The 1,153,252-nt window shown below is 33.4% G+C and overlaps 9 protein-coding genes, 5 long non-coding RNA genes and 1 pseudogene across 19 annotated transcripts in view; 8 read left to right on the forward strand and 7 right to left on the reverse strand.

Moving 5' to 3' along the window:
• Nucleotides 1-9,911: 9,911 nt before the first annotated feature.
• LOC114331568 (WD repeat-containing protein 19) lies at nucleotides 9,912-101,183 on the reverse strand. The gene is made up of 20 exons (XM_028281173.2): nucleotides 101,045-101,183; nucleotides 93,629-94,005; nucleotides 82,619-82,829; nucleotides 74,944-75,230; nucleotides 72,684-72,927; nucleotides 70,066-70,311; nucleotides 66,775-67,047; nucleotides 63,309-63,456; nucleotides 61,237-61,444; nucleotides 57,523-57,620; nucleotides 54,985-55,267; nucleotides 50,851-51,065; nucleotides 43,514-43,724; nucleotides 43,164-43,264; nucleotides 42,530-42,768; nucleotides 32,009-32,181; nucleotides 25,492-25,775; nucleotides 20,559-20,857; nucleotides 15,088-15,164; nucleotides 9,912-10,611 (listed from the first exon to the last, which is right to left on the reverse strand). The coding sequence occupies exons 1-20, from the start codon at nucleotides 101,057-101,059 to the stop codon at nucleotides 10,506-10,508; spliced, it is 4,095 nt and encodes a 1,364-aa protein (XP_028136974.1). The 5' UTR covers nucleotides 101,060-101,183; the 3' UTR covers nucleotides 9,912-10,505.
• Nucleotides 101,184-115,303: 14,120 nt separating this feature from the next.
• LOC114331569 (leucine-rich repeat-containing protein 58) lies at nucleotides 115,304-211,117 on the forward strand. 2 transcript variants are annotated; one of them, XM_028281175.2, is made up of 5 exons: nucleotides 115,304-115,765; nucleotides 115,831-116,389; nucleotides 169,070-169,286; nucleotides 188,839-189,028; nucleotides 210,796-211,117. In XM_028281175.2, the coding sequence occupies exons 2-5, from the start codon at nucleotides 115,905-115,907 to the stop codon at nucleotides 210,981-210,983; spliced, it is 1,080 nt and encodes a 359-aa protein (XP_028136976.1). In that variant the 5' UTR covers nucleotides 115,304-115,765; nucleotides 115,831-115,904; the 3' UTR covers nucleotides 210,984-211,117. The 2 variants fall into 2 exon arrangements, with proteins under 2 accessions (XP_028136976.1, XP_028136975.1); XM_028281174.2 differs by having other exon boundaries at nucleotides 115,304-115,655.
• LOC126886420 (uncharacterized) lies at nucleotides 127,350-128,969 on the reverse strand. The gene is made up of 3 exons (XR_007698608.1): nucleotides 128,699-128,969; nucleotides 128,196-128,496; nucleotides 127,350-127,795 (listed from the first exon to the last, which is right to left on the reverse strand). It is a non-coding gene; the product is annotated as an uncharacterized LOC126886420 (long non-coding RNA).
• On the reverse strand, nucleotides 202,649-203,064 carry LOC126886421 (uncharacterized). The gene is made up of 2 exons (XR_007698609.1): nucleotides 202,781-203,064; nucleotides 202,649-202,718 (listed from the first exon to the last, which is right to left on the reverse strand). It is a non-coding gene; the product is annotated as an uncharacterized LOC126886421 (long non-coding RNA).
• On the forward strand, nucleotides 203,679-204,091 carry LOC126886422 (uncharacterized). The gene is made up of 2 exons (XR_007698610.1): nucleotides 203,679-203,962; nucleotides 204,022-204,091. It is a non-coding gene; the product is annotated as an uncharacterized LOC126886422 (long non-coding RNA).
• Nucleotides 211,118-234,046: 22,929 nt separating the features above from the next.
• On the reverse strand, nucleotides 234,047-279,776 carry LOC126886423 (histone acetyltransferase Tip60). Its single transcript, XM_050653358.1, has 8 exons — nucleotides 279,598-279,776; nucleotides 270,257-270,314; nucleotides 270,134-270,202; nucleotides 259,186-259,314; nucleotides 255,438-255,799; nucleotides 250,533-250,941; nucleotides 241,955-242,117; nucleotides 234,047-234,292 (listed from the first exon to the last, which is right to left on the reverse strand). Exons 1-8 carry the CDS (start codon nucleotides 279,646-279,648, stop codon nucleotides 234,076-234,078), a joined length of 1,458 nt encoding a protein of 485 aa, XP_050509315.1. The 5' UTR covers nucleotides 279,649-279,776; the 3' UTR covers nucleotides 234,047-234,075.
• A 5,984-nt stretch (nucleotides 279,777-285,760) lies between these two features.
• On the forward strand, nucleotides 285,761-296,081 carry LOC126886424 (40S ribosomal protein S2). Its single transcript, XM_050653359.1, has 5 exons — nucleotides 285,761-285,876; nucleotides 286,326-286,378; nucleotides 290,065-290,297; nucleotides 290,488-290,721; nucleotides 295,708-296,081. Exons 2-5 carry the CDS (start codon nucleotides 286,327-286,329, stop codon nucleotides 296,026-296,028), a joined length of 840 nt encoding a protein of 279 aa, XP_050509316.1. The 5' UTR covers nucleotides 285,761-285,876; nucleotide 286,326; the 3' UTR covers nucleotides 296,029-296,081.
• A 19,272-nt stretch (nucleotides 296,082-315,353) lies between these two features.
• On the reverse strand, nucleotides 315,354-317,319 carry LOC126885821 (uncharacterized). The gene is made up of 3 exons (XM_050652561.1): nucleotides 317,232-317,319; nucleotides 316,733-317,042; nucleotides 315,354-316,323 (listed from the first exon to the last, which is right to left on the reverse strand). The coding sequence occupies exons 1-3, from the start codon at nucleotides 317,278-317,280 to the stop codon at nucleotides 316,287-316,289; spliced, it is 396 nt and encodes a 131-aa protein (XP_050508518.1). The 5' UTR covers nucleotides 317,281-317,319; the 3' UTR covers nucleotides 315,354-316,286.
• Nucleotides 317,320-365,138: 47,819 nt separating this feature from the next.
• On the forward strand, nucleotides 365,139-974,822 carry LOC114328361 (titin). Its single transcript, XM_028277195.2, has 11 exons — nucleotides 365,139-365,310; nucleotides 431,652-434,029; nucleotides 498,231-498,396; nucleotides 518,481-518,582; nucleotides 753,953-754,152; nucleotides 848,770-849,069; nucleotides 891,643-891,844; nucleotides 938,703-940,099; nucleotides 948,356-948,518; nucleotides 956,933-957,101; nucleotides 967,291-974,822. The coding sequence occupies exons 2-11, from the start codon at nucleotides 431,693-431,695 to the stop codon at nucleotides 967,475-967,477; spliced, it is 5,223 nt and encodes a 1,740-aa protein (XP_028132996.1). The 5' UTR covers nucleotides 365,139-365,310; nucleotides 431,652-431,692; the 3' UTR covers nucleotides 967,478-974,822.
• LOC126886238 (piggyBac transposable element-derived protein 4-like) lies at nucleotides 384,440-386,543 on the forward strand. Its single transcript, XM_050653103.1, has 2 exons — nucleotides 384,440-384,902; nucleotides 384,955-386,543. The coding sequence occupies exons 1-2, from the start codon at nucleotides 384,749-384,751 to the stop codon at nucleotides 386,541-386,543; spliced, it is 1,743 nt and encodes a 580-aa protein (XP_050509060.1). The 5' UTR covers nucleotides 384,440-384,748.
• Nucleotides 499,934-502,073, forward strand: LOC126886427 (uncharacterized). Its single transcript, XR_007698612.1, has 2 exons — nucleotides 499,934-500,341; nucleotides 500,906-502,073. It is a non-coding gene; the product is annotated as an uncharacterized LOC126886427 (long non-coding RNA).
• Nucleotides 509,272-511,411, reverse strand: LOC126886426 (uncharacterized). The gene is made up of 2 exons (XR_007698611.1): nucleotides 511,004-511,411; nucleotides 509,272-510,439 (listed from the first exon to the last, which is right to left on the reverse strand). It is a non-coding gene; the product is annotated as an uncharacterized LOC126886426 (long non-coding RNA).
• Nucleotides 673,909-674,009, forward strand: LOC114328372 (U2 spliceosomal RNA; annotated as a pseudogene).
• A 16,788-nt stretch (nucleotides 974,823-991,610) lies between the features above and the next one.
• On the forward strand, nucleotides 991,611-993,966 carry LOC126886239 (uncharacterized). The gene is made up of 3 exons (XM_050653104.1): nucleotides 991,611-991,755; nucleotides 991,935-991,971; nucleotides 992,967-993,966. The coding sequence occupies exons 1-3, from the start codon at nucleotides 991,611-991,613 to the stop codon at nucleotides 993,838-993,840; spliced, it is 1,056 nt and encodes a 351-aa protein (XP_050509061.1). The 3' UTR covers nucleotides 993,841-993,966.
• A 30,073-nt stretch (nucleotides 993,967-1,024,039) lies between these two features.
• LOC114328362 (glycogen synthase kinase-3 beta) overlaps nucleotides 1,024,040-1,153,252 on the reverse strand; it is a 202,857-nt gene continuing 73,644 nt past the window's right edge. For 3 of the 5 annotated variants that reach the window (XM_028277197.2, XM_028277198.2, XM_028277199.2), the window contains 7 exons: nucleotides 1,138,853-1,139,043; nucleotides 1,114,686-1,114,769; nucleotides 1,096,964-1,097,074; nucleotides 1,076,625-1,077,056; nucleotides 1,049,157-1,049,213; nucleotides 1,040,685-1,040,871; nucleotides 1,024,040-1,032,847 (listed from right to left, as the gene is read on the reverse strand). In XM_028277197.2, coding sequence (XP_028132998.1) covers nucleotides 1,032,666-1,032,847; nucleotides 1,040,685-1,040,871; nucleotides 1,049,157-1,049,213; nucleotides 1,076,625-1,077,056; nucleotides 1,096,964-1,097,074; nucleotides 1,114,686-1,114,769; nucleotides 1,138,853-1,139,043 — 1,244 coding nt within the window. In that variant the 3' untranslated portion in view covers nucleotides 1,024,040-1,032,665. Of the gene's footprint in view, nucleotides 1,032,848-1,040,684; nucleotides 1,040,872-1,049,156; nucleotides 1,049,214-1,069,791; nucleotides 1,069,825-1,076,624; nucleotides 1,077,057-1,096,963; nucleotides 1,097,075-1,114,685; nucleotides 1,114,770-1,138,852; nucleotides 1,139,044-1,153,252 lie in introns of all 5 variants that reach the window. The other 2 variants (XM_028277200.2, XM_028277201.2) reach the window with 2 other exon arrangements.

Raw genomic sequence — 1,153,252 nt, forward strand, 5'->3', positions numbered from 1 at the left:
ATACTGTTAATGTTTAACAATAGTAGACTATATTAAAAATCGTCTGAACACAAAATAAAAATTTGATGTCAAATCACTACATTTCTACAGGGTGTAAATATTGCTACGAAATTAACAAAAAAACGTAATTATCTTTTAAAATACCTCGTACAATATTACAAAACCATATATTTTAATAATGGAAACATTGAGGAGAATCCAAAAATGAAAAAATATTCAGGTTTTCCATTTAAAAAAATATAAGTTTGTGTCACCCTGTCAATACGCACGCCCCTGTGTATTTGAAAATATTTTTAAATTATGGTCCTATCAGTGTCCCTACTTTTACCTAAATAACTTTTTTTCGTATCTCTTACGACAAACGAGTAATTGGACTTTGTCACACTAATGGCCCACCCTGTATGTACAATATTTGTCCTTTTAGCCATCGATATGTCGATTTTATGTTTTCTCAATTCAATAGTTTCTTAGATCCATAGTTTCAATAGTTTCTTCCGTTCCAAGATCTACTCCATTCTACTCCATTATCGACTTCATATTCTTCTACGTAGTTCATACCCATTTCATCTTCCATGTCTACTTGTGTTCCAAGTAGGGTCTGAAAATAATGCTTCCTCCAGCTTTCTGTGACTTTCTGTTGGTCACTGATTATTTGCCCACTTTCATCTTTACATAGACTTGTTTGTGGTTTATACCCACTTCTTATCTTTTTTAGGTATTCGTAAGCCCCTCTAATTTCGTTGTTTTTGATATTCTCTTCCATTTTTTCTATTTGTCCATTCTCATAGGCTCTCTTTTTCTTTCTACATATCTTGTCTGTTTCCGTCTTGCGACTTAAAATAATGTTCGTCTTTCCCGTGTTCTTCTTGTTATGTACATTATGTGTGCTTCATTTCTTTCCTCTATTGCTTGTCTGCACTCGTCATCAAACCATGCTCCTCTTCTCTCCTTTTTCTTGTTTCCCAGGGTGGACGCTGCTGCCGTCAGTACTGCTGTTTTAATATTACTCCATTTGACGTTCCAGCATGCTAGTCTGATTACATTTAATCGTTTTTTTTTCATTTTCGTTAATCCTTTGTCATAAATTTAATGCATCCTGGTTCCGAAGCAGTGTCGGATCTGTGAGCCAACAATACCATAGCAATATGTGGTTGAAAAAATTGTTTGAAAAAGATGTTATTGCCGTAAAGGTATCAAATTCTGACTGTTTTTGTATGATATTTTGTGTCAATTTTTTTGTAAATCTGTATCGTAGATGTGACTGTTAAAAATTAAATTTTTAATTTTGTTCATGGTTGTGTTGTGTGTTGTATATGTATAGTCATTGATTAATAACTACTAGTGTATGATATTTTTGATTTGTTCTTGGACTTCATTTATTTCGCTATTGTTGGTGCGTTGTTATTGACTTCTTTTAGTATTGGCAACAAAAGCATAGATATAATAACGCATTAGCGTTACGCGGAACAGTTCGGGTCGGTGGTCTATCTATCTCTCTCTACCGGCGCTTAGCTTTCTCTCTCTAACATATGATGGCCGCTGCCTCTGTGTCGTTCCGTAACTCCCACCTCTTGGTAGATAAGCTCATACTCGTACAACAGACAAAGATAGCTAAACCACCGTACTTGATATTGGCCTTACAACCCGATGCATTGAGTGGCATATCACTAGCCTGGTCTATTGTTAATATGTCTATGAACAAAAGTCTGCTGTAGCAGAATGCAGAATGAAAATACCCAGATCGACCTCTCGGCGAGAATAAGAGCATTACCCCAATTAAATAATTTTTTTATAACATAAAGAATGATTCTGGCTATGTGGGAATCCTCTCTAATGCAAAAAACATTAGTTACAGAAGTAGGTAAATAACAATAGCAAAATTTTAATATATAATTTATTTAATTATTTTAACAAAAATAGTTAATCTTTATAAAACATCTAAAAACAAACTTACATAAATATCTAAAATGCAAGAAATGACATAACACATTATTTAAAAACATATAGAGCCCTAACAACTATATGTTGGAACAAGCAGTTATTTGGTGAATAAAATACCAATTTACCGAAATTCTTTTATTTAATTTTTTTTAAAATGTAAATATGAAATTAACGACATTTTTTATGATGTATGGAATTATTTCTACGGCTTAATTATATCTTTTATGTTGTTTTCTGTTCAATAAATTGTTTAATCATCGAACACTACTGACAACTAAATGTTGGAACATTTTTTAATTTTCCTCGCGTTTTAGCGTGCCTGGGCCTCGATTTTTGACCCTTCGCTTCGTTATCGAACGTATGCGCTACGTATACTAAACAGATACGAAGCGAGTACGTTCGATAACGAAGCGAAGGATCAAAAATCGAGGCCCTGGCGAGAAACGCGTGAAGTTTTATCACCTTGACGGAAAGAAGGCTTTGAAATCAAACATACAGTGGCTAGTTTGTTGTCAACAATAATTATATCGCGTCATTTGAGTATGAATAAATTAACAACTGTCAGTTTTATTATCAGTAGTAATAACCCAAGGACATTGATAATTGTTCGAAAAAATTTTATAACAGATTTCGAAAGCTTGTTGCTTGGAAACAGACCGACGCCGTAGGCGGAGGTCTGTTGCCTGTAAGCAACAAGCTTGAGAAAGTTGTTAAAAAATTTTTGAGCATTTATCAATGTTCGAGGGTTATTGGGATAGAAAATTTTTTACTGTAAACAGTATTCTTTGGTATATTTGATTCGATAATTTCATTAATATTCTCATCAGTATTACAACCAAATCGTGACATTTTGAAATATTGAATATTTGAAATGTCAAAATCGAAATGAAACGAAATGTAGGTATCCATAGCTACATGATTGAGTGAAAACAGCCCATGGGATCTGTTTTCAGTATAATGTTGGTTTTATTGGTTGTATTCAATCAGATGACCACAAATTAATTGATTTCATTGGATTTCTAATTGAGCAAAAAATTTTCAGTAGTAATTGCACAAGAGCTCTAAAATTATATATTAATTTTAGAGATCGAGTGCAATTTGTTGCGATTATTTCATGAATAAAACTGTTCAAAACCAAAATTATATTGTAATTTATTTATGTAAGTACAAATTAGTACAATTAAACAAACAGTTGTTATAAATATTAATTTGATGGTTGAAACTTATAGTTTTTTCGCATTGAACGTACCAAATTCCCATAACTAAAATGAGACATCACTGTAATATACAGTGTGTGTTGACAATGCAACTATGATAGTACAACTAGATGAAAATACAAATCCTATCCCCATTAAAAGAGGAGTGCGCCAAGGAGATGTAATATCACCAAAGCTTTTCAACCTAGCCCTAGAAGACGTCTTCAACACTACAAATTGGTCAACCTGTGGCATTTACGTTAATGGCAACAAGTTAAACCACTACACCAGGGAAATAAGGCAAAAATATACCATGTTCGGGACACTTGAGCCGCCAGGTTGCAAATGGGTTTTTTGCGTACTATATACCTAACACATTATAAATACAAAAATTCCCGTCACAGTTCGGACAAGAATTTTAGTTATTAACAAATAAGTGTCAAAAATGGCAGTTTTTTCATTTAAATCGCCATAAGTAAAAATAGGGTAATTAAATATCTTATTTATAATATCTTTTTTAGTAGATGAGCAAAGGTTTAAAATGGAAGTTTTTTAATTTTGGTCCGATCATTTGTTGCTTCCGAAATTTCAAAATAAAACTAAAATTTCGAAAATAAAAAATTTGCTATAACTTTTACGAAAATGACCTTAAGACTTTCAAATTGCAGAAAAAGTTGAGTAAAACAGTCCATATAATGCACAAAAAATTTTAAGGCGATTCGTCAGTTAGTTTAAATTTTATTTAATTTGTTTATCCCAAAGAGCTTTTTTTGCAATGTTATTGTTCAGAAAATTATAATGATACCTATAGCAATTCTGTGGAAACCACATGAAAGAAAAATAGTTATATTTTCAAAGTACAGCGGAACCCCGATACGTTGGCCTCCGATAACCCGGAAGTCCGGCTAACCCGGACCGATTTTCAGCTGACAAAACAAACATTTTTTCAGTTTGACTGAGTTTTGTACCAAGAAATAAACAATACTGTATACAACTGTACGTAATTTAGATGTACTTTGCATGTGTATTTCATGTTTTTCAACTATACCTACTGCAGTTTATCTGTAAGTATACCGTATTTTATTAATTTTTACCATATTCTCCGGCTAACCCGGATTTTCGATAACCCGGATCGGCCTCGGTCCCGATTAATACGATTTATCGAGGTTCCACTGTATTTAAAAAAAATCATTAAAAAATCATTTTAATTATACCGAAAACATTTTACTAAAGAAGACTCATTTTTGGCTTATAAACAATTTGAATAACTGTGTTAATATTGACTGTAGACTAAAACTACTTTGAGATTTGAAAACCTGGTATTTTTACACGAACTTTCAAAAAAAAACTTTTTGCCTAGGTTAATTACGGTCAAAGTTATCCACTTTTTTATTTAATTCATAGCTACTTTGTTTATAACAATTAAGCAACCCAACTAGCGCCATTTTGAAGTTAAAGGTATATAGTTTATGTGTACAAGTTTCAGTAAACTTTGATCTTCAACAGAGTGGTTAATAAAGCTTTAAAAATTACGTCCTAACGAAATCGATTCGTGGTCGGTGGAGGGGAAATATTAAAATCCGTGCACTCAAAAAATGACATTGATTCTTCAAACATATGCTGCGATTAATATTTCCGGAGGTTGCTGATGGATTTTGATCATAATTTTTTAAATTTGAATGTACTCGTAGTCCTTTAGAGTACGTTATGTATACATGCCCCTACCAAACATTACAAAATGTTAGGGGGAACTCCCCTTATCACTCAGGGATATGAAAAATCGATTACGACCGATTCTAAGACCTACCGAATATACATATATAATTTCATAAAAATCGGTCAAGCAGTCTCGGAGGAATATGGCAACTAACACTGCGACAGGAGAATTTTCTAGATGTAAATATATAGATGGCTATTAAAAATAGTGGTTGGAGATAGAAGAGTGAAAATTAAGGGTTGTAGGTATTTTTTAATGCTACATAATACAAAATTAAGATAGACAATTTTGTCCAAAAAAATAAACAAAAATCTCAGGGGGGGCAACCCCCTTAAAACTTATGGGTATGAATAATAGGTTAAATCCTATTCTCAGTCCGACAGGATATTTGTGTAAAATTTCATAAAAATCGGTCAAGCCATTTCGGAGGAGTATGGTAACGAGCACTGTTACAGGAGAATTTTATGTACACAGAAGTAACTGTGGATTAAATAATAAAAATGTCTAACTTTGACCGTAATTAACCTACGCAAAAAGTTTGTTTTTTGAAAATTCGTGTAAAAATACTAGCTTTTAAAATCCCAACGTAGATTTACTCTACAGTCAATATTAGCAAAGCTATTCAAATTGTTTAGAAGTCAAAAATGACTCTACTTCAGTAAAATGTTTTTGGAATGATAAAAATGACTTTTTATTGATTTTTTTAAACATTTTGAAAATATAAGTATTCTTTCAAAAGGTTTTCACTGAATTGCTGTATCATTATTATTTTCTGAACAATAACATTGCAAAAAAAAGCTCTTTGGTATAAACAAATTGAATAAAATTTAAACTAATCGCCGAATAATCTTGCAATTCTTAGGGCATTATATGTACTGGTTGACTCAATTTTTCGTGTAATATCAAAGTCTTAAGTTCATTTTCGCAAAAGTTATAGAAAATTTTTTATTTTCGAAATTTTAGTCTTTTTTGCAATTGGCGAAGCAACAAATGATCGGAACAAAATTCAAAACTGCCATTTTACACCTTTGCTCAATATTTTTATTTATAATAATTTTTACCTGTAGCGATTTAAACGAAAAAACTGCCATTTTTGACCTTTATTTGTTAATAACTAAAATTCTCGTCCGAACTGTGACGGGCATTTTTGTATTTATAATGTATTAGGTATATAGTACCCAAAAAACCCATTTGCAACCTGGCTGCTCAAGTGTCCCGACAAAACCTTATTTCTCTGGACTACACCTCAGATTCGCTGATGACCTTGTGATTATAGCGAGCTCATTCGAGGAACTGCAAATTATGATGGAGGAACAATACATCGCTGATGATGGCAGCTCCCAATACATCGGCCGAAAAATGAATACGAGAAAAGTAAAAATAATAACAAACACAGATGACCCCAGACGTATAACTATAAACGGCAGAGAGATAGAACAAGTCCAGCAATATATCTATCTAGGCCAAATCCTGAAACTTGACAACGAGAACCAAAGAGAACCTTGATAAAGAGCAAGACTAGCACAGACAGGATTTGGAAAACTTAGTCGGATACTTAAAAACCGCAAAATATCCAAATACTTGAGGAGCAAAGTGTTTGACCAGTGTATCTTTCTATCATGACATATGGATGTCATGTAAGATCAAAAATAAAGTCGAGGACATAACAAAAATTGCCAAACTTAAATGGAGCTTCGCATGCCACACTGCTAGACAAAAAGACCAACGTTGGAACGCAACAATACAACATTGGAGACCACAGATGAGATGGATTGATGATATTAAAAGAAATCGGAAATATAATGCTCAGGATAGGGACCGCTGAAGAGCCCAAAGAGGGCGGCAATCACTCCGCTAGGAGTGTAGATGCCATGATGATGATGATGAAGTTACGTACATGCAGAACAGTGTATATTTCAAACATCTGACGATTTGAGCGGGGCGTAAGGAAATGAGCGAGTCTAGTTTCACAAAAAAAGCGAATATTTCGCAAAATGAACGTCAGATAGAAAAACTGAAAAATACGTGTTCAATATTTTTCAAAAATCTATAGAATGATACCAAACACAACCCCCACGGAGAGGGGTGGGGGTAACTTTAAAATTTTAAATAGGAACCCCCATTTTTTAATGCAGATTTAGATTTCTTACGTAAAAATAAGCAACTTTTATTCAAGACATTTTTTTTTAATTATGGATAGATGGCGCTATAATCGGAAAAACGATTGTTGGAAATGGAAAATTAAATTTAAAAATGCAAAGTCCCCACTAAAATGGACAACTCGTCTTTTTTGGTTTTAGGACCTAATATTCACAACCCAATAGGTTCCCATAACTCAAGTAACTGGAAATTTAGCATACTTGCCTCCCCTACTACAAAGTCCATTATAACACAACGATTGTTGATTCACGCAACAGAAAAAAGGAACATCCATACCTTGAAAAGGCTGCCATAGCTATTTGTATAACAAGGGAGGAAAGTGCTACTTTTCCAGTAATCATTCGAGGGAGGAAAAGGCACTTTACTCCCATGTTATACATATTATGATTTTTCCACCTTCCTCAAATATCAAGGAATTTTTTCATTTTTAACCCTTTGAAGCCCAATTTTTATTAAGTTAAAAAAAACAAGATTTTTGTGAAATTTATTTATTTTAGTATATTCTTGAAACAAATTCAGTCAATATAAACAATGCTGATCCTGAAGTATATCCTGCAGGATGTGGTATTCTCATGATACCAGTAGTAACATAGCGTAACAAAAAACTAATGAGAAATAAAAACCAGGTAGCACTTCTTTCTTCCTATTGTTTTGCATGAAACGTTGCAAAACAATTTTTGTCGTGTTTGAGACAAAGTCCAACATTGCAAGATGAACATTTCCACTGTGTTCTGCTGACATTTGCTGTGGTGCTGCAGTTGGCACATCTCAAAGAAGTAGTTCTTTGGGGCATATGAGCAGACTTTGAATGGCGCAGTTCCAAGGGAATATGCCTTTTAAATTTACTCACAGGTTTTTCTGCTGATGGTCTTCCTCTTTTAAGTTGTTCTGGAGCTCCAATGAGGCCTCTAATCACAGAGAGTCGGAATTCTTTCAAAGACATACTTTTGGATTGGCTTCTAAGTTGAAATAGAATGAATGCGTTTACCACGCAAGTATCCACAAAATAAAAAAATATTCTATGCCACCACTTGTGTGATTTACGATTCACCTCATAAAGACTTTTCAGCATGTCAAATTTGTCAACATATCCCATATGTGAGTTGTAGAGCACTACCATTTGTGGACATGAAACCTCATTCAGAGTAGCGTCTTTTTGTCTTCTCTTTACAACTTCGTTTATTGTTGGATTTTGGTGATTTGCTAAAAGAATCACACTTCTGCGATCCATCCATTTCAACGCAGATAGTCCATCTGTTGAAATACGGTAATCTGAATCTCCTCGATTCATTTGTTTGTCGGTTTTGAACTCTGGTAAATCCTTTCTATTTTTTTGAACGGTTCCACTCCCGTAAATTCCGTCCGACAATAAAGATCTCTGAAGATCAATAGAGTTGAAATAGTTGTCAAAGAACACTCGGTGGTGTTTATTTACTAAGACCCTTGTTAGATCCTGTACGACTCGTTGTCCTAAGTTTTTTTCGATGGAATTTCCCACTTTACCGGTATATATCTGGAACTCGCACATGAATCCGCTTAAATCTGCTCTAACCCATACTTTGTAGCCACGTTTTATAGGTTTATTGGGCATGTACTGTCGGATACTGCTTCGACCTTTGAATCGTATCATAGACTCATCAATCGCTTGAAACTCATGTGGATTCAGTGCTGCAAGAAACGTTTCCTGGAGTTTTGCCAGTAGAGGACGCACTTTGTAAAGTTTGTCAAATCCGGGATCAGTTTTTTTTTGGCTGCACTGTATTATCAACCAGATGTAAATTGCCTAGTAACCAAGCGAATCTGTTACGTGACATAGCAGAACTGATGAAAGGGTCTCGTAATTCATCACGTGACGACCAATAATCTCTGTAACTGGGCATTTTCTTTATACCCATTAATAAATTTACCCCAAGAAATGTTTTGACTTCTTCTTCTGTGGTAGGTGTAAATCCATTTCCTCCGCCGTGTTTTTGAACGTGATATAAATTGGTTTGAAAAACAATTAGGTGAATTAGATCCTCAGGAAATAGTTCCAAAAATACATCTGTGGGGCTCTCTGCAGAATTTGGAATGTTTGGGCCTGTAGTTTCAGTGAATTGATTTGTTTGTGTTACATAACTTTCATTTTGGGTCCAAAATATAGAGTTATTTCGCTTTGCTAGCCGTACTGCTAGCGGTACATCGTCTTCACTATCCGATTCCGATTCTTGGTTATTTGGAGTATTGGTTGTTTCATCTTGATTGTTAATTTGATCTTCAAACACTATGTCCATATTTCCAATATCAAAGGCATCCTCATTATTTGGTCGCTGAAGTTCATCAATATCCAATTCATCTCCCAAAACGCTTTCAATACCAGAGACAATTGACTCCTGGTCACTTGGAATTTCATCTAATAAGGCGTCAACCTCGTTTTGGGACATACTTTCCAAATGCCTGAAGCTCCACTTTTGGTTTTGCATATTTTCAGAATTCATATAGCAAGTGCCCTGTGGTCGTGCCAGAATACCACGTAAAAGACAGTGATCTACAAAGAAAATTGAAATGTATTCATGCAAATAACAGTACTTAGTGTGAAACAGACTTCAAAAATATCACTTACCCGCAATATTTTCTAATTAATTATAATCGAATAAACAAATAAACAATTAAAATATGTCGCTCTATCAACTCTGAACGTCCGCTTCAAATATTTGCTTGACTAATTATGTTATCCAGTCAATGTTATTCAATAAAATCGATTCTAAACTGGTAGATACTTAGAATATAGTATAGGCAACCAATTTTACACGCTGGTATGACTGTATAGCCGCTGGATAGTTTAAAAGAAATGTTTATAAAGGTGGTCATCTCAGCATACCGACAGTCGTCAAAGGGTTTTAAATAATTTATTTACGTAACTAACTGACAAAATTTATTAGAGCACTAAAACTAACAAGTAGGTACAGTGTAACTGTCAACTGTCAAATATAAGTCAAATTATTAATGTAAACAGTGTTAAATTAAAATAACAATTTACTGTTTTTACCATTCTGCAAAATACAGGGTGCTCTATAAATAAACGTTAAAATGTATAGATACTTACATAATAGATAATAGAATATTGTATAGGGCGTCAATAAGTTATTTCATCAAAAACATACCATGACGTCACTCTTACTTTTCCTCCCTAGGGCGGAAAAGTACTTTCCCTCCCTAGGGAGGAAAAGTACGACTTTACTCCCTACAATCAGGTCAGGAAAAGTATACTTTCGGTAGAGGTAGAGGTAGGTGGAAAAATATTTTGCAGTTCAGTCTCTTTACCTAATAGCCACGCATGATATATTTGTTCTTGCTAAATAGATACTGGTGTAACAGACAAATAAAATAACATTGAGGTCTATATGCTATGAAATGAAAAATAAAAATTAAAAATTTATGGTCAATAATTTCTTTCGATATCTTTCAAATTTAAAAATTGGTTCGATTTGTTGATGATTATTTATATGTGCTTATGTGTCAACATTCAAATATGGTTTACTATCCTGTATTGGCTCTAATCGTGTAATATCTATTCTCATAGAACACATTGGGCAGTGAGGATCGTCTTCAGCGATTCTAAAAAAATATTAATATAAGAATTTAACACAAACAATTCGAATTTACATAAACAAACTGTTCATTAAAAAGTAGGCAATATGATTTCAAATTCTCCTCAAGAAATAGCTAACACCTTAGTTGAATCTTTTAAAGAAATGTCTTCAAATAGCAACTACAATGATACATTCCTTGAAAAGAAAATATATATATTTTCAAAAAACCTTTTTACCACATAGTGGTGTAAGGCACTTACACTGCACTGAAAAGAAAATAATAACAGAAAATACTGATCTCTTTGAAAATTTAAATGATCCATTAGATCTACCTTTCACTTTTGAAGAGCTGGAAAATGCTTTATCCGAATTAAAAAACACTAGCCCGGGCCCAGACGATACCCCGGCAATATTTTTAAAACATCTTCCTTACTCGGCAAAATTATTTATTCTTCAACTTTTTAACTTAATTTTGCAAAATAATAAATTTCCATCAATTTGGTCTAAAGCTATTATATTACCTTTTTTAAAACCTCAGAAATCAAACCTAGAACCTGACTCATACAGACCAATCAGCTTAACATGCTCTATGAACAAATTGATGGAAAAAATGGTAAATCTTAGATTAACGTGGACATTCGAATCATCAAATCGTTTAGTTCTGGAATAAAACGGTTTTAGACAAAATCGCTCGGACATTGACAATATTCTTGATCTAGAATCTGACATTCAGGAAGCGCTAGTAACCAAGTAGCACTGTATTGCAATATTTTTCGACTTGAAAATGGCATTTAATACTAAGTATTGTTAATAGTTTAATACTAAGTTTAATACTTAGTTTAATACTAAGTAATAACAAGTCTTATTGGAAATTCAACATTTTGAAAGAACTACATTTATGGAATATTCGTGGAAATTGCCTGAAATTTATTAAAAACTTTTTACAAAACCGGTCTTTTTGCGTGAGAGTACATAATACTTACTGAGAGGAGAAAAGTAAAGAAAATGGAACAACCCTAGGATCAGTCCTAAGCCCTACATTATTATTAGTGGCAATAAATAATATTATTAACAACCTTACTAAACCTCTAAAGGCTCGACTTTTTGCAGATGACCTTGTTGTCTTTATAAAACGAAATAACACCGCATCAATGACAAACACTTTGCAGTATTTTCTAAACCAATTAGAATAATGGTCTCTGACGACCGGATTCAAATTTTCAGTAACAAAAACATCAGGAATACTTTTCTCCAAAAAGGTGTCCTCAACGCCCCCTACCTTAAAATTATACAATACTATGCTCCCATTTAAACCAACGGCAAAGTTCTTAGGTATGGGGTTTGATCAACAACTTACTTGGCAGGAACATATAAAACAAACAATTTTAACATGTCATAAAAGACTGAATCTAATAAAAACCTTGTCAAACCATATGCATCTGCTTTAAAAACATTACTTGACAGCATACCTCTGGACATACTTCTGGACAACTCCCTCCGAAAGTATACTGACCGAAGCCGGCGAACCACCTCTAATCTACCGAAGAATATACTTATCTCTAGCACATGCTACAGATATAGCCTCAAATATAAACAAACCCCTCTTTTGTAATACTTTTAATAACAAATATATCAATTATTATAATAATAAGCCCCGTGCCCCCAAACCTTACTACGAGAGAATCCGATTATATAGTTCCAGCCTGAACATTCAATTCTCAACAGTATTTCAAACGAATTCCAATCACTATCTATCTTGGACTATCGAACAGCCCAAAGTCATTAAAGCGTTAAGCATATATAATAAACATGAAAATAGTCCTACTATTTTTAAAGTCAAACTAAATGCAATCTTAGATCAACAATACATTGAGTGGGTTAAAATTTATACAGATGCATCCAAAGGTGAACTTGGCATTGGAGTAGCAGTGGTAACCCCAAATGACACTTTTCAATTTAAACTTCCTCTTAATTCCAGCATCTATACTGCAGAACTATTTGGTTTGTTTAAAGCCATCAAGCATGTAAATATTAAAAACATCCCTTGTTGTCTAGTCCTTTCTGACTCTCTCAGCGCAATCAAAACTATGCAAAATGTATACGGTACATTCCATGTCAAATCACTCAGGCAAAAAATTTTGAATCTCCGATTTGTCTGAAAATTGGTATATAGCTTCTGCGGGACGTAAAAATAAGATATTTAAGGTCAAAAAATCTTTTTCTTCTTTTTTTCTCAAAATGTTATTTTATGCGATTTTACAGTGATTTGGTGTTTATTTAAACAAATTTGCAATTTCTGTCGTAAAGTATCGATGAAAAACATAATATTTTAATAGAAAGGACTCAAAAATGTCATTATATGGCATTATAACAAGTTATTTTGCATCAAAACAAGTTTTTGATCAAATTTTATAGTGTAAAAAACGTTAAAATACCGTTTTTTACATTTTCCTCCATTCCAAAATACATCATCATCGATTTGGCTGAAAATTTGCCCACAGATAGCCAAAAGATAGGATTTTGAGTGGTTAGAAGGATTTGAATTATATTATAATACCAAAAAAGTTACATGCAGTAATATCAGACTCAAAAGTATATATTAGTCCAGTCAGGATAGCATTTGACCTTGAATGCCGAGCTGCCCAAAATTTTATTTTTCTGATCTTTAGGGGAGTCACTAGTAGCCTAAATTTAAAATCACGAATGAATTCCTCCGTTACGTTAGCCGCCATCTTAATTTTAAAGGAGAACCTGTTTTGCTCAATATCTCCGCCATTTTTAACTTTTCGACAAAAATGGTAGAAACTGAAATTGTTCCAAATAAATCGTATTTACAATTGTTACAATTTCTTTTTAACAATTTTTGTCGTGAGGTCGATATTTTCGAGTTAATTGTACTTACAGTAGACGCCTATATTTTTGACTATAATATTGCATGTTTTTTGGTATTGTAATATAATTCAAATCCTTCTCACCACTTAAAGCCCTATGTTTTGTCTATCTGTGGGCAAATTTTCAGCCAAATCGATTATGATGTATTTTGGGAATGGAGACAAATGTAAAAAACGGTATTTTAACGTTTTCTACACTATAAAATTTGATCAAAAGCTTGTTTTGAATCAAAGTAACTTGTTATTATGCCATATGATGACATTTTTGAGTCCCCTTTATTAAAATATTATGTTTTCCATTGATACTTTACGATAGAAAATGCAAATTTGTATAAATAAACACCAAATCACTGTAAAATCGCATAAAATAACATTTTGAGAAAAAAGAAGAAGAAGATTTTTGACCTTAAATATCTTATTTTTACGTCCCGCAGAAGCTATATACCAATTTTCAGACAAATCGGAGGTCCAAAATTTTTTTTGCTCCAAAATTGAGTGATTTGAAATGGAATGACCCATACCCTAAACACCCCATTGAGAAAATGATCAAGGACGAACTAGTAAAAGCACAAGAAAATTTCAGAAGAATCAACTTCCTGTGGATATCATCTCATATAGGTATAGAAGAGAATGAACAAGCAGATACTAGTGCGCGTAACGCTATCACCAGTGACGCATCAGAAACAGAGTGTCGGAGTGTCGCAGGCGATCTAAAAGTTTATTTCAAAAACAAGGTGTTAAGTGGTCACATGACATCATACTCTTTATAGACCTGGATCCCGCGTACCAAAAAAAAGTTGATTAATAGCAAGCTGAAAATTTGTTAATAGCTTAACGGTGTCTAGTCGGACAAACTTTGATGTATAGGAACACTGGGACAGGGGAAGTTTTAAATTGTGGAACAGTTTAAAAATTTGGAAGGTCAGATTACGAAAACGTCCCATGTATTTTGTCAGACAGAGCATCCAATTGATTTGTTAGCCTTTCATTAACCTCTTATGCAAAAATCAGACTGCTATTACTAACCAACATGATTCCTGTCATTTGACATGTTCTTCGTGTTCGACTCATTAAAATGCCCAGTTGGTGACAAACACCAGTCTGATTTTTGCATGAGAGTTTAATGAAATGGAAACAAATCAATTGGAAGTTCTTTCCAAAAAATACATGGAACGTTTTCGTAGTCTAACGTTCCAAATTTTTAACCGGTTCCACAATTAAAACTTCCTCTGTTCCAGTGTTCCCATACATCAAGTTTGTCCGACTAGACACCGTTAAGCTATTAACAAATTTTCAGCTTGCTATTAATCAACTTTTTGGTACGCGGGATCCAGCTCTATAAAGAGTATGATGTGACCAAAAGGATTGCAATCCTGACTGATAAATTTGTCCCACAATGACGAAATCTCTTCGATAGACGGAACCGACATATCCGTGAAAGGGTTAACAATATTTGATGATTAGATCCAATTGCCTCTTTTTTGTTCTTACATAGTACATTGGAATTAAATCTAAGACGAATAAACCTGATAACAAAACCAGAAAGATCTATCAAGAACTAACTAGGGATGTTAATTCTGCGTAAGGAAATGACATTTATGAATACTTACTGAATAAATTCACTTCGTATGGCTGGAAAATCACATTCTGGGCAAGCTGTTAAATCGGCGGTAACTATATGTCGACCCTAAAAAATACATTATACATTGTGTATGAAATTTTACGTGTTGTAAAAGTGAATAGCTAATTTACTAGCAGATATATATTATAAACAAACAGTACATTTCATTTAGTGTTGTTTTTCTGACCAGGGTCACAAATCTAATAACTTTTCACATTCGTAAAAAACAAATACACGTAAGAACAATGAAATGTGGAGGTCAAACTACTGATTAAAAACGAAAGAATTATACGACAAGCGAGCAACCGTCTGTGAAGGAAGCTAGACAATGACATTTTGAAAACCTGAAAAAAAAAGACTGAAAAACAAAAGTATTTAGCAGTAATTTCGAAAATCCCATCGGATTCCTGTTGGAAAGCAACTTTCTGGATAGAAAGCAAAGTAAGAACCTACTATTCTTTGTAAAAATGGTTTCAAAATTGGCTGAACTTTTTCCAGGGTTGCTTTGGACATGCTGATTAAAAGGTCTCGTTGCCTTAAGACTCAAAAATCAATTGTTTCTGAGCTCCAGAACTTCAACGTGTCGATTTTTACTCCATTTTTTTTAAACATAAATTTCGAAACGTGGAGCTTACAATTCAATATACGGCATTTAAATCTTATTAAACACGAATATTAAATTTGAATGACATGTCTTAATGTTGTCCTGTAAAAAAATATCCTGGGTAGGCTATCCACCTGGATATCTCGATGGAATATCCCGGTATAACCCTGTAGATATCCTACTGCTCAACGTTGGCAGTACTACAGAGATATCTCACTTATCTATATAAACGTCGAGCTAATGTTGTAGGAGACTACATAATATCCGCAGAAACTTTTAAATAATGCCAAACTCCACGTAAATCATTGGAGATACCGACGCATGCGCAAAACTTTTCAATGGTTTTTGTCCAAGTGTATCATAGGCTATTGATTATGTACTATAGAAAGGAACTACAACGTTAACGGGGTTTTATTATTTCATATGGTCAATGAATCTCTATATTTGAAAAAACTGCGGAGTGCTACCATTTAAAGGGGTGCGTTTTTGAGAAATGGGTGAATTAGTCCCTGGGCACAGGTTACATTAGGGTGAGTTCTATGCACTTTTGGTACAAACACGTCGACATAAAAATTGTTCCTGGTTAAATATTATATCTAAATATAACTTTTTAAAGTCAAAGATACTTTTTTTTACAAAAATATATTCAAAAGAAAAAGCACAAAGAAACCCAAAAGAAAGAAATTTTGTTTTTTGTCCCATAACTTTTGTCCACGGGGATATAGGTATAGACATTGCTTTAAAGAAAAAAAACTTACATATTTTCTCTTTAAAATGATGTTTGGTAGAGGTCATTGGGATTTACAGGTTTCGAAATATGATTTTTCAAAGTTCGCCGCTCACAGCAATTTTGGGCAATTTTCCTTGTTATTTCGCAAATATTGTTCTGTAACTTTTTTCTACGTAACTTTATGTATATGCAATGGTACATATAAGAGGAATAGAAATCAATTACCTTTAAAATGGTCTACTGTATAATGTACGACTTCTTTTAAAGAGGTTATCTTTTTCAAGACTTTTAGCGAGTTTTTATATTTTTTACGATTATTTTTTAAATTTCCCATTATAACTTTTGTTTCTATATGGTATATATTATATTATAATAAAAAAGAAAGCTTATTCTGTTTACTTTAAAATGGTGTATGTATTATAAAAATTCTAGGGTTATTTTTGAATAAGAAATGCTTTTTCAAATTGTAATAAGTACTTGCAACGATTTTTGATTTTAGGATTATTTTTTAAATTCCTCATTATAACTTTCTTATGTGATTGTGTGTTATGATTGAATCTTATTTTTTATAGGTAAGACTTTGGATCCACTTGACTCGGTCGGGAAAACTTGAAAATATGGATTAATTTCAATATTTACTGTCAAAGCTCCTGCACCACAAGCTTTGCTTGAAAAAATAGCATGTAAATGTACCAAAGGATGTACAAAAAACTGCGGTTGTAGGAAGATAGGAATTAGTTGTTCAATATTCTGCAAAGGGTGCATGTGCATGGGTACTAATTGTGGGAACTCTAAGATAACTGAGGTGTCAGAGGAAGATATTGAAGCTAATGCTAACGAAGAGATGGACTTTGATTTTGAAAATTTTTTAAATGTCAACGTTTAAATAATTTTAACTAAAGTGATGTTTTTTAAGACTAATGTTTATGTAATTTTTGTAAAAGAAATAATTTTAAATAATACAGGTAAAAAAATATCAAAGAATCACTCGGTTTCCATTATGTATTTAAATATAGATGATACACCATTTTAAAGAACAGAAAGTAAGCCCTCTTTGTTGCGCAATATATAGATAGTATATTCATGTACAAGAAAAAAAAAGTTATAATGAGACATTTCAAAAATAATCGTAAAAAATGTAAAAAATAATATTTTTTTATATTAGGTATTATATAATATATAATATATTATATAATAATTTTGTTTTATTTTTATATTATATTATAAAAAAATCGTTAAAAGTATAAAACCTTGAAAAACCATAATCTGTTTAAAAAAAGTCGTACAACGTTATACAGTAGACCATTTTAAAGGTAATTGATTTCTATTCCTATTACGTGTACCATCGCATGTACCTAAAGTTACGTAGAAAAAAGTTACAGAACAATATTTGCGAAATAACAAGGAAAATTGTGAGTGGCGAACTTTGAAAAATCATATTTCGAAAACTGTAAATCCTAATGACCTATACCAAACATCATTTTAAAGAGAAAATATGTAAGTTTTTTTTTTCTGTGAAGCAATGTCTATACCTATATCTCCGTGGACAAAAGTTATGGGACAAAAAACAAAATTTCTTTCTTTTGGGTTTCTTTGTGCTTTTTCTTTTGAATATATTTCTGTAAAAAAAGTACCTTTGACTTTAAAAAGTTATATTTAGATAGGAAATTTAACCAGGAACAATTTTTATGTAGACGTATTTGTACCAAAAGTGCATAGAACTCACCCTAATGTAACCTGTGCCCAGGGACTAATTCACCCATTTCTCAAAAACGCACCCCTTTAAATGGTAGCACTCCGCGGTTTTTTCATGTATAGATGCCCATTGACCATATCAAATAATAAAACCCCGTTAACGTTGTAGTTCCTTTTAGCTATCTTATTTTGAATATAATCAATAGCCTATCAGTGCAGTGTGCACTTGCACGAAAAGTACTATAGTACAGATACATACGCTGATGCATTCAGAGGATGTACACAAGCGCAGTAGATGTCAGTGAAGCATGCATGTGTCGGTTCCTACAATACCGTCTACGTAGGTGGAAGTTTCACTGATACATACTGCGATTTGTTTGTGGAAGAATCTTAATACATAATGTTATATAATAATAATATGATCCTGCATATAAGTTCCTCCAGTACTTCTGAGGCAAGTGTACACTGTAGCTACTGATACATTTTGGCGCGAACCATTGAAAAGTTCTGCGCATGTATCGGTCCCTCCTGAAACTTCTGTGGAGATTAGGATTATTTTGAAAGCTTCTGCTTATATTGTAGTCTCCCACAAAATTAGCTAGACGTCTGTGTAGGAAGGTGGGATATCTCTGTAGCACTGTCAGCGTATTAGTGAGACTTTCTCTATGGATCAGTAGGAAATCATCATCATCATTCAACCCGGATCTATCCACCACTGGATATAGGTCTCCCTCACTATTTTCCATGTGTTACTGTTTTGTGCTGTCTGCATCCAATTTTTTACGATCCGTTTTATGTCATCAGGCCATCTTGTTGGCGGACGACCTCTACTCCGATATGCTTCTTGTCTTGGTTTTCAGTGTATTATTCGCTGTGCCTATCTGTTATCCGGCATTATAGCTATGTGCCCCGTCCAGTTCCACTTAAGGATCATAATTCTTTCTATGGCATCTGTCACTCCTGTTCTCCGGAAATAAGAAAACAGAATCAGTAAGAGTTTTGGAGTTGTATCGGTTACATGGGTCGGTTATTATGAAATAGTTCTTCTATGTATTTTTCCATCTTATATATTCAGGTAGGATGTCTTACTGATTCTGTTCAAATAACGAATGGAAGACTAACCTTAACTGATCTCTTCATCGGTAAATATATATTATCATTATTCCAAACGATTGCAAATGAAACATTTATTCCTCGGCCAAAAAAGTGTATACTGATTAGCGTCAAGATCATACAACTATCATCCTAGTGAATTTTATATACGGAAAGTATTTTTGAGGACAATTCACGGTAGAATTTATAAAAAAAAATGAAGGGAAGACACAAGTATTAGTTACTTTGGGCTTAGGAATAGATAGGGCACGAGGGAAGCATTATTCAGTCTTCATGTTCTAGTACAACGAATCCAAAACTTATAAGCCGAATGATAGAACTACTGAAAACTGCAAATATTGATCAAAAATATTGTTAAATCGTTCAGCTGGACATAGGGAATATTTACATTGTATTAAATTTATTATTTACAGTTATCTCAATGTACATTGAGATAATATTGGCAACTGCGCTAACTTGGGTTAGTTGAAGCTTCTGTTCGAGTGTGAGTTTCTGGTGCAGATAAGAAGAGCTGTTCGAACGAATAGAATGAGTGAGTTTGGAAGCAAGGCTGTTCATAAATAAATCAAAAAAAAAGATTATGATTAATGAGTTAATCGTTATACTTTAATTTTTAAAATACTTTTTATTTGAAAACTAATTTCAAAATTAAACGGTCATAGTTTTCCCATTGCGTTTGGCCAAAATTTTTAGCTACTAAATTATCATGTTTTGACGTTTATTTGTGTCAGTCGAAATGAATTGTCAATTTTGAGGTTAATGCCCCTTAACGCAAACAACCAATTTGTTATCGAGAGAGCGCAGTTGCCACAATTATCTCACTGTATATTCCCTATGTCCAGCTGAACGATTTACGTACTGTATCTGCGTACAAATAGTAGTAATGGGGATGATGTTATTATAAGACGTGTGTCCACGTCTTATAACAAAATTACGTGCTATGAAATAAAGAAAAAAAACAACATTCTTCAGTTAGAATGGCAGCATGCCGTCCCTGAACAATACAATAAGCAAAGCAACTAAAAAAGATAATTAAACCGAAAAGAATAAGAGAATAAATCAGGAGAATAAGAAATATAAATAACGACAAATAGGGGTTGAGTAGGAAAAAAAGAAGAATTAACATAATTGGTCACATAAATTAGATAATGTTCTGAAACAGTGTTTCAGAAAATATTTTCAAGGGCTCTGATTGATCCAAATATTTTTTAGAGATACAAATAATTTGTAAATGAAATAACATATTCTGCACTAACTCTCTAATTAATAAACTACCAGTATTATAACAATAAATATATTATTATTAATATTATCTTACCGTTACAATACAAAATGGTATATTATTTTTACACGTATTGCAAGTAATTTCCGTTTCTGGTAACATATTTTCACAAAAAGGACATGGCGTCAGCGGTTCGACGGGATCTTCGGAAGCTTCTCCATCCTTGACGCCTTTCGAAGGTTTCCTGATGACCGCCTCAATTTTTTTGCTGTATTTTGGATCTATATTTTTTCGATACTCGGGGTTCATTAACGTCGTCGCGTATTTATATGCCACTTGTCTCAAATTAGCTCGGTGGCATTCTATCACAGTAGAAGTCAAAATGGGAACTATATCTGAAAAGATTTAGATTAATATGAACAAATTTTTTGTGATCATAAGTTAGTATTATGCAAAATTCAAATGAAAACACATACAGTGAGCCCGTAAAGGTTGGAATAAATTAATTTTTTCATGAATGAGAGATTTTGGAAATAAATCCCGAATCCAGTCGATTTTTATTTTTAAATTACGATTTTTTTGGCATATATATATCATACTAGTGACGGCATCCATCTCGGCGTGAAGACGTAATCGATGATTTTTTTGAATGGGAATAGGGGTCGTGTGCTAGCTCATTTGAAAGCTTATTAAATTATCTATTCAATAATATAAACATTAACATAATTATTTATACAGGGTGTCCAAAAAAATTTTGAATTAAATATTAATTGAGACAAAAAGAAGAATGAATGTAATTTATTTAATTTAAAATAACGTTTTACTGCTGTAAGAAAACAGGAAAAAATGTTTATTTGAAAATAAACATTGCTTTTCGCTTAAATGAAATGTTCAAACTGTCAAGACGCAGATGGGTGGCAGCTTTAATATTGAATTTAAGCGTAGTAGAACAGTATTTATTTGTCGAATAAACATTTTTTTCCTGTTTTCTGACAGCAGTAAAATGTATTTTGAATTAAATAAATTACATACATTCTTCTTTTTGTCTCAATTAATATGTAATTTAAATTTTTTAGACACCCTGTATAAATAATTAATCATGTTTATATTACTGGATTTTATTAGAGAATTTAATAAGCTTTCAAAAATCCACCTGTTTGGGGATTTATTTCCAAAATTGCCCATTTACGAAAAACTAAATTTATTCCAACCTTTACGTGCTCACTGCATCATAAAAATAAAACTAGAGAATACACCACAAAGAAAAAATTGTAACTCTACAGAACGATACAACAAGGCCAATACCAATAAAGAATAATAGAAACACAGAATAGCATCCAAAGTGATTGAGTCGAGGAAAGTTGGACAAAAATTAGAGCAACCATCTGAGACTAAGCTAAAAAAGAATGTGTGTGTACTTTGTACACACGTAAGAAGTTATACTTCTAGTATCTGATTTCATAAGCTCTACAGTTTATTTGTATTTTATTTAATTATTAAACTAATTTGGATATTACCACTTTCAAAAAAAAATTATTAAAACAATACCAAAAATAAAGAGAAGAATCGTCCGTGTCCGAATTTGAACCCGGGACCTCCGCGATCTATAGGGCTTTTCATTCACAGTCATTTATTTCGATCTTCTGTCATAGGTCGTATCATCCGTGTATATTACTATTATACACAGATTATACAACATATGACAGAAGCTCGAAACAAATGACAATCGATGAAAAGCCCTATAGTCGAATGCTCTACCAATAACCCATCAGGGTTTTGTTTTTACGGCTTCTGGGACGTAATTACAAACGACGGTGACAAACAGATCCAGTGAAGTATTTAATATAAAAATGTTTTAATAATACTTATTATCTTACTCCCAAGGAAGACAAATCCAAAGACACAAAAATTATAATAAATATATTTACTAAAAACACTAACATATTCTTTACAAACCTTATTTGCGCTGTACATACATAACTTGAATGATTTAGCAACTACTTTAACAACATACTGTCTGTGTGCGCATGCGCCCAGGATAATAAAAATTCACTCTCAATCGCGCCTAAAGAGGTATAACTTCAAAAAGCCCTGGCCGAAAAAAGATGATAAATAAAATAAAGTATCTCTCAACGCACAAAATTTCGTGGTTATGTATAGAGGTGAAAAAAAATGCAATAAAAAGAAAAAAGTTTACCTGAAGTACATGTCAAACAAGGGACAACAAGCATATGAAAATTACAAGAGAATAAGAAATGAAACACTTGTACTTATAAGAAGAATTAAAAACGAGCACTGGGAACGCTATTCAAAAGAACTAGAGCATGATTTTTGTGGTTTACAAAAAGAAATATGGCGCTTTATAAGAGGTCAAAGAAGGTGAAGGAATTAATAAACCCGAAACACATCGAAAAGGATGAATGGATTGACTGTCTAAACTTACTTTATCGTGTCCAGACATATCATTCACAGAATTTCGGCCCCGTATTGGGCTACGTCGGTTCCATCTTTGTTGGCGAGCCACAAATCTTCGAGGTTACACCGATGAGGACAGTTTATGCATGTAAGAAGATGTTCCATATTCTGTGTCACAGTCATAGCTCACATCATCTTGGTCGTTTGTATATATTGTTAAATAATAATTTTTATGGGAAAATTTAGAGAATTAATTTTGTGTCAAAGACCACGAGATCGTAAATTTTCATCGCCCTGTATATAGCCAAAAATTTGTATACAAAATAATTTAGCCGTAAGCAGTGTTTCGTGGAAGTGTAAAAGTTTAGTGGTAAAGTTTCTACGAACGGATTAATACATTTCAAAACAATGAACTAGGAAACGGTAGTTTAAGAAAGTTAATGTGCCGCTTTGGAATGGACAATAGACCATGTTTCTAAATGGTTTCGTAGAACGAAACGATTGTAAACAATTTTGTTTAGTTTAGAACAGAGGGTTTTTTTAGAATGTAAGGAAAATTTAATTATAATATCTCCTGGAAATTGACAAGACATAAAATTTGTATACAATACTATTTGCTCTTCAGAAAAAAAGTAGGGATATGATGTATGGAGAATGCTTGTGATTGGCGAGGAGACCGATGGAGGGAGAATAGAATGGTTGATTTTCGGATTGATGAGGGAAAAAGAATTCACTGTGTAATTGAGATCGGAAGTAACCAGTCCAGTTCGAAAGTAGTATTTTTGTGTAAAGTGGTTAATTGGTGGCCGTGGAAGCAGATCGTGCTGAGACGAATTCGTGATCAAGTCGAGAAGTACAAACTCCTTGTGTCCGAATAGATTCCAGTTTCTGTCTGGAACGAGTAGCCGGTTTAATATCAACTTGCACGAGATATCGAGCTGAGAGAAGAAATCTTGAAATTATAAAGATTGATATTGTTTGTATCGAGTAAGAGATTTAATTGAGGAGAAAATTAGAGCGAGTGCTGTTTTGTTTGTGAAACAGTTTGAAGGAGAAGGGCAGTCGCAGCATCCGAGGAGCACGTTGTAGGAGAACCGAGGACAACACAATCCATGAGAAGAAGTAAAGAAGATAGAAAAGGTTAGTCAGATTATTTGTGAAAAGAGAGAGTTGTTTTATTGTTTTATATTACATACCATATTTGTTTTTTGTCAACTTAACAGTTTTACAGCATAATTTATTCATTCATAAATTCATAGAAAATATAAGTAATCTATTTAAAAAGTGAAAATTAAATTTTGTTTTTTTTATATATAATAATAAGAACAGTCTACCGAATCATTTGAATGAATTTTGGTTAAAAAAAAAGGAGATAGTAGAATTAAAGTATTTTTTTTTTTTATTAGATAAGAAATTTTTACAACAGAATAAAGTTTAGCATACATTTTGAATCTTATATTTATGGTATAGTATATAAATAAATAATAGTTAAAAAATTTATACGATTTTGAGTATATTTATTTTCTCTGTTTTGTTCTGGATAAAGTAAGCAACGAGAAAAAATACTAAAAAAAAATAGAAGCCACAAACTAAAGGTAATACATTAAAATCAATTAGCCCTGAGAATATTTTTTATTGGAAAGTTTTATTAAATTTTGGTTTTGTTTTCATGGGTAGCAATTAAAATAATTAATTAATTAATCGAATTAATAAGATGCTGACCAATCTCATAACAGAGAGAAAATTCAAAGCAAAATAATATATTGAAAAGCATATGTGCTAATACACTTCCCTGTGGAAAGGCCGTTCTTTTGAACTCTCCAACGCTCCACCTACTTACTTTGCTCTCTAGCATAACGAAAAAACGTCTGTTTTGCAGTAAGGAATATACGACCTCACCCAGATGGTGGTCATTGAGAGTGTCGTATAATTTGTGGAGCAATGCTTTGTGCCTCACTGTGTCATAGGCTGCTGTCAAATCTACGAAAGCAGCCCCTGTTAAAAGTTTTTCTTCAAAGCCCTTTTCAATGTGTTCTGTTAGATAGTGCGAGGACTTGACCGGTGCAATATTTGACTGTCTAAAGAAGTTATAGACGGAGAAACAAAAAATCATGTTGGAACCACAAATACCAGAAATTACCATAGACGAAGAAGTTCACATACGCAAGCATGAGGTACAAAACACATTTCAAAAACTAAAGAATAAAAATCTGCAGGTAAAGATGGAATACCAAATGGATTGTTGGAATATATTGGATCGGCAGTGAAGGATCAACTGACAACATTAATTAACAAGATTACAAGACACAATAAAACAGCAGAAGAATGAAGAACAAGCGATCTAATCTTATTATTCAAAATGGGCAATAAAAAATATCCAGAAAACTACAGAGGTATCAATTTGCTAAATACTACACTGAATCTTACAACCAAAATTGGCAAGAACAAATAAATCAGCTAGTAAACCTAGCAGATGAGCAGCAAGGTTTCCGTACCAAAAAGGTACTGTACACTTGCAATATTCGTCATAAAACAGATTACAGAGAAAACATTAGCATACAATAGACCCAAATTCCTGTGTTTATTCGACTTTTCCATAAAAAAGAATACTTACGGGCAGGAAATTTTGATATACTATTAGCGACTCTCATTAACATCCTAGCAGCATTTAAATGCTGTCCTCTCTTCACATGCAATTTGACTAAAATATAACTATGTAACAACATCAAATTCATGTACATCTCGAACGGAATTTTTATAGAATTTTGTTTTAACTCCTGGCACATGGCGTAGAGGATGTCGTGAGCGTTTCTATAGTTTCCGTTAATCTGTTCTTCATTGGCTATTATAACTGCGGATTTAGAAGCTTCGCGAAATTGCTTCCTTGCCATATAAAGTCTAAAATATAATAAATGTTTATGTTTTCGTCATAGGCGAGGCAACGATGCATTAAACCTAGGAATTTTGTGCAGTAAGATGAATCGTCATGCAACTTTTTGAATTCGATTCGAGAGAGTGTCAGGCAAGTTTGTGAACTAAATTGATCTCCGGCAAAAAATTTTGTGTATAAGAAAATGCATTTTCAAATTGCATCTAGAAAAGATGGAAAATGAAAAATTTAAAACTCAGGAAATATTAACCGAAATTAGTTCAATTTTTATTGGGGGTTTTGGAGGCCACTGAATACGAATTTCATGACCGCGATGGTCTCCGTGGTACCTGGTGCACATGGTAGAAGTCGTCTCCTGGGACGATCGAATAATTCGCGAAATGAAGATTGGATCGAAAAACTCAAAAATACTTGTTCAATATTTTTCAAAAATCTATCGAATGACACTAAACACGAACCTCCCACTCCACCCCCTGGATGTGGGTGGTTGTAAATTTAAAATCTTGAATGGAAACCCCTATTTGTTATTACAGATTTGGATTGCTTGTGTAAAAATAAGCAACTTTTATTCAAGACGTTTTTTCGAATTAATCATAGATGGCGCTATAATCGGATAAGACGATTTATCGTGATACCATAGGTAAATTATATAAACGGTCTAATATCTCGAGAAATACACTTCCAAATAAAAAACCAAAAAATACGTGTTTAATATTTTTTAAGAACCCATCGAATAACATGACCCTCCACTCCACCCCCTGGAGGTGGGGTGGGGGTAACTTTAAAATCAAGTAGGAATCCTCATGTTGTATTGCAGATTTGTAGTCCTTATGAAAAAATAAGTAACATTTATTCGAAACATTTTTTACAATTGTGGGCACATGGCGCTAATAAATAGTGTTTTTCCGATTATAGCGCCATCTATCCATAATTCGAAAAAATGTCTCGAATAACAGTTACTTATTTTTACGTAAGGAATCCAAATATGCAGTAAAAAATGGGCGCTCCTATTTAAGATTTTAAAGTTACCCCCAACCCACCTCCAGGGAGTGAGGTGGAGAGTCGTGTTTGATGTTAGTCGATAGGTTTTTGAAAAATATTAAACACGAATTTTTTGGTTTTTTAGTTGGAAGTGTATTTCTCGAGATATTAGACCGTTTCTATAATTTAACTATGGTATCACGATAAATCGTTTTCCGATTATAGCGCCATTTATCCACAGTTCGAAAAAATATGTCTGGAATAAAAGTTGCTTATTTTTACGTAAGCAATCCAAATCTGCAATAACAAATGGGGGCTTCTATTTAAGATTTTAAAGTTACCCCCATCTCACCTCCAAGGGGGGAGTGGGGGGTTCACGTTTAGTGTCATTAGATAGATTTTTGAAAAATATTGAACATGTATTTTTCAGTTTTTCTATCCAATCTTCAATTCGCGAATTATTCGATCGTCCAGCAAATTATTCGATCGTCCCAGGCCACGAGTTGCACCCCGAGCACCAGGTACCTCGGAGATCATCACCGTCATGAAATTCGTGTTCAGTGACCTCCAAATTCCTCAAGTATAAAAATTGAACTTATTTCCGTCAATATTTCCTGAGTTATAAATTTTCCATTTTCCATCTCTTCGAGATGCACTTTGAAAATGCATTTTATTATACACAAAAATTTTTGCCAGAGATCAACTTGCCTGACACTCTCTCGAATCGAATGCAAAAAGTTGCATGCCGATTCAACTTACTGCACAAAATTCCTAGGTTTTAAACTTTCTAGTGCTTCGTTGCTTCGCCTATTAACTGTTTTAAGCACTTCATCATAAATACAGCGTGAGTGTGGAGGAACGCACCAAACTTTAAATTAAGACTGTATAATATATAGACAAGGCGAAAACAGCGGGTTCGTTGGAAAAAATATTCCCATGAGATTTTTTTGCATAATCACATTTGTGAGACACCCCAGAATATGGTTCAAGAAGTCGCCCACGCGAAAACTGGTCCAATTTTTTTTAAAAAATTTTTTTTAATAAAACTGTAAAAATAAATATTTTCGGTCCATACAATTTTTTTTAGGTTTTTTGGGCCATTCTGGATAAAAAAGGTCTCTTGTAATTTTTCTCTAAAGTTGATCGTTTTAGAGCAATTTAAAATTTGAAAAACGTGAATGTGGCCATTTTTAAGACTTAATACCTAACTCGGTTAAAAATTATTATTATGAAATTCAGAAAGTGACCAAATCAAAGATTAAAGCCTCCACTACATGATCCTGAAGAAATTTGTGTGATTAGTTTATTACTAAGCTGTTATTTTTAATTAATAATAATGAGCCGTAAGATCGTATTGACGCGGCTGTAAATGTGAGTGCGAGTAAGATGCACCATTGACTGCCGGAATGGCATCTCTCTCGCACTCATTATCGCCGGTCGCCTAATACGTGCATGGTAACAGGCACATTACACGCCATACGTGTAATTTGCCTGTTATTTTTGCTTAAAATAACAGCTTAGTGATAAAATAATGACAAAAATTTCTTCAGGATCTTGTAGGGCGGGCTTTAAACTTTTATTTGACCACTTTCTGACTTTCATAATAATAACTTTTAACCGAGTTATTAAGCCTTAAAAATCGACATTTTTCGTTTTTTTCAATTTTAAATTGTTTATAACTCGAAAACTATCAACTTTAGAGAAAAATTATAAGAGACCTTTTTTGTCCAGAATGGTAGAAAAAACCTAAAAGATATGTCCGGGTCGAAAATATTGATTTTTGCAATTTGATTAAAAAAAATTGAAAAAAAAATTTGGACCACTTTTCAAGTGGGCGACTTCTTGAACCTTATTCTGGGATGTCTCACGAATATGATTATGCAAAAAAATCTCATGGGAATATTTTTTTCAACGAACCCGCCGATTTCGGCTTGTCTAATAGGTAAAAATAATTAAAAATAACTCATAATATGTTGTTATTCGCTTTTCATTTTTTTTTTTTCGAGTTATAGCGATAATAACACAAAGTTATAATTTTTGATTAATTCAATTATACATGTTCTTTTACCAAATTCCATTACAAAGTTTGGAGTTTTTGTAATAAATGGCTCAATTGTTACTTACTTTCGTGTTAATACCTTAAATAAAATAAAAATATTATAGCAGTTTTACAAAAACGCAGTTATGTTCTCCATAAAAAAGTTATTTACTGCCACTTATAACATTGCGCTACCAGGTATAGTATTTTTACTACAAAAACGTTATTACGTAGGTCAAAATTTTTGACGTAAGAGAACTGTCAAAACATTAGAATGTGACTTTTCATTATTGCCGTGTTTATAATAAACATAGCAATAATGAAAAGTCACATTCTAATGTTTTGACAGTTCTCTTACGTCAAAAATTTTGACCTACGTAATAACGTTTTTGTAGTAAAAATACTATATCTGTGATTCGTTTGATAATTTGTTAACTGGCATATGTGCTTATACCCTGTTTTTAAACTAGAAGGAGTAAACTCAAAAGACAGATTCACAATCAATAACGTCACTAGAAAAATCACCCGATTCATCTGTTTTGGTTGCTCATGTTGGCCTTCAGAGGTAATCCAGTTATCAGTATCAGACAACTTATAAGGCTAATAACACTAATACGTCGCTAAAGAGTAGAAATGTAGACTAAAAATCTAAAAATTAAAGGAACAACACATAAAACACAAAAACTCGCCGATACAACTTAATTAACCTGTTAATTTTAAATGTCAATAGTGTCAAAATTTCCATAAATGTCAGTAGTGTCAAAATTTCATCATTTATTGGGATAAACCAAAGATCTTATACTCATAGATTTGGCCAACTCGGAAAAATAGCGTAACGCGGAGCAGTTCGGGTCGGTGGTCTATCTATCTCCCTCTACCGGCGCTTAGCTTTCTCTCTCTAGCATATGATGGCCGCCGCCGGCGCCGCCTGTGTGTCACTGTCGTTCCGTTACTCCCACCTCTTGGTAGATACGCTCACACTCGCACGACAGACAAAGATAGCTAAACCACCGTACTTGATATCGACGTTACACCCCGATGCATTGAGTGGCATATCCCTAGCCAAGTCTATTTTCTTTACATGTCTCTGGGATAAACTCGCCTGCGGTTGGACCAATTACAACCAAGCATTACAGCGCGTCAACTTTGAATTACTCCTACTACTATAAAAACGAGGTATAGTATAGTATTAATGTGATTTAACGTTTCTTTGACAGCTTGTATGAAAAAAGTTGTTACAAAATGCCATATACTTATTCAAATCGTGATTATGCAAATATGGTGTTTGTTTATGGGTTTTTTAATAGAAACGCTAGAGCTGCTGTTGAAGAATTTCATCAACGATTTCCAAATCGGAGAACTGCAGATAAACAGACAAACACAGAGTTTCCACAGAAATAAAAAATATTCTGGATTCACAAAATGATCCAGGGATCAGCTCACAGAGAATTGGTACTCATTTGGGCATCCTCAAACGAGAGTAATCAACACACCTCAAGAACAAGGCTTATATCCATAGACATACAACACTGTGTGTACAGGTGTACAGCACCTACAATCGGAAAATATGCCAGCCGTATGCAATTTTTTCGATGGATAAATAATAATGGTTGTGTTGTATCGCGCATACGTTTTACCGGTTAAGCAACATTCACACGAGACGGCATTAATAATAGCAGTAACTCACATTTATGGTCAGACGAAAATCCACATGCAACAATTGAAGCTAATTTTTAGCACAAATTTTCGGTAAACGTGGTGTGGTGTGGTCGATGGTTATTTAATTGGCCCTTTCATATTTGAGAACCGCCTTATAGGAGAGGGGTACTTAAATTTTTTACAGAATGAATTGCCAGGACTCCTACAGAACGGTCCACTAAACTTCAGAATGCAAATGTGTTATTAGCATGATGAATCTCCTGCACATTTTGCTCGCCACGTCAGGTAACATTTAAACACAAAATTTTCAAGGCGTTGGATTGGTCTTCTTCAGATGCCATCTCCACTACGGAGGTTGGCAATCATCATAGATATTTTAATTTTTGAGCCAGTAGCTCTAAATAGTTATTTTGAGATGCATCCAAACCATTCTCTCAGGTTCATCAGCCATGAAATTCGTCTTCTTCTGATGTTTCTTCTGCCATCTATATTTCCTTGCATTATGAGTCGCAGGATGTCATACTTCTCGCCCCGCATCACATGTCCGATATACTGTAGCTTCCTTTCTTTAATTGTAAGTTTAACTTCCTTCTCTTTACCTATTCTTCTCAGTACTTCATTATTTGTAACTCTATCGACCCAAGAAACCCTCATAATTCTTTTATAGGTCCCCATTTCAAAGGCGTTAAGTCGTCTCATTGTCTCTAGATTTAATGTCCATGATTCCACTCCATAGTATAGTACACTGTATACGTACTATTTTGTTAGGCGTACTTTAAGACCTAATGTTAAATCTTTCCTACATAGGACCTTTTTCATTTTCATAAAATTAGAACGTGCTTTTTCGATTCTGACTTTGATTTCTGCAGTGTAGTCATTATTTTCAGTTATAAGTGTTCCTAGGTAAGTGTACTTTTTTACTCGTTCAATCTGCTGGCCCTCTACTATCAAGATTTCGTTAGTATTGTGGTTGTTTTTACTAATTTTCATAAACTTCATCTTTTTGATGTTGAGAGAGTCCGTACTCCCTACTACACCTTACTATGTTACTCATGAGTCTTTCCAGGTCTTGTAAATTATCGGCTATTATTACTGTATCATCTGCATATCTGATGTTGTTAGTTAAGACTCCATTTACTCTTATGCCGACTGTTTCATCTTCCAGAGTTTCTCGAATTACCTCTTCAGAATAAGCCTTCAATAATAGAGGTGATAGTATGCAGCATTGCCTGACTCGTCTCTTTCACTTTCACTCTTTCACTCTTTCTAAATCAATGTTAAGTTGAAAGTTTTTTATTATCGCTATAACTCGGAAACAAATGGACATCGAATGACAACATATGAGTTATTTTTAATTATTATTACGTATATCATACAGTCTTAAAGTTTGGTGCATTCCTCCCCAATCAACCTTTATTTATATTATACTCTATGTACTTTTTTGGCATCGATCGGTGTCTCATCTATGCCTAACCTAACATAACCTAAAATATTTATTTTTAATTTATCTTCATTCCTTTATCTCTCCAGCATTCTGTAAATATACTAATAATACTTTCTTACCTAAAAAGATATTTTGGATCTTTGGGAATACCGTCCGATTCTCCTAACAAGAATTCAATGAGAGTATTTGTCAAGGTATTATCATTAGATGATGCTACGACATCTATAGCTACTGTTATTGCTTCTTTTTCTTTAGAACTCGATCTTGCTGCTTTTAAAAGAAACTTCATAGCCTGAAAAGATTTCAAAATTGATAAAATATATAAAATAAAAATAGACTTACAATTACTTTTATTTACCCCTGACGATCGGTGTTTCGCTTTCTACAATATGGAAAGCATCATCAGGTCTCTGTACAGTAAACTTAAATTATGCTGATACAAGGAATGATATTATAATATTTTATTTGTATCGGCATCTTTTAAGTTTACTGTACCGAGAGCTGATGACGCTTTGCATATTGTAGAAAGCGAAACCGGCCGCCTGGGGTAAATAAAAATGATTGTAAGTCTATGTTTATTTCATTTCCTATAGACTCACATAGGTAACATATTTAACATTTGATAAAACATAATTCTAAAATTTTAAAATATAATAATTCTAAAAATTTAAGAATTCGGAGTATAAATAAATCTGTTGATTTTATTAAAGAGCATTTTGTGTTTTAAATATGTGTTCAAAGATATATAAGACGAAGAATGAGACTGTCACGAAGATAAGAGAAAAAAGAATAGACGCCTTTGATGTGTATAGGTATACAGGGTGTTTCATTAAGAATTGTCCATCTAGTAACTGGAGAAACCTTAGCACAAAATACGAAGATTTAACCTAAAACACTTAAATAAAATATGTCTCCTTATCAAGATACAGAGTGTTTTATTACCAATATTCTAAAATGATTTTAACCCATTGTTTTAACCCCTTTTATTTTTTGTTTTATATTTTTTGTTCAAATGTGACAAACAGTTTTTAGTGACAAACATGTTAGGATACTTTAACTAGTGTTAAAAGATAGTTTTCAGCTGTTACCAGAGGCGTGCTGTAGGGATATATAATTCCTTTTTCCCCCTTTTTACTCCTCACAATCTACGCCACTGTAGTAATAATCATTTTAGCATATTTTTTTATTCTTCGTTACTTTTTACGTAAATATCATCCTCTTGTCTCAATGCGAAAGAGTAAGTAGTTTTCAAGTTATTTGCGTTTAAAAATAATGGATTCGATAAAATTATGTATTTTAAACAACATTCAATAATATTATGTGTTTAAAATACAAAATCTTATTAAATTCACTACCTTTAAACGCAAATAGCTTGAAAACTACTTACTCTATCGCATTGAGACAAGAGGATGATATTTACGTAAAAAGCAACAAAGAATAAAAAACATGCTGAAATGATTATTACGACAGTGGCGTAGATTATGAGGGGGGAAAGAAGAAAAAGTGAAATATATATCCCCACAGCACGCCTCTGGTAACAGCGAAAAACTATATTTTAACACTAGTTAAAGTATTCTAACATGTGTAAACTGTGTCAAGTTTGAACAAAAAATATTGGAAGGTGTTAAAACAATGGGTTAAAATAATTTTAGAATATTGGTAATAAAACACTCTGTATCACGATAAGGAGGAATATTTTATTTAAGTGTTTTATGTTCAATCTTCGTATTTTGTGCTAAGGTTTCTCCAGTTACTATATGGATAATTATTAATGAAACACACTGCATACAGACGGAAGCTGAGAATTCTGTGGATATTCTTGTTCTCATGATCATTTTTCAGTGCGTCATTAATTATGACGTCATATACTGTATTGGGTGTGTCGAGACTTATTTCATGTAATTATTGACGAATCTGACAGATGCCCGAATCGTACTTAGCCATAGGTGAAAAGCTTGTGGAATTAAACTAATTAGTAATTTAGTAGATTTGATTTTTACACAATATGTTAACATGTAGGTATTTTTTATAAAGGGGAATAAAATTAAAAAGTAAACAATATTGTTAATTAAATTTATAAATATGGAAACATTAAAAAATGACACAAAACTATCCATAAATTGTGTTTTTATCTTCTTCTCTAGGTACTGTATCCGCTTCAAAAGTTGGTAATCATCAGAGCGATTTTTATTTCTGAAACCGCGGCTCTAAATAATTCATTGTTATTACATCCAAACCAGTTCCTAAGGTTCTTCAGCCATGAGTTACGTCTCCTTACTATGAATATTTTTCTTGCATAATGACCTAGAGTATAAACTAACTTCTAACGAATTAAATTCTAAACCAAAATACAAAACTAACTTTTAACGAACTAAATTCTAAAGCAAAACACAAAATAATGCACAAAAACGTTGTGAAACACAAGGGAAGTCGAATTCGAAATTTCAAAATGACAGGTACACAAAATACTGACCTGAATAATAACCGTCACTGACTCTTTGACACTTCTAAAAAATGGCCAAAATGGACGAAGTTTTCGTCAAATGTTCGTAATACGTGTATTTGATTGGCTAGAAATAACGCGCATTCTAAATATCAACGAATCAAACGTAGGTTAGGAATAGACATCTTATGTATATAACCATTGTAATGCTGCATTATTTTTGTGTTTAATCACGGAGCTGCCGCTTTTTCCGTCTCATCAAACTTAATGCATTAGAGAGAAATCGAAAAACTGTGACGCACTGAAAAATGATCATGAGAACAAGAATACAATAAGAAGAAGTTACCAACAATGAAGTACTTCGGCTAACTAATACTAATACTGCTAATAACAACGAAACACAGCACATACTTGTATTAAGTGTGAAAGATATGAAATCTAAAAAAGAGAGTGTATAAACATATTGAGGTGGATGCAAGTATTAGAGCTCTTACAGCAATCTGGAAATATCTCAAACACTAGAGGTTCAAGAAGCTTTCCAAAGGTACAAACAATTTATTACCATCTAAAATACTTCTTCTTCTTAGCCTCCTACCATCCATTATTGGACATATTCCTCTTCCAACTCCTTCCATCGATTTCTACCCCGAACAATACTTCCAATTTGTTCCGACTACTTTTTTGATGTGATCTCCCCATCTCGTCTGTGGTCTACCTCTTGGTCGTCTAGCTTTGCAAGCTCTCTAATATTGAATTGTGGCGTTACACAACACACTCCACACAATACTACTTATTAGTTAATAAAGTCTTCAGAATATTTGTGTGCACTACAGTCTAAGTCACTATTATACAGATCCTGATGGTAGAGATGTGGAGATGTGGCAACCGTAGGTATTTAAGGTTACCAAGTAAACTAGTAACTTCTACAAAAAACTAAGTTTTCAATCTAATAGCACATAAAACAACATCCAAAAAAGTTACTCTACATCCTACCAGACTGAAAACAATGGGAACCTTCTCTAGTAACACCTCCGAGGCTTCTACAATTTGCAACCCATAACGGATGCTGAGACTAAGGAAGATGAGGGAATTTTACAATTTATAATTCACGTCCCATCTGCTCAGATGAAATCTGCTGTAGAAGCCTAGGAGGTGTTACCAGAGAAGGTTCCCATTGTTTTTAGCCTGATAGGATGTAGAGTAACATTTTTGGATGTTGTTTTATGTGCTATTAGATTGAAAACTTAGTTTTTTGCTAGCAGTTACCGCTAGGGCATCCCTGCCATTTCGTTCGTTGCAATCGGTGACTGCACGCCGGGGTTTGTCCTAGTTGGGTCAGAGAGAGCAGCATATGTGCCTCCTGATGAAAGACTAATAAGTTTCGAAACCGGTAAAGGTGCTTGCGGCACTCTCCGATTGAACTGGAATAATGATGCGGCTGTAGTTTCGTATTGCAACGACATTGAAAATGGTGATTCATTTTTGATTCTTCTACAAACTTGCTTATTTACACAAAAAGAATGTCTTATAATTCTTCTTGTGCTAACAGCGGGAAAATCTTTGACAGATCTAGAGAGCACTATATACGTGGATTAAATCCTTTGGGATTTTTGAGGGCTTCTAAAACAGAGGTGTTGCTTCGTGCTCATCTTAAATAGCCATGAGGCTTTTAGACGGTTCTGGCTGGTGTTCGACAAGTCTCTTCTGAGTAGTTCTTTAGTAGGTATGCACAGGGAATACTTTAACATTGTTGCCCTTTATTTATTAACATGTTTCACAACGTTGGTAAATTACTATCAAAAATTATATTAAAAGGTAACGCACAGAGCAAAAATCAGTAATAAGACGCCAGAACACATGGCTGAGGTATAGCCACCTTTACTTAACAAGCCATGAAGTTGAAACTTGGCAACATCTATTGGTAGACCGATTAATTCTGACAGTTCTCATTTGTTTTTAAATAATTTTCACTGTATTTACAGAGAAACTGAAATATTTTACAATATTTCGTGCTCCAAATTATAAAGAACATTAAAAGGTATGTTATTAAGATGATTTTAGTTCAATATAATATATTTTTATATAAAATTGCGTGCATATAGAAATCCGTCAACTTAAAAAATTTGTCATTTTTAATGTCTCATATTTCCTAAACCTGTTGGCAGATTTAAGTGATTTTTTTAATATGTTATAGCCTAATTCTTTAACAATACCCCTGTAATAATATTGTTGCTAACCAGTTAAATTTTTATGGTGTACAGGGCGTTTATAAAATACTGAAATTAAAACCCAACTATAGACTCCGGTTTTCTTAACATTCTGTTTTTTTTTTTATTAATTCGTTTATATTTAACAACTAGATTTGTTATTTATCAATTCAGGGCGTTTCTAAATAAGTCAGACAAACTTTAAGGGGAAAGGAACAAAATGCAAAATTTTGACGCCTGTATTTTAAATGTAATCATTTTTTTCGAATTCTGAGAAAACTAATAAGTATTTTTGAAAAATTTAAACGCAGAATAAAAGATTACTTTATTACCGAGGACTGAAAGTCCCTTAGAATGAATAAAAAGTTTTTTTTAATGACATATTTGAAACTAAAAATCACACTAAATTTTCTTAGTTTTTCACCCCTGTAAGTTATTAAAATAAACATAGAAGTTTTCAGGGACTTTGGGCCTTCGGTCCTAACGTAATATTTCACTCTGTGTTTAAATTTTTGATAAATACTTATTAGTTTTCTCAGGATTCGAAAAAAATGAATCCCGTTTATTAACCAAAACTTATGGGGTGGCGATTAGGCGATGCTGGTTTATTACGCAATCAAATTTAAAGTGGACTGTAGGGAAATATTAACAAAAAATCTTACCTTATTTTAACTGGTAGGTCGAGAAGTCTTCAGTTATTAGTAAGGTGAAGGAAGGAGGGAGAAAGGGTTAATTTATTTTTTACTATAACTGAAACCGGCGTTTTTTGGCGACACTTGATAACTATGCGAAACGACTTAACAATTTGAGTTGTTCTTACTTACTATACTATACTATAAATTTTACCAGAATTTGTACTTTAAAATCGTAGTTTCGAAAGCGGTAGTCCGAATGTCAGACTACCGACGTCATCAATTGCGACGTTGCCTTTTTCTCTTCATGGCTTGTAAAGTAAAGGTGGCTATGGCTGAGGAGATGGCTTGACCGCTGATTCGCAAAAATCTTTCATGCAGCATTTTCTAAAGCTACGATTGCTATTTGGATCGTCAACCTTCAAACGGAGATGGTGCAATAAGAAGAAGATGGACATTTCAAACATTAATTCAGTGTATATAGTGATTAGGACGCTAATAAGCTTTAGACGTATCGGACGAGTTTGGCAACTGCCACGATGACAGTGACAGTTGTACTTGACATACTTCTCTGATACGTCTAAAGGTGGAAAACAATAAATAGAATGTTGTTCTGAAGCTATTTCCTTGTGGCATTTTTATGATTAACTATTTAGTGGGAAATAAGCCACAATTAAATTGAAAAAATAATTTTATTAACGTTATATTTTGTATTTTGACAACGAAACCCGATTTGGGCTTCGAAACGTTAATAAAATTATTTTTTCAATTTAATTGTGGCTTATTTCCCACTAAATAGTTAATAATAAATAGAATGTAAATTTATACGTTTTTATCGCTAAATCTCCCACCTCCACTAGTTTCATTTCTTTTTATCTCACCACTTAATATCAGTCGATCGTCGACCACGATGGCAGGCGGTTCGAGCAGTGAACCTCCTGACAAATGTAAATTTTGTGCTAAATTTACTTCAACAAGTGACATTAAATGTTTGGGTAATACCTGTGATGTTGTTGTGCACGTCAAGTGTTTTGATGCAATTTCGAAAGTTGTATTTGTCGATAAAAACTCGTTCTATTGTCGTAATTGTTCTGTTAATAAAGGACATTGTTCTGCTCCAATGTGTGATAAGTTATCATGTGAAAAAGTTGTGTTGGAGAAGGAGATTGAATGTCTGTCACGAGAAAGGGAAGTTTTAAATAAGTACGTTTCTGAATTGGAATATACAAATAATCTGCTTAAATCAAAAACGCCGGTAAGTGACGACTTTCCAGTACAACCTTCTAATTCTACCAGTTTATTTTTGCCAATTAGTGATAGGCCAGCAAAAAGTTACTCGGGTGCCTTGAAAATAAACAAAACTGGATGTGATTCTGTTTTGCTTGTAAGGTCAACGAACCAAAATATTACTAACGTACAGGTAGATAGCGATATTAAATCGAAAATTAACCTTTCTTCTACAAAAGCTACTGTCGATAGTACTAAGTTGGTAAGAAATGGAGTTTTGATTAACTGTAGCAACGCAATGTCTTTAGAAAAATTAAAAGAGTGCCTTACCAAACAATTAGGAAATACTTATTTTGTTACTGAACCAAAGAAATTAAATCCGAGATTAATGATTCGTGGCGTAAATGCAGCCTCTCTGGAAACAACAAGTTTTTTGCAAGACCTTATTACTTTAAATGATCTCAACGTAAATGAAGATGATATAAAAATAGTAACAAAAGTTAAGTTTAAGGAACGTTTCAACGTCGTGTTGGAGGTTTCACCAGCTTTATACAAAGCGGTAATAGAAAGAGGTTTTCTGTATATAGGCTGGCTCAAATGTTATGTTAGTGAACACGTCAATATTGTAAAATGTTTTCAATGTTGTAAAGCCGGTCACCAGAAAAAAAATTGTCTTAGTAATTTAGTATGCCCGAAATGTTCTGAATCTCATGAAATGAAAGATTGTACCAGTCAGACTATGTGTTGTAATAATTGTAAAACGTTAAACGTAAGATACAAACTTAATTTAGATACAGCTCATGTTGCAAACAGTTCAGTTTGTGGTTATTTACTAGGTAAAATTGAGCAACTTAAAACTAGAATTCAGTATGTCTAACAAAAAGCTAAAATTAGCTCATTTTAATACACGTTCTTTGTTTCCAAAATTTAACGTTTTCCTTGATCTGGTAAATGATCATAACTTTGATATTGTTTGCCTGTCCGAAACTTGGTTGACTTCGGATATCACAGATCAGAGTGTATATATTCCGGGTTTTAAAATAATTCGTAAAGACCGTGGTTCAAGAGGTGGTGGAATCGCTGTTTTTGTACGTGATTCAATAATTTCAAAGTCAGAACTTGCTGACCTTCCTTGTCCATTAGGTATCGAACAAATGTGGATTTCTGTGAAAATACAGAAAACAACGTTGTTAGTCGGTGTTATATATAGAACTGAGGCGTGCAGGATGCTAAATTTTATACAGTATTGTGATGATACCCTTTCTCACATAGTACCTCAATTTAACAATATTATTTTAACTGGTGATATCAATGTTGATCAGCTAGTAGATAATCAAATAAATTATTGTTTTCAGTCTTATAATTTTGTTCAATTAGTAGCGGAACCTACGCGCATAACTAACAGTTCTCAAACATTGCTCGATGTTATTTATACAAATAAAAGTGAACTCATTAGACATTCAGGCGTTTTAGATCATGAACTATCTGACCATAGAGCAGTGTACTGTGAATTTGATTTAGATATTAATCACAAAACAAACTTTTTAAAGATATATAGAAATTACAAAAACTTTTCAATATCTTGTTTTAACGCAGATCTGGAAAAAATGTCATGGGATAATATACTGTACGAAAATTTTATAGATAATAAAATTCGAATTTTCAATGACATGTTAGTTTCGCTGTTTGACAAACATGCTCCCTATGTTGAATCAAGAATTACAAAACCACCTGCTCCGTGGCTAACACCCACAATACAGAATATGATGAAAACTCGTAATGCTGCTTTAGCCAAATATAAGAAAACTAGAAACGTGTTAGACTATAGTTACTATAAAGACCTTCGAAACGCGGTTACTAACGCAGTCCGTCTGGAGAAGAGTGGTTATTTAAATTATCGGTCTGCTTCTTCGAATAAAAAAGATCTTTGGAAAGCGATGAGGTTATTCAAAATTGTAAATAAACCAGTTATAGAGATCCCTCAGGAGCTTAAAGACCCTATCTCTATAAATAATTATTTTACATCTGTTTTTAGCCCTGTAAATTGTTGTCCTGAGACAACCCAATGGTATCAGTCAAATATTTTCAACCCAGATATTATTTTCTCGTTTAAAATGGCCACTATTGATGAAATTAAATCACTAGTATTAGGGTTAAAATCGGACGCTGTTGGATGTGATAATATTTCTGCAAAGATGCTACAACTCTCCCTTTCTATTACTGCTCCTTATATTACGCACATTATAAATTGTTGTTTGGAGGTAGGTTATTTTCCGGACATTTGGAAATACGCTTTGGTAAAACCACTACCCAAATCAAATAAACCTGAATCACTTAATGATCTTCGCCCAATAAGCATTCTACCGGGACTGTCAAAAATTTTAGAAAAGGTTATTTATAAACAGATATACGATTATATTTTTAAAAATAATGTAGTTACGTGTATACAATCAGGCTTTAGAAAAGAGTTTAGTACAAGGACCCTGCTTCTTGACTTAACAGATAATATACTTCGATCATTTGATGAAGGAAAAGCAACCTCAGTCATATTGCTTGATTTTTCTAAAGCCTTTGACACTATTGATCACGCTCTTATGTGTGCTAAATTGAAATATTTTGGATTTGATGATACCTCCTTACAGTTTTTCAAATTTTATTTGGTAAATCGTTATCAAAAGGTCATAATCGATAATAATTCATCAGAATTTGCATGTGGCACTTCAGGGGTGCCACAAGGTTCGGTTCTTGGTCCTCTTCTTTTTTCAATATATATTTCCGACCTGTATAAATCTTTAAATAATTTGAAGTTGCACTCTTTTGCAGACGACACACAACTTTATTTCTCTTTTGAACCTAACTCTGTTAATCAAGCGTCACAAAAAATAAATCAGGATTTGGAATCTATTTATACTTATTCCACTAGACATAATCTTAAACTAAATGCAAAAAAGTGTAACTCTTTGTTATATTGTTCAAAAAATTATAAAGCCACTGTTCAGGATAACTTAAAACTAATTATAAAAAATTAACCTCTAAAAAATGTTAATAGTTGCAGGAACTTAGGAGTCATATATGACTGTACGCTACGATTTCAAGAGCATGTCACCCTTTTAGTAAAAAAGTGCTATTTAGTTATGCGTCAACTGTATAGAAGTAAAGGTATTTTAAACTTTAAATTGCGTAAATTACTTTGTGAAACTATGGTAATGTCAATTCTTAATTATGGGCTCTGGGTATTTTATCCTTGCTTAGATCAAGTTACGAAATTAAGGTTGCAAAAAATTAAAAATAATTGTTGCAGATTTGTCTTTGGCATAAGAAAATACGATCGTGTATCATCCAAAATAAAAGAACTTCAATGGTTAACCATAGATAATTTATACAAATATCACCTCGCCTCTTTGATATATCGAATTATTTCGTCGTCAAATCCTATTTATTTAAGGAATAAATTAGTATTTCGTGGAGAGGCTCATAATCTGGATCTGAGATATCCTCATAGTCTTATGCTGCCAAGATATAGACTAGCTATTTTCCAGAGATCGTTTACTTACAATGCTGTTTTAGTGTTTAATAGTTTAACAATAAATTTAAGAGGTAAATCTCTTGAATTCATGAAGCAGCATTATAAGAAATTTTTACTACAATCGCAGTAACGTTATTATTATTATATAGTATATTGTTGTCGTTATTGTTATCATTATTTTTGTTTTTATTTATCATTCTTATCATTTATCACATAACATCACAAATTATTTTCTTTATATTATTTTTCTAGTAGCCACATTACTATTTTTATCATTTCAGTATTATATTATTATTTTTATGTCGAATTATAAATTACTTTACATTCTAATTATTTCAAACTAACTTTGTAAACTTGAGGTTAAGTGGAGTAGCTCTAGCTAGACTTCGCCTCATGTATATCGTGTTTGTAAATTTTTACAGACTAAATAAAGGCAATTTATTATTATTATTATTATATGTTTTCCATCTTTTGCGTTATTTTCACATCACTGTATAATAATTCTTTGACCGCTTCATAACGAACGAAGTTCATAAAAAGTCAGATAGTCTAATTTACAATAAATAGAGATAAACTATTCAAACCTAATCAAATCTTTAGCTTACCTTTTGATAATCCTTAGCATGAAACCAATACTTGCCGGAGAGGAGAAAATTTTGTTCGTTTTCAAAATGTGTTGCTACACTAACAAAATCCTGTGGTTTGATATCATCTTCGGAAAATGTATCTAAAAGGATTTTTCCATACAGCATCATCTTCCCGTGTTTTTTCGCTAAATCGAAGGCTTCGTCTATACATTTAGAGATTATCAGGAACTTTATAGCAGATGCTATATCGTTGAGTCCTAAAAATAAATATAATTATAGACATTTTATAATACAGTGAGCAAAAACCTAACCTAACGTTGAATGACGATGAATTCCTAACCTTTGTATCATTCTAATGTCTCCAGTACCACTATGTCTTAAGTAAAAGCCTTGTGTAGATCTATATAATCCACCTTACTTTAAAGAACTGTAACTATCTTATCAAGCATATATCTACCCTCCTTGGTATGTATTTGTTTAGAAATATGTTAAATGTACCAAAACATTCATTGTACACTCCGTCCGGAATAGGTATAGACGTGAGCATACTTTCTTTGCCTCCTTTATAGTCAAACTTTTCAACAAATCTCTTACGAATTTTATATTTACCCCTACCCACTATACATAAACTATATAACGAATGTAATCTTACCCAAAAAGAACTTGGCAACCATCTTAGCACCCTCAATGCTCTTTGTTTCTTGGACCAGCTCAACAGCTATCTCAGGATTATTCAAGTGTTCTAAATGTAACCTGGAAAGTAAGTTGTTTAGAGACAAAAAATAAGAAATATATACGTGCAATAGTGTAAGAAGCAATATATACGTGCAAGAAGTAAAATATGTGCACCGATTACATTAAGTTGGCAAATTTTCTATCAACGCCTATTTTACAGCAACGTAAAAAAATTTCAAAATAAAAATATTAGATCTGAAAATTGTAAAAGTCTTTAATGGGTTATGAAAATGCAGCAAACTATATTATAGAATATTGAGTACATACCTGATAACAGAATCGAAATCTTTTGCTTTCTCGTAGGCTAACACAGCTTGTTCGATTTCGTTTTCGCTTTCTTTTGCTTTGGCGTACTGAAGATAAATTTTAGCGGAAGATATATTCGACAAGAGCTCTCCAACCTTACTCCAATTCTTCATTTTAATGTAGATAGACGCAGCCTTCTCGTATTGATAACATCTTTCGAATAATGAAGCAGCTAAAAGTAATAGTCATTAAATAAAAGAGCCATATACAGAGCAACGTAAATGCGCATTCTCCTGAGTTAAAATTTGTTGATAGATTTTAGTTAATCGCTAAAAGTTCAATGCAACAGTAATACTTTTCTTTCAAATGTGATAAAATCAATGAACAACAAGGTCAACAAGCAAGAAACTGCCTTTTCCTTGAACAATAAGCAATTAGACTTGGTAAGTCCTAGCTTTTTACCAAACGTGACAGGAAGTAGTACTGGAAGTTGATATTTGAACTTTTCGTGTAATTTTGCGTCGATTGATATACGATTTCACCAATTTTGAGTCATTTTTGCCAAACTTTCGGTAACTTTTTAACTATCAAACTAAACTCTTTAACTAAATATTGGAGCTCAAATTTTCAATACGCGATGATTGATATATCACGTGTACAATTTTGCGACTATAATGTGGCACATTCTATCAGTTCGAATAACGGATGAGTTATATTCGCGGACAGACGGACAGACAAACACACAGGCATGAAACCGGAAGTATATATTTATTTTCGTCTTGCTAAGGTGCTTCGAATAATATATCGCTTGTACTATTTCGTTACGTTTAAAACGGTAGTTTCGGTTGCAACTCAACGGGAAGTACGAGGTCAAAGTTCTCACCTCTAATACCATCTTTGGGTTGTAAGCTTTCACAAAGGTCAAAGTTCTCACCTCTAATACCATCTTTGGGTTATAAGCTCTCATTCTACACCTCATTTGTCAATGTGTCTGTTTTAATAACGGACAGTTATTAAAAGTTTTATTTACAAAGTCTCTGGGACAGACAGACAAGGATAATTCAAGGTTTTCACATTTTTTCAAAATGGGTGAAAGCAATAATTCCAGATTGCAACCTATAAACCCCAAAAGGAATATATGAGTACAAAATATCAGCCCTGAAAGCCAATATTGCCACATTTTCGCCTGTTAGATGCTTTTCTTCTCCATTACATGGTTTTGAAAAACCATCCAACTTTTGCATAATGTTCTCCTGGCTCTTCCCTTCATTTCTTCCTCATTTCCTCCTTTAGGGGATTTGCGAAGAAGGCAAAAAATCAATATTTGTAGTTTTTATAATGCAATTATCCTGATGCTGATGAGTTTCATGCACATTTTCTTTATTAAGTAAGATGAGAGCTGCTTCTTCGATTTTTATCCTTTTTATGTCTGTTTCTTTCATGAATTTGATGCATCTTTCCATTGTACTTTGTGCTCATTGTCACAAAATTGTTGAATTTACAAGGTATTTCATAGATGCAGTTTTTTAATCTCTCTTGTGTGTTGTTAAGTTTGGTTTTGGACAGAATAGGTCTCAGTGTATTGGGACCGTGCAAGTTCGGCAAAGCGACCCCTATTTCTACGCTCTATACTAAAATTCGCACTTTTAATTATATTGGCCAATTATATTAGTCCTGGTTACTGGATAATTGTCAAGGCCATAGCCCAAAAAAATAATAAGAAGAAAAAATAAGATTCAGGTTATGTTATGAAAACGTCAAAAATTGTATGTAGTAAATAAAATTAGTTATTAAAATGCAGTACTGCAAGCAAAATAAAATAAATTAAATTTACCTTTATATAATAATTGCATATCATATCAATATTGTGGAGCAATATATAATTTTTCTGCTTCATTGACAGAAGGTATGAAATATACGTCAATTTGGCAATTTCAATTGACAATATGAATTATTTAAGATAGTTGCAATATTTCTCCGCGACTCGCGCAGGGTCGTTTCTCGTTTCCCCTTCCAAGTACTTGCACACCGCGAATTGTTGGTTTTGAGTGTTGTTGTGGTGTTGTAATAATTATTCCCTATCCTTTTTAATTAATAGGCTACATCAGCGCGTCATCAATATTTTTTTTTCGAAAGTTCTGCGAACTTTCAACAGTGCGGCAACAGTGCATCGGCAGCACGTGACACTATACCATCAAAAACAAAGGCACAATATTGTAATAATAATAATTATTATACTCATAGGTGCGCTCAATGCGGCCAAAATCTAGGCATGGGATAAAAAAGATTATTTGAAGAAAGTGTATTTTTTTGTTCTTCTTAATGGCGATACAGACTCGTTTTTGTAATATTTTATTTAATTATAGAGTAGTTTACACATATTAACAAATTTCTCAAATTGGGCTCTGTACCGCCATTCTTTACTATATTACGAATAGGTGTACCAAATATCTCGACAAAATACTCAAAATTAAAGCTGCAATCTTGAAACGCGTTTTCCGCGCGCTGATGCTCTTAGGGCCGGTTTTTCGAACGCTAATCAACATTGATCACTATCAAATACTTAATTACTGTCACAACTGTCAATGTCAACTTTGGTTGGGTTGCCGAAAACATAATTATTGATGACAATTATGAAATTAGTTAATCAATTATGTTAATAATTGTTATGTTAATTGACTAACTAATCTCATAATTATAATCAATTATGTTTTCAGCAACCCAACCAAAGTTGACATTGACAGTTGTGACAGTAATTAAATATTTGATAGTGATCAATGTTGATTAACGTTCGAACAACCGGCCCTTAATCTGATAAGCACCTTACATATGGCCTTGTTGTCATCCCTTCATATGAGTGTTTCTGGATTGCTTATGATGTTTTGTTGTTTCCTTTCTTCAATATTGTGAAAAATTCTGTTTATAAGAAACAGTAGGTAACCATTTTTTGTTAAAACCTTTGTTAGCAAGTTTTCTTCTTCATGAAATGCATTTTCATTAGGGCAGTTGTTTTATGCTAATTACTAATTATTTTCCTCGAGAATGGAAAATATCCTACATTTCGAGCATCTACAAAAAGGGGAAACATAGTAATCCGTCTAATTACAGAGGCCTTAGTGTTAACAGTACTATTAGTAGACTATTTAGCAGAATAATAAAGAACATATTAGACGTAGAGACAAGAGGGAGAATAAGTGAAGATCAAAGTGGTTTTACTGCGGGACGCTCATGTGTGGACAACCTTTTCGTCATCCAACAACTTATAGAGAAAAGGACGAGCGTAAATGAAGAAACTCACATTGCCTTCATAGACTTGGAAAAGGCATATGACTCCGTCCCTAGAAACAAGTTGTGGCATGCCCTTGTTGAAATGAAAGTTAGTCCGGCTATTATACATATTATCAAATCATTGTACAGCGATAATGTGGGATATGTCAAGATTGGCACACAACTATCTGAAGGAATAAAAATAGAAAAAGGACTGAAGCAAGGGTGTAGCGTATCACCGTTGCTATTTAACATATACTTGGAAGTCGCTTTAAAAGAATGGAAAAGAAGTTGTGGACTAATGGGAATCATGATCAGAGATGACTGCCTGTTTAACATCCACTTTGCTGACGTCAAGCAGTACTGGCACAAGATTCGTAGACATGGAATTCATGTTAACCCGCCTGTATTCAACCTACAAAAAATGGGGATTAAATATAAATATAGAAAAAACAGAATATCTAGTCGTGAATTCTGACGCCCACTTTGAAATCCTAATAACAGAGAACACATCAATTAAACAGGTTGAAGAATTCAAATATCTGGGAGCTGTAATAAACAGAGAAGGCCTAGGCAACAAAGAAATTCAAAGGCGAGTTGAACAAAGTAGGAAGGTAGTAGGTTGCTTGAATTCCGTGTGGTGGGATAAAAATATATCCAGAACTACAAAATTAAAAATAGGGAAGACATTTGTGGAATCGGTACTCATGTATGGAAGCGAAGTCTGGACATTAACAGCAGAGTCCAGAAGAAGGATCAATGCTGTGGAAATGGACTACATACGTAGAAGTGCTGGAATCTCCCGATTGGACAGAATACGTAACGAAGAAATAAGAAGAAGGATGCAGGCACACGATACAGCGGTAGACAGGCCCGAGAGAAGAAGCCTAAAATGGTTCGGTCACTTACTTAGAATGGACGACCAACGATGGCTAAAGAAACTCCTGAAATGGAAACCCCCAGGTAGGAAGAAAACGGGAAGACCAAGACTATTCTGGAATGACACGATAAGGAAGGCCATGGAACACCGAGAATTGGAAGAGGAAGATGCCCAGGATAGAAATAGATGGCGGTTAGGTGTGGGGATGCGGCGTCAGCCGATATGACACCCCGTATATATATATATATATATATATATATATATATATATATATATATATATATATATATATATATATATATATAAATCAAACAAATGAAATAGAGAATGTGGAAAAATCCCCTTACGAACAATTCACACATCCACCATTTCAGGTTGGGAAAAATTTCTTGAATAGAATCAAAGATCCAAACACCTGTTCTTAGAAATGTGTTTCGCCCTCTTCAACCTCTCTGGGCTTATCAATAAAGATGAGAGGTTGAATATCTTTAGACACATTCCATCAAAAAACAACATTCGAGACCCAGACATAGCAGGAGCGTATATCTACGCCGCATAATCTGACCATGACAGCCTCACGTTTTAATTCCCTAATTACTATAAGTAAAATATATGTTTGAAAAACAAAAACACAAAAGATGTAAATCTTTGAAACACACTCAGTGATCAAAAGATCTAAGTTATTGGTTTACCGACCAAACGTAACTAAATCAAACAAATGAAATAGAGAATGTGGAAAAATCCCCTTATATTTTACTTATAGTAATTAGGGAATTAAAACGTGAGGCTGTCATGGTCAGATTATGCGGCGTAGATATACGCTCCTGCTATGTCTGGGTCTCGAATGTTGTTTTTTGATGGAATGTGTCTAAAGATATTCAACCTCTCATCTTTATTGATAAGCCCAGAGAGGTTGAAGAGGGCGAAACACATTTCTAAGAACAGGTGTTTGGATCTTTGATTCTATTCAAGAAATTTTTCCCAACCTGAAATGGTGGATGTGTGAATTGTTCGTAAGGGGATTTTTCCACATTCTCTATTTCATTTGTTTGATTTAGTTACGTTTGGTCGGTAAACCAATAACTTAGATCTTTTGATCACTGAGTGTGTTTCAAAGATTTACATCTTTTGTGTTTTTGTTTTTCAAATATATATATATATATATATATATATATATATATATATATATATATATATATATATATATATATATATATATATATATATATATTTATATATATACAGTTGTTTTATGCTCTATCATAATATAATGATTTGACAATTTCCTTTTTGATGTTTATGTTGTGTGTATGAGTGCAAACATATAAAAAGAGAAAAACATAACTAACTAATTGAAATGATATCCCACATAACAATTTCATGTTCTTAGTAGATTCATAGAACATACTTTTCAGAAAAAGTATATACTGAAAATATGCGTAATTACTATTTCCAATGTGCAGAGCAGATACTGAGTATATACTACATTACAGTAGGTACTTAAACGTTATATGTATATACTAAGAATGTACTACCGCACTTCTTTTCAGTATATACCAAGAATGTACTTTTTAGAACATTCCAAGAAAGTGCTATAAACCTTCTATGTGTATACTTAGAACGTACTACCGCACATCTTTTTAGTTTATACCAAGAAGGTACTTTTAGAATATTCCAAGGAAGTGCTATAAACCTTCTATGTATATACTTAGAACGTACTACCGCACATCTCTGTATGGGAAGAATATATATTTTTAAGAATATTCTAAGAAAGTGCTATCAAGTGCTATATTGCTTAGAAGTATGTTTTCAGCATCACCTAATCTCATCTTAGGTTCTACTGGTTCTACCAAATACCTATGTATTATATTTACTTATTTTAATTGCAAATGAGAATGTAGTTAGTACCTACATTTTACAATATTACTTAAAAAGTAAGTACATATTTATAAATTTTAGTAATTTATATAAATTATTATATAATATTTAGCTAAACTAAACTATGTATAAGTAACTAAAATTTATATACTTATATGTACTTACCTAGATATATACTATTTAAGTAATTTTGAGTTACCAAAATAGATTATATGTATTTTGAAGCACCGCAAACAAAATAAAGAGATTATGTATGTTCTTTAGTCCTAGGACTTTATCATTCGTCTTCATCCTTAACACTGCATAGATACAAATAATACCTGTTTTCGTTTTCATATTTTACGGTTGTTTCCTATCCCTGATCAATTCAGGTAAGAAATGGTCAGAATAAGAATATGTATTATCGTTGATTGAAATATTATACCTCAATCAACGTTATTATGTATTGTGGAATAACAACATCGGTGGTTAGTGTTGCCAAACGGAAGGAAATTTCCCTTTTTGCGGGAATTTTCAACATAAAAGTTGATAAAGGGAAAAGTTAACTCAAAAGGGAATTTTTGTTTCAGTCCAAATTGTAAAATATTAAGAAAAAATCAAAATATTTGAAAATAATTAAACATATCTTCTCAGATTTTGTAAACAGGAGGGAAGTTTTTTTATTAAATGGGAATTTTTAAGGTAAGTTGACGGAAAAAGCTTACTCGACGGTTGGCAACACCAAAGCCTTTGGTTGTGGGGTTTGGAACGTTTTGGTTCTGCGGAATGGCCCATATCGAATTGAATGTACCTAAATTCAAATTCCAACGATGTAAAAATACTCATGATAAACTCGAAATGGTAAAGTCATTTCAATAATTATGAAAACGAATTTTTAATAGTATGTAAACGTTAATACAATTAATGTTTAAACTTTTTTACCATACAACAATTTTTAAATGAAATTCGTCCAATACTACCTACATACAAAAATTTTATTAATTATTCTAAAAAATAACGAAGTTGATAATCTATGTACTATATACTCTATGTATAATGTACTCAGTATATTCGGTAAGAGAATAAACTTTGAAGTATATGCAAAGAACATGAAGTTTAGAATGTTTTTAAGGTACATTCTATGCTTGTACTACGCATATACTAAACAGAATATACTCCGACGAATGTTGGTAGTATATGCTTTGAACATAATGCGAACATCATTGTTATGTGGGATATGCAAAGATCTTAAAACAAACATAAAATAAAATCAAAAAAATCAACCTAAAACTTAACAAATAAATGATTCATGGCCGATATTATCAAGTTTCAGCTCGTATTGCCCAAATATTACCTTCTGCATACTTCTTTTTCTTCTCCAATATTTCTGCACATTCTCGTAATAACTGTTTGTTGTCCAATTCTGTAGCCGCAGCTATGCCATGTCGATAGTTTCCACAATGTAAGTTTGTCCGTGCGATACCAGATTTGCAAATGAGTGTATGTTCCGAATTTAAGTCATCTTGAAGACCTTTTTCATAATGTCGTAAAGCTTCAGAGTAGTTACCGCTGTTAAAAAAATAATATAGTTAAAAATTACACTAAATTATTTCAACATTTATAATCACTCAACTGACGTTCTGCAATGTTAGTTATGTTTGTAAACGTCACACTCACACTGATGTTGGTGAGTATAGGATTTGTCCATAGTATGGTACTTACACAAACTGAGTTACAGCAAAGTTTGTACGTAATAGGTTCCTGGCCTTTTGTCAGATGACTAAAAAAACTTGCGAATACAAGCAAAACGGTTATTACTTTTTTTTGTCAATAATTATATATAATATAGCTCAACAGGCCTTAAAGACCCATGGTTTATCAATATGTAATTGCTGGCAATTAATCTTGGTGTTATTATTTTGAACCATCTAATAAGCTGTCTCGATGCAGTGGAAACACGCAAACTCTCCGTCACCAAAGAAGTTGAAAGTTCAACCTTCCTCACGTAAGGCCGTTTTAACATTTTTTTTTTCGGCCATGAAGGTCCCTTACTCATTGAATTTACCCAACCTAGAGTGCATATCAACGCAAACCAAAGAGTACAAATAAACTTAAGAGTACAAAAAAATTTTAAACAATCTCCATCAAATCATAAAACGAAAACGTCCAGGGAAGCTTTGGCGTCGTGTCATTCTTCTGAAATGAAAATGTTCGGCCTCATGTTGCCAACATAGTGAAAGAAAATCTGCAACGAAAGGAATGGAGGATAATATAGCATCCACCCTATAGTCGTTTTCTATGACGAAGTAACGAAAGCCCTGAAAGAAAATCACACCCATTTTACAATCCTATGTGGTGATATGAATGCAAAAATTGGCATGAAATCCGATCCGTCAGAATTTGCACTTGGAAACTTCGGCAGCGATGGAAGAAATGAACGCGGACTTTATTAAATTATCTCCTTCAGAACAAATTATATGAAATGAATAGTTTCTTTTACAAAAAACATCATAGAAGGTGGACATGGAGAAGCCCGGATTATAGTTAAAGATGTCACTGTCCTAAACAGCTTCACAACAGGAAGTGATCACAGAATGGTTCGAGCTAGAATAGAAATTAACATCGACAAAGAGAGAACTAAACTAATAAGAGAGAAACAAATGAAAGCATGGTCACAACCAAAAAATGAAACAGAGTTTGCAGATCATATAACTGTACATCTACAAAACAGACCCCCTACAAATGATATAAATCAGCTAAATAAATTAATTACTAATACCATAGCAGAAGCTCAAAGGAAATATTGTACGGTCAACAAGAGAGAGGAGAAAATCACTGCTAACACCAAACTTAGAATTGAAGAAAGAAGAGAAATGCTAAAAGATAAGAATATAGAACAACAAAGCTTAAATAAAATAAACAAAGAGGTCTCTAAAGCTATTAGAAAGGACATAAGGGCATATAAAAATGAGAAAATCTCGCAGACAATCGAGCATAACAAGAGCATGAAGATATTAAGAAGGAAATTGACGAAAAGCAGAAAAAAAATTATCAGGCTCAAGGGAAAAAATGGAAAACTAACATCCAATAGAGAGGAAATGCTAGAGATAGTGGAAGACTTCTATAAAACACTATATACAAATAAACTTGACTTAAACCCGACAGAACATACAGAACAAAAAATTATGAATCAAGGTTCAGAGGATATTCCCGAGATAACAACGCCTGAAATCTATCATGCTCTAAAGAAAATAAAAAACAACAAAGCACCAGGAGAGGACGGAGTAGTGGCAGACGCGCTAAAAATCGAAGGCTCTGTTTTCATCAGGGCAGTCAAACACTTCTTCAATATATGCTTTAAAAACCAAGCCATACTAGCTGAATGAAATAATTCTATAGCGCTCCTCATACATAAGAAAGCAGATCAAACAGACCTCGAAAACTATATGCCAATTAGTCTTCTAAACCACCTGTATAAATTGTTGGCTCGAATAATCACTGCCAGAATTGAGAACAAGCTAGAAACATGCCAACCGAGAGAACAGGCAGGTTTCCGCCCTGGGTATGGTACAAATGACCATCTAACTTGCCTAAAGGTCCTAATCGAAAAAACTGTGGAGTACAACCGGCCGCTAGTTCTAGTATTTGTTGACTACAAAAAAGCCTTTGACACTATCGAAATGGTAGCCATCTTAAGAGCTTTGAGAGATTGTAGAATCGACTACCGATATTCCAACATTATTCAACATATTATGCAAATGCAACAACAGCAATAAACCTCTATACCCAAACTCAAAAAATAAAACTAAAAAGGGGAGTTAGACAAGGAGACAACATGTCGATGGCGAAAGGCTGAACCACCTACGATTTACAGATGATATACAAGTTTTAATAACCGACGACTTAAAGGAAGCCCACGAAATGCTGCAAGAACTACAACGAGTTTCTCAAAAAGTAGGGTTGGAAATAAACTTTGGGAAAACTAAAATGATGACCAATTTAGTACCTAGCGGACCACTGACACTAGAAAACTGACATATCGAAACAGTTCACAAATACATCTATCTGGGCCATGAAATACAAATAAGTAGAGACAACCAAACATGCGAATTATTTAGAATAATAGCTTTAGGATGGGCAGCGTATGGCAAACTAAGAGACGTGTTCAAGGAAAACATCCCAATAAAGCTAAAAAGAAAAGCATTTAACCAGTGCGTATTTCTGGTGCTTCCTTATGGAGCTGAAACATTGACATTGACTAAAACATCAATAAGAAAATTACAAGTAGCACAACGAAAAGTGGAAAGATCCATGCTTGGCCTAACTTTGAGAGACAGAATACGAAATGATGAGTTACGGCGAAGAACTGGAGTGGAAAACATCATAAAGCGCATTACGAAGTTGAAGTGGAAATGGTCAGGACACGTCGCAAGACAGAGAGACAACAGATGGACAAGGAAGATCTTAAAGTGGCGGCCAAGGGTGGACAAACGAAGTCGTGGAAGACCACCTACCAGATGGACCGACGATATTAAGAGAATAGCGACAAACTGGATTGCAGCTGCCCAGGACAGAGAAGGGTGGAGACATCTTGAGGAGACCTATGTCCGACAGTGGACAAATTTCGCTGTGTGATGATGATGACCCTATAGTCCCGATTTATCACCTAGCGATTTTCACATCTTTGGGCATCTGAAAAAGGCATCAAAAGGTACTCGATTTCAGTCGAATGAAGAAGTACAAAATGAAGTAAAAGAATTCCTCGAACAACAGACAGAAGAATTATTTAACTGTGTATACATCGGTTGTTAAAGCAGTGGGACATGTGCCTTAATTGTAGTGGTAATTATTTGTAAGAACTGAACTGAGTAAAAACTGTAAACTAAAACAGATGAATCCTCTCTATCCATTTTTTAAAGAAAGGTGCTACGCAAGATATTCGGAGCGGTCTGTGAGAACGGAATATGAACTGCAGAATATCTACAAGCATACGTTTGGTGGAAAAGATATTACCACTATAATTAAGCGAAACCACCTGCAGTGGGCAGGACATGTAGCCCGGGCCCCTGAATCGAACATGATAAAAAAGATTCTAACAGCACAACCCGTGGGAATGAGAAGACGGGGTAGACCAAATCTGAGGTGGATGGACGGGGTAACACAAGATGCCGAGAAGATCGGAGTCGGCAACTGGAAAATGCAAGCAAGGGACAGAACAGAATGGCGTAGAAAGCTTGAGAAGGTCGAGACCCTCTAAGGGATGTAGCACCAAGATGATGATGAGGATGAATTATTTGTATTTGCCAATTTTCTTTTCTGGACCAAAGATTGGTTTCAGTTGAACAAGCCTCAAATAAACAATTTCCATTGCAGCAAGTCGATTCGAAATAAGGTACATTTGGTTAAAAACTAGAAGATCCCACTAAATTCGTGCAATATATACATCTCAATCCATTTATTTACCGAAAGAACTATCTTCACTACTTACACAAATTCCAACTGTTGTGCATATTCCCGGGAGATTAGCGCTATATCATTCGGAGCCATTTTTCTAGCTAATTGCAACGCTTGCTCCCACTGCAGAAGATCCCGTCTCATTTCCAATGCTGCTTCGGGGTAACTCGACAACAAGAACCATTCTTGAGCTTTATCATATTCGTTTAGGTACATGCTAATGTATCCACATAATAACTTATACTCTTCTATCTCCACGATACTTTCTAGACTCCACACCATAGCCACAGCTTCCATTTCTTTGTACACCTGAATAGCTAAAATTAACAAGGTAATAAATAATGAATTAAATAATGGCTCGTATGAATAAAAATGAGAATGTAGTTTAAACTCCAAATGTTGGAGTATATACTCCATCTACTCTTCAGTGGCGGCTCGTGACCTCAGTATACGGGTAGGCGACACAATATAGTGTATAATATAATATGTACATACCTATATAGGTACAGGGTGTTTGGTAAAGAATGGGCCATAGCTTAACCTTACATTCCTGAGCTTAAAATTAGTAGACTTAAGCTAACTTACCTTTGTACCAAAGTTGATAATAACCGAAATATAGGGTGTCAAACTTAAACTTATATTTTATTTATTCTTGAATATTTCCTGACAGACATGAGATAACAACACGAAATTTGGTAAGCGGGGGTTTTTTGGGATGAGAAATCTAAATTTGCCACCAAAAATGATTTACTACCTAGAGGGCGCTACATACGTCTTTCAGCGCTCATTTAATACGTTCAATTTTTTTTATCTCCCACTCCACGTAGTTTTTAATTAACATTTTTATTCTCTTAATATTTTTACTTAAAAAAGGTATACTACATTTATCTCGCTAAGCTTAACTGTTTTCGAGATAAACGCATTTTAAGTCTGCGATACAACATAATTTTTGCATATCATTGTAGTTAGACCCGAAAAATAAACTTGAAACCATAATAATTGTGCCAGTTCTCATATTTATGTCATTGCATCGCAAATTCCATTTGAAGAAATTTGAGATACATTTTTGTAAATTTTTATGATTTCAAGTTATTTTTCGGGTGCAACTACAATGATATTATGCAAAAAATTATGTTGCCTCGCATAATTAAAATGCGTTTAGTATGTAGTGCGAATGTAGTATACCTTTTTAAGTAAAAATATTAACAGAATAACATTTTTTATTTAAAAAGTATGTAGAGTGGGTAATAAAAAATTAAACCTATTAAATGAGCGCTGAAAGGCGTATATGGCGCCCTCTGGATAATACATCATTTTTGGTGGCGAATTTAGATTTCTCGTCCCAAAAAATCCCTGCTTACCAAATTTTGTGTTATTATCCCATGTCTCTTAGGAAATATTCAAGAATAAATAAAATAAAAGTTTTAACTGTGACACCCTGTATTTCGGTTATTATCAACTTTCGTACTAAGGTAAGTTAGCTCAAATCGACATATTTTAACCTCGGGAATCTAGTGTTAAGCTAAGGCCCATTCTTTATCAAACACCCTGTATACAGTGTGTCGCATTTAAGATGAAGACACCCTTATATTTAGTCTATCAAAATAAATACAGATTTGAAATTTTCCAGTCATTCATTTTGATGGTTTACATTTCTTAAGATAGTCAACTGAAATTTAAATTTTAAACGCGGCCTACTGCGAATTCACAAACAGGACGAATTTTCAAAATTTTGTTTCGCGTTAGAGATATCGCAAAAAGTTATTTGGAAAAATTGTTAGAAATATTATTCTAACCCCACATACCAAATTTCATGACAAAATTCGAACTTTTCGTTTTTTTTCAGAATTGGTAGTCAGGATCCTAAAACATGCAATTGGCAGTCCCGAGATGCAGCTCGGCACAACCAATGTTAAAGGCTCAAAAAAATCTAGCCTACCTATAGCCCGAAAATATTATTGGAAATGCTCGCCACCAAGGCCAGCCAAGCGACAATACAGCGCTGTGCTTAGCGTAAAGAGTGAGACAAATGCGAATTCTGTTCGGCTACTTTTAAAAGCGCCTGCCTACGGGGAGCGTGCAATAATTATTACAACTTCGGAGATGAATTAAAAAGTAGCCTTGTTTTATTTTAGATTTTTACTTACTTAGGTATTATTAATAAATAATTTATTATTGTACATTTGAAGAGGTTAGGCGGCGCCTACCTTGCCGACCCTGACGGGCCGGGCCGCCCCTGCTACTCTTATGTACTGAGAGTAGAAACTCATGCATACATCATACATACATAACCTTATTTTTTTACCGGCTGACGCCAGTGTCGAAAATCAAATTTTACATTTTTGAAATAAATATAAACTCCTATATCTATACAGCATAATTAAAATCTAAAAATAAATTAATTATAACTCGTGGGGCTGCAGCTTAATCCCATATAAACATAATACTTAAATTAGACATGCCACAAGTGAACAGTTTCAGAACCTTTTTAGTAATGGATTAGATTTATAACTATACCCAATAAATAAATAAGTCAAAGCAAAAACTGTTCACGTAAGATGTTAGGACTTACCCAACTCAATCTCTAAATAGGTTAAAGCTTTTTCTGCCAATTTCTGCAACATCTCTCTAGATTTTACTAGACGACAGGTTTCAAAAGCAGCATTAAATCTAAAATTACAAATTAAGTGCTGACAATTAGCTTAAATATGACAATTATAGACTAATATTAACAAATAGCTCCCGAACAGGCTGAGTTTTAAAGCTGTATAATATATAGCCATCTACAGGATGGGGCATTAGTGCGAGAAAGTCCAATTACTCGTTTGTCGTAGGAGGTACGAAGAAAGATATTTAGGTAGTAAAAGTTGGGGCAGAGATAGGACCATAATTTAAAAATAGTTTCAAATATACAGGGCCACCCGTATTTACAGGGTGACACAAACTTATTTTTTTTTCAATACGATATACTGTATATTTTTACATTTTTGGATTCTCCTCGATATATTCTTTCTGAAAATATAGGGTTTTGTAATATTATAAGTTAATTACGTTTTTTTTGTTAGTTTCGTATCAACATTCCCACCATGTAGAATTGTAGTGATTTGACATCAAAATTTCTATTTTTGTTTAAACGATTTGTAATATACTCTACTATTGTTAAAAATTAATATTATAGCGAAATGTTTCATTTTAGTATACAAGGTTGGTTGAAACTCGGAATGAGTATTTGCTGAGTTTTCTTAAATAAAACACCCTGTATTTTAGTGTTGTAATAAAATGATATTTTATGCTATTTTTTTATTTCTTAAGCATTCCCTATAGTGCTTTAATTTGTGAGTTATTCGTGATTTTTTAAGCTAAACATTAATTGCAACAAAAATACGTGAAATGTTATTAGTTCGCCGTGAAAATATTCAATAAAAACTAATTCGAAAAAAAAAATAAATACAGTAGAACCCCGCAAATCCGAACTAATTGGGGGGACAGCCTGTTCGGATTCCGAAAAGTTCGGATTATCCGAAAGTTAGCCTTAACTAGTAGTTCAAAGCTTTCATTGTGATTTTGAGTAGCCAAACGTTCTCGCAAGAGTGTGGACAATATTTTTGGACTCAAGTTGACTACGAGAGAACCAAAGTAAGTTTGTGTTTAACCTTTATAAACATTTTATAAACCTATATATTAAAGTATAATATTTATTTTTAAGAAATTTTAAATGTCAAAGTCCTAGTAATCCTACATTGTCCAATTTTCTGGCTTTACTCTGAATAATAAACATGTTTCTAAGTTTTTGTCTTGAATTTTTAATTTTTTTTCACTTTCCGTTGGTTCGGATTTACCGAAAGTTCGGATTCGCGGGGTTCGGATTTACGGGGTTCTACTGTATTAATATATTTAGACTGATTCTTCATTTATTAATATTGGAAGAGATATCAAAATACCTACGTAGTTAAAGTTGGTTGCGTAAAATATTCTAGGTACTTATAGTTGATTTTTTAACCAAGAGGAGTAAACTAAAAAGACAGATTCACACCCAAGAAAGTTACTAGAAAAGTCACCAAATTCATCTTCTTTTTTCGTTGATCATATCAGCTTTCAATGATAATCCATACATATTATATTATACTAACACATCGCTAAAGAGTTCTAAAAACAACTGTTTTTATATAAAAGTAGACTAAAAATCTAAAAATTAAAGGAATAATGCAGAAAACACAAAAAATCGCCGATTAACCTATAAAATGACAGAAGTGCCAAAATTTCATAAATGTCATTGGTGTCAAAATTTAATTGGCGAGGAACCGCAAAGTAGGCGACGCCTAGTGGCGAATTTGAAAAGCATCAACTCTAGGAAAACATTGACTTTGTCATTAATTTGTGTACATATTTGCGGTCAGTTTATGTTGTAATTAACAATGATTTCGACTTAAAAAACTATTGCAGGGTTCCTCAGTATTCATTCCTATTGTACTCTACGTAATGACGTAAACTAACCAATGCAAAATCACACATTTTGTTAATTTAACGTTTGTATTAAACGTAGTATTTTTTAATGTTTAAGCGACTGCAAAATTAAATAAATAAATAAAATGTAGTATAAATTCTGTACATAGTACATTGTTATGCAAAATATTCCGACCACCTCATAATTTTCACAACACAATTATTATTATAAAATAAATTCACCTACTTAGTTTCCAGTTTTTATTTAATTCAAAATTGTTATCTGTTGGTGTAAAATAAATTGTAGTGTACCTATTAACTAAATTAAAAACAAAATTAGAAATTCTAAGATAGATTAATAATTTTTAAACCGCTGTGTGATTATCGGGGGCCAGTTATTTTTATGAAAAAAAGGTAAAAACAAATCAGTAGTTGGCATCAAATTTTAATGAATGCATACAGATGAAACATAATTTTGAGTCGTCTTTAACCTATAAGATGTCTTAATGGCAAAATTTAGTGGTTACTTTGGCAAAACACTCGTGTAAATGATTTTAATTCAATATTTTAGAACTGTGAGGTCAAATGACAAAATCAATTGTTTTCCTAGAGTTATCGTCCATCTTTGAAATTTTGAGCGCCCTCTGTCGGAATTTAATTTTGCGAATAACAGTGGAGTAAACTTGCCTGCGGTTGGACCAATTATAGAAACAAGCATTACGGCGCGGTAAATTTGAATCACTCCTCTTCGTTAAAAAACAAACTATAGTTGGCTATGATACTAAATTTGCTTAAACATTCTACATTATATACTATTTTTACAGTTCCAGTTGCTTTGTTGCCATTACTTATATGAATTTTTCTAATGAGGAACTGATTAATATGGTTTTTGTGCTAGGAGCGTATAACAAAAATGTGCTACTAGCAATATGAATTTATCATCAGCAATAACCTGATAGATGACAACCAAGACGAGAAACTTTTGAAAATACCTATACTAAAACGGTTTCAACAGACTAGACACTTAGATTATGAAAACGGTCGTACTAATATGCAGATCTTCAGTGACACTAAGTATTACATTGAATTCCTTTTATTCATTTTTTTGTTCGATCAGATTTCCTACATCAGGAAAAATATTTAAGATTATCTACTACGAGTATCTATTTTCTTAATGTGTGTCTCTCTTTCCTATGGCGCTACAGGCCCTGGCTTCCCCCAGCATCCGCCTCCAAGTATCTCTGTCTCTGGCTGCTCTCCTCCAGTTATTCACCCTCAATATCTCTTTAGCATCGATTCTCACTTTGTCTATCTACCTCTTCCTTGGTCTTCCTACTGGTCGACGTCCCACCATAGTTCCGCTAAGCGTTTTACTAGGTACTATTGCATCATTTTCTATATAGAGAGTTCTTTGTAATATTGATATAACTCGTGGTTGAATCTTATTCTCCACATACCATTGTTGCAAATGGGTCCCAGTATCCTCCTTAATATCTTTCTTTCAAAATTATGTTAAATATCTACTCCTGTCGATATTTTACTGGTTTCTGTAACGCTACAAACTAAGCTGACACAGTTCAGCACCTTAAAACTCAATTTAAATGGATGTTTAGTTTGTGTTACAGTTTATCGAAAACACAAATTGGTATAATTTAATGATTATTTTATATTTAAATTAACAACTAATTATGCTGGTGTGTTTAGATATCCTTGTTACTTACAGTTTCTAAATTTACTATTCAAATTTGACTGCACTTCCAGTTTGGAAAAATTGCAGATGAATTTCAATGCGAGTTTACATTTTAAACGCCACGATATATTGGATAAAAGATCTTTTACTAACCTGTGTAAAGAGAGTTGCTTGTTGTAGTTTGCATCTAACATAGTATGATCTTTTTCGTTGACGTTCAACTGGGGAGTTTCATGAGTTGTCAGTATAAGCTGCGTGATCTGTCCTCCTGAAGTTGCAGACGTAACTTCTCCCGAATACATCAGTAATGGCAATTGTTTGGTAACCAACAACGTGTTGCCGATAACTTCGACCAAACTGCCTAAAAAAGTTAATAAAAAGTTAGAAACTAAAAAGTAGTTGATGAATCTAATCTGGAAAGGTCAACATAGATGGCGCTAGTGTAGTTGGAGGTCACGTCAACTGTGCAAATCTGTCTATTTGTACATAAATATTTCAATTTCATTTATTTCGCTATGTGGATTTAATTTGGGAAAATAATACCCATCAGTGTTGTGTTGTGCCTTTGTGCTCATAGAACATCAGGACAAAGGTTTCCCAAAGATAATCTGATGAGAAAAAAGTGGATTGTAGTAATAAGCCTAAGAAAAAAGTGGATTGTTGCAATGTTAATCGCATTGACCTTTCTTGGATATGCCAAACTTGCTTTCGTTCAGTGCAGGTATCATTTATGTATAATTTACCATGCTCTTTGAGGTTTAGTAAAGCCTAGCACACAATAGCAACATGTTTGCATACAGTTCTGTATCCCTTGCCAGCAATACATTCACATGATGCTTCATTAACACTTCCAGCCATGGAGAGGACCAGTACCAGTGTACATAGTATATAGTGCTCGGGTCATTTCACTGTTGACTTGCGCTTGGTAAAAATAATATTCATCTATGTTTTACTCCACCAGAGCTATACCCCATTTCACGAATATACGTCTGTTTTATATTATTGCGACAACCAATATTTTACTGTGCAAAATATAAAGAACGAAAGTAAATTGCAAATTATATTGTTGTTTATTGGAGTAATTATTAGAGCAAAATACTTTCGTACTTCTTATGTTGCACACTAAAATATTCGTTGTCGCGATAATCCAAAACATACGTATATTCGGGGAATACACCATAATAAAAAATTATTTTGTATTATACTGTAGCCTGTTGTGAACTGCGGCACACATGCTCTTTCCTTCTGCTAACTTATAAGTAGATAGAAAATAGTTATTAATGTCGACGGAACTTTTGGAGGAACTTATGGTGGCCATAAAATGTTTGATATTAGTTCTGGGCAGGCAAAGCAATGAACTTCTGGCATCGACACAATATCTTTCATACATATATGAAAGGTGATGATTTATAATCAGTTTTGTTTAAAGGCGCCACAAAACTGGATTCAATGTATGGTAGGTAGGTAAAATTACCACCTTTTAGTTAAATGGCTGTATTAGTTCAAACCCAAATACATCACTATAAAACTCTGACCAATATAAACATTTCTATTTTCTCCTCAATTCGTTTTTCAACTCGCAAGCAGTCCAAAGTCCGTATTTTTATCCACAATTTATTAAATCGCAATAATTACAACAAAAATACCATACAAGCTTAAATAACTGTCAAAATGTGTTGACCCCAATGAACTGTCAATACGGATGGAATGGCCCTGTCTCATTCAAATAGTGAAGCGAGATTGCCACCAACATACAAGAGAGAGGTCCTAGAGAGAGACAGAGAATGTGCTGGAAAATTTGACAGGCCGTGTAACTTCAGTTGCCTATATCAACTTAAATCGGGGAAATGGACCTCATATTTTTTTAACTTGGTATCAGGGCTGATAGGCAGTATTTAAAAATTAAGTTAAGTTAATAACATTTAAAAAATATGAGGTCCATTTCCCCGATTTAAGTTGATATAGGCAACTGAAATTACACGGCCTGTCAAATTTTCCAGCACATTCTCTGTCTCTCTCTAGGACCTCTCTCTTGTATTGTGGCCGCATTAATGACCCCCAACTACACTAGTGGCGCCAAGCGGTAGCAACGGCGTACATAGCTCCCATTCAAGCGATGTTTAATAAAAATTATTAATTTTATAAATAAAACACTGAAGTGTATTTTTATCGACTGAGTAAAATATTTACAGAGGTTAAGATTGTTTTTTCGTCAGTTTTATTACCTTTTGTAGAACGAGAAACATAATGGTAGGCAGTAATTTGGTGTTCATCATATATTATAAAAACATTCCTCTCGGCAATATTATTATCCCATACAACACCTAATACCTTATTTGGTAAATTCGGTATTGCCACTGCTTCGTTCAGTACCTTAAAATTAAAACAATTTAAAAAATTGTCCGTTGTTTATGTCAACCTAAAAGTAAAGTTTGTAAACCTGATTTTAGTAACTTTTACTTTAGCATGTTGGTAGAAAATAAAACAAAATTAAAAAATTGTGTGTCAACACAGAACTTGTGAAGGTAACGTTGTATTAAAGATCTAATGTTACTTATGAAGCTACATTGAGGGCAATAAACTTTTTGTAGACGGAAGTTCTTACTCTATAGAAGACTTACAAGATACAGAGGAAAATATATACCAAACAAATAGTGAGCCTAATACACCAACTATCCGCAAGACCACTGAGGCAGATATACCACTATTTGCAGAAAAACCAATAGTAACACCCAAAAACCAATCAAATTCCATTAAGAACAATATAAAGAAGAATATAGAAAAATAAGTGAAAAATAAGCCTACAGAGAACCAGGGCCTCGATTCTGACCCTTCGCTTCGTTATCGAACGTATTCGCTTCGTATACTAAACAGATACAAAACGAATACGTTCGATAACGAAGCGAAGGGTCAAAAATCGAGGCCCAGTACCCCGATTTTTGACCCTACCCTATGCGTAGGAACAAGATCCATAGACGAGCCAATGGCGCATATGAAAAGATAACCAAAGCCTTGAGCTTCTCCGTCGTATAAAACTGACTTGGGCAGCCTTCGGCAAGTTGAGCCACATTTTAAAATCGTCCGAATTACCAATATGTCTTAAAATAAAATCCTTTAATCAGTGTGTTTTGCCAGTGTTGACTTACAGAGCGCAAACGTTGACCATGACAAGGAGAACAGTACAAAAGATCCATGTTGTTCAAAGGGCGAAGGAGCGTTCTATTTTGGGCGTTTCACTATGACACAAGATCCCAAACCGCCAGCTACGACGAAGATCAGGAGTGGCTGATGCAGTAGAAGAATCAATAATACTGAAATGGAACTGGGCAGGTCAAGATAACAGATAAACTAAGCGGATACTGGAATGAAGACAAGAGATTATGCCTACCGAATCAGAGGTCGTTCATCAATACCTTGGACTAATGATCTGAAACGTATGCAAGAGGCACAAGATCGAAACAGATGGAAAATTATGAGGGAAATCTACGTCCAACAGAAGCGAAGATTAAATGATGATGATGATGATAATGCTGATACAAATTGAATGTTATACATACTAAAAAATGGATATACACTGCGGTGCAAAAAAATCGATCCACTCAAAATTTGGTCATTTTTGATGTTTCGAATTTCCTAAACCTGTTGTCCGATTTAAGTGATTTTTTACCACGTTATAGCCTTATTCATTGACAATATCGCTGCAATAATATTGTTGCTAGACAGTCAAACTGTCATTGTATACCGGGTGTACGAATCAAACTGTGTTTTTTTCTCAAAGTTCGCATCACACTGTGGATTATTCTAGCATTTATAAAATACTGAAATTAAAACCCAACTATAGCCTCAGGTTTTCTTAACATTTTCTCTTTCGATTCATTCGCTTATGTTAAATAATAAAAAAGTTAGGTACAGCTGGTTCCTAAAAAAAACTGAAACGACTCTTAGTAAGATTTGAATATTTTGAGCAGTGTATTTGATTGATCTGACAGTATATTATATTTATTATGACAAATAATAAAATAAACAAACAAACAATTATTTTGAATTCCTGCATTTTGTAAAGAGGATATAAATGATTTTTTTTACATAAAATAGGGTTGTTGTTATTATTTTTATTATCATTAAGGAATATAATAAGTCGTATACCCTATTCCACGAACATACGCCTGTTTTGGATTACTTCGACAACGAATATTTTACTGTGCAAAATAAGAAGAACGAAAGTAAATTGCAAAGTACATTGTTGTTTATTGGAATAATTATTAGCGCCATTTACTTTCGTACTTCTTATGTTGCACAGTAAAATATTCGTTGTCGAAGTAATCCAAAATAGGCGTATGTTCGTGGAATGGCCCATATCGGTTTATTGGTCTTCCAGAACCTTGCTTGCTTTCGAGAGTTTATTGTTCTCTCCATCTTTTATTAATATTAAAAACTGTTGCTCTGCTTACGTTAAAATGGTTCGCTGCGGCAGATGGTGACCAACCATCTTCTAATTTCGTGACAATTCTTGTTTTTAGTTCTTTGCTAGCATGTGGAGCCATTTTTTGAGGTTGAACAGAATAAGTTATCTGACAAATTTTAAGATTTGGCGGTGGCAGTGACAGTATGTAAATGTAAATCATAAGTATTTATTTATCCTTCAAAATACACTGCTCAATTTTCTACAAAATACGCTTTAAGAGTCGTATCAGTTTTTTAGGAACCAGCTGTTCTTTAACAACTGGCCATCTTCGTCATCAGTACAGGGTGCTTCCAAATAAGTGCGACAAACTTTAAGGGGTAATTTTACATGAGAAAATAATGACAATTTGCTTTATAATCATATGTCCGCAAACGCTTCGTTTCCGAGATACGGGATGTTCAATTTTTTTACAAACTGACGATTTATTTATTGCTTTAAAACCATTTGAGATATGCAAATCAAATTTGGTGGGTTTTAAGACGTAGTTATTGCACATTTTTTGAAATACAAATAAGAATTTAATATTCACCATTGGCACGCAAACGGGTATTATGACCGATAATATTACCCATACGCACGCCAATGGTGAATATTAAAAAATGTGCAATAACTACGTCTTAAAACCCACCAAATTTCATTTGCATATCTTAACTGGTTTTAAAGCAATAAATAAATCGTCAGTTTGTAAAAAAAATTGAACATCCCGTATCTCGAAAACGAAGCGTTTGCGGACATATGATTATAAAGCAAATTGTCATTATTTTCTCATGTAAAATTACCCCTTAAAGTTTGTCGCACTTATTTAGAAAACACCCTGTACTGATGACGAACATGGCCAGTTGTTAAAGTACCTAACTTTTTTATTATCTAACATAAGCGAATGAATCGAAAGACAAAATGTTAAGAAAACCTGAGACTATAGTTGGGTTTTAATTTCAGTATTTTATAAATGATAGAATAATACACAGGGTGATGCGAACTTTGAGAAAAAAGCACAGTTTGATTCGTACACCCGGTATACAATGACAGTTTGACTGTCTAGCAACAATATTATTACAGCGATATTGTCAATGAATAAGGCTATAACGTGGTAAAAAATCGCTTAAATCGGACAACAGGTTTAGGAAATTCGAAACATCAAAAATGACCAAATTTTTAGTGGATCGACTTTTTTGCACCGCAGTGTAGATAGCTGTTTTTTCTAATACAGCCTACTGTATACTTACCGCGTTGAACACATAGCCGTTGATCTTAATATCCACAAACACCAACCTCGTTCCTGCAGGATCTACATAAACATTAGTAATACCGATTGAATGTTTATATTCCAAAGCCCTGGACCACTCGTCCAGATGGAAATACAAAATGCTTCCCATATCCGTGGCGTATATTAAAAAATCAGCTGTCAGTTCGTGGCAAGTGATCACAATTGATTCGTTTATATTTTCAGGAAACGTTATGGAGTCTTTGTCTTCTTGATTGGTATTAGCGGGTTCTACCTGAAATCCGATTCAGAATATCTATTAGGATTTAAGAGACAAAGAAAAAGTTGTGTTATAAATATAAAAACGAATAACCATTTTCATCTCGCAACACGAAGCCAAAGCCGTCTTATATTTTAGTTCGTTTAAAGAGCGCAACAAGCACCCTTACCGAACGGTTTCAAAACTCGTTAGTTTTTCATCAGAGAATGCATATGTTGCTATCTCTAAACCAAACTGAAATAATCCAGATGACTAGCCTCGTATTGCAACTAACGAAATGGCCTGCGTGTCATAGCGACATCTGCTAGATACAAGTCAAAGTTTTCAACTTAATAAAATATAAAATAATATTAAATTAAAAACTTTATTAGGACCATTTCGAAAACTTTGACTTGAAAATAATGTGTCTTTGTTTAAAAAGGTGTTCAAAAGCTATTCTTATTTGTTAAACGTTTACTCAAACAAAATTAATGCTTTAGTTGGTGGTGCTTGATTAGCACCAAAGCACTCTTTGTTTGCAGTGTTAAAATAATTAAGATATAATATGTTTATGTGAATCTGCGTGTTTGGTCTCCACACAGATCAACGGCAACTTTGGAAAAAGAATTAGTTGAACTCTTATCGATTTATACAAATACCTTAGTCTTCTTCTTCGGCTTTTTTGCATTATGATTTCACCGTTTTAGTCCTTCACAGCACTCTATTATCCCAGCCACCTTCCCTGAGGTATATATCTATCATAGCATTTCCTGTGTACGTTTTCCATCTCATAGCAGGTCTTCCTCTCCGTCTTCTTCCCGACGGGTCCCAGTCCAATATTATTTTCGACCACCTGTGCTCTGGCATTCTTTTCACATGCCCATACCATTGCAGGGCTTTGTTTTCCAACTTTTTTGTAATTGAGCATTCTACTTCCACTCTGTTTCATTAACATCTTCTCATAAATTCCAATTAAACTGTTCTTATATTATTTCGAATTGTTGTTGTCGTTGGCCATGCTTCCGCTCCATATAGGGTAATATTCAGCACTATGCTCTGAAAGATCCTTTTTTTTTGTTTTCTTCAGTTAGAATGTTTTCCATATCACTCCATGGAGTGCTTTCGTGGCTTGTTTTCCCCATGCTATTTTTATTTCTATTTCTTTCATCTTTGATCAGTAGTAAAAATACCAATATAAACGCCCAAATTACCGTAAACAATACAACCCTAGAGAGAGTACAGAAAATATTATGCTATCTGGGCTTCAACATTAAGGATACTTGGGATCATAGCTACGAAATAAAAAGTCGTATTGAAAAAGCCACAAGCTCTTTTAACAGTCTTAGGAAGATTATGTGCAACTTGTCTTTAAGTATCAATATACGCATAAGAATTCTTAGATGTTACGTCTTTAGTGTCCTCCTCTACGGTGCTATGCTAAATGTTGCTAAATACCGACGTATGTTGAGGGTCTCATATATACACCACACAACTAATATAACTATTCTCCAGAGGCTAAGAAAAGACAAAGAAATAATTAACACGGTAAAGAACAGAAAATTGGGTTACTTCGGCCACAATATGCGTAATGATAAATACCGACTGCTACAGTTGATTCTACAAGGCAAGACTGAGGGCAAGAGAGGCCTGGGCGTAGACGTATATCCTGGCTGGCCAATCTTAGGAAGTGGACTGGTCTAACGTCACCTGATATATTTCAAACTGCTGTAAATAGAATAAGATGGGTCAATGTGGTCGCCAACATCTCCAGAAGATAGGCACCTTTAGAAGTAGATTTCTTTCATACCACCTCGGTTATCATTGATCCTAAATACTTAAAAGTCTTACAACTCTTAATAGACTCTTCTAAACTTAAGTTCAAATCTGCAACGTCGGATCCAATACATAAGTATTTGGTCTTACACATATTTATCTTAGTATGAGCTATAGTATGAGCTATAGTATGAGCTATAGTATCATAGTATGAGCTATGTCCCCATAGCTCATACTCTTCCGTTAAGTTCATTGTCATATATTTTATGCCCTCCCTGTCTTGGGCAAAAACTGCTTGGTCATCGGCGAAAAGTAGTGAATGTAATATATTCTCTTGTACTGGTATGCCCATTGGTCCACATTTTCTATACCATCTTTTGACAGTTTGATCTGTGTGTGTATACGTTTAAAATTGTAGGTGATCGACCGCATCTTTGTTTGAGGCCTTTTGTTACGATGATTGTTTTTGATATTTCACTGCCTAACCTTATTTGCACCGTGTTTCTTTATACAGTCTCTGCGTTATATTCACCCATTTCTCTCTAACGTGCATTCGATTCATTGCTTCCCATAGTTGTTTCCTGGGCACGCTATCGTATGCTATCTCCAAGTCGATAAAGGTCATATTATATGTGTTTCAATATTTTTCTCTTGTTCTTGGCTTCAGGCTTATTCTTCGCCATAATGGTCCATATACTATTTTTTCTTTTATGTGTCTGTGAAAAAAACTTGCTATTAAAGGCATTACATTACACTGCTCCCTCTTTAGTTATTTGTTGACCTTTTGTCACCTTTTTTTAAAAATGGAGGACATGTATGATAGATTCCATTTATCTGGAATATTCTGTGTGATTCAATTTTATTGAACGACACTCGTATAGAGAATACGATCCATGGTTCCCTGGTTCTGTGCTTTGTTATTTTCGGCTTTCTTTAGTGCTTTATAGTAATATCTTTCTCCGTAATTCGGTCTCCGGTCTATTCTCCTGCAATTATTTTGTGTAATGATGTGTCGTTTCCTTTGATGTAATGATCTATATGATTTTTTACTACGTTAATTACTTCTGATGTTTTTTATTTTATTTTTTTCATGCTTCCGTTGATCTGTTATACTCTATCGTGTTGTCTATGTCTCTGCACATTTTTTGCTTGACTTGTTGTCACATACCTATACCTATATAGGTATCTATTATTAATATAAATACCTATATCTATTATTGTTTTTGTTCATAATCGTGATTTTCTGTTAATAAACATACCAAATTATAATGATTTACATACCAAATGTAGCTGCAATCTTCCCTCAAGCAACACCGATACGTACTCCTGACCAAGCCTAATACTGGTAATAGCTCCTGAATACTGTTTCTCCTTTAGTTTTAAAGGTACGTCACCTGAACCAAGCTGCCGTTTCGGTAAATTATAAAACCAGATATTATTGTTCATGCCAGCGGCAAAATAGTAGTGTCCGACAGCAATAAAGCTCGGCTCTATTTCCAGAGGAATAGTGATCGGCTTCAATTTTGACTAAAACAAAAGTAAACAGATTTTTATAATATTAAACTATATATTATCGGTATGAATCTAACGTAGGTATTCACTTTACACGGTAGGAAGTGAGAGAAACATATTTAAAACAGCATAGCGATATTAGGTCTTAAGGTAGACTTCCGCACCAAGCGACCGAGACAGGAGACCGCGACAGGCGACAGATAGGTCGCGATAGACGATAGTTGGTCGCTGGTCTCGGTCGCGGGCTGCAGAACTACCCTGATATAATTGCATTGAGAGCAGTCGTGGGGAGACCTCGCCTATCTGTCGCCTGTCGCGGTCTCCTGTCTCGGTCGCTTGGTGCGGAAGTCTACCTTTAAGGTGCCCACTCACTAACGCCTCCCACAGACGAGCGACTGTGGCCGGCCACTCTGTGGATCCACAAAAGTAGTTTCCGATGATTGACCGTGAGTTCTTATGTGGAGTGGACGTTACATCACAGACGAGCGACTGTGGCCGGCCACAATCGTCCACGGTCAATCGTAGAAAAATACTTTTGTGGATCCACAGAGTGGCCAGCCACAGTCGTTCGTCTGTGGGAGGCCTAAGAAGGAAGCGCGAAAGTTTGAATGTACATGGTACGGGCACAGTATAAAGAGGGACAGTAAAACCACTTCTCTGTCGGCACTTTGATCTCAAGAAGTAATACCGGCAGTACGCAATTGATAATTCACCAGTGCTGGATGCGGGTTTTCCCTGTTAAAACCCGTACGTTTCTATGCGACTATCAATGCGAGAGTGGGGCAAAAGCGGCTAAGAACATTGCGCGGTCGCCATGCGCGACTACAGATTTTACTTCCAATTTTTCGGAGAGTGGTTCTACTGTCTCCCTTTATACTGTGGTACGGGGTAGCTTATAGCACACAGCTGCTGTTTTATACATCATGTTCTATAGGCATAGATATAATAACTAGTGGATTAAGCAAGGTATGGGCCGCTCTGTGAATCGAGGTGTAACGCCAATATTAAGGATTGAGTGGTCTAGCCATCTTTGTCTGTCACATACGCGGAATCGCTTGGTTAAAAGAGATAGATAGACCACCGATCAACTGCTTCCGCGTTACGCTTTTTTGATCAGTATGCCTTGGCTACCCTTAATATGTCTATGTTTATAGGTGACGTTTGTCAAATGTCAATTCACGTTAATCTGTGTTAGGGTAGTTTCTGAAAGGATTCAAAAACGATTTTAAGGGGATGGGTACGTATTTTCGGCTGCAATGCAATTCAAATGGGGATTCATTTTTTTCGAATCATGAGAAAACTAATAAGTATTTTTGAAAAATTTAAACGCAGAATGAAAGATTACGTTCTTACCGAGGGCCGAAAGTCCCTGAAAACTATAATGTTTATTTTAATAAATTACAGGAGTGAAAAACTAAGAGAAAATGTAGTGTGATTTTTAATTTCAAATATCTCATTCAAAAGAAACTTTTTATTTATTCTAAGGGACTCTCGGCCCTCTTTAAAGGCCCTAACATCTCTTTAAAGTTAATGATGACATTTTCAAGTAGAATGAGATTCTAGTAATGTTTATATATCCATACCAGTGTGAATTTTACTACACGTAATTTGCCGTGTAAAGACAAAAAAAGTAGGGATAGCCGTAAAATATTTGCGAATTATGTACCGATGGCCTTAAGTAAAAACGTAATCCGTTATTTATTACTCAATGCGCATCACAAGTATATTAACGTACATCAAAAACTAGAGGACCTAAAAACTCTCTAATGTTAATTTGGTAATGGTATTATGTACCTGATCATTCACGCGAGGATGTACAGATAGATATACAGCCATTACTTTGAAGAGTATAATTGGATCGGAAACAATCGGCCTTATTGTTCGGTGTAAATGATGGGCGTTCATGCACAATGTGGAGAGGAGGCAGGGTTACCTGGTCTACTGATTCGAACTCCAATCAACTGAAAACTGTATAAAACCTACTAATTCCAATTTACCGATCTACTGAAAACTTCTACTGAAAAATCTAAAAAAATTCAAAACCCAACATCCAACAACGTGTTAATCTTCTTTCGTTTCACTTTACCTAAATTTCTATAAATAGTCGGTATATGGGATGTTTAGAATTTTTATGGTAATAATGATGTCAAGTGGCTAGCCTAAGATAACAAGGAACTCTTGCGTTGAGAGAGAATTGCTTTGTTTTCAATAGACCATATGTGCCATGTGTTTCCAATTTAGGAATACTGATACAACCAAACCATCGGGTATCGGGACGCCTCGGATATAATTTATGCGTATCTGATGAATAGGTAGGTATTTTATTTTTTGGTAAAAGAAATGGGTAATTTTTGTCTTAGTACTTAGTATACATATCTTACACTTACTTTATCAGCACTGTAGTTATAAAGACTGATTTCCGTTAGACTGGATAGTACCGCTATTATAGGTGGACATACCGAAGTTAACGTAGGCATATGCGAAACATACACATTTAGAGATCCTCCTTTGGTACACACTCCAAAAAGTTGTCCGTCACAACTCCATTCGATTCTATCTATTCCAGATTCTTGAGCTAACGTTAATACACTTGAGGTTTCCTGAAGGTTGGCCAAATCGTGAATCTTCACTCTAAAATCCACAATTTATATAAACAAAGTCATATGTATAAGAATATTATCAAATTAAAAGTGAAAAAAAATAATGTTTATTAACTTATGTCTCGACAACTAATGGCCACTGGCATGTGTAGTGTGTGTGTTGAGTAAATGTCTTGTTACTTAGTAAAGTCGACTTCATTGTCTTTACAGAGACGCTAATTTTATAACCGAACGTCTGCGGTCCCTCCGCTCACTACCGATCCCACAAGGATAGAAGCTATTTTCACTTATTAATTTTTAATAAAAAAAACTATCATATATCTTAATATATCTATATTTTGCTCTCTACGCTCATATATTTGTTCCTTCTTCTTCAGATGCCATCTCCGCCACGGCAATCATCATAGCTATTCGGATTTTAGAGACGGCTGCTCTGAAAAGTTCATTTGATGTAAATCCGTACCATTCTCTCAGGTTGCGCAGCCATGATATTCTAAGTCTTCCTATACTTCTTTTCCTTGAATCTTTCCCAACATAATGAGTTGGAATAAGCTGTATCTCTCTCCACGTGTAATATGTCCGAGATATTCCAATGTTCTTAGGGCTGGATCCCGCGTACCAAAAAAAAATTATTAATAGCAAACTGAAAATGTGTTAATAGGTTAACGGTGTTTAGCCGGACAAACTTTGATGTACGGGAACACTGGAACAGGGGAAGTTTTAATTGTGGAACAGGTTACAGGTTTCGAACGTCAGACTACGAAAACGTCCCATGTATTTTGTCGGACAGAGCTTCCAATTGATTTGTTACCCTTTCATTAAAGCCTCATGCAAAAATCAGACTGCTATTTACTAGAAACATAATTCCTGTCATTTGACATGTTGTACGTGTCAGACTTATTAAAATGCCCAACATATTTGTCGGTCAAACATTTTTTCATATATTATATAAGGTTTGCTATTGAATAAAATTAAAAACAACCTAGTGTTCACAATCATAAACTTGTCAGGATGACATATTCCACAATTAAAATAACGTTCCACAATTAAAACTTCCCCTGTTCCAGTGTTCACATACATCAAAGTTTGTCCGACTAGACACCATTAAGATTTTAACAAATTTTCAGCTTGCTATTAATAAACTTTTTTGGGACGAGGAATCCAGGCCTATCTTGTCTTGATAATATTTAAGACTTCCATTTCTTTATTCATCTTTCTCAGAACCTCTTTGTTTGTAACGTGTTCTGTCCATGATATTTACAGAATTTTTCTATACACCCACAACTCGAATGATGCTTTTTCATTGATGCCGCATCGAAGATCCAATCTTCCATTCCGTAAAACAAAGTCGAGAAAGCGTAACATCTAGCCAACCTAACTCTTAGCTCCAATTTCAAATCTCTTGTGCAGAGCAGTCTTCTCATTTTGTTAAAATTTACTCTAGCCTTTTCTATTCTAATTTTAATTTCCTGGCAATACTCGTTTGTGGAATTGATCATTGTTCCAAGATAGGTATAGTCTACGCGTTCAACATTGGTTCCGATTCTGAAGAGATCATCGTTATTTCTTAAAGTTTTAGATACACATTCTCATAAACTTTGTCTTCTTGATGTTCATTTTTAGACCGTATTCTTGACTATACGCTGCTATTCTGTTCACTAGTCTCTGAAGATCTTCAATATTTTTCTGCTAAGATAGTGTCATCCGGATATCTAATGTTGTTCAACCAGTGACTCGGTCATTTCGTGGGATATTAACATGTTTAATTTGTGTACTGTTTGTGTACTGGTATATTGCATTTGTAAAGTAGGCGCTGGAGGCCATCTTCACCTTCTGCCATGATTTCTGCCGACACGTGTATTTCTTCGGTCAGGTTTAAAGGTAGCTTAAGTTATGTAGTTTAAAGGTTTTAATCGATAGCTTAAGTTATGTAGTTTAAAGAGAAAATAATTAGTTTTAAGAGTCAAGTTATTCACCATCCATTGACTCTTATGACACAAACCTTTAATAAGGTTTTATATTTGTACTAAAGCTCTAAGAAACTTACGTATTGTCACCACAAGATGCCGCTTTTCCGATAATCTCACTAACTGCTATATCGGCGAGAGAATTTTTATGATTTCGTATTTGGAACAGTTCTTGACCGACTTCTTTAATATGAGTCGAAATAGCTATAAAATATCCACCGGAAAATCCTAATAGTATATATCCATCTCCGAACCATTTGTACTTCACTATAGACCCATAATGGGGTTGAAAGGCAAGTTCGACGGGATTGTCAGGATCCAGTAGATTGTAGAGGTATAAAGTTTTTTTACTAACCAACAAGCTGACCTAAAATTTATACACTACATAGAAAACTAATTAATTCAACTGTTAAACAACAAATCTAGCAGAAATACATTACACATAGAAGTGCATACAGCTGAAATAAAAGACCAATACTAGTGATCTACTGAGAAATCACTAGAGTATAATAGACCAGCATTTCTATGTCTGATTGACTTGAAGAAAGCGTTTAACAGAGTAGGACTCAAATATGTAATCTATCTTCTGTATTGTTATGACAGTTCCGTAGATTGTTCCTACATAGAAAGAGTCCCTCGACGTGAAAGAAGAAGTAGTCACGTACGAGAATGTTCTGGATGTCATGGAATAACCCAGAAATGTCTGGTGACGTCTAGAACGTCAGAAAACTATATAAACATTGTGTTTGACATTTGATAGTTCAGTTGTATTTGAGATTTTGAGTATAAAGTTGTCAGTTTGTTCAAGTTGTTAACGTATTGTAATATTGTATTGGAGTTTAAATAAAGTATTTTAAAGAAGTTGTAACATTGGTGACAGCGGTGGGATATAAGAGATATTGAAGAAGATATTGAGAATTGTTTATGGTAAATACCAGATCATCTAAAGTTGAGAAGGAAATGGATACATCCGGACCACCAGCATGGTTTTTAAAAATGAAAGAAAATGAAGAGAAACGTAGGCAAGAAGAGAAAGAAAATGAAGAGAAGCGTAGGCAAGAAGAGAAAGAAAATGAAGAGAAACGTAGGCAAGAAGAGAAAGAGGAAGATAAAAAGCTTAGAAAAGAAGAGGAGGAGAGGCGTAGACAAGCAGAGGTAGAAATTATGAATAGTTTGTCCCAAATTCACGAGCATTTTCAGTTAGAGGTAAGTCGAATTACTAATAAAATAAATATATTAGAAGAAAAACAAAACTGTTTAGATAATAAAATAGAACAACAACAAAATTATTTAGAAAACAAAATAGACCAACAACAAAATCATTTAGAAAATAAAATAGAACAGCAACAAAACGATTTAAAGCAGCAACAAAACGATTTGAAATATACTTTAGAAAAACAAATAGTAGAGTTAGCAAACAAAATTAATACCCAAGCTTCTTTATCTCATATTGTTTCAGTTACTAATGTCGAATCCGAACAAACAGCCCTTTCCTCTTCCATCGTTGATCCAGGCATAATTAGAAGTAGCAAAATTTTAAAACCACCCACGTTTGATGGCCAAACAGCGTGGGAAACTTATCGTTTCCAATTTGAAGCTGCAGCAAGGGCAAATGGCTGGACTGAGAGAGAAATGGCAGCTTCCTTGGTGGTGTCGCTTCGAGGCCAGGCAGCAACCGTCCTTCAATTTCTTCCTCAGGATTCACCTAGTTATGACTCACTTGTTCAAGCTTTAGAAACAAGATATGGCCAACAACATCTGAAGCAGGTTTTTCAAAGTCAGCTTAAAGTTCGGTATCAAAAACATAACGAGAGCCTACAAGAATTTGAAGCTGATATTAAAAGATTATTACATTTGGCATATCCTCAGGCACCAAGAGATTTTCTGGAACAGATCGGTATACAGGCTTTCATAGATGGACTGCATGATATCGAAATGCAACAGGCTCTGCGATTACAATACCACAAAACGCTAGATAAAGCACTAATCTCAGCTCAGGAGTACGAAGCGGCGAAAAATATTTCTAGATCTCTTCCACAATTAAAAGAAATAAGATTTACAGAAAATAAGCAAGTCACAACCACAGATAATGAACAACTAGTTTTATCCCAGATATTAAGCTTACTACAAAATATCCAACAAAAACCTCGAAATGAAAACAGAAGATGTTTTAACTGCGGAAGAATGGGACATCTAAAATCCAATTGCAGAAGCCGATCCCAAGCACGAAAAGAAGAATACAAGAATGAGATCAGAAGGTCGCCTAGTTCGACATCCAGAAGCCTGTCGCAAAGTCTCACTAGAAATGATTGTAGATGGTCACTAAGAAACAGATTTCCTACAACTGACCATAGAAAGGAAGAAAATACACTGGAATTTGAAGTTAGCCATTTGAAGGAACAACTAGCGATTAGTAAAAATAAAATAGAAAGATTAAGAGAACAGGTGACAATATTGCAAGAAGAGTGTAAGGTAATTCAAAATAATGCAAAAACTACACAGTCCAATCTGGAAAACGAATGTCAAAAACTGATGAAAGAGAAGAATGTGTTAAATAAACAATTTCAAGAATACCAAAATGCATTAAATGAATTACAAGTTCAAAGCCAACGTCAGCTAGCACAAAAAGAGAATGTAACCGAAGAAGTTAGTCTGCGGATGACCACAGTTGAACAACAAGAAGATAATGACCAGATTTCTCTGGAAAACATTAAGAAGAGTCAAAAGAAAGATAACGACTTAAGAGTTATACGAGATTGGCTTAAAAATGGAGTAAGACCTCTTTGGCAGGAAATATCTAAATACAGTCGAACTATAAAGGCGTACTGGACTCAATGGGAATCCCTGCATCTTTCGAATGGTTTGTTATATCGGAAGTGGGAAAGTTCCGATGGAGTACGTATAGTTCAACAAGTGGTACTGCCAAAATCACACATTAAAAGTGTGTTGCAAGAACTTCATAGCAGCCTGTCTGGAGGACATTTTGGGGTAAAAAGAACATTGGCCAGGGTTCGAGACAGATTTTATTGGATCAATTGTCGCCGAGATGTAGAAGAATGGTGTAAGAAATGCGACTTTTGTAACGGTAGAAAAGGCCCTAGAACAAGAAGTCGTGGTAAAATGGCACAATATCTTTCCGGAGAGCCTTTTGAACGACTTGCAGTTGATATTCTCGGTCCACTTCCAACGACAGAGAGGTAACAAGTACTTAATGGTTGCAATGGATTATTTTTCAAAATGGCCTGAAATTGCACCTCTTCCTAATCAAGAAGCGACGACTGTAGCGGAAGCATTCATAACACACGTCGTATCAAGACATGGAGTTCCTTTAGAGTTGCATTCTGATCAGGGACGAAATTTTGAATCCGAATTATGGCAAGAACTAATGAAAATCTTGGGTATTAAGAAAACTCGAACTACGCCTCTCCACCCACAATCAGACGGAATGATCGAAAGACATAATAGAACTATTTGTCAATACCTCTCAATGTTTGTTGCTGATAATCAAAAAGATTGGGATACCCTAATACCTCTATTCCTGTTAGCCTACAGAAGTTCTGAACATGAAGCAACCGGTTATTCTCCATCAATGATGATCACCGGAAGAGAAATGAAGCTTCCTCAAGATCTTATTTTCGGAAAATTGCCTACCTGTGAAGAAGAACCTTCATCCCTGACGTACCTAGAAAGCTTAAGAGAAAAACTGGAAAAAGTCCACGAATTTGCTCGTAAAAGTTTGAAGCTTCAAAGTGATAAAGCCAAGTCCAGGTTCGATGTGCAAGCTACTGGGACAATTTTCGAAAGGGGTGACCCAGTATGGCTATACAATCCCACACGCAAGAAAGGACTTTGTCCGAAACTTCAACGAAACTGGGAAGGCCCGTACACCGTCTTAAAGAAAATAAATGATCTAGTCTACCGCATCCAGTTTTCAGCGAGAAGTAAACCCAAGGTAGTTCACATTGAGAGATTAGCCCCATATCATGGAACTGATCCACCCTGTTGGCTTCAACCAGACCCTGATAGACCAGTTATTCGAGGCGAATAACTATAAAGGAGGGAGCAGTGTTATGACAGTTCCGTAGATTGTTCCTACATAGAAAGAGTCCCTCGACGTGAAAGAAGAAGTAGTCACGTACGAGAATGTTCTGGATGTCATGGAATAACCCAGAAATGTCTGGTGACGTCTAGAACGTCAGAAAACTATATAAACATTGTGTTTGACATTTGATAGTTCAGTTGTATTTGAGATTTTGAGTATAAAGTTGTCAGTTTGTTCAAGTTGTTAACGTATTGTAATATTGTATTGGAGTTTAAATAAAGTATTTTAAAGAAGTTGTAACAGTATAATAGAAGTCTACCAAAACAACAAAATGGAAGTCAGAATAGATGGACAACTCACAGAACCTATAGACATAGGCAGCGGAATAAGACAGGGAGACTCATTTAATCCTATGCTCTTCAATTTAATAATGGATCAAATAATCAAAAGCGTCAACAAAGAAAGAGGATACAGAATGAGAAACAAAGAAGTAAAGATAATCTGTTACGCAGACGACGCAATACTGATAGCCCAAGATAAAGATAGTCTGCAAAGATTAGTCCACAGGTTTAAAATAAGAGCAAAAAAATTCAATATGACAATTTCATCTCAAAAAACTAAAACAACAGGACTTATTAACACTTCTCATTTGTTTTGGGCTTGTGTCATATGTTGTATAATCCGTGTCCTAATTACATTGTCAAGCTACGGAGACCTGAACAAAGAAGTGAGAAATCAAAAAGCAAATAGGCTAGCAGGATGTCTTAATAACAATATATGGTGAAAACGACATATTAACACTGAGATGAATAAATCAAGAATTGATAAAGGCAGTGTACGACCAATAATGACATATGCATCAGAAACAAGATCCAAAACAGCCACAACACAAAGACTACTAGAAACGGCAGAGATGAGAGTACTGAGAAGAATTACAGGAAATAAGCTGAGATCAAAAGAGGAGTGAAGACATTAGAAGACAATGTAACGTACAGTGTATAAAGGAATGGACACTAAATAGAAAAAAAGAATGGAATAACCGCATAAGCAGAATGGGGGAGACAGGTGTGGTCAAAATAGCAAGAGATAAATCACCAATCGGTAGAAGAAGTATCGGCTGACCGCGCAAAAGATGGAGGGACAAGCCTCCATAGAGGTATCAATCCGCCAATGAATAAGCAGAATTGCTTATAAAGGGGAAGAAGAAGAAACATAATAAGGCACCAGGCCGCGATGGTATAGTAGAGTGCTTAAAACGCGCACGAGAAGCGTTGTATGGATCTATATTGTTATGCTCTACTTTATCTCTTTATTTAGATTGATTAGCAAATTCTTAATTTAATTAATTATTCAATTACTTTAATCACTGCCTATGTAAAACAAAACTAAATTCGATTTAAATATTCCAATAAATTTTATTCTCAGGGCTAATTTTGTATTTGATACAATACCTATGATTTGTGGCTTCTAGTATTTCTAGTTGCTTACTTCATCCAGGATGGAACAGGAAAATTAAAAACATTCAATATCATATAATTGTAATATACTATTCATTTACCAAATAAGCCGTGTACATATGATTCAAAAAATACTAAATTTAACTTTGTTGCAACAATTTCTTACTTAATAAATCAAACTTTAATTCTGATATCTCTTTGTTTTAACAAAAAAATTATTTAAATAAATTATTATTTTCTCATACTAAATTTTATAAAATTTTCTTTTATTCATTTGAATTGAATTCTTAAATTTGAAATGACTAACTGCGTTATAGTAATGTTCAATAAACAAATCAGCAAATATGGTTTTTGATATAAACAAATTCTCTCCATTCAGACAAATGATTTGACTAACCTTTTTGTTTCTTCACTTCCTCTTTTTCTGGATTGCGTGGTTCTCGATTCTCCCAACGTACTCTCTGGATGTTGCGTAAAGGTCCCTCTAGTCCAAACTGCTTCCAAAACAACACACAGGAACTTGCTCGAATTCTCCTACTCAATTTTCTCCTTGCTCGATAACTTGTGCAAATAGATATCAATCAGCTACTCGTTCTAGACAAAACAAAGGAATCTTCCTCGGACCAGGAATATTAACTTTTCAACCGGTCGACGATTTGGTTTCAACTTGATTCTGCTCGCAACGGCCGATCACACCACTTTACACTGATTTCTCACTTTTGAAAACTCGACTGCTCTCTTCAGATATCCATTATACAGTGACCCTCTTTTCTCTCGCAAATTCAGACTCCAACTTTCTTATCCCTTCTACCCATCTTTTCCACCCAGTCAAAAAACACGCCTCTCCCAAAACCTTTAATACCCATTTCTTACGAACCAAATATTTTTCTATATAACTTTCCAATTCGTCAAATTTTAAGAAATATCATACTTGGTTTTTTTTTTACATACTACTTTTACTTCTACAAACTAAAACAAAGTGTTTACCATCATTTAACCTTCCCGGAAACATTTTAAAAACATTATTGTTCTCGCCAAACGATATGTCCACTTTCTAATCCCGAATTGTTTGTTAGTGTACCCATTCACTTCGTCGAATCATTATCACTAATCGTTTTCACTTTCCCGAAACACTGTTTAATAGCTAAATTAGATTGGGATGAGAATCTATGATCTAATGGTCTTTGATATACATTTAATTTTCTTTTTTAATGATGAACTATAATTTTTTTGAATTAAAAAAAACAATTCTACAACAATATGTACAAGCTAATTCAATGCATTTGACGAGAAGAAACAATGCCAGATGAATGGAAAGAAGGGGTTATTGTACCAATCCACAAAAAAGGAAACAAAGAGCAATGTATTAACTACCGGGAAATAACGCTCCTAAATACCATCTACAAACATCCTCCTCAACCTCGTTGTAAATATCCTGCTAGAAAGAACTAAAACATACCTACATATTATAAATAAAAGAAATCGTGGGGATTATCAATGCAGATTTAGACCGAGTCGTCCTATTATTAACCAGATATTCACAATAAAACAGAGATAGTGAAAAAATGCTGGGAGTTTGATCGTGAGCTTCATCAGATATTCAGAGATTTTGAACGGGCATTTGATGGGGTATGCAGAGTTAGACTGTGGACAGCGGTGCAGGAACTTGGCTTTCCAAAAAAAATAGTCAGTTTCATACGTATGTGTGTGGAAGGGTTCCGAAGTTAGATGACAATTGGACAATACTCGGAGACATTTGAAATAAACAATGGACTAAAACAGGGAGATGCACTTTCGCCACAACTCTTCAAATGAGATCTGGAACACATATTCAGAAGTGCAAAAATCGAAAAATCGACTATAGTATAGAGAGAGAACCAAACTTACTGTTGTCATTTGCAGACGATATCGATCTAATAGGAAACATTAGATTAAGGATGAATAAAGAACAGTACCTAAACATTTAATACATTTACTAGAAAATTTTTTTTCAGGGGATCACTATTACAGATTATAAAAACCTATTGTGTAGTTAACTAGGAGGAGAAAAAACAGAAGAAGGAAGAATGGGTAGTAAAAGGATAAAGAGAAGAAAAATGATGGCATCAGGCAAATCTGTTAAATCATTCACAGTTTTTGCTATGAGGATTTTTCAACTGAAGTATAAAATATACATATAAAGCGACTAACAAAAATATAAGTGAAGCAACAATATACAACATACTTTGAACACCTAAGACATAAACAGAAACGTACCGTGTTTTCTCCTACGTCCCTTTCGTCAGTTTTCATCCGTGAAAAGTCTATTTCTGAAGGTTCAGCTCTAAGATTGATCACTCTTAAGGTATCTCCGTCAATGTTACTAATGGATACAGTTTTATCATCAGATCCTAAAGCTAGCAGATTCTCATTGTTCCATGCACCGCAAGTAATTTTCTTTGTATGCTTCCCAATTATTGGCGTTTTTCTAAACATTTAAGATTATTTTTAATGATAAAATAATATTAAAAATAGTTATTTTCTTAACTAGTGTGGAAAGTGACACTTTCCCGCACCCTACTGCCGTTGACCCAAACGACGCGATAGCGGAGTTCGGGAAAGCAGTTGCCCGAGTTAGGAACAATATTTTTTCTATAGCCGTACGTTTGGAAAAAAGCCACAACAAATAGAGTTACATTAATTCTTATTTACGAGTAAATGCAACATACAACAATACGTAATACAAAAATGTATGCAAATTTAATCATTTGGAAAAACAAAAATGTCTTTACTTATTGCTTGGTAATATTAAGTGTAAACGAGCAATTTGTGGCAGTTTGTAAATACAGTAGAGCGTCGATTATCCGAACTACTTGGGTGACATGGGTGTTCGGAAAACTGATTTATTCGGATAATCGAACTATATTGAGATTGTCATAGATATTTATCCACAAGTGAATAAAAACCATATTTATATAACTGTATATTTGTTTATACCTTGATAATGACAAATAGCAATTAAACAAAAAGTGCAGTCTTTGCAACAACATATTTTTGGATACACAATTGAAGAAAATTGAAGATATTTTAAGCGTTAATTACTAACGCTTGCTCAGTAGTCGAGTGCGTGGCGAGGGAGTCGGGAGTTCGGATAACCGGTCGTTCGGTTGATCGACGTTCGGATAATCGACGCTCTACTGTATATCACTGATGCAAGTTGATCCTTGAATTGTTTAATACGTTCTCTAACAAGGTTGTCAAAATGGTAAGGAAGCCCAAACGGGGATTTTTGCAGTTACTCGAGCGCGTCAGAAAATCACATGGGGAGAAACCTTGTACCCTGTAAATGTACCCCTTCCATTATTGGATCTTAGTACAGGGGAGCTCGTTAAGGAGGGGTCCGAGAAAAAATATATCCTTAGAAAAACTCGAAATCGTCAGATTAACATAAGGTAAGTTAAGTACATGTAGAGCAGTGTATATTTCAAAAATCTGACGGTTTGAGCGGGGCGTAACGAAATGGGTGAGTCACAAAGTGTCACAAGAAAAAAGCGAATATTTCGAGAAATAAACGTCAGATTGTCTGAAAGACATGATACAATAACTGAAGATATGGCATGGAGTCGGTGGGCGGGGCCTATGTAGCTACGTCACTCTGTGAATAGAACAGCATTAAATTCAGTGTTGTCGTTAAATTGTAAACGGTGTTTATTTTTTTTTTGTTTAAGGTGAATTTTACTTATAGTTTGTTAAACTTTTATTAAAAATGAGGTGTGCCGTGTTTGGTTGTAATGTGGACAATCAATCACAAGGTTTCGATACGAATATCAAGTTTTTTAGTTTCCCAAAGGACAAAAAAGTGCGATGTGTGTGAAAACAATTATTTAAATGTAAACGTGCAGACAATTTTAACGTTAACAACAACAACGCTCGTATCTGGTCAACACATTATAACAGCGACGATTATGAACGCAATTTGAAACACGAGCTGCTTGGATATTCTCCTAAAAATGTTCGATGCTTAAAAAAGAAGCTATTCCATCCCAAAATTTAGCCAAAGCGGGAAAAGTCAAAGTGGATTCTGGTAGAGAGCAACTAACTATTTTTAATGGGAAATAAGCCACAATTTTACTAAGAAATGATTTTATTAATGTTTCGACGTCCAAATCGGATGCCGTTGTCAAAATACAAAAAATATTAATGAATTAAACAAAAATGTTGTTGCTTAGTAAAAAATTCTTCTAATAATTTATTTAATCTGACTCATTTATATCGGTAATTCAGACATATATTATACATTTTAAAGGAGAAGACTTTAAAATGATATTAGAGAGTTATCAAGTAACTCGAGGAGAATACGGTAACGTTATTTTAGCAATGGAGCATGCGCAGTATGAATATTGAATAACGGAAATGATTTTAACGTTAACGTGCTCCGTTACGGTAGGTCGGATAGCGGGCTTAAATACGGTAACGTTAGCAGCGAATCGCACCAATTCGGCAGGACTCGGAGTGACTCGGCCATTTCAGTTCTGTCATGTTCATGTAATAAATAAATATGTTGTGTTATGAAATTTTATTTTGTATGTTAACAGGTGTTTTGTCTTTGTTTTCTTGGCTTGGTTTTGGTTGACTGTTTTGGTTTGGTTGAGTTTAAAGTTTTAGTTCCTCTCAGCATTACTTACCAGTACAGGTATGACCAGTTTCTGTTACAATTATATCTGGTATCCCTAACAATTGTACAAGCCTTGGAATATCCTGTTTTTCAAACCGAAAATACTGTTTGGCTTGTTCAGGTTCTAAGGTATCGAAATTAAAGACAGGATGTATCATTTAAAACGAGATTTAGTATTAAGTACTCTATATCATCGTCATTGGCTTCAAGTAACATTGCCTGTTAGATCTCTTCCATATTTTTTAGAAAAATTTGAAATCCAAATTGTACAAAACAAGGCAAAATTACAAAATATGTATCTTGGGTGAAAGAAAACAAAAACAGAAAAAAATTTAAACAAATTTAATTATTTTGCTGTCAAATACGAAATTTGACTGACAGCTGCCAACTATTAACGTGAAGCAGAAATTCGACCACTTGATAACTCTAAAATTACATATACGTTAAAACTTATACCGTAAAAAAATAGCGTTTACGTGTCAAAATAACGGATGGATAGAATTTTACTTGATAACTCTCTATTACCAATTGTTAATTCGATTAGGTACATGAAATCAACCCCAACTCAAGAATATCCGTCACAGAAAAAAATCATAGCATGTGATCTGTTTTTAAAAATACAACCACATGCAACGGTGACAGTAAAATTCTCGAGTTAAAGATTCCATAGTAAGTCACGAGGGAAAACCAGGAAAAAACCTTACTTTAGTTTACTCTCAAAACTAATCTTCTTCTTCTTCTACGGCACTACAGCCCAAATTGAGCCTTGGCCTCCTTTATTTTTTGCCTCCACCCTTATAGAATAGAATAGAAATATGCTTTATTGCCACTGAAAATTTTTACAATTTTATGGACAAAGCTTACATACAGTCAAAAGAAAAACATAATATAAATAACAAATAACAACTACAATTTACTAAAATTAGATAAATCGTCAACAATGTACAGTATAAGATATAAAAGCCAAGACAAAAACAATTTATTGCAAAACATATATAAATTGCAAATTGAACATACAACAAATAAAATAACCCTTATAAATGACATTACTAATTTAAAAATCAATGGGAAAATTTTTCTTTTTGCTGATGATACCAGTATCACTTGGAGCAACTCAACTATTGCATCTCTTCATGAAACTATAACTTCGGATCTACTGACGATAAAGACCTGGTCTGACTCTAATTTACTCTCTTTTAACGTAAATAAAACAGTAGCATTATCCTATAAAGGAGCTCTTCAACCTTTGCCACTTCATAACAGCCAGATCAGTACCGTTGATTCTGTAAAATTTCTTGGTATTTTTTTAGACAGCAACCTCAAATGGTCCCTTCATATCGATTCGTTAAGTAGGAAACTCGCCTCAGCTTGCTATGCAATACGATCTGTCTCTAGGGAACTCAATTTAGCATCTTCTAAAATAACATATTTTTCGTTGTTCGAGTCTCATCTTCGATATTGTCTTCCTTTTTGGGGTTCTAGTACAGCTGCTCAATTTGATGTCATTTTTAGATTGCAAAAAAGAGCAATAAGATATTTGTTTGGCCTCAGAAGATCTACACATTGCAGAAGTTACTTCAGAGATCACGAAATTTTAACACTTCCATCTTTATATATTCTAGAAACGGTTTGTTTAATTCGTAAACACCTTCATGTCTTTCCATCTAGGCCCAATCATCTTTACTCCACCAGAAATTCAATCTTTGATATTTATTTACCGATTCCATCCACTGAGTTAGTAAAGAAATCTATATTATATTCCGCAAAGAAACTGTACAATCATCTTCCGTTACAACTTAAATCTGCAACATCTTTCCCCCTTGCCTGTCTGTGGCTGCTCTTCTCCATATACGGACTCAAAACTAATACCAGATTCTAATATAAGATTTACGATAATAATAGTAAGACATAATACTTACGATGTCATGATAGTATTACAAGGTTTTTTTCTGGTTTTCCCTCGTGATTTACTACGGAAACTCTAACGCGAGAATTTTACTGTCACCGTTGCATGTGGTTGTCTTTTTAAAGACAGATCACATGCTATGATTTTGTTTGTGACGGATATTCTTGAGTTGGGGTTAATTTCATGTAATAGAATGAACAATTGGCAATATCAGTTTAAAGTCTTCTACTTTAAAATGTATAATATATGTCTGACTTGCCGATATAAATGAGTCAGATTAAATAAATTATTAGAAGAATTTTTTACTTAGCAACAACATTTTTGTTTAATTCATTAATATTTTTTGTATTTTGAGAACTGCATCCGATTTAGACGTCGAAACGTTAATATAATCAAATAAAATTAACATGAAGTAAAACTCCCTAGTGTAGTTGGTATATTTAATAAAAATTCAAAAAAAATTTTTTTAGAATGGTTATTAAATATACCAACTACACTAGGGAGTTTTACTTCATGTTAATTTTATTTAACTAGATGGTATACAGCCAACCTTCGGGTATTATCCCGTTTTATTATTGTTAATATAATCATTTTTTTTTTTGTAAAATTGTGGCTTATTTCCCATTAAAAATAGTTAATTAAAAAAATGCCACAAGAAAATAGCTTCAGAACGACAGTAGAGAGCAACGCTGTGTATTATACAGTATAATATATAATGAGACGTATCTTGCCTAATAATAAAAAATCATGTTTGTAATTGATTTCTATTATTAGATTATGTTCTCAATGTCTTATGTCTTATCACAAGTCCGGTGGCGTAACTACTAGATCATTTGGGAGAGAATGCGACAAAGGCGACCATTTATAACGCTTAACGTGTAATCGAGAAACATTACATTCAAATTCATACATTTAATTTATAAATAACTTTGAAAAACTCCTGATACAAGAATAAAAAACCGCTAAACGCCGTAAAAATGAGTGGCGCATACAATATTCCAGCTACAAAAGAGCTGATATGAATATTACGTGGCGCGAAAATGTATCTTCATTTTGATGGAAAATAAAAGTCTAGTTTTATTTTCAAAGATTTTTTCCATAATATTTGCTAAATTTTAAGTAAAACGCGCCACAAAAGAGCCTCAATATGCAAACTATATCAAAATTACTCTTTTGTTGCGCGTTTTACTTCAACTTTAGCAAAGATTATGGAAAAAATCTTTTCAAAATAAAACTAGAATTTTATTTTCCATCAAAATGAAAATCACAATGAAAATGAAAGTTATTCTACTTTCCCGCACTAGTGGGGGAAAGTGCAACTTTCGGAAAGGCAATGCGTGCGGGAAAGTGGCTGTTATAGCAAGGCCGTAGAAAAAGACAGTTTAAGATATAGTTTCGATACAAAGACCAGCACTTATGCACATTTCATCCTCTTGGACTCTTCAGAGCGACTCGTGGTGTGCACAGACGCAACAGCGACATCTATTATAAACAAAACGAAATCCAAAGAGCTTTACGTAAACGTAAAGTAACCATAAAAACTCTTTAGATCTCGGCTCTTTGGATTTCGTTTTGTTTATTAAATAATGTTAATACAGTATTTCTCATGATCATCTTTCAGTGCGTCACAGTTTTTCGATTTTTATTTCTAACGCATTAAATTGTATGTGACAGAAAAAAAGGCACGTCGGTGATTACATTTCGTCGGTGACATTTTTATAACATTTATTCTAGTTATTCTAGTTGTCGATAGATGGCGCCATAATAAAAAAATAATTTTTTTTAATTAGACAATAATATTACAAATATAATCTGTATAATTTATAAGACTATACACATCAAAGAAAATACCATTTTATAAATGCAAGAAACACATTTGATTGGTTTTTATTCCAAATTGAAAATAAAATGTGACAACTGTCAGATTTAACTAAAATGTCATGTTAGAATAAATGTCATAAATATGTATTATCACGGACTTACCCTTTTTCCTATCATTTGTTACGCACTGAAAAATGATCATGAAAAGGACAATATATTCCAAAATAACTCAAGTTCATTGGTACATATTTTTTTCTACGAGCGTGCAAAAAAGTCTACCTTTCCGCACGCGTTTTAGTTTGGAAAGATTTACTTTTCCGCACTGAATTTACATACATATTGTTCTCTTAATGCTCAATTGTTTCGCATGTCTTAGTTCGAAGATAACGTATAACTCAAAATTACTAAATATTAGGTAAGTTTACTATAAAGTCAATTTTTAATACTGCCTTGAGCATGGAATAGTGTGACCACAAAGTATTTTGTTTGCAGATTTTGGATAGACTAATAAAATAAACTAAAAACACCTCTTCTTTTAAGCTATTTACACTTTTTTCTTTACACCAACTCATAAAAATTTTGTATTCTTTCTTGTACCTGTTTGCTGATTTTTCCGGTAACAGATCAAGATTATTGACAACGTCGAGAATAGATGGGGATACTTCTTCGTCACTTAATGCCATCTAAATCACTGAATTATTTTAAAATTCGTAAGTAAAGATGCGTGGAAATTTTTAAGTGTGTGACGTGCTTTTTGACAATAATTGCTTTGTTTGACATCGTTGCTATGGGTTTAAAATATTAAAACCTGTATTGATATACACCATTCTTTACTGCATAACAGGTATTTAAGCAGCGCATTGACTTTAATTCGGGATTATTATAACGTATTAGCGTTATTTTTTAATTTAATTAATTGATTAAGATTTGGTCATTTTTTAAACGCTCGTAGAAAAAATATTGTTCCTAACTCTTACGGAAAGTCTCTTTTCTGCACTCGACTGCTTCTGAACTCCGCTTCGCGTCGTTCGGCAAACTGCAATCGCGTGCGGAAAAGTATGACTTTCCGCACTAATAAGGAAAATAACTATATTTAAATACTAATCTCCTCACAGGCATCTTTCAGTGCGTCACAGATTTTCGATTTCTTTCTAACGCATTGAGTTGCAAGTGACAGAAAAAAAGGTACATCCGTGATTAAAATCATTTATAATATTTATTCTGGCGCTATAATCGAACAAAAAATGATTTATGTAATATATAGGTAATAATATTGATAATATTATTATCTACAGGACTAATCTGTACAATTTATAAGACTATACCAATCAAAGAGCATACCTTTTTATAATAGGCGAGCGGGAGATACCCCTAAAAGGACTAGCTACTGACCACGAAGGGCCGAAGTACAAGCCAGGTACAATTGCAATTTTGACAATATTCCCCCACCTAAAATTTAAAATATATAGCGAACCAACTCTAGCACAACACACTAAACTGCAGAGATTACGGTGGGCAGGGCACGTGGTCCGCATGCATGAGAGTAGAATCCCCAGAAAATTGCTGAATGCGAGAATGCAGGGAAGAAGACCTGTTGGAAGACCTAAAAAGAGATGGGAAGACGAAGTCGATGAGGATGCCAGAAACTTTCTGGGAACGCGTTCATGGAAAAGAACAGCGGTAAATCGAAATGATTGGAGAAGCTTATTGAAGGAGGCCAAGGCTCGATTTGGGCTGTAGTGCCATTGGATGGATGGAAAATTTAAAATAAATTAAATTTTCGTTTTTGTCACTGTCAAAAACATAATCTAAGACCAAAATTAGCCATTCACCACCCATGGTCAGTATCTCGAAAAATAAGCGTTATATTGGGGATTTCTAATGTCGACATTAAAAGTTGCACTATTTTTTTTTTCTATAAAACATTTTGATCTAAATCTTACCAGAAAACTTCTTTGTACTCTCTACTTTAACATACTTAAACGTGATTATAAAGCTAAATTTTAAACTTCGTCACACAACTTTTGCGATTAAACTTTGCAATGCACAAATCCGCACCTTTTCCTTTGAACACTTCATAATTTTTATCAGGATTAGAATAAAAGCTTGAAACAGGTACCGTTGTCTTCAGAAATGTTAGAGCTATACAGGGTGAGACAGAAAAAGGGCCTATTAGAAATACCTAGAGAACTAAAGGTAAGAGAATGATGAAAATTGGCATACAGGGGTTTTGAGGTATGAACTATTTAATGAAAATATTTTGGTCCCTTTGCTACTTCCGGTGATACCGGAAGTTGATTGTAAATTCGTTTTTTTAAATGGGACACCCTGTATATTTTTACATTTTTGGATTCTGCTCAATGTCTTCTTTCTTAAAATATGAAATTTTGTAATATTATTCAGGGTAGTTTAAAAGATAATTACGGTTTTTTATAAATTTTGTAGCAAACTTCACAACCTGTGGAATTGTACTGATGTGATATCAAAAACTCCTTTTATGTTCAAGTGATTTTTAATATAGTCTATTATTATTAAAAATTATTAATATAGCGAAACGTTTAATTTTAGTATACAGGGTTGGTCGAAACTCGGAATGAGTATTTTCTGAGTTTTCTTAAATGGAACACCCTGTATTTTAGTATTGAAATGAAATTATATTTTATAGTACTTTTTTATTTCTTAAGCATTCCCTATACCTAACTGCTTTACTTTGTAAGTTATTCGTAGTTCTTTAAGCCAAACATTAATTACAACAAAAATTACGTGAAATTTTATTAGGTTTGCCGTCAAAATATTCAATCATAAATAATTTTTCGAAAATAAATACATATTAATCTCGACTGACCCTTAATTTATTAATACTGGTTGATATATCAAAATACCTACGTAATAGTTAAGATTGTTGGTGTGTAATATTAACAAAAATATACAATATTCTATCTAGTTGGCTATGACTTTGACACTAAATATGATTAAACATTTGCTTTGCTTAAGCATTCTACTATCTTTGAAGTTCCAGTTGCTTTGCTACCATTAATGAATTTTTCTAATGAGGAACTAATTCCGATATTTTTTGTTCTAGGATAGTATAACAAATAAAAATGTGCTGCTAGCAAAAAGAATTTATCATCAGCAATTCCATGATAAATAGCAACCAAAAAGAGAAACTTTTCAAAATTTACTAGAACGGTTTCAACAAACTGGACATGTAGATTACGAGAAATCTGATCGAACAAAAACTATTGTTAATGATTAAAATGAATTAAATATTAGTGTCACTGAGAATCTGCATATTAGTATGAACGTTCTCGTAATCTAAGTGTCTAGTGTCTAAGTACGTCGAAACTGTTCTAGTCAACTTTGAAAAGTTTCTCTTTTTGGCTGTCGTCTATCAGGGAGTTGCAGTTGATAAATTCTTATTGCTAGTAGTACATTCTTGTTATACTCTCCTAGACCAAAAACTGTATTAATCAGTTCCCCATTACAAAAATGTATATTAGTAATGGTAACAAAGCAACTGGAACTATAAAAATAATAATGTCTAATGTTTAATCAAGTTTAGTGTCAAAGCCATAGCCAGCTAGATAAAATATGGTTTGTATTTATTAATATTTTATGCACCAACAATCTTAACAACGTAGGCATTTTGGTATCTCATCCAATAATAATAAATTAAGGGTCATTCTAGATTAACATGTGTTTATTTTCAAAAAATTATTTATGATTGAATATTTTCATGGCAAACCTAATAAAAGTTCACGTAATTTTTGTTGCAATTAATGTTTGGCTTAAAGAACTACGAATAACTTACAAATTAAAGCAGTTAGGTATAGGGAAAGCTTAAGAAATAAAAAAGTACTATAAAATATCATTTCATTACAATACTAAAATACAGGGTGTTCCATTTAAGAAAACTCAGATAATACTCATTCCGAGTTTCGACCAACCCTGTATACTACAATTAAACATTTCGCTACATTACTACATTTTAATAGTAATAGACTATATTAAAAATCACCTGAACATAAATGTAGTTTCTGTTATCAAATCAGTACAATTCTACAGGGTGTGAAGTTTGCTACTAAATTTATAAAAAACCGTAATTATCTTTTAAACTACCCTGTATAATATTACAAAACCTCATATTTTCAGAAACAAGACATCGAGCAGAATCCAAAAAGGTAAAAATATACAGGGTGTCCCATTTAAAAAAACGAAGTTACAATCAACTTCCAGTATAACCGGAAGTAGCAAAGAGACCAAAATATTTTCATTAAATAGTTCATACCTCAAAACCCCTGTATTCAAATTTTCATTATTCTCTTACCTTTAGTTCTCGAGATATTTCTAATAGGCCCTTTATCTGCCTCACCCTATATACCGTAAAAATTTCAGAAAAAAATATTAAAATGAAACAGAGTTGTAGCGAGATAAACGCAAAAAACGTGATTTCATTTTTTTTTTTATTTTTAGGTTAAAATTGCGGTTTTGACACTGTTCTCCCACATAAAATTCAAAATAAACATCATTTTCGTTTTCAGTACCCTCGAAAATATAAAGTATTAATAAAATTAGCCCTTCGGCCCTCCGTGGTCAGTATCTCGAAAACTAAGCGCTTTTTTTGAGGGTGTCCCGCTCGTGTATAAATGAAATAAACACAATTGAATTGTTTTTTAGACCAAATTACGATTACGATTCTGACAACTGTCAGATTTAACTAAAATGTCATGCTATAATTCTCTACATGTATTACGGACGTACCTTTTTTTCTGTCACTTGTACTGCACTGAAAAAGGCCTCTGAGAAGAACCATATACCAGCTAATACAATATATCTCTTATAATAGAGAATGTGATAAATTTAAATGAAATAAAATTTGACTTACTTAGATGTATTGTGATTATAAATAGACACATTCCCCTTAGTAGTCCCAACTGCCAAAATTGGATTTTTCCTTGCCCATATCAAACAAGTCATAGCATCCTTAAGACCAACATCTATAATATCCTTCTTAGTGGTATTCGTATCCCACAGAACCAACTGAGAGGACTGACTTATGGCTGCTAGGAGATCGCCATCTGAATCCCATGAAAATCCTGAACAAAGACCCGTTAATTTTATGCGTTCTTGAATCTGCCCGTATCTGTCGAAAATGTTTATAACGGAATCGATGCCAGTGGTTGCCAGATACATTCCAGATCCCTTCTGCCATGTTACGTAAATGTCACCTGGTCCGTGGGGCTGCTCCAGACGAAATAGAAGCTTAAATGTAAAACATATTTATTTAACATGATCTAGTCTGGGCTGATTATCGGAGAATAGGCCATTTTTGGGAAAAGTTATTTACCAGCAATTTTATTGCTGGAATCGAATTATAAGATCCTATATATTAATAATATAGGTATGCAAAGTCCTCAGATAGTGTGCTACTTTTTTTATAAACAAAATGGCGCACGAAAATCGTGTTTTTTTTCAATTATTGCTCTATAACTCCGAAGATTTTAACATTACAACAAAAACACCCAAATAAAAATTCTACGTGATTAAATTCTGCATAGAGACGTGTTTTCACGATCTGCTCCGACGAAAATTTTCTTTGGAAAATGAGGGTTTTCCCAACAAAATTTTTAATTTTCGAATAAAGTTTTAGATAAGTAATTATCTACCAATAATTAAATAATTGGTGACTTAAAAGCCTTCTTGGTTTAGATTATAGTTCCAGAAGCTGGTGAAAATTGAACGAATATTTTAGCAACAATTCAATTGTTAATTAATAATTTACGGTCGCAATCATAACCAAAATAATTATGATACACTGATCAAACTTTGAAATCTTATAAAGATGAGATGCCTATTTAACATTTTCTCGACAAAATATAAATTTTTAATTTTTTTGCATAATCTTTAAATGTTTTAAAAAAAATAGTTATAAACAAATTAACGTTTCTCAGAAAGTTTTTATTATATTATAATTTTAAAAAATAGCTAAAATGCGCATTTCAAATATCTTGAAAATGAATGCTTTAAAACTTTATTGCATCCATTTGCAAAAAAGTTATGAAACAGCAAAGTAAACATACGATTACTACGGTGTTTATATTTTTTTTTAATTCTTTAAAAGCGTAGAAGAGAGTTTACAGTACAAGCTAATTATTTACAAAAAAATATCGATTATAAGTTTAATGGTTATATTTTAATTAAAGATTATAAATATATTTTTTTGTAATTTACACGCGCGAAAGTAGAATACTACAGTATTGTAGCTAAAATTTTTACTCGGAGCGACGACCGGCGGCCGCGCGACGTACACTTTTAATAAATAATGTATGCTGCGTGTCAGTTGCTTCGAGTGAACATTTTAGCTCCGACTCTGTATCAGGCCTACTTTTGCGCTAAAAATTACAAAAAAAAGTATTTTTAATCTTTGATTAAAATATAACCATTGCACTAATTTTTGACATTCTTTGTGAGTAATTAGATTGTACCATAGACTCACTTTTAAGCTTTGAAACAATTAAAACAAATTGTTAACAACGGAGATATCGTATATTTACTTTGCTGTTTCACAACTTTTTTGCAAATGGTTGGAAAATTTTTTTAAAGCATTCATTTTCAAGACCTATGAAATACGCATTTTAGGTATTTTTTAAAATTAGAATATAACAAACAATTTCTGAGAAATGTTAATTTGTTTATAACATTTTTTTTAAACATTTAAAGATTATGCAAAAAAATGAAAAATTTATATTTTGTCGACAAAATATTAAATAGGCATCACACCTTTAAAATCTTTCTAAGTTTGATCAATGTCTCATGATTATTTTGGTTGTTATTGCGACTGTAAATTGTTAATTAACAATTGAATTGTTGCTAAAATATTCGTTTCATTTTCACCGGCTTCTGAATTTATAATCTATACCAAGAAAGCTTTTATTTCACCAAGCTATATAATTATTAATAAATAATTACTGGCCCAAACAATTATTTGAAAATTCGAGATTTTGTTGGGAAAACCCACATTTTTCGAGGAAAATTTTCGTCGGAGCAAATCGGGAAAAACATGCCTCTATGTCGAAAAAAATACGATTTGTCAGCGCCATTTTGTTTATAAAAAAAGTAGCACACTATCTGCGGACTTTGCATACCTATATTAATAATATATAGGATCTTATAATTCGATTCCAGCAATAAAATTGCTGGTAAATAACCTTTCTTTGTACTTTACTACTTAGACCAGCGTATTATAACTATTTTTTTTTAAATTTAAAGATTATGCAAAAAAAAAGAAAAATTTATATTTTGTCGATAAAATGTTAAATAAGCATCTCATCTTTATAATCTTTATAAGTTTGATCAATGTATCATGATTATTTTGGTTTTTATTACGATCATAAATTGTTAATTAACAATTGAATTGTTGCTAAAATATTCGTTTAATTTTCACCGGCTTCTGGAATTACAATCTATACCAAGAAAGCTTTGATGTCACTAAGTTATTTAATTATTAATTAATAATTACTTACCTAAAACTTTATTTGAAAATTAGAGTTTTTGTTAGGAAAACCCGCATTTTCCGAGGAAAATTTTCGTCGGAGCAAATCGTGAAAAACATATCTCTATGCAGAATTTAATTGCGGTGAATTTTTATTTGAGTGTTTTTGTTGTAAAGTTAAAATCTTCGGAGTTATAGAGCAATAATTGAAAAAAATACGATTTGTCGGCGCCATTTTGTTTATAAAAAAAGTAGCACACTATCTGCGGACTTTGCATACCTATATTATTAATATGGAGGATCTTATAATTCGATTCCAGCAATAAAATTGCTGGTAAATAACTTTTCCATGAATTTTGCTAATTAGCCCAGAGTAATAAGATTAACTAGAATTTTATTGAAATAAAAGGCAGATATTGAGCACTAGTTTATTAAATATTGCCCAAGCAGTGCCGGTTTATGCACTGGGCGCTTGGGGCGGGCGCCCAGGGGCCCCGGCCCCGGAGGGGCCCGTATGTACCCGTTTCTTTTATTAATAAAAGAGAAAGTCCGCTAAATAATCTATTACATATTTTCGGAAATAGAGAAAAACACGACGAAACACCTGCGATTTCGGAATGGTCTGATTTTAAGACTGACGGTTTTATAAAAACTGTGGTTAACTTTTAAACCAAAAAATGATTTCTTAGAACATTGTAAAAAAATGTATCAAGATGGAGACAAAGCTTATTATAGAAGATTAAATGAAAGCAACTTTTATCGAGGAAATCCCAATGGAGTCAAAGAAAAGATAGATGGGCTATACGACGCAAGTGTTTATTGTTACCCGTGCAATTATTTTCAATTGCAAAAAATAGTTTAACTGATTTTGGATGGACCCACTGGAAACGTTTGGCTTAAATATCGCGAAGAAAGTAAATTTCATCTGAACTCTATGGTTAGATACATTAATACCAAGATCATCATTAAATGGAGTTATAGATATAGACGATGGCTTGAAAGAGCAAGTAGAACGCAAAGCTGACCATTAGATAAACGTTCTAAGAAGAGTTGTTGTCACTACTAAATTATTTGCTTCTCAAAAGGACTAGTTTTCCGTTGATTTAATGAGGATTTAACGAATCTCCCCAGAGGAAATTACTTAAATTTTCTTGTATACATACTAGGCTAAATTTGACAACTTCTTAGCTGATCATTTACAACGGAATGCGGAGAAATGAAATGGTTCAGTAAGCTATATCTATCACCAAATTTGCAATGAATTCTTGGAAGTGATGAAATCAAAATTTGTAGAAACTTTTGACGCTGTAAATGCTTTACTTAAAAACTAGTGATCCATCAAACCGAATTGTGATAATATGTATTATTATACGAGAGATGTTTAATGCCTAGTCAAGAAAAAAGTGATCTAATTTTTGTCGTATGTATTTTTTAGAAGATATTCTTTGTTTGTCATGTATTGTTTTGTGGAACTTTCTGTTTTTTTTTTTATATTTTTAAATTAATATATTATTCTTAAGATATTTTTACGTTTGCTATTCTTCTTGTTTGTTGTAAAAACATTTTGTATGGATTTTACAATAAACATTTTTGATACATGTGTTCTCTTGTTAAAAGAACTGGTAACTAATAGCAATTAAGGGGGCCCCTAAATATCCAGCGCCCAGGGCCCGAAGTTAGGTTAAACCGGCACTGTGCCCAAGTATACTTTCGCTCTTAGAATATCATCAGGGACGTTTTGTCAAGTCAGGAAGGTATCCTATTAGAATGTGACATTTGTTTGATGGGAGTGATGGAAAATTTAACAATAATATATTGTACAACAAATGAGAAAAAAGACATATTTCTCACGAGCGCAGAAGTTTGTTGGCACGAGACGAGGCACGAGGCGAGGGCCTCAATTTAAGCGAGGGAGAAATATGTCATTTTCTGATGTGTTGTACTTACACTGTACTTTTTCCATGGATGAGGTTTTGTCAAGAGTTCAAACTTCAAAATTAAATCATTTAGGTGCTTTTAGGTATATTACATGCATAAATTGAAATAAAATACATACAGTGCGTCCATATTTCGTAAACCGACTACCTTAAGGAAAAATGCCGAAACAGGTCAATTTTCATTTTTAAATTACGATTATTTGGTATATATCATACTAGTAACGTCATCCATTTGGACGTGATGACGTAATTCATGATTTTTTAAATGTGACTTGGAGTCACGTGATAGCACTTTTGAAAGGGTATTAAATTCTCTATTCACTAATATAAACAGTAACATAATTATTCATACAGGGTGGCAAGAAATCTTTTTTAAACTAAATTAATTTACACAAAAAGATGAATGTATGTAATTTTTTAATTCTAAACACATATTACTGCTGTCAGAAAACATAAAAATGTTTTATTTCAAAATTAAACATTGATTTTCGCTTAAACGTAATGTTCAAATTTCCAAAAGGCAAGTGGGTGGCAGCTTTAATATTTAATTCAAGAGAAAAGCAATATTTGTTTGTCAAATAAACATGTTTTTCCTGTTTTCTGACAACAGTGAAACGCATTTTGAATGAAGTAAATTACATACATTATACATTCTTCATTTTGTCTCAATTAATTTAATTAAAAAAATATTTTTTGAACACCCTGTATAAATAATTATATTAATGTTTATATTGGTGAATAGAGAATTGAATACTATTTCAAATGAGCTATCACATGACCCCTATTCTCATTTAAAAAAATTATCGATTACGTCATCAAGCCCAGATGGATGACGTCACTAGTATGATATATGTGCCAAAAAATTGAAATTTAAAAATAAAAATCGACCTGTTTCAGAATTTTTCCTTAAAGTCACCGGTTTACGAAATAATGAATTTATACGTTACTTTATGGACGCACTGTATACATATAGGTATTTAATATTCTTAAAATTTATATATAACCTTATTTTTTAAAATTCTAAGTAACAGTTATTTTGAACAGTTTTGAAAGGTAATTCCTGGTAGGTTTTGCTTTAACACATTTATTTGACAACATTAATTGTGTTTGTATTGTGTATGTTACCATGGAACAGGGAAACATCATAATATAGAAGATCGTAGGAGAACCCGTGAGAAAAAATATTTCTCACTGCAATGGCCGACTTTTCTCACTGCGTAAGGAATTGGTCGTTTTGAATGTATGTAAGTAGTGAGAGAATTTGCATATTGTATAGCATGCATAGAAAAATAATATTTAACACACACTGGACAAAGGACAAAACGGATTAAACAAATTATAAATGCCGATACTACTTCATTTGGATGTCAAATATGGAGGAACCAAAGGTCCTCCATATTTGACATTCAAATGAGTAGTACCATATTTGACATCCAAATGGAGTAGTATCGGCATTTATAATTTGTTTAATCTGTTTTTTTTTGTCCAATGTGTGTTAAATGTTCTTAGTTAAATTTGCCATCACTCCCATCAACCAAATGTCACATTCTAATGAGATATCTTCCTGGGCCTAGATTCCGTGCACTGTAGATATCTACATGTCGCTTTCTATCGATATTTGAATATCAAAATATTTGAATTTTTAGCTTTAATTGAATTATTTTCTAGTTTTGCTAGGTTATACTCTAAACTCTAATTGATAAACTAGAGCAAAACTAGAAAATAATTCAATTAAAGCTAAAAATTCATATATTTTGATATTCAAATATCGATAGAAAGCGACATGTAGATATCTACAGTGCACGGAATCTAATAGGCCCTGATTTGACGAAACGTCCCTGATGATGCTCTAGCTAGGAGCGAAAGTATATTTGGGCAATAAAGGAGCTCGATATATGCCTTTTATTTCAACAAATTTCATATATTAGATCATTCAACTTCTCCTATCTTATTTTTAACAAGAATTCTGTAGTACTTTTAACTGTCTTTTAGTTTATTAATGAAACTTAATTTATTTAGTTTTTATTTTAATTGGTTTACACTTATTTTTAATTTATTTATGCAACACTATTTACACTACCAAGAAATTAAATTGGGAACAAAGCGGAATTAAAATTGATGGCAGATTTTTAAGTCATCTAAGATTTGCCGATGACATAGTACTCATAAGCAACACTACAGAGGAACTAATCTACATGCTAAAGGAGCTTAAGCAAGAATCTGAGAATTTGAAAACTGGTTTAAAAATTAATATAAATGTAAATAAAACAAGAGATGACAAATACAAATATCACAGTCGACTTCGATGAAAGTGAAAGGTCACATGATAATTTGCCACATCTACTATTTTCATCTCTTTTTACTTCACAACGCATTATTTTGTCCATCTTTTGGATGGAATGCCCTTATTAATTCCTGTTTGCAGTACCTACATAAATACAAAATATGTACTTTATTTTAAATGGAGAACTGTAAGTTGCCTATATTTGGCGCAATCCAATAATCTAATAAATGGAACTCTAATTATTATTATTATCACAAAGACAAATAATTTATAGTAGTTAAAAATCCTAATATAGTGTCGAAAATTACTTTATGATTGTTTTTCCGTAAAAAAGTTATTTTATTTATTAAGATATCAGAATTTACTAAAAGTAATGGGGCTAACCAGGTCAAAAGTTCACAAAATTTAAACAAAAAATTTACAGTATCCCCTGTGTGTTTTAAGTTGGAATAGCCATTGTAAAATTTTATAAAATGGAATTAGTTCTTATTGTATATTCAACTCTTGTAATGAGTAATTGAAATTGTGGTTTAAATAAGGGCACAATGTAATAAAACATTTACTTACTGTTTGACTTTATCTACTAACCTTTTCGTTTGTCATTTTAAATACTGCTGATACTTGGAAAAAAGTAACTTCCTTTTTAATTGGGTAAAAGTCGAAAAGTCATTTGAAAATCGGAAAAATCGGCTTCAAATTGTTTACAAACTCACACACACATATGTTCCCATGGTAACTAGGCAAACATAAATATAGAGATGGAGTGTAAAATTTATAACAGATGTTACTATTTATCATTGGGAAAAAAATTAAAACTTAAAATTCGTTATGTTTAAGCTCAGCTTGCTACAATTTTACTTGCTTTGTTTTCTTTGGTTTGTATCTGGTATCTTTTTTGGTCAGGAATTTATCTTTATTTGTTAGCAAGATTTCTCTTTTCTTATTGGATGTCTTTAGTTTAAAATTTGAAATCAGGGACAGATTATTCTACAGACAGAATCGATTGTTTTCACCAAATTTTGAAAGAATGTATACACGTTGAATTATCGACGTCCGACGTTCAGTCCGTAAGCCGTAAACACAACTCCGACTCCGTCATTATACCAGGTAGAATGACAAATGAGGTATCGTATCTCGTATCGAATGAAAGCTTATAACCTAATATGGTACTATAAAGGTTAGACATTTAACCTACGACTTCCGGTTTTAGAAATGCAACTTGAAGTACTGTTTTAAAATCACCGGAATAGTACAAGCGATACATTCTTCGACACGCCTTAACAAGACGAGAACAAATATATACTTCCGGTTTCATGACTTCCTGTCCATCTGTCTGTCCGTCCGCAAATATAACTCCTCACTCCTCCGTTATTAATACAGATATAGAATGACAAATGAGGTATCGAATGAAAGCTTATAACCAAAGGATGGTCTAAAAAGATAAAAATTTTGACCTCGGACTTTCGATTTTAGAGTTGCAACTGAAAATACCGTTTCAAAGTCAACGAAAATAGTATAAGCAATAATATTATATTCGACGTGCTTTAGCAAGATGTGAACGAATGTATACTTTTGGTTTTTATATCATTTCCGGTTAAAAAGTTTTAACATGGGACCGTGCAAGTTCGGCAAAGCGACCCCTATTTCTACGCTCTATTCGCTCCGAGCGTTAACAAAGTGTCAAAGCAAAATCGACCGACCTGCTCATGGTGGCGGTTTTTTGAAATTTTATAAGGACGCTTTGTGTATGTTTAAATGAGACATTTAAAAAAATGTCGTGTCACGCTAGTGATATTATGTATTAATATAAACAGAAAATAAAAACGCACTATAAATTCTTCACTTTCCAATATTGATTATCAGTTTGATTTTGTATGCATAACCTCACTATCGCAGTTTATGTCAATAAATATTTATTAACCAAAAAGAAAATATTTTGTTGCACTATAAATTACAGTATAAATTAATAACTAATGAATTCTAACAATTGTATTCGGTTATTATCACTACAAAATAAAATATTCAAGTTTAACAAAATAATCCCATAAGACTCAATGTTAAAACGTCCTTACAAAATCTGACAGCGTATCACGTGACTGTACGTAGAGGGGAGACGCACGGAGCCAATACTAAAATTCGCACTTTTAATTATATTGGCCAATTATATTAGTCCTGGTTACTGGATAATTGTCAAGACCATAGTCCAAAAAAATAATAAGAAGAAAAAATAAGATTCAGGTTATGTTATGAAAACGTCAACAATTGTATGTAGTAAATATAATTAGTTATTAAAATGCAGTACAGCAAGCAAAATAAAATTAATTAAATTTACCTTTATATAATAATTGCATATCATATCAATATTGTGGAGCAATATATAATTTTTCTGCTTCATTGACAGAAGGTATGAAATATACGTCAATTTGACAATTTCAGTTGACAATATGAATTATTTAAGATAGTTGCAATATTTCTCCGCGACTCACGCAGGGTCGTTTCTCGTTTCCCCTTCCAAGTACTTGCACACCGCGAATAACAGAAATAGTACATGCGACATATTAATAGGACTTTTCAACGCTTCTCATTTATTTCGAGCTTCTGTCATATGTCGTAATTAATATTGTACACGGATTATACGACATATGACAGAAGCTCGAAACAAATGAAAAGCGTTGAAAAGTCCTATCAAAGCGTATTGAAAAGTCCTATCGAAGCGTATTGAAAAGTCGAGCTTGAATCTTTAATTCCGGCTTTTAGTCATTTCCGTTTAAACAATTATGACCGAAAGTCTAGTAAAAATGACTCAAAATTAATGAAATCGTATATCAATCGACGCAAAGTTACACCAGTTACACGAAGGGTTCAAATATTGACTTCCGGTTCTACTTTCGAGTACTTGGAGTGAAAGCCTAGGACTTACGAAGTCTAATTACTATGAAGTGATTACATATTACATATCTATATTACAAGTCATAGTTAGTATTTGAAAAAAAGATTAAAGCCAGAAATTAGAGCCAGAATTAAATTATAGACAATAATTGTCTATACAATAAAATTGTCTAAATAAATTATATAAAAAGACAAAATGTTACACATTCTGAGGATAGAGATTATTATGTATACAGTAATGAGAGCGCTAATAACCGGCAAAGTAACGCAAAAGATGGAAAACAATACGTTGTGAATATAAAAAGAGAAGAAACTAGTAGAGGTGTAAAGTTATCGATAGGAACCTATAAAAATATGCATTACATTACATTGTTTCCCACCTTTAGACGTCGGGAAGCTATGTAATGTAAATTTATAGGTTCCTATTAGTCCTGTCGCCAGAGAGGTACAACGGCCTCCTTAATTCAGATAAACTTACTTAAGTTTTTTATGTATTTTGACCCGTAGAACACGAATTTTTTGGGTAACAGTTGATCCGGATGTCGATAAGATTGTTATAAACAAAGAACTTGAGGAATTACATAACATCGATTTTTCGCAAAACAAAATATTTTTTTGTATTCTTTGGGTGATTCTCAGCAAAAAATGGTCCTTCAAGTTTTTTCGTAGGATGCATAGTTTTCGAGATAAACGCGGTTGAACTTTCAAAAAATCGAAAAAGGTCAATTTTTGAACCTGAATAACTTTTGATTAAAAAATAAAATAGCAATTCTGCTTAGTGCATTTGAAAATTCAAGTCAAATTCTATCAGTTTTGATTATTATTTGCATTGCTAAAATTAAGTTTTTATTTGTGAAACAAAGCCATAAACACATAGTTTTTCCCGTGCCCAATGCATGCGTTTTAATGTACGTAATCTACGTAGAAATTGTCTGTATGCGCGCCTACTCGTTCGATTTCAAATGAGAAATGCATTGAAAACATCATTCAATCACTATGTGTTTATAGCTTTGTTTAACAATAAAAAAAATAATTTTTGAATTTTACTTGAACATTCAAATGCGGTAAGCAGAATTGCTATTTTATTTTTCAATCAAAACTTATTCGGGTTCAAAAATTGCATTTTTTCGATTTTTTTTAAGTTCAACCGCGTTTATGTCGCAAACTATGCATCCTACGATAGTCCAAGTTATAAAGCTTAAAATAGAACAAAACCTCGCAATTGGTCAAAAAAACGTCAAAAGTGAAAACCGATATTTTAAATTTCTCCGAAGAAAATATTAGTTTTTAACGTTTTTTTTTTTTTCATTTAAGTTCTACTGTAGTTCACCTACGATTCAGACGTGTTTATCGGCAAGAGTGAAACCAAATTACACAGTATCCAATTAAAATTGTGTCTTAAAATAGTTGTTCAAATTTGGTGGTATATAAGGAAGTTTGGATAGAGTGTTCAAAACCAATTAAATGGACCTGCAAGTCGGGGGGAAACCCCCTGATCCTGTACCCCCAGATATACCTCAAAAAAGATAAGTTTAATTAAAGATGTAAGTATGGATATTTATACAGTCGGACAGATGACAACCTTTAATAAAAATAACATTTCCAATGAAAACAATCCGGTAAGTACTGATAATAATTTATTAATTAATCAAAATTCGTCAAAAAATTATAAAATCGACAATATTATGTCAAAAGAAAGAGAGGAATTTTTGTATGTAAGTACTGATTTAGGGCCATACCATATTTATGTTGAAAATAATACAGCTGAATTCAAAGGCAAATTAAATGCTCTTAAAATCGGAGATATAATTCTCTCTAACTTCTCGCAAATAGACAACAAAATTATTAGTATTGATTCTATAGGTCGGAATAGGGTTAGAATCAAGTTAAAAGATTATAAATCAGCGAATTTTCTAATAACTCATAAAAACGAAAACATTTTTGTTAAAAATAACTTTGTTTTGTACATTCCAAAATTTATTCTTCATAGACAAGGCGTCATTAGAGATATTGAACAAGATTTTCGGATGCGTATATAAAAGATAAAATAAAACCATTTGATCAACATTGCAATTTTGAAGTTTCTAACGTCAAAAGAATAAACCGTAAAGTAGAAAAAATTACAGATGAAGGTAAGTCAATAGAATATGTAGCCACTAAGTCTTGCATTGTTACTTTTAAATCTTAAATTTTGCCAAAATATATTTCTATTAACAAGGTTATTAAGGAAGGAGAACCCTACAAACAAAAGGTATTATTATGTTATAACTGCCTCCGTTTCAGCCACCTAGGTAGTCAGTGTAGAAGTAGACCGAGATATAGTAAATGTCAGGAATCCCACACCACAAAAGATTGTACTAGTATTGACTACCTACCACGTTGCTTTAGCTGTCAAGGAAATCACCTTACAACTAATTTATCTTCTTGTCCAGAATTTAAAAGGCAAAAAATTGTGAAGGAAACCATGAGCTCTTCCAATGTTAATTTCTTTGATGCAAATAAACAGGTCCCAAGAAATACATACGACAACATAGTCGCTCTTAATACCTCTGCCATGGAAAATAGTGTAATTTCCTCGACAAATTATCCCCAACGGATTCGATCTGGACTTATCCCATCTAGCATAATACAGTCTCATTCTTCTCAACCCCCATTCTCGCAGACCCAGAATTTACAACCCAAATCGTATAAAAATAATTTTACTAATTACATGTTTTCTTCTCCTTCATCTTCAAGCCCAAACAAAAGGCACAGGCCAATTAGCCCTAATTCCATTGAAATTTCAAGACAAGAAATTCTTTCTCAACCAAACTCATCTTTTGTCTCGGGAGGAATTTTTAATAGTCAACATTATTTAAAAAACTCAGTTGGAGTAAAATCACAATCAGAGGAATTAAATTCAACAATAAGTTTAATTTTAGAAGTAGTTCTCAATATTATAAATAATATAAAACATACAAACAATTTTAATGTATCAGAGTCAGAAAGAGTTCAATTAATTAGCCCGCGAGTAGTCGTGCGGTGAGATAGAATCTCAATTTTTATCCTTTTTCGCGATAACTTGATGAAAAATTTTGCAATTTTGAAAAAATTTCGTAAGTGCCTCGAGGAAGGGTGTAGTATTGCGTAGGAATTTTTTTCTTCTTCTTCTTTTTGTGTAATTTATGGCTTTGGGAGAGCCAATTAGCTTTAACCCGCGAGTAGTCGCGCCGTTAGATAAAATCTCACATTTCATCCTTTTTCGTAATACAGTAAAGCCTGTCAGTAAGGCCACTAAAAATGAAAGAACTATTGGCCGATATAGAAAGGTGGCCGCTATTGCCAATTTTTGTAGTCTACATATAATTGGTTTGAGAAATTTTTAAACTGGCCGTTAGGACAGGTGGCCGAGGTTGGCAGGTGGCCGTTAACACAGGTTTTACTGTACAGTAAAATTTGTCAGTAACGGCCACTAAAAATGAAAGAACTATTGGCCGATATAGAAAGGTGGACGGTATTGCCAGTTTTTGTAGTCTATATATAATTGGTTTGGGAAATTTTTAAACTGACCGTTAGAACAGGTGGCCGATGTTGGCAGGTGGCCGTTAACACAGATTTTTTTTTATAAAATTGTTAGAAATATATGTTTTCAATATAAAAAGTAGATAAAAAGAGTACAAAATAAAAATTTGTTTTAAATTCGTATTTTGAGATAGAATCTCACACGCGACTATCGACGTTACAAAAGTGAGCGCGACTACTCCCGGGTTAGTAATCATGTAAACCAACCCTTGTCTTCAAATTCGCAGACATCACAAATATGAATTTACTGCAATGGAATTGTCGTTCAGCAGTAGCTAATAAAGTAAATTTAGAATATCTGCTATATCAAAATCAAATTTCCATAGCATTACTCTCAGAAACCTGGTTTAAATCAAAGTACTATTATAATTTTAAAGGTTATAATTGCTTTAGGTCAGATCGTGCAGACGGGTATGGTGGAACTGCCATTTTATTAAAATCAAACATAAGATGTGAAGAAATAAATCTTAAAAATAGACATCCTTTCACTCATAAATGTATTTCAGTTCAAATTTTTCGAAACAAAAATCCTATTACTATTGTCTCAGTATACATTGAACCAAAAACCCAGATATCTGAAAGACAATGGTTGGAATTCTTTACAGATATACCTAAACCTTTTATTATTGGTGGCGATTTTAATGCCCACAGTATTGCAAGGGAGGCTGTGAAATTGAAGACAACTATGGTAAAAAACTTTTAGAAAGTATTGATCATTGTAATTTGATATGTCTGAATGATGGGTCGCCCACATTAGCAACTAGTAACAGTCCATCTGCTATTGACTTAACATTTTGTACTCAAGATATTTCAAATTTTTTAACGTGGAGTGTCTTACAAGATCCTCATGGATCAAATCATCTTCCGATTATCATAAACATGGAAACAGATAATACAACTTCATCTCCAACTGAAAACTTTCACAAGATCTGGAATCTTAACAAGGCCGATTGGGACTTATACACCTCTGTACTAGAAGCTGAAAATTCTCCCGGTAATTATCAACAGTTAATAGCAAACATCAATAAAGCAGCCAATTTAGCAATACCGAAGTTTTCATCTAACGTCATACATAAGAGACAAATTTCAAACCAATGGTGGTGCGAAAGTTGTAAAAATGCTGCTGATAACCGTAAAATTGCATACGGAAAATATAAACAAAACCCTACAAGGAATAATTTATTTGAATTTAAGAGACTTGATGCTGTCGCAAAAAAACTCTTCAAGCAAAAGAAAAAACAGAATTGGATAGAGTACTGCGAAAGCCTTAATTCCAAAACAAAAATCAGTGAAGTATGGAAGAAAGTAAATGCCTTTAAAAACCGCAAACAGTCCAACAAGTTTCCAATAAATCCAAATTCAAGCTGGCTAGATGAATTTCATAATAAAATATCTCCTCAGTGGGGACCTTCCCAATATTTTCCAGAATACAGCGAAACAGTTTCAAGGGATAAGTTTGGCTTAGAACAACAATTTAAATTGTGGGAGTTAGATCGAGTACTTAGTCAACAAAATAGCAGTGCTCCAGGTAAAGATAATATTTCATATTCCATGATATACCATATACCACTTCACTATAAAATATCATTATTACATATTTTTAATGAAATTTGGAATGACACGTCACACATTCCAGAGAGTCGGAGGGAATATATTCTAATACCTATTAAAAAACCTGGAAAACCAGAAAATTCATGTAGTTCATATAGACCAATATCCCTAGCTTCTTGCTTCCTAAAGACGTTAGAAAGATTAATAAAAAATAGAATTGAACACTGGTTAGAGCAAGAACATATTTTCCCAAAATCTCAGTATGGATTTCGAAAATCAAAATCAACTCAAGATGCGATAACTTCCTTAGTCTCATCTATACTAATAAACTTTACTGATAATGAGTATACTATGGCTGCTTTTCTAGATGTCTCTTCTGCATTCGATACCGTTAATTTGGACATTATGTATAAAAAACTAGTAGACATTGGATTCCCCATCAACTTAGCTAGATTTCTGAGGACACTGTACACTAATAGATGGACGGTTTTAAAAATCAACAATTCCATCTCCACTCCACGTCTTACAAATATAGGACTACCACAGGGTAGCATATTAAGTCCAATGTTATATATTTTATATAACATTGATTTAGAAAATTGTATTAATAGCACAACAAAAATTATTCAATATGCTGATGATGTAGTAGTTTACACATCCCACAAATCATTGGATATATGTAAAAATAATTTTAATGTCTCAATTAAGGCTGTTCTTAATCACTATCAAAATATTGGTTTAGCAATATCAGAATCTAAAACAGAAATTTGCATTTTCTCCAGAAATCGTCAAATTCCACAAGGTCATTTGGCAGTAGGTCAAATTCAATATCCTATTAAAAATTGTATAAAATATCTCGGTACTTATTTAGATAGAAAACTTCTATGGAAGGATCACATGCATCATATCATAAAAAAGTCTGAAAATGCAATGAATATTCTAAGAGCCTTTTGTAGAACTAATTGGGGTGCCGATCCAAATATAGCACTTTTATTTTACCGTACTATGATTCGTCCTATTTTCGATTACAGTTGTCATCTGTATGGAACTGCTGCAAACACACATTTGAATAAATTAGAAATACAAAAAAATAAATGTCTTCGACTTTGTCTTGGATATTTGAAGTCTACACCCGTTAATATAATGGAAGTTGAGGCGATAGAACCACCCCTGGAATTTCGACGACAGTTTTTAAGTGATAAATTCATTACTAGAACCATAGGAAAAAATACAAACTATCTGCAGGATATACATAAGTTATCAATTTTAGATCTAACTCATAAATATTGGACAAAGAAAAAATGTCCCCTTCTTGTAGATAGTTATTTGAAAATATCTCAATACCGAAGTACTTTCTATACTTATGAAAATCAAGTTTCACCTATGTATTCCCATGTATTAGAAGAAATTTTCTCAAAACAAATTAATACTTTTTTTATGGATATTAATTTAAATCCAGCCGTTTTTCAATCATTTATACTTCATAAATGGCCACATTATCAGTTTTACTATACAGATGGATCCAAAGTACAAAACAAAGTAGGATGTGCAATAATCAATATTCAAAGTGGATTTGAAAAATTATTCAAATTGCCTCGTGAATCATCGATATACACCGCTGAAATGATAGCGATAATTTTTGCTTGTAGACACATATTTAGTAACGAACCCTATAGCTGCATAATATTTACAGACAGTAAGAGTGTCGTTGATAGACTAACTAACGTACATAAGTCCCAACAACTCAATCATATAGAACTGGAAATTATGACTCTTTATAATAAAATTGCAAATTTAGGAAAAAACATCATTATATCATGGATAAAGGGACACGCAGGCATTAGGGGTAACGAAATAGTAGACAGGCTAGCCAAATCCGCCCTAGAAATAGGCGAAGAACTTCCCATGAACTTACTACCCATTTCGGATATTGATATTATTAGTAGACGACACCAAAAAGAAAATTGGCAAAGGTATTATCGAAACACGAGAACTGGTAGTAATTACAAACAAATGCAGCCTGAAATTCCCATTAAAAGATGGTTTCATTCTGTATCAAATCGTCATTTCATAAGAGTTATAAATAGATTGAGATGTAATCATGCTCTTACCCCCCTTCATATGTACAGTTTGGGTCTCACATAGTCACCTAACTGTGAGTGTGGAAAAGAAGGTGATCTACTACATATTCTCCTCGAATGTTCACATCAATCAGTAAATATAAACAAATTTTATGATAATCTTAATATATTAAAAATTCCACTTCCCGTCTACCTGAACATTTTGATATTTTCTGAAGATATTAATACATTAAAAACAATTTACCAACATATCAAAAACTGTAAATATAGATTGTAGCAATAAAATTTACCCTGTATTTAAGAAATTTTGTTAAAATAATGTTTTAACGATGTTTTGTTTTGTTGTTATATATTTTTTTAAACCCTGTAGATTTAAGTAATTATTGTATATTATAATTGAAAAAAGAAAAGAACAAAAAAAAAGAGAAAAGAAAAAGCAAAAAAAGAAAAAAAAAACAGAAAAAGCAAAAAAAGCAAAAAAGAGAAAAAAAAACTAAGAAGATGTAAACCTCCGCGAGGATGAATCGGGTTTACGTCTTAGCGTAGTAAAAAAATTATAAAAAATAACAATAAAAAAAAATAATAAAAAAACAAATTAACAATATAAAAAAATACAACAAAAAATACAAAAAAATAAAAATTAAAAAAAAATTAACAACCAAAACAGAGTATTATTTAGATAATAATTGTAGATAATAATATTAGTTTGTTATGTATTTAGATTTAGAAATACAGAAAAAATTCCTCTGATTGAAAAATCAAATTTGTTTGTTTTTAAAATAACAAAATGTCTGGCTAATTGGCTCGGCCAAGGCCATCAAATTCACACAAAAAAAACCTCGCAATTTTTACAGAATGGATCCATTTGCTTGAAAATTTGAGAATAAGTAGTGGATAGTCCAAGGATCAAAATCTATATGACGCCGAAAGGCGCTTTTACCATGGGGCTGGTTGCCACCCCATCTCGTGGGTGGAAATTTTTTATTATATTTTACCGAAAAAGTTGATAAAAACATTCATTTTAATCAAAAAATGTTCTATACATTTTTTTGATAAAATTAATAATTTTCGATTTATTCGCTTTCGAAGGTGTTAGTTTTATATCGAAAAAATCAATGTTTTTAATCGGTTTTCTGCTACTAACTCAAAAAGTTTTCGCTTTATCAAACCAACTTTGCTTAACAAAAATTTACCTTTTGAAAAAATAAAGAAAACCCTTTTTTAAATTTTCTTTAAGACCAATAGTAATCGAGCTATACTTTATTATATGTTAGCTCTTCTTCGTCAAATGCTAAATATTGTAGTTTCAAAGTCAAAAGCCGGAAAACTATGCATTTCTCGAGAATTACTTGTTCAATCTAATTTCAAGTATTTGAAAATATCTATCTTCAGAAATAAAAAAATGGTCTCTAGCTCAAAAATTAAGTGACTTATAATAAAAAGAATGTCAGTCCCTATTTTTTCAGCGCAAAAGTGATCGGAAACTTCCCCCTACTTACCACCCTAATTAAAACTAGTCATTAACCTTATTTGGTGTTCTTTACTTATGTATTATTAATAGGTTCTAGAGCTTTGACCGGCTTAGAATGATTATTTAAAAAAAATAGAGTTAAGCGAATAACGAATTTTTGTAGTTTGGTAAAAAATGCTTTTTTCTTCAGAATAGAAAGTTTAGCAGCAGAGATACGAAAAAATATTTTAATATAAAGTTGTAGCTTATTTAATTCCTAAGAACATAGTTTGCAAAATAATTTTCTACCATAAAAAACTAAGTGAGCTATTGACAATTAAAGCTTGTAATAACATGCAAAAACCACCTTTACCAACCCTTTCAAAGTCACATTTTTTTGCAACTAAGGATTTTAAAAGGATTTAATATTAATATCCTTATAGATCTTGTAAAAACCTACAAAATTCTTTTTCAATAAACTTTTTAGGATATAAAATAAAAAAGTTACGGTTAAAAAATTAATATATTTTTTTGCAAAAAAAAAGAGAAATCCAATTGGAAGCATAATAATGGCATTTGATACGATAAACAGAGAAATATTGTGGAGAATATTGGAAAGCTATAATATACCAAAAAAGATGATACAAGTCATAAAATCTATATATATGGAAGTAGAAGGCCAAGTACAAATAAATGGAGAAAGATCAGGCACTTTTAAATGGGATAAGGGAATTAAACAAAGAGATGGACTAACCCCCCTCTTGTTTATAATAGTCATGGATACTTTAATCAAAAATAGCAAATATCAAACAAGAAGCCTTCAATACATAGTAGGATATAAAAACTTGAATGCAATAAAGATCAACTCCCTTCTATACGCTGATGATATAGTTTTAATCACAGACACAGTAGAGAAAATGCAGAAACTAATAGATATTTGGCAAAAAGAGATACATAAATTAAAAATGGAAATGAATCTTCACAAAACAAAACTTATGATAATAAATGAAGATGAGAAAAGGGAAAGGAATACTAATATAATAGTAAGGGAAAAAGTAATAGAACACGTATCTACTTTTGAATATTTGGGAAACATAATAACAGATGATGGGAAAACGGACTTGGCAATAAGTAATAAACTGAAGAAGACAACTAGCGTGTATTACTCTTTAAATAATACAATATTTGGAAAGTCAGAAATAGGCAACAAAACTAAACTCAGAGTATACAACAGCATAGTAAATCCGATAATGACATATGGGGCGGAAACATGGATTGTCCAAAAGAAACATGAATCAATGGTAAACGCGACCGAGATGAAATACATGAGAAGAATAGCCGGAGTTACGAAGTTTGATAGATTCAGAAATGAAGATATAAGAAGAGAGCTGGAACAAGAACCGATAATGAGGAAGATCGAAAACAAACAATTAAGCTAGTTTGGACACATACAACGAATGGAGCAAAATAGACTTACAAAGAAGGTACATGAAGCCAAAATGGGAAACAAAAGAAAAAAGGGAAGGCCGAGGAAGACATGGATGGACCAGATCCAGGATATAGGTGAAAGGAGACACATCAGTATGAGGGATATGAAGAACCTGGCCACCAATAGAAGCAATTGGAAGAAGTGGATAAAGGGCGGAACCCGACATCCGACGCCCTGAAGGGCACTAAGGATTATGAGAAAGAAGAAGAAGAAGGTAAAAATTGCTCTTTTCTTCAGAATAGAAAGATTAGCAGCAGAGATACGAAAAAATATTTTAATATAAAGTTGTAGCTTATTTAATTCCTAAGAACATAGTTTGCAAAATAATTTTCTACCATAAAGAACTAAGTGAGCTATTGACAATTAAAGCTTGTAATAACATGCAAAAACCACCTTTACCAACCCTTTCAAAGTCACATTTTTTTGCAACTAAGGATTTTAAAAGGATTTAATATTAATAGCCTTATAGATCTTGTAAAAACCTACAAAATTCTTTTTCAATAAACTTTTTAGGATATAAAATAAAAAAGTTACGGTTAAAAAATTAATATATTTTTTTGCAAAAAAAAAAAGAGAAATCCAATTGGAAGCATAATAATGTAAGTTAGCGGTATTTTTAGTCATTGGCCTTATACATTTTCTTTATTTATGTATTATTAATAGATTTCAGAAGTTTGAGTGGCTTAGAATGATTAGTTTTTAAAAAACTGGAGTCAAAAGCGAATAACGAATTTTTGTAGTTTGGTAAAAATGCCATTTTCTTCGGAATAGCAAGATTAGCATCAGAGATACGAAAAATGGTTTCCATACGAAATTTTAGGTTATTCAATTCCCAAAATGTTGGTTTAAAAAAAAATTTCTACGGCAAAAATTGAGTGAATCGTAAATGAGTATAATATCGAACAACATTGATTTTTTCGATATAAAACTAACACTTTCGATAACGAATAAATGAAAAACTATTAATTTTATCAAAAAAATGTATAGAACATTTTTTGCTTAAAATGAAAGTTTTTATCAACTTTTGCGATCAAAATATAATAAAAAGTTTCCACCCCCGAGATGGGGCGGCAACCACCCCCAAGGTAAAAGCGCCTTTCGGCATCATATATATTTTGATCCTTGGACTATCCACTACTTCTTCCCAAATTTTCAAGCAGATCTATCCATTCTGTAAAAATTGCGTGGTGAAAAGCTTCAGTTCCTGGACTACGAAAACACTTGTAAAAACATTTTTTGCTTAGAATGACCCAAAAAATACAAAAAAATGTTTTGTTTTGCGAAAAATTGCTGTTATGTGATTCCTCAGTTCTTTGTTTGTAACAATCTTATCGACATCCGGATCGACTGTTACCCAAAAAATTCGTGTTCTACGGGTCAAAATACATAAAAAAAACTTGGGTAAGTCCATCTGAATTAAGGATGCCGTTGTACCCCCACTGGCGACAGGACTATATCGATCATTATTATGTATTATTATGGATATCGACACAATTAATTGTGTCTGCGATTATTTCAATCGTGGAACGAATAGTTGTCCACCTCTATTATTAAAATTCTCTTCCATCATTATTATTTTTGACAGTTTCTGTCGGTCTGAGCCAGACATGGCGCAAATTTTAAATTCTGATAATTTTTTCTACCAAAAAGAAAACGGTTTTCCTCGTGGTTTTCCTAAAAGATCATGACGCCTTTAAGTCTCACTAGTATTAAGTATATGTTTTCTTATAAATGAGAATAATATAATGTTTATTTTATTATCGCATTGGGCGTATAAATATATACAATTTTGGAACAATGCCATTAAACTTTAAAGTGTGTAAATTTCCGGACTAGAAAACGACAATCAAAATTTATTACACGTGATATAACAAGAGAGTTGATATAAAAATGTAAATATAACAAATGAATATGTAAATCGCTATTTAAAATTTAAACCTGAAGGTTATCTACAACATCAGCTAAAGTTTATGATTTAAAAGATTAAAATTTATAAACACGCAAAAACAAGATAAAAAATTTGCGATTGTAGGTTAAGGCCAGAGAGTGCAGATAAATTTGGAATAAAAGATATTGCGACTTTAACAAATTAGCACCATCTGTTTTTTAAAAGCAATTATATAAACATACAAGTACAAGTTCTCAGTTCTCTGACACTGTTATTTGAAAGCTCTGAAGGTATAGTATTTCACATTTTCATGGCAATGGTTTTTAAATGGAACATGCGATACTCCATTTATGTATCTTAATTAATAATAACAAAGCTGACAGCAATTTAGGATGACATGGTATAACATTGAAGATAACATTGTGACCTCAGATATGTATACAATTTAAACATTTATCTTTTTAGTTTTGTTAGCTGAACACCTCTAGTGGATGCAGCAGTGTTTTGATGTCCAGCAGCTGTGTTAGTTAGATCAAACAATGGAAAATTATACATCTGACAGTAGTGATAGTGAAAATAGTGTTAAAGTAATAGATTATGCCTATCTACTGCTCAACCCAGACGAGACAGAAGACAAACTAGAGAAATATTTTGATGAAAAGAAATCGTTTGAATTAGTCGAGAAGTTAATACTACATCACAATCAACTTATTACACTGCCTGACTCTGTATATCAGTTTTCTAATACAAGAGTATTGGATATAAGCAATAATGGTATTACTACCTTGCCAGATGTATTCAAGTACCTTCCGTTGACCAGTTTTACTGCCAAAAATAATTTGCTAACCTGTAGTTCTATACCAAAGAGTTTTGAAAAGTGCCTTTCTTTAATTGAGCTTAATCTGAGTGGAAACAAGCTATGCCATTTTCCAGAGCAAATCCTGGATTTCGTTGGATTAAAATTTTTATATCTAGGAGGAAATGGAATGGTAGAGATATCCAAAAATATTTGGAAGTTACAAAAGTAAGTGCATATGGGTTAATTTTATTTTTTAAAACAATTATGTTTAACACATTCGCTACAAAGCAACTCATATATGAGCCACATCGATTTTTCACATGACTAGTGTCTCACTCTTAAGCCGGGGATCATACTGCACATACTGGCAATTTAAATAGATAGTCTATAAGGACGAAACTTAAGTACCCCCTTGGTAGTGAACGTGTTAAACTGATAGCTGTTGAGATTCAAAGATTCAAAAATTTATTGACTATGTTTACAAAAAAAAATTTTTGCATTGTAGCAAGTCAATTTGATATACAGTGTTAGTCAAAAGTCCTTACCCCCCCTCTTATCTTTTGAACGGTTTTACCTATAATAGTGAAATTTGGATGGAGGAAATTAACTGACGTAAGCTTCTTAACTAGTTATGACAGGTGACGTAATAGTGACAGATGACGTTACAGAGCCACTGTGACTGATAATTTTAAATGGGACCTTATGGCAAGTGATACCTCGTTTGAAAGGTATTCAAAATACCTACTCAGCCATACTAATTTTTTTGTGTTTTAGTTGATTTTGATTTTGGTGAATAAATTAAATAAATATAATATTGTAGCTTCGCATTTAATTAATAAAAATTCAAATGTACGCCTATGGTTTTTTTGTCAAAAAAGTTGACGTTTTTCGATTCTCTAGTAGTTTTTACGTCAACGTCAACCTTTTTGACAAGTAATCATAGGCGGAATTTTGAATTTTGAATTAATTAAATGAAACTACCATTTTATATTTATTTCATTAATTCGTCAAAATTAGCTTAAACTTAAACAATATTAGTATGACTGAATAGGTATTTTCAATACCTTTCAAACGAGGTGTCACTTGCCATAAGGTCCCATTTAAAATTATCTGTCACAGTGGCGCTGTAAAGTCATCTGTCACTATTACGTCACCTGTCATGACTAGTTAAGAAGCTTACGTCCGTTTATTTCCTATCTCCAAATTTCACTATTATAGGTATAACCGTTCAAAAGATACGAGGGGGGGGTACAGACTTTTGACTAGCACTGTATATAAAATATATAAGATATACAGTGAGCACGTAAAGGTTGGAATAAATTCATTTTCTCAAGAATGGACGATTTTGGAAAAAAATCCCGAAACAGGTCAATTTTTATTTTTAAATTGCGACTTTTTGGCATATATATCATACTAGTGACGTCACCCATCTGGGCGTGATGACGTCATCTACGATTTTTTTAAATGAGAATAGGGGTCGTGTGATAGCTCATTTGAAAGGTAATTCAATTCTCTATTCAGTAATATAAACATCAACATAATTATTTATACAAGGTGTCAAAAAATTTTTTTTCTGATTTAAATTTATTGACATAAAAAGAAGAATGTGTGTAATTTATTTAACTCAAAATCAGAAAACAGGATATAATGTTTATTTGACAAATAAATATTGCTTTTTGCTTAAATTTAGTATTAAAGCAGCCACCTACAGCTCTTGACAGTTTGAACATTTAATTTAAGCGAAAAGCAATGATTATTTTTCAAATAAACACTTTTTGTTGTTGTCTGAGAGCAGTAAAATGTAATTTGAATTAAATAAATTACTTGCATTCTTCTTTTTATGTCAGTAAATTTAATCCAAAAAAACTTTTTTTGGACATCCTATATAAATAATTATGATAATGGTTATATTACTGAATAGAGAATTGAATTACCTTTCAAATGAGCTATCACACGACCCCTACTCCCATTTAAAAAAATTCTCGATGACCTCATCACGCCCAGATGGGTGACGTCACTAGTCTGATATACATTATACCTGTTTCAGTTGTGTCCGAATTAAATACTAGTTTTAGTATAAAGTGCTCAAGTTTAATTTGTTTCGAGTATATCAAGGTATTTATAAACAGTTTATTTATCACTGCAGCATTTTGAACGCATAGTTAATATTTCTGTTATCGAGTATTTTGTGCGAATTTCAAATATAACCTCAACAATTCAACTTCGATTTCCACGATTTCTTATCAATTAGCAATTTAATTGCTTTGATAATTTACCAGTGGCGTATCTCTTGCTATCTACCTAACGGATTTGTATATCCAAGATGCCTTCAAAAATTGCTTGTAAATGTTGTGAATTATCATTTGATGGCCATCTTATGGTTACATGCTGTGTTTGTAAGGATACCTATAAACATTCCTGTGTTGATATTACTTCAAATGAAGTACGTATTCTAAATGGTAATAAAGGATGTGATTGGACATGTGTGGGTTGTAGAGGTATTGGTAAAGATCTCAATGAATTAAAGGCCCTTATTATTCAACTCCAGAAAGACATAAAAGACTTAAATGCTAAAACCGAAACTTCTGTAGATTTTGAAGATTTGGTATCGGAAGTAACCGATAGACTAAAGCGTAAGAAAAATGTCATGTTCTTTAATGTTGCTGAACCGGAACAAAATACACCATCCCAAGAACAAGCTAATTACGATAAAGAAGTTATTTCAAGTATACTAACTTCATTGTCTCCAGAGCTGTCAAACATTAATATGAGTATCGTTAGACTGGGTACTGCCGATAAGTCAAAAAATAGGCCAATTAAGATTACAGTTGAAAATGAAGATATTGCGAGGAAAATATTAATAAACTCTAATAAACTTAAAGCAAAGAAAAATTACACAAATATAGGGATTTCTGCGGATCGTACTAGACGGCAATTAGAATATTATAAAAAAGTTAAACAAGAGCTATACGATAGGAAAAACTCTGGTGATACTAACTGTCGGATAAAATATATCAACGATGTTCCAAAAATAGTATCTTTAAACTAAGTCAACCCAACAGTATCTGTAACGAAGAAATCAAAGTTTACTATCAAAACGTCAGAGGACTTAACAGTAAAATAAACATGTTCTCTTCAAGTGTGAGTGATTGCGAATATAGTGTTGTAGCATTAAGTGAAACCTGGTTGAAACCGGAAGTAAATTCTAGTGAATTATTTCCGGGTAACTATGAAGTTTATCGAAGTGATCGTAAATTTGATCAAGTGGGGTTAACTTGTGGTGGTGGTGTACTTTTTGCTGTAGATACTAGTATTAAGTCTGAGTTAGTTGATACGTCACTGTTTGCTGAAAATTTTCCCGAAATCGACTTCTTGGTGTGCAAATTGTATATATCTTTCAAATCTTTTTATTTGGCAGTTATTTACATTCCACCATCTATATCGCTTGATGAGTTTGACAGTTTTTTAGAAGTTCTTGAGGATTGGAATATTTTGAATTCGGTTAGGGTTATGATAATTGGTGATTTTAACTGCCCAAATTATGTGCAAAATAATCTTAATGATCGTAAAACAAATTCCATTAACAACATATTAGCGTTTTATAACATGAAACAATACAACAATATTCCAAATAATCACAATAAATTACTGGATTTAATAGTTTCAAATATTGATTGTTCTGTATCTCGTGATGCTCTTCCACTGGTACACGAAGATGCGTACCACCCCTCTTTATCAATTGAACTTAAAGCTATCTTTACTAAACAAAACAATTTTGATGCAAGCATGAGTGCTAAAACTTATAACTTTAAAAAAGCCGACTATATGTCAATGTATATTGAATTCTTTTACACCGACTGGGCTTTTCTGGAAAATTTCAGCAACGTCAACCAAGCATTGCAAAATTTCTATGATAGGTTTTATGAAATCATTGATAGCCATGTGCCAGTTTATAAAAATTTTAAGCATAAATATCCTAGTTGGTATTCAAGTGAGGTCATAAAACTTATTAAGGAAAAAGCTAAATTACATAAAAAATTTAAAAAAACCAAAAATAATGATTATTACGTACAGTTCAGTAGAGTTAGGCTACTAGTAAAACAAAAAATTAAGGAAGCATATTCACTTTATTTACAAACGGTGCAAATGAAACTAAAAGATGAACCAAAATTTTTTTGGAAATTTGTAAATAATAAAAAGTCTTCTAGAATTCCTGGACAAATGGTTTATAATGATGAAATATTTAATACTCCTCAGACAATAGTAAATGCATTCAGAATATTTTTTTGAAAGTGTGTATTCTCTACCTGAGATACATGAGGGAAATTTAGATTTCAATTTTGATCCCAATACTTTTTTAGATATCAGTTGTGAACCTATTAGTGAACTTGAAATTTTAGCAGCTGGAAAAAAATTGAAGAATAAATTTACTTCAGGACCTGACAAAATACCTTCATTTCTATTGAAAGATTGCCTGCATGTACTAACTAGGCCACTTTGTACACTTTTCAACTTGATTCTAAAATCATCAGTTTTTCCAGATGTATGGAAAACAGCTAAAGTTTGTCCTATATACAAGTCCGAAAATCGTACTAACATCGCTAATTATAGACCAATATCCATTTTAAATAATTTTGCTAAAATCTTTGAGTCTGTTGTGTACTCCCGCATATATCTGTCAGCTAAAAATATAATATCTGTTCATCAACATGGATTTATGAACGCACGATCAACTGTCACCAACCTAACCGTGTTCAGTCAGTATCTATGTGAAAATTTAGACGATAGAGGACAAGTTGACGTGGTATACACGGATTTCTCGAAGGCTTTCGATAAAATTAACCATTCAATACTACTTCAGAAACTTAAAATTCTGGGTATCAATAATACATATTATAATTTATTACAATCCTACTTAACACAACGTAAACAGTGTGTTTGTTATAATGGTTTTTGTTCGGACACTTATCTTGCTACAAGTGGGGTTCCCCAAGGGTCTAATCTAGGACCATTGTTATTTATAATCTTTATAAATGATCTATGTAACGTACTTGAGGATAACAAATTAATGTTTGCAGACGATCTGAAGTTATATATGTTCATTTCCTGTTTAAATGACTGTATTAGGTTGCAGGGGCAAGTTAACTTGTTGCAGGAGTGGTGTCTGAATAATCACCTTTATTTAAATATTTCTAAATGTAAAATTTTAACATGTAGTCGTAAAAATAATCCAGTCGTGTATCGTTATACGATTGACGATACAGTACTGGAGAGAAGTAACACTGTTAAAGATTTAGGAATTTATTTTGATTCACAGCTTACTTTTAACGAACACATCAATGTAATTGTCAATGCTGCATATCGTACGTATGGATTTGTTACTCGTAATTGTAAAAATTTTCATAACCTGTTTGTACTAACCTCACTATATTATAGTTTAATAAGACCGAAATTAGAATATGGATCAATTATTTGGAACCCAATATACATTCAATATGCATCCACTATTGAGAAAGTTCAAAAGAAATTTTTAAAACATTTAAGCTTTAAACTGACAGGAGTTTATCCTCCTAGAGGTTGTAATTACTTGAACTTACTCAATCAGTTTGACTTTGTCTCGTTAGAAAAGCGTAGAAATCAAGCTTCTGTCATATTTCTTCATAAATTGTTAAACAATAAGGTAGATTGTGCTAAGTTACTTTCACAAATTAATATATGGGTTCCTAGATTAACATCCAGACAACAAAATAATATATTTTTATGTAACAGAACACAAACTAATATTTTGTACAAATCACCATTAAATCTAATGTGCCATAATGCTAATAAATTAGTAGGTGTTTGTGATATATTCACGTGCAGCGAATGTGAACTTAAAAATAAATCACGTGCACATATTTTGAATGTGTGAAAGTAAGTTATAAATTTATGTATTTTATTGTTTCTGTTCCTTTCTTTATTTTAGTATTCTTTTATTTTTCTTTACTTTAGTATCTTTATTCGTATGTGCTGTTATAAAAATCATTGTAAAATTTGCTCTGTAAATGGGAAACTGTTGGGCAATAAAGGCTATTATTATTATTATTATTATTATATATATGCCAAAAAGTCGTAATTTAAAAATAAAAATTGACCTGTTTCGGGATTTTTTTCCAAAACCGTCCATTCTCGAGAAAATGAATTTATTCCAACCTTTACGTGCTCACTGTATAACATAATGTGTATATACAAATAACACATATAGAAATATAAATACATTCACGCACATTCACAAAATGAGACATTGAAAAACATAGTGATTCATGTCCATGATACTGCTTTAAAATGATCAAAATATTCACTAACAGAGTAAAAAGCAAATCTCGAAGATATTTTTTCAGAATGACTTTAAATTTATTGATTGTAAGGTTTTTAAAACCCTTAGGTAGGACATTATACAGGGTGTCCCGAAAAGAATCGTCATAAATTATACCACAGATTCTGGGGTCAAAAATATGTTGATTGAACCTCACTTACCCATATACAATAGTGCACAGAAAAAAAGTTACAGCCCTTTGAAGTTACAAAATGAAAATCGATTTTTTTTCATATATCGAAAACCCTTCGAGATTTTTCATTGAAAATGGACATGTGGCATTCTTATGGCAGCATCATCTTAAAAAAAAATTAAAGTGAAATTTGTGCACCCCTTAAAATTTTTAAGGGGGTTTTGTTCTTTTAAACCCCCCCAAACTTTTGTGTACGTTCCAATTAAATTATTATTGTGACACCATTAGTTAAACAAAATATTTTTAAAACTTTTTTGCCTCTCAGTACTTTTTTGATAAGCCAGTGTTTATCGAGCTATTTTGAATATTTGTCGAATCAACCATATATTTTTACATGGTTAAGTACGAATATAGAGACCTGTTAATAATCTGAAAATGTATTTATAATTTACATTTTTAGGTATATTTTGAAAAAGAAGCCATATCTCGATAAAAGGTGATTCGTCAAAAAAAGACTAAGAGGCAAAAAAGTTTTAAAAATACTGTGTTTAACTAATGGTATCACAATAATAGTGTAATTGGAAAGTACACAAACATTTGGGGGGTTTAAAGAACAAAACCCCCATAAAATGTTTATGTAAATATATTAAAAAAGAAGCCGCATCTCGATAAAAACTTGCTTATTGAAAAAATACTAAGAGGCAAAAAAATTTTAAAAACGTTGTGTTTAACTAATGCTACCACAATAATGAATTAACTGGAACGTATACAAAAGTACGGGGGGGTTTAAGGGAGCAAAACCCCCATAAATTTTTATGGGGTGGACAAACTTCACTATAATTTTGTTTTAAGATGGTACTGCCATAAGAATGAAATATGTAAATTTTCAATAAAAAAACTCTAATAGTTTTCGATATATTGAAAAAAATCGATTTTCATTTTGTAATTTCAAAGGGCTGTAACTTTTTTTATGAGCACATTTGTACTAAGGTAAGTTAGGTTCAATCGAACTATTTTTGACCGTAGAATGTGTGGTATAATTTATGACCAATCTTTTCGGGACACCCTGTATATGTTAAACTCAATAGAGTTTTTTTGTGATTTACTCAAACGATATTTGACTGTTCTGATATTATTGACACCTCTTGTACTGTAATTGTGCAAGTCAGACTGTTTAATTAAAGTATCTGCAGTTTTGTGTGTTTCCACGAGAACATTGTTTTTTAGTAAGATATGAGAAACGCAGTCGAAGGCCTTTAAAAAATCACACAACGTTACGGCAGTTTGGTTATGCTTCTCCAGGCCATCCACTATGCCACTCATCACATCTAAGAGTGCATGAGTTGTGGAAGGATCCTTTCTAAACCCATATTGTGAACTGGTAAGAAAGTTATTGGTTTCAAAGTACGATATTAGGCTTCAGAATTGTTTCTATTATTTTACTGAATATGGAAACGATAGAAATTGGTCTATAATTGTCTACAAGATCACGATCGCCCTTTTTAAAAATAGGAACAATTTTGGTCACACTATTCATGGGTATTCTTTCATTTTTCCGACTGTATTTATATTTTTTAAGTTGTCATTGAACCAATTTACAGGACATTTTTTATTTTTAATAACCAATGTTTTTAGTGGAAAATATTGGGATACTGCATGATTATAATTATCTATTAAAAACGTTGCTAAGTAGTCTACATCAAAATCACTATTAAAAATGACCAAGAGAATGAGAGAAATCAGAAGTCCCAGAGCTAAACAATAAATCTGAAACTTCTCGTGGGACCACTTTCTGGTAACATCCTGAGTCTTTGCCTTCTACAATTTATAAGGCAAGGAGACGATGAATAAAGGAGACGAAAGGGACTCTACAATCTGTAGTCACATTCCGCCAAATTCCATTCCATGGAATGGAATTTTTCCTAGATGAATAGACGGAATGTGACTGCATATTGTAGAGTCCATTTCGTCTCCTTGTCTTATAAGTTGTAAAAGGCAGAGATTAAGGATGTTACCAGAAAGTGGTCCCACGAGAAGTTTCAGATTTATTGTTTAGATCTGGGACTTGTCATTTCTCTTTAATATATGTCGCTACTGAGTATCCAATATGCATAATTATTTTCATAATTCTGCTTAAATAGATAGCTTGGTTTCTTGTCTATTCAGAGGTGGTCATGTAGCCCCACTGAAGAGGTCTAGAGACTGAAACTGACGTATGGAGATGGTGAATCATCTCTATACCGAAATGAAACTTAAGCTGTTTTTAATTAAGAGCATACAGTAGCGCTTCATCAGTATAACTTCGGGAGATAGTAGAGAGATTTTGCACCTCTTATTTTGCAATTCCGTTATGGTTATCGTTATACTACGTCTGCGCAGTAGCGAGTATATGATCGGTTATCGTTTATCGTTATTAAACATAAGGGATTCCGTAATTTACGGAGGTTTAAAGTACTGCTTATCGTTATAGTAATGATTAAATTGCTTTGTTCCCAAAATGTAATAAAATCAGTAAAATTACATTTACCTACATAGATTCTAATTTTGATGACCTATAAATTAAAATATCAAAAACTGTTCAAGTATATGCTTAAAATTACAATAACGTTGTGAAGTGAGGTTATGTTTAAATAACGATAACGATGACACGAAAAACCTACTTGAGAGGCTGCAAAAACTCGGGAGAGATTAAATGTCCAGCAAACGACGGCACTGTTGCCAGATTTACCTTTTTCCTTTTAGCGGGAATTTTAAAATTAGTCTAATGCCACTTTGGTTTTAAAAGAGAGTTCTGTATTCTTAAATTTATAACCTTACTTTTACAAGTAATTAGGATTATTTTATTTACATGTAAATATTGAAACAAGTATTGTACTTTGTCATAATTTAAAACTCACGTTGGAGTATTTTGGAAAAAAAAATGAAGCTCAAAAGAAATATACTTATACAGTACAAATTATTTTTAATGGGAATGGAAATTTACGATTTCAAAGGTGAAAATGTGTTGGGATAGTATAGATGGACACTTTTTTTATTTTAGTATTAAGTGGTTACATAATTATTCAGAATATTAATAAAATTACTAGTAATTTGAATTAGTTTTAATATGTATTATAATAGTATTAATTCTCATCATGTATCTGGCTAAATAGCTAAGCGCTAAAGCCGCAAAATAAAAAAAATTGAAAAAAACATTCTTTTTTATAGTGATTACATAAGTGATGTCTTTAGGCTGTGAAATTTTAACCGTAGAAAGACATCTTTATGACTTGTATTTACATGATATAGGGCTTTTCACTCAGTCATTTGTTTCGAGCTTCTGTCATGTGTTGTCTAATATTAATATATCTATGTCATATGTTATTGATATTGCCAATGATACAAAACACAGATATATGGCGTAGATATATTAATATTATGTGACACTTGACCGAAGCTCGAAACAAATGACAATCGATGAAAAGCCCTATTCAATAGGGCATTTCATTCACAGTCATTTGTTTCGAGCTTCTGTCATGTGTCACATAATATTAATATATCTACATCGTACGTTATTGGTATATACCAATGATACAAACCAAAGACGTATGACATAGATACATTAATATTATGTAACTCATGACAGAAGCTCGAAACAAATGACAATCGATGAAAAGCCCTATTGGCGTCTGCATATCAGGATCCGGTAATACTATATTATTTATCTATGATCAGGATATTGCTGGGTGTACACAAGTAAACAACACTTTTTTGATTGAAAGGTTTATTTCATTAAATCAAAACTTACATGGATACAATTTAAATAAGATATTTTTTCTATTTAAGGCAATATAATAGGCGATATATATTTTAGTATAACTCTCCTACATTAACAAGCTTTAACACATTCAGTGGCCATGACGTATGGGTAGCATCACAAATGTTTTACGGAAGGTACTGACAACACATAAGTTATGTGAGTAGTACTGTGTAACTAAATAAATGATTTAACTATGTGGTACCAGCCAAGTGGAGCTTGTTTGAGATGGGTACCAAACGTGTTAATCTGGTCATGCACAGGGACTTATACTATAATATGTTATATCTCATATTGCTCACTATTGTAATGAGTGAGCCTGCATACACGAACTATAATATATTATTATGGTTCTGTGTATGCAGGCTCACTCATTACTACTGTAGTGAACAATATGAGATGTAATATTATGAGATATACCTATTATATATTATAGTATAGCTCTCCATGAGTGCCAAGTTTTAAACGTAGCTGATAACAACTAATGGATACCCTTTTATCCAAAATTTTATGAAAATTTTGAATGGTCATATTGGTATTAATTCCATAACCCCTTCCTATAACAATAGGCCCATTGTTGGATGTTATTGCAGTAGTTCTACTGGAAATACTTACTAAAATTGTATGTATCTGCATCACTTAGAAGTCTACCCAAAAAGCTATTAATACTCTCTAAACCATCATTAATACATCTTGTATACATAATGGGATTTTTTTCAGAATCAGATATTTTATTAAGATTTACTTACCATGCCCTATCTATGTGCCAGGCACTTAACAGTCTATTAGGAGCAATACCCATTACATTTGACGAGGCATTGTAAAAGGTGTCGCTTATGCCTGATATGAAAACATTTGACTATAATACCAACACAGACATGTATTTAAAAAAATTGGTAAATTAAAGTAGGTATCTTTTCTATTTGAAAATAAGAAAGCAGTACAAAATCCATTCCCAAATTCATCTTTTACTAATACTGTCATAAGTTCAAAGTCATAGGAATTGAGCCCATGAGTTCCATCGATTGCGATAAAGGATTTACCAAACTTAATTAACATTTCCTTTTGGCACAGTATTAAGGAAAATAAGACAAAAATCATAAATGTTAAATTCAGAATGAATATCCATTAGTATGCCCTGTTGTTTGTAAAATAATATTGGACATGAGTCTGTAAGCATTCAACCCAAAAATAAACACTGGTTGCATCATCATTGTACATATACCCATCTTTCAAATCAATGCCATAAGAGAGTTTAATGTTTGTGATATCTTTTCGTGTAAGTAAATCAATTCTTTTTAATTCGTCTCCTATGCTATTATGCTATCCTGAACAGTCTGAAGTTTACTAAAAAAGTAAAATATAGGTATAGGAGAATCAAACACACTAGTTTGAAATTGTAAACTGTAGTAAATATTCATGAGTAATATTTAAAAAGTGGTTTAGTGGTAACACTCTTGTTTTAAATTATATTGTGTATATCAATGGCGGAAAGGCAGGACCTCATAACTGAAAAATTTGTATAAAATGAGTTATTCGGTTTTCGCTTTAGAATAAGTGTATCAGCACCTATTAAACAGCTTTTAGAGCTGGGAAAGCCTTCCAGAAAGTTTCCCAGCTGTAATCGCTGTTTAATAGCTGCCGATACACTTATTCTAAAACGAAAACTGAAGTAACTCATGTTATAAAATTTTTTCAGTTACGAAATCCTGCCTTTCTGCCGTCGATATGCAAATAGTTTACTTACATTTTTGAAGAAAGTCTCAAAATAAACTTTGAAGAGATATTTATCTGATTTTGGTATTTATGTAAGTGCTCTATATCATCCTCATGGCCGTAACGTGTTTTAAAATAGTTTCAATATTTTTAGATACTATTATTCAACTAGTACACCAAACATTTTGCAGGATCCTTGGGATTTTAAAGCTGTTTCTCTATCTTGTTTTGTAAAATAATTTTTTTAAGATCACATACATATACATTCATAATAAGATGTTTCATTTTCTTGTACTCTTGTTCTTTTCCTGTGCCATCAATACAGTGCAAATCTAAAAAAACAACATAACAGGTGATTACATGGGCAGTTATACTACTTACAGCTTACTTTGTATCTAATCTATTATCTAGTATTACTCTATTAGTATCTACCTACATCCTACATAAAACTATCTTTGAAATCTAAATTTTTGATATCAACATCAACCTTAATACTTAAAAATAAATAATAATGTGGAAGTTACACCTACCTACCTAAAAGTTTTTGAATTGCAATTTTATCAACTGGAAAAGACTGCAGCATAATGAGTTTGAAATTATGACACAGCACAATATTTATTGTTTCAATTTACATGTAAATAAAATAATAATAATAATCCTAATCACTTGTAAAAGTAAGGTTAAGGTTTTTGACTTGAGAAAACAGAACTGTCAAATTTAAAACCAAACTGCTATAAAATTTTAAAATTCCCGCTAAAAGGAATCTGGCAACATTGCCGTCGTTTGCTGGACATTTAATCTCTCCCCAAAAACTCTGCTTTTTAACGTTGCCGTAATCGTAAAGTTAACCATAGCGGAGCCAAAATCAGCGGTTATTTTAAGAGGTGCAAAATCTCTCTATTATCATACCCTTTTTCGAAAGTTCTGCGAAACTTTGGCTACAGTGGCGATATAAGTAAATAAATATTTATAAAAATAAACCAAAATGGGTGAAAAATTTATGCTAACATAGGTATTTACACGAAATAATAATAAAACAATAATAAATAATCATTTCGTTATGAAGCGATCCGCCTTATTTTATTTAGTTCATATAGAGCACCAAAAGCACTCTAACTAGTTTCAACCCTTTTTTTTTTAATAGAACGTTAAATGAACTTTTCCCATTTTTTTAAACTATTGATAATATTTTTAGAATAAAAAATCCTCCTAAAGCTTTATATACTCGCATTAGAATTTAAAATATTTTTACGTAAATATACTTACCTAAATAAAACTCATTAAAAATAATCTATTTTTTTTAAATAGTCCAACAACTTAGTTCTATTACACAAAAATATAATAAATTAATTATACAGGGTGTCCCGAAAAGATTGGTTATAAATTATACCATAAATTCTGGGATCAAAAATATGTTGATTGAACCTAACTTACCTTAGTACAAATGTGTACACAAAAAGAGTTATAGCCCTTTAAAGTTACAAAATAAAAATCAATTTTTTCCAATATTTCGAAAACTATTAGAGATTTTTCATTGAAAATAGGCATGTGGCATTCTTATAGCAGGAAAATCTTAACAAAAAATTATAGTGAAATTTGTGCACCCCATAAAAATTTTGTGGGGTTTTGTTCCCTTCAACCCCTCCCAAACTTTTGTGTACGTTCCAATTAAATTATTATTGTGGTACCAATAGTTAGACACAATATTTTTACAACTTTTTTGCCTTTTAGTCTTTTTTCAATTAACCATTTTTTGTCGAGATGCGGCTTCTTTTTTATTATGTTTACATAAAAATTGTATGGGGGTTTCTTTCCTTTAGACCCCCCAAATGTTTGTGTACGTTCCAATTAAACTTTTATTGCAGTACCATTAGTGTACACAGTGTTTTAAAACTTTTTTGCCTCTTAGTATATTTTCATATATAAAAATGTAAATTGTAGATTTTTCGTATTATTACCAGGTCTCTATAATCGTACTTATCCATATACAAATAGGTGGTGGATTTGACAAATATTCAAAATCTCTCGATAAAAACTGGCTTTTCGAGAAAGTACTAAGCGGCAAAAAAGTTTTAAAAGCATTGTGTTTAACTAATAATACTTTAAGAATAATTTAATACGAACATACACAAAAGTTTAGGGGGGTTTAAGGGAACAAAACCCCCATAAAATTTTTATGGGGTGCACAAATTTCACTATAATTTTTTGGTAAGATGTTCCTGACATAAGAATGTCACACGTCTGTTTTCAAAAAACAGACGTGTGACATTCTATGTCTATGACTATTATCTCTAATAGTTTTCGAAATATTGAAAAAAATTGATTTTCATTTTGTAATTTCAAAGGGCTATAACTTTTTTTATGCGCATATTTGTACTAAGGTAAGTTAGGTTCAATCAACATATTTTTGACTCCAGAACCTGTGGTATAATTTATGACCAATCTTTTCGGGACACCCTGTATAATAAACACTACTTCCCTATGATGTGTGTGTGTTCACAAAGAGGGGATGTCATCTACTTCCCTATGGATAACGAATTCTTAAAATAATACACCACTGCACTGAACAGATATCGATACAGATAACAGAACAGAAATCTAACGCATGTTTGTCAAAATGACAGTGACACTTTTTCTATGTTGACTAATTAGTTATTTAAGTAGTTATAATATGTTCGATTTCTTGTTAGAGATAAAAATTTTTAGTAGTTCCAATATGACACAAAATCTAGGCATGGGATAAAAAAGTTTATTTGAATGAAGTGTATTTTTTTGTTCTTCTTAATGGCGGTGCAGGCTCGTTTTTTTTAATATTGTATTTAGTTATTCGCGGTGTGCAAGTACCTGGAGGGGATACGAGAAACGATCGTGCGCGAATAGCGGAGAAATCTTGCAACTTTCTTAAATAATTCATATTGTCATTTGAAATTGTCAAATTGACGTATATTTCATACCTACTGTCATTGAAGAAGAAAAATTATATGTTACTCCACAATACTGATATGATATGCAATTATTATATAAAAGTAAATTTATTAATTGTATTTTGCTTGCAGTACTGCATTTTAACAATTAATTTTTTTTTGCTACATACAATTGTTTACCTGTTAATAACATAACCTCAGTCTTATTTTTCTTTTTATAATTTTTTTGGGCTATGGCCTTGACAATTATCCAGCAACCAGGACCAATATGATTGGCCAATATAATTAAAAGTGCGAAAAAAGTTGCCGAGCTATGAAACCAGGTGTCGCTTTTCCGAACTTGCACGGTACCAATAGAGTAATTTCCACATAGGTACTAATATATTTCTCAAATTGGGCTATGTACCGCTGTACCAGACACCAGGCATTCTTTACTATATTACGAATATGTGTGCCAAATATCTCAACAATATGTTGAAAATTAAAGCCGCAATCTTGGACCGCGTTTTCCGTTTTGATGACGCGCTATTGTAGCCTCTTAATGCTAGTTGTTGATTTAAACTTGAGATATTTTTGCTCCATAACTATTGGTTGAAATGTTTGATCGTTGGTATGTACCTACTATTTGAACCATAATTAGTTCTGCTATGAAGAAAATGGAAAAGTTAATGCTGATGCAGCAAAAGGGAAGGAATATGAAAACCAGTGGCGTACTGAGCATGGTTCCGAGGGTACCGTGGAACCAGGACCCGGGCTCCGCAGGGGCCCGCTTTAACGTGCTTTTTGCTTCTTTTGTTTCTAATTTGTTTGGGACATTTTGAACTACACAAGTACACACTACGAAATGTAACTACTTAATAAATTTTAAGTTTTTTGTAGGTATTTATAAATAAAAACAAAAAATACCTATTCATCCAAAAATTTGAAAACCAAATTTATTAAGTTTAAGTAACACAGAGAACGTTATTTATTGTAAGGTTCCTTCATCTTACCTGCTAAACAAAGCCCTTGTCTCAACACTTGTTTAAAGAGTAACCGCCGTTGCCTGCCTAAACACGTGCTAACACAAACACTTTTGTATTATTTATATTAGCACGAAGTTGTAAAACTGCAAAGTTGCAAATTCGGAAACAGATATTCAATGGCAAGTTTCATACCGTCATAAAAATAATCACTAGATGCTCGATACTCCTTTTGTTTGTATAGCACCCTCATAACACTGCATAAATATAGATAATTATAGTGGTATTTAAGTTAAGGATAATAAGGATAAAATATAGACACTAATTTATTTTTAAGAAAATCTCGTCGTTTGATTGATATCAACCTCACCGGTCCAAGGTTTTTTTTGGTATTTGTTTATTTAAGGGTTTTATCTCCCTAGAGATTTGTATGTAATTATTTAACTTATTAATAAATGTATCATAATATGCAATTTAAAAATCTATTTTGTTGATATAAATTTCATTCCAATGTTCATTTTTTAAAAGCTGTAGTAGTTTTTCGATATTGGTTTTTAATTATTATCACTGGAGATTTAGATGGCTGGCGTAAAGTGATCGGTCATGTAAGTATGAAAAACGATAGGATTACTATTAATTTACTGCTTTAATAGTCCATTCACTCACGGTAAAATATTGCAAATCCTTCAAACCAAAAAAATTTAAAGAACGGCTTGGAAAGACATGAAATTTGGCATACACATAGCTAATAATGTCAAAGAAAAAACGAGATATTGTGTCGCTGTGTGCTTTTGTCCAGGGGATGATTTTCGCCCCTTCTCGGGGTGAAAAAATATACGTTCAAAATAATTCCTGAATTGGATGAACTAACTAATTCTAAGCAACTTTTTTCTATATTGTTTTTTCACTAAGTCAATACTTTTCGAGTTAATTGCGAGTGCAAATGTTTAGTTTTCTACAAAAAACCACATTTTCAGGCGCTTTTTCGCAAATAATTCAAGAAGTATTTTATTAAAAAAATACCATTAACAAAAATATAGCTGATAAAAAGTGAAAAAAATGGAGTATATATAAAGTCTGTGGACCCGTATATAGCAGCAGTGTTATAGATAATAAAAAGTAAGTTCTACCAAATAACCAAAAAATCAAGCAATTTTCACGGGAAGACTGATTTCAATTTTTTTTTAATTATTTTAGAAAATCTTTGTTTTTCTTTTTTAAAAAAATTTCTAACATAAAAAGTAAGTAAGTTGCGATCAAAATAATGTTGGTCGAAAAATTGAAAAATGCGAAATGAAATTAATTGTTACCGCTTCACAAATTACTTAACATGTATTTTTTATAAGATCTGTAAGATTCATTGGTTCATAGTTCTTATTTTTGAAAAGGCTGTAGTTAAATGGGCTAAACGAGTCACTAATCACGAGTGTATACAAATTTTGAATAGCCATATCTTAACCAATTTTTGTCTTCAGGAAAACAAAAAGTCCAAAATATTTACAATAGCAAATTTTTTTACTACTTAAGATTTTTGGTATTATCACCAATAATTTTTAACTTATTTAAAAAAAATTTTCATAATTAAAAACAATTTTTACTCAACCATTTTTTTCAAAAATGAGAACTTTGAATCGATAAAACTTACAGATGATATAAACAATACATAGGTAAGTCAAGTAACTTGTGAAGCGGTAACGATTAGTTTCATTTAAGATGCTAATTGGGTGGTGATTTTTACGATTTTTTTTTACCAAGAAAAGGGACCAACTTTGTTTTGAGCGTACCTTGTTTACTTTTGATGCTGGAAACTTTTAAAGAAAAACAGAAATTCAGCTTTTTTAAACACTTTAAAAAGGTGTGATGAGTTAAAATATTCGATTTGGAACAAGAACGATTTGGAATAAGAACCTACTTTTCATTACCTACGACTCTGCTCCTACTGGGTCTACAGTGGACTTTTTGAGTTATTTCCGAAAAACCCTCTAGAAACGTAGTTTTTTTTGTTGAAAAATGAACATATTCACTCGCAAATAACTCAAAAAGTATTGACTTAGTGAAAACAATCTATGAAACTAAAGTAGCTTAGAATTAGTTAGTTTATCATTTCCGGACTTATCTTGAACGCGTGTTTTTCACCCCCCGAGAAGGGAAGAAACTCACCTCTCGGACAAAATCACACATCGGCACAATATCACCTTTTTTCTTTGACATGTTAGCTATGTTTATGCCAAATTTCATGTCAATCCAAACGGTTCTTTAAAATTTGGAGCAACAGCCGTGAGTAAAATGAACTATAAATTAGCTTGAGTTTTTATAAAAAATGTTTGATACATTTTATGATAAATGATGATTTATATTCAATGTTTATTAAAAACTTTTGATATACAATGCGTGGTTTTATTGGGCAGGCGGGCCCGCATCCCAACTGGAACCAGGGCCCGCTGAACTGTCAGTACGCCACTGATGAAAACAAGTTAGCTAAAGTAATTCAGAGCATTGAATTATTCTACAGTAGACTCCCTCTATAACGAGAACTGAAATGGCAGACTAATTACCTCGCTATAAGCTGATTTTGTTATATCAGACAACAATAATCTTGTGTGCACATGAATATGTAGTTTTTTAAGACATTTACTTTCTATAGTGAAGCCATTCTGAGCAATATAAGATGCTAATTATTGTTTGAATAGCGCTTTTGACAGTGTTGGTGGATAAACAGGACGAAGTTGGCAGGCAATGGAGTTTATTACATCACTGGCCTTGATAAGCACACAGATTTTAGGTATTTCTGTATATAGGCAGCTGGGATATTTATTTATAGCCGCGCTAAAAACAGGTAAAGAAACATGTTCTTCGATCTCATTTTCCCTTGTTATAACCAAAAATGCCTTGTTATAGACTAGAGGGTTATAGTCTAATAGGAATTTTATGGGACACCTAATGTACCCCGTTATAAGTGAAACCTCGTAATACCCGTATTTGTTACAGAGAGTAACATTTGTATTAGCATGCTTAGAAATAGTCATAGTTAACTTTTCTGGTAAAAGAGAATGCTTACTTTCCATCAACCTTTAGGATCCCAATCCAGCACAGTTCGGGAGCTCTGTGGTCTACGGCATGTGTATCCCAGCCTTCTTCATTTTCTTTGCATCCCGCATTTCCGCAGTCTGTGCAGTTTCCATCTGCTATCCCAATCCTTTCTAGGTAGGCCATGAAGGAGCCATGGCCTGTTAGGAACTGGGTGAAGAAGTAGTTAGGGTCCCTGTCGCCACCTGTACACCAATGCCCAGGTCAGTCTCTAAACTCTCATTATACTGAACATTCCAAAGCAGTAGCGCCAGAAGGCGCCCTGCGGCACTCCCGCCGTGGTCCTCATAGAGTTACCCCTCGCAATATTTATACACCTATGTGTGAAGTAGTTCCTGACTAAGTTCTGCAGATAGGGGGATATTCCCAATTCACCCAGTAGTCTAACAATAATTTTCAAGCGAGCACTATGAAAAGCATTTCTTATATCGAGGAAGAAAGCCACCATCCATCTGCTTCTACATGGATATCTCCTCTTGATCCTTCTGATGGCGTCTACCGCAGATTTTCCTTTTCTGAACCCATATTGGCGGTCGGATATGCCACCTTTCTCTATTATCTCCTTCTCCAGCCTTGTCTTCACGAGGATCTCGAAGATCTTGCCTTAGTCCCAGTTTATAGTGAAGCGCTGAGCGTCGAGGATAGCGATAACGGTAAGAGGCGTGTAGATAGAGGTGCCCAAGTTGAAACTAAGCAGTAAATACACATTTAAGTAATTTACGAAGTTGTAACTACGCGTTTGTTCACATAGAGATGAATCTCTAGGTTAACCTCTACGCTATCCTCTATGCTCACCTCTTTACTATAAACTTAGCCTTTGATCTATGCCTAACAGGGCCTATGCCTAACAGGCATATAGGTCTTTACGCCCCAGGCTTGCCCCAGAAGATGCTTTAGTTCTATATCAAACTGTACAGGGAATATCTTATTTGTTAGTGGTGATCAAAGGACCTTGCTGGATGCTGGTTTATATATTCATACAAAATATTGTAAAATATTGGAACACAGTACTCAGCATTGAAATTCACAAATGGTTGATCAAAGTTTTAAAAATATGTTATTTAACCTTGCATAATCTGCATGTTTTTCTGTTTGAAAGTGATATTTTTCGTATTATTTATATTTAGGTGTTTTTTTAAATTCGCAGCTAATTTGTTCATAATGATTAATAAAGGTTATTAGTCCCATTTTAAAGATAAAGACTAAAGATTATTATACAATAGAAAATCAATTAGAGTACAATAAAAAATGTGAATTCTTTGGGAACAATATATTTTTAAATTGTTTAAATCAATTACATTGTTTATTTATTAATGATATTATTAAAACGTAGCATATTTGTTGTAATGTAGGTATGCAAAAATAATCAAGAACTTTCAAGATTCCAGAACTCAGCACTCAAGAACTTCTAACAATCGAGAGCTGAAAACCATATTCGTTTTAAAGTTGATAAAAATAAATACTGTTTTACATTCATCAATTCTTGATTTGATATTCTGCTTCCTTATGTGCATCATCCTTTAAGGACATTGGCGATCATCATGGCCCATTTAACTCTGTCTGCAGCGGGTCTGAAGAACTCTATTGTGGTTTTTCCACTCCACTGCTTTAAAATTTTCAACCAGGACGTGTGTAGTCTCCCCGGTCCTCTATTTCCTTCAACTTTCCCTTGTATAACTAATCGCATTAACTCATATTTTTCATTTCTTGGTAGTGACCAAAGTAGCTCCTTAGATCTTAGTAGCTCATTTTTCTTTCCTTCCTCGTGTCCACTATTTTTTTTTATCTTTCTTGATATTTCCATCATCATCTTGGTGCTACAGCCCTTAGAGGGCCTCGACCTTCTCAAGCTTTCTACGCCATTCTGTTTTGTCTCTTGCTTGCATTTTCCAGTTGCCGACTCCGATATTCTCGACATCTTGTGTTACCCCATCGATCCACCTCAGTTTTGGTCTACACCGCCTTCTCATTCCCACGGGTTACGCTGTTAGTGTTGTTACGTGTTGTGTCCATGGTATTTTCCATATTCTTCGATAACATCACATCTCAAAGCTGTCAAGTCTTTTTTCAGTTGCGTCCGTAATTGTCCAGGCTTCAACTCCATATAAAAGGACAGAGAATACATAATATATCTCAGTACTCTAGTTCTAATTTCAATTGCCAGTTTTCCATTGCATAATACTGATTGATTTGAATAATGTTTATATTCAGTAATGACTCTCATACTGACTGAAATATGTTTACAGAAATGTAACCGTTAGTATTCAAATTGATGGTTTAAGTTCTCGAGACATCTCAACAACTTTCAGGAATCGAATATTGTCGAGTATTGATATTCGAGAACCCCATCACTACTAATTTATAAATAGCATTTTTGGTCCTTATTTGTGAAATTTGTTTATCCATTAGTCCTCATGTCATGACCCTTGTTTACACATTGAAATCAATCTTGAATAAATAATAAATATAGTCCATGTGGTGAGACCGCTCCCGTATGAAAAAATTTCTGATTCGGTTTCTTTGTGGATTCCTATTCAAAAATGTCCTCTTTAAACAAATCTGAAGGGTGCCGGGCGAAATTTTTGGGCAGAAATTGTATAAACAATTTTTTTAAACAAATACAAAAGATCGCCTTTTTTGATCAGAAAAATAATTTTTTAGGTTTTTTTGTGTTATTATAAATAAGAAAGGTATCTTGTGATTTTTCTCAAAAATTTATAGTTTTCGAGTTATATGCGATTTAAAATCTAAAAAATGCGAAAATACGGATTTTAAGGCTTAAAAACTCATATTTAAATTACTATTCTTGAGGTTCCAAGTATTTAAATTGTAGTTTAAACATTCATTTTCAAGATTATGAAGAGTGATCGTGTGATCGAGTCTAACCTTAATTTAGACCGCCGTTTTTAATTGTTAAATATACGTGTCCATCCGATTTTTTTGCCGGTGCAGCGCGCTCTATTTCAAAAATCTCCTATTTTCCTCTGAAAAACATATTTTTTAGATTATTTGGGATATTCTAAATAAAATAGGTTTTTTGTTATTTTTCGAAAAAGTTAATAGTTTTAAAGTTATAAGCGATTTGAAATCCGAAAATCGCATTTTCGGATTTTAAATCGCTTATAACTTTAAAACTATTAACTTTTGAAAGTGGCAACAAACCTATTTTATTTAGAATGTCCCAAAGAATCTAAAAAATATATTTTTTATGAGGTTTTTGAAATAGAGCGCGCCGCACCGGCAAAAAAATCGGATGGACACGCATAATTAACAATTAAATAACAACGGTGTAAATTGAAGTTAGACCCGATCAGTCTTCAGAATCTTGAAAATGAATGTTTATACTAGAATTTAAGTATTTGGCAAGCTCAAAAATACTAATTTAAATATGCGTTTTTAAGCCTTGAAAATGCGTATTTTCGCATTTTTCAGATTTTAAATCGCTGATAACTCGAAAACTATCAATTTTTGAGAAGAATCACAAGATACCTTTCTTATTAATTTAGGTATAATAACACAAAAAACCTAAAAAATTATTTTTCGGGTCAAAAAAAGGTGATCTTTTGTATTTGTTTAAAAAAATTCTGCCCAAAAATTTCGGCCGGCACCCTTCATATTTGCTTAAAGGGAACATTTTTGAATAGGAATCCACAAAGAAACCGAATCAGAAATTTTATCAGACGGGAGCGGTCTCACCACATGGGCTAATAAGATATTTCGAAAAAGACAAACATGTTTTATTTAGTCTGTGCAAATTACGTTTCCTAGTTTATATAATAGATATAATTGACAAAATTTAATCATGCTTATACCACTTAAACAACAAGATAAAATTACAGTATCATCATCGTTCAATGTCGAACATAGTCTTCTAAGCCTAAGCTAATTTCTATTTTTTATGGTACATTGGTTTCCGGATTTACCCCTGTTGAGCTGCCCCCCCCCTGGAAGAGATTAAATAAAAAAGAGCTCTTAATTAAGAGCTATTTATGAGCTTTCGTATCCCTCAGATTAAAAATTTTGAGCACGTTAAACTGGACAGGAATAGAATATTTTTTCTGGGGGGCGGGGGCTGAGTCAACGTTGAATCAGCCCACTACTTAAAAATAGAGATATTGAATAGTAGTTCAGAGAAATAAGGAAAAAAAAATATCCTATTTGTGACACAACCCCCTCCAGGCCGAAACCAAATTTTTTGAGTAGTATGTATGGACATCTATAGGGTGTCCCAAAAGTAGTGGAACGGTCGAATATTTCGCGACCTAAACATCGGATCGAAAAACTGAAAAATACGTTTTCAATCATTTTCAAAAATCTATCCAATGACACCAAACACCAACACCCACTATACCCCCTGGAGGTGGGGTGGGGGGTAACTTTAAAATCTCAAATGGAAACCCCTAGTTTTTCTTGCAGATTTGGATTCGTTACGTAAAAGTAAGCAACTTTTATTCAATACTTTTTTCGAACTCTGGATAGATGGCGCTATAATTGAGAAAAACGATTTATCCTGATAACATAGGTAAATTATAGAAACGATCTAATATCTCGAGAAATACACTTCCAAATGAGAAACCAAAAAACAGGTTTTTAATATTTTTCGAAAACCTATCGATAAACACCATAAATGACTCTCCATCCCACCCCCTGGAGAGGGGGTGGGGGTAAATTTAAAATCTTAAATAGCAACCCCCACTTTTTATTGCAGATTCGAATTCGTCATGAAAAATTAAGCAACATTTATTCGAAACATTTTTTAAAATTGCTGATAGATGGCGCTAATAAATCGTATTTCTCCAATTAAAGCGCCATCTATCAACAATTCTAAAAAATGTGTCGAATAAATGTTGCTTAATTTTTTATGACGAGTCTGAATCTGTAATAAAAAGTGGGGTTGCTATTTAAGATTTTAAAGTTACCCCCCACCCCACCTCCAGGGGGTGGGTTGGAGGGTCATGTTTAGTGTTATTCGATAGGTTTTCGAAAAGTATTAAAAACCTTTTTTTTGGTTTCTCATTTGGAAGTGTATTTCTCGAGATATTAGACCGTTTCTATAATTTACCTATGGTATCAGGATAAATGGTTTTTCTCAATTATAGCGCCATCTATCCACAGTTCGAAAAAATGTCTTGAATAAAAGTTGCTTACTTTTACGTAACGAATCCAAATCTGCAAGAAAAACTAGGGGTTTCCATTTGAGATTTTAAAGTTACCCTCCACCCCACCTCCAGGGGGTGTAGTGGGGGTTGGTGTTTGGTGTCATTGGAAAGATTTTTAAAAATGATTGAACACGTATTTTTCAGTTTTTCGATCCGATGTTTAGTTCGCGAAATATTCGACCGTTCCACTACTTTTGGGACACCCTGTATAATAATAACCTATATGTTTCCTGCAGCCGATTTTGGTGATATACATAGTTATAAACAAATGAAGATCAAAAAACGGTAAATTTTCGCTTTTTTCGTCTATTACCAAAAAGTTAAGAATTTTAAACAAATTTGAGAGTAAGAAACTCATAAATCGTATAAAAAAACTTCAACATGGCGTTCGTTGAATATGTTTATCCTTATTGGTTGCTTAGAAAATTGCAAAATAAATCATAAATTTTGAATTTTTATAAATATTCATAACGTATATAAAAATTAACTTAGAACCTTCTTATTACACGGAATGCTGAGACTTCTGGTGCTTAAATCATACCCTAAATTTTAAAGCAATTGGTCAAATAGTTTAAAAGTTATATAATTTGTTTATCCCAAATTAATTTTTTTGCAACACTATAAGTCAGAAAATGATGAAGTTACACTAATACTTTGGATAGTTTATGAAAGAAGAAGATTTACACTATTAATTTTATTTAAAAAAATGACAAGAAATAATTATAAATATTGCAAAATTATTTTGCAAGAACATGTGAATTAAAAAAGGGGAGGGGGCTAACTTCGTCCCTAATTGTCCTAGGACAATTGTTTTTCTTTCTAAATGTGTATAAAAATTCAGTATTTCTAAATATGAAAAAATAATTTTTCTAGGGGTAACGGTTAAAAAGTTATTCTAATTGTTTATAAGTAAGCAAAAAATCGACATGTTTTTGCAAAATAAGTTTACACTGTTTAAAATTACTTTTTGTCATTTTTGTCTAATAAAGTTTGTACAATAAATATATTATACACGGCTCACTAAAATAATTAGTTACGCCCCTGTACTACTGATTACTTAAAATTCAAGTAGTATTTATGTAACCTTTCTGGAAACTCCAGGTTATTGTTGAGACTCGCATTTGAACCCCTCGCCGGGGCAGATCGTCAAAAGCTTCCTAACGAGAATCATCTCTAATCTATCGACGCTCCCGCTATTCGTAAAAAGGCCGCATTTTACCGGCTTTTTTTTGCTATCGTTTTATACCGCTCAGATAATTCAATCTGCTCAGTATTATCGACGATGATTTATTTAGCGTATTAGTGAGTGCCTTACAAATGAACCAAATGGATTATGGAATTCAATCAGAGCTCTGATGTGACACGTCATCAAGGAATAAAACTGTAAGTACTCTACATGTATGTGAACATAACTTATTAGTCGTGATACTGTATGCATTTTGAACCATATACCTCTCGTAGCAAATATTCTTTGTGCCATTTATGCAGATAATACTTTAAATTACATATGAAAAATCGTTATCTACTCTTAACCAGCTTACCTATGGGAATATACTCTATAACCGTACAATAAGTATAGGTTACTATTGTTAAGGATACTTTACGTATTGCCTAAACATTTCTGTTCCATCGAGCCGTATCATATTAATTATTTATTAATTAAATCCTCAAGGTCCTTCGTATTTGCATATTTTGATAATCTCTATTCTGAGAATAACGGTTTTTCATTTATAGTGTCTTTCTGTTGCATTTGGAAATTTCCAAGCCACGCCGCCCCGGCACAAAAATAAAATATTCCTCTCTTTCTGCACTCAAATTCTCAGTATTTAACCCAGCACGTCTCTACAATAGCTGGTAGGTTGTTAAGCCCGGTCTACACGTGCAATTTCAGAAACTACTTGCTTTGTTCAAATAAAGGAGTCGTTTTGTTTGTATGAAAAAATATTTGCATATATTACATTATTTTATTTTCGTAAATATATTTTTCTGTTTATAGTATACAAAAAGTGTACTCATTTCTTGGCTGATAGTACGGGTGTTATAATTTTAACATTGTTTGTTCAACCTTTTGATTTAAATTAAATTTATAATTTTGAATCCGATTAAGCCTGGTTCACAGGTTACAAAAATTATTAAAAATAATTTTGTTTTCTTGCATAAATTGTAAGTTTTTGCTACATTTAGCTTCGCTTAAGCTCATTTTACACTTCTAGAAAACTATAGAAAATAAATAATTGTTTTTTCCTTCAATTTAATTAATTTAAATACTTGTTAAGGGTGTCTCACACTTGCTGAAAAATACCCATTTTGGAAAATTGCATATATTTTGAAATTTTATAGTTTTGCATTTCATATACTAATCTGCGCTCATACAGGGTGATACTATTAAGCCAATCTCACACTATTAAACGTGTAATATATAATATATTGTACATATTCTCTCATTTTCGCATCGATTTATAGGTTTAGACATTTGCAAATAATCTATCTAATCTCACATTCTCGCAACATGGCTGACCGATCAAAATATAACCGACAGAGGCTCACCGCAAAACTTGATATAACCAAGTTGGCTGATTCGGTTCCCACAACTCTTAATTCTCTAAACAAATATAAAATTCGTGAAATAATTTCACAACTCAAACATTCTTACGGACTTTTCCGCGATGCTCAAAATGTGCTGGAGACGATCCCCGAGGAACCTACCCCCTCTACTGATTCCTCTGTGGTTTTTGATAAATATTTGGATACAATTTCTCTATTGGAAGAAAGGTTAGAGGTCATTGAAAGTTCTAATGTGACTGCTACCCCCTCCCTCCAATTTGACCCTAATTCTTCTCTAACCTCACAGTCTATGGCTAGGCAACGAACAGTAAACCTCCCTCGTATTCAGTTAAAACCATTTAGTGGCTTAGTTACTGAATACAATTCATTCATTGAGACCTTTGATACAATAATAGGATCTGATACTACATTAAGTGATCTGGAAAAACTCATTTACCTCAAAAGTTTTCTAACTTCCGAGCCTTTGACGCTTCTCGAGCATATCCCACTCACAGGTGACAATTACAAAATAGCCCGGGATAACCTGACACAAAGGTACGCCAACTCTAAATCGCTTATCAAAACTCTCATCTCTCAAATTCTTGATGCGCCTCCTATTTCTGGAAACGCAAATCACTCACAATTAAGAAATTTTCATACGGTCATGTCAAATAATTTCAAGGCCCTATTGAACTTGAATAGGCCCCCTTCAGATCTCTTGCATTTACTTCTCATACATATCGCTACTCAGAAACTCGACGCACCTACCATTAGGGCTCTTGAGTTCCAATCCGGTGGTAGCCAAGCTACCCCTGATTTTGTCCATTTTCTAGGGGAAATCGAGACACGCGTTGTTCATCTTGAGAATATTCAATCTCAATCAAAACCAAAATCGACTACTACTTCCAGACACTCTTTACACCTAGCCTCAGACACTTCTACCAGTAACCTTTCGCCTCGCTTAGGTCCTAAGAAATGTTCCTATTGCAACGACTCTCACTCGATCTACTCTTGTCCTCAGTTCAAGCAGTTGAATTCTAAAGAACGTTTTAGTTTTGTCAAACAAAATAAATTTTGTATTAATTGTCTTGGGTCTCACATGCTCGATCAGTGTAAATCCAAATTCTCTTGCATAGTTTGTAAATCTCGTCATCACACGTTGCTCCATTTCGACAAAACGGGTCATAGTAACCCTTCCGCGGCTGTTGGCCAACACAACTCAAATAATCATAATAAAACCGCTATCTCAAATAACTCCCATACACAGGGTAATTCACAACAGGGGCCCTCACATGTTAGAGCTCCTGAAACGGAAGTTAATCTTCAAAATTCGACTCCACATTCAATGGCTCTATCTGCAGCCTCGCTTGATAATCATTTGGTGTTATTAAGCACACTCCAGGTCTATCTTGTCGCTCCTAGCGGCAAGAGGGTCTTCGCAAAGGCACTTTTAGACTCGGCCTCACAGGTTTCATTTATTAGTGCTGACCTCGTAAAGGAACTGTCACTCACCACTAGAGATGGAAAATTACGGATCAATGGAATTAACTCCACCTCATCCTCGTCTCAATCTATTGTAGATACAACAATTTTCGCTGTCGCTAACGACGTTCCTTTTGACATCTCGTGCTCTGTACTCCCAAAGATAACAAATCCGCTTCCTCAAATTTCTATTTCGGCGAGCAAACTAAACATACCCTCAGAGATACCATTAGGTGATCCGATGTTCCATGTAACATCCCCAATTGGTATCCTGCTCGGTGCAGACCTGTATAACGATATCATTCAACCTGAAATAATTCGTTTGGGAAAAGGTCTTCCCGTTCTTCAACGCACTCTACTCGGGTACACGATATCAGGGTCAGTTCCAGACTTTGCTCTTAAGTCGAAAAATACTAAAAAGGCTTTGGAATTTTATTCAAACTCTCTCGTTACTTGTTGTTCTCATAACACTCCTTCCGCCGTAAATGAGCCGGTGGTGTCCAACGAGGAACTATCCGATCATTTACAAAAATTCTGGGAGCTGGAAGAAGCCGCTCCTCAGAACACCGATCTCATTAATGATCACCCCGCTGAAATTAATTTTGTAAAACATGTTAATGTTCTCCCCAATGGACGATATGAGTCCACACTCAATCTCAAACTCCCTATCGAAGATATAGACATGGGAAATTCGTTTCTCTCGGCAAAAAGACGTTTTCTCAGTCTCGAGAAACGTTTTCAACTCAACCCTGATTTATTGGAAAAATATCAGGACATTATATCGGAATATCTCAATAACGGACAAATAATTCAAGTGCCGTTAAAAATGCTAAATGACTCAGGTAAACCTAATTACTTTCTCCCTCACTTTCCCGTTTTCAAATCCAACTCTACTACTTCCACTCGTATAGTTTTCGATCCAAACAATAAATCGTCTACGGGAATCTCCCTCAGTGACGTCATAGACAAAGGTTATGTCGTCCAACATGAACTTTTTGACATTCTCGCTAAGTTTCGTCAGTTTAAATTCGCACTAGTAGGCGACATCAAGGCTATGTTCCTACAAATCGCCATTTGTCCCACTGAAACATTTCTGTTAAATTTTCTCTTTAGGGACAATATTCAGCAGCCTTTACGGTGCTATCAATTTCAAAGATTACCCTTCGGGCTCCCAAGTAGCCCATTTATCGCTCAAAGAGTTATCAAGCACATCGCTGACAACAACAAACATACCCACGAACTTGCTACTAGTGTTCTGCAAGAATCTATCTATATGGATGACCTGATCAGCGGTGCTGACAGTCTTCATGAATTAAGTTGTCTTTTCGAACAATTAACTTCTTTGCTAGAAACCCATGGTTTCCTCCTCCACAAGTGGAACTGCAGTTCTTCAGAATTTCTGTCTCAACACAATTTAAATCCCGTCTCTGAAGTCAGTCTTAACTTCACGGGATCTGATAAAGTCTTAGGCATATTCTGGGATTCAGAACGCGACCACTTTTCGTTTAAAACTCCTATCTTCAAATTGGCTAATGTTGTTACTAAACGTACTATTCTCTCCTACATTGCTACTTTGTATGACCCGCTAGGATGGTTATCCCCTGTCCTTGTGAACGCTAAGCTCTTGATACAGGAAATATGGTCCCAGAAATTGGACTGGGATCAACCCATTGACTCACCCATCATTATGAAAAATTGGCAAAACCTCTTATCGACATTCAAAACTATAGAAGAGGTCAAGGTACCTCGATGCTTACTTTTACAAAAGAAAGTTGTTGATGTTCAATTAATTATTTTCACCGACGCATCGGAAAAAATATACAGCACTTGTGTGTATCTCAAAGCGACATACTCAGACTTTTCTGTATCGTCGCGGCTTATCGCTTCTAAAAACAAAATTTCTCCGCTAAAAAATAAACTCACCATCCCCAAATTGGAACTTTGTGGAATAGTGTTGGGAGTCACTCTGGCTCATAGACTTTTTCACATCTTCAAGAAAAATTTGAGTATATCTTCATCTCATCTCTTTGCTGACTCTACAATTGCCTTGTCTTGGATACTTTCTAAAAAACACATTTGGAACATTTTTGTACAAAACAGAATTCAAAAGGTCAATTCCTTGTTGGAAACTTTTCCTTGTGAATTCCATTTCGTCAGAAGTCACGAAAACATCGCTGACCCCGCTTCCAGAGGGATAAATGTCTTTGATAATCCCCAGACCACCGAAGACTGGTTATGCGGACCTAGCTTTATTAGAGACAATCCCATCGATTTTTCTCTTCATCAAATTCCTCATTTTCAGGATGATCTTCCTGAATTAAGGAAGTTAGTTGTCTCAAACATAGCAACAAATCACGAACTCAACGACACCTTTGAAAATCTATTCGCTAAATCTTCTTCTTTTCGTAAAATTCAAAGAATTGTCGCTTATCTTTTTAGATTCATCAGTAATATTAAAAAGAAAATAAATAACTCTCCACGAGATACGGATATATTGACGCCACCCGAAATGGAGATCGCTGATCACGCGATCATCAGGTATATCCAAAGTATCTACTTTAAAAAAGAGATTCTTGAATTGAAAAATGCTAAACTCGTGACCAATAAAGCCATTCGTAAACTCAACCCCTTCCTACAACATAATGATGGGCTGATTCGTGTGGGAGGACGTCTCCGACACGCCCCCATATCGTATAATCAAAAACACCCCATTCTACTTCCTTCTAAATGTCGAGTTGTAGAACTAATCTTGACTCAAGCTCATCATAAGTTATTACATTCAGGCGCGCAAACAGTACTTTCGTATGTCAAAATGAAGTACTGGCCAATTGACGGATTAAGACAGATTAAACGCTTAATTCGTAAGTGTGTAAACTGTTTCCGATTCATGACACCCAATTCTGTTCAACAGATGGCAGATATGCATCCCGATCGTGTACTCCCCACTAGACCCTTCCAAGTCGTCTCAGTGGACTATGGGGGGTTCTTCTTAATTAAGTCCTCACATTTGAGGAAGGCACCGCTTTACAAAGCATACGTAGCCTATTTCATTTGCATGAGCACTAAATGTGTTCATATCGAACTCGTCACAGGATTAAGCACAGAAGCCTATATTCTTACTCTGAAAAGGTTTATTGCCAGAAGATCCACGCCCAGTATTATTTGGAGCGACAATGCCACAAATTTCCATGGGGCAAAAAATGAAATGCGCGAATTCTATGATTTTTTCTTAAATCAAAATAATTCGGAACAGATTAAGGAATTCTGTACTCAAAACTCCATAACTTTCAAGATGGGTGTTCCCCGCAACCCCCATCAATTCGGCCTCCATGAGGTAGGAATAAAGAGTGTGAAGTATCACCTCTATCGAATTATAGGAAATTCCCACTTCACCTTTGAAGTGTTTAACACAGTATTATGCCAAATCGAGGCTATTCTAAATTCGAGACCCATCACTAGGATGTCGTCTGACGCCAATGACTTCGCTTTCCTATCTCCAGCTCACTTCTTAGTTCAAAGAAGTTTAACCGCGCCCCCTGAACCAAGTGTTTCAGAGATACCTGAAAATAGGTTGAATCTTTTTCAGCGTATTAGTAAAATTCAACAGCAATTTTGGAAATTGTGGAAAAAAGACTATCTTTGCCTCCTGCAGCAAAGAAATAAATGGACCGACCCTACTGACCCTGTCAAGATCGGGGATTTGGTTCTGTTGAAGGAGGATGGTACTCCTCCACTCTTATGGCCAACTGCCAGGGTAATAGATGTATTGCCTGGTAAGGATGGTCTAGTTCGTACTGTCAAGATTCACACTACTCACGGTGATTTTCTTCGTGGTATTACGAAAATCGCTGTGATTCCCCTGGAAGATTAAAATCTATCCCTAGGGGGAAAACTTATCGTTTTCCTCCATTTTATCGTTGTTACCCCTTGTGTATATAAACTCTAATTTCTTCAAACATTTCTTATCGTTGTGCACATCTTTGCCAATCCCCTCTCTTCGAGGTGATATAGGCCATCTCTCTCGCCTGTCGCCCCCGGCAATATGTACAATAAATATATTATACACGGCTCACTAAAATAATTAGTTACGCCCCTGTACTACTGATTACTTAAAATTCAAGTAGTATTTATGTAACCTTTCTGGAAACTCCAGGTTATTGTTGAGACTCGCATTTGAACCCCTCGCCGGGGCAGATCGTCAAAAGCTTCCTAACGAGAATCATCTCTAATCTATCGACGCTCCCGCTATTCGTAAAAAGGCCGCATTTTACCGGCTTTTTTTTGCTATCGTTTTATACCGCTCAGATAATTCAATCTGCTCAGTATTATCGACGATGATTTATTTAGCGTATTAGTGAGTGCCTTACAAATGAACCAAATGGATTATGGAATTCAATCAGAGCTCTGATGTGACACGTCATCAAGGAATAAAACTGTAAGTACTCTACATGTATGTGAACATAACTTATTAGTCGTGATACTGTATGCATTTTGAACCATATACCTCTCGTAGCAAATATTCTTTGTGCCATTTATGCAGATAATACTTTAAATTACATATGAAAAATCGTTATCTACTCTTAACCAGCTTACCTATGGGAATATACTCTATAACCGTACAATAAGTATAGGTTACTATTGTTAAGGATACTTTACGTATTGCCTAAACAAAGTTAATAGTATAAATGTTCTTCTTTCATAAATTGTCCGAAGTATTACTGTAACCTCATAATTTTCTGGCTTATGGTGTTGCAAAAAAAAATGAATTTGAGATAAACAAATTAAATAACTTTTAAACTATTTGACCAATTGCTTTGGAATTTAAAATATATTTTAAGCACAAGAAGTCTCAGCATTCCGTGTAATAAGAAGGTTCTAACTTAATTTTTACATAAGTTATGAACATTTATAAAATCTCAAAATTTATGACTTATTTTGCAATTTTCTAAGCAACAAATAAGGATAGACATATTCAGCGAACGCCATATTAAAGTTTTTTTATATGATTTATGAGTTTCTTATTCTCAAATTTGTTTAGAATGCTTCACTTTTTAGTAATAGACGAAAAAAGCGAAAATTTACCGTTTTTTGATCTTCATTTGTTTATAACTATGTATATCATCAAAATCGGCTGCAGGAAACATATAGGTTATTAGATGTCCATACTACTAAAAAATTTTGGTTTCAGCCTGGAGGGGGATGTGTCACGAGAAAAATCTTATTTCTCTGGACTATAGATCTTTGCGGCAGAATTACGAACTGTTTATGAGCTTTTGAAGTGATGTAGTTTCGATTTTGAGCTCATCCCCTTAACCCCCAAACAACCCTTTGATTGATTCAACCCAAGAGAAAAATGTTGAGAAAAATTAAAATATGGATATCTTATCGCGGATACAATTCGTATAGCGTATAAATTCTAAGAATAAACTCTTAAGATACGCGCATCTCGATTATTGAGCTTCAGCCCCTTCGCAAGAAAACCTCCTCATCTTCCCGGCTTAAGGGAGATTTGTACCTACTTATAATGAATAAAATTAATTACTTTGGGACTACATATCGTTGCCTAATGTATGAGCTCGCAAAATACGCTCATTTCGATTATTGAACTACAACCCCTTCGCAAGAAAAACAAAAACAAAATTGACCATATACTTATCGGTAGACGTATTGGATGTAAGAGTATGTAGAGGAGCTAATATAGACTTGAATCACTTCCTAGTTAGGACAAAACTTAGAGCCCATATATCCAACTCAAAAAAAGACTACGGTACAAAAAACACAAAATACAATACTGATGCCCAGTGGCGTGCTGGAACTTTTCAAGCGGCCCGGTGATTTTATAGATAAGCGGCCTCCGATCCTTATTTTACCTTCTATTATCAGAATTTTTGTTTCTTATTTATAAAATAAAAATACTCCTTCTTCTTCTTGTTATATTTGTATAAATATGACTGTCTGTTTTTTAAATGTGCCTCTAGTAAGTTGTCGTTCCATCGTTTTCATGGTCTTCCCACTGATCGTTTTCCTATTGGGGAACTGTCTCTCGCTATCCTTACTACTCTATTTGTTGTCATTTGGGGTATGAGGTCATTCCATTCTGTTCTTCTGTTTCTTATTCAGTTATTAGTATTGTCCAACTTGAATCTCCATTGTACATCTGTACTTCTAGCTCTGTGTCCCATAGAGTCTTACCATCGATTTTTCGAAGGGTTTTCATCTCCGCTGTTTCGAGCAATTTTTTTTGTCCTCTCCGTGTCGGGTCGTGTTTCTGCATTGGTCTGATGACTACTTTTTAAATTCTGCCTTTCATTTCTTTTCCAATATCTTTATTCACTTGATCTTCCACTTCTGTTTCGAGCCTTCCGTAACTAGATGATGTGATGCCTAGATATTAAAACTTCATCACTTGTTCTATTAACCCTCCAGCTCCAATTTACATCTTATTGGATTTGCTGTTATAACCATGAATTTTGTCTTTTTGGGGGAAATTAACATGTTAAATATTCTGGCGGTTATGTTAAATTGGTGCAGCATACGTTGTTAGAAATGTTTGATCCTGCGAAGAGTTGAGTACGAAAGCAATAAAGTTGGTGTGATGTGAAAATCAATAAAGCTAAGACAAAAATAATGATGTTCGACAGATTCGACACTATTCAACTGATTAACATGTTACAGGAATACCAGATAGTAAACATCTTTGCCTATCTCGGGTCTAGTATAACTGACGATGGTAACTGTGAAGTAGGAGTTCGTAGACGTATTGGTATGGCAAAAAATGCGATGAATCGCCTAACTAAAGTTTGGAAAGACAGATTTATTTCTCAAAATATCAAGATGAGACTGGTGAATGCCCTTGTATTCTCAATATTTCAATACGGGGCAGATACTTGGACTCTTTGAGTCCAAGTGTGGTGCTTTTGAGAGCGGATGCCTTTGAGATGTGTTGCTGGAGAAGAATGCTGCGCATACCTTGGACAGCTCATAGGATAAACGTTTCCATTCTAAACCAACTCAAAATTAAAAAAAAAGGCTCTCCACAATATATCTGCAACGAATTCTGCAATTCTTCGGTCACGTGGTTCGCGTAGGTGACGATAGTTTGGAGATATTAATTGTTTCTGGAAACGTTCCGGGGAGAAGATCAAGAGGACGATCACCAACTAGATGGTCCGATCAAATTAAGAATTCAGCTGGAAAGTCATTCTGCGAAGCTCTTAGAGCAGCTAAATATAGAGAGCAATGGAATAAAATTGTTAGGAATATTGGTGGAAATCACGATCCTAAGTAATGGGGAAACGACAAGCGAGAGAAATACGTTGTAAATCATCTTTACTTTGAGACATTAGTATTGCATCGTCTGGATAGCAGATTTATTTAAGTTGTTTTTCCATTTATAGAAAATATTATAAAATCTATATTATACATATATATTTTTAATGGATCTATCCTCGCCTATTTCAAGATAACCGTTATACACCGTCTGGTTCTGTCTACTCAGCAAAACCGAAAACATCCAAAAATACTTAACGAACTTTTCCCAGAAACACATATCTGAACAAAATATATACAATTGCTGAGTCGTATTTTGTGTAAAAGTTTGTGTTTATATTATCCGCCGATTAATGCCTATTCATGACTCAATTGAACGTCTTAATATTTTAACCGTTTTGAAATACAGGGTGTGTATAAAACAGACAACTGGATTAATGCAATATTTTTCAAATGGCTCGAAGACTATGTATGGAAATAAAATATTTTTGAAATGTTTTAATATCATTCAATTAAAAATTAAAAAAAAAATTGTTGCATCTAAAATTTTTTGTGAAAAAAACTTATTTGACCGGCCTCAAGAGGCCGCGGCCTCTCGGTGATTGCACCGATTCGTTTATATGGCCAGCACGCCACTGCTGATGTCCTAAAATCCGAAACAGTCAGACATTAACTATTTATTTGCAAACCCTAAACGAAAACCTACAAAGAATGAATTAAAACATATGCACAGATGAATACTGGGCTAGATGTGAAGAGACAATGTTGACATTGCTCATCGCAGCAAAAGGTGTTTTGAAATTTTATAAGGTTAAACCGTTGATTGATAAATATATACTGTGTATATTTATGGTAGGGGAGCCCAAGCGGGGATTTTTGCAGTTACTCGAGCGCGTCAGAAAATAACACCGGGAGAAACCTTGTACCCTGTAAATGTACCCCTACCATATATGGGCTCTTAATGGACGTGCGTTGGAGCCAGTCTGTAAAAAAATTTATCCTTAGAAAAACTCGAAAACGCCAGTTAAGATAAGTTGAGCGAAGTTTCACAAAAAACAAACAGCGAATATTTCGCGAAATTAACATCAAATCTAAAAACTGAAAAATACGTGTTCAATATTTTTCAAAAATCTATCGAACGATACCAAACTTGACCTCACACCAAGGAGGGTGTGGGGTAACTTTAAAATTTTAAGTAGGAACCCCGCGATATTTCGCGAAATGAACATCAGATCGAATTACTGAAAAATACGTGTTAAATATTTTTCAAAAATCTATCGATTGACACCAAACACGACCCCTCACGTAGGTGGGGTGGGGGGTTACTTTAAAATCTTAAATAGGAACCCCCATTTTTTTATTGCAGATTTGGATTCCTTACGTAAAAGTAAGTAACTTTTATTTGAGACATTGTTTTCGAATTATGGATAGATGGCGCTATAATCGAAAAAAAACGATTTTTGGAAATGGAAAATTAAATTAAAAAATGTAAATTTCCCACTAAAATGGAAAACTTAACTTTTTTTAGTTTTAGGACCTAATCTTCATCATAACCCAATAGCTCCCCATGACGCTTTAGTAACTGCAAATTTAGCATCCAATGTTCCCCTACTATTATCAATCAACGGATAGACGTAATGATGAATTGTACGATAAAGAGTGCAGGTCCATAAATCTGCCAAAAAACGAAACGTATAAGTCTTAAACACCTCAGATCGCACCAAGAGCTACTTAATCGTTTTGAGCGACAGATTCTAAGAAGAATATATGGAGGACTAAACAGCAGGTTTGTGGCATTTACGCTACAAGTTTGAGTTGTATAGAAGCTTAGGGGAAGCTAACGTTGCGAAATTAATAATTAAGGTAGCACGCCTCAAATGAAATGGGCATGTAACCAGAAGGGGGGAAGATGCAACAGTAAGAAGAGGACCAGTGGGACGATGGACTAGAGATAGACCGAAATTTAGCTGGACAACTTGGAAGACGATTTAAAGTCCATCGAAGTTTAAAGGATGGAGTAGAGATAGGACGGAATGGGAGAACGTTCTAAAGAAGACTTTGGCTCATAAAGGGATGTACCTAGTGCCAAAGATGATTATTCGCTGTGTGCAAGTACTTGGAGGGGATACGAGAAACGATCGTGAGCGTATAGTGAACAAATCTTACAACTTTTTTACCATATATTTCTTAAATAATTTATATTGTTAATTGAAATTGTCAAATTGACTTATATTTTATACCTACTGTCATTGAAGAAAATCTGATTTCGCAAACGATGTTTTATAAATTGTAAAAATTATATGTTGCTCCACAATATTGATAAAATATCTGTGGCAAAAAGTTTATCTAATGCCATCCCCTCTTTGTGAACACACGATATTGATATGATATGCAATTATTAAAGTGAATTTAATTAATGGTATTTTGCTTGTAGTAAAATGTTTATCTTTTAATAACATAACCTTAATCTTACTTTTTCTTCTTATTCTTTTTTGGGCTATGGCCTTGACAATTATCCAGTAACCAGGACTAATATAGTTGGCCAATATAATTAAAAGTGCTAAAAATGTTGCTGACCAGGTGTCGCTCTTTGGAAACTTGCACGGTCCCAATAGGATACTTATATTGTTCTTGCCTAGAATGTTTTGTTGTCATGTTCTTGTGATGCATTGTAAATATGCCGCTAGACAGATCATAATTTAAATACAGACATCTTGTTTTCTATAAAATTCGCATGAAAAATGTTATCGTAAAACAACATTTGGTCCGAACTCACATTGACTAAATGTAAATATTACATTAAACTCAATACAATCAAGTGACACTAATAAATTACGAAGTCGCCATAATATGCAAGCCTAGTGAACTTTATTATCGAATGTTTCTGGGTTAAAAAATATCCTTAATTGTAACTGTCGTTAATTCCGATTTCTTTTATTTTTTTAGGTTTTCCCCATGCTTTGTCTTCTTGACAATTAGGTATTATTTTACATATTTATTTTATTAGTTCATAAAATACGAGTACATTAATTAGTACGTTATATTTAAAAACAATGACGAAGCAAAATACGTTATAATCACAGATTGCAAATATAAAATTCAAATAGATAAGCACATATTTATTATCGAATTGTTTTTTGGAAAGAAATTTAGGACTGATAAAACTTCTACATCCTATTACAATCATGCAAACAGGGCCGGACTGACTCAAAAAAAGGCGCCAACTTTAACTCTAAACGAAAACCACCAGACCCGCTCTCCTAAGCTTACTAAAACCCATGCACACAGGGCCGGACTGGCTCAAAAAAGGTGCTAACCTAAACTCTAAACTAAAAGCGCCAGACTCCCTCTCCTAAGCTTACCTACGCCGTACTGCTTCCCCATAGGCCAATCAGACAGCAGCTTATTCCAGACTAAGCCGTAGATTCTCTATAATTATAAACTAATGCGTTAGCCTTTTTAAATTTTTATATTCCCCGGGCCGGGGCTCGAACCTCGAACGCACATCCACTAGATTTGTCAATCGAGCGCCTCAAACCGCTTGGCCATCTGACCGACTACTTCCTGAATACTCCAATAAAATTTTTAAAAAGTGTGAGTAATTTTTCAACTGCTACAGTAGAATCTACTTGTTCAAAAAATTTGAGAAACATTATGGTAATTGGTTCTCAATAGAACTCGTTTGCTGATTTTTTCAGATTTTCTAGTGCCCTCCAAGGCTCCATAAAAAGTACTGCCGAAAATGGGAGTATTTTATACAGCATGGTGCAAATGAATGGAATAAATTCGTTATTTCATAATCCGGTAACTTTAAGGAAGTATCCCGAAACAGGTCAATTATTTTGGCATATATGTCATACTAGTGACGTCATCCATCTGTGCGTGAGGACGTAATCGATGATTTCGTTAAATAAGAGTAGGGGTCGTGTGCTAGCTCATTTGAAAGGTTATTCAATTCTCCATTCAGAAATATAAATAGAAGAGAAGTGGAGAATCATGCCAAGAATCTAATAGAAGTCTTTCAACGATTGAGGGCAGCGAACTTGAAGTTAAGTCCGAAAAAGTGTCACATGTTTCGACAAGAAGTTAAGTACTTGGGACATATTATATCGAGTAATGGTGTAACAGCTGATCCTGAAAAGATTGAAGCAGTTAAAGATTGACCAAAAAGATAAACATAAAATTAGAAGTTTCCTTGGCCTATGTACATATTACCGACGATTTGTCAAATGATTTGCCAATATCTCCAAGCCCCTAACAAAGTTGACGGAGGAGGGCAAAGAATATACATGGAGTGAAGAGTGCCAAAAAGCTTTCGAACAACTACAAATGGCTCTGATCAGTTCACCGATATTAAGCTACCCGGGACAGGCAGAAAAATTTGTTTTGGATACCGATGCTAGCAACAGTGCCATAGGAGCTGTTCTCTCAAATATCCAGGGTGGACAGGAAAAAGTCATCGCTTATTTCAGCAAAGTCCTGTCGAAACCAGAAAGAAACTATTTCGTTACCAGAAGAGAACTGCTGGGTGTAGTGAAGACTTGCGAACATTTTCATAAATACTTGTATGGCAGAAAGTTTCTTCTTCGAACAGATCACGCTGCTCTAAAATAGCTCATACAATTCCGTAATCTAGAGTGCCAGATGGCAAGATGGTTAGAACGATCACAATAATATGATTACGAGATAGAACACAGGGCCGGAACAGTTCATTCAAATGCTGATGCCCTTTCGAGACGACCATGCAGTGCAAATTGTAACGACTGTGCCAAATTAGAGGAACGATTTTGCCCCGTGAGACGAACCACCGTAGTTAATGAGCAATGGCAGCCCCAATAGTTACAAGACGCCCAAGAAGATGATCCATGTATAAAAAGAGTATTGGGTTGGATGCGGCAAGGTGAGAGACCTCGTTGGCAAAACATTAGTGCATGTAGTCCGGAAGTCAAGGCCTACTGGAGCCAATGGAATTGTCTGGTACCTACTAAAAGAGGATCTTCTGTACAGAACCTTTGAGAACGATGATGGTACAGAATCTAACCTTCAGTTGATTGTACCTAAAAGTAAAGTGTCGGAAGTATTGCGTCAGTTGCACGACGGTACATCAGGTGGACACTTTGGTATTACGAAGACTCTGCAAAAGTTTCGAGAACGGTGCTATTGGGTGAACGGTAAAGATGATGTAAGAAGATGGTGCCGGAAATGTGAACTGTGTGCATCAAGTAATGGTCCAGTTGGTAAAAAGAAAGCACCCATGAGATAGTACAACGTTGGCAGTCCTATGGAAAGGGTAGCAATCGACATTGCAGGTCCATTTCCAGAAACCGATGCTGGAAATAAATACATCCTCGTAGCCATTATTATTTTACGAAATGGACCGAGGCCTATGCATTGCAAAATCAAGAAGCTGCTACCGTTGCAGAGGTACTTGTTAAAGAATTCTTCAGCCGATTTGGTGTTCCCTTGGAGATCCACTCCGACCAAGGGCGAAACTTTCGAGTCAGTCCTTTTCCAAAACGTTTGTAAATTGATTGGTGTCAATAAGACCAGAACGACACCCCTGCATCCTCAATCAGATGGAATGGTCGAGAGGATGAACCGAAAGATGGGTAAACACTTGTCCAAAGTTGTATCTGAACATCAGCGAGATCGGGACCAGCACATTCATTTATTCCTGATGGCCTACCGCTCGGCCGTGAATGAAACTACAGGTCAGACACCAACCTGCCTGATGTTGGGTCGTGAAGTTCGTTTGCCCTGCGACCTAGAGTTTAGCTGCAGACCTTCCGAGGCACATGTTGCGGGCGAAGAATACGTTGACCGCCTGAAGTTACGAATGAACAACATTCATGAACTTGCCCGACAACACATCCAGATAGCCAGTGACAGAATGAAAGATCAATATGATTCTCGATGCAAGAATGAAAGCTTCGAAGTAGGTGATCCACCTGGTTTTATAATCCACAACGTCGTCGAGGCTTGTGTCCTAAACTGCAAAGACAATGGGAAGGTCCGTATGAAGTTAAGAAGAAAATAAATGACGTAATATACAGAAATAAGAAGTTACCAAACGGTAACATGCTGGCCCAAATGAAACAGAAGAAGCCCGAGTCCTCCAACAGGAGATGAAAGATGCCGCACAACCAAGTTTTAAGGGATTTATGTCAAATTACGCAGAGAGAAAGAGTGCTAGATTCGGCGTGACCACAGAAGTTCAGCAAGATCTGTTTAGTGTTCCAGAAGACGTCTCTCTAGTCCACTGTGTTGCCCAAGATCTCGAGATGACTAAAGGAATCTCGTCCGTATTCAATAGAAAGTTCGGCCACCTGGACGAGTTAAGAAATCAGCAGCCTAAGATTGGAAGAGTACTGTGATTGGAAGATGGTCCTCGATCTTTGCTGTATATGGTAACCAGGAAGTCTTATACGGACACGCCAAGCTACGAGAACATATGGCGTGCTCTAACTAATTTGAAGAAAATCGCGTGTAATTATGACATCAAAAATTGGGCTTTACCAAAAATAGGCCATGCAGTAGAAAATCTTGATTGGAAGATTGTGAGAAGCATGCTTGAAGTGATCTTCAGAAAAACCGGCGCACGAATTACTGTGTGTTGCATTAACCCAAGGATGTCGTACCCTTCAAAGACAGTAGATTGTTACTTCTTCTTGAGGGGTGTATGCAGAGCTGGAGAATCCTATGGATTCCGCCATACTGGGCCTTTATCTAGAGTTGCTGATCGGGACGCTCAGATCTTAAGAAGGGAGCAGTGTGACGAATTACCGACCGCAGATAACATGTTCCGTCTCGACAGCCCGTCACGTAAGGAGACATCTGGAACAATGACTCACCGACCGAACGAGTGAGGAAACGATTTCTCGTGAATGTTCGACAGTCAAGGCCACGGATTACTAGTGATGGGCGGTTTCGTTTTTCTGGAACGTTCAAGAAAATGTATTTTGTATTCAATATATAAGGAACGAATTTTTTAAATAGAGTTAGTCTGTAAAATAAATTCGTCTGTACAGTTATATAATTAATAAAGTCGTATATAAATACGAACCGCTAGTTTCATTGTAATTATAAGTTATTACAGTAAAAACCGCTACAGTATTTTGCACCTGTAATGCCAACTAAATGTATATTTTGCTAACCTGAATATTTGTATACAGGGTGTTTCATTAATAATTGTCCATATAGTAACTGGAGAAACCTTAGTACAAAATACGAAGATTTAACCTAAAACACTTAAATAAAATTTGGTTCCTTACTGAGTTACAGGGTGTTTTATCTAAAAATTTAAAAACTATTTTTGCTCAGCATTTTAAAACTATTCGACATATCCTTTTCATACTTGGCACAAAGTGCGACTACTATACACCCTACTAAATTATGATAAACAAACGCTTCTGGCTACTACCAGAGGCGCACGACAGGGGATAGTGAATGGTTGATTCTTCTCAAATTCTACGCCACTGGAGGAATTACTATTTTGGTGCCATTTTTAGATTCTCCAATACTTTCTACGTAAATAATATACTCCTCATTGGTAACGATAAAGTCATTAGTTTTCGAGATATTTGAAGTTAAATATGAAACGGCACAGTTATTTTAATTAATTTATGATATATGATTCATATGATTAGTTTTCGAGATATTTGAAACTAAAAATGAAGCGACACAATGCATTAATCAAGATAACCGTGTCGTTTCATTTTTAACTTCAAAGATTTCGAAAACTAATGACTTCATCGTTACGAATGAAGAGTATATTATTTTCATAGAAAGTATTGGAGAATCCAAAAATTGAACTAAAATAGCAATTCCGCCAGTGGCGTAGAATTTGGAAAGGGTCAACCATTCACTTTCCCCCGTCGTACGCCTCTGGTAATAGACATAAACGGTTTTTTAACATAATTTAGTAGTTTGTATAGTACCTATACTTCCTGCCAAGTATGAAAAGGATAGGTCGAATAGTTTTAAAATGCTGAGCAAAAATATTTTTTAAATTTTTAGATAAAACACCCCGTATCTCAGTAAGGAACCACATTTTATTTAAGTGTTTTAGGTTAAATCTTCGTATTTTGTGCTAAGGTTTCTCTAGTTACTATATGGACAATTATTAATGAAACACCCTGTATACACATTGATTTAGTACAAAAAGCAAATAGACGCAGCATGCCTTAATAACACTATATGGCGAAACCGACATACTAACACTAAGATGAAGTCAAGAATTTATAAAGCCAGTGTAAGACCAATAATGACATATGCATCAGAAACAAGACCCGATACAGCCACAACACAAAGACTACTGGAAACGGCATAGATTAGAGTACTGAGAAGAATTACAGGAAATAAACTGAGAGATCGAAAGAGGAGTGAAGACATTAGAAGACAATGTAACGTACAGTTACAGTGTATAAACCAATGGACACTAAATAGAAAAAAAGAATGCAATATAACCACATAACCAGAATGGGGGAGACACGTGGGGTCAAAATAGCAAGAGATAAATCACCAATCGGTAGAAGAAGTATCGGCCGACCGCGCAAAAGATGGAGTGACAACCTTCCATAGAGGTATCAATCCGCCAATGAACAAGCAGAATTGCTTATAAAGAGGAAGAAGAAAAATTATTGTGGGTACTGTTCGAAGAATTCTTTAATGACATATTGTATCCCCTTCTTCGTCGGACTGAAACCGACTACCTTTTAACATTTTTTTCAGTGGCCCAAAGATGTGAAAATCGCAAGGCCATAAATCGGGACTATAGGGTGGGTGTTCTAATATCCTCCATTTATTTCGCTGTAAATTTTCATCTACTACTTTACCACTAGGAAATCGAGCATTGCGCAGAAGAATGAATTTTATAATAGCCATTCTGTGTCTAAAATATTTACTTTTTCATTGAAACTATCAAAATAAATAGATAAAAATCGTAAATATTTTGGTTAACGATTATATTATATATTATTGATAAGAATATACTGCGAATTAAAGGCAGAGTATTATGTACTCACAAGTATAAATATTTAACAACGAAAAGAGCGAGTGATTATAAGAAATCTGTGGCCGATTTTTAGATAACCCCGCAACCTCTTCTGAAAAGAATTCTTAAACCGTATTTTAAGATGATAATTGCCAATTGTAAAAATTATTAGCGTCAGTTTGAGCTACGTAATGACGTTAGTTCATTTTTGCAACAAACTATAATTTTTGCTAAATTTGCCAAATATGATATTGCTACATTAAGTAAATGTATATAGTATATTTTTTTCTCTCTCATGTTTATCGTTATGAAGTGTATCTTATCAAGACATTTCAAATTTGTCAATTTGTGTCCACTATTTGGTTGATTTTATTCGCATATTTTAATAAAGTATTTAACAATGCTATTTTTGATTTGTAAATACAACTACTTGTTTCCTTCATGTCCATCCTCACCTTTTCTGCCTTAGGAAAATGAACTGGTTTGTTGATATTCTACCCAGAAAGATTCTTATTTATCAGTCCCATATGTTCTTTTATGTATTTTACACTTAGTCCAGTTGGACAGGGAATTGAGCAGGGAAATGGGCAGCATGAGTGTGTAAATAGGTCACTCGCGCTGACACTGCTCATCTCATACCGCTGCCATTGCACGGCGCTCCGTCAAATGTCGGAAGTCAAAGGATAGGCAGCGCGAGTGCGTGTTCACATTCAGCCACTCTCGCTCATTTGCCGCCGGCAAAGCGGCAAGTAAGTAAATGAGCAAGATGATGCTGGCATCACATTCCATCCTTAAGAGTCGTTTGGTAAATGAGTTTTGAGGACTGATGTGAATACTTCACTCGCGTCGATACTGTATTTCGGGCAATATTTCCCGCAGCAGCGAGAGCAGTGGCAAAGGCTGAGTGTAAATCCGGCATATAGATTCTGAACCGTACTTTTGTAGCTTCTTCTTTTTCTGTGACCAATCCCAGCACTCCTCCTCGGCTTAGAGTTGCTCTTTACCTCTCATTCATTCCAATTTGGGATAAAATCGGAGATATCCTTGTTCTTTAGATAGATCTGGACCTGCATCGCATAGAACAAAGTAAAATTTCAGGTTTACTCAAATTCAGGTTGTGTTTCTGACACAGAAGTGAAATGCAGATCAACCCAAACAGTTTTTCAGTGCGTCACAGATTATCGAATTCTCTCTAATGCATTACAGTTGGAAGTGACAGAAAAACGTACCTCTGTGATTATTATACATTGAACTTAGAGAGTTATGTATTCCTTGACGGGTATTTGCATACTAAAACGGTTTATACTTATAGATGTATATTTGGTTGGCGATTAGAATACTCTAAATAGATAACCAATCAATGAGGCGAATAAAGATAATTTGACACAAAAGTAATTGATCGTGAACGTATTTTCACATTATCATATATAGTAAAATGACAATTGTTGTAATTTCCAAGTTAGTATTTTTCAGCGACTTAAATATAAATATTTTATATCATTGGTAATATTCGGACATTGTATAGTGAAATTTGATTTCATATTTATTTATTTATACATTAAAATATTTTAAATATTAATATTCTGGCAAATATTTGTATAAATATTGATGTTTATATAAATATTCTGACAACTGTCAGATTTAACTAAAATGTAATGTAATAATTTGCGACATTCTTAAAATCCTATATGACGTCAAAATTAATGACGTACTGAAACAGGCTTTGGAATCGACTGTATGTTCACTCGTCTTTCACTGAAGAATCCTTATTGGTCAATGATCATCGATCAGTCGCTTCAATATTGTCATTCGATTTCCAGGTAGATTTGTCTGATAACTGAGAGGCCACTAAAAAACATTTCAGCCCTCGGCAATCAATTTTTATGTAAATAGCCTTTGCATTATTTCAGAACAATGTATTATCGGTGAAGAGGAGATATATAGCACAGTAAAAACATTCTGCATGCTCAAGTCTCCGACAGCACTAATTTCGTATACTTTAACGTATAATACCCTTTCGTCCACTATTGTTGCAGATTTTTTATAATTCCCCTTCCATCTAGTTTCAGAAAGGTCGGTGAGTTGTTCCCCCCTCTTGTCTACATTGAATCTGTCAGAAGAAACATGGGATGTTGAAATATTGCCTTTGGACGGGCGTGATTTCGTTGAGAATCTTCGTGTCCCAGTTTCCTCCTTTCCTTCTCTAAGTATAATGGCTTTTTCTTCTTATAGTTTCAATTGTTGAGTTTGGCAGACAGATTTGCTCAAAATTCTCTTGAGAAAAATTGTGTTAGTGTGTCTGCTCTTAGTCAGTGCGGTATCAGTGCTGCTATATTCTGCCAGTTGACTCAGTCCTTCATCGATTTTTCATAGAAGTCCCCATCCTTTAACATGGATATTTTTCTGTATGAGACCTCCTCTCGCCTTGTTGCCTCCCAATCAAGGTGACCATGTGACCAACGACTGAGGACAAAATTTGAATTTGAATATTGAAATATAGTGCAGTCACTGTAGGTGGATATGAGCTATTACCTCCGATTTCGTTGAACCTTCATAGATTTGCATGAAAATTGGTGACTGGTTAGAGGATATCTCAAGGAACAAGGTGACATGGTGCCAACTTGCGCTTTTACCCTAAGGGAGGATGCCACCCCTTCTCGGGGGTGAAAATTATTTTATTGAAAATAAGCCCATAATTCGATAGAGGGACAAATTCTAAGCAAAATTTGTTATATAAAGTTATTAAAATAAATCAAAACTTTTTGAGTAATTGAAGATCAAAGATTTTAATTTTTCTTGAGGAAAATGCATGTTTTTAACCGATTTTTCATCAATAACTCAAAAACTATAAGTGTTTACAAAAAAGTTATTATTACCAAAATTGAAGCTAATAAAAAATGAATATAACCCTTTACTAGAGAAACCTTTTAATGTTAACTAAAAGTAAGTTATAGGTAGACTTAGGCAAATATTCAAATAAAAAAGTATGAAATATGCGCACAAATATGCAGTATTTTATGCAAAAATATGCAGTATTTTATACAAAATATGCATATTTATCTAGAAAATATGCATGTAATAAAAAATATTTACAATATTTTTTTAATTACAAAAATACTTACAATATTATAAATACATAACATATACAATTATTTTATCATATAAATATTATTTTGAATTGTGGTAACAATAGATTATCAAATGATGTTCAAAACTTTCTAATAAAAACTTATGGCTTCTATCTGAATACATATATTTGTAAATAAAAAAACTTCTTTCGACATCAACTGATGTAACTTAGGCATTTTTCAAATTTACTATAATAGATGGTTCTAAATTAAGTGGTTCGGAAAATGTCCCAGCTAGTACTTGAACCACTTCAGAAAGAACTGGGAAACCACTATTTTTTTCCATGGTTACTTTAAATTTTTTAAAAAGTACTTTTCCAACAGTACCTTTAACGTTTTGACACAATGACTTAGATTCTTTTATTAAAACTGTACTCTCTAACAATGATAATTTGGAGGATTATAATCGAGTTGTTATAGTTTTCTGGACAAAACTATAATTTGATTTTATGAATGACAGTTGCTGTTGGAGGATATTATTTTGGAAGACTTGCTTAGCTTCCAATAAAGATTAGCAACTATCATCCGTTAAAAGATTAATTATTGTTTTAGATCAACAAAATGATCAGCATAGAAATTAGCTGCTTCCAACCATGTTCCCCAACGTGTTAAAATGTGTTGCGGTGGCAGTGGAACAGCAGGAAGCATATCTCTGTAACATTGTATTCTTACAGGTGATTTCAGGAATACCTTTTTGACGCTCGCTATTAAACTGTTAACTAGTGGAAATTTTTTTCTTACTTCCTCCGCAACTCTGTTTATTCAATGCGCTAAACAAGTGACATGTATTAAGTTTGGATAAGATATTTTTAAATTTTGTCCTGCTTTCACCATGTATGGTGCGGCATCAGATAAAATAAGCAATAATTTATCATTAGGCACAGCAACAGGAAGAAAAAAGTTTGTTAATGCTTCTTGTAGAAACCGTGATATAGTTAGAGCGTTGGTTTTTTCCACTTGCTTACAGAAAATTAAATACGATTTTGGAAAGGTTTCATCGCTGAGTACACCAATCAATAAGTGCACAATGTATCTTCCTGACGAGTCAGTGGTCTCGTCCACACATATGTAAAAGTAATTATTACCTATTTCGGCTTTTTTGTTGTGGATAACTGAGGAGTATAACAAATTGACATTATTTCTCTTTAGAGTTCGTTCACTGGGAATGTTTTGTTTGCAATATTTTTTTAAAAAAGAACTAAAGTTTTCATTAGATCATTTTTAAAGCGGTATATTATAAGATACTAATGCACGACACAAGTCTTCGTTAAAAGTTTCTTGTTCGGTTTGTTTTTTGGAACTTGACTGAAAGCACTTGGACATTGAAGGTTGATATTTTTCACCGGATGTGGTTTTTACTATTTTAGCTAAATGTTTCATGGTTCTAACATGCTGATCTATTTGAAAATTTTTTTCAGATGAAATCTAAAAAAGAATATAAATATTCTACAGTTGTACCCATTTTTAAAATCTAAGATTATAGAAATAAACTAAAAATAAACCGTTTTTGCATAACAATTTAAATATTTAAATTAAATCAAATAAAAATCGGTGTAGTAATCTGAAAAATGTCAAGAAATGACTGTGCAAGAAGGAAGAACCCCCAAATATTTACAAGAAGCTCTTGGTCTTTTCTGTTTACATTTAAAGAAAAAATACTGTGAGCATAAATCAAAAGCACTTAATTAATTAAGTCCAATATATGATATGTTTTTGTTTTTAGCAAAATTAAAGGAAACTATGCTATTGTTAGAAAAAAAAACGTTAGCGACCTTTCAGTAGACTATTGAGTGATTTGAATTTTAAATAGGTATCCTATTTTTTATCGCAAGGAGTGTACAAAATGCTTGAGAGAAAAAATACATCGATTTATTGCGAACTAGTGATTTATTGTGTCGGTACTTTTCTTAAACATAATCTCCAATTTTAAAATCTTTGTTTGTACCACCGTGTAAATTTTTAAAATAAAATAAAAAATAATACGTATGTACTTCCGGTTTTGCCACAACATGAGCAATAAACTTTATCCATATCCATAGATAGCTCTTTGTAAGGTTTTATCCAAGTTGAAACATTGCTTATTTTAGGCATTTCCAAAGCACAATAATTATTCATAATTAAAAATACACGTTGTTTACGCCTCCAATTTTACAACAAAAGTGAGACCAAGTGAAACTGACGGTCAAAATAAAAATTTTTACCTAGAGACATAAACTGGCAAACACAAACCCTTAATTCCAGGACAAAACGTGGCAAAACTATAAGCCGCTGTCTTTTATTAGTTACTGTACCAAGAATTTGAATACCAAGTGATTATAAAACAAAATTAGATATTGGCATTTTCATGCTGTCTGTAAGTTTGAATATAAAAATATATAGTTAACACCAAATGTTCAAATTATATGCACTTTATGCTCACTTTTATAAAAATATGCAAAATTTGACATTTTTGAATTTTTTATGCATTATGTGCAAAATATGCAATTTGCATATTTGCCTAAGTCTAGTTATAGGTAATTGAATATATATTTTTTTCGGCGAGTAAAAAGATCTAAGTATTCAAGCTGAAATAACGGGAAAATGATGCATTTTATAACATAAACTTATTAAACATTTGTCAAAGTACTTAAAAATATCTATCAAATGAGCCCCCGAACATGTTGATAGCATTAAAATGTATGCACCAAGAATTTTTTAAATTTTTACAAAAAATGTTATGTTTTTTTTTTAATAACTCCGTTTGTTTTTAAGATATCAGGTTTATCTAAAAACCGTTTGAAAGTTAATTCCAATGGCTATTTAACCACGTTGAACTTACTCTTTTAGACCCCTTAGTTTTTTTTTAAATAAAAGGTTAAATTGCATGGTTTTCACAGCAAAATTTAAGATTTAAACGTTTCTATCTCGGTTATTTTTTACCCTATGGAAATAGTAAAACATGTAAAATATTTGACACAGAAAAAACTAAAATTTGGGTATATATAATTTTTTACGTATATTGAGTATTTTTGGAGTTATTATCAAAAGAATATGAAAGTTAAAATAATTTTAAAAATTATAATTTTTTTAAATTATATCTTTTTTTCAAAAATATGCATTCTAAACCGGTCAAAGTTATTGGAATCATTACTTATGCTAATATAAAGAAGTTTTTGTAAAGATTACTATAAATTTTAATTTTTGTGGAAATGGCGTATGTTTTATTTTTCACTTTTTCCTAAAAAATTCGAAATAGTTCTTTTATTTTCATCATAACTTGCTTAATTTTGACGCAATTAACTTGTTCTGAAGCTCATTTAATAGGTATTCCGAAGTACGTTGACAAATGATTAGCAGGTATATTTTATACATTGCATCGTTTTCCCGTTATTTAAGCTTGAATACTTAGATTTGAGTACTCGTCGAAAAAAATACACATTAAATTGCCAATAACTCACTAACATTCGTTTAGTTCTTTAAGTAAGGAATGTATTCAGTTTTTTATTATCGTCAATTTCAGTAATAATAACTTATTTTGTAAGAGCTTATTGTTTTTGAGTTATACGTGAAAACCCGATTTAAAACATGCATTTTTTACAAAAAATAAAATCTTTGGTCATTAATAACTCAAAAAGTGTTGATTTATATTAATAACTTACAAATTTTGCTTATAATTTGTCGCTCTATCGATTTATGGTATTATTTCCACCCCCCGGGGGAAAAGCGCAAGTTGGCATCATGTCACCTTTGTTCCTTGAGGTATCCTATAAAATTATTCACCAATTTTCATAAAAAACGATGGAGGTTCAACGAAATCGGAGGTGAAAACCTTCAGTGACTCCACTAATATAAAAATTGAATAATGTTAAATAATGACTGGTTGATTTAGTCTCTGGCTTCTTTTTATTCGATATACTCTCTTTTTAGCTTAATATAACAATTCCAGCGATTTTCCAACTTCTTTGTGGCGTCCGAACAGTACGATTATGGAAGCTCTAAAAATAGGGCGTTTGTTTAGTTAGATGTTTATCTCCTCGTTCGAACTGAATTTTCTATTTACGAGCCATTCCTTCATATTTGGGAACACATAATTATTGGAGGGGGCCAAATCAGGAGAATAAGCCGGATGAGAAAGCAATTCGAAGCCCAACTCTTGAAGTTTTGCCAATAATAACGCTCTTGTGAGTGAGTGCATTGTCTTGGAAGAGACAACACTTTCCTCTTCTGCATATGGGGCGATTTCTCATTGAGTTCCTGCTTCAATTTGTCCAATAATGTACAAGAAAATTGGCTGTTGATAGTTTTATCTTTTCCAAGATAGTCAATGAAAATTATGCATTTGCGATACAGTGGCCATAACCTTTCCGACCCATTAACGGAACCAAAACTTCACAGTGTAGTCTGAAAGACCATTAGTCCGATAATATTTATCTAGCTTTTCTTTTGTGTCCTTTATTATTATTATTAAAGAAAAAGGAGCCGAGGTCTAGGACCTATATAGCTCCATTTGACTAAAAAGAACTATGCAAAAAGAAACCTAAACTTAAGACTATATACGACTTATAATAATATAATTAATTTAATTTAAGAAACGAAAAATTATTGTTCTCCGTGATACAAGTAATCATGTTTAGTGGGGTCTAGGACGTTTCATCGCCGCCGGTCGATTCATCACCGGCCGATTCATCGCCATTTATGATTTATTTTTAATATTAATTAGGAATTCTAGGAAATGACCTAACCTAACCAAACCTAACACTACATAAATTTGAACATATATATTTCTACAAAGGCCATTTAACACTACAAATTTAGTACTATTTAATATTAAATTTAGGGGAAGTAGAAATAGAACAGTAAGTTAATATAATAATATTTTTTTGTCATACGTTTTGAACTGAATTTAACGTCGTGTCGTGTCATCTTCCATAATACAAAATCAACTGACTAACTGGCGATGAAACGGACGGCGATGAAATGGACTGGCGATGAATCGGCGGCATCGAAAAGGCAGCGATGAACCGGCGGCGATGAAACGTCCCATTCCGTGTTTAGTGAGACATCAAAAAAATGTTTTCCATATGCGTCATTTTTTCAAACACATCAATTTTATGCACCTGTCAAAAAGATACTAATGACTGCATTACCCTAAAATGTAACATGTATGTCTAAAAAAGGTTAGATTTTTTAGAACTAATGTTTTTTTATGAGATCACAGCACCCTAATCGGCAAATGACGTTCTGCGTCCAAAGTTGAAAATAGACCTCCACTAATTTCTTTCAGGAAGAAAAAAAAGATATACAATACATGATACTACATTAACTAGTCAACATTTATTTCCAATATAAAATAGTCTAACTCTGAGTTTTTATTTTTAGTTTGCAGATGGTATCCTTTGGAGGAAATAAGCTCACTGAAGTTCCTGCAGCCATTGGCCTTTTGCAACACTTGCAAGCCTTAGTATTATGTGATAACCATATCGAATGTCTGCCAGCAAATATAGCCAATTTACACAAACTGAAGACGTTACTTCTGCACAAAAACAAATTAAGGACCCTGCCTCCAGAAATCGTAGCGTTAAAAAATCTTTCTGAGGTAAATATAAATTCTTATTATGGTGCCGTGCACCTATAGTGCGTTGGCGAATTATCTTAATTATCTGTTCAACAAAACTGCCTTTCCCCCTTGTTCTTCTTTACTCAGATTTTTGAGTACTCGAAACTGTCTTTAGGCACTTTTTCCTATACGAAAAGGGAGTCGATACGTGACCGTTGTCCTTTCTACTTTCTTCTATATTCGTCGACTCCGTGCTTATAAAGCCGGAGATTCAGGATGTAACCAGAAAGCAGTTTCTTTCGGCGAAAAGTCTTGGATTTAAAATATTGTTTATTGTTTTATTTCAATTATTTTAATTGTTTTATTACAGTAAACTTTGCATCTGGATCTTTTCGTCGTCTTCCTAGTTTTACTAGAGATGTCGCTGATTTGCGTCTTAAAGGTGGAATTACTGCATCGCGGTGATTTCCCTTAAAAGACAGGCTTGTTGATTTTTGTTTCATAGTTGGAACTGCATAGCTACACTGATAAAGCATAAGATGCAGAAATAGTTATCTGTAGATGGTGTTTCAACTCTGAATCAAATTAAAGCCAAACTTCCTTTCCCCCTTAATTATCTGTCTTTTGCGGCATGCAAAAGCTTGCCAGTGTTTTTATGCCTGTCCAGTTCTTTATATTTCGCAGCCACGACATTTGTTTGCGACCTACTCATCTCTTACCCTCAATCTTTCCTTGGTTCAGGTGCGTTTTGCGTATTTTTACCTTTAAGAAGGATATGGCCCGGTATCCAATTTTCCGTACCTTAATCAAGTTGAGCAATTCTCTCTCAGTATTTGCTGTTCTTATAGTCTGGGCAGATTATCGGAGAATAGGCCATTTTTGGGAAAAGTTATTTACCAGCAATTTTATTGCTGGAATCGAATCTTATGATTGTATATAGTAATAATATAAGTATGCAAAGTCCGCAGATAGTGTGCTACTTTTTTTATAAACAAAATGGTGCCCGAAAATCGTGTTTTTTAAATTTTTGCTCTGTAACTCCAAAGATTTTCACTTCACACCAAAAACACCCAAATAAAAATTCACCGTAATTAAATTCTGCATAGAGACGTGTTTCGACGAAAATTTTCCCCGGAAAATGCGGGTTTTCCAACAAAATCTTTAATTTTCAACTAAAATTTTAGATAAGTAATTGTTTATCAATAATTAAATAACTTGGTAGTATAAAAGCTCTTTTCGTATAGATTATAATTCCAGAAGCCGATGGAAACTGAATGAACAGTTTAGCAACAATTGAATTGTAAATTAAAAATTTACGGTCGCTATAATACCCACAATAATTATGATACATAAGAATAACTATGATTTTTGTATAAAAAGACACTGTGCCTATCTAATGTACTTTACAGAATTGAAATTGAACTATTTAAGCGGCCTCAGGAATATTTTAAAACTATAAACAATTTTTGGTTTATAAACAAATAGAATATCTCGGGAAATATTAAATTAAATTAAATCATGAAAACGGTATTGGAAAAAAAGCGGCAGGGCGCTTCTTTTAAAAGAAGAAACTTTTAATTGTGATGAGTGGTTCCTGAGATACAACCGGTCAAAGTTAACCGGCATTTGCGGCAAAGATAGAGACAATAAGATCATAATTTTTTGTCATACCTTTTTATTTTTGTCCTTTTTCTCCACACCAATTTTCATATCTTTAAAATACTCATAACATATATTATTATAATAAAAACTTTCGATATTACGGGTGAAAATTGCCAAAAATAGCAAAATTCCAATCAAAAATTAGGTTGGAGAAAATGTAATCTCAAAGTTCAAAATCGGTATACGTTAAAAAAATGCATTTTCTCGGCTTCTCATGGAGCAATTTTCTTCATTCTTTTTTTGTTCCCAAGTAACTCAAGTAGAGCCATATAACTTACGCATTATTAAATGTCAAACTTGCTTTTGTTTTGTTATAATAAATTAATTTATTGATTATAACAAAAATTTTTAATTTGTTTAAATAAAGATTGTTTAAATAATTATACAGCTTTCAAATGAGAATATTTGTGTATTTTAACGGTAAAAGGTACACATGTAGTAAGTTTACCTAAAAAAAATGTACAACTGGAAAAAATATGTAGTTTCCTTTTCTTATAAATAAATTAATCTATTATAACAAAACAAAAGCAAGTTTGACATTTAATAATGTCTTAACATTAGTTAGATGGCTCTACTCGAGTTACTTGGGACCAAAAAAAGAATGAAGAAAATTGCTCCATGGGAAGTCGAGAAAATGCATTTTTTAACGTATACCGATTTTGAACTTTGAGATTACATTTTCTTCAACCTAATTTTTTATTGAAATTTTGCTATTTTTGGTAATTGTCACTCGTAATATCGATAGTTTTTATTATAATAATATATGTTATGAGTATTTTAAAGATATGAAAATTGGTGTGGAGAAAGAGGACAAAACTAAAAAGGTGATGGTTCGAAAATTATGATCCTATTTTTTATATCTTTGCCGTAAATGGCGGTCAACTTTGACCGGTTGTATCTCAGGAACTACTCATCACAATTAAACGTTTTTTCTTTTAAAAGAAGCGTCCTGCCGCTTTTTTTCCAATACCGTTTTCATAATTTAATTTAATTGAATATTTCCCGATATATTCTAATTTTGTTTATAAGCCAAAAAATTGTTTATAATTTTAAAATATTCCTGAGGCCGCTTAAATAGTCCAATTTCAATTCTGTAAAGTACATTAGATAGGTACAGTGTCTTTTTATACAAAAATCATAGTTATTCTTATGTATCATAATTATTGTGGTTATTATAGCGACCGTAAATTTTTAATTAACAATTCAATTGTTGCTAAACTGTTCATTCAATTTCACTCGGCTTCTGGAATTATTATCTATACGAAAAGAGCTTTTGTATTACCAAGTTATTTAATTATTGATAAACAATTACTTAACTAAAATTTTAGTTGAAAAAATTTTTGTCGAAGTAAATCGGGAAAAACACGTCTCTATGCAGACTTTAATTAATTACGGTGAATTTTTATTTGAGTGTTTTTGGTGTAAAGTTAAAATCTTTGGGTGTTATAGAGCAAAAATTCAAAAAAACACGATTTTCGGGCGCCATTTTGTTTATAAAAAAAATAGCACAGTAGCAGATAGCACACTATCTGCGGACTTTGCATACCTATATTATTAATACAGAGTGATTGATTAGTAGGGTAAAGCTCAATAGCTCCGCTATAGTAATAGATAGCAATAAAAGTTAATAACAAAACTTTTAGCCACCTTTGAGCTTCACATTACAAAATTAGTTAGAATGTTACAGGGTGTTCGATAACACAGTGGCAGACCTAACTTATGTTTTTTTAAATGGAACACCCTATATTGTATTTTATATTCGAAATCCTGTTAACTTCTCCATCACAAAAATATAAAGGTTTGTAATGTTATACAGGGCATTTACAAAGTTATAACCAATTTTGTATGAAAATCGTAACAAGTTCAACTCCCTGTCTAAATAAAAATAAGCACAACAGCAATGGTTTAATAATGCCATATTTTTTTATTTATTGTCAAAATTTTTAAGAATTATTGATATTGCTAATTTTCTTTATATCAAATACAGGGTGAGTCAAAACGCAAGTACATTATTTTCTCAGTAATGTTATGGAACACCCTGTATTTTATATCATTATTGAAAAGTAACATTAACGTACTTTAATTTTTATATAACATTCCCTATGCCCAAATTTATTAGTTTTCGAGATATTTTCATTTTTCAGAGCAAATTATTTTAGGTGTTTAAATTTATCTAAATTTTAAGTAAGCCATGACTGAATTGACAATTGAAGATTACCGATTATCAATCCGGTAATCAATGTAACACTGTAGCAAATAAAGAAATAAAAATAATTTATTAGTAATACATTTTACAAACAAAAACACAACCACTACATGCAACATTGTTGAAACAATTAAAAACTATCGTTTTATGTAAATGCAACAAATAAACAAAGAAAATTAGTAATAAATTTTACAAAAAACACACAAACACAAAATACAATATTTTGTGAAGACAATTAAACACTACTTTTGTATGTAAATGTAACAATGTAATAAATAAAGAACGAAACATAATTTATCAGTAATACATTTTGCAAAAAAACATGTTTGAAAAAATTAGAAGCTACTTTTAATAAAATATTTTTAATATTTAATTATATGGATACAAACTCTGGAACGTGTTACGACAGACGAATATTAGTGTCACCTTAATAAAAGCCTTAAGAAATTTGTATGAAGGGTCAACATCACAAATAAAAACTGGAAACAGATTATCGCAAAGCTTCCTGGTTAATAAAGGTCTACGTCAGGGGTGCTGTGTATTACCGACCTTATTTAAAATATATGTTGCAAAAGCATTGAAAGAGTGGAAACGAAAATGCAGAGGCATGGGCGTAGACCTTGGAGAGATTTGCTTATATACATTGCAGTTTGCTGATGACCAGGTTGTTATAGCAAACGATAAAGATGATTTAGAGTACATGGCAAGGAAATTACAAGAAGAATATAGAAAGTGGGGACTAGAAATTAATACAAAAAAAAACAAAATACCTGCCAATAGGTACCGAACTATCGAACATCACATTAGAAAATAATGAAATCATCATGCCCTGCGACCATTACACATATCTAGGAATCGTTTTTGACACAACGGGGAAAGATGATGAAGAAATAAAGAGAAGAATAACACAATCCAGAAAAACAATAGGTTGTCTAAACAGCGTACTGTGGAATCATGAAATAGGAAAAAGAAGAAAACACAATATCTACGAATCTCTTATTAAAAGCAGTCTATTGTACGGAGCAGAAACTTGGCGGATAACCGAAAACAACAGAAGAAAACTGGAGGCAGTAGAAATGGACGCTTTTGGAAGATCAGTAGGAGTGTCACGCAGAGAGAGAATACGTAATGATGAGATAAGACAGCGAATGGGGGTTGACGGCTCTCTAACAACAGACATAGAAAGAAAACAGCTGATATGGTACGGACACGTCCAGAGGATGGATAACTCAAGACTCCCTAAAATAATTATGCAATGGGTACCACCAAACCGCAGAAAGAGAGGAAGACCCAAGAAATCTTGGAGAGAGGGAGTAACGAAGGCGATGAGCGCAAGAGATCTTAGAGAGGGCCAATGGGATGATAGAGTGTCATGGAAATTAGGCATCGGACAACGTCGCAAGACGTTTTAAAACCGATTTATATATATATATATATATATATATATATATATATATATATATATATATATATATATAAGAAATACTGGATATTAGTGACTGTCGATATAAACAAACAACTAGTTTATTAGGGTTGCAGTCAGAAGGTTGGCCAGGATGTTAAAGAAACACTCTTTTGACTTTTTGTCTAGCTTTCGGAATGGTTTTATTCCTTTTTCAAGACTCTGTAATATAGATAAAAAGAAATATGTAAATTTTTATAAAATATCACAATTCGTCAGTTCAACTTACTAGTCGTTGAGATTATTTAAAAGCTTTATGACCCTCAACAATACTAACACAAACATAGAATACAGAAAATAATGGACAAAATACATTCTAAAATTTGGTAAGGATGGTAAATTTTTATATTTATTCTATGACATCTTTTGATGGTGTGTTTTAACTCTGATACATAGAGAACAGAAAGAAAAAACAGTCAGATTAAAATGTAATTAGGTGTTTTTAATATTGTATTTATTTTCAAAAAACCAATAGGCCCATACTGGGTAATTTTTATTTTTAAATCTGTCTTAATGGTATGCAACCTGTTATGCACACAGATGTATTGTGTAGTGCATATGTATAAGAAATATTTATTTTATTTTTGATGTTTTATTGTTATTTGATGATATTTATGATATTTATTTGATGATTGATGATATTTATTGTTACTTACTGGAAAAACATCAAAAATAAAATAAATATTTCTTATACATATGCACTACACAATACATCTGTGTGCATAACAGGTTGCATACCATTAAGACAGATTTAAAAATAAAAATTACCCAGTATGGGCCTATTGGTTTTTTGAAAATAAATACAATATTAAAAACACCTAATTACATTTTAATCTGACTGTTTTTTCTTTCTGTTCTCTATGTATCAGAGTTAAAACACACAATCAAAAGATGTCATAGAATAAATATAAAAATTTACCATCCTTACCAAATTTTAGAATGTATTTTGTCCATTATTTTCTGTATTCTATGTTTGTGTTAGTATTGTTGAGGGTCATAAAGCTTTTAAATAATCTCAACGACCAGTAAGTTGAACTGACGAATTGTGATATTTTATAAAAATTTACATATTTCTTTTTATCTATATTACAGAGTCTTGAAAAAGGAATAAAACCATTCCGAAAGCTAGACAAAAAGTCAAAAGAGTGTTTCTTTAACATCCTGGCCAACCTTCTGACTGCAACCCTAATAAACTAGTTGTTTGTATATATATATATATATATATATATATATATATATATATATATATATATATATATATATATATATATATTATATAAGGTGTTCAAAATTATCTCCTAACACATTTATGTACGCCTAAAAACGATCATTGAATGAGCTACTTACTCTACGGAACATTTGTAAATTAACACATCGAAATACACTTTGTATTCTATTTTTCATCTCATCCCTTGTTGTTGGAGGTATTTTATAAACTTCATTATTAACGTAACCCCAAAAAAATCAGTCCAGTTTATTAAATTCTGGTGATTTGGGTGGCCACTCTACTGGTCCATTGAAAAATGAAAATATCTCGAAAACTAATAAATTTAGACATAGGGAATGTTATCTAAAAATTAAAGTACGGTAATGGTACTTTTCAATAGTGATATAAAATACAGGGTGTTCCATTTAAAATTATTGAGAAAATAATGTACTTGCGTTTTGACTCACCCTGTATTTGATATAAAGAAAATTAGCAATATCGACCATTCTTGAAAATTTTGACAATACGTTAAAAAATATGGCATTAATAAACCATTGTTGTTTTGCTTCTTTTTATTTATACAGGGAGTTGAACTTGTTACGATTTTCATATAAAATTGGTTATAACTTTGTAAATACCCTGTATAACATAACAAACCTTTATATTTTTGTGATGGAGAAGTTAACAGGATTTCGAATATAAAATAAAATATATAGTGTTCCATTTAAAAAAACAAGCCACTGTGTTATCGAACACCCTGTAACATTCTAACTAATTTTGTAATGTGAAGCTCAAAGGTGGCTAAAATTTTTGTTATTAACTTTTATTGCTATCTATTACTATAGCGGAGCTATTGAGCTTTACCCTACTAATCAATCACCCTGTATATACAATCATAAGATTCGATTCCAGCAATAAAATTGCTGGTAAATAACTTTTCCTTGTATTTTGCTAATTAGCCCAGAGTGCCCCAGAGTATTAAGACTTCCTCGTTTCTCACCCTATCTGTCCATGGTATTCGGAACATTATTCGCGAAGTCCACATTTAGAAGGTCTCCAACCTATTAATGGAAGATATTTTCAACGTCCATATCTCCATGCAGTATAGCAATATGAACCATAAATAGCACTTAACCATTTTGTAACGGAGATTGAAGGAAATATTGCGGTTACAAAGTAGCGGTTTAAATTTAATAAAAGCTTGACTTGCTTGTTCGGTACGGCATTTTATGTCTTGTTGAGGATCTTATTGGTCATTCACGCTCATTCCCAAGTATTTGAATGTTTTGATTTGCTGGATTGAAGCATTATCTACTAGTTGTTCTCTTAAAAGTGTACCCTTTCTTATTGCCATGCATTTAATTTTTCCAGCATTTATCTTCTATTCAAACCATATGTTTTTCCTGCTGCATTTATTTTATTTAGCATCAACTGCATATCATATTCGTTATCTGTGATTATTGCTGTGTCTTCGGCGTAAGGCGTAATGAATGTTATTTATCGGGTACCCGTTGACCTTTATACCACAGTCAGAGCCTTCAAGTGTCTCTGCAAAAACATTCTCCATATAAAGGTTGAACAGCACAGGAGACAAAATACACCCCTGTCGCACTCCTCTTAAAATTCCAAATTCCTCTGTGTGTGTTGACTTGATCAGCCTCACTCGTGCTTTTTAACGATAGAGGTTATTTAGCGAAAGCAAGTAAACTTAAAAAAAGCAAAACTTAACTTGCCACGTGTAATCTTTTCATTTAATAACCGGGTTCATGTTGATATCTGACCTCTACACTTTTTTGGTGAAAACTTGCCACGTAATCTTTCTATTGAATTGATATGTTCATTTGATATGTGATATTTGATATATTCAAAATTTTCTTACATCTGTATTGCTTGTTTGTGATCTTCAAGTGCCGGGGCATTCATCTCCTCTCTCGTTCTACCTCAAATCCAGAAAATGGTTATTTTGTGTTCCTAAACAGAGCTTTGAAATGGGTTTCCCAAACTGATGTTATTTCTGTTGGTTTGTTAATTATCCATCCTTCTTGGTTTTTATAAAGGTTATTTGGGGTTTTATTATGTCCTTAGATTTCGGATATATTTATTGATTCCCTTAGTTACATCATTATTTTGAAGATTCTGTTCCGTTTTCTATATTTTATCTTTTTTAAATTTAAGAAACCTAAAAGACAGAAACCATATTAAGTTGTGGGATAAAAAGAGATGAAACTAGTAGAGGTGGGAAATGTAGCGATATATACCTAAAAATTTACATTATGCAGTGATGAGCGCGCTAATAACGTATCGAGCACCTTTAGACGTATCGGACGAGTTTGGCAACTACCACTGTGACAGTGACAGTTTTAGTTGACATACTCCTCTGATACGTCTAGAGGTGGGAAAGTATCAATATAATGTAAATTTATAGTTTTCTATCGCTAAATTTCCCACCACTACAAGTTTCATCTCTTTTTTTAAACGTTTTTATATACTTGGCTTGGTTGTTGTCACAGTCTCCGCAAATGTTGTAATCCATTTTAAAAATAGTTGTAGGCTACCTAGGTACCTGAAATTTTCAGAATAGCTTAGAACTAGCTAACAATGCAATATTTAACTGCTATTATACAGGGTGATTGATTAGTGGGGTAAAGCTCCGTAGATCCGTTATAGTAATGGATAGCGATAAAAGTTAATAACAAAAATTGTAGCCAACTTTGAACTTCACATTACAAAATTAGTTAGAATGTTACAGGGTGTTCGATAACATAGTGGCAGATCAAAGTTATGTTTTTTTAAATGGAACACCCTGTATTTTATTTTATATTCGACACCTTCTTAACTTCTCCATTACAAAAATAAAAAGGTTTAGTATATTATACCCTATAAATACCCTATTTACAAAGTTACAACCAATTTTATATGAAAATCGTAACAAGTTTAACTCTCTGTATAATTAAAAATAAGCACAACGGCAATGGTTTATTGATGCCATATTTTTTTATTTATTGTCAAAATTTTCATAAATGATCGATATTGCCAATTTTCTTTATATTGAATAAAGGATGAGTCAAAACGCAAGTACATTATTTTCTTAGTAATTTTAAATGAAACACCCTGTATTTTATATCACTATCGAAAAGTAATATTACCGTACTTTAATTTTTATATAACATTCCCTATGTCTAAATTTATTAGTTTTCGAGATATTTTCATTTTCAGAGCAAATTATTAATTACGGGTCTAAATCTATCCAAATTTTAGGTGAGCCATGACTGAATTGTCTAAAACTGACAATTTACGATTACTGATTATCAATCTGTAATCAGAGTTGGCTACAATTTTTGTTACTAACTTTTATTGCTATCTATTACTATAACGGATCTACAGAGCTTTACCCCACTAATAAATCAATCACCCTGTATGGATAAATCGATTTTTTTTATTTCAAACTATTTTAAAAATATGACTAATGCTAAATTGATGGTGGGTCAGTGGCATTAGACTGCAGATCGAGAGTTGCCTAGTTCGAACACGGCTGTTGCGTATCTTTTTTTAATTTTTTTAATAAATAATTAAAAATTGATATAGTTAAAATTCATATTTTATAAGTTAATTATTATATATGCCATTGTATAATAATTATTATATATATGCCATTATATGAATATTATATTGCCATTTTAAACAAAATAGAAATGGGGGTAAAAATGGGCTAAAGAAGACGGTGTTTGTTGCTGCATTTAATACTTTTGTTTTAAATTCTTTCCAATGTTCTTCATTGCCTGTGTTTATCAGTGTTTGAGTTCTTTCTGTTCCATGAATTGGTGTGCTTTTCTGCGACAGTTGGGGTTAGCAAAATCGCTCGCTCAATAGAGTATTTCTATCGGGGTTGACTTATTACAGCCTTAGTAAGTCTTACTAAAGCATTGGCTTCCTCGAAAGCGGCACCGACAAACTGCGACCGTAACACTGCGATTAATTACGTCAGATTACGGTGAAAAATTCAAGGTTCTTCACTGGGGCAATGGAATGTGCAAGCTCAGCAAGCGGTGGCTTCCAACGCATCCCTAGAAACCACTGATATTATTTTGCGTGGTACAGTTTTTTATGACGTCATTCATCGCAGTGTTACGGTTGTAGTTTGTCGGTGCCGCTTTCGAGGCAACCCAGGCATTACAGCAGTTAGTCTGCATGTTTTGTTAAGGATGACCTGTTTTAATATGACCTCGTAACCAGACGAGGCAGGCGTGCTATGCCCTAGAATAGCATGGCGCATGGGCATGCCCATGCAAAACTTTCGCTTGCTCTTAGCATATGTCGCTACGACACCCATGCCACGTTATTTCGTTCCGATTCGATACTGACAGTCCGATACGATATGCTTTAGTTGGTTCAGAGAAAGTCATATATAGGGTGAGGCAGATAAAGGGCCTATTAGAAATATCTCGAGAACTAAAGACAATTGAATTATGAAAATTGGAATAAGGGGGTTTTGAAGACTGATCTATTTAATGAAAATATTTTCATCTATTTGGTACTTCCGGTTATACCGGAAGTTGCTTATAACTTCGTTTTTTTAAATGGGACACCCTGTATATTTTTACATTTTTTGATTCTCCTCGATTTCTTCTTTCTTAAAATATAAGGTTTTGTAATAATATACAGGGTAGGTTAAAAGATAATTACGTTTTCTTATTAATTTCGTAGCAATATTCCCACCCTGTAGGATTGTAGTAGTTTGACATAATAAACTTATTTATGTTCAAATGATTTTTAATATAGTCTACTATTGTTAACAATTATTAGTGTAGCTAAATTTTTAATTTTAGTATACAGGGTGGGTCGAAACTCGGAATGAGTATTTTCTGAGTTTTCTTAAATGGAACACCCTATATTTTAGTATTGTAATGAAATGATATTTCATGGCACTTTTTACTTCTTCAGCATTCCCTATACCTAACTGCTTTAGTTTGTGCTTAATTGTTAATCGCACCAACAATCTTAACTTCGATGGTATTTTGATACCTCAACCACTATTGGCAATTTTAAGTATCAGTATAGATTAATATGTATTTATTTCCAAAAAAATTATTTGTGACTGAATATTTTCACTGCCAGCCTATTACAATTTCACCTATTTTGTGTTGCAATTAATGTTTGGCTTTAATCACCAATAACTCACAAATTAAAGAAGTTAGGTATAGGGAATGCTTACGAAATTAAAAAGTACCATAAAATAACATTTCATTACAGTACTAAAATACAGGGTGTTCCATTTAAGAAAACTCAGAAAATACTCATTCCGAGTTTCGACCAACCCTGTATACTAAAATGAAAAGTTTAACTATACCAATAACTCTTAACAATAGTAGACTATATTAAAAATTATTTGAACATTAATAGAGTTTATTATACCAATCTACTACAATCCTACAGGGTGTTAATATTGCTATGATATTAATAAGAAAACGTAATTATCTTTTAACCTACCCTGTATAATATTACAAAACCTTATATTTTAAGAAAGAAGAAATCGAGGAGAATCAAAAAATGTAAAAATATACAGGGTGTCCCATTTAAAAAAACGAAGTTACAATCAACTTCCGGTATAACCGGAAGTAGCAAAGAGAAGAAAATATTTTCATTAAATAGTTCATACCTCAAAACCCCTGTATTCCAATTTTCAAGATTCTCTTAGCTTTAGTTCTCGAGATATTTCTAATAGGCCCTTTATCTGCCTCACCCTGTATAGTGGTGAGTTTTCTGAGGATATTATTTCTAGCTACCGATTTCTCACGTCTTCTCAGTGACTTGCCTAGCGTAACATCTAAGCAGATTGGTTTTTCCGTGTGTTCAAGAGTGACACTATTGTATCAGGCTTGCTTGTGGTTACTTGTATCTGGACGGGGTTTGGCATAAGTGTTTTTTTTTCGGTAGTAGCTCAACACGGTATCGAGGACCTATCCCAGTTTCTCTTTCCTTACTTAAAGGTTCCTTCTTTTAACACATTCCCTGCCTATCGAAGAGGGTGGAACTCGGTTAGGAGCCAATCTGTTGAAAGGCACTTGACTGAAGTAACTATATCACTCGCTGGCGCGTGAACGGCAGCGAATGGGTTAAGAAGTCGTCGCACAGTGGTGAATTTCGCCGAAAACCTGGCCAAAATGCAAAAATTTAAGTTTATAGGTATACTCCGAGAAATTTTATATGAACTTTGCTCTGTAGGTTTTTGAGAATCATAAACGGGCATTAAGGGTAAAACAATACAAGCAGATCATGCATGGCCGCCCATATAAAAAATTTTTAGGGGGGGTGCAGACGTGAAGATGTTGCACATTACATTTTGTATACTTTGAATAACAATATACAGTGCTAATAACAGGCAAGTACAGCGCTAATAACCGGCAAAATAGCGCAAAAGATGGAAAACATATTAAGTTGTGAGATAAAAAGAAATAAAACTAGTAGAGGTGTTAAAATTAGCGATAGTAATATATACATTGACATTATATTGATTGTTTCCCACCTTTAGACGTATCAGAGGAGTACGTCAACTAAAACTGTCACTGTGACATTGGCATTTCTCAAACTCGCCGATTCGTCTAAAGGTGGGAAGCAATCAATATAATGTCAATTTTTAAGTTACAATCGCTAAATTTAACACCTCTACTAGGTTCATCCCTTTTTATCCCACAACTTAATATGTTTTCCATCTTTTCCGTTATTTGCCGGTTATTAGTGCGCTCATCACTGTATAGTTTAAAGCACCAGAAAAGCTATAGTACATTCTTTCACGGTTTTTGCTCTAAATTTTAAAGAACCGCTTGGATTGACATGAAATTTGGCATACGCATAGCTTACATGTCAAAGAAAAAAAGTGATAATGTGCCATTGTGTGCTTTTGCCCTGGGGGTGACTTTCACCCCCTATTGGGGGTGAAAAAATATATGTCCAAAATAAGTCCGGAAATGGATAAACTGACTAATTTTAAGTAACTTTTGTTCTATAGAGCTTTTTCGCCAAGTCAACACTTTTCGAGTTATTTGCGAGTAAATATGTTCATTTTTCAACAAAATAACTACATTTTATAGTCGGTTCGCTAAACTCAGACGCAACTGGCTAGATATTTTAGTCGATATTTTTTTTGTTTTTTGTCAATTTTGCAAAAATTTGTAAAATTACTAACTATTTAGTGATTATTAACTATTTAGTAATTATTTTTTGCCAATTTTACTAAAATTGGCAAAATTACCGACTAAAACATCTAGAAAGTTGCGTCTGAGTTTAGTGATCAGACTTATAGACGGTTTTTCGCAAATAACTCAGAAAGTAAGTATTTTGTCAAAAAAAAACATTCTTAGCAGAAATATAGCCTGTAAAAAAGTAAAAAAAAAATGGTTTACGCGTTAGGTCTCTGGACCTCGTAGAACCAGAGTTATAGCCAATGAAAAATAGATTCATATTCACCAAATTTCAAATAGAACATTTCGAAGTGAAATTTCCAAAAAATTAAACACTTTTTGGGGAAAACCCGTTATAACTTTTTTAAAGTGTTCAAAAAAAGCTTTATTTCTGTTTTTACAAAAAGTTTCTAGCATTAAATTTAAGCAAGTTACGCTCAAAATAAAGTTGGTCCTTATGTTTTGGCAAAAAAAATCGGGAAGACCACCCCCTAATTAGCAACTTAAATTAAATTAATCGTAACGCTCCACAAATTATTTTACTTATGTTGTGTTTATATGATCTGTAAGTTTCATCGATTCAAAGTGCTTTTGGTTTTAAAGTAAAATTTTAAAGAATTTTAATTTTGAAAAATATGCTTTTTTTCAAAATAACTTAAAAATTGTTAGAGATACCGAAAATCTCGAAAAACAAAAAAAATCAGCATTGCTTTTTTGAATATCATGTATTTTTTTGTTTTTCTGTTAGACAAAAATTGATTAAGATTTGGTGTTTCTAAATTTGCATACATTCGTGATCAGTGACTCGTTCAACCCCTTTTAACTACAGCCCTTTAAAAAATAAGGACTTTGAACCGATGAAACTTACAGATCATATAAACAAAACATACACGAGTCAAAAAACTTGTGAAGTCGTAACGATTAAGTTCAATTGAGATACTAATTAGGGGGTGATTTTTCCGATTTTTTTACCAAAAAAAAAGGGACTAACTTTATTTTGAGCGTAACTTGTTTACTTTTGATGCTATAAATTTTTTTTAATAAAACAAAAATGAAGCTTTTTTTAAACACTTTAAATGTGCTTCGTTTTTGGATATTTCACGTTTAAGTATTCCATTTGGAATTTGAAGAATATGAACCTATTTTTAATTAGCTATAACTCTGCTTCTACTAGGTATAGAGACGTGATATATACACCATTTTTTTAAAATTATTTACAGGCTATATTTTTGCTAAGAATGTTTTTTCGACAAAATACTTACTATTTGAGTTATTTGCGAAAAACCGTCTAAAAGCGTGGTTATTTTGTTGAAAAAATGAACATATTTACTGGCAAATAACTCAAAAAGTATTGACTTAGTGAAAAAACTCTATAGAACAAAAATTAATTAAAATTAGTCAGTTTATCCATTTCCGGACTTACTTTGGACGAATATTTTTTCACCCCCAAGAGGGTGTGAAAACCACCCCCGGGTCAAAAGCACATATCGGCACAATATCACTTTTTTTTCTTTGACTTGTTAGCTATGTGTATGCCAAATTTCATGTTAATCCAAGCGGTTCTTTAAAATTTAGAGGTTTTGCAATATTTTACCGTTAAAGAACGTACTACTAGGGGTGGCCGTGTCCGTTCCCATGAGTATGGGTGCCTAAAAAATCACATAAATTAGTGTAAAGTTGTGATTGAACGACAGCGGACCTAATAAAAAAAAGTGTGTTATACAATAATTGAGGCATTGTTCGGTTTTCATTTAAAACTATAGAAGTGTATTATTTTTTTAATTTATAGTGGATGCTATTTCTGGAGGTAAGTGGAGTATTTTAATATACTTTTTATACTTTTTTTTCGTAAAATATACTTTATTTAAAACATATTTGCAAAATAATGGCAAGCATTTTTAATCGTTTTAAGTTTTCCAAGTTTGTAAAAGTAAGAAAGTCTGCTTTGGTCATCAAAGAGTTTTTGCTTAATAAATAGTTCAATATGTATATAAAAATTCCTCAAAAAATCATCTGCAAACTTATTCTTCTTTTTCTTATCTTTTAAGTCCTTTTACTGTTATGTATAATCCTATGTTTTTGCTTCCTTATTTTTATATTTTTTAATAATTTTGGTCGGGCGAGCTAAAAATTTTGAATTTTTTAAAAATGAAATGCATTAACGAAACTTTGTGTTAAGAAGCCACAAATTGGTAGGTAATAATTATAATTAATGGTATCCATTTACAAAACAATTTAGATGTATTAATAGTTGACTTACCTATTTTTGGCTTCTTAATATAAAGTATCGTTTATGCATTTTATTTTTAAAAAAATGCAAAATTTTTGGACTCCTGCGACCAAAATTATTAAAAAATATAAACACAAGGAAGCAAAAAGATAGACCTATACATAAAGGTACAAGGACTTAAAGGTTAAAAAAAGAAGAAGAAAGCAAAAAAAAATAACAAAAAACGACGGTTTTTGTGTAAAAAAATTTAAATTTACTTGATCAGCTGCTTTATATTTTGTTCTTACTCTATTAACTGGCCATAACGTTAAAGTCTCTTAATACAGAAATTCTGCAGCATGTTACATTTTTTTAAATGAAAAATTCCACTAAATTTGCAACTTGTTGCAGATAATTTTTTGAGGAATATTTATATACATATTGAACTTATATTGAACTTATACAGGGTGTAACGAAAATACAGGTCATAAATTTAATCGCATATTCTGAGACCAAAAATAGTTCGAATGAACCTAATTTACCTTAGTACAAATATGCACATAAAGAAAGTTACAGCCCTTTGAAGTTACAAAATGAAAATCGATTTTTTCGAATATATCCAAAACTATTAGATATTTTTTATTGAAAATGGACACGTATAATTCTTCGTATAATGCCAGGAACATCTTAAAACAGAATTATAGTGAAATTTGTGCACCCCATAAAAATTTTATGGGGGTTTTTTGGTTCCCTTAAACCCCCCCCCCCAAACTTTTGTGTACGTTCCAATTAAATTATTATTGTGGTACCATTAGTTAAATTCAATATTTATAAAACTTTTTTGCCTCTTAGTATTTTTTAGATAAGGCAGTTTTTATCGAGTTGCGGCTTCTTTTTTAATATGTTTACATAAAATTTTTATGGGGATTTTGTTCCTTTAAACCCCCCAAATGTTTGTGTATGTTCCAATTAAACTTTTACTGTTGTACCATTAGTTAAACACAGTGTTTTTAAAACTTTTTTGCCTCTTTGTATTTTTTCGAGAAGGCACTTTTTATCGAGATATTACTTCTTTTTTAATATGGTTCAAAATATACCTAAAAATGTAAATCATAAATAAATTTTCATATTATTACCAAGTCTCCATAATCGTACTTTGCCATATACAAATATGTGGTGGATTTGACAAATATTCAAAATATCTCGATAAATACTAACTTTTCGATAAAGTACTAAGAGGCAAAAAAGTTTTTAAAATATTGTGTTTAACTAATGGTACTACAATAATAATTAAATTGGAACGTACACAAAAGTTTGGGGGGTTTAAAGGAACAAAACCCCCATAAAATTTTCATGGGGTGTCCAAATTTCACTATAATTTTTTCTTAAGATACTACTACCATAAGAATGTCACATGTCTATTTTCAATAAAAGATCTCGAATAGTTTTCGATATATTGGAAAAAATCAATTTTCATTTTGTAACTTCAAAGGGCTGTAACTTTTTTTATGTGCACATTTGTACTAAGGTAAGTTAGGTTCAATCGAACTATTTTTGGTCCCAGAATATGTGACTAAATTTATGACCTGTATTTTTGTTACACCCTGTATATATTATATTGAATACATATTAAGCAAAAAATCTTTGTTGGCCAAAGCTGACTTTTTTACTTTTCCCATTTTAAAACTTGGTAAACAGTAAACGATTGAAAATTCTTGCCATTATTTTGTAAATATGTTGTAAATAGAGTTTATTTTAGGAAAAAAAATCTAAAAAGTATATTAAAATACCCCACTTACCTCCAGAAACAGCATCCACTATAAAATAACAAAATATTTTGGCCAGTCACATCTGATAGAAGATTTAATTGTCTTTGTTTTGTTCCTGTACGGCTTGGTTCCGGAATGAATCGTTTTGAAGTTATAAGCAAAAAAAGTAGAAAGGGGGCGAAATTTTTTGAAATTTTTGAAGTGTTTTATTTTTTTTTTTTTGTTGATGTTCCGGGCATATTTGAGAGGGAGCATAGATCAGTTATTATTGACGAAGTTATCACCTGGCTTTGTCCGCAAAGGTCTGAATGCCACCTCTCACATCCACCTAAAAAGATCCTTACTGGTCTAAATGTTGTATTTTATTTGTTGTAAGTATGTTCAATTTGCAATTTATATAAATTTTGCAATTAATTGTTTTTGTCTTTGGTTTTATATCATATTTACTGTATATTGACGATTTATTTAATTTTAGTAAATTGTAGTTGTTATTTGTTGTTGATATTATTTTTCTTTTGACTGTATGCAAGCTTTGTCCATAAAATTATAAAAATTTTCAGTGACAATAAAGCATATTTCTATTCTATTCTATTCACGTCTATAATTTTAAACGAAAACCTAACAATACCTCAATAATTGTATGACACACTTTAATTTTATTCGGTCCGCTTTCGTTCAATCCCAACTTTACACTAATATAAATATGTGATATGCTTGTATTGTTCTACCCTCAACGGCCGTTTGTGATTCTCAAAAACCTACAGAGTAAGATTCATATAAAATTTCTCGGAATATATAAACTTAAATTTTGGCAAAAGACAAGTTTTTACTCTAATGGCATATAAAACAACGTAATGTTACTCTACATCCCACCAGACTGAAAACAATGGGAAACTTCTCTGGTTACACCTCCGAGGCTTCTACAATTTGCAAGCCATACCTAAGCTGAGACTAAGGAAGATGAGGGAATTTTACAATTTATAATTCACGTCCCATCTACTCAGCGCGGTAAAGTTCCAACGAGAATGGTTCCCTTCGTACTCCAATCAGAGTAAACATGTAAATCAAAAATGAATAACCATTTTCAATTTCGTTGCAAAACGAAAATACAGCCGCATCATATTCTAGTCCAATCAGAGAGTGCAGCAAGCACCTCTCTGATCCACCCAAATGGATATGGAGTAACATTACGTTGTTTTATATACCATTAGAGTGAAAACTTAGTCTTTTTGCAAGCAGTTGCCGCTAGGGCATCTATGCCATTTCGTTCGTTGCAATCCGTGACTGCACGGCGGGGTTTGTTTTGGTTGGATCAGAGAGAGCAGCATATGTGCCTCCTGATGAGAGACTAATAAGTTTCGAAACCGGTAGAGGTGCTTGCTGCACTCTCTGATTGGACTAGAAAATGATGCGGCTGTATTTTCGTTTTGCAACGAAATTGAAAATGGTTATTCATTTTTGAATTAAATTTTTGCATTTTGGCCAGGTTTTCGGCAAAATTCACCACTGTGCGTCGTCGGCTTATAGAACGTGTTCTGTATACTCGGTGTTGATTGATAGCTTGTGTATATATATGATTGAGGATGGGGAGCCTGAACAAAGCCATTATTTTGTTTTTCCATTTGGTTCATTTATATCTCTAGTACGCCATAGAGTCACCTATTTTACAGCAAGAACTCAACAATTTTCACTAGAAGGCCATCTTTCGAGCATACATTTTTGTTAAAAGCGTTCTGTGATTCACTGTATCGTAGAAGGAACTCAGGTCGACCAGTGCAAGTCCTGTTATTTGTTTATTGTGCTTCAATTAACCTCTGAACCCACAGAACGACGTAAAAATATGTTTACTGTATTTAGTTTGATATCCCATGTGATAAATACTCATTTTTTTATTTCAGTTAAGTTTGCGTGATAACCCACTAATTATAAGATTCGTCAGTGAGATGAGTCACAGTCCTTCAAGTTTGTTAGAACTGTCGGCAAGAACTATCAAATTATATAATATTGGATATGGACCCGGAGATATACCTGCCACACTATTCAGCTATATAAACTCTGGTCATCATTGTGTTAATCCCCATTGCAAAGGTAAATATTTGTAAAATTTCAAGTATGTAGATAAGATTATACAGGGTGGGCCAATGAAAACAGCCCACCTCGATATTTGGCAGTATTTATTAGATTTTGAGGAAGGAAATGACGAAACAGGTCGATTTTTATTCTAAGGGGGACACATTTTTACGATAAATATATCTGTCATTTGTGAACCCCCTCCCTTCCACTTCTGCAATCCCTTGTTTTTAAATAGGGGATATACCTTGTGCAGTACGTCATTAAAAAAGCATTTACATGGATTATTCAGACATAACGATTGTCCACGATTTTTTTCAATATTTGCAACGTCATTCATTTAAAGTACAACGCCTCTTAAAAATGAAACGTAATACCTATGGTTTGCTAATATGTCATTTTTTTCTGTCATTGACACCATTTTGAACATCGAATTAATTATTTCGATATTATTTAAGTATATTGTTTAATGTATCATAACTTCTAATTTATTTAATTTTCGTTACATACCTATTAATTTATTGCTTTTGCAGTATTTGTTTTAATTCACTTTTGATATGACAGAAAAAATGACATATTAGAAAATCATAGGCGTTATGTTTCATTTTTAGGAGGTGTTGTACTTTAAATGAATTAAGATTTTTTTGAAAAGACGGTGCAAATATCGAAAAGAAAAATCGTGGACAGTCGTATGCCTCAATACTCCATGTAAATGCCTTACTAATGATGTACCGCACATGGTATATTTCCTATTTAAAAACAAGGGGTTGGGGAAGTGGAAGGGAGGGGGTTGACAAAGGACAGATGTATGTATCGTAAAAATGTGACCCCCTTATAACAAAAATCGACCTGTTTCCTCATTTCCTTAAAATCTAATAAATACCGCCAAATATCGAGGTGGACTGTTTTCATTGGTCCACCCTGTAAATTTAAGCCACACACACTTTAATATAATCTTATGGAACATGACATATTAAAATTTTATTATATAAGAATGTATCGTGGATAGTCGTTCTGTCTGAATACTACATGTAAATGCCTTACTAATGATGTGTCGCACTTGGTATATTTCCTATTTAAAAACAATGGGGGTGGGAAATTGAAAGAGACGGGGTTGACAAATGACATATGTATGTATCGTAAAAATGTGTCCCCCTTAAAACAAAAATCGACCTGTTTCCTCATTTCCTTAAAATCTAATAAATACCGCCAAATATCGAGGTGAACTGTTTTCATTGGCCCACCCTGTATATTTAAGCCACACAAACTTCAATATAATCTTATGGAACATGACCTTTTAAAATTTTATTATATAAGAACGTATCGTGGACAGTCGTTATGTCTGAATACTACATGTAAATGCCTTACTAATGATGTGTCGCACATGGTATATGTATTTCCTATTTAAAAACAAGGGGTTGGGGAAGTGGAAGGGAGGGGGTTGACAAAGGCCAGATGTATGTATCGTAAAAATGTGTCCCCCTTAGAACAACCCGACATCGACCCGTTTCCTCATTTCCTTAAAATCTAATAAATACCGCCAAATATCGAGGTGGACTGTTTTCATTGGTCCACCCTGTAAATTTAAGCCACACACACTTTAATATAATCTTATGGAACATGACATATTAAAATTTTATCATATAAGAATGTATCGTGGATAGTCGTTCTGTCTGAATACTACATGTAAAAGCCTTACTAATGATGTGTCGCACTTGGTATATTTCCTATTTAAAAACAATGGGGGTGGGAAATTGGAAGAGACGGGGTTGACAAATGACAGATGTATGTATCGTAAAAATGTGTCCCCCTTAAAACAAAAATCGACCTGTTTCCTCATTTCCTTAAAATCTAATAAATACCGCCAAATATCGAGGTGAACTGTTTTCATTGGCCCACCCTGTATATTTAAGCCACACACACTTCAATATAATCTTATGGAACATGACCTATTAAAATTTTATTATATAAGAACGTATCGTGGACAGTCGTTATGTCTGAATACTACATGTAAATGCCTTACTAATGATGTGTCGCACATGGTATATATTTCCTATTTAAAAACAAGGGGTTGGGAAATTGGAAGGGAGGGGGTTGACAAAGGACAGATGTATGTATCGTAAAAATTTGTCCCCCTTAAAACAAAAATCGACCTATTTCCTCATTTCCTTAAAATTTAATATATACCGCCAAATATCGAGGTGGACTGTTTTCATTGGTCCACCCTGTAAATTTAAGCCACACACACTTTAATATAATCTTATGGAACATGACATATTAAAATTTTATTATATAAGAACGTATCGTGGATAGTCGTTATGTCTGAATACTACATGTAAATGCCTTACTAATGATGTGTCGCACATGGTATATTTCCTATTTAAAAACAAAGGTGGTGGGAAATTGGAAGGGAGGGGGTTGACAAAGGACAGATGTATGTATCGTAAAAATGTGTTCCCCTTAGAACAAAAATCGACCTGTTTCCTCATTTCCTTAAAATCTAATAAATACCGCCAAATATCGAGGTGGACTGTTTTCATTGACCCACCCTGTATATTTAAGCCACACACACTTCAATATAATCTTATGGAACATGACATATTAAAATTTTATTATATAAGAACGTATTTGGGACAAGAGATTACAATTATTACATTGAGTCATTCACCCCGTCTAGACCACTTCCCGTTTATGTTGTACGTCTATTGCGTTGTCACAATTTTAATTATTGTATTTATTATCTGCACAATCGGCTGCTATTGATGCAAAACACTGGCGAAGCGTCCATGTAACCATTGTTACCATTGGTAACAGTTAAAATTTGTAAATAAATATTTTATGACTACTATGAAATAATTCCATTTATATTTTTAAAAAATAGAAATATTTGTTAATAGTATCTACCTAATTCAGTAAAATAGCCAACTAGATGCACGAAAATATCAGCGAGTTTATGTAAAATCGGTTGCACGTTATTATAATACGCCCTTACCACAGTATAAAGAGGTTCCGTATTTATTATACTGTGCCCTTACCGTGCGCCGCGCCGCGGCCGTTTACCACTTCTGTGAGTGGCAACGATAGTAGGATCTTTGACTGGATCGTCTCTGAAAATTTTGCGGGGACGATGGCTCTGAAACCGCGTATTGGTGTTACCAAATTTTAATTTGGTGACGCTAGGTAGGGCCGGTGTCTATCGGGACAGAAAATACCGACGTAAGAATATCAGACTTAATAAATGCAATTTTAATTATTATTATAATTATAGGTAATAATTATAATTCCATTTATGAAGTCTGTTATTCTTAGGGCCGGTATTTTCTCGATTAAACTCCGGTTAGTTAACCGTACCGGCCCTTTGGATTCGATTATTGCATAATATGCATTATTAATTATTAGTTTATAACTTGTAACTGTACTTGCTTATTGTACAGATAATATATCTATACCTTTTTATCCTATATAAATAATATTAATCGATTTTAATTACTTGTCGAAATATATTAATTAACAACAACATTATTATAATATGACATATAATAATATTGATTATACAGTACATTGTAGTGTATAATCAATAAAATAAAAATTATTTAATATTTTAGGCTAAAAATGACAAATGAATGTACTGATTAGTATACTAATTATACAATTTGGATTTTTTAATAAAGTATAAAGGTGATATAATACATATTTTACCTAAAAACAACAAATATGTTTTTAGTTTGTAGATACTTTATATAATTTCTTAAATTTTTAATTTTTTAATTTTATTTCATCTATTTTTATAATAGACCTGGATCGCGCGTACCAAAAAAAAGTTGATTAATAGCAAGCTGAAAATTCACGGTGTCTAGTCGAACAAACTTTGATGTATGGGAACACTGTATATATAAAAATATTTATAAAATACATTATATATATATATATATATATATATATATATATATATATAATTATATATATATTTTATATATATATTTATTTATCATTGTCTTCTTAATTATATATATATATATATATATATATATATATATATATATATATATATATATAGATAATATATAATATATCTGGTATATATTTAATATCTGGTTTTGGTAACACTTTAGAAAAAGTCACGCGTCGCCACTGATGCAAAATAATGTTTTACAATATAATTACAGTCGGAAAAATGAAAGAATACCCATGAACGATCATATCAAGCACATATTTTGGATTTACTGCGTTTTTCTATAAATAACAAACGAGAGAGATAGATTATTAAGTGTTGTCTATTAAGCAAAAACGTTATCCAAGACATACGTAGTTACATATTTATAATTGATAGAGTGAGACGGCGAGACAATTGTTCAACGTAGTTATGTTAATTTAGTAGAAAATATAAACTCACACTTGACTATTTCTGTACTTCTAATGTCATAGTCATTCTTAGAAAAACATTCAACATTAGTAGAGATAATGATTGTATAAACTACTATTCGAGTAATCGTGCTGGTCAACTATAATCTGACAGATTCAATTTCTGTCACTTTGACAGTGAAATTGGGTTAGGGTCGGTAGAGTTTATAAATTTTAATAATCAGTCGTATTTACTTGAATAAACTCAGTTCTTTTAAAAGCTATTTTGATATTATATTGTATTTTTGGTTTGGTAAGTATTTATTTAATTAAAATAAGTCAATAAAATTTGTGAGTAATCATCTGTCAATATGGTTAACTTCTGTCTATGAGTTTGTCAAACGTGTACATATTACTCTGACTTTTCAATCATAGTGTATAAAATTACAGATTAGTATATTTTTGCGAATGTACATTTATTTGCAGATAATGTCTGGAAAATTATCTGGATACCAAAATGATATGAATCCATTAAGTTTACTTTCATTTAAGTCACTTAATGCAGCTGACATAAACGACATTTTTTAAATTCCTGTTACTATTTACGTCCGGCAACTTTAACATGGAAAAATTCATAATACAGTGGAATCGCGATTATCCGAGTCCCGACTAACCGAGCCACTGGATTAACCGAGGTAGTAAATTTTTGAAAAAATTTTCAAAGAGCCAAATTTTTGAAGATTGGTTTTTTGACGAGTTCGTTTGCGTTGTTGAGGCCTACTTAAAAAAGAAAAATCTACCAAGAAAAGCTATTCTTCTTTTGGACAACGCGCCATCTCATCCAGATGCAAGTTCGTTGGTTAGCGGTGACATTAAAGTTGTGTTCTTGCCACCAAACGTCACATCTCTCATTCAACCTCTGGACCAAGGAGTTTTAGAGGCTATGAAACGGAACTATCGTCGAAGGCTTCTCCAAGTGTTGTTGACCTGGTTGGATGAGGGAATGACTGTGACAGCAGCCCTTAATAAGATCACCGTTAAGGATGTGTCTTACTGGATAGCTTCAGCGTGGGATGATGTGAGAGTATCAACTTTGCAAAAGTCATGTCAAATTGAAGCAAAAAGTGATGAAAAAAATAATAATTGTATTGCTGAAATAGCAGACCTCGATAATCAGTTACCAACGGAACTGCCGATAAATGATGAAGATGTCAACGAGTGGATTATGCAGGATCAGCGAATGGAACTGACTGATGATGCAATCGCCAACATGCTTATCAACCCACACAATGTCACTGAGGATGACACAGATGAGATAATCGAGAAAATTTCTCACTCCGAAGGAATGAAGGCGATTGGAGCTGCCCTCGCCTGCATTGAGCAACAGGAAGAGTCAACCCCTACCGATGTCCTTCATCTTCAGCGTTGGCGCAACATCGCAGCGTCAAAACGAGGCCAGAAGTTGACGCAGAAATCTATCAGACTTTTTTAAAACATGAAAATGATCCATTACGTATGTACATGTTTTCCTATCTATGTATGTATTTTAACAATATACCTACTCTATATACAGGTTTACTTCAATTTTACATAATAAACTAATTACATACGTCATAAATTTTGACTTTCGCTTATTTTAAGCAAATACCCGATCTCCGCGTTATTCGAGTTTTTCGGTATCCGAGGTATGCGCGGTCCCAATTAGCTCGGATACTCGCGATTCCACTGTACTATATTTGCTTACTCATTATTGTTGTATTATTAATCTATATCAAATAATTAATTACGGTAGTAAAAGTAACATTTATTACCAATAAATATATAGGTATTATCAGAAAAAGAATAACACAACAAATTTTTGACACATTTACCATAGCGAAAAATCGTACGGTGGGGTAGTGTCACATCCGTTTTTTACAGTATTAACTTAGTTTAGACGTTGTTTTGACTAATGTGCGTCCATAGATATAATAACACAATAGATTAGGCCAGGTCCGAAAAATAGCGTAACGCGGAGCAGTTCGGGTCGGTGGTCTATCTATCTCCCTCTATCGGCGCTTAGCTTTCTCTCTCTAGCATATGATGGCTGCCGCCTCTGTGTCACTGTCGTTCCATTACTCCCACCTCTTGGTAGATACGCTCACACTCGCTCGACAGACAAAGATAGCTAGACCACTGTACTTGATATTGGCGTTACACCCCGACACCTTGACTTTACAGTACAGGTTCTTATGACCAACAGTGATGCCAAATTTTATCAGAAACAGTTTTTAAGCAAACATACTTTTTTCTATAGGATAACTATTAATAAATTAGGAATTAATATTATTGACATTTTGTGGCTGTCAGGGGTTCTAAATCATTTTTTTTTTTCGAAAAATACCTTTATGTGAACAAAATAAAAATAATTTTGTATAAAACATTTATATAATAATGTATTTAAGCGCATAAATATGTTAAACCTTAATAAATACGTAGGTACCTACAGAAATAATTGACATACATTTAAACTATATTTTAGCTTCTTTCTATAATATCGTCTTCCTCACTTTCACTGCCACTGTCGTAGGGTGTAAACACATTAAAATGACATTAATTTCATCTTGGAAATCAGTCATTAAGAATAACAATAAACTGCAATGAGTTACTCAATACAATGTTATCAGTAGTAATTGCACAACAGCTCCAAAATTATTGAATTTTTCCCGAGTGACACTTTGACAGTTTTAATTTCACGAGCCAAAGGCGAGTAAAATTATGTCAAAGTGTCACGAGGGCAAAAATTCTATATTAATTTTAGAGTTCGAGTGCAATTTGTTGCGATTATTTCATGAATAAAACTGTTCAAAACCAAAATTTTATTGTAATTTATTTATGTAAGTACAAATTAGTACAATTACACACAAAGTTTTTATAAATATTTGACGATTGAAAGTCATCACTTTTATAATTTTTAAAACATTAATTGTCATTAATGTCACTGAATGTATTTTTTCGTAGTAACGAAGGGCATCTGACGTAATATACTTAACGACGGGCAATTATCAAAAATTATCAATTTAATTCAGATTTCTTTAGTCAGAATCTCCTATGAATGAAATAATCAGTAATAATTTTAAGCTTATTTGATATTCTTTGTTATAATTTAATTTAGGTGAACTGACCATCAACAATTATACTTCATTTATTCTCAACTGTAGGACCTGGTAGGACAATATAAAACTTTAAACTTGACTGACAAACCATTTTATATTTTTCTTGACATCACTTCAGAACTGTCTATAAGTACTGTCAATACATAAATTAACAACCATAGAACAACATCCACTTTTAATGTTGAATATTCTAGCATTCTTAACCAAAAAAAGTTATTACGCATATCGCGATTATAAAATTGCTGATTATTTTTCGAAAATGACTATCACTCACAAAAAAACAATGAAAATATTGTTTTACTTGACTGTAACGGGTTAGTTTTAATTTAAAATTTTTAGGGACCTACATTTTTAGGACCTTAATAATGTCCGATTGAAAATTCTTTTGAAGAAAATCGGCATCGCCGCGCTAAAAACTCCCATGAGGATTGTATTGCCGTATGTTCGTGAACTGTAAAGTCAAGGTGGGACAGACATTAGAAATTTTTGATTTGATTCGTATGCATATCATCGATGACGCATGGGCATTCTTTCATTTTTCCTAGTGTATATTTATTAAAACCTGTAAACCTGGATCATCCTCATTGATTTCTTAAAATGTATTGAATTAAACAAGAAGTAAATCAATCCCTAATTTTTTCGACTATTAAAACACTTGAGGTTTTAGAAGCTTATATTTTTAAATGTTCAGTACTGTTGTTCTTTCTACTAGTATGAAAAAACAAATAAATTGATTGAGATTGCCAAAAGCGCTTTCAGTAAGATGAAAACAGTATTATGCAATGGAAAACTGCCAGTGGAAAAAAGACTTGCCAGCTTTGAGATGTGGTGTTACCGAAGAATGTGGAAAATACCATAGACACAACACGTAACAAACACGGCAATATTAAGGGAATGGGTACGTATTTTCGGCTGCAATGCTATTCAAATGGGGATTCATTTTTTTCGAATCCTGAAGAAACTAATAAAGTATTTTTGAAAAATTTAAACGCATAATGAAAGATTACGTTCTTACCGAGGACCGAAAGTCCCTGAAAACTTCTATAATGTTTATTTTAATAAATTACAGGGGGGGAAAACTATGATAAAATGTAGTGTGATTTTTAATTTCAAATATCTTATTCAAAAGAAATTTTTTATTTATTCTAAGGGACTTTCGGCCCTCGATAATAATTTAGTGTTTCATTCTGCGTTTAAATTTTTTAAAAATATTTATTAGTTTTTTCAGGATTCGAAAAAAATGTACACCATGTCATGTTAGTTTAAAAATTATCACATTTATTAACTGAATTAATAATATAGAGTTCGGCATGTCAGCGTATATTTGCTTCATTGATCTGACGAAGGCGTTTGACAAAGTTCGCCTGGGAGACATTCTAAATATAGCAATAGAAAATAAAACACCAACCAGCATAACAAAGATAGTCCATAACCTAAATAACAACAACGTAACCAAAGTTAGAGCAGAAGACCAGTTCACTGAAAATATTCCAACACTGGGAGGAATTAGACAAGGAGACAGTTTAAGTCCCTTCTTGTTTAACCTACTCAAGGGCAAAATTATAAACAAAGTAACATCTCTTAATCTCGGATATAGAATGGGCAACAAAAGAATTGGTAAGGTGTGTTACGCAGATGATGCAGCAATTATTGCTGAATCAGAAGATGATCTTCAGAGACAGCTCTTTCAGTTCTTTCAAGTAAGCCGCCAACTAAATATGAACATTTCTACCCACAAAACTAAATGTATGACAATAGCAAAAGATCCGCTCAGATGTAAGTTAGTGGTTGAGAACAACCCCATAGAACAGGTGATGCAATTCAGATATCTGGGCATAGATATATCAAGCACTCACGACCCAGTAAAGGACCTGAGGAGTCAGATCAACAAAGCATCTGCATTGTCAGGATGTCTGCGGGAGATAGTCTGGTCAAATCCGTATATGCGCACAGATAGTAAAATTAGAATCTACAAGACTTACATACGACCGATCATGACATATGGCATAGAAGTGCGCGAAGACACCAACAAAACGAAACAGATGCTAAGAGTTGCCGAAATGAAAACCGTAAGAACAATAGTGGGGAACACAAGAAGAGACAGAGTAAGAAATGCAGACATTAGAGAGCAATGCAAAATTCAAGATATTGTAAGATGGGGAAGGCAGCGCAAGAGGATGTGGTACAACCATGTAAGACGAATGGATGAGAATAGACTCCCAAAAATTGCCCTAGAAAACAACCCGCCCGGTTCAAGACCCCCCGTAAGACCACCTAAGAGATGGAGGGATAGTTGGCAATCTACCTCCCAGGAAATTAACCAGAGGCAGCTTCAGAATTAAACCGATCGAAAGATCTCCAAGAAGTAAAAGAAGAAGAAGAATAATTTGCAATTATACAAATAACAGTTATCCGAGAATATTCAAAAGCCATCTCTTTAAAGTTAATGATGACATTGTCAAGTAGAATGACATTCTAGTAATGTTTACATATCCATACCAGTTTGAATTTTAATATACGTAATTTGCCGTGTAAAGACAGAAAAAGTAGGGATAGCCGTAAAATATTTGCGAATTATGTACCGATGGCCTTAAGAAAGATGGAAAAAGAAATACTTAACACTATGAAGGAAAGAAAAATGAGCTACTTTGGTGACATAATAAGAAATGAAAAATATGATTTGATGTGATTAGTTATACAAAGGAAAGTGGAAGGAAAGAGAGGACAGGGAAGACGACACACGTCCTGGTTGAAAATTTTAAAGCAGTGGAGTGGAAAAACCACAATAGAGTTCTTCAGAACCTCTGCAGACAGAGTTAAATGGGCCATGATGATCGCCAATGTACTTAAAGGATGAGCACATGAAGAAAGTTTTTAAAAATCGAGTTAGCTTAGGACAAATTTAAATCAGTTCTTTGCATTTTTTTTATAAGGACTAGTTATGGCAATAACTAATGGCCCATTAACGAAAATACAAAGAATCGAAGTATTAATTATGGTTGGATATGAAGATAAGGCAGGAACACAAGGAGTGTATAATTTTTTTATATCAATACATTTCGTGGAACGCCGTTATCCTCTTTGTGAAAAAACTGCAAAGTACTCTTTTAGAACCGCAATAGTTTTTACAATGAAAGGCGCTACCGAGCAGGCAAAATCTTAATTTTGGGCATAAATGTCTCTGGGTCTGAAATCTGGGTAATAGGATTGCCGTTCCAGTAGCTTATAGTGCAGATCACTTAATTTCCCCACTGCCAAGTAACCTTTGTGGACAGATGCATTGTCCTGACGGAAAAGGATTTTTTTCCTCAAGCCGGGTCTCTTTTTACAAGTGCTTACATCATTTATGGGTATATTAACCCATACGCAGTTATGGCTTTACCTTTTTCAAGATAGAAACATGAACGAAAATATTTTCACACCGCACGACTAGGCTATTGATTATATTCAAAATAAGAGAGCTAAAAGGAACTACAACGTTAATGAGATTTTATTATCTCATATGGTAAATGGACCTCTATATTTGAAAAAACCGCGGAGTGCTACCATTTAAATGGGTGCGTTTTTGAGAAAGGGGCGAATTAGTCCCTAGGCTCAGGGTGAACTGGGGTGAGTTCTATGCACTTTTGGCACAAACACGTCTACAGGAAAATTGTTCCAGGTTAAATTTACTATCGAAATTTCATATTTTAAAGTAAAAATATTTTTTTTACAAAAATATATTCAAAAGAAAAGCAAGAAAAAACACCAAAGAAAGCAATTTTGTTCTTTGTCCCATAACTTTTTTCCTCAGGGATATAGGTATATGTAGATATTGCTTCAGCGAAAAATAACGTCAGTCCTTTCTCTTTAAAATAACGTTTAGTAAAAGTCACTAGGATTTATATTTTCCGAAATAGGATTTTTCAAATTTAGCCGCTCACAGCATTTTTGGGCCATTTTCCCCATTATGTTGCAAACATTGTTCTGTAACTTTTTTCTACGCATTTCTAGATATATGTAATGGTAGGTTTAGTAGAAATAGAAGTCCATTGTCTTTAAAATAGTATATTGTATATGGTTGTGTGACTATTTTTAAGCAAGTTATAATTTTTCAAGGTTTTATACTTTTAATGACTTTCTTGTACATTTAGGTATATACATTGTGCAGTAGAAAAAAGCTTATTTTCTTTACTTTAAAATGGTGTATTGCAAAAAATTCTAGGATTATTTATAAACAAGATATCCGTAGGATATCCAAGGTTATCTGTAATTTGAGAAAAATTTTAATTTTTTATTTTTTTCAATTAGAAGAATATAATTAGAAGAATATAGGTATACATATTATAACATAATTTTTAATTCCAAATAACTTTTCTTAATATCACTTTTCGATATTGTGAAATATAAAGGTACAGTAAAACCTCGATATAACGGACTAATTGGGGGGGGGGGTCCGTTAAAGCCGAAAGTCCGTTATATAAAAATAGGTTTAAAATAAATATAAAAAAACTTGATTTTGAAAATATGCACTCGACGCGCTTGCTTTCGGTAATCCTGCTTTGAAAAACAAATCAAGTTTTGTTTGTACTTTTGAAGTTTGCTGTTTTTTTTTATAATAAACTCTCTAAAATTACGAAATTGCGTATAATACAGTGAACTTCGTTATCTGACGAATAATCAAAATGTTATTAGATCGTCGAGATGCGATCTTACCTCTGATATCTTCATTTTTGGCAGTGTTGTTTTGTTTTCTTTGCTATCTTCACAACCATCCTCATTTTTTAGTTTCAAAATTTCATCTGCTATTTCACTTTCAGTCATGATATTATACCCGGGGTCCCCTTCATCTACTTCTAGACATTGTAAAACATCTTTCTTAGCTACCTACTTCTTCTCCGGCATTATTATGTATTGTCCTACAAAAATCAGGAATTTCCAACCCTTCTAAACCTATGTCTGCTTCTTGGCCATCAAATAAATTTTTCTTTTGCAAGATACGCTGCCCTCTTGTATTTTCTGCATTATCTTCATCATGCAAATCAGCCATTACATCATCTAAAAATTTTCTGTGAGATATTCGTTTGGTTTACCAAACGTTCCCTGAGTAATTGTTCCCTGATCAATTGTTTGAATAAGCGACGTTGTATTTTTTGGCAAAAACATACAACCAAAGTTTGTACGTAGGTGTAGCGTTTGGGGTTCAGACCCCGTTGGTATTCAATGTATCTTGGTATGTGACAGGTTAAGCGCGTATAACATTAATAGGACATTTTTAATTTCATTAAATTTTGAACGGATTTTTTGTCCGTTATAACCGAAGTCCGTTAAATAGAGGTCCCTTATATCGAGGTTTTACTGTACTTTACTCCTGAGCGAAATTCATGTTTTTAACATACCTCGTACACTATTGATAATAATTTATACATGATGATTGCATCTTAGGTCTTAGATTATGCAGAGCATTTTATAAAGAATAATTTTTTTTTCATAAATTTAATAATAACAAACTGAAAATGCGAGCATTATCATAACGAAAACTTTGTTTATTTACGTATTTTAATTCATAATATGGAAAATTGCTATTATGAAAAGTAATTTATAATTAATAATTATGTTTTAATGTGCAATTATATCATTCTAATTTAAATGTTATGAACTATAAAGGTAGTTTACTTTTGATCGAAATTCATATTTTTTATATAAGTACCTCGTATAAAATTAATAAAATTTTACATATAGGTTGCATTATAAATCTTAGAACATAAAGAGGTTTTTATGAAGAATAACTTTTCTTCGTCAAATTAAAAATAAAAGAGTTATAAATGAAAATGTTGTTGGTATCCATAATTTGAGAAAAATCTTCAAATATTTTTTTCCATTAGAAGGATGTAATTGCACATATCAGACCATAATTTTTTATACCAAACAATATTATTTCATATACTGTCGGTTCGCTAAACTCAGACACAACTGGTTAGTGATTTCAGTCAATAATTTGCCAATTTGGCAAAAAAAAATTACTAATTAGTTAATAATTACTAAATAATTAGTAATTTTGTCAATTTTGGCAAAATTCGCGAAAACAAAAAAAAATTATAGTTGAAAGACTGATAAGTTTGTACACACTTGAATGAATAGAGGAAATAAAAAATGTAGTATATCAAAGTGTGTAAATAATTTATTTCTTTAGCTGAGCGCTTTCGACATAAATGTCATCATCGGAGCTAATGCTAAAATAAAAAAAGAGGTCTTGTAAGAAAAAGAAGTACAAAACTCTTTTTTTTTTACTTACGTCAATTGTTAAAAAAGTACCGCTACAAAATTGAGGTGTTAACATTTGCATCTTGTGAAAATAACTTTTGGTTGGATATCCTCCGTACAACCCCAAACAGCAAAAACAGAAAAACGGCCACATTACACGTTACACAAACACAAAAAGAATTTTTTCATGGTATAGGTGTCACCCATCCATTGTTGGCCTAGTAGAAACAGCTGACTGACAAAGTCGGATATTTAAATCTGCTTTTATCTGTTCTGCGTTGACGTATGACATCTGACATTAAATTCTGAATAATTTTAACATTTTTGAAAGAAAAATTAAAAAATTTTTAAAAAATTTTTAGGGAAAGTACCTTAGATGTTTGTACTAATCAACTAATAAATTAATTGATAACATGATTGATTTTAAGACTAATTGGCCCAACATACATACACACCTTGTCAGATAAAAAATAAAAACAGGAAGTAATGAGGAAGATCAGTTTTTAATGGTGAATTCTCAAATTCAATATTCTAGGAGATATTAGATCATTGAAATTATAGATTGAGATAATATTAGATTGTTGTTGTTATTCATCTTTTGTAAACACACTTACACTTTTGTAAACAGACTTACATAATTTACAAAAGATGAATAACAACAACAATCTAATATTATCTCAATCTATAATTTCAATGATCTAATATCTCCTAGAATATTGAATTTGAGAATTCACCATTAAAAACTGATCTTCCTCATTACTTCCTGTTTTTATTTTTTATCTGACAAGGTGTGTATGTATGTTGGGCCAATTAGTCTTAAAATCAATCATGTTATCAATTAATTTATTAGTTGATTAGTACAAACATCTAAGGTACATTTCCTTAAAAAATTTTTAAAAATTTTTTAATTTTTCTTTCAAAAATGTTAAAATTATTCAGAATTTAATGTCAGATGTCATACGTCAACGCAGAACAGATAAAAGCAGATTTAAATATCCGACTTTGTCAGTCAGCTGTTTCTACTAGGCCAACAATGGATGGGTGATACCTATACCATGAAAAAATTCTTTTTGTGTTTGTGTAACGTGTAATGTGGCCGTTTTTCTGTTTTTGCTGTTTGGGGTTGTACGGAGGATATCCAACCAAAAGTTATTTTCACAAGATGCAAATGTTAACACCTCAATTTTGTAGCGGTACTTTTTTAACAATTGACGTAAGTAAAAAAAAGAGTTTTGTACTTCTTTTTCTTACAAGACCTCTTTTTTATTTTAGCATTAGCTCCGATGATGACATTTATGTCGAAAGCGCTCAGCTAAAGAAATAAATTATTTACACACTTTGATATACTACATTTTTTATTTCCTCAAAAAAAAATTACATACTAAAATTACTAGCCAGTTGTGTCGAGTTTAGCGAACCGACTATAGGTATTTTAATTTCGTAGCAAATGGAACAGTCCATGTATCATAAAGGGGAGGCCGTATATTCTTTTTCTCATGATCATCTTTCAGTGCGTCACAGTTTTTCGATTTCTCTCTAACGCATTAAATTGTATGTGACAGAAAAAAAGGCACGTCTGGGAATACTTCGGTAATTATTCTAGTTCGGTGATTATTCTAGTTGTCGATAGATGGCGCCATAATCAAAAAAGAATTATTTATTAAATAAAATAATAATATTATCAATATAATCTGTACAATTTATAAGACTATACAAATGAAAGAAAATACCATTTTATAAATGCAATAGACACAATTGATTTGGTTTTATTCCAAATTGAAAATAAAATTTGACAACTGTCAGATTTAACTAAAATGTCACGTTAGAATAAATGTCATAAATATGTATTATCACGGACTTACCTTTTTTTCTATAATTTGTGACGCACTGAAAAATGTTCATGAAAAGGAGAATACCCGTATAAACCTTTTTAAAGCTGTTAATAAATAATTATTGCTTTTAAAATATACTCAAATTGTATTTTTGAACATCTTATTTATTTTATATAATAATTAAATTCACTATCAAATCTCATTGATGTTTTATGAATACTTAATTTAAAATTTAGTTTGACATTCACGAAGTGTCAAACTCAAATGTAAATAACCTATGCTTTGCTTAACAAATTGAGATTAAAAAACTAGCCTACTTAATAGCAACGATTTCAGCTGGACGTGTAATGTGTCGGCAGAAAATAAAACGATTGTGACGTCACATTTTAGACTTTGAAGTCGATTATCTCGAAGACGGTTAGAAATATCGAAATGCCGTTTTCAGATTTGGATTCAAAAGAAAAACCTACGTAAGAATCCATTGATAAATCTGATCTGAGTATTACAGGAGCGGCAACGCAATAACACACACACACTTTTGCGAATTTATAAACGAAATGTTCTCGTTGAAAATGTTTTCCATATGGTTTCAACTTAGTGGGACCTGTAGCATGTGTATATGTCACATTTTGAGAAATCATATCTTATTTAAAAATAGTCCTAGAATTTTTTACAATACACCATTTTTAAGCAAAGAAAATAGGCTTTCTTTCTTATTGCACAATGTATATAACTAAATATACAATAAAAAAAGTTACAATGAGAAATTTAAAAATAATCGACAAATATATCAAGATTCATTAATAGTAAAAAATTTCCAAAAACCACATCTTGCTTAAAAATAGTAACACAGCCTTCTACAATAGACCATTAAAGGTAATTGACTTTTCTTCCTACTAAATGTACAGCTGGTTCACTGGTTCCTAAAAAAACTGATACGACTCTTAGTAAGATTTGATCATTTTGAGCAGTGTATTTGATTGGTCTGACGTTATATTATATTTATTATGACAGACAAATAATAAAATAAACAAACAAACAACAAACAACTGATTACATAATATGTTAATTCATAAATTGTAATAATTATTAAGTAAAAAAAATAAAAAATTGTAATAATTATTCATAACCAAGTAATTTTTGCTGCAGTTCGGTACCTAAGATGCGATGCTTTAATTCTGCCCCAAGTTGTTGTCTTTCTTCCCGGAAACTGTGACATGATTCTTGCAGTTTTCGCATCTTCAAAAGGATTCTCTTCTAATCTCTTCAAAAGCGTACGATCTTTATGAGCGGTAGATATTTTTGTTCTTCCAGATCCTTGCTTTCTTTAGAGAGTTTCTTGTTCTTTCCATATTTTATTAATATTAAAAACTATTGTTTTGCTTACGTTAAAATGGTTCTCTACGGCAGATAGTGACCAACCATCTTCTAATTTCGTTACAATTCTTGCTTTTAGTTCTTTGCTAGCATGTGGAGCCATTTTTTGAGGTTGAACAGAATAAGTTATCTGACAAATTTTAAGATTTAGCAGTGACAGTGACAGTATGTAAATAATAAGTATTTATCCTTCAAAATACACTGCTAAATTTTCTACAAAATACGCTTTAAGAGTCGTATCAGTTTTTTTAGGAACCAGCTGTACCTTGCATATACCTAAAGATGCGTAGAAAAAAGTTACAGAACAGTGTTTGCGAAGTAACAAGGAAAGTGGGCCAAAATCGCTGTGAGTAACGAACTTTGAAAAATCATATTTTGTAAACTATAAATTATAGAGAATTCTAGAAAACACCATCTTAAAAAGGAAGGACGGAAGATTTTTTTCTATGAAGCAATGCCTATATAGTCGGTTCGCTAAACTCAGACGCAACTGGCTAGATATTTTAGTGGATAATTTTTTTGTTTTTTGCCAATTTTGCAAAAATTGGCAAAATTACTAACTATTTAGTGATTATTAACTATTTAGTAATTATTTTTTGCCAATTTTATTAAAATTGGCAAAATTACCGACTAAAATATCTAGAAAGTTGCGTCTGAGTTTAGCGAACAGACTATACCTACCTATATCCCAATGGGAAAAAGTTATGGGACAAAAAACAAAATTGCTATCTTTCGTGTTGTTCTCGTGATTTTCTTTTGAATATATTTTTGCAAAAAAAAAATATTTTTGACTTAAAATGTGATATTTTGATAGTAAATTTAACCTCGAACAATTTTCCTGTAGACGTGTTTGTGCCAAAAGTGCATAGAACTCACCCTAGTTCACCCTGAGCCTAGGGACTAATTCGCCCCTTTCTCAAAAAGCACCCCTTTAAATGGTAGCGGTTTTTTCATATTTAAAGGTCCATTGATTATATTAAACAATAAAACCTCGTTAACGTTGTAGTTCCTTTCTAAAATACATAATCAATAGCCTAGACATCGGTTTCCCATACGGTTTCCATTCTTCTTAAATTGTTTTTTTTTGGTAATAAAGGATGGATATGTGCCCTTATGTGGAGTTGGTTATCAGGAATACACTTATTTACTCATATCTACTTGTTGGTTAAATTCAATGTCTTGTACCCAGCTGATGACGACAATGACTATTATTCTATTCTAAACGGTAGCAAACCCCAAACTTAGTTGAAACTCTCCCCGTAATCTGACTGACTAATTAGAATTAGTAATCTCGTGTTATTTTATACCTGCGTGCTTGTTTATGTTTTCACTTTCAATTCGACTTCGCAAGTATGATATCTATCATAATACGATTCTGCTTACTCGGCGGGATTTCTTTTGGTCAGATACTTGTAATACATCGATTCTATTATGTAACATAAACAAGATCGTATTAAATAGTTAATCTTTTTAAAAAGGATTTTTTAGAAGTTTCTGAACACTGAGTTAAATCCCGTTACATTTGATTTAGGGTGTAAAGCGGTGAATATATGTTTGATTCATCGTATCGAAATTTCGAAAAAGGATTTTGGGTTTTTAAAACGTCCAAGCTTTTTCCGAAAAATGTTAAGTGAATTAATGTATTTGTGATATACATTAAACGTACGCGACATCCATCCTGTGCAAACCTTTCACATGTTAAATTTCTGGTTCAAGATATGACCAATATATTCCTTTTATATTCTGAGAACATTAGTATCTTTAATTATTGTTTTGTACACTTCCAGTCATAAAAAACTGGTACACTTTTTTTTCCCAATGTAAACGTTTACAAACAGCACAAGTACATCCCTGGGACGTACCCGGGATGTACCACTAGGACATTCGTACCTCCTGAGGACGTACGTTTCAGGTCCTGGGAAATCCTCGATACGTACCGAGAACGTCCGATGTTACAAAATCATCCGTGCCCAGGACGTCCGACCGAACTCTCCTGGGGACGTCCGACTAAAACCTCCTTGGGACGGTCGTCCAAAACCTCCTTGGAACCTCCGACCAAACCTTTTTAGGGCATTATGGAAAATGTTTTCAGAAATTTTAAACATGGCGTTTAATTACTATTAAACAATGTTAAAAAAGTCTAAAATTATTTTATATAAATTTACTCATAATTTTTAAAGATGAAATCTGCATTTAAAATGAAAAAACACATTACCTATTACCTATATATCAAACAATTTTTTATTAAAATTTAACAAACAATGACGTCTTTTAAGACGTCTTTTTATGTTCCTTCTCCTCCAAATTTTGATAATTCTTTTACCTACAATCGTAGATAAAGAATATACCTAAGTTCCTACCTTATATAAAAACACTTATGCCATGATTAAAATCGGGTTTTTGCTGAAGTATTGTATCTAGCTGTACAAATTATTGTTCCTCTGTCTCTGTTTGCATTAGAAAGTTATTAATCTTTTGTAGAATGAGAATGAATAGAACCTAACATTCCTTCTATAACGGTTAATCTAATCCCTATCCTATGATTGACCAGGCAGGGTTCTAGCTTGACATAATATGACACCGTTGCCGTATCCTCAATTTTTTCACAAACATAACCACGTCACATAAAGTTACATTTAAAAATAGCTGCTTCAATAGTTCTGAAGCACCAAAAAAATAAAGTTTGGAAAAGTAAATAGTACAATATCCGTGTAAATACTGGATAGAAAAAACTCAAAAGAGGCATTTTAAATCAAAGTTCATTAAAATTGTTACAAAAAAAGATAAATAAAGATCAACTGTATAAATGTTTTTAAATCAAAAGATAATTTAAATTCTTTTTATTAATGATTACTATTAAGACATTAATTGAAATTTAAATTATTCAGTAGATTATATTCAAAGTTAACCAACACTGTTATAAAAAGGAACATCAACTGATAAATGAAGATAAACTGAATAAGTTTTGTTTAGATTATAAATCTATCTCTATATATTAATCTTACTATTCTTGTATATTATACCATTGATTGGAATTATACAAGAATCAAGCAATTAAAGTATGGCAACACTGCAAATGGCAAATAACTGAAGGTTATTAGATCCATTCCTGAACTGGTCTGGATTCGTAATTCCTAGGGACGTCCGTAATCTTACTTCCTGGGGACGTCCGTAATCGTACTCCCTGGGGACGTCTGGATTTGTAATTCCTGGGAACGTCCGATTGAGGTCCCCGTACATTCGGACTTAATTGGGACCTGAAACGGATGTCCTCGGGATGTCATGTGCTATCTGTGTTCAGACTGGATACAATAGTTCGTGAATCACTTCATTGTTGCCATAACAGATAACGGAATTGCACTAAATCTAAATACAAAAAAATGACGTTTAAAAATGTATAAAGGTTTTAGATAGGTATTATTTTTATCACTACCAATTGACCATCATTGAAGAAACCTGGGAAAGCTTGGACGAAGATGAAAAATAACTAAATTTATTTCTCAGTACCCAGGAGATTACAAGAAGTGATTAATAATAATGGAGCTATGGCAAAATATTACTATTTCAGCAGAATTCGAATTGTAATACATATTATTTAAATTCCACACTTGTTCACTGTAAAAGTTATTCATATTGTATTAATTTCAAATCAATTCTTTTATTTTTCCCGGGTGTTTATTTTAGTATCCCACAACTCGATAGAGTTTTGTATTTACAGTACAATTTACGAGAAACCAATCACGCTTCTCGATTTTAATTTAAACATAATAATTTAAAGTTATGATAAAATAATAATCTCTAAATTGCAGTGGCGGCTCGTCAGAGGAGGCAAGGGAGGCTTAGCCTCCCCATAAATTTTTACACACGCTACACTGTTTTTTTATCATGATCGCGAAAACAACAAGCACTCTCACTATTATACAACGTGTAAATTCCATATTATCACTAAATATCCATACGCACGGAGCATTAGCATTAGAACGCATGATTGCGTCTCAGTTTTTTTATTATTATTGTAGGCAGGACCCTGGGTTATCCCGAGATGCATGAACGGATCTGAGAAGTGGAGCAGCCTCCGTAGCTGATGCACCGCGCAGCGCAGCAGGCGTTTAAGGAGACGCGGTCTCCTAACAGTGGCATCTATGGTGCCATCACACGCTGCCCGGAGATATACCAAGGGAGGCTAAGTAGCTTCTCGGCTCTGTTGCGTGCATCTCGGGACGAGTTTTAGGGTCCTGACTAAAAATAATGAAAAAGCTAAAATTGCGAATTTTGTTATGAAATTTGGTATGTGGGGTTAGACTAATATTTGGAACAACTTGTTCAAATAACTTTTTCCGATATCTGTAACGCAAAGCAAAATATCGGTAATTTATCGTGTTTTTGAATTCGCAGTAGGCCGCGTTTAGAATTAAAAAAATTCAGTTGAGTATCTTAAAAAATGTGAAGCCTCATCCTGTATGGACTGCAAAACTTCAAATCTGTATTTATTTTGATATGCATATCTACTTACAAATATGGAATTGTTAACAAATAAACGACACAAACTTTGGTATTAAACTTTTACAATTAGACTAACTATTTTTAAAATATGATATCATGAAATTATGAATTATGATGATATTATGAAATGTAAATAAAAAAAATGGGGCCCTAAATTATATTTTTTGGCGCATTTTTTTGCTAGTGCAAATTTGTCTAGATATTTTACAGTTAGGTATAGCCTCCCCTATTGTAAAAATCACGAGCCGCCACTGCTAAATTGTTATATTTCACGAATAATTTTTGTTAAAACTATACGTTTGGATGTTTATACTAAATTCCTTTTTTTTCGTAGGTGTATACTTTGACAACCGTGTTGAACATATCAAGTTTGTAGACTTTTGTGGGAAGTACAGAATTCCATTGCTCCAATATTTGTGTTCTTCCAAATGTGCCAATACTGCCTCCGTAAGAGAATGGAAGGACGAAAGTATCGATAGACCCTCGAGATCCTACATGATGAAGAAAGTCTTATTGGGTTGACGAACCTTCACACAGATTCTATTGGCTTGGACCAAACACATTTTGCATTTAGTTCAAAAATACATGAACTCCGAAACACTTTATAAGTGAAAAGAAATATTTGTGATACAAGTTATTAAATTTTTTAACTTTTAGATGTGTTTTATTGACCTGTCCTTAATTGGCATCTTATCTATTTATTTTGTTATGAAAGAACTAAATTGTCATATTCTTAAAAGATAAACTAAATGATTAAGGAAAATTGTTATAATTTACAAAAATCGTTATGGGAATAGGTTAGGTGAAACTCTCTAGCTGTATTGGAAGCAACTCGCATATAGGAAGGATACTCTTATGTAAAATCCTTGGTCCTTCAGGTTGGGGGTTACACAACCTGATTTTTACAATGTTAAAAAACCTGACCAAAGTCTCGCAACAAAAGATTGGAAACACAGTAAACGAAAACGGTTAATGAATTTTAAAAATTAAAAGACGCGAAAAAGAAACAGAGCACGTCAAGTCAAATCACTTAATAAAACAAGTACCGTACAACCTATACAGTTTAAACCATGAGAGTGTAAAGCCGCTGTATAAAAAACTTTTAGACGAAAAATTAGAAATGGGTAGTTTTGAAAATACCGAAGAACACTACGAACGCATCAAAAATTCCATTCATTTAGCAGCAGAAGAAGCGCTTTGGAAATGTGACGAAAACCATAAAGGAATAAAACGGTACCGGTGGAATGAAGAAGTAGATAAAGAAAATAACAGATACTTACTTAGTCCTAAGCCTTTCTACCTTTAGGTGTAAGGCTGGTAGAGTTGAGTTTGGCATTGTAGTCTCCATGCTTTCCGATCTTGCGTTAGGTTTCTTGCACTTTCCAATGTCAATCCCTTCTTCTCGACTTCTTTCCTGATTTCATCTACCCACATAACTCTTGGTCTTCTTCTTTTGTTTTTCCCCTGCACTCTCGTTTCGAACACTGGTTTTGTTAGCCTCTCGTTCGACATTCTACACACGTACCCGAACCATCTAAGTTGCCCTCTACTATTTTTTCATTGATTGGTTCTAGTTTTAGGTTTTGTCTAATTGTTTCGTTTCGTATTTTGTCTGTCCTCTTTCTGTTTGCTATTTTCCTCAGGAACCTCATTTCCATAGCATTGACTCTGGATTTTTGTCTCCCCGTCAATGTCCATGTCTCGCTGCTATACATGATTGTTGGTCTAACTACTGATTTAACGACTGCCGTTTTTACTTTCTCCGGTATCTCTTTTTTCCCCAAAAATGTTGTTTTCATAGTGTTAAATAAGCTTCCTGTTTTATTTTCATGTCTTGTTTACCATTTGATTCGATTATTACTCCTAGGTATTTTAAAATATTCCACTTGCTCTAGTTGTTTCCCGTCTAATTCTATTGCGTGTCTTCCTTGTATTTGAAATTATCATTGTTTTTGTTGTCTCTATTAGTTTTCATATTTATGTTTGATAGATCTTCTAGGATTTCAAGATTGTTCTTTAAGTCTTCTCTGTTTTCTGCTATCAATACCATTTCATTTGCCAGTATCCTAATGTTAGTTTTCTCATTCTTCTCTTGGCTTTCTTTATCGCTTAATCCAGTACCACTGAGAATAGCAGTGGACTCAGCACGCATCCCTGTTTGACGTCTTGACTTGTAGTAAATTCTCTGGATTCCTCATTATTGGTTCTTACTGTATTTGTATTATTTTTGTACATATCCTTTATTACTTCTATTATGTGTCTGCATGTCGACTTCCCTTTCTTTTAGTGTCTTCCATACGTCCTTTCTTCGGATTCTGTCAAACGCCTTTTCCAGGTCAATGAAGCACATATGTATCTCTCTATTCTTCTTCATTACCTTCTCACTTACTTGTCTTAATGTGAATATTAGGTCTTGCGTGCTTCTGTCCTTCCTGAATCCACACTGTGTGTCTTCCATAGTTGTTTCTATTTGGGTTTTTATTCTTGTCTCTATTATTCTTGCGGATACCTTCCCAGGGATACTTGATATGGTGATACCTCGGTAATTATTACAGTTTCTCTTGTCTCCCTTTTTGTGTATTGGTAATATAATGTCTTTCTTCCAGTCCTTTGGTAATTCTGCTCTATTTATATCATTCATTAGTTCATTCCATTCCCTCTGTCCCCATGAATTTTATCATTTCCGGGGTGATATGATCCTTGCCTGGTGCTTTGCCTAATTTTACTCTTTCTATTGCTTTCTCTAATTCCTCTCTTGTTATGGATTCCACTTGTTGTTCTTCATTCCTTTCTTGTATCTCCCCTATGTTGTCCGTGTCTGCATGAGTTAGCTCTTTAAAATTTTGTCTCCATCTTTCCATTATTTGTTTTTCTTTTGTTAGTACGTTTCCATTCTTGTCTTTTATATTCGGCATCGTGTGCTCTTTCTTTTGTCTGAGTTGTTTTAATGCGCCATAGAAGAGTTTTTCATCATCCATCATCAGTAGCTCGACAACCCTTTTTGGGTCCTGGCTTGTTCTAGGATTTTCCGCCATTCTGTCCTGTTCCTTGATTTGTTCTTTCAGTGGGTAATCTCAAGTGTTTTCAAATCTTGTTCCATGTATCTAAGTTTGGGTCTTCACTTTGACCTTCTCCCTACTGGTGTTTGCTTCATTATGTGTTTTGGTCTCCAACATTCGTTCAACATGGCCCATCCAGCGCAGACGTCCGATCTTTATGGATGTTGTGACGTCGGGTTCGTTGTATGCTGCGTATAGTTCAAAATTATATCTTCTGCGCCATACGTCATTTTCTTTCACCCCCTTATACAGCGTGTCTACTTGAGTCAGAAACATATGGGAAACTTTTTTATTATTAATTTTACGAAAAAAAGTTATTCTTTATAAAAAGTTCTGCATGCCCCAAAACCTCAAAATATCAAATTTTCTGAATATTATACGAGGTATGTCAAAAAATATGAACTTCGTTCAAGAGTAAAGTACCTTTATTTCTCTCAATATCGAAAATGCTTATTCTGAAAAGTTGTTTGGAAATAAAAACTAAGCTCAAATATGCAATTACATGCTTCTAATTGGAAAAAAATATTTTCCAAATTTTTCTCAAATTTATTGATACTAACTTCGTTTTGATTCATTACACATACGATAACTCTTTTATTATTACTTTTACGAAAAAAAGGTATTCTTTATAAAAAGCTCTGTAGGTTATAAGGCCAAAGATGCAACCAACAGATATCACATTTTATTAATTTTATACGAGTTATGTCAAAAAATATGAATTTCACTCAAGAGTAAAGTACCTTTATTTTTCACAATATTGAAAACAGTTATTAAAAAAGTTGTTTAGAACTAAAAACTATGTGTCAATATGCAATTACATCCTTCTAATTGAAATACTGTGAAATATAAAGGTGCTATAATATTGAGCGAATTTCATATTTTTTGACACACCTCGTATAAAATTAATAAAAGTTGATATATCATGGTTGTGTCTTAGATTTTAGACCATGCAAAGCTTTTTACGAAGAATAACTTTTTTTCGTAAAATGAATAATAAACGAGTTATCATATTTGTAATAATTAAAAACAATGTTGGGTATCCTTAAATTTGAGAAAATTTTTTTTTTCAATAAGAAGCATGTAATTGCATATTTGATCTTAGTTTTTAATTCCAAACAACTTTTTATCATAAGAATTTTCGATATTGAGAGAAATAAAGGTACTTTACCCTTGACCGAAATTCATATTTTTTGACATACCTCGTATAATATTCAGAAAATTTGATATCTGATGATTGAATCTTAGGTTTTGGGGCATGCAGAACTTTTTATAAAGAATAACTTTTTTTCGTAAAATTAATAATAAAAAAGTTTCCAACTCAAGTAGACACGCTGTATATGTGTCTAAGGATTTTTCGTTCAAACGTACCTAATAAGTTCTCATCGCTTTTCGTCGGTGTCCATGTCTCTGATCCATATATAAGGACCGGTTTTATCAGGGTTTTGTATATTTTGCATTTGGTTTTTTTCGTGATGTTGTTAGATCTTAAATGTTTAATGAGTCCATTATATGTTTTATTGGCAATAGGTATTCTGCTCTTAACTTCTTCGCTGACATGGTTATCTGCGGTAACTAGTGAACCTAGATATGTAAAAATTTAGAATAGAATAGAAGAGTTTTTGGTTTTCCCTATAATTTTTTGTCCAAATCTCTCCCATGACTTTTCCTTTCCTGCTTTCACCGCTATTTTAACCTCTTTATTCCTTTTTTTCTTTATATGCCTCGTAATCTTCCGGGTGTTTTGTGCTTAGGTATCTCTTCCATTTGTCTTTTTTGTTCTTTATGTTCTCTTGTATTTCTTCCGTCCACCGTTCCGTTCTCCTCATGTTAGTATTTGCTATTTTTGCTTTCCCGCAAGTTTCCTCAGCTACTTTGATTATGCTGGTTTTTAGATACTCCCATTTTTCTTCTATATTTGTAGTTTTTGCCCTCCCTTTCAGAGTATTATCTAATTTTTCTTGGAATTTCTTCTTATATTTTTCGTCTTTCGTTTTTTTCTTTTAGCTCTTTAATATATTCCATCGTTTCCTTTTGGTCTTTCCGTATGGTTCTTATTTCTGCCATAATTTCATCATTTTTCCACAACTTCCCGCATCATTTTTATCATCTCTTCATTTGTGTCGTTGCTTTTATTCGGTGTTCGTCTGGTCATGTTACTCTTTTCAAAATACAATTTATTATCTTTATATTTTTTATTCTTAGATTCTTCGTCGCTACTATCTTCATTCCTTCTATTGGAAGTGAAAAGAAATATTTGTGATACAATGTTATTAAATTTTTTAAATTTTAGACGTGTTTTATTGACCTGTCCTTAATTGGCATCTTATCTATTTTGTTATGAAAGAACTAAATTGTCACATTTTTAAGAGATAAACTACATGATTAAGGAAAATTGTTATAATTTACAAAAATCGTTATGGGAATAGGTTAGGTGAAACTCTCTAGCTGTATTGGAAGCAACTCGCATAGGAGAAGGATACACAACCTAATTTTTTACAATGTTAAAAAACCTAACCAAAGTCTCGGAACAAAAGATTGGAAACACAGTAAACGAAAACGGTTAATGAATTTTAAAAATAAAAAGACGCGAAAAAGAAAAAGAGCACATCGAGTCAAATCAGTTAATAAAACAAGTACGGTACAACCTATACAGTTTAAACCATGAGAGTGTAAAGCTGCTGTATAAAAAAAGTCTTAGACGAAAAATTAGAAATGGGTAGTTTTGAAAATACCGAAGAACACTACGAACACATCAAAAAGTCCATTCATTTAGCAGCAGAAGAAGCACTTTGGAAATGTGACGAAAACCATAAAGGAATAAAACGGTACCAGTGGAATAAAGAAGTAGAGAAGAAAATTACAGATAAACGTCGGAAATGTCAAAACATTCTTAACAACAAAAATTGAAAACTATCTAAAACAGTTTACAAAGAAGCACAAGCCAAAGAACAAAGATAACTGAAAAATAACGAATCATGGGAAAAGAACTGCCAAAAAATATCAACTACATAGGAGGTAGAAGAAGCAAAGAGAATTGAAGATTAATTAAAAATATGAGAAATAATAAGAAAAAAGACGTTATATCACCAATAATAACGGAAAAATGGAAAGAATATTTCCAAAAATTACTAACAGAACAAAGACCAGAATTTACTAACATGTAAGATAACACGATAGGTATAATATAAATTCATCACCATTACAAATAAGTAAATCAGAGATGGAAGAAATAACCAAATCTCTGAAAAATGGAAAAGCTTCTGGTTCTGGTGACATCTCTACAGAATTAGTGAAAGCCAGTATATAGACAAACTCCAGGAATAGCTAAGAAAACTCTGGTGCCGAATTACCAAAATACAGTAAAGCGTCGATAATTCGAACTAATTGGTACATGGGTAGTTCGGATTATCGAACATATATTCAAAATACATACAAAGCTCATAAACATAGTACATATGTAGATATGTACATACGTTTTATAGTTACAAGGAATAAAACACCTGCATAATAAACAAATATATTGTATGTATTTCTGCATAAACAAAACAAAAATCTGCGGTCATATTTTGCCCATATTGTCATATTAAATCCAAAAATTCGGTCCGCGATCATATTTTTTAATTTTATAATTTTTTTGCGTCCGGATTAGCGAAAGTTCGGATTATCGACGCTCTACTGTAATGGAAATTATCTATCATGTCAACTATCCACAAAAAGGACAGCAAGGATCAGTGTAAAAATTGCGGTAGAGAAATTAGGGTATACGGCACAACAAGTAGGATATATGGAAAACTTATAAAGAAAAAAATAGAAAATTACTATAGATTTTATTTATTTAGCGTATGGCTTAAGTATATCACAGAATATATTTAGATTTATGCATTATACAATGCATCACAAACAGATGTCCAATTTTTTTATATATTCGATTGACCCTTCGGTTGCCATTACAAAGTCTATAGGGTCGCCTGTGTATGCTCTGCGTGGGCAGTCCTGAACAATTAAGTCTGGATCCCGCGTATGAAAAAAAAGTTGATTAATAGCAAGCTGAAAATTTGTTAATAGCTTAAGGATGTCTAGTCGAATAAACTTTGATATGTGTGAACACTGGAACAGGGGCAGTTTTAATTGTAGAACAGGTTAAAAATTTGGAACGGTCACAGCACGAAAACGGCACATTTATTTTGTCCGACAGAACAGACCTAAACTCTTCGAACAGAGATTAAACTCTCATGCAAAAATCAGACTGCTATTTATCACCAAATGGGCGTTTTAATGAGTGGAACATGTAGAATATGTCAAATGACAGGAATTATGACAGGTAATAAATAGCAGTCTGATTTTTTCATGACAGTTTAATCTCTGTTCGGAGAGTTTAAGTCTGTTCTGTCGGACAAAATAAATGTGCCGTTTTCGTGCTGTGACCGTTCCAAATTTTTAAACTGTTCCACAATTAAAACTGCCCCTGTTTCAGTGTTCCCATATATCAAAGTTTATTCGACAGACACCCTTAAGCTATTAACAAATTTTCAGCTTGCTATTAATCAACTTTTTTTTCATACGGGGGATCCAGACCTAAATGTGACTGATCGTCTGTCTTGCAGCGCCGCAGTCACAAGAAGGCGAGGGGAGTTTACCCCATCTGTGGAGGGAGTCGGCGCATCTTCCACAGTTTGTTCGAATTCGATTAAGGGCTGCCCAAATCTTACGGGGACGTTCAAATTCGCCAGGTTTCCCTATGATGTCCGGTAGACTATGGTAATGCGGATCTGTCCTACTTTCCCAATCTTCTCTCCATCGGGTATTTAAGTCAAAGTTGGATTGCTGCAGCGCTTGAGCAGATTGTAGAGGGGGTAACCTGGATCGGAGACGGTTTCCAAGAATATCGGGGATGTCGTTGTGGACTAGAAGCTGGCGACTGTCCATTATTTTGTTATATTCTTTAACCAATGCATGTTCGCGGCGTAGGTTGGGTGGTGCTATATTACTAAGGGTAGGTAGCCACATTGTAGGGGTGGGCTTAATTGTGCCTGTTATCATACGCATAGTACGGTTTAGTTGGGTGTCGACCAGGTGGGTATGCCTGCTATTTAACCACACTGGAGCACAGTATTCTACCACCGGATATATCAGGCCAAGAGCAGAGGATCTTAATGTTGATGCTGTGGAGCCCCATGTAGTGCCGCAGAGTTTATGTATTATATTGTTGCGTGTTTTCAATTTTGCTACTGTTTTCGTCAGGTGTTCTCTGAATGTGAGCGTTCTGTCTAGAGTAACCCCAAGGTATTTCGGGTATTTATTGTGTTTTAACAGCTTGTTATTAAAATACACTCGTAATTCTCTGTTTGCTAACTTGTTTAGATGAAAAGCTGATACTTCAGTTTTTGTAGTACTTGGCTGTAGTCTCCATTTCTTAAGGTATTCGCTGAGGATGGATAAGTCATTCGTGAGAGTGATTTCTGTAGTTTCTAACGATTGGTGGCTTGTTGCAAGGGTCCATTCGTCAGAATATCCAAACTTCCGAGATTCGGTTTCAGGCATGTCAGCAATATAGAGGCTGAAAAGTAAAGGGGCAAGGACAGAACCCTGTGGAAGACCATTGTTAAGTTTCATCTGTCTACTCGTCTCCTTTCCCATTATAACCTGGAAGGCTCTGTTGGTCAGCATGTTGTCAATGAGGTTAATTATCTTTCTGCAGGGGATAATGCGGGCCAGTTTATATATTAATCCCTGTCTCCAAACAGTATCATATGCTGCTGTTAGATCTATAAATACTGTTGCTGTCTTTTGTTTCTTTTGAAAACTAGCTTCTATAAAAGTTGTTAATGACAGCACTTGGTCCGTACACGTGGTTCGATGAGGGCGGAAGCCAGCTTGTTCAATGGGGACAGTTTCTAGTATCCTGTGACTAATTCTGTTGAGGAGAAGCTTTTCTAATAGTTTATATACCATGCTGAGTAGAGCTATGGGGCGGTAGTTTTCTGGCTTATCGTTTGATTTGCCCGGTTTCGGAATTGCAATTATCTTTGTTCGCTTAAGTGAGAAAGGAATGTTACCTGACTGAAGTATATCATTAAAGAACATTGCAAGCCACTGTTTCGTGTATGCACCACTGTGTATCAAGAACTCTGGATGGATACCATCAAAGCCAGGTGCTTTACCTGATTTCATTTCTTTCAGCGCATGTGTGATTTCAGAAATAAGTATTCTTGCTGAATATTCGGAGTTCGTTCTGTTCATTTGTTTTAATGCCCTTAAGTCTCTTTTCACGTTGGTAGTATGTGTTCGATCTCGTGGAGCTCTGGATAGAGATACTATATGGGAGGCAACCTTGTTAGGAGACATTTTAGACTCTCTGGATTCCAGCTGGTTAGCTCCTCCAATTTTCCGCAACAAGGACCATGCCTGCCGGCTTGATTTTTTGAAGTCAAGGTTTTCGACAGTCTTTATCCATTTTTGGCGTCTAGCTGTATCGATGTTGTGTAAAAGCTCATCGGCTATTTCTCGGTCACCACTTTCGAGAAACTTCGTGTATAAGTCTTCACATGTTTCAGTCCATCCAGGCACATATTCTTTGCGATACCCCATAGGGATGGTTTTCTTGGCAGTGCTTATTACTGCGCCCACAAACCTCTCATAATGTTTGCTGGTTGGAGGGACCCAGCTCAAGGTCCGGTCTAGTTGTTCAGAGAACTTCTTCCAGTTTGCTTTTCTAAGATTCCACCTGGGTCGAGGATATGATCTAATTATTGGAATTGATATTCCGATGGTGATAAGCACCGGACGATGTTGAGTATGTGGGAAGTCTGCAAGGACACTTCTCGCAGTTGTTAGTGGTCTGTCATTGGTATCTTTTGAGACAAAACATAGGTCTGGGTTATACTATTTTCTCCATGCAGCTGATTTAAATGTTCCTCTGTCTTTGGCATCAAAAACTAGATATGTGTTTTGCTCTTCGGACCATTCTACTAGTGCCTCCCCATTTTCATCATTCGTGGTGTACTTCCACATTTCGTGGTGGCTGTTGAAGTCGCCGATGTATATAGTAGGATGTGGATGAGTCTTTAGCACTTCTGGGTTCCATGTAGTGGCTGGAGGTTTGTATATGTTAACTACGGTAATATCTCCAATCTTGGTGACTACTTCATGTATATTATTTTCATTGGAAGCAGAAAGTAGGAAACCATTTTCTATATTGCAGCGAATGTAGGTTGCGACGCCGTAATGTTTATCATAGGTGGCTCCCAGTAAATCGTAGCCAGGTATCTTTCCCCTTAAATCAAGCTGGACTTTGTCTTCAGTATGGGTCTCTTGTATGGCAACCAGGTCAATGTCGTTATCGTGTAGGATTTTTTGCAACACTTGGCATTTTGCCTGGCTTATGCCCTCGATGTTAAGGTGACAGACTCGGATACACGGTCCGAGATCTCTAGTCAGTTGGTTCTGAGAAGAACCTTTATTTGTTCCCATCGTATGTTTACGTATAGATAAGATTTCTGTTTGTGATCTGTGATGTTGGCAGGATATTGTTTTTGTTTTTCGTTCGTCTGCCGCCAAATTTTTGCTAGTTCATTTAGCGTTACCCAGGGTCCACCACATGGAGGCGAACTAGCATTACACCCCATTACTATAGAGATTACGAAGCAGAGGAGCAAGTTGGCTTTAGAACTGGGCGGTCCACAGTAGACCACCTGTACTCTATTCGCAAGTTATTGAGAAAAAAACAGCCGTCAATAAATAAATTCACCTGATGTACGTAGACTTACAAAAAGCATTGTATTCCCTCTCAATTGAAATCCCTCTCAATGACGAGACAATGCTATACACTTTATTTTTCGCTGATGACCAAATTCTGATTGCTCAGGATCATGACGACTTGAATTACATGATGCGGAAGCTAATAGAAGAATGTAACAAATAGGGTCTCGAAGTCAACATTAAGAAAACTGAAGTCATGTGTATTATAGGAACAAAGCAGTCCATTAAATTAGACGATGAGGTAGAAATTATTACCAATTTATAAATTTCCGTATAAAACTTTGATAAAAAAACCAAGAATCATAATTCCTAAATATACAGAATCAAATCATTTAAATAATATTTTAGTAAAATCTATACTGAGCGACTTTGTGGATTATACAGTAATTTACACAGATGGTTCTAAAAATCAAACAGGAGTAGGATGTGCTATGTATGTGCAAAATACCCATCAACATAATAATTATAAATTATCTAGTATTAGTAGTATTTTTACAGCTGAGATTATAGCCATCGAAAAAGCTCTAGAATGGATCAAAGAGAATAATATTGAAAAAGCTGTGATAATAACAGACTCCAGATCTGCAATATATGCAATTCAAAACACTGATTTTAATTCATACAAATCAAAAATTTTATGTAATATAAAAAATAATTTGTCTAAAGTGGAAGTAGAGGTAGTATTTATATGGGCAAAAGGGCATGCCGGTATACTGGGTAATGAGAAAGTGGATGAGTTGGCCAAAAATGCAATAAAAAATGGTGAGATCCTAACTCAGATCTTATCGACAGATGCAATAAATGACGTCAAAGATAGAATAAATAAAATATGGAAAAAACAATGGAAAAATATTTCAAGCATATCAAAAAATTTATATTTTTCTTTACATCAAGAACTTCCTCCGCCACCTGAATACATATTTAAATATAACCTGCCAAAGCAAGATATTTCTACTATCGTCAGATTAAAAACTCGACACGGAAAATATGAGGCACATCTGCACAAATTAGGAATAGTTAATTCATCACTCTGTTTTTGTGATAATGTTTCGATTAGAGATTTGAACCATATTTTCTTTGAATGCAAAATTAACGAGAGATATATAAATCAATTGTATTACAATTTACGACAAACACAAGTTCATTTTCCAATTAGTATAGAATATCTACTAAGTTGTCATAAAATGGAAATATTTAAATTACTCATAAACTACTTGAAAGAAACAAATATAGTCATTTGAGTCAGATAGGTGGGAATATAACAAAACTAATAAATTGAGGTAAAAATAAAATAAAAATCTGTGGCTAACGGACCCGCATCCAAGCCATTTTTTCACACACACACACACACACGAGGTAGAAATTAAACATGTGATGAATACAAGTATCTTGCATGACGATAACTCAAGATGGAACACTCAATGCTGCTATAAATGACAGAATCATACAGGGTAGAAAAGCCATATCCATGATTAACGGCTTTCTGTCGGACCAAACAATATAGTGTACAAACAGCTCATATACAATACCGTAGGTACTTAAAAGTGTAATCAACAGGTGCATGGAAGCAAGGGAAGCATTGCTTCCCTTGGTTTCCGTAGGTAATACCGTACCAACTGAGTAACTGAGATTATTTAAAAAATAATGAACAAATACAAACAAAATTGCAGAAGCAGTATTTTAAGTTGCATACGAGAATATTTAATTATGTAATACAAGCAGTAAGTAATAAGAAAAGACAAACGTATTTTACTCTATTTTTGTCATACAGTAAATAAAAAAGCAATGAAATACTCTAAAAGCAGCGCTGCATGCTGTATTTCTAGCTTTCGTTCCGTACGCGGACCCATAGGCCATGATCGTATTTCTACGTTGCTACTCTGAGTCATGTCGGCAGATAATCTGATTTCAAATTTGCTTCTCCTCAGCCTATGTAAAAATCACCGGGGTTACACGCAGAGTGGCGCGAGTTCAAATTTCGGGCATATCTATCGCTTATAAACAATTTTGTCAACTGTATACAAGGAGCTGTTTTCGTGAATTTAAATGGGATTTACCAGCATTTAACAATGAAAGGCTTCGTCGACTGATTTTGTGGAATTATAAAGATTGATTTTATTTTATTATTTATTTAAATAAATATAATAGAATTATTTATATTATAAATACTAAATATTTATATAAATATATGTATTAGGGCTTAGGGTTTTGGAGAATGTCGAAAATATGAAAAGTGGGATACAGAAACCATAAATAGCTCGAGAGGATTTTTGGAGTTTTTAACTTTGCCTTTTTCAGAAATATTTACATTCTCAGATAATTTATTTAATGTATTGCAATGCAAGATAAACGAGATTGGTTTCTGTGTAAAAAAATTAGTGAATTTAAAGATGTTATTAACAAAAAGAGAGAGATGACTTTGAAAAATGTTGGAATAATATGATGGCAAGAAGTTTTGAGCCTAAAAGGAAACGCATACGCACTGATAATGTTGGAGATGTCCAATAGTGCTACCGCCGACTATTATAGTCTATAATACTATCAGATTTTAGATCAAATATGCCAACGAATGGAAAATAGGTTTAAGAATTTTGATGGCCGAGACTTTGGTTCAGGTAGAAGAATTGAATTACATTATAAATAGGTGTTTTTACAATTTTTTTTATAAATTGCTTCCCCTGTTTAAAATTTCACTGCACGCCCCTGGTAAACAAGTATGGCAGTGAAGTTTGGTCAATGAAACAAAGAGCACAGAATTTGTTACTAAAAACAGAAATGGAGAAGAGCAGCTGGCAAATCTAGAAGAAATCGGATACCAAATGAGAGAATACGAGAAATGATGGGAGTCACGCATACAATAATTGATGACATAGAAACAAATCAACTAATATGGTACGGCCATGTACAGAGAATGTCAGATGACAGGATCCCTAAACAGATTTTAACGTGGACACCACAAGGGAGAAGGAAAAGAGGAAGGACGAGAAGAAGCTGGAGGAAGCGAATTGAAAAAGAACTAGAGGAAAGAGAAATCCCTCCAGGTCTATGGTTAAATAGAAAAGAATGGCGGTTAGGGGTCGGAAGGCGTTGGAGAACGCTGTAAACAGATAGTAGTAGTAGTTATGGGATTTACTTGTATTCTTATTCACATTATTATAATAAATACAAATATTCACAAAAGAAAAGACACAAATATTTATACTGCGAGGCATAAGTTAGGGATATAGAAAATGTATGCTCATTTTCATGGTTGATTTTTTCGTGAACGGATTCCGCTAATTTTTTTTATTATTTTAGATATTTCTTTAGTATTTACACAGTTGTGCAAAGATTTACTCAAACTTTTTTGTACTTATACCGGGTGGAATAAAAGTTAGAAACACTCTGTAGGGAGGTCGACGTACAAATCTGAGTACACATCAGAATCGTATTTACTCTGGGCTAATTAGCAAAATACAAGGAAAAGTTATTTACCAGCAATTTTATTGCTGGAATCGAATCTTATGATTGTATATATTAATAATATAGGTATGCAAAGTCCGCAGATAGTGTGCTACTTTTTTTATAAACAAAATGGCGACCGAAAATCGTGTTTTTTTTTTAATTTTTGCTCTATAACTCCAAAGATTTTAACTTTACACCAAAAGCACGCAAATAAAAATTCACCGCAATTAAATTCTGCATAGAGACGTGTTTTTCCCGATTCACTTCGATGAAAACTTTCCCGGGAAAAGGGGATTTTTCCAACAAAATCTTTAATTTTCAACTAAAATTTTAGATACGTAATTGTTAATCAATAATTAAATAACTTGGTAATATAAAAGCTCTTTTCGTATAGACTATAATTCCAGAAGCCGATGGAAATTGAATGAACAGTTTAGCAACAATTGAATTGTGAATTAAAAATTTACGGTCGCTATAATAACGACAATAATTATGATGCATAAGAATAACTATAATTTTTTCATAAAAAGACACTATACCTATCTAATGTACTTTACAGAATTTAAATTGGACTTAAGCGGCCTCAGGAATATTTTAAAATTATAAACAATTTTTAGGCTTATAAACAAATAGAATATCTCGGGAAATATTAAACTAAATTAAATTGTAAAAACGGTATTCGAAAAGCAGTGGCAGGACGCTTCTTTTAAAAGAAAAAACGTTTAATTCTGACGAGTGGTTCCTGAGATACAACCGGTCAAAGTTGACCGGAATTTACGGCAAAGATATAAAAAATAGGACCATAATTTTTAAACCATCACCTTTTTATTTTTGTCCTCTTCCTCCCCACCAATTTTCATATCTTTAAAATACTCATAGCATATATTATTATAATAAAAACTATTGATAATACGTGTGAAAATTGCCAAAAATAGCAAAATTCCAATCAAAAATTAGGTTGGAGAAAATGTAACCCTCAAAGTTCAAAATCGGTATACGTTAAAAAAATGCATTTTCTCGGCTTCCCATGGAGCAATTTCCTTCATTCTTTTTTTGTTCCCTAATAACTCGAGTAGAGCCATCGAATTAATGCATTTATAAATGTCAAACTTGCTTTTGTTTTGTTATAATAGATTTATTTATTTATAACAACAGAAAACTACATATTTTTTCCAGTTGTAGGCTTTTTTTTAGATAAACTTACTACAAGTGTACCTTTTAAAGTTAAAAACATAAATATTCTCATTTTAAAGCTGTATAGTTATTTAAACAATTTTTATTGAAACAAATTAAAATTTTTGTGTTATAATAAATAAATTAATTTATTATAACAAAACAAAAGCAAGTTTGACATTTAATAATGCGTTAGTTCGATGACTCTACTCGAGTTACTTGGGAACAAAAAAAGAATGAAGGAAATTGCTCCATGGAAAGCCGAGAAAATGCATTTTTTTAACGTATACTGATTTTGAACTTTGAGGGATACATTTTCTCCAACCTAATTTTTGATTGGAATTTTGCTATTTTTGGCCATTTTCACACGTATTATCGATATTTTTATTATAATAATATATGTTATGAGTATTTTAAAGATATGAAAATTGGTGTGGAGAAAGAGGACAAAAATGAAAAGGTGATGGTTTAAAAATAATGATCCTATTTTTTATATCTTTGCCGTAAATTCCGGTCAACTTTGACCGGTTGTATCTCAGAAACCACTCGTCACAATTAAACGTTTCTTCTTTTAAAAAAAGCGTCCTGCCGCTGTTTTTCGAATACTGTTTTCACAATTTAATTTAGTTTAACATTTTCCCGAGATATTCTATTTGTTTATAAGCCTAAAAATTGTATTTAATTTTAAAATATTCCTGAGGCCGCTTAAATAGTCCAATTTCAATTCTGTAAACTACATTAGATAGGTATAGTGTCTTTTTATGAAAAAATCATGGTTATTCTTATGCATCGTAATTATTGTCGTTATTATAGCGACCGTAAATTTTTAATTAACAATTCAATTGTTGCTAAACTGTTCATTCAATTTCCATCGGCTTCTGGAATTATAATCTATACGAAAAGAGCTTTTACATTACCAAGTTATTTAATTATTGATTAACAATTACTTATCTAAAATTTTAGTTGAAAATTAAAGATTTTGTTGGAAAAACCCGCTTTTTCCGGGGAAAGTTTTCATCGAAGTGAATCGGAAAATACACGTCTCTATGCAGAATTTAATTGCGGTGAATTTTTATTTGGGTGCTTTTGGTGTAAAGTTAAAATCTTTGGAGTTATAGAGCAAAAATTGAAAAAAACACGATTTTCGGTCGCCATTTTGTTTATAAAAAAAGTAGCATACTATCTGCGGACTTTGCATACCTATATTATTAATATATACAATCATAAGATTCGATTCCAGCAATAAAATTGCTGGTAAATAACTTTTCCCAAAAATGGCCTATTCTCCGATAATCAGCCCAGACTAAGTATAGTCTTATGTTTTGTGAACATTTTGTATTTTTAATGTGCCTGATATCTTTAGAAACAAAGAAAATATAAGGTTTTGTAGTTTAACATGTGTTTTAACCGAAACAAAAGTTTGAGACAGCCTGTAGGGAGGAAAAGGTAAAAAGGTGGTTATGTATCGATACTATGTTGTAGTCTCATAATTTTTAAACCTTTTACTTTTTTAATTTCTCTGATATCTTTAATAACGAAGAAACTAGACGGATTTACTCTTTAATATGTGTTTTAACTGACGACTGCGATACGTGGCCATGTCTTATCATACCACTAAGATGAAATTATTTCCTATATATAGCGCGAAAGGAAAAGAGTGTCCAGAGAAAAAAATATATGTAATGTACCTCTCGCTATTTAAAGAGCCTCCATGTAGACACCAAGTATTACTATCGGGGAAAGTCCACCCCAAAACATCACAGAGCCTCCATTAAACAATCTCGTCTCTCTTATGTTGCGCTGTGCATACCGCTTACCTGGTCGACAAATAACTCTTATAGGTGTCGATAAGAACTGTTTATGTTATGTGACTTTCTGTTTTTAAAGTTTTGTTAACTGTTATTTTTTGTTAATTTAGTTTTGTTTCAGTTAAAACACATGATAAAGAGTAAAACCACCTATTTTCTTTGTTTCTAAAGATATGAGGGAGATTTAAAAAACAAAATGTTCACAAAAAATAAGACTACAATACGATTCCGATGTACACTCAGATTTGTACCTCGTCCTCCCTACAGGGTGTTTCAAACTTAACATAAGAAAAACATTTCTTTTCTTCCACCAGGTATAAGTATAAAAGAGAAGTTTGAGTAAATCTTTACACAACTGTGTAAATACTAAAGAAATATCTAAAATATCGAAAAAAAAATTAGCGGACTCCGTTCACGAATAAATCAATTATGAAAATGAGCATACATTTTCTATATCCTTAACTTATGCCTCGCAGTGTAGGTCTAAGACTATAAAAATACGTATTTTATTTATTTTAAATCAAACAACTATTAATACATAGGAAATTAGATATATGGGATGACTTGACATTAATGTAGTCTTCTGTAGGTGGAGGTACGTGAGGATAAATTACTCTCGGTTTTTCATCTCTCATCCAACACATGACGTACGTCAAGATTTCAAGAATAATGAGTTTGGGTTAAGAGTCATTAACAAAGTCCACATTATGATCGTGGCAGATAATACATTCAAAATTAGTAAGATAGTACAAGCTCTAAATATGCTAATTTAGCATATACATATTATATGAACACTTGGCTATACTGAAAGCTATCTGGGCAATGGATGCCGCATTTGATCATTGTCGATAAAAAATAGATTTAAATATGATAAAATAGTTAGAAACTATTTTCTTGTGGCATTTCTATGCTGTCTACTTCATTGAAGGGGAATAAACCAGAAAAACAATAGAACAGGTAACATCCATAACATATTTTGGAGCAAATATCAGCAGCAAGTGTAACCCAAAAAAGAAATCGTATCAAAACTCCAACACGCGAGGAAAACACTCATTAACATGAAAATATTTTTTACAAGATCAGACCTTAGTCTAGAACTCATAATCCTAATGATCAGATGTTACATTTTCTCTGCTTTGCTGTATGGCTATGAAAGTTGTAAAGTGGACTCTGAAACAGAAAAAAGAGTCGTGTACGATTTATACAGGGTGTCCAGAAACTCTACCGACAAATGAAGACAGGAGATTGCTCAGATAATTTTAAGATATTTTAACCCAATTCACCTAGTCCGAAAATGCTTCCTAAGGGAGCTAGAGTTCTTTGAACATGGCGTCTTGTAATTAGTTTTTCTTAAATAACTCCAGAACGCTTCTATTGAGAAAAACGAAAATTGGTACGAATATTTATCTTCGAAAGATAAATCGATTCCATACATTGCGAATTTCAAGTACCGGTCATAGGCGTCCGTTTTGGGTAGGACAATAGTTATTTTATCGCATAACTTTTTTATCTTTAATTGTTAAACATTTTTGACTCTGGATTGTTAAATAGTGAGGTATTTTATAACTAAAAGGTACTCTTGTTTTAAGTCGATGGGATACACCGTTTTCTAGAAAAATCGATTTGGAAATTTTTCTTTTTTTGAATTTCCAAAAAAAAATAAAAAAAAACTATTTAGAAATCCGAAAATTGGTAGGTACGTTTATTTATATTTCAGAGATGAATCGATTTCATTAATTGCGAATTTCTAGTACGGGTCATATGCGTCCGTTTTGGGTAGGTCAACGGTTATTTTGTCACACAACATTTTTGTCTTTAATTTTTAAGCATTTTTGACTTTAGATTATTAAGTTATGAGGTATTCTAGTACTTAAAGTTACTCTTGCTGTAAGTTGGTAAAATACACCGTTTTTTTTTTGAAAAATTGATTCAATTTTTTTTCAAATTCAAAAAACGAAAAATTTTCAAATCGATTTTTCTAGAAAACCGTGAGTTCTACTGACTTAAACAAGAGTACCTTTTAGTAAGTAGAATACCTCACAATTTAATAATCCCGTGTCAAAAATGCTTAAAAGTTAAAGATAAAAAAGTTATGTGATAAAATAACCGTTGCCCTACCCAAAACGGACGCCTATGATCGGTACTAGAAATTCGCAATGGATTGAATCGATTTATCTCTGGAAGATAAATATACGAACCGATTTTCGTTTTTTTAAATTGAAGCGATCTGGAGGTATTTAAGAAAAACTAATTACAAGACGCCATTTTCAAAGAGCTCTAGCTCCCTTAGGAAGCATTTTCGGACTAGGTGAATTGAGCGAGCTAAATTGTCTTAAAATTATCTGAAGAATTGCTGTCTTCGTTTGTCGGTAGAGTTTCTGGACACCCTGTATATACAGACGGATACTGATAATTCCATGGGTACAAAAAGTTACCAACGATGAGGTACTTCGACGCATGAGTAAACAAAAATAATTACTAAGAGTAATCAAAGGGAGGAAAATACAATACTTGATACATAGAAGGTAAAGTGCAGGGCAAAATATCAGTAGGAAGACGCCAGAACTTGTAGCTGAAAGACCCGAGAAGATGGTTTGACCGTTCATCCGCAAAAATCTTTCATACAGCAGTTTCCAAACGGCGTAATAAGAAGTAAGCTAAATTTTTTTTTTCAATGAATTTTTGAAAACTTCTACGAAGAAATAACACTCGCTGTGGAAGAAAAGAAAACTAAATTGACGCTAATAATTGGAGACTCCAATGCCAAATTAGGGGAAAGAATAGACGGAGACGAACACAGAATAGGACAATATGGATACAGCGAAAGAAATAATAGAGGACATACATTAATGAACTACTTAGAGGAGAGACAACTTTTTGCTATGAACTCGTTTTTTAACAAAAAACCTCAAAGAAAATGGACATGGATAAGTCCCAACGGTAATACTAAAAACGAAATAGATTACATCCTTACAACACAAAAAGCCATCATCAAAGATGTTACAGTACTGAACCGTTTCTCAACCCCTAGTGACCATAGACTTGTCAGAGCCAAACTCAGCATTAATAGCCAATTCGAAACGAAAAAGAAAATGGAAAATAGATCGAAACTAGATATGGGAAAACTTAAGAAAGCAAAAGAGGAATATAAACAAAAAGTAAGGGAAAGTATACCCAAAATATCGACAAAATAAATCAGCTATTAACCGATACATTAGCAAAGGCGGGAAAAGAGCACAAACAAGAATAAAAAAGGAAAACTACATATCTCAGGAAACAAAAAACCTCATGAGCAAAAGAAAAACATTAATAGAACAAGATGAGAGAAACACAGTAGATTACAAAGAGGTAAACAAAGCTATCAGAAGGAATATCAAGGAAAGTCAAAGGAGAGTACAGGAAGAAAAAATAGGAACAATTGAACAAAATAAAAATATGAAGGGCTTAAAACCACAGCTTGGAACCATACAGATTAATAGTATAAAGAACAAAGAAGGTATAGATACCAATGATATAGAAGAAATTATACAGATTATTTCATTTATAGGAGATTCTGACCAATAGAAAAAGCTACAGACATGCAAATTAAGGTGAAAATTCCACACCTGTAATTTTGAACCAATCAAAATACGTTATTTTGACAGATCACCATGGCAACGGAGGTATTTTATAGGAAATTTTTTGCTCGTGGGGTACCCAACAGCGAATTATAGTGGAAATTTTTTGACGTTTACAATAACAGAACATTTTTGACAGACTGGTTTTTATTTGTTTACATAATTTAGTTTTGATTCATTTTCTATCACTTGTAGTTACTCAAAACTTATGTAAAATTGAAGAATATACTATTTTCTATCTTGAAATGGTATTCCCATGCAACTACAATGAGTAGAAATTACGAATTTGAAAGCCTAAATAATTGCTGACAAAGCTATGGCGCGCTATTAATCTGTTCATGCAGCTTTGGATTTTCAAATGCAAATTTGGTGTGGAATTTTCTTACCGAATACCACGCGAAGTCAAATTAATATCCGGAAATTTTTTTTTGATCATGAATATTTTTAGAAAATTTTCCTCGTCTGCGACTCGGGAAATTTTCAAAATATTCATGATCTCAAAAAAATTTCCGGAAATAATTTGACCTCTAGTGGTATTACTAGTGATAATTTTTGATAATCTCCCGTCGTTAAGCATATTACGTCAGATGCCCTTCGTTGCTACGAAAAAATACATTCAGTGACATTAATGACAAATGTTTTAAAAATTATAAAAGTGATGACTTTCAACCGTCAAATACATATTTATAACAACTGTGTGTTTAATTTCACTAATTGGTACTTACATATATAAATTACAATAAAATTTTGGTTTTGAACAGTTTTATTCATGAAATAATCGCAACAAATTGCACTCGAACTCTAAAATTAATGTAGAATTTTTGCCCTCGTGACACTTTGACATAATTTCACTCGCCTTCGGCTCGTGAAATTAAAACTGCCAAAGTGACACTCGGGAAAAATTCAATAATTTTAGAGCTCTTGTGCAATTACTACTGATAACACAAGAATATTATAAAAACCTCTGCAATACAAAACAGAAACCAACACAAGAAATCCTTAAGCAACTACAAATAAAAATAAAAAATGTCAATTCCGACTTACAACCAGAAATCAGTAAGAATGAGATAAAAAGAACATGAAGAATAATAAATCGCCAGGAAAAGACGGGATAACTGTAGAAATGCTAAAAAATGGTAGGGAAACAACTAGAAAAGTTTTGTACATATGTACTTATGAATAAAATATTAATGACAAAACAAATACCCAACATTTGGAACGAAGCAGTAACATTGTTACTATTTAAGAAAGGAGATAAAAATAATCTAAAGAATTACAGACCCATAACTTTACTAAATGTGATGTACAAACTATTAACCAAGATATTAACAAGCAGATTAACAACTAATTTTAGATGGATACCAGGCAAGAGAACAAGTCGGATTTAGAAAGAGCTTCAATACAAGTGACCACCTTTTAACGATGAAGATATTAATCGAAAAAGCTAACGAATATCATATCCCGCTATACATGGCATTTATTGACTTCGAAAAAGCATTTGATAGTGTGGAACACTGGGCAGTAAAGAATTCCCTACAAAACAGCAGAATAGACTACATATATACCGACTTAATTACAAATATATATGATAAGGCAACAACTATTAAGCTAATGAAACAAACGGAGCCTATTAAAATAAACCGAGGGGTAAGACAAGGAGATACCATCTCGCCTAAGCTATTCAACCAAGCGCTAGAAGATGTGTATTGATATTGTATTAATAACAGAAAGAAGTGAAGAATTACAAAGAATGGTGGAAGAACTAGATAGAGAATCGACAAAGACAGGACTGAAGATGAATTACAGTAAAACAAAAACCATGACCAATCAACAAGAAGAACTAATAATTACAGTGACACAAACAAGAATAGAACAAGTAAAAGAGTATATATATCTAGGACAAATCACTAGATTAAATAAATAAAATCAAACCGAAGAAATAAAGAGAAGAATAAGATTGGCCTGGGCATCATTCGGAAAACTGTCTTATATTCTAAAGAAGAGAAAATACCCACAATACCTAAAAACAAGAGTATTCAATCAATGTATACTCCCTGTTCTAATATATGGCTCTCAGACATGGACGTTTACAAAAGAAAATATGGAAAAAATATCAAAGACAGAAAGATCCATGGAAAGACAAATGCTGAACATTAAACTATCAGACAGGAAAAGAAACGAATGGATCCGTAACAAAACAAAAGTGAAAGGTGTCTCTACCCAAGTAGCAAAGCTTAAATGGAAGTTCGCCGGACACACCCTACGGCAGAAGGATGAAAGATGGACTAAGATGATTATACATTGGAGACCGTGGAAGCACAAACGAAAAAGGGAAAGGCCACAGATGCGATGGTCGGATGACCTGAAGAAACACACTGGGTCAAATTGGATGCAAATTGCCCAAGATAGAGAGGCATGGAAGAAGGAAGATGAGGCCTATATCCAAGGATGAATGTTTAGGGCTCATTAGATAGATAGAAGCTAAAATTAAATTATGTCTAAAAATAATTAAAAAAAAAACAATAAAAACTCGTTATCTTACTTAGGCTAGATCAATGTCAAATCACGTTCAAAGAAAAAAAAAATAGCTCAAATTACTTGGAAATAAATTTTTAAACTAAATCTCTTCAGTCTTCTTCACGAGGGTCCATATTTCCATAGGACGGATATTAGGAATAGGGATTTTGGATCGAGCGTGGACAGGGCTATAAAATAAAAAAACAAGATTAGAATAAATTATTTAATCAAACCATCATTACCATTTCGCCCTTTTACCCCAGTCTTTCGGCGTCCAATGTAAACATTTTGGGTCTATTCTAATTTTCCTACTCTCCATGGCTTTCTGTTGGCTTTGTATAGTTTCTTTTCCTAAGGTAATTATGTACTGTCCTTTATAGTAGTTGATGAGATTTAAATTTTGTAACGTGGATATCACATCCTCTTTCTTTATACTAGTCAGCTCACAAATTTCACTGAAAATTACAAACAAAAAAGTTACGTTATGTAACGATCCAAAAAATTTAAGCTAATATTTTTGTTTAATTCAGAACGCAGTAACTTTTAATGCGATCCTGTATAATGTTTCTAATATTGTGCATGTTTCAATTTTGTGTCTTAAATCTATTTATTCGGACGAAAGTTTTTTATAAACATCTTAAAACCTTCGAAGAAAATAACACTTTAAATATTTGTTTACAATAAGAACCGTGAGGAGAAATAGAATAAATATCCAATGTTTATCACAGCCCAAATTGCGTCTGATAGCTTTTTTCTATTGGCTGAATTAAACAATTCGATAATCAAAGCTCCTCAAGGCGTGGAATCGCTGAGAAATATAAATAAAACTGGTACGTTTATTTATATTCCAGAGATGAATCGATTTCATTAATTGCGAATTTCTAGTACCGGTCATATGCGTCCGTTTTGAGTAGGTCAAGGGCTATTTTATCGCATAACTTTTTTGTCTTTAATTTTTAAGAATTTTTAACTTTAGATTATTAAATTATGAGGTATTTTAGTACTAAAAGTTACTCATGGTATAAGTTGGTAAAATATACCGTTTTTTTTAATTTTTTTTTTAAATTCAAAAAACGAAAAATTTTCAAATTGATTTTTCTAGAAAACGGTGTGTCCTACCGACTTAAATCGGGAGTACCTTTTAGTACTAGAATATGTCACAATACAATAATCCAGTATCAAAAATGCTTAAAAGTTAAAGACAAAAAAGTTATGCGAGAAAATAACCGTTGCCCTACCCAAAACGGACGCCTATGAACGATACTAGAAATTCACAATGGATGAAATCGATTTATCTCTGGAAGATAAATATGCGTACCAATTTTTGTTTTTCTAAATAGAAGCGTTCTGGAGGTATTTAAGAAAAACTAATTACCAGACGCCATCTTTAAAGAGCTCTAGCTCCCTTAGGAGGCATTTTCGGACTAGATGAATTGGGTTAAAATGTCTTAATATGAGGAATCTCCTGTCTTCGTTTGTCGGTAGAGTTTCTGGACACCCTATATATTATGAGTATGTATAATAGCATAGGATGCACGCAACGCGTATATAATATAGGTATAGCACTTCTTTTCGGATGAGGAAAACGCATTGAACTCGCGACGGTTATCACTACGGCGAGATATTAGTAATTTATATACTATAATTTGAATTGCGTATAAGTTCGACCGACGTTATAAAGGTTTGAGGAGGGATATAGTCTGTAAGTGTGTACCCGAAGGCGCTTGGTTCTCAAGAAGTTTTCACTTCTGTCGGCACTCCCCGAGTGCCTTAAAATTTTTTTAACATTTCAGGAGTACTTGACTTATTTGTTCCATTGTTACGTGATATTTATTTATATGTATATAGGGTGAGGCAGATAACTGGCCTATTAGAAATATCTCGAGAACTAAAGGCAACAGAATCATGAAAATTGGAATAAACGGGTTTTGAAGGATGATCTATTAAATGAAAATATTTTCATCTCTTTGCAACTTCCGGTTATACCGGAAGTTGCTTATCACTTCGTTTTTTTAAAATGGGACACCCTGTATATTTTTACATTTTTGGATTCTCTTCGATATCTTCTTTCTTAAAATATAAGGTTTTTTAACATTATACAGGGTATTTTAAAAGATAATTACGTTTTTTTATTAATTTCGTAGCAACATTTACACCCTGTAGAATTGTAGTAGTTTGACATATAAAACTCTACTTACGTTCAAATGATTTTTAATACACTCTACTATTGTTAAGAATCATTAGTATAGCTAAATTTTTAATTTTAGTATACAGGGTTGGTTGAAACTCGGAATGAGTATTTTCTGAGTTTTCTTAAATGGAACACCCTGTATTTTTGTATTGTAGTGAAATTATATTTTATAGTACTTTTTTATTTCTTAAACATTCTTAAACATTCTTAAACAAAATAAATACATATTAATCCAGACTGGTCCTTAAAATTACCAATAATGGTTTAGCTATCGAAATACCTACTTAGTTAAGATTGTTGGTGCGATTAACAATTAAGCACAAATTAAAGCAGTTAGGTATAGGGAATGCTTAAGAAATAAAAAAGTACCATAAAATATCATTTCATTACAATACTAAAATACAGGGTGTTCCATTTAAGAAAACTCAGAAAATACTCATTCCGAGTTTCGACCAACCCTGTATACTAAAATTAAAAATTTAGCTATACTAATGATTCTTCACAATAGTAGAGTATATTAAAAATCATTTGAACGTAAGTAGAGTTTTAGATGTCAAACTACTACAATTCTACAGGGTGTTAATTTTGCTACGAAATTAATAAAAAAACGTAATTATCTTTTAAAATACCCTGTATAATATTACAAAACCTCATATTTTAAGGAAGAAGACATCGAAGAGAATCCAAAAATGTAAAAATATACAGGGTGTCCCATTAAAAAAAACGAAGTTATACGGTATAACCGGAAGTTGCAGAGATGAAAATATTTTCATTTAATAGATCATCCTTCAAAACCCCTTTATTCCAATTTTCATGATTATGTTGCCTATAGTTCTCGAGATATTTCTAATAGGCCCTTTATTTGCCTCACCCTGTATATTTTGGTTTTAAGAGTTTTCTTTGTTTATCGAAGAAAAGACAAAGTGGCGCCCTTTTTGGCAAATTGTTTTTATTCGCGGTATGCAAGTAGTTGGAAGGGATACGTGAAACGATCGTGCGCGTCGGAGAAATATTGCAACTTTCTTAAATAATTCATATTGTCAATTGAAATTGTCAAATTGACGTACATTTCATATATACTGTCACTGGAGAAGAAAAATTATATGTTGCTCCACAATATTGATATGATATGCAATTATTATATAAAGGTAAATTTAATTAATTGTATTTTGCTTGCAGTACTGCATTTTAATAACTAATTTTATTTACTACATACAATTGTTTACTTTTTAATAACACAACTTGGATCTTATTTTTTCTTCTTATTATTTTTTTGGGCTATGGCCTTGACAATTATCCAGTAACCAGGACTAATATAATTGGCCAATATAATTAAAAGTGCGAATAAAGTTGCAGAGCGTAGAAATAGGTGTCGCTTTGCCGAACTTGCACGGTCCCAATAGTATTTTTACTACAAAAGCAAAGAATACATATCTCCCAAGAACCGACACAAACGGATTATCTATGAACTAAATTTTTATGCGCATGTGCCAGATCGGCCATTTCTCAATTTGTATGAATAGCAAATAATTTTGGTGACATTTGTCTTGTACAGGATCGGCGTTTGTTGTCACAGTTGTTTGTTTGGCTTGGCTTGGCGTTAGTATTTTGTTTTTGTATCAGTTTGTAGCTCATAATATTTTGTATAGACTTATTTTCTATATATATTTTCTTATATAGCCTACAACTATTAATTGTTATTTTCCAACATTTATACAATTTAATTCTTTTTGAGATATCTTGATTATGTGAATTAATTATTTTAAGTTTTTTCATGAACTATAAACTATCGTATAAAAAATTAATTTTGTATTGGAATTTCACAAAAAATTTGAATCTAAAATATCATACAAATTCTCTAACCTTTCTTTAACCTCTACTGTACCAAATGCATCTGCAGGAAGAGCACAAAGTCATATTTTATATGTGTTCATTCCACAAGCCACGTGCTGTGTTTAAAAAGTTGAGAATCCAATACTCACAAAAACTTCCATGTACTTTTATCAGCAAACCTAAATTAAATTTAATAAACTATGTTTCATTAAATTGTTTCTGTAGTTTGTATAAAACAATAACTTAGGTCAAATATATAAAACAATTTATACTGACTACTTGAAATTCAGGATTTTCAGGAGTAACATTATGCAGGGTGTCCCGAAAAGAATGGTCATAAATTATACCACACATTCTGGGGTCAAAAATAGTTCGGTTGAACCTAACTTACCTTAGTACAAATGTGCTCATAAAAAAGTTACAGCCCTTTGAAGTCACAAAATGAAAATCGATTTTTTTCAATATATCGAGAACTCTCAAAGATTTTTTATTGAAAACGGGCATGTATCTATATTATGACAGGCCCACCTTAAAACCAAATTATAGTGAAATTTGTCCACCCCATAAAAAATTTATGGGGATTTTGTTCCCTTGAACCCCCCAAACTTTTGTGTACGTTCCAATTAATTCATTATTGTGGTACCATTAGTTGAACACAACGTTTTTAAAACTTTTTGCCTCTTAGTATTTTTTCGATAAGCCAGTTTTTATCGAGGCGGCTACTTTTTTACTATATTTACATAAAAAATTTATGGGGGTTTTGTTCCTTTAAACCCCCCAAATGTTTGTGTACGTTCCAATTAAACTATCATTGTGGTACCATTAGTTAAACACAGTGTTTTTAAAACTTTTTTGTCTCTTAGTCTTTTTTTGGTAAGTCAACTTTTATCGAGATGTGGCTTCTTTTTCAAAATATACCAAAAAATTTAAGTTATAAATAAATTTTCAGATTATTAACAGGTGTCTATAATCATACTTAACCATATACAAATAGGTGGTGGATTCGACAAATATTCAAAATATCTCGATAAACACTGGCTTATCAAAAAAGTACTAAGAGGCAAAAAAGTTTTAAAAATATTGTGTTTAACTAATGGTGCCACAATAATAATTTAATTGGAACGTACATAAAAGTTTGGGGGGGTTTAAAGGAACAAAACCCCCATAAAATTTTTATGGGGTACACAAATTTCACTATAATTTTTTTTTAAGATGTTGCTGCGATAAAGATTCCTCGTGCCCATTTTCAATAAAAAAGCTCTAAGAGTTTTCGATATATTAAAAAAAATCGATTTTCATTTTGTAACTTCAAAGGGCTGTAACTTTTTTTGTGTGCACTATTGTATATAGGTAAGTGAGGTTTAATCAACCTATTTTTGACCCCAGAATCAGTGGTATAATTTATGACCAATCTTTTCGGGACACCCTGTATAATTTAGCTAATTCAAAAAGTTTTATCCAATATCACTTGAAATTGTTTCAACATTCAAGTTAATGCTTGATAATTGACAATACACTCTTCATAATAGGTTTACATTCTCTTGATTATACTTGCGTTCCAACAAAAAAAGCTAAAGGCTGCTTTCATATGGAATATAAGCTTCTGACCATAATGATCAAAACGTTTCCATATATATATTAATTAATATATTAATTAAAAAAAAATCACCTTTTCTCTTTTCTCGATTGCTTATTAGTTTTTATTGTATACTATATATATTTTTTTAGTTATTACATCTTTATATTTATAGAAATAAAATAGTACAATACTTATTGGTTTTTTATTTATTTACCCCGATATTCGACTTTAAAGAATGTACTGGCTGGTTTTGGCTGGAATGTACGGAATGTTTTGGCTGGTTTCCAAGACAATAAAAATTGAAAATATTGACATTCGATTTTAACATACAGTTTCTTGTTGTTGATCACGAACATTTGTCATCCAAAAAGAATTGGATTCCGTGACGGTTACAACGGCTGTTATTTTTCGATTATTTTACGAAATAACGAATATAATGAATTAGGAAATATCTCGACAAACAAGTAATTGGTCCTAGGTTTTCACCCAAAGTAATCGAAAGTAGAACTGGAAGTCGATATTGGAACTCTTCGTGTAACTTTGCGTCGATTGATCTACGATTTTACTAATTTTGTCATCTTGTTTTACATTCATATCATATTTTGAGTGACTTTAAAGCAGTACCTACGGTTGTAACTCTAAAACCGAAGTCCGATGTCAAATTTCTCATCTTTAATACCGTCCATGGGTTATAAGCTTTCATTCGACACCTCATTTGTCATTCTATCTGTATTAGTAACTGAGGAGTTGTATTCGCGGTCGGACGGACAGACAGTCATGAAACCAGAAGTATATATTTGTTCTCGTCTTGCGAATGCGCGTCGAATAATATATCACTTTAAAGTTTAAGGAGAAGAACAGGGTTTGGTACAAAGGTCTTATGACCAAGTGCCAGAGACTAACGAGTCTCGCCTGAGTTAAGAAGAAGAAGAGAATATATCACTTGTGCTATTGCGGTGACTTTAAAAGAGTACTTCCGGTCGCATTTCTAAAACCGGAAGTTCTAGGTCAAATTTCCCACCTTTAGTACCATCCATGTATTATGGAGCTTTCATTCGACACCTCATTTGTGATTCTACCTGGTATAGTGACGGAGGAGTTACATTTCCGGTCGGACGGACAGACAGTCTAGGTCAAATGTCTCACCTTGAGTACCATCCATGGATTATAAGCTTTCATTTGACACCTCATTTGTCATTCTACCTGGTATAGTGACTGAAGGAGTTATATTCGCGGTCGGACGGACAGACAGCCTATTAGGTCACACCAAGTCGTTCAAATTCTCACCAACTTGTTCACACTTTTTCAAAATTGGTGAAAACAACAAAATGTATTTTGTATCGTTGTATCAATATAAGCCAAAAAGAATAATTAGTGAATGTCACGCCACTATAATATATTTTATTATTGGTCTTTCAATGCTAAAATCAGGATAAAAAAGGTATTTTATCCATGGTTTTAATCAATATAATTCTCACCATTACTTTGTGTTGTATTTGCAACCTTTTGTAAATCAAAAATAATTCCACCATATTAAGAATGTCAACAAAAGCCGGCTCTGCATGCAACCTTTCTCTCAGTGCAACTAAAATTTTATTGATACACGCCAGAAATGTGCGAGACTTTTCTCAGTGTACTCGCGTGTACACTTGCCAACTCGATACTAAAATTAAGTACATGCTAACAACAAAAGAATCGCCGTCCGTGTCGGTTCTTGTGAGAGATATGTATTCTTTGACAAAAGCGATATTACGTAGGTCAAAAATTTTGACGTAAGAGAACTGTCAAAACATTAGAATGTGACTTTTCATTATTGCCATGTTTATTATAAATATGGCAATAATGAAAAGTCACATTCTAATGTTTTGACAGTTCTCTTACGTCAAAAATTTTGACCTACGTAATATCGCTTTTGTAGTAAAAATACTATAATTTTCTTTTTTTTTCTCCAATTTTATTTTTGTTTATGTACTAATGTTTATTTTTTAACCAGGAGGAGTAAACTAAAAAGACAGATTCACACCCAAGAAAGTCACTAGAATAATAACCAAATACATCTTCTTGGTTGATCTAGTCGGCCCTCAACGGTAATCCATAAATATTATATTAAATTAATACGTCGCTAAAGAGTTCCAAAAACAACTGTTTTTTATATAAAAGCAGACTAACAATCTAAACATTAAAGGAATAACACAGAAAACACAAAATAAATCGCCGAAATAACTTAATTAGCCTATGAAATGTCACTAGTGTCAACATTTGATAAATGTCATTAGTGTCAAAATTTTATAACAGTGGAGTAAACTTGCCTGCGGTTGGACCAATTACAAACAAGCAATACAGCGCGGTAAATTTGAATCAATCCTCTTGCTTAAAAAACAAACATTAGTAAGAATGATCCAAAGAACCACCCCCACATCTCTTCCAATTCTGAGCAACTCAGCCTTCGTTCTTTGTGTGGTAAACATCTGTTAATTACCGTTGAAGTTATTTGACAATATTTACGTGACTTACTTTATTGTAATTTGAGGTTTTTCATTTTCTCCTACTGGCTTCATGGAAAGTAAAATTTCCAATATTGTTTGTGCCCAATAACTACGATAAGATAACAGTCCCAAATCTGACAGGGGCTTCTCCGGAGAACCGGTTTTACCCTCAAATTTAGATAATTCGTAACCTAAAACATCATACACCACATTATTTACATCATAAATACATGAAACATCAAACATAAAAAAGAGTTTTTCAAAAAGTTACCAAGAATAACGTACGTCGGCGTATGAATAAACAAAAAGAATTACTAAGAATGTTTAAAGGGAGGAAAATACAGTACTAGGGTCACGTGTTGAGAGGTGAAAGATATGAATTACTTCAAATCATGTTAGAGGTAAAGTACAGGGCAAAAGATCAGTAGGTAGACGCCAGAACTCATGGCTGAAAGAGCTGAGGACATGAGTTTGAGACAAAGACGGAGAAAATACAGAAATATTAGAAGAAAAATGGGGAAAATTTAGAAATGCAATGATAAATACAACAAAACTAGTAATGAGGGACCACAAGAAACAATAGGAAAAAGAAACGGCCACCATGGTGGAATAAGGAGGTAAAAATTGAAATAAAAGAAAAAGAAGAAATTGTGGAAGGAAAACATACAAACAAAAAGCAACAAAAATGTGAAAGATTCAACAGTAAAGAAGACGTCAAATGCTTTATAACCCTGAAAAACCTACAAAACAACAAAGAAATAAATCTAAAACAAATAGAGATTGTTAATAGAGGTCGCTATAGCGTCTTAATGTTAATTATATTTTGTAGTTGGCATGAATGGCAGATATTTATTTTTCGATTCAGAGCATCATTACATATGCTTTCCTGACGAGAACAAGAGTTCGAAATGGTCCATAGAAAGATGGTAATGATCTCTGAATCGAAATTAAATATAATGCCTTTTATCTACCCACGGTTTTACTCACGTATCGAGTACTAGGAAGTAGATTTGTTGATCTTTACCTCGGTGAATTGATATGTTGTGGAGTGCAACTATGTAGACTCCCCATGTCTCTACATTCATCACCCTTTTCCTTGCAATTTTTAGAAGGATGGGAATAGGTATAAGAGAGAATCTGTTTCCGAACTAAGAAATCCAAAGATTTATTGTTTTTAAACATTTATTTGTTTAAAGATGGAGTCTTTTGGGTTTCGACATTTTGTTTCTAAAACAAATACTTAGGGCCGATATTTCAATAGCTACTTAAGCTTTTGCTGAGCTAAGCCTGTGTCAAAAGTTAAGGAGAAGCTTAAGCCGGGTGCCGTATTTCCATCATTTCCTTAACTAAACTGATGCTCAACTGTAAAGTCAATTGGTTTGGTACCTCTGAACACGTCAAAATGCCAAAACTAACTGTTCTGAGGTAAAAACCACTACTGTTGACGTTTAATTTTATCTTGTCATCGGTATCAATGTCATTTACTTCACTAATTTTGTGTACATGGTGCATGTGTTATTAGTTTATTTTATTGTCGATATTTTCTCTGGTTATATTGTTATTGTTATTTTGCATAAGCAATATTGTTATTGTCTTTGTAATTTTGTTGATATATTCCTTAAAATGTCAAATTCGAATGTAAGTTTATTTTTGTAAAATAAATATACCTACCAAGCATTGTAGAAATAAATAATTTTCATGTGCCTACACCTTCCAAAAGTAGTAAGAATTTTAATAATCGTTATTACGATTAATAAATTAATATATTAATAGATTATTTAATAATCTAATAATAACATTATTACTCAAAAGTTGGTTTTCAAAATAACTCTCTAATTAATAATCTATAGAAATAACCTCAAAAAACAGAAAACAAATTTTAAGCAAAGGCTTAAACCAACTCCTGCGAGAGCTTAAAATTATTTGGTTTAAGCCTAGGCTTAAGCCTCAAATTGAAGTGGAAATACAGGCATCTAAGCTTAAGCAAAGGCTTAAAGTAAGCTTTGGCTTAAGTGAGGTTGGAAATACCGGCCCTAAATGACCAAAAACTAAACAATATTAAGTGATGACAAGGATATAATGGAAAGACGAAGAGAACATTTTGAACAACTGTTGAACAAAGAGCAAGGCAAATCAAAAGAAAGTGAAAACGTGGCAGATCAGATAAAAATACTGAGAAAACATAGACTAAGAGCTGGAGCCGAAAAATCATCGTCATAAGTAATATGGAGTTTTTTCTTTGAAATGCATCCATTGTATATTGATAATTATGATCCCTTGCAGACTGACACCTCAGTGGATACAGGAAGTAGCAGTAAGGAGTGAAAGTGGAAAATTTTCAGAGAAAAAATCGTCATCGCTAATATGCTTAAAATTTTTCCAATTTATCACGGGACAGCAATTTAGGGTCCTGATTACATACGTGGTATGAGCGGATTATTATTAATTTATACATGGTGTCCCAAAAGTAGCGGGGCGGGTAAATATTTCGCGAAATGAACATCGGATCGAAAAACAGAAAAATACGTGTTCAATATTTTTCAAAAATCTATCGAATAACATCAAACACGACCCCCCATAACCAACTTTTTTTCGAGACATTTTTTCAAATTGTGGATAGCTGGCGCTATAATCAGAAAAATCGACTTATGGTGATACACTAGGTAAATTATACAAACGGTCTAATGTCTCGAGAAATACACTTTCAAATGAAAAACCAAAAACACCCGTTTCATATTTTTCAAAAACCTATCGAATGACACCAAACAGTACCCTCCACGTCCAACCCCTGGGAGTTGGGCGGGGATAACATTGAAATCTGAAATACAGACCCCCATTTTTTATTACAAAGCATTCCTCATGAAAAAATAAGTAACATTTATTCGAGACATTTTTTAGAATTGTTGATAGAGGGCGGTATAATCGAAAAAATAAGATTTATTAGCGCCATCTATCAAGAATTCTAAAAACTGGTTTGAATAAATGTAATTTATTTTTTCGTGAGGAATCCAAATCTGTAATAAAAAGTGGTGGTTCCTATTTAAGGTTTTAAAGTTACCCCCACCCCACCTCCAGGGGGTGGAGCGGGGTATCTTGTTTGGTGTCGATCAATAGGTATTTGAAAAATATTAAACACGTATGTTTTTGGTTTTTCATTTGGAAGGTACTTCTTAAGATATTAAACTGTTTCTATAAATTACCTAGGGCCCTAGGGTATCACGATAAATCGTTTTTTTCCGATTATAGTGCCATCTATCCACAATTCGAAAAAATGCCTCGAATAAAAGTTGCTTATTCTCGTAAGGAATCCAAATGCAATAAAAAATGGGGTTCCTACTTAAGATTTTAAAATTACCCTCCACGCCACCTCCGGGGGGCGAAGTGGAGGGGTCGGCTTTGGAGTCGTTCGATAGATTTTTGAAAAATATTAAATATGTATTTTTCAGTTTTTCGATCCGATGTTCATTTCGCAAAATATTCGACCGCCCCGCTACTTTTGGGACACCCTGTATAAATTAATAATAAACCACTCATAGCACGTATGTGATCAGGGCCATAAATTGCTGTCCCGAGATAAATTGGAAAATTTTTAAGCATGTTATTGATGACTATTTTCTATCTGAAAATTTTCCACTTTCACTCCTTATTTTGCTACTTCCTGTATCCATTGAGGTGTCAGTCTGCAAGAGATCATCATTATCAATATACAGCTGGTTCCTAAAAAATCTGATATCTTAAAGCGTATTTTGTAGAAAATTAAGCAGTGTATTTTGAAGGATAAATGTGACTTCCCAAGGTTCCATAGTGTTACCTTGGCAAGTCTACATCCTGGCCCTTCTTCCAGCTTTTCACGGTTTGCGTGTGGGAGTGACATTTGACAATTTCCGCGATTGTTGCAGTTGACCAGCCAAAAAGATCACCAGGTCCTAAGAGTCTTAGGACTGCTCTGCCGTGCTAAGCCGAAAGGCGGTAACTGATTTTTTATCGAAAATGAGATTGTTGTATTTCTACGTAGAACAGGGTATTTAGAATATTTTTACCAAGTCCTTGGAGTTGTAGAACTATTATAATGGGTATCTAGAATATATTTACAAAGTCTTTGGAGTTGTAGAAGCATTATAATATAATGAAAAATACCTAGAAATACAAAAATGTCATTTTCGATAAAAAATCAGTTACCGCCTTTGGGCTTAGCACGGCAGTGCTGTCTTCCTAGCTAGCAAGTCAGCAATGCGGTTGCCTTTATTTCCGTTGTGTCCTTTAACCCAGCTCAGGATGATGTTTGTACTATCCGAAGCCCTACTCCATTACTAGCCCTGATATGACACGTGTCTGTTCAGGGTTAGTAGCGCTTGTCTGCTGTCTGTGCATATTATTATGATTTTACCGGCTATACCTTTCCGGGTTATCTCTTTTGCGGCTATGGAGATACCAGTAAATTCATTCTGAACTACGCTGGCATTTTTGCCCATATCCCATTTTAGTCCAGGGTAATAAGGTTTTTTCCATGATACTTGAACAACCAGGGTACTGAAGCGTTTTTTCGACAGGTAATACCTATAAGAGCAAATTGTAACTATTTCCTGCGTAGGATCTGGCGGCCATTTTTATTTATAAACAATTAAGTGTCAAAAAATGGCATTTTTCACTTTTTTTTTTCAAATCAATGGAAAACAGGGAAACTTATGGTTTTTTTAGTACAAATATCTTCGAGATTATGGAAAAAGCTTTAAAATGACGTATTACAAAGTTTGATATACTTCATTTATTGTTAATATAATTGCGAAAAAAGGTCGAAATTGCAAAAAAAAAATATTTTCTCAATAACTGTTGTAAAAATTAGTATACAGCTTTGAAATTTTTGTCAAATAAGGGTTCTTCGGTGCTTAATATGTGATAAAAATTTCAAAGCGATTCATTCAATGGTTTAAATTTTATTCAAATTGTTTATCCCAGAGAGCATTTTTTTTGCAATAACATATGTAAGTCAGAAGAAAATTACGTTAGAACCATTCCACAGGTGTCAAATGAAAAACCATGAGCTATATTTTCAACTTGGTTTAAAAAAAGTGAATAAAAAATTCATTTATTAGTAATAATACTCTGGGCTAATTAGCAAAATTCATGGAAAAGTTATTTACCAGCAATTTTATTGCTGGAATCGAATTATAAGATTCTATATATTAATAATATAGGTATGCAAAGCCCGCAGATAGTGTGCTACTTTTTTTATAAACAAAATGGCGCCGACAAATCGTATTTTTTTCAATTATTGCTCTATAACTCCGAAGATTTTAACTTTACAACAAAAACACCCAAATAAAAATTGACCGCAATTAAATTCTGCATAGAGATATGTTTTTCACGATTGGCTCCGACGAAAATTTTCCTCGGAAAATGCGGGTTTTCCTAACAAAAACTATAATTTTCAAATAAAGTTTTAGGTAAGTAATTATTAATCAATAATTAAATAACTTAGTGATATCAAAGATTTCTTGGTATAGATTGTAATTCCAGAAGCCGGTGAAAATTAAACGAATATTTTAGCAACAATTCAATTGTTAATTAACAATTTACGATAGCAATAATAACCAAAATAATCATGATACATTGATCAAACTTATAAAGATTATAAAGACGAAATGCTTGTTCAATATTTTATCGACAAAATATAAATTTTTCTTTTTTTTTGCATAATCTTTAAAATTTGAAAAAAAAATAGTTATAATACGTTGGTCTAATTAGTAAAGTACAAAGAAAGGTTATTTACCAGCAATTTTATTGCTTTAATCGAATTATAAGATCCTATATATTATTAATATAGGTATGCAAAGTCCACAGATAGTGTGCTACTTTTTTTATAAACAAAATGGCGCCGACAAATCGTATTTTTTTCAATTATTGCTCTATAACTCCCAAGATTTTAACTTTACACCAAAAATACTCAAATAAAAATTCACCCCAATTTAATTCTACATAGAGGCACGTTTTTCCTGATTTGCTACGACGAAAATTTTCCTCGGAAAATGTAGGTTTTCCCAACAAAATCTCGAATTTTCAAATAAATTTTTTGGGCCAGTAAATATTTATCAATAATTATATAGCTTAGTGAAATAAAAGCTTTCTTGGTATAGATTATAAATTCAGAAGCCGGTTAAAAAGAAACGAATATTTTAGCAACAATTCAATTGTTAATTAACAATTTACAGTCGCAATAACAACCAAAATAATCATGAGACATTGATCAAACTTAGAAAGATTATAAAGGTGTGATGCCTATTTAATATTTTGTCGACAAAATATAAATTTTTCACTTTTTTGCATAATCTTTAAATGTTTAAAAAAATTGTTATAAACAAATTAACATTTCTTAGAAATTGTTTATTATATTCTAATTTTAAAAATACTTAAAATGCGTATTTCATAGGTCTTGAAAATGAATGCTTTAAAAAAAATTTCCAACCATTTGCAAAAAAGTTAGGAAACAGCAAAATAAATATACGATATCTCCATTGTTTATAATTTGTTTTAATTGTTTCAAAGCTTAAAAGTGAGTCTATGGTACAATCTAATTACTCACAAGGAATGTCAAAAATTAGTGCAATGGTTATATTTTAATCAAAGATTAAAAATACTTTTTTTTTGTAATTTTTAGCGCGAAAGTAGGCTTGATACAGAGCCGGAGATAAAATGTTCACTCGAAGCGACTGACACGCTTAAACTCGCGTGAGTTGTGTATGTGGGCGGGTAGCTACGGTACTGTATTATTCTACTTTCGCGCGTGTAAATTACAAAAAAATATATTTATAATCTTTAATTAAAATATAACCATTAAGCTGATAATCGATATTATTTTATAAATAATTAGCTTGTACTTTAAACTCACTTCTACGCTTTGAAAGAATTAAAAAATATATTAACACCGTAGTAATCGTATGTTTACTTTGCTGTTTCATAACTTTTTTGCAAATGGTTGCAAAAAAGTTTTAAAGCATTTATTTTCGAGATATTTGAAATGCGCATTTTAGCTATTTTTTAAAATTATAATATAATAAAAACTTTCTGAGAAACGTTAATTTGTTTATAACTATTTTTTTTAACATTTAAAGATTATGCAAAAAATAAAAAATTTATATTTTGTCAACAAAATGTTAAATAGGCATTTTTATAAGATTTCAAAGTTTGATAAGTGTATCATAATTATTTTGGTTATTATTGCGACCGTAAATTATTAATTAACAATTGAATTGTTGCTAAAATATTCGTTTAATTTTCACCAGCTTCTGGAACTATAATCTAAACCAAGAAGGCTTTTAAGTCACCAAATTATTTAATTATTGGTAAATAATTACTTATCTAAAACTTTATTTGAAAATTAAAGATTTTGTTGGGAAAACCCGCATTTTCCGAGGAAAATTTTCGTCGGAGCAGATCGGGAAAAACACGTCTCTATGCAGAATTTAATCACGGTGAATTTTTATTTGAGTGTTTTTGTTGTAAAGTTAAAATATTCGGAGTTCTAGAGCAATAATTGAAAAAAACACGATTTTCGGGCGCCATTTTGTTTATAAAAAAAGTAGCACACTATCTGAGGACTTTGCATACCTATATTATTAATATATAGGATCTTATAATTCGATTCCGGCAATAAAATTGCTGGTAAATAACTTTTCCCAAAAATAGCCAATTCTCCGATAATCAGCCCAGACTATAAATAATTATGCAAAAGTATCGTAAATCTTTCCTTATAAACTTTTTATTTTGTTATATAAGAAATTATACATATTTATTACAATTTATTATCAATTATGATATAGATAACATTACTTGGTAGTTGTGCACTTAAAACAGGGTAAAAAAGTTAATTTTTTTGGAAAAAGTTATTGAAAAAGTTTATAAAGAAAAATTGACGATACTTTTGCATAATTATTTATTACTAATAAATGCATTTTTATTCACTTTTTTAAACCATGTTGAAAATGTAGCTCCTGCTCTTTCATTTGACACCTGTGGAATGGTTCTGTCAATTTTTTCTGACTTATGTTATTGTAAAAAAATGCTCTCTGGGATAAACAATTTGAATAAAATTTAAACAATTGAATGAATCGCTTTGAAATTTTTATCACATATTAAGCACCAAAGAATCCTTATTTGACAAAAGTTTCAAAGCTGTATACTAATTTTTACAACAGTTATTGAGAAAATATTTTTTTGCAATTTCGACCTTTTTTCGCAATTATATTAACAATAAATGAGTATATCAAACTTTGTAATACGTCATTTTAAAGCTTTTTCCATAATCTCGAAGATATTTGTACTAAAAAATCATAAGTTTCACTGTTTTCCGTTGATTTGAAAAAAAAAAGGGGAAAATGCCATTTTTTGACAGTTAATTGTTTATAAATAAAAATGGCCGCCAGATCCTTCGCAGGAAATAGTTACAATTTGTTCCTATATGTATTACCTGTCGAAAAAACGCTTCAGTACCCTGGCTGCTGAAGTGTCACGAACAGGGTATATTTTTGTCTTATTACAATGGCCTATTTAGGGCTCGTACTTTAGTGATATGTTTATTAAAAAAAAACAAGAATTAAAATATTACTTACTAAATTCAATAAGAAGTTTTCCATAACCTTTCCTTTGATAAGGCGGCATAGTAAGAATACAGGCTACATTATAGTCCTCCGTAGATTCCTTCTCTTTCGAGAAATATCCTACTATGTGAAAACCACGGTTATCAAAAACTGTCATTACGTAAAATAAAAACGGATCTGTGTCGTAGTACAGCGTTTTATGGTCTAAAAATAATTTCGCTAATAAACATAAATTTTGGGCGTAGACTTTGTTTTTCCTTCCGTCTATTTCGAAAAATGATATATTGTCTTTCCTGTATATTTCGTTTCCGGGCGGATGTCGCAAGTTACATTTGGCTAGATGTCGTTCGAGACATTTTCGGCTTTTCCTATATTTTAAACAGAATTCACATATATAAATACATTCTATGTTCACCATTTCCTAAAACAAAATGTTAATGTGAGAGAAAATATAAATTTTTACAAAAGATAGTATTAGTAATAAAAAAGTTCCATTCACTGTTGGCTACTATACAACATTAAAATTAACAACTAAAGCAATAACAAACAAACTGAATAAAATTATAACACTAGAAGAAGTACAACAAAGTTTTAGGTCGGGAAGATCATTCACCGACGTTATACAGAGTGAGTTTTATGTATGGAAACCGTGGCTTGCACGATTTTTATAGATTTTGGAGGGTAAGGGTGTTATAATGCGGCCAATATTACAGTGGTAATTACATTGTGGTCAGATCTTCAGTTTTTCTGGAAATCTAATGAACTTTCTTATTTCAAGTGGAAAACCCTGTATATTTTTTGAGTTTTGAAGTCCTTACGAAATACTGATTATTGTTCATGTTATATTCCCTATACCTCTTCTTCTTCTTCTTTTTATGTAGACATGACTCTGTTTTTCAATGTGCCTCCAGTAAGGCCCCACCTACATTGGATCCGTTTTTCTCCGATCCGATCCGACGTCGGATTAAAAAATAAACCCATAGTATTAAATGGGGGTGCCTACATTGGATCCGTTTTTCTCCGATCCGATCAGATCAGATCCGATATCGGCCGACGTCGGGAGTAGCTTCTTCTATTCTCATCGAGAAGTGTTTGGTTTAATTCCGGTTTTTGCATATAAGTAATTTAACTTTTTGTTTTAACGATTTCATGAAATAAATCAATAATAAATAGCTTCCAAATCTTAATATTTAATTTTGTAATATGTGTCTCTACAAGATAGATATATTATAATGTTGTCTGGAATATAAGGGTTACAAAATCTCTTTATTAATAGGTATACAATTTAATACCTCTAGCACAGAATAGGAAACAATTATTGTTTCCTATTCTGTCCCTCTAGGTAAACAGTTTTATTGGGATGGTCAATTTCACTTTGGTTTAAAAAATTCTAACGGGTACTACGTGTCTTTGAAATTGCCAAAATAATCTTGGATAAAACCTTACAAAGAGAACCGAAGTTTATTACTGCTCAATTTGTGATAAAACCGAAAGCATAATTATACTACATTTTATGTGTTACTATATCATTTTATATGAGAATATTTTTTAATACGTGCCAACACAGGCTAGTTTGTAATAAATCAATGTATTTTTTCTTTTCACATGAATTATTTTACATTCTTGTGACGAAAAAATAGTATCTTAAATTTATCAGGATAGTTACGTAGATTTTTGTTTATATTAAATTCTCCTGAAGATGTCTTTATAGAATTTATGCATCCATCTACGTTTTTTTCTACGTCTTTTAAGAACGTTGTTTTCCAACAACAGCCAACACATTAACACATCCTCATCGGAACTCATTGTCGGTGGTCGGAAGTTAACGGAACCAATGTAGGCACCCTCGTCGGAAAATCAGTCTATGTCGGATCGGAGAAATACGGATCCAATGTAGGTGCGGCCTAAGTTGTCATCCACTGATCGTCTTTCTATTGGGGAACCGTCTGTCGCCATCCTTACTACTCTATTTGTTGTCATTCGGCTTATGTGGTCGTTCCATTCTACTCTTCTGTTTTTCACCCAGTTATTAATGTTTTCCACCTTGCATCTCCGTCGTATATCTGCACTTCTAGCTCTATCCCATAGTGTCTTAGCATCGATTTTTCGCAGTGTTTATTCCCTATAGACCTAAATACTATAATTTCTGAGTTATTGCTAGATTTACTTAAAATTTCAAACAAATTATAAAAATCAATTTTTTCGGCCCGGGTAGATTTTATTTTAGGTACTATGAATCATTTGGCACAAAAAAGGTCTTTTGTAATTTTTCTCTAAAGCTAATCGTTTTCGAGTTATAACCAATTTAAAACTGAAAAAAACGAAAAATGACGATTTTTTAGGTTTAAAAACAGAAGTAAAAAATATAATTTTTAAAATTATGAAATATATAAAATATACTTAAATTCAAGCTCAAACGTTCTTCTATCAGCTCCCCATAAGAATTTTTGGCACATTTTATTCTAAAACATAGTGAGAGGATGGACATCTGGCTACATTAACAATTAAAAAAAAAGTTTGAAAATGAAACAAACCCAAATTACTTATCGGTAACTGATACAATAAGGTTGGAACTTGAATTTAGGCACTTCGTAATTTCAAAAGTAATACTTATATTTGTGTTTTTGAAACTTGAAAACCGCCATTTTTCGTTTTTCTCAGTTTTAAATTGTTTATAACTGGGAATCGATTAACTTTAGAGAAAAATTTAGAGAAAAAGACCTTTTTTGTTCCCAATGATCCAAGGAATCTAACACAATGTCTACCCGGACCAAAAAAATTGATTTTTATCATTTGTTTTTAAATTTTTTTTTTTATAAATGTAGTAATAACTCCAAAATTATGGCATTTAGGTATAGGGAATATAACATAAAAAATAATCAGTATTTCTTAAAGACTCCAAAACGTAAAAAAATATACAAATGGGTGTTCCAATTGAAATAAGAAAGTTGTTTAGATTTGCAAAAAAACGGAAGATGTGACAACAATGTAATTACCACTATAATATCGGCCGCATTAGAAAACCCTTACCCACCAAAATCTATAAAAATCGTGCAAGCCGTTTCCGAGATAATTGAGGGTTTCCATACATACAACTCACTCTATATTTATAGTGAGGTAGGTTCAAGAGAAATCATTAGAATACAACAAACCGGTATATTTGTATTTGGTGGACTTTAAGAAGGCGTTTGAAAGGGTCAAATTAAAGGACGTTGTCCATTTATTGTATACAAGAGAGGTATATCTAGGAATAATTAAAACGGTGGAAAATATCTACCAGAACAACACAATAAAAGTAAAAACTGACCAAAATGAAGCTAGAGAAGCAAGAACTAAAAAAGGATACCAAGTGGAACAAAAACAACTTAAAATAATCTGCTATACAGACGATGCAACACTGACCTCTCAAAGTGAAGGTGATTTACGACATATGTTGCACCAATTTAATATAACCCACAGAATATTTTAACATAATGTTAATTTCCCCACAAAAAGCCAAATGCATGGTTATAACATCAAATCTACTAAAACGTAAATTAGACCTGGAGAGTCAGATAATAGAAAAAGTGGTGGAGTTTAAATATCTAGGCCATGGGCGCCCATATAAAAATTTTCAGGGGGGGCCAGACGTGAAGATTTTGCACATTACATTTTGTACACTATGGATAATATATAGCTTAAAGCACCCGAAAAGCTAGGGGGGCCAAGGCCCCCCTGCCCATGGGTATGGGCGCCTATGATCTAGGCCACACTATCTAGCTACGGAAAGCTCGAGACAGAAGGGGAAGATCAAGTGAAGAGAGCAAACAAAGCTGCAGGTCGTCTGAATGAAACAATATGGAGAAATAAAAATATCGGAAAATAAATAAAAGGCCGAATTTATATGTCTGGCGACATACGCGCCAGAAACATGACCTGACACAGAGAGAAAAAAAACATTGCTAGAAACAGCAGAGCTGAAAACCTTTAGAAAAATCGGTGGTAACACACTATGGGAGAGAGCTAGAAGTACAAATATACGATAGAGATGCAAGGTGGACAACATTAACAACTAGGTAAGAAACACAATTCTAATTTTATGAAAATGAAAAAGGTCCTATGTAGCAAAGATTTAACATTAGCTCTTAAAGTACGCCTAACAAAATGTTACGTATACAGTGTACTATACTATGGAGTGGAATCATGGACGTTAAATGTAGAGACAATGAGACGACTTAACGCCTTTGAAATGTGGACCTATAGAAGAATTATGATGGTTTCCTGGGTAGATAGAGTTACGAACAACGAAGTACTGAGAAGAATAGGTAAAGAGAAGGAAGTTGAACTTACAATTAAAGAAAGAAAACTACAGTACCTCGGACATGTGATGCGGTGCGAGAAGTATGGCATCCTGCGACTCATAATGGAAAAGATAGATGGCAGAAGAAGCATCGGAAGAAGACGAATTTCATGACTGAAGAACCTGAGAGAATGGTTTGGATGCAGCTCAAAACAACTATTTAGAGCTACTGCCTCAAAAATTAAAATAGCTATGATGATTGCCAACCTCCGTAGCGGAGATGGCACCTGAAGAAGAAAAAACACAAGGATGGCGAGCGTCTTCCACGATAGGAAGGCGATCAGTGGGAAGACCACGAAAATGATGGAACGACAACTTACTAGAGGCACATTGAAAAAACAGACAGAGTCATGTCTCCACAAAAAGAAGAAGAAGACTCATAGGCCAACGTGATAGACGTATGTAAAACGGATTTAACTTGGAATTTCGGGGTTAGTATGAGTTGATTTTTTCACAAAGTGCGTTTTTTAGCAGATTATTGAGTCTGCGGATTTCCTTGTGGATTTTTTTATTGTGTTTTTTATTATCTGTTTGCAGGATCAAATCTATAAATTATAATCAAATAACCTTATACTTACTTGTGGATATGGAGCAAAATACCAAGGTTTTATCCTATGTCTTCCTAATTCTATTAACTCTATATTTTTCATCCGAGTGACAATATCATCGTGGTGGGAAACCATACTTCCTGATTGTCTAGGTCCTGCTACAACAGCCTGAGGAGCATCTTGGGAATCTTCATTTTCTAACGAAGGACCTTTCCTTTTTCTGTTGATACGTTTTTGTAAAGCAGCCGCTAGTACAGCGTTGCCGTTAAGTAATTCTACGTTGTTGACGGGGGAACAGGGTCTGGAAATCGCACCACTTCCGCCCCCACCGCCACCTCCGCCAATGCTACCGCCCACGCTGCCCCCTCCACCAACGACCCCACCACCCCCTGCTAAAAATATAAAATAAAATTAGAAATCGATCAATTCGAAATGGTGAAAAAACAAAAATATAGCAGTACATAATTTTAAGGGGTTATTAATGTATATAATATTACAGTCCATGTGTGTACATGGACTGTATCATGGGTTGTGGTTCAAGAGAATTGACAGAGGAAACTATGTTATACAGACAATCAGCCGTGTGATGGATGACCGAAGTTATCTTAACGTAAAGTTATCCTGTAGTTAAGTTATAATCCTCGAATTGGTGTGATGTATCATATTTAACTTAACTACTTGCGTTATTTCTTGACAGTTCTTGAGTTATCTGATATATCAACTGTCACTTTATAACGCGACGTTAAAATTCAAAATACGAGATAACTCTGTAGTTATGTAAGGTTGGGTTCATCTTTTGACTTGTTTTTAGACAAATCAAGTGAATTTAGAAGCTAATAATTTAATAATTAGAAACAGAAGGGTAATACAATTTTAAAAATTTATAAATCCCCCACTTAGAAACTGAAATTCCCTCAAATTGAAGCTCAAATACCCCAAATTTAAATTTTTGTCGCACTTTAATAAATTAGTAGTCAAATGAAGAGAACAGTAAACCAAAATTATACTACTTATCAACGAGGGCCCTGGAAATAATTAATAGTTCCTATCGTCTTCGATTATATGGTTCTATGAACATTCGTAAATTTATTTACCATGACCCCTTAAAATCCCCCATAATTTTCCGCCCCCAAAAAATCCCACTACAATTTCTGCTTAGAAAAATTTCCCTAGACGCTTTCAAATTACCCCGAAATTGTGGGAAAATACACTAATCTGGCAACCCTGTTTCTATCTACCGTTTGAAACACCACCTAACCCGAACAGCTGTTTGCTGTTCGGCACTGTTCGGTCATCGACGGTGGCCGACGATGGGTATTTATTTTTACGGTCATCTACCCATCCTGTAGCATGTTCCGAACAATCTCTAGCACTCACTCTAACTTGTACTATTGCTACATAAGGTTTTCTTTGTTACGTCAAACTTTGTTCCTCAAATGTTATTTCTAATATAACGTTGGAGAAATAACTATCTCATAACTGTGAAGAATACATCACACCGAATTTTACCTAAAAAGTTATGGGCATCGTTATACCTGAGAGTAATCTTAACTTTAACTCAAACTTTTGACATTCTGAAAGACAAACTGAAAGACATTCACGGTACTTTTCAGCAAATGTATTGCCTTCAAGCGGAGAAAGTAGTGAAAACTGTTGCCTGTGGCGGTTAACAGTCAAGAGAGGGAATTTTCGTTTTGCAATCTCTAAGAATGTCTGTCTTTGGGTAGGGATAAATTATGGTAGGGATACAACTAGGTACTAGGAACTATTATTTAGGGTTGACTTAAATAATAATGTAAAACTGAGGTTGAAAATTATCGAAATGATACAGTGAAAAATATAATATAATTTTTTGCATGTGAAAAATGAGCACATAGCACGTAAAATAAATTTTATTTTATTTATCAACGAGATTTATAACCTACCCTAAAGTAAACTTAAAAATTTTAATCATACAAATTAGGAACATTAAATAAATAACAAACATTAACAAAAAATGTACAAAACACCAGGATATCAAGTTATCACATACAGTTTTTAAGCTGAGCCTTAAATTCATTTGGAAAACTATAATAATCTAAACTTTCCGAATATTGGTTAGCAAACCTAGGTGTTCTGGACATGAAGGAGTTGTGTCCGTAGTTAGTGCGATGGGGTCTAATGTAAAAAGGTTGATTTAGCCTCGTTTGTCTACTGGGAACATGGAGGCTAATTTTCTCCAACAGTTGAGGACCAAAATTATTGGAGTGTAGTATATTATAAAACATTGTGAGATCCTTATGCATGCGTCGGATTTGAAGAGAGGTTATGTTGAGAGACTTTTCTATATTAGAATAGTTAATTTCATCCAACCCTCTGGTTTTGTTTAAATGCAACAAATCTTAAGAACTTGTGCTGAACTCTCTCAATAACTAGAATATGGGTGTTATAGTGTGGAGACCAAACACATGAACAGTAATCTAGGTGAGGTCTCACAAGTGAACAATACAATACTTTTATGGATGGGATATTTAGAAAGTCTTTAGCACAACGTTTGATAAACCCTAAAAGTTGAAGTGATTTTGAGACAATAGATGAGATATGGGGGTGTAGGATAAGCTGGAATCGAGCACAACACCTAGGTCTTTTATCTGAGATACAGAGTCTAAAGGACAATCCTTAATAGTATAGATATGATTTGTAGGAGTTCTATTTCTACCAAAAACCATTAAGTGACACTTTTTAACATTATTAAGTTCCATTCCGTTGCTATCACACCGATAGCTCAACCGATCCAAGTCAGATTGTAATTTTTGATAGTCACCATCATTCTCGATTTTCAAATATAATTTTAAATCGTCAGCAAACATTAGGAAAAAAGCAAAGTGGAAACAGGAGACAATATCATTAACATAGATATTGAATAGAAGGGGTCCAAGATGTGACCCTTGTGGCACTCCCGAAGCTACCTTAATTTCAAACGATTGAAAACCCTGAACACGTACTATTTGTATTCTTTCAGATAGGTAGGATAACAACCATTCTAAAAGTTCACCCTGGATACCCAAACCTCTCAACTTATTGATTAAAATCTTGTGATTTACCCGGTCAAACGCATTTGTAAAGTCTGTGTATACAACATGAACCTGGAAGCCACCTTCAAGAGATTCCACAAGGAAGTCGGTAAATGTCAATAAATTAAGTTCAGTGGAGCGGCTAGAGAGAAATCCAAACTGCTGGTCGATAAAACAGCATTTTATATTTGCTGACAAATAGTCACAAACAAGACTCTCAAAAACTTTGGGAATACAACTCACAATGCTAATCGGACGATAATTGTTCACTTGAGACTTATCTCCAGATTTTAGTATTGGGGTAATAAATTTCGTTTTCCAGTAGGCTGGGAACATCCCGGTCTTTAATGACAGGATAAAAATGTGAAAAAGAGGTCTAGAAAGTAAAAAGCTTATGTGTTTAAGAAAATAAGGTGAAAGACCATCTGGACCTGGCCCCTTGTTGCTATCCAAAATGGAAAGTTTTTCATATATAGACGAAATAGAAATGCCAAATTGAGATACAGTAAATTGTGATAAGTTGATGTCACCAGAATCTAAAATATTATCCTGCAAAACACAATCTCTATCACTATAAATTTTTGAAAACTTAACTGAATAATAAACTGAATAAATAAAGTAAAACCAGCTGTGACTTCTACCAATGATTATAGACACGGATCTATAATCCCTGTCTATAATCCCTGTCTATATAATCCGTGTCTATAATCAATGCTTCTACTTACCTCCAATTTGTACTTTTTTAGGTGTAGATACTCCTGTGTTACTTCCGCCTCCTGCATCTTTTCTAGGAAAATGAACTTTTCTTGTATCAAGAGATTCTTCCGTAACCCATTCATCTAAACGTTTATTAACTGCAAATAAAATAAACCAGAGTTTAAGAAAAGTAAAAAAATGTGTTTATATGTATGTTATTAAAAATATATTTTTTCTTTATAGTCCATTGAAATGTTACATTTAGGTTGCATTTCTTAGAGGAGTCAATTTTATTTTTTTAATGTGTAGGGGGATTAAGTAGAAGCTTAAGTTCAAGTTTTTGGGATCGCCACCCTTGTCCCCCGGCCGCCATATTGGAAAAAGGGGTGCAAAGGGCTTTTGCGCTGTATCTCCTAAACTCATGTCCTAAACTAGCAATCCTATAGAAAATTTAACTACACATAAAATGTAGCAAATTAAATTTGCTACAATTTTATATCTATTACTTTTTATCGTCAAGTGACCAACAAAAAAGTTACAAACAAAATAAGAGAAAATTTTGTAAGAAGTTTCCTTTTGGATGTTATAACTTTTTTTCCGTTGATTTCACAACAAAATAACATCATAGCGATTTTGTAGAGGATTCTTCAATGAACAATTTTCACTATAAAGTTGTTTAATTTTATTTATTACCTAGGTTTTACAGCGCTCCAAACTTGACCAGATTCTCGAGTTCTCATAGGAATACAATAAAAATAATATTTTTCTATCCATATTAATAGGCGAGCGGCATCAACCGTTATGCCGACCACGAAAATCAAATTTAAGGTGAATGACCAATTTTGGTCTATTTTTATGTTTTCGAGGTCGGTGACTCCGAATATGAAGTTTATTTTTAGCTAGAGGTGGTGGAACATGTTCAAAAATCAAATTTTATACAAAAAAATCCAAGAATCAATTTTGATTATTTTTCAAATTGACCTTGCTGTATCTTTGGTCGCTGTAAATATTTCCTTTTGAAAATTTTACTGTGTTATCTCTGAAGTATGTAGATAACAATGAAATTTCTCAAAAATGTTTAAACGCATTAAAAAAGGGGTTGGTAATTTTTAAACTTTTGTCATCATATTTCGTTAGTTTCATGTTTACTTAAAAAAGTTGAGTGACAAACTTTTTAGTTTATAATTTTAACCAACACAACAATAAAATATAATTCATAAAGAAGTTTTTTGGAAAATTTTAAGTCAAAATACAGGGTGCTTCATCTTATTCGCCTCGGTCTCTGTACGGAAAACCACTTGATATTTTAAAAAAATTTCTCCACAGAAATATACAGGGCCTTTAATACTACAATCTAAAAATAATGTGAATTATACAGGGTGCTCCAAAAAAGAGTGGTATATCAAAGTTATATTTTTTCTTATGGAATGCCCTATATCCGATGGCATTACTGAATTGACCTTAAAAAATAAGCTATACTTTCATAAGGTTTCCCTATGCCTAAGTACAGGGTGTTTTGATTTATTTCGATTTTTATGAAAATGTAAGGTTTTAGAAAAAAATAAATATCTACGAATCTAAGAATCAGTAACAAATTCTTTCTTGGATCTTAATAATAAACTATTTAGCATACTTAAACAGATGCTTACTTCAACAAAATTTCTTACAGGGTGGTCAAAATATGAGATTGTTTTATTAACAAATTCAAGCTGTAATAACTTACTTATTTTAAATGGAACACCCTGTATCTTACTAGTCTATCGCGTAGAAAATATACTTAGCTTTCAATTTGTATTAGGGTTTCCTATACCTATCCTTTTACAGGGTGGTCAAAATATTAGATTGTTCTATTAAGAAATTCAAGCTGTAATAACTTACTTATTTTAATTGGAACACCCTGTATCTTACTAATCTATTGCGTAGAAAATTTACTTAGCTTTCAATTCTTATTAGGGTTTCCTATACCTATCTCCCTTCTTTTTTTAAATATTTAAAGATTTTCTAATTTGTAAGCTTTAAAAATTAGAATTAAGTACCTATCTCGTGGTTATGTATCACAACACGGGCAATATACTTAAATATCTTGGTCAAGATACTTTCGTTAATAAAATTCACATTTTTATCATTTAATGACACAGAGTGTTCTTATTTTAGATGACATACTCGACATTCTATTCTTTATAATGGAAGATATTTAAAATCTCTTCAATTCCATGTAAATATTCTCAATTCACATGTTATTCTGTAAATATAAATTCCCATGTTATTCTGTAAATACCCATTTTTACATATTTTTGTACAATAGGCTCGTTTTCGTCATAGTAGCCATTGCATTTAATTGTTTGTAATTGCGATTCAAAGATTCAAACAAACAGTGGTGTTCTTAAATTTACTTAATAACCGTTGGTTTAAGATATGGAAAATAATTATACGGAATGAAATATAATTTAAATATCTTCCAGAATACGGCATCTAATATAGGGTATGCAGTTTAATATAAACATATTATTCAATGTGACAGGTAGGCCAAAATCAAGTAAAATAATACAACACTGTGTGATTACATGATAAAAATGAAAATTTTATTAATGACAGTATCTTGTCTAAGTATATTGCCGGTGTGGTCGGTGTGTTGTACATAACCACGACATATTTACTTAATTCTAATTTTTAAAGCTTACAAATTAGGAAATCTTTAAATATTTAACAAATGAAGGGAGATAGGTATAGGAGACCCTAATAATAATCGAAAGCTAAATAAATTTTCTACGCGACAGACTAGTAAGAAACAGGGTATTCCATTTAAAATAAGTAAGTTATTACAGCTTGAATTTGTTAATAGAACAATCTAATATTTTGACCACCCTGTAAAAAGATAGGTATAGGAAACCCTAATACAAATTGAAAGCTAAGTAAATTTTCTATGCGATAGACTAGTAAGATACAGGGTGTCCCATTTAAAATAAGTAAGTTATTACAGCTTGAATTTATTAATAGAACAATCTCATTTTTGACCACCCTGTAAGAAACTTTGTTGCAGTAAGCATCTGTTTAAGTTTGCTAAATAGTCTATTATTAAGATCCGAGAAAGAATTTGTTACTGATTCTTAGATTCGTAGATATTTATTTTTTTCTAAAACCTTACATTTTTATAAAAATCGAAATAAATCAAAACACCCTGTATTTAGGTATAGGGAACCCTTATGAAAGTATAGCTTATTTTTTAAGTTCAATTCAATGATGTCATCAGATATAAGGTATTCCATAAGAAAAAATATAACTTTGATATACCACCCTTTTTTGGAGCACCCTGTATAATTCACATTATTTTTAGATTGTAGTATTAATAGTCCTGTATATTTCTGTGAAGAAATTTTTTTTAAATATTGAGTGGTTTTCCGTACAGACACCGAGGCGAATAAGATGAACCACCCTGTATACTATAGGAAAAAAGTTATGTTACTTCATAGACAAGCGGCACACCCCAAAAAACGCTTAAATCTCGAGATCGTGACCACGGTGTGGTGAATGGCTAATTTTGATCATACTTTATGATTTTGATATCAAAAATCGTTTTTTGCTCTTCTTAAGAATTTTGCATTTTGCGGTTGCGTCATTCTTCTTCTGAACCGGCGAATTTGTCCTCAAACAACTTCTTGAGCCTTTTCTATATATACTTAGGGTTATAAGTTTTATAGTGGAGAGAAAGGTCAAAAACAGATTAATAATAGCATAGCAATGTTAAAATCAAAATAAATTGTATAAATAAAAAATATATATAGATAGAAAAGTAAGCCTAACTTTTGTTTTTTATTGTATCCCTATGAGCATTCGAGAATCTGGTCAAGTTTGGAGCGCTGTAAAATCTATATAAATAAATAGAATTAAACAACTTTATAGCGGAAATTGTTCGCTGAAAAACCCTCTACAAAATTGCTATGGTGTAATTTTATTTTAAAATGAACTGAAAAAAAGTTATAACCTCCAAAAGGAAACTTGTTAAAAAATTTTTACCTATTTTTGTTTATATCTTTTTTGTTAGTCACTTGACGATAAAAAGTAATAAAAACAAAATTGTAGAAAATTTAATTTGCTACATTTTATGTTTCATTAGATTTTCCATAGGGTTGGTAGTTTACGAGATATAGCGCGAAACCCCCTTGCACCCCATTTCCAAGATGGCGGCCGGGGGACAAAGGTGGCGACCCCAAAAACTTGAACTTAAGCTGCTACTGAACCCCGCTACACATTAAAGAAATAAAATTGACTCCTCTAACAAATGCAAGGTATGGCTTAAAAAATGTAACAGTTTAATGGAGTATTATTGAAGTTTCGGGTTCAATGTTGGAAGTGGTTCTCTTATATTTAACAAGAGCAAAATCGATATAATAAATGTAGCGACTAGATTGTTATATTTTTGTTATACAGTAAACATTGTAGAATCTTCTTCTTAAATTATATCAATCATTTTCCCTTCCAAACCCTGAAAGTCTACACGAATACTTCGTTAATGTGAGTAAAAATATAACATCAACTATTTTGCCGCAACATGATCCCATTTCCTATCTCACTAATTCAAGAAAGATCTAGAATTCATTCTTTATAAGATCAGTAGATAACTCTGAACTGATCCAAACAATCAATAGTATCAAAAGCAAATCATCCTGTAGTACTGATGGACTATATATAAAAATTTTCTCGAATCTCACAGAAAATGTGTTGGAACTCCTCATCTCACTAATTAATGATTCCTTTGAAAAAGGTAAATTTCCAGAGTGCCTAAAGACAGCCATTATTATTCCTCTTCATAAGGGTGGTGAAAAATCTAATGCCTGCAACTATAGACCTATTGCCTTAACTACCGGTACTCTCCAAAATTATTGAGACTAATAAAAACTCGACTTATGTCCTTTCTCGTTGATAACAACATTTTATCACAAAATTAGTTCGGCTTTTTAACTAATAAATGTATCAGTGATGCCATGTTTTCTGTACTACATGAGGTTTACCAAGCACTAAACAATAATCTTTATACTGCCACTGTTTTCTGCGACTATGCCAAAGCTTTTGATTGTGTAAATCACGACATCTTGATTACAAAACTAAATTTCTATGGAATTCGAGGTATTTCTTTAAATTGATTCCAATCCTACTTGAATAATAGGAAACAATTAGTTAGAGCAAATGATACTGACTCTAGTCTCAAAAACATTGTATGTGGAGTACCGCAAGGTTCAGTATTGGGTCCTCTTCTGTTCCTTATCTTTATAAATGACATCACTAATTTAAAAATCGATGGGAAAATTTTTCTTTTTGCTGATGATACCAGTATCACTTGGAGCAACTCAACTATTGCATCTCTTCATGAAACTATAACTTCGGATCTACTGACGATAAAGACCTGGTCTGACTCTAATTTACTCTCTTTTAACAATAATTTAAACAATAATTTTTATACTGCCACTGTTTTCTGTGACCGTGCTAAAGCTTTTGATTGTGTAAATCACGACATTTTGATAAAAAAAAACTAAATTTCTACCGAATTCGAGTTATTTCTTTGAATTGGTTCCAATCCTATTTGGATAATAGGAAACAACTGGTTAGAGCAAATGATACTGACTCTTAGTCTCAAAAACATTGTATGTGGAGTACCACAAGGATCAGTATTGGGTCCTCTACTTTTCCTTATTTTTATAAATGACATCAATAATTTAAAAATCGATGGAAAAATCTACCAGTATCACTTGGAGCAACTCAACTATTGCAACTCTGTATGCAACTATAACTTCTGATCTACTTACGATAAAAACCTGGTCTGACTCTAATTCTCTGTCAACGTGGATAAGACAGTAGCATAATTCTATAAAAGAGCTCTTCAACCCTTGTTTCTTAATAACAGCCACATCAGTACCGTTGGTTCTGTAAAATTTCTTGTATACAGGTAAATTAAGCCGTAAATCATCAAATAAACAAAAAAATTGCGAAGTGGCTGTAACTTTCTACACTCATAAACAAACATATTCTTTTGAAAAATCCGATGAGTCCCGAGCATTAAATGTTGTGCTCGACCCGAAATCCAGGTATAAAAACCCCGGCGCTTCCCTCCTCAACTACGTAACGGTCACCGGCAGTCGACCAAATGCTTGCGTACTGGTTAGTTGTCTTTTAAACAGTGTGCGTGTAGTATCGTATGTTTTAAGATATTTCGGTTGAGTAGTATTAGAAAAACTTGACAATCAACAATTATTATTGTGCATTTTAAACATTCTGTGGGTGGGTTTGTATGTGCATGAACACTTTTCAATATGACTGAAAACAATGAGTGTCTTATTTGTGAAAGCCCATTTCGGATGATGCTGTAACGGTTGGTCTAGAAGCCCTACAAACTTTAAGCAATTGCAGCAAAGAACGGGGAGATGGCAAACACCAGTTACTCAGCGAAAGTTATTTGATAGTTGTCCACAGAAATTGTAGGAAAGATTATACAAGACCAAGCAACGTGAAAGCGGGGATTACAACACCGTTTACACGTCTCTAATGATGGCTGTTGAAAAATCCAAGGAACTGCAAATTCAGACCACGTTTGTCACGTTTGATCAACCCTTGTACATGACTGCTGTTGACATAGTGCTTTCCGCGGAGCCGGACTCTGAATTAAGTAATGTTATAATCAGACTTGGAGGATTTCATTTGGTAATGTCATTTTTAGGCTGCACTGGTTTTATAATGAAGGGTAGTGGATTGAAAGAATTACTAAGTACTGCCTACGCACCCAATTCAGTTGACAAAATGTTAACAGGACATGCTTATGCTCGAGCTATTAGAGGGCATTTATTAGTGCAATTGTCTCTTGCAAAATGTGTATTAAATGATATAAATTTCAACGACGAAGAATGTAATGTTATCGCAGATATATTTTTGAATTTCGGAGACAACCCTCCAGCAAGAAAAACGATCGAAGAAATAGATTTACTACACAACATTACGAAGAAATTCAAACAACAGTTGGATAAAGTGGAAGAGAATAGTCCTACTGCAAAGTTGTGGGTACAGTACTTCAATATGGTAACCTTGCTGAAAAAATTCATCGAAGCTGAAAGGACTGGAGACTGGGAAAAACACATGTACACCATAAAGTTAATGATCCCTTATTTCCACGCTAGTGGGCATTTCCCATACTCAAAATCATGTCAAATTTATCTGCAGAGCGTGGCAAACTTGAAAGAGAAAATGGACATATCTGAGTATAACAAATTTGTTACAAACGGATACTTTACGATAAGGCGCAAAGACAAATTTTTTTCAGGAACCTGGACTGATATGTGTATTGAACAAACTGCCAACAAAGGTTTCAAAGTGAAAGGTGGCGTAATCTGTCGAGGGTTTACAAATGATATCCTCACAGCTCACGTTGTTGCTGGTCCTACTCTTCACAACATTTGTGAAGTATTGGAAGAATTTTGTGGTAGCAATAGTAGCACGACTGAGCAGCACGTTGAGTCAAGAAAAGAGAGTCGCGTAAAAAGAAATTATGCTGATGTCGAAAAACTTGATAATTGGCTAACCACACACAACCCTTTCATTATTGGCGAAGAAATAATGTCTCTTAGCTCCGGAATAGTAGGCGACAAAAAGATAAATTGCCATAAAGCAAAGCAAATTGGCGACCAGTGTATAGCAGGAATCATTGGAAAGCTGTTTAAAGATATCAAACTAAAACGCTCTATCACAGTTTTATCTCTTGCAACAGTCAATTCTGCAGTAAAAGTTCATGATAAATTGGTTGCAATTGATCCTTTGATACTTTTCCAAAGAATGTTAATAGCCAAAAAACACGATGATGATCTCGCGGAATTTTTCAAATATGAACTTGCTCCGTACCCACTTTCAATGTTCAATGATACAACTGGAATGAGGAAGACTAAAAAATCTGCTGTTTATGACATGTTTCATCCCATTGATCTTGAAGAAAATTTGCCGAGCTGCAATGACATTTCTGTGATTGATGGTGGATTTTTATTGCATCGGGTAATATGGCAGACAAATCAAACATATGGACAAATATGTGCTATGTACGTTAACTAAATTACGTTAGGATGCTAAATTTACCAAACTTGTCGATATTCATAGAGATTTACATAAAAAAAAAAATCAAAAAATTATACTATTTACTTGTGGGACTCTGAGAGACCCGTTGTACTGCAAAAGGTTAAGCGTGGCCACGCCAGCACACCCTTTATGGCTAGGGACTCCTTGGTTTCTTGAAATATATACATTTTCAAAGGTCTATACCAAGTTACAGCCACTTCGCAATTTTTTTGTTTATTTTGGACAATTTTATGGTATATTTTTAGATAACAACCTCAAATGGTCCATTCATATCGATTCGTTAGGTAAGAAACTCGCTTCAGCTTGCTATGCAATAAGATCTGTTTCAAGGGAAATCAATTTAGCATCTTCAAAAATATCATATTGTTCATAGTTCGTGTCTCATCTTCGATATGGTCTTCATTTTTGGGCTTCTAGTATAGCTGCTCAATCTGATGTTATTTTTAAACTGCAAAAAAGAGCAATAAAATATCTGTTTGGCCTCAGAGAGGCCAAATTGTAGAAGTTACTTCATAGATCACGGAATTTTAACACTTCCACCTTTACATATTTTAGAAAGGGTTTGCTTAATTCGTAGACACCTTCATGTCTTTCCAGTAAGGCCTAATCATGTCTACTCCACCAAAAATGCATCGTTTGATATTTATTTACTGATCCCGTTCACTGAGTTAGTAAAGAAATCTATAATATATTCCGCAAAAAAACGACGTACAACCATTTCCCTTTACAACTTAAAACTGCAACATATTTCCCAAAGTTCTGCAAAATCACAAAAGCCTATCTATCTAAAAGACCATATTATTTAGTAGAAGAATTTCTTAATGAATAACTAAGAAAATTGGGTTTCATATGCAGCAGTAAAACTTATTAGTTCTCAATGTTGTATTTTATTTTATTTGTTGTATGTTCAATTTGCAATTTGGATAGATTTTGCAATATATTGTTTTTGTTTTTGCTTTACTTTAATTATCTTGTATTCTGTATATTGACCATTTATCTAGTTTTAGTAAATTGTGTTTGTTATTGTTATTTTTTTGACTTTATGTACAGTCGGAAAAATGAAAGATTACCCATGAACGATCATATCAATATGTATCAATCAACAATATATTTCTCTCGTTTGTTATTTATAGAAAAAGACCGCTAATACAAATTAGGTGAAAAAAAATAAGTTTTTAATCTAATAGCACATAAAACAACATTCTCTGGTAACACCTCCGAGGCTTCTACAATTTGCAAGCCATAACGGATGCTGAGACTAAGGAAGATGAGGGAATTTTACAATTTATAATTCACATCCCATCTGCTCAGCGCGGTAAAGTTCCAACGAGAATGGTTCCCTTCGTTCTCCAATCAGAGTAAATATGTAAATCAAAAATTAATAACCATTTTCAATTGCGTTCTAGTCCAATCAGAGAGTGCAGCAAGCACCTCTACCGGTTTCGAAACTTATTAGTCTCTCATCAGGAGGCACATATGCTGCTCTCTCTGATCCAACTAAGGAGCAACTGACCCTCCTGATGAGAGACTAAGTTTCGAAACCGGTAGAGGTGCTTGCTGCACTCTCTGATTGGACAAGAATAATGATGCGGCTGTAGTTTCGTGTTGCAACGCAAATGAAAATGGTTATTCATTTTTAATTTACAAAATAGGTGATTGAAATGATCGTTCATGGGTAAGCTTTCATTTTTCCGACTGTAAGCTTTGTCCATAAAATTGTACAATTTTCAGTGACAATACAGCATATTTCTATTCTATTCTATATAAGGTTGTTTTTTTGACACTAACTGCAAACTATCTGGCCATTTTTTAAGGGCTTTCCTGGTGTCTGTTGCATGTTGTTCTTAAATTTCATGTTGTTCAAGCTGTTATTTCACTGCGGATTTGTGATCAATACTGGCCTAGTGTTATGAAACTTCAACTAGATCATAAGGCGGAATATCTGATTCTACTGTATGGAGTGGAAGCGTGGACTCTAACTGAGACTATGCTTAAACGCTTGACAGCCTTTGAGATGTAGGTATACAGACGACTACTAAAAATAAGCTGGGTCGATAGAGTTACAAATGGGGAGGTCCTTGGATGGCTGGGATGGCTGAACCAAACAACACAACTGGTCAATATAATAAAGAGATGGAAGCTGGAATACTTTGGTCACATTATGAGACATCCTGAAAATATGATCTTTTACATCTGATCATTTAGGGAAAGATGCAGGGTAAATGTGCTCCTGGTAGAAGAAGAACATCATGGCTGAAAAATCTAAAACAGTGGTATGGAAAATCAACTATTTCATTATTCACAGCGGCTGTCAATGAAGTCACAAAAAGAATATGTTAGCCAACATCATATCTAACAATAAATAATGGTCATAGAACACAGAAAAAGAAGGAAATGTAGGTACTGTTGTGTGCTGTATATCATTAAGAGATAATCTGTTACTACCTAAGGCCGGTGCCACATTATGCGTTTTGACCGGATGCGTTTCCGCCACATCCGGTGAAAACGCACAGTGTGACAGATCGATCCGGTTGCGTTGGAAACGGATGCGTTTTGAGTCATCGGTACGCGCTTACAAACTGCACCAGACTAAACGCATAGTGTGACAGGTCGGTCCGGTTGCGTTGGAAACGGATGCGTTTTCACCGCATCCGGTCAAAACGCATAATGTGGCATCGGCCTAAGGAAGGCAGATTAAAAACATAAAGGAGCCTTGAAGAGTTTTGAAAAGTAGGTACTGCCCTAAACAATTAGGTTAGATTACAATATAAACTTTTGCCTTATACCCACTAATAGAAGATACCAAGTATAACCTATCTATAGTATCTGTTAAAATATAAAATAAATTTATTAAAAACTGCTACTTACAATCAACATAATGTACATAATAACATTTGGATCCAGGAGCATCCTTAATACTGATGATTTCAGCCAAAGCTAAAAAGTTTTTATCATTATTTATGAGTATCTAGCGTGGTTGATTAAACTTACGCCAATCATTCGTTCCAGTCATATGAACTGGAAGTCTGCATCCTTCCACAAGTGACGACTAAAAACAATGTATACATTAATAAAAGAGCAACCTAAATATCAAGCTAAAAATTATTGACTTCAATAAATAAAATAAACTAAAAACTAATAAAATTTATAATTCTATAATAGGAGAAACTCAAATACTCGTAGCATAAATTAATAGGTCTGTCTCATGTAATTATAGTCTCTTTTAAAGGTACTAGGTACTATAGTGTTCCCATTGTGGTAATGTCTCTTCTTCTTCTTCTTCTTCTAATGGCGCTACTATCCTTTTGAGTCTTGGCCTGCTTAACAATGTACTTCCATCCTGGACTGTCAGATACTTTCCTTCACCACTGTCAGATGTTCATGAGTTGGGCTTCCATCTCTGGATTACTTTTAAAGCTCAATTATCTGACATTATTTCTAAGTGACTAGGCCAGTTTAGTCTTTGTGACTTTACAAATCTAACAATATCTGCCCTCTGCATTGTCCATTGTGGTCCTGTACTTTTTGTTCTTTTTTTGATAGATCGGAGCAACTTAAATACTCTGGTGCCTTAGTATTTTCTCGTAATATAAAATTATTTAAAAAACTTATGACCCTCCTAGATGTACTTTTTTGCAAAATGCAAGAAACCTCCTTAATATTATGTACTCAATTACTTAATGGAATATTCTATCCTGATGCTTTGAGTGATTTCAAACCCTCCTGTTCCAGTCATATTAATCAATTTATAAGGTAGTGTCGCCAAATAAGGCCAGTGTCTTAATTAGGCCAATTGCAAATATTTTCTTAAATATAGATATTATATATTAGAGGTCACCGTAAATGTCTTTCTCAGTCAAAATCGTCTAAGCCCTAAGCCATTCAGTCGGTAGTATCACATAGCAGCGACAAGTAGACTAGACACGTGTTTGTTACGGTGCGGAAGTTCTTTTATAAATTTTAGGTAAGTTATAAAATTACTAAAATGGAACTTAATGAATATAAGCCAATTATTTTTTCTTTGTAAAGCGATAGTAAATTAATACTTTTTAAGGAACTGGAACTGTTTTTTCTCTATATTGCTTTTTATTATTTTTTTTATGTTAAATAAAAAAGTAGACAGTGTCCTAATAAAGCCAATTGTCCTAGATGTGTGTAAATGTGCGATATGTGTGCTTAATGTATTGACAAATTTTTGTTTTTAATATGAATAAAAGTTTCTTTCACTAAATTTTGTATTTGTTCTTTAATTCTTAGGTTTAAAATTTATTATCCACCTCAATTTGCGTAAATAATGAAACTGGCCTTATTAAGCTACCAGTTCCTAATAAGGCCAAATATTCCAGATTTATTCAATGTTAAAATTTTATATTTCTTTATTTATTTAGTAAGTATTTTATCCTGAAATTCGATAGCTAAAATGTTAGGCAATACGTATACAGTATTTCTCATGATCATCTTTCAGTGCGTCACAGTTTTTCGATTTCTTTCTAACGCATTAAATTGTATGTGACAGAAAAAAGGCACGTCGGTGATTACATTTCGTCGGTGACATTTTTATAACATTTATTCTAGTTATTCTAGTTGTCGATAGATGGCGCTATAATAAAAAATAATTTTTTTTTAATTAGATAATAATATTACAAATATAATCTGTATAATTTATAAGACTATACAAATCAAAGAAAATACCATTTTATAAATGCAAGAAACACATTTGATTGGCTTTTATTCCAAATTGAAAATAAAATGTGATAACTGTCAGATTTAACTAAAATGTCATGTTAGAATAAATGTCATAAATGTGTATTATCACGGACTTACCCTTTTTCCTATCATTTGTTACGCACTGAAAAATGATCATGAAAAGGACAATACAAGAGTTTCCCCCATATTGTTCCTGAATAAAATATTACAGATATTTAAACGTTAAGGTGGCCTTAATTGGCGACCTTACCTTATCTACAATCATGAAGGTCATTAGTTTCGTTAAGAAATATGCAGAAGCATTTGCAATAATTACTTTCAAGTGATTGTTTTGCTCCCCCCTAAAATTCTGAAATAATGTTCTATTGTTTTGTCCCCTTTTTATAATCACTAATATTGAAAGTGGAAAGTGTTAATAGTAGTATTTCCGTACCTACTTTAGAAGATAGATGAATATTAATTGGTAAATATGCGTATTTTGCATATAGTTATTAATGCTGCTATTGATTGCCAGAAATTTTTTGTTACGATAAGGTTTCCATCCCGAAACAGACAGGCTGACATCTTCTTTGTACTTCCCATGGTAATAATTGTGGTGCAATTGAACCTTTCTCTCATAGTATGTAAAGGAACTAGTTTAGGAAATCAATTTTTTTTATTTCATTAGATCTTGTCCTAGAGTGAATAACTGTTGATGAATTTTGTAATAACTCTATGGTAAATTGTTTGTCGTTAATAATGATAAGATAAGCCTCTAAAGCTCAAAGTTTGAGACCACCCTTTACTGTTTTCTTCAAGCTACCTTTCGTAAAAGATAAATTAATAAATTTACATCAGTTATTGCTTAAAAAGATTTGTGATTTGACTAGCGAACAGAACACACGTGTTTAGCTCGTATCTTAACTCGATTCTCGGGCAGATATATCAATAAAACAATTGTGTTATACAAAAGTGCAATATAACTATAAATCAACATATTTCATGTAAGTACGTAAATAAACAAATTAGTTAACTAATTATACAGTGAAAAAATCGGAAAAAAGTAATCCCAACGATAAGGAATTAAATTCTTGTGTAAAGTGATAAAAACGTATGTGATATCGAATATAAACAAAGCAGGTTTTACAGTAGGTGGAAACAAAACAATATTATTGTGAATGGTGTATTTCTACAGCAAAATAAAGCATATTAATAAACAGAATCAGCTGTAAGTAGAAAACTTTATTATAATATAATTAATTTTATTATAAACAGATAACCAAGGCCGGATTTTGATTTTTACCTAGGAATAAAAGTGCTGGAAAATTAGTAACGGCCAGCGCGGGCGTGCATGTGGGAATTTTAACTGGGAGTAGAGTTCTCCACGAAACTTCACCCGTGACGCATTGACTAATAACTCTAGCACGAAAAATAACTAGGAATTAAGAAAAATGAGTTCAGATAGCGAATTAGCTGATGAAATGAAAAGGAGAAGGGAAGAGAAGGAACATCCCAGCAAAAAATCAAAAATAACAGCTAGAACACCACAAAAAACAGATGAAGAAAACATAAGTGGAATGGAACAAATGATGAAAATGATGAGGGAATTAACAATGGATATAAAAGACATAAAAAAAGAACAATATAGATCTGGAGACGAAATCACACAACTAAAGAATGAAATAAAAGAACTGAAAGATCAACAAAGCGGCTACAAAGATGAAATAAAAAAGGTGTGAGAAACAAATAAAAAAAGCTATAAAATAAATAGGTCAATTAGAAAAAGAAATTAGTACAGCAAATGAAAAAATAGAGAAATTGGAAAGAGAAAGAAAGAGGAAAATGTAATAATACAAGGAATAAAAATTGATACAAATGATCAGAAAGTTTTACGAGGGGATATGGAGAATTTTATGGAAAAAGAGCTACAAGTTTCAGTAGATGTAAATGGAGCAAGGAAAGTAGGAGAAAATACTGTCATAGTGGAACTTAACAGAGTGAAAAACAAAATAGAAGTAATGAAAAATAAAAGCAAATTAAAAACCAAAAAAGACGAAAGAATCTATATTAATGATGATATGTCAAAAGAAGAAAGAATTATCCAGAAAGAAATTAGAAGCAAAGCTATGGTAGAGAGGCATAATGGAAAAAATGTGAAAATAGGATACCAGAAGCTAATCATCAATGGTGAAATATGGGCATGGAATAATAGCCAACAAAAACTCATAAAAGAGAAAAATATACAACCAAAAAACTAGCAATACAACTAAAGCAGACTGAAATAACGGAGACGACATGGCAAAGTAAAGACACACGAAATGGACAAAATGTACACATTATTAATGAAAAGAAGCCCATAAGCGAACATATATTAGTAGGAACATGGAATGTAAGAGGAACATGCGAAGACTGAAACACCTAGTAGATGAATGCAAAAAAAAATTCCAAATAGTAGCACTACAAGAAACGAAACAACTAGGCCAAAACTCAATGGAAATAAATGACTATGTATTTTCAATAGCGGAGGCGAAAATAGAATGTTAGGCACAGGATTTGTAGTAAACAAAAAGCTGAAAGATCTAATAGTTGACTTCAAACCAATATCAGAGAGAATATGCACACTAAGAATAAGAGGAAAGTACCAAAAAATAACATTTATAAACATACATGCACCGACTGAAGAGAAAAACATAGAGATAAAGGAATACTTCTACAGTCAAATATGTACAGTATTTGAAAATATTCCCAAATACGATATAAAAATAGTACTAGGCGATGCTAATGCAAAAATAGGAAAAGAAGAAATATACACACCCACCATAGGAAAATATAGTCTGCATGAAACAACGAATGAAAATGGTCACTTCTTAATAGATTTTGCAAAAGAAAGAAACATGATCGTTATGAGCATGTACTTTCAACACAAAAGAATATACCAAGGAACATGGAGATCACCAGATGGGAAAACCATAAACCAAATAGATCATGTGCTGGTCGAAAAAGACATGGAAAAATGTATAAAGAACATAAGAACATATAGAGGACCAGATGCAGACACAGATCACTTTATAGTTGGAATACAACTGAAACAGGTTATACCAGGTCTTAGAAACCAACAGAAAAAAAGGTACAAAGTAACTAAACCTATTAGACTACTGTCAGAAGAAGAACAAAGTAAATATGAAAGACTAGTCACTAGAGAACTGGAAAATATTACAGAAAATGGAAACATTGAACAAAAATGGATGCAAATAAAAGTATGTATGACCAAAGCAGCGCAAGCCAGTAATAGAAATATAAAAGATCAATACAAAGAATGGTTTAATGAAGAATGTAAAATAGAACTGCAAGTGAAAACATGAGAGATGGAGATAAAATACAACGAACAAAGAAAACGAACTAAAAGAATCATAAGAGCAAAGAAAAGAAAGTACAATGAAGATAAATTGAAATGTATAGAAGAAAACTATAAAAATGGAGAAATCAGAAACTTATATCAAGGAGTAAAAAATGAGAAAAGGGGGTACCAAAGAAAACCTGTACACTACAAAAGTAAAAATGGAAGGAATTTAGTAAGCGACGAAGAAATCCTGAACAGATGGAGAGAATACTTCGAAGAGCTTCTAAATGAAATTCCCACAACAGAATATGCAGAAGAAGAAGAAGAACCAAATGAAAATATTGATCAAAAAGAAATACAGGAAAGACCGCCTAATGAAAAAGAAATAAAAGAAATAATAGAGAAACTAAAGAAAAACAAGAGCCCAGGTAAGGATGAAGTAACAGCTGAAATGTTTAAATATGGAGGACCAGTACTAATTAAGCATTTGGAAAAGCTGATAAAAGAAATTTGGGAACAAGAACACATACCAAAAGAATGGACTGAAGCCACACTGTGTCCAATTCACAAAAAAGGCGACAAAAGTGTATGCCATAATTATAGGGGAATAGCCCTACTAAACGTTGCATATAAAATACTTGCAGTACATACAAAAGACAAGATAACACAAACGATAGATAATGACATAGGAGAATATCAATGTGGATTCAGAAGAGGACGCAGCACGGTGGATCAAATTTTCCTGCTTCGTGAGATACAAGCGGAAAGCTACGAATACAGGAAATCTACAATGGCCCTATTCATCGACTTTAAACAAGCTTTTGACAGAGTTAAACGAAAAGAAATATACAAAGCACTATATGAAATTGGAATTAGTGAAAAATTAATAAAGATGGTAAAAGTTACACTCAGAGAAACAGAGAACAGGGTTAAAATAGATGGAAAGGAAACAGATAAGTTTAGGGTCGGTGAAGGGGTATGACAAGGAGATCCACTGTCATCATTGTTGTTCAGTATCTTTCTTGAAATAGTCATCAGAGAAGCCGAAATTAATAGGACAGGACTTGTATACCAACGAAAACACCAATGCTTGGCATTCGCTGATGACATAGTACTGATAGCCAGAAGTAAACAAGAATTAAAAGAAATACTAAAAAGACTAGAGGCGATAGGAAGAAAGAAAGGGATATACATAAACGAAGAAAAGACTAAATATATGGAATGAACGGAACGAGAATACACACAAGGACAATATATGACAATAAACACAGAGGCAAAAATATATATACATTCGAAGAAGTAGAGAGATTCCAATATCTAGGAGCGACATTCACTAGGAGACCAAATATAAAAGAAGAAATCCAAGCGAGAATTATGGCTAGTAATCGTTGTATCTTTGCTCTAAACAACTTATTAAGAAATAAGAACATATCTAGAGGGGCTAAGATAAGAATATACAAGACAGTGATAAGACCTATAGTATTGTATGCCAGTGAAACATGGACGATGAACAAATCCGAGCAAGTCATGCTTAAAGTGTGGGAAAGAAAAGTCCTAAGAAAAATATTTGGCGGAAAGATATGGAATGGAATGTGGATAAGAAGACCAAATGTAGAACTGGAGTGGATGTATGGTGAACCAAACATAGTAGGGGTCATAAAATCACAAGACTGAGATGGTTTGGACATATCCAAAGGATGCCAAACACGAGGCTTCCCAAAAGAATACTAACGGGAGGAATAGGAGGAAAGAAGAAGAAAGGTAGACCGAAAACCAGATGGAAGAAAGATGTTGAAAAAGACAGAAGAACTGAAAATTACAAATTGGAAAAATAAAGCAGCAAATAGGAGAGATTGGAAAGGAATAGTAAACCAAGCCATGGGCCTTCTAGGCCTGGAGAGCTAAACTATATATTGCTTGAAAACACTCCAAATAAACCATATCTTAGTAAATATTTTTTTATTTTCAATTTTTTTTCTTCCAACTGGAAGTGGTAATAGGCCTGTGTTGGCTGGTCTACAAATCTAACCTGCGGCTAGCTATAAATTTTAATTCCCACAAACCCTGCCAATCGGAATAGGTTTCACTTGATTTTTGTAACAATACCTTTTATGTTATCAACTTTGATATTACAACATGTAATTGAGAACTTGTTAGTGTGTGTCTGTGTTTTACTGGCACTAATTTTCACAACCAACTGGCCAGTCAATTTCGTAATGGTTTTTAAGACCATAGGTTAATTTACTACTAACTCAGGGAACTAATGTGTAATGTATGTGTTTACAAAGAGAGACTTATTGAATCTGAATGTCAGCGGTTCCTCAGGTGAGTACCAATACCAATCCCACAAGAATAGAAATTATTTTCGTTTATTAATTTTTCTACTAAACAAAAAGCTCCACTCAGACAAGAAGCGAACTCACAACCTTTGCATCCAAAGGTAGGCTCTCTTACCACTGAGTCACGGAGGGGGTGAGAATTGTTAGTAATTTGTTTAAGTAATTGTGGGAATATGCTTTGTGAACTTTTTTTTTTTGTTTTTTTGATCAAATGGTTGTTTATCTTATAATCATATTACAATTTCGGATTTTATATCTTAATATTTCTAGAGAACTAAAAATGTCTCTATTGTATATCTGACTAGTTATGCTATTTGTACTAGTTACTTTCAAAAACCAGAAAGTTACAATATTACCTGCAATGACTGCAGTATTGTTTAATCCGTTCACTACCAAGCAACTCATATAAACCACATCGATTTTTACCATACACCAGCATCTCACCCATGAGCTGGTTATTGCACTGCAAATAATTGTAATTTAAATAGTTATACTCTGTGAGTACGAAACTTAAATATACCCTTGGTGGGTAAAGACATAGTCTTCTTTCTTTTAGCAGCTACAAAAATTAACTAGCATATTCTTTCAGTGTCTTATTGGTATTATAGCTAAAAGTGAGGTTATGAATGTTTTGAGCTACACAAAAACATACAGTTTTGCTAAATATGGCTCAATAATTCACAACTTTAAATAATGATTAATATATCTTGCTTTATATTGTACCCTTTTAAGATACTGATTAGTCATCAACAAGATCAACAGAGTTTTGTATTTCTAATTTGTAAGTTCACATAATAATATTCATTCTACTCATTTTCTCATATTTTATCCAGGAACTTATTGAATCTTGCTACTCAATTTTATCTTTACAATTCACATGAACCAAAATGTACTTTTGACAATTACTCTTAAGAGGAAACAGTAGCGATCAACAGGTAGCGAAAACGCGTTCCAAGATTGCGGCTGTAATTTTGAATATTTTTTCGAGATATTTGGCACACGTATTCGTAATATAATAAAGAATGGCGGTACAGAGCCCAATTTGAAAAATATATTAATATGTGGAAATTACTCTGTAATTAAATACAATATTAAAAAAACGAGCCTGTACCGCCATTAAGAAGAACAAAAAAATACACTTTCTTCAAATAAACTTTTTTATCCGATACCTAGATTTTGTGTCATTTTGGAACTACTAATGAAATAAAAAATTTTAGTAGTTCCAAAATGACACAAAATCTAGGCATCGGATAAAAAAGTTTATTTGAAGAAAGTGTATTTTTTTGTTCTTTTTAATGGCGGTACAGGCTCGTTTTTTTAATATTGTATTTAATTACAGAGTAATTTCCACATATTAATATATTTTTCAAATTGGGCTCTGTACCGCCAAATATCTCGAAAAAATATTCAAAATTACAGCCGCAATTTTGGAACGCGTTTTGGCTACCTGTTGATCACTACTGTATCACCTTAATACTACTAAATATAAAATCATTGCCTTAATACTACTAAAAAGACTTATTGTGTTTCTGCTCTGTATTAAAAATAAAATTTTATGCTAGGCTGCTTAATATAGTAAAGCTTATGGGTTTCTTCTATTTTCATTAAACTTGATATCTTGCATTGTTTTTTTAATGCCTCATTATTACCCCCATATAAACTGGTGTAAATTTGTGGTCCAATATGTAAGATTTGAATAATTATTAAGTAGTCTTTTATATTCTTACTTTATTATTTAACATACATCAAATTTAAGCCCTAAACAAAATAATATCTGAGAATTGTTTTCATTGATTCAAATAATCATAAAATGTTGACTGAAAACCCTTACAGAATCAATGATAATTACACTCTTAGATGAACAGACAGTTTACTAAACAAAAGTAGTAAAATTTTCGCCAAATTAACGAGCTAACATATCCAAAACATAAACTTGAGACTCAACAATTCCTGCATTTTGTACTTACTACCGAGTCACAAATTGTACTATCGTCCATATCATCCATTTCGAGTTTCATGTGTAAAACGTTGGAATGTTAATTTTAAATAAAAAAAATAGTGTAAAATGTTTTCAATAAATGGCTTTTATTATTTTCTTTTAATATTTTTAAAAGCCGAACACAAGTTTCTATTTTTAAATGTCAAATATAAATCATTTGTCATTTGTCAATATGATAGTTGACATTGACAAACGTGGCACGTGCACTCTGCGAGTTCTATTTCAGCAAACAGTTTTTGAAATAATTTTCCAAAATATTTTGATTTTTGAAAAATCCAAAATTAATTTACCTTTTTCTACGTTTATGTTAGCCGAAGAATTAAGTTTTTTACTATTTTAATTGGAAATAGGCTACAATTTTACTTTGCAATTAAATTTATTCGAAGTTTCGATTTCCACTTCGGAAATCGTTATCAAAATACAAAACATTAATAAATTAAAGATTTCTTTTGTTTTTGGTAAAAAATTCTTCTAATAATTTAATTTTATCTGACTCATTCATATTAACAAATCGGACATACATAAGTGAAGCCAAACCGACACCAGAGATTTTGATCATCGACGTATCTTTGGGGTATTGTTATGCATCGAGTATTTAAAATAAAAACATGAAATGTATTTAAAATGAAGAATTTGTGTACGGTATAAATGTTTTATGAAGTTGCTCATATTACGTACATATGTTTCAATACATACATATGTTTTTATTACGAATTTTAGATGATGATTTACTTTATTTTTTATGAAATTTTAACCTTCAACGAACACCCACCACTGGCAACCCATTGTTATTTTTGACGTGACCGCCATGTTTCTGGTGACAAACAAACCAAAAACTGGCTTCACTTTTGGAACGTGTGTTTTAAATGAGTGTTACCCGTCCTCTCTTTTTTCCTTGTCTAAGAACTTGACAGTCAAACTTGACTAGTGACACAAACTATACATACTAACTGTCACTTTGTGTCACTAAAGGCCCCGTCTCACCATCAAATAATTGACAGTTATTTGATCAAACTTGACAGTCAAACTTGACTAGTGACACAAACTATACATACTAACTGTCACTTTGTGTCACTAACTGTCAAGTTTGATCAAATAACTGTCAATTATTTGATGGTGAGACGGGGCCTTAACTGTCAAGTTTGATCAAATAACTGTCAATTATTTGATGGTGAGACGGGGCCTTCACTAGCGTGACACGGCATTTTTTTTAAATATCTCATTTAAACATACACAAAGCGTCCTTATAAAATTTCAAAAACCGCCACCATGAGCAGGTCGGTCGATTTTGCTTTGAAGGCCGCGTCTCACCATCAAATAATTTGATCAAACAGTTTGATCAAACTCCGGAAGTACGTCAAAGTGACGTCACAATTGCAGTTTTTTTGAAATTCTAAAAATCTGTGCTCTCACTATCAGTCTAGTTTGATAAAATTCTTTGTATTGAGTTGTCTAACTTGTTTGTACTTTATTTAAAATTAAAATTTTTCATTATTATCCACAATGAACACTCAGGATGTGACGTCACTAACTGTCACTTTGTGTCACTAACTGTCAAGTTTGATCAAATTATTTGATGGTGGGACGCGGCCTTGACACTTTGTTAACGCTCGGAGCGAATACATTTTAAAGTAGATGACTTAACCCGGGATCGGTCGCGCCGTTAGAAAAAATCTATTTTATCGTTTTCCGTGATAACTTTATGAAAATTTTGCAACATATTTTTCAACTCGTAAGTGCCTCGAGGAAGATTAAAGGCCGCGTCTCACCATCAAATAATTTGATCAAACAGTTTGAGCAAACTTGACGTACTTGAGGAAGTACGTCAAAGTGACGTCACAGTTGCAGTTTTTTTGAAATTCTAAAAATCTGTGCTCTCACTATCAGTCTAGTTTGATCAAATTTTTTGTATTGAGTTGTCTAACTTGTTTGTACTTTATTTAAAATTAAAATTTTTCATTGTTATCCACAATGAGCACTCAGGATGTGACGTCACTAAAGGCCCCGTCTCACCATCAAATAATTGACAGTTATTTGATCAAACTTGACAGTTAGTGACACAAAGTGACAGTTAGTATGTATAGTTTGTGTCACTAGTCAAGTTTGACTGTCAAGTTTGATCAAATAACTGTCAATTATTTGATGGTGAGACGGGGCCTTAACTGTCACTTTCAGTTTGCTCAAACCAGTTTGATCCACGGTTCTTAGACATTACTACGGTAGCCTAAATCGACTAACCAATGAACATTAAGGGTGAGATTACGTCACGAGAGTTTACTGTCATTTGAATCGTAATATGTTTTTTTTGGAATCCTGAGGAAACCAAGTATTTTAGAAAAATTTAAACGCAGGATGCAAGATTACATTATTACCGAGGGCGGAAAGCCCCTTAGAATAAATAAACAAGCAGATTCTATTGAATGAAATATTTGAAATTAAATATCACACTTCTCTTTTATTTTCAGCCCTGTAACTTATTAAAATAAACAATATAGAAGTTTTCAGGGACTTTCAGCCCTCGGTAATAATGTAGTCTTTCATTCTAAGTTTAAATTTTTCAAAAATATTTATTAGTTTTCTCAGGATTCGAAAAAAATGAATACAATTAAAACACATTGGGAATTTTGACATGCGTCAAGGTTTTGCATTAACTCAATGTAAAATTCCGAACTGTTGAATTCCAGTTTCCCTAATAATTATTTTACATCAAAAGACATTAGAAACTATTTGAAGAGGATTGAAATCTGTATTGGAAATAACTGTTAAAATTGGTCTACGTAATTAAACATATTCCAAAATTTTGTAAAAATGTAATACATTTTAGTTTTCAGCCCAAACTTAGGCCACACACAATGCAATAATCTTCACATTTTTGAACTGTCAATATTTTTATTTTATCATCTATTGTTTAAAAACAATAGGGAGTTTTTGTTGCTACGTAACGTACGCATCTCCGTATACGTAAAGCAACTAACGTGTCGTAGAGGATGAATGTTAAAATAGGTAGTTTTTGTAACTGCCTTAACGTAACGTAAAGCAAATCGTAAAGTCATTTTTAAATTCCGTTGACATTAAAAAAATAAAACAATGTTCACACAATATACAATTAATATACAAATGTAAAAAAAGATAAATGAATGATGAAATTGTATGGTTTTAATTGCTTCTATTTAAATATAAAAATATTATTTTTCCTTAGGTTAAAATTTTTTATTTTTGTTTATACCTACTTTTTAGTTGTAAATTATTGTATACCTACATCAGAATTCCAGTAGGTATAATGTAAATAGTGTGGTAATATTTATTTGAAAATTTTACTGAAACTAGGTCATTTGTTTATCTAGTTATTAATTGTGGTGATCACTGTATTTCTTAAATTAATACAAGATTTGTTTGTTTTGCTTTATTAATAGACAACTTAAAAACAATAAAATTTTAAATCTATTATGAAGTTCCAATTTCCAATTACAAACACAGAATAATTTTACTCAAATAGACTAAACCAATAACCAATATAACCTTAAATTTAGAAACGAGTAGTACGCTGATGAAATGTTCATTTGGTAGGTAATCGGGCAAGATCCTGTGTGCATTCGGTGACTTTCGGCTCGATAGGGATGCGTATGAACCTAACGTACCAGCCCGTAACCTTAGGTAATACGTAGCGCGATACGGGAGTTCAACCATTAATGCGCAAGCGTATATGTCAAAAAGATGCGTTACGTTTACGTATTTGTGTGCACAAAAACTCCCTAATACAGTTGATAAGATACCCTCAGTTGCGGAGAAAGGATTAATAATAAAGATTTTTTTATTCAGTCAATGGTGTGAGCACTGTCAGTTAAATAGTAACGTGTGGCCTTACTTTTACACGCATACCTATTGTGGCAAATGTATCATATTTTTCAAAATTTTGGAATGCATTTAAATCGTAGAACAATTTTAACTTTTGATTTGAATACAGATTTTAATTCTCTACAAGTATTATCTCATGACTTTTGATGTAGAATAATTAGGGAAGCAGGAATTCAACAATTCAGAATTTTACATTGAGTTTCCTATGGCCCTTTTTACGATTCACCACCCGGTATAAGATAAAATGTGTACTATTTGTCTTATTATTTCATAATAACACAAATAATACACATATATACACAATAACACACATTCAATGATCGAAAATAATTTAAAAATATGGGAATGTAAACTCTTGTGACGTAAGGTCAAAAATATAAGTCTCCCCACCACCGTCGGACAAGACAACCGTAATAAAGTCTAATAACCGTGAGTTTGATCAAATTATTTGATGGTGGGACGCGGTCTTAAAGGCCGCGTAGGTATTTTATTTAATTGATGATTTCGTGAAAACCAATTAGCTTTAATGATTGTTAGAAATAGATATTTTTAACATTTTTTATTTAAGTAAAACAAGTACTATAAAATAAAAATTTGTTCTAAATTCGTATTGTTCGCGCGATGCTCCCGGGCTAAGAAACCGGATTAGTTTTGCCAAAGTATATAACCGCTTATTTGTGAACCTCCTTCATTTTTGCCCGAATTTTTTTAATTGTCTACATACAGATTAACACATGATACTATAAATAACGTTATTTATAGTATCATGGATTAACATAAAGGCCGCGTCCCACGATCAAATAATTTGATCAAACTGGTTTGAGCAAACTGAAAGTGACAGTTAGTGACGTCACATCCTGAGTGTTCATTGTGGATAATAATGAAAAAATTTAATTTTAAATAAAGTACAAACAAGTTAGACAACTCAAGACAAAAAATTTGATCAAACTAGACTGAGCCCCGTATTCATAGTCGAGACTCAAGTCTGAGTCGATGCTTAAGGTCGACCTTGAAAAAAATTGTATAAAAATTTGTATAAGAATTTGTTCAAGGTCGGACTTGAGCATCGACGCTGACTTGAGTACCGACTATGAATACGGGCCTGATAGTGAGAGCACAGATTTTAAGGCCCGTATTCATAGTCGGTACTCAAGTCTGAGTCGATGCTTAAGGTCGACCTTGAACAAATTCTTATACAAATTTGTATATAAATTTTTTTAAGGTCGACCTTAAGCATCGACTCAGACTTGAGTACCGACTATGAATACGGGGCTTAGAATTTCAAAAAAACTGCAATTGTGACGTCACTTTGACGTACTTCCTCAAGTACGTCAAGTTTGCTCAGGGCCGCCCAGAGCCAGGCCGGGCCCCGGGGATGAGACCCGGCCGGCCCCCCCCCCAAACCCAGTTGAACGAAAATTCCCAAAAATCTCATAAACTGGGATATGTAATAGTGAACACTCATGCTATTGACACAGGAAAGAAGAAAATTAAAACAGACAATTAAACTTTGTTTTTAATTATTTACAATAGAACTGTTAGTTACAACATAACTTTTCTTGCTTTCATATCCGCAAAGTTTTGGATCACGTGGTCGAAATAAAGAGTTTTGCAAGTTTCGACTCTATGCTTAACAGTCCCAAATCAGATAATCGTTGTTGACCCATAGTAGATCTTAGACAATTCTTAATTCGGCTCAAAACACTAAATGATCTCTCGGCCTGAGCAACGGATACTGATGGTAGGCAACGGAATATGCGAAGAGCAATGCACACATTGGGGAAAAGATTTGTCACATTAAGGGACACGAGCTTGTTCAAAAGTTTTGCATTTCTTGCATATTGCCTTTTCCAAATGCATAATATTCCTTATAATAATTTCATAATTAAAACCGCAAGCAAATTCAATCTGTTGTAAAATATTTTAATAAAAGGAATTTTTTTAAATTTGCTAACGGCCGGGCCCGGGCCCCCTTGGGCCCCGGGCCCCGGGGATTTTGCCCCCCCTGCCCCCCCCTCTGGTCGGGCCTGAGTTTGCTCAAACTGTTTGATCAAATTATTTGATGGCCTTAATAAATAATTGAATTTGTATGTAGTGTAAGGTACTTTTTACCACACCTGACAACAATGCTAGAAGAAAGGGAATTAAATTTACGTAATTTCCTGTCTTCCAGCCATCGAACCTTTTGATTGGCTTGTTTTTGACATGAACATTGTGAAAACCAATCAAAATTGTCGGTTTCATCGGATGTATTTGCGAAAACCAATCAAACTTGTCGGTTTCATCGAATGCCTCCGACAAATCTTGTCAAATGCGTTTGCTTCCAAACGATTTCCGTTTCTCCTTTCTCGTTTCTTTCTTTCGTTGACAGCCGAAGAAGAAGGAACTAAACGTGAGTATCCAGTAGAATTTTTTATTTAATATTTTGTATATATTTTTTATATCTGTAAATATTCAAAAATTTTGTTCTTTCTTTATTGAAGTAAAAGTATTCTTTCATTATAAATGTACTATAATTTAATTAGTAAATAAATATATTTTATGTTTGCTAAAACACGTGGCTTTCATAATGGCGCACACTTCATACACCTTTTCAGAAAATATATAACCAATTTCAATAATTCCATCAAACTTTAACGTAAAACATATTATTTATTGTAGTTTAAGAAAGATTTAATACTTTTATAATTCTATACTTTAACATGATGAATAACTTTATTCTTTCGCGGTTTCCACCAGAGAGAATCCTCAATGATGGCCTAGAATATCTGATATTTACAGAAATAGAAATTAACATTTTACTCATCTCTTTGAGTATTATTAATGGGGTATAATTTACAGAATGGCGGACGCAGCTCCAGCCGGTGGACGTGGTGGATTCCGAGGAGGTTTTGGTGAGTATGGTTATAAAAACTTTTTAATTACGGACTAACATACAGATCACTTCTTCATTTTACAGTTCATTTATTTTATTTTCTCTTGACGTTATTATATTTCCATTCTCACGTGATTTTGTTCCAATTTCTTGTCATAAAAGCTGAGATTATTTTGTCTTTTTTTATGCATTGTCCCCAATATATGCACCATTTAATTTAACCCATTCCTTGCTAACCACGCCAGTGTTAGGGTATAATTCATTCAGGGATCACTTCTTCATTTTACAGTTCATTTATTTTATTTTCTCTTATTATATTTCCATTCTCACGTGATTTTGTTCTAATTTCTTGTCATAAAAGCTGAGATTTTTTTTTTATGCATTGTCCCCAATATATGCACAATTTAATTTAACCCATTCCTTGCTAACCACGCCAGTGATTTAGGGTATAATTCTTGTTCATTATGCTTTCTCGATCTGAATTGTTAAATTCTGAGTTACTCATCTTCTGTTCCTATCCGGAGATTGGAAATCATTGTGGCAATTATAATTTTGTTGGTTACACACCTCAATAGTTCAATTAAACTACATCCAAACCATTCACGGAGCCAACAGATTTCATGCCTTCTTACACTTCTTCTGCCTTTGATCTTGTCCTACATTTTAAAAGTTCGTATTTTTACCTTATAATTAGTGTGACCAACTCGCAATTGAGTCGAATCCGGGACAAGGCTGAAAAAATACCTGAAATCCGGGACTTTTCAATGAAAATCAGCCCTTTTTTTTTTCAGAAGACGATAATTAAAATACATTTTAAAATAGAAGAAACGAAAAAAAGTTCACCGTTTTGGATGTGGTATTAGTATTACACTTAAGAAATTGTCGACTTTTTCGTCCCACCAATTCAATTTGATGTGAATGCTTAGAAGAATAACGTATCCAAAATTTCATAATAGAATTTTACCAAAATGTTGAAAATTCGGATGGCCCGGAAGCCTTGTCCGGGTGCCGGGACACAACTTCGTAATTCGGACCATGTCCCGGATTTTTTGGGCTAGTTGGTCACACTACTTCTAATGTTTCCCAACTATTCCAACTTCCTGATTTTTATGGAATTTAAAACTTACATTGTTTTGTTTTGATCAAGAACTGGTCCATGTGTTTTGCAATATATCCTTGAGATTTTCAGGATGTCAGGAACAGGTTTCACATGCTTCTACGTTTTTAAAGTTTGATTGTTTCAGTATCCATGCCTCAACCCCATACCATCTGTCAAAGGTGGAGAAAATATAACAAAGCATTCTTATCCGGAGTGTTTTATTGATATTGTGTTTTCATTATCTCATTCTGTTCAAAAAATGGACCATACAATTTCAATATGGCATGTTACTTCTTTTGTTTGATCAGTATATTCTTTGATCCATGCTCCATGGTATTTGTATGAAGATATTTGCCAATTTTCTGTATTATCTGTACCCTGTTTTTAAACTATGGAGCATTTCACATTTAGAATAGAACATTGCGGAGATAGCCCCATGTATTTCTTATGAGCGATAGAATAATAAAAAATGCCACAAGGAAATAGCTTCAGAACAACATGAGCGATAACAGCGTGCATGCCATGCCATACTGACTAGAATGAATCGTATATCGGCAGTCAAGTGTCCACCTAGACATGAGAGGTTTGGCAATACTGATCTCTGTAAGCGTAACATTTTAAAGTATAGGAGGAGTCAACTGACAGATTCACACCCATTAATGTCAATAGAAAAATTGCGTTTCATCTTTTTTGGTTCATCATGTCAGCCTTCGACAGTACAGTGGAACCTCGATTATCCGTCTCTCTATTAACCGTCAGGGTCCGTACATAAGTTGTATTGACTGCAGAAGTAAAAAAAGAGTCATAAATTCATTTTGTTTGAGTAGTGCGATAAGTCGATAGGCCAAGTGAAATTCGCTGAAATGTACAGTTTTGCTATCACCATATTTTAAGAATGAATTAACTGTTTTGTTTTCGTGGCCTAAAAAGATGACATAAAAGAATGGTTAATTTGTGATGAGGACGCAAAAAGCTATCCATTGTCGACAGATGATGAAATCGTTGAAATGGCAACAGAGGCGGAGGAAGCAGATTCAGAAGCTGACAAATTGATTAGATTGTACGAACACAAATCTCTCTTATATTGTCAAACAAAACATACGCCCTTTTGGCTTAGGAGGGCAGTAAAGATGACATAAAAGAATGGTTAATTTGTGATGAGGACGCAAAAAGCTATCCATTGTTGACAGATGATGAAATCGTTGAAATGGCAACAGAGGCGGAGGAAGCAGATTCAGAAGCTGACAAATTGATTAGATTGTACGAACACAAATCTCTCTTATATTGTCAAACAAAACATACAAATAAAATTTGAGAGCTGCACTATGAATTTTGAATTTTTTTAATGTTCTGTTAACCGTCTTTTCGATTATCCGTCATACCCTTGGTCCGGTGCCCTGATGGATAATCGAGGTTCCACTGCAATCAATAAATATCAACAGTTGAAAGGGAAAAGGTAATCCACAAATCAACTTTTTTCAGGAAACAGAAAAAAACGTTCCATTCAAGTAATAGGATGAGGTATTAACCTAATAATTTTTTTTCGTTAATTTATAGATCAATTACAGATCACTGTTTATTGTTAGGCCCTCACTGACTTGGCCAATGCTAATTCTTGAGATCGCTTCGCTGTATAAACGAACAACTTCCAATAGATGGTTTGTATGTTAATATTTTTACTATTGTATTCTGTCTATTTCAATCTTTATTTCCTTGATCCACCTGTTTATTCTTTTGATTTTACTTGTGCCTTACTATTTTGTATTCTGTGTTTTAATGTTTTATTTTGTATTCTACTATATATTTACATGTCTTTTGTTTCCAATATGTATATAAATTAGATAGCTCCATATTGGAGCAAAGGGCACATCAGTGTGTCAGTAGCAAAGCAAAAGATCTGATGAGGTTGCTAGCCTCATGCACCATTGCTTGAGTCCCATCCAATTTTATTGATTAATCTTTTTCACTCTTCTGTTCCTTGCAATATTTTTTGCTCCGTTCCGTGTTAAATTAACTTGTTCCTTTTCTAGCGTTCTTTTCCATGTGGCCTTCCTTGTTTTCTTTCACCTGGTAGGTCTTTTAAAAATCAATGAAACAGGCATTATACTTACTGATTCATGTCAAGGCAGAGAAACACTCACTGCACACAGTGAATCCCAAGTTGCCAGCCCTCTCCTAAATTCCATTTTTGTATCAGTTATGCCTTTGTCTAATTTCTTATGTATTTGTTGTTAATTACTTTTAAAAATAATTTCCAAGACATGGCTCATTTAGGCTATGGTGCAATGTTTATTGGACTCCTTTTGCATTGGTTTTTTTGAGAAGCAGTATAAATGTTGACTGGAGTTATTCTTTAGGTAAGAATTACTTGTTCATTTATCACATTAATTCATTCATTTAGCACAGTGGTTCCCAACCTTTTATGTCTGGCGACCCACCTTCTGATGTTTTTTCATATTCGTGACCCATCCCTCACCCATGATGTGCCATTCTGTACTCCACTCAGCTACTGTAAGAGCCACACTGTGACCCACCGGTTAGGAAACACTGATTTAGCACATTTTGTTGTAATTACAAAGGTCTTTATTTTCATACATTAATTGCAGGAGGTGGTGGCCGTGGAGGCGGTAGAGGTGGTCCCAGAGGCCGAGGTAGAGGTCGTGGCAGAGGACGTGGTCGTGGAAAGGAAGATCAAAAAGAATGGGTACCAGTAACCAAGCTAGGACGTTTAGTCAAGGATGGAAAGATCCGTTCTCTTGAAGAAATCTACCTGTTCTCTTTGCCAATCAAAGAATTCGAAATCATCGATCATTTCATTGGATCAGACTTGAATGATGAGGTAAATATTTTGTATTTAAAAATTATTTTGGTTATAAGAAATTTACATGATGAATAATTTATTTCTTTCGCGGTTTCCACCAGAGGAACAACAGTTCTAATGATGGCCTGAAATAACTGATACATTGTAGATTAATTTTTATTTTTAACTGTTATAACGTCACAGCTACAATATTTTTTTTCTTCTATAGGTATTGAAAATCATGCCTGTCCAGAAGCAAACTCGTGCTGGTCAACGTACACGTTTCAAGGCGTTTGTTGCCATTGGAGATAGCAAAGGACACATTGGATTAGGTGTAAAATGCAGCAAGGAAGTAGCAACTGCCATCAGAGGTGCTATTATTTTAGCCAAACTGTCTGTCGTTCCAGTACGAAGAGGATACTGGGGTAACAAGATTGGTCAACCCCACACTGTACCTTGCAAGGTATGTAGTTTTCATTTTAGCTGTAAAAAATAGAAAATACATTTAAAAACATGTTTTTTATATACAGAAAAATATGATCTCACTGACAACAATAGTTAAAAAATTTAAAATGCAGTAAAACCTCTGCTAACGGAAATAATTGGTAAGGCTGTTTCGGATAACAAGAATTTTAGTTAAAATAACATTGTTTTTGTATTCTTCCCTTTCAAATTATGTTCTTTGTAGTCTTATACAGGGTGTTTCATTGGGAAACGGAAATACCTTAATGGTGAATAGAGGTCACCGAACCGGTTCTAGATATACTACATTTTTTGCTCTACCAACTTTTATAACCGAGTTACAGGGTGTTTTATCGATTTTGCCCATTTCTTTCCTAAGCCATAACTTTAGAGCCACTCTGTATATTTTTTTGATATTTGGTACACATATGTCTCATTCAGAACTCAAACAACTGACATACTAACCATAAGAAAATTCCAGGTTGGGATTAACAAAAAATTATAAAGTAATTATGACCTTAAAACAACACCCTTTATATTCAAATTGTGAAAATATGTTTGCATATTTAAAAAGAGCACAAAAAAGTAAGTTTAATGGTTCGCTTCAATTTTTCGGCCAGACAATTTTCTGACTTTAATTTTGAAATTATATTGAATTTTTTAAGAACTCTGACATTAAAAAGTAGATATTATTAACTTTTAGTTCTAAATTATTAAATTTAATGAATAAAGACTGATTTTAAAAATAATCAATACTTATTTACCACATTGGAATGACCCAATTACTAATGACAAGAAAAATCCAGGTCCGGATTAACAAAAAATTATAAAGTAATTGTGACCTTGAAACAACACCCTGTATATTGAAATTTTGAAAATTTGTTTGCGTATTTTAAAAGAGCATAAGAAACTGCGTTAAAAGGTGCATGTCAAGTTTTTGCGTAGATAATTTAATTAGGGTAATTTTGAAATCATATTGAATAATTTTGTCAAGGTCACAAGAAGCTGCCAGAAAAATGAGGAACAATCCCAATGTAATTAGAAAATCGATTTGAAATCTTTTAAAGCAAGCACGGAAATGCATCGAACAAAAACGGACATTTTGAGCAACTGTTATAGTTCAAATATTTTTAATTTATGTTGAATTGTTTAAATGAATTTTTTTTTTTTTTTGTTAAATATAGCTTTTTTTTTTGGTTAAATATAGCTTTTTTTTTAATTCTTTACCAAATCATTAAAATATTCCAATTGCAATTCTAATTTTTAATGATGTGCATACAGCTACAAATCCAGAGAATCCATGAAGCCAGCGTAGTAAATAAGTATTAAGTATTTTTAAAATAAGTATTGATTCATTAACATCAAATTTAAATACATACCTGGTTATTAATCGAGTTTTTTAAAATTTCAATACACTTTCAAAATTGATGTAATTAAATCAACGGCGAAAAAATTAAAATGAACCTTTAATCACAGTTTTTATGCTCTTTTAAAATATGCTGACAAATTTTCAAAATTTCAATATACAGGGTGTTGATTCAAGGTCACAATTACTTTTTATTTTTTTGTTAACCCGGACCTGGATTTTTCTTGTCATTAGTAATTGAGTCGTTCCAATGTGGTAAATAATTATTGATTATTTCTTAAATGAGTATTTATTCATTAACTTTAATAATTTGTAACTAAAAGTTAATAATACCTGCTTTTTAATGTCAAGAGTTCTTAAAAAATTCAATATAATGTCAAAATTAAAGTCATAAAATTGTCTGGCCGAAAAATTGAAGCAAACCATTAAACTTACTTTTTTGTGCTCTTTTCAAATATGCAAACAGATTTTCAAAATTTGAATATGCAGTGTTCTTTTAAGGTCACAATTACTTTATAATTTTTTGTTAATCCGGACCTGGATTTTTCTTATGGTTAGTATGTCGGTTGTTTGGGTTTCGAATGAGACATGTGTACCAAATATCAAAAAAATATACAGGGTGGTTCTAAAGTTATGGCTTATGAAAGAAATGGGCAAAATCGATAAAACTGTAACTCAGTTATAAAAGTCGACAGGGCAAAAAATGTAGTAAATCTAGAATCGGCTCGGTGACCTCTATTCACCGTTAAAGTATTTCCGTTTCCCAATGAAACACCCTGTATAATAATATGTACTAAGGATTTCCACAGTTTTTACTGTATTCTTTCACTCAACCGTTCTTTCCAGCTCTTTCTGTCTTGCTAGTCCCCTTCCTGTAGATTTCTTCTCTTCGTCCACTTCATCTCTGAAGGATGTTCAGAGTCTGAAACTCTTCCTTTTTTTTTTTCTATCTGGCTCCACTCTGTTATTCAGTTTATCCAACGATTTTGGTCTGGTCTTTGACATGTCCGTACCGGGTTAATCTCCCCTGTTCGATGTAGTCTATTATGTCTGAGTTCATTCTTCTCTTAATCTCGTGTTATTTATTCTATCTCTCCTTGTTACTCTGCAGCTTCTTAGGAATTTCATCTCTGTTGCTCTTTTTTATTGTTGGTTTTCTTATTTATTGTCTAATTTTCACACCCATAAGTGAGGATAATTCTTGTCATGGTAGTATACAGAGGTACCCCGACATACGAGGGTAATCCGTCCCATAACCTTGCTCGTATGTCAAATTGCTCGTATATCAAAGCAAATTTCCTCATTGAAATTAACTGAAAATCTGTTCCAGTCCCAAAAAAACCACCTTAGTTGTTTTTGTTAAGTGTTATTTAAATAAGAAAATAGTTTTTACAAGAAGAAACATTTATTTATGAGGTGAGGTGCTTATGGAAGCGCTAATTTTCGTCAGTTGTCTTCACAATTTTCGTCACACTTTGCTCATTTTCATCTGCAGCTCGTTTAAAAAACTGTCCAAAGAGATTTGTTTCTTCCTCCCTTTCATAAATCGCTCGTGCCTTCTCACATATTCTATCTCTGCTTTGTGTTAAGGTTCCTCCTTGAAGCTGCTTCTCTGCCACCCACACCATGAGTAGTCTCTCCATCTTTTCATGGAGAGAGGTCCGGAGCTTGGAAATAATTGTAACGCCCTTAGCTGGCATTATACCATTTATCACCTCCTTCAAGTTAGAAATAGGTAGTCAAAAAGAGGCATGAATTTTAATAAAAGCTGTTCCTCGTATCTCGAATTTTGCTCTCATCTCAAAGCAAAACATCGCCCGCTCAGTGGCTCGTATCTCAAAACACTTGTATATTAGGGTGCTCGTATATCGAGATACCACTGTATATTCTTCTTTTTTGTTTTTATGCTGTTCTTATCCCACAGTATCGGGTTCACTTTTCATATGCAGTCTCTTGTTTGTCCTAGTCTATTTTTTATATCTTCCTCAGTTGATCCTTTGTTTGATATTATTCCTCTGATTTGTATTCTTATATCAAATTACATAGTATTCATGGTCAAAGTTGGTATTAGCAGTGTTCGCGGTGTACAAATCGAACGTATTCAGAGTAAGTTCGGGATTAGTTTCCAATGCGCAGGCGTCAACATAAACTTATCCTGGACATGCTCAGGATTTTTCGCTCCACGAACAATTTTCTGATTCGAAATGTAATGAAGGGTTGCATACATTGACATGTGTTAAACACTTGTGTTATTGACGTGAATAAACGAATCTGAATCTGACATTAAGGTTAGAGAAGGAAGCCTTTTGTTGTCCCTTTCTTCTTTCTAAATCAATGTCAAAAAAATGCAAATGCAACAAATTTGTATGTCAACAAAGAGAAAGAGAATAGTGTCGTTCGCAGTAACGATTCCGTACTTGTCCAGGACAACTTCGCATGCGCACTTTAAAAATCGCATGCGCACTTTAAAAATCGCATGCGCACTTTAAAAATCGCATGCGCACTTTAAAAAAGAGAACGCTCTTTTTTAAAGTGCCCATGCGAAGTTGTCCTGGACAAGTACGGAATCGTTACCGTGAACGATACTAATAAAAGCAACAAGCAAAGGATTAACTTTCTATTCATCAATGCCTTTCTTAGAAGTTAGAAATTTGATTACCATCTTTCTTTATTATTTCGATAATTTGGTATAATCCGGCTTACATTTTTGTAGAGAAAGATTGTTATGTATTACTTGGAAATGGCAGCTTGATATTTAGATATAAAAATTACCTTTAACTTCCTGGGGGTTGAAAATTATCTGAAGGAAGGAATAATTTAGTAAAGCAATCATTTCCAATTTTGATATATATGTATTGAATTTGATAGGTTGTAGCATTGTGTTGCAAGACACAAGAAATAATTTCAGAATAAGTTTAATGTGTTGTTTGTTTCATTATATTCAATAAGAGACTAATACTCATAAATTAAATTGAAAAATAAACCACAAGAATATGTAGGTACTTATAAGCTCATCTAGATAGAAGAAATTAAGTAAAAGTAAAAACAGAGTACAATTTATTGTAATACATACTACCGTAATAGATAATTATCAAATATCGAATGGAAATAATACTAGAAAAGGTACCTACTTATTTATAAACATACTAATGGAAAACATTGACAAACACAACTAAAAAAGCTTTAATATAAAAAATTAAAATTTGTTTGAAGAATATTGAAATGATACAACACTTTACATAATTTGAAAACTTTAAAAACCATAATCTACATCTACAAGTTGTTTAACAAAACAATATTTTAGGTTAAGAATTGGAAGGAGTAAGAACAGAATGTCAAGAAATTCTTCCCAAATTTAACAAAACTTTGAAAGCATTACTTCTTTTTTAAATCAAGTGGGTTAAAATACTTCAAACTTATTGAAAGTATTGCAGTTTGAAAATGAAATTTAAGAACTATTTTCTGTTACATATATCATGATGAATAACTTTTTTCTTTCGCGGTTTCCACCAGAGAAACTTGTTTCAATGATGGCTAAGAATTTCTGAACAATACAATTGATTTTCTCTTAATTTTTTTATTAGCAGAACAAATGTTAAATTCTCTTAATTTTGTTTGCAGGTTACTGGAAAATGTGGTTCTGTTACTGTGCGTTTGATCCCAGCTCCCCGTGGTACCGGAATCGTTTCTGCCCCTGTTCCTAAGAAACTTCTGCAGATGGCTGGTATTGAAGATTGCTACACATCCGCTAGAGGTTCCACTGGTACTTTAGGTAACTTTGCCAAAGCTACATACGCAGCCATCGCAAAGACCTATGCTTACTTGACACCTGATTTGTGGAAGGATATGGCTTTGGCTAAGACACCATACCAAGAGTTTGCTGACTACTTGGCTAAGAATCACCGTCCTGTCACTGGCCCAGCTCGTGCGGAAACTGCTTAAGTTCACGTGTTTTGTGATCTTTTGTATGTAAAATAAATAATAACAGCTTTAAACATTTTTGTATTATTTTATCATCCATTCATCATCCAGTATTCACAAGGACTGTTAGGACAGAATCAAAAAAGAAAATGGAAAATAGATCAAAACTACTTACTAGCTCAAAATGCAGCCACTAAAAATGTTTGATTAAGTTTGACAATTTATAACTTTATTTGAAGAGTACATTGGAAAGACAAGGAATGTCACATTTTATACATATTGAGACAACACCAATAAAGGTTTAATTCTTACGATATCTAAAAACTACTTAGGAGATTCTTAGAATTGAGGCCTATAAAATCAAAACGTGCTAGATCCATGTTTTAAAATCTTGTCGGAGGATAAAGAATGTCCATTTTTCAAAAAAAAAGTACAGTAGAACCCCGATTATCCGTGCTCGGGACCGAAGGGTGGCACGGATAATCCGAACATGTATTTCTTATGTATAATATATAATGTACGTATACATACATAGTACCTACCATAAAAAAATAACAAAAAAAATAAATCTTTCATTATGAGTCTCTTTCGTCACATAGTTTCCATCAAGTGGTTTACGATGACGCTATTTTGATAAAACCTCAAAAACGCAACTTTAGTAATAGAAAATCGTAGCACGGATAATCGGGTTTCTACTGTGTTTCAATCAAATGAGCATCAATAAATATAAAATTGCACACTAATTTGTCATTTTTCTGCATGCCTCTTACATCTTTGGAAATTTGTACTTTAATTTGGATTTAGCAGGTTTTGATTCTGGGCTCAATTCTTATTCTATAATATTAATCTATATAACATTCCTTATTTTTGTTCAGTGGCGTGCGGACAATCCTGCTTCTTAGCCTGGATACAAATTTTTAGAACATTTATATAGACTTAACTTTCTGGTTATTGTCCTGAATCGGTAGTACTCAGTTTTTGCTACGACATGGCGAGAAAACCCAAAATACATGAAACCGTGAGATTCCTTGTTTTTACCCTGTACTCTTCATTTGTACTTGATTTTCAAGATTCTTACATCAGTTTGTAGGTACAGTAGAACCTCGATTATCCGTCAGGGCATCGGACCAAGGGTATGACGGATAATCGAAAAGACGGTTAACATAACATGAACGTCTGTATGTTGAATTGGAAATATTGGAGAAGAAAAAATGTGATCTTCGTTCACAACACAATAAGTGATTTGAACGACCTGGAGGAGGAAGACATGACCATTTTCAATGCTAGGAATAGTATTCCAAATGTTTACGATCAGCTGAAAAAGCGTTTGCTGTTCTTTCCATTTTCGGTTCTACAGATCAAAATTTAAAAAAAAATGAATTTTGCGGCACAAATTTTGTAAAAAATACCATGTAGTTTCTAAGATGATTAGAACCAAAGATATCGCCAAAAAATGAAAAATCACGTTTTAATTCCTTGGGGGCTTATTGGTGGGGCTAGGGGTCTAAAAAATAAGTTTTTGTAATGTTCATATTTGGCTAATAAGTTTGCCGACCACTGGCATATGCGATGCAGCTTCTCGAGATTATTTACGCAAATCTTTGTCAGTTACAATAGGTTCATCAACATAATATCTACAGTCCAAGTATGTGTTAGCTTCTGAATCTGTTTGGTCCGCCTTTGTTGCCATTTCAACCATTTCTTTATTTGTCAGCAATGGATAGCCGTTTGTGTCCTCATCACAAATCAAATTAACTTTTTTATTATTTTTTTACATTAGAATTTTTGCTTATGTAGTCAATACAACTTCTGTATGTACCCTGACGTTAACAGAGGTGACGGGTAATCTTGCCTGCAAAGGTAAAACAGTATATGTGAAAAAAGTGAGTTTTGAGATAAATGACTTTTTGTTCTTTTGTTGTGCCGTTTTGTCATTTATAAAGTTAGACAAGTGAAATTTGGAATATAAAAAATTATAATAATTATTATAACAGCAAATATGTATAGTTTTTTTCAAATGTGCTTGTAAAATGACATATACTCTTTTACCATTTTTCCAGTATACCCAAAGAGTATATAAAAGACTTTATACGTATATACCGTCGGGGGAGATAAAAATTCCCATTGGTCATACAAGAACCGACACGGACGGCGATTCTTTTGTTGTTAGCATGAACTTAATTTTAGTATCGAGTTGGCAAGTGTACACGCGAGTACACTGAGAAAAGTCTCGCACATTTCTGGCGTGTATCAATAAAATTTTAGTTGCACTGAAAGAAAGGTTGCATGCAGGGCCGGCTTTTGTTGACATTCTTAATATGGTGGAATTATTTTTGATTTACAAAAGGTTGCAAATACAACACAAAGTAATGGTGAGAATTATATTGATTAAAACCATGGATAAAATACCTTTTTTATCCTGATTTTAGCATTGAAAGACCAATAATAAAATATATTACAGTGGCGTGACATTCACTAATTATTTTTTTTGCTTATATTGATACAACGATACAAAATATAATTTGTTGTTTTCACCAATTTTGAAAAAGTGTGAACAAGTTGGTGAGAATTTGAACGACTTGGTGTGACCTAATAGACTGTCTGTTCGTCCGACCGCGAATATAACTCCTTCAGTCACTATACCAGGTAGAATGACTAATGAGGTGTCAAATGAAAGCTTATAATCCATAGATGGTACTCAAGGTGAGACATTTGACCTAGACTGTCTGTCCGTCCGACCGGAAATGTAACTCCTCCGTCACTATACCAGGTAGAATCACAAATGAGGTGTCGAATGAAAGCTCATAATACATGGATGGTACTAAAGGTGGGAAATTTGACCTAGGACTTCCGGTTTTAGAAATGCGACCGGAAGTACTCTTTTAAAGTCACCGCAATAGCACAAGTGATATATTATTCGACGCGCATTCGCAAGACGAGAACAAATATATACTTCTGGTTTCATGACTGTCTGTCCGTCGGACCGCAAATACAACTCCTCAGTTACTAATACAGATAGAATGACAAATGAGGTGTCGAATGAAAGCTTATAACCCATGGATGGTATTAAAGATGAGAAATTTGACATCGGACTTCGGTTTTAGAGTTACAACCGTAGGTACTGCTTTAAAGTCACTCAAAATATGATATGAATGTAAAACGAGATAACAAAATTAGTAAAATCGTAGATCAATCGACGCAAAGTTACACGAAGAGTTCCAATATCGACTTCCAGTTCTACTTGCGATTACTTTGGGTGAAAACCTAGGACCAATTACTTGTTTGTCGAGGTATTTCATAATTCATTATATTCGTTATTTCGTAAAATAATCTAAAAATAACAGCCGTTGTAACCATCACGGAATCCAATTCTTTTTGGAGGACAAATGTTCGTGATCAACAACAAGAAACTGTATGTTAAAATCGAATGTCAATATTTTCAATTTTTATTGTCTTGGAAACCAGCCAAAACATTCCGTACATTCCAGCCAAAACCAGCCAGTACATTCTTTAAAGTCGAATATCGGGGTAAATAAATAAAAAACCAATAAGTATTGTACTATTTTATTTCTATAAATATAAATATGTAATAACTGAACAAATATATATAGTATACAATAAAAACGAATAAGCAATCGAGAAAAGAGAAAAAGTAATTTTTTTAATTAATATATTAATTAATATATATATGGAAACGTTTTGATCATTATGGTCAGAAGCTTATATTCCATATGAAAGCAGCCTTTAGCTTTTTTTGTTGGAACGCAAGTATAATCAAGAGAATGTAAAGATATTATGAAGAGTGTATTGTCAATTATCAAGCATTAACTTGAATGTTGAAACAATTTCAAGTGATATTGGATCAAACTTTTTGAATTAGCTAAATTATATAATGTTACTCCTGAAAATCCCGAATTTCAAGTAGTCAGTCATAAATTGTTTTATATATTTGACCTAAGTTATTGTTTTATACAAACTACAGAAACAATTTAATGAAACATAGTTTATTAAATTTAATTTAGGTTTGCTGATAAAAGTACTTTATGGAAGTTTTTGTGAGTATTGGATTCTCAACTTTTTAAACACAGCACGTGGCTTGTGGAATGAACACATATAAAATATGACTTTGTGCTCTTCCTGCAGATGCATTTGGTACAGTAGAGGTCAAAGAAAGGTTAGAGAATTTGTATGATATTTTAGATTCAAATTCTTTGTGAAATCCCAATAAATACAAAATTAATTTTTTGTACGATAGTTTATAGTTCATGAAAAAGCTTAAAATAATTAATTCACATAATCAAGATATCTCAAAAAGAATTAAATTGTATAAATGTTGGAAAATAACAATTAATAGTTGTAGGCTATATAAGAAAATATATATAAGAGTAGTTTCATACTTCTTATTCGTGTAAGAGATAGCCGTATGAATTCATCTAAAAAAGAGTTTATTTACAATATGTACAATAAAGATTATAAACATTAATACAACAATACTAAAATAACTTAAAAATACAAACCTAAAAAAGAGAATCAAGAACATGCTATTTCTTACTCTGAGTTTTTTGACAACTGTCAAATAATTATTTACAAATGTCATTCAAACTAAAATTACACAGTCATGCCACCTAAAACTATAAATAACTTAAAATAACTAAATGTGGTTTTATTGAAAATAAACATAGTTTTATTTTTACATCCCCCCACCAACAGGTATGACAAACCATGAAAGTCTATGGTTGGTCACAAGGCAACAATTTTGAGATGTGAAAATAGTTCATATCGTTCCTTTTGTATCCGATATCTATTTCATATAAAGTATTTGAAATTTGTTTTTTTATTTGAAATGGACCTAGTCTTACTTCATCAAGTTTTTTTCTATTTAGTTTGGATTTATTTTCTACATATGCCCAATCTCCTTCTTTAAATTCATGGAATTTTCTATTTTTGTCATACAGCTTTTTATTATATTCATGATGTCGTACCGAATTTTTATAAGCTATTTGCTTATCTTTTGATACATTTCTTGTTTCACAAAGTTCCTCGGGAACAATCGGATCCGCTTTCCCAAAAAGCAAATATTCTGGGCTGTATCGGGTTACGGAATGATCTGTTCTATTATATTCATCTATACATTCTTCAGCTATTTTTGTCCATGCTCTACTTCTAGTTTCATTTAGTTTACATCTTATCCTATTAACTAATGTTTGATTAAGTCTTTCATTTAAACCATTCGAAAATGGGCAGTCCACTGCTGTAAAAACCAGTTGAATATTTAACTGTTTCATATTATTTCTAAATATTTTGGAATTAATTCCCGGATACTGATCTGTTAACAATGTTTTTATGGGGTGTTTATCTTGAATTTTAGAGATTAGTTTAATAAAATCACCCGTCGTCTGATTTTTGGAAGTAACTGCAAATGCATATCTGGTAAAATGATCTACAAGTAAGTGGAGGTATTTTTTTGTTGAACGATTGCCAGCAAATCCTCCTATTGTATCTAGGGACATTATCTCGAAAGGTTCTTTTGCCGGACCTAATTGTGACAAGAGACCATATTTTGGACCTACTCTTGTTTTATTTTTACAGCAAATCTCGCATTTCTGGCAGATATCTTTTGCCAGTAAATCCAAATTCTTAATGTAGTAAAAATTCCTAATTTTGTTAATTACTTTACCAGCACAAATATGACCATAAAATTTGTGAATTTTTGTTATTAACGCCACTCCAAAATCTTTGGATAATATTATTTTTTTCTGGTTCTTCCTTAATTTATAGAATACATCTTGGTTAAAAATTGTTCCTATCATTTTATCTATAGCTTGTCGATTATTATTCTGGTCTTGTTTTATCTCAGTTAATGTCACTAGGTTCACTGTTTTTATAAATGTTTCTGCATTTTCTATATTTTCCAAAACTGGGTTTCTAGAAAGGCAGTCTGCTTCTACATTTTCTTTTCCAGGTTCATATTTAATGTCGAAATCAAATTGTGAAAGAAAATGAGTCATATCTCCTAATTCTTCATCTGGCCTTGTACGAAGTTCTCTTCCCTCAAGGGGCTTATGATCAGTAATAACGACAAATTTCTTTCCCATTAGCCAGTATTGCCAAAATTTTAATGCTTCTTTAATTGCCAGGCATTCTAAAAAAATTGCTTTTTTGTTTTTCTGATATTTGTTCAATTTTTTTGAAAAGTAAGCCACAGGTTTCATTTCTCCATCTTCTTGTTTTTGTTTGAGAACTGCACCAACTCCTAAAATGCTAGCATCGGTATATATAATTGTAGGAGCATTTGGGTCAAAAATAGCGAGAATAGGTTCAGAGCACAGGATACTCTTTACCATATCAAAGGCTGTTTGGCAGCTTAAAGACCAGTGAAATTTAATATCTTTTCTAAGTAAATTATGTAATGGCTCTAATAACCTAGCTGAGTCTTTTATATATTTGTGGTAAAAATTTACTTTTCCCAAAAACTGTCGTATTTTTTTTCTGGTATCTGGTGCTGGAAAATTTCTGATCGATATTAAATTATCATGTAAAGGACGAACTGAATTGTTTCCCACAATGTGCCCCAAATATTTTACCTCTTCTCTTGCAAAATTACATTTTAGAAGTTTGAGCCTAAATCCCTCTTCAAGAATGGCTTCCATGAGTCTTTCGATGTGCTCTAAGTGTTCTTCAAATGATACTGAAAATATTAAAATATCATCTATGTAATTTATACAAAATGGATTTAAATTATGTTTTCTGATAATATTACTTAAAATCCTTTGAAATATTGCTGGTGATGTTTTAAGCCCAAAAGGTAAGCATTTCCATTGCCAATGACCATCTTGTGTAACAAAAGCTGTCTTATATTTATCTTTATTCCGAACTGGAATACACCAAAAAGCAGAATTTATATCTAAAGTAGTAAAGAATTTAGCATTCCTTGTTTTGGTCAAAATCTCGTCAATTAATGGAAAAGGTTGTGGTTCGGGAACAATTAATTTGTTTAATTCACGAAAATCAATGCATAATCTTGTTTTAGATCCTTCATCTTTTTTAAGAGCCAATGTAACAGGTGCTGCAAAGGGCGAAGATGATTCTTCTATTAAATTTGCTTTTAACAATTGTCCAATTTGAAATTCTATCTCTTTTTGGTCCTCTATTGAGCATCTATATGGCTTCTTTGCGACAAATTTATGTTCTAAAAGTTTAATTTGAGCTTCATTATTTTGAACTTGCCCAATATCAAATTTATGTTTTGCAAAAATATTGTCATATTTATTAAGTAATATTTCTATTTTACTTTTCTGCTCTGGCTGTAAATGTTCTAATTTTGCTTCAAAAAGCTCTGTGGGAATTCCTTCATTAAAGTTTATTGAATATTCTGTCAAATTAACATTGTGATTAAACTTTTCAATCTTCTCTTCAATATCTAGATCTAATCTTTGATAAATTTCTAAATCAAAATCTTGTTTCATTTGAAAATTCAAAATAGAATCCAATCCAAGTAGAATATCATACTCGAAATATTCATCATTAATTACAAAAAGATTAACATTTTTCTCAATTTTATTAATTTTCATTTTTGCAATTAGTTTTCCTGTAAAATTTGTTCTGCCATTTATCGTTTTAAACATATTCCTATCTTCATGAATAACTAATCCCAACTTACCCGCTACCTTCGAATTCAGAAGAGTAACATTCGAACCTGGGTCATAGATTCCACATAATTCTCTATTATTTAGGAATACTTTTAATTTGATCAATGGCAGCAAATTCAGTTTTTTTGGTCGGTTACCGTTTCATTTAATGTCTCCTGTATAGCAATATTATTAACATATTGAATATCATTTGATTTGTTTTCTTGTATTGTCCTTCTATCTTTTTGCTTTAAACGACACATTGCCTCTGGATGAAACCTCCCAGGGAATCCTTTTGTATCACAATATTGACAACTATTTTTTTCTTTTGGTATTATTGTATTTAATTTGGTAGGTATTTGTACAAAATTTGGGTTTGTCTCTGATTTTTTTTTGCTTATAACTGAACTCTCCAACTTTCGTAACTCACCTATCAATTTTTCCATTGTTGTAACCTCAGCTCTATTAATATTATTTTGTATATGAATTGGCAAATTTGTCACAATTAAATCGATTAATATATCAATAGGAAAATCATTTTTGATATTTAGCAATAAATTTTCTTTGCGAAATGCATAATCAACAAGACTACCACCTACATACTTAAAAGAATAAGCTTTTCTATAATCCCAACCTGTTTGACAAAAACTATCTAAAAAATTAACTTTCCATACCTCAAAACTGTTATCTAAGCCTAATGTTATTATTTTTGATTCAAACCATTCCTTTGCTATTCCATCAAGAAACAGACGTAGAATCAAAATCTTGTCTTTATCAGCATCCACCTCACATCGCGAACATTCTGATTCGAAAGTCTTGAGCCATGAATTCATTGGAACATTTTTACCATCAAAATTTCGAAGTACGAAATCATCTTTTATTTTTTTGTAATTTTTCTTTTCAACTTTAGGTATACTAGTATCACCAAGTTTCTGGAGCAACTCGACTAATGGTGGAGATTGTTCAATCGCTTCTTTCTTCTCATACACTGGTAATAAGGTCTGTTGTAGGTACTCATTTTGATAAACCACATCACCATCTGAATCAAAATAAATCACTTTCAAATTATCATCTAATGAAATGGTACATGTTCTAAAGCATCCTCTTGATTTCATGGATGCTAAAACATTTTTTACTTTTTTCAGACGAAATAGTTCAGAATGATAATCTTGAAGTTGCTTTTCAGCAGGCATTTCATAATAGAAAGGTGACTGTGTTGGCTGCAACCACTTAAAATTACATACATTATTCTTACTATCAGTACTGCTTGCTTCTATAGCAATACAAATTTTCATTGATGTAATATTCATCCTTAATTTGTACAAATAAGGGTTTGAAAATCTATTTTTATCACTATTTTGGCTTGGTCAGCTTAAGTTCTTGATTTATAAGAGTAGTTTCATACTTCTTATTCGTGTAAGAGATAGCCGTATGAATTCATCTAAAAAAGAGTTTATTTACAATATGTACAATAAAGATTATAAACATTAATACAACAATACTAAAATAACTTAAAAATACAAACCTAAAAAAGAGAATCAAGAACATGCTATTTCTTACTCTGAGTTTTTTGACAACTGTCAAATAATTATTTACAAATGTCATTCAAACTAAAATTACACAGTCATGCCACCTAAAACTATAAATAACTTAAAATAACTAAATGTGGTTTTATTGAAAATAAACATAGTTTTATTTTTACATATATATATAGAAAATAAGTCTATACAAAATATTATGAGCTACAAACTGATACAAAAACAAAATACTAACGCCAAGCCAAGCCAAACAAACAACTGTGAAAACAAACGCCGATCCTGTACAACACAAATGTCACCAAAATTATTTGCTATTCATACAAATTGAGAAATGGCCGATCTGGCACATGCGCATAAAAATTTAGTTCATAGATAATCCGTTTGTGTCGGTTCTTGGGGTCATACTATGGTAAAAGAGTATATGAAATGTTTATACTATTTTACCATTGGAATTGGGACACCGTTTTTATGAAATATGTTACCGTATAACAGCATATACCACATATATCCTGTTTTACCAGTAGAATTTAAAAAAATAGATATAACATAATACCAGGGATAAGCAGTGTATGATGATGTATACTATTCTGCCTTTGTAGAGTTTGTCGAATATACTGTTTTACCATAGCAGAGACGCAAGTACACGTACTCATATACTGTTTTACCAGTGTCACATTTTGAAAACTAAATGAGATAGAAATAAACTAAAAATTGCATAAGAACGAGCGGAAAAAATTACCCAGTTTCGGCGGCAAATTCAAAAATCGATTTTTTTCACATATACTGTTTTACCTTGGCAGGCAAGTAATGGAGAGACGAATCATCGAGGTTCCACTGTATATGTATTGATATCGTTTATTATTTCGGTAACAAAATTTTTTTGCTTAGATAGCATTATACGGGGGTGAATAAAAGCGTATTTTCCCCTAACTTTAAAAAAATTGAGGGCTGATTTTGTTTCATACTCCTTTCATATAATCTCTGAGGCATCCGTAAGATGTTGTTTTTTGAATTATCTGAATATCTCTAGTAAAAGCAGTAAATAAAAACACTGCTTTGAAGGTTTATTTAATTAAAAATATTAAAGGCACTAAAATTAACAAAACAATTCAAGAGCGGGTATGTCCCCCTCTCGCAGCAACGACTGCTCGCAATCTCTTTGGCATCGAATAAAAATAAGATGTGTTATCCTTACCCATGAGGAATAGCCCGATATTCCTCGTCCAGGGCCATAACTACCAAATTTTCTGGAGGCCTAGGATGACGGCGAATAGTATTTTCAATTCATCCCATAAATGCTCGATAGGATTATGAGAGGGCTGCATGCGGGCAATTCTAATCTTATCAATCCAACCTCTGAAGATATTTATGAATCGATCAGTGTTTTTATTTACAAAAAATTTTACAGCTCTTACAAGAAAAGAGATATTTCAATTATTGCAAAAACAAAATCTTAGTGATGCCTCCGGTATAATACGAAAGGACTATGATACAAAATCAGCTCTTCAATTTTTCCACAGAATTTTTTAAAGTGAGGAAAAAATACAACGCTTCCATTCATCCCCGTATAATGCCATCTAAGCAAAATATTTTTGTTACCGGAATAATAAACGATATTAAGAGGATCGGTACGTATTTTCGGCTGCAATGCTATTCAAATGGGGATTCATTTTTTTCGAATCCTGAGAAAACTAATAAGTATTTTTGAAAAATTTAAACGCAGAATGAAAGATTACGTTATTAGCGAGGGCCGAAAGTCCCTAAGAACTTCTATAATGTTTATTTTAATAAGTTACAGGGGTGAAAAAACTAAGAGAAAATTTAGTGTGATTTTTAATTTCAAATATCTCATTCAAAATAAACTTTTTATTTATTCTAAGGGACTTTCGGCCCTCGGTAATAATTTAGTCTTTCATTCTGCGTTTAAATTTTTCAAAAATATTTATTGGTTTTTTCAGGATTTGAAAAAAATGAACACAATGCCGTGGTAATATTTTCCAAATCTGTCTTTGTCTTACAACGCACTCAACCGAATATAATATTGTCAGCATATTGTCAGTCAGACACTGACAATCAGTGACAATTTTAAATATTTGACATTGCATCGGGAATATTTTGAGAAATTGATTAAATATTATTGATATACAGTGATGAGCGCGCTAATAACCGGCAAAATAGCTTAAAAGATGGAAAATCTATTAAATTGTGAGATAAAAAGAAATGCGACTAGTGGAGGTGGGATTTTATCGGTATTAACTTATAATTTACATTACCATTATGGATAGTTTCCACCTTTAAACGTCAGTTAGTTAACTTCGGTCATAATTTTACGTATGACGTTCTTTCAAACCTATAAAAAAAATAGTTATGTATTTTATTTAATAGTTTTAATAAGTTATGTATGGCTTCTTCTTCTTTTGTTTATTGGCCTCTACCTGCATGGGTATTTGGCTAGTCCATCGTCTTGGAATAAAGGAATAATCCCTTATTCATCTACAATTTAGAGTTGATATCGGACAAATACAACAAAGGTAAAAATTTTTCTCGTACAGGGATAACTGCCGACCATTACACAATCTGCTTCTACTTCTTCTTCTCGTTCTTTAGTTAATTGGCAATTTTGAATTGTCATGCGACAAATACAACAAAGGCAAAAAGCCTTTCTAACACAGGGACAACTGCCGATCATTACAAGATTTCCCTGGTGTAAGCTGGGCGAATTATCCCAAGGGATATAACCCAATAAAGGAAGAAGAAAAAGAAGATCATTACAAGATTGCGTAATGTGGCCTCGGTTAGCTGAATTGAAGAACCCAGATGATTACATACTGTTATTATTACAAAATATTGTATTGGTATTTTACCCAGATTTGAATTATCTAGTCGTATGTAATTTCTTACATATTGTTCAAATTATTTATTATTTTATCCATTCATTTTCAATATTTTTCTTTCCTCATAACTACGTATGACGTTAACATGACATTAACAATTTTTTTGATTTCGCATAAAGTAAAAATCAATTGAAGACAATAATGCAAAATAAAAACAGTTTAATTAGTACCTAGTAACCTTTTATTCTAAAATTAACTTAATTTCTATCATGATTTTAGACGTCTCGCATTCACTCATGTCACTACAGAACTGTCGAAGGTTGTTTCAAATCCCACATTTGTGATTTTTTGCAATAATTAAATATTAAAATTTGAAATTATTGAGTTATTAACTCTAAATTGTAGATTATTAAGGGATTTTTTCCTTTATTCTGATAGGATGAGCTGGCCAAAATATCCATGCAGGTAGAGGCCAATAAACCAAAGAAGTAGAAGACATACATAACCTGATAAAACTGAGTTTGAAGCTGCATAGGGATTACGTACACTCGATACGCATCGTATCCGCCATGTTTTCCCGTAAGGCGCTATGGGAAAACATGGCGGATACGATGCGTATCGAGTGTACGTAATTCCTGCATAGGGATTACGTACACTCGATACGCATCGTATCCGCCATGTTTTCTCGTAAGGCGCTATGGGAAAACATGGAGGATACGATGCGTATCGAGTGTACGTAATCCGGGCCCTGGTTTGAAGGAACATCATACGTAGAATTAGAATTATGACCGAAGTTAACTAGCTGACGTTTAAAAGTATAAAGGTGGAAACTATCCATAATGGTAATGTAAATTATAAGTTAATACCGATAGAATCCCACCTCCAGTAGTTTCATTTCTTTTTATCTCAAAACTTAATACATTTTCCATCTTTTGAGCTATTTTGCCGGTTATTAGCGCGCTCATCACTGTATAGTGTATTTGATAAATAATTGATTTAAGATGTGAACTTATTAAAAAGATATTTATTGTGTATTATTTGTGGAAGATCCAAGCAGAGAATACATCAGATATATCCTGTGATCCAAGTATTTTGTTGTTAGAGATGTTCAAAATTTTAAGCGTTCCAAAATAACAACATATTATTAAAAAATCACTTTAACACTTTTTCTCTTTTCTCGATTGATTATTAGTTTTTGTTGTACAAATAAATTATTACAATCACTGAAAACATAGTTAGTGAAAAAATTATCACATTTATTAACTGATTTAATAATTTGCAATTATAAAAATAACAGTTATCCAAGAACATTCAAAAGCCATCTCTTTAAAGTAATTATGACATTTTCAAGTAGAATGACATTCTAGTAATGTTTACATATCCACACCAGTGTGAATTTTACTACACGTAATTTGCCGTGTAAAGACAGAAAAAGTAGGGATACACGTAAAATATTTGCGAATTATGTACCCATAGCCTTAATACATATGGGACATGTACCTACAAACTAATGGAAGAATCTTGAAAATCGGAGTACAAATAATAGTTATAAATTGTCAAAACTTAATCTAAGAACCTAAAAAAAATTAGTGGCGGAATTTTGTGCCGGTGAGTAATCTCCTATGAATGAAATAATCAGTAGTAATTGCACAAGAGCTCTAAAATTCTATATTAATTTTAGAGATCGAGTGCAATTTATTGCGATTATTTCATGAATAAAACTGTTCAAAACCAAAATTTTATTGTAATTTATTTATGTAAGTACAAATTAGTACAATTAAACACACACGGTTGTTATAAATATTTGACGGTTGAAAGTCATCACTTTTATAATTTTTAAAACATTAATTGTCATTAATGTCACTGAATGTATTTTTTCATAGCAACGAAGGGCATCTGACGTAATATACTTGACGACGGGAAATTATCAAAAATTATCAGTAGTAATTGCACAAGAGCTCTAAAATTATTGAATTTTTCCCGAGTGACACTTTGACAGTTTTAATTTTTGTAAATATGGAAATATTTCAATGTTTCCAAGAGTTTTTTGCAATACAATATCGAAAACCCCTTTGTTTTTTAATTGCTAATCAAGCGGGCGCGACACTATTTTCAACCGTGCGTTGTACAACATTGTATGTAATATACGTAAATATATCTGCGGAAAAATATTCTAATTCAATTTTTTTTCACTATCTTGCTTGAAAAGGTTCCCTATTAACAAATTTGCATGTTGCCAGGATCAGTGGCGGCCCGTGAGGTAGTGCCATAGAGCCGTGGCACTACCTTGCTAACTATGCAGAAACCCATTTTTTTATCTTCAGAACATCTTAATGCCTGTTAATTTTTTTGTATTTCTTTTTATCTTCATAAACTATATCAAATCTGGCAACTGTGTAGCGTAGTACAAGGAGAGATTAAATGTCCAGCAAACGACGGCACTGTTGCCAGATTTACTTTTTTCCTTTTAGCGGGAATTTTAAAATTAGTCTAATGCCACTTTGGTTTTAAAAGAGAGTTCTGCATTCTTAAATTTATAACCTTACTTTTACAAGTAATTAGGATTATTTATTTACATGTAAATATTGAAACAAGTATTGTACTGTGTCCTGATTTAAAACTCATGCTGCAGTATTTTGAAAGAAAATGAAGCTCAAAAGAAATATACTTATACAGTACAAATTATTTTTTAATGGGAATGGAGATTTACGATTTCAAAGGTGAAAATGTGTTGGATAGTATAGATAAACACTTTTTTATTTTAGTATTAAGTGGTTACATAATTATTCAGAATATTAATAAAAGTACAGTAGAACCCCTCTAATCCGTCACCCTCGGGACTAGGAGTATGGTCGGAACGCAAAAAAGGTCGGATTATCAGAAAAAGTCATTAAATACGTCTGTACAAGAAAAAAAGCCTGTATTATTCTCTTCAGTGATATAATAACCATACATATGTACATAATTATATTGCATTAAAATGCCAGAATTCTTTGTTATGTATTTATTAAATTATGTAATTGCAAAAAAAAGGTACATATGTACTGAAAAAATTAGTAGTCTACTTGGAAAAAAAGTCAGTGATAGATTTCTGTTCACGAGACGAAATTCTGGACTTAGTTGCAATGTTTCTCCAATTTTTGATCCACAAGATGTCCATCGGTGTTGATGCTGGATTCTGCTCTATGTACTGAAGGCCGATTTCAAATGCATTCTTGGCATCGGTGTGTGAAATCTGGACAGGAGGCTCGTCAACATCACTGTCGGATTCTGAGTTCACGTTTTCATCATATCATGTTCCAAAACCGCGGCAACAATGTCGTCATCATTCAGCACTTCACTGGTTTCGCAGTTTTTGTCGCCTTGTTCAATCCACTCTTCAACTTCACCAGCAGGGATTGAATTATTCAGGGTTTAAAGATTTTTAACGATTTCCTGCATGTCGTTTTGCTCATCTTCGATCTGGTCAATTTCGGTCATAACTTCTGGCCAAAGCTTACGCCAAGATTTTCTTAGCGTGTCAGGATTCAGTTCTGCCCATGACTCAGCCATTGTATAGATAGCATCTTTAATGTTGAAGGATTTCATGGCTTGAAAAATGTCATATCCTTCGGATTTTTCTAAGATTTTTCTTTTTCAAATCCTTCTCAACACATGGCACAAACTCGTCAAAAATCCACGATTTGAAAATATTGCAGTCCATCCAAGCAGATTTTTGATTGCGGTAATAAACCGGCAATGATGATAAATTGATGTTTTTGAAAGCCCTGGGCTTCTTAGATTTGCCTATAACAAACAGGGAAAGCTTGTGTGTACCATCGGCATTGCTACAAGGAGTAACAGTTAACCTATATTTTAAAAAACAAAACATTTTACAAAACATATGTACACACCACAAGGTTCGAAATATCACTGAAAGAATTGCGAGCAGGCACTGAAGGAATTTGCCGGGGCATGCGGGCAGGTCGGATTACCCGGAGCGTCGGATCATCCGAGGGCGGATTAGAGGGGTTCTACTGTACTAGTAATTTGAATTAGTTTTAATTTATAATACCTAGTATTAATTCTCATCATGTATCTGGCTAAATAGCTAAGGGCTAAAGCCGCAAAATAAAAAAATAAAAAAAACATTCTTAGTGGCCTAGCACCTTTACTTTACCTGGGGGCGAGGCGAGTTAATAAATTCTATTTTCTTATTACAGTCATTTTGTGACGGCTTAATAAGAAGTTACATAAATGACGTCTTTAGGCTGTGAAATATTAACCGTAGAAAGACATCTTTCCCACATAACAATTTCATGTTCTTAGTAGATTCATAGAACATACTTTTCAGAAAAAGTATATACTGAGAATGTGCGTAATTACCATTGCGAATGTGCAGAGCAGATACTGAGTATATACTACATTACAGTACTTAAACGTTCTATGTATATACTTAGAATGTACTACCGCACTTCTTTTCAGTATATATCAAGAATGTTCTTTTTAGAACATTCCAAGGACGTGCTATAAACCTTCTATGTGTATACTTAGAACATACTACCGCACATCTTTTTAGTTTATACCAAGAATGTACTTTTTAGAATATTCCAAGGAAGTGCTATAAACCTTCTATTTATATACTAAGAACGTACTACCGCACATCTTTGTATGGGAAGAATATTATATTTTTAAGAATACATATTCTAAGAAAGTGCTATCAACTGCTATATTGCTTAGAAGTATGTTTTCAGCATCACCTAATCTCATCTTAGGTTCTACTGGTTCTACCAAATATCTATTTACATATTTTAATTGCAAATGAGAATGTAGTTAGTACCTACATTCTACAATATCACTTAAAAAGTAAGTACATATTTATAAATTTTAGTTATTTATATAAATCATTATATAATATTTAGCTAAACTAAACTATGCATAATAAGTAACTAAAATTTATATAATACTTATATGTACTTACCTATTTAAGTAATATTGAGTTATCAAAATAGATTATATGTATTTTGAAGCACCGCAAACAAAATAAACAGATTATGTATGTTCTTTAGTCCTAGTACTACATCATTCGCTTTCATCCTTAACACTGCCTGCATAGATCCATAGATGATACAAATAATGAAATAATGCCTGTTTTCATTTTACGGTTTTTTCCTATCCCTGATCCATTCAGGTAAGAATAGAAATGGTCAGAATATGATGGGGGGGTTATGAATGTTGTGGAATAACAAAATCGGTGGTCAGTGTTGCCAAACGGATAGAAATTTCCCTTTTTGCGGGAATTTTCAACAGAAAAGGTGATAAAGGGAAAAAGTTAACTCAAAAGGGAATTATTGTTCCAGTCCAAATTGTAAAATATTAAGAAAAAATCAAAATATTTGAAAATAATTCAACATATCTTCTCAGATTTTGTAAACAGGAGGGAAGTTTTTTTTTATAAAAGTGGGAATTTTTAAGGTAAGTTGACGGAAAAAGCTTACTCGACGGTTGGCAACGCCAAAGCCTTTGGTTGCTTTGGTTGTGCAGTTTGGCACGTTTTGGTTCTGCGAAATGGCCTATTGAATTGAATGTACCTAAATTCAAATTCCAAGGATGTAAAAATACTAATGATTCATGATAAACTCGAAATGGTAAAGTCATTTCAATTATGAAAACGAATTTTTAATAGTATCTATGTAAACATTAATACAATTAATGTTTAAACTTTTTTACCCTACAACAATTTTGAAATGAAATTCGTCCAATACTACCTACATACATAAATTTTATTAATTATGTATTCTAAAAAATAACGAAGTTGATAATCTATAAGGCTAATATTATACTTCCTATACATACAAATTATTTTTAAGTTATTTTAAACATATCTACTTATAAGTATGTGTTAAGAATGTACTTATAAGTATGTGCTAAGAATATTCGATAAAGGTATATTCTAAGAATAAACTTTTACGAATATTCCGAGATCCTACGTACACGAATATACTTAGTATATTCGGTACGAGAATATACTTTGAAGTATATGCAAAAAACATGAAATTTAGAATGTTTTTTAAGGTAGATGCTATGCTTGTACTACACATATACTAAAAAGAATATACTCCGACGAATGTTGGTAGTATATGCTTAGAACATGATGCGAACATCATTGTTATGTGGGTTATGACTTGTATTTACATGATATAGCGCTTTTCATTCAGTCATTTGTTTCGAGCTTCTGTCATGTGTTGTCTAATATTAATATATTTAAGTCATATGTTATTGGTATTGCCAATGATACAAACTAAAGATGTATGACGTAGATATATTAATATTATGTGACGCTTGACCGAAGCTCGAAACAAATGACAATCGATGAAAAAGCCATAGAGTTATATATTAGCATAGAGAGAGTATCTTTCAGAGCGAAGTGACGACACCATCTTTTTTATTTGGATTAGTGCTGTTTCACTCTTACGCATAGTAAAGCTGCTACAGTTGTCCTCCTCTTCCGTGCCTATATTCACACTGAATGTCATCATAGATTTTCGATACAATGTGTTAGAAAGAGATGCAGCAAACCAGTCCATGAGATCTTGTCGTCAGGAAGCGCGGAAGGTAGGCTCTCTCTATGTTAATATATACCTCTATGGAAAAAGCCCTATTCAATAGGGCATTTCATTCACAGTCATTTGTTTCGAGCTTCTGTCATGTGTCACATAATATTAATATATCTACGTCGTACGTTATTGGTATATACCAATGATACAAACCAAAGACGTATGACGTAGATACATTAATATTATGTGACTCATGACAGAAGCTCGAAACAAATGACAATCGATGAAAAGCCCTATTGGCATCTGCATATCAGGATCCGGTAATACTATATAATTTATCTATGATCAGGATATTGCTGGGTGTACACAAGTAAACAACACTTTTTTGATTAAAAGGTTTATTTCATTAAATCAAAACTTGCATGGATACAATTTGAATAAGATATTTTTTCTATTTAAAGTAATATAAGATATATATTTTAGTATAACTCTCCTACATTAACAAGCTTTAACACATTCAGTGGCCATGACATATGGGTAGCATCACAAAGGTTTTACCGAAGCTACTGACGATGCATAACTTATGTGAGTAGTACTGTGTAACTAAATAAATGATTTAAGTATGTGGTACCAGCCAAGTGGAGCTTGTTCGAGATGGGCACCAAATGTGTTAATCTGGTCATGCACAGAGAGTTATACTATAATATGTTATATCTCATATTGCTCACTATTGTAATGAGTGAGCCTACATACACGAACTATAATATATTATTATGGTTCTTATGCAGGCTCACTCATTACTACTGTAGTGAACAATATGAGATGTAATATGAGATATACCTATTATATATTATGGTATAGCTCTCCATGAGTGCCAAGTTTTAAGCTTAACTGATAACAACTAACGGATACTCTTTTATCCAAAATTTTATGAAAATTTTGAATGGTCATATTGGTATTAATTCCACAACCCCTTCCTATAACAATAGGCCCATTGTTGAATGCTATTGCAGTAGTTCTACTGGAAATACTTACTAAAATTGTATGTATCTGCATCACTTAGAAGTCTACCCAAAAAGCTATTAATACTCTCTAAACTCTAAACCATCATTAATAGATCTTGTATACATAATATGATTTTTTTCAGAATCAGATATTTTATTAAGATTTACTTGCCATGCCCTATCTATGTGCCAGGCACTTAACAGTCTATTAGGAGCAATACCCATTACATTTGACAAGGCATTGTAAAAGGTGTCACTTATGCCTGATATGAAAACATTTGACTATACATATAATACCAACACAGACATGTATTTAAAAAAATTGGTAAATAAAAGTAGGTATCTTTTCTATTTGAAAATAAGAAAGCAGTACAAAATCCATTCCCAAATTCATCTTTTACTAATACTGTCATAAGTTCAAAGTCATAGGAATTGAGCCCATGAGTTCCATCGATTGTGATAAAGGATTTACCAAACTTAATTAACATTTCCTTTTGGCACTGCATTAAGGAAAATAAGACAAAAATCATAAATATTAAATTCAGAATGAATATCCATTAGTATGCCCTGTTGTTTGTAAAATAATATTGGACATGAGTCTGTAAGCATTCAACCCAAAAATAAACACTGGTTGCATCATCATTGTACATATATCCATCTTTCAAATCAATGCCATAAGAGAGTTTAATGTTTGTGATATCTTTTCTTGTAAGTAAATTAATTCTTTTTAATTCGCCTCCTATGCTATTATGCTATCCTGAACAGTCTGAAGTTTACTAAAAAAAGTAAAATATAGGTACCTATAGGAGAATCAAACACACTAGTTTGAAATTGTAAACTATAGTAAATATTCATGATTAATATTTAAAAAGTGGTTTAGTGAGTGGTAACATTCTTGTTTTAAATTATATTGTGTATATCGACAGCGGAAAGGCAGGACCTCGTAACTGAAAATTTGTATAAAATGAGTTACTTCGGTTTTCGCTTTAGAATAAGTGTATCAGTACCTATTAAACAGCTTTTAGAGCTGGGAAAGCCTTCCGGAAACTTTCCCAGCTGTAACCACTGTTTAATAGCTGCCGATACACTTATTCTAAAGCAAAAACTGAAGTAACTCATGTTATAAAAAATTTTCAGTTACGAAGTCCTGCCTTTCCGCTGTCAATATGCAAATATTTTACTTACATTTTTGAAGAAAGTCTCAAAATAAACTTTGAAGAGATATTTATCTGATTTTGGTATTTATGTAAGTGCTCTATATCATCATCATGCCCGTAATGTGTTTTAAAATATGTTACTGCACAACAATCGGTTTCAATATTTTTAGATACTATTATTCTACTAGTACACCAAATAAACATTTTGCAGGATCCTTGGGATTTTAAAGCTCTCTTTCTAATAATTTTTTGAGGATCACATACATATACATTCATAATAAGATGTTTCATGTTCTTGTACTCTCGTTCTCTTCCTGTGCCATCCATACAGTGCAAATCTAAAAAACAACATAACAGGTGATTACATGGGTAGTTATACTACTTACAGCTTACTTTGTATCTACTCTATTATCTAGTATTACTCTATTAATATCTACCTACATAAAACTATCTTTGAAATCTAAATTTTTGATATCAACATCAACCTTAATACTTAAAAAATAAATAATAATGTGGAAGTTACATACCTAAAAGTTTTTGAATTGCAATTTTATCAACTGGAAAAGACTGCAACATAATGAGTTTTAAATTATGACACAGTACAATATTTATTGTTTCAATCATAGAAAAAAGTGTTGTGTGATTTGGTAGAATGCGATCTTACCATGCCCCGCTAACTCTAATAAAAAACATGTAATCGTATTTATTTTCCTTCCGTTTAGTCAGAGGCGCTGATGTCGACATTGTGATTGGTGGAACATGACTTTTGACAAATCGTGCGCTATCTGTGAATCTGTAATCTGTGTTCGTGTTCGTTCGTTCGTTGTCGTTCACTTATTTTATATGGTCGGTTATGTGATGTGTTTGGTGTTTTGTGTTTAGTTTGTGTTTGTGTCACCATAAAAAGCTGATATTCAGTCGTGTTTTTTGATATTTTTGTTATTTCATAATCGAGTACCTTTTTAAAGGTAAGTTTTTCTGATTGTAGGTACTGTTTATCCAACAGTTTTAAAATACACATTTTATTTCGCGTTTTGTTGTTGGGTCTAATGGCCGATCAGCTGTTGTGTGCAGCCGATAAATTCAACAAGTAAACATGTATTTAATCGAAATTAAATACTAATATTTCTATGTAAAATGTCACATTATTGTATAAATAAATAATTAAGAAACAAAAGTTGTTTGTGTTTTACCTTTATTGGCCACTTTAATATAATATTAAATATTGGAAGTACCGTATGGGGGCTATGGTGTACCTAGCGTGGAGGCTAGATAACGCTACCCTTCCTATCCAATCAACAGCAAGAACGTTTAAAATTTCACACCTATCATGTCGAAGCTACAGACCACTTATGTGGAGGCCAGATTTGTAGTATCCTTCCAATTTCCCAGGTGCTGAAATACGTGACATATTTTTTGAAGGGTAAGATCGCATTCTACCAAATCAGACAACACTTTTTTCTATGGATCTTACTCTTTAAAAAACATGTCACGTATTTCAGCGCCATCTAAGCACCTGGTTAAATGGAAGGATACTACAAATCTGGCCTCCACATAAGTGGTCTGTAGCTTCGACATGATAGGTATGAAATTTTAAACGCTCTTGTTGTTGATTGGATAGGAAGGGTGCCATAATCTAGCCTCCATGCTAGGTACATAGCCTCCATACGGTACTTCCAATATTTAATATTTTATTCAATTGGACAATAAAGGTAAAACACAAACAACTTTTGCTTCTTACTTATTTATTTATAAAATAATGTGACATTCTACATAGAAATATGAGTATTTAATTTGGATTAAATAAATGTTTACTTGTTGAACTTTTCCACCGTCTGCACACAACAGCTGAACGGAGCCATTAGACCTAACAACAAAACGCGAAATAAAGTGTGTATTTTAAAACTGTTGGATAAACAGTACCTACAACCAGAAAAACTTACCTTTAAAAAGGTACACGATTACAAAATAACAAAAATATCAAAAAACACGACTGAATATCAGCTTTTTATGGTGACACAAACACATCACATAACCGACCATATAAAATAACTGAACGACAACGAACGAACGAACACGAACACTGAAGACAGATTCACAGATAGCGCAGGATTTGTCAAAAGTCATGTTCCACCAATCACAATGCCGACATCAGCGCCTCTGGCAAAATGGAAGGAAAATAAATACGATTACATGTTTTTTATTAGAGTTCGCGGGGCATGGTTTCAATTTACATGTAAATAAAATAATAATAATAATCCTAATCACTTGTAAAAGTAAGGTTAAGATTTTTGACTTGAGAAAACAGAATTGTCAAATTTAAAACCAAACTGGCAAAAGACTCTAAAATTTTAAAATTCCCGCTAAAAGGAATCTGGCAACATTGCCGTTGTTTGCTGGACATTTAATCTCTCCCCGTAGTACAATCGCTGCCACTTATAGCGGAGATTATTCGACATAAGAATATTGTGCGAACATCGGTACTGGCACGCCTGAAAAGAGAAAGATTTTACGAGCATTCTATGTAAGTGACGGAGAAAGAGCTATATTGGACTATTTAGTATACCTTAAAATGAGAATCTTTGTACCGGGCATGAGGGTATCTATTTATTTTGAGTTTCTTTACATGCTGACTTGTCGCTTTTATTATGTCTATTTTCTGTTAAAAAGTTTTTTTTATTTATAATTAAACTTTTAGTGCATCATGATCGTGGGTGTAGTATAAATATTATTTTGATTATTTCTTAAGTTTAATTTATTAATTGACAATGAATCAGATTAGTATCTTAAAAAACTTTTTTGGTGGTTTTTGGTTAGAAAAAAAACTACAAATTTTATAACGTTTTTTTGTGGAGCTTTCGAGTTAACTTAAAGAGGTCACGGCGAAAAAGAAAATTCAGAAAATAGAGGCATATGGAGTTGGTCAATTTTAGCGCCTAATTAGACAACGACTTAAAGGTTCAAGGTTCATATTCAAATTTGCAGATCTTTCGAAGGTCTTCCTTCTCCGGACATTTAGTTGCTTAGTTGCTTCTAATTTATTTATGTCGGAGAAGTTTCCTGCTTATAAGCATGAGTTCCCCGAATCATTTCTTAATGAAACATGGAGACAATTTTAATTTTTAAGCAAAACTCGGTTTAAAACTGAATAAGAAGTACTGTATTAGCGAGACGAATTAAGTACTACCTCTGGGCATGATTATCTGGGCTCTGATTAATAACCTACACAAAACTGGGTAGTTTTTAATCAATGCTCTGGGGCTGTTCCGCTATCGGTTTTATTAAATGAGGAAGGTTTATAAAGCACATTTGAAGAAACTATTAAACTTTTAAGTATTTTAGTTACAATTCTTATATCAACATATGAATCAGAACGCTGTTTTTCGATCTTAAAACGAATTAAAACATTTCTTAGAGATACAATGAAAGAAGAACGAGTGCTTTAGGTATGCTTTCTGCAGAAAAGCATTTTGTAAATGGTATTGATAATTTTAATAATAAAATCATTGAAAACTTTGCAACCAAAAAAAGAGCAATGGACTTCATATATCGTAAACTTAAGTGATATTACACAACTTTGGGCATGTGTGTGAATAATAAAATAGTATGATTTTTATAATTTTATAAATAGAGACTAAATCGTAATACAAAACTTTAAGTACTATCAGCAGTAAATACTGGTGGTAAGTTGAGAGTTTTTTATTATTAATTAATTTACGGAACTGTTTTGATACATTTTGGACAATTCCTTGGCACCTCAGATACATATACATAAGATACATAACGTAAAAAAAAGCGCCTATTTTTTTATTTTTGTTTTAAGTATACCTTTTTGGAAAATATCGTGAATTCGTCACTAAAAATTTTGGCGACTGCCCGAATTGTGGCACTACCTTCTTAAAGTGGTACCAGCCGCCACTGGCCAGGATCAAAAAGTAGTCGAACATTCTTTTGAACGTTTTTTTTTTGTTTTTTCCGTAAACCAATTTTTTGCATCGGACAATTTTTTTAGGTTTTTTGGATCATTCCAAAAATAGAAAAGATCTTAAGTGACTTTCCTCTAAATGTGATAGTTTTCGAGATATAAGCGATTGAAAATTTAAAAATTGCAAAATCGGCCATTTTTAACCCTCAAACACTATGTGAAAAACCGAAAATTTCAATGTTACCAAGGTACGTAAATACTCTACGAACATCAATTGATGATCATCAATTTTGAAATCCTTTTTTGAAAGCTTTTTGCAATACAATATTGAAAACCCCTTTGTTTTTTAATTGCAAATCAAGCGGACGCGACACTATTTTCAACCGTTGCAAGATTAAAAAAAATTGTTTAAAAAATTTTTTGACCCTGGCAACATGCAAATTTGTTAATAGGGAACCTTTTCAAGCAAGATAATGAAGAAAAAAAATGGAATCAGAATATTTTTCCGCAGATATATATTTACGCATATTACATATAGTAGGGGAGGAAAGTATGCTAAATTTGCAGTCACTCGAGTGTTATGGGGACCTATTGGGTTGTTTTAGGTCCCAAAACCAAAAAAAGTTAAGTAAAGTTTTCCATTTTAGTGGGGAGTTTCCATTTTTTAATTTAGTTTTCCATTTCCTACAATCTGTTTAGTTTCCAACAATTCGAAAAAAATGTCTCGAATAAAAATTGCTTATTTTTATGTAAAGAATCCAAATCTGCGATAAAAATTTGGGGCTCTTATTTAAGATTTTAAAGTAGGTAACCCTCACTCCCCACCTCATTTCCGTGGGGCGTCGTGTTTGGTACCATTCGATAGATTTTTCAAAAATATTGAAGTGTATTTTGCAGTTTTTCGATCTGATGTTCATTTCGCAAAAAATCGCGGGGTTCTTATTTAAAATTTGAAATTTACCCCCACTCCTCTCCGTGGGGGGTCGTGTTTGGTATCATTCGATGGATTTTTGAAAAATATTGAACACTTTTTAAAATAAAATAAAAATTCCATTTTTAGCGTTTCACGTTTTTTTTTTAGTTTTTCGATCTGACGCTTTTTTCTTGGGAAAGTTTGTGACTCCCCCATTTCCTTAAGCCCCGCTCAAACCGTCAGATTTTTTAAATACATATACACTCTTTTGCATGTACCTATATATTTAACTTACCTTATCATAATCTGACAATTTCGAGTTTTTCTAAGGATAGATTTTTTTTCGGACCCCCTTAACGAGCTCCCCTGTCTTAATAGCCAATATATGGTAGAGGTACATCTGCAGGGTACCAGGTTTCTCCTCCAGGATAATTTGACGCGCTCGAGTAACTTCAAAAATCCCTGCTTGGGCTCCCCTACCAATACAATGTTGTAGGTATACATGCAACGGTTGAAAATAGTGTAGCGACCGCTTGATTATCAATTAAAAAACAAAGGGCTTTTCGATATTGTATTGCAAAAAACTCTTCGGGATATCAATCGATGATTAAATAATATCGACCTATTTGGCAACATTGAAATTTTCAGTTTTTCACATAGTTTTTGAGGGTAGAAAATGTTCGATTTCGCAATTTTTAATCGCTTATATATCAAAAACTATCAACTTTAGAGATAAGTCACTAAAGACCTTTTATGTTTGGAATGATTCAAAAAACCTAAAAAAAACTTTGTTCGATGTAAAAAAAAATTTAGGAAACATACAAAAAAAAACGTTTAAAAAATTTTTGACCCACTTTGGGACCTGGCAACAACATGAAAATTTGTTCAAAGGGGCCTTTTTGAGTAAGATTGTGCAAAAAATCCGAATCAGAATATTTTTCCTAGTGGATGCCCAGTGGCTTTTCTTTTTGGACTATACCGCTCACTAGAGATTTGGCAAACAAAATATTATCGAAATAAATCGGCTATTAACCCATACATTAGCAATGGCGGAAAAAGCGGTATCATAAATATAAAAGAATGTGTGTGTACTTTGTAAGCACGTAGGAAGTTATAATTCTATTATATGATTTCAACGAAATAAATATACTTTCAACAGGTTATTTGTATTTTATTTAAAGATTAAACTAATTTTTACTTACTACTTTCCAAAAAATTTTATTAAAACAATAAGAAAAATAAAAAAATAGAAAACACACTGATTCGAACCACGGGCCTCTCGATCTCCGGTCACACGCTCTACCACTGAGCTATACTCCCTTTGCTTTGACAGGTTACAAGATTTCTCATACATACTGACAAACTTAATAGACCAAGTGAAGTATACAAAAATACTTTAAAATATATACTTACTATTATTATCAAATATCTTATTCCCGAGGAAGACAAATCCAAAGACACAAAAATTATAATAAATATATTTACTAAAAACACTAATAATATATTCTTTTCAGGCACACCTTATTTGGGCTACATAACTTAAAAGATGTAGCGACTAATACCATACTGTCGGTGTGCGCATGCGCCAGGGAATGTAAAAATTCACCCTTGTGCCTAAAGAAGTATAACTTCAAAAATTCTCAATGAATAAAAGAAAAACATTAATGGAACAAGAGCAACACATAAAGATGGAGTATGGAGTGGTGGACAGCTGGACAAAAATTAAAGTGAACATCTTAGAATCGGCTAAAGAAGCTCTGAGCAAAAGAAAGATAAATAAGAGCAAATCTTTCCCAAAGCGAAAAACTCCGTGGTTCTCTACAGAGGTAAAAGAAAAAATCTAACCTTAAGTACATGTCAAATAAGACGCAACAATCGTACGGAGATTACAAGAGAATAAGAAATGAAACATACACTTATAAGAAAAATAAAAAACGGGCCCTGGGTATATATTTCTCAAAAGAACTGGAGCATGATTTTTATGGTTTGTCGCTTTATAATAAGAGACCAAAGAGCGTAGGTGAAGGAATTAATAGAACCCAAACACATCCAAAATGATGCATGTGGATTGACTGTCTAAAGAAATTATATACACAGAGGAACAACAATTTTAATGACGTTGGAACCATAAACTAAGAAAATATTCAAGAAGTAGAAAAAACACGAAAACTAAAGAACAGAAAAGCTGCAGGTATAATAAATGTATTGTTTAACTATGGTGGAGCGGCAATGACGGAAATTATATAATTAACAAGATTATAGGACATAATAATTTGCTAAATAGGTACCTACTACCCTGAAACTTAAAACTAAAATTTTGCAAGAACAAATAAATCAGGCCATAAACTTTTAGCAGATGGGCAAGAAGGTTTTCGTACGGAAGGTCGTGTACAGATGCAATCATCATCCAGCCTTAAAAGTCCACTGTCCACTGCTGAACATAGACATCCTCCTCTTGTTTCCAACCTCGTCTATCCTGCGTCGCTCTTATCCAGTTTTTATTTAGCCTTCTTAAGTCAGTCAGTCAGTCCATCTTGTAGACGGTCGAACGCCGCTTCTCTTGGTCTTCATTCTTCTCCACCTCTTTGTCCATCGCCCATCTGTCATTCTGGCTATGTGTCGTGTCCATTTCCACTGTAGTCTGGCTATCCTTTCGATGACGTCAGTCACCTTGGTTCTTCTCCTGATCTCTTCGTTTTTGATTCTATCTCGCAGAGTTATTCCCAACATGGACCGCTCCATTCTTCTCTGTGTGGCTGTAAGGTTGGTAGCCGAAGCTTTAATCAAGGTAAGTGTTTCTGCTCCGTATGTCAGGACTGGGAGGACGCACTGATCAAATACCTTTCTCTTTAGGCATGTGGGCAACTCACTTTTAAAAGTTTCTCTGTTTTCCATATGCTGCCCACCCAAGACCGATTCTTCTCTTCAGTTCATGAGTCTGGTTATCCCTGCCAATCGTAATTTCATGTCGCAGGTATTTATATCTATCTACGAGTTCTATTTCTTTCCCACCAATACTGATGTTCGGATTGGGTACCAAATTTGTCATTATTTTTGTTTTCGCGATGTTTATATTTAAACCTATATTTTCTGTAGCCGCAACGAGTTTCAGTATGCCTGTACCATCTCTCTTGCCATACCTAGATCCTCAGCTATTATGACTATATCATCAGCGAAACGTAAGTTGTTTAGGTATTCTCCATCTATTTTTATTCCCCTTAAGACCATATTAAAAAGTTTAGGTGACCTTACATTACTGTAACATTACATGTTAGTATGTAATTTGACAGTGGTTGTGGAAAATATGCCTGTAGGTATATGTTGTATAATAATTTTGTATAGGTACCTATAAACTAGCCTGCATTCTTTAAGCGCCTGTAATATTTTGCTTAGCTCAACGGTGTCAAAGGCTTTGTGAAAATCGATAAATACTAGAACTAGAGGTTTATTTATACAACAGACAACAAAGAATAAACAAACTGGACCTGGAAAAACTGAGGATTCAGGAATGTAAAGAGAAGTTCGAAGAAGAAGTAAATGAGTTAAGGACGCTAGAACTGCACTCCATATAGGGCAAATGAAATACATCAAAACAGCAGTACTGACAGCAGCAGCGTTCACCCTAGGAAACAAGAAAAAGGAGAGAAGAGGACCATGGTTTGATGACGAGTGCAGACAAGCAATAGAGGAAAGAAATGAAGCACACAAAATGTATATATTGTTCGTCCGATATAACTTTTCCCATGCGGTCACGATTCATTTTCAAACAAATTAAGTCAAAACATAAAGTGAAATTAACGTCGAAGTGTATATGTTACCGGCCAAACCCGATTTCAGGACAAACTAGTTTGGCCTAGGCCAAACTAGTTTGTCCTAACCGCCTTAGGATAAATGGCCTACGCCAAACTAGTTTATCCTATCGCGCGTAGGCCAAACTAGTTTATCCTAGGCCAAACTAGTTTATCCTGATATAAATAAACACATTTCAGGCCAAACTAGTTTATCCTGATATAATAAAGATTCACAGTTCAGGTTAAACTAGTACGGCTTTCTTCTTATTCTTCTTGTAGTGCCTATCCGTTTCGGATGTTGGCGACCATCATGGCAATCTCTACTTTTCACACTGCTGCCCTGAAAATACTTGTAGTGGTTGTGTTGAACCACGTACATATATTTTTCAGCCAGGAAATAGGAAATCCTTCGCCTAGTACGGCCTAGCCTACACTAATTTAGCCGAGTCGAAAGTAATTTGACGAACATGTAAGGACCTTTACATGCGGGGCATTCCCCAAATTACGTCCTTTATAATCCAAGGATGGTACTAAAAGTGAGAAATTTGACCTAGGCTGTCTGTCCGTCGGTCTGTCCGACCGCAAATGTAACTGCTCCATCACTATACCAGATAGAATGACAAATTAGGTGTTAAATGAAAGCTTATAATCCAAGGATGCTACTAAAAGTTAGGAATTTGACCTAGGCTGTCTGTCCGTTTGACCGCGAATATAACTGCTCCGTCACTATACCAGGTAGAATGACAAATGAGATGTCAAATGAAAGCGTATAATCCAAGGATGGTACTAAAGGTGAGAAATTTTAGCTAGGCTGTCTGTCCGTCGCGTCGATCCGTTCGACCGCGAATAAAACTGCTTCGTCACTATACCAGGTAGAATGACAAATGAGGTGTCAAATGAAAGCTTATAATTCAAGGATGGTACCAAAGGTGAGAAATTTGACCTAGGCTGTCTGTCCGTCGGTCCGTCCGACCGCGAATACAACTGCGTCACTATACCAGGTACAATGACAAATGAGGTGTCAAATGAAAGCTTATAATCCAAGGATGATAATAAAAGTGGAAAATTTGATATAGGCTGTCTGTCCGTCTGTCCGTCCGACCGCGAATATATCTGCTCCGTCACTATACCAGGTAGAGTGACAAATGAGGTGTCAAATGAAAGCTTATACTCCAAGGATGGTACTAAAAGTGAAAAAATTGACCTAGGCTGTCTGTCTGTCGGTCCGTCCGACCGCGAATATAACTGATCTGTCACTATACCAGGTAGAATGAAACATGAGGTGTCAAATAAAAACTTATAATCCAAGGATGTTCCTAAAGGTCAAACTAGTTTGGCCTGAAGTGAGCGTCTAGAACCGGAAGTCCTAGAACAAAGGACCCCGCAGAAACCTTATGGGAAATGGCTCTATGTCAAATGCTCTGAAACTTTAAATTCTGGTAGTCCTTGATGTGTAGAACAAAAGACTCCATGGGCGCGTAGCTCCAAAAAATCATAGTTCTAAGATATAAGCCTCTGAAGTTATAGGTATAGTGAAGACGTTTGAGTTGGAATAAATTCATTTTCTCGAGAATGGGCGACTCTGGAGATAAATTACGAATCAGGTCAATTTTTATTTTTAAATTATATTTTTTTGGCATATATATCATACTATTGACGTCATCCATCTGGGCGTGATGACGCAATCGATGATATTTTTAAATAGGAATAGTGGTCGTGTGATAGCTCATTTGAAAGGTTATTTAATTCTCTATTCACTAATATAAACATTAACATAATCATTTATACAGGGTGTCCAAATTTTTTTTCTTAAATTCAATATTAAAGCTGCCACCCACCTGCCTCTTAGCAATTTGAACATTTAATTTAAGCGAAAAGCAATGTTTATTTTTCAAACTAACATTTTTTTCTGTTTTTTGACAGCAGTAAAATGTATTTCGAAATAAATAAATTATATACATTTTTCTTTTTGTCTCAATTATTTTAATTAAAAAAATTTTTTGGCCACCCTGTATAAATAATTACGTTAATGTTTATATTAGTGAATAGATTGAATTGAATTACCTTTCAAATGAGCTATCACACGACCCCTATTCCTATTTAAAAAAATCATCGATTGCTTCATCACGCCCAGATGGATGACGTCACTAGTATGATATATACGCCAAAAAATTATAATTTAAAAATAAAAATCGAGTTGATTCGTAATTTATCTCCAGAGCCTCCCATTCTCGAGAAAATGAATTTATTCCAACTCAAACGACCTCACTGTACCTATAACTTCAGAGGCTTATATCTTAGAACTATGATTTTTTGGAGCTATGCGTCCATGGAGTCTTTTGTTCTACACATCAAGGACTACCAGAATCCAAAGTTTCAGAGCATTTGGCTTAGAGCCATTTCCCATAAGGTTTCTGCGGGGTCCTTTCTCACCTTTAGTACCAGCCTTGGATTATAAGCTTTCATTTTTGACAAATTTGACACCTCATTTGTCATTATATCTGGTATATTGACGGAAGAATTACATTTGCGGTCGGACGGACAGACAGCCTCGCTAAGATTTGTCACCTTTAGTAACATCCTTGGATTATAAGCTTTTATTTGACACCTCATTTTTCATTCTACCTGGTATAGTGACGGAGCAGTTATATTCGCGGACGGACGGACCAACAGACAGACAGCCTAGGTCAAGTTTCTCACTTTTAGTACCATCTTTGGTTTATAAGCTTTCATTTGACACCTCATTTGTCATACTACCTAGTATAGTGACGGAGCAGTTATATTCGCGGTCAGACGGACCGACGGACAGACAGCCTAGGTCAAATTTCTTACTTTTAGTACCATCCTTGGATTATAAGCTTTCATTTGACACCTAATTTGTCATTCTACCTGGTATAGTGACGAAGCAGTTATATTTGCGGTCGCACGGACCGACGGACAGACAGCATAGTTCAGATTCCTCACTTTTAGTACCATCCTTGGATTATAAGCTTTCAGTTGACACCTCATTTGTCATTCTACCTGGTATAGTGACGAAGCAGTTATTTTCGCGGTCGGACGGACCGACGGACAGACAGCCTAGCTCAAATTTCTCACCTTTAGTGCCATCCTGGGATTATAAGCTTTCATTTGATACCTTATTTGTCATTCTACCTAGTATAGTGACGGAGCAGTTATATTCGCGGTCAGACGGACCGACGGACAGACAGCCTAGGTCAAATTCCTCACTTTTAGTACCATCCTTGGATTATAAGCTTTCATTTAACACCTAATTTGTTATTCTAGCTGATATCGTGCTGGAGCAGTTATATTCGCGGTCGGACGGACCGACGGACAGACAGCCTAGGCCCAATTTCTCACTTTTAGTACCATCCTTGGATTATAAAGGACGTGATTTGAAAATTCCCCGCATGTAAAAGTCCTTACATGTTCGTCAAATTACTTTCGACTCGGCTAAATTAGTGTAGGCTACGCCGTACTAGGCGAAGGATTTCCTGGCTGAAAAATTTACGTACGTGGTGCAACACAACCACTACAAATCTTTTCAGAGCAGCAGTGTGAAAAGTAGAGATTGCAATGATGGTCGCCAACATTCGAAACGGATAGGCACTACAAGAAGAAGAAGCAGAAGGCCGTACTAGTTTATCCTGAAGTGTGAATCTTTATTATATCAGGATAAACTAGTTTGGCCTGAAGTGTGCGTCTTTATATCAGGATAAACTAGTTTGGCCTGAAGTGTGTTTAATTATATCAGGATAAACTAGCTTGGCCTACGCGCGATAGGATAAACTAGTTTGGCCTAGGCCATACTAGTTTATCCTAACGCGGTTAGGACAAACTAGTTTGTCCTGAAATCGGGTTTGGCCGGTAACATAATATATATGTATATATTTTGTATACTGTATACTATATACTACACACATCGGCGTACGTTTCACTTTATGTTTTGACTTAATTTGTTTGAAAATGAATCGTGACGAATGGGAAAAGTCGAAAAGCGGACGAACAATAACAAGATGAACACGGGAAAGACGAACATCATTTGAAGTCGCAAGACGGAAAGCAGACAAGATATGTAGAAATAAAAAGAGAGCCTATGAAAATGGACAAATGGAAAAAATGGAAGAAAATTTCAAAAACAACGAAACTAGAGGGGCTTACGAATACCTAAAAAAGATAAAAAGTGGGTATAAACCTCAAACAAGTCTATGTAAAGATGGAAGTGGGCAAATAATCAATGACCAACAGAAAGTCACAGAAACCTGGAAGCAATATTTTCAGACCCTACTTGGAACACAAGTAGACATGGAAGATGACAAGGGTACGAACTACATAGAAGAGAATGAAGTAGAGAATGGAGTAGAAGCTCCAACCATAGAGGAAGTTCTCGAAGCTATTAAGGTCCAGAAAAACAATAAAGCCCCGGGAGTTGACGAAATACCAGCAGAATTGTATAAGATAGGTGGCGACCCGGTGGCGACCAAAATGACAACTACATTTTGAATATTTATTGTTTCCTTTTCAAATGCAATACCAAATCATATTATAGAGTATTGAAATTGAAAAATTATTACTTACTAATAAGTACGGGTACTAATTATTATGTATTTTAAAAGAAAACATTATTTAAACACTTCATTTTATAATTACCAGAGAACGGCAGTTCTCGTCAGTGGCGCACACACACACCTCCCTACACGCGACACTATTACCAGAGAACGGCATTTCTCTCCAGTGGCGCACACCTACACGCGACACTATATATACACGAAATTTTCGATTTTCTAAATCTGACTGAATTGAAAATTGGGCCAACTCCCATCTTAAAGTTCAGGAAAAGACTCACCCATTCATATGTCAACCATCCATTTTGGTCCAAGGGTGTGGATTTTACGGCCCTTCCTATTTAGGGTCTGTTTTTCGTTCTAGTCCCCAAAACTCCCAAAAACTTCGAAAATTTAAGTCCGACCTTTGCGGCTTCTAATAGTACTGATCATTACCTTTCCAACGCATGTCTAATTTTGAAAATCGGTTATACCGTTCAAAGGTTTCCGAGCTCAGAAATATGAGTCAATTTTTATTTAAAAAAGGGAAAATGTTTGTGGATATGTATGTATGTACTTATGTATGTGTGTGGAAAAGTTAAACCGATCTGAATTTTTTTTCTTTGTTTGAAGAGGGGGTGAGGGCCGATTCAGAACCGGTGTAGTTTGTGAGTTTTGACTACCCATAAGCCAGCTATAGGACTTGGTAGGTACAAAACGGCATATTTTTGGCGGTATATATATATATATATATATATATATATATATATATATATATATATATATATATATATATATATATATATATATATATATATATATATATATATATATATATATATATATATATATATATAAATTAAGGATCACTCGAAGAGTGGTGGGTTTTTTCGGTCAATAGTTGGAGAAATAAGACAAAGAAGGTGGCTACTTCATCTATTTATTCGAAGACGTTTCGCTCTCTAATCAAAGAGCATCATCGGTTCATCTAAAAAGAATAATATGAAAAACCAAACATCCAAAGAGAAGTTAATACAACAGTGTTACCTCAAAAAGACATGTAGCAGTCAAAGGTATAAAATTGTAAAAAAAGCTTGAAACAATGAACCATTGAATCGTTAGGTTGTAGAAACAATCAATAAAAAGTACAGTTTACAGTTTAACAAAGACTTTGAACAGCAAAAGCAGCATGTGGTTATCATACATGTGATTAAAAAAAAATATGTAAAAAACTTGTATTCGCCGAGAAACTAAGTAAGATCACAAGATCAACCTTCCAACAAAAGCATATTAATTTAGTTTGATTTTGACTTTAGGTAACATTATTAAAATGATTATAGACGTTAATAGTAGTAAAATTTATAAAAAAGGTATTAAAAGTTACCACAAAAGCTTCTACACTATTCAAATCCACTCGGCAAAATGGGCATTTCTAAAGACAACGAACCATCCCGTAAAAGACAGTAACCTTGAAGTCAAAACTGACACAACAAGGCGAAATACCAACCGCTAATGCATTCGAGCGGTAAATTTGAAGATGTAATATAATATGGTAAGAAAAACTTGTTGTTTGTACGAAACATTATAAAGAAAGCAACAAATGGTTAGTAAACACCATTTAACTTTCAAGGAATGGTTCGAGGAAAAAACAAACTAGTGAGGACGATCTTTCCATATTACCATACAAGTGACTTGGTTTTAGCTGGCTAGCCAGCCAAAAACAAGTATAAATTTAATTCAACTTCCACAGTCCAAGGTTCATAATATTATAGAACTGATTAAGTATTGAGAATTAATGAATCCAATTAATTTAAAATTTCATTAAACTATTTTATCAAAAATTTATTTCCAGCAATAAATATTTAGTTAATAATAGTTATGGTTAAAGTAATTTTTTTTTTTTAAATTGAATTTATTTAAGTGAAAATGTATACAGAAACACACCATAGGAGACAATATTACAGTAAACTGACAATGACTAATTCTGCAATATTAATGCATGATAAATTTGGCTCAGGTTACTAATGTCCATTCTTTTATTCAGAGCATTGGGGTGCTTCAGTATCGAACACATTTCCAAGAATTGCCTTTTCATGAGATTACGTTCGTTGCCAAGAATCCTAACTTCATTGAAGTCTACCTTGTGTTTTGTGGTAATAGCATGCTGAGAAAGAGCACACGTATGCTTGGATAAGTTAATATCACTGCGGTGTGTTGTAAGACGCCCCCTTAGTGATCTCCCTGTCTGACCGATATAACAAGAGTCACACTCAGCACAAGGTATGTGATAGATGACGTTAACTTGTTATAGAAGGGACAAGGGTGTTTTAGTTTTAGAAAACAAATTTTTGACCGTCTTGGCATTCTTAACAGCAATTTTGACAGGAATGTTATTGTGTTTATACAGTTTAATAAGTTTTTCAGTAACATGAGGAAAGTATGGTAAAGAGGAGTAATGGGTAGTTGGAGTCCCAAGTACAGTAGTAGGCAGAACAGTGTCATTGACAGTGTTATTTGATATTGATCTGAGTTGGTCACCATTGGGTATGTCATTTAAAGAAGAACCATAACTCTGTGAATAAAGGTATTTATTAATGAGGGAAGATGGGTAGGAATTCTCAATCAATATGTTTCTGAGCAGTATAAGGGATTCCCTTCGATTAGTCGGATGTGTCAACCTACTCAGCCTGCAGCTTAAAGCTTTGATAAGGTTTAGTTTGTATTTAAAGGGATGACAAGAATGGTAGTTGAGAAACCTATTGGAGGCCATTGGTTTCCTATACCAACTTGTAGTTAAAGTATTGTCTCCCATTCTGATGACACGCATGTCTAAGAAGGGAATACTTTTAGTGGTGGGGTCCTCAAGTTCAACAGTGAACTGTAAGTGAGGATCAAACCCATTAAACAAAGACAAGGTGGCCTGTATCTTGTCTGGAGGTAAGGCTAGTAATAGGTCATCAACATACCGCTTAATAAAAGGGACATGGAAATCCAAAAGACTCAAACGGTCAGACACTAAATCATCCAGTACAAAGTTGACTAGGATGGGAGAGATTGAGGAACCCATAGGTGTCCCAAAAATTTGTAGATAAAATTTGTCATCAAAGACTAGAAAATTGGTGTCAAATACTAATTGCAACAGTTCTGCAAATACATCCCAGGACACAGGACAGTTGGGTTGGATGGAGTTCCAGTGATTTCTTAAGGAAGTAGTAACACTAGCTAGAGGCAAATTGGTGAAGAGAGATACTACATCAAAACTCACTAAAATGTAACCTTGTGGAAGTTTGAAGTCATTAATAAATTCACTAAAATTAAAAGAGTCTACAATGTTATAATCATTGTTATAGTTGTAAGATTTAGACAAGATGTCAGTCAAAAACTTTGCAATATTTATATTGGGTGAATTAATTGAAGAGACAATGGGCCTCATGCTCAGCGTAGGCTTATGTATTTTCGGTAGATATATATATATATATATATATATATATATATATATATATATATATATATATATATATATATATATATATATATATATTGTTATATTTCTATTTGATATGAAAATTAAAATTTGATAATTATAGACAAAATTCAATTTAATATAAAATATTTTCAATTTTCTCAACCACGGGCATATAAATTTAGAACAACCTGTATACAACAAATTGTTATATTTAATTTTAAGAAGTGATTAAATAAGACTCAAGTGAAATCGTTAATAAGTCATTATCGTTTGTTCGCGGAAGGATCGATCATTAGCCGATGCTAAATAAGACTAAGTGGAAATAGAGAATAGGTCATTAAAATTTGTATATAGTAGAAAGTAATTTTAGAATGGGAATTAACTATTTTCTTTGAAATCCATTAAGCATATTTAGAAAGTTTAAAAATTGGTTTTGAGGAATACTGCGAATGAGAGTTGGTGGTGGAATTTTGATTTGTGAATCTGGAAGGGATATTTAGAAAGTAGGGGAATGAATGACAAATAGAGATCAGAATGTTTTGAGCTGTCGAGAAGTGAAGTCGAGTAGTAGACGGTAGTGTACGGAGAGTGAGAAAGCCTGTGTAGTTCCGTGAGTGTGGAGTATCTATCGTAGAACGAGAGGTAGGCCAGGTTGAGAGTAAAAGAACCTCCTTGAGCCAAGAGTTCCCGGTAGCTGATTGCAGTTTCGAAAAAGGTAGAACACAGCATCACGACAGAAGCAGGAAACGAGAGCTATACGAGCTAGTTTCAGAGGAGAACATTACTGGAAGCCAGGACGAGGTTTGGATTGCAGCCAAGGATAGCAGGAAACGGGTCTTGTGTGAAGACATTCTCAGTGCACCAGAAAAAGGTCAGTCTCATTTGTTTGGACATGAATGTATGGGTTTTTCGTAGTAAATACCACATTTAAAATTGAAGAAACATAATCAATAATATCAGAAAAGCTTCATCAAACTTAAATAGAATTGTTGCTAATAAATCATAATAGTTAAATGTTAATAAAAACTTTCAATTGGAAATCAAAAGAAAATAAGATTCCCATGTGTAAATGTTATGTTTAAGAAAAATAAGATATAGCAAATATTAAGCAGTGATTGCCATTTAAATAAAATAAACAATATTTTGATTACAATTGTAACCCATATGTGTTATTATTTTACTCTTTTCTTTCCTATCCCGATTAGGAACCATTAAGAAATACTTAGAAGCCACGTATGTAAGTAATTAATTTTATAAAAAGCCCTGAGATTGAAAACATATTGATATGTGATCTGGTAAATTAATTAGATTATTATTAATGCATTGATTAAATTAAATGACATATAAAAATATTATCTCATATCAATAATCAAGATCACAACAACTGTCGTCCAACGTGGAGGGCATTGTAAAGTATTTCTAGTGGCAAATTTGAAGGATAGAAAGAGTAAAGCCGGTATTTGAAAATTTATATGCCCGTGGTAAAAAGTGAGATACTTACATTTGATAACATAAAATTTTAGATCTCTTTAGGTACAAATTTTACATAACTGATTTAATATTTTATTTTTACGATATTTACATTTGATATATTTATTGACAATTTATAATATTTGGGTGAGAAAAAGTCGTCTTGGTAACATACTAGTAAAATTTCATATTTGGCGGGGACAGTACTTCTTGAAAACAAATGTCTGTGACAAGAAGCCAAAGCAAAGACAACAAAAAACAAAAAGAACATTCAGACCAAGAAGATATCTTAGACACGACAATCATGGCATCAGAACAGCAAGAATTATCAGGAATAGATAAACTATTACAACTGATGCAACTCCAGTCACAAAAAATGGATGAAGCAAAAAGGACAATGGATAAAAATCAGGAAGAAACATCAAAGAAAATGGATGAATCACAAAAAAAAATGGATAAAGTGGATCAAAAAATGGATGAAACACAGAAAAAAATGGATGACAATCAACAGGAAACAAAACAAGCCATAGAAGAAAACAACAGAAATATAGAGAGTATTAAGAAGGAAATGGTTAAAAAAATAGAAGAGATTGCAGAAAAGAGCGAGAAACAGGAGTTAGAGATTAAAGAAATCAAAATCAAAATAAAGGAGGTAACGAATTGCCAGAAAAAGGAAATAGAAAATTTGGAAAATAAGTTGGAAAATGCTATTCAAGTAGACAGAGAAGAAGTGGAAAAAAGAATCACAGAAATAGAAAAACAAGTCACCGAAAACAGGACGCAACAGAATGTCGGAGAAAGAAGAGAAATGGTTATACATAGCACAGATGACGTGAAGATAAGGTTTGGCGGGGATGTAAGAAGATTACACCCAGTGCCGTTCATAAATAGCCTGAAAAAGAAAATACAGCACATCGGAAATTTCGAAACAGCAAAAGAAACTATCAGAAACCATCTCAAATATGAAGCAAGCCTATGGTTCGATAGCAAAGAAGAAGAATTCGGCAATTGGCAACAATTTGAACAAAAATTTTTGAATTATTTCTGGGGAAAGGTCCAACAATTGGAAATTAACAAGGAATTGCAAAATGGGAAATACAATGATAGGATGGGTGTATCAGAAAGGACATATGCTTTGCAAATTTACAATAATGCAAAACATTTACAATATAATTACTCATCGGAACAATTAGTCGAACTGATTGCAAGACATTTCGAGGAAACGCTGGAAGACCATATCACATTGCAAAATTACAAAGACATAGATAGTTTATGCCAATTCCTACAAATAAGAGAATCACGTCTAAGAGAAAGAAAATCAAGAAGGTCGCGAGAAGATTACAGGCCCCGAGAAACACAAGATTACAGAGATAGAAATCAAAATAGGAGGGACTATACAAGACGAGATTTTAATCCCAGAAGGGAAAACGAAAATAGAGACAACGGAAGAGGAAATTATGAACAAAGAAATAGGCAATGGAATGAGGATAGAAATCGAGAATACCAGAATAGAAACACCACACGCTCAAATCAAGAAAACAGAAATAATGGTAGACAAAATGAACAGGGATATCGAGAAAACCGAAACAGATCCGACAGACCAAGAGAAAATAGAAGAGAAGTAAATAATACCCAGACAGATGAATATGACGGAGAGAGACAGTATGACGAAAATATAAACAACGATGAGCAACCGGCGTCTTTTCACGACGGCGCTCACTAAAAACCAAAAATCAAACAGGAATCTTTTGTCACCCCAAGGAGTTTATTAAATTGGCAAGAAACAACGAAAAGAAAAATGGAGTTAATTTAAAATTTGTGGATGGATTTATCAACGAGAAACCAATTAAAATTATGATAGACACTGGATCTGAAATAACATTGGTCAACAGAAAACTAATAGAAGAAGTTAACTTAACAAATTTAATTTACAAAATACCTAGGGTAAATTTAGTGGGCGCAAACAAACGGACAATGGCAACTATAAATGAAGGCATACGAGTAATGGTACGACTGGGTAAGAATATGTATGCACTACAATGTGTAATAATGCCAAATATGTCACATGACATGATAGTAGGAGTTGACGAATTGGCAGAAAAACATGTAGTGATAGATTTTAAAAATAATACGATGAAACTAACAGAAGAAAAAGAAAAAGAACAGGACAAGGAACATGAGAAACAAAATACGGACGAATCAGGTAAAGAACAAACAGTGGAAATGAATTTGGCAGCGAAGCAAGGACAAAGAAAAAAAAGGAGAAAAGGTCGGAAAAGGATAAAAGAAAATGAAACCTGTGGCTCCTCAAAAGAAGAGTTGAGCCCAGAAGAAGAAAGTTTGAGAGTATCAGAAACAAAGGAAACCTGGGATTCCTCAAAAGAAGAGACGAGCTCAGGAGAAGAAGAAATAAAGCTAAAAAATGAAAGTGAAAAGAATATGATTGAAACAGTAGTATTTGAAGAGGAGGTATATGCAAACGAGGATGCAGAATGCACGGTAAACATGTGTGAAGAATCTGAAAAAAAAGACAGAAAATTGATATGTGGAGAAGGGAAAGAAAAAGAATTGCGGTTGATGTTAAGAAACTACGAAAATTTGATCAATGAGGAAAACAGAGTGGCGAAAAAGTACGAACATTCATTTGAGGTGAAAAACTTGGGAAATTTTCGATCAAAGACTTACCCGATTCCATACAAGTATCGACAAGAGGTGAAAGAAGAAATAAATAAAATGTTGGAAGATCAAATCATCGAAAGATGTGATTCACCGTATGTTAACCCGATTGTGATAGTAAAGAAAAGCAATGGAGAATTGAGATTATGTTTAGATGCCAGGAATATCAACCAGCACACTGTATCACAATATGAATCACCTCTAAACATCGAGGCCATTTTTGGAAGAATCACCGGGTCACACATATTTTCGAAAATTGACTTAAAACACAGTTTTTGGTTGATACCGTTAGCTGAAAAGTGTAGAAACTACACCGCTTTTTCTATTGATGGTATTGTCTACCGGTTTAAGGTAGTGCCATTTGGATTGCAGAGTGCTTGTGCTGCACTCGTTCGAGCTTTACATACCATTTTGAATCGCCATGAAGATTTCATAGTTCATTATATCGATGATTTATTAATTTTTTCACAAGATACTCAGAGTCATCTGGAACACATAGAAATAATTCTGAAAGAATTGGACACAGCGGGATTGAAATTAAACATTGAAAAATGTCAATTTTTTCAAAAAGAAGTCATTTATTTGGGTTTTCAATTGGACACCAAAACAGTAAGATTAGCCGAAGACAGAGTCAAGCTCATAGATGAATACCCAAGACCAACGAATTTGAAAACATTGAGAGGTTTTCTTGGCACGATAAATTATTTTAAAAAGCTGATTCCCGATTTGAGCCAAAAGGAAATCCCTCTGATAAAATTGCTTAAAAAAGGAATAAAATGGAATTGGAAAGAAGAACAGGAGGAAGCTTTCGAAACATTAAAACGAGAATTCTCAAAAGGAACGAAAATATACCACCCCATTTACAATTTACCTTTTATACTCCGAACTGATGCGTCCATACAAAAATTTGCAGGAGTTCTGTCTCAAATACAAAACGACCAAGAAGTACCGATATGTTTTATATCTCGAGTGACTAAAACACATGAGAGAAAATATAGTGTTACAGAATTGGAGTTTGCCAGTGTACTATATTGCGTAAACAAATTGAGGTTTTACTTATTGGGAGCAAAATTCACAATCGAAACAGACCATGCAGCTTTAGTACATATCATGAAGAATAGATTAGTAAATAATAGAATACATAGAGGCATTCTATTATTACAGGAGTATGATTTTGAGTTCCGATATATAAAAGGAAAAGACAACATAATAGCCGACGCTCTAACACGGGATGAGGACACCGGAAAAAAGGAAACAATTACTCTACAGGTGGGACTAAATAGATTAATACAAGAAGAAGGGATATATTCGTTAAATGAGATAAGGACAAACCAGGAAGACCTAGAGGAAAGAGAGAAAAGAAGAGCGGAAGCAGAAAATAACATATATTTTAAGAGAATAGACGGAAAGGAACTATATTTAGTGACACAGACATTGGCCGAAAAGATAATAAAGAAATTACATGAGGACAATGGGCATATCGGTAGCAGAAAAGTTTGGCTCGGTTTTAGGGAAAATTACATAAGCCGACAGGATTACCGCATTGCAAAGGAAATTACCCAGAAGTGCGATGTATGTCAAAAATATAAGAGTCGGAATTTCAAAAACGAAAATGTTGCCAAAAATATTGAAGCCCGAAACAAACTAGACATTGTAGCAATAGATATGTTAAGCGATTTAATTATGACCACTAAAAGGAACAAACATATTCTGGTAATGGTGGATGTGTTTTCAAAATACGTAAAATTATATAGTTGCCGCACCACAAAGGGGGAAGAAATATTAAGAAAAATCGACAATTTTATAGCCATAGTAGGAACACCAAAAAAGATTCTACTGGACAATGCAACGTATTTCCGAAATGATCGTTTCAAGGTTCGAGAACGAGGAATAGAGACAAATTTTGTCAGCATCAGGCATCCACAGAGTAATCCTTCGGAACGATTCATACAGGAAGTGACGAAATTTCTTCGCATTGCAACAGATGGTCAACATCGCCACTGGGACAGGAAAATGGCGGAAATAGAAAGGTATCTAAATACAATTCCGAGCACAGTAACAAAAGAGACCCCAGAATACATCATGAAGGGTGTACTGCCGATAAGGCCATGGGAAGACCAAGAGCCAAAAGAATATCAACAGGTGATTGAAACCGTACAGAGAAGATTACGGCGAAGCAACGAAAAATATATCCAAAGACAGGAACAAAATAGAAAAAGAAGACCAGTGACTTTCCAAAAGGGTGAAAAAGTACTCGTGAGGGCATTACGAGTATCAAATCTTCCTGGGGGCATTTGCGCAAAGTTGATGCCTGTTTTCGAAGGCCCGTATATCGTGAATAATGAAAATGGGATAAATAGTTATGAGTTGAGGCACAGGAACTCGGAAAAGATCCGAGGAATTTATAATATTCACGATGTATACAAATATCACGAATAAAAGACAGAATTACATGAAGTAGATAGTAAGTTAGGATATAAGACGTAGATTAAAGTAAGGAAATATACAGGGAGTTGGTTTTGCCTCGAGAAAATTTATTTAAAAATGCAGATAAATTTTATCGAATACAAGGCGGGGATTTGTTATATTTCTATTTGATATGAAAATTAAAATTTGATAATTATAGACAAAATTCAATTTAATATAAAATATTTTCAATTTTCTCAACCACGGGCATATAAATTTAGAACAACCTGTATACAACAAATTGTTATATTTAATTTTAAGAAGTGATTAAATAAGACTCAAGTGAAATCGTTAATAAGTCATTATCGTTTGTTCGCGGAAGGATCGATCATTAGCCGATGCTAAATAAGACTAAGTGGAAATAGAGAATAGGTCATTAAAATTTGTATATAGTAGAAAGTAATTTTAGAATGGGAATTAACTATTTTCTTTGAAATCCATTAAGCATATTTAGAAAGTTTAAAAATTGGTTTTGAGGAATACTGCGAATGAGAGTTGGTGGTGGAATTTTGATTTGTGAATCTGGAAGGGATATTTAGAAAGTAGGGGAATGAATGACAAATAGAGATCAGAATGTTTTGAGCTGTCGAGAAGTGAAGTCGAGTAGTAGACGGTAGTGTACGGAGAGTGAGAAAGCCTGTGTAGTTCCGTGAGTGTGGAGTATCTATCGTAGAACGAGAGGTAGGCCAGGTTGAGAGTAAAAGAACCTCCTTGAGCCAAGAGTTCCCGGTAGCTGATTGCAGTTTCGAAAAAGGTAGAACACAGCATCACGACAGAAGCAGGAAACGAGAGCTATACGAGCTAGTTTCAGAGGAGAACATTACTGGAAGCCAGGACGAGGTTTGGATTGCAGCCAAGGATAGCAGGAAACGGGTCTTGTGTGAAGACATTCTCAGTGCACCAGAAAAAGGTCAGTCTCATTTGTTTGGACATGAATGTATGGGTTTTTCGTAGTAAATACCACATTTAAAATTGAAGAAACATAATCAATAATATCAGAAAAGCTTCATCAAACTTAAATAGAATTGTTGCTAATAAATCATAATAGTTAAATGTTAATAAAAACTTTCAATTGGAAATCAAAAGAAAATAAGATTCCCATGTGTAAATGTTATGTTTAAGAAAAATAAGATATAGCAAATATTAAGCAGTGATTGCCATTTAAATAAAATAAACAATATTTTGATTACAATTGTAACCCATATGTGTTATTATTTTACTCTTTTCTTTCCTATCCCGATTAGGAACCATTAAGAAATACTTAGAAGCCACGTATGTAAGTAATTAATTTTATAAAAAGCCCTGAGATTGAAAACATATTGATATGTGATCTGGTAAATTAATTAGATTATTATTAATGCATTGATTAAATTAAATGACATATAAAAATATTATCTCATATCAATAATCAAGATCACAACAATATATATATCTTCGGTTCAAGAAGAGACAGGAGAACAGTAAATACACCAAATCAATAGCGTTGAGTTAAGCTTTCAAATGGTATCTAAGCTGTCAGGATAAGACATACACACGGCTCAGTATAGCCGAAAAACTGAAAAACTAAACTTTGAAAAATTTTTTTTCGACAATTACTTAAAATTTCAACCTACGAATTACGCCAATAACTGAGCGTTTGTAGAAGGATTCTAGACGAATCTAACGGTGTATACCTTATATCCGGGAAAATTCGAATTTTTAATTTATAGGCTTCATAAGTATGATCAAATCTATTTCTTATGGGAAAAACGGTTTTTCAAGCTCAATAATTCCTGTAATAGCTTCAGTTAATATATGTACTTGTAGACCAGTGCAGATTTCTAAAATGGACCAAAAAAATAAAAAATTAATAGCAGGATGAGACCAATTCCAAATGAAAGTACACAGATAACATGTGGAACATTTTTCACCAAATCTGGATGAGGGGAACATGGGTTGGGGGAGCGTTTTTAGGGGTGAAAACGGTTAATTACGATTTGCGGCAAAACGGCACATTCTATCGAAAAAAGTTAAATTGCAAAGTTGTAGGCAATAAAAAGATCTACAACTTTTGTGAATAAACATTTTTCACATAACCTCAAAATATCCGAGAAAATCGGAAAATTCGATATTTTTGATTTTTTTTCTCACTGAAAAAAACATTTTTTTTACCAGATATGGTGGAAACTTACCCTTTCTGTCCCAAACACGCCGTAATTTTTCTGTATAGAAATCTTTTTAAAACTCTTGTTTTTTATGTTTAAGGGAAAATGTAAGCATTTTTTCAATTGAAAAATCTCCCGAAATTTTTTTAGCTTTTTTAAAGAAGTTGGCATTTTTTGTTTATTGAAACCTCTATTTTCTGATGGTGTAAAAAAACATATACGTTACTGTGAAAAATTTTGTCACAAAAGGCCAAAATTGGAAATTTATTTTCAACCTCTCACCATTTTCAGATTCTCAGACGTAATATAAGTTGCATAGCGAGCAGGAACCAACGAACCTCTGTTAAAAATTTACTACACTAATGCCGTTGTCTGTGATTTTTAATTTTGTGAATAAATTATAGTTAAAAAAAAAAATAAAAAAAAACACGCTTTTAAAGCACTAAAAATTTAAAAATAAAATATTAGTAGCTTTAATTTTAAAAGTTATTTTTAAATTTTTAGTGCTTTAAAAGCGTATTTTTTATTTTTTTAAACTATATTTTTTTTAAAGTCGGCCTACTTACCTATAAACTACATTTTTTTAAAACTTTTTTCTCATGAACCAAATTAAAAGTCGCAACAACTTTTTTAACGAACAAGTTTATTTAATACAAAAGAAAGTAATTATTATAATTTTAATGGCCAATTTTTCATCAATTAATTAAGTTTTTGCTTCTTTGATGGCATTTCTTCATCACATTCGGTAATGCTTACAGATTCTGCAGTTTCCTCTATGCAGCTTTCCGCAGCTATGCAACTTACATTACGTCTGAGAATCTGAAAATGGTGAGGGGTTGAAAATAAATTTCCGATTTTTGCCTTTTGTGACAAAATTTTCCACAGTAACGTATATATTTTTTTACACCATCAGAAAATAGAGGTTTCAATAAACAAAAAAAAAATGCCAACTTCTTTAAAAAAGCTAAAAAAAATTCGGGAGATTTTTCAATTGAAAAAATGCTTACATTTTCCCTTAAACATAAAAAACAGCTAAACAGCTTAAACACCTTAAGACGTTTAGAAGTTATTAAGCTACAAAGGTATAATCCAATTAACGATTATTCCCTAAATGGTTTATGTAGTTGTAGTGTTTACGACGCTAATTTGATCTGGCAACGGGCAATCCGAGTTCATTTACCGGCCATCCCAATATTTTTTCAATCTATTTCGAATAGAAAAAAATCTAGTGTACATTCGATGGACACTAGATCATTTGGGAGATAATGCGACAAAGGCGACCATTTATAAAGCTTAACGTGTAATCGAGAAACGTTGCATTCAACTTTATACATTTAATTTATAAATAACTTTGAAAGAACTCCTGATACAAAAATAAAAAACCGCTAAAGGCCGTAAAAATGAGTGGCGCATACAATATTCCAGCTACAAAAGATCTGATATGAATATTACGTGGCGCAAAAATGTATTTTTATTTTGATGCAAAACAAAATTCTAGTTTTATTTTAAAAGATTTTTTCATAATATTTGCTAAATTTGAAGTAAACGCGCCACAAAAGAGTTTCAAAATTCAAACTGTATCAAAGTTATTCTTTTGTGGGGCGTTTTACTTCAAATTGGGCAAATATTATGAAAAAATCTTTTGAAATAAAACTAGAATTTTGTTTTGCATCAAAATGAAAATACATTTTCGCGCCACGTAATATTCATATCAGATCTTTTGTAGCTATTGTATGCGCCACTCATTTTTACGGCGTTTAGCGGTTTTTTATTCTTGTATAGGTAGGTATACACGAAATTTTCGATTTTCTAAATCTAACTGAATTGAAAATTAGGCCAACTCCCATCTTAAACCTCAGGAAAATACTCACCCATTCATATGTCAACCGTCCATTTTGGTCCAAAGGTGTGGATTTTACGGCCCTTCCTATTTAGAGTCTGTTTTTCGTTCTCGTCCCCAAAACTCCCAAAAACTTCGAAAATTTAAGTCCAATCTTTGCGTCTTCTAATAGTACTGATCATTACCTTTCCAACGCATGTCTAATTTTGAAAATCGGTTATACCATTAAAAAGTTACCGAGCTCAGAAATATGACTCAATTTCTATTTAAAAAAGGGAACATGTTTGTGGATATGTATGTGGAAAAGTTAAACCGATCTGAATTTTTTTTTCTGTGTTTAAAGAGGGGGTCAGGACCAGGACCGATTCAGAACCGGTGTAGTTTTTAAATTTTGACCAACCATAAGCCAGCTATAGGACTTCGTAGGTACAAAATTGCATATTTTTTGGGGGTATATATCTTCGGTTCAAGAAGAGACATGAGAACCGCAAATACACCAAATTAATAGTGCTGAGTTATGCTTTCAAATGGTGTCCAAGCCGTCAGGATCAGACATACACACGGCTCAGTATAGCCGAAAAACTGAAAAACAAACTTTGAAAGTTTTTCGACAATTACTCAAAATTTCAACCTACGAATTGTGCCAATAACTGAGCGTTTGTAAAAAGACTCTAGACGAATCTAATGGTGTATACCTCATATCAGGGATTATTCGAATTTTTCAGTTATAGACTTCATAAGTATGATCAAATCTATTTCCTATGGGAAAAACGGTTTTTCAAGCTCAAAAATTCCTGTAATAGCTTTAGTTATCATACTTAACCTTAGATGCATCAGATACTACTTGTCAATACCTTTCAAACTCATGTTTAGTGATCAAATTCGGTTAAGCCGTTTAGAAGTTTTTAAGCTACAAAAGTATAATCCAATTAACGATTATTCCCGAAATGGTTTATGTAGTTGTAGTGGTTAAGACGCTAAATTTGATCTGATAACGGGCCATCCGAGTAGATATATTTACCGACCATCCCAATATTTCTTTCAATCTATTTCGAATAGAAAAAAAATCTAGTGTACATTCGATGGACACTAGATCATTCGGGAGATAATGCGACAAAGGCGACCATTTATAAAGCTTAACGTGTAATCCAGAAACAGTGCATTCAACTTTATACATTTAATTTATAAATAACTTTGAAAAACTCCTGATACAAGAATAAAAAACCGCTAAACGCCGTAAAAATGAGTGGCGCATACAATATTCCAGCTACAAAAGATCTGATATGAATATTACGTGGCGCGAAAATGTATTTTCATTTTGATGCAAAACAAAATTCTATTTTATTTTAAAAGATTTTTCCATAATATTTGCTAAATTTGAAGTAAGCGCGCCACAAAATAGTTTCAAAATTCAAACTGTATCAAAGTTACTCTTTTGTGGCGCGTTTTACTTCAAATTGAGCAAATATTATGAAAAAATCTTGTAAAATAAAACTAGAATTTTGTTTTCCATCAAAATGAAAATACATTTTCGCGCCACGTAATATTCATATCAGATCTTTTGTAGCTGGAATATTGTATGCGCCACTCATTTTTACGGCGTTTAGCGATTTTTATTCTTGTATAAAAGCTATAAGAGTAAAAAACCGCTATACGCCGTAAAAATGAGTGGCGCACACAATATTCCAGCTACAAAAGAGCTGATATGAATATTACGTGGCGCAATAATGTATTTTCATTTTGATGGAAAATAAAATTCTAGTTTTATTTTAAAAGATTTTTCCATAAAATTTGCTAAATTTGAAGTAAAACACGCCACAAAAGGATAACTTATAATAATATTCATATCAGATCTTTTGTAGCTGGAATATTGTGTGCGCTACTCATTTTTACGGCGTATAGCGGTTTTTTACTCTTGTATCAGGAGTTTTTCAAAGTTATTTATAAATTAAATGTATGCAAAATTCTAGTTTTATTTTAAAAGATTTTTTCATAATATTTGCCCAATTTGAAGTAAAACGCGCCACAAAAGAGTAACTTTGAACCAGTTTTTAATTTGGAAACTCTTTTGTGGCGCGTTTATTTAAAATTTAGCAAATATTATGAAAAAATATTTTAAAATAAAACTAGAATTTTGTTTTGCATTAAAATGAAAATAAATTTTCGCGCCACGTAATATTCATATCAGATCTTTTGTAGCTGGAATATTGTATGCGCCACTCATTTTTACGGCGTTTAGCGGTTTTTTATTCTTGTATCAGGAGTTTTTCAAAGTTATTTATAAATTAAATGTATAAAGTTGAATGCAATGTTTCTCGATTACACGTTAAGCTTTATAAATGGTCGCCTTTGTCGTATTATCTCCCAAATGATCTAGTGTCCATCGAATGTACACGAGATTTTTTTCTATTCGAAATAGATTGAAAAAAATATTGATATGGCCGGTAAATGAACTCGGATTGCCCGTTGCCAGATCAAATTAGCGTCGTAACCACTACAACTACATAAACCATTTGGGGAATAATCGTTAATTGGATTATACTTTTGTATCTTAATAACTTCTAAACGGCTAAACCGATTTTGTTCACTAAACATGAGTTTGAAGCGTATTGACAAGTAGTATCTTACGCATTTAAGGTCAAGTATAATAACTAAAGCTATTACAGGACTTATTGAGCCTGAAAAATTGTTTTTGCCATAAGAAATAGATTTGATCATACTTGTGAAGCCTATAACTTAAAAATTCGAATTTTCCTGGATATGAGGTAGACACCGTTAGATTCGTCTAGACTCCTTCTAGAAACGCTCAGTTATTGGCGTAATTCGTAGGTTGAAATTTTGAGTAATTGTCGAAAAGCCAAAATTTTCAAAGTTTAGTTTTTCAGTTTTTCGGCTATAATGAGCCGTGTGTATGTCTGATCCTGACAGCTTAAACACCATTTGAAAGCTTAACTTAATGCTACTGATTTGGTGTATTTACTGTTCTCCTGTCTCTTCTTGAACCGAAGATATATACCGCCAAAAAATATGCCGTTTTGTTCCTACCAAGTCCTATAGCTGGCTTATGGGTAGTCAAAACTTACAAACTACACCGGTTCTGAATCGGCCCTCACCGCCTCTTCAAACACAGAAAAAAAATTCAGATCGGTTTAACTTTTCCACACACATACATACATACATATCCACAAACATTTTCCCTTTTTTAAATAAAAATTGACTCATATTTCCGAGCTCGGTAACTTTTGAACGGTATAACCGATTTTCAAAATTAGACATGCGTTGAAAAGGTAATGATCGCTTAGAATTAGAAGCGATTAGAAGCCGCAGAGGTCGGAGTTAAATTTTCGAAGTTTTGGGGACGAGAACCAAAATACCTAGAACTAAATAGGCAGGGCCGTAAAATCCACACCCTAGGACCAAAATGGATGGTTGACATATGAATGGGTGAGTCTTTTCCTGAACTTTAAGATGGGAGTTGGCCCAATTTTCAATACAGTCAGATTTAGAAAATCGAAAATTTCGTGTATATATAGTGTCGCGTGTAGGGGGTGTAGGTGTGCGCCACTGGCGAGAACTGCCGTTCTCTGGTAATAGTACCAAACTTAAGCAAGTTGTTTACCTTGGATATCAGTTAAACTGTAACGCAGAGAGTCATGGTGAAATTAGATCCGAATTGAACAGCCTACTTCGCTGCTACGTGTTCTCGGTCTTACTTTATAATGGCGAGTCTTGGACTGTGAATAAAAGTGATCTAAATCGTCTTGAGGCTTCTATAGTGATGCTATACGCTGTGAGCTCGTACACTTCGCGTCATATAAAACTGGTACACTTTTTTTTCCCAATGTAAACCTGTGTTCAGACTGACAATTATTGTTCGTGAATCACTTCGTTGTTGCCATCACAGATAACGGAATTGCACTAAATCTAAATACAAAAAAATAACGTTTAAAATGTATGTTTCGAATTGTAATACATAATATATTTAAATTACACACTTGTTCACTGTAAAAGTTATTCATTTTGTGTTAATTTCAAATTTAATTTTTAATTTTTCCAGTGTGTTTTATTTATTCTACACAACTTAATGCAGTTTTGTCCTACAATTTACGACAAACCAATCACACCTCTCGATTTGACATTAAACATAATAATTTAAAGTTATGTCAAGATTTATTATCTATCATTATTTTTGAATTGAAATATTTTCATAAATTATAATAAAGCACGAATCAATGTATGGATACTTAATTGAGATGACGGAAAATTACAATTGTTTTAGTTTTTAGTATATTAAAAAATGCGGTCTGTCGCACAGCCCCGTTTTTACCTAGTTTGATATAATATTTTCGTTGAACTGGCAACGTTGCCCTAGAAATTGGAACGACACTTGTGACAAGATCAACTTACACAACTTGAAAAACACGATTTTTGGTTATAAGAGATTTTTGGCGCGAAGTGTACGTAGAGGGGATGTTTACAAAGTCGCGAGCGCCAGTAGTGACAAGTCTGTAAACGTTTACCGGAAATTTGACATATATGTCAAAGTGATTAATTTAAAATTAAAATTAAAAACATTAATTATAAAAAATATTAGTTGGTCAAAGTTGTGGTATATATTTTTACCTTAAATATACTTACGTTTTAAATACTGAATTTAAGTTTTTTTAATGTTCCGTAATATGTAATTATAAATTAATCTTAGCGCCATCTACACGATAATTGTGAAAGTATCCGAACTAAGAAATTCATATTTTATCAAGAGAACGTAAAAATGATTAGCAAAATCTTAAAAAAATCGATTACAATTTAATTACTTTTTTGTGTGGTAAATATTAAGCGATAACAATTAAATAATAAATTTAAAAATTACCGGTGAAAGTTTAAAATTAAATTAGTAACCGCTAGGAGCGACACCAGCGAAGCTCAGAGCGTATAGAAGATTTTTTAAAGTTTCTTGGGGGGGGGGGGAAGATTCGAAGCTCCAAATACTAGAATGTCTCAGCAAGATTACTGAGATTATAAAAAGCATCAAGAAGAGAAGGCTGGAGTACTTCGGACATGTAATGAGAAGTCCCAAATATAGGTTGCTACAAAATATTATGCAAGGTAAAATAGCAGGCAAACGCAGTCCACAACGAAGAAAGACATCATGGGTCAGAACTGGCGAGATTGGTATGGTATTGATACAAGCATGCTACTTAGTTGATTTTCTTTTGACCAGATTAACGGATTTCGCTATTTTTTATATTTTTGGTATTTACACACCAGATATTTTTGGTATTTACACTATTGAGTAAAGGTTTACTTAAATTTCTTTTTTAAGCTCATACTGAGTGAAAGAAATGGAATGTTTTTCTTGTGTTACATGTGAGACAGCCTGTACCTAAGGAGGAAAAGGTACAAAGGTGGGTATACATGAAAACTATGTTACAGTCTCATGTTTTGTGAACTTTTATTTTTTTTTTAATTTCCCTGTTATCTTTAAAAACAAAGAAAATTGACGATTTTACTCTTTAACATGTGTTTTAACTGAAACAATACTAAATTAACAATAAAAAATCAAAACACTTAACACAACTTTAAAAACAGGAAGAAACATACGTAAACTAATATTGCGTGTTCTGCCTCTACGTCCAATAACAGCTTCACATCGCCTAGGCATGCTGGATTTTGAGCGGCCTATTTGATTTTGGTCTATGGAGTAACTGGCAAATGCTTATCGTAATCGAAGACGTCATCCAACAAGATTACCGGCAGGGCCGTAAGTACGATGTTTGGGGCCCCGGGGCAAACGTGATCTGGGGGCCCCCTACCGGTGATCTCGGGGGTTTACCCAACAGCCATCTCTCATCTGGAATCATCTGGAAAACCTTTTAAGAAGTTGATTATTTCATTTTGAAGGCCTTGTTCGTTTGCATTTAAAATAAAATCAGGTTGAACAATTCGGTACGTATCTAAAACTGTTTTCATTCCTTGAAAGCGAGTGTCTAGCTGATAGCATAATGTGTCGATCATTGAGTAAAACATGGCTACTCTAAAGCATGACTTGGGATCTTAAAGTCTTTTATCTTCGCACAGTTCATCGAAATGTTTTTTCGTCTTCTGCATTCTTTTTGGAGCGAACCCTACTGGTATATTCCCCAACGTTGACACATATTTGAAGCCTCTTCAAAGAAGGTTTCAAATTGTCCTCTCATTTCAGATAGTTTTAAGAGGCTCTCTTCAAGTAAACTTTAAGCTGTTAAAAGGTCCAAAGATTCTGATTGCAGTTTGCAGTGTTTTCGAGACTATGTTGAGGATTTCAAGGATTTTATTTTGCATAACTAGTAACCAGGCCCGGATTTCAGTGGTGGCAGGCTGGGCAGCTGCCCGGTGCCCCCACATTCCTCAAACGCAAAAAAATCAGCAAATTATCCACATAGAATTATTTTTGTTTTAGACAAACACTTGTGCTGTTCATTCTCTAAATTTAGTTGCAAAAGCTGTAGCTGAGTGTTATTCTGTTGCTACAGCATTATCTGATTTCTTAGAAGCACTATATGTATTTTCACTTCCTCTACATGGGCGGCTGAAAGGCAAAGTGGTCTAAGTCACTTTTTTTGTCATTTTGAGTTATGGTCATATTTGGATTGCCAGCAGCTGATTTCATTTTATGGCAAAGAGACCCAAGTCGTAGTTCGCCTAAAAATCCGCTAGAGCGCAGAAGCTTACTGTGCCTGACTGATGTCAGCTGTATATTCGGCCGGCAGAGTGGTCTAAGTCAGACTTAGACCAGTTTGCCTGAAATCGATTTGTTCATTCACTTGTCATACCAGCTGAGGCTTGAAACAGTTGCTTTCTTTTGCCAATTATTGTTGTGTTTATAAAGTTCACGGTGATGGAAGACGATGATACACCTAGTGAGCCTAGCGTTCTTCAGTACTCAGGATCAGATGACTTCCAACCTTCTGATGAATTTAGTTCAGGTAAGAAAATAAATAATTATGAACCTAACCTCAAAACTTGTACCGGGCTGGGCCTAGATCTACACATTACTATACTACATTCGCTCTCGCGAGATTTTTTTTGACACATTCGGAATAGGAAACATACAACACAAAAATTCCTACCTCACACTATTAACTGCTAAAATCAACTCAAATCAACTTAATCTTTCATTAAAAAAAGAAGAATTATTAGAAATAGTGGGAGTGTCTACTAATCTCATAAAATTTTGTGAAGTTTATTTCTACAAAATATTTTTATTTTGTACAATAAATAATTTTCTCATTTGCTATCAATACATTATAATGGTTTAAATAAATAATTATTGATTGGCGTAAGGTTTATGTTATTTTTATGTCTGTTTACTATTAATAATATTGGATATGAGCAGGTGCGTTGGTTTTGTAGTAATTTCCAGTCACTTCTGACAACTGAACTTTTCAAAAAAGAAATTACTAACGTCAGTGTCAAAAAAAATCTCGCGAGAGCGAATGTAGTATAGGTACTTTTTTTAGAGCGTACAGTTATAGTTCAATCTGTATAAACGAATATGTGTTTTTTGTTACAGATGACTCTCGGCACTCTGGAAACCCTGAAAATTCTGCTGGTGATGGTGATGGCGAAGGACATGATGAAATGATTCCAGTTGCTGTTCAAGAAGAGCCACCCAAAAGGACACGAAAATGTCAAAGAAGAGAAAGCAAGCGACAAATTAGAAAGAAGCAAAGGAATTCTGGTTCGTCCTATAAAACAGAGAAAGGTAAAACAGTTCTAGCAAAATTATTTAGAAATACTCCGTGCTTGTGCAAAAAGAAATGTGACAATAACATTGATGAAGAAGCAAGGAAACATGCTTTTTCAGTTTTTTGGAAGTTGGGATCTTTCAAATTGCAAAATGCCTATTTGTGTGGCTTGGTTAAGCAAGAAATCCCAAAATGTCGTCGGCCAAGGGATGGTTCCCGCCCAAACAAGAGCTCGTCCAACCATTTTTACATTCATAATGTGGATGGCAACAACATCAATGTTTGTAGACAGTATTTAGTTGACACCTTTCAGATCAGCCACGGTCGATTGACGCGATCCTTGAAGAAGCTAAAACATGGAAAAGCACCTGGATTGGACGAACGTGGCTGTCATGTTCCAGCCAACAAAATTGCTGTTGATCGTATGAATGTTGTTAGGGAACATATATTCTCTTTTCCTGCGTACCAATCGCATTACACTAGGACTCAAAACCCTAACAGAAAGTATTTACCATCACACTTGACCATCACTGCTATGTACAAGTCGTATTTAGAATACTGTAATGGGAAAGGCGATCCTGTCAGTGAGGCGGTGTATCGTCGCACATTTAACTCTGAGTTCAACTTACATTTTCATTCCCCTCTAAAAGATACTTGCGGAAAATGCGATGTGTTTAAAACTAAATTGAACGTATTACAAAATGAGCAGGAAAAACAACATTTGAAAGCAATGCATGAATTGCATTTAAGAAAAGCAGAAGCTGCTAGGTCAGCAAAGGACGAAGACGCAAAGCAATCAAAAGATGATCCAAACTATTATGCGTTCACATTTGACCTGGAAAATGCTTTACCATTTCCTAGACTTACTACTGGTATAGCTTATTATAAGCGAAACATGTATTTGTACAATTTAGGGTGTCACGAACTCAAAAATGGGTTAGGGTTTATGTACACATGGGACGAAACCCAAGCTTCCCGTGGTTCCCAAGAGATTAGTTCCTGCGTAACCAAGCACTTGCTATCAAGGGCTAAAGATTGCAAACATATTGTTATGTACAGCGATACATGTACTGGACAAAACAGAAATTGGAACTTTGCTCTTGCTATGCAAAAGTTGACACAGATGGAAACGTCTATCGATGTAATTGATTTGAAATACATGGTAAGTGGCCATTCATTTTTACCAAATGACACGGACTTTGCTTCAATCGAGTCCTATGCGCAGAAAAAGCTACAGGTAATTTATTCCCCAAATGAGTGGAATGAGGCCATCCTGAAATGCCGAAGTAAGAATCCGTTTCACTTAACAAAAATGGACAGAGAGGACTTCTATTCCACCACGGAGTTAGTTGATGCTGTAACTAAACGGTCAGTGAACGTTGATAAAGGAAACTTCAACTGACTGAAAACCCAGTGGATCAGATTTATCAGAGAAGATCCTTTTGTCCTTTTCTACAAGGAAACTCTACAGAAAGATGTACAGTTTGAATCAGTGTCTCTCGCTTGGTCGAAACAAAAGACAAAGAAAAATCGAAACAATGACCAAATACCTGTTGGGTTGATTGAACAAAGTCACTTGTACAATGCTCCCCGTCGTGTGACTAAAGAGAAGAAAAGGGATATGTTAGACCTTTTGGACTATATTTCACCCGTTCATCATGAGTTCTACCGTAACTTGATCACAGGTGATGATGTTGAGGACATTGGACTTCTGGAAGAGGTGGCTGAACCAGAGCAAGACGAAAACATTGATTAAAAAAAACATTTATCTGATGTAGGCCTATCATGTCTTTTTATACAAGTTGAACTGTAATAAAGTAAGCTACTTTTTATTATTACCAGTTTTTTTATTTTTCATTTTCCCAGATAGCTAAAAGTATCAACTAATGTAAGCCAAAGTGATCTAAGTCACGTTTTACGGTAAAGTGGTCTAAGTCCTGACTTAGACCACTTTTACCTATCTAATTAATTAAAATTGGTATTAAAACTTACTTAAGGTAAAGTGGTCTAAGTCAGTTTTTTGGCTATAGCGTTAAGGAAAGACACGGTAAAAAAACGTTATATGCTTTAAAAAATAAAAGATTATTGTACAAAAGTAACTAAAAAATAATTGTTTAACTAAAGTCAGTCATTACAAAATTATTGCAAAAAATCAAAAACATCAATTATCTCAGAAACAGGTTTGTATGACTTAGACCACTTTGCATTTCAGCCGCCCACATATAGATACAACTCGTTAATAAAATGTTTAAAAGCTGCATCTTTAAGCAACAGCAACGCAGACCGTGGCAGAAATATTATTGTTCCTAAAAGAGTAAATACTACTAGATGGTTATCCAGAAGAGATACCGCAAAAGCACTAGTTAAAGATTATAATCAGACTAAAGTAGACTTATCCAAAATTTCAGAAGCAAGAATTTAAAACTCGTAGCGATACAAATTGCTTGTATAATCAAATGTGCTTACTGTAAACAGGAATATTTGCAATATTTTGGAATGAAATCTTAGAGACAACAAACAGTCCAAGTCGTATTCTCCAAGATCCAAATATTGCCCTTAATTCAGCAGGAGTGGCAGCACTTAGATCACGTAAAGAATTTATACAGTCAAGACGTGACAATTTCAAGTTCAAAACATATGAGACGCGAGGCGCGATGGTAAGCGGAAGTCAAGACTATTTGACACAGAAAATGACTACGGAATATTCGACTGACTCCACTGGATTATGGAACATCTCAAGAGACTGAAATGACAACATCAGAGAAATTTAGGACTCAAAATTTTATCGCTATTATAGATCACCTCATTACCTCTTTAAGTCTTTCTGCATAAAAATACATTCATTCCAATTTTGTATTTTTACATCATTTAGATATATTTTGGTCATGCATATAAATATGTACAATATTTTGGCCATTTTATGCGACACCCAGAGAGATATAATATACTTAGTTTAATAATACAAGACAAGGTAGACGGAAGAAGCGGGGCAGATCGAAGAAGAACGTCATAGCTTAAAATCCTGAGAGAATGGTTTAACAGATCCTCTTCATCCCTTTTCCGAGCTGCCGTGAACAAAATTACTATAGCCAATTTGATAGCCAATGCTCGATAATCAAGCACGGCACATGAAGAAGAAGACATCATTTAGCTTCAGAGCTATCAAAGCTTAGGTGCTGATATCTGTAGCAATGATTTAGATGAAATCGTAGGTGTCGAACTAATACAATTTGTAGAATTTTTCAAAGAAGATATCTGCTCATTAAATCTAAGCAAAGAACTTTAAATGTACCGATTGCTAGAAAAAAAGAATGTGAATGATGCGTTTCCAAATGTTGAGGTGATACTTCGATTATATTTCTGATACCAATTGTATGGAGAAATGCAATTAGGGAAGCCGACCCCGCATAGGGATAAGGCAAAGAGAATGATGAATGATTTCTGATACCAACTAACTGTAGTGGGGAGAGGTAATTCTCAAAACTTAAGTTAATTAAAAATTGACTTCGGTCTATGATGGGAAAAGAGCGTTTGAATCATCTCTCTATAATGAGCATTGAACACGATGTCTTAAAGCAATAACACATGTCCGACCTAGTCAAAGAATGTTCAAGTAAAAAATCTCGAAAAGTAGCCGGACTTCACCCTACATCCTACTATGTTTATTTTTAATATTTTACTGTAACAAATTGTAATTTTAAATTTTACCGTAGGTATTTAAGAATATAGATATTTATAAAAATAGATCAACATCTTTCATTTCTTTTGTTACTCAGAGGCGGCTTTACCTATTGTGCAGGGTGTGCGGTGCACACGGGCGCCGGGATGTTGGGGGGCGCCGAGCGCCAAAGAGCGGGACCTTTACTTTGTTTCAACATAAAATATACTTTAAAACGATTAATGAAAAATTACATTGACACTTAAGCGCGATTTATAGATTGCCGCTCGCCCGTCCAGATTAAAGATTGCCGTCCATTCCTAAAGCTTGAAGTCTTTTATTTTGTCGGTCTTTTACTTTCCACACTTCCGAGTTGTACAGGACAATTCCTACCACGATAGTTTGGTAGATTCTTTTCTTTGTCTGATTTTGCAATCCTTTACTCCACCAAATGCCAATCAGCTGTTTTATAGCTTTTCTTTCTTGACTTATTCGATATTCTATATCTTGATCGCATGTGGAGTTTTTGTCAAAAATAGAACCTAGATATTTAAATTCATCACATCCTTTTATGTATTCCCCTTCTAATTCTAAGTCTTCAGTATCACCTCCGACTACAAGGTATTTAGTTTTCTCAATGCTCATTTCCAAACCCCACTTTCGGTACTCCTCTTTCAATTTTCTAATCATGTAACTGGCGTCTTCTTTATCAGCAGCAATCACAACTTGGTCGTCAGCAAATATCAACGTATACAAATCAGAATCTCCTACTGGTATGCCCATTGTGTGGCATTTCCTAGTCCAATATTTTAACACATGTGTAAGGTAAATTTTAAATAAAGTGGACGACAGACAGCATCCCTGTAAAGGGTCTTTCGAAGTTTTAAAGGTATTTGAAAGTTCCGTTCCAATTCCTGTTGTTGCATTAGCATAGAGATCTTTTATTGTTTGGATCTATTTTCTATTTAAAGTGGTTATTTGTAATACCTTAAACATTTTTTTCTCTGGGAACGGTATAGTATGCTTTTTTTAAGTCTACAAATACCATGTGAGCTTCCAGATTTCTAGCAGAACGTTTTTCTAGTAGTTGCCTTATGCAGAAAATGTTATCTGTGCATGATCTTCCTGCCCTAAATCCACTTTGATCTCCGGAATCTTGCGACTCCTTTTCTATCCGTTTCTTTATTATACGTCCGTACTGTCTTCCAACTGAGCTGGTCACACTAATGCCTTTGTAATTACTACAATTTTTTCTACCACCCTTTTTGTATGTAGGGGTAGTTATGGACTTTTTCCACTCAGAGAGCAGGCCACTATTGCCTGAAAGGCATGAGTTGAATATTTCAACTAAATTTCTTTTGCTTGTGTCGTGCTGTGCTTGATGAGTTCAATTGGAATACCTTCGGGACCAGGAGCTTTATCGTTTTTCATTTCTCTTAACGTTAGTTCTAGTTCTTCAATTGTTATATCTTCTAGTTGTTCCAGTTTTTTCATTCCAGGTTGTTTGGGGCGATGATAGTTTGCCTTACATATTCCTGTCTATTCTCTTGCAATAGGTTTTTAAAGTATGTTTCCCACTCGTTTATATTTATAAGGGATATCTGGCATCTGTCTTGTACGATTTGTCTTGTATTTGATATTGTTCTCCAAGCTTCTCCGCTTTTTTTTTCCTCCCATAAGAGTGTCTATTTATTTACATTTCTTCAGCCACATATATTTTTTGGTTTTAATCACTTCTTTTTTTGTTTCCATTCTTATTCTTGCATAGGTTTTTCGGTCTTCTGAGCAATTGGTATTGAGCCATTTTTGATATACTTCTTTTTTCCCTCGTCTTTTGTTTTAAAGAATCTGTAAACCAAGGGTGATGAGTGTTATTTAAGGATTTTTCTCCTAACGCTTCGAATGCAGCTTCATGTAAGCACTTTTTTAGCCGATCATATTTTTAAAGGTTCATTTTAAAAAGTTCTTTTTTAATTAAATATTTTTAACAGATTTGGGTAGGTTGTTCTGATGCCGTGAATACATATTGGCTCCCGACATCATTTAATATTGCATTATTTGCATCTGGATTTTTGTTTGCATTATAAGCGTACCTAATACCCTCTAATACTCTATGTACTAGTACTAGGTAGGTAATACCTATTCAACTATTCCATTAATTTTGACTGCGCGTCTACCAAAGGGCGCCAGGGCATCGACTGCACACGGGCGCTACATAGGCTAGAGCCGCCTCTGTACTTGTCAGAACTAGACTTGGAAGGCACTTCAAAACATCGTACAACCTGTGTTTGAATGCATTGACGGCATCAAATCTTCCAGCCGAGCGTGTTGGATTGGGAGGTTTTAGAGTCACTTTCGAGGAACACCTTTCAGATTGGTATGAGGACTTCTGTGCCTCCCAACGAACGATACTGTTCGTTGGGAGTTGGAAAAATATGAAGATATTATATATAATCCGGTTCTCTTCTACCGTGAGGTGTCGAGAAATCTGCTTTTACTTCCTAATCATCTCTCTCCAAAGTTTTCTGGATGTCCTTCTCTTGGCTTCCTCCCATGTGAGGTTTCTGCATTGTAATGATTTTCCCACAGCATCGTTCCATTGTTGACACGGTCTTCCTCTTCTCCTTGTACCAATTCCCTTTGCTTCCCAAACTACCTTGACTTTATCTCAGTGAAATAGAATTGTTTATCTCAGAGAGCATTTTTTTTGCAATAAGATAAGTCAGAAGAAAGGTCCAAAATTTTTTATTTCATTAGTAGTTCCAAAATGACACAAAATCTAGGCATCGGATGAAAAAGTTTATTTGAAGAAAGTGTATTTTTTTGTTCTTCTTATTGGCGGTACAGGCTCGTTTTTTTAATATTGTATTTAATTACAGAGTAATTTCCACATATTAATATATTTTTCAAATTGGGCTATGTACCGCCATTCTTTATTATATTACGAATACGTGTGCCAAATATCTCGAAAAAATATTAAAAATTACAGCCGCAATCTTGGAACGCGTTTTTGCTACCTGTTGATCGCTACTGTTTCCTCTTAACCAGTTATGTACAGTGGCCAGAGTGGACCAAAAGACGTCAACTAGAGTTAACCTGTTAAGCACAGTAAACGATTATTGGTCATAACTGGGCAGGTCAATTTAACCAATTATTTCCTGAGATATTATTTTATTAAATTTTTAGGTAAGTCGACTTAATCTAAATAGTACATAAATTTCAAAGATGGACAAAGATACACATACGTATAACTTTGGCTAGAGTCCGCTCACAGCTTAACTACTTATTCACAACATCTGAGTCATTCTGTACTCAGGGCCGCGTTTAGGTCAATTGACGCCCTAGGCAATTCTCTAGTAGCCGCCCTTCAAACACGTACCATTTCTGCGAAAGAAATTACAGAAATTTTTATTTAAATAAGAATACAATAAAATGGATTTAAACTACGATGTTTATATACCTACAACAGAAAAAAATGTCATTTCAGTTCGATCACATCAGAGACTTCTTTAAAAAAAAAACCATTCAAAAAAAATTTTTTGTTGACAAAATCGACAAATTGTTAACACGTTCTTGCGTCATACTTGATGGGAAATTATTTTTAATTCTTGACATTTTCGAAAATTACCTTTCAGCGGGCACGTTGGTAACTGGGATGCACAAATAAATGTGCAAAGCAATGTCAAAATTAGGGAAAATATTTTTTTTCACGGAGGGTTTTCACCTCCGATTTCGTTGAACCTCCATCGATTCTCATGGTGAGTAGTTAGAGGATACCTACCTCAAGGAACAAAGGTGGCATGATGCCAACTTGCGCTTTTACCATGGTGGTTGATACCACCCCTTGTAAGGGGTGAAAATTATTTTTTTAAATATCCACAAGGAAAATCTTTCTGTAGTTGGCTGTATACCATTAATTACAAGTGAAATTTAATAAAAAATTTTCTTCTTGATAAAAGGTATATTAGTTTAAAAAGCTCTAAAGGGCTACAAACATATGAACAAAACGTTTTCGCTCTGTAACAAGAGCATCATCAGTGTTACAAGAACATGGTGAGCCAACCAAAAAATACAAAGGTCAAAGCCTTTCAAAAAACAGACAAAAGTCTACTATAAAAGATAACATCTTAAAATCCAAAGGATGGATAAAGTTCCTAAGGATATAGCCCTATGGCAACATATGACTCCCACTCGTTGTAAGCGGGTCAAAAGGTAACTTGGTCATTCTGTTATAAGAGGTGGCAGGCAACTAATGAGTCTTAGGAACTTTATCCATCCTTTGGATTTTACGATGTTATCTTTTATATAAGACTTTTGTCTGTTTTTTGAAAGGCTTTGACCTTTGTATTTTTTGGTTGGCTCACCATGTTCTTGTAACACTGATGATGCTCTTGTTACAGAGCGAAAACGTTTTGTTCATATGTTTGTAGCCCTTTAGGGCTTTTTAAACTAATATACCTTTTATCAAGAAGACAATTTTTTATTAAATTTCATTTTTTTAAATAATACCATAAATCGATAGAGAGATAAATTCTAAGCAAAATTTGTTACATAAGCTATTATTATAAATCAATTCTTTTTGAGTTATTAAAAATCAAAGATTTAATTTTTTCGTAAAAAAATGCATGTTTTAAAGCTGTTTTTCACGTATAACTCAAAATGTATAAGCCTTTACAAAAAAGTTATTATTAACAAAATTGAAGATAATAAAAATCTGAATACACTCCTTACTTAAAGAACTAAACTTTAAAAAATTCAAAGTGAGTTATGGGTAATTGAATGTATATTTTTTTCGACGAGTACTCAAATCTAAGTATTTAAGCTTAAATAACGGGAAAACGATGCATTTTATTAAATATATCTACCTGTTTAACACTTGTCAAAGTACTTCGGAGTACCTATCAAATAAGCTTCAGTAGAAGTTAACAGCATAACAATTAAGCAAGTTATGATGAAATTAAGAGAACCCTTTAGAATTATTTAGGAAAAAGTGAAAAATAAAATATACGTCATTTCCACAAAAATTAAAATTTATATTAATCCTTAGAAGAATTTCTTTATATTAGCATAAGTAATGATTTCAACAATTTTGACTGGTTTAGAATGCGTATTTTTGAAAAAAAAAATTATATTTAAAAAAATCAGAATTTTTAAAATTATCGTAATTTTCATTTTCTTTTGATAATAACTCCAAAAATACTCAATATACTTAAAAAGTGATATATGTATAACCAAATTTTAGTTTTTTCTGTATCAAATATTTTACCTGTTTACTATTTCTGTAGGATAAAAAATAACCGAGATAGACACGTTTAAAGCTTAAATTTTGTTGCGAGAACTATGCAACCGGGGCCATTTAATCTTTTATTTGTAAAAAAGTAAGGCGTTTAAAAGATTAAATTCAACGTTGCTCAACATTTATATCCATTAAAACTTTCAAATGGTTTTTAGGCAAACCTGATATCGTAAAAATTAACGGAGTTAGTTAAAAAAACAATAACTTTTTTGGAAAAATTTTGAAAGATAAATTTTGAAAAATATTTGGTGCATAAATTTTGATGCTATCAACTTGTTGGGGAGCTCATTTGATAGATATTTCTAAGTACTTTGACAAATGTTTAATAAGGTTATGTTATAAAATGCATCATTTTCCGTTATTTAAGCTTGAATACTTAGATTTGGGTGCTCGCCGAAGAAACTATACATTTAATTAACTATAACTCACTTTTAATTAACAATAAAAGGTTTTTCCAGTAAAGAGTTTCTTTCATTTTTATCAGCTTCAATTGTGGTAATAAAATCTTTTTTGTAAAATCTTATAGTTTTTAAGTTATTTATAAAAAATCGGTTAAAAACATGCATTTTTCTCACGAAAAATTAAAATCTTTGATCTTTATTAACTCAAAAAGTTTTGATTGATTTTAATAACTTTATGTAACAAATTTTGCTTAGAATTTGTCCCTCTATCGAATTCTGGGGATATTTTTAATAAACCAATTTTCACCCCCGAGAAGGGGTGGCATCCACCCCCAGGGTACCTTTGTTCCTTGAGATATCCTCTAACCACTCACCAATTTTCATACAAATCGATGGAGGTTCAACGAAATTTGAGGTAATAGCTCATATCCACCTTCAGTGACTGCACTAACTCTTCTTTAAATATTAAGATATGTCAATTGGTGATTTTATTTTGGTATCCAAATGACCCTTTAAGTGAATGCTGTATGAATGATGTATCTTGGTCGTCTTTATTTTGTATCAGATTTTCAGCTTCTTTAATAATTTCTTCATTGCTAAATTTTGGCAAATCTGTTAATAACACGAAAACATTGATAAATAAGTCGATAAGATTCCAGACGTCTATCCAGGTCTCTTATCAGAGTGTCAATTATAATATATAGAATATCTGGATTTTCATCTCATTACTTGCTGAAAAGTTTAGTTCATCATCGGCCCCCTCGTCAAATTGAATTTTTCTCTTTCTTATTTCTGTATATGTTTTTGTAATTTGAAAGAGCTTAATACTCTTTAATGATAGAACCGAGATCCATAATTTTTATATACAAATATTCTTTGTACAGTATTTTTGCCGCCCTCTCATAAATTGCCGCCATAGGCAACTGCCTATATTGCCTAATGGATAAATAGTGTAGGAAACAGAGGTTGAACCTTGCAAAATGGACACAAGTCCGGTTTTATTTTTTTTCTGGCATATCAATGGGTGCTTATTATAAGACTAACTTTTTCTGAAAAAAATTCGCCCCGGAACCCCTCTTTTCACCCCTTTAAAGGGGGTAATTTGTGGTTTTTGCGGAACGTAGCCCTTCCTGTACCTTTTACAAAAAATTTCTTTTATAGAAATATGAAGAGGACTATATTTTCTACGATTTATTTCTGACAGCATCTGTCTATCATCCACCGTTTAGCAAGGGTGGCGCCCCAAAGTTGACAAGTTTTTAAAAAAGATGTTTTAAAAAAATATATATTTTTCTCTAACTGTAACGGAAATGAAAAAGAAATTCAGCGGAAATTATTCACAAATATATGATTGATTTTTTGGTATAGGTTTCACTTAAGGATAATTGCCCTTTTTTTAATTACAGGGTGTTACATTTTAAAAAACCCCTTTTTATACCATCTGAACCGTTTATGCTAGAGTAAAAAGACTTTCAGCGATTACCCCTGTACTGGTGTTATTTACAAATTTGTATAATGCACCCCCATTTTTTCCCCGAAACCAACCAAAAAGAAGAAGAATTAATAAATAAAGTGATTTTCTTGGAATCCTTCACACACAATGACCTTCATTAATATGCTTCATATATCATTTTGTGCAAGTTATTATTACCCATGCATGGACACTAAAAGCGATTTCCTAGTGCAACCCCTGTAGCCAAAAAAAAATAAATAAAAGGGGGGGTTTAAATTTCTTTTTTGTTTTTTGCTTTTTGATCCATATATGCATATGCTTCATGAATAGTGCTTTTCAAAAATATATATGGTTATTGCAAAATCCCTGCGGAAACCACCCCTATCCTTGAAAATATACTGCAGAAACTACCCCTATGCCTTGGCGAGCATGTTTTTACGATTTTCTCATTACCTATTCATTTTTTTTTAACAAAACTTATACAAGGTTAAAGACCACTATTTACTCTAAAAATTAGGTCCTATTCATTTTTTTCGTTTAAGCAACCGTTACGGCACAGTGGCGCCGTAAACTTCATATATGCTTTGTCGGGCTCCAGTTTTTGTTTTTTTTTTCGTCATCTGTTCGTTTTATTGATAAAGTACTTTTGTAAAATAAAAGAACACAGTGTAACCTACAAATCATGACCTATGCACATTTTACATTCTTTGCTCCCCAAAGCCACAGTGGTGGCCCAAAATAATTTTTTTCATATTTTCGCCACCTACACGCATTTTATTGCGTTACTGCTACCTTAATAGCACAATATTCACCCCTAAGTGGTCGCTAAGCAGTGGCGGATCCAGGGAGGGGTGATGAAGGCGATCACCCCCACCCCCCTCAAACCAAGTGATATTATATTTGAAGATTATAAAAATATTCATTTATTTTTATAGAAATACTTATATTATATTAATATCATTTTTATAAGAATGAATTTTTATGCTTTAGCGACAGTGGCGGATCCAGCATCGTTAAGAGGGGGGTGCCAATTGGTTAAATTTCTATAAAAATAAATGAATATTTTTATAATCTTTGGTTAATATCACTTGGTTTGAGAGGGGGGAGGTGATCACCCCCATCACCCCTCCCTGGATCCGCCACTGCTTAGCGACCACCAAGGGTAAATATTGTGCTATTAAGGTAGCATTAATGCAATAAAATGCGTGTAGGTGGCGAAAATATGCAAAAATTTATTTTGGGCCACCACTGTGGCTTTGGGGAGCAAAGAATGTAAAATGTCCATAAGTCATAATTTGTAGGTTACACTGTGTTGTTTTATTTTACATAAGTACTTTATCAATAAAACGAACAGATGACGAAAAAAAAAAACAAAAACTGGAGCCCGCCAAAGCATATATGAAGTTTACGGCGCTACTGTGCCGTAACGGTTGCTTATACGAAAAAAATGAATAGGAAATAATTTTTAGAGTAAATAGTGGTCTTTAACCTTGTATAAGTTTTGTTTAAAAAGAATACATAGGTAATGAGAAAATCGTAAAAACATGCTCGCCAAGGGATAGGGGTAGTTTCTGCAGTATATTTTCAAGGATAGGGGTGGTTTCCGCAGAGATGTTGCAATAACCATAGATATTTTTGAAAAGCACTATTGATGAAGCATATGCCCATATGGAACAAAAAGCAAAAAACAAAAAAAAAATTCAACCCCCCATTTTATTTTTATTTTTTTTTGCTACAGGGGTTGCACTAGGAAATCGCTTTTGGTGTCCATGCATGGGTAATAATAACGTGCACAAAATGATATATGAAGCATATTAATAAAGGGCATTGTGTGTGAAGGATTCCAAGAAAATCAATTTATTTATTAATTAATCTTTTTTTTGGGGTGGTTCCGGGGGAAAAATGGGGGTGCATTATACAAATTTGTAAATAGCGCCACTACATGGGTAATCGCTGAAAGTCTTTTTACTCTAGCATAAACGGTTCAGATGGTATAAAAAGAGGTTTTTTAAAATGTAACACCCTGTAATTAAAAAAAGGGTAATTACCCTTAAGTGAAACCTATACCAAAAAATCAATCAATTATTTTTGAATAATTGCCGTAGGATTTCTTCTTAATTTCCGTTACAGTTAGGGAAAAATATATTTTTTTTTAAAACATCTTTTTTAAAAACTTGTCAACTTTAGGGCGCCACCCCCGCTGAACGGTGGATGATAGAGAGATGCTGTTGGAAATAAATCATAGATAATATAGTCCTCTTTATATTTTTATAAAAGAAATTTTTTGTAAAAGGTACAGGAAGGGCTACGTTCCGCAAAAACGCATTTTGGCAAAAAATCGACTTAATCACTTATTCACTGGACTAACAGAATTAATGTCAGGCTGTAATACTGGCTGCCTAATATCGGTTGTTATTCAAATCGACAAAAACAAATAAAAAGCGCTGTTTAATGTATTCTTACAGTTTTTTAAAGAAAATATTTATTAAAGATAAACAATGTGAATTTAGGTCATATTTTTAAAGTATTCATTATGTTTTAATTTATTTTCTTTCAAATTATTATGTCGATTATATTCGATACAATCGCATTTCAACCGACGACAGCTGTGCAATCGAGTGGTTTAAATGACAACCTCAAGCGAACGAATGGTTTCTTGTCAAAGTTTAGTACGTATGTAGGGCGGGGAGGTTTCGTTATCGTACGTCCTTATTTTCCCGAAAAACAGTGTTTAGAAAAAAGAACTATAATTGTAACTTTCTAATTTTGACATTCGTGCGTTTTATGAACATTCGAGACTGTTTCGTTTCTTTGGTGGAAAGTGTTTATGAAAGTGGTATGTATCTACATGTACACGATAAATGTAAACAATACCTTCTTCTCTTCATTTCTTTTCAACTTACATACAAGGTACAGTAAATTAAAGAAAATGTTGACCACATTGTGTTTTTCATTTATTTGGCGTTTCTTAGGGAAATTTTAAGGTTTAATCAAAAAACAAACGAGTGTTGATGAACCTTGATATAAAAGAATAGGGTAATAAAAGCAAACATGGGTGATTATTAAGTTAAAATATCGTAATGAGTGTGAATTAATTGGGTTATCCTGTTTCTACTAGGAGATAACTCTATAAATTAATTAAATCTTACGTGGTACATTATTGGAAAATACGTCAAATAGCTTAAAAGTTGGATTATAAGGTTGATTTAAAGGCACATCTTGATTAAACGGGTTTAAAATTCTGATAATGCAGATTTATAAACTAATTTCTTAAAAAAACCTATTGATAAATTATCACGTTAAATATGAAATCCACAAAGAAGTGGAATATGTAACACATTTATAGAACTAACAACAAAGAAACATAAAACTGTTTTTTATAACAACATTCTACAAATAGGTACATATTAGTCCAGGTAAATAAGGTTTTTGTCAGGACACTAATCCAGCCAGGTTGCAAATGGGTTTTTTGGGTACTATAATATACCTAGTCCATTATAAATACAAAAATACCCGACACAGTTCGGAGGCACATACATAATGATATAATAGTTATTAACGAATAGATGAGTGTCAAAAATGGCAGTTTTTCGTTTAAATCGCTCCAGCTAAAAATAAGCTAATTAAATATAGGGCAGTCAATGAGGGTATTTGGCTCCGAATTCCATTCTACTACATCGATTTACTTGATATTTTCACAGTAAGTAGGGAATAGCTTAAGAAACAAAGTCTACCCTATGCCGAGGTGCGCTTTTATCTTGGGGGTGGTTCCCACCCCTTCCCGAGGGTGAAAAATCTTTTGAAAACCCAATACTTTTTGAGTTATTCGTGGTAGAAAATTGGCCATTTTCATTGAAAAATTACACATTTTCGGACGAATTTTTGGGAATTCCTTAAAAACTATGCATTTAACAAAAAAACATAAAATATTTCTGTAGGTTATAAAAAACCATAAGAGATTCGTTCCTTCATAAACCTTCTAGTTAAAATACAAATAGGGTATGGTAGGTAAGAAGAGTTTGTTTTTTTGCTGCATGCTCAAATCGGTGTATTTAACTTGAAATAACAGAAAATGTCGATTTTAGGTGTATAATGATACTAATAACTATTGTAGTGTTTGAAAAGACCTTTAAAATGAGCAATACTAAATGTCGATTACATTCAAACTAAGCGAAATATTCTGCAAAAAAGTTGATGACTAATGTATTTTAAGAAGAAATGAGATGTATATTTTACCCCTCATCCATCAGAATTTAAATACATCGTTCTATGTTCAAAAAGTTTGACTGGATTAAAATAAATGGTTTTCGAAAAAAATAAGATCAAATTATAGAGCGCATTTTTAAATTTTTTTTAAAATCTTCCTTTTCCTCCATGTAACTCGAAAAAGATAAGAGATACGAAAAAAGATACCACACAAAAATGTAGGGCTTTTTCAGATAAAAATTTCCTTTTTATTTTTCATTACTGTATCTCTTACCATTTTCAAGTTTCATGGAGAAAAAGGAATATTTTTAAGAAAATTAGAAATGCTCTCTATAATTTGATCTTTTTTTTTTCAAAAACCATTCATTTTAAACCCGTCCAACTTTTTGAACATAGAAATAACACTATAATAAAAGGTATTGTGGAAGGAAAACGATGCATTTACATTTTGGTGGATGGGGGTTAAAATTATGTACTTCTCATTTTTTCTTAAAATACATTAGTTATCAGTTTTGTTTACAGCATATCTCGCTTAGTTTTAATGTAATGGACCTTTAATATAGCTCATTTTAAAGGTCTCTTCAAGTACTACAAAAAGTATTAGTAGCATTATACACCTAAAATCTACCGTTTCTGTTATTTCAAGTTGAATACGCCAATTTTGAGAATGTACCAAAAAAACGAAACTATTTTCACCTACCATAATAATATCTCTTTTTGTATTATAACTAGAAGATTTATGAAGGCAAGTGTTTCTTTGTGTTTTATAACCTACAAAAATGTGTAATATAGTTTTTTTTAGTTAGATGCGTAGTTTTTAAGGTATTCGCAAAAAACCGTTCGAAAAGGTATTGTTTCAATGAAAATGGCCAATTTTCAACCACGAATATCTCAAAAAGTATTGAGTTTTCAAAAAAAAATTATAGAACAGTTTTTGCTTAGAATTAGGTTCTCTAGCGAATTCCGTGGTAATTTTAACCAAAAAATTGTCCACCCCTAAGAAGGGGTGGGAACCACCCGCCAAGATAAAAGCACACATCGACATAGAGTAGACTTTGAATTAGGAGATAAGTAGAGGCTAGGTCCAAAATTTCATTAAAATCCATGCAGTAGGATAGAATTCGGAGGTAATATCCTATTCTTGCTCCCATTGACTGGCGTAATATCTTATTTAGAGTATTCATCTTTTATAGTAGGGGAGGAAAGTATGCTAAATTTGCAGTTACTCGATCGTTATGGGGACCTATTGGGCTGTGAAGAGTAGGTCCTAAAACCAAAAAAAGGTAAGTAAAGTTTTCCATAAAGTGGAGGACTTTCCATCTTTTTCCATTTCTAATTTTCCATTTCCAACAATCTTTTTTCCGATTATAGCACCATCTATCCAAAATTTGAAAAAATGTCTTGAATAAAAGTTAAGTACTTATTTTGACCTAAGGAATCCAAATCTGCAATAAAAAAATGGGAGCTCCTATTTAAGATTTTAAAGTAACCACCCACCCCAGCACCGTGGGTGGTCGTGTTTCATGTCATTCGATAGATTTTTGAAAAATATTGAACACGTATTTTTCAGTTTTTCGGTCTGACGTTCATTTCGCGAAATATTCGCTTTTTTGTGAAAGTGTAACACGACCATTTCCTTACGTCCCGCTCAAATCGTCAAATTTTTTAAATATACACTGTTCTGCATGTACTTAATGCACCTTTTCTTAATCTGACAATTTCGAGTTTTTCTAAGGACAGATTTTTTTTTCGGACCCCTCTTAACGAACTCCCCTTGTATTAAGAGTCCATATATGGTAGGGGTACATTTACAGGGTACAAAGTTTCTCCCCATGTGATTTTCTGACGCGCTCGAGTAACTGCAAAAATCCTTGGGCTCCCCTACCATTAGGACTTTGATATTACATGAAAAGTTGAGTCAAGTAGTCCTTTTATGCACAAAAAAAAATTAAGGTCAAGTCAATTAGGTATTTAGTTTAAATTTTATTCAATTTGTTATCCCACAGAACTTTTTTGCAATGTTATTGCTCAGAAAATAATAATGATACAGCGGTTTGGCAAGAACAGCACGAAAGAAGAAGACTTATGTTTTCAATATATTTAAATAAACTTGGCTTATAAATAATTTTAATAGCTTTTTTAATATTCACTGTACACTAAATCCACTTTGATATTTTTGAAAAGCTGCAATTTTTACACGAAAAAATCGCCTAATCTGCGTTTCAAACGGTAGAATCTGTACGGTTATATATTGCAAGCGGGTTTGCCATATCTCGCCCATTCTGTGAATTATCATAAATAAACCCTCCTTTTGTATTCCACAGCAGTTAACAGCTGTAATCCTCTACCAGTACTTGCCTAATACTGCCTTTCACGGCCGATGCCGTAAAGAGCGACAACGTTGTCAAGAAAATTGTTAATGGCTCTATGCTGAGTATACTTTATCGCATGTCTGAAATATAGCCACTTTTCTCTTGTCAGTGTTAGTTGCCATATTCCCCTGAGACGGTTTGACCGATTTTTATGAAATTTTATAAATATATTCGGTAGGTCTGAGAATCGGTCGTAATTAGGGAATGCAATCCCGATCTCGCGGGATCCCGATCTCGCGAGATCCCGTGTAATTTTTCGGGATCAATCCCGAAGCATGATATGACGAGATCCCGTTCGAGATTGACGGGATTGGGCGGCAATGGTCAGAGATGCTACACACATCTGCTCGGGACGCGAGCGGTGCGCCGACTGAACTGACTGACGGCCGGGCGGGAGTGCAGTGCCGAATAGCACTGCAGAGGGAGGGAGAAAGAGATGCATCATGCATGCGTGCGGGCAGGCAGCCATTTGTTTGTTTACCTACCTAATTGTTTAAGTTATGCTCGTGCAGTTTTAGTAATTGTTTTTCCTTAAATTACGCATTTTTATGTTGTTTATGTGAGTTAAATACATAATGATATAACTTTTGGTTTCCTATAAGTAATAAGTGATTACTAGTAACTTAAAATGGCGAAAAACAATCCAGATCAAGCCTACGTGGAGTTTAGCAGTCGTTTACCGGTATGGAGATATTTCAAGAAAGCCGTTAATAATTTAACTGCTCAGTGCAAACTATGTAAATCTATTCTCAAAACCTCATCCGGGTCTACAAAAGGTTTACACGTCCATATGATGGCAATCCATAAAATCGACACAAAAATTGCGGGAGTCGGAAGAACATCAAGTACACCTGAGTCAAATGTATCACTACCTTCGACGTCGTCAGCGTCTACTAGAGCATCGTCGTCAGCTGCGCGGTCGCCTATTGATGTTGAGGCTCAATTTACACCAGAAGATCGTGAAAATTGCCAAATACCACAGAAGAAAATCAAAATCAGTGATTATTTTCCATCCGATTCTAACGTAACAAAAGATTTAATGATTTCCCGAATGGTTGCCAAAGATGGTTTACCATTTAGAGTATTTTGTAGTTCCGAGGACATGAAGAGTCTTTTTGCTGCGAAAGGTAACAATTACAAATTGCCTTCTTCACCAAATACAATTAAACAAATTGTGATGAATTATGGAACGACGCTCAAAATGAAAGTGAAGGAAGATCTTTTAAAGTTGAAGAATGAAGATTATAGGTTTACAGTTACGTTAGATAAATGGACATCTGGAATGAATCGGCGATTTTTAAATGTTAATGTACACACAATTATTAACAGTGAGCCTACTCAATGGAATATTGGAATATTGTGTTCAGCTTCTGAAAGAAAAACTATCAGAATTTAATTTATCCCTGGATAACGACATAGTCGGTATAACGACCGATGGAGCCAGCGTCATGAAGAAAGTTGGTCGACTGATTGAACCACTACAACAGCTTTGCTACGCCCACGGTGTACAATTAGGTATAACAGGTGTCATTTATAAGAAGAATGTAGAATCTAATGAAGTGGAAGAATTTGAAGACCCTGAACTGAACATAAATCGCAGTGCGGAGGAGGAAGAAGTCTTGGACGACAATCCGGATAATTATAATGGTTTAAACTTTTCCTTACCTATAAGACAAGTTGATCTGGCTACAGAATACCAAATGATTATATCGAAACTAAGAAAATGCGTCAAACTTTTTAGGAATTCTCCTACCAAGAATGATATGCTTCAGAATTATATTCAGCAAGAGTTTGGCAAAACAATTCAGCTGGTCCTTGACTGCAAGACACATTGGTCTAGCCTATGCAACATGATAAGTACATACAATAGAGTAAAGCAGTGTGTAGCTAAGACCTTAGTTGACCTCTCACTCAGTTCCAATTCAGACTATTTTTTCACGGATGAAGAACATGCTGTCCTTATCGATTTGGAAAATACATTTTAGCCAGTAAAGTTGGCCGTTGAGGTACTGTGCCGTCGAGATACTGATTTAGTTAGTGCAGAACATACGTTGCGTTTCATGATTCGAAAGCTAGAAGACCTAAAAACTCCTCTCTCAGAAAAGTTGGTATCTTCGATGAACAATCGTATCTCCGAGCGTCGAATAAAAGCAACTGCAGCGCTGTTATATTTGAAAAATCCGAATAATTATCAAGATGATTTAGAACAATGGAAAGACAACGAGACTTTCCAATTGCCAAGTAAATATCTCATAAGGAAAGAAATTAAAAATATAATCACACGATTATATCGCGATGAACCAAACCAAGTAGAGATTAATACCACAGTATTAAACGAAGATGACTTTCCACTTTCTATGATTGCAGAGGATTTAAATTTAAGTGCAGTAGCAGTAGCAACACAAACTAATCCTACTTCACTTCAAGAGGAATTAGAAGAAACTCTGCGAGCGTCTAAAAATCCTTTTACACGTGTAGCCAGGTCCACAAACTTAGACAAATTAGAGTCCGTAATAAAAAAAGAAATGGATTTATTTGAGTGTGGAGGAACAAGGGGGAGATTTTTGCAGTTTGCATATAATTGCTTAATCACGCTGTTGCCAACCAGTGTTGAGTCTGAGAGGGCATTCTCAGCAGCTGGCTACATTGCAACGGATATTAGATGCCGGTTAGCAGATAGTACTCTAGATACACTTTGTTTTTTAAGAAGTTACTTTCAAAATCACCCGTAAGTTACAGGTGATTTTGAAAGTAACTTCTTCTCTCTTTTGAAAGTTACGGGCCGTAACTACTTTTTGATCTCCTTGAGCACTATATTTACTTTTGTTTTGATTATATTCTTCGTGTTACTAAAACTGTTACTTAATTATTTAGTTAGTAAAAGTTAAAGAATAAAGGCATTTGTTTTCTTTCAAATAATATTTTTAATTAACCTCACTATCACAAATAAGCAGTTTTCATCGTATTCAGTCATGTGATTATTAGATATTTTTTTACCTAGACGAGATCCCGTAAATTTCGGGATCCCGCGGGATTGACATTTCTAATCCCGAGGGATCTTGACTTTACGATCTCGAGTCGGGATTGCATTCCCTATTCGTAATCTATTAAGGTACGTATCCATACAAGGGCGATCCCCGCTCCGTGTAGCAGCTCCACATAGTGAATACGTCGGTGAACCCCGCTTGGCGCTCATCCTCTTCGATTCAGCCGGGTTGCGGTTTATATGTAGGGCAGCTCATACCGTATCCATTCTAGCTGCTACACAAAACGAGGTTCACCCTTGTATGAATACGTACCTTTAGGTATAATTAGGGTCAAAGTTAACCACTTTTCTCTTGTCAGTGTTAGTTGCCATAATATTTCTCTGAGACGGTTTGACCGATTTTTATGAAATTTTATATGTATATTCGGTAGGTCTGAGAATCGGTCGTAATCTATTTTTCATAACCCTGTGTGATACCCGCTTAACATTTTGTAATGTTAGACGGGGACATATAAATATGTACATGGTACAAAATGTACCCTACGAGTACATACAAATTTTAAAAAAATAATGATCAAAATCCATCAACAAGTTCCGGAGGTATTAAAAGCAGCATGTGTTTGAAGAATCAATTTCATTTTTTGAGTGCACGGATTTTATAATTCCCCTCTACAGGTCCCGAGCCGATTTCGTTAGGGCTTTTATTTTTAAAGCTTTACTGACCGCTCTGAAGAAGTTCAAAGTTGACTCAAACTTTTACACATAAACTATAAACTTTGAACTTAAAAATGGAGCTAGTTAGGTTGCTTAATTGTTATAAACAAAGTAGAATTAAATAAAAAAAATGGGTAACTTTGACCCTAATTGATCCATGCGACGTTTTTTTGAAAATTCGTGTAGAAATACCTGCTTTTTAAATACCAAAGAGGATTTAGCCTACAGTCAATATTAACAAACTTGTTCAAATTATTTATAAGCCAAAAATGTCTCTACTTTAGTAAAATGTTTTGCAATGGTAAACATGACTTTTATTGATTTTTTTTAAATATATTGAAAACATAAGTCTTCTTATTTCATGTGATAGCCCACAATTGCTGTACCTATCATTATTATTTTCTAAGCAATAACATTGCAAAAAAAGCTCTGTGTGATAAACAAATTGAATAAAATTTAAACTAATTGACAACTATTGTTCATTAAGACTACTCGACTTCATTTTACATATTAATATCAAAGCTCTAAGTTCATTTTTGTAAAAGTTATAGCAAATTTTTAATTTTCGAAACTTCAGCCTTAATTTTTAATTTCCGAAGCAATAAATGATTGGACCAAAATTCAAAATTTGTCATTTTAAATCTTTGCTCATCTACTAAAAGATGAAAGCGCTAAAGTCTAAATAATAGAGAATTTTTAGACACTCTATTTTTTGACGTACGTCAAACGTAAAACGTTATACTTGTCATGCGCATTGAGTAATAAATAAGGGATAACGTGTTTACTTAAAATAGTTTTTGAATTTTTTCAGAAAATACGTACACAGGTTAACGTTCATTGACATTTGGCAAACGTGACCTATAAAACGGTAGTTGTGTGCTATAACCTATTTTATCTACTCTATATCATATTATGTATAAGTTTTTAGTTTGTGAAAACTGTCATTATAGATAGCAGTGCGTGAAGGATTTAAAGTGTGCGTGAAGTAACAATGTATTTTAAATGATATTTACTTTTTCGCACTGTTTTTAACTTTCGCGTTGTCATGGTGACAATCCTTAATTTTCGCGTTGTCATGGTGATGACTGTATGAGCAATGAATTACAACAAAAGTTTTGACAGTTTTGTGGTTTGAAAGTAGTTAGAATTTTTAAATGTCAAAGTTCTAAAAATTGTGGAATAGAAATGAATTCCAGTGACGAAGAGTTACAGCTTTTTTATTTGTTTATCGTAGATAAAATATTGTATGAAACTGTGCGTGAAGTACTTTTTGCGAACTTACGCGATTTATAGCACTCGCTCTGTTGTCGCTCGTGCTCTAAAAATCGCATGCGTTCGCAAAAGCGTACTTCACGAACTGTTTCATAAATAACTATTATTGAATTATTTGCCGTAATGGAAGAAAATGTATTAAGACGTTCTCCAAAGACAATTTACTACTTTAAGAACACAAAACATCCATCCTAAGTTTAACAAGATAATTCAGTCAAGTGTCAGATTTCTCAAGAAATTGTGTAATTCAGAATTGTTTTACCAGGGTTGCCAAGTAGATTATATTCAATTATATTATGATTATTACCTAATAGTTTTTAAGAAAAATAAATTTTGACTACAATTTTATACATCGTTACTAAATTTTTTATTCTAGTTGTCTTTGGTTCAGCTCATATGACCTTTTTTTTCGTTTTTTATGATTTAGATATATGGCATTTGGCAATCTTACAAATAAGTAATCCCTTAATAACCTGAACCTTATTTCTACTTAAATAAGGCGATACCTTATTTAGATGGTCATGATGGTTAATGGTCATGAGCAGAACAACGTATAACATTTAACGTTGCTGAAATAAGGTGCTTAAAAACTTTCTAATGTATTAAATTAACCTTATTTTTACCTGTAGCGATTTAAACGAGAAACTGCAAATTTTTGACCCTTATTTGTTAATTAATAACTAAAATTCTCGTCCGAACTGTGATGGGCATTTTTGTATTTATTAGGTACAATATATAGTACCCAAAAAACCAATTTGCAACCTGACTGAATCATTCTCCCGAACATGGTATTTTTTGCCTGATTTCCCTGGAGTACAGTGCCGGCAAAAAAAATCTTTACATTGACAAATAAATCACCAAATTTGAAGACAATTTGCATGCGTTCTGTCTGACTTTAGATGGGAGAGTAGGGGAGGGGGATAGCGTACTTGCGACAGCAATTATCTGTAGTTCACAGACCACTTGGCTTATTTAGGGTATTCTGCGCGTTTGCACTGTAAACAGTTGGCTTTGTGCGGGTAGTAAGTGTTAAACTTATTCTCATTTACCGCGTAAAGTTTGAGATTGTCAAATTCTAAATTGAACTGACAAATATGGGTCGAAAGAAACTCACAAAAGAGGAGAAGGTTCGTGCTTTAACGTTACTGGAGAAAGGAGACTCTGTAATTACCGTAGCACGTGATATTAATGCTTCAAGAGGAGCCATTTATCAACTGAAACGTTGCAGCTGAACGTTTCACTTGATAAATAGCCCCTCTTGAAGGCCCAATGCCACGTGCTACGGTAATTACAAAGTCGCCTTTCTCCAGTAATGTTAAAGCACGAACCTTCTCCTCTTTTGTGAGTTTCTTTCGACCCATATTTGTCAGTTCAATTTAGAATTTGACAATCTCAAACTTTACGCGGTAAATGAGAATAAGTTTAACACTTACTACCCGCACAAAGCCAACTGTTTACAGTGCAAACGCGCAGAATACCCTAAATAAGCCAAGTGGTCCGTAAACTACAGATAATTGCCGTCGCAAGTACGCTGTCCCCATTCCCCTACTCTCTCCTCCAAACGCAGACAGAACGCATGCAAATTGTCTTCAAATTTGGTGATTTATTTGTCAATGTAAAGATTTTTTTTGCCGGCACTGTACATATACAGTGATGAGCGCGCTAATAACCGGCAAAATAACGCAAAATATGGAAGACATTACATTACATAGTTTCCCATCTTTAGACGTCTCTGACAGGAGTATTTTATAAAATTCCACTGTCACAGTGACAGTTGTCATACTCCTTTGATACGTCTAAAGGTGCGAAACTATATAATGTAATGTTAATTTATACATTTATAACGATCATTTCCACCTCCACTAGTTCCATCTCTGTTTCGCAATGTATTATGTTTTCCATGTTTTGAGGTATTTTGCCGATTATTAGCTCGCTCATCACTGTATTGTTCAGATTACCATAATCGATTATATTGTCTCCGATTTCTCACCCCTTGATGTCTGCTCTAAAGTTATTAATGCGGGACTATCTGATCATGAAGCAGTGTATACGAAGTTTAACATCTTCAGCAAACCCTCCTCAAAAACCCGACGTTTAGGTAGGATTTTTTCCACCCAGAATTTTCGTAAATTCCAAAATTTATGCTTAACTTCTGAGTGGCACTTTCCTTCTATAGACGTGGACTATAATTTCAGTGTTTTTCTAGATAAGCTTCTCCGCATCTTCAATAAGGCATTTCCTTTAATCCCTATTAAGCCAAAACATCGGAAACCTTGGGTTACGAAAGGTATTCGCATATCAGCCAAGAATATGCGTTCACTACTATACATCAAGAAATTTACTACCAATGTTTCTGTCACTGAATATATCACGAAGTACAGGACAACATATCTAAAACTTGTCAAATCAGCTAAAATAGCCTATTATCAACATCGTCTGGGAAGCTCTAAAAGTGTTGCAAAAGAAACTTGGTCTATAATAGACGATCTTCGAAATAAAACTCACACAGCTCAATCATTTTCCCTTCCAAATCCTGAAAGTCTAAACGACTACTTCGTTAATGTGAGTCAAAATATAACATCAACTATTTTGCCGCAACAAGATCCCATTTCCTATCTCCCTAACTCAAGAAAGGTCTCGAATTCATTATTTTTAAGACCAGTCGATAACTCTGAACTGATCCAAACAATCAATAGTATCAAAAGCAAATCATCTTGTAGTATTGATGGACTATCTATAAAAATTTTCTCTAATCTCACAGAAAATGTGTTGGAAATCCTCGTCTCTCTAATTAATGATGCCTTCGAAAAAGGTAAATTTCCAGAGTGCCTAAAGACAGCCATTATTATTCCTCTTCATAGGGGTGGTGAAAAATCTGATGCCTGCAACTATAGATCTATTGCCTTACTACCGGTACTCTTCAAAATTATCGAGAGACTCATTAAAACTCGACTTATGCCCTTTATCGTTGATAACAACATTTTATCACAAAATCAGTTCGGCTTTTTAACAAATAATTGCACCACTGATGCCATGTTTTCTGTACTACATGAGGTTTACCAAGCACTAAACAATAATCTTTATACTGACACTGTTTTCTGCGACTATGCCAAAGCTTTTGATTGTGCAAATTACGACATCTTGATTACAAAACTAAATTTCTATGGAATTCGAGGTATTTCTTTAATTTGGTTCCAATCCTACTTGAATAATAGGAAACAATTAGTTAGAGCAAATGATACTGACTCTAGTCTCAAAAACATTGTATGTGGAGTACCGCAAGGTTCAGTATTGGGTCCTCTTCTGTTCCTTATCTTTATAAATGACATCACTAATTTAAAAATCGATGGGAAAATTTTTCTTTTTGCTGATGATACCAGTATCACTTGGAGCAACTCAACTATTGCATCTCTTCATGAAACTATATCTTCGGATCTACTGACGATAAAGACCTGGTCTGACTCTAATTTACTCTCTTTTAACGTAAATAAAACAGTCACATTATCCTATAAAGGAGCTCTTCAACCTCTGCCTCTTAACCCGCCAGTGGTCGCTATATGAGATTTTCTCTCACGGTTTCAGAAAATTCCGCACAACTTTTTTTCTGGGAAATTATACGCACTCTAGTTCCTTCTAGTCTCCTAACTATCCTCCCTGGACAATCTAATTAAGACTCGTCCGCTCAGATAGTGACTCACTTTACTAAGTATCACCATATTGTTGAGTCAGTGCGCTTCATGTGAGAGATTCTCTCATCAAGCGACCACCGGCGTCACCAACTGTGTATAAAAATTAATTTTATTTTTCCCCTTAAAACCTAAAATAATATCCTTTTATGATGTAATAAAAGGCGCCGTGGATGTGGTCGATGATATGAAAATCCTATATTCTGTTTCACGGGTTAGTTGTAGATGGTCACTTACCATAATATTTTTCAATGTTAAATATTGGCGGCATTAATAGTCACATTTTATATAAAGATAATTATTGGTAGGGGAGCAAAGTATGCTAAATGTGCAGTCACTCGAGCGCTTTGGGGACCTATTGGGTTGTGAAGAGTAGGTCCCAAAACCAAAAAAAGTTAAGTAAAGTTTTCCATTTTAGTGGGCGCTTGCCATTTTTTAATTTAATTTTCCATTTCCAACAATCGTTTTTTACGATTATAACGCCATCTATCCATAATTCGAAAAAATGTTTCGCATAAAAGTTACTTATTTTTACGTAAGGAATCCAAATCTGCAATAAAAAATGGGGGCTCCTATTTAGGATTTTAAAGTAACCCCCCACCCCACCTCCATGGGAGGTCATGTGTGGTGCCATTCTATAGATTTTTTAAAAATATTGAATAAGTGTATTTTACAGTTTTTCGATCTGATGTTCATTTCGCGAAATATCGCGGGATTCGTATTTAAAATATTTAATTTACCCCCCACCCCTCTCCGTGGGAAGTCGTGTATAGTATCATTCGATAGATTTTTAAAAAATATTGAGCACAAATTTTTTAGTTTTTCGATCTGTCATTTATTTCGCGAAATATTCGCGTTTTTCTTGTGAAACTTTGGGACTCACCCATTTCCTTACGCCCGGCTCAAATCGTCAGATTTTTTGAAATATACACTCTTTTGCGTGTATTTAACTTACCTTATCTTAATCTGACAATTTGGAGTTCTTTTAAGGATATATATTTTTTTCGGGCCCCCCTTAACGAACTCCCCTGTGTTAAGAGCCAATATATGGTAGACGTACATCTACAGGGTACCAGGTTTCTCCCCATATGATAATCTGACGCGCTCGAGTAACTGCAAAAATCCCCGCTTGGGCTCCCCTACCAATAATAAAACAGGAAAACGTCGTGTCTTTTTAAAGTAAATGGCTTTATCGTTGATGAAACCTCATCTTTTTTGTAAAATTTTGTAAAGAAATGCAAAAGTTGGTTATGTGAGAGAAAATCTCACGCGCGACCACTCGCGTAACAACCTACCTAGCGACTAATGCCGGGTTAATAACAGCCAGATCAGTACCGTTGATTCTGTAAAATTTCTTGGTATTTTTTTAGACAGCAACCTCAAATGGTCCCTTCATATCGATTCGTTAAGTAAGAAACTCGCCTCAGCTTGCTATGCAATAAGTTCTGTCTCAAGGTAACTCAATTTAGCATCTTCTAAAATAACATATTTTTCGTTGTTCGAGTCTCATCTTCGATATGGTCTTTCTTTTTGGAGTTCTAGTACAGCTGCTCAATTTGAAGTTATTTTTAAATTGCAAAAAAGAGCAATAAGATATCTGCTTGGCCTCAAAAGATCTACACATTGCAGAAGTTACTTCAGAGATCACGGAATTTTAACACTTCCATCTTTATATATTCTAGAAACGGTTTGTTTAATTCGTAAACACCTTCATGTCTTTCCAGCAAGGCCCAATCATCTTTACTCCGTCAGAAATTCAATCTTTGACATTTATTTACCGATTCCATCCACTGAGTTAGTAAAGAAATCTATATTATATTCCGCAAAGAAACTGTACAACCATCTCCCGTTACAACTTAAATCTGCAACATCTTTCCCAAAGTTCCGTAAAATGACAAAAGCCTATCTATCTAAAAGACCATACTATTCAATAGTACTAAAAAAATTTCTTAAGGTGATACAGTAGCGATCAACAGGTAGCCAAAACGCGTTCCAAGATTGCGGCTATAATTTTGAATATTTTTTCGAGATATTTGGTACTCGTATTCGTAATATAATAAAGAATGGCGGTACAGAGCCCAATTTGAAAAATATTATATTATATGTGGAAATTACTCTGTAATTAAATACAATATTAAAAAAACGAGCCTGTACCGCCATTAAGAAGAACAAAAAAATACACTTTCTTCAAATAAACTTTTTTATCCGATGCCTAGATTTTGTGTCATTTTGGAACTACTAATGAAATAAAAATTTTTAGTAGTTCCAAAATGACACAAAATCTAGGCATCGGATAAAAAAGTTTATTTGAAGAAAGTGTATTTTTTTGTTCTTCTTAATGGCGGTACAGGCTCGTTTTTTTAATATTGTATTTAATTACAGAGTAATTTCCACATATTAATATATTTTTCAAATTGGGCTCTGTACCGCCATTCTTTATTATATTACGAATACGTGTGCCAAATATCTCGAAAAAATATTCAAAATTACAGCCGCAATCTTGGAACGCGTTTTCGCTACCTGTCGATTGCTACTGTTTCCTCTTAATGAATAACTAAGAAAATTGGGTTTCATACGCAGTAGCATAAACTTGTCAGTTCCTTATGTATTTTTATTTTATTTGTTGTAGTATGTTCAATTTGCAATTTATATAAATTTTGCAATAAATTGTTTTTGTCTTGGCTTTTATATCTTATTTTATACTGTACATATATTGACGATTTATCTAATTTTAGTAAATTGTAGTTGTTATTTTGTTATTGATATTATGTTTTCTTTTGACTGTATGTAAGCTTTGTCCATAAAATTGTAAAAATTTTCAGTGACAATAAAGCATATTTCTATTCTATTCTATTCTATTCTATTAAAATTTAAAATAGTGAATACGAAGAAATACAGCAAAATTATTAAGAAACATTGTTTTTACTGAAATCACTCAATTGGATTTTATGACGCTTATAATTAAAGTTTATGTTGGTAGAGTATTAAATAGCTATTTCATATTTCAAAGTAAATATTTTGCCAAGGCTTCAAGCATAGAAGAGTAGGATAGTTTCCTTGATGCATGCTTTGTATTGTACCAGCTGTGGACAGATGATTTTATTTGTTTATTGAAATGATAAACAGATAAATAAATTATTATTCATACAAACAAATATATGCGATCTTCCACCTCAATTTCTAAATTGCCATACTGTTGTTAGTTAGCATCTTAGTTGTCATTCGTATGCATTGTTATACAGGGTGTTTCATTAATAATTGTCCATATAGTAACTGTAGAAACCTTAGCACAAAATACGAAGATTTAACCTAAAACACTTAAATAAAATGTGGCTCCTTACTGAGTTACAGGGTGTTTTATCTAAAAATTTATTAACTATTTGTACCCAGTACTTTAAAACTATTTCACGTATCCTTATTAGTGTTGCCCAAAATCGGTCTTGGTCTTGCAGTCTTGGTCTTGTTCTTGCGTTTTCGCAAGACCAAGACCAAGACCGCCTAATTTTAGCAATACCAAGACCAAGACTTACCGTGCAAGACTTGAGCAAGAACAAGACTAAGCCTGCGAGAGCAGGAGAACAAGACCTAAGCTCTTGCGTCTTGCAGTTAGAGCTGAGGGTCGTTTTAGGGAGTATATTAGTTCGACTATATTCTTAGATATGAGAAACAAAAAAATTTGTAACAAAAAATTGTAAAATACTTATGCGCATTACGAACAATACCATAAACATACATAGCGAATCAAAATATTCATTTAAAGAACACTGAACACTTCACACATTTGATACGTAATCAGAGGTCATTATTACAATGTAAACATAAAATATTTTGTACATTCCTTCCCAGCAGACGACTTCTCTGAAATTAATTGTCCTGGTTATGAGAATAGTCGCCTTCTAATCATAACATACCATTCTTGCTTTGCGACGCCGATAGTAATATCGAATATCGTATCCAAACTTTTTAAAATTAGCTGATAAAAAATATACCTAATAAGCATAATAAGTAATTAATTTTGTTCATTATTAGTTTTCTAGGAATTTAAACACACATCTTGTAAGACTATTATACAGGGTGTCCAGAAACTCTACCGACAAACGGAAACAGGAGATTCCTCAGATAATTTTAAGACAATTTAACCCAATTCACCTAGTCCGAAAATGCTTCCTAAGGGAGCTAGAGCTCTTTGAAGATGGCGCCATGTAATTAGTTTTTCTTAAATACCTCCAGAACGCTTCTATTTAGAAAAACGAAAATTTGTATACATATTTACTTTCCAGAAATGAGTCGATTCCATCCATTGCGAATTTCTAGTACCGGTCATAGACGTCCTTTTTGGGTAGGGCAACGGTTATTTTATCGCATAACTTTTGTGTCTTTAACTTTTAAGCATTTTTGATACTGGATTATTAAACTGTGAGGTATTCTAGTACTAAAAGGTACTCTTACTTTAAGTCGGTAGGACACACCGTTTTCTAGAAAAGTCGATTTGAAAATTTTTGGTTTTGGGAATTTGAAAAAAAAAGTTGAAAAAAATTAAAAAAAAAACGATGTATTTTACCAACTTAAAGCAAGAGTAACTTTTAGTACTCGAATATCTCATAATTGAATAACCTAGTGTCAAAAATACTTCAAAATTAAAGATAATAAAGTTATGCTATAAAATGACTGTTGACCTACCCAAAACGGACGCCTATGACCGGAACTAGAAATTCGCTATTAATGAAATCGATTAATCTCTGGAATATAAATAAATGTACCAGTTTTCATCTTTCTAAATAATTTTTTTTGAATCTTCTTTTTTAAAATTCAAAGAACGAAAAATTTTCAAATCGATTTTTATAGAAAACGGTGTATCCTATCGACTTAAAGTAAGAGTACCTTTTAGTACTAGAATACCTCACAATTTAATAATTCAGAGTCAAAAATGCTTAAAAATGAAAGACAAAAAAGTTAGGCGATAAAATAACCGTTGCCCTACCCAAAAAGGACGCCTATGACCGGTACTTGAAATTCGTAATGGATGGAACCGATTCATTTCTGGAAAGTAAATATGTACACCAATTTTCGTTTTTCTAAATAGAAGCGTTCTGGAGGTATTTAAGAAAAACTAATTACATGACGTCATCTTCAAAGAGCTCTAGCTTCCTTAGGAAACATTTTCGGACTAGGTGAATTGGGTTAAATTGTCCTAAAATTATCTGAGGAATCTCCTGTCTTCGTTTGTCGGTAGAGTTTCTGGACACCCTGTATTATTGTTTTTGCTGAATGTGCTATGAGGTCACTCGGTTAAACAAAATTTGCCTAAACAGCGCGTATAATATTATTTAAGATACGCTAAAAGGCCTAAAATACCGAAATATTATTTAATAACGATATTATACACTTCTGCAAAAAATTTACGTACCACCTTATAAACGGGTCATTGTTAATGTTTCGAATTTTCTAAACCTGTTGTCCGATTTAAGTGATTTTTTTAATATGTTGTCTTATTTTTACAAATATCGCTGTAATAATATTGTTGCTAGACAAATCAATTATTGTCATTGTACACCGGGTGTAGGTACCAATCAAAATGTTGTCTTATTTTTATAAATATCGCTGTAATATTGTTGCTAGACACATCAATTATTGTCATTGTACACCGGGTGTAGGTACCAATCAAAATGTTGTCTTATTTTTATAAATATCGCTGTAATATTGTTGCTAGACACATCAATTATTGTCATTGTACACCGGGTGTAGGTACCAACTAAACTGTGTTTTTTTCTCAGAGCCTAGCATCACTCTGTGGAATATTCTAGCATTTATAAAATACTGAAATTAAAACGATAGCCTCATATTTTCTTAAAATTATGTTTTTCTATTCATTCGCTTATATTGGATAATAAAATACATAAGTTTCTAATAAACTTTAGTTAGTTAAGGCGCATTTAAATCAAAGCGAACACGAACGAACGAACGAATTCGTTCGTTAACTTTATTGTATTTGTACAGCGAATCGAGCACGACCGAAAGAATTCATTCGCATTCGCACATGTTCCAACCGATGTCGGTAAGTGAGCGAATCATCAAAGGAAATCGTTGTTCAATGTGGACAGTGGATAGACGGTAGCGAACGAATTCGTTTAGAAGTACTGATTTAATTTATTTACAAACATTAGTTTGAGAGGGTTGTTTATTGTGTAGTTGTGAAAACATAATTTTGCAATATGGAATATGCCTATGAAACCCAAAATCGAAGCTATATAAAATAATAAACAGAAAAACTGATGCTTGTTTTAACATTTCTATAGGAATGGGTTGTGATGTCTCTGAACTAAAAAAATGAATTAGCTTCTGGCATCATTTAGACGAGAAAGACAAAAAGAGGGTTCGAAGTGGTTTGCTTTTAAAAGCCTAATGTTTTTATTGGATAAATTTCAACCCAAAAACACTAATGAGGTAACCAAATCAAATTAATTGCTAAAATTAATTAAAAGCAAATTTATTTTGATACACCAATTTCACAATTTATTATTTGAACATAATATAGTCATAATATCAAGAGCAAGTAACTTTTTCGAGGGAGAATTTTAAGAAAGCTGGTTCTTTATTACATATGATATTTTCTAAGCTCCCTCAGACAGCGTATAATACCTGCTAACCTGCTATTTTTGTAAGCTATTATTGTATTAAAATTTACCCAGCAAGAAACACGAAAATAAACTTACCCTTTCGCTGCGTAAAGCGCACATGCGCGCCCTCCTATTTCTTTGTAAAATGCGTATGGCGCACATGAGCGGCCTATGTATATGGTGATTTCCATATACATTTAAAATTGACTCAGTTTCAGGAGATCAAGGAAACTTTGTCCGCATTTTATTAAAGGTCACTTCTATTCATAGGTGGCGTCGCGGCTCGGTGAATCATGTGGTTAGGTTTGCAGAGCTATTCATAGGTGGCGTCGCAGATCAGTTACTCACATAGTTAGGTTTTCAAAGGTGTTGTCGTTTCAAACGGTTTAGTGTGATTATAAGTTTAATTATTTGTATAATAATGGCTGATTTAAATAAAGCTGGACCTTCAGGCGTAAAAAGACGTAAGACCGTGAAAGTGAGAAATGAAAAAAATCTGAGTGTTGAGGAATTGATGCAGTTTTTATATAATTCAGACTCAGATGAAGATTATGAAGACTCTGATGTAGATAACTGTAAGTAAATAAATGTAATAATAAACTTGTGGTCTGAAATTAATATTTTTAGTTGAAATTGAAAATGTTTCGGAAGACTCTTCTGGAAGTGATACTGAGGATGATGTACTACAGAACGAGTTAAATAATACCGTTGCAGATAATCCTGACGTACAGATTACAGACAATGAATGGACCGAAACAACTAGCGGTATGAAACAAATTCCATTTACAAAAAGAAGTGGATTGTTAGTCGATAGTCCTGGTGATAGTGCGTACGATTGGTTTAGGCTGTTGTTTGACGATGAACTTTTAAATATGATTGTCTTACAAACTAACAGTTATGCAGTTGAAGTTCTTTCTACCAGCAAAGGATGTGACCGTTCAAGGATTTCCCTATGGAAGGAATTAACAATATCGGAATTGCTAATATTTATTGGATTAACCTTCCATACAGGAACAATCCAATTGCCTAGCATACAAGACTACTGGAAGAAAAATAGATTATTTTCGACTTGTTTTTCTTCATACATGAGTAGAGACCGCTATTTGCTTATAATGCGATGCCTTCATTTTGCCGAAAATGTAAAAGAAAATGAACCAGTTCCAGTAGATCGACTATATAAGGTAAGACCCTTGCTAGATCATTTTAATAACAAAATGAAGACGGTATACTATCCAGGAAAGTATTTATCTCTAGACGAATCTATGATCTTGTGGAAAGGAAAACTGGTATTCAAGCAATATCTCCCTAAGAAACGACATAAGTATGGAGTAAAGCTTTATATGCTGACAGAAGCCGATTCAACAATTTTGGATATCCATATATATGCTGGTGCAGGTGATGCAACTGCTGGTAAGTCTCATACAGAAAGAGTGGTGCTACACCTAATGCGTAATTTTTTCGACCATGGACATTCGCTTCATATGGACAACTATTACAATAGTTATAACTTGGCCAAATTACTACTGGATAAAAATAGTTTTTGTACAGGCACTCTGAGAAAAGATAGGAAAGGCTGTCCAAAAAACGTCGTAGACGCAAAGTTAAAAAAAGGCCAGACCAAAAGTATGTACCTCAACAACGTAATGGTTGGAAAATGGCGAGACAAAAGAGATATCATTTACATTTCAACTGAATATAAAAATGAGATGGTAACCGTAAGAAATAGACGAGGGGATGAGAAAATTAAACCACTGCCAATCATTCAATATAATAAATATATGGGCGGAGTAGATCTTCAAGACCAAATGTCTTCTTATTATCCGCCGACACGCAAAACTTTACGTTGGTACAAAAAAATTGGCATACATCTGTTTCAGCTATATTTGCAAAATGCTCATAGATTGTATAATAAGTACCACGGAAATAACAAAATGTCATATTATAAGTTTCGATTGTCAATACTTGAAAAGTTATTACCAGAAAAATGTCAAGGAACAGCAGTTGTGACGGCAGAAGTAGCAGTTACTTCGGGTGTAAACCACACACCTTCAAAAATTGAGTTACATAATGAACGTGGTAAAACTCTTAGAAAAAAATGTCGGACATGCAATAAAAATAAGATACGTAAGGATACTATTTATCATTGTCAAGAATGTCCCGATAAACCTGGCCTCTGCTTAGGCAAATGTTTCAGAGAATATCATGTATCAATATAGAAAGACATTAGGAAAAAATTAATATTTTGTATACTTTTATTTTACATTATATGTTATTTATTTTACATCCTGTTTGAATGAATAAAATTTTAGTTTAGATCAAAAAAGTCGATTTAATTTACTAAATACAAAAATTTGTATCAAGCGCACAAGTGCGTCCTCCGCATTTTTAAAATAAATTCCTTGAAAACTGCGTACAGCGCACATGTGCGTCTTGCAAAAATTCAGAAGAAAAATTATAATAATCCGTTTTAACATATGTACAAAAAACAATTGTTGAAAAAATATCGCATTTAGGGCCGGTTGTTCGAACGCTAATCAACAATGATCATTATTAAATATTTAATTACTGTCACCAAAACTGTCAATGTCAACTTTGTTTGGGTCGCTGAAAACATAATTAATTACAATTATGAGATTTATTATTAATTATGTTAATAATTATTGTTATATTAATTGATTATAGTCTCAGAATTGTAATTAATTATGTTTTAACAATTGACATTGACAGTAATTAATTATTTGATAATGATCATTGTTGATTAGCGTTCGAACAACCGGCCCTTAGTGTTAAAAAACTACTGCCGCACTGGTCAGCGATATGTATTTATTTGACGCACCGAAAGGGTTAAACACAATGTGTGACTGGCACTGGCCCATCAGCCCATCTTAAAAACATCTGCGGGCAATATGCACTCCGGATCATCAACGAATGCGAATGTTCGCTTCAATGTAAATGGCCCTACTTTGTAGCGAACGAATGACCAAGTGAACACCTACGAATTCGTTCCTTCGTTCGTTCGTTCGTGTTCGCTTTGATTTAAATGCGCCTTTAGAACATAGGCACGGATCACTTAGATCGTGGGTTCAAACCCCACCCGGTGTCAATTGTCTAGATCAGCAATTCTCAATATTTTTTAATTCATGTACCACAAAATACTTTTTATTATTTTTGTTACCACCTAACTGAAATAGCTAGGTAATCTAATTACCTATAATAATTGTGGCTGATTTTGGCTGTTTTTGCGTTTTGTGTACCACAGCAAATAACGATATGTACCACAGTACCACCAGTGGTACATGCACCACAGATTGAAAACCGCTGGTGTAGATATTTATTAATTTGGCTGGTCTTTACTATGGCTATGATATTCCACATTAAAATGTACCTCTCTGTTACGTTGTTCAAAGATATGCAATAGGCTAATAGGCAACCGCGAGACTTGCAAGACTCTTGCTGCAAGACCAAGACCGGAAGCGCAATACCAAGACCAAGACTAGGTGTACTGGCGCAAGACCAAGACTGTCTAAGTCTAGTCTTGGTCTTGCATTTGGGCAACACTAATCCTTATAATACTTGGCATAAAGTGTAGGTACTGTACACCCTAGGAAATTATGATAAACAAACGTTTCTACCTACTACCAGAGGCGTACAATAGGGGATAGTGAATGGTTGATCCTTCCCAAATTCTACGCCACTGGCGGAATTGCTATTTTTGCACAATCTTTGGATTATCCAATACTTTCTATGTAAATGATGTACACTTCATTAGTAACGATAAAGTCATTATTTTTCGAGATATTTGAAGTTGAAAATGAAACGGCACAGCAATTTTGTGCTTTTTTATTGTGTCCCTTCATTTTTAACTTCAAATATCTCGAATACTAATGACTTTATCGTTACGAATGAAGAGTCCATCATTTACGTAGAAAGTATTGGAGAATCGAAAAATTGAGCTAAAATTTCCCCTGTCGTACGCCTCTGGTAGTAGTCAGAAACGTTTATTTAACATAATGTAGTAGTGTTTACACTACCTACAAATAGTTAATATTTAACCCAAATCACTTAAATAAAATGTGGCTCCTTATTGAGTTGCAGAATGTTTGATTTAAAAATTTAAAAATGACCTATTTGTACCCAGTACATACTTTAAAAGTATTTGACATATCCTTATCATACTTGCCAATAACTGTAGGAACTGTTAAATTATGTTAAATAAACGTTTATCGCGACTACCAGAGGCGTACGACAAGAGGAAGTGAACGGTTGACCCTTCCCAAATTCTACGCCACTAATGGAATTGCTATTTTAGCATAATTTTTAGATTCTCCAATACTTTACAATAATATACTGTTCATTCGTAACGATAGCATCCTTAATTTTGGAGATATTTGAAGTTAAAAATGAACGGGAACAACATATTAAATCAAAATAGCTATGCCGTTTCATTTTCAACTTCAAATATCTCAGAAACTAATGGCTTTATCGTTACGAATGAAGAGTATATTATTTACATAGAATGTATTGGAAAATCCAAAAATTGCACTAAAATAGCAATTCCGCCAGTGGCGTAGAATTTGGAAAGGGTCAACCTTTCACTTTCCCCCGTCGTACGCCTCTGGTAGTAGCCAGAAAAGTTGTTTAACATAATTTAGTAGAGTATAAACTGCCTACACTTGGTGCCAAGTATGACAAGGATATGTCAAATGGTTTTAAAGTACTGGATACAAATAGTTTTTAAATTTTTAAATAAAACACCCTGTAACTCTTCATATTTTGTGCTAAGGTTTCTCTAGTTATTATATGGACAATTGTTAATGAAACACCCTGTATAGTTTTCATATTTATTTCTATACTAGTGATCTTGTCCATCGCTTTGCGACGGATGATCCAATCAATTGCCATCTAAAGTCACTCCACTCAGTTTTTCTGACTTTCTCCTATTTTATCGTATCTCCCACCAATTTTTTCTGACTCCCTCCAACTTTTTCTGAAATCCTCAAATTTTTTCTGACTATGTACCTACTTCCAATTTTTTCTGATTTCCTCCAATTTTTTCTGACCCCCTCCAACTTTTTCTGACATCCTCCAATTTTTCTGACCCCCTCCAACTTATTCTGACATCCTCCAATTTTTTCTGACTATGTACTTCCAAATTTTTTCTGATTTCCTCAAATTTTTTATGGCTCCCTCCAGTTTTTTCTGACTCTCCATTTTTTCTGATCCTCTCTAATTTTACTGACTCCCTCTAAAGGACATCGCACACATCTTATGGAAAATATAATGTCACTCAAATTCAATAAAATTTATACGAATAGATTCGTTTTAAATTAACGGTCAAATCTTATCATTGCGCCAACTCTATATTTTCAATAATAAGAGCAGAAATTGATATAAATAAATCTGAAATCAAATGGATACGTACATAAGTTAGAGAGAGAAAAAATATTTTAAAACACCCAAATTGTCGGTACTCCATAAATCAGAGGATTAGTTTCACTAATTCGCTTAGGCCCAGCGGGGGGTTTAAGCTCTTTTGAATAGCACCCAGAGCAATAATGATGGTAACTGACACTTTTACTGACTCAAAAAATGTGATTTCGATAAACTTTAATAGCAATTTGCGCCGTAATTATTCATAATTAAGAGTTGGCGCAATGATAAGATTTGGCCGTTAATTTAAAACTAATCTATTCGTATAAATTTTATTGAATTTGAGTGACATTATATTTTCCATAAGATGTGTGCGATGTCCTTTTCCTGACTTCCTGTAATTTTTTATGACTCTCTATTTTAGCATGCATAGATTTGACGATGACATAGTACTGATAAGCAACAATACAGAGGAACTGATCTGCATGCTGAAAGAGCTTAAACGAGAATCTGAGAAAATCGGTTTAAAAATGATGTTCCGTCTCCTTATAGTTTAGTTAATTTTAGTTTTTTTCGATTTTATTTTACGATGTGAATTCATATCAGACCATTCTTAAAGTTTGGGTAAATTATTTTCCAGAAATCTCTTAAAAGATTAAAATACATTCATTCTTACCTATATTTCTGGGTAACATTTGTCATTTGTATCATAATCCTCTTTAGAAAGTAGGTATTTGGAAAGTTAGGCGACTCAAGCGGTTATTGTCCCCTTCTGAGAAGGACAGTGACGAACGGTTTTGTAATTACGTTTTTTCCAAAGTGAAATTGTGTAGGACAGATATAGACATTTTTGTTTTCCCCACCACTAAGGATTTTTGGTCGAGAGTCGTTTTGTAATTTTAGTAGTATTCAGTAGCGAGCGAAAATTAGATCTGTAAACACGTATAGCAATCAAAAAAGAGTTCTATCGAAAAGTGTCGTCGTATATTATTTTAAATTGCTAAAGTAATATTTTATAGCAACGTACACTCACGGTAAACTAATAGTGGGTCAAACAAATGAATTGAAATAAAACAAAAGTGAAGACAGATCAAAATATCACAAGCGACTTATATGGAAGTGAAATCGAAAGTGTCGAAAAGTATATAATATACCTAGGTCACACGATCAAACTAGGCAAACAGAATCAAACGGCAGAGATAACTAGAAGAATCCGAATGACTTGGACAGCCGTACGAAGACTCAGTGATGTGTTGACAAACAAAAAGATACCAATAAATCTAAAGAAAAGGGTATTCAACAGTTGTATTCTACCAGTTATGACTTATGGAATGGAGACCGTGACGCTTACAGAGTTGTCCGCCAATAGATTAAAAACAACACAGAGGGCAATCGAACGAGCTATGTTGGAAGTATCTCAACTTATACGTATAGTATCTCAATAGCTCTGAGAGAACATATTATATGAAACGAGGACGTGCGAAGCAGAACGAAGGTGAAAGATGTAATTGGAAGAATTGCGCAAATAAAATGGAACTGGGTAGGACACGTGGCACGGCAAAACAACGACAGGTGGACGAGAAACATTGTACAGCTGGTTCCTAAAAGAACTGATACAACTCTTAGTAAGATTTGATCATTTTGAGCAGTGTATTTGATTGGTCTGACATTATATTATATTTATTATGACAGACAAATAATAAAATAAACAAACAACAAACAATTGATTACATATTTGTGTTAATTCATAAATGGTAATAATTATTAACGTATAAATTTTGACATTATTTTGAATTCCTGCATTTTATAAAGAGTATATAAATGATAGTTTTTACATAAAATAGGGTTGTTGTCCAGATTTAGCCATACGGCTCACACTCCCTCTAAGGGGAAAATTGACTCATCCCAGATACCTACGGTATCAAAAGGATTGAGCTCTGGTGGGACTCTTTCCGTGTTATCGAGCCCTAGGTGACTTGGTATGAAGGTGTATCTCCCAAAAATTTTCGTACACATCTGGCCGTTGCGAGTAGTACTGCTTTCTGCATGGTCTTATAAAGATGTTCATTAAGACCCAGCTTTTTTATGCTTTCGAGGAGGGTCTTCGGAATGACTCCAGTAGTAGACATAATAATCGGTATCGTCTGGGTACTTGGCATTCTCCATTGTCTCCGTATTTGAATTTCCAGATCTCTGTACTTGGCGATCTTTTCAGTAAATTTAGTACGTAGATTATTGTTGTTAGGAATCGCCACATCAATGAGGGTTGTTTGTCTCGTTAATTTATTGACTAATACGAGATCTGGTCTATTATGCGCCACTGTTTGGTCTGTGAGCACAGTGCGGTCCCAGTATAGCTTGTAGTTGCCATCCTCAAGCATACTCTCAGGGACGTATTGATAATATGGGAGATGGTCGGTTTGGAGAAGTCCCAGCTTGATAGCTATCTCCTGATGAAGGATTTTTCCCACTGCGTCATGCCGTTCCTTGTACTCAGTTGCAGCAAATGCCTGGCAGCCCCCTGTAAGATGTTGGATGGTTTCTTGGGCTTGACATCCATATCGGCATCTGTCGTTTTGAACTTAAGGGTCTTTGATGATATATTTCAGGTAATTTCTGGTTGGTATAACCTGATCCTGAATGGCCAGTAATGAACCCTCCGTTTCAGGGAATATCTTTCCTGATGTCAACCAGTAGTTCGACGCTATATTGTCGACATAATCTTGGCTGACCTCATTGGGATGTCGCCCGTGCAGAGGTTTACCCATCCAGGCGCGCACTTTTTCGTCCTTATTAAGGTGGTTTATGCGCAGTTCTGCTTCCCTCAGTTTTATCGGTGTTGTGTCATCTACAGCGCAGATAGCGCGATGTAGAGTAGATGTTTCAGCCTGAATCTGAAAATAAGATCTTAAATTAGCAATTTGTTTGTCTAATTGCTCACCTACATCCATAAGTCCTCTTCCTCCTAAATTCCGTGGTAATGTCGTTCTTTCTACTGCACTTTTTGGATGGTGTTTTTGTGCCTTTGTGAGGTGCGTTCTTACTTTTCGCTGAAGATTTTCTATGTCCGTTTTTGTCCACTTAACAATACCAAATGAGTAGCTAAGCGCGGAACATGCGTAGGTGTTTAGTGCCTTAAACAAATTTCTACTATTAAGGTGTGAGCGAAGCAGCTTCTTTTACCCTTCGTATAAACTCAGTAGTTATCTCTGTTTTCATTTGTTTATGGTCAATTCTCCGCGCTTGCTTTACTCCAAGATATTTATACATATCGTTTTCACCCATGGCCACGATGTTCTGGCCATTTTGCATATCGAATCCTCCGGGCTGTACTTTTCCTCTGACTATATTTAAAATACGGCACTTGTCTAGTCCGAAGTGCATGCTAATATTATTAGAAAAAGTTTCTACAGTTTTTAGCATCTCATCGAGTTGGTATCGAGTGGAAGCCATTAATTTCAAATCATCCATATACAATAAATTATTAAGCTTCGCCACCACATTGTTGTTATTTTTGATGCTAAAACCTGCGTCTGTGGAGTTCAATAGCTGAGATAGTGGGTTCATAGCTAGACAGAACCACAGTGGACTCAACGAATCTCCTTGAAACAGGCCCCGGCTGATTGCGATATTTTCAGTTTCGATGATATTTCACCAGGTATTGTTGGGTTGTTGTTATTATTTTTATTATTATTAAGGAATAAAACAAACGACTTAACTCAACAATATATATTTTGTATAATCATATAATATTTTGTAATATCTCCATCAGCATTGATAACAGCTTGTAGTCTTCGGTTCATCTGCCTGAAAGGAACTATGAAATTGTCTTCTTCAAAGAGCTCTTCCCAAACCTGTCGTATACCGTGCCACAGCTCTTCAGAATTTTGAGGTAAAAAATTACGCCGATACAACCGTTTTGTAATAGCCCCCCACACATTCTCTATTGGGTTTAAATGTGGACTGTAGCTGGGCCATGGTAAGGTTTCGATGTTGTTATTCTAGAGCCACTGGTTTATTATATTTGCAGTGTGAACAGGACAATTATTTTGTTGGAGGATAAAATTATTTTCTGGATACAACTGTTCTACACTGGGAAAAATGATGTTTCCTAGAATATTCAGATAAGTCTACCCAACAAACCTGCCATCAATACGCCATACCATTCCCATTCCTCTAGATGAAATCCATCCCCATACATTGGCGCTAAAATGACCAGCTGCTCGATATCTATCAACATATAGAGGTTTAAATCTATTATTATCTGGTCTATACACCCCAATTTTGCCGTTTTTAGAAGATTGAAAAATTTTCTCATCTGTAAATATTACCCCGTCTCAAAAATCTTTATTTTGTAGCTAATGGTTTAAAGCAAATATGTCCTGATTGCTTCTGTTGTGGTGTAAGAGTTTGTTTTTTTTTTGCTGGAGTTCGGTATCTAAGATGCAATGCTTTAATTCTGTCTTTCTTCCCGGAATCTGTGACATAATTCTTGCAGTTTTCGTATCTTCAAAAGGATTCTCTTCTAATCTCTTCAAAAGTGTACGATCTTCATGAGCGGTAGATATTTTTGGTCTTCCAGAACCTTGCTTTCTTTCGAGAATTTCTTGTTCTCCATCTTTTATATTAAAAACTGTTGTTCTGCTTACGTTAAAATGGTTCGCTACGGCAGATAGTGACTAAACATCTTCTAATTTCGTTACAATTCTTGCTTATAATCATTTGCTATCATGTGGAGCCATTTTTTGAGGTTGAACAGAATAAATTATCTGAGAAATTTTAAGATTTGGCAGTGACAGTGACAGTATGTAAATCTTCTTCTTCTTCTTCTTCAGCCTGTGTTCGTCCACTGCTGTACATAGGCCTCTTCCATTTGCTTCCATCGATTTCTACTCTTGGCAATTCTCATCCACTGCTTGCCCGCGACTTGTTTGATATCATCTGCCCACCTCTTCTGCGGTCTGCCTACCAGTATGTAAATAATAAGTATGTATCCTTCAAAATACACTGCTCAATTTTCTACAAAATACGCTTTAAGAGTCGTATCAGTTTTTTTAGGAACCAGCTGTACATTGGAGACCATGCGAACACAGTCGTAGTAGAGGAAGACCACGAAAACGATGGCTTCTTCTTCAGGTACCATCTCCGCTACGGAGGTTGGCAATCATAGTTATTTTAATTTTTAAGGCAGTAGCTCTAAATAGTTGTTTTGAGCTGCATCCAAACCATTCTCTCATGTTCTTCAGCCATGAAATTCGTCTTCTTCCCATGCTTCTTCTGCCATCTATCTTTCCTTGCATCCAAACCATTCTCTCATGTTCTTCAGCCATTAAATTCGTCTTCTTCCTATGCTTCTTCTGCCATCTATCTTTCCTTGCATTATGAGTCGCAGGATGCCATATTTCTCGCCCCGCATCACATGTCCGAGATACTTTAGCTTTCTTTCTTTAATTGTAAGTTCAACTTCCTTCTCTTTACCTATTCTTCTTAGTATTTTCATTGTTCGTAACTCTATCTACCCAGGAAACCCTCATAATTCATAGGTCCACATTTCAAAGGCGTTAAGTCGTCTCATTGTCTCTACATTTAACGTCCATGATTCCACTCCATAGTATAGTACACTGTATACGTAACATTTTGTTAGGCGTACTTTAAGAGCTAATGTTAAATCTTTGCTACATAGGATCCTTCTCATTTTCATAAAATTCGAACGTGCTTTGTCGATTCTGACTTTGATTTCTGCAGTGTAGTCATTATTTTCTGTTATAGATTTCGTTAGTATTATGGTTTTTTTTACTAATTTTCATAAACTTCGTCTTTTTGATATTGAGAGAGAGTCCGTACTCCCTACTACACCTTACTATTTTGCTCATGAGTCTTTGCAGGTCTTGTAAACTATCGGCTGTTATTACTGTATCATCTGCATACCTGATGTTGTTAACTAAAACTCCATTTACTCTTATGCGGACTGTTTCATCTTCCAGAGTTTCTCTCATTACCTCTTCAGAATAAACGTTAAATAATAGAGGTGATAGTATGCAGTCTTGCCTGATTCCTCTCTTTATTTCCATTTCTTCAGATTTCTTTTTAAATTCTTACTATTACTCGCTGATTGTAATAGAGGGGTGATTAGTTTTAAATCTCTTTCATCTAGGTTTTTAGGTTTTAGAATTTCCATGAGTCGATCATGTTTTACTTTATCAAACGCTTTATTGTAGTCTATAAAACAGACGTAAAGAGGAAGGTTAACATCCAAGCATCTCTGTGTCAGCACGTTGAAGGAGAATATTTACGGAAGTACATTCGCACACATTCACAGGAGTAAACCCATTAGGGTTACTTTCACATTTGGTTGGTTGTCTGCTCTCAAGTGACAAAAAACAAGTTTTATAAACAATATAAATTTTCGGTTTTTTAAGGTTCGTGTTGATCGGGGTTTCTAAACACTGGTTTGGACTTGTGTCCCTTTGTTCTTGGTATTACTCTGCACCTGCGGTATATATTATCAAAAGCCGATACGGCAGTTGACGTAGTAGTTGATGGAGACCACGATGCAACAAGGAAATGAATAAGAAAACAGCGAGGCTTCGCTGCCTATTAAATATACACAAAAGCTTCAAAATTGCGATATGGAGTACGAGACGCATGTATGACCTGCATAAAATTAAGAAATATCGATTCAGATTAAACATAGACAAAATGAGAATCGACAACACGAGATCAACTTTGGAAAATGCATATTTAGTGCAGTCACTGAAGGTGGATATGAGCTATTACCTCCGATTTCGTTGAACCTCCATCGATTTGCATGAAAATTGGTGAGTAGTTGGAGAATATCTCAAAGAACAAAGGTGACATGGTGCCAACTTGCGCTTTTACCCTGGGGGTGGATGCCACCCCTCCTCGGTGGTGAAAATTATTTTATTAAAAATAACCCCACAATTCGATAGGGAAACAAACTATAAGCAAACTTTGTTGTATAAAGTTATTAAAATAAATCAAAACTTTTTGAGTTATTAAAGATCAAAGATTTTAATTTTTCGTGTGAAAGATGCATGTTTTTAACCGATTTTTCATAAATAACTCAAAAACTATAAATTTTTACAAAAAAGTTATTATTATCAAAATTGAGGCTAATAAAAAATCAAACAAACTCCTTACTAGAAAAACCTTTCAATGTTAACTAAAAGTGAGTTTAGGTAATTGACTGCATATTTCTTTCGTCGAGTACCCAAATCTAAGTATTCAAACTTAAATACCGGGAAAATGATGCATTTTATAACATAAACTTATTAAACATTTGTCAAAGTTCATAGAACTAATAATATCTATCAAATAAGCCCTCCATCAAGTTGATAGCATTAAAATTTATGCACCAAAATGTTTCACAATGTATCTTAAAAATTTTTCCAAAAAATGTTATTGTTTTTTTGTAAATAACTCCGTTAATTTTTAAGATATCAGGTTCACCTAAAAACTAATTAAAAACTGATTCCAAGAGATATTAAAAAACGTTAAAATTAGTCTTTCAAACCTCTTACTTTTTTAAAAATAAAGGGTTAAATGGCCCCGGTTACATGGTTCTCGCAGCAAAATTGAAATTTTAAACGTTTCTATCTTGGTTATTTTTTACTCAACGGAAATAGTAAAATGGGCAAAGTATTTGGAACAGAAAAAACTAAAATTTAGTTATATATAATTTTTTACGTATATTGAGTATTTTTGGAGTTATTCTCAAAAGAAAATGAAAAGTACGATAATTTTAAAAATTCTGATTATTTTAAATTATATCTTTTTTTCAAAAATATGCATTCTAAACCGGCCAAAATTGTTGAAATCATTAACTATGTTAACCTAAAAAAAAAATATTGTGAGGATTTCTACAAATTTTAATTTTTGTGGAAATGGCAATGTTTTATTTTTCACTTTTTCCTAAAAATCGAAGGGGTTCTCTTATTTCATCATAACTAATTTTGATGCTATTAACTTCTACTGGAGCTCATTTGATAGATATTCCGAAGTACTTTGACAAGTGCTTAACAAGTATATTCTATAAAATGCATCGTTTTTCCGTTATGTAAGCTTGAATACTTAGATTTGAATACTCGTCGAAAAAATTAACATTCAATTACCCGTAACTCACTTTGAAATAACATTAGTTTAGTTCTTTAAGTGGGTAGTGTATTAAATTTTTTATTATCTTTAATTTTGGTAAAAATAGCCTTTTTCAAAAAGCTTATAGTTTTTGAGTAATACGTGAAAAACAGCTTTAAAACATGCATTTTTTAAGAAAAAATAAATTTTTTGATCTTTAATAACTCAAAAAGTATTGATTTATGTTAATAACTTTATATAACAAATTTTGCTTGGAAGTTGCCCCTCTATCGATTTCTGGTATTATTTTTAATAAAAAATATTTCACCCCCGAGAAGGGGTGGCATCTACCCCCAGGGTGAAAGCGCAAGTTGGCATCATGTCACGTTTGTTACTTAAAGTATCTTCTAACGACTCACCTATTTTCATGAAAATCGATGAATATTCAACGAAATCGGAGGTGAAAACCTTCAGTGACTCCACTAATTATTAACGTTACGTATCCATACGCGGGTGCTCCGTGCTCGGTGTAGCAGCTCCACATAGTGGATACGTTGCTGCTCGCCGCTAGGCGCTCACCCTCTTCGATTCAACCGGTTTGCGGTTTAAGCAGCGTTTAGACGCCGCGATAAATGCGGGCAATTTATTGTGACGATAAATTGTTGCTACGATTTATTAATTATTTTAAAGCTTGCTTAGACGCTGCGATATATTGTCGCGATTGATTATAGTGTCGCGAGTGATTATAAACTGAAATAACTCGATCGTTACAATAAATTCCGATACGGTGGAGCCCAAAATCCCGACAGCCAAAATCCCGACGGCCAAAACACCGACACGCCAGAATCCCGACAGGCCAAAATCCCGACATGCAACAATCCTCGCATAAGTAAAAATTCCGACCACTACATTTTGAATATTTATTGTTTCCTTTTCAAATGCAATACCAAATCATATTATAGAGCAGGGGTGGCCAAACTGTGGCTCGCGAGCCATATCTGGCTGTTTGAAGGATAATTTGCGGCTCTCAATAAATGTACCTGAATTACTTTTAATTTTTGTGTTTCAAAATGTCTTAAATTACTGACAATAAATAATATAAAAGAGAGTGTAACATCAGTACTTAGAAAAGGAGACCCTTATCACCGTTGCTATTAAATTTAGCCTTAGAATATGTAATAAGTAAAATATCTGAGCTGACAAGGGATTTGCAAATCAAAAATCAAAACTATTGTGGACCTTTGCTGATGATCTAGGTGCAGTCGCTCATTCTATAAGAGACGTGAGAAAGGAGTTTTCATGACTCGAGGAAGAAACAGGTAGTCTAGGGCTTCGAATAAATGAAGAGAATACGAAATACATGCTAGTAACCAAAAATCCAAGACCAAGAGTTGGGCAGAACATAGCTATTAATGACCACAACTGCGAAGTAGTAACAGAGTTTAGGAGCGGCAATCACAGATGACAATCAGACAACTACATAAAAAGAGAGGTCTTAGCAAGAATAGCTGCGTAGTATAGAGCATTATAGTTCCTGCCATCATTAAGATCTAAGCTGCTGAAATGACAATTTAAATTTAGACTGTACAGGCCAATTATTCACCCAATTGTTGCATGTGGAAGTGAAACATGGACTTTACATCAGCGGAAAATAAATGCTGCTGATCTTTGAAAGGAAAGTTTTCAGAAAAGTATTTGGCTCTCAAAGAGATTACTTGACAGGAGAATGGAGAAGGCGCCCCCTAAACCTGAATTGGTGACTGTGTATAGTACTGCTGATCTTTGAAAGGAAAGTTCTCAGAAAAATATTTGGCTCTCAAAGAGATGACTTGACAGGAGAATGGAGAAGGCGCCCCCCAAACCTGAATTGGTGACTGTGTATAGTACTGACAACTGACAAAACATCGTCAGACATATAAAAGCTAAGATAAGATGGGCAGGTCATGTGGTAAGATCAGAGGAAGATAGAATGTTAAAAACTGTGATTTTTGAGCGACTGCAGACGATCAGTAGGCCATCCCAGAAAAAGATGGAAGGATGATGAGGAATCGCAGTATTCTGAAATAGAAGGCTGCTTGTAGAATTATTTTTATATTTGAAACAACGAGGTGAACCATTTTATTTCACTCTAAAATTCCTGAAATCCAAACACTGAGAGAAAAATTTAATACCTTTTTTAATTGCGGCTCGGGAAAAATTTCTGATTTTGAAAAATGGCTCGGACTATCAAAGAGCTTGGCCACCCCTGTTATAGAGCATAAATTATTACTTATTACTAATAAGTACGGGTAATAATTATTATGTATTTTAAAAGAAAAAATTATTTAAACACTTCATTTTGTAATATAAAAGCTATACTTACTGAAATGGAAGGTTGTAAGTGACATGATAATATCCTATTATATTGAAAGTAAACTTGACTTCAGGATTTGATTATAGTACATATATTATTGAACTATATATTGACAAAAAAAATAATTTAATTCATATACCCATGTTAGAAATTTTATTTAGAAAATTAGTTCATATTAAATGGTAAATACTCTTGTTTAGTAACAAAAAATAAAAAATAGATGACCATAAACAAAAAACAAGAAATACATGTAAAAAGAAACTTATCAAACCTGTCGGGATTCTGGCCTGTCGGGATTTTGGCCTGTCGGGATTCTGGCGTGTCGGGATTTTGGCCGTCGGGATTGTGGCTGTCGGGATTTTGGCTGTCGGGATTTTTGGGTAGACCCATTCCGATAAATCGCTGCGATGTACCGTTTACACACAACGATAAATTGAAACAACTCTATCGATATCGATAAATTGCTCGGATTTATCGCGGCGTCTAAACGCCACTTTATTTGTAGGGGAATGCATGCTGTATCCATTTGAGCAGTTACACCGAGCACGGAGCACCCACGTATGGATACGTACCTATACATAAGGAATAAAAAATGTAAAATTCGAGAAGCCGACACAGATACGAAGTCTTCATTATACTTTTAATTCGATGTCCGCTGTAATAATATTGCTGCAATTGATGAGCACCCATGGGAAAATTAATTTAATATATATTTATGCACTAGCTGTGGATAAGGAAGAAGAAGAGATAGAAAATTTTTACACTGACTTCGAAAAGACCCTAAGCTCCACAAAATATAGAGACATAACGGTAACACAGGCCAACGATGAAAAAACTTTTATGATAAGATTACCTCTATCTTATGTAATTTAGTGTGCTGAGTACAAAAATAATATTAAAAATGCTGTATCACCTACCATTCTTTCACAATTTAACATTTAAAATTGCATAATTACCTTTGAAACCAAGATGACTACTAAGGAAAAAGAAACTTGTATTGCATTCAAAAAAGTTGTAACCAAGTTTTTAGTTAATGTGAAAGTTTTTTAAGATATTAGATAATATTTAGGATTTGGGATGTCTAATGAGCCTAAAAATCCACTTTTTGCATAACCATCTTGACTTTTTCCCTGAAAATCTGGGTAATGTCAGTGAAGAACAAGGCGAACGATTCCACTAGGATACCAAGGTGATAGAGAAACGAGACCAGGGACGTTGGAACACCAAGATGGTGGGTGATTACTGTTGGTCACTTAATCGGGAACAATAGAGTGCCTCGCATAGGTGAAAAAGCTACTTCAGAAGTTTTACATAAAAAAGAGAACGAAAATACAAAAACATTGACTCCTGAAATGGTTGTACAGACCTATACTATTACAAGATAAGAATTAGATAAAAGGTATAATTCCAATAATATGTATCATTTTAATGTATTTTGGTATTTTGTCCTTTTCAAATTATTATACCTAATGTAGAATAAACCAGTGTCATATTGTGGGAAATCTATGGGTGATACATACAATCTAATTTCAGATTCTTTTTTAGCGCCCAAAAATACATAAGATTCACGTAAATTTGTAAGAAAAGTTTTATAAATAATATTTTTTTTTGTTGGCCTGTGTAATCATCGGAGATTTGAGCGCAAAAATCGTCCATACAAAGTCCAACGATAAAAGAGATCGTCTCACATAATTATGCCAAGATAATCAACTGCTAGTAATTAGTACCTTTCATAAATTAAAAGACGCTTGTGTATATGGAAGTTATCAGTGGATAATTATAGCAATATAGTCAGAAATTGGATTTATTAGATCTTAATGAAACATAAATACCGTAACGCAATTAAAGCAGGAAAAGCGTACCCAGGTGCTTCATGTATTTTATGATCACAACCCCGTATATCTAGATTCCGACTTGAACTAAAAAATATACAAATAAATCAAAATTGAAAAATTATATGCTTCAGAAATGTAAGGAAATCGAGGACCTTTTACAAAAAATTTAAAGAATTTATCGGTATCGAAAGAAAAAACGAGGACTTATAAATAACAGATACAAATGGAAATCTTATTAAACCCACACAAAATTAAACGGTTGGAGAAATACATAAAAGAGTTTTCCACCTACCTCTACCGAAAGTATACTTTTCCGGACCTGATTGTAGAGAGCAAAGTCATTACGTACTTTTTACGTACTTTTCCTCACTAGGGAGTAAAAGTAAAAGTGACGTCATGGTATGTCGTATGTCATTGATGATATGACTTATTGACGCCCTATACAATATTCTATTATCTATTACGTAAGTATCTATACATTTTAACGTTTATTTATAGAACACCCTGTATTTCGCAGAATGGAAACAGTAAATTGTTATTTTGATTTAACAATGTTTACAATAATAATTTGACTTATATTTGACAGTTGACAGTTCTGCTGTACTTACTTATTAGTTTTACTTTTCTAATAAATTGTGTTAGTTAGTTACATAAATAAATTTTTAAAAATAAAAAAATTACTTGTTATTTGAGAAAGGTGGAAAAATTATATGTATAACATGGGAGTAAAGTGCCTTTTCCTCCCTTGAATGCTCCGCTACGCGTCGGGCAGTAAACTTCATTCTCGGGAGGAAAAGCAGCAATTTCCTCCCTTGTTATACAAATAGCTATATTTGAAGACGAGTGAAAATATAATAATGTAATTATGTATATGTCCCTACCCCTACCTAAATGTTACGTAACACCCAAGTGACCATTTTTACCGAAAAGTTACAATTATGTTGCCAAAGTACCGGAAAGGCGGTAAATAATAACTTTGTTATTGTTTTAGTCTCATTTGTGTTACGGGTGTAGGTGCACAATTTCGGCTCCAATGCTTTTTAAATGCATTCATTTGTTTCGAATCCTGAGAAAACTAATAAGTATTTTTGAAAAATTTAAACGCAGTATGAAAGATTACGTTATTACCGAGGGCCGAAAGTCCCTAAAAACTTCTATAAGGTTTATTTTAATAAGTTACAGGGGTGAAAAAAAGAGAAAATTTAGTGTGATTTTTAATTTCAAATATCTCATTCAAAAGAAACTTTTTGTTTATTCTAAGGGACTTTCGACCGTCGCTAATAATTTAATCCTTCATTCTGCGTTTAAATTTTTCAAAAATATTTATTTGTTTTTTCAGCATTCGAAAAAAATGAACAACATGTCCGTGGTGATATTTTCCAAATCGAACATTTGCTATCTTTGTCATACATGCCAGACATGTGCCATGTCAGACATGTGACTCCGTCGAACAGAATGTGGTGACAAGACAGTGACAAATAAGGCTACTAAATATTTGACAGGCTTCAGGAATATTTTGAGTTTTTTATTAAATAATATTGATAATGTATTTGATAAATAATAAAGGACTTTCGACTCTTGGTAATAATGTAATGTTTCATTCTACGTTTAAATTTTTCAAAAATATTTATTAGTTTTCTCAGGATTCTAAAAAAATGAATGCATTTAAAAAAGCACTGGAGCCGAAACTTTGCGCCTACGACCTTAATAATAAATAAAACAAAGAATTTCGAACTCGCAATAATACCTAAACTGTTACTGCTAATCTTACAATTTTTACGTTTTCCTTACTTGGCTCCATCTTTACACACAAAACTTGAAAACTTGTACTAAACTCTATATTAAAATAAAATAACATATTAGTTTCTACATTGGGCAATACAATTAGAAACAGAAACCAAACTGAAACAAAAACATTTTATTCAAAATAAAAACGTTTTCTATGAATGCTATATAATGTGCAACTTCTCTCACTACTTACATACATTCAAAACGAACAATTTCTCACGCAGTGAGAAAAGTCGGCCATTGCAGTGAGAAATATTTTTTCTCACTGGTTCTCCGCCGGTTTTCCTACATATGATCGCCGTTTCCATGGTAACATGCGCAATACAAACACAATTAATGTTGTCAAACAAAATGTGTTGAAGCAAAACTTACCACGAATTACCTTTCAAAACTGTTCAAAAATAACTTTATAATTAGAATTTTAAATAAATAACGTATATAAATTTTAAGAATATTAAATACCTACATGTATTTTATGTATTTTATTTCAATTTATGCATATAATATACCTAAAAGTACCTAAATTATTTAATTTTGAAGTTTGAACTCTTAAAAACCGCATTAATTTAAAAAGTACAGTGTACAACACATGAGAAAATGACATAATTCTCCGTCGCTTGATTTGCGGTACACGCCTTGTGCCTCGGCTCGTGCCAACAAACTTCTGCGCTCGTGAGAAATATGTCTTTTTTCTCACTTGTTGTACAATATACTATTTCCTAACAAAAATAAAAATAAAATCACGAAGTAGGTATCTCCTTCTTTTGGTACTATTATAGTTCCCCTTAATGTTGGCAATTACGCTGGCGAGTTGTTCACGTTTTTCAGATAATCGAAATAGTTGTTCGGCACTGCGTATTACTGTATAGGTGTGAAATATTTCTTACTTTCTTTGTTGCGTCGTGAGTCTGCATCACTGTCCAAGGTTTCCGGAGCATTCTTCTATGCAATCACATCTCAAACGCCCCTCTAGACAATTGATCGAATCAGCCTGCCAATCGTCGTCCAGTCGAAGTCCAGGTTTCGGTGCTATGTAAAAACACTGAGCAAAAATATAGTATTTGATCGTGGTCTTACCACGAATTATTATTATTATTAATTATTATAAATTATTATTCCTTCCCTTTGAGATAGTAATGCTTCCTCAAAAATGCCTTCACTATATACATTAAATAGTAATGGAAACAGAATACATTACTGCCTAACACCTCTCCTGATTTCAATTCAATCTCCTGAGAACACATCCTTTCAATTCCGCACTTGATCTCTTTGCTTGAGTCTAGTTCATTTGAGAAGGTATCACGAGCTTACTTGTACTTGGGATACTTGGGATACTTTTTTTTGTACTTGGGATACTTTTTTTTGTACTTGGGATTTAAAGTATTGGGCAGGGTGGCGGCAGGAACTCTCGAAAGACAAATTTCAATGCACTCAATATTACTTGTACGTAAATTGGGTTTTCCAACTAATTTGGGTTATGGGCACCACCAAATTTTTTGTAAAACTGCTCCGAAAGGCTCTGAGACTTCATGCCAATCAAAGTTTGAGAAGCGCTGTTTTAGAGAAAATACATCACGTTTAGTGACCTTCAAAGTAAGGCGGTGCGGTGTAAAGAAAGTAATTGCATTAGATTTGTTTCTGTTTGATTAAAATTAGTTGTTGTTTGTAATTATTGTACATTAAGCTATCAATTTGTAATTCTGCAAAATAACGAATAACTATTTTATAAATTATTCACTCAATATTTATTCGAAAATTATAAAGTCCTTATTTACATATATAAACGCTTAACATAAATATATAATACAACAAAGTATTTAATTTATTGAAATTTTCCAGTTCTATATTCAATAGTTGCAGTGTGCAACTAGAAAACTATGCAACAAAGACAATACAGCTCCGTGTCCAAATTTAATTCTTGTTGAAATAATTAAATAAAAAAATTAAAAGAAAATTCTAGTAGTGGGCTATATACCATAGTTTAAAAAAACTTACAAATAAGTAAAAAACTTCGAATTTAAAATGGTGTAATTTATTTATAAACTTTAAAGGTTCCGACGAACGATGCGTTGAAGAACGTGTTGAAGCGGTGTACCAATTTAAACGTCGGCAAAGAGAGATAGAAAATATATAACAGTGCTGTAGCAATCCTAAACAAGTGCAAAATTGATGTAGCCATTAACACGTCGAATGCCAAAGCCTTGACGGTGGGCGACATTTTATGTAGCACGACAAATTAAATAAACAAAAATATATTTAAACAGAGTAATTAGTCATAGGCATGATGTTCTTTGTGCTACTTAACTTTTTGGGATGCCCCGGTAAGCTACAGTCTCAGAGATTGAAAGGGGTGAGTTCTTAAAATATCATTTACTATCAAAACGTATTAATCATTTTGCGCCATCAATAAATCAAAATTAATATACTGCCATATGCCTATTCAAAAATAAAAAAAAATTACTTGCAATGTCGTTCCGTCAGATATAAGTTGGTAGTTACCATTGCGGTCGTAGATTGTCTGTACGCCTTTCCAACAATAAGGATAAGAGGTATAGCGTGCAAAAAGAAAAAATACTGATATAAGTTAAAACATAATAATGGTTTATTTATGAAAGAAAAAAAAATAGTTAAGAAAGCGAAATTTAATTGCAATGAATCAGTAAAAAATTAAGTCCTTTACGAGTATAATTGTTCGAAAGAAAATTAAACAGTTTATTACAAGTACCTGGTGACCTGGGACTGCATTGTTGACTAGAGCTAACGTAAATCTTGTATAGCTCGGCTGGAACTCTTTTTTACCCAACACTTTTCACTAACACTTTACATTTTCTGATCTAAAGTACTATTTCACAAAGTTTTATTATACGAAAGGTAAAATTCCATAGTCTTTTGTTTTATTTTTACAAAAGGTAACTGCTTAATTTATTGTTAATGAAACATTCCAACATTGGAATGATTTAAACATTGTTCACTTGAACATACCAAAATTTTGTTTAAACAATTGATTTTTTTATTTTATTAAAAAGTTGGGAAACTCGCTCTGCGAACTTGCATTAATTTATTCTTGAAAACAAACATAACAGGAACTGTTCCATCCAATACACAGGAACTAGACACCAAAACATACCAATATGGTGTTCACTGTAACCACATTGTTTTCTCACTAAGAAAACAGACTACATCTATGCTTAACTTTGACACAGAAACAGAAACTGGAGTTCATTCATAACTGATAACTCAACTTGTCACGCAGACAAAATTAGAAACTGTCTCGCGGACCAAACTGAACGGTCCGCCAGCCTCAACTTACTTCTGTCGTAGATAATACTTGACTAACTCTTTCTCGTCCTAATTCAAGACAAGACGCTCCTCTCAAACACAGAAATTACCCTCCCATATGACTATCACCGGATCGTTATCCAATTAAAAGAAACCAAATATTTCTGCTACCAATAAAATAACCAAGGTATTTTCCAAAGTCACATCTCACCAAAAGTCGTAAATCTCCTTTCAACCAATAAAAAAATACACAACATTCGTGGGCAGTTTGTCGGTTCACACCAAAAGTGCTTATTTGGCATTATCTCTGGTGTAGTAACCCGAAACTATTACGACCTTATATCAACAAAACTCAGACTCAGAGGCGCAAAAGATCATTAAATCCTTTTGATAATTCGCCGAAATAAACAAATTCTCCACTTGACCAGGCAACGAAAAACACATCGTTGTGGGAAAAAGGATTGCGCAATACTCATACGTTTAATTTATTTATGGCTACAAGATCGGACCTAATATATTTATACGACAATAAAAACATATTTATTGTGTTTTTTTTTCGGGACCGTTACAGTGCAAAGGAAAGAGAACACAGTTGGTACTCCAAAGTACTGTAAAATATATTTACTTTTTTTGCAAAATCGGTCGGACCCAGAGTAGGGACAGTACACCATCAGTGTGGCAGTAGAATTTTTATTCAGTTGGTTTAGTCATACAATGATAAAACTCTTAACACAAGGTGGTTAGACCACTACGTAGTAAAATTACCACAGCTTTGATCGTATTAGCTCCCTAGCTCAGTCGAAAAGGAGACAGAAATTTTACATTCTTTACAGTCCTTACCTCACCGTCCTTAATGTAAAGACACACTTTCAAATAAGCAACCCAAGTGCCTTGTGGGGAGTATAGGATGTCAAAGGCCACATCCTTACGGATTTTTATCCCTCACTTGGATTTCTTAATAATAATGTATCTGTAACATATTTTGGTAACATTTAAACGGATTTTACCCATGTATTTTTGGTGGCTCAGCATGTGATTTGCCTATAACAGCACTGATGATGATCTATGTAGATCGAAAATGTTCTGTGATAGATGTGGCCCTTTAAGGGTTTTTTTAATAAATATACCTTTATATTAATGTAATATATTAAAAGTGACATGCATGTTCTGTGATGTGATTAATTATTAGATTTTTTGTGATTAATCTACAGCCTGCTACAGAAAAATTTTTCGGACATCTTGGATATTAAAGCACCCTAATATGTCTGTGTAGATATTGGCATTGAATTCGGCCCGGTCCGACCGTCACATGTAACACCGTTGCCGTATCCTCTATTTTTCATACTATCACGTTACAATTTTTTGTGATATTATATTTGTGTGTGAAATGTATCATTTTTGTGTATTTTAGGTATGTTCTAATATGTTATGTATATATATATAGGTTTTTACTTGATTATTCTAAATTATTGTGACGTTTAACTTTCTAGAAACCTTGTAATATTTGTACCTAATGTGTTAAAAGTAAGTAGTTTTGAAACACCAATTAAGTAAAGTTTATTATGTTGTTGTTTTCACCAATTTTGAAAAAATGTGAAAACATTGAATTGTCCACGTCCGTCTGTCCGTCCGTCCGTCTTGTCTGTCTGTTTGCAAACTCAACTCCTCCGTCATTATACCAGGTAGAATGACAAATGAGGTGTCAAATGAAAGCTTATCCAAGGATGGTACTAAAGGTGAGAAATTTAACCTAGGCTGTCTGTCCGTCTGTCTGTCCGACCGCGTATATGATTCCTTCGTCACTGTACCAGGTAGAATGACAAATGAGGTGTCAAATGAAAGCTGATAATCCAATGATGGTACTAAAGATGAGAAGTTTGACATAGGCTGTCTGTCCGCCTGTCCTTCCGACCTGGTATAGTGACGGAGGAGTTATATTCGCGGACAAACAGACAGACGGACAGACAACCTAGGTCTAATTTCTCACCTTTACTACTATCCTTGGATTATAAACTTTCAGTTGACACCTCATTTGTCATTCTACCTGGTAGTGACGGATGAGTTATACTTGCAGTCGGACGGACAGACGGACAGACAGCCTATGTCAAATTTCTCACTATTATAAGCTTTCATTTGACACCTCATTTGTCATTCTACCTGCTGTAGTGACGGATGAGTTATATTCGTGGTTGGACGGACAGGCGGACAGACAGCCTATGTCAAATTTCTCACCTTTAGTACCATCCTTGTATTATAAGCTTTCATTTGACACCTCATTTGTCATTCTACCTGGTATAGTGACGAAAGAGTTATATTCGCGGTCGGACGGAGAGGCGGACAGACAACCTATGTCAAATTTCTCACCTTCAGTACCAGCCTTGGATTTGACACCTCATTTGTCAGCTTTCATTTGACACCTCATTTGTCATTCTACCTGGTATAGTGACGGAGGAGTTATATTCGCGGTCAGACAGACAGACGGACAGACAACCTAGGTCTAATTTCTTACCTTTAGTACTATCCTTGGATTATAAGCTTTAATTTGACACCTCATTTGTCGTTATACCTAGTATAATGACGGAGAAGTAAATGTTATTATTCTATTATTCTTGTAGGTACATTTAACATTGATTGAAATTATGAAAGAAATATATAGAAAACAGCATGGCAACACTGTGATGCACAAACATAAAAATCCAGCCACATTCAGCTGTGCCGGCTGTGCGTTACATAGGGTGCTTTAAAATCCAAGATGTCCAATTTTTCATGGTAGATTTTAAATTAAATTAGTTAATTGTATCTCACTGTGGATATGAATGCAATTGGACATTGTTTATGTTTACCTTTTAATAACCTCAATCTTAAATGTTCTAATGATGAAATTTCTTCTTCTTCTTCTTCTTCTTCTTTTATACAGGCAGTACTGCCTGTTTTTCTTTAACGGTGCCTCTCATTCTGCCCCTAAGTTGTCATTCCATCTTTTCCTTGGGCGTCCTATACTTCTCCTGCCTAACGGTGACTTGTCCCTGGCTATTCTTACTATCCTTGATTCAGACATCCTGCTTATGTGCTCATTCCACTCTTCTTTTCTGTTCTTTACCCAGGTATTTATATTGTCTACCCCACATATGCGTCTGATTTCCTCACTTCTTACCCTATCCTCTAGTCCTTTTCCAGCAATCCTTCCTAAGATCTTCATTTCGTTGGTTTCCAGATGTCTTCGTGTTTTGCTTGTATCTGGTCTTGTTTCGGCCGTGTAAGTCATAACTGGCCTAATAACTGACTTATTACTAAGCTTTTTGTTTTTTGGGCTGATATTTTCATATTCATTTCTTTTGAGTTAATGTTGAACTCGTGCAATAATCTTTGTAGGCCGTCTTCGCACTCTGCTACTAACACGGTGTCATCAGCGTAACAGAGTATTTTTATCTCTCTATTGCCCATTTTGTACCCTCTTTTTTTCTTCACTTGTTTTATTATTGCATCCAATATTATGTTAAGCAGTAGAGGGCTTAGTGAATCTCCTTGCCTGATTCCTGTGTTTGTTTCTATGGGTTCTGTTATTATTCCATTGACTTTCATTTCTATTTTATTTCTTACATATATGTTTTCTATTAGTTTTATGATATCCAGTGGTAAATTTTTCTCATATAGTAGGTGTAAATCATCTTTTAATTGGATTCTATCAAACACTTTCTCTAGGTCTATGAAACAGAAAAAGGCTGGTTTGTTATATTCTAATGATTTCTCCGCTATTTGCCTTATCACAAAAACTACATCGTTACATGATCTTCCACTTCTAAATCCTTGTTGTTCATCCGATATATTTATGCACGCCATTATTTTCTCCATAAGTATTTTTGTTGTGAGTTTCAGTATAGTGCTCAGTAAATTTATCCCTCTATAGTTACTGGGGTCTGCCCTATCACCTTTCTTAAATAACGCTATCATTTGAGTGGTTCTCCATTCTTCTGGAATTCTTCCTGTATTTATTATTTTACTTATAAGGATATTCAGTTCTTTGTGAAGTCTATCTCCTCCGTATTTTAAAAGTTCATTAGCTATTCCATCTTTTCCAGGAGCTTTTCGATTTTTCATCTTTTTTAAGGCGTTCTTTATATCCTCCTCTTTAATTTCTGTTTTCTCATCCGATTCTAATCCTGGTGTTTCCAGTTCTTTGTGATTAGCTGTTTGATAGAGGTTTTTTAGGTAAGTTGTCCATGTATTTGTATCAATATGTTTTACTTCTACCAATTCCTTCATTTCTGCTCTTTGACCTCTTATCATTTTCCACATTTCCTTTTGCATCCCATAAAAGTCGTGCTCCATCTCTTTTGAAAATGCTTCCCAATGTTCTGTTTTCTTCCTTTTTACTATTGAGCTTAATTCATTTCGTACTCTTTTATATTCTTCATATGTTTGCCTCGTTCTTTTGGACTTGTATTCTAGGTAGATTTTCTTTTTTTCTTGGCATTTTATTTTTATTTCTTCACAGAACCATGGAGTTCTCCTTTTCTTTCGTATATGTTTACTTATCTTACGTTCTCCAAGTGCTTCCGTTGCTGCCATTTTGATATTATCTCTGATCTTCCTCCAACTTTCTTCTATGTCTTCATCCGGTGTAATGTAGTTTTCATTCAGTACTTTTTGCAGTCTTCTCTGGTATAGATCTCGTGTTGACAAGTCTCGTAGCTGTTCTACCTTTATTCTTGTCTCACATTCAACAGGGTCTTCTTTCCTGTTTCTTTGTAGCTCTATTCTGATTTTTGCAAGTACTAGGTTGTGATTGGTTCCAATATTAGCTGCACTTAAACATCGTATGTCTAGTACTTGAGAGTGGTGGATGTTTCTGTTTGTCAATATATAATCAATAACGAATCTGTGTCCTCTTGTATTTTGGAATGTATATTTTTGTTGATCTTTGTGTCTGAAGAACGTATTGTTTATTCGAAATTCGTTCTGAGAGCAAAAGTTAATAAGTAGTTCTCCATTTTCATTTTTGTTGCCTTTATTGAATCGTTGCTTTATTCCTGGTATAATTATGTTACCGACTCTTGCGTTCATGTCTCCTAAAATGTATATTATCTCGTTGGCTGGTATTTCGTCGACTGTTTGTTGAAGCTCGTTGTAAAAGTGGACTCTGTCGACTTCAGGTTTGCAGTTTTCTGGGCTATAAACTCCTATAATATTTATTTTTTGCTTCTCTAATTTGATCTTAGTAACTACGATTCTTTCTGATATGTATTGACATTCATATATGTTATCTGCCCATTTTTTGTGTATCATCAAGGCCACGCCTTCTTTGGCTCTCGTATTTTTTGGTACACCACTATAGATCAAGAAGTATTCCCCAAGCCACATCTGTCCTTTCCCTTTCTTTTTTGTTTCCTGGATCGCGCATATCTCTATCTTATTTTCTCTCAGTTCCTTTTCTAACTCCTGGTCTCTGTTGTTCAATGATTTTATATTCCATGTCCCAATTCTGAGTATATTTTTCCTATTCTTTGTTCTGATTCTCGCCGTTTTCGTCCTCTGTGTATCCGTCCTGTTCCGAGGCATCTCGTTGGTTCTTTGAGCATTGCTTCATTTTACGATAGGTAGGTTGCTAACCTCGCCTATTAACCCTCCACTTTTATCCGGGCTTGGGACCGGCTGTGATAACTACCAAGCTACTCGATGCACCCTATAGTTATCCCAGGCAGTGTTATGATGAAATGATGAAATTTAAACGCAAAAAATATACTGGCCCATTGTTACAGCTAAAAATGCTTTAAAAGTTTTCCGAAGTTAATTGTTGATATAAATTTTACAATTGTATTAAATACACAAGTTTAAGTAATTTTTTTTGCAGTTTATATACGACTAATATATTAAAAGTGACATTTATGTTCTGTGATGTGATTATTAATTATGTGATATTAATTATGTGATTAATCTACAGCCAGCTACAGGAAAATTTTTCATTGTGGATTTTGAATTTAATTAGTTAATTGTATCTCACTGTGGATGTGAATGCAATTGAAATCCTAAATGTTTACGTTTATGATAAACATTGTATATTGACGGATATGTAAACATTGTTTATGGTTACCTTTTAATAACCTCAATCTTAAATGTTCTAATGATGAAATTTAAACGCAAAAAATATACTGACCCAAATGAATTATTGATATAAATTACAATAATTATTGTATTAAATACACAAGTTTAAGTAATGTTTTGCAGTTTATATACGACTAATATATTAAAAGTGACTTGCACCACTTGAACCTAACTTCAACCTGTGAGTAATGACTCGTGAGTAATATACTATTACTCACGGGTAAAGTAATGGGTGTTATAATTTCTATATTTATTCAAAAATAGTGAATAATAAGCATGTTCTAAACGGTCGTAGAAAAACATCATTATTTAAAAAAAAAATCGTATTTAACTGATAAGTAATAATCTAGAAAAGTGCATATTTTCACTCGAACTTACGAGACATGACCAATTCCAGTCTAGTACTTCAATCGAAATCGCAGTTCCTAGCGAAAACAATAAGTTCGTTTTGTTCTCCTGTGTTTTAATTTAATTCCAGAAATGGCACCATATCGTTTTGTAAACTGATTCTAGAGTAATCTCTTCCGCTGTTCCGGTATTTTATCCATCATACATCAGTTTCGCTCGGATTGTGAAACGAGAAGATTGTTGTTGTGAGCGGGGTCGAAAATCCATTTTGTTACTTTAATTTACTGGTTTAATTTTATTTTGAATCTTGTGCGCTTTCAAGGTGAGCTATTCTGTAAAATTAATTAATTAAAAACTTATTAGGTCTGTCAAAAATTAGATACTATTGAGTTTAAAAACATTGGCAGTATTTTAAACATGCTTTTATTGTATTTCTCAATATTTCTACTGTTAATAAGGGGGCATCATAGGCAGGGCTATCGAATTGTCACTTTTAATCCTTAATTTTTTGCAATCGAGGCTAGAGCTTCACGATACGATACAATATCCATACTTTTTAAATATTGAGTATTGTATTGGTTATGCCAATGAAGTATCGTATCGTGTATCGATATCGGCAATACTTTCTTACAAAGATATCTTATTGATATTAATTTAGATACGATATCGATACAATACTCGATAAAATATCGACGTAAAAAGGATTACATTAATAAAAAAAACAATTTTTTATTCATTTCTCACTGCCTTCATTAAAAAAATCTCTAAAAAAAGGAAATAGGAGAAATTACATAGTAACCTCACAAAAAATGTAATCATTTAAAGAGCTCTTCATCCATTTGTTCACACAAATGAGTTATTTGATACTTTTATATTTTAATTATGCTTTTATTCGTTAAAACCAGCGCTGCTTCAGAAAAGAGCCGCTCGACTGGTACGGACGTCATTGGGACACACAAAATATCCCTAGCTAACCGAGATAAAACGGGGAAAACACTACCTTATGATTTCTATCATAATAAAATATTTGTGTCTGATCCAGGTCTTGGAGATTGCAAGTAGTTTTCAATTTCCTTTTCAAAAACATCGATATTATCTGATGATTTTATCATCCTCTTCTTTTATCATCTGATGAGTTATTGGCTTCATATTCCTTCTCTCTTGCACTATTGGAGAGCATACGCGCTTGTGCGTCTTATAACTCCTATAATACTTTAACAGCCTTATTAATAAACACGGACTAACGCCCGATTAACTTTAGTGCGAGGACTAACTCAATACCATTCATTTTCCCTATTAATAAACAGCGACTAACGATGGACTAAGCTAAACCCTCTCTAGTCTCGGACTAAAATTTAATCCGAGGTAATAGCAGGTTTAAACCGAGACTAACTTGACGTTTTGTATTCATAACCTTACAAACTTGCTAAATACATTATGTATTTGCTTTTGCTTGCTTTTATAATATAGTATAATAACATTATTATGTTATTATTGATAATGGAGAGAGATTATTTTATTAATGATTTAAGATAATTAATAGACGAATTAAATGAGGATCGAAATCAGCGGAACGATATTCCTCTTGCGAGTCACATCAAAATATACAAAATTATAAAAAAATCTTTAGTTTAGACTGTTTAGAGGAATTAGAAGGTAAATTTAAAGTCAAATACCGATTTTTAAAAGGTACAGCAGTTAACATGAAATATAAAACAATAATACAATAATTATATAAAATATAAAACAGCAGGTAGCACCTTCTCAGAACGAACTCTAAGGGCCGGTATTTCAATAGCTACCTAAGCTTTTGCTTAGCTAAGCCTGTGTCAAAAGTTAAGGAGAAGCTTAAGCTGGGTGCCGTATTTCTATCATTCTCTTAACTAAACTGATGCTCAGCTGTAAAGTTAATTGGTTTGGTACCTCTGAATACGTCAAAAGTGCCAGAGCTAACTGTTCTGAGATAAAAACCACTACTGTTGACATTTAATTTTATCTTGTCATCTGTATCAATGTTATTATTACTTCACTTAATTTTGTGTATATGATACATGTGTTTTTAGTTTATTGTCTATATTTTCTCTGGTTATATTTTTATTGTTATTTTGCATAAGATTAATACAAGCGGTACCATATTTAACAACAGACAGCAGTTTATAGCTTACGCTGATGATCTAGTCATCCTAACAAGAACAAAGGAACATCTCCAAAAAATATTCCAAAAGTTCGAAGCGGAAGCAAAAAGGTATGGATTAAGAATCAACCAAGGAAAAACACAATACATGGTAATGAAAGGAGATATAAATAAAGAGGATAACTATATAAAAATGAAAGGAGAAGGAGATGAATATAAATTTAAGGAAGTAGCAGAATTCGAATACCTGGGAGTGACTGTAACCAGTACTGGAAGGGAAGAAAAAGAAATAGATAAAAGATTATTGAAGGGAAGTCGAGTTGTGGGTGCCTTAAACACGATATTAAAAGCAAAAAATGTATCAATAAACGCGAAAATCAGAATGTATGAAACGATAATACGGCCCACAGTGTTGTATGCGAGCGAAACGTGGGTAATGAATCAACAAGAGGAGAAGAAGATACAGATATGGGAAAGGAAGATCCTGAGAAAAATTTTTGGAGGTATACAGATAGCGGAGAAAACCTGGAGGAGACGAACAAATGAAGAAGTAATGAGGATGTATGGGAGACCAAAAATAACGACAAAAATACGAGCCCAAAGAGTTAGATGGCTGGGACATATTACTCGAATGCCAGAAACTAGAAACGTCAAACGAATATTGAATGACAGAGCATTGGGAAAAAGGAGACGAGGTCGACCAAGGAAGAGATGGTTAGAGGCTGCAGAGAGGGATTTGGAAGAAATCGGGGTGAAGGACTGGAGAAAGAGTGCAGAGGACCGAACAGAATGGAGAAATATTATCCAGAATTTAGAAGCCGTAGGCCTATAAGGCCTGTTAGCGCTGTTATATATATATATATATATATTTTGCATAAGCAATAGATCAGTCTTTGTAATTTTGTTTATTGGATATATTCCTTAAAATGTCAAATTGGAATGTAAGTTTATTTTTGTAAAATAAATATACCTACCAAGCATTGTAGAAATAAACAATTTTCATGTGCCTACACCTTCCAAAAGTAGTAAGAATTTTAATAATCGTTATTACGATTAATAAATTAATAGATTATTATTTAATAATCCAATAATAACGTTATTACTTAAAAGTTGGTTTTCAAAACAACTCTATAATTAATAATCTATATAAATAACCTCAAAAAACAGAAAACAAATTTTAAGCAAAGGCTTAAACCAACTTCCGCGCGTGCTTTAAATTATTTGGTTTAAGCCTAGGCTTAAGCCTCAAATTAGTGGAAATACAGGCATCTAAGCTTAAGCAAAGGCTTAAAGTAAGCTTTGGCTTAAGTGAGGTTGGAAATACCGGCCTTATAAAAATTAACTAAAATTTATTCAGAAATGGCACCGACCGAACAGCTGTTCGGTTTAGAGGAAAGAGAGGTTAAATCCTCTATATTTTCTTCTTTTTCGCAAAATTCTCTCCATTTCTCTTCTTTTTCGCAAGGGTTGCCAACATAAATTTGTTGTAACTAGGACTAAGGAAGGTTTAGTTAGTCCGTGTTTATTAATGACAATCTTAAAATGAAGTTAGTACTCGCTTAATCTCGGACTAAGTAGTCCTAGACTAACGTCGGACTAAGCAATTTTTATTAATAAGGCTGTAACTGTATAACAGGCCTTAGTCGGCGCACACAGTGGAGGCGGTTTCCGCTAGCGGGCAACGCTAGCGGGACCCGCTTTTAAACGTTTTCAAAAAGAATCATCATCATTCTCTTTGCCTTATCATTATGCGGGGTCGGCTTCCCTAATTGCATTTCTCCACACAATTCTGTCTTGGGTCATATCAATGTTAATCCCCTTTACCAACATGTCCTGCCTTATCGCCTCCCCCCAGGTCTTCTTTGGTCTTCCTCTCCTACTCCTTCCAGGAATCTGCACTTCAGCTATTCTTCGTATTGGGTGATTAACGTCTCGACGTTGAACATGACCGAACCATCTTAACCTATGCTCTCTCATTTTGGCATCAATTGGTGCCACACCTAGACTTCCCCTAATATACTCATTTCTAATTTTATCCTTCTTTGTCACTCCACTCATCCATCTAAGCATTCTCATTTCCGCCACATGCATTCGTTGTTCCTCTTTCTTTTTCACTGCCCAACATTCAGTTCCGTACATCATAGCCGGTCTTATGGCTGTTTTATAGAATTTTCCCTTCAGCTTCATTGGGATTTTTCTGTCACACAACACACCACTCGCTTCTTTCCACTTCATCCATCCAGCCCTAATTCTACTGCATGCATCTCCATCTATTTCTCCATTACTCTATAATACCGATCCTAGGTACTTAAAACTATTGCTTTTCACAATCATTTCACCATCCAAAGATACCATTTTATTTGTAGTAGCTCCATCTTTAAATGAACATTCCAAATACTCTGTTTTTGTCCTACTAAGTTTTAAACCTTTTTCCTCCAGAGCTTGTCTCCACTGTTCCAGTTTTTGTTCTAAGTCTCTTTCACTATTTCCTACTAACACGACATCATCAGCATACATTAAGCACCATGGAATGTTACCCTGTAGTTTCGCTGTTATCTGGTCCAAAACTAATGAGAATAAATACGGACTAAGCACAGAGCCTTGGTGCAATCCTACTTTCACATGAAATTTATCAGTCTCTCCCACACCTGTCCTAACACTAGTCGTTACTCCCTCATACATATCCCTCACAATCTTTACATATTCACCAGGGACTCCTTTCTTATTGAGTGCCCACCACAGAATCTCTCGAGGAACTCTATCATATGCTTTCTCAAGATCAATGAATACCATATGAGCGTTTGTTTCTTTACTCCTGTATTTTTCCATCAACTGCCTTATAATGAAAATTGCATCTGTTGTTGATCTACCCTGCATAAAGCCAAATTGATTCTCGGATATTTCGGTCTCTTCACGTATCCGTCTGTCAATTACTCTTTCCCATATTTTCATGGTGTGGCTAAGCAGTTTTATAGCCCTGTAGTTTGTACATTGTTGTATATCTCCCTTGTTTTTGTAAACAGGTACCAGTATACTGCTTCTCCATTCGTCTGGCATTTGTCCGACTTCCATAATTCTATTAAATAGACCTGCTAGCCACCTTGTTCCTGTCTCTCCCAATGCTCTCCATACTTCCCCAGGAATATCATCTGGTCCTACCGCTTTTCCTTTCTTTATTTTTTGAAGCGCTTGAGCCACTTCCTCGTTGGTTATTTTGGTGACCATTGCTGCTACTGTCTCCGTTGACTCTACAGGCTGTCTGTCAAATTCTTCATTTAATAAGCTGTCAAAGTACTTTCTCCATCTCTTTTTGACTTCCCTTTCGTGAACTAGTATTTTATTATTTTCATCTCGGATACACCTAATCTGATTAAAATCTTTTGCTTTCCTTGCTCTCTGTTTGGCTATTTTATATATCTTCGTTTCGCCTTCCCTGGTATCAAGTTGATCATATAGGTTTGAATACGCTTCTGCTTTGGCTTTTGCTACTGCTACTTTCGCTTCCTTTTTCGCCACCATATAGTTTTGAAGATCTGTGTCGGATCTGGTTTCTTGCCACTTTTTATATAATTTTCTCTTCTCTTTTATTTTTCCTTGTACTTCGTTTGACCACCACCAAGTCTCTTTATCCTCAAACTTTTTTCCTGACGTTTTCCCAAGTATTTCAATAGCAGTCTCTCTAATACTACTGGCCATTTTTCTCCAAATTGTATTAGGGCTTCCTTTCATGTTCCAACATATTTCTTCTACTATTCTTCTCCTGAATAGACCTTCTTTCTCATCTTTCAGCAGCCACCATTTGATTTTTTGTGGTCCTCTCCGATATTTTTGTTTAGTTTCGCTTTTTACTTCGATGTCCAGAACAAGCAGCTTATGTTGTTGGCTTACTGTCTCACTCACTATTACCTTGCAGTCCTTGCATTCACGTATGTCTTCTTTCCTTATCATGAAGTAGTCTATTTGGGATTGATGTTGTCCACTTTTGTAGGTAATAAGTTGAGTTTCTCTCTTTTTAAAGAATGTGTTAACAATCGCCATATCCAATGCTGTTGCTAATTCAAGCATGTCATCTCCAGCTTCATTTCTAGTTCCAAAGCCTAATCCCCCATGTATTGTTTCATATCCTGTCTTGGTTTGGCCCACATGTGCATTGAAATCACCTCCTATTATAACTTTCTCCTCTGCTGGAATATCACTCAGTACGTCTCCTAATTGATCATAGAAAGCTCTTCTTTCATTCTCACCCAGACCTGTTTGGGGAGCATACACACAAACAACATTCAATACCTCTTTATCAATTACGAATTTCACTGACATCATTCTATCACTCGTTCTTACAACTTCTACTACGTTACCTTTCATTTCACTATCAGCAATTATACCAACTCCATTTCTAGTGTTACTACTCCCTACATACCACAATTTGTATCCTTCACCTAGTTCTTTCGCCCTTTGTCCTTTCCACCTAGTATCTTGAATACAAGCAATTTGAACTCTTCTTCGTTTGAGCGCATCCACTAACTCCAGACTCTTACCTGTAAGACTACCAAGATTTCAAGACCCTATCCTGATTTTTCTAACCTGCAATGGTGTTCCCCCTGAGATAGTCCTCACCCGGAGATCCGAACGGAGGCTCATTTTACTTCCGGAACATTTTACCTCAGGAGATGCCATCATTTCAGTATAAGTTTTTACTGCGTTTGGGGAAGGTCTTTTCATTATTATGGCCTGAAAAGATTTTTGGATATTTGATGCCTGAATGCCTTTTCTATCAGCACCATACCCTGCCCCGCACGTTTAGCCAATACACCACCAATGCAACCAAAGTGCAGTATTACCCCACACCCGCCTGCATTTTTCTGTATAGGCCAGGATCCCTACTGTAAGGACTGCCCTATAAGCCAATGTATTGTTGCCCGTATCCCGCCGCTAGGAGGCACGTACTTTGGTTATTTCGGGATACAAAAAGTTTTTGGTTATTTCGTTTTCAAAAAGAATGCACGTCTTTAAATGTACACGAACATAGTCAAAGCAAGTCCGCGCGGTCCAACCGCCTCAACCCGCCTGACCGCTTTTGCTAGAATGAGAATTTAGTTTTTTCCGCGCGGTTTTAATGTTTACTGCAATGATAATTTAGTTTATTCGCTCTTTTATAATAAGAATTAATAGTTCTCCATGGATTAATTTTATAAATAATTGTACATTATAATAAACAAAAGTAATAAAGTCAATCTTATCGAAACCGTAATTTTGTGTGACTTAGGTATTTCTAAAACCATTCCAGTATTAACTATTAACTAAATCAGTACTTGAAAAATAAATTTACAACAAAACTACTTACCTCAATGTTATAACAAGCCTTTCTTCCGGAAGGATAGCCTGCTTATGTAAATTACACCAGTTTTTAATTAAACGATACTCCTTCTTCTTAAAGTGCATATCCGTTCCGGATGTTGGCGATCATCATGGCTATCTTGTCTTTGTCTACCGCAGCGCGGAACAGTTCAGTGGTAGTGATATTATACCACTTTTGTAAATTTTGAAGCCAGGAAATGCGTCTTCTTCCCGGTCCTCTTTTACCATTTACATACCTTCCCTTGGAGAATCAGCTGGAGAAGGCCGTAACGTTCTTGATTTCTCATTACATTTCCTAGATATTCTAATTTTTTTGTGTTGATGGTTATGAGAAATTCACACTCTTTCCCCATTCTACGCAGGAATTCCACGTTAGTAATTCGGTCAACGCAGGATATACGTAAGATGATCCTATAACACCACATTTCGAAAGCTTCGAGCCGATTCATAGATGTAACAGTTAGTGTCCAAGCTTCCATTCCGTAGAGCAGAACTGTGAATATATAGCAGTTCAACAGACGGTATTTTGTTTTTAATGATATGTCTCGACTGTTGAAAATGGGTCTCATTCTAAAGTATGCTGCTTTCGCTTTTATTATTCGCTGTTTAATTTCTGAGTAGTCCCATTCGCTATTTAAATTCGTACCCAGATATGTATATTCTCAACTCTTTCGATATTCTGTTGGTTGACTGTAAGTTGAGCGTTTAATATTGTTTTTAACGATACTCCACTTTCTCCAAAATATATTTAAAAGTCTCTTGAGTCATTCTCATATACTGGAAGAATCGTTCATTATCTTTTAATTTTTGAAATAGATGATGATATTCTCCATAAATTAATTTTTCTCGATTAATAGGATGTACATCAACTCTCTTTCTTTTCAGTTTAGTCAAAACAGAATCTAAAGCAATTATATCATCATCGGAAGACGACATTTTGCTACAAGTAGTAGACGCAACTGCCAGATTTGAACGATCTCTCTCGCTTTTACCCGTCTTCACTGTGTTACCATACCCGCGCGCGAGAACCGCGCGGTTTGCCCGCTAGCGGAAACCGCTTTCACTATGTGTGTCGCCTTATGCAGCACTCACGTGGTGTTTTATTTTTTTTTCTCGATATTGATATTCTCAATAATATCGAGGCAGGCGTATCGACAATACAAGAATATTGTATTGATGTCGGATAATGAGTATCGTATCGACATTAATATTGCTAAGGTATGTATTGTATCGGTATCGTATTGATTTTCGATACGATATCAATACAATATCGATATTTTTATCGAATATCGTGAAGCTCTAATCAAGGCTGATTAAAAGTTAATACTTCTCAAATGTATACTATCTCTTCGTCCTTAATGTGATCTATTCATTTTCTTTTGCATTTCCCCTCTGAATTCCATCATCCTTCTCCTCCTATATATTTTCTCCTTCGTAAGGATTTGGTGGCGTCAAATATAGCATTTGTTAATAGCTTAACGGTGTCTAGTCGGACAAAGTTTGATATATGGGAACACTGATAACGAAAACGTCCCATGTATTTTGTCGGTCAGAACATCCAATTGATTTGTTACCCTTTCACTAAACTCTCATGCAAACATCAGACTGCTATTACTAACCAACATGATTCCTGTCATTTAACATGTTCTTCGTGTTCCACTGATTAAAATGCCCAGTTGGTGATAAACACCAGTCTGATTTTTGCATGAGAGTTTAATGAAATGGTAACAAATCAATTGGAAGTTCTGCCCGACAAAATACATGGAACGTTTTCGTAGTCTGACGTTCCAAATTTTTGACCTGTACCACAATTAAAACTTCCCCTGTTCCAGTTTTCCCATATATCAAACTTTGTCCGACTGGACACCGTTAAGCTATTAACAAATTTTCAGCTTCCTATTAATCAACTTTTTTTTGGTACGCGGGATCCAGGTCTATTAGAATAAAAGGTATTGTCTGGGCACCTTCAATAATTATTCTCCATTGCCTTCATATCTGAATTTCCAGATATCTGTACTTGGCTACCTTTTCGTTGTATTTAGTTAATTAATTTAATGTATGTATGTATTATACCGGGTGTCCACTTATATTTTCTCCCATTTTAACTGGCTATAACTTCTAAACGGCTCAAGATAGAAATATGCGGTTTTCGCTGAAATGTTTTATTTTAGTAAAAGTTTTGTCTGAATGGATTGAATTTTTTATATCGCTTTCAAATACGAAAAAAATGGCGCATTTTTTAAAAAAAACGTTGCTAACTTTTTTTATGCATGCCGGTATACTGGGTAATGAGAAAGTGGATGAGTTGGCCAAAGATGCAATAAAAAAAGGTGAGATACTAACTCACATCTTATCGACAGATGCAATAAATGACGTCAAAGTTAGAATAAATAAAATATGGAAAAAAGAATGGAAAAATATTACAAGCATGCCAAAAAATTTATATTTTTCTTTACATCAAGAACTTCCTCCGCCACCTGAATACATATTTAAATATAACCTGCCAAAGCAAGATATTTCTACTATCGTCAGATTAAAAACTCGACACGGGACATATGAGGCACATCTGCACAAATTAGGAATAATTAATTCATCAGTCTGTTTTTGTGATAATGTTTAGATTAGAGATTTAAACCATATTTTCTTGGAATGCAAAATTAACGAGAGATATATAAACGAGATATATTACAATTTACGACAAACACAAGTTCATTTTCCAATTAGTATAGAATATCTACTAAGTTGTCATAAAATGGAAATATTTAAATTACTCATAAACTACTTGAAAGAAACAAATATAATCATTTAAGTGAAATACGTATAAATATAACAAAACTAATAAATTGAGGTAAAAATAAAATAAAAATCTGTGGCTAACGGACTCGCATCCAAGCCATTTTTTCACACACACACACACACAACTTTTTTTTAATGGAACACCCAGTATATTTTTTTGTAAATTGAAAGAAAGGTCATTCACCTATCCAACGATATAAAGTTTTTCAAAATCGGTTGTCAAATCACTGAGTAATTAATTTTTAAAATGAGGGGTGCAACGTGGATATCACATACCTAAATAACATAACTGAGCAAAATGATGTTTTGTTATGTGATTTCCACATTGCATCTCTCATTTTAAAAATTAATTACTCAGTCAGTTGGCAACTGATTTTAAAAAATTTTATATCGCTGGATAGGTAAATGACCGTTTTTTCAAGATACAAAATATACTGAGTGTTTTAATAAAAAAAAGTCAACAACGTTTTTTTTAAATCCGCCATTTTTTATTTAAAAGCGATATAAAAATGGTCACTTACCTAAAAACTTGAAAAACAGTCATTTATCTATCCAGCGATATAATTTTTTTTAAAATCGGTTGTCAAATGACTGAGCAAATAATTTTTAAAATGAGAGATGAAATGTGGAAATCACATAACTTGGTTAGTTATGTTATTTAGGTATGTGATATCCACGTTGCACCTCTCATTTTAAAAATTAGTTACTCAGTGATTTGACAACCGATTTTGAAAAACTGTAGAGCGCTAGATAAGTGAATGACCTTTCTTTCAATTTACAAAAGAATATACTGGGTGTTCCATTAAAAAAAGTCAACAACGTTTTTTTCAAAAATTCGCGATATTTTATTTTGTATTTGAAAGCGATATAAAAAATTTAATCCATTCAGACAAAACTTTTACTAAAATAAAACATTTCAGTGAAAACCGCATATTTTTATCTTCAGCCGTTTAGAAGTTATAGGCAGTTAAAATGGGGGAAAATATAAGTGGACACCCGGTATATTATTATTATATTTAATAGGGACGGAGTAGCTCAGACGGTAGGATGTTTGACTTCTATGCAGGAAGGCCGGGGTTAGAAAACCAGCGCCGCGCCCCGGCGAGAACAGCTTTTTAAAACAGATTTTTAAAAATGTCTATAGGCCCCAGGTCGACTCAGCCTGAATAAAATGAGAACCTTCGGTAAAACCAGGGGTAATAATAGACGGTTGAAGCGTAGCACTGGCCCTGTTACCTTGTAACGTAGTCGTTGTGTTTGTTCCTCCAGGTAACAAAATCAGTCGAAGACAAAAGTTCACTTTTTAAGACATTTTTATTTGGAATCAAAACATACAAAGATAAGATAATTTGCCTTAATTACTCGTTAATTTCGTTAATAAAATAATATATTTATAATCTACGCATCGAGCTTTCGGTTCGGGTCGATGTGACGATATTTTGTACATGAATGAATGATATTGACGTTTGCGTGGATTAGGAATTACTTTTATTAATATGAAATGGACGCATATGGACAGGAAATCTCGCTCAGCTCGCCAGAGGAAAAGACATGTTGGGAAATACAATCACCGCTCGTATAAGGATAGGTAAGAGGAAAAACCGTCGGATTTGTTCAACACACCAAAACGACGGCAGAAAATGGTCGGGATAACTCACCTCTTATACCTCATTGTAGTTTATTATTCTTCGATCAACGCTCCAAGAATAATAATCAACTAGGCTTTTCGTTCCGATACTCTAGACGATAAAATTATATTATCGTCACAACCTTTCTTGTATACCATAGGCCCTAGATATAGCAGACTACCCTGCTATAATCCCAAAGCCGCGTTAGCGATATAAAAGGAAGACTATCATTATTATATTTAATTAAATAAATAATTATTTCGTTGTAAAACGAAACAACAGCCGTATTATATTTCATAAGCCGTATGGTTTGTTCTTTGATATAAACCTTTGATATAGGTCTAGACCTATTTCAAAGTAGAGAACAAGCTGGATTCAGAGCAAACTTTGGAACCAACGATCACCTCCAAACAATAAAACAACTCATCGAAAAATCCATAGAATATAACAAGCCCTTAGTTTTAGCATTCGTAGATTTCCACAAAGCATTCGACTCAGTAGAACTCGACAGTGTTATAGAAGCACTAAACGAGAGCCGCATTGATAGCCGATATTCGAGGCTAATATGTAATATATATAAAAATGCGACAAGCTCGATACAACTACGCGCTAACAGCAACCAAATAAAAATCCAAAGATGTATCCGTCAAGGGGATACGTTGTCACCTAAACTTTTCATATCGGTTCTAAAAAAAGCGATCAAAACCCTCGAATGGGGTGATAAAGGAATAAATGTGGACGGAGAGATGCTGCACCACCTAAGCTACGCAGACGATATAGTCCTGATTGCAGACGATTTGGGACAAATAAAGAAAATGTTGGAAAAACTTAGTACAACATGTCATAAAATAGGCTTAAAAATGAATATAACAAAAACAAAATACAGTGATGAGCGCACTAATAACCGGTAAAATAACTCAAAAGATGGAAAACATATTAAGTTGTGAGATAAAAAGAGATGAACTTAGTGGAGGTGTTAACGTTAGCGATAGTAACTTATAGATTGACATTATATTGATTGTTTCCCATCTTTAGACGTATCGGACGAATTTGAGAAATGCCACTGTCACAGTGACAGTTTTAGTTGACATACTCCTCTGATACGTCTAAAGGTGGGAAACAATCAGTATACTGTCAATTTATATGTTAGTATCGCTAAATTTAACAACTCAACTTGTTTTATTTCTCTTTATCTCACAATATAATATGTTTTCCATCTTTTGCGCTATTTTCTCGGTTATTAGCACGCTCATCACTGTATATGACGAACTCAGTACCAAGTAAACACCTTGAAATACAAAATGAACAAATAGAACTGGTAGACAAATATATATATCTGGGTCACGAAATTAAGATAGGTGAGGACAATCAAACAACCGAAGTATCCAGAAGAATAATACAAGGATGGGCAGCATACGGAGCCCTTAGGAACATTTTTAAGAGTGACATTCCAACTAACATGAAGAAAAAAGTTTTCGACCAATGCGTGCTACCGGTGATGACCTATGGTGCAGAAACATTATCGCTCACAAAGAAAAACGCACAAAAACTAAGAGTAGCGCAGAGAAGAATGGAGCGATCAATGATAGGGTCTACTCTGCGAGACAGGATTAGAAACGAAGATCTACGAGCTAAGACCAAAGTCATAGACGTCATTGAAAGAAGCTGTAGCTTAAAATGGAAATGGGCTGGACACGTTGCCAGAATGAAGGACGGAAGATGGACTCGCAAACTAGTTGAATGGAGACCAAGAGCCGATAAACGTAAAGGACAACAAAAAACTGGATACAGAAAGCACAAGATAGAACACTTTGGAGACAAACAGGGGAGGCCTATGTCCAGCAGTGGATTGAGAGAGGCTGATGATGATGGTTTGTTCAGGGAGCATCATAAGCACTCGAACCGGATTCAAACCTTATTAGGTTATTATCAGAGAGTGCATACATGATTATCTCTGAACAAACTAAAATTCGGGCTGCCAGTATCGATTCACAACGAAATAACATAATGGTACGGATGTCGTGGCGACATCTGCCAAAAACAAGTTTTGCAAACCAACGAATTACTGCAGCAAAGAAGGCTGAGGCAGATCTAAGAGTTGCATCTCACTTCTCGCCTATCCAGCGCGGTAAAATTCCAACAAAAAATGGTCCCGAATACTCAGATAGAAGTAAAACTAATATAAAGTAAATAATCATTTCGTTGTAAAACGAAACAAGAGCCGTCTTATATTTCAGTTTGTTCAGAAAGCATCATAAGCACCCTAACCGGGTTCAAATCTTATTAGGAACAAACTAAAATTCGGGCTGCCAGTATCGATTCACAACGAAATAAAATTCGCAATTCATCGGTTTGCAAATTTTAGAAACCACGAAAACCAGAAAATTGGTCCCAATAAAGTTTTGTTTTTATTTATTTGTTTTATAATTTTATTAAAAGCAAAACTTTCACTTGTTTTTAGCAGATGTCGCCGCGATATCCGTACCATTATGTTATTTCGTTATGAATGGATACTGGCAACCCGAATTTTCGTTTGTTCATAGATAATCATATACGTACTCTTTGATGATAACCTAATAAGGTTTGAAACCGGTTAGGGTGCTTATGATGTGCTGAACAAACTTATAAGACGGTTCTTGTTTCGTTTTACAACGAAATGATTATTTATTTATATTAGTTTTACTCTTATCTGAGTATGCGGGATCATTTTCGTTTAAATTTTACGGCACTGGACAGGCGAGAAGTGAGGTGCAACCTTTAGATCTCCCACGGCCTTCTTTGCTCCAGCAATTCGTTGGTTTGCAAATTTTAGAAACCACGAAGGTGTTACCAAAAAATTGGTCAAAAAATAAAGTTTTGTTTTTAATATTATTAGACAAGGCGAAAACGGCGGGTTCGTTGGAAAACATATTCCCATTAGATTTTTTTTGCATAATCACATTCGTGAGACATCCCAAAATAAGGTTCAAGAAATCGTCCACGTGAAAAGTGGTCCAATTTTTTTAACAATTTTGTTTTAATCAAATTGCAAAAATTAATATTTTTGACCCCGGCAATTTTTTTTAGGTTTTTTGGACCATTCTGGACAAAAAAGGTCTCTTATAATTTTTCTCTAATGTTGATCTTTTTCGAGTTATAAGCAATTTAAAATTGAGAAAAAAACGAAAAACGGTTTTCAAGGCTTAATCACTCGGTTAAAAGTTATTATTATGAAAGTCAGAAAGTTACTAAACCAAAGATTAAAGCCACTCATACAAGATCCTGAAGAAATTTTTGTCATTATTTTATTACTTGTCTGTTATTTATAAGTAATAATAATGAGCGCCATGCACATATTAGGCTGCCGTCAATGGTGAGTGCCAAAGAGATGCCATTCCGGCAGTCAATGGTGCATCTTACTCGCACATTTACAGTTGCGTCAATACGATATTACCGCTCATTGTTAATAATTAAAAATAACAGTTTAGTAATAAATTAATGACACAAATTTGTTCAGGATCATGTAGGGAGGGCTTTATTAAACTTTGATTTAGTCACTTTCTGACTTTCATAATAATAATTTTTAAACGAGTTATTAAGTCTTAAAAATGGCCATATTCGCGTTTTTCAAATTTTGAATTGCTTATAACTCGAAAACTATCAACTTTATAGAAAAATTACAAGAGACCTTTTTTGTCCAGATAGTGCGGCAGATTCGTGCAAATATTATAAGAATTGTGCATTTAATGATCGAAGCATATAATTTGAACCACATATACTACACATATAAAGGTTCAAATTTAGATACGAGGCCATCTCAGATTTTGCCTTTTACAAAAATGGCGGGCATTCAAAATGGCGACTATACATATGTGACTAATAGCACGATAACTTTTGAACGAGACTTCAGATTTCAACCAAATTTATAGGTTCTTTTTTATGTAAAAGATCGAGGTCTTGAACCTGAAGAATAGGTTTACCAGAAGTTGTGTTTTTCCTGGTTTTTATGTAAAAATATGTTGTTGTTTTTTCATTTCTTTCACCCTGTAGGTACTAATGTTTCAAAAAGTTAATACAGCCATTAAAAGAGCGCATAAATATTTTTTAGGAAATATTTTTAATTTTTTAGTTATGTTAATTACCTTTAATAAAAATGCAAAACGTATCTTCACATGTACCTATATGCGGCAGATTCGTGCAAATATTATAAGAATTATTGTGCATTTAATGGTAGAATCATATAATTTGGACCACATATAATACTACACATATAGAGGTTCAAATTTAGATACGAGGCCATCTCAGTCTTTGTTCCTTTTACAAAAATGGCGGGCATTCAAAATGGCGAATATACATAATGTGACTAATAGCACGATAACTTTTGAACGAGATGTCTGATTTCAACCAAATTTGGTATATAGGTTCTTTTTTTGATGAATAATATCGAGGTCTTGAACTGGAAGAATCGGTTTACCAGAATTTGTGTTTTTACTGTTTTTTTTATGTAAAAATATGTTGTTTCTTTTTCAATTCTTTCACCCTGTATATATTAATTTTTCAAAAAGGTAACCCCGCCGTTAAAAATAGCGCAAAAATATTTTTTAGGAAATATTTTGAACTCTTTAGTTATATTAATTACCATTTAATAAATGCATAACGTATCTTCACATGTAAGTACCTGTGCGGCAGATTCGTGCAAATAATAATATAAGAATTATTGTGCATTTAATGGTAGAAGCATATAATTTGGACCACACATACTACATATACAAAGATTCAAATTTAGATATGAGGCCATCTCAGATTTAGTCTTTTACAAAAATGGCGGGCATTCAAAATGAATCTGCCGCCCATAGGTACATGTGAACATACGTTATGCATTTATTAAATTGTAATTAACACAACTAAAAAGTTCAAAATATTTCCTAAAAAATATATTTACTCTTTTCAATGGCGGTATTACCTTTTTGAAAAATTTATATATACCGGGTGAAAGAATTGAAAAAGAAACAACATATTTTTACATAAAAAAAAAACAGTAAAAACACAAATTCTGGTAAACCGATTCTTCCGGTTCAAAACCTCGATATTATTCATCAAAAAAGAACCTATATACCAAATTTGGTTGAAATCTGACGTCTCGTTCAAAAGTTATCGTGCTATTAGTCACATATGTATAATCCCCATTTTGAATGTCCATTTTGTGCCATTTTTGTAAAAGAAACAAAAACTGAGATCGCCTCGTATCTAAATTTGAACCTTTATATGTGTAGTATATGTGGTCCAAATTATATGCTTCTACCGTTAAATGCACAATAATTCTTATAATATTTGCACGAATCTGCCGCATATAGGTACATGTGAGGATACGTTTTGCATTTATTAAATGGTAATTAACATAACTAAAAAGTTAAAAATATTTCCTAAAAAATATTTTTACGCTCTTTTCAATGGCGGTATTAACTTTTTGAAAAATTAATACATACAGAGTGAAAGAATTGAAAAAGAAACAGCATATTTTTACATAAAAACCAGGAAAAACACAACTTCTGGTAAACCGGTTCTTCCGGTTCAAGACCTTGATCTTATACATCAAAAAAAGAACCTGTATACCAAATTTGGTTGAAATCTGAAGTCTCGTTCAAAAGTTATTGTGCTATTAGTCACATATGTATAGTCGCCATTTTTGTAAAAGGCAAAATCTCAGATGGCCTCATATCTAAATTTGAACCTTTATATGTGCAGTATATGTGGTCCAAATTATATACTTCTATCATTAAATGCCTAATTGTTTCACATATCGGCTGCACTAAGAATTGCACAAAAACCCTAAAAAAATCTGTTCGGACCGAAACATTTATTTTTACAATTTGATTAAAAAAAATTTGGACCTCTTTTCGCGTGGGCGACTTCTTGAACCTTATTCTGAGGTATCTCACGAATGTGATTATGCAAAAAAATCTCATGGGAATACATATATTTTCCAACGAACCAGGGACCTCAATTTTTGACCATTCGCTTCGTTATCGAACGTATTCGCTTCGTATCTGTTTAGTGTACAGATAGCGAATGATCGATAACGAAGCGAAGGGTCAAAAATCGAGGTCCAGTCGGTTTGAATCTTGTCTATATTTAAATTTTATTAAAAGTAAAACTCGTATATTACTTGCATAATTTTCTTTGAGTATTCAATTGAACCATTTTGTTAATTATCTTTTTTAGTTATGTACATATGTATTCTAAAAGAATTAATTTTGTTTCAGGGGCAGGAGAGGATGTAAATATTGGTTAAGCAAAGATCAGGATGCGTTCAATGCCAGTTAGACAGGAAAAGCCAATAAAAGCAGTGAAAAAAGTTTCAACGCCAAAAAGAAAACCTATAAGCGACCCAGCTACTCCCGTACGCAATACCATTGATGAAACTATAAATTTCGTAATACTCGGACAACTTTCTTCACCACAACGTGTTTCTCAAGAAAAAGAAAGTGGTGTCCCAGAGAAAGAAAGTGTTGTGCGGGTGAAAAAGAACGCTACTAGAAGTCATAGAATCTTAAGGAAATTCGAAGGCAAAAATTTAAGAGTTAAACCTTCGAAAGAAATTATCGTTAAATCAAATTCCAAAGCTCAAACAAAAGCTGCCAAAAAACTAAGTGCCCAAAATAGCTGTAAAAAGAAATTTAATAATAAAATAGCAGAAATTATTACGCAACCCGTAAAAGAAATAACATTAAAGAAACCAAAACTTGAGAGTGTATCAAAAGATAGCAAGAAAAAACTTAGGGAAGTAGACAAACCAAAGATTACAAAGAAAACTATAGTTAAGGCTAGGACAATTATAAAACCAATAATCAGGAAATCGAAAAAAGTGACGGTAAAAGTTACTCTAAAAGCATCAAAAGAAGCTCCCGTAAAAAGATCAAAAGGCATCTCTTTAAAATATACGCAGGATATTTGTATAAAAACACCAAAAGATACTTCTGTAGTATCGACCAAGGATACCTCTGTAAAAACAGCAGAGAGTCCCCAAAAAACCACAAAGGATATTGCTTTAAAAACAACTAAGGATATTCCAGTAAAAACAACAGAGGTCGCTGCGAAGCCAACAGAAACGACTCTAAAGAAAACAGAGAAATATGTAAAGACAAATAACAAACCTCCAGAGGTTATAACAATTCATGATGAGGATGAGATCAAAAAACAACAAACTATACAACAGTTGTTGAAACAAGTGAATGAAGAAATAAAATCTAAAAAATCCAAAACTCCTAAAATTAAAAAGCGAAAGAAAATTCCTCTAAACCCAGCAGAGAATTTGGTTAAATCTAAAGATAAGGCAGAAGAACTTTTTGATCAAATAGTCAAACTTGAGTCAGCATACTCCCCTTTGGAGATTAAAATAAAAGAAGAAAAACCAGAACCAAAAGTAGAAATATCTTCAGAAGATATTCCTGTTGTACCAAAAACTGAACTTTGTTTAGATAACGAAAAATCTGAGGATACCAGTAAAACTGAAGCCGAGGTTAAACCTGAAGTTCAGCCCAAGGTTGAAACTGAAACTCAAAGTAGAAGTGAGTCAGACTCGTCATCCAAAGAAAAACAGGCTTTATTTAAAAAGAAGAAATACATAAATCTAAAATCAAAACCAAAGTTAACAGTTATCAAAAAGAGAGTTCTGCAAAAAGGTAAAAATAACTTAGATGAGCAAGCTTGTAAGACAAAGCTCTTTAAATTTTGGAACGGACCAAAGAGACACAGAGTAGCTTCTTTAAATGCTTTAGCTAAGGTTCACTGTCTGTATGAAAATGAAACACGAGCAACGATCTTGGACGTGATCGAAGAATCCAACAAAACCGCTTATATGCCCAAAAGTATCGGAACCAAAACCAAATTAACTAAAATTGACAATTCCGTTAAAAATGTTGACCTTGATGATGATGATGATGAAGAACAAGAAGAAGAAAGTTCTCCTCCACCAACTAGAATTTTGCGATCAGTTCCTGGTTTAAGAGCAGTCGGTAAACACTGGGATATGCACGATACAACAAGCTCAGACGAAGATGATCGTATTTGCAAAGTACCGGTTAAGACCGATGAGAAAGAGAAACCAGAGAAAGAGAAACCAGAGAAAGCTCAGCCAAAACCAAAAATAAAAAAGGAAGTAGTTGAAAGGAAACGAAAATCGGCTGAAATAGTCATGGATCTAAAGGATATGGTTGTTCGTAAGAGAATGGCTAGTTTGAATGCTACAGCTATATTGGCAGCCAGCTACTCCGCGGAGAGGCGACCAAATAAATCCAAATATAGCGACGATAGCTCCTCTTGCACCAGCAATTCTTCTGATGAATATTTCGCTGCCTTGGATAAAGATATTAAGGTAGAACAAGACGATAAAAAGGAGGAATTGATCGATATAAGTACTACTCCTAATAAAAAAGTTGCGGTTATTTTAAACCAGGACACGGATGTGACTATAACTGGTGTGTATGTGAACAGTACCACTAGATCGACTCATCACGAAGGATATTGCAGTATAGCCGGGATGCAGTATAGGATTTCTGCTACTAGTCATACACAAACTGCTTCGACAGCTGTATCTACTGAGGCTATTCTTCAATCTTCTTCTACGAGCGGTCCTGAAAATGTAAGTATAGATTAATTAATGTCATTTTCTATATTCATGAAAATCCTAGCATTATATTTACATAGCGTGACAAATTTGAAAATTTCCAACCAATATCTTCATTTCCGTAAAGAATATAAAAAATTGAAGACAGATTAATTTTGTCTTCAAGGGGAAGACTTCCAGTGAATATTTTTAGCCCTCAAGATTCAACTCATTATGCAGAGTAAATGTAAATTTACAATTTTAAATAGGAAGGGGGTTCAGAATGACACATCCTTTTTACATTATTGTACCATTTGCCTTTGGCTACCCCATTTTACTACATCTTGTACGTCGCATTATTTCCTGATGATTTAAGGTTCCAACTCGATACAAAACCGTTCTTGAACGGTTACGAGTATGCGCAGTAAAGAAAAATGTGTTACTGCGCATAATTATTCGTTATTGCGCATGCGCGTAACGTTTCTAGCCCAGTCGGGATACCATTTGACCTTGCATTAGGAGCTGCCCCAAATTTTATTTTTCTCATCTTTAGGGGGGATCAATAGCAGTATAAATTTAAAATCTCGACTGAATTTGACCGTTGCGTTAGCCCGCCCCATCTTGATTTTAAACGAGAACCGTTTTTGCTCAATATCTCCGCCATTTTCAACTTTTCGACAAAAAATATACAAACTGAAATTGTTGAAAATGCGATTTTCTATAATTTCGTTTATTATAATTTTTTTCGTGCGGTCCATATTTTCCGAGTTATGGGAAAAACAGTGACAGTTAAAGCATAATTATTGATTTATTGAATTATCTCGTTTATTATTACTTTTACAACAAATTTAAACCTATACAAAAATGAAGAGAATTAAATTTTGTACAATTTTGATCTCTTCCATTTTTTTGATAAAATCAATATTTAAGGTAGTACGTATCCGGTAAAGACGCGAGCGTAAGACCCGATTGATTTCAGAGCAATTGTTTTTGTTCAATATCTTCCCCATTTTCAACTTTTCGACAAAAAGTGTAAGGACTGAAATTGTTGCAATTACGATTTACTACAATTTTTCGAGAGAACCAGTGGCGGGTCTAAGAGGGGGGAATGGGAAAATTCCCCAACGGGGTCAAAAATTAAAAAAAATTGTTGAAATATTAAAATATGTTAGCTGACATGAAACTTAATTATTGACAGACAAATTCAACCAATAAAACCCGCTAGTTAATAACATTAAGTGAACTTAATGCATATAAGTTATTATTTATGTCTTTTATGTACTTATTTTGGTTGGTGTTTCATTGGAAGTTTCAAAAATTGTATAAAATATAACTCTTTATAACTCTGTATATTTATAAAATAACCCTTTATTTTTCTTTATGTACAATTATGTCGTAAAGTTAATAATAAATGAGACAATTCAATAATTATGCTTCCGCTCCGCTTCCACTATTTTCCTCATTAACTCGGAGAATATTGATCGCATAAAAAAATTGTGGAAAAGAAATTGTAGGAAATTGCGTTTCCAACAATTTTAGTTCCTACCGTTTTTGTCGAAAAGTTGAAAATGTCGGAGATATTAAGGAACAACGGTTCTGCTTTAAAATCAATATAGTGGCTAATGCAACCGCGGAATTCAGTCGAGATTTAAAATTTACACTACTATTGATCTTCCCTAAAGGATAGAATTATAAAATTTGGGGCAGCTAGGAAAAAGATTCAATTCAGTAATTATGCTCCCCCCACCACTTTTTACTATTTTCCCACTTATCCCGAAAAATATCAACCGCACGAAAAAAATTGTTAAAAAGAAATTGTAGGAAATCATATTGGGAACAATTTAAGTTGAAAATGGCGTAGATATTGAACAAAAACAATTGCTACAAAATCAATCAGGTCTTACGCTCGCGCCATTATCGCATACATACTACATTAAATATTAACTTAAGCAAAAAAATGAAAGGAACTAAAATTGTGTAGAATTCAATTCTCTCTATTTTTGTATAAGAACATTTTTGTCGTAAAACTACCAATAAACGAGATAATTCAATAATTATGCTGTATTTATATATAACTGTCACTATTTTCCGCTATAACTCCGAAAATTCCACACCTGTAATTTTGAACCAATCAAAATACGTTATTTTGACAGATCACCATGGCAACGGAGGTATTTTATCGGAAATTTTTTGCTCGTGGGGTACCCAACAGCGAATTATAGTGGAAATTTTTTGACGTTTACAATAACAGAACATTTTTGACAGACTGGTTTTTATTTGTTTACATAATTTAAAATAAAACGCCAAAAAATAATTTTCTATCACTTGTAGTTACTCAAAACTTATGTAAAATTGAAGAATATACTATTTTCTATCTTGAAATGGTATTCCCATGCAACTACAATGAGTAGAAATTACGAATTTGAAAGCCTAAATAATTGCTGACAAAGCTATGGCGCGCTATTAATCTGTTCATGCAGCTTTGGATTTTCAAATGCAAATTTGGTGTGGAATTTTCTTACCGAATACCACGCGAAGTCAAATTAATATCCGGAAATTTTTTTTTGATCATGAATATTTTTAGAAAATTTCCCTCGTCTGCGACTCGGGAAATTTTCAAAATATTCATTATCTCAAAAAAATTTCCGGAAATAATTTGACCTCTAGTGGTATTACTAGTGAAAATATCGATGGCACGAAAAAATTGTAAAAATAGAAATGATAAAAAATTACATTTTCAACAATTTCGGTTGTTATAATTTTTGTCGAGATTTTAAATTTACACTACTATTGATCCCTCCTAAAGATAAGGGCCGGTTGTTCGAACGCTAATCAACAATGATCATTATTAAATATTTAATTACTGTCACCAAAACTGTCAATGTCAACTTTGTTTGGGTTGCTGAAAACATAATTAATTACAATTATGAGATTTATTATTAATTATGTTAATAATTATTGTTATATTAATTGATTATAGTCTCATAATTGTAATTAATTATGTTTTGACAACCCAAACAAAGTTGACATTGTCAGTAATTAATTATTTGATAATGATCATTGTTGATTAGCGTTCGAACAACCGGCCCTAAATGAATAAAATTTGGGGCAGCTCCTAATGCAAGGTTCTGTTATTCGTCTAACCCGACTGGACTATTCAAGAACGGTTTTGTATCGAGTTGGAACAAACCTTTATTATTTTGATACGAAGTTGATACAAACTTGACACGATTGAAGATCGTTTTGTTTGTATGTGCGCCATTAATCGTGTTTGTGTTGTGTTTTGTCATTGTTTACGTGAAAATGAAAGTACCCCGCACAAACCTTATGGAAATTAGGTCCCAGTAGATTTAGTTCATACTTTGGGAAAATACTCTTTGAAGCATTGTGATGAAAAGTTCTCATGGGCACAACTCGATCGTATGGAGGATTTTCAAGATATAGAGGCACAAACTCGGAAAATTATAAGATTTACTGGGTATTCCAATTCCCTGAGTTACTGGTTATCTGGCAACATGTAGAAGTTTGGATCAAAGAAAAGTACTAGTAGTCTAGGATTTTTTCCTGGGTATCCAATAGTGACCTTTACTTTGACCTTGACCTTCAACGGACGTTACCTTCTCGAGCTTCGAGGGTTTTCGGCATTAAATTGATATAAACAAATTACTCATGAGTTTTTGGGATCGCTAAACACGAATATGCCATCAGAATTGACCTCCGGAGCACGTGGTGGCCAGAGCCACTGCAAAAGACTAGAGTTTCGATGGTTGTCGGCATTTAATTGATGCAAATGAATTACTGGAGTGTTTTTTGAAGTCGCTAAACACGAATATGCCACCAGAACCGACTCCCGGAGCACCTGGTTTCCAAGGTCAATGAAAGGGGCTCCTGGAGTTTCGAGGGTCTTCGGTACTACATTGATGCAAACGGATTAGTTATAGGTTTTTGGGGTTGCTGAACACGAATACGTGATCAGCACAGACACAGGAGCACCTGGTGCCTAAAACAGGTTATCTTCTGGAGTTTCGGAGGAATCAAATGGATTACTCTTAGGTTTTTGGGGTTGCCGAACATGCAGACACTATCAGATCCGACCCACGAGTCACATTATTGATAAAAACGGATTACGCATAGCTTTTTGGGGTCGCTGAACGCTAATACGCAATCAGATCCGACCCACGGAGCACCTGGTGCCTCAGGTTATTTATCTCCTCGAGTTTCGAGAGTTTTCGGCATTAAATTGATACGAACGGATTACTCACGGCTTTTTGGAGTTGCTGAACACGAATACGTCATCAGAACAGACTCCTGAGCACCTATCGTTTAAGGCACGTCATCTTCTGGAGTTTCGAGAGTTTTCGGTACTATTTATATCTGACAAAGTTTTTCCTTCATTTATTTTAAGATCGATGTACTATATTCTATTTTGATAGTGTTATTCATCGTGGTTACTAGATACTTTGATGACGGGTAGTCGAATTTGCTGGTGTATACACGTGTATAAAATCGCTCCTGCTATTTAGTAAATTTAAATGGTACAAAAATGATAAAAACAAGTGAGTTCTTCAACAACTAATCCACAAAAGTGCACGGACATCTTCATCTAAAAAGTGAGTTAAAAATATTAGATAAGTACACCTAAATTGCAGAAAATCCTTAAATAGAAGCGAATAAAGACTAAAATCCAGTAAAGTAGCTGAAGTCACTTTTTGTCGAATATTCTTGCTAGACATCAATTCCACCAAAATTAATAGACGAGTCACTGCGGTAAATAATGGTAGACGTTAATAACGAAGCTACAAATATATCTCAACTTACCGTTTAAGACCTGACCAATCTTATACATAACGCGATTAAAGAAGTTACTAGTAAACAAACACTTGAAATTAAAAATGAAATTGCTGCTAGTTTGGACAACATTTCGCAAATAATAGAACAAAATAAAAAAGTAATTGAACTTGAAAATAAAGTTTGCTTTCTAGATAGAAAGATAAGAAAAAATAATGTGGTTATATTTGGCTTCAAAATCACAGATAAGAATAATTTACTGTCAGAAGTTCTTGCAAAATTAAATTCCCTTTTAGAGATAAATCTCAAAGCAGAAGACATCAACAACGTCTATCAAACACAAAGAGATCCTCAAAAGTCTCCTGTATTTCTCGAGTTTGTCTCCTTTTTAAGAAAGCAAGATCTGTATAAAAATATTGTAAAATTAAAAGGAACAGGTATATCAATAGTAAATGATGCATCCGTTGAGAACCGGGTAATACAAAAAAAAACTCTCAAAACATTTAAAGTTAGCCAGAGAACAGAACCTGCGAGCTAAGATAAGAGGTTATAAATTAGAAATAGAGGACCAGATATACACAGTAGATGATTTGGAAGACCTAGAACAACAAGTAGACTCGCCGTCTTCAGATGAAAGTGATACATGTAGCACTAAATCCAACCAAAATATTACTGTTCATAAACATACTGAGGCCGGCACTTCGATCCAACAGAGTGAGAAGCCAGTGTTCAAGAAACGGAAGCGAGGAAAAATTAACTACAGCCCTAACACGAGAAATCAGAAACAAACTGCGAACGCTAGAAAATAAAGGCTCCTTTATTTCTTTTTGGTGGAATGAACTCTAATTTTGTTTCTTAGATTTTTATGCTAGATTATACTAATTTATTTTTCTTCTTTTGTATTCTGGTGATTAGGGAATTTATTTATTTTTATAATTAAATGAGTTTTATGTCGTTCATATCAATATTTGTAACTATGCGTCAATATAACAACTAAAAATTATATGAATGCTTATATAGACAACATTAACTAAAAAAAAAAACAATATTTTAAAATTGTACATTTATTTTCAATTCTTTTCAGCTTAGTATATCTGTAATTTTTTTTTTTTTTTTTTTATTTTCATAATACGTTTTTTCAACACGCTTAAATTTGGATATTATTTGGTTTGAATATATTTTGATGGATTTTGTACTTATTTAATAAAATGAATGAGCCATTATCTGTTTGTCATATAAATGCAAGATCTATCTTGGCTAACTTTATTGCTTTTAAAGATGCTGTGTTTAATAAATTTGACTTAATTACAGTATCGGAGTCCTGGCTAAAACCAAATATTGTAAATAGAGTAGTCGATTTACCGGGATACAAAATTTTCAGACAGGATAGATCTTTGAGAATAGGTGGAGGTACTGCTGTATATATTAAAAATAGTTTAAAGCCTAAACCTATTAATCTGGACAATATTACTTCCGAACAGTTATGGATTTCGTTTTGTTATAATAATAAAACTTACGCTTTGGGTTCACTTTACAGGCCTAATGATTTTTCTTATCATGATTTCGCTAACGATCTTGACTTATGTTTAGGTACATTATAGCCATCTTATGACTATATTGTTTTTGCTGGGGATCTTAATATTAATTTTTTAGAACCGAGTAGCCTACAATGTAGAACTCTACAGTCAATTTTTGACACTTACAGCCTTACTCAAGTTGTTGACCAACCAACAAGAGGTCCAAAACTACTCGATATTATATTATGTACGGAAGCTTTAAAAATCAGTAATGTAAAAGTTACTAAGTGTCCTTTAGTATCAGATCACTCCATGCCATCTTGTTACTTTGGATCACCGGGTATAAAAAAATGTAAACCTTTTGAATTCACTTTTCGTGACTTTAGAAATTTTGAACCGCATTATTTTCATCGAGATCTAGCAGCTTCCGACCTTCAACAAATTTATCTACTTAATGATATTGAAAGTAAAATCAACGTATTAAATTCCACTATTCTAAATTTATTTCAAATTCATGCACCTCTTCGTCAAATTAAAATTACAAGACAAAAGGCTCCATGGTTAACAGACACATTAAGGTATATGATGAAATTAAGGGATAAAGCATTATTAAAATTTAAAAAATCAAAAAATGAGAATCATTGGAATTTTTACAAATCAATTCGTAATGAAGTTAATCATGCAATTAAACGCGAAAAGAAGGCGTATTTTGAATTTCAGTTACGGCGAGGAAAAAATATGTGGAAAGAAATGAAGAAGCATAACATCATTAGTAATAAAAAATCGTCGTCATTTATTCCTGATCATTTGCAAGATCCGGATTCTATAAATAATTATTTCGTTCATGGTATTGGTGGTCACGACATTCCTGATGCTGACGTTTTAAACCACTATTCTTCTTCTAAATTTCCTGGTGTTGATAATTTTAGTTTTACAGTAATTGATGAGTTAAAGGTATATGAAAAAATACTTTCAATAAAATCAAACGCTTCTGGACATGATAACATTAATATCACTATGATTCTTTATTGTTGCTCCTACATTTTACCATTTATTACTCACATATTTAATTTTTGTCTACAAAAATCTATTTTCCCTTCTGTTTGGAAAGAGTCGAAAGTCATACCTCTTCCAAAAACTGATAGTCCTGTTGACTACAATGAGCTGCGTCCCATAAGCATTCTATGTACCTTTTCTAAAATCCTAGAAAAAGTGATGGATGAACAAATTAGGCAACACATTACCAAATTTCACCTCCTACCAGAACATCAGTTAGGTTTCCGTCCTGGATATAGCTGCACTACCGCACTTCTTAAAGTTTTAGATGACATTTACTCTTATATTGACTCGAACAACCTGTGCATACTAGTTTTATTAGATTACTCGAAGGCATTTGATAAAATTAACCACCCTCTACTTCTCTCACTATGTAATTTTATGTCTTTTAGTAAACAAGCGCAAAAAATGTTGAAGTCATATTTAGATCAAAGATCTCAAAGCGTGTTTTTAAATAAAAAGTCGTCAAATAAAATTTACCTATCACGAGGAGTTCCGCAAGGTTCTATATTGGGACCTTTGTTGTTTTCGATATACACCTCCCAGTTCTCAAGTTATTTAAATTATATGAAATCTCACTATTATGCAGATGACACACAATTGTACTTAGAGTTTAAAGAATCAGAAGTTGAAAATGCTTGTTCTAAAATTAATAAAGAACTAAAATCTATTTCAGACATTTCAAACAAATTCTGCTTAAGCATAAATCCCTCAAAATCCAAAGCCATGCTGTTTGGACGTAGAATAGAGAAAAATCGAGTAAATAATAAAATACATTTAAAAATCAATAACGAAAATTTAATTCTATCTAATTGTGAAAAAACCTGGGACTCATATTAGATGATTCCCTAACGTTCTCTAATCATATTTCATCAATAATTCAGAAAGCATTTTGTAATTTAAAACTTTTATTCTCACATAGACAAATGTTTAATAGAACCACTAAAATTATGCTCTGCAATAGTTTAGTGCTTTCACAGTTTAATTACTGTGATGTAATATATGGACCAGCATTAACACAACTAGATCAGAATCGTTTGCAACGAATTCAAAATATGTGTGTCCGTTTCATTTGTGGTATCAGACGTCGAAATCCAACTTCTAAGCATCTTGCAGATCTGGGATGGTTAAATGTTAGTAACAGGCGTATTCTTCACGGATCAGTATTATTTCATAAAATAATGCTAACCAAAAAGCCCTATTATTTATATAAAAAAGTTTAAAAAAGGTCAGAAGTACATAATATTAATGTCAGATTCAAAAATAAACTTAATATACCGAAACATAAAACCTCGTTATTTCGATCTTGCTTCTCTTACAATATTGCTAATCTGTACAATATGATCCCTGAAAATTTCAAAACTTTACCCATCTCTCAATTTAAATCCAACGTAAAAAAGTCTCTATTTAATAATAGCATAAAATTAAAATTTAGATTATAAACAAGTAAATTTGGCTACATTCGTTTAAATGATTGCAAAGTTTATTCAATAAAAATTTATTCAATAAAAATAGATAATTAGTGTTATTATCATATACGATAAATTTATTTTAGTATGTAAATAAGGTCATTAGGTTACACTAGAATAGTAATTATTTGTATTGCGGTTAGGTGGAAGAGCGCTTCTTAGCTGGTGTTTCTAGGAACATCATCTAAGAGCGAACGTCGCCTTTTGCTTTATTATAATTATTACTGTTTGTCTAGTTTGTATTTTTTTTGAAAAAAAGCAATAAAGTCATTATTAAAGTCATTATTATTATTATTATTATTATTATTATTATTATTATACTCCAGAGTCTTTTATCTAAGTCTTATTCGTGTTCAGCAACCCCAAAAATACAAGAGTAATCCGCTTGCATCAATTTAGTACCGAAAACCCTCGAAAACCCAGAAAATGACGTGCCTTAGGCACCAAGTACCCCGATGTCTGTTCTGATGGCGTATTTGTGTTCAGCAGCCCCAAAAACCCATGAGTAATACCCATATGCATCAATTTAATGCCGAAACTTGTCGAAACTCCAGAAGAAGACCTGCCTTAGACACCAGGTACTCCGATGTCTGTTCTGATGGGGTATTCGTATTCAGCAACTCCAAAAACCTATGAGTAATCCGTTTGCGTCAATGTAGTACAGAAGGAGCTCTTCCATTGACCTTGAAAACTAGGTGCTCCGGGAGTCAGTTCTGGTGACATACTCGTGTTTAGCGACCTCAAAAAACCCTCCAGTAATTCATTTGCATCAATTAAATACCGAAAACCATCGAAACTCTAGAAGATGACGTCCCTTGCAGTGGACCTGGCCACCACGTGCTCCGGAGGTCAATTCTGGTGGCATATTCGTGTTTAGCGATCCCAAAAACCCATGAGTAATCTGTTTATATCAATTTAATGCTGAAAACCCTCGAAACTCTAGAAGATGACGTCCGTTAAAGGTCAAGGTCAAAATAAAGGTCGCCATTAGATAGCCAGGAAAAAATCCTAGACTACTAGTACTTTTATTTAATCCAAACTTCTACATGTTGCCAGATAACCAGTAACTCAGGGAATTGGAATACCCGGTATATCTTATAATTTTCCGAGTTTGTACCTCTATATCTTGAAAATTCTCCATACGATCGAGATGTGCCCATGAGAACTTTTTATCAGGATGCTTCAAAGGGTATTTTCCCAAAGTATGGACTAAATCCACTGGGACCTAATTTCCAAAAGGTTTGTGCGGGGTACTTTTCATGTTTGTTACTACATATGTATTAGGAAAATGCCTTTTAATGGTCTTATTTGTGGTCGCAGAAATTTAAAAACTCTTTTCAAGTAAGTTATTCTTGAAATGGATATTGTTAGGGTATATCAATGTTAACATATTATTAGTAAACACCAGTCGATAGATATTGCGGACACCCGATTATGCATAATAGGGTATAGCCGAGTTCACTGTCCAGTGTTTATACGAGTATGTCAGTGCTGCGGCCTTGTTTATCGCCTCTCTTAAGGCTATGGGTACATAATTCGCAAATATTTTACGTGTATCCCTACTTTTTCTGTCTTTACACGGCAAATTACGTGTAGTAAAATTCACACTGGTATGGATATGTAAACATTACTAGAATGTCATTCTACTTGAAAATGTCATCATTAATTTAAAGAGATGGGTTTTGAATGTTCTTGGATAACTGTTATTTTTATAATTGGAAATTATTAATTCAGTTAATAAATGTGATAATTTTTTCACTAACTATGTATTCAGTGATTGTAATAATTTATTTGTACAACAAAGACTAATACTCAATCGAGAAAAGAAGAAAAGTGTTAAAGTGATTTTTTAATAATATATTGTTATGGAACGCTTACAATTTTGAACATCTTTAACAACAAAATACTTGGATCACAGAATATATTATCCTGATGTATTCTCTGCTTGGATCTTCCACAAATAATACACAATAAATAACTTTTTATTAAGTTCACGTATTAAATCAATTATTTATCAAATACACTATATTTCAATAATATTTAATCAATAACTCAACATATTCCCGATGCAATGTCAAATATTTAAAATTGTCACTGATTGTCAGTGTCTGACTGACAATATAGCAGACAATATTATATTCGGCTGAGTGCGTTGTAAGACAAAGATAGATTTGGAAAATATTACCACGGCATTGTGTTTATTTTTTTCGAATCCTGAAAAAACCAATAAGTATTTTTGAAAAATTTAAACGCAGAATGAAAGACTAAATTATTACCGAGGGCCGAAAGTCCCTTAGAATAAATAAAAAGTTTATTTTGAATGATATATTTGAAATTAAAAATCACACTAAATTTTCTCTTAGTTTTTCACCCCTGTAACTTATTAAAATAAACATTATAGAAGTTCTCAGGGACTTTCGGCCCTCGCTAATAACGTGATCTTTCATTCTGCGTTTAAATTTTTCAAAAATACTTATTAGTTTTCTCAGGATTCGAAAAAAATGAATCCCCATTTGAATAGCATTGCAGCCGAAAATACGTACCGATCCTCTTAAGTCTCTGACTGGGTCATGGTAACTTGTTTAAATCTGCACAAAGGTATTTGAATTGGTTCAGCTGCTGGAGAATGAATATATTAACTAATTTTAAGCAAATTTTGTCCCAGACATTTTTTTTTTTTTTTTCGAAAAGTCAATACTTTTCTACTTATTCGCAACTGAAACTGTTAATTTTTTAAACGCTTTTCTTTACTTCAATAGTTTGCATCAGATCTTTAGACTTTAATTTGATTGACTTTTCTTCAATACAAATGAATGAAAATTTGCAGACATATGCATTCGCGGGAACAATACACGAATAGTCAATAAAAAAAAATTTTATGCTTCATAAATAAACAATAAAGTTTCAAATTTATCGATACGAAACAAAACTTCAACCAAAACTCGAATTCAAAAAATTCGTGTTTTTATCGTAGTCTTAGAAAAACCACCGGTAGAGACGTTTTGTGCTACAATTAACATTATAATTAGTTTTGTCGTATTAATTAATTAAACGCTTTTCTTTAGTTCAATCGTTTGGGTTAAATCTTTGGACGTTAATTTGACTGCCTTTTCTTCAATGCAAATGACAAAAAATTTGCAGACATATGCATTCGCGGGAAAAATACACGAATAGTCAATAAAATTTTTTTTTGTTTATTAATTGTTTAAATAAAAAAACGATTTTAACAGAAAATGCTTAAATTCTCTTGTTTTTTACAGTGAAGAAACTTGAAACTTTTACAGATTGTAGCTAATTATATGAACTATACATAATTTCACTTTTTACGTTAATTGTTTACGTTATGCTTCATAAATAAACAATAAAGTTTCAAATTTTTTGCCGATTCCGACTACCTTTCATGTTTGTACATCATATGTTTTATACATATTTTAATAAACATGACGATATATTTTAATGTTTGAAAAGTGTAAGACTAAACAGTAAAAAATAAAAAAATATGAAAAAAATATTTTTAAGAAACTCTTTTCTTTAGTTACGAGTGACTAAAATTAAACATGTTAGGTATAAAAAAATCAACAAAAAGCAACAATATTTAAAAAAAATTGAAAAAATCTAACACATTCGTTAAAGAAAAGCGTGGTGCGAAAACCGTTTATTCGATGAAGACGCGCCACGCTTTTCTTTGACGAATGTGTTAGGATTTTTCATTTTTTTTTTATTTTTTTGGTTGATTTTTTTATACCTAATATGTTTAATTTTAGTTACTCGTAACTAAAGAAAAGCGTTTTAGCCGACTTGACAACATACCTCCACTCTTCTTTATCTTGAGCAATCTCTATCCAGTTCTCCACGCCCATAGCTTTCAGGTCTCCTGCTATATATTCTCTCACCACCGGAGTCGAGGGCGTCCACGTGGTCTTTATCACATCACGAGTATCAGCAAAAAACATCATTTCTGTTTGTGGGTTCACGAAAATTATAATTACTAAAAAGTTCTCAGAAATAATTGTTTTCGTCAGCAGAAATAGAAACAGAAAGGGAAATAATTGTTTTCGTCGACATCTATTATGAACTAAATCTTTTCGTTATATACCAGCGATCTGTTGCCGGCTTGTATTCTATTGTATATTTCTTGTGATCCGTTATTATCGTCAGTTATTGTTGTTCCAAGATTCTTAAATTCTCTAACGCGCTAAGTTAAAGTCATCGATGGTGATGTTCTGACCGATCCTGTCTCTGCTTTGGTTATTTACACATATATTTCGTTTTATTTTCATTGGCTAGGAGCCCCATGTTCTCTGCTTCCCTCTGGATCTTGATAAACGTCTCCTTCATCCCTAATCTGGTGTTTCCTATTAGATGGATATCGTCTGCAAATGCCAACACTATAAGTTTGGTCCTTCTCGATGAAATACTCTAGTCGGTTTTTCAATTCTTGCACTTCGGATTATGTGTTCCAGAGCTAAGTTGAAGAGTTACAGAGTTTGATACACATCCGTATCAAACTGACTAGTTTTTTTGGAAAGCCAAGACAGCCGACTACATCGCTGTCCACAGTCTAGCCCTGCATACTCTATCAAATGCTTATTTAAAATCTATGAACATCTGATGAACACAAAAAGTATGTATTTTATAAAAAAAAATAAAACCTGAGAAATAGCCTATTGTAAGTTTGTTCTTATCCGTCAAACGCCAAAAATGAAAGTTTCAACATAAAATATGAGGAAACCAATACATTTTTCGTGGAAAATTCATAGGTCCTTTTTTGTAGTGCTTTAAAAAAATGCTTGTTTTTATTTTTTACTAAAGTATCTAGCATCAATCCTAAGGGCATGTCAGAAATAAGGTTGCTCCGTATTTTTTTCAGCGACGAAAAACCTGAAAATCACTCCCTAATTACCACCACCACCCTCATTAAAATAATCGTTACCCCTATACAATTCACTTTATTAATATACTTATAGTATGATCTAGAAGTGTGGCTGGTTTAAATGCTTAGTTTTGAAAAAAGATTGAGTTTGAAGTAAGAAGAGGATTTTTGTATTTTTCCAATCAATTCTCTTTTTTTTTTCAAATAAATCGAAAACCATTAGAGTACGCAAAATTTTGTAGAGTACAAAATTTTAGGTTTTGCTTTTCTATAATTTTTGGTTTTATATTTTTTTTGTAGGATAAAAATTAAGTAAGATATGGCCAGTTAAAGTTTGCATATGTTAGTAACCAGCAATTTTTTCGAGCCCTTTTAGCTTGAACCCCTTCAAAAATGGGGGCGGAAAAAATATATAAAAATATTATCCCAAATAAAATAGTAAAAATATTGAAGTATGTACATTAATGCAGTGAATATTAAAGGGATAACGATTATTTTTAATTACGGTGTTAATAGTAGGGGAGGAAAGTATGCTAAATTTGCAGTTACTCGAGCGTTATGGGGACCTATTGGGTTGTGAAGAGTAGGTCCTAAAACCAAAAGACGTTAAGTTAACTTTTCCATAAAGTGGGGACTTTCCATTTTTTTAATTTAATCTTCCATTTCCAACAGTCGTTTTTTCCGATTATAGTGCTATCTATCCATAATTCGAAAAAAATGTCTCAAATAAAAGTTACCCCCAGATTTTAAAGTAACCCCCCACTCCACCTCCGTGGGGGGTCGTATTGGTGTCATTCGATAGATTTTTCAAAAATATTGATTACGTGTATTTTTCAGTATTTGGATCTGATGTTCATTTCGCGAAATATCGCGGGGTTCATATTTGAAATTTTAAATTTACTCCCCACTTCTCTCCGTTGGGGGGGTCGTGTTTGGTATCATTGGATAGATTTTTGAAAAATATTGAACATGTATTTTTTAGTTTTTCGATCTGACGTTCTTTTCGCGAAATATTCGCTTCTTTTGTGAAACTTTGTGACTCGCCCATTTCCTTACTCAAATGACTCAATCAAATCGTCAGATTTTTTAAATATGCACTGTTTTGCATGTACTTAACTTACCTTATCTTAATTTGACGATTTCAAGTTTTTCTAAGGATATATTTTTTTTCGGACCCCCCTTAACGAACTCCCTGTATTAAGAGCCAATATACGGTAGAGGTACATTTACAGTGTACAAGGTTTCTCCCCATGTGATAACCTGACGGGCTCGAGAAACTGCAAAATCCCCGCTTAGGCTCCCCTACCATAATACAGAAAAAAATACAGACCAACCTTATTTTCGTCATAACTCGCTTTGGATTGTAGCTAGAGACTTTGATAAAAATAAAGATTTTTTCAAGCATTATAAAAAAGGATGTATGAGTTTTCCGCGATAGGGGTAGGGGATTGGTTTCTTCATATTTCACGTTAAAACCTTTAATTTTGGTGTTTGACTGAGAAGAACCAACTTTCATTAGGCTATTTCTCCGAACTTATTGGGGCTACAGACATCATAAACCCACCATTCTTTTTGTTTTTGTTGTATGCCACATTTTTTATAAGAATGATTTTTTTGATAAAATATATAGTTTTTGAGTAATTCGCAAGAAATCTGTTTGAAAACGTTTTTTTTGTTAAAAAATTTATCTCCTTATTGACTTTTAGAAAAAAATGTTTGGGACAAAAGCTGCTTAAAATTAATTAATTAATATATTCATTCCTGGTATTATTTTTAACAAAAAAATTTACCTCTGAGAAGGGGTGGCATCACTCCCCCAGGGTAAAGCGCCCTACGGCACAGGGTCAAGTTTTATGTAGAGAGTAATAGAACCTATAGCCATTTTTTTTGCAAATTGGTGCAGGCTCAGAAAACTATACTGTTACACTGTATTTTACCTTCACTGACTGGACTAATAGTGTTGTCGGAAAATGAAAGAAAATGAACTGTCCGTAATGTCAATTTAAAAATAAATTCAACATTATATACCAACCATATTAGGACTTTTCAGATACCGTGTCACACAATTAGATTATACGCATCATTAACCATTGTTTTAATTGAATTTTTTATTAATTTATTCGCTTACAAAAAGTGTTAACATACATACAATATACAGTGATGAGCGCGCTAATAACCGGCAAAATAATGCAAATGATGGAAAATATATTAAGTTGTGAGATAAAAAGAAATGAAACTAGTGGAGGTGGGCGATTAAAAGGGGGAGATTTAGCGATAAAAACCTATAAACTTACATATATTTACTATTTCCCACCTTTAGACGTATCAGAGGAGTATGTGAACTAAAACTGCCACTGTCATAGTGGCAGTTGCCAAACTCGTCCGATACGACTAAATGTGGGAAAAAATAAGTAGAATGTAAATTTATAAGTTTTTATCGCTAAATCTCCCACCTCCACTAGTTTCATTTCTTTTTATCTCACGAAATAATGTGTTTTCCATCTTTTGCGTTATTCTGCCGGTTATTAGCGCGATCATCACTGTATTAACCACAATGACGAGCACAAAAATTAAAATTCAGCAGTTGCTTTGACGAAAGCTTTCAAGAAGCATTCTAAATATGTAGTCAGACAATGTTAAAAACTTATGTGTATGATAATTCTAGTTTTATAAACCTTAATATTTATAATTTAAAATATTGAAACTTTTCTGCCGTATATAAAATGATTTTGTCGAAACTATCAGCCGTATCATCGATCATTTGACTCGGATAGTGACCTTTTTTTAATATGCTCTACAGGCCTTTGTAGACCTAGGGATTTACAATTACAATTTTACATAATATACATGACAGTATTTTATCTACTAATGTCTTTCTTATACACCTTTTCCTGTATTTTTCTTCCCCCTGCCTTCAGTATTTCTGCACTTATTTCATTTTGACCTGGACTTTTATTGTTTTCTAGTTTGCTTACAACTCTTTGCACTTCGTCTTTGGTTGGTTCGGCTATTCTTTTGTCTGTTTCCTCTGTTCTGTTTTCGTTCTGTCCCTGATCTTCTTTATCACTGTTTAATAATATATCAAAATACATTTTCTATTCTTTCATAACTTTCTCCGGTTCACTTAGTAGCTCTCCCTCTTTTGTCTTTATGTAGCTTGTTTTACTTTGGTATCATTTTTCTACTTTCTTTATCTCTTGACTCTTGACAAAATGATCTTAGTTCATTGTTTTGAAATTTTTCTTCTATCTCTTGCGACTTTTTTTTATTAAATTTTCAATTTTTTTTAACTGTTTAATTTTTTTCATGCCATTTTTCTTTAACTGTTTTCGTACTTGGTTATACTCTCCACTGTTTTATCGTTAGGATTGGTTAACATACGTATTCTTAACTCTATGTTCTCTTCTGACAGCTCTACATAACTCCTATCAAACCACTCCTGTTACAAAACCACATGTTATTTTTAAATTACAAAAAAGAGCAATAAGATATATGTTTGGCCTCAGAAGAACAACACATTGCAGAAGCTACTTCAAAGATCACAGGATTCTAACACTACCTCCTTTATATATTTTAGAAATTGTTTGCTCAATTCGTCAACACCTACATGTCTTTCCAGCAAGACCCATTCATGACTACCACCAGAAATTCTACCTTTGACATCTATTTACCTATCTCGTCCAGTGAGTTAGTAAAGAAATTCATATTAGGGTGGTTCGAAAAAAAACTTTTTTTTATTTCAGATCGCTATAGTGCGCAAAAGTTGCCATTGGTATAGACTTGAAAAAAGCACTAATTATTATTTTTTTATTAATTTGTCTTCCGGTCGCGCAATGCCATCGAAGTTAGCAAAAATTGTGAAAAACCTTAATTTTTCATATATTTTTTTGCACAGGCCAGATGGTTTTAATTGCGTTCCTGTACCATGAATTAACTACTAAAAGTATGTAAAATCAATATAAATGCACTTATTATACATTTGTTTCATATCTTCCGGTCGCGCAACATAATACAAAATGAGTAAAATTAGTAGCTTTTGCAAAATTTCAAAGTTTGACTGTTTGGTACAATTTAATCATACGACTTTTAGAGATGGTATAGTTTAATTAGTCCATTAAAATGATACATTTTTTAGGCCGTACCTTGCATTTCTTAGAGGGGTCAATTTTATTTCTTTAATGTGTAGGGGGGATCAGTAGAAGCTTAAGTTCAAGTTTTTGGGGTCGCCATCCTTGTCCCCCGGTAGCCATCTTGGAAATGGGGTGCAAAGGGGTTTCGCGCTATATCTCGTAAACTACCAGCCCTACGGAAATTCTAGTTAAACATAAAATGTAGCAAATTAAATTTTCCACAATTTTGTTTCTATTACTTTTTATCGTCAAGTGACCAACAAAAAATATATAACCAAAAATATGTAAATTTTTTTTAACAAGTTTCCTGTTGGATGTTATAACTTTTTTTCAGTTCATTTTAAAATAAAATAACATTATAGCAATTTTGTAGAGGGTTTTTTAGCGAACAATTTCCACTATAAAGTTGTTTAATTCTATTTATTTATATAGGTTTTACAGCGCTCCAAACTTGACCAGATTCTCGAATGCTCATAGGGATACAATAAAAACAAAAGTTAGGCTTACTTTTCTATCTACAGCGTGTCTACTTAAGTTGGAAACATATGGGAAACTTTTTTGTTATGCATTTTACGAAAAAAAGTTATTCTTTATAAAAAGTTCTGCATGCTCTAAAACCTAAGGTTCAATCATCAGATATCAAATTGTGTCAATATTATACGAGGTATGTCAAAAAATATGAACTTTGTTCAAGAGTAAAGTACCTTTATTTCTCTCAATATCGAAAATTCTTATTATGAAAAGTTGTTTGGAAATATAAACTAAGATCAAATATGCAATCACATGCTTCTAATTGGAAAAAAATATTTTCCAAATTTTTTATTGATACTAACTTCGTTTTTATTTATTACACATACGATAACTCTTTTATTATTACTTTTACGAAAAAAAGGTATTCTTTATAAAAAGCTCTGTATGTCCTAAGGCCGAAGATGCAACCATCAGATATCACATTTTATTAATTTTATACGAGGTATGTCACAAGTATGAATTTCACTCAAGAGTAAAGTACATTTATTTTTCACAATATTGAAAACGGTTATTAAAAAAGTTGTTTAGAATTAAAAACTACGTTTCAATATGCAATAACATCCTTCTAATTGAAATATTGTGAAATATAAAGGTACTATAATCTTGAGCGAATTTCATATTTTTTTACACACATCGTATAAAATTAATAAAAGTTGATATATCATGGTTGTGTCTTAGATTTTAGACCATGCAAAGCTTTTTATGAAGGATAACTTTTTTTCATAAAATGAATAATAAACGAGTTATCATATTTGTAATAATTAAAAACGATGTTTTTAATTTAATAAATTTGAGAATTTTTTTTCCAATTAGAAGCATGTAATTGCATATTTGATCTTAGTTTTTAATTCCAAACAACTTTTTATCATAAGAATTTTCGATATTGAGAGAAATAAAGATACTTTATCCTTGACTGAAATTCATATTTTTTGACATACCTCGTATAATATTAAGAAAATTTGATATCTGATGATTGAATCTTAGGTTTTGGGGCATGCAGAACTTTTTAGAAAGAATAACTTTTTTTCGTAAAATTAATAATAAAAAAGTTTCCCATATGTTTCCAACTTAGGTAGACACGCTGTATATATATTTTTTATTCATACAATTTATTATGATTTTAACATTCCTAGGCTATTATTAATCTGTTTTTTACCTTTCTTCCCACTATAAAACTTATAACTCTAAGCATATATAGAAAAGGCCCAAGAAGTTGTTTGAGGACAAATTCGCCGCTTCAGAAGAAGAATGACGCAACCGCAAAATGCAAAATTCTTAAGCAGAGCAAAAAACGATTTTTTATATCAAAATCATAAAGTATGATAAAAATTAGCCATTCACCACACCGTGTTCAGGATCTCGAGATATAAGCGTTTTTTGGGGTGTGCCGCTTGTATATGAAGTAACATAACTTTTTCCTAGTATATATATTGACTTAAAATTTTCCAAAAAACTTCTTTATGAACTATATTTTATTGTTGTGTTGGTTAAAATTATAAACTAAAAAGTTTGTCACTCAACTTTTTTAAGTAAACATGTAACTAACGAAATATGATGACAAAATGTTAATAAATTAACAACTCCTTTTTTAATGTGTTTAAACATTTTGGACAAATTTCATTGTTATCTACGTACTTCAAAGATGACACAGTAAAATTTTTAAAAGGAAATATTTACAGCGACCAAAGATACAGCGAGGTAAATTTGAAAAATCATCAAAATTGATTTTTGGCATTTTTGTATAAAATTTATTTTTTAACATGTTCCACCAACTCTAGATAAAAATAAACTTCATATTCGGATTCAGCTACATGTAAAACATAAAAATAGACCAAAATTGATCATTCACCTTAAATTTGATTTTCGTGGTTGGCATAACGGTTAATGCCGCTCGTCTAATATATAGATAGAAAAGCATTATTTTTCTACGAGAATTCGAGAATCTGGTCAAGTTTGGAGCGCTGTAAAACCTAGATAATAAATAAAATTAAACCACTTTATAGTGAAAATTGTTTATTGAAAAATCCTCTACAAAATCGCTATGATGTTATTTTATTGTGAAATGAACGTAAAAAAAGTTATAACCTCCAAAAGGAAATATCTTACAAAATTTTCTCTTATTTTTGTTTATAACTTTTTTGTTGGTCACTTTACGATAAAAAGTAATAGATATAAAATTGTAGAAAATTTAATTTGCTTCATTTTATGTGAAATTAAATTTTCTGTAGGGTAGCTAGTTTACGAGATACAGCGCGAAAGCCCTTTTCACCTCTTTTTCCAAGATGGCGGCCGGGGGACAAGGGCCTCAACCCCAAAAACTTGAACTTAAGCTTCTACTGAACCCCCCTACACATTAAAAAAATAAAATTGACTCCTCTAAGAAATGCACACTAAATGTAACATTTCAATGGACTAAATTTAATTACAATAATATATTTAAAATCCAAGCATATAAGATAAATTTTAATATTCAAGTGGAATTCTGTCGCGCAGCTTCGTCAAAAACAGTAGACTGCCGAGAGACGAGGCGAAAGTGACGAATGCCAGCGAAGCGCGCGCTGCCACAAATAAAGATACATGTGGGAATACCTCTACAATGGAGTATTTGCCTTCTCCATTACAACGAACTGCCATCCCACCACGTTTTCCAACACTTAGATGAGAATACAACGGGCCCAATAGGATATTCCGGACCAATTGGAATGGTCCTACCTGATTGTGAAATACTACCACTTATTGATTTTAATCCTATTGATTGTGAGATTCCAAAAGTTGACAAGCGTATTTTTAGCAAGCACCAATAATTGTACTTGCTTGAGATATCAGAAGTCATCAAGTCAGGACATTGTTCAGAAGACTTTGTAGTGGGTACGTGATCCTATCTCAACGTCACATTTAAGATGGCTTACCACTGCAAACCGAGTTTTGCGTTTCTACATCAGTGTATCCAACCCTTCTGAAAATCTGAGAGAGATTGTCACATACATTCTCAAATGTTATAATATGCCTATGTGGTTTGCCACAAAAATAAACCACAAATTCACAGATGGGCCTAGACATGATTACAAAATCATTGAATATTCAAGGTACTTACCAGAAGGGCTTCTTCAAGTTGTTGATCCCGTTTTACAACGGAATGCTTATTTTGTCCATCCCGAAAATTTACTTTTGGCTATGGTAACTGATGACAGAAACCATATCCGAGAGCGGGGTTTAGGCGTATCATGAAGGAAAAGCAAGAAATATCTGAAAGTGACTCTTTCAGAATCTTTAAACCACCAAACTTAAACTTTGAAGCTAAATAGTATTACGAAATTATCAAATGGAACACCAGTACACTGACTCCCCTCTACTGCTAAGAACATTGACTAATGAAGAGATAAAACAGTATGTGAGCAATGACTTCAAACCTGTTATGAGTATAGATACTTTGCCATGCCATACACAGGCAGTTGAAAGATGCGTTAAGCTAGTGACCGTAGCTTCAAGTAAAGTGTGTGGACACAGTTCCAGAGACGGCTATATTAGAACCACATTATTGCACCGCTCAGCGATGCCAACGATTAAAATCAACAACAACTGGTAGTCTTTCACAACCAGGTAGGGCGTTTCCAATCGGTCCGGATATCCTATAGTGCCTGTTGTATTTCCATCTAAGTGTTGGAAAAGGTGGCGGAATGGCAGTTCGTTGTAATGGAGAAAACAAATACTCCATTGTAGAGGTCTTCCCACATGTATCTCTATTTGTGGCTGCGCCAGCTTCGCTGGTATTCGTCACTTTCGCCTCGCCTCTCGGTAGTCTGCTGTTTTTGACGAAGCTGCACGACCTAATTCCACTTGAATATCAAAATGTATCTTAGATGCTTGGATTTTAAATATATTATTGTAATTGAATTAAACTATAGCATCTCTAAAAGTCGTATGATTAAATTGTACTAAACAGTCAAACTTTGAAATTTTGCAAAAACTACTAATTTTACTCATTTTGTATTACGTTGCGCGACCGGAAGATATGAAACAAATGTATAATAATAGTCCAGAGAAATAAGATTTTTCTCGTGACACATCCCCCTCCAGGCCGAAACCAAATTTTTTGAGTAGTATGGACGTCTATATTAATAACCTATATGTTTCCTGCAGCCGATTTTGATGATATACATAGCTATAAACAAATGAAGATCAAAAAACTCTAAATTTTCGCTTTTTTCGTCTATTACTAAAAAGTGAAGCATTTTAAATAAATTTGAGAGTAAGAAACTAATAAATCATATAAAAAACTTCAATATGGCGTTCGCTACATATGTCTATCCTTATTTGTTGCTTAGAAAATTGCAGAATAAGTCATAAATTTTGAGATTTTATAAATGTTCATAACTTATGTAAAAATTAAGTTAGAACTTTCTTATTACACGGAATGCTGAGAATTCTGGTGCTTAAATTACATTCTAAATTTCAAAGCAATTGGTCAAATAGTTTAAAAGTTATTTAATTTGTTTATACCAAATTAATTTTTTTTGCAACACTATAAGTCAGAAAACGATGAGGTTACAGTAATACTTTCGACAGTTTATGAAAGAAGAAGATTTATGCTATTAACTTAATTTAAAAAAAAAGACAAAAAATAATTATAAATAGTGTAAAATTATTTTGCAAAAACATGTCGATTTTTTGCTTATAAACAATTAGAATAACTATTTAACCGTTACCCGTAGAAAAATTATTTTTCCATATTTAGAAAGACTAAATTTTTACACATTATCAGAAAGAAAAACAATTCTCCTACGACAATTAGGGACAAAGTTAGCCCCCTTCTTTTTTTAATTCAAGGCAGCTTTGTTTATAACAATTAAGAAATAAAATTAGCCGCATTTGAAAGAACATACTTCAAAGTTTTAACGTACCAAGTATACAAAAGATTTCCTTTCAAGGAAATCGTCCACAAAGCTTAAAAATGTGGCCCTTAAAATCGGCCGGCGTTGAAACTTGGGATAGCGATGAGAGGGGGGAAGGAGCTGTTAACTGTATCTCTGGTTCTCGATTATTTATTTCGTTGTTTCTTTTTTTAATTTGTATGTACTTTTTACGTACATTACGAATATGCGTTATTTAAATAAACTAATTTTTATATACACTATCAAATTTGTTTAAACAATTTTTTTTCAATTTTTTTAATAATATTTGATGTAACTTTTATTGTAAAACGTACATATTAGTTATACAGGGCGTAACAAAAATACAGGTCATAAATTAAATCACATATTCTGGGACCAAAAATAGATCGATTGGTCCTAACTTACCTTAATACAAATGTGCACATAAAAAAAGTTATAGCCCTTTGAAGTTACAAAATGAATATCGATTTTTTCCAATATATCGAAAACTATTAGAGATTTTTTTATTGAAAATGGACATGTATAATTCTTATGACAGGAACATCTTAAAGAAAAATTATAGTGAAATTTTTGCATCCCATAAAAATTTTATGGGGGTTTTGTTTCCTTAAACCCCCCAAACTTTTGTGTACAACCCAATTAAATTATTATTGTGGTACCATTAATTAAACTCACTGTTTTTAAAACTTTTTTGCCTCTTAGTATTTTTTCGATAAGGCAGTTTTTATCGAGTTGCGGCTTCTTTTTTAATATGTTTACATAAAAATTTTATGGGGGTTTGTTCCTTTACACCCCCAAATGTTTGTGTACGTTCCAATTGAACTATTACTGCGGCACCATTAGTTAAACACAATGTTTCTAAAACTTTTTTGTCTCTTAGTATTTTTTCGATAAGGCACCTTTTATCAAGATGTGGCTTCTTTTTTAATATGGTTCGAAATATGCCTAAAAATGTAAATTATAAATAATAAATTTTCAAACGATTACCAAGTCTTCATAATCGTACTTAACCATATTATACAAATATGTGGTGGATTTGACGAATATTTAAAATATCTCAACAAAAACTGACTTTTCGAAAAAGTACTAAGAGGCAAAAAATTTTAAAAACATTGTGTTTAACTAATAGTACCACATTATTAATTTAATTGGAACGAACACAAAAGTTGGGGGGGGGGGGTTAAAGGAACGAAACCCCCATAAAATTTTTATGGGGTGTCAAAATTTTACTATAATTTTTTTGTAAGATGCTCCTGCCATAAAAATACGACATGTCTATTTTCAATAAAAAATCTCTTCTATATATTGGACAAAATCGATTTTCATTTTGTAAATTCAAAGGGCTGTAACTTTTTTTATGTGCAGATTTATACTATGGTAAGTTAGGTTCAATCGAACTATTTTTGGTCCCAGAATATGCGATTAAATTTATGACCTGTATTTTTGTTACACCCTGTAATTATTATATTACTAATCCTATTCAATTATTCCTGAATCTAAAATTGGCTTATAATATTAAATTGAAAATAAAAAATCTCAAATAAACTAGGATTTATTTCTTGATAAACATGCTACTAGATAAACGAAAAATGAAATGTAACAAAATTAGAGAGAGGATAAAAAGAACAAAATTATTTTCAGAAATTTTCTACAATATTGTAATAATTGTATCTTACAACATTGAAAGTTATAATTTTAAGATTGCAAAATAACAAAATATATTTCATACATTTTGGTATGATAGCAAGACTATTAAAATAAAATTAAAGGAGGTTTATCTAGGAATACTTGTATTTTTATGAAAAACGTAACAATTATCAGTTACCCATTTATTATAAGTTTTTGTAAAGTCAAGTGCATATGATCCACTCCTATAATTGCCAACAAAGTCATCCTAAAAATATCGTAAAAGAATTTCCAAAAATTGTTTACACAATTTACATAGTTAATTAAATAACCATTTTATTAACAAAAAACATATCCGTAACGTACGCAAAGAGTACATGCAGATTAAAAAAAGATACTCCAAAATAGATAATAGAGAAAGATTGAGGTTTTGATAATCGAAGTCCATAAACTATTTATATCTCTGTATTAACAAGTACTCGGTGCAACCAGTTTTGCAAGAGCAGATAGTTTATTTTAATAAAATATCTGATATAAAGAAGATCTGTTGATCGGATCGGCACTAACGGTTCTTAGCTTAATTTCCAACCCCAATCAATTACGTTTATCTCTTTTTTGGTGGTTCTGTAACTTCAGTTTTTCATTCATCTAATAGCATTTTTATTAAAAAAATAAAACCTAGTTTATTTGAGATTTTTGTGATTTCCATAGACCAATACTATTTTTAGAAACAATCGAATGGGATAATTTGTTTTTTCATACTTTAAATTATTACTAAGTTTAATAAAAAACTATGTATTATTATATTATTCATAAATATGTATGTTTTGTGATTAAAATTACTTCAAATATTATTAAAAAAAATTGTTTAAACAAATTTGATGGTGTATATAACAATTAATTTATTTAAATAATGCATACTCGTACTGTACGCAAAAAGTACATACAAATTAAAAAAGGAAACGTCGAAATTCATAGGCGAGAACAAGAGATACAGCTAACATTTCCTTCCCCCTTCTCATCGATCTCCCAAGTTTCTAGGCTGGCCGATTTTAAGGGTCACATTTTGAAGCTTTGTGGACGATTTGTTTAAAAGTATATATTTTTTTTATATTTGGTACATTAAAACTCTGAAGTATGTTCTTTCCAATGTGACTGATTTGATTTCGTAATTGTTATAAAGAAAGCTGCTGTGAATTAAAAAATGGGGGGCGGCAACTTCGTCCCTAATTGTCCTAGGACAATTTTTTCTTTTTTTAAATTTGTATAAAAATTCAGTCTTTCTAAATGTGAAAAAATAATTTTTCTACGGGTAATGGTTAAAAAGTTATTCTAATTGTTTATAAGCAAAAAATCGACATGTTCTTGCAAAATAATTTTGCGATACTTAGAATTATTTTTTGTCATTCTTTTTTAATTAAGTTATTAGTATAAATCTTCTTCTTTCATAAACTATCCAAAGTACTACTGTAACTTTATCATTTTCTGACTTATAGTGTTACAAAAAAAATTAATTTGGGATAAACAAATTAAATAACTTTTAAACTATTTGAACAATTATTATGAAATTTAGTGTGTAATTTAAGCACCAGAAGTCCCAGCATTCCGTGTAATAAGAAGATTCTAAGTTCATTTTTACATAAGTTATGAATATTTATAAAAACTCAAAATTTATGATTTATTTTGAAATTTTCTAAGCAACCAATAAGGATAGACATATTCAATGGGAGCCATATTGAAGTTTTTTATATGGTTTATGAGTTTCTTACTTCCAAACTTGTTTAAAATGCTTAGCCATTTGGCAATAAACGAAAAAAGCGAAAATTTAGCGTTTTTTGATCTTCAATTGTTTATAACTATGTATATCATCAAAATCGGCTGCAGGAAACATATAGGTGATTATTATAGATGTCCACACTACTCAAAAAATTTGGTTTCGGCCTGGAGGGGGTTGTGTCACCAACAGGCTATTTTTTTTCCTTATTTCTCTGAACTATAAGTGCATTTATATCGATTTTACATACTTTGGGTAGTTAATTCATGGTATAGGAACGCAATTAAAACCATCTGGCCTGTTTAAAAAAAAAAATTGAAAAATTGAGGTTTTTCACAATTTTTGCCAACTTCGATGGCATTGCGCGACCGGAAGACAAATTAATAAAAAAATAATAATTAGTGATTTTTTCAAGTCTATACCAATGGCAACTTTTGCGCACTATAGCGATCTGAAATAAGAAAAAAAGTTTTTTTCGAACCACTCTAATCCATATTATATTCTGCAAAAAACTATACAACCATCTCCATCTACAACTTAAATCTGCAACATCTTCCCCAGATTCCGTAAAATGACGAAAGCCTATGTATCTGAAAGACCATATTATTCAATTGCAGAGCTTCTTAACCAATAACTAAGAAATTTCAGTATTCTTATGTATAAGTTGAATTTTAATCTATATTTGAATGTAACATGCAGCAGCTTAACTTAACTTATTAAATAAATAAAACGGGATAATACCCGAAGGTTGGCTGTATACCATCTAGTTAAATAAAATTGAACGTGAAGTAAAACTCCCTGGTGTAGTTGGTATATTTAATAAAAAAAATTTTAGGATCTGATAGGATAGATTGATAGGATTTGATTAGGATAGATTGACAGACTAAACGTGGTTCAATGAAGACCTAATCACTTAAAAAAATCTCTTAATGTGATACAGTAGAGCATCATGTTGTTGGTAGTAATCCATTTGCATCCAATCTAGGCCAAATTCTTTTGCAAATTTTAATATGTAGTTGGAACATCAATCTTAAACAGTGTTTGGCATTGTGGCTATTCAGCAATGACAGGGAGTTCACTGAGGATGGACTGATAAGTCCGAAAACGTTCTGAACGTAATCCTTTTGGATTTTTAAATTTTTTTTAAATTTTCAGTAAATATACCAACTACACCAGGGAGTTTTACTTCACGTTAAATTTTATTTAACTTATTAATTTCTTAAGATAGATTATGCAATTTGCATTTTTTTTAAATTTTGCAATAGATTGTTATTGTTTTTTGTTTCACTTCATTATATTTTATTTATATTGACAATTTATATAATTTTAGTAAATTGTGTTTGTTATTGTTTTTATTAATGACTCTTGTAAGCTTTGTCTATAAAATTGTTAACTTTTCCATGACAATAAAGCATATTTCTATTCTATTCTCCTTAGTTCTTGTCTATTCTCTAATTCTGAGTATCAATTTTTTACTTCTTCTATAATGTGCTTTACTTATTTGTTCCCCCGGTGTTTAATAAAAAAAAAAACATTTAACATGAGGGATGGCATCCCTCCTCTCAAGGTAGAAGCACCCTACGCCAACTTTGAAGTAGAGAGTAAGCAGAACCTACAGCCAATTTTTTTTGCAAATCGCTGCAGGCTCAGAAAACTATAAGTTACACTGTATTTTACCTTCATTGACTGGACTAATAGTGTTGTTGGAACATGAAAGCAAATGAAATGCCCCAGATGTCAATTTAAACATTAATTCAAATATACCAACCATATTAGTACTTTGACTTTTCAGACACCCTGTAATATTAGATTAAACGCATCATTAACCATTGTGTTAATTGAATTTTTTATTAATTTATTCGCTTACAGAAAGTGTTAACATACATACAATATTTTAACCACAATGACTAGCACAAAAATTAAAATTCAGCAGTGGCTTTCAAGAAGCATTCCAAATATGTAGTCAGTCAATGTTAAAAGCTTATGTGTATGATAATAATTCTAGTCTTATAAACCTTGATATAAAATATTGAAACTATTTTGTCGTATATAAATTGATTTTGTCGAACTATCAGCCGTATCATCGATCATTTGACTCGGATACTAAGATATTATTTAGTGTTTTGTTAAATAGGTAAATAAAACGGACTGAAAAATACGAAATGAATAATTATTATGAATAAGGAAGAATGTTTTCTGAGGTCAAACAGAAGTGCAAAGGACATTTTTTTATAAAGGAGCGGTATAACGGTACAAATTAAAGAAAAAAATGTTACTGCAAGTATAGAACGGTCATAATTAATTAAAATAATATCAATAATATAAGAAGATACGAAAAGCATTAATTAGTCAGAAAATAACAGTTAAACTTATATAAATAATTAACTCGCAGCATCATTGCTAATAGTGGTAGTAAATACGTGTTTTACCGATAGAAACATTCACAGTTATATGACAATCACACACCCACAGACAAAAGTATAAATCCCAGCTACAAGGGACATGAGATTCCCGGAGTAAGGTGTTCTCTAGTCCCAAGATCAAAGACTCATGGGGATTGTACCTACCTGGGCCCTGATTCTAAATCAAATTTCGACACTAAACAAGTCGCTTTCAATATGGCGACGTCGAAATGCGACTGTGCGAGCCTTGTGGATTTTAGTTGAACTAACGAAATGACGTCACGAAATAGCGACTATCGAAATTAATAGCGACTCCAAAAAAGTGGTTGATATTATAATTTCGATGTCGAAATTATTTGACACGGAGATGAATGAATGGCCAAAAGCGAGGTTAGGTTTAGTTTAGATGTGTTTTGTTTATTTCTTGCAAGGAAAACTAATTTAATTGAAATTTGCTTGTTTTGAGGAATTAGATAGAATAGTATTAAATTAGAAATATAATAATTGAGAATGTCCACAACATGAATCATCAACTCAATGAAAGATGTAAGGTAATAATCTGGGAAAATTAGTAAAAAACAAGGAAAATTAATTACCAACTATTTTATTGCTGGATATGCTGAAATCAAATCTTAAGATTTCCTATATTAGTAATATAGCTGTGCAAAGTCCACAGAAAGTGTGCTATTTTGTTTATAAACAAATTAGCCATCCGAAATCTTTTTTTTTATTATTGCTCTATAACTCCGAAAATTTTAACTTTAAACCAAAACACTCGCATAAAAATTGACAGTAATTTAATTCTGCACATTGATAATTTATTCCAATTTCCTTCGACGGAAATTTTCCTCGGAAAATTCGGGTTTTCCAAACAAAATCTTTAATTTTCAACTAAAATTTGAGAGAAGTAATTATTTATCAATAATTAAATAATTTGTTGACAGTGACATAAATCTTTTTTGTTATGCTTGTCTTGAAGATATGAAAATTTGTATGTACAAAGAGGACCGGAATTAAAAGGTATCTAATGGTTCAAAGATTAAAATCCTGTTGTTTATAACTCTGTCGCAAATGCCGGTCAAATTTGACCGGTTATACCTGGAATCACTCCTCGCAATTCAATTTTTTTTCTTCGAAAAGGGCACAGAAGCCGTGCCCTTTTCAACAGCGTTAACAATTTAATTTAATCTAATATTTTCTGAGGGGTTCTATTTGTTTATAAGCCAAAAAAATGTTTCTTTATAACATTCCTGAGACCGCTCAAATGGTCCAATTTCAATCCTGTAAGGTACGTTGAATAGGTATAGTGCTTTTTTTATACGAAAATCATAGTTATTCTGGTGTATCATAATCTTTCTGGCTATTATTTCGACCGAAATTTTTTAATTAACATTTTAATTATTGCTAAACTATTGGTTAGATTGTCGCCGGTCTCCTGATATACAGAGAGGGCTAAATTATGGAATAAATTCATTTTCTCTAAAATGGACGATTTTAGAGAAAAATCCCGAAACAGGTCGATTTTTATTTTTGAATTAAATTTTTTTGGCATATATTTCAAACTAGTGACGTCATCCATCCGAACGTGATGACGTAATCGATTATTTTTTAAATAGGAATAGGGGTTCGTGTTGTAGCTCATTTACAAAGGCGTTCAATTCTCTATTCAGTATAGGGCTTTTCATTCACAGTCATTTATTTCGAGCTTCTGTCGTATTTCGTATAATCCGTAAATATTAATATTATACACAGATTATTCAACATATGACAGGAGCTCGAAACAAATGACAATCGATGAAAAGCCCTATTATAAACATTAATATCATTATTTATACAGGGAGGCCAAAAAAACTTTTGAATTAAATTAATTGACGCAAGAAGAACAATGCATGTAATTTATTTAACTCAAAATACATTCTATTGCTGTCAGAAAATAGAAAAAAATGTTTATTTTGCAAATAAACATTGCTTTTAGCTTAAATTAAATGTTCAAACTGCCAATAGGTAGGCGGAAGGCTGTTTGTGATTTAATTTAAGCGAAAAGAAATGTTTATTTGTGAAATAAACCTTTTTTCTATTTTCTGACAGCAGTACAATGTATTTTGAGTTAAATAAATTACATATATTCTTCTTTTTGCGCCAATTAATTTAATTCAAAAATTATTTTTTGGCAACCCTGTATAAATACCTAATGATATTAATGTTTATATTATTGAATAGAGAATTGAACACCCTTTCAAATGACCTACCACACGACCCCTATTCCCATTAACAAAATTATCGATTACGTCATTACGCTCAGATGGATGACGTCACTAGTATGAAATATATGCCAAAAAATTGTAATTTAAAAATAAAAATCGACCTCTATCGGGATTTTGCTCCAAAATCGTCCGTTTTAAAGAAATTAATTTATTCCATAATTTAGCCCCTCTGTATAAGCTACTATAATAAATCTTTCATGTCATCAATTATTTAATTATTGATAAATAATTAGGTACTTCCCTAAAATTTTAATTGAAAATTGCAGATTTTTTTTGAAACCTCGGATTTTCTGAGTAAAATTTTTGTTGAAGGAAATCGAAAAAAAAAATAACTATGTGCAGAACTAAATTACGGTGAATTTTTATTTGAGTGTCTTTGGCTCAAAGGAAAAATCTTAGGAGTTACAGAGCATGCACTAATTGAAAAAAAAAGAAGATTTAGGAGTGCTAATTTGTTTATAAATAAAATAACACGCTTTCTGCGGACTTGTCATACCCCATATTACTAATATATGCAATCTTAAGATTCGATTTTAGCAATAAAATAGCTGGTAAATAATTTTTCCCAAAAATGGCATTTTTCGATAATTTTCCCAGACTATCAACAAATTCCAATAAACCGGAGCGCCAACCCAAATTCTGAGCAGTGTCAACATGATAAGGTTAATATCCCCAGTTGTAACTAATATCGAAATGAATAAGAATCGCTATACTCTGCGGCTGTCATGGCGGTGTCGAAATGAAATTGCGACTGTCGAAATGAATTAGAATCAGACCCCAGATCATTAAAAGCTACCTCCACTCCTCTTCAATCGCAGACATAACATTACTTTTCTGCGGCTATGATGCTTTAGTAAGGATGGCGTTATACGCATTTTTTCCCGATTTACCTTTCTTTTTGTGTTTCTAGAATTTTTTCCCCTTTCTAGAATTGCCTCTTTTCCAAATGTGTGTCCGTCCAGCCAGGTAGTGACCTTGGTTTTTGGGCTTGGTCACTGGCTATCACTGGATTAAATTGTGTGAAGTAGGAGTACTTAACCTAGGAAGTGATGCATGCATTCCCAAGTATACAGTAGTGCCCTTACATGTCACGTGAATGTGTTAATAGTCCAAGTAATAAAGCTTAAAATAGGACGAAAATTCGAAATGTTTACAAATGGATTGATTTGCTTGAAAATTTGACAATAAGTAGTGGATAGTTCAAGAATCAAAATCTATATGATGTCTAAAGGCGCTTTTACCATGGGAGTTGTTGCCACCCCATCCCGGGGGTGGAAATTTTTTGTTAGATTTTGACTGTAAAAGTTGGCAAATACATTCATTCTAGGCAAAAAACGTTCTATACATTTTTTTGATAAAATTAACATTTTTCGATTTATTCGCTATTGAAAGTATTAGTTTTATATCGAAAAAATTAATGTTTTTAATCAGTTTTCTGCTAATAACTCAAACAGTTTTCGTTTTATCAAAACAACTTTGCTTAACAGAAATGTACCTTTTGAAAAAATAAACAAAACTTGTTTTTTTAATTTTCTTTAAGACCAATAGTAATCGAGCTGTATTTTATTATATGTTAGCTCTTCTGCGTCAAATGCTACATATTGTAGTTTCAAAGTCAAAAGACGGGAAAATTATGCATTTTTCGAGGATAACATATTCAAACTAATTTAAAGTATTTAAAAATGTCTATCTCCAGAAATAAAAAAAGTTTCTACATAGCTCAAAAATAAAGTGACTTAGAATGAAAAGAATGTCAGTCCCTATTTTTTTCAGCGAAAAAGTTATCGGAAAAAACCCCCTAATCACCACCCTAATTATAATTAGTCATTGACCTTATTTGGTCTTCTTTATTTATGTATTATTAAAAGGTTCTAGAAGTTTGACCGGCTTATAATGATTAGTTTAAAAAAAATGGAGTTAAAACGAATAACGGATTTTTGTAGTTTGGTAAAAAATTCCCTTTTCTTCAGAATAGAAAGATTAGCATCAGAGATACGAAAAATGTTTAAATACGAACTTGTAGCTTATTTAATTCCCAAGAAACTGGTTTGCAACAATTTTTTTGACGGTAAAAATTGAGGGAGCTATTGACAATTTAAACTTATAATAACATGCAAAAACCTCCTTTACCAACCCTTTCATAGTCACCTCTTTTTGCGACTGAGGATTTTAAAAGGATTTAATATTAGTAGCCTTATATATATATATATATATATAATATATATATATATATATATATATATATATATATATATATATATATATATATATAGTTTGAGTTTAATTCTTGAACCTTGATATATTTTTTTACCAATGTTTCTTGGGTTTAGGTTCATAAAAAAAGCTTGTCTATGATGTTATGACCATATTTATTGATATATTATCCGACGTTTCGGCAGGAAATCCATGCCTTTTTCAAGGATTGACTAAAACAACATTTATTGAAAGCTACAATACAATTTAAAAGAAAATCGACTTACCATGCAATCGTAAATTTAGTTTTGAAACAAGTACACAAATAGACGTCACAATTAAAACAATGTTAAAATGTTAAAGCATAGGAACGGACCCACTAAGTCATTGCGTTAAGAGAGTAATGAACTGTGTCAAAAATTATTATGGTGTTTATTGATGTTTGATTTTATGTTAAGTCAAAATAGTTGTCTTCGTCTCATAGGCGTGCTGAAATATTATATAGTTAATTTTAGATTAAGTTGAAATATACCCTATTAAGGTTTTTGACATCCCGTTTATCATTGACAGCTTTGTTATTTTTTTTTTAATTTCTATGGACTCTAGCAGTTCCCTCTTCTTTTTGTTGGGTTCACTTTTTAGGATTTTAGTTTTTTCGAAATTAAATTTGTGTTTCTTTTCGTTTTCATGTTTTGTGAGGGCTGTAGTGTTATTTTTGTCATATTTGTGAGACCGAATTCTAGAGTTTAGTAGCTGGCTGATTTGTCCGATATCGTTCCTATGCTTTAACATTTTAACATTGTTTTAATTGTGACGTCTATTTGTGTACTTGTTTCAAAACTAAATTTACGATTGCATGGTAAGTCGATTTTCTTTTAAATTGTATTGTAGCTTTCAATAAATGCTGTTTTAGTCAATCCTTGAAAAAGGCATGGATTTCCTGCCGAAACGTCGGATAATATATCAATAAATATGGTCATAACATCATAGACAAGCTTTTTTTATGAACCTAAACCCAAGAAACATTGGTAAATATATATATATATATATATATATATATATATATATATATATATATATATATAACAGGTATATAATCTTTGCTGAACAGTTAGGAAACAAGGTTGAAATATTGGGGTAGCAGCAATCTCAAAGAAAACTCTTTATAATAATTCCAAGCTTTCGATAATGTTTATTATCATCTTCAGGAAACTACAAATATAAATATACAGTATTTAACAATTAGTTATATATATATATATATATATATATATATATATATATATATATATATATATATATATATATATATATATATATATATATATATATATATATATATATATATATATATATATCTTATAAAATCCTACAAAATTCTTTTTTACTAAACTTTCTAAGATAAAAAATAAAAAAGTTGGTTAAAAAATCAATATATTTTTTTGAAAAAAAAAAAAAGGAGAAATCCAATTGGAAGCATAATGGTGTAAGTTTTGCGGAGTGTTTAGTCGTTGGCCTTATTCACTCTTCTTTATTTATGTATTATTAATAGATTATAGAAGTTTGACTGGCTTATAATGATTAATTTTAAAAAAACTGGAGTTAAAAGCGAATAACGAATTTTTGTACTTGGGTACCTAAAACATGCCATTTTCTTCAGAATAAAAAGATTAGCATCAGAGATGCGAAAAAATGTTTAAATATGAAATTGTAGGTTATTTAATTCCCAAGAACTTGGTTTGACAAAATTTGTTCTACGGCAAAAATTGAGTGAATAGTAAATAAGTATTTCGAAAAACATTGATTTTTTCGATATAAAACTAACACTTTCGATAGCGAATAAATCGAAAACTGTTAATTTTATCGAAAAAGTGTATAGAACAATTTTTGCTTAGAATGAATGTTTTTATCAACTTTTGCGGTTAAAATATAATAAAAAATTTCCACCCCGAGGTGGGGTGGCAGCCACCCCCATGGTAAAAGCGCCTTTCGGTATCATATAGATTTTGATCCTTGGACTATCCATTACTTATTCTAAAATTTTCAAGCAAATCGATCCATTATGTAAAAATTGTGACGTGAAAAGCTTCGGTTCCTGGACTATAAGTAACTTAACTAACCTATTATAACTAATTAACTTGCCGGGTTCAGTGCGATTCCAACCCTTTGTCTTCTGTTTCCTACTATGTGAATACCTTTTCATGTTTCTTCGGGTTGATACCCTGCTAGTTGGTGTCCCTCTGTGCATTGTCGGTCTGTTTTCATCGTAGTTTGTTAAGTTCCTTAGGCTTTCATTCTGATGCTTTCTTAGTTCGTTGAAGAATCCATACATTTTTTCATTCATATTATCTAGGATCCTCACCTCTTTGGTTTCTCTGTAGACGGACCTTTCGGATACGTATGTGGGGATGTTCAAAACTTCATAGTATGATTTTGGGCTATTTGGATCTTCTTCCTGTTGCATTTACAGGTTTGGCCCCAAGCTACTGATCCTAATGTTATAGCTGGTATGATAATGCTGTTTGCCATATGCATGCATTCCCAGGTGTATAGTGCCCTTACATGCCGCGTGAATGTGTTAAGTAACGTAAATTAACGTAAATATAACTACCTACTTGCCGGGTTCAGTGCGATCCCAACCCTTTGTCTTCTGTTTCCTACTATGTGAATACCTTTTCATGTTTCTTCTGGTTGATTCCCTGCTAGTTGGTGTCTGGGTCATCTGTGCCTTGTCGGTCTGTTTTCTTCGTAGTTTGTTAAGTTCCTTAGGCTTTCATTCTGATGGTTTTTTAGTTCGTTGAAGATTCCATACATTTTTTCATTCATTTTATAATTTTATCTAGGATCCTCACCTCTTTGATTTCTCTGTATACGAACCTTTCGGATACGTATGTGGAGATGTTCACAGGTTCATAATATGGTTTTGGGCTATTTGGATCTTCTTCTTGTTGGTTTTACAGGTTTAACCCCAAGCTACCGATCCCAATGTTATGGCCGGTATGATGATACTATTTGCCATTCTCAATTTCTATTTCAGGCTTAACTTGCTACTTCTTCCAATAAGAGGTCTTAGCTTGCTTCTTACTATTTTGCGTTTAGTGATAGTGTTATTGGTATGTGATGTGTATGTCATTCGTTTGTCCATTCAGTGGCACTCGCAAGTATTTTGTCTCGATGGGCCATTCTATCTGTGAGTTGAACAACCCCACTTGATTGTGTTGACTTCCGAATCTTTTTGATTGCACTATACAAATGACTTTCCACCAATATTTCAACTTACTTAATGCATGCTGTAGGCATCTCGCTAGGTTTGGATCCAGACTTCTCGCTGCTATTGCTGTTTCATCGACATAAATCCTGAGCGTGGTTCGCGGCGGGGTTGGTGTATTCGCGGTGTATATGGTACACAGAAAGGCTGACAGTACTTCTCCCTGTGGCATTCCAGTCTCAATCAGTCCAACTTCAGAAAGGACGTGTCCTATCTGAACCCGGAATTCTGTATTAGCTGGGTACGACGTGTGAAGACATTCCATTGCCTTGAGGAATCCAAATTAGTTCATTTTGTAAATGAGCCCTTCGATGCCACACTTTGTCAAATGCCTTAGTGATGCCTAGGAATGCAGTAGCGGCGTATTTCTTGTGGCTAAAACCATTTATTCGGTCAACCTTAGCACTTGTAGCTCTCTTGAGTGTTCAGTTTTGACACCAAATTATGTTTTTGATCATCATCCTCAATGGTGCTACAGCCCTATGAAAGAGCCTCGACCTTCCCAAGTCTATTACGCCAGTCAGTCCTATCCATTGCCAACCGTTGCCAGTTTGCTGCGCCTATTTTTCTCCCATCCTTCCATCTAAGTTTTGGCCTACCCCTATTTCTACTTCCCACAGGTTGTGACATAAAGATTCTTATAGGAGGGTTGTTATGCTGTGATCTTGCTAGATGTCCTGCCCATCTTAGTCTTCCTATTCTTATAAGAGATACTACGTCTTTACTACCAAATATATGTTTATATCTGTGGTATACCTGGTAGTTGTACCTCCTCCTCCAAATACCATTTTCACAGATGCCACCGAATATTCCTCTCAGGATGATCCTTCGTTCAAATATAAGCAGAAGGTTTTCATCTGCCTTGGAGATAGTTAATGTCTCCGATCCATATGTCAACACTGATTGTATAAGGGTTTTGTATATGGTTATTTTTGTTTTTTGCCTTAAGTTTCTGCTTCTCATATGTTTACTCAGTCCAAAATAGCATTTGTTCGCTAGGATTATCCTTCGCTTGATTTCTTCCGTCATGACGTTCTCCTTAATGATCAGGGAGCCTAAGTATGTGAATTTGTCCACCACTTCAAAGGTAGAGTTATCAACAGTGAATTGGTGACCGATGTTTCTAGCTCTATTTTTGGATGTTGATGCCAACATCTTACTTTTCTCCTTGTTTACTTTCAAGCCCATATTTTTTGAGGCATTTGAGAAGGTGGTATACATTTCTTCTAGTTTGCGTGTTGTGCGGGCAACTAGGTCCACGTCATCTGCATATGCCAAAATTTGGGATGATTTATTAAAAATATTTCCTCTGTTGTTTATTCGTGCATCTCTGACCGCTTTTTCCAGAGCTATGTTGAAGAGCAGACACGCCAGCGCATCTCCCTGTCGCAGCCCAACATTTGTTTCAAACGCCTGTGATTGTTCGCCCTGTATTTCGACTTTTCAAACAACTTCACGCATTGCAGCCTTAAACAATCTTATCAGTTTATAAGGGATGTGGAATTCATCCGTGGCTTCATACAATTTATTTCTTAGGACACTATCATAGGCCGATTTAAAATCTACGAAAAGATGGTATGTGTCGGTATATAAATTCATTGGTTTTTTCCAGTATTTGCCTTAGCACAAAGATGTGATTTGTTTTTGATGTCGTACCTATTATTTCAGACTTATTTTTTAACCTAGCTGGTATTACCCTCTGCAAACTTGCTTATTAATTATAGTAGACTGACTGGTTTGTAATTTTGAGAGAATATTCTATTTTGTCTTGATTTCCGAAGCATTATCACTTCTGCTTATTTCCATGTTTTATGAAATATTCTTAATGCGAGATGATTACATGGACTTTCGAACACTTACAGGGACTTTCCGTTCACCCCTGTATACATGTACAAGGTTCTTTCGTTCCCCCTGCCCTTCGAACCATTCTCGTTGGAACTTTACCGCGCTGGGCAGATGGGACGTGAATTATAAATTGTAAAATTCCCTCATCTTCTTTAGTCTCAGCATCCGTTATGGCTTGCAAATTGTAGAAGCCTCGGAGGTGTAACCAGAGAAGGTTCCCATTGTTTTCAGTCTGGTGGGATGTAGAGTAGCATTATGCTGTTTTATATGCCATTAGATTGAAAACTAAGTCTTTTGCTAGCAGTTGCCGCTAGGGCATCTATGGCGTTTCGTTCGTTGCAATCCGTGACTGCACGGCGGGGTTTGTTTTGGTTGGATCGGAGAGAGCAGCCTATGTGCCTCCTGATGAGAGACTAATAAGTTTCGAAACCGGTAGAGGTGCTTGCTGCACTCTCTGATTGTACTAGAATATGATGCGGCTGTATTTTCGTTTTGCAACGAAATTGAAAATAGTTATTCATTTTTAAATTACATATATTAATTATTATAGTAAATGCATTATTATTAAACTGTTTTTACTGTTAAACTGTTTTTACTGTTACTATTAAACTGTTTAATTATTTTTCACAATTGAGGGGATTAGATGCTAAGGGGTACAAGTGACAAAATATTGTAAACTGAGTTAAGTGCTCAAAATAATACTAGATATTATTAAAAAATTAGTGGGAAAGAGATACCGGTGAATTAAACTACTGGTGGGGACATATCGCAGGTTCTAGTTTGACTACTTACGAAATACACTCTGGGCCAAAATTAACCGGCCACCTTAAAAATGGGTAATTCTTGATGTCTTATATCTCCTAAACCTGTTGTCCGATTTAAGTGATTTTTTTAATATCTTATAGCCTTATTCCTTGACAATATCGCTATAATAATATTGTTGCTAAACAGGTACATTTTCATTGTATACCGGGTGTACGAATCAAACTGTGTTTTTTTCTTAAAGTTTGCATCACCCTGTGGAATATTTTAGCATTTGTAGAATACTGAAATTAAAACCTAACTATAGCCTCATGCTTTCTCAACATTTTGTTTTTTGATTGATTCGCTTATGTTGAATAATAAAAAAGTTAGGTGCTTTAACAACTAGACATGTTTTTATCAATACAGGGTGTTTTTAAAAATTTTTGGCAAAGTTTAAGGTTAAATGCTGCATGAAAAATAATGACAGTTTGCTTTATAAACTTGTCCGCAAATGCTTCGTTTCCGAGATAGGGGGTGTTGAAATTTTTCTGACAAACTGACGATTTATTTATTGCTTTAAAACCAGGTTGAGATATGCAAAGGAAATTTGGTGGGTTTTAAGACGTAGTTATTGCACATGTTTTGGCATACAATTAAGCATTTAATATTACCCTTGGCGCGCATACGGGTAATATGATGGCTCACATTACCCGTATGCAATAACTACGTAAACTATGTAAAATATGCAATAACTACGTCATAAAACTCACCAAATTGCATTTGCATATTTCAACCGGTTTTAAAGCAATAAATAAATCGTCAGTTTGTCAGAAAAATTTCAACACACCCTATCTTGGAAACGAAGCATTTGCGGACATAAGTTTATAAAGCAAACTGTCATTATTTTTGCATGCAGAATTACTCCTTAAACTTTGCCAAAAATTTTTAAAAACACCCTGTATTTCAAACATATGTATATTTAATCAATCAAAAAACAAAATGTTAAAAAAGCATGAGGCTATAGTTAGGTTTTAATTTCAGTATTCTACAAATGCTAGAATATTCTTCAGGGTGATACAAACTTTAAGAAAAAAACACAGTTTGATTCGTACACCCGGTACACAACGAAAATTTACCTGTTTAGCAACAATATTATTATAGCGATATTGTCAAGGACTAAAGCTATAACATATTAAAAAAATCACTTAAATCGGAGAACAAGTTTAGGAGATATAAGACATCAAAAATGACCCATTTTTAAGGTGGCCGGTTAATTTTGGTCCAGAGTGTATTTAAGAACAGTTTGCGGCAAACAGGTATAACTTCACTTGTATCCCTTCGCATGTAAGTGTTGGATATTATTTTTGGTAATTTGTTTAGTATCTTTGGAAATAAAGCCCTTAAAAAAGTATTTAAAGTAAGTGAAATAATAACACAAAATGCACCAAGTAAGTTTTCATAAATAAAAATGTTTAATTTTTACGTAATTTTTCTTTTATTTTAGGTTAAGAATTTAAGAAATTCGTAAGGTACTTAAGTGGCAAAGAGACACAAGTGCAAAATTTGAATCAGAGGGGCACAAGTGCGAACGTTTTTTTCCAAATTTCAAATATTTTGAATGAAAATAAATACTAACTTTACAAAAGCTTTTACAATTAGATAAATAAAAGGTATAAAATTAATTCAAAATAAGTTCATAATAGACCGGGCATGATCGTCGCCCCCGCTAGAGCAGTTATTTCGATTCGATTTTTTTGCACAAACTTACTCAAAAAGAGGTCCTTATAACATATCCACAGGGTGCCGTGGTCGAAAAATTTTTTAAACAATTTTTTTTAAAACAAATTCACAAAAATATTTTTTTTATTTGCAACATTTTTTTTTAGATAATTTGGGTCATTCTGAGCAAAAAAGGTCTCTTGGCATTTTTCTCTAAAATTGACTGTTGTCGAGTTATACGCGATTAAAAATTTGAAAAATGCGAAAATGGCCATTTTCAAGGCTTCATAACTCGATCAAAAATGATTATTATGAAATTCAAAAAGTGACAAAATCAAGATTGAAATACCTTCTTCAGCGTCCTGAAGAGATGTTTGTCATTATTTTATTACAAAGCTGTTATTTTTAGTTATTAACAATTAGCGGTATAGTCCAACTGTATCGTCGCCCCCGTTAGCGGAACTATTTCGATTAGATTTTTTTGCACAAACTTACTCAAAAATAGGTCCTTATAACATATCCACAGAGTGCCGGCCGGTGGTCGAAAAATATTTTTCGGCCAAGGTACCGCCTGGCACCCCGTGGATTTATTATAAGGACCTCTTTTTGAGTAAGTTTATGCAAAACATCTAATCGAAATAGTTTCGCTAACGGGGGCGTTGATACAGCTGGACTATAGCGCTAATTGTGAATAATTAAAAGGAACAGCTTTGTGATAAAATAATGAAAAAAACCTCTTCAGAACCTTGAAGAAGGGATTTAAAACTTTGATGTGGCCACTTTTTAAATTTCATAGTGATAATTTTTAATCGAGTTATTAAGCCTTAAAAATGACCAGTTTCGCATTTTTCAAATTTTTAATCGCACATAGCTTAACAACAATCAATTCTAGAGAAAAATTACAACGAGACCTTTTTTGCTCAGAATGACCCAAATTATCTAAAAAAAATTTTTGGAAATGAAAAAATTATTTTTGTGTATTTGTTTAAAAAAATTTCTTAAACAATTTTTAGACCACGGCACTGGCCGGCACCCTGTGGATATGTTATAAGGACCTCTTTTTGAGTAAGTTTGTGCAAAAAAATCTAATCGAAATAGTTCCGCTAACGGGGGTGACGATAGAGTTGGACTATAGCGCTAATTGTTAATAACTAAAAGTAACAGCTTTGTAATAAAATAATGCCAAAAATCTCTTCAAGACGTTGAAGAAGATATTTGAATCTTGATTTTGTCACATTTTGAATTTCATAATAATAATTTTTAATCGAGTTATGAAAATGGCCATTTTCGCATTTTTCAAATTTTTAATCGCGTATAACTCGACAAGTCAAGTTTCGAGAAAAATGACCAAAGACCTTTTTTACTCACAATGATCCAAGTTATCTAAAAAAAAATTGTGGGAAATGAAAAAATTACTTTTGTGAATTTGTTTAAAAAATTTTTCGACCACGGCACCGCCCGGCACCCTATGGATATGTTATAAGGACCTCTTTTTGAGTAAGTTTGTGCAAAACAATCGAATCGAAATAGTTCCGCTAACGGGGGCGACGATACAGTTGGACTATACCGCTAATTGTTAATAACTAAAAATAACAGCTTTGTAACAAATTAGTGACAAAAATCTCTTCAGGAAGTTGAAGAAGCTATTTGAATCTTGATTTTGTCACTTTTTGAATTTCATAATAATCATTTTTAATCGAGTTATGAAGCCTTGAAAATGGCCATTTTCGCATTTTTCAAATTTTTAATGGCGTATAACTCGACAACAGTAAATTTTAAAGAAAAATGACAGGAGACCTTTTTTGCTCAGAATGGTCCAAATTATCTAAAAAAAAATTGTTGGAAGTAAAAAAATTATTTTTGTGAATTTGTTTAAAAAAAATTGTTTAAAAATTTTTTCGACCAACGCACCGCCCGGCACCCTGTGGATATGTTATAAGGACCTCTTTTTGAGTAAGTTTGTGCAAAAAAATCGAATCGGAATAATTGCGCTAGCGGGGGCGATGATACTACCCGGTCTATAAGTGATTACATAATTTGCTGTAGAATTTACTATGTAAATTTAACTTTGACTTTGTTTTTCTCAATTGAACCATTTTATCACTTGTACCCCTTAGCATCTGGTCCCCTCAATTAGTTTTACAGCTATAAAGAGATAATTAAAGATATTTTTTTAATTCTATAAAAAGTACCATTACTTTTAGTATAGGAATGTGTACAAAATGCATTTTTTATTAAATTCAGTAATATGTACTAAATTTACTAAAAGAAATAAATATTGGCGTTACGGATTGTACCGTTACGAATATTAACAGTTACGAACTGTCGCCGTTACGAATTGTCCGTTACTATTTGTCGGGTTACGAACTGTCGCGTTACGTGATGTTATGGAACCAAACATACTATTTAAAGGCATGCCACAAGAACAGTTTCAGTACCTCTATAAATAAAAATATGTATTAACTTATATTAACATTATAATCACATTACAATAAAAATAAGACATCCATGATCTTATGTCCAATTTTGTGGTTAACAAAACCCGCCAAACGTTTTGTTTGGGGCTGCGCACGATCACGAAATCACTGGAGCCGTACAAAAACTATTAAGATCAGATGTAATAAATTACATCTTAAATAGACGTGGAAGAATTAGACGGTTTGTTACGATAATAAGATACAAATAGTTGTAAAGGCCAACGAACTTGAAACGTTTTCAAGGTTAAAAAATTACGCAAATTAGTAATTTACCACAAGAAGACAACAAAGAAAATAAAATCAGCCAACGAATTATATAATAGGTTCAAAGACTTATAAATAGTAAAGAAGTTGGTGTTTGTGGAATACAAATGTGATTAGGAAGGGCGAGTGCTTTTTACTTAGTAGCTTTTGTTATTTTATGCAAAAAATAAATAAGTCTGGTGATATCATCGTGCGTTTAAGATAATTTGCAAACATGTTTTGTGTCTCATCTGTGACCACTAAAAGTCCATGAAGAACTTTTTTTATTATGTACATATATTTTGTACATAAAATTGCAAAATACACCACAAAGATTTATACCAAAAAAGAATGGCTAAAAAAAATTTCGATAACCCGGGTTATCGAAAATCCGGGTTAGCCGGAGAATTTGGTAAAAATTAATAAAATACGGTATACTTACAGATAAACTCGATTATAATTGCAAAAACATGAAATACACATGCACAGTACATCTAAATTACGTACAGTTGTATACTTCTTAAGGTGCCTATCCGTTCCGGATGTGGGCGATCAGCATGGCTATCCTAACTTTGCTTGCTGCTATTCTGAATACAGTTGTATACAGTACTGTTTATTTCTTGGTAAAAAACTCAGTCAAAGTGAAAAAATGTTGTTTTGTCTGATGTGAATCGGTCCGGGTTATCGGAGGCCGACTTATGGCCGACAAAACGATGGATTCGAGGAAAGCTGGGCAATAATTGAAGCAAACATCTTAGACTCATCTAAAGAAGCTCTTAGGAAAGATAGATAAATATAAGTCTGTTCCAGAGCGAAAAACTCCATGGATCTGAGGTGGTACAGAGATGAAAGTGCAAGGAAAAGAAAAAACTTTACCTGGACTACATGTCAAACAAGACACAAACGTACGAATATTACAAGAGAATAAGAAATGAAACACATGCATTTTCAGAGTTCGAAGTTTCGAAGTATAGTCCGTCTAGAAAGTATCCGGAAAAAAGAAAGCAGAATTATAATTTTACGGTATTTATTTCTATCACTTGAAATATAAAATTTCAACAAATAATTTATCTCATTTACTTATACAACCTCCATTTAAATCTAAACAATTAACTAAACGTCCAGGTACACCCGAAACTAGGTCAAGGCCATAATTTTCGGTACAAGGAATGTAAAACTGACCGAATCAAACCTTTTTTTATCTCGTGGCGCTGCTCGTTAATACTTCAATCTTCATCAGTCCCCATATGTTTTCAATGGGGCTAAGATCTGGAGATGCTGCTGGCATTATTAAAATTATCTTCTCGAAAACGTTGACAAAAATCTATTCTTCGTTGCCTTTGCAGAGGTGTCATTGTAGGGATTTTTTTTGGATTCCTTGATATGTAGCCTTGCTTTTTCAGTGACATGCGGACAGTTTCTGGGCACACTTTTATTCTTCGTTGATTTCCAAATCTGTTCGCTAATTTTCGAAACCCTAGGCGCGGATTTTGTCGTCCTAAAGCAACTAAAGCATTTAAATTGTTTCTGCGAATTTTACGCGTTCTACCCAATGAACTGTCAATACGGATGGAATGGCCATGTCCCATTCAAATAGTGAAACAAGATTGACACCAACATACAAGAGAGAGGTCCTAGAGAGAGACAGACAAGGTGTTGGAGAATTTGACAGGCCGTGTAATTTGAGTTGCCTATATAAATGGACCCGATTGAATCAGTATTTACAGTTCGTTGAATATTTTAACTTGGCTAAGGCCTAATGCTGATTGGCAGTACATATTTCAAAATTTAACCACTTTTTTGTATTTAGGGGATAAATAGAGTACACAGTGCCATACTTGGTGTTTAGATACTTTTCAGAATTGTTATTTGTATTTATCAAAACCTACTTTCCTAAAGTATTTGGGAGTTAAATAATTTTAAAACTATTTAAATACTAAATTAGTGACTGTTTTATACAAAGTGAAGAAGTCCTTGATTATGTTTTTATGTTACTTTTATATTTAGACTTTTATATTTCCCCGATTTAAGTTGATATAGGCAACTCAAATTACACGGCCTGTCAAAGTTTCCACCACCTTGTCTGTCTCTCTCTAGGACCTCTCTCTTGTATCGTGGCTGCATTAGTTGTCTTTGTGCCTATTCCATCCGTATTGACAGTTCATTGGTTCTACCCGAAACTGGTCTATGTCTCATATCTATGCCATTTTTTATCCTCTTTATTGTCTTATACACTGCACTTTTTCCGAGTTTAGTCAATTGCACTAATTTTTTAACGTTTCGGACACCCTTTCTATGCAAATATTCCACCACTTTTCTTTTTTCTACTTGCGACATTATTTCACAAAACTTAAGTCTGTTTACAAACAACAAAATTCGACAGATGGTGTTGTCATGCGATTTTTTCCATAACCTACCATCGGCACAACCTACCTGATGCATTACTTTTGTCTTAAAATGTTACAAAAAGGAAATCTATTAAAATTAGGAAAAATATAAAATTCCGGATACTTTCTACACGGACTATACATCAAACTTTAAGGGGTAATTCTGCATGAAAAAATAATGACAGTTTGCTTTATAAACGTATGTCCGCAAATGCTTCGTTTCCGAGACACGTGTTGAAATTTTTGTTATAAACTGACGATTTATTTATTGCTCTAAAACCGGTTGAGATATGCAAATGAAATTTGGTGGGTTTTAAGAAGTAGTTATTGCGCATTTTGTGATATACTATTAGACCATTGGCGCGCATACGGGTAATATGACCCTTATGTGCGCCAATGGTGAACATAAAATTCTTAATGGTATGTCAAAAAATGCACAATAACTACCTCCCAAAACCCACCAAATTTCATTTGCATATCTTAACCAGTTCTAGAGCAATAAATAAATCATCAGTTTGTAAGAGAAATTTTAACACCCCCTCTCTTGGAAATGAAGCATTCGCGGAAATACGTTTATAAAGCAAACTGTCATAATTTTTTCATGCAAAATTACCCCTTAAAGTTTGCCATACTTATTTAAAAACACCCTGTATTGATGAAAAACAAGGCTAGTGGTTAAAGTACCTAACTTTTTTATTATCCAACATAAGCGAATGAATCAAAAAAGTTAAGAAAACATAAGAGTATAGTTAGGTTTTAATTTCATTATCTTATAAATCCTAGAATATTCCACACGGTGACGCGAACTTTGAGAAAAAATCACAGTTTGATTGGTACACCCGGTATACAATGACAATTTACCTGTCTAGCAACAATATTGTTACAGCGATATTGTTAAGGAAATATTAAAAAAATTACTTAAATTTGACAACTTCTTCTTTATGTGCCGTCTTCTACCGAAGGTTGGCGACCATCAAACGATAGGTTTCTCTGTTTTGTGCCTCATGTATTATGTTCGCAGCTTCTGGTATTTGAAACCATTCTCTCAAGTTTCTCAGCCAGGATTTCTTCTTTCTGGCCAAACCTCTTCTACCTTTAATCTTGCCTTCCACGATAAGCTGTAGCAGACTGTACTTATCATTACGGACCACTTGGCCCAGGTATGACGCTTTTCTCCTTTTAACAGTTTTTAACAATTCCACCTCTTTACCTATTCGTCTCAATACCTCTGTGTTGGTCACTCTGTCTGTCCAAGGTATTCTCAGTATGCGTCGATACAGCCACATTTCTAGAGCCGCTAACTTCTTTATAGTTGTTGCTGTTAACGTCCACCCTTCTACTCCGTAAAGTAGCGTAGAGAGTACGTAGCATTTCGTGGCGCGCCATCGGAGGTTAACGCTTAGGTTGCGGTTGCTTAAGTTTGACAACAGATTTAGGAAATTCGAGACCTTAAAAATGTCCAATTTTTAAGGTGGTGCGTTAATTTCTTGGAGAAGTGTAGATATTAAAATATCGGATATATATCAAATATATACCTATCCAAATGTTGGTATTTCCAATACCCATGTGATGAATAATAAAAAGAACTTTTAATTAACAATTTTATTACAGAAGTAAAAAACATACCTATGTGTTTCTACGGCCGGCCGTGTAAAAACAGCCACTTTCCCGCACTCATTTCGTTTCCGAAAGTTGCACTTTCACGCACGGCGTTCGGCAAAGTAGAATACCTTGTAATATGACATTATAATATATTATAATACATGCAATCAACTACATAATACATAAATATAGTTGTAACTAAAAATATTTGAAATTGAAGTAAACAAAAAAAATATTTTTAACTTTCTTATAATTTATTTCTAAATTTAAAAATGTAATTCCCATTAGAAAACTTTTCATTAACAATAAAAATACTTTCATATAAACTTTCCAAAATATTGACTTAACAGGTAAACACGTTTTGTTTCTTAACCACCCTCATTGAGGTTAAAACCAATCAGGATCCGTTATCGCTAATGGCCACTAATGAGCCACCCTACCTGCGTTCTTTGTTATCATCAAAATATTAGTATATGTACTGTCAGTAGTGATATAAACAAGTTTAGCTTACCAGTGTTAAAAGTGCAAAGTGAAAAGTAATCAGCAATGAGTCTCAAGAGAAAATTGTGCGACGCTTCTTCATCACCACCTCCAGCTAAGATAGCTAGAAAACGAGGTTCTGTTGAAACCACGAGCCCTTATCCGAAATACCTACAGAATCTAATAGAAGAAAAGAAAAGTGTACACAGAATAGTAGAAGCTACGAATAAAGAACTGAAAGCAAAAAACATGGAATTAAGAGTTCTTTCTGCAGCCGTTCAACTAGAATTTAAATATTACAACCAAACACACAAACAACATAAGAAGAAGCGACTAAGAAAAGACTTGAAGAACTCAATAAAAAACAATCTTCCGGAGTATATTAGATGTGCGGTCCGAGAAAGTTTTAGACAGAGATTGATCTATGAAGTTTATGAATATGATATTGCTTTAGCGAGGACTACTGGTTTGAAAAATGCTGCTCAAAAATTGTTCAAAATAAACGGCGAGAAGAATAAAGCTGTAACATAATGCAGCCAACTAAAGGAATATCTTAGTGTGAGTACCATTTTACTATTTTAGCTCTATATTTTTTTTATTTATCACTACACCACTATAAAATTCTTCTCGTAAATCTTTTAAAATATTAATTTTTCTATCATTATCCTTCTTTTATGTTTTCTATTATACCTATTTCTTGCTTTTCGGCTGCATATTTGGCATTTTCTGGTGTATCTTATTTTTGTTACAAAACTTTTTTCTTTTATTGTTTATTTGCTAAATAAATTTTTGTTAATTTATTGATACTACTGCTATGAAGTGAATAATTTTTTTACTGATTTCATTTTCTTTTTCAGATTTTTGAACACACGCCCAAGTGCTGTGGTAGCCTAATCAACAATTCGTTGTAACTAGACTGTAAGACAAAAATTATTGGCGATGAAAACAAACCTGAAGTCATTCCTTATGGTTAACACTGACTACTTCTTTGGTCCAAGTGACCTGATCGTACTTTTTAGTTTTAAGAAATTTACTTTCTGTTTTAATGTATCATGTGCATTTGTTTTTAAAGTAGTAAGCATTGTATAAGTTCGACCAGATTTTTGTTAATTTATTTTTGTTATTTTTATTATAAATTTTAAGATATATTTAAGAGGTGCAATTTGACAAAACATTTCTGTTGATATATTAGATATAAGTGATTATAAAAAAATTTTTGACTAAAAATTTTAAAATTTATTAAAAGAATTGTACATTTTAAAATAAAACTTGTAAATATATTTACTAAGAAAAATAAATAGGTACATCGTTTTTTTAATATGTATATGTGTTTCAATTTAAATAGTTCTATTTCGGAAGAAATATTGTTTGCGCTAAAGAACACCAGCAACGGAAAAAGCTCGGGGCCAGATCAACTGCCTATTGATATCCTTAAAATAATACAAAATGAGTACATAGATGTCCTCTTAACGCTCTTTAATGAAATTTATCAGTCGGGTGACATACCCAATGAATGGTTGACCTCAACATTTATTTGTCTCCCAAAAAAGAAAAATGCACCGACCACCGCACCATAAGATTGTCTCACACACCTAAAATGTTTTTAAAGATCATTCATAAACGCATATACCAAACACTTGATATGGATATTGAAGAAACCCAATTTGGATTCCGTAGGGGCGTAGGTACCCGTGAAGCTCTCTTTGCATTCAACGTACTAATCCAGATATGTTTGGATGTGAACCTAGATATGTACGTCTGTTTCATAGATTACAACAAGGCTTTCGATAAAGTCCGCCACAAACAGCTAATGGACGTCCTCAAAGCAAAACAATTACAATACAATGACCTTCGAATTATAACAAATCTATATTATAAACAGCAAGCACACATACGCATTAATGAACACACATCAGAAGAGTTCGAAATTAAAAGAGGAGTGCGACAGGGATGTGTATTGTCACCACTACTACTCAATGCATACTCTGAAGAAATTATGAAAAGAGCTCTTGAGGGAGAAACAGCAGGAATAAAGGTAAATGGAACGCCAATGAACAACATTAGATATGCGGACGATACTATCATAATAGCAGACAACCTTAAAGACCTCCAAAAGCTAATGAACAATATAGTTGAGTATGGAGAAGAATATGGATTATCAATAAACATCAAGAAAACTAAATTTATGAGGATATCAAAAACCCAAAATAATGATGAAAGCGTGACAATTAAAGGTAAAACTTTAGAACAAGTTGAAAACTACAACTATCTTGGCACAATAATTAATCACCCAAACGAGTACTCCAAAGAAATCAAAGTTCGAATAGAGAAAGCAAGAACAAACTGCAATAAAATGAGAAAGGTACTTTGTGCAAGAGAACTGAAATTAGACTTGAGAATTAGGTTGGCATTTTCTCCGCTATTTTCTCGACCCTGCTTTACGGGATAGAAGCATGGACACTTACCGCATCGACTACTAAAAAGTTGGAAGCATTTGAACTGTGGGTGTATAGAAGAATCCTTAAGATATCATGGACCGAGCATATAACAAACAACTAAGTCATGAGAAGAGTCAACAAAAGACTGGAAATATTGGAAACCATCAAGACACGAAAGCTGCAATACCTGGAGAATGTTATGCGTAATGAGAGATACAACATACTTCAATTGATTATACAGGGGAAAATCCAGGGCAAGAGAAATGTAGGAAGGAGAAGAATCTCATGGTTGCGTGACTTGAGGGAGTGGTACGGATGCACATCAACCCAACTATTCAGAGCAGCAGCATCTAAGATTAGAATAGCCATGATGATTGCCAACCTCCGTCGCGGAGATGGCACGTGAAGAAGAAGATTTCGTCCTTGATCAGAATGTGTCTATAAAGGAACGTCATATCTTCATATCATACGACGGACGTGCTTTTAAAATATTTCTGCCACTAATCGCTTCTTCTTACACTAGTCGAGGCATTGAAGGATTGAAGTGTCGATTTTTTTGCAGTAAGACGGATTTTAATGCGGATTGGTGCGTTGGATTCGTGAGAATGTCAGGAAATTTTGTGAACTAATTTAATGAATAAGAAATCTCAAATTGCATTTGTGCATAAGAAAAATACATTTTGAAAATGTATTTCGGTAAATAGTGGGAAAAATTGACTCAATTTTCTTACACGGGGGTTTTTGGGGTCGCTGAAAAATAGTATGAGGTCGGCGAGAGTGTGCAAACTACCTGGTGCCTGCAGCGGGTGTAATAAACGTCTTCCTCTGGAGTATTATGGTAATTTGTTAAATAATTGGCCCAAACTTGTAACTCGGGGGTTTTTGGGGTCGCTGAAAATGAATATGAGGTCGGCGAGAGTGTGCAAAGTGCCTGGTGCCTGCAGCGGGTGTAATAAACGTCTTCCTCTGGAGTAGTATGGCAATTTATCATATAATTAGTTTTAACCCGTTACTCGGGGTTTTTGGTTTATTCCATTTTCTTCGATGTAACTATAGTGATCGAAAAGGGTGGTATTTTTATTATAAATAAACATAAATTTTTATTATTATAATATATTTATGGCTAAAAACTTCATTATACAAAATTTATCGTAATTTATCTTTAAAATTCATTTTCTTCATCATTATCATCTTCTTCATTATTGCCTTCCACTCTCGAGTCTAATGCAATATTTGTGCAATCAGAGCCTGCACAATTTTTGCAGGCTAAATTACAAACTAACCCATGCTTCCTGCACCCGCATGAGTTGCCGCAGTCTGACTTACAACTACAGAATATTAAATTTAAAATGTTTGGAGGACCAGGTGGCTGAGTCATTCTAACTGGAATTAATACATTATTTTGTAATTCCCATCCCCAATCGGTTGGGTTCATGTTACTGTCCTCTCCATGCAGCCAAATTTGTGTTTGTAAATATACCCTTTTTAAATGCTGGGTAAATGCATCAACAGATGAAAGAATTTTTCCAATGACAATCTTTTTATTTTTGGCAATAGCCATTAAGTACATTCTGTATGTGTAATTTTCTCTCAAGGCAAAACCACATCATCCACTTGCGCCTTAATTCAAACTGCTTTAAATGATATGAAATTAGAATTTAGTCGTTGCGATATTTATTTTGAGTGACCCCAAAGACCCCCGAGTAACAAGTTTGGGCCAATTATTTAAAAAATTATCATAATAGTCCAGAGGAAGACGTTTATTACACCTGCTGCAGGCACCAGGTAGTTTGCACACTTTCGCCGACCTCATATTCATTTTCAGCGACCCCATAAACCCCCGAGTAATGAGTTTAAGCCAATTATATGATAAATTACTACAATACTCCAGAGGAAGAAGTTTATTACACCCGCTGCAGGCACCAGGTAGTTTTCACACTCTCGCCTACCTCATATTCATTTTCAGCGACCCCAAAAATCCCGAGTAATGAGTTTAGGCCAATTATATGATAAATTACCACAATACTCCAGAGGAAGACGTTTATTACACCCGCTGCAGGCACCAGGTAGTTTGCACACTCTCGCCGACCTCATATTCGTTTTCAGCGACCCCAAAAACCCCGAGTAATGAGTTTAAGCCAATTATATGATAAATTACCACAATACTCCAGAGGAAGACGTTTATTACACCCGCTGCAGGCACCAGGTAGTTTGCACACTCTCGCCGACCTCATATTCGTTTTCAGCGACCCCAAAAACCCCCCGAGTAATAAAATTGAGTCAATTTTTCCTACTATTTACCGAAATGCATTTTTCTTATGCACAAATGCAATTTGAGATTTCTTATTCATTACATTAGTTCACAAAATTTCCTGACATTCTCACGAATCCAACGCACCAAACTGCATTAAAATCCGTCTTACTGCGCCAAAAATCGACAGTAAGGCCTATGTTTGTGCTTCAATGCCTCGACTACACTTCTTGTTATGAAAGTGGCACTTTTTTCTAATGGCTTATTTGAAAACAGAAATAATAACATAATACTACTCAATAACAGAACTACCTATTCAAAAACTCAATTCCTACTACTACTTGAACTATCAGCCTTCTGTTTATATACATTTTCTAACGTTCTAGACCAGGGGTGGCCAAATTGTGGCTCGTGAGCCACATGTCGCTTTTTTATGCCCGGATTACACGAGGCTACTGTTTCAAGTTAGGATAGTAAGCTAGCGCTTATAAACTAGGAAGCTACTATTACTTAGCTTCATGTATACAGAACTAGCTTCGCATGTAGGCAAGTACTAGTAAGCTAGTGAGAAAGACACTAAACCAGTGTCTTAACTAGGATAGTTTAATAGCATGGTCTTCTATTTTGTAAAGCTTCTTGCGTCCCCCTCTACTGGTTTTACTATCCTGGCTTGTGTACCACCCTCGCCTGGCCGGCAAAGCTGCAAAGCTAGTGTTTTCGAACGGCAAGTGACCTCTCTTATAATAGTATGTAGTATGTTGTCGTTGAATTTTTGGCATCACAAAACTCAACAGAATATCAAACACATCTGGCATTATTCGTAAAATACTGATATCCTCTTTTAAGTTTTCATTGCGAAGTTCTTCTAAAACCAGTGCGGATGATCCACGTTCATTTCTTTTTAAAATCCATGGTCTTGTCTAAACGCGTTTTTCCAATAAAGCGTTTGTTAATTTATCCCTTACAATTTGACACAGTTTTCGAAGTAACTGTTTCAGTCAAACATTGTTCTTTTAGAAATATTTACCAAATGTGCAAATTAAAAAAATTACAACCCTTTGAAGTTACAAAATGAAAATCGATTTTTTCCAACATATCGAAAACTATTAGAGATTTTTTATTGAAAATGGATATATTGCTTAAATATCCATCTTAAGCAAAATCTTTAAACATCTTAAAAAATAACAGTATTTTGCCTCCTAGTATTTTTTTCGATAAGCCAGTTTGTATCGAAATATGGCTTATTTTTTATTATATTTCAAAATATACCTAAAAGATGTAAATTATAAATAAATTTTCATATTATTACCGGGTCTCTATAATCTTACTTAACCGATTATAAGTATGTGGTGGATTTTACAAATGTTCAAAATATCTCGATAAATACTGGCTTATCGAAAAAGTACTAAGAGGCAAAACAGTTTTAAAAACATTGTGTTTAACTAATGGTACCACAATAATAATTAATTGTAACGCACACAAAATTTTGGGGGGTTTAAGGGAACAAAACCCCCATAAAATGTTTTTGGGGTGCACAAATTTCACTGTTATTTTTTTAAGATGTTCCTGTCAGAAGAGTTCTTCATGTCCATTTTCAATAAAAAATCTCTAATAGTTTTCGATATAAGAATTGGCACAAATCTATTTTATTTGGTAACTTCAAGGAGCTGTAACTTTTTTTGTGCACATTTGTATGTACTAAGATAAGTTAGGTTCAATCGAACTATTTTTGGTCCAAGAATATGTGATTTAATGTATGGCCTGTCTTTTTGTTACACCCTTTGCAAACCGACAAAATAGACAATAAATAATTAGTTTATTATTGCCATAATTTGCTACCTCCCTTATTATTGATTACCGGTTCTTGTCTAATATTCTGTTTTTGACTAATTTTAAGGGATACTTTCTTTCTGCAGAAGTTATTCATACAACTAATCAAATACATCTGAAGTACCTTGTCACTATACGGATAAAAGAAATATATGTATGTGACAATGACGGGATTAAACGCTTTTATCTGTCTCTTATACCCTGCCGGGCGCCTAAGATCAAATAAATATTTTTGGATTTATGGAAATATTATGTATGATGGATCGGGTGTCGAGATTTTCCAGATTCTATAACTTTCCAGAGATTCCAATTTATGCAAAACTCGCGATTTGACGACGCGAATACACGTGAAAAACGAAAAATTAATAACAGCAGCTCATAGCTTTTATTTAGTTCTTTTTTTTTAGAAGTTCGTACAATATTGTCAGTCAGCTTAATAAATAATCGGTTGAATATGCTAATTATTGATCAATACATAATTTTAATCCTTTTCATTCACGTTGCACATAATTTGACTAACACAGTCAGTGTAAGCGTGTATTCAATTCGTGTGTGTAAGTAAAAATAAGCATAATAATCCGAAAAAAATCTAACCGAGATATTTCTAGCGCAATATGTATTTGGATTTCAAAATTATAATATGTATACAGTTGAGTCCGCGAGTCTTTACCCGTGCGTCATCATTTAAAGCATACAAAATAAGTCGGAAATCTATTTCACGTAACAACAACTGACAGAAAGTGGCTACTGTTCCGATTACGGGTTTTATTTTAAAATTTGACGTTATCAAATATATAGAACGTCAAATGTAAGTTTTGCTTCAAAATTTTTGTGCAGAATTACAGCTACATTTGAAGTAACTTAATAAATTATTTTATTATTATTGATTAATAAATAAATAAACAATTTATAAAAAAAATTCAATAACATATTTTATTTTTGTTATTTTATTCACTTTGACGGAAATCTAAACACAATCATTTCTTTACTGTGTGAATGACGTTAGTCTTGTATGTTTTAAATATTAATTGCCAAAATATAATTATTTACCTTAAAATTTCAGAGCCCAATATAAAATTAGTTGTGAAAACAACTGTTTGTGTAATAAAAGAAACTTCAAAACGCAAAAATTAGACAAAAACCGCAAAAAATTCAACTGACTGACAGCCACAAAAATAAACAAAGCAGAAACGTCAAACAAATTGTGCTTAAAATATGAAAACATACCGAATCGTCTTTTTTGTACCTATCTCTTTTCAATGCACTGAGTCTAGATGGTTCATAAAAATAACATGTGTTTTTACTTAATAACAAACGGCAGCTGGTTTGTCATGAGTTTCATGCGTGGAAGAGAATGATGCTAGATAAAAAGTTTGTGTTTTATCTCGCCAGGTATTAATGACGCACGGGTAAAGACTCGCGGACTCAACGTACTTTAGTATCTCATGTACCTAGGAAAATCAACGTAGATTTTACGGATTCTTGTTCTCTTCTTAGGGTTCCGTTACAGGGCCGGATTTAAGGGGTGGCAGGCTGGGCAGCTGCCCGTGGCCCCCACATTTCGGGAGCCCCCACAAAGCCCCAAACATAAGAGGTTCATTTAAACAGATATTGGCAGGAGATACAGAAACTCGACAATGCATGACAAGTATAAAATGAAGGAGCGTAGGAGTAATATAATAAATACATTGTTCATGGTTATGTTTTTCACCTTCCACGGGGTGAGTGTATAGGGCTTTTCATCGATTGTCATTTGTTTCGAGCTTCTGTCAGGTGTCACATAATATTAGTATATCTACGTCATACGTCTTTGGTTTGTATCATTGGCAATACCAATAACGTATGACGTAGATATATTAATATTAGATGACATATTACAGAAGCTCGAAACAAATGACTGTGAATGAAAAGCCCTATTGCTTCGTTTGTAAATTCTTATCTAGTGTTCGTATACATTTTAGCCACAGAGTATTTTGTGATTGGAAACATGCAGATAGTAGGCTTATAGATCACGAAATGTCTAAAGCACGCGAAAGAATTGGGCGTATTGATACTGAAATAGCAAAATAGGCCGAAGAAATAAAGAATTATTGGAAAATGGTAACTCAAAGACTAATTTTAGTGTTATAAAGTTTATTTGTGAACAAGATTTAGCATTTCGCAGCGAAAATGAGTTGTCGAATTCATCACAAAATGAAAATAATTTGGGAATACTCCTGTTATTAGCTGAATATGATTAATTTTTGAAGCACCATATTAATAAATATTCAAATTCTGGAAGCGGACATGTCAATGTCCTCTAACTATCAAACTATCTTTCATTAACTATATGTGAGGAAATTGTACATCCGATCGGTCAAAACGTATTAAATGAAATAGTTTCAAGGATTAAGAAGTCAAAATAATATTCAGTTTATATCACTCAATTAACAATCAATTTCTTAGAATTTATTGTATTTTTCACTTCCTCTACATATAGATACAACTTAACAGAATGTTTAAAAGCTGCGTCTTTAAGCGACAGCAAGGCAGACCGTGGCAAAAATATTATTGTTTCTAAAAGAACAAATACTACTAGATGGTCATGGAGGTAATGCCGCAAAAGGACTAGTTAAAAGTTATAATCAGATTAAAGGAGCATTATCCAAAATTTCGGAAGACTATGAGCAACAATTTAAATCTCGTAGCATTGCAAATGGTTTGTACCTATAATCGAATGTGTTTACTGGAAACATAGAGGATATTAGGGAGGACAAACAGCACAAGTCGTATTCTTCAAGATCCAAATATTGACCTTAATTCAGAAGTTTCAGCACTTAGATCACTTAAATAAATTATACAGTCAAGACAGACGTGACAATTTCGAAAGATATGAGAACATCAGAGAAGTGTAGAACTCAAAATTTCAGTCACTTCATTACCTCTTTAAGTCATAGGCTTTCTGCATATGAATCCATTTATTCAAATTTTGGATTTTTACATCATTTGGGAAATTGGAAAATTTAACTCTCAGTGAAATTGAAGCTCACTCACCAACATTATCATCAACTTACCAACATTTATAGCAGTAATTTAGATGAAAACTTATGTGTCCATCTGGTACAGTTTGTAAGATTCTTCAATTCATTTAAAGAGGAAATCAGCTCATCAAATATAAGCAAAGAACTTCAAATCTACCAACTGCTAAAAGAAAAGAATATGAATGATGCTTTTCCAAATGTTGAGGTGACACTTTGTTTATATTTAGTTGTGATGATTAACTAACTGCAGTGGTTAGAGATCATTCTCAAAATTTAAGTTAATTAAAAATCGACTTCCGTCTATGATAGGCCAAGAGTGTTTGAATGATCTCTCTACAATGAGCATTGGCCACGATGTCTTAATGCAACTAGATATGTCCCACATAACCAAGAAATTTTCAATTAAAATATGTATCTCGAAAACTTCCCGAACTTTAAAACAATACATATTACTATCATTTTTAATATTTTACTGTAACAAGTTACAGCTGTTGTACTTTTTATTATTTAAAATTATATTTATAAAAATAGATCAACATTTTTTTAATGGTAGGAGGTAGGGCCCCCACATCAATTTTGCCCAGGGACCCCCACTGCCTTAAATCCGGCTCTGTTCCGTTACCATTAAGACGTTGTCAACTACATTTGAGGCGCTCAGCGCAATAGTGGCCTTACCCACAATCCACAATTTTACCAAACCCTTTTATTACATTAAAGTTTTTCCTTATTTAAGTATTTTCAGATGCAGAGTGGCTCAAGCATTGGTTGCTTGAGCCACTCATTGTGGATTGAGGGTTAGGCCACTGTTGCTCTGAGCGCTTCATTTTATCTTGTATATTGCTAATATAAACAACAGTATCAATGTTTTGCTGGTCTACTGTCGTAATATGTGATATGTCAGAGTACTTGTCCTCGATTTACTATCATCTTATGTCCTGAATGTCCTCCATCGTTTCTCTTACGGAAACCAAATTTTACTTCTACAACGTGATCTAGTTTTTGAAAGATTGCTTGAGCTAGCAAAATCAATGTGTCATTTGATTAATAACACATTCTTAACAAGAAGTGTATTTCCCGATGAACTGAAATTAGCAGTAGTTACACCTCTGTTTAAGAAGGATGATAGAGTCCTGAACTCATGGAAAACTATCTTGGTATCAGTCTACTTCCTTTTTTCAACAAATTACTTGAATTATCGATCTGTATAGGGCATCTAAGCTTTTTCTACTCCTAAAATGTATTGAGTTCTGCACATCATGCCTCTATTGGAAAGATGTGGTATTAGATGGCCGGCTTTTTATCATTGGATAACATTTAACCGTAAGCAAAATTAGTTGTAGAACATTAAGGAGTCAAGTACTTTTCCGAGTTGGGCTCTCTTACTGTAGGGACCTACAGGGAAGTATGACAGGCCCTTTGTTATTTGTTTCTTAAGTTAATGATCTGGCTAGATGAACTTTGTAAAGAATATGGACAACATTCGTCTTGTATAGACTTTGTCGATGATACGAATATACTGATTTTAGAATCGTCTTTCAATCTTTTGGATATCGCAACCTTCTGGATATTGCAAACGGCACCTTGGAGGAGGCTGAGACGTGGTTCACTTTTAACAGACTGAAAGTAACTCACCACATACAGAGCGTTTACTTTTTAATAACATTGCATATTATTCTACTATAGTATCGTTGCGGAAAGTTGGCTCCATATCTATCGTCCATCGGCAGATTCAAACAAATATTACATTTAGTCCAGACAAATTAATATATTTTTTTACCGCCAAAAATGAGATGTTTTACCACCAAAAATGTAATCCCATGTTTAAGAGCGTAGGCGCAAAATTTTGGACCAATGCTTTTTAAATGCATTCATTGTTTTCGAATCCTGAGAAAACTAATAAATATTTTTGAATTTAAACGCAGAATGAAAGATGACATTATTACCGGGGGCCAAAGTCCCTTAGAATAAACCAAAAGTTTCTTTTGAATGAGATATTTAAATTTAAAACGATCATAAATTTTCTCTCTTTTTTTCAACCCTGTAACTTATTAAAATATACATTATAGAAGTTTTCAGGGACTTTCGGCTCTCGGTAATAATGTAATCTTTTATTCTGCGTTTAAATTTTTCAAAAATACTTATAGTCCAGAAAGCCACTGCGCATCCGCTAGGAAAAATATTCCGATTCGGATTTTTTGCACAATCTTACTCAAAAAGGACCCCTTTTAACAAATTTGCATGTTGTCAGGAACAAAAGTGGGACAAAAATTTTTAAATTTTTTTTTTTGTTTTTTTCCTAAACTTTTTTTTTGCATGGTACAAAGTTTTTTTAGGTTTTTTGGATCATTCAAAACAGAAAAGGTCTTTAGTGACTTTTCTCTAAAGTTGATAGTTTTTGACATATAAGCGATTAAAAATTGAAAAAATGTGAAATCGGCCATTTTTAACCTTTAAAAACTATGTGAAAAACTTAAAATTTGAATGTTGCCAAGGTAGGTAGATATTCTTTAAACATCGATTGATGAAATCCCGAAGAGTTTTTTGCAATACAATATTCAAAACTCCTTTGTTTTTTAATTTTTAATCACGTGTGCGCGACACTATTTTCCACCGTTGCATGTGTATACAGTAAGGTGCTAATTAAAGGAATAAATTCGTTATTTCGTAAACCGGCGACTTTAAGGAAAAAACCCGAAATAAGCCGATTTTTATTTATAAGTTATGATATTGTGGCATATATGGGATACTAGTGACGTCATCCGTCTGGGCGTAGTGACGTAATCGAGGTTTTTTTTAAATGAGAATAGGGGTCGTGTGATAGTTCATTTGAAAGGTTCTTCAATTATCTATTCAGTAATGTAAACATTTACATAATTATTTATACAGGGTGTCCAAAAAAATTTTATTAAATTAAATTATTTGACAAAAAAAAAGTAGAAGGACACCCTGTATAAATAATTATATAAATGTTTATATTACTGAATAGAGAATTGAAGAACCTTTCAAATGAGCTGGCACACGACCCCTATTCTCATTTTAAAATATCGATTACGTCATCACGCCCAGATGGATGACGTCACTAGTATACCATATATGCCACAATATCATAACTCAAAAATAAAAATCGACCTGTTTCGGGATTTATCCTTAAAGTCGCCGGTTTACGAAATAACGAATTTATTCCTTTCATTTGCACCACACTGTTGGTGGAAAATAGTGTCGCGCACGCTTGATTAGCAATTAAAAAACAAAGGAGTTTTGAATATTGTATGTATTGCAAAAAACTCTTCGGGATGTCATCAATCGCTGTTTAAAGAATATCTACCTACCTTGGCAACATTCAAATTTTCAGTTTTCACATAGTTTTTGAGGTTAAAAATGACCGATTTCGCAATTTTTCAATTTTTAATCGCTTATATGTCAAAAACTATCACCTTTAGAGAAATGTCACTAAAGACCTTTTCTATTTGGAATGATTCAAAAAACAAAAAAACCTTGTTCCATGCAAAAAAATAATTTTAGGAAAAAACAAAAAAAATCGTTTAAAAAATTTTTGACCCACTTTTGGTTCTGGCAACATGCAAATTTGTTAAAAGGGTTAGTTTTTGAGTAAGATTGTGCAAAAAATGCGAATCGGAATATTTTTCCTAGCGGATGCGCAGTGGCTTTCTGGACTATTATTAGTTTTCTCAGGATTCGAAAAAAATAATGCATTTAAAAAGCATTGGTTCGAAATTTTAGGCCTACACTCTTATACGAAATGTGAGGTGTCATAATGGTATATATAATAAACTATTAATTACGTCATAATAGTTATTTATAATATAAGTGTTAAAAGTACACGTTTAAGGCACACATGTGAAAGTTTGCAGAATGAGCAAAGCGAATTCTGCAATTCACATGAGTGCTTTCAAAATGTACTTTTTAACACGTATATCATACAATATTTTTTCTACAAACGTCTTATATATCAACAATTATAATTTATTCATTCTCAATTACAGCAACAATATCTACAAAAACTTTTACTTGAACTTGACTGACATTCCATTTTTTAATTTTTCTTGACATTACATCAAAACTGCCTATGCTGTCAATACGTAAATCATAACAACTATAGAATAACATCTTACTTTTATTGTTGTATATTCTAACAAATTTTAATAGTTTTTTCCTACAAACGTGTTAAAAATGCAATAATACAGTTTAAATGAAATATAAATATTTTGACCTTTCACAATTTGACAATTGAATGATATGCTGGAACAACGTTGTAAACGCCAAATCACATTTTGGTGACAAATTGAAAAAAACACTTTATAATTGATTATGTTAAAAAATATATTTATGAGTGTAATATGATAGATTATAGGATGCATAACTTTAATATACCCTATTCTACGAACATACGCCTGTTTTGGATTACTTCGACAACGAATGTTTTACTGTGCAAAATAAGAAGAACGAAAGTAAATTGCAAATTACATTGTTGTTTATTGGAATAATTATTAGCGCCATTTACTTTCGTACTTCTTATGTTGCACAGTACAATATTCGTTGTCGAAGTGATCCAAAACAGGCGTATGTTCGTGGAATGACCCATATCAACAAAAATAACCTTAGGTTATACAAAAGAAGCATTTATGAACATATATGCGATAGTTTAATAAAACAACGTGTTAAATCCGCGTCGGTTAAAACGTTGTTGTGTGGAAGTAAGGCGGTTAAAACGTTGTCTTAGAAATAAACAAGTTGAAAATGCGAGCATTATCATAACGAAAACTTTGTGTTTATTTAGGTATTTTAATTCATAATATGGAAAATTGCTATTATGAAAGGTTGTTTAGAATTAATAATTATGTTTTAATGTACAATTATATCATTCTAATTTAAATGTTATGAACTATAAAGGCACTTTACTCTTGATCCAAATTCATATTTTTTTGTATACCTCGTATAAAATTAATAAAATTTTATATATGACGGTTGCATCATAAATCTTAGACCACGAAGAGCTTTTTATGAAGAATAACTTTTCTTCGTCAAATTTAAAATAAAATAGTTATAAATGAAAATGTTGTTGGGATCCATAATTTGAGAAAAATCGTCAAATATTTTTTTTCATTAGAAGGATGTAATTACACATATCAGATCATAATTTTTTATTCCAAACAATATTATTTCATGTAGTCGGTTCGCTAAACTCAGACACAACTGGCTAGTGATTTTAGTCAATAATTTTGCCAATTTGGCAAAAAAAATAATTACTAAATAGTTAATAAGTACTAAATAATTAGTAATTTTGCCAATTTTGGCAAAATTCGCAAAAAACAAAAAGACTACCTACTAAAATCACTAGCCAGTTGTGTCGAGTTTAGCGAACCGACTATAATAACAATTTTCATTATTTCATAACGAATGGAACAGTCCATTTATCATTAAAGGGGAGGGCGTATACTCGTATAAACCTTTTTAAAGCGGTTAATAAATTATTGCTTTTAAAATATACTCAAATTGTATTTTTGTACATCTTATTTATTTGATATAATACCTAATTAAATTCACTATCAAATGTCTTTGATATTTTATTAATACTTAATTTAAAATTTAGTTTGACATTCACGAAGTGTCAAACTCAAATAATGTAAATATCCTATGCTTTGCTTAACAAATCGAGATTCAATAACTAGCCTACTTACTATCAACGATTTCAGCTGAGGTGTAGTGTGTCGGAAGAAAATAAATGGATTGTGACGTCACATTTTAGACTTTGAGGGCGATTATCTTGAAGACGGTTAGAGATATCGAAATGTCGTTTTCGGATTTGGATTCAGAAGAAAAAACTACATAAGAATCCATCGATAAATCTGATCTGAGTATTGCAGGAGCGGCAACGCAATAACACACACACTTTTGCGAATTTATAAACGAAAAGTTTTCGTTGAAAATTAAGTACACCTGAAATTAAGAAACGTGTTTTCCCTCTGTTAATTTGGGTAATCACTGACTTGGTTATACTAACATCCATTTTAGCTCGAAATGACAAATTACACAATTGAAAACATTGATTTACAAAATACGTGCAGAAAAGTTGGCGCGAAAGACGACCCACTGTAACACATACAACGTTGTTACACCGAAAGTTGAAGGTTGACTAATTTTCAAACTACCAAAACAGGCAAAATTAAGTCTGATAACATTCCCCACAGTCAGCAATACATTCTTTTGCACTTACAACGTTGTTCTAGCATAGAATTCAATTCACTTTTAACTGTAGTGCCTTAAAATTTTTAAAGCACTAGTGCCTTAAAGTAGCATTTTTAACGCTCCTGTGAAGTGCTAAAAATTGCATTTTTAGCACGGTTGTAGAAAAGTATATTTAATGTCTAATGTAATAATCTTTTACATGTCATTTCAGAGTAATAGTGAGTCGTTACCGTCATCTAAGTCATACACTCCTCTCGATGCATTATCTAATATGCAACCCCCACCGGGACCCGGTATACAACATCCGGTTCTGCACGGACAGCAGATGGGACCACCGCAACATGTTCTTCCTATGCCTCCACATCAGCTGTCGCCAGGTAAGATATATTATAATAATTGTCTATTATTGTCGTCTTCGCGATTATTGAATATATTTTTTTATTTTTAATATATCTAGGACAGCAGGTAGACAATGTTGGTATTACAAAAAAAAAAGAAACACGCTATCTAAAGAAAGATTTTATTTTAGGTCGAAAGATATAAGATCATAATACGTAGGTATACACGGCGTACTTTTGAGCTTTCAAAATTTGAGAAAAGTTTAAAATTTCAGCAAAGCTTTGCTGTCACTTAGATGCATTCAAAAGCAAATAAATACAGTAGACTCTCTCTATAACGAGTACGAGTATTACGAGGTTTCGCTTATAATGAAGTACACTAGATGTCCCATGAAGTTCCTATTGAACTATAACACCTCTATAACGAGGCATATTTGGTTATAACGAAGAAAAATGAAATCGAAGAATATGTTTTTTACCTGTTTTTGGCGTGGCGATGACCATAAATAAATACCATAACTGCCTGTATACAGAAATGCCCAACATCTGTGTGCTTATTGAAACCAGTGCTGTAATAAATTCCACCGCCGCGCGCCGGTAATATACTTATTCCTTTTTGTTTATCTATCGACCGATATTGAATATTGTAGGAAATTTACAATTTACGATGACCAAATTTCATTGTTGAGGTCGACATTCGACACCTGATAAACTACGTAAGAGGCATCAAAACATTTCAGTGGTGGGGGTATGCACAATATTATTGTTGTCTGATATAACGAGATCAGCTTATAACGAGGTAATTAGTCCGCCATTTCAGTTCTCGTTATAGAGGGAGTCTACGTATATGGCGGAAGAGCATTCATGAAACCTGTTTACGAATCGGTATCAATACAGTTTTACAACGGTGTTTCGGCATATCCCTGCGTCGTCAGAGACTTGACCTGATACAAAATCACCCCCAGCCGGACGAAGAATGTCTCTAAAATCACCCATGACTAAATTTTTTTTACATAAAACTTCAGTGTTTTTTCGTCTTCTTCCAGTGACGCTACAGTCCAAGTTGAATATTGTAATCCTGTAATTTCTTCCTCTAATATACGGGGTTCTACGCCGTTTGTCCCCAAGTGCTAATGTTTAGAATATTATGCACTTCTTCTTCTTCGTCTTCTTCTTGATGTGCCTATCCGTGACGAATGTTGATGATCAGGGCCGCGCCAAGGCTTTCAAGCGCCCCGGGCAAGTAATTTTAGGCGCCCCTTTCCTCCTCCCTTTGTAAGTAGTTTTTTGCAACTTTTGCAACAATATACGTTCAAAATAAGTCCGGATGTTGATAAACTGACTAATTCTAAGCAACTTTTGTTCTACAGCATTTTTTCACCAAGTTAATACTTTTCGAATTATTTGCGAGAGAATATGTTCACTTTTCAAAAAAGAACAAAACGATTTTCGACGGTTATTCGCAAAAAACCACAAAAAGTAAGTATTTTATCGAAAATTTTTTTTTGCAAAATATATCTGATAAAAAATTTAATAAAAATGATGGTAAATCAGGTCCGTAGACCCAGTTGTGACGTTCCGCCCCTTATAGAATCCATTATTGATGGGAAGATATTATTTCATTATTTTTAGAATTATTTTCTTTCAATGGTTATTAAAATATAACATAACACCATCACAGAATTTTAAATGCTTGTGACGTCACATTTTAAGTGTGGCAACATTGGTTTGCTTGCGTTTGACAGCGTATCGATGGGAGAGGGGAATTGAATTGCCCACGGAGATCGTCAGCCAGCTAACGAGAGGGCATTGGCTTTCTAGAAGTGTGTCGGAGTGGCAGGTCGGTAGCTTGATATTTTACCCACAATTTCAAGATCCAAATTATAATTAAAGATTGAATCCATCCAGCATTAGGGAATATAAAGTTATTAGTGAATACGAAGTTGAAGAATTTGAATGCAGATTTAAAATGAGTTCCGGCCTGGTAAATAAAAAAATTTTATTAATTTATTTTCCGCCATATTGAAATTTTCTTGACTAACTTGCTAATTAAGTTTCATGTCGTCTATGTTCATGGTTTCTATGGTTTATTTTCATGGATCAAACTCATCGAGAGATAATTGAATATTCTTTGCTAATTTGTGCTTTCTGTTGGAAAATAGAGCTAATTTAAACTCAATTTTTTTTATATTCCTTTCAAGTCTACAGATCTCCTATCTTTTGAACCATGATCAAACAAGTATCCATTGCCTAATCATACTATATTTCATCCTTGTATAATATATCTATATACCTGTGTATATATTATAATGAAATATTTTTTCACAGTAATTATATCTTGTAGCCAAATTGAAAATCACATGTGTTATTTGAACAAGGTCATCTGATAACAACTTAATAAAGAGTCGAGCTGTCTAGTCATTCAAGTTTTTGGACTTAATGACCTATTTCTTCTTATTCCCATAGGAATAAAAACACCTCCTCGTTTCTCTTGCTTCTTTTTGACACATTGGTGGATTGGTAGTAATACCATATGTGTTTTTTTTAGCCACCACTATGAAATCATAAAAAAAAAGAAAACCTAAGACCACCAAGGTAGACCACTTCTAGAGAGACGGTCACTAGGAGACCAGCCTGGAAGATCTCCATATCTATCTTTTTCGCCTGTACCTTCAACTGGTTTTTTTTTCCACCTGTTTTCTTGTACCTCCAGCAGGACAGTTGCAAGAGGGAGTTAGCACCCCCTTGTGCTCATTGCATCCCGGTCAATTTGGGGAATACACAGCAAGGAACGCACCGCAAGGAACATTGGAAGATTGTGAAAAGGGGTTTGTGTTGATGAACATTCGGTTTGCTCTAAGTAAAAATTTAGACTGGTTTTTTGTGATTTTCAGGATACTTAGTTTATTCATATAGGTACTTTATAAATTTATTGCACATAACCTTTCCCTTTTCAAGATTTTTATAGTATTACAGAACAGTATAATAATTGATAGCGTTCCCCAAAGCTGCGTAACCTCCATGGTGAGAATCTCTGAGCTCAGATACTTTCCCATACAATAGTGTTGGTACTCTTATATTTTTTTTATTATTCTTTGGCTTGTTTCCCTTTTATATAACTATTTAAACTCCTTTAATTATTTTAGTATATTTTAAATTAAATTTTTCAAATTAACTTCAAATATCATTAAAAATTTCTATTATTCAAATTATTTAACTTTAACTATTAATTTTTATATTAAATTCGAATAAATCCCTAGTACCCATCCCCTCAGGAAGGTACTAGTTTTACTTGCCATTATTATTAAGAACCACGAGTCGGTAAAAGGATCTTTGGTATCCAGAACTCCGTTGGTTCACTTAGGGACTTGGTACCCGTCAACTCATTGAGTTGTACATACATATATTAAATATCTTGTTCATATTATCAGGTAGTATTGAATTAAGTGTACGTATGATATTCGTACCATTGTTATTGGGTGAGGGTAGTTACTGCTAACCAAGTGTAAGTTGTACTTTCTGTATTAGAGGTACTCTTATTCAGATTTTCTAACCTTATTAAGATTATTCTTAGATTATATTTGTAAGGTAATTCTGTAAATGACTTTCACTAGTATTTTTTTTTGTCATGTTAGAGTTACATACTAGTTACTTGTCTTAACTCGGAGATTGTGAAAATCTGGTAGTTACATTCAATAAATATACATTTATTGTGATTTTTTTTTCTTATTACTCCTTTATCTTGATAATATATTTTATAACTTAATAATCTTTAATAACATTTAACCTACTTGTACTACAAATTTAATATACTCTATAGCAGCGTAGAATACCTGGAAGAGGGTTAACCCAGTTATCCTTCTTCTGGCGCCCAAAAATTTATTCTATTTTCATTATATTATTATATTTACCTTATCTACTTTGTGAACAGTGTCTTAATATCTTCTTTTCTAGCCATCATTGTCATTTCCTTTAATTTATTGTCCAGCCAGAAATAGCCGTGCAAATTGGCCGAATCCTTCCTTGAGTGTCAAGTGGCCATTCTCTTGCATATTGAGCTAGCTATTCAAGTTACATCTATCTATTCATAATTTTCATCTTCAGTCCTATATCAATTCTATACTCTTCGTCTTGGCATCTTTCCATACAAGTACTACTGCGAAGTAGTATTTTAGTTACTTCAGCTTCTTCCAACGTAGAAGCCACACATTTTTGTTCCTTTGGCTACATTAAGTAGATCTTCTTTTTCCTACTTCTGTTGGAGTTTATCACTCTCTGTGCATTCACTCCAACAGAAAATCTTCTTCTAACAGGTCACATTGGCGCCCAACGTGGGGCCTTATTTTTGGTCTGAGACAGTATTTATTTAGGTCAATTCTTCTCTTTTTATCTCAAGTTTCTTTGTTATTTCCGTTTGGTATCTCTATACACATCTTGTTACTTATTTATTTTATTTTTAATTTCTGATACATATCAGGTATTCTTATAAGCTGTTTTGATTTTTGTTTATATTTTGGGACCTCATTATAGTATAGGTTTGTGCAACTTACATTCTGGGTTAAATTTGAATTTTTTATTGGGAACTTATATTTAATATTGCTATTAATAATATAATTCATATAAGGTAATTTTTATTCCTTCAGCCAATAGTGGTATAGTTGGAGGTACAACTAAGCATTGATTATTATTATATATATTTTTTCCAAAGTGGTGGTAAGTTACATATAAATAAAAATTTACTTCCAGTATTTAGGTAGTAGGTTTACTTGAGTATACATTATTTATTGGATTATTTATCCATTTATTTGATCTTATATATTTATTTGATCTTATTTATTTGATTATATACTTCATTATATATATATATATATATATATATATATATATATATATATTTTTTTTGCTGGCCATTTTGATTTTGTTGGTGTGTTGCGAATATTTTCTCGGTATATATATTTTGCGTGCAAACTTAGGTATCTTTCATACTTCTGTTCTTTGGACTACTTGTCAATAATTTTGCTCTCATCATGTGTGCTTTTAAAGCTGAACATCTTCTGGTGGATGAACTGGATTATGAATTAAAGATTAGGGACATAATGCCAGAGGAGTCGACAACTGTCGATAAAAAACGCAATCTTCTGAGAGGTGCTTTGAAACAAGAAGCTGGCAATAGGAGTTTTCTCCAAATATCAGCTGTATCCATCCCTTTTGAGGAACAACAGAAAGGAATCTCTGAAACATTGGACAGCTTGTCTAAAAAAATCGAAAAATTTAGGGGAACTGTAAAGGATACAGAGTATGCGCGATTAACATCTCGTCTAGGCCATATTTCTGCCCGTGTACACTTGTTACACTGTCCTACCGAAGAACAGGAACCTTTCAAGAAATCTGTTTCTCTTAGAATATTAACACTAGAGGGTGAACTTGATTCTAGAGTTAACCCCATAGCTACCTCTACTCCTAATGCTCCAGTCAATGTATCTAGTTTCACTTACTCCAAACCTGTGCAAGTACACAAATGGGGTATTTCATTTTCAGGTGAAAAACAGCACACTGATGTGATGTCATTTTTGGAAAGGGTTGAATGTCTTCGAGTATCTAGAGGTGTTTCTGAAGAGGATTTGTTTGCTGCATCTGCTGAACTGTTCACCGGGACAGCTTTTACCTGGTTTAGGAATAATAGGGGTAATTTTTCTTGTTGGTCTGATCTGATTAAAAAGTTGAAGTCAGATTTTCTTCCGTACTCGTTCCAGGACGACCTACTAGATCAAATTAAGAATCATAAGCAGAAACCTGGGGAATCTGTTACTATGTTTATTAATACTATATTAGGTATGTGTAGTCGTTTAGACACTCCTTTGTCAGATTTAGCTAAAATTAAAATCATCCTTAAATGTCTATTACCCTTTTATCATCAACAATTAGCTCTTATGGACATTCAGAACATTGATGACCTTACTATAAAGTGCAAACGTTTGGAGGAAACTTTATCCTGGTCTTCGCAACCTCCATCCACATCTCGATCCTATTCTAACTCTTCTTCTCAGCCAACTTCCTTTAGGCAACGTTCTTGGCCAAATAAGGGCCATGATCATAATGTTTCGGTTGTTAGTTCTCTTGTCTGTTGGAATTGTGATCAGCCAGGTCATCCGTTTTACAATTGTGCAATTCCTCAAAGTCGTATTTTCTGCCATGGTTGTGGCCGAGAGAACACCCTTAAAAGGAATTGTTCTAAGTGTTCGGGAAACGAGACGTCGGAGGTCCGTCCCCTGAACGTTTCTCCGTCCAACACCCAATCAGGGAATCCAACCCCATCGTCAAACGAAACTGCTGGACCAAGCACATCCAGCAACCCAAACCCATCTTCACGAAAAGGGAAAGGGGTGTCGTTCAAGAAAACAGCACACACCACAAAACAAAATTAAACCAGAAATTAATTTCTATAGATGATACGTTAGATTCGCTTGATTCAAATGATCACAGATGTTCATTTACAAATTCTTCTTTGATTGGTAGTGTTCAACGTAACAATAATAATTGTGATAGTGATGTAGTTCCATTATCTATATTAGATTCTAGTTTTGTTAATGATGATGATACGTCTAGGTTAGTTCCCTATAACGGTTCTAGACAACCAAATACTTTATATCTAGATATTAATTCTTTATTAGTTAGGAAACAAAATGATAATAGGCCATATCTCCCTATTCAAATTCTAGGACAATCGTGTTTAGCTTTGTTAGATAGTGGCTCTAATATTTCCTTGATAGGGGCACATTCATTAAATTTATTGAAAAATTCTAGTATTCCCATTATGCCCATTTCATCTTTGCAAGTATCTACTGCAGATGGTACAGTTCAGTCCATTACAGGCAAACTCCAAATTGAAATCACAGTGGCCGATTTATGTAGAGAAATTACATTCTATGTTATTCCTTCCGTGCAGAACTCTATAATTCTAGGTATGGACTTTTTCAATGCTTTCAATAGCACCTTAAGTTGTTCTGATTTTTCTTTTTCCATATCTGAATTTAATTTATCTACCCTTAGTGCTATTCATGATTTTGCTAGTTTATCAAGCTCCGAACAAAGGCAATTAGAGAGTATGATCTCTAAATTCACTACTCTTTCTTCAAAAGACAAACTAGGTCGTACGTCGTTAATATCTCACACTATCGAAGTGGGAAATCCCACTCCTTTTAGGTTGTATCAGTATCCCATACCTCAAGCCTGGCAGGCAGATTTAGAAAAAGAAGTAGATTCGATGCTTGCTTTAAATATCATAGAACATTCAACGTCGTCCTATTGTTCCCCACTCTGGTTAACGAAGAAGAAGGATGGATCCTTCAGGATCTGCTTTGACGGTCGAAAACTAAACAGTATCACAACGAACAGGGATGCTTATCCTATCCCCAGAATAGATGTGATTTTGAGCAAACTTCAGAATGCCAAATACATCTCTTCTATTGATTTGTCTAAGGCCTTCTTACAGATCCCACTGAGTGAAGAGAGCAAGAAGTATACTGCTTTTGCTGTCAGTGGTAAAGGATTATTCCAGTTTGTCACCATGCCTTTCGGTCTTGTTTCTGCTCCTCAGACAATGTGTCGTCTGATGGATTTAGTCATTGGTCCACAGTTAGAGCCCTATGTTTTCTATTATTTGGACGATATTTTGGTTGTCACTCCCGATTTTTCCCTTCATATGGAAATTTTAGATAAGTTATTTTTACGTCTTAAGGAAGCTAATCTGACGATCAATTTGGATAAATGTCAGTTTTGTCGTCCTAGTCTTAAGTTCTTGGGTTATGTTGTTGATAACCAGGGGCTAAGGACTGATCCTGAGAAAATAGTAGCTATTAAAAATTTTCCCATACCTAAGACCACCACCCAAGTCCGTAGGATATTGGGAATGTGTGGCTATTATCGTCGGTTTGTACCGTCATACTCTACCTTGTTGTCTCCTCTTACTGATCTTTTGAAGAACAGGAAAAAGGGACAGACCATTACTTGGACTCCTGAGGCCGATGAAGCTTTTCGGCGCGTTAAAGATGCTTTAACGAGCGCTCCGGTCATGATGTCACCTAATTTTGATGAGCATTTTTATCTAATGACAGATTGCTCTAATACTGCTTCTGGTGGCGTATTATTTCAGTTGAAGGATGGCTCTGAACACCCAATAGCTTACACTAGTAAGAAGTTGAATAAGGCCCAGAAAAACTATTCAACCACAGAGAAAGAACTCTTAGCTATCATCCATGGGTTAGAAGCGTTTCGTTATTATTTGGAAGGTCGTAATTTCACTATAATTACGGACCATAGTTCCTTGGTATGGCTTCATAGTATGAAAAACCCTTCTCAGAGACTTTCTCGATGGATATGTAAACTGGCTGCCTATTCATATAAGATTGTCCATAGAAAGGCAAACGGGGTCGTGGTTGCAGATGCTCTTTCACGTGTCCACGATATTAATGTCCTAGATCTGTCTTCTTTAACCCCTGATGTGTGGTATCAGAATATGATTGATAGGGTTACTCAAGACCCACAAAAATATCCTGATTTTAAGGTAGAGAATAATGTTCTGTACAAACACACCTTTAGTCCGATAGAGTCCTTATCCAACATGTCGGAGTGGAAAATAGTTGTGCCTACGCCAAATAGGGAAAATATTCTGCATATGTTTCATGATGAAGTTACAGCTGGTCATTTTGGGTTTTATAAGACATATCACCGCATTGCTGAATTATATTATTGGCCTGGCATGCGGAAGTCTATTAAAAGGTACATTTCTAAATGCATGGTTTGTGCTACTTGCAAACCAAGTAACCTACCACAAGCTGGACTTATGGGTTCCTTCAGAAACATCAATTTTCCTTGGCAGATGATCTCAATGGATCTCATTGGACCGTATCCTCGGAGCTACAAGGGTAATACCTATTGCCTGGTAGTTGTGGATTATTTCACTAAATTTCCTTTAGTTTGTCCTCTTCGTCAGGCCACAACTCCAGCAATTTTGAAATATTTGGAGGAACAAGTCTTTTTGGTGTACGGTGTTCCCCAAATTGTGTCATGTGACAATGGTCCTCAGTTTGTATCAAAGGCCTTTAAAGATCTTTTAGCTAAATATAAGGTTCAGAAGACCTTTTATAATGCTGCCTACCATCCACAAGCAAACCATACTGAGAGAGTAAATCGCAGTATTGTCACAGCTCTAAGGTCCTATACATACCCAGATCACAGAGCTTGGGATCAATATATTCATTCCATAGCTCAAGCCATAAGGACTTCTGTCCATGAAGTTACCCAGTGCTCTCCAGCATATCTGAATTTTGGTAGGAATGTTGCTTTATCAGGTGATTATTTTGGTGTAATTTCAGACAATTCCGAAAATCTTCCTCAAATATCTGAGAAACTTCATCGCTTAGATGATCTCCAGACGTTACCTCATATTTTCGCAGACATTAGGAAGAAGTTAAAAACTTCTTACCTAAGGAACCAGCAGCACTATAATTTGAGGAAACGAGATCTGCGATTCTTTGTTGGTGATCGAGTATTAAAGCGCAATTTTGTCAAATCCAGTAAGGGTGATGCCATTTCTGCAAAGTTTTGCCAGAAGTATGTCCCATGTACTGTCTTAAGGGTAATATCTCCTTTGATTTATGAATTAAAGGACAATTTGACTAATAAGCGAATTGGTCAATTTCATGTAAAGGATTTACTGCCTGACAATACCACGGACGATGTTGATTCTTCAACTTCATCGGAAGAAGATCACAGAGCTTGGGATCAATATATTCATTCCATAGCTCAAGCCATAAGGACTTCTGTCCATGAAGTTACCCAGTGCTCTCCAGCATATCTGAATTTTGGTAGGAATGTTGCTTTATCAGGTGATTATTTTGGTGTAATTTCAGACAATTCCGAAAATCTTCCTCAAATATCTGAGAAACTTCATCGCTTAGATGATCTCCAGACGTTACCTCATATTTTCGCAGACATTAGGAAGAAGTTAAAAACTTCTTACCTAAGGAACCAGCAGCACTATAATTTGAGGAAACGAGATCTGCGATTCTTTGTTGGTGATCGAGTATTAAAGCGCAATTTTGTCAAATCCAGTAAGGGTGATGCCATTTCTGCAAAGTTTTGCCAGAAGTATGTCCCATGTACTGTCTTAAGGGTAATATCTCCTTTGATTTATGAATTAAAGGACAATTTGACTAATAAGCGAATTGGTCAATTTCATGTAAAGGATTTACTGCCTGACAATACCATGGACGATGTTGATTCTTCAACTTCATCGGAAGAAGATTAAAATGTGACCTGTTAGAAGAAGATTTTCTGTTGGAGTGAATGCACAGAGAGTGATAAACTCCAACAGAAGTAGGAAAAAGAAGATCTACTTAATGTAGCCAAAGGAACAAAAATGTGTGGCTTCTACGTTGGAAGAAGCTGAAGTAACTAAAATACTACTTCGCAGTAGTACTTGTATGGAAAGATGCCAAGACGAAGAGTATAGAATTGATATAGGACTGAAGATGAAAATTATGAATAGATAGATGTAACTTGAATAGCTAGCTCAATATGCAAGAGAATGGCCACTTGACACTCAAGGAAGGATTCGGCCAATTTGCACGGCTATTTCTGGCTGGACAATAAATTAAAGGAAATGACAATGATGGCTAGAAAAGAAGATATTAAGACACTGTTCACAAAGTAGATAAGGTAAATATAATAATATAATGAAAATAGAATAAATTTTTGGGCGCCAGAAGAAGGATAACTGGGTTAACCCTCTTCCAGGTATTCTACGCTGCTATAGAGTATATTAAATTTGTAGTACAAGTAGGTTAAATGTTATTAAAGATTATTAAGTTATAAAATATATTATCAAGATAAAGGAGTAATAAGAAAAAAAAATCACAATAAATGTATATTTATTGAATGTAACTACCAGATTTTCACAATCTCCGAGTTAAGACAAGTAACTAGTATGTAACTCTAACATGACAAAAAAAAATACTAGTGAAAGTCATTTACAGAATTACCTTACAAATATAATCTAAGAATAATCTTAATAAGGTTAGAAAATCTGAATAAGAGTACCTCTAATACAGAAAGTACAACTTACACTTGGTTAGCAGTAACTACCCTCACCCAATAACAATGGTACGAATATCATACGTACACTTAATTCAATACTACCTGATAATATGAACAAGATATTTAATATATGTATGTACAACTCAATGAGTTGACGGGTACCAAGTCCCTAAGTGAACCAACGGAGTTCTGGATACCAAAGATCCTTTTACCGACTCGTGGTTCTTAATAATAATGGCAAGTAAAACTAGTACCTTCCTGAGGGGATGGGTACTAGGGATTTATTCGAATTTAATATAAAAATTAATAGTTAAAGTTAAATAATTTGAATAATAGAAATTTTTAATGATATTTGAAGTTAATTTGAAAAATTTAATTTAAAATATACTAAAATAATTAAAGGAGTTTAAATAGTTATATAAAAGGGAAACAAGCCAAAGAATAATAAAAAAAATATAAGAGTACCAACACTATTGTATGGGAAAGTATCTGAGCTCAGAGATTCTCACCATGGAGGTTACGCAGCTTTGGGGAACGCTATCAATTATTATACTGTTCTGTAATACTATAAAAATCTTGAAAAGGGAAAGGTTATGTGCAATAAATTTATAAAGTACCTATATGAATAAACTAAGTATCCTGAAAATCACAAAAAACCAGTCTAAATTTTTACTTAGAGCAAACCGAATGTTCATCAACACAAACCCCTTTTCACAATCTTCCAATGTTCCTTGCGGTGCGTTCCTTGCTGTGTATTCCCCAAATTGACCGGGATGCAATGAGCACAAGGGGGTGCTAACTCCCTCTTGCAACTGTCCTGCTGGAGGTACAAGAAAACAGGTGGAAAAAAAAACCAGTTGAAGGTACAGGCGAAAAAGATAGATATGGAGATCTTCCAGGCTGGTCTCCTAGTGACCGTCTCTCTAGAAGTGGTCTACCTTGGTGGTCTTAGGTTTTCTTTTTTTTTATGATTTCATAGTGGTGGCTAAAAAAAACACATATGGTATTACTACCAATCCACCAATGTGTCAAAAAGAAGCAAGAGAAACGAGGAGGTGTTTTTATTCCTATGGGAATAAGAAGAAATAGGTCATTAAGTCCAAAAACTTGAATGACTAGACAGCTCGACTCTTTATTAAGTTGTTATCAGATGACCTTGTTCAAATAACACATGTGATTTTCAATTTGGCTACAAGATATAATTACTGTGAAAAAATATTTCATTATAATATATACACAGGTATATAGATATATTATACAAGGATGAAATATAGTATGATTAGGCAATGGATACTTGTTTGATCATGGTTCAAAAGATAGGAGATCTGTAGACTTGAAAGGAATATAAAAAAAATTGAGTTTAAATTAGCTCTATTTTCCAACAGAAAGCACAAATTAGCAAAGAATATTCAATTATCTCTCGATGAGTTTGATCCATGAAAATAAACCATAGAAACCATGAACATAGACGACATGAAACTTAATTAGCAAGTTAGTCAAGAAAATTTCAATATGGCGGAAAATAAATTAATAAAATTTTTTTATTTACCAGGCCGGAACTCATTTTAAATCTGCATTCAAATTCTTCAACTTCGTATTCACTAATAACTTTATATTCCCTAATGCTGGATGGATTCAATCTTTAATTATAATTTGGATCTTGAAATTGTGGGTAAAATATCAAGCTACCGACCTGCCACTCCGACACACTTCTAGAAAGCCAATGCCCTCTCGTTAGCTGGCTGACGATCTCCGTGGGCAATTCAATTCCCCTCTCCCATCGATACGCTGTCAAACGCAAGCAAACCAATGTTGCCACACTTAAAATGTGACGTCACAAGCATTTAAAATTCTGTGATGGTGTTATGTTATATTTTAATAACCATTGAAAGAAAATAATTCTAAAAATAATGAAATAATATCTTCCCATCAATAATGGATTCTATAAGGGGCGGAACGTCACACAGTAAAAGCAGAGTTGTAGCTAGTGAAACACAGATTTATTTTCGTCAAATTCGGGAAAAACTCATCGCAACTTTTCTAAAGTGTTTAAGAATAGCTTTATTTTTATTTATTTTTTTTTAATATCAACAGTAAGCAAGTTACGTTCAAAATAAAGTTGATTTCTTTTTTTGTGGTAAAAAAATCGTCAAAATCATCCCCTAATTAGCATCCCAAATAAAATTAATCGTTACCGCTTCACAAGTTACTTTACTTATCTATTGTTTATAAGTATTATGAACTGTAAGTTTTATCGATTCAAAGTATCAATTTTTGAAAAAATTTGGTTTTAAAGCAAATTTTTTTAATTTTGAAAAAAATACGTTTTTTTCAAAATAACTTAAAAATTATTAGTGATACCAGAGTAAAAAAATGTAGGTTTTGCTTTTCTGAGTAGTTTTTATTTTTTTGATTTTCTGTAAGACTAAAATTAATTAAGATCTGGGTATTCAAATTTTGCATACACTCGTGATTACTGACTTGTTCAAGCTCTTTCAACTACAGCCCTTTCAAAAATAAGCACTTTGAACCGATGTAATTTAAAGATCATAATTATAAACAATACACAAGTAAAGTAACTTGTGAAGCGGTAACTTTTAATTTTTCACATTTTTTTTTACCAATAAAGAGGTCAACTTTATTTTGAGCGCAACTTACTTACTTTTGATGCTATAAACTTGATTAAAAAAATCAAGCTTTTTTTTTATTAAACACGTTAAAAATATTTAATGAGTTTTCCCCGAAAAGTTCTTCGTTTTTTGGTTATTTCACGTTGAAATATTTAATTTGGAGTTTGACGAATAGAAACCTATTTTTCATTAGCTACAACTCTTCTTCTGCTGGGTCTACAGACCTCGTACCTCGTTTTATTTCACTTTTTCGTAAGTTATATTTTTGATAGAAAGTTATTTCAATAATACTTTTTAGAGTTATTTGCAAAAAACCGTTTAAAAATGTGTTTTTTTTTGTTAAAAAATCAGTTCATTCACTCGCCAATAAGTCGAAAAGTATTGAATTAGTGAAAAAACGCTATAGAACAAAACTTACTTAGAATTAGTCAGTTTATCAACTTCCGGACTTATCTTGAACATATATTTTTTCTCCCCCGAGAAAGGGGGAAACTCACCGATAGGGCAAATGCCTAAATCGGGACAATCATTTTTTTCTTTGGCATGTTAGCTATGTGTATGCTGAATTTCATGCCAATCCAAGCGGTTCTTTAAAAATCGGAGGATTTGCAATATTTTACCGTGAGTGAATGGACTATATTAAGTATTAGGAAAGAGGAAACTAATATACCGATAAGTTATTACGAATACTATAAATGTTTACAAAAAAACAACAATTACACTATCAGCGAACAAATTTATAGTTCAGTTTAATGAGAGAAATAAGGATTCGTAAACTTATGGGATCAAAGTACATAATATTATGTGCGCCCATCCCCCTTTCCTAGCTTTTCGGATGCCATAAACTATATATTATCATCCAAAATATACAAAATGTAATGTGCAACATCTTCACGTCTGCAACCCCCCTCCCCCTAAAAAGTTTTGTATGAGTTTGCCCATACATAATACGACAGGTAATACTAACTGCTATCTTTATATTTACCCAAGATTGGTATGTTTGCAATTTTACAAGATAATAAAATATTACTAATATTTCTGGTAATTTCGATATTGTCAAATATTTTTTTTTGGGACCTGCCGGCGCCTTTTCAATACGGCGCCGAGGGGCACCGCCCCTCTTTGTCCTTATGGACGGCGCGGTCCTGTTGACGATCATCATGGGAATCTTTATCTTATCTGTAGTAGCGCGGAAAAGCTGCACAGATGTTATGTTGAACCAGGTTCTGAGGTTCTTCAACTACGATGTTGTTATTCTTCTTCTTCTTGGATCCCTCTTTCCTTGCAGGATGAAAAAATATTTTTCCTTGCAGAATGGATTGCAGGGGGACATATCTGGCTTCATTTTGCATAATGTATCTGAATTACTGTAATTTTCGAGATTCGATGGTGTATTCTTACCTCTCGTGTATTCTTCATTCTTCTGAGGACCTCCTCATTTGTGAGTCGGTCAGTCCACGAGATTTTAAGTATTCTCCGATATAACCACATCTCTCAAATGCTTCGAATTTTCTGCACGTATCTTCGTTCAAGACTGGCGCCCAAGATAATACAAACGCAGCAGAGGACGACCACCAACACGCTGGATGGATGACATTAAACGAATATCCAAGAAATGGCAATAAGAATGCACAGAACCGTGGAGAGTGGCGAAAAATGGGAGAGACCTATGCCCAGCAGTGGACAGAAGAGGTTGCATGATGATGATGATGATCTTCGTTCAAGTTCCACGATTTAACGCCATAAAAAGGACAGACAAGGCGTAGCATCGCAGCATTCTTACTTTTATACCAAGAGAGAGGCTATGGCACTTGAAGAAAGTTGAAAGTGGATCTAGCTTTTCCGTTGCGCGCTCTTATCTCCTGGTTGTTGGTGCATTCTTCATTTATTATGGTGCCGAGGTAGTTGTAGTGCTTCAGTCTTTCTACAGGGGTTTGGTTGGCGTAGATTTGACCTTATGTTATTTTTAGATTGTGCACATCTGCGCTGCTACTTCGCTCTTCCATTTTTGACGTGGTCGTCTGCCCTGCCTTTCATTATCCATCCTCGCTACGAAACCAGCACATCTAAGTCTCTTTTTTTTTCTTCAGGTGCCATCTCCGCTACGGAGGTTGACAATCATCATAGATATTTTAATTTTTGAGGCAGTAGCTCTAAATAGTTGTTTTGAGCTGCATCCAAACCATTCTCGCAGGTTCTAAGTCTCTGGACTCTAATAAATTCATTAGTTCATTAAAAAGTTGGTTAATTTTATGATTCTAGATATCCATATACCATTTTCGGTGACCGGTCCAAATATATTTCTTAGAATGTTCCTTTCGAAAGCTTTCAAGCTTTCTCAACTTTCTTTTTTCGGTTTCTGTCATCACCCAAGTCTCACATCCATAATATACTATTGGTCTAGATCTAATTATGGTTTTGTAGACCATATTCTTTTATTTTCGATGTACGATTTTGGAGAGCTTTCAGTAAGGCAATTATTCTCTATGCGAACCGGTGTTGTTGTTGAGACCATCGTTACCTTTATCGGTCGATATATTTTGAACGAATGTTAAAGTTTTGCAACATGTTACACAACTTGTTTTTCTTTTTATTCGTGTTTTTAGATCTGAATAAAATATATTTATATAGAAGTGTTAATCAGCTCTCAATTTGGAACTACTGCCTATGTCAGTTGAGCTTAGACTCCTTACAATAATACTTGATTATAATGTATCTTTCTATTATTATTTGGAATTATATAGGTAATCATTGATCTATATCCTTTATACATAAGGTGTTTGTTAACGATAAACTCCGCTAAAATTCTCAATGATTTACTCTTCAGTATACTTTATTTAAATCTTTATAAATCGATCCATAACACTGGAACAACATGATGTGATTTTAACAGAGGCACCGTCCGGTGACCGAGTAGTAAAATATAGATGTTGTTTACCGCTGGCATAAACGATCATGTTCAAATTAAATTTGAAGTGGTCGTGGAAAGATCACGTTCAATTCCTCTCTTTTAACTTTTTCCGGTGGATATCTGGAAAAATTTTAAAAATATTTCGATTTCCACTTCGGAAATTTAGAATGATTTCAGAAGTAGAGGTCGAAACGTCAAAATAAACTTATTTTAAAGTAAAATTGTGGTTTAATCCCAATAAAAATATTAAATTGCTGCAATAGATTAGGTCAACTAATAGATTTGAAGATGGGCAATATAGTCCAAGTAATGAAGCTTAAAATATGACAAAACCTCGCAATTTTTACAGAATGGATCGATTTGCTTGAAAATTTGAGAATAAGTAGTGGATAGTCCAAGGATCAAAATCTATATGATGTCGAAAGGCGCTTTTACCATGGGGGTGGTTGCCACCCCATCTTGGGCGTGGAAATTTTTTATTATATTTTGACCGCAAAAGTTGATAAAAACATTCATTCTAAGCAAAACATGTTCTATACATTTTTTTGATAAAATTAATTTTTTTTAACATCCAACGTTTATTGCAATCTGTCTGATCACAAACAATAAGCAATACATATAATTATTGAAAAATAACACAGATGGAAGCCGCCCAGTGGCGAGCACCCAGTTAGACATATAACATTATAATTTTAAAATAAGACATAACAATTACTTGGAACATAATACATAGATAAAATTTAGTATGGTGGACAGTTCAGACAATAAAAATATGATTATTAAAAGTCTAAGGAACATGAATAAAAATACGAAAGAAGTTTAAAAATCACTAAAACTAAAACATGATTATTATTTCACTGCACTATGACACTGCACTCTGTTGTTGCTCTGATGTCCAGATGTACTAGAGGTCCAAAGGGTCAGGTCTTTTAATCGTCTTTCATGAGAACGATAACGTCTCATGAAAGACGATAAAATTAATAGTTTTCGATTTATTCGCTATCGAAATTGTTAGTTTTATATCGAAAAAATCGATGTTTTTAATAAGTTTTCTGCTAATAACTCCAAAAGTTTTCGTTGTATCAAAACAACTTTACTTAACAAAAATGTACCTTTTAAAAAGATAAACAAAACCGTTTTTTATTTTCTTTAAGTCCAATAGTAATCGAGCTATTCTTCGTCAAATGCTAAATATTGTAGTTTCAAAGTCAAAGGACAGGAAAACTATGCATTTTTCGAGGATAACTTGTTTAAACTAATTTAAAGTATTGAAAAATATCTATCTCCAGAAATAAAAAAATAGTCTCTAGCTTAAAAATTAAGTGACTTAAAATGAAACGAATGTCGGTCCCTATTTTTTTCAGCGAAAAAGTGATCGGAAGCAACTCTCTAATCACCTCCCTAATTAAAATTAGTCATAGACCTTATTTGGTCTTCTTTATTTATGTATTATTAGATCCTAGAAGTTTGACCGGCTTAGAATAATTAGTTTAAAAAAAATGGAGTTAAAAGCGAATAACGAATTTTTTTAGTTTGGAAAAAATGGTTTTTTCTTCAGAATAGAAAGATTAGCATCAGAGATACTAAAAAATGTTTAAATATGAAATTGCAGCGTATTTAATTCCCAAGAACTTGGTTTGCAAAAAATTTTTCTACGGCAAAAATTTAGTGAGCTATTGACAATTAAAACTTGTAATAACATGCAAAAACCATCTTTACCAACCCTTTCAAAGTCACCTCTTTTTGAGACTGAGGATTTTAAAAATCTTTAATATTAATAGGCTTATAGATCTTGTAAAAACCTACAAAATTCTTTTTCGCCAAACTTTCTATGATGCAGAATAAAAAAAATTACGTTTAAAAAATCAATATATTTTTTTGAAAAAAAAAGGAGAAATCCAATTGGACGCATAATAATGTAAGTTAGCGGTCTAATGTTCTTAGTCATTGGCCTTACTCATTCTTCTTTATTTATGTATTATTAATAGATTCTAGAAGTTTAACTTGCTTAGAATGATTAGTTTTTAAAAAACTGGAGTTAAAAGCCAATAACGAATTTTTATAAGTTTGGTAAAAAATGCCATTTTCTGCAGAATAGAAAGATTAGCATCAGAGATACGAAAAAATATTTAAATATGAAATTGTAGGTTATTTAATTCCCAAGAACTTGGTTTGAAAACATTTTTTTCCGGCAAGAATTGAGTGAATTGTAAATGAGTAAGTATATATATCGAAAAACATTGATTTTTTCGATATAAAACTAACACTTTCCATAGCGAATAAATCGAAAACTATTAATTTTATCAAAAAAATGTATAGAACATTTTTTGCTTAGAATGAATGTTTTTATCAACTTTTGTGGTCGAAATATAATAAAACATTTCCACCCCCGAGATGGGGTGGCAACCACCCCTATGTTAAAAGCGCCTTTCGGCATCATATATATTTTGATCCTTGGACTATCCACTACTTATTCTCAAATTTTCGCAAATCGATCCATTCTGTAAAAATTGCGAGGTGAAAAGCTTCGGTTCTTGGACTAATACTATTTCCATCAATATTTCAGATTATTTCATTCATAGGAGATTCTGACCAATAGAAAGGTACAGAAATCTAAATTAAATTGATTATTTTTTAATGATTTTAACTTCCAATCGTATAGTAAGATATTTGATCACGTGTTTAATTCTGTCCAATCAGATTAAAATTATACTGAGAATTATCTACTGTAGAAAATTACCGATATAATTTTTTTAAGTAGATTGTTTCTGTTTAATGGCAACCAGTTTCCTAGTTTTGACAACTGTCACATTTAAGAAAATATCCATAATATACGTATTAAAAAATAATCTTACGAATATCACACGACAGTTAGAATAAATAAGAAAATAATGCTTCATTTTTACTCAAATTTGTTGTCATTGGGCAATAGCCACTCGAGCCCTGCGGGCTCTCGTGTCTATTGCCAGACAACAAATTTTCGAAAAACTGTCGCATTATTTTCAATTTATTCTCACTCTCTTGTGATATTATACCCGATAATTTTTGATAATTGCCCGTCGTCAAGTATATTACGTCATATGCCCTTCGTTGCTACGAAAAAATACATTCAGTGACATTAATGACAATTAATGTTTTAAAAATTATAAAAGTGATGACTTTCAACCGTCAAATACATATTTATAACTGTGTGTTTAATTGTACTAATTTGTACTTACATAAATAAATTACAATATAATTTTGTTTTTGAACAGTTTTATTCATGAAATAATCGCAACAAATTGCACCCTATCTCTAAAATTAATATAGAATTTTAGAGCTCTTGTGCAATTACTACTGATAATTTAAATTGAAAATTTGTTAATTTTAGCAATGTGACCTAAATTCGCAATTTTAAAAAATACGACCAGTAAACTGATAATGTAAATGTAATGTTATCTAACGAGGGAGTTAATTCGAACCTACTACGTTATTTACTTATTTAGGTCTTCGTCATAGCTGTTCCAGTGCGTTTTCTTCACCTCACTCAACGCCTGGTTATCCCACGCCTCCAGGCCATCATCCACCGGTGACGGGAGAAGCACATGGTGAGTACATTTTTAAAATACCTGCGATAAGATAATATATAGTCAGGGATCCCAGGCCTGTTTTCACCATTCACTACTATTTTTCGTGAGTGGCTTCATTTTGACGAGACGCCCAACTTTTTTCCTTACAATTTCCGTATGTGGTAGATAACAAAGATAGCAGGGATAGTCCAGTCGGGTTAGACGAATAACAGGCCTAACCTTGCATGCCTAGCTGCTCTAAATTTTATTTTTCTAATCTTTAGAGAGCGTCAATAAGTGTGTAAAGTTAAAATCTTGACTGAATTCCGCCGTTGCGTTAGCCGTCATTTTGATTTTAAACGGGGACCGTTTTTGCTCAATATCTCCGCCATTTTCAACTTCTCGGCAAAAAGTATGAGAACTAAAATTGTTGAAAATGTGATTTTCTATAATTTATTTTTTTACAATTTTTTTCGTGCGGTCGATATTTTCAGAGTTATGGGGGAAAATAATGACAATTATTATTATTAATAAATCAAAGCATTGGACCGAATTTAAAAATTTATAGACTAATGTATAGGGAATTGCAAGCGTTTTAAAACGATATCCTATCTGATACCCATGACCATTAAAAAATTTTGGGTTGATTCTTGCCCCGCAAAGTAAAATATTCGAAAATGCCGAAAAAATGTGCTTCTTTAATAAAAAATTGACCTGCCGCTGGGGATTTCAAAAATGTTATCGTACTTAGTTCCTGATAATACCTATGATTTGTTTTCGTCAGGACACCATGTATATTCCTCTTAATAGAATCGTTAATTTGATAAAACGCCCATTGCTACTATTAATAAGATTTGATATATTTTTCATACTTTTGTTGTATAACTATTAATGTCCTGCCATTGCCCGCTGATCTTTCTTTATTCCCAACATTAATATCACAAGAGAGTGATAAATTAATAATAGGTTTGTTCGTAGTACGATCCAATCGATCAGCAACCGTTGCCAACTATCAGACGCATGCGCAGTTAAAAGTTAGCGCTGCGCAGTTAACAGTTCGAGTTCGTAGACTACGAACGCGCTTGCGTCTGACGGTTGGCAACGGTTGCTGATCGTTTCTACGAACAATCCTAATAATGCCACAATTTTTCGAAAACTTGTTGCCTGGCAATAGTCACGAGAGCCCGGTGGGCTCGAGTGCCTATTCCCGAATGGAAACAAGTTTAAGAAAAAAATTGGAGAATTATTTTCTTATTTCTTCTTACTATCGTGTGATATTCACAGGTTATTTTTCGTACTTACATACAAAAGTCTTTGTATAAAAACATTCAGTGACAGTTATCCCAATTAATGTGACACATATTTTTCAACTTGTCAAAGTGAACAGCACAGTTTAGCAAATACTGAAACGAAGATATCAATAAAATATTAGTTAAAATTATTTATAAATACAGTTTTATTCGCAAAATAATCTTACCGAAGTAAACTCAAGCGTTTAAAATTGCTGATTTGTGTTTTCCTCGTGACAATTTGACATTAGATGCAGAACTAAAAGGTTATTATGGATAATTTTCTTAAATGTGACAGTTGTCAAAACTAGAAAACTCGTTGTAATTATACGCTGTGAGCTCGTACGTAGAGGGGATATTTAAAAATTCGCGAGCGCTAGTAGTGACAAGTCTGTAAACGTTTACTGGAAATTTGACATAAATGTCAAAGTGATTAATTTAAAATATACTTACGTTGTAAATACTGAATTTAAGTTTTTTAAATGTTCCGTAATATGTAATTATAAATTAATCTATTAATCGTAGCGCCATCTACACGATAATTGTGAAAGTATCCGAAGTAAGAAATTAATATTTCATCAATAGGACGTCAAAATGATTAGCAAAATCTTAAAAAAAATCGATTACAATTTAATTACTTTTTTGCGTTGTAAATATTAAGCGATAAAAATTACCGGTGAAAGTTGCATTACTAATCCGCTAGGAGCGACACCAGCGAAGCTCAGAGCGTATACAGAAACAATCTACCTAAAAATTATTCACACTATAATAATGTAAGTAGAAAAATCCCACTATAATAATAATCTGATTGGACGGAATTAAATAAGAGATGAAAAATCTTACCACACGAGTGAAAGTTAAAATCATTAAAAAATAACCGCTATTTTAAGCGCTCGATTGTACCTACTTCTGTAAGATTATTTCATGAATAAAACTGAATTTATAAATAATTTTAACTAATATTTTATTGATATATTTGTCTCAGTATTTGCTAAACTGTGCTGTTCACTTTGACAAGTTGAAAAATATGTGTCACATTAATTGGGATAAATGTCACTGAATGTTTTTATACAAAGACTTGAATTATTATGTAAGTATTAAAAAATAATCTGTTGAATATCACACGATAGTAAGAATAAATATTGCTCCAATTTTTTTCTTAAACTTGTTTCCAATCGGCAATAGCTACTCGAGCCCTCCGGGCTCTTGTGTCTATTGCCAGGCAACAAGTTTTCGAAACATTGTCACATTATTGTCAATTTATTCTCTTGTTAATAATGTTGAAAACATTTGTATAATTGGTCAGTTGTTCGCTTCCGTTTCCTTTTTTATTAGTCTCTGACAGGATAGCTACTTCTAAATTCCGATTTCTGAGTTCCTGCATGAATTCCTGCTGTTTATTTCTGATTCCCTATGTTCCATATTCCAAAATTCATAGTCCATTTTGCTGTTTTCGCCTACTGTAACTTCACCTACCGACTTAAAATTTATTTGTCCACCAGTAATCAAACAAAATTTATAAAATCACGAAAACACTATCTAACTCAGGGGTTCCCAAACTGTGGGGCGCGCCCCCCCTGGGGGGCGTGAGGACATATCAGGGAGGGCGCGAGACAAGTTGAACATTAAATTAAATTTAGTTAGCCGCTTGTTAAATTATGTCTGGTAACGCAGAGTAAGCAAAAGTTATCTCAAATACCTCTTTTTGACAACACTGTGAAACGCCGCATTGATGATATGACCGAGTACATACAAAACCAGGTAGTTTATGCAGTAAAATAATCGCCATTTTTTGATATTCAGCTAGACGAGAGTACTGACATAGCACAACGTTATCAGTTAATTGTTTATGTTTGGTATATTCAAAACGAAAGAATGAAAGACGAGCTACTCTTTTCTTCAGAGTTGGAGACTGGAGACCACGACAAAAGCTATTAATGTTAGATATGAAAGCAGTGTGAGGGTTTTTTGACAAACATGAACTCTCTTGGCATAAACTGATCAGTTTATGTACAGATGGAGCACCTGCAATGCTTGGTTTTCGTTCAGGCTATTTGCAATTAGTAATAGAGAAAAATGCTGATATGAATGGGATACATTGTTTTATACATCGACAAGCTTTGGCAGCAAAAACCCTTCCAAATGAACTTATGGCTGTCTTAAAGTTGTGTATTAAAGTAGTGAAGTACATAAAAAACAGTGCGTTGAATACTCGACTGTTTAAAACTCTTTGTGAAGATTTAGAAAGTGATCACAAAACACTGCTACTTCATACAGAAGTACGATGGCTATCAAAAGTAAACATGTTGGCAAGATTATTTGACCTTTGAGATGAAGTAATTACCTTGGAACATCAAAAGCAATATGAGCTAAACATGGCTTTCAAAAAACATTGTACCCAAGTAATTGGGTAATGGCTTATTTGTCAGATATCTTTGACTCGTTGAACAGCCTCAACCTAAAGCTGCAGGGTGGAGACTCAAATATAGTAGTTACTCATTGTGAAATATCAGCAAACTCCTGAAATTATTCAAATTTCTCTAAAGTAGAGCCAATCTCAGAAGAAACACGCTTCAAGGACATTTGTGAAGGATCAAGTTTGAAAATCCAAATATCAAACCATTTGGAGAGCTTAATTGAAGAGTTCCAGAAATACTTCCCAAACACTTATGACAATTTTATTTACAGAATGTCAACTGATCCATTCCATGTCAACATAGACTCCCTGCCTGAATCACTTCAAGAAGATGCTTTGCAAATAAATCCAAATGATTTTTTGCATGATTCGTCTGCCAAATACTTTGTTATAATTAATAATTATAATGGACAAACCTTCATTTTGGTTAAAATATTTCAAAGTGTATCTTAGTGTATCACGTGAAGCTCTTCATTTATATTTGCCTTTTTCAAGTAACTATTTGTGCGATTTTCAACACTTGTGGCAAAAAAAAACAAAGTATCGGAATGAACTTGATGTTGCTAATGACTTATGCTGTGCACTTACTAAAACTCGGCCACGAATAGGCATACTATAGTAAATAAAATGCAAGCACATCCTTCTCACTAACTAACCTAATATATTTTTCTTTTATTAATAATTTTTGTATTTTATGGAAACTGATATTGTTGTATCTTATGGCAGAATAAATAAGTGTTTTGTTTTCAAGCTAATACTTATTTGTTTTTGTTTTGTTCCTATTTAGGCCCATACAATTTATTGTAAAGGGGGGGGGGCGCGAGAAGCTTTCATTTCAACAAAAGGGGGCGTGGTACAAAAAAGTTTGGGAACCCCTGATCTAACTAATGAATTAATCAACACAATTTCATAATATCTTTCTCAAGGACGGCCAAAAATTTATATTGGTTCGGGAGGGCCTTAAAAAACTACAATTGACAGTTAAATAACAGCATGAAGTGTGATCAACTTTTTGATCAATATTGTTTAACATTATTTACCCGTATTATTTATTTTTTAAACAATTACTGCCTCTTTTATCTAGCTAGGATAAAAAACCCTTTATCCCTCATTATCCCAGTTTGTTTTATGAGTATACTGTGAATGTTTTAAATTCCCCAACACCTTTTTAATAGAAGGAGATTAAACGAAAACAAAACTAGGGCAATTTCTACTCAGGAAAGCACCATGCCGTGTAATGGAAAAACCGGCTTTTATATGACGTGGCTTTGAAAAAGGACCATACGTTATTCTCCTACTTTAATATAGAGCATAAAGCCATTTAAGCTAATACGATAATATTTATTTTAAAATATTTCATTCAGTTACAGTGAAATAGGGGCATTTGAGAATAATAATATAATAACAAAATAACGATTCTTTTTTCCTAATCGTAGTGAATGAGACAGTAGTAATGATAATAAATAATATTATAATGTGTTTTATAATAACGTAGTAATAAAATTGTAGAAGCAGGCAGTTTCATAGCAGGTCTATATTATTATTTACATGTATAACATTGAGATTTAAAAATATTTGTTGCGAATATGTAATGGTATCATTTCGGTATCTACTCTACATGTTTTTCAGTTGTTTGTTGTAAATTTATAAAACTGACCACGTATCTCCACCAATATCCAGGCCCGTCGAGAGGGGAGTACAGCCGGTACATTTTACCGGGGCCCGGCGATATAAGGGGCCCGGCGTCGACCAGACCAAAGACGTAATTTTTCCCGTTTTTTTTTTGACTCGTCACTTTATGTGCATAATGCATTTTGTTAATAATCAGCTATATTTAATATTACCTTTAACTCTGTTTTGAAATAAAGGGCATATTATTGAGGCGACTGATAATTTTGAGCCCGACGCAATATTTCGCTGTGAAATATTTAATATTGTCATAGATTGTATCATAAGCAACTTAACCATAAGATTTAATGAGGCAATTGAAATTCATTCGCTATTTGCCATTTTATGGACATTCTGAGATGAAGATAACACCAATATTAAGAAAAAAAAAATAAGACAAGAAATAAAAAAAATAAAGTGAGTTTTATAAAGAAGACGATAGAGTCTTCAGAGTCTCTATGGAGACGATAGAGATATACAAAGAGAATATTTGTAAATCTCAACTTTCTGCAATAGATTTACTTAATAAAATTTAACATCCCAAATTGGAATCATTATTTCCTAACGTCGTTATAGCGTCAAGAATATTTTGCACATTACCGGTGGTAGTCGCAAAAGGGAAAAGATCGTTTAGTTTTCTTTCTCGCATAACAAATACTATGAGATCTACAATGAAACAGGATCGCGTAACTGGCCTAGAAACTTTGTGCATTGAGAATGATTTGGTAAAATACTGCGATTTTTCGAAAATTTAGACATCTTTGCCAATCAAAAACCTCGAAAAGTAGGTACCGATATTGTAAATATTTTCACTACGTATTATAAAACTATAATCAAAAAAATAAAAGTTATATTTGAAATGTTTCTTATTATTTATTATTGATAATTTTATTTCCATAAAAATTGAACAATTTTTTGCGGGGGGCCCGCTTTTCACTTCTTACCGGGGCCCGCTCATCCCTTTCGGCGGCCCTGCCAATATCAGAACTGTTTGATTACTGGTATGCTTTTCAGGAACCAACAGGCGTCTTGACCAAGTATTATCATACATTAATTCCCTCCATAGTCATATTGAATTTACAATAGAAACCGAACAGAATCAATCCATAAATTTTCTATATGTATTTCAAAATTATCAAAATGGAAAACAAACATGAGTTCTACGTATTTCACAAACCTACCCATACTGACACTACTATACACAACAATACACAATTCATCAATCCCATCCTACACAGCATAAATTAGCAGCCTACCATAGCATGTTACATAGATTAACACAAATTCCCATGTCAAAAAATAACTTCGAGATAGAATTGAATATCATTAAGGCTATGGGTACATAATTCGCAAATATTTTACGTGTATCCCTACTTATTACTTATTCTGTCTTTACACGGCAAATTACGTGTAGTAAAATTCACACTGGTATTGATATGTAAACATTACTAGAATGCACGGTTATTAGACTTTATTACGGTTGTCTTGTCCGACGGTGGTGGGGAGACTTATATTTTTGACTTTACGTCACAAGAGTTTACATTCCCATATTTTTAAGTGATTTTCGATCATTGAATGTGTGTTATTGTGTATATATGTGTATTATTTGTGTTATTATGAAATAATTAGACAAATAGTACACATTTTACCTTATACCGGGTGGTGAATCGTAAAAAGGGCCATAGAAAACTCAATGTAAAATTCTGAATTGTTGAATTCCTGCTTCCCTAATTATTTTACATCAAAAGTCATGAGAGAATACTTGTAGAGAATTAAAATCTGTATTAAAATCAAAAGTTAAAATTGTTCTACGATTTAAATGCATTCCAAAATTTTGAAAAATATGATACATTTGCCACAATAGGTATGCGTGTAAAAGTAACGCCACACGTTACTATTTAACTGACAGTGCTCACACCATTGACTGAATAAAAAAATCTTTATTATTAATCCTTTCTCCGCAACTGAGGGTATCTTAACAAATGTATTGTTTTTAAACAATAGATGATAAAATAAAAATATTGGCAGTTCAAAAATGTGAACATTATTGCATTGTGTGTGGCCTAAGTTTGGGGTGAAAACTAAAATGTATTACATTTTTACAAAATTTTGGAATATGTTTAATTACGTAGACCAATTTTAACAGTTATTTCCAATACAGATTTCAATCCTCTACAAATAGTTTCTAATGTCTTTTGACGTACAATAATTATTAGGCAAGCTGGAATTCAACAGTTCAGAATTTTACATTGAGTTAATGCAAAATTTTTGAAAAATTTAAACTCAGAATGAAAGACTACATTATTACCGAGGGCTGAAAGTCCCTGAAAACTTCTATAATGTTTATTTTAATAAGTTACAGGGCTGAAAATAAAAGAGAAGTCTGAACCCATATTAAGCTGCACCCCCCACCATCGCGAATAAAGTTCGGACTAGGCAAAACATTTAGTGCTATTTATGTGCTAATTAGTTGCTCTATTCCGAATTTTGTTGCTCAAACCGTTTACCAGGAAATCGCGTTGAAAGTGGGGGGGTGCAGGTTAATGTAAAGCTGCACCCACCCACACCGAAAAAAGCTCAAACTTCTTGATTTTTTTTTGGTGATAGATTTAGTGCTATTTATGTGCTAATTAGTTGCTCTATTCCGAAATTTGTTGCTCAAACCGTTTACCAGGAAATCGCGTTGAAAGTGGGGGGGTGCAGGTTAATGGAAAGCTGCACCCACCCACACGGAAAAAAGCTTAAACTTCTTGATTTTTTTTGGTGATAAATTTAGTGCTATTTATGTGCTAATTAGTTGCTCTATTCCGAATTTGGTTGCTCAAACCGTTTACCAGGAAATCGCGTTGAAAGTGGGGGGTGCAGGTTAATGGCAAGCTGCACCCACCCACAACGAAAAAACCTCAAACTACTTGATTTTTTTTGGTGATAAATTTAGTGCTATTTATGTGCTAATTAGTTGCTCTATTCCGAATTTTGTTGCTCAAACCGTTTACCAGGAAATCGCGTTGAAAGTGGGGGGGTGCAGGTTAATGGCAAGCTGCACCCACCCACACCGAAAAAAGCTCAAACTTTTCGATTATTTTTGGTGATAAATTTAGTGCTATTTATGTGCTAATTAGTTGCTCTATTCCGAATTTTGTTGCTCAAACCGTTTACCAGGAAATCGCGTTCAAATTGGGGGGGGGGTCAAGCTTAATGGCAAACTGCACCCACCCACACCGAAAAAACTTCAAACTTATTGATTTTTTTTGGTGATAAATTTAGTGCTATTTATGTGCTAATTAGTTGTTCTAATCCGAATTTTGTTGCTCAAACCGTTGACCAAGAAATCGCGTTGAAAATGGGGGGTTCAAGTTAATGGCAAGTTGCACCCACCCACACCGCAAAAAGTTCAATCTTATTGATTTTTTTGTGGTGATAAATTTAGTGCTGTTTATGTGCTAATTATTTGCTCTAATCCGAATTTTGTTGCTCAAACTGTTGACCAAGAAATCGCGTTGAAAGTGGGGGGGGTGCAGGTTAATGGCAAGCTGCACCCACCCAAACCGAAAAAAGCTCAAACTGCTTGATTTTTTTGGTGAAGAATTTAGTGCCATTTATGTGCTAATTAGTTGCTCGATTCTGAATTTTGTTGCTCAAACCGTTGACTAGGAAATCGCGTTGAAAGTGGGGGGTGCAGGTTAATGGCAAGCCTGCATCCACCCACCCCGAAACAAGCTCAAACTTCTTGATTTTTTTTGGTGAAAAATTTAGTGCTATTTATGTGCTAATTAATTGCTCTATTCCGAATTTTGTTGCTCAAACAGTTGACCAGGAAATCGCGTTCAAATTGGGGGGGTCCAACTTAATGGCAAATTGCACCCACCCACACCGAAAAAAGTCCAAACTTATTGATTTTTTTTTGAGAAAAATTTAGTACTATTTATGTGCTAATTAGTTGCTCTAATCCGAATTTTGTTGCTCAAACCGTTGACCAGGAAATCGCGTTCAAATTGGGGGGTCCAGCTTAATGGCAAGCTGCACCCACCCACACCGAAAAGAGTTCATACTTATTGATTTTTTTTTGGTGATAAATTTAGTGCTATTTATGTGCTAATTAGTTGCTCTAATCCGAATTTTGTTGCTCAAACCGTTGACCAGGAAATCGCGTTGAAATTGGGGGGTGCAGTTTAATGGCAATCCTGACCCACCCACACCGAAACAAACTCAAACTTCTTGATTTTTTGGTGAAAAATTTAGTGCTATTTATTTGCTAATTAATTGCTCTATTCCGAATTTTGTTGCTCAAACCGTTGACTAGCAAATCGCGTCGAAAATGGGGGGGGGGGTGCAAGTTAATGGCAAGCCTGCATCCACCCACACCGAAACAAGCTCAAACTTCTTAATTTTTTTGGTGAAAAATTTAGTGCTATTTATGTGCTAATTAGTTGCTCTAATCTAAATTTTGTTGCTCAAACCGTTGACCAGGAAATCGCGTTCAAAGTGGGGCGGTGCCAGCTTCTCATTAGACGCACAACGAAACACTTGTATGTTCACTAAAACAATGAGAAATAAAATCAGATAGAAGTATAATTTGATGGTACGTGTTCCCTAAATTATTTTAGTACCAAATAATATGTACGAGTAACTTATTTATTTAACATAGAACAGAGACACATATGTATAGCGCGGAGCCAGGTCGGGTGGGATTAACTAATGCATTTGCAAGTTCTACGGTTAGCAACAAAATCGGATACCGATATATTTCGATAGTACGTATCATTATCATCATCATACAGCCCTTTTCGTTCACCGCTGAATATAGGCCTCCCTCATTTTTGTCCATTGTGCTCTATTTTGAGCACTTTGCATCCAATTTCTTGACATTTTCTTGAGTTCATCACTCCAACGAGTAGATGGTCTTCCTCTACTTCTTTTGTCTAATCTCGGCCTGCACTCTTCGTCCACTCCCCATCACTGATTCGGGCGACGTGTCCGGCCAAGTTCCATTTCAGGGTGGCAATTCGGGAAATTACATCGGTAACTCTTGTTCTTCGCCTTAAGTCTTCATTTCTAACTCGGTCACGAAGCGACATACTCAGCATTGACCTTTCCATTTTCCTCTGGGCTATTTGCAGCATTTTAGAAGCTGTGGCTGTCAATGTCAAAGTTTCGGCACCATAAGTAGTCATAGGCAACACAAATTGGTCAAATGTTTTACGTTTTAGAGAAATTGGTATGTCGCTTTTAAATAGGTCTTTGAGTTTTCCATAGGCTACCTATGGTAGGTTTATTCTTCTTCGTAGTTTGCATATTTGTTTGTCTCTTGTGATCTTTATTTCGTGTCCAAGCTATATGTATTTTTCCACTAGCTCTACTTCGTTTTCTCCAATATTGATATTTCCGCTAGGTACTAGGTTTGTCATGAATTTTGTTTTGGAGATGTTTATTTTGAGACACCTACACTGGCGTACACTAACTAAAGTTCATGTAGCATGGTACATATCTTCTTGAGGTTGTCAGAGAACAAAACTATGTCGTCTGCGAATTTCAAATTTGTTAATCTTCTACCGTCAATATTCAGGCCTCGCTCTTCCCAGTTAAGTTATTTACAAGCATATTCTAGTACTGCGGTAAAGAGTTTAGGCGATAAGTTATCGTCCTGTCGGACTCCTCTGCCGATTGGGATATGGTCCGTGTTTTTATGTAGTTTCACCGACATAGTTGCGTTCTTTTATGTATTGTAAATTAACCTTGTGTATCGGTAGTCAATGTGGCATGCTTGTAGTACTTCCAGAATTTTTGTCACATTCTACCGTGTCAAAGGCTTTATGGAAATCTACAAAAGCCAAAACGAGTGGTCGATTGTATTCGATAGTCTTTTCTATTACCGTTTTAATGCTCTGTGGGTGATCATTTGTTCCAAATTGGCTGGTAGAAATCAAGTTTTTTCTCAAGACGATTCGTTACTATTCTTGTAAGGAGTTTGTATAAGTGACTAAGAAGACTTATAGGTCTGTAATTTTCTAATTCATGGGGATCTCCTTTTTTGTACAATAGAATTACTTGAGCATTATGCCATTTGTCGGGTATATTGCTATCTAAAGGGCACATATTAAAAAGGTCTTTTATTTTCTTAAGAAGACAAGTGCCTCCGATGTTTATTGCATCAGTAATTACACAATCTTCGCCTGGAGATTTTTTATTCTTATCATTTCTTAGGGCTAGTTTACAATCTAGAAATATATGTTCCAGGGCAAAAAAGGTGGTTTTTGTATTTGTTTAAAAAAATTGTTTAAACAATTTCTGCCAAAAAATTCCGCCATATATCCTTCTTCTTCTTCTTAAAGTACCTATCCGTTTCGGATGTTGGCGATCATCATGGCTATCTTGACTTTGTTTACCGCAACGCGGAACAGTTCAGTGGTAGTGGTGTTATACCACTTTCGTAAATTTTGAAGCCAGGAAATGCGTCTTCTTCCCGGCCCTCTTTTACCATTTACCTTCCCTTGGAGAATCAGTTGGAGAAGGCCGTAACGTTCTTGATTTCTCATTACATGTCCTAGATATTCTAATTTTTTTGTTTTGATGGTTATGAGAATTTCACAGTCTTTCCGCATTCTACGCAGCACTTTTACATTATTAATTCGTTCAACCCAGGATATACGTAAGATGCGCCTATAACACCACATTTCGAAAGCTTCGATCCGATTCATAGATGCAACAGTTAGTGTCCACCTTCCATTCCGTAGAGCAGAACTGTGAATATGTAGCTTTTCAACAGACGGTATTTTGTTTTTAATGATATGTCTCGACTGTTGAAAATTGGTCTCATTCTAACGTATGCTGCTTTCGATTTTATTATTCGCTGTTTAATTTCTGTCGAGTGGTCCCATTGGCTATTTAAATTCGTACCCAGATATGTATATTGCTCAACTCTTTCGATATTCTGTTGGTTGACTGTAAGTTGAGCGTTTAATATTGGTTTTTTACTAATTGTCATAAATTTGGTCTTCTTCTGTTGCTGACTTCTGTTATACGATTTGTTAATATCTGTAAATCATTCAGATTATCGTCGAAAACTATGGTGTCATCTGCATATCTAATGTTATTCAACCATTCACCATTTATTAATACTCCCTTCGCACAACCGTCTAAAGCTTCTTTAAATATCCATTCAGAGTAAATATTGAATAGTAGTGGAGATAAAATACAGCCCTGTCGTACTCCTCGTTCTATTGCAATTTTATCAGTTAACTGGTCTTCTATTTTGATTTCTGCCGGTTGATTGTAATATTTGTTTCTGATAATCGGTACCCTTCAGATTTGTTTAAAGGGGACATTTTTTAATAGGAATCCACAAAGAAACCGAATCAGAAATGTTTTCAAACTCACCATATGGACTATATGGAGCGGTCTCACCATATGGACTATATACATACTTCCACATTTTGTAATAAACATACAAACTTTCACCAAGTAACCATCATGTTGATGTAAGATACGAATACGAGTGTGAATTATAAATTTCTAAAAAAAATACAAAATCTTTGTGGCTTGTGAATGTTTTAAAAATAAAACAATTGAATATTAGTCTTAAAGGTAGTGTTGAAGCGGCTGAAGTTTCATTCTTCGGTGAGGTATCTTACAGTCCGACCAGATTCACTTTGTATTTGAGATTTGGATGCGCATTGTTGTTGACTTTCGGATTTTCCAAATTTTGTGATTTTTATTTTGAAAACATCTCGTCAAGTAAAATACCTGCACGGTACCAAAATAAAATTCGGAAAATGTGGAAAACCCGAACGCCAAACATTAGTGCACATCCAAAATCTCAAATACACACTGAATCTGGCCCGACTGTACACTGGTGAGTGTTTTATAGAAATCACTAATATAGTTTTAAAATTTTTTATTACAAAATCTAATACAATATCTTACATTTATTAATTATTATATTAACAGAAATAAAATACATTTTGATATAGCACAAATTATTTGCGGTAAAACTCAAGCAAATCTATTAAATTTTTTCTACAGTCACTTGATAAAGAAGACTTTTTCGCTTGTCAATGGCAACGAAAAGTTAACGTTTACTGAGTACCGTCACTTTATAGCGCTAGCGCGTTAAAGTTTGATTACCGCGCGTCGTCCGTAGCAACCGTACAACCATACAATACTCGTACAATTTGAAAATTCAAATTGAATAGTTATTTATGTATTAAGAACGAAAAGTGATACATTATTCCTTGAGAGTAAGAGTTACCACTCGACCGTAGCGGAGAGCGGTAATTACTCGAAAGAAATAATGTCACTTTGCGCTTGTAATACATACAACATTTTTTCTACAATCACTTAATAAAATGAAACTATTTTTAAATCACTAACTTTATTGTAACTATTTTATATCTGTCGTTATATTGTCATAACATTAACTTTTATATCTTTCAGTTTGAATGTTCAATGTGATTGTATTGTATGGTTGTACGGTTGCTACGGACGACGAGCGTAAAATCAAACTACGCGCTAGAGCAGCGTTTCCCAAATGGTGGGTCGCGACCCGGTACCGGGCCACGAAAGCAAAATGCCGGGTCGCCTCGCCTCGCCGTTTCACATGAACATCTTCTTTTAGACTGCGAAGTGCGTTGACTATCAAAAGGGAATGTTTAAAGAAAACTTTTTTTGAATTAATTGAATAATTCAAGGAAGAAATTTCAATATTCTTAGAACAACATCCACCAACGGCTAGGGATGCAATATTTCAATTTAAAGACAGTTTTCATGATGCCAATCGGTTAATCAAGGTAGCGTATATTTGTTATATTTTTGACTTCTTCAAGAATTTAAATATGACATTACAAGGTAGCAATGTAGTACAAGAGAAGCTGGAAGCTGCAATAAAGTTTGCAAGTTTGCCATACATATTTAAAAACACCCTGTATCGATGAAAAATAAGGCGAGTTGTTAAATTATTACCTAACTTTTTTACTATCCAACATAAGCGAATGAATCGAAAAACAGAATGTTAAGAACACATGAGGCTATAGTTGGGTTTTAATTTCAGTATTTTATAAATGCAAGAATATTCCACAGGGTGTGGTGACTTTGAGAAAAAATTACTTTTTGATTGGTACACCCGGTATACAATAACAATGGACAGCCGGAGTGATGACGTAGAAGTGTCAATTTTTATTGACATATATCATGTCAGAGTTTTCCAAACAAACGTTGTTTAGTGTGGCAAATTTGTATTTTTTATTGTTTTTTTCAGTTTTTACAGAGAATATTTCCGTTTTTTGCAATATTTAAGTATTATTATAGTTACTACAACAATTTTAGAAGGTTGTGTAAATAATAAAGCATGACGTTTTATATAAATAAAAATAAAATGTATGTCTCGGTGAAGTAAGGTTACAATTTATTTGTTTTTTATAAATTTTATATTTTATATTTTATTTTATTTTTTTAGATTGAATACTAATTAAAAAGTCTTGATATTCGGTAAAACCTTACTTTTCAACGTGTTTACAATCTTTGTTTGCAAGTGATCATCATAACACTGAATATAGCCGCAGTTGGCTGTGACGTCACACTCGGGTCGTCTATTTACCTGTCTAGCAACAATATTATTAAACGAAAATGTTCAAAAATATATCGAAATATATATCGGCAAAAGTATATCGGCAAGAAACCAGATCGGACATAGATCTTCAAAACTATATGGTCGCCAAAAAGGAAGCGAAAGTAGCAGTAGCAAAAGCTAAAGCAGAAGCGTATTCAAACCTATACGATCAACTTGATACCAGGGAAGGCGAAACGAAGATATATAAAATAGCCAAACAGAGAGCAAAGAAAGCAAAAGATTTTAATCAGATTAGATGTATCCGAGATGAAAATAATAAAATACTAGTTCACGAAAGGGATGTCAAAAAGAGATGGAGAAAGTACTTTGACAGCTTATTAAATGAAGAATTTGACAGACAGCCTGTAGAGTCAACGGAGACAGTAGCAGCAATGGTCACCAAAATAACCAATGAGGAAGTGGCTCAAGCGCTTCAAAAAATAAAGAAAGGAAAAGCGGTAGGACCAGATGATATTCCTGGGGAAGTATGGAGAGCATTGGGAGAGACAGGAACAAGGTGGCTAGCAGGTCTATTTAATAGAATTATGGAAGTTGGACAAATGCCAGACGAATGGAGAAGCAGTATACTGGTACCTGTTTACAAAAACAAGGGAGATATACAACAATGTACAAACTACAGGGCTATAAAACTGCTTAGCCACACCATGAAAATATGGGAAAGAGTAATTGATAGACGGATACGTGAAGAGACCGAAATATCCGAGAATCAATTTGGCTTTATGCAGGGTAGATCAACAACAGATGCAATTTTCACTATAAGGCAGTTGATGGAAAAATACAGGAGTAAAGAAACAAACGCTCATATGGTATTCATTGATCTTGAGAAAGCATATGATAGAGTTCCTCGAGAGATTCTGTGGTGGGCACTCAATAAGAAAGGAGTCCCTGGTGAATATGTAAAGATTGTGAGGGATATGTATGAGGGAGTAACGACTAGTGTTAGGACAGGTGTGGGAGAGACTGATAAATTTCATGTGAAAGTAGGATTGCATCAAGGTTCTGTGCTTAGTCCGTATTTATTCTCATTAGTTTTGGACCAGATAACAGCGAAAATACAGGGTAACATTCCATGGTGCTTAATGTATGCTGATGATGTCGTGTTAGTAGGAAATAGTGAAAGAGACTTAGAACAAAAACTGGAACAGTGGAGACAAGCTCTGGAGGAAAAAGGTTTAAAACTTAGTAGGACAAAAACAGAGTATTTGGAATGTTCATTTAAAGATGGAGCTACTACAAATAAAATGGTATCTTTGGATGGTGAAATGATTGTAAAAACCAATAGTTTTAAGTACCTAGGATCGGTATTACAGAGTAATGGAGAAATAGATGGAGATGCATGCAGTAGAATTAGGGCTGGATGGATGAAGTGGAAAGAAGCGAGTGGTGTGTTGTGTGACAGAAAAATTCCAATGAAGCTGAAGGGAAAATTCTATAAAACAGCCATAAGACCAGCTATGATGTACGGAACTGAATGTTGGGCAGTGAAAAAGAAAGAGGAACAGCGAATGCATGTGGCGGAAATGAGAATGCTTAGATGGATGAGTGGAGTGACAAAGAAGGATAAAATTAGAAATGAGTATATTAGGGGAAGTCTAGGTGTGGCACCAATTGATGCCAAAATGAGAGAGCATAGGTTAAGATGGTTTGGTCATGTTCAACGTCGAGACGTTAACCACCCAATACGAAGAATAGCTGAAGTGCAGATTCCTGGAAGGAGTAGGAGAGGAAGACCAAAGAAGACCTGGGGGGAGACGATAAGGCAGGACATGTTGGTAAAGGGGATTAACATTGATATGGCCCAAGATAGAATTGTGTGGAGAAATGCAATTAGGGAAGCCGACCCCGCATAGGGATAAGGCAAAGAGAATGATGAGAGAATTATTGCATGACATTTTAGTTAAATCTAACAGTTGTCAGAATCGTAATAAGCCAAATATGAAAAGGTTATTGCAATATAACCCTTTTATTTCCAATTTGGTATAAAAACAAATCAATCGTGTTTATTGCATTTATAAAAAGGTATATTCTTTGATTTGTATAGTCGTACAAATTGTACAGATCATGTATGTAACGACTAGTGTTAGGACAGGCGTGGGAGAGACTGATAAATTTCATGTGAAAGTAGGATTGCACCAAGGCTCTGTGCTTAGTCCGTATTTATTCTCATTAGTTTTGGACCAGATAACAGCGAAACTACAGGGTAACATTCCATGGTGCTTAATGTATGCTGATGATGTCGTGTTAGTAGGAAATAGTGAAGAGAACAAAAACTGGAACAGTGGAGACAAGCTCTGGAGGAAAAAGGTTTAAAACTTAGTAGGACAAAAACAGAGTATTTGGAACGTTCATTTAAAGATGGAGCTACTACAAATAAAATGGTATCTTTGGATGGTGAAATGATTGTGAAAAGCAATAGTTTTAAGTACCTAGGATCGGTATTACAGAGTAATGGAGAAATAGATGGAGATGCATGCAGTAGAATTAGGGCTGGATGGAGGAAGTGGAAAGAAGCGAGTGGTGTGTTGTGTGACAGAAAAATTCCAATAAAGCTGAAGGGAAAATTCTATAAAACAGCCATAAGACCGGCTATGATGTACGGAACTGAATGTTGGGCAGTGAAAAAGAAATGCATGTGGCGGAAATGAGAATGCTTAGATGGATGAGTGGAGTGACAAAGAAGGATAAAATTAGAAATGAGTATATTAGGGGAAGTCTAGGTGTGGCACCAATTGATGCCAAAATGAGAGAGCATAGGTTAAGATGGTTTGGTCATGTTCAACGTCGAGACGTTAATCACCCAATACGAAGAATAGCTGAAGTGCAGATTCCTGGAAGGAGTAGGAGAGGAAGACCAAAGAAGACCTGGGGGGAGGCGATAAGGCAGGACATGTTGGTAAAGGGGATTAACATTGATATGACCCAAGATAGAATTGTGTGGAGAAAGGCAATTAGGGAAGCCGACCCCGCATAGGGATAAGGCAAAGAGAATGATGATGATGTTCAAAAATATATCGAAAACAGGTTTAGGAAATATGAGACATAAAAACTGACCAATTTTTAAGGTGATACGTTAATTTCTTGGAGAAATGTAGATATACATAAATACAATAAAGATAAAGAACAGATTATACGAACATACATAATATACCCGAACAATACATACTGTTTCAAATATTCAAAGATAAAGCGATTACAAAAATTGCAATTCGGCATTCTTCACTATACATTATACAATAACTCACACACAGCCAACGGAATTGACAATGAGAGATACCTTGAAAACAATAAAGCTCTGTTGTTATGGGGCAGAGAATAGATAATAGGTAAATATGATTTATATAGGTATATATAAAGAATCCACTACACCAAAATGTTGATATCCAAACAACATACACTGTTTCAAAGCGTTTTAATAGTGAAATACCTGTAGAATATTTAGTTCAATCTTTGCAAATGGAATTTTGTTTCGACATGCCGCGATGGGGCCCTTGAATGTCGGGGGCCCCTTGAATGTCGGGGGCCCCGTATAATTGATACGGCTGATACGACGGTAGCTACGCCCCTGGCGTTAAGTAACAATGTATTTTAAATGGGATTTACTTTTTCGCACTGTTTGTAACTTTCGAGTTGTCATGGTGACAATCCTTAATTTTCGCGTTGTCATGGTGATGACAATATGAGCAATGAATTATAACAAGAGTTTTGACAGTTTTGTGGTTTGAAAGTAGTTGTAATTTTTAAATTTCAAAGTTCTAAAAATTGTAGAATAGAAGAGCTACAGCTTTTTTTATTTGTTTATCGTAGATAAAATATTGTATGAAACTGTGCGTGAAGTACTTTTTGCGAACTCGCTCCGTTGTCGCTCGTGCTCTAAAAATCGCGTGCGATCGCAAAAAGCATACTTCATGAACTGTTTCATTAATAACTATTTTAGCACTCCATTGGAGCGTTAAAAATGCTACTTTATAGCACTAGTGCTTTAAAGTTTTTAAGGCACTGCAGTTAAAAGTGAATTGTCAAATTGTGAAAAGACAAAATATTTATATTTCATTTACTAACATTAATATTAGTAGTAAAACTTGCACAATTTGAAAACGGTGGTTTAAAAGGTTTTTTAAAATTTAATTTAAACTCTATTATTGCATTTTTAACACGTTTGTAGAAAAAACAAGTTTATATGACGGTATAATATCTTCGCTAAGAATTTTTAGATATTCCCCTCGAGTGTAGACAACCAGTTCTATCTTTTACGGGTGATAGGTTTCATGGTTTCAGCAAATAACAAAAATATTGTATTTTATATATTTATAACGTTTGTAGAAAAAATATTGTATGATATACGTGTTAAAAAGTACATTTTTAAGGCACTCATGTGAATTTCAGAATTCGCTTCCCTCACTCCGACTAAATATATTCTTTATATGCAAAAAATTTGAATGAATTTTGAATTAATTCGTTTTCAAGTAAGTACATTTATCAGCAATAGTCGTAACGTAATTGTTGTAAACCATAGTTTTATTACTAATTAGCTAATTAGCACATAAATGACACTAAATTCTTCACCAAAAAAATCAAGCAGTTTGAGCTTTTTTCGGTTTGGGTGGGTGCAGCTTGCCATTAACCTGCACCCCCCCATTTTCAACGCGATTTCTTGGTCAACGATTTGAGCAACAAAATTCGGGTTAGAGCAACTAATTAGCACATAAATAGCACTAAATTTATCACCACAAAAAAATCAATAAGATTGAACTTTTTTCGGTGTGGGTGGGTGCAGCTTGCCATTAAGCTGGACGCCCCCATTTTGACCGAGATTTCCTGGTCAACGGTTTGAGCAACAAAATTCGGAGTAGAGCAACTAATTAGCACATAAACAGCACTAAATTTTTCATCAAAAAAATCAAGAAATTTGAGCTTTTTTCGGTGTGAGTGGGTGCAGCTTGCCATCAAGCTGGACCCCCCACTTTGAACGCGATTTCCTGGTCAACGGTTTGAGCAACAAAATTCGGAATAGAGCAACTAATTGGCACATAAATAGCACTAAATTTATCATATTTAAAATCAAGAAATTTGAGCTTTTTTCGGTGTGGGTGGGTGCAGCTTGCCATTAACCTGCACCCCCCACTTTCAACGCGATTTCCTGGTAAATGGTTAGAGCAACAAATTTCGGAAGAGAGCAACTAATTAGCACATAAATAGCACTAAATTTTTCACCAAAAAAATCAAGAAGTTTGAGCTTTCTTCGGTGTGAGTGAGTGCAGCTTGCCATTAACTTGCACCCCCCATTTTCAACGCGATTTCTTGGTCAACGGTTTGAGCAACAAAATTCGAATTAGAGCAACTAATTAGTACATAAATAGCACTAAATCACTAAATTTTTCACCAAAAAAATCAAGAAGTTTGAGCTTTTTTCGGTGTGAGTGGGTGCAGCTTGCCATTAAGCTGGACCCCCCACTTTGAACGCGATATCCTGGTAAACGGTTTGAGCAACAAAATTCGAAATAGAGCAAGTAATTAGCACATAAATAGCACTAAATTTTTCACCAAAAAAGTCAAGAAGTTTGAGCTTTTTTCGGTGTGGGTGGGTGCAACTTGCCATTAACTTGCACCGCCCCAATTTCAACGCGATTTCTTGGTCAACGGTTTGAGCAACAAAATTCGAATTGTAGCAACTAATTATCACATAAATAGCACTAAATTTATCACCAAAAAAAATCAATAAGTTTGAACTTTTTTCGGTGTGAGCGGGTGCAGCTTGCCATTAAGCTGGACCTCCCCACTTTGAATGCGATTTCCTGGTCAACTGTTTGAGCAACAAAATTCGGAATAGAGCAACTAATTAGCACATAAGTAGCACTAAATTTTCACCAAAAAAATCAAGAAGTTTGAGCTTTTTTCGGTGTGGGTGGGTGCAACTTGCCATTAACTTGCACCCTCCACTTTCAACGCGATTTCTTGGTCAACGGTTTGAGCAACAAAATTCGGATTAGAGCAACTAATTAGCATATAAATAGCACTAAATTTATTACCAAAAAAATCAATAAGTTTGAAGTTTTTTCGGTGTGGGTGGGTGCAGTTTGCCATTAAGCTTGACCCCCCAATTTGAACGCGATTTCCTGGTAAACGGTTTGAGCAACAAAATTCGGAATAGAGCAACTAATTAGCACATAAACAGCACTAAATTTTTCATAAAAAAAATCAAGAAATTTGAGCTTTTTTCGGTGTGAGTGGGTGCAGCTTGCCATTAAGCTGGACCCCCACTTTGAACGCGATTTCCTGGTCAACGGTTTGAGCAACAACATTCGGAATAGAGCAACTAATTAGCACATAAATAGCACTAAATTTATCACCAAAAAAATCAAAAAGTTTTAGCTTTTTTCGTTGTGGGTGGGTGCAGCTTGCCATTAACCTGCACCCCCCCAATTTCAACGCGATTTCCTGGTAAACCGTTTGAGCAACAAAATTCGGAATAGAGCAACTAATTAGCACATAAATAGCACTAAATTTATCACCAAAAAAAATCAAGAAGTTTGAGCTTTTTTCGGTGTGGGTGGGTGCAGCTTTACATTAACCTGCACCCCCCCCCACTTTCAACGCGATTTCCTGGTAAACGGTTTGAGCAACAAAATTCGGAATAGAGCAACTAATTAGCACATAAATAGCACTAAATTTATCACCAAAAAAAATCAAGAAGTTTGAGCTTTTTTCGGTGTGGGTGGGTGCAGCTTTACATTAACCTGCAGCCCCCCACTTTCAACGCGATTTCCTGGTAAACGGTTTGAGCAACAAAATTCGGAATAGAGCAACTAATTAGCACATAAACAGCACTAAATTTTTCATTAAAAAAATCAAGAAATTTGAGCTTTTTTCGGTGTGAGTGGGTGCAGCTTGCCATTAAGCTGGACCCCCCACTTTGAACGCGATTTCCTGGTCAACGGTTTGAGCAACAACATTCGGAATAGAGCAACTAATTAGCACATAAATAGCACTAAATTTATCACCAAAAAAATCAAGAAGTTTGAGCTTTTTTCGTTGTGGGTGGGTGCAGCTTGCCATTAACCTGCACCCCCCCACTTTCAACGCGATTTCCTGGTAAACGGTTTGAGCAACAAATTTCGGAATAGAGCAACTAATTAGCACATAAATAGCACTAAATTTATCACCAAAAAAAATCAAGAAGTTTGAGCTTTTTTCGGTGTGGGTGGGTGCAGCTTTACATTAACCTGCACCCCCCCACTTTCAACGCGATTTCCTGGTAAACGGTTTGAGCAACAAAATTCGGAATAGAGCAACTAATTAGCACATAAATAGCACTAAATTTATCACCAAAAAAATCAAGAAGTTTGAGCTTTTTTCGGTGTGGGTGGGTGCAGCTTTACATTAACCTGCACCCCCCCACTTTCAACGCGATTTCCTGGTAAACGGTTTGAGCAACAAAATTCGGAATAGAGCAACTAATTAGCACATAAATAGCACTAAATTTTTTGCCTAGTCCGAACTTTATTCGCCATGGTGGGGGGTGCAGCTTAATATGGGTGAAGTCTGATATTTAATTTCAAATATTTCATTCAAAAGAAACTTTTTATTTATTCTAAGGGGCTTTCCGCACTCGGTAATAATGTAATCTTGCATCCTGCGTTTAAATTTTTCTAAAATACTTGGTTTTCTCAGGATTCGAAAAAAATCATATTACGATTCAAATGACAGTAAACTCTCGTGACGTAATCTCACCCTTAATGTTCATTGGTTAGTCGATTTAGGCAACCGTAGTAATGTCTAAGAACCGTGACTAGAATGTCATTCTACTTGAAAATGTCATCATTAATTTAAAGAGATGGGTTTTGAATGTTCTTGGATAACTGTTATTTTTATAATTGCAAATTATTAATTCAGTTAATAAATGTGATAATTTTTTCACTAACTATGTATTCAGTGATTGTAATAATTTATTTGTACAACAAAAACTAATACTCAATCGAGAAAAGAGGAAAAGTGTTAAAGTGATTTTTTAATAATATATTGTTATGGAACGCTTACAATTTTGAACATCTTTAACAACAAAATACTTGGATCACAGAATATATTATCCTGCTGTATTCTTTGCTTGGATCTTCCACAAATAATACACAATAAATAACTTTGTATTAAGTTCACGTCTTAAATCAATTATTTATCAAATACACTATATATCAATAATATTTAATCAATAACTCAAAATATTCCCGATGCAATGTCAAATATTTAAAATTGTCACTGACTGTCAGTGTCTGACTGACAATATATGCTGACAATATTATATTCGGCTGAGTGCGTTGTAAGACAAAGATAGATATGAAAAATATTACCACGGCATTGTGTTCATTTTTTTTGAATCCTGAAAAAACCAATAAATATTTTTGAAAAATTTAAACGCAGAATGAAAGACTAAATTATTACCGAGGGCCGAAAGTCCCTTAGAATAAATAAAAAGTTTATTTTGAATGAGATATTTGAAGTTAAAAATCACACTAAATTTTCTCTTAGTTTTTCACCCCTGTAACTTATTAAAATAAACATTATAGAAGTTCTCAGGGACTTTCGGCTCTCTCTAATAACGTAATCTTTCATTCTGCGTTTAAATTTTTTCAAAAATACTTATTAGTTTTCTCAGGATTCGAAAAAAATGAATCCCCATTTGAATAGCATTGCAGCCGAAAATACGTACCGATCCTCTTAAGCAAATAACAGTAAAAGTCCAGAAAGCCACTGCGCATCCGCTAGGAAAAATATTCTGATTCGGATTTTTTGCACAATCTTACTCAAAAAGAACCCCTTTTAACAAATTTGCATGTTGTCAGGACCAAAAGTGGGTCAAAAATTTGTTAAACGTTTTTTTTTTGTTTTTTTCCTAAAATTTTTTTTGCATGGAACAAAGTTTTTTTAGGTTTTTTGGATCATTCCAAACAGAAAAGGTCTTTAGTGACTTTTCTCAAAGTTTATAGTTTTTGACATTAAATAGACGATTAAAAATTGAAAAATTGCGAAATCGGCCATTTTTAACCTTCAAAAACTATGTGAAAAACTTAAAATTTGAATGTTGCCAAGGCAGGTAGATATTCGTTAAACATTAATTGATGAAATCCCGAAGAGTTTTTTGCAATACAGTATTCAAAACTCCTTTGTTTTTTAATTTCTAATCACGCGTGCGCGACACTATTTTCCACCGTTGCATGTGTATACAGTATGGTGCAAATGAAAGGAATACATTCGTTATTTCGTAAACCGGCGACTTTAAGGAAAAAACCCGAAACAGGTCGATTTTTATTTTTAAGTTATGATATTGTGGCATATATGGGATACTAGTGACGTCATCCGTCTGGGCGGGATGACGTAATCGAAGATTTTTTTAAATGAGGGGTGAAATTTAAAATAGGGGTCGTGTGGTAGCTCATTTGAAAGGTTCTTCAATTCTCTATTCAGTAATGTAAACATTTACATAATTATTTATACAGAGTGTCCAAAAAAACTTTATTAAATTAAATTATTTGATAAAAAAAGAAGTAGAAGGACACCCTGTATAAATAATTATATAAATGTTTATATTACTGAATAGAGAATTGAAGAACCTTTCAAATGAGCTAGTAAACGACCCCTATTCTCATTTAAAAATATTATCGATTACGTCATCACGCCCAGATGGATGACGTCACTAGTATACTATATATGCCACAATATCATAACTGAAAAATAATAATCGACAATCGGGATTTTTCCTTAAATCACCGGTTTACGAAATAACGAATTTATTCCTTTCATTTGCACCATACTGTCGGTGGAAAATAGTGTCTCGGACGCTTGATTAGCAATTAAAAAACAAAGTAGTTTGAATATTGTATTGCAAAAAACTCTTCGGGATTTCATCAATCGATGTTTAAAGAATATCTACCTACATTGGCAATATTCAAATTTTCAGTTTTTCACATAGTTTTTAAGGGTTAAAAATGGGCAATTTCGCAATTTTTCAATTTTTAATCGCTTATATGTCAAAAACTATCAACTTTAGAGAAATGTCACTAAAGACCTTTTCTATTTGGAATGGTCCAAAAAACCTAAAAAAAACTTTGTTCCATGCAAAAAAAAAATTTTAGGCAAAAAACAAAAAAAAAACGTTTAAAAAATTTTTGACCCACTTTTGGTCCTGGCAACATGCAAATTTGTTAAAAGGTGTCCTTTTTAGTAAGATTGTGCAAAAAATCCGAGTCGGAATATTTTTCCTAGCGGATGCGCAGTGGCTTTCTGGAATATAAACAATCACAACGAATAAACATAAAACAACATTTTAAACCAAAAACTGGATAAGAAAGCCCTGAAATTAGTCTTCCCATCATCAGAGAAAAATCCAATACCTTCTGCTCTATTACATATATTGTACAAGCAAGGAGTCTCTTGGGTTTCGCCTATCTTTTATTAGATGTCGCCATTGCGTTCTTCTTCTTCCTTCTTGTATGTAGGCTTTAAAGCCTGTTTCTTCTTCAATATTAACCTCCTAAATTGTTTAAATTCTCGCACCATCTTTTTCTTGGTTTGCCAATACTTCTTCGTCCATTTGGTGACTTATCTCGTGCTATTCGTACTATTATCCTCTGCCATTCTACTAATGTGTTCGTTCTACTCCTGTTTCCGTTTTGTCACCCATCCATTTATGTCTTCTACATTGCTGATCTTCTTATGTTTTCGCTTCTCTCCCTATCCAACAGACTTTTTCGTGATATTCGTCGGAGTATTTTCATCTCTGTTGTTTCTAGTAGTGGTCTCGTTTTAGATGTGTAGGCTTTAAAGCCTGTTTCTTCTTCAATATTAACCTCCTAAATTGTTTAAATTCTCGCACCATCTTTTTCTTGGTTTGCCAATACTTCTTCGTCCATTTGGTGACTTATCTCGTGCTATTCGTACTATCCTATCCTCTGCCATTCTACTAATGTGTTCGTTCTACTCCTGTTTCCGTTTTGTCACCCATCCATTTATGTCTTCTACATTGCTGCTCTTCTTATGTTTTCGCTTCTCTCCCTATCCAACAGACTTTTCCCTGATATTCGTCGGAGTATTTTCATCTCTGTTGTTTCTAGTAGTCGTCTCGTTTTAGATGTGTCAGGTCTTTTGTGTCTTGTCTTAGGTGTTTGTTCTTCCAGATGTGTCATTAAGAGATCCCGCCGCTTTACTTGCTTTTAAGCTTTGTTGTTGTACTCCTTCAACATCTCCGTAACTAGTTATGTCTATTCCTAGATATCTAAACCTTGCTTCCTGCTTTATTATTTTCCCATCAATTTCGATTTTACATCGTAGTGGGTATTTAGATGTTGTCGTACATTTGGTTTTTTTTTCTGCTGATATTATCATATTGTATTTTTTGGCTGTTATATTGAAGATGTGTGTTAATCTTTGGAGGTCGTCTTCTGTCTCGGCGATTAATGCTGCGTCGTCTGCATAACATATTTGGATTTCTTTGTTCCCCATTCTGTAACCATGACCTTTACGTACTGCCATTATTATACGTTTAGTTTAAAAAGAGCTAGTGAACCCTCCGACTAACGGTCTTCCTGTAAGGCTAGAAATTTGTATAGTGATAATTCATAACACACCAAGGCTAAAAACCATGACCTGGCAGGCATCAGCCCTGCATATCTACCAGGTGAATCGAAAAGTGCATAATTTGGAGGAAAAATAAACTTTCTCCTGTAAAGTTTAAATTTAAGTATGTGTTTGAGTAAGTCATTTAGAAGAAATGTGTACAATGACAGGCGATTCTGAACAGCATAAGACCTTGCCAGGCGGGAGGAAAGATTAGGGTTTTTCCTAAAATTATCTTTTGTGCATCGAACAAAGTTGTTTTAGGTTTTTTGAATTATTCCAAACAGAAAAGGTCTTTAGTGACTTTTCTCTTAGGTTAATAGTTTTTGTTATATAAGCGATTAAAATTTTTTAAAATTGCGAAATCGGCCATTTTTAACCCTAAATCGGACATTTAACTAAAAATTTCAATGTTGCCAAGGTAGGTAGATATTCTTTAAACATTGATTGATGAAATCCCGATGAGCTTTTTGCAATACAATATCGAAAACCTCACTGTTTTTTAATTGATAATCAAGCGGGCGCGACACTATAAGTGAGGACGTTTGAGTTTGCATAAATTCATTATCTCGAGAATGGGAAAATTTGAAGAGAAATCCTCAGACAGGACGATTTTTATTTTTAAGTTAGGTCTTTTTGCCATATATATAATACTAGTGACGTCATCCATCTGGGCGTGATGACGTAATCGATGATTTTTTTAAATGAGAATAGGGGTTGTGTGATAGCTCATTTGAAAGATTATAAATTCTATATTCAGTAATATAAACATTAACATAATTATTTATACAGGGTGTACAAAAAAATGTTTCTTATTATTGTCTAAATTAATTTAATAAAAAAAAATTTTTTTGTGCACCCTGTATAAATAATTATGTTAATGTTTATAATACTGAATAGAGAATTAAATAACCTTTCAAATGAGCTATCACACAACCCCTACTCACATTTAAAAAATTATCGATTACGCCATCACGCCCAGATGGATGACGTCACTAGTATTATATATATGCCAAAAAGTCCTAGTCTAAGAATAAAAATCGACCTGTCTGAGGATTTCTCTTCAAGTTTGCCCATTCTCGAGATAATGAATTTATGCAAACTCAAACGTCCTCACTTATACTACAGTGTCGCGCCCGCTTGATTAGCAATTAAAAAACAAAGGGGTTTTCGATATTGTATTGCAAAAAACTCTTCGGGATTTCATCAATCAATGTTTAAAGAATATCTACGTACCTTGTCAACATTGAAATTTTTAGTTAAATGTCCGATTTAGGGTTAAAAAAGGCCGATTTCGCAATTTTCAAAATTTTTAATCACTCATATAACAAAAACTATTAACCTAAGAGAAAAATCACTAAATACCTTTTCTGTTTGGAATGATTCAAAAAACCTAAAAAAACTTTATTCGATGCAAAAATAGTTATTTATAAAACAGTTCGTAAAATATGCTTTTTGCGAACGCACGTGATATTTGGAGCACGAGCGACAGCGGGGCGTGTGCTATACATCGCGTAAGTTCGCAAAAGGTACTTCACGCACAGTTTCATACAATATTTTATCTACTCTGCCATAAACAAATAAAAAAACTGTAACTCTTCGTCACTGGAATTCATTTCTATTCTACAATTTTTAGAACTTTGACATTTAAAAATTCTAACTTCTTTCAAACCACAAAACTGTCAAAACTTTTGTCGTAATTTATTGCTCATTATGTTATCACCATGACAACGCGAAAGTTAAGCATATTTGATTATATGAAAGTGTGTTAAAAACAGTGCGAAAAAGTAAGTCCCATTTAATATACATTGTTACTTCACGCACACTTTAAACACTTCACGCACTGCTATCTATAATGACAGTTTTCACAAACTAAAATCTTACACATAATATGACAGGATAGATAAAAATAATTTTAGGAAAAACCCCTAATCTTTCCCCTCGCCTGGCAAGGTCTTATGCTGTTCAGAATCGCCTGGCATTATACATAGAGCTCCATTTTCCCGGCTCCTTTTGATTTCCCGGGAATCGGGAGTCGTTAATTTGGATTTCCCGGGAATTGGGAAATTTAAAAATAAAAAGAAGAAATTGTTTTTATTTTAATTTTTTGAATGCAATTATTATAAAAACGTATAAATTTGATAGCGATGTAAAAAAAGGTTTAGAAAAATTCAAAAATTTAAAAGAAAATTTTAAAAATAGAAAACATATTTTGTGTTTAATCTGAATTTTCGTTGTTTTATTATTGAAATATGTTTAAAAAAACATAAATTGTTGAGTATTTCATCTTTCATGCTGGCTTTTTTGTAGGAAAAATTTGCTAAAGTTGAAAACGCATTTTCTGTTGATGTAGGTCTGATGCTTTTTATTTTAGTGCAAGTCATTTTTTTACACGTCCGGTCAGCTGATTTGCAAAAATATAAATAAATAAATAAATAAATAACGTATTAAATTTCCTATGTACTTATTCTTCATAAACGTAATTTGAATTCAAAATAAATATATATGTTATAATTCTGGATGCTTCCAAATGAATCAGATCGTCGATTAAACAAAGGAATATTTATGCTGAGTGATATGATACATTCTGATTTAATGTCAAAATTGGAATGTTTAAAATATAATTGAAAAATAAATATTTTAAGTGGAATGATTTAAATGATTATTAAACAGACATAGATAATTATTGTATCAGAATCATTTATTTATTGTGAGTTAGTAATATCTCCACTCATAATTTAAAATAAAATATTTAAAAAATCTCGGGAAATCTGTAAAGATTCCCAGGAATCGGGATTTCCAGTTTTTACTGATTTCCCGGGAAATTTGTCCCGGGAATTTCCCGGGAATGCAGCTCTAATTATACATATTTCTTCTAAATGACTTACTTAAACACGTACTTAAATTTAAACTTTACAGGAGAAAGTTTATTTTTCTCCTAAACTATGTACTTTTCGATTCACCTGGTAGATACACGTGCAGGGCTGATGCCTGCCAGGTCATGGTTTTTAGCCTTGGTGTGCTATGAATTATCACTATACAAATTTCTAGCCTTACAGGAAGACCGTTAGTAGGAGGGTTCACTAGCTCTTAGACTAGTTATTATTACGTACATATTATTATTACGTTCATCCATTATTATATTAAAGAGCAGTGGGTTTAACGACTCACCTTGTCTGACTTCGCTTTGTACTGGTATAAACTGTGTTAATTTTCCATTTATCTTTGCCTGTATTCGATTATGAAAGTAGATGTTTTCGATGGTTTGTATAATATTGATTCGTGTGTTTCTTCTAATATACAGTAGGTGTAAGACGTCTTAAAACGTCTTAAAAGACGCTGTTGCGTCTTTTTGTTAATTATTTTGTTGTAATTGGCATATATGGCGAAAAGATTTGATTCCGATCCAGAGCACCACTACAAGCTGTCCTGAGGATACCAAGAGGTTGAAATGGCCATAGACAGATGGTAGTGGTCTCTGAATCGTAATTATATCTTAACTGCCTTTACCGAACTGCGTTTTTAGCCACGTATTGAGTACTAGGAATCAGATTTGTTGATCTTTATTTAGATAAATTGATGTGTTGTGGAATGCATATTCTAGATTCCCCACGTCTATGCATTTATCGCCCTTTTTCCTTGCAAATTTTAGGACAGGGTATAGGTAAGAATTTGTTTCCGACCTAAGAAATCTAAAAGATTTTATTTGGAAATATTATTTTTTCTTAAATGGAGTCTCTTGGGTTTCTTGTCTTTGGAAAATTATTTGAGTGCTTTATTGTTTGATAAAATGAAAAATTAACTTCCATCAAATAACGGTCGAATTTACTTAACGATTTGTTAAAATTGGAATATTAATAGAAGTAAAGTCATTTGAACTTTATAAATGGCAAAATACTAAATGATTCAGGGCAAATCATTGGATCGAAATAACAAAAATTAAAAATTAAAAAAAGTTCGATATTGTAGTTATTGCTGTCCGCCTGTCCATTAGTACAGTCAATACGGCAGTATATAGAGAAGAACTGTAGTAGGCTTAGGATTCGGCAATAAAAGTTAATCTTCTTCTTCTTTCATTTCGTTCCAGAATTACCTTGGTCGTTCCACTCATCGTTTTGCTACTGGTGAATGATCTCTGTCTATCTTTATTACTATGTACTGAGTCGTGTTCTCTGTATAGTCATTTTACTTCACTTTTCCTTTTTTACCAATCCGTTAACGTTTTCCATTGCTGCTTCCTTATACGTGCTTCTGACTCATCGTCAAGTGATTTGTCATCAATTCTTCCGAGGTGTTTCATTTCTGCAGTTTCTAGAATTCATTGTGTTCGTCTGTGTTGGGTCGAGTTTGCGCATCATGAGTCATTATTGGACTGACAACTGTTTCTTCTTTCGTTACATTTTATTCTCCGCATTGTACCATTCAGATATCTCCGACTATGTTTGTTCTAGTACTTATTCTTCTACTTCTGTATCAAGATTTCTGTGGCTTGGTAGAGTGATGCCCACGCATTTGAATCCCATCATCCGTTCTATCGATTTTCCATTCATCTACAGTCTGCACTTCACCTATTCGTTTGACGCCACCATACTAGGCCTGGATCCCGCGTACCAAAAAAAAGTTAACTAATAGCAAGCTGCAAATTTGTTAAGAGCTTAACTGTGTCTAGTCGGACAAAATTTGATGTATGGGAACACTGGAACAGGGGAAGTTTTAATTGTGGAACGTGATTTTAATTTTGGAACTTGTCATCCTGACAAGTTTATGATTGTGAAAAGTAGCAGGTTGTTTTTAAGTTTATTCAATAACAAACTTTATATATTAAAAAATGTTTGTTCGACAAATATGTTGGGCATTTTAATAAGTCCGACTCGTAGAACATGTCAAATGACAGGAATTAATATGTTGGTGATAAATAGCAGTAACAAATCAATTGGAAGTTCTGTCCGACAAAATCCTTGGGTCGTTTTCGTAGTCTGACGTTCGAAACCGGTAACTTGTTCTACAATTAAAACTTCCCCAGTGTTCCCTGCATCAAAGTTTGTCGGACTAGACACCGTTAAGCTATCAACAAATTTTCAGCTTGCTACCAATAAACTTCTTTTGGTACGCGAGATCCAGGCCTATACATGTTGTTTTGTATGATTGAATATGTTGTAAGTATCATATAAAATTTCCTCTTTCTTCGTTTTAATGAGATGTATCAAAAGACTTTACCTTCATTCTTGCAGTACCCTATTCTTATCTATAATTATCTATATTCCATTTCCGGAAGAACTAGATAATTGAATAAAACTAATTTACACTTAAACTGGGAGAACTTTTTTATCCATATTTTAGGGTTGCTGTTGTGATTGCGCATTGAAGTCTCCAATATAATTTTTGAATGGTACTTAAAAAAAGTTTTAGAGACTGGAAGCTAGTTTTGATTCAACAACTTTACAAGAATCTTTACAGACGTTAGGAAATTGTCCTCTAAAAGTTTATTGCTTAGTATGTAGTGCAGTCAATGAAGGTTTTCACCTCCGATTGCGTTGAACCTCCATCGATCTTCATGAAAATTGGTGGATAGTTAAAAGATACCTTAAGAAACAAAGGTGACATGGTGCATGGAAATTTGCGCTTTTACCCTGAGGGGAGATGCCCCCCTTTTCGGGGGTGAAAATTATTTTATTAAAAATACCTCCAGAAATCGATAGAGGGTCTAATTTTAAGTAAAATTTGTTATTATAAAGTTATTCAAATGAGTTGTTGTAGATCAGAGATTTTTATTTTTCGTGAAAAAAATGCTTGTTTTAACATGGTTTTTACAACAGTAAGTTTTTTCACAAAAGTTGTTATTAACTAAATTGAAGCTAATAAAAAATAAAACAAACATGCTATTACAAAAACCTTTTAGTACATACACAAAGTGAGTTATAGGTAGGTAATTGAATGTATATTTTTTCGGCGAGTACTCAAATCTTAGTATTCAAGCTTAAACAACAGGAAAATGATGCATTTTATTAAATATAGCTACTTAACATTTTTTAAAGCACTTAGAAATAGCTATCAAAAAAGCTATAGAAAAAGTCAATAGGATTAAAATTAAGCAAGTTATGATGAAAATAAGGGGACCTTTTCGAATTTTTTAGGAAAAAATGAAAAATAAAACATACCTACGTCATTTCAACAAAAATTAAAATTTGTAGTAATCCCTATAATAATTTCTTTATTCTAACACGTGTAATGACCACAAAAATTTTGACTGGTTTAAAATTCATATTTTTGAAAAAAATATGATTTAAAAAAAATCTGAATTTTTCAAATATTCGTAAATTTCATTTTCTTTTGATAATATGTAACTCCAAAAATACTCGATATACGTAAGAAATCATCTAGACCTACATTTTAGTTTTTAGTTTGTTAAAGCTTTTAGTTATCTTTTAATTTTTGTATGATAAAAAATGACCGAGATAGAAACGTTTAAAGCCTAAATTTTACTGTAAGTACCATGTAGCCGGTACCCTTTAACCTTTTGTCTTTTAAAAAATAATGGATTTAGAAAACTAAGTTTAATACCATGTTATAGCTCTTGCAATTATATTTAAACTGATTGTCGGATAAACCTGACATAAAAATTAAAGGAGTTATTCTAAAAAACCAATAAGTTTTTTTTGGAAACATTTTTGTAGCAGAGATTTTGTATGTATAAAGGGTGCGGAGAAGTCCAATTACTCGTTTGTAGTAAGAAATACGAAAAAAAATTATTTAGGTCTTAGGTGAAATTGGGACAAAGATAGGATCAGAATTTAAAAATATTTTCAAATATACAGGGCCACCCGTATTGAAAGATTGAAACAAACTTATTTTTTTAATAGAACACCCTGTATATTTTGACATTTTTGGATTCTTCTCGATATTTTCATTCTTAAAATATAAGGTTTTGCAATGTTATACGAAGTAGGTAGTTTAAAAGATAACGTTTTTTTTTGTTAATTTCGTAGCAATATTCACACTCTGTATTCCAAGTATTCCACATACCTAACTGCTTTTATTTGTGAGTTATTGTGAATTGCAACAACAATATGTTAGGTGAAATTTTATTAGTTTGCCCGCGAAAATATTCAATCAAAAATTTTTTTCATGATTTTCGATTACAGGGGTGGTTGCTAAAAGGGCTGAAAAATTAATTAAAAATATAAATCATGCATATATATCTTAAAAAAATATTTATTTTATTCAATTAAACGAGATGAACGAGATTACTTCCACCAGAACGCTGAAATCTGAATATTTACCATTAAAAAAGGGTGGATTTCACCCCTAAAATGTAAAAAGCTGAAGTTGGCACCATATCACTTTTATTTCTTGATGTATCCTCTAACCAGTCACCCATTTTCATGAAAATCGATGGAGGTTCCAGTAAATCGGAGGTAAAAATCTTCAGTGACTGTACTTTCAGAAATATAAAAAAAATTAGGAAAGGGCTTGATTTCACCCCTAAAATGCAAAAAGCGCAAGTTGGCAACATATCCCTTTTGTTGCTTGATGTATATTTGAACTGCTCACCAATTTTCATGAAAATCTATGGAGGTTCAACGAAATCGGAGCTAGAAACTTTCAGTGACTGCACTTTCAGATACAGTTGAGTCCCTGAATCTTTACCCGTGCGTCATCATTTAAAGCATACGAAATAAGTCGATGATAAGTCGGAAATTGAAACTTACTAAACGCAACTGCAAGTGATAGTAAGTGACTTGCTGTTGCGTTTAGTAAATTTCAATTTCCGACTTATCATCGACTTATTTCGTATGCTCTAAATGATGACGCACAGGTAAAGATTCATGGACTCAACTGTATATAACAAGAATTAAAAAAAGGGTTATTTTTACCCCTAAAATGCAATGAGCGCAAGTTGGCACCATACCACTTTTGTTTCTTGGGGTATCCGCTAACTACTTACCAATTTTCATGAAAATGGATGAGGTTCAACGAAATCGGAGGTAAAAACCTTCAGTGAAGTGAAAGTGAAAAGTGAAAGTTGGACTTTCAGAAATATAAAAAAAAATAGGAAAGGGCTGGATTTCACCCCTAAAATGCAAAAAGCGCAACTTGGCACTATTTCACCTTTGTTCCTTGAGATATCCTCTAACCACTCACCAATTTTCATGCAAATCTATGGAGGTTCAACGAAATTGGAGGTAATAGCTCATAACCACCTTCAGTGACTGCACTATAGTTAAAATGCACAAATGCCGTTGTCCAATCATACCCAATAAACAAATAACATGAATAATAACTGATTTTCAAGTTTCTCCAAGAAGTAGGAGAGGAAGACCAAAGAAGACCTGGAAAGAAACTCTTAGGCAGGACGTATCAGTATAAAAGACAAAGTGAGAATGAAGGGTGGATTTTATTTATTGGATTTAGTGATAGAAGCACAGAAATTTCCGAACGCATTCTAGCGGGAAGCAGTGCTTACTGGAAATTCAACACCTTTTTCCAAAGTAAGCAGCCCACTCAAAATACAAAATAGACCAGGGCGCATCTGTAAAAATATTAGTACATTTGGACGTTGAGAGGTGACTCAAATTTTTTTGCAGAAATTGCTTGAAGATAACTCAAGTAATAATATTTGAGTTATCCTCCCTCTCAAAAAGGTCCGGAACATTGCTTAAATAATCAAAATGTCAAAAATGAAGTAAAAATTCGACTTTTTTCTTCGTTTTTTGATTATAACTTTAAAAGTTTCAATTTCCAAGAAAAGTTGTATTAACATAAAAGTTGCGTAATTAAATTTCCTACATCATAGAATTGGTTAAAAATTTAAAAAATAGTCACCCTTGTTGTAAAATAGCAATAATTGCGAGAAAACATACAAAAACAAGTATTGGCATTTTACGTTTTTCAACCATTTATGCTACACTTAGGACCTTCATATTTCACCCAGAAAAACTTTATGATACAGTAAAACAATACTGTAAATTTCATTAAGATCGGTTTAATAGATTTTGCAAAATAAATTTTGCAATCCAACTTTTGCAAAAAAATTCTTTTTTTAAAATGTTACAGGACTGAAAATAAAGCAGATAGCAAGTTCACATTTTTTTTTTGCTTATAGAAGTGTACTGTACCTTTCATTTGCAATTTGCAAAACTAAAATCGATTAACAACCACGGCGTCAGGAATTTTTTTAAATAAACATTAATTATTGGTGCTACGCGCAGGACAGCGGATAGTTTGCTCTGATTGGGCATTCCAATGACCTTTGAAGATGATTAATACATTTTAATTTTTATTACATTTCGATATAAATAAATTTGTTTATTGCAAACTAAAAACACATACTCTATCCTTTGAAATAACACTTTTTTTAGCAAAAACTTTTTTTGTTAATATATTTTAACTTAGAGACTAAAAATTTATTATTTTTAAACATATTTAATTATTTAAACAATATTTCACAAACAATAATAACATTAGTTTGATTTTTGTGGAATTAAAATATTAAAATACAACAAAATATAGAGTAAGAAAATAATATGTTAGATAAAGATTGGAAGAAATTTTGGTGGAAATCAACTTGTGTGAATCGAACACCGCTGTCCTGCGCGTAGCACCAAAAATTAATGTTTATTTAAAAAATTTCCTGACGCCGTGCTAATTAATCGATTTTAATTTTGCAAATTGCAAATGAAAGGTACAGTACACTTCTGCAAGCAAAAAAAAATCAACTTGCTATCTGCTTTATTTTCAGTCCTGCAACATTTTAAACAAATGAATTTTTTTTGCAAAAGCTGGATTGCAAAATTTATTTTGCAAAATCTATTACACAGATCTTAATGAAATTTATAGTGTTGGTTTACTATATCAGAAAGTTTTTCTGGGTGAAATATGAAGGTCCTAAGTCTAGCATAAATGGTTAAATTATGGCTATTTTGCAACAAGGGTGACTATTTTTTAAATTTTCAACCAATTCTATATTGTAGGAAATTTAATTGCGCAACTTTTATATTAGTACAACTTTTCTCAGAAATAAATAGTTTTAAAGTTATAATCAAAAAACCAATAAAAAAATGTAATTTTTCCTTCATATTTTGACATTTTGATTAGTTGAACAATGTTCCGGACCATTTTGAGTGGGAGGATAACTCAAATATTAATATTTGAGTTATTTTCAAGCAATTTCTGCAAAAAAATTTGAGTCACCTCTCAACGTCCATCTCAAAACAGATACGCCCTGGACTAAAACTGAAATTTATAGAACAGCAATTAAAACAGTGCTTGAACGGAAACAATGTGCATGACACAGAAAGACGACTTAATATTAGGTACCCTAGGTAGGAAATAATACGGACAATAGGGGGCCCAATAAACCAACGTAATCGTAAATTTGGAACATTGATAAACCGCGAAATAAGGAAATTTTTGAAAGGAAAGGACATTGTCAGATTTAAAAAGATTCAGATAGATGAGACAACTTAAAAGAAGAGATCTAAAAGAAGTTATCAAGAAAATCATCAAATGGAGGCAGTAAACTAGAAAAAAAAACTACATAGAAAATTGTGGATCTGAGAAAGATTAGTCTGATTAGTGTACAAACTGGAAAGCTGTAATTTGAATATTATGTTTATAGGTCTGGATCCTGCGTATGAAAAAAAGTTGATTAATAGCAAGCTGAAAATTTTTTAATAGCTTAAGGGTGTCTAGTCGGACAAACTTTGATGTATGGGAACACTGGAGCAGGGGAAGTTTTAATTGTGGAACAGGTTAAAAATTTGGAACGTCAGACTACAAAAACGTCCCATGTATTTTGTCGGACAGAACTTCCAATTCATTTGTTATTGTTTCATTAAACTGTCCTGCAAAAATCAGACTGCTATTTATCACCAACTGGGCATTTTAATGAGTGGAACACGTAGAACATGTCAAATGACAGTAATTATGACAGGTGACAAATAGCAGTCTGATTTTTGCATGAGAGTTTAATGAAAGGGTAACAAATCAATAGGGCTTTTCATTCACAGTGATTTGTTTCGAGCTTCTGTCATATGTCGTATAATCCGTGTATATTAATATTATACACAGATTATACAACATATGACAGAAGCTGGAAACAAATGACAATCGATGAAAAGCCCTATTGGAAGTTCTGTCCGACAAAATACATGGGACGTTTTCATGGTCTGACGTTCCAAATTTTTAACCTGTTCCTCAATTAAAACTTCTCCTCTTCCAGTGTTCCCATACATCAAAGTCTGTCCGACTAGACACCCTTAAGCTATTAACAAATTTTCAGCTTGTTATTAATCAACTTTTTTTTTCATACGCGGGATCCAGAGCTATTACATTATATGGGGCCAAGCCACAATTGATTCTAATTCAAATTACATTTTTAAATAACACTAACGTTTTAATTAAAATCAATTGTGGCGTGGTCTCATGTAAACAAATTATTTAAATTATACATGCCACAAGAAAGGATCACAAGGTTCAGAATATTTGAAAAGCCATACGCAAAAACAACAAATATCTATATACATATATATCTTTTTAATGGAATGCAAAAAATCGAAAAAATCGCGTTTTTTGCACTAAATTGTTAATAAACAAAAAAACTGCTCCGAATTCTTGGTAGGAAACACGTATGTTTTCTTTCTAAATTTCTATAATAACTAAAAAAGTTGTCAGATACCTATATTATTCAAAGTCCCGATAAAAATCTTACTTTTCTGGACACCCTGAATACGCAACCCTGGAGTGGGACTCCGTGCAATATAATATTGTATTGTAGGATTCTGCATAGAAACGAAACGACCAAAATAATCGTATTCACGTGAAAATATCGATGCCGAAGCACACCAAAGCGATAGAAACTTTTCTACATGTAGTATAACTACATTGCACAGAGTCCCGCTGCTGTCCTATTTTACTAAATTAATATATGTACTAATAGTCAGTATTGAATTATTTCGTATGTGTTAATTTCAAGTTCGTTTAAATTTAGTAAAGTATTTAACGGTTTCCCGCTAGTCTGACACTTCGCTGTAAAGTTTAAACACTTTTATACCATTCCACAAAATTTATTTATTTTGTTTGTTTCGCCACCTGTCGTAGAACTTCGGTCTCAACGTTGCTGTTGAGATATCTATTCCGAGATATCTCAATTTCATTTCCTGTTATTTTCGGCCGTTCACTTCCAGTTTATATCTGATTGGCTATTTAAATGTAATAATATTGCCAGTTATTCTGAATACTTTAGCTATTGTTAAAGATAATCTTCATTTTCTACGCATATGGCATCCTTCGAATAACACAGAATTTCTATATTTTTATTAGTGCAGTCACTGAAGGTGGATATGAGCTATTACCTCCGATTTCGTTGAACCTCCATCGATTTTCATGAAAATTCTTGAGTGGTTATAGGATACCTCCTTGAATAGGATAGTATTTTATCCTATCCATATCCAAGTCTAGAGAAAAACTTATTTGCCTTGACTACCTATATTTAAATGAGAAAAAACTGTTGTTTGATCTGATAATGGACGTGATAATAAAAAGGGTGAGATTATTAGCACAATATATTATATTGTTCTACCCTTTAATCCTTAAACCCTATAATCTCACCCTTTTTATTATCACGTCCATTATCAGATCAAACAACAGTTTCTTCTCATTTAAATATAGGTGTCAAGACAAATCAGTTTTTCTCTAGACTTGGCAATGCCAGGTATTTGACGTTAATATATACCTTTAGTAAGAAAACTTAATCAACTATTCTAAGTGGGAAATAAGCCACAATTTAACTAAAAAATTAATTTTATTAACGTTTTGACATCCACATCGGATGTCGTTAAATTATATTAGGAAAATTAGATTAATATTTTGTATTTTGACGACATCCGATGTGGACGTCGAAACGATAATAAAATCATTTGTAGTTAGTTAGGTCGTGGCTTATTTCCCATATATCGCTTAGTTTGAATGTAATCGACATTTAATATTGCTCATTTGAAAGGCCTTTTCAAGCACTACAAAAGGTATTAGTATCATTATACATCCGCAACGGTGTCATTTTTCAATGAAAATGGCTACTTTTCAACCACGCATAACTCAAAAAGTATTGAGTTTCAAAAAAAATTATCAAACAGTTTTTGCTTAGAATTCGGTTCTCTGGCCATTTCCGTGGCTATTTTACCCAAACAATGTTCCACCCCCGAGAAGATGTGGGAACCACCCCCAAGATAAAAGCGTACATCAACCATCAACATAGGGTAGACTTTGTTTCTTAATCTATTCGCTACTTACTGTGAAAATATCAAGTAAATCGATGTAGTAGAATGGAATTCGGAGCAAAATACCCTCATTGACTGCCCTAATAGATTTTCTTACTAATATGTATTAGTAGGGGAGCATTGGATGCTAAATTTGCAGTTATTAAAGCGACATGGGGACCTATTGGGTTGTGAAGATTAGGTCCTAAAACCAAAAAAATTAAGTTTTCTATTTTAGTGGGGAATTTCCATCTTTTAAATTTAATTTTCCATTTCTAAAAATCGGTTTTTCCGATTATAGCGCCAACTATCCATAATTCAAAAAATGTCTCGAATAAAAGTTACTTATGTTTACGTAAGAAATCCAAATCTTCAATAAAAAATGGGAGTTCCTATTTAAGATTTTAAAGTAACCCCACACCCCACCTCCGTGGGGGTCATGTTTGGTATCATTCGATAGATTTTAAAAAAATATTAAACACGGATTTTTCAGTTTTTTGATTTGATGTTAATTTCGCGAAATATTCGCTTTTTTGTGAAACTTTGTGACTTACTCAGATCGTCAGATTTTTGAAATACATATACACTGTTCTTCATGTACTTACTTAACTTACCTTGTCTTAATCTGACGTTTTCGTCACGATCTTAATCGCACGTAAATTTTTGTACATGTTAAAACGCTACATCAGCGCGTTATCAAGACGAAAAACGCGTTCCAAGATTGCAGCTTTTGTTTTGAATATTTTGTCGGGTTATTTGACACACATATACGTAATATATTAAAGGATGGCGGTACACAGCCCAATTTGAAAAATATGTTAGTATGTGGAAATTACTCTAAGTATAATTAAATAAAAGAAGAACAAAAAATTACACTTTTTTCGAATAAACTTTTTATCCCACGCCTAGATTTTGTGTCACATTGGAACTACTAAAATCGTTTATCTATAACAAGAAATCGAACTTAACCGACAACATTTGGCAACATAGAGAAATAGTCACCGTTATCACAATGCCTATTATTACAATATTGTGCTTTCGACTTTGATAGTGTCACCTACTTCCGACGCACTGTTGCCAAAGGTTCGCAAAACTTTCGAAAAACGGTGCGGCAAAACTTTCGCTCAAATTAATATTAACGACACACTGATGTAGCCTCTTAATACTTGTAGATGTAAATAAAATTATATTTTCCAATGAAAAACCATGAATTTTTTTCTAATTTAATCATTGTTTCTATCAATTAATAATAAAAATTTCGAGAACAATAATTATAATTATTTGCATAAATCAATGTTATAAAAATTTTTTGAAAAATAGAAATTTTAATTATTTCTCTACATTTTTTAATGAAAATATTGTGACACCGTTTTTAACAAAGCTAGCTGACCCCACCTAGCTGTCCGCCCTTTTGGATTTTGATTCTACAATGAATCAATTGTGCAAGTTGCGGACATATTCTCGATGACGAGCATAACCCAAAAACTTTGCGTATTCACCCTTGTCCGCCCCTGGAGATTTTATTTAGTTTTTTCATGATCTACTTATTCCCAAATTTTGGTACACTATCTCGTTAACGAAGGTCACAAAAAACCCCTATATTTTTATATTCAACCCTACCCACCACCCCTTTATACCCAAGCAGCGTTCCGCCCCTGGAGATTTTAGTTAGTTATGTCATGATCTGCTTATTGCCAAATTTTGGTGTACTATCTCGATCACGAACGTCACAAAAAAACACTTATGATTTATATATTCTCCCCTGCCCCCACCCCTTTGTCGGACACGCAGCGTTCGCCCTTAGAGATTTTACTTAGTTACGTCATGAACTGTCTCGATTTTTGGTGCACTATCTCGATCATGAGCGTCAGAAAAAAATAGTAAAAACCGCGACTTTGACCTCGTATAACTACCCTCGTCCCCCACTCTGGTTTCCGGCTCTGGGGATTTAACTTAGTTACGTCATGGTCTACTTATTCCCAAATTCTGGTGCACTATCTCGATCAGGAACGTCACAAAAAAACCCAATTATAATTTTTATATTCACCCCTTCCCCCACCGCTTTGTCGGCCACGCAGGTTTCCGCCCCTGGAGATTTTAATTAGCTTACGTCATGAACTAGTTATTCCCAAATTTTGGTGCACTATCTCGATCATGAGCGTCACAAAAAAATAATAAAAACCGCTACTTTAACCCCTTATAACTACCCTCGTCCCCCAATCTGGTTTCCGGCTCTGGGGATTTTACTTAGTTATGTCATGGTCTACTTATTCCCAAATTTTGGTGCACTATCTCGATCAGGAACGTCACAAAAAACCCAATTATAATTTTTATATTCACCCCTTCCTCCACCTCTTTCTCGGCCACGCAGCGTTCCGCCCCTGGAGATTTTAATTAGTTACGTCATGACCTACTTATTCCCAAATTTGGTGCACTATCTCTATCAAGAGCGTCACAAAAAAATAATAAAAACCGCGACTTCGACCCCTTATATCTACCCTCGGCCCCCACTCTGGTTTCCGGCCGTTGGGGAAAGTAATGTACACAACTAGTATAACATATATCCCCATATAGTTTTTCCATATTACTTATCACGCACAAAATCCGCTCCCAGCTCTTAGACTAAATTAAAATAACATAAAACTCATCGTAATTGTATTTTTTATACACCCACATGTATACATCTAAATTAAAAAACAAATTTATACCGATCCGTATTCGTAATAGGATTATTTCAGAAATAAAACCCAAAGCTCCTAACTCCTTCATCATTTGTAAATTTTGTGTAACAGTTCAGTTCAGCGAGATCGTCGGAGATAAACGAAGAGGTACAGTTTTGACCTCTATAAAGTATACAAAGAAGCCGGAAACAAAAGACACGCAAACCGCAACAAAAATCGGCGGATTAAAATGGGCGGGTCATGGCACTAGACCGGCCGATACAGGTCAGAAACCGGAACGAATAACGAAAGAAGCTTGAGAAAGTCGGGGCCCCCCAGAGGGCATAGTGCCTGCTAATGATGTTTGAGTTTCGTCAATTAACGCCCGTTCTTTTTTGTGAAACACTATATTGGTTAGGGAAGTATCCTTGTGAATTTATAAATTACCGAGCTTTAAAAGGTATACTGGACGAAAATAACTATTAATTGATTAGGAAGGTAAAGGATGTGAGATTCAATTGAGGATTTACGCAAAGCAGGTCAACTGTATTCGTTTTTTATTGTTAGCAAACAATGAAGAAGGTTCGAAGAATTTGGGCGACATTTTAAGCGTGATTAATTTGATAGGTAAGGGCTAAACACATAATTGGACGAACGAAAATTTTACTTTTAATATTAACAATATTAAAGCCTTTTCTAAAACCTGCCTGTTCATATGGTTGGTATTCATCTAATTTCCTTGTTAGTCGGGTAGTTATGACTTTGGTGAGTATTTTAAACAGATGTGACAGTAGACTGATGGGCCTGTAGTTTTCCAACTTTCGATTATCTCCTTTCTTGTGTAATAAGATTACTTTAGAGTTGTTGTTCCAGCTCTTAGGGACTTTGCCCTGGTGTAAACAATTGTCTATAAGCTTAGTTACAATTGCAATGAGTTCCTTACCTCCTTCTAATATCATATCTGTGGTAATCCTATCTTCTCCTGCAGCTTTATTTCTCTTCATGTTTTCCAATGCTGTAGTTACCTCTGAAATTGTTACTTTTGGCATTTTTTCCGATCCAACTACAACAACTATTGAAAAAAATAAGAGTATGAAATGCCTCAGACCGACACTAGGACGACGTCAGATAATATCATTAATGGGAAAAGACGAAAATGAAATCACAACTGGAGAAAACATACTGAAACGAATAGAAGAATTTTACACGGAACTCTCCAGAACACATCAACAAAATGTATGCACTAATTTAATAATAATATTATATTAATATATTATATACTAATTTAATTTAATATGCACCAACTTACTATAACCGATAGAAAATTTAACATGTTAATTTCCCCAAAAAAGACTAAATGCATGGTTATAAAAGCAAATCTAATAAGGTGTAAATTAGAGCTTGATAGAGCTAGAAGTGCGGAGATGCAAGGTGGACAATACTAATAACTGGGTGAAGAACAGAAGGGTAGACTGGAACGACCACATAAGCCGAATGACAACAAATAGAGTAGTAAGGACGGCGAGAGACGGTTCCCCCAATAGGAAGACGATCAGTGGGAAGACCACGAAAACGATGGAATCACAACTTACTGGAAGCACATTGAAAAACAGAGTCATGTCTACACAAAAAGAAGAAGATTAGGGTTTCTTCAGAGAGCGCATATTCGGCCCCTCGACTCGGCGGCCCGAATTTTAGTAGTTCAGAGAGAATCAAATATGCGCTCTCTGAAGAAACCCTAATAAGGGTTGAAACTAGTTAGAGTGCTTTTGGCGCAGGGGCGGCCCGTCGGGGTAGGCCCCGACGGGCCTTCAAATGTAGTACAATAATATATATTATTAATATAAATTACTTATTTCAAAATTGTAATTTATAAATTTTGACACAATACCTACAATAAAATAGCAAAAATTATCCAAATTATTTGTAAAAATATCCAAAAAATTTTCTCCGTAGTTATAATTATTGTACGCTCCTTGTAGTATCAGTAGTACTGTATAAGATTCTATATTCTTCCTGGGTCAGGCACTTGAAAACGTAGCCTGAAATAGAACGACGCCAACACCGAATTGACGTGCGATCTCTCTCTGTTTACGCGAGCAGGCCTGCTGCAGGTCTCGCGTATTCTACGATTTTGAAAGGGCGCATAGGCACAGAGTCTTATAGCCGGACCTCCAAAATTTTATCAGTTGCTTCTCTTGTGTCTTGTGAAACTGTTTTAAATAATTTTGTTTTTTGATTTTGGCTGTTATTAGTAGGTTAAGTATTGAATAAAACTAGGTAGGACAAATTAAATTTGTTTATGAAAACTGAATAATAAACAGGTAAATTTGAGATCGGTCTATTGAAGGGCATTTTAATTTTATATTAATTTAGTAATAATTCACTAACGACAAATAAATCTGTGAATAGTTATTTGTCAGTCGTCCATTATATTTTATAGATATAGATAGAAGTGTTATTAGAATTTATAGATAATTAAAAATTTAAAGCGAGGTTAATTGTTAACTTATCAATTTATTCGAAGAGTAAATTATTATTTGATACAAAAATAAAATAAGTAATATTTGACGTTGTTGAAACGTAGGTGTGTTAGTTTTATTGGTGGAAAAACTTTAGTCATCGAATATGAATATTTTAAACGATGTAATATGCAGTTTGATCGAGACGCCTTATTCAAGGCGCCAAAATCAAGAAAGGTCAGAAATTATTTCAATGGGCTGGCCTTTACCAAATTTAACAATTTTATCCACAGATAAGACAAAAGACAATCGACCATTTTCGAGATCGTTTAAAACAATATGGTATGAAAATCATAAATGGCTAAGCGGAAGTTATTTTAAAAATTCACTTTTCTGTTGGCCTTGTCTGTTGCTCTCAAATTTGAAGCAAAATGTTTGGCTGAGTCAGGGATATTCAGATTTGAAAAATTTATCAGCTAGTTTAAAAAAACATGAATCTTCGAAAGAACATTTAAACAATTGCTTAGGTTTAAAACGGTTAGAAAAAAATAAACAAACTATTGATAGTGCTTTAGCTTACAAATTTCTCTATCTAATAAGATATATAATGAAGAAGTTGAAAAAGATTGAAGAAGTTGAAGAAATTGATGTTACAATTCTGTTAGTAAAACAAGAACCTGCATTTCGCGGTCGTGATGAGAGCCACAATTCTTCAAACATGGGTAATTTTAAAGAAATTTTTAATTTAGTAGTTAAACGCGATCAGGAAATCCAGGATCATGTTAAAAAATAGAAGGGGTGTTCACGGGTTTGTCAAAAACAATACAAAATGATTTAATAGATTGCCTTGCCGATTACGTAAAAAATGAAATTTCAACAGAAATTAATGAAAGTCAATTTTTTTCTATACTAGCGGACGATACTACTGATATAACCGAAAAATCACAGTGTACTTTAACAATCCGTTTTGTTAAAAAAGTTGGTCAGGTAACAGAAAGATTTTTAGGGTTTTTTGATGTTAGCGAGAATAGATCTGCAGACGCTCTATACAGTTTAATTTCAAACGTGCTTGAGCCATATGATTACAAAAATAAATAAATTGCTCAATTTTACGATGGTGCAAGTGTAATGGCTGGCTCTTTAAACGGATTACAATCAAAAATTAAAGTAGATGCTCTAAAAGCAATTTTTACACATTGTTGCGCTCATAGATTACATTTAGTATTGCAAGACGGCTCAAAATGTATTACAAATTGTAAGACATTTTTTGTCGCCTACCCGAAGTATATGTGTAGCCTACCCGCATACTGAGGTCGCGAGCCGCCACTGTTTTGGCGCTCTCTCAACTAACTAAAATAAGACGGCTCTTGTTTCGGTTCACAACGAAATTATTATTTTTTATTATTATTTATTATAAACATAATTGGAGCTTACTCAAATGAAATAGGCGAAACATAGTATCGCGGAGATTGTCATGATAAACTAATTCACAAAATTGTTAAAAATTACGTGTGTGCTATGACGTTGTAATTGATACTGTTTTATACAGTGTACAAATTAATAGATCCTCCTCCTACTCCTCTATCCTTTATCCTTCGTAAGGATTTGGTGACGTGATGGTATTCGAAGTATGGTTGCTATCTATTCTTCTTTCTCCTGGGCGTAGTGTGTGCTGACCATCGTAGTGGCGATCTTCCTCGGGTTCTTTTACCATCTACTAGGCTTGTTCAATTCAAACGTAGCTTTGGTCCACAAAAAAATTATTGGTAATCATATCTACAAATAATTACTACTTTATCTGAGGCACAGATTCCATTGTTTCACCAACCGATGCATACCCTGTTTAAAGAATGTTTGTGGTTGTAGGTCGAAGAATTCTTTAACACGTTCGGTGCCCATCTTGAACAAGCGCCACTTGGCTGGTACCACGTAAAGTTTGTTTAGCAGTAAATGATTGACTTCAATTAATGCGGTCGTAAATATTATTAAACTTATCTGACTTGGCTCATTGTTAAGACCGGTCCGGAGCGATAAGCAAACGAGGTAGACAGAGTTGGTCTTTTGACAGTTAACACTGACTAGACGGTACTCCTACAATAAAGCAAAGGATCCACAAAATTTACAATAATTACGACGACAAAAACAAAAAAAAAACGGATGTAAAATATATTGCTTTGCCTTATATACCCAAAATTAATGTTTTCAAATGCGTTTTAAAATAAATTAAATCTATTTTAATTGCTAAGATTATAGAATAACAAACATTCAAACATATTTAAATTTTACCTGAAACCGGGCCTTTTATACTATTATCGGTTAACCCAGGATGTTTATAGTCGGTACTAATTGAAGTCAACCATTTACTGCTAAACAAACTTTACTTAAATCGTCCGTTTAGTAACACAGTAGGTACTACTGTCGCCACTTATGCGTCAGCGGTACCTTTGATAAAACCTTCGTGTCGCTACTCATGCTTCATGGGCACCGAACGTGTTAACGGCATTCTGTATTTTTTCGTCCATCTGAAAACGATTCCTTTTTACTGTCATTTTCAGTGCCCCAAAAATGTGAAAATCGTAGAGCGATAAATCGGAACTATAGCGTGGATACTCTAATATCCTCTATTTCTTTCGTTGTAGATTTTTTCACTTCTTCGGCGACATAAGGTAGAGCATTGTCGTGCAGAAAAATGACAACCTTTTCTGGACGTTTTAGTCATAATGCTTGATAAACCTTGTTTAAAGTTTCCCCATACAGGTTTTCGTTAATGTGCACTCTAGGTTCCGAAACCTCCATGAGCAAGGGCCCTTCATGGTTGAAAAAACATGTTAACATGACATTGCTCGCATAAGGTTGAAATTGGTATGGCCACACGGTGATTATATTTGGATGGATTGTTAACAACGAACGCCATTTTGAAGTCCCTTTACTGAAAATATAGTGGAGTCACTGAAGGTTTTCACCTCCGATTTCGTTGAACCTTCATCGATTTTCATGAAAATTGGTAAGTAGTTAGAAGATACTTCAAGGAACAAAGGTGACATGATGTTAACTTGCGCTTTTACCCTGGGGGTGGTTGCCACCCCTTCTCGGGGGTGAAATTTTTTTATTAAAAATAATACCAGAAATCGATAGAGGGGCAACCTCTAAGCAAAATTTGTTATATAAAGTTATTAACATAAATCAATACTTTTTAAGTTATTAAATATCAAAGATTTTATTTTTTCTTAAAAAAATGCATGTTTTAAAGCTGTTTTTCACGTATTACTCAAAAACTATAAGCTTTTGTAAAAAAGCTATTATTACCAAAATTAAAGATAATAAAAAATTTAATACACTCCCTACTTAAAGAACTAAACTAATGTTATTTTAAAGTGAGTTATGGGTAATTGAATGTATATTTTTTTCGACGAGTACTCAAATCTAAGTATTCAAGCTTACATAACGGGAAAACGATGCATTTTATAGAATATACTTGTTAAGCACTTGTCAAAGTACTTCGTAATACCTATCAAATGAGCGTCAGTAGAAGTTAATAGCATCAAAATTAAGCAAGTTATGATGAAAATAAGAGAACCCTTTCGATTTTTTTAGGAAAAAGTTAAAAACTAAACATACGCCATTTCCGCAAAAATTAAAATTTGTAGTAATCCTCACAAGAATTTCTTTATGTTATCATAGTTAATTATTTCAACAAATTTGACCGGTTTAGAATGCATATTTTTGAAAAAAAGGTATAATTTAAAACAATCAGAATTTTTAGAATTATCGTAGGTACTTTTCATTTACTTTTGATAATAACTCCAAAAATACTCAATATACTACGTAAAAAATGATAAATAACTAAATTTTAGTTTTTTCTGTAACAAATACTTTACCCATTTTACTATTTTTGTAGAGTAAAAAATAACCGAGATAGAAACGTTTAAAATTTCAATTTTGCTGCGAGAACCATGTAACCGGGGCCATTTAACCTTTTATTTTTAAAAAAGTAAGAGGTATAAATGACTATTTTGACGTTTTTTAATAGCTCTTGGAATAAAATTTTAACCAGTTATTAGATGAACTTGCTACTTTAAAATTTAACGGAGTTATTTACAAAAAAACAATAACATTTTTTAGAAAATTTTTTAAAAGATACATTTTGAAACATTTTTGGTGCATAAACTTTAATGCTATCAACTTGTTCGAGCACTTATTTGATAGATATTTCAATGAGCTTTGACAAATGTTTAATAAGTTTATGTTATAAAATGCATCATTTTCCTCTGGTATTTAAGCTTGAATACTTAGATTTGGGTACTCGACGAAAGAAATATACATTCAATTACCTATAACTCACTTTCAGTTAACATTGAAAGGTTTTTCTAGTAAGGAATTTATTTGATTTTTTATTAGCCTCAATTTTGACAATAATAACTTTTTTGTAAAAACTTATAGTTTTTGAGTTATTTATGAAAAATCGGTTAAAAACATGCATTTTTCTCACAAAAAATTAAAATCTTTGATCTTTAATAACTCAAAAAGTATTGATTTATTTTAATAACTTTATATAACAAATTTTGCTTATAATTTGTCGCTCTATCGAATTGTGGGGTTATTTTTTATAAAATAATTTTCACCCCCGAGGAGGGGTGGCATCCACCCCCAGGGTAAAAGCGCAAGTTGGCATCATGTTACCTTTGTTCCTTGAGATATCCTCTAACCACTCACCAATTTTCGTGCAAATCGATGGAGGTTCAACGAAATCGGAGGTAATAGCTCATATTCACCTTCAGTGACTGCACCAATAGTAGTCAAATACAAATCATCGGAATATAGGAACTGATCAGTGTGAAGTGTACAAACATAACTAACATTTTAGAACGTCAGTTGAGTGATTACAATTGTTTCCAAGGCTAACCTGATCAAAGATATGTTTTAATTTAACAAGCATATATTTTGCCTTCAACCACTAATCTTCCATACCTTCCTTTCTTCTGGCTATGTGTCCAAAATACCTCAATATATTTTGGTTGATGATTGCGGTAAGCCTAATGTTGATGTCGAGTTTTGTTAATATTGAGATATTTGCGCGGTGTACAGTCCAGGGTACGTGTATCATTCTAGGATGTACCCACACCACATTTCATAGGCCTCATACGCCGTGAGTCGGATGTTTTGATGGTATAAGTGTCTGTAGCGATAGGAAAGATAAGCGCCCGTACCAGGCTCAGCAGCGTGTTCTTTTTTGTGGCCGTATCTTTCCAGATTTTAATAAGTTTGCCCGTTGCTAATCCGGCCATTGTAGTTCGTCGACGCATCCACTTTTTCGCATCCACCATTGTTGGTGATAACAGAACCTAAGTATTAGTCCAGGGCTCATCTATTTTGAGATGGACGTTGAGAGGTGACTATGATAGAAGACGTTGAGAGGTTATGATATAGTAAAACAACACTGTAAATTTCATTAAGATCGATTTAATAGATTTTGCAAAATAAATTTTGCAATCTAGCTTTCGCAAAAAAAATTCATTTTTTAAAAATGTTGCAGGACTGAAAATAAAGCAGATAGTAAGTTGATTTTTTTTTGCTTATAGAAGTGTACTGTACCTTTCATTTGCAATTTTCAAAATTAAAATCGAATAATTACCACGGAGTCAGGAAATTTTTTAAATAAACATTAATTTTTGGTGCTACGCGCAGGACAGCGGTGTTCGATTCACAAAAGTTCTTCTAATCTTTATCTAATATATTATTTTCTTACTCTATATTTTGTTGTATTTTAATATTTTAATTCCACAAAAATCAAACTAATTTTATTATTGTTTGTGAAATATTGTTTAAACAATTGCATATGTTTAAAAATAATAAACTTTTATTGTCTAAGTTAAAATATATGAACAAAGAAAGTTTTTGCTGACAAAAGTGTTATTTCAAAGGATAGAGTATGTGTTTTTATTTTGCAATAAACAAATTTATTTATTTATATCGAAATGTAATAAAAATTAAAATGTAACAATCATTATCAAAGATCATTGAAATGCCCAATCAGAGCAAACTATCCGTTGTCCTGCGCGTAGCACCAATAATTAATGTTTATTTAAAAAAATTCCTAACGCCGTGGCAGTTAATCGATTTTAATTTTGCAAATTGCAAATAAAAGGTACAGTACACTTCTATACGCAAAAAAAATTTCAACTTGCTATCTGCTTTATTTTCAGTCCTGTAACAATTAAAAAAACGAATTTTTTTTTCGAAAGCTGGATTACAAAATTTATTTTGCAAAATCTATTAAACCGATCTTAATGAAATTTACAGTATTGTTTTACTGTATCATAAAGTTTTTCTGGGTGAAATATGAAGGTCCTAAGTGTAGCATAAATGGTTGAAAAAACGTAAAATGCGAATACTCTTTTTTGTATAGTTTTTTCGCAATTATTGCTATTTTGCAACAAGGGTGCATATATTTAAATTTTTAACCAATTCAATATTGTAGGAAATTTAATTATGCAACTTTTATGTCAGTACAACTTTTCTCGGAAATGAATACTTTTAAAGTTATAATCAAAAAACGAAGAAAAAAAATCGATTTTTTCCTTAATTTTTTGACATTTTGATTATTTAAACAATGTTCCGGACCTTTTTGAGAGGGAGGATAACTCAAATGTTAATATTTGAGTTATTTTCAAGCAATTTCTGCAAAAAAATTTGAGTCACCTCTCAACGTCCAAATGTACTAATATTTTTACAGATCCGCCCTGGTCTATATGTAATTGAAACAGCTTATCACTTCATACCCTTCTAAATTTCGTATTTCTGAACCTTTCTAGATGGTGAGCTTACACCAATCGTCTAGCCATTTTCCTGTGTTCCAGATTTCATTATATATTTTGAACTTATTTCAATTCCTATACACTACTAAGCCTCAATTAAGACTAAGCCACAATTGTTGCAATGAAATTTACATTGTTAACTACTGTTTGATTCTATTTCCATGCTGGAAATCGTTTTCAAAAAAGATTATTTTGGGGTGATTTTAATAGAAGTAGGTACACATTGCACACACATATAATATACACCAACAATGTATAACAGAAATAACCACACTCATAAACAAATTTAACAACTTTTTGGAAAATATCAATAAGAAGAAATACAATTACCAAATAAGAAAATGCAAACAGCACGACAGTTTTCCATCTGTTCAAAAGACAATTAAACGCTGATGCTCTTAAAAAGGTTTTAATTATGCTGTAACACTTTCAACAGTTCCTAAAGTAGATATAATTACTGTCTACGGAAGAATATAGAGTTCTGTGCAAAAAGTAACTGGAGAAAAGCACAAAATCAAAAGCACATGTTAGTAAAGAGGAGCTCAAAGCTATCAAAGCTCTAAAAGAAGATGAGTCCAGAAAAATGTTACCAGCTGACCAGTGCAATGCAACTTTAATTATGAACAAAAGTCAATATCAGGGCAAATGATCCATTTCATTGCCACTTGCTGCCACACTTCCACCATGTGAACAAGTCAAATCACAGCTCAAATGTTACCTGGGGTCTATTAGTAAAAATATTTGAAACACCCACGCTTAAGTTAGCATTTTCAACCTATGTTTCCTTGATGGATTACTTATACAGGGCTTTGACCCTCATATTTTTGTTATATTATATCTTTGTGGTTAGCATGTAAACTTCACGTAAGCCCTGATGATGACTGGTAAACCAGTCGAAAACTAGTTACGTGATTGTGATGTAGCCCTTTTTAGGGATTTTAAATATATACCTTTTATAAAGGATTTTACTGTTTTTTGTATTACATGGTATACAGCCAACTACAGGAAAACTTTTTCTTTGTGGATTTTCATTAGTGAAAATTTAAAAAATATATATATATGTAGCTTTTTTACAGGCCTTTTAGGCCCAGAGCTTTGTTATTCTCATCCATAGCTTTCTGTTATTTGTCAACTTCTTCCAGTCTGTTATTCCCTTTTCCTTTAGGTCTTCTACTATCGCCTCTCTCCATCGCTTTCGTGGTCTTCCTTTTTTTCTTTTTTAATCTCGTACTCTCCATGCTATTTTCTTGACCACTCTGTCATCGTTCATTCTTTCTATATGCAACCTTGATTTTATTACTTTATCTATTTGTGGTTCTTTGTAAATATTATAAACTTCCTCATTTGTCCTTCTTATACAGGGTGTTTCATTAAGAATTGTCCATATAGTAACTGGAGAAACCTTAGCACAAAATACGAAGATTTAACCTAAAACACTTAAATAAAATGTAGTTCCTTACTGAGTATCCTTTTCATACTTGGCAGGAAGTATAGGTATTGTACAAACTACTAAACTATGTTAAACAAACGTTTCTGACTATTATCAGAGGCGTACTACGGGGGAAATTGAATGGTTGACCCTTTCCAAATTCTACGCCACTGGCGAAATTGCTTATTTCGTTAAATTTTTCGATTCTTCAATACTCTCTATAAAAATAACATACCCTTCATTCGTAACGATAAAGTCATTAATTTTCGAGATATTTGAAGTTAAAAATTAAACGACACGGTTATTTTGATTAATGTATTGTGTCGCTTTATTTTTAATTTCAAATATCTCGAAAACTAATCATTTTATCGTTACGAATGAAGAGTATATTATTTACATAAAAAGTATTGGAAAATCAAAAAATTACACTAAAATAGCAATTTCGTCAGTGGCGTAGAATTTGGGAAGGGTCAACCAGCCACTATCCCCCGTCGTACGCCTCTGGAAGTAGCTAGAAACGTTTGTTTATCTTAATTTAGTAGGGTGTACAGTACCTACACTTTCTACCAAGTATAATAAGGATACGTCAAATGGTTTTAAAGTACTGGGCACAAATAATTTTTAAATTTTAATCATATGAATCATATTGTAAATTAATCAAAATAAGTGTGCCGTTTCATATTTAACTTCAAATATCTCGAAAACTAATGACTTTATCGTTACCAATGAAGAGTATATTATGTACGTAGAAAGTATTGGAGAATCTAAAAATGGCACTAAAATAGTAATTCCTCCAGTGGCGTAGAATTTGAGAAGGGTCAACCAGTCACTGTCCCCTGTCGTACGCCTCTGGTAGTAGCTGTAAACGTTTGTTTATGATAATTTAGTAGGGTGTATCGTAGTCGCATTTTCTGCCAAGTATGAAAAGGATACGTCGAATAGTTTTAAAATGCTGAGCCAAAATAATTTTTAAATATTTAGATAAAACACCCTGTAACTCAGTAAGGAACCACATTTTATTTAAGCGTTTTAGGTTAAATCTTCGTATTTTGTGCTAAGGTTTCTCCAGTTACTATATGGACAATTATTATTGAAACACCCTGTATACCCTTTCTCTGTTCTTTTCCCTCCTAATATTCTTCTGAGTATTTTCTTTTCCCATCTTCTTACTGTTTCTTTTATTGTTTGGTTGAGTATCCATGTCTCACATCTGAATTTCGTATTCCGTGACAGCTGTTTTGATCTTAGTAAATAATTCATGGCTCCCGCAGATCGATTGGCTTTACTTAATCTGGCATCAATTTCTTTAATTTCTTCACACTTGTTTGTTATCCTTGCTCCTAAATATTCAAATTCGTCTATTTCGTCAAACTTAAACTTTCATAACCTTGCTTTTCTTTTGATTTATTTGTAGACCCAGCTTATACGCTTCATTTACTAATCTTTCTGTTATCTCTTTCAGTATCTTTTCGCTCGTCGCTACAATTGCCACATCATCTGTATATCCCACTAATTGACGACTCTTGTACAATATGTGTCCATTTCTATTTAAGTTGCTGTTTCTAATGAGTTTTTGTAGTATCATGTTAAATATAAGCGTTGACAGCGGGTCTCCTTGCCTAAGTCCTGATCTAACTGCAAAATTTTCTGAGGTTCCCTCTTTTACTCTTATGTTGCAGGTCGTATGCTTCAATGTCATCGTCACTAGTTTCTTTAGCTTCGTAGGTATTTCAAATTCTTCCATAACTTCCGCAATTTTTTCTCTCTTGGCAGAGTCGTGCGCCTTTTTAAAATCTATGAATAATACTATTGATTGCTGGGATTTTGTATTCATAGCAGCTGGCCAGTACCTCTTTCATTATGAATATCTGATCGGTTGTTCCTCTGCCTTTCCTAAATCCTGCCTGATATTCCCCTTGATAATTTTAAAAATAATAAGAGTCAAATTATATAGGGATGATACATTGACAACGCAAAAACCAAACTGAGTGTATCAGCTACCATGGAATTACTAACACTTTACACCAGCGATTCTCAACCTGTGGGGCGCGCCCCCTAGGTGGGCGCGCTTTTAGTAATAGGGGGGCGTGAGCATATAAAAAACACACCAACATCATTAACTAATTTGTTAAAATCAAAGCAAAACAAAATTCTGACAAAATAAAAAATAAAGTACACATGAACACTGATGAGGAGTTATAATCATAAGAGCACTGAATACTAAAAAGTAAGATTTTACAGTTTTTGTCAAAATACTCAAGGTACAATATTATTGCATAGATATACTGTTATTGGACGAGGGGGGGGGCGCGGTGATAATAATTTTGGAAGATTGGGTCGCAAAGGGTAAAAGGTTGAGAAACGCTGCTTTACACAGACATCACTAATCTTCAACGATTATAGAGATAATGATTACTCCAAACAAAATTTCGGATTAGTCGTGGGCTCATCTTTATCTCCATTATTAGCAGATATTATATTCATGGAGGATTTCGAACACAACATTGTACACAAACAAGACAAAAAACCCACAGTATATTGGAGACTCATAGGGTTTTTAGTTTATTCAAAAAAATAACAACAGTTCATTTGACACAATAGGAATCCACAATTAATAATCTATAATATATTCTATAATTAAATTTATATGTTGTCACACTAATTTATTAGGATAATAAAATGCAAATGGAGACAAAATATTGGTACAATAAATTATATATTTAAGCTGCATGGGGTTAAATAATAAATCTAAAAATTTTAATGTTTATAGCACAATGATGTAATATCTTCTATTGTTCTTACTGGCCAATAGCTTTGGCGTTCTAGCTAAGGCTAATGCCTTGTATATGCGCTTTCGCCGCGTTTTACCTGCTTAACGCGCGTTTGCATGTGTACGATACCATTTGTTCCTACGTAACTTGAAACGCGGCGTTAGGGTGTATCGGGTAAAACGCGTTGAAAGCGCCCGTATATGTACAAAGGCTTAGAGACTGATAATTGCGGCTTTCTAGGCAAATGTTTTCGAACACTTCTATAAAATTGCTCCAGTTTCAGCTTTATAGAAAGGAGTCAATTATATGACACTAGTCTAAGAAATTGACGATTTTAGCTTCGTAAACCAAAACGTTCAAAAATTATCTAAGTAGTCGGTTTCTTAGCTATGAAATCGATTCTGTACAAAAAACTTAGACAAACGCACTACCAAAATAAGGAAAAAAAGATGAAAAACATAATGTTATGATGGATTACAACGTACCTGGAAAAAGTAAAAGCACAGACCACGTCTTACGGGGCTTTGTAAGAAATACCAGTAAGCCCCTGTAAGAAATACCAGTAGAGCAGTTGGTATCTTCGTCGAGAACCTAGCAAATGAGAATGGGGTAGAACTAAGACAATTCGCAACCGTCAACAAACCAAAACTGACAAACTACTGTTTCCGCCAAAAAGATATACATAAATAAACTTCTAAATGATAAAAAGCACGACGAAAAAATACAGAAAAAGCGTTACATAATGAAGAAGAAAACATCTGATAGGAAATGAAGACATATTATGTAATGAGCTAAATATATATTACGCCAGCCAATAGGGAAAACATGAAAATGTCTTATACAGGTAATTGAAGGTTTTAAAACGTATTTTGAGAGTATTTTAGCTGATGACAATAATTCCTTGAAGACGTACAGCTAATGTTGTTTTGGTTTCTTTAACAATCATAGAGAGTGAAAAAATCATGGTGGCCTATAATTAGGGTTACCATACGTCCGGATTTCGTCCGGATTTGAAAGACATGTCCGGATGGGCGCCCGGATATTAATAATGTCCGGATTTTTTCTTTCCTAAAAAAAAATGGAAAACACTTGGCCCAACGGTGCGAAATTTCATTCTGCTCAGCACCTGGTTAAGTTGTCGCACTGCTTGTCAACAGCGTATGAGCACGAGCAGACAATAATCGTAATATAATATTATTTTCTAGGTCTAAAGTATGTTAAAACATAGGTGTATATATGTATTTTAACCTGGCAGAGATTTTCGATGTTGGTTGCGTGTTGTAGCGAAACAGATGTACTTTTAATTGTGCCATATGCATTTCGCATATATGTACAGGGTAATTCACTATATTTTGACCCCCCTGTTAACTGCTTTATTTACAGAATAAGAAAAAAATGTAAAATACAAAAGTTATTCGATTTTTAAATTATGATTTTTACCTATTCAGTAATATAAAGATAAATATGATTATTTATACCGGGTGTCCAAAAAAATTGTTTTAATTAAATTAATTGACACAAAAAGAAGAATGTATGTAATTTATTTAATTCAAAATAAATACATTCTACTGCTGTCAGAAAACAGAAATTAATGTTTATTCAACAAGTAAACATTACTTTTCACTTAAATTCCATGTTCAATCTGCCATCCATCTGCCTCTTGGCAATTTGAACATTGAATTTAAGCAAAAAGCAATGTTTATTTGTGCAATAAACTTTTATTTCTATTCTCTAACAGCAGTAGAAGATATTTTAAATTAAATAAATTACATACATTCTTCTTTTTGTGTCAACTAATTTAATTTAAAAAAATTTCTTTGGGCACCCTGTATAAATAATCATGTTAATGTTTATATTACTGAATAGGGAATTGAATAACCTTTCAATTGAGCTATCACACGACCCCTATTCTTATTTAAAAAAAAATGGTCGATTGCGAAATATCGCAATTTAAAAATCGAATAACTTTTGTATTTTACATGTTTTTCTAATTCTGTAAATAAAGCAGTTAACAGGGGGGTCAAAATATAGTGAATAACCCTGTACAATGTAGAGGTAGCAACACAGTAAAATTCACATTTTACATTTTCTACAACCCCTTGGACTATCCTTGTCCGGATTTGGCCTTAATAAATTATGGTAACCCTACCTATAATAGCTATTTGTATAACAAGGGAGCAAAGTGCTGCTTTTACTCCCGAGAATGAAGTTTCATTCTCATCATTCAAGGGAGGAAAAGGCACTTTACTCCCATGTTATACATATGATTTTTCCACCTTCCTCAAATAACAAGTCATATTTTCATTTTTAAATAATTTACTTATATAACTAACTAATAAAATGTATTCGAGAACTAAAACTAGCAAGTAGGTATAAACTGCCAACTGTCAAATATAAGTCAAATTATTAATGTAAACATTGTTAAATCAAAATAACAATTTACTGTTTTTTACCATTCTGCAAAATACAGAGTTGTCTATAAATAAACGTTAAAATGTATAGATACTTACGTAATAGAAAATATAATATTATATAGGGCGTCGATACGTTATTTCATCATTGACATATCATGACGTCACTTTTACTTTTACTCCCTAGGGAGGAAAAGTACGGCTTTGCTCCCTATAATCAGGTCAGGAAATGTATACTTTGGTTGGGTAGAGGTAGGTGGAAAAACTATTTCTTACACATTTTAGAGAAAAATAATTTAAGTAAATGTTGTAGATCCTAAAAAGTTCTTTAATTTAAATTAATGTAGGTATAAACAATTATTGATCGATTGCTTTTTGCTTAATTACATCTAACATAACCACCCAAAATTGTGGCAGTTAATTAGTTATTAAAGTGTCCTAAAGTTCAAACAGATCGACCAACAAGTTTATAAGTATTTAAATTTTTTTATCCCGTAGGTAGAGTGATTATTTAAACAATTGTACTTGCCCAAACAGTCACTCTATGTAGAGGTACTTTGTGCATCGCAATCGATTCATTGAGGCTTCATCTTTAAGGTATAAAAAAACTTAAGCATTTTAGTAAATTTGTTATTAAAAACAGTTTGATCGAGTGCCGACTGTTTAGCTTACAAACATTAATAATACCTTTGATATTTTTATGTCACACGGTTGTAAGTAGACTCGTCAAAAGCTTGTGAAAAAACAAACGTTCCAAAAAAACAGAATCTTAATCAGTTACTGAACGTTTTCACCTCCGATTTCGTTGAACCTTCATCGATTTTCATGAAAATTGAACCTTATGAGCCACACCTTGAAAATCTTTCTACGTATCATCCACAGTAGAATCAGAGATAAATGTGAAGAAGACCAGAATGAAACACAATTTGGCTTCGGAAATGGACTGGGAACCCGGGACGCACTCTTTGCACTAAATGTGTTATTGCAGAAATGCCGAGATCAAAGGAAAGACGTCTTTGCTGTATTTATTGACTATGAGAAGGCCTTTGATCGAGTATAACATCACAAATTAATTAAAATACTAAAGGATAAAGGAGTTGTTAGTCAAGATGTACGAATCATAGAAAAATTATACTGGCGTCAAACAGCGACAGCTTGCATAAATGGAAAATCAACAGAAATATGCAAAATACAAAGAGGCGTCAGACAGGGTTGTATACTGTTCCCACTGTTGTTCAATTTGTATTCAGATAGAATATTTAAGGAAGCGCTGCATAATTTGGAATGGGGTGTGAAGTTTAATGGAATTCTGATAAATACAATCAGATATGCAGACGATACAGTTATTTTAAGTGATGATATGAATGGATTACAACACCTTTTAAATGCCATTGACAGAGTGGGAAGAGAGTTTGGCCTAAATATAAACTGTTCAAAAACAAAATACATGGTATTTAGCCGTTTGGCCCATCAAGATTCACGGTTATTTGTTGATGGTCATATAATTCAAAGAGTACCCAGTTTTAAATATCTTGGTTGCCATATTACTGAACAACTAGATCCAGATAAAGAGATAAAATGTAGAATCGAGATAGCCCGCACGACATTTTTAAAAATGAGGTAATTCTTCTGTAATGATACCTTGCAACTTCAACTTCGAAAGCGCATGATTAAATGCTACATTTGGTCAGTCCTCTTGTATGGTGTCGAAGCATGGACATTAAAAATATCCACCATTAACCGTTTGGAGGCCTTTGAAATGTGGCTGCACAGACGTATTCTAAAAATACCATGGACGGCTATGCTGACAAATGTGGCAGTCCTTAAGAGAGCAAATGCTACCCGCGAGCTGCTTTATAACATCAAATATAGAAAGATGGCCTATTTTGGACACGTAGTAAGGGGAGACCGGTATAATATTCTTCAACTTATTATGATGGGTAAAATCGAAGGACGCAGAGGAATTGGTAGAAAGCAGGCCTCTTGGTTGAAGAATATCCGGGAGTGGACAGGAATAAAGAAAGCAGAACACCTATTTAGAATAGCTCGAGACAGAGACAGTTTCGCCATGTAAATCGCCAACGTCAAGGGAACTTGATAGGGCACGGTTAAGAAGAACTCCAAAAATACTCAATATACGTCAAAAATTATATATGTATAACCAAATTTAATTTTTTCTATATCAAACATTCTCCTTTTTTTACTGTTTCTGTATGGTGAAAAGTAACCGAGATAGAAACATTTAAAGCTTAAATGCTGCGAGAACCATGTAACCGTGACCATTTAACCTTTGATTTTTAAAAAAGTAAGTGATCTAAAAGATTAAATTTAACGCGTTTTAATAGCCTTTGGAATTATCTTTCAAATCGGTTTTAGGTGAACCTGATATCTTAAAAATTAACTGAGTTATTAAAAAAAACGAAAGTCATTTGTATTTGAATGATGTGGTTGTTTTCGGCCCAGATAGAAATTAATACATTTTAATCTATTGTAGCGTGATTAGTGTAATTACTTCTAATTACAATAAAACTAGCGGTTCGTAATTTATATACGACTTTATTTATATAAGTTACAGACGAATTTATCTTATACACTAAACTTATTCACAAAATATGCCCGTATTTATACCCAGTTGTTATTCTGGAACAATCGACTCCCATCTCGAGCTATCGGCTTGTTCCGCCTACGTGACGTACCTTCCAGAATTCTCCGGCGAGGCCTAGCACATCCGATTACGTCATTCTCGAGGTGTTTACTGTTATACGGGGATCGGCCAAGATTTCTCTTCCGCTACACTGCTCCCCTCTTAAGATCTGAGCGTCTCGATCAGCAACTCTAAATGAAGGCCCAGGATGGCGGAATCTACACGACTCTCCAGCTCTGCATACACCCTTCAAGAAGAAATAACAGTCTACTGTCTTTGAAGGGTACGACATCTTCGGGTTCATGCAACACACAGTGATTTGTACACCAGTTCCTCTGAAGACCACTTCAAGCATGCTTCTCACAATCTTCCAATCCAGATTTTCTACTGCATGGCCTATTTTTGGTAAAGCCAAATTTTTGATGTCATAATTACACACGATTTTCTTCAAATTAGTTAGAGCACGCCATATGTTCTCGTAGCTTGGCGTGTCCGTATAAGACTTTCTGGTCACCATATACAGCAAAGATCGAGGACCATCTTCCAATCGCAGTACTCTTCCAATTTTAGGCTGCTGATTTCTTAACTCGTCCAGGCGGCCGAACTTTCTATTGAATACGGACGATATTCCTTTAGTCATCTCGAGGTCTTGGGCAACACAGTGGGCCAGAGAGACGTTTTCTGGAACACCAAACAGATCTTGCTGAACTTCTGTGGTCACGCCGAATCTAGCACTCTTTCTCGCTGCGTAATTTGACATAAATTGATTAAAACTTGGCTGTGCGACATCTTTCATCTCCTGTTGGAGGACTCGTGCTTCTTCTGTTTCATTTGAGCCAGCATATGGTGCAAGACGATTTATGTGAATAACTTTTGGTTTACCGTTTGGCAACTTCTTAATTCTATATATTACGTCATTTATTTTCTTCGTAACTTCATATGGACCTTCACATTGTCTTTGCAGTTTAGGACATAAGCCTCGACGACGTTGCGGATTATAAAGCCAGACAAGATCACCTACTTCGAAGCTTTCATTCTTGCATCGAGAATCATATTGATCTTTCATTCTGTCACTGGCTATCTGGATGTGTTGTCGGGCAAGTTCATGAATGTTGTTCATTCGTAATTTCAGGCGGTCAACGTAGTCTTCGCCTGCAACATGTTCCTCGGAAGGTCCGCAGCCAAACTCTAGGTCGCAGGGCAACCGAACTTCACGACCCAACATCAGGCAGGTTGGTGTTTGACCTGTAGTTTCATTTACGGCCGAGCGGTAGGCCATCAGGAATAAATGAATGTGTTGGTCCCAATCTCGCTGATTTTCAGATACAACTTTGGACAAGTGTTTACCCATCGTTCGGTTCATCCTCTCGACCATCCCATCTGATTGAGGATGCAGGGGTGTTGTTCTGGTCTTATTGACACCAATCAATTTACAAACGTTTTGGAAAAGAGCTGACTCAAAGTTTCGCCCTTGGTCGGAGTGGATCTCCAAGGGAACACCAAATCGGCTGAAGAATTCTTTAACAAGTACCTCTGCAACGGTAGCAGCTTCTTGATTTGGTAATGCATAGGCCTCGGTCCATTTCGTAAAATAATCCATGGCTACCAGGATGTATTTATTTCCAGCATCAGTTTCTGGAAATGGACCTGCAATGTCGATTGCTACTCTTTCCATAGGACTGCCAACATTGTACTGTCTCATGGGTGCTCTCTTTTTACCAACTGGACCATTACCGGATGCACACAGTTCACATTTCTGGCACCATCTTCTTACATCATCTTTACAGTTCACCCAATAGAACCGTTCTCGAACCTTTTGCAGAGTCTTCGTAATACCAAAGTGTCCACCTGATGTACCGTCATGCAACTGACGCAATACTTCTGACACTTTACTTTTAGGTACAATCAACTGAAGCTTAGATTCTGTACCATCATCGTTCTCAAAGGTTCTGTACAGAAGATCATCTTTTAGTATCAGGCAATTCCATTGGCTCCAGTAGGCCTTGACTTCCGGACTACATGCACTAATGTTTTGCCAACTAGGTCTCTCACCTCGACGCATCCAATCCAATACTCTTTTTATACATGAATCGTCTTCTTGGGCTTCTTGTAACTGTTGTGGCTGCCATTGCTCATTAACGACGGTAGTTCGTCTCACAGGGCAAAGCTGTTCATCTACTTTAAGCCGGTGATTACAACTTTCACTGCATGGCCGTATCGAGGAAGCATCTGTATTTGAACCAACTCTTCCAGCCCTCTTCATGCGTCTCTTCGGCATTGTGTCACGAATCACCCTCCGTACCATTTCCACCAAACGTTCATCTTTTCTCTTATCGCCTTTTTCCACGGTTATTACTCGATTGTTTCGTGAAGCTTGGCTAGCTGCTTCGTGTTCCAGGGCAATAGCAAGTGCTTCATCTAAAACTTTCGGTCTTGCTAGTCGTAAAGCTTTCTGTAGTTCACTATCTTTCAGCCCATTGACAAAGGTATCTACCGCAATTTCTTCTAAAACGCTGTCTGGCACCTCCGGATAAGCCAACCGCACCACACGAGCCACATCTGCTTCAAATTCTTGCAGATTCTCACTTGCTCGTTGACTTCTATTTCTCAGTTGTGCTTTGTATACTTGTTGTAGATGGGCATCTCCATAGCGTTTTTCTAGACGAGTGAACAAGGTCTGGTAACAATTTTCTTGACCCTTAGGAATTGATCTTAATATATCTGCAGCATCACCTCGCAAAGCAGCAGTCAAGGAAACAGCCTTTTCTTGTTCGGTCCAATGGTTGGCGGTCGCAATAGCTTCGAATTGTCTAAGGTATATGGACCAAGAGGACTTCCCATCGAATGGTGGTAATTTAAATCTCATATGATGCGATGTTTCGTCTCTCGGTGTTTCATCCTTCACTACAAGATCTAAAGCTACTGCATTAACTGATGGTTGTACTTTTGTATCAGTTATCATGCTCTCTAGTTGTTTGATCTTCTCTTCTAGCATTTCTTTATTGTCGTCTACACTTTTCTGTATCTTATCGAATGTTCTGGAAACTTCTTCAAATTTCTCGTCGGACTGTCTACAAACGTCTTTTATTACTTGAGAAACACTTTCAAATTTCTCATCGCTTTTTCTAGAAGTTTCATCGATCTTTTGAGAAACACTTTCAAATTTCTCGTTGTTCTGTCTAGAAGTTTCATCGATCTTTTGAGAAACACTTTCAAATTTCTCGTTGCTTATCTTAGAAGTATCATCAATCGTTTCAGAAACAGTTTTTAATTTCGATAAGATTGCTTGTTCTGCTGACTGGAAGTGGAACGTCTCTGGATCATCTCCGTTCTTCGTTAGGACTTCCTCGAGTCGTGCTTGTAGGACTATCTTGAGCCCACTGCTGTCCAGATCCCGTTCCTCTAGCTGTTCACGGAGCTGTTTTACTGTAAGTTCTCGTAGCAACATCTTTGGTCGGCACACACGTACTTTCCAAAATGTCTTTTAAAAGTCTTTCCGAATACCCAACAATCAACGCACTTTAACTATTCCCGACGAATAAAGTCCAAAAGTCTTTTAAAGTCTTTCCGAATACCGAACAATTAACGCACTCCGGTTATTCCCGACGAATAAAGTTCAAAAGTCTTTTAAAGTCTCTCTGTAATTCACTTATTTATATCGCACTAAGTTTACCGAACACCGACACCAACTGTAGCGTGATTAGTGTAATTACTTCTAATTACAATAAAACTAGCGGTTCGTAATTTATATACGACTTTATTTATATAAGTTACAGACGAATTTATCTTATACACTAAACTTATTCACAAAATATGCCCGTATTTATACCCAGTTGTTATTCTGGAACAATCGACTCCCATCTCGAGCTATCGGCTTGTTCCGCCTACGTGACGTACCTTCCAGAATTCTCCGGCGAGGCCTAGCACATCCGATTACGTCATTCTCGAGGTGTTTACTGTTATACGGGGATCGGCCAAGATTTCTCTTCCGCTACACTATGTACTTTTAATCGTTATACCTGCTATTTAGTATGTTCAGTACTAGAAATTTAACGATCATCATCCAACTAATTTACGTCCACTGCTGGACATAGTTCTCCCCCAATTTTTTCCACACCTCACGGTTTTGTGCTTATTATTGCCAGTTTTTACTAATCCGCAAGGGTTACTGCAAAAATAAGGGTTTTTTGCAATTGCCTCGGACAATTTTATTGTTTATGCGTTTTAATTTAAGAAACTCTCAAAATCGTGTACCTATATGTTTATAACAAAAGAAAAGAGAAATTGTAAATACCTCGAAAGAGATGCCCATAATGCCATTATGCAGTCGGAATTGGCAACGACTACTCTCTTTAATGAAGACGAAGAAGATGTAATTATCTTTTTAAATAACCACATTGGTAATAATTCTGGATGTTATTATTTAGATTTAGTATTTTCAATTTATAAAGTAATGTGAATATGCGTTAACAAAATAATTTCATGACTTGTAGATTTATCTAACACATCACATATAATGTACCATTTCTAACCCTTTATACATAAGTAGTGCATTTAAAGGTTCCCTACAAAATAAGCAAGAGAGTACGTAATATATTAATTATTGTCTGAGAGCGTATATATTACTGCATTACTGCGGTTTAGGTAAATATATTACATGAGTGTTCCTCGGTTGGAATCGTCTAGATTTAGTCCGGATGCTGAAGCCGCTCCCGTATGAAAAAATTTCTGATTCGGTTTCTTTGCGGATTCCTGTTCAAAAATGTCCCTTTTAAACAAAATCTGAAGGGTGCCAGGCCAATTTTTAGGGGAGAAATTGTTTAAACAATTTTTAAAACAAATTCAAAAGATCCTTTTTGCTCCGGGAAATATTTTTTTAGATGTTTTTTGGTAATTTCAAACAAGAAGTCTCTTTCATTTTTATGAAAAGTTAATAGTTTTCGAGTTACATAATATAAGCGATTTAAAATCTCACAAATCACTTTCAAGATTCTGATATCAAGACCGTTGTTTTGTAATTGCCGTACGTCGCACTATATAGTGTGTCTCTGTAGCACTTATACATATTGATACATTTTTGACAAAGTAACGTAATAGACCAGGGCGCATCTGTAAAAATATTAGTACATTTGGACGTTGAGAGGTGACTTAAATTTTTTTGCAGAAATGGCTTGAAAATAACTCAAATAATAATATTTGAGTTATCCTCCCTCTCAAAAAGGTCCGGAACATTGTTTAAATAATCAAAATGTCAAAAAATTAAGGAAAAATTCGATTTTTTTCTTCGTTTTTTGATTATAACTTTAAAAGTGTTCATTTCCGAAAAAAGTTGTACTGACATAAAAGTTGCGTAATTAAATTTCCTACAACATAGAATTGGTTAAAAATTTAAAATATAGTCACCCTTTTTGAAAAATAGCAATAATTGCGAGAAAACGATACAAAAACAAGTATTCGCATTTTACGTTTTCAACCATTTTTGCTACACTTAGGACCTTCATGTTTCATCCAGAAAAACTTTATGATACAGTAAAACAATACTATAAATTTCATTAAGATCCGTTCAATGGATTTTGCAAAATAAATTTTGCAATCCAACTTTCGCAAAAAAATTCATTTTTTCAAAATGTTACAGGACTGAAAATAAAGCAGATAGCAAGTTGAAATTTTTGTTGCGAATAGAAGTGTACTGTACCTTTCATTTGCAATTTGCAAAATTAAAATTGATTAACTACCACGGCGTCAGGAATTTTTTTAAATAAACATTAATTATTGGTGCTTCGCGCAGGACAGCGGATAGTTTGCTCTGATTGGGCATTCCAATGACCTTTGATAATGATTGATACATTTTAAGTTTTATTACATTTCGATATAAATAAATAAATTTGTTCATTGCAAAATAAAAACACATACTCTATCCTTTGAAATAACACTTGTTTTAGTAAAAACTTTCTTTGTTCATATATTTTAACTTAGAGAATAAAAGTTTATTATTTTTAAACATATGCAATTGTTTAAACAATATTTTACAAACAATAATAAAATTAGTTTGATTTTTGTGGAATTAAAATATTAAAATACAACAAAATATAGAGTAAGAAAATAATATATTAGATAAATATTTGAAGACATTTTGGTGGAAATCAACTTGTGTGAATCGAACACCGCTGTCCTGCGCGTAGCACCAAAAATTAATGTTTATTTAAAAAAATTCTTGACGCCGTGGTAATGAATCGATTTTAATTTTGCAAATTGCAAATGAAAGGTACAGTACACTTCTATAAGTAAAAAAAAATCAACTTGCTATCTGCTTTATTTTCAGTCCTGCAACATTTGAAAAAAATGAATTTTTTTGCGAAAGCTGGATTGCAAAATTTATTTTGTAAAATCTATTAAACCGATCTTAATGAAATTTACAGTGTTGTTTTACTATATCATAAAGTTTTTCTGGGTAAAATATGAAGGTCCTAAGTCTAGCATAAATTGTTGAAATACGTAAAATGCAAATACTTTTTTTTTGTATGTTTTTTTTTCGCAATTATTGCTATTTTGCAACAAGGGTGACTATTTTTTAAATTTTTAACCAATTCTATATTGTAGGAAATTTACTTACACAACTTTTATGTCAGTACAACTTTTCTCAGAAATGACTAGTTTTAAAGTTATAATCAAAAAACCAATAAAAAAATCGAATTTTTCCTTCATATTTTGACATTTTGATTATTTAAACAATGTTCCGGTTCCGGACTATTTTGAGTGGGAGGATAACTCAAATATTATTATCTGAGTTAGTTTCAAGCAATTTTTGCAAAAAAATTTGAGTCACCTCTCAACGTCCATCTCAAAACAGATGCGCCCTGGACTATAAGTGATATTTACGGTATTATTGTTTAGAAGGTACTGCCAAAGTGTAGTAAGCCTAGAATTACTTTAAACCTTTTTTTTTTAACTATTTTAAAAACGTATGTCCAGAATTGTTTTAATCATACCCGCAAAAGAAACTCATGAAAAGAAAAACATGCTTTTTCTACAAAATCGTTTTTGGTGATTTATGTTACTATGCCAAAAATTTATCGAATTGTACGTACTTATCCGAAAAATTCCCAATAAATGGTTGACATTTATTAAACTTTTATAATTTATTATTAACATAGTTTTTTTAAATAATTTATTTATTTATTCAATTAATTATTGCCAATATGCTAATAAAATGCGCCAATCATATAGTGCCACAGAGACGCTCCATATAGTGCGAAGGGCCGGCATTAACGTCGAGTCTTCTTCTTCAGGTGCCGTGCTCGATTATCGAGTGTCGGCTATCAAATTAGCTATAGTAATTTTGTTGACGACAGCTCGGAAAAGGGATGCAGAGGATCTGTTAAACCATTCTCTCAGGTTTTTAAGCCATGACGTTCTTCTTCGACCTGGCCCTCTTCTTCCGTCTACCTTGCCTTGTATTATTAAATGGAGTATATTATATCTCTCTGGGAGTTGCATTACATGGCCAAAATATTCCAAGTTTTTGATTTTTAACTGTTCTGACGACTTCCGTGACTTTTCCCATCCGGTGCAAAACAACTTCGTTACGAACTCTATCCAACCAACTTATTCGTAGGATTCTCCGATATACCAAGATTACAAAAGAGTAGAGAACACATAACATCTCAAAAAAAAAATATAAAGGAAAAGATTCCTCTCATTGGCTGTATACCATAATAAAAAACTTACTAAGGAAGTAAAACTTCACTTGTAGGTAGATGGTATATAAATTTATATATATAAATTATATATATGGTATAATTATATATATATAGATGGTAAAATGATATATAATGGTAAAATTATATATATATATATATATATATATATATATATATATATATATATATATAGATGGTATATATTTATATATATAAATTTATATACCATCTACCTACAAGTGCAGTTTTATAACATCTCACTAATCTAATTTTCAGATGTAAAGTAATGTTGTTTCCACATAAAAGTTTCTTTATCTTAAAGAATGCAGCTCTGGCCTTCTCTATACGTATTCTGATTTCTTTGCTCATGTCTTAGTTCTCATTTAGATTACAACCAAGGTAGGTGATACTGTTGGTTCTCTCTAATTGTTACCATAAGCTGTTACTACTTCCGGTTGTATTGGCGTCTTACTGACAACCATCACCTTGGTCTTTGCGGGGTTTAGCTTGAGTCCATATTCATCACACGTTGTGGTAATCCTATTAATCAGATGTTGAAGTTCTTCGCAATTGCTCGCAATTAACACCGTGTCATCCGCGTATCTCAAATTATTAATACTGACGACATTCATTTTGATACCACATTAGAGATTATCCATTGGCCCATTGCTTAATTGAAAACAAACTCAGAATATATGTTAAATATTAGTGGGGACAAAATGCAGCCCTGCCTTACTTCTCTTGGTACCGTGAAATGGGGTGAGATTGATCAATTTTAACTTTATTTGATTTATATTTTAAACGTTTTTGTGACTGCTCTATATTTAAACACTTCACGTGTTATATTAATATCTAAAGAGTAGTGATTTAACACTAGTTTTGTTTTAATTATTAAGAAAATCAACTTATCTCACAAAAAAAGGGTGATCAATCTTAGACCCGTGACTGGGGTGAGATTGATCATGATGATTTTATAGCATGAAACAGTAGTGCTTTTAAATAGAATATGATCAATCTTAACCCTGACTAATTCGGTCAGACAGTTTTTCGAATTTTTACAAAGGGGTGAGATTGATCATGCGGGGTGAGAATGATTACACTATTTTTATTGTACTATTCTTTATTTATACAAGAAAAAAACAGATTTTAACAACTAAAAATGTAATTCAGAACAATTTATAAAAAAAGAAAATTTGATTTAACATTCTTTTATATTAATTTCTCCGCGAAAATGATATTTTTGTATCCTATCAGAAATGGTCTCAAGTGTCGGATCTGGTAGTAAGGCAACTACTTCCTTGAAGGGAACAGTGGATATGTCATTTTCAATTATTTTGAAAATCTTCCTGGATCCTGCTGATTTAAGGCCAAAAAACTTTTGACGAATATTCTCAAATCCATTGCACTTAGAGGATATCCCCAATCTGCACACGTTAAAATGCTATTTATAATGGCTACTTCTTCTTCATATGTGAATACAGATTGTCCACCTGTTTTCTTAATCTTCCTTCCATGGTACTTGTTATTTAAAGTTCCGTAGGACAATTTGTATTTTTTTGCGGCTTTCCTTAGCGATAATCCATTTTCCAATACATCGTGCAACGCCTGATTAACTTGTTCTTCATTAAAATTGCTATACGTTTTACTGCCTAATTGTTTTTTGTACGTTCTTCCCATTTTGATTGATGTTTTTAAATATGTAACAAAAATTATAAATTAATTTCTGAAACGTACGTAACGTGGGGTTAGATTGATCACTTGATCAATGTCACCCCATTCAATATTATCCGCCATCTTAAAAAAGCTGGCGTTAGTTAAAATGCTAAATACTTAAAATTATTATTACAGAACCATGTAAAATAATTTTATAATACTAGAAATAGCGAACCTACCTCTGTTCTTCCTCTACCATCAAAAGTACACAAACTATAAAAATAGGCCAAAAATTATGGTTAATTTCAAAGCCACAGAACTTCTTCCCAATGCCAATTGCAAACTAACAACGACGTGAACTGATCATAGTCAAGATCCAAGAAATAAATAGTGCCACGCCCAGAAACAATTTTACATTGTTACCGGTTGTATCTACATATATGTGATACAACGACACATGATCAATGTCACCCCGGGAGATCAATCTCACCCCATTTTACGGTATTTGAAGTTCTTCAGACGTGTCCCGGCCAATCCTGATGTTTGCACGTTGATGCCAGTAAAGATTTTGAATAATGCGTAGGTCTTTATCATCAATACCCACATTCTGAAGAATGGCAATCATTTCAGTATGTTTTACTCGATCAAAGGCCTTCTCAAAGTCAATGAAACACATATAAACCGGATGTCCGACATCTCTGCATCTCTGTACCATAACCTGAATACTAAATAGTGCTTCTCTGGTCCCAGGGTTATTGCGGAATCCAAACTGTGTATCACCAAGCTGTTCTTCTATTTTTTGGTACATCCTAGAGTGCAAAATTCGTAGAAATATCTTTAAAACATGACTGATCAAACTAATGGTTCGGTAGTCACTACATCTTTTCGCGTTTGCTTTTTCGTCACAAAAGTCGACAGTAGCCAATCCGTTGGTATATAGCCAGTTTGATAAATTTTATTAAAAAGATGAAGGAGAGATCTTTTACCTGAACTTTCGAAGAGCTTTATTATTTCACTCGGTATTTCATTTGGTCCCGTCGCGTCGGTAATAATTAACAATTAAAAGCAATGGTCTAAATTGAAGTAAGCCTCAATTACTCTTCAGAAATCTTAGGCATTTGGCTACCTCAAAAATAATAGTTTATATTTGAGTTTTTAAAGATACGAAATACAAGCTAGAATAATGGCAGGAAATATAAGTATAAATGCGCTTAATGTAATGTTAAAAAGCAAGTTTTTATCAAGGCAGGCAAAAATACAGTTATACAAAACAACTAAACAACCAATAGTAACATACTGCAGTGAGACATGGACAATGACAAAAAATGAACAACATTTACTGGAGATCTGGGAAAGGAAAATCCTGAGGAATTTATGAAAAAGAAGATCAAATAATGAGTTAAAGGAATTATACAACCAACCTAATATAATAGGAGTGATAAAAGCACAGAGACTTTGATGAACAGCTCACCTAGAAAGAATGTCTAACACGAGGACTCCAAAAATCGTACTAAACACTATAGTCTCAAAAAAGAGAAAAGGAAGCCCGAGAAATAGATAGAAGCAAGAAGTCGAAAAAGATATAGAAAGAATGGGGCTAGCAGGTCAGAAAAGAAAAATGAAAAACAGGAAGGAGTGGAATTACCATGTATTTGAAACCTGCAGCTTTCGCAAGCTATAGGTGTAATTAACGATATGAAGAGTTCGTGTGTCGAAGTACTGTATAGCAGGAGACGGTTAAGGGATCCCGAGTTATCCAGGCAGCACAAGATTGATAACGTAAACTGGTGTCCTCAACACCAAAACATTGGAAATTGGCAAAATGTGCTTTTCTCAAACAAAAGTAGAATTTCTTATGTAAAATAGATGATCAACGAATTCGTGCATACTTAGAGGGCGCGGAAGACAAGCAAGAACTACCAGAAAACTACCAGATCTGCTCACAAATATAAAAGAGGAAGTATCATGTTCTGGGTATGCATTATTATGAGTAACAAAATCCTTTAATTTTGATCATTCTTCTTCTTTGGGTGTCGTGTCCGTATTCAGACGTTGGCGGTCATCATGTTTACCAGCGCCTGAAACCTTTCTCTATCGGCCGCTGCGCGAAATATTTCTTCTACTGTGGAACCACACCATTGTCTAATATTACGCAACAATGAATGATTCTTTGGACCAATCTATCTCTTTCCCACCACCTTTCCTTGTGTTATAAGGCGAAGTAGATGGTATTTAGGTCCTCTAATTGTATGGTCGAAGTATTCTGTTTTTCTCCTCTTTATGATGTTTATGAGCAGACGTTCTGAATTCATCATTTGGAGAACATCTTCATTAGAAGTGTGTGAAACCCGCGATATCTATAGGATTCGTCGATAACACCACAATTCGAATGCTTCTAATTTGATTGGTGTTGTGGTTTTTAAAGTCTATGACTCACAACCATACAATAAGATTACACATAAAACTTTTTTCTACTTCATCAGTAATTACATTTTTCGCCAAATTAAAGAAAGATATTGGTTACTTTATTAAGACAATAATTAAAAGCTTCATGTAACTTTATTTATAACCATATACATACATATTTATAATTATGAAAACGATTTTTAATAATAATTTTCTATACTAAAACTTGAAAAGTCAAAATTGACGTAAACTGACAAGTAGGTATTTCTGAAAATATCTGAATTAATCATAGACATGCACTGTATAGATATCTCTGTCCTTCAGAGCCCACTATGATGACAATAATTTTGGATCACTAGATATGTATGTCCATATTAGATACAGGGTGTCACTTAAGTTGCAGATATATTATGAGAAACTTTTTTATTTTTAATTTTACGAAAAAAGTTATTCCTCATAAAAAGTTCTGCATCGCCTAAAACCTACGATTGAACCATCAGATATCAAATTGTATCCATATTATACGAGGTAAGTATGTCAAAAAATATGAATTGCGCTAAAGAGTAAAGTACCTTTATTTATTTCACAATATTGAAAATTGTTATTATGAAATGATGTTTGGAATAAAAAATTATGTTCTGATATATGCAATTACATACTTCTAATGGAAAAAAATATTTGAAGATTTTCTCAAATTATGGATACCAACATCATTTTCATTTATTTTTACTTTGACGAAGATACCTTATTCTTCATAAAAAGCTCTTCATGGTCTATCATTTATGATGCAACCATCATATATATCAAATTTTATTAATTTTATACGAGGTATATAAAAAATATGAACTTCGCTCAAGAGTAAAGTACCTTTATAGTTCACAACATTTAAATTAGAATTATATAATTGCACATTAAAACACAAGTTTTAATTCTAAACAACTGTCATAATAGCAATTTTCCATATTATGAATTTAAATACGCAAATAGACAAAGTTTTCGTTATGATAATGCTCGCATTTTCAGCTTGATTTTTTCTGACTTTAATATTATTATAGATACCCTCATATTTTGTAATAAAAAAATTCCCTATACATATTTGACAAATACAATTTTTTTCTGAATTTGTGGTCAAAGACGACTCTCTTGGCCTTCCATGTTCCAATTTTATATTAAGTAAATACCGTCTATTATGTGGAATTCCGAGTAGTTTTACACTGCGCATTATCAAAATATATTTGCCCTGTACATAGAAAAATCTGAAAACTAGGAAAAAGGAAAATCTTTTCGAAAGAGGTTCTTTCTTCATTATTTGACCCTTGAACTAGTTACACCGTTTATAAAATCCCGACTGCGTCAAGGTTTATATAACACATTAAAAAAGCTGTACCTAGATATGGTACTAACAAAATTTTCTGATGATTCTGAAAATGAAGAGCCAACTGAAAATCATAGGAAACGTGGCCGATGTAAAATTTGCAGTCGATCATCCGACAGAAAATTCATATCGAAATGCGATAAAAGTTTTGTCTGCAAGGAACATCCAATATTAAAAAAAATGTAGAAATGTTAGGGTATAGGAAGTCTAAAGCTCACAATCTTAGATTGATTGATAGATATCTTAGATAGATAAGATTGTGAGCTTTAGACTTCCTATACCCTAACATTTCTACAATGTGCTCATATCAGCAGCGTGTTCATCATTTAAAAAAAAATGTGTTTGTTGTACCTCTGGCTTAGTAGATTAGTGTATACTTTCAAATTTCTTTAGTTCTAAGTTCAGAATGATGTTTCCTGGTTTTGTTCAGTTGTAATTAAAAATTGAGACCAAATGTAGACCAAAACCAAAGAAATTAAGACACGTATTGAAATAGCACGTGTATCATGCATTAAACTTAAAAAGTTTCTTTGTTGTCGCGATATAAAATTAGAACTACGCCAAATGGCTTGATTACACGTAACAAGTACAGTGGCGAGACAGCAAACTGTTACTAGACCGAGACAGTGGTGAGGGCGAGAGGTGGTTTATACGTATTTGGCAATTTTTGAATTTGGAGGCGAGTCAGTTCAGTTTCGATTCACAAAAACAAGGAGTAGTGTACTTATGGATCGTAAAGCTAACATTAAAAATGTATCAAACAGCTTATACCACTGCTTATATAAGAATTGACGGATATATTATGATAAGGAGATAAGCGTCTTTGGACTATAGACAATGGATTTTAAGAAGACTAAATCTCGCTGCTCCCGATTTCTTCGATTTATTGATTTGTTATTTCTTGTCTATATGTCGAATTTAAATTTTTTATTTTATTTGACTTCTTGAGTTTTAAAACCAACAATATTTATTTCTTCTACAATCGATACATATTCTGCATCACGTGTTTGTTTATTTTTATACTCCAAAGATTTGAAATTTCATAAGCACGGGTGTGAGTTATACAACTGAACTAAACTTTAGATAGATATTTATTTATTTATCATAATAGAAAATACACAAAACAGAAACATTACACTCCACACCTGTACAAATTACATAAGAATTGTCAAGGCAAGGAGCGCTATATAATTATCATAAAGTATTACAAAAATTTTTACAAAAATTAATTTAAAAAATTTATTGTCCTATCTGAGTTCCATTTGTTAGATATTTTTGAGAATCACAAATCACTAACTCTATTCGTCTCCTCTGATGAAGTGGTAATGTGCACAGTTACACAGCGAGTGTTGTTTACACATACCGAGTGAATTGGCGAGAATACGATGGAAGGGTGGGAGGTCGAAGACTCGGCCTAGTAAATAGAACAAGACCCGAGTGACTGCCTCGCCATATGGCTGGGTCGAGTGCTCGGCCAAGTACTCGTTAGTATGTTTATACCAAACGAGCACTCGGCCGAGAACACTGTCTCGCTACAATACTCGTTACGTGTAATCAAGGTTTAAGGATGCTTCGGTGTTACGTGGTCTCTACTCTTCTTTATGGCTTGGAAGCGTGGACATTGAAACAAGTCCATTTGAATAAGTTGGTCGCCTTTGAATTTTGGTGTTACAGAAGAATCCTACGAATATCATGGATTCAAAGAATGTGAAACGTCGAAGTAACTAGAAGGATAGGAAATAAACCGGAAATAATACAAACTATCAAAAGACGAAAACTTGAGTACTTGGGACATGTGATGAGAGGGCAAAAATACTCATTATTACAACTTATTATGCAAGGCAAAATCTGAGGAAAGCGAAATGTGGGAAGGCGAAGAACATCCTGGCTTAAGAACTTACGGGAATGGTTCGAATGCAGTAGTGCAGAGCTATTTACAGCGGCAGTCAACAGGGTCCGCATTGCCATGATGATTTCTTACCTTCGGTAGAAGATGGAACTTAAAGAAGAAGAAGAATTAAAAATTTGTTTTGCTGACATTTATTTATACAATACTAACATTAAATATTATGAATACATCATTTTATTTCGACTTCATTTTTTTATCAATTGTCATTTATTACCGGGGGTCATTTCTGACCCACGTTGGTCATCGGACGGTTAAAAGGGGACATTTTTGAATAGGAATCCGCAAAGAAACCGAATCAGAACTTCTCTCATACGGGAGCGGCCTACAACGTGGACTAAAATTCACGAAACGCAGCGCTATAAGCTACTACTGGCATAACGTCACAGTGACGTAACAAAAAATCCCACTACAATTGGTTGTTCGAGGCGTTCTAGAGTGAACTGACCGACAAACAAGAGAAGGTTAACTTAGTCGAGTCTCGACTGTCGTACGGTAGGGAAAGTATGTCGATTTTTCGTTCGTCTTGTTGCGACCCAATTCACGCACGTATACATACACAACAGGTTGATCGTCGAGGTGAAGATCGATTTTCCTCGGAACTTTTTGCGTTGTTCTGTGTTGATATTTTCAAATGTGTTTTGTGCCGTGTTTGCCGAAATGTTCAAATGTGCTGGATAAGGAAGTGTGCGAGATCAGAACAAGCTGCAAATATGGCAAGATTATGGTTTAGTTTATTTTAGGAATCATAAATATCGTGCCTGTATAACCTCTAAAGAGCTTAAAACGTTTTGTATTTGGCCGTATAATTTACAAGTTAATTGACATTAGAAGCTAGATCATAGACGTATCTATCTCTAGAGACAAAGGAGGCTCATTATTGCGATTTTAAGAAACTGTAAACATTGTTTTTTATCGTCCGCACTTGGAGATTTAGAACGGTTAGGTTAGCGGTGTTGAATTGAGTGAGTTGTGACGCAATTATTTGGAAGAGTTACCGGTGGACGATTTATAAGAAAAACTTGGGCTTACGCAGGGGTAATTATATTTCCCCTATTGTTTATGTAAAAAGGAAACCTCATTGTTGAATGTTTACACATGTGTTTGCGATTGTTTTCATACACGACCCATTTTGCGACGCAATAGTTTCAGACAAGCTGAAAAGTGATGCTTAACGTCTGTGAGTAACATATCATGCTCTTTTCAATAAGTATTAAACATTTATGTTACATTAATTCATATTTATGTAGTAGCTCTCTAGTAGTACTTTTTGGTTCTCGCTTCTCTATTGGTTAAATGTCTGTAAGTGGGAGTAGATTAGAACTGTCAGAAATCTGCATAGTTAGAGGATGTACTTGAATATTTTTTAAATATATCCTGTAGTTTAGAGTTTAGGTTAGTAGTAGTACCGTATGCGCTAAAACAAATGCCACTGAAAACAAAAGTTTTACTAAACATTAAAATTAAATCGCAAAATTCAGATTCTGTGAAAATTTTCCGTAGTAGTTATTTGCTCTTGGAATTTTTTTATACCGCACCTGATTTAGGGTAATGGGTTTCCTACCCTCTTTTACCAGGAAGTAAGTCATTAACTGCCATCGATCACCATTATCAAAAATGGTAAGGGATCACCCCCTTACAAGGAAGGGTGTATGTATTTCTAGATTTTTAGGTGATGTATTTATTATCATTCAAAAACAAAAAATGATGTTTCTATCAATTCTTCTTCTTCTTCTTCCTACTTTATAAATAGGCTCATGCCTGTTTTACTTCGGTTTTTAGCCTCAATTGATGTTGTCTGACCATCTTTTCCTCGGTCGTCCTAATGATCTTTTCTGTCATTCTTTATAAGTGTTGATTCCATTCTATTTTTCTTCTTTTGGTCTACATGTTTATTTCCTCTATACCACATCTCGCGCGTATTTCCTTACTTCTTACTCTGTCTTTTAGAGTTTGGTTTGTTATTTTTCGTAAGACTTTCATTTCTGCTGTTTCCAACAGTCTTTTTATTTTCGCCGTATCTGCTCTTGTTTCCGCTGTGTACATCATTATCGTTCATCATGTACTTATCATGTTTTCCGTTTCCGTTGTGAGGTATTTCTTTCTTCAGATTGTGTTGTTGAGACATCCTGCTGCGCTGTTCGCCATGTTCACTTATTTTTGTACTTCTTCCACTTTTCCGTATCTTGACAGTTTTATTCCCAAGTATTCCGTTTCCATCCCTTGTTCTATTAGTTTGTTATTTACGACCAGTTTGCATCGTCTCGGTTCCGCTGATATCACTATCGATACTTCTATCAATAATATTATTGATAAATCCATTCATGTTGAGTCCCTGAATCTTTACCGGTGCGTCATCATCTAACCCTGGAAGCTCATACTTGGGTGTGAGATACCCATCGAGACACTGGACACGCGCCAACTCGTAACTTTTAATGACAAAAATTTTCAAATCAAAATGTACACCGGCCAATTCGTAACTTTTCTATTACCTGACCTGCCAATTCGAAACGTTCTTCAGGTGAATTCGAAACAATTGATTAAATCTAATACCTTAAATGTAAACCGTATGTTTCTTGGTTTGCTTAAAAACATTATATTTGTATCATTATGTACCTATAAAAAATAGCAAAAATTAAAATATCCTAATAAAATAATTGAAACAATATTATTTATATAGTGTTTCATTAACACGTGTTATAAATAATATTTCCATCAAGTATAGCTCTACACGAGCTTGGTTTTTATCAAGTAATTGTAAATTCAATATTTAGACGTTTAGCAATAATAAATTATTTAAATTCATCTGATAATTTAACATCAAAGAGATTTTCCATACGTTTATTTCAAGTCTAAAAGATTATACCTTTATTTAGTTACGAATTCACCGGTAGTTGATTGGTTACCAAAAAATTATCTGAGGACCAGAGTTACCAATTGGCCTGTAATTAGGATGGGGGATTAAAATAGTTACGAATTCACCGGGACCCGAGACACTTAACTGTATGTAGCATGCTCAATCGCATTTCAATGGTAATGCCGCTTCATGTAAATTCAGTCTGTAGTCTGCCAAGGACGTGTGTGTAGTTGCGGTATCATTTGAGCAATATTTCCAATCACGAACATTTATTGAATACAGGCTAGGGTATGTAGCACCCATGTGTGAGGTTTGCGATCAAGTGTGCCTTCAAGTAAAAGACCTACCAACACAACATCCCACAAGTTTAGTAAAGCAACTAATAGGTGTTATATCTGCAAAGGAAGAGATAAAAAACAAAATATGCATGCTGAGCTAGCCATAAAGCATTCTGCATGAAGCATAGAGCTAAACTGTGTTATGAATGTAGTCACCAAAATGAGTGAAATTGAAATACCTGGCTAAGAATCAATATGAGCTCTATATTCAAAAGGTGTTGCCTTTTAGTTAGAAAGACCATTTTGTTGTTAAACTAAGTTTAAAATATTTTGAATTATGTTTCTGGTTTTTTAGAAAATATTTTTTGATTATTTTTATATATTTTTAATATTTTTTCTTTTATTACTACAATTAACAGAGAGAAAATAAAAAGAATTATTTAATCCTTCTTGTGTATTCAATAGTGATTAGTCAGTCTCTGGAAATCATAAAATGTTTACTTTTTTATTTCTTTACAAAAAATCATTGAGTATCTGATACCCATGTGTGCGGATTATGTTAAATAAATGGGTGTGATCTTCCAGGGTTAAAGCATACGAAATACATAAGTCGATGGAAATTGAAATTTACTAAACGCTTACTGTCACTTGCTGTTGCGTTTAGTAAATTTCAATTTCCGACTTATCATCGACTTATTTCGTATGCTTTAAATGATGACGCACAAGTAAAGATTCAGGGACTCAACTGTATATAAATACAGTCGAGCGTCGATAATCCGGACGTCAAAAATCCGGACCGTCAATAATCCGGATTTGTATTCAGCAAAAATATCTGATTCTTTTAAAATAAATTAAGAACGTCGCTGCGAAAAACTAACCTCTACCGCAGTTCAAAAATATTTTACACATTTTTTTAAAAGCCCAAATAGTGTCTGATGTTTTTACTGTACACATGGTGCTATTATAAATTAATTACAATACAGTGCTTAAACATAAAAAAATGTTTTGATTAATTTCACCTCTAGACACTTTACTGTACAAGAGAAAACATAAAATTTTAAGACGTTTGTTGTACTTTAATGTGTATACTGGCCTTATTTTGAGGTAATTTCGATAATCCGGATAATTTGATAATCCGGATGGGGTCCGGTCCCAATTAATCCGGATTATTGACGTTCTACTGTATATCCGAAAACACATTTAAAAGAAATAGGGGTTGTGGGCGTGAAGGCACAGTTTGTTTATCTGTAGTATTCTTATATTTTTTATATCTCGCTGGTCTGTTTGCTTTTGTTTCAAAATTGTCATGAGTTGGTCGTGCCGTACTGTGTCAAACGCCTTCTCATAATGTATAAAGCAAGCATACACATCTTTATTTACATCCAAAGTGTTGCGTTATAGTAATTAAGGTACCAAGGGTATTATAAGGATAATAACGCTTGAGGTCAATGGTGTATATACCAAGGGCCTTTAACCCGAGGGATATACGTTGACCGAAAGCGTTATTATCTATAATACCCGTGGTGCCTTTAACCCGAGGGATATACGTTGACCGAAAGCGTTATTATCTATAATACCCGTGGTGCCTTCAACGTTTAATGTCAGACTCAACTATTCTTTATATGCAAAAAATTTAAATACATTTTGAATTAATTAGTTTTCAAATATGTACATTTACCAGCAATAATAGTTGTAACGTAATTGTGGTAACCATAGTTTTACTTAGGTTGTTATTTGTCAACTTGACAGTATTTAACTAGTTATTTAAATTTAATGCCCTAGGGCGTTATTGTTCAAAATAACGCCTTAGGGCATTATATCATACTTAACTGACTTCGAAATCATGTCATTATTTGTCAAATAATATACCAGTCGGACATTAATACGTTTAAACGTATCTAATAATTTCGCAATGGAGTGGGAACTCCATCCGAAGTTTTATTACTTGTGCTAATCTTATCTAATTTTTTGTTATACTATTACTACGAGTATACTTCTTAATGCAGTTGTGTATAATTTTTTAAAATAATTTCAGTTTATGGCTCATTAAAGTTATTGTTCCGTGATCTTTACATACTTTAGCGTTGTTTTTCTTAGAGAATGTGAAAATAGAAGTCAACCAATCATCCGGTATTTCTCGTGTTTCATATTCATAGACTATATTAAAAAGTTTAGTGAGCACATTATGTATATTATCTTCGTTTAACAAGCTTAATAGTTCAACAGGCAACCGCGAGCCTTTCCATTTTTCATTTTCTTGGGCGCATATAGTACCTACCTCTTCATTTATTATCATTCGCTGTTTGGTTCTTCTGGTATTGGTGGACCATGTCTTTCATCTTTAAATAGGCCTTCTGTATATTCTTTCCATATTGATATTTTTGTTTCGTTGTCTGCTGATCTCTGCCGTCAATTTGTTTATTTCCGCGATTCCGCGCATTTGTCTGTAGCTTCCGGTGATTTCTCTAATCTTCTTATGTATCTTAAACGAGTCGTATAATTCGTGTAGATTTTCTATTTTACCGCATTTCTCATTCAACTGCTTTTCCTTGGCTTCCCATATTTTCTTTTTTCCCATTTCTCTGTATGTTTTGGCATATTTTGTTTTGTTTACAGTTATTATAATGATCCTCCTGTTCTCCATTACCTTCAGTATTTCGTCGGTCATCAAGTCTTTTTTCTATTTCGGGATTTCGGGCACTTTTTACTGAGCTCATCTTTACTTATTTGTAATACATACAGTGTTTTTTAAGTTTTCCATCGGATGTTTGATGAAAGAGATTTAAGACTAATAACACACCTATTACAATTAGCGAGTAATAGTAAGAATTGAAAAAGAAACATCTGAAGAAATGGAAATAAAGAGAGGAGTCGGGCAAAGCTGCATACTATCACCTCTATTATTTAACGCTATTTAATGCGAGAAACTCTGGAAGATGAAACAGTCGGCATAAGAGTAAAGGGAGTCTTAGTTAACAATATCAGATATGCAGATGATACAGTAATAATAGCCGATAATTTACAAGACCTGCAAAGACTCATGAGTAAAATAGTAAGGTGTAGTAGGGAGTACGGACTCTCTCTCAATATCAAAAAGACGAAGTTTATGAAAATTAGTAAAAACAACCATAATACTAACGAAATCTTGATAGTAGAGGGCCAGCAGATCGAAAGAGTAAAAAAGTACACTACCTAGGAACCCTTATAACAGAAAATAATGACTACACTGCAGAAATCAAAGTCAGAATTGAAAAGGCACGTTCTAATTTTATGAAAATGAAAAAGGTCCTATGTAGCAAAGATTTAACATTAGCTCTTAAAGTACGCCTAACAAAATGTTACGTATACAGTGTACTATACTATGGAGTGGAATCATGGACGTTAAATGTAAGGACAATGAGACGACTTAACGCCTTTGAAATGTGGACCTATAGAAGAATTATGAGGGTTTCCTGGGTAGATAGAGTTACGAACAATGAAGTACATACTGAAAAGAATAGGTAAAGAGAAGGAAGTTGAACTTACAATTAAAGAAAGAAGGCTACAGTATCTCGGACATGTGATGCGGGGCGAGAAGTATGGCATCCTGCGGCTCATAATGCAAGGAAAGATAGATGACAGAAGGAGCATCGGAAGAAGACGAATTTCATGGCTGAAGAACCTGAGGGAATGGTTTGGATGCAGCTCAAAACAACTATTTAGAGCTACTGCCTCAAAAATTAAAATACCTATGATGATTGCCTACCTCCGTAGCGGAGATGACACCTGAAGAAGAAGATCGGATGTTTCCATCCACCTGTTATCGATTGCAGCTGTCAGTAGTTCAGAATTTATCATTTTTTCATTGTTAAATTTTGCTTATGTGTTTCTTATTGTGGAGAGATCGATGTTGTCGATTTTGGGTCTGCTTGGATTGTTTTAGATTTGTTTTCGTTATCGCACCTGAGTTAGGCTAAGGCCACACGGGCGATAATTTACGGCGCCGTAAGGGCAGTAAGCCTGACGAGGTATTTGTTGACTAACTCCTATTTCATCTACAATTGGTGGAGGAGTTATTCAACCAATGGGTTTACTGCTCTTACGGCATCGTAAATTATCGCCCGTGTGGCCTTTCGCTTAGGAATGGGTTTTCTACCCTCATCTACCAGAAAGTAAACATTTACCTGACATCGATCACCAAATCGTTACACAGTCAGGATGAAGGGTTTTTTTCTAGATTTGAAAAATCCATTCAGGATGTATGTCCGAAAAAAATATTTAAAATAAATAGGGGTTATGGTTGCTGAAACACCACAACCCCTATTCTCTGTATATACCGGGTGTCCCAATAAGAATGGCTCTCGGCCATATCTCAGGAACCGTTTATAGTAGAGCTTTGAAATAAAAAATTTTATAACAAAAGTTGCCTCAGGAAAAGCCTGGAAATTATTTTCATAATTGTGGGACCACCGCTAGAGGGCGTAATTGAATATCAAAAATTTAAAAATCTAAATTTTACAAAATTTTCCTAATGAAGGGGCACTGGAAATCCGATCGTCGTATTCTTCATAAAATTCTACGCATATTTGATTTGACAAGTTTAGGTCTACCTTTGGAAATAAGAGGTGGGGGTGAGTGGGAACCTTGTTATGAAAAACTGGCTGTGAGTCCGGTTCTGCTTAATCAAATTTTGCAAACTTGGTCTTGTTGAAAACAAATCTTTTTCGTCAATGTAAAAGTTATGATTTCGAACCAACTTACTGAGTAATATGCCAGCTAGAAGGCGTTATTTAATTTTTTTCAGAAATCTAGTGTTCCTTGGAAAATATTAAATACAAACATGCATTTTTAATACCATATTACAAAATTAGACAAAATTAGCAAAATAATAGCGAAAACCGCATGCTAATACCTTTTTTCTATCTCGAGATATCTTACAAAACGTGTAAATTTAAAAACATAACTGTTACTGTCACCGGTAAACGAAATAATTCATTAAAAGTAGTGTGCTATGGAAACAACAAAGAAACATTTTCCAGCTGTCAACGTATATTAGGTCTTTTCGACGCTTCTCATTTGTTTCGAGCCTCGTTCATATCTCGTATATTAATATTATACACGGATTATACGGCATATGACAGAGGCTCGAAACAAATGAGAAGCGTTGAAAAGCCCTATTACAAAGAAATAAAAACAACTATTTAGTGTTGACATAAACGTTCAAATTTTTGCCCATCATTTTCGTTGCAAACATTTACTCTTTCAAGAGTAGATTGAACAGCAGTCTCAATTTCTGCTCTCGATATGCTTTGAATGGCGTTTAGTATTCTCTGGATAATGTATTCTAGAGTAGTGTATGATGGGCAACAATTTGAATATTTAGGTCGTCACTAAGTAGTTCTTTTTGTTCTGTGTTATATTTAATTTTAATAGTATTGTTTCTCTTTATATTGTTGTTTTAATTAATTATATTTTTATACGTTGACATCTGGAAAATGTTATTTTGTTTTTTTCCACAGCACACTACTTTTCATTAACTTAGTTTACCGGTGATAGTAACAGTTATGTATAAAATTTACACGTTTCTCGAGATATCTTGAGATAGACAAAAGGTATCGACATGCGGTTTTCGCTATTCTATTGCTAATTTAATCTAATTTTATAAAGTATGATTAAAAATGCATACTTGTATTTAATATTTTCCAAAGAAAACTAGATTTCTGAAAAAAATTAAATAACGCCTCCCAGCTGGCTTATTACTTATTAGGATGGTTCAAAATTATCACGCTTACATTGAAGAAAAAGATCTGTCTTCAACAAGACCCAGTTTTCAAAATTTGATTTAGCAGAACCGGACTTACAGCCATTTTTTCATAACAAGGTTCCCACTCACCCCCACCTCTTATTTGCAAAGGTAGAGTTAAACTTGTTAAATCAAATATGCGCAGAATTTGATGAAGAATACAATAATCGGATTTCCAGTGCCCCTTCATTAGGAAAATTTTGTAAAATTTAGATTTTTTTATTTTTGATATTCAATTACGCCCTCTAGCGGTGGACCCACAATTATGAAAATAATTTCCAGGCTTTTCCTGAGGCAACTTTTGTTATAAAATTTTTTATTTCAAAGCTCTACTATAAACCGTTTCTGAGATATGGCCGAGAGCCATTCTTATTGGGACACCCGGTACATATGTTTTATTCAAGCGTTGTCCAATCTGTATTTAATAATGAAAATAACAATGCTCTAGACTTCTTCTTGGAGATTGTAATATCCGTTGAAATGTCCTTTCTTGTTGTTTATACTTTGTTTGGAAAAGCATAATACAGTTTTTCCCTTTGATATTTTGAAATTGACACATTTTTTTGAAATTGGCACTTGTTGAAATTGACTTTCTGTTCGCACTTGACAATTTGTTCGAATAAACTATACCTATAATACAAATTAGTCTTATACAAATGTCTATGTAGTTACCATGGCAACTTTAGTCACTTTGTCACTTGAATAATATTTCACATTCACAGGCTTCCTGATTTTAAAAAAGTGTCCCATGTGTGTGTGTTCACAAAGGGGGGATGGCATTAGTTAAACTTTTTGCCACAGATATTAGTGTCCCATGTGATTGGTGATTTTTTTAGTGTCCCATGTTTTGGCGCATACCGGATTTAATTAATTTAATATGAGTGTTTCAAATACAGGGTGTTTCATTAATAATTGTCCATATAGTAACTGGAGAAACCTTAGCACAAAATACGAAGATTTAACCTAAAACACTTAAATAAAATGTGGTTCCTTACTGAGTTACAGGGTGTTTTATCTAAAAATTTAAAAACTATTTTTGCTCAGCATTTTAAAACTATTCAAAGTATCCTTTTCATACTTGGCAGAAAGTACGACTACTATACACCCTACTAAATTATGATAACAAACGTTTCTAGCTACTACCAGAGGCGCACGAACGGGGATGGTGAATGGTTGACCCTTCTCAAATTCTACGCCACCGGATGAATTACTATTTTAGTGCCATTTTTAAATTCTCCAATACTTTCTACGTAAATAATATACTCTTCATTGGTAACGATTAAGTCATTAGTTTTCGAGATATTAGAAGTTAAATATAAAACGGCACAGTTATTTTGATTAATTTATATGATTAAAATTTAAAATTATTTGTACCCAGTACTTTAAAACTATTTGGCGTATCCTTATCATACTTGGAAGAAAGTGTAGGTACTGTAGATCCTACTAAACTAAGATAAATAAACGTTTCTAGCTACTACCAGAGGCGTACGACAGGGGATAGTGGCTGATCGACCCTTCCCAAATTCTACGCCACTGACGAAATTGCTATTTTAGTGTAATTTTTTGATTTTGCAATACTTTTTATGTAAATGATATACTTTTCATTAGTAACGATAAAATGATTAGTTTTCGAGATTTTTGAAATTAAAAATGAAGCGACACAAAACACTGATCAAAATAACCGTGCCATTTCATTTTTAACTTCAAAGATCTCGAAAACTAATGACTTTATCGTTACAAATGAAAAGCATATTATTTTCATAGAAAGCATTGGAGAATCCAAAAATTGAACTAAAATAGCAATTTCGCCAGTGGCGTAGAATTTGGAAAGGGTCAACCATTCACTTTCCCCCGTCGTACGCCTCTGGTAATAGCCAGAAACGTTTGTTTAACATAATTTAGTAGTTTGTACAGTACCTTATACTTTCTGCCAAGTATGAAAAGGATACGTCGAATAGTTTTAAAATTCTGAGCAAAAATAGTTTTTAAATTTTTAGATAAAACACCCTGTAACTCAGTAAGGAACCACATTTTATTTAAGTGTTTTAGGTTAAATCTTCGTATTTTATGCTAAGGTTTCTCCAGTTACTATATGGACAATTATTAATGAAACACCCTGTATAATGAATGCATGCTACTCAATTGACTTATCGTTTATTTTATGAGCGTTTACATTACCGAATGTTTCTATCAGCAATTCAAAATAGATCGGTAATATGTCAGTTCACAAATATGTCAGCCAGCTCTCACCTATTGTTTTTTGGCCTAATACATTCCTTTAGACGTTGCCTTCGTTGTGGAATAATGTATAATTTAGTTATTTATCTTAGAATCCGCATAGTGCCCATGTGTTGTTATTACCATTTCCTATTTTGGTTCTCTCAGCATTATCAAGAGCGCCACAAGGCAGGTTGCGTTACGGTGTAGTTGAGAGTGGATCTGTGATAAGCACCATCATCAAATTATATTCCCCTATGATAATGCATTTGTTAGGCAAGAAAAATTACTCAAGTAAACCTGTGTTAGTACCATAACCTATGATATGGCAGGTTGATACGCCCTAATTAATACTCGAATTTTGAATATGGGTACCTTAGCAATAGCGCCATTATATTTTAAGGGTGAATTTCAGAGTAAAGCAATACCAATAACTAAAAATAAATGCTAGTGTTAGATAGCTGTTACACTATTACACACATAAGTAATCAACATGAGTGCAGAATTTAGTTAATTTAGATAAGGAAGTGGCAGAAAAAAAATGAAGAGTTCACGTAACATCTCATTTTTGCTCTCCTGAAAAGTTTGCAATTTAAGGGGTTATAGCACTAATGAAAATTTTAGTTTATCATTCTATTTTATCCACCAACATAAATACCTTTCTCTCAACAAAACTAATAAAACAACAGTTAACCAGACACAAGTTTTTCGTTTAAAGACTGGACGTAATATTTGTTTCAGCCTCAGTCCGGGCTTTCCGTATTATTATTTTGTATTTGTTCCTAAATAGATAGTTATAGCATAATACTCATTCGGTTCTTTCGTTGTTACTTATTGATATTTTTGATATGTTTCTTTGTGCGTACTTGTTTTTGTTTGTATTCAGTTATAAATCAAATGACTCACTTGTTTCTATCACTTTACTTAGTAATCTCTGCAGATCATCAATATTTTCTGCAATAAGTCATCTGCTTATCGACTGTTACAATGGAATCTTTAGTTCAGTTGTTTCGTTCTTTAATGCTTTCTTAATTATTTCTTCTGAATGGACGTTGAATAATGCCGGTGACAACACATTGGCCTACCGGACACGTCTTTTTATCTGATACGAAGTTATTTATGCATACTCTAGCTTCTTGATCGTAGTAAAGATTGTTTATTATGCTGATATCTCTTGTGTCACTATTACTTCATTCAGGAGGAGTTAATTATTGTAGCATATTATATTTACTTTTTTCTCATTATTAAGGCTAATACAGTTTTCTTTTCCCAATTTTTTAAATAGGTATATTCTTCCCTGATATCTTGAGGTGTAAATCGTGATTTTTATGATAACAGTTTCTAAAGTAATAATTGATAATATTACGAGTTGAAATAACCAGACAATTAATTATAAATAAAAAAATATAAAAAAATTTTTTTAAGAAACGCTTTTCTTTAGTTATGAGTGACTAAAATTAAAAATATTAAAAAAAATCAACTAAAAAGCAAAAAATAAAAAAAATTGAAAAAATTTAACACATTCGTCAAAGAAAAGCGTAGCGCGTCTTCATCGAATAAACGGTTTTCGCCCCACACTTTTCTTTAACGAATGTGTTAGATTTTTTCAATTTTTTTTATTTTTTGCTTTTTAGTTGATTTTTTTTATAATATGTATTTTTAATTTTAGTCACTCGTAACTAAAGAAAAGCGTTTCTTAAATTTTTTTTTCATATTTTTTTATTTTTTACTTTTTAGTCTTACACTTTTCAAACATTAAAATATATCGTCATGTTTCTTAAAATATGTATAAAACATATGATGTACTAACATGAAAAGTAGTCGGAATCGGCAAAAAATTTGAAACTTTATCGTTTATTTATGAAGCATAACGTAAACAATTAACGTAAAAAGTGAAATTATGTATAGTTCATATCATTAGCTACGACACGTAAAAGTTTCAAGTTTTTACATTGTAAAAAACAAGAGAATTTAAGCATTTTCCATTAAAATCATTTTTTTTATTTAAACAATTAATAAACATAAAATTTTTTTTTATTGATTATTCGTGTATTGTTCCCGCGAATGCATATGTCTGCAAATTTTCATTCATTTGCATTGGAGAAAAGGCACTCAAATTAACGTCTAAAGATTTGACGCAAACTATTGAACTAAATAAAAGCGTTTAAAAAAATGAAAATCTTTTTGCTAGCGCTGATCTTTCTGTTAACCTGAGATTAAGATGCTATGTTTTCTTTCCTATATTACTCTATTCTGTATATATCATTATCATTCTCTGTCTATTATCCCTATGCGGGGTCGGCTTCCTTTATGTATTACATTTCTCCATAAGGTTCTATTTCTTGGGTCATATCAATATCAATCGCCTTTGGTCTTCCTCTCCTACTCCCAGATTTCTTTTAAATAGGCATTGTGGTTCCGATGAAAAATGATTCTCTCTATCAAATGAATCTTGTTTGTTATTACTTCATCAACCAATAGAATAAAGGAATTTCTTATATACCCTATCAAAAACGTTTAATGCTTTTAGCCGTATCGCAAGGTGCTCCTTTATTGCTATCTTGCATAAACACGTTGCGACCATTGCCAAACCTCATTGGTGGAAACAATCTTTTATTGGGCTCTTTTATACTGGTCTTGTTGCGTGGTTTCCTCTACCACATATAAACCTCCCATTCCTTTTCCACTCATTACATCATGTGGGATGTTTAATTGTTTTTATTACACATCACTTCTCATATTTTTCCCCTGGACGTCTTCAAACAAATTGTGCCTTACATGTATAATTTGAAATTTGGCTTATCATCGCTAAAGCAAACTTGCAAATGTGAATAAAAATAATTATAAAGTATGAAAACAATATCATTTGTGTTACCTTACTTTTGCTAATCATTAATAGTCCGGTCTTGTGCAAGTTGGCCCAAGATAAGAGTTTGTTGAACATTTGTTGTACCTATTAGTTTTGGCTTCTTGTCATTTTTCATTTGGCCTGCGACATTTGAACCCCATGCTGTACAAATTTCGGCGCACAGTGGCCACCAATACTGAACTTCTTGCTTCTTCCATTCTTTATATATCTATGACTGACTCTTCTGTCTTTTAAGCCAAATTCTTTAAAATTCGTTGTACTCTGGGGGTGGTTTGAACCGACGTAACAGGACGTTTTGACTCAACCTTTAAGTTGACGATTGGAATAAATTGCTGTTTCTCTTTGGTCTTTGATTAAATGTAAGCTTTGTTTTTAAACCAAGAGGAGTAAACTAAAAAGACAGATTCACACCCAAAAAAGTCACTAGAAATATCACCAAATAAATACATCTTCTTTTTTGGTTGATCATATCGGCCTCTGTAATCCATAAAAATATTATATTATACTAATACGTCGCTAAAGAGTTCTAAAACAACTGTTTTTTATTTCAAAACAGACAATATCTAAAAATTAAAGGAATAACGCAGAAAGTACAAAAAATCGCTGATATAACTTAATTAACCTATGAAATGCCAATAGTGTCAAAATTTTATAAATGTCATTAGTGTCAAAATTTGATAACCGTGGAGTAAACTTGCTTGAGGTTGGACCAATTACAAACAAGCTTTACGGCGCGGGAAATTTGAATTGCTCCTCTTGGTTTAAAAACAGACTAAAAAAAAAATAGTATTTTCTAATATAGCAGTAACAGAAGAGATTTACCCAACAGAAAGATCTTTACATTGACTCATCTGGAAAAATCCAAAAGGACATACTTAATCGTCTTAGAAATTAACCAAAATTAGAATATCAATACTCACTATTGCAACATTTACAAAAGTTTAACACCAATCACTAATTTAAGTAAAAAACCAAAGTTAGAAAACCTCTAGTTACTGCACATCGTCAGCTCGTTCTATTGCCATCTGTCAAGTTTTGACAATTCAATCAAAAATTTACCTTAATTATGTAGCACGATTATTCACTAATTGATATGCAACCCATTCTGTATTACTGTGAAGGTACTTTTAAGACACTTGAAGAACTGAAGACCTGGAATTAGTCATAATGCTAGAAATTGTTTAATCAGTTGTTGCATGCTATCCTCAAAAACTGCACCAAGAGGAACTATTAAAATACACAAGCAACTCCTGAATCATCGGGGATGTATTGACGATAATAATCTGGTAGCTAATATAAAAAAATATAATATTGATTCAACGTCATCATCAATCACAATTCTTTTGAGGTCATCGATTCATTGCGTTAGGTGTCTTCCCCGGTTTCTGTCCGTGATCTCCACTCAAGATTTTTTTCCACCTGTCGTCTTAGTCCATTTCTAAAGCTTATTCCAATCATTGATTTCTCTATTTTACGTTTTATCCTCAATTTTTCCGTTGTTTCCGTATGTTTTTGTGAGAGTTATATTTCTGCTCCGTATGTGAGAAATGGTTGAAAGCTTTCCTTTTTAAATGGATTGGGACATTTGTTTCTCTCGTTTCTCATTTTTCCGAATGCAGCCCAACTTAAGCTTATTCTTCTGAGTAACTCACAGTTTGAGTGCCACGCGTTAATCTAATTCGTGCCCCTAATACACATATTTTTCCACAACTTCTAGGGGCGATTTCTATTAGCTCCATTAGCTGGGGACGAGATTCGTCATAATTTTTGTTTTCCCACAGTTTATCTTTAAATCGACTCTCTGTGTTACTTTTGTAGTTTTCGTAGCACAATTCTGGCTTCTCGTGAGTTGTCTGTTATGAAAACAGTGTCATCGGCAAACCGGAGATGATTTAGTTTCTTTCCATCGATGTCAATACCCTTTGAGACCCACTCTAATCGTTTAAATGCGTACTCCATGACTGTTATAAGTAGGTTTGGCAATAGAGTATCTCCCTGTCGCACTCCTCTGCCAATTTTTATCATCTGTCCTGCAATGAATGCTTACGTTTGTTGCATTTTCGTATATGTATATGTATTTCGAATAATATTCGCATACTTGTGGTTTCGGTCTATTCTGCATTATGATAGTGCTTTTAAGATAGCGATTGTTTGTTCTGTGCCAAATTCTTTTTGGAAGTCAACAAAAATGAGAACCAAGGGTCTATTGTATTCGATAGACTTTTCGACTAAAATTTTAAGGCGCTACTACCACGGAACAAATGACTAGGTCATTTGTTCCGTGGTCTCATGGAAACTCTGGGTCCCTGAGCACGCCAAATAGAATTCTATTTTGCTGACTTCACAATGCAAGAATCGACGGCTGCTTGGCAACGTGACGTCACTAAAATAGAATTCTATTTTGTGTGCTCCCACTACTGCTTATTTTGCTGATTGATAGAAATCAAGTTTTACTTCCAATGTTTTGCTAGTAGGTATTCGAGTAAAAGCTTGTATAGGTGGTTTAGTAAGCTAATGGGTCTATACTTTTCAAGATCTACTTTATCTCCTTTTTTTATGAAGGATTGTGACCGAATTTTTCCATTTATTTGGAATGTTTTCGTTATGCAGACATAGATTAGTGTCTGCATAAGAAAGTGTTGGGATTCGTGAAATCAAAAGTAGACCCTCTTAGTTTTTAGTTATCTCAATGACTGCACCATCTTCTCCCGTAGATCATTATTTTTCATATGTTTGAAAGCATGTTGAATTTCCTCCCGTGGTAAGTATATGGTATATCCTCTATCCCTAATGTTTCATAGAAACTTTTCATCAATTTTTACAAGTTTAATATTTGTTATTGAGAATAATTAAATAAAAATATTTCGTCACATACGAGTATATATTTGTTGAGAACTATTTAACACGAAAATAACAAACACCAATGAAATATAGTCTTCAGACAGTCAACTTGCTGGATTACTTAATAATATCGTGACACCAATTTTTATGATCGGAGAATATGATACACGGGCGTTTTCCTTTGATATGTGAAAACCGTCAATATAAAATATATTATAGACAGTATTATATTGTTACGTTGATTGAAATATAATAAGTCGAAAACGTGAGGAAACTGTTAGCGAACAAAAATATTGGGACACTAAGCGGGTCTAACGCCCGTAATATGTTAATTTCCGGACTATTAATTAAATTATCCACAGCAGTGTAACTTTTTCAGGAATGCTTTATAAAAAACATTAAACCATGATAGTGTGCTTGACGGAAGAAATAAAAGAGGACATGTTTGAAGCCTAACAGTGCAAAGATAAAGATCTTGTAGATTTTTTTCTTATCGTCAAAAATGTTTTTCCTGACTTTTTCAATGATATGTAGGGGTTATGTGCTAGGGGATGATGGGACGGTTGTTGCGGGTTGGTTGGAAATACCTTCCGGACTATTAATTAAATTATCCACAGCCAGTGTAACTTTCCCAGGAATGCTTTATAAAAAAACATTAAACCATGATAGTATGCTTGACGGAAGAAATAAAGAGGACGTGTTTGAAGGCGAACAGTGCAAAGATAAAGATCTTGTAGATTTTCTTCTTAGCGTCAAAAATGTTTTTCCTGACTTTTTCAATGCTATGTAGGAGTTATGTGCTAGGGGATGATGGGATGGTCGTTGCGGGTTGGTTGGAATACCATTCCCTAATACATTAGCAATTAATTATGGGCTTGGTTCGAATTCTCCTCCTCTTATGTTCCACCTCTGTTGAGGTGAGCGACCATTACGGCAAATTCGTTTTTATTTTATCCTGGGCTGCTTGTATTAGTTTATTTTTTCTTCTTACTTCTTCCATTATCTTTCCACCAGGATTTGCTGTAGCCACTCATACTCATTGGTGATACCAAGGTAAACCGTTTTTCTCGTCCTAAAGTCTACTTGTGACTGGTATTTTCCTTAAGATTTATCGGCTGGTTGTTCTACTGGTCCAGCTGATTTTGAGCATAGGTACGTAGAGCAAAATTTCAAACGCTTTCATCTTTTTTAAATCTTCCTGGTTCATCGACCACATTCATACAGCAGTAAGGATCCAAACCTAGCATTTCAAACACACGTGGTCCGAAGTCTTGCCTGCATTGCCAACTTCTTCTTTTTCTTCTTCTTCTTCATATAAAGCTCATGTTAATGAAATCAGTCGTGGCGATTTCAATGCTTCTCCTGATCTCCTTGAGTTGCCCAGCTGAGTATTCAAGTTCCACGATCAAAAACTAGAGTTTTGGAAGTTCATAATATTATCTACTCCCATGCTGGCAGTCGATTCCGACAGTATATTTATTAGTGTTTGTAGATGTTCTTCCAATTCAGCCAGTACCGCAGTGTCGTCTGTGTATCTTAGGCTATTGAACACAATTCCGTTATGGAGTACTCCTCGGTTTATGCTGACATAGGTAGTTGGTGTGGCCAATTGCATTGCCATTATGATTCCTTTTAGACCTGATCCCGCGTACCAAAAAAAGTTGATTAATAATTGTTAACAATTAATAATTTATATAACAATGAGTGAAGTATATACTTCATGACACAGCTTTCACATACATAGGACCCCCAAAAAGAATGAGACAAGACAGTAGGACCATAGAAGGATAAGCCTGATGTGTCACACTACAAAAATCTTTAAGCGGATGATTCAACACGGAATTTAAAATAAATGCGACGCATATCTTGTCTTAGAACAAATCGGAAATATGTGGCTCAGGATAGAGACCGATGTGCGATGGAGTGAGTTGGGAGAGGCATATGTCCAAACATGGACGATAGAAGGCTAAGAATATCTTAGTCTATCCCAGAATGGTTTTCGAAAGGAATCACGCATGGAAGCAATTCTGGATATGACGCGGCTGTTGACGGAAAGATATTTGGAAGTGAGAAGAAAACTTTACACTTGTTTTGTTTACCGAAAGGCATTGGAGCGTATAAAGTACGACACAATTATTTATATCCTATTAAGAGATCTGGCGCGATGGACGGGATAATAATTATTGCTCGCAATATAAATAGGCCTGGATCCCGCGTACCAAAAAAAAGTTGATTAATAGCAAGCTGAAAATTTGTTACTTAATAGCTTAACGGTGTCTAGTAGGACAAACTTTGATGTACGGGAACACTGGAACAAGGAAAGTTTTAATTGTGAAACAGTTTAAAAATTTGGAACGTCAGATTACGAAAACGCTTCATGTATTTTGTCGGACATAACTTCCAATTGATTTGTTACCATTTCATTAAACTCTCATGCAAAAATCAGACTGGTGTTTATCACGAACTGGGCATTTTAATGAGTGGAACACGAAGAACATGTCAAATGACAGGAATTATATGGTAATAAATAGCAGTCTGATTTTTGCAGGAGAGTTTAATGAAACGGTAACAAATCAATTGGAAGTTTTGTCCGACAAAATACATGAAGCGTTTTCGTAATCTGACGTTCCAAATTTTTAAACTGTTCCACATTTAAAACCCCTGTTCCAGTGTTCCCGTACATCAAAGTTTGTCCGTCTAGACACCGTTAAGCTATTAACAAATTTTCAGCTTGCTATTAATCAACTTTTTTTTGGTACGCGGGATCCAGGCCATTTATATTGCGAGTAATAATTATTATCCCGTCCATCGCGGCAGATCTCTTATAGGATTTAAATAATTTTGTCGTACTTTGTACGCTCCAATGCCTTCCGGTAAACAAAGCAAGTGTAAAGTTTTCTTCTCACTTCCAAATATCTTTCCGTCAACAGCCGAGTCATACCCAGAATTGTTTCCATGCTTGATTCCTTTCGAAAACCATTCTGGGATAGACTAAGATATTAGTCATTCTTCTTCTTAGCCTTCTATCGTCCATGTTTGGACATGGGCCTCTCCCAACTCACTCCATCGCACATCGGTCTCTATCCTGAGCCACATATTTCCAATTTGTTCTAAGACTAAGATATGCGTCGCATTTATTTTAAATTCCGTGTTGAATCATCCGCTTAAAGATTTTTGTAGTGTGACACATCAGGCTTATCCTTCTATGGTCCTATTGTCTTGTCTCATTTCTTTTTGGGGGTCCTATGTATGTGAAAGCTGTGTCATGAAGTATATACTTCATTCTGCTTCCATCTTGCAAAAATGTAGAACCTTACCAGGCACTCAAATTTATCTGTTTTGTCCTTTGTTAAGTGTGTAGTTATATGTTAATTTAAGTTGCCACCAAACTATTTCATATTAAATGACATTCGATGATAATACCTTCTCTTTATTGACGAAATGCCCCTGATGATGCTCTAGATAGCGAAAGTATACTTGGGCAAAATTAAATAAATGTAGTGCTCGATATCTGCATTTGCCTTTGTAAAAATCTTTCATAGCACCTATCTATGAATTATTTAAAAATAATAAAACCCACAGATTTTCAAATCAAAATGTTTTGGACTTCTGGAATATTCTATTTAGACGGACTTTAAGTTCGTCTGCTTAAAATCGGCAACACTGAACTGCAAGGTTCCATAAGTTTTATATTGGGATATGCTGCCCACACTGCAAAGTGACTGCGGAACGCAGAATAGATATTCAACGTTTATAAATGTAACCAAGAGAAACCATTTAAAAAAAATAACACAAACTCATTTGCAAATTTCTTAAAAGCATAATAATTATAAACAATGCTTTGATATCAAGGCAGCTACTCACTATATTCTCAGTTCTGTAGTGTGACTTGATGTCATAACGTGGATAAACCTTCTCACGCGTGCGATTCATATTATATTTCATTATTGTGTAATTATTAACTATTTTATCTTAATTCTTATCTAGAATATTTGGAATAACTTTAAAATATTTTACACAATTCAATAATACATTATTCTCGTTATCTTCTTATTTTTTAAGCTATAATATTTATATGTAGTACAAAATTGATTCATTGAAAAGTCTATAGTCTGTCTCACCTTGACTTTACAGTATAAGGGACATAGGCAATTCAGTCCTTATGAGAGTTTTTAGCACGGTGATGCCGATTTTATCAAAAATAATTTGTAATCGAACATTAGAGAGATTAAATTAAAACTGTTTTATAGATACAATCTACAATTTTAGGATTCATATGCGTAATCGTAATAACTATAGTACATATATCAAATAAACTTAAACGCATATGAATCCTAAAATTGTAGATTGCCTTTCTAAAGCGTCGTTTAAACACAACGATAAGTCACAGCAACTAGTTGTGATGACAAGTTGAAACGCTGTTTAGACGCTGCGATTCAATGCGATACCACTTTCAACCCAACTCCAACTTTGATAAGTTGTGCGATGAACCGTTTACACACAATGATAAGTTGCAACAACTCGATTGACCTTGATAAGTTGTTTGATTTATCGCTGTGTTTAAACGACCCTTAAAACAGTTTAAATTTATTCTTTCTATTGTTCGATTACAAATTCTTTTTGATAAAGTCGGCATCACCGCGCTAAAACTCTCATAAGGACTGCATTGTTTATTAGACGGACTATAGAGATATTTTTATATACAGGGTGAGTTATTAGTGCGACATTGGCCGATAATTCCGACATTATGGTACAGAATATCCAAAAAATTTTTTTTAGACAAAATGTAGGCAATAGTACGTATTTCCCAAGTTTGGATAATATGCCCAGGGTGATTAATAACTAGGTGGTATATCAAACCTAGGTGAACACGACGAATCATGGAATGGAGGCTCAGAAACTACAAAAGAAGCCGAGGACGACCACCGACGATATAAAAAGAGTAGCGGGAAACTGGCTACAACCGGCCCAGTCTAGAGAACACTGGAAATAACTGAGGGAGGCCTATGTCCAGCATCTTGCATATGCGATTGGTTGATTGATGATTGAATCAAACCTACAATTTTTTGAAATATAACACCCAGTATGTTTTCTCATATTTAGATTCCTGACGTAATAGTAGTTATACAGGATGTTTCAAAAATACTATACTTAATGGGTCTTACTCCATTAATTAATAACAAAGATACTGGGTGTTTTATCTATTTTGCCATTTTCTTAATTGGTTCATAACTTTTTAACCACACTGTATATTTATTTTATATTTGGCACGCAAATATCATTTAAGGCGTACAATAAATTAATTTATTTACAATTGTAAAAATCCAGGTCTGGATTAAAAAATATTGGAAATATGTTCCGACCCCAAAACAACACCCTGTACATTAAATTTTTTTAAAATGGATTTTTCAGTTGAAAATAGGATAAAATACTAAATTCAGTGGTATACTTTGAATGTTCGGCAAAATGATTTTTCTGGTGAAATTTTGAATTTGAATTCTGAAATTAAGTGAAATGCGAGAGCTCTAAGTAGAAAAAAATTGAAATACAGCTTACAACTTGTCAACCACACTGTATATTGATTTTATTTTTAACACGCGAATATTCTTTTAGGTGACCAGTTAATTAATTTATTTACAATTATCCAGGTCCGGTTTAAAAAATATTGTGTAAATATTCCTACCTAAAAAAACACCTTGTATATTAATTTTCTTTAAAATGGATTTCTCATTTGAAAAGAGGATGAAAACAAAATTAGTGGTATACTTTGAATTTTAGGCAAAATGATCTGATAAAACTTTGAATTTGAATTCTGAAATTATGTGAATTGCGAAGCTCAAAGTAAAATAAATTAAAATATGACTTAATTTTAATTAATACCATTATTTAATCTAATTTGGTAAAATATTAACATTTGCATACATAACAATAATTTTTGATGACCCCCCTCTGTGGCTCAATGGTAAGAGCGCCTACCTTTGGATCGAAAGGTCCGAATGGTCGTGAGTTCGAATATCACCAGGGTCAGAAATTTTTCGTTTATTATAAATTAATAAATGAAAATAGTTTCTGTCCTTGTGAGATCGGTACTCACCGGAGGGACCCTAGCGTTCGGATACAATTAGCGCCTCTTTTCAAAGACAATGACGTCGACTTTGCAATGTAACAAGACACTTACTCAACACACACAGTACACATGACACTAGGTATATAACTACAAAAATTTACCGTACCTACGTATAAAAGAAAATAATTTTTGATGGTGGTAATTTTGAATAAGTAGTTTAGTTTTGAATAGTTATTATGCTGCAAATTTTCGCTGTTCTGTTATAATTTTTAGCTATTTTGTTGATTAAAGTGATGTATTCTTTATTGACCCTTTATTATTTATTCATTATTTAAAGATGAATATTCGCCAAAAACTATTTTTCACACCATAATAAAAAACACTAAAATATTAACATTTTACCAATTTAGATTAAATAATGGTATTAATTAAAATTAAGTCGCATTTTAATTTTTTCTACTTAGAGCTCTCGCAATTGACATAATTTCAGAATTCAAATTCAAAATTTTACCAGAAAAATCATTTTGCCGAAAATTCAAAGTATACCATTAATTTTGTTTTTCATCTTCTTTTCAAATGCAAAATTCATTTTAAAAGAATTTAATATATAAGGTGTTTTTTTGGGTCGGAACATTTACACAATATTTTTTAATCCGGACCTGGATGTTTTATAATTGTAAATAAATTAATTGATTGGACACCTAAAAGAATATTCGGGTGTTAAATATAAAATCAATATACAGTGTGTTTGACAAGTTGTAAGTTGTATTTCAATTTTTTTCTACTTAGAGCTCTCGCAATTCACTTAATTTCAGAATTCAAATTCAAAATTTCACCAGAAAAATCATTTTGCCGAAAATTCAAAATACACCACTGAATTTAGTTTTTTATCCTCTTTTCAACTGAAAAATCCATTTTAAAAAAATTTAATGTACAGGGTGTTGTTTGGGTCGGAACATTTTTCTAATATTTTTTAATCCGGACCTGGATTTTTTACAATTATAAATAAATTAATTTATTGTACACCTTAAATGATATTTGCGTGCCAAATATAAAATACATATACAGTGTGGTTAAAAAGTTATGAACCAATTAAGAAAATGGCAAAATAGATAAAACACCCAGTATCTTTGTTATTAATGGAGTAAGACCCATTAACTACGGTATTTTTGAGACCGCCTAAGTGTCCTCTTTCTACAGTTAACGTATGTTACTTTCCCAATGAAACACCCTGTATAGACAGTGCCTATTTAAGAAGTTCTAACCATTTTTTTTTTCGAAATCACTTATACACACTGTACATAAAGAAGGAATAAATAAATAAGTATTCATTTTACATAATAAAGTAAAGTAAACAATACGTTCTAGTTTTCAGATTAAGTTCAACAGATTTTAGAAATATTCGTATGTACAGGATGAACTACAAAAAAAATTACGATTTTCTCATATTTTGAAAGAGCCAAAATCTACCCAAGTTTTTGTTTGCATTAATTTAGTCCCTAAAACCCTCGAAACTCCAGAAGATGACGTGCCTTACTACCTTACCGCTCACTTACTAGTGACCCTGAGCACCAGATGTTCCCTCCTGGAGTTCGTTCTGATAGTGCATCTAGTGGAGTCACTGAAGGTGGATATGAGCTATTACCTCCGATTTCGTTGAACCTCCATCGATTTACATGAAAATTGGTGAGTGGTTAGAGGATATCTCAAGGAACAAAGGTGACATGGTGCCAACTTGCGCTTTTACCCTGGGGGTGAATGACACCCCTTCTCGGGGGTGGAAATTATTTTATTAAAAATAACCCCACAATTCGATAGAGGGACAAATTTTAGGCAAAATTTGTTTTATAAAGTTATTAAAATAAATCAAAACTTTCTGAGTTATTAAAGATCAAAGATTTTAATTTTTCTTGAGAAAAATGCATGTTTTTAACCAATTTTTCATCAATAATTTAAAAAGTGTACGTTTTTACAAAAAAGTTATAATTATCAAAATTGAAGCTAATAAAAAATGAAATAAACCGCTTACTACAAAAATCTTTTTGAACTTTTTGAAATCTTTAACTAAAAGTGAGTTATAGGTAATTGAATATATTTTTTTTTTCGGCGAGTAAAAAACTCGAAAGTATTCAAGCTGAAATAACGGGAAATTGATTCAGGGTTGTTTCGTTTTAAACATTTTGTTTTAAACAACTGTTTTAAACATGTTTTAAACATGTGTATATGTTTAAAACAGTTTTTGTTTAAAACAGTTTAAACACGTTTAAATTAAACAAGCGTTTTATTTTCATTTTCTTTATTAACCCGGGAGCAGTCGCACTCACTTCTGTTACGTAAGTATTCGCACGTAGAGAAAAAATCTCACAATACGAATTTAAATACGAATTTAAAACAAATTTCTATTTTATACTATTTTTATTTACTTATGTTAAAAATGTCTACTGCTAACAATTTTAAAGCTAATTGGTTCTCACCAAAACCATAAATTCCACAAAAAAAATAAAAAAATTTCCCACGCATTACTACAATCTTTCTCGAGACACGTACGAGTGGAAAATTATGTTGCAAAATTGTTCATCAAGTTATCACGGAAAAGAATAAAATGTGAAATTTTTTATAACGGCGCGACTGCTGCCGGGTTAAAATAATAAATAAATATGAAAAAAATTCTATATAAATAAATATAAATAAATAAATAAATAAATAAATAAACAAACTTTTTAACATACATGTTTATTTATTAATAACCGAAACTTATCAAAGATTGAACTTAAAAACATTTTGCATACAAGAGTTAATAAATTTCTCAAAACTCCAGTCTCATAGTAATCTTGTAATCTAAAATTATTATCAATCTGATATCACGTCATCACTGATGCAATTAAGTTCTTTAAAATTAAAACCAACTTAGTAACTTTGTCATTGCCTAGCCGATTACGTAGTCTGGAATGGTAAACCGTATGTTGAGAAGAGTCTTTCTATGTTGGCTGACGATGCATTATAAGCTGTGTGGAGCTGTTGAGCAAGTTCCAATGCTGTAGTATTTATATTTTTCATAGAACGCCACCATGTCTGTGGTATTACATTCTAAATTAAATGTTTATAAAACGTATATGGTTTAAACGGTACACACTTTGCCTGGTAATTAATAATAATTGGCAATGCTCCTGGATGATAATTTATAATAGATGGATTTTAGGTTTATTTCCACTAAAGCGCTTATCAAGCAAATTTGCCAAAAATGAACCGGGGTCAAAGCCATTTCCATACGCTCCTCGAAGCTCCTTCGTACAAAAATTTGCCATTTGCATATTTAAAAAAAATACTCAACACCACAAAATAACTTACAATAGGCGTTATTACAATAGCCAACTTGCAATGATAATTTATAAATAGTAAATAGTCTGAAGTACCCCAGGCAATAACTCCTAATTGCAATTGGTTTTATTATCTATTAGGTTAAAGAAAAGTTAAAATCAAAGTTATTAATATTATGTTTTAAATATATAAATAATATAAGAAAATATGATTTAAACACTGTTTTTTCTACATTTTATTTGTTTAAAACATAAAGGGCCTAGCCGGGTAAGATGATGAAAAGCGCCCCCAACTCAATTCGAATTCCATATAGGTCACCATTTAGCATATATGGTGAAACTAATTTTCTGAAATTTTTAGCCCCCTAGGTGGTCATGTGACCCACCTAGAGCCCAATTAGGCTTTTTATGTTTTTATTTTTTATCTCAGCTGCATCGAGAACTAGCGAAAAACTTTAAACAAAAAATTTGTAAGATTTAAAAAGTTCTGTGCGAAAAATTTTTTTTTTTAATTTTTGGCGGGAAATTTAAATTTTAGAACGATTTTAAAATTTTAAATGAGTATAAAAAAATAACTAAGACACTCGTTTTCACGAAAAAAATATATAACGTGTATTTTTGCATAATATTTCACCCTGAATTTTTTCAAATTTTTAGAATTGGTGAAACGCACACCTTCAAAAAAAAAAAACCGCATTTTTTCGGTTCTTTTTTCGTTTTTTGATACAATTTTATACATATTTTTCAAAAAAGGTAACACCGTCACTGGAGCAGGTAAAAAATTTAAAAAGAATTGGGGTTTGCTTAATAAAAATTTTTTGTAACACCACCCATTTTCAAGATACAGGGCGTTGAAGAAAACAAAATTTACACATTTTTTACGATTTTGTCGAAACTACTGGCAACATTGTAATAAAACTTGGCGGGTTTTAAGAGGTAGTTATTGTGCATGTTTTGACATACAATTAAGTATTTGATATTCATCATTGGCGCGCTTAGGGGTAATGGTCTGAACTTTTCAAAGAAAAAAAGATAGTACGCCACTGACATATTTCAAATTAACAATCATTTTTAAATTCCTCATTCAATTTGCGATAAAAAAACTATCTTATCATTTTTTCATACGAGGCGCCGTTTTGCTGCAAAAAATAAAATATCTTAACGCTTCCAAAGTATTCGAATTAGTTTTTATAATGGACGTACGAGTTTACGTACAATACCTATGTAGATGTAGAAACTACTAATAGAAGTTCGAATACTTTGTAAGGGTTAAGTTGTTTTAATTTTTGAATAAAAATGGCGCGTCGTATGAAAAAATAGGAAGATAGATTTTTTGTCACAAATTAAACGAGGAATTCAAAAAGGATTGTTAATTTGAAATATGTCAGTGGCGTACTATATTTTTTCTTTAAAAAGTTCAACTATTACCCGTATACGCGCCAATGATAAATATAAAATTCTAAATTGTATGTCAAAAGATGCACAACAACTACCTCTTAAAACTCGCCAAATTTTATTACAATGTTGCCAGTAGTTTCGGCAAAATCGTAAAAAATGTTTAAAATTTTGTTTTCTTCAACGCTCTGTATATTGAAAAGGGATGGGATTACAAAAAATTTTTATTAAGCAAACCCAATTATTTTTCAGTTTTTTACCTATTCTAGTGACGGTATTACCTTTTTTGAAAAGAATGTATAAAATTGTATCAAAAAACGAAAAAAAAAACAAAAAAATGCGGTTTTTTATTTTTAAAGGTGCGTTTCACCAATTTTAAAAATTTGAAAAAATTTCGGGGTGAAATATTATGCAAAAATACACGTTATATATTTTTTTCGTGAAAACGAATGTCTTAGTTATTTTTTTATACTCATTTAAAATTTTAAAATCGTTCTAAAATTTAAATTTCCCGCCAAAAATAAAAAAAAAAATTTCGGACAGAACTTTTTAAAGATTACAACTTTTTTATTTAAAGTTTTTCGCTAGTTCTCGATGAGGCTGAGATAAAAAATAAAAACTTAAAAAGACTAATCAGGCTCTAGGTGGGTCACATGACCACCTAGGGGGCTAAAAATTTCAGAAAGTTAGTTTCACTATATATGCTAAACGGTGACCTATATGGAATTCGAATCGAGTTGGGGGCACTTTTCATCATCTTACCCGGCTAGGCCCTTTCAGGCAAAATTTGTTTTATAAAGTTATTAAAATAAATCAAAACTTTTTGAGTTATTAAAGATCAAAGATTTTAATTTTTCTTGAGAAAAATGCATGTTTTTAACCAATTTTTCATCAATAACTCAAAAAGTGTAAGTTTTTACAAAAAAGTTATAATTATCAAAATTGAAGCTAATAAAAAATGAATTAAACCGCTTACTACAAAAATCTTTTTATGTTAGCTAAAAGTGAGTTATAGGTAATTGAATATATATTTTTTTCGGCGAGTAAAAAACTCTAAGTATTCAAGCTGAAATAACGGGAAATTGATGCATTTTATAATAAACTTATGATAAACCTATGATAAACTTATTAAACATTTGTCAAAGTACTTAAATATATCTATTAAATGAGCCCCCGAATATGTTGATAGCGTTAAAATTTATGCTCCAAAATTTTTTCAAAATTTATCAAAATTTTTCCAAAAAATGTTATTGTTTTTTTTAATAACTCCGTTCGTGTTTACGATATCAGGTTCATCTAAAAACTGTTAGAAAGTTAATTCCAAGTGCTATTTAAGCACCTTAAACCTAACCTTTTAAACCCCTTACTTTTTTAAAAAGTAAAGGTTCAATGACCGCGGTTGCATGGTTCCCACAGCAAAATTTAAGATTTAAACGTTTCCATCTCGGTTATTTTTTACCCTATAGAAATAGTAAAACAGGTAAAATATTTGGCATAGAAAAAACAAAAATTTGGTTATATATAATTTGTTACGTATATTGAGTATTTTTGGAGTTATTATCAAAAGAATATGAGAATTACAATCATTTTAAAAATTATGATTTTTTTAAATTATATCTTTTTTTCAAAAATATGCATTCTAAACCGGTCAAAATTATCGAAAACATTACTTATGCTAATATAAAGAAGTTCTTGTAAGGATTACTATAAATTTTAATTTTCGTGGAAATGGCGTATATTTTATTTTTCACTTTTTCATAAAAAATTCGAAACGGTTCTTTTATTTTCATTATAACTTGCTTAATTTTGACGCTATTACCTTGTTCTGAAGCTCATTAAATAGGTATTCCGAAGTAGGGGAACAAGGGGCTTGTTGTAACAGGGGTAAGTAGTAACACGGCTTTTTCATAGGTTATTTGACCGTTGTTAACTAATTTAGCTGGCTCAATCTTATTCTTTTATCGCCCTACAGATACCGTCTAGCCAGTCATCCTCCCATAGTTACAAATAGTAATAGTAGTTTTGTGCACGAGCTTCAATTGGATGAGTCAAGCGGTCTAACTGTGTATAAGTTTACATGCATCTGATCTGCGACGGAACTGACGTCACATACTGTTTACAATTTCTGACGTGAAGTTGGCGTTGACAGGTGTTTTTGTGGTTAATAAATAATAAATATTTTATTTGGTGACATATTTTAATGTAAAATACATTGTAAAACAGGTAACAATATGTATTAAGGCAATATTAAGTCAATAATTTAATGCATTCCTGTTGGTAAATCAAGAAATTATTAGGAAACCAAGAGTCGGCCATTGTTATGTCAAGTTATTAGCTACTTTTTATCAGCTACTTTGGACGCCAGAATTTTGCTCATAGGTTCTATCCTGGGTGTTTTTATATCAATGGGATGAGTTAATATAAAATTTGACACTCATAAAATTTTGGTTATCGCTATTGTTTTAAATGGAAATGAAACTTTTGGTGTTCATTTCTTTTCTAAATTTAGTTATTCCTTGATGTTGCTTAACAATTTTACGATTAGGAAGATATTTTTACAGTTATTTTAATAAATATACAAAATTGTGCTACGGGGTATGTTGTAACAAAACGTTGGGGCTTGTTGTAACATGTTGTAATCTGGCTTCGAATATTCTGAAGTGAGCTGAAATATATTTTGGATTAATTCCCATGAAGATGCGAAAACTGTCTTACCAATGTGCCGTGAAACTCAGTGCTAAGCAACTTCTTTCTTATTGGTATCAAAATTATAGAGTTGGTCCAGATTGGGTTCAAAATGTTATGCGTAGAAATTTACATTTATATTTAAGAACACCGGAAGCCACGGTATTAAGTCGAGCAACATCTTTGAAAAGGAGCAACGTTCTTATTTTCTTCGAAATATACCAAAAAATTCAAATTATCGTACTGTTACAACCTGCCCCAATAGATGTTACAACTAGCCCCAAGCGTGGGGTAAGTTGTAACAATAAACTTTTTTTCGTAAAATGCTAGTAGATTAAAAAATACCAGTCTTTTTAACTTTTTTTCAGTTCAGTTTGATTCAGAAAGAGTTAAACTAGCGTTGAGTATTTAATTAGTGATAATTGGGAAAATAGCTGTCAAGATATATTTGATTTTATGAAAATTGTTACAACTAGCTCCCTCCTCCCCTACTTTGGCAAATGTTTAGCAGGAATATTTTATACATTGCATCGTTTTCCCGTTATTTAAGCTTGAATACTTAGATTTGAATACTCGTCGAAAAACATACACATTCAATTGCCAATAACTCACTTTGAACTAACATTAGTTTAGTTCTTTATGTAAGGAATGTATTAAATTTTTTATTATCTTCAATTTCAGTAATAATAACTTTTTTGTAACAGCTTATAGTTTTTGATTTATACATGAAAACCCGATTTAAAACATACATTTTTTACGAAAAAATAAAATATTTGGTCTTTAATAACTCAAAAAGTGTTGATTTATTTTAATAACGTTATATAACAAATTTTGCTTATAATTTGTCCCTCTATCGACTTATGGTATTATTTTTAATAAAATAAGTTTCACCCCCGATTGTTCCTTGAGGTATCCTCTAATTACACACCAATTTTCATGAAAATCGATGGAGTTTCAACGAAATCGGAGGTGAAAACCTTCAGTGACTGCACTTGACAAAAACACCCGTGTAATCTGTTTGCATCAATTTAGTGCCGAAAACCCTCGAAATTTCAGATGACGTGCCTTAGTAACCCTTGGCACCAGGTGGTCCGGGGGTTGCTTCTGACGGCGGGCGATCTTTCGATACCAAATTGTGTTTGTACCTGAGGTAATCGAAGGGTCAAATTTTATTATCGAAAATTTCGACACCGCGCGGTAGTAGCTGGGTAATTACTTCGGTTTTCTCAATATTTATTATCACTTGCATCTAAATTTTTAGGACATGAATATTATTCAGTTGTACATATGTATTTTATTTCTTGTTTGATGTCTTGTTTGTATATGGATAGTACATTTTCATGCGGTACCAAATTTTTTCTCCAATTATTTACTATACATGACTTGGAAAATGGACATTATGTTCCTTTTAAAGGACAAATTGTCGATGAAATACAAAAATTTATTTTGTTTAATAAATAGTCAAAAAAGTCTAAAATTTTTGCATCATTTCAATTATTATTAGAGTCAGCTGAAATATTTGTGGACTTTGAAAAAGCCATTCATTGTGATATTGGGTATGTGACCCAATGTAAAAATTCGCGGATACCGTTTTCACTTACATCAAAACTGATGTAAAAAAAAGAATGTGTGTGTAATTTGTACGCACGTAAGAAGTTATACTTCTATTATATGATTTCTTAAAAATAAATATACTTTAAACAGTTTGTTTTAATTTTTTTAAACACCAAACTAATTTTGTGCTTACCGCTTTCCAAAAAAAAAAAATAAAAAAAAGTATAGGATTGCACTGGATTCGAACTCAAGACCTCTCGATCTCTGGCCGAATGCTATACCAAATACGCTACGAGGACTGTGTCTATATCGGTTCGGACGTATGGTCGAAGCGAAGATCGGTGGGATATGTGCATTTTATCAATGAAATTCGATATTTTTAAGATATTCCAGAAGCCGCTACAGATAAAATGTTTTAACAACCTATTAATCATTCAGAATTACTCGACGGATTTTAGTACAGTTAAAATAATTAAGACGATAACCGGACAATAATGATTTAATTAGTGAAATTTAGTTTTTTTTACTTTAATGACAACAAAAAGCAAGCCCATTAGCACTACCCAATTAAAAATTATTTTGCACATCACATTTGAAACATTATTTGGTTGAAAAATCTCATTTTTGTTGACAAAAAAATATATTGATTTGTTTAGACTAAATTACAGTTGTGCTTATCTTAAAAAGGATATGTTACTATCAACTTTCACAGAGTGTTGCCAAACTGAATTTTGTTATTTTGGGTGTAAATTTTTTCCACGGATCTCCGAGTGTACAATACCTAATGACAATTCACGGTAACAAACAGACAAGGTGAATAAATATACAATAAAATGTTTTAATAATACATACTCATCTTACTCCTGAGGAAGACAAATCCAAAGACACAAAAATTATAATAAATATATTTACTAAAAACGCTAATATATTCTTTTCACACCTTTTCTTGCACTGATATATTTATACTTACATAACTAGAAAGATTTAGCAACTAAACGCCATACTGTCTGTGTGCGCATGCGCGCAGTATTATGGAATTTTACTCTCAATCGCGCCTAAAGAAGTATAACTTCAAAAATGATGTTTAAAAAAATTTAATCTTTGGGTTTGGTACAAGAATATAAGAATACAAATTCAGAAATTGCAAAATAGTTAAGTCATACGTTTGATTTAACTTAACGAAGTTGAAGAATGCTTTGTTTATGATTTCATGTCATATAAACCTATAGTCCGTCCGCTATAACTTTTCCCATGCGGTACGATTCATTTTCAATCAAATTAAGTCAAAACATAAATTGAAACGAACGTCGATGTGTATATACATTTTGTATACTGTATACTTACTATATACTACACACGTCGGCGTACGTTTCACTTTCTGTTTTGACTTAATTTGATTGAAAATGAATCGTACCGCATGGGAAAAGTTATAGCGGACGGACTTATAAACACTTGATATATGTGCAGATTATTTACCGGAAAATTACATACTCGATAGCCTATTTCCACCACAGATATGGTACAGTAGACTCGCGATTATCCGAGGTAATTGGGACCGTGACTACCTTGGATATGGAAAAACTCGGTTAACACTGAGCTTGGTTATATTGATAGAAAAACACTTAAATGGCCATAACTGTGGACATTTTAATGACAAAACTGATACAGTACTGTCTATAAAAGATAAAAAACATTTGCCTTATCAATATTACTGTTTAAAAAAGTCTGATTTTCGCGTAAGCTTCATTCCTCTTTTTGAGGCGACGATGTTGCGCCAAGGTTGAAAGTTGTAACTCACTCTAGGCTCGGATAACCTAGACTCGAATAATCACGAGTCTACTGTATAATCAGAATCCAGGTCTATTACGAGCACCACGAATCAGTGGCGGCTGGTACCACTTTAAGAAGGTAGTGCCACAATTCGGGCAGCGCCAAAATTTTTAGTGACAAATTCACGATATTGTCCAAAAAGGTATACTTAAAACAAAAATAAAAAAAATAGGCGCTGATACTTTTACCTTATGTATCTTATGTATTTTATCTGAGGTGCCAAGGAATTGTCCAAAATGTATCAAAACAGTTCCGTAAATTAATTAATAATAAAAAACTCTCAACTTACCACCAGTATTTACTGTTAATAGTACTTAAAGTTTTGTTATTACGATTTAGTCTCCATTTATAAAATTATAAAAATCATACTATTTTATTATTCAGACACATGCCCAAAGTTGTGTAATATCACTTTAAGTTTGCTATATATGAAGTCCATTGTTCTTTTTTTGGTTGCAAAGTTTTCAATGATTTTATTATTAAAATTATCAATACCATTTACAAAATGCTTTTCTGCAGAAAGCATACCTAAAGCACTCGTTCTTCTTTCATTGTATCTCTAAGAAATGTTTTAATTCGTTTTAAGATCGAAAAACAGCGTTCTGCTTCATATGTTGATATAGGAATTGTAACTAAAATACTTAAAAGTTTAATAGTTTCTTCAAATGTTAAACCTTCCTCATTTAATAAAACTGATAGCGGAGCAGCCTCAGAGCATTGATTAAAAACTACCCAGTTTTGTGTAGGTTATTAATCAGAGCCCAGATAATCATGCCCACAGGTAGTACTTAATTAGTCTCGCTAATACAGTACTTCTAATTCAGTTTTAAACCGAGTTTTGCTTAAAAATTAAAATTGTCTCCATGTTTCATTAAGAAATGATTCGGGGAACTCATGCTTATAAGCAGGAAACTTCTCCGACATAAATAAATTAGAAGCAACTAAATGTCGGGAGAAGGAAGACCTTCGAAAGATCTGCAAATTTGAATATGAACCTTGAACCTTTAACTCGTTGTCTAATTCGGCGCTAAAATTAACCAACTCCATATGCCTCTATTTTCTGAATTTTCTTTTTCGCCGTGACCTCTTAAAGCTAACTCGAAAGCTCCACAAAAAAAACGTTATAAAATTTGTAGTTTTTTTTCTAACCAAAAACCACCAAAAAAGTTTTTTAAGATACTAATCTGATTCATTGTCAATTAATAAATTACGAGATAAATTAAACTTAAGAAATAATCAAAATAATATTTATACTACATCCGCGATCATGATGCACTAAAAGTTTAATTATAAATAAAAAAACTTTTTAACAGAAAATAGACATAATAAAAGCGACAAGCCAGCATGTAAAGAAACTCAAAATAAATAGATACCCTCGTGCCCGGCACAAAGATTCTCATTTTAAGCTATACTAAATAGTCCGATATAGCTCTTTCTTTGTCACTTACATAGAATGCTCGTAAAATCTTTCTCTTTTCAGGCGTGCCAGTACCGATGTTGGCACAATATTGTCGAATAATCTCCGCTATACCTAAGTGGCAGCGATTGTACTACGCTACACAGTTGCCAGATTTGATATAATTTATGAAGATAAAAAGAAATACACACAAAAAAATTAACAGGCATTAAAATGTTCTGAAGATAAAAAAATGGGTTTCTGCATAGTTAGCAAGGTAGTGTGCCATGGCTCTGTGGCACTACCTCACGGGCCGTCACTGCCACGAATGCCTGTCAACCCTTCCATTCGAGGTTTAATTCTTCTTTTTACTCAACGCATCTTTTGTTATGCTTACTGAAGAGTTTTAAATCGACACTTATGTCAATATATATCTAGATACTACCGTTAAGTAAGAGTAAAATGGCAATTTTTGGAGAAAATGATAGATAAACGACGATTCCAACAAATACATAAGCATATTTTCTAATAAATTATTGTATACAATGTATGTTGACTGTAAAATGTATAAAAATTACTAATTAGTTAAAAAGGGTTCAAGGCAGGTTTTGTTTATATTCGATTCAGAGTTGGACTACCATCTCCATATAGCAACTATTTCAGCATCCTTATATCCTTACTAATTAGTGTTATATTCAGATATTATTACCGCTTTAGAGAAATAAAATGTATATTACGTATGTTTATAAAATAAACATATACATAGGTACATTAATAATTAATTATTATTTATGTTATTTTATTTATGTCGCAACTATATTTATTTGGTGTCGAATATTCCTGTAAGATAAAAACCGGCCTTTGGGACTGGTGTCGAAAATTGCCATTTAATTTTAGTCGCTACCTGCTTGGTGTCGAAATTTCCTTCGCCCCCTTCTGATGGAGTATTCATGTTCAGTGACCCCAAAAACCCCAAACAAATTTGCACTTGCAACATGTTTATGCATTTTTGGATGCATGCTATGCACTGTAATGTATTTGCACCCATTTTTCTATTGTAGACTTTTTTCCTGACGTCATCCAGTTTACAATGTAAAAAGTTGCAAGTCTCTAGGTGCTGTATTTAAAAATCGATTTATTCCGGTCTTTTTAGTGGTAAATGTCCTGGTCATTATAGCAGGATCACCTTGTATGTAGTTTTTTCCACTCATTTAATTTCTTGATACAATTATCGTTATCCGTTTCGTGTGTGCCACTCTTTTCAATTATTATAAATTATTTAAGTGACCATGTTGGAGACGTTTTTACGGTGATTGAAAATTTTGTTTTCTTTTTTCACTTCAGTGAATAAAGTAGGCTTAAGGTTATTCCATTCATGTCAAGGGTATTTTTAAATTATGATTTTACTCACCGTTAAGTGCCATAACAATAGACTAATTTACTAAAATATGTACATCAACTTGTTACCTACATTAATTTTTGTATTAGCTTCTGTACTTTACTATAAATTTAATAATATTTTCTAACAATTTAATACTTGCTTAAGAGTTCAACGCTCTTGTACAACAGATGTTTTCGCTTCAAGATCTGATGATATAAAATATATATTCTAGAGCTCGTTTTAAAATGAAGAAGTATTAACCTTTCGAATAGCTAATGGCTAAGATTTGAATTTTTTATTTCCATTCGATGATTAGTATAAACTAACTTTACGAAGGTGACTCATGTCTAATGCTCAAGACTAAATAAATCAGTGTGAATTATAGTAACTGTAATTTTGTTCTTTGAACAAGTTACTCTGTTACTCTGTTGTTACATTTATGTTATCACAAAATTAATAAAAATATCCTTACAGCATCAGAGACCAACTACTTACTTATCTGATCAACGTTTCAAAACAATTTGTTTAGACTGTTTGGATATTTTAATCGACTCATGTGTCCCTTTCTAATACATTCCTTTCACATTCCTAGGTGTGCTTTTAATACAATGATGCATGTCTTCTTGAGAAATTGAGTCCCAAGCAACTTCAATTTCACATCTTAAGCAACACAAATTCATTATTAGAAGTTGGCTTAATCTTGTACTTATTAAGTCTTATGTAGAATAGTGGGTGAAATAGAGTGACCTAGATGGACAGAAAAGAACGGTAGCTCGAGAATCACGAAAGAACCTGCCATTGACTTATACTTTAAGTTATGGCATAGCAACTGCTTCCTCTACTTTAGGTACTGTACCCGTATTCACACGTTGCGCGTTGGTTATCCCTTATTTTTCCTTCCGCGTTTCCTTTTATGTCTTTTAATTTATGCGAAGTATGATTTCCTCTAACTGCGTGACAGAAGTATTCTGTTTTCAATGGGAAAATCCCAATAGTTGGCTGTATACCATAGTTTAAAAAACCAATACAGAAGTAAAAACTTCGAGATGTATTCTGGTATAAAATCGTTTATTTAAAACTATAAAATGTCATGGATTGCAGAACGTTTTCGTTCTAAACAGAACATCTTCAGTGCATCCTGCCGAGTATTTTGAAACTAGCACACTGTAAATAGTGTTAACATCATCATATATGGTTTACATAATGTAATATGTTAAAATGTTATGACTACAAGTCGATGTTAATAGATAAAGTGGAACACATGCTAAAACGGTGCCATGGTTCCCTGCTCGAAGATGCTAGGTACTTGCCAATTCAATGGGCACAGACCAACTCTGTTGAACCAACTCAGTTGGTCTGTGCCCATTGAATTGGCAAGTACCTAGCATCTTCGAGCAGGGAACCATGGCACCCTTTTAGCATGTGTTCCACTTTATCTATTAACATCGACTTGTAGTCATAACATTTTAACATATTACATTATGTAAACCATATATGATGATGTTAACACTATTTACAGTGTGCTAGTTTCAAAATACTCGGCAGGATGCACTGAAGATGTTCTGTTTAGAACGAAAACGTTCTGCAATCCATGACATTTTATAGTTTTAAATAAACGATTTTATACCAGAATACATCTCGAAGTTTTTACTTCTGTATTGGTTTTTTGTATTCTGTTTTCCTTTTATGTATACTATTTAAGAGCATTCATCATTCATCATTGGAAGGTTCGAGAGCTACAAAGCTCGAATGCCGCAAAGAATCATGATTTGACTCCGAATTGTCGATTTTAGGGGTATAATGCTACGAATACCTTTTGTAGTGCTTGAAAAGACCTTTAAAACGAGCACTGTTAAATGTCGATTACTTTCAAACTAAGCGAGATAGGCCGCTATTATATTAGGCAACTGGTGACGCCACCAAGTTGCTCCACCAGTGACTCATGACGTCACGGGGCATTTAAGTAAATGAGACCTATTAGACTACGGCAACTGGTTGCGCCACCAGAAATTGTTGTCGATCTGGTGGCCGAACCAGTCCACCAGCCGGGTAACCGGGTCTGGTGGCGCCACCAAGCCGGGGCATTATGTTATATGGACCCTATTAGACTGAGCAACTGGTGTCGGCCACCACTAGTTCATTTGTATTGTAATCGAGTGCTTCGTATTTCTTTTCTATTAACTTCTATATTTTCTATTAACAAGCGTATATTTTTCTAAAACCTTTTTTGTTGATTTATAAATATGCTATATTAAAAAGTTCTTCTCGCAGATTTAGCCGTTAATTGTTTATTCATTGTTTAAACAATAAAAGCTCTTTTAGATTTTAGAAATATCGGTGAATTCATCACTTTACCTTGATCAAAAATGTTTCTATTTTGTTTTTAATTATGCTGAATCCGAATGTGACGTTAATTGGAAAATTTAAAAAAATTGAGCTTTTATATATAGGTACAGTATGTCTGCGTAACTTGGAACCATATGGGAAACTTTTTTCTTATCAATTTTACGAAAAAAAAATATTCTTTATAAAATGCTCTGCATAGTCTATGTTATACGAGGTATGTCAAAAAATTGTATGTAAAGTACCTTTAGATTTCACAGCATCGAAAATTGTTATTATGAAAAGTTGTTAAGAATTAAAAAACTATGTTTTGGGACGCATTAATTTTATTACATCATTCTAATTGAAAAAAATGCAATTTTTTTTAAATTACGGATACCCAACATCATTTTATTACAAATATCTATAAGTATTTTATTATTAATTTTACGAAAAAAGTTATTTTTTACAAAAAGCTTTATATGGTCTAAAATCTAAGATGCAATCATAATATATAAACTTTTATCAATTCTATACGAGGCATGTTAAAAAATATGAATTTCGTCCAAGAGTAAAGTACCTTTACAGTTCACAATATTTCAATTAGAAGAATGTAATTGCATATTCAAACATAGCTTTTAATTCCGAACAACTTTTTATAAAACATTTTTAGATATTGTTTAATATAAGGATACTTTACTCTTGAGCGAAATTCATCTTTTTTGACATACCTCGTATAAAATTCACAAAATTTGAATCTGATGGTTGCATCTTATATTTTATACTATTAAGAGCATTTTATGAAGAATAACTTTTTTTCGTAAAATTGATAACAAACAAGTTTCTAATTGCATTTGATTATTTTTCTAATTCCAATTCATTTTATTATTTTTGCTGGTGGCTATTCTCGGCCACCAGTTGCCCGTGCTCACAATTTGGTGGGCCCACTAGTTGCGCCACTAGTTGCGCCACCAGTTACCTAGACTAATAGAGCCCATAAGGTGCAAAAAAAATTGATGACTAATGTATTTTAAGGAAAAATGAGAAGTATATTACGATTATTATGAGTTTAACCCCCCATCCATCAGAATTTAAATGCACCGTTTTCCTTCTACAATACAATTTATGATAGTGTTATTTCTATGTTCCAAAAGGTGGACGGGTTTAAAATGAATGGTTCTTGAAAAGAATAAGATCAAATTATAGAGCGCATTTTAAAATTTTCTTAAAAATCTTCCTTTTTTCTACATGTAACTCAAAATGATAAAAGATACAAAAAAAGATACAGTTCAAAAATGTAGGAATTTTTCAGATAAAAATTTTGTTTTGTCTTTCATTACTGTATCTCTTTATCATTTTCGAGTTACATGGAGAAGGAAGATTTTTAAGAAAATTTAAAAATGGGCTCTATAATTTGATCTTGTTTTTTTTCAAAAACTATTCATTTTAAACCCGTCCAACTTTTTGAACATAGAAATAACAATATAATAAAAGGAATTGTAGAAGGAAAATGGTTCATTTAAATTCTGGTGGATGAGGGGTTAAATATACTTCTAATTTTTCCTTAAAATACATTAGTGATAAATTTTTTTGCGCCACATCTCGCTTAGTTTGAATGTAATCGACATTTAACAGTGCTCGTTTTAAAGGTCTTTTCAAGCACTACAAAAGATATTAGTGGCATTATACTCTTAAAATCGACCATTTCTCTGTTATTTTAAGATGAACACACCGATTTAAGCATGCACAAAAAAAATCTCTTTTCACCTACCATATCTCTTTTTTTATTATAATTAGAAGATTTATGAACAAACGAAACATTTGGTTTTTCATAAGATACAAAATAGTATATTAAGTATGGAGAACGGTAAGGGTTTTATTACCGATCGAAGACAATTGTTTGAGATCGGTTACCCTTAACGTTCGACATGCTTATAACGTTTTTTGCACGATTGATACCATTATAAATTATAAAATTAAACATCTTCGTCATATTGACTAGTTTCATTCATTTTATCAAGATAGATACTTTGGTTGTTAGGTAGTAACTAGGGTGCATAACAACAATGGAGAATTGAGTTTTTATTTAGTTGTCAATAATTTTAAGTACAATTTTGATTATTATAAATTAAAATATGAGCGAAAGTGAATTTGAAGAAATTGAACGGGCTTAGGAAGAAGGTTGTTCCGCAATTATTCCCGAAAAAACCAAAATCCGTTATCAAAATACCTATCAAAGTTTTAAAAAATGGTGCGAAGGCAAGAATTTAAGAATCGAAGAAAAGACACTATTGGCATATTTCGTTCAAAGACATATATATGCAGTTGAAAGCTCCTGGAAGCCTCTGGGCAGAATATTCAATGATTAAATCCACCGTTTTTCTTTATGATGGCATTGATATTTCCAAGTTTTCAACTTTGATCGCGTATTTGAAGAGAAGAAATGTTGGCTATAGGCCTAAGAAATTTCAATATTAATAAATAATTCGTTAGTTTTCTTTATTCTTTCAAAAAATAAATTAAAATTAAGAGATTTTTTAACTCGACGGTAAGTGAATTACTTACCGTCGAGTTGGAGTACTTACCGTCGAGTTGGATTACTTACCGTCGAGTTGCTAGTAAATGTCACCTACTGACGTAAAATCTGTCACGGTAAACAGTCAAAAATGATCAATCGTGCAAAAATGTTTTAGACAGTTTTTTTCGTTATAATTACAATTATTATTGTAGATGAAATAGGGAGTTAGTCAACCAATGCCTCGTGTTTACTGCTCTTACGGCGCCGTAAATTATCGTGTGGCCTTTCGCTTAGGGGTGTAGAAAATTTATGCTCATTTTCATAGTTGATTTTTTCGTGAATTGATTAACCGATTCCGCTAATTTTTTTTTATTATTTTAGATATTTCTTTAGTATTTACACAGTTGTGCAAATATTTACTCACACTTCTTTTTTGTACTTATACCGGGTGGAAGAAAAGAAATGGTTTTCTTACGTTAAGTTTGAAACGTACATACATTTTGTTTATCCTTATCTTCTGCCTCGCAGTGTATTTAATAAAAATTACCCCTAAAAAGATCAAAGACATAGAATATTATCGTTTAGCTAGTAAATATATAACTACGACACATTTTATTCTCGCTTTTTGTCGTGATACCTATCGTGATAATAATCATTTGAATCTTTAATAAGCAGTAGACTGCTCAACAGTTTAACGGTAATTCAGCCTTTCTCGTTGAACTGTTTTTTTCTTTTATTTGAAAGGCATGGATCAGCGGCTTCGATGCGTTTAGTTATTTGATTGTATCTGATTGGGTGGTCATTTTATTGTTGTATTAAGTATTATCCTATCTGTGGTTTTGTTTTTTAATTTACTGTCAAAATAGTTACATTCTGTTTTTATGGACTGATATCACTGTGTTCCTTTATATGCATTTAATACTTGATATTAAGGATGTTTTTATCTGTTCGAATGAGGAATCAGAAGGAAATAAAGGCAGACTACTTCCGATCTCTATTTGCTAAAGGCGACGATAATGAACCACCAACACCTGAAGTTACGACAAACGAAGAAATAAAAATCGAGGAGGGAGAGGTAAAGGAAGCATTAAGAAAATTAAAAAATAGAAAATCTCCAGGAGAGGATAGAATGTCGAACGAACTCCTAAAATACGGAGGACAAGATCTAACTAAACAACTATTAAAACTAATACAAAAAATAAATCCTCGACACCGTAAGGTACAAGAGGACGGCTTAAGTTTTTTTTAACAAAAAATAATAGGACAAAACAGAATGCCACAAGAATGGAGATCAAGCATCCTAATACCTCTCTTCAAAAAAGGAGACAAATCGGATCCGGAGAATTACAGAGGAATTAACTTATTAAACACAACATTAAAATTAACAACCAAACTGATAACAAACAAATTAAATGAAATTATACCATTAGCAGAACAACAAGGTTTTAGGTCGGGAAGGTCCACTGACGCTATCTTTATAATGAGGCAAGTTCAAGAGAAATCGTTGGAATACAACAAACCGGCATATTTATGTTTCGTGGACCTTAAGAAAGCATTTGACAGGGTCACATTAAAGGACTTTATCCATTTGTTATACATACTCGAGAGAGGTACCTCTAGAAATAATTAAAACGATCGAAAACATCTACCAGAACAACATAATAAAAGTAAAAGTGGAAGATGAACTAACTGACCCAATTGAAGCCGGCAATGGAATAAGACAGGGGGATTCCTTGAGTACTTTATTGTTCAACCTGATCATGGAAGAAATAATAAAAAAAGTAAGAACTAAAAAAGGATACCAAATGGGAGAAAAACAACTTAAAATAATCTGCTATGCGGACAATGCAATACTAATATCTCAAAGTGAAGATGATTTACAACGTATGCTGCACCAATTTAACATAACCGCCAGAAAATTTAACATGTTAATTTTCTCAAAAAACACAAAATGCATGGTTATATCAGCAGATCCAATAAGATGTAAATTGTAGCTGAAAGGTATAATAATAGAACAAGTGATAAAGTTTAAATACCTAGGCTACGGGATCTAGGCTACACTATCTAGCTACGGGAGGCTCGAAACAGATGTGGAATATCAAGTGAATAGAGTAAACAGAGCCGCAGGTTGAGGATGGAGAAATAAAAATATCGGAAAAGAAATGAAAGGCATAATTTACAAAACAGTCATCAGACCAATAATGACATACGCGGCAGAAACACGACCCGACACAGAGAGGACAAAAATATTGCTCGAAACAGCGGAGACGAAACCCCTTCGAAAAATCGATGGTAATACTCTATGGGACAGAGCTAGAAGTACAGATATACGACGGAGATGCAAAGTGGATATCATTAATAACTGGGTAAGAAACAGAAGAATAGAATGGAATGACCACATAAGCCGAATGACAACAAATAGGGTAGTCAGGACAGCGAGAGACGGTTCCCCAATAGGCAGACGATCAGTGGGAAGACCACGAAAACGATGGAACGACAACTTACTAGAGGCACATTGAAAAAACAGACAGAGTCATGTCTATATAAAAAGAAGAAGAAAAAGATTGATGAATCCGCAAGCATTCGATTATATAAAACACGAAATAATGATAATGATAAAATACCTGCAGGAGTTGGAATTGGATGACAAGGATATAGAATTATCGACAATTTGTATTGGAACCAGACAGCAACACTACATACGTCTTTAATGTATGTCGAAGTTCTTCAGTGCCTTTTAAATGATCTAATTGTTGCAAGTGAAGCGCTGGTTTTGAAAATATATATTAAGAAGAAAAAAACAATGATTATAAGTAATAATAGTTACACAATTGCAAAGATTCATGTCGCTGGAGAAGAAATCGAACAAGTCAGGCAGTTTAAATACTTGGGTTGTCTGCTTAACGAGGGCTGGGACCCTGGGATTAAAATAAAGAGCAGAGTAGAACGAGCCAGAATGTTTTTTGAGGCTTCGTATATTTCTGACTTATCGCAATTTGTATTTCAACCTGAGATACAAGATGCTAAAATGGTACGTTTGGCATGGCCTCTTGTACGAAGTGAAAACATGGACGTTAAAGGTAAGCTTTATTAACAATTTTGAAGTCTTTGAAATGTGGCGAGTGTATCCATGCACAGTCAGAAATGAGGAAATTTTATGAAGAGCGGGATTCCGGGATAGGGAACTTTTTAATTATGTAAAAAGTAAGAACATCGAAAGCGTGAAAAATTTTACATATATAAGTAGGTTCACTAGTTACCGCAGATAACAATGTCAGTGAAGAAGTTAAGAGAAGAATACATATATTGCTAATGAAACATATTATAATGGACTAATTAAACAAGACCTAACAACATCACAAGAAAAACCAAATGCAAAATATACAAAACCCTGATAAAACCTATATATGGATCAGAGACATGGACACTGTCGAAAAGCAATGAGAACGTATTAGGTACGTTTGAACGAAAAATCCTTAAGACACATATAAAAGGGGGTGAAAGAAAACGACGTATGGCGCAGAAGATATTGTTTTGAACTATACGCAGCATACAACGAACTCGACGTCATAACATCCATAAAGGGCTTGTTTATATGCAGGCGGTTTGTCAACGTCGACTGCGAAGTTTACCTATTTTACTTGATCTCACCCTAATGCCGCCTTTGAAGTTTCACCCTAATACCAAGGAAAAGAGGGGGAAAACAGGTTAATCGCGTAGTTTACGTTGGCAAACCGCCCTATATGAACAAGGCCTAAAGATCGGACGTCTGCGCTGGATGGGCCATGTTGAACGGATTGAATTGAAACACCAAAACATATATTTAATGAGGCAGACACCAGTAGGGAGAAGGTCAAAGGGAAGACCCAAACTTAGATACATGGAACAAGTGGAACAAGATCTGAAAACACTTGAGATTACCCACTGGAAGAACAAAGCAAGGAACAGAACAGAATTTCGGAAAATTCTAGACCAAGACAGGACCCAAAAAGGGTTGTCGAGCTACTGCTACTGATGATGATGAAAAAGTAAGAAGACTGCATACCTAGGGCATATAGTACGAGGAGAACGGTAGACTTTTCAGACAACTGGTACTCGAAGGAAATATAGAGGGTAAGAGCGGTCTAGGACGTAAAAAGATGTCATGGCTGCGTAATATTCGCCATTAGACAGGAATCCACAGCTACGTGGAATCATACAGTACCTGGCCATATTATTATGACCACCTATGAATTTTTACAAAAATGAACTATTCCACTAGGTAAGTTTTGTTTAAAATATTATTTTTAAATTTAGTTTTGTTGTGCAATGTTAATGTTATGCATTAACTATACATAATATATTTAATAATAAACAACAATAAAATATTTGAAAATATTACATATTTATATTTTTTTAATATTTTGTTGAACTTCTGACCTTAATCAGATCGAAAATATTTGGGAGCTTTTAACACGAGAAATTTCAGATGAAAAGGTCACTAGCGAAATTGTTTTGATTAAAGAACTAGGTAATATATCAGGGGTGGCCAAGCTCCTTGATAGCCAGAGCCACTTTTCATAAGTTAAAATTTTTCGCGAGCCGCAATTAAAAACGTTTTCAAAAAGTATGTAAAGAAGGTATGTACAATGTTTTTTAACAGAACTTTTATTTATTGAAAACAGAAATAAAATTACGAAATATTAAAACTTAATTACATTTTTGTTTTCCTTATTCTTTTTCTCGTTGTCCTTATGCTCAATAAGAGAGTCGAACTTTGCCATCACCTATCCACCTTTTACCCATTTCTTCCACGCCTTCCGGCCTTCTTCCCATTTCCTTCACCTGTTGTGCTGTTTTCCGTCTCTTGGTTCCGATTTTCTGGATTTGTTCCATCCACCCTTTTCTACGTCTGCTTCTTCTTCTTTTGCCCTGTCTCTTGGCATCTGTCACCTTCTTTACTAGTATGTTCTCGTTCATTCCAGTTATATGTCCAAACCGATTCAGGTTTTTTTTCAATGTTTTTTCTATGTTGGTCCCTGTCTTAGCATGTTTCTAATGTTTTCGTTCCTTTCCCTGTCCAACATTTGTTTTCCTTCTTTTGGTAATTCTTTAAAATTTGGTGAATAATTTGTGGTAGCACTTCTCAGTAATTCTTTCAGATGCTGGTTAGTTAATATTGATATGTGTTAGGATTTCACGAATATTAAAATGGAATTAAATGGCCCATACAAGTACCTACGTTGTTTCTAATATGGAAATAATTCGACCAGCATCCTTTTTTAATTTAGAGTATGTACTTCGATTTTGGTCCAAATTTCCAAAATTCGGTAATCGGCGTCAACTTATATTTATTTTCGAGCTTGATCTTCTTGCGGCTCTATTAATTTTAATTCACCAGATGTTATTTGGGTCATATATTGGTAATACATACAAAAATTCACCTTATGGACTATGTATATTTCAAATAAATTCAGAAAAAAATGAAGAGACGATTTAAAATATTTTAAGTTTTGAAATAAATTTTGGACTTCGGTCAATATTCCTTCTGGCTTTTTTATTTACTCGTTAAGTTTTACTAGTTTAATATTGTAACAATTTTTTTTTAAGTCGAGTAAAATGACTAAATATGTATACAAATCGGTCTGGAGTGGATTGATTACTGACTTTTATGTCGCGCCACTTTTAATATTCTTTCATGCAGTTTTCGATTTGTTATATCATTCTTAGATTGGATGGAAATGGAATTTGTTACAAAGTTGCACTTTGTCTTTCATATTTGTTGTCAGTAATTTAAAACACATTCTGAAACACATATGAAACGATAATAATTTTTTTCAATAACACAAAATTGAAAAGGATCTCGGGTACATTTATCGAGAGCCACAAGCAATTCTTCAAAGAGCCGCATGTGACTCGCGAGCCGCAGTTGGCCACCCCTGTAATATATCATTGGAACCACAATCAGCCACAATGACAAATTAAAGCAAAAAAATTACCTGCATTCAAAGTATGCCAAGACGGGTACTAGCGGTAATCAAAGTTAGAGGGGGCTCAGCAAAATATTTAAAAAAATTGAAATATGTGATATTTTCAAATGGTTTACTGCTGTTTATTATTAAATGTATTATATTTATATTTGGTAATAAACACAAATAAAACATTTAAAAATATCACATATTTTTATTTTTTCAATATTTTGTTGAGCCCCCTTTAACTTTGATTAGCGCTTGTATCCGTCTTGACATACTCTGAATGTAGCTAAATTTTTTTTGCTTTAATTTGTCATTGTGGTTTCAATGATATATTAGTTCCTTAATCAAAACAATTTCGTTAGTGACCTTTTCATCGGAAAATACTCGTTTTAAAAGCTCCCAAATATTTTCCATCTGATTAAGGTCAGAAGTTCAACAAATATTAAAAAGTATATAAATATGTAATAGTTTCAAATGTTTTATTGGTGTTTATTATTAAATATAATATAATTAATGTATAACATAAACATTACATCAGAAAATTTAATTTAAAAATCATATTTTAAACCAAACTTACCTAGTGGAATAGTTGATTTTTGTAAAAATTCATAGGTGGTCATAATAATATGGCCAGGGACTGTATCATCAAGCAAATCCTGCCAAAAGCTTTACCAGATTGAACAATGATGCTTATGGCATTGTTGTTGGTGGACGTACATGGCGTAGTTGTCGGCTTCAGATGATGGTTGGATATAGGCACAGCTAGATGCTTGCCATGTAGGTGTCTTCAGGTAACTGTTTTGTTTGAAAAGTAGCAGCTTTTATTTTATGGTGTTGTTATCCCACAAGGAGGCTTCAGGAAATCATTAAAGAATTGAACATTTAAGGCACATTAGTAGCATTAGACAATAAATAATATCACAGTGGTACATAAATTCTCTTTTTAAAACTGATTAAAATAGTATAAAATTTCGTCAGCTTACTGCCAAAACCAACTAACTCCACTTTTTGCCGATTCTGAGTTAAGTACGCCTTTGTACTTAATAATTATCAAAGAATGTACTGATGAAACCAGACACTTCAAAGCAGATTTTAAATGTGGGAAACAGAAGGGTCTCAAAACAACTAATTCCAATGATGACACTTTTATTCAGCCAAAAACAGATATGTGCAGTTGTCTGCACATCTCTGTTTAAATAAAATAGTATTTTATCATTTACAATATTCTAGTTCTGCCAAAACAAGACAAGTGCATGATTTGGAGGACAGTGATGTTCAAAGTTACCTAGAAGTTGACTAACTTTGTACAGCCAAAACCCGACAAATGCCGAAAAAAAATTTTGTACTTTTTTTTAACTTTAACTTCATTTTAATAATTTTTTAACAAAATGTTTCGTTTATAATGTTATTTACTTTAATATTTTTCAGTCATTAAATTATTTTTAAATTCAAACGATTTTTCATTTCAAATTAAAGTTTAATAAAACGTCGATTCCTCAAAACTTTAAAAAGTGGAGTCGGTTGGTTTTGGCAGTAAGCCGACGATTTGTACTTCTGATGAGAACGTGTTATAAACGTGTCTGAAATACTGATTTACTGATGAGAAAGTGTTTTTATAAAAAGAAGCGTATAGTATTTTTTATAAATATCCGAATAAAACCTCATTTTGCTTATCATTATACTAAAAAAGTACCAGGAAGTGAGGACAGATTAAATATTGTAAATACTGTACAACAAAGTATCTAACAAATATTTTGAAATGAAATATATAGAAAGTATAGAAATATTCAAAATATCTACTTAAAAAAACGCACAGTATAATTATTATGTTGGTATCAATAAATATTGTTTTTTATTTGTCTCGACAACTTATGTCCATTGGCATGGTACAGTGGATTTATGTAATCGGGAACCTAGCGTAGTGTAGTGTGTGTGTTGAGTAAATGTCTTGTTACTTAACAAAGTCGACGTCATTGTCTTTGCAAAGAGACGCTAATTGTATCCGAACGTCTGCGGTCCCTCCGGTGAGTACCTACCCAAAAGGATAGAAAGTAATAAAGGATGACAAAAAACAAACAACTTTTTAAATATGTATATTAAATATAGGCCAGGGTAATAAGGCAAAAATATACCCTGTTCATGACACTTCAACAACCAGGGTACTGAAGCATTTTTTCGACAGATAATACCTATAAGAACAATTTTTTGCAATAACATAAGTCGGAAAAAAATGAGTTTAGAACCATTCTACAGGTGTCAAATGAAAGAGGATTTCAAATTGGTTAAAAAAAAGGTGAATTAAAAGTGCATTTATTAGTAATAAATAATTATGTAAAAGTATCGTCAATTATTCCTTATAAACTTTTTGAATAACTTTTTTTTTTAAAAATCTTTTTTTACCGTGTTTTAGGTGCACAACTACCAAGTAATGTTATGTATATAATAATTGATAAACAATTGTAATAAATACATATAATTTATTATATAAAAAAATAAAAGTTTATAAGAAAAAATTGACGATACTTTTGCATAATTATTTATTGCTAATAAATATATTTTTTCTCCACTTTTTTTTTAATCAATTTGAAAGTTTAATGTTAATGCTTTTTAATTTGACACCTGTAGAATGGTTCTAATATCCTTTTTTTCTGACTTATGTTATTGCAAAAAAAGCTCTCTGGGATAAACAATTTGAATAAAATTTAAACAATTAAAATAATCAATTATTTATATGGGAAATAAGCCACAATTAAAATGAAAAAAATAATTTTATTAACGTATTTTGACAACCGCACCCGATTTGGGCGTCGAAACGTTAATAAAATTATTTTTTTCATTTTAATTGTGGCTTATTTCCCATATAAATAATTAATCATAAAAATGCCACAAGGAAATAGCTTCAGAACAACATTAAAATAATCGGTTTGAAATTCTTGACACATATTAAGCACTAAAGAACCCTCATTTGACAAACATTTCAAAGCTGTACACTAATTTTTACAATACATAGGTAGTTGTTAATGCGAAATATTTTTTTCCACCTACCTCTACCGAAAGTATACTTTTCCGGACCTGATTGTAGGGAGCAAAGTTGTACTTTTCCTCCCTAGGGAGGAAAATATTTTTCCTCCCTAGGGAGGAAAAGTAAAAGTGACGTCATGGTATTTCATTCATGAAATATAACTTATTGACGCCCTGTACAATATCTATTTTCTATTACGTAAGTATCTATACATTTTAACGTTTATTTAAAAACACTCTGTATTTTGCAGAATGGTAAAAAACAGTAAATTGTTATTCTGATTTAACAATGTTTACATTAATAATTTGACTTATATTATTGACAGTTGACAGTTATATTGTACCTACTTATTAGTTTTAGTTCTAACAAATTTTGTTGGTTAGTTACATAAATAAATTAAGTAAAAATGAAAAAATGACTTGTTATTTGAGGAAGGTGGAAAAACCATATGTATAACATGGGAGTAAAGTGCCTTTTCCTCCCTTGAATGATTACTGCCCTCCGCTACGCGTCGGGCAGTAAACTTCATTCTCGGGAGGAAAAGTAGCACTTTCCTCCCTTGTTATACAAATAGCTATTTCTGCAATTTATACCTTTTTTCGCAACCTTGTTTAACAATAAAAGTACATCAACCTTTATAACACGCCATTTTAAAGCTTTTCCCATGCTCTCGAAGATGTTTGTACTAAAAAATCATAAGTTTCACTGAAAAAAAAGAAATACAGGAAATAGTTACAATAATTTGTTCAAATAGGTATTACCTTTCGAAAAAACGCTTCAGTACCCTGGCTGTTAAAGTGCCAAAAAAAACCTTATTACCCTGGACTAATACCACTTCCTCGTAAAATACCCATATCAAAAATCTTTAAATTATTCCTGCTTTTGTTTTACCAAGTCCACCTGTAATTCATATCAGCGCCGGCGTCTGCTTCTCGAATGACTAAAAACAACATCGTAGTTACCCGCTGGTTCTGGAATTATTGGAAAATGCTGTTTGTCACGTACACATTTTGTTTCAGGAGTGACGCAATTTCTAGTAGATTGTAGGCCGTAGGCCAATTTGTTGTAGTTCCAAAATGGTGTATATTCTATCAGAACTTTGTGAACTGGAAAATGTTGGATGTAGATTAAATTATGGTGTTTATTACTGTTAGAAATTTTAAAAGCAAAATGCAGAGGTAAATACATTTATTTTAAATATTTAGGTAATACACAAATCTTTCTCTTACGGAATACCATCATCGACTGGCCACCCAAACACTTGATTTCACCCCTATTCGGGTCACCCTGCTGTTTGTCAAAACATCGCACCTTGTCCAGCCATTAGTCAGGGCCGGTGTGACAAATATTCTTTACAGTCGGCCACGCTTCCCTTATCCACGTCCCCGTGGATTTCATGCCACTGATGTACCTAGATCAGAAATAATCATGTTAACTTCAAAAGTCATGACTGATGAAATAAACAAGGCATATGCCATATTGATAATGGCATATTAAATTAATAATAAACATTACGATGTAATAATTTTACATTAAGTCAATAACAGGAGTCATACAGCCAGTTCATCTTAATTTGGACCTGAAATAGTAACTTAACTTAAGACCTACACTCTACAGGTAGTAAATTTCATGCAATAGGCAAACATGCTATACCAATAGCAAGACAACAACTCTAAAAGTTGTGAGATAAGAGTATGAGATTTATAAGTTCGCTTCTAAAATATGCAACACCTGCAATAAGAAAACAACTCTTATAAGTTCGCCTCTTTAGTAAATTACTTTAAGCAAAACATGCAATAGGTACCTATAGTAACAAAAGAGCTCTTATAAGTTCGTTTCTTTAGAACTTGCCCTCTCCAAACCCCTTACCATGGGTTGGAAGAGCCGTGGTCTAAGAGCTAGTTTCTTATACTTTTGTGGTCAACCATCTTAAGAGATCCGTTTCGTTAGGACCCTTATAAGTTCGTTTCTTTAGAACTCGCCTAGGACTCTTTAAGAACTCGTTTCGTAAGAGTTCTGTTGCTAGTTATCTTGGAGATCCGTTTCGTTAGGACTCTTATAAGTTCGTTTCGTTAGAACTTTTGTGAGTTCGTTTCGTTTGAACCCTTGTAAGTTCGTTTCGTTTGAACTCTTGTGAGTTCGTTTCGTTTGAACTCTTGTAAGTTCGTTTCGTTTGAACTCTTGTAAGTTCGTTTCATTTGAACTCTTGTGAGTTCGTTTCGTTTGAACACTTGTGAGTTCGTTTCGTTTGAACTACTCTTGTGAGTTTGTTTCGTTTGAACTCTTGTGAGTTCATTTCGTTTGAACTCTTGTGAGTTCGTTTCGTTTGAACTCTTGTGACCATCTATCTTAGAGATCCGTTTCGTTAGGACTCTTATAAGTTTGTTTCTTTAGAACTTACCTTCTCTAAACCCTTTACTTTAGGTGAGAAGAGCCGTGGTCTAAGAACTCGCTTCGTAGAGTTCTGTTGCCAGCTATCTTTGAGATCTGTTTCGTTACGATCTAAATCCTCTTCGGATTCAGAGCTGACGCCAATATTGACAGATTTCATCTTATCGATAGATGTCACATCTTCATATTTCTTTTGAGATCTCACGGAACCTTGAGGATCCTCGATTACGTAACGATCCTGATCTAAAACCCTTTTTAATGATATAAGGATCAGAATATTTAGGGAGTCATTCGTTTGACGTCCTCTTGAATTCTTCCTTGAATTCAATCACTTTGTCAAATGTTTGCTTTTATTTGACCTGGTTTGCATCAGTCATTCGTTTGACGTCCGCTTGAATTCTTCGTTGAATTCATTCACTTTGTCAAATGTTTGGTTTTATTTGACCTGGTTTGGATCAGTCATTCGTTTGACGTCCGCTTGAATTCTTCGTTGAACTCAATCACTTTGTCAAATGTTTGCTTTTATTTGACCTGGTTTGGATCAGTCATTCGTTTGACATCCGCACATATTTTCGATAGATCGCCCCGATCTGCCTCCTGTAATGACACTTCGTTGGCCAGAACAGCATCGGCTATACCTCTTGGTTGGTAACCCAACATTACTCTGTGGTTGAATTCTTTATTGAATTCAATCCCCAATTTGGAACGAATTCATCTCAAGTAATCTCGTCTTCACTGCAGGATGATAAAGAACAACTATTGTACAATTATACCTTTCCACTTGTCCGTTTACTTTAGGAGCAGCAGTGGAATTCAGAACATGTTTTATATTAAGTGATGTACAATAATCCTTGAATCGTTGGGAAGTATAGCAAGAACCTCCATCGCTAATTATTCTTCTTGCTACACCAAAGTTTTCAATTGCACTTTTCAAAAAAGTAATCACCGGGGTAACTTTGGTGGACTGCACAGCCTTCATAAAGACGAACTTAGTGAAAGCATCGACGATGACAATGAGATAAGAGTTCCTTCGTTTTGACTTTACAAATGGACCTAGATGATCTATATGCAGTGTATCACAAGGTACTGCAACCGTCTCAATAGACTGCAAAAGTCCAGGTTTTTTTTCACCAGGTTCCTTATTATATAAGTATTCTAGACAACATCCAATGTATTTTTTAACATAATATCTTCTCATACCTGAGATCCAGTATAATTGAGATATTGCCGAAATAGTCTTTTCTACTGACATGTGACCAGTTTCATCATGATAATGCAAAACACCCTGCCTGCAGGCTTGCCTTGGAACAACCCACCTTTTGCCTTCTGAAGTTTTTCGATATAGTCGATTGTTTACGATGCAGTAGTTTTGGATCTTTCTCTTCCGCATCTGAGAGAGATTTCGATAGCAGATCTATAATAGTGTTGCATCTTTCATCTTTTAGTTGGGCATGTAAGATTCAATCTTCTTGATCGATGTTTACAAGGTTTATGTCAAACGTGAGTGCCTCCTCTGGAATTTTTGCGACAGTATCTCTGCTTAGATCATCCGCATGGAACATTTTTGTACCTGAACGGTATTCAATATCGAAAGTGAATTATTGAATGGTTAACCACCATTCTTCATTCTGGGAATTATATCTCTTGGTCAATGTTGTCCGCACTGCATTACAATCTGTGACCACCTTAAAGTGGATTCCGATGTAAAATATTCGAAAATGTTTTAATGAGTTTACTACCGCCATGGTTTCTAACTCGTGAGAATGGTATTTTTGTTCTTCCTTTGTGGTCTGCTTTGAAAAATACATAGCGGGCTTTATAGTGCCATTTGTTTGTTTCTGAAGTAAAATCCTTCCAATGCTCCACTTTGAAGCATTTGTATGTACTTCAGTTTCTAACTCAGGATTGTAAACAGCAAGGACAGGCCTCGAAGTCAATTTATTCTTGAGGGTTTCGAAAGCTGCACGTTGTTCGTCACCCCATTTTTTTTGTGAGAAGTGTCAAAGGTTTTGCAAAGTTCTTTATATATTTTCTGGAGTAACTTGACAAACCTAAAAATTGGCGTGTATTGTGGACATCAACAGTTTCTGGAAATCGTTCAATTGCTTTTGTTTTTCGATTACCAGGTTGTATTCCATCGGAGCTGATTTCATGTCCCAAATAGTCTATCCTTTCCATAAAGAACTGACACATCGACAGACGCAATGGCAATCCTGCGCCTTTTAGAGCTTCAATTACGTTTCGGAGAACTTGCCAAATTCAAACTCGTGAAATACATACAATCTTTTAATTTTTCTAAGAACTCGTCTGCACGTGGAAGTGAAAATCGATCCTTAACAGTCTTCGAATTCAATGCACGATAAACTACACACATTCGATTTTCTCCATTTTTCTTTTTGACTAATAGAATCGGACTTGAATATGGTGAACTACATTCTTAAATTACTCCCTTAGCCTGTAAATCATCTACAATAGTCTGTACAACTTTTCGTTCATTGTAAGACAAATCATAAGGACGATACACGACAGGACAATTATCAGTAGGATATATTCGCATTTTAAGAATATCTGTTTTACCCAATTCACTAGTGTTTTGTGCAAAACAGCACCTAAATTGATTCAGTAAGTCAAGGAGCTTTACTGCTTGCTCATCAGATAAATTTGAATTATATAACACATGACAATATCAGAAGAAATACTTTTATCTTCAACACAATCAACGTCTCTAGGTGGAATCTCAACTAAGCTGATATTTATTCAAATTATTGTACCCTGTTCTAGCCAATCCACTTAGTCTACTTTGCATGTGGAATATCATGGCAACAGTTCGTTGCAGTCACTAATAGATCCCAACATACCCAAAAAAAATTCGGGATTGCACTCGGGCATCGGGCTTCACAAATGTTCTATTAACCGCATCGTTGGGTTGTGCTTTCTTTTTTTTTTTGACTAGTAACTCTAATCGATTGAGTCTATCACTAACATACATTTCGAGTAGTGGAGGAGTGTGTGAGACTCTTTCACTTGATGAAACTACCTGAACGATGTTCGTTTCTCTAGATCTGGGAATCTTGGAACTTGCCTGATGATGTAAATGATATTGTCCGTTTTATCTTGTAATCATAGTCGTTACTACTACTGCTAGATTCGGATGTTGAACTTGAACTTAGTCTGGATCCTTTCCTTTGGTCCATTGCTTTTGCTTTCTTTTTATATACTATATTTATATAATAGTAAATACTTATACTCATGCTTTTCGAATAAAATTGCGAAGATAAATTGAGGGAAGGTTGTTGCTACACGTTGAACAACCTCTCGAACTTAAATAAGGCAATATAAGCTCAATTCTATACGTTTAATAGCTTATACAGAGCGTTCACCAATCAACCAGATATACCACTTCGAAGGAAGCGCCAAAATCGGCAACACTGTCTATTATTCCACTATAGTATCGATGCGTAATCGTCCATCGACGGATTTAAACAAATTAATAATACTTTAAGTTCTGAAATTACTAATCTACAATGAGTAGGTGACGTAATATGATTGTCAAATTACCGGCAAGTGGTTAAATGAACCGGCTGCTCAAATTTCTCAAACATTTATTACCAAACATTTAAAATTAAATTTTAACTGTTAAAGATGTTCAAAACTCATCTACTTGTTCCGATAGTAACAGTATGTTATTAAAATCGCTTTATCAATTTTTCTCTTTTCTCGATTATTAGTTTTTATTGCATAGTATATAAATTATTGTAACGACAATAAATAATTAAAAATAATGCTATTAATGTAAATCAATAAGTAATTCGAGAAATTAACAAGTAAGGATTTAAAGAATATTCAAAAACTAAGGCGATAGTCACAGTCACCTCTATTTTGAAAACGACATTTACACTCTACGACTACACCGTCTACACTTTAAATATTTATAAATGCATGTCTATAAGTTATAGTAATAACGCATACCTTATTAAATGTGGAAAAACCGGCAGTGTTTACACTTTAAGTCAGCATATCTAATTGAAACCCAAACGCAGTCTATATTCTTATAAATATTTTAATCTATTTTAAATTTAAATCGCGAAATATAAATCTATTACTATAGGGTTGAATAGTTTATATCTCCCTATATATATTTTGATCTATTTCAAATCCCGAAGTATAAGGCTATTAACTACACTTTGAATAGCTTACACATCGCTAAATATGTAATTTTTAATTTATATCACGAAATAGGTATAAGTCTATTACTATACGTTGAATAGCTGCTTATAGTATAATATCCTTATAAATGTTACTGCCTATTTTTAATTTATATTCCAAAATATAAGTATATTACTATACGTTGAATAACTTGTATTATTCTTATAAATATTTTAACCTATTTTGAAATCAAATCGCGAAATATAAGTCTGTGATCTACACTTTGAATAGCTTATAAATATAATAAATTGTTAATATAATAAAATTGTGAAGTTAATTAAAGAAAAGTCTGTTGCTACACGTTGAACAGTTTCTCAAACTTAAATAAGGTAATATAAGCTTAATACTATACGTTGATTAGCTTATATTATATACTATCCTTATAAATATCGCGAAATATAAGTCTATTAACTACACTTTGAATAGCTTATAAATATATTCCGATAAAATATTCTAACCTTTTTCAAAATCAAATCGCGAAATATAAGTCTATTAGCTACACTTTGAATAGCTTATACATCACGATAAATATTTTAATGTCTATTAAATAAACTATCTGATAAATACATACAGTTCAACTCCTTTAAAATCAGTTCCAAGACATCCTATTGTTCCAAGTATATGGCACATGTACATCATTGGCAAGAAAACAGCACAAATTGTTCCAAAAACACCACATAAAAACACCCAGGCGATTCACTGTATATTAAAATGTTATTTACACGTCGCATTTGGTGCAAAATCCGGTAATATTTCACGTGAAATGTAACAACACTTCGCAAGTTCACTTCTTGCAGTAAAATTCCATTGTTATTTTGTCACCCTCAAAACATTCACATACAATTATACTATTATTGTGTTTTTAAACAAATATCACTATTAAATAAGTATAAATATGACTTAACACTTGTTAGCACATGGATAATATCCTACCGCTGCTTTGTTAGAAATTTTAAAAGCAAAATGCAGAGGTAAATACATTTATTTTAAATATTTAGGTAATACACAAATCTTTCTCTTACGGAATACCATCATCGACTGGCCCATGCCCTGCGAACTCAATGGAAAAAATTGGTTCCATATATATAGTGAGCTTCCGGAATTAGAGATGGCGAAACATAATGTGGATCGCTAATATATGTGGTACAAGGCTAATTGAAAAGAAGAAGAATATTTGACAACTGAATGTCGAGTTGGACAGTTGTGTTTATTTGGTAACAGCGTTGCCACATTCAGCAGATTTCTACTTTTTTAATAGATTTTTGATAATATATATTTTTTTAATTCTAGTAGGCAATATTTTTTAGTAGGTTTTTGGTATACAGTGATGAGCACGCTAATAACCGGCAAAAAAGCTCAAAAGATGGAAAACATAATCCATTGCGAAACAAAAAGAGATGAAACTAGTGGAGGTGAAACATTTGTTTCGAGCTTCTGTCATATGTCGTATAATCCGTGTATATTAATATTATACACAGATTATACAAAATATGACAGAAGCTCGAAACAAATGACAATCGATGAAAAGCCCTATTAATTAACATTACATTACATAGTTTTCCAACTGTAGACGTCTGTGACAGCTGTGACAGGAGTATTTTATAAAATTCTACTGTCACAGTGACAGTTGTCATACCTCTGATACGTTAAAGGTGGGAAACTATGTAATGTAATGGTATTTTAGACGTTTATAACGATAATTTCCACCTCCACTAGTTTCATCTCTTTTTGTTTCGCAATGTATTATGTTTTCCATCTTTTGAGCTATTTTGCCGGTTATTAGCGCGCTCATCACTGTATATCAACATTTTCTGTGCTATGCATTATGACTAAAATGAAATTAACTCTTTAATAGTATTTACATTTGACATTTTGTTACAATTTCCTAATGTAATTGATGGATTCGACCGTTACTTGATGGAAGTTCATTTTATCTCACAATAAAACACTGAAAAACGTTTGTTTTTCTATACTTCCACAAAATTTATTACAACTATGTTATTACTACAGCTGTTATTACTACAGAAAGGCACTTTGCCGAAACAGCTGTAGTAATAACATAGTTGTAATAAATTTTGTGGAAGTATAGAAAAACAAACGTTTTTCAGTGTTTTATTGTGAGATTTCCTAATGTCATTACCGAAAATAAGATTCAGGACGTAGGTATGAATACAGAGATTAGAGAAATAAATGAAACTGGTGTCTGATACCAAACTTTCTTGTTTCAAGCAGCAGTGCAGTAGTGTTTCGGGTAATATTTATATAACAAAGAGTTTTGACATTCGGTGAGGCTATTAAAATTAAACTAACGACGGAAAACTAAAATATGTATGTAAAATGTAACTTTGCAAAAATAATGTGTTTACCCGTTTCTATTAACGTAAAATGAAAAAGATTTTTTTCCGTTTTTAACCGTATTACAACTGATGATCGCAATAAACTTTTGAATAAATAGTTATTTATTATATAAATGTTAAAAGTACACGTTTAAGGCAAGCATGTGAAAGTAAAGCACATGAGTGCTTTAAAAATGTACTTTTTAACACGCATATCATACAATATTTTTTCTACAAACGTAATTACAGGACAATATCTACAAAAACTTTTACTTGAACTTGACTGACATTCCATTTTTATATTTTTTTGACATTACATCAAATTGCCTATACGGTCAATACGAACTGCAGTGCCTTAAAAATTTTAAAGCACTAGTGCCTTGAAGTAACATTTTTAACGCTCGTATGGAGTGCTAAAAATTGCATTTTTAACACGGTTGTAGAAAAAATGTATTTTCATGATTATTTGTCAAAGAAGGTATGAATGAGGTTGGGAATTGTACCAAATTTGATCCAGTCATGCATAATATGTTAAAATCAATGGATGACAAAATATTATATAAAAATATTAAATATAAAACTGATAAAAATTAATTAAGTACCTAGGTCATTTTGTTTCCCTGTTAAAATGTAAAAAAAGTTTGGTTTTTTTACATTCACGTTATATTTATTTCTAGTTAAGTTAGCTGCTGTTTTTATTATAAAAAAACCTAAATTATACTTAAATAAGTTAATAAAGTTTTAGTTCTTGATTTAGTAGATTTTAGCCAAACATGCAATATATTTCCTAAATAAAATATGGCAACGTTGTCTTGTATTGAATTTAAGTGCGTCATTTTGTAATTTTTGTGTTGTGTATGCGTTTTATATCAATTTTATATTTGTGTATTAAGTTTTTATCCCGTACCCAAGTGATTAGTGAAGTGAATGTTTCATATTTTAGTTATTAATAGACATTTTTTCAGTGTATAAATTATTTTTCTTCCCTCAGCTGTACCTAGTTGTTTCCAGGTAATGTGAATAATTCCTAAGGTAGAAAGACATTTTACATTATGTTATGAAAACAATGAATTCATGTCAAGATTTATATAAATAATAATTATTACTGTCATTTGTTGGTTTCATTATTGTTCTTACATTGTCCATACATACATACTTATCATTTTTTAAATATAATCGCTGCTCATGCTAAATTCTATGCTTGTGCATGTTATTAATTTTTTGTTTTTGCAATAATTATTTTTATTTTTATGGCTTCTGTAATACAAATATTTTATTGAAAAAACTAAAAATTAATAACGTGCACATTATAGAATTTGGTATGCCTAGCGAAGCTTCCAAAACGGTACAGATATCTTCCAAAACGTTACAGAGATCTTCCAAATCGTTACAGAAATCTTCCAATTTAAAACGCTTAGTTGGCTTCCAAAAATATCGATGGTGTTGGAATACGGGACCAGTTCTGCCTATAGAATTCCCTTTCTACCCCACCCACTCTTCTATGGACTGGCCACCCAAAAACTTGATTTCACCCCTATTCGGGTCACCCTGCTGTTTGTCAAAACATCGCACCTTGTCCAGCCATTAGTCAGGGCCGGTGTGACAAATATTCTTTACATTACAAGTGATATATTTCGGTTCTATTTTTATTTATTTATACGCACAACATGCCATTAAGACCTAATAGTAGGGGAGAAAAGTATGCTAAATTTGCAGTTACTCGAGCGCTTTGGGGACCTATTGGGTTGTGAAGAGAAGGTCCCAAAACCAAAAAAAGTTAAGTAAAATTTTCCATTTAAGTGGGGACTTTTCATTTTTCAATATAATTTTCCATTTCCAACAATCGTTTTTTCGATTATTGCGCCTTTGATTTATATGAGTTTAAATCCGCTAGAGAAAATATGCCTCTAAAAAAGTCGATTACAAAATTTTTTTATGACATAGAAATTGAAACAACAAAATAGTTTATAATTTTATACTGGGTCCTATAAAGAATGAAAACGTTTTAAGTATTATAAAACGTTATTTTTTATAAAAGTGTAATAATTATTCCTTTTCCATCTTTCCAGAGTATCCTCTTCCTTCTTATTTAATGTCCACGCCTCGCAGGCATATGTTACTGTGGGTCTAATAACTGTTTTATATATTCGGAGTTTGCCTTTTCCATAAATGTATTTCAGTCCATTAGAGCTCTAAGGGCCGGTTGTTCGAACGCTAATCAACAATCATCATTATTAAATATTTAATTACTGTCACCAAAACTGTCAATGTCAACTTTGTTTGGGTTGCTGAAAACATAATTAATTACAATTATGAGATATATTATTAATTATGTTAATAATTATTGTTATATTAATTGATTATAGTCTCAGAATTGTAATTAATTATGTTTTAACAATTGACATTGACAGTAATTAATTATTTGATAATGATCATTGTTGATTAGCGTTCGAACAACCGGCAAACTACCTAATTTTTTTATTCCCTCTTGCTATTATGGCATCGAGCTGCCATTTCTCTTTTCCATTTTTATCGAATACTTTACCTATAGGTATTAAAAATTGTCCACCCTTTTAAAACCATAGCTTTTACCACTTACATACCTCACACGGAAGTCTTCTTTTTTTTTTGTCCCTCCTATGATCATATTATATTTGGTTTTGTGTTTGTCTTCATTTAACTCCAACCTGAATTTCTGTGCGTCTTCAATAAGTTTCTTTACAACCTTTTTTAAGTCTTTCGCGGTTCCGGGATCTAGGTGCTAGGATCGAGAGATCATCAGCAAATCCCAAGCACTGGTGCTTGGCATTTACCCACAACTCGCAACTACTAGGTAGGGTATAGCAGTACCTGACCCTCATTCATATATTTTTTTATTTATTTGTTCATTGCTTATTTACAATCTACTTCAATCTACTTAAATCTTCTTCTTCTTTTTATGTAGACATGACTCTGTCCTTTTTTTCAATGTGCCTCCAGTAAGTTGTCATTCCATCTTTTTCGTGGTCTTCCCACTGATCGTTTTCCTATTGGGAAACCGTCTCTCGCCGTCCTTACTACTCTATTTGTTGTCATTCGGCTTGTGTGGTCGTTCCATTCTACTCTTCTGTTTTTCACCCAGTTATTAGTGTTGTATACCTTGCATCTCCGTCGTATATCTGCACTTCTAGCTCTATCCCACAGTGTCTTACCATCGATTTTTCTCAGTGTTTTCATCTCTGCTGTTTCTAGCAATCTTTTTGTCCTTTCTGTATCAGGTCGTGTTTCTGCCGCGTATGTTATTATTGGTCTGATGACTGATGACTGTTTTGTAAATTCTGCCTTTCACTTCTTTTCCGATGTTTTTATTTCTCCATATTGTTTCATTCAGGCAACCTGCGGCTCTGTTTACTTTATTCACCTAGATAGTGTGATCTCTAGATATTTAAACTCTATGACTTGTTCTATTATTTGACCCTCCAGCTCTAATTTACACCTTATTAGATCTGCTGTTATAACCATGCATTTAGTCTTTTTTGGGGAAATTAACATGTTAAATTTTCTAGCGGTTATATTAAATTCGTGTTGCATAGGTTGTAAATCATCTTCACTTTAAGAGATTAGTATTGCGTCGTCTGCATAGCAGATTATTTTAAGTTGGTTTTCTCCCATTTGGTATCCTTTTTTTGTTCTTACTTTTTTATTATTTCGTCCATGATCAGGTTGAACAACATAGGGCTCAGGGAATCTCCCTGTCTTATCCCATTGCCAGTTTCAATTGGGTCAGTTAGTTCTTCATCTACTTTTACTTTTATTGTGTTGTTCTGGTAGATATTTTCGATCGTTTTAATTAATCCTAGAGGTACCTCTCTTGCATACAATAAATGGATAACGTCCTTTAATTTGACCCTGCCAAATGCCTTCTTAAGGTCCACGAAACAAGTATGCCGGTTTGTTGTATTCTAACGATTTTTCTTGAATCTGTCTCATAAATATAGCGTCGGTGCATGATCTTCCCGACCTAAAACCTTGTTGTTCTTCTGCTAATGTTATAATTTTATTCAGTTTATTTGTTATCACTTTGGTCAATAATTTTAGTGTTGTGTTTAATAAATGAATTCCTCTGTAATTCTCCTTGTGAGATTTTTCTCCCTTTTTGAAGAGAGGTATTAGAATGCTTGATCTCCATTCTTGTGGTATTCTGTTTTGTTCTATTATTTTTTGGATTAGTTTTAATAGTCAGTTTGTTTGGTCAGATCTTGTCCTCCGTACTTTAGGAGTTCATTCGATATTCTGTCCTCTTCTGGTGATTTTCTATTTTTTAATTTCCTTAATGCTTCCGTTAACTCTGCTTCTTCAACATTTATTTCTTCGTTTGTTGTTACTTCAGGTGTTGGTGGTTCGTTATCGTTATCTTTAGAAAACATAGATCTAAAATAGTCTGCCGTTTCCTTCTGAATGTGTTTCGTTTTTATTAGTTCGTTCCTCTCTTTTCTTTGTCATCTGATCATTCTCCATATTTCCTTTTGTGTTCCGTAGAAGTCGTGTTCCATCTGTTTTGAGAAGCTGTCCCAGTGTTCCCTTTTTATTTGTCTGACTAAAGTGTTTGTTTCGTTTCTAATTCTTTTATAGTGGTTGTATGCCTGTTGTGTTTGTTGTGTTCTGTATTGTAAAAAGACTTTCTTCTTTTCTTCACATTTGATCTACACTTCCTCTCGAAACCATGGGGTTTTCTTTTTTGATATATTGGTATTCGTTACTTTCCTCTCCCCAAGTGATTCTGTTGCTGCGTTAATTATGTTACTTTTGAGTTTTTCCCAGCTTTCCTCGATGTTATCGTGCCAAATGATATTTTGAATTAAAATTACATATATTCTTCTTTCTTTTTCAAATATTTATTTAAAACTTTTTTTGGACACCCTGTATAAATAATTATGTAAAATGTTTATATTACTGAATAGAGAATTGAAGAACGTTTCAAATGAGCTAGCACACGACCCCTATTCTCATTTAAAAAAATCATCGATTACGTCATCACGCCCAGATGGATGACGTCACTAGTATACCATATCTGCCACAATATCATAACTTAAAAATAAAAATCGTCCTGTTTCGGGATTTTTCCTTAAAGTCGCAGGTTTACGAAATAACGAATTTATTCCTTTCATTTGCACCATACTGTATACACGCAACGGTGGAAAATAGTGTCACGCACGCTTGATAACCAATTAAAAAACAAAGGAATTTTGAATATTGTATTGCGAAAAACTCTTCGGGAATTCATCATTCGATGTTTAAAGAATAACTACCTACGTTGGCAACATTCAAATTTTCAGTTTTTCACATAGTTTTTGAGTGTTAAAAATGGCCGATTTAGCAATTTTTCAATTTTTCGCTTATATGTCAAAAACTATCAACTTTAGAGAAAAGTCACTAAAGACCTTTTCTGTTTGGACTGATCCAAAAAAACCTAAAAAAACTTTGGTCCATGCAAAAAAAATTATTTTAGGAAAAAAGAAAAAAAAAACGTTTAAATATTTTTGACCCACTTTTGGTCCTGACAACATGCAAATTTGTTCTTTTTGAGTAAGATTGTGCAAAAAATCCGAATCGGAATATTTTTCCTAGCGGATGTGCAGTGGCTTTCTGGACTAATATTAATCATGTGGGCGATACATTGAATCTTAAATATCGATATATTGTCCGATATATTGTCCGATATATCGAAAGTTGAATATCGATATAAAAATATCGATAAAATTTTAAAATATATCGATATATTTAATGGATCGATACATCGTTGCCATCCCTATTACTGAATAGAGAATTGAAGAACCTTTCAAATGAGCTAGCACACGACTCCTATTCTCATTTAAAAAAATCATCGATTACGTCATCACGCCCAGATGGATGACGTCACTAGTATACCATATATGCCAGAATATCATAACTTAAAAATAAAAATCGACCTGTTTTAAATCGACCCTTAAAGTCGCGGGTTTACGAAATAACGAATTTATTCCGTTCATTTGCACCATCATACTGTATACACATGCAACGGTGGAAAATAGTATCGCGCACGCTTGATTAGCAATTAAAAAACACAGGAGTTTTGAATATTGTATTGCAAGAAACTCTTCGGGAATTCATCATTCGATGTTTACAGAATAACTACCTACCTTGGCAACATTCAAATTTTCAGTTTTTCACGTAGTTTTTGAGGGTTAAAAATGGCCGATTTAGCAATTTTTCAATTTTTAATCGCTTATATGTCAAAAACTATCAACTTTAGAGAAAAGTCACTAAAGATCTTTTCTCTTTGGAATGATCCAAAAAAACCTAAAAAACTCATCATTCGATGTTTACAGAATAACTACCTACCTTGGCAACATTCAAATTTTCAGTTTTTCACGTAGTTTTTGAGGGTTAAAAATGGCCGATTTAGCAATTTTTCAATTTTTAATCGCTTATATGTCAAAAACTATCAACTTTAGAGAAAAGTCACTAAAGATCTTTTCTGTTTGGAATGATCCAAAAAAACCTAAAAAACTTTGGTCCATGCAAAAAAAATTATTTTAGGAAAAAAACAAAAAAAACGTTTAAAACATTTTTGACCCACTTTTGGTCCTGGCAACATGCAAATTTGTTAAAAGGGGTCCTTTTTTAGTAAGATTGTGCAAGAAATCCGAATCGGAATATTTTTCCTAGCGGATGTGCAGTGGCTTTCTGGACTAATATTAATCATGCGGGCGTAATATTAATCTGTCACCTGAAGAGGGATCGCGTAAAGTTCGAAACATTGATGCTATAATATACTATGATTATTTTAAAAATCAACCTGTCCCAGCGTTTTGCTTATGTGCTAAAAATAAATAAGTTAATAAGGGGGTAACACTTATTCCTGCGAACTGTATGTATTACATTTTATATTTGATTATCATAAATGCATAACCAATAAAATACTTACAAATTAAAAGCTATTAAAAGGTAATTAGAAGGATTACGATGCCCGGGATTCAATTCGACCATCTAAATATATTGACCCTTCTTAATTTAGATATATGGGACTCAATTTACCTACCCCCCTGTAAATTACTGTAAAAAATAGGTCTGGACCTATCCATCTGCGGCATGGCCTTGACGACGCCTCTTTTACCGATCTTGAGCGACAGTTTACAGCATCGTGGAGCCGCCCAGTATTATCGCTGTTGGTTTCATTTATCACTCTTCATTTTACTGCTACTGCTAGCGTACATTTTTCGCCCGTCACGTCGAGCCGTAGCCTTAAGCGTCGTTTAAACACAACGACAAGTCACAGCAACTAGTTGTGATGACAAGTTGAAACGCTGTTTAGACGCTGCGATTCAATGCGATACCACCTTCAACCCAACTCCAACTTTGATAAGTTGTGCGATGCACCGTTTACACACAATGATAAGTTGCAACAACTCGATTGACCTTGATAAGTTGTTTGATTTATCGCTGTGTTTAAACGATCCTTTAGGGATATAGAAAATTATGCTCATTTTAATAGTTGATTCTTTCGTGAACAGATTAACGGATTTCGCTATTTTTTTATTTTAGATTTTTATTTAGTATTACATAGTTGTGCAAAGGTTTACTCAAAATTGTTTTTTGTGCTTACACCGGGTGGAAGGAAAGAAATGTTTTTCTTATGTTAAGTTTGAGACACTCTGTAGGGGGGATGAGATAAAAATGTGAGTATACATCGGAATCGTATTGTAGTCTTAAGTTTTGTGAACATTTTGTTTATTGAGTCTCCCTGATATCTTTAGAAACAAAGAAAATAGACGGTTTTATAGTTTAACATGTTTTTTAACTGAAACAAAACTAAATTAACAATAAATAAAAAAATATAAAAAAAAATTTTTAGGAAACGCTTTTCTTTAGTTATTAGGCGAAAACCGTTTATTCGATGAAGATGCGCCCCGCGCTTTTCTTTAACGAATGTGTTTGAATTTTTTTTATTTTTTGCTTTTTAGTTGATTTTTTTATATTTTTAATTTTAGTCACTCGTAACTAAAGAAAAGCGTTTCCTAAAAAATTTTTTTATATTTTTTTATTTTTTACTTTTTAGTCTTACAGTTTTCAAACATTAAAATATATCATGTTTATTAAAATATATGTATAAAACATAACGTGATTAACAAACTTGAAAATTAGTCGGAATCGACAAAAAAATTTAATCTCTATTGTTTATTTATGAAGCATAATGTAAACAATTAACGTAAAAAGTGAAATTATGTATAGTTCATATAACTAGCTACAATCTCTAAAACTTTCAAGTTTTTTCATTGTAAAAAACAAGGGAATTTAAGTATTTTCCATTAAAATCGTGTTTTTTTATTTAAACAATTAATAAACATTAAAAAAATTTTATTGACTATTCGTGTATTGTTGTTGCGAATGCATATGTCTGCAAATTTTCATCCATTTTGATTGAAGAAAAGGCAGTCAAATTAACGTCTAAATATTTGACACAAACGATTGAACTAAAGAGAAGTGTTTAATAATAAATTACATACATTTCTTTTTTGTCAAATAATTTAATTAAAAAATTATTTTTAGACACCCTGTACAAATAATTATATAAATTTTTATATTACTATATAAAGAATTGAATGACCTTTCAAATGAGCTATAGCATGTCCCCTATTCTCTTTTAAACAAATCATCGATTACGTCATCGCGCCCAGATGGATGACGTCACTAGTATGACATATATGCCAAAATATCGTAATTTAAAAATAAAAATCGACATCTTTCGGGATTTTTCCTTAAAGTCGCTTTTTTACGAAATAACGAATTTATTCCTTTCATTTGCATCGTAGGTACTGTATAAACAAATATGTGAGTGTTCAAAATTTAAAACTTTATTGTTAATTTATGACGCATAACGTAAACAATTAACGTAAAAAGTGAAATTATGTATAGATAATATCATTAGCTACAATCCGTAAAAGTTTCAAGTTTCTACATTGTAAGAAACAAGTGAATTTAGGCCTTTTTCCATTAAAATCGTTTTTTTTTATTTAAACAATTAATAAACATAAACAAAAATTTTTTGTTGTCTATTCGTGTATTGTTCCCGCGAATGCATATGTCTGCAAATTTTCATTCATTTGCATGGAAGAAAAGGTAGTCAAATTAACATCCAAAGATTTGACGCAATCTATTGAACTAAATAAAAGCGTTTAAAAATAACAGTTAACAAAACTGTAAAAACAGAAAGGCACATAACGTAAATAGTTTTTATACCGATACATAAAAGAGTTATTTGTCGACCTGGTAAGCGGTATGCACAGCGCAACATACGAGATTGTTTAATGAGGATGTTGCACTGAAGATGATTTAATTTGGATCGAAAACGTTTTGCAATCCATTTGGATGACATTTTAAGACGTTTTTTAATAAACATTTTATACCAATATACAAATCGAAGTTTTTTCGTATTAGTGCGTTAAGATAATTTTAAATGTTTCATAAATAATTATATCCTTTCTAATAAGATCTTTCAAATCTTTCTTTGTCGTATTCCGTTTTTTTTGTTGAGTTCTACGCCGTCTTTTTCGTAACTGAACATCCTTCAACTAAATTGGGTTCAGGCACGCACGTAAAAGAAGTCATTGTAGCTCTGTAAACAATACGGCGCATAATTCAAAATTAAGGTTGCTTTAATTTAGAGTTTTTAAATATTGTTAAATTATACTTACGCAAGTATTTTAATAAATACTGAAACGATCGTTTAATGAGCCTCACGAAGTATAAAATAATGTAATTTATTTGCTAAGCGTGTGATGTATTGCAATTATTATATTGTAATTTATTCATTGAATAACACGAATTTTGATTAGGTTATACTGTTTTTGGATCACAAAAACTATTGAAATTCAAAAAAGTTTTGTAAGATCTTACAAATCACGACGACGACAAGTAAACAAAAAATTATTCTGTGGGTCTTAAAAGTGAATATCAATGAAGTATTATACAATGCTAAACACTAAATGCTTCTTCTTCTTAGCCTCTATCGTCCATTTTTGACAATAAAGACCTCTCCCAACTCCTTCCATTGATCTCTATCCTGAGCAACATACTTATTATGTTGCTCATACTTATTATGTTGCTCAGGTATGCCATAAAATAACCCTTGATCTACCCAAAACGGACGCATATGACCGGTACTAGAAATTCGAAATTAATGAAATTGATTCGTCTCTGGAATATAAATAAAACTGCCAGTTTTCGTTTTTCTAAATGTTTTTTTTTGAAATTTTTTTTGAAATTTCAAAAAACGAAAAATTTTCAAATCGATTTTTCTAAAAAACGGTGTGTTCTACCGACTTAAAGCAAGAGTACCTTTTAGTACTAGCATACCTCATAATTTAATAATCCAGTGTCAATAATACTTAAAAGTTAAAAACATAAAAGTTATGCGACAAAATAACCGTTGCCCTACCCAAAACGGACGCCTATGACCCTTATGACCGGTACTAGAAATTCACAATAAATGTAATCGATTTATCTCTAGAAGATAAATATGCATATCAATTTTCATTTTTCTAAATAAACGCGTTCTGGAGTTATTTAAGAAAAACTAATTACAAGACGCCATCTTCAAAGAGCTCTAGCTCCCTTAGGAAGCATTTTCGGACTAGAAAATTGGGGTAAAATGTCTTAAATTTATCTGAGGAATCTCTTGTCTTCGTTTGTCGGTAGAGTTTCTGTACAGACACCCTGTATATTAGTTGTTATTTTATACACACAAAATAAATCTTATCTAATTTTTATGATAACTGTATACCTGTTTATTTTTCCGCAGCGTTAGCAATTCTTGATAAAGAGTAATGAATTAATAACTATATATCAGTTTTACGTAATACAATTATGTCAAAACATTCATGGTTAATTATTGTAATTGATGATTTCTTTATCTAACGAGTAGGCTCTTTCTGACGTACAGAAAGAAAACATTGACGTTCAATATTGAAGAAAATACCTTTGTTCATTAAAATGTTCTTTAAATTTATCCACTTTGCAATCGGACTATCACTTATGACAATTTTATAATATAAAAGTAGTATTAGTATTGTTGTACGCATGTTCTAAGGCGATGAAAATGTTGCAAACTTCATTGGCATCACGTGTCAGGAGGTTTAATTAAAAAAACGTTAGGCGCATTTTACCAGAGAACGACAGTTCTCACCAGTGGCGCACACCAACACCCCCCTACACGCGACACTATATACACACGAAATTTTCGATTTTCCAAAAAACTCCCATCAAGTTCAGGAAAAGACTCACCCATTAATATTTCGACCATCCATTTTGGTCCAAGGGTGTGGATTTTACGGCCCTTCCTATTTAGGGTCTGTTTTTCGTTCTCGTCCCCAAAACTCCCAAAAACTTCGAAAATTTAAGTCCAACCTTTACGGCTTCTAATAGTACTGATCATTACCTTTCCAACTCATGTCCAATTTTGAAAATCGGTTGTACCATTCAAAAGTTACCGAGCTCAGAAATATGACTCAATTTCTATTTAAAAAAGGGAAAATGTTTGTGGATATGTATGTATGTGACTGGAAAAGTTAAACCGATCTGAATTTTTTTTCTGCGTTTGAAGAGGGGATCAGGGCCGATTCAGAACCGGTGTAGTTTGTGACTTTTGAGCACCCATAAGCCAGCTATAGGACTTGGTAGGTACAAAACGGCATATTTTTTGGGGGTATATATCTTCGGTCAAGAAGAGACAGGAGAACCGCAAATACACCAAATCAATAGTGTTGAGTTAAGCTTTCAAATGGTGTCCAAGCCGTCAGGATCAGACATACACACGGCTCAGTATCGCCGAAAAATTGAAAAACTAAACTTTGAAAATTTTGGTTTTTCGACAATTACTCAAAATTTCAACCTACGAATTGCGCCAATAACTGAGAGTTTGTAGAAGGACTCTAGACGAATCTGACGGTGTATACCTCATATCCGGGAAAATTCGAATTTTTAAGTAATAGGCTTCATAAGTATGATCATATCTATTTCCTATGGGAAAAACGGTTTTTCAAGCTCAATAATTCCTGTAATAGCTTCAGTTATCATACTTGATCTTAGATGCATTAGATACTACTTGTCAATACGTTTCAAACTCATGTTTAGTGATCAAAATCTGTTAAGCCGTTTAGAAGTTACTAAGCTACAAAAGTATAATAAAATTAACGATTATTCCCGAAATGGTTTATGTAGTTGTAGTGGTTACGACGGTAAATTTGATCTGGCAATGGGCAATCCGAGTTCATTAACCGGCCATCCCAATATTTTTTTTTCAATCTAATTTTTTTTGGGACACTAGATCATTTGGGAGATAATGCGACAAAGGCGACCATTTATAAAGCTTAACGTGTACCTACATTCTTCTTTTTTTGTCAAATAATTTAATTTAATAAAAAAATTTTGGACACCCTGTATAAATAATTATGTAAATGTTTATATTACTAAGCAGAGAATTGAAGAACCTTTCAAATGGGCTAGCACACGACCCCTATTCTCATTTTAAAAAATCATCGATTACGTCATCACGCCCAGATGGATGACGTGACTAGTATACCATATATCGATGGCTTAGTGTGAAAACCTCGTATCTCATTAAATTAGAATTTTACAGGAGAGGCAAAAAACTGATTTTCTGCATAATATAATCTAAAAACAAAAACTACTGTTACGCATTTTAATTTGAGCACATTGAGACAAATATCTGATCTTGGCCCAGAGCTGAAAGTGTTAAATGTTGCTATTAAATTGAAAATACAAATATTAACTATGAAAAACACGTAAATATCCTTGCAGTATATAGAGCCTTTGTCCAAGTAACTATGATAACCTCGTATATCTTGATATATGTACGTGTTCTTCATCTAAAATGAGGTTGTTTTTATGATTATTTACGAGGTTTTAATTTTTCATAGCTTATTGCACACCTCCAAATACTAGGTTGATACAGTACAAATCTTTTGATTTAAGGTTCACAAAATGTTTCTATATGCCGGACTATTCACAAAAAAACATTTCTCCAAGTCGAATTTCTTAAACAAACACTCCAAATTCAGTACCAAATTCTTGGTTATAAATATACGTGGTTTTTTTACACTAAATCAAGAGAGCAATTGATATACGTGGTTTCTTTTTTCGGCTGTAGAAAATAGTCTGGTGTATTTGGATTTTTTATAACAGTTGTAAATCGTGAGATACAAGGTTTTCAAACTAAAACCACCAAAATGTCATTTTCGAAAAAAAAATGAGATACGAGGTTTTCACACTAATCCATCGATATGCCACAATATCATAACTTAAAAATAAAAATGGACCTGTTTCGGGATTTTTCCTTAAAGTCGCGGGTTTATGAAATAACGAATTTATTCCTTTCATTTGCACCATACTGTATACACATGCAACGGTGGAAAATAGTGTCGCGCACGCTTGATTAGCAATTAAAAAACAAAGGAGTTTTGAATATTGTATTGCAAAAAACTCTTCGGGGTTTCATCAATCGATGTTTAAAGAATAACTACTTACCTTGGCAACATTCAAATTTTCAGTTTTTCACATAGTTTTTGAGGGTTAAAAATTGCCGATTTCGCAATTTTTCAATTTTTAATCGCTTATATGTCAAAAACTATCAACTTTAGAGAACAGTTACTAACGACCTTTTCTGTTTGGAATGATCCAAAAAACCTAAAAAAAACTTTGGTACATGCAAAAAAAATATTTTAGGAAAAAAACAAAAAAAAACGTTTAAAGAATGTTTGACCCACTTTTGGTCCTGGCAACATGCACATTTGTTAAAAGGGGTCCTTTTTGAGTAAGATTGTGCAAAAAATCCGAATCGGAATATTTTTCCTAGCAGATGCGCAGTGGCTTTTTGGACTATATACCATATTGGCAATATATAAAATTATAATAAAATCTTATAATATAAAAAATTATATCCTTACTTTTTTGAGACGCTTAGCATAATATACTAAAAAATATCATAATCAATATTTTCGACCAGTAGGTATTATTTAATTTGAATCTTTTTTTTTTCTCTGATTTTGGCCTTGGTTTAGAACTAGAACCTTTAGCCACGTAATTGTATAACTTATCACTAAGTCAGTGGAGTAATGTGTAGTGTGTGTGTTGAGTAAGTGTCTTGTTACTTTGCAAAGTCGACGTCATTGTCTTTGCAAAGAGACGCTAATTGTATCCGAACGTCTGCGGTCCCTCCGGTGAGTACCGATCCCACAAGGACAGAAAATTTGAATCTTGTACACCTTAAAATTTCAGGTACAATATTTTTTAACTTTTAACAATGTTTTTCAAGAGGGCACGCTATGTAAAACGTAATAAAACGATTTCAAATTTAACATTCGTAACGTTCACGTAGTACGTTCTATAAAGTTTTATAATTGTATTGTACCTATTTACTAAAACTCAAGATGTCAAGATTACTGGTGTTGGAATCCAACATTTCGTTTTTAATATCTACCATCAAGAATTGGTCCAAGTAGGTACCTATTATTGAATTTGTGTGTAGTTAATAATAATAAAACAATAAACAATAATGGCTTCACCCAAAAGCAATGTTTGGTTGCATTTTAATAAAATTAATAAAGAACAATCTAGCAATTTTTGCTCCAAAGTTTTAAAAACATCAATAAATACATCCAATTGATATGCCCACTTAAAACAAATAGTAGAGCTTTTTAATCAAGTTAAACCAAAGAAAATACAGCGAAAAGGAGAATAATATATCGATACATTGCATATATCGATATATTTTCTCCGATATATATATATCGTATATCGATATCTTCATTCGATGTATCATATGATACGATATATCGATGTGTAATTTGTTTTTGCCAATCCTAGATATCAATCGAGTTGCTTCAATTTATCGTTGTGTGTAAACGGTACATCGCCGCGATTTATCGGAATTGGAATTGGATTGGAGTTGGTATCGGATTGCATCAATTTCTTGTAACGATCGAGTTGTTTCAGTTTATAATCAATCGCAACAATTTATCGCAGCGTCTAAACAGCTTTAAAAGAATCAATAAATCGCAGCAATTTATCGTCACAATAAATTGCTGCGATTTATCACGGCGCGGCGTCTAAATGCCACTTAACTTAGAACTCGCAGTATAACCCAATGTCCAGAAAATAAATGACCTCTTCATACCACTATATTTCCTACCTCGAAAACAATTTCCAGTATGGTGCTCTGTTAAACACAAACAAAATAAAGCATTTAAATTAAAATATCTCACTTTGTAACCGATAGTGCAGCGGTGATTTCCCAACACGTAACTTGTAATTTTGATGTAATGGGATAACCAAAGGTAGGTGTTAGGGCTCAATTTAAAAAAATACATTTGATGTTCATACTAACGAGAGGAAATAAATACGCTTTGATTTTGTGGAATAGTGAATAGCAGTGGGTAGATGCTTTTCTAAAAATAAGCTAAATATTGGTGTAAACCACAATCCAGATACGGATGGATAGTTGTTATCCGAAAGGAATATCAAAACTCGATCCATTTAGGTGTTCCGAATAAATTCGAAATTTGTATTTAGAGATTATCTTTACCCAGCTTTCGTTATATTAATTTTATTATAGTAAAAATGATCTGTTTAGTGTTCTCAAAAAGTCTTTTTAGCGAACACTTCGAAGATATATTCAGGGAAGCCTTGAGGAAAAACATAATCGTATCAGGCACAGCAGAGAAGTAATCAATAATATTAGATTTTTTGACCATTTAATAGGAAAAGATCCCAGTCCAGATCATATAGAAATAATGCAGTCAGAACAAGGTCCTGAAATCACAATGTCATACAGTGGGACGAAATGTTGAAAACGTGGCCAAAAGTCCCATAAACAAGGTTTTTTTATAGATATTTTCGGCTAAGTTGTCTACGGGAACGTTGACACTATTCAATTCCGCTCATAGAAATAGCCGGCTGATTATTTTGAAGTGGCAGAGTATGTCCAACACTCCATGTTTTCGTTAGTCAGGCGTGGGGCAAGCTTAGTGGAAAAGGTACTCGGGTATTTTGTTCAACATCTCAGAGCACTTACTTTCAGTTGTGATCTAAAGTTTTTATTGGAGAAAATTGTTTTCATCTACAAACACATTTCTTGGTACATATTTCTATCCTGACCCTTATTTATATCAGCACTTCTCTCAAATAAATGTTTGTATATTTGTTTTCTTTGTTATTATCATATACATATTTATTCTTTTTTTATTCATTTTTAGTCCATATTTTTCACAGAAACTGCTTGTCTTATTTAGTAGTAGTTGGAGTTGTTCAGTAGAGCTTGCCATAATCACTGTGGCATCTGTATATCTTATGTTATTAATAGTTCTTCCGTTAATAATTATTACTTTACTTTCAGATAGTAATGCTTCTTCAAAAATAAATTAACTATATATACATTGAATAGTACCTAATGGAGACATAGTACATCCCTGCCTAACTCTTCTCCTGACTTCAATTTCTGAACTGTGAACTTCTTTTGTATATGCTTTTTGTCTTTAGAATTCTGGACTAATTTTTCATGTCTTACTTTGTCAAACGCTTTTTCAAAATCAACGTAACAAACATACACATTTGAACGATCACATTAAAAAGCAAATAACGCCTACCTGATTCCTAGTCCGTTTCTGAATCCAAACTGATTATCATCTATTCCTTCTTCTAGTTTCTTTATTTATACGACTATGTATTATTTTCAAGAATATTTTGAGAACATGACTTATTAATGATCTTGTTCGGTATTCACTGCAGTTTTTAACGTTTTTGTTTTTAGGGATATCTAACGCAAAAGGTGGAGAGTAACCATTGTTTCGGAATATGTATGTACAGGGTTATTCACTATATTTTGACCCCCCTGTAAACTGCTTTATTTACAGGATAAGAAAAAAATGTAAAATACAAAAGTTATTCGATTTTTAAATTATGATTTTTTGACATATATATCATACTAGTGACGTCACACATCTGGGCGCGATGACGTAATCGACTATTTTTTTTAAATGAGAATAGGGGTCGTGTGCTGGCTCATTTGAGAGGTTATTCATTTCTCTATTCAGTAATATAAACATTAAAATAATTATTTATACAGGGTGTCAAAAAAATTTTAATTAAATTAATTGACACAAAAAGAAGAACGTATGTAATTTATTTAATTCAAAATATCTTCTACTGCTGTTACAAAACAAAAATAAAAGTTTATTGCATAAATAAACATTGATTTTTGCTTAAATTCAACGTTCAAACTGCCAAGAGACAGATGGGTGGCAGCTTGAACATTGAATTTAAGTAAAAATTAATGTTTATTCGTTCAATAATCATTTATTTCTGTTTTCTGACAGCAGTAGAATGTATATTGATATAAATAAATTACATACATTCTTCTTTTTGTGTCAATTAATTTAATTAAAATTTTTTTGGATACCCTGTATAAATAATCATGTTAATGTTTATATTGCTGAATAGGGAATTTAATAACCTTTCAAATGAGCTAGCACACGACCCCTATTCTCATTTAAAAAAATAATCGATTACGTCATCACGCCCAGATGGATGACGTCACTAGTACGATACATATGTCAAAAAATCATAATTTAAAAATCGAATAACTTTTGTATTTTACATTTTTTTCTAATTCTGTAAATAAAGCAGTTTACAGGGGGGTCAAAATATAGTGAATAACCCTGTACATACAGACATACATATTCCGAAACAATGGTTACATAGTTCAGAGAAATAAGGAAAAAAAATATCGTGTTCGTGACACATCCCCCTCCAGGCTGAAACCAAATTTTTCGAGTAATATGGTCATCTATAATAATAACCTATATGTTTCCTGCAGCCGATTTTGATGATATACATAGTTATAAACAAATGAAGATCAAAAAACGGTAAATTTTCGCTTTTTTCGTCTCTTACTAAAAAATTGGGCATTTTAAACAAATTTGAGAGTAATAAACTCATAAACCGTATAAAAAACTTCAATATGGCGTTCGCTGAATATGTCTATCCTTATTGGTTACTTAGAAAATTGCCAAATAAATCATAAATTTTGAGTTTTTATAAATATTCATAACTTATGTAAAAATTAACTTAGAACCTTCTTATTACATGGAATGCTGAGACTTATGGTGCTTAAATTACACCCTAAATTCCAAAGCAATTGGTCAAATAGTTTAAAAGTTATTTAATTTGTTTATCCAAAATTAATTTTTTTTGCAACACTGTAAGTCAGAAAATGAAATAATTTTTCTACGGGTAACGGTTAAAAAGTTATTCTAATTGTTTATAAGTAACCAAAAAATGGACATGTTTTTGCAAAATAATTTTACACTGTTTAAAATTATTTTTTATCATTTATTTTTAATTAAGGTAATAGTATAAATGTTCTTCTTTCATAAACTGTCCGAAGTATTATTGTAACCTCATAATTTTCTGACTTATAGTGTTGCAAAAAAAATGAATTTGGGAAAAATAAATTAAATAACTTTTAAACTATTTGACCAATTGCTTTGAAATTTAAAATATAATTTAAGTACAAGAAGTCTCGGCATTCCGCGTAATAAGAAGATTCTAAGTTAATTTTTACCTAAGTTACGAATATTTATAAAAACTCAATATTTATGATTTATTTTGCAATTTTCTAAGCAACCAGTAAGGTTGGACATATTCAGCGAATGCCATATTGAAGTTTTTTATACGATTTATGAGTTTCTTACTCTCAAATTTGTTTAAAGTGCTTAAATTTTTGGTAATAGACGAAAAAAGCGATAATTTACCGTTTTTCGATCTTCATTTGTTTATAACTATGTATATCATCAAAATCGGCTGCAGGAAACATATAGGTTAATAATATAGATGTCCATACTACTCAAAAAATTTGGTTTCGGCCTGGAGGGGGATGTGTTACGAGAAAAACCTTATTTCTCTGGACTAACATACTATAAGTCCACTATACTGTCTAACGTCTAACGTTTTATCATTTATGCATTTTAAGCTTTTCTACGCGGATTTGATCTGGACCTACGGCTTTGCCATTTTATCTGTTTTTAATGCCACTTTAATTTCCTCTTTTAATCTTTAAAACCATACCATCTTCTACTTCCATCCTTACATTCACGTATATTTTCTTTTATTGTCCGCTTTTGTACATAATAATTAATTAAATTATAATAATATATTGGAGATATCTTCGGTTTTATTGCTGATATACAATTTGGTTGTTTTTTAATATGTATATATATTTATATATCATGTCCAATATACATCATTTATTTGATTGTAATTTAACTATCTTCCTAAAGTCTGTTCGTTGGGGTATTCTTTGGTTTAGCTAACTGTATAAATAGGTAGTGTTTGAAAAAGGGAGAATTATTTGTTAAGTTATGAAACAAATAGAAGCAGGTAGCAAAACAAGTTTGACATTATATATATTACATATATTATTAGTCCGAAAACTTGTAATGCTAATGTCGGTATATTTTTAACATTACTAATTGGCATTTTACACATATTATTTTCTCCCACTTGCAATTTATACGAGACAACAACTAACTGTACATGCTAGCTAATTTCAGAATGAAATTAAAGCCCCTGCACAGCAATTATAATACATAGCTGTAGCTCCTAATGAGCTGTTTTTTAATAATAAACTTGTTTTTTCTTTAAAAACAAAACTATTTTATTAATTAGGATTGTGAAAATGCTTTAAATTGTGTTAGCTTTGTATATCTTTAGAGTAATATGTACTATATATTAATTGGATGCCCGTCCGTGCATTTGTCTCGTGCTTATTTTGAAAATAACAAAGTTTGTACTTTCCTAGCTAATTAAGACAGGGTTTTCTTACATTCGATAAACACTGATGGCTCTAATCAATAAAAATTAGAGTGGGTCATGTTTTACTATTGAAAGAATAACGTAAAAATTAAAATAGATGTCTTCTTCTTCTTTCTCGAAACTTCTTATGCCCTCCGGAGCGTTGGAGGTAGATCGCTTCTCGGCCTCTGGCTAAGATCAAAGTGTAGTATCTATTCTTATCAGCTTGAAAATATATGTCAAACCTTTAAATGTCCTATATTAGCCATCCATCGATTATTCGAACACTAAAAGAAAATAAAGTGCATCCCTAGAAATAATACGAACTCAGACTAGACCAGGATGGATCTGCGAAAAGACAACTACATATTTGGATGTGAGAGGTGGCATTCTGATTTTTGCAAAAAAAAGTAGTGTAATAACTTCAATAATAATAATTAAATTTCTCTCTCCCTCTCTCTCTCTCTCTCAAATAGGTCTAGTCGGGGATATTAAAAAAATCAAAATGTGTAAAAATGATTAAAAATATGGTTTTTTACTTTGAAATTGAATTTTGTTCAACCTCGTTTTTTTGTCCTTGATACCGTTGTTCGAAGTTCATTAGCGTTCCCTTTGCTCTTCTGAATATGCACTCAGGTTGTCTTTAAATTTATCCAACTGAGCATGTAGCATGTGTACTTTAAGATACATCCTGCAACCCATGACTTTAACGCTGTCAAGCATATTAGAAATAAGCTTTTTGTAATTGTCTGCCTCTGACAGTTTCGGGAAAAATGATTTTAAATATTGAACGGGCTTTACGAACTACCTTATGAAACTTAATTTTATGTGCAATGGAGGCATTAAAACATGGATGGGTGCTTTAGTGCTGCTGGTAGTGAAGTACATTGGGGCTACTATCCTATAAGCAAAGGTAATATGGATATTTGGTGTATCTGACTGACCAACCATCTTGAAATCCCTTATCAGTGGCCAGACGTACCAGACGTACTCTTCATATTTTAAAACTTTGGCACAATTTTGACGCTCTCGTAATTTTATTTGAGTATTACAGCATGAGCCAGAGGAAGAGGGGGAAATTAATTCTTTTATTAAGAAGCTTTTAAGCTTCTTGTTTGTAGAGCTTTCAAACAAAGTTTTTTGGCTCCCACTTTAATGGATTCGCCACAAATATAGTAAAAAGAGTCCACGTCATTTTTACACTTTTTGGAAGACTTTTTATGCCTCGCGACGCATACTTACTTTTACTTTTTCGTGTCTGGATCCGACTACAGTTTTTCTGCCCAATATCGGGCTACGTCTACGTCTACACCCTTTGTATTTGCGAGCCATAAATCATCGAGGGTGCACTGTGATGGGCAAAGTCTGCATACTCTCAGATGCTCCACGCTCTGTATTTCCCCACATTCACAAAGTGCGTCGTTATCTGTCTTGATGCCCCATTTAATAAAGTTCTGTTTTACAGGGGCAACACCTGTGCGTATTCGGTTGAGTGTCCGCCAGGTTCTCCAGTCCAGGTTCATTCCATTAGGTCGTTCTGGATGTAAGGGGAACAGTTCGGGTGTTTCGACGCTGACATGTATAGTTCGGGCTTATAGTCTAAAAAATCATTATGAAATTGACTGGCCAGTTGGTTGTGAAAACCAGTGCCAATAAAACACAAAAACACACAATTTAACTGCAAAAATTTGGTAGGTTTATTGCTTCAATGCCTCGCCTAATTGGCGAACCTGTGTTTTTGTAATGAAAAATTTTAGAGAATTTTAATTAAAAAAAATTAAGATTCCAATTAAAGAAAACATTGAATAAAAAAAGGCTTGTTTTTCTCCCGCTTAGTTTTTAATCATTTTTAAATATAACTTTTTTGTACTAATATTCTCGACCTATTTGAGACGGAGGAAAAGTTAATTATTAAGCCATCACACAACTTTCTCTGCAAAAATCAGAATGACACCGCTTACGTCCAAATGTAGTTCTTTTTCTGCAGATTCGCCCTGGTCTATTTCTTTTAGTGTTCGAATAATGGATGGATGGCTGATGTAGAACATTATTTAAAGCCTTGGTATCTAGTTTAATTTTTACGTTATTCTTTCGGTAGTAAAACATCCACTATCATTTTTTTTTTCGATTAGAACCATTAGTGTTTATCGAACGTAAGGAATTATCTTAATTAAATAGAAAAGCACAAAATTTGTTTATTTTCAAAATGGTAGGGGAGCAAAGTATGCTAAATTTGCAGTCACTCGAGCTTTATGGGGACGTATTGAGTTGTGATTATTAGGTCCTAAAACCAAAAAAAGTTAAGTAAAATTTTCCATTTTAGTGGGGACTTTCCATTTCGAACAATCGTTTTTTCCAATTATAGCGCCATCTATCCATAATTCGAAAAAATGTCTCAAATAAAAGTTGCTTATTTTTACGTAAAGAACCCAAATCTGCAATACAAATTGGGGGGTTCCATTTAAGATTTTAAAGTAACCCCCCATTCCACCTACGTGGGGGTCGTGTTTAGTCCCATTCGATAGATTTTTCAAAAACATGTTGAAAGTGTATTTTGCAGTTTTCGATCTGATGTTCATTTTGCGAAATATCGCGGGGTTTGTATTTAAAATTTTAAATTTACCCCCACCCCTCTCCGGGGGATCATGTTTAGTACCATTCAATAGATTTTTTAAAAATATTGAAGACGTATTTTTTAGTTTTTCGATCTAATGTTCAGTTCGCGAAATATTGTTTTTTGTGAAACTTTTTGACTCACCCGTTTCCTCACGCCCCGCTTAAATCGTCAGATTACCTTACCTTATCTTAATCTGACAATTTCCGAGTATTTTTAAGGATAGATTTTTTTGGGCCCCCCTTAACGAACTTCCCTGTCTTAAGAGCCAATATATGGTAGAGGTACATCTGCAGGGTACCAGGCTTCTCCCCATATAATAATCTGACGCGCTCGAGTAACTGCAAAAATCGCCGCTTGTGCTCCCCTACCAAAATAAGTATGAAATCAATTCATGGACGAGCATCTAATTAATGTATAGTAAATAATTACTCTAAAGAAATACAGAGCTAGCGCAAAAATCAGAGTGCTACCTATCACATCCGAATGTAGTCGTTTTTTCACATATCCTTCCTGGTCTATGATGGAAATTTGAATGGCGATAATTATTTAGTACTGCTCTAAAATCTAAAATAATGTCGTAACATATTTGACAAACTTTGTCCTAATTTAGCTAACCCACAAATTCCAGCTATAATGGTTTCTAAATGAGTTTGTTGTTTGACGTAACAGATCTTTCCACACCACCACCTGAAAGTTCTTCTATACATCCTACTACCGTTACTACTATATTTGCGGCTTTGGGCTGTCGAGCCTGTTTACGTAAAAAGTCTTGTTACAATATTTTCCTCTCTGTTCATTGTTCATGCTCGCTCTCTAAACCATTTTCTGTGCTTGCATCATCTCGGTTTTTGTTTTCTGTTGTCTCTTTTATGGACCAAGAGCTTAGCAACGTCGAAAAAAAAATCATTTTAAGATGACTGATTCTTTCATATATTGTTCCCTATGCTTCCTTGAACACCGTACCGCCCATCTGACTACTGATGGAGGTTGCGCTCATTACTGCGCAGCACACTTGTACAAGTAAACATATCGAATTTAAAATTAATGTAAGACGAAAAAATTTTTTGTCATTACTTTTTAAACATTATTAGAAATATAACTGTAATTGCCAGACATTTCTGTGGTTTAAAAAGTAATGACAAAAAAATTTTTCGTCCTAAAATAATTTAAACTCAATATACAGGGTGATTGATGAGTGTGATAAAGCTCAGTAGATCCGCTATAGTAATAGATAACAATAAAAGTTAATATTAGGTTTGTTCTAGCAAACAGTCAAACTAGTCAGAAACCGTCAGCAAACAGTTGGTCAGTGAGAGAACATAATACAGTCACCAGTGCTATCCCCTCTACTCGCGCTGGTCCGCTATTCGCTGATGGTTTCAAACCTTTTGAAACTGATGCTAGAACAAACCTAATAAAAATTGTGGCCACTTTAAGCTTCACATTACGAAATTAGTTAGATTGTTACAGGGTGTTCGATAACATAGTGGCAGACCAAACTTATGTTTTTTTTTTAAATGGAACACCCTATATTTTATTTTATATTCGAAATCCTCTTAACTTCCCCATCACAAAAATATAAAGGGTTTGTTATGTTATATTATAGGGCTTTTACAAAGTTATAACCAATTTTTTATGAAAATCGTAACAAGTTCAGCTCCCTGTATAAAAAAACAAGAAAACAGCGATGGTTTATTGGTGCCATATTTTTTTGTTGATTGTGAAAATTTTTAAGAATTGTTGATATTGCTAATTTTCCTTATATCGAATACAGGGTGAGTCAAAACGCAAGTACATTCTTTTCTCAGAAATTTTAAATGGAACACCCTGTATTTTATATTACTATCGAAAAATATCATTACCGTACTTTAATTTTTGTATAATATTCCCTATATCTAAATTTGTCAGTTTTCGAGATATTTTCATTTTTCAGACCAAGATATTAATTAGGGTGTTCTATTTAAAATTGCTGTGAAAATAATGTACTTGCGTTTTGACTCACCCTGTATTCGATATAAAGAAAATTAGCAATATCAACCATTTTTATAAATTTTGACAATCAACAAAAAAATATGGCACCAATAAACAATTGCTGTTGTGCTTATTTTTATTTATACAGGGAGCTGAACTTATTACGATTTTCATAGAACATTGGTTATAACTATGTAAATACCTACCCTGTATAATTTAACAAACCTTTATATTTTTGTGATGGGGAAGTTAAGAAGATTTCGAATATAAAATAAAATATGAGGTATTCCATTTAAAAAAACAAAAGTTTGGTCTGCCACTATGTTATCGAACACCCTGTAACATTCTAACTAATTTTGTAATGTGAATCGCAAAGTTAGCTACAATTTTTGTTATTAACTTTTATTGCTATCTATTACTGTAGCGGATCTACTAAGCTTTTTCACACTAATCAATCACCCTGAGTTTGTATTTACCTGAACAGGTGTGCTGCGCAGTAATGAACGTAACCTGTATCAGCAGCCAGGTGGCCGGTACGGTGTTCGAGGAAGCATAGGGAACAATATATGAAAGAATCAGCCGTCTTAAAATGATTTCTCGAAAACGTTGCTAGCTCTTAGACTATTATGAGACAACGTCGTTGTCTCATGAGAAGCTTAAGATTGGGTCTTTCCTGGCAGAGGAATGTTAAGAGTACCGCATGGTTGATGATGATTTGAGTATTAAATGTCTATTATGATCGTTTATAGCTATCAGGGACTATCACTGTGTCATCTACATGTCTAATTCATCTTTTCTTATTACGTCATTGGTAGTTGATTTTAATAAGTATAGCGAGTGTAATTTGAACGGTAAATATTGGGATCAGTTTTTGTCTGATATTTTAGTTTTTTTTTATAATCGGACATGGTGTAATTTTATCCAGACTCTAATTGTGCAACAATTTAACTTTTAACGACTATTTTCAAAAGGCGCGTTTTTAAAACTCAAGTATTTATGTAGTCCTCAAAAATAATTACTCAAAATTCATAATATTACCCAGATGCACCTATGATCTAGCTTTAAATTTTCTGTTTTCAGTGCTGTGACAAATGAATCATCTATTTTTATACACATCAATGAACATTACCTTGAAAATAAGATTTGAATAGACCAACGTGCCTACATTTGTGATAAAGTGCTGTGATATAGAATAAAATTGTGATCTTCAGTGATAACTTAGAGTTTCCTTAACGACATGACTATGAAAGTCAAGATGCCGTGCAAATTGTGCGATTTAATGCTAAACCAACAAAAACTCAAAGACAGTTGCATCCATTCTTCTGCTTTTCTGAACACATTTGGTTCCTCGCATTTGGTTCCGTCTATCGGATTTGCAGTTCAGGAGACTCCATTTATACTCCCAGAATTCAAGGATTCAATGTTGACCACCTACATGCTAAGAGGTGAGATATGATTAGTTTTTAAAACGTTTAACCTTATGTAAGGTAGCGGATGGAATCAGACACTCACTAATACTTTGGCTTATATGTGGTGTTTGGGTTTCGCTGTACATAAGCATTTCAAATAACTCGATTGTTGCTGTAATGGTTTGTACATCCTCTTAGTTTTCCCAATGTTTTTCACACTTATATGATTACTGGTTATTATGGAATTCGTCATTAATATATTAACATATCATTAAAGAAGTTGTTTAAATACGCCTTGGCTTAAACATAATTATAGTAATCTCACGCAAGTAAAATTCATCGGACAGCTTGTATATTAGTGCACCCTAATATCTCTGTGCGTATTTTGACATTGGATCAGAGCATGACATGTAACACCGTTGCCATATCCTCTATTTTTCATACTATCACATTACATAAAGTTGCATTTAAAAAATATGTAGTTTTGAGACACCAATTAAGTAAAGTTTTTTATGTTGTTTTCACCAATTTTGAAAAAACGTAAAAACGTTGAATTATCCACGTCCGTCTCTCCGTCCGTCCGTCTGTCTGTCTGTGTGTAAACTTAACTCCTCCGTTATTATACCAGGTAGAGTGACAAATGAGGTGTCAAATGAAAGCTTATAATCCAAGGATGGTACTAAAGGTGAGAAATTTGACCTAGGCTGTCTGTCGATCTGTCCGTCCGACTTTAGTACCATCTTTGGATTATAAGCTTTCATTTGACACCCCATTTGTTATTCTACCTGGTATAAAGACGAAGGAGTTATATTCGCGGTCGGACGGGCAGACAGCCTAGGTCAAATTTCTCACCTTTAGTACCATCCTTAGATTATAAGCTTTCATTCGACACCGCGTTTGTCATTCTATACCCTATTTCACGAATATACGACTGTTTTGGATTATCTCGACAACGAATATTGTACTGTGCAAAATATGAAGAACGAAAGTAAATTGCAAATTACATTGTTACTTATTGGAATAATTATTAGAGCTTCGTACTTCTTATTTTGCACACTAAAATATTCATTGTTGCGATAATCCAAAACAGTCGTATATTCGTGGAATGGCCTATACCTGGTGTAATGCCGGAGGAGTAGTGTTTACAGACAGACAGACAGACAGGCGGACGGACGTACGGACAGACGAACGTGGATAATTCAAAGTTTTCACATTTTTTCAAAATTGGGTTCAATTTAAACGTTCTTATAACATTATTCTATTATTCTTGTAGGTACATGTAACATTGATTGAAATTATGAAAGAAATAAACAAAATAGTATGGCAACACTGTGACACAAAAGCCTGAGATTCAGATGTAGGTTACATAGAGTGCACTAATATACAAGCTGTCCCAGCTTGGCGCCGTTTTACTCTGGGCTAATTAGCAAAATACAAGAAAAAGTTATTTAGCAGCAATTTTATTACTGGAATCGAATCTTATGATACTTTATATTAATAATATAGGTATGCAAAGTCCGCAGATGGTATGCTACTTTTTTTATAAACAAAATGGCGCCCGAACGTCGTGTTTTTTTAAATTTTTGCTCTATAACTCCAAAGATTTTAACTTTACACCAAAAACACCCAAATAAAAATTCACCGTAATTAAATTCTGCATAGAAACCTGTTTTTCTAGATTTACTTCGACGAAAATTTTCCCCGGAAAATTAGGGTTTTTCCAACAAAATCTTTAATTTTCAACTAAAATTTTAGATAAGTAATTGTTTATCAATAATTAAATAACTTTTTTTTTTTTTTTTTTTTTTTATTAAGCTCAACAGGCCGTGAAGGCCTAGGGCTGAAAGATTTAATTTTTCCTTACAATTACTATTACATATTTATATATAATGCTATATCCTATACTACTATAATATATACAATATTACATTTGTTTGTATAAAACACTTAATACTACACTTAACATTATAGTGTTTCCATACATTTCTTCACCACTTCCTTCCATTGTTTTCTGTCCAAAGCTTTTTCTTTCCAGTTTACAATATTACTTTGTTTTAAGTCTTCATATACGCTGTCCTTCCATCTCCTTCTTGGTCTTCCTATTCTTCTTTTTTGTATTGGCTTACGTAATAGAACCATTTTTGGCATTCTCGCCTTTCCCATTCTTTCTATGTGTCCTAAGTATCGGATTCTCTGTGCTTTGATTGCCGTCGATATTTTTGGTTCATTATATAGTTCTTCAAGTTCCTTATTATTTCTTCTTCTCCATTGACCGTCTATTTTCACGCCTCCATATATTGCTCGTTGTATTTTCCTCTCCCATCTTTCTAAAAGGTCTATTTCTGATTTTTTAAGCACCCATGTTTCACATGCATATGTAGCTGTAGGTCTGATAACTGTTTTGTAGATTCTTATTTTTGTTTTTCTTGACACATCTTTGGATTTCATTAATGGACGCAATGCTCCATACTTTTTGTTTGCTTTTGCTATTCTTGCTTTTATTTCCCCTTCCCCATGTCCCTTTTCATCTACTTTTACACCCAGGTATGTAAATTCTGAAACTCTTTTAAATGCGCATACATTTTCTCCTTCTATCTCCAATGTGAAATTGTCTTCATTTTCTTTATCTGTTTCTCCCATTATCATGTATTTTGTCTTTTCCTTATTTATGAGAAGACCAAAAGGTTTGGCTTGTTTTATTATATTGCTCATTAATTTTGTTAGCTCTTTCTTACTTGTCGATAATAATGTTAGATCATCTGCGAATGCAATACATTGGTGGCCATTTTTAAAAATCGTTTCCTGTGTGCTTATTTTACTTTTCCTGATTATTCCTTCCAGTATTACATTAAAAAGAGTCGTTGATAGTGGGTCTCCTTGTCTTAATCCTTCCTTTGTTTCAAAATTATTTGATTTATGTCCCTTCCATGCTATTTCGTTTGTGGAGTTATCCATAGTCATCTTTACCATCCTGACGATTTTACTTGGTATGCCCATTTCTTTCATTAGTGCGTACATCTGTTGCCGCTTTACCGTATCATAGGCCTGTTTAAAGTCGACGAACAGGACGTATACTGCTATTTTATGTTCGTAGCACGTAGTTTGGATTTCTTTTAACGCAAATATTTGGTCTGTCGTCGACCTATTACTTCTGAATCCTGCCTGATATTCGCCCAATATCTTTTCCGTGTATTGATTCAGCTTTTTTCTTAAGATGTTTGTCAATATTTTGTACACGACTTCTAGCAACGCGATACCTCTATAATTTTCACATCTCATTTTCTCACCTTTTTTATGTATGGGGCATATCCTTGCCCTGGTCCATTCTCCTGGCATTCTTTCTGTTTCCCATATACTTTTTATCAGGCTATGTATCTCCTTGTGTAGTCTTTTTCCTCCTGCCTTTATCATTTCCGCCGATATTTCCGTTATTCCTGGGCTTTTATTGTTTTTTAGCCCTCTTATTTCATTTTCTATTTCTTCCCTCGTAGGTGTTTCTATTACTATATGGTCATCTTCAATTTCCTGGATTGTTCCCCTTTCTTCTTCGTTTTTGTTTAAAAGTTGTGTAAAATAAGTTTGCCAATTTCTCATTATTTCCCCGGGTTCATTTATTAATATTCCTTCCTCATTTTTCATATATGGGTTATGTTTCTGATATCCCCTTTCCATTTTTCTTGTTTCCTGGTAAAAGGATCTTATTTCCTTTTTTTGGAATTTTTCCTCTATCACTTTGAGTTTTTCTTCGTTGTATTTTCTTTTTTTATTTCTGCATGTTCTCTTCATAATTCTCTTCAATTCTCTATATTCTTGTGTGCTAATGTCACTATTATTTCTTAAGTTTTTTATTCTTATTTTTCTAATTTCTTCTGCTATTTTTTGACATTCCTCATCATACCATTCTTTTGCTTTTTGTTTTCTATTACCTTTAATTAATATTTCTTTACTGGTGTTTAAAACTGCTTCTTTTATGCTTTCCCACTTTTCTTCCGGGTCTAGTGTTTCTGGTTCTTCGTTTAGTCTGCTGGTTATTTGTTGTTCGTACTTCTTCTGTGTCATATTATCTTTTAGTATTGCTGTGTTGAATTGTTTTTTGATTTCTTTGTCCCTTTGTTTGTCTTTCTTTATATTAGCATTTATTCTATAGGCTGCTCTTACCAAAAAGTGATCTGAGTCACATTCCGCTCCTCTCATACTTTTTATATTTATTATATTATGGGCGTGCTTCTTCTCTATTAATATGTGGTCTATTTGATTTATTGTCCTTTTGTCAGGGGAAATCCACGTTCCTTTATGTATATCTTTTCTGCGTTGGTATGTGCTTTTTATTACCATTTGTCTTTCTGTGGCAAAACCTATAATTCGTTGACCATTATCATTTGATACATCGTGTTTACTGTATTTTCCTGTTATATTTTCATATATATCCTCTTTTCCCACTTTAGCATTCCAGTCTCCCATTACTATTTTGATATCAAATGCTGGTAATCTGTCATATTCTCTCTCTAGTTGCTCATAGTATGCATCTTTGTCTTCTTCGGTGGCGTCTTCTATTGGTGCATGTACATTTATTATGCTTATGTTTCGTTGATTCCCTTTTAACCTGATTGTGCACATTCTATCTGATATCGGCTTGAAATTCATCACTCTGGTTTTCCATCTTTTCTGTATGATAAAGCCTGTTCCTAGCAATCTGTTATTCCCCCCACTTTTAAAAAATACTATATCATCTATTTCTACTATTTCTGTGTCTAATTGTTTTGTTTCTTGTAAAGCTAATATATCTATTTCATATCTTTTTGTTTCTCTAATTAATTCATTAAGTTTTCCCGTTTCATAAGTGCCTCTTACGTTCCATGTTCCCAAATTAGTTTTCATTTTCTTGTTTTTAATCCCAATCGTCTCCTTGTCCATTGCCGTTGTTGCTACCGTTTCATTTACGTCGTTTAGTTTTTTTGGTTTCTGTTTTGGTTTTCTATTTTTAAGAGTTGTTGCTGATGTTTATTCCATGTCCATACCTCCTCATTTATTTTTATTTTTTGAAATCCTACCTTGACGTTTTTTCCTTCCAATTTAGCCTCTTTTGCCTTCGTTCTGATTTTACCCTGTATCATCCGTTCATTTTTGTCCATGTCGTCATTAATATATATTTCTTTTCCCTTTATGTCTCTCAATTTGCCTTTATTTTTCATAATTTCTTCTTTGTCCGTTGCATTTTCGAGCTCAGTCAAGCAGGATTTACTTCCAATTTTTCTTGCGCTTTTTATTTTTGTCTCAACTTTTAGTGCATTGCATAAAAAATCTTGGACGTTATCTTTTGTTATGTTTTGATCGTAGGTATCCATATCTACTCCCTGCAGTATTATATTATTTCGTCTTTTGTCCTTTTCCATTCTGTCTATTTTATTTTCCAATTCTTCCACTTTTTGTTGGGTTTCTCTGTTTTCCTGTTTCAGCTTTTCATTTTCTTGTCTGAGTTCCTTCATTTCCGCTCTGTATATCTTTTTGCTCTTCTCTTAGTTCCCTTATTTCCATTGTGATAATATTTAGGCTCTCCAATATTTTTTCTAGTTGCCTATCATTCCCAGGCGACCGATGTACTTTTTTACTTCTGCTATCGTCTGCCTCATCTTCCGATTCATCTCCTCTTTTTCTTGTCTTTTCGTCCACACTATACTCGTTCTCAGCCATTTTGTACGTAGCGTTAACTGGGCACACCCGTTTCAACCACGAGGAGGTATGCCCAATTATCCACGCACCAAAATTGCTTTTGTTTTTCGGCAGGCGTTTCTATTTTTTTTAAATCCGGCAACACCGCTTGAAATTTGACCAGCGTTCGCCAGTGTTTATAAGCTTATCTGTTAGCTGTTAACCTCACTTTTATTTGTCCGTTTAGTATTTTATACTATTTTTTACCGTTTTTACTTATATTATTCTTGCATTAGGTAGGGCACAGTTTATACCTTACCTTTTTCACTCACTCAGCATTCAATGTTCGCTGCACCACGCGAAAATCGGGTAAAATGCAGGCGAAAATTAAAACACTTTGTTTTCTATCTAATGCCACGTTGCCACCTTATGCCACGTTGCCACCTAAATAACTTGGTAATGTAAAAGCTCTTTTCGCATAGATTATAATTCCAGAAGCCGATGGAACAGTATAGCAACAATTGAATTGTTCATTAAAAATTTACGGTCGCTATAATAACCACCATAATTGTGATACATAAGAATAACTATGATTTTTGTATAAAAAGACGCTGTACCTATCTAATGTAGTTTACAGAATTGAAATTGGACTATTTAAACGGCCTCAGGAATATATTAAAATTATAAACAATTTTTTTCTTATAAGCAAATAGAATATCTTGGGAAATATTAAACTAAATTAAATCATGAAAACGCTATTGAAAAAAAAGCGGCAGGATGCTTCTTTTAAAAGTAAAAACGTTTAATTGTGATAAGTGGTTCCTGAGATACAACCGGTCAAAGTTGACGGGTATTTACGGCAAATATATAAAAAATAGGATCATAATTTTCAAACCATCATGTTTCTGTTTTTGTCCTCTTTCTCCACACCAATTTTCATATCTTTAAAATACTCATAACATATATTATTATAATAAAAACTATCGATATTACGAGTGAAAATTGCCAAAAATAGCAAAATTCCAATCAAAAATTAGGTTGGAGAAAATGTAATCTCAAAGTTCAAAATGGGTATACGTTAAAAAAAATGCGTTTTCTCGGCTTCCCGTGGAGCAATTTTCTTCATTCTTTTTTTGTTCCCAAGTAACTCGAGTAGTGCCATCTAACTAACGCATTATTAAATGTCAAACTTGCTTTTGTTTTGGTATAATGAATTAATTTGTTTATAAGAAAAGAAAACTACATATTTTTTCCAGTTGCAGACTTTTTTAGATAAACTTACTACAAGTGTACCTTTTAACGTTAAAAACACAAATATTCTCATTTGAAAGTTGTATAATTATTTAAACAATCTTTATTTAAACAAATTAAAATTTTTGTTATAATAAATAAATTAATTTATTATAACAAAACAAAAGCAACTTTGAAATTTATTAATGCGTTAGTTAGATGGCTTACTCAAGTTACTTGGGAACAAAACAATAATGAAGAAAATTGCTCCATGGGAAGCCGAGAAAATGCATTTTTTTAACGTATACCGATTTTGAACTTTGAGATTACATTTGCTCCAACCTAATTTTTGATTGGAATTTTGCAATTTTTGGCAATTTTCACTGGTAATATCGATAGTTTTTATTATATAAAAGTTACTTATTTTTACGTAAGGAATCCAAATCTGCAATAAAAATTGAGGACTCCTATTTAAGATTTTAAAGTAACCCCCCACCCCACATCCATGGGGGGTCGTGTTTGGTGCCATTCAATAGATTTTTCAAAAATATTGAATAAGTGTATTTTGCAGTTTTTCGATCTGATTTTCATTTCGAGAAATATCGCGGGATTCGTATTTAAAATATTAAATTTACCCCCCACCCCTCTCCGTGGGAAGTCGTGTTTGGTATCATTTGATAGATTTAAAAGAAATATTGGTCACGTATTTTTTAGTTTTTCGATCTGTCATTCGTTTCGCGAAATATTCGCTTTTTTCTTGTGAAACTTTGGGACTCACTCATTTCCTTACGCCCGGTACAAATCGTCAGATTTTTGAAATATACACTCTTTTGCATGTACTTAACTTACCTTATCTTAATCTGACAATTTCGAGTTTTTTTAAGGAATTAATTTTTTTTTCTGTCCCTCTTTAACGAACTCCCCTGTGTTAAGAGCCAATATATGGTAGAGGTACATCTGCAGGGTACCAGGTTTCTCCCCATATGCTAATCTGACGCGCTCGAGTAACTGCAAAAATCCCCGCTTGGGCTCCCCTACCATTATGAGTTTTTTAAAGATATTAAAATTTGTGTGGAGAAAGAGGACAAAAATAAAAAATTGATGGTTCAAAAATTATGATCCTATTCTTTATATATTTGCCGTAAATGCCGGTCAACTTTGACCGGTTGTATCTCAGGAACCACTTATCACAATTAAAAGTTTTTGCTTTTAAAGAAGCGTCCTGCCGCTTTATTTCCAATAGCGTTTTCATGATTTAATTGAATTTAATATTTCCCGAGATATTCTATTTGTTTATAAGCCAAAAAATTGTTTATAATTTTAAAATAGTCCTGAGGACGTTTAAATACTCCAATTTCAATTCTGTAAACTACATTAGACAGGTACAGTGTCTTTTTATACAAAAATAATTGTTATTCTTATGTACTCGTATCATAATTATTGTGGTTATTATAGCGACCGTAAATTTTTAAATAACAATTCAATTGTTGCTAAACTGTTCATTTAATTTCCATCGGTTTCTTGAGTTATAATCTATGCGAAAAGAGCTTTTTGATTACCAAGTTATTTAATTATTGATAAACAATTACTTATCTAAAATTTTAGTTGAAAATTAAAGATTTTGTTGGAAAAACCCGCATTTTCTGGGGAAAATTTTCGTCAAAGTAAATCGGGAAAAACACGGTTCTATGCAGAATTTAATTACGGTGAATTTTTATTTGCGTGTTTTTGGTGTAAAGTTAAAATCTTTGGAGGTATAAAGCAAAAATTGAAAAAAACACGATTTTCGGGCGCCATTTTGTTTATAAAAAAAAGTAGCACACTATCTGCGGACTTTGCATACCTATATTATTAATATATAGAATCATAATATTCTATTCCAGCAGCTGGTAAATAACTTCTCCCAAAAATGGCCTATTCACCGATAATCTGCCCAGACTATTTCTCCCATTCATATTTCCAGCATTTTCTGTTGAAGAAATAAATCTTCAGTTTTTAAAACACTGGCGGTTATTGCATCTTCGATATCTTCCCTCTAGGACCACCTTGGTCTACCTCGTTTTTTTAGTGATCTTTTTTGACCATCTATTCTCAAGCATCCTCCCGCAGTTTTAGTCTTTTGACTTTATTTGTGTCTTATCTCTAGATCAATTTCCATTTCTCTTCGAATATCTTCGTTCCTAACCCTATCAAGTCGGCAGCATGCCCAAGTAGCACCCAACGGGTTTATTAAGTCTTTTAAGGATGCTTTAAAACTGTAGAATAAAACTAAAATTAAAACCATTTGGTTTTTAAGTAAACCTTAAGGTTGCAATAAAACCGCTTTCAGCATAAAAGGGCCCACTCTGAAAGAGGTCAATAAAACCAAAAATAAAAACCTTAAAACTTTGTTTTTTTAAGCAACTGGTTTTAAAGCTGCTGTGAAGGTGCTTTTAAAACCATGTTAAAAGACACTTTAAGTGCAGCCAGTTTTATAGCAAACTTAAAAAGGTTTCGTAAATGGAGACTTTTAAAGACGATTTACCATATTAAATGATTCTTTAAACCCATATACTAATATAGCCTACTAATTGCTTTTAAGAAAGCAGTTTTAAAGACAACTACAAAAATAGTTTTAAGGCGTATGTTTTACTGACATAATAGTCTTGAGATCAAGTAGTTTTAATAATAGGTTTTATTAGTCATATTAGGAGAATCTTTAAAACTGCTTTAAAACTAAAAGGTAACAAACAAGAATCTAATAAAACCAAACAGTCCGGAAGTTCTTTATAAAACTGATTAGTTTTAAAGTGAACTGAGAATAAACCATTTTAAAACTACAATAAGACAAATTATCTATTAAGATTAATTAGTCTTATTAGATACTTTAAAACTAGTGACAAATGCTTAACAGTTTTAAAGTTCTGGCACTATATCTACAAGGTAACTTTAAAACCATTATCTTCTTATTTACCACAATAAAACCTTTATAAACCTAAAATAAAACTAAAATGTTTTTATTGTGCTACTTGGGTGGTGACCAATAGTTCATTTTCATGTCCTTGATTTTTGATTTATTTTCCAGAGTTCGGCACCGTAGTGCCCAATACTTTGTATTATTGTTTTATAAATTCGTAGGACAATAGTCCGTGTAATTAGTCATCTAGTGGCTGATCTTGCTTGGCCAATCCTGGAATGCATTTATTCGTTACTCCCTGCTTTTGATGATATTTGAACTCTCAAGTATTTGAAGGTTTCAATTGATTTTATAGCTCCCATTTCAATTTGTAGGCTTTCTGGTCTTTCTCCTGCAACTAAGTACATACTCGGTTTTTTGTATATTAATTGTTGTAAGATTCCACTTGGTGTAGTCGTCTTTCAGTTTTCTAATATGGTCTATCTCACTCCCGTCTTCTGCAAGATTGACGTGGTCGTTAGCGAAGTGTATTGTGTACAATTACTCGTATTCGATTGAGATGGCCATATTGCAGCATTTTCTTTTCCATACCCAGAGCGCCCCATTTAGATACATTTTGAAGGGTCTAGGTGGTATGTAGGAGCCTTGCTTTAGACCTTTACTAATAGAAATTTCTCCATATATAATAAGTAAATAATCTCGCTGGATCATCTCTGAACCGAAATGAAACATTTTTGTTTCTTGTATGTAGGCTTTAAAGCCTGTTTGTTCTTCAATATTAGCCTCCTAAATTGTTTAAATTATCGCACCATCTTTTTCTTGGTCTGCCAATACTTCTTCGTCCATTTGGTGTCTTATCTCGTGCTATTCCTACTATCCTATCCTCTGCCATTCTACTACTGTGTTCGTTCCACTACTGTTTCCGTTTTGTCACCCATCCATTTATGTCTTCTACATCGCATGATCTTCTTATGTTTTCACTTCTCTCCCTATCCAACAGACTTTTCCCTGATATTCGTCGGAGTATTTTCATCTCTGTTGTTTCTAGTAGTCGTCTCGTTTTAGATGTGTCAGGTCTTGTTTCCGCCATGTATGTCAATATAGGTGTAATTGTTGCTTTATAGATTCTTGCTTTTTTGTCTTGTCTTAGGTGTTTGTTCTTCCAGATTGTGTCATTAAGAGATCCCGCCGCTTTACTTGCTTTTAAGCTTTGTTGTCGTACTTCCTCTTCAACATCTCCGTAACTGGTTATATCTATTCCTAGATATCTAAACATTGCTTCTTGCTTTCTTATTTTCCCATCAATTTCGATTTTACATCGTAGTGGGTATTTAGATGTTGTCATACATTTGGTTTTTCTGCTGATATTATCATATTGTATTTCTTGGCTGTTGTATTGAAGATGTGTGTTAATGTTAATAATTATAATTATAATATTTGGATTTCTTTGTTCCCCATTCTGTAACCATGACCTTTACGTACTGCTTTTATTATTTCGTCCATTATTATATTAAAGAGCAGTGTGCTTAACGAGTCACCTTGTCTGACTCCGCCTTGTACTGGTATAAACTGCGTTAGTTTTCCATTTATCTTTGCCTGTAGTCGATTATGAAAGTAGATGTGTTCGATGGTTTGTATAATATTGATTGGTATGTTTCTTCTATACAGCAAATGTAAGACGTCTTCGACTTGGATGCGATCGAAAGCGTCTGCCAGGTCTATAAAACATAGATATGCTGGTTTATTGTACTCAATGGCCTTTTCTCTGTGATTTGTCTCAGTACAAATACGCCGCCGGCGTCTACGGAGGATCTTCCGGATCTAAATTCTTGTTGTTCATCAAAAGTTGTTAGTTTATTGCTTTTGTTGGTTAGGACTTTTGTAGTTAGCTTAAGTGCGGTGTTCAGTAGATTTATACCTCTATAATAATTGTTGGGGTCTTCTTTGTCTCCTTTCTTGAACATTGGTATCATTATGCTGTTTCTCCATGCGTCTGGTATCTTGCAGTGCAATATTAGTTTTGTATAAGTTTTGTCAGCTCTAGGATTATACTTTCTCCTCCGTATTTTAGAAGCTCGTTGGTTATTCCGTCTGGTACTGGTGACTTTCTATTTTTGAGTGAATTTATGGCTATCTCTACTTCCTGAAAACTGATTTCTATTTCGTGTCTTAATTCAGGTAGGTTATTGTTTTGATTATTTTCCTTTCCTTTAAACAGTTCCGTCAAGTATTTTTCCCACTCGTTTGCTGGTATGTTATTGTATTCCTTCAATTCTGCCATTTCTTTCCGTTGGTTTTTTTATGAATCTCCATATTTGTTTTTGTGTTCCGTAGAAGTCGATTTCCATCCTTTTTGTAAACATAATCTGTTTTTAATATTTCAATTTTATATGTGTTGTATTCTTACGAAATTACCTTGCTCTACGACAAAATAGCCAAAATTCATTAATTGCTTTTGGGATTAATGTCCCAATCTTTTCTCCAGACATACGTTTTTGTCATCCTCTGTATTAGCACTGGTAAGTTTCGCTACCAGTTCCGCGAATATCGTCTTAAAAATGTCTTCCCGCATCGTGTACGTAATTAATTTCCACTAATTACCGATACAAAAAACTCGTTTCAAACATAAACTTAACTTACGTAATACATCTTTGTTCCAATTTGCGAAAAACTTTGTTCTCATACTAAATAGACGGGTTTACATTAATTATTAAAAGCAAATATTAGATAACTTGCCATATAAAAGTATTCACTTTTAGTATCGAGATACAATCTTCTAAAAATTGTTTTCCGTATCTTCATTTTACGAGTATTTTACGATTATCACGATTGCCTGGCACTTTCTCCGGGGTATTTTATATGGTAAACGAGCGCTGAAACCTTTGCTACAAGCATTGAAAGTTGTTAGACAGGCAAATTTAAATAACATCATGTTATTTATTAATAAACGATGCCAAACAAACTGAAAGATATTTACGAAATACGAAATAGCCTTTCTTTGAACAAGATCTAACCTCCTTTCCAATTTGTTGTTAATTGTAGTTTATAGACGGAAAAATACAGAAATAAAGAAACAAACGCTCATTTGGTCTCTATTGATCTTGAGAAAGCATAAGGTAGAGTTCCTCGAGTGATTCTGTGGTGGGCACTAAGTGTGAAAGGGGTTCCCAGTGAATATGTAAAGATTGTGAGAGATATGAGTAACATGGTGTTAAGACAGGTGTGGGAGAGACTGATAAATTTCATGTGAAAGTAGGTTTGCACCAAAGCTAGATGCTTAGTCCTTATTTATTCTTATTAGTTTTACATTATAGGTATAGGTCATAAGAAATAAGAGTTGGTAGATACCAAATAGAAATAGTCCAGAAAGCCACTGCGCATCCGCTAGGAAAAATATTCTAATTCGGATTTTTTGCACAATCTTACTCAAAAAGGACTCCTTTTAACAAATTTGTATGTTGCCAGGACCAAAAGGTGGTCAAAAATTTTTTGAACGTTTTTTTTTGTTTTTTTCCTAAAATTACTTTTTTTGCATGGAAAAAAGTTTTTTTTAGGTTTTTTGGATCATTCCAAACAGAAAAGGTCTTTAGTGACTTTTCTCTAAAAATGATAGTTTTTGACATATAAGCGATTAAAAATTGAAAAATTGCGAAACCGGCCATTTTTAATCCTCAAAAACTATGTGAAAAACTGAAAATTTAAATGTTGCCAAAGTAGGTAGATACTCTTTAAACATCGATTGATGAAATCCCGAAGAGTTTTTTGCAATACAATATTCAAAACTCCTTTGTTTTTTAATTTCTAATCACGCGTGCGCGACACCGATGCATGTGTATTGTGTATACAGTATGGTGCAAATGAAAGGAATAAATTCGTTATTTCGTAAACCGACGACTTTAAGGAAAAAACCCAAAACAGGTCGATTTTTATTTTTAAGTTATGATATTGTGGCATATATGGTATACTAGTGACGTCATCCGTCTGGGCGTGATGATGTAATCGATGATGTAATCGATGATTTTTCTACATGAGAATAGGGGTCGTGTGGTAGCTCATTTAAAAGGTTATTCAATTCTCTATTCAGTAATGTAAACATTTACATAATTATTTATACAGGGTGTCCAAAAAATTTTTATTAAATTAAATTATTTGACAAAAAAAGATGTAGAAGGACACCCTGTATAAATAATTATATAAATGTTTATATTACTGAATAGAAAATTGAAGACCCTTTCAAATGAGCTAGCACACGACCTCTATTCTCATTTAAAAAAATCATCGATTACGTCATCACGCCCAGATGAATGACGTCACTAGTATACCATATATGCCACAATATCACTACTTAAAAATAAAAATCGACCTGTTTCGGGATTTTTCCTTAAAGTCGCCGGTTTACGAAATAACGAATTTATTCCTTTCATTTGCACCATACTGTCGGTGGAAAATAGTGTCGCGCATGCTTGATTAGCAATTAAAAAACAAAGGAGTTTTGAATATTATTGTATTGCATAAAACTCTTCGGGATTTCATCAATCGATGTTTAAAGAGTATTTTCCTACTTTGGCAACATTTAAATTTTCAGTTTTTCACATAGTTTTTGAGGGTTATAAATGGCCGATTTCGCAATTTTCCAATTTTTAATCGCTTATATGTCAAAAACTATCATTTTTAGAGAAAAGTCACTAAAGACCTTTTCTGTTTGGAATGATCCAAAAAACCTGAAAAAAACTTTTTTCCATGCAAAAAAAAAATAATTTTAGGAAAAAAACAAAAAAAAACGTTTAAAAAATTTTTGACCACTTTTTGGTCCTGGCAACATGCAAATTTGTTAAAAGGAGTCCTTTTTGAGTAAGATTGTGCAAAAAATCCGAATTAGAATATTTTTCCTAGCGGATGCGCAGTAGCTTTCTGGACTAAAAGCCTATCGAACCTGGCTACAAACACACAATCCAGTAGACTGGAGAACATACACTTACTGGAATAGGGAAGTTAAGAAAACTATGTCCAAAAGAAAGAACGAACCGTGCCGTGGGACAAAAAATGTGAAGAAATAAACAGATATATGGGTGGAACTCGAGTATCTGAAGCATTGAAGTTTATAGGAAACCTCAGAAAAAATCACAAAGGAACAGGGAGATTAAGCCCCATAAGAATGTCAAAATGGGAAGAATATTACAAATCCCTATTGAGAGAAGCAAGACCACATTGCGAAATAAATTACAGAGACTAAGGTCCACCACATACGGAGAAACGCAAATGTAACGAAACTGAAACTGTCAGTTAAGGCGGGTTCTCACTTGTCAGTTTCGCTGACGCAGTCTGGCTGATTCATTAATAATGAAAAAATAAAAAGTGCCTAGGCCAAACTAGTTTATCCTGATATAACTATGTACACACACTTCAGGCCAAACTAGTTTGGCCTAGGCCAAACTAGTTTATCCTGATATAAAGACGCACACTTCAGGCCAAACTAGTTTATCCTCATATAATAAAGATTCCCATTTCAGGATAAACTAGTACGGCCTTCCTCTTCTTCTTCATGTAGTGCCTATCCGTTTCGGATGTTGGCGACCATCATGTCAATCTCTACTTTTCACACTGCTGCTCTGAAAAGACTTGTAGTGGTTGTGTTGAACCACGTACGTAGATTTTTCTAGGTCTTTTTTAGATGCGTCTGTAAATACGATATTATATACGATATAATATGATTTTTAAAATAATTTTCTATGTCTGAATTAAACATCATATATCTCACGCGCAAAACGCGTGCATAAGGCGCGCAAATCGCGCGCATAAGGCGCGCAAAACGCGCGAATAAAGTGCGCAAAACGCGCGCATAAGGCGCGCATAAAGTGCGCGTAATGTGCGCAGAACGCGCGCATAATGTGCTCAAACGCAACCATAAAGAGCGCATAAAGTGCGCAAAACGTGCGCATAAGGCGCGCATAACGCGGGTAAAACGCTCGCATAATGTGCGCAAGACCGGCGCACAACGCGCACATAACGCGGGTAAAACGCTCGCATAAGGCGCGCGAAAGTAGATTTTTCTAGGTCTTGTTTAGATGCGTCTGTAAATACGATATGATGATTTTTAAAATAATTTTCTATGTCTGAATTAGACATTATATTTCTCACGCGCAAAACGCGTGCGGAAAGCGCGCAAAACGCGCGCATTAAATCCGCAAACCGCGCACATAATGTGCGCAAATCGCGTGCATAAAGTCCGCAAATCGCGCGCAAACAGAGAGCATAAGTGCGCAAAACGCGCGCATAACGGGGCAAAACGCGCGCGTTCCGCACGCCGTATGCGAGCGTTTTGCGCTTGTTTTGCCCGTGAGATATATGATGTTTAATTCAGACATAGAAAATTATTTTAAAAATCATCATATCGTATTTACAGACGCATCTAAAAAAGACCTAGAAAAATCTACGTACGTGGTTCAACACAACCACTACAAGTCTTTTCAGCGCACCAGTGTGAAAAGTAGAGATTGTCATGATGGTCGCCAACATCCAAAACGGATAGGCACTACAAGAAGAAGAAGAAGAAGAAGGCCGTCCTAGTTTATCCTGAAATGTGAATCTTTATTTTATGAGGATAAACTAGTTTGGCCTGAAGTGTGCGTCAATCAGGATAAACTAGTTTGGCCTAGGCACTTTTTATTTTTTCATTATTAATGAATCAGCCAGACTGCATCAGCGAAACTGACAAGTGAGAATCCGCCTTAAAACTGACAGTTTCAGTTTCGTTACATTTGCGTATCACCGTATGTGGTGGGCCATAGGCGTCTACTGCATAAACTCAAATGAAATTCAAAAGTAACTTACAGTTTCAGTTTCGTTACATTTGCGTTTCTCCGTATGTGGTGGACCTAAGGGCCGGTTGTTCGAACGCTAATCAACAATGATCACTATCAAATATTTAATTACTGTCACCAAAACTGTCAATGTCAACTTTTATTGGGTTGCTGAAAACATAATTGATTAAAATTATGAGATTAGTTAATCAATTAACATAACAATTATTAACATAATTGATTAAGTAATTTCATAATTGTAATCAAATTTGATAATGATCATTGTTGATTAGCGTTCGAACAACCGGCCCTTAGGAACACATCCAGTAGACGCAGACGAAGTATAGCCAATCAGTGTGGATGAGTTAAGACAAACCTTAAGGAAAATGAAAAACGGGAAAGCCGCAGGACCTAGAAACATTTAATTAATATTTGGATCGTCAATACTAATAGAACTTTTAGCAGAGATCTTTAATAAATGTCTAATCAAACAAGAGAACATTACAGAAGATTGGAGTTTGGATAGAGCTTTCATAAGCTCTATCCACAAAAAAGGAGACAAAAAGAACTGTAAAAATTAGAGAGGTATAAGCATTATTAGCTCACTGGGGAGGTTGTACGGTCGATTGATAAAAGATCAAATCAAAAACCAATATGAGGAAATAGAAGATCAGAGTGGATTCCGTGCTGACAGATCTCGTGTTGATAATATATTTTTGTACTTCAACAAATTATAGAGAAACGAACAGTCAGAAATTTACCGACTCATTTAGTGTTCGTTGACTTAGAGAAGGCGTATGATACAGTACCTTTAAAAAAATTATTTGAAATATTGACGAAGGCAGGCCTAAGTAATACATCAACGCTATAGCGAACATGTACATTGTATTGCCCGGTTACAGATAAATGAGAAATTTAAAGAGATAGACCAATTGGTGTTCAAGTGGTACTTGTACACCAATTGGTCTATCTCTTTAAATTTCTCATTTATCTGTAACCGGGCTATACATAAATGCAAAACAAAAAGTGCCATAAAATAGAAAATAAAATTTCAGACGCGTTTCCTGTATAAAAGGCTTAAGACAAGGATGTTCTTTGTCCCCAACTCTATTCAAAATCTATACTCAGGAAGCATTAAACAACTGGATGAGAAAATGGACAGGAATGGGAATAGAACTTGGAAACAAGTATATAACGAATGGAACTTCTTCGCAGACGATCAAGTGATTATAGCAAATGATGAGGAAGACATGGATTATATGATTCGAAAGTTAACCTGAGAATACGAAAATTGGGGACTCACAATCAATATAAACAAAATAGAATATCTTAGAATAAAGGACGAAGAAAGAGACCCACAACTCTCGATTAAAGATATAAAAAAATGCGAAGAATTTAAATACCTAGGGACAATCAGCGAAGGAAAGAACATCAAAACGAGACATCCAGCAGAAAATACAACAGGGCCGAAAGGTGGTACAAACACTAAACTCATTACTTTGGTTTCCTAAAATTACACTGCGGTGCAAAAAAAATCGATCCACTAAAAATTTGGTCATTTTTGATGTTTCGAATTTCTTAAACCTGTTGTCCGATTTAAGTGATTTTTTACCACGTTATAGCCTTGTTCATTGACAATATCGCTGTAATAATATTGTTGCTAGACAGTCAAACTGTCATTGTATACCGGGTGTACGAATCAAACTGTGTTTCTTTCTCAAAGTTCGCATCACCCTGTGGACTATTCTAGCATTTATAAAATACTGAAATTAAAACCCAACTTTAGCCTCAGGTTTTCTTAACATTTTGTCTTTCGATTCATTCGCTTATGTTGGATAATAAAAAAGTTAGGTACTTTAACAACTGGCCATGTTCGTCATCAGTACAGGGTGTTTCTAAATAAGTGCGACAAACTTTAACGGGTAATTTTACAAGATAAAATAATGACAATTTGCTTTATAATCATATGTCCGCAAACGCTTCGTTTCCGAGATACGGGATGTTCAATTTTTTTTTACAAACTGACGATTTATTTATTGCTTTAAAACCAGTTGAGATATGCAAATCAAATTTGGTGGGTTTTAAGACGTAGTTATTGCACATTTTTTGATATGAGAGTCTAGCAACAATATTATTACAGCAATATTGTCAATGAATAAGGTTATAACGTGGTAAAAAATCGCTTAAATCGGACAACAGGTTTAGGAAATTCGAAACATCAAAAATGACCAAATTTTTAGTGGATCAATTTTTTTGCACCGCGCAGTGTAGTTTACAAACCAAAATGACAATCTACAGGTCGGTTGTAGAACCAATTTTGACGTACGGATCTGATTGTTGGCAAATGACAATGAATGAGAAGAAAAAACTGGAAGTACATAATAGAAATGGACGGATCTAAGAAGAGCGTGTCGGATATCTAGACTTGATCGCATCCCAAATGAAGAAATAAGGAGAAGAACAGGAAGGATCTACAATACCGTAGATACAATAGAATCCAAACAACTTTCATGGTACTGACATGTAATGCGCATGGATGATGAACGATAGCCAAAACAGGTCTTAAACTATGTTCCATGGAATAGAAGGAGGAGAGGAAGACCAGCACTGGAATGAAGAGAAGGGATCAGAGCCATAAATGAGGAAGAATTGACCGACCGAAAAAGGTGGAGATCGAAATGCGGGATGCGATACTGCAGATAACAGCGAAACTGCAGGGTAATATTCCCTGGTGCTTAATATATGCTAATGATGTGGGGTTGGTGGGAAATAGTGAAGGCGACTTTAAACAGAAAATGGAACAGTGGAGACAAGCTCTTGAGGACGAAGGTTTAAAACTTAGTAGGACGAAGACAGAGTATTTGGAATGTTTGTTTAAAGATGACGTTACTACAAATAAAATGATATCTCTGGATGGTGAAATGATTGTGAAAAGTGAGGATTTTAAATACCTATGATCGGTATTGCAGAGTAATGGTGAAGCAGATGGAGATGTATGCAATAGAATTAGGGTTGGATGGATGAAATGGAAAGAAGCGAGTGGTTTGTGGTGTGACAGAAAAATATAAATGAAGCTGTAGACAGCCATACGATCGGGTATGATGTACGGAACTAAATGCTGGGCAGTTAAAAAGAAAGAACAATAGCGAATGCATGTGGCGGAAATGAGAATGCTTAAATGGACGATTGGAGTAACAAAGGAATGAGTGTATTAGGGGAAGTCTATGGGTGGCACCAATTTATGTCAAAATGAGGAAGTATAGGTTAAGATGGTTTGGTCATGTTCAACGTCGAGACGTTAATCACCCAATACGAAGAATTGCTGAACTGCGAGTTCCTGGAAGAAGCAGGAGAGGAAGACCAAAGAAGAGCTTGGGGAGACGCTTAGGCAGGACTTGTCGGTAAAGAGGATTGATGTTAATATGACTCAAGATAGAAACATGGAGAAATGCAATTAGGGAAGCCGACCCCGCATAAGGATAATGGCTAAGAGAATGATAATGATGTAGTTTATAGACGAATTTTCAATTTTCAGCGAGCAACTACTACGTAACGTAAATTTTATTTATCAAAAATTCTACGTAAATTTTATTTCATAAAGCATAGATATATTCAAAGTAACAATTTAAACATTAATGGTGCGCCTAGACGTGGTTTCTCTTTTCGTGCTTTGTTGCATGCATCAAGACGCAAAGGAGGCGGATTATTTGCAACTTTCTTTCAACTAAACTTACGTGCATAGAAATCCGCCCATTTAAAAATTTGGTAATATTTGATGTGTCGTATGTCCTAAACCTGTTGGCCGATTTAAATGATTTTTTAATATGTTATAGCCTGATTCTTTAACAATACCGCTGTAATAATATTGTTGCTAAACAGATAAATTTTCATTGTATACCGGGTGTATCAATCAAACTGTGTTTTTTTCTCAAAGTTCGCATCACCCTGTGAAATATTCTAGCATTTATAAAATACTGAAATTAAAACCCAACTAGAGCCTCAGGTTTTCTTAACATTTTGTCTTTCGATTCATTCGCTTATGTTGGATAATAAAAAAGTTAGGTACTTTAACAACTGGCCATGTTCGTCATCAGTAGTTTAACAACTAGACACTAGACATGCTCTTCATCAATACACGGTGTTTCTAAATAAGTGCGACAAACTTTAAGGGGTAATTCTGCATGAAAAATAATGACAGTTTGCTTTATAAACGTATGTCCGCAAATGTTCCGTTTGCGAGATACGGGATGTTGAATTTTTTCTTACAAACTGACGATTTATTTATTGCTCTAAAACCAGTTGAGATATGCAAATGAAATTTGACAGGTTTTAAGAGATAGTTATTGCGGATTTTTTTACGTCTTAAAACCCACTTCGCAATAACTACGTCTTAAAACCCACCAAAGTTCATTTGCATATCTCAACCGGTTTTTAAGCAATAAATAAATCGTCAGTTTGTAAGAAAAAATTCAACATCCCGTATCTCGGAAACGAAACATTTGCAAACATACGTTTATAAAGCAAACTGTCATTATTTTTTCATGCCGAATTACCAGTGACGGTTTAAGGCGTCATGGGGCCCTAGGCGGCCATAAGAAGTAGGCCCTTTTATATCGACCATTTGCTTAAAACAAATTTACAGATATTTATGTTGCTTTGGGAAGTAGTTACTCCAAAAATAAATTACGACAATGTAAAATAGATCATTTTTCTTTTTTTTGCATTTCGCAACAACTTCTCATTAATATTCCATAGCTAATATGCCAAAGAAAAAAAGGGATATTGTGTCGATTTGTCGATATGTGATTTTGCCCTGGGTATGAGTGCCACTCCTTCGGGGGTGAAAAAACATACATTCAAAATAATGGATAACTGATTAATTCTAAGTAACTTTTGTTCTATCGAGTTTTTTTCACTAAATCAATACTTTTTGAGTTATTTGCGAGTGAATATGTTCATTTTTCAACAAAAAAAAAACACCTTTTTAGACGGTTTTTCGCAAATAATTCCAAAATTAAGTATTTTATCGAAAAAATATTCTTAGAAAAAATATAGCGTATACACAATTTAAAAAAATGGTGTATGTATGAAGTATGTAGAACCAGTATAAGCAGAACTGGAACTAATAAAAAGTAGATTCTTATTCGACAAATTCCAAATCGAATATTTCAACGTAAATTACCAAAAAATGAAGCACTTTTCGGTGATAAATCATCACAACTTTTTTAAAGTGTTAAAAAAAGTTTTATTTTTGTTTTTTTTAAACAAGTATCAAAATTAAGCACGTAAAGCTTAAAATAATGTTGATTCCTTTTTTTTGGCACAAAAATCTTGAAAATTTATGAAAATCTTGAAAAAACTTATAAGTATATTATTTATATGATCTGTAAGTTTCACCGCTTCACAGTGCTCATATATCAAAACATTGGGATTTAAAGTAAAACAAATTTTTTGAAATTTTGAAAAAAAAATGTCTTTCTTTTCAAAATAACTTAAAAATTATTAGTGGTACCAAAAATCTAAAGAGTAAAAAATATAGGTTTTGATTTTATGAATATTTCAGATTTTTGCTTTTTTGGAAGATAAAAATTGGTTAAGATATGACTGTTCAAAATTTGCATACCCTGAGTAGAGAATTTTTCATTTATTAAAAATTAATAAATGAAAATAGTTTCTATCCTTGTTTGATCGGTACTCACCGGAGGGACCGCAGACGTTCGGATACTATTAGCGTCTTTTTGCAAAAACAATGACGACTTTGCTAAGTAACAAGACATTTACTCAACACACACACTACCCACTACACTACGTACCTGATTGAAAAAATCCACTGTACCATGCCAATAGCCATTAGTTGTCGAGGCATTAAGTTAAATAAATAAAATTGCATACACTCGTGATTAGTGACTTGTTCAAGCCCTTTCTACTACAGCCCTTTTATAAATAAGCACTTTATACCGATAAAACTTAGAGCATATAAGCAATACATAAGTGAAGTAGCTTGTGAAGCGGTAAGGATTAATTTCATTTGGGATGCTAATTAGGGGGTTATTTTCACCAGTTTTTTTTACCCAAAAAATTGGATCAACTTTATTCTGAGCGTATCTTGCTTACTTTTATGATAGAAATTAAAAAAAGCAAGAATAATGCTTTTATAAAACATTTAAACAAGTTATGATGAGTTTTCCATGAAAAGTGCTTAATTTTTTTTATTATTTCACGTTGAAATATTCGATTTGGAATTTGACGAATAAGAACCTACTTTTCATTAGCTACAACTCTGCTTCTACTGGGTCTACAGACTGCACACATACACCATTTTTTCAATTTATTAAAAGCTATATTTTGCTAAGAATATTTTTTCGATAAAATACTTTTTGAATTTTTTGCGAAAAACCGTCTAAAAACGTGTTATTTTTTGTTGAAAAATGAAGATATTCTCTTGCAATTAACCCGAAATGTATTGACTTGATGAAAAAACTCTATTGAACAAAAGTTTCTTAGAATTAGTCAGTTTATCCACTTCCGGACGTATTTTGACTCTATATTTTTTCCTTTTTCACCCGGGAAGGGGTGGCCTCAACCGTAGAGCAAAAACACACATTGGCACTATATCACTTTTTTATTTGACATAGTGCTATGCTTATACCAAATTTCATGTCAATCCAAGCTCTCTTTTCAAATCCAAAGGTTCTTTAAAATCCGGAGGTTTTGCAATATTTTACCGTGAGTGAATGGACTATAAGGCCCATCAGTGGGTAGAAATTGAAGAAAAAAACGTACCATACCAAAATAATTATCAGCTTTTATCAAAATTTGCTTGCAAAATTGATTACCAAATTGAGGGAATGGTTAGAACATGGAATATAAAAATGCCTTTGAAGATAACTGCTTAATTTGTCTTGAAGTCGGTTGTATTTTTCTGATATTTGACAAAAGACAAAGCAAAAAACTGAGTTTGATTGGAAATCATAAATTAACCATTTTCATTTTTTTTTGTCTCAGTTAGCCCTATTTTATTTTTTTAACATTTTAAATTATTTTTTTTAAATAACTGCTTAAATAATTAAATATTAATTAATGGATTTGTGTGGGATGCGGGCCCCATTAAGTCAATTAACTGTAATATTTCGTTATATGGAAGGTTTCTCTCCTATTGAAAATGTATTTTTGGCAAATTACGGTCATAAAGCAGAAGATATATTTAAGACAAGAGTGTGCATTCTTTCAATGCGTCAATTATGAGTGGAAAATACAATGGTGTTCAGCTAAAATGTAGATAACACAATATCTTAGTGTTGTAGATTCCATGTGTCGCCCACTCTCTAAATTTAGTTGCTAAAGCTGCAGCTAAGTGTTGTCCTGCTGCCATAGAATTTTTTGATTTCTTGGAAGGACTGTATGAACCCTATGTATCTTTCACTTCCTCTAAATATAGATACAACTTGTTAATCGAATGTTTAAAAACGTCTTTAAGCGAGAGCAACGCCGACCATGGCAGAAATATTATTGTTTCTAAAAAAGGGTAAATACTACTAGATGGTCGTCTAGAAGTGATGCCGCAAAAGAACTAGTTAAAGGTTATAATCAGATTAAAGGAGTACATATTATCCAAAATTTCAAAAGACGATGAGCAACAATTTGAAACTCGTAGCGATACAAATGGTTTGTATAATCGAGTGTGTTTACTGAAAACAGGGATATTTGCAATATTTTGGAATGAAATCTTAGAGAGGACAAACAGCACAATTCGTATTCTCCAAGATCCAAACATTGACCTTAATTCAGGAGTGGCGGCACTTAAATCAATTAAAAAATTTATATTTTTTTTAAGGAATATTTCAGAGACTGAAATAACAACATCAGAGAAATTTAGGACTCAAAATTTTATAGCTATTATAGATCACTTCATTTCCTCTTCAAGTCATAGGCTTTCGGCATATGAATCCATTCATTCCAATTTTGGATTTTTACATTATTTAGAAAATTTAACTCCCAATGAAATTGAAGCTCACTCACTGAAGCTTACCGACAATTATAGCAATGATTTAGATGAATAAACTAGGTGTCGAACTAGTACAATTTGTAGAATTTTTCAATTCATTTAAAGAGGAAATCGGCTCATCAAATATAAGTAAAGAACTTCAAATGTACCGACGCGACGGTTAAAAGAGAAAAATGTGAATGATGCGGTTCCAAACGTTGTAGTGACACTTCGTTTATATTTAGTTCTGATGGTAACTAACTGCAGTGGAGAGAGATCATTCAAAAAATTTAAGTTAATTAAAAATCGACTTCGGTCTATGATAGGCCAAGAGCGTTTGAACCAACCATCTCTTTATAATGAGCATTGAACATAATGCCTTAAAGCAACTAGACATGCCCGACATAATCAAGGAATTTTCAGTTAAAATATCTCGAAAAGTACCCGGGCTTTAACCATACCATAGTCATAACAACAATTTGTTTAATGGTAGGAGGTAGGGCCCCACACCAATTCTGCCCAGGGGCCCCCACTGCCTTAAATCCGGCTCTGGATGGAAGGTGCTATGTTCGGCGTTTCATATGGCCGAAATATTCTGTTTTTTTTCTGACCAGATGTTCTTAATTCATCATTTGAAAAACATCTTCATTGGAAATGTGCGAAACCCACGATATCTTTAGGATTCGTCGATAGCACCACAATTCGAAAGCTTCTAATTTGTTTAGCATTGCGGTTTTTAACGTCCAAGTCTCACACTCATACAATAGGATAGACCACACATAACATTTTTGGACCTTTTTGCCAATATGCATCGACAGGTTTCTGTCACATAAAAAGTTAGGAGTTCCAGGTTCCAGGACAAATTAATGTTTGCCTACTTTACTGTGTACTCGTTTTTTGTCCTTCATAAAAGTTATATAGGATAGAGATCGGCGAAATAGAGGTTGACAGCGCAGAAACAAACGGCCGGACAGAACGAGAGCAGTATGTTACCAATTTCACTCTGGTACTGGTACACTTTATACGCATAGTATGGGCGGTGTGCTCAGTCGTTGAAATTGTCTGGCCACTTAATACCTATAAAAATATGTTATTCGCACATCTACATTCGAGCATTCATACCTACTATCGCTACATTAAACCATTTGACCTTAACGATGTGAAATTGTAAAAATGAATACGAAGATCGCTGGTTGCCGCGAGATGCGAGATGGAGATATAACGGGTGTAACTTTCGAAACGCCAGATCGCTAACAGGGTCACGCGCTATTTATACATTTTACTTGCACATTCAATCTCACTTCGTCGTACAGTGGCGTTCACAGGTGTTTAAGTACGTGAAACGAATGAGTAACCGTCACGTAGATCCGAAAGGACAACAACTCCCAATATGCTACCGTGCTTCTAATCTCGCTGCTCTACAAAATAAAATAATTTGCCTGCATTTTATGGACCAAATTTTACTAATTCTGGTTTGACAAAAACTAATATTATGATAAGGCCATTATTTTAATACCTCTAGTTTTTGTGATATACAACGGATATGGCTATTATGTTATAAACAAAAATACTTTTTAAAATGTATAAACATTTTCAATTTCTTTGCAACACGAAAATGCAGCAGCTGCATAATATTCTTGTTAAATCGGAGAGTGCAGGAAGAGTCTATACCGGTTTCGGAGGTTTTTTCCTCCTCATCAGTAGTCCCATATCCTCTTCTCCCCGATTTCCCCAGGTATCATACTTTGGGACTTTCCGAATTGCAAATAACGAAATGCCGTGGGTGAACTAGAGCCATCTACCGAAAAACAAAGTAAGTTATCAATCGAAGCAGCACAGAAAACGACAATAAATATCGTTCCCATACCAACAGATTGACAACAGGTGGAATACTTTCTTTGGTTACAACCTCCCGAGATTTTCAAAAATTATAAATCATACAGGATGCCGATGAAATTAAGATAAGAGAATTTTAAATATTTCACAATCCATCTGCTCAGCGTGGTAAAAATTCCAACATGAAAGATTCCTTAGTACTTAACAAAAGAGTAAATGAATTAAAATGTATAAACACTTTCAATTTCTTTGCAACACGAAAATGCAGCAGCTGCATAATATGTACTCTGGTTAAATCGGAGAGTGCAGGAAGAGTCTATACCCGAGAGTCTATCTCGGGAGGTTGTAACCAAAGAAAGTATTCCACCTGTTGTCAATCTGGTGGTATGGGAACGATATTTATTGCTGTTTTCTGTGCTACTTCGATTGATAACTTATTTTGTTTTTCGGTAGATGGCTCTAGTTCATCCGCGGCATTTCGTTCTTTGCAATTCGGAAAGGCCCAAAGTATGATAACTGGGGAAATCGGAGAGAAGAGGATATGGGACTACTGATGAGGAGGAAAAAACCTCCGAAACCGGTATAGACTCTTCCTGCACTCTCCGATTTAACCAGAGTATTATGCAGCTGCTGCATTTTCGTGTTGCAAAGAAATTGAAAATGTTTATACATTTTAATTCATTTACTCTTTTGTTGAGTACTAAGGAATCTTTAATTATTTAAAATTCTCTCATCTTAATTTCCTCGGCATCCTGTATGATTTATAAATTTTGAAAATCTCGGGAGGTTGTAACCAAAGAAAGTATTCCACCTGTTGTCAATCTGGTGGTATGGGAACGATATTTATTGTCGTTTTCTGTGCTACTTCGGTTGATAACTTATTTTGAAAAATACTTTTTATATGGCAACTACTAACGAGTCCATTTGAATTGAACTTAATAAAGGCTGCGTTAGAAGAATCATAACTAGTGTTGCCCAAAATCGGTCTTGGTCTTGCAGTCTTGGTCTTGTTCTTGCGTTTTCGCAAGACCAAGACCAAGACCGCCTAATTTTAGCAAGACCAAGACTTACCGTGCAAGACTTGAGCAAGAACAAGACTTAGCCTGCGAGACTCTTGCGTCTTGCAGTTAGAACTGAGGGTCGTTTTAGGCAGTATATATATTAGTTCGGCAATATTCTTACATACTTTATGAGAAACAAAAAAAATTTGTAACAAAAATTTTTAAAATTGGACTTATGTTCACTACGAACAATACCATAAACATACATAGCGAGTCAAAATATCTATTTAAAGAACACTTGACACATTTGACACGTACTCGGGTCATTATTACAATGTAAAAATAAAATATTTTGTACTTTCCTTCCCATCAGACGACTTCTCTGAAATTAGTTGTCCGGGTTATAGGTCTGGATCCCGCGTATGAAAAAAAAGTTGATTAATAGCAAGCTGAAAATTTGTTAATAGCTTAAGGGTGTCTAGTCAGACAAACTTTGATATATGGGAACACTGGAACAGAGGAAGTTTTAATTGTGGAACAGTTTAAAAATTTGGAACGGTCAGACCACGAAAACGTCACATGTATTTTGTCCGACAGAACTTCCAATTGATTTGTTACCCTTTCATTAAACTCTCATGCAAAAATCAGGCTGCTATTTATCACCAAACGGGCGTGATAATGAGTGGAACACGTAAAACATGTCAAATGACAGGAATTATGACAGGTGATAAATAGCAGTCTCATTTTTGCATGAGAGTTTAATGAAAGGGTAACAAATCAATTGGAAGTTCTGTCGGACAAAATACATGTGACGTTTTCGTGGTCTGACCGTTCCAAATTTTTAACCTGTTCCACAATTAAAACTTCCCCTGTTCCAGTGTTCCCATATATCAAAGTTTGTCCGACTAGACACCCTTAAGCTCTTAACAAATTTTCAGCTTGCTATTAATCAACTTTTTTTTCATACACGGGATGTAGACCTACTATGAGAATAGTCGCCTTGCCTTCTAATCATAACATTCTTGCTTTAACATAACATTACATTCTTGCTTTGCGACGCCGATAGTAATATCAAATATCGTATCCAAACTTTTTAAAAATATGTCACCTTGCTGATAAAAAATATACCTAATAAATTTAATCTTATCGGTTTATTATAGAATAGCAAGACTATTATGTATTGTTTTTGCTGAATGTGCTATGACCTATGCTATGAGATCACTGGGTTACAGAAAATTTGCCGAAACAGCGCGACTATTATTTAAAAGTATGATTACGAGACAAAGGAACAGTGTAAATAAAATACCGAAGTTAACGATATACACTTCTCCAAAAAATTTACTCACCACCTTAAAAACAGGTCATTGTTAATGCCTTGAATTTCCTAAGCCTGTTGTTCGATTTAAGTGATTTTTTTAATATGTTGTCTTATTTTTATAAATATCGCTGTGATATTGTTGCTAGACAGGTCAATTATTATTGTCACTGTAGACCGGGTGTACCAATAAAAGTCCGTTTTTTCACATCACTCTGGAATATTCTAGCATTTATAAAATACTGAAATTACAACGATAACCTCATATTTTCGCTTATATTGGACATTACATTCGCTTATATTGGACAATAAAATACACTACTACTACTATGTATTACTATCGGTTTACAGCGTTATTCGACGCCTTCCGACTCCTAACCGCCATTCTTCTCTGTTTAACCATAGACCTGGAGGGATTTCTCTTTCCTCTAGTTCTTTTTCAATTCCCTCCCTCCAGCTTCTTGTCGGCCTTCCTCTTTTTCTTCTCCCTTGTGGTGTCCATGCCAGAATATGCTCAGGGATCCTGTCATCTGTCATACTAGTTGTTTTGTTTTTATGTCATCAATTATTGTATGTGTGACTCCCATCATTTCTCGTATTCTCTCATTTGGTATCCGATCTCTTCTTGATTTGCCTGCTGCTCTTCTCCAGAAGTCCATTTCTGTTACTAGTAGCATTTTCTCCGTTCTTTGTTTCAGTGGCCAAACTTCACTGTATGAGCTGTTTGTTCGCTTTAGATATTGTCTGGTCCCACAGAATGCCGTTCATCATGGATATGGCTTTTCTACCCTGTATTAATATAATAAAATATATTTGTTTCTAATAAACTTTAGGTAGTTAAAACATAGGCACGGATTACTTAGATCATGAGTTCAAACTCCACCCGGTATCAGTTGTCTAGATCAGTTATTCTCAATCTTTTTGAGTCATGAACCACAAAATACTTTTTATTATTTTTGTTACCAACTAACTGAAATAGGTATTTAGCTAGATAATCTAATTAAGTATAATAATAATTGTGGGGCTGCTTTTAGCTGTGTTTGCGTTTTGTGTACCACTGCAAATAATGATATGTACCACCAGTGGTACATGCACCCCAAATTGAGAACCGCTGGTCTACATATTTATTAATTTGGCTGATCTTTACTATGGCTATGAAATTCTAGCTTAAAATGTACATCTCTGTCACGTTGTTCAAAGATATGTAATAGGCTAATAGGCAACTGCGAGACTTGCAAGACTCTTGCTGCAAGACCAAGACCAAGACCGGGAGCGCAATACCAAGATCAAGACCAAGACCAGGTGTACTGGCGCAAGACCAAGACCAAGCCTGTCTAAGTCTCGTCTTGGTCTTGCATTTGGGCAACACTAATCATAACTGAATGAGAGGAGGAGTGTGTGTGTGAAAAAATGGCTTGGATGCAGGTCCGTTAGCCACAGATTTTTGTTTTATTTTTACCTCAATTTATTAGTTTTGTTGTATCTATACTTATTTCACTTTGAATGAGAGGTTTTAGACATTACTATAATTAAAGAAAATCGTGTATTAGCTTCGTTGAATCGCCGTCTTTTAGCTTCTTTGCATACAAACCAGCAGTAATCTGCAAGCATATCTCCGTTCCAACAACCTCAGTACTTTTTGAAGTGAATCTTCTATACTGGCGTTGTATTAGTTTTTCTTTATAGCAAAATTTTCTTTACAGCGTGGAGCACGGAAGTAGCTCCACGACATAGCGTCACGCTACGAACGAAAGCGATATATTCTATAATTCTATATATACAGTGATTAGGGCGCTAATAACCGGCAAAATAACGTAAAAGATGAAAAACAGACTACATTTTGAAATAAAAGAGATGAAACTAGTAGAGGTAGAAATTATCGATATAAACGTATAAATTAACATTACATTACATAGTTTCCTACCTTTAGACGTCTGTCTATTATATAAAATTTTCCTGTCACAGTGACAGTTGTCATACTCCTCCGATACGTCTAAAGGTTGGAAATTATGTAATATAATGTTATTCATACGATTATATCGATAATTTCCACCTCTACTAGTTTCATCTCTTTTTTACTTCACAATGTATTATGTTTTTCATCTTTTGCGTTATTTTGCCGGTTATTAGCGCGCTCATCACATTTTTCGTTGTTGATAACTAGTTTTCGATTGTTAAATGCCTTCGCAATGTGACACCAAATTTGAAAACTTAAATTTCTGAATTTAGTCAGAAAATTTAATATTATTGAATGAAAATATTAGTTTTTGTAGGATAGAATGTTATTATAGAAATTGTTTAGTTTATCAATGTCAGTTTTTTTATTATTAACACATTAATATTTATTTATGCATACCATTTCTAGGAATTCTCTTTTGTTTTGTTTTTAATTTGTTTTCAAGTCTCAATATCTTGGTTGCATTGAAATTATATGAATGATTTTTTACTAATCGCATGGTCTATTAATACATATGTATTTGTATTTTTTCTGAGGTCACTTTTATTATATGTGATTTAAGTCTACTGGATTGCTGGATGCGTGTCCGATATAATACTTGTCACAAGTTTCGCATGGATGGTATGTTATATACTAAATTTGAGTTTTCCATAATGGCAATATGTAGGTGTTTTAGTTTTGGTATACCATGATGCCAACGTTTTTATATTTTTAGTTGTAATTTTAATTTGAGAATAGTTAGCAAAGACTTTAGTTAGTTTGGGTGTTATTGTTTGGATATATAAGGAAGCGACGTAAAAGTAAATTAAGATTGAATAATTTGGTGATTTGGTTGTATTGTTTGATTTATGTCAATCATTCTACAGGGTGTAACAGAAATGCAGGCCATAAACTAAATCACATATTCTGGGACCAAAAATAGTTCGATAGAACCTAACTTACCTTAGTACAAAATGTGCACATAAAAAAGTTACAGCCCTTTGAAGTTACAAAATGAAAATCGATTTTTTGTATTATATCGAAAACTATTATAGATTTTTTATTGAAAATGGACATGTGGATTCTTATGGCAGGAACATCTTGAAATAAAAAATTACAGTGAAATTTGTGAACACCATAAAATTTTTTTGGGGTTTTGTTCCCTTAAACCCCCCAAACTTTTGTGTTCCAATTAAATTACTATTGTGATAACTTTAGTTAAACACATTATTTTTAAAACTTTCTTGCCTCTTTTTACTTTTTCGATAAGCTAGTGTTTATCGAGATACATACTTTGAATATTTGTCGAATCCACCACATATTTGTGTACGATTATACATAGAGACCTGTTGATAATCTGAAAGTACATATTTTTATATTTTCATTTTTAGGTAGGTATATTTTGAAACATATTAAAAAAGAAGCCACATCTCGATAAAAGGTGGCTTATCGAAAAAATACTAAGAGGCAAAAAAGTTTTAAAAACATTGTGTTTATTTAATGGTACCACAATAATAATTTAATTAGAACGTACACAAAATTTTGGGGGGTTTAAGGGAACAAAACCCAATAAAATTTTTATGGGGTGTACAAATCTCACTGTTATTTTTTAAAGATATTCCTGCCATAAGAATGCTACATGTCCAGTGTCAATGAAAAATCTCTAACAGTTTTCGATATAATGAAAAAAATCGATTTTCATTTTGTAACTTCAAAGGGCAGTAACTTTTTTTATGTGCAGATTTGTACTAAGGTAAACAAACAAATGAAATAGAGAATGCGGAAAATCCCCTTACGAATAATTCACACATCCACTACTTCGGGCTGGGAAAAATTTTTTGAATAGAATCAAATATCCAAACACCAGTTCTTAGAAATGTGTTTCGCCCTCTTCAACCTCTCTGGGCTCATCAGTGAAGATGAGAGGTTGAATATCTTCAGACACATTCCAATCAAAAAACAACATTCGAAACCTAGACATAGCAGGAGCGTAAATCTACGCCCAATCTGACAATGACCGTCTCAAGTTTTAATTCCCTAATTACTACTTAAAGTAAAATGTATGTTTTAAAAACAAATAATAAACAATCAAATTTTTTTGATTGGAATGTGTCTGAAGATATTCAACCTCTCATCTTCACTGATGAGCCCAGAGAGGTTGAAGAGGGCGAAACACATTTCTAAGAACTGGTGCTTGGATCTTTGATTCTATTCAAAAAAATTTTCCCAGCCCGAAGCAGTGGATGTGTGAATTATTCGTAAGGGGATTTTTTCGCATTCTCTATTTCATTTGTTTGTTTTCATACGAGTGGTCGTCCAAACCAGTAACTTTGGATCTTTTGATCACTGAGTGTGTTTCAAAGATCTACATCTTTTGTACTAAGGTAAGTTAGGTTCAATCGAACTATTTTTGGTGCCAGAATATGTAATTTAATTTATTACCTGCATTTTTGTTACACCCTGTGTTATTTGGGTTGTTGAATAAAAATTTGTTGATTAGTTTAATTGGGTAAGAATTCTCCAATAATATGTCTTTAGGTTTCATTAATCCTTTATTATTATTATTAGTGTGTGATAATTCGCTTTTTCTGTTTTTTAGAGCAAATATCAAATTTACTTTTATGAGAAGTGGATGCTGGGAATGATAGTTGATAAATATGTTACTAAATATAGATTTTCTGTACCATTCAGTGCTTAATACATTTTCATTTCGTTTGGTGTTGTTGAACTAATAGTAGTATGTAGTTCCATATCAAGGTACGGGATGTTGTTTTCGATCTCTTTTTCATATGTAAACTGTAATTGTTCATTATAACTATTCAAAATTTGTAAAGTTTCACTTTACAAAATTATTTACGTTTATTTTATCTACAGGCCAATCAAGTATTACGTCATCCACAAAGCGTTTAATAACTGGGATATGAAAAGGCAACTTATTTAAAGAATCACTGGCCAAATCGTTCAGTACCGAATTATACAGGGTGTAACAAAAATGCAGGTCATAAATTAAATGACATATTCTGGGACCAAAAATAGTTCGATTGAACCTAACCTACTTTAGTACAAAAGTGTTCATAAAAAAAGTTACCGCCCTTTGAAATTACAAAATGAAAATCGATTTTTTCCAATATGTATATCGAAAACTATTAGAGATATTTTATTGAAAATGAACATGTAGAGTTCTTATGGCAGGAACATCTTAAAAAATATCAGTGAAATTTGTACACCCTATAAAAATGTTATGGGGTTTTGTTCCCTTAAACCCCTCCCAATCTTTTGTGTACGTTCCAATTAAATTATTTTTGTTGTACCATTAGTTAAACACAATGTTTTTGAAACTTTTTCGCCTCCTAGTATTTTTTTAATAAACCAGTTTTTGACGAGATGCGGCTTCTTTTTTAATATGTTTACATAAAAAAATATGGGGGTTTTGTTCCTTTAAACCTCCGAAATGTGCGGGTACGTTTCAATTAAACTATTATTAACTTGTCGAAACCAAAAGACTCCATTTTCAAACAAATAAATGTTTTAAAATAATAAAATCTTTGGATTTCTTAGTTCGGAAACAGATTCTCTCTTATACCTATTCCCCATCCTTCTAAAATTTGCAAGGAGTAAAGGGTGATGAATGCAGAGACATGGGGAGTCTATATAGTTGCACTCCACAACACATCAATTCACCGAGGCAAAGATCAACGAATCTGTCTCCTTGTACTCAATACGTGAGTAAGAACGTAGGTAGATAAAGGCATTATTTTTATTTTCAATTCAGAGATCATTACCATCTTTCTATGGACCATTTCGAACTCCTTAGTTCTCCTCAGGAAAGCTACCGTAATGATGCTCTAAGCACAGAGCATCATTACGGTAGCTTTCCTGAGGAGAACTAAGGAGTTCGAAATGGTCCATAGAAAGATGGTAATGATCTCTGAATTGAAAATAAAAATAATGCCTTTATCTAAACTATTATTGTGGTACCATTCGTTAAACACAGTGGTTTTATAACTTTTTTTGCCCCTTAGTATTTTTTCGATAAGCCACCTTTTATCGAGATATGGCTTCTTTTTTAATATATTTCAAAATATAACTAAAAATGTAAATTGTAAATAAATTTTCATATTATTACCCGGTCTCTATAATCGTACTTAAAACCATATTGGGACCGTGCAAGTTCGGAAAAGCGACACCTGGTTTCACAGCTCAGCAACATTTTTAGCACTTTTAATTATATTGGCCAATTATATTAGTCAAGTTTACAGGATAATTGTCAAGGCCATAGCCCAAAAAAATAAGAAGAAAAAGTAAGATTAAGGTTATGTTATTTAAACGTAAACGTTGTCGGTATGTAGTAAATAAAATTAATTATTCAAATGCAGTACTACAAGCAAAATACAATTAATTAAATTCACTTTAATAATAGCATATCATATCAATATTATGGACCAACATATAATTTTTACAATTTATAACACATCATTTGCGAAATCCCATTCTCTTCAATGACAGAAATATACGTCAGTTTGACAGTATGAAATATTTAAGAAATATGTTAGAAAGTTGAAGGTTTTTCCGCGACTCGCGCACGATCATTTCTCGTTTCCCCTCCAAGTACTTGCACACCGCGAACACTTATATGTGGTTGATTCGACAAATATTCAAAATATCTCGATAAACACTGGCTTATCGAAAAAGTACTAAAAGGCCAAAAAGGTTTAAAAACATTGTGTTTAACTAATGATACCACAATAATAATTTAATTGGAACGCACACAAAAGTTTGAGGGGGTTTGAGGAACAAAACCCCATAAATTTTTTATGGGGTGTACAAATTTCACTGTTATTTTTTTAAGTAGTCCATGCCATAATAATGCCACATGTTCAGTTTCAATAAAAAATCTCTAATAGTTTTCGATAAGTTTATTGAAAAAAATCGATTTTTATTTTATAACTTCACTGTAACTTTTTTAAGTGCAAATTTGTACAAAGGTAAGTTAGGTCCAATCGAACTATTTTTGGTCCCAGAATATTTGATTCAATTTATGACCTGCATTTTTATTACACCCTGTATAATAAGCATAATATGTTCTAGTATTCTAGTTCTAGTCCATAGTTGTGCCAAAAAATTGTTTGGTGCAGTGTGCAAACTGATAATACTAATATATGCAATCTTGAGATTCACCTCCAGCAATAAAATAACTCGTGGTCGAAATGATTTTCACTCATTTCGTCATTCCCCGTTAGAGGACAGTCTTACCACACTCCGCTGCAAATATTTTAATATCTGCAGTTATTTTTCGTTTCGTTATGGTGCAATTCAGTCTTCTTGTAAAGCCTCTTTGTCAAGGGATAGATTCCGAAACACCAGGTGTCAGGGGATGGCAAGAGACTCAAATTGAATCAAAACGAAACGATTATTTTGTTTTTTGTTATACCTTACTCGGTTTAAGAGTACAAATGACCACGTTTCATTAAAGTAATCTGCGACGCATTATTGGAGTGTTCTCCTAGCGGCGCCGCTTGGTACTACTGTATCTCGGTTAACAGATTACTGACTCGTGGTCGAAATTATTTTCACTCATTTAATAAAATAACTGCTTATAATTTTTTTTCTTGTTTTTTTCCTAATTTGCCCAGTGTATACCTAAAGTGGCGTTTAGAGGCCGCGATAAATGCGAGCAAGTTATTGTTTTTAAAGCTGTTTAGACGCTGCCTGCTATGTCTTGTCGCGATTGATTATAAACTGAAACAACTCGATCGTTACAACAAATTGATGCAAATCCGATACCAACGCCAATCCAACTTCAATTCCGATAAATCGCTACGATGCACAGTGGTCTAAAAACCTGAAAAGATGGCCAAAATATGAAAACGCTTTTTGATTTGCATAAAATTAGGCATCCTGGGGTTTTTGAGGTCGCTAATTACGAATCCGAAGTCTAAATTGCAAAAAACAAAATGGCGGATGTAATTAGGCAGGTTTATGTATTTTAAATATATGTAATACGGTCGAAATTTGATATCCGGGGGTTTTTGAGGTTGCTGATTACGAATCCGAAATCGAAATTTCAAAAAACAAAATGGCGGATGCAATCCGCCAATTTTTTATTACAACGTTAAATTCGATTATTAATCATATGGAAGTCAAAACAAATTTTTATTTTATTTTTCAACAATACTGTACCTGACCCTTTTATTCTACGATTTTATCCTACGATACTGAAATAACTAAAGATCTACAGTCATAACAACTACCTGAATGCTGCGGCATGATCTGTTTATTATGCGATGTTAACGATTCATATTGAAACTCATAGCGCAGAGCGCTTGTACAAAAAATTCTCGCAAAATCAAAGGGGCAGATAGTGGCAGCTAATTTTGTTTTAATGTTAAAGAGAGAAATATAACCTAAGGTATGATTGTAGTAACATCTTGGAATTCGATGGAATACATAACTATCTGGTTATCTGAAAATTAATTTTTTTCAAAATATATACTTTTTTTATTACTGAACTTCACCTTAAAATCTACTAAATATAACACATATACAAATATTTTGATATTATCGGCTTTTATTAAAGATGGCTCCATACTCCACACATATCCTCCATTTTGCAGAATTGAATTTGCGTACTTTGTTTTCGAGATACACGCATAAGACTGTGCGTATAAAATATTCGTTATTCTTAACTGCGCTTCTGTTCCGTAAGAAGGTCAACTTTGAACTAAACTTAAAATTCAAATATACGAGATTAGCTCTAGGGTCAGACCCCGGGCTTAGGTGACTGGCGCCCTGGACAAATGGTCTACTGGTGCCCCCCTTTATTACTATAATGTAAAAGCAAATAATCTATGTTACTTATATTTTATGAAGTACAGTAAATAACAAGAAAACACGTCTTTCATACACAAAACTGTAGACATTTATTTCTACATAATTCACACTTCCAGCAAAGATTACAACTTAAAATTATATTTTTAAGATCCTACTTTGTACAAAGCATTTTAAGTGACTTTTTTCTAGCATTCAGTTTGGCAAACTTGTTTACTACATCAGAAAAATCTGTGCTTAGGATTAAGTCTTTTTCACAACACAGTAACACGAAACAATTTAACTTGCTGTCTGAAAGAGCAGATCTCGTAACATTCTTCAGACGATACAAAACGTAAAATCCTCTCTCTGCAGAGCAGTTGGTGACAGGTAAGGTCAGAAAAAAATCTAACAGCTACTTCAAGATTTGGGAAAGTACTCTTTAATTCATTTTTTATTATGTATTCATACACGTCATCGTAACTTATCATTATTATGTTTCTTACTATTTTTATTTTACATTTCCGATACCCTGTATTATATTTACTTGTTCTGTTCTATATATTTTTGAAAATTTTGTGTCAGATAATTTGGTAATGGTAATTTGTTTCTCTAATTTATTTTTATTATCTTTTATTTTGCGCCCCCAAAAATTTGGCGCCCTGGGCAAATGACCAGTCTGCCCATTTATATCCCGGGATCTGTCTAGGGTTGCCAACACTGAATAGGGAATTTAATTCTCTTCTAGAAAATGTAATAATATTCTCGAAACGTTGAATTTTTTTTGACTTTTGGCCAGATTTTCGGGATTTTGGACCACTGTGCGATGTACCGTTTACACGCAACGATAAATTGAAACAACTCGATCGATATCGATAAATTGCTCGGATTTATCGTTGTGTCTAAACGCTGCCTAAGAAAAAGTACGCATGGATGTGTATTATTTTTATATCGCATCACGAACGTCTATGCTAACTTACCGTAGACTTTCATTATTCTTCCCTTTTAAACATGACCTCGTCTGTTTGGTATAGTGTATAGTGAGTGATTTTATTGGCGGTTAACATTGTTAATCTCATAAACAGTAAGAAATCGCATTTGCAGAAAAAGCTGCATTACAAGTAGACCCTTGTTCGTAAAGGTTATACTGGTATTCCTGGAAATACCGCGAATATTGAAAACATGACTGTCAGTTTAGATGATTATCTAATAATAAATTAATGCGGAATACGGGAAGGCCTGGTAAACAGGCTAGGAATAATATTTATGTTATGATCTCTTAGAAAACTAGAGAAAATTATTCTATTTATTTTATTGTTTGGCAGTTGGTCTTACAACTAAATTTCGAATCATAAATTAGTAAATCTACTTCAATTGGTATTAAATATTACAGAAATGTTTGTAGTTCTGATGCTATTATCTTGTGTCTTTTTACGTTTTATATGACATTTCGACAGAAAAAACCGTTTTTCAAATTACAAATTTTTTAAATTGAAATAATACAGGTACACTCAGGTGCAAAAAAATCGATCCACTAAAAATTTGGTCATTTTTGAAGTTTCGAATTTCCTAAACCTGTTGTTGGATTTAACTGATTTTTTGCCTTATTCATTGAAAATGTCGCTGTAATAATATTGTTGCTAGACAGTCAAACTGTCATTGTATACCGGGTGTACGAATCAAACTGTGCCTTTTTCTCAAAGTTCGCATCACCCTGTGGACTATTCTAGCATTTATAAAATACTGAAATTAAAACCTAACTATAGCCCCAGGTTTTCTTAACATTTTGTCTTTCGATTCGTTCGCTTATATTGGATAATGAGTGTATAAGGTATCATATAATTCTGAACCTACATTCATGCTCAAAAAGACATCCACAACAGAGAAAATAAAAAGAGCTCTTTCGGAAATGAAAAACAGTAAGTCACCTGGAGAAGATGGAATAGTTATAGAACAAATCAAAAAGGAGGAGAAACATTAATAAATGTATTGAAAAAGATCTTCAATGTTTGTTTGACAAGAGGCGTAGCTCCCTCCCAATGACATAATGCAATAATAACCATAATGGTAGGGGAGCAAAGTATGCTAAATTTGCAGTCACTCGAGCGTTATGGGGACCTATTGGGTTGTGATTATTAGGTCCTAAAACAAAAAAAAACCTGTATATATTAATTTTTCAAAAAGGTAATACCGGCGTTGAAAAAAGCGTAAAAATATTTTTTAGGAATATTTTGAACTCTTTAGTTATGTTAATTACCAATTAATAAATGCATAACAGCATAACCTATCTTCACATGTACCTATGAACCTATGTGCGGCAGATTCGTGCAAATAATATAAGAATTATTGTGCATTTAATGATAGAAGCATATAATTTGGACCAAACACAGTACACATACAAAGATTCAAATTTATATATGAGGCCATCTCAGATTTTATCTTTTACAAAAATGGCGGGCATTCAAAATTAATCTGCCGCATATAGACACATGTGATGATACGTTATGCATGTATTAAATGGTAATTAACATAACTAAAAAATTCAAAATATTTCCTAAAAAATATTTTTACACTCTTTTCAATGGCGGTATTACCTTTTTGAAAAATTAATATATACAGGGTGAAAGAATTGAAAAAATAACAACGTATTTTTACATAAAAAAAAAACAGTAAAAACACAACTTCTGGTAAACCGATTCTTTCGGTTCAAGACCTCGATCTTATTCATCAAAAAAAGAACCAAATTTGGCTGAAATCGGACTTTTCGTTCAAAAGTTATCGTGCTATTAGTCACCAATGTATAGTATTTTGAATGCCTGCCATTTTTGTAAAAGGCAATGTCTGAGATGGGCTTATATCTAAATGTGAACCTTTATATGTGTAGTATATGTGGTCCAAATTATATGCTTCTACCATAAAATGCACAATAATTCCTATATTTGCACGAATCTGCCGCACATAGGTACATGTGAAGATGCGTTATGCATTTATTAAATGGTAATTGACATAATTAAAAAGTTCAAAATATTTCCTGAAAAACATTTTTACGCTCTTTTCAATAGCGCTATTAACTTTTTTAAAAATGAATATATACAGGGTGAGAGAATTAAAAAAACAACATATTTTTACATAAAAACCAGGAAAAATACAAATTTTGGTAAACCGATTCTTCCGGTTCAAGACCTCGATCTTATACATCAAAAAAAGAACCTATATACCAAATTTATGTATAGTCGCCATTTTGAATGCCCGCCATTTTTGTAAAACGCAAAATCTGAGATGGCCTCATATCTAACTTTGAACCTCTATATGTGTTCCAAATTATATGATTGTATCATTAACCCGGCACCTGCCACGTGGCTTTCCAAGGCATCAACTGCCACGTGGGGTGCTCACGACACCACTTAAAAATTTATGTGATCTACTTGTTTATAAACAAGTAGATCAGTGTTGAGTTACACAAGAATATAAAAAAACATGTTTTATTAACTTATTAGCTACTAATATATTATATAAGTTAAAAAATAAAACTAAAGAGGTGCTGTAAGCAAATTAGCAAGTGCCAACCCATAATAAATGAAGTGAAGTAAAATATCTAAGAAAATTGAGATTTATTGAGTATAGAGACTATATTAATAATTTAAATAAGTTATTACAATAAAAAAATGTAAATCTGACCAGTTTATCAAAAACACAAAAAACATATAAAACTTAAACTGCCACATAATGACACCCCAATTCGACTTTAGAGCTACAAGTTCAGAATGACACTAAATAACCACTTCAAACGCAAACAGATCTATGCTATATAAAATTATTGAAAGCTACTATGACGCACAGCACGGTTAACAAACTTGAAATACCAAATTTTTTATGACAATGTGTTATGGGGTGCTGGTAGCACCCCACGTGGCAGGTGCCGGGTTAAACGCTCAATTGTTTCACATATCGGCCGCACTAAGACCTATTAGTTTGCCCTTCCATACATTCAAACTATTCATGAAGATAATAACAAAACGGCTTGTGAACAAACTGGATAGTTACCAATCTTATGAACAAGCTGGGTTCCGCTCAAGATACGGAACAAATGATCATCTACAAGTTATTAAAACGCTAATTGAAAATTGCACAGAATACAAGCATATATTTCTTATATATTATTATAGACTATGAACAGGCGTTTGATACTATATAGACAATACACCATTTTAGATTTCCGGCAATGTTTGGTTGCTTTCACGTCCGAGCACGTCGATTTTATTTGTGTTCCGTCCAGCATGATCCCAACACTGATCAGTGGATTACTGCTAAGTGACTGGCGACTAGCCGCCAAGAGTTTACCGGTCAGCAGGTGATTTTTCTCGATGATTGAACACAAGCATACATGAACGAACGATGTTATAATATTGAATTTCTCGAAAAAAAAAAACAAACAAAACGGACTATATTTACAAGAAGTTTGTTGGTTGCTTTATTCAATATAGTCCTGTCGCCAGGGGGGGTACAACGGCCTTCTTAATTCAGATGGACTTACCCAAGTTTTTTTTATGTATTTTGACCCGTAGAACACGAATTTTTTGGGTAACAGTTGATCCGGATGTCGATAAGATTGTTATAAACAAAGAAGTTGAGGAATTACATAACAGCGATTTCTCGCAAAACAAAACATTTTTTTGTATTTTTTGGGTCATTCTAACCAAAAAATGTTCCTACAAGTTTTTTCGTACGATGCATAGTTTTCGAGATAAACGCGGTTGAACTTTCAAAAAAAGGAAAAATTGCAATGTTTGAACCCGAATAACGTTTGAACAAAAAATAAAATAGCAATCCTGCTTACCGCCTTTAAAAGTTTAAGTCAAATTATATCTGTTTTCAATATTTGCATTGCTAAAAATTTATTTTTTGATTGTTAAAAAAAGCTATAAACACATACTGTTTCCCGTGCCTAATACATGCGTTTTAATGCATGTTACTTAGAAATAGCCCCGCTTGCACTTTTACCTGCTCTACGTACTCGTTCGATTTTAAATGAGAAATCATTGAAACATCACTCAAGCACTAGGTGTTTATAGCTTTGTTTTAACAATAAAATAATATATTTTTGGCCATACAAATAATTAAAACCGATATAATTTGACTTGAACTTTCAAATGCGGTAAGCAGAATTGCTATTTTATTTTTTAATCAAAAGTTTTTCGGGTTCAAAAATTCCAATTTTTCGATTTTTTGAAAGTTCAACCGCGTTTATCTCGAAAACTATGCATCCTACGAAAAAATTTGAAGGAACATTTTTTGGTTAAAATGGCCCAAAAAATACAAAAAAATGTTTTGTTTTGCGAGAAATCGCTGTTATGTGATTCCTCAACTTCTTGGTTTATAACAATCTTATCGACATCCGGATCAACTGTTACCCAAAAAATTCGTGTTCTACAGGTCAAAATACATAAAAAAAACTTGGGTAAGTCCATCTGAATACAGGAGGCCGTTGTACCCCCCCTGGCGACAGGACTAATATAAATTTGAAATATATATCCTTTATTTGTTTGCAACTGGCAGCTCATTACAAATGCCAATCTTAACTAATCTGCAAACAGCTGGTAAAGTGGTCATTCTGAAATCAGTCAAAATACTATCCTCTTCTGTTCAAATGTAGTTTTAGATACATATTATTTTTCAAAGGGTCATGGGAACTGTTCGCGAACTGTTTGCGAACGCTATATTTGTATAATTTGTACGACGCGTCGAACTACTTGCGAGCTGTTCGTTCATCGCTCATCACGAACCACGGCCTGTCGGTTTTTGAGACGAACACAAAGTTTATTTGTAATTCAATTTGGACGGCGTTTGCAACGATATTGTCTGTTCGTGTCGTCGCATCGATATTGTATGAATGACGTTTTCCTAAGAGATAAGAAACGTGACAAACACAATGTAATCAATATCAAAATTACAAATTAAGTGAATCATTTATAATACATAAACTTGGCACAAGTTAGTTCGTAGTTGGTTCGTCGCTTTCACTAGGCCTCGATTTTTGACCCTTCGCTTCGTTATCGAACGTATTCGCTTCGTATCTGTTTAGTATACGAAGCGACTGCGTTCGATAACGAAGCGAATGGTCAACAATCGAGGCCCAGATACGTTCGATAAGAAGCGAAGGGTCAAAAATCGAGGTCCTGGATATCGATTTTTGACCCTTTGCTTCGTTATCGATATTCGCTATCTGTACCTACACTAAAGATACGAAGCGAATACTTTTGATAACGAAGCGAAGGGTCAAAAATCGGGGTCCTGGGCCTCGATTTTTGACCCTTTGCTTCGTTATCGAACGTATTCGCTTCGTATACTAAACAGTTACGAAAAGAATACGTTCGATAACGAAGCGAAGGGTCAAAAATCGAGGCCCTGGATCGTTATGAGTTTGCGATGAGTTTGCTATAAATATATTTTCAACGAACTGTACACGAACAGTTCGGCTTGCATAGAAAAACATCGGAGCTCGTTTCTTCGTGGTAATCTGTAGTGGATTTTCAAACGAACTCAAATAAAGGACAAAACCATATTCTCTGCCAATGTGCATGATTATTAATCTCCTATACTTTCCTGCGAGAGCATTTAAACCTGTGGAATATCCTTCTAGAATGGCTTATCGAGAACTTGTACCTAGTAATAATTTTATATACCCATACTATTGAAACTGTTGAATTTTCGTTTAGCCAAGTTTCATCTATATAGAAAATGCATCTTTCTTCTAATCATAATCTTTTTATAGTTCTCAAATATTGCCTTCGCCAACAAACAATATCTTCTCTATCGTTCAATAAAGGTTTTTTTCTTTAAGTTTCATAGCAATAACCGATTTTTTTAAGTAATTTCCATAACTTATCTCGCTCAAAGCGAGGACAATTATTATCTCTTATTGCCTTTAATATTGTACCTTCCTTGTTTAAATAAAACCGATAAACTTTTCTCCGAAGGACGTTTCTACGAAAGTCATCAATTTCCATTGGTTGTTTTCCTTCATGTTTTTTGGCTCAGTAATGTTTCCTTCTTTTCTTTCACTTAAAAATCTGTAAATGGTTCTTTCATTCACACCCGTCATGCTGGAGCACATAGTCACTATATTATTAATCGTTAAAGGTTGTTGATGAACAAGGGAGCCACGAACATTTAACACAATATGTTTGTCTCGCAGAGAATACGAGCCGTTTTAAGTTTAGCAGCAACAAATTGAAACGATGATGCCATTTTAACGCATGAACTGCTAAATAACTGATAACACAGACGGTATCAAATTCGTCACAACTTTCCCTTACTCGGTCGGTAGGTAGACAGGTAACCCAAAGATGATTTGTCAAATTCGTCAAAGTCATTAATAAATGATTATCCCCTGATGGGACAAAATATTCTATTAATGTAATAGTATAGATGTGCATGATAAATCAAAGAATTGGCACTATTATTAAAAGAGAGAAGTTGCTTTGTAAAAAAATTAAAGAGCGGAAAGAAAATACAGGTATATCTACTTATGGTAGGGGAGCCCAAGCGGGGATTTTTGCAGTTACTCGAGCGCGTCAGATTAGCATATGGGAGAAACCTGGTACCCTGTAGATGTACCTCTACCATATATTGGCTCTTAACACAGGGGAGTTCGTTAAGGGGGGCCCGAAAAAAAAAATCTATCCTTAAAAAAACTCGAAATTGTCAGATTAAGATAAGGTAAGTTAAGTACATGCAAAAGAGTGTATATTTCAAAAATATGACGATTTGAGCCGGGCGTAAGGAAATGGGTGAGTCCCAAAGTTTCACAAGAAAAAAGCGAATATTTCGCGAGATGAATGACAGATCGAAAAACTAAAAAATATGTGCCCAATATTTTTTAAAAATCTATCGAATGATACCAAACACGACTTCCCACGGAGAGGGGTGGGGGGTAAATTTAATATTTTAAATACGAATCCCGCGATATTTCGCGAAATGAACATCAGATCGAAAAACTGTAAAATACAATTATTCAATATTTTTGAAAAATCTATCGAATGGTACCAAACACGACCCCCATGGATGTGGGGTGGGGGGTTACTTTAAAATCTTAAATAGGAGCCCTAATTTTTTATTGCAGATTTGGATTCCTTACGTAAAAATAAGTAACTTTTATTCGAAACATTTTTTCGAATTATGGATAGATGGCGTTATAATCGGAAAAAACGATTGTTGGAAATGGAAAATTAAATTAAAAAATGGCAAGCGCCCACTAAAATGGAAAACTTTACTTAACTTTTTTTGGTTTTAGGACCTACTCTTCACAACCCAATAGGTCCCCAAAGCGCTCGAGTGACTGCACATTTAGCATACTTTGCTCCCCTACCATTACGATAATTACAACTTTTACAAAATTCGTGCTTTCGATTTTTTTATTATTAATACCTATATTATTAGTGTTAAAAGTTTTTAATTTAAGGGTTTTTTTAAACTTTTTTTAATAGGCGAGTGGCACACCCCTAATTTGAGGCTTAGAAATCGAAAAAGCTACCATGATGATAGGCGAATGGCAAATTTTGGCCATTTTTTATGTTTTCGAGGTCGCCTAGATCCGTATATGAAGTTTATTTTTATCTAGAGTTGGTTTAACATGTTCAAGAGTCAAATTTTATGCAAAAATTCGAAAAATCAATTTTGATGATTTTTCATATTTACCTCGCTGTATGTTTGGTCGGTGTAAAAATTTCCTTTTGAAAATTTTACTGTGTCATCTTTGAAGAATTTAGATAACAATGAGATTTGTCCGAGATGTTCAAACAAATTAAAAGAGAAGTTGTTAATTTTTAAACAATTTGTCGTCAGATTTCGCTAGTTTCATGTGTACTTAAAAAAGTTGTGTGACAAACTTTTTAGTTTATAATTTTAATCAATAAAATAATAGTCTCCCGTTTTATACCGCTGACGCGGCTTTGGGATTATAGCAGGATAGTCTGCTATATCTAGGGCCTACCTACGGTATACAAGGAAGGTAACAGGAACAGGGCCAGTGCTACGCTTCAACCGCCTATTATTTCCCCTGGTTTACCCAAGGTACTCATTTTATTCAGGCTGAGTCGACCTGGGGCCTATAGACATTTTTAAAAATGTCTAGTTCTTGCCGGCGCTAGGATTTGAACCCCGGCCTACCAGCACGCGAGCCAAGCATACTACCGCCTGAGCTACGCCGGCCCTTAATTTCAATCAACATATATCATTAAAACATAAGTCATGAAGAAGTTTTTTGGAAAATGTCAAAATATACAATAAGAAAAAAGTTATGTGTCTTTATAGATGAATGGCACTCCCAAAAAAAAACGCTTATTTCTCGAGATACTGCCCATGGTGTGGTGAATGGCTAATTTTGATGATACTTTATGTTGTTAATGGTGCTGAAAACGAAAATGAGGCATATTTTGATTTTTAGATGGGGGAACATTGTCAATATCGCAATTTTACCCTAAAAAGAAAAAAAAATGAAATCACGTTTTTCTTAAAATTATTAAAAGTTGTTCCATTTGTTTTTCTATAAAACAGTTTGTTCTTTGTACTCTATATTTTAACATATACTTGATTAAAAAGCTAAATTTTAAATTTTGTCACTCAACTTTTGCGATTAAACTTTGCAATTCAGGAATTTGCACCTTTTACTTTAAACAATTCATAACTTTTATTATAATAAGACAGAAAGATTTAAACAGGTCCCATTGTCTTCAGACAGGTAAGAAATATATAGTATAAAAATTTCAGAAGAAAATATTAAAATGAAACAGAGTTGTACAGAGTTAAGCGCAAAAAAAACGTGATTTAATTTTTTTTTATTTTTAGTGTAATATTTAGAAAATAAAAAACCGAGGTCTGAAAAAGACGAATTTGCCACACCCTCCAGACAGAAGGTCAACTGAAACCAAGTCAAATGCTGGTGAAAGAAAACAAGCACAGAAAGTTACTAGTAATAAGACATATAGTGCGGTAACAAAAGGTCACAATGAAAATTATCTGAATGATAAATACCAAAAAACAACAGAGATTGAAAAAGAAACAGAACAAACCCTACAAATGATATTACAGGAGTTGAAAAAATTAAATGAAAGGGTCACTTCCCTGGAATATAGAGCTCAAGGTGCTATTCCAAAGGTAAGAAATGGCTAATGATCTTAGAATTGTCGCATGGAATGCCAACGGGTTGCTTAATCATCAACAAGAACTACAAGCAATCCTTGACATCGAAAAAATTGATTTGTTTCTTGTCTCTGAAACGCATTTCACAAATCAATCCTACATCAAATTTAAAGGATATAAGGTATATCATACAATACACCCTGACAATGCGGCCAAAGGAGGCAGTGCAATCATCATAAAGGATAATATATGTCATCATGAAGAGTTGGAATATAAAACTGAACATATTCAAGCCACTACAGTACACATAAAAACTAAAACTTTTAAAATAAATATAAGTTCAATATACTGCCCACCTAAACATTCCATTAAAAAAGTGCAGTATAATGAATTCTTGAAAAGCTTAGGGGAAAGGTTCATTATTGGAGGTGACTTCAATGCAAAGAACACACACTGGGGCTCTAGAATCACTACTACTAAGGGAAAGGAGCTTTTGTTAGCCATTAAAGAACAGAGGTGTGAAGCACTATCAACTGGTAGACCAACCTACTGGCCTACGGATAGAAACAAGACCCCTGATTTAATAGACTTCTTTATTATTAAGAATATTTCAACTAATTTCATAGACATTGATGACTGTTGGGACTTAAATTCTGATCATTCCCCTATAGTACTAACCATGAGTGACAGGATTATTAAAAAACAAAGTAACCCCACATTAACAAATAAATGGACGGATTGGGATAGTTTTAAGCTAAGCCTTGAAGAGAGAATAAATCTAAGTGTACCAATACAAAACGCAGAGCAATTAGATAAAGAAGCAGAATTGTTGGTGAACAATATCCAGCAAGCAGCATGGGAAAACACTCCTACGCTGAAACCTAGGCTAAAAGGAAATAATTATCCAAAGGAAATAAGGAACATGATAATTGAAAAAAGAAAACTGAGAAGAATCTGGCAACAAATAAGGTCTCCTCAAGATAAGACTAAACTAAATCGTGCAAGTCAACAACTCAAAAGAACTATCCTACAATTAAAGAATGACTCGATTAATTCTTACTTACAGGAGCTAACAGATGACGGTAGTACAGATTATTCCTTATGGAAAGCTACTAAAAGACTGAAAAGACCTATTATGCACTCTCCTCCTATTAAACTAGAAAATGGTAACTGGGCCAGAAGTAGTGCACAAAAAGCAGAGCTATTTGCCATACATCTTGAAAATACATTCAAACCAAATGAACCTCAAGGGGATGAAGAAAGATGGGAGGAACCTGTTCAATTAGAGGAAGAAATTAGGCTAACTACACCAAAAGAAGTACTTGAAGAAATAAGGGAAAATATTAATCCGAAGAAAGCTCCGGGCTATGATCTAATTACGGGTGAGCTGTTGAAAAATCTTCCCCGAAGAGCTATCGTAAAATTAACAAACCTCTTTAACGGTGCATTCAGATTAAAATATGTACCAATGATATGGAAGATGGCGGAAGTCATTATGATTCCTAAACCAGGAAAACCAGCACATGAGGTTTCGTCATACAGACCGATATCTCTGCTTCCTGTAATATCGAAGCTGTTTGAGAAACTGCTCCTTAAGCGAATAAAACCAATTATTGAAGCAAGGAATTTGATACCGACACATCAATTCGGATTTAGAAATAAGCATTCAACAATTGACCAGGTGCACAGAATCACAAATGTTATCGAAAGATCCCTAGAAGAAAAGAAAGTCTGTTCAACTGTATTTCTTGATGCTGCACAGGCTTTTGATAAAGTCTGGCATGAAGGTTTAACACACAAACTAAAATGTTTTTTACCTATACAGTACTCAAAACTTTTACAGTCATACATAAAAGGACGACATTTTAGAATTAAGCAAGAAGACTGTTTTTCAGACTTAAAAGAAATTAGAGCAGGTGTTCCACAAGGCAGTGTGTTGGGTCCGGTCCTATACCTACTATACACGTGTGATATACCTGTACTGGAAAACAACACAGTTGCCACCTTTGCTGATGATACAGCTATTCAAGCAGTAGGGACGACAAGTGAAGAGGCGACCAACAAGGTCCAAATAGCAGTTAACCAAATCTATAAGTGGACACAAAAATGGAGAATCAGGCTAAATGAAGCTAAATCTGTCCATGTTAATTTCACCAACAAAAAAATACAATATATACCAGTTATAATCAGCAATATCCAAGTACCATATGCAGATACTGCTAAGTATTTGGGTATAACATTAGATGCAAAACTACGCTGGAAGGTGCACGTTAAGAAAAAAAGGGAAGAACTAAATATAAGATATAAAAAAATGTATTGGCTAATTGGAAGAAACTCCACACTGTCGATGCATAATAAGTTACTAATTTACAAACAAATATTGAGACCTGTATGGACTTATGGATGCCCACTATGGGGGTGTACTAGACCAAGTAATATAACAGTAATACAAAGATTCCAGAACAAAATACTAAGAAATATTGTAGATGCTCCTTGGTATGTTACAAACAGTGATCTCCATAAGGACATAGGAATGGAAACTGTGGAAATAATCATCAAGAAGATGGCAGGAAGTCACGAGCAACGACTTCACATGCACGAGAATATTGAGGCAATCCAGCTCCTCGATACTACTGGGCAAGTTAGAAGACTGAAGAGGACAAAACCTTATGAACTAGTTTAAGAGATAGGTGATAGTGAAAAGCAGAGCATAGTGCTTGTGCGCGTTAGTGTGTATGCTAGAATAGTGCACTATCTTGTTAGGTTAGATAAGAGACGCTATGGGGCAAGCTCTTAATTTTAAGGAACAGTAATAATTTAGGTTAGATTAAAATTGCTCATTGGTCAAGTATGACCAGATTGTAATTGTAATAATCATCATCGTAGTGATGATTATGGGAAAAAAAAATTTTTAGTGTAAAATTGTGATTTTGACAATGTCCCCCCTACTTATGTAAAATTCAAAATAAACCTAATTTTCGTTTTCAGCACCATAAAAACATAAAGTATGATAAAAATTAGCCATTTACCACACCGTGGTCAGTATCTAGAGAAATAAGCATTTTTTGGGGTGTGCCGCTCGTCTATAAAGTCACATAACTTTTTTCCTATTGTATATTTTGACTTATAATTTTCCAGAAAACTTCTTCATGAATTATGTTTTATTGCTGTGTTGGTTAAAATTATAAACTAAAAAGTTCGTCACTCAACTTTTTTAAGTAAACATGAACCTAACGAAATCTGGCGACAAGATGTTTAAAAATTAAAAACTCGTCTTTTAATTTGTTTAAACATTTTGAACAAATCTCATTGTTATCTAAATACTTCAAATATGACATTGAGAATTTGATGAACATGTTCCACCAATTCTAGATAAAAATAAACTACATATTCGGATTCTGTGACCTCGAAAACGTAAAGAATAACCAAAATTGTTCATTCACCTTAAAGTTGATTTTCGTGGTCGGTATAACGTAAGTTTAGGGGTTGCTGCCGCTCGCCTATAAAGTATATGTAGGTAAATAAACAAATTAATGCGTAACTCGTAATTTTTCAAAAAAAAACCTTATTGGTTTCGACTCCATCCTTGCGATAATGGTTAATGACCTTGACGGTAACCCTTAACATCTAGAAGAAGATTTACATTTGTAATGAGCTGCCAATTGCAAACAAGGAGACTTTACACTTGTCATTTTTTTAACTTAACAGTTAAAATCGTAAGCAATAACAACAACTACATCGTTATAGTAGGAGAGGAAAGTATGCTAAATTTTCAGTTACTCGAGCGTTATGGGGACCTATTTAGTTGTGAATTGTGAAGAGTAGGTCCTAAAACAAAAAAAAAGTTAAGTTAGGTTTTCCATAAAGTGGGGGACTTTCCATTTTTTAATTTAATTTTCCATTTCCGACAATCATTTTTTCCGATTATAGCTCCATCTATCCATAATTCGAAAAAATGTCTCGAATAAAAGTTACTTATTTTTACGTAAGGAATCCAAATCTACAATAAAAAAATGGGAGCTCCTATTTAACATTTTAAAGTAACCCCCACCCCACCTCCGCGGGAGGTCGTGTTTGGTGTCATTCGATAGATTTTTCAAAAATATTGAATACGTGTATTTTTCAGTTTTCGATCTGATGTTCATTTCGCGAAATATCGCGGGGTTCGTATTTAATTTAAATTTACCCCTACCCCTCTCCGTGGGGGGTCGTGTTTGTAATCATTCGATAGATTTTTGAAAAATATTGAACACGTATTTTTTAATTTTTCGATCTGACGTTCATTTCGCGAAATATTCGCTTTTTTTGTGAAACTTTGTGACTCGCCCATTTCCTTACGCCCCCGCTCAAATCGCCAGATTTTTGAAATATACATTATTTTGCATATACTTGACTTACCTTATCTTAATCTGACGATTTCGAGTTTTCCAAGGATATATTTTTTTTTTCGGACCCCCCTTAACGAACTCCCCGGTATTAAGAGCCAATATATGGTAGAGGTACATTTACGCATTTACAGGGTACAAGGTTTCTCCCCGTGTAATAATCTGACGCGCTTTAGTAACTGCAAAAATCCTCGCTTGGGCCATTACTAATTAATCAATCGTCAGGTTGATTTAAAAAAAATCTACATTGAATTTTTTGAATTTCTTGGAACCACCTTTCGAGAAAATTAGATACGGTGTAGGCCATTTAACTATCGGGCACTATTTTTAGATCAGATATTACGTTTCTAGCGCCAGCTGCTTGGGTAGTTTTTATTACAAAAACGTGAAGCATACAAGCAGACCCATTTCTCATCCTGTAAATTTAAATTGCATCGTTAAAATTAAGCCACTTCGGATAAATATCATTATCAGTTTATCTCCATCATATTTATTATTTCCAGCTTTATCTTTTCGGTTCATCAACAATATGCCTAACGATAGGTCAGTCGAATGAATACATTAAGATTTTTATTAATATATTATACATATTGTTTAAATTTTTTATGTTTAAAAATAATAAATTGTAATTAATATAATTAATGCCGCCAAAATACTAATTTAAGAGGATAGGCGCAAACTTTCGGCCCCAATGCTATTTAAATGCATTCATTTTTTTCGAATCCTGAAAAAACTAATACATAAGTATTTTTGAAAAATTTAAATGCAGAACCAAAGATTACGTTATTACCGAGGGCTAAAAGTCCCTGAAAACTTCTCGTACGTTCTTTAACGGTAAAATATTGCAAAACCTCTAAATTTTAAAGAACCGCTTGGAATGACATGAAATTTGGTATACACATAGCTAACAAGTCAAAGAAAAAAAGTGATATTGTGCCGATGTGTGCTTTTGCCATGGGGTGGCTTTCACCCCTTCTGGAGGGTGAAAAAATATACGTCCAAAGTAAGTCCGGAAATGGATAAATTTACTAATTTTAAGTAACTTTTGTTTTATAGAGTTTTTTCATTAAGTCAATACTTTTCGAGTTATTTGCGAGTGAATATGTTCATTTTTCAACAAAATAACCGCGCTTTTAGACGGTTTTTCGCAAATAACTCAAAAAGTAAGTATTTTGTCGAAAAAACATTCGTAGCAAAAATATAGCCCGCAAAAAATTGAAAAAAAAATGTGTATATTTTAGGTCTATACCTGGTAAAAGCAGAGCTATAGCTAATGAAAAATAGGTTCATATTCGTTCAATTCCAAATGGAATACTTTAACGTGAAATAACCAAAAAATGAAGCACTTTTTGGGGAAAACTCATTACAAATTATTTAAAGTATTTAAAAAAGGTTTCATTTTTGTTTTATAAAAAAAATTTCTAGCATCAAAAGTAAACAAGTTACGCTCAAAATAAAGTTAGTCTCTTTTTTTTGGTAAAAAATCGGGAAAATCAACTCGTAATTAGTATCTCAGATGAACTTAATCGTTACCACTTCACAAGTTTCCTTACTCGTGTATGTATTGTTTATATGATCTGTAAGGTTCATCGGTTCAAAGTCTTTATTTTTGCAAGAGCTGTAGTTAAAAGGGCTTGAACGAGTCACTGATCACGAGTGTACATATGCAAATTTAGAAACACCAAATCTTAATCAATTTTTGTCTTACAGAAAAACAAAAAATACAAGATATTCAGAAAAGTAATACTGACTTTTTTGTTTTTTGAGATTTTTGGTATCTCTATCAATTTTTAAGTTATTTTGAAAAAAAGCATATTTTTCGAAATAAAAAATTTTAAAACTTTTATTGTAAAACCAAATTTTTTCAAAAATAAGCACTTTGAGTCAATGAAACTTACATATCATTAGCGGTAAAGATTAATTTCAGTTAGGTTGCCAATTAGGGGGTGATCTTCCCGATTTTTTTGCCAAAACAAAAGGGAGCAACTTTATTTTGAGCGTAACTTGCTTAAATTTGATGCTAGAAACTTTTTATAAAAACAGAAATAAAGCTTTTTTTAAACACTTTAAAGGTTTAATACTAAGGATAATAGGTTTTCCCCAAAAAGTGCCTTGTTTCTTGGATATTTCACGTTGAAATAGCCTATTTGAAATTTGGCGAATATGAACCTATTTTTCATTGACTGTAACTCTGGTTCTACGAGGTCTAGAGACCTCAAGCGTACACCATTTTTTTTTCACAGGCTATATTTTTCCTAAAAACGTTTTTTTTTTCGACAAAATACTTACTTTTTGAGTTATTTGCGAAAAATCGTCTAAAAACGTGGTTATTTTGTTGAAAAATGAACATATTCACTCGCAAATAACTCGAAAAGTGTTGACTTAGCGAAAAATCTCTATAGAACAAAAGTTACTTAGAATTAGTCAGTTTATCTATTTCCGGACTTATTTTTGAAATATATTTTTTCACCACCAAGAGGGGGTGAAAGTCACCCCAGGGCAAAAGCACACATCGGCACAATATCACTTTTTTTTCTTTGACATGTTAGCTATGCGTATGCCAAATTTCATCTGAATCCAAGCGGTTCTTAAAATTTACCGCAAAAACCGTGAAAGAATGTAGGTACTCTGTTTGAAAAGGCACACTTACTTTGATTAATGTATTATGCTCCTTCGTTTTTAACTTCAAATATCTCGAAAGCTAATGGCTTTATCGTTACGAATGAAGAGTGTAATTTTTAAAATAGCAATTCCGCCAGTGGCGTAGAATTTGGGAAGGGTCAACCATTCATGTTCCCCCGTCGTACGCCTCTGGTAGTAGCCAGAAACGTTTATTTAACATAATTTAGTAGATTGTACATTACCAGCACAGCACCAGTTACCAAATTTCGTGTTGTTGTCCCGTGCCTGTCAGGAAATATTCAAAAATAAATAAAAGTTTAACTTTGAGACCCTGTATTTAGGTTATTATCAACTTTTGTTCTAAGGTAAGTTAGCTTAAATCTACCTATTTCAACATCAGGAATCTAAAGTTAAGCTATGGCCCATTATTTACCAAACACCGTGTATATTATAGTGTAAAATCTCTTTAAAGGTAAAAATTAACATATCCTTGGATTCCGATATTTTTATTTATGATCATTAATTCTATTAGCAACTGCAAACGACATTTAATATTTAACAAGCCTTGACATGTGGAACACTTGGCCTTAAATCGAATACCAGAAAACGATAAAATTCGCAGTTGGCCAAAATTTTATTATCAAAATATTGTTCGCGAAATCTTGGTATCAGATGGAATTGTTTTATCTACGTTATCAATTCATGAAGGCCAGCGATGTACGAAAATATACAACTACATTAAAATAATAACATCGCAATTTTTAGTGAATTACTTTGTGTGTACATAGTATGTGAGCTGTTTTTTAATGTTAATCATAAATCGTAAAGTTAACAAACTTAAAAACAAAACACTGTATTAGTTTGTGAAATGTAATAGAAGATAACCATGCGATGTGTCGGAAATTTCAGGACTATATTATTATTTAAACATGGTATATAATGTATCCTTTCCTAATTTTCTAATACACTTTTCTGCATTTTTAATCCATAATAGTTAAAAGTTTCTAATTTGCATCTAGTTGGTTCATTTCTGATTACCATTGTTTTGGTTTTATTAAATTCTTTTGCTCATACAGTGAATTTATAGACTATCCTCATCTTGTGCTGTCAATATCGTATCGTCTGCGTAACATAATAACTCATTTGCTCCCTATTTTAGATTCCCTTCCTTGATAACTTATCCATGTTTAAATTTGCCTATTTCTTTCCCTATATCTAACTAAGGCCCAATTTTTCAGCGACTGGTTGAAATTTTGGTTAGCTAACCTAGTTTAACTTTTAACCGATATTTTAACCCCACTGGCGTTTTTCAGTGCTTTAAACTTGATTAAAAAAATCTCGGTTAGCTAACCACTTTTTTCTTATGTTGGCTGCAGTAATTGTACTTGCGCATGTGCAATTCGAGAAATTATGATAAATTTGACAGAATAATAAAAACAGTTTCGTAACCAAATTAAAAAAATTATTTAAATATTCATTTGATTCATAATATCTACCTCGGTTTTATAATAGAAGAGACTATTTACAATTACTGGGACGATTTAAACTTTTTTGTCGATTTCGCTTGTCAAAGACCACGGTGGTATCGCTATTAGGAACAGATTGGCCAGGAAATAAGAAGTTCAACTGTTTGGTAAATAATTATTTTGCTGTAGAGACAATTGTATAATTATCTTTTTAAAATATTACTAGGAATCATGCATTAAATCCTGTTACAGTAGGTATGTGTAAATACACCTGTTACAGTTATGATATCTTTAAATAATATATTTCCTTATAATTCCTTTCTACCTATATAATAACGATATAATAACAATATGTAATAATTTCCTTATAATAACGGGGTAAAAAGATAGAATATCTCCCGCGATAAAAACAAAATAACATAACCTAACTAATCTCTTCTGTCAGGCAATTCTCAAAATAAACAAATTCGACTCTGATGTATTCACTGCATCTATGCGCAAGCGTAACCAAAAAATTCGGAGTTAAACCATCTAATGGGTATCGGTTAAAATCTTTGTCAACTTAAACGGTTTAAACGCTAACCTAGTACTGAAAACTGATTAACCATAAATATTTCGGTGACCGAAAAATAAATAGGTTAACCCATCACTGAAAAACCGGCCCTAAGGGTTCCGTAATAGCCACTTTACACGATGCAACTAATTGCGCAATTAATTGCACATTTTCTTGCAGCAATAGAAATTGCATCGTGTCATATGCGAATTGTTGCAGCTAAATAGAACATGTCCTATTTTTCATGCAATTTTTTCTGCAATTTGGTTATATTTTTAGTGACTTTTAAGGCTACACTGTTTGTTTTTACTACATTGACATTCTGTCATCCTAACTAAATTTCAAACTAAACAATTTTTTAACAAAACTAGATAAACTTTTTACCAATTTCACGCTGCACAGATAACATTATTCTGGTGGATAACTTTAATTATGAACATGGGGATTAAAAAAACTATTTTCAATTTGTATTTCTTACAACTTGTTTAGGTACTATGTAATTGATTTTGTTATAATAGGTACATATTAGTATAATTTTCTCAAATTATAATCTAACATTTTTAATCTAATATCTGATAACTCTACAAAATTACATTTAATTTATAAAAACAACATAACCTAAAATTTATGCTATTTTGTCAAAGTTTCTGTCTATTTCATGTCAGTTTATGCAATTGCTTGTACCGTGTAATCACTTGAGTGCAGAAAGTTAGTTGCAACTTTTTGCACAAGTTCTTGCGCAAGAAATTGCGCAATTACTTGCATCGTGTAAAGTGGCTATAAGTTGTCCATCTATTCTGATTTTCTTCTTGTTCTTTTGGTAGATCTGTTCAAAACATTGCTAATTTGATTTATGGCGAATACTGCAATGTACTACATTGCAGTAGGAAAATCTTATTCATTTGCTAAGGTTATTCTTAAGTTTCAGAGTAATATTTAACAAATTTATACCTCCGCATTTTTCTGGCTGTTTTTATCGCCTCGTTTGAGTAGCAGGATTAGTTCCTTAGTTTTCCATTCCATTCTTCGGGTATTTTATTATGTTTTATAATTTTATTATTGAATGATATTAGTTTTTCTGTCATGGTTGCTCCGCAATATTCTAGCAGTTTTGGCATCCCATCCTTTGTATTTCTTAGTTATTTCAGGTGCTTCGAGTTCTAGCGTCATTCGTTAGGGTAGGCGGGGGTAAAGACCCGCACGGGGTAAAGCCACGCATTAGCTTTTTGAATTTACCGGACAATATTCTAGAGCCGGCCGTTAGGTGGGCCATCGGTAATGATACGGTTTGAGTGTGTTATAAAATTTCGTGCATACTGAAAGTGTATTACGTGACAAAATGAGGTTAGTAGATTTTTCGTAATTTTGATCTAATAATTATTGTATTTATTTAGGGTAAATTTTGTTCATATAGCGATAAGATTTACTAAAAGAGTAAATTGTCAGTCGTTATTGTGACTATTTAGATTTGTTTTCATATCATTTCATTGTATTTCATATGCTGTATACTTGTTGTAGAAGCAATTTATTGAAATAGTTCACTATGGGGCAAAGTCCCGCAGTTAAATAGAGGAAAAGCCCCGCATGTTAGTTACATCTTATGTTATTGTATCTAATCATTTTTTTTGTTTTTATTTCAGAAACTATAAAAGAAAAACCCAGTATGCAGCATTAACGGAAGACAAACTAGTTGAGGCTCGTGCGTTGCAAGAGGTGTATCCATTAGGGCCGCTAAAGAAATAGGTTTTCACGAATCGACTCTGAGAGACCGACTGAGAAAAGGAGGCGGGACAAACTTGGGCGATTTCGAGCCACATTCTTCTCGTATCATGAAGCAGAAATAGTACGCCATTGCATTAATCTTGACAAACGATTTTTTGGCCTTACTTTGAAATCTCTAAGATTTCTTTTATACAAATATGCTGAGGAAAACAATATTCCTCATAAGTTTTCCTCTGAAACAGAGCTAGCAGGAAGAGATTTTACTCGTAGTTTTATGAAAAGAAATAGGCTATCGGCTATCCCTGCGAGTCCCCCGAAAGACAAGTGTTGCCAGAACAATGGGGTTTAATTTAGAGGATGTATTGAAGAAATTTGGCTTTGGTCCAAGTCAGATTTTTAATATGGACGAGACTGAAGTTCAAACGATTCCGAATATCCTTCCAAAACATGTAGCTACAACGGGAAAAAGAGAAGTCGCCAAGGCAGTGGCAGCAGAGCAAGGTCAAACGGTAAGCGTTGTATGTGCAGTCAATGCTTTGGGAAATTTTGTGCCTCCTTTTTTCATCTACTCACGAAAAAGAGAGAGCAGGCTTTTAATTAAGGGCGGCCCATTAGAATGCGACATGACTGTAACCGACAAGGGATATATGAATACTCTGACATTTATGAAGTGGCTAAAACATTTTCTAAAATACACAAATGGAAGCAAAGAGAACCCAATTTTGCTAATTTTAGATAATCATGTATTACACACTAATCTACAGGTGGTAAATTTTGCAAAATCAAATAATATTGAGTTGCTTACCTTGCCGCCTCACAGCAGTCACAAAACCCAACCGCTAGATCGATGTATGTTCCGACCGCTAAAGACTTATTATGATGCAGTTGTGGACTCCTGGAATGTCTCTCATCCAGGAGAAACATTTAGCGTTTATAATGTTGCAGAAACGTTTAAAATAGCATTTGAAAAAGCGAGTACTCTTGAAAATGCAGCTCAAGCCTTTCGAACTACTGGGATCTATCCCTTCAACAAAAATAATTTCTCGGAAGTTGATTTTCTACGATCAGAAGTCACAGATCAACCACTGGATGAAGAGCCAAGTATTGATGATCGACTGTTAATATTTAATAGTGACGAAAATCAGTTAGAATATTTGCGTTCTGTTTCAGAAAATATTCTTCATGGTCAACCGTCTACTTGAGGTTTAATTGCCCCTGGAGCAGACCACGATGTATTACAGAAGTTCCAAACTGAAATTACACCCTCTATGAAGGAAGACGATTCTTAAACTAAAATAGCAACTCCCAGAGATATAATTCCACTACCTAAAAGGAAAATTAAAAGAAAAAGGGTCAGAAAAGGATTGAAATCACAATTGCTTAATTCAACACCTACTAAAGAGCGTTTAGAAAAGGAAGAAGCTGAGAAAGAGAAACAACTTTCTGAAAAGGCAGTACGAGTTTTGGAAAGACAAAAGCGCCTGAAACAAAAAGTAACAAAACAACTTTTTCGCACTATGGTTGCGAAAAAGAAAAAGAAGGAGTCCAAAGAACAATCATCTTCGGAATCCGATGCTGATTATTCCATTCACGATAGCAGTTCTGAGTATGATTTTCTATCCGAGGAGGAGGCTAATGTCCAAGAAGAAGAGATTGGTAACTCACTGCAGGGCAATGAATCAATAATGATGCCAAATGACTATGCAGTAGTTAAAGTTCAAGGAAAAACAAAAAATTATTTCCGTCATTACGTAGTAAAGATTATTTCTGTCTATCAAGGAGGCTGTGTTGCAGTAACAGAAACAAATGTTGTTCACAGAAACAAATGAAGAGTCTTTTATTGCTGAGGCGGATATAGTTTTAAGATTATCCAAGCCTACTGAGATGAATTCTTCAAGGTTTCATAATGCTATTGTTTTCTCGGAAGATCTGACTAGTTATAATATACTAAAACAGTTGCTATGTACTTTATAAGAAATTATTTTTTTATTTTTGTAAGCCAAGAATGTTATTATAGATGAATAAAAGCGTTTTCATTTAATTATTTATGCATCTATGAACTTTTATCACGATAAGGGGAAAAGCCCCGCACCGCGGGGATTTGCCCCATTTTATGGGGCAAATTTTATGGGCCCATTTTATGGGCCCCGCAAATACATTTTTGAATAAATGTATACTTTTGTGGTTAACTAATAGTCAGATAGATTCCATACTTAGACACTATGTTAAATAAGAAATTAGCCAAATATTTTCATATTAATTTTTAAAAAATACTTATCCGACATCTCTCTACATCGATAATAGTAGATATTGCGGGTCTTTGCCCCCACCTACCCTATCGCTCTGTATACATCTTATTTAGGTAATCAATCCATGTATCCTTACGCTGGGGCCACAGTAACGTTAACGTCTAACGTCCATTATCGTATTAATTAACACACCAAAAATGATGGAATAAACTGCGCGTTAAAGTGACTGGCCACACTTATTTTAGCGCGTAGTCAACAGAAAACGCGTTTTTTAATCCAATAATTTCAAGATGGAAGTCAAAGCTGCTACGCTGTTATATTTTATGAGTGCTAATTATTACATCTATTAAAAGAACAAAATAAAGTTTATGGATATCAGAGATTCCTTATAAATGAAAACAAAAAGCTAAGAAAATTACTGATTTTTTCTTTTTTGTAATATAGTACGCTTAGGATAAGATTAACTTTTAAATTATTGGATAATTCTAGATCAGTCCTTTAATGAAGAATGCGTAACGTGTTTGGTGCTTATAAATTAACCTGAATCCAGTTAGTGTACCCATGGTTTAATAACTTTTTTCGCCGAAGGCCAAGAAAATGTGTTTATAATAATATTTTAAGTATACATCTATTATATATGTTTAAGTATACATATTTTAAGTAAAATAATCCATAATTTGCCTTAACGTATTAGTAGAGGATCGGATATAAGGACGGCCTGCACCGATCTGTTTAATGGATAAAAATTATTTGATAAGTAATGTATCTTAAAAATTATAAAAAAAAGGTGCCCGATATAATTTTGTCCCGACTATAATTAATTAATAATTAAGAAATTACTTTTTTTTATATATAAAAAACAAAATTTTCAGCCAGGGCAGATATTATTTTAGATTTTTTAGATCATTCTAAATAACGAAAGTCTTTTGTAATTTTTCTTTAAAGTTGATTGTTTTTGAGTAATAAACAATTTAAACCTAAAATGAAAAATGACGATTTTTAAGACTCAAAAACACAGGAAAATAATATTATTTTTGTAATCATCGAGTGCCTAAATTCATATTCAAACGTTCTTCTATCAGGTCCCAATAATAATCTTTGCCATGTTTATTCTAAAATATATTTTTTTAATTGTTAATGAGGAAGGTTCCTTATGGGAAGGCGGACTATCGGGCTGCGTTAACATATATTATTAAAAACAATGATTTAAAATGAAATAAGACCAAAATACATAATATCAAGAACTTTCAGATAAGGTTTGAACTTGAATTTATGTATGTACCTACTTCCTAATTTAAAAAAAATCATATTTTTTACTTATTTCTTTTCTTTTTTCTTTTTTTTTCTTTTTTCTTTACCGCCATTTTTCTTTTTTTTTAATTTTAAATTGTTTATAACTCGAAAACGTTCAACTTAAGAGAAAAATTACAAAAGACCTTTTTTGTTTAGAATGATCCAAGAAATCTAAAATAATATCTCCATGGGCCGAAAGCCATTGTTTAATTGAAGGGCCACCTTGAATAAGGTTGTAACCCACAAAAACCTGTTTTGGCGGTAAACGTTTTTTTTTTTCGTTTGTAATCGAATTTATGATCAAAAATGTACTTTTTATTATTGGATGAGGAAATTAAAAATATTTTTGAGAGGATATTATAGCATACACTTTTATAAATAAAAAATGAAGACTATAAACTGCGATAGAAAATCAGTTTAGTGGAACAAGGTTGTAACATCGATGGAATTCATCAAAATGCTTTGGTTATAGCGAAGCACCCATTTTGAGCACCCATACCTATATTTATTTATATAAACCTACATTATTACCAAAGGCAAAGAAAGGGTTTTCCTTGAAACAATATGTTTTTTGACATCTTTCGTGTCACATTTCATATGCATTTGTAGATGTAATGTGACAAAAATCTACCAATTTTTTGTCATAATTCATTGTTTTAAAAATGTCGTCTATAGACGTTGTGTCACATTAAATCAATGGAAATTAGATGTCTATAGACGTTCTGTCCGTCAACGTGTTAATAATCTTACCCCAAATTCACTTCTAATATCTCACGACAATACCCCTTACAGAATTTATCTTTCCTTAGATGGTCTAAATTGCTTTAAATGTAATACCACAGGGCATATAGAGGAAAACTGCACTACTGAATCAATTAATATACAAAATCTTGACCAGGTATCTCAGTCATTGAATGCTAATATTTCTGAAACAGAAAATTATCCAATAAATCAAAAATCCATTACATCAGAGACTTCAACTGCTCATCAATCCACTGCTCCTCCTACCTCTACAACCAGCCCACCACCAAATACTTCCACCAACTCACAAAACCTACCCGAATCACTATCTAATACTACCAACATGGTGAGCGGCCGTGGGTAACGGCATAAACGCTGGCCTCATACGCCAGTAGACGTGGGTTCGATCCCTGCCAAAGACAAACCATTTTCATTTTCAATAATGATACGAGCCGTCTCACCGTGCCTCGGAGAGTACGTTAAGCCGTCGGTCCCCCTGGGCTAGTGTACATCGACACTAGTTACTTGAAACAGGGTTAAAGATGTAATTGGCGCTGGAACTATCCGAAAGGATCTCCCCGGCAAAAATGCCATACGATATTATTATTACTACCAACATAGTAGCACATACTTCTGTCAAAAGGCAAATTTCAACATCTGAAATAATAGAGTCAGAAAATAATACTTCCTGCTCCAAAGAAACCTGCACCTAGAAGAATAAAAAAAGTATTGAACATCGAAGCCTCAATGAAACCTATAGAAGCCTTTTTAATGTCAGCTACTATTCCTTGTCCACTAGAATACACAGAACTTTGTGACTGTATTATAAATGCTATAGCCTCAAAATTGCCTGAAAACGTAGCAAAGGATTATACAAATGACCTAGAACGACTTAGCGCTCGTTAGAACAACAATTGCAAATGGTACACGCAAACGCAAACAACCGACGCCTTAAATACTACAACGTTTCAAGGATCTTAAAAAAGATAAACGGAATAGACAACTCTTCTATTACTGAGGAAGAAAGCGACTGTAACCCTATTCAATAAAGACTCCGGCTTAGACATAGACACACACGACTTACCCACTGCTGCATAATCTCCAAAGAACCACCACCAATGTGCCAAAGATGCCAAACACCTTTCACAGTTAACCATATTATTATAATAATAATATAATGTCCAGAGGACACTTCAGCGAAGGCAATATTCAAGATACTCAACAGCCTGAAAGAAGCACTGGTTACAAAATTCAACTAAGGTTTGTCTTTTATAAATTACCATATTTTTGTCATTCATATCTTTTAAAAATGTATCTTTTATCTCTATTTTGTATTATAAATCTACCGCTAATAACCCGAGTGGTTGATGCGGATAAATAAAAAATAAAAAAAGAAAGGGTTTTTAGTTTTCCGTTGAAGGCAAGTTTAAATAAAATTTCCTATATTCTGGATTAGGAATATAAGCACACATATCCACCAAGTTATTTTTTCTTTCTTTACTGGCAAAGGATTCTTATACAACACAGGAAGACTTTCAATTGGAATGGCAACTGGTGGCAAAAAACGATTTCTAACTCCTCTTTCTTTTTTAGCCAAGATATGAGTAGTCCACGGTCGCAATAGGTTGTGGCTTTCTCGATATAATAGATTTGTAGGATCATCACTGGTAATTTTGTACCAAACCGATGCAGTTATTTTAGTCTTGCTTTTCAGTATCTAAAGCTGACTCAACTATAGTTAAGTTTTTAAAATCGGTCCTATCAAGAAAACACACAATAAATGGCTTGGAGGATCTTGCATTGGTTATAACTTTAATCCAATCTATTGATGCTGTTTTTTCCTTACGCTCAATAAGGACGAAATGCCTATCTCAGGATAAGAATATTTGTCCGCTGATTAAAAAGTTTTGCTCCACAGATGTAAAATATCTCATAGCGACCAGGTAGTGGTATATAAGTTTAAATAAAATTTCCTATATTCTGGCTTAGGAATATAAGCACACATATCCACCAAGTTATTTTTTCTTTCTTTACTGGTAAAGGATTCTTATACAGCACAGGAAGACTTTCAATTTGAATGGCAACTGGTGGCAAAAAAACGATTTCTAACTCCTCTTTTTTTTTAGCCAAGAGATGAGTAGTCCAAGGCCGCAGTAGGTTGTGGCTTTCTCGATATAATAGATTTGTAGGATCATCACTGGTAATTTTGTACCAAAAGCATTGCTTTTCAGTATCTAAAGCTGACTCGACTATAGTTAAGTTTTTAAAATCGGTTCTCTCAAGAAAACACACAATAAATGGCTTGGAGAATCTTGCATAGGTTATAACTTTAATCCAATCTATTGATGCTGTTTTTTCCTTACGCTCAATAAGGACGAAATCCCTATCGCAGGGTAAGAAGATTTGTCCGCTGATTAAAAAGTTTTGCTCCACAGATGTAAAATCTCATAGCGACCAGGTAGTGGTATATGTAATGCAATACTACGCCAGTTATTATTTTGGCCTATACATCGGTCTGACCAAACAATTAATTTTCTATCTGCTGTTTCTATGGGCTTTAAGTTGGTGGTAATATGCTTCAGTAGGCAGGGTTCTGTTTCAGCTGAACCTCTTTTTGCTACAATTTCATGCCATAGGCACATAAAACCCTCGTTTGTACCCATATTATTAATTGCTTGATTATAATTAGTGATTTATTTAACTTCTTGTCTGTGGCCACACTCGCATTAACACATCCGCCATTTTCTGCGACCAATTGCATACCAGTATAACAGAAATGATGGTTACAACCCTATTCCGTTAATAATACCGATTCACAAAATATTGAGGGTTACAACCTTATTCGGGGCGGACATTCAATTATTAATTAATTATAGTCGGGACAAAATTATATCAGGCACCTCTTGTTTTTTATAATTTTTAACGTACCAAACTACATATCAAATAATTTTTATCATGTGTATATTTGTATATCATTCCGCGTAGAGATAGACCAATAAAAAATACATCGCTAGTACAGCTTCTGTGGCTTTGGTAATGTACCTACCCATGAATTTTTCTGCTTTTTAACTCAGACTCTTCCTTTTTTTCGTAGCATTTAAAATAGCCCTCGGCAATTTTAAACTTTACATTTTTATGTGTCTACAAAAGTTTCGATTTTTATGTAGTCACAGTGGGATAACTATTTTCCGTTCTTTATGGTTTTGTCTATTTATAGATTTTAAAGTATTAGAACAGCCAAACATTTTCCACTGCCAAGGTTTTCAATTTCTAAGCTTCTCGTCGTGTAACACGATGTTTCATATAAAATTTGCTGTTAAAAATATAATACAAACATTACTTTTATTATTTATGCTTCCGGTATTTTTACTTACTGATGCATAATAGTAATACAAATCAAAACGGATCAAGTTGTAAGCTTGATTGAGATTTTTGTCTTATTCATTCGCTGTTGGGCGTAAAAAGGGGACAAATCAATTTTTAATGAAACCGGGATAACTCAATAACTCAGATAACTTCAGAACAACTCAAATATAGGTGAAAAAAAGTATGTTTTAATATTGTGGGTAAAAAGTGGACAAGTCAAACTCCTTGTCGTGTTTGCACGATGTTTAATATAATTTTCTGTTAAAAATAATACGAACATTACTTTTATTATTTATGCTTCCGGGTAAAAAAGGGGACAAATCAATTTTTGATGAAAACAGGGTTACCTCAAATATTGGTTAAAAATATTAGAAATATAAGATACTAAAAGGTACAAATAAAAGATAAAAACTATTTTTATTTTAACCGAACCGAATTATTACAATAATATATACAAAGGAATTAAGAGAGGTGTTTCCTCTACAAAATATTCTAACAGACTGAATACCAAAATCAGAACCAACACCCTTCTCACATCCATATGTAACATGACACTTTTATGCAATTTTAGGCAAGAGTGTATCGAATTAATTGTTCGGAGAAGTCAGAAGCGGGCCCTTGAAGACTGCGTATATTTATTTAAGTAAAGCTAACAAAAATAATAACTTATAGTTGAATATTACATGCCAACAAAAAAAAGTATATTTTAATTGTGGGTAAAACGGGACAAGTCAATGTAGCTGAATTTGTATGTTAGGCTGATTGTTCCAAAAAAGGCACTTGCAAAATAGTAGATAAATTTTAGTGTAAAAGGGGATATATTAACATGGGGATATCGCCGGCGCCTACGAAAAGTATAACTCCGAAAAATGCCGTTAATGAACGCCGCAAAAAATATTATTTTCGATTATATGATTGTGACAATTATAATCCCTAATAAAGTGTTAACGAAAAAATTTATTTTTTGAGGAGTATCAGCAAAAAACATCATTTCTGTTTGTGGGTCCACGAAAATTATAATTACTAAAAAGTTCTCAGAAATAATTGTTTTCGTCGGAAGAAACAGAAACAGAAAGGGAAATAATTATTTTCGTCGGCATCTATTATGAACTAAATCTTTTCGTTATAAATATTTTGGGAGTTATAATCTTCGCGGACACGCATATAAAAAAAATATATCGCCAACACTTATCAAAGAGTTATTATTTTCACTGGAAATGTATTAGAAATCACATTAATCATAGGTACCAGCGATATGTTTTATCAAAAATGACGTGTCCCCTTTTTCTTATCAAGCTTGAATATTATTCAAGTTGAAGCTGCAGGAGAAGCCCTAGGACAGCAAGAAAAGAAAATAAATTGAAAAGGCAGAAGCTCCTGGACCAGGAGATGTATACGGTAAACTATTCGTAAAACTGACAATAATATTGAAATTATGTCTCAATAAGAGAGACATCTGAATGAAGAAAAGCTACCTCTCAACTATATTTAACAATGAATGTGAAATCTATCTAAAAGTACATGGAAAATCTTAAAATCGAAGACAGAAAACCACCTAACCTAAAATCATTTAGATATTCCCTAAAGAGTTCTTCACGTATGTGCTTAAACGACTGTACAGGGTGATGCAGATTATTTTGAATATTGTGTTCAGAAGAGTTATTATGCCCCTATAATTTTTACATTCTAACAAATCTCGCTTTTTTTCAGTCGACATATGATTCCGGTGCACCCTTCGGCATTTATTATTCTTCCTAGACTTTGACTATTAAAGGCTGATGTAAGCCGGATTTATGTTCGGACGGGACGTGGACGACACGGCTGTCTTAGGGGGCACGTTGAAAAATCGTGTGATATGAAAAGTATTGGCTAGTTTATCCTACAACGGAACGGAGAGACAACGGGGACGTGCGCAGTCTCTTGTTCTACGGTTCGTGTCGTGCACGCCCCGTCTTAACATAAATCCGGCTTAATGCTGTTAATTTGATGTATAATGCTGTTAGCTCCACCTTTGATGAGCTCTTTGGGGATGCAGTCAACTCAGGGCGACTTGTTATATTTGGGACGTGTGACGCGTCTCTCACTTCCAATATTGCTGGAAGTTCTATTTATGGGCTTTGGGATGACGTATTATTTTCCACTTCCGCACCAAGCAGGTCTTTGAAGTGCTCAGCCCATCTGCTTTGTACGATATGTCAATTTTTGCCCCTACACATCGTCAGCCTTGGTTTAAATTCTGTTCTTTTGTTATTTAGGAGGTTCTAAAACTTTCTACTTTCATTTTACCTCTTTAAAAAGTCTGCTTTCTTATTCGATGCACGTGTCCTGCTTCCTCCTTTCCGAGTTCTTTGTACCTTTGCTTTTCCTCCCGTGTTATTCTTTGTTGCACAAGTTTATATGCTTTTCATCCCGTGTTATTCTTTGTTGCACAAGTTTATACGCATTATTGTTTGTTTTAGTGATATATTCACCATCATCGAACCAACCGTTATGTGAAGTGGGTCCTTCTGGTCCTAGGACGTCTTTAGTCAAACTTGATTTTTTGTTGTTCCATCAGGCGAACTCCATGTTACTTTATGAATATTCTTGTGGGGAAAGTAGGTACTTAAAATGAACATGCCCTTGGAAGCTGCAAATCTTATTATTCGATTTCCATTATCGTTTATTGGTAACATCATGAGCAGTGAGAACTGCGTTTTTCAATGTATGGTCTATGTATATTTTCTTTCTGTATGTTTGCATTAAGATCTCCAATTATGAGCTTGATGTCGTTTCTGGGATATACACACACCCAAACTTATATGGAATCATCTGATATTTCTTACTATTCCGTGCGAATTTAAAAAAACGGACACACGAAGTCAAACAATATTTATTTTAAAGCAATTTAATAACAAATACATAACAATTACATAAAACAATAAAGTATTTAACAAACAAATTGAAAGTAGTTGTTTTAAAGTCAATAGCATACAAAATTTCAATGTAAAACGAATAATGTTTAACTTGTTTTTATTTATTTTTTTTTTGTATTTTGTGGTAGTCATTGTTACCACCTCTAGTCCTTATGCAAGCTTCAGTTTGCGTGGGCACGCTCCTAATCAAATTATCAACATTTTGTTGTGGTAAGTTTCTCCATCCTTTAAGAGCAGCTTGTACTAGCCGTGCGGTGTTTTGTGGATTATCCCGGTGAGCTCTATTTTTTCTTTTATGCATATCCCCCAAATACTCTATAGGATTAAGCTCGGGAGAGCAAGCAGGCCACTCCAAACAAGGGATACCTTCTGCTTCAATGATGTCTGTAGTCACTCTAATGGTATGTAGAGGTCCATTATCATGCAATAAAATTAAATTTTCTCCTGTTGCACCTCTCCAGATCCTGACTACAGGTTATCAACATACCTGTGAGCAGTTAAAGTTGATTGGATGAAAATTAAAGGAGTTTTTTTACGGATCACAATTCCTCTCCAGAACATTACACTTCCCCTTGTATATTTGTGAACAAATCTGACAGTTTTCGTTCTTGCTTGTCTTCCTCGACCTCTAAGTACACGATTTCGTGGGTGATCTGATTTTACACAAATCCTGACTTTTTTGAAAATAGCACATTTTGTCAATTCCCAATGTTCCAGTTCTTGTGGTGAAGACACCAATTTAGGCAATCAATCTTGTGCTGCCTGGATAACTCGGGAACCCATAACTGTCTCCTTCCGTATACTTCTTGGTACGAACTCTTCTTCTTATCGTTTCAACTGAAACAGTTACACCTGTAGCTTGCAAAAGCTGCCTTTAGAGCTGCAGGTGAGAAATGGTTGGGTGTCTTCCAGCTGACTGGACAATTAAACGATCGTGGAGAGCCGTTATTACTTTTGGCGACTTTCCCATGCTTTATTTTTAGCTTTACTAGGTCCTGTTACCTAGCATAGGTTTTGGACAGAACGCCCTGTATTACGCCTAGCTCTACAGCTATGTCCCTCTGAGAACATTACTTTCTCCACAAGACCAATAATCTTTCCTCGTTGTAAGTTCTATAACCCCACATGAGGCATATTTTCGTTTTTGGACTCAAAAGTTAGTTTATTTATTTTCGTTCAATTTGCAACTCAAGCAAATAACCTATACCTTACCGGGCTGTTGTACTATCCGATTGTCTTATATATTTGTTTATTTTCAATAAAAACCTTTATTCTTCGCAACACTAACAAGTTTTTTCAAAAGAAATAAATATTACTTTGAAATACATGGTGATTCCACATAAGTTTGGGTGTGTGTATGTCATAGATAGTCTCTACTTTCTCATAGAATGAACCCTTGACATCCTCTTGTCTTCGGTTGGGCGTGTACATTTATGAAACTGATGTTAAAAGACTAACCTCTTACTTTTAAATAACATGTTCGTGAGCTTATTGGTTTGAAGCCCATAATAAGATTTTTTGCTTTTTTGTTAACAATGAATGCCGTCCCGAATTCATGATGGGTCTTGTACTTGCTAATTTTTAATTAAGCTAATTAAGGTTGTAATTAACCTAAATACATAACTAAATTATCCGAGTACATTTTTACAATCTCATTTTTCACAACTCTATAAACTGAGTAAACCATCACTGATCTCGAAATCGGCCAACCAGACCATAGTAAACTATAATTTGTACAACCGATGATAATATCTCAGATTTAGATAGTGGCCATTAAAATTCAATAGACAAAAACATTTCATTGCCGTACTCCCTGACCTCGCACCTGTTGTTTCCTACCGACAGTTTAATCCCTTATTCCCATCGCACAACTGTTGGTGTCAGATCAGTGTCGGAACTAAGAAGTTTTATAAAAGAGCTATAATTCGATACATGGTCCACGTGTATTTAAACTGTATTACAGATGCTACTAGATCAAAGGTCAGTCGACTACGTCATTAAAAATTAACAAATTAACGTTAGAAAACTCGTTTTATCCATGATTTTGTCTTATTTAGAAATTTTGTTTTTGCTAAGGCGCGCTGAACAATATATCGCTTGTACTATTTCGGTGACTTTAAAACAGTATTTCCGGTTGGCACCAATAGTAAGTAACTAATAAATAGGTAGTAGCGAATATGTTAAAGGGCGCCTTGGTCACCTAACATGTTAGAACAAGGAATTTAGAACAAAAAATACCGGAATAAATCGATTTCGATACACCACCTATCGACTTAAAACTTTTTCCATTGTGTTCTAGATGACGTCAGGAAAAAAGTCTACAATGGAAAAATGGGTGGAAATGCACTGACAGTTCATAGAATGCCCCCAAAAGTGCATAAATATGTCAAGATCAGTATAATAAGTGCAGATTTTATTACTCGGGGGGTTTTTTGGGGTCACTGAACATGAATACACCATCAGAATCGATCTCCGGAGTACATGGTGCCCAGGGTCACTGCTGCGGCTCGTCACTTTCTGGAGTTTGTAGGGTTTTCGGCACTACGTTGATGCAAACAGATTACCCGGGGGAGTTTTTAGAGTTGTTAAACACGAGTATGACATCAGAACCAACCTTCAGAGCACCTAGTATCATAGGCGCTCCAAACTATGTGCTCAGAGAGTCGGTTCTGATATCATAATTCGTGTTCAACAACTCCAAAATCTTCCCCGGGTAATCTATTTGCATCAATTTAGTGCCGAAAATCATCGAGACGATGACGTGCCTCAGTAGTGACCCTGGGCACTAGGTGCTCGGGGGGTCGGTTCTAATGACTATTCATGTTCAGTTTCCCCAAAAAACCCCTAGCAAAAATGTCTGGCCCTTAATATACCGATTTTAAAATGTTTATGCACTTATGTGGATTTTTTCCTAACGTCAGCGTCATCCCGAACACAGTGCAAAAAGTTGCAATAGGGGAGTGCAATTAGAACGAAAACATGCACTGTTTCGGAAAAATTCAAACAAGCTTATATTTTTCTAAAACTTTTTTTGTTAGTTTATATACATATTAAAGTAAAACGTTCTACTCGCAGATTTGGCCGTTAATTGTTTATTAATTGTTTAAACAATAACAATTGTTTTGTATAAATAATTTTAAAAATGTCGTTAAATTCATCATTTAACTTTGATAAAATATGTTTCTATTTTGTTTTTGATTATGCTGAATCCGAATATGACATTGCAATTTGAACATTCTTATACAGAATCTCTTATACAGTATGTCTGCGTAGCTAGGAACCACATGGAAAACTTTTTTATTATCAATTTTACGAAAAAAAGTTATTCTTCATAAAATGCTCTGGATAGTCAAAAATCTAAAACTCAACCATCAATTTTATACGAGTTATGTCAAAAATATAAATTTCGTTAAAGAGTAAAGTACCTTTATATTCCAGAATATCAAAAAATGCTATTATAAAAAGTTGTTTGAAATTAAAAACTATGTTTAAATATACAACTACATCATTCTAATCGAAAAAAAAAAAAATTTCAATTTTTTCTCAAATTACGGATACTCATCATCATTTTATTACAATTATAATAACTATTTTATTATCACTTTTACGAAAAAAAATTATTCTTCATAAAATGCTCTCCCTGCCCTAAAATCTAAGATACAACCATCAGATATCAAACTTTCTTTAATTTTATACGAGGTATGTAAAAAATATGAATTTTTCTTAAGAGTTAAGTGCCTTTATTATTCACAATATTTTAATTAGAAGGATGTAATTGAACACTAAAACAAATTTTTTAATTACAAACAACTTTTCTTTATAACAACTTTCGATATTGAGAAATTTAAGGATACTTTACTCTTGAGTGAAATTCATATTTTTGACATACCTCGTATAAAATTCATTAAATTTGATATTTGTTGATTGTATCTGAGATTATATACGATGCTGAGTATTTTATAAAGAATAACTTTTTTTCGTAAAACTGATAATAAAAAAGTTATTAAAAGGTTCCAAGTTACGCAGACATACTGTATTGAGCTAAAAAAAATTTTTTTGCTGAACATTTATTATTGTTGAAGCTTATTATTAAATGTATTTTAGGTAAGTTTTACAGAAAAAAGTTTTGATCACTTTGTACAAACATTTTTTTAGTTGGTAATTTTTGGTTTTTGTATTACATTTTTATTATCTTTCTTAATTTTCTCAAAAAGAAATAATCTATTTCATTTCTAAAGCAAAATAATTCAGTGCATTTAAAGATTACTTCTTAAGCTTTAAAAAAGCACTTATAAAAATGTAATAGATCTGTTCAAACTTGAGTAATACCGTCTTAAAGTGGTGGTAATTCTATAAAACTACGAAGATTTCAAAAATTACATTATTTGAGACGTCATATCATTTGAATTAAATTTTTGTGATTTTTTTAAATAAAACATCATTTAGTAAGATGCTTGAAAGGTAAGTTGTGCAAAATTGAGGGTTTTATAAGAAAAATTGTATTATGTACACATTTTTAAATCATTTTTAAACAAAATTCATGTAAGGCTCACTTTCCGCCCCCACCGTACTTATGCCCATACATTTTATGTCTTTTTATTATAACGATAATATAGCTTAATTATTCTTCTTTCATGTTCAATTTGTAAAATTTCATGTGATCCATTAGTTAAAGAATTACGTTAAAATAACTCAACCGTGCACTTCGCCGTACGCTAGTTTACAGTGCGCCAATGTTTGTGGGAAGGGTGACTTTAGCGTTATAAATAAAAAATTATAGAAGGTACAGATTTAATTTCAGAAAATTCTTTATATAAGGTTTTTTTTGTAAAATTTTCTGAATTTTTCAATGGTTAAGTCAGTTTTTTTCTAAAATTTATATTTTCGGAGTTATTTAAAAAAACATCTAATTTCGTAGTTCATTTGTTTAATAAAAAATGAAGCACCCACTTCTCGAGTAGAACTTTGATATGTTGTTTATTAAACATTTCTTAATGAAAATACAAAAAGTTCTGTCTCGTTTGATTTTTTCCGAAGTAAAAATCTATATGCACTCCCCTACAATTCTTAGCTGTATTTAAAAATCGATTTATTCCATTGTTTTTTGTATTAAATGCCCTGGTCTATACCAACTTTCGGAGCTGTCTTCCGACAGTGTCATTGTATCTGTTCTAGTAACGGTGGAGTTGTGTTCACATACAGACAGTTCAAGGTTGCAATTCACCTTGTTTTAATGTTGTAAAATGGGTGAAAACAATAATTATTTTAACTGCAGTGAGATTAATAAACTAATAACCTGTTCTGTTTGTTACAGCGGGGTATTATCAACCGGCTGGTCCATTGATAACAGTACCTCCTTCGCACGGCCAACCGACTCATCCTGCGCCACCGCCGCCAATCAAAACTATTTCTCTGTCGGAAACATCACCGTCTTCGTCGACGACGCCATCTGTAATATCGCACGACGTACCACCTCCTCCACCCAGTTCCAACGGAGATTCTTCGGATAGTGAGGTAAGTTAGAATTGTTTGACTATTATATTATTATAGAATTCATTGTTCATTGCACGCATTTTGTCTGATGAGTGAAATCATAGTAGGGAGGGACACATTTAGAGTTTGTTACACAGACACACAGAGGTAGGACACACAGAGTTACATGTCTACTAGATACAGGCAAGTTAGAATTTTGAACGTGGATGTATGTTTTTTAATTCAGCTCCTAGGCAACTGGTAAATAGAAAATAAAGAATAGTAGACTAAGAGCCGCTATAGGTGAAATTTCTTAATCATTTTAGGCACGACGGGACCCTATAACTTAAATAGTAGAACCTAAAATAAAACGTTTGAGTACTGTGCCGTCACTTTTCAGTGGCACATGCGTCTACAGTGGCGCATCAAACTTTCCACTTATGGACGGGATACATAAATTAAAAAATACCCTCCCTCATTACCAGAATTTAATTTTTTTCATTTTTTTAAGTTCTATGTGATTAAGATATAAGATTCATGGTAATTTTAACCCACCACCCCCTTCTCCCTGCCCCCACCATCAAAAACTTGATTTTTCGATTTTATTTTTTTTTGGTGGGATGCGATCAATTCTAAAATTCCAAAAAATTCACAAGCATAGTTAATATAAAATAAAACACGTCTATTTTTCATAGACCTGTAGGTTGAGTGTACATAACCTCAAAAAATTATTAAAATTTTTTTTTGGAAAAAAGTATATAACTTTTTTTTGGGGATAGCTGCAGATCTAATTTTTTCTTAGTCTTGTGTATTTTATCAAACACTATATTTCTGATTTTTTCAGATTTTTCTGTAACGCCGGTCACCTTCAAAAATCCAAAAAAACTGTTTTTTAAGGGGGTTTTGGGGGGTTTGATCGTGTTTTTCTGATTTTTAAATATTCTAAAGGACTCAGTTATTTTAAGTTACATATAGCCTATAAAAATAAAATTGATTTGATATATTATGAAGTCTATAAAATAGGGAAAATCCCCCAAAACAAGTTTTTCGGATTTTTGAAGGTGAGGAGCCTTGCGGAAAAATCTGAAAAAAATTAAAAATATAGTTTTTGATAAAACACACGAGACTAAGAAAAAATTAGACCTGCAGCTATTCCTCAAAAAAAGTTATACGCTTTTTTGAAAAAAAAATATTTCTTTTAATTTTTTGAGGTTATGTACACTCTACCTATGGGTCTATAAAAAATAGGCATGTTTTACATAAGCCTCAGCTATACGTGTGAATTTTTTGAAATTTTAAAATTGATTGCACCTCACAAAAAAAATAAAAACTAAAAATGAAGTTTTTGATGGTGGGGGCAGGAGGAAGGGGGTGGTGGGTTAGAATTACGCTGAATCCTATGTGTTAATCACATAGAACTTAAAAAAATAAAAAAAAATTAATTCTGTTAGTAAGGGAGGGTAACTTTTAATTTATTTATCCCGTCCAAAAGTGGAAAGTTTGATGCGCCACTGTCGACGCATGTGCCGCTGAAAAGTGACGGCACAGTGTTCAAACGTTTTCTTTTAGGTTCTACTATTTAAGTTATAGGGTCCCATCGTGCCTAAAATGATTAAGAAATTTCACCTATAGCGGCTCTTAGTATATAGTCAATACAGACACTCTGCTATTGAGCTACAGCCCAAGTCGGGCCCAGGCCTTCCTCAGTATCCGCCTCCAAGTATCTCTGTCCCTGTCCCTGATATCTCTTTAGTACTTTAGTATCGGATCTCATTTCGTCTTCCTTGGTCTTCTTACATTCTTTGATTGCTTCCTTGGTCTTCCTACTGGCCGACGTCCCACCATAGTTACGCTAAGCATTCTATTAGGTGTTCTGTCATTATCCATTCTTATAAGGTGACCTGCCCAGCGCAATCAATGTATTTTTGCATAATTTGCTATAGTGTCAATACTGACGTCTTTACTTATGATTCTCATTCCTACTAGTCGTCTTGTGCGGTTCGTTTTTAAAGGATTTCAGTTTAAATAAATTTGCAATTGTCAATTATGAATCCCTGGTAATGATCATCTTTGTAGATGACCAGGTCTAGATATTAGGAAATAGATACGACATTAACTTATTTACTTTTAGCACTTAAGCAAAACGCTCGGGCAGGTCGATTTTTAAAATAATGATAGTATATTTTAGCATCAATGTTTCGAACTTCACGCGATCGCTCTTCAGGTGACAGGCATAACTTTGATTTTTTTAAATGGGAAAGTATATTATCATGTGACACCTCTTTTAAAAGCTTTTCAAATACTGATTACAAAAATGTACAGTAGGAAAATTGAAAGAATACCCATGAACGAACATACAGTGCTAGTCAAAAGTCCGTACCCCCCCTCGTATCTTTTGAACGGTTATACCTATAATAGTGAAATTTGGAGGGAGGAAATAAACGGACGTAAGCTTCTTAACTACTCATGACAGGTGACGTAATAATGACAGATGACTTTACAGCGCCACTGTGACAGATAATTTTAAATGGGACCTTATGGCAAGTGATACCTCGTTTGAAAGGTATTGAAAATACCTATTCATTTATACTAATTTTGTTTGAGTTTAAGCTAATTTTGATGAAAAAATGAAATAAATATAAAATTGTAGTTTCGCATTTAATTAATAAAAATTCAAAATTCTGCCTATGATTACTTGTCAAAAGGGTTGAAGTTTACGTAAAAACTACTAGAAAATTGAAAAACGTCAAATTTTTTGACAAAGAAACCATAGGCGGACATTTGAATTTTTGTTAATTAAATGAGAAACTACAATATTATATTTATTTAATTTATTCACCAAAATAAAAATCCACCTACACCCAAAAAAATTAGTATGGCTGAATAGGTATTTTAAATACCTTTCAAACGAGGTATCACTTGCCATAAGGTCCCATTTAAAATTATCGGTCACAGTGGCTCTGTAACGTCATCTGTCACTATTACTTCACCTGTCATGACTAGTTAAGGAGCTTATGTCTGTTTGTTTCCTCCCTCCAAATTTCACTTTTGTACGTATAACCGTTCAAAAGATAAGAGGGGGGGTACGGACTTTTGATTAGCACTGTATAAAACACGCTGTATTTTCCTGTCACCGTGTCACAAAAAAAATTGGCCAGAGAAAGTACATGTAATAATTATTGTTACATGTACTTGCACTGGACAATTTTCTTTGTGATACGGTGACAGGAAAATACAGCGTGTTTTATATGTTCGTTCATGGGTATTCTTTCATTTTTCCGACTGTATAATACTTTAATCCTTTTTGAGAGCGTAGGTGTAAAATTTTGGTCGAATTCTTTTTAAATGTGTTCATTTTTTTCGAATCCTGAGAAAACCAATAAGTATTTTGGAAAAATTTAAACGCAGAATAAAAGATTACATTATTACCGAAGGCTGAAAGTTTCTTTTGAATTATATATTTGAAATTAAAAATCAGACTAAATTTTCTCTTTTTTTCACCACAGTAATGTCGAGGGTCGAAAGTCCCCGAGAACTTCTATAATGATTATTTTAATAGGTCACAGTGGTGAAAAAAAGAGAAAATTTAGTCTGATTTTTAATTTCAAATACATACATAAAAAATATAGTTCGTAATATTGATTAACATTGATTATTGAATAGTATTTCGTTGCAACAACAATTTAATTTTTTGTTTCAACGAACTTTTAAGCGCGTGATACACACGCAAACTTTAAGTACGCGGTTTTAAAGATCGCGGTCGCCATCGCTAGCAAAAAATTTAGAAACTGTCCTCGTGGTTAAATTTTTTATTGTCTGTATACCTAATTTGGCTGAAATCTTATGTTTTTTAGTAGAGTTTGATTATTTTCTTGATCAGGTTTTGTTAAATAGAAGAATAATTTGATTTTTTATAAGTGTGGTAAGCTGTGAAAATCATGATGTGAAGTATATTACTTGTTTTTGATCTATTTTAATTTAATACAAGGTAGGCATAAACAAACAAAATATCATAGATAAGATGGTAATATTTTCATCAGGAGGATAAAACAGCCTATAAATAATTAGGTTTACTTAAAAACAAATAATCAAACATTATTTAGTATAGCTTAAAATAGTGTTTTACGGTTTTCACACAAACTTATAAAATTTATCTTATCTCCTTTCAACAATAAACGATTGAATTATTTCTAGGCAATTTGCTTAATTAGTGAAAATATAAGTGTAACTTTAAACGCAATAACATGATGGCTCGAGGCTCGTGGCTCGTGGCACTGATACACGTACGGGTTACGAGTAAGATTTCAAACTTGTTGGATCGACGGCGACTTACTCGGCGGACTTAAAGTACGCGTACTTGCGGTGATACACTCGCGAAAAGGTCGCGAGCCATAAGTTCGCGTACATACTTACTCGCGTGTGTATCACCCCTTTTAGACATTGACGAATGTATTTGGTTATTGTCACAATGATTGAATAATAATTGTGAAAATAACTAGAATACATTAATCAATAACACTCAATTTATTCAGCCAATAACTTAGTTTCGTATATTTAATAAATAATGTTAATTCTGGCAGCAACTCACTTTCTTGATTTCGTAGATGACAAGCAATTACCTTGGTTTATCGTGACAACGTACATATTTCATTAAAACAATGTACAAATGTTGTTAATATAGAGTAATATTAGTAATATATGATTATTGTATAGATGTAAACTGATTGTTGTGACAACGAATGCATTAATCAATCTACTGCTGCGTTTAATAACCACAATTAATGCGTTCATGGTGACAATAAACGTAGTTGTTGAGACAATAAATGTTTTGCTTGACTATTTGAAATGTAACGGCTTTTCCTTATCGTGATACCCCTAGCTTCTCTGTGTTACCATTGTTTAAAAAATAATTATTTGTTAAACAATGCTGTTACTTCTGCCGAATAATAATTTCATTTCGTTTCCGTGTAGTCCGTAGTAGAAGGAAGTTTCCGTGTGTCTATTACCGTGAAATTTCGGTCGAATTCTTTCAAAAAAATTTTCGAATCCTGAGAAAACTAATTTGTATTTTTGAAAATTTAAATGCAGAATAAAATATTACAGTATTATCGAGGGTCTGGAGTCCCTGAGAACTTCTATAATGATTATTTTAATAAGTCACGGGTGAAAAATAGAAAATTTAGTATGATTTTTAATTTCAAATATACCATTCAAAAGAAACTTTTTGTTTATTCTAAGGGACTTTCATCCCTCGGTAATAATGTAATCTTTTATTCTGCGTTTAAATTTTTCAAAAATATTTATTAGTTTTCTCAGGATTCCATAAAAAAATGAATGCGTTTAAAAAGAATTCGATCGAAATTTTGTACCTGCGCTCTCAAAAAGGATTAAAGTGATATACATTATTTTAAAAATCGACCTGTCCGAGCGTTTTGCTTAGGTGCTAAAAATATAAGTGAAATCATCACATGATTTCTCATATTATGAAAAATCACACAGTGTAAAGTCCATTAGGTTTAGGACAAAAAAGGGGGATTTGAAAAATTATTATTAATCAATATCATACATTGGGCTAATGCATTCAGTAATTATTAATATAAAATACGTTCATAGTAGGAAGGAACGAAACTGATTGTGAGAATGAATAGAATGGCTTGTAAGAATAACCGTATTTATTGTGGGAATGAACGGAATTAATTGTAAGAATAAACGGAAATAATTGTAGAAATAAACGAAATACGTTAGGAGAAATAACACTGTTATTGGCACAACGAATAGTCCTCGTCGGTCAATTAACGACGTTGTTGTTTCAATGAATAGTGTTCGTTGACTCAATGAACAGAGTTCGTAATATCAATAAAGTGATATTATGGTATACATAATGAATGTTCATCGATTCAATAAACGTAATACATTGGCTCAACTAACGAAAATAATGAATTGATGAACATCGCTTTGTTGTTCCAATAAAACCAAGAATTGGACAAATTTTAAGTATTGCGTTTGTTGTCTGAATTAACATTTTTATTGATATTACGTACCTTTTTCGTTGAGTGTATATAATTCAAAAGAAACTTTTCGTATATGTTAAGGGACTTTCAGCCTTCGGTAATAATGTAATCTTTTATTATGCGTTTAAATTTTTCAAACATACTTATTACTTTTCTCAGGATTCGATAAAAACGAATGCGTTTAAAAAGAATTCAATCAAGATTTTGCGCCTACTCTCTCAAAAAGGATTAAAGTGTTATACATTTTTGTAATCGGCGAGGCGTTTTAAAAGCTTTTAAATGAACTATCATGATGTACTTTCCCATTTAAAAAAATCAAGTTGTGCCTGTCACCTGAACAGGGATCGCGTAAAGTTCGAAACATTGATGGTATAATATACTTTGATTATTTTAAAAATCGACCTGTCCGAGCGTTTTGCTTATGTGCTAAAAATAATCAAGTTAATAAGTAGGGGTAACACTTACTCCAGCGCACTGTATAATAAAATCTACACTATAGTATATAATAAAATCATCATCATTCAACCTGGATCTATCCACTGCTGGATATAGGTCTCCCTCAGTATTTTCCATGTAGTTGTGTTTTGTGATATTACGGAAATGATATTACGGAATGTCATTAATATACGGGTATTTCGTGGAAGGTCTACTAAGTCTTCTTATATTGTATATTGAAATACACTCTATTACTATCACCTATCACATATTTATAACGCAGTACCTACTCCTGTTTGTTAAGTTTTTATTTGTTTTTCACCACTTACGATATAAACAAATACACATTACACATGTAAATAGTTATTGTTTACGAACATGTTATCCTGTCTCCAGCAATCACTTCTGGACATTCATTGCAAATGACGTATCTTTAATTTGCATAAAAACAATCAATATAATAATACATAATGATAATATAATAATACATATACATAAGTAATGAATTTGTTAACAATATCTTATATCTATAAGATATTTTTGATATATGTAGATATAAAAATATGGCTTGAAGATATAAAATGTTGAACAATCAAAGCTGACTATAAACAAACGGGCGTAGAAAAGAAGAAACTTATTACACTTAGGCCCGGTACTTTATGTCTCGATTAACAGCCGGTTAGTTAACCGGGGTTTAATCGGGACCTCTTTGGGGTCTCTTGCGTTGTAATAAATGCAATTACATTTATTATTATACTTATTTATAATTATAATAATACTTGTATTTGCATTTATTACACCGCAAGAGACCCTAACGGCCGGTTTCACAAAGTAAAGTTAACTTGTGGTTAAGTGATAACCTCAAAATTACCCCAAAATATGCGTTTCAGTTTCATAATTGTTACCCTTCTGGGTATACCCATAAGGGTAACCCACTCCAACCTCTGGTTAAAAATTCTGTGAGTTAACCATACTTCGCCGTTGACCTGAAACTAAAACGCATATTTTGACGTAACTTCTGGTTATCTCTTAACCACAAGTTAACTTTACGTTGTGAAACCGGCCGTAAAGAGGTCCCGATTAAACCCCGGTTAACTAACCGGCTGTTAATCGAGACATAAAGTGCCGGGCCTTATGTCGCTTGGACGTTTGACTAAAATGAATAAACTTCAATACAATTAATAATATTTCGTTTTATTTAGCCTAGTCCAATCAACAGCCATTTTCTCGTGGAAGTTTGAGAATCAAGGTCGATTTCCTTGAAAATTTGAATTTAGGTAGTATTTATAACCTTTGTCAAAATCTACCCTACGCTGAAGCGTAGGGTTGCCCTGGGGGTGAAAACAATATCGATCAAATAAAAAAAAACAAAACAATCTCAATTCGAGATAATACATAAATAAAGAAGAATGAATAACGCCAATGACTAAAAACACCGCTAACTTACATTATTATGCTTCCAATTCGATTTCTCCTGTTTTTTTTTTTCAAAAAAAATATATTGATTTTTTAACCTTTACTTTTTTATTTTTTATCCTAGAAAGTTTGATAAAAAAAGAATTTTGTATGTTTTTACAAGATCTATAAGGATAATAATATTAAATCCTCAGTCGCAAAACGAGGTGACTCTGAAAGGGTTGGTAAAGGTGGTTTTTGCATGTTATTACAAGTTTTAATTGTCAATAGCTCACTCAAATTTTGCCGTAGAGAAAGTTTTTGCAAACCAAGTTTTTGGGAATTAAATAGGCTACAATTTTATATTTTAATATTTTTTCGTATCTCTGATGATAATCTTTCTATTCTGAAGAAAATGGGCATTTTTTACCAAACTACAAAAATTCGTTATTCGCTTTTTTAAAAAAAACTATTATTAAAAAATGTTACTCAATTTTTTTAAAAACTTTTCATTCTAAGCCGGTCAAACCTCTAGAACCTATTAACAATAGGTACATAAATAAAGAAGACCAAATAAGGTCAATGACTAATTTTAATTAGGGTGGTAAGTAGGGGGAAGTTTCCGATCACTTTTTCGCTGAAAAAAATAGGAACCGACATTCTTTTTATTATAAGTCACTGAGTTTTTAAGCTAGATACTATTTTTTTATTTCTGGAGATAGATATTTTTAAATACTTTCAATTAGTTTGAACAAGTTATCCTCGAAAAATGCATAGTTTTCCCGTCTTTTGACTTTGAATCTACAATATTTAGCATTTGTCAAAGAAGAGCTAACATATAATAAAGTATAGCTCGAATACTATTGGTCTTAAGAAAATTAAAACAGACGGTTTTGTTTATTTTTTGAAAAGGTACATTTTTGTTAAGCAAAGTTGTTTTGATAAAACGAAAACTTAGAGTTATTAGCAGAAAACTAATTAAAGACATTGGATTTTTTCGATATAAAACCAGCACTTTCGATAGCGAATAAATCGAATACTATTAATTTTATCAGAAAAATGTATAGAACTTGTTTTGCTTAGAATGAATGTTTTTATTAACTTTTGCGGTCAAAATAAAATAAAAAATTTCCACCCCGAGATGAGGTGGCAACCACCCCCATGGTAAAAGAGCCTTTCGGCCTTATATAGATTTTGATCCTTGGACTATCCACTACTTATTCTCAAATTTTTAAGCAAATCGATCCATTCTGTAAAAATTGCGAGGTTTTGTGCTATTTTAAGCTTCATTACTTAGACCAGTATGTTTGCGTAACTTGGAACCTATTGATAACTTTTTTATTATCAGTTTTACGAAAAAAAGTTATTCTTTATAAAACTCTTTGCATCTATAAAATCTAACATGCAACCATGATATATCAAATTTTATACGAGGTTTGTCAAAAAATATGAATTTCGCTCAAGAGTAGAGTATCTTTATATTTCACAATATCGAAAGTTCGTATTAAGAAAAGTTGTTTGGAATTAAAAACTCTGTTTCAGTATTCAATTACATGCTTCTAATTGACATATTGTAAAATATAAAGGTACTTGTTTACTCCCTTTTTTTTGGCGAATGGATTTAGTGTCCGCAGTCATATAAACTCAAATAAACAAACAATACTCCGTTTTTTGGTTATTTCACTTTTAAATATTCGATTTGGAATTGGACGAATAATAACGTACTTTTCATTAGCTACAACTCCGCTTCTGCTGGGTATACAGACTTCTTGTGTGCACCATTCTTTTCACTTTTTTATAAGCTATATTTTTACTCTTACACTTAAAAGTAAAATACTTACTTTTTGAGTTATTTGCGAGAAACCGTCCAAAAACATGTTTTTTGTTGTTTAAAATGAACATACATATTCACTCGCAAATAACTCGAAAAGTATTGACGTAGTGAAAAAACTCTATATAACAAAAGTTGCTTAGAATTAGCTATTTTATGCAATTCCGGACTTATTTTGAATGTATATTTTTTTACCCCCGAGAAAGGGTATTTCTCTCCATTTTTGTAAAATGGAAGGGATGTAGAATTGTAAACTTTTTCTTATATAATAATAGACAATTTCAACTACCTACCTATTCCCAATTTTTTAGCCCAAAACGGGCTAAAAAGATTATTTAGCATTACGGACTGATATAAGCTATCTGTCCTGTAAGTTCCAGGATGCCCGTTCCATGACGATATAGAGTATATATAGACCTTACATTGTGCATTGTGCTACGGTTACATCGTGGTCAAATCGTCAAATAGAATATTTGTGTCGGAAATATATGATCAGAAAAGACTGTACGTTTTTGATGAGTTATTTGCTAAATGTGTAAGGTTTTTTCAAAAATTAAAAGGGAAATTGCAGTGGTTGACTGTATACCATAATTTACAAAAACTTACAATTAAGTAAAAACTTCTGATGTATGATGCTATATATTATTAAAAAATTTTTAAAAATTATTCAGACGGATTTAATTTTTTTTCAAAACGTTTTCGGTCCTGTCGGACTCAGTTAAATCTAGACATAAATAACCTTTAGATTTCAATTTAAAAAAACGTGATGCCTCGAGGTCGATGTTATAGGACAGGGGTGACCAGTTATATTCTCTGAGGGTCTGTTTCGAAAACCTAGGACGCTTCCGGGGTCCGGATTTAATGCTACCTGATTCTGGTTGTCTTTTTTTTCTGCACCTATAGTGTTCAACAATTTTTGGGAACATATTTAAAAAATAATACATTTAAGTTTTGAATTTTCGTAATAGCTGACCTTAAATAGCTTTGTTTACTTTACAATTGCAGTTCGGTACATTTAATATTTAATAATATTTAATATTTGATTGTTTTTTGGCCACTGTAGAGTTGAATAGATAATATATTGGATGAAGGAACACTGACACAAAACGTAGAAAACGTACACCAACACATTATTTCAAGTATACACCAAGCCGCCAAAGAGGCGCTAGGTATAAAAGAAAATAGAATACATAAAGGTAATAGCTGGTGGAACGAACATCTACAAACACAAGAAGAAAATAAACAACTGTACCAAAAATGGTTAAACACTGGCCGGATAGAAGACAAGGAAAAATACAGAAACGCCCTCAAAAAATTTAAACAGGACGTATGGCAGATAAAAAATGATTCATGGGAAAAGAAATGTAATGAGTTGGAAACATATATAGGTGGTAGGAGAAGTAGAGAATCGTGGAGGTTTATCAAAACATTGAGATCAGATACAACAGAAAATGTAAGGCTTGACAACATAACAACAAATACATGGGAACAGCATTATAAATCCTTGCTGACTGAAGACCGCCCACAATACATACAAGAAGAATCAAGCCCAGTAATAGTAGAAGGTGAAGAAATAACAATAACAACAGAAATGGTACAGAAAGCTATCTCACAATTAAAAAATGGTCGGGCACCTGGCCCTGACAATGTTCCCGCAGAACTAATAAAATCAGGTTCAAAGAAATTAATCCGAATGATCACAGAATTCCTTCACAGAATTATTAACGGAGAACAAGTTCCAAAAAGCTGGAAAGAGGGCTGGATCTCTTCAATACACAAAAAGGGAAGTAAAAGTGATGTCAACAATTATAGGGGAATAACTGTAACAAGCACAATGATCCGTTTATATGGCAGAATACTGAAAACCATTATTTGCGAAGAATATCAACCCTATGAATCCGAAGAACAGTGTGGTTTCAGGGCCGGCCGATCTACGATTGATAATATATTCTGTCTAACACAGGTTATGGAAAAAAGATTAGAACGTGGACAAGACACACATATACTTTTTGTCGACCTAACGAAAGCATATGACACAGTGCCCGTGAAAAAATTGTGGGAGGTTTTGGACAATACACACATACCTGCAACTGTCATCAAAGCCATACAATGCCTCTATAAAGATTCGATGTCAAGGGTAAAGAGAGGTAACCATCTGTCATCTAGCTTCCAAGTAACAAAAGGCCTTAAACAAGGGTGCTGCTTATCTCCCATTCTTTTCAATATATATACCGACGGTGCTCTCAGACTTTGGAAGCAAAAATGCAGTGGTATGGGTATACCAATCGGAGACATAACATTATACACTTTGAATTACGCAGACGACTAGGTGGTAGTTGCCCAAGATAAGGAAGACTTAGAATATATGACCAGAAAATTGATGGAAGAATACAGGAAATGGGGTTTAGAGGTAAACATAAGGAAAACACAATATCTACACATCGGTAACCAAATACAACAGGAGGACCTAGATCTTGACGGAAGTGACTACATCAGGGGTTGTACAGAGTATATATATCTAGGGATTAAATTAACAAATAGTGGAAGAACGGAACCCAGTATGGATGATAGAGTGACGAAGGCTAGAAAGGTTACTAGAGCCCTAAACCCTGTCTTATGGCAACATAACATAAATTTAAATACAAAAATGAGGATGTACGACGCTATTCTGAAACCAATTTTAACGTATGGCTCCGAAGTGTGGCAAATGACAAAAAAATCCGAAAATAAGCTGCTTACTACTGAAATGGATTTTTTTAGAAGATCTGCCAGAATATCGAGATGGGACCATGTTCGAAATGAACAGATCAGAGAAAAAGTAGGTAAGCAGAAAACAATAGTGGACGAGGTACAACGAAACCAACTTACTTGGTATGGACACGTCCAACGAATGGGAGATGAAAGATTACCAAAAATTACAATGAGATGGATACCGCCAGAAAAACGGAAAAGAGGAAGGCCACCGACCTCCTGGAAACAAGGAATTACAAAAGCCATGTCAGAAAGAAATCTTCAAGAAAATGACTGGCTAGATCGACAGGCTTGGCGATTGGGTACCGGAAGGCGTAGAACGCTATAGAACCGGTTATATATATATATATATATATATATATATATATATATATATATATATATATATATATATATATATATAAGAAATACTGGATATTAGTGACTGTCAATATCAACAAACAAGTGGTTTATTAGGGTTGCAGTCAGAAGTTTGGCCAGGATATCAAAGAAACACTCTTTTGACTTTTTGTCTAGCTTTCGGGGTTGTTTGACCCCTTTATCAAGACTCTGTAATATAAAACAAAAATGTAAGTATTTTAAAATATTACATTGTTTTAGTAAACCTACTAGTCGTTGAGATTATTAAAGAGAAGCTTGATGATGCTCAACATTTCAAATTAACACAAATATTGAAAACAGAAAACAAAGGACACAATACATTTTAAAATTTTTGAATAATTAGCAGAAATACAATAATTATTCTGTCATGTTAACCTACTGATAATGTAAGTCAAAAACTCTGACACATAGAGAACAGAAAGAAGAAACAATCAAATTAAAAAGTATCAAATAAAAAAGTAATTAAGTGTTATGATTATTGTGGTTCTTTTTAAAACATCAGAGGCCCATACAAGGTGTGTTCAAATTCACTAACTGTACTTAAGAGTATGCAACTCATTATACGTCCATGTGTGTTTTGTAAAACAAACAAGTATTTTTATGTTTTGGTTTTTAGTGTTGCGCAAGTAGATAACAATATATGTTGCTAAGTTTTTCTATATCTGATTTTTTATTTATACATGAGTTGCTAGATTTTATGCAACACATTTCCACAAAAACGCGTTTACAGTGGTTTGTTTCCCTTGCCAAAATACAGGAACCCTCGAAATTGAACTCATGTTTCAATGTTATAGCATGTTCTGTTAGTGCACATGCATTTATTTTGTTAACTTTTATGTCACTACGGTGACTGATGGCTCTACTATGGAAATTACGAGATGTTTCGCCAATGTACACGTTGTTACAATTGAAACAAGGTATAGAATATACAACATTCGAAGATTCCTGCATAGTGAAGGGATCCTTAGTTTTTGTGTATATCATAGACACCGTTTTCACATTCCTTGTTGCGATTTTTAAGCCATTCACATTTTTGAAAATGTTGAATAGCTTCGGTGTCAGATCAGGAATGTAGGGCAAGGAACCAAAAGTTATTTTGGGTGGTACTACTGATGTGTTGCCTGTCAGTTGTCGGACTTCATTATTATGACAATTTCGTCCGTCAGCTGATTGACAAGAAGGAGAACCAAAAATAAGTTTGTTTAGAAGCCCTATGGGATAAGAATTTTCTAATAATATGGATCTCAGCTTTTTTAGTCCCCTATCCCTAAATTCCAGGTGCGACAATTTAGTAACTCTACTTTTTAAGGCCAAAACCAAGTTTGTTTTCATCTTAGATGGGTGTTGGGAATGAAAATTTATGAAACGGTTACTAAAACAAGGCTTGCGATACCACTCAGTCTTCAGAATGCCATCCCTGCCACGATGAATGAGCATGTCTAAAAAAGGAATCATATTATCCGCCTCCCTCTCAACCGTAAACTTAAGGTGTTCACATTGGTTATTAAAAGTGTTTAAAACATCAGTTACTTTGTTCTCTGGAACCGATAAAATCAAGTCATCTACATATCGTTTAATAAAAGGTATGTGAAAAGGTATCCTTTCTTTACACGTTGTTATAAGTTCATCCAAAACAAAATTACATAGGATGGGAGATATTTTACTGCCCATGGGAGTGCCAAATATTTGTTTAAAATAAGTACCATTAAACAAGAAGACATTGGAGTCAAATATGAATGTTAGAATTCTAATGAAATCATCTAAATTAATCTTGGTATGTGGAGCAATGTTATTCCAGTTATTTTTGATGCTGTTGAGAATAGCATCTAACGGTAAGTTTGTAAAAAGTGACACAACATCTAAACTAATTAATATATAATTATTCGGAACTTTAACATTGTTAATGAAGTTACTAAAAGTGAAAGAATCTCTAATATAGAATTCGTTAGACTCATTATAGGAAATCGTGAGAATATCCGTGAGGTGTTTGGCAAGTTTACTGTTAGGGGCATCAATAGAAGAAACAATTGGCCTCATTGAGATAATGGGTTTATGAACTTTAGGTAGTGTATAAAACCTAGGTGCCACTGCATTATAAATTTTCAAGGATTTAGCAACTTCTGTTGTTATGGATTTGGAAGAAGCTAAATCCGAAACCAGCTTGTTCGCCTTTTGTTGGAGGGTGCATACCGGACTGTTCTTTAGTTTGATGTAACTTTTTGTGTCATTTAGTAAACTATTACTTTTTTCAATGTAATCGTTCTTATACATTGCTACTGTTACATTTCCTTTGTCACTCCTCACAATGTAAATTTCCGGATGTGATTTTAAAAATTGTTTGCACTCATTATATATATCGTTCAAAAAATGCCCTTCTTTACTTGTTTTGTGTAAATAGTTAGTGATAACATTAGTGCTGTGAGATCTCATGATGTCTTTCTCCTGGTGTTCTAGACCAGAAATTAGAAACTCGATATCTGAAAGCAGAGAAGACATCCTGAAATCTCTAGCACTAGGAAACAGGCAAAATTTTGGACCCAGCGACAAAAGTTTTTTAACATTGTAAGGAAAATTGATGTCAGTTAGATTTTTAAACCACTTATCTTGAAAAGTTATTTTTGAGAATTGATCTATTTTTATTCTGTCAAATTTTTTGATGTTTTGATTTCTAATTTGGAAAAATACTTTATTATATTTAATTTTTTGTCTTCTATAAAATTCTTGTAGTAAAGGAGCAGGTAAATGTTGTTCTAATGTATTATTTAGTTGATGTAAATTATTTTCTATATGTTTAATATCACTTATTGTAACTGAAATTTCTAAGTTTAGGATTTTTGTTTTTAAATTTGAATTAAAGTTTTGAATTTTACTACCTAATTTACCTCCTTTGTGATGTAATAAGTTGTTAATGTTAAACTTTCCATTCTCTATGTGTACAGGAAAACAAAGATTTCTTCTACACTTCAGAAGGAAAATCCTTCTATTGTTGAGTGATGCAAGCTTGATGTTAAAGTTGGCCCATTGTTTAAGGAAATCCACGCTAGCAGAGCCATATCCTCTTCGGATGTTCTCAAAAAACCCCATATTGTAAATACAAGAAATACTGGATATTAGTGACTGTCAATATCAACAAACAAGTGGTTTATTAGGGTTGCAGTCAGAAGTTTGGCCAGGATATCAAAGAAACACTCTTTTGACTTTTTGTCTAGCTTTCGGGGTTGTTTGACCCCTTTATCAAGACTCTGTAATATAAAACAAAAATGTAAGTATTTTAAAATATTACATTGTTTTAGTAAACCTACTAGTCGTTGAGATTATTAAAGAGAAGCTTGATGATGCTCAACATTTCAAATTAACACAAATATTGAAAACAGAAAACAAAGGACACAATACATTTTAAAATTTTTGAATAATTAGCAGAAATACAATAATTATTCTGTCATGTTAACCTACTGATAATGTAAGTCAAAAACTCTGACACATAGAGAACAGAAAGAAGAAACAATCAAATTAAAAAGTATCAAATAAAAAAGTAATTAAGTGTTATGATTATTGTGGTTCTTTTTAAAACATCAGAGGCCCATACAAGGTGTGTTCAAATTCACTAACTGTACTTAAGAGTATGCAACTCATTATACGTCCATGTGTGTTTTGTAAAACAAACAAGTATTTTTATGTTTTGGTTTTTAGTGTTGCGCAAGTAGATAACAATATATGTTGCTAAGTTTTTCTATATCTGATTTTTTATTTATACATGAGTTGCTAGATTTTATGCAACACATTTCCACAAAAATCGCAACAAGGAATGTGAAAACGGTGTCTATGTTATACACAAAAACTAAGGATCCCTTCACTATGCAGGAATCTTCGAATGTTGTATATTCTATACCTTGTTTCAATTGTAACAACGTGTACATTGGCGAAACATCTCGTAATTTCCATAGTAGAGCCATCAGTCACCGTAGTGACATAAAAGTTAACAAAATAAATGCATGTGCACTAACAGAACATGCTATAACATTGAAACATGAGTTCAATTTCGAGGGTTCCTGTATTTTGGCAAGGGAAACAAACCACTGTAAACGCGTTTTTGTGGAAATGTGTTGCATAAAATCTAGCAACTCATGTATAAATAAAAAATCAGATATAGAAAAACTTAGCAACATATATTGTTATCTACTTGCGCAACACTAAAAACCAAAACATAAAAATACTTGTTTGTTTTACAAAACACACATGGACGTATAATGAGTTGCATACTCTTAAGTACAGTTAGTGAATTTGAACACACCTTGTATGGGCCTCTGATGTTTTAAAAAGAACCACAATAATCATAACACTTAATTACTTTTTTATTTGATACTTTTTAATTTGATTGTTTCTTCTTTCTGTTCTCTATGTGTCAGAGTTTTTGACTTACATTATCAGTAGGTTAACATGACAGAATAATTATTGTATTTCTGCTAATTATTCAAAAATTTTAAAATGTATTGTGTCCTTTGTTTTCTGTTTTCAATATTTGTGTTAATTTGAAATGTTGAGCATCATCAAGCTTCTCTTTAATAATCTCAACGACTAGTAGGTTTACTAAAACAATGTAATATTTTAAAATACTTACATTTTTGTTTTATATTACAGAGTCTTGATAAAGGGGTCAAACAACCCCGAAAGCTAGACAAAAAGTCAAAAGAGTGTTTCTTTGATATCCTGGCCAAACTTCTGACTGCAACCCTAATAAACCACTTGTTTGTTATATATATATATATATATATATATATATATATATATATATATATATATATATATATATATATAACAAGGAGAGGTTAACGCGAGTTAATAGATATCGGCATGGCTCGCAACAATGAATATACAAAATATGCATAAGATGGAATGCAACCACAGACACGTGTTTCTGACTTATTAGTCGTCATATATATATATATATATATATATATATATATATATATATATATATATATATATATATATATAAAATAAAATAAAATATATATATATATATATATATATATATATATATATATATATATATAGAGTTGAATACTTTCTTGGTGCAGTTAGACCAGGGCATTTAGAAAAAAATAAATCGATTTTTAAATACAGCACCTATCGACTTATAAGTTTTTGCATTGAGTTCGAGATGACGTCAGCAAAAGAATTTACAATAGAAAAAGGGTGGAAACGCTTAATTGCATTTACAGTGCGTAACATGCATCCAAAAGTGGATAAACATGTTAAAGCCAGTATATTAAGGGCCAGATTTTGTTACTCGGGGGTTTTTGAGGTTGCTGATCACGACTGAACTCTCCATCAGAACCGACCGCCAGGAGCACCTAGTGCCCAGGGTTACTGCTAAGGCACGTCGTCTTCAGGAGTTTCGAGGGTTTTAGGCACTAAATTGATGCAAACAGATTGCACAGGGTTTTTGGGATCGCTGAACAAGATTACTCCATTAGAACAGACGCGCGACGTCCGTCCGGTGCATCTGATGTTCAAAAATCCTCGAAACTCCAGAAGACGACGTGCCTTAGCAGTGACTCTGGGCACCAGGTGCTCCGGAGTTTGGTTCTGATAGTGTAATCGTATTCAGCGATTCCAAAAACCTCTTGAGTAATCTGGTTATGCACGCAAATATTATTAGGGGGTTTTGGGGGTCGCTGGCCACAGATACGCCATCAGAACCGTTCCCGGACCACCTGGTGCCCATGGTTACTGCTAAGACACATCGTGCAGCTAAAATCCCGTGTAATATGTTTGCATTAATAATTTAGTGCCAAAAACTCTCGAAACTCCAGACAACGTACCTTAGCAGTAACACATGTTTGTTGGAAACTTTATAAATCCGAAAACTGTTTTAACTAAATTCACAGCTGAAAAGTACTCCCACTTAACGAATAGGTATAGTAGAGAGGAAATGAATATAAAAAACGCACATGACGCAATATTACAGTTTACTTAAATTCAAAATTAATGATTAAAATAAGTATAACACTAAGGGGAAAACTCTTAAATTATCAGTGAGAAAAATCACATTAATTATTATATTTATACAACCTGTCTGAAGTTTGGAGCAAGTTTAGTGTAACTGATTCTCATTAGGGAGTTAAGATATTCATCTGTTCGCTGAGATCTGTACCGATTTTTAATGCATTCTTAAAAAAGCAGCTTCGCACACACAGGTACACACAGGAGTCAAACATAGTACACAATTTCACTGTCAAAGATTTTTAAAATCGCCGAACACTATGTTCTGAATTTAGTGGGGTCCGCACAAAACTAGCCTGAGGTCCGGATGCGGACCGCGGTTCACCATTTGGTGACCCTTGTTATAGGATACCACTTTAAGAGAACATAAATATTATGTACATTTCCCTGCTCGAAAAAGGACAACATAGTCCAACGGTTGATACCAGCCAATTGATTGGCTATGGCTATGACTTCTTCTTTATGTACCTTGTCCGTTCCTAACGTTGGCAATTGACATGGCTATTCTGACTTTGTTTACGGCAGATCTGAATAGTTCGCCAGATGACAATCCAAACCATTACCGCAAGTTTTGCAACCACGAGTGTCTCCTCTTACCTGGACACCTTCTGCTGTCTATTTTCCCTTGGATAATTAGCTGTAGTACTCTATATGTATTTACTGTGCCTCATAACGTGGCCCAAGTATTCCAGTTTTCTTTGCTATTCCTACCTCTCTCTCCTTACCTATTCGGCGTAGTACCTCTTCGTCGGTCACATGCTCGGTCCAGGATATACGTAATATACGTCGGTAAGCCCACATTTCGAAGGCCTCTAATTTTTTCATTAATGTTGCGGTCATTGTCCACTCCTCCATTCCATATAACAACAGCGGAATACATAACATTTGAGAAGTCAGATTTTGAGAGGTAGGGTGAGGCTATGAGAGGTGAAAAGTTGCTTCATGCTAGTGAACGACCCTCTTGCTTTTTCTATTCTTATAAGCATCTCTTTCGCTTGATCCCAACTTGAATTAACTGTGGATGCTCCGTGCTCGGTGTAGCAGCTCCATATAGTGGATACTATACGTTGGTGCTCCCGCTTGCCATCACCCTCTTCGATTCAACCGGCTTTGCGGTTTATAATATGTAGGGGAGCGCATGACGTATCCTTTTGAGCAGCTACACGGAGCACCCACGTATGGATACGTACCTTATGGTAGGGGAGCCCAAGCGGGGATTTTTGCAGTTACTCGAGCGCGTCAGATTATTATATGGGGAGAAACGTGATACCCTGCAGATGTACGTCTACCATATATTGGCTCTTAACACAGGGGAGTTCGTTAAGAGGGGCCCGAAAAAAATCTATCATTAAAATACTCGAAATTGTCAGATTAAGTTAAGGTAAGTTAAGTAAATGCAAAAGTGTATATTATTTCAAAAATCTGACGATTTGAGCGGGGTATGGAATTGGGAGAGTCAAAAAGTTTCACAAAGAAAAAGCGAATATTTCGCGAAATGAACGTCAGATCGAAAAACTAAAAACTTCGTGTTCAATATTTTTCAAAAATCTATCGAAAGATACCAAACATGACCAACCACGGAGAGGGGCGGGGGGTAAATTAAAAATTTTAAATACAAATCCCGCGATATTTCACAAAATAAACATCAGATCGAAAAACTGCAAAATACACTTATTCAATATTTTTGAAAAATCTATCGAATGGTACCAAACACGACCCCCATGGAGGTGGGGTGGGGGGTTACTTTAAAATCTTAAATGGGAGCCCCCATTTTTTATTACAGATTTGGATTCTTTGCATAAAAATAAGCAACTTTTATTCGAAACATTTTTTCGAATTATGGATAGATGGCGCTATAATCGGAAAAAACGATTGTTGGAAATGGAAATTAAATTAAAAAATGGGAAGTCCCCACTAAAATGGAAAATTTTACTTAACTTCTTTCAGTTTTAGGACCTAATAATCACAACCCAATAGGTCCCCAAAGCGCTCGAGTGACTGCACATTTAGCATACTTTGCTCCCCTACCATACTCTCTAAGGCTTTTTCTATTTTTCTCTTACACATTTTATTGGTTTGTCTTGAATAAAAATATAATGCCAATAAAATTATCAATCGTTACAACGATATCAAAAGTTGTGGCCTTGAAAGTATGATAAGAATTATTTAAAAACATCTATCAATTCGGTAGCTGTACTCACGAGCTTAAATAAATTCCATTTTTGTTTATTAAAAAATAGCTTCTGTAGATTAGGAGTCGGTTTAAATATTTATGGTTTGTACTTTCTGTGGGTTTCATACTGTTGTGTTATCAGTGTTATTTATTGAAATTCATAACATAAACATGGACATGGACAATTATTGTGTAAAACCAAATAACCGGTGGTTTTTATGTACACTTTGGGATAAGCAACCGGGACTTTTTTGTGATTATCTGCAATTGTTATAAATGATAACCTTTGTAGAACATATTCCAAAAGAATTACTTTATGCAAAAACATTCGGAAATACAAAGAAAGGGAAGAGTCTATTTATGGAATTGGCGGTTATTTGAAGGAAATTCTTTTTCAATGGCGAAACATAGAAGATAATGTTGATTCTAAATTGTTTAATTATTTTCCTGTGGACTTTACTCATTTCATGGGTGCATCGGGTGACTCATATTGAGTTCCTATAATAGGCGAGGAATGCGAGATTTCACAAATAACGCAAATTAGAATGTCTTGGTCACGTTATGAGAAATGAGCAGAAATATGACTTGTTGCAACTTATTCTACAGGTATTTGAAAAGAGAGGACTTCTTCTTCTTCATGTACCATGTCCTTTCAGAACGTTGGTTACCATCATAGCTATCTTAATTTTATTCACTGCCACCCTAAATAGCATGCTTGTATCAACAAAGAGAGGACTAGGGAGAAGAATATCTTGGCTTCAAAACCTAAGAAAGTGGTTAAATTCTCTCTTCTTCTTCTTTAAATTCCATCTTCTATCGAAGGTTGGAAATCATCATGGCAATGCGGACCCTGTTGACTGCCGCTCTTAATAGCTCTGCACTACTGCATTCGAACCATTCCCGTAAGTTCTTAAGCCAGGATGTTCTTCGTCTTCCCACATTTCGCTTTCCTCGGATTTTGCCTTGCATAATAAGTTGTAATAATGAGTATTTTTATACATTTTTTACATATTTTTCTATTTTACATATAATATTCTGAATAGATGCAAGCAAAGGAACGATAGCCATGCTGATCGCCACATACGGAACCGATAGGCACCGTAAGAAAAAGAAGATTTGACTGTGTCTGCTATGGTAAATGGTTGAATATTAAAGTGTGATAAAAATTCTAATTGTCAAAATTGATTAATCAAAAGATAAATTATTCGTCTTTGTACTTTTGTTTAAAAACCATCATAACTTTTTAACTCATATTCGTCGTGTGAAAGTACTTGGAGGGGATACAAAAAAAGATCGTGCGCGAATAGCGGAGAAATCTTGCAACTTTCTTAAATAATTAATTGTCAATTGAAATTGTCAAATTGACGTATATTTCATATTTTCTGTCAATGAAGAAGAAAAATTATATGTTGCTCCACAATATTGATATGATACGCAATTATTATATAAAAGTAAATTTAATTAATTATATTTTGCCTGTAGTAGTGCATTTTACTAATTAATTTTATTTACTACATACAATTGTTTACCTTTTAATAACATAACCTTAATATTACTTTTTCTTCTTATATTTTTTTGGGCTATGTCCTTGACAATTATCCAGCAACCAGGACTAATATAATTGGCCAATATAATTAAAAGTGTTAAAAATGTTGCTGAGCTATGAAACCAGGTGTCGCTTTTCCGAACTTGCACGGTCCCAATAGATTGTACGTGGTCCGTTAAGTAGTGAAGGTACCTAAGTTTTGGTCTTTCTCTGGTTGGATGTCCCATCGGTCCTCTTGATCGTGGCTTTTGCACGTCTCTCCTGACTTGCCAATGGATTCACTGATGAGGGTGTAGGTTTATTATATACAGGAACAGGAGGTTACTGTTTATTATTTTGATTATTGTTCGACATAGTTTCTTCTACAGGTGCCTGAGAGGAGAAAAATACGCAGTCCTGCAACTAATCATCCAAGGAAAGATAGGAGCAAGGCAAGAGAGGAGTAGGTCGCAAACAAATGTCGTGGCTGCGAAATATACAGAACTGTACAGGCATAAATAACGCTGGCGAACTTTTGCATACCGTAAAAGACAGACATCTGACCTTAAAATAATTCGCCAACGTACAATAGGTGCACGCAACACAGTATAAAGAGTGACAGTAAAACCCCTTCCATGTCGGCACTTTGATTTCAAGAAGTAATACCGGCAGAACGCAATTGGTAATTGACCAGTGGTGGATGCGGGTTTTCCCTGTTAAAACCCGTACGTTTTTATGCGACTAGCAATGCGAGAGCGGGGTAAAACCGACTAGGAACATTGCGCGGTCGCCATGCGCGACTAAAGATTTTACTTCCAATTTTTCGGAGAGTGGTTCTACTTTCTAAGATTATCCAGCACTTCTAAGAGGGGGCCTCTCTTGCGCCCTCAATTTTGCCTTCTAGAATCAACTGTAGAAGTCGGTATTTACTATTACGCATAATGTGGCAAATTTTCTGTGTTTTACGGTGTTTTAACAGTTTAAAAATTTGGAACGTCAGATTACGAAAACGTTTTATGTATTTTGTCGGACAGGACTTCCAATTGATTTGTTAACTTTTCATTAAACTCTAGCGCATAAATCACACTTTTGTTTATCACCAACTGAGTATTTTAATGAGTGGAACACAAGAACATATCAAATGACAAGAATCATATTGGTTAGTAATAGCAGTCTGATTTTTGCATGAGAGTGTAATAAAAGGGTAACAAATCAATTGGATGTTCTGTCCGACAAAATACATGGAACGTTTTCGTAATCTGACGTTCCCAATTTTTAAACTGTTCCACAATTAAAACTTCCCCTGTTCCAGTGTTCCCATACATCAAAGTTTGTTCGACTAGACACCCATAAGCTATTAACAAATTTTCAGCTTGCTATTAATCAACTTTTTTTGGTACGCGGGATCCAGGTCTAATATCTTTGGATGGTGGATTGTAAAATATAATAGTTTTATACAGGTTTTATTATATGTATTTTATTTATAAGACGTTATGTGGAAATAGATGGATAGGAGATGCATGCAGTAGAATTAGGGTTGGATGGATGAAGTGGAAGGAAGCAAGAGGTAGGTCAGTTAAAAAAAAGATGAACATTGAATGCATGTGACGGAAATGCTGAGATGGATGAGTGGAGTAACAAAAAAGGATAACATTAAGAATGAGTATATTAGGGGAAGTGTGGGAATGGCACTAAGTGATGACAAAATGTCAGAGCATAGGTTAAACGGTTTGGTCATATTCAACGTCGAAACGTTAATCAACAAACACGGAGAATTGCTGGTCTGCGAGTCCCTAAAAGGAGTAGGAGGAGAAGGGCAAAGAAGACCCGGGAAGAATGCAGGACATGTCTGTAGAAGTGACCTTGGTATGACCTAAGACAAAAACTTGGGAAAAATGTATTTTAGGGAAGCCGATCCCACTTAGGGATGCCCCTCAAAGGCAAATGATGACTGTGTATCGGACTAATATCAGAGTTTTTTCCTCACTTTTCCTTATTTAGTATAAAATTACTAACAAGAGAACTTCACTGTTATGCTTGGAATCATTTGTATTTTTAAAGACCAATCACATAATACCATTATTTTTTGTGACAAGTGAGTTACAGCTGATTTGGTGTAATTGAATGAACTAATCTCCAATAGAGTCGTCTCAGGAACGCCCCTCAAAAATACTGACAATATAATAAATATCTGAATTGCCATTATTAGTGGGGCAGATAAAATTAAAATATTACGTATATATCGTCGCCTTAATACTATAACTTGATAACTCGAAATTAGTAGTTTTGAGATAAACGGGTTTAAAGATTTTTAAGATATTTGTGCTGCTCCCATGATGTTGGTAAATACGGAATTCACTCTGCAGCTCTAAAATATTGTTCCTTAACTTTTTGGCCACTGATCTATTTAGGAATGCGGTGCAAATTTGCTTTCCAATATGGAAAATAACATGAAAAATTAAAGTTATCAACTTTTAGCACTACCATAATGTTAACATTTGGTAATGTCGAATGAGATGTCAAGTTGCATCTAAGCGAACTTTTTAACAAAACTAATATTTTAAGCATTATTTTGGTGAAAATTAGCCCTCTGCCATGGGGGTTGCCAGATCTGATAACAATTCTAGAATTTTTGCATTAACATGAACCGAACAAACAGATAGCATTTACGTGGTAAGCTCAGTGGTTTCAGAAAAACACGTGCTACAACTAGATAACTGGAGTTACCTAGTTATAGCATTCAGTGTATGTCGTATTCACGATTATTTCTATTAAAAAATAGCTTGATAACTTATCTTGTCAAGTTTTAGCACTGAATATTCAACTTTCGTCAATCGTAAATAAATACTTAACCCGTTTGAAGCTAGTCATCAAGTTTTTACACAATATAGAGGCAAATAAAATACATCTTGTGAACTAGTTATCTCAAAAACGTCAATTTTGGAGTTATCAAGTTATAGTACTAAGGCGACGATATGATATATGTATTACATGAATACAGCATACACTCAGGCAATTATGGGTTAAAGAAGAATATTCGTTCTAATCGTTTTCTAATCATTGACGATCTAATCTTTAATTTAAGATTATCGGGTACAGTCTGTAAATCCATTTCTTATAAGCCAATCTTTGATCGGCAGCTTTATATGCTTTTGAATTCCCGTTTCACTATTTAGGGAATCGGCCAGCGAGAAGAAAAAAATAAAAGCCTAATTTTTTAAACTCCCTTGCATAATATGCTTTCGAATGTAAAGCAAGGGTAAGGGAGAAACCAACATCTGGAATTAGTCTTTTGAAAATGATGGCTTGAATAGATATTCCGTTAGGGCAGGTGCGATCGGTAGGCGGAAATTTTAAAGGTGCAACATTTAGGGGTCTTACGAAATCGTGTTCTTGAGATCTTCCTTCCTATTGTTCAGTTCAGGACCGGATCTCGCTCGTCGTGTTGCGTTTACATTATAGGTACTCTGGGCTAATTAGCAAAATACAATGAAAAGTTATTTACTAGCAATTTTATTGCTGGAATCGAATCGTACGATTGTATATATTAATAATATAGGTATGCAAAGGCCGCAGATGGTGTGCTACTTTTTTTATAAACAAAATGGAGCCCGAAAATCGCGTTTTTTTTAATTTTTGCTCTATAACTCCAAAGATTTTAACTTTACACCAAAAACACCCAAACAAAAATTCACCGTAATTAAATTCTGCATAGAGACGTGTTTTCCCCGATTTACTTCGACGAAAATTTTCCCCGGAAAATGCGGGGTTTTCCAACAAAATCTTTAAATTTCAACCAAAATTTTAGATAAGTAATTGTTTATCAATAATTAAATAACTTGCTAATATAAAAGATCTTTTTGTATAGATTATAATTCCAGAAGCCGATGGAAATTAAATGAACAGTTTAGCAACAATTGACTTGTTAATTAAAAATTTACGGTCACTATAGTAACCACAATAATTATGACACATAAGAATAACTATGTTTTTTGTATAAAAAGACACTGTACCTATCTAATGTACTTTACAGAATTTAAATTGGACTATTTAAGCGGCCTGAGGAACATTTTCAAATTATAAACAATTTTTTGACTTATAAACAAATAGAATATCTCGGGAAATATTAAATTAAATTAAATCATGAAAACGGTATTGGAAAAAAATCGGCAGGATGCTTCTTTTAAAAACGTTTAATTGTGATGAGTGGTTCCTGAGATACAACCGTTCAAAGTTGACCGACATTTACGGCAAAGATATAAACAATAGGATCATGATTTTCGAACCATCACCTTTTTTTTTGTCCTCTTTCTCCACACCAATTTTCATATCTTTAAAATACTGATAACATATATTATTATAATAAAAACTATCGATATTACGAGTGAAAATTGCCAAAAATAGCAAAATTCCAATCAAAAATTAGGTTGGAGAAAATGTAATATCAAAGTTCAAGATCGGTATACGTTAACAAAATGCATTTTCTCGGCTTCCCCTGGAGCAATTTTCTTCATTCTTTTTTTGTTCCCAAGTAACTCGAGTAGAGCCATCTAATTAACGCATTATTAAATGTCAAACTTGCTTTTGTTTTGTTATAACATATTAATTTATTTATAAGCAAAGGCAACTACATATTTTTTCCAGTTGGAGACTTTTTTTTAGATAAACTTACTACAAGTGCATCTTTTAACATTAAAAACACAAATATTCTCATTTAAAAGTTGTATAATTATTTAAACAATGTTTATTTAAACAAATTAAAAAATTTTGTTATAATAAATAAATTAATTTATTATAACAAAACAAAAGCAACTTTGACATTTAATAATACGTTAGTTAGATGGCTCTACTCGAGTTATTGGGAACAAAAAAAGAATGAAGAAAATTGCTCCATGGGAACCCGAGAAACTGCATTTTTTTAACGTATACCGATTTTGAACTTTGAGATTACATTTTCTCCTACCTAATTTTTATTGGAATTTTGCTATTTTTGTCAATTTTCACTGGTAATATCGATAGTTTTTATTATAATAATATATGTTATGTATATTTTAAAGATATGAAAATTGGTGTGGAGAAAGAGACCAAAAATAAAAAGGTCCCGGTTCAAAAATTATGACCCTATTGTTTGTATCTTTGCCGTAATTGCCGGTCAACTTTGACCGGTTGTATCTCAGGAACCACTCATTACAATTAAACGTTTTTCTTTTAAAAGAAGTGTCCTACCACGTTTTTTTCAATACCGTTTTCACGATTTAATTTAATTTAACATATCCCGAGATATTCTATTTGTTTATAAGCCAAAAAATTGTTTATAATTTTAAAATATTCCTGAGGCCGCTTAAATAGTCCAATTTTAATTATGTAAAGTACATTAGATAGGTATAGTGTCTTTTTATACAAAAATCATAGTTATTCTTATGTGTCATAATTATTGTGGTTACTATAGCGACCGTAAATTTTTAATTAACAAGTCAATTGTTGCTAAACTGTTCATTTAATTTTCATCGGCTTCTGGAATTATAATCTATACAAAAAGATCTATTATATTACCAAGTTATTTAATTATTGATAAACAATTACTTACCTAAAATTTTGGTTGAAAATTAAAGATTTTGTTGGAAAAACCCGCATTTTCCGGGGAAAGTTTTTGTCGAAGTACATCGGGAAAAACACGTCTCTGTGCAGAATTTAATTACGGTGAATTTTTGTTTGGGTGTTTTTTGTGTAATGTGAAAATCTTTGGAGTTATAGAGCAACAATTGAAAATAACGCGATTTTCGGTCGCCATTTTATTTATAAAAAAAAGTAGCACACCATCACTGCGGACTTTGCATACTTATATTATTAATATATAGAATCATAAGATTCGATTCCAGCAATAAAATTGCTGGTAAATAACTTTTCCCAAAAATGGCCTATTCGCCAATAATCTGCCCAGACTATAAATTAAGTTTATTTTTTTTATTCGAATGTGAATTTTAGAACATAAGTATGTAATTTATTTTTTTATTTAACGTATGGCTTACATCACAGAGTAGGTAATGAAATTTAGATTTATGCATCATACAATACATTACAAACAGATGTCCAGTTTTTTATACAATAAGCGCCACCCTACTAGATACATAGGAACATTGAGCTGTTACAGTCCTGGACCCTTCACTTGCAATGTTTATTTTTATGTCTAGTGACATTTAGAACGTCAGATAATGTATAGACACTAAATATTAACATAAAAAGTTAACATAACAAGAATTCCTAATAGGTCATGGATTACCCCTTTCACTGGAAAACTGTGAGGCGATATGGTTCACAAAGGGATACAGGAGAAACACCCCACCTGTTATCCAAATTAATGGACATCAAATTAATTATAAACCACAAGTGAAATACCTTGGGATAACATTCCAGCAACACCTCAAAGGGGATACACACATAACAAATAATATCATAAAAGCAAAAAAATATCTCAATGTACTAAGAGCCATAAGCAGAGTATGGTGGGGAGCTGACCCGTGCACCCTTTTGATGGCATTTCAGGGACTTGTGAGATCCCACTTAGACTTCGGTGGACTCTTTATAAAACCAGCCAATAAATCAATCCTAAATAAACTGGATTCAATCTTTTTTGAAGGTGTTAGAATAGCTCTTGGTTGTATGAAGTCAACTCCACATGCAGCACTATTAGCAGAGGCAAACTTACTAGAACCAGAACAAAGAAGGAAACTATTAACCATAGGGTTCTTGAAGAAAATTATATGTATTAGAAACCACCCTCTAACCAAATTAATCTCAAATGCCGGGAAGAATATTAATAAATAGACCAGCCTTTTGGAGAGATGACAATACGCCCTATTTGATAGCAGGTTTGGCTGAATTCATGCCATATTTCAAGGACATTCATAAGTCAAACAACTTCCCTTGTTATGAAGTCCCTTATAATACACTGTGTAGTATTAGTGCAGTCACTGAAGGTTTTCACCTCCGATTTCGTTGAACCTCCATCGATTTTCATGAAAATTGGTGAGTAATTAGAGGATACCTCAAGGAACAAAGGTGACATGATGCCAACTTGCGCTTTTACCCTGGGGGTGGATGCCACCCCTTCTCGGGGGTGAAAATTATTTTATTAAAAATAATACCATAAGTCCATAGAGGGACAACTTATAAGCAAAATTTGTTATATAAAGTTATTAAAATAAATCAACACTTTTTGAGTTATTAAAGACCAAAGATTTTATTTTTTCGTAAAAAAATGCATGTTTTAAATCGGTTTTTCACGTATAAATCAAAAACTATATGCTTTTACAAAAAAGTTATTATTACTGAAATTGAAGATAACAAAAAATTAAATACATTCCTCATATAAAGAACTAAACCAATGTTAGTTCAAAATGAGTTATTGGCAATTGAATGTGTATTTTTTTCGACGAGTACTCAAATCTAAGTATTCAAGCTTATAACGAGAAAACGATGCAATGTATAAAATACTCCTGCTAAACATTTGTCAAAGTACTTCGGAATGCCTATCAAATGAGCTTCAGAGCAAGGTAATACCGTCAAAATTAAGCAAGTTATAATGAAAATAAAAGAACCATTTCGAATTTTTTAGGAAAAAGTGAAAAATAAAACATACGCCATTTCCACACAAATTAAAAATAGCAATCCTTACAAGAACTTCTTTATATTAGCATAAGTAATGTTTTCGATAATTTTGACCGGTTTAGAATGCATCTTTTTGAAAAAAAGGTATAATTTAAAAAAATCATAATTTTTTAAATTATTGTAATTCTCATATTCTTTTGATAATAACTCCAAAAATACTCAATATACGTAAAAAATTATATATAACCAAATTTTAGTTTTTTCTGTGCCAAATACTTTACCTGTTTTAATATTTCTATAGGGTAAAAAATAACGGAGATAGAAACGTTTAAATCTTAAATTTTGCTGTGGGAACCATGCAACCGGGGTCATTTTTAACCTTTTATTTTTTAAAAAAGTAAGGGGTTTAGAAGATTAGGTTTAACGTGCTTAAATGTCACTTAGAATTAACTTTCAAACAGTTTTTAGATAAACCTGATATCGGAAACACGAACGGAGTTATTAAAAAAAAAAACCATAACATTTTTTTGAAAAATTTTTAAAAGATAAATTTTGAAAAAAAATTTGGAGCATAAATTTTAACGCTATCAATATGTTCGGGGGCTCATTTGATAGATATTTTTAAGTACTTTGACAAATGTTTAATAAGTTTATGTTATAAAATGCATCAATTTCCCGTTATTTCAGCTTGAATACTTGAGTTTTTTACTCGCCGAAAAAAATATACATTCAATTACCTATAACTCACTTTTAGTTAACGCTAAAAGGTTTTTCTAGTAAGCGATTTATTTTATTTTTTATTAGCTTCAATTTTGATGATTATAACTTTTTTGTAAAAACTTACACTTTTTGAGTTATTGATGAAAAATTGGTTAAAAACATGCATTTTTCTCAAGAAAAATAAAAATTTCTGATCTTTAATAACTCTAAAAGTTTTGATTTATTTTAATAACTTTATATAACAAATTTTGCTTGAAATTTGTCCCTCTATCGAATTATGGGGTTATTTTTAATAAAATAATTTTCACCCCCGAGAAGGGGTGGCATCCACCCCCAGGGTAAAAGCGCAATTTGGCACCATGTCACCTTTGTTCCTTGAGATATCCTCTAACCACTCACCAATTTTCATGCAAATCGATGGAGGTTCAACGAAATCGGAGGTAATAGCTCATATCCACCTTCATTGACTCCACTAATAGTGAAGACAGCCCATTGAATCTAAAAAAAAATGATCCCATGATCAAAGAACAATTTTTAATAAACACAGAAAAATATAAAGCAACCCATACCTTTATATTCACTGATGCATCGAAGAAAGATCTTACAACAGGGTTTGGAATCAGTATACCAGATATCAACATCGAATACAGCTCAAGGTTACCAGATCACCTCTCCATAAGGCGGAGATTATAGGAATCTATTAGGCAATTAAATTAGCACTTAGAAAAAACTTATTCAGAATAATCATTTTTTCGGATTCCAGCAGTGCAATTGAAATATCAGCAGTTGTTCAGTCAAAAATATATCAGAGTTTTGGCCTGTTGAAACAAAAAGACTTATAGTTCATGCAACTGAAAATGGCTTTGACATCAGATTAGCATGGATACCAGGACATTCAAATATCCCGGGTAACGAAGAAGCTGACACCCTAGCTATTATAGGAAGAAATTTGAACATACCAATGTATGGTCATGCCCCTCGATGTCCAAGACATATATACTGACATTAAATCTCAAGTATATGATGATTTCAGAAATAAATGGAACAACCTAATCAGAATCAAAGACCATCAATACCGAAAAGTACAACCTACGTTTCCTAAAAATAAATGGTTTGCTATTCTTCCATTCATAGATCGAAGACACATCACTACAATTATTAGATTACGTACAGGGCACTGTCTAACAAAAGAAAACTTGCATAGGATGAACCTGACAGACAATCCCTATTGCGAATGTGGGAAAATAGAAAATCTTAATCACATATTTTTTGAATGCCCTATTAACTCCATTCCAAACTGGGATATCTACAATTTTTTCGCCAATGAAGGACTTCCCACCCCGATAACAATATATTCAATTTTACATAACGTAGATGAAGAATCAATCAGAGCAATTATGAGGTTTCTTAGCATAAACAGAATAAAATTATAATGCTCAACTAGCTACAGCTTATTTATAATTCATGCTTATTACTAATAGATTATGTTTGCTATTGTACCTTGTACAAAAAGTAAATATTTAGTCAAAGTTATCACCATAGCCAATTTACTTCAAAAGAGATCAAGAAGTAGACATATTCGGTGGGCCCGACATGGTCATGAGCCAGTCAACGTCGTGACCGCCAACCTGATCGAGCTGGCCAAATTGCATAAAGCAAGGCCAATAACCAAGCAAGCAACATAAAAAGTTGACAAATAATAGATCAGCTGTATTAAATACAGCTGATCTAATTTTGACGTTTATAGTTGTCATTTTGTTAAAGTTGTAAAAGTTCTAAAGTATTGTAATATTCTTGGTGTTTGAAGAAAGTTATTTTAAAGCAGAGTAATAATACTATTAATTGATGTATTTTTTGTATGGAAAAACAATTATTTTAATAGTTTCTTGACAGTAACATGAGAGGGATGAAAGTCACATCTGAGAACGGACAGGATTAGCCCATAAGCATAGCAATTAGGTACCTACCCATGTATCCAGTAGGGTGCCGCTTACTGTATATTCTATTGACCCTTCGATTGCCATTTAGACAAGGCGAAAACGGCGGGTTCTTTGGAGAAAATATTCCCATGAGATTTTTTTGCATAATCACATTCGTGAGACATTCCAGAATAAGATTCAACAAGTCGCCCAAGCGAAAATTGGTCCAAATTTTTTTTAACAATTTTTTTTAATCAAATTGCAAAAATCAATATTTTTTGGGCCGGAGAAATTTTTTTAGGTTTTTTGGACCATTCTGGATAAAAAAGGTTAATGGTTTTCGAGATAAAAGCATTTTAAAATTGAAAAAAACGAAAAATGGCGATTTTCAAGGCTTAATAACTCGGTTAAAAGTTATTACTATGAAAGTCAGAAAGTAACTAAATCAAAGTTTAATGCCCCTCCTACAAGATTCTGAAGAAATTTTTGTCATTATTTGATTACTAAGCTGTTATTTTTAAGTAAAAATAATGAGTACGGCACGTATTAGGCGGCCGTCCACGATGAGTACGAAAGAGATGCCATTCAGGCAGTCCAGTGGCGAATCTCACTCGCACTCACATTTACAGCCGCGTCAATACGATCTTACCGCTCATTATTAATAATTAAAAATAACAGCTTAGTAATAAGTTAATGACACAAATTTTTTCAGGATCATGTAGGGGGAGGCTTTAAATTTGATTTAGTCACATGATTTAAAATCACACAATAAATCATTTAACAAGTCAAATTATGTGCAACTCAGGACCCGCAGTTTGCTATTTATACCAGGGCGGATCTGTTTTGAGGTGGATGTGAGAGGTGGCATTCGGATTTTTGCAGGTAAAGTTAGGTGACAACTTCAATAATTATAATTGACTTATGCTTTTACCATAATTTATTAAGGCCAAATCCGGACTGTTTGAACTATCAATTGTAACCGTAATAAAATTTGCATCTTTGAGATCTTCGAGTAATTTGTTAAATATGTAAGGAGATATTACATTCAGTTTTAGTGCGAGCTCCTGAAAATTTGGATTCGAACAGCTTTTTAATAAGTTTGGCCGTACAATCAGACGTTTTAAAACTAAGTCCATGGATTGCAGTGTGATACGCAAAAGTGGCTTCTTTTGCTGCACACTGTAATTTAACATCTGTGACATCAGTATTTTTAAAAAAAGTTTTAATACTACTTGCTGTAATTTTTGCCATTTTTTTAGTAAAGAATAAAATCCGGACATTTCTCGTATCCGGACCACAATCCGGACATATCTCTCAAATCCGGACTGTCCGGACTAAATCCGGACGTATGGTAACCCTACTGTATGCTCCTTCTCAAATATGCCCGGAACATTAATAAAAAAATTTAAATATTTAAAAATCTCGATTTTTTTAAACTTTAAACTTATAACTTTAAAACGATTCATTTTGGAAGGAAGTCGTAGGGAAAGAAAATAAAGATAATTGAATTTTGTATAATATCCGACTGGTTTAAAATGTCTTAAATTATTACCCTTTCTGCAAAATGAAAATAAATAGAAAATAAGGGGGCAAGAAAGAGTGTTTTTATTCAATATTTTTCAACCACTTTGGTTGCACTTAGAACCTTAATATTTCGCTTAGAAAATTCTTATAATGTACTTAAACAGTCCGCCAAATTTCATTAAAATCGACCTAATAGATTTTGCATAATAATTTTGCAATCTAAATTTTTTAAAAAAACTTTCTGAACAAAAAGTAGACCATTTAGAAGTTTACTAATTTTTTTACATATAAAGAGGTTCTCTACCTATCTAATACACTTTACAGAATTAAAATCGGATTATTTAAGCGGCCTCAGCACTGTTTTAAAGTTATAAACAATGTTTTGAGTTATAAACAAATACAGTGAGGACGTTTGAGTTGGAATAAATTCATTTTCTTGAGAATGTGAGACTCTGGAGAGAAATTCCAAAATAGATCGATTTTTATTTTTAAATTATAATTTTTGGCATAAATATCATACTAGTGATGTCATCCATCTGGGTGTGATGACGTAATCTAACTATTGGAATTAATTTAATTCAATTTTTTTTATTTCAAACCCTGTATAAATAATTATGATAATGTTTATATTAGTGAATACAAAATTGAATAGCCTTTCGATTGAGCTATCACACCAGTGGCGTGCTGGAACTTTTCAAGCGGCCCGGTGATTTTATAGAAAAGCGGCCTCCCATCCTCATTTTGCCTTCTATTATCAAAATGTTTTATTTGTTATTTATAAAATCAAAAAAACAAAAATATGAATTATTTTTAAATCAAACATAAAACTTTGAATTAAATGATTCTTTTTAATTTGCTATATTTATTTATTTAAGAATAAGCCATCTTACAAAAAATAATAAATGACATGTGCGACAATATTGTATGCAATAAGGCAGAATTTGATGAATAAATATATATAATACGAATTTTATGTAATTAAAATAAAAGTAAAATGACATTTTGAGAATTTCTCAATTATGTATTAAGTTGAATTTTAGTAAATCAATTTTACAAGAGAGTACAAATACAAGTACAGTGCAAATACTTCAATTTAACAATATTTAAAATAGTTGCCATCTGGAGTCCGTCAATAGAGGTTCACGCTCTGGACAATGCAACCCCCATGGGGCAGAATTATATGTTGCCTGAAGTTAAATCTGGGAAAATTTAAAACAACACTATTTACAATCTTTCTAAACATTAACTACTTTAAAAGGTATTGACCCTATTATTCTGGTGGCTCAGGCATGTTATGTTGAATTTAAAACCTAATGATGGAATTCTTATTCCGAAAACATTTGTTGTCTTGATGTAGCCCCTTTTTAGTGATATTTTTAAATATAGCTTTTACAAACAAATTTTACATTTTTTGTGATTCGTGGTATACAACCAGCTACAGGAATTCAATTTTCTTGTGTATTAAATATTTAAAATGTTAATATAACGCAATAATCTAAACTCTAAACATTCTTTTGCAATTATTTTATAACATAATTACTTAGCTCTTGATCAATAATGTCCGCATTAAGTCGTTGATTTTTGAGCAAATTCGTCGATAATTTCATTATTTTTAAGCTCATACAAGGCTTCCTTTTCTATAACCTTTAGCATAAATCCATAAATGTTTCTAAGTGATCTTGTGTTAAAGTACTTCTTAACCGACTTTTTTTGGATTTCAACGTTGAAAAGCTTCTTTGGCTTTCGCAAGATACTTAAATCACAGTTTCACTGAAAGAGTTAATAAATGCTTATACTATTCAAATTTGGATAAGCACATTGATATAAGTTGTACTTAGCAAAACAGCGTAACAGCAAGCTATACAATCTTGCACTTTTTATTACCACACCGAGGTGAAGTTTTCACGATATCAACAACATTGTCATTTTTGTTACTTCATGTTCATTATCACTTAGATTGATAATATCATTCTTTACATTTTCTGTAGACTGAACATATTCATCATTAACTCGACCTTCTATAATTTCAGTATTTTGCAAAATCCCATTTTTTAATACAATCCATTTATCAGTAAAATCCGCGAGTTCTTTAATTGCAGTCGCAGATATGGTAGGATTAAACATTTCTTAATTTTTCAGAAAATGATTTAAATGTTGTTAAAGGTATATCATTTTTTACTGTATTAAAATTTCTAGGACGTAGAGTGCTTACGAGTATATCATCATAAAACGATTTGTCTTATGTACAAGACGTTTTTTATTATGCAGAGTACATACATGTTTGAAGGAAATTGGAACACCATAAATATACTTGTATGTATCAAAATAACTATTGGTATCCTTAGAAATCTATTTTTAGGTATATAGAGTCTTATACATTTACTTAACCTGTATTTTACAATTAAAAATAATTTAAATTTTTTTGAAAAGATTTATTAATATTATTAGCAGAATTAACATTCGATTAGAAATTAAAAAAATATTTATTTTGTTACATCTAAATTTTTTTGTGAAAAGACCTATTTGATCGGCCTCAAGAGGCCGCGGCCTCTCGGTGATTGCACCGATTCATTTATATGGCCAGCACGCCACTGTATCACACGGCACCTATTCTCATTTAAAAAACTCATCGATTACGTCATCACGCCCAGATGGATGACGTCACTAGTATGATATATATACCAAAACATTAGAATTTAAAAATAAAAATCGACCTGTTTCGGGATTTATCTCCAGAGACGCCTATTCTCGAGAAAATGAATTTATGCCAACTTAAACGTTCTCACTGTATTTGTTTATAAGCCAAAACATTGTTTATAACTTTAAAACAGTGCTGAGGCCGCTTAAATAATCCGATTTTAATTCTGTAAAGTGTATTAGATAGATAGAGAACCTCTTTATGTGTAATAAAATTAGCAAACTTCTAAATGGTCTACTTTTCTTCAGAAAGTTTTTAAAAAAAATTAGATTGCAAAATTATTCTGCAAAATCTATCAGGTCGATTTTAAGAGGAAACAGTAGCGATCAACAGGTAGCGAAAACGCGTTCCAAGATTGCGGCTGTAATTTTGAATATTTTTCGGGATATTTGGCACACGTATTCGTAATATAATAAAGAATGGCGGTACAGAGCCCAATTTGAAAAATATATTAATATGTGGAAATTACTCTGTAATTAAATACAAAATTAAAAAAACGAGCCTGTACCGCCATTCTCTCTCTCTCTTCAATCCTGACCCCTCGGAGGGAGTGTAGTGGTCGACGTGATGTCGTGTATTGTCCGTCTCCAAAGATCTCTGTCTCTGGTCATTTCTTTTAATTCATGCAAAGGTCTTTTGCATATTCCTGTAATCTGATCGATCCATCTTGTTGGGGATCTTCCTCGTGATCTTCGGCCTTCCACCTTTCCTTGTATAATGAGTCTTTCCATGTTTTCTGTGTTGGCTCTCATAACATGTCCAAAGTATTTTAATTGTTGGAGATGGACTTTACTGGAGAGCCGTTGTCTAACTTTTAGCTCTCTTAAAATCGAATTATTTGTTCTATGGTCGGTCCAAGGAATTCGTAGCATTCGTCTCCAACGGAACATTTCAGTGGCGTCTATCTTTCTTCTTTCCGAATTTCTCAGGGTCCAAGATTCACATCCGTAAGTCAGTATTGGGAATATTAAGCAGTTGATCAACCTCATCTTTAACGCTCTTGAAATTTGACAGTCCTTCCATATTGTGGTCATTTTTGCTGTGGCGACTTTTGCTAGATCACATCTACGTTTTATTTCCTCCTGTAGTGACCCTGTGTTTGTGATTAATGATCCCAGATATAAGTATGAGTTCACAACCTCAAACCGATCAATTGTGGTTATATGTAGATGATTGTTATGTAGTCTGTCCACTATCATGATCTTTGTCTTTGATATGTTTAATTGCAGACCAAATATTTGACTTTCGTTTTCAACCAGTCGTGTAAGATCAATCAGCTCTGCTTGACTATTTGCAAGAAGGGCTGTGTCATCTGCGAAACGTAGGTTGTTTATTTTATGACCATTTATTGAGATGCCTTTTTCCCATCCTTTAAGTGCTCTTCTTATAATATGCTCTCCATATATATTGAATAATTGTGGCGATAGTATACATCCCTGTCTGACACCCCGTTCTGGATGAAATTCGTTTGAAAGTGTGTCAAGCACTTTAACTGATCCAGTAGTGTGTTCGTATAGTTCAGTTATAAGCGAAATAAGGTTTACCGCTATTAAGAAGAACAAAAAAATACCCTTTATTTAAATAAACTTTTTTATTTGATGCCTAGATTTTGTGTCATTTTGGAACTACTAGGCATCGGATAAAAAAGTTTATTTGAAGAAAGTGTATTTTTTTGTTCTTCTTAATGGCGGTACAGGCTCGTTATTTTAATATTGTATATAATTACAGAGTAATTTCCACATATTAATATATTTTTCAAATTGGGCTCTGTAGCGCCATTCTTTATTATATTACGAATACGTGTGCCAAATATCTCGAAAAAATATTCAAAATTACAGCCGCAATCTTGGAACGCGTTTTTGCTACCTGTTGATCGCTACTGTTTCCTCTTAATGAGATTTGGTGAACGATTTAAGTATGTGCATTTTCTAAGCGAATTACGAAGGTTGTAAGTGCAACCAAAGTGGTTGAAAAACATTGAATAAAAACAGGCTTATTTTGCCCCATTATTTTGTATTTATTGATATTTTGCAGAAAGGGTAATAATTTAAGACATTTTTAACCAGTCGTTTATACAAAATTCATTTATCTTTATTTTATTTCTGTACAACTTTGTTCCAAAATGAATCGTTTTAAAGTTATATTCAAAGAAAGTAGAAAAAAATCGATGTTTTTCAAAATTTTTAATTTTAATATTTTAATTTTTTTATTAATGTTCTGGGCATATTTGAGAAGAAGCGTAAGTCAATTATTATTATTGAAGTTGTCACCTAACTTTATCTGCAAAAATCCGAATGCCACCTCACACATCCAAAAATAGACGTTTTTTCACAGATCAGCCCTGGTCTAATTATTTGTATTAAGTTTTAAAAAAAATTATCGAGATTTTTTATATCAAGCCAATTACATATAATTTCTTCAAAACTGTTAGCTTCTTCTTTATTATTTGAAGAATATAACGACACTTTTAGGAAGGGATTTTATTGAAAGTTGATTAAAGCAAGACCGTCAAATCTTCTAGGACACACTCTGTATATCAAACAGCAAAAATAAACCTATATCTGGAGGTCAAAAGAGCAAGAATTGAAAAACTTTATTTTCATTAGATATCTATTCAGTTTGATGTATCGTGCACCCAAATGTATCTAGGTGCATATTCATTCAATTTCTGGCAACCAATTGGCAGATAATTTCATTCAATATTGACAAATTTGAATTTATGGTGGATACATTTGGCGCATTCGCCAATTCTTGATATCGAGTTGGCGGGTACAAGTGTGCATTCACCAGAAATTATATCTGTTTAGTCAGCGATTCTCAATCTGTGGTACATGTACCACTGGTGGTAGGTATACATTTCATTACTTGCGGTGGTACACAAAACACAAAAAAAATTAAAATAATAGTACTTAGTAAGTCTTCATAATACACTATAAAAATACAGGGTGTAACAAAAATACAGGTCATAAATTAAATCACATATTCTGGGACCAAAAATAGTTCGATTTTACCTTAGTACAAATGGGCACATAAAAAAAGTTACAGCCCTTTGAAGTTACAAAATAAAAATCGATTTCTTCCAATATATCGAAAACTATTTGAGTTTTCTTATTGAAAACGGATATATTAAAATCTTAAAGAAAATAATAGTGAAATTTGTGCACCCCATAAAAATTTAATGGGGGTTTTGTTCCTTTAAACCTCCCCCCCCCCCAAACTTTTGTATGTACGTTCCAGGTAAATTATCATTGTGGCACCATTAGTTAAACCCAATGTTTTTAAAACGTTTTTGTCTCTTAGTAATTTTTCGAAAAGCTAGTTTTTATCGAGATATTTTGAATATTTGTCAAATCCACCGCATATTTGTATACTGTTAAGTACGATTATTATATAGAGACCCGATAATAATATGAAAATTTATTTATAAATTACAGATTGAGGTATATTTTTAACCATATTAAAAAAGAAGCCACATCTCGATAAAAGGTGCCTTATCGGAAAAATACTATGAGGCAAAAAAGTTTTAAAAACGCTGTATTCAACTAGTGGTACCGCAATAATAGTTTAATTGGAACGTACACAAACATTTGGGGGGGTTAAAGGCACAAAACCTCCATAAAATTGTTATGTAAACATATTAAAAAAGAAGCCGCGTCTCGATTAAAACTGGTTTATCGAAAAAATACTAAGAGGCAAAAAAGTTTCAAAAACATTGTGTTTAACTAACGGTACCACAATAATAATTTAATTGGAATGTACATAAAAGTTTGGGGGGTTTAAGGGAACAAAACCCCCATCAATTTTTTATGGGTGCACAAATTTCACTATAATTTCCTGCCATAGTAATGCCACATGTCCATTTTCATTAAAAATCTCCAATAGTTTTCGATATATCGGAAAAAAATCGAGTTTCATTTTGTAACTTCAGAGGGCTGTAACTTTTTTTGTGTACATATTTGTACTAGGGTAAGTTAGGTTCAATCGAACCATTTTTGGTTCCAGAATATGTAATTTAATTTATGACCTGTATTTTTGTTACATCCTGTATACATATGTGGTACCAAAAATAATAAAAAGAACTGTAGGTGGTACATGACTCAAAAAGTTTGAGAACCGCTGGTTTAGATCAATGCTATTGTTTACAGAGGATATTCGTAATAGTAGGGGAGCCTTGGATGCTAAATGTGCAGTTACTAAAGCTAGACTATTTAGAGCTAGTCTATTATAAAGTTTTAGGCTAAATAAATTAGGCTGTTATAAAGCTAGACATTTACCTATTATAAATACCTAGCTATTATAAACCGACATCAGGACCAACTAGTTCCAAAGGTCACTGCTAAAGCATGTTATTTTCTGGAGTTTGGAAGGTCTTTGGCTACCAGGTGTACTTGGGGGGTCGGTTCTGATGTATTATTGTTCAGCGTCCCTAAAAACCCTAACAAAATCTGGCCCTTAATACACTTATTTTAACATGTTTTTGCACTTGTGGATGCATCTTATGCATTTTAAAATGCGACTAGACATTTATACCCATTTTTCGATAGTAGACTTTTTTCCTGACATCATCCTGAACACAATGCAAAAAGTTGTAAGTCTCTAGATGCTGTATTTAAAAATCGATTTATTTTGTGCTAAATGCCCTTGTTTATGCGCCATGGGGATAGGGACCTATTGGATTGGGAAGATTAGGTTAAAAAAAGTTAAGTTTTCCATTTTAGTGGTATTTCCCATTTTTTAATTTAATTTTCCATTTCCAAAAAATCGTTTTTCCAATTAGAGCGCCATCTATCCATAATTCAAAAAAATTACTCGAATAAAATTTACTTATTTTTACTTAAGGAATCCAAACCTACAATAAAAAAATGGGGGGTCCCTATTTAAGATTTTAAAGTAACCTCCACCCCACCTCCGTGGGGGTTCGTGTTTGGTGTCATTCGATAGATTTTTGAAAAATATTGAACACGTATTTTTCAGTTTTTCGATCTGATGTTCATTACGCGAAATATCGCGGAGTTCCTATTTAAAATTTTAAAGTTACCCCCACCCCCCTCCGTGGAGGATCGTGTTTGGTATCATTGGACAGATTTTTGAAAAATATTGAACACGTATTTTTCAGTTTTTTGATCTGATGTTCATTTGTCACCGCTCAAATCGTCAGATTTTTTAAATATACACTGTTCTTCATGTACTTCACTAACCTTGTCTTAATCTGACGTTTTAGAGTTTTTATAAGGATAGATTTTTTTTTACGGACTACCCCCAACGCACGCCCCTGTATTAAGAGTCCTTAAATATGGTAGGCGTCATTTACATGATACAAAGTTTCTCCCCATGTGATTTTGTGACGCGCTCGAGTAACGCGCAAAATCCCCGCTTGGGCTCCCCTACCATAAATTCCCTTCACCGACATTCTTCAAATGACCTTTACACATGTAAAGGTTATTTTATTTATGCTCACGTGACTTACTTTATACAAAAGTGCCCCCTAAGAACATCAGGTGTCTCTCCACGTGAATAACTGAAACATTTCTTAGGGTAAATATAAAGAAAAAAGGTTATAGCATATCCAATATGTTTTTGATGCAGTCGATTATTGGCTTTCGTAATTATGCAGAGAGAAAATATATTTAATTTATTTGAAGAATATCACAATCAAGTACAACAGAGATAAATCGATAAGTTTCATTAATAAGGGAGTCAATTAAGTTTTTGCTTATAGGGGAGTGCAATTAGAACGAAAACATGCATTGTTTCGGAAAAATTCAAACAAGCTTATATTTTTCTAAAACTTTTTTTGTTAGTTTATATACATGTTAAAGTAAGAAGTTCTACTCGCAGATTTGGCACTCGCAGATTTGGCCGCTTATTGTTTATTAATTGTTTAAACAATAACAATTGTTTTGTATAAATAATTTTAAAAATATAGTTGAATTAATCATTTTACTTTGATCAAATATGTTTCTATTTTGTTTTTGATTATGCTGAATTCGAATATGGCATTACAATTTGAAAATTCTTATACAGAAGCTCTTATACAGTATGTCTGCGTCGCTAGGAACCACATGGAAAAATTTTTTATTATCAATATTACGAAAAAAAATTATTCTTCATAAAATGCTCTGGATAGTCAAAAATCTAAAACTCAACCATCAGATATCAAATTTTATCAATATTATACGAGTTAAGTATGACAAAAATATGAATTCCGTTAAAGAGTAAAGTACCTTTATATTCCAGAATATCAAAAAATGCTACTAGAAAAAGTTGTTTGAAATTAAAAACTATGTTTTAATATACAATTACATCATTCTAATCGAAAAAAAAATCATTTTTTTCTCAAATGACGGATACCCATTATCATTTTATTACAATTAGGTATGATAACTATTTTATTATCAATTTTACGAAAAATTATTCCTTATAAAATGCTCTACCTGGTCTAAAATCTAAGATGCAACCATCAGATATCAAACTTTTTTAATTTTATACGAGGTATGTAAAAAAGAGTTAAATGCATTTATTATTCACAATATTTTAATTAGAAGGATGTAATTGAACACTGAAACAAATTTTTTAATTAGAAACAACTTTTTTTAATAACAATTTTCGATATTGTGGTATATAAAGGTACTTGAGTGAAATTCATATTTTTTGACATCCCTCGTATAAAATTAATAAAATTTGATATTTGATGGTTGCATCTTAGATCATATATGATGCGGAGTATTTTATAAAGAATAGCTTTTTTCGTAAAACTGATATTTCGAACTGATTTCGTAAAATAAAAAAGTTATCAGTAGGTTCCAAGTTACGCAGACATACAAAAGAACTAAAAAATTATTTTTTTGTGAACATTTATTATTTTTGAGGCTTATTATTACATGTATTTTAGGTAAGTTTTACAGAAAAAAGTTTTGATCACTATCTATAAACATTTTTTAGCTGGTAATTTTCGGTTTTTGTATTACATTTTTGTTATCTTTCTTAATTTTCTCAAAAAGAAATAGTCTATCTTATTTCTAAAGGAAAACAATTTAGAGCATTTTAAATATTACATCCTAAGCTTAAAAAAAGGACCTATAAAATTGTAATAGATCTGTTCAAATTTGAGTAATACCGTCTTAAAGTGGTGGTTTTCAGACGTATCATTTGAATTAAATTTTTGAGATTTTTTTTGAATGAAACATCGTTTAGTAAGATGTTTGAAAGGTAAGTTGTGCAAAAGTGAGAATTTTATAGGAAAAATTGTGTTAGTTACACATTTTTAAATCATGTTTAAACAAAATTCATGTAAGTCTCACTTTCCGCCCACACCGTACTTATGCCCATACATTTTATTTATTTTTATTATAACCATAAGATATCTTAATTATTCTTCTTTCATGTCCATTTGGGAAAATTTCATTTGATCCATTAGTCAGAGAATTACATGAAAATAACTCAACCGTGCACTTCTCCGAACGCTAGTTTACAGTGCGCCAATGTTTGTAAGAAGGGTGACTTTAGCGTTATAAATAAAAAATTATAGAATGGTCAAGTCAATGGTGTTTTAATGGTCAAGTCAATTTTTTTCTAAAATTTATATTTTTGGAGTTATTTAAAAAAACATCTAATTTCGCAGTTCATTTGTTTAATAAAAAATGAAGCACCCACTTCTCGAGTGGAACTTTTTGATATGTTGTTTATTAAACATTTCTTAATGCAATTACAAAAAGTTCTATCTTGTTTGATTTTTTCCGAAGTGAAAATCTATATGCACTCCCCTATTACGGAAAAAATCAAACAAGAGAAAACTTTTCATAATTTCATTAAGAAATGTTTAATAAACAACATATCAAAAAGTTCTACTCCAAAAGTGAGTGCTTCACTTTTTGTTAAACAAATGAACTGCGAAATTAGTTGTTTTTTTTAAATACCTACGAAATATTAAGCTATTTTAAGAGGAAACAGTAGCGATCAACAGGTAGCCAAAACGCGTTCCAAGATTGCGGCTGTAATTTTGAATATTTTTTCGAGATATTTGGCACACTTTTTCGTAATATAATAAAGAATGGCGGTACAGAGCCCAATTTAAAAAATATATTAATATGTGGAAATTACTCTGTAATTAAATACAATATTAAAAAAACGAGCCTGTACCGCCATTAAGAAGAACAAAAAAATACACTTTCTTCAAATAAACTTTTATCCGATGCCTAGATTTTGTGTCATTTTGGAACTACTAAAATTTTTTATTTCATTAGTAGTTCCAAAATGACACAAAATCTAGGCATCGGATAAAAAAGTTTATTTGAAGAAAGTGTATTTTTTGTTCTTCTTAATGGCGGTACAGGCTCGTTTTTTAATATTGTATTTAATTACAGAGTAATTTCCACATATTAATATTATTTTTCAAATTGGGCTCTGTACCGCCATTCTTTATTATATTACGAATACGTGTGCCAAATATCTCGAAAAAAATATTCAAAATTACAGCCGCAATCTTGGAACGCGTTTTGGCTACCTGTTGATCGCTACTGTTAGGCTATTGATTATGTATTTTAGAAAGGAACTACAACGTTAACGCGGTTTTATTATTTCATATAGTCAATGGACCTCTAAATATTAAAAACCCGCGGAGTGCTACCATTTAAAGGGGTGCGTTTTTGAGAAAGGGGTGAATTAGTCCCTAGGCACAGGGCGAATTAGGGTGAGTTCTATGCACTTTTGGTACAAACACATCTACAGCAAAATTGTTCCAGGTTAAATTTACTATCCAAACATCACATTTTAAAGTCAAAAATATTTCTTTTTACAAAAATATATTCAACAGAAAAGCAAGAAAAAAACACAAAAGATAGCAATTTTGCTTTTTGGCCCATAACTTTTTTCCACGAGGATATAGGTATAGACATTTTTTCACAGGAAAAAAACTTCCATCCATACTCTTTAAAATGACGTTTAGAGGAAGTCTCTATGATTTATGGTTTCCAAAACAGGATTTTTTAAAGTTCGCAACTCACAGCGATTTTGGCCCATTTTTCTTGTTACTTCTCAAACATTGTTCTGTAACTTTTTTCTACGTAGCTTTAGGTATATGCACATTTAATAGGAAGAAAAGTCGATTACCTTTAAAACAGTCTATCGTAAGAGGCTGTATGACTATTTTTAAGCAAGATATGGTTGTTCAAAGTTTTATACTTGTAATGATTTTTGATATATTTTACGATTATTTTTAAATTTAACATTATAACTTTTTTTACTGTATATGTAGGTATATACATTGTCTAATAAAAAAGAAAGCTTATTTTCTTTACTTTAAAATGGTGTATCGTAAAAAATTATGGGACTATTTTTAAATACGATATAAAAATGTGACATATTATACACATGCAATAGGTCCCACTAAAGTGGAACCATATGGAAAACTTTTTTATTATTAACTTTATAAAAAAATTATTCTTTATAAAATGCTCTATATAGTCTAATACCTAAGATGCAATAATCAGATATAAATTTTTATCAATAGTGTACGAGGTATGTTAAAAAATATGAATTTCGCTTAAGAGTAAAGTACCTTTATATTTCATAATATCGAAAAGTGTTATTAAGAAAAGTTATTTGGAATTAAAAATTATGTTATAATATGCAATCATATTTTTCTAATTGAAAACAATAAAAAAAATTTAAATTTTTCTCAAATTACGGATAATCTTGGATATCTTATGGATATCGTGTTTAAAAATTGTCCTAGAATTTTTTGCAATACACCATTTTAAAGTAAAGAAAATAAGCTTTTTTTATTTCACAATGTATATACCTAAATATACAAGAAAAAAAGTCATAATGATAATTTAAAAAAATAATCATTAAAAATATAAAAAATCATTAAAAGTATGAAACCTTGAAAAAGCATAACTTGCTTAAAAAGAGCCTTATAACCTTATACAGTAGACCAACTTCTTAAAGGTAATTGACTTCTCTTTCTACTAAATGTACCATTGCATATACCTAGAAATGCGTAGGAAAAAGTTACAGAACAATGTTTGCGAAATAATGGGGAAAATTACACAAAAATGCTGTGAGCGGAGAACTTTAAAAAATCCTATTTCGAAAATTATAAATCTTAGAGAATCATACCAAACTTCATTTTAAAGAGGAAGGATCGAAGTTATTTTCTGTTAAAGCAATGCCTATACCTATATCCCTGTGCAAAAAAGTTATGGGGCAAAAAACAAAATTGCTTTCTTTCGTGTTTTTTTCTTGCTTTTCTTTTGAATATATTTTTGTAAGAAAAACTATTTTTGACATTAAAATAAAATATTTCGATTGTAAGTTTAACCTGGAGCAATTTTACTGTAGACGTGTTTGTACTAAAATTGCATAGAATTCACCCTAATTCACCCTGTGCCTAGGGACTAATTCACCCCTTTCTCAAAAAGGCACCCATTTAAATGGTAGCACTCCGCGGTTTTTTATAATTTAGAGGTCCATTGACCATACAAGACAATAAAATCCCGTTAACGTTGTAGTTCCTTTTAGCTCTCTTATTTTGAACATAATCAATAGCCTATGTATCACCTTAATATAATTCTTTAAATAATTAATCAAATTCATCCAATTGAATACCTCGGTCATATTATGAGACATGATAATATCGTATACTCCAACTGATAATACAAGGTAGACTAACATCGATCGAGTTATTCAGAAACGCTGCAAACAAAATTAAAATTGCTATGATGATAGCTAACGTTCGCAACGGACAAGGCACATGAAGAAGAAAAAGTCATGATTTTATACTTCCTGTCGCAAGTACAATGTTTCATTTATCATTACTAAATATTGAAATACATTTGGTTTTATGATTACTTAAAGAGTATAAGACGAAAGAAGCACGTTACACCTCTTGGATCATGAGAAATCTAATAGATGGCCGTAAAATCCATAGCGGTATCACACGAAGCGGATTTAGTTAACATAATCGACAAGCGTTTTATTTAATATCTTTGGCGGCAGAGATAAAAGAAGAGGACAATAAAAATATTTCTTAGATCCAATGACGGTAAACATGCGCCTGTATTATGAAAACATATTTTTTCTACGGCTGTGCTAAAAGAGCCCGCCACTTTCACGCAAGCATTTCGTTTCCGAAAGTTGCACTTTCCCGCACGGCGTGCGTGAAAGTAAATTTTCCCGCACGGCGTGCGGGAAAACTAAAAATGCGGGTAAAATACCTTGTAATATGCCAATATAATATTATAATACATGCAATAAACTAATATTTAGATATTATTTACTAATTTATTTCAAATTTATCTAATTGTGTTCATGTTTTAATGAAATTAGCGCGATTATTTCATTCATAGGAGATTCTGACCAATAGAAAGCTACAGAAATAAAAATTAAACTGATTATTTTTTGATGATTTTAACTTCCAATCGTATAGTAAGATATTTGATCACGTGTTTAATTCTGTCCAATCATATTAAAATTATACTGAGAATTATCTGCTGTAGAAAATTACCGATAGAATTTTTTTAAGTAGATTGTTTCTGTTTAATGGCAACCAGTTTCCTAGTTTTGACAACTGTCACATTTAAGAAAATATCCATAATATACGTATTAAAAAATAATCTTACGAATATCACACGACAGTAAGAATAAATAAGAAAATAATGCTTCATTTTTACTCAAATTTGTTGTCATTGGGCAATAGCCACTCGAGCCCTGCGGGCTGTCGTGTCTATTGCCAGACAACAAAATTTCGAAAAACTGTCGGATTATTTTCAGTTTATTCTCACTCTCTTGTGATATTATACCCGATAATTTTTGATAATATCCCGTCGTCAAGTATATTACGTCAGATGCCCTTCGTTGCTACGACAAAATACATTCAGTGACATTAATGACAATTAATGTTTTAAAAATTATAAAGACTTTAAACCGTCAAATATTTATAACAACTGTGTGTTTAATTGTACTAATTTGTACTTACATAAATAAATTACAATACAATTTTGGTTTTGAACAGTTTTATTCATGAAATAATCGCAACAAATTGCACTCGATCTCTAAAATTATTATCGAATTTTTGCCCTCGTGACACTTTGACATAATTTCACTCCCCTTCGGGTCGTGAAATTAAAACTGTCAAAGTGTCACTCGGGAAAAATTCGATAATTTTAGAGCTCTTGTGCAATTACAACTGATAATTCGATGAAATAAAATAATTTTGACATGATATTTAAAAGTCAGATCAGTAGACAATAGGTTTGTTCTAGCAAACAGTCAAACTAGTCAGAAACCGTCAGCAAACAGTTGGTCAGTGAGAGAACATAATACAGTCACCAGTGCTATCCCCTCTACTCGCGCTGGTCCACTATTCGCTGATGGTTTCAAACCGTTTGAAACTGATGCTAGAACAAACCTATATATGTTTTGATTTAATAGTTACAATGGTTTTGAATCGTCGTCATGGAAACCAATATCGTCGTCGTGGTAACCCATTAGATTGAAAGTTTCGGTTTTGACAACCTTGTCAAAGAATTAATTTGTGTACTTTCACTTCTAAATAAAAATTGATATAACTCTATTTTTGTGGCTTTTTTTCCAAACGTACGGCCCTGGAAAAAATATTGTTCCTAACTCATGCGGAAAGTGTCTTCTCTTCCCCGGACTCGACTGCTTGCCCGAACTCCGCTATTGCGTCGTTCGGGTCAACGACAGTCTCGTGCGTGAAAGTATCACTTTCCGCACTAGTTAGGAAAATAACTATTTCGATTATTTTCAATCAAGCTGTAATACAAGCTTTCCAGAAAAATCTTAATTAAAGTAGACTGTTAAAATTAAATGTCTTTTGTTGGAACTATGGATGGAACATTTTCTGTATATTATTTTCCTATTGCCTTTTCTCAGTTTCTCTTCTTTCTCTGGTTCTTATTTCCATATATTCTTTGTGTTCTTGATTTATTTTATGTATGGCCTTTTTACACTCGTTATCGAATCTTTCTCTTTTTGTTTTTTCTTTGTCTGGCTATAATCTTTCTTGCTGCATCAATTACTTTTGTTTTGATTTACTCCCAATCTTCTTCGATGTCTAGACTGCCTGTATTTTGTCAGTGTTTGTGTTACTTCTGTCTCATAGTTCTGTTTGAAATCGTGATGTGTATTCCACGAATATACGACTGTTTTGGATTATCGCGACAACGAATATTTTAGTGTGCAACATAAGAAGTACGAAAGTATTTTGTTATAATAATTACTCCAATAAACAACAATATAATTTGCAATTTACATTCGTTCGTTGTCGCGATAATCCAAGAGGTCGTGGCCGTATTCGTGGAATGGGGTATACCTAGGGTTACCATAATTTATTAAGGCCAAATCCGAATGTAAAATGTGAATTTGACTGTGTTGCTACCTCTACATTGTACATATATGAGAAATGCATCTAGCACTTACTCATTACACTAGTCATTACACTAGGTTTGTTCCAACCCGTCACAAAACCGTTCTTGAACCGTTACGAGTGTGCTCAGTAACGAAAATGTGTAACTGCGCATAATTATTCATTATTGCGCATGCGCGTAACGATTCAAGAACGGTTTTGTATCGAGTTTGAACAAACCTACTAACTCAACTATAGTGCAGTCACTGAAGGTTTTCACCTCAGATTTCGTTGAACCTCCATCGATTTTCATGAAAATTGGTGAGTAATTAGAGGATACCTCAAGGAACAAAAGTGACATGATGCCATCTTGCGCTTTTACCCTGGGGGTGGATACGACCCCTTCTCGGGGGTGAAAATTATTTTATTAAAAATAATACCATAAGTCGATAGAGGGACAAATTATAAGCAAAGTTTGTTATATAAAGTTATTAAAATAAATCAACACTTTTTGAGTTATTAAAGACCAACGATTTTATTTTTTCATAAAAAATGCATGTTTTAAATCGGTTTTTCACGTATAAATCAAAAACTATAAGCTTTCACAAAAAAGTTATTATTACTGAAATTGAAGATAATAAAAAATTGAATACATTCCTCATATAAAGAACTAAACTAATGCATGTTCAAAATGAGTTATTGGCAATTTAATGTGTATTTTTTTCGACGAGTACTCAAATCTAAGTATTCAAGCTTAAATAACGGGAAAACGATGCAATATATAAAATATTCCTGTTAAACATTTGCCAAAGTACTTCGGAATACCTATCAAATGAGCTTCAGAACAAGTTAGTAGCGTCAAAATTAAGCAAGTTATAATGAAAATAAAAGAACCGTTTCGAATTTTTTAGGAAAAAGTGAAAAATAAAACATACGCCATTTCCACAAAAATTAAAATTTATAGTAATCCTTACAAGAACTTCTTTATATTAGCATAAGTAATGTGTTCGATAATTTTGACCGGTTTAGAATGCATATTTTTGAAAAAAAGATATAATTTAAAAAAATCATAATTTTTAAAATTATTGTCATTCTCATATTCTTTTGATAATAAGTCCAAAAATACTCAATATACGTAAAAAATTATAAATACCCAAATTTTAGTTTTTTCTGTGCCAAATATATTATCTGTTTTAGTGTTTCCATAGGGTAAAAAATAACCGAGATAGAAACGTTTAAATCTTAAATTTTGCTGTGGGAACCATGCAACCTGGGTCATTTAACCTTTTATTTTTAAAACAGTAAGGGGTTTAAAAGATTAGGTTTAACGTGTTTAAATAGCACTTGGAATCAACTTTTAAACAGTTTTTAGACGAACCTGATATCGTTAACACGAACGGAGTTATTAAAAAAAACAATAACATTTTTTGGAAAAATTTTTAAAAGATAAATCATAAAAAAATTTTGGAGCATAAATTTTAACGCTATCAAGATGTTCGGGGGCTCATTTAATAGATATTTTTAAGTAATTTGACAAATGTTTAATAAGTTTATGTTATAAAATGCATCAATTTCCCGTTATTTCAGAGAGTTTTTTACTCGCCGAAAAAATTACATTCAATTACCTATAACTCACTTTTAGTTAACACTAAAAGGTCTTTGTAGTAAGAGGTTTATTTAATTTTGTATTAGCTTCAATTTTGATAATATGTAATAACTTTTTTGTAAAAACTTATAGTTTTTGAGTTATTTATGAAAAATCGGTTAAAAACATGCATTTTTCTCACGAAAAATTAAAATCTTTGATCTTTAATAACTCAAAAAGTTTTGATTTATTTTAATAGGTTTATATAACAAATTTTGCTTGAAATTTGTTACTCTATCGAATTATGGGGTTATTTTTAATAAAATAATTTTCACCCTCGAGAAGGGGTGGTATCCACCCCCAGGGTAAAAGCGCAAGTTGGCACCATGTCACCTTTGTTCCTTGAGATATCCTCTAACCACTCACCAATTTTCATGCAAATCGATGGAGGTTCAACGAAATCGGAGGTAATAGCTCATATCCACCTTCAGTGACTCCACTATAACTGTCAACCGATTATTGTCTGCTCGTGCTTGTGAGCTGTTGACAACTTAAATATGTGCTGCGCAGAATGAAATTTCCCACCGTTGGGCCAAGTGTTTTCCATTTTTTCAGTTAAGACAAAAATCCGGACATTTCTCATATCCGGACGTCAATCCGGACATGTCTTTCAAATCCGGACTGTCCGGACGAAATCCGGACGTATGGTAACCCTAGGTATATCTCAATTTTTGTATATTTAGTTGTTTTGTCGTTTGTATTTTTGTATACACGAACTGAAAAGATATAAAATAGGAATCACTGCAGTACAAGAAACTAAATGGTTGGGAAAAGGTATCCGGGACACTAAAACACACACCATACTGTATAGCGGTAAAGATGAAGGAAATAAAGAATTTGGAGTAGCCTTTATCGTAGATAATAAAATGAAGCACCTGATAACAGATTTTCAAGCCATCAATGAAAGAATCTGCAAGCTTAGGATAAAAACGCATTTCTTTAACATAACCCTTATAAATGTACACAGTCCCACAAATGAACAGGAAGAAGACACTAAGGTAGCCTTTTATCAAGATCTAGAACGAATCTATGACTCAATACCAAGAAACGACATTAAAATGGTGATAGGCGACACAAACGCCAAGATCGGAAAAGAAGAAGAGTACATAGGGGTAATAGGGAAACATAGTTTGCATAGAGACACAAATGAGAATGGTCAGTTTCTAATAGATTTCGCAGCTGGAAAAAATATGATTATCAGTTCGACATGTTTCCCACATCGGGACATACATAAGGGCACTTGGATATCACCTGATGGAAACACAATAAATCAAATAGACCATATACTGACTGAAAAAAGAATGGCGACGAGTATATTAGATGTAAAAAGCAGACGTGGCGCAAACTGTGACTCAGACCATCTACTACTGCAGACACGGTTTAGATGCAAAATCAGTCGACAGGTAAAGGAAAAATATCCAAAACAAGAAAAACTAAACTTAGATAACCTAAAAGTCCCTGAGGTACAAGAAAGATTTGAGAGAACAGTGGATGAAAAATTAGTAGAAGAAAACAGAGCAGACTCCACAATAGAAAATCAATGGAACACCATAAGCAGTATCATACTAAACACAGCGAAAGAAGTCCTAGGAACAAAGACACAACGGAGAGAAGAAACATGGTTCGATGAAGAATGCAAACAAGCTATACAGGAAAGAAATGAAGCACATAAGAATTGCATACTCAGACGTACTAGAGAGAGAAAAACAGAATTTGAGAACAAAAGACGAAGAGCAGATAAACTGTGCAGGCAGAAAAAGAGAAAGTACGAAAACCAACGGATACTAAACATAGAGAGGGAGTTTAAGGAAAACGAAACACGTAGTGCATACCAACTTATTAAACATTTAAGACAGGGATACAAACCGAAGACTAGCCTCTGCAAAAATAAGAAGGGTGAAATCATTAGCGATATGGACGAAATTAAGATAACCTGGATGACATATTTTAAGGAAGTATTAAACAAAGGGGCACAACCACCATTACAACAGCAGAAGCAGCAGCAGGCACGGCAGGAGGTACAACAAGAGCTGGGGGAAGATGGAGAAGAAAATGAATTAACTAGACCCCCAACGCTAGAGGAGGTCCAAACGGCAATCCACATACAAAAAAGCCATAAAGCACCGGGAATAGATAAAATACCGGCAGAACTACTCAAGCAAGGAGGAAGGAATTTGACACAACAGATGTACCAGCTAATACGAGAGATATGGATAGAAGAAGAAATCCCCCAACAATGGAAGAAAAGTATAATCTGCCCTATTCATAAAAAAGGAGACAAACTGTTGTGTCAGAATTACTCTTTACTTTGTTCGGGATACAAAATATTCACAAACATCCTTAATCGAAGACTTCAACCTCTCACGGAAAAAATCATCGGGGAATATCAAGCAGGGTTTAGGCAAAATAGATCTACCATTGACCAACTATTTACAGTTAAACAAATACTAGCCAAAGCATGGGAATATGACATGGACGTTTACAATCTCTTTGTAGATTTTAAACAAGCCTATGATTCAATAGATAGAACAATTCTACCTAATATATTGGAAGAATTTGGCATACCATCAAAATTAATACGACTAGTGCAAATGACAATGACAGAAACAGAAGCACAGGTATGTATTCAAGGACAGATCACTGATGCGTTTACGATAACGCAAGGACTGAAACAAGGCGACGGACTGGCTCCAACGCTTTTTAATCTTGTTCTTGAATATGTAATTAGACGGTTGACGGTGAGCGGAAATAACGTAATTACAAACAAATCTACCCAATTAGCAGCATACGCAGATGATATAAACATAATGAGCAGAACAATGAATGCAGCGGAAGAAACCTACGTTGAGTTGAAACAGAGTGCAGAAGCAGTAGGGCTAGCAATAAATACAAATAAAACAAAACTACTCATACAAGCCAGATCAAATAGACCGGCGCAACAACACTTTATTGACTATATAGAACATGTGAATAGATTCACGTACCTAGGAATGGATCTGGTTGCAAGCAATGAAGAAGAACCGGAAATAAATAGAAGGCTTGTGCTGGCAAATAAAGCCTATTTCGCGATGGGCCACATATTCAAATCGCGAGACGTACACCGGAAAACAAAACTCCGGGTATATAAAACAATAATCAGGCCCATAGTAAGTTGTGACTGCGAAACATGGGTGGTGACACAGAAATCTGCCAATGCATTAGATGTCTTTGAAAGAAAAGTGTTATGTAGGATACTGGGCCCAATAAGTGAAAATAACAACTGGCGAATTAGGTATACTAGAGAAATATAAGAGCAATATAGCGAACCAACTCTAGCACAATACACTAAACTGCAGAGATTACGGTGGGCAGGGCACGTGGTCCGCATGCATGAGAATAGAATCCCCAGAAAATTGCTGAATGCAAGAATGCAGGGAAGAAGACCTGTTGGAAGACCTAAAAAGAGATGGGAAGACGAAGTCGATGAGGATGCCAGGAACTTCCTGGGAACGCGTTCATGGAAAAGAACAGCGGTAAATCGAAATGATTGGAGAAGCTTGTTGAAGGAGGCCAAGGCTCGATTTGGGCTGTAGTGCCATTGGATGGATGGATTTTTGTATATTTCTTGTCTGTCCCTCCCGTATGTTTGAATTCTGCATCTACGTTACTCCAAGAAATTATCGCGCCCCCTTAAAAATGGGTCATTTTTGATGTCTCGAATTTCCTAAACCTGTTGTCCGATTTAAGTGATTTTTTAATATGTTATAGCCATATTCTTTAACAATATCGCTGTAATAAAGTTGTTGCTACACTGGTAAATTGTCACTGTATACAGGGTGTACCAATCAAACTGTGTTTTTTGTCGAAAGTTCACCACACCCTGTGGAATATTCTAGCATCTATAAAATACTGAAATTAAAACCCAACTATAGCCTCAGATTTTCTTAACATTATTTTTTTGTGTTCATTCGCTTATGTTGGATAATAAAAAAGTTAGGTACTTTAACAACTAGCCATGTTCTTCATCAATTACAGTGTGATTCTAAATAAATGCGGCAGATTTTAAGGGGTAATTCTGCATGAAAAAATAATGGCAGTTTGTTTTATAAACATATGTCCGCAAATGCTTCGTTTCCGAGATACGGGATGTTGAAATTGTTCTTACAAGCTGACGATTTATTTATTGCTCCAAAACCGGTTGAGATATACAATTGAAATTTGGTAGGTTTTAAGAGGTAGTTATCGCGCATTGTTTGACATACAATTAAGAACCTACATACAATTTGACATACAAATAAGGATATGGTCAGATCCGCAGCAAGCTCCTCTACGGCTCTTTACATCTTGTATACTTGTTGCACCCTTTTTGTCTATCAAGACATGATCAATTTAGTTGGCAGTTGTTCCACCAGGCATAATCCATATCGCTTTATGTATATCGCAGTGTGGGAAAAAAGTCAAGATGATAATCATGTTTTTTTTACTGGCAAAGTTGATAAGTAATTTTCCGTTTTCATTGGTGTTTTGTTGAAATGAATGTATATACCCTATTCCACGAATATACGACTGTGTTGGATTATTTCGACAACGAATATTTTATTGTGCAAAATATGAAGAACGAAAATAAATTGCAAATTACATTGCTGTATATTGGAATAATTATTAGAGCCATTTACTTTCGTACTTCTTATGTTGCACACTGGAATATTCGTTGTCGCGATAATCCAAAGCAGACGTATGTTGGTGGAATGAACCATACCAATGGTTCCTAAAAAAAGAGTTCTTCTTTGCCTATCTCGGTGAGCTAGCGTATACTTCCTCTAGCTGTTCGTAGGACAGTGTATGTTAATTATTGAGAGGTTAAAGAATGTGGTTTTTATTTACATTCTTAGAGACCGAGAAACGAATGAGAATGAAAAAGGTGCAGAGACCACCAGAAGAAGAAGAAGAAGTTTAATTACTTTTAATGGGAAATAAGCCACAATTTTACCAAAAAAATGATTTTATTAACGTTTCGAAGCCCAAATAGGGTTTCGTTGTCAAAATACAAAATACTACTGTATTTTGTATTTTGACAACGAAACCCGATTGGGGCTTCGAAACGTTAATAAAATAATTTTTTTGGTAAAATTGTGGCTTATTTCCCATTAAAAGTAATTGATTATAAAGATGCCACAAGAAAATAGCTTCAGAACAACAAGAAGAAGATTGGAGTGATATTTACATATTTTGACGTAAGTAGTTGTAGATTAACAGAATTGATGACACGGGTATATTGCCAACTGATTGGTTTAGGTCGACTTTCGTCACTATACCTTGAATACGAGTGGCTTGACTAAGACAAAAGCCCAGTTCAAAATCCAGATACTGATACAAGGATCATGTCCAACACCACAAGTCAGAGCCGCGTTTAGGCCAATTGACGCCCTAGGCAATTCTCTAGTAGCCGCCCTTCAAACATGTACCATTTTTTGCGAAAAAAAAAGCAAAAATTTTTATTTAAATAAGAATACACTAAAAATGGATTTAAACTACGATGTTTATATACCTACAATAGAAAAAATTGTCATTCAAGTTCGATCACATCAGAGACTTCTTTTCAAAAAAAATTTTGTTAATAAAAAATTATTTTTTATTCTTGACATTTTCGAAAATGACCTTTCAGCGGACATGTTGCCAACTGGGAAGCACAAATAAATGTGCAAAGCAATGTCAAAATTAGGGAAAATATCTTTCAATCCACTTAGTGCAGTCACTAAAAGTTTTACCTCCGATTTTGTTAAACTCCATCGATTTTCACGAAAATCGGTGAGTAGTTAGAGGATACCTCAAGGAACAAAGTTGACATGATGCCAACTTGCGCTTTAACCGTGGTGGTGAAAACTACCACTTTACGTGTGGGTGAAAAGAAATACCATAAATCGATAGAGAGACAAATTATAAGCAAAATTTGTTATATAAAGTTATTAATATAAATCAATACTCTTTGACTTATTAAAGATCAAAGATTTTATTTTTTCGTAAAAAATGCATGTTTTAAAGCTGTTTTTCACGTATAACTCGAAATTTGTAAGCTTTTACAAAAAAGTTATTATTACCAAAATTGAAGATAATAAAAAGCTGAATACACCACTCACTAAAGAACTAAACTAATGTTAATTCAAAGTGAGTTATGGGTAATTGAATGTATATTTTTTCGACGAGTACTCAAATCGTAAGTATTCAAGCTTAAATAACGGGAAAACGATGCATTTTATAAAATATACCTGTTAAGCACTTGTCAAAGTACTTCGGAGTACCTATCAAATGAGCTCCAGTAGAAGTTAATATCATCACAATTAAGCAAGTTATGATGAAAATAAGAGAACCATTGAGAACTTTTTAGGAAACAGTGAAAAATAAAACACGCCATTTCCACAACAATCAAAATTTATAGTAATCCTTAGAAGAATTTCTTTATATTAGCATAAGTAATGATTTCAACAAATTTGGCCAGTTTAGAATGCACATTTTTGAAAAAAGATGTAATTTAAAAAATTCGGAATTTTTAAAATTATCGTAATTTTTATTTTCTTTTGATAATAACTCCAAAAATACTCAATATACGTAAAAAGTGATATATGTATGACCAAATTATAGTTTTTTCTGTATCAAATATTTTACCTTTTTACTATTTCTGTAGGGTAAAAAATAAGCGAGGTAGAAACGTTTAAAGCTTAAATTTTGCTGCGAGAACCATGTAACCGGGCCATTTAACCTTTTGTTAAAAAAAAAATAAGGCGTCTAAAAGATTAAATTCAACGTGGTTTAATAGCCATTAAAATTAACTTTCAAATGGTTTTCAGGCAAACCTGATATCGTAACAATTAACGGAGTTATTAAAAAAAAACAATAACTTTTTTGGAAAAATTTTTAAAAGATGAATTTTGAAAAATATTTGGTGCATAAATTTTAATGCTATCAACTTGTTCGGGGGCTCATTTGATATCTATTTCTAAGTACTTTGACAAATGTTTAATAAGGTTATGTTATAAAATGTATCATTTTCCCGTTATTTAAGCTTGAATACTTAGATTTGGGTACTCGCCGAAAAAAATATACATTCAGTTACCTATAACTCACTTTTAGTTAACATTAAAAGGTTTTTCCTGTAAGGAGTATATTTCGTTTTCTATTAGCTTTAATTTTAGTAATTATAACTTTTTTGTAAAATCTTATAGTTTTTGAGTTATTTATGAAAAATCGGTAAAAAACATGCATCTTTCTTACGAAACATTAAAATCTTTGATGTTTAATAACTCAAAAAGTATTAATTTATTTTAATAACTTTATGTAACAAATTATGCTTAGAATCTGTCCCTCTATCGAATTCTGGGGATATTTCTAATAAAATAATTTTCAGCCCCGAGAAGAGGTGGCATCCATCCTCAGGGTAAAAGCGTAAGTTGAGACCATGTCACCTTTGTTCCTTGAGATATCCTCTAACCACTCATCAATTTTCATGCAAATCGATGAAGGTTCAACGAAATCGGAGGTAATAGCTCATATCCACCTTCAGTGACTGCACTAATTCTTTAAATATTAAGATATGTCAATTGGTGATTTTATTGTGGTATCCAAATCGCCCTTTAAGTGAATGCCTTCATGTATGAATGATGTATCTTGGTCATCTTTATTTTGTATCAGATTTTCAGCTTCTTTAATAATTTCTTCATTGCTTAATTTTGGCAAATCTGTTAATAACACGAAAACGTTGATAAATAAGTCGATAAGATTCCAGACTCATTCTCTTATCAGAGTGTCGATTATAACATAGAATGTGTGGATTCTCATCTCGTCACTAGCTGAAAAGTTTAGTTCATAATCGGCCTCCTCGTCAAATTGAATTTCTCTTTCTTATTTCGTTATGTTTTATTTGGGCACAATTTTTTGTCTTCCTTGCGGTAAAGTAATTTGAAAGAGCTTTATACTCTTTAATGACAGAACTTAGATCCATAATGTTTATATACAAATATTTTTTGTACAGTATTTTTGCCGCCCTCTCATAATGTGCCGCCCTAGGCAACTGCCTATATTGCCTAATGGATAAAGTGGCCCTGCCACAAGTTAATACAGATCCTCAAGAAACTTGATATAGACCAAAAAGACATAAGATGGAGTAAAAACTTGCACTGGTATCAAACGGCACAATTAAAAATAGATAATTCTATATCCAAACCCAGACATATTAGAGGGGGTATTCGACAGGGATGTGTGCTTTCCCCTCTTTTATTTAACATTTATTCGGAAACCATATTTCAAGAGTCTTAGGAAGATGCTGAGATAGGAATCAAAGTGAATGTACTGATCAACAACATACGATATGCTGATGATGGTGTCTTAATTTGTGACAACATAGTCGATATTCAACAACTTGTCACTATAATCGAAGAATACAGTAAGCGAATGGGATTAGAGATTAATACCAAAAAGACCAAGTTTATGACCATCTCCAGAAACTTGGATGCACTTAAAAAAACTCTACCATAACACTGAATGCCAAGTCCATTGAAAGAGTGAGCAAATTTAAATACCTGGGAACGTGGCTTTTTGAAGATTGGGCATCGGACAGAGAAGTAAAATGTCGCATTGAGCAAGCTCGACAAACTTTCGTAAAATTCAGGAAGGTACTGACCTGCTCAGAGTTCGATCTTCAACTGAGACTAAGGTTTACTAAGTGCTACGTATGGTCGGTGCTGCTATATGGCGTAGAGGGCTGGACACTCAAAACTTCTTCTTCTTCTTTTTATATAGACATTACTCTGTCTGTTTTTCAATGTGCCTCCAGTAAGTTGTCATTCCATCTTTTTCGTGGTCTTCCCACTGAGCGTCTTCCTATTGGGGAACCGTCTCTCGCCGTCCTTACTACTCTATTTGCTGTCATTCGGCTTATGTGGTCGTTCCATTCTACTCTTCTGCTTTTCACCCAGTTATTAATGTTGTCCACCTTGCATCTCCTTCGTATATCTGCACTTCTAGCTCTATCCCACAGCGTCTTACCATCGATTTTTCGCAATGTTTTCATCTCTGCTGTTTCTAGCATTCTTTTTGTCCTTTTCTGTATCAGGTCGTGTTTCTGCCGAGTATGTCATAATTGGTCTGATGACTGTTTTGTAAATTTTGCCTTTCACTTCTTTTCCGATGTTTTTATTTCTCCATATTGTTTCATTCAGGCAGCCTGCCGCTCTGTTTGCTTTATTCACCTGATCTTCCACTTCTGTTTCGAGCTTTCCGTAGCTGCATAGTGTGATGCCTAGATATTTAAACTCCATGACTTGTTCTATTATGTTCTATTATTTGACCCTCCAGCTCTAATTTACACCTTATTAGACCTGCTGTTATAACCATGCATTTAGTCTTTTTTGGGGAAATTAACATGTTAAATTTTCTAGCGGTTCTATTAAATTCGTGCAGCATACGTTGCAAATCATCTTCACTTTGAGAGATTAGTATTGCGTCGTCTGCATAGCAGATTATTTTAAGTTGTTTTTCTCCCATTTGGTATCCTTTTTTTTCGGAATGGGACGTTTCGATGCCGCCGGTTCATCGCCGGCCGTTTCGATGCCGCCGGTTCATCGCCAGTCCATTTCATCGCCGTCATATCTCGCATTTCCTAGAATTCCTAATTAATACTAAAAATAACTAATAATTGTAACTGTCAAAAATTCGGAAATATATCAGATAGCGATTAATTGACTGGCGATGAATCGGCCGGCATCGGCATCGAACTGGCGGCATCGAAACGGCGGCGATGAAACGTCCTAGACCCCTTTTTTTTCATACTTTTTTTATTATTTCGTCCATGATCAGGTTGAACAACAGAGGACTCAGGGAATCTCCCTGTCTTATCCCATTGCCAGCTTCAATTGGGTCAGTTAGTTCTTCATCTACTTTTACTTTTATTGTGTTATTCTGGTAGATATTTTCGATCGTTTTAATTATTCCTAGAGGTACCTCTCCTGCGTACAATAAATGGATAACGTCCTTTAATTTGACCCTGTCAAATGCCTTCTTAAGGTCCACGAAACATAAGTATGCCGGTTTGTTGTATTCTAACGATTTTTCTTGAATCTGCCTCATTGTAAATATAGCGTCGGTGCATGATCTTCCCGACCTAAAACCTTGTTGTTCTTCTGCTAATGTTATAATTTTATTCAGTTTGTTTGTTATCACTTTGGTCGTTAATTTTAGTGTTGTGTTTAATAAATTAATTCCTCTGTAATTCTCCGGGTCCGACTTTTCTCCCTTTTTGAAGAGAGGTATTAGGATGCTTGATCTCCATTCTTGTGGTATTCTGTTTTGTTCTATTATTTTTTGGATTAGTTTTAATAATTGTTTGGTCAGGTCTTGTCCTCCATACTTTAGGAGTTCATTCGATATTCTGTCCTCTCCTGGTGATTTTCTATTTTTTAATTTCCTTAATGCTTCCGTTACCTCTGCTTCCTCAATATTTATTTCTTCGTTTGTTGTCACTTCAGGTGTTGGTGGTTCGTTATCGTTATCTTTAGCAAACAGAGATCGAAAATAGTCTGCCCAAGTTTCTTTCTGAATGTGTTTCGTTTTTATTAGTTCGTTCATCTCTTTTCTTTGTCCTCTGATCATTCTCCATATTTCCTTTTGTGTTCCGTAGAAGTCGTATTCCATCTGTTTTGAGAAACTCTCCCAGTGTTCTCTTTTTATTTGTCTGACTAAAGTGTTTGTTTCGTTTCTAATTCTTTTATAGTGGTTGTATGCCTGTTGTGTTTGTTGTGTTCTGTATTGTAAAAAGGCTTTCTTCTTTTCTTCACATTTTATCTTCACTTCCTCTCGAAACCATGGGGTTTTCTTTTTTGATATATTGGTATTGTTACTTTCCTCTCTCCAAGTGATTCTGTTGCTGCGTTAATTATGTTACTTTTGAGTTTTTCCCAGCTTTCCTCGATGTTGTCGTTTTCTAGTATTTCATTATCAGCAATCTTCTCTGATATTCTTTTTGTATATAAGTACTCCGTGGATTCCGTACTTAGTCCTTCCACTTTGATTTTTGTTTGTGTTGGTGCCACTCTCTTAGGTGTGAAGCATTTCATGGTGATTCTAATTTTACATAATACTAGGCTGTGGTCACTACCTACATCTGCTGAGTTGAGGCATCTTACGTCAATTATTTTTGATGGATGTATATCTCTGTTAGTTACAACATAATCTATCATAGATCTTTGTCCACGGGTATTATTGAATGTATATTTGTGTTGGTGACACTCAAAACGAGGGATATAAACAGATTAGAAGCCTTCGAAATATGGCTTTATCGCATATCTTAAAGATACCATGGACGGCGAAAGTCACAAATGTAGATGTCCTTAAAAGAATCAACCACGTACGCCAACATTTCGAAACCATAAAGAAAAGGAAAATCTGGGAAATATCTGGGTCACATCATGCAAAACGAAAAATACGAGTTCCTTCAACTTATAATCGAGGGTAAAATTGAAGGCAAGAGAGGAATAGGACGCAAGAAAATGTCCTGGTTCCGAAACATAAGGTAATGGACATGGATTAACGACATACATTCTCTGACGGAATGGGACGTTTCATCGCCGCCGGTTCATCGCTGCATTTTCGATGCCGCCGATTCATCGCCAGTCCATTTCATCGCCGTCCATTTCATCGCCGTCCGTTTCATCGCCACTTAGTTAGTTGATTTGGTATTATGGGAGATGCCACGACATGACGTTAAATTCAGTTCAAAACTTATGACAATTATTAAAAAGATAAAAAATATTATATTAATTTACTGTTCTATTTCTACTTCTCCTAAATTTGATACCAAATAGTACTAAATATGTAGTGTTTAATGGCCTTTGTAGAAATATATATGTTCAAATTTATGTAGTGTTACGTAAATTAGGTTAGGTTAGATCATTTCCTAGAATTCCTAATTACATAATATTAGAAATAAATAACAGATGTAACTGTCGACAATTGGTCGGAAATTCGGAAATAAATCAGTTAGCGATTAACTGTCTGGCGATGAATCGGCCGGCGATGAATCTTCCGGCGATGAATCGGCCGGCGATTTACTGGCGGTATCGAAAGGGTGGCGATGAACTGGCGGCGATGAAACGTCCTAGACCCATCTCTGATACACATTCCAAGAAACAAAGAGTTAATGGAACATATGATCGTTAACATACATTAGTGGATTTGCATCTGCAGAAGAAGAATATGCAAGGATGTATAGATTTAAATCAAAATACATGGTACGTCTGATTTTCAAAAGTCTTCTCAGTGGCTTTTTCAAAAGACAACAAAATGCAAGAAGTATTGAAAACAGCTGAATTATTGGACGATGAAGACGTACAAATAATTACAAATCTATACTGGCGTTACGTGGCAGCAATAGGAGTTAGGGCGAACAAGAACTATCGGATGAAATAAATATATAAAAGGAGGAGTGTGGCAAGGTTCTATACCAGCGATACTCAACCTTTTTCTTTCCTGGGCCGCATAGAAGCTATTACCACAGCTTGCGGGCCGCAATTAAGATGAAGTAGTATACAGGGTGTTTCATTGGGAAACGGAAATACTTTAATGGTGAATAGAGGTAAATTAAGAGGTTTTAGACATACTAAATGTATTGCTTCACCGACTTTATAACCGAGTTCAGGGTGTTTTATCGATTTTGCCCATTTCTTTCTGGAATCATAACTTTAGAACCACCTTGTATAATTTTTGATATTTGGTACACATATGTCACATTTAGAACCCAAACCACCCAACTTCTAATCACAAGAAAAATCCAGGTCCGGATTAAACAAAATTATAAATTCATTGTGACCTTGAAACAACATCCTGTATATTGAAATTTTCAAAACCCGTTTGCACATTTGAAAAAAGCTTTAATGCAGCTTCCATTTTTTGCACTGACAATTCAATGACTTTGATTTTGAAATTATGTCGAAATTTTTAAGAACTCGAACTTTCAAAACAAAAATTTTGATATAATTTCAAAATTAATGTCATTAAATTATCTGCGCAAAAAATTGAAACGAGCAATGCAACTTAGCTTTTTGTGCTCTTTTCAAATGTGTAGACGAATTTTGAAAATTTTAATATACAGGGTGTTGTTTCAAGGTCACAATTATTTTAATTTTTTTTTGTTAATCCGGACCTGCATTTTTCTTGTGATTACTAAATGGGTCGTTGCAATGTAGTAAATAAGTATTGATTTATTTTTAAAATGAGTATTTGTTTATTAACTTTAATAATTTATTATTAAAAGTTAATAATACCGTGCTTTTTAATCAGTTCTTAAAAATTTCAATATAATTTAAAATTAAAGTCATTAAATTGTCTGCCTCACGCCCAAACACGCCTCAAACACATCCGCACACTATCAAATAATTTGAAAAACACGTGAAATTTGACAAATAATTTGATCACAGGGCCCTTTAGTTAGCCTTCGGGCCGCATAAAAAACGCTAGAGGGCCGCATGCGGCCCGCGGGCCGCATCTTGAGTATCACTGCTCTATACTCTCACATTTTGTTCTGGAATGGTTTAGACCTATCAAATTTAGGAAACAAACCAACTTCCGTCAATCCACAATGAAAGTAGTAAATTGATATAAAGGTTTATTAAGTTTAATCTTGATTATCATCATTTAGGTCTTTGTGAAGGTATACTTGTTTAGACGAGATTGGAAAAAATGTTGAGGGTGAATAATATGCAAAGAAAGTCGTCAAAGAGAAATTCATGCCATTATCAGAAAAATCTTAGTAATATTGTCACATACATACATACAGCTAGGCTAGACCTATACAAATATTTTTGTTTACATTTATGTCCTTTCTCAATATAATTTTAATTGTTGTTCTTGATAATTATATAATAATTCATAAAAACAAGTTATTGACGTGGTCATGACATAATAGATTTATAGGTCCCGATCGAAGAAACATTTAAGCTAAAGGTTTAACAACTGTTTTCCACGTTATGTAAGATTGATTCCCGTAATCGTTCTAAAACATAACCACAGCCATAAAAATATCCAATGACGTAATTACTTGAGGTGACCTTAATAATAAAAGATAATCGTGGAAGGGCATTGTTTGCTAAAAATAGATTTTATTTCTTGCTTTCCGTCTAGAATCTAGAACTTACTTGTTCCTGGCCATCACATTCCGAGAAAATAAATTTATGTCCCCAGTTCCACTAACAAATGCAAATGTGGAATGGATGGACCTTTTTAATAATACCGTAAGCGCATGGAGGGATATAAAATAAAAGCAATAAATTTTATTTTAGTAAATTCTTATTCCTTTTTTGAAGTTATACTTCTTTAGGCGCGATTGAGATTGAGGGTGAATTTATATTGATCTGCGCGCATGCGCACACCGACAGTTTGGTATTAGTCTTTATACGGGCTCTGATTGGGTGTTGAAATGATCTGTCAATAATTGTTCAATATGGAGGTTATCGGTAAACAAAAACGTTGTATAATATATTAGTTTTTATTGTTGTGAGGACAGAAATAAAATCAAATTTATAATTATAGTGACTTTTTAAATAGTTTTGAAAAGCCACAGGTACGTAATTCTAAATGTTTCAGTTGTATTCCAATAAAAAATTATCTTCATACCTATTTGGAAAATGTAAAAAAAATAATGTACTTACCTAGTACTTGCTATGCTATACCCCTAGTAGGCAATGTTTTAATTTACATAATCTGATTACGAACAAACTTTCTACAAATTTTCATCTAATGTATCGTTTTCTTACTCTATATATTGTTGTATTTTAATTCGACAAAAATCAAACTAATAAAAATGCATATAAACAAAATGTCAAAAAATTGTTCAGTTTGTGTATATTCCCACATGACGTATACGCGAAGGTGGTGCAGTTTGAAATCGCTTCGACTCTCGTACGGCGGGATACACGGGAAGTAGGTTCAAGCCCAATGCAAGTTATATCATTTTTTTATTTTTTTTTATAGATTTTACGATTGTAAGTATATTATTATATTATATTTTTTTTCAGAAAATACGTATTTAATTAAAATTTTTGGCAACAATTGTTCAGAAATCATTTGTGGCATTTTTCAATGTGTTTGTGTGTGTTTTATTCTTTTATTTTTTTTAATTTTTGGTATTGTTTTAATAAAAATTTTTGGAAAGTAGTAAAAAAACTGTTTAAAGTATATTGATTTCGTTGAAATCATATAATAGAAGTATAACTTCTTACGTGCGTACCAAGTACACACATTCTTTTTTTATATAGGTTATTATGGCAAGTTTTTCCAAGATACTATCTCATTACGCTTGTTGTGTGTAACTTTGTCGTCTACCAACATCTATTGTGCTGTTTTGCCATTTGTATCGTGCCATTTGTATTATAGTAGCTCATGTGAACACACACCGAAAGAATGGTGGGGTAGTATTATTGTACCAATACACAAGAAAGGGAAAAAGGAATTATGCATGAATTACAGAGGAGTCTCACTAATCAACACTACGTATAAAATATTGGCTTCGATATTATTAAAAAGATTAGTACCATACGCCCAAGAAATAGTTGGTGACTACCAGTGTCGTTTCAGGCCTGGCAGATCGACTATTGATCAAATATTTACAATAAGACAAATGTTTGAAATGTATTGGGAATATAATCAGGACGTGCTTCAGATCTTTATAGACTTCAAACGCGCTTATCAAGAAACTAGCTGCGGTAACACAAATGCGTGTAAGTAACTCCTTTGCACAAGTTGGAATAGGGGGGAAAATATCAAATGCTTTCTGCGTAAATTCTGGACTGAGACAGGGAGATCTACTGTCCCCATTGTTGTTTAACCTGGCCTTAGAATATCTCATGCGAAAAATGTATAAAAAAATCAAACCAGACATAACTGCTCGGGGAGCAAAAATCATACTCGCCTTTGCCGATGACGTAGTCGCAATAGCACAATCAACATTAGAAATTAAGGATATTTTCTCGAGCTTTGAAGAAGCTGCATTAAACATCGGTCGAATATTCGAAATACTTCGAATGATATAACCCTTGCAGAGACAGCGTGACAAACTAATGGAGACGCAGATACAATAACCAGCTAGAGTCTCTATTCGGAAAAGAAAATCTAGTCAGATATATCACAGGCGTAGCCAGGTTTTAGTTTCGGAGGGGGTTCAAAAAAGTAAAACTACATAAAATAACCTTTATGTTCATAATAAAAATTTGAAATATGTTAATATCTTAACTTTTCGGGGAGGGTTTGAACCCCCAAAACCCCCCCTGGCTACGCCCGTGAGACATATGTATGAAGGCGAATAGACTCAGATGGGCAGGGCATGTGATCCGCAGTAACGACAATCGCCTTACAAACAGTGTGTTCTGGGAAAGGCCAGATGGAAGAAGGTCTGTAGGACGGCCTAGAAAAAGGTGGAAAGATGCAGTCAAAGAAGATCTAGAGAAATTGGGAGTGCGACAATGGGAATTAGTGGCACAGGACCGACAAACATGGAAAGCAATATGGCACCATTGATGATGATGATGATGTAAACACACAACTATGTTCAACTTGTCCAAATATTAGTTTTTTCTATTACTATTTCTATTTATCGAATTAGCCTTCTTCGGTCCATCTTTGGACATAGGCCTCCCCAATCCTTTTCCATTCTTCTCTTTGTGTCGTTACAGTCATCCATTCACCTATTACTATTTAGGCTAAGGAAAATTATTGTATTACTAGTGACTTTGCCCTTCGCCTTGCGACGGGGGATACAATCAACTGCCCTCTACAGTCACTGCACTCATTTTTTTCCGGCACCCTCCAATTTTATCTGACACCCTCCAAGTTTTTCTGGCTCTTATTTTTTTTATATTCTTTATTTTATTATAACTCTGAGAAGGACTGGATTGATTTAGCTAATTTTGATTTTGAAATATTTGTAGAAGTAAGGAAGAAGATCTGTACAATGAAGGTCTATACAATCCATCAGATATCAAATTTTATTAGTTGTGGAAGTGTGTAAAAAATGTGCTCCTTGCCCAAGAATATCTCTATTTTTGACAATATCGAAAATTAATAATATAGAAAATATGTTTATAATTAAAAATAATTTTAAAACATTGTTTATTTACAATAATAAATAGTATATTTTACAACAAGAGAGAAAAAAGACATATTTCTCACGAGCGCAGAAGTTTGTTGGCACGAGCCGAGGCATGAAGCGAGTGACGCAAATCAAGTGAGAGAGAAATATGTCATTTTCTCTCGTGTTGTACACTGTACTTTTTTTATGGATGCGTTTTTGTCAAGAGTTCAAACTTCAAAATTAAATAATTTAGCTGCTTTTAGGTAAATTATATGCCTAAATTGAAATAAAATACATATATATACATGGGTATTTAATATTCTTAATATTTATATACTTTATTTATTTCAAATTATAATTCACAGTTGAACAGTCTTAAAAGGTAATTTTTGATAAGTTTTGATAAGTTGTTTGACATTTTGTTTGACAAAAATAATTCTGTTTGTATTGTGCATGTTACCATGGAAATGGCGATCATATGTATGTAAACCGGCAGTGAACCCGTGAGAAAAAATATTTCTCACTGCAATGGCCGACTTTTCTCACTGCCTGAGAAATTGTTCGTTTTAAATGTATGTAAGTAGTGAGAGAAGTTGCACATTGTATAGCATCCATAGAAAAAACTATTTTTCAACATTTTCTCTGCGATAAAGTTTCTCCTGACTCTCCATGTGCTGTGTTCCTGTTGCACCGGGCTGTATAATTTTCTCAGTATCTTTTTTTCGAAGGTTTAGAGTTGAGCTTCATCTTTTTCTGGATAACTGGAAACCTGGATAATGACAATGACACCTGTCATTATCCAGGTTTCACAACCATTAATGTTCTGCAGATAGTCAATTTGGTTCTTTTGTCTAATAACTACGATCTCATCAATCTTTTATTAACATAGTATGTGATTCCCGCTGGAAATACGTGCATTAATTTTGCTACTTACGGAATTATTCTGGTTGATTTCTGTGTCCAGATATGTAAAGGAATTCACACGTTCGATGGTGTAATTGTCTGTTGCAATACTATTTTCATTGTCTCGTGCTCTTTTGGCGGTCATGTACTTCGTTTTTGTTGGTTGATTTAAAGACATTAGTCGTTATTTCGTTGTTTGCTCCTACTAATAGACGGAGAGTTATAGCCGAAAAATCATCGTCATAAGTAATATGGAGTTTTTCCTGTGAAATGTGTCCATTGTATATTGACAATTATGACCTCTTTTAGGCTGACACCTCAGTGGATACAGGAAGTAGCAATAAGGGATGAAAGGGGAAAGTTAGTGCAGTCATTAAAGGTTTTCACCTCCTATTTTGTTAAACCTCCATCGATTTGCATGAAAATTGGTGACTAGTTAGAGCATACCTTAAGAAATTAAACTGATTTGGTACCAACTTGCACTTTTACCCTGGTGGTGAATACCACCCCTTCCCGAGGGTGACAACAATTTTATTAAAAATAACCGCACAAATCGATAGAGGGACAAATTTTAAGTAAAATTTGTTATATCATGTTATTAAAATAAATCAATACTTTTTGACTTATTAAAGATCTAAGATTTGTCTAGTTAAGAGCATATGCGTGAAGTTACGGATGACAAAAAGAACATATTAATTAATTGTATGTTAGTAAAATATTATTTTTATAGATGAGGGATGAAGTTAGTTTTCAATCCAAATAGCAAAATTAATAATATTGAAAATATTAAAAATATTACTAAAAGATTTTTAAATTAAAAACTTATTGGTACATTTCCCTGGTGACACCTCCAAGGCTTTTACAATTTGCAAGCCAAATGGATGCTGCAGTGAAGACAAAGTGAAGGAATTCTACACTATGCAATTCACATCCCCCGTCTGCAGCTCGGTAAAGTTCCAACGGAAAATGCACCTGGTTACTCTACGGAGTAATACGACTATAAAATAAAAATGTATATATACCATTTTTATTCAGTTGCAATGCGAAGGCAAAACAATCTTACTTTTCAATTAGAATACGAAGCGCAGTCCAGTCCTCTGAATCGCGATTTTCGGCCCTTATTGGAGCCTCATCGGAAAGAATATTATTTATTATTTTTATATTATTTCGATATTTAATTGAATTTTTTCTATCAATATAAACTGAATATGTCCAGAAACTGGGGGTGTCCAATAATGGGTACATTTGACATATTCGAATACACTTTTGCTAAATTTATAATATCGAAATAATATAAAAATAATATTTTAGTAACATACAATTAACCCTGCTGTCCCGTTCGAGTCAACTACACAAATGTACTGTTCGGGTCAATATGACCCAACTATGGTTTACGCTCCTTAATCGAAATAAAATAAGCTAATGGTGATAAATAAAACTTTATTAACAAGAAATTATGGTTAATTAAACAAAAATTATGTTGTTAATGTAAATTAAACCTTATTAAAAAAAAACAAAAGGCATTTTTTCTTTCAAAAAATCCTAGTAACAAATATCTACAAAAATTTAATTCAGTTTACAACTGGGACAGTAATAAAAAGAATGGATTTTACAAATATGTTTGTGATATAATACAACATAATAATTAGTCTTGTTATCGTTTTTACGGCAAGTTTACAGCGTGTTCGTTTAGCAGGCGGAGTTAGATTTAATAGACGGTTCACTAGCATTTCCATCTTGTCTACTTGTTCCTGCTCGTGTCCTTTTTACCAGTTCGTAAGAGCCTTTAATTATCGGTATATTTTTTCTGGAAATGATGACTGGATTCATTAGTTTTTTCCCAATTCATCAAGAAAAATTCGCCGTTTTCCCAATTGATTGGTATTCCATTGGATATTTATTGATGCCCATAACACGAACGCGTTGTAGGCAGAAATGTCCAGTAGATTATAAAAAACAATCATTGGCCAGCGATTTATCTCTTCTCACATGTATACGTGCCAACAAGCTAATTATAGAGTATCCACTGCTCCCTTATTTGAATTGTAATCTAAAATAATTTGGGGCTTTTTCATTTGATGAAAGTGATGCATGATGCATCGATTCATGATGCAAAGTACTCGTAAGAACAACATTTTTATTATTTTTGGGAATATTGTCAAATCTTGCATGAAGCAAAAAAGTCGAGCTATGAACTTCTTTATTCGCGATTTTTGCTGAAAGCTCCGGTTTATTTTACTTATAATCCCCGGTATTGTATCTACATATTTTGTTTTAGGAGAAATTGTCCTAAATTTTACAATGTAAAAAAGTTATACACGTAATATTGTGGCATTCCAGATCACTACTCAAGTCACACATCACACGCATTTCTGTATAGATCTGCAATTTTAGAGCATAAGAAGTTTTAATGTTCATAATTACATAAACCCCAAAGTTATCTGCCATATTTCGCTGGCTTGCTGAAATGTACCATTTGAAGGGAGAGCGGCCTGTAAAGGCATTTAGTTGCTTATCGACGGTAACATTTTCATCAGGGTTAAAATTTCTTTTTACATTTTCTACCCATGTTTCATAAATTTCACGTATTGCCGCAAGTTTATTAAAACGTCTTCTATCCTGTCTAGTAGTTTTGTTATCAAAACGTATTACTTGCAAACTTTTTGTAAATATATCAAGCGACATTTTTGATCGAAATATAGTACGACCCGTTTCTTTATTCCATAAACTTTTAGTTGATTCACCATGCGACTTATAAACTCGAGCTAAAAATAAAAGACCAATGTATGCTTGGAAACCAACTTTATTCATGTCTTTCCAGTTGGTTCCAAATACATGCTGTCCGTCCATGTTGGTCATATTTATAATTTGGTTTGCAACATCGTCCAGCTATACTACTACAGTTTATTTTACAAGTTTTAGCTTGCAGAAACCTGTGTTTATTTACAGACGTATCCGGCTGACAAACACACAGGTACTGCTAATATAGAATACTGCCACCTAAACACACATACACAGGTAATTTTTAACGGTTTAAATACGCGGGTCACATTGACCCGAACGTACCCTAGGTAACAATTTTATTTTTATCAAAAAAATCAGGAAGTTGAATGTTTATCTCACATGCAATTGAAAGACTTCATATTAGGTAATAAAGTCACGAAACACCAAATCGTTCCGCCGCGTAATAATTTGTAAAATAAGAAATAAATTATTTTTTGGGTCAAATAGACCCGAACAGGACAGCAGGGTTAATTAATATGTTCTTTTTTTCATCCGTAACTTCACGCATGTGCTCTTAAACAGGCAAATCTTTGATCTTTAATAACTCAAAAAGTATTGATTTATTTTAATAACATGATATAATAAATTTTACTTATAATTTGTCCCTCTATTGATTTGTGGGGTTATTTTTAATAAAATAGTTTTCACCCCCGAGAAGGGGTGGTATCCACCCCCCAGGGTAAAAGTGCAGGTTGCCACCAAATCATTTTTATTTCTTGGGGTATGCTCTAACTAGTCACCAATTTTCATGCAAATCGATGGAGGTTTAACAAAATAGGAGGTGATAACCTTTAAAGACTACACTAACTTTCCCCTTTCATCCCTTATTGCTACTTCCTGTATCCACTGAGGTGTCAGCCTGAAAGAGGTCATAATTAAATATCAATATATCCAATAGGCACATTTCGCATGCCAAACTCCGTATTACTTATGACGATGATTTTTCGGCTCTAGCTCTTAGACTATAATGATAGCTACATCGTCCGCATATGCAGTAATTTGTACTGTTGTTTATTTAGGTTTGCAATTATTTCGTAGTATCAAGCAATAGATTCTTATTTCCAAAAAAGGGACAGTATTTAAAATGACGTTTTTTTATTATTTTGAAACTATTACATACATTAAATTTTAAGTAAGAGTTGTTTTTAATAAAATGCACGAAAAAGAAATTTAATTTTTGTTAGAAACAGTTAAACCTAAAGAACTTTGCATAATGTTTTTATATTACAGCTTCCGACATAGTACAACTGCCCTATTGTGTGAAACAGTACAAAATACACGTTTCCACATTCGCATGTATCTGTGGCCTTTATTGAATAAATATATTTATCTAACGTGGTTTTAGACTTTTTTACGGGAAACTTTATTTACCTTATAATTCAAGTTGACATTTACAGTTAAGGTTTTTACCTCTCTTAACTCCCTTTTAATCTTTTATTCCGGTCGATTTATATATTTGACATATTCAGTGTGTGGTATTCTACATTCTACCCGTGTAGGTGTAAATTAGTAACACGTGTGCCGTATCCCGCTTCAACGAAAATGATTGAGGTCTGTTTTAACTTTCGTGTTTAAAGTAGGTACAACTTCTGAAGAGCTAATAAATGAATGAGTTCTTAATTACCCGAAATTAAAGGTATTAATTTCGTCTTTATTCAAACCAATTTTCCGAGTTTCATTCCGTAAAAAACATTTCAGAGAATACTTGTTTTAAAAATTTCTCACAATCTGTTTTTATGAATTAAGTTTGTAATAAATGAATTAAGATATCTATTTACTGAACGATTTTCGAAGTGGAAATCTAAACGTAATAATAAACGTATTTAAAAGTAGAATTGTGGTTACTTTCCATTAAAAATAGTAGAAAACTTCAGAACATTATTAAAATATTGAATTTGTTCATAGTTTTCAACGTTTTGTTAGAAAATATTCAAAATTATATACAGTGCGCTGGAATAAGTGTTACCCCCCTTATTAACTTATTTATTTTTAGCACATAAGCGAAAAGCTCGGACAGGTCGATTTTTAAAATAATCATAGTATATTATAGCATCAATGTTTCGAACTTTACGCGATCCGTCTTCAGGTGACAGGCATAACTTTGACTTTTTTAAATGGGAAAGTACATAATGTAACACCTCATTTAAAAGCTTTTGAAATGCTGATTACAAAAATGTGTAATACTTTACTCTTATTTGAGAGCTTAGGCGCAAAATTTCGGTCGAATTATTTTTAAACGCATTAATTTTTTTCGAATTCTGAGAAAACTAATAAGTATTTTTGAAAAATTTAAACGCAGAATGAAAGATTAGATTATTACGGGGGGCTGAAAGTCCCTTAGACTAAACAAAAAATTTCTTTTGAATGATAGGTATATTTGAAATTAAAAATTAGACTAAATTTTCTCTTTTTTTCACCCTTGTGACTTATTAAAATAAACATTATAGAAGTTCTTAGGGACTCTCGACCCTCGATAATACTGTAATATTTCATTCTGCGTTTAAATTTTTCAAAAATACTTATAAGTTTTCTCAGGATTCGAAAAAAATGAATGCATTTAAAAATAATTCGACCAAAATTTATGCGCCTACGCTCTCAAATAGGATTAAAGTACATATTATTCATTTTTGTAATCAGTATTTCAAAATCTTTTAAATGAGGTATCACATGATGTACTTTTCCATTTAAAAAAATCAAAGTCACCTGAAGAGGGATCGCGTAAAGTTCGAAACATTGATGCTATAATATACTATGATTATTTTAAAAATCGACCTGTCCGAGCGTTTGGCTTATGTGCTAAAAATAAATAAGTTAATAAGGGGGGGAACACTTATTCCAGCGCACTGTATATTTAAAGTTTTTTTATTTTATTTTATATTGTATATAGGCGAGCGTTCTATCCCCATAAGCAGCGCATCTATATATTTTTCAAAGTTCAAATGTATTTTTGTTTAATTTTTCCAAATGGACCTGTAGAAGTGGGAAATTTAGCGATAAAAACGTATAAATTTACATTATATTTATTGTTTCCCACCTTTAGACGCATCAGAAGAATATGTCAACTAAAATTGTCACTGTCACAGTGGCAGTTGCCAAACTAGTGCGATACGTCTAAAGGTGGGAAACAATGAATAGAATGTAAATTTATAGGTTTTTATCGATAAATTTCCCAACTTCGCTAGTTTCATTTCTTTTTATCTCACAACTTACTATGTTTTCCATCTTTTGCGTTATTTTTCCGGTTATTAGCGCGCTTGTCACTGTATATTCTTTTGTTCAAAGCAGGTGCTAGCGACTGTCATGTTTGGTGCTGCTGCTAAGTTTATCAGTCGTGATACATGAATTCTGCAGGGAAGTACCGTCTAATGATGTACCACAAATGGTGTTATATTCTATTAACTAGAAGTTAAAAATAAGATAATATATTTAATAGTTTATATGTATATTAGGGAGAAATAAGTTTATACGCAATATTAATCAATTAATTGACTGTGTGTACATGTATATATATGTTACGGTATCTTTTGATGATGAATCGTCTTCTTCTCCAGTCGACTGGGATGCAATTGAGCTGCTTTTCTTGTACTTTTGAATGGGTTTAAAACTGTGTTCTTCCACTTATGACGCCTAATACATTATTGGTCGTATTTGAACGCTTTGGAAACTAGCAGCGTCCCTTAAGTGCTTTAGGGACAGTATCTACAGGACCGTATTTGGTAACGTAGCAAAGACATACACTCACGTTAATTTAAACTAAATATAAAAATGAATAAGAATAAAATACTTAATCAAAATATAAAATAGAAATGTATGTAGAGTGTAGTGGGACGGAACCATGGTATATTCCCTATTTAAAATTTTAAAGGTTTGTGGTACTAGAAAGGAGTGGGTCGTTCAAAGATATCCTCTTTGAAATGAAAATAAACCGGTTTTAGCATTTTCACAAAATCCAATGAGCCAAATAGAGTGTACTCTTTGAATATATCAAGGTAAATGTTAACACGATCTTGTAAATTTTAAATGTTATAACCTTAGTATATGTCGAATGTTTTTGTCTAGTTGTTCACGTTATTTTTCACGCAATTGTATGCTTAGAAACTGTAGAAACTTTCAAATCAAAATCTTGGTATTTGAGTTTCATTGGTATTTATTTTGTATATTGTCTGTATTGTGTTGCTTATCTAGATATATTACACTTTGACATTTCGAGATTTTATTGGTGCCATTAACTCCCTTTTAAGCCAGAAATTTCCAGTAAATTTCCAGAATTGACATATATAGTTGGTGGTGTTTTAAACGTAGGTGTATGTATATTTGCAATGCGTGGGCTTTTATTTATTTAAACTTAAAATATTAGAGGTGTGTTTCAATTTTATGTGTGAACTCAAACTTGATAATTCAAGTTGACATTTACAGTTAAGGTTTTTACCTCTCTTAACTCCCTTTTAATCTTTTATTCCGGTCGATTTATATATTTGACGTATTCAGTGTGTGGTATTTTACCCGTGTAGGTGTAAATTTGTAACACGTGTGCCTTATTCCGCTTCAACGAAAATGATTGAGGTCGGTTTTAACTTTCGTGTTTAAAGTAGGTACAAAGTACAACTTTTGAAGGGCTAATAAATGAGTGAGTTCTTAATTAACCGGAATTAAAGGTATTTATTTCTTCTTGATTCAAACCAATTTTCCGGGTTTTATTCCGTGAAAAACATTTAAAGGAATACTTGTTTTAAAAATTTCTCCTAATCTGTTTTTATGAATTAAACGGTTCGATTTTGTAATAAGTGAATGTATTTACTGAACGATTTCCGAAGTGGAAATCTAAGCGTAATAATAAACGTATTTTAAAGTAGAATTGTGGTTACTTCCCAATAAAAATAGTATAAAACTTAGAATAATATTAACATATTAAATTTGTTTACAGTTTTCAGCGTTTTGTTAGAAAACATACAATATTTTATATATTTAAGGTTCTTTTATTTTATTTTACATTGTGTCTGTATATAGGCGAGCGGTTTACCCTCACAAGCAGAGCATCTATATATTGTTCAACGTTCAAATGTATTTTTGTTTCATTTTTCCAATTGGACCGGAAATTATTATTAACAAATATCTTATGACAGAGAAACGAATCTCCCGAATTTCCCAAATCACTTCGTTGTAATTTTTCGAAAAATGCTTCCTTTTCGAGTTTCTTACATATTTTTAAAAATAAAAATGTATACCATTTTTATTCCGTTGCAATGCGAAGCCAAAACCGTCTTAATTTTTACCTAGATTAGAGAGTGCAGCCAGCACTCTTAGGCTCTTCAGAGAATGCATAGGCTGCTTTCTTTAATCCTGGTAAAATCTTTTCGACATATTAGTCCCCCATTTCAACTGACGTGAAGGTAGTAAGTGCGTAGCGGCATCTGCTAAATGAAAGACTAAGTTTTTCAACCTAATAAAAATATTTGTAAAATAAAATATTCTTAAAAGATTTTTAATTTAAAAAGCTAATAAAAAAGTTTTTTAATTAAAAATCTTTTAAGAATATTTTATTTTACAAATATTTTTATTAGGTTGAAAAACTTAGTCTTTCTTTTAGCAGATGCCGCTACGCACCTACTACCTTCACGTCAGTTGCAATGGGGGACTATGTCGAAAAATTTTTACCAGGATAGGAGAAAGCAGCCTATGCATTCTCTGAAGAGCCTCTAACAAGAGGTGAAATCGTCGATAAGAGTGCTGGCTGCACTCTCTAATCTAGGTAAAAATTAAGACGGTTTTGGCTTCGCATTGCAACTGAATAAAAATGGTATACATTTTTATTTTTATATTAGTATTACTCCTATAGAGTAACTAGGAACTAGGTCCATTTTCCGTTGGAACTTTACCAAGCTGCAGACGGGGGTTGTGAATTGCATAGTGTAGAATTCCATCCCTTTTGTCTTCACTGCAGCATCATTTGGCTTTCATATTGTAGAAGCCTTGGAGGGAAATGGACTAATAAGTTTTTTAATTAAAAATCTTTTAAGAATATTTTATTTTACAAATATTTTTATTAGGTTGAAAAACTTAGTCTTTTGCATTTTTGTTGAAAAAGTAATCTGTGGACTAATCTTTGCAGACTGTCTTCATCTTGGGCTATCAATATTACGTCGTCTGCGTAACAGAGTATTTTTACTTCTTTGTTTACCATTCTGTATCGTCTTCCTTTGTTGATGCTTTTGATGGTTTCATCCATTATTACATTGATTTGTTCATCTATTCTGACTTCCATTTTGTTGTTCTGGTAGATGTTTTCAATAGTTTTTATAATATCTAGGAGGACTTTTCTATTATACAGAAGATGGATTACAATATTCAATCTTACTCTAGTAGGCCTGGATGGACGAGACAATATTATTAACATAACCTAAAATTTCTACTTTTGTACATTTTGATTCGTCGTTAGCTTGTTAGTGATGTTGATGATCTGGGTCGATATTTGCTCCTCTATAACTTCTGCTGTCTTAACCTAACCTTATTCTATCAGTTCTTGATAAGTATTTTAAAGTTATTTTATTTTAAAACATCTTTTTTTAGTTGTTAATGCAGCCCAATTGCATGTCTTCCAATAATAGACCAGGGCGCATCTGTAAAAATATTAGTACATTTGGACGTTGAGAGCTGACTCAAATTTTTTTGCAGAAATTGCTTGAAAATGAATCAAATAATAATATTTGAGTTATCCTCCCTCTCAAAAAGGTCCGGAACATTGTTTAAATAATCAAAATGTCAAAAAATTAAGGAAAAATTCGATTTTTTTTTTGGTTTTTTGATTATAACTTTAAAAGTATTCATTTCCGAGAAAAGTTGTACTGACACAAAAGTTGCGTAATTAAATTTCCTACAATATAGAATTGATTAAAAATTTAAAAAATAGTCACCCTTGTTGCAAAATAGCAATAATTGTGAAAAAAACATACAAAAACAAGTATTCGCATTTTACGTTTTTCAACCATTTATGCTACACTTGTTGTTGTTTGTTTGGGTTTATATGACTGCGGACACTAAATCCATTCGCCAATTTTACTATTTTTTATTTTATTAGTCATTTTTTCGTATCTTATCCTAAAACTAATACTAATATAACAAACAATTCTACTAATAAATAATTATTTTTGTATTTTTTTTTTAATAATTTTATATATATATATATATTTTTATTAATTTTTTTTTCCAAATGATGTTCTCAGAGTTCCACAGCAAAAACTGCAACATTCTTCTTTAGCCCTCTACTTCATTCGAAAGCTATTTTACTATGGACTGTCCAAGTTCGTCATTCATTTTTATCTACATATTTTTTTTTTATATTTTTTTTAATTATTATATTTTTTTTTCCTATTTTTTTTATATATCTTTTTTATATTTTTTCTTTCTTTTTTTTTTATTATTTTTTTTTTATTTTTTTATTTTTTTTTTTTATTTTTTTTTTTTTTATTTTTATTTTATTATTTTTTTTTATATTTCTTTTCTTTTTTTTTTCTTTTCTTTTCTTTTCTTTTTCTTTTAACATATAACAATTTACAAGAAATACTTACTCTATATTTTACAATTACAATTTAAGCTTAATATCTAAAATATGTTTATACAATAGTCGGTATACCAACTCATTATTTTCTAATGTTAATAAATAATTTAAATTAATGGGATGGTGGACATCAGTCAAAGAATACAGTGAATTTAAAAACATATTAACTTTATTAGAGATAAGAGAACAGGTCAAAATTTTGTGTTGTAGATTGCCCAACTGTCCACAAATACATTGTGGACTATCAGCTATATTAATTTTAAATAAATATGATGGAGTAAGACAGTGGTCAAATCTCATTCTGCATATGGTTCTTATCATATCTTTTGTCGACTCCATTTTAGAAAACCAAGGTTTATCCGTTATATAGTTTCTGATTGATCTGTAGTGGTTTCCTGTATTTACGTTTTCATCAATATACCTTTCTTTCCATTCTTTCTTAATCTCTTTGAATAAATTTGATTCAATATCTTTTGGCGTACAAAGATAATGGGTTAATACTCCTTGTGTCACCGCGTTTTTAGCCAATTCATCTACCATTTCATTTCCAGTTATTCCACAGTGGCTTTTAACCCATGCCAACTTAACAGACTTTCCTTGTTGCTGAAGTTCTTTAATTTTATTTATGATATATAATTCAATGTAGTTCACTTTTGATTTAGGATTTATAGCACTAATTTTACTAAGAGAACTTTTACTGTCACTAAAAATTATAAACTTTGAATGATTTATATTAGATAAATATTTTAGTGCTTCCATTATCGCTATTAATTCAGCTGTGTATTGTATATACTCATAATAGAATTTAGTTTAAACATTTTACTAATTTTATTACTGCTATCCCAATAGGCACATCCCACACCTTCAATATTTTTTGATGCATCTGTATATAGCATACAATAATCTTTGAACATTTGTGAACTGTCGGAGATAAACACTAATTTTCTTAAAGATATAGGCAACTTGCTATAGTCCCTTAAAAAGTATACCTGAACTTGTTCCATACTATTAAAGTCAATATTATAATTTGGGTTTATGTCATATTTATAAAGTTGTTTATCATATATTGTCATTTTTGAATATAAATCTACCATATTTAGAGTTTTCTTTTTTATCCAATATTTTTCTGTCAAGTCTGCTAAAAACAGTTGATGTATTTTGGAAATTAAACTTGCCTTTTTTTCATACAATCTAACTAAAAGGTTGATGCCAAGTTTTTTTCGTCTTATATCCATCGGCATTTCACAGCATTCAACTTGTAGATTATTTATCGGTGTACTTCTTAGGGCTCCTATACACAATCTAAGGGATTTATTAATGATTTTGTCTATTTTATTTAAATGACACTGTGATGCGTCACTGTATAATATTGATCCGTAGTCGAATATAGCTCTTATATTATTTTTAAATAACAACAAAGAAATATTTGGATCTGCTCCCCAACGTAAGTGTGATACGAATCGAAGAAGGTTTATTCCTTTTTCTGTTTTTTTAACTATATTGTCTATATGTTCTTTCCAGAGAAGCTGTCTATCCAGAGTAATACCCAAATATTTAACATAACTTTGTACAGGATAGGATATATTGTTTATTAAGATGTGATTGGGTATTTCTTTTCGTTTTCTTGTAAAAATACATAATTTGGTTTTGGAATCAGATATATTTAGTCCATGTAATTCACTCCATATTTTAATATGTTTGTCTCCTTCTTCAATGGATTTGACTGCATTTTCTATTTTAATGTTTTCTTGATAAATAACTATATCATCTGCAAATTGTAAAATTTTTGTTGAGTTTAAATTTTTTTCTATATCAGAAGTGTAAATTAAATATAACAAAGGGCTTAATATTCCTCCTTGAGGTAAACCACCCATCGCTACTCTTGGACCAAATGTGTTATTATTTACCGATATATAAATTTTTCTACAGTCATACAATTTTATTATTTTTTGACAGAAGCATTCTGGCAGACCTATTTGTATCATTTTGTTATATAGTATATTTAAATTAACGTTGTCGTATGCTGCTTCAACATCTAATAAAAGAGCGATTACTGAAGAATTTTTCGTAAACGCTAAATTTATATCTGTTACCAAATGACTCACAGCTTCCACAGTAGAATGATTTTTTCGAAATCCAAATTGTGTTTGTGATAATTTATTGTTTTTTTCTAGCCAACTTTCGAGCCTAAGTTTTATCATTCTTTCCAGTGTTTTTGTTATGCAGGAGCTCAATGAAATACCTCTATAAGATTCTGCTGAATCAGGATTCCGATTTGTTTTGAGAATAGGAATCACCCGGTACTCTCTCCAGTTATCTGGAATATCTTCTGATAACCATATTTGATTAAAAAAATTTAATAGTGTTTCTTTCCCTTTTTGATGTAAATTGGCCAACATAATATAATGTACATTATCTATTCCTGGAGAAGTATTTTTCTTATTCTTAAGGCTTATTTCTAATTCACAGAAACTAAATGGAATTGAAAGTGGATGCATAGAGTTTTTTCTTTCCATTACATTAATTTTTGAAAATATATTATCTGGACATAATTTTCTTAAAAACTCCTCAACCCATTCTCCTTCAGTCACTGGATTTACTTGTGGTTTAAAAATGTTTTGTAATCGTTTGGCTTGATTCCACATATCTTTAATTGGTGTATTTTTGTTTAAAGTTTTACAAAAATTTCTCCATGCATTACGCTTACTCTCTAATACAACTTTTTTGGTTTTCGCTACACATTTATTATAATTTATATAATTTTGTATATTAGACTGTAGTTTAAACTTGCGTAAAGCTAGTTTTTGTTCTTCTATTACCTTTTTACAATTGTCATTCCACCAAGTTTTTCTAAATCTTGGATTAATCCCTGTTCTCTTCTCCGGTATACATATCTTACAATATTCGTTTAATTTATTTAAAAATTGTTGGTAATTTAAATTATTATCTATTTCCATGAAATTATCAGTGATAGAAGAGAAAAGAGACCAATCCGCTTTATTTATGTTCCATTGGAATTTTGTATTTACACATTCCGCTTTATTAACATTAATATTTGACTTAATAATAATAGCAAAATGATTTGATCCTAATGTCTCGTCCACAACATCCCAATCGAAAAAATGACTAATATTTGCTGAGCATATTGTAAGATCTATTGCAGATTTATTATTGCTATTCGGTCTACGCATCAAAGTTTCTTTACCATTATTTAAAATTACAAGATTACAGTCCTCAATAGCTTCTAACAGATTTTTTCCTATAGTATCTACAGTACTACAACCCCAAACATAATTGTGGCTATTAAAATCACCACCAATTATAAAAGGCTTCTCTAGACTATTAAAAAACTTTTTCCATTCATTTAGAGTGATTTTAAGATTTGGTTTTACGTATATTGAATAAATGTTTAACTTTTTTCCGGATTGAATTTTAATTGATATGCTATTGCACATTATGTCATTAATTTGGTGAAAAGTAGGACTGTTGTAAAATTTTATTAATTTTTTCAAAAGGATGGCTACTCCACCATATCCATCATCTCTATCATTCCTAAAGACATTATAACCAGTAAAGTTAATAAAATTACTTTTTTTTAACCAAGTTTCTGATATTAATCCTATATCTATTTTATTGTCATACAAGAATTTTTCTAAATAACCCTTATTTGTTTTAATTGATCTCGCATTCCATTGAAGAAATGAAACGTTAGCCATCACGAGGTAATAATAATTGTGAAATATTGTTTTTTAATAATTCCAACGTTTTTTTATCTAAATTGTGATTAATTTGATTTAATGTTGCTGAAATAAAGTTTACTATTATTTCTCCTATATTATTTTGATTATCGTTTTGTGTTTGTGTTGTGTTAGAATAAATGGGATTATTAAAATTATAACAAGGCTGACTTTGTATTCTTGGTGTTTGCAAAATTTTTCTGCGTGCTTCCATTGTTTCTTTATCTACACTACTAGAATCAATACTACTTGATCTTTTTCGTTTAGATATTGTATATTTATTTGAAGTATTTTCTTGGTCTTTACTTACTGTTGAATAACATTTTTTATATTTATTATTAGCTTCATAATATGTTATATTTTCATTATTCATAATTTTTTTAATATATTCCTGTTTTTGTCTTTCTGTACAATCTGCTCCCTTGTCAGTAGCGCTGTGTTTTCCTTTGCACAATACACAAAGTAAATTATTCGGATTGGAACAATTAGATTTGTTGTGTTCTTCGCCACATCTTTCACACCTATCTTTTCCTCTACATTGGGCACTTATATGCCCAAATCTCAAACACTTTAAACATTGGATTATTCTGGGTGTATAATTTTCCACCTCGTATATCATTTTTTCTATTATTACATTTTTTGGTATAGACTGACCTTTAAAAGTGACAATTACGGTTCCTGTTTTTACATAATTAGTATTACCATTATCTTGAATCACTTTCCGCATAATTCTTTTTACATGTAATACTTCGAATTTAATTCCAAATCTAGGTTTAATTAATGATAATAAATCATTATCTTCTATCTCTTTATCTACCAATTTTATAACACCTTTCTTTTGAGTAAAAAACGTTGGAATATATGCCTCATACTCTTTGCTTTTAAGAATTTGAGAATCAATTAATTTATTAGCACTAGCAAAATTATTTAGTTCTACCTTGATTTTATTTCTACCAACTACTGTAATTTGTGTGATATTATTTTCAATTTCAGGAACTGCACTTAAAATCAAACGGGCCGTGCCGATCCTGTGTAATCGACCAATGTTACCGTTTTTATTTTCTATGTGTACTATATAAGGTGCATTATCTCCAAATTGATATCTATGTTTTAATCTTAAATTTATTACTTTATTTAAATTTTGCTTACCTGACTTATCTGTTTGATTTAAATTTGTCAAATTTTCATCGTTATTGCAACTAAATTTGTTACTTACCTCAATAGTACTACTTGTTTGGTTTTGTTTGTTTGTTACCTTATTATTTACTCTATTGTTATTTTTATTTAATTCCTCATATTCCATCATCCCATCTCCTTCCATTTCTACATAAAATTTACCTTTATCTGGAGGTTCGGGTGGTATACCTTCCATATTATTTGTTTTCTGAAATTTAACTTCTAGGCGCTAAATTTCACACTTTCTTACAGATCACTGGTTTAGTACTTCTTTATACTACTCGTAATACTCAAAAAGTTAAGAAAAAACCTTAAAAATTAATAATTTTTAGGAGAACTTCTAAATAAACTGCCTTTCAATTTGACGTTTATTTGACATTGATCAAAAAGGTATATGCTACACTTAGGACCTTCATATTTCACCCTAAAAAACTTTATGATACAGTAAAACAATAAGGTAAATTTCATTAAGATCGGTTTAATAGATTTTGCAAAATAATTTTTGCAATCCAGCTTTCGTAAAAAAAATTCATTTTTTCAAAATGTTACAGGATTGAAAATAAAGCAGATAGCAAGTTGAAAATTTTTTTTGCGTATAAAAGTGTACTGTACCTTTCATTTGCAATTTTGCAAAATTAAAATTGATAAACACCACGGCGTCAGAAATTTTTTTAAATAAACATTAATTATTGGTGCTACGCGCAGGACAGCGGATAGTTTGCTCTGATTGGGCATTCCAATGACCTTTGATAATGATTGATACATTTTAATTTTTATTACATTTCGATATAAATAAATAAATTTGTTTATTGCAAAATAAAAACACATACTCTATCCTTTGAAATAACACTTTTATTAGCAAAAACTTTCTTTGTTCATATATTTTAACTTAAATAATAAAAGTTTATTATTCTTAAACATATGCAATTGTTTAAACAATATTTCACAAACAATAATAAAATTAGTTTGATTTTTGTGGAATTAAAATATTAAAATACAACAAAATATAGAGTAAGAAAATAATATATTAGATAAAGATTGGAAGAAATTTTGGTGGAAATCAACTTGTGTGAATCGAACACCGCTGTCCTGCGCGTAGCACCAAAAATTATTATTTATTTCAAAAATTTTCTGACGCCGTGGTAATTAATCGATTTTAATTTTGAAAATTGCAAATGAAAGGTACTTCTATAAGCAAAAAAAATTTCAACTTGCTATCTGATTTATTTTCAGTCCTGTAACATTTTGAAAAAATGAATTTTTTTTGCGAAAGCTGGATTGCAAAATTTATTTTGCAAAATCTATTAAACCGATCTTAATGAAATTTACAGTATTGTTTTACTGTATCATAAAGTTTTTCTGGGTGAAATATGAAGGTCCTAAGTGTAGCATAAATGGTTGAAAAACGTAAAATGCGAATACTTGTTTTTGTATGGTTTTTTCGCAATTATTGCTATTTTGCAACTAGGGTGACTATTTCTTTAAATTTTTAACCAATTCTATATTGTAGGAAATTTAATTACGCAACTTTTATGTCAGTAAAACTTTTCTCGGAAATGAATACTTTTAAAGTTATAATCAAAAAACGAAGAAAAAATCGAATTTTTCCTTCAATTTTTGACATTTTGATTATTTAAACAATGTTCCGGACCTTTTTGAGAGGGAGGATAACTCAAATATTATTATTTGATTTATTTTCAAGCAATTTCTGCAAAAAAATTTGAGTCGCCTCTCAACGTCCATCTCAAAACAGATGCGCCTTGGACTATAAGGAACCATCCTCATTAACAATTAAAAAAATATATTTTAGAATTAAACATGGCAAAAATTCTTATCGGTACCTGATAGAAGAAGGTCTCAGCTTGAATACAGGTACTTGATTATTACAAAAATAATATTTTCTACTTGTGTTTTTGATTCTTGAAAATCGTCCTTTCGTTCTTTTTTCAGTTTTAAATGGTTTATAACTCGAAAACGATCAACGCAAGAAAAAATTACAAAAAACCTTTTTTGTTTAGAATGATCTAAAAAATCTGAAATAAAATCTACCCGGGTCGAAATTTTTTTTTATTTATAAAAAAAGATTTTTTAATTATTAAGTAATTATTATAATCACAACAATTAGAACGGACACCCCTTGCTTTTATATAATTTGTAACATACTAAAATACGTATCAAATAATTTTTATCCGTTAAGATCGGTGCAGGTCGATCTTTATATCGGATCCTCTACTATTAGTATTTTATTTCGAAATTCTCACATTATTTTTCGAGGCAATTTGTTTGTTTTATGCTTAGAAACTGTTAAAGCTTTCAAATAGAAATCTTGGTATTTGAGTTTAATTTTGTATATTATTGTCTATATGGTCTTACTTATCGAGATATATGTATTATACTTGGACATTTCGAGATTTTATTGGTGCCATTAACTCCTTTTAAGCTAGAAATTTCCAGTAAATTTACAGAATTGACATATATACAGTTAGTGGTGTTTTAAACGTAGGTGTATTCGCAATGCGTGGGCCTTTTCATTTAAACTTTAAATATTAGAGGGATGATTAAACTTTTATGTTTGAATAAACTTTAAATGAAAAGATAAAATAATGAATTTCTAATTAAGTAAAGCTACTTATTTTTAATTAAGATCGATCCCCAGTTTTCTGTTTTAACATGACGTCATTTTATGGCTCTCCTGACTCAATCGGGTTAAAGTGTTAATTAATTGTTAAAAGTTAGTATATTTTGGGGTTCGCACAGCGTTGATACATTTCTTTAGTGAATTCTATTATAACTTTTATCAACATCGATAAACTTTTGTACCCCGCAATTATGCGGTATTGAATCATACGCCAGTAAATGAGAACAATAACAGGATTCATCCGAATTCTATCCTACTCTATGGATTTTAATAAAATTTTGGGAATAACCTCTACTTTTCTATTAATTCAAAGTCTTCCCTATGCCGATGTGCGCTTTTATCTTAGGGGTGGTTCCCACCCCTTCTCGGGGGTGGAAATTTTTTTGGTCAAAATAACCACTTAAGTGGCTAGAGAACCTAATTCTAAGCAAACACTGTTATAAAATTTTTTTTTGAAAACTTGATACTTTTTGAGTTATTCAGGGTTGAAAATTTGCCAATTTCCTTGAAAAATATCACCTTTTCGGACGGTTTTTAAAAAAACTAAATAAAACATTTTTGTAGCTTACGAAAAACCAAAGAGATTCATTGTTTCATAAATCTTCTAGCTATAATACAAAAAGAGATATGGTTATGGTAGGTGAAAAGAGATTTTTTTTGGTGCATGCTCAAATCGGTGTATTCAACTTAAACTAACAGAGAAATGGTCGATTATAAGGGTATATTGCTGCTAATATATTTTCCTTCTAGAATCCCTTTTATTATAGTGTTATTTCTGTGTTCAAAAAGTTGGACAAGTTTAAAATGAACAGTTTTTGAAAAAAATAATCTTCCTTTCTCTTTGTAACTCGAAAATGATAAAAGAGATACAGTAATGAAAGACAAAACAAAATTGTTATCTGAAAAATCCCTACAAATATGCTTAAATTCCAAATATGTTTAGTTGAATGCATCCAACATTCTTTAATAAATTTTTGTATATTAGTTGATGCACAAATATTCCCGTTAGAGTTTGTAACAACAAACTAATAATTAATTATTAAGCTTTTAGTTCTCAATAATTATTAATTAATCTTGTTAGGGAAGCTTTTAAATTACTCGAGCGATAACAGCAGACTGTTAAAACTTTTTAGAATGAGCGGTTTGTGGTGGTGTTTCACTGTTTAATTCGGGTCTACAGGTTTGATTAGTTTCTTTTTAACATATAATTACATTTATTTCTTGTTTTTTGTTTATGGCCATCTGTTTTTTATTTTTTGTTACTAAACAAAAAAAATTTGTATTAAAAGTATTAAACAAAAAGTCGGAATTTTTACTTATGCGAGGATTGTTGCATGTCGGAATTTTGGCCTGTCGGGATTCTGGCGTGTCGGGATTCTGGCGTGTCGGTGTTTTGGCCGTCGGGATTTTGGCTGTCGGGATTTTGGCTGTCGAGATTTTGGGCGGCACCGGTTTATAGAATATAATCTACAGTGCTTTTCAGATAAAACTATCCACCTTAAATAACTTTTGAACCACCGATTTTTAGGAAGAGCGCAAAAACACGTCAAATAATATTTGAAGGGAGAAATTATGCCATATTTAAGCTTGTTGGGAAAGGCACCCTCTCATCCCCCGTACCATCCATTAATTCTTTTTAAATTACATAATACCACCTTTTTTTATTTGATATTTGAATTCTCCTCGTTGTACTGATTTCAAAAGTTTGTAACACATGATGCTATATATAGTGATTAGTTTATGAGAAAAATAAATACAAAAGCAAACAAATTGGATTGAAAATATTGTATATTGTACAACAAAAGAGAAAAAAAGACATATTTCTCAAGAGCGCAGAAGTTTGTTAGCACGAGCCGAGGTACGAGGCGAGTGCCGCAAATCAAGCGAGGGAGAAATATGTCGTTTTCTCACGTGTTGTACACTGTACTTTTTCTATGGATGCGTTTTTGTCAAGAGTCCAATCTTCAAAATTAAATAATTTAGGTGCTATTATGTAGATTATATGCCAAAATTGAAATAAAATACATATTATATACATATGTAGGTATTTAATATTCTTAATATTTATATACACACACCGGCAAAATTAGCCGAACACCTTAAAAATGGGACATGTTTGATGTCTCGAATCTCCTAATCCTGTTGTCCGATTTGAGTGATTCTTTTAATAACTTATAGCCTTATTAGTTAAGAATATCGGTGTAATAATATTGTTGCTAGACAGATAAATGTCATTTTATACCGGGTGTTACAATCATACTGTGTTTGTTTCTTAAAGTTCGGAACACCCTGTGGAATATTCTAGCACATATAAAATATTAGAATTAAAACTCGATTGTAGACTTAGGCTTTCTTAACATTTTATTTTTTGATTCATTTGCTTATGTTGTAAAATAAAAAAGTTATGTGCTTTAACAACTAGCCATGCATTTTATCAATAAATCCTCATAGTAGGGGAGGAAAGTATGCTAAATTTGCAGTTACTCGAGCGTTATGGGGACCTATTTCATTGTGAAGAGTGGGTGCTAAAACCAAAAAAAGTGAAGTTAAGTTTTCCATAAAGTATGGGACTCTCCATTTTTTAATTTAATTTTCCATTTCCACCAATCGTTTTTTCCGATTAGGTATAGGGTATATCTATCCATAATTGGAAACAATGTTGCCAATAAAAGTTGCTTATTTTTACGTCAAGGATCCAAATCTACAATAAAAATTGGGGGCTCCTATTTAATATTTTAAAGTAACCCCCCACCCCACCTCCGTGGGAGGTCGTGTTTGGTAACATTCGGTGGATTTTTGAAAAATATTGAATAGGTGTATTTTGCAGTTTTACCATCTGATGTTCATTTCGCGAAATATGGCAGGGTTCGTATTTAAAATTTTTAATTTACCCCCTACCCCTCTCCGTGGGGTGTCACGAGCCCCCACGGAGGTGGGGTGGGGGATTTAATTTAAAATGTCAAATATGAGCCCCCAATTTTTATTTCAGATTTGGATTTTTTACGTAAAAATAAGAAACTTTTATTCGACACATTATTTCGAATTATGGATAGATAGCTATAATCGGAGAAAAATGATTGTTTCAAATGGAAAATTAAATTAAAAAATGAAAAGTCCCCCACTTTATGGAAAACCTTACTTAACTTAACCTTTTTTCTGATTTTAGCACATACCCTTCACAATCCAATAGGTCCCCATAATGCTCGAGTAACTTCAAATTTAGTATACTTTCCTCCCCTACTATGAGGATTTATTGATGAAAAACATGGATAGTTGTTAACGCACATAACTTTTTTATTATCTTACATAAGTAAATGAATCAAAAAGGAAAATGTTAAGAAAGCCTAAGTCTACAATCGAGTATTAATTTTAATATTTTACATATGCTAGAATATTCCACAGGGTGTTCCAAACTTTAAGAAAAAAACACAGTATGATTGGTACACCCGGTATAAAATGATATTTACCTGTCTAGCACCAATATTATTACAGCGATATTCTTAAATAATAAGGCTATAACATACTAAAAGAATCACTCAAATCGGACCAGTGGTTTTGGAAATTCAAGACATCAAACATGTCCCATTTTTAAGGTGTTCGGCTAATTTTGCCGGTGTGTGTACTTTTATTTATTTAAAATTATAGTTACCAGTTATATTTGAACAGTTTTGATAGGTAATTCCTCGAAGTTTTGATTTGACACATTTTATTTGACAAATATATTTGTGTTTGTATTGTTCATGTTACCATGGAAACAGCGATTCTACGTATGGAACCCGTGAGAAAAAATATTTCTCACTGCAATGGTCGACTTTTCTCACACCCTGAGAAATTGTTCGTTTTAAATGTATGTAAGTAGTGAGAGAAGTTGCATATTGTATAGCATCCATAGAAAAAATTATTTTTTAAACAATTTTATTACAAACATTTAGAATGAACATTTCACTACCAAAAATTTATACAATAATAATTTATTGTTCAAAATGTCTGCCATTTATTAGAATATACTACTGTATGGAGGTGAATGGTAGTCGTTTTGAACAATTTTATTGTAAACATTTTTGGTAGTGAAATGTTCATTCTAAATGTTTGTAATAAAATAGTTAAAAAAATAATTTTTTTTCAATCCAGTTTTCTTGCTTTTGTATTTATTTTTCTCATAAACTCTCACTATAAGCATCATGTGTTATACATTTTTGAAATCAGTACAAAGATAAGAATCCAAATAAAAAAATGGGGAAGTAATTAAAAAAAATTAAGGGATGGTACGCGGGGTTAGAGGGTGCCTTTCCCAGCAAGCTTGACAGCCTTTGAGATGTGGTTATACAGACGACTAGTAAAAATAAGCTGGGTGGACAGAGTTAGAAATGAGGATGTCCTTAGACGACTTAACCAAACAACACAACTGGTCAATGTAATAAAGAGACGGAAGCTGGAATACTTCGGTCACATTATGAGACACCCTGAAAAATATGATCTTTTGCATCTGATCATTCAGGGAAAGATCCAAGGAAAACGTCGTCCTGGTATAAGATGGTCATCGTGGCTGAAAAATCTAAGGCAATGGTATGGAAAATCGACTACATCATTATTTAGAGCTACTGTCAATAAAGTTACGATAGCGAATATGGTAGTCAACATGATAACCAACGATCGATAACGGTCATGGAACTAGAAGAAGAAGATAAGGTAATGCCAATAAAGAGCGATGAGATATGAGAAATCCTACAGGAAATATAAAATGGAGAAGCTTAAGGACCTGGAAATACCCCTATAGAATTGGTAAAAAAAGGACCAGAAATCCTTTCAGATAAATATTAACAATATCATTTATAGTGATAATATGCTCAATCCACAAACAAGCAATAATCAAGATAATTTAAACACATACCTTGTAACGACGAATTTCACCCTATAGGAATAATGTAAATAGAATTGACAAGATGTTGGCATGTCATGGAAGGGGATGATAACGTTACAAAATTTGAAGGACATGTCCACGGTTGCTCAGTACGGAAAATATATGGGGTGGGGCTTAGCGGGGTGTTACTGATATTCTCTTATTAGCTTAGAAATAGAAAAAATAGAAAATCAAATAGAAATAAAATATTGGGCGCCACTGGTTTCCATAATTGGGAACCAAACATATACAAAAATAGAAACATTAAAAAAAGATAGCTCAACACAAAAATTAACAAAAACATAGTCATTACAAAATACATATTATATTTTTAAACGAATGCAAATAAGCGTAACTTACCTTATGTCTTTACGTAGCCGATTATTGCTGTACTTAAGAAACAAGAGAAAGGGAAAAGGACAATAATAAAATAATATGCAATGAATCAGACAGTATTTATTGAAATAAAATAAAATTGAACAGAAACTGTGATCTCTTGCAGATTTACAAAAACAAGAGATCCTGTTTACCAAAAAAATAAAAAGTTTACAAAAAAATTACCTTGTACATAGTCCTGCATCTTCTCATGGTTGATTTTCAAACTCCAAGACACAGTTACATCTGCTATCCATAGTTTCTTTTATGAAACTTTCAGCAATTATTTTCATTAAAACAAATTGGCACTGCTCGAACAAAACATTGAAGAAACTTATTATTTCTTCAGTATATTAAACTGGATCAAAAAAGGCAAAAACTGCTTCAGGCTTTTACGGCAATGTTAGAAACTGCTAACAAAAAACTCTAAATAACTTCTGACTGCGTGCGAAGAGATTAGGTATACCGACTGGTATGAAATATCGCGTTTGCCTAAATGCGGCGGAAACGCGGTGGTCCACGACTTGATTAGACCATGATGGTCTAGTATTCAGACCGTTGAAGAACACTTAACTTCACTACTAACACAAAGACTTCTTTCTGCATTAAAATTGAACAAGAAGTTCACTAAAATATACTTAAACTCAATGGGAACCGCCTTTAGCGGCCCTCCGAGGCTCTAGGAACTTCAACTGACCTCTCTTGATTCCAAAACTTGAATCCTCAACGGCTCCAACTTGACTTCAATCAACGGCTCCAACTTGACTTCTCTCAATCTCCGCAGAAACAAAACGCCTCTTCCAAAACTATCCCATTTCCTACCAATATTTCTCAATCAACCAATTATAGACTCACGGCACTTCCTTAATTAAAATCTCGATCAATTAGAACTGCAAAATACGTTCTGGGTTAAACCCCCCTACGTACACCAAAAACAAAACATCCAATCATAAAAGTAATAAACAAAACGGATTTTAGTAGTTCGTACAACCTTTTTCCCATGAAAACCACTGATTCAGCTTAAACAACATCTGGACTTGTTGATCAAACTCAGAACCACTTTATCTCTTTTATCGGCTGTAAAATAAAGACAGACTCTCTGTCGCTAAAAATAATTACGGATTCCTTATCGAACAATTTATGGCCAAGATCCCTTTGTCCGTCCTAATTAATATAAACATTTTTACCGAAAAACGTTCTAATATTGTGAGAAACGAAAAACTAAATAACCTTTCAACAAAACATCGCGCAACTAACAAATTACGCAATACACATTACAATCTCTTAAGCGGATTTAGAATACAGGGTTGATCGGAAATACTAATGATTTTCGTACCGTACCGTACCTATGTACCGTACCGTACCTATGTCTGAAATTTTGAGAAAGTGATAGTAAAATTTTAGTATTAAAAACAATGATCCAGTTTACAGTGATCATGTTACAACAATTTAAAATAACTATTTTTTTATAATCTAAAAACCTTTCAACTTATTCTTTAATTTTGTTCCAGGTGATAATTACGTCAGTAACCACGGCGAAAGACAGCGTACCACCTCCATCACACCCGCCTGCAGCTTATAGGTACCAACAGTATCCCGGCTATTCCTATTCATACCCTCCTCATTCGTACCCCTATCCAACACCACCGCCTAACTCGCCTTATTCACATCACGACATGTGCTATTCGCCCAATCCTTATGTCCACCATAAGTACCCCATAAGAAGATACCTCACACAGTACTATCCACCTCCCAATCCGCCGGAGATCTATCAAGTGCCGCCTAGTGGTCCTTCATCACAAAACCAACAGGTACGTAAATAGTAAATAATATTTTTATAGTCGAGTCCACGTTTCTTTGCCCGGGCGTCATTAATACCTGGCGAGATAAAACACATACTTTTTATCTATACTAAATTTACATTCAAGATGCAGTAGAAATAAACAAACCAAGACACGTTAAATGCTACTAGGAGCACTCCTGAATCATAATTTACAATGTATAAACTTTTAAAATCATGATTTGGGATTTACAACTTATACACATTGTAAATTATGATTCGGAAGTGCTCCTAGAAGCATTTAACGTGTCTTGGTTTGTTTATTTCTACTGCATCTTGATTGTAAATTTAGTATAGCATCATTCTCTTCCACGCATAAAACTAAAGACAAACCAGTTACCGCCTGTTATTAAGTAAAAACACATGTTATTTTTAGGAACGCTCTAGACTCAGTACATCGAAAAGAGATAGGTACAAAAAAAAAGAAGCTTGGGGATGTTTTCAGATTTTAAGTATAATTTGTGACTTTTCTGGTTTGAGCAGTAGCTACTTTCTGTCACTTGCTGTTGCGTGGAGTAAAGGGTACCCCCCGTTAAGATAGGCAAAATGCCCTCACTCCCAGAATTCAATTTTTTTAATTTTTTTGCGTTCTAACGTTGTTCTAAGCAATTAAAAAATGAGATACCCCTCCCCCACAGCCAAAAAGGTAGATTTTTAGATTTAATTTTTTTTAGTTGGGTTGCAATTGATTTAAAAATTTCAAAAAATTCATTTATGTATCTAAGACTTTTACAAAACATGTCCATTTTTTATGGACCCGTATGTCGAGTGTACATAACCTCAAAATTTTTTTTAACTTTTTTAAAGCTTATAACTTTTTCTTGGAGGGGGCTGCAGGTCCAATTTTTTTTGCATTTCTTGTATTTTATCAAAAGCTATTTCTATGATTTTTAGATTTTTCCGTCACCTGCGCCATCTTGAAAAATCCGGAAAACTGTTTTTTTAGGTGGTTTTTGGGGATTTTCTCCATTTTATAGACTGCAACATAGATCAACTCAAGGTTTTGTTAATAGATTATGTATAATTTGAAATAAGGCTTCTACAAAACATATCTATTTTTTATAGACCCGTAGGTCAAGTGTACACATAATACCTTAAAATTCCTTTTTTATTTTTTTAAAACGTATTTTTGACTTCGATCGATACTTGTTTTATCGATATTTTTTTAAAACGTCCAATGAATTGTACATCTCTCTCGCGGACGGCCGCCTCAATACCTGCTTAGCGCTCATTTTAATTATTAAAATTAATTGTTAGTAATAAAATAATGACAAAAATGTCTTCAGGCTCTTGTAGGGGGCTTTAAACTTTGATTTGGTCACTTTCTGACTTTCCTAATAATATTTTTTAATCGAGTTTTAAGCCTTGAAAATGGCCATTTTCGTGTTTTTCAAATTTTAAATCGCGTGTAACTCGACAACAGTCAATTTTCGAGCAAGATGGCAAGATACCTTTTTTGATCAGGTTGATCTAGAGAATCTAAAACAGATTTGTCCGAAGTGAAAAAATTGATTTTTTGAATTCGTTTAAAAAATTGTTTAAACAATTTTCCGACCGCGGTACAGCGGCACCTTGTGAATTTGTTTAAAGGACCTGTTTTTGAGTAAGTTTGTGCAAAAAAACGAATCGGAATAATTTACGTAACGGGGACAAGCATACATCGTGGACTATTTGCATTATGAGCCAAATGTAGATGGTTTATAATTACGTATTTTTTATGGGAAATAAGCCACAATTTTACTAAAAAATGAATTTATTAACGTTTCGAAGCCCAAATCGGGTTTCGTTGTCAAAATACAAAATACTATTTTGTATTTTGTATTTTGACAACGAAACCCGATTTGGGCTTCGAAACGTTAATAAATTCATTTTTTAGTAAAATTGTGGCTTATTTCCCATAAAAAATACGTAATTATAAAAATGCCACAAGGAAATAGCTTCAGAACAACATTAAGAAATCGGTATGTAGATGGTTTGGAAAAGATTAAACGATAGATTTCTATGTCTTGTATATATCTTGTAGATGCGAGTTGCGCAAACGGCAACATATTACCATAGGCTGTTCTGTTGTTCGCATGTAGCTGCCATAATATAATATTTATGGCATGGAAGATATTCTACAAAAATCATCAAGCCAGCAGAATATCTTGCAAAACTCTTTGACAATACAGATGTTATACCTGTAATAGACGAAGACAGCGATGAAGACTTTAGAACTGTTAAGTGTAATACCAACGAATATAAGTCTCCGAATACTCTATGAATATACCTATACGGAGCTATATATTCTTTGGTAATATTTTCCTCATTCTTTTTATGGTGTTTTATGTGGCAGTAAACGTGAAGCAAAATGACATTATAGGCAGAGATACATATAGGTTATGTAGATGGTACACGCACATGCTTGAATAATTAGAATATGTATAATGTAAGGTAATATTAGGGTACCTACTACTAAATACAAACTAATGAACAAAGAACAAAATGTTTTGATTTACAAAACTACAAGAAGTATGATATATTAAAATGTACATTTTGTAATTTATAATTTAATAATTATTAACTATTCTAAATGGGAAATAAGCCACAATTTAACTAAAAAATGATTTTATTAACGTTTCGACGTCCACCACGGACGTCTTTGTCAAAATACAAAATATTAATAAATTAAACAAAAATGTTGCTTGGTAAAAAAATCTTATCTTAAAAATATCTAATAATTTAATTTAATCTGACTTATTTATATAGATCGCCCCAAACCCCTTTTTCAGTTCGTCACAGATTATCGAATTCTCTCTCTGGGTTTCCTCGAAAGCGGCACCGACAAACAGCGACCGTAGCACTGCGATGAATTACGTCAGATTACGGTGAAAAATTCAAGGTTCTTCACTGGGGCAATGGAATGTGCAAGCTCAGCAAGCGGTGGCTTCCAACGCATCCTTGGAAACCAACGCTATTATTTTGCATGGTACAGTTTTTTATGATGTCATTCATCGCAGTGTTACGATCGGAGGTTGTCGGCACCGCTTTCGAGGAAACCAGCGCTTTAACGCATTACAGATGGAAAATAAAATCATTTTTAGTTAAATCGTGGCTTATTTCCCATTTAGAATAGTTAATTACAAAAATGCCACAAAGAAATAGCTTTAGAAGAACATTTGCGATTTAATTGCCAAGACAACTTAAAAAAAAATAAAATCGAAAAATTTACGTTTTTGTCTGTGGGGGAGGGGTAATAGGGGAAGTGGGCTAAAATTGCGGTGAGTAGTAATTTTTTAATCACATAGAACGTAAAAAAATAAAAAAAAATATTCAGGCTGTATCGACCTCAAAAAATATGATTAAACCCGCAAGAACCCTTACAAAACTTTAACTAAATAAAAAATAAAAGAATTGACGTTTTCGTGGGGGCAAGGAGAGGAAGTGGTGGGCTAAAAATGCGATGAGTCTTATTTTTTAATCACATATAACGTAAAAAAATGAAAAAAAAAATATTAAGGTCTATGGATATAAATAATATCGATCTCAAAAAATATCATTAAGCCCGCAAAAACCCTTATATAACTTAAAAAAACATGGTTTTTGCGGGTTTAACAGTGTTTCGCCCAATTTTTGATAGTCCTAAAATACTCAGTTATTTCAAATTATGCATAATCTATTAACAAAATTTTGAGTTGATCTATATTGCAGTCTATAAAATGGAGAAAATCCCCAAAAAACCCCTAAATAAATAGTTTTCCGGATTTTTCAAGATGGCGCAGGTGACGGAAAAATCTAAAAAAAATCATGGAGATAGCTTTTGATAAAATACACAAAATGCAAAAAAAATTGGACCTGCAGCCAACAAAACAAATTGTTGGTTGGACCAACAAAATCAAAACAAATAAGTATTAGCTTGAAAACAAAACATTTATTTATTCTGCCATAAGATACAATAATATCAGTTTCCATAAAATACAAAAATTATTAATACAAGAAAAATAGATTAGGTTGGTTAGTGAGATGGATGTGCTTTCATTTTATTTACTAGTATGCCTATTCGTGGCTGAGTTTTAGTAAGCTCACAGCACAAGTCACTAGCAACATCAAGTTTATTCCGATACTTTGTTTTAATTGCCACAAGTGTTGAAAATCGCACAAATAGTTACTTGAAAAAGGCAAATATAAATAAAGAGCTTCCCGTGATACACTAAAATACACTTTGAAATATTTTAACCAAAATGAAGGTTTGTCCATTATAACAAAGTATTTGGCAGAGGAATCATTCAAAAAATCATTTGGATTTATTTGCAAAGCATCTTTTTGAAGTGATTCAGGCAGGGAGTCTATGGATTGGATCAGTTGACATGGAATGGATTCTGTAAATAAAATTGTCACAAGTGTTTGGGAAGTATTTCGGAACTCTTCAATTAGGCTCTCCAAATGGTTTGATATTTGGATTTTTAAACTCGGTCCTTCATAAATCCTTGAAGCGTGTTTCTTCTGAGATTGGCTCTACTTTAGAGAAATTTGAATAATTTCAGGGGTTTGCTGATATTTTACGCCTCCAAAGTTGAGTAATTAAGCCTCCATCACAATGAGTAACTACTATATTTGAGTTTCCACCCTGCAGTTTTAGGTGAAGGCTGTTCAACGAGTCAAATATGTCTGACAAATAGGCCAATATTACTTGGGTACAATGTTTTTTGAAGGCCATGTTTAGCTCATTTTGCTTTTGATGTTCCAAGGTGATTACTTCATCTTAAAGGTCAAATAATCTTGCCAACATGTTTCCTTTTAATAGCCATCGTACTTCTGTATGAAGTAACAGTGTTTTGTGATCACTTTCTAAATTTTCACAAAGAGTTTTAACAGTCGAGTATTCAACGCAGTTTTTTATGTACTTCACTACTTTAATACACAACTTTAAGACAGCCATAAGTTCATTTGGAAGGGTTTTTGCTGACAAGGCTTGTCGATGTATAAAACAATGTATCCCAATCACATCAGCATTTTTCTCTATTACTAATTACAAATAGCCTGAACGAAAACGAAGCATTGAAGTTGCACCATCTGTACATAAACTGATCAGTGTTTGCCAAGATAGTTCATGTTTGTCAAAAAACTCTCACACTGCTTTCATAACATTAATAGCTTTTGTCGTGATCTCCAGTCTCCAACTCTGTAGAAAAGAGTAGCTCGTCCTTCAACATTGTGTTATGAAGATGATAATATGATAATTATATGTTAGTACTCTCGTCTAGCTGAATAGCAAAAAATGGCGATTATTTGACTGCATCAACTACCTGGTTTTGTATGTCTTCGGTCATATATCATCAATGCGGCGTTTCACAGTATTGTCAAAAAGAGGTATTTGAGATAACTTTTGCTTACTCTGCGTTACCAGATACAGTTTAACAAGCGGTTAATTTTGAATTTTAGAAAAATAACTAAATTTAATTTAATGTTCAACTTGTCTCGCGCCCCCCTGATATGTCCTCACGCCCCCCCAGTTTGGGAACCCCTGCTTTAAATGATGACGCACGGGTAAATAGCCCTGGACTCAAGTGTATACAAAGTTGTTTCTGTAACAATTAAACTCTAATATTTCTCTAACATTAGTTTTCAATTTCTACTCATACATTCAAGTCATACACAACCCTTTTTAAAAACAAGTCGAAAAGCCAGTCCTATCTGGTCAACGTTTTAAACCAAAGAAACAATGAAACAGGAGGGGTAACGACGATTTGACACTGCAGGGCGTGCAGTCTCTAGATGCGCCCCAACGGTAGAACTCTAGAAAAATATTCTTTCTATATTTTACGATGAAACATCGAGAAAAAATGAAAAGGTTACCGCTAATATGAGAATCAACACCATACAACACTTGCTGCCACCTGTCGCCAAAAGGCGTTTTCGTGCATGAGTCAAGTGTCACTGTCGCCAAAAAGCGTTTTGTATTATTTCAGTGAGGTGCCACTGTCGCCCTCTGGCGTTCACAAATTATGGAAATAAATAGGTTTTTTGCCAGTCAGCTCTACGCATAATTACTTCTTGTTTTGCAGGCACCTAGGTAAAGATTCAATTCATACAGTTTTGGCTCTGGTTTTTATCTGAAGTTTTTTAAGCCCTGATATAAAAGTAATATACACTCTTCAAATTTCGTATTGGCTCCCTACTCATGTTACAGAATATATTATGTGGCACCAATAGAGAGTAATTAATAAATAGGTGGCAGCGAATGTGTTAAAGGACGCCTTGGTCACTTAACATATTAAACCAAGGCATTTCGAACAAAAAATACTAGTATGTACATTCTTTCACGAATTGAGATGAAATTTGGCATACGCATAGCTAACATGTCAAAGAAAAAAAGTGATATTGTGCCGATGTGTGCTTTTGCCCTGGGGGTGACTTTCACCCTCTTTTGGGGGTGAAAAGATATATGTCAAAAATAAGCCCGGAAATAGATAAACTGACTAGTTTTAAGTAACTTTTGTTCTATAGAGTTTTTTCGCCAAGCCAACACTTTTCGAGTTATTTGCGAGTGAATATGTTCATTTTTCAACAAAACAACCATGTTTTTAGACGGTTTTTCGCAAATAACTCAAAAATTAAGTATTTTGTCGAAAAAAACGTTCTTAGGAAAAATATAGCCTGTGAAAAAATAAAAAAAAAATGGTGTACACTTGAGGTCTCTGGACCTCGTAGAACCAGAGTTATAGCCAATGAAAAGGTTCACGTTCATATTCGCCAAATTTCAAATAGGCTATTTCAACGTGAAATATCCAAAAAATAAAGCACTTTTTGGGGAAAACCTATTATAACTTTTTTAAAGTGTTTAAAAAAAGCTTTATTTCTGTTTTTATAAAAAGTTTCTAGCATCAAATTTAAGCAAGTTACGCTCAAAATAAAGTTGCTCCCTTTTGTTTTGGCAAAAAAAATCGGGAAGATCACCCCCTAATTGGCAACCTAAATGAAATTAATCGTTACCGCTTCACAAATTATTTAATTTAAGTTGTGTTTATATGATATGTAAGTTTCATTGACTCAAAGTGCTTATTTTTGAAAAAATTTGGTTTTAAAATAAAAATTTTAATTTTGAAAATATGCTTTTTTTCAAAATAACTTAAAAATTGTTAGGGATACCAAAAATCTCAAAAAACAAAAAAGTCAGTATTACTTTCCTGAATATCTTGTATTTTTTGTTTTGCTGTAAGACAAAAATTTATTAAGATTTGGCGTTTCTAAATTTGCATACACTCGTGATCAGTGACTCGTTCAAGCCCTTTTAACTACAGCTCTTGCAAAAATAAGGACTTTGAACCGATGAAACTTATAGATCGTATAAACAATACATACACGAGTAAAGAAACTTGTGAAGTGGTAACGATTAAGTTCATCTGAGATACTAATTAGGAGGTGATTTTCCCGATTGTTTACCAAAAAAAAAGGGACTAACTTTATTTTGAGCGTAACTTGTTTACTTTTGATGCTAAAAATCTTTTTTTATAAAATAAAAATGAAACCTTTTTTAAATACTTTAAATACTTATTTTTTGGTTATTTCACGTTAAAGTATTCCATTTGGAATTGAACGAATATGAATCTATTTTTTATTAGCTATAACTCTGCTTTTACCAGGTATAGAGACCTAAAATATACACATTTTTTTTCAATTTTTTGCGGGCTATATTTTTGCTAAGAATGTTTTTTCGACAAAATACTTAGTTTTTGAGTTATTTGCGAAAAACCGTCTAAAAGCGCGATTATTTTGTTGAAAAATGAACATATTCACTCGCAAATAACTTATAAAACTCTACAAAACAAAACTTAAAATTAGTCAATTTATTCATTGCCGGACTTACTTTGGACGTATATTTTTTCACCCTCCAGAAGGGGTGAAAGCCACCCCCATGGCAATAGCACACATCGGCACAATATCACTTTTTTTCTTTGACTTGTTAGCTATCTTCTTCTTCTTATGGTGCCTATCCGTTACGGATGTTGGACATTAACATGGCTATTCTAACTTTGTTGACTGCTGCCCTGAAAAGTCCGGTAGTGGTTAAGTTAAACCATTTTCGCAGGTTATGCAGCCAGGATATTCTTCTTCGTCCTGGACCTCTTTTCCCATGCACTTTACCTTGAAGTATGGTCCGAAGTAGGTCATATCGTTGTTCATTGCGCATTACATGGCCCAGGTATTCCAGTTTGCGACGTTTTATGGTTACGACTAGTTCGCGCTCTTTACCCATTCTATGTAGAACTTCTTCGTTGGTAACTCTGTCTATCCAGGAAATCCTCAAAATGCGTCTATAGCACCACATCTCAAATGCTTCGAGTCTCTTCAGTGATGCTTCAGTTAAGGTCCATGACTCCACGCCATATTGTTAGCTATGTGTATGCCTATTTCATGTCATTCCAAGCGGTTCTTTAAAATTTAGAGGTTTTGCAATATTTTACCGTTAAAGAACGTACTATACCGGAATAAATTGATTTTTAAAATTTAAAAATTTATTTAATACAGCACCTATTGACTTGCAACTTTTTTCATTGTGTTCAGAATGCCGTCAGGAAAAAAGTTTGCAATAGAAAAATGGGTGGAAATGCATAATTGCATTTTAAAGTGTATACAATGCATCCAAGAGTGCATAAACATGTCAAAACCAGTATATTAAGGGTCAGATTTTATTATTTGAGGGGTTTTTGGGGTCACTGATCACGAATACTCTATTAAAACCGACCCACGGAGCACCTGGTGCCCAGTGTCACTGCTAAGGCACGTCATCATCAACAGAATACTTGGGGAGTTTTTGGGGTTATTGGACACGAATATACCATCAGAACCGAGACCTAGTGCTAACGGTGACTGTTAAGGCACGACATCTTCTGGAGTTTCGAAGGTTTTTGGACACCAGGTGTACCGAAGGTCGGTTCTGATGGGGTATTCTTGTTCGGCGATCCCAAAATCTCCCAAGTAATCTGTTTATATCAATTTTGTGCCGAAAGCCTTGAACCTCCAGATGCCGTGCCTTTGCAGTGATTCTGGGCGCCAGGTGCTCTGGAGGGTCGGTTCTGATAGCGTATTCGTGTTCAGTGACCCCCAAGAACCCCTCAAATAATAAAATCTGACCCTTAATATACTTATTTTGACATATTTATGCACTTTGGGTGCATATTTATGCACTTTGGGTGCATTTTATGCACTTAATAGACCTGGATCACGCGTACCAAAAAAAGTTGCTTAATAGCATGCTGAAAATTTGTTAATAGCTTGACGGTATCTAGTCGGACAAACTTTGATGTATGGGAACTGGAACAGGGAAGTTTTAATTGTGGAACATGTTAAAAAATTTGGAACGTCAGACTATGAAAACGTCCCATGTATTTTGTCGGACAGAACTTCCAATTGATTTATTACCATTTCATTAAACTCTCATGCAAAAATCAGACTGGTGTTTATCACCAACTGGGCATTTTAATGAGTGGAACACGAAGAACATGTCAAATGACAGGAATCATGTTGGTTAGTAATATCAGTCTGATTTTTGCATGAGAGTTTAATAAAAGGGTAACAAATCAATTGGATGTTCTGTCCGACAAAATACATGGGACGTTTTCGTAATCTGACGTTCCAAATTTTTAAACTGTTCCACAATTAACACTTCCCCTGTTCCAGTGTTTCCGTACATCAAAGTTTGTCCGACTACACACCGTTAAGCTATTAACAAATTTTCAGCTTGCTATTCTCTCTCTTTCTCTCGTTCCATCCCTTCTTGTGGAGTATTGGGCGCTTATGCGTTTCTTGGCCCAAAGTGTAAGATTGCTGTCTGGCCGGGACAGCGCAAATTGCAGCTTGCTATTAATCAACTTTTTTTTGGTACGTGGGATCCAGGTCTATGTGAATGCAATTATGTATTTCCACTCATTCTTCTATTGTAGACATTTTTCCTGACGACACCAGGAACACTTTGAACACAATGCAAAATTTAAAAATCGGTTTATTTTTTCCTAAATGCCCTGGTCTATGTGGCCTCATCGGCCACCAAAACAATCAATGAAATGAAATGAGGGAATCTGGGTGTCTATATATTATTTATACTTAAAACGAAATGTTAATATGTATAAACATTTTAATAGATAACTGGAGACAGAAAGTTTGCGGTATGTGTTTGTGTTTATAATACCAAACTGCTTATACGACAAAATTAATACATCATTTTTAAGTAGACTAAGGGCCGGTTGTTCGAACGCTAATCAACAATGATCATTATCAAATATTTAATTACTGTCACCAACTGTCAATGTCAACTTTGTTTGGGTTGCTGAAAACATAATATGAAATTACTTAATCAATTATGTTAATAATTGTTATGTTAATTGATTAACTAATCTCATAATTTTAATCAATTATGTTTTCAGCAACCCAATAAAAGTTGACTTTGACAGCTTTGGTGACAGTAATTAAATATTTGATAGTGATCATTGTTGATTAGCGTTCGAACAACCGGCCCTTAATATATGACATAAAATATTGAGAAAACTTGAAACTAGGGCTTAATTCGACCAAATACAAACAGTTTACGGGATGGCATAGAAATATCATGGATACAGCAGAATTAAAATTTTAAGGCAGTTATGAAACAAAAAATGTAAACGTTAAGGTAAGTATCCATACGTGGGTGCTCCGTGCTCGGTGTAGCAGCTCCACATAGTGGATACGTTGGTGCTCGCCGCTCGGTGCTCACCCTCTTCGATTCAACCGGTTTGCGGTTTATATGTATTGAAGCGCGTGCCGTATCCATTTGAGCAGCTACACTGAGCACGGAACACCCACGTATGGATACGTACCTTTATCGACTAACCACTCACAAATGACCGGATTCAGTCCATATTTTAAGGATGAATTTCAGGGTAAAGCAATGGCAATAACTAAAAATAAATACTAGCGTTAGCTACACACATAATCAACATGAGTGCAGAATTTGGTTAACTTAGATAAAGAAATTACAGTGGAAAAAATGAAGAGTTGACATAATGTCTTGTTTCTGCTTCCCTGAAAAGTTTGCTATTTTAGGGTTGTGGCACTAATGAAGTCGGGGTGAAGAGGAACAAATCACGGGATCTTAATCCGATTGACAATCTGTTGCTGGTGGAAAAGTTAGACTTTCTAAAATAAATTACACAAAAAAAAACAAATATTGAGGTTGTAATCCAGATACATATACATTAAATTTATACATATAGTCTCGAGACCATCAAATAATGCCAGAAACTACAAAAAAAAACGTTAATTCTAGACAAAGTGCCTTCAACAAGCTCAAATAATTTAAGTTAATCTTTTTTCGTCCATAACTAATAAAATATAAAATAAATGTCAATTGTTTGTGTCGCATTAATTCGCACATTACTGTATGTGTTATGTTATTAGGTCTGGATCCCGCGTATGAAAAAAAAGTTGATTAATAGCAAGCTGAAAATTTGTCAATAGCTTAAGGGTGTCTAGTCGGATAAACTTTGATATATTGGAACACTGGAACAGGGGCAGTTTTAATTGTGGAACAGGTTAAAAATTTGGAACGGTCAGACCACGAAAACGGCACATTTATTTTGTCTGACAGAATAGACTTAAACTCTCCGAACAGAGATTAAACTCTCATGCAAAAATCAGACTGCTATTTATCACCTGTCATAATTCCTGTCATTTGACATATTCTACATGTTCCACTCATTAAAACGCCCATTTGGTGATAAATAGCAGTCTGATTTTTGCATGAGAGTTTAATCTCTGTTAGGAGAGTTACAGGAAATTCTTCCTAGTGGAAGTTTAAGTCTGTTCTGTCGGACAAAATACATGTGCCGTTTTCGTGGTCTGGCCGTTCCAAATTTTTAACCTGTTCCACAATTAAAACTTCCCCTGTACCAGTGTTCCCATATATCAAAGTTTGTCCGACTAGACACCCTTAAGCTATCAACAAATTTTCAGCTTGCTATTAATCAACTTTTTTTTCATACGCGGGATCCAGACCTATATATAACAGAACGATACTACATATTATTCTAATAATTATGTTATATAAATTAGTTTAAGGAATTATCCACATCTGTCTGATCACCGTATCTGCGTGGACATATAAATTATGATCTGAAAATAATTAAAACAAAGACACATTTCTTATAATTCCACTTTAATAATAAATTTTTAGTATCTAAATCACTCGGGCCACGTGGAAATCTGATTTCCGGGAATATTACACAACAATCCACAATATTTCATTAATAAACACGACGAGAAAGACGAAAATAACATTCGTTATTTCATTACTTAAAATAGGTACATATTTACAATCGTTAGTCTAGTTTGGTGACAGTCGATATGTTGACACTTATTTGTGTTTGAATTATAATTATTTCGTTTAAAAATTACGTGAAACTAAGTGCGGTAAGTCATTAAAACTTTCAATTGTTATCGGTTTAATTAATGCATTATTAGTAACTACGTATATTATTGGTTAAAAAGTAAGAATATCTCTAGACGGTGGACTTAATATAGCGCCGTTTTGGCTCTTTTTTTTCGTCGACATAACATATTATCTGAATTTCCTTTTATACCATTCTACCAGGTGGTGAATTGGAAAATTGGCCATAGGAAACTCAATGTAAAATTCTAAACTGTTGAATTCCTGCTTCCCTAATTATTTTACATCAAAAGACGTTAGAAACTATTCGTAGAGGATTGAAATTTGCATTGAAAACAACTGTTAAAATTGCTCTACGAATTAAACATATTCCGAAATTTTGTAAAAATGTAATTCGTTTTTCAGCCTAAAATAAGGCCACACACAGTGCAATAATGTGTCACAATGAAGTTATTATTTTCACATTTTTGAACTGTCAATATTTTTATTTTATCCTTTATTGGAGAAGAGACTAAGTTTTCAGTAGTAATAACCCAAGGACATTGATAATTGTTCGAAAAAATTTTATAACAGATTTCGAAAGCTTGTTGCTTGGAAACAGACCGACGCCGTAGGCGGAGGTCTGTTGCCTGTAAGCAACAAGCTTGAGAAAGTTGTTAAAAAATTTTTGAGCATTTATCAATGTTCGAGAGTTATTCGGATAGAAAATTTTTTGCTGGTTATGAAAAAAAAATACAGAGCGGAAACAATTTATTTAAATGTGCAATTAACAATTCTTCCACCGTCCGATTTCCATCTAATTCATATTTTCTATCATTGCAAAAGTCCATAAACGCTTTCCATACAAATTTTTTACTGTAAACAGTATTCTTTGGTATATTTGATTCGATAATTTCATTAATATTCTCATCAGTATTACAACCAAATCGTGACATTTTGAAATATTGAATATTTGAAATGTCAAAATCGAAATGAAACGAAATGTAGGTATCCATAGCTACATGATTGAGTGAAAACAGCCCATGGGATCTGTTTTCAGTATAATGTTGGTTTTATTGGTTGTATTCAATCAGATGACCACAAATTAATTGATTTCATTGGATTTCTAATTGAGCAAAAAATTTTCAATCTAATAGCACATAAAACAAAATCAAAAATGTTACTCTACATTCTACCAGATTGAAAACAATGGGAACCTTCTCTGGTTACACCTCCGAGGCTTCTACAATTTGCAAGCCATAACGGATGCTTAGACTAAAGAAGATGAGGGAATTTTACAATTTATAATTCACGTCCCATCTGCTCAGCGTGGTAAAGTTCCAACGAGAATGGTTCCCTTCGTACTCCAATCAGAGTAAACATCTAAATCAAAAATGAATAACCATTTTCAATTTCGTTGCAACACGAAACTACAGCCGCATCATATTCTAGTTCAATCAAAAAGTAGAAAGTGCCTCAAGCACCTCTACCGGTTTCGAAACTTATTAGTCTCTCATCAGGAGGCACATAAGCTGCTCTCTCTGACCCAACCAGGACAAACACCGGGGTGCAGTTACGAATTGCAACGGACGAAATGGCATGGATGCCCTAGCGGCAACTGCTAACAAAAGACTAAGTTTTCAATTTAATAGCACATAAAACAACATCAAAAATGTTATTCTACATCCTACCAGATTGAAAACAATGGGAACCTTCTCTGGTTGCACCTCCGAGGCTTCTAAAATTTGCAAACCATAACGGATGCTGAGACTAAAGAAGATGAGGGAATTTTACAATTTATAATTCACGTCCCATCTGCTAAGCGCGGTAGGTGCTTGCTGCACTCTCTGATTGAACTAGAATATGATGCGGCTGTAGTTTCCTGTTGCAACGAAATTGAAAATGGTTATTCATTTTTGATTTATAGGGTGGCCGGAAAGTTCCTTTACACTAATAATAACAATGTTTCAACACCGGGCCAATGTTTATTTGCCTTCTGGCGCATGCGCATCGTCAAGGGCACCTCTCTGGTCACACAGACAGACAACAATAGTTGCGATTGAAACATGATGGCGGCCACAAGCGAGTATAAAATTGAACCATGTCAATTACTGTTTCAACGCTTTCCGAGGGCAAGTGACAAACATAATGTTCTGTTCACCGATGAGTGTGCGATTTCTTGAAGTCGAAATGTTTATTTCTGAGCAAAGGACAACCCTCATTTCTTTGACGAAGTGAAAACACCCGCCTCATGGTATGATATGGGCTGGAATTACTTCAGCTTACCTCATTTGGCCATATTTTTTTGAAGGCTCTATAACTTACCACTCTTATCTGTAGATAATCAATGAGTGGTTATTACTACAATAATTGACAGCTCAGGGCACTGCTAACACTGTTTATTTAAAAAAAATGCCGCCTCACTTTATTTTGCTCTCGATGTTCGCAAACGCCTCAATGAAATCTTCCTGAAACGATGGATTGGGCGAGGTTCTCCAATTCTTTGGCCTCCAAAATCTCCAGATTTGACAACGCCGAACAATACACTGTGGGATATCATCAAAGAGGAGGTTAGACAACGCAGATATGTTTCGAATGACGACTTGCTAAACGGAGTTCGCCAAGCTTTTACGTCAGTAACCCCAACCCCGGACATGCAGAGACGGATGAGCATACTAACATGGCGTCGTACCAAGTTATGTTGTGACAATAATGGAGGTATGCACACCGATGTTTGAGATAAGTAAATAATTGATAAATATTGTACAAACGAATCTTAGAAACGTTTCTTAGAATCATTCATCAAAGAACATATAGAAAAATTGAGGAAAGAATCTCAAGTACTCAATTCGGTTTTCGCTGTGGCCTTGGAACGCGTGATGCACTATTCGCAACCCAAGTTTTAATTCAAAGATGCAGAGATGTAAATCATGACGTTTTCATGTGCGCGATTGATTTTGAAAAGGCCTTTGATAAAGTTCGCCATGAAAAAATGCTACATATTCTCAAAACTACCGGTCTGGACGGTAGGGACATTAGAATAATCGCAAATTTGTATTGGGGCCAGGCTGCATGTATTAGGGTTGCGAATCAGTGCTCTGAAGAAGTAAAAATCAAGCGCGGAGTTCGACAAGGCTGTATATTGTCACCAATGTTGTTTAATCTTTACGCTGAAACAATCTTAAATGAAGTCTTGGAAAACGCAAAAGAGGGAATACTCATTAATGGTATGCTTATGAACAATATCAGATACGCAGATGACACCTTGTTGCTGACTGGATCAATTGAACATCTTCAAGCGTTATTGAATCGAATGGTGGCATTCTGCGCGATATATGGACTCAAACTCAACGCAAGAAAAACAAAGTTTATGGTTATTAGTAAACAGGCAGCCGTAAATAATAATAACTATAACGTAACAATCGGTAATGACTCAATTGAACGAGTAAGTAATCTTGTGTATCTGGGTACTCATATTAATGAAAGCTGGAACCCTAGTACAGAAATAAAAAGTAGAATTGCCAAAGCAAGAACAAGTTTTATGAAATTTAAGAAAATCCTGTGCAGTCATGATCTAAATTTGGAACTTCGCAGAAGAATGGTCCGATGTTATATATTCCCAGTACTACTTTACGGGGTTGAAGCATGGACACTGACAGAATCGCTTTTAAAAAACCTAGAAGCATTTGAAATGTGGGTCTACCGCCGTATTCTGAAGATCAGTTGGGTAGAAAGAGCCACAAACGAAAGGGTTTTGCAACGTTTGAATAAAAGTTGCGAAGTAGTGAACACGGTTAAAAGGCGCAAATTGGAATACTTTGGTCATATAATGCGTCACCCAGAAAAATATGACATACTTCACCTTGTCATGCAAGGTAAAATAATGGGAAAAAGAAGTGTGGGCCACCGTACAACTTCTTGGCTTAAAAACCTACGCCAATGGTTTGGGAAAACTAGCACTGAACTATTTCGTGCGGCTGTAAATAAGACAATGATTGTTAATATGCTGCGCAACATGAGAGCCAACGATCGACAAGCGGTCTCGGCACCTTAAGAAGAAGAAGTACAAACGAAATTCTGTTATTATTTTTTTCCTCTGTAGTACAACAAAATAGTTCATTATTGTAAAGGGACTTTCCGGCCACCCTATATACATGTTTACTCTGATTGGAGAACGTTGGAACTTTACCGCGCTGAGCAGATGGGACGTGAATTATAAATTGTAAAATTTCCTCATCTTCTTTAGTCTCAGCATCCGTTATGGCTTGCAAATTTTAGAAGCCTCGGAGGTGTAACCAGAGAAGGTTCCTATTATTTTCAATCTGGTGGGATGTAGAGTCATATTTTTGGTGTTATTTTATGTGATGTGCTATTAGATTGAAGACTTAGTCTTTAGCAAGAAATTATCTGTAATAAAGACCCTAGATTAGTACTGAGAATAGTATCTCTGAGATTTTACATGTTTTTGATACTACAATATGGACTGGAAAGCTGGACTTTGAAGCAAGTACACATAAATAAGTTACGCTTGTTTCACACACTAAGAATTTTGAACGTGCGACGGTTGAAATGTACATAATGGCTCGAGCAATAATATGACATCTTTCTCCCGTCACAGAACGTTTCAAGCGGTGAAGGGAGAAATATTCCATATATGATTGCTCGAGCCACTATGTGCATTTCAAACATCGCACGTTCAAAATGCTTAGTGTGTGAAACAAGCGTTACAGTAATTTGAAACGTGGTGTTACAGAAGGATGCTTAGTTAAGAATGGGCACAACATAAGAATACGAACACGGAAGTATTGCGAGAAATGGGCGAAGAATACAAAATAATAAACATAATAAAAATAAGAGGGCTACAATATCTGGAACACGTAATGACGGGACAGCGATATGAAATGCTAAGACGGGTTTCATTGCAGTTCAATAGAACTCTTTAGAGTAGCAGTAGATAGAGTATACAGGGTGTCCAGAAACTCTACCGACAAACGAAGACAGAAGATTCTTCAAGTAATTCTAAGATAATTTAACCCTATTCACTTAGTCCGAAAATGCTTCCTAAGGGAGCTAGAGCTCTTTGAAGATGGCGTCTTGTAATGAGTTTTTCTTAAATACCTCCAGAACGCTTCCATTTAGAAAAACAAAAATTGGTACGCGTATTTATCTTCCAGAGATAAATCTATTCCATCCTTTGCGAATTTTTAGTACCGATCATAGGCGTCCGTTTTGGGCAGGGCAACGGTTATTTTATCGCATAACTTTTTTGTCTTTAATTTTTAAACATTTTTGACACTGCATTATTAAATTGTGAGGTATTCTAGTGCTAAAAGGTACTCTTGTTTTAAGTCGGTAGGACACACCGTTTTCTAGAAAAATCGATTTGAAAATTTTTCGTTCTTTAAATTTCAAAAAAAAATTTCCAAAAAAACCTTTTTAGAAAGACGAAAACTGGTACATTTATTTATATTCCAGAGATAAATCGATTTCATTAATTGCGAATTTCTAGTACCGGTCATAGGCGTCCGTTTTGGGTAGGTCAACAGTTATTTTATAGCGTAACTTTTTTGTCCTTAAGCATTTTTGACACTAGATTATTAAATTATGAGGTATTCGAGTACTAAAAGTTACTCTTGCTTTAAGTTAGTAAAATACATCGTTTTTTTTTGAAATTTTTTTTCCATTTTTTTCAAATTCCCAAAACGAAAAACTTTCAAATCCATTTTTCTAGAAAACGGTGTGTCCTCCCGACTTAAAGCAAGAGTACCTTTTAGTACTAGAATACCTCACAATTTAATAATCCAGTGACAAAAATGCTTAAAAGTTAAAGACAAAAAAGTTATGCGATAAAATAACCGTTGCCCTACCCAAAACGGACGCCTATGACCGGTACTAGAGATTCACAATAGATGGAATAGATTCATTTCTGGAAAGTAAATAAGCATACCAATTTTTGTTTTTCTAAATAGAAGCGTTCTGGAGTTATTTAAGAAAAACCAATTTCATGACGCCATCTTCAAAGAGCTCTAGCTCCCTTAGGAAGCATTTTCGGACTAGGTGAATTGGGTTAAATTATCTTAAAATTATTTAAAAAATCTCCTGTCTTCGTTTGTCGGTAGAGTTTCTGGACACCCTGTATAGATAGTGATGATGATATCCAACCTCTGATTGAGAGACAGCACTTAAAAAGAAGAAGAATTTGTTACCTAGTCCTTGATGTTCTCCACCTTGCATCCCAGTCGTATCTGTACTTCTAGTTATATCCCGTCGACCGGTGATTTTTCTAATGGTTTTCATCTCTGCTGTTTCTAGCAGTCCTTTTGTTCTCTCTGTCTGTTTCTAGCAATCCTTTTGTTCTCTCTGTCTGGTCAAGTTTCTGCGGCTTATGTCATTATTGGTCTGATGACGGTTTTGTAAATTCTGCGCTTCATGTATTTTCCGCTTTTTTATTTCTCCATATTGTTTCATTCAGGCAACCTCTTTGCTTTTTTCACTTGATCTTCCAATTTTGTTTCAAGCTTTCCGTAGTTAGATAGTGTGATTCCTAGATATTTAAACTCCATCACTTGTTTTATTATCTGACTCGGCTGCTCTAATTTACATCTAAGTAGATTTTACTGTTATAATCATGCATTTTTTTTTCTGACAAATTAATATGTTATATTTCTGGCGGCTGTATTAAATTGGTGCAGCCTACGCTGCAAATCACCGATATTCAACCTTTTTCTTTCCTGGGCCACATAGTAGCTATTGCCACAGCTTGCGGACCGCAATCAAGATGAAGTAATATACAGGGTGTTTCATTGGGAAACGGAAATACTTGAATGGTGAATAGAGGTAAATGAGGCGGTTCTAGACATACTTTTATTGCTGTACCGACTTTATACCCGAGATACAGGGTGTTTTATCGATTTTGCCCATTTCTTTCTGGACCCATAACTTAAGAACCACCTTGTATATATTTTTTTGATATTTGGTACACATATGACTCATTTAGAATCCAAACCACCCAACTACTAATCCCAAGAAAAATCCAGGTCCGGATTAAACAAAATTATAAATCCATTGTGACCTTGAAACAACATCCTGTATGGACAAACAACATCCTTGAAATTTTCAAAACCCGTTTGCACATTTGAAAAGAGCTTTAATGGAGCTTCCTTTTTTTGCGCAGACAATTGAATGACTTTAATTTTGAAATTATGTCGAAATTTTTAAAAACTTTCAAAACAAAAATTTCGATATAATTATTTCAAAATTAATGTCATTAAATTGTCTGCGCACAAAATTGAAGCGAGCAATTCAATTTAGTTTTTATGCTCTTTTTAAATGTGCAGACGAATTTTGAAAATTTTAATATACAGGGTATTGTTTCAAGGTCACAATTATTTTTAATTTTTTTTTTGTTAATCCGGACCTGAATTTTTCTTGTGATTACTAAATGGGTCGTTGCAATGTAGTAAATAAGTATTGATTATTTTTAAAATGAGTATTTGTTCATTAACATTTAAAAGTTAATAATACCTTGCTTTTTAATCAGAATTCTTAAAAATTTCAATATAATTTAAAATTAAAGTCATTAAATTGTCTGCCTGATAGGTCTAGATCCCGCGTATGAAAAAAAAGTTGATTAATAGCAAGCTGAAAATTTGTTAATAGCTTAATGGTGTCTAGTCGGACAAACTTTGATATATGGGAACACTGGAACAGGGGAAGTTTTAATTGTGGAACAGGTTAAAAATTTGAAACGGTCAGACCACGAAAGCGGCACATGTATTTTGTCCGACAGAACATACTTAAACTCTTCGAACAGAGATTAAACTCTCGCGCAAAAATCAGACTGCTATTTATCACCAAATGGGCGTTTTAATGAGTGGAACATGTAGAATATGTCAAATGACAGGAATTATGACAGGTGATAAATAGCAGTCTGATTTTTGCATAAGATTTTAATCTCTGTTCGGAGAGTTTAAGTCTGTTCTGTCGGACAAAATAAATGTGCCGTTTTCGTGGTGTGATCGTTCCATATTTTTAACCTGTTCCACAATTAAAACTGCCCCTGTTCCAGTGTTCCCATATATCAAAGTTTATCCGACTAGACACCCTTAAGCTATTAACAAATTTTCAGCTTGCTATTAATCAACTTTTTTTTCATACGCGGGATCCAGACCGATCACTCCCAAACACGCCTCAAACACTTCGGCACCCTATCAAATTATTAGAGAAAACACGTGAAATTTTACAAATAATTTGATCACAGGACCCTTTAGTTAGCCTTCGGGCCGCATAAAAAACGCTAAAGGGCAGCAGGCTGAGTATCACTGCTGTATCATCCTCACTTTGAGCGATTAGTATTGCGTCGTCTGCAGAGCAAATTATTTTAAGTTGTTGTTATCCTATATTTGATATCCTTTTTTTAATATTTCTTCCATGATCAGGTTGAACAACATAGGACTCGGGGAATCTCCCTGTCCCATTGCCAGTTTCCATTTGTTCCATAGTTCGTCTACTTTTATCGTGTTGTTCTGGTATATATTTTCGATCAAAAAGATAGTTTTCATACCATACTAGACTAAGAGCCGCTATAGGTGAAAATTCTTAATCATTTTAGGCACGACGGGACCCTATAACTTAAATAGTAGAACCTAAAAGAAAACGTTTGAACACTGTGCCGTCACTTTTCAGTGGTACATGCGTCTACAGTGGCGCATCAAACTTTCCACTTATGGACGGGATACATAAATTAAAAAATACCCTCCCTAATTACCAGAATTTAATTTTTTTCATTTTTTTAAGTTTTATGTGATTAAGACATAAGATCATCGTAATTTTAACCCACCACCCCCTTCTCCCTGCCCCCACCATCAAAAACTTTATTTTTCGATTTTATTTTTTTTTTGGTGGGATGCAATCAATTTTAAAATTTCAAAAAATTTACACGCATAGTTAAGGGTTTTATAAAACACGTCTATTTTTTATAGACCTGTAGGTTGAGTGTACATAACCTCAAAAAAATTTAAAATTTTTTTTTTTTTGAAAAAAAAGTATATAACTTTTTTTTGGGGATAGCTGCAGATCTAATTTTTTCTTAGTCTTGTGTATTTTATCAAACACTATATTTCTAATTTTTTTCAGATTTTTCTGTAACGTTGGTCACCTTCAAAAATCCAAAAAACTGTTTTTTAAGGGGTTTTGGGGGGTTTGAACGTGTTTTTCTGATTTCTAAATATTCTACAGAACTCAGTTACTTCAAGTTACATATAACCTATAAAAACAAAATTGATTTGATATATTATGAAGTCTATAAAATAGGGAAAATCCCCCAAAACCCCCCAAAAAACAGTTTTTCGGATTTTTGAAGGTGGGGAGACTTACGGAAAAATCTGAAAGAAATTTAAAATATAGTGTTTGATAAAACACACAAGATTAAGAAAAAATTAGACCGGCAGCTATTCCTCAAAGAAAGTTATACTCTTTTTTGAAAAAAAAATTTTCTTGTAATTTTTTGAGGTTATGTACACTCTACCTATGGGTCTATAAAAAATAGGCATGTTTTATAAAAGCCTCAACTATGCGTGTGAATTTTTTGAAATTTTAAAATTGATTGCATCCCACCAAAAAAAAATAAAAACGAAAAATGAAGTTTTTGATGGTGGGGACAGGGGGAAGGGGGAGGTGGGTTAAAATCACGATGGATCCTATGTGTTAATCACATATAACTTAAAAAAAAAAATTTAATTCTGTTAGTAAGTTCTGTTAACTTTTAATTTATTTATCCCGTCCATAAGTGGAAAGTTTGATGCGCCACTGTCGACGCATGTGCCACTGAAAAGTGACGGCACAGTGTTCAAACGTTTTCTTTTAGGTTCTACTATTTAAGTTATAGGGTCCTATCGTGCCTAAAATGATTAAGAAATTTCACCTATAGCGGCTCTTAGTCTATACATTTTTTTATTTCCGATAAGCCAACTTTTCTTCCAGTTCTACGATTCAACTGAATATGTAAGTTAATACAAAATATTATGTATTTAAGTGAAACTTCGTAAAAATGATTGTTCAAGTTCCAAGAGAAAACAAGAAAGGTAATTTATAGTTAAATAAGTATTATTAATAATACAAGTATGAAAGTTTTCGATTTTTTGCACAGCCGGGTATTCCAGCTTAAGATCAATAACTATTAATAAAAAAGACTTCTTTGAAAAGTTCCAACTTATTCATCCAAGGCCAATGGGACTGTTAAAATTTAATTTACATCATAGTTCAATATTACTAAAGCAATCTGTTGTTGTAAGGGCACTAGCAATTTCTGTGAATCATATATGAGGACATTATACGTTAATTCATTACATCTGCTCCTGTCAATCACAATTAGCAGGTGGAATGGTTATCACAGAAAGGGACATTAGTTCTGAATATCAATAGGCTAATTTACAACATGCTCTAATTGGCCATACGACAACAGAAAATGGTGAATAATTAATAGTGCAGTAACTGAAGGTTTTCACCTCCGATTCGTTGAACCTCCATCGATTTTCATGAAAATTGGTGAGTAGTCAGAGGATACCTCAAGGAACAAAGGTGACATGATGCCAACTTGCGCTTTTACCCTGGGGGTGGATACCACCCCTTCTCGGGGGTGAATATTATTTTATTAGAAATAATACCATAAGTCGATAGAGGGACAAATTCTAAGCAAAATTTGCTATATTAATTTAAATCAATAATTTTTGAGTTATTAAAGATCAAAGATTTTATTTTTTCGTAAAAAAATGCATGTTTTTAAGCTGTTTTTCACGTATATAGCATTTTATAAAATATACCTACTTAAAACTTGTCAAAGAACTTCGGAATACCTATCAAATGAGCCACAGAAGAAGTTAATAGCATCAAAATTAAGCAAGGTATGATGAAAATAAAAGTACTTTTTCGAATTTTTAAGAAAAAAGTGAAAAATAAAACAAACGCCATTTCCACAAAAATTAAAATTTATGGCAATGCTTACAAGAAATTATTTATATTAGCATAAGTATTGATTTTAACTATTTTGACAGGTTTAGAATGCATATTTTTGAAAAAAAGATATAATTTAAAAAAATCAGAATTTTTGAAATTATCGTATTTTTCATTTTCTTTTGATAATAACTCCAAAAATACTCAATATACGTAAAAAATGATATTCAACTAAATTTTAGTTTTTTCTAAGCCAAATATTCTACCTGTTTTACTATTTCTGTAGGGTAAAAAATAACCGAGATAGAAACGTTTAAACTTAAATTTTGCTGCGAGAACCATGTGACCGGGGCCATTTAACTTTTTATTTATAAAAAAGTAAGGGGTTTAAAAGATTAAATTCAACGTGGTTGAATAGCACTTAGAATTAACTTTCAAATGGGTTTTAGGTGAACTTTATCGTAAAAACTAACGAAATTATTAAAAAAAAAAACACTAATATTTTTTGGAAACAATTTTAAAAGATACATTTTGAAAAATTTTTGGACCATGAATTTTAATGATATCAACTTGTTCGGAGGCTCATTTGATATATACAGAGAGAGTCTGTAATTTGGAATAAATTCAATATCTCAAATACTAATTGTTTTTCTAAAAAATGCTCCGACCCGCCGATTAGTATTTCAAATTGTCTTTTTTGACAGACAATAATAATCTATACAGGGTGTACCAATTTAGAGATATGACGTCATCGTTGATTTTCTTAAATGGCAACACTGTCATTTTGATAGCTATTTTGATACGGTATGTAAAGTTATACACAACTGCAAAATATCAAATTTTATTCTCTACCATTTACAAGATAATAGAAAATAACAAAGTTATGTCTGTAATTTGGAATAAATTCAATAACTAAAATACTAATTGTTTTTTTGAAAAATGCTCAGACCCGTCGATTAGTATTTTAAATTGTCATTTTTGACATAATATAGTAATGTATACAGGGTGTCCCAGTTTAAAGATATGACGTCATCTTTGATTTTCTTAAATAGCAACACTATCATTTTGATAGCTATTTTGATAGGGTGTGTAAAGTTATACACAACAGCAAAATTTCAAATTTTTATTCCCTACCATTTACAAGATAATAAAAAATAACAAAGTTGTGAAAAACAAGTAAACAAATAATAATTGAATTTAATTATTTCAATTAAGCAAATGCTCATAACGTTGTCCATTGACAATTTGACAATAATTGAGGGCAGTAACATTATGAGTATTTGCTTAATTGAAATATTTAAATTCAATTATTATTTGATTACTTGTTTTTCATAACTTTGTTATTTTTTATTATCTTGTAAATGGTAGGGAATAAAAATTTGAAATTTTGCAGTTGTGTATAACTTTACACACCCTATCAAAATAGCTATCAAAATGACAGTGTTGCCATTTAAGAAAATCAACGATGACGTCATATCTCTAAATTGGGACAAGCTGTATACATTACTATTGTATGTCAAAAATGACAATTTGAAATACTAATGGATGGGTCTGAACATTTTTCAAAAAAAAAAACAAAGTAGTATTTTAATTATTGAATTTATTCCAAATTACAGATATAACTTTGTTATTTTCTATTATCTTTTAAATGGTAGAGAATAAAAATTTGATATTTTGCAGTTGTGTATAACTTTACACACCCTATCAAAATAGCCATCAAAATGGCAGTGTTGCCATTTAAGAAAATTAACGATGACGTCATATCTCTAAATTGGGACACACTGTACACATTATTATTGTATGTCAAAAAGGACAATTTGAAATACTAATCGACGGGTCTGAACATTTTTCAAAAAAGCAATTAGTATTTGAGATATTGAATTTATTCCAAATTACAGACTCTCTCTCTCTATATATATATATATATATATATATATATATATATATATATATATATATATAAATTTGGTTATTGGGTTATGCAGCAAATGAAAAAGTGTACTCTTTTAAATTTCTTTAATCCGAGCTTTCGGTTAAGATTTTAACCATCATCAGGGTGCTACAAAGATATTTTTGGTGTAAGATAATATGAAAACATGTATAAAATTTTGTACTTACAAACTTATTGAGGATATTTCAAATATGGTGTAACTAAAATGAGAATCAAACTTAACATGGTCATGTAAATGCTTCAATGGAAAAAACGTAAAATAAAGTAGTAATTTAGTAAAATAAAAGTTAATTAATTTAGCACAACTTCAAAATCAATAAAAGATAAAATGACATTTAGACATGACATGACATTATTTGAAATATCGCTTAATTTTTGAAATACATTCCACATAACATTTTTCCACAGTATGTTTTCTCAATGTACTCTCGTCCGGTATAGGTCTGGATCCCGCGTATGAAAAAAAGTTGATTAATAGCAAGCTGAAAATATGTTAATAGTTTAAGGGTTTCTAGTCGGACAAACTTTGATATATGGGAACACTGGAACAGGGGAAGTTTTAATTGTGGAACAGGTTAAAAATTTGGAACGGTCAGACCACGAAAACGGCACATGCATTTTGTCCGACAAAACAGTTTATTTTACGTTTTTTCCATTGAAGCATTTACATGACCATGTTAAGTTTGATTCTCATTTTAGTTACACCATATTTGAAATATCCTCAATAAGTTTGTAAGTACAAAATTTTATACATGTTTTCATATTATCTTACACCAAAAATATCTTTGTAGCACCCTGATGATGGTTAAAATCTTAACCGAAAGCTCGGATTAAAGAAATTTAAAAGAGTACACTTTTTCATTTGCTGCATAACCCAATAACCAAATTTATATAATTACTGTCAGCAAAGACTCATTGTCTTTTTATATATATATATATATATATATATATATATATATATATATATATATATATATATATATATATATATATATATATATATATATATATATATATAAAAATAAATAAGCAAAATCATTGGCTAATACTCGTAAAGTTATTAAAAAACTTTACGAGTATTAGCCAATGATTTTGCTTATTTATTTTTATATTTGTACTCGATTATCCAACATCATTTTATATATATATATTTCTCAGTGCTTTGACAAATGTTTAATAAGTTTATGTTATAAAATGCATAATTTTCTAGTTATTTACACTTGAATACTTAGATTTTGGTACTCGCCAAAAAAAATATAGTACCTACATTCAATTACCTATAACTCACTTTTAGTTAAAACTAAAAGGTTTCCCTAGTAAAGAGTTTATTTCCTTTTTAATAAGCTTCAATTTTAGTCATAACTTTTTTGTAAAAACTTATTATAGTTTTTGAGTTATTTATTAGTTGTGAGTTAAAATTTTTGATCTTTAATAACTTAAAAAGTTTTGATTTATTCTAATAAATCTATATAACAAATTTTGCTAAGAACTTGTCCCTCTATAGAATTGTGGGATCATTTTAAATAAAATAATTTTCACCCTCGAGAAGGAGTGGCATCCACCCCCAGGATAAAAGCGCAAGTTGGCACCATGTCACCTTTTTGTTCCTTGAGATATCCTTTAACCACTCACCAATTTTCATGCAAATCGATGGAGGTTCAACGAAATCGGAGGTAATAGCTCATATCCACCTTCAGTGACTGCACTATAAATATAAATTCAATTACGGAATTGTTATTATAAATATTATTGTTATAATATTATTGTTATATTATGTAAATATAAATATTATGTTTACGTGGGATTAAGCGACAATTTATTGTAATGAAAATAACATTTTAAACTGCTATTGATGTTTCGATTTCCATTCCGGAGGGGTCTTTTAAGTATTACGCAACGCAATTTAGAGGGAGGGCGGTCGTGTAAAACGTTATGGTGCGTTACAGGATAAGGAGAGGGTTCGAACAACGCATTACGTAAAGTCTGGTAATTTTTAACGTTGGTCATTTTTTTGGAAGTTAGGTTGCTAGACCTGACTGGAAATTACTACACAACCAAACATACCTGCACATAGCCAATATTATTAATAGTACATAAATAAATAATAGGACATAAATAACATAAACCTTACGCCAATCAATAATTATTCATTTACACCATTATAATGTATTGATGAGAAAATTATTTATTGTACAAAATAAAAATATTTTGTAGAAATAAATTCCACAAAATTTTATGAGCTTAGTATACACTCCCACTATTTCCAATAATTGATCTTTTTTGAATGAAAGATTAAGTTGATTTGAGCAGTTAATAGTGTGAGGTAGGAATTTTTGTGTTTAGTCCAGAAAGCCACTGCGCATCCGCTAGGGAAAATATTCTAATTCGGATTTTTTGTACAATCTTACTCAAAAAGGACTCCTTTTAACAAATTTGCATGTTGCCAGGACCAAAAGGTGGTCAAAAATTTTTTAAACGTTTTTTTTCTGTTTTTTTCCTAAAATTATTTTTTTTGGATGGAAAAAAGTTTTTTTAGGTTTTTTGGATCATTCCAAACAGAAAAGGTCTTTAGTGACTTTTCTCTAAAAATGATAGTTTTTGACATATAAGCGATTAAAAATTGAAAAATTGCGAAATCGGCCATTTTTAACCCTCAAAAACTATGTCAAAACTGAAAATTTGAATGTTGCCAAAGTAGGTAGATATTCTTTAAACATCGATTGATGAAATCCCGAAGAGTTTTTTGCAATACAATATTCAAAACTCCTTTGTTTTTTAATTGCTAATCAAGCGTGCGCGACACTATTTTCCACCGACAGTATGGTGCAAATGAAAGGAATAAATTCGTTATTTCGTAAACCGGCGACTTTAAGGAAAAATCCCGAAACAGGTCGATTTTTATTTTTAAGTTATGATATTGTGGCATATATGGTATACTAGTGACGTCATCCATCTGGACGTGATGACGTAATCGATGATTTTTTTAAATGAGAATAGATGTTGTGTGGTAGCTCATTTGAAAGGTTCTTCAATTCTCTATTCAGTATTGTAAACATTTACATAATTATTTGTACAGGGTGTCCAAAAAGTTTTTATTAAATTAAATTATTTGACAAAAAAATAAGTAGAAGGACACCCTGTATAAATAATTATGTAAATGTTTACATTACTGAATAGAAAATTGAAGAACCTTTCAAATGAGCTACCACACGACCCCTATTCTCATTTAAAAAAATCATCGATTACGTCATCACGCCCAGACGGATGACGTCACTAGTATACGATATACGCCACAATATCATAACTTAACAATAAAAATCGACCTGTTTCGGGATTTTTCCTTAAAGTCGCCGGTTTACGAAATAACGAATTTATTCCTTTCATTTGCACCATACTGTCTGTGGAAAATAGTGTCGCGCACGCTTGATTAACAATTAAAAAACAAAGGAGTTTTGAATACTGTATTGCAAAAAACTCTTCAGGATTTCATCAATCGATGTTTAAAGAATATCTACCTACCTTGGCAACATTCAAATTTTCAGTTTTTCACATAGTTCTTGAGGGTTAAAAATGGCCGATTTCGCAATTTTTCTATTTTTAATCGCTTATATGTCAAAAACTATCATATTTAGAGAAAAGTCACTAAAGGCCTTTTCTGTTTGGAATGATCCAAAAAACCTAAAAAAACTTTTTTCCATCAAAAAAAAATAATTTTAGGAAAAAAACAAAAAAAAAACGTTTAAAAAATATTTGACCACCTTTTGGTCCTGGCAACATGCAAATTTGTTAAAAGGAGTCCTTTTTGAGTAAGATTGTGCAAAAAATCCGAATTAGAATATTTTCCCTAGCGGATGCGCAGTGGCTTTCTGGACTAGTTGTATGTTTCCTATTCCGAATGTGTCAAAATGAATCTCGGCTGAGCGAATTCAGTATAACATTGTTTTTACTTAAGTAAAACACTATGGAATTGAAATCTGCAGCAAGTGACCTAGTCACTGCCATCATGTGACCAAGTCAAACCATAGCTCAGATGTTACCTGGGGCGTATTAATGGAATATTTTAAACATACATGCTTAAGTTCGCATTTTTAACCGACGTGTCCTTGACGGATTACTTGTAAAGGTTTTTACCCACATATGTTTGTAATACTATATGTTGGTGGTTAGCATGTAAATTTCACGTAAGCACCGATGATGATTGGTCAACCAATCGAAAACTAGTTCTGTGAGGTAGCCCTTTTAGGGATTTTAAATATAATATGTACCTTGTATAAAGGATTTTATTTTTTTTTATGTAATTATGTTTATTTACAACCTACATCATTAAAAGAGTATTAAGTAAGTTCCATGTTTTTGGGCATGAAGAAGAGACTTCCAATGATGTCTCATCTTATTCTATTTATGTTTAAGTTTTAAAATAGGTCCTGAGGCCAGGTTCTATCTAGTCTCCTTGTGGCAGGGCCATTATGGAATAATTCCCTTACTAACTCATTGTCATGGTGAATGGTACGCTCGTTTTGTGATTCCGAGGCTCGATGGATTTCTTCTCTGATAAAAGGCATATTTAAGTCTTCGTGAAGTGTTTGATTAGTTACGTACCATGGTGCATCTACTATTGATCTTAGAACTTTAGACTGAAATCGTTGGATGATATTCAGTGATGTTGACTTTGCACAGCCCCAGAGGTGTAGTCCGTAGTACCAAATAGGTTTGAGTATTGCTTTGTACAGAAGAATTTTGTTTTGGATGTTTAGTTTTGATCTGCGTCCAAGGAGCCAATACATTTGCCGGAATTTTAAGTCTAGTTGTCTTCCTTTGGTCTGAATATGTTTTTTCCAAGTAAGACGTTGGTCAAGATGGAGGCCAAGGTATTTAGCGTCTGTTACTGTTGGTATTCGTACATTTTCCATTCTTACAGGTGGGCATGTGTTGTTGCGGTTGGTAAACGTTATTTGAGATGATTTTGTTTTGTTAACTTTTGTTCGCCATTTTGTGTACCATTCACTGAGTATGTCCAGATGGTGTTGCAGGTCTTGTGAGGCTTGTATGTGATCTTCATTTACAGATAGTATTGCTACGTCATCAGCAAAGGAAGCGATCGTAGTATTATGAGACTCTGGTATATCGGCTGTGTATAGTGAGAACAGCAGCGGCCCGAGAACACTACCTTGCGGAACTCCGGAGTTAATAGGACAGAGGCTGGATTGTTGGTCTTTGAATTTTACTGAGAAATATCTATTTGATAAGTAGGATTTGATTAAGAGGAAATAGTTACTAGATAGTGCTAATTTTACTTTGTAAAGCAGACCGCTGTGCCAAACTTTGTCAAACGCTTGTGAGATATCTAGGAATACAGCGTTGCAGTATTTCTTTTCTTCGAGAATTTTTGATATTTCATTTACTATTCGATGGACGTGTTGTGTAGTAGAGTGATTTTCCCGAAAACCAAACTGATGTTCTGGTAGTAATGTTAGGAATTCATGATCTGCGTATATTCTTTGTAGCAGCAATCTTTCAAAAACTTTGCTAACGATTGGGAGTAGGCTGATGGGTCGATATGATGATACTTCATTGGGCGCTTTGCCTGGCTTAAGGATCATTATGGTTTCTGCAAATTTCCATATTTTTGGAAAGTATGATAAACTTAGCATGCGATTAAATATTACTGTTAGCATAATAATGGCCTTACGAGGAAGTTGTTTTAGTACTTGTGCCGAGATTAAGTCATAACCTGGAGCCTTTCGTGAGTTGAGTTTGGTTATTTCTTTCTTGACTTCTATAGGAGTAAAACTTTTGATTGGAAGGGACATTTGACATGCTGCGCTAATTAGTTCTTCCACTTCTTCATGAGGGTCTGGTGGCTCGGTTTGAAATACACTTGTAAGATGTTCAGCAAAGACGTCCGCTTTTTCCTTGTTGGAACGAGCCCATTCACCATTTGGTTTATGGAGGGGAGGAATAGTTGTGTATGTTTTTTTGAGCTGATCATTTGCTGTAAGGTTTGTAATGTAATGTTCGAAGGTTTCGTTGTTTGCAGCTTTAATGGCTACTCCAAGTTGTCTACGTAGTCTATTGTATATATGTTGATCTATGTTGTTTCTAGATCTTTGCCAGTTTCTTCTCGCACGACGTTTTTCAGCAATGAGTTGCCGAATGTGTAGGGGAACATTTGTTGTATGTGTCAGTCTGCGTTCAGTTCGTGGTGTAGATTGCCATGCCGCTTCTTTTCAAGGGTGGTGAAATATTGAGCTGCTGTATCTATCTCGTGTGGAGATTTGATTCGTAAATTAAGATTAATGTTTTCTTCTAGGTAGTATTGAAAATCTGCCCAGTTGGTGTTTTTTGACGCTAGTCGAGGAGGGGGTGTGTTGTTTATAACTGTGATACTCTTGTTCATAATAACTGGTGTATGATCAGATGAGAGGTCATAGCTGGATTCTATTAGACAGTTGTTTCTGGATTCTCCTTTGCTTATGTAAAAGTCTAGCACATCTGGAAGTTTTCTGGGGTCACTTGGCCAGTAAGTAGGGATTCCGTTGGTGTGGCAATCATAGTTGTTGTCGGTCATTGCTTTTAAAAGGTTTCGACCTTTTGTTGTTATGAGTCTTGAGCCCCAATGTGTGTGTTTCGCATTCCAATCTCCCCCGGCTACAAATTTATTGCCAAGTAATTGAAAGGCTTTGTATTCATCTGTGGAGATTGCATGACGAGGTGGGCTATAGATTGCAGATATGTTAAAGTGCCATGGCGTTGCATTCACTTGAACAATTGCTGCTTGAATTTTTCTGTTGTATATTTTGGCAATTCATGATGTGATATACAGCTGCGTATGATTATGGCCGAGCCACCATGAGCTGTACCATCGGGGTGAGGTGTACTGTATGTAGTATAGAGCGGAATATTGAACGTAGTTAGATAAGTAAAGTGGGTTTCTGAAACAAGCAGTACATCGATTTTATTCTGGTTTAAAGAAGTGATTACTTCCTGCTTATGGTTTAGCAGGCCATTAGCGTTCCATGTGGCAATTCTAAGTATGTTTAACATTAAAAATTCCTTCGGTTAATGACTTGTGTGAGTAAGTTTAATATCATACTATTTTGACTCATGAGTTGTGAGAACATGTTTGTTTTTGAACTCATTAAGGAATGTTATTAGTTGTAGTTCTATGTTAGTTTTAGGTTCTTGGTCGTGGTTGGTTTGATGTGCTGTCACATTTGCATATGTTCTATGATGATTGTGTAGAGTGGTGTTTAGCTGATTTGTTTCATTACTTACATGTGGGTTGTTAAATGTTGTTCTTTGGGGCTGTTGGTTTCCTCTTTTTGGCATATTTCTGTTTTCTACTAGTTCCATGTAGACAACACAGCCCAAAACATTTTTGTTTTGAAAGTTCGAGTTCCTCAAAATTTCGACATAATTTCAAAATTAAAGTCGTTTAATTGTCTGCGCAAAAATGGAAGCTCCATTAAAGCTCTTTTCAAATGTGCAAACGGGTTTTGAAAATTTCAATATACAGGATGTTGTTTCAAGGTCACAACGAATTTATAGTTTTGTTTAATCCGGACCTGAATTTTTCTTCTGATTAGTAGTTGGGTGGTTTGGGTTCTAGATGTGATATGTGTACCAAATATCAAAAAATATACAAGGTGGTTCTAAAGTTATGGGTCCAGAAAGAAATGGGCAAAATCGATAAAACACCCTGTAACTCTGTTATACAGTCGGTGGACACCATTCAAGTATTTCCGTTTCCCAATGAAACACCCTGTATACTACTTCATCTTGATTGCGGCCCGCAAGCTGTGGCAATAGCTACTATGTGGCCCAGGAAAGAAAAAGGTTGAATATCGCTGGTATAGAGTGATGGATATGTCTTATTACCACTCTGTAGGCACGTTCTTCCTTAATTTGGTAAGTGTGGTGAACGATTTTTTCTTCTCGTAAATGTCTTACCAGTTGACGATAGGTACCTATCTGTTGTATGTGTTATAACTTTGACAGTGCCGTTTGGCAGGGTGCTGGTATAGTAGGTTTCTTTCTGTATAATTTGTGCAAAGCTATCGAGCATATCTCTAAAGTTTTTGACACCATATTATATGAATATTGGAGGTGGTTTTGGTATCTGCTGTTGTTTTTCTGTTTCAGTGTGTTCAGTGTTCTCGTCGTTTGATAATGCACTGTATCGATTTTGTATTTTTGTTGGTGGTGGACTGGAAGAATTGGAATCATTATTTTTAAATTTACGTTTTTTGACTACTTGCCATGAGTTCTTATTTTGGGCTTCTTTGTCTTCGTGTTCGCTAAACTGAATATCCGAGTTTTCTGAATGCATATTTTCAAGATTTATCTGTCTTTTTGAGGTCTGTTCTGCAGTAGATGGGTTGTTTTGGACGTGGCACGTTGGATGTGATTGTAGTGGGAATTGTTGTAGTTGTGCTGGAAAAATGAATTGATTTTGTGGAATGTTTGGTATAGGAGTATTTGCCTCTTGACAGTAGTTAACGGAATTTGGTGCATTTTCGGAAGTGTTTTCTGGGGGCGGATATTATTTGGGAGTTGGGTACATGTTCCTGGATGAATATTAATAGTGGACCTGCTGTTTACCTACAATTTCTGCTAATACCACAATAGACACTGGTTGTATGTATTCCGTATGTGTGAATTGTTCATTGTAGAAAAACAGAATTTGGTACGTCACTGTCACTTCTTTATAATTATATTTTTTTGCAGATTCAACTGCTGAAGTTAGATAAACTTAATTATCATACAAAACGTCAAGACGAACTCAAACAGTATGAATAACGAATTCGAACTGTGTTAAGAATGTCTATTAATCACAAAATTTGCAGAGTAGTTTGAAATGTGTGTTCAAATATTGGCAGTTATTTTGACACTAAAGGATTTTATAAAGGATTTTATTGTTTTTTGTTTTCTTTATGTTTACCTCTAAACTCCATTTCATGTATAATTCCATCAATTTTTTCGTCATATATTCTAAGTCTCCCTTATCTTGGGCAACTACCACCTGGTCGTCTGCGTAGTTCAAAGTGACAACTACCACCTCCCCATGTATCATGTATGTTCGAACATATTAATATCATATTTAGAGCCAACAGTAGCGCGGCATCAATATAACTTCGGGAGATAGTAGCACACCTTTTTTCAAAAGTTTTGCGAAACTTTGGCAACAGTGCGTCGAGATTGTTTGACATAACTTGAATATAAATATTAGAATATAAATATTAAAAACTTGAATATAAATATTAAATATTATTGAATATAACTTGAATATAAATAGAGGGAGAGATAATTCCTATTAGAGAATCAATTAAATATTTAGGGACAATATTCAATAATCGACTTAACTGGATTGAAAATATTAAACGTATCGAAACACAAGCTCAAAAAGGTTTGAATATAATGAGGGCAATATGTGGAACCTGGTGGGGAGCAAACCCCCATACAGTCTCATTAATTTATAAAGGAATCGTAAGACCCCATTTGGATTATTCATGTGCAATATTAAAACCCTGTAGTAAGTCCCCACTCTTAATATTAGATAAAATTCAGTTTAAAGCTTTACGAATCATCACGGGCTGTATGAGATCTACCCCCACTAATGCTTTGCTAGCAGAAAGTGGAGAAATTTCATTAGATGCAAGAAGGAAAATACTGTGCGCTAAGTTCTATCTGAAAATCCTAGCTGATCTGAAAAATCCACTGAACGAAATCCTGTCAGAGTTGGGAACCAAAGTAAATTATAAAATAGGATTTTGGAAATCACAAGAGCCACCATATTTGATTGAAATCAAAAATAATTTTGACAAATACCTCATTAATCTATATAAAGAGAATATTAAATCCTGCTTTCAGATCGAACTGAATTATCTTACGGGAACATTTCAGACAATTTTCTCAACCCACAAAAAAATGGAAATCTATACTCATCAGGAATTTCTTAATGAATTTTCAGCTTCATATGGAAATTATACATGGGTATTTACAGACGGTTCTTTAGATCCCGAGTCGAGGACAGTAGGTTTTGGGGTACACATACCTTCAATCAATTATAACTATGCATCCAGATTACATGAGCACACTCAAATATGCACTGCAGAAATTATTGCAATTAACAAGGCAGTATCTGTTTGTATTGAAAAAAATATTAAAGAAGCAATAATTTTTTCAGATGCTAAAAGTGCTATCCAAAAATTACATAACACCACCTGGGGGACAAACAACCATATTGTAAACCTAACTAAAAGACTTATTATTGAGTCAATGGAAGCAGGATTTAATATAATCTTAGCTTGGATTCCAGGCCATACTGGAGTAAAGGGGAATACAGAGGCTGATAAATTGGCAAATATAGGCAAGACTTTAAATGTTCCTGCAGACATTAAAATAGATAAATTTGACTTTTTGCCTTTTATTAAACAAAAAATTGTAAACGAGTTTAAAGTTGAATGGACAAAGCAGTTTAAAACTAAAGGGAAATGGTATCAACAATGCCAAAGTGATTTTTCTATAAACCCTTGGTTCCACAAATTCACATTTGTGGATCGAAGGCACTTAACATCTATTATTAGAATGCGAACGGGCCATTGTCACACACCAGACCATTTGTTTAAAATTAATTGTAGTGATACTCCTTTTTGTGAATGTGGACAGATAGGAAGTATAACTCATATGTTACTTGAATGCCCAATTAACAAAACAAATCAATTTGACCTGTATCAGGAACTAGTTAATATAGGAAGTCCAACCCCTATTTCAATACAAAATCTCTTACATAATATTAATGACCAAACCTTAAGAAAGATCAATCAATTTTTAACAATATTTCAAATTAAAATATAAAATAAAAATAGTTATTTGAAAATCATATCACAATGAATTTAAAGAAGGGAATATGGAAAAATCCAGACCCTTTGAAAAGAGGATTCCCTTCCAGTTAGTCTAAATACGAGGACTGGCCAAGTACCTAAGAGGTGGAGGCCATGAAACTACAAGAAGAAGAAGTAACTTGAATATTGTGACATTACCTCATAGGCGCGCTAAATGAAAGTAAGTAATAGCAAATAATTTTAATATTAGTAAATAACCATTTATAAAAATTAACCAAAATAGGTGAAAAATTTATTAAAAGCGTGTATTTTGGTTTTATATTTAAATTTAAAATTTAACTTTTATACTATTGATGATATTTCTAGACCAAAAATCCTCCTAAAACTTTATATATACTATATACCTCGTCCAATTTACTTACCGTTGCACGTCATCCGCGCCATAGCCTGTGACACGATACCAACACGAAATATTTAGGCGGTGGGTGTGTTCTTTTTTAGAATTAAAATGATTCTAAAGGGGAACACACCTACCGCCTAGATATTTCGTGTTGGTATCGTGTCACAGGCTATGGCGCGGATGACGTGCAACGGTAAGTAAATTGGACGAGGTATATTCGCATTAGAATTCGAAATATTTTTACGTAAAATATACTTACCTATAAGTAAAACTCACAATAATTAACAGTAATCTATTTTTTCAAATAGTCCAACAATTTAGTCCTATTACACAAAAATATAATAAATTAATTATAAATAAACACTAACGAATTCTTAAAAATTACATTACTGCACTGAATAGATATCGATGCAGATAACAGAAAAAATAAGCGAATCGTGCTATGAATATTATTAGTGCAGTCACTGGAGGTTTTTACCTCCGATTTCGTTGAACCTTCATTGATTTTCATGCAAATTTGTGAGTAATTAGAGCATACCTCAAGGAACAAAGGTGACATGATGCCACCTTGCGCTTTTACCCTGGGGGTGGATGCCACCCCTTTTCTGGGGTGAAAACTATTTTATTAAAAATAATACCATAAATCGATAGAGGGTCAAATTCTAAGCAAAATTTGTTATGTTAAGTTATTAATACTTTTTGAGTTATTAAAGATCAAAGATTTTATTTTTTCGTAAAAAATGCATGTTTTAAAGCTGTTTTTCACGTATGACTCAAAAACTGTTAGCTTTTACAAAAAAGTTATTATTACCAAAATTGAAGACAATAAAAAAACTGAATACACTGTTCACTCAAAGTACTAAACTAATTTTAATTCAAAGTGAGTAATGGGTAATTGAATGTATATTTTTTTCGACTAGTACTCAAATCTAAGTATTCAAGCTTAAATAACGGGAAAACGATGCATTTTATAAAATATACCTGCTAAACACTTATCAAAGTTTTTCAGAATACCTAACAAATGAGCTCCAGTAGAAGTTAACAGCATCAAGCATGAGCAAGTTATGATGAAACTAAGAGAACCCTTTCGATTTTTTGGGGATAAAGTAAAAAATAAAACATACGCCATTTCCACAAAAATTAAAATTTATAGTAATCCTTATCAAAATTTCTTTGTATTATCATAAGTAATGATTTTAACAATTTTCACGGGTTTAGAATGCATATTTTTGAAAAAAAGATATAGTTTAAAAAAATCAGAATTTTTAAAATTATCGTCATTTTCATTTTCTTTTGATAATAACCAAATTTTAGTTTTTTCTATATAAAATATTTTACCTTGTTTGCCATTTCTGTAGGATAAAAAATAACCGAGATAGAAACGTTTAAAGCTTAAATTTTGCTGCAAAAACCATGTAACCGTGGCCATTTATTTAATCTTTGATTCTTAAAAAGGTAAGGGGTTTAGAAGATTAAGCTTAAAACATTTTAATAGTCTTTAGAATTACCTTTCAAACCGTTTTTAGTTGTATCTGATATCGTGAAAATTAACGGAGTTATTAAAGAAAAACGATAACATTTTTTGGAAAAATTTTTAAAAGATAGTTTGAAAAATTTTTGGAGCATAAATTTTAATGCTATTAACTTGTTCGGGATCTCATTTGATAGATATTTCTAAGTACTTTCACAAATGTTTAATAAGTTTATGTCGTAAAATGCATCATTTTCCCGTAATTTAAGCTTGAATACTAAGATTTGGGTACTCGCCGAAAAAAATATGCATTGAATTACCTATAACTCACTTTTAGTTAATATTAAAATGTTCTTTTAGTAAGGAGTTTATTTAGTTTTATATTAGCTTTAATTTTGGTAATAATAACTTTTTTGTAAAAACTTAATAGGTTTTGAGTTATCTATGAAAAATCGGTTAAAACATGCATTTTTCTTACGAAAAATTAGAATTTTTTATCTTTAATAACTCAAAAAGTTTTGATTTATTTTAATAACTTTATATAACAAATTTTGCTTAGAATTTGTCCCCCTATCTAATTATGGGGTTATTTCAATAAAATAATTTTCACCCCCGAGAAGGGGTGGCATCCACCCCCAGGGTAAAAGCGCAAGTTGGCACCATGTCACCTTTGTTTCTTGAGATATCCTCTAACCACTCACAAATTTTCATGCAAATCGATGGAGGTTGAACGAAATCGGAGGTAATAGCTCATATCCACCTTCAGTGACTCCACTATTATACTTAAAAATCTAACGCAGGTTTGTCAAAATGACAGTGACTATTTCTGTATGTTGCCTAATCAGGTATTATTTATAATAATATGTTCGATTTCTTGTTAGAAATAAAAAATTTTAGTAGTTCCAATGTGACACAAAATCTAGACATGGGATAAAAAAGTTTATTTGAAGAAAGTGTATTTTTTTTGTTCTTCTTAATGGCGGTACAGGCTCGTTTTTTTAATATTGTATTTAATTATAGAGTAATTTCCACATTGTAACATATTTCTTAAATTGGGCTCTGTACCGCCATTCTTTACTATATTACGAATATGTGTGCCACATTATATCTCGACAAAATATTCAAAATTAAAGCCGCAATCTTGGACCGCATTTTATGTTTTTGATGACGCACTACTGCAGCCTCTTAATAATAATATTGATGGTAGAGATCAATTTATCATAGAAAACTTTATTGGAAGCAGTCGTGCGAGTGGATGGGAGATAGAATTTAGGCTAAGGCCACACGGGCGATAATTTACGGCGCCGTAAGAGCAGTAAACCCATTGGTTCACTAACTTCTTCACCAATTGTAGATGAAATAGGAGTTAGTCAACCAATGCCTTATGCCTCGTCAGGTTTACTGCTCTTACGGCGCCGTAAATTATCGCCCGTGTGGCCTTAGCCTTACATTCAAAGACACGTCAGACACAGATCTTCTTCTGACTCTCTTTCTTGGCTTGCATACTTGTGCATCTGCCAGTACATTTTATTGTATTGCAGCTCGTCTTACTCTAAGCAATGCTGCAACACTGAAAACCTAAAAATGTTGCCTTGATTTACCAAGTAACCAGGGGAATATTGGGGGATATAAGTGCGGATCGAAGTATTTTAAATTCATAAACATAAAATGTCAGACACAGATACACCTGGTTCCAAAAAAAACTGATACGACTCTTGACGCGTATTTTGTAGAAAATTGAGCAGTGTATTTTGAAGGATAAATACTTAATATTTACATACTGTCAATGTCGCTGCCAAATCTTAAAATTTGTCAGATAGCTTATTATGTTCCACGGTTATTAGACTTTATTATTAATCTTTATTATTAATATTTTCTCCGCAACTGAGGGTATCTTATCAACTGTATTGTTTTTAAACAATAGATGATAAAATAAAAATATTGACAGTTCAAAAATGTGAACATTATTGCATTGTGTGTGGCCTAAATTTGGGCTGAAAACTAAAATGTATTACATTTTTACAAAATTTTGGAATATGTTTAATTACGTAGACCAATTTTAACAGTTGTTTTTGTTTTCAATACAGATTTGAATCATCTACAAATAGTTTCTAATGTCTTTTGATGTCAAATAATTAAGGAAGCTGGAACAGTTTAGAATTTTACATTGAGTTAATGCAAAATTATGACGCATGTCAAAATTCTCAATGTATTTTAATTGTATTCATTTTTTTTCGAATCCTGAGAAAGCTAATGAATATTTTTGAAAAATTTAAACTCAGAATGAAAGACTACATTATTACCGAGGGCTGAAAGTCCCTGAAAACTTCTATAATATTTATTTTAATAAGTTACAGGGCTGAAAATAAAAAAAGTGTGATATTTAATTTCAAATATTTCATTCAATAGAAACTGCTTGTTTATTCTAAGGGGCTTTCCGCCCTCGGTAATAATGTAATCTTTCATCCTGCGTTTAAATTTTTCTAAAATACTTATTAGTTTTTTCATGAATCAGTTGTTTGTTGTTTGTTTATTTTATTATTTGTCTGTCATAATAAATATAATGTCAGATCAATCAAATACACTGCTCAACATGATGAAATCTTACTAAGAGTCGTATCAGTTTTTTTAGGAACCGGCTGTACATTATATACCCACTGTCACCCTTACGACAATGCCACCCTACAGATCATCATCATCAATGGCACTACAGCTCTTCGTGAGTCTTTGCCGCGTTTACTATTGCCTTCCATGTCTGTCGGTCCTGTGCCACTAATTCCCATTGTCGCACTCCCATTTTCTCTAGATCTTCTTTGACTGCCTCTTTCCACCTTTTTATAGGCCGCCCTACAGACCTTCTTCCATCTGGCCTTTCCCAGAACACATTGTTTATAAGGCGATTGTCGTTACTGCGTATAACATGCCTTGCCCATCTGAGTCTATTGGCCTTTATATATCTGACTAGATTTTCTTTTCCGAATAGAGACTCTAGCTCGTTATTGTATCTGCGCCTCCATTCGTTTGTCACGCTGTCTCTGCAAGGGCCATATATCATTCGAAGGATTTTACGTTCCCACACCAGCAATTTATTTACTTCTCTTTTTGTTAGCGTCCATTTCTCGCTTCCATACGCGACTGCTGGTCGTATTATGGTCTTATATATCTGGATTTTTGCACCTCGTGAAAGAAGTTTTGACTTCATTAGATGTTTCATTGCAAAGAAAGATTTGTTTCCTGCCATTATTCGCGTTTCAACTTCTCGCTCTAATTTGTTGTCATTTGTGATTGTTGCTCCTAGATATTTAAATTCTGTAACCACTTCGAAGTTGTGAGCGTTTATAGTAATGTTTTGCCTTATTCGTCTTCGTTCTTGTTTTGAGACGACCATGTATTTTGTTTTGTCTTCATTTATTTTTAGACCGATGTTTAATGCAGCTTCTTCAAAGCTCGAGAAAATATCCTTAATTTCTAATGTTGATTGTGCTACTGCGTCTATGTCATCGGCAAAGGCGAGTATGATTTTTGCTCCCCGAGCAGTTATGTCTTGTTTGATTTTATGATATATTTTCCGCATGACATATTCTAAGGCCAGGTTAAACAACAATGGGGACAACGGATCTCCCTGTCTCAGTCCAGAATTTACGCCGAAAGCATTTGATATTTTCCCCCCTATTCTAACTTGTGCAAAGGAGTTATACGTACACACATTTGTGTTACCGCAGCTAGTTTCTTCGGTACGCCGAGCTCGATCATTGCCTTCCATAATGTTACACGATTAATTGAATCATAAGCCTGTTTGAAGTCTATAAAGATCTGATGCACGCCCTGATTATATTCCCAATACTTTTCAAGCATTTGTCTTATAAATATTTGATCAATAGTCGATCTGTCAGGCCTGAAACCACACTGGTAGTCACCAACTATTTCTTCGGCGTATGGTACTAATCTTTTTAATAATATCGATAGGTCAATACAACATTGAGAGGGTTACTCACTGTAAATAGCTGTGATGCTACATTACAGACCAACTACACCCAAAGTAAAGAAATCAAGCACATAATTGAAGCAGCTCGAATAACGTTTATAAAAATGAAATCATTCTGTAACAACAGCTTAAAACAAAAATTACGTCAAAGAATGATCAAATGCTATATTTGGTCAGTGTTGTTACATGACATCGAGACCTGGACTCTGAAGACTGGTACTGTCAACTTCCTAGAGGCGTTTGAGATGTGATTGCATAAACTCTTTGTCTCTTCTTCTACTCTTATCCCGCCTCCCATATATTCTGTCCGACCCTTTTCTTCGCAATTTGTACATGTATTGATGCGAGCAACTAAAATGGGGGCAAATTTTTCAAATGAATTGTGACGTTGGTAAAATTCGTTTGAAAAATCGGAAAAGACGAGGAAGAGAAGTACTAAGTAAGGCAATAAGCACAAGAAACCTTAGAGACGCTCAATGTAATAATCAAATAATCGATTGTCGGCGAAATTCTGAGTATTTACATAATCGGACAAATTAAAAAATCAGTTGTTTTTCTTTTCAGGTCGTATCAGCCACTCCTCCATCGGCCAACGGTGCATCATATTCGAACGCACCACCGCCAACAATAATGGAGACCTACGCGCCTCCTCAAACTGCGCTAGTGGAAAGCTACCAACCACCTCCACCAGCGCATTACTACCCGCCACCAGTATATGGACCACCAACACCTCCTTGCTACTCTTCGAGATCGATTCCATATATAAGTAAGTTTATACATTTTTTATACAGGGTGGGCCAAAGAAAACAGTCCACCTCGATATTTGGTAGTAGTTATTAGTTTTTAAGGAAATTCCGAAATAGGTCCATTTTTGTTCATAAGGGGCACACAAAGGCATTGAGATAGTATTTAGACATAATGATCGTTCACGATTTTTTTTTTCGATATTTTTATCGACAAATTACCGTAAACAATACACCCCTAGAAAGAGTACAGAAAATATGCTATCTGGGTTGCAACATTAAGGATATTTGGGATCATAGCTACGAACTAAAAACTCGTATTGAAAAAGCCAGAAGCTCTTTTAACAGTCTTGGGAAGATTCCCTGCAACTTATCTTTAAGTATCAATATACAATATACGCATAAGAATTCTTAGATGTTACGTACTTAGTGTCCTCCTCTACGGAGTAGAAAGCTAGAGTCTTACAGAAAATGCCATAAAACGGTTAGAGGCGTTTGAAATGTGGTGCTACCGACGTAAGTTGAGGGTCTCATATATATACCACACAACTAACATAACTATTCTTCAAAGGCTAAGAAAAGGTAAAGAGATAATTAACACCGTAAAAATCAGAAAATTGGCTTACTTCGGCCACATTATGCGTAATGATAAATACCGACTACTACAGTTGATTCTACATTCTACATGGCAAGATTGAGGGCAAGAGAGGCCCTGGACGTAGACGTATATCGTGGCTGGCCAATCTTAGGAAGTGGACTGGTCTAACGTCAACTGATCTATTTCGAGCTGCCGTAAATAGAATAAGATGGGTCAATGTGTTAGCCAACATCTCCAGAAGATAGGCCCCTTTAGAAGAAGAAGACAATTCAAGTAGTGACGACTTCGATAGTGAAATATCAGATAGTGCATAGGCGCAGACGGTAAATTAACCAAAAACAATTCACCGAAAACATTTCACCGAAAGCACAATTCACCGAAATACAAATTCACCAAAATTAGTATGGATAAATTAGTATAAACTTTATTTTAAAATATTATTGTCATAGGCGAGTCAATGGAGTTTTTGCTTACGGAAAAAATCAACAAGATAGAACTTTTTGTAATCTCATTAAAAAATGTTTAATACACAACATATCAAAAAGTTCTACTCCAAAAGTGGGTGCTTCACTTTTTATTAAACAAAATGATCTGCGAATTTTTTTTTGAAAATGTTTTATTTACAATCTGTCCTGTCCTTAACTGAGAACAATAGGTAAATTATTTGACATAAATTAAAAATTTGACCTGTAGAGGGAGATCCAGTGATCACCCTATTTACATAAATTAAATTCAAACAAGTTAAATAAGTTTAATTATCACATATTATTCGAATCTTCTTGCTAGGTCCACTACTTTGAATCTCTTCAGGCGTCGTACATCATTATGGTCATCAGTGAGGTTGCTGCCTAACTCGTTTGGATGAGATTCTAGTCTCTTGGTATATTTTTTGTAATATTCTGTTATTACTGTTTTTATGGATGGTACATTGAGGTGTTGCTCTATCACATAGTTTGGCACGTACCAAAGGGCATTCAGCATTGTTCTAAGGACTTTGTTCTGGAATCTCTGCAGTATTTCTATGTTTGTTTGACTGGCTGTCCCCCAAAGTTGGATACCATAGGTCCACACTGATTTTAATATAGCTTTATATATCAGCAGTTTGTTTTCAAGTGATAGCTGAGATTTACAACCGATGATCCAGTACATTTCTCGGAATTTTATTCCTAGTTGTTTTCTTTTTGTGAAAATGTGCTTTTGCCAAGTTAATCTCCTATCAAGGTGGATTCCTAGGTACTTGACAGTATCGGTTTGTGGGAGTTGTGTTTCATTCAGAGTTACAGATGGACATGTTTGTTTTTTCATGGTGAATGTTACATGGGTGGATTTACTCTCATTCGCCTTTATCTTCCATTTTTTAAGCCATCCTTGGATGTTATTAAGGTCTTTTTGAAGGGTTCTGGATGCTGTTATTGGATCATGGTGAGAGGCTAGTACAGCAGTGTCATGAGCAAAAGTTGCACACGTTGTTCTGTTACTTGTTGGTAGGTCAGCAGTGTAGAGCAAGTACAATATTGGTCCCAAAACACTTCCTTGTGGTACACCGGCTTTTATTGGTCTTAGGCATGTGTATTCATCATCCTGCTTGACTAGGAAATGTCTCTCTATAGGAAATAGAAATGGGGAAGGTTTTTCTTTAGTTTAAAGAGCATACCAGCATGCCATACCTTGTCGAAGGCCTGACCAATGTCCAGGAATGCAGCAGAGCAATATTTTTTATTTTCTAGATCGTTTCTGATGTGTTTTACCAGTCTATGTACCTGTTCTGTCGTTCCGTGTTATGTTCTGAACCCAAATTTTTGCGAAATTTCGCTAACTCATTAGCGAAACCGGGTTTGATTTATCACAGCTTTTTCGTACATAGACAACCGTCCGACTTGGCTGCTAATTGACGATTAACTGCGAAATTAGTTGTTTTTTTTTAAATACCTACAAAAAAACCTAAATTAAATCTACAGCTTCTATAATTTTTAAAAGGATTAAACTGCCATTCTAAATTCGTTTCTTATTTGTCATAATGATGTTTTAAAACAAATTCTATTTTATATACAGGGTGAGGCAAATAAAGGTCCTATTAGAAATATCTCGAGAACTAAAGGCAACAGAATCATGAAAATTTGAATAAAGGGGTTTTGAGGGATGATCTATTAAATGAAAATATTTTCATCTCTTTGCAACTTTTGGTTATACCGGAAGTTGCTTATAACTTCGTTTTTTTAAATGGGACACCCTGTATGTTTTTACATTTTTGGATTCTTTTCGATGTCTTCTTTCTTAAAATATGAGGTTTTGTAATATTATACAGGGTATTTTAAAAGATAATTACGTTTTTTTATTAATTTCGTAGCAAAATTAACACCCTGTAGAATTGTAGTAGTTTGACATCTAAAACTCTACTTACGTTCAAATGATTTTTAATATACTCTACTATTATTAAGAATCATTAGTATAGCTAAATTTTTAAGTTTAGTATACAGGGTTGGTCGAAACTCGGAATGAGTATTTTCTGAGTTTCTTAAATGGAACACCCTGTATTTTAGTATTGTAATGAAATGATATTTTATGGTACTTTTTTATTTCTTAAGCATTCCCTATACCTAACTGCTTTAATTTGTGCTTAATTGTTAGTCGCACCAACAATCTTAACTACGTAGGTATTTTGATAGCTAAACCATTATTGGTAATTTTAAGGACCAGTCTGGATTAATATGTATTTATTTCTGAAAAACTATTTGGGATTGAGTATTTTCACGGCCAACCTAATAAAATTTTACGTATTTTTTGTTGCAATTAACGTTTAGCTTGAATCACCAATAACTCACAAATTAAAGCAGTTACAGTAGGAAAAATGAAAGAATACCCATGAACGAACATATTTATAAAACACGCTGTATTTTCCTGTCACCGTGTCACACAAAAAATTGGCCAGCGCAAATACATGTAATAATTATTGTTACATTTACTTGCACCGTGCAATTTTCTTTGTGACACGGTGACAGGAAAGTACAGCGTGTTTTATATGTTTGTTCATGGGTATTCTTTCATTTTTCCGACTGTAGGTATAGGGAATGCTTAAGAAATAAAAAAGTACTATAAAATATCATTTCACTACAATACAAAAATACAGGGTGTTCCATTTAAGAAAACTCAGAAACTACTCATTCCGAGTTTCGACCAACCCTGTATACTAAAATTAAAAATTTAGCTATACTAATGATTCTTAACAATAGTAGAGTATATTAAAAATCATTTGAACGTAAGTAGAATTTTAGATGTCAAACTACTACAATTCTACAGGGTGTGAATGTTGCTACGAAATTAATAAAAAAACGTAATTATCTTTTAAAATACCCTGTATAATATTACAAAACCTCATATTTTAAGAAAGAAGACATCGAAGAGAATCCAAAAATGTAAAAATATACAGGGTGTCCCATTTAAAAAAACGAAGTTATAAGCAACTTCCGGTATAACCGGAAGTGGCAAAGAGATGAAAATATTTTCGTTTAATAGATCATCCTTCAAAACCCCTTTATTCCGATTTTCATGATTCTGTTGCCTTTAGTTCTCGAGATATTTCTAATAGGCCAGTTATCTGCCTCACCCTATATAAAAAAAATTTACTTATTAAAACTAATTTATTTAGACGATTCCGGTGAATTTGTATTTCGGTGAATTGTGCTTTTGGGTGAACTGTGTTTTGGTGAAATGTTTTCGGTGAATTTTCCTAATTTCGTGAATACGACAAATCGTTTGCTAAAAAGAAGTAACAACACAGTATTTCTGGAATTAAATTCGGACTTTGTAGTGTATTTTAGTTAAACTATAATAGGCTATTGATTATATTCAAAATACGATAGCTAAAAGGAACTACAACGTGAACGGGGTTTTATTATTTCATATGGTCAATGGACATCTATATATGAAAAAACCGCGGAGTGCTACCATTTAAAGGGGTGCGTTTTTGAGAAATGGGTGAATTAGTCCCTGGGCACAGGTTACATTAGGGCCAGTTCTATGCACTTTTGGTACAAACATACCTACATAAAAATTGTTCCTGGTTAAATTTCCTATCTAAATATCACTTTTTAAAGTCAACGATACTTTTTTTTACAAAAATATATTCAAAAGAAAAAGCACAAAGAAACCCAAAAGAAAGAAATTTTGTGTTTTGTCCCATAACTTTTGTCCACGAAGATATTGGTATAGACATTGCTTTATAGAAAAAAAACCTACATATTTCTTCTTTAAAATGTTGTTTAGTAGAGGTAATTAGGATTTATAGTTTTCGAAATATGATTTTTCAAAGTTCGCCACTCACATCAATTTTGGGCAATTTTCCTTGTTATTTGGCAAATATTGTTCTGTAACTTTTTTCTACGTAACTTTAGGTATATGCAATGGTACACGTAATCGAAACAGAAATCAATTACCTTTAAAATACTGTATAACGTTGTACGACTTTTTTTTAAAGAGATTATGGTTTTTCAAGGTTTTATACTTTTAACGATTTTTTATAATATAATATAAAAATAAAATAATACTATTATATAATATATTATATATTGCATTATATATAGTATATATAATATAATATTATATTATGTATATTATATAATACCTAATATAAAAAAATATTATTTTTTACATTTTTTACCTGTATTATTTAAAATTATTTCTGTTACAAAAATTACATAAACATTAGTCTTAGAAAATATCACTTTAGTTAAAATTTTTAAACGTTGACATTTAAAAATTTTCAAAATCAAAGTCCATCTCTTAGTTAGCATTAGCTTCAAAATCTCCTCTGACGCCTCAGAGATCCCACAATTAGTACCCATGCACATGCACCCTTTGTAGAATGAACAACTAATTCCTATCTTCCTACAACCGCAGTTTTTTGTACATCCTTTGGTACATTTACATGCTATTTTTTCAAGCAAAGCTTGTGGTGCAGGAGCTTTGACAGTAAATATTGGAATTAATCCATATTTTGAAGTTTGCCCGGCCGAGTCAAGTGGATCCAAAGTATTACCTATAAAAAATAAGATTCAATCATAACACACAATCACATAAAAAAAGTTATAATGAGAAATTTAAAAAATAATCCTAAAATCAAAAATCGTTACATTAGGGCGAGTTCTAATATTTACATTTTGAAAAGCATATCTTATTCAAAAATAATCCTAGAGTTTTTTATAATACACCATTTTAAAGTAAACAGAATAAGCTTTCTTTTTTATTACATAATATATACCTAAATGTAGAAGAAAAAAAGTTTTAATGGGAAATTTAAAAAATAATCGTAAAAAATATAAAAGCTCGTTAAAAGTATAAAATCTTGAACAAGATAACCTCTTTAAAAGAAGTTGAACAACATTACACAGTAGAAAATTTTAAAAGGTAATTGATTTCTATTCCTCTTACATGTACCATTGCATATGCCTAAAGTTGCGTAGAAAAAAGTTACAGAACAATATTTGCCAAATAACAAGGAAAATTGCCCAAAATTGCTGTGAGTGGCGAACTTTGAAAAATCATATTTCGAAAACTGTAAATCCTAATGACCTCTACCAAACATCATTTTAAAGAGAAAATATGTAAGTTTTTTTTCTTTGAAGCAATGTCTATACCTATATCCCCGTGGACAAAAGTTATGGGACAAAAAACAAAATTTCTTGCTTTTGAGTTGCTTTGTGATTTTTCTTTTGAATGTATTTTTGTAAAAAAAAGTATCTTTGTCTTTAAAAAGTTATATTTAGATAGAAAATTTAACCAGGAACAATTTTTATGTAGACGTGTTTGTACCAAAAGTGCATATAACTCACCTAATGTAACCTGTGCCCAGGGACTAATTCACCCATTTCTCAAAAACGCACCCCTTTAAATGGTAGCACTCAGCGGTTTTTTCATATATAGAGATTAGTTGACCATATGAAATAATAAAACCCCGTTAACGTTGTAGTTCCTTTCTATAGTACATAATCAATAGCCTATAAATAGGCGAAGCAATAAAGCACTAAAATCGGCCTTACCTCCGAAAAAAAAAGGACAAGACGGATCTTAATAATACTTCTTGCATTCGATTCGTGAATGCGCCAGGAAACTTTGTGAACCGGAGCCATGATATAATATTGAAAAACTGCATACCAAAAATGCATTCTTAAAGTGCATCTCAAACAGACAATAAAAAAATTCAGAACTCGTCAATTATCGGCGGAAATGAGTTCAATTTTGTTACTCGGGTGTTTTTGGTGTCGCTGAAAACGAATATGGCTTCGAAAGTGATCTCGGGAGTACCTGTTGCCAAGGGTACCTACTGTTTACCTCGTCATTAAAATTCATTAAAAAATTAGTCAAAAATCATTACTCGGGGGGTTTTGGGGCCGCTAACGACGAATATGACATCGGAAGTGATTTTTGGAGTACTTGGTGCCCAGGGTACCTACTGTTTAGCTCTCTTGTGGATTTTTCGGCAAAAAATTTATTAAAAAATTAGTCAAAAATAATTACTCGGGGATTTTTGGGGTCGGTAACGACGAATATGACATCGGAAGCGATCTCCGGAATACCTGGTGCCCAGGGTACCTACGTCTCATGGAGTTTTCGGCAAAGTCATTAAAAAATTAGCCAAAAATCATTACTCGGGGGGTTTGTGGTCGCTGACGACGAATATGACATCAGAAGTGATCTACGGAGTACCTGGTCCTGGTACCCAGGGTACCTACTGTTTACCTCGTTTTCTGGAGTTTTCGGCAGATTCATTAAAAAATTAGTCAAACATCATTAGTTACGAGATAAACAGTAGGTACCCTGGGCACCAGGTACACCGGAGATCACTTTTGATGTCATATTCGTCGTCAGAGACCCCAAAAACCCATAAGTAATGAATTTTAACTAATTTTTTAATGAATTTGCCAAAAACTCCAGAAACGAGATACCCTGGGTACCAAGTACTCCGTAGAGCACTTCCGATGTCATATTCGTCGTCAGCGCCCCAAAAAACTCCGAGTAATGATTTTTGGCTGTTTTAATGAATTTGTCGAAAACTCCGTAAGAAGTAGGTACCCTGTGCACCAGGTACTCCGGAAATTGCTTCCGATGTCATATTCGTCGTTAGCGGCCCCAAAAACCACCCGAGTAATAATTTTTGACCAATTTTTAATGAATTTGCCGAAAACTCCACAAGACGAGGTACACAGTAGGTACCCTGGGCACCAGGTATTCCGGAGATCACTTTTGACGTCATATTCGTTTTCAGCGACCCCAAAAACCCCCGAGTAACAAAATTGAACTCATTTCCGCCGATAATTGACGAGTTCTGAATTTTTTTTATTGTCTGTTTGAGATGCTCTTTAAGAATGCATTTTTTGTATGCAGTTTTTCAATATTATATCATGGCTCCGTGCTTCGAGGACTCGAAGGTTCAGTGCTTTATTGCTTCGACTAAAAGTACTTGAGACCTTGATTCATTTGAATGTCGACAAATAATTTCGAGTATTCGAAATGTTCCGTCCCGCTTCTTTTAACACGCCCTGTATACACATATTATATTCATTTCATTTGCCTTTGATATAGCCCAGTAAATGAACGGGAAATTCGGCGATATCGTGTAATTTTCAGGGGCAACTCCGAATTGCATGAAAATTGGGATTTAGGTTCTACTTACCCTCCACTTCAAAGTTGAAAGTGTGCCGTTGGTTGCTTTTACATAGGGGGTGACAGTCACCCCTTCTCGGGGGTGAAAAAACATACGTTCAAGATAAGACCGGAAATGGATAAATTGACTGATTTTAAGCAACTTTTGTTCTATAGAGTTTTTTACGTAAGTCAATACTTTTCGAGTTATTTGCCATTGAAAATGTGATTTTTCGACAAAAAAACTACGTTTTCAGACGCTTTTTCGCAAATAACTCAAAAAGTAAATATTTTGTGGAAAAAAATATCCTTAGTAAAAGTGTAGCTTATAAAAAATCCAAAAAAATGGTGTTTCAGTAAAGTCTATCAATCAAATAAAAACAAAGTTGTAGCTCTTGAAAAATACGTTCTTATTCGTCTAATTTCAAATCGAATATTTCAAGGTCAAATCACCGAAAAATTAAGCACTTTTCGGGAAAACCCCATTTAAACTTTTTTAAAGTGTTTATAAAAAGCTTTGTTTTAATTGGTAACAAAAGTTTTAGCATTAAAAATAAGCGAGTTACGCTCAAAATAAAGTTGGCCACCTTTTTTTGTAAAAAATCATGAAAATCTCGCCGTGTTTAGCTCTCGAAATGAACTAAAGCTACTTACCGTGTTTAGCTACTTACCTATCTATTTTGTATATGATCTGTCAGTCTCACCGGTTTAAAGTGTTTATTTTTGAAAGGGTTATAATTGAAAAAGCTTGAATGGATCACTAATCACGAGTGCATGCAAATTTTGAACAGCCATATCTTAACCAATTTTTGTCTTACGGAGAAACAAAATGAAACTAGCATATTTATAATAGCAAAACCTACATTTTTTTACTCTTTAATAGTTTTCTTATCACTAATACTTTTTAAGTTATTTTGAAAAAATGAAATTTTTCAAAAATTTTTAGAAATTTTTTTTTACTATAAAACCAAATGTTTTCAAAAATAAGCACTTCGAACCAATCAAACTTACAGATCATATAAACAATACACATACAGTTAAAATAAATGGTAAAGCCAAACGATTAATTTCATTTAGGGTGCTAAATAGAGGGAGGTTTTCACGATTTTTGTTACCAAAAAAAGGGGCCAACTTTTTTTTTCAGTGTAACTCGTTTATTTTTGATGCTGTAAACGTGTAAACTTTTGTAAAAAACAAATAATAAGCTTTTTTCGATACTTTAAAAATGTTAATAAGGTTTTCCCGAAAAACGCTTCTTTCTTCGGTGATTTCGCGTTGAATTATTCGATTTGGAATTAGACGAATAAGAACGTATTTTTCATGAGCTACAACTTTGCTTCTACTCAATTTGTAGACTTTACTGGTACACCATTTTTTTCGTTTTTTTATAGGCTACACTTTTGCTAAAAATATTTTTTTCGATAAAATATTTACTTTTTGAGTTATTTGGGAAAAACGGTCTGAAAACGTAGTTTTTTTGTCGAAAAATCAACATTTTAAATCGCGAATAACTAGAAAAGTATTGACCTTCGTAAACAACTTTATGGAACAAAAGGTGCTTAAAATAAGTCAATTTATCCATTTCCGGCCTTATTTTAAACACGGGTTGTTCACCCCCCGAGAAGGGGTAAATGTCACCCCCCAAAGTAAAAGCAACCAACGGCACAAATTCAACTTTGAAGTTTAGGGTAAGTAGAACCTAAATCCAAATTTTCATGCAATTCGGAGTTGCCCCTGGAAATTACACTCCAAAACGGTCATTTATTGGGCTAATAGAGCAAAATCCAATATTCTTACTGACCATAAAATACAGAGATATTAAATATTTACTTTTCAAGCGATTGGAATTATTAAATATTAAAGCCCCACTGTTTGAGGCCCACTGATCAACTGATCATCTCTTAATTGTATAACGGCCGTCATATATGGGTTTTACTTTATTGTTGGAGGTGTAGAATTCCATAAACAATGGATCTACCTGTTTTATGAAATGATCCCTTGTTTATGAAATTCCACACCTTCAACAATAGTACCCCGCTGAGCTGAATATTAATGAGTCTCTTAGATAGCTGGTACTACTTTACTTGCCCAGACAGTGGCTCTAGAGGTATTTAGCATATCGCAATCGATTAATTGAGGCCTCAGTTTTACACCCTGTTGAGCAGCCCCCCTCCCACTTGCAAAAATTTTAAAACAAATAGCGCTGATTTATGAGCTATTTATGAGCTCTCATATTCTGCAAATTAAAAATTTTGAGCTCGTTACACTGAGCAGGAATTTAATATTTTAGTGGGGGGAGGGGGGCTGACTCAGCCACTACTTAAAAATAGGGATATTGAATCGATCTTTGCGGCAGAATGACGAGCTATTTATGAGCTTTTGAAATGATATAGTTTCGATTTTTGAGCTCATCCCCTTCACCCCCAAACAACCCCTTTAATTGATTTTACTTAAGAGAAACATGCTGAAAAAAATTAAAATATATCGTATCGCGGATATAATTCCTATAGCTTTATATTCTAAGAATAAACTCTTAAATCATGCGCATTTCGATTATTGAGCTACAACCCCCTCGAAAGAAAACCACCCCATCTTCCAGACTTAAGAGAGAGTTGTACTTATAATGCATTAAATTAATTATTTGGCGACTAAATATCGTTTAATAATTTATGTGCTCCCAAAATACGCGCCATTAGGTCATTAAATTGCAATTTCTTTTGTATAGTTCAGTCACTGAAGGTAAAAATCAACTATTACCTTCAATTTCGGTGAACCTTCAACGATTTTCACGAAAATTGGTGAGTGTTTAGAGAATACCTCATGAAACAAAGGTGACATGGTACCACCTTGCTCCTTCACCCTGAGGGTGGATACCACCCCTTCTCGGGGGTGAAAATTATTTTATTAAAAATAACTCCACAAATCGATAGAACGACAAATTATAAGCAGAATTTCTTATATAAAGTTATTAAAATAAATCAATACCTTTTGAGTTATTAAAGATCAAAGATTTTGATTTTTCGTGAAAAAATGCATGCTTTAAAGAGGTTTTTCGTAAATCACTTAAAAATTTTAAGTTTTTATATAAAAGTTATCATTACCGAAATTAAAGCTTGGAAAAACCTTTTATTATTAATTAAAAGTGAGTTATAGGTAATTAAATGTATTTTTTTTTTCGTTAATTACCTATTCAAATCTAATTATTCTAGCCTAATTAACAGGAAAACGATGCACTTTATAAAATATACTTAATATATATTTGTCAAAGTACTCAGAAATAATGGAAATACCTATTAAATGTGTACCGACAGAAGTTGATATCATCAAAATTAAGCAAGTGAACATGAAAATAATATAAATTTCTAGTAAAAAGTGAAAAATTTAACGAACGCCATTTCCACAAAAATTAAAATCTTCAGTAACCCCTATAAGACTTTCTTTACTTTAGCATAAGTAATGACCTTAAACATTTTGACCGATTTAGAACGCATATTTTTAAAAATATATATACTTATGTATGATTTAAGAAAATCAAAATTTTTCAACTTTTCGTAAATTATTTTCTTTTCATAATAACTCCAAGAATACTCGATACACGTAAAAATGACAGAAAGCGAAATTTAAGTTTTTTTATTAGCAAAAATTTTACTTGTCTTTTGATTTCTGTATGAATCAAAATAACCAAGATAGAAACGTTTAAGCCAAGAATATAAATATAGCTCCTAGAAGAAGCTGTTATATGAAACAGAAACGTTTATAAGCAGGCTTGTTGACGAGGGATGTTGCGGGCGGTGGTGAGATCGCGAAAGCTCCTTAGTCGTTGTCAGGTCTATACACCTCCATGGCGGAGGTAATTTTTAATTTGCGGAATATGAGAGCTCATAAATAGCTCATAAATCAGGGCTATTTGTTTTTAATTTTTGCAAGTGGGGGGGGGGGGGGCAGCTCAACACAACACGGGTCAGTTTTACGATATTTAAACAAATGTCAACATTTTATCAAAATTGTTATTAAAAAACAGCTTAAAAAATGAACCGACTTCTTAGCTTATAGCATTTTTATAATAACTTTGATTTTTTATGTAACGCCAACGCGCTTGTAAGTGGGCTCACTGAGAAGACGGTGAAAGACAATCTTAAAAAAAAAGAACCTATGGCCAAGAGGAAACAAGATGGCGATTTTTTTCTTAAATTAGTGGAACTCTAGGGGTGGCACGAATTGATGCCAAAATGAGGAAGCATTTAAGATGGTTTGGTCATGTTCAACGTCGAGACGTTAATCACCCAATACAAGGAATTACAGAAATGCGGGTTCCTATAAGAAGGCTAGAAGGAGTAGGAGAGGAAGACCAAAGAAGACTTGGGGTGAGACGCTTAGCCATGGCATGTCGGTAGATTAATATTGATATGGTCCAAGATAGAAACTTGTGGAGAAATGCAGTTAGGGTTAGGGAAGCCGACCCCACATAGGGATAATGGCAAAGAAAATGATAAATAAGTACATTTTTAATTTCAAAAATGACCTCTGAAAAATCAACACCTGATAATACGTCATTTGTTTAGAAGCTCATAATTCGACATTCGACAATTAAATCACAAACAGATAATACGTCATTTGTTTAGAAGCTCATAATTCGACATTCGACAATTAAATCACAAACACCGTTATTATCGATATAATAGTATGTACCTACTACAACAAAAGGCATTTTAAGAACTATTACCAAACAATACGGTGTTAAGTATTTCTCCTAAACGTCAATATTAAATACCAGTAAGTTAACAATCTTTCAAATCAAAAGACAATTAGCCCCGAATAACGGAACAAATTGATATAAAGCCAGAAGTTATTTTCTTTAAAAATGCATAATCGGCGATAAGATAAGATGTTTACACAAGTGAGATTAGGAGTGATTCACAGGTATATATTATTGTGTATACTGAATAGAATTCAGTGCTAGAAAAAGCTGAGCTGGTGTTTACATCCAGTTGTTTATTGCCAGTTGAAGTTGAAGTAGCTTGTCTCCATTACCGATACCGCCATTATTTTGATTTGTGACGTATTTATAGTACCTATTGGTATTAGTTGGTAAACCGTTTTATGAAGTTTTCGCAGAACCAAACAGAATTTTCGGACACGGACCACGGACTTTATTAATTTGGGGTGACTCGTGAGTGATTGTTACAAATCAGTGTTGTTTTGGTGTGTGTTAGGTTTTTCGTTCTTTGCAGCTTTTGACTTTTTGTTAAATGTCACGTAGACCAACAAGGAGTAAGTAGATCTTAAATGAGAACTTTCTGTAAAGTATTTGTAAACTGGTATATTTATTCTTCCTTGTTATTTGTATGATTATCTATTAGTGGAAACTACACTCGGGTGCAATAAATCGATCCACTGAAAATTTGGTCATTTTTGATGTCTCGAATTTCATAAACCTGTTTTCCGATTTAAGTGATTTTTTTACCATGTTATAGCCTTATTCATTAACAATATCGCTGTAATAATATTGTTACTAGACAGGTAAACTGTCATTGTATACCGGGTGTACGAATCAAACTGTGTTTTTTTTCTCAAAGTTCGCATCACCCTGTGGACTATTCTAGCGTTTATAAAATACTGAAATTAAAAACCAACTATAGCCTCAGGTTTTCTTAACATTCTGTTTTTAGATTCATTCGCTTATGTTGGATAATAAAAAAGTTAGGTACTTTAACAACTGGCCATGTTCGTCATCAGTATAGGGTGTTTCGAAATAAGTGCGGCAAACTTTAAGGGGTAATTTTACACATGAAAATAATGACAGTTTGCTTTATAATCATATGTCCGCAAACGCTTCTTTTCCGAGATACGGGATGTTCAATTTTTTTTACAAACTGACGATTTATTTATTGTTTTAAAACCAGTTGAGATATGAAAATCAAATTTGGTGGGTTTTAAGACGTAGTTATTGCACATTTTTTGCATACATTTAAGAAGTTAATATTCACCATTAGCGCGCAAACGGGTATTATGACCGATCATATTACCCGTATACACGCCAATGGTAAATATAAAATTCTTAATTGTGTGTCAAAAAATGTGCAATAACTACGTCTTAAAACCCACCAAATTTGATTTGTGTATCTTAACTGGTTTTAAAGAAATAAATAGATCGTCAGTTTGTAAAAAAATTGAACATCCCGTATCTCGGAAACTAAGCGTTTGCGGACATATGATTATAAAGCAAACTGTCATTATTTTCATGTGTAAAATTACCCCTTAAAGTTTGCCGCAGAGCTGTAAAAGATACTTTTTAAAAGTATCTAGATACTTTTAAGATACTTGAGGCAAAAAGTATCTTAAGATACTAAGTATCTAAGATACTTTTTTGTGAAAGTGTCTAAAGATACAAAATACCGGAAAAGTATTTAGAGTAAAAATATCTTAGATACTTTCAAGTATCTAAGATACTTTTGAGTATCTAAGATACTTTTAAGTATCTAAGATACTTTTAAGTATGTAAGATACTTTTATGTATCAAAGATATTTAGATGCTTTTCTAGTATCTAAGATACTTAGATACTTTTGTAGTAACTAAGATACTTTTAGGGTATAATATAAAGGTACTCGGTACTCTACTACTCTACAGTAGATTGTCGATACTTTTGTTTTAAAAACATCATTTTAACACTTTAAATTATCATACAATTTTAGTTTAAGCCAGCAGGTACTTTGAAATGGTATACTTTGGGCTTTGGGGTAGATAAGAAATAAAAGACGTTAAGTTATTACAAACTAATAACTATGTATTGAAAACAAAAATCAAACATTAAATAATCCTTATAAAATGTTGAATGTTTCGTTTTAAAATGTTTTAAGAAGTTACTAGTAGAACCTGAATTTCCCTTTAAATATTTATTATTAGGTAAACACATTCTACACTTAGCTATAATGTCTCTTGTCCCGTCAAGTTTTTTCTAACATTTGTTGCGTAATTTCAAAATATTTCCCATCAAAGAGATTTGAGGTTGCTGCATTATGATGTGAGGATTGACTATTAGTTACAGAAACAGAACTAGTAAAACTACTAGCAGCAGTAGCACTAGTAGCAGCCGAGTTGTCTGAATCTGAATCCTGATTTTCATAGGTTTTTTCCGAAGATTTTGAAGAGTAGGCACCGCCAAAAAATTTTCTGAACTTCTTTTTTGTTGTTGTTTCAGGAACATATGTAGGGTCTTTTTCATCTTCACTTGGTGTAAAAGGGTCAGGTTCAGGTGATTCAGGTTCAGTAAATGTCATGTCAACATCGACATTTAGTTCTTTATCATGACAATTCTCATATATATATATATATATATATATATATATATATATATATATATATATATATATATATATATATATGAATTATATGCAAACAATCTACCTACTTGTTTTGGTAATGAAACCTGTATGGCCTTCCACTTTGAAGGCACTAGATGGCGCCCGGTATTTAAAATAAAATACCTAGAACGCCGAAAACAAGAGGCAATAATTGCTGCTTTCTACTTTAACAAAAGTATGAAAATAATGTGTAAATAATATACGAAATTAATATTCACACCTCCGTCTCTCCCACCATTCGTAGACCGGTTTCTGCATTATTGCGTCATCAGTACGACTTTATAGGAAAGACGAAGATGAGAACACTCCTTTCGTATATCTGAGGCCGCGATGCAGCCAAAAAGTCATTCAAAGACTGGTGCAATCTGAATTATATGCAAACAATCTACCTACTTGTTTTGGTAATGAAACCTGTATGGCCTTCCACTTTGAAGGCACTAGATGGCGCCCGGTATTTAAAATAAAATACCTAGAACGCCGAAAACAAGAGGCAATAATTGCTGCTTTCTACTTTAACAAAAGTATGAAAATAATGTGTAAATAATATACGAAATTAATATTCACACCTCCGTCTCTCCCACCATTCGTAGACCGGTTTCTGCATTATTGCGTCATCAGTACGACTTTATAGGAAAGACGAAGATGAGAACACTCCTTTCGTATATCTGAGGCCGCGATGCAGCCAAAAAGTCATTCAAAGACTGGTGCAATCTGAATTATATGCAAACAATCTACCTACTTGTTTTGGTAATGAAACCTGTATGGCCTTCCACTTTGAAGGCACTAGATGGCGCCCGGTATTTAAAATAAAATACCTAGAACGCCGAAAACAAGAGGCAATAATTGCTGCTTTCTACTTTAACAAAAGTATGAAAATAATGTGTAAATAATATACGAAATTAATATTCACACCTCCGTCTCTCCCACCATTCGTAGACCGGTTTCTGCATTATTGCGTCATCAGTACGACTTTATAGGAAAGACGAAGATGAGAACACTCCTTTCGTATATCTGAGGCCGCGATGCAGCCAAAAAGTCATTCAAAGACTGGTGCAATCTGAATTATATGCAAACAATCTACCTACTTGTTTTGGTAATGAAACCTGTATGGCCTTCCACTTTGAAGGCACTAGATGGCGCCCGGTATTTAAAATAAAATACCTAGAACGCCGAAAACAAGAGGCAATAATTGCTGCTTTCTACTTTAACAAAAGTATGAAAATAATGTGTAAATAATATACGAAATTAATATTCACACCTCCGTCTCTCCCACCATTCGTAGACCGGTTTCTGCATTATTGCGTCATCAGTACGACTTTATAGGAAAGACGAAGATGAGAACACTCCTTTCGTATATCTGAGGCCGCGATGCAGCCAAAAAGTCATTCAAAGACTGGTGCAATCTGAATTATATGCAAACAATCTACCTACTTGTTTTGGTAATGAAACCTGTATGGCCTTCCACTTTGAAGGCACTAGATGGCGCCCGGTATTTAAAATAAAATACCTAGAACGCCGAAAACAAGAGGCAATAATTGCTGCTTTCTACTTTAACAAAAGTATGAAAATAATGTGTAAATAATATACGAAATTAATATTCACACCTCCGTCTCTCCCACCATTCGTAGACCGGTTTCTGCATTATTGCGTCATCAGTACGACTTTATAGGAAAGACGAAGATGAGAACACTCCTTTCGTATATCTGAGGCCGCGATGCAGCCAAAAAGTCATTCAAAGACTGGTGCAATCTGAATTATATGCAAACTGATTGTTTGCATATAATTCAGATTGCACCAGTCTTTGAATGACTTTTTGGCTGCATCGCGGCCTCAGATATACGAAAGGAGTGTTCTCATCTTCGTCTTTCCTATAAAGTCGTACTGATGACGCAATAATGCAGAAACCGGTCTACGAATGGTGGGAGAGACGGAGGTGTGAATATTAATTTCGTATATTATTTACACATTATTTTCATACTTTTGTTAAAGTAGAAAGCAGCAATTATTGCCTCTTGTTTTCGGCGTTCTAGGTATTTTATTTTAAATACCGGGCGCCATCTAGTGCCTTCAAAGTGGAAGGCCATACAGGTTTCATTACCAAAACAAGTAGGTAGATTGTTTGCATATAATTCAGATTGCACCAGTCTTTGAATGACTTTTTGGCTGCATCGCGGCCTCAGATATACGAAAGGAGTGTTCTCATCTTCGTCTTTCCTATAAAGTCGTACTGATGACGCAATAATGCAGAAACCGGTCTACGAATGGTGGGAGAGACGGAGGTGTGAATATTAATTTCGTATATTATTTACACATTATTTTCATACTTTTGTTAAAGTAGAAAGCAGCAATTATTGCCTCTTGTTTTCGGCGTTCTAGGTATTTTATTTTAAATACCGGGCGCCATCTAGTGCCTTCAAAGTGGAAGGCCATACAGGTTTCATTACCAAAACAAGTAGGTAGATTGTTTGCATATAATTCAGATTGCACCAGTCTTTGAATGACTTTTTGGCTGCATCGCGGCCTCAGATATACGAAAGGAGTGTTCTCATCTTCGTCTTTCCTATAAAGTCGTACTGATGACGCAATAATGCAGAAACCGGTCTACGAATGGTGGGAGAGACGGAGGTGTGAATATTAATTTCGTATATTATTTACACATTATTTTCATACTTTTGTTAAAGTAGAAAGCAGCAATTATTGCCTCTTGTTTTCGGCGTTCTAGGTATTTTATTTTAAATACCGGGCGCCATCTAGTGCCTTCAAAGTGGAAGGCCATACAGGTTTCATTACCAAAACAAGTAGGTAGATTGTTTGCATATAATTCAGATTGCACCAGTCTTTGAATGACTTTTTGGCTGCATCGCGGCCTCAGATATACGAAAGGAGTGTTCTCATCTTCGTCTTTCCTATAAAGTCGTACTGATGACGCAATAATGCAGAAACCGGTCTACGAATGGTGGGAGAGACGGAGGTGTGAATATTAATTTCGTATATTATTTACACATTATTTTCATACTTTTGTTAAAGTAGAAAGCAGCAATTATTGCCTCTTGTTTTCGGCGTTCTAGGTATTTTATTTTAAATACCGGGCGCCATCTAGTGCCTTCAAAGTGGAAGGCCATACAGGTTTCATTACCAAAACAAGTAGGTAGATTGTTTGCATATAATTCAGATTGCACCAGTCTTTGAATGACTTTTTGGCTGCATCGCGGCCTCAGATATACGAAAGGAGTGTTCTCATCTTCGTCTTTCCTATAAAGTCGTACTGATGACGCAATAATGCAGAAACCGGTCTACGAATGGTGGGAGAGACGGAGGTGTGAATATTAATTTCGTATATTATTTACACATTATTTTCATACTTTTGTTAAAGTAGAAAGCAGCAATTATTGCCTCTTGTTTTCGGCGTTCTAGGTATTTTATTTTAAATACCGGGCGCCATCTAGTGCCTTCAAAGTGGAAGGCCATACAGGTTTCATTACCAAAACAAGTAGGTAGATTGTTTGCATATAATTCAGATTGCACCAGTCTTTGAATGACTTTTTGGCTGCATCGCGGCCTCAGATATACGAAAGGAGTGTTCTCATCTTCGTCTTTCCTATAAAGTCGTACTGATGACGCAATAATGCAGAAACCGGTCTACGAATGGTGGGAGAGACGGAGGTGTGAATATTAATTTCGTATATTATTTACACATTATTTTCATACTTTTGTTAAAGTAGAAAGCAGCAATTATTGCCTCTTGTTTTCGGCGTTCTAGGTATTTTATTTTAAATACCGGGCGCCATCTAGTGCCTTCAAAGTGGAAGGCCATACAGGTTTCATTACCAAAACAAGTAGGTAGATTGTTTGCATATAATTCAGATTGCACCAGTCTTTGAATGACTTTTTGGCTGCATCGCGGCCTCAGATATACGAAAGGAGTGTTCTCATCTTCGTCTTTCCTATAAAGTCGTACTGATGACGCAATAATGCAGAAACCGGTCTACGAATGGTGGGAGAGACGGAGGTGTGAATATTAATTTCGTATATTATTTACACATTATTTTCATACTTTTGTTAAAGTAGAAAGCAGCAATTATTGCCTCTTGTTTTCGGCGTTCTAGGTATTTTATTTTAAATACCGGGCGCCATCTAGTGCCTTCAAAGTGGAAGGCCATACAGGTTTCATTACCAAAACAAGTAGGTAGATTGTTTGCATATAATTCAGATTGCACCAGTCTTTGAATGACTTTTTGGCTGCATCGCGGCCTCAGATATACGAAAGGAGTGTTCTCATCTTCGTCTTTCCTATAAAGTCGTACTGATGACGCAATAATGCAGAAACCGGTCTACGAATGGTGGGAGAGACGGAGGTGTGAATATTAATTTCGTATATTATTTACACATTATTTTCATACTTTTGTTAAAGTAGAAAGCAGCAATTATTGCCTCTTGTTTTCGGCGTTCTAGGTATTTTATTTTAAATACCGGGCGCCATCTAGTGCCTTCAAAGTGGAAGGCCATACAGGTTTCATTACCAAAACAAGTAGGTAGATTGTTTGCATATAATTCAGATTGCACCAGTCTTTGAATGACTTTTTGGCTGCATCGCGGCCTCAGATATACGAAAGGAGTGTTCTCATCTTCGTCTTTCCTATAAAGTCGTACTGATGACGCAATAATGCAGAAACCGGTCTACGAATGGTGGGAGAGACGGAGGTGTGAATATTAATTTCGTATATTATTTACACATTATTTTCATACTTTTGTTAAAGTAGAAAGCAGCAATTATTGCCTCTTGTTTTCGGCGTTCTAGGTATTTTATTTTAAATACCGGGCGCCATCTAGTGCCTTCAAAGTGGAAGGCCATACAGGTTTCATTACCAAAACAAGTAGGTAGATTGTTTGCATATAATTCAGATTGCACCAGTCTTTGAATGACTTTTTGGCTGCATCGCGGCCTCAGATATACGAAAGGAGTGTTCTCATCTTCGTCTTTCCTATAAAGTCGTACTGATGACGCAATAATGCAGAAACCGGTCTACGAATGGTGGGAGAGACGGAGGTGTGAATATTAATTTCGTATATTATTTACACATTATTTTCATACTTTTGTTAAAGTAGAAAGCAGCAATTATTGCCTCTTGTTTTCGGCGTTCTAGGTATTTTATTTTAAATACCGGGCGCCATCTAGTGCCTTCAAAGTGGAAGGCCATACAGGTTTCATTACCAAAACAAGTAGGTAGATTGTTTGCATATAATTCAGATTGCACCAGTCTTTGAATGACTTTTTGGCTGCATCGCGGCCTCAGATATACGAAAGGAGTGTTCTCATCTTCGTCTTTCCTATAAAGTCGTACTGATGACGCAATAATGCAGAAACCGGTCTACGAATGGTGGGAGAGACGGAGGTGTGAATATTAATTTCGTATATTATTTACACATTATTTTCATACTTTTGTTAAAGTAGAAAGCAGCAATTATTGCCTCTTGTTTTCGGCGTTCTAGGTATTTTATTTTAAATACCGGGCGCCATCTAGTGCCTTCAAAGTGGAAGGCCATACAGGTTTCATTACCAAAACAAGTAGGTAGATTGTTTGCATATAATTCAGATTGCACCAGTCTTTGAATGACTTTTTGGCTGCATCGCGGCCTCAGATATACGAAAGGAGTGTTCTCATCTTCGTCTTTCCTATAAAGTCGTACTGATGACGCAATAATGCAGAAACCGGTCTACGAATGGTGGGAGAGACGGAGGTGTGAATATTAATTTCGTATATTATTTACACATTATTTTCATACTTTTGTTAAAGTAGAAAGCAGCAATTATTGCCTCTTGTTTTCGGCGTTCTAGGTATTTTATTTTAAATACCGGGCGCCATCTAGTGCCTTCAAAGTGGAAGGCCATACAGGTTTCATTACCAAAACAAGTAGGTAGATTGTTTGCATATAATTCAGATTGCACCAGTCTTTGAATGACTTTTTGGCTGCATCGCGGCCTCAGATATACGAAAGGAGTGTTCTCATCTTCGTCTTTCCTATAAAGTCGTACTGATGACGCAATAATGCAGAAACCGGTCTACGAATGGTGGGAGAGACGGAGGTGTGAATATTAATTTCGTATATTATTTACACATTATTTTCATACTTTTGTTAAAGTAGAAAGCAGCAATTATTGCCTCTTGTTTTCGGCGTTCTAGGTATTTTATTTTAAATACCGGGCGCCATCTAGTGCCTTCAAAGTGGAAGGCCATACAGGTTTCATTACCAAAACAAGTAGGTAGATTGTTTGCATATAATTCAGATTGCACCAGTCTTTGAATGACTTTTTGGCTGCATCGCGGCCTCAGATATACGAAAGGAGTGTTCTCATCTTCGTCTTTCCTATAAAGTCGTACTGATGACGCAATAATGCAGAAACCGGTCTACGAATGGTGGGAGAGACGGAGGTGTGAATATTAATTTCGTATATTATTTACACATTATTTTCATACTTTTGTTAAAGTAGAAAGCAGCAATTATTGCCTCTTGTTTTCGGCGTTCTAGGTATTTTATTTTAAATACCGGGCGCCATCTAGTGCCTTCAAAGTGGAAGGCCATACAGGTTTCATTACCAAAACAAGTAGGTAGATTGTTTGCATATAATTCAGATTGCACCAGTCTTTGAATGACTTTTTGGCTGCATCGCGGCCTCAGATATACGAAAGGAGTGTTCTCATCTTCGTCTTTCCTATAAAGTCGTACTGATGACGCAATAATGCAGAAACCGGTCTACGAATGGTGGGAGAGACGGAGGTGTGAATATTAATTTCGTATATTATTTACACATTATTTTCATACTTTTGTTAAAGTAGAAAGCAGCAATTATTGCCTCTTGTTTTCGGCGTTCTAGGTATTTTATTTTAAATACCGGGCGCCATCTAGTGCCTTCAAAGTGGAAGGCCATACAGGTTTCATTACCAAAACAAGTAGGTAGATTGTTTGCATATAATTCAGATTGCACCAGTCTTTGAATGACTTTTTGGCTGCATCGCGGCCTCAGATATACGAAAGGAGTGTTCTGATCTTCGTCTTTCCTATAAAGTCGTACTGATGACGCAATAATGCAGAAACCGGTCTACGAATGGTGGGAGAGACGGAGGTGTGAATATTAATTTCGTATATTATTTACACATTATTTTCATACTTTTGTTAAAGTAGAAAGCAGCAATTATTGCCTCTTGTTTTCGGCGTTCTAGGTATTTTATTTTAAATACCGGGCGCCATCTAGTGCCTTCAAAGTGGAAGGCCATACAGGTTTCATTACCAAAACAAGTAGGTAGATTGTTTGCATATAATTCAGATTGCACCAGTCTTTGAATGACTTTTTGGCTGCATCGCGGCCTCAGATATACGAAAGGAGTGTTCTCATCTTCGTCTTTCCTATAAAGTCGTACTGATGACGCAATAATGCAGAAACCGGTCTACGAATGGTGGGAGAGACGGAGGTGTGAATATTAATTTCGTATATTATTTACACATTATTTTCATACTTTTGTTAAAGTAGAAAGCAGCAATTATTGCCTCTTGTTTTCGGCGTTCTAGGTATTTTATTTTAAATACCGGGCGCCATCTAGTGCCTTCAAAGTGGAAGGCCATACAGGTTTCATTACCAAAACAAGTAGGTAGATTGTTTGCATATAATTCAGATTGCACCAGTCTTTGAATGACTTTTTGGCTGCATCGCGGCCTCAGATATACGAAAGGAGTGTTCTCATCTTCGTCTTTCCTATAAAGTCGTACTGATGACGCAATAATGCAGAAACCGGTCTACGAATGGTGGGAGAGACGGAGGTGTGAATATTAATTTCGTATATTATTTACACATTATTTTCATACTTTTGTTAAAGTAGAAAGCAGCAATTATTGCCTCTTGTTTTCGGCGTTCTAGGTATTTTATTTTAAATACCGGGCGCCATCTAGTGCCTTCAAAGTGGAAGGCCATACAGGTTTCATTACCAAAACAAGTAGGTAGATTGTTTGCATATAATTCAGATTGCACCAGTCTTTGAATGACTTTTTGGCTGCATCGCGGCCTCAGATATACGAAAGGAGTGTTCTCATCTTCGTCTTTCCTATAAAGTCGTACTGATGACGCAATAATGCAGAAACCGGTCTACGAATGGTGGGAGAGACGGAGGTGTGAATATTAATTTCGTATATTATTTACACATTATTTTCATACTTTTGTTAAAGTAGAAAGCAGCAATTATTGCCTCTTGTTTTCGGCGTTCTAGGTATTTTATTTTAAATACCGGGCGCCATCTAGTGCCTTCAAAGTGGAAGGCCATACAGGTTTCATTACCAAAACAAGTAGGTAGATTGTTTGCATATAATTCAGATTGCACCAGTCTTTGAATGACTTTTTGGCTGCATCGCGGCCTCAGATATACGAAAGGAGTGTTCTCATCTTCGTCTTTCCTATAAAGTCGTACTGATGACGCAATAATGCAGAAACCGGTCTACGAATGGTGGGAGAGACGGAGGTGTGAATATTAATTTCGTATATTATTTACACATTATTTTCATACTTTTGTTAAAGTAGAAAGCAGCAATTATTGCCTCTTGTTTTCGGCGTTCTAGGTATTTTATTTTAAATACCGGGCGCCATCTAGTGCCTTCAAAGTGGAAGGCCATACAGGTTTCATTACCAAAACAAGTAGGTAGATTGTTTGCATATAATTCAGATTGCACCAGTCTTTGAATGACTTTTTGGCTGCATCGCGGCCTCAGATATACGAAAGGAGTGTTCTCATCTTCGTCTTTCCTATAAAGTCGTACTGATGACGCAATAATGCAGAAACCGGTCTACGAATGGTGGGAGAGACGGAGGTGTGAATATTAATTTCGTATATTATTTACACATTATTTTCATACTTTTGTTAAAGTAGAAAGCAGCAATTATTGCCTCTTGTTTTCGGCGTTCTAGGTATTTTATTTTAAATACCGGGCGCCATCTAGTGCCTTCAAAGTGGAAGGCCATACAGGTTTCATTACCAAAACAAGTAGGTAGATTGTTTGCATATAATTCAGATTGCACCAGTCTTTGAATGACTTTTTGGCTGCATCGCGGCCTCAGATATACGAAAGGAGTGTTCTCATCTTCGTCTTTCCTATAAAGTCGTACTGATGACGCAATAATGCAGAAACCGGTCTACGAATGGTGGGAGAGACGGAGGTGTGAATATTAATTTCGTATATTATTTACACATTATTTTCATACTTTTGTTAAAGTAGAAAGCAGCAATTATTGCCTCTTGTTTTCGGCGTTCTAGGTATTTTATTTTAAATACCGGGCGCCATCTAGTGCCTTCAAAGTGGAAGGCCATACAGGTTTCATTACCAAAACAAGTAGGTAGATTGTTTGCATATAATTCAGATTGCACCAGTCTTTGAATGACTTTTTGGCTGCATCGCGGCCTCAGATATACGAAAGGAGTGTTCTCATCTTCGTCTTTCCTATAAAGTCGTACTGATGACGCAATAATGCAGAAACCGGTCTACGAATGGTGGGAGAGACGGAGGTGTGAATATTAATTTCGTATATTATTTACACATTATTTTCATACTTTTGTTAAAGTAGAAAGCAGCAATTATTGCCTCTTGTTTTCGGCGTTCTAGGTATTTTATTTTAAATACCGGGCGCCATCTAGTGCCTTCAAAGTGGAAGGCCATACAGGTTTCATTACCAAAACAAGTAGGTAGATTGTTTGCATATAATTCAGATTGCACCAGTCTTTGAATGACTTTTTGGCTGCATCGCGGCCTCAGATATACGAAAGGAGTGTTCTCATCTTCGTCTTTCCTATAAAGTCGTACTGATGACGCAATAATGCAGAAACCGGTCTACGAATGGTGGGAGAGACGGAGGTGTGAATATTAATTTCGTATATTATTTACACATTATTTTCATACTTTTGTTAAAGTAGAAAGCAGCAATTATTGCCTCTTGTTTTCGGCGTTCTAGGTATTTTATTGTAAATACCGGGCGCCATCTAGTGCCTTCAAAGTGGAAGGCCATACAGGTTTCATTACCAAAACAAGTAGGTAGATTGTTTGCATATAATTCAGATTGCACCAGTCTTTGAATGACTTTTTGGCTGCATCGCGGCCTCAGATATACGAAAGGAGTGTTCTCATCTTCGTCTTTCCTATAAAGTCGTACTGATGACGCAATAATGCAGAAACCGGTCTACGAATGGTGGGAGAGACGGAGGTGTGAATATTAATTTCGTATATTATTTACACATTATTTTCATACTTTTGTTAAAGTAGAAAGCAGCAATTATTGCCTCTTGTTTTCGGCGTTCTAGGTATTTTATTTTAAATACCGGGCGCCATCTAGTGCCTTCAAAGTGGAAGGCCATACAGGTTTCATTACCAAAACAAGTAGGTAGATTGTTTGCATATAATTCAGATTGCACCAGTCTTTGAATGACTTTTTGGCTGCATCGCGGCCTCAGATATACGAAAGGAGTGTTCTCATCTTCGTCTTTCCTATAAAGTCGTACTGATGACGCAATAATGCAGAAACCGGTCTACGAATGGTGGGAGAGACGGAGGTGTGAATATTAATTTCGTATATTATTTACATATATATATATATATATATATATATATATATATATATATATATATATATATATATCCATCTGAAACAAAATTGTCAAGTTTTATGTGGCCCCGACCCTAATTTTGTTAGCACTACTATAATTATTTTTTGAATGATTTTACAAGGACCACGCTGCAATAACTGCTTAAACTTCAAAAAATAAGATTTTTAACACCCTGTATCTCTTAAACTTCTAATTGTAGACCTCAAGTATTGAGATTGTTTGAATCGGCTTAATGCAAAGAATCCAAAAAGATGAAAATATACATCAGGGGCAGGTCGTTCCATTTAAAAAAATATTAATTAGTTAATCCTGGAAATATGAAACACCCTGCCTGTATAAAAGTAAATAATTTTAAAACGTGAAATTTAAAGTTGTCCACAATTTTTATAAATAGGTTTTTTTTTGTACAGTATCAGATATATCGAACTTTACTGCACCATTGGGAATTGGGACACCCTGTCAGAGCGCAAAAATATCATGATAGTTTATATAAATATAAATATCAAAATATCGGATATATATCCAAATGTGATATTTATATATTTTTGAAAAAAGTTACAAAATGGAAAAAAAAGCAGAAATAATAAGTTTATTCAAAAGTAAATATAAAAAAAAAACATGTAAAACTAAATAAAAAATTAAGTATGCTAGTAAAATGTGAAATGATATTACGCTAAATCGAAAAAACAAATAATGCTAATAGATACATAAAAGATAAAAATAAGAAACAAAATTAACAAAAATATAACCTTTGATGCCTTTGAAACAAAACCATAAATTACTTCTTAAATAATTAATAAATTGATACACTCTTAAGTCTTCAATATAAATCAAAATAAAAACAGAAAAGCAATAATATTATAAAATAACTTAAAAACATTAATTCCCGTCAAACTTTATAAGTCTGAAATGTAGGAAAGGAAATAGAATATTGATATATATCTTGATATTTATTATAGATAAGTATCAAGATATATATCAGATCAGGATATATATCAGTGGATATATATTTTTGCGCCCTGCACCCTGTAGATACAACCGTAATGTTAATTTTATAATTTTATTTTGATTTCTTTGACCATAGGATTTTAGGTATTCTACTCTACATTGCAGGGATCAGGGATAATCAAGGAACTTACCTTTTCTAGTGCACTAATATTTTTTCCTTTAGCGAGTACGAACGGCAAAGGGAAACTAACAACGCTGTAAAGGATAAACGGATAATGCTGCGGGCCGGCGGGCGGGATGCAAAGAACAATACACATCGTCTCTCCCGCTAAGGCCGGCGCGACAGGTCGAAGCTTGTCGGATCATGAAAAGTATCTATTTCTCAGGTCCTGAGTAAGTATCTAAGATACTTTTTTGTATCTAAGATACTTTTTTGTATCTAAGATACTTTTAGTATCTAAAGATACTTTTAAAGATAAAAGATACTAGATACTTTTAAGAAGTATCTACAGTAAAAGTAACTTTTAAATGAACCAAAAAGTATCTTAAATAAAAGTATCTAAGATACTTTTAGTATCTTAGATACTTTTTTTATCTTTTTACTAAAGATACTTTCAGGTCTGGTTTGCCGCACTTATTTCGAAACACCCTGTACTGATGACGAACATGGCCAGTTGTTAAAGTACCTAAATTTTTTATTATCCAACATAAGCGAATGAATCTAAAAACAGAATGTTAAGAAAACCTGAGGCTATAGTTGGGTTTTAGTTTCAGTATTTTATAAATGCTAAAATAGTCCACAGGGTGATGCGAACTTTGAGAAAAAAACAGTTTGATTCGTGCACCCGGTATACAATGACAGTTTACCTTTCTGGCAACAATATTATTACAGCGATATTGTTAATGAATAAGGCTATATATTATAACATGGTAAAAAAATCACTTAAATCGGACAACAGGTTTAGGAAATTCGAGACTTCAAAAATGCCCAAATTTTCAGTGGATCGATTTTTTTGCACCAGAGTGTAGAATGAACCTGCCCGTCCCTTGCTTATAATCATGTCCGTTTCTTCATTCCAGTGATTAGGTATGCATTTGTTGTAGTGATGAGCGAGACTGGTCTTGGTCCTGCGGCCTTGGTCTTGGTCTTGCAGCAAGACCAAAACCGCCTTTTGGTTTGCAAGACCAAGACCAGGTATTCAAGACCAAGACCAAGACCGAACCTTGCAAGACTACGCAAGACCAAGACCAACCTTCAAGACTCTTGCACCTTTTTGCGAAATTGGATTTTTATTATTTAACTTTATTTTTTTAGTTCAATAATATATACTGACATTGTAATAAACCTTAAACAATATCGAATTTTTAAAATACATAATATTTTGGTTATATTTTTAAGTCGTTTTGATTAAGTCAAACGGTTTGCATTTTCTCAACCTTCAAAGTGTCCAGAAGGCAAGTTTTCAAACGGCGACAGTTCAAGGACAATTGAAATTACTTGTAAGACAAAAAAATGTAATTATAGATAGGGTAATCCATTTAAAAACAAATGCCGTTAAAAACGGTTTTTATGTACCAGTAGTCTTCGCTTTTTTGTCTAATAAAAATACTGACACTTATTTCAATTTTTTTCGCATAATCGAGGATAAATGTAGGTCGTTAAATTTAAAATTAATATCAAAAAATATCATAATAGATTTTGAAAAGGGATTCACAATGCTGTGAAAGCATTGTGACCTGAATAAAAAATAACTGGTTGTCGATTGTAATGTGTCAAACTTGGTATCGCAAAATCCAAAACTTAGGTTCAGTTTCTGAATATAATGACAAAAATTCCGTTACTGGGAAATTTTTAAAATTATTTTTTGGATAAATTTTTTACAATCAACGAAAGTTGGAAGTTGAATTATTTGTGAAAATCCCGGATGACAAACGCGTAAAGAATTTTACTGATTTCATAGTAGAAAACTATCTGGAAGAATCTAGGTTTTCCCCAGAAACAGCCAAACCCAGAAAGGACAAATAGTATGTGCCGCACTTGAAATTCATGCGAATCATTTCAGTGTGTTATAAATTCTAGTTTTTACTACCCACATCCGAATATTTTCAACTTTTTACATGTCATAATGGGTATTCAATCCAAAAAGTATGTGAAAATAAAAAGTGCGAATAAATCGTGCTACGAGAGCAATGTAGTTTAAATAAAATTAAAGAACTGCAAGATAACAAATTACATAATTAAGCGTTTATAACCCCATTAGGTTTAGTTATTATGTTATAGTATTAGGTCTATAAATAGGTGTGGTAAATATGTATGTATTTACTAAAAACTATGTTTTAGTTAGTTTATAAAAAAAGTTAATTATATTAAATAAAGTAAAAAAATATTTGAATTTTGTGTATTTTATTCGAAATTGTTTGGTTCAAATTATTACTACCAAAAAAAGCAAGACCAGCAAGACTCTTGCAGCAAGAAGCAAGACCAAGACCAAGAACAAGACCGGCTAGTGCAAGACCAAGACCAAGACTGCCTTTTAGCTGCAAGACCAAGACCAAGCTTGCAAGAACAAGACCAAGACTAGCCTGGTCTTGGTCTTGTTCTTGTTTTGCTCATCACTAATTGGTTGCCTGTTCCGACGTCAAAATCGGTTCCACCTTTTCAAGAGATATTGTATCCTACATTCCTTCTTCCTTTCGGTTTGCAATTAAGGATTCCTTTAGTTATTTGATTTTAATCCAATACCTTTTATATTGTTTCCAATTTGGTTTGTTTTTTATTTTTTTATTTTCTCATTGATTAGGTAAATATATTTAGTTCCTGTCATGTCTTCAGTTCTGTCTTGTAATGCCGTCCATTCTTCTGAGAAATGTCATTTCGCTAGCTTGGATTCTAGAGTTATCTCTTTACGTCATTAGTCAGCTTCCACATCAATGTAACAGAGTATATTGGTGTGGTTATTGTCTTTAAAGTTTCCTCATTGTATTACTTTGTTGTTAAATTTTCTGTGAATTGCTCCACATATTTATATACTGGTATAAAATGATATTCAAAGTGTTTTATTTGTAGTAACTCCATCTTTAAATAAACAATCCAAATACTCTGTTTTTGCCATACGAAGTTTTAAACCTTTTTCCTCAAAAGTGTCCTCTACTGTTCCAATTTTTGTTGTACGCGGGGTTCACTACTTCCTACTAACAACACATAATCAGCGAACATTCATCAGGGAATGTTAAACTGTAGTTTCGCTATTATCTGATCCAAAGCCAATGAGAATAAATAATAACTAAGCACCAAGCCTTGGGGCAATCCTACTTTCACACGAAGTTTATCAGACTTTACCACACCTGCCTTAAACCTAGTTGTTACTCGCTCATTCTTCTTCTTTGTGTGCAGTGCTTGTTTTCAAGCGTTTGGCTTGTCTGTCCCCGAATTAACGTTTAAATACGCATTTAAGCGGACGTGAAGTTAGCCCGAATTGAGAAATAAAAAAAATAATCACAATCTCCATAGGTAGGTGGTCTCGCACTTAAGGGGTTGGACAAACGCTGCAGGGGGTGGACAAACAGGTAGTTGGGATTTCGCACCTTAAGAGGTTGGACAAACGCTGCGAATGGGTGGACAAACGGGTAGTTGGGATTCTGAACCTGAAATAACGTTTTGGGATTCTGCCCCCGCAGAAACATTCAGTCTAATGGAGTCTGAAGTACTTTTTCAGCAGTACTGTCCTATTATCCGTAAGCAATATATACAGTATGTCCCTGTAAGTTGTATCCATGTGGAAAACTTTTTTATTATTAGTTTTACGAAAAAAAGTTATTCTTCCTTAAAAGCTCTGCATGGTCCAAAACCTAAGATTTAACCATCAAATATCAAATTTTTTGTATATTATACGAGGTATGTCAAAAAGTTTGAATTTCACTCAAGAGTAAAGTAGCTTTATTTTTCACAATATTGAAAATTGCTATTATGAAAAGTTGTTTGGAATTAAAAACTATATTCTAATATGCAATTACATCCTTCTAATTGAAAAAAATTTTTTTTGAGAAAGTTTGGATAACTAAGATTATTTTAAGTTATTTCAATTCTGATAACTTTTTTATTATTAATTTTATGAAAAAAAGTGATTCTTAATAAAAAGTTCTGGATGGTCTAAAACCTAACATACAACCGTCTTATATCAAATTTGATCAATTTTATACGAGGTATGTCAAAAAAGATAAATTTAGATCAAAAGTAAAGTACCTTTATAGTTCAGAATATTTCATTTAGAAGGATGTAATTACATACTGAAACATAGTTTTTAATTCTAAATAACTTTTCATAATAACAATTTTCGATATTTTGAAAAATAAACGTATTTTACTCTTGAGTGAAATTCATATTTTTTGACATACCTCGTATAAAATTGATCAAATTTGACATATGTTGGTTGTATTTTAGGTTTTAGACCATGCAGAACTTTTTATTAAGAATCACTTTTTTTCGTAAAATTAATAATAGAAGAGTTATCTGAATTGAAATAACTGAAAATAATGTTAGTTTCCATAATTTTTCAAACAAAAAATTTTTCAGTTAGAAGGATGTAATTGCATACTAGAATATAGTTTTTAATTCCAAACAACTTTTCATAATAGCAATTTTCAATATTGTGAAAAATAAAGCTACTTTACTCTTGAGTGAAATTCAAACTTTTTGACATACCTCGTATAACATTCAAAAAATTTGATATTTGATGGTTAACTCTTAGGTTTTGGACCATGCAGAGCTTTTATCAAGAATAACTTTTTTTCGTAAAATTAATAATAAAAAAGTTTTCCATATGGATACAACTTACAGGGACATACTGTATATAAAAAAAATTATTTAGAAATATCAGTGGGTGGACAAACATAATTATGCGGTGGACAAACATGGACAAACAATATAGCAAGAGAGTTTTCGAATTTTCGAAAATTTGTGGATTTGTGAAGTTGGCCCGAAATGGACAATCGAATGGCGTCGCTGACGTTTTTTTTTCTGACTTTTTCGGGCCAACTTCACGGACCTTATTTAAATGTATGATTTTTGAATCGTTTTCAATACACCACTAATAGGGCTTTTCATCGATTGTCATTTGTTTCGAGCTTCTGTCATATGTTGTATAATCTATGTATAATATTAATATACACGGATTATACCACATATGACAGAAGCTCGAAACAAATGACTGTGAATGAAAAGCCCTATAAAAAATAAAACAAACTCAGTTACTCTTGATCAGATAACTGCCAGAACAGTAAACGTATTCCCTCCGCTCGGATTTATCTGTTTTTACACCTGATTTAGAAGATAAAGTAGCAGGCATAAAAATAAATGGCCTACCCATATGTGAAATTAGATACGCCGAAGACACAATACTAATAGCAGAAACTATTACAGATCTACAAAGAATTTTAGATAAGGTTGTTGCAACGAGTGAAGAATTTGGTCTGTCACTAAACATAAAGAAAACGAAATTCATGGTTATATCAAAGAAAAATATTAGAAACATCAATCTACACGTAAATAATAAAACGATAGAACGAGTTCAGAATTATAACTATTTAGGGACAAACATTAGTGAAACAAATGATTATACCAAAGAAATCCGAATTAGAATAGAAAAGGCTAGAAGTGTATTCTCTAATATGAAACAAATATTATGTAGTAGAGACCTCAGCCTAAATCTTAGAAGGCGAGTACTAAAATGTTATGTATTTTCTGTTCTTTTGTATGGTGTGGAGACATGGACTCTCAATAAACAATGCCTCAATAGATTGGAAGCATGTGAGATGTGGACGTATCGAAGAATACTGAGAATCTCCTGGACAGACAGAATAACCAATGATGAAGTACCTAGGAGAATACAGAACAGCAGGGAGATACTGGATTCCATCAAAATAAGAAAACTTCAATACTTGGGTCATATAACACGTGGTGACAGATATGAACTCCTAAAATTAATTATGCTGGGAAAGATTCAAGGAAGGCGCAGCATAGGTAGGAGAAAAATGTCTCTGGCTGAGAAATCTCAGAGAATGGTTTGGATGCAGCTCAACTGAACTCTTTCGGGCTGTAGTGTTTAAAGTGGGAATAGCAATCATGATTGCCAACCTTCGTCGCGGAGATGGCACGTAAAGAAGACACCTGATTTGATTTGTTCATTATCAATTTTTAATTAATATTGAATTCAAAGCCATGACTTGTTGCGTAAGCTATTTTGAAAAATACTCCACAGTGGTAATCTCACATCAAAAAGGCAAATATACACTTGAGTCCAGGATTATTTAACCGTGCGTCAATATTTTAAAGCATACGAAGTAAGTCGAAAATCTATTCAATGCAACAGCAAGTGACAGAAAGTGGCTACTATTCCGATCACGGATTATATTAAAAAATTTAACGTTACCAAATAAATAAAATGTTAATTTTGCTTTAATATTTTGGTGCAGAATTAAAGCTACATTGAAGTAGCTTAACAAATTATTTTAATATCATTAGTGTAGGTAATTAAATATTTGTTATAATATAAATATTTGAAAATAAAATATTTTCTTTTTATTTATTTCACTTTTACGGAATCTTAAACAAATTCTTTCCTTAACAACTGTGAGTGAAGTTAACTTTGTAAGACATAAATAGAAAATAGAATACACTTACCATAAAATTTTAGACTCAAATATAAAATTAGTTGTGAAAATAACTGTTTATGTAATATAAATAACTTCTAAATGCAAAAATAGGACAATAGACAGCAAAAATTCCAACAAACTGACAGTAAACAAACTAAAACCAGAAACATCACAAACACAAATTGTAATTAAAATCTGAAAACGTCCCAAGAGTCCCAATTTTTGTATCTATCTCTTCGATTTACTGCGTCTAGAGCCATCGTAAAAATAACATGTGTCTCTTTATTTAATCACAGGCGGTAGCTGGTTTGTCTTTAGTTTCATACGTGGAAAACAATGATGCTAGATAAAATTTTTTTTTTTTTATTTAGCTAATGCCTCGACAACTAATGGCAATTGGCATGGTAGGTACAGTAAATTTTTGCAGTTAGGTACCTAGTGTCATGTGTAGTGTGTGTGTTGAGTAAGTGTCTTGTTACTTTGCAAAGTCGACGTCATTGTCTTTGCAAAGAGACGCTAAAGTATGTATTTTATCTCGCCATCGCCAGTTATTAATGACCCACGGGTAAAAAACCCTAGACTTAAGTGTACGTGTACATGTACATGCTGTTTTAAAAGCTAGCAAAGAAAATGACCAGACAATTTCAGATCTATACTGGGTTATGCCTTTAAAGCTTTGGAGAAACTTATTTATAACAACCTGATTATATGAAGCAAGCTGATTTTAGATCCAATCAAATATGTTCTGAATAGGTAGTAGCACAATAACTCATATTATCTTCTTCTTCTTCATCTTTATAAGCAATTCTGCTTGTTCATTGCCAGATAGGTAACCTCTATGGAAGGTTGTGATTTCATCTTTTGCGATACTTCTACCGATTGGTGATTTATCCCTTGCTATTTTGACTACACATGTCTCCCCCATTCTGCTTATGATTCAGTGAATTTGTACCCTACGAGCTCCCTAGTGGGAAAGTTTTGGGGTAGTTCTGATTTCTTTCATTATATATGGATTTTGGGCTGCTGAATCCGAATATGGGGTTTGCGGACAAAATTTCTTGCCGGAACATTGAAAAAATTGCGAGAAAATCGAAAAATTTCATCGTTTTTCTGATTTTTTGCTCAAATCTCGAAAACTATTAACTTTTAGTAAATACTCTTTTAACAGAAATTAAAGTACTTAAAATTATCTACAAATATCACTATTTACTTTTTTTTTCAGACGAACCGTTCGGTCTAAAGTGCAAGTTGAAAATTGCCAATTTTTAACGGTCTCGGCAAAACCCACTTTTTACATTCCAAAACTTTAGTTTTTATTAGAATGCTGTCATTTGATAAATTTCTCCTAGTTTTCTATACAAATAATAAATGTTAGTTCATAATATGAATATAGTATGTCTCTTATCACATCTTCCATGAATCCATTCCATCCTAAAATACCGATAATGTCTCTGCTTTTCCCTTAGAGCCACAGAAGATCAGGCACAGATGGAGTCAGTTTCAGTTGGTGTGAACATTCCCTTCGGATCTTGATTTCTGATAAACCTTGAGGTTTTGTCCTTTCAAAATGTAATAGTTGAACAGCTCTCTGACTTCCATAAACCTCAGGTGCGGGTTTAGTTTTTAGCCGAGGAATGGATTGGTTAGGAGCTATTGCATGTTTAGGTGCAATACAAGAAATGCCACCCATGACGTAAAAAGTGTGGTATCCGTTCATTATATGCACGTTAACCCTTTCTCTCCCAACGCTGCATATATATGTTTTTGAAAAAGTGGGTACCTATGTATTCCCAGCCGCCGTATATATACGTTCAAGGTGTTATGGTCTCAATTTACCAAAGCCGAAAATATGCGTTGCTTATAAAATTTTAGACTCATTGGTGTCCCAAAGCCTCAAAATGTTGCCACCTAAGACCAGGGCCGCGTTTAGGTCAATTGACGCCCTAGGCACTTCTCTAGTAGCCGCCCTTCAAACATGTACCTACCATTTTTGCGAAAAAAAATTGCAGAAATTTTTATTTAAATAAGAATACACTAAAAATAGATTTAAACTACGATGTTAATATACCTATAACAGAAAAAATCGTCACTCCAGTTTGATCACATCAAATAATTCTTTTCAAAAAAAGACTTCAAAAAAAATTTTTTTTCTTAACAAAATCGACAAATTGTTAACACGTTCTTGCGTCATACTTAGGGCCGGTTTTTCAGTGCTGGGTTAACCCAGATTTTTCGGTCACCGAAATTTTTATGGTTAATCAGTTTTTCAATACTAGGTTATCGCTTAAACCCGTTTAAGTTGACCAAGATTTTAACCGAGACTCGCTATCATAGGTGGTTTAACTCCGAATTTTCCGACAGACGTTTATCTATATTTGCTGACAGAAGAGGTTAGTTAAATTATGACATTTTGTGTTATCGCGGGAAATATGGTATTATGTATTATTATATTCTTGATTATATCTTCATCATCAGATGAAAAATCGGAACTTGAATGCATTAATCATTTTTGTAATGTTATGTTATTTGTTATTTATAAAACAGGTTATGAAATTCTATTTTGTTTATTTTTCTGTCAAAAATCTATAGAATTGCACATCTTGGTTTAAAGCACTGAAAAACGATATAAGGGTTAAAATATTGGTTAAAATTTAAACTAGGTTAGCTAACCAAAATTTTAACCGCTCACTGAAAAACCGGGCCTTAATGAGAAATTATTTTTAATTCTTGACATTTTCGAAAATGACCTTTCAGAGGACACGTTGGCAACTGGAATGCCTAAATAAATGTGCAAAGCAATGTCAAAATTAGGGAAAATATCTTTCAATCATCTTAGTGCAGTCACTGAAGGTTTTCACGTCCGATTTCGTTGAACTTTCATCGATTTTCATGAAAATTGGTGAGTGGTTAGAGGATAGCTCAAGGAACAAAGGTAACAAGATGCCAACTTGCGCTTTTGCCGTGGTGGTGGACGCCACCACTTCTCAGCGGTGAAAATTATTATTTTTTAAATAATACCATAAATCGATAGAGAGACAAATTCTAAGAAAAATTTGTTATATAAAGTTATTAATATAAATCAATACTTTTTGAGTTATTAAAGATCAATGATTTTATTTTTTCGTAAAAAATGCATGTTCCAAAGCTGTTTTTCACGTATAACTCAAAAGCTATAAGTTTTTACAAAAAAGTTATTATCAAAATTATCAAAAAAGATAATGTCTGAATACACTTCTCACTTAAAGAACTAAACTAATGTTAACTCAAAATGAGTTATGGGTAATTGAATGTATATTTTTTTCGACGAGTACGCAAATCTAAATAAAATATACCTGTAAAATATAATGATTTCAACAATTTTGACCGGTTTAGAATTCATATTTTTGAAAAAAAAAATAATTCAAAAAATTCAAAAATTTTTAAAATTATCGTAATTTTCATTTTCTTTTGATAAAAACTCCAAAAATACTCAATATACGTAAAAAGTGATATATGTATAACCAAATTTTAGTTTTTTCTGTATCAATTATTTTACCTTTTTACTATTTCTGTAGGGTAAATTAATACACGAGATAGAAACATTTAAAGATTAAATTTTGCTGAGAAAACCATGTAACCGGGGCCATCCAACCTTTTATTTTTAAAAAAGTAAGACGTTTGAAAGATTAAATTCAACGTGATTTAATAGCCATTAAAATTAACTTTTTAATGGTTTTTAGGCAAACCTGATATCGTAAAAATTAACGGAGTTATTTGGAAAAATTTTTAAAAGATAGATTTTGAAAAATATTTGGTGCATAAATTTTAACGCTATCAACTTGTTCGGAGGCTCATTTTATAGATATTTTTAAGTACCTACTTTGACAAATGTTTAATAAGGTTATGTTATAAAATGCATCATTTTCCCGCTATTTAAGCTTGAATATGTACTTAGATTTGGGTACTCACCGAAAAAAATATACATTCAATTACCTATTATAACTCACTTTTAGTTAACATTAAAATGTTTTTCCAGTAAGGAGTTTATTTCATTTTTTATTAGCTTCAATTTTGGTAATAATAATTATTTGGTAAAATCTTATAGTTTTTGAATTATTTATGAAAAATCGGTTAAAAACATGCATTTTTCTCACGAAAAATTAAAATCTTTGATCTTTAATAACTCAAAAAGTTTTGATTTATTTTAATAACTTTATGTAACAAATTTTTTCTACGAGCGTGCAAAAATGTCTACTTTCGCGCACGCATTTTAGTTTATAAAGTTTCACTTTTCCGCACGCGTGTTACTTTTCCGCACGCGTGTTACTTTTCCGCACGCGGTTTTTTACTTTTCCGCACGCGTGTTAATTTAGATATGTTAATATGGCCTTGAAGTAATTATAATACATGCAATTAACTAATATTTAGATATTATTTATTAATTTATTTCAAATATATCTTATTGTGTTCCTGTTTTAATGAAATTCGATGTCGAAAAACGCGACAGTTCGATGAAATAAAATTATTTTGACATAATATTCGAAAGTCAAATCGGTAGACAATAATTCTTCGTCATGCTAACTAATTATATTGAAAGTTTGGTTTTGACAACCTTGTCAAAGAATTAATTTGTGTATGTATTTTCATATTAATTAAATTAATTGATTAAGATTTGGTAATTTTTTAAAGACTCTTAGAAAAAATATTGTTCCTAACTCTTGCAGAAAGTCTCTTTTCCGCACTCGACTGCTTGCCGAACTCCCGCTTCGCGTCGTTCGGCAAACTGCAGTCGCGTGCGGAAAAGAATGACTTTCTGCACTTGTTAGGAAAATAACTATTGCTTAGAATTTGTCCCTCTGTCTAATTTTGGGGATATTTTTAATAAAATAATTTTCACCCCCGTTAAGGGGTGGCATCCACCCCCAGGGTAAAAGCGCAAGTTGACACCATCTCACCTTTGTTCCTTGAGATATCCTCTAACCACTCACCAATTTTCATGCAAATCGATATAGGTTCAACGAAATCGGAGGTAGTAGCTCATATCCACATTCAGTGACTCTAACTCTTCTTATATCAATTGGTGATTTTATTGTGATATCCAAATGGCCCTTTGAGTGAATTAATTCATGTATGAATGATGTATCTTGGTCGTCTTTATATTGTATCAGATTTTCAGCTTCTTTAATAATTTCTTCATTGATTAATTTTGGCAAATCTGTTAATAACACGAAAACGTTGATAAATAAGTCGATAAGATTCCAGACGTCTATTCAGGTGTCTTATCAGAGTGTCGATTATAATATGGAATGTGTGGATTTTCATCTCATCACTAGCTCAAAAGTTTAGTTCATCATCGGCCTCCTCGTCAAATTGAATTTTTCTTTTGCTCTTTCTTATTCCTTCATATGTTTTATTTGGGCACAATTTTTTGGCTTCCTTGCGGTAAAGTAATTTGATAGAGCTTCATACTCTTTAAAATCCATAATTTTTATATACAAATATTTTTTGTACAGTATTCTTGCCGCCCTCTCATAATGTGCCGCCCTAGGCAACTGCCTATATTGCCTAATGGATAAAGCTGCCCTGCCTAAGACAGGTCATGCGGACCCATTGCCGTATATATTTGTTCACATATTTTAGCTATATATGCTATATTGTAGCACTGGTGGCAACGCTTATAGGTAGCTGCTAGGAGTTGAAGCGTTTGTAGCCGCAGAAAAGACCAGAAAAAAAGAAGCGAATCGAGATACATGTGTGCAAGTTGCGGAGTCGGCCTTTGTGTAGTGTCATGTTTTGAGGAGTACCACACAAAAGAAAACTTTTAATGTTAATTTACATTACGTGTGTGTGTGTGTGAAAAAATGGCTTGGATGCGAGTCCGTTAGCCGCAGATTTACAATTTACATTACATTATTTTTTTTAAGTTAGTTACATTTTTTCAAGGTTAAGTTAGTTAAAAAAAACTCATTAAAAAACATGTTTTGGTCATTTATTTGTTTATTTATATGCGACGTATATATAAGGCAATGGGACTCTAAGCATGAAAAACCTTTGGGATTGAGGGACCAACATGCAAATTAAGGCCTGGCATAGAAAGGGTTAAAATCAGCGTTTTCGAACACCTGTTGTGTAAAGCACGGCTGGTCAATTTTCTGCGGAGCGCCTGTTATTGGTGACACTTCCAGATAAGCAACGCGCTTGCTCAAAGTCTTGTAGCGGCAGTAAGGCCCAGATAGTTGGTCTCACCATTCCTTGCAGGGTTGGCCGTTTTCTCTACAAAAAGTACGGCTCAAGAAAATAGGTTGATGTAGTTTCCTCTTTGGGGTTTTGTTCATCCTATACAGAAGCTGTTCGCCTGGAAGTGTCAGCATTCGCAGGCGATCCGCAGAAAATTGACCTGCCGTGCTTTACATAGCAGGTGTACGATAACGCTGATTTTAACGTACATACAATCGACGAATACCACACTTTTCACGTCATATGTGGCATTTCTTGTATTGCACCAAAACATGCAGTAGCTCCTAAGCAATCCATTCCTCGGATAAAAAAGAAACCCGCGCCTAAGGTTTATGGAAGTCAGGGAGCTGTTCAACTAATTCATTTTAAAAGGACAAAACCTCATGGTTTATCAGAAATCAAGATAACAGATCCGAAGGAAATGTTCACACCAACTGAAACTGTGACTCCATCTGTGCCTGATCTTCTGTGGCTCTAAGGGAAAAGCAGAGACATTCCCGGCCACTTAGGACGGAATGGACTTATGGAAGCTGTCACAAGAGACATACCATACCTATGAACTAACATTTATTATTTGTACAGAAAACTAGGAGAAATTTATCAAATGACAGCATTCTAATAAAAAATTAAGTTTTGGAATGTAAAATGTGGGTTTGGCCGAGACCGTTAAAATTGGCAATTTTCAACTTGTACTTTAGACCGAATGGTTCGTCTGAAAAAAAAAGTAAATAGTGATATTTGTAGATAATTTTATGTACTTTGATTTCTGTTAACAGACCATTTACTAAAAGTTAATAGTTTTCGAGATTTGTACAAAAAAGCGGAAAAAAGCTGAAATTTTTCGCTTTTTTTCGCGATTTTTTCAATGTTCCGGCAAGAAATTTTGTCCGCAAACCTCATATTCGGATTCAGCAGCCCAAAATCCATATTTAATGAAAAAAATCAGAACTACCCCAAAACTTTCCTAGTCAAAACACAATTTTATCGAATCATTATATGGTTATTCTATTCGTTTTTCTATTTAGTGTCCATTCGTTTATACACTGTACGTTACATAATGTAACTTACATTATCTTCTAATGTCTTCACTCCTCTTTCGATCTCTCAGCGTGATTCAATAAAATTGTGTTTTGACTAGGAAAGTTTTGAGGTAGTTCTGATTTCTTTCATTATATATGTATTTTGGGCTGCTGAATCCGAATATGAGGTTTGCGGACAAAATTTCTTACCGGAACATTGAAAAAATCGCGAAAAAAGCGAAAAATTTCAGCTTTTTTCCGCTTTTTTGCTCAAATTTTGAAAACTATTAACTTTTAGTAAATACTCTTTTAACAGAAATTAAAGTACTTAAAATTATCTACAAATATCACTACATATTTACTTTTTTTTTAGGCGAACCGTTTGGTCTAAAGTACAAGTTGAAAATTGCCAATTTTTAACGGTCTCGGCAAAACCCACTTTTTACATTCCAAAACTTTATTTTTTATTAGAATGCTGTCATTTGATTTTCTCCTAGTTTTCTGTACAAATAATAAATATTAGTTCATAGGTATGGTATGTCTCTTGTGACAGCTTTCATGAGTCCATTCCGTCCTAAGAGGCCGGGAATGTCTCTACTTTTCCCTTAGAGCCACAGAAGATCAGGCACAGATGGAGTCACAATTTCAGTTGGTGTGAACATTTCCTTCGGATCTGTTATCTTGATTTCTGATAAACCTTGAGGTTTTGTCCTTTTAAAATAAATTAGTTGAACAGCTCCCTGACTTCCATAAACCTCAGGCGCGGGTTTCCTTTTTATCCGAGGAATGGATTGCTTAGGAGCTACTGCATGTTTTGGTGCAATACAAGAAATGCCACATATGACGTGAAAAGTGTGGTATTCGTCGATTGTATGTACGTTAAAATCAGCGTTATCGTACACCTGTTGTGTAAAGCACGGCAGGTCAATTTTGTGCGGATTGCTGACACTTCCAGGCGAACAGCTTCTGTATAGGATGAACAAAACCCCAAAGAGGAAACTACATCAACCTATTTTTTTGAGCCGTACTTTTTGTAGAGAAAACGGCCAACCTTGCAAGGAATGGTGAGACCAACTATCTGGGCCTTACTGCCGCTACAAGACTTTGAGCAAGCGCGTTGCTTATCTGGAAGTGTCAGCAATCGCAGGCAATCCGCAGAAAATTGGCCAGCCGTGCTTTACACAACAGGTGTACAAAAACGCTGACTTTAACTAATTTCTATGCCAGGCCTTAATTTGCATGTTGGTCCCTCAATCCCAAAGGTTTTTTCATGCTTAGAGTCCCATTACCTTATATATACGTCGCATATACATAAACAAATAAATGACCAAAACATGTTTGTAATGAGTTTTTTTTAACCAACTTAAACGTTTTCTTTTCAAAAGTACTCATCAGAGAGCAAAACCAACTTGAAAACATGTAACTAAATTACAAAAATAATGTAATGTAAATTAACATTAACAGTTTTCTTTTGTGTGGTACTCCTCAAAACATGACATAACGCAAAGGCCGACTCCACATCTTGCACACATGTATCTCGATTCGCTTCTTTTTTTTTCTGGTCTTTTCTGTGGCTACAAACGCTTCACCTTCTAGCAGCTATCTATAAGCGTTGCCACCAGTGCTACAATATAGCATATGTCTAAAATATGTGAACAAATATATACGGCATTGGGTCCGCATCACCTGTCTCAGGTGCCAACATTTTGAGGCTTTGGGAACAATAATCTAACATTTTCGAACATATTTCTACGGCATTGGGACACCAATGAGTCTAAAATTTTATAAGCAACGTATATTTTCGGCTTTGGTAAATTGAGACCATAACACCTTGAACGTATATATACGGCGGCTGGGAATACAGACCCACTTTTTCAAAAACATACATATGAAGCGTTGGGACAGAAAGGGTTAACATACATACAATCGACAGATACCACACTTTTTACGTCATGGGTGGCATTTCTTGTATTGCACCAAAACATGCAATAGCTCCTAACCAATCCATTCCTTGGCTAAAAACTAAACCCGCACCTGAGGTTTATGGAAGTCAGAGAGCTGTTCAACTAATACATTTGAAAGGACAAAACCTCAAGGTTTATCAGAAATCAAGATCAGAAGGGAATGTTCACACCAACTGAAACTGTGACTCTATCTGTGCCTGATCTTCTGTGGCTCTAAGGGAAAAGCAGAGACATTCTCGGTATTTTACGATGAAATGGATTCATGGACCATATTCATATTATGAACTAACATTTATTATTTGTACAGAAAACTAGGAGAAATTTATCAAATGACAGCATTCTAATAAAAACTAAAGTTTTGTAATACCCCAGGCTGTGGGTAAAAAATAGGTCGATTTCAGGATATAATTCACGAATTTTTTAAACCTTTCAGGTGTTGTAAAGGACGATGCCAGGAATAACTTCTACTAAAATGTAACCAAAAATATTGTGCGCTTTTTTTTTAATTGTGATTTTCATTTGTTAAATTTGCAATTTTTAATGATTTTTAATTTTGCAGCTTAGGATATTGATTTTAGAGAAAAACTTTTTAATAGAAAGTTGTAGTAAATTAAAAAACCTACAATTTGAGGTACGGTAAGTTTAATTTGGTTAATTGGTTATTGCAAAACAGCCTGCGAAAGGTCCAAAATGGCCGTTTTTTACAATTGCATTATTTATTGTACAAATAATTTTTTTTGTATTTTTTAAAGCTTTAAAATGAAGATCTTTCAATTCCAAACATAAAAAAAAATTGAAAAGCCAGATTAACGAATTTGTTGCTTAGATATTATAAATTGTTTATCCCAAGAGGTCAAATGTCGAAGGCTATAACTTTTTGAAAAAAAATCGTAGAGAGTTGGTGAAACATCTAATCTCCTTCTAAAGAGTTATATTTTCATATTCTGATGTAAATAAATGCGTAAAACATTTTTAAACCTCTGGGTTTGAAAATAAGGGGGCAAATTTCGTTATAAACATTTAGAGCTGAAGCGGCCCTGTACATCCTATGAGTTTCTAACTTACAGATTATTGTTGCTGAAGACGAAACGAAGATTTATAAAAAAATAAAAATTTTCTACAACCAACTGAAGCCGAGATAATTGTTTTTTTTTAAGTCGTAGTGCCTTTATTTATAACAATTAAGAAATTATTTTACAGTCATTGACTAAAGAAAGACATATATCTTAAAATAAAAATTATTATAAAATATAATTACATTTAATCATTAAAAATTATTTTTAAAATCGGTGCTTTTGCGAGCGGCCGAATTTTGCAAATCGCCCGGCTCGCTTCAAATCCGCGCAGTTGGAAAGTTTTTACGTAACTTGTATTTTTTGGCAGAAAACAATTTAATAATATTACCATTATAATATACAGTCTATTTACCACTATATTTGTTTTTCTTGATAAACTTTTATATGTGAAATTTCATTTCTGAAGAAATAATATTACAAAAATGATACATATATATAAAATATATAACTATATTTTTAATTTTTTCATTGTTATATAAATATAATAATAATAATGTTACTTCTTACTACAGTATACATAAAATATAAAACTTTTTCTTCTTGTAGTGACTATTCTTTTTGGATTTCACATATAAAAGTTTATCAAGAAAAACAAATACAGTGGTATAATAGTAATATTATTAAATTGTTTTCTGTCAAAATTTAATACAAGTTACGTAAAAATTTTCCGAGCGCGCGGATTTGAAGCGAGCCGGGCGATTTGCAAAATTCGGCCGCTTGCAAAAGCACCGATTTAAAAAATAATTTTTAATAATTAAATGTAATTATATTTTATATTAAATTTTTATTTTAAGATAATATAAGTCTTTCTTTAGTGAATGACTGTAAAATAATTTTTTAATTGTTATAAATAAAGGCACTATGATTTAAGAAAAAAAAAACAATTAGCTCGGCTTCAGTTGGTTGTAGAAAATTTTAATTTTTTTATAAATCTTCGTTTCGTCTTTAGCAACAATAATCTGTAAGTTAGAAACTCATAGGATATACAGGGCCGCTTCAGCTCTAAATGTTTATAACGAAATTTGCCCCCTTATTTTCAAACCCAAAAATTATCTCGGCTTCAGTTGGTCGTAGAAATTTTTTATTTTTTCATAAATCTTCGTTTCATCTTCAGCAACAATAATATGTAAGTTAAAAACTCATAGGATGTACAGGGCCGCTTCAGCTTTAAATGTTTATAACGAAATTTGCCCCCTTATTTTCAAATCCAAAAATTAGAGGTTTAAAAATGTTTTACGCATTTATTTACTTCAGAATATGAAAATATAACTCTTTAGAAGGAGATTGGATGTTTCACCAACTTTCTACGATTTTTTTTCCAAAAGTTATAGCCTTCGACATTTGACCTCTTGGGATAAACAATTTATAATATCTAAGCAACTTTACAATTTTTTTTATGTTTGGAATTGAAACATCTTCATTTTAAAGCTTTAAAAAATAAAAAAAAATTATTTGTACAATAAATAATGCAATTGTAAAAAACGGCCATTTTGGACCTTTCGCAGGCTGTTTTGCAATAACCAATTAACGAAATTAATCTTACCATAGCTCAAATTGTAGGTTTTTTAATTTACTACAACTTTCTATCAAAAAGTTTTTCTCTAAAATCAATATCCTAAGGTACAAATTTAAAAATCAATAAAAATTGCCAATTTAACAAATGAGAATCGCAATTAAAAAAAAGCGCACAATATTTTTGGTTACATTTTAGTAGAAGTTATTCCTGGCGTCGTCCTTTACAACACCTGATAGGTTTCAAAAATTCCTGAATTATATCACGTTTTTTCACCCACAGCCTGGGGTATAATGTAAAAAGTGGGTTTTGCCGAGACCGTTAAAAATTGTCAATTTTCAACTTGCACTTTAGACCAAACGGGTCGTCTGAAAAAAAGTAAATAGTGATATTTGTAGATAATTTTAAGTACTTTAATTTCTGTTAACAGACCATTTACTTACAGTTAATAGTTTTGGAGATTCATATTCGGATAGTCATATTCGGATTCAGCAGCCCAAAATCCATATATAATGAAAGAAATCAGAACTACCCCAAAACTTTCCCACTAGGGAGCTGGTAGAGTACAAATTGACTGCTCAGCGTATTTCCTGTAATTCTTCTAATAACTCATCATATCGAAGCCGGGTTTCAAAATCGTCTCAAAACAATCCGTAAATAGAATTTGTACCTTATGTGATAGATGTGCTAACATATTAGCAACTAGTATAGGGCAAGATTCAGTGTTCATATTGGGACTGGGGCCACGAAAAGCAAACTATACAACACATTACTTCTGAATGCCATATTCGATCATATCCAGGATCATGGAATGACTAACTTCCTCAAAGCACATAGCTGGATACATAGTCTTAACATCAATGTTTAATAAATATATTTTCATGCTATTTGTATTATTTTCATATTGTTCTGAAGTTATTTTCTTGTGGCATTTTAATGCAATTTTAATGCAATATTTTACGTGGGAATAAACCACAATTTTACTTTGAAATTAACCACTTCGGAAATCGTAATCAAAATAAAAAAACATTAATAAATTCAACAAATTTGGTTTTTGTTGCTTGGTAAAAAATTCTTCTAATAATTTAATTTTATATGACAAATAAGTCAAATAAACTTAATTTCAAACTAAAATTGTGGCTTATTCCCATCTAAAAATTTTAGGTACAATTTACTGTTTAATAGTATAAATTGTATATTTTCATGTTCATGTTAATTGTGTAAAAAAGAGACATTAAAGGTCTATTTTTATCTTTCAGATGCATACCAGAGTAGCTGTCCGTGTCCAATGCAGTCCTGTCCAAAAAACGTACTTACTGGACCTCTTACTGGTAGTTGTAAGAGGTCTAATATGTCTTCAATTTCCAAGGATTCTATGCCTTTGCCTCCAGTCGCTATAATGCTTCCTCTTGAACCTGCAAGTGCAACGGGTCCTCCTAGTCCTGCTAGAGGTTCAGCGGGAATGCCACCTCCGCCATCACCAGCTGGAGCTACTTACCAAGCGCCTCCAGTTTCGACGAAACAAGAAGCGAATACGCCGACAAATCAAGAAGATTGCAAAACGGAGAAGAAGCGGAGACCGAGGATTGGCAAAGCGATGGTTAGAGACAATATAGCAGCTAGTATGCAGCAAAATACCATGCTGCTAATGTGTAATCCATCTCAGAACTGTGTAAAACGGGAGATTGAAAGCCCGAAGGATTCAGAAATTGAACAAAAAACGGAAATCTCATTCAAGGAAGTACAACCGTGTGAAATAAACTTACTACAGGACCCGTGTCCTATAGAAGATGAACCAGTGAAAGAAGAATCTCAGTCACCAATCTCGTTACCACCAAAGGAAGATACTCCCCCAGAAGAACCAAAGGAAGAACCGCCTAATCCACTTCCTCCAGTTATAAACACAGTGGCAGAAAACGTTAAAGTGAAAAACATGAAACGAAAACTTTCTATGCTCTCCGACAAGGAACCTAGTCCAGAAATCGTCATGCCTCAAAAGAAACGACAGAAAACCGGTTCTTACAAATCATTGATCAAAAGAGACACAAGCGCAGTAAAAATCAACAACGGTAAAATAAAGCTTTTAGGAGAAATGTCAAAGCCTCGTCGAAACAGAGCGAAACTCAAGAAATCGCTTAAGAGAATACACAGTATGGAGAATGAAGCGACAGTGAAACGACGGAAAGGGCCCAAATTGCTTCCAATAAACAATTTCAAATCAAAAGAGGTTAACCCGTCAACTGAAACCAAAGAAAAGAAAACAGTATCGTTAAAAAAAGTCAATTCTAAATGCAGTTCTAAGCCAGCAAGCGAGAAAGTGTCCGCAAGAAGTAATGTAGATATAATTATAGATAATGTGATCAGTGATGCTTGTATAAGGACACAGGAAGAGTGCGTAGGTAAATCGGAAAAGTGTGCGAAATCTCAAACGAACGGTCCGGTGTTAAATAAGAAAAGTACAAATAAAAGTGTGGTGTCTAAAAAACTCAAACTCAATCCTAAAGCGGCAGAAAACGCCAGGCGAAAATCCAAATCTAGTGAAGAAGTAATACCACCTCCTGCGGCTAAGATTGTCAGAAGAGCTTCAACTGTACCGAAATGGTCAAACGGATGGATGTGGGAAGGCGAACCATATGAAGCAAAAGTATTCGTAAATGTAAGTTTTATGTACCATTTTTATATATTAATGTGTTGATATATTCTTCATCATTCCAAGTAGATGTTCTATTCCCGTAAAGGAATTCCAGTTCCTTTATCTTTCCATGTAGTCGCCTTCTCCAATTACATTTTTCCATATAAGTTTTTCGCTTGGATCATACCAATCAATCCCGTTCACAGATTTGCCGTATCTAGGACTCTCCCACGTGGTCTTCTTGTGGGGGAAATTAGATGAATACCAACATCATAATGAAGTAATGGTAAAGTAATTAATCAAATGCATTCGACACATACATGGCAACCATAGTGTCAATAACATGGTTTTGTCTTTCAGTGGGATTCGCCCTAGGGTTGTAATTAGCCGTTAACCTAATCTTACATTTATACTTATCAACCAACTTTGAAAACTCCTTACCGCGTAACTGTGAGCCATTATCACAAATAATAGGCAACGTTTTAGGGACACCAAACATAAGGCAACACTTCCTGCTCTAATTTCTCAACAAACTTACTAGGTATGGAAGACCTCAACGGGAATAAAAGGCAAAATTTACTAAGATAATCTGTCACTACCAAGATATAAGTTGCCATGGCCGGTGAGCTTCCGAATGAGACACCATCTTATCGCAAGGAGGCTTCCGAGATATTTTATGTTGGATACACACTCTACAACGACCAACATACTTAACAATATGTGACCTCATCTTAGGCCAATAATATTTTCAGTAACTCTAGCACGTCTTATATTATATTATACTAAAATGTCCCGAGGTGGCAGGTTCATGACAATTGGACATAACTTCCATTCGACATTTCTTTGGTACTACTAATCTCGATGAATCCGACGCAGGTTCTAATTCAGAGTAGGCAGAAGGTATGTGTTTCCACAAGAAACCAGATGTTACTCTCCATCTACTTAGTTGACGAGGATCTCGTTCTACCTTACCCATCATCGTCATATACCAACTAGCATCTTCCGCTGCTATCTTCCATTTATTCAAATTCTCTACGGGTTCGATAACATTGTCCTGTAAACCTACAACATCGATTACCGGAACCCCGAACAGATCTACTTAATGCGTCTGGAACCACCAAATCTTTAACCTTGCAATGCAATATCTTGAAATCATATTGCCGTAGCCGTACCGACCAGCGAGCCAAACGACCTGTCAAACTTTGTAATTTCTGAAGCCACAATAAACTGTAGTGGTCTGTAATCACTATAAAAGAAACGCCTTCCAAATAAGGTCTTAATTCCCCAATTGTCCACAATACCACTCTCTTTCAGTCTTGAGCTACCACTCTCTTTCAGTCGTGGAATAATTTCGCTTCTGTCTGGTAAGTGAACGACTCAAGTAAACAATCATTCGTTCGCCATCAGGATGAGGTTGAGTGAGGCAATCACCTATTCCAAAACCAGGGGCGCGAACTAAACAATCCTTAATCTTTTTAAACGATTAATCACAAGTATCTGTCCATTGAAATTTAGAATTCTTCCTAAGAAGAGCAGTTATCGGAGCCAAAACGGAAGAAAACGTCTATACCAAGAGAAGGTGCCAATAACCCTACGCACTTCTGATACATTACAAGGAAGAGGAAGATCAAGCATGGCTTCTACTTTGTCAGGATCAACATGTAGACCATTTCTATCAACAACATAACCCAGATACTTCAACTCAGGTCTACAAAACTGACATTTCTCAACACCAATAATAGTGATGCCTGCTTCCCCAAGACGTTTAAACACTTCTTCCAATATTCCTAAATGATCCTCAAATGTTTGAGTTAGTATTACAATATCGCCTAGATACACGAACACATAGGGTTCCAAATCATGACCTAATATGGTATCAATCTTTGCCACGCAGCCGGAGCGTTGTGTAGTCCGAACGGCAGGCGAAGAAACTGAAACAATCCTCTATTTGGGACAGTGAAAGCAGTGTACTGTTTCGAGTCATCAGTCACTTTCACTTGCCGGTAAGCCGACTTTACATCCATACTAGAAATATACTTAGCCTCACGCAATTTGTCAAGGATATCAGATATGAGTGGCAATCGATAACTATCTCTGACAGTCACAGCATTCAGCTTCCTATAATCGACACAAAATCGAAATACACCATATTTCTTTTTAACCAATAATATTGGTGAAGACCAAGGACTCTTTGACGGTTCCACAACTCCAAGTGGCAACATTTCGTCTAACTCGTTATCTATATGTTTTTGTACAACTGGATTTACTCTATAATAACGCTGCTTGATAGGAGCACCAGTTGTTACAATTACATGCTCAGTGGTTTTTGCGCAACCAAGCTCCTTACATAATAAACCTATATTTCTATCAAGAACAGCTTGAAGGCGGGACTTCTCCAAAGGACTCAAAACACTTTGACTACTAACTTGACTCACAGCATTAGCGATTATGGGTTCATTAGTGAATGACCAAATACTATGCCTAAGGTCGGGAACTATACCCATACCACACATCAGGAATAACAAGGGCTTCTATTAAACTAAACCTATAGACGAGGCAACGAAGCATTAAACCTAGGAATTTTGTGCAGTACGATGAATCGTCATTCAGCTTTTTGCATTCGATTCGTGAGAGTATCAGGCAATTTTGTGAACTAAATTTATCTCCGGTAAAAGTGTTTGTGCATGAGAAAAAGCATCTTTAAAGTGCATCTCGAAGAGATGGAAAATAAAAAATTTAGGAAATTTTTAACTTACTCAGGAAATATTGACGGAAATAAGTTCAATTTTTATACTTGGGGATTTTGGAGGTCACTGAACACGAATTTCATGACGGCAATGGTCTTCGAGGTACCTGGTGCCCAGGGTGGAACTCGTCGCCTGGGACTACCGAATAATTCACGAAATGAAGATTGGATCGAAAAATTGAAAAATACGTGTTCAATATTTTTCAAAAATCTATCTAATGACACTAAACACGGCTACCCCACGCCACCACCTGGAGGTGGGGTGGGGGTAACTTTAAAATATTACATAGAAACCCCATTTGTTATTGCAGATTTGGATTGCTTACGTAAAAGTAAGCAACTCTCATTCGAGACATTTTTTAGACTTGTGGATAGATGGCGCTATAATCGGAAAAAACGATTTTCTCGTGATACCATAGGTAAATTATAGAAACGGTCTAATATCTCGAGAAATACACTTCCAAATAAAAAACCAAAAAATACGTATTTTATATTTTTTAAGAACCTGTTGAATAACATAAAACACGACCCTCCCCGGGGTGGGTTGTAACTTTAAAATCTTAAATAGGAGCCCCCATTTTTTTATCGCAGATTTGGATTCCTTACGTAAAAATAAGTAACTTTTATTCGAGACATTTTTTCTAATTATTGATAGATGGCGCTATAATCGGAAAAACACTATTAATAAATATTACTAAATTAAATATTACTCATTTTTCCATGAGGAATCCAAATCTGCAATAAAACATGGGGATTCCCATTTAAGATTTTAAAGTTAACCCCCACCCCACCTCCAGGGGGTGGAGTGGAGAGTCGTGTTTGATGTTATTCGATAGGTTCTTGAAAAATATTAAATACGTATTTTTTGGTCTTTTATTTGGAAGTGTATTTCTCGAGATATTAGACCGTTTCTATAATTTACCTATGGTATCACGATAAATCGTTTTTTTCCGATTATAACGCTATCCACAATTCGAAAAAATTTCTCGAATAAAAGTTGCTCATTTTTACGTAGGCAATCCAAATCTGTAATAACAACAGGGGGTTTCCGTTTAAGATTTTAAAGTTATCCCCACCCCACCTCCAGTGGATGGAGTGGGGGTCGTCTTTAGTGTCATTCGATAGATTTTTGAAAAATAATAAACGCGTATTTTTCAGTTTTTCGATCCAATCTTCATTTCGCGAATTATTCGATCGTCCCGCGAATTATTCGATCATCCCAGGCGACGAGCTCCACCCTGGGCACCAGGTACCTCGGAGACCATCGCCGTCATGAAATTTGTGTTCACTGGCCCCAAATATAAAAATTGAACTCAGTTCCGTCAATATTTCCTGAGTTCTAAATTTTTCATTTTCCTTCTCTTCGAGATGCACTTTGAAAATGCATTTTCTCATGCACAAATTTTTTTGCCGGGATCAATTTAGTTCACAAAATTGTCTTGACACTCTCTCGAATTGAATGCAAAAAGTTGCATGATTCATCTTACTGCACAAATTTCCTAGGTTTTGGGCTTTTTAGTGCTTCGTTGTTTCGTCTACTATCTTTCAACTTGATTGGTAGCTCTATTACCCCAACATAAGTTATTCTACGACTACTATCTACAAGAAGACTTTTTTTTAATTCTTTTTATTTTTTTTTTTAATGGCATGGACTATATGTCAATCAACCAGTCACAACATGACTAATATATCAAGAAGAATAAACATTTAAAGACCGTAAAGTCCATAAAATATCAATAACGAAGAAAAGTTAGTTCAGTACAGAAAGACCTAAATCTCTAATAACAGACAAACATTTACTACCTATAATAGTCCTCGATGCACCTAAATCCGATATTCCTAAAAGAGACTTACCTAAGACTTCCACACTAACATAAGGACGTTCATCACCTACAGCATGCTCTAACACAAAATCTAATAAAATCTTAAAATTATCAACCGGGTGATCCTTTTCGACATGCTGAGCCCGATTACCTGCTCGATTACCATCGAAGCACGTTGCGGGTAGGTTCCCTTCCTATTGCCTGAATAACGAGTTCATAATTACCAGGCCACCGGTTTTTCATTTTCTTTAAAGCTGCTCTTACTTCTGACATTCGATTGAGTAAAATTACTTTTTTTTCTATTGAGTAAAGATCCCTGATTTATGAGATTGCCTTGTGGTCTTTGGTTGGTATAGATGTCTGTATAAAACTCTAGATATTTTCAAAATGTCCTGTTTATCTGTTGTTACCTTTCCGTCTTTGTTTCATAGGTAACTTGTGTAAAATTTCGTTTTTACTTTGTGTGAGTTTTCTTCGCGAAATCAAAATAAAACCAAATTCATGGCAACCACAAACACAAGAGCTGGAAATGTTGACGCAGATCTAATCATCAATGACCAAAACTTCGAAGCGGTCAAAGAGTTTATATATCTAGGGACATCGGTTAACCCCAATAATAACACATCTGTGGAAATACAAAGGCGAATGATAATTTCAAACAGGTGTTATCATGGTCTATCGAAGTACTTATCTAACAAACGTCTGTCTCAAAAAACTCGTATAAGGCTGTATAGAATATTGATAGTCCCCGTTCGCACATATGGATCAGAGGCATGGGACGCTAACTAAAACAGATGAATCCGCTCTATCGATTTTTGAAAGAAAAGTGCTACGCAATATATTCGGAGCAGTCTGTGAGAACGGAATATGGAGGCGTAGATATAACTTTGAACTGCAGAATATCTACAAGCATACGTTTGGTGGAAAAGATATTATCACTGTAAGCGAAACCGCCTGCAGTGGGCAGGACATGTAGCCCGGGCCCCTGAATCGAACACGATAAAAGAGATTCTAACAGCTCAACCCGTGGGAATGAGAAGACGGGGTAGACCAAAGTTGAGGTAAAAGAACAGAAAAAAATGGTGTAGAAAGCTTGAGAAGGTCGAGGCCCTCTAAGGGCTGTATCACCAAGATGATGATGATGAGTTTTCTTCGCATTATATTTAAACCTTTATTCTCTACTACTATTTGATTTGAGTAATTATATTAGTTACATTTTTAGATCTTTTCTAATATCTTCTGAAATTATTTAATTTAGTGTTGTACATTCTTCTTTGTTTACCTTTTCTTTCTTGCTTAGGTTTCGTCGTATTTCCATTAAAACTTTTGTATCTTTGCTAATCTTTTCGCTTTTCGTGTCACTTGTCTTGCACAATTTGAGTCGTGCATTGTTAACCGAGTCTGTTATTAATTGATTGTTATTGTGATCGCGTGTATAGTTTGGCATTATTACGCTGTAGGTGTAGAGTTCGGGCTATTAGTCCAGGAACCGAAGCATTTCACCTCGCAATATTTACAAAATGGATCGACTTGCATGAAAATTTGAGAATATGTAGTGGATAGTCCAAGGATTAAAATCTATATGATGCCATAAGGCGCTTTTACCATGGGGGCGGTTGCCACCCCATCTTAGGGGTGGAAATTTTTTATTATATTTTGACTGCAAAAGTTGATAAAAACATTCATTCTAAGCAAAAAATGTTCTATACATTTTTTTGATAAAATTAATATTTTTCGATTTATTCGCTATCGAAAGTGTTAGTTTTATATAGAAAAAATCAATGTTTTTCGACATTATACTCATTTACCATTCACTCAATTTTTGCCGTAAAAAAATTTTTTTCAAACCAAGTTCTTGGGAATTAATAATCTACAATTTTATATTAAAACATTTTTTCGTATATCTGATGCTAATCTTTCTATTCTGAAGAAAATAGCATTTTTTACCAAACTACAAAAAGTCGTTATTCGCTTTTAACTCCAGTTTCTTAAAAACTAATCATTCTAAGCCAGTCAAACTTCTAGAGTCTATTAATAATACATAAATAAAGAAAAATCAATAAGGCCAAGGACTAAAAGCAAAGTTTACTTAGATTATTATGCTTCCAATTGGATTTCTTTTTTTTTTTTTCAAAAAATATATTGATTTTTTAACCGCAACCTTTTTAATTTTTATCTTAGAAAGTTTGGTAAAAAATAATTTTGTAGGTTTTTATAAGATCTATAAGACTATTAATATTAAAGCATTTTAAAGTCCTCAGTCGCAAAAAGAGATGACTTTGAAAAGGTTGGTAAAGGTGATTTTTGCATGTTATTACAAGTTTTAATTGTCAATAGCTCACTAAATTTTTACCGTAGAAAAAATTTTTGCAAACCAAGTTCTTGGGAATTAAATAAGCTATAATTTCATATTAAAATATTTTTTCGTATCTCTGATGATAATCTGTCTATTCTGAAGAAAAAGGAATTTTTTACCAAACTTATAAAATTCGATATTTGCTTTTGACTCCATTTTTTTTAAACTAATCATTCTAAACCAGTTAAACTTCTAGAACCTATTAATAATAAATAAGTAAAGAAGACGAAATAAGGTCAATGACTAATTTTAATCAGGGTGGTGATTAGGGGTTTGCTTTCAATCACTTTTTCGCTGAAAAATATAGGGTCTAACATTCTTTTCATTATAAGCCACTTAATTTTTGAGCTAAAGACTTTTTTTTATTTCAGGAGATAAATATTTTTAAATACTTCAAATTCGTTTAAATTAGCTATCATCAAAAAATGCATAGTTTTCCCGTCTTTTGACTTTGAAACTACAATCTTTAGCATTTGACGAAGAAGAGCTAACATATAATAAAGTATAACTCGATTACTATTGGTCTTAAATAAAATTTAAAAAAACGTTTTTGTTGATTTTTTCAGAAGTTACATTTTTGTTAAGTAAGGTTGTTTTGATAAAACGAAAACTTTTTGAGTTATTTGCAGAAAACTGATTAAAAACATTAATTTTTTTAATATAAAACTAACACTTTCGATAGCGAATAAATCGAAAACTATTAATTTTATCAAAAAAATGTATAGAACATTTTTTGCTTAAAATGAATTTTTACCAACTTTTACGGTCAAAATATAATAAAAAATTTTCACCCCCGATATGGGGTGGCAACCACCCCCATGATAAAAGCGCCTTTCGGCCTCATATAGATTTTGTTCCTTGGACTATTCACTACTTATTCTCAAATTTTCAAGCAAATCGATCCATTCTGTAAAAATTGCGAGGTTTTGTCCTATTTTAAGCTTCATTACTTGGACTATATAATGTATGCTTCTGATTGATATGGATTCTAAACTATGCATTTGCAACTGATTACCATCTTTGCTTTTTCTGTTTGTAGGTTCATCGTTACTCTAGCTCTTACGGGTCTGTGATCGCTTCCTACTGATAGATTATTGAGTAACATCTTGAACTATTTATCTTTTGTCTATTATTATAATATAATCGCATCTACTTACCATAGGCGTAACCAGGGGGGGTTTTGGGAGTTATACCCCCCCATGGGGATGTACTTTGAGCTCTATACACTTAACCCCCCCCCCTTAGGATCATCCTGGTTACGCCCATGCTACTTACTATGATTATATTCCAAATAAAACATGAAAGTGCCAAATTTTCAATTCACACTGCAATCTAAGTAAACTTTTATGTTTCAGAGCGACGAATTGACTGTCTACAGAACGTGCTATCCAGCAATGAGGCACAGAGGAGGTGATAAAATCGTTCCTAGGGACTGCGTTCTTCTTAAAGCAGGACCACGTAAAAATGATCTACCGTTTGTAGCCAAAATTGCTTCTTTATGGGAGAATCCAGAAGACGGTAAGTAGTATTTTTTATATACAATATTTTCATATAAAATTCTTAAATAATAAATACAATAATAAACAGCTACACTGGTAGATTTTCGTAATCTATCACCAATATAGGTTTCTATGGTTTCCCCTTCTCACTGTCATATTTTGTATCTCAGTCTTCGATTGATAACTGACTTCTTAACTTCCCCGTTTAGTACGTGGCGATTTATCTGATTATTTACGGTTTTTATCAAAAGATGATCTTGTAGAAGTCATTCTTTATTGAAAATACCAAACCTATTTTGATCAATAGAGGTAAAAAACAGTAGCCCTCACACGACTCAATAATATTGGTCAATAAAGTGTCAGCTTCAATTGTGCAGTCAAGGAGACTGGATCTAGAGTTTCTAATCGTATCTGCTTTGGTTCTCAAGAAGAGGAAAAAAAAGGAGGCAAAGAACAGTGGATAAAAAACTGGTTAAATAGACGTTCGAGTCATGGATATGGGGAATTGTTCCGAGGACACAGTTAGCCAGATGACTACAATAATTTTTTAAGAATGTAGATATAGTATGAGTAGACTGCATACTATAGTAGCACCAGTTATTATTATTCGCTGTGTGCAAGTACTTGGAGGGGATACGAGAAATGATCGTGCACGAATAGCGGAGAAATCTAGCAACTTTCTTATGCCGGATTTATACTCAGCTATTGCCACTGCTGCTGTCGCTGACGGAAATATTGCCCGAAATACGATATCGACGCGAGTGAGGTGTTCACATCAGTTCCTCGCCAATGTCCTCACAACTCATTACGGAACGGCTCACAAGAATGGAATGTGACGACAGCATCTTTTTGCTCCCTTATTCACTTGCCGCTTTGCCGGCGGCAAGTGAGAGAGAGAGAGTAGTTAAATGTGAATACCCACTCGTGCTCGCGCTGCCAGTCCTTTGACTTCCATCTCGAAAACCGACTTTTGAGGGAGCGCCGTGCAATGGCAGTAGCATGAGGAGCAGCAGCGCGAGTGAGCTATTTACACATTCACGCTGCCCACTTCCCTGCCCAATTCCCTGTCCAACAGGACTGAGTAGTATAAATGCGGTATTGATTTCATAAATAATTCATATTGTCAATTGAAATTGTCATATTGACATATTTCATAATTACTGTCATTGAAGAAAATGGGATTTCTCAGATGATGTGGTATAAATTGTAAAAATACAACAAAAAATTGCCAATTTCCTTCTATTCGTGTCCAACTTCTAAGCATAAATTAATATAAAGAGAAAATGGATTGCCATCATAATAAAGCAGAAGTAAGTAACATAACATAACTATTCATTCTTGCGCACAATTTTATAATCTATTTGAAGTAAACATTAAATAAAAGTTCACTTTTAAGTGTAAATTTCAGTTTCATTATACAATAACCCTTCACTTAAAGTTTACTTTAACTTAACACTTTAACCTCAAAATCAATCAAGTGAATTTAATTAGGTAAATGTATTTTACTTGTAATACTGCATTTTAATAATTAATAGTTTTATTTACTGCATACAACGTTTACCTTTTAATAACATAACCTCAATCTTACTTTTTCTTCTTATTCTTTTTTTGGGCTATGGTCTTGACAATTACCCAGTAACCAGGACTAATATAATTGGCCAATATAATTAAAAGTGCTAAAAATGTTGCTGATTTATGACACTAGGGTCGCTTTTCCGAACTTGCACAGTCCCAATAGGGCTTTTCATCGATTGTCATTTGTTTCGAGGATCTGTCATATGTTGTATAATCTGTGTATAATAACAGAAATGACTGTGGATGAAAAGCCCTATTATGCAACTTAGTATTACCATTTTACACTAACTAAATAAATTTAAAATTTAGAACAACTGACGTTTTATTGCTGAATATGGTGTATGTATACCCCTCACAAGGTGTCAATAATATTCACGGCGGCGCATCAATAGGGCTTTTCATTCACAGTCATTTGTTTCGAGCTTCTGTCATATGTCGTATAATCCGTGTATTATAATATTGTACACAGATTATACAACATATGACAGGAGCTCGAAACAAATGACAATCGATGAAAAGCCCTATATATTGATGGGACTTCAATAAAAATCAAACGGATTTTATTTTCTTCAATATTATGGCCATCAATATTATTGTTTCAATGTACTCCTGTCGCCAAGGGGGTACAACGGCCTCCTTAATTCAGAAGGACTTACCTAAGTTTTTTTTATATATTTTGACCCGCAGAATACGAATTTTTTGGGTAACAGTTGATCCGGATGTCGATAAGATTATTATAGACAAAGAACTTGAGGAATTACATAACAGCGATTTCTCGCAAAACAAAACATATTTTGTATTTTTTGGGTCATTTTAAGCAAAAAATATTCCTACAAGTTTTTTCGTAGAATGCATAGTTTTCGAGATAACCGCGGTTGAACTTTCAAAAAATCGAAAAATTGCAATTTTTGAACCCGAATAACTTTTGATTAAAAAATAAAGTAGCAATTCTGCTTACCGCATTTGAAAGTTTAAGCCAAATTATATCGGTTTTGATTATTTGCATTGCTAAAAATTAATTTTTTTATTGTTAAAAAAAGCTATAGATAAACACATAGTGTTTCCCGTGCCTAATACATGCGTTTTAACGCATGCTACGTAGAAATTGCCTCGCTTGCACTTATAGCTACTCTACCTACTCGTTCGATTTTAAATGAGAAATCATTGCAAACATCACTCACGCACTAGGTGTTTATAGCTTTGTTTAACAATAATATAATAAATTTTTAGCAATGCAAATAATCAAAACCGATATAATTTGACTTAAACTTTCAAATGCGGTAAGCAGAATTGCTACTTTATGTGTTAATCAAAAGTTATTCGGGTTCAAAAATTGCAATTTTTCGATTTTTTGAAAGTTCAACCGCGGTTATCTCGAAAACTATGCATTCTACGAAAAAACTTGTAGGAATATTTTTTGCTTAAAATGACCCAAAAAATACAAAAAGATGTTTTGTTTTGCGAGAAATCGCTGTTATGTAATTCCTCAAGTTCTTTGTCTATAACAATCTTATCGACATCAGGATCAACTGTTACCCAAAAAATTCGTATTCTGCGGGTCAAAATATATAAAAAAAACTTGGGTGAGTCCATCTGAATTAAGGAAGCCGTTGTACCCCCCCTGGCGACAGGACTACACGTTCAATATATTGACGAATATAGATATTGCTTCAATAATATTGCTTCAATAATATTGACACGCAATTGTAAAGTTCACTTTAGATACACCACAAGAAAATTTCGGAACCTTTCCAAAATTTGTAGTTTTCTTTTGTGAAGAGCGTTCATAGACACCCATAGAAGTAACTTTGTTAAAAATATAAGTTTAAACAAAACACATTTATAATGTCAAACCATAAATGCCACGTCATTCAACATGGTGATTAGGTTAGTATAGTCTTTTTACTACAAAACCAAGATTACGTAGGTCAAAATTTCTGACGTCAGAGCATTGCCAAATTATTAGAATGTGACTTTTCATCATGGCCATATTCATGTCATTAAGTAATTGTCAGATATTGTCTTTGTTTTTGTTTACTGTACAAATAATATCTCTAATTCTTTATTCTAATTAATGATGTCAATCGGTTTTCATATCTTGCAGAAATATATTAATAATACTCCGAAATATTTGTAATCTTAATTAACGTAAATAAACATCAACTTTAAAATTGACATTTCTCTTGACCGATCTTGCAAAAATGTCAACAGGTATTATAATAAGAAAAACGTAATCGCGATTACATTGAGAATTTTAGAATTATATTAATTGAATACCCAAAAATATTTTTTATTAGTAATAATATACTGTAACGTGATTAGTGTAATTACTTATAATTACAATAAAACTAGCGGTTCGTATTTATATACGACTTTATTTATATAAGTTACAGACGAATTTATCTTATACACTAAACTTATTTACAAAATATGCCCGTATTTATACCCAGTTGTTATTCTGGAACAATCGACTCCCATCTCGAGCTATCGGCTTGTTCCGCCTACGTGACGTACCTTCCAGAATTCTCCGGCGAGGCCTAGCACATCCGATTACGTCATTCTCGAGGTGTTTACTGTTATACGGGGATCGGCCAAGATTTCTCTTCCGCTACACTGCTCCCCTCTTAAGATCTGAGCGTCTCGTTCAGCAACTCTAAATGAAGGCCCAGGATGGCGGAATCTACACGACTCTCCAGCTCTGCATACACCCTTCAAGAAGAAATAACAGTCTACTGTCTTTGAAGGGTGCGACATCTTCGGGTTCATGCAACACACAGTGATTTGTACACCAGTTCCTCTGAAGACCACTTCAAGCATGCTTCTCACAATCTTCCAATCCAGATTTTCTACTGCATGGCCTATTTTTGGTAAAGCCAAATTTTTGATGTCATAATTACACACGATTTTCTTCAAATTAGTTAGAGCACGCCATATGTTCTCGTAGCTTGGCGTGTCCGTATAAGACTTTCTGGTCACCATATACAGCAAAGATCGAGGACCATCTTCCAATCGCAGTACTCTTCCAATTTTAGGCTGCTGATTTCTTAACTCGTCCAGGCGGCCGAACTTTCTATTGAATACGGACGATATTCCTTTAGTCATCTCGAGGTCTTGGGCAACACAGTGGGCCAGAGAGACGTTTTCTGGAACACCAAACAGATCTTGCTGAACTTCTGTGGTCACGCCGAATCTAGCACTCTTTCTCGCTGCGTAATTTGACATAAATTGATTAAAACTTGGCTGTGCGACATCTTTCATCTCCTGTTGGAGGACTCGTGCTTCTTCTGTTTCATTTGAGCCAGCATATGGTGCAAGACGATTTATGTGAATAACTTTTGGTTTACCGTTTGGCAACTTCTTAATTCTATATATTACGTCATTTATTTTCTTCTTAACTTCATACGGACCTTCCCATTGTCTTTGCAGTTTAGGACACAAGCCTCGACGACGTTGCGGATTATAAAGCCAGACAAGATCACCTACTTCGAAGCTTTCATTCTTGCATCGAGAATCATATAGATCTTTCATTCTGTCACTGGCTATCTGGATGTGTTGTCGGGCAAGTTCATGAATGTTGTTCATTCGTAATTTCAGGCGGTCAACGTAGTCTTCGCCTGCAACATGTTCCTCGGAAGGTCCGCAGCCAAACTCTAGGTCGCAGGGCAACCGAACTTCACGACCCAACATCAGGCAGGTTGGTGTTTGACCTGTAGTTTCATTTACGGCCGAGCGGTAGGCCATCAGGAATAAATGAATGTGTTGGTCCCAATCTCGCTGATGTTCAGATACAACTTTGGACAAGTGTTTACCCATCGTTCGGTTCATCCTCTCGACCATCCCATCTGATTGAGGATGCAGGGGTGTCGTGAAGGCTTGCGAACATTTCCATAAATACTTGTATGGCAGAAAGTTCCTTCTTCGCACCGATCACGCTGCTCTAAAATGGCTCATACAATTCCGTAATCCAGAGGGCCAGATGGCAAGATGGTTAGAACGATTACAAGAATATGATTACGAGATAGAACACAGGGCCGGAAGAGTTCACTCAAATGCTGATGCCCTTTCGAGACGACCATGCAGTGCGAATTGTAATCACTGTGCCAAATTAGAGGAACGATTTTGCCCCGTGAGACGAACCACCGTAATTAATGAGCAATGGCAGCCCCAACAGTTACAAGACGCCCAAGAAGATGATCCATGTATAAAAAGAGTATTGGATTGGATGCGGCAAGGTGAGAGACCTAGTTGGCAGAACATTAGTGCATGTAGTCCAGAAGTCAAGGCCTACTGGAGCCAATGGAATTGCCTGGTACTAAAAGATGATCTTCTGTACAGAACCTTTGAGAACGATGATGGTACAGAATCTAAGCTTCAGTTAATTGTACCTAAAAGTAAAGTGTCAGAAGTATTGCGTCAGTTGCATGACGGTACATCAGGTGGACACTTTGGTATTACGAAGACTGCAAAAGGTTCGAGAACGGTTCTATTGGGTGAACTGTAAAGATGATGTAAGAAGATGGTGCCGAAAATGTGAACCGTGTGCATCCGGTAATGGTCCGGTTGGTAAAAAGAGAGCACCCATGAGACAGTACAATGTTGGAAGTCCTATGGAAAGAGTAGCTATCGACATTGCAGGTCCATTTCCAGAAACCGATGCTGGAAATAAATACATCCTGGTAGCCATGGATTATTTTACAAAATGGACTGAGGCCTATGCATTACCAAATCAAGAAGCTGCTACCGTTGCAGAGGTACGTGTTAAAGAATTCTTTAGCCGATTTGGTGTTCCCTTGGAGATCCACTCCGACCAAGGGCGAAACTTTGAGTCAGCTCTTTTCCAAAACGTTTGTAAATTGATTGGTGCCAATAAGACCAGAACAACACCCCACACCTGACACCAACTGTAACGTGATTAGTGTAATTACTTATAATTACAATAAAACTAGCGGTTCGTATTTATATACGACTTTATTTATATAAGTTACAGACGAATTTATCTTATACACTAAACTTATTTACAAAATATGCCCGTATTTATACCCAGTTGTTATTCTGGAACAATCGACTCCCATCTCGAGCTATCGGCTTGTTCCGCCTACGTGACGTACCTTCCAGAATTCTCCGGCGAGGCCTAGCACATCCGATTACGTCATTCTCGAGGTGTTTACTGTTATACGGGGATCGGCCAAGATTTCTCTTCCGCTACAATACATTTTATGAATCAGTTCTTTAAGTTAAATACTCCAGAAAATAATAATTGTATTTATATATATTAGACAATCGTACGCTACTGATGTGACAGTTCTGTGTTGCTGTATTTTTACTTCATTTCGTACACAATTTGATTCAAAATATAGCTTTAAAACACTGTAAGCATGCCCCGCGCACTCTAATAAAAAACATGTAATCGTATTTATTTTCCTTCCATTTTGTCAGAGGCGCTGATGTCGGCATTGTGATTGGTGGAACATGACTTTTGACAAATCCTGCGCTATCTGTGAATCTGTGTTCAGTGTTCGTGTTCGTTCGTTGTCGTTCAGTTATTTTATATGGTCGGTTATATAATGTGTTTGTGTCACCATAAAAAGCTGATATTCAGTCGTGTTTTTTGATATTTTTGTTATTTTGTAATCGAGTACCTTTTTAAAGGTAAGTTTTTCTGATTGTAAGGTAGAGATTTTCTGATTGTAGGTACTGTTTATCCAACAGTTTTAAAATACACACTTTATTTCGCGTTTTGTTGTTAGGTCTAATGGCTCCGTTCAGCTGTTGTGTGCAGACCGTGGAAAAATTCAACAAGTAAACATTTATTTAATCCAAATTAAATACTCATATTTCTATGTAAAATGTCACATTATTGTATAAATAAATAAGTAAGAAACAAAAGTTGTTTGTGCTTTGTGCTTTACCTTTATTGTCCACTTGAATAAAATATTAAATATTGGAAGTACCGTATGGAGGCTATGTACCTAGAATGGAGGCTAGATTGTGGCACCCTTCCTATCCAATCAACAACAAGAACGTTTAAAATTTCACACCTATCACGTCGAAGCTACAGACCACTTATGTGGAGGCCAGATTTGTAGTATCCTTCCAATTAACCAGGTGCTGAAATCAATGAACTGTCAATACGGATTGACAGTTCATTGGCTGAAATACGTGACATATTTTTTGAAGCGTAAGATCGCATTCTACCCAATCACACAACACTTTTTTCAACACTGTTTCTATAAATAGTACCTTCATATTAAATATATCTTAATTTAAAAAAATATTGTAATTTACTATTGTATTTGTGTTTGTATTGAGAAACATATTATGCAAATTAAAATGCATCATCTTTAACAGATTATTTTGAACAAGAACGAAATAATGGGATTCTCTTTTACCATTAACTGCAGAGAAGTAAGTTAAAGAATTTAAATTTCTTACATTAGGTTTATTAGAAATAAGATTATTATTAGAAAAATCAGAAAGTTTTCTTCTGAATTTTAGCGTTTGCAATAGGTACTTAGTTTAAAAAATATTAAAAATGATTATACCTATACACTATGATATTGTTGTTAATTAATATATTTCGGCAAGTAATGAAAACGAATTGACATCATTAATTATAATAAATAATTATAGATATTATTTTTATAGTAAACAAAAAAAAAAGAAAAATATAAATATCTGACACATTCTAATGTTTTGACAGTGCTCTTACGTCAGAAATTTTGACCTACGTAATCTTGCTTTTGTAGTAAAAATACTATACCTACTGAAGTACTGAGCCGTATAAATAGGTGATCTCTTTGCCTTATTAAATTAAGCTTGTTTTCGATAGCTCCGTATAATAATTGCACTATTTTTTAGGCGAGATGATGATGTCACTTTTATGGTATTATCGACCAGAACATACGGAGCAGGGTAGGCTACTAGCTGATCAACCAGACGAAGTATTCGCTTCAAGGCACAAGGATTCGAATAGCGTGGCGTGCATTGATGACAAATGTTATGTACTCACTTTTAACGAGTACTGCAGGTAAGTCATGTTCAATAAAATCTAGATACAAAGGATTCTTTGATTTTTCTATGATTTTTGTTAAGGTTGTTATTCTTTTTCTTCTTAAAGTGCCCTCTCATCATTGGATGTTGGCTACTACAATTGCAAACGCTTCTCTCTCTTCAGCTATTCTTATTAGCTGTTCAAAATTTAGCCCTGTTCATTGTCGGATGTTTCTGAGCCACCTAAGTCTTTTCCTTCCAAGTCCTACCTTACCCTCCATCATTTCTTTCACTGTAAGTTGAGCATGTTGGTACTTATTATCTCTCAGTATGAGACCTAGGTATGTTTTTCTAACTTTCACTGTGTTGAAAAGTTCACGTTCCTAACCTATTCTATGCAGCACTTCTTCGTTTGAGGTATGCGATGTCCATGAAATTTTGAAGATTCTCCAGTAAATCCACATTTCAAGGGTCTCCCAATTTATTTACGGTTGATGTTTTAAGGGTCCACGTCTCAACTGCTCAGAGAAGAGTGTCGACCAGACGTAGCATTTTGATAAACGTAGTCGAATTTCGAGTTTTATTCAAGAATCACATAGCAGTCTTTTGATTTTTTCGAAATATTCTTTAGCCTATTCTATTCTCGATCTTACTTCTAGATAAGGGTTTAGGCTATCGATCCAACATCCCAGGTACTTAAATCTATTGACCTGTTATAAAATGTGCACGTTTATTGTGCAAAATTGAGGTACATTTTGGTTTTCTTAATGTTTATTTTCATACCAAATTGCTCACAGAGCGACATTGCTCACAAAAATATTCATTTTGTAGACTGCAATTTTTCGAGAACAGCCCTTTTTTGCGGTTGGCAGCATAACTAAGTCCAGTCTCATCTGAATTCAAAAAATCAAAAAGTTTCTTGTAGTTTATACCTCTGGCTAGTGACTGAACGAAGGAATTTTTATTAGGTGAAGTTGTTTTTGTTTTATAAAAAAAAACTACTTTAAAAATGGTCATTTTTGAAAAAATGAGAAAAATTGGGGTCGAAAATGTGTAAACTTGTAAAATCGTCAAATTTTATTTTTTTTTAATTCCTTCGTTCATTCACTAGCCAGAGGTATAAACTACAAGAAACTTTTTGATTTTTTGATTTCAGATGAGACTGGATTTAGTTATGCTGCCCACCGCAAAAAAGGGCTGTTGTCGAAAAATGGCAGTCAACTCTACAAAAATGAATATTTTTGGCTGATCATTTTTTTGAGAGTACCTTAAGTACTATACTTTTACATGTTCCAATTATAAATAACAATAATTTTTATTTTTCGAGATATAATTTTTATTATATAAAAGAAGACTTAAGAAGGGATATAAAGGAAGACTAACTTTATATTATTTTATTTTACAGCACTTATTTAATTTATTTAATACTTACAAATACAGTAGAACCTCGATTATCCGTCAGGGCACCGGACCAAGGGTATGACTGATAATCGAAAAGACGGTTAACAGAACATTAAAAAATTAAAAATTCATAGTACAACTCTCAAATTTCATTTGTATGTTTTGTTTGACAATATAAGAGGGATTTGTGTTCGTACAATCGAATAAATTTAAAATATTCTGAAATCTTTGTTTGTTTTACTTTTGCTTCACATTTTGCCACGGCTGAATTTCTTAATCGGCATAAGATCATGCAATCTACTCATCAATCTACTTTATTGGCTTCTTCTTGTTGAGAATACCACTCGATGAATTATTGCAAGTGCGATACAGCTTCTCTAGATTATTTACGCAAATCTTTGTCAGTTAGAATAAGTTCATCAACATATGTAGCTACAGTAAAATTCCAAGTCTGTGTCAGCTTCTGAATCTGTTTGGTCCGCCTTTGTTGTCATTTCAACGATTTCTTTATCTGTCAGCAATGGATAGCCGTTTGTGCTATTTTGATAGCCATCACAAATCAATTTAACTTTTTTTTTTTATTTTTTTACTAATAAATATAAACTAAAACATAATATGTACAATAATTATTACGCGTCGATAACGGACTGCCCTGCTAAATGAATCTCTCGTTCTTATATACTTCGGTATCTTTATATTTTTGTATTTATAATTTTTTCTGTAAAATCAATAGTATTCGCGTACCAGCGTCAGAAAATATTCATCTAGAGCACCACGTGTTTTTCGTATATTTTTCTAAAATATTCTACTATTGCTGCTGGTATTAATCCTTTAAAGTCAGATGATCTCATTTTGATGATTTCTAGTTTCTGATTTCGTACTCTTTTGATAGAGTACGACATCAGAAACACGTAGAACTTTTAAAAGAAATAAATGTGGATAGTCAAGATATGCGGGTTATTGGCAATTTGTACTGGAATCAAAAAGCAAAGGTTAGAATCGAACATATCTAAACACAAACTATATAAATCAAAAGAGGTGTTAGGCAGGGTTGCGTGTCGTCTCCATTGGTATTCAATCTGTACAGTGATGCTATTTTTAAGGAAGCAATATCAGAGGAAGAACAGGGTATATCAATAAACGGAAAAATCTTGAACAACATAAAATTCGCAGACGACACCGCTATTTTTGCGCAGACAGTCTAGAAGCACTGAGGGAAAATTAGTCGACGGAAAACACGGCGTCAAATAAATAAATGCAGTGTCAAATAAATCTCATTTCCATGATCCCAAATGAGATCTTATCCTTGTAGTTCCTTCTCCTATCGGAGATTGGCTATCATCACAGCCATCCGTACCTTATTGACAGCTGCTCTGAAAAGATCTACCGAGCTGCAACTATACCACTCTCTTAGGTTTCTCAGCCATGAAATTCTTCTTCCTATGGATCTTTTACCCTTAATTTTACCTTGCACTATGAACTTTAAAATATCATATTTTGCACCTCTGGTCCTCCTCTGTCCTTTATCCTTCGTAAGGATGTGGTGACGTTATGGTATTTGACGAATGGTTGCTATCCATTCTTCTCTCTCCTGGGTGCGGTGTGCTGCCTCAGACAGAGAGTAACCGGTGGCGCATTTTATTTGGTCTGACCATCGGAGTGGCGATCTTCCTCGAGTTCTTTTACCCTCTACCGTGCCTTCAACCACCAACCTCTCCATGCCTTCTCTTCGTCTGGTAATGTGTCCAAAGTACCTCAATATATTTTGGTTGATGATGGTGGTAAGCCTAGTGTTGATGTCGAGTTCTGATAATATTGAGATATTTGTGCGATGTGCTGTCCAGGGTATGCGTATCATTTTACGATATACCCACATTTCAAAGGCCATTATACGTCGTGAGTCGGACTTTTTAATGGTCCAAGTTTCTGAAGCATAGGTAGCGATAGGAAAGATAAGCGTCCGTACCAGGCGCAGTTTCGTGTTCCTGGTTATGGCCGTATCCTTCCATATTTTAGTGAGTTTGACCTCTGGTAATGTGGCCTAAATATTCCAGCTTTCTTGTTTTGATGTTCCTTATGACCTCGCCATCCGTTTGTAGCCTTCTTAACACTTCTGCATTTGTAACTCGTTGGATCCATGGTATTTTCAACATCCTTCTATATAGTCTGGGCTGATTATCGGAGAATAGGCCATTTTTGGGAAAAGTTATTTACCAGCAATTTTATTGCTGGAATCGAATCTTATGATTGTATATATTAATAATATAGATATGCAAAGTCCGCAGATAGTGTGCTACTTTTTTTATAAACAAAATGGCGCCCGAAAATCGGGTTTTTTTCAATTTTTGCTCTATAACTCCAAAGATTTTAACTTTAGACCAAAAACACCCAAATAAAAATTCACCGCAATTAAATTCTGCATAGAGACGTGTTTTTTCCGGTTTACTTCGATGAAAACTTTCCCCGGAAAAAGCGGGTTTTTCCAACAAAATCTTTAATTTTCAACTAAACTTTTAGATAAGTAGTTGTTAATCAATAATTAAATAACTTGGTAACTTAAAAGCCCTTTCCATATATTATAATTCCAGAAGCCGATGGAAATTGAATGAAGAGTTTAGCAACAATTGAAATGTTAATTAAAAATTTACGGTCGCTATAATAACGACAATAATTATGATGCATAAGAACAACTATGATTTTTTCATAAAAAGACACTATACCTATCTAATGTACTTTACAGAATTGAAATTAGACTATTTAAGCGGCCTCAGGAATATTTTAAAATTATAAACAATTTTTTGGCTTATAAACAAATAGAATATCTCTGGAAATATTAAACTAAATTAAATCATGAAAACGGTATCCGAAGGACAGCGGCAGGGCGCTTCTTTTAAAAGAAAAAACGTTTAATTATGATGAGTAGTTCCTGAGATACAACCGGTCAAAGTTGACCGAAATTTACGGCAAAGATATAAGCAACGGGATCATAATTTTCAAACCATCACCTTTTTATTTTTGTCCTCTTTCTCCACACCAATTTTCATATCTTTAAAATCCTCATAACATATATTATTATAATAAAAACTATCGATAATACGTGTGAAAATTGCCAAAAATAGCAAGATTCATAGCATGGAGCAATTTCCTTCATTCTTTTTTTGTTCCCAAGTAACTCGAGTAGACCCATCGAACTAACGCATTATTAAATGTCAAACTTGCTTTTCTTTTGTTATAATAAATTAATTTATTTATTATAACACAATATTTTAATTTGTTTAAATAAAAATTGTTTAAATAATTATACAGCTTTCAAATGAGAATATTTATGTTTTTAACTTTAAAAGGTACACTTGTAGTAAGTTTATCTAAAAAAAAGCCTACAACTGGAAAAAATATGTAATTTTCTGTTCTTATAAATAAATTAATCTATTATAACAAAACAAAAGCAAGTTTGACATTTAATAATGCGTTAGTTCGATGGCTCTACCCGAGTTATTAGGGAACAAAAAAGAATGAAGGAAATTGCTCCATGGGAAGCCGAGAAAATGCATTTTGTTAACGTATACCGATTTTGAACTTTGAGGGTTACATTTTCTTCAACCTAATTTTTGATTGGAATTTTGCATTTTTGGCAATTTTCACACGTATTATCGATAGTTTTTATCATAATAATATATGTTATGAGGATTTTAAAGATATAAAAATTGGTGTGGAGAAAGAGGACAAAAATAAAAAGGTGATGGTTTGAAAATTATGATCCTATTGTTTATATCTTTGCCGTAAATTCCGGTCAACTTTGACCGGTTGTATCTCAGGAACCACTCGTCATAATTAAACGTCTTCTCTTTTAAAAGAAGCGTCCTGCCGCTGTCTCTTGAATACCGTTTTCACAATTTAATTTAGTTTAATATTTCCCGAGATATTCTATTTGTTTATAAACCAAAAAATTGTTTATAATTTTAAAATATTCCTGAGGCCGCTTAAATAGTTCAATTTCAATTCTGTAAAGTACATTAGATAGGTATAGTGTCTTTTTATGAAAAAAAGAATGTGTGTGTACTTTGTACGCACGTAAGAAGTTATACTTCTATTATATGATTTAAACGAAATTAATATACTTTTTATTTATATTTTGTTTAAATATTAAACTAATTTATACTTACTACTTCTCAAACATTTTTATTAGAACAGTGCCAAAAATTAAAATAATAAAAGAATAAAACACACACAAACACATCAAACAAGCCACAAATGATGTCTGAACATTAATTGTCGAAAATTTTTTTAACTAAATACGTATTTTCTGAAAATACAATTATATAATAAATATACTTACAATCATAAAATGTATTAAAAAAAAACAAAAAAGAAAGTTTCTATTGGGACTCGAACCAGCGCTGATAAGAGCGGTTGATATTGGAATTCATTCGCCTTCTCCGCTTAGCCACGGACACTATGTGTCATTATTTACGAAGATCGACTAACTAAACGGATTAAACTTGTGATATTTTGATATTTTGAAAATTGATCAAATTATTTTAATTTTGAATTGAAATGATTTAGAATTGAAAAAATACAACAAAACATAGAGTAAAAAAACAATATATTAGGTGAATATTGATAGAAATTTTGATGGTAATCAAATTATATAAATAAAAGTATTACATACTATGTATTTTGGCAGATCAAATAGGTAGGTTTATACCCATGATACATTAACAATTATTACGTACCTGTTGCTTTTAAAAACTATAAGTCACTACAATATTATAAACTTTTTTTGTTTCTGTCCTCACAACAATAAAACTAATATATTATACATTTGTTTACCTTTACCTTTACCTCCAAACCACAGCTGCCATATCGGATAATTTTTGACATGTCATTTGAACATTCAATCAGAACAAAGTTATAATGCGCATGCGCCGGGCTGATAGGTTTTAACATATAAAAAAATCACCCTCTATCGCCGGTAAAGAAGTATAACTTCAAAAATCATAGTTATTCTTATGCATCATAATTATTGTCGTTATTATAGCGACCGTAAATTTTTAATTAACATTTTATTTGTTGCTAAACTGTTCATTCAATTTTCATAGACTTCTGGAATTATAATATATACGGAAAGGGCTTTTACGTTACCAAGTTATTTAATTATTGATTAATAACTACTTATCTAAAAGTTTAGTTGAAAATTAAAGACGTTGTTGGAAAAACCCGCTTTTTCCGGGGAAAGTTTTCGTCGAAGTAAATCGGAAAAAACACGTCTCTATACAGAATTTAATTGCGGTGAATTTTTATTTGGGTGTTTTTGGTCTAAAGTTAAAATCTTTGGAGTTAGAGAGCAAAAATTAAAAAAAACACGATTTTCGGGCGCCATTTTGTTTATAAAAAAAGTAGCACACTATCTGCGGACTTTGCATATGTATATTATTAATACATACAATAATAAGATTCGATTCCAGCAATAAAATTGCTGGTAAATAACTTTTCCTTGTATTTTGCTAATTAGCCCAGAGTAATAGCACCACATCTCAATGCTTCCAACTTCTTTATATTATTTACTTTTAGTGTTCAGCTATCCATTCTATACGACGAAGTTGAGAACACGTAGTAGTAAGGCTCTTATCCTAAGCACCAGAGGAAGGTCTCGATTAACAAACATATTTTTCATTTTATAAATGCTTGTCTTGCAATTTCAATGGTGTTCTGATTTCTTTACCTTGGTAATTGTTTTCGTTTACCCAGGTTCCCATATATTTGTACTTATTCACTTTTTCTACTTGTTTTTCCTCGACATCTAGTCATCCTACTGTAGGTTGCTTAGAAATAATCATGAACTTGGTTTTCTTAACGTTCATTTGTAGTCCATATTTTATACTGACTTGATGTAATCTATTTATTAATCGTTGCAGTGTTTCTAGACCGTCTGCAAAAATAGCGGTGCCGTCTGCGAATCTTATGTTGTTCAAGATTTTTCCGTTTATGGATATACCCAGTTCTTCCTCTGATATTGCTTCCTTAAAAATAGCTTCGCTGTACAGATTGAATAACAATGGAGACAACACGCAACCTTGTCTAACACCTGTTTTGAGTTCAATAGTTTCTGTTTCGACATTTTCGATTCTAACATTTGCTTTTTGATTCCAGTACAGTTTGCCAATAACTCATATATCTCGACTGTCCACATTCTTTTCTTTTAAAAGTTCTACGAGTTTCTGATGTCGTACTCTATCAAAAGAGTACGACATCAGAAACTAGAGATCATCAAAATGAGATCATCTGAGTGGAAAGGATTAATACTGGCGGCAGTAGTGGAATATTTTAGAGCAGTGTTTTTCAATCTTTTTCAGTTCGCGACCCCTTTACAGGTTGAAATATTCTGGCGACCCCCTGGTGTCATAGAGAGCCAAAGAAATAAATTAATTAAAAATTGCATACGTCTGGCCGAGTCCGCATTGGTACATTTTTCGTGCGTACCAGCTGTCCGTCGCAAATATTTGCGTGCTCGAAGTAAATTGTGCTAGTGTGAACGTGTTCGTCGCATAAATCGGACGCAAGAATTTTCGACTCACACAACGCACACGCTCCATCGGTTGTCGTTTTCGAGCGAAGATCAAATGATTTGAGCACCGCGTCCTCACTGGTAAAAATTTGCGACGAACCATTAATTCAATACGCACGAAAAATTTACCAATGCGAACGCTCGATTAGGTAATAATTTTTTTCATTTTGGTACATTTTTCTTTTATTCACGCGGGCCAACAATTAAAGAACAGCCAACATTTTGCTTTGCAGTTTGACAAATTTACAAATGTTTCCGACTGTGCACAGTTTGTAGTATTTGTGTGCTTTGAAGCAAATGACAGTATCATGGAAGAAATCTTATTTTGCAAAGCACTTCCTGCAAACACTACTGGCTAGTGTTTGTACGATATGTTTTTAGAAAGCACTTGCGACTACAATATTGATTGGAAAAAATGTATCACTATTTATAGCGATGGCGCTAAGCTGTGACTGGCAAAGCGGACTCATTGCAAAATAAAAACGACAATGCCAAACATATCCTGGACACACTGTTTTCTTCATAGACAAGCTCTAGCTGCTACGGTAGTACCTTTTGATTTAAATGACGTGCTCAAGGAGGTAATAAAAATTGTAAATTCTATCAAAGGTAGAGCTTTGCAAACCCGGATATTCAGAATCGTTTGTGAAAATATGGGCTCGCTTAATCAAAATCTCCTTTATCCCATAGAGGTCAGGTGGCTATCCAAAAGAAAGGTATTGGCAAGAATTCTGGAACTGAGAGAAGAATTGTTAATGTTCTTACAAGATGCAAAATCTAAATATGCTTTCTGACCCGATTGGCTCTTGAAATAAGCATTTTGGCAGATCTTTTTAGCCACCTTAACAATTTGAACAAGAACCTTCAAGGAAGTGAAGAGAATATTTTAACAGCTAAAGATAAAATAAAAACATCTCACGCAAAACTTCGTTTGTGGTCAACCTCTCTGCAAAACAAAATGTTTGAGTCTTTTCCATGTGTTCAGAAGATTGATGAAGATAATGCAACAGAAGATTTTGACATACCTTCTTTCTTGGACATACTTTCTGATTTTAAACCCTTTTTTGGACCAATCAATAAATCTGGCTGATGTCACCAAAACAAAAATTAAAGAATGTCTTATAGATTTAGCTGCTGATGGCATGCTTAAAATGGAATTTTAGCCTACGGCTCCACGGGCGAGAAATTGACGCTAGCAGTTGCCGTAAAACGAACTTAAGGTTCCGCGGAACGGAATAGGAATAGCCGAACTGTACCGACTACAGGACTTGTGCGTAGTCGGTTTAGTTCGGCTATTTCTATTCCGTTTCGTGGAACCTTAAGTTCGTTTTACGGCTACTGCTAGCGTCAATTTCTCGCCCGTGGAGCCGTTCGCTTATTCGCAAAGTGTCTACGTACTTTGTATGAAAAGAAAACACAAATATCCAGAGCTGGAAGGGAAGCTCTTAAATTATTAGTGTCTGCAATTCACCACTTCATACTTGTGCGAACTGACATTTTCTTCAATGGTAGACATTAAAACTAAAAAGAGAAATAGACTGCAATTATAAAATTATTTGATTATTAACCTTTCAAAAATAGGACCACAATTTGATAAAATTTTGAAAAACAAACAAGCACATCATTCCTCCAAGAACCTCAACTTTTTCTTTCAGTCGCCGACCCCCCGAAAAACGCTTCGCGGCCCCCTGGGGGTTGCGACCCACAGATTGAAAAACACTGTTTTAGAGAAATATACGAAAAATACGTCGTGGTGTAGATGAATAATACTTTCTGACGCTGGTACGCGAATACTATTGATTTTACAGAAAAAGATTATAAATACAAAAATTGTAGGAATTTTTTTTTAGTTTATACATAAATGTTTCTTTCGTAAAATGCGTCGGGAAGGAGATAGATATTCCCAAAAAACTGTTATTAGCGCCATTTTTTCAATTTGGCGCGAACGGCGGAGATACAAGGTAGCAAAGTTGAAATTTGAAAAGAGCATACCGAAATCCATAAAATTACCAATTTTCAAAACTCACGGAAATCTTTCCAGGTAAAACTACCAAATGATTGGACTAGTAATGGTGATCCAATAGAGGATAATTATGTAACTATCAGTCGCAATGTAGCCCTGCCTAATGAACCTTACTTAGGGCGTAACAGTTGGGCATCTTGAATATCTTGATATTTTTTGGAATCTTGTGTATTTTATAGGTACATTTTTGTCCCTTATTTCATATTTAAAGTTAACTTATTTGTGTTTATGTTTTAGGTACCGCAAGACGTACAAACGGATCGAGGCGGGAATAGAGGAAGTCCTACCATGCATTCCCAACCCGGAACCATATCCAAGATCTCACAGGCAACCTCCCATGACTCTAGTATCTCCCGAGATGGTATTCTTTTGCCGGCGAGTGTACGACTTCAGGCAAAAGCGTATTATGAAAAATCCTACTTAAGTTCTTTATTATTTTTCCTGTTAGAATTGTTGATGATTTCTATTTTTATTTTTTGTTATTTGTGTTTGTAATCGGGATGCCAGGAGACGTCCCAAACTTTATTTATTGTTCAAATAATCAAAAACAAAAGACTACAGGGTTCTGAGGGGTATGAACATTTTACGTTGACTTTTTAATTCAGTTAAATTGTGTTTTTGACTAGGAAAGGTTTGGGGTGGTTCTGATTTCTTTAATTCCATATGTATTTTGGGATGCTGAATCCGAATATGAGGTTTGCGGACAAAATTTCGTGACGCAACATTAAAAAAATCGCGAAAAAAGCGAAAAATTTCTGCTTTGTCCCGCTTTATTGGTTTAATCTCGAAAAGTATTAACTTTCAATAAATGGTATATTAACAGAAATTAAAGAAACTTAAAATTCTCTGTAAATATCACTATTTAATTTTTTTTAGACGAGCCGTTCGGTCTGAAGTGCGAGTTGAAAATGGACAATTTTTAGCGGTCTCTGCAAAAGCAACTTTTTAGGCGGGAGAAATGTTAAAAACTTAATAAATCGTTTTTATTGAATTATTTACATGAGGTTTTTTATTGAAAGTTTTAAGGACGGCGCACACCATCGCGCACGAGTACTTACCTGCACGTCTGCGTTCCCAGTCATTTTGTTGTTTTAACAAGTTGTTTTTTTGTTGATTTCTACAAGTTGTGTTTACGTGTGGTGTTAAAAATGGCTTCTGACGTGTGTTTTTTTTATGATAAAGTACTGGATAATGATGTTGAAACGGTTTTGAAATAACCATGTTCAGCTCAGTAAAAAACTACAGTTGAGGTTCATAAGAGTAAGTCGTAAAAACTATAATGATGTAAAAATGATAACCGCTTTTTTGAAGAAAGTTAAGGAGGGTTGGAGCAAGTTCAAAGACGTTCTAAAGAACCACCTTTTAATTTCAAAAGTTTTATGTGTGGTCTCGTTATAACCAAAGAAAACCAATCGCAATATGGTGTATGAAGTTAGAATTCTAAAACTCAAAGAAACTGTTATGAAAAGAGCAGAAGAACCTCAAAAAATATTAAAAAATCGGGTCCATTTGCCATGATGTTAAAAGAGCAATGGAAGAAGACGTATACTATTATTTAGAGAATAGTGACGGGGAGTGTCAGTTTTTGCTCTAAGAATTGATGGACCAAATCAAGGGTAAATATCGTACTGACAAAAAGACAGTCAAAGCTCATCTACTCAAAAAATACGGAAGCGATATAATTACATATTACCATGTCTTAAAACAAGAAGCCGGTAGTTTGTTTCAAAGACACAGGCTATAAAATCTTGAACGACGCTAGGTACCAGCAAGCGTTAAAAAAATGAACAAGAGGAAAGACTACGGATTGTTCAGACGGCTGCTGCCATTATTGTTGATGATATCCGGAGCCAGGTTTATTAACACAGTAGTACTCCCACCGGATAAATTTTTAGAAGGAAATACATAACTCATTCCTGAAACACTATGTACATTTATGGAAAAAGTTATACTTCATAAAAAACGTGGGAAATATGATAACTGGAAGAAGAAAAGCAACGCGCCTCTTCATAGTCTTGTAGCGACAGTAAGGCCCAGATCATTCGTCTCACCAGTCCTTGTAGGGTTGGCCGTGTTTCTCGACAAAAAGAGACGGCTCAAAATTGGTATGATTGAATAATTTATAATGACTCTATGATTTATAATTTTTGAAAATCTCGGGAGGTTGTAACCAAAGAAAATATTCCACCTGTTGTCAATCTGGTGGTATGGGAACGATATTTATTGTCGTTTTCTGTGCTACTTCGATTGATAACTTACTTTGTTTTTCGGTAGATGGCTCTACACTAGGTTCGCTTTCAAGATGCAGTAGAAATAAACAAACCAAGACACATTAAATGCCACTAGGAGCACAACCGAATCATAATTTACAATGTATATACATTGTAAATCCCAAATCATGATTTGCAAAGTTTATACATTGTAAATTATGATTCGGTTGTGCTCCTAGTGGCATTTAACGTGTCTTGGTTTGTTTATTTCTACTGCATCTTGAAAGCGAACCTAGTGTAGTACATCCGTGACATTTCGTTCTTTGCAATTCGGAAAGGCCCAAAGTGTGATGCCTGGGCAAATCGGAGAGAAGAGGATATGGGACTACTGATGAGGAGGAAAAAACCTCCGAAACCGGTATAGACTCTTCCTGTACTCTCCGATTTAACCAAAGTATTATGCAGCTGCTGCATTTTCGTGTTGCAAAGAAATTGAAAATGTTTATACATTTTAAAATTGGTTGATATAGTTTCCTATTTGGGATCTTGTTCATCTTAACAGAAGCTGTTCGTCTGGAAGTGTACAACATTATGTATAATAATTTTTATTTTGTTAGAGTCCTACCTTTTGTCATTACTGAGTTTGTACAATATCGACCTTTTTTCTTTTTAATTATTTTTGCAAAAAACTAGGAGAAATTTATCAAATAACACCATTCTAATAAAAAATAAAGTTTTGGAATGTAAAAAGTGGGTTTTGCAGAGACCGTTACACTTTAGACCGAACGGTTCGACTGAAAAAAAAACTAAATAGTGATATTTGTAGATAATTTTAAGTACTTTAATTTCTGTTAACAAACCATTTACTAAAAGTTAATAGTTTTCGAGATTTAAGCAAAAAAGCGGGAAAAAGCAGAAATTATTCGCGATTGTTTCAATGTTGCGTCACTAAATTTTGTTCGCAAACCTCATATTCTGATTCAGCACTCCAAAATATGTACATGTAAAATGAAAGAAATCAGAACTACCCCAAAACTTTCCCACTAGGGGGTTCCTAGAGTACAAATTGACTGAATTATTTATCTGAAATTTCTTTGAGAAATCAGAGCCCAAAACACATATTTATTGTCTAAATTTGATACCTACTTATACATATTGTTGCAAAAAGGGAACATTTGTATAAATAAATTATGAATAATGTTGTATAGAGTATAGAGATTATATATTTAACATATTTATAAATAGTCAATAGTCTACGCAGGTATAAATGGTGTGTGCTTTCATAGTAGTAGTTGTTTTTTTCAGTGTCGTATTCTACATATTTTATAATTGTCAGTATAAACGTTTGCTTAAGACTATCACACACGGTACGGTTGATTTTGATAAAGAGATTTGATTGTTACCCAACCATGCTTAATGTTCCTTTGAGGGACCAGTGTTTTATATGAAAGTATTAACTTTTTCGACAAAACTACGTAGGGATAAATGTGATACAGAATAAAAATCTTTATTTTTAAAACGTTTTTATACACTCCACTTGTTCTTTGTCACTTTGTCCGGAAAAAAATTAAACATACTTCCTGACTAGCTAGAGGTCTGAAATTTTCCGAATATGTCAGAACTCGATGACAATGCATATTCAACAGCTTTTACGTGGATGCACTGAGTTTTATTATTCCAAAAATTCATTTATTTTAATACTGTTGCACTAGAATTTATATGCCAAGTATTTATCTCCATACCTAACATCCAATATGGTCTAGTGGCTAGGATACCTGGTTTCACCCAGGTGGCTCGGGTTCGATTCCCGGTATAGTAAATCCTTTTTGGTTTTAAAATTGACATTTTTATTTGAAAAATATTTGTTTTTATAATACTTTTTTTATAGTGTCATATAAATAATAAAAACGTTTTATTATAAAAAGTTGCTTTTTATAAAAGTGTAATTATTTGCGATTGAGATTAAATGACGATTTTGTACACTAGGGACCAAAATGTAAAACCTTTATTTACCTACGGTTAAGAAACCTATAAAATTATCTCTTACACTATCAATAAAGAAACGAAAGAAACGTACAATCAATATAAGGACCTATAAATAACAGGTACACATAAAAAGGTTTATTCGCCTTTTTGACACAAAACCGTCGACCTAAAACTTTTTTATCGGCTTACTACTGAACAGTTCCTTATTTCGCAAAAATAGAAAATATTACAATTTATTACTAAATGCAATCAAAAATTGTATCTTTTGATAACTGCAGCCACACATTAGGAATTACAAACTTCACACCATTTTATAAATCACATAATGCTCACTTAGTACAGTCGGAAAAATGAAAGAATACCCATGAACGATCACATCAATCACTTATTTTGTATTTGCTGTCTTTTTCTATACCAAACGTTTGCTATTTATAGAAAAAGAGAGCAAATACAAAATAAGTGATTGATGTGATCGTTCATGGGTATTCTTTCATTTTTCCGACTGTATATAATTTACACTACATGTTCCCGATACAAAGTTAAGATATCCTTTACGTTCATTGTATTTTGTAATGCTATTACAGTTTAGGTGTTTTTTTATATGATTCATCTCCAGTGTCCGAAAATAATATGTTATGTTTATGAGTACTATGTCTTAATCAGTCTGAATGAGTCTGATCTAATCATCAGTCCTGGGATAATACATATAATTAACATTTCAAAGAGTTTTTCAATTTTGTCTAATATTTTCTCAATTTTCGCTAGAATTTGTGACTGTTTGATTGTATTGTAGAGCATTATGTAGCATTCGGTCGTAAAATAATCGTCAATTATTACAAAAGTAATTTGAAAAATTTGTGTCTAATTTGAATATATTTATGCAATTGTGTACTTTTAAGTTCTATTAGAATAGTGATATATATGTATCGGTTTTAGAACGTCTTTCGACGTTGTCCGCTGCCTAACTTCCACGTCCTTCTATCATCCCATTGGCCATCTCTAAGATCCCTTGCACTCATTGCTTTGGTTACCCCTTCTTTCCATGTCTTTTTGGGTCTTCCTCGTTTTTTGCGGTTTGGTGGTACCCACTGCATGATCTTTTTGGTCAATCTTGTGTCTTCCATTCTTTGAACATGACCATACCAAATCAACTGTTTCCTCTCAATGTCTGTTGTTAAGTAACCATCTATTCCAATTCGTCGTCTTACTTCCTCATTTCGAACTCTTTCCCTACGGGATATACCTAACGATCTTTATATTCTCCAAGTTTCTGCTCCGTAAAGTAGGCTGCTTTTAATAAGTGTTTCATAGATATTGTATTTTCGCTGTATTCGTATTTCGGAGCTCCAAAGTATTCCATTTAGCCAGCCAATTGTTCTTCTAGCTTGTGTTACCCTTTTCTTTAATTCCTCATTGTCTTTTCCCGTTCTATCGAAGATTACTCCCAGGTACGTGTATTCACTACAGGATGTGATTTGTTCATTATCTTCTAGTTCGATATTGGATAACTCAGCTCCTATGGGTAGGTATTTAGTTTTTTCCACATTAATTTCCAAGCCCCACTGTTCATATTCCTCCTTTAGTTTTCTTGCCATATACTTTAAGGTCGTCTTTATTATTAGCTATGATCACTTGGTCATCAGCAAATTGTAAGGTATATAAAAAAACCTCTCCGAGGTCTATACCCGTACCATGGCATTTATGTTTCCACTGGTTTAGTGCTTTTGCAACATATATCTTGAACAAAGTTGGTGAAATACAGCAACCCTGGCGCAGACCCTTGTTAAGTATGAACTTTTTAGATAGTGTGTTGCCAATTTTTACTTGCGATGTAGAATTTTCGTATAGATTTTTTAAGGCGTTGACTAGAGTGTAGCTGATATTAATTTCTTGTAGTGATTTCCACAATTTAGTCACAGGTAGGGGAGCAAACCTTAATTGCTTATGGTAGGGGAGCAAAGTATGCTAAATGTGCAGTCACTCGAGCGTTATGGGGACCTATTGGGTTGTGAAGAGTAGGTCCTAAAACCAAAAAAAGTTAAGTAAAGTTTTCCATTTTAGTGGGGACTTTCCATTTTTAATTTAATTTTCCATTTCCAACAATCGTTTTGTTTAGATTATAGCGCCATCTATCCATAATTCGAAAAAATGTCTCGAATAAAAGTTACTTATTTTTACGTGAGGAATCCAAATCTGCAATAAAAAAATGGGGGCTCCCATTTAAGATTTTAAAGTATCCCCCACCCCACCTCTGTGAGGGGTCGTGTTTAGTGCCATTCGATAGATTTTTCAAAAATATTGAATAAGTGTATTTTTCAGTTTTTGGATCTGATGTTCATTTCGCGAAATATCACGGGATTCGTATTTAAAATTTTTAATTTACCCCCCACCCCTCTTCGTGGGAAGTCGTGTTTGGTATCATTCGATAGATTTTTGAAAAATATTGAGCACGTATTTTTTAGTTTTTCGATCTGTCATTTATTTCGCGAGATATTCGCTTTTTTCTTGTGAAACTTTGGGACTGACCCATTTCCTTACGCCCCGCTAAAATCGTCAGATTTTTTAAATATACACTGTTTTACATGTACTTAACTTACCTTAGCTTAATCTGACAATTTCGAGTATTTTTAAGGATAGATTTTTTTCGGACCCCCTTTAACGAACTCCTCTGAATTAAGAGCCAGTATATGGTAGAGGTACATTTTCAGGGTACAAGGTTTCTCCCCATATAATAATCTGACGCGCTCGAGTAACTGCAAAAATCCCCGCTTGGGCTCCCCTACCATTACCATTATGAAGTGGCAAGTAGCTCAAAATGAAATAGAAACGTATAACAAAACACATAAAAGATATACATTTATTTTGTATTTTATCGCTTACGTAAATGTTGACGAAAATCACAAAATTAAATCTTTATAAGTAATGAAATTTGAAGATGATGTTTTGGTTAATAGGAAAAAGGAGAATAAGACTGAGACAAAGCAAACAGCGGCAGCTGTATACTATCAATATGATTTTAAACACCATCTACAAATTTTTTATTTATAATAATTGAATGTACGATGAAGAATCACCTCATAAATTAACAATTATTCACAAATATCCCTCTGTAATTTTGTCGAGAATGTTTTAATGCACCTTTTATTTCTTTTTTTATGACTATATTGGACTTTTTTTTGGATTTATACGTATGGAAATTTTTATTTTTCATTATATTCTCGTATATTTTCCAATTTTTATTCGGGAGTTTATAATCATTTTTAATTGCTGTAGACAAGTTGTAAAAAACAGTTAACATTTTATATTCTTCACCAGGAACATGGTGTTTTGATTGAATTTTTATAAATAAAATTGCTTTGTGTGTTTAAAACGGAATGCATGGAGACAAAAATATATATTCAATCTGTTTTGATATATACACATATTTTTCTATACTACTAACCCTATTTTGCTTATATATATATATATATATATATATATATATATATATATATATATATATATATATATAGTATTACTGTAATTCTGAATTGAAAAGAACTCAGATCTTATTAATATATTGTTTTAAAATTGTGACAAAGTTTGTTCTTCATTATTTCCCCTTGTGTAGTACAAGTCCGGACATAGTGTGACTTTTAAATCTTTTTATTATAACTATAAATAGACCAGGGCGGATTTGTTTTCAGATAAGACGTGACGTTCTGATTTTTGCAAAAAAATTGTCTGAAAACTTCGAAATAATAATTGACTCCACCTTAAAGAGCAGTCCACCTATCCAACGTACTTTATAGAATTTAAATCGGATTATTTGGGCAGCCTCGGGGATTCTTTAAAATATAAACAACTGTTTGGCTTATAAACAAATATAATATCTCGGTAACTATTCTCTTGTTCTTCAAGTGCCCTGTCGGTTGCGAACGTGGGCTATTAACATGGCAATTCTGATCTTGCTTGCGGCACTTCTGAATAATTCGAATGATGTGAGCCCGAACCACTTCTCCTGCCTATCGCCCGCTTACTGTCTATGTTCTCCTGGATAATCAATTGCAATAGACATATCTTGGTACTGGGGGGTTGTTATCCCCGATGATTGGGTTGATTTAGTTGAAACACTAATTACCGAAATATATTTATTTATAACACTATGTACGACAGTAACTAGTTGGTTTCTGAATAATGAATAATCTCTTTCTTTACTTTATACGTATCTATAAATAGATCCCAATTGTTTGTTATGATTTCATACTTGAATGTGACCATGAATTACTAATAGTACATAATTGCTGACTCCGTTGTTTTCAAAACATGTCACCCATTTACGTAATGTAGACAGTATATGTAAATAATATTTGTTTGAGACTTTTAAAAATTAAATCGATATGGATTATTCTTATTTTTTGGATGCTAATATAAATCCTGTACAGACGGTACTTATCGTGACTCAATATGTAGCCTAGATATTCAAGTTTTCTTTTTTTAACTGTGCTCTATGTTGGTGATATGTTCTGTCCAGGATATACGAAGAATGCGTCGGTACATCCATATTTCGAATGCTTCTAGTTTTTTCATGAGCGTCTCTGTCAGCGTATAGGCCTCCACACCATATAGTAAGATCGAAAAAATGTAGCATTTAACTAGACGTAGTTTTGGGAAGAGACAAATTCTTGCTTATATTTTTAAATGCTGCTCTAGCTCGTTCTATTGATGCCTTAATTTCTGTGGCCTGTTCCTATTTTGCATTTATGTTGGTGCCAAGGTATACATAAGATTCTACATGGTCAACTAGTATGTTGTTTACCTGTAACTGTCGAGCCAGTTGCTGTTTTTACTTATCAGCATCCATTTTGTCTTTTTGAAGTTGAGGCTCAGGCCGTATTCTTCACTAACTAACCTAACCCTTTCCATTGCCTATTGTAATCCATCTATGCTACTGACAAGGATCACCGTGTCATCGGCATATCTTATATTGCTCGTTAACGGTAACTATTAGCTTTAATTAAATTCAGAAAACGACGTTGGAGAAAACTCATCACGCTTCTTTTAAAACAAAAAAGGTGAATTACCACTGGTTCCTGAGATACAACCGGCCAAAGTTGACCGTATTTGCGACAAGTTATAAAACAATAGGATGGTAATCTTTGAACCATTACTTTTCACTTTTCCGATAAAAATTTTCATATCTTCTGGGAAAAGAAGGCAAAATCAATCATTAATTCTGTACTGATAATTAAAAAGGTCTTACGCCAAAAATATCGATTTTGACTATGTTTTTAATACTTGAAAAAATTTATAGAAAGCGATTGCATTTTAATACTTTTGATACTACTTTTTAATACTAATGACCTTGTTTACTTATCAATACTGTAGTGGGAGCATGCAAAATAGAATTCTATTTTCGTGACGTCACTTTGCCTAGCAACCGTCGATTTTTGCATTGTGAAATTCGTTTTGTGACGTCAGCAAAATATAATTTTATTTTGCGTGCTCCCACTACATAATTATTATTGAAGTTTTATAACACAACTTTTTCTGCAAAGATCAGAATGCCACCTCTCATATTATCCAAGTGCATTTTTTCACAAATCCGCCCCTTTATACATTGTGTAAAAAAAATGAATTTTTTATACATTTTGTTGTCCAAATCCTTGACATGGAGTATATTTATAAAAATGCTAAAAGTCAATGCCATAAAAATCACTAGATCTTGTCCTGCACTATATCAAAATTCATGTACATACATTCCAACCTATGTTTATATTCTACAGAATTTTTTTTCTATAAAACAATAATTATTATAATATTTATTGAAAATAGTTATGTAATTAAAAACTTCAAGAGTGAATTTAAGCTTTTAGTTTTTTTACGTGGATTTTTATTTATGGTATTTAATAAACCGAATATGAACCATTTTTTTACTGTTATTAAAGTGAGGATTTATGTCTACCAGCTTTTTTTCTAATAGTATTGTTAAGTTTCTTCTGTATTGTTTTGTAGATGGTTTGTTTATCTATTCCAGATTTGGTTAGTGAGCAATCCAAGTCTGTTTCTAGTTACTATTGGAAATCTCATAAAAGGATTGCACAAATAGTTTTGCTAGTCTTTCTACTAACTTGTGTAAAACTTTGGCTTATATTTATTTATCACCATAATTGCAGTTTAGCATGTTATATCGGTATTTCTTAAACTGTTATCAGATCCGGTATAAATTCAGGAATTGTTTAGATTGGACCGGATTTATATTAAAGATATATATTACGAATCGATAGAGGAGTATTGGTTCTATTTTTAACAATTTTGACATGTCTATTGGCGCCTTAAGGGTGTTAAAACTATGACCTAAAGATACGAGGGTGAATCAAATATGAACCAACCTTTGCTTTTTATTGAATTATAATTACAACAATTAAACAATACTTCATTTTTCTATATACATTCCTTCCTTCTGTATGCATTTTTTCCAGTGACTAGGAAGTTTCTGTATTCCATGTTCATAAAAAGAAGAGGGCGGGTATCTAACCAATTGCTCACGAATTGCTCCACTTAATTATCACCATCAAAACGCGCTCCGTCTAGTGCATCTTTTAATGGACCGAACATGTGGTAATCACATGGTTAAAGATCAGGACTACACGCAGGATGTTCAACGATAGTCCAATGAATACAGGGCAGCTGTATGCGGTCGGGCGTTGTCATGCAAGAGCAGCACATCTCGTATAGGACATCCCCGTCTTTTGGACCTACAGGCAGCTGGAACACGGTCCGAAAGACTACAGTAATAAGCGGCATTAATGGTTCGTCTCTCATGAAGAAAATCCAGCAACATAACGCCACGATAATCCCAAAACACTGTCCCTAAAACTTTGCCTGCAGACAAACGAGTTTTCTCCTTTATCGGACAATTTTTGGACATCGTTGATGACTTTTGTTTTACACGGAATCTCGTCCTTCACGAACTTATCTATGCCAAAATTTCATTTGTGTACTGAACAGCGTTGTGCAACCGAACATGGCACTACTCTCACTCGATTCTAGATCCCGACCCACTACTTTGCGCCGTGTAATTTGGGTTGCATATTCCGAACTTTTTACATGTCTTCTTAAATCATTTTTACGTGTATACACTTTTCCGCATTCCACGCACTTATTAATTCTTTCCACACCGAACATTTTCGTTGTCAAGAAAATAAAATACCTACTCAAAAAGCAAACACAGAACTGTGAACAGTAGAAATGATTGAATCGGAAAATTTATCTAACAGCTTCACTGTTCAATTGGTAATTATACAAAGAGTCTACATTCTACCACATTCAATACTATTTTAATATTAAATGTCATGTAACTGCAGAAAATATCGATTTTTATTAGCACTAAATAGTCTTTTCAGCGTTTTTCTAAAAACAATTTTAACGGTCACATGATCATTCACACATGACATAATTAGCATATAAGCAAATCACATATATGATTCATTGAATGCGCTTCGCAATTAAAATCTAGAGTTTAAACAACTAATTAAATTTCGTCAGACCTAACTTTTCACCAACCTTCAAGTGACTTTACATCAATTGATTTTGAATTTTGAGTCTATACTTTCCCAAATTTAATAAAATTTGTGATTTTTTATATTATCTAATCGTTGTTTTATTTAAGTCAAGCATAGCCACAGATCAATCTTTATAGTAATAACTTTTCAGTTTCATTTTTAAGTACATCTAAAAAGGTACTACCTATATAATTTAATTTATTTATGCCTTACAATGTGAATTTTTAAAGTGGTTAGGTAATATAGCAAAATTTTATTATTTATAAAATTCTTTCGTACACCATGACTTGCTCGAAAACCATTTAGATACCTTTTCTTTGTAATATCTATAAATTAATAATTTTCCCATTTCTATTTTATTCCAATTTCTATTTGTATATAATATTTTTTAAATTACTCAAAGGCCCATTTCGCCGATTCAAGTTTATATAGGCAACCCAAATTACACGGCGCAAAGTAGTGGGTCAGGATTTAGACAGAATCCTACTCTGTCGCTCATCGCAACAGTAACTATAACTGCACTTCATTAGAGAACAGGCGGTAGCGCGCAGTCACACATTAGACTATTACCTCCCACCACAGGACCAATTTAGATATATCCCCAGTTTATACTAATCATCCAGCCTCAAAAGTCCACTGCTGAACATAGGCCTCCTCCCCTCGTTTCCAACCCCATCTATCCTGCGCCGCCCTCATCCAGTTTTTATTTACCTTTCTTAAGTCGTCAGTCCATCTTGTAGGCGGTCGACCGACGCTTCTCTTGTCTTCTCTTGGCCTCCATTCCAATAACCTCTTCGTCCATCGCCCATCTGTCATTCTGGCTACGTGTCCTGCCCATCTCCACTTCAACCTGGCTATCCTCTCGATGACGTCAGTCACCTTTGTTCTTCTCCTGATTTCTTCGTTTCTGATTTTGTCTTGCAGAGTTATTCCTAACATTGACCGCTCCATTCTTCTCTGCGTGACTCTTAGTTTGGTAGCCGAGGCTTTAGTTAAGGTAAGTGTTTCTGATCCGTACGTCAAGACTGGGAGGACGCACTGATCGAATACCTTTCTCTTTAGACATGTGGGTAACTCACTTTTAAAAGTTTCTCTCAGTTTTCCAAATGCTGCCCACCCAAGACCGATTCTTCTCTTCAGCTCATGAGTCTGGTTATCCCTGCCAATCGTAATTTCATGTCCCAGGTATTTATATCTATCTACGAGTTCTATTTCCTTCCCACCAATACTGATGTTCTGGTTGGGTACCAAATTTGTCATTATTTTTGTTTTTGAGATGTTTATATTTAAACCAACATTTTCTGTAGCTACAACGAGTTCTTGTACCATCTCTCTTGCCATACCTAGATCCTCAGCTACTATGACTATATCATCGGCGAAACGTAAGTTGTTTAGGTATTCTCCATCTATTTTTATTCCCTTTGTCATCCAATCCAAACTCTTGAAAGCATGTTCTAAGACCGTATTAAAAAGTTTAGGTGACATTGGGTCTCCTTGTCTAACCCCCCGTTCTATTTTTATGCGATTACTGTTAGTATGTAATTTGACAGTGGTTGTTGCCTGTAAGTATATTTTGTGTAGAGTTTATACTAAGCGGGGACGGAAAGATCGGTTCATATTTGATTCACCCTCGTATAATGTTAATAAGTCAGTGTCCGTGATTTTCTTCTCCAGGCTACTTGAAAGTTTGTTAGCACGATAAGGAACCTACAAAAAAAGGTCTGGTGGCAGGTCATGAAAACGAAAAATTTTACCTTGGAAAATTTGCCGAAAATAACGAAAATTAGATTTTCAGGAAAACGTACAATGGTTCAACCCTACATTTCCTTTTTTCTTGCTTATCTCATATGAAATTTTCAGTACACAAAGAGGTATATGGGATAAAATCGTGTTTGAACTTCGTATTGAAATTTGAATAATCGAATAAATAATAAGTCGAATTAATCAAGCAAGTAACCGAAAACACGCATATTAGTCTTCTTTTCTTCTTCTTCATATGGAGCATGATCCAGTCTATTGTATCATCCCAGCTCTTGTAATGTTGATGTCCAGCTGTCATACCACCTCTTCGGTGGTCGTCCTAGTCGTAGTAGGCTTCTTCTTGTATTGGGTTTATGTGTTTTTGTCCATTTCACTTTTATCTACAGTTACAATCCCTGATTATTACTAAGTGTTTTTATTGACGTTTTTCTGCTTCATGGTTTGGATTTCCGATTTTAAGTTTCGTTAATATCAAGCTCGCTAAGTATTTATTGTAACAGAGGACCCACACCTGAAACCATTTTGTGAAAATGAACGATTTCCTAGAAAATAACCATTTCTAAAAGCAAGAAAAGAAAAGTACCATTTTAGAGAAATCAATAGAATTTATTTCGTAAAAGCTTGTTAAAAGAAACCAACTCTATTAAATTTTGTACATAACGTTTCTTTTCCAGAAAATCCTTAATTTGTTTATATTCTAATCTTGCAAAAATTTTTAGTAGTCTGATTTCTATAGTTAATTTTTGTATTATTTCATCATTAGTGAGTTTCTGGGAACACCATAAGCGTTTTCAAACTTTATAGTTATAACTGACTCTTTGTAAACTTTAAGTGATTCTTTGAGCTTCCGTGTTTCATTTAATAACTTGTACAGAGTCTCTAATAGTACTTTAATTCATTATTAAGCTACTATGTAGTATGCAATCTTATGTAACCACTGCATAGGTTTGTTCCAAAACTTTGATTGCTTTCGTGATCGTGTTTGTGGTTGTGTTTTCCAGGTTATTTCCGCTCTTTAGATAACTTCCACAAGTAATAAGGCCCTGTGCGCAATAGAAAGTTTATAGTAAGTTTTAGCTATTGAATTTTATTGGTTATACAATGTGAGGAAAATATACGGAACACTTAAATTATTTCAGAAGCGGCTCACAAGATAAATATACAATTTGATGCTGTATAGTATGACCGATCTGTATATGGTATTGTTTTTGTTGTTTGATATTCCCTTTTCATGATAATATTCAAGAACTTTGTTTTTTCAAATGGTGGTTACATAAAAACATTCAGAATTACTAGATAATCTAATAATCATAAAGTATATAAGTTGATGCATAAAAAAACCAATTACCAGTGTTATCTGAAAAATGAATGATCTGACAACAACGCAAATAGCATATGTATATCAGACAGATTACACAACAACCATAAAATAACTTTCATAATCATCTTATTAACTGTTTCTGAACTAACTCGAGCATTCCATATATTTGGCTCAAACTGTATACGAGTTGTAACCAGTGATTCATCGACATGAATCGTTATTAGTGACAATAATTGTTGGAGAGTGGATATCATATTTTTGCACCCGTTTAAAACACTATTAATACCCTAATAATCATAATATATACCTGTATTCGCAAGTTATTTAGAGGAAGAAGTTTGTTCAGCAACCGAACCCTGTGTTATACTCTATCTAATCGAATATGTTTTGCGATAGTGCACATCTCCATCGAACGTATAAAGAAAATAAATTAAATTTTCGTAGTTAAGAATTTCTCACTTGTAGTATTTGGACAAGTTAGTCGCGATAAATGAACTGGACATGTGCTCTCTCTCGAATAAATTCAGTGTTAATCCAATTTTTTACTGTTTTCTGTCACCTTTCATTTAAAGCGAAAATAAACTAGAAAGTTCCCCAGTTTAACAATAGAAGAATTAATCTAAATCTTTCATATTAATTTGAACAAACTTGTTGTTTTAGTATTTTATTAAAATCTAAAGACAAATATATAGTTTTTTTGTATACCTATTTTGTATCTTTTATTTACAACTGACAACAAAAAAAAAAGGTTGTGACGCGATAAAGGGATGAGTTTCGGAACCAGAAACGATATGTTTATATAAAACACGATGTTTCAAAAGAAAGTAACCCAACTTTGCTCATAAAAGAATGAGCCATCGCGGAACGCTTGGCAAATTGAAATTTTACATAGAAAACATTGTTTCTTCTTCTTCTTAAGGTGCCGAGACCGCTTGTCGATCGTTGGCTCTCATGTTGCCCATCATATTAACAATCACTGTCTTATTTACAGCCGCACGAAATAGTTCAGTGCTAGTTTTCCCAAACCATTGGCGTAGGTTTTTAAGCCAAGAAGTTGTACGGCGGCCCACACTTCTTTTTCCCATTATTTTACCTTGCATGACAAGGTGAATGGGTGACGCATTATATGACCAAAGTATTCCAATTTGCGCCTTTTAACCGTGTTCACTATTTCGCAACTTTTATTCAAACGTTGCAAAAGCCTTTCGTTTGTGACTCTTTCTACCCAACTGATCTTCAGAATACGGCGGTAGACCCACATCTCAAATGCTTCTAGGTTTTTAAAAAGCGATTCTGTCAGGGTCCATGCTTCAACCCCGTAAAGTAGTACTGGGGATATATAACATCGAACCATTCTTATAGTCCTGCATCCCGCGTAAGAAAGAAAAGTTTATTAATAGCAAGCTGAAAATTTGTTAATAGCTTGACGGTGTCTAGTCGGACAAACTTTGATGCACGGGAACACTGGAACAGGGGAAGTTTTCATTGTGGAGCATGATAAACGTGTCGTCCTGACAAGTTTATGATTGTGAAAAATAGCAAGTTGTTTTTAAGTTTATTCAATTGCCAACGTTATATAATATATGAAAAAATGTTTGTCCGACAAAAATGTTGGGCATTTTAACGAGTCCGACACGTAGAACATGTCACATCACAAGAATTATGTTGGTGATAAATAGCAGTCTGATTTTTGCATGAGAGTTTAATGAAAGGTTAAAAAATCAGTTGAAAGTTCAGTCCGACAAAATTAATGGGAAGTTTTCGTAGTTCGACGTTCTAAACATGTAAGATATAGACAAAAATGTTGGTGATAAATAGCAAGCTAATTTTGATTTTTTTATGTACAAATTATATTTTGTAACGCAAAAAGTTATATGTCGGACAAAAAGTTTGGGAAAATCCAAGGAAATAAATAAAAAATCATTTTTTCAGAATGACTTAGTCGCATATTGATAAAGCCATTTTAGTTGCCTATTATTATTTATATTCACATACTTGCACATGTATATACATAGATGCACACTCCAAAAACAGTGAGGTATAAATATCAATGCATGCATATATTGCAAAAGAATTATTTTTTTTGGTGGAATTTGTTCTAGATATTCTCAAAATTATAATAAAAAAATGTCATAGAACATGTGAAAGCAACGACTTACGGTTTTCTAATTAGGAGCATCAGAAAGTATGGAAAATTTCCTACAAAAAACGTTGTATACATTTTTTTCCATAACCAAATCTTAACCCTGTAAAACGACGTTGAAAAATGTGAAGAGTGTAAAAATTCGGTGTTTATAAGCATAGACGTAAGTATGTGTATGTAGAAGGCTGCATTTGTCTGTCTGACATTTTGTGCTCTGTACAAATTATTATTTGAAAGCACATGGTCTCTGACTTTCTGTTTGCCTCGTGTGTTAGAAATTAAAATTTATATTAACTACGGAGTGTTTTTGTGTTTATTTTTGAGTGTAAACAGTTTAAATTTTAAAGCCACGAAATGAAAAAGTAAAACAATTCAACGGAACATTTTTGAGTAATTGTCGAACATTTTAGAAAGTTCGTATTTACAAAATTCTATTGGATATCATTCTTCGTGCTATAATGCTTTTTTAGTTAAAAAGGGCTTCATTGAAGAAGGGTACCTAAATAATTTATTAAAATTTTGTATCGTAATTTTTCTCAAATTTCTACAAATGAAATATATATAATGTAATATGTCATGGATAAATAATATAGTATTGTAATATGTCACATGGTTAGAAATAATTTGCTGCCAAAATAAATCGATTAGTTTAAATTTGAAGCTACGATTGCAATTTATTATGAATTATTGTCAAAAGTGACAGTTTTTTTAAATATTCTTAAATGGCAATGTTTTTTTTTTCTTTTTTCTCTCTGATTCTGGCTTTGGTTTAGAACTAGAACCTTTAGCCACGTAATTGTATAACTTATCACTAAGTCAGGGGAGTAATGTGTAGTGTGTGTGTTGGGTAAGTGTCTTGTTACTTTGCAAAGTTGACGTCATTGTCTTTGCAAAGAGACGCTAATTGTTTCCGAACGTCTGCGCTCCCTCCGGTGAGTACCGATCCCACAAGGACAGAAACTATTTTTCATTTATTAATTTATAATAAATGGCAATGTATTCATAGACATATTATTAAGGTTAGACAGGGAATACAGAGCAGAGTCGATCGGTGGTCTATCTATCTCTTTTAACCAAGCGATCCCGCGCATGTGACAGACAAAGATGGCATAATATTGGCGTTACACCTCGATGCGCATACTTTGCCTAATCTACTAGTTAGAATGTATTTCAGTAAGGTACCTAAATGATGTTGAGATAAATCGAAAGTTATCGATTGCAATTGATTGTACGTACTTTTGACATAGAATAATCTCCCGTTATTGAAATTTCAAAAATAATTTTTTTAAATTGTCCGACTACGAAATCTACCCCTTATTTTTTTCCGACAACAGTCATTCTTTGTAAGGAATAATTTACTTAAATAAATTTCGTTTTTGTCGGAAAGCTATTTATCACCAGCATTTTTGTCTATATCTTACATGTTTAGAATGTCGGACTACGAAAACTTCCCATTAATTTTGTCGGACAGAACTTCCAATTGATTTTTTAACCTTTCATTAAACTCTCATGCAAAAATCAGACGGCTATTTATCACCAACATAATTTCTGTGATGTGACATGTTCTACGTGTCGGACTCGTTAAAATGCCCAACATTTTTGTCGGACAAACATTTTTTCATATATTATATAACGTTGGCAATTGAATAAACTTAAAAACAACTTGCTATTTTTAACAATCATAAACTTGTCAGGACGACACGTTTATCATGCTCCACAATTAAAACTTCCCCTGTTCCAGTGTTCCCGTGCATCAAAGTTTGTCCGACTAGACACCGTTAAGCTATTAACAAATTTTCAGCTTGCTATTAATCAACTTTTCTTTCTTACGCGGGATCCAGGTCTATTATGCGAAGTTCCAAATTTAGATCATGACTGAGCAGGATTTTCTTAAATTTCATAAAACTTGTTGCTTTGGCAATTCTACTAATATGGATACTTCTCTTCATGTTAAATTCTACTTTTTATTTCTGTACTAGGGTTCCAGCTTTCATTAATATGAGTACCCAGATATACAATATTACTTACTCGTTCAATTGAGTCATTACCGATTGATACGTTATAGTTATTATTATTTACGGCTGCCTGTTTACTAATAACCATAAACTTTGTTTTTCTTGCGTTGAGTTTGAGTCCATATATCGCGCAGAATGTCACCATTCGGTTCAATAACGCTTGGAGATGTTCAATTGATCCTGTCACTAACAAGATGTCATCTGCGTATCTGATATTGTTCATAAGCATACCATTAATGAGTATTCCCTCTTTTGCGTTTTCCAACACTTCATTTAAGATTATTTCAGCGTAAAGATTAAACAACATTGGTGACAATATACAGCCTTGTCGAACTCCACGCTTGATTTTTACCTCTTCAGAGTACTGATTCCCAACCCTAACACATGCAGCCTGGCCACAATACAAATTTGCGATTATTCTAATGTCCCTACCGTCCAGACCGGTAGTTTTGAAGATATGTAGCATTTTTTCATGACGAACTTTATCAAAGGCCTTTTCAAAATCAATCGCGCACATGAAAACGTCATGATTTACATATCTGCATCTTTGAAACATTGTTTATTAACCCCTTAACGTGCACGCTCGATTTAACTCGAGCGCGCTAAACTGGCCAAACTGTGCACTTCTTCCAGGATGTTCTTCTTCTTCCTGGACCTCTCTTTCCAAATATTTTTCCTTGCAGGATGGCTTGTAGGAGGGCATATCTGGATTCATTTCATATAATCTGTCCAAAGTATTCCAACTTTCGAGATTTGATGGTGGTAGTACCTCTCGGTTCTTCTCTAAGGTTTAAGGACCTCCTCATTTGTGACCCGATCAGTCCATGGGATTTTAAGAATTCTCCGATATAGCCACATCTCAAATGCTTCCAATTTTCGGCACATATCTTCGTTCAAGGTCCAGGATTCAACACCATAAAAAAGGAGAGAGAAGACGTAGCATCTCAGCATTCTTACTTTTATACCAAGAGAAAGGTTGTGGCTCTTGAAAAAGGCCCCCATACGGTTGAAGGTTGATCTAGCTTTTTGTTGCGCGCTCTTCTTATCTCTTGGTTGTTGGTCCATTCTTCATTTATTATGGTGCCAAGGTAGTTGTAGTGCCTCACTCTTTCTACAGGGGTTTGGTTGATGTAGAGTTGACCTTCTGTTATTTTTTTCTTGCTTACGATCATAAGCTTTGTGTTTTTTACGTTTATATCGAGTCCATATTGTTGACTGTTGTTGACATTCAAGACAATTCGAGCTGCGTTGTAGTGCGAGCTATGCTCCTATAATTTGTCACACTCGAATGCAATCAGAATTGAAAATAAAAATGTGAAAGCAAAAAAACAATCGTTTTATTAATATTTATTATTTACATGGGATTGTAAGCTATAACACTTATTTTTTTAAGTATAAAATATATCCCTTTTCTACTTATCAAGAAGTAGACCACGGAATAAGGGTAATAGTACCAGGGAGAAAAACGAAAGGTAACAAAGCTAGACCTAAGCTAAACTTGCAATTTACAAGACTTAACAAAACCTAGAAGAATCCTAAAAATGGACGCTTTGTTCAGAGCTATAATCATAGAAGGAGAAAAGAAGCTATAGAAAGAAACTTACAGTAAGTTCATAAGATTATACGGGGGATAACGTTTTCTTGCAATAGCTGAATATTCAATATACGTCGAACCCGCTTATTGAAATAGCCTTCGTGCCAAAGCAAAAGTATTCCTAAAACAGAGATATTCTAATAACCGATCATATGTGCTTAGTAAAATGGTTTTGGGATCTCAAATTTCTATTCCTTAAACCGGGATATTCCTTTAACCGGTATTCTAATAAGCGGGTTCTACTGTATTTCTTAGTATCACTCTGGTATCACATACTTTTCACATGTACTTTGTATTGCAATTTTCTCATCAATCCGACTGCATTAAATTGAGTTTATATGTAGATGTGAGGGATAATAAGCGTGGCCAAATTTTAGGCAAGAGATAGTAACAACATAGTATCTTGCAAAATCTAGTTTTTTATGCCAATAATCTGTCGAAATTTCGGATATAAAAGAGTGGTATTTTGTTTGACGATTTAGACCACTATTTTCGTATTAAAGTCTTTAACCACCATTCTTTTGAGTTTGGCTCTGAACACTCACATCTGTGGAACGTGGCTCATCTCCAAGTCTACTCCCGAATAAATCTTACAGAATCTTCTATTTAGTAAAATGCAATTATTTAATTTCTAATGATTCTCCCTGGTCTGACTTTTTCCACGTATACAGTTTTCGATGTGGTAATTGGAAGAATGTGTAGGTGACAAAAATCCAATTCTTCACAGTGCGATGATTATCGAATATTAAGTTTGATGTCTCATGTCCTGAAAACTTTTCTCAGAATCATCCATACACGAATTTACAAGAAGTGTGAGTTCCAGATGAGTGATACTCGGTATCACTCACAGTAAATTGGCCAAAACCCCAAAAGGAGACTTTATATCTGGATATCACCGGCGGATTTGGAAGATCACATTGTAAGAAACCAGATAGATTACATTTTAATCAAATGCAGATATAAAAACACTATAAAGTCTGTGAGAACATACCCCGGAGCTGACATAAATTCAGATCATAATCCATTAGTAGGCGTAATGAAGATAAAACTGAAAAAGATCCAAAAACAAACAAATATACCACGATGTGATGTCTCTAATATAAAAGAAGAACCTGTAAGTAAGGTTAAAACAAGAAATAAATGATAACAACTTAAAGAAAATCAAACAAAACGTGATAAAAACAACAGATGTTAATGACAAATGGAACATGATACAAGAAACGTTAGTAGAGGCAGGAAAGACGATATTACCCACAAAAATAATAAAAAAACAGAGATGGACGACTTCAGAAATCCTAGAGCTAATGGAGGAAAGAAGGAAACATAAAGGCAGGAGTAAGGCGAAATACAAGGAAATACAGAGATTAATAGGAAAGAAAATAAAAGAGGCCAAATCCACCTGGCTGGCAAATCAATGTAGTGAAATAGAAGAATATTCTAAAAAGTATGATAGCTTCAACATGCACAAGAAAATAAAGGAAATCACAAATACACAGCGAAAAAAGAAAGATGGCCTTCTTAAAGACATAAATGGAAAAATTATTATAAAAGTCACGGAGAAATTAAAAAAGTGGAAGACATACATAACAGATCTGTTTGAGGATAATAGACAAGAATCGGAAAAAATCGACAGCGAAACGGGACCAGAGATCATAATGGAGGAAATCGAACAAGCAATACGAAACGCAAAAAAATGAAATTACTGAAATGTCTAGACGATGAAACTCTACCTGTACTACTGGATCTGTTTAATGAAGTATATAAAACCGGAAAAATCCCTCAGGAATGGTTGGTGTCCACCTTTGTAACAATACCAAAAAACAATATATGCCAAAGATTGTTCGGACTATAGGACAATATCATTAATAAGCCGTACCCTATACCCTCAAAATATTTCTAAAGATGATTCATGGAAGATTATACAGAAAGCTAGAATATGATATGGATGATACCCAATTTGGGTTCCGCAAAGGACTTGGAACAAGAGAGGCATTGTTTGCGTTTAATGTCCTCTCTCAAAGATGCTTAGATATGCACCTGGATATTTATTCCTGTTTCATCGACTTCGAAAAAGCGTTCGACAGGGTCCGACATGAGAAACTAATAGAATTATTGAAAAACGCAGATATAGACAGACGAGATTTACGAATTATCATAAATCTGTATTGGAATCAAAAGGCCAATATAAAGATAGAACAACAAGAATCCGAGAATATTGATATAAAGAGAGGGGTAAGACAGGGTTGTGTTCTGTCGCCGCTACTGTTTAACCTATACAGTGAAGCCATATTTCAGGAAGCGATAGCGGAGCTAAGTGATGGAATCTCTATAAACGGAAGAATAGTAAATAACATAAGATTCGCTGATGACACCGTTATAATGGCAGACACCCTGGAATCGCTACAAGAATTGCTAAATAGAATTAACGATTATTGCATTCGATACGGACTAAAAATAAACAAGAAAAAAACTAAATTTATGATCGTCTCAAAAACAGAACATGGAAATGAAAGGTTAATGATAGAGCAAACCCAAATAGAAAAAGTAAAGACATACAAATATCTGGGAACCTGAGTCGATGACAAAAATGACCAAAGCAAAGAAATTAAAGTCCGAATTGAAACTGCAAGGCAAGCATTTATAAAAATGAAGACACTGCTTACAGACAAAGACCTTCAGTTGCCTCTCAGATTAAGGGCTCTAAGATGCTATATATTTTCAATATTGCTATATGGAATAGAAGCTTGGATATTGAAGAGACAACACATAAGAAGAATAGAAGCGTTCGAAATGTGGTGTTACAGAAGAATATTGAAAATTCAGTGGGTTCAAAGGATTACCAATGTTGAAGTGCTACGACGTTTAAACAAGGAGCTAGAAATTATGAAGGGTATAAAAACTAGAAAACTGGAATATTTGGGTCACATTACCAGAGGAGAAAAATACGAGTTGCTGAGAATTATTATGCAAGGAAGGATCCAAGGAAGAAGAAGCATAGGAAGAAGACGCATCTCCTGGCTGAGGAACCTTAGAGAATGGTTTAACTGTAGTTCATTACAACTATTCAGAGCAGCAGCAAACAAAGTGACCATATGATATCCAACCTCCGATAGGAGAGGGAACTTTAAGAAGAAGAAGATACTCAGTTCGGATTGGGAACACGAGAAGCTCTTTTTGCTTTAAATGTGTTAACACAAAGATGCAGAGACATGAAGTAGATGTGTATGCGTGTTTTATTGTTATCGAAAAGTATTTGACTGTGTTAACCATCAAAAGATGATCTGAATTCTAAGAATAACTGGAATTGACGAGCAAGACCTGCGAATTATGTGAGATTTGTATTGGCACCAAACAACAACAATTGAAATAGAGCACACAACATCATAAGATATACAAATTCGACGAGAAGTACGACAGGGTTACGTCTTATCACCGCTATTATTTAATCTGTATTCGGAGTCTATATTCAGAGAAGCATTAGACGAGGTCCAAGGTGGAATCCCCTTGAACCTCGGAAGAGAAGAGAAGATTAACGGAACCAGAACCTGCATAGACAACATCAGGTACGCCGATGATACCGTCCTAATAGACCAACGCACAAGAACTACAAAATACATATAATAAATGCAGTACAGTGGAACCCTGATAAGTCAGCCTCCGATAACCCGGAAGTCCGATTAACCCGGACCAATATTCATCAAACAAACATTTCAACAATAAAAACTTAATATTGACACAATCGAAACTGAGTGAATTTTTTACGAAGAAATGAACAATACTGTATACAACTGTACGTAATTTAGATGTACTGTGCATATGTATTTCATGTTTATACAATTTTAATGGGGTTTATCTGTAAGAATACCGCATTTTATTAATTTTAACCCCATTCTCCGGCTAACCCTGATTTTCGATAACCCGGATTGGCCGCGGTCCCGATTAATCCGACTTACCGAGGTTCCACTGTAGTTCTTCATAGCAAAATGTTTGGTTTACACTTAAACGTTTTCAAAACTAAAGTTTTAGTATTCTCCAGGACACGAATAAACGTGCATTTGTATGCCAAGGGACAAATATTAGAGCAGGTAACGTCCATAAAATATTTGGGAGCAAATGTCAATGGCCAATGTAACCCAAAAAAAGAAATCCTATCAAGTACAAAAAGTTTCTAACAATGAGGTACTTCGGCGCATGAACAAGCAAAAAGAATTACTATACAATACTTGATGTACAATGATGAGAACTTCCTGTCGTGGAATTTTCTGTGCGATTGTCGTTTTTCTATTAAAACTCAATTGCTTGAGAAGCTATTTCTCCCGAAGAACGGTTGGCCATAACATTAAGGTAAGAAAATGAAAAAAAAACTGCAGGCATTATTTATATCATTAATTTACTACAGTAAAAGAGAATAAGGATCAAAATAACTCTAAAATATACTTTATGTATTGTAAGGGTCAAAGGAATTGACATAGTTGGAAACTGATGGATTATGAGAAGCTGCTTGGTTGCAACTCTGTGCCAAGTTGTGTAGTGTAATATAATTATTTTCACAATTCACTTCATAGAACCCAGAAGTATTCGATTGTTTAGGTAATGCAGTGTCATTTGGTGAAGGTAGGGATACAACCGAAATATTTCCGACGGAAGAGGGGTTTTGATAGGTGTCTGTACTTTCAGCTCTAGATTGATGGCTATTCAAAGAACTTTCCTCCAATTGAAGCAACTCCTGCTCCATGATAACTTGCGCAATCTTCATTTTTGTTTCAATTTGCCTTCTAGGAGAGAAAGATTTTACCGTAGAAGCATGAGCCAAAAACAGTTGATCGGTAGCATCATGCACTACTCTCTTTTTGCTCTCAAAGTAACTGATCATATCTTTCACAGATGTGGATGGCTCAGAATTGCGTTTTCTGTTTGTTCTGCCTGTAGAAGGAGTTTCATTTGAAAGAGTAACCCTAGGAGCTTCATTTCGAGTAGGTTTCGATGAGGAGGGTTGAATCTTATTCTGGGAATCATCTGTCTGAGTTGTTAGTAGATTTTTACTACACGTTGGTTTCTGTACTGCGGAATTTTCATCCGTTAATATATTTTCGGGTGATTCTATATTTGGGAATGCTTCAGATTCTTGTGTATCAACATCTGTGACATTGGATGCAGTCTTAGCAAAATTTAGGAACGGTTTGAACGATTCCATATGATCTGCCCATATCCATTTTTTTTATCGCTTGCCGCTTGTCCAGTTCTAGTTTTATTAGTTCTTATGTACTTAGCGTACGTATCGCGCAGATTCCTCCATTTTTTTTTAATCTCATCCCCTGAAACAAAATACTCTTTTTTAGGTATCTGGCTACCGGAGATACATTTTATACAATAGGCCATAGTTTTAGAGTCGGGTTTTCGACTGTAAGTGCCATAGTTGTAGAAGTTTGTGAAGCTTTATGTAGAAATTTGCAACATATTTACTTGCCCGAACCAACTACAGAAATATGGAAAAAATCTGAAGAAGGTTTTAGAAATACCTGGCGATTCCCAAATTGTATTGGTAGCATCGATGGCAAGCATGTTACTATCAAGTGTCCAGACAAAACAGGATCTAATTATTGGTGTTATTTGAATAAGTTTTCTACAGTATTAATGGCTATTGTTGGCCCAGATTATAGATTCATTTCAGTTGATATTGGCGGTTTTGGTAAAAACAGCGACGGTGGAATATTCGAAGCTTCCAACATGGGAAGAAGATTTGAAACAAATCAGATGGGTGTACCTGAGCCGAAAAATCTCCCAGGCCAGAATGAACTTTCCCCCCATGTCTTAATTGGAGACGAAGCCTTTGCACTAAAACCATACTTGTTGAGGCCCTTTCCATACAGTCAAAGCAGAACAGATATTTTCAAGGAAAATTATAATGTGAGGCTCTGTAAAGCGAGAAGAGTAGTAGAAAACGCTTTCGGAATATTGGCACAAAAATGGCGTATATTCTACAGACCAATGGAAACAAAAATTGATACTAGTATTCTCATTGTGAAAACTGCATGTATTTTGCATAATTTTTTAAGGACAAAAAAATGTGATGATAGATTCATAGAACTTTTAGATCCACCAGAGCCTGAACTTGGAGCATTTCAAAATTTGGACAATGACCCAAGGAGAGCTGCAAGACTGGCATTTTCTGTTCGAGAAAAATTTGCCACGTATTTTAATTCAGGACTATGAATAAATTGTTCACGATGAAAATAATGGACTCTTCTTGCAGTAAATATAGTATTGTTTAGGCCTCTGCTTTTCTTTAGTCTTAGATGTAGAAAAATAAACCAATACAAATCGTAAAACTACTCACCATTTTCGCCTATTTCTTCTCCTATTCTAGTCCAAATCTTGTCCTTTTTCCTTACATTTTTATAATCTTCATGAGAAAGGTCATAGAGAATAGGATACTTTCGAACCAACTCAATAATTCTCTCCATTTTCAATTTTTTCACATGCGAAACCACTGCGAAACTGATAAAAACGCTGTCGAGTGCGAACTAAGATTCCGGACGAATAAATACGCAGACAAAACGCATGCCCGAACAACGAAAATCGTACTTGTCTGAACTTGTATACTTACCACAGTGGAAACAATTCAATGCGAATCGTATGCGGTACGGAATTCCGCAGGTAATGCGAATTTTCCGCGTTGGTTTGGGGGAGCCTTTAATCTCACTGATGTTGGTGTAAAGTTAGTAACGCATTTGGCAACCTTGGGTGATACGATTACTCCGACTTCTAGTCTTAGACAAGGCGAAAACGGCGGGTTCGTTGGAGAAAATATTTCCATGAGACTTTTTACATAATCACATTCCCGAGACATCCCAGAATAAGGCTCAAGAAGTCGCCCACGTGAAAAGTGGTCCAAATTTTTTTCAACAATATTTTTAATCAAATTTCAAAAATCAATATTTTTGGCCAGGACAATTTTTTTTAGATGTTTTAAACCATTCTGGACAAAAAAGTCTCTTATAATTTTTCTCTAAAGTTGATCGTTTTCGAGTTATATACCAATTTAAAATTGAAAAAAAAAACGAAAATTAGCGATTTTTAAGGCTTAATAACTCGATTAAAAGTTATTATTATAAACATCAGAAAGTGACTAAATCAAAGTTTATAGCCCCCCCTATAAGATCCTGAAGACATTTTTGTAATTATTTTATTACTAAACTGTTATTTTTAAGTAATAATAATGAGCGCCATGTGAGTGCGAGAGAGATGCCATTCCGGCAGTCAATGGTGCATCTTAACGCACTCACATTTACAGCCGCGTCAATACGATCTTACCGCTCATTGTTAGTAATTAAAAATAACAGCTTAGTAATAAATTAATGACACAATTTTTTTAGGATCATGTAGGGTAGGCTTTAAACTTTGATTTAGCCACTTTCTGATTTTCATAATAATAATTTTTAACGTTAAGTTTTCAAAATGGCCATATTCGCATTTTTCAAATTGTAAATTGCTTATAACTCGAAAACGATCAACTTTAGGGAAAAATTACAAGAGACCTTTTTTGTCCAAAGTGGTCCAAAAAACCTAAAAAAATTGTACGGACCGAAAATATTTATTTTTAAAATTTGATTAAAAAAAATTGTTAAAAAAAATTTGGACCAATTTTCGCACTTCTTGAACCTTATTCTGGGGTGTCTCACGAATGTGATTATGCAAAAAATTTCATGGGAATATTTTTTCCAACGAACCCGCCGTATTCGCCTTGTCTATCTGCGCAGATTATCTGAGAATAGGCCATTTTTGGGAAAAGTTATTTACCAGCAATTTTATTGCTGGAATCGAATCTTATGTTTGTATATATTAATAATATAGGTATGCAAAGTCCTAAGATAGTGTGCTACTTTTTTTATAAACAAAATGTCGACCGAAAATGGTGTTTTTTCAATTTTTGCTCTATAACTGCAAAGATTTTAACTTTACACCAAAAACACTCAAATAAAAATTCATCGTAATTAAATTCTGCGTGGAGACGTGTTTTTCTCGATTTACTTCGACGAAAATTTTCTCCGGGAAATGAGGATTTTTCCAACAAAATCTTTAATTTTCAAGTAAAATTTTAGATAAGTAATTGTTTATCAATAATTAAATAACTTGGTAATATAAAAGCTCTTTTCGTATAGATTATAATTCCAGAAGCCGATGGAAATTGAATGAACAGTTTAGCAACAATTGAATTGTTAATTAAAAATTTACGGACGCTATAATAACCACAATAATTATAATACATAAGAATAACTATGATTTTTGTATAAACGGTAACGGTTTTGTGAAAACGGTACTGGAAAAAAAACGGCAGGACGCTTCTTTTAAAAGAAAAAACGTTTAATTGTGATAAGTGGTTCCTGAGATACAACCGGTCAAGGTTGACCGGCATTTACGGCAAAGATATAAACAATAGGATCATAATTTTCGAACCTCGAATTCGAAGCCCGAATTTCAGAACTAAGGCCTCTACCTACATGCATCCGTAGTTAGATTCCTGTCCTTAAATATATCCAAAGTTTTGTTCCACAAAACAGGTCTTGCCTCCATTAACGAAATAAGGACATCATTGTCAAGAAAATCAGTAAAATCACCCCTTTTAATAATTTAAATTATATTCAAGCACTATCAAAGCTAAAATTACAACTTACCTTTACCTACAATTTCACCGATTTGTTGAATGGAATTTGCCGATAAAAATCGATGTGTGTAATGCTGTATTAGTCATGTACGGCACTATTGCTGGCGAATACCGTGGCAATGGCCGGCTGCTGAACGATATTTTTTATCGTCACCCATAAGCGGTCGGCGTATGGCGTGTGTGAAATGTCCCGTTCTCACATGTGGTTCACTATCGGATATTTGGACGGGCGATAAAAATCGCCCGTTAAAAATCGATGTGTGTATATTTAGCGTTCGATTTGTACCTACATGATACTTACTAGAAAAATTTGTCTCCTATTAGAAACACTCCTATTAACTTTAGATCAGGGTAATAAGCTAGAAATAGACCATGTTCGGGACACTCAAAGATCCAGGTAGCTGACTACTTTTTTAGTTATTGTATACCTATGGATGAAAACCTACCTGTTTCCTGCCTACAGTTGGCGTCCGTTTTTTAATTATTAACAATTTAGTGCAAAAATCGCGATTTTTTAGATTTTTTGCACCCCTTGCAATGCCGATTTTTGAAAGTTAACCCTTAAACGCCCAACCTTTTTTAGGTTCCATGTACGCCCAAGGGTGGGTAAAAAATGTCCACCTCGAAAATAGCTAATATATTTATTGTGAGTTGTTAGAAATGGATTAAACTTAAGAATCTTATGCTTAATAAACACAGCATCTTCTAAAATATTAATATAAACAATTTACAAACCTTACAACAAAATTACAATGTACATCTAAATTAACACGCCAGTAAAAGCCAGCAATTCAGATTTGTCGATTTTCACCACATTCTTCCTTTCAACCTCCTCGTTGGCGGATAATTATGTATAGTCTGTTCGCTAAACTCAGACGCAACTTTCTAGATATTTTAGTCGGTAATTTTGCCAATTTTAGCAAAATTGGCAAAAAATAATTTTTAAATAGTTAATAATCACCAAATATTTAGTAATTTTGCCAATTTTTGCAAAATTGGCAAAAAACAAAAAAATTATCGACTAAAATATCTAGCCAGTTGCGTCTGAGTTTAGCGAACCGACTATAGATTATGTAATTATACGTCGATAATGATATGAATTATCTTCCTGCCAATGAGAAATTATAGAGAAATCTTTAGTAACAAGTTTTACCAAGGGTGTACTTTTTATGCCCACCCATATTCAACTCAAGACGCTACTTTTGTTTTCAAATATATCGGTAGAACCAAATTAACATTCGATAAAGGGTTAAACTAACAAATTAACGATAACAATAAATAATTTTTAAAAAAATTTTACACACGTAATCAATATGTTACAAGGGAATACGCATTAGGTGGACATTTTTTACCCACCCTTGGGCGTTAAGGGTTAAAAAGTTAATTTGTTGCTACGCAAACTGCAAAATAAGTGAAAATCGTTATTTGTTAATAACTTTTACTAAAACTACCTTAGAACTTTAGTGTTTCACCCAAAGTTGGGTATTGGGGTACTTAACAAACCCTCAAATTTGAGACCGATCCATTAATTAGTTTAAGAGTTATTCTAATTGTTTATCCCAGAGACCTTTATTTTGCAATAACATAAGACATAAAATAATGAAGATAGGGCAATTCTGAGTATGCCAAATGAAACTAGAAAACTGATACTATCAAAATGTACTAAAAAACGATAAAAAGATTATCTAATATAGTCAAAAATCCTAATGCCAAATTTGTGAAATTTTGTAGTTTAAAAACATTTAGAATACCTTTAAAAATATTGTCTGTAGAAAAAATCATTTTACATATTACAAAAGCTGGTATTTTACACGAATTTTTAAAAATGTAGTTTAACTGGTGACTAGTCGTGGTAAGTGAAGGGGGAGCTGGGAGCCGACAAATGCACGAGTTCAAAAACTAAAAAAAGCAACTTAACTACTATCATTTTCTATATCTCGGGATCTACTGAATATATTTTGATCGTTCTTTTTTTAATTTGCATGTAATTTTTCTGTACATTACAAATATGTAATTTGTCTAGACATTTATTAATTAATAAACAGTCTAATTTGTTTAAACAATTTTTTCCTAAAAATCCATGATTTTAATCATACTTTTTCTATTAATCATAGAAAAAGTTAAGGTATACTTTAATAAATAAAATATCTTCAATAAATAATTATCTAATAAAATCATTTATTTATTAAAGTGTACTTTAACTTTTTCTGTGATCATTAATGATACTATGATTAAAAAAATGGATTTTTGTAAAAAAAATATTTTTTCAAGAATTGTTTAAACAAATTAGACTATTTATTAATTAATAAATTTATAAACAAATTGCATATTTGTAATGTCCGTAAAAATTACATGCCAATTAAAAAAAGAAAGATCAAAATCCATTGAGTTGATCCGGAGATACAGCAAATTATATTCGTTTGAAATTGCTTATTCGGTATTTTAACTCGCTGGATTTGTAGGTTCCCCCTAGTAATCGTTTGCACTACATTTTTGAAAAATCGTATAGGGTGCTGTGAAGGTATAATGTTTGTGCAAATTTTTTAAGAAAAAATACAAATCCCCTTCTTTAAAATAGCATTAATGAGATTCCTTAATTATTATAAACAAATTAGCTGTGGATAAAAAAAAACATATGGCTAACTTTGTCCCAAATGAGCCCAGGCTAATTTTTTTTATTTGAAAATTCGTGTTAAAATACTATCTTTTCGAATATATAAAAAGATTGTTTCTACGGACAACATTTTTAAAGTTACTCTAAATGTTTATAAACTACAAAATTTTTAAAATTTGGCATTAGGATTTTTGACTATGTTAATCATTTTTTTATCTTTTTTTAATACATTTTGATACTATCACTCTTTTACATTCATTTGGCATACTAAGAATTGCTCTATCTTCATTATTTTTTGTCTTATCTTATTGCAAAATAAAGGTCTCTGGGATAAACAAATAGAATAACTCTTAAACTAATTAATGGATCAGTCTCAAATTTCGAGGGTTTGTTAAGTACCCCAATATCCAACTTTGGGTGAAACACTAAAGTTCTAAGGTAGTTTTAGTAAAAGTTATTAACAAATAACGATTTTCACTTATTTTGTAGTTTGCGTAGCAACAAATTAACGTTTTAACTTTCAAAAATCGGCATTTTGAAGGTTTTTCAATGTTCTTTAAAAATGAATTTTGTAATTTTATGTCAACTATTTAGTTTTTGAATGGAGTGCAAAAAATCGAAAAAATCGCGATTTTTGCACTAAATTGTTAATAATTAAAAAACGGACGCTAACTCTAGGCAGGAAACAGGTAAGTTTTCTTCCTATAGCTCTACAATAACTAAAAAAGTAGTCATCTACCTGGATCTTTAAGTGTCCCGAGAAAATCCTTATTACCCTGGACTACTTTCCCTCGGCGCCTGGCGCCACAAGACTGAATGGTCATTCATCAACATCAAAACAAAAGTGGCCCATCTAAATTTCTGTTTAATTTAATTAGTATTTATTGGTAAAAATGTTTGCATACTTCTTTTGAATACTTCTTTTGTTAAAACAACTTAAATAACTAAAAGTATGGGTAAAATACAAAACAACCGAATTAATGTTTTAAAAACTATAATCTACTATTTATCTACACTTTACTTAAATATTCATACATAAAAAGATAAAACCAAAACAACTTGGTGATGTGACTTTACCAGAACCTATGCAGTAGAAACTGCCTTTAGAAGATTCCTAAGACAATAAATAGTTAAAAAAGTTGGCTGTAAAGCTTGTAACTAATAAATTTATTAGCCCCAGATAAGTTCAACGTAAAAATTTTTATACACATATGTTGAAGGGTGTTTTGTAACAATGTTTTTTCGACATGAGTATAGAAAATTAAGATAACTGGAGAGAACCAACCGTATCACTTACCTTGCTTGTAATCTAAATGAGAAATGGGACATGAGCAAAGAAATTAGAATACAGAATACGTATAGAGAAGGCCAGAGCTGCATCTTTTTAAATGAAGAAAATCTTCGTAAAGTACGAAGTACCTGCCAGATTTTGGTAAAATAAATGCAAATGTAAAGCTGCTGGAAATATTTATAACTCCAAACGCCACAGAAGCTTGTCTTGTTTTAACAAATACATTATAATTTTTATTTCTGCAGTATTTATAGTTTTACTTTCCTCACTTTTGTAAAATGCGTTTAAATTAAGATATCTTAGAAACGCAGTCCAGGAGAAAGAAGAACCTCATGGTTCATGAACTTGCGAGATTGGTATGTTCATACAAGCATGCTATTTGGGGTGGCAGTGAATAAAATTAAGATAGCTATGATGGTAACCAACGGCCTGAAAGGACTGTACCATGTCCTAAGGACCTGAAGAAGGACTATTTGTGTTTCGTGGACCTTAAGAAAGCGTTTGACAGGGTAAAATTAAAAGACGTTATCCATTTGTTATACTCAAGACAGGTACATCTAGGAATAATTAAGGTTTGTTCCAACACGACCGAGAACCGTCACGAAACGGTAACGCTCCTGCGCTGTAAACAGAATCCGTTCCAACAAAAATATGATCGTCATCGGATCGTCCTTCCCACTGTTCCAACAAGAATTGTGATCTTTCAGTGACGGTTTCGTGATGATCATTTCAGTAATCGGGCCATAATCGGGCAAATGCATGTGCTGGTTGGACTGACTTGCAAATTTTGAGCCTTTTTGCAAATCGAAAGCGGGAATCGTGATCGACTAAATGCACACAAGCTGTCACTAACAAAAATGATAATGATAGAATAAATCAGTTATCAGCCAGATAACCGTTCCAACATCGGTTTCCAAATTACCGTCATGGGACGATAACTGGGTGATACAATTACGAACATGCGCACAACAAACGGTACAAGTAGTTTCGTGACGGTTTCTAGACCGTCCAAAAGTTCATGTTGGAACAAACCTTAAATTGATCGAAAACATCTACCAGAACAACACAATAAAAGAAAACGTAGAAGATTGATGAACTAACTGACCCAATTGAAGCTGGCAATAAGACCCTGGCTTCCCTGATTCCTTTATGGTTCAACCTGATCATGGATGAAATAATAAAAAAACTACGAACCAAAAAAGGAAACCAAATGGGAGAGAAACAACTTAAAATTTGCTATGCAGGCTTCTAATCTCCCAAAGTGAAGATGATTGCGAAGTATGCCGCACCAATTTAATATAACCGCCGGAAAATTTAAGATTTTTTTCCAATATGACAAAAAAACAATTTCCACAAAAAAGACAAAATGCATGGTTATAACAGCAAATTTCGTGGGTGGATCGTGTGACTAATGTTGAGGTTCTACGTAGAATAGACAAGGAATGCGAGATTATTAACACCATCAAAGAGCGCAAACTAGAATATCTTGGCCATGTTATGAGGAATGAACAGAGATATGGCTTGTTGCAACTCATTCTTCAAGGCAAGGTATTTGGAAAGGGAGGACCAGGGAGAAAAAGAATATCTTGGCTTCAAAACCTGAGAAAGTGGTTTAATACATCGACAACCGGACTATTCAGAATAGCAGCAAGCAAAGTTAGGATAGCCATGCTGATCGTTAACATCCGGAACGGATAGGCACCTTAAGAAGAAGATAACAGCAAATCTAATAAGATGTAAATTGGAGCTGGAGGTCAGGTAATAGGGCTTTTCATTCACAGTCATTTATTTCGAGCTCCTGTCATGTGTCACATAATATTAATATATAGTCTGTTCGCTAAACTCAGACGCAACTTTCTAGATATTTCAGTCCGTAATTTTGCCAATTTTAGTAAAATTGTCAAAAAATAATTACTAAATAGTTAATAATCACTAAATAGTTAGTAATTTTGCCAATTTTTGCAAAATTTGCAAAAAACAAAAAAATTATCGACTAAAATATCTAGCCAGTTGCGTCTGAGTTTAGCGAACCGACTATATCTACGTCATACGTTATTGGCATATACTATAATACCAATGATAAAAACCAAAGACGTATGACGTAGATATATTAATATTATGTGACACATGACAGAAGCTCGAAACAAATGACAATCGATGAAAAGCCCTATAGAACAAGTGATGGAGTTTCAATATAGGGCTTTTCATTCACAGTAATTTTTTTCGAGCTTCTGTCATATGTCGTATAATCCGTGTATATTAATATTATACACAGATTATACAACATATGACAGAAGCTCGAAACAAAGGACAATCGATGAAAAGCCCTATCTAGGCATATTACACTAACTAGCTATGGAAATCTCGAAACAGAAGTGGAAGATCAAGTGAATAGAGCAAACAGAGCCGCTGGTTGCCTAAGTGACACAATATGGAGAAATAAAAATATAGGAAAATAAATGAAAGGCAGAATTTACAAAATAGTCATCAGACCAATAATGACATACGGTAAGATAAGGTAATATGGTAAGACACTATGGGACAGAGCTAGAAGTACAGATATACGACGGAGATGCAAGGTGGAGAACATTAATAACCTGGTAAGAAACAGAAGAGTAGAATGGAATGACCACATAAGCCGAATGACCACAAATAGAGCAATATAAGAACGGCGAGAGACCCTCGCCTTTCCCCAATAGAAAGACGATCAGTGGGAAGACCACGAAAACGATGGAACGACAACTTACTGGAGGCACATTGAAAAAAAAAAACAGTCATGTATATACAAAAAGAAGCAGAAAATGAACATAAGATGTGTAAATAAAAGTGAAGTTAGACGTCTTTAGGGTATATTTAAAAAAAAAGGTCTCTGGCGTGTATTTAATGTAAACACAGGCGTCCTTTATTGTATTAAAAGACAGTAAATAACGGACGCAATACAGGGCCCAGAGCACGCCAAATAGAATTATATTTTACTGACGTCACAAAATAGAATTTCATAATGGGAGAATCGACGGTTGCTAGGCAACGTGACGTCACTAAAATAGAATTCTATTTGGCGTGCTCCCGCACCTGAGCATGCACGTATGTCAAATTAAAGTTACTTTTATTACAGTACGCCATAAAACACTTCCTCAATAGCTCTCTAATATCTGTAAAGGCCTAAGGTCACACCAATATTTATAAATTTCTATTTAAGAATAACAACACATTACAAAACAATTCAACATTTAAAACATTCAAAAATTATGTGTTAAACTTCATTCAAAACCAAGGTAAGCTCGAGGTCACACCATCGGTGCGTGTGTCGTGACATCGCAGCTTGCGATTGGTTAGAATAGAAATTAATATTTAACCAAAACTAATGTCAAGCTGCGATGTCACGACACACCCACCGATGGATGTGACCTCGAGATTATCTTGGTTTTGAATGTAGTATAGTGTTAATTATTAACATTGTTACAAAACACCATCCAATAGTGATCAAATAAAATCCACGAGCCACAGAAAAGTTCAGCGTGAAGTTTTTTATTCATATATAATTTTTTACTTAGAAAATAAATATTGCACTTAAATACAATTAATTTTAAAATTACACCATGTCTATAGAACAGAACTTATCCCACAATAAAATTTTCTTGATCGAGTTATTATTGGTTTCTTATTACTTTGACGGCTTGGAAGATGTTTCACTTCACTTATAACAGTTTGAACACACGGAGTGGATCACACAAAGGCAGCGAACGAACCAATGAGATACTAACTTTGTAGGATTTTCGTTAAGTAGTTAAGCTGATATAGTCATAGACATATAATACCTAAACCGTGCGCTGCAATCTAAAGCTGTTCACCCAGTGCGACAGAGAAAAATGTTTGTAATTACGGTAAGGATCTTTCTTATCGACGGGGTTTATCCAGTGATGTTGGGTTGATCGACCAGGTGACTTTCCCACTGCCGTCGATTAGAAAGAGATGCCTACCCTAATTGCAAACACTACTCTGTCGCACTGAGCGAACAATTTTAGATTGCAGCGCGCAGTCTAGGTATTATATGTCTACGGCTATAGTCGTGATGTCAACAAGTTTAATGGGTGGAAATTAGGAATTGACACAATTAGTGCTTGTATAAATATTAATACCAAAAAAATACACTACTATTTAGATACAATTTGTATTAATTTATCATCATCATTGGCTCTACAACCCATGGTGGGTCTTGGCCTGTTCCAGAATCAGCTCCATTCCTTCCTATTCTTCGCCTTAGTTTTCCAATTTCGCACTCGCAACACGTCTTCCACCTGGTCCTTAAATCGTGCTCTGGATCTGCCTCTTCTCCTCATTCCATCTGGTCTCTGGCTGTAAATGTGTTTCGACGGCTCCGCGTTGTACAGGATTTATATTAGCATCCAAAACAAAGAGTAATCCATATAGATTTAATTTTTAAAAGTCTCTGTTTACATGTACTGTTTACATTACATAAATGGGTGACATTGATTTTGTAATCTAGGCCACGCATTTTGAAAACACCGAAGAATAGAATAGAATAGAATAGAATAGAATAGAATAGAAGTCATCAATTATACTGCTATTAGTAATTCACGGTCACATTCAAGTATGGTCAATCATAACAAACAATTGGGATTTATTTATAGATATGTAGAAAGTAAAGAAAGAGATTATTCATTATTCAGAAACCGATGTGGTTATAGTAGAGACATTATCCATCCCGACACCAACTAGTTACTGTCGTACATGGTGACTTAAATATATTTCGGTAATTAGTGTTTCAACTTAATCAACCCCATCATCGGGGGTAACAACCCCCAGTACCAAGATAGCGTCATTCATTCTCTCTAAGTGGACTAAACACCGCAGCCTGTTTATTTTGATAGATCTACCAATATTAAGCTCACTACAAAGGTGGTAAAGTTCAAAATTATAATGTCTACGCCATAATCCGTTTTCCTCTACGCCTTCATAGATGTCTCGAAGATTTTACGTTCAAAACTGCCTAACCGTTCTTCATCACTTTTTGTTACCGTCCACGTTTCTGACGGACTTGATTAGAGTTCTGTATATCGATAGTTTTGTTCATTTTGTGACTATGTTTGATGTTAAAAGTTTCTTTATTCCATAGTAAGCTCTATTTGCTAGATATATGTCTGTTCATTTCTGCAGTTACTGTATTACTTTGGTGGACTTGTGAGCCCAGATATGCGAAATCTCTCAGAAAGTATATGTTCCAACCGTTAGATCTTCAGGTTCTGCTACTTAATTATTATTTGAGACCTTCATATACTTAGTTTTATTAATATCATCTTATAATCCCATCCGTTTTGCTGCTGATTCCAATGCCGTGAACGATTGAACCAGTTCCGCCTTTCTTCTTGCTACGATATCGATGTCATCTGCTCACCCCTATTAATAATGATATAATAATAATATAATCTTGTTGTTATTCCAGATTCTCTAGGGCAATGTTGAATAGAAGTCACGATAGAATTCACCATGATACAATTTAATATCCCAATACACTTAATTAGAATGGTGAAAGCAACCCTCTCGACAGCTGAGTGTAGAGTTAGAGTGCAGAATGGAATATCAAGAACTTTCCAGACACAAACAGGACTTTGACAGGGAGATAGACTTCGTCTATCGTACCTTCTATTAAACATTTGTATAAATTGTAACTGAAAAAGGTTTAAATGTAACTAGAGAAAAATTACAAAAGGAACTAGAAAATGAATACCTACTCACTACCACCAAATATGAAAAGCGTGGAGGAACGAGGAACCAGGGCCGTCTTAACCCGGGCGCCAAGTCCAAGGGGCGCAAGCCGAACTCTTGCTAGGCTCAAACTTGCGCCTCCTGTCCTCAAAAAAACTACAAATACATAACAAAATTATACAAGTGCACTTTCGGTATTTTTTACAAAGGCATTAATGCTTACTACACCTACGATATGAAAATGAAATATGAAACCCATTTAGATTAGGAGCAAAGTTCCGATTCTACTGACAAAAGTATAATAATTGCGGTTTTGCGGAGCTATGTATGTAAAAGGGCCGCATTACTATGTCGTACTCGTTATTTTTTAAAGGTGGCGGTACAATCTTTTATGATGGCCGAAGTTAGTCAGTTTTTTACCGGTTACTGATACTACCGAACAAGGATTAGCAAATTATTTGTTAGAATGTTTGAAATTAATGAACATTTATTTAGATGATTTACGACGCCAAGGGTATGATAACGGGATAAATATCAGAGGAAAAAATACGGGCCTTCAAAAAAAAAATGTTTAACCTTAGATTAATCCTGGTGCTCTTATGTTCCTTGTGCAGCTCACAGCCTTAATTTAGTGCTAAAATTATGCTGTTAAATGCTCATTGGAAATAACAATTTGTTTTTTCAATTGTTCAAGAAATTTATGTTTGTTTCCTCATCAACATCACGGTTGAATGTCATAATGAATAAGATACCCACATTTACATTAAAAGCGCTTTCAAATAGGGGAGACCGGAGCAGAACGGGATACTTAAGAAAGAAAAAATCATTGAAAGAAAACTAAACTGTGTATTCAAAAATAACAAAGTCAGACATGATCACTTGCTATTAAACTTCATATAACTTAAGTTATTTATAATTAAAATTGCTTAGTTATTTGGTTATAAAGAACTTAATTTATCAGTGCGAAATTCCCATTTTGCCCCGGGAAATGCTACGGGGCAAGATGGGAATGTATTGTAGTCAGGCTGGCAAAGTCCATAAAAATGAGCACCTTCGTCTTCATCCTCAAAACCTAAGCAGGAATTATGAGCCCATCCATGGCAGACACTACACACTACCCATCCTTCAGTTGACTGCAAATATAAGTATCCACAGTAGATGCAACTACAATCTTCATCATCTTCTGATGAGGCAGTGTCCATCTCGTTTTCTTCTTTAGTTTTCTTTGATTTTTTTTATTAGTTTCAGTTTTAGTCAGATTCTTCTTACAAAGTTTAAATGCTGTAAAGTAGTGGTAATTTAGGAGAGCGGGGCAAGATAGGATAATATCCCGTCTTGCCCCGACCGTTTTGCCCCAACAGACATCATTTCAGATAAAATTGGTAATTTCTAACGTAAAAGATATAAAACGGTTCACAGCACGCAATATTAAAATTCAGTAACATATCTATCATATTTGAATGAAAAACGTTATAAAACTTGCTTACTCACCTTATAGCACTTCTATAAATATCACCAAAATTTTTAACAAAACAAAAGAAAACGGATTTTATGTCTGTAAGGAAGAGGAAGCACACTACGTGACTAAAACTTTCTTTCTAATGACTAAAGTGAGTCAACCCACGTTCGTTCGAATGGCGCTATTGCCGATATTATGACGACTATAAGTTATGCACTCCGATATGCATTTCTCGTTCTGCCCCGAGCCTCCCCTACGCGATGTGAGATTAGAATTGACTCATTAAAGATACTTCGTTTTAATATGGGGAAAATTTACGATGTAGGTATTATCCTCAATTGTTGACAACAACTACGACAATGACACAAGAAACATCGCAAGCTGATTAATGACAAAATTAAAGAACTTTAAGTTTATCGGCTCTGTTGTGACATGGTACAATATTTTAGCAAAGGTTTAATATTATTATCAAGAAAACTTTGCAAACGAGCGATATTATTGGGTGCGTTCCGACGACCATAGCGGCTGGCGGTCAGCAGAAATCGGCTGAGTGGTTGTATCCAGCCGTGATAGGGAAAGCTTAGTAAATCTCTCAGCGGCTGGCTTCCAGCGGTGACGTCTGACAGCTACTGCTGGCTCAGCTGTCCAGCCGCTGTGGTCGTCCGAACGCACCCATTATTTCCGAAGCTGTCAATATGCTTGATCAAGTCAAAAAAGATTTAGCCAATAACCAGAGGAGGATTTGAAGATTTGCTGTCCCTGGGCTATCTACAATTTGCCGCCCTCCCCTCCGCATTTTTTCCTTCTTTACCAAAATTTGGCACCCCCTAAATTCTGCCGCCCTGGGCTATAGCCTATTCAGACCATATATAAATCTAGCCCTGTCAATAACCACACTGACACTGCGTTTGAGCAGATATTAATTGACTCAGTATCAATTGCTAAAGAAGTAGATTGTGAAACTAAATTTTCTGAAACTGTTCGTCCATGTCCCCGAAAAATACATCTCAATCTCAATTACGAGGCTGCAAACGAGCCTCTTTTAGACTCAGAACAAAATTTTAAAGTTAACTTATTATTAGTTATTGGACATTGTCATTGCAAAATTAGGTGAAAGATTTGAAATGTTGAGCAAACATAATTATAATTTTTCTTTCCTGGAAAATGTATTGAGTTGAAAAAACTCAGAAAAAAGCTTAAAAACAACGCAATGTTTAAAATGAAAAAAAAACTAGCGCATGAAATGAGAATGAATTACAATTTCTTACCAATATTTTTTATAAATAAAGACATAACCCCACTCGATATCAGTTATATGTATATTCTAATAATTTACTCTGTATTTTCCCAAGTTTTCTAGGTGTCTAAGGATCTATTTAACTCTTCCAGTAACAGTAGCTGAAGATAAAAGGTCTTTTTAAACGCTTTTCTTTAGTTCAATAGTTTGCGTCAAATCTTTAGACGTTAATTTGACTGCCTTTTCTTCAATGCAAATGAATGAAAATTTGCAGACATATGCATTCGCGGGAACAATACACGAATAGTCAATAAAAAAATGTTTTTATGTTTATTAATTGTTTAAATAAAAAAAAAACGATTTTAATGGAAAATGCTTAAATTCTCTTGTTCTTTACAATGTAGAAACTTGAAACTTTTACGGATTGTAGCTAATGATATGAACTATACATAATTTCAATTTTTACGTTATTTGTTTACGTTATGCTTCATAAATAAACAATAAAGTTTCAAATTTTTTGCCGATTCCGACTACTTTTCATGTTTGTACATCATATGTTTTATACATGTATTTTAATAAACATGACGATATATTTTAATGTTTGAAAAGTGTAAGACTAAAAGGTAAAAAAAAAATATGAAAAATTTTTTTTAAGAAAGGTTTTTTTTTTAGTTACGAGTGACTATTTAAAATATTATAAAAAATCAACTAAAAACAAACAATAAAAAACATTCAAACTCGAAGGATTATTCGAAAAAAATAGTTAGACAGATTAAGTATACAAAAATCTCACACATTCGTTAAAAAATTGAAAAAATCTAACACACTCATTAAAGAAAAGCGCGGGGCGCGTCTTCATCGAATAAACTGTTTTCGCCCCACGCTTTTCTTTAACGAATGTGTTAGATTTTTTAAATTTTTTAACGAATGTGTTAGATTTTTGTATACTTAATCTGTCTAACTATTTTTTTCGAATAATCCTTCGAGTTTGAATGTTTTCTATTGTTTGCTTTTTAGTTGATTTTTTTATAATATTTTTAATTTTAGTCACTCGTAACTAAAGAAAAGCGTTTCTTAAAAAAAAATTTTTCATATTTTTTTTTCAAAACTTATCTGCACTCAACAATGGCCCAAGACAGATTAACAAACCAGGCTTTAATACTTAAGTATAGAAAAGCAAGTAAAAATAGATACCACCGAAGTAATAAAAACTTTTGCCAAATTAAAAGCTAGAAAAATCGAATTTGATATGTGTTATGAAATTGATCTTGTTTGAATACTGAGACCACGTTTTTTTAATATAGTTTAATTAGTTTTAATTTTACCGTAACTATAACCTATATAATCTTCTGACCAAAGGGGGCGCAAAGATGAGTATTGCACTCCGGCGCCGTGTGTGCTTAAGACGGCCCTGGGAGGAACTATGGTAAAACATCAAAAATACTATACATAAGGAATTACAAAATACTTTGGGTTAAAAAAGAATACAAGCACAGTAAATTTGGATGACAGAGCATTTTAGCAATAGCTAAACTACTTCTACTATGTAGATTCAATAACTAACTTTGTCAGTGCGAAACTATACTACAATCACAATAAAGATGCACTACAAATAAGCGATGTCGGGATAGTATCACGTGGTTTTTTCCTGGTTTTCCCTCGTGATTTACTATGGAATCTTTAACACGAGAATTTTACTGACACCGTTGTATGTGGTTGCCTTTTTAAAGACAGAACACATTTTTTTTTTATTTTTTTTTTATTTAAAATTATTTTGCAATCTGTTGAGTGTCAACAATAAACAAAAATAATTCAATAGTATTTTGTATTTTGACAACGGCACCCGATTTGGGCGTCGAAACGTTAATAAAAATCATTTTTTAATAATATTGTGGCTTATTTCCCATTCTAAATAGTTAAAAAAGTAATTACATTGACTAAGGACAAGGAAGATTTTACTCACTGGCAAAATCAAAGTACAATTTTTATAAAGTTGTGTACAAAATAATTACATTTCATAACTATAGGTACAGGGTGGTGAATCGAAAAACGGGCCATAGGAAACTCAATGTAAAATTTTAAACTGTTGAATTCCTGCTTCCCTAATTATGTTACATCAAAAGTCATGAGAAGTTATTTGTAGAGGATTGAAATCTGTATTAAAAACAGAAGTTACAATTGTTCTACGATTTAAACACATTCCAAAATTTTGAAAAATATAATGTATTTACCGCAGTAGGTATATGTGGGCATGTTAGGCCACACGTTACTATTTAACTGACAGTGAGCACACTATTGACTGAAGAAAATATCTTTATTATTAATACTTTCTCCTTAACTGAGGGTATCTGATCAACTTTATTGTGTTTTAAACAATAAATGATAAAATAAATAAAGAAATTGACAGTTCAAATTGTTAATATAATAAACTCATTGTCACCGAATGCAATCTTATACACATTATTGCACTGTGTGTGGCGTAACTTTGGCGTATTTCTCTGAAAATTGTATTATATTTTTACAAAATTTTGAATAATTATTGTTCGTAGAACAATATTAACAGTTGTTTTCAATACAGATTTCAATTCTCTACAAATAGTTTCTTATGACTTTCGATGTAAAATAATTAGGGAAGCAGGAATTCAACAGTTTAGAATTTTACATTGAGTTTCCTATGGCCCGTGTTTCAATTCACCACCCGGTATACTAACTCATTAGTTTAAAAGTTTACTCTAAATGGTAAGTCCAATGGTTTGAACCTCTTTAACCTACGCTGTTCTTGGAAATTGTCTAGGAGGTTAAGTGCAAACTGGTTTTTATGATCCTCCAACTTGGCAATGTAAGCAGCGCTACGTTTTGTGATGACTTCTGGTACCGTATCAGTTTTAAGGTCTCGATGAATAATTCTGTTGTTGATGTACCAAGGTGCATTAGTGATGGTTCTGAGGGTTTTTGATTGGAAGCGTTGGATGATTTCGATGTTGGAGTGACTGGCTGTTCCCCATAGGTCCAACCCATATGTCCAGATTGGCATAAGTATTGCCTTATAGAGCAGCAATTTATTATCCAGAGATAGTCTTGATGAACGGCCCATTAACCAATACATATTTCTGAGTTGGAGACCTAGTTGCTTTCTCTTGGTCCAGATATGTTTCCTCCATGTGAGACTTCTGTCCAAATGAATACCAAGATATTTTACCTCGTTGGCTGATGGTAATTGGTGATTGTTTAAAGTTACAGGAGGACAAGTTCCTCTTCGTGTTGTAAATGTAACTTGAATAGATTTTCCTTCATTCACTTTAATTTTCCATTCCAAAAACCAAATTTGTACTCTGTCTAGATACGCTTGAAGGATATGCGAGGCATAAATAGGGTCTGTGTGTGAGGCTAGGATTGCAGTATCGTCGGCAAATGTTCCTAGCATCATTTCTTCTGTAAGTGGTCTCTCCTCTAGTGGTTCCTGAAGAGGTGGAGGTATATCTGCGGTAAACAAGAGATACAAGGTAGGTCCCAGTACGCTACCCTGTGGTACGCCAGCTTTGATAGAATAGAGTTTGGAAATTGCATCTTGGTATTTAATAAAGTAACACCTACCTGACAAATATGACTCGAGAAGAATGTAAAAGCTGTGCGGTAATGTCTTTTTTAGCTTGTATAGGAGGCCTTCATGCCATACCTTGTCAAATGCCTGCCTAACGTCAAGAAATGCCGCTGAACAGTACCTTTTGGCCTCAAAATCAGCATTTATATGTTTTACCACTCTGTGAACTTGTTGGATTGTTGAGTGATGGGATCTAAATCCAAACTGGTGGTCTGAAATTAGATTTTTGATCCAGGGTTCGAGTTTTTTTACTAATAGTTTTTCGAAAACTTTGGACGTGATTGGCAAGAGGCTGATTGGCCTGTACGATGTAGTTTCTTCTTGAGGTTTCCCCGGTTTAAGAATGGTTATTATCTGAGACACTTTCCATTGATCAGGAAAGTAACCTAAGTTTAATATGGCATTGAATATAAACGTTATAAGTTTTATGCATTTGATAGGTAATTCTTTCAATACTTTTCCACTGATCAAGTCGTACCCTGGAGATTTTTTATCGTTTAAATTATTAATAGCCAAGATGACTTCGGACGATTTAAATTTCGGAATAGGCAAACTCATTTGATATGGACTTTGAAGAAATGAGAATACGTCTACTTCCACAGGTGAATTCACTTGATTGGGAGTAAATACTTCGGAAAAATACTCTGCAAAACAACTTGCTTTCTCTTGTGCACTACGAGCCCATTCTCTGTCCGATTTTCTAATTGGAGGTGACGGTTTCTGGGGTTGTTTCAGTTTTCTCGTGGCTTTCCATAGCGAATAATCGGTATCTTTAGTGGAATCTAAATTTTCCAAGTAGTACTGAAGTGATTGGTTTTTGAGATCTTCAAAGAGCTTTTTTAATTCCCTTGATGCACTATTGAATCTACGCTTATCAGCAGGATCTCTGGTCTGTTGCCATCTTTTCCTCAGTCTTCTCTTTAGCAAAAATTTTTCTTTGACAACTTGTGGGCAGTCATTTATTATGCATTTATTTTGTATTGTTGGTGTAGCTTGCCAGGCAGCTGATTGGATATTTGTAGTTAGTTGTTCCACAGCAAGAAAAATGTCCTCTTTGGTTTTTAGTGGAATGTCTAGAGACACCTTGTTCTCCAGGATAGATCTGAATTTTGGCCAGTGTGTGCGTCTGTTATAAAGTGAGGGGGATATTTCTTTAATAAGTACCTGGGTTCCAACTGTGAATAGTATAGGCGAGTGATCAGAAGATAATTCGTAGCATGATGTAGCTTTTATATTAGACCTAGGGATGTTCTTAACTACAGCAAAATCGACCAAATCGGGGATTTTATTTCAGACAGAACACATGCTATGATTTTTTTGTGACGGATATTCTCGAGTTGGGGTTGATTTCATGTAATCTGTAAACTGTCTTTCAGTAAAGTCGTCCCAGGAACGCAACTCATAAATATTGGCAATATCATTTGAAAGTCTTCTACTTTAAAATGTATAATATGTATATGTCTGAATTGCCGATATAAATGAGTCAGATTAAATAAATTATTAGAAGAATTTTTTACTAAGCAACAACATTTTTGTTTGATTTATTAATATTTTGTATTTTGACAACGGCATCCGATTTGGACGTCGAAGCGTTAATAAAATAATTTTTTTAGTAAAATTGTGGCTTATTTCCTATTTAAAATAGTTGATTAGAAATAAGCAAATCAAGACACGTTGAATGTAACGAGGAGCACTCCCAAATCATAACGTACAAAGTTTATACCATGATTCGGGAGTGCTCCTCGTAACATTCAAGGTGTCTCGACAGTCTTGGTTTGTTTCTTTCTAGTGCATATTTATTGTGATTTTAGTATACTTTGATGGCCGATTTCACCAACGATACCTAATTATTTAAGAATTACCTAAGTGGGTTTAGGTACTTCCTAAGTCTAAAACGGATTTCACCATACGATAAGAATTGCCTAAACCGCTTAAGCATTACCTTACGTTAGGATACGGATTTCGATCTCCCTAAACTTTAGGTATTACTTATCGTTGACAGTCAGGTTATATTTTTACAATTTTGACTAATGTACTTGTGACATTTGTCAATAATTTGCTTTTTACCTTAATTTTTCTGTTATTCTGTAATATTAGGTATATTAGTTGTGTAATTTTGTATTTTCTTTTATATTATTAATATAATATGTGTTGGAAAATATAGAAAATCCTTTGGAGTTTTTACAGGTCTGTTGACAAAATTATGTATTCTACCTACTACCTAACAAACTAGTGTTGTGTTTCAAAAACCCATTCATGATATAACTAAAAGTGTGTCATTAAAAAATTAATAATAAAAAGCAATTTTCAACATACTATTTATTTTAAAATTATTTCTTTAATGACAATTCAACTAACTTCAATTTTTCGTCATATGTGAAATTTAAACTCTTTTCTTTTCCTCCATTTCACTGTACATATACAAATAACATACAAGACTATAATTTATTATATACAATCTTAATGCATAAATAACTAACTACTAAATAAAATAACTACATATAACAGTACAAAACTGAATAAAACCATATTGTCAAACAAAAAATAATGACAAATAATCGAAAAAGTAAGGAAATGTCATCTTATTCTTCTTTTTATTTATCAAAAATAGTTCAAACGTACCCTAGGTAATACCTAGGAAAGCATTTCCTAGATAAGCAGTTCTTTTAGTTGTGAAATGCGATTGTTCCTAAGTATTGACTTAGGAAGTTCCTATCGATAAGAATTACTTAATAAGGCAACTGTTTAGGTATCGTTGGTGAAATCGGGCATGAGTCTCCGTGTACGCGTCTTAAAATGCGACCTGGTCACTTAAAATTTTATGTGTCGACCATATTACAACTGAAGGGGTCTCAAGAAGAGCTAATACCCAAAGAGAGCATCTAAACATCTTAAGGTCTCATATGTAGGCCATATTTTAAGAGGAGACAAATATAATCATTTAAAAACCATTCTAATGAGAAAAGTTGAAGGTCGGAGGGCACCAGGACACAAACGTCATTCATGGTCCAGATACATGAGAAACTGGTGCGACACATGATGTCAGTAAACTAGTAAGATCAGAAAGATCCTTAGGCATAATTCAACCAGCATGAACGCCTATAAATAAGCTGCGTAGCGTACGGGACCAGAAGAAGAATTCGATATTTAACTACAATTTTTTAAGTGTTCGTATCTGTAGGAAACTGTATATACAACCATTTATTAAATATAAATCTCGACTCTTTACTGTGAAGCTATTCTTAAAACTTTCGTGATAAACAGGACCAGTTCAAAGTGGAAATTGCAGTCGGAAAAATGAAAGATTACCCATGAATAATCACATCAATAACTTATTTTGTAAATTACAAGTCGAAGTCATAAAATCAATATATCTTGTCTATAACGTTTTATGATTGTAGAAATTGCTAGTCTAGAATAATTCGAAGCCTCAATTGATATAAATAGGTACTGCATATTCTTAGGCTTTACTTTTTTTGTTGTCAGTGTTCAATTAATACCGGAATTTGACAAATGACAGGTTTTTTAATAAAAAACGTAAGAAAATACAGAAATTGTTAAAAAAAAACTTTAACTCAATCCATATAAATTACATTAACTAAATTTAAAAGTTAAATAAGTATCGAAATACCGAAATTGTATGAATATTATAAAATAAAGAATGAACACAAAAGAAAACTATATTACAAAATACATAGAATTTAAAATGAAAATTACTACACAATATTTTATATAACATATTTTAAGGACAATTAGAGCAAGTCCTTATACTTTTTTCTATACAAGTTTTAGTGACTTCTCAAGTAGATAACTTTCACTCTTTTTTAATTTCCCACAACAAATTGTTTTAGCATTGAGTGTACATAAGTAGATGCCCTAGTTCCCTGTCCATATTTTAATTTGCTTATTTGTACATGTGCTCCAGTTTTTCTAGCGTCTTTAAACATTTGGATTGGGAATAAATGTTCGAGATACTTGAAACCACGTATTACTCATTCATAGTCCAACTCAATTTAGAGAATTACAATTCGAATTAATATGTAACAAAAGTCGTAACTGTTAATCATATAATTTGGTTGCCACTTTTTTGTGAAAAGCGTAATGAAATTAAAGTAAAAGGAATATCTAATGAGTCCATGTGGTGAGACCGCTCCCCTCTGAAAAAATTTCTGATTAGGTTTCTTTGTGGATTCCTATTCAAAAATGTCCCCTTTAAACAAATCTGAAGGGTACCGGGCGGAATTTTTGGGCAGAAATTGTTTAAACAATATTTTTAAACAAATACAAAAGATCAGCTTTTTTGACCTGAAGAATTATTTTTTAGGGTTCTTGGGTCATTCTAAACAATCTAAGTATTTTGTGATTTTTCTCAAAAGTTGATAGTTTTCGAGTTATGGGCGATTTAAAATCTGAAAAATTCGAAAATACGGATTTCAAGGCTTAAAAACTCATATTTAAATTAGTATTTTTGAGGCTGCCAAGTACTTGAATTGTAGTTTAAACATTCATTTTCAAGATTCTGCAGACTGATCGGGTCTAATTTCAATTTACACCGTCGTTATTTAATTGTTAATTATGCGTGTCCATCCGTTTTTTTCCGCGGGGCGCACTTTTTCCAAAAATCTCCTATTTTCCTCCGAAATAGTTATTTTCCTAACTAGTGCGAAAAGTGACACTTTCACGCACTAGACTGCAATTGACCCGAACGACGCGATAGCGGAGTTCGGGCAAGCAGTCGAGTGCGGGGAAGACACTTTCCGCATGAGTTAGGAACAATATTTTTTCTAGGGCCGTACGTTTGGAAAAAAGCAACAAAAAATAGAGTTATATCAATTTTTATTTAGAAGTGAAAATACACAAATTAATTCTTTGACAAGTTTGTCAAAACCAAACTTTCAATATAATTAGTTAACACGACGACGATATTGGTTTCCATGACGACGATTCAAAACCATTGTAATTGTCTACTGATTTGACTTTTAAATATTAGGTCAAAATAATTTTATTTCATCGAATTATCAGTAGTAATTGCACAAGAGCTCTAAAATTCTATATTAATTTTAGAGATCGAGTGCAATTTGTTGCGATTATTTCATGAATAAAACTGTTCAAAACCAAAATTTTATTGTAATTTATTTATGTAAGTACAAATTAGTACAATTAAACACACAGTTGTTATAAATATGTATTTGACGGTTGAAAGTCATCACTTTTATAATTTTTAAAACATTTGTCATTAATGTCACTGAATGTATTTTTTCGTAGCAACGAAGGGCATCTGACGTAATGTGCTTGACGACGGGCAATTATCAAAAAAGTTATCAGTTTAATTTATATATATTTAATACCGAAACCTGGTAAAGCTTTAACGGATGTTTCATCATACCGCCCAATAAGTCTACTGCCAATAATGTCAAAACTTCTTGAAAAGCTGTTACTTAAAAGAATTATGAGCGACCTAGAATTCCAAAACTGGATCCCAGAACACCAATTTGGATTCCGGCAAGGTCATTCTACAGTGCAACAATGCCATCGCATATCAAATGTAATTAATAAAGCTTTGGACAATAAACAGTATTGCACAGCAGCCTTTCTAGACATCAGCCAAGCATTTGATAAGGTATGGCACCCAGGATTACTTTATAAAATCAAAAAATCCCTACCCAACAAATACTTTGACTTATTAAAATCATATCTAAATCACAGAGAATTTGAAACTAAAGTGGAGGATAAACTATTAAACCGTAACAAAATTCACAGGAGTCCCACAAGGTAGTATATTGGGTCCACTTCTTTATGTACTGTACACATCCGATTTACCAACCTCTCCACAAACCACCATTGGAACTTTCGCTGATGACACAGCAATATTTGCAACTGAAGAGGATCCAAGAGCTGCAGTATTAAAACTTCAAGAACACCTAGACCAAATTGGACTGTGGTTAAAGAAATGGAAGATAAAAGCGAATGAAACTAAGTCAACACATATAACTTTCACACTAAGGAAAGACCAATGCCCAAATATTAGCCTTAATCAAGTCAACATACCACAACAGAATATCGTCAAATACCTGGGGCTTCATCTTGATTCTAAATTAAACTGGAAACAACACATTTTAAAGAAGAAGAAACAAATTGAGTTGAGAGTGAAACAAATTAATTGGCTTATAGGTAGAAAATCTCGACTCTCAATTGAGAACAAACTGCTGATTTATAAAACAGTCATCAAACCTATATGGACGTATGGTATAGAACTATGGAGTTGTGCCAGCAAATCAAACACAAAAATTATCCAAAGAACTCAATCAAAAATTCTACGCACCATCGCAAATGCCCCGTGGTACATTTCCAACCAAACCCTTCATACAGACCTAAACATCCCGTTAGTCAGCACAGTAATTCAAGAAAGAGCCAACAGACACCACGAGAAATTGGAAGGCCATCCCAACCAATTAATATTACCATTACTGCAGCCACGAAACAACAGAAGATTGCGAAGGTTATGGCCCATAGATCTTCGCTGAAACTGAGGTGAAACCGCTGGGTGATGTACCTCATAACGCCATTTTAGTGTAAAATACTACATTGATATAAGTTATTGTACTTGTTATCAAATTAACTCATAGAATATGTAATTCTGATTGTTAATAAATGCTTACAAAAAAAAAAGTTTAATTTAGATTTCTATTGGTCAGAATCTCCTATGAATGAAATAATCAGTAGTAATTGCACAAGAGCTCTAAAATTATCGAATTTTTCCCGAGTGACACTTTGACAGTTTTAATTTCACGACCCGAAGGGGAGTGAAATTATGTGACATAATTTCACTCCCCTTCGGGTCGTGAAATTAAAACTGTCAAAGTGTCACTCGGGAAAAATTCGATAATAATTTTAGAGATCGAGTGCAATTTGTTGCAATTATTTCATGAATAAAACTGTTCTTACTTTCTCGCACGCCGTGCGGGAAAGTGCAACTTTGGGAAACGAAATGCGTGCGTGAAAGTGGCTCTTTTAGCACGGCCGTAGAAAAAATATATTTTTTAGATTTTTCGGGACATTCTAAATAAAATAGGTTTCCTGTCATTTTTCTCAAAAGTTAATAGTTTTAAAGTTATAAGCGATTTAAAATCCGAAAATGCGCTTTAAATCGCTTATAACTTTAAAACTATTAACTTTCAAAAAAAAAAAAAATGACAAGAAACCTATTTTATTTAGAATGTCCCGAAAAATCTAAAAAATATATTTTTCGGAGGAAAATAGGAGATTTTTGGAAATAGTGCGCGCCACACACCCGGAAAAAAATAGGATGGATACACATAATTAACAATTAAATAACAACGGTGTAAATTTAAGTTAGACCCGATCAGTCTGCAGAACATTGAAAAGGAATGTTTAAACTTTAATCAAAGTTATTGGCACCCTTGAAAATACTAATTTAAATATGAGTTTGTAAGCCTTAAAAATGCGTATTTTCGCATTTTTCAAATTTTAAATCGCTCATAACTCGAAAACTATCAATTTTTGAGAAAAATCACAAGATACCTACCTTTCTTGTTTAGAATGACCCAAAAAACCTAAAAAAATATTCCTTGAGTCAAAAAAGGTGATGTTTTGTATTTGTTAAAAAAAAATGTTTAAACAATTTCTGCTCAAAAATTCCGCCCGGCACCCTTCAGATTTGTTTAAAGGAGATATTTTTGAATAGGAATCCACAAAGAAACCGAATCAGAAATTTTTTCAGACAGGAGCGGTCTCACCACTGGACTAAATAGTAAGTACATTTTCTCCATTTTTTATTGTCTACTTCTTCGAATTTTTATTTATTTTTATTATGATTCCAACTTAGTTAATGTAGCGGAAAGCAGTCAACATCTCATTCCAAACTGCACCGCAACTTTAATAGTACATTTATAGTAGTATTGTAAATAGGAATACTTGTTTATATTTAGTCCAGGAAATAAAACCTTTTTACTGACAACTGCTAAGTTTATTATTGCGACCCTCTTGTAATGTACGAGAAGATCCTTAATATGTCAGATTGGCAAGTAACACCGACAATCATTCCTTATACCGGCATCATTTAGTTTACATTTAGTTTAGTTACCGGGACCTGATGATGCTGTGCATATTATAGACAGCGAAACCGGTCGTCCAGAGTAGATAATAAATTGATTGTGAGAACGTCTTTCATTTCATTATTAATTTAAATTTCTACTTGTGGGGCAGGTTAGAAAATTTGGAGGAACCTTCAAAAAAAGTTTAAAGGTCTTAAGAGAGATGTTAAAAAATGAAAAAATACATAAACTATTTTTATACCTTTTTTATGGACCTATTGAACAATTCTCGTAGCATAATCCAACGGTGCGGGAATCAAAGTTCCCTAAAAAAATCAACATCTGGGGAGGAATTTTACTGCGTGATGTAACTGAATTGTACCATACCCATGGTATTGTAGAGTGAAAAATGTAGTAATTTAAACAAATACCACATCTCAACTTTCTATGTATTTTATCCTCCGATTTGGCGCTTAAAACTACATAGTCCGCGGTAACATACTTCCTTGTATAAAAGAACTTTCTTGTACGATAATCAGCCCTATTCTGTAACTTTTAACAAATCGAATAGAAATGACCAAGTCGAATCGTAATAGGGAACTTGCACATTTTTTTTATTACATAATAATGTTCAGTCTTGTATAAAAATGAGATTTACAAAATTTCACGCTTCAAAAACTCATAATATCTTAGAAATACAAATTTAAAGTCTTCCTTATCTTAAAATAGTTCAAACGACCCGTGACGTCACAGAGTTTGACTATGTGGTTCTGTTTATGGTTGTATTTACGTATATTCTTCTTCTTATTCTTTAGTTTATTGGCCTCCACCTACTTGAGTATTTGGCCAGCTCGTCCTCGGGGAATAAAGGAAAAATATTTATATTCTAATGACATTTATCGTATGTCGTCGTAATAATATATACCAGTTTGTTGAGATTGGAGTTTGATACAGTTTTTGAAGGAAAGGAAAGAAGGTTTACTATTGAAAATAAAACCATTTTGTAAAAGTAGAAACTTTCTATGAATAGTTCAAACTATCAAAAACACTTTTAACGTCACATAACTGTATTTTTTACTGACGTTTATAATGTCTAATTTAAAATTATATATACAATTGGTGTAGAATGTAAACATACAACCCTGTGACGTCACGACGCGTTTTGGGGTGGCTGGTATAAGTTGAATTTTTAGTCGTCTTTAGGGGACAAACGAAAGACAAACAAAACTTTTTTATCTTTGATACAGGTTCTCAATTATGTTCTGTTGTGATTTATACAATTTTTTTCGAATTTAAAATTTTATACAAGTTCCCTATTACCCGAAATCGGAATGTTGTATATCCATCGCGTCGTTTTCGTGTTTTTATTGGCATTCCGTAACTAACATCGTAATCAGTGTAAATCGAAAACAACAACTTTTATTTGACGCGCTCAGGAGGAGGTGGCAACACCGCACTGCAAAGAGAAATAAGTGTTCTATGCGAAGAATTCATAAAAAGAGAAGAAATTTTGGTTTGCTTCGGATGGTTTTGGTTAAGTTTGACAAATTCGACACAAGAATAAAAAATGGCAAGTGAAACACCGATAGGGAACACGAACAAAAAAGAAAAAACATCTGAACATTTAAATTACATAGTAGACTTTGCACGGTAAAAGTACACTCGATACGTTCAAATCTACACATTTACCAGTAAATTAATTAGAGTAGCAATCCTTAAAATGTTTAAAATGATTTCTATTACCATTGATGCTGTATAATTATTGGTATACAGTAATGAGCGCGCTAATAACCGGCAAAATAACGCAAAAGATGGAAAACATATTAAGTTGTGAGATAAAAAGAGATGAAACTGGTACAGCTGGAAATTATCGTTATAAACGTATAAATTAACATTACATTACATGGTTTTCCACCTTTAGACGTCTGTGACAGGAGTATTTTATAAAATTCTCCTGTCACAGTGACAGTTGTCATACTCTTCCGATACGTCTAAAGGTGGAAAACTATGAAATGCAATGTTAATGTAAATGTTAATTTATACGCTCTGAGCTTCGCTGGTGTCGCCACTAGCGGATTACTAATGCAACTTTCGCTGGTAATTTTTAAATTTATTATTTAATTGTTATCGCTTATTATTTACAACGCAAAAAAGTAATTAAATTGTAATCGATTTTTTTAAGATTTTGCTAATCATTTTGACGTTCTATTGATAAAATATTAATTTCTTACTTCGGATACTTTCACAACTATCGTGTAGATGGCGCTAAGATTAATAGATTAATTTATAATTACATATTACGGAATATTAAAAAAACTTAAATTCATTATTTAAAACGTAAGTATATTTAAGGTAAAAATATATACCACAGCTTTGACCAGCTAATATTTTTTCTAACTATTGTTTTTAATTTCAATTTTAAATTAATCACTTTGTCAAATTTCCAGGAAAGGTTCCCTGACTTGTCACTACTGGCGCTCACGAACTTTTAAATATCCCTTCTACGTACGAGCTCACAGCGTATACGTTTATATCGATAATTTCCATCTCTACTAGTTTCATCTCTTTTTACTTCAAAATGTATTATGTTTTCCATCGTTTGTGTTATTTTGCCGGTTATTAGCGCGCTCATCACTGTATAAAATTAAATATACAATTATCTAAATAAATAACAACACACAACACAAACTAAAATCGCTAATTCATTTAACAAATAAACGTCAAAACTACAATAATAATGCCAAATGCGCAACCGTCAAGACCGATTACGATGTCGAATGTGATCTCGACAAGGCTTGTCTACTCGAAATCAATTTCTGCCCAACCCTCCGATAGTAGTGATGTTGATCATAGTTACTTTTGAGTATTCGCTACAAATCATTACTTTTGTATAAAGTAATCATTTACAGTATTCGTTACTTTGATTACTTTTGTATTTGCGTACCGGTAATCATATCGAGAATCGTATTTCTCAGTAGGTAGGTATTTTGTATAGGTATTCCGATATAGCAACGACCTTCACCGATCTGTTTAAGGGATAAAAATGATTTTATTACTATGATTACTTTTGTTACTTTTGTATTTAAGTACCGGTAATCACATCGAGAATCGTATTTCTCAGTAGGTAGGCATTTTGTATAGGTATATATATAGATCTAGATAAAAAATATATACATTACATATTTTACCTCCATTATACCTCCCTCTGTTTCATCTTCTATCTTCTCCTCACCCTCACAGTGTGAGGCTCTGAGGCTCACACCCTTAAAACGCTTCATACCGATAACGATATTCAATAACACTCGTAAAATACCGGTCCCGTCCGTTACTGGCTGGGATACGATTGGTAGAAAGTAATCAAGTGTACTGGTTGTAGATACAATAGTCGTTACTCGCTCTGATACGATTGGTACGAAGTAATCAGAGTAATCAAAGTAACGAGTACTTCGTAACGAATAGATACTTTTTCAACATCTCTATCCGATAGTAGAGGTCGAGATGAGTTACAGAATACCAAATTCCGATCCGACTTGCTGACCTTTATTCGATTTGACTCATTTCTATTCGATTTGTAGTTACAGAATAGGCCTGAATAGGATCCCAATCAATCTCTGGCCAGCAAGCTCCCTGATTTAATCCCAATTGAAAATAGAAGTATGACGTAGAAAGCATAGTTGAGAAGCTTTCTACATCGAATTCCGCAGTGTTTAAGGTTTAATGGTGTATATGTATGATACGACAAGAAGGATAAGTAAACTTCTAGAAATACTAAATTTTACTTTATTTGGCGATAAAATTTTTCGTGAAACTTCAGTAATATACAAGAGCACAAATGAGATAGTTCACGAATCATACCTCATCTGCTATTTTGCTCAGAAACCACTAAAAAAACAATTAATTTTAAAAAATAAATACCTGGATTATGTTTTGCAGGCTAATTTGTACCGATTGAAAAGTAGATATTTATACATTAGTGTAAAATTACAATTGGCTACTACTGTCCACAATTACGAACTACCTAAAGCCCTTACCAGAACTTGGATTAAAATTCTTTAAAATAATCAACATAGAAATGTATCTCTGTATCATAATACATAATACGGTTATATTCTCAATATAAAGCATCTCTTATTCTTTAGAAAATTGGAATTATACAACCTAAGTAAATTCACTTATGCAGCAATAGTTAAAATGTCTTTTAAGCCTTTCTCTATACATGTTTGAAAACAAATCCTTAATTATAGTCTCGTAATAGGTTCTTAAGTATGTATCTACCAAGTGTTTCTAAATTTTAAACTTGATATGAGATTACTTGTAAAGGTGGTGTAGTTTTTTCAACCTCAACGTGAATTACCTACATTTAGGTGTGAGTAGAATGTCCAATACAAATATGTTAGTGCTGTTTTTAGGCAAATTGAATCTATACACTTGCATGCTAATAAAAAATTAGCAAAGCTTGGTTCATTGAACGGGTGATTGGAAAAAGGATGACATTCCACAGATGTGATCAATCAAATGTAAATAGTTGTTGAATTATGTAAGTTTTCTTTGGGAAACATGTAATGTCTGGTTTCATTTTTACCGCCCAACATAATTTTTTCACTAATCTTTCGTATAATGTTATAGACACTTTAGGTTACCCTGTATATCGTTATAATTTTGTTTATTTAATGTGACTTCAAAGAACTGCACACAGCGCAATTCTTACAATCACATTGATTTCGAGGTATGTTAAGTTGCTTTTAAACGAGCAATGTTTTTACTACAATATGTGGCTCCAACACCGAGAACAATGGCCCCGCCATTTATGACAACATTAAATGCAGCAAATGGCAAATGCAGGGCAACAATGGATAATGGCAGCGGTTTATGTTGTCTTAAAAGGAAATTTCAAGAAAAAAAAAAGGAAAAGAAAAACAACAAAAAGATTATGGATTCGACCTTACTCAAACATGCGTGAAACTTTAGATAACATAAGCCTTGATAATCACTTTTAAAGGCTTTTCAGGAGTGTCAAATAAAAAATATTGCATCGAAAGGAAACCACTTTACTGCTTTACCACTGACACTACCACTTTTAATTTTTTTTTTGCTCATTTTTAGCTTACGTACTCAAATTTGAATTTTTCTTAAGTTCCATTACTTGAAATCTCAAATTTTTCGAGGACAACAGCCGTTTATTATGGATTTCGATCTTTATATATTACGACATCCACATTGCACAACCCAGGTCGTATGTTTTTCGTTAATAAAATCCATAATCCTCCCATCGACCAACTACTAGTCATTTTAATCCTCCAGAATTTTTCAAAACAGCAATCACCAAAACAAAATTGCAAGTATTTTCGCTCGTCAAGCGATCGTCCGGCAATTATTGTAAAACGATACGAGCGATACTAAAAATGTGTAAATATTAAGGTGCGTACTGACTAGACCACTTTCTTCCGAACGAACCAAACGAACCGAGCGCGCAAAAATAAGTAAATGCTCAAGTTATTCCAAGTGCTTGTTCTATTTGCTGCATTCCCATGTTCTGCTCATTTATTTCAGTATTCGTCCGAGTAGAGAATCTGGAGTACGCCCGTACACACTGAGCGTCAAGAAACAAATGCTCGCTTTTGATTTTTCAACGGTTACCGACACTCCTCCGAAAATGATCAGCTCATTCGGTTCGGCAGAATTTTGCTCGCGAACACGCACTAACTAGAGCAATTTGTTACAGGGCGCTCTGTTCGTTCGGAGAAAAATGATCAATTCAGTATGCACCTTTACATATTCTGGCGGTTATTGTTTGCAATATTGCCAGCTACTATATTGCCGAGCTGCGGCTGGGCCTGGGATCCCCTCTAGGTGAGCCTGGCGAGCTAATCGATAAAGCTATAGACAGCAAGTGAGACTTCGACCTGATCATTGCTTTTGTCACAAAGACCATAAAGCATAAAGAAGAAAAAGAGAGGCGACTGCAGGCGGGATGAGCGTTTACTTATTTTATAACGGTGTCCTGTGTCGTAGAAGGCAGCCAGCTGAGGGAGGACACTTTACATCCAAACTTCGCTGTCTGCCTATAAATTTTTTTTATCTGGTTTTACTTATTTTTTGATTAATTTTATTGTTCTTTATTTATTTATTTATTTTAATTATTTATTAATTTAATCAATATTATTTCTACAATTTTTTATCGCTTCTTTTTTAACAAATTGTATTCATTTATTTATTTGGTGTACGTCGTAAAAGATAGCCAGTATGGGGAAGACTCTCTACATCTGGTCCATGCCGACTGTCTTGGGTATTGTTTTCGTTCTGTCTATTTTCTGTTTATTTGTTATTTCTTTGTTTGTTCTGTCCTGGGGCAGCTAGTGGGGGAGAACATTTTACATCCAACCTCGCTGACTGCCTCCCTTTTTAACCTGGAGTAAATGGGTATGAGTGCGAGTGTGAATCGATGAATGATTGGTGTTACTCGTAATTGCCAACTGGTTCTATTTTGCTAGTTCCATCGTAGATGGGGGGCACACTGGCCGCCCAGCCCGCACATGGGTTGCGCGTGAACGGTCGCTTCACCGGCCGGTCTGGCGCAAGGCTTGTGTGGGAGGGGGGAGCGGGGGGCCACCCAATCCATGGAATGCACGCGAAGAGTGCCAGAGGGGAGTTAGGAGTAAGGTCGACGGGTCAGACATGCTCGCTAAGAGCGGTTCCAGACTCGTCGGTTGGAGAAAGAGGGGGTGGGTTTAGTCGGTAGGCGGCCCGTCACGATGAAGTAGGACGGACTGAATCCGACACACCTGGGACACCTTCCCAGACGGTCTTGCGAAGATTCCCACCTCCCAAAAGAAAAAAAAACTACTATATTGCAGCCATATACTGCAGTAAAAAAGTATTGCTCGTTTAGAGGGACCTTTAGATTATCAGTTCCCAGAGTATCAATTATTTTTATTAGATTTGTCTTTTGCGTAGGGTTGGTTTTCGATTGTCGATGTTTCATATTATTGTTGTGGGTCACATACCCCTGATTGCGGATCCGTGCGTTAGAGTCCAGAAGCCTTTCCGTTATATGAACTCCGATAAAAAGAGGACCTTCGAGAATTTATGATTTTCCCGAGGATTCGACCGTCGTTAACTCTTTTCGAGAGAGGTTCATTCTCATTATATAAGCCAGCAGAGGTGGACTTTGAGATTAGTATTGGCAATTATATGTATAAGTGATATTTCTTAGTAATTGTGCTATTTGTAATTAACTGAGTTTTGAGTTAAACTTTAGTTAAACCACGTCGTGTTTCAATTTTTCAGAATACCAATTGAAGATAAAAAGAAATTAAGCACTTATATCTGTTGATGGCACTGTTATAGTGACAACCACCTAGAGTAAATAATGGAAAACTATCACTATATCCCTAAATCAGGTACTTCTTCGATACATTTTTTTCTCAGCCAATAGTCAAACTCGCCTGAACATCTTTTGGTCGCCTGTTTACAGCGTAATTCTACTGTTCTTTCAACATGATCTATATCTCTTCTTTTTCGCAAGATATCAGGAAATTATAGATATTATATAAGGAGCACAACGTGGGGCATTAATTTAAAATTTTCTATTTTTTCGTTGTGGTTTACATGCTTTCCTGTCATACATTGTTGCCTCTTCTAGGTTCTTGGCTGTCATTGCTTTATCGATATCGTCACGCCAAGTTCTTCAAGGTAGTTCTCTCCAAGATTCGACCGTCGTTAGCTCTTTTCGAGAGCAGTTCATTCTCATTATATGATCCAGCAGGGGTGGGCTTTGAGATTAGTATTGGCAATTCTATGTATAAGTGATATTTCTTAGGAATTGTGCTATTTGTAATTAACTGAGTTTTTGAGTTAAACTTTAGTTAAACCACGTCGTGTTTCAATTTTTCAGAATATCAATTGAAGGTAAAAAGAAAATAAGCACTTATATATTTTGATGGCACTGTTATAGTGACAACTACCTAGAGTAAATAATGGAAAACTATCACTATATCCCTAAATCAGGTACTTCTTCGATACATTTTTTTCTCAGCCAATAGTCAAACTCTCCTGAACATCTTTTGGTCGCCTGTTTACAGCGTAAGTCTACTGTTCTTTCAACATGATCTATATCTCTTCTTTTTCGCAAGATATCAGGAAATTATAGATATTATATAAGGAGCACAACGTGGGGCATTAATTTAAAATTTTCTATTTTTCCGTTGTGGTTTACATGCTTTCCTGTCATACATTGTTGCCTCTTCTAGGTTCTTGGCTGCCATTGCTTTATCGATATCGTCACGCCAAGTTCTTCAAGGTAGTTCTCTCCAAGATTCGACCGTCGTTAGCTTTTTTCGAGAGCAGTTCATTCTCATTATATGAGCCAGCAGGGGTGGGCTTTGAGATTAGTATTGGCAATTCTATGTATAAGTGATATTTCTTAGTAATTGTGTTATTTGTAATTAACTGAGTGTTTGAGTTTAACTTTAGTTAAACCACGTCGTGTTTCAATTTTTCAGAATACCAATTGAAGGTAAAAAGAAAACAAAGCACTTATTATCTGTTGATGGCACTTTTATAGTGAGAACTACCTAGAGTAAATAATGGAAAACTATCACTATATCCCTAAATCAGGTACTTATTCGATACATTTTTCTCAGCCAATAGTCAAACTCGCCTGAACATCTTTTGGTCGCCTGTTTACAGCGTAATTCTACTGTTCTTTCAACATGATCTATATCTCTTCTTTTTCGCAAGATATCAGGAAATTATAGATATTATATAAGGAGCACAACGTGGGGCATTAATTTAAAATTTTCTATTTTTCCGTTGTGGTTTACATGCTTTTCTGTTATAGATTGTTGCCTCTTCTAGGTTCTTGGCTGTCATTGCTTTATCGATATTGTCACGCCAAGTTCTTCAAGGTAGTTCTCTCCAAGATTCGACCGTCGTTAGCTCTTTACGAGAGCAGTTCATTCTCATTATATGAGTCAGCAGGGGTGGGCTTTGAGATTAGTATTGGCAATTCTATGTATAAGTGATATTTCTTAGTAATTGTGCTATTTGTAAATAACTGAGTATTTGAGTTAAACTTTAGTTAAACCACGTCGTGTTTCAATTTTTCAGAATACCAATTGAAGGTAAAAAGAAAATAAAGCACTATTATATGTTGATGGCACTTTTATAGTGAGAACTGCCTAGAGTAAATAATGAAAAACTATCACTATATCCTTAAATCAGGTACTTCTTCGATACATTTTTTCTCAGCCAATAGTCAAACTCGCCTGAACATCTTTTGGTCTCCTGTTTACAGCGTAATTCTACTGTTCTTTCAACATGATCTATATCTCTTCTTTTTCGCAAAATATCAGGAAATTATAAATATTATATAAGGAGCACAACGTGGGGCATTAATTTAAATTTTTCTATTTTTTCGTTGTGGTTTACATGCTTTTCTGTCATAGATTGTTGCCTCTTCTAGGTTCTTGGCTGTCATTGCTTTATCGATATCGTCACGCCAAGTTCTTCAAGGTAGTTCTCTTCTGCCTTTCTCAAGAGAAACGAACCGTTTCTAATATTTTTCAGGGCCACCTGTCTTCTGGGGGACTTCTCTACGTGTCCGGACCATGTCAACTGTTCTTCTCAATCTTATCGCATATATTACGATTTAGCTCCATTTCATGTATTTGCTGTTTCTGACCCTTTCTAGTTTTAATTTATATCACAAATTTGTGAAATAGTCCATCTCTGTCGTCATAAACTTGTTTTTATTAGCTTTGGTAACATCCCAAACCTCCAAATCGTATATAATGTGTTATTTTTGTTTCTTTTTTGATTGACTTTTGCTAGAGAAAAGAGCTTAACGCTCGTGTCACTGCTCCACCCTTATTCAAGCTGATTTCATCTTCACTATTCCCTTACATAGGATATGTAAGGTATAAATATTTGACTGTAAAGGTCGCGGCAGTTTATAATACACGAATCGTGTCCAGCACGTAGCGTTTAGTTTCCGAAAAATATTGATTTTAATGGTTTTAAATATGAACAATTCACACTATCCGGAACCTATCGTATCAAAAACACCTCTTTGTAAAATCAGGTTTTTCGGAGACTACGATACACGTGCTGGAAACGATTCGAGCATGATAATCTGCTGCGACCTTTAATTCAAAAAAAGTTTATATCATGTGCTCTTTGTGATTTATTTTTGTATTTTATTTATTTTAGGTGAATGTAATCGTACATTTGGTATCTAAATCTTTATATTACAGATTTTCAACTCAACAAAACATTGGTACATGGTGCACATGTGTGATTTCATAAGCACTCCAGTGGATCGGCTATAAAATGTCGTGAGGAAAATTTTACAGGTCCGCACCAGCCATTTTGCATTAAAAATTTGTGGAGCTTGTAACGAAAAAATTGTTGCGGTAAAAATGATTTTTAATTACAGAATATCATATTTATTTCACCTTTCGTACAGCTGTTTTATTTAACGTTCCTCGTCAAGATTTATTTACAAATAGGAATTTTTGGTATGGATACGTAATCAGCACTATTCTGTAAGTTTTAACAAATCGAATAGAAATGACCAAGTCGAATGGTAATTACCCGAAATCGGAGTGTTGGATATCTATCGCCTCGTTTTCGTGTTTGGATTGGCATTCCGTAACTCACATCGTAATCAGTGTAAATCGAAAATGCCAACTTTTATTTGACGCGCACAGGAGGAGGTGGCAACACCGCACTGTAAAGTGAAATAAGTGTTCTGCGCGAAGAATTTATCAAAAATGAAGACATTTTGGTTTGTTTTGGATAGTTTTGGTTCAGTTTGACAAATTCAACACAACCAGAATAAAAAATGACAACTGGAACACCGATAGGGAATACGAACACCAAAGAAAAAAAAATATGTGTGTACTTTGTACGCACGTAAGAAGTTATACTTCTATTATATGATTTCTTAAAAATAAATATACTTTAAACAGTTTGTTTTAATTTTTTTTAAACACCAAACTATTTTGTGCTTACCGCTTTCAAAAAAAAAAAAAAAGTATAGGATTGCACTGGATTCGAACTCAAGACCTCTCGATCTCTGGCCGAATGCTATACCAAATACGCTACGGAGACTGTGTCTGTATCGGTTGGAACGTACCTAATGACAATTCACGGTAACAAACAGACAAGGTGATGTATAATAAATATAAAATAAAATGTTTTAATAATACTCATCTTACTCCTGAGGAAGACAAATACAAAGACACAAAAATTATAATAAATATATTTACTAAAAACACTAATAATATATTATTTTCACACCTTTTCTTGCACTGATATATTTATACATAACTAGAAAGATTTAGCAACTAAACGCCATACTGTCGGTGTGCGCATGCGCGCAGTATTATGAAATTTTACCCTCGATCGCGCCTAAAGAAGTATAACTTAAAAAAAAACATCTGCTGAGCCTTTAAGTTACATAGTAGACTTTATCTCTGAACATAAAATATTATTGCACGGTTTTTCCCTAAGAAAAATTTTGGTTTTCCACTAAATGCGTCCAAATCTACACATTCTGCCAGTAAATTAATTAGAGTAGCGATTCTTAAAATGTTTAATGATTTCTATTAACCTTGATGTTGTATAATTATTGGTCTATAAAATTAAATATATAATTATCTAAATAAATAACAACACAGACTAAAATCGCTAATTCATTTAACAAATAAACGTCAAAACAACAATAATAATGCCAATACACGAGAGTCAAGACCAATTACGATGTCGAAATGTGATCTCGACAGGGCTTGTGTAGTCGAAATCAATTTCTACCCAACGTTGCGATAGTAGAGATCGAGATGAGTTACACAATACCAATTCCTGCAAATTCCGATCCGACTTGCTGATCTCTATTCGATTTGACTCATTTCTATTCGATCTGTAGTTACAGAATAGGCCTAAATATAGTGTTTATGTATCAAATTAAGTATGAACTAATCCTCTCTGGAATGTAATGATTTTTTCCTTTCACCCATTCAATTTTTGATCTCGCCGTGTTTCCGCCGAAGAAAACAACTTGTTTCAAAATTGAGTTACTTCAAAAACTACACTAAAGCCGACATAAATTATCCTTATAGTTAAATTTAGTACATTTATTTATCAACGTAACGCACTTACATCATTTATTTATGTTCACCTCAAGTAGCCTTACGATAAAATGTTTATCCCCCTAATAAGACACCAATAATAAAAAGATCGACACGAATGTTAGCTTTCTGAAGATTATCTAACGTTTTTTTTAATAATATTTTTAACACTACTAGACGCCTGGCTTAGTGTATTGCTGATTTAGTTTATCTATGCATTACAACAAACATCAAAACAGCACTTGATGACGGTGTCACCCATCTAAGCTATACTGGACGCCGCCGCTGCTTGGATGGGAGTCGACGCAGTGTCGGCCATTTGCTGGTTGGCAGTAGATGAAGACGCGTGATCTGGCGCATTGTTTTCCGACTCTTGTCCACTCTGGCCGGTCTGAGCTCCTCGAGGCAAAAGCGTACTGTTCAGTGATGGTTGGATATTTAATTCTAAAAAGAAAAATTATTTAGTATGAACATCAAAAGCTGTCTATGTTAACAGATCATCAGTGCTCTAATAACAGATTTTCTGTTATGGAATGAGCAATGCTGGGTATATCTTTCTGAGATAAAAGAAGAAACGACTGGATAAGAAGTTTAACAAAAGCATAACAGAAACAAAAAAAAAAAGAATGTGTGTGTACTTTGTACGCACGTAAGAAGTTACTTCTATTATATAATTTCAACAAAATAAATATACTTAACAGTTACAATACAAAAAATTAACAATAATTACCAAAAATTAACCAAAACTTAACAATGCCAAATATTAAAAAAAGAAAAAAGTATGAATGGTCCGGGATTTGAACCCGTAATCTCGCGATTTCTCGATCTCTGGTCCAATGCTCTACCAACCAGGCCATCAAGGCACATGTTACTGACGTTTCAGATATATATATAATTACACATCATGGTGACAAGTGAAATATAAAAATAGATGTTTTATTATTTTACGCCCAAGGAAGACAAATCTAAAGACACAAAATTATAATAAATACATAATACGTTTACTAAAAAACACTAATATATTATTTTAATGGCTTATTTGCGCTGATAATAATTTGAAAGATTAGCAACTAAACGTCATAATGTCTGTGCGCATGCGCGCAGATTTATGAAAAATTTTACTCTTAATCGCGCCTAAAGAAGTATAACTTCAAAAATATTGTATGCACTGACAATGGGACGTAGATGAAGATCGAGTTTGTGTGACAGGGGTGTTAGACAGGGAGACACCATATCTCCAAAATTATTTACTCTTGCATTAGAAGATGTGTTCAAGAAGTTAAATTGGGAACAATGCGGAATTAAAATTGATGGCAGATTTTTAAGTCATCTAAGATTTGGCGATGACATAGTACTCGTAAGCAACAATACAGAGGAACTAATCTACATGCTACAGGAGCTTAAACGAGAATCTGAGGAAATCGGTTTCTTCTTCTTGTAGTGCCTATCCGTTTCGGATGTTGGCCACCATCATGGCAATCTGTGCTTTGCACACTGCTGCTCTAAAAATACTTGTGGTTGTTGTGTTGAACCATGTGCGTAGATTCTTCGGCCAGGAAATCCTTCGCCTTCCTGGTCCTCGTTTTCCCTCCACTTTTCCTTGCAAGATTAGTTGCAGTAGTCCATATCTTTCGCTGTTTCTCATGATGTGACCGAGGTATTCGATTTTGGCTGCTTTTATTGTGGTTAACAGCTCTTTTTCTTTTTTGCATTCTTAGCAAAACACCCTCATTAGTAACGTGTTCGGTATAAGATACCTTCAGGATTCGACGATAAAGCCACATCTCAAAAGCCTCAATTTTCTTGCAGGTGGCGTCTGTCAGAGTCCACGACTTAACTCCGTACAACAGTATAGGAAAGATATAACATCGCAGTAACCTGACTTTTATGGGCAATGATAAATCATGACATTTGAATAACTTAGCCATTTTTTGAAATGCAGATCTTGCTTTCTCTATCCTACATTTAATTTTTATGGAATGGTCCCAGTTTTCATTGACGTTCGTACCAAGGTTGGTGTATATTTTTACTCTTTCTATTTGTTGACCGTTCACACTGATTCGCCCAAATTGCTGTTCCTTCTTAGCGTATACATTTTGTTTTCTTAGTGTTTAGTGAAAGTCCTTATCTCTGACTGACTTCTGTGATTCTGTTCATTAACTCCTGGAGGGCTTCAGAACTGTCAGCGAATACACCCGTGTCGTCTGCGTATCTTATGTTATTGATACATTCTCCGTTAATTTTAATTCCGGCTTCAACATCATCCACTGCTTCTTGAAAGATTTTTCTCAGAGTAGATGTTAAACAGCAGTGGTGATAATATACATCCCTGACGGACCCCACGTTTGATTTTGATATCATCTGATCCTGCCTCTGCCCGGATAGTTGATGTTTGTGTTTATTCCAATATTGGTTAGTATCTCCATCTGTCGTGCTTTACTGTATCGAACGTTTTATGGTAATCAATGAAGCATGCATAAATATCGCAATTTACGTCTCTACATCGTTAAAATAGCATTTGTATACTAAAGAGAGCCTCTCTCGTACCCAATGCATTCCGAAAACCAAACTGTGTACGGCGGATTTTCTCTTCGCACAGTCTATATATCCTTTGATGATGATAAATCGGTTTAAAAATAAATTTAAATAAAACAAAAGTGATGACAAATCAAAATATCACAATCGACTTAGATGGAATAGGGATCGAAAGTGTCGAAGAGTATACAGTGATGAGCACGCTAATAACCGGCAAAATAGCTCAAAAGATGGAAAACATAGTACATTGCGAAACAAAAAGAGATGACACTAGTGGAGGTGGAAATTATCGTTATAAACGTATTAATTAACATTACATTACATAGTTTTCCACATTTAGACTTCTGTGACAGGAGTAGTTTATAAAATTCTACTGTCACAGTGACAGGTGTCATACTCCTCTGATACGTCTAAAGGTGGGAAACTGGGTGTAAATGTTATTTTAGACGTTTATAACGATAATTTCCACCTCCACTAGTTTCATCTCTTTTTGTTTCGCAATGTATTATGTTCTCCATCTTTTGAGCAATTTTGCCGGTTATTAGCGCGCCCATCACTGTATAATATCGTGACCAGACATCTCGTAACGCGACAATTCGTAACCGGACAAGTGGTAAGTTCGTAACGGCGACAGTTCGTAACTATACAAATTCGTAAAGGACAATTCGTAACGTCAAAATTGAATTATTCTGTTTATTTTTGTTAACGTGGAAACTAACTGATATTATAGTTATAATTGAAAATATGTTTAGCAATTTAACGAATCAGTATCGGGATAAACATGTTTAACACTTTTATGTTTCGTGTTTCAGAATATATTAAAAGTCTTTAAACACAAACAAACACAAACGTGGATTTTTTTATTAAATGTCATATATATATACTAATATTTCTAAATTCAACCTCTTGCTTGTTTAACATATTTTGTTCAATTCTACCAAATATAAATATTTTAGAACAAATAGAAAAAAAGATAGAGCTACTTTTAATAATGCTGTTAGAAATATTAGATTGATTAAATGGCTACAACGACCTCAGCGCACTTTCATGCGCCGAACAGTGACGAGTAGTTCAGTAGGCGAATTCTATAATTTTCGTTATTATCGCGAAAGCTAAGCTAAACGATAGCGAAGTTGATTTATGTCCATATTCTATAAGGTTAGTTTTCGCTTTCGCTTCGTTATCATAGCTGCATACGATAATATATGAGTTTAAACGACGTATAAATAAATAATTATGGCAACATTGCAAATATATGTACAGGAAGTAAAAAAAAGAAGAAGTAAAGAAAGAAGAAGAGCAACTAGCGAGTTACATGACGTATATAACCTTATAACCACAAGTTTGATTGAATTATTTCCTTGAATCACTATATTTTTATTATATAGGTGTATTATCAACAAAGAACACAGAATTCTTGTGGAATCAACAACGAACAACCCGCTTAGCGCTTGCGTTTGTGTACCACGTGAAAATGATCGACCAATCACTATCGAAAGCGAAACGAAACGCAAGCCAAAAGTTATCGCTTTCGCTTTGTAATCGGCTTCGTGATCTGCTTCTCCGATTCATCCCGAATGAGCTTACAGAATAGCAAACCGTCGGATCAGAGTTGCCAACCCCAGCACAGAGCAAAACTGGTAGATATACTTGTAGAAAACTGTAAATATCAAATTAAAAAACAGTAACTATGGAGACCTGTAAGAAGGAGTGGAAACGCAATGCATCGTTTGTGGGCTAACTTTTCAACCTCTAATTCAACTTTCAGAAATCGCCGCTAGAGGCGCAAGTGTTCGAATAGGTGCTACAAATACATTAGCTCTTATGGACTTATTTATTATTTAACTCATTTTATTATTGTTTTTATCGTAATTAGACATTAATTTATTGGTGGATTGTAGCTGAATGTGTTTTATGCCAAAAATAAATTATTTTAACCTTATAACATATCGACGTGTGGTAAAAAGTGTATTCTTTTTATACCATTGTAGATGGAGATGTGACATCAAATTTAAATTTGTCATTACTTTAATATGAGGACAGCTTATTTTGAAGCGGAAATATTTTGTCACATTATCTAACTGCCACATTTATATACCAATGGTATTTCAACTGCAAATTAATTTGTTAATATCTTTGTAACTGATATCAAAAAGTTTGTTAGTTGAAAAAATTGAACTTAACTGTACGTAATTGTTTTTAAAAAGTTATTTAAATAATTTGAAGTTTATTGATCAATTTTTTTTAAATTATTCTTTTTATCAAAATTTAAAATGCTTTTTCTTTTGAACACTTCATTTATCTATATTCTGAAAGCTTACCTATCAGATGTTTAAATTTAGTTAATAAAGTATATGTAAATTAACTACAGACGACAGTCTGACTTTTATAAAATTAATGTTAATTTTTGTGAAATATTTTGTCTCAAAAAATGCATTGTTTCGACAGAAAAACTTTCAAGATCCTCGTATTATTATCACTATAATTTTCAGGTTAAAATAAAAACCAATAATAGGTAATACACAAATTTTATTTACACCGAAGGAAATAACATACAAACGAATAGGTATAATCCATGAACGTTATAAATAACATAAAGACAAATATTTATAAAAAGTCTTTATTAACTTCGTTAAGTTCCCTTTTGAATTTTTTATCGGAACGATAACTCGATATAAATCCTGGTACGAAGCAATTTCTTTTGGTGTAAGCTTTCTTGGCACTCATATTTAAATAATATTAACCATCAAAACCAGTAATCTTATATTAACTACGAATAATTAATTATTTTCGAAATTTTCACATTCACTCCAATGCAAAACTAGCATCTATCTCTACGCCACCGCCGCCCTAGCGAGAAACCAAGCAAACAGGCAAAATCGTGTACAAAAATTTCAAGGTCGTCCTATCTCGATTCCTCTCCTCTGTGTAGGTCTCCATAACAGTAACTCTACCATAGAGGTATATATTAACATAGAGTGAGCCTACTCTCCGCGCTTCCTGACGACAAGATCTCATGGACTGGTTTGCGGCATCTCTTTCTAACACATTGTATCGAGAATCTGTGATGACATTCAGTGTGAGTATAGGCACGGAAGGGGAGGACAACTGTAGCAGCTTTACTATGCCTAAGAGTGAAACAGCACTAATCCAAATAAAAAAGATGGTGTCGTCACTTCGCTCTGAATGACACTCTCTCTATGCTAATATATAACTCTATGAACTCTACATCTCTATCTTCTATGACACTTGACAGCCCAAAAAAGAAGAAAAAATGACAGATGGTAGGAAATTTTGTTATATGTCAAAATAAAGCTGGCGAAAACAACAAATACATCTCCATCTTCTGACACTTGACAGCCCAAAAAAGAAGAAGAAATGACACATGACAGGTTATTTTGTTATATGTCAAAATAAAGTTGGCGAAAACAACAAAAACTATTTTAGTTTTATTTAAAAAATATAATACATAGTTTATAGAAACATAAAACAACATAACTGAAACTTCTAAAAAAAAATAATTAAAAAATCTTTATTCTAGTCTAGTCATAGGAAGAAGACGCATCTCCTGGCTGAGGAACCTTAGAGAATGGTTTAACTGTAGTTCATTACAACTATTCAGAGCAGCAGCCAACAAAGTGACCATAGCCATTATGATATCCAACCTCCGATAGGAGAGGGAACTTTAAGAAGAAGAAGTCTAGATCAAAATATATCTTCTCTAGGAGAAAACATGAGAAACAAGTTTTATTTAACTAATACAGTTCTATACAAAAAAGCAACTGTAAGTTCTAAATCTAAATAAAAAAATAACTATACATTTTCTAGAAATTTCATTTTGTTCAAGTCACTTTTTGTTCAACTCTACATCTCTATCTTCTATGACACTTGACAGCCCAAAAAAGAAGAAAAAATGACAGATGGTAGGAAATTTTGTTATATGTCAAAATAAAGCTGGCGAAAACAACAAATACATCTCCATCTTCTGACACTTGACAGCCCAAAAAAGAAGAAGAAATGACAGATGACAGGTTATTTTGTTATATGTCAAAATAAAGTTGGCGAAAACAACAAAAACTATTTTAGTTTTATTTAAAAAATATAATACATAGTTTATAGAAACATAAAACAACATAACTGAAACTTCTAAAAAAAAATAATTAAAAAATCTTTATTCTAGTCTAGTCATAGGAAGAAGACGCATCTCCTGGCTGAGGAACCTTAGAGAATGGTTTAACTGTAGTTCATTACAACTATTCAGAGCAGCAGCCAACAAAGTGACCATAGCCATTATGATATCCAACCTCCGATAGGAGAGGGAACTTTAAGAAGAAGAAGTCTAGATCAAAATATATCTTCTCTAGGAGAAAACATGAGAAACAAGTTTTATTTAACTAATACAGTTCTATACAAAAAAGCAACTGTAAGTTCTAAATCTAAATAAAAAAATAACTATACATTTTCTAGAAATTTCATTTTGTTCAAGTCACTTTTTTGTGCTTAACAGAACTTAGCAACTAGCATCTTAAATAAAAAACTGTAGATTTTGATGCCTAAACTAAAAACTGAGAGAATTTACAGAAAACTGTAGATCTACAGTTAAAACTGTAGGGTTGGCTACATTGCGTCGGATAACGAACGTAATTGTTTCGCGTTGATCTTATAGAATCGGTCCACAGTAGGCATGTAATACATGCCAACGACCTGTACGACACTTTACTCGTCATCGCGCTCGACCGCAAAGGGTTAATATTAAAAGAAGAGTACTGCATGGATGCCTCTTGACACCCCTGCTTTTCAACGTTTACTCCGAAAGAATTTTCAGAAATGCACTTTCTGAAAAACAAAAAGGAATAATTGTGAACGGTGAAGACATGAATAATTTGCGATATGCGGACGATACAGGACTCCTAGCTTCTAGTCAAAAAGATATGCAAACACTACTTGATAGTGTCGTTGAGAGTTGTAGGGAGGCAGGTCTGGATCTGAACATACGGAAAACCAAAATACTCGTACAACTGAATATAAAACCGTCTAATATGTAAATAATACCAAACTTGAGCAAGTGGATAAAATTGTTTACCTTGGACTGCAATTAAATTGTAATGCAGAAAGTCACGGCGAAATTAGATCTACGATAGAGAAGGCCAGAGCTGCTTTTATACGGATGTCAAAGGTGTTATGTAACAGAGACCTCAAATTGGCATTGAGGATCCGCCCACTACACAGCTACATGTTCTCAGTCTTACTTTATGGTGTCGAGTCCCGGACTGTGAATAAAATCGATCTAAATCGCGTTGAGGCTTTCAACATATGGTGCTATAGAAGAATTTTAAAAGTTTCCTGGGTGGAGAAGATTCGAAACTCCACAATACTAGAACGTCTCAGCAAGATTACTGAGATTGTAAAAAGCATCAAGCAGAGAAAGCTGGAGTCTTTCAGACATGTAATGAGATGTCCCAAGTATAGGTTGCTGCAAAATATTATGCAAGGAAAAATAGCTGGCAAACGCAGTCCAGGACGAAGAAGAACCTCATGGTTGAAGAACTTGCAATATTGGTATTGTGTTGATACAAGCATGATATTTAATGATATTTAGGGTGACAGTGAATAAAATTAAGATAGCTATGATAGTAACCAACGTTCTGAAGGGACATGGTTCATGAAGAAGTAGGTCAAAATCGACGCGGTTGTTAGGGTCGATAAAATGGTTTTTGTTATTGGTAATGTCTTACGTACAACTTACCGTGTTCAGTAAAATTAAACAAAGGGGGTAGCTCATTTCCGTTAGGCAGGCGAGTATTTGGTTCTCTCAATTCGTTGAAGAAATTATGTGCACAAGCCTGAAGTGGAGTAATTCGTGATGAGGGTGTGTATTCTAGCAGCTTTGATACCAGCTCAATAGCTTCTGGTGGAGTTCGTGCTCTAAATACCTAAAAATGTAATATGGTTAAAAATAATTCAAAATTGTCTACAGATCTACATTTTTGTGGGTATCTTTCTACAAAACAATGTAAAATAGTGTATATTCGAACAATACATTACAGAGTCTAAAAAGAATCAGTGCATGATGCGCATGAATACCTTAATATATTTATTTGTCAATAAGATTAAAATTAGTAATATAACAATAATTAATAAACTGTATTCATTGTGACTGATAATTAGCTTGGAAGAGTTTTTAATACCAATATGTAGAATTTCGATTGCTGTAAAGCAAGAACATGCCTCATTACTATGTATCTGTTTAGCAGTGGTATTTGCTATAATTAGCAAGTTTACTGGTGATGTCTAGTTAATGTCATCCCAAGTAAATGACGCTATATAACGTATCGGCTTTGTTGACGGTGTATGATTAAGAAACATGTCTCTCTCTCTCTCTCTCTCTCTCTCTCTCTGAATCTGTCGTCAATCTGACAATCTGATGAATCTCAATAAAGCGAAACAGATCACAGTGAGAACGAAGACCAGATCTTTAGAGACAGACATAATAGACCACCCTCCATAAAATCAATTACAGAAGAATTAAGTACATAAATTGAGGCCACGAGAGCCAGATTGGCCTAACTGATTTTAACATTACTTTACATAATCAAAGAAAATGACCAGAAGCTAACAATGTCCGATTGTTTTAGTAGTTTTATGTTAACCAAGAATCATTATTAGTCAACATACAATTACTAAAACAATCGGACATTGATAGCTTCTGATCATTTTCTTTGATTATCATCATCATTCTCTTTGCCTTATCCCTATGCGGGGTCGGCTTCCCTAATTGCATTTCTCCATACAATTCTATCTTGGGTCATATCAATATTAATCCCCTTTACCAACATGTCCTGCCTAATCGTCTCCCCCACGTCTTCTTTGGTCTTCCTCTCCTACTCCTTCCAGGAATCTGCACTTCAGCAATTCTTCGTATTGGGTGATTAGCGTATCGACGCTGAACATGACTAAACCATCTCAACCTATGCTCTCTCATTTTGGCATCAATTGGTGCCACACCTAGACTTCCCCTAATATACTCATTTTTAATTTTATCCTTTTTTGTCACTCCACTCATCCATCTAAGCATTCTCATTTCCGCCACATGCATTCGTTGTTCCTCCTTCTTTTTCACTGCCCAACATTCAGTTCCGTACATCATAGCCGGTCTTATGGCTGTTTTATAGAATTTTCCCTTCAACTTCATTGGAATTTTCCTGTCACACAGCACACCACTCGCTTCCTTCCACTTCATCCACTCAGCCCTAATTATACAGCATGCATCTCCATCTATTTCTCCATTACTCTGTAATACCGATCCCAGGTACTTAAAACTATTGCTTTTTACAATCAGTTCACCATCCAAAGATATCATTTTATTTGTAGTAACTCCATCTTTAAATGAACATTGCAAATACTCTGTCTTTATCCTACTAAGTTTTAAACCTTTTTCCTCTAGGTGCGAAAAGTAATCCTAGTTCCTCTCCCCATCGTAATTCTTCTTTTAAATTCCAGAATAATAGTGTAGTTAGTTTAGTTAGAATAGGTTACACATTTGCTCTGGCTGAATGGGCACATGAGCCCGACGGCCAAAAAAAAACCTTTTTCCTCCAGAGCTTGTCTCCACTGTTCCAGAAGCACCATGGAATGTTACCCTGTAGTTTCGCTGTTATCTGGTCCAAAACTAATGAGAATAAATACGGACTAAGCACCGAGCCTTGGTGCAATCCTACTTTCACATGAAATTTATCAGTCTCTCCCACACCTGTCCTAACATTAGTCGTTACTCCCTCATACATATCCCTCACAACCTTTACATATTCACCAGGGACTCCTTTCTGATTGAGTGCCCTCCACAGAATCTCTCGAGGAACTTTATCATATGCTTTCTCAAGATCAATGAATACCATATGAGCGTTTGTTTCTTTACTCCTGAATTTTTCCATCAACTGCCTTATAATGAAAATTGCATCTGTTGTTGATCTGCCCTGCATAAAGCCAAATTGATTCTCGGATATTTCGGTCTCTTCACGTATCCGTCTATCAATTACTCTTTCCCATATTTTCACGGTGTGGCTAAGCAGTTTTATAGCCCTGTAGTTTGTACATTATTGTACATCTATCATTGTTTTTGTTGACAGGTACTAGTATACTGCTTCTCCATTCATCTGGCATTTGTTCAACTTCCATAATTCTATTAAATAAACCTGCTAGCGACCTTGTTCCTGTCTCTCCCAATGCTCTCCATACTTCCATAGGAATATCATCTGGTCCTACCGCTTTTCCTTTCTTTATTTTTTGAAGCGGTTGAGCCACTTCCTCGTTTGTTATTTTGGTGACCATGCATTGCTGCTACTGTCTCCGTTGACTCTACAGGCTGTCTGTCAAATTCTTCATTTAATAAGCTGTTAAAGTACTTTCTCCATCTCTTTTTGACATCCTTTTCGTGAACTAGTATTTTATTATTTTCATCTCGGATACATCTAATCTGACTAAAATCTTTTGCTTTCTTTGCTCTCTGTTTGGCTATTTTATATATCTTCGTTTCGCCTTCCCTGGTATCAAGTTGATCGTATAGGTTTGAATACGCTTCTGCTTTGGCTTTTGCTACTGCTACTTTCGCTTCCTTTTTCGCCACCATATAGTTTTGAAGATCTGTGTCAGATTTGGTTTCTTGCCACTTTTTATATAATTTTCCCTTCTCTTTTATTTTTCCTTGTACTTCGTTTGACCACCACCAAGTCTCTTTATCCTCAAACTTTTTTCCTGACGTTTTCCCAAGTTTTCTCTCTAATACTACCGGCCATTTTTCTCCAAATTGTATTAGGGCTTCCTCTCATGTTCCAACATATTTTGTCTACTATTCTTTCCCTGAATAGACCTTCTTTCTCATCTTTTAGCATCCACCACTTGATTTTTTGTGGTCCTCTCCAATATTTTGGTTTAGCTTCACTTTTTACTTCAATGTCCAGAACAAGCAGCTTATGTTGTTGCGTTGATTGATAAATACGGATATACAGTATATTTATCAGTCAACGGTTGTTGGCTGACTGTCTCACTAGGCATTTTCTTTGATTATGTAAATAATCAATCAATGTAAATAATAATTTAATAAAGTAATATTAAAATCAGTTAAACCACTCTGGCTCTCATGGCCTCAATTTATTTCTGGAACATATTTATATGTATTTCCTAATATTTTTTGTACCCAAGTGTTGTATATTTATCATTATATTTTAATTTAAGTTAAGTAAGCTTACCAAAAAAGAGTTTTCTTGTTCAAAAACGTTCGAGAACGCCGTGGACCTTGAAGATTTTTGAACTGATAAACTAAAGCGCGTAAAAAGTTGCCAATCAAGCAAGCGCAAAGCTTCTTTATATAATTTGGAATTTCAAATGTCTATGTAATAGAATACTCTTTTTCTAACTATTATATATTTTAAATTTTAAAATAACATCAGCTACTACTGGTATTTAAAATTAAATACTAATTCTATTGTTTGTTTAAGTTTAAGTGTCAAACTACCAATAATTTGTGGGTCAACTGACATACAATGCTAGAAGCTTTTTCTGGATTTTAGCCTCGAACACGAAGCCAACCGTTTCAGGCTAAAACAATCCAGAAAAAGCTTCTTTTTTCGCGTTTGTTTCGTCAATTATCCGTATGATGCTAAAATATTATTAGCAATTTCTATTAGAACCTACTTAAGATTATCATTTTTATATTGGGCTTCGTGAATTTTCTGGAATAAAAGTATTATCTACCCAATCCATAAAAAGTGCGACAAATTCCGCCGTCAAAACTATAGAGGAATCTCATTGCCGTGTTGTGGATATAAAATATTTACCAGTATACTTTTAATCATAGACAACATAATAATTTGTTCAAAACAAAAAAAAAACAGAGAAGAGAAGATCATCGGAGAATACACGCAGGTTTTAGATAAGATCAACCATCGACCACTGTTCACGGTTGAGCAAGCATGCGCACTAAGCACAGCCTGGGAACATACAGTGATTAAAACAGACGGATTGACACCAATACTTTTTACTTTAGTATTGGAATGTGTACTTATTAGTTAGAAAATCGTCAGAAGGTAGAAACAACAAACCTATCAATAAATCAGTCCAATTGGCAGTGATATATAGTCCAGAGAAATAAAGTTTTTGTCGGGACACTTGAGCAGTCAGGTTGCAAATGAGGTTTTTGGGTACTATATACCTAGTATTCTTTTTCTCATGATCATCTTTCAGTGCGTCACAGTTTTTCGATTTCTTTCTAACGCATTAAATTGTATGTGACAGAAAAAAGGCAAGTCCGTGATTACAGACATTTACAACATTTATTCTAGTTATTCTAGTTGTCGATAGATGGCGCCATAATAAAAAAAAATAATTTTTTTTAATTAGATAATAATATTACAAATATAATCTGTATAATTTATAAGACTATACAAATCAAAGAAAATACCATTTTATAAATGCAAGAAACACATTTGATTTGTTTCTATTCCAAATTGAAAATAAAATGTGACAACTGTCAGATTTAACTAAAATGTCATGTTAGAATAAATGTCACAAATGTGTATTATCACGGACTTACCCTTTTTCCTATCATTTGTTACGCACTGAAAAATGCTCATGAAAAGGACAATACATTATACATACAAAAATGCCCGTCACAGCTCGGACGAGAATTTTAGTTATTAACAAATAAGGGTCAAAAATGGCAGTTTTTTCGTTTAAATAGCTACAGGCAAATATAGGGTTACTAAATATCTTATTCGGAGTATTCATCTGTTAGTAGGTGAGCAAAGGTTTAAAATGTCAGTTTTTTAATTTTGGTCCGATCATTTGTTGCTTCGCTAATTGCAAGATAAGACTAAAATTATGAAAATAAAAAATTTGCTATAACTTTTGCGAAAATGAATTTAAGAGTTTCATATTGCATGAAAAGTTGAGACAACCAGTACATATCATGCCCAAAAAATTTCAAGACGATTCGTCAATTAGTTTAAATTTTATTCAATTTGTTTATCCCAAAGAGGGATCAGATTATTCAGAAAAATATAATGATACAGTTATTCTGTTATATATTGTCAAAGTGTTTAAAAAAATCAATAAAACGTCATTTTTATCATTTCGAACAATTTTTACTAAAGTAGAGTCATTTTTGGCTTAAAAATAATTTGAATAGTTTTGTTAATATTGACAGTAGAGTACATCTACTTTGGTATATCAAAAGCTGGTATTTTTACACGAACTTTCAAAAAAAAAACTTTTGGCCTAGGTTAAATATATCCAACATTCCGATTTCGGGTAATTATGATTCCACGTGTTCATTTCTATTTCATTTGTTAAAAGTTACAGAGTAGGGCTGATTAACTCAAAAATCTGTAAACCGCGTGGACATTTTTAAAAGAAAAGCATTGAGGCAAATACTAAGACCTAGAAATGAGAACAATAGGTGGCGAATCAGATACAATTATGAAATATCCACCTACAGCGTCTTCAGTGGGAGGATGGAGAGGTTTGTTGAGGGAGGCTAGGGCTCGAATTGGGATGTAGAGCCATATGATAGAGGATGAAATCTACAGGAATATTTTTTAATTTTTAATGCACATATCTTCCCTAGCTAGGTTACTTTTGGATTTTTAGCTAAATATTTTTTTAATTCATATCTAGCAGTTCTTGTAGTGCATTTTGGTTTTCCAACATGAGAGAATCAGATTTGCCTATTAAGAAAGCCCTCCCCAAGTGATTTCATTTGGTTTCAACAATGAAATTTCAATTTCTGCTGACTTGACCTCACTTGTTGCACATTGACTACATTTTACTATATTTTCTTCCATTTGATCAGATTTCCTAGCATAACTATCATAGCAATAATTTCTTATGCAAATGTTACAAACCATATCATCTTTTTTTATAATAAAAACATTTTTTTATGGAGCACATTTTGCAATGTTTACCATTTGACCTCTATTCGTTTGAATAATAATTGATTAATTAAATGAATTTTATGTATCTGGTGATAGATACAGCTCCAGCTCCAGCTCAATCAATACGGAAAATGAAGTAAGGCGTCAAGTTACACAAGCTAAAAGTAGCAGACAGTTTAACAGTTTTGGCAAGTATTCCAGTGTTTTGGCCAGTTCAGTCTCATCCGCGTATCTAATATTATCTATAACTGTACCATTAAGAGTAACACTTTGTTGTCTTTCATAAATGCTTGCTGCATTAAACATTAAGCGCCGCGCTAGTAGACACACGGGTACCTAATTTCTAGGCTTGGGCTAATCCGACCCGTTTTCACCTGTGACTTTTAAATCTGTCATGTCATGTGACTGTAATGAAACTATTCAAAATAATTGTTTTTCTATACAAAAATACGTTAATTAATACGATTGTTACAATGCTTTAACAAAAAACTTTATTCAAACACCAAAAATATTACAATACTGTAAAACTTTTACAACTTTAATACCATGACAACTATAAACTTCAATACAGCAATCTGTCAACTTTCTGTTTATATTGGTTTCTATACATTTTTTGACGTTCTAGACGTCACTGTACATAAAAGTAAACAATGCAACAAGTGAAGGGTCCAGGACTCTATTAACTCAATGTACCTGTGTGTCTAGTAGCGTGACGGTTACTGTGTAAAATACATGAAGCGAATTAACGCAATTCTGCAATTCTATCTCTGTAAGTAGATATGCATATCAAAATAAATACAGATTTGAAGTTTTGCAGTCCATACAGGTTGAAGGTTTACATTGTTTAAGATACTCAACTGATTTTTTTTAATTCTAACAGCGGCTTACTCTGCGAATGCAAAAACACGGTAAATTACCGATATTTTGCTTTGCATTACAGATATCGGAAAAAGTTATTTAAACAAGTTGTTCCAAATATTATTCTAATCCCACATACCAAATTTCATCACAAAATTCGCACTTTTAGTTTTTTCATTATTTGTAGTCAGGATCCTAAAATCAGCAGAGGAGGCTGCTGGCCGAAAAATCTCACTTGCCCGATCTCCGGGCAGCGTGTGCGTTAAGCGATCTGCAGCTCTAAGGAGACCGGGTCTCCTTAAACCATCCTTAAACGCTGCTGGGCTACGCGGAGCATTAGCAAGTGAGATTTTCCGGTCAGCACAGCCTCCTCTGCGATTTTAGGATCCCGACTACAAATAATGAAAAAACTAAAAGTGCGAATTTTGTGCTGAAATTTGATATGTGGGGTTAGAATATTATTTGGAACAACTTGTTCAAATAATTTTTTGCGATATTTCTATAACGCGAAGCAAAATAGCAAAGTAAACAAAACAGTGTAGCGTGTGTAAAAAATTTATGGGGAGGCTAAGCCTCCCTTGCCTCCTCTGACCAGCCGCCACTGGTAACCTATGCCTAACTGTAACCTTATAAGACTCATAACAAAACATTAAATTTGAAAAGATGATGGTTTCGGTATGTAAGAGTATTTTACATAGTGGCAAGCCTGTCTACGAGTATAGAAAAAAAATGTAGGCACTAAATTCCAAGAAATCGTTATAACGATTCTGCGTTATTCTTAGTAAGAGATGAAATTATTGTATCAACTATAAATTAAGTGATACACTCTGAAATGTCAGATCCGAGCAATTCACATAATTCGTCCTGGCTAAACGGATAAAAGCATTATCGTTAACAATATGTACATGTAGAGTCTTGTAAAGTAAAATGTGAAAAACATTATCGATACATAATTAGAGGTATTGGCCTCTCTAGTTGGCTAAAAGACTATACCTATACCCTAGTGTCATTTAGTGACTTCATTCTGAACTTAACCTAAAAACTCTATTCAGTCACTACCCTATGTAATGTATTACCTGTCCAAGTAAAAAAATTTGACATTTTTATAAAACTAAAGTACTTATTGACATAACGAGTAAATAATAAAACATATACAGTGACATCAAATATACAAGTGGATCGAAGACTAGATAGTTCTGTTATTACATAGACATTTAAATTAATTCATGCTTTATGAAAATTCTTTAGTTTATTAGTTTAAAAGTCTTCTACTTCTGCTGAAGATGACAAAATGATAAAGAATCGACGAAGATGAACCGGTTATGATGAATGTTCGTAACCTAATGGCAACACATAACATTTTCGATTATGGAAAGAAAGCACAATGCAATAGGAGATTAGTATAAGTGAAGGCCGTCCACACTTGGACTTACACGTATTTTTTGTTGATTTGTGCTGTCAAACGGCATCGACAATCTCGTCAACATAAACTGCAAAAAACAGATGTAAGTCGTTAATGATAGGTCCCTTTTACCGCTGGCTGCTTAAAAGTAGCATATGAACCCAGTATTTTGAAGGGACCAATGCCACATTAATTATTTTAGTAACCAAATTATTAAAAACACATCTGATACATGTAACGATATCCTTCCGCCCGGCATTCAACAGCTCGTCAAAAGAGAACGGTACGCGCATTGATACCAACGCGCTCCCACTAATGGCCACCTCTCCGATGGAACCAAGGAGTAATGGCTACCGTGAGTGTATTTAAGAAGAGAATTGAGGACAATGAAATCAGTTCCAAACAGTGTACTGAACTGAAACGGGTCCGCCAAGGAGGCTTTTTCGGAACAGAGCGAAGACAGAATATTATTTTAATTTTAGTCTGTATATAAATATCCTTAATATATCCTGTTTTACTGAGTCTGTTGTCCTGAAAGAACTACCCATTACAAACTGGCGACCGAGCCCTCTTAAACCCAGAGTACCTTTGCCCTAGCACAGTTCCGACTCACTCCGTCGCATAACTGCCGCATGCTTCAGCTCAACCCGCTGAAAACTGGGTTGAGTTCCGTTTCAGTTCAGTACACTGATTGGAACTGTCCGTTTGTTGGTATGACTGGTTGTACTGAAGCCAATTGGATTAGTGTATATCTTAGTGTAGACGAAACACGAATAATGAAAGGACACAGATCTTTTTTTGCAATGCCACATCTAATGAAGTCAAAACTTCTCTCACGAGGTGCGAAAATCCAGATATATAAGACCATAATACGACCAACAGTCGCGTATGGAAGCGAAGCATGGACGCTAACAAAAAAGGAAGTAAATAAATTGCTGGTATGGAAACGTAAAATTCTTCGAATGATATATGGCCCTTGCAGAGACAGCGTGACAAATGAATGGAGGAGCAGATACAATATCGAGTTGGAGTCTCTCTTCGGAAAGGAAAATCTAGTCAGATATATAAAGGCTCATAGACTCAGATGGACAGGGCATGTGATAGGCAGTAACGACAATCGCCTTATAAACAATGTGTTTTGGGAAAGGGCAGATGTGAGAAGGTGTGTAGGACGGCCTAGAAAATGGTGGAACGATGCAGTCAGAGATCTGGAGAAAATGGGAGTGAGACAATGGTAAATAGTGGCACAAGACCGACAAACATGGAAGGCAATAGTATACGCGGAAAAGACTTATGAGGAGTTGTAACGCCATTGATGATGATGATATCTTTGTGTACACCTCCAATAAATGGCACCGACGGCTTTATTATGTGCCCTCCCAAGCACAGTGGTGGCTTAGTTAAATTTGAAATTAAAAATTTAGCATAGCCTCTCGGCTATGGCGGCTACTATACTTTATGATACTGGCTTTAATAAACGATTTGTTCCATATTCATTCACAATTTTCGATGATCTTAGTAAATGTTAGTTACTAAATTATACATGAGGCGGTGAATCTTTATACTGCACACAAATATCGGAATAATTAAAACAAATGTATAAAACCCTTTTCATTTTCAATAAATATAGATTCTAACCATTTTTTTTAAGTTGATGTAATAAAAGGTCTACTTCGGGACATAATTCATCTTTATTCAGATTTGTAGGATATATAGTCCGTCCTCTATAACTTTTCCCATGCGGTACGGTTCATTTTCAATCAAATTAAGTCAAAACATAAATTGAAACGAACGTCGATGTGTATATACATTTTGTATACTTGTATACTATATACTACACACATCGGCGTACGTTTCACTTTCTGTTTTGACTTAATTTGATTGAAAATGAATCGTACCGCATGGGAAAAATTATAGCGGACGGACTATACCTACTACGATAATTTTTGTTAATCTTAACTAAAATATTTTTATTAGAGATTTTTTATTAAAAAAATCCCTCGGCGGAGGTCGGCAATTATCATAACTATTCGGACTTTAGAGAGTGGTTTCAAATAGCTATGACAGGAGTGTCAAGCTCCCTGATAATCCGAGCCATTTTAAAAAAATCTAAGTATTCGCCGTGTGCAAGTACTTGGAGGGGATACGAGAAACGATCGTGCGCGAATAGCGGAGAAATCTTGCAACTTTCTTAAATAATTCATATTGTCAATTGAAATTGTCAAATTGAAGTATATTTCATACCTACTGTCATTGAAGAAGAAAAATTATATGTTGCTCACTTGCTCACAATATTGATATATGCAATTACTATATAAAAGTATATTTAATTAATTGTATTTTGCTTGCAGTACTGCATTTTAATAATTAATTTTATTTACTACATACAATTGTTTACCTTTTAATAACATAACGTAAATCTTACTTTGTCTTCTTATAATTTTTTTTGGTCTACGGCCTTGACAATTATCCAGCAACCAGGACCAATATGATTGGCCAATATAATTAAAAGTGCGAAAAAAGTTACCGAGCTATGAAACCAGGTGTCGCTTTTCCGAACTTAGCCTCAGAAATGGGCCAAACGACTTGAATAAGTCTTTCTCTACTTCTTATTCAGCCTTAAGTAATCCACTTTTGTACATAGGCCTCCCCCAATTCAATCCAGTGTTTTCTATTTTGCGCCACTGGCTTCTAGTATGTTCTCCAATAGGGTGGTTCGAAAAAAACTTTTTTTTTATTTAAGATCGCTATAATAGTGCACAAAAGTTGCCATTTGTATAGACGTGAAAAAAGCACTAATTATTATTTTTTTATTAATTTGTCTTCCGGTCGCGCAATGCCATCGAAGTTGGCAAAAAATTGTGAAAAACCTTAATTTTTCATATTTTTCTTAAGCAAACCAGATGGTTTTAATTGCGTTCCTATACCATGAATTAACTACTAAAAGTATGTAAAATCAATATATGTATATGCACTTATTATACATTTGTTTCATATCTTCCGGTCGCGCAACATAATACAAAATGAGTAAAATTAGTAGTTTTTGCAAAATTTCAAAGTTTGACTGCTTAGTACATTTTAATCATACGACTTATAGAGATGCTATAGTTTAATTATATTCTAATGATATATTTAAAATCTAAGTTTATAAGATAAATTTTGATAGTCAAGTGGAATTCGGTCGCGCAGCTTCGTCAAAAACAGCAGAGTACCGAGACGCGAGGCGAAAGTGACGACTGTCAGCAAAGTGCGCGCAGCCACAGATAGAGATACATGTAGGAAGACCTCTACAATGGAATGTTTGTCTTCACCATTGCAACGAACTGCCATTCCGCTACCTTTTTCAACACTTAGATGGAAATACAACAGGCCCAATAGGATATCCGGACCGATTGGAATGGTCCTAGCTGATTGTGAAAGACTACCGGTTGTTGATTTTAATCCTATCGATTGTGAGGCTCCAAAAGTTGACAAGCGTATTCTTAGCATGGACCAGTTGTACTTGCTTGAGATATCAGAAGTCGTCAAGTCAGGACATTGTTCAGAAGACTTTGTAGTACGTGATCCTGGCCCAATGTTAAAGTTGGCATCGCTGAGCGGTGCAATAATGTGGTTCTAATATAGCCGTCTCTGGAACTGTGTCCAGACTGTCCATACACTTTACTTGAAGCTTCAGTCACTAGCTTAACGCATCTTTCAACTACCTGTGTCTGGCATGGGAAAGCACCTATACTCATAACAGGCTTGAAGTAATTGCTCACATACTGTTTTAGCTCTTTATTAGTCAATGTTCTTAACAGTGGAGGAAGAGTCAGTGTACTGGTGTTCCATTTGATAATTTCGTAATACTCTTTAGCTTCAAAGTTTAGGATTGGTGGTTTAAAGATTCTGATAGAGTCATTTTCAGATATTGCTTGCTTTGCCTTCATGATACGGCTGAGCAGCTCTCGGATATGGTTTCTTTTATCAGTTACCATAGCCAAAAGTAACTTTTCGGGATGGGAAAGTAAAAATTCCGTTGTAAAATGGGATCAACAACTTGAAGAAGCTCTTCTGGTAAGTACCTTGTAGTTTCAATGATTTTGTAAACATGTCTGGGCCCATCTGTAAATTTGTGGTTTATTTTTATGGCCAACCACAGACATAGGCATATAACATTTGAGAATGAACGTGACAATCTCTCTCAGATTTTCAGAAGGGCTTGACACACTGATGTAGAAAAGCAAAACTCGGTTTGCAGTAGTAAGCCATCTTGAATGTGACATTGGGATTACGCGTAGGATCACGCGCTACAAAGACTTCTGAACAATGTCCTGACTTGATGACTTCTGATATCTCAAGCAAGTACAATTGGTCCTTGCTAAGAATACGCTTGTCAACTTTTGGAATCTCACAATCAATAGGATTAAAATCAACAACTGGTAGTCTTTCACAATCAGGTAGGGCCTTTCCAATCGGTCCGGAATATCCTATTGGTCAAGTTGTATTTCCATCTAAGTGTTGGAAAAGGTGGCGGAATGGCAGTTCGTTGTAGAGGTCTTCCCACATGTATCTCTATTTGTGGCTACGCGCGCTTCGCTGGCATACGTCAATTTCGCCTCGCGTCTCGGTAGTCTGCTGTTTTTGACGAAGATGTGCGACCGAATTCCACTTAAATTAATATTAAAGTTTATCTTACATGTTTGGATTTTAAATATATTATTGTAATATAATTAAACTATAGCATCCCTAAAAGTCGTATGATTAAATTGTACTAAACAGTCAAACTTTGAAATTTTGCAAAAGCTACTCATTTTACTCATTTTGTATTATGTTGCGACCGGAAGATATGAAGCAAATGTATAATAAGTGCATGTATATTGATTTTACATACTTTTAGTAGTTATTCATGGTATAGGAACGCAATTAAAACCATCTGGCCTGCTTAAGAAAAATATGAAAAGTTAAGGTTTTTCACAATTTTTTGCTAACTTCGATGGCATTGCACGACCGGAAGACATATTAATAAAAAAAATAATAATTAGTGCTTTTTTCACGTCTATACCAATGGCAACTTTTGTGCACTATAGCGATATGAAATAAAAAAAAGTTTTTTTTCGAACCAGCCTATTCTCCAACCTTCTTAATCTCATCAGGCCATCTCATTTGTAACCTTCCGCTGCTTCACCTTCCTAACCATGGTCTTCAATGTTGTATTTCGTGATTCCATCTTTTATCCTTCAGTCGGGCATTGTGTCCTGCGAAGCTCCATTTTGATTTGGCAGCATGTTCTCCTGCCTTTTTACTTTGGTTTTGCTTCTAATCCATTTGTTTGTTTTTTTGTCTATAATCCCCGAACATTGATCCATCGCTCTTTGTGCCTTTACTATTTTATTCATATTGGCCTTGTAGTATGATAAAGTTGTTCCAAAGAAAGGCATAACCCAGACATGCAAAGTGAAAGTTATCCTTCAACACCAAATTGTTCTATATTGTCCACATATTGTCCACATATTGTTCAGTAAAAGTTGCACCATTTTGAGCGTCGGGTTTTGGTGGGAGGAGGGGAGAAGTCGGTAAATTAGGAGTTTTTTTTAACTTTTTCGTCAATATTTCTAAAACTATGCGGTTTAGCGTGAACAATGTTTTGTATAAAAATATTCTACATTAAATTTTAAACAAAAAAGGTCCTATGCATAATCCTTCTAAAACGAACGGTTCCAAAGTTACAGAGGTAATACATATAGTATAATTGGTCCAAAAAAGGCCTAACCCCGTCATCCCAAATTAAAGTTTTCGTCCAACCCCATATTGTTCTATATGGTCCACATATTGTTCAGTAAAAAATTCAAAATTTTGAGCGTCAGGTTTGGGGGTGACGGGAGGGGAAAAGTCGGTAAATTAGTAATTTTTTAAAGTTTTTCGTCAATATTTCTAAACCTAAGCGGTTCAGCGTGAACAAAACTATACAGAAATGTTCTAAAGTAAATTTGAAACGAAAAATGTCCTATGCATAATTGATCTAAAATCAACGGTTCCGAAGTTATGGAGGGTGTAATGTAGAGGTTTTCAATATTTTTTATATTACTTGGACAAATTATAATATTATTACAGAAGAAACTAATTTTTTTAATAGGCCGGTGGTACGTTACTTATAAGACTTTGAAGAAACGTCAACCTCACCAAGAGGCTTCTACAGGCCTAGGCCATATAAATCTCTGGTTTACGGAGAAACCCAATTTGAACTTTCTATGGACAATGTCGCATGAATATCTTTCCAACGGTAAAATTTTCGTTTCAAATTTAATGTAGAACATTTTTGTATAGAATATTGTTCAAGCTAAATCGCTTAGGTTTAGAAATTTTGACGAAAAACGTAAAAAACTACTAATTTGAAGCTTCCCCCCCTCACCCGACGGTGAAAATGTAACTTTTTACTGAAACAGATGTGGACAATACAGAACAATTTGGTGTTGGAGGAAAACTTTTATTTTGGATAACGAGGTTAGGCGCTTTTTTGGACCAATTATACTATATACTACCTCCGTAAGAAGGATTATCCATAGGACCTTCTTTGTTTAAAATTCAATGTAGAACTTTTTGTATGGAACATTTTTCACGGTGAACCGCATAGTTTTAGAAATATTGACAAAAAACGTGAAAAATTCCTAATTTAGCGACTTCTCCCCCACCTCCCCCCAAACCCGACGCTCAAAAGAAGCTAGGACAAATAATCCCGGACAAAAAATCCCCACTAATTATCCTCGGACAAATAATCCCCACAAATTTTTTTGGACAAAATATCCCCACAACAAATCCCGGACAAAAAATACCCAAGAAATATTTGCTGCCGAATAGTTCTCTAAAAGTTTTCCAGAAATTTTACCAAATTTCGAATTCCAATTCCATGCTGAAAACTTCAAATTTTACATGACAAAGCAGTGTGAGTTTTTTCAAAAATCGTGGAAGATATGGGGAATGAGCTAAGGCCCCATTCTCATGACAGACGCTTGATAACGCGCGATACAACTACATACATTGTACTTGAGACTTCACATGCGAACGAGCGTTTTAATGACCTAAAACACGCGTTAGCATGTGAACGATCTTAAGTAAAATGTATGTAGTTGTAATCGATCGTTATCAAAACGCGCATTATCAAGCGTCTGTCAAGAGAACGGGGCCTTAGCTCATTCCCCATATCTTCCACGATTTTTGAAAAAAACTCACACTCTTTGTCATGTAAAATTTGAAGTTTTCAGCATGGAATTGAAATTCGAAATTTGATAAAATTTCGGGAAAACTTTTAGAGAACTATTCGGCAGCAAATATTTCTTGGGGATTTTTTGCCCGGGATTTTTTGTGGGGATATTTTGTCCAAAAAAATTTGTGGGGATTATTTGTCCGGGATTTTTTGTGGGGATTATTTGTCCGGGATTTTTTGTGGGGATTTTTGTACGGAGATTATTTGTCCGGGGATTTTTGGTCCGGGGACTTTTTGTCCAGGGATAATTTGTGGGGATTTTTTGTCCGGGGATTATTTGTCCGGACCCCGCTCAAAATGGTGTAACTTTTTACTGAAATGTGGACCATATAGAACAATTTGGTGTTGAGAATAACTTTCACTTTGGATGTCTGGGTTTGGGTCTAGCTATACCATACTATTGGTGAGAGTCCACGTCTGTGAACCATACGTGAGTATAATAGGTAGAATATACTAATCAATATCTTGATACAATTACATGATTTATGTATTAAATAATGAATATGTGGCGACACGCTTTAATTACTATTTTAATTTTTTTAATAACTTTTCTCAAAACGAAATAATATGGGTCATATAAAATTCACATTTAATATACAACCCAGATGCTAAGAAGGGCCGTTAAGTTTTACGAAACGAAATGTATCCCTAACCATATGTTTTTGGTGTGTTCAGTTTAACAAACTGAATTCCCCATAAATTGATTACCTTATCAGACCTTATGTCAATAACTCACTTAGAAATGCATTCGAAGACGTTTCTTAAAACTGCAGAAATGTTTCAACTTTTAAACGCCAGATCTAAATAATTTATCGCCTTTCTGGCCAGATGGTAGAAACACAAACATATTAGCGTTTGTGGTTTTTTTCAGCCACAGCAGTCGATTCACAACCTCCCGTCGGGAGTCACACCCCAGCGGGCGTCGGGATAGGTCAACAACACACCCTTACGAGATATAAGCAAAACACGTTTTTTACGGATTAAAATAAATATATTATTGGAAGTTTGTTGTGTTTACATTTATTTTAATTTTAGTTAATCGTTCCCAAACAATTCGGAACAAATATAACGGCATTCTAGTCAAGGCGCCAAATTTCTTGTATTTTTGGCTACTGATTACGAATGTCGAGGGTGGATTTCGATCCGAGTGGTCAAAAAACTGCTATAAACAATTTAATTGTTTATACATTGTGTATAAGGCCCAGCTTGTAAATTAAATAAGATAAAAAATTTTTTCAAAATTTGTTCCTTAAAAAAACAGAGGAAATGGCGTTTACTAAACTTAAATCCAATAATAAAAGACTGTTCACATAAGAGGCGCTTAACGCGCGATTACAACTATGTACATACATTTTACTTAAGACCGTTCACATGCTAACGCGCGTTTTAAGTCAATAAACGTCATAACTTTATTACAGATAAAAAATTGAAAGTCTATGAATTAAGCTTTGAAATAAGACTTTATAAAGCTCATTTGCATGCGTAGAAGCCTACTTACGATCAAAAAAGCTTTGAAAAATACTTACTTTGCAATTGCATTATGCACTAATTTTACAATATCTTGAGTTCTAATTATTGGATTTAAGTTAGGTAAACGCCATTTTCTTTGTTTTTTATCAGGGAACACATTTTATTTGAGTTCTTTCTAGGTTATTAATTCTTTTAGTTTACAAGCTAGTGGTAGGGGAGTCCAAGCGGGGATTTTTTCAGTTACTCGAGCGCGTCAGATTATCACATGGGGAGAAACCGTGTACCCTATAAATGTACCTCTACCATATACATTAATTGGCTCTTAATACAGGGGTTACAAAGTTTTGTTGGGAGGCTGGTAATTAGACCCCACTTATATGAAATTATTCCAATCTCAGGTTCTATAGGTACTGGTTCGCTGAGAAAGGTAATTAGCTGATACTACTTAATGTACCAGCTAGACTGCCTCCTAAAGGGATAAATTTAGACCAATGAATTTAAAGTGAGATGAGATTTTAACACATTCATTCTAAATTAACCTAATAAAATGATAAGTAAAAATATTTACATACACACATGTCCAAAAGTTTGGAATATGTACAAATAATATATCTACGCCTATGGTGGTTTCAAAACTGTTGTTGATATTCATTCTAGAGCGTTTTTAAATGAAAACGATAAAAAAAATTGAATCGTTTTTGTATCATTTTAGTCACATTCAACTGGTTAGCGTATTTACACATTATTTCAGTTTTTGTTTAAATTTGAATTGAACCGTTTAAAAATGCATAAAAACATGATATCTGGTTGACGTTGCTCAGAGTGCTGTATTGGAAATAAAAAAAAATCCAAGATACAAATGACTTGAAGGATAGTCCTAGAGGTGGTAGAAGTCGATGTACAGTTACGGTCATTGAATAGTTTACAGGCTTACGTATCTAGGAGCCGATTTTTTAAATTTTTACCTCGTTTAAACGCACCTTTTACGTCAAAGTGACGTTGCCAGTGGTGTACCTAGCTAGAATAGATTGATTAAAATTAAAAAATCTAAATATTTTACAAACTTTAACAAAATGGAAAGTATAGAAAGAAGTTTTTTGAATAAAATGGATTATGGTCTTAATAACGAAAATAAAGAAGTCTGGTTTTAAAATATGCATTTTATTTTAAATCTATTTTATATTAAATAATGATAAATAATAAAAAAATAATTAATATTTGGTGGAAGCCCAATTCTTGTCAATACAACTTTGCAGTCTTCTGTTCATAGATAGCACCAATCCCCTCATGTTATAGTTAACAATGCTCTTCCCATGCCTGCTCAATTGCTTCCCATAATTCAATTCTGTTCCGTGGTCTAAGGTTTCTTTCATTTAGTTTCTTTGTTAACTCTGCCCACACATTTTCGACGGGGTTAAAGTCTGCAATACGGGACGGCCACGGAAGAACATTAACATCAGTTTCTTCTAGTCATTCTCGAACAATTCTACTCGTATGCACCGGGCAATTGTCATGTTGGAAGATGAAGTCGTTATTGGGGAATCTCTGGATCACCGATGGCAACATTGTATGCTCAAGAATATGTTTGTAATGTAATCCTGTTAACTTCTCTTCTACATGATAACAAACGCCCGGGCCTTCAGCACTTATCCATCCCCATACATTGACCGAGAATCTTCCACTATTTCTTAAATGATGCGTATATTGTTCATCATACCTTTGATTTCTCGGCCTATAAACTCTTACCCGACCATTGCTATATGACTGAAATACTTTTTCATCGGAAAATGCAACCGTAGACCAAAAATTCTCATCACGGTTTTTAAATTCATTACAAAATTCAACTCGTCTCCTCTTGTGATCCTCAGTCAAAAAAGGTTTCCTTGCAGCTGCACAATTTAGCAGTCCACTTGCTTTAATTCTTCTACGTGCAGTGCGAATACTGCCTGGAAACGCTGTCTCTTCTCTTGCTTTTTGAGCTGTGGCAAAAGGAGATTCTCTCAAATAATCTACTAACATCTCATCCTGTTGATCTGTGGAGATCTTCTGCCCTCTTGAAACGCCCAACCGTGCTATAGAGTGAAAATTATCCCATCTTTGTTTGATCTTCCATATGCACATATGGCTCACGTTCAGATCAGCAGCAACTTGCCTTAGTGACCAACCTTCTTCGAGTTTGGCAATTGCTCTTGCTTTTTGCGCATCACTCAAATGCATTCGAATCATTTTGGAGGAGCTTGATATACTTTTATTTTATTTTTGAACACTCGCGAAAGTTTTGACAAGCATTGACTTTTTGAAATTTTTTGACTTTGACATTTGTCAAATCCGTACGACACTGCAATTTTACAGTATTACAATATAAAAAGTAAGGTGTAAACTATTCAGTGACCGTAACTGTACAATAGAAGCACGAGACCGGCAGATAACATTGATAGCTCGAAGAAATCGTCTGGAATCTACAAGTGGTATATTCAGAGAAATTGCTAGACTTCAAGGACTGAATATTTCACTACAAACAATAACACGCAGACTAAATGCGGTAAATTTGTATCGTAGAAGACCCTTACATGTTCCAAAACTAACCTACCAACACAAAATAGTAAGGTTGCAATGGGCTAGGCTAGAGAAACGGTGCATCATGGTCCTAACTGGAATAACGGGATGTTCTTTGATGAATCAAAAATTGGCTTGGTTTCTGATTCGCGAAGAACACTGGCTTGGAAGGCCCCAGAATGACAGGTCCGACTAGAAACAGTTCAACCACGTGCCCCATTTGAAGGTGGCAGTATTATGATTTGGGGTGGTATTATGAGTGGTACACGGACGCCACTGCTGGTTCGGGAGAGAAGAGTCACTGGTACTGTGTACATCGAGAAAGTTTTAAATCCTGTCGTGCGTCTATTCCGAGGGGCAGTAGGTGATTGATTTGTGTTTATGCACGACAACGCACCTCCTCATCGAACAGCAGCAGTAGGTACATAATTTTCTAGAAGAAGAAGGAATAAGGAATATCTACATTACAGTGGCCCTCGAATTCCCCCGACATGAACGTCATTGAACATGCTTGGGACGTTCTCAAACCACGCATCAAGAAGCGAAACAATCCCCCTATTACACTTCGAGAACTAAAAGATGATGCTCGTGAAGAATGGGAAATAATTACGCAAGCCCAGCCTAACCAGTTAAGTGGGGGATTTACCTTATCAAGAGCAAGACCTGCGGGGATTCGGTAAAGGCGGAGGTAGATATTTTGCTACTGATAGGCGGAGCGTAAATACTATAAATTACGTTTCTTACAATAAAGTAATCTCCCTTATCTCTAAGTATAATAAATACGAGGGGATTTGAAATCTTTGAAATAAGTTTAAAGACTTATTTTGCAGTCTGCAATAATAAGGAAATAAGGAATACCTTGTCACGTACTTTCCAATCGGCGGAGCCACTTTATAGAAGCAAAATATTGGATTGCAAAGAGTTCGTAGTCCTGCATTTTTAAAGCTTATTTTTGATTTTAGGCTCACGAAAAAATTATGTAATGTAGGTAAAAGTCCAATCTGTGTTCCTGTGGAGAGAGTTTTTAAAAATTTTATTTAGGTTTCCTTAAAAAAAATTGAGAAAAATGGGTAAAAAACCGACATTTTACCAATTTTTTTAGAAAAAACTAAATAAAATTTTTAAAAAATCTCTCCATAGGAACACAGATTGGGCTTTTACCTACATTACATATTTTTTTCGTCATCCCAAAGTTAAAAATAAGTTTTAAAAGTGGGGGGACTACGAAAGCGTTTCAAATACTGATATTTACAAGGTAAATCCCCCTCTTAAATGATTTTATATTGAGATATTGTTTCGGATTATTGCCTTTTATAAAAAATCTTACAGGAAAAATATACACAGTAACCTATCTATGACAAAATTTAAAATCTCTGTCATCTTAACAGTCAGAGATAAAAGTTGAATTATTTTGAAAATTCCACACCTGTAATTTTGAACCAATCAAAATACGTTATTTTGACAGATCACCATGGCAACGGAGGTATTTTATCGGAAATTTTTTGCTCGTGGGGTACCCAACAGCGAATTATAGTGGAAATTTTTTGACGTTTACAATAACAGAACATTTTTGACAGACTGGTTTTTATTTGTTTACATAATTTAGTTTTGATTAATTTTCTATCACTTGTAGTTACTCAAAACTTATGTAAAATTGAAGAATATACTATTTTCTATCTTGAAATGGTATTCCCATTCAACTAAAATGAGTAGAAATTACGAATTTGAAAGCCTAAATAATTGCTGACAAGCTATGGCGCGCTATTAATCTGTTCATGCAGCTTTGGATTTTCAAATGCAAATTTGGTGTGGAATTTTCTTACCGAATACCACGCGAAGTCAAATTAATATCCGGAAATTTTTTTTGATCATGAATATTTTTAGAAAATTTCCCTCGTCTGCGACTCGGGAAATTTTCAAAATATTCTATATTAATATAAAACAATACTTTTTGAGTTATTAAAGATCAAAGATTTTATTTTTTCGTAAAAAAATGCATGTTTTAAAGCAGTTTTTCACGTATAACTCAAAAAATATAAGCTTTTAGAAAAAAGTTATTATTACCAAAATTAAAGATAATAAAAAATTGAATACATTTCTCCTTTAAAGAACTACACTTATGTTAATTCAAAGTAAGTTATTGGTAATTGAAGGTATATTTTTTTCGATGAGTACGCAAATCTAAGTATTCAAGCTTAAATAACGGGAAAACTATGCATTTTATAAAATATACCTACTTAACACTTGTCAAAGTACTTCGGAATAACTATCAAATGAGATCCATAAGACGTTAATAGCATCAAAATTAAACAAGTTATGATGAATATAAGAGAACTTTTTGGAATTTTTTTGGAAAAAGTGAAAAATAAAACATCGCCATTTCCACAAAAATTAAAATTTATAGAAATCCTTAAAAGAGTTTCTTTATATTAGCATAAGTAATGATTTTGACAATTTTGACCGGTTTAGAATACATGTTTTTGAAAAAAAGATATAATTTAAAAAAATCAGAATTTTTCAGATTGTCGTTATTTTCATTTTCTTTTAATAATAACTCCAAAAATACTCAATATACAAAAAAAATTATATATAATCAAACTTTATTTTTTTCTGTACCAAATATTTTGCCTTTTTTAGTATTTTTGGATAATATCAGCAGAAAAAAACCAAATGTATGACAACATCTAAATACCCACTACGATGTAAAATCGAAATTGATGGGAAAATAATAAAGCAGGAAGCAAGGTTTAGATATCTGGGAATTGATATAACCAGTTACGGAGATGTTGAAGAGGAAGTACGACAACAAAGCTTAAAAGCAAGTAAAGCGGCGGGATCTCTTAATGACACAATCTGGAAGAACAAACACTTAAGACAAGACACAAAAGCAAGAATCTATAAAGCAGCAATTAGGCCTATATTAACATACACGGCGGAGACAAGGCCTGACACATCTAAAACGAGACTACTACTAGAAACAACAGAGATGAAAATACTCCGACGAATATCAGGGAAAAGTCTGTTGGATAGGGAGAGGAGCGAAAACATAAGAAGATCATGCAATATAGAAGACATAAATGGATGGGTGACAAAACGGAAACAGGAGTGGAACGAACACATTAGTAGAATGGCAGAGGATAGGATAGTACGAATAGCACGAGATAAGTCACCAAATGGACGAAGAAGTATTGGCAGACCAAGAAAAAGGTGGTGCGATAACCTAAACAATTTAGGAGGATAATATTGAAGAAGAAACAGGCTTTAAAGCCTACATACAAGAAGGAAGAAGAAGAAGAAGTATTTTTGTAGGGTACAAAATAACCGAGATACAAACGTTTTAATCTTAAATTTTGCCTGCAAGAAACCATGTAACTGGGCAATTTAACCTTTTATTATTAAAAAAGTAAGGGGTCTAAAAGATTAAATTTAACGTGGTTTAGAAGCCCTTAGTTTTAGCTTTCAAATGGTTTTTAGGCGAATCTCATGTCTCAAAATTAACGGAGTTATTTAAAAAAAAAAAGAACAATAACATTTTTTGGAAAAATTTTTAAAATATGTCTTTTGAAAAATTTTTGGAGCATAAATTTTAATGCTATCAACTTGTTCGTAAGCTCATCTAATAGATATTTTTAAATACTTAGACAAAATGTTTAATAAGTTTGTGTTATAAAATGCATAATTTTCCCGTTATTTAAGCTTGAATACTTAGATTTGGGTAGTCGCCTAAAGAAATATACATTCAATTACCTATAACTAACTCACTTTTAGTTAACACTAAAAGGTTTTTCTAGTAAGGGATTTATTTCGTATTTTAATATCTTCAATTTTGGTAATATTAACTTTTTTGTAAAAACTTATAGTTTTTGAGTTATTTATGAAAAATCGTTTAAAAACATGCATTTTTCTCACGAATAATTAAAATCTTTGATCTTTAATAACTCAAAAAGTTTTATTTTATGTTAATAATTTTATATAACAAATTTTGCTTATAATTTGTCTCTCTACCGCAATATGGGGTTATTTTTAATAAAATAATTTTCACCCCCGAGAAGGGGTGGCATCCACCCCCAAGGTAAAAGCGCAAGTTGACACCATGTCATTTTTGTTCCTTGAGATATCCTCTAACCACTTACCAAATTTCATCCAAATCGATGGAGGTTCAACGAAATCGGAGGTAATAGCTCATATCCACCTTCAGTGACTCCACTAATATTATTAATACTTAATCCCTTGCATATGTTTTTATGAGGCTTGTTCCAACTAGCGGTCAAACCAGTCAGAAACTATCAGCGAATAGTCGACCTTATGACTGCATTATGTTCTCGCACTGGCCAACTGTTTGCCGACGATTTCTGACTAGTTTGACTGTTGGTTGGAACAGACCTATTCTAATACCAAAAATACCACTGTCAGACACTAAACCTAATAGATGCAAATATTTTATTCTACAGGGAAAAATAATAGTTACTTATAAAATTCAAAGTGTGATTCCTCATTTGAAGCTACTTTTATTGCCAATTTAATGCAATAAAAAATAATCTTGAAATCAACACCAGAAAAACAACAATTTCAGTTTTTAGTTAATTTGATTTATTAAAATGTGATTCCTAATAATTATTTTATTTTTTGCATTGAATTACTAATTCTTTTTTATATATTAGAATATTTGCTAATATTTTAACTTGAAAACTAATGTCAGATTTTAATAACTAAATAAGATACAAATATACGTAGCGATACAAATATTTTATATAAAGAGAACACAAAAATTGCTTATGAAGGTACCAAAGATATATAGAAATAAAGGCAAAAATTAAAAAGTATTTTTCATCGTTCCCCGGTAAACTGCAAACATCTGTGAATGAGTTTATTATCTTTAAAAAATATTAGTTCCTTTACTTTCCAATCGGCGGAGCCACTTTATAGAAGCAAAATATTGGATTGCAAAGAGTTCGTAGTCCCCCATTTTTAAAGCTTATTTTTGATTTTAGGCTCACGAAAAAATTATGTAATGTAGGTAAAAGTCCAATCTGTGTTCTTGTGGAGAGAGTTTTTAAAAATTTTATTTAGGTTTCCTTAAAAAAAATTGAGAAAAATTGGTAAAAAACCGACATTTTACCAATTTTTTTAGAAGAAACTAAATAAAATTTTTAAAAAATCTCGCCATAGGAACACAGATTAGGCTTTTACCTACATTACATATTTTTTTCGTCATCCTAAAGTTAAAAATAAGTTTAAAAAGTGGGGGACTACGAAAGCGTTTCAAATACTGATATTTACAAGGTAAATCCCCCTCTTAAGGGGCAGCATGCCAAATCGACTACAGGCATGCATGCAGGCCAATGGAGGAAATACTGATTATTAGTTTTATTAAAAATTATTTTTATCTATACCAATTAATTTTCAAATGTAAGCTGTACATTGTAAGTTTTTCACTCAAAGATATTAAATCATTTTTTTGCACATCGTTTATCTGGTTTTCGGATTTATTTAATAATAATGATAATTGAAACAAAATGATGTTTAACTATTCAGAAGAGTTTATATATAAAAATCAATAAAAAGATGAAATATTCCAATATTCCAAACTTTTGGACATATACACAGTGAGGACGTTTGAGTTGGAATAAATTCATTTTCTCGAGAATGGGCGACTCTGGAGAAAAATCCCGAAACAGGTCGATTTTTATTTTTAAATTATAATTTTTTGGCATATATCATACTAGTGACGTCATCCATTCTGAAATGAAATAAAATAATAAATAAAATGAAATAAATAAAATAAAATAATGAAATAAGAAATAAAATGAAATAAGATGTAGTGCTCAGATTGCTTTCCCTATCAAAAAGTTCCAAACTCCTGTTATGTCCATCCCATTTGCGTTTGTTCTAGTATATGTTATGTGTTATTTATCGACTTTAAAACAAAAAAAAATTTATCACTACAAAGAAACCATTTAATTCAACTCAACCAGGTAATGTTCTCAAACATTTTAAATTAATTTTTAACCTACTCAACTATTTTTTAAATTCAACAGATATTAACATAAATGAAAGATTTTTTTATTTATTATTTTTTCATATATTACTTTTTCAACTTTTTTAGTTATATTCCATAAAGTTTCATTCTCTACAGATAATTTTAACTTTATAGTAGAATAAATTTAATATCACCTATTGCATTACCTATACATTTGACTCTAATTCTGAATTAGCTATTAATGATTTTATTGATTGACACTTTTAATAAAAAATTTTAGCAAATTACTAATTTTTCAATTTTCAATTTCAATTTTTCAAACAATCAAACAAATTTTCACAATCAGATCACAACTATTGCATATCCGACCAATATTGTCTCAAAATTACACACCCAATTTTACATCTACTCGTATAAGTTCTTGAACATCCTGAACAACATCTTATAATCCTATATAAATAAAATCTGCACAATTAATTAAAAATAACATCACTTTATATATAACTAACAATTTTTCGTTTTTCTCGGTTTAATGTTGTGTTTTCTTACTAATCCCCTCAATATCCTGCCAATGTTTTGTTAATATATTACATTCAAATCTATCCCTCTACCAACCCTCCCTTTAGCAAATTGCAGAGAAAAGTATGATATTGAATACTGCTATATTCTTCCCTTATACCGGAAAGTAAGTATATATCTTATACTTGACATACTTTTGTTACCAATGCATATGAATGCGTGCATGTATGTGAGTGAGAGGGTTACACACCATACGTACGTACATGTGGGTATTTATGTGTATACATAAATATATTTGTACTTTGATATTGGCTTGATCATTAACTTTTGATTTAAGCCAGACCACTTAACTATCTGGTTTTTTGTTGTTTGTAGCATTTAATTTTACTTTAACCGGGACCTGCAGATGCTGTGCAAAGTGTAGACAGAGAAACCGGTCGTCAGTTGTAAAATAAATTGTTTGTAAGAACGTCTCTCTTTTCTTTACTACATTAGTATGGACTCACACATGCAACCCATTCATTATTTGAATTATGTTAATGTTTATATTAGTGAATAGAGCATTGAATACACACGACTCCTATTCTCATTTAAAAAAATCATCGATTACGTCATCAAGCCCAGATGGATGACGTCACTAGTATGATATATAAGTATGCCAAAAAATTATAATTTAAAAAAAATAATTTTATAAGTCAATGTAATGATATGTTCCAAACCTAAATTTTTTCTCTTATAGTTGTAAGTAACGAAATAATTATCTTTTGTAAATTTTAATCACAATAAATTTACAGTTTCTCCTGACGAAGTCACAAAAAGAGTGACGAAATATTGAGATATAACAAATAGAGTTTCATTTCCCGAAGACCGAATTGCCGATAATAATTATGAACAGTAAAACATGGTGACATACTATACTGAAAACTAAAATAATGAAAATGACCGAACGAAAGAAAACTATGATATTGTATTTTAAATGTTCCGCGCACTAAAATAGTCCGTTAGGCCTTTATATTATGAGCTCATAAATATGTATGTCCTTACCTCACCAGCTGAATATCTCTTGCCTAGATATGCCTCAAACTTTCACTCGAATTGCAGGTTCTTACTCCAATAATTTAACGAGGAACCGAAATGACTAAAATTTTTACGATTTTACGTCGTGATACTTAACGAGAGAAACACTCTGAGTATTTGTGTCTTCTAATATGACTATCCACTATGTTTTACGAGAAATGAGACACAAATACTTGTCTCTTTTGGGGCTATTATCCTAATAATGTCTTCTACGAGATGATTTTCGACCTTCTTCTTACGGGAGGGAGGTTAATTCTCCTACTGCCACTTTGACTTAAGCTTTTACGTGACTTTGAATCGTATTCGAGACGTCACCATGACGGGAATTGCTGCACATGTACAATAATATAAATAAAGGAATGTCAAACATACTTCTTTGAATTTAATGGATATTTTGTGATAGTTTCGAACAAAAATCTTAAATAGGAGACCCCAATTTTTATTGCAGATTTGGATTCTTCACGTAATAAAACAATACGAAAAAAATTTTTTTAAGAAACGCTTTTATTTAGTTATGAGTGACTAAAAGTTAGGATATAAAAATCAACTAAAAAGCAAAAAAATCAGACGGATTATTCAAAAAAAAAACGTTCGTTAAAAAAATAAAAAAATCTAACACATTCGTTAAAGAAAAGCCTGGGGCGAAAACCGTTTATTCGATGAAGACGCGCCCCACGCTTTTCTTTAACGAATGTGTTAGATTTTTTTATTTTTTTAACGAACGTTTTTTTTTTCGAATAATCCGTCGAGTTTTTTTTTGCTTTTTAGTTGATTTTTTTTATATTTTAACTTTTAGTCACTCATAACTAAATAAAAGCGTTTCTTAAAAAAATTTTTTCGTATTGTTTTATTTTTTAGTCTAAAGTCGACTTTACACTACATGATTTATCATGTGATTTGTCATATGATTTGGCCCATGACGAGCCGCATGACAATGCTTATGATAAAACACAATGCTTATGACAAAATCATATGACAAATCACACAGTGTAAACATGTAAATTTCACTCCATGACCAAATCATATGACAAATCACATGATAAATCATGTAATGTAAAGTCTACTTTACACTTTTCAAACATTAAAATATATCGTCATGTTTAAAAAAAGGATGTAGGTATATGACAGATACCTTTTTTGCATTTATTTTAACTTTTGATAAATACATTGTACATTTTATGTAATTTCTTCATACATTTCTTAAATCATTATTTCCGACTATTACAGTTTTCGCAGTATTTCCATCTCTTGTAATATTATGTACTTTACTATTGCACGGTGTAGACGCTGTTAATTTCTCGCAATGCAGTTCTTCGATGCGCAAGCCGTCTAAAGGTACGTATCCATACAAGGGTAAACCTCGCTCGGTGTAGTAGCTCCACTTAGTGGATACGTCGGTGATCGCTGCTTGTCGCGTACACTCTTCGTTTCAACCGGTTTGCGGTTTATATGTAAGGGAGCGCATGCTGTATCCATTGGAGCAGCTACACCGAGCGGGGTTCACCCGAGTATGGATACGTACCTTAATGATCGCACTCGGCTCAATGAAACGTAAGCTTTGCAGGCTCAATGCAGGCTTTTAAGCCTGTCCTTACGCAAACACTTTCGGGCCCAAGTTGGAAATGGAAAATTAAATTAAAAAAATGGGAAGTCCCCCAATTTATGGAAAATTTTACCTAACTTTTTTTCGTTTTAGGACCTACTCTTCACAACCGAATAGGTCCCAATAACGCTGGAGTAACTTGCAAATTTAGCATACTTTCCTCCCCTACTATAAGTATTCATTTGAGATTCCTTAACAAATATTAAGGTATTACTTACTAATTGCAGAATATTCTTCTTTTCTTTATTCAACTAAAAAGAAGTAAGAAGTAAGAACTGGAAAAATTTATGTACAACCTTATACTTTCAAATGTAAACACTGAAATAGTTTTTGTACACACTTATGACTACTTGAAAGACAAGGAGAAGCGTACTTTTGAAGTGTGTAAAATATTTAGTATACTTATACTTTCAGTAACTACTTGAAAATAACAGAGATTACTTTTTGCTATAAGTAAACTCTTTTATATAAAGTAGTTACTGTTCTTTTATTCAATTACTATTAAATACTTAAATACGAGTAAGTAAAAGCAAATACTTCTTTTTATTCAGTCGACCCATAATACTGTTTTTACAAACATTTTCTTTCATGCATCTGCATCAAGATATCTCAGCTTTTTACATCTACGTAAGTTTTCAGAACAATTTTTACAGTTACATGGTAGTACTAAGTCTGTTCATGAACGCATTAAAAATAAAACTTTTTGGTGCTTCATAGTTTCATTATCTATATCTATATGATATCCATATAAATGTGAATCGAGTTCTTTTGCAGCACCATCATAGCATATAAAACGAGAATTTTATATGGCGGGGTACACACAATTGACGTTCCTTGATGATGCTGCAAAAAAACTCTATTCACTTTTATATGGATATCATAGATAATGAGACTTCGAAGCCCCAAAAAGTTTAAATTTTAATGCCTACAAGAACAGGCTTAGTATCACCATGTAACTGTAAAGATTGGTCTAAAAACTTATGTAGATGTAAAACAACTGAATCCTGTATGTATATTGATGCAGATACATGAAAGAAAATGTTTGTAAAAATAGTATTAATAAATAAGACCAACTTCCTTGTTTAAGTTATATTTCTGAAATCTTAGCTTTTCGTGTTTTTTGTCGTATTTAGTAAAAAAATTGAAAAAAAAGTAAATAGAACTAAAGTTGGTACGAGGTATTTTATATGATTTAATTAAAGGAATTATATGATAAAATTGTATTAGGATCTTCAAAAATGAAAAATGAAGATAACGTATACATATATAAATTATAATTTATATCCAGAGGCTCGCGCGCGAAGCTTTTCGTTGTGAACCGATCTTGCGCCTCAGAGCGCGCTATTAATATATCTATATTTTGGCTAAAAATAAACCTATAAACGAACATTTTACTAAGCTCAAAATTTTTCTTTTGAGTTCTTCTATCATTACTGTTATTTAAAGTATAAATGTTTATTGCTCAAAGCTTAAAACCCTTATAACAAATTAATGTACAAATGTTTTAAGAAAATTATAACTTAACAAGGGTATAACTTTATTACAAATAAAGAGTAAGTAATTTAACAAACTTTGTTTGAAAGTCTGTGAATTAAGCTTTCAAATAAAACTTTGTAAAACTCATTTGCATGCGTAAAAGCCTACTTAAGATTAAAAAAACTTTGAAAAATTTTACAATATCTTGACTTCTCATTATTGGATTTAACCCGAGAGCAGTTGCGCCGTTAAAAAAAACTATAATTTTATCATTTTCCTTGATAACTTGATGAACAATTTTGCAACCTAACTTTTCACTCGTAAGTGCCTCAAGAAATATTGTAGTAATGCGTAGGTATTATTTTTTTATTTATTTTTTGTGGAATTTATGCCTTTGGTGAGAACCAATTAGCTTTAAAATTGTTATCAATAACTATTTTTAAAATGACAAGTAAATAAAAATATTATAAAATAAAAATTTGTTTTAAATTCCTATTGTTAAATAAACTTACGTGCATAGAAATCGGCCCACTTAAAAATTTGGTCATTTTTGATGTCTCATATTTCCTAAACCTGTTAGCCGATTTAAGTGATTTTTTGAACATGTTATAGCCTGATTCTTTAGCAACACCACTGTAATATTATTGTTGCTAAACAGGTATATTTTCATTGTATACCGGGTGTACCAATCAAACTGTGTTTTTTTCTCAAAGTTCGCATCACCCTGTGGAATATTCTAGCATTTATAAAATACTGAAATTAAAACTCAACTATAGCCTCAGGTTTTCTGAACACTCTGTTTTTTTATTCATTCGCTTATGTTGGATAATAAAAAAGTTAGGTATTTTAACAACTAGACATGTTCTTCATCAATACACGGTGTTTCTAAATAAGTGCGACAAACTTTAAGGGATCATTCTGCATGAAAAAATAATGGCAGTTGGCTTTATAAACGTATGTCCGCAAATGTTTCGTTTCCGAGATACGAGATGTTGAATTTTTTCTTAGAAACTGACGATTTATTTTATTGCCTTAAAACCGGTTGAGATATGCCAATGAAATTTGGTGGGTTTTAAGACGTAGTTATGGTAGACTGTAGTTATGGTAGTTAGGGTAGACGTAGTATGCACGCTAATAGTGAATATAAAATTCTTAATTTTATGCCAAAAAATCCGCAATAACTATCTCTTAAAACCTATCAAATTTCATTTGCATATCTCAACTGGTTTTAAAGCAATAAAGAAATCGTCAGTTTATAAGAAAAAATTCAACATCCCGTATCTCGGAAACGAAACATTTGCGGACATACGTTTATAAAGCCAGCTGCCATTATTTTTTCATGCAGAATTACTCCTTAAAGTTTGTCGCACTTATTTAAAAACACCGTGTATTGATGAAGAACATGTCTAGTTGTTAAAGTACCTAACTTTTTTATTATCCAACATAAACGAATTAATAAAAAAACAGAATGTTAAGAAAACCTCAGGCTATAGTAGGGTTTTAATTTCAGTATTTTATAAATGCTAGAATATTACACAGGGTGATGCGAACTTTAAGAAAAAAACACAGTTTGATTGGTACACCCAGTATACAATGAGAGTTTAACTGTCTAACAACAATATTATTACAGCGACATTGCTAATGAATCAGGCTATAACATGGTAAAAAATCACTTAAATCGGCCAACAGGTTTAAGAAATATGAGACATCAAAAATGACCAAATTTTTAAGTGGGCCGATTTCTATGCACGTAAGTTTATTTAATCTAACGCGCGACTGCTTACGTGACAGAAGAGAGCGCCACTGTTCCCGGGTTTAGTTAAGTAAACTCCATTTTCTTTGTTTTTTATCAAGAAACAAATTTTATTTGAAAAATTTTCTTTTATTTTTTTTTAGTTTACAAGCTATGGCCTTAAAAACAATTTATATAAAAAATTAAATGGTTTATAGCAATTTTTTGATCACTCGGATCGAAATCCACCCTCGAAATTCGTAATCAGCAGCCAAAAATACATAATAAATACTTGGATTTGCCCATCAAAATTTAAAAGGCCACGGTAGCCTCTATTTGGCGCTTAGACTATTAAGTCGATGTTAAAATTCTCCATTTTCGACTAAGAAAAAGTATCATAGTATGCCCTGAAAATTTTAATAAACATTTTTATGTTCCAAAGTAGACCTTTTTTACATAATATTTAAAGAAACAATTGCTTAAAATCGGTTACAAACTTTAAATTTTCTATAGGTGTTTCCAAGATAAATGGGTTACACTACATATATTATATCTGTACTGATAAGTAAAAAGGTCTTAAGTCGAAGAAAATCAGTCGATTTCTATAATAGTGCAGTCACTGAAGGTGAATATGAGCTATTACCTCCGATTTCGTTGAACCTCCATCGATTTGCACGAAAATTGGTGAATGGTTAAAGGATATCTCAAGGAACAAAGGTGACATGGTGCCAACTTGCGCTTTTACTCTGGGGGTGGATGCCACCCCTACTCGGGGGTGAAAATTATTTTATAAAAAATAACCACACAATTCGATAGAGCGACAAATTATAAGCAAAATTTGTTATATAAAGTTATTAAAATAAATCAAAACTTTTTGAGTTATTAAAGATCAAAGATTTTAATTTTTCGTGAGAAAAATGCATGTTTTTAACCGATTTTTCATAAATAACTCAAAAACTATAAGTTTTTACTAAAAGTTATTATTGTCAAAATTGAGGCTAATAAAAAATCAAATAAATTCCTTACTAGAAAAACCTTTCAATGTTAACTGAAAGTGAGTTATAGGTAATTGAATGTATATTTCTTTCGTCGAGTACCCAACTCTTCAAGCTTAAATACCAGGAAAATGATGCATTTTATAACATAAACTTATTAAACATTTGTCAAAGCTCATTGAAATATCTATCAAATAAGTGCTCGAACAAGTTGATAGCATTAAAGTTTATGCACCAAAAATGTTTCAAAATGTATCTTTTAAAAAATTTTCTAAAAAATGTTATTGTTTTTTTGTAAATAACTCCGTTAAATTTTAAAGTAGCAAGTTTATCTAATAACTGGTTAAAATTTTATTCCAAGAGCTATTAAAAAACGTCAAAATAGTCATTTATACCTCTTACTTTTTTAAAAATAAAAGATTAAATGGCTCCGGTTACATGGTTCTCGCAGCAAAATTGAAATTTAAAACGTTTATATCTCGGTTATTTTTTACTCTACGAAAATAGTAAAATGGGTAAAGTATTTGTTACAGAAAAAACTAAAATTTAGTTATTTATCATTTTTTACGTATATTGAGTATTTTTGGAGTTATTTTAAAAGAAAATGAAAAGTACGATAATTCTAATTCTGATTTTTTTAAATTATACCTTTTTTTCAAAAATATGCATTCTAAACCGGTCAAATTTGTTGAAATAATTAACTATGATAACATAAAGAAATTCTTGTGAGGATTACTACAAATTTTAATTTTTGCGGAAATGGCGTATGTTTAGTTTTTAACTTTTTCCTAAAAAAAATCGAAAGGGTTCTCTTATTTTCATCATAACTTGCTTAATTTTGATGCTATTAACTTCTACTGAAGCTCATTTGATAGGTATTCCGAAGTACTTTGACAAGTGCTTAACAAGTATATTCTATAAAATGCATCGTCTTCCCTTTATGCAAGCTTGAATACTTAGATTTGAGTACTCGTTGAAAAAAATATACATTCAATTACCCATAACTCACTTTAAAATAACATTAGTTTAGTTCTTTAAGGCTACGGGTACATAATTCGCAAATATTTTACGTGTATCCCTACTTTTTCTGTCTATATACTGCAAATTACGTGTAGTAAAATTCACACTGGTATGGATATGTAAACATTACTAGAATGTCATTCTACTTGAAAATGTCATCATTAATTTAAAGAGATGGGTTTTGAATGTTCTTGGATAACTGTTATTTTTATAATTGCAAATTATTAATTCAGTTAATAAATGTGATAATTTTTTCACTAACTATGTATTCAGTGATTGTAATAATTTATTTGTACAACAAAGAGTAATAATCGAGAAAAGAGGAAAAGTGTTAAAGCGATTTTTTAATAATATATGGTTATGGAACGCTTACAATTTTGAACATCTTTAACAACAAAATACTTGGATCACAGAATATATTATCCTGATGTATTCTCTGTTTGGATCTTCCACAAATAATACACAATAAAAGTTCACGTCTTAAATCAATTATTTATCAAATACACTATATATCAATAATATTTAATCAATAACTCAACATATTCCCGATGCAATGTCAAATATTTAAAATTGTCACTGATTGTCAGTGTCTGACTGACAATATATGCTGACAATATTATATTCGGCTGAGTGCGTTGTAAGACAAAGATAGATTTGGAAAATATTACCATGGCATTGTGTTAATTTTTTTCGAATCCTGAAAAAACCAATAAATATTTTTGAAAAATTTAAACGTAGAATGAAAGACTAAATTATTACCGAGGGCCGAAAGTCCCTTAGAATAAATAAAAAGTTTATTTTGAATGATATATTTGAAATTAAAAATCACACTAAATTTTCTCTTAGTTTTTCACCCCTGTACTTATTAAAATAAACATTATAGAAGTTCTCAGGGACTTTCGGCCCTCGCTAATAACGTAATCTTTCATTCTGCGTTTAAATTTTTCAAAAATACTTAGTTTTCTCAGGATTCGAAAAAAATGAATCCCCATTTGAATAGCATTGCAGCCGAAAATACGTACCGATCCTCTTAAGTAGGGAGTGTATTAAATTTTTTATTATCTTTAATTTTGGTAATAATAGCTTTTTTACAAAAGCTTATGGTTTTTGAGTAATACGTGAAAAACAGCTTTAAAACATGCATTTTTTTAAGAAATAATAAAATCTTTGATATTTCATAACTCAAAAAGTATTGATTTATGTTAATAACTTTATATAACAAATTTTGCTTAGAAGTTGCCCCTCTATCGATTTCTGGTATTATTTTTAATAAAAAATTTCACCCCCGAGAAGGGGTGGCAACCACCCCCAGGGTAAAAGCGCAAGTTAACATCATGTCACCTTTGTTCCTTGAAGTATCTTCTAACTACTTACCAATTTTCATGAAAATCGATGAAGGTTCAACGAAATCGGAGGTGAAAACCTTCAGTGACTCCACTATAACTTTTTTAACGATTTTTTTAACGTACAAAAAACTTAGTCAAAATCGATATTTTTCTTACTTAAGACTAATTTACTTAACAGTATAGATACAGTCGGAAAAATGAAAGAATACCCATGAACGAACATATAAAACACGCTGTATTTTCCTGTCACCGTGTCACACAAAAAATTGCCCAGCGCAAGTACATGTAATAATTATTGTTACATGTACTTGCGCTGGCCAATTTTTTGTGACATGGTGACAGGAAAATACAGCGTGTTTTATATATGTTCGTTCATGGGCATTCTTTCATTTTCCGACTGTATATTAATGTTACTAGAAACACATTTGTATTTGTTCAACATATAATTAACAAAAAATGAAAACGAATAATCATATAATTACCTGTTGCCAAGGATGTGACTTGATTTGAGGAAACTTGAATTCCGTGTAGTTGGGATTCATCTCTTTAATCTGCTCTTTGGTAGGTGTGCCCAACACCTTAATAATTTCTACCAATTGGTCTACGCCCGAATCTCCCGGGAATATCGGCTGACCAAGAAGGAGCTCGGCCAAAACGCACCCAGCGCTCCATACGTCGATTTTTGTCGTGTAGTCGATCGCTCCGAATATTAACTCTGGTGCTCTGTAATATCGACTGCAAATGTATGAAACGTTCGGTTCGCCTTTGACGAGATGTTTTGCACTTCCAAAATCACATAATTTTAAAACTCCAGTCTCTGGATCTAACAACAAGTTTTGCGGTTTTATGTCCCTATGGCATATCCCTAAAGAGTGAATGTATGCTAGTGACCGAAACAACTGGTACATGTATAACTGAAACAAAAAGTTATATTGAAATATTTTTATATTTTAAGATACAAAACATTTATATTTTTCCACATTGTCATTTTTCTTAAGTTTAGTAACAACGAATTATTCGAATACAACGAATATTTCCACATTGTCATTTTTCTTAAGTTTAGTAATATAACAACGGATTGAAAACTTTATCTTTCAATTGCCAGATGACGCTAGTCACTTAATCCATACACGTCAGTTGCAATGTGGTGATAAGCTTTCATGGTTCATGGTTGGTCACTTCGAGTATGGGGCAGCAGGCCTACGCCTCTCCGAAGATGACTCCAATAAGAGTCGAAAATCGTCGGTTCAGAGTGCTGGACTGCGCTCCGTATTCTAAGTGAAAAATAAGATTGTTTTGCCTTCGCATTGCAACTGAATAAAAATGGTATAAATTTTTATTCTGAATAATTTGTTCGAATAATTATTCAACAAACATATAAAACTATTAAAAAATATTTTTAGTTTACCAGTAAAAGTTTAACAGTGATAACAGTGCAGTGCAAAGATTCCCCAAACTTCAGGCACCCCCTACCCTCAGAGCAAGTTCAGACGTTAACGACGCAACATCTCTGTTAGCAGAAGCCCTAAAAAAATCCGTCACAGATTTGGCGCCACATATTACCCTGCAATCTGTCAAAGATTGTCCGCTTTGTTGGTATGGTATGGTACATCGGGGCAGGGCCCACTTGTGAGCTTTTTAGACACCTAGACCTCCTACGGCGGGTCCATTGTATCACTCCTATCTTACGACCAGATCCACAAGAATCTGGTCTTTGGCGTTTCAAATAAAAATCATCAAAAATCTCACAGGCCTTTTGCGCCGTTTTTCTTTATTTGATGTAAATACTGGATTTATTCCATAATTACTGGTAACTAATTTAGATTCAATATAGATTCAACATAGATTCTTCTGATTTTTTGTAAATCTTCTAGAAGTCCTGATATATTTTTAATTTCCATATCCATACCATAGTTTTATCTGACTGCACTGTAGTACTTGACTCCTGTGATTTGTTGCTGTTAAAATTTTAAACCAAATCGATTAAAGGTCATAATATTAAATATAACCGAATATTCATAATTAAACGCATTATGGGCATAAAGTGAAGAGCAAAAAAAAAAAACGGGAAAAATTACGTCTTTGGTCTGGTCGACCGGGCTACCAGAATCAGCAGGGTCTGCAAATCTGAGCTCCTCATTTCGAAGCGACCTCAAACGTCTAATCTTTCAGCAACCTTATGGCCTCACAGAAAGCCACAAGTCTCCTTAATAGACCAGGAAGGATCTGTTTTTAGGTGGATGTGAGAGGTGGCATTCGGATTTTTGCGGATAAAGTTAGGCGATAACTTCGTTAATAATAATTGACTTATGCTCCTTCTCAAATATGCCCGGAACATTAATAAAAAAATTAAAATATTTAAAAATTTCAAAAAATTTCGTTTTTTTCTACTTTATTTGCTTATAACTTTAAAACGATTCGTTTTGGAACAGAGTCGTATAGGAATAAAACAAAGATAATTAAATTTTCTATCAGATACGATTGGTTAAAAATGTCTTAATTTAACACCCTTGCTGCCAAATAGCAATAAATATAAAATAAGAGGACAAAACAAGCCTGTCCTTATTTAATGTTTTTCCATCACTTAGGTTACACTTGGAACCTTCCTAATTCGCTTAGAAAATTTTTGTAATGTGCTAAAACCGTCCACCAAATTTCATTAAAATTGACTTACCAGATTTTGCATAATAATTTTGCAATCTAAACTTTTTTAAAAAATTAAAATTTTTTAAAATCTTGCACAACAAAAACTAGAACATACAAAGATTTGTCAATTTTTTTACATATAAAGAAGCACTTCACCTATCTAATGAATTGAAATCGGATTATTTAAGCAGCCTCAGCAATGTTTTAAAGTTATAAACAATTTTTTGGCTTATAAATAAATTAGTGCTGTGTCCAGGAGGGGGTGCTACGGGCTCCTTTATTTAGATGGACTTACCCAAGTTTTTTTATGTATTTTGACCCGTAGAACACGAATTTTTTGGGTAACAGTTGATATGGATGTCGATAAGATTCTTATAAACAAAGAACTTGAGGAATTACATAACATCGATTTTTCGCAAAATAAAACATTTTTTTGTATTTCTTGGGTAATTCTAAGCAAAAAATGTTCTTACAAGTTTTTTCGTAGGATGCATAGTTTTCGAGATAAACGCGGTGAAACATTCAAAACATTGAAAAATTGCAATTTTTGAACGAGAATAACTTTTGATTAAAAAATAAAATACCAATTCTGCTGACAGCATTTTAGGTCGATTTTAATGAAATTTGGTAGACCATTTAAGTAAGTTATAAGAATTTTCTAAGCCCTAAGCGAATTACTAAGGTTCTAAGTGCCACCAAAGTGGTTAAGAAACATTGAATAGTCCTGGTCTATTAAGGAGGGGGTATGGTTTGAAATCAATATATCAAGCACATTTTTGTGAATTTTTTTCGAAACTATGGTAGAATTATTTTATTTTTAAATTAAATAAACACATTAAGTACAATTCAAAGAATATTTAAGAAAAAATTCAATCCAAAATATTGAAAAATAAGCCATTGGCCACAAATTTTGGCAGGCAGCTCAAAAAAAAATGGATTTTGCGGTGGACATCAGAACTCGTCACTGGATTATTCGAAACAAAAAATTCAAAAAGATTTTATTAGCTTATGAGTTTCACGAGGTAACAACGTCGAGTTTTTTTATTTTTATTGATTTTTGAATTTTTGGTATCACTCAAAAGTCAAAAATACGAAATTTTTGATAAAAATTTTGTGAAAACCAACAGATTTAATATTGTTGAACAAAAAATAAGCACAAAACGAAAAATATCTCGACGTTGTTACCTCAAGAAATGTCTAAAGAAAATCTGTGCAAAATATCAGGTAGATCGGCCGAGTAGTTTTTCAGTTACAATGTCCACCGCATTTAAAAAAGCAGTTTTTTCAGAGAGTATTCTTGAAAGTATGCACTTTTATTTGAAATAATAAAAAAATTTAAATATTTCAAACCATACCCCCTCCTTAAAGGCAACTTCCTCATCTGGCTCAGCTGCATAGAGGCCGACCCCAGGATCTGCCACCTCTGGTAGGCCAATGCCGGGCACTTCCAGAGGACATGCGAGGTAGTCTCCTCTTCCTCGTTACAGGGCAGCGTGGTCCGCTTTATTAAAACGCAATTAATAAAAAGTTGTATAGTCCCCACTTTGTGTACCAAAGTGTTTAGAAGTTTGCATCGCTTTCGTAGCCTTAAACCCAAGGTTGCCACACCTCTACAGCCAGGATCTGCATGACAGTGACTTTCGATAGACAATAGTGCACATCAACATTTGAAATACTTAACTACAGTAAGTAGATAATATTGTAGTTATACTATTTTGTTTCTCTTTATGATCACATTTGTTGGAACTATTTGTTATTTGATATACGATACAGATTACATAAACTATGTAACACAAAAACAGTCAGAATTTGATACTCCTAGTGGCAGTAATCATTTCCAACAATGTTTTTTCGACCACAGATAGCCAGGGTTCTTAAGATCAAGACCAAATTTTCATTTAAAATTTGAAGGAAAGTACATGTAACCTAACAAGATCAAGTTATGGGGAATGTTCCAAAAATTTTCAGTAGTAATTACACGAGAGCTCTAAAATTATCGATTTGTATCCCGAATGACACTTTGACAGTTTTGAAGGGGAGTGAAATTATGTCAATTGTCACGAGGGCAAAATAAATCGATAATTTTATGAGCTCGAGAGTAATTTGGTAAGATTATTTCACGATAAAACTGTTTTTAAATCATTTTAACTAATATTTTATTAAGATCCACAAGGAAAAGAAATTTTTTTCCTGCAGTTGGCTGTATACCATCAATCATAAAAATTGAAAAAAATCCTTTGTAAAAGGTATAAATTTTTTTTTATTAAAAATCCCTTTAAAGGCTACATCACAACAAAACGTTTTCGATTTTATAAAAAAGTAATATTAATACAGGGTAACTTCTACGTCACATTGTCGGTTTGTTTTTGACACCTTTCAGAAACATCACTCAATTTGCATTCAGTTGCCATTAAGTCATTGTAATGTAAACAACTCAATTTGCATCCCACGTGTTGGGAAATTCAATACCTTACCTAAGGGCATTATCCTTGTTGCCATGTATCTATCCTAAGGCATTTTATTTAAGTATGTACCTTTAATGCATCCATATAATATTTAAAGGGTTTTTACCTGAATATTTCTTTGGTGGCTCAGCTGGCATCCAATCTGTAAGTATAACCAACTTGCTTTAACCTTAGTCAAAATTTAAATATCAACTTTACATTCATTAAAACGGTTATATTTACTTTTAGGTCTAACACTGATGATGGTTTTTTATAAAATCGAAAACTTTTTGTTGTGATGAAGCACTTAAAGGGATTTTTAATAAAAAAAATTTTATACCTTTTACAAAGGATTTTTCCAATTTTTAATATTTTATTGATATCTTCGCCTGAATATTTGCTAAACTTGTTCATGGTGTTCTCCTAGACAATTTGTTAAACATTAATTGTTATTAATATCACTGAATGTTCATTTTTGCGTAGCAACGAAGGGCATCTGACTTAATACTTGACGACGGGAAATTATCGAAAAAATTCCCGCTGTATTTTTATTCTTGTAGCTTTCTATTGGTCAGAATTTCTATGAATCAAATAAATTAATTTCTTTTAATTTTCTGAGGACGATTTACGGAGACTACATCTTGAGATATATCATCTTATAAGAGAAGTCTGGGAAAGAGAAGAAATACCGAAACACTGGCATGAAAGCCATATAATACCTATTCACAAGAAGGGAGACAAACAAATATGTCGGAACTATAGAGGAATATCGTTAATTAATACAACATACAAGATTATATCCATAATACTGTTTAGAAGACTAAATACATACGCAGAGGAAATAATAGGCGACTACCAAAGCGGATTCAGACCGGGAAGGTCGATCATAGACCAGATCTTCGTCCTATGCCAGGTGTTGGAAAAAAACTGGGAATTCAACCGCGATGTACACCAAATCTTCGTGGACTTCAAACAAGCTTACGATTCTGTTAGCAGAGAAGCATTGTGGGAGAAATGGGAGTACCTGGAAGGCTGGTACGATTAGGAATGGTGAGCACGGAGAACGCTTCCGCACGAATCAGAATTGGCAGCACCACGTCGGAGGAATTCCTCATTGACACCGGGCTTAGACAAGGAGATCCTCTCGCCGCCCTGCTGTTTAACTTCGCACTGGAACATGCAGTAAGGAAAGCTCAGCCACAACTGACAAACGGATTTGCCGCCCAAGGATCAAAAATACTATTAGCCTTTGCGGATGACGTGGACACAATTGCACAATCCACCAGAGATGAAAAAGAAGTTTTCACCCCCTTCGAGAACGGAGCCAGGGAGGTTGGTCTTAAGGTTAACGAGGAAAAGACCAAGTACATTGTGGTTACGAAGAACCCAAGACCAAGGGTTAGGACAAAACGTAACAATTAGTGAATACAATTTTGAAGTCGTCAAAGAATTTAAGTACCTGGGAGCGATCATAACATCTGAAAATAAATATAAAAAGGACGTGGCAGCCAGGATCATCAGGAAACAGGGCATATTACTCATTAAGAACCCTACTTAAATCAAAAATACTCTCAAGACCAGCAAAAATAAGAGTATATAAGACAATAATTCGTCCCATAATAACGTATGGAAACGAAACATGGACTCTGAATCAGCGGGAAACGACAAAATTACTGGTACTTGAAAGAAATATACTGCGGACTATCTATGGGCCTTGCAGAGAAGAGACAACAGGAGAATGGAGAAGAAAACACAATGATGAACTCCAGACAATACACATATGGAGATGAAAACATAGTACGCCACATTAAAGCAAACAGAATACGATGGGCGGGTCACGTGCTAAGATCAAGTGACGAAAGACTTCTGGTCAGTTGGTCGCCCACGAAAGAAATGGAGGGACGCAGTAGCCAGTGATCTACGCAAAATGTGAGTACAGCAATGGGAAATAGCTGCTCAGGACCGACAACAATGGAGGAAAATAGTAAACGCGGTCAAGACTCACATAGAGTTGTAAAGCCAAATAATTTATTTAAGAAATGTAATTTTCATTAAACAAACAAATATGGTTCAATCCCAAATAAACATAAAACACTAAATGGTAACCAACGTTCTGAAAGGACATGGTAGATGAAGAATAAAGTTTTACGGAACGTTTTGCCGTCAAAGTATCAACAAAATGTCTCGTTAGCCCATATAGAATTCTGTGTGTGTACTTCGAAAACTCATAAAACGCTACGCAACGGTACCTTTTCTATAAAAACGCATATCTTTTCAATACTTTTTTATTTTCCGTTTTGCATCAAAATGTGAACGAGTCTACGTGTGTTCAAGGCTTCTTTTAGGGCAATATTATTCTTGGTACCTATTTCTGATCTAATTAAGGATTTTTGATGAGACCTTTGGATGCTTCTCGCATCCAATTTTATCCTAATATGGTGGCTCCTCGTATCCAAGTTCGTCCTAGTTTATAGTAAATTTGTATCTTTCCTTGTAAGATTAATTTGGGAATATGAACTTTCTCAACAGAAATGAAGCAGCTGAGAAGACGAAGACAAGAACCAATAGAGAAAAAAATTGAAAAAAGAAAACTGAATTGGTTTGGACATATAACTAGAATGAACGAGAACAGACTAGTAAAGAAAGTGACAGATGCCAAAATACAGGGCAAAAGAAGAAGGGGCAGACCTAGAAAGGGATGGATTGGACAAATCCAGGAAATCGTGACCAAGAGAGGGAAAACAGTGCAACAGATGAAGGAAATAGCAGGAGACCCGTGGAAGAAATGGGTAAAAGATGGATAGGTGACAGCAAAGTCCGGTTCTCTTATTGGGCATAAGGACAACGAAAAAAAGAAGAAATAGAAATTTAGGAAAAATATAATCTAAACACTAACACTATGACTAAGCCATATTTTGTTCGTATTATATGGAAATATCAGTAAAGTTCCCAGAGAAAAGTTGCGGATTACCATTATCGACATTTACTAGCTGCAAGTTTAAACACCAGGTACTGATGGAATACCGAACGAACTGCTGAAATACAGCGGTCAGAAACTCACTAATTGTCTCACAACATTGTTTAACAAAATCTTAGACAGAGTAGAGATACCACAAGATTGGCACACCAGTATCACAATACCGATTTTTAAGAAAGGACAAAGATCATGCCCGTACATCTACAGAGGAACAACTCTCTTAAATACGACAATGAAGTTATTCACAGGCATACTCAAGGATAAATTGGAATCACAGATAAAGAACAGAGAAGAACAGCAAGGATTCAGAAAAGACAGGTCGACGACGGACGCAATATTTGTCATGAAACAAGTGAAAGAGAAGTCGATAGAATATAACAAACCTGCATATATTTGCTTCGTAGACCTAACGAAAGCATTTGACAGAGTCAGACTTAACGATATAATAGAGAAAATTAAGCAAAAAAGTATACCGGCAAACATTGTTGAAGTCATAAAACAAATGAACAATAACAACAGGACAAAAATTAAAACAAACGACACCACTACGGCCAACATACCAACACCAGGAGGAATCAGTCAGGGAGATAGCCTCAGTCCATTTCTATTCAATATGCTAATGGATGAAATAATAGAAGATGTGGAATCGCTACAACTAGGATACAGACTCGGCCACAGTAGAATCAGTATAGTGTGCTATGCGGATGATGCAGCCCTGATTGCAGAGGACGAGGATGACCTACAAAGACAACTTTATCGATTCTATCAAGCATGTCGACGACTCAACATGAACATATCCACGCAGAAAACAAAATGCATTACCATTGCGAAATACCTAATTAGATGCAAGCTCGTGGTAGAGGGGAAACCCATAGAACAGCTAAACCAGTTCAAATATCTAGGTGTAGAGCTATCAAGTTATCATGACACAGCCAGAGACCTAAGAGGACAAATTAACAAGGCCGCTGTCTTGTCCGGATGTTTGAGAGATGTGGTCTGGAATAACCCATATATGAGAATGGACAGCAAAGTTAGAATTTATAAAACTTGCATCAGACCTGTTATGACCTATGGCATTGAATCAAGAGAAGACACCAATAAAACCAAAAGCATGCTACGAACAGCCGAAATGAAGACACTAAGAGCAATAGCAGGGAAGACAAGAAGATATAGAATACGAATCAACATCATCAGGGAACAATGTGGCGTGCAAGATGTAGTCAGATGGGGCAGGCAAGGACGAAGAGAATGGTTCAGTCATGTAAAAAGAATGGAGGAGCACAGACTACCAAGAATTGCTCTAGAAGGAAAACCAGCAGGCAAGCGTCCACCGGGGAGACCACCAAAAAGATGGAGAGATAGCTGGCAGTCTACCTCTCAACAAATACTTCAACGTCGGAATTAACAGATCGACAGATCTACAACAAGTATAAGAAGAAGAAGTTTAAACACGTTACAGAATGTAGTGATGCAGTGTAAAAAAATAGAATCCGAAAATTTTATTTAGTATAAAATACATCCATACATAAAATTATCGAATTTCGAGCCAAAATTAATATTTTATTCATTAAAAGGGAATAGACTACCAACATCTTAATCTAGACTCATTAAATTATATCAATTATGGTTAAGCAATTGATATTTTATGAGCTTTAAACTGTTTGGCCTAAAGGTATGAATCTTGTCCTGAGTAAAGAATATTTTAAGAGATTCTAGAGTAAAAAATCAAAAACTAGTTGGTATATATATTGTATGGATTCATTTGTGTCGGTATTACAGCTTTGGGTATTGACACTTTAAAAATAATTTTTAAAAATTATTTATTTTATGATAATACAAAACGAACAACTTACTGTACTAGGAGTGACTGTTACAAACAAGGCAGAAGAAGATACTAAGATTGAAAAAAAAATGGTACAAGAACGTAATTGAAACTGATTTCAAGAAAAACTAAAGGGAAACAGAAAACTATGTTTGAAGTCAAAAGATTATCCTTAGATTAGAAAGCTGGGAGAGGGCGATAATGCGGAAGATTTATGGAAGTTCTAGAGACAAAAACGTTTTAGTTTTAAAGTCAATTTAAATTCATATTTTTTGAATTTAACAAATTGTGTTGGGAAAACCTTTAATAGAGACAACTGACAAATGGACTATATCCCAGCAATGACTATCCAACATTTGAAATGTAGAACTGTCATTAAAGACCGATATATACTTTTATAGTACATGAGAGACTAAATTATAGAAAACGAAAGTGTGTAGCAGTTTCTATTGATTGATATATAATTATTACGTTCAATTTAACACGCACAAAAAATGTTTTGGTACAAATGATCTCCGTTTTGAAATAAACTTAAATGTATTGGTTATGTTATGATGGATCTTTGAATTGTTTACTTAACGTCTGTAATTCCCTTTTGCTGTTCGGAAGATGTTTAACTAACAATAAAACACTGAAAACGTTTGTTTTCTATACTTCCACAAAATTTATTACAACTATGTGACTACAGCTGTTTCGGCAGAGTGCCTTTCCCAAGTGATTTAGTTTACAAAGGTTTGCCTATTTAAAGTCTTTAACTGAAGAGGTTAAGGAGCGGGGAGCTGTTTGTCTCGAGTTGGTTATTCAGAATTATATCTGTATTTTTCAATTTATTAATTTCCATAGATTCTAAAACAGATAGCTTAAGGCCTTTATTTTGGATATGCAGAATTTGAAACTGTTCATTAAAAGAATGATTAATTATGATCTAGAAGGTGAAGTGAGTATGTAGAAGTGTCTGTTTTTCTATTGTTGAACGCCTTTTTGTGTTCTGCTATCCGTTTGTCAAAAGTTCTGCCAGTTTGACCGATGTAAGTTTTCGGACAGTCACCACAAGTTAGTTTGTAAACACCACTCTGTAGTTGTTTTCTCTTTCAGCTCTTATTGTTCTGAATATACAGGGTGCGCCAAACCTCTGGTTTTCTTTGATTACGGCTAAACTATGGGATATACAAAAAAATGTTTTTAACAAAACTAATGTATATCAAAACCATCTATAATTTAAAATTATTTTTGATTATACAGGGTGAGTCAGAACGACGGTATGAACCAAAGTTTTATTTTTTTAAATGGAACACCCCATATATTAAATCATTTTTGAATATAGTTTTTAAAAATATGAAAAATTTGTAAAAGGTTTTATAGGCCTAAAGTTGATAATTTTCGAAATATTTACATTTTTATTGAGAAAAATGGTAATATTTATAGGGCTGTGGACTCTGTTTCCAAGGTAATAAAAATTTAAGTAGTAGGTCAAAGATTTTATAATATAGTGTCATTTGTAAATAATTTAATATCTTTTACTTACAGCCATAAAATATACAGTGTGATCACTATTTGCAAATTCAAAATTTTCTCATTTTTTTTAAATGGAACACCCTGTATGTTAGTATTGCATTTGGTAGTAAATATTACAACCTTTATTTTGGTATAAGGTGATATGTACATAACATGTTTGGTTTTGTAAATATTTAAAAAAGAACTATAGATTTTACGTTTCGCGGATATTTTATATCCGCGATAATTTTAAATTATAATCTGATTTTAGAAACATACACTAAAATATCAAAGATGAAAATAAAAACGTAATTAAAGATTAAAATAAAACGTATGCAAGTGCAACTTAATTGAATTTAATAACTTTTCTACCCTATTAACTTTATTGTACCCAATTTTGTTAGTTAAATTGTATTTACGAGTAAGATCAGTTAATAACTTTTTAATTTACCTACATCTTGAGAACGTATAAAGTATGCTTTGAAACAAATGAACGTTATAGAAGTATATTACGAAGTAAATAGTGTCTATGTACCTACTCGTGTCACAAAAGCCGGTAATAATTTCAAATGGTTTCGCCCAAAACAAATGTCATATCCATCAATTGTTCGGTTGAAAAATTAAAATTTAAAATATAAAAAATTGTTAAAAAATTTTAACTAGAAAAGTATTATCAGTTTTTGTGACACCAGTTAATACTATTTATATTAATAAATAATTAGCCTAATACATTTAACATTCATTTGTTTCAAAGCATACTTTATAATTATGTTCTTAAGATGTAAGTAAATTTAAAAGGTAAATTGAAAGTTTAACTGATCTTACTCGTAAATACAATATACAGTAGGAAAAATGAAAGAATACCCATGAACGAACATATAAAACACGCTGTATTTTACTGTCACCGTGTCACACAAAAAATTGGCCAGCGCAAGTACATGTAATAATTATTATTACATGTACTTGCGCTGGGCAATTTTCTTTGTGTCACGGTGACAGGAAAATACAGCGTGTTTTATACAGTGAGCACGTAAAGGTTGGAATAAATTCATTTTCTCGAGAATGGACGATTTTGGAAAAAAATCCCGAAACAGGTCAATTTTTATTTTCAAATTGCGACTTTTTGACATATATATCATACTAATGACGTCACTCATCTAGGCGTGATGACGTCATCTACGATTTTTTTAAATGAGAATAGGGGTCGTGTGATAGCTCATTTGAAAGGTAATTAAATTCTCTATTCAGCAATATAAACATTAACATAATTATTTACAAAGGGTGCCAAAAAAAATTTTTTTTGAATTAAATTTATTGACATAAAAAGAAGAATGTGTGTAATTTATTTAACTCAAAATACATTTTACTCCTATCAGAAAACAGGAAATAATGTTTATTTGACAAATAAATAATGGTTTTTTCTTAAATTCAGTATTAAAGCAGCCGCCCACCTTCCTCATTACAGTTTGAACATTTAATTTAAGCGAAAAGCAATGATTATTTTTTAAATAAATATTTTTTCTGTTTTGTGAGAGCAGTAAATCGTATTTTGATATAAAGAAATTACTTGCATTCTTCTTTTTATGTCAGTAAATTTAATCCAAAAATTTTTTTTTGTGCACCCTGTATAAATAATTATTTTAATTGTTATATTACGAAATAGATAATTGAATTACCTTTCAAATGAGCTATCACGCGACCATTATTCCCATTTAAGAAAATCATCGATGACATCATCACGCCCAGATGGGTGACGTCACTAGTATGATATATATGCCAAACAGTCGTAATTTAAAAATGAAAATTGACCTGTTTTGGGATTTTTTTCCAAAATCGTCCATTCTCGAGAAAATGAATTTATTCCAACCTTTACGTGCTCACTGTATGTTCGTTCATGGGTATTCTTTCATTTTTCCGACTGTACCTAACAATTAATTTGGTACAGGAAAGTTGCTGTGGTAGAAAAATTACTAGGGTAGATATCAAATTTGGTTGTTTATTTAATTTAGTAACTAATTTATGCATTCATTAGACGGTAAAATATTTTTTGTAAAATAATTTTAAATTATTAAATTCAATTGAATTGTACTAGTATACGATTTATTTTAATCTTTAATTACGTTTTTATTTTCATATTTGATATTTTGATGTATGTTTCTAAAACCAGATTATAATTATTTTTTTTGCAAAAAATTTTTTTAATAAAAAATCCGCAAAAACGTAAAATCTATAGTTTTTTTTTTAATATCTACAAAACGAAACATGCTAGGTACATACAACCTCATACCAAAAGAAAGGTTGTAATATTTACTACAAAAGTCAATACTAATATACAGGATGTCCTATTTAAAAAAAAATGAGAAAATTTTGTATTTGCAAATAGTGATCACACTGTATATTTTATGGCTATATGTCAAATATGTTAATTTATTTAAAAATAACAGTATACTAAAAAAACTTTGACATATCAGTTAAATTTTTATTACCTTGAAAGCCTAATTCACAGTCCTTTGAATATTACCATTTTTCTCAATAAAAGTGTAAATATTTCGAGAATTGTTAACTTTAGACCTATAATACCTTATATAAATTCTTAATATTTGTAAAAAATATATTCAAAAATGATTTAATATATAGGGTGTTCCATTTAAAAAAACACAACTTTGGTTTGTAACGTCGTTCTGACTCACCCTGTATAATCGAAAATAATTTTAAATTATAGACGGCTTCGATATTCATTAATTTTGTTAAAAACATTTTTTTGTACATCCCATAATTTAGCCGTAATCAAAGAAAACCAGAGGTTTGGCGCACCCTGTATTTGTTTAAGTTGTTGTTAGTTCTGAAAGCTGGTGTTATTCCTTTCTTTTTAATGTATCTGGCTATTTTTGTTGTTATCTTGCCAGTATATGTGATAGAGCAGAAGGTACTGGGTTCTTTCTGTGGTGGTGGATAGACTAATTTCAGGGCTTTCTTATGGAGTTTTTGTTTAAAATTTTGTTAATTGTTTGTTCGTTATAGCCATTGTTTACTGCTATTTGTTTAATGATGTTCAGTTCTATCTCGAAGTTACTGACACAACTATACACAATTCATCATCCCATCCTACACAACACAAACTAGGAGCCTACCATGGCATGATACATAGACTGACAGAAATTCCCATGTCAAAAAGTAACTTGTAACATTGTAAACTAAATCACTTGAGAAAGGCACTCTGCCGAAACAGCTGTAGTCACATAGTTGTAATAAATTTTGTGGAAGTATAGAAAACAAACGTTTTCAGTGTTTTATTGTTAGATAAAATGAACTTCCATCAAGTAACGGTCGAATCCATCAATCAGATATTTAACTATGACTTGGTTTTTTAAATATTTTCTGTAAAGCATATATGAGGGGTATAGAATCAAAACTCGCTTTCTCCCAAATTTTCGTTGGTCACAAATCGCTAAAAACTTATAAAAAACAAGCCATTGCAATTATCACACGGATTTAAGTTTCATATTTAACTATAAGAATTTAACCATAGAAATTGATATTACATAATGAGCGAAATCCAACTTTCGTCAAAAATTAAATAATTGAAATTTTTGTTTGGAGAAAGCGAGTTTTGAAGCAAACTTTTGGAGAAAGCAAGTTTTGAAACAATTTCCTTTTTTGGAGATGGAATTTTGCAACTTTTGTTTTTTGCCGATTTTAATAGAATAAAAGTAATTAGCTTGATAGTGGTACAACAGATCTTTTCGGTTCCAATGAATGTATAGTTCTTGGAAGATCATGCCTATAATCCGTAATTAGCTTGGTACAAAAAATGCATTCATTTTGCATCGGTGCTCTTTTCCTTGCCTTTTTACCAGGTATCTACTACAGGAGTCACTTTGAACATCCATTACGAATAGAAGAATAATATTACTGTTATACTACTTATTTTAAAAGAAAAAACTATGCAAATAGTTAGTATTAAAAATTGATAGCTGATAAAAGTAGTAAACAAACACTGACGTTGCATCAGACAAATAGAGTGATTAAATCTGTATGAGTTCTCTTCACTCACTTTACACGCCTCCTATTGGTCGGTTGGAGAAAGACTGCAGTTTCACACAGAACTGTCACAGGAGAAAGACGGGTTTGATTCTAAAGCATTCTTTTAACATTGAATTTATATTGGATAAAGCTAATAGGCCTGGATTCCGGGTACCAAAAAAAGTTGATTAATAGCAAGCTGAAAATTTGTTAATAACTTAACGGTGTCTAGTCGGATAAACTTTCATGTACGGGGACACTTGAACAAGGGAAGTTTTAATTGTGGAACAGTTTCAAAATTTGGAACGTCAGATTACGAAAACGTCCCATGTATTTTGTCGGTCAGAACATCCAATTGATTCATGCAAAAATCAGACTGCTATTACTAACCAACATGATTCCTGTCTTTTGACATGTTTTTCGTGTTCCACTCATTAAAATGCCCAGTTGGTAATAAACACCAGTATGATTTTTGCATGAGAGTTTAATGAAATGGTAACAAATCAATTGGAAGTTCTGTCAGACAAAATACATGGAACGTTTTCGTAGTCTGACGTTCCAAATATTTAACCTGTTCCACAATTAAAACTTCCCCTGTTCCAGTGTTCCCGTACATCAAAGTTTGTCCGACTAGACACCGTTAAGCTATTAACAAATTTTCAGCTTGCTAGGAAGTCAACTTTTTTTTGGTACGCGGGATCCAGGTTTACAATTTTGATTCTGGATTCGTGTAGGGCCCAACAAACAAATTCAGAAAATATAAACAACTTAATTTCGGCCATGGATGGAGAAATTTTGATTCTATACCCTTCATATAAAATGGTATGATTTCCAAAATAAACACAAAAATAGATTAAGCAATGTTAAGGCTGATGTTTTATCTTCCTGATCTGTGGTCTTGAAAAGCTTCAAGATAAGGAAGTTGCGGTTTTAATGCCCAGTAGAGAAGCAAATCTGATAGCAAAGCTTTTTTTACAACAAAAACAGTTGTTTAACTTAGTGCAAGCTCACAGAATTTACAACTGCAAGGAGCATTGTCTCTCGTGAAGGCATCCATTTAGTCAATACAAGATTTCGGCCAGACAAATAAACATGACAACATACAGTTAAGCACCTCTTTGTTAGAAAAAAAATCGACTGTAATAATATAGAAGCCACACTGGTATACTCATATACCAGAGCATTTAGGCCAAAATAAATCGATTTTTAAATACAGCACCAGGGCCTGACGGCATATATCCAGCCCTACTACGGTGGGGACTGGATATTCTTTTGCCGCACCTTGTGGGAATGTTCAGAGCCTCCTTGGCTCTGAGATATATTCCTAGAGAGTGGAGAGAGGTACGTGTGGTCTTCATACCAAAACCAGGTAGGATGGATTACACCCTACCGAAGGCTTTCCGACCAATTAGCCTGACATCTTTTCTCTTGAAAACGATGGAAAGGCTATGCGAGAGGTACATAAGAGATGAAGTTCTGGTTCATAATCCACTTCATCCAAATCAACATGCATATACTTCGGGAAGATCTACCGATTCTGCACTTCATCAAGTAGTGGGAAGAATTGAAAGATCGCTGGATAATAAAGAATCCACCCTAGGTATATTCATAGACATTGAGGGAGCGTTTGATAAAACAACTTTCCCAACCATCACCCAACAGCTCAATGTCAGGAATGTCCCCCTGGCCGTGAGCGAATGGATATTCAGTATGTTGTCAAATAGAGCAATAAGCATAAATGTAGAAGACGTTTTGGTTAGAGGGATGGTTACGAGGGGATGTCCACAAGGGGGGGGGGTGCTATCACCACTCCTCTGGAACATAGTGTTGGATACCCTGGTTTACCAACTCAGCAAGAACGGTTTCTACACAATAGTCTATGCAGACGATATAACCGTCTTGCAAAGCGGTAAGTTTGAGAACACACTATGCGAGAGATTACAAGTTGCTCTCAGACTAATAGAAACATGGTGTAAGGAACACTCACTGTCTATAAATCCAAAAAAGACAGAGATGGTCCTCTTCACCAGAAAAAGAAGGATCACGGGCTTAATACCCCCTAGGATTCTAAACTGCAGTCTGAATTTCTCTGAAGAGGTGAAATACCTTGGTATTACCCTTGACAGGAAGTTAACATGGAACTCTCACTTAGATAGTAGAGCTAAAAGAGCATATATTGCCTATGAACAGTGTCGGCGAACGGTCGGACGCACTTGGGGCCTTTCGCCCAGGGTGGTCGCCTGGATCTACACTACTGTCATTAGGCCAATGCTAACTTACGGAGCCATTGCTTGGGTACCAAAAGTGCTACAGGCAACAGCGATCAACAAACTAAACCATATTCAACGGATGGCTTGCCTAAATATAACAGGTGCCATGAAAACAACACCAACTGCTGCAATGGAGTTGCTCATTGACATTACCCCTTTAGACATATATGTCAGAGAGGTGGCGCTGATGACGATGATGAGTTTACGCTCAGCGGGTGCAAACCTTGATGTAGGAATGGGACAATTGAGATGTCGTTTCTGGCGGGGTGAGCTGGAGGCACTGCCCCAGCTGCATGCGGGCCATGGATGCGACTCAATTAAACCTACGTTTGTCTTCGACAAACCCTACAAAATCGAAACAAGACAACATAGGGAGTCAAACGTGGCAAATGCATATTGCATCTACACCGATGGCTCCAAAACGAAAGAAGGCTCAGGATGTGGAATATACTCCAGATCATTGAACCTTAGTATAAAATGGGGCATGGGCAAAAATGCCAGCGTAGTTCAGACTGAACTGGCTGGTATCTCCATAGCCGCAAAAGAGATAATCGGGAAAGGTATAGCCGGCAAAACTGTAATAATCTGCACAGACTGCAGACAAGCGCTACTAACCCTGAACAGACCACGCGTCATATCAGGGCTAGTAATGGAGTGTCATGAATCACTAGCCCAAGCTTCGGATGGTAACAACATCATCCTGAGGTGGGTTAAAGGACACAACAGAAATAAAGGCAACCGCATTGCTGACCAGCTGGCTAGAAGGGCAGCAGGCCTAAGACTCTTAGGACCTTGTGATCTTTTTGGCTTGTCGACTACAACAATCGCGGAAACTGTCAAATGTCACTCCCACACGCAAACCGTAAGAAGATGGGAAGAAGGGCCAGGATGTAGACTTGCCAAGGTAACACTAAGGAACCTTGGGAAGTCAGCATCAGAAAAGTACTTGAGAATGACCAGGAAAAACCTACGCTTGACCGTTGGTTTTTTAACTGGCCATTGTCAACTAAGAAAACACCTCCACACACTGGGGCTAGTAGACACATCTCTATGCAGGAGGTGTGAACGAGATGACGAAACTGTCGAGCATGCCCTATGTGAATGTCCGGAGCTATCGTCAATACGAGAGTATGCGTTCGGCGAGCCTTGGCCTACACCTGCCGATATAGGGGAGATGTCACCAGGTGATTTGTCCACCTTCCTGGAAATGGCAGGATGGATAATGAACTAAGGACGACAACCCCCTGGGAGGATGTACAATGGGTCAATTGTGGCCTAAGTGCTGTTAATAACTAATAATTGATAATAATTATAATTGATAATAATTATTATTAATAATAATAATAATAACCTAACTTGACTCACACTCCTTACTCTACAGACAGAGATAAATACAGCACCTAGAAACTTGCAACTTTTTGCAATATATTCAGGCTGATGTCAGAAAAAAAGTCTGCTATAGAAAAATTAGTGGAAATGCATAGTCGCAAAGTGCATAAAATACATCCAAAAGTTTATAAACTTGTCAAAATAAATGTATTAATGGCCAGATTTTGTTATTCGGGGGTTACCGGGTTGTAACCGACTACCGGAGCACCTGATGCCCAGGTTCACTGCTAAGCCACGTCATCTGAAGTTTCGAGGGTTTTGCGACACCAAATTGATACAAACAGATTACTCGGTGGTTTTTGGGGTCGCTGAACAAGAATAAGCCATCAGAACCGACCTCGGTGCACCGAGGTGCTCAAAACCTTCCAAACTCAAGAAGATAACATGTCCTAGCAGTGACCTTAGACACTAGGTGTCCGGGGGGTCAGTTCTGATGGCGTATTCGTATTCAGCGACCCCAAAAACACCTAATAATCTATTTGTATGCATTCAAGGCTTAAAACCATCGAAACTCTAGAAGATGACGTGTATTAGCAGTGATCGTGGGCACCATTTGCTTCGGGGGTCAGTTCTGATAGCGTATTCGTGTTCAGTAACCCCTAATAATAACCCTCGTGTAATCTGTTTGCATCAGTCGAACCGAAAACTCCCGAAACTCCAGAAGATGACGAGCCTTAGCAGTGACACTGCACAGTTTCCAACAGCCGGAGTACCAGAAACGTTCAGAATAGCGACCATAGAGATGGGCTACTCCAGATTGTTCTCGAATGTCTGTATTTGTACATATAACGCGCGCTGTTATTAGTTGAGTTAGTTGATAAGACAATCTCGTCCTGTAAACTTATAAACAGTTTCCGGTATAAATAAATAGTAATTCGAATCGCTAGTTGTATTTAAATACAGCGCAAATGAAACGTCAGAAAATGCCTGAAAAAGTTTATAATCCCGGTTCCCGATGTAAAACCTATGTATCATTACAAATGATCAGGGATGTAATTCTATTATGTAATCTAGTAGTCACAGATGCACAGAATAAGTAACACAGTAAATAATATCACAGAATATAACATATACTATAGATAGATGATCACAAACCCTTTTTTCAGTGCGTCATTAATTTTGACGTTATACAGGAATTTGAGACTGTCACAAATCATTACATGACATTGTGGTTAAATCTGACAGTTGTCAGAATATTTATATTTATCTTTATATAAAGATCAATATTTATACAAATATTTGCCAGAATATTAATATTTAAAATATTTTAATGTAAAAATAAATAAATATAAAATCAAATTTCACTATATACAATGTCCGAATATACCAATGCAATGACATAAAATATTTATATTTACGTCGCAGAAAAATACTAACCTAGAAATTACAATTGTCATTTTACCATATGATTTGATAAAATACTGTCACAATCGATTACTTTTGTGTCAAATTTGCATCATTGATTGGTTATCTATGTAGAGTATTGTAATCGCCAACCAATTATACATCTTTATTTAAGTCGTTTTAATATGCAAATACCCGTCAAAAAATACATCATTTTCTAAGTTCAATGTATAATAATCACATAGGTACGTTTTTTTTCTGTAACTTCCAAAAGTAATGCGTTAGAGAGAATTCGATAATCTGTGACGCACTGAAAAAAGGAGTTTGGGATGATCTGTAAGTGCATAATATCTAATAAGTCATGCAAGGAATATTTCCAAAAATAAACAATAAAATAAAAGTGTATCTTTACCTTGATGAAGCTAATTGGTATAGTTTGCTTCGATTTGCTGTAGTGTCGTGCAACTTTATATACCGTCTCAGGGATGTATTCCAAAACCAAATTCAGGTACACCTCGTCTTTCTACAACGAAATTCAATTATTATATAACCTGAAATCATACGAATTTCATAATTTAATAGACAACAAAATCCACACGTCAACCAGGAATCTGTTTTGTTACACAAAATTTTTCCGAAAATATCTATAAATTAAATAATGATGATGTCGTGAGTTCGAATCTCACCAGGGTCATGAATTTTTCGTTTATTATAAATTAATAAATGAAAATAGATTCTGTCCTTGTGGGATCGGTACTCACCGGAGGGACCGCAGACGTTCGGATACAATTAGCGTCTCTTTGCAAAGACAATGACGTCGACTTTGAAAAGTAACAAGACACTTTTTTTTCCTGGAAGCCGTCTGTTGTGAACCGGTTGGACTGCAGCCACTTGGCTTATTGTACATCTTCCATTCGTTTATGAAACCCATTCCAGAATTCTGGAACCCTGTACCAGCTTGTACAGAGCCTCGATTTTTGACCCTTCGCTTCGTTATCGAACGTATTCGCTTCGTATACTAAAAGATACGAAACGAATACGTTCGATAACGAAGCGAAGGGTCAAAAATCGAGGCCCAGGTCTAGTGGGTGGGTGCCATATATATTTGGAGTCACTTCGATGTCTCCGAAAAGTGTTTGCCGCCTCCTATCCAATGCCTCACAGTCATGCAAAATATGGTTGACTGTTTCAGGTTCTCTGTTACAGAGTCTGCAGCTCAAGTCTCCATGAAACAGCCCCATTGTATGCAGGTGACCCTTAACTCGCGCATGTCCAGTGAGGAAACCTGTTATGACTCTGAGATGATTCCTGCTTGTTTTCAGCAGTAACTCAGCCCTACTAGCACATGTCCGTCCGATATACATCTTGCCATGTGTTTGACCGGGTACACTCTCCCAGTGTGAGTTGTGTTGGCTTCGGATCCAGGTTTTTTTTTTGTTCGCGGACGGTGCTTTTTGGCACTCCCACGGCCGGCTCTGGACCCAGGTATTTTGTAGCTGATGCTCTCTTGGCAAGTGCATCAGTTCTTTCATTGCCGTATATGCCCCGATGACCTGGAACCCATATCAGTATAACACTGTTATGTTGTGCCAGTCTGTCAAGTTCTTGTCGACATTCCCACACCAGCCTAGAATTCAGCTTAGGGTTTATAAGAGCCCCAATGGCTGCTTTGCTATCTGTGCATATGTTAACCCGCTGCAGTTCGAATGCCCTCAGGTTGATTTCTCTTGCACATTGCAAGATTGCAAAAATCTCTGCCTGAAATACGGAGGTATATTCTCCCAGTGGAATAGAAACGTTGAAATTTCCACCACTACAGAATATTCCTGCGCCCGAACCGTCTGCAGTTTTAGGCCCGTCCGTATACCAGGTGTAACCCTGCAGTCTGGGTCGAGAGTTTCCTCTGTCCCATTCGTCTCGTGGGCAAATGTCCACTTGAAAAGGTACTTCAGGCTTGTATCTTGATGTCATATGGTCAGAAATCATCATCCATTCGGCATCATTAGTTTCATTCGTTATTCTACTGTCCTGATTTAACTGGTACGTTGCTCAGGTTTTCTCGCAGTCTATAATATCCCATTCTCGTCTCACCTCTTATTGTAATATGTAAAGGAGGGATATCCAATAGTGCCTCCATAGCTGCCGTAGGTGTGCCCCTCATAGCCCCCGTGATCCCGAGACAAGCAAGTCTTTGCACCTTGCATAATTTGATGATGGCACTTTTTTGTTGCACTTTTGGCCACCATACCACTGATGCATATGTAATTGTGGGTTTTACCACCATGTTATAAGTCCAATATACCATGTCTGGTCTCAAACCCCACATTTTTCCATGAGTACGTCTGGCTACCATTAACGTAGTTACCGCTCTCTTTAAATTAAATAATTAAATAATGATGATGTCGTGAGTTCGAATCTCACCAGGGTCATGAATTTTTCGTTTATTATAAATTAATAAATGAAAATAGATTCTGTCCTTGTGGGATCGGTACTCACCGGAGGGACCGCAGACGTTCGGATACAATTAGCGTCTCTTTGCAAAGACAATGACGTCGACTTTGAAAAGTAACAAGACACTTTTTTTTCCTGGAAGCCGTCTGTTGTGAACCGGTTGGACTGCAGCCACTTGGCTTATTGTACATCTTCCATTCGTTTATGAAACCCATTCCAGAATTCTGGAACCCTGTACCAGCTTGTACAGAGCCTCGATTTTTGACCCTTCGCTTCGTTATCGAACGTATTCGCTTCGTATACTAAAAGATACGAAACGAATACGTTCGATAACGAAGCGAAGGGTCAAAAATCGAGGCCCAGGTCTAGTGGGTGGGTGCCATATATATTTGGAGTCACTTCGATGTCTCCGAAAAGTGTTTGCCGCCTCCTATCCAATGCCTCACAGTCATGCAAAATATGGTTGACTGTTTCAGGTTCTCTGTTACAGAGTCTGCAGCTCAAGTCTCCATGAAACAGCCCCATTGTATGCAGGTGACCCTTAACTCGCGCATGTCCAGTGAGGAAACCTGTTATGACTCTGAGATGATTCCTGCTTGTTTTCAGCAGTAACTCAGCCCTACTAGCACATGTCCGTCCGATATACATCTTGCCATGTGTTTGACCGGGTACACTCTCCCAGTGTGAGTTGTGTTGGCTTCGGATCCAGGTTTTTTTTTTGTTCGCGGACGGTGCTTTTTGGCACTCCCACGGCCGGCTCTGGACCCAGGTATTTTGTAGCTGATGCTCTCTTGGCAAGTGCATCAGTTCTTTCATTGCCGTATATGCCCCGATGACCTGGAACCCATATCAGTATAACACTGTTATGTTGTGCCAGTCTGTCAAGTTCTTGTCGACATTCCCACACCAGCCTAGAATTCAGCTTAGGGTTTATAAGAGCCCCAATGGCTGCTTTGCTATCTGTGCATATGTTAACCCGCTGCAGTTCGAATGCCCTCAGGTTGATTTCTCTTGCACATTGCAAGATTGCAAAAATCTCTGCCTGAAATACGGAGGTATATTCTCCCAGTGGAATAGAAACGTTGAAATTTCCACCACTACAGAATATTCCTGCGCCCGAACCGTCTGCAGTTTTAGGCCCGTCCGTATACCAGGTGTAACCCTGCAGTCTGGGTCGAGAGTTTCCTCTGTCCCATTCGTCTCGTGGGCAAATGTCCACTTGAAAAGGTACTTCAGGCTTGTATCTTGATGTCATATGGTCAGAAATCATCATCCATTCGGCATCATTAGTTTCATTCGTTATTCTACTGTCCTGATTTAACTGGTACGTTGCTCAGGTTTTCTCGCAGTCTATAATATCCCATTCTCGTCTCACCTCTTATTGTAATATGTAAAGGAGGGATATCCAATAGTGCCTCCATAGCTGCCGTAGGTGTGCCCCTCATAGCCCCCGTGATCCCGAGACAAGCAAGTCTTTGCACCTTGCATAATTTGATGATGGCACTTTTTTGTTGCACTTTTGGCCACCATACCACTGATGCATATGTAATTGTGGGTTTTACCACCATGTTATAAGTCCAATATACCATGTCTGGTCTCAAACCCCACATTTTTCCATGAGTACGTCTGGCTACCATTAACGTAGTTACCGCTCTCTTCCTTATTCTTTCTATCTGCTGATTCCAAGTAAGTCTCGAGTCTAATATTATCCCGAGATACTTTACTTCACTCACCAGATTTAAATGTAGACCATTTAGACTTAGAGGACCCAATTCCTCTGAATTCCTCCTTTTAGTAAATGCCATGATTTTTTACTTTAGAGGACTGATGTTAAGCCCTACATTTGAAGTCCATTCTGTAACTACGGTCAGAGCCTGACTGTCCATTCGATCTCTGACTGTACCATTAAATTTTCCGTGGTCTAAGATGACTAGGTCATCCGCATAGCCCAGAACATGATGCCTATCGTTGTCGAGTCTAGCTATCAGGCCATCCATGACCAGATTCCATAGTAGAGGAGATAACACTCCTCCCTGTGGGCAGCCTCTGGCTACCTGAGCTGACACTGTATCCCCTAGCAACGTAGCATATCATATATGTTATATGTGAAAATAGTCACCTTGAACCACTCAAGGGTTACCGACTCTTTGGTTTCGCAATATCAGTTCCTATTTCATCATCCTTCCAGCAAGCGTTCCCATAGAGATAGCTGACCATGCATGGACGTCAACCTCTGACCAAAGCTGGCCTTTCGTGGGAAATGCCGACACCACAGTTTGTAGGAAGATTATAAATTTAGGACTTTAACATTATTGTATCACTCGTCATTTTAGTTTCTCGCTAGTAACATATTTGCATTATATAATTTTATTTACTTCAATTTATCATAAAACAAAGTATAAGTGTAATTTGTGAAATAAATCTTTTTTAAAAAGTCAATTAAGAAGTTAGTGATTTAACATTTGGCGCAGTCAGTAGGATCCGGTCAACGTTGATAGAACAAGGAAACTCACTAGCAACGGCGGATCCTTATCCCTCAACGGAAAAAGAACCTAGAGCCGTCCTCATTCAACTGGATACTACGGAAGGAACACCTGGTGAAGCCCCTGGTAGCAGATCCCGTTAGAAAACAAGACGTCCTCGATGTTTCTGTTAATGTAAGTTATTGAATCATCTCGTTTTAATATTTTAATATTTGCAAGCATACCGTACATACATCAAACTATTTTTTTTTCAATTTTAATCTTGACTATACAGTAAGTCAAGCCAAGTTGATTATCTAATAAGGAAATATTTTTTATTACATACTTTTATTATTTTACCATTTTTATTTACGCATTTCATTGATTTCATATTATATTTTCGCCGATATACTTTATTTTTACCATATTTTACTTGATTTTACCATATTTTACTTCATTTTACCATATTTTACTTGATTTTACTATATTTTACCATATTTTATTTTATTTTACCATATTTTACCTTTCGTATTTTGTATATTTTGTTTTTATACTTCCACTGACATATTATTATCAAAATGCCTGAAACACGTTCACAAACCCAAGCTGAAATTGAACCCTACAAACTTTCAGAAATATTTTCCATAATTCCTGAATTCGAAGGAGACCCAATCTCTCTCCCCACATTTTTAGACGCATGTGATTGCGCAATTAGAATGGCTTCGGGAGACCAACGTATCTTATTAACGATTCACATTAAAAATAAACTAAGAGGTAAAGCAGCTCAATTAATAAACTCTAGAAAACCAAGTTCTTATACAGACATAAAAAATTTACTAAACCTTCATTTCGGAGATAGTAGAGATCTCACTTCTTTAATCCATGATCTACAAAGACTTCGACAGTTATCAAATGAATCACCCTTAACCTTTTTCAACAGACTACAAGTTCTAAATGCAAAAATGCACGCTTCAATCCAAAAATCAGACCTAACACAAGACCAAAAGAAAGCCCAATGCACTTTAATTGACTCTATGGCTTTGAATACTCTTTTAACTGGACTAGAACCCCGATTAGGACAAATCATTAGGGCTAGTAACCCTCCTGATCTTATTGCAGCTAGTAACCGTATCAGACGTGAACTTCAGTTGTCGTATTTCGAAACACAAAAATCAAATAAAGATAACCAAAATAATCCAAAACCTTCCCAACCGATGAGAAGAACCTCATCTAATTTTTCTAAATGCACAATTTGTGGAGGAATTGGCCATCTAAGTAGCGAATGCCGCTCTTCACGTTTTCCTTCTTACCAAAATCAATATAATGGTAGACCACAAAACTACCAAAATAATCAAAATCAATACTCTTCCAACCAATATAACAATAGACCACAAAACTATCAAGGTAATCCAAACCAATACTCTTCCAATCAACAAAATTTAAACCCACAGAGATCGACTTTCCCTTCTCAAAATCAACCGCAAAATCGCCCCTCTGTTATTCAGAGAAATCCAAATTTCCAAAATTTTCAACAAAGAGCCCATGTCTTTAATGAATACCCTGATGATCTCGTAGAATCTTATGGAGATTATTATACAGAAAATGATCTCCAACCTGACTATTTTTACGATTATACCAATGATACACCTAATTATACCAATGATAAATCTTATTATACCAATGATACACCTGATTTAGAAAATTATCAGGATTTTCTTTCGCTACCCAATCAGAACCATCCTCCAGTTAACATACGAACCTTTCAACCGATATTATGAACGTACAACAACAAATCCAAGCCCTCAATTTGGACAATTTCGATCCAAATGTGAACTTTCCGGAACAGAAATTCCTGTAAGCCCCTTTCACACAATGAGCTCTAAAAACGTATATTATATTAATGATGCTACGAATACATTTAAACTTCTAATTGACACCGGTGCAGGAATTACAGTTTTCAAAGAGAATACTGCACGAAATTATCATAACCGATCCCCAGAAAATGTTACCATTCAAGGCATAACCGACGAAAAACTCTTAATTACAGAATCTGTCCTTATTCCCTTTACCGATGATAACCCCCACAAAGTTTTCATTTTTAACTTAGACATTGACTTTGACGGAATAATAGGCCTAGATTTCCTAGACCACTACGAATGTGTAATAGACCTTAAAACCAGACAACTTCATACAAACTTCAAAACCCTTACCCTGCATAAAGTTGGACAAGACACACATAATCCCACAGAAAATACTCCGGCGACATTTCCTACAAAAATATTACCGTCAAATAATTTTCAAACATATCCGAAATCAAACACAAACATTAAAGCTCAACAAAGTAACAACTCACTTCACGTAAACACTCATGATCAACAAAAACACATCCCAAGACCAGAGAAAAAACGAATAAAAGAAAAAATAAACCAAATTTCGATTGATAGCCGAACAGAGCAAATATTCAAATTAAAATGCAACCTATCCAATACAGACGCAATACTGTCATCCCAAGAAATCGAAAAAGTTCGCATTCCTCACGCATTAGTCCATGTAGACAAAAATGGAGACTTTTTAACTTCTGTCATTAATGCTAATGCAATGCCAAAAGTAATCGAATTTTCGAATATTTCTATCGAACCTATAGAAAACTTGGAGACAATCTTCACCTACGACGACAATCACTGCGAACATCCAATTATAGACAGAGAACAAATAATTAAAGAACATCTGAGAATTGACCATTTAAATTCAGAAGAAAAGGAACAAATTCTAAACATTTGTACGGAATTTTCAGATATATTTTACGTAGAAGGTGACAAGCTGACATTCACGAACGAAATTAAACATGCAATCGAAACGAACAACGCGAAACCGATATACACGAAATCTTACAGATATTCGCAGGTTCACAAAGAAGAAGTCAAGACACAAACCAAAAAAAATGCTAGAACAAGGAATAATTCGGCATTCAGTAAGTGCCTGGTCGAGTCCAGTGTGGGTGGTACCCAAAAAACTTGACGCATCTGGCAAACAGAAATGGAGAGTCGTTATTGACTATCGTAAACTCAATGAAGTTACAACAGAAGACCGTTATCCACTTCCACAAATTTCAGAACTGTTGGACCAACTTGGAAAATGTCAGTACTTTACAACATTAGATTTGGCGTCCGGATTCCACCAAATTGAAATTGATCCAAAAGATATCCAAAAAACAGCCTTTTCAATTGACAACGGACATTACGAATTTGTTCGTATGCCTTTCGGATTAAGGAATGCTCCTTCCACCTTTCAACGAGTAATGGATAACATTCTCCTAGGAATTCAGAACGAAAGATGTTTAGTATATATGGACGATATAATCATCTATTCAGCCACCATTCACGACCACCTATCACGACTGACAGAAGTATTTAAAAGATTAAGGAAGGCAAATCTGAAGATACAACCAGATAAATGTGAATTATTAAGAAAAGAAGTCGCATACTTAGGACACGTCGTAACAGAACATGGAGTAAAAACAAATCCTGACAAAGTATCATGCATAAAAAGTTTCCCAGAACCCAAGACAACTAAAGAAATAAAATCATTTTTAGGCCTAGTAGGTTACTACCGAAGGTTTATACCGAATTTTGCCAAAATTTCCAAACCACTGACTAAATTACTTCAAAAAGATGTCCCTTTTGTTTTTAATGTCGAATGTAAGGAATCATTCAACGATCTCAAAAATATTCTAATGACAGACCCAATTCTCATATATCCAAATTTTGAAGAACCCTTTTTACTCACTACTGACGCTAGTGCTTTCGCAATTGGAGCCGTTTTGTCACAAGGCCCATTAGGAAAAGATCTGCCAATCGCTTATGCCTCAAGAACATTATGCAGTGCAGAAACCAAATATTCCACAATAGAGAGAGAATTACTAGCTATAATATGGGCAGTAAAACATTTCAGACCATACCTTTTCGGTCGCAAATTTACTCTTATCACTGATCATCGACCTCTTACATGGCTATTTTCAATTAAAGACCCAGGAAGCCGCCTAGCACGTTGGCGCCTAAAGCTTGAAGAATATAATTACAAGATAGAGCACCGTTCAGGAAAAATCAACAGAAATGCAGATGCACTCTCGCGAATAAAAATAAACCATTTTAAGGACTGTGCAGACTTTCAATCAAAACTTGCCCTGCACGCATCTAACAAAGATGAAACAGAGACCCAAGAAGACGAAGAAGAAAAAGAGGACACAGAAGAAGGAATAGAAAAGACGTCAGAAGAATTCGAAAAGTTTCTCGAATTATATAGAACAAAATCCATTATCGATTACTCCAAAGTAGAAACGTCAAATGCAGAACTGTTAGATAAATCTCATAAGAATATCGTTACCTTTTTTTGGCAGAATAAACTTGAGGACCTGCACGAAAAAATAATGGGTGACATATTTGAAGAAAATATAGAATACAGTAACCGAAGGATCAATATCGTATCTAGCAAAACCGTAAAAGATCGGAAATATTTCATTATCCCATTACCTTTCGATCCACAAAGAGTAATGTCATACTTATTTCTCATACTTTATGCGAACCAGGAACAATTTGACGAATCAAAGACCTATTGCATAGAAAATAATCTCGAACTTCCCATCTTAGAAATATTTTCCTACATATTTGCAGACAAAGAACTTAAATTAAAAATCTGCCAAAATGTAATTAAACAGGCAAGTGAAGACGAAACCCCACAAATCCTAGAACATTACCATTGTGGCAAGAATAACTTGCACAGAGGAATAAACGAAACTGTTAGACGTATAAAAGAAAAATATAATTGGAAAAACTTAGCAAAAGATGTCGAAAAATATATAAAAGCCTGTGAAATTTGCCAAAAGGTTAAAATTTACAGAAAAAATCTAAGTGGACCGTTAGTTATAACGGAAACTCCGAAAACGCCATTTGAAAGAATCAACATAGACATATTTGAATATCCCACTAGAAACTATGCATTAACCATTAGAGATGAACTAACTAAATTTACTCAAGCATACCCTTTAACCGATAAGAAAGCAGTCACCGTAGCGAGTACACTCCTTTTATTTTTCCAACATTACGGAACACCCTTAAGAATACATTGTGACTGTGGTCGAGAATTCGAAAATGCCATAATTAAAGATCTATGCAACCTCTATGAAATAAAATTAACATTTTCTAGTGTAAGTCATCCACAATCCAATGGATCTGTAGAAAGATTCCATGCCACACTATCAGAAATGATCCGAGCAAATAAATCCGAAAATCCCAATGATCACCCATTCGTGATCCTCCCTTATGCAGTGATATGTTACAATAATACAAAAAACAAAACACACGGTTTCACGCCGTACGAACTAGTCTTTGGACACACTGCAGGACGACCACCAGAAACACTATATAATCAAAAAAGCCTAATTAGCAAATACGTTAGAGACCTTAATAACCGTATGGAATACTTTTATAAAGTAGCCAGAGAGAAGACAGAAAGAGCAAAAGAAAAAGCTAAAGTAAGATTTGATGAAAATATTTCATCACAACGCCCTGACTTTAAAATTGGTGACAAGGTATACGTAAAAGAATCCCAAATAAAATCAAAATCTGAAAATTTATTTAATGGACCTTTTCAAATTCAAGAATTATTTACAAATTCTGCCATTATCCTAAATCCCCAAACGAATCAAACTTCTAAAGTAAATTTTGACAGACTAAAACCATACTTTGAATAAATTTCTTCTTTACAGATTCTATGGACTACTTTCAGTCGCCTACTCTTAATTTCACCTCTCTCCCATAAATAATACAGTCGGAATCTTCTATCACGAAGAAGGTACCATTCGAATATCTAATGATAAATGGACATTACTTGTTTACAAGGAATTGCTCCCTATAAAAACTGCTACAGTCGGAAAAATGAAAGAATACCCATGAACGAACATATAAAACACGCTGTATTTTCCTGTCACCGTGTCACAAAGAAAATTGCCCAGCGCAAGTACATGTAATAATAATTATTACATGTACTTGCGCTGGCCAATTTTTTGTGTGACACGGTGACAGGAAAATACAGTGTGTTTTATATGTTCGTTCATGGGTATTCTTTCATTTTTCCGACTGTATATCCAACAACGACAAAATTTTAGAAAACTTGCTAGATAAATTTACAAATGCCGATACACCAAGGAAACTTGCATTTTAATCTGAGGTACAAACACATATTAGTTTGATAAGACAAATCTCAAATTCCGTAAATTTAAAATCTAGAGAAGTAATTGCCGACACACGAGCCTATAATCCACGCCAAAAACGAGGATTAATCAATGGTATTGGAACCATATGGAAATCTATTAGTAGAAATTTAGACGCATCAGACGGTGAATATTTCAATCAATGTATAAATAGGATCACTAGAGATGAAAATCAAATAGAAGCACTCTTAAAAAATCAAATCTCTGTTACAACTTCTGTCATAAAATCTTTTAACACCACTATCCAAAAATTACAAATAGACGAACAAACTTTTAACAAAGACCTACACGATATCGAAACTACTCTTATAGACATTGCTGACGACATCTCATTTTACCGTGCACAATTACAAACCTTAAATTTGTGTGAGTCGTTAATGGAAAGCTACATATTTTTAGAAAATTATCTCAATGACATTTTGAATGCCATCACTTTTTCTCGATTGCAAATTTTACACAGTTCAATTATTTCTCCCAATGATTTACTAGATTCATTGAAGATTATCTCACAATCTTTACAAAATAATGTATTACCATTGCCCATCTATACCTCAAATATAGCCCAGTATATTGATATAATAAAGCTTCAAGCATATCAACTGGATTGAAAAATTGTATTCGTCCTAGAAATCCCACTAGTCGACCCCGAAATCTATACTTTATACCACTTATATTCGATACCAATATTAGATAATCAAACTGGTCTTTTTCATACACTTTCTACAATACATAAGTATATAGCGCGAGATGATGATTCAATTTCGTATGTATTACCCCGAAACACAGAAGAATGCAAATCAATTAGTCCAAACCAAAAAATGTGCACAGATATTCTTTCCTATCCAATAGACAGCGATACTATCTGTGAAGCCCAGTTATTGAAACCAGTTAGCGTCCTACCAAAAACTTGTCAGATGTCAACGTTTTTAGCACAAGATTACAATGTGCAGGAAATTGACCGAAATTTATGGTTAATAACAGTATCCGATCCATTACCAATTACGATTAAGTGTGCAAGAAAAGACATCAGTACACAGACAATCAGAGTAAACACAATTCTAAGATTACTACCCGAATGTACAGCATTTATTGGAAGTACCAGAGTTCACGCCAGAGATCAAATCGATAAATATCCAAATATAACCTACAAAAGTCATCCAGTTAATGTCCCATACAGATGTTGTGACCATTTCGAAGGAAGAAACCACATACCAAATTTGAAACCATTAAAACTCAATAAGATCAATACAGACGATTTAAACATTGCACAACACAAGCTGGACCAATATTCAGAAGAACTCGACCGAATCATGAACCAACCATTCATCGAAGAACATTTGCCTTGGTTCACTATATTGTCTTTATCATTAATTATCATTCTAGTTTTTGCATACATCTTCTGCAAATGTAGACGCAAAAGATTTCCAAGACTTGCCATGAACTATCCGCAGGACTCACCTCCACCTTCACCACATCGCAGCAGTTCCATTAAAGAAAAACTTAAAGGATTAACCTTTAAAAGAAGACCAGATGTAAGCCCAGAAAATGAAGAAATATCAGAAACCCCAATTGAACTTTAAAAGTCGAAGCAAGGCATCGACTTTTCACTAATGAGGGGAGCTGTTATATGTGAAAATAGTCACCTTGAACCACTCAAGGGTTACCGACTCTTTGGTTTCGCAATATCAGTTCCTATTTCATCATCCTTCCAGCAAGCGTTCCCATAGAGATAGCTGACCATGCATGGACGTCAACCTCTGACCAAAGCTGGCCTTTCGTGGGAAATGCCGACACCACAGTTTGTAGGAAGATTATAAATTTAGGACTTTAACATTATTGTATCACTCGTCATTTTAGTTTCTCGCTAGTAACATATTTGCATTATATAATTTTATTTACTTCAATTTATCATAGAACAAAGTATAAGTGTAATTTGTGAAATAAATCTTTTTTAAAAAGTCAATTAAGAAGTTAGTGATTTAACATATATCACACGGCTCCTCAGCATGCAGTCTATCCATCTGCAGCTTGTTTCGTCTATTCCTTTTAGACGTATCGCCCTTGTGATCGCTTCGTAGGGGGTGTTGTCAAATGCTCCCTCAATATCGAGAAATGCACTCAACATTACCTCTTGGTTTTCTAGAACGCACTCCACCCTCTGTACGAGATGGTGCAGTGCCGTTGTGGAGACTCCCGCTCGATACGCATATTGTCCCTGATGTATCGGACTTTCAACCAATACATCATCCCTGATGTGCCTATCGAGCAGTTCTTCTAAGGTCTTCAGTACGAATGACATCAGAATTATTGGCCGCAGAGACTTGGCCCTTTCCTATCCGATTTTGCCAGGTTTGGGTATAAAAGCCACCCTTATCAGCCTCCATGCTTTTGGTATGTACCCCAGCCCTAAACTAGCCTGCAGTATCTTACACAATGTTTTGAAAAGAAGGTCGTTTCCCTTCTGTAGAAGTATTGGATAAATCCCGTCCGGACCCGGCGATTTATATGGCTCGAATGAGTTTATTGCCCATCTGATTTTGTCCTGGTTTATAACTTCTTTTGCCACATGCCAGTTTTCCCTAGAACCATAAGTCATGATATCCAGTCCGGTTTGCCATGTGTCTAGTGTTATCAGTTTTGTTTCAGACTCAGGAAAGTGCACCCTGAAAAGCTCTTTTAGGGTGTCTTCGCCATTCTGAGTGTATTCACCTGACTCTTTTTGGAGCGAGGGAATACTTATCTGAGGGTCCTTTGAGGGAATTTTATGGAGCCTTGACATTTCTGAAGTCCCTTCTATCTCTTCACAATGCCTTCTCCACGATTCTCTTTTTGCCCTTCTCAGTTCCTTGTTGTAGTCAGTCAGAGTGTTGCGATAATCGCCCCACTCACCTGACCTTTTGGCGAAATTAAATTTTCGTCTAACCTCTGTCCTTTGGTTTGCAAGATTGTGATACCACCAGGGAACTTCCCTGTTTAAATTCCTCACTATCTCCGGACACTTACTCAACACACGCACACTACACATTACTCCCCTGAGTTAGTGATAGGTTATAATCTACAAAATCATTATGAAATTGACTGACCAGTTGGTTGTGAAAACCAATGCCAATAAAACACAAACACACACACATAAATATTAATCATATAGATCCATAGTGGAGCAAAGAACACATTAGTGTTTCAGTAGCAAAAGAGTTGATGATAAGGTTGCTAACCTCACACATCATTGCTTGAGTCCCGTCCAATATTACTGATTAATTTTCTCCATCCACTTCTTTTCCTTGCAATAGTTTTTGCTTCGTTCCATGTTAAATTAACTTGTCTAAGTTCTTTTTCTACCGTTCCATGTGGCTAGTGGTCTTCTTTTCTTTTTACCTGGTAGACTGGAGTGTAAAGCTTGTCTCGCTATATTTGACAGGGGTTTCCGTGTGACATATCCACCTCCATTTCCGCTTTTTTTTATTGCAATAACTACTGTGCATTACTGTAAATTGTAAACTGAAAGGAGTTTGAGAAGTAAGAAAAAATATAATGAAACTTTTGGAAGAATTTAAAGAACAGTACAAATATAAATATATCTAAAAAGAAAGGATATTGTGTTAAACCTCTAATTGTAAGAGATCAAATTGGAAAAACGTTTCTACACTTAGATAATGAAAAATAAATATCCAAGTAAATAGTCAAATCCAAATCATATCAACGAGATGCCTCCCGCTATGAAAGAAGTTAAAAATACAGCTCGAAAGAGTTCAGTTCAAACCATTCTCTGACGTGTCTCAGCCAGAACATTTTTCTTCTACCTATGCTGCGCCTTCCTTGAATCTTTCTCTGCATTATTAATTTTATTAGTTCATATCTGTTACCACGTGTTATACGACCCAAAAGCATAGTAAGAGGTGTCAAATTAAGAATATACAGAACAGTTTTATTAGACACAGTAACTTGTGCATCAGAAACATGGACATTAATTAAAAAACAGCAAGACCTTATACAGATATCGGAATGAAAAGTGCTAAGGGAAATTTATAAAAAAACGTTTGGAGAATGACGTTTGGATCAGAGGAACAAACAAATAAAGAATTGGAAGAGTTAGTTCAGGAATCCAGTATATAGTGCCGGCAAAAAAAATTTTACATTGCCAAATAAGTCACCAAATTTGAAGACAATTTGCATGCGTTCTGTCTGCGCTTGGAGGGGAGAGTAGGGGAGGGGGGATAGCGTACTTGCGACGGCAATTATCTGTAGTTTACAGACCGCTTGGCTTATTTAGGGTATTCTGCGCGTCTGCACTGTAAAAAGTTGGTTTTGTGCGGGTAGTCAGTGTTAAGCTTATTCTCATTTACCGAGTAAAGTTTGAGATCGTCAAATTCTAAATTGAACTGACAAATATGGGTCGAAAGAAACTCAAAAGAGGAGAAGGTTCGTGCTTTAACAAAACTGGAGAAAGGAGACTCTGTAATTACCGTAGCACGTGATATTGGTCAAGAGGGGCTATTTATCAACTGAAACGTTCGGCTGCAACGTTTCAGTTGATAAATAGCCCCTCTTGAAGCACCAATACCACGTGCTACGGTAATTACAGAGTCTCCTTTCTCCAGTAATCTTAAAGCACGAACCTTCTCCTCTTTTGTGAGTTTCCTTCGACCCATATTTGTCAGTTCAATTTAGAATTTGACGATCTCAAACTTTACGCGGTAAATGAGAATAAGTTTAACACTGACTACCCGCACAAAGCCAACTGTCTACAGTGCAAACGCGCAGAATACCCTAAATAAGCCAAGCCGTCCGCAAACTACAGATAATTGCCGTCGCAAGTACGCTATCCCCCCTCCCCTACCCTCCACTCCAAGTGCAGACAGAACGCATGCAAATTGTCTTCAAATTTGGTGATTTATTTGGCAATGTAAAGATTTTTTTTTGCCAGCACCGTATTAGGATAAATAAGAACACAGCCACAGTATAAAGAGGGACAGTAGAACCACTCTCCGAAAAATTGGAAGTAAAATCTGTAGTCGCGCATGGCGACCGCGCAATGTTCTTAATCGCTTTTACCCCACTCTCGCATTGTTAGTCGCATAGAAACGTACGGATTTTAACAGGGAAAACCCGCATCCACCACTGGTGAACTACCAATTGCGTACTGCCGGTATTACTTCTTGAGATCAAAGCGCCGACAGAGGAGTAGTTTTACTGGTAACCTCTATATACTGTGACACAGCTACTAAGATTGTTAGGACACATTCAGAGGATGCCAGAAGGCAAACTACCGTAAATGATATTGTCAAGTACAATAGGAGAACGTCAGGAAAGACGTGGAATGAAAATTTTTAACATAAAATGATGATAACTAAATTTCCACGCAACCCCTGAACTGCACTCTCTAATTGTGGCAGACCATTTTGCAGTCAATACTTTTGAAACAGGAATGGAATTGTTGTATTTTCTCCTAACTAGAAATGTGGTGGAAAAATTTAAGGGTTGATTTTGTTTCATACTCCCTTCGTATTATCTCGGAGGTATCCCTAACATTTTATTTTTGAATTATCCGAATATCTCTTTTCTTGTATAAGCTGCAAATAAAAACACTGGTTTGAAGGTTTATTTAATTAAAAATATCAAACGCACTAAAATTAACAACACAAAACAAAATTAACAACAAAACAATTCAATAGCGGATATGTCCACCTCTCGCAGCAACGACTGCTCGCACTCTGTTTGGCATCGAATAAATAAGATGTGTTATCCTTACCTGGGGAATAGCCCGATATCCCTCTACCAGTGCCATAACTATACCAAATTTTTTTGGAGGCCTAGGATGACGGCAAATAGCTATTTTCAATTCATCCCAAAAATGCTCGATGGGACTGAGATCTGGACTGCATGCGAGCCATTCTAATCTTATCAATCCAACCTCTATTTAAGACATTTATGTTTATGAGTCAAACAGTGTTTTTATTTACAAAAATTTGTGCAGCTCTTACAAGAAAAGAGATATTCGGATAATTCCAAAAACAAAATCTTAGCGATGCCTCCGGGATAATGTGAAAAGACTATGAAACAAAATCAGTTCTTCAATTTTTTCACAGAATTTTTTTTAAGTTAGGAGGAAATACAACGCTTCCATTCACCCCCGTATAATGCCATCTAAGCAAAATTATTTTGTTGCCCGAATAATAACAAGCAATATAAATACATGTACCTACAAACTGATGCAAAAATCATGAAAATCGGAGTACAAATAATAAAGTTATAAATTGTCAAACTTGATCAAAAATATTTAATGGCGGAATTTTGTGCCGGTTGTGTTGTTTGAACGTTTGTGATGGTACACGACAACCCTCAGGGAATTTTCCTAATTTATTTGTTATAAAAATAAGGTCATAATATTATAATTGCAATTTGTATAATTTATTACGATAGTAGCAAAGTTCAAAGTATTGAACTCATTTGAAAGACTGCAAAGAAAGCACACGTCATTCTTAATGTACGTATAGTACCTCACCATATATGGTCATACATATTGGCACTGTTTTTAACTATAACAGATATAAATAGGAAGGTCGAGTACCTGAGACATCGTTGTTGTCGTTGCACTCTCTAGCGCGTAGTCAGGGGATACAGTTACCGAGAAATGGGTTATCCCCGACCTATCTCAAGATCAACGTAATGTAATTGTACATTTAATTATATAAGAATAAAGTTTCTGTAAAAAGTTTAAGTTTGTTTGTTCGGGGTAGTGTCTTCGTCTAGCAACCCCCAACTTCACACGTTACTAATATCTATTCTACGGTATCTCTATCAAAGTTTGTTTCATAACAAACTTTTGTTTAAATTGTTGGTCTGCGCTGCTCGATACAAAATTGTATGTTTCATTGCGATGAAATTTGAAAATTAAATATTCCCTATTAGATGAGTAAGAATTACAGTAATAATAATAGAAAAAAGTATCTTACCTTATCTCCACTAGAGTAAAAGAAATATTTAAGTTTCACTATATTACAATGTTCTAATTTTCGCATGATTTGTAACTCCCGATTCTGAAACAAAAAACATTTGTTTGAAACAATTCAATAAAAATATAATAGAATTTTGGTATACGAGTATACCTCTCATTATTTATTCATAGAAGTAATAAATCCCTTGCTAGATTCATAGAAGTAACATAGAAGTTTGCAAGAGTTTAGAATATACAATTCTTATATTCATATTTAAGATGAATTCTTTACTACTAAAAAGATGCTCATAATAGTGGAGTCAATGAAGGTGGATATGAGTTATTACCTCAGATTTCGTTGAACCTCCATCGATTTTTATAAAAATTGGTGAGTGATTAAAGGATACCTCAAGGAACAAAGGTGACATATTGTTAACTTGCGCTTTTTGCATTTTAGGGGTGAAATACACCCCTTTTTTAAAAATTATTTTTTAGATTCCTGAAAGTGCAGTCACTTTAAGTTTTCACTTCCTATTTTGTTAAATCTTCATTGATTTTCATGAAAATCGGTAAGTAGTTAGAGGATACCTCAAGTAATAAAAGATATCTAGCATCAACTTGCGCTTTTGCATTTTAGGGATGTAATTAGCGTTGCCAGGTGTCCCGATTTGCGCGGGACGTCCCGATTTTCAAGGGTCTGGGGACGCGTACCGATTTGTACCTGATCGGGACACTAAATGTCCCGATTTTCACCCACTAAAACCAATTTCAGGAGGACTTGCAGTGAATTTTATAACTATGTATGTTATAAAAACGAGGCACTCCTAAAAGCGACAAAATCGAATGAAAAATATAATTTTATTAAAAAATAAATAATTTACTTAATCTACGATCTTTTTTGTGATTTCGTCTGATTATTATTATTATATAGAATTAAATACAGATTATAGAAATACCTTGTAGTCCAGTAAATCAACGGTAAATACGGCGATACCGTGTAATTTTTAGGATCAACTGCGAATTGCTTGAAAATTTAGACGGCTAGTGCCGTTGGTTGCTTTTACTCGGGGGTGAAAAACCGCACGTTTAAAATAAGTCCGGAGATGGATAAATTGACTAATTCTAAGCAATTTTAGTTCTATAGAATTTTAACTTGATTAATACTTTTCAAGTTATTTACGAGTGAAAATGTTTATTTTTCGACAAAAAAATCACGTTTTGAGGCGATTTTCACAAATAACTCAAAAAGTAAGTACTTATTTGATCGAAAAAAATATTCTTAGCAAAAATGTAGCATAATATAAAAAAATGAAAAAAAAAGTTGTGAACTCATAAAGTCTATAGACCCAGCAAAAGCAAAGTTCATGAAAAATACTTTTTTATTCGTCAAATTCCACATCAAATATTTCAACGTGAAATAACCAAGAAATTAAGCACTTTTCGGGAAAAACCAATTAAAACTTTTTTAATAAACCTTTATTTTTATGTTTTAAAAAAGTTTCTAGCATCAAAACTAAGCGAGTTACGCTCAAAATAAAGTTGGCTCCTTTTTTTCGTGAAAATCTCCCCCTACTTAGCAACCCAAATGAAATTAATCGTTACTGCTTTACAAACAATTTACTTTACTTATGTATTTTTTACATGATTGAAAGGGCCTGAACGAGTCACTAATCACGAGTGTATGCAAAATATGAACAGCCATATTTGAACCAATTTTTATCTAACAGAAAAATAAAATGAATCTATCAAATTTATAAAAGCAAACACCTACCTACTCTTTACTCCTTGAGATTTTTGGTGTCCCTAATACTTTTTAAGTTAATTTGAAAAAGGGCATTTTCCAATATTTTAGGAATTTTTTTTTACTATAAAACCAATTTTTTTTAAAACTAAGCACTCCCTTACAGATAGTATAAACCTAAACCTTACAGATCGTATAAACAATACACATATACATATACACATATACATATACAAAGTAAATGATAAAGCGGTAACCATTAATTTTATTTACGGTGCCAGATAGGGGGAGATTTTCACGATTTTTTTTTTACCAAAAAAAGGAGCAGACTTTATTTTGAGCGTAACTCGCTTAGTTTTAAGACTTTTATTTACTACTGGGCTATTGTTGTTTATTTGTCCCGATCTACAACCCTAAATCCCGATTTGTTTTTGCTTATGTACCGATTAAAAACAAATCGGACCTGGCAACACTAGATGTAATACACCCCTACTTTTTAAATTGTAAAAAATGCAGATTTTCGCATTATGGCGCAAGTAATCTCGTTTAATTAAGAAAAATAAATATTTTTTTATATATATGTGCATGAATTACATTTTTTTTTAATTTTTTCAAACCTTATAGCAACCAAAAATCCGAAAATTAACAAGTCGAAAATCACGAAAACCTTATTCTTCTATATTTCTGAAAGTGTAGTCACTGAATGTTTTCACCCACGATTTCTTTGAACCTTCATCGATTATCATGAAATTTGTTGATTAGTTAGGTTAGGGGATACTTCAAAAAACAAAAGTGATATGGCACCAAGTTGCGCTTTCTGCATTTTAGGGGTGAAATCCACCTTTTTTTTAATGATAAAAATGCAGATTTCAGCATTCTGGCTCAAGCAATCTTGTTTAATTAAGTAAAATAAACAAAAGTGATATGGCACCAAGTTGCGCTTTCTGCATTTTAGGGGTGAAATCCACCTTTTTTTTAATGATAAAAATGCAGATTTCAGCATTCTGGCTCAAGCAATCTTGTTTAATTAAGTAAAATAAATATTTTTTTACATTTATGTGCATGATTTATAATTTTTATTAATTTTTTAAACCTTATAGCAACCAAAAATCAGAAAATTAACAAATCGACAATCACGAAAAAATTAATCTTTTATATTTCCAAAAAGGCAGTCACTGAAGGTTTTCACCCCTGATTTCGTTGAACCTCCATCAATTTTCATGAAAATTGGTAAGTAGTTAGAGGATACCTCAAGAAACAAAAATTATGTGGTACCAACTTGCGCTTTTATCCTGGGGGTGGATGTTACCCCTTCTCATTGGTGAACACTATTTTATTAAAAATAACCCCATAATTAGATAGAGGAGTACATTCTAAGCAAACTTTCTTTTATCAAGTTTATAAATTTTTTATTTAAATAATATTTCATAATTTAATAAAATATTATTGGTACAGTAAAACCTGACAATAACGGCCACTAAAAATAGAAAACAATTGGCCGTTATAGAAATGTGGCCGCTAATGCTAGGTTTCCTTTTCCACAAATACATAAAATATAATTGAAAATTTATTTATTTTAGTAATTAAAGCAAATCTAATTAAATATAATTCTACAAACAAACGGAACATACTAAAACTAAATTCAATTTACTACAATATAAAACAATATCTATACGAAAAAACAACTACAAGAAAAACAGAATTTTTGTTTGTTTTACATTTTTTTAGATAAACGAAACATACTAAAACTAATTTAATATAGGTAATACATAATATAAAACAACATACTATAGCTACTACGAAAAATACGCTTATCACTAAAGTATCGTCGTGCTTCCATGCTATATTCAACAAAACCAACTTGGTAGGGCCTTTAATTAGATATCGCAAATCACTTTGGCTGATTTTGTCTGCATATATATTATGTTTGAGGAATCCCTTTTTTTGTGAGACTGGATATAGGACATTTCTCAAGTATGAATTCACATTCATGGTATATCGTTGCTATACAGGGATAATAATCTGTGCAATGTTATGGTACAGGCTACGTTAAATATGAAGTAAATGTGGAAGATATACACTGGTTATTCATTTCAATTTAATTTGATTGTTTTTTAATCGTTTACAATATTTAAAATAATTAATAATTAAATAAAGTTAGGGATTTCAAAAATAAATTCAGTTCTCACTGGCAGGGTGGGAAATAATAAAGTGCCATACAATAGCATTTCATTACAATGCTCATTACAGGCATTACAGGCTGCTCCGTTTGAGAAAACTCATACTCTCAAACTTTGAGAAAACACTCATTCAGTTTCGACCAACCCTGTATTAGCTAAAATTAAACGTTTTGCTAGATTAATAATTTTTAACAATAATAGATTATATTAAAAATCACTTGAACATAAATTGATTTTCTGATGTCAAATCACTACAATTATACAGGGGGTGAATATTGCTATGAAATTTGAAAATAAAAACGTAATTATCTTTTAAACTACTTCGTATAACATCACAAAACCTGATATTTTAAGAAATAAAACATAGAGGAGAATCCAAAAATGTAAAAATATACAGGGTGTTCCATTAAACAAAAGATAATTTTGTTTCACCCTGTCAATATGGGTGGCCCTGTATATTTGGAAATGTATTTAAATTCTGATACTATCTATGCCCCAATCTCACCTAAATAAACTTTTTTCGTATCTCCTACAACAAACGACTAATTGGACTTCCCACAATCTGTATACATACAAAATCTCCGCTATAAAATTTTTTCAAAGAAAATGTTATTGGTTTTTTTTAAATAACTCCGTTAAATTTTGAAATATGAGATTTATCTAAAAACCATTACAAAGCTAAGTAAAAGTTCTATAACACTGTATTAAACATAATTTTCTAAATCCTTTATTTTTTTTTACATACAAGGTGAAAGGGCCCCGGTTACATGGTTCTCGCAGTAAAATTTAGGTTTTAAATGTTTTTATCTCGGTTATTTTTTGTCGTAAAAAAATATTAAAAAAAGAAAAAGCTTAAATAAAGTTAAAACTAAAATTTTGTTCTCTACCATTTTTTAAGTATATCGAGAATTTTTGGAGTTATTATCAAAAGAAAATGAAATTCACGAAAATTTGAAAAATTCTAATTTTTTTTAATCGTATTTTTTTTCAAAAATATGCGTTCTAAACCGGTCAAAATTGTTGAAGTTATTACTCATGTTAAAATAAATAAAGTTTTAAATGGGTTACTATAAATTTTAATTTTTGTGGAAATGACGTATGTTTCATTTTTTTATTCTTCCCTAAAAAATCTGAAAGGGTCCTCTTATTTCGATCATAACTTGCTTAATTTTGATGCTATCGACTACTTATATAGCTTTTTGATAGTTACCTTTAAGTAGTTTATTAAAATGTTTAATATCTATATTTAACAAAGTGCATCGTTTTCCTGTTATTTAAGCTTGAATACTAAGATTTGAGTACTCGCGGAAAAAAAATATACATTCAATTGCATATAACTCACTTTGTATATGTAATAAAGGATTTTTCGAATAAGGAGCTTATTTATTTTTATATTATCTTCGATTTTGATAATAACAACTTTTTTGAAGAAACTTATGGTTTTTGAGTTATTTATGAAAAACTGCTTTAGAACATGGATTTTTTTCAGGAAAAATCAAAACTTTTGATCTTTAATAACTCAAAAACTATTGATTTATTGAAATAACTTTATATAACAAATTTTACTTATAATTTGTCCCTCTATCGATTAGTGGTATTATTTTTAATAAAATAATTTCCACCCCCGAGAAGGGGTGGCATCTTCCCAGGGTAAAAGCGCAAGTTGGCACCATGTCACCTTTGTTTCTTGAGGTATCCTCTACATACTTACCAATTTTCATGAAAATCGATAGAGGTTCAACGAAATCGGAGGTGAAAACCTTCATTGACTCCACTATAAGTTGAATTCCCACAACAATATTGAAGCGAGGAAAATCTCTAATAGTCCATGTGGTGAGACCGCCCCCGCCTGGAAAAATTTCTGATTCGGTTTCTTTGTGGATTCCTATTTAAAAATGTCCCCTTTAAACAAATCTGAAGGGTGCCGGGCGGAATTTTTGGGCAGAAATTGTTTAAACAATTTTTTAAAACAAATACAAAAGATCACTTTTTTTGATCTGGAACATATAAATATTTTTAGGGTTTTTGGATCATTCTAAACAAGAAATGTATCTTGTAATTTTTCTTGAAAATTGATAGTTTTCGAGCTGTAGGCGATTTAAAATCTGAAAAATTCGAAAATACGCATTTTCGAGACCTAAAAACTCATATTTAAATGAGTATTTTTGAGGTTGCCAGATATTTGAATTGAAGTTTAAACATTCAGCTTCAAGATTCTAAAGAGTGATTGTGGCTAAGCTTAATTTAAACCGTTGTTTTTTAATTTTTAAATATGCATGTCCATCCGAGTTTTTGACGGTGCGGCGCGCTCTATTTCAAAAATCTCCAATTTTCCTCCGAAAAATATTTTTTCTAGATTCCTTGGGACATTCTAAATAAAATAAGTTTCTTGACATTGTTCTCAAAAGTTAACAGTTTTAAAGTTATAAGCAATTTAAAATCCAAAAACGCGTTTTTTTGGCATTTTTCGGATTTCAAATCGCTTATAACTTTGCCGCACTGGCAAAAAAATCGGATAACCACGCATATTTAACAATTAAAAAACAACGGTATAAATTAAGGTTAGACGCGATCACTCTTCAGTATCTTGAAGCTGAATGTTTAGTCTTCAATTTAAATATCTGGAAACCTCAAAAATACTAACTTAAATATGAGTTTTTAAGCCTCGAAAATCCGTATTTTCGCATTTTTCAGATTTTAAATCGCCTATAACTTGAAAACTATCAATTTTTAAGAAAAATTACAAGAAACCTTTCTTGTTTAGAATGACCCAAAAAACCTAAAAATATATGTTCCAGAGCAAAAAATCGTGATGTTTTGTATTTGTTTAAAAAAATTGTTTAAACAATTTCTGTCCAAAAATTCCGCCCGGCACCCTTCAGATTTGTTTAAAGGGGACATTTTTGAATAGGAATCCACAAAGCAACCGAATCAGAAATTTTTCCAGACGGGAGCGGTCTCACCACATGGACTAGAAGATATGCAATTTTCTCGACTCAGAGCCAATTTCTAGAAAGAATCGAAAATATGAGCATAAAAGCAGTGGTTCTGAAGAATATAAAGCGTACGGTTATTTTCTTTCTTTCTGTTAAAAGCTAATTTATGTACCTGAAAATATCGTAACAAATATAGGCTGTGATAAGGCGGCCTTCGCTAAAAATATATTGAAAGCAAAAAAAGAAATCCAATGAACCGGAGAACTAAAGATTTCTTACGGTGGAAAACAAATTCTGTTATGACCTAAATCCGAGCCTTCTACAATTTACAAAGAAAATGGACGAAAAAGGGATATCGGGCATGGGGAATCTACAATATGCATTTCACGACACGTCAATTTATCTACAAGTCCGTTTAATTTACATACCGTTGCACGTTATTATCTACGTAAGAGATCTAAGTTGACATTGTTGCCCAATTACAAAAAATTCTTTAATTCATTTTAAATCAAATATATCACATAATTATTGGGAAGAGGATTATACAACAAACCAAATTAATATTTAATATAAATAAATAAAAACGTTAGATATAGAAAATAAGAATTAAGTTTAAATCTTACGTTAAAGTAAATAATAAAAACAGTAAATATAATAAAACAAATACTTATAGTAAAGAATAAAAACAAATCTGAAGTGTCATCACCGCAACTGTCAAATAAATGTTTCTATTTATGCCAAAATATCAGCTTCGTTCGATTACAGTTACAGTGTGTTCCGAACAAATGTGCTTCATAAAAACGCTTTATAATACATTTATACAAATTAAATGAAACATATTATTGTGTACTTCTTTAAGTTAACATTAATAGAAATCTTCAAATATTATTTCTACGCGTATATAATAAAATATGTCTAGTGGCTGTAATTCCAGTGTACTCGGCAAAATGATTCTAAAAAAGAAAACACCTACCTCCTAAATATTTCGTAGTGATATCACGTGACGTCACGGGCTATGACGTGGATGACGTGCAACGGTAAGTATATTAGACGGAGTATATGTAAAAATCCAACGAATTTGATTCCTAGTATGTACTCAATGTGTGACTAAAAGAAGGCAGTGGTAGGCAGTTTAAGATTTATTTCGTTTCAGAGACCACAACCATCTGTTTATGCACATTTCGTTCTCTTGAACTCCCCAGAACAGTTCTGATGAGTTCAAGAGACTGAAATGTTCACAAAATCTGTCTTTTATAAATAACTATATTGATTAAAATTTTAAGAAACCACGCACCATACATGAAAATATGACAAATGTTTGGTTTTCCTGTTTTCTTCTAAGCACAAAGTGTTGGAAATTTAAGAAAATTAAAAAAGAGCCGTATATAATTTTGCAATGTTTTGTTGAAGATTACGACTAAACCTAAGAAAAAAACCAAGACCACAAAGATCTTCAACCATAACCGTCGAAAGCCTACAAAGCCTTCTGTTTAAAATCCAGTTCTCTCGTTCAAAGTTGAACATGTATATATCCAATCTTGTTACTCCATGAAGGAGCATAGGGCATCCACGAAGCTTCTCCATTCTCCTCTATTTCTGGCCATGGTTGCTATTTCTCCCCAGGGTTTCTTCATACTTTTGTGGTCTTCTTCAATGGTACTCCTCCATGTTTTGGTCGGGCGTCCTCTGCTTCTTCGTCCAACTGCATTCCATTTGAGTGCCTGTTTTGTTATGTCTGCATTTTCTTTCCTCAGGGTGTGTCCCAGTCAGTTCCATCTTTTCCTCTTTATTGTTGTTCTGATGGGTTCTTGTTTGGTTTTCCTCCATAGTGCTACATTTGTTATGGTATTGGGCCGTCAGTTATTGCCCATGTTTCACTCCCATAAAGTAGTACAGTTTTCATGTTACTATTAAATAGCCTTATTTTAGTATTTTGGCTGATCTGTGTTGATCTCCATATATTTAAGAGGGTTCCAAAGGCTTGTTGTGCTTTTCGTATTCTCTGTTTAATATCTGTTTCGAGCTCCACCTTTTGCACTGATTATACTGCCTACGTAGCAAAATTCTTGAACCTGTTTTATTTCTTGTTGGTTGATGTATAGTTTATCACAATTAGTTACTCCTATTCTCATCTCTACTGTCTTATTCGTGTTGATTTTAAGACCCACTTCTGCCGATTTTATCTCTAGCTTCCTTAATATGCTCTTCATGTCATCTATTGTGCTCGCTACGAAACAGATATCATCTGCGTATTCCATATCTGCTAGTTTCTTGTTCTGAAAGTAGTTCCAAAGGATCCCATTTTTTCTTTCAATTGTTTTTTCGAGTATATGATTAAGACATATATTGAAGAGCAAAGGTGACAGTATGCAACCTTGTTTTAAACGTACTTCAATTGGTATATTATCTGTCATTTGCCCTTTATGCAATACATGACATGTTGTTTTCTGATACATCATTTTGATTATTCCAATGATATTAGGAGGTAATTTATTTAGCCTTAAGATTTTCCACAGGGCTGTATGTTTTATGCTGTCGAATTGCTTTAGCAAAGTCTATAAAGGCCATTATCAAGGCTGCGTTCTTCTCTATAGTTTCGTCTATGATGATTCTTGCCGTCGAAATTTGGTCTATATACAGGATCTTCCCCTTCTGAAACCCGCTTGTTCTTTTTTGAGAGTTTTGTCTATTATATTGTTGGTTCTTTGATGAACGATAAATGCTAATATTTTATTTATGGAACATAACAGCGTTATTCCTCTCCAGTTTTCGCATAGCTGTACGTCTCCTTTCTTTGTGAGCTTAACTATAATTCCATTCCGTGGGTAGGATTTCTTCAGCCCATATATCTGCTAATAGTGGTGCTATTAGCTCCACGGTTCTCTTAGTGTCCGCTTTCCACAGTTCTGCTGGGATATCGTCTATTCCCGCTGCTTTGTTGTTTCTCAGGTGCCGGATTGCTTCAGCTATTTCTTTTTTCGTTGGAGTTTCCTCGTTTATCCTTAGATAATTTTCATTTGGAACTACGTCGTTACCCTCTTGGAAGGCGGCTCATTTTCTTCTTCTGTCATAAGTTCGCTATAGTACTCATGCCATCTTCGTGTTTGCTATTCAGTTGTTGTAAGCAGCTGTCCTTGTTTGTCTTTTAGTGGTTTGTCACTGTTGAAGTTCTTATTTGCAAGACGTTTAGTGGTTCTATATAGCTCTCTCTGAGTATTTGTTTCGGCTGCCTCTTCTGCTAAGCGCGCCATCTTCTCTGTCCATTTTCTTTTGGCATTCCTAGCGCTCTTTTTTACTTGTTTATTTGTATCTGCATACTCTTGGGTTATTCTGATCTTATCTTCTAATTTTTTTTTATTCTATTTAGTTGGACTTTTAAGTCTTTCCTCTTTTTTATCAGTATCCATGTGTTATCACTTAGCCACTCTGATTTCTTTTGTTCGTTGTAGCCCAGCACTTCTTGTGCGGTTTGGTGTACAGCCTCTTTGATCATCTCCCATTTGTTTGCTATATTTGTCTGTGTGTTGTTTACAATTTCTGTGTCAAACTTTATTTTGTTACTCCACATTTTTTGGGTTTCACTGTCTTTCAGTCGTTGTATATTGTATCTTCCTCGTTTATTATATTGTTTACTCCCGCTTTTTGCCTTAATTTTTTACTTTCATTTCTGCTATTAGTAGGTGATGATCACTTCCTACATCTGCTGATCTTTTATTTCGCACATCTAGAAGGCTACTTCTCCATTTTTTATTAATCAAAATGTGGTCTATTTGATTTTGCGTTTTATTATTTGGTGATATCCAGGTTATTTTGTGGCAGTCTTTGTGTGGGAAAATCGTTCCTCCAATGACAAGATTGTTTTCTAGGCTAAGTTCTATGAGTTTCTCTCCATTGTTGTTTCTATTCCCTAGTCCATGTGTTCCCATGCATGTTTCCACTCCCTTGCTGCCTTTGCCAACTTTCGCGTTCAGATCTCCCATGACTACTAGTATATCTCCTTTGTTCACCTTTCCGATAGTATCTGTTAATTGTTGGTAGAAATTTTCTTACTCATCTTCTGCGCTTATCTCTGTCGGTGCGTAACATTGAATAATGGTTATCTTTCTTATTTGAGAATTGAATTGTGCTACTATTAGCCTGTCTGATATATGATGCCATTTTATTAGCCCTCTTTTTGCCTCTTTACTTAGAAGGATCCCAACTCCATTCCTCCTGTCTTCCTTTATATCGTTTCCTGAGTGTAACAGCACTCCTCCGTTTGATATTGTTGTATCTCCTTGTTCAGGCCATCTTATTTCAGATAGCCCCATAATGTGTATCCTTAATTCTTCCATTTCTTTTACTACTTGCGCTAGTCTTGACGCTTCATACATGGTCCTGACGTTCCAAGCTCCGATTCTGTAACGTCTTTTGAGATAAAAGGTATTATTTGGTTTGTTTTGATTCGCTTCAGTTTCATTGATCATAGAGTTTAACATAGTTGAACATAGGCCTCTTCTAATTTCTGTCGGTCTTTAACTTCCTGTAGCCAGTTCTCAGCGATTGTTTTGACGCCAGTCAAAAGATCGTGTAGGTGGTTTACTTCTGCTTCTCCTGTTTGTTCGTGGTCTCAAAATTTTTATTTTTCTGGCCCAGCGCCCGTTCATTCATTCTGGCTATATGGCGCGACCAGAACCACTTCAGGCATGCTATACGCTCTATCACATCTGTGACCGCTGCCTTTCTTCTTATTTCCTCGTTTCTAACCATGTCTATGAGCGCCAGTCCAAGTAATGACCGTTCCACTCTTCTTTGAGCTACTCTGAGGTTGTATGCTGTGGCCTGGATTAAGAAAGCTGTTGCGGCGCCGTAGGTCATGACTACTACTGGTGGTACTGGTCCATTGGTCTAGTCTTCTTTTTCAAATAACTTGGCACGCGGTTTTTAAAGTTGTCTAATATAGCTCCAAAAGCGGCCCATGCTAAAGTTATTAGTCCTTGCAGTTCAGTGGTTTGGTTGTCCCTTTCAATTTGCGCAACAAACCGCAAACTCTGTGCAGAACTCTATGTTTGCGTTTGGGACTTTAGCGAATCATTGTCCACTAGCATCCTTTGCCCCTAACAAAAACAGAAATGTGCTTATGGTATCCATTATTTGACCCCGAATCGATACAAATTAAATGAAAGATTATCACCTATTCCAACATAATGAAAGGAGAAGTTGACATCGTCGACAGATTGAAATCAGAATATTCTGTGAGTGGAAATAGCAACGCTTGGCCTTTTGTAATTTTCAAAAGCAAGTTAGGACAACAACGTTTCGTTTGTATAGCAAGAAGCACAGCCAAGAGAACAATATCCCATTGGGTGAAGCGGATGAAATGTAGACACTAGTGCAAACAAACGGGTCTCAAACATTCGAAGGCTTTTATACATAAACCTTCGAAGAAGATCTCTTAGGGTCGATTTCTCATACCTGCGTTAATCTATGGTTCAGTTGAACCGGGTTCACAGGTGATCTCCGGTTCTGTTTGGAATGCATTTCTCATTGCGCGTTCATGTCAGTGCTCGTTCTACAGCTTTCGAGAAATGCCAATAGATGGCAAAAGGCAAAAAACTGTCGCCATTTTGAAGTACCTTTTTTATGCTGTTTTTGAATAAAGTTAAATTTAAGTATTTATAGTCAAATAGTCATTTTAATAATTATAAATAAATATTATAAAAATAAAAATAATGTTATCGTTTATCGTTAGGCTTAATATAATAAAATAGGATATATTTATATTATGACAGCGTTTCGTGTTAATACAACGCATGCGTAGTCCATGAAATCATCTGAACTGAGTTCTGAAATCTTTGAACGGCCGAATTCCACCGTTCAAGTTTAAACTGCCATCGGTTGAACGGGAATTGAGAAAGACGATTTTGACTTTAAACTGACGTTTACTAAAAGTTCAGGTTAAACTGGAGTTGAACTCGATATGAGAAATTGGCCCTTAAATACGAACAGGAATGATCTGTTAATTATCGTAGGTCTCTCTAACGGGTCACTGTAGGTGACCTATCGCACTTTGAGAACTATAGAGCATTAACTGCAAATATCTTTCTGACATAATGGGAATTTAAAAATATTTGAACATTAAAAAAATTTTTACTCTTAAGATATTAAATGTTAAACCGAAATTTTTGGAAATAAAGGTAATCAATTTTAAGGGGCTTTAATCCCAAATAATACATATTAAAAAAAATGATTTCAGGTAGATTTTACACATAATTCCTTATAGCTCTGAACTGAAATAATAAAAATGCACATAATTTCTAACCAATGGTAACTTTATTACAGACAAAAAAAACAGTATGTAATCAAAATTACAAGCTACACAGAAAATGAAAACGTATCATCAGACAATACAATATTTATATTATACATACTTATATCGCAAGTATCATCAATATTATGGTGAATCATTGCCAACCACTAAATTATTAAAAAAATCATGGTATTGGGGTTTAATTGCATTTGTTTCGCATAAAGATAAGAGATCTCTCTTTTTAACTGCGGTGATACCTGGTGCAGAAGCATATGCTGTTTTTAGTTCTAAGTTTTCTAGTTCAGTAAACTGCCCCCTTAATCGGCGACGCAGGTTTATTGTTTTGAAGGGTCCTTCAAAACTAGTCTTCACTTTGAAGGAAATGGGCTGTTCTTTTCTACCTCCAATGTGATTTTGTTTCCGTCTTCATCAATGTTGAAATTGTTGCCAATCATTGAACATAGGTGTTTAAGGTCATAATACATAATTCCTTATAGCTCTGAACTGAAATAATAAAAATGCACATAATTTCTAACCAATGGTAACTTTATTACAGACAAAAAAAACAGTATGTAATCAAAATTACAAGCTACACAGAAAATGGAAACGTATCATCAGACAATACAATATATATTATACATACTTATATCGCAAGTATCATCAATATTATGGTGAATCATTGCCAACCACTAAATTATTAAAAAAATCATGGTATTGGGGTTTAATTGCATTTGTTTCGCATAAAGATAAGAGATCTCTCTTTTTAACTGCGGTGATACCTGGTGCAGAAGCATATGCTGTTTTTAGTTCTAAGTTTTCTAGTTTAGTAAACTGCCCCCTTAATCGGCGACGCAGGTTTATTGTTTTGAAGGGTCCTTCAAAACTAGTCTTCACTTTGAAGGAAATGGGCTGTTCTTTTCTACCTCCAATGTGATTTTGTTTCCGTCTTCATCAATGTTGAAATTGTTGCCAATCATTGAACATAGGTGTTTAAGGTCATAAAATCCATCAGTGCACATTTCATTTATTTTGAATGGTGGTTCATTTTTCTTAGCTGACTGGATAACGGTCACCCATTGGGCTGGTACATAATATAGGACCTCCTTTAAGAACTCGCTTTCGTTGTTTTTCAATGAGGGAATGTCCAGTAATCAGAAATTTATGTGTTATTTTAGGTATATTAAATTTATGCACTGCGTATACGTATATTATACTATTATAGAGGAGCTAAAACTCCTATTTAATCAAAGTCTACAGAAGGCAGAAATACCTCACGACTGGAATGAGAGTATTACAATACTGCTATTCAAAAGAGGAGACAAAAGAGTCTTAAAAAACTACAGACCTATCTCACTACTCTCACAAATGTACAAATTCTTTATTAGAATTATAGCCAATATACTAACAAATAAAATGGACAGTTATCAGCCAGTTGAACAAGCAGGTTTCAGAAAAGGGTTTAGTATTTACCATACATCATCTCCTCACTATGAAAATATTGATAGAGAAGGCAAACGAATACAACCTAGATTTATGTTTAGCCTTTGTAGACTATGGAAAAGCGTTCGATAGTGTCGAGATATGGGCGATAGAAAAAGCTGTAAATAACAGCAGAATAGACTCCAGGTACAGGCAACTCTTACATAACATTTATAAAACAGCAACTATGACAGTCGAATGGGAAAATAAAACAAACAAAACTAATCCCATAGAAATACGTAGAGGCGTAAGACAAGGAGATGTAATATCCCCAAAACTCTTCACCTTAGCTCTGGAAGACGTCTTTAAAGAACTGGAATGGGAAGACATGGGTATCAACATAAACGGGAAGAATCTCAATCACCTCAGATATTGCGATGCTGTTGTCCTTATTACAACCAACCAAGAAGAACTAGCCACAATGCTGACTCAACTAGCACACGCATCGGAGAAGATAGGATTAAAAATGAACATGAGTAAAACCAACATCATGACAAATACAAACGACAGAATAAATGTAGATATAAATAATGTCAATATTGAGGTGGTTGACGAATATATATACCTGGGGTCAAATAATCAAAGCTAATAAAGAGAACCAAACAATTGAACTAGAGAAGAATCCGATTGACGTGGGCAGCATTTGGAAAGTTAAGATGGATACTAAAAAGCACAAAGATACAACAGTACCTAAAAACCCGTGTATTTGACCAGTGCATCCTTCCTGTTCTGACGTATGGCTCAGAAACATGGACATTAACAAAGGCCAACATAAACAAAATTTAAATAACTCAGAGAAAAATGGAAAGATCCATGTTGGGAATAAAACTACAAGACAGAAAATCAAACAAATGGATAAGAGAGAAAACAAAAGTAAAAAATGTAACTGAACATATAACAGGGTTAAAATGGAGATTTGCGGGCCACAATGCGAGACAGGAAGATAAAAGATGGAATGCTTAAATACAAAACTGAAGACCGTGGACAGGAAGAAGAGGAAGACCTCAGATGCGATGGAAAGACGATATTATAAAAGCTGCAGGAACTAACTGGAAAAACGCAGCCAAGGACAGACGGAAATGGAAAGATTTGGTCAAGGCCTATGTCCAAAGTTGGATAGAAATGGGCTAAAAAGAAAAAAAAAAGTATACGTATAAGGCGAGTATAAACTTATTTTTGTTCTGTCTGGAACAATTATCCGAATAAAACACCACGTTGCTGCCGTTTCCTTTGTCCTGTAGGTATAAAAAAGGCATGTTCCAATTTCATTGGGACCACGATGAGCAATGCCCTCATACCAAATAAAACAATGTCCCAGTCCTTTTCCGATATCGAAAAATTGTGAAATTGAATGTAGAAAGTCGTCGTTTATAATAAATCACCACACGGAGAAATATTCACCACACGGAGAAATATTCACCACACGGAGTAGGCAACACAGCTTGCAAATCTAAGCATGCTGTTATGCACTCTTCAGATTTTGCTAATGCGGCGTCTTTCGTCTTTTCATTTCTACTTAATTCAACTTCATGACGATGTTTCTCAAATTCAGATCCGAGAACTTCTTTGTCGCTTGCATTTTTGTATGACTCACAAAGTGAACACTTATCCTTTTTCGGTGTGAAGAATCCTATATTAAACTCTGTATTAAATATATCTCTAAAGATGTGGTAATTTCCATACTCAAGTTCTTGTGCGATTGATTGAGAAACATAGTCTCTGTGAAGGTGTGCTAACATTTTTCGCCACTTATAAATATTCTGCTTGTCTGATTTCTTAAGCGATTCAATTTTTGGAATTTCAGTGAAATAAGTTCGGATCCTTTGCTTGATTTCGTGCCCTACTTGCTTATGATTTTGGTGAAAGCCTCTTTGGTCTTTCTGTATGAAGTTATCTTTTGTTTTTAACTGAATGTTTCTGATACATTTATCACTTATGCTGAAAGTTGACATAAAAAATGTTTTACATACTCTGTACTTGTTATCTTCAATCTCAAACTCATGTGCATAGTTTGGTGCTCTTGGACGATTTCCTACATTCACTCTACGGTATTTATTGTGAGTTTTTTTCATGCATTTTAAAACAAAATTTCTTTGCAACATGAGGTCTCCAAAGCTCCAATATTTCGTAAAACGCTGGATTATCTGTTCATCTGATATTTTCTTGCATTTAAATTTACATTTATTTTCATTGCGCCTATCTTTTATATATCTAGCAGGAACTTGAACATTTTTGGCATTAGTGTAAGCCTATCCTAAATTTCTTTGTGTCTTCCTCAAATTTTTCTTCCATTTTTCTGGCTGGCCCTTCCTTTTCCTTGTAGTTTTTTCTCCTCTTCATCCAGTGCATTGACTGACATATTATTTTCTTCATTTACATCTCCATTCACTATGCTTGCTCCAACTTGTAAGTTTTTATCAACATTCGATGATGGCATCTTCTTCGGTAATATTTTCACCGCTTGATTCATGTGGTAGTACCGGACACCATGTTGGATCATCAATGCTCTCATCGCTGAATGCCGATAATAGTGAAGATTCATCCTGTACAATAAAATAAAATAATTGTAAAAAGCGAATATTACTGTGGTTAGTACTTACTGGCAATATACCGTAAAACGGGGCTACTTGAAAAGGCATGCCTGCCCACGACCATTGTTTATGCTTGATCTGTGTTTACCTAAATTCCTAAAAACCGTGTTTTTTTATCGATTTTAACGAAACTCAGATACCATAGGTTTTTATTTCATTTTGCTATTTCAAGTAGCCCCTACAAAGGGACTATTTGAAATACTATGTTTTTGAAGGCTTACTTTCAAGTAACCCCATCTAGGGCCTACTTAAAAATTAACAATTAATATTTTTTTTGCAAAAAATGGAGAAGCCAAAACACTTTTTTAATAAGGAAAAATTATCTACAGACCATTTCGACTATCACAATAATTTTTTACCTTTAACTTATTTGGTGGGAGAACGAAGTTTCAAAAAAGTTTTATCAAGTAGCCCCGTTTTACGGTACTAAAAATGATGATGAATGACTTAGGTATTTACAATTATTTGATGATCACTGCCAGTTCGATGGTCTTGATCTTGGTTCACACAACTACAGCCAGCAAAACTACTGGTGATCTGAAATAAAACAAAAAGTTCAATATCTCGTAATTACAAATAAAATTAATTGTAAACATCATGGCACTAGTTTTAATAATTTAATTTTAATTAGATATTATTCCCATTTAGTAGCCCAAGCCTCTCGCAATCACTGGGGTAGATGATCGATTATGAAATTACGCTTCTACAATACTGATCAGCTGGAGTAAAAAAAACTAATATAGAGAGGACATCAATCCAGTTATTTAATTGACCACGTATGAACAAATATTGAATTCTAGTAAAAAAGAATGCGCTAAGAACATACCTTAGAGGCTATTTTTGCTTGGAACAGCTCTTCTCCACAACTTGCAGCTTTGTCAGTTGACATTGTTAATGGGTTTCCATTCTTCGACGTATCTCTCTCTGAGATTATTTCTGTAGGACTATCTTCTCGCCCAGCTCTTTCAATCTCCGAAATTTCTGTTTGAATTTCATCTTCTCTTGAGAATACAGTCCCTTCTTCTAGCAAGGGTAGTAACTTAATTAAAATTTAAACTAATTAATTATCAATTTAAACTACCTATATAACTGTGCATTCATTGAAACTAGACACTAATTATTTAAATTCGTGTTACTAAATACCCAAATAAATAAATAAAAAACACTCAGTATTAGTCGTGCCTAGCATTACTCAACAGAGCATTTAATATTACATTCAACATAGTGTTGTGTGGGAAGACCACCCATCAGAGGAACAGTGAGTAATTATAGGTTATAATATTGGTAATAATAATCATACTTACACGTTCAGTACACTTTTTTCGGAGATCTTCTAAAAATTGCAGTCTTCTAGCACACATTTTTCATCAATATCAAACTTTTGTTACAGCTTACTCAAAAATAAAAGCTACACAAAACGAAATCAAGACGTAAATGAATGACGAAGGCACAACAACAGATTAGTCATTAGTCGGTACTAACTTTTGGCGCAAAACACGCCTTTATAGGGCTTTTCATTTACAGTCATTTGTTTCGAGCTCCTGTCATTTGTTGTATAATCCGTGTATATTAATATTATACACAGATTATACAACATATGACAGAAGCTCCAAAACCAATGACAATCGGTGAAAAGTCCTATTGGCAGCTGTTGATTGATGCATGTGTAACAGTGTTGCCAACTTTAAAAACTGTAGGGAATTATGTGCAAATAATGCCTCATAGCTTTGACTATGTGAAAAGAGTTTAAGTAAAATAAAGAATTATTTGCAAATAATCCTTTACAGTTCCCAATTTTTTTTAATTTACCAATGACATACAGCATTTAGGGTATAGAGTGCAAGTATTAACGCCTTATAGCTCCAAAAAGAGAATTTTTTAAAATAATTTCTCATAGTAAACTCAGTTTAGGATTTTTTAGCAGTTAATGCCATATAGTTCTCAAGGTGCGCTATGACCTAAGGAGTGTTCACTGAAAGAAAAGAAGGAAAGAAGAGCTAGAAACTACTGAAAGGGTGGAGAGTTTTAAATATCTCGGAGCGACGATCACCGCAGATAATGATATCACGGAAGAGAACAGATGTATGTAAGAGAACAGAATGAGAACAAATGCTGAGGTCAAACAGATATATACTTAATGCTAGCGACGTCGTCCAAGAAATTAAATCTCAACGCCTAAGACCCATGTCCATATAGACTCCCTAATAACCGCCTCACCAAATTAATTTGGCAGGAAGCCCCAACAGGCCGAAGGTTCTTAGGACGTCCATGAATGCAATGGAGACATAACATATAGTCAGATTTAAGAACAATGGGGCTACCTACTCAGAGGCGGCTCTAGCCCATGTAGCGCCCATGTGCAGTTGATGCCCTGGCTCCCTTTGGTAGACGCGCAGTCAAAATGGAATAGTGGATTACAGTCCCCGGTGCTGTTTAATATATACTCTGAATGTATCTTCGAGCAAGCACTGGGAGAACTACAGGAAGGCGTATTAGTCAATGGAGTGCGTCTGAACAACATTAGATATGCCGACGACGCTGTAGTTTTTGCAGACAGTCTAGATGGTTTGCAAAGAATAATGTCGCGCACATCAGATATAAGTAGAGAATACGGACTTGATCTCAATACGAAAAAAACAAAGTACATGGTAGTCAGTAAGCGCGAAATATTAAATACACAGCTTTTGGTTAACCAACAACTAATTGACAGGGTCGACAGCTACACATACCTTGGTACCAACATAAACAGCCAGTGGGACCACTCAAGTGAAATAAAACAACGCATAGGAAAAGCGAGATCAGCGTTCATAATGATGAAGTCTCTTTTCAGAAGCCACGATTTACCTCTTGATACCAAAATCTCTATCATCAGATGCTATGTATTTTCTACGTTATTATACGGAGTAGAGGCCTGGACACTTTCCGAGGCTTCTTTGAGAAAACTCGAGGCATTAGAGATGCGGTGTTACAGGCGCATTTTGAGAATTTCGTGGGTGGATCGTGTGACTAATGTTGAGGTTCTACGTAGAATATACAAGGAATGCGAGATTATTAACACAATCAAAGAGCGCAAACTAGTATATCTTGGCCATGTTATGAGGAATGAACAGAGATATGGCTTTTTGCAACTCATTCTTCAAGGCAAGGTATTGGGAAAGAGAGGACCAGGGAGAAGAAGAATATCTTGGCTTCAAAACCCGAGAAAGTGGTTTAATACATCGACAACCGGACTATTCAGAATAGCAGCAAGCAAAGTTGGGATAGCCATGCTGATCACCAACATCCGGAACAGATAGGCACCTTAAGAAGAAGAAGAAGCTTTTCTACTCTCCCAAATGCCCTGTCTGCTGGCAAATACGAATGGCCCCTGACTGAAAATTCAAGTAATATTTCTGTTACTTGTACTGGAGCTTTAAATCTAAGCCAGAAGTACAGCGAATTAATAATATAGGAGTATTTGTTTCGTCCATCGAATCCGTCGCAATAGAGGTGAAGTTACAAAGTACTACCATACGCAAAGCAGTATAGTTCCTTGTTTGTATTATTAGTATAAAAGGAAGCCAGAAACAGCATAAAGAAACCTGCAATAAGTACCCACAATATTATGGATTTACCTCATAGATTGTAACGATACGATACCACGGCAAGCGATGAGCTGGCCTACCAGAGACGACCGTAGGAGTGTCCGTGTTGGCGCATTCCTTCTTCATAACACCGCTGGGGGAAACTGAAGGAGAAGTGGCATCGAGAGCATATTTAAGACGAGCCAGGAGAATGAGAATTATGAGAAAATCAGTTGTTGCTAACGTGTTGAATTAGCAACAGCTCGATTGGCAGAGATGCACCGTATTTGAGGTGGAACTATGCCTGGGCGGACGCCCCCGTAGTGACGTGGCGTCCACCGTAACCGTTACCGGAGTAGGCGGTAGTAGCGAGGAACGAGTGACTACGTGTCGCTGTTCAACCGTGCCGCATTGAAGTGAAATGCGGTGTCTCCGTGTCGGGATATATGGCTATGTTGATTTAACGTAGCGAGATTGTTATTGTATATTTTGTATTGTTTATCGTATCATTTTAATATTACTATAATATTTTTTACTTTAATATTTTAATATTACTATTATGTTCGGATGGAAGTAAGAAGTATAATATTGCTTTTCATTTGCAGAAGATAGAAATATATTTTCTTTTATTCATTTTAACCTGTATATAATTATCTTAAATATATTTACTTTATTTTTTAACCTGTGTTTTACTGAGTCTGTCGTCTTGAAAGAGCTACCCGTTAGAAGATGACGAATTAATTATTTAAAGATTTATCGGGTTTTGCTTGAAATTTGGATTTATCGGCATTTGCTCGAACTGGTCAACTTTGTACATCATTTTCAAGGGAAAATATCGGTTTTCATTGGAATTTTATATTCTAGAAACAGAGAGGGCTACCAAACTTATACTGGGTTGGGATAAAGTATGGAACCAAGCAAATATCTTTGAAACGAAAAGAACAATATTTATGAAACTTTGCATGCAAGTACAGTGACGCAAAAGCCATCTGTTGCCATATTTTTTGTTACTATTCCACTTCCGGTTTCACCGGAAATACCCCTAACTTATTTAATTTAAATGGGACACCCTATATATTTTTGCGGATTTTAAAAGAACTTGTTATTTTTAATTCATACATACCAAATTTGGTAGAGAAAATTTGTTAAAAAGTGTCTGTAGATAATTTTTTGTATTAACCCTTAAACGCCCAACCTTTTTTAGGTTCCATGTACGCCCAAGGGTGGGTAAAAAATGTCCACCTCGAAAATAGCTAATATATTTATTGAGAGTTGTTGAAAATGGATTAAACTTAAGAATCTTATGCTTAATAAACACAGCATCTTCTAAAGTATTAATATAAACAATTTACAAACCTTACAACAAAATTACAATGTACATCAAAATTAACATACCAGTAATTCAGATTTGTCGATTTTCTCCATATTCTTTCTTTCAGCCTCCTCATTGGTGGATAATTATGTAGATTATGTAATTATACATCGATAATTATATGGATTATCTTCCTACCAACGAGAAATTATTTAGAAACCTTTAGTAACAAGTTTTGCCAAGGGTGTACTTTTTATGCCCATCCATATTTAACTCAAGATGCTGCTTTTATTTTCAAAAATATTGGTAGAACCAAATTAACATTCGATAATGGGCTGTCTTTTTAACAATAAATAAATTTAAAAAAATTAAACACGTAATAAATATGTTACAAGGGAATACGCATTAGGTGGACATTTTTTACCCACCCTTGGGCGTTTAAGGGTTAACACAAGGTAATAGGAAATAAACGAGTACCATCTATACTGTAGACTAAAATTTTGTTTACATGCACTGCATGACTTATTTGAATTTAGTATAGTAGGTAAAACTGTTACTGAACTAATTGACACAAATAAGTTGTATTAAAAATGGTTCATTTAAGTGGAAAAGATCGTATTGAAATATTAATGATAATAGGTTATGGTGAATTTTCATTTTTTGGAAGTGAATTTTCCAAATCCATGGATTGGACGTAGAGGATTCATAGAGTGGCCCGCTCGTTCTCCGGACCTCAACCCGTTAGAATTTTTTCTTTGGGTTATCTAAAATTACGTGTTTACGTTAGGCGACCAACATGCTTGCATGATTTGAGACAAAAGAATAATAATTGATGAATTAGTTTAAAGAGATTTATTTCTTGTTTTAATAAATTTTTCTTCCAAACTTGGTATGTATGAATTAAAAATAACAAGTTCTTTTAAAATCTGCAAAAATATACAGGGTGTCCCATTTAAAGTAAATAAGTTAAGGGTATTTCCTGTGAAACCGAAAGAGGAGTAGTAACAAAAAATATGGCATCAGATGCCTTTTGCGTCACTGTACTTGCATGCAAAGTTTCATAAATATTGTTCTTTTCGTTTCAAAGATATTTGCTTGGTTCCATACTTTATCCCAACTCTGTATGAATCCATATTCAGGTTAAAAAATTCAAAAAATGGATTTATCGATTTTTGCATGTATGCTCCTCAATTTTTCGATTTTAATATATGGTAGGGGAGCCTAAGCGGGGATTTTTGCAGTTACTCGGGCGCGTCAGATTATCATATGGGGACAAACCTGGTACCCTGCAGATGTACCTCTACCATATATTGGCTCTTAACACAGGAGAGTTCGTTAAGGGGGGCCCGAAAAAAAAATCTATCCTTAAAAAAACTCGAAATTGTCAGATTAAGATAAGGTAAGTTAAGTACATGCAAAAGAGTGTATATTTCAAAAATCTGACGATTTAAGCCGGGCGTAAGGAAATGGGCGAGTCCCAAAGTTTCACAAGAAAAAAGCGAATATTTCGCGAAGTGAATGACAGATCGAAAAAATTAAAAATGTGTGCTCAATATTTTTTAAAAATCTATAGAATGATACCAAACACGACTTCCCACGGAGAGGGGTGGGGGTAAATTTAATATTTTAAATACGAATCCCGCGATATTTCGCGAAATGAACATCAGATCAAAAAACTGTAAATACACTTATTTAATATTTTTTAAAAATCTATCGAATGGCACTAAACAAGACCCCCCATGAAGGTGGGGTCGGGGGTTACTTTAAAATCTTAAATAGGAGCCTCCATTTTTTATTACAGATTTGGATTGCTTACGAAAAAATAAGTAACTTTTATTCGAAACATTTTTTCGAATTATGCATAGATGGCGTTATAATCGGAAAAAACGATTGTTGGAAATGGAAAATTAAATTAAAAAATGGCAAGCTCCCACTAAAATGGAAAATGTTACTTAACTTTTTTTGGTTTTAGGACCTACTCTTCACAACCCAATAGGTCTGCAAAGCGCTCGAGTGACTGCACATTTAGCATACTTTGCTCCCCTACCAATAGAAATCACTATTAAAATCCAGTAAGCGTAACTGGATAACTTACCTTAAACCGTTTGTCCTGCAGTACTTTCTTAATCGCTACCAATTCTGAAGTTTCGCACAATTTCGCCTGATAGACCACACCGAAGCTGCCATTGCCGATAACTTTGGTGTCAGTGTATGATACCTCCTGAGGTCTGTCTGGTCCTTGGCCGGGCGTCGCAACTACTGTAGTCACTTTGCTTCCATCCTTACCTACAAAAAAAAAAACAAATTAAATCATTAAATTATTCACATTAAATGAAAAAAAAAACGGTACTGACAAAAATAAAACGTGATACAGACTACACGTCAAAACAAGTGACAAACAGCGCGATATAGGTCATGGAGTGACTTGGCTTTTAAGTTCTTAGATGTTTTAAAAATATCGTTTTCATCCTATTCATCAAGTTCCATGTTCTATCGAAGATTGGGAGGAAATCATTATGGCTATGCAGATCCTGTTTAGTCTAGTAATAGTATATTATTCAACGAGCATGTAATGATGGCTATTACTCACGATGATGAAGTTTGCGACACGAGCCGTAGGCGAGTGTCGTAATTCATCAGAGTGAGTAATAGCCATTACATGCGAGTAGAATACTATACTTTTTCTAGGACCTTTTTTTTTATTTTAATTAGTAAAAAATTTAATTATCAACTACTCGAGATTTAAATTATAATAATTTACAAGAATACCTAAACGCTATTTACCCCTAGTACGTGGCTGAATAATTGGTTGCTTACTATTACTAAATTATTATTTATTATAAGAATACAACTAGAAATAGTCAATATAAGTTCTATTCGTTTCCGAAAAATTATAAGCTTAAATTTGTACCTACTGTCAATTAATTTAATAAACAGGAAATTAATGGATGTTGTCGGTGGACGTATTTCAATAGTTATAATGTGTATTTACATTTAACTATATATTATAATATAATAATATAACTATTCATAGTATGTTATAACATATTTTTAACACAATATAACTTGAAAAATAAACGCAATATTAGTTATAAATTCCAATTAACATAAACAAAATGAGCTAATGTCACTGTCACTAATATAAATGATAAACGTCAAAATTTTTAGTAAACAAGATATAAACGTAAAAAATATACTGACATTGTTACAGTTAAAATTCCTTTAAAAATTTTTCGAAGTTAACTATTGATATAAATTACAATAATTATTGTATTAAATAAACAACTGTAAGTAATTTTATTTGCAGTTTATATACGATTAATATTAAAAGTGGCATGCGTCACTTGAATCTAACTTCAGCCCGTGAGTAATGACCCGTGAGTAACTTCAGCCCGTGAGTAATGAATTATTACTCACGGGTACAGTAATGGGTGCTATTATCTATGAAAAAATAGCGAATAATGAGCATGCTATTAAACAGTCGTAGAAAAAATAAGATTACACTACATGTAAATCAAAATGTAAATTCGTACAAGTTGGAACAAATTTTATATCAAAGTTTAGGTGAGTGCAAAATATATTTTCAAGAAAGTATCCAAATCATGTAAGGGGATCATTGTTTAAATAATTAAAAAGGGGTCATTTTGGCACAATATTTACTTTTTTTACTGCTGAGGTAATTTACATTTTAATGAAGGTCTTTAGGTTTTTTTTCTACAAAGCTGAAGGACAAATATTTCACCTAAGACTTACTAAATTAAATTTGACCCCCTATTTATTTAAATAATTATATATGAAATTTAAAAATCAAATTTGCAAAAAAATATTATTTGCGTTTTAAATAAGGATTATAAATTATTTTGTTTAATAGGAGAAGTTGCACTATGTTACCAGTATTAAGCAAAACAAAATTGGTTAAAAAATATTTAATAATTTATGAGATATTTAATTTGTTGGTTAAATCTTACTATATTTTTAATTGCAAAAACGCGGTTGTTACCAAAAGAATATAAATCTGTGCAAAATCTCATTACTTTTATTTTTATGTATGTTTTCGATAAAAGTATTGATAAATTCACATTTAAATTTAACTCCCCTCTAAAATGACATTTGAAGATTGTCCTAATTTGTTTATAATTTGTTTTTTAATAACGTCACGGGGATTAAACATTTTAAAACGCTGCTGTTCCGATAATCGGGTTTCTGGGAATTTTTTACTATTTTTTTTGTTGTTTTTTCTTCTTCTTTTTTTCCTTATAGTAAAAGATAATAATATAGTTTTGCTTATAGAGGGAGTTTCATTAAGAATGTTCCATCTCTGAGTTGTAGATTCTAGACCTCAAAATATTAAGATTTAACTAAAATCACTTAAATAAAATATGGCTCATTATTGAGTTACAGTGTGTTTTATTTAAAAATTTAAAAACTATTTTTGCTCAGTATTTTAAAACTATTCGACGTATCCTTTTTATACTTGGTAGAAAGTGTAAGCACTGTACATCCTATGAAATTATGTTAAATACAGGTTTCCGGCCATGACCAGAGGCGTACGACAGGGGAAAGCAAATGATTGACCCTTCCCAAATTCTACGCCACTGGCGAAATTGCCATTTTAGCACAATTTTTAGATTCTCCAATACTCTCTATGTAAATAACATACTCTTCACTAATACCGATAAAGTCATTAGTTTTCAAGATATTTGAAGTTAAATATGTAACGGCACAGTTATTTTGATTAATGTGCCGCTTAATTTTTAATTTCAAATATCTCGAAAGCTAATGATTTTATCGTTAAGAGGAAACAGTAGCGATCAACAGGTAGCGAAAACACGTTTCAAGATTGCGACTGTAATTTTGAATATTTTTTCGAGATATTTGGCACACGTATTCGTAATATAATAAAGAATGGCGGTACAGAGCCCAATTTGAAAAATATATTAATATGTGGAAATTACTCTGTAATTAAATACAATATTAAAAAAACGATCCTGTACCGGCATTAAGAAGAACAAAAAAATACACTTTCTTCAAATAAACTTTTTTATCCGATGCCTAGATTTTGTGTCATTTTGGAACTACTAAAATTTTTTATTTCATTAGTAGTTCCAAAATGACACAAAATCTAGGCATGGGATAAAAAAGTTTATTTAAAGAAAGTGTATTTTTTTGTTCTTCTTAATGACGGTACAGGCTCGTTTTTTAATATTGTATTTAATTACGTAGTAATTTCCACATATTAATATATTTTTCAAATTGGGCTCTGTACCGCCATTCTTTATTATATTACGAATACGTCTGCCAAATATCTCGAAAAAATATTCAAAATTACAGCCGCAATATTGGAACGCGTTTTTGCTACCTGTTGATCGCTACTGTTTCCTCTTAAGACTAAAGAGTATATTATTCATTCCTAACGATAAAATTATTAGTTTTCGAGAAATTTGAAATTAAAAATTATACGGCACAATACATTAATCAAAATAGCTAAATAACGTGCCGTTACATGTTTAACTTCAAATATCTCGAATACTTATGACTTTATCGTTACGAGTGAAGAGGATGTTATTTACATACAGAGTATTGAAGAATCTAAAAATTGTGCTAAAATGGCAATGTCACCAGTGACGTAGAATTTGGGAAGGGTCAACCATGTACTGTCCCCTGTCGTACGCCTCTGGTGATAGTCGGAAACTTGTATTCAACATAATTTAATGGGGTGTACAGTACTTAGACTTTTTACCAAGTATGAAAAGGATATGTCATATAGTTTTAAAATACTGAGCAAAAATATTTTTTAAATTTGTAAATAAAACACCGTGTAACTCAATAAGGAGCCATATTTTATTTAAGTGATTTTGGTTAAATCTTAATATTTTGAGGTCTAGAATCTACAACTCAGAGATTGGACATTTTTAATGAAACCCCCTCTATAAGCAAAACTATATCTTTTACTATAAGAAAAAAAAAAAGAAGAAAAAACGACAAAAAAAATTTGTTAATTAGTGAAAAATTCCCAGAAACCCGATTATGAGAATAATTTACAAATGATATTTTAGAGGGGAGTTGAATTGAAATTTGAATTTATCAATACTTTTATCGAAAACATACATAAAAATAAAAGTAATGAGATTTTGCACAGATTTATATTCTTTTGGTAACAACCGCATTTTTGCAATTGAAAATATAGCAACATTCAATAAACAAATTAAATATCTCATAAATTATTAAATATTTTTTAACCAATTTTTTTTTGCTTAATACTGGTAACATAGTGCAACTTCTCCTATTAAATAAAAAAATTTATAGTGCTTATTTAAAACGCAAATAATATTTGTTTGCAAATTTGATTTTTAAAATTTGTATATAATTTTTTAAATAAATAGGGGGTCAAATTTAATTTAGTAAGTCTTAGGTAAAATATTTATCCTTCAGCTTTGCAGAAAAAAATCCTAAATACCTTCATTAAAATGTAAATTACCTCAGCAGTTAAAAAAGTAAATATTGTGCAAAAATGACCCCTTTTTAATTATTTAAACAATGATCCCCTCATATGATTTGGATACTTTTCACCTTTTTGGATCATTTATATTCACCTAAACTTTGATATAAAATTTGTTCCAACCTGCACGGAATTAAATTTTTTTTTATTTTATTAGGCTAGTTGACTAACGCTCGAAATAGTCTTGCACTACTGTATTCAAACCATTCCCTCAAGTTCTTAAACCAGGATATTTTACGTCTTCCCACATTTCGCTTTTTGCTAGAATTTTGCTTTGAATAATTTGAAAGTTGTAATAATGATAAATAATAATTTCGTTGTGAACCGAAACAAGAGCCGTCTTATTTTAGTTAGTTTAGAGAGCGTCCAAAGCAGTGGCGGCTCGTACCACTTTAAGAAGGTAGTGCCACAACTCGGGCAGCCGCCAAAATTTTTAGTGACGGATTCACGATATTGTCAAAAAAAGGTATACTGCCAACAAAAACTAAAAAAAATATGCGCGGATACTTTTATCTTATGTACATATCTTAAGTTTATTGATCTGAGGTGCCAAGCAATTGTCCAACATTGATCAAAACAGTTCCGTAAATTAATTAATAATAAAAACCTCTTAACCTACCACCAGCATTTACTGCTGATAGTGCTTGAAAATTGTTATTACGATTTAGTCTCTATTTACCAATTTATAAAAATAATACTATTTCATTATTCACACACATGCACAAATTTTTGTAATGTCACTTTTAAAGTTTACGATATATGAAGTTCATTCTTCTATTTTTTGGTTGCAAAGTTTTCAATGACTTTATAATTAAAATTATCAATACAATTTACAAAATGCTTTTCTGCAGATAGCATACCTAAAGCACTAGGTTTCCATGTAAACATCGAAAAACAGCGTTCTGCTTCAGATGTTGATATAGGAATGGTAACTAAAATACTTAAAAGTTTAATAGTTTCTTCAAATGTGCTTTTTGAACCTTTCCTCTACAATAAAACCGATAGCGAAACAGCCCCAGAGGTAGTACTTAATTCGTCTCGCTAATACAGTACCTACTTCTAATTCAGTTTTAAACCGAGTTTTGCTTAAAAATTAAAATTGTCTTCATGGTTCATTAAGAAATGATTCGGAGAACTGATGCTTATAAGCAGAAAACTTCTCCGACATAAATAAATTAGAAGCAACTAAATGTCCGGAGAAGGTAGACCTTTGAAAGATCTGGTACTTTGAATAATATGAACCTTTAAGTCGTTGTCTAATTCGGCGCTAAAATTGACCAGCTCCTTAAATATGCCTCTATTTTCTGAATTTTCTTTTTCGTCGTGACCTCTTAAAGCTAACTCGAAAGCTCCACATTTATAGTGTCCACTTATAACATTTGTAGTTTTTTTTTTCTAGCGAAAAACCACCAAAAAAATTTTTAAAATACTAATCTTTATTGTCAATTAATAAATTAAACTTAAGAAATAATCAAAATATTATCAAAATACCCACGATCATGATGCACCAAAAGTTTAATTATAAATACAAAAACTTTTTAACAGAAAATATAAATAATAAAAGCGACAAACCAGCACGTAAAGAAACTCAAAATAAATAGACCTGGCTTCATACCCTCGTGCCTGGCACAGAGATTCTAATGTTAAGGTATACTAATAGTCCAATATAGCTCTTTCTCTGTCACTTACATATAATGCTCGTAAAATCTTTCTCTCTTTACTCGTGCCAGTACTGACTTCGGCGCGAAGGAGATTCTCCTGTCGAATAATCTCCGCTGTCGGCAGGGATTGTATTGCGCCCATAGTTGCCATATTTTATATAATTTATGAAGATCAAAAGAAATACACACAAAAAAATTAATAGGAATTAAAGAGTTTTGAAGATAAAAAATATGTTTATGGATAGTTAGCAAGGTAGTGCCATGGCTCTATGGCACTACCTCACGGGCCGCCACTGGTCCAAAGCACTCTAACTAGTTTCCCACCAAGGGTTTCTTCAGAAAGCGTATTTTTGATTCTCTCTGAACCACTAAAATTCGGGCCGCCGCACAGTGGTTCCAAATGCTGAAAACGTGGTCATGAGGCGAAAAAAAAGTCCCTATCTAGGGAATTTCATGTTCACAGTTGTTTTCTCATACTATCGTAGAGTAATAATACGCAGGTATAAGGATCAGACTGAATGTATTCTGGTTCATAGCTCAGGAACAAGTGAGCCATGTCCGAGGTTATTTTGGCCGACAGAGAAAGTGAAAAAGAACGCTTATATTGAAACGCTGTAAAATGTAAATTGACTTAAGATTTAGTACTGCATAATTCTGCGAGTGCGAGTAATGTTTATTAATCTTAAAATATATAGTAAGAAGATACAGAACTATTTTGGTTTAGCTGCCTATAACTGCCTATGCCTTGCTGAAAGTTGTTTGAATACAAAAGTGGGAAATGAAGCATATTACATGATTCTGGAGATTGTTGAGAATGTATGGGCGGTTGTACATAAGTAATAGGTTCTGGATATTGTACTTCATAAAGATAATGTATTGGTAATCAGCAATTTCAAAAGTCCCTTATAATATAAAATTTTAAACAAATATTCGTTTAAAACAAAATTTTACGAATTTCTTTCGGCCATATTGGATCTTGATTTTTGTTTACAAAAGTAATGTTAGTAGATTTGTAATCAGCGACCTTAAAATACCAAATTTGACAAAAAAAATTGCGTTTCGATTGATATTTTCAATTTCTCTGCGCCATGTTGGATCCGCCATTTTGTTTTTCGGAAAATTATGTCAGATTCGTAATAAGCGATGCCAAAAACCCTTGAGAACGAAAGTTATTCCGAAGTGTACAAACAATATACGATTTTAAAGGTTCATGACCACGTTTTCGGCATTTGGAACCACAGTGCGCCGGCCTCGGTTCACAAACGAAATAACATGATGGCCTGGATGCCGTAGCGGCATCTGCTAAAGACGAACGAAAGTTCCACTTTTAATATTAACAATATTAAAAGCAAAACTTTATTAGAACTAATTTTCTGGTTACACCATTCGTGGCTTCTAAAATTTGCAAGCCAACGAATTGCCGGAGCTAAGAAGGCCCAGGGAGATCTATCAAGTTGCATCTCACTTCCCGCCTGTCCAGCACGGTAAAATTCCAACAAAGATTAGTTCCCAATACTCAGTTAGGAGTAGAATATAAAAATAATAAATAATCATTTCGTTGTGAACCGAAATAAGAGCCGTCTTATTTTAGTTAGTTCAGAGAGCGTCAAAGGCATTTTATAACTAGTTTCAACCCTTCTTAGGGTTTCTTCAGAGAGCGCATATTTGATTCTCTCTGAACCAATAAAATTCGGGCCGCCGGCCTCGGTTTACAAACGAAATAACATGATGGCATGGATGCCGTAGCGGCATCTGCTAAAGACGAACGAAAGTTCCAAAAGTGAAAATTTAGGATTTTATGTATCTATGGATTCCACATCCTATAAAATTAAGACAAAACAGTTTGTCCGAAAAAAATAAAAAATGTCGGCTCACAACCCCCCTTATCACTTAGGTTGGTCGTACCAACTCAGAAACCTTTTCGGACTCATGCACAACAACTTTTCTTAAGTTCATCACGCGATCAAATGCATAGTTTACGATTCTATAAAGGACATATTATAGTATGATACAATTGATCCAAATAATGGCATAACCCAGACATCCAAAGTGAAAGTTATCCTTCAACAAAAAATTGTTCTAGATGGTCCATATAATCTTCAGAAAAATGTCACACCATTTTGAGCGTCGGGTTTGGGGGGAGAGGGGGTAGAAGTCGGTAAATTCGTAGTTTTTTACGTTTTTCGTCAATATTTCTAAAACTATGCGGTTTAGCATGAACAACCTACTATTCAAAAATGTGTTACATTAATTATGAAATGAAAAAGCTCCTATACATAATTGTTATAAAATTAACGGTTCCAGAGTTACGGAGGGTGAAAAGTGTATGCTTTCGATACTTTTTATATTATGTGGGCAATTTATGATAATTTTGGGTGGTGAGCTTAACGTTTCTTCAAGGGCTTATCACTAACATACCATCGGCCACTGAAATAGCAAATTTTATTTACAAAACACAATCCTGTTGAAGAAAATTTCTTTCATCAGTAATAATATTATAAATTGCCCAAAAAATATAAAAAGTATCGAAAACCTCCACTTTTCACCGCCCGTAACTGTAGAACCGTTGATTTTATAACAATTATGCTGCAGATATTTTTTTGTTTTAAATTTTATGTAGAACATTTTTGTATAGAACATTGTTTACGCTAAAGCATAGTTTTAGAAACATTGACGAAAAACTACTAATTTACCGACTTTTCCCCTATCTCCCCCCCAAACCGGACGCTCAAAATGGTGTAACTTTTGACTGAACAATATGTGGACCATATAGAAAATTTGATGTTGGGGGAAACTTTTACTTTGGATGTCTGGGTTACGCCTTTTTTTAGACGAATTATACTATACTACCTCCGTAACTTTGCAACCGTTCATTTTAGAAGAATTATGCATAGGACCTTTTTGATTTCAAATTTAATGTAGAACATTTTTGTATAGAAGGTTGTTCATGCTAAACCGCATTGTTTTAGAAATATTGACGAAAAACGTAAAAAATTACGAATTTACCGATTTCTCCCCCCCCCCCCAACCCGACGCGAGCAAACTGGTGTGACTTTTTTCAGAACATTATGTGGACCATATAGAACAATTTGGTGTTGGAGGATAACTTCCACTTTGGATGTCTGGGTTTGGGTCTAGTTATACCATACTAATACAGACAAACATTCATTTTTATTTATACAGGGTGTCCAGAAACTCTACCGACAAACGAGAACAGGAGATTCCTCAGATAATTTTATGACAATTTAACCCAATTCACCTAGTCCAAAAATGCTTCCTAAGGGAGCTAGAGCTCTTTGAAGATGGCGCCATGTAATTAGTTTTTCTTAAATACCTCCAGAACGCTTCTATTGAGAAAAACGTAAATTGGATACGTATTTACTTTCCTGAAATGAATCGATTCCATCCATTGCGAATTTCTAGTACCGGCTATAGGCGTACGTTTTGGGTAGGGCAACGGTTATTTTATTGCATAACTTTTTTGTCTTCAACTTTTAAGTATTTTTGATACTGGATTATTAAATTGTGAAGTATTCTAGTACTAAAAGGTACTCTTACTTTAAGTCGATAGGATACACCGTTTTCTAGAAAAATCGATTTGAAAGTTTTTAGTTTTGGGAATTTGAAAAAAAAAGTTTAAAAAAATTAAAAAAAAAAACGATGTACTTTACCAACTTAAAACAAGAGTAACTTTTAGTACTCGAATATCTCATAATTGAATAATCTAGTGTCAAAAATACTTAAAAATTAAAGACAATAAAGGTATGCTATAAAATAACTGTTGACCTACCTAAAACGGACGCCTATGACCGGTACTAGAAATTCGCCATTAATGAAATCGATTAATCTCTGAAATATAAATAAATGTACCAGTAAATAATTGATGGATTCGACCGTTACTTGATGGAAGTTCATTTTATCTAACAATAAAACACTGAAAACGTTTGTTTTCTATACTTCCACAAAATTTATTATAACTAAGTGACTACAGCTGAGAAAGGCACTCCGCCGAAACAGCTGTAGTCACTTAGTTATAATAAATTTTGTGGAAGTATAGAAAACAAACGTTTTCAGTGTTTTATTGTTAGATAAAATGTACCAGTTTTCATCTTTCTAAACAGTTTTTTTTTAATCTTTTTTTTTTAATTCAAGGAACGAAAAATTTTCAAATCGATTTTTCTAGAAAACGGTGTATCCTATCGACTTAAACTAAGAGTACCTTTTAGTACTAGAATAACTCACAATTAAATAATTCAGAGTCAAAAATGCTTAAAAATTAAAGACAAAAAAGTTAGGCGATAAAATAACTGTTGCCCTACCCAAAACGGACGCCTATGACCTGTACTAGAAATTTGCAATGGATGGAATCGATTCATTTCTGGAAAGTAAATATGTATACCAATTTTCGTTTTTCTAAATAGAAGCGTTCTGGAGGTATTTAAGAAAAACTACTTACAAGACGCCATCTTCAAAGAGCTGTAGCTCCCTTAGGAAGCATTTTCGGACTAGGTAAATTGGGTTAAATTATCTTAAAATTATCTGAGGAATCTCCTATCTTCGTTTGTCGGTAGAGTTTCTGGACACCCTGTATAGATTGGATATATTTTAGTATGTGTAAGATCAGAAAGATGTCAATAAATTTTTGTTTTAAGTAAAAATAAATATGATTTATGGGTAACAATGTGTTTCTATTGCTTAATTTTTTGACAATCTTCCTTTCTCTTGCCAAACTAAATTTAAGTAAGACTAAACAAGGGAGGTGTGCTTATTATTTATTATTTGCTGGTATTTTAGTTTTTTGAGAGTTCTCTTTGTCACTCTGAGAAAAGACAAAGTGGCACCCTTTTTGGCAAATAGTTTCTAATTTTAGTCCAGGGTAATAAGGTTTTTTCCATGACACTCGAGCAGCCAGGGTACTGAAGCGTTTTTTCGACAGGTAATACCTATAAAAACAAATTGTAACTATTTCCTGCGTAGGATCTGGCGGCCATTTTTATTTATAAACAATTAACTGTCAAAAAATGGCATTTTTCCCTATTTTTTCAAATCAATGGAAAACGGTGAAACTTATGGTTTTTTTAGTACAAATATCTTTGAGATTATGGAAAAAGCTTTAAAATGACGTATTACAAAGTTTGATATACTCATTTATTGTTAATATAATTGAGAAAAAAGGTCGGAATTGCAAAAAAAATTAATTTCGCAATATCTATTATAAAAATTAGTGTACAGCTTTGAAATTTTTGTCATATAAGGGTTCTTTGGTGCTTAATATGTGATAAAAATTTCAAAGCGATTCATTCAATTGTTTAAATTTTATTCAAATTGTTTATCCCAGAGAGCATTTTTTTTGCAATAACATAAGTCAGAAGAAAATGAAGTTAGAACCATTCCACAGGTGTCAAATGAAAAAGCATGAGCTATATTTTCAACTTGGTTTAAAAAAAGTGAATAAAAAATGCATTTATTAGTAATAAATAATTATGCAAAAGTATCGTAAATCTTTCCTTATAAACTTTTTATTTTGTTATATAAGAAATTATATATATTTATTACAATTTTTAATCAAGTATGATATAAATAACATTACTTGGTAGTTGTGCACTTAAAACAGGGTAAAAAACATATTTTTTTTGGAAAAAGTTATTCAAAAAGTTTATAAGGGAAGATTTACATACTTTTGCATAATTATTTATTACTAATAAATGCATTTTTTATTCGCTTTCTCTAAACCAAGTTGAAAATATAGCTCATGCTCTTCCATTTGACACCTGTGGAATGGTCCTAACGTCATTTTTTTCTGACTTATGTTATTGCAAAAAAATGCTCTCTGAGATAAACAATTCGAATAAAATTTAAACAATTGAATGAATCGCTTTGAAATTTTTATCACATATTAAGCACCAAAGAACCCTCTCACTTGACAAAAATTTCAAACCTGTACACTAATTTTTACAGCAGTTATTGCGAAAATAATTTTTTTTGCAATTCCGACCTTTTTTCTCAATTATATTAACAATAAATGAGTATTATCAAACTTTGCAATATGTCATTTTAAAGCTTTTTCCATAATCTCAAAGATATTTGTACTAAAGAAATCATAAGTTTCATTGTTTTCAATCGATTTGAAAAAAAAGGGGAAAATGCCATTTTTTGACAGTTAATTGTTTATAAATAAAAATGGCCGCCAGATCCTACGCAGGAAATAGTTACAATTTGTTCCTATAGGTATTACTTGTCGAAAAAACGCTTCAGTACCCTGGCTGCTGAAGTGTCACGAACAGGGTATATTTTTGTCTTATTACCCTGGTCTATTTGTTTTATTCTTTTTCCTTATCCATCATTTCTAGCTTAGCTCTAGTAGTTATCCTTTCCTTAATTTTCTTTTTCCCCATTTCTATCCCTATTTCTGAGCTAGTAAGAAAGATCCAAAGAACCACTCCCACATCTCTTTCGATTCTAAGCAACGGAACCTTTGTTTATTCCCCTTGTGTGCACATTATGTGCCACAATTATAGCCTGAAAAGATTCTCGGACGTTTGATGTATGATGTCTTTTCTATCAGTATCATATACTGCACGATTTAGCCAACACACCACCAATGTAACCAAAGTGCAGTATTACCCCACACCTACTTATTTTTCGGTATAGGCCAGGAGCCCTCCTATACGGACTGTCCTATAAGCAAATGTACTGTATTCGGTATACAGTCCACCACATAATAATAGAATAGAAATAGAATAGAAATATGCTTTATTGTCATGAAAAATTGTACAATTTTATCGACAAAGCTTAAAAAAGTCAAGAAAACAAAACAATAACAATCCAATTTACTAAAATTACATAAATCGTCAATGTATTTAAAATAATAATAATAATAATAAAGTTAAACACAAATAATCAATTGCAAAATTTAAAATAAATTGCAAATGCATAGTCTATCTAGTAATTAATAGAAAAAGTTTTAAAAGTTAAGCTGCTGCATATGACACCCAAATATAGATAAAAAAATAATAATAAAAATACTACTTGTGCAAAGGGTACTGTAATTTCTTAGTTATTGATTAAGAAAATCTTCTACTGAATAATATGGTCTTTCAGATAGGTAGGCTTTTGTCAGTTTACGGAATTTGGGGAAAGATGCTGCAGATTTAAGTTGTAGAGGGAGATGGTTGTAAAGTTTTTTTGCGGAGTATAATATAGATTTCTTTACTAACTCCGAAGACGGGGTTGGCAAATAGACGTCAAACGTAGAATTTCTCGTGAAGTAGTCATGGTTAGGTCTTGGTGGAAAGACATGTAGATGTTTACGAATTAAGCAAACAGTTTCTAAAATATACAAAGATGGAAGGGTTAAAATTCCGTGATCTTTGAAGTAACTTCTGCAATGTGTTGTTCTTCTGAGGCCAAACAGATATCTTATTGCTCTTTTTTGTAATTTGAAAATAACATCGAATTGGGCAGCTGTACCAGAACCCCAAAAAGGAAGACTATAACGAAGATGCGACTCGAACAAAGAAAAATATGTTATTTTGGAAGATGCTAGATTGAGTTCATTCGAAACAGATCTTATAGCATAGCAAGCTCAAGATAGTTTCTTTCTTAACAAATCGATATGGAGGGACCATTTAAGGTTGCTGTCTAAAAAAATACCAAGAAATTTTACAGAATCAACGGTACTGATCTGGCTGTTATTAAGAGGTAAGGGTTGAAGAGCTCCTTTATAAGACAATGCTACTGTTTTATCTACGTTAAATGAGAGTAAATTAGAGTCAGACCATGTTTTTATTGTTAGTAGATCAGAAGTTATAGTAGCATGAAGAGTTGCAATGTTTGAGTTGCTCCAAGTGATACTGGTATCATCAGCAAAAAGAAAGATTTTTCCATAGATTTTTAAACTAGTGATGTCATTAATAAAGATAAGGAAAAGTAGAGGACCCAATACTGAACCTTGAGGTACCCCACATACAATGTTTTTGAGACTAGAGTCTGTATCATTTGCTCTAACCAGTTGTTTCCTATCATCCAAGTAAGATTGGAACCAATCTAAAGAAATACCTCGAATTCCGTAGAAATTTAGTTTTTTTATCAAAATGTTGTGATTTACACAATCAAAAGCTTTGGCGTAGTCACAAAAAACGGTGGCAGTATGAAGATTATTGTTCAGTGCTTGATAAACCTCATGTAGTACAGAAAACGTGGCATCAGTGGTGCATTTATTATTTAAAAAGCCGAACTGATTTTGTGATAAAATGTTGTTTTCAACTAGAAAGGACACAAGTCGGGCTTTTATGAGTCTCTCAATAATTTTGGAGAGTACCGGTAGTAGTGCAAT

The sequence above is a fragment of the Diabrotica virgifera genome, chromosome 6 (assembly GCF_917563875.1).
Source record: "Diabrotica virgifera virgifera chromosome 6, PGI_DIABVI_V3a".
In the NCBI taxonomy this organism is placed as follows: domain Eukaryota; kingdom Metazoa; phylum Arthropoda; class Insecta; order Coleoptera; family Chrysomelidae; genus Diabrotica; species Diabrotica virgifera.

Bases quoted from the DNA above. Each gene is read 5' to 3' on its own strand.
- LOC114331568 (XM_028281173.2), bottom strand. The intron at 61,445-63,308 runs GTAATAAAACTG...TAACTTTTTTAG, and splicing joins TGTTTCTCGTTCTACAAAAG to GCAGTTTGGTCGAAGTTATC. The intron at 57,621-61,236 runs GTTAGTAAAAGA...TTGTAATTTTAG, and splicing joins AAGCAACTCTCTTTACACAG to ATTTAATGCTGCTTTTGAAA.
- LOC114331569 (XM_028281175.2), top strand. From the start codon at position 115,905: ATGGAAAATTATACATCTGACAGTAGTGATAGTGAAAATAGTGTTAAA. The intron at 169,287-188,838 runs GTAAATATAAAT...TTTTTATTTCAG, and splicing joins CGTTAAAAAATCTTTCTGAG to TTAAGTTTGCGTGATAACCC. The intron at 189,029-210,795 runs GTAAATATTTGT...TTTTTTTCGTAG, and splicing joins TGTTAATCCCCATTGCAAAG to GTGTATACTTTGACAACCGT.
- LOC126886423 (XM_050653358.1), bottom strand. From the start codon at position 279,648: ATGAAACTCGAAATGGATGATATGGACGATAGTACAATTTGTGACTCG. The intron at 242,118-250,532 runs GTAAGTAATATT...ATGATGTTTTAG, and splicing joins AAAACTTCTTATTGAATTTA to GTTACGAATTATCTAAATTT. The intron at 234,293-241,954 runs GTAAGTCACGTA...TGTAATTTTCAG, and splicing joins AAACCTCAAATTACAATAAA to TGAAATTTGTGAGCTGACTA.
- LOC126886424 (XM_050653359.1), top strand. From the start codon at position 286,327: ATGGCGGACGCAGCTCCAGCCGGTGGACGTGGTGGATTCCGAGGAGGT. The intron at 290,298-290,487 runs GTAAATATTTTG...TTTCTTCTATAG, and splicing joins GATCAGACTTGAATGATGAG to GTATTGAAAATCATGCCTGT. The intron at 290,722-295,707 runs GTATGTAGTTTT...TTTTGTTTGCAG, and splicing joins CCCACACTGTACCTTGCAAG to GTTACTGGAAAATGTGGTTC.
- LOC126885821 (XM_050652561.1), bottom strand. From the start codon at position 317,280: ATGTTGCAGTCTTTTCCAGTTGATAAAATTGCAATTCAAAAACTTTTA. The intron at 317,043-317,231 runs GTATGTAACTTC...GTTGTTTTTTAG, and splicing joins TGCAATTCAAAAACTTTTAG to ATTTGCACTGTATGGATGGC. The intron at 316,324-316,732 runs GTAAGTAAAATA...TACTTTTTTTAG, and splicing joins TTGAGACTTTCTTCAAAAAT to TAAACTTCAGACTGTTCAGG.
- LOC126886238 (XM_050653103.1), top strand. From the start codon at position 384,749: ATGGCTGATTTAAATAAAGCTGGACCTTCAGGCGTAAAAAGACGTAAG. The intron at 384,903-384,954 runs GTAAGTAAATAA...TAATATTTTTAG, and splicing joins AGACTCTGATGTAGATAACT to TTGAAATTGAAAATGTTTCG.
- LOC114328361 (XM_028277195.2), top strand. From the start codon at position 431,693: ATGCGTTCAATGCCAGTTAGACAGGAAAAGCCAATAAAAGCAGTGAAA. The intron at 518,583-753,952 runs GTGAGTACATTT...TGTTTGTTACAG, and splicing joins GGTGACGGGAGAAGCACATG to CGGGGTATTATCAACCGGCT. The intron at 948,519-956,932 runs GTAAGTAGTATT...ACTATTTTTTAG, and splicing joins ATGGGAGAATCCAGAAGACG to GCGAGATGATGATGTCACTT.
- LOC126886239 (XM_050653104.1), top strand. From the start codon at position 991,611: ATGTTTGGTTTACACTTAAACGTTTTCAAAACTAAAGTTTTAGTATTC. The intron at 991,756-991,934 runs GTAACCCAAAAA...TTGCTTGAGAAG, and splicing joins AGCAAATGTCAATGGCCAAT to CTATTTCTCCCGAAGAACGG. The intron at 991,972-992,966 runs GTAAGAAAATGA...ACTCTTTTTTAG, and splicing joins CGGTTGGCCATAACATTAAG to GTATCTGGCTACCGGAGATA.